Source organism: Balaenoptera physalus (assembly GCF_965194825.1).
Source record: "Balaenoptera physalus genome assembly, chromosome: 2".
NCBI lineage: Eukaryota > Metazoa > Chordata > Mammalia > Artiodactyla > Balaenopteridae > Balaenoptera > Balaenoptera physalus.
In genome coordinates, this window is record NC_138883.1 from 101,206,384 (window position 1) to 102,296,491 (window position 1,090,108).

The 1,090,108-nt window shown below is 37.2% G+C and overlaps 5 protein-coding genes and 6 long non-coding RNA genes across 54 annotated transcripts; 3 read left to right on the forward strand and 8 right to left on the reverse strand.

Annotated features, from left to right (window-relative positions):
* The first annotated feature begins 222 nt into the window (after positions 1–222).
* Positions 223–35,660, forward strand: LOC309654120. 3 transcript variants are annotated; one of them, XR_014259897.1, is made up of 4 exons: positions 223–3,881; positions 7,041–7,095; positions 33,772–33,842; positions 35,522–35,659. It is a non-coding gene; the product is annotated as an uncharacterized lncRNA (long non-coding RNA). The 3 variants fall into 3 exon arrangements; XR_014259898.1 differs by lacking the exon at positions 7,041–7,095; XR_014259899.1 differs by lacking the exon at positions 223–3,881 and having other exon boundaries at positions 7,039–7,095; positions 33,772–33,838; positions 35,522–35,660.
* NEDD4 (NEDD4 E3 ubiquitin protein ligase) lies at positions 6,422–153,988 on the reverse strand. 2 transcript variants are annotated; one of them, XM_082444960.1, is made up of 29 exons: positions 153,771–153,988; positions 140,002–140,075; positions 132,660–132,738; positions 132,519–132,557; positions 108,899–108,952; positions 56,896–56,946; positions 55,378–55,439; positions 52,759–52,861; positions 47,889–48,055; positions 45,862–45,979; positions 45,603–45,770; positions 42,072–42,137; positions 39,065–39,184; positions 37,592–37,795; positions 36,288–36,368; positions 36,007–36,061; positions 35,851–35,909; positions 34,737–34,802; positions 30,418–30,647; positions 29,554–29,675; positions 29,393–29,463; positions 22,319–22,414; positions 21,884–21,957; positions 21,538–21,598; positions 18,671–18,730; positions 18,478–18,585; positions 17,727–17,823; positions 9,723–9,795; positions 6,422–9,029 (listed from the first exon to the last, which is right to left on the reverse strand). In XM_082444960.1, the coding sequence occupies exons 1-29, from the start codon at positions 153,813–153,815 to the stop codon at positions 8,927–8,929; spliced, it is 2,706 nt and encodes a 901-aa protein (XP_082301086.1). In that variant the 5' UTR covers positions 153,816–153,988; the 3' UTR covers positions 6,422–8,926. The 2 variants fall into 2 exon arrangements, with proteins under 2 accessions (XP_082301086.1, XP_082301085.1); XM_082444959.1 differs by lacking the exons at positions 108,899–108,952; positions 132,519–132,557; positions 132,660–132,738; positions 140,002–140,075; positions 153,771–153,988 and adding an exon at positions 95,707–98,482.
* Positions 153,989–200,013: 46,025 nt separating this feature from the next.
* On the reverse strand, positions 200,014–226,637 carry LOC309654330. 5 transcript variants are annotated; one of them, XR_014260152.1, is made up of 3 exons: positions 216,832–226,637; positions 210,521–211,570; positions 200,014–206,466 (listed from the first exon to the last, which is right to left on the reverse strand). It is a non-coding gene; the product is annotated as an uncharacterized lncRNA (long non-coding RNA). The 5 variants fall into 5 exon arrangements; XR_014260153.1 differs by having other exon boundaries at positions 200,014–209,053; XR_014260154.1 differs by lacking the exon at positions 200,014–206,466 and having other exon boundaries at positions 210,127–211,570; positions 216,832–226,225; positions 226,352–226,637.
* A 233-nt stretch (positions 226,638–226,870) lies between these two features.
* Positions 226,871–386,609, reverse strand: RFX7 (regulatory factor X7). 7 transcript variants are annotated; one of them, XM_082444857.1, is made up of 10 exons: positions 386,480–386,609; positions 385,700–385,862; positions 324,943–324,976; positions 295,406–295,488; positions 293,896–294,018; positions 240,496–240,612; positions 239,112–239,196; positions 238,260–238,467; positions 234,621–234,916; positions 226,871–233,012 (listed from the first exon to the last, which is right to left on the reverse strand). In XM_082444857.1, the coding sequence occupies exons 2-10, from the start codon at positions 385,858–385,860 to the stop codon at positions 229,734–229,736; spliced, it is 4,386 nt and encodes a 1,461-aa protein (XP_082300983.1). In that variant the 5' UTR covers positions 385,861–385,862; positions 386,480–386,609; the 3' UTR covers positions 226,871–229,733. The 7 variants fall into 7 exon arrangements, with proteins under 7 accessions (XP_082300983.1, XP_082300984.1, XP_082300981.1 ...); XM_082444858.1 differs by having other exon boundaries at positions 385,700–385,865; positions 386,480–386,602; XM_082444855.1 differs by lacking the exon at positions 386,480–386,609 and adding an exon at positions 386,029–386,453.
* TEX9 (testis expressed 9) lies at positions 385,877–615,825 on the forward strand. 10 transcript variants are annotated; one of them, XM_082447323.1, is made up of 15 exons: positions 386,751–386,860; positions 422,355–422,389; positions 469,623–469,701; positions 521,869–522,098; positions 522,200–522,291; positions 531,070–531,133; positions 532,918–532,997; positions 543,757–543,805; positions 545,167–545,249; positions 547,148–547,326; positions 550,332–550,414; positions 550,838–551,011; positions 580,685–580,819; positions 614,818–614,952; positions 615,541–615,825. In XM_082447323.1, the coding sequence occupies exons 3-15, from the start codon at positions 469,683–469,685 to the stop codon at positions 615,613–615,615; spliced, it is 1,398 nt and encodes a 465-aa protein (XP_082303449.1). In that variant the 5' UTR covers positions 386,751–386,860; positions 422,355–422,389; positions 469,623–469,682; the 3' UTR covers positions 615,616–615,825. The 10 variants fall into 10 exon arrangements, with proteins under 10 accessions (XP_082303450.1, XP_082303455.1, XP_082303454.1 ...); XM_082447320.1 differs by lacking the exon at positions 422,355–422,389 and adding an exon at positions 401,935–401,968 and having other exon boundaries at positions 386,770–386,860; XM_082447325.1 differs by lacking the exon at positions 422,355–422,389 and adding an exon at positions 401,935–401,968 and having other exon boundaries at positions 386,770–386,860; positions 521,872–522,098.
* On the forward strand, positions 504,300–519,529 carry LOC309654334. Its single transcript, XR_014260160.1, has 3 exons — positions 504,300–507,615; positions 517,151–517,175; positions 519,338–519,529. It is a non-coding gene; the product is annotated as an uncharacterized lncRNA (long non-coding RNA).
* Positions 615,826–615,842: 17 nt separating the features above from the next.
* On the reverse strand, positions 615,843–703,178 carry MNS1 (meiosis specific nuclear structural 1). 3 transcript variants are annotated; one of them, XM_082446197.1, is made up of 12 exons: positions 702,583–703,178; positions 702,295–702,399; positions 700,682–700,856; positions 670,297–670,518; positions 661,015–661,142; positions 648,725–648,827; positions 646,025–646,254; positions 644,857–645,073; positions 644,648–644,755; positions 629,526–629,783; positions 623,747–623,872; positions 615,943–616,535 (listed from the first exon to the last, which is right to left on the reverse strand). In XM_082446197.1, the coding sequence occupies exons 1-12, from the start codon at positions 703,092–703,094 to the stop codon at positions 616,443–616,445; spliced, it is 2,277 nt and encodes a 758-aa protein (XP_082302323.1). In that variant the 5' UTR covers positions 703,095–703,178; the 3' UTR covers positions 615,943–616,442. The 3 variants fall into 3 exon arrangements, with proteins under 3 accessions (XP_082302324.1, XP_082302325.1, XP_082302323.1); XM_082446198.1 differs by lacking the exons at positions 700,682–700,856; positions 702,295–702,399; positions 702,583–703,178 and adding an exon at positions 674,507–674,711 and having other exon boundaries at positions 615,843–616,535; XM_082446199.1 differs by lacking the exons at positions 702,295–702,399; positions 702,583–703,178 and having other exon boundaries at positions 615,849–616,535; positions 700,708–700,819.
* Positions 703,179–769,862: 66,684 nt separating this feature from the next.
* On the reverse strand, positions 769,863–900,893 carry ZNF280D (zinc finger protein 280D). 19 transcript variants are annotated; one of them, XR_014258660.1, is made up of 24 exons: positions 900,757–900,893; positions 893,175–893,325; positions 880,047–880,262; positions 876,657–876,803; positions 874,202–874,267; positions 873,962–874,101; positions 865,763–865,880; positions 860,820–860,990; positions 860,566–860,675; positions 852,674–852,897; positions 849,376–849,533; positions 848,458–848,558; positions 847,295–847,441; positions 834,704–834,838; positions 832,563–832,870; positions 831,948–832,088; positions 824,559–824,621; positions 819,041–819,159; positions 818,854–818,890; positions 803,230–803,275; positions 785,336–785,391; positions 781,890–782,578; positions 780,548–780,619; positions 769,863–776,112 (listed from the first exon to the last, which is right to left on the reverse strand). XR_014258660.1 is itself a non-coding variant. In XM_082445903.1 (22 exons), exons 4-22 carry the CDS (start codon positions 876,790–876,792, stop codon positions 781,954–781,956), a joined length of 2,901 nt encoding a protein of 966 aa, XP_082302029.1. In that variant the 5' UTR covers positions 876,793–876,803; positions 880,047–880,262; positions 893,175–893,325; positions 900,757–900,893; the 3' UTR covers positions 780,676–781,953. The 19 variants fall into 19 exon arrangements, 4 of the variants coding, with proteins under 4 accessions (XP_082302029.1, XP_082302030.1, XP_082302031.1 ...); XR_014258661.1 differs by having other exon boundaries at positions 769,863–778,109; XR_014258662.1 differs by having other exon boundaries at positions 769,863–779,148.
* An 808-nt stretch (positions 900,894–901,701) lies between these two features.
* LOC309654344 lies at positions 901,702–963,987 on the reverse strand. Its single transcript, XR_014260169.1, has 3 exons — positions 963,851–963,987; positions 902,008–902,265; positions 901,702–901,776 (listed from the first exon to the last, which is right to left on the reverse strand). It is a non-coding gene; the product is annotated as an uncharacterized lncRNA (long non-coding RNA).
* On the reverse strand, positions 936,502–943,498 carry LOC309654369. Its single transcript, XR_014260195.1, has 2 exons — positions 938,768–943,498; positions 936,502–937,679 (listed from the first exon to the last, which is right to left on the reverse strand). It is a non-coding gene; the product is annotated as an uncharacterized lncRNA (long non-coding RNA).
* Positions 963,988–988,184: 24,197 nt separating the features above from the next.
* On the reverse strand, positions 988,185–1,070,559 carry LOC309654368. Of its 2 annotated transcripts, XR_014260193.1 has the most exons (3): positions 1,069,596–1,070,559; positions 1,011,917–1,011,992; positions 988,185–1,001,991 (listed from the first exon to the last, which is right to left on the reverse strand). It is a non-coding gene; the product is annotated as an uncharacterized lncRNA (long non-coding RNA). The 2 variants fall into 2 exon arrangements; XR_014260194.1 differs by lacking the exon at positions 988,185–1,001,991 and having other exon boundaries at positions 1,009,283–1,011,992.
* Positions 1,070,560–1,090,108: the final 19,549 nt, after the last annotated feature.

The window sequence follows — 1,090,108 nt, forward strand, 5'->3', positions numbered from 1 at the left end:
GATGATACCCGCAGGTGCCGGGGCTCCAGGGAAGAGGACTGGGCGGGGCCTCGGGTGGAAGCGGGCGAAGTGAAATGGGGCCTGGCTCGGGGGACAATTGGGAGCCCAGGTCATCAACCGGCATCAGGCTCAGGTGCCCGCATGTGCGCGGAGGTGGGGAAGGTCAGCACCAAGTGGAGAAAACTGTTGGCATTAATTACAGGTCCTGGAATACCTAATAAAGAGCAAAGAAAAACCTAAAAGCATTGGTTTTGGCTGGAAATACACTACCAATTGTATTGTTTATAAACGTCCCCCAATCGCCACTTGTTCTATTAAATACAAAGTATAATAAAATTAACTTATCAGAAGTGATGTTTGATAATTTGGATCAGCTTTCTTAGTTGGCGGCCCATGTAATACAATCCCCTCATGGGCTCACAACTATTTGCTGACAACCTCCAAATCTTCACCCACCTTTAGATCCACAGCTGCCTATCAGAAGCCTCCCCTCTGATGTCACCCCGTGGAAAGTCCACAGTCCTTTCTGTTTCGGCGGCGGCGGTGTCAACACCAGCACCCATCCAGGTGCCCCCATCTGGGTGTCGGGGTAGGTGTCAGCCCAGACTCCTGTCTTCGCCCCTCTTGCTCCCCCCTGCCCAACAGCTGCACCTCTCTCCATATGACATCTCAACCCTGGCTTCTGACGCGCTACCATTTCTCACCTTCGTCCTTGGAACACTCTCCACATTAGCACCTGCCCCCAGACCTGCTACCCTTAAATAGGCAGAGCGAGCTTTCTAAAGTTCATACCAAAGCATACACTTTTTGGCATGTAACTCTTGAATAGCTTCCCCATTGTTGATGAGATTCCTCAGCATCGAACATAAGTCCTTTCATGATCAAACCCCTACTTTTCCCCCAGCCCAATATAATCTCTGTTATTTCACCCGCTGGGAGTAACTCATAATTATCTCTGGTGGGTCTCTTGTTTTACTTCACTCTTTCTTTTTCATGGGCCACACGCACTGCTGAAAATGAGAGGGCTGGTTCCAGTTCAAAGCCTTTCGCAGGTCTGAGCGCTCAGCCAGAAGTTCTGCATCTGTAGTCTATTAGCTCTCCTGATCGCATTTTGTTATCCTCCTTGCAGCAGAAAAAACAAACAGCTGTGTCTCCCACAGTCTCTGCCTTCCTCCCAACGTCGAAGAGGCTCTCCCCCAGGTGACCCCCTGCGACCCCGTGGAGTTCCTTCCTCTGCGGTGGCCTTACCCTCCCAGTTGTCCAGTCTTATCGCCACCCTCCTGTTTCTGGCAGTTTCTGATAAATCGCCCCTTTCCCCATCCCCCTCGCCCTGTTCTGTGATGATCTTCCAAGGTCCTAGATCCGGTGCTTCACACTGGATGCTGGTTGCCAGCGATTCCCACATGTTTGCTTCTGCCCGCATTATATGACGTTCAACGTGGGACACCTTCAGCATCACTGGCTGGGGCAACCTCAGCTCTAAGGAGGAGGGTTGCAGGTGTGATTTGGGGATTTGGCTTATCTCCCCATAATCTGCATTAGACCTCTCCCAAGCCATCCCTAGCAAACAGAATCCGTGTGGAGACAGTGTGTTCACAGTGCAAAGATAGCTCCCCTTGCAACCAGACTGCCAACCTTAAGCTCCTAAAAGTAAAATTTGGAATCACCACAGACCGGCTCTCTGCAATGTTGCTTAGTTTTTGACATTGGGCTCTCTTGGAGAAATTTCTTCCAAGACTCTGGAGTTGCCTGGAGGAAGCAAGCTAATTTTGCACCTTCCCAGGTTAGCCACTCATAGCTGCTTCTTCATTCCCTTTTGTGGTGTCTAAGCATGACCCAGGCCCATTGATTCCAGTGCTGTCCAATATGTAGTGCCAGCCCCCTGTGGCTATTTGAAATGTGGCCGCTCTGAACTGAGATGTGCTGGAAGCATAAAATACACACTGCATATTGAAGACTTAGCATCAGATAATGAAAAACATCATTAATAATTTTACATTAATTACATGTTGAAATGTTAAATTTTAGATATACTTCATTAAATACAACATTATTACTACTAAATTCATTTATCTCTTTTTACTCTTTAAAATGTGCTACTAGAAAATTTAAAATTACATGTCACCTGCATTATATTTCTGTTGGACAATGCTGGACTAGACCTTGGCTCAGTCTTAAATGTCTTAATATACCTTCCAAAGGCTTGCAGTATGTGCTATGTGTTCCTTCTTCCCCACCCCTGGCAATGCTTAAATGAGTAATTAGATGTTTTGATGATAAACCCCAAATTCCTATCCGCATTGTCCCCAGATGGCAATGGGGGAAAGTATGTAAACTGACTCATAGGGGCAACCACAGATATTCAGAGTTCTGGTAGTAACTGAGTTAACAGAGCTTTCTTTTTTTCCCTTCTCACACTTCTTTTGAAGATGTAGACAAGGATAAAACATTACTGAATTCCTTGTAGCTTAAAACCACACAACATCAACATTTATCCACAAGCATTACAACATTACAACACATAGCAATACTGAAAAAGCAAAGCTAGTTGGCTACTCCCCCTTCATCACTGAGAATTTGGTCATCCCATTGGAGCTATTTCATTGTCTTCAAGTCTGGAAGTTTATCCTTGGGCTAATGCACAGTGACTGAATATTAACCATGTCATTGATCTGGATAGTGTTTTCAAGTCTAGCAACCATGAAAATCCTGTTTGTTTAAACAGATTATCCTTAGCTCACTGTGTTCATTACCTCTTACTGATTGGAGAGAATATGCTTGAGTTTCTCATGTATAAAATATATGTGTTAAAGAAAAACAACTCTTAGGAAGGTATGGGGTTTGCCTTGATAGTAATTATTTTTCATAAGAGAACTTAAATCAGGATCTGAACAATGAATTGAGCATCCTCAACAGCCTACAGTTATGGCTTTAATCCCTGGTTACCTTCCCAAGGAGAACACCCTGCTCCAGAGCTGCGTGCTCGCTCAGGGCCTCCAGAGGCCCTCCCCGCCCCTCCCCTTCTCTCTGGAGACTGAGAGCCAGCAAATGATCAGCAACTCCGGGCTGTGAATGGCTTTCTTTGCTTTCGGCTCTGTTTTGATTTGCACCCACGTCATTATCCTGAACATAACTTCATTGGAAGGAATACCAATCTTTCAAACAAATAAAAAGAGCAGCGATGATCTAGTTCTGTTTCTATAATAAGGGAGCTTCTAAGGATGAGTTGAATCTAATTTCAGGCCAATTCAACCTTGATGCCACTGAGAAAACCACAAACCTGAGTAGTGATTCATGAATTCACAGCTGCTGAAGATGAATCCACCGGCTGATAGTACCATTCATTTATCAGGCTTTTCATTGGCAAAGAATGGAACCCTGAACCACGAAATATAAAATTAGATACATTTAAGTGTTTTTTCAAGCCGCATCTCCATAACCCTTTGCCACCCTTTACTTTTAGGTTGTGTGGGAAGTGGAATTTCTACAAATGGCCCAAAAGCTCAAGGTCCCAATACCTGCAATCCATGAATGTGATAAGATCTCACTCCCATGACTGTGTTATGCCTACAGCACAGTCGACTTCAAAAGGGGAGATGACAGAGGTGGGACTGATCAAGTGAGCCTTGGAAAGTGAGAATTTTCTCCACCTGGTGGCAGAAGAGGATGGCAAAAGGAGGCATCAGGAAGGTTCTAAGCATGAAAAGGATTCCACACACCATTGCTGGCCTGAAGATGGAGCGGCCAAGTGATGAGAAATGTATGTGGCGTGTAGAAGCTTAGAGTGGTCCCCAGATGACAGCCAGCAAGAAAATGGGGACCTCAGAACTCTAGCCACAAGGAACTGGATTCTGTCAACAACTGAAGAATCACTGAAGCAGGTAAGAGTTTGGTTGGTTGACACCTTGGTTTTGGCCTGTGAGGCCCTAAGTAGAGAAGCCAGCTGAGCCCATGTGGATTTCTTTTTTTTTTAATTTTTAAATTAATTTTATTCAAGTAGAGTTGATTTACAATGTTCTGTTAATTACTGCTAAACAGCAAAGTGATTCAGTTATACATATACATACACTCTTTTTCACATTGTTTTCCATTATGATTCATCATAGGATATTGAATATAGTTCCCTGTGCTATACAGTAGGACCTTGTTGTTTATCCATTCTATATATAATAGTTTGCATCTGCTAATCCCAAATTCCCAATCCATCCCTCCCCCACCTACCCCTTGGCAACCACAAGTCTGTTCTCTATGTCTGTGAGTCTGTTTCTGTTTCGTAGATAAGTCCATTTGTGTCATATTTTAGATTCCATGTGGAGTTACTGACTGACTGAACTGTGAGATGATGAATGGGTGTTGATTTGAGCTGCTAGCTTTGTGGTCATTTGTTATGCAGCAATAGAAAATGAATACACCTTGGTAATTTGCTGATTGGATTCTATAGCTTTTTTTTTTTTTTTTTGTGGTTCATAATCCACTGAGTTTATATGCTGTGTGGCCTCAGGTGAATTACTTGTCCTTTTTGAGCCTATAAAACCTGCCTCACTGAGTTTTTATGAAGATTAAATGGGACCCACGTAAAGTGTTCACTGCAGACCCTGGTGCTCTGCAGGATCTCAGTCAAGCTCCTTCTCTGCATGTGTATTTTCACAGTTCCCATCATCCCCCTAAACACAGGGCTTCCTGCATATTACTGCACAGGGCCAGGGACGCTGTAGGTGCTCGATACATGTGCACTGGGTCTATACACAAACAATACTCATATTGTATTTATGTGTTGGAAAATGAACATATTAAAAATGTATACAAAGAAGTCCCTGTTTTCAAGCTGCCCAAAGTTTGTAGGCGAGAATTATGTAAACAAAGCATAGCAATACGATCCCATTCATGCTACTAGGTACCAAATGCTAGGCCACAGCACCCTTCCACTGCTCCAAGAGGAGGAGTGATTTTGCAAGTGGACATAAGCAGGTGCAGAGAAGTTTTCAGTGATTAGGGACTGGAGGGAGGCCTGGTTTGGGTGGAGGGCAGGGTGCCTGAGTGGGGTATGATGGAAGGTGGAACTCATGCATTAAGCTGGGGACAGACTGCATTTCATGCCAACGGGTTTGGGCTTCTTCCTTCTGGCTCTGGGGAGCTTTCAGAGCATTTTTGGCAGAGTAACCTGATCAGATTTGTATATGAGAAAGGAAACACTGGTGTGGGATGGAGGGACTGCATAGGATGGATTGCAGAAGAAGAGACTGGCAGAACCGAAACAGGCCGCTAATTTACCGATATTATTTAATGCTCGAGAAAAATACACACAAATCTACTGAAGCCCACTATTCAGAGTGAGGTCCTGCGATTCTAACACTTAGTATAATATCCTTTATAAAAAGGAATGTGCCTGCCCTGCTGGACAGCAAAGCAAGGACTTCCTGTATGGGGAGGCACGGTGCCAGTTAGCTACTGCCCGAGCTGGTGAGCACTGGAAGGGTGGAAGCGGGGAAGGCAGGCGTCTGGACCCCACAGATTACAACTACAGTCTGGATTTTGGCAGAAACAGGGCTGGAACAGCACCTTCCTAGGGCTGACTGGGGGTGAGGGTGTTGGATTCCCTTCTAACTGGGAAACTTCCAGGAGTTCAGAGGAAGGATGAAAAGATACTTACTTCTGAAGTAACACCTGGGAATTCCTTTTCACATAGAAACAATGTTATAAATAGGTTCCATGGCTGGCCTCTGGAATGAACAACAGCAAGTCTGAAATCCAGTCCATTTGTAACTTTATTATTATATTGTCTTCTGGATAATTTACTAACAACCAGATTTTGGGAACAGGACCTGTTTGTAAAATGGAGATTCTCTGTGGTTAAGAGTTTATAATCATGCTAGGTAACCTGCTATAAATTCAAGGTTGTCTTGAGAATTCCACGTGTTGCTGCAGAGAACTAGATCAGGAGCTATTGGCTAAGGATAATGGCTTGGAAACATTTCTATTTGAAAATGAATCACAGTTTATGTTTTTACTAGAATAGAACTTTATTTGTGGCATCAAGATTTTAAAAAATAGTTTTATATTTTAAAGTATGCAATAAATTTTGATACATTAATCTTGATATCTTTTTCCCATATGAGAAGATTTTAAAAAACAATGTCAAGTGGCTTATAATCCAAACGAATTGTTTAACTTGATAATTCTCTGGAATAATTTCAGCATTATAAATAAAAAATGAAAACAAATAACCATTTAAATTAGGATGAAATGCATTTGTAGCACAATTTTATGTCTGTTAAAATTTGTTTGATTACAGAGAAAATAATAGGCTAAAACTATGTGCTTATAATTCTAAAAAAAACCTGACGTCCTTGCTTTACATAAATGACCCTATTTACTTCCAGCCGTAGAATGCATTTGAGAAACTTTGCTATCTGGGATGAGGGGCTGTGTTGCTTGATACAGGTTCCTTTTGGACCATCAGTGCACACCTGGGAGATGATGGTCTGTGGCTGGGGGCTGGTGGGAGTGTCTGGTCTCTTTAACACCCTGTTTTATCTGAGTCACAGAATCATCCAAGTGAATGAGTCGGACGAAAAGCAAGCTTTATATTTTCTCAGGCTCTGATATCTGCTGTATTTCACAGAAGCGATATTTAAACAGTCATGTGGTAAAATCTTGTTTTAACAAAAATAGTTTTCACATTCAGTTCTACATAATGAGAACATTCCAAAATGCATTGGCCCATATTAATATTACTTTGCTCATGTGGAAAAAATGAATTCTGATGGTAAGATCCATGTACAGATAAACATGCATATGTATATCTGTATATATTCAATATCAGAGATGTTCCTACTTCCTTGTCTGTCAGCAGTCATTTTATTTTTAAATGAAGAGATTTTTCTTTGGGAGTGTAGTTCGTGTTCACACCTGATTTGACAAAATCTGATGGTCAGCACAAGGCACCTTCTGATCGTATGATACTTTACAAAGCATCTTTCTGGAATTTATGATAATCTTACATGACAATGAGAGTGCGCATGATTATTTTCCTTTGACAGGTGAAGAACCAGGAGCCCAGAGAGGTGAAGTATGCTGCTTCAGTTTAAACATTTGGTAAGTGATAAAATTAGGGCTACACCTGGTGGTCTCCCCTGAATGCTAGTTAGCAAGGTGAAGATAAGACACAGGGTACACAGATCTGTGAATTACTCTCCCTAAGCTGAGTTGCTGATGTGCTGTTTGGAAAGTGGTTTTGCCTCTGTCACATGGGAGATCCCTACCAGGTGCTGAATGGTACCCATTGTGTTAGACCCCAACAAACTTTAACCAAGAGCCAGATGCACTTCTTACAACTCTCAGAATATGCATATATATATATATATATATATATATATATATATATATATATATGTGTGTGTGTATTTAAGAAGATTAATAACATATATTTACAATTACCCCTAAATCACGAAGATACCATGTTGAGAAATAGCTTTATCTTTTTGCAAGAGCATTTTCTATATAATCATTCAAATGTAGGTATAAAATATATAAATACAGTCTTGGCACACTTATGTTTGCAGGTGCACTGGAACACTTTCCCTTTTGCCTTATTCTGCTCACCCCGGCTTTTGATTGTTTGAAAATTCCTTTACACATCTCTAAGTTCCTTGAGGATGGGGACTCAGCTAGATTTCTTTGAAGCTGACAACCTTTACCCCAGGGCCTAGACAGAGCTATGCACCTCGCAGGCATTCAGTAAACCTTCACTGAATGCATGCACAGGATTTTTATGTACTTCAGTTTGGCTAAAGTCGGAGTCTATCTGTAGCATTTTGCCTAAAGAGTTCTGGATTTATAGCAAAACATTTTAATAGTAAACAGGTTTTTAAAAAAGCATAAGAAATAGGGTAATTTAATACAAATTATGCATTATAACTATTCTTTGGTTATTTTTAACAAATTATTTGGTTTTTTTGACTCAGGTGAAATACTAAAAATATAAAAATGCAACTGCAGAGATTAGCTTAATCTGTAAACATAATAAACCCTGTAAACATATATTCACTACATAATTGTGCAAGAGTAAAGAATGACTAGTAAAGGCAAGTGTTATACATTTAACTTAGTTCTTCAAGGCTTATTTAGGAATACTGCTTTGTCAAGCTTTAGTTTGAAGAAGGAATTCTTTTAACTAAACTAACACAGTAAAGAGTGATGATTCTACCAATGAACCATGAGGATGTACAGGCAAGAGGGAGGCGTTAATACCTTTAACCCTTCGCAAATTTGAATTTGCTTCACGTCTCATGAACCACCTTGCTTAGTAAAACCGCATATTAACAAAAGCCAAATGCTTTTTAAAACGAAGAAGTAAACAGCTTTTTGCAAGTGAATCAGTTGACTAAAAATATAGGTAACATACTTTCTAAGATTTTTCCAAAAATCTGGGCAGTAACGTGCAATAGGCAGGTCTACAAAATAATAACTAGCTGCAGGCAGCACTGAGTATATTGTAGTGTACTCAATATTAAAGTTTTCTTCCCCAATTTCAGTTTCCTTCTCAAAAAGCATCAAACTTTTCACACATGACACTTATCACAAATATTTCACAGTTATAATTTCAGTAGTTTAAGAAACTGCCTGGCAAATACTGTAAAAGAGGTAAATGTCAAGGACAAAACTCACGATTTCAGGCACACAGGACTTATATCCTAGAGGGTGAACTCAAGGTAGAACAAAACAACTGCGTAAAAGCAACACCTTATATAAGTGAATGAAATAATGGAAAAGTTGTCATACTACTTCTTCTAATTCTTTGACGTGATTTTCTCCAATATCTGGGAAGCATCAATGGCCAAGGGTTAGTAGTTCCCTGGAAAATTTTAAGTCAAGATTTTGCTTATAAAAAAGCGAGAGTAAAACACCAGAGACTGTTACTTGTAATCTAATCAACGCCATCAAAACCCTGAGTGTTCTCAATGGCCATCTGAAGTTTATCCCATAATTCTTCAAATGACTCATACGGTGGCAAGTCCAAGCGATTAAAGCTGAAAGAACAGAGAGGGGCTGGTTATTGAAGACACTACAAAGCGAGTTCCCAGGGCAAACTATTCATGGTGCAGCTATGCATGCTATGTTTCAACCACACGAAAAGACCTTTTCTCCTCAGGGAGAAGGAATGTTTAGGATGGGACTCTAGGTGTGGACTCTCCCCATGAATTCTTGGTGGTGACCTCTCACCTCCACCCTGATCTCCAAATGTCTGGGCTCCTGTCATTTGAACCTTCAAAACGGAGTGTTCTAGTCCTTCTTGGGATGGCTCATCATTCACGTGATGGAAGCAAGATATGGTCAACAGTTTACCTTTTTTTTTTTTTTTTTTTGGCTGTACCGTGTGGCATCTGGGATCTTAGTTCCCTGACCAGGGATTGAACCCATGCCCCCTGCAGTGGAAGCACCGAATCTTAACCACTGGACCGCCAGGGAAGTCCCCTGGTCAAAAGTTTAGATGGGTCTCTCCAATGTTCAGCTACCTGGTCTTCAGGCCTGCCCAGTAAAGAAACAGCTGTTCCTGGGTTGGTGTCGCTGTCTCCCGGTCCTCCTCCTCCTCTCCTCTCCCCCCTCCCCCTCCATATCTGCCACCAACACAGCACAGAGGGAACTAGACCTTCCGTACCCAGACTGTTAGAGGACCTTCTGTCTCTGAGGACTTGTTCTCTAGGGTCAGAGAAACTGCTTACCATGTATGAGCTCTTGGCAGCTTCTCAGGGGTGCCCCACTGCTCAACTGTAAATGACTGTGGTCCGTTTGAGCCTACAAGGAAGAAGAGTTGCTTTGGTTTCAATTAGTCTTACAGGAATTTCTGGGCATTTCACAACTCACTTTTGCTAATGCAGAACTTAAACACACAGAGAACATCTAGTTTCTTTAAACTCAAAAGAAATAATGTTGTCCTGGGCCTGATGACTTTACTGTCCAGCCATGAAACGAGGACTCCTCCTCTATCAGTGCATTTGGGACCACAGTATCACTCTGCCCTGGGGCAGGGGGTGGGGGTTGTGTGTCTGACGGGGCTTTTGCTGTTTCCTAGCCCTGCATTTCTATATACCGCCTCTGTCGTAGGTACACAGAAAATGTGCGTTTTTGAGTCCCACTGAAAACAGCTTTTTCTGATTATTTTTTCTCTATTGCTTTATTTTTTTTTGGAGTGAGATTATATAATGAAAGATGTAAAAATCACCTGAAATTCCACCATTAAATCTGAGTAAACATCCTATCATGAATCTTTTTGTGCATGTGCATCTATATAGGATTTTATGTGCATGGGATCATGTTATACATGCTACATTTTCCTCTTATTATACACATTCTTAGAAACTTTTTTTTTCCTTTGGAGTTTTTGCTTAGTTCTTCCTCCTCCAATTCTCAACATCCTTCAACCTCCCAGGTCATCAATGCTGTCAACACGATGAGACACCTTCCATACTTCTCTCCATGTCTTAGACTCATATCCAAAAATGTGTGTGTGAGGATAATTGTCAGAAGCAGCACTAAAAATACCTAAATTTTCCATATTACTCTTTTCTCAAAAAGCATTGCTTTTCACACATCACCCATCACAATTATCCATACAGTTAAAATTTCAGTACTTTTGTCACTGTGTTTTCCATAGCATGGAATCATATTTCCCTTCCTCTTGATTCTCTCACCTAAACAATCCATCTGGAAAACTTCCTGTAAGTCAACCAATATCAATGTAACATACTTTTGCGTGGAAGTTCGCACTTGGCTTCCCGAGGCACCCCTTTCCCCTTCGCGAGTAGAGCCTGGGTACAGAATGTCACCATCCTTTGCCTGATTTCACCAAACAAGCCTTCTGACAGGTCTCCCATCATCTAGCTTTCTCCTGGCTTCAGTCCATCTTCTCCAGGATGACCCAGGATCTTGGTGCTCTGGCCAGGTGTCAGGCCTGAGCCTCTGAGGTGGGAGAGCCGAGTTCAGGACATTGGTCCACAAGAGACCTCCCGGCCCCTCGTAATATCAATAGGTGAGAGCTCTCCCAGAGATCTCTATCTCAACGCTAAGACCCAGCTCCCCTCCACAACCAGCAAGCTCCAGTGCTGGACACCCCAAGCCAAACAACTAGCAAGACAGGAACACAACCCCACCCATTACCAGAGAGGCTGCCTAAAATCATAATAAGTTCACAGACACCCCAAAACACACCACCAGATGTGGTCCTGCCCACCAGAAAGAGAAGATCCAGCCTCATCCACCAGAACACAGGCACCAGTCCCCTCCACCAGGAAGCCTACACAACCCACTGAACCAACCTTACCCACTGGGGTCAGACACCAAAAACAATGGGAACTATGAACCTGCAGCCTGTGAACCCCAAACACAGTAAGTTAAGCAAAATGAGAAGACAGAGAAATACACAGCAGATGAAGGAGCAAGGTAAAAACCCACCAGACCAAACAAATGAGGAGGAAATAGGCATCTACCCGAAAAAGAATTCAGAGTAATAAAAGTAAAGATGATCCAAAATCTTGGGAATAGAATGGAGAAAATACAAGAAACGTTTAACAAGGACCTAGAAGAACTAAAGAGCAAACAAACAATGATGAACAACACAATAAATGAAATTAAAAATTCTCTAGAAGGAATCAATAGCAGAATAACTGAGGTAGAAGAAAGGATAAGTGACCTGGAAGATAAAATAGTGGAAATAACTACCGCAGAGCAGAATAAAGAAAAAAGAATGAAAAGAATTGAGGACAGTCTCAGAGACCTCTGGGACAACATTAAACGCACCAACATTCGAAATATAGGGGTCACAGAAGAAGAAGAGAAAAAGAAAGGGACTGAGAAAGTATTTGAAGAGATTATAGTTGAAAACTTCGCTAATATGGGAAAGGAAATACTCAGTCAAGTTCAGGAAGTGCAGAGAGTCCCATACAGGATAAATCCAAGGAGAAACACACCAAGACACATATTAATCAAACTATTAAAAATTAAACACAAAGAAAAAATATTAAAACCAGCAAGGGAAAAGCAACAAATAACATACAGGGGAATCCCCATAAGGTTAACAGCTGATCCTTCAGCAGACACTCTGCAAGCCAGAAGGGTGTGGCAGGACATATTTAAAGTGATGAAAGGGAAAAGCCTACAACCAAGATTACTCTACCCAGCAAGGATCTCATTCAGATTCGAAGGAGAAATTAAAACCTTTACAGACAAGCAAAAGCTAAGAGAATTCAGCACTACCAAACCAGCTCTACAACAAATGCTAAAGGAACTTCTCTAGGCAGGAAACACAAGAGAAGGAAAAGACCTACAATAACAAACCCAAAACAATTAAGAAAATGGTAACAGGAACATACATATCAATAATTACCTTAAATGTAAATGAATTAAATGCTCCAACCAAAAGACAAAGACTGGCTGAATGGATACAAAAACAAGACCCGTATAGATGCTGCTTACAAGAGACCCACTTCAGACCTAGGGACACATACAGACTGACAGTGAGGGGATGGAAAAAGATATTTCATGCAAATGGAAATCAAAAGAAAGCTGGAGTAGCAATTCTCATATCAGATAGAATAGACTTTAAAATAAAGACTATTACAAGAGACAAAGAAGGACAATACATAATGATCAAGGGATCAACCCAAGAAGATGATACAACAATTGTAAATATTTATGCACCCAACATAGGAGCACCTCAATACATAGGGCAAATGCTAACAACCATAAAAGGGGAAATTGACAGTAACGCAGTAATATTAGGGAACTTTAACACCCCACTTTCACCAATGGACAGATGATCCAAAATGAAAATAAATAAGGAAACACAAACTTTAAATGACACATTAAACAAGATGGACTTAATTGATATTTATAGGACATTCCACCCCAAAACAACAGAATACACTTTCTTCTCAAGTACTAATGGAACATACTTCAGGATAGATCATATCTTGGGTCACAAATCAAGCCTTGGTAAATTTAAGAAAATTGAAATCATATCAAGTATCTTTTCCGACCACAACACTATAGGACTAGATATCAATTACAGGAAAAAAACGGTAAAAAATACAAATACATGGAGACTAATCAATACTCTACTAAATAACCAAGAGATCACTGAAGAAATCAAAGAGGAAATCAAAAAATATCTATAAACAAATGACAATGAAAACACGACGACCCAAAACCTATGGGATGCAGCAAAAGCAGTTCTAAGAGAGAAGTTTATAGCAATACAATCCTACCTCAAGAAACAAGAAAAATCTCAAATAAACAACCTAAACTTACACCTAAAGCAATTAGAGAAAGAAGAACAAAAAACCTCACAAAGTTAGCAGAAGGAAAGAAATCATAAAGACCAGATCAGAAATAAATGAAAAAGAAATGAAGGAAACAATAGCAAAGATCAATAAAACTAAAAGCTGGTTCTTTGAGAAGATAAACAAAATTGATAAACCACTAGCCAGACACAGAATTAAAAATGAAAGAGGAGAAGTAACAACTGACACTGCAGAAATACAAAGGATCATGAGAGATTACTACAAGCAAGTATATGCCAATAAAATGGACAACCTGGAAGAAATGGACAAATTTTTAGAAAAGCACAACCTTCTGAGACTGAACCAGGAAGAAATAGAAAATAGAAACAGACCAATCACAAGCACTGAAATTGAAACTGTGATTAAAAATCTTCCAACAGGGCTTCCCTGGTGGCACAGTGGTTGAGAGTCTGCCTGCCAATGCAGGGGACACGGGTTCGAGCCCTGGTCTGGGAAGATCCCACATGCCGGGGAGCAACTGGGCCCGTGAGCCACAACTGTTGAGCCTGCGCGTCTGGAGCCTGTGCTCCGCAACAGGAGAGGCCGCGATAGTGAGAGGCCCGCGCACCGCAATGAAGAGTGACCCCCGCTTGCCGAAACTAGAGAAAGCCCTTGCACAGAAATGAAGACCCAACACAGCTAAAATAAATAAATAAATAAATTTAAAAAATCTTCCAACAAACAAAAGGCCAGGACCAGATGGCTTCACAGGTGAATTCTATCAAACATTTAGAGAAGAGCTAACATCCATCCTTCTCAAACGCTTCCAAAAAATTGCAGAGGAAGGAACACTCCCAAACTCATTCTATGAGGCCACCATCTCTCTGACACCAAAACCAGACAAAGATACTCAAAAAAAGAAAATTACAGACCAGTATCACTGATGAATACAGATGCAAAAATCCTCAACAAAATACTAGCAAACAGAATCCAACAACTCATTAAAAGGATCATACACCATGATCAAGTGGGGTTTATCCCAGGGATGCAAGGACTTTTCAATATATGCAAATCAATCAGTGTGATACACCATAATAACAAATTGAAGGATAAAAACCATATGATCATCTCAATAGATGCAGAGAAAGCTTTCGACAAAATTCAACACCCATTTATGATAAAAACTCTCCAGAAAGTGGGCATAGAGGGAACCTACCTCAACATAATAAAGGCCATATATGACAAACCTACAGCAAACATCATTCTCAATGGTGAAAAACTGAGACCATTTCCTCTAAGATCAGGAACAAGACAAGAATGTCCACTCTTGCCACTATTATTCAACATAGTTTTGGAAGTCCTAGCCATGGCAATCAGAGGAGAAAAAGAAATAAAAGGAATACAAATTGAAAAAGAAGAAGTGAAACTGTCACTGTTTGCAGATGACATGATACTATACATAGAGAATACTAAAGATGCTACCAGAAAACTACTAGAGCTAACAATGAATTTGGTAAAGTAGCAGGATATAAAATTAATGCACAGACATCTCTTGCATTCCTATACACTAATGATGAAAAATCTGAAAGAGAAATCAAGGAAACACTCCCATTTACCATTGCAACAAAAAGAATAAAATACCTAGGAATAAACCTATCTAAGGAGACAAAAGACCTGTATGCAGAAAACTATAAGACACTGATGAAAGAAATTAAAGATGATAAAAACAGATGGTGAGATATACCATGTTCTTGGATGGGAAGAGTCAACATTGTGAAAATGACTCTACTATCCAAAGCAATGTACAGATTCAGTGCAATCCCTATCAAGCTACCAATGGCATTTTTCACAGAACTAGAACAAAAAATGTCACAATCTGTATGGAAACACAAAAGACCCTGAATAGCCAAAGCAATCCTGAGAAAGAAAAACGGAGCTGGAAGAATTAGTCTCCCTGACTTCAGACTATACTACAAAGCTACAGTAATCAAGACAGTATGATACTGACACAAAAACAGAAATATAGCTCAATGGAACAGGATAGAAAGCCCAAAGATAAACCCACACACATATGGTCACCTTATCTTTCATAAAGGAGGCAAGAGTATACAATGGAGAAAAGACAGCCTCTTCAATAAGTGGTGCTGGGAAAACTGGACAGCTACATGTAAAAGAATGAAATTAGAACACTCTGTAACATCATACAAAACAATAAACTCAAAATGGATTAAAGACCTAAATTTAAGGCCAGACACTATAAAACTCTTAGAGGAGAACATAGGTAGAACACTCTATGACATAAATCACAGCAAGATCCTTTGTGACCCACCTCCTAGGGAAAGGGAAATAAAAACAAAAATAAACAAATGGGACCTAATGAAACTTAAAAGCTTTTGCACAGCAAAGGAAACCATAAACAAGATGAAAAGACAACCCTCAGAATGGGAGAAAATATTTGCAAACGAAGCAACTGACAAAGGATTAATCTCCAAAATATACAAGCAGCTCATGCAGCTCAATATCAAAAAAACAAACAACCCAATCCAAAAATGGGCAGAAGACCTAAATAGACATTTCTCCAGAGAAGATATACAGATTGCCAACAAACATATGAGAGGACGCTCAACATCACTAATTATTAGAGAAATGCAAATCAAAACTACAATGAGGTATCACCTCACACCAGTCAGAATGGCTATCATCAAAAAATCTACAAACAATAAATGCTGGAGAAGGTGTGGAGAAAAGGGAACCCCATTGCACTGTTGGTGGGAATGTAAATTGATACAGCCACTTTGAAGAACCGTATGGAAGTTCCTTAAAAAATTAAAAATAGAATTACCATATGACCTAGCAATCCCACTACTGGGCATATGCCCTGAGAAAACCATAATTTAAAAAGAGTCATGTACCACAATGTTCACTGCAGCACTATTTACAATAGCCATGACATGGAAGCAACCTAAGTGTCCATCATCGGATGAATGGATAAAGAAGATGTGGCACATATATACAATGGAATATTACTCAGCCATAAAAAGAAACAAAATTGATTTATTTGTAGTGGGGTGGATGGACCTAGAGTCTGTCATACAGAGTGAAGTAAGTCAGAAAGAGAAAAACAAATACTGTATGCTAACACATATATATGGAATCTAAAAAAAAAAAAAGGTTCTGAAGAACCTAGGGGCAGGACAGGAATAAAGATGCAGACGTAGAGAATGGACTTGAGGACTTGGGGAGGGGGTAGGGTAAGCTGGGATGAAGTGAGAGAGTAGCATGGACATATATACACCACCAAATGTAAAATAGCTAGCTAGTGGGAAGCAGCCGCATAGCACAGGGAGATCAGCTCGGTGCTTTGTGACCACCTAGAGGGGTGGGATAGGGAGGGTGGGAGGGAGATGCAAGAAGGAGGGGATATGGGGATATAGGTATACGTATAGCTGATTCACTTTGTGATACAGCAGAAACTAACACACCATTGTAAAGGAATTATACTCCAATAAAGATGTTAAAAAAAATGTAACATACTTTTTATTGGCTAGATAATACTGTACTGTAATATTAACATTATGAAGCAACTTCTACTTCTTTTGTAAACCCTTAAGAATTTGAATTTATATTCTAAGACTAATAACTCTGGACCTGTGTGTGGGATATCTCCCCCAAATTCCAAAAAATTCATGATATCAGTGGATGGCTGTAGGCCTGGGCTGCATAAAAGAGGGCAGTGGATCTAGAGATGGAAGGGGTGTTTGCCCTGCTTAATTGGATTTGTCTTTCCAGTGAGCACATTGGTGAGCAGCAAAGCTCTTGTCTCAGCCTTCCTACTGGGAATGGTTACTCTAGGTGGAGAAGTGGCAGCTGCTTGACAGGTTCTGCAAACAGATATAAATGAAGCTTAACAAGGAAACCAGGTTTACCAAGGAGGGGACAGTAGGGCTCCAATCTTGGCTATACTCTCTCTGAAAGATTTGTTCTTCTTGGTATCTTTAAAAGCAAGTAAATGTCATTCCAATAAACAGAATATTTAACTTCATTTGGTCCGTTCTTTCCCCCAAATGTATTCTACTATGATACTCTCTGTGTTTTGTTGTACGCTTATTAACACCCTGTGGAACTTTACACGCTGCCTGCCCTAAACCATCACACTACAGGCAATGCTTTTTCTGTAATGGAATGCAGGGTGGGAATCAAATTTAAAATTCAAGAATGGGCAGTAACTTGAGTCATTTCATGTTTCCAGTTTTCTCCTTTGCTATCTGATTAGAAGGTGTACATATATTTTGACCTACTTCAGTGTATCTAATTATAATCATTTTAAAATCTTAATTTTTTTAATTAAGCTAAATATTTGTAGAAATGATAGAAGCCTGAAGACTAGTCAGCCATGAAGAAGACAACTGGCATAAGCTCCATCTTTTAATGATCTACGGAAATCCTTACCATACAGTTCAGCAAATCCATTCATAGGCACACGGGATGTGCCAGTGACAAACTGAAGTAATCGTATTCTTTTTTCTGAGTCCATCATTACAACAGCCTGCAAAAGATAAAAGCAGCACTTAGGAACATCACTGGAAAAAACCGGTAACAAAACTATCCTGAAAAATATGCTATCAGAATTTAGTTAGAGCATTAATGATCACTTATGAAATTTGCATGTTTCTTTTAGTTCAAGCTGTGCTTATGGGTGGTTCATGAAGTTCTTGAAACTTCATTTCCAAGGCTACATGGTAACTCTTTAGAGTGGGATTATAGCCTAATAAAGTGACAAAATTTCCTCTCAGGTGTGACTCATGGCTTTTAAAAAATTGTTATTTACTGGTATTATTGAGTAGCATACACATCTCTGTATAAGATGGAAAATCACATTCCAAGGAGCCATGCAGGAGTCCCAGAGAATACACTGCAGGTTATTACAAGTTCCCTTGAAGAGTCCCAACTTTAGTAAGGAATCAAGTGCCTATCTCAGCTGTCACTACCACTTACTACGTTCTGCACATTTTACTTATCTAAAAATATGTATGGAGGTTGGAATCATATCCAGAAGGTAAACGTATACAGTACAAAATCAAAGATAATTTTGGCAGGGCTATATATATTTTTTGTCTTATCTCTATGTGATCCACTAGTATAGTAAAATATGATTGAATCTACTGAAAAGTAATTTATGGAAATAGAAGCTTTCCATTACCTTCCAAAACCACTGGATGACTTGATGATTTACACTGTAGCCATTTTTGTACTTTGTGTGTTCTCTCCAGTCATTCACATCGACATCTCCCAAGCCACACATCAGAAGCTACGTAATAAGAAATGTCAAACTGTAGACATGAAGAATAATTGGAACAAAAGTCCTGTTTTAAGATAAGAACAATATTTCTTACCTCTAGTTCATTTTCATCAAAAATTTTGATAAGATCCTGTGGTATCAGTTCAAAAAATCCCTAGTAGAAAGAATATATTTAAAACCCTGGTCAGTGGGGTCAATGGACAATCCCATACTTCGTCTTCTTCCACTACACATTCATGGGCTCTTAACTGACATTTCAGTGTTGGCAAGAAAGTATACATGTCTTTTCTCTCACTGATTCCTCAAAGTGGCTATTTTAAAACTTCCCCACAATTTTTAAGTCTCCTCCTCCTCCATGTCACCCCTTCTTTACAGCAGATAATTTCTACTTGAGAGAGAAAATAGAGGCAATTCTGCAGGATGGAATTCCCTCAACCTTCTGCATCCCCATGTACCAACCAGCACCAACATCCACGAGGGCCTCCTCCCCACTGCTGTGGAGAGAGGGACCACTTCCTCTCTGTGCTTCATCTGCTTCCTCAAGGATGTCATCACTGAACCTTTACTAGCTCACTCTTTTTTTTTTTTTTAATTTATTTATTTATGGCTGTGTTGGGTCTTCGTTTCTGTGCGAGGGCTTTCTCTAGTTGTGGCAAGTGGGGGCCACTCTTCATCGCGGTGCACGGGCCTCTCACTATCGCGGCCTCTCTTGTTGCGGAGCACAGGCTCCAGAAGCGCAGGCTCAGTAATTGTGGCTCACGGGCCCAGCTGCTCCGCGGCATGTGGGATCTTCCCAGACCAGGGCTCGAACCCGTGTCTCCTGCATTGGCAGGCAGATTCTTAACCACTGCGCCACCAGGGAAGCCCTACTAGCTCACTCTTGATGCATCTAAATTTGTTCAAGCCTTATCTACCTTAAAAACAAAACAAGAAAGCAAGCCCCTCTTTCTGCTCTCCACGTTCTGGACAGTGTTACTACGCATTTCCAAATCCCCTTGCTCACCCCCATCTATCCCTCAACCACTGCAATCTGACCTCTTCATCAATGCTTCCCTGAAGGTGTCCTGGAGAAACTCAAAGACAGCTTTGCAGCTACATCTAATACATGCTTTTAAGTTCCCTATCTTATTTGACTTCTCTGCACTACGATATTGTTGACAACACCTTTGTTCTTGAAACTCTGCTGTTGTTTATGGTTTTCCTCCTATGTCTCTGTCTGCCTTTGCTGATTTCCTTTGATGTCTCCGTTTCTCCTGTCTGTTCCTTAAATGTTGGTGTTCCCACATCCCCGCGTGTGGCCATCCACTTTCACCATTCTTACTGTTCTTTTGAATTTTCCATCTTGTCTAGTCCACACCTCCACTACACACATGCAGAGGATCCCCAGATCTCTATCCTTTAAATCACCCTAAGCTATAGATCTCCTTTCCTGAGAGCCACTCACGTGCACACACAGCTTTCTTCCCACTGTCCTTACCATTTCTCCCCGGGATTACTGCAGCACTTTCCCAACTAGCCTCTGCGGCTCGTCTTGCCCTCTCTAGCTCACTACATACCACTTCCAGAATGATCTGACCAAAATGTATCAATACATTGAATCCTGGTGTTCTATTGTTAATAGCCTTTAATGCCACCTTCTTGCCTCACTGGACTTCAGAGAAAACTCCAAACAAACAGGGCCCCCATCATCTGGTTCTTCCCATCTCTCCAGGCTTAATTTCACCTCTTGCATCCTCTTATCCAGTACAGCAATTGCTTGTATTCTCTCTAACGTGTGCCCAGTCTGTCTACCGCCACACTTCACAGGTGCTGCCCCCTCTGCTTAGAATTGCATTTCCTCTTCCTCTGTGGCTGGCCGATCCCTTGAGCCCTCCCCTCCCCTGCCTCCACCTCTCTCTGCTCTGGTTTCTACCTCTCTTCTCTGCTCACCTAGTACTGCAGGCTTCCCTCTGTCCATTTCCCCCTTTAGAGTCTCTGCTCCTTGACAGCAGGACCTATGTCTTTTTGCCTCTCGCATAGCACCAGATACAGTCAGTGCTCAATGTTGAATAAATGAAAAAGTATGTGATAAATAGTTAACAGAAGACTTTTAGTTAGCTTAGGAAATGAATGCCCTGACAACAGCCTAAATGTCTATCAATTGGGAAGTTTAAATAACTTATGAATTTAGAGTATGAATAAAAGGCAGACACAAAGAAAGGTCACTATATATCTTGACATGTAAAGACCTCCAATAAGTATTTGATACGAGAAGAAAGTGAGTCACAAACCAACATGTATGATGTGACGCCATTTAGGAAAAGAAACAAATAGTATATTCCACCATCCCTCTAGCACTCTTGTACCTTTGTTCACCTAAGGTTACTTAAGGTGAGGGGAGTGGGACTGGGAAAGGTGAGGGGGATCCATGTTAAGGAGGACTGTTTATTGCATGGATTTCTTTTTTTTTTTTTTTTTAAACGCCTTTTAAATTTTATTTATTTATTTATTTATTTATGGCTGTGTTGGGTCTTCGTTTCTGTGCGAGGGCTTTCTCTAGTTGCGGCAAGCGGGGGCCACTCTTCATCGCGGTGCGCAGGCCTCTCACCATCGCGGCCTCTCTTGTTGCGGAGCACAGGCTCCAGATGCACAGGCTCCAGATGCGCAGGCTCAGTAATTGTGGCTCACGGGCCTAGTTGCTCCGCGGCATGTGGGATCTTTCCAGACCAGGGCTCGAACCCGTGTCCCCTGCATTGGCAGGCGGATTCTCAACCACTGCACCACCAGGGAAGCCCACATGGATTTCTTGAATGATTGCGTTTTAACTCAACATCTATTCATTTAATATTTTGTCAGTATGAAAATTAATTTTAAATGGTTTTAAAAAGTCATATACTACTTTTTCTCTGACATGATAAGGACCAATATTTAAAACTTACGGACTGTACTTTGAAATTATAGAAGAGGAAACAAAATAAATACCTCTTTAAAAGCAGCCATTTGCTTCTGGATTCGGTTTACAAATCGCCATTGTATTACAAGACTAAAAGAAACAAAACATTTCATCTTTTTCACAGGAAACAAGAAAAACTGTTAAGGTACATGTATTCTGGTTAGAAACAAAAAATAAAGACTAGCTAAGCCCAAGGCAAAAACTGAACATGAGTGAGTAATATGACATGGTTACAGAAAGAAAAAAAGAACATTGAGGCTCTGACTCTGGGGTAAGAGAAAGAAGGTACAAAGAGTCTTCCCAGAAAGAAGTATAAAATTATTTCCAATAAAGAATTTACTAAATAGAGTAAAATACTTACAACAAAATACTTACTAAATATATTCCTTTTTGTTCTTATTGGTGACGACTATTTCTGATCCGCCGTTTTTCAACTCATGTTGATGAGTCTAAAATTAAGCATGATACCTTGATATGTTATTTTAGTGAAAAAAATTAAGTATACATATGATAGTTATACCAGAAACCTGGTGTTTTAAATTAAATCCATTCAAAAGCTAAGAAAACTTGAAATATTAGTTTTACTAAAATAAATATGGAATGAGTCCAATGTTAAAGAAGCAGAAATTCTTTCTGAGAGACAGCTTTCATTACTGGAAAATAAATTTAAAAATAGAGTGCAGAAATATGTTGAATATATGCATTATTTAACATCTAAACTTAAGTTATAACATTTCACTTAAGTTATTAAACTTAAGTTCTAAAGTTCCACAATTTATGTACCATTTTAATTAATCAAAATTTACAAACCTGTCCAAAAAGTTCTTCATCTATGACAAACCTGAGGTCCAGTTCTGTTGGATCGTTTTCAAGAATCCATCTTAGTGAATTGTAATACTCACTATCCTAAATGGGAAAGATTGCATATTTAAAATTTGTATATAGAAAGAAGATACCTGAATCTGCAGAGAAAGTATGCTGAGGGTCTGAATAATTGGACAAAAGATGAAAAGGTCAGTTGGACATCTTTTACACACACACACAAGTATTACAAAGAGTTGAATGACCAGTAAGTATAAGTGCATATATCAATAGCGTGGTGCCTGCTTAAAAGTTTCGAAGTCTATCTCTGTTTGGAAGTAGTGGAGGCACAGACTTTATTATCCAGTTAAAGGGTCAGTTTTGACATGAATCCTAACTGCCATGGATACTCAGGAGCACTCAACGCCTGTTTCACATGGCTGGTGAGACTGTGTTTGAAGCGTTTAAGCAGCTCTGAGAAGGCTGTTATTTATACCTGGCCAAAGTGGAAGAAAAATCTCAAATTAAATACAAAACTTCAGTTAACCAATGCCAATAACTGTGCAATTTTATGATTTACGAAGAATTATACTGTTCACACGAATAACGTGTCACAAAAATGGGACTTGGTAATACGGACGAGGTCTTGGAATCCACGTGTTCACACACTGTGTGATGCTATTCAGTGTAGGTTACAAAGTTATAGTCAAGGATTTAATCCTTGGATTTCTGTTTCTTTTTTTAATTTTTAAATTTTATTTATTTATTTTTATACAGCAGGTTGTTATTAGTTATCCATTTTATACATATCAGTGTATACATGTCAATCCCAATCTCCCAATTCATCACACCACCACCCACCCCCCACTTTCCCCCCTTGGTGTCCATACGTTTGTTCTCTACATCTGTGTCTCAATTTCTGCCCTGCAAACCAGTTCAACTGTACCATTTTTCTAGGTTCCACATATATGCGTTAATATACAATATTTGTTTTTCTCTTTCTGACTTACTTCACTCTGTATGACAGTCTCTTGATTCATCCACATCTCTACAAATGACCCAATTTCGTTCCTTTTTATGGCTGAGTAATATTCCATTGTATATATGTACCACAACTTCTTTATCCATTCATCTGTCGATGGACATTTAGGTTGCTTCCATGTCCTGGCTATTGTAAATTGTGCTGCAGTGAACATTGGGGTGCATGTGTCTTTTTGAATTATGGTTTTCTCTGGGTATATGCCCAGTAGTGGGATTGCTGGGTCATATGGTAATTCTATTTTTAGTTTTTTAAGGAACCTCCATACTGTTCTCCATACTGCCTATATCAATTTACATTCCCACCAACAGTGCAAGAGGGTTCCCTTTTCCCCACACCTTCTCCAGCATTTGTTGTTTGTAGATTTTCTGATGATGCCCATTCTAACTGGTGTGAGGTGATACCTCATTGTAGTTTTGATTTGCATTTCTCTAATAATTAGAGATGTTGAGCAACTTCTCATGTGCTTCTTGGCCATCTGTATGTCTTCTTTGGAGAAATGTCTCTTTAGGTCTTCTGCCCATTTTTTGATTGGATTGTTTGTTTTTTTAATATTGAGCTGCATGAGCTGTTTATATATTTTGGAGATTAATCCTTTGTCTGTTGATTCATTTGGAAATATTTTCTCCTATTCTAAAGGTTGTCTTTTTGTCTTGTTTGTAGTTTCCTTTGCTTTGCAAAAGCTTTTAAGTTTCATTAGGTCCCATTTGTTTATTTTTGTTTTTATTTCCATTACTCTAGGAGGTGGATCAAAAAGGATCTTGCTGTGATTTATGTCAAAGAGCGTTCTTCCTATGTTTTCCTCTAAGAGTTTTATAGTGTTCAGCCTTACATTTAGGTCTTGAATCCATTTTGAGTTTAGTTTTGTGTATGATGTTACGGAGTGTTCTAATTTCATTCTTTTACATGTAGCTGTCCAGTTTTCCCAGCACCACTTATTGAAGACTGTCTTTTCTCCATTGTATATCCTTGCCTCCTTTGTGATAGATTAGTTGACCATAGGTGAGTGGGTTTATCTCTGGGCTTTCTATCCTGTTCCAGTGATCTATATTTCTGTTTTTGTGCCAGTATCATACTCTCTTGATTACTGTAGCTTTGTAGTATAGTCTGAAGTCTGGGAGTCTGATTCCTCCAGCTCCGTTTTTTTCCCTCAAGACTGCTTTGGCTATTAGAGGTCTTTTGTGTCTCCATACAAATTTTAAGATTTTTTGTTCTAAGTCTGTAAAAAATGCCACTGGTAATTGATAGGGATTGCATTCAATCTGTAGATTGCTTTGGGTAGTATAGTCATTTTCACAATATTAATTCTTCCAATCCAAAAACATGGTATATCTCTCCAACTGTTTGTATCAACTTTAATTTCTTTCAACAGTGTCTTATAGTTTTCTGCATACAACTCTTTTGTCTCCTTAGGTAGGTTTATTCCTAGGTATTTTATTCTTTTTGTTGCAATGGTAAATGGGAGTGTTTCCTTAATTTCTCTTTCAGATTTTTCATCATTAGTGTATAGGAATGCAAGAGATTTCTGTGCATTAATTTTGTATCTTGCAACTTTACCAAATTCATTGATTAGCTCTAGTAGTTTTCTGGTGGCATCTTTAGGATTCCCTATGTATAGTATCATGTCATCTGCAAACAGTGACAGTTTCACTTCTTCTTTTCCAATTTGTATTCCTTTTATTTCTTTTTCTCCTCTGATTGCCATGGCTAGGACTTCCAAAACTATGTTGAATAATAGTGGCAAGAGTGGACATTCTTGTCTTGTTCCTGATCTTAGAGGAAATGCTTTCAGTTTTTCACCATTGAGAATGATGTTTGCTGTAGGTTTGTCATACATGGCCTTTATTATGTTGAGGTAGGTTCCCTCTATGCCCACTTTCTGGAGAGTTTTTATCATTAATGGGTGTTGAATTTTGTCAAAAGCTTTTTCTGCATCTATTGAGATGATCATATGGTTTTTATCCTTCAATTTGTTAATACGGTGTATCACATTGATTGATTTGCGTATATTGAAGAATCCTTGCATCCCTGGGATAAATTCCACTTGATCATGGTGTATGATCCTTTTAATGTGTTGTTGGATTCTGTCTGCTAGTATTTTGTTGAGGATTTTTGCATCTATATTCATCAGTGATACTGGTCTGTAATTTTCTTTTTTTGAGTATCTTTGTCTGGTTTTGGTATCAGGGTGATGGTGGCCTCATAGAATGGGTTTGGGAGTGTTCCTTCCTCTGCAATTTTTTTGGAAGAGTTTGAGAAGGATGGGTGTTAGCTCTTCTCTAAATGTTTGATAGAATTCACCTGTGAAGCCGTCTGGGCCTGAACTTTTTTTGTGATTTTAAATCACAGTTTCAATTTTATTACTTGTGATTGGTCTGTTCATATTTTCTATTTCTTCCTGGTTCAGTCTTGGAAGGTTCTACTTTTCTAAGAATTTGTCCATTTCTTCCTGGTTGTCCATTTTATTGGCATAGAGTTGCTTGTAGTAGTCTCTTAGGATCTTTTGTATTTCTGTGGTATCAGTTGTAATCTCTCCTTTTTCATTTCTGATTTTATTGATTTGAGTCCTCTCCCTCTTTTTCTTGATGAGTCTGGCTAAAGGTTTATCAATTTTGTTTATCTTCTCAAAGAACCAGCTTTTCGTTTTATTGATCTCTGCTACTGTTTTCTTTGTTTCTATTTCATTTATTTCTGCTCTGATCTTTATGATTTGTTTCCTTCTGCAAATTTTGGGTTTTGTTTGTTCTTCTTTGTCTATTTCCTTTAGGTGTAAGGTTAGATTGTTTATTTGAGATTTTTCTTGTTTCTTGAGGTAGGCTGTATAGCTATAAACTTCCCTTTTAACACTGCTTTTGCTGCATCCCATAGGTTTTGGACTGTCATGTTTTCATTGTCATTTGTCTCTAGGTATTTTTTGATTTCCTCTTTTATTTCTTCAGTGATCTATTGGTTATTTAGTAACGTATCATTTAGCCTCCATGTGTTTGTGTTTTTTATGTTTTTGTTCCCTGTAATTGATTTCTAATCTGATAGTGCTGTGGTCAGAAAAGATGCTTGATATGATTTCAATTTTCTTGAATTTACTGAGGTTTGATTTGTGATCCAAGGTGTGATCTATCCTGGAGAATGTTCCATGCACACTTGAGAAGAAAGTGTAATCTGCTGTTTTTGGATGGAATGTCCTATAAATATCAATTAAATCTATCTGGTCTATTGTGTCATTTAAAGCTTGTGTTTCCTTATTAATGTTCTGTTTGGATGATCTGTCCATTGGTGTAAGTGAGGTGTTAAAGTCCCCCACTATTATTGTGTTACTGTCGATTTCCTCTTTTATAGCTATTAGCAGTTGCCTTATGTATTGAGGTGCTCCTGTGTTGGGTGCATATATAATTGTTATATCTTCTTCTTGGATTGATCCCTTCATCATTATGTAGTGTCCTTCCTTGTTTCTTGTAACATTCTTTGTTTTAAAGTCTATTTTATCTGATATGAGTATTGCTACTCCAGCTTTCTTTTGATTTCCATTTGCATGGAATATCTTTTTCCATCCCCTCACTTTCAGTCTCTATGTGTCCCTAGGTCTGAAGTGGGTCTCTTGTAGACAGCATATATATGGCTCTTGTTTTTGTATCCATTCAGCGAGCCTGTGTCTTTTGGCTGGAACATTTAATCCATTCACGTTTAAGGTAATTATCGATATGTATGTTCCTATGACCATTTTCTTAATTGTTATGGGTTTGTTTTTGTAGGTCCTTTTCTTCTCTTGTGTTTCCCACTTAGAGAAGTTCCTTTAGCATTTGTTGTAGAGCTGATTTGGTGGTGCTGAATTCTCTTAGCTTTTGCTTGTCTGTAAAGCTTTTGATTTCTCCATCAAATCTGACTGAGATCCTTGCCGGGTAGAGTCATCTTGGTTGTAGGTTCTTTCCTTTCATCACTTTAAGTGTATCATGCCACTCCCTTCTGGCTTGTAGAGTTTCTGCTGAGAAATCAGCTGTTAACCTTATGGGAGTTCCCTTGTATGTTATTTGTCATTTTTCCCTTGTTGCTTTCAATAGTTTTTCTGTGTCTTTAATTTTTGACAATTTGATTACTATGTGTCTTGGCGTGTTTCTCCTTTGGTTTATCCTGCCTGGGACTCTCTGTGCTTCCTGGACTTGGGTGGCTATTTCCTTTCCCATGTTAGGGAAGTTTTCGACTATAATCTCTTCAAATATTTTCTCAGGTCCTTTCTCTCTCTCTTCTCCTTCTGGGACCCCTATAATGCAAATGTTGTTGTGTTTAATGTTGTCCGAGAGGTCTCTTAGGCTGTCTTCATTTCTTTTCATTCTTTTTTCTTTATTCTGTTCCACAGCAGTGAATTGCAACATTCTGTCTTCCAGGTCACTTATCCGTTTTTCTCCCTCAGTTATTGTGCTATTGATTCCTTCTAGTGTATTTTTCATTTCAGTTATTGTATTGTTCATCTCTGTTTTGTTTGTTCTTTAATTCTTCTTGGTGTTTGTTCTTTAATTCTTCTAGTTCTTTGTTAAACATTTCTTGCATCTTCTCGTTCTTTGCCTCCATTCTTTTTCCAAGGTCCTGGATCATCTTCACTATCATTATTCTGAATTCTTTTTCTGGAAGGTTGCCTATCTCCACTTCATTTAGTTGTTTTCCTGGGGTTTTATCTTGTTCCTCTATCTGGTACATAGCCCTCTGCCTTTTCATCTTGCCTATCTTTCAGTGAATGTAGTTTTTGTTCCACAGGCTGCAGGATTGTAGTTCTTCTTGTTTCTGCTGTCTGCCCTCTGGTGGATGAGGCTATCTAAGAGGCTTGTACAAGTTTCCTGATGGGAGGGACTGGTGGTGGGTAGAGCTGGCTGTTGCTCTGGTGGGCAGAGCTCAGTAGAACTTTAATCTGCTTGTCTGCTGATGGGTGGGGCTGGGTTCCCTCCCTGTTGGTTGTTTGGCCTGAGGTGACCCAGCACTGGAGCCTACCCGGGCTCTTTGGTGGGGCTAATGGTGGACTCTGGGAGAGCTCATGCCAAGGAGTACTTCCCAGATCTTCTGCTGCCAGTGTCCTTGTCCTCACGGTGAGACACAGCCATCCCCCACCTCTGAAGGAGACCCTCCAACACTAGCAGGTAGGTCTGGTTCAGTCTCCTATGGGGTCACTGCTCCTTCCCCTGGGTCCCGATGCACAAACTACTTTGTGTGTGCCCTCCAAGAGTGGAGTCTCTGTTTACCCCAGTCCTGTCAAAGTCCTGCAATCAGATCCCACTAGCCTTCAAAGTGTGATTCTCTAGGAATTCCTCCTCCCGTTGCCGGACCCCCACGTTGGGAAGCCTGACGTAGGGCTCAGAACCTTCACTCCAGTGGGTGGACTTTTGTGGTATAAGTGTTCTCTAGTTTGTGAGTCACCCACCCAGCAGTTATGGGATTTGATTTTATTGTGATTGTGCCCCTCCTACTGTCTCATTACGGCTTCTCCTTTGTCTTTGGATGTGGGGTATCTTTTTTGGTGAGTTCCAGTGTCTTCCTGTTGATGCTTGTTCAGCAGTTAGTTGTGATTCTGGTGCTCTCCTGCAAGCCAATCTTTTTATCGGGTTTCTGTTTCTTTGCAGTAGCTTAATCTCAAGGCCTTGCTTTTGGGCTGCCATTTTGAAAACATATGCCATTCATCACAAATAATCACAATTCAAATACTGATGCAAGAGATGCATAAAATTGATGTATAACATGTTGAAGTATTTAGGGAGACATTTACTGATATATGCAACTTTCTTTGAAATGCATCAAAAAACAAGATGGATTGACGGATGGGGGTGTGGACAAGTGAGTATAGATAAAAAGCCAATTGTGGAATCTGGGTGGTGGATACGCACATAGCCATTGTAAAATTTTTTCAATTTCATTGTATGTTAGAAAATTTTCATAATAAAATGTTGGGGAAAATGTTCATTTGTATTGTGGAACATCTATTGATTTTTTTCATTATTAAAAGGTAAGCCTGTAAAGTATTCAGTTGCCTGTTATATCATACTTTATAAGTGAAAAAGACATACCACTGATTCCATATCATGAAGTGTTATTGGCTTGTGCAGCATCATCTTGTAAAATGGTCGGATGAAAAAGCCTTGTAAAAAATCAAATATATTCAAAATGATTACCAAGTGAAAGAACTCAGATAATTACATTAAAAAAAAGTTTTATGCTTAATACTAACCATCCAACAGTTTGCCATGATAAACTGCCATCCCAGCTACCCGGCCAATAAACTTGAAGTAAGAGAGGTGATCTTCATTACACAATCCAGAGTTGGGATTTATCTGTAGGGTATAATTATCCCTGTAAAGATAACCACATTTAAATGTTCTTTTCTGTATTTCACACAAAAATTTTAATATGACAAATAACTGTAAATCATCTCCCTCTTTTCAGAGTTGTTTACCTCTGTTAGAACCATATTAGACCATTGGATTTAATGGTTTTAAAAATAGTCATTTTGGTCAAAAGGTGGAAACAATCCAAAATGTTATTGAAAGATAAATGGATAAACAAAATGTGGTATATACACATAACGGGATATTATATAGCCTTCAAAAAGAAGGAAATTCTACCACATGCTGCTACATGGATAAAAGCTCGAAGACATTATGCTAATGAAGTCAGTTACAAAAAGACAAATACTGTATGATCCTACTTATATGAGGTACTGAGAACAGTCAAATTCATAGAGACAGAAAGTAGAATGGTTAATGCCAGGGAATGGGGGAGATAGTGTTTAAAGGGTATGGAGTTTCAGTTTGGGATGATGAAAAAGTTCAGCAGATGGATGGTGGTGATGGTTACACAACAGTGAACGTATTGTACTTAATGCCACTGAACTATATACTGAAAATGATAAAAATGGTAAATTGTATGTTATGTATATTTCACCACAATTTAAAACAGTTGTTTCTGAAACAACATTAGTTACAGTCTCCCTTTTCTGACACATTGTGATGTACATTTTCCTTGCATCATATCACTCTGTTACTTTCAAGACAGTGATTTTCTTTCTGTATACAGTCACTGTAAAGGTACTTACGTAGCAGAATATTCAAACAACCCATAATAAGGGTTAAACATTTCCTTCGAAATCAGGAAGAACCATTCTCTGGCGACTCCTCCATAATCTAGTCCCTTTTCGCCATCAAACTCAATCCACAGTCTAGCCTTGAGGAAGTCTGCTCTCTTGACCCCCATAATTCTCCTGTAAGAGTCCTCAAGGACAGTTGCACGGCGAAGTTTCATTTCAAATTTGTTTGGAATGTCATTCTGAAAACCCAGAGAAGAGAGACTAATGGTTTAAATCAATTCAACAAGACGACACATTTCTCTCATGAACATTATAAAATTCATTGTATTCTACCCTGTGCCCAAGATCCTTTTTCGGGGAAAACAGGACTAGGTATATTGTCTGTATTTCCTCCACAGTATGAAAGAACTCATGCATTTTCTCTAGTCACTTAATTACATAGACTTCTGATTTTCACATCTGAAGAAGCAGCTACTGATGGTGGTAATAAGGCTCACGTGAAGGCACTTCATGAACCGTCCTTTCCGTCTTAAGATCCAATGAAGAAGACCATTCTGTGACCTGCAGTCAGTCTAGCCACTGCCTGCTACTTGTCTGCCTGTTGGCTCAGGGTTCTTCCCTGCCCTCCACTTTTCCTCCTTGGAGCCTGCCCGCTTCACTCATTAACAGGTGCTAACATCTACAGACTGTGCCAGTACTGTTCCCAGCATTTTAATGGGTTAACTCATTTACTCCTCATAGTAACACTATGAAGAAGCTACTATTATTGTCTTCATTTTATGGATGAAGAAACTAAAGATACAAGTTAAGAAAGTCTTAGCTCCTGAGTCTCTGTTCTTAGTGAATGAGCTCCGTTGCCTCACTCATCTTTTGGACATACTTTGCTTATACGACAAATGTAGATAACTATGCTTTTAGGCAGACCTTGTTGTAAATTACATAGAAATATATCTGAATATTTTATTCTTGAGTGCTTTGTGTGCAACGTTCAAGTGGAAACCATGAAAAGAAAACATACTATAAATATTTTGTCACTTCAAAAAGAGGGTTAGCTCTAAGGGGAAAAAAAATCAATTTCACTATCAATATATTTAAGAAAAGTGGAAAGCCCTATAGAAACATAATAATACAAGCAGTTTATATAAGTGATATAAGCATAACATAATCAGTTTCCTCTGCTGCTTATGCAATTTTAAAAAGTGGTAAGATTGGAGAAAAGGAATTTTAGAATTTTAGGCACTAGGCAAACAGTGCAGGTGACTCAGCAAGCATTTACTGAAGGCCCGCTCTGGGCTAGGCCCATGCTAGGTAGGTATCGCAGTGGGGCCAGAGATGGGAGGAGAAGGGAGTAAAAACATGGCATAAGAAGATGTGGTCGCTTTCTCAAGGAGTTTATAATTTGGTGTGTGTGTGAGAAACAAATGTAAATGTTACTAATTCTGAGATTTAAAATAGAAATAGAAGCAAAGTTCTGTGGGCAAAAAGACTGAGCTATTAATTGCAAGTGAGACAATCAAGGGGGCTTCAAGAGGGGAAGGGAGAGAGGGACTGAGGAACAGCATGCAGGAAGAGTCTAAGCCATTTGACAGCTGGACGGTACAGAAGGAGGAGGGGAGGGAGAGGAGGGATTAGAGTGCAAGAAGGTACAGAAGCAGTCTGAGGCCACAGTGTAGACAGCGTGAAGGCTGACCAGGAAGAGCTGCTGAGCAGGAAGCCACAGGATCGGACTGGTGGGTTCTCAGAGGCTGATGGCGTCAAGTGTGAAGGGTGTTTTTAAGGAGAGACAAGAGGCATGCTGGTCAGTGAAAGACCCCTGACACAGACGGTGTGAGAGAAGACGAATGGACCATGTGAGTGAGCAGTGGCAACGAAGAGAGGGCTGAAGGAGAAATTTCCACATCTGAGCTGAGTGGTGAACCATGCATGGGTTCTAGAGTCAGTGGACCCTGTGTTCAAGTCCCGGCTTCACCTCACACATCTTTTTGAAGGCTTAATTTCCTTACCTATAAAATAGGGACAGTAACAATATCGACCCTCAGGGAGCTGTTTCAGGACTTACTAGGATAACGCATTTCTTGCGCTGACACGATACCAGGCATGCAGTGATCTCAGTAATGATCGGCCACCCTTATTCCTAACTAATGAGATGTTAAGGATGAGGCAGAGGAAAAGGATAAAGACAGCTCAAAGCTTTGGAGCACTGATTTAGATAGTTTCATCTCCATCTTGCTCTTTTGCTGTGATGTGTCCAGATAGGGATTTTATTTTTTAAATCCTGCTTGGGACATTTTGTTACACTGAGGATTCAGATTCTCGGCCTCTTCCTCAGGCTCTCCAGTCTCTCTTTCTGGAACAGCTTCATGCTTCTTAAGCTTTCTTTCATAATTTTAATCTTTTAATATATCTTTGTTGCATTCTGGGTAATTTCTTCTCTTAATCACCAATCTGATATGTCAGGTGGCTTAAGAGCATAGACTCTGGCGCTAGACCACTTGGTTTGTTTCTGGCTTTGCCACTAACAACCATGGAACTTGATCACATTGCCTAATTTCTCTGAGCCTCAGTTTCCTCAGATCTAAAATGTGATAATAATAGTCCCTTCCTTGTAGAGTTATTGTAGAGATTACACGTAGATAATACATGTAACTTGTTAAGAAAAATGCCTGGTATGGAGAGAGAGCTCAATAAATATTACTGCTTTCATTATGGTTTTTGTGTTCTGTGACCTGTTGCCTCAACAACCATTAAATACTGTAACATGCTTATAAGTGTTCAGACTGGCAAATGGAGAAGCTAGTGCTTCTATTCCACCAGTACATAGTCATTAAGAATGAAAATATTTACCAGACAAGTAACTCAAAATAGACTTAAAATCCCAAATAGGGGCTTCCCTGGTGGCGCAGTGGTTGACGGTCTGCCTGCCAATGCAGGGGACGCGGGTTCGAGCCCTGGTCTGGGAGGATCCCACATGCCGCAGAGCAACTAGGCCCGTGAGCCACAACTACTGAGCCTGCGCGTCTGGAACCTGTGCTCCGCAACAGGAGAGGCCGCGATGGTGAGAGGCCCGCGCACCACGATGAGGAGTGGCCCCCGCTTGCCGCTGCTAGAGGAAGCCCTCCCACAGAAACGAAGACCCAACACAGCCAATAAATAAATGAATAAATAAATAAATAAAATTAAAAAAAAAAAAATCCCAAATAATTTTAAGAAGTAGAAAACAAATTTCCAGAGTGATTTTAACATAAAATTATTATTGAAAATGAGTTTAAAACATTGATGACATTTTAGGACTTTATTCAGGCATAAAATATTTGCACTAAAAAACTATCATATTTCATTTTTTTTTTTTTTTGTTAAATTTAGGATGAGAATATCTGTGGAAGCAGACCCACCATCTTGAATCTGGAAAAGCAGGCTTCAGGCTTGGAAGGCAAGTAAGTGTAACCCAGTAGAGCCACCTAGTGGCAGTACTCCTAAACTGCAGGGCAAGGGGAAAAGCACGAGCAAATTAGAAAGGCATTAAAAAATGGTCATCACCTTCACAGATATAGAGAACAAATTAGTGGTTACCAGGGGGAGAGGGAAGGGGGGAGGGGCAATACAGAGGTTGTGGGGGGAAGGGTTATTATGGAGTTATATGAAATCGTGTGTGTGAAACCTTTGAAAACTAAAGCACTATGGAATTTAAAGAATCTTTCAATTTTAAAAAATTACTAAAAAAAAATAGTCATCACCAACAGAAATGAAATAGATGGGCAGATGAGTTTAGTTCCAAACATAATGAATTTGTGGTGATGGAAAAGAGAGTAGTGAACATTTCTGATAAGCAGAAGGAGACAAGCAATAAGAGGACTGCTCCAACCACAGCTGTACTGTCAAATTATGCAGAGATATATTATATTTGAAGCTGTAAATAACGAATGACTAACACTGGAAAACAATAGTCAAAGCAGAAAAGGAATCCAGAGAGCCCTCCTACACAATTAAGTCCAGGCCTGGGGATAATCTCCTGAGCTACTCTTGCTTAGTTTCTACAAAACCCAAACCCCACAAACCCATGAGGAAACCAGGTTAGAGCTCTTTAAAAGCACACTTCTAATACTATTTTTCTATATTACAAGGTATATTGAAAAATGAAGACATAAAATAACTGTGGTCTCTAATCATATATTACAGGTACTCAAAAAATACACATCCTTTCCCTAAAAGAAACTATTCAAAGTTGTTAATATATAGAATAAATTCTCTGTTACTTTTTAAAATGCATTTCCCATGCTTTCAGTCTATATGACAATCATTCCTGAGAACTCGTTATAAGTATCACTAACCTGCTTCTTCAACTTTCTTCGGAAGAACTCATACTTTCTTTTGTAATCCCTGGAGTAGGGCACTGCCTTGAGTTGAAAATTTTGGAAAAATAAAGAAGGTTTAAGTTGTTTCATTCTGGAACAATTTAAAAAACTCCCCTCTGGGTATTTGATGAATATAAGTTAAAGGCATTAAAAGAGAATATTTGAAAAGAAAAATTTAATTCAAAGAAAAACCATATATACAATTTTAAAAAATTTTAATTTCTCTGTTTAAGATAAAACTGTATTCAGCAACTCCTATGGCTGTAATTTTCATCATACAATATTCTTGAAATGCAACAGGCCAGAAACAGGAAATGTCTTCCAAGTAGAGAAATATTAGAAATGAAAATTTCCATTTCTAAAGAGGCTTTCAAAGTGATTTCTTCATTAAAGGAACAATTTGAAAAATATACTTTTTGCTTGAACTCTGAGGAGTTGCCTTTTTTATCCATTACTTTAAAAGACTAAACATGGAGTCAGAAGAGTAATCTACAAGAACTCTATCTTCAATTTTACTTATTTTTGTGAATTAGGAAACAGTTAAAATCTGAAAAACTAAAGTTGGAAAAAGAAGCTATATAAACGAGAAAAATGATTTTCCTATCATTAATCTGACTCAGAAGAGTAGTGTAAATATCATACATGGTAATAATTGTACCTAAATGTGAGTACGTCTTATATACCGGTATTTACAACGATTTCAACTAAAAAGATCAAGTCATGACCCTGAGTTGACGGGGTGCTCTCTGCTTCCTCACCAGATACACTCTTGGCTCCTCTGATCTGCCGAGGATTGCCAGCCTTCTTCTTCAGACAATGGCAAGTACCAGCCTGAGCACGGCAGCCCACTGCCTTAGTATTTGACTCTCTGGCTCACTGGTCTCACAAGGCTGCCGTGCAGAGTAAGGATAATGACTTTATATGCTCTTTTCAAATAACTGAGACCTGGTGTATGGGCGGTGGGGAGAGGGGAGATCTGCAAATGTGCTTTCCTCTCAACACCTTTAGTGCTATGTCCTTGATCAAACGCCCTTGAAGAGACAGGTAAGGGGACAACCCCATCAGAGGATCCTGATACAAAGAGACTTACTGGTCCAGTTATTGCTACATTCTGCAACCGAGGATCTTCCCATTGCGTTCTTTTTATATCTGAAGAAAGAGAGAAAAAAAAGATGTTCTCCATCCTCACGCACAAAATTCCATACTGCAAAAGATAATGTAATGAAAATAATCACATTGCACATACTGTGATTTATGTAGAAGATTCTTCCATCGGTGTGAGTTCTTTCTTCCCATCCTGGCTATAATGAAGAATAGATTTCAATTATGTTAGGAAAGGGTTTTCGATGTATGGGCAGAGAAATAGATTTGGTTATATGGTTGATTTAATTTGCATATTCCATTCTTAGTAGAAGACATCAACACTTCAACAATAATATTAATTATAGTTGTTAAAGAACTACTGTATTCCAAAATACAAATGTTTGAGATAGCCAAGTTAGATGGGTAGCAGTTCTATAAACTTACAGGTAAAGGCCCCAGGTCATTGGAAGAATCAAGTGATGTCTTTCCTCTCACATGAGCTGGAATTTTCAGTCTTGGATCTTCCTTTTTTGGTAGAGTAAATAAAGAAAACAATACACACACACAAACTTTAAAATCATGAAAGTCAATCTGTTACTATGTTTTCTAATATCAATGGATATCACTCTTATTTCTTTTGCTTACTCTATGAAATAATAGGTTCTCATCTAAAATCTATCACTCACACGCTACAAAATTCAGTTCTCAGATCTCAGAGGAGGATCAGTATTAACTCACTACCTCTTTCACAGAAACCATTCGGAGTATTTTGCCCACTCTTTATGGATTGTGTCACTATCTAGGGCTCTTCTCTAAATAAAAACTGGTGTAAGAGTGGGACATAAAACTGGAGCACATGTTATTTCTGAGGCCCTGAACATGCTTCTAGGCACCTAGCTGCTAAGGTGTTAATTTATTAATATTTTTGAAAGATAGGAAGGTAAGCGCAGAAAGGTTATTAAAGACAATTCAAATTGTTGAAAGAAAGAACAAAATTTAATTTATTTGGATTTATTGATATATATTATAATTTTAATATTATTTTCTTAAATCATTTATCGTATAATTTTAGTTTTATTTAGGTATATTGGTGTTTTAAACAAATTTATTAATCAAAATCTCTTCATCTGCTGCTGATTTTCAGTAATTTTTCAATTAGGGGTGAACCAACTGCTCAACAACTTTAAGCCTTATCTTAAAATAAAAATACCTATTCTACCTAGTCTCATAAGTTTTTTTGGGTACTATGAGATATGGATTCAAAAGTACTTTGGAACTATAAGCCTTATATAAAGGGAAAGGATTATGACTAAATATCTTCCTCAGTATTCATGGCTAGTGAGCTAAAAACTGCAAACATGGTAATTCCCTGGGGGTCCAGTGGTTAGGACTCCACACTTCCACTGTAGGGGGTGTGGGTTCGATCCCTGGTTGGGGAACTAAGATCCCACAAGCCGCACAGTGTGACCAAAAAAACACACACACACACAAAGACAAACAAACAAAAAAACAAAAAAACCCCAAAACTGCAAACAGGAAGTAAATGTATCTCCATGACAGTCCCCCCAAATATTAAAAATAGGCATAAACATATTGAATAGAAATAATCCTATTAAGAATTCAACATATCTCTAAATGAGGACTAGGTAATATAGGGTATATTAATGTATAATTAAAGATTATCAAGAACTACACATGAGAGACTATTATTGTTGTTATAAATTTAAACTGGAGAGCACTGAAGTTACCCAGGTGGTGGTTTTGGTGTTGTGGTCAATGAAGAAAGGCCTCCCGTTTGGTGCATGCCGGACTTCCCAGCCTTTGGGAAGGAATCCTTGCTCCACTTCAGATGGCTGGGTCACCTGCTGTGCTGCGTCACTCGTGGGGGCCTGTGGGTGAGGGCCTGCAGAAGAACCCTGGCTTGACGGCAGCTGACTGGTCTCCACTGTGGCCTAGCACGTTAATTCAATCGTGTTGCAGTGTTTATAGAGAACACACAAATAGCTGTGGTTAAAAAGGTAACTTAACCTGCAAACAGCACACACAATTATAAATAGGCCTAAAGATTGGAGGCTCATTTTTCTAATACAGTGTTTTGTCAAAGTTTGTTTTTAAAATAATTTATAATTTCTCAGCTAATTCTTGAACAGTAAGAATGCTGGTTAACCGTCAGTCTGTTAACCCTAGTTGCAAGGGAAGCTGCAGTGCCAAGTGGAGAAGGTTGTCTTTGCTCACCCAGAAGACTCATATAGAGTGGGAATTTCCTATACACAAAAAGTGGGTTCAAATGCTGGGAAGACAAAATGAATGACAAACATATACTACAGAAATGCATACCTGAAATGTAATACATTCATGTGATGAAATATAAGGCAGTAGTTAAAAGAAATACACTGGATTTATATATAAAACAACATGATAGGGTTTTAAAACAATGGTGAGCAAAAAAATATTTAGAATTATATAACACATCTTTGCCAAACTTGACACATGGACATAAATAACATTTTGCATTGTTTAGCTCTCTATTAAGTACATAAAATAGGCAGGAAGAATCCCCAACAAGCTCACGATGGTAGTTCCCTCTGGGTAGTGGGGTCAAGTGCTTGGCTAAAAGGAATTTAGTTTTACCTGTAAGATTTTATTTTAAAAAAGAAAATGTCTCTAAAAAAAAAAAAAAAAAAAAAAAAGAAAATGTCTAGAAACATATGATGATTTGTTAATGGCGGTAAATTCAGGGTGTTAAGAAAATGGGTATTTACTATATTATTCTCTGTACTTTTCAGTTTTAAACAATTTCTCAATAAGAGACATGGTGATAAGACAAAATATTTTCCTAAATGCTTACAAGGAAATATTACAAAAGGCACTCACTGTTGCTAAGGACAAAGTGTCATCATGACAAAGTTCTTTGATAGATACTAATCGCCAAGATTATCTTTTAGCAAAATAATGATCTTAACCATTCAAGTTACACAATTACCCAGTGGACCAGATCATTTACTTTGTCCTCCTATTCCCAATTGGACTTGTTTTACATAATAACAAGTGGTGATTCATGTATATTAGAGATCTGCAGGAAATGGCAGACAATTAGCACCAATATCAGAAAATAATTAGAAGCATCCAGCATATACTACAAAGTGACGTAATAGCTTCCACAGAAATATGATGGTTCAAATTATGTAAGAAAACACATTAATGGATAGATTGCAGGGTACCTGTACAGTGGGCTTTATCCAGGTAGTAGTTCTGCAATTATGATCCACGTAATATGATCTTCCTCTTTCATCTTGTTTTTCTTCCCAACCTGGTGGTAATCCAGATGAAGTAGGCAAGAGCTAAGTGAAGAATAACAGAATAATTAAATATTAATAAGAAAGAATCCTTTTTAAAAGGACCACATCCCTTTTCCACTGCTAGCTCTCTTTATTTTTATTTTTTTAAAGATTTTTTTTTTTTGGATGTGGACCATTTTTAGAGTCTTTATTGAATTTGTTACAATATTGCTTCTGTTTCATGTTTTGGTATTTTGGCTGTGAGGCATGTGGGATCTTAGCTCTCCGACCAGAGATCGAACCTGCACCCCTTGCGTTGGAAGGCGAAGCCTTAACCACTGGACAGCCAGGGAAGTCCCACTGCTAGCTCTCCTTAAAATGAATCATGTTTTAAATCATATTTTAAAGTGTACAGCATTTCACTTAAAAAAAAAACTCCAGTAGAACAGATAATAATGATGAGAATGATAACACTAAAAATCATGAGAGTAATAACCACCGCACACTAAGTGCTTTAACACAGATCATGCCATTCAACCTCCACACAAACCTTAATGAGATAATTAAGATTACTGGCCCATTTTACTTAAGGATGAAATTGAAGCTTAGAAAATGGAAGCAATTTCCTACCAGATAACATTGCTAGTGTGGAGCTGAGATTTGAACCCAGGTAGTCAAACTACAGAAATTATCACCCATATGTGCCAAGTCCAAAGTTACCCCTGCTTTCTTTCTGTGAGGGCTGGGGACGTGCTGATTATTGTAGTTTATTACTAATGAACAAAAGAGGTCTAGTTTTCCAGGTTTACTTAAAATAGTCCAGGTCTGGTCTTCCTTTTGTCTTTTTTTCTTTTTTTCCCATGAGCTTTAATTTAAAAAAAAAATTTTTTGGCCATGCGGCATGTGGGATCTTAGCTCCCCGACCAGGGGTCAAATCTGCGCCCCCTGCATTGGAAATGCGGAGACTTAACCACTGGACCACCAGGGAAGTACCCCTTTTGTCTTAGAGATTAGACTCTCCAAGGTTTGGCCTGGTTCCCTAATGTGTCTTACATATAAAAACTATCACACTAGTCTGTTCACTAGATATACCGTTCCCTAGATGTACAGGGGTAGATGTACATTGCTGACAGTTATGATGAGCTGTGAGTCTACAAAATAATGGAATTCAAATTTGCCCAACTTTACAAATGTCCTACAGCTGGTGAGTAGACAAATGGGATGTAGTAGACGTATCTGCACGATGGAATATCATGAGCTACTGAGACATGTCACAACATGGATAAACCTCAAAAACATCACATGAAGTGAAAAGAGACCAGATACATAAGACGGCATGCTATATAATTCCACTTATATGAAATTTCTAGAAAAGGCAAAACTAGCAACAAAAGCAGATGAGTGTTCACCTGGGGCTGAGAGTAGGTATTAGGATTAAGAAAACTTTTTGTGGCGATGGGAGAATCTCAAACTTGACTGCAGTGATATTTGCACAACTGCATAAATTTACTAAAACTCATTTATTTGTGTACTTAAAAATGGGTGGATTTTATGGCATGTAAATTATACCTTAAGAAAGCTGTAAACAAGCAACCAAACAAAACAGACCTCTAATCAATGATTGAGAAGAAAAAGGCACGGAAACAGCTTTTCCAGTACATAAAATGTAAATCATCTCTGGATTCTGTGGCTCATCTGGTGTACTTAAAATAGTTTCTTGGATGAGTGCCTGTCAGTCAATCAGAAATTCACCAGTTTCAATGCATAGAGGAGATGATGAAGCGAGGTGGGAGAAATACCAGGGATCTCCTTAAGTGGCTCCAGGCGAGTGGAGGTGGCCAGACACGGGGTAGTAAGCGCGAGAGGAAGGCTGGGGAGGGCAGTCTTGCCGTGGCATCCACCCTCTTGCTGGTGGTCACTGGTGACTGGGCCAACTGCACAGGTGGGTACCCCTTCCTTCCTCAGCAAAGGGTCCATGTCCCTCTCTTGATGCAGGGCCACCTTTTTAGATAGATGAGCCACTCCTAGGTCGAGGACTTCTGGGCCTGTGCATTCCTTTGCTGGAACTCCCGTGAAAGCAAAAACAATCCCCGCTTTTCAAAATTAATATACAGACTGCCATTCAAAAATCACAAATGGTTGGTGGGAAAAAAGTGAGGCGGCCAGTCTAAGTGGGGAACTGGAACACTCAAAGACCCAGAATGGGGAGAGAATTAGGACAGGGACACAGGCTATTTGGAAGAAAGAGCCCAGACAGAAGGGAAGGTGGCACGGGGGTGGGGGTGGGGGTGGTGGTCTGTGGGTGGCTAAGAGGGAGGGGAGGCTGAAAGGGCCAGGAGCCTGGGTGCTTACATTTGGTTTAAAAAACAAGCGGAGACCATGTGAGGAAGAGACAAACTCAAAGCAATGACGGTTGAGCCAGAAAGAGGATGGAGGCCATGACGTTGTTAGGTCTAAGCTCCAGCCCAGGTCACGGCTGGATATGCTACGGAGGAGGCAGCAGACCGCTCCTCAGCGGCTGATGAAGTCCATCCTGGCCGCCAAGCCTGCCGACACTGGGGCACACCTGCCTGAGGGACCGGCCCCTGACGCAGCTTCACGCACGGGGCGGAAACAGCTGCAAGATGTCACGGGCCAGGCACAGAGCAGAGGCCGCTGGAGACCACAGTCTCGATCTGTACGCAACACCTCCAGCCCACACAGCGCTTCACCTGCCAAGCCCAGACGCTACCCACCAGCACATGGGGACTTGGCTTTCTCATGATGGGAGAGACAGTTCTCCAGGTTTTGTCTTTAAAGGGCCTACCTATCCCATTTCCCCTCCCTCAACCTCATCCCCCAGAGCCCAGATGCTGTGCTGGATCAAACGTTCATGTTCAGCGTTCCAAAAAAAAAAAGTTGCTGCATCTTATATTTTTATTGAGGATTGAGAGGAGAGGCTAAAACTCACCACAGGAAGTGTAGGCTGTTCCTCAAAAGTATAGGCTTGTAAGCTGCCTCTTCTGCTGGAATGATTCTTATTAAAAAAAAAAAAAAAGAACGATAATAACTTTAGGTCTCTGCTTTGTCTCTGAATGGCAGATAAGGTGGCAGGGTGGGTATGATGGGGCAGAAGAAAGAACACCCACTCCACCCACTCTCAGCCTCGCTCTACACCACCCCACCCCCGCCGATGCCTTCCAACTTCCAGCTCACACTTGTCCCTCGAGTCCTAGACTGTCTCCTGGACACTTTCTCTTGAAGGTCTAACAGAGAACCCTTTATTGTGTCCAAAACTAGATTCAGCTTTTCCCTGTCCACACCCACTCAAACCTGTTCCTTTGCAGGTATTCCTCATCCAGTGGGCAGCAGGGGAGGCCAGCAGCTGCCCTAGGCAGACATCGGTCAGCCCCCGATTTCTCCCCCTCCTGTCCCTTACAGCCAGGTCAGTTACCAGATCCTACGCATTCTATTTCTTTACTAGCTCTCAAACACATTTCCCTTACACTTTTTTTTAAACTTCAAGTTTTCATCATTTATCACCTTGACTATTACTGTGGCAACATCCTAACAGATGTGCTTGCTGCAAGTCTTATTTGCTTAAATCTACTCTCCATACCCCGTGCTGCAGCCAGAGAGCATTCTGCAGCGCAGATTTCATCACATCCTTCTCTCACTCCGAGCCCTTCAATGACTTACAGTCACTAGGATAAAATCTACAGCACAGAACACAATGTTAGTGAGCTTCCGGACCTGGCTCTTCCTGCTGGCTGCAGCCCTCCAACCTCACAACCCACCCTCTGGACATTCCAGATTACTTGTTCCCTGGAACGCGCATAATTTTTCTTTCCTTGTGCTTTTATATGCACGCTGTTGTTGCCATCTGAAATATTTTAGTTCTGTTACTTAATGACATTAAAATTTATAATATATGTATAAATTAAGTCAGAGGAGCCTCTGTAGGATTGTTTACAATAACAAAGAACTGTAAACAATCTAAAGTCCATCAAAGGAGACTGGAGAAATAGCTTAAGGGTTACTTGCACAAGGGAATGATGTTTGATTATTGTGTTGTTGTTGGTTTTAAAAAGAGCACATCTATATTTACTGAAATGGTCCAATATCTATGATACAGTATGTAAAAAAAGTAAGCTACCAGAAAGTGCGTACAAGATGATCTCAGGTTAAAAAAATGATATACAAACATGTCTGTGCATACATGTTTATGAATATGTAGAAAATGTTTAAAACTATATATGCCAAACCATTAATGGCAATTGAGGGAGCACATGTTAGAGGTAAAATGGAAGATTCAATTTTTACTTTACAGACTTCAGTACTGTTTCAATTTTTAACCATGACCATATAATACTTTAAAAATAATAAATTAATTTTTTTTGAATTAATACGCACATGGTATGAAATTCAAAAGGTACAAAAGATATATGCCCTGTTTACCCTGTTCCTCTCTTCAGAGCTGAGCAATGTTACCAAGTTTAGTTTAGTTTTCAAGAAATATGATACACATATTTATTCTCTGTCATTTAAATAATTTTATAAATGGTAACGTACCAAATACACTGTTCGGTACCTTGGTGTTTTCCACTGAGCAATATCTCTTAGGGATTGTTCCATACAACATATACATTCAAAGATGCTTCATTCTTTTCAATGGCTGCATAGTATTTCATTGTATGGGTGCCACCTTTTACTTTTTTTTTTTTTACCATCTTTATTGGAGTATAATTGCTTTACAATGGTGTGTTAGTTTCTGCTTTATAACAAAATGAATCAGCTATACATATACATATATCCCCATATCTCCTCCCTCTTGCGTCTCCCTCCCACCCTCCCTATCCCACCCCTCTAGGTGGTCACAAAGCAGCGATCTGATCTCCCTGTTTTATAATTTAAAAAAATAATAATAACAGGAAGAAAGGGAATAGGATCTTACGTGATTTATCACCAGCAAATCAACATAGCTTATCCTTTAAGTCTTTGACCTTTCCCACTCCTCTGACAAAAAAATAAAATGAAATGAATGGAAGATAGAATAGATGGATGGAAGAAAGGAGGGGAAGGGAGCAGGCAGGCAGACCTGCTCTTGGATATTCACACAGGCGTTTACATAGAACTGTCTACATTGACGCTTCCTAAGGGAGGTGCTAGAACAGAAGTCGGCAAACTTTTTCTGTTAAGGTCCAGATAGGAAATATTTTTTTGTGGGCCAAACGGTCTCTGCTACAACTACTCAACCATGTCGATCTAGTGTGAAAGCAGCCATAGGCAATACTTAAACAGATAGGTGGGCTGTATTCTGAAGATACTTTAACCGGCATATAACCTGCATGCAGTCAGCCCTCCATATTTACTAACTGAATGAAAAGCAAGGAATTCCAACTGGAAATGACCACAGCATCCTCAGATGCCTCTTTGTCTTCCACTGAAAGGTCTCCCTTGATAAGATTAGAGAGCTAGCCACAAGGACCTCATCAGGGCAGTGTTATGTTGGAATACTTGCTTCTGGACCCCACAGACAGCAATTTTTCAAGCAGTTGCTGGAGTGAGAAGGTCATCTATCTTCTTGTTTAGTCAAAGTACATCAGCTCTTATTCACATGTGTGTTGGTGACATGTGTGGTATAGCTGAGAAGGAGAAAAGTAACCCTTAACACCCAGGACCCACCCTGGCACTCATCAGCATCATCAAGACAAAATCAACACTACTTTGTAATCATGCCTAAACACAGCAAAATGTGAACACTGTCCAAGCCACAAAATACCAGTTATCTCCCTATCCTGGCAGATATAAGTGACTGCTGCTTTTTTGCTAAATATAGCTTTAGTCTCGCTACAGATAAGATTTGAGATACCCAATCACAGAATAATCTCTGTTTCCTGACAGCATCCAATGCAGAGCAAAGTCCTGCTTCCTTAAACCCTCCTCAAAATCGACTAACATGAGCCCAAATCCTTTAAGTCCTTCCTAACATACTGCTACTGAGACACTCGTGGTGTGTTTTCCCCTTGCTGAAATGAGTAATAAACCCAACTTGTTCAATTACAGGTGTGTTCCTGGCAGCCTTTGGCTGGAGGGCACTGATTTATGTAATGGACATTTAGACTCCAATGACCATTTGGATTTTCCATGACTCTGCTTCATACTATTATTAGTGGGGATATTTGAAAATGGCCGTGCTGTAAAGTACCAAAGTCCCTAACACATTATTACGTGTAACTTAAGACAATTTTTTTCTCATCACAAGAAAAAAAAAAAAGCCTGTGAAGTGTTGGATAGTAACTAAACTTATTGTGGTTATAATTTTGCAACATATATATAAAATCATTATGGTGTACATCTTAAACTAATACAATGTGTTGTTGTATCAACTGTATCTCAATAAAACTGGAGGAAAAAAGATAACATTCAGTCTTTAGACACTGAATGGAATAACATATAATACAAAATCCTGAAGCTCCAACAAAATCTAAGACCATCTTACTGAGCTGGATACTGGCTGGCCAGTGGCTGAATTTCCATAAACAGTGAGTCTGGCATTCAATTCTTCTGCAAGATGAGTCTGGACATCCAAGTTATTTGATGGTAGAGATGAGGGGAAGGCCTGATGGCTGTACGTGGTGGCTTCATCTTCTCTTATAACTTCCCAGTTCTAAAATGAACAGAATAAGCTTAAGCCACACATACCTCAATCTACTGCTGTAACATATGTCTATCCACAAGAACAAGAAAATGATTTCTACCTCGGAAGACTCTCGGCTGTCAACGCTTTCTGTTTCCTCAGATATCTGCCGCCTGGTGGTGAATGCACGCTGGGCTTGCAGCTGAATGTTACCATTCTCAGCATCTGTTAGGTTGTCCCTGTATTAGAAACGTAAAAGCCATCACCCACGTCTGAAGAGAGTTAAAGTGATAGTCAAAAATTCTGTTTTCATTAAAAAAAAAAAACCTATATTAGATCAGAATTTATTGTTCTGGGCCAAAGGCTGCTTCAAGATGCATAGATTAAGTCCTAGGCACAACGGTACCTGCAAGAGTACCTTATGGAGTTAAAGTTTTTGTGAAAATGTGTAATGTGCCTAATATTTTCGTTCCTCACTGTGCCTAGGATAATGTCTCCCATGTATGGGCACTCAAAAAGTATTTGCTGAATGAATGAATACCTGAGAGTTTCATAAATAATTTCATTATATTATTATTTCTCCATGTTCTTACAAGAGTAAAATCTAAAGTAGCTCCAGAAAGTTCATAAAACAGAAGCTTTAAGAGTTACATATACATCTTCATGAATCAGACAGTAACATTTTCCAGAACTGATCTTAAGCCAAGAGTAGAGCTTCCCATGTAGGAACGCAGAGGGCAGAAGGAAAGACAGTGTAAGGACACTATAATTTAAAAATTGATAGAGTACAGATTAAATGGTATCTATCTGCTTTTGATCATATACAGTAATGGACCTCTTCTGAAAAAGGACAGTAGTAAAGGCGTGTCTGAATCTAGGAAAGGTACGGTTAATCAGACTGAACACCCACTCCCCAGTCATTTCTTAGTTATACTGTTCTAGCTAGTTGTGTTTAACATAGCCAGACCATAAGATCTAGAATTCTGTATAGATATTTAATAACAAAATTATTGTTAATTTATTTAATGCCAGATAAGCCCAGGATAGTCAGAAGACCAGTTCTTACTGCACTGTTGCTGGAGAAAACATAGTGGTCCTAAGGGAAAGCCTCACACTTTTTTCCTCCTAAATAGTTGATTTTTGCTGGCTGAAAACAACACCAACCACAGTGAAAAAAATGTGATTCTGCTCAAGTCAGGCTTGCCATAATACTGAGGTATACAACAGGAGGATATTGCAGAAATTTATCGTGCTTTCAGTCTTGCAATCTGTACGCCATTCTACAGAGATCAATGCCTCTGTGACACGAAGAACTTGGATCATTAATTTGCTTTGGAAGGATCTGAAAAGGGAAAATATCTACGAAAGTGCTTGGACTATATCAGATACAAAATACCAAAGCCAAAAATTAGAACATTAAGGGACAAATAAGGAAAATTTTATGTCTGTGTCAAAAAGTAGACAACTAAAGAAAGACTTCATAAGGTTATAAGGAAGGATAAGTGGAAGGATATTTGATAATAAACATGAATAATGGAAGAATTTATAAATGTGTATTTACAAACGTTCAGTCTGATGATAATAAAAGAAAAATGTCACTGAGGAAACATAAATCAGAATACCTCAAAGGCCATTCTGTCCTTGATTTGGGTACACTGGAAATTATGTATACATTGACCAGATTGGCAAATGGGTGTTTAACAAAAGACCTTATTAATTGAGTCCTTTCAATTTTATAAATAATTTACACTTTAAAAATACTGTACTGTAGAAATTAACATCTCATTATATTTTAGTAACAAACTACAAAAAAATCTCCAAGATTTTCTAAATTAGTCTCAAGAGAAAAACATTTCTTTTGTGGCTATAATTAAAAACAGAAATAACTGACAATTTATTAAAATAAAGAAGCAATTAGAAGGGTGGTATTTGTGACTCAAATACTTTGTAATACTATCAAATCATTTTAAAAAAGAAGCATCCATGACAGCATTTTTAAAGCCCTGGGCCATAAAAATCCTAGCATTCTTGCAGTTTTTGGATCCCCATACTATTACGAATCCATTTGAGCCATTTGAGCCATGACTTCAAAATGAAAACTAGTGGTCCAAAAGTATTCAGATTACAAACATGAAAGTCATCACATACTGAAGGGTTGGTCTTTTCCACTGTGTTCTTCTGGATTCATGGTTTACATAGTAGGTCCTTCCAAGAATATCCTGCCTCTCTTCCCATCCTGGAGGTAGAGGGGAAGGTTCTTGTTGCTGCTGCAAATGGCAAGCAGCATCTGGTTGGTCCAAAACCACCCAGCCAGGCTGAAAAACAGAATGGTAACAATTAAGTGTGTGCTTAATTTTTTTAACCTTATAAATTATGCTAGAGGAAGTTTTAAAAGAGATTTAGCACACCCAGTTCCAGAAACTATGCAAAGACAGAATTAGCACATTGTCAACTTTTAAGACCATAATAGGAATATCTTATGATAATGAAGATTTTTTTTTTTCTGCAAAATGATAACATTTAAATTTTGCTTGAAAAAAATTTTTTTTGAAAAAATTTAAAACATGTCTAATAGGAGAAAAAGGACACAGAAAACTTTCAAATAAACAAACAGCACTGGAAGGCACTTAGAAATTGAAAAGCATAGTTTAACCTTACTCTATTCTCTAACTTATAAGCAGGGATCATGTCTTATTGGGCATTGTCTCTCCCACAGAGAAAGCACCTTGTTTATGGTGGAAATAAACAACTCTCTGAAACCTGAAAAAAAAAAATCACTGGATGAAGATCAAATATGTAGAGGCATGATAGGGAAGGGCAAATGATTTAGAAATAATTGAGTGATGGAAAAGACATGATGATTCTCTGGTCTGACTTTTCTCTTTCTCCTCTGGACCGTGGAAAGGCATTTTGGTCAGGTCATAATACAGTCAAAGAACGAAAGTTTTGTTTTGTTTTATTTATATGCTAGGAAGGCATTGGAAATTTCCTCTGAGACTAGCAAGGGGCAAACATACAAAAACCCTTAGCTAGGGTAGTTATAGAGTAAGGAATTATTTGAAAAGGATAGCGAGGGTTAGTGACATGCTTTTATACAAGAAACCTCATAAAAGAAAAGGCAGTCAGTAAAAGGTTCTGCTAAACATCAATATGGTTAGGAAGCATAAATACACTAGTGATGAAAACTTAAAAATTCTCCTAAAGGGACACAAAAGAAGACCCGAATGAATGAAGAGACATAATGTGATCTTGGCTAGGAAGATTTAATCTCACAAAGGTGTCAATTCTCCCCAAGTTAATTTATAAAGTTGCCAAGATTCCAATAGAACTACATTATGGATTTTTTTTGAAAATAACAAGACAAGGCAATTTTCAAGTTCAAATAGAAATAAAAACAAGCAAGAATAATCAGTACAGTTCCAAAAAAGAAGAGTGAAGATTAACTTTATCAGATAAAACATACCACAAACCACAATAATGAATAGAATTGGAAAACTCAGAAAGAGAATCAAATTTATAGGAATTTAGTATATGATAAAGACATTTCAAATTTGTGGGAAGATAGGCAAATTACTTAGAAAAAAAGGAAAAAATTATCTGGGTTTCTACCTCATACCTTATAACCAGAATGTTACAGATTGAGCAATATTTAAAATGTTAAAAAGTAAAACCGAAATGTATTAGAGCAAACCTGGGGATATTAAAAAAATATATTCTAAGAGTGGAGGAGCCATTAAGTATGACATCAAACCCGGAAGGCATAAAAGAAATTGAGTGATTTGATTACAACCCCCCAAATTTGTACATGGCAAAAACTACTAAATTGAAGTTAAAAAAAAAAACAGGCAAGCTGGGGAACATATTTGGTACCATAATAATAGGTAAAAAAATCATTTCCTTAATATATAGAGAGCCTTTTGTTCTAGACATTGGGGATCTGGCACTGGAGGACTGTTGTGTGCCAGCCAGTTGACGGCTTAGAAGATGGAAGAGAATTCTTCTATGTTGGAAGGTGGGTTCTGAAGAGGAAGGGTCAAGGAAAAGAGCTGGGAAGAAAAGAAATGTTTTCTGGGAGAAAAGGATAGGGGTTTCTGCAGCAAGGTTGGTCTCCTCTGGCTAGCTCCAGTGTGAAGGTTAGAGATTGAGGCAGAAAGGAAGGTGAGGGGTAGGAGAGAGGAAGACAGACAGAATTACTCTGGGAAAAGGAATCTGGATGGGAAGTAAGACTCCTTTTCTTTCTTAGCCTATTTTCTTCTTTATATCTTCTTCTATGGGAACTGATATCTCGTTAATTTCTTTTCTTTCTTTTTATTGCCCAGACTCCATTCTCTCTCCCTTCCCTCTAACCCCTTACTTTTTCTCTCCATCTATGTTTACCTTCCTTCTCTCTCTCCTTTCCTTTCCTTTAAATGATCATGATATAGGATCTATATATCTAAACATTTGTCTTGTACATATTAAATCACATTTTACTTCTCTGGTCTCAATTTCAAAAGTGTTAGAGTTGAACTTTTATATTTTACTCTCTTGAAAAAAAAAGACTAATTAAAAAAATATGCTCACTGATTATTTTTCTGCAGATTAATAAAATTTATTAATAAAAGGGTCCTCACTTCTGCTGTGAAGGATTATAAAAATATTCAGAGCTTGGAAAATGGTACCAAAAATATTTCTTTAAAATCTTCTTAAAGATTTCTCTCTTAAAGGTCTACTTATTGAATTTATGTTACCCAAGTAAACTTGTGAAGGGGCAAAAAACTAAGTAAGGGCCTATTTTTAAAAAACCTGTTTCAGTTCCAGGAGGAAGTACAGTTACACATTTGAACATTGTTTAGAAAGAATGAGTTTTCATTTTCTGTAGAGAATGCCTCCCTATTAAACATGTATCAGCTAATAATCTTCACAAAATAATTTTCTAAGTATCAATGTATGTTACTTTATTACTAACCTCAAAGCTAATATGCAACTACCCGGAATTTAATGGAGTCAAAGTCCAGAAAGAAAGCATTTAGAGGTACAACAAACATTATATTATACGGTAATTGTGTAAAATACATACAACTAAACCTAAAGTTACAAGGGGTGCAAAAATCAAATATTACACAATTATCTATTATAGCCACACTTTATCGTACTAGGGCATACACTGCCTAAGAGTGAGCCTCTTCTGAAAATTACAATTGTTTTCTTTAAATGGTAGGATTTTATATATTCAGTCACAAACTAAATGTCAAAGACAAGACTTCTCTGGTCATTAGCTACACAAGATAAATAAGCACAGATTCGTGTGTTTGAATTCCTAGGGCCTTTCATAAATAAACTCCTACATGCTTACATCTACTGAAATTATAAGGTGCATTCTGAGGGAATTCAAACATTGAGACATGAGACCACAAAATGAAGCGAAGCAGCTCTACCCACAGAAACTGAACTGTGAATAAGGTACCTGTGATACGTGTCTGTGGGCAAAACTTGGAGCAGGTTACCAAATAATGAAATGCTGTTAAAATTTTTTTAAGTTACTAAATAAAGAATTTTCTTTCTTTACAGCAGACATCCTTCATTTCAAACAGAATTCCATTATTCAGGTTTCCCTGTGCACCAAAATGCCAGGTACAGAAAATTCTACTCAATAAATTTCTAAATTAAAAAAAAAAAGACTGTTATATGACAAATCAGAGAAAAACTAAAATGAAAAAAAAGGTAATCAAATAAGGGAATTAGACTTAAGAGAGGATACCAAGTTCTTTGATTGCCAGAGTAAGGGCTAACTACAGTCTATGATTTAAAGAAAAAAAGTTCTTTCTTTCTGTTATTATGAATTCCCCTACAAAGTAAAGTCTCATTAGTGCACATAAAAAATTCCCAGAAGGCTTTGTTGCAAAAGCACTACTTGTTCTCGAACTTTCTTTCTCAAGACGTTTGGGTGTGTGATGCAGAGCCCAGCACTGGGGAAGGGTCCCTCAGCCTTACAGTTCTTCTGGAGACTTCAGCAGGCCTTGATCAAAGAGGCATGACTGTTGAGGAAGCCACACATACAAAACCCTCCAGCGCAGACTGATGCCAGCACACTGGGTGCTTTCAGTCAATGTGGTAGAATAAGGTGCTATCTTTTGATGATAAGCTTCCTTCAGTGGGAACCTCAAGGGGCAAATGTTATTGTTCCCTTTTCAGATCATGAATTTTTGTGCTGGAAGAAACCTCAGAGGTCATCTGGTACAACCCTGTCACTCTGTAAAGGAAGAACCTGAGGTCCAGAGAAGGTCAGAGACTCACATGGTCACTCAGCTCACAAGCAGCAGAGCTTGCAACTAAGATTCCAGGCTCCAAATCCCTGTCCAATTCTATTCCAAGTACATACTCTCTGCCTCTTCTTCATGCACCCCAAAGGCAGGTTGTTCTGCCCAAATCCTTGACTGGACTTCCTCTTATCCTGTCATCCGTGAAGATGGTTAAATTCTTCTGGCCCCCCATAAATGTGGCTTTTTATTAGATCACTTATATTCTCTCCCTCTCTCTCTCTTAGTCTCCTCCTTTTCTATGAGCCCTCCCGCCCACTCCCACCCCAAGCACGATAGGAAAAGTAACAGGAATTATATTTCATAAAAGAGTTCCTAATTAGTAGAGCCTTCTCAAATATTCCACATACTTAACTTACAAATACTAAATTGTGTTCTTACTTTAATGGAGGGGGAACATGACATCGTTCTAGAAAACTCTGAAAAACTAGAAACAGTTAATGACTTAATTACAACAAACGCTTTCATTTATAAACATTACAATCTCTATTCCCTAACCCTTAAGAATGCCATCAGTAATGGCCATTCATTCTACAGAAATATCCTTAGCGGAAAGAAATGTTTAACAAATTCTTGGGTAAAATAAACAAATGTCCAGGGAAGTAATTTTTATTTCACACATTAACTTTATTTGAATAGTTATTTTTTCTTCAGAGTATAGTAAAATAAGAAATTAGATATTTTCTTTTTAGTTTAACCAAATATTTATAAAATCTCACCTCTAATTCCTCAGCCTGTTCTGTGTTATCTTCTTCTGAGCCACTGGTTTTAGGTAAGTAAGTCATTTTTAATCTCAGATAACCTTTAACTCTTGATTTCTGACTGTAGAAAAGAAAATAATAATTCACAAAATTTTAATACTAAGAAGAAAAGCACTCATTTAATAAGAGTTTACTAAACATCTACTAGCTACTAGAGGAGATTCAAAGACAAGTTCCAGTGCAGAAGATATTTAGGAAAAGGAATAGATGGTGGAGAAAAAGGAACATCCATAAATAAATAGTTGTTATGAGATAAATAAGGAACTATGGAAGTTTAAGTGAAAGATCAGAGAGAATTTGAAAGAGAAGTTGGCATTTGAGTTGGGGCTAGAAGACTGGGGAGGATTTTGATCTGTGGCAGTGAAGGGAAAGGCATATGAGTAGAGAAGAGAGCAAAAACAAGGAAATAGATGGGAAACCTGGGGTGCAGTTAAGGAAATGGCAGTAGCTGAGACTGGCTGAATTACAGGATACATAAAGGGAGTGGGAATGGTCCAGCTGATGAGATCCATGTGAAATAAGAGAACTTTTATTAGATTTTATTTTGCATAGAATTTTGGGAATAGGGAAAGTCACCCTCAGAGATGTGCTTTAGGGATAATAATCTAGCCATGTTGTATAAGATGACAGAAAAGTGGAGAGCAAGGATGGATAACTGCCTGAAACCTAGTGTCTTTGACAGCTGTTTGAATCTGTCATACGTTAACTTACCTCATCTGTTTTCATATTGTATCTTGTATCACCTCTGTGAATAATGAGTTGTCTGAGTTAAGGGCTGCTGCCCAGTGTAGTAACATTTAAGGATTTTAAAATCTGTCTTTCTTAAGCTTCTAACTGAAGACCTAACTCTGTCTATTGCCCCCACCAAATCTAGCATCCTGTTTACTTAAGAAATCCTTGCTTGTCCTAGCTTTCTGTATAGGTTTTTTGGGTATTTTTTTAAATAGATTTCAGTTATGTAATATGACATAAAAGTCCTAATCTTTTATCCTGTCTTCAAGAGATACTCCCCTACCCCACCCCACCCCCAATGCCTCCCTTAAGCTTTTTAGTTGTTCTTCTCTACACAGTGCTCATGGATTTGGAAAGTGTACCTTCCCTGAGTGGTCAATAAAACCCCTGATGCTTATTTCCCAGGCCACTAACGTGACTCATGTCTCCATAGTTAAGGAGGTGTGAACACTCTGACTTGTTATAAAAGATGGATACAGAAAACTTACTCAGATAATATTTTATAGGAGAGTTTCTCCACAGTGATAGGTTTTATTATATTTTTCCAACTAGATAATATGCCTGTGGGTTTGGGCTTAGTGATGCTCAAAAAAATCTAAGAATGTAGTTGGATAAAGCTCTTTCTGCACTTGCAATAATACCCAGTGCAGACAGAAGATGTAAGTGTTTTGAAGATAAAGATACTGGAAAGCATTTGACAAATTGAAAAGCAGGTTACTAGAGCAACCAAATAAGAGAAGAAAGAAATATTTAGTTATTCTTGATATACAGATGTCACAATCAGTCCAAAATTAAAGGAAGAAAAGAGACTTATATTGCAAGACTTCTAGAGAAATTAAATATGTGGTTTCTCTTATAGACAGTAAATATGAACACAGTCAGAAAGCACTGTCCCCCTTATTTTAATAATTTATATTACAATGAATACTTAAAAATTTTGATTAAAAATATAAAATATTTTTATCAAAAATTTTACTAAGTTCCCATACTATATTTTTCAATTGCATTTTCTAGTTTTAAAAACAAAACATATAGTGTTGTTTTCACAGATTTCCTTCCTCTGCTTTACTCTGCCCTTTCTGACAGTAAAGTCACATACACATCTTCACCAGATTTTACTTGATTCTGTGGTCCAGAAGATCAAAAGGAGTTTTATTTACAGCTTAAACTTAAAAATTTTGACAAAAATCAAGTAATTCAGTTTAGGAAAATGGAATTATGAACAGGCTATTGGGTTGTAAATTATAGTCTTTGCTCATGTTATTTTCTCTAAATATTTGAGATTTCTGAAATATCTTTTTTTAAATGAAAGTATGCTAAATGTAGTTATATATCCCTGAAAATGGTTTTGTGTGTATCAAGTTGGATTTTTTTTTTTGGCTGTGCTATGCAGTTTGCAAGATCTTACTTCACGGACCAGGGACTGAACCAGGGCCATGGCAGTGAAAGTGCTGAGTCCCAACCACTGGACCACCAGGGAATTCCCTGGATGTTTTTTTTTACATGAATTGATGTTTGTGATTTTTTAAAGCACAGTATGACAAAATTACATATACTGTAAGATATAAAATACATATAAACTAATGACAAATTTCATTCTCATAGTATGATAAATATAAGGGAGACAAGCCTTTCCCAAAGGGGTATGATCACTTTTCTGTATTTTCAGAATTTTTGCACTGTGCATATATTACTTTTTAATCAGAAACAGCAATAAAGCTTTTAAAAACTGATATTTATATGTAGCTTATTTACAAAGGTGTAACTGAATTTCCAAAGAGGCTACTGTAAGGTATAAAGAGATTAAAAAAAAATTTCATATGTTATTATTTTATATTTACTGACCTTCTTGGGTGAAGAACAAAATCCTTAAATGTATATGGTCTCTCCATTCTTGGATTTTCTGTCTAGAATAAAACAGTGGGTTTTCAAGATACATCTATAACACCAAAAATATATACTTTTCAAGAATATTCATTAACTATGACCTAAGGCATAATTGAAGTGAGGTGAGAAAAAAGTAGCTTCAGCTTATTAAACGGTAACAGCTGGTAATTTGACAGCACTTTCACTTTCCTGCACTGTAGGAATTGCACCTGGCATCACAATTCAGTATAAAACTAGCTGAGCAGGTGTGTCGTGAAGACAAAGGGAGGGTAAAAGTGGAAAAACAGTAGAGAATGGTTAGTATGCTTGCGCCCCAAAGAAATATGGAATATGTACAATGTCAGCAGGCTGGCGTGTTTAGATCATAGAGACAGTTCTAGGAGAACAAAAAAGTAAGCAGCTTGGAAAATAAGACTGGATTAAATTCATTATCAAAAGCTTGTAATGTCTAAAGACTACAGAGAGACAATAAACATCTGAAAAGACTGATAAAGAAGTATTACTTCTCTTTCTTATCAAGTTCAGCAGCCCTTTGTTTTTATTCTCCTTTACTTCTCTGCTGCACTTTGCATTGTTAACTACCCATTCAGTCTTGAAACTCTTAAATTCTCATGACATCACTTTACTTCGTTCTTTTCCGATTTCTCCTGGTCTGTCTTCTCTTTCTCCTCTGACAGACCCACACTGATGAACGTTCAATGTTTTAGACTTCAATGCTCTCATCCCTCTCGTTTGGACAGCCCATTCTTCTCAGAGATTCTGCGGTTACCTTAACAATGATAGCTCTCAATCCTTCCAGACCCTTTTCCCTACACAACTTATTTTTATATCTCTGTCAGCTGCCCACTTTAAGCTTTCATTTTTCTTGTTTACTACTCATATGCAATATGGCCAAAAATAAATTTATCATATCTCAAAAAAAAAAATGGCTTTCCTCCTATGTTTTCTACTTGAGATACCACCCTTATCTCGCAAGTTCAACTTGTATTATCTTTACTTTTTGCTTAATTTTATTTTTTTCAACTGGAGCTCCATGTTAAAAACCTGATCCAGTAATGTTATGTTATGAAATGTTTCCTGCATCTGTCTGTTTTCTTCTGTTGCTATATGCTTGGTCCAGGTTCACTTTCATGCCCATATTGTTGTAATTGATCTTAGTTTCTTTTTGTGAGACTAAGCTCTCCCCAGTCTAGTTATTCAGTAGAATATTTCCAAACTGATCTTCCTCAAACAATGCTTTCATGATATCAACCAACTTCAGTGGCTCTCTATTTCTTACTGGGGTTCATGTAAGAGAATTTTGAAAATAAAATGGAAAACTGAGATGAGTTTTCAGAAAATAATATGCTCAAGAAATAATAGCAGTATACACTTTACAAATCAAATATTTACATTTACTATATTGTGTATCTGTAAGTATTTATTAAAATAAAAAGAATAAACATAAAAAGTAAAATCATGGACATCTATACTAACCGGTAATGGATAAAGAGGAACATCCACTTGACCTAGGAAATCATCTCTTGTCTACAAAAGAAAGAAGAAAAAATGACATTAGTAATATGCTTGATCTTTTTGGAAAACTTTGATGAGCTATTGTCATCATTCACAAAAATACATCGAAGTTTTTTTTTGTTTGTTTAACCCTATGAAATATCAATGAAAAAATCAATGGAAAATAAAAGGTAATATGCTACAACTTCTGGTCATGGCAGAATAGAGTATATTAGATTGATCCTTCTGAAGATAATAACTATATACTCTGAAAATATATCAAAACAACTATTTGAAAGCACCACAGAGTCAGAAATTGGAAGGGAGTCAATCCTTGAAAGAATGAACTGTGCTAGGTAGGATTCCTGTTCATATGGCTTTTCACCTGGTAGTACTACACAGTTCATATGGTGGAATGATTGGAACTCAAAGAGAAATCTGAAATCTTACTCATTTGAGGAGTCCAAAGACTTACTCTGAAGTCAACAGTCTAACTGGAAAGTGAGGGGGACAACCCCTGAAAGGAAGACGCCACAAGAGTCCCTTCAAATCTACATATAAACTCTACCCAAATTCCTAGCTGATCCCTGAACTGCATATGTGAAAGGCAACAGCTAGAAGGCTGAAAGGACTCAGAATAGATTTCACAGTTGATGTTCACCTAAGGGGAGCTAGCATTTAGAGTTCAGCTAAGTTAATAACCTGCTAGAACAAAAATCAACACTCTTTAGGGAAAGATAACAAAACTCATTGTATCCATCATGTGTCACACATAATGTCCAATATACATTAAAAATTACTAAATATGCAAAGAAATAGAAAAATGTGACCCAGTAGCAAGAGAAAAGGTTATTAATAGAAACTGACCACAAGATAAGCCAGATCTTGGAATTAGCAGACAGGAAAATGAAAGTAGCTATTATAAACATGTTCAAGGACATAAAATGGAAAATAAGGTCATAATAAATGAATGGATGGGGAATCTCAGCAGTGAAATGGAAACTATAAAAGGGAATTAAATGTATATTTTGAAATATATATAGAACTGAAAAATAGAATATGTGAATTAAAGATCAGTGGATCCGCTTAACATATGATTGAAAATAACTAGAGAAAAGTTCTGTGAACCTGAAGATATATCAAAATAATTTATATAATATGAAAAATAAAGAGGACTTGTGGTAAAATATCAAGCAGTATAATATATGTGTAAGTGAAGTTCCAGAAAGATAGGAGGGGAAGGAAGAGAAAAGAGAAAGAGAGAGAGAGAAGAGAGAAAAATATTTAAAGAATAAAATCACCAGCTTCCCCAAATGTTAACATCTTACATAACCATAGCACAATTATCAAAACTAGGTGACATATTTTTAGAGGAAATATTAACACTTTTATTTATTCATTCTTTTATTCTTAAGCTTTTTTAATTGTTAAAAAAAAAAACCTATACACGTAACAGACAGTAAATATCTGTCACCCATAATCTTTATCAATTTAAAGTAAGCTTATGAAAACCTTGACCCTGCAATCATAGTTCCCGGAGGGCACTAGAGTTAACTGTTAAGTATTTTCTCTGAGATTTTTTTCCTGCATGCATCCACCCACAAACTTAAATTTTTTTTAATTGAGGTATAATTGACATACAACATTACATTAGTTTCAGATGTACAACATAATGATTCAATATTTGTATATACTGCAAAATAATCACCATAATAAAACTAGTTAACATTGGGCACCTTACATGGTTACAGAATTTTTGTTTCCTGTGATGAGAACTTTTAAGGTTTACTCTCTCAGCAACTTTCAAATATGTTATACAGTATTATTAGCTGTAGTCACCAGGCTGTAATTATGTCCTCATGACTTATTTATTTTAAAACTGTAAGTTTGTATCTTTTGACCCCCTTCACTCATTTACCCCACTCATCCCCTGCCTCTCTGACAACCACCAATCTGTTCTGTATGAGCTTGGTTTTTGTTTGTTTTGTTTTTAGATTCCACATATAAGTGACAGCATACATTATTTGTCTTTCTTTGAGTTATTTCACTTAGCATAATGCCCTCAAGGTCCATCCATGTTGTTGCAAATGGCAAGACTTCATTCTTGTTTTTATGGTTAATATTCCATTGTATGTGTGTGTATATATACATACACATCTATTGAGGGACACTTAGGTTGTTTCCACAGCTTGGCTATTGTAAATAATGCTGCAATGAACATGAGAGTGCATGTATCGTTTCAAGTTAGTGTTTTTGTTTTCTTTTGATAAATACCCCAAAAGTGGAATTGCTGGATCATATGGTAGTTCTATTTTTAATTTTTTGAGGAACCTCCATACTGTTTTCCATAGTGGCTGCACCAACTTAGATTCCTACCAATAGTGCATAAGGGCTCCTTTTCTCTACATCCTTGCCAGCACTTGTTACTGTCTTTTTGAAAATAGCCATTCTGACAGGTGTGAGATGATAGCTCATTGTGCTTTGGATTTGCATTTTCCATATTAGTCATAATGAACATCACTTCATGTGTCTGTTGGCCATCTGTATGTCTTCTTTGGAAAAATGTCTATTTATATCCTCTGTCCATTTTTTAACTGGATTGTTTGTTTTTTTGCTATTGAGTTGTATAAAAAACCAGGAATAACATTTAACTAATCTACGGACCTTACTCAAATTTCACCAACTGTCCTACTAATTTTGGTCCAGGGTTCATTTTAGGATCATACACTGCGTTTAATTGTCATGTCTCCTTAGTTTCTTTGAATCTGGAAAGTACCTCAGTCTCTTTGTCTTTCATAATATTGACATTTTAAAAGCATACTGGCTAGTTATAGGATATCCCTCAATTAGGCTTTGTGTATTATTTCTTTTTTTTTTTTTTAATTTATTTATTTATTTATATTTATTTTTAGCTGTGTTGGGTCTTCGTTTCTGTGCGAGGGCTTTCTCTAGCTGCGGCAAGTGGGGGCCACTCTTCATCACGGTGCGCAGGCCTCTCACCATCGTGGCCTCTCTTGTTGCGGGGCACAGGCTCCAGACGCACAGGCTCAGTAGTTGTGGCTCACGGGCCCAGTTACTCCGTGGCATGTGGGATCTTCCCAGACCAGGGCTCGAACCCGTGTCCTCTGCATTGGCAGGCGGATTCTCAACCACTGCGCCACCAGGGAAGCCCTGTGTATTATTTCTTCATGGCTGAATTTAGGTTATGCATTTTTTTGCAAGAATACTATAAAAGTGATGTTGGTGCGCTTCTCAATGCATCATATCAGCAGGTAATAAACCCTGAATCTTATACATTATGGACAGTTAAGGACCATTAAGTATTTGAGTAAAGTCTTTAACATGAGAAACAGAGACCTAATCCAAAAAAACAAACAGCAAGAAGGGAGTCAGATAAATAAGAATCAAGTCAGACTGCAGGAAAAATACTTGAGAAAAACTGTAATTAATATTCTCAGAGATAAGAGATAAACATCTATCAAACAGAATAGCAGGGTATAAAAAAAGCAATTAAAGAGCAAGAAAGAACTCTTGGGAATTAAAAATATAACTGAAATTAAAAGTTTAAGATAGAATTATAAAATAGAGTTAAAGAAATTTCTCAGAAAGTAGAACTAAAAGACAAAAGAAAAGACTGTAGGATTCCCAAAATAAAGAAATTACAGGATAAATTTTAAAAGTCAACATTTAAGCAGTAGGCATTCCAGAAAGAAAAACAACAAGGGAAGGAATTATCAAAGAAGCATTTTAAGAAACTTTCCCTAAACTCAAGAAAATGAATTTTGAGAGTGGAAGGCCTCACTGAGTTTTAGGTAAAATACTTGAAGAAAAGACCCACAGAAAGGCACAATACTGTGACATTTCGAAGCACCAGAGATAAAGAAATTCTAAGAGCTCTGAGAGATACAAAACAGATCATACCCCAAACTGAAAGACAAGAGAATAACGCTTTCAAAATTGTGAGAGAAAAATGTATCCTACATAGAATTCTAGACCCAGCCAAAATATCTTTTTCAATAATGAAGGCAGAATAAAGACATTGGTGTTCTTCTAAGGTAATGGAGGATATATTTCACCAAAATGAGGGAGGACAACATGGTAAGGGAAGATGCAGGGGATTCAAGACAGGAGAGAAGGAAAGAGGATTCCCTAGAATTATGGGGAAGGGAACTGTCAGAATGACAGTAGTGTAAGACCTACAAAACAACCAGTGCATACTGGAGCAGGAGGGTGGAGAGTTATAAGAGGGATGCTTCCACAAGAATAGGAATAATCATAGCCAACTAACAGGGTTTTGTGAGAATTAAATGAGATAATATACATAAAGTACATTGCATAATACCTAGCAAGTAATAAGTTTTCAATAAATGTTAGCTGTTATATTTGAAATGCTAGATTTTATAATGAAACCCCTGCTCCCTTTTCCCATGGACCAGTCTTTGGACAGGTCAAACAGGTACATACAATAAAAGGAGCATGGCTGGAGACTGAAGCCTAGCAAATTAGCTTAGTTTAGGGCCATAGTCCTATTCCAGAACATGAGCTGATGATAATTTTTTTTTTGAAATGGACAAGTTAGCTTTAATTATATCCTCAAGGCTATGCTGTGGCATGTTTATTTCTGTTTTCATGGCAAGTAGATGTTATACTCCATAAATTTGATCTTTAAGAAGATAAATAACAAAGTAAAATACAACAAAATACAGTTAAATCTCAATCAAGATGACAGAGGGATAAAATATTTCGGTTAACTGAATTATCTAATTAACTTAGGTTTAGACTTAACCAGATAGAGAAATAAAACACTTTTGAGTGGTTTAGTCTTACTGAATAGCCTTGCCCTCAGTAAACGGAATTCAGTGAACATCTATCTGTTTGATGATTCATGATTTTTCAGTGCTTCAAAAACATGGCTGTGGTCCATTATCACTAGAGCAACACAAGTAGAGAACAGGGTTTCTTAACTTGAGCGTTATTGACAATATAAGCCAGGTAATTGTTTTGTTGTGGGGCTGTCCATGCACTGAAGGATGTTTAGCAGCATCCTGGGCCTCTACCCATTAGATGCCAGCAGTACTCCTCCACCAGTTGTAACAACGAAAGATATCTCCTGGCATTGCCAAATGTCCCCTGGGTGGCAAAACTGTCCCTGGTTGAGAACCACTGCTAAAGAATGTAGAAAACAGAATGTGTCAACCAATGAGTAAAAGACACACCCCACTTTGAAAATAACAGCTTGACTCAGATATAATTCACATACTATACAATTCACCCACTTAAAGTGTACCATCAATTTTGGAACATTTTCAACACCCCCAAAAGAAAATCCATATCTATCAGCAGTCACTCCTCATTTCCCCCCTCTTTCCTTAGCCCTAGGCAACCACCAATCTACTTTATATCTCTATTGCTTTACTTATTCTGGACATTTCACATAAATGAAGTCATATAATATGTGGTCCTTTATGACCAGCTTCTTTCACTTATAAGAAACCTTTTCAAGGTTCATTCATGTTGTAGCAAGTATCAGTACTTTATCCCTTGTTTTTACTGCTGAATATTATGTTATATGGATATACCATATTATCTATCCATTTATCTGTTGATTGACATTTGGGTTGTTCCTGTTTTTTTAGCAATTATAAATAAGGCTGCTATAAACATTCGAGTACAAGTTTTTTTTTTTTAAACACTTTATACTTGATTTATTTATTTATGGCTGTGTTGGGTCTTCGTTTCTGTACGAGGGCTTCCTCTAGTTGTGGCAAGCAGGGGCCACTCTTCATCGCGGTGCACGGGCCTCTCACTATCGCGACCTCTCTTGTTGCGGAGCACAGGCTCCAGACGCGCAGGCTCAGTAACTGTGGCTCACGGGCCCAGCTGCTCCGTGGCATGTGGGATCTTCCCAGACCAGGGCTCGAACCCGTGTCCCTTGCATTGACAGGCAGATTCTCAACCACTGCGCCACCAGGGAAGCCAGAGTACAAGTTTTTGTACTGACACATGTTCTCATCTCTCTTGGGTATATACTTAGGAGTGGAATTTCTGGGTAATATGGTAACTCTGTTTAATCTTTTAAGGGACTGCAGACTTGCCAAAGCGGCTGCACCATTTTATATTCCCACCAGCACTGTAAGAGGGTTTTAGTTTCTCTATATCCTTGCCAACACTTATTATTACCTATCTTTTTTATATAGCCCTCCTAGTGGGTGTGAAGTGATATCTCATTATGGTTTTGTTTGCCTTTCCCTGAGGCAATGATACTGAGCATCTTTCCATGTGTTTATTGTGCTCCTTATTTCTTAAAACCTTTTAACTTACAAATCTTTCCTAGAGATTCAGTCTCTTTACAGAGGCAGTGCCTGGTCACTGTGGGGCAGAAAGGAAACATCTTATCCCATATTCCTTTTTCATTGATTGCACTGTGTGAACAAGAACATAGAGCAAAAATTCCACATACTGAAACTTCCCTTGTCTCAAGTAATTCTGGTATATAAAAATATATTTTAGAAAGTTCTTGCTACACATCTTCCTTCTTTAAAAGAAGTGATCTAAAATGAGTTTCTTAACGTCTACTTTAAATTAAACGATCCCAAAGAACTATATTTCTCATATTAGAAGAATGAACAAATTTTCCAACCTAAAAATCTATATGCATGGTCTGAGGTGATGGAGAATACAAAACCGGGAACTAACCTGGAAAGTCTGGGACATATGGTTACTGTAAATAGAGGACAATTAGAGGTTCTTTTTTCCATTTCCAAAAAAAAGTAATCGCTTAAAATTCATCCCTGTGAAGGCAAGTCAGTCTGTGATGTTCAATAATGTTTTCCTAGCCAACCGTTTATTCCAAACTCTGAACATCAAGCATTTCCTTGTAAGAATTAATTTCCTATATTTGAACTGCATACAGCTTCATAAAGCAAATTTGCATTTAGTAAAATATAAGTAATTTAAGAATGCCTGAAAATCTGACAAAGAATTTAGAACAGAAGGTGATTTTAAACACGACCGTTTAGAGCACAGTTTAGTCATTATATAGTACTTTTTCCAATATTCTAAAGATATGAATTTCTGTTTCTTAAATCAATTTTTAGAATATTAAAAGAGAAAAATCCAAATTGTTGTTTTTGCAAACTTCAATTAGAACTATACATGGCTCTAAGTTTAGCAGGACAAGCTGTTATTAACTTTGATAAGGCTGCATAGTGATTGAATGCTCTGCTTTAAAAGAACCCAATGTTGGACTTCCCTGGTGGCTCAGTGGTTAAGAATCCGCCTGCCAATACAGGGGCACGGGTTCGATCCCTGGTCCGGGAAGATCCCACATGCTGTGGAGCAACTAAGCCCATGCACCACAACTACTGAGCCTGCGCTCTAGAGCCCACGAGACACAACTCCTGAACCCGCGTGGCACAACTACTGTAGCCCGGGAGCCTAGAGCCTGTGCTCCTCAACAAGAGAAGCCACCGCAATGAGAAGCCCATGCACCGCAAGAAAGAGTAGCCCCCACTCACTGCAAGTAAAGAAAGCCCACGCGCAGCAACGAAGACCCAATGCAGCCAAAAATAAATAAATAAATAAATTTATAAAAAATAAATAAAATAAAAGAACCCAATGTTACAGAAAAATCAGAATTTTAAAAACAGGTATGTTAAAGTGTCATAGCTTTGAAGAATACTTGGCTTTAAAAAAAGTTTCTACTAAATCTGAGTTACAGATAATTTCCCAGGGTAAATCTACTGTATAGAGCAAAATATTAAAGGAAGAATCACTTCCTCATAACCAGAGCCAAACAACAGAGCCAAAGTTTTCTGCTGTAATATCCAACTTTTCATTTCAATCACGCATTCTAATCAGTAAAAATGAACTTTATACCTGGACATTAAATATAACATAGTTTCAGTTTTCAGACTTAGCTATCAGCACTTTTCTAATCAAGATGATTTTTCAAGGTAATTTTAAAACAATAGTAACACATACACAGGATACAAAATTAAAAGATAAAAGATTCCTAGGCTCCATCTATCTAACTCTATACTCTGTCCTCCCAAGAGACAATAGCTGTTATTTTTTTGTGTTTGGTGTGTCTGAAACCATTCAGAGTTTTCTTTGATACACTCTTATGCATCTTGCTTTTTTTCTTGTCAATATCTCTAGGACCTTGTCCAATATCGGTCCACAAAGAGATGCTTTACCTATTTGATGGGGATATAGTATATGCCATTGTATGGAATGCTGAAATTTAATTAGTTCAGATATTTAGGTTGTTTCTAATCTTTTGCCCATTACAAGCAATGCCTCAATGAATAAAGTTGTATTTATCATTTTGAGTATATACCCGATAATTTTTATTTTGTATAATAATAAATACTACACTAAACTAATCTGAACTAATCTGAAATGGAAGCAGATCTCAATGACTGACTGTATGTTACAGAAGGAAATAGTGTCTTGAGTAAGTCGAAAACCATATGTAAGTTTTCAAAGATAAGATCAAGATAAAAGATTCAAGATCAAGAAGTTTGCATTTAAATGAATATCTTGCTCAATAACTACTGTCTTCACACAGCTGCTTTCAAATTTTCTATGTGCAAATGTCATGATTCTTCTGTAGAGATCACTAATAGTCTAAGAAAAAATTAACTGGGGCAGGCAGTTAAAAAGAAACAATAAATTCATAGCTATAAAAAGTTCAAGCCATGATTGATTATATTATTCAAATTAAGTCAACAGAGCAAGAGATATTTCAGAGATCATAAAAGATAAGAGTTAAAATCTCTTAAGCTGAGACACCAAAAGTGAAATTATCTAAAAACCTCTTTGTATAAATAGGTAGAATTTAAACTCTCATTCTACTATTTATGTTAAGAGGATAAATGTTTTCTTGATTTAAACACATGAAAAGTAAATATTTTGACATAGAGGATATTAACACATGTGAATCTCTGAGAAAAATAAGCAGAACTTTTATGAATGGGCCCATTTATAGTATTTTTTTAAAAACAAGAAATCATATATTTCCTGCTTTCAAAATTTTATAAAAACTATTATTTTTAATGAACATCTTTCCTCTCAAAATCCATACTACATGGATTTACACCACATCCTAAATATTATAATTAAAAAGGATTATGAAAAGGACTCTAACTTCAGCTTAACTATTTTCTAACACATGCAAATCTTACTAAGTAAAACTGCTTTTTCCTTAGCTTTTTACAGAGCTTCTACCTTCCTACTTACATACTGACTCACTCTATACTGTGACCTGCTTATTTTACACATTTTTCTGGAAGTTCAAGATTTATTGATTCAATCTTTTTTAGTATGTTGCGGGGAAAATGGTGTTAGCTAAAAAAACAGTATACTCTGATCTATGCTATAAAATCACAGTGCTATGGAGACTGGATGTCTTTGCTTAAAGCAAACACTCACCACCCCAAACTCGTGATTTGCTCCGCTTGCCAGCCTGTCTGGTAGATTTAACTATAACACACAAACTGTACTTGTTCTTCCACAATAGCTTCATACTGCTTGAAAATTTCAGTACATGAATTCTGCAGCCTTTAGCAACTCTCACATTTTTAAAGGGATTTTAACCTAATAGATGGGGGTAGGAAGGGAGTCAGGAGAAATCACTGTCTAAATCAGTTTCACTTTGAATTCTCCTCCTCTGAATTTCAGTTTCTTTGGAGGGCTCTATTTTATAATCATCACAGACTTGTGAAAGCTGAAGATTTACCTTGACATGTTCCTCTATCTTTACATCCTTTAAAGTGTAGTTTGTAATTTATTGTGAGGATTTTCAAATAGAAAACATTTAAAAAATACGGTACAGAAGAGAAGGAATCTAAAGCAGGAGTAATGGGAATCAGGTTGTGTTATATCAAACATGAATAGGATTTTATAATGATTTTCAAAATTAAAACTTAATATATTCAACCTACTTTTATAAGCAATTTATATTGTACGTCCCTAAACTAGAGGACTATAGAAGGAGAGAAGAAAGTTTTGCATTTATTACAATTTTCCTCCCCCCTCAAAAAAAGTGAGAGGCTCATCAATTTTTCCCATTGTTTTGAATTTGCATTTCTAAACAAAGGAAAATAATAAGAGGACTAAATATATAAAGTTATAACTAGGAAATACCCACAGCTAGACAACTGATAAAAGGGATAAGGATCTTCTTTTCAGAGAGAAAATATATTCACTCTTGATTAAAAATAGACACAGAGATTCTCTCTTCTGAGCTCCAATAAATTATGATACTACTTTTTTCTTTCTAGGAATGTCTGCCAAACTACCAGGGAAAGAAAAAAGGGCAAACTTTTGAAAAGACGGAAGCTAATGTTCTCTGGAGAACTGTACCTGTAGTCTAAATGAGAAACTAACAGATGGCTGCCAGTGTTGAGAAAGATAGAGTGACTCTAATGCTAAGAAACCAAAGAGCCGTGTAAATCTCAGATATTTAATTTAAAAACAAGTTAAACGTGAGAAGGTGAACTAACATTATCACTTTAAAATGGATCAATGAAAGCCGTGGCAGCTGAGATGCTTCTGCTCCCAACCTGACCTAGAGTTTCGAAAGCTTCAGGTTGAGTTAGTCCATTCGAGTGGTTTCCAAACTTCAGTGTGTGTCAGAATCACCTGGAGGGCTTTTTAAAGCCAGATCACTGCCCTTCCCCACCACCCCCAGGTGATACTCAGGCAGCTGATCCAGTAGTCACACCTAGAGAACCACATCTCTATTCAGTTCAATTTCTGGAGAAAACTAGGATGAGTAAACAATGATTGATAACAGCTGAAGATGAATGAGCAGGGCATCTAAATTTATCTGTTTTTATTCTGACTATTTCCAAACAGATTTGATAATTTTAAGATAACACACAATGTAAATAGCACTTAAAGATAACACAGAACAGCATCCCTCTAAAAGAAGCAAAAGGAGTCAGGGGTCTATGTATTTGCATTTCTTTTCTGCTAAAATGTACAAATAAAAACATCTTTTCTAATTATGAGAATCCTCTTTCAAAATCTTTGAAGGCTTGCTATTACATAAATATCATTTCCCAAGTGTGTTCTGAGGAATAATGGATCTGCTGGATACTAAAATAGTTCAAAGGTGGTCACATAATTGGGAAGCATTTGGTTAAACAAAGTTCAAAAGTTTATTTCCTATAGGATTTTAGGAAATTTACTAGTATGCACTGTGGCATCCCAAGAAATATAGCATGTGGCATTATACAAATTTATTAGTCAATGGGATGGGCTTTATATGAGGTATCTTACAAACTGGTGAGGAACACGCTGAAAAACATTGGTCCAGGGACTTCCCTGGTGGTCCAGTGGTTAAGACTCTGCACTTCCACTGCAGGGGGCACGGGTTCAATCCCTAGTGGGGGAAGTTCCACATGCTGCAAGGTGAGGCCAAAAAAAAAAAAAAAATATATATATACGTATATATATATATATATATATATATATATATATATATACGTATATATATATACATATATATATATACGTATATATATATATATATATATATATATATATATATATGTGTGTATATATATATATCAGTCCAGAGGAAACAATATAAACTCCTTAGCATGGGATTCTAGGTCCTGTACTTTTTTTTTTAAATGAAGATCATTTATTATAAAACCACTGACACTTTCCTTAAAAGGTCGAGCTTGCGATCACTTGAATGTGACAGAATTAAGAACAGTTGCCCCCACATTCATCCTCATCCGCATCTTTCATGTCACAAACAAAACTGGATGGAGCCTTAGCCTCCTGACCTCCAGATTAGCGCTCCCTCAACTAACGCCATCCCCGTGCTGAGGTCAGCCACAAGCACTCATCTGAATTAGGAATTCCAGACCGGCCCCAGCCTTAGATCCTCTATTTTGTTTTTCCAATCTACCTTGCAGCCTTATCTACTGATGTTAATACAAGATTCTCAATAGAGTTTCATGCCTGTGCTGAACAAATCCAGTATTTTGCCCTCTCAAACTCCCTTCGACTTCCTGGAAAATTTCTCTCTCTGCTTGTATAAATCCTATCTCCTGATGAGGCCCAGTTCAATGCCATTAAAAAAAATTTTTTTTTTAAATTTTATATTAGAGTATAGTTGATTAACAATGTTGTGTTAGTTTCGGGTGTACAGTGGAGTGATTCAGTTATACATATACACGTATCTATTCTTTTTCAAATTCTTTTCCCATTTGGGTTACTACAGAATACTGAGCAGAGTTCTGTGCTGTACAGTAGGTCCTTGTTGGTTATATATTTTAAATATAGCAGTGTGTACATGTCAATTCCAAAAATCTTCTTGATAAGACTAAATTGCTAATCTCCTCTGTAATTCTACTCTGTATCTTTTAACATCTGTATTATAGCTCCCTTCTACTCCAATTAGACCATACATTCTGTGGTCAACAAATGTTAGCGATTGGCTTCTACAGCCAGGCTCTGTACTAAGCACGGAGAATGTTCCTGATGTCATGGAGTGTACAGTCCTGCATGGTTGACAAACATGCACATATAATTAAAGTATGCGTAAAAATTGGAAAGGAAAAGTACAGAATTCTATGGATGTGTCTATAGGAGAGGGATTAAGGAAAACTTTTATTCTTTGTTATATCCCAGTGTGCATTGCCTTTATAGGTATTTAATACTTAGAGATAAATTCTAAATTATTAGATAGTTCTAAAAATGGAAATGGGCCAGACTTACTAGAAAATTATATCATCTTTATGTCAATTAATTCCTCCTTTGTAAAAATTTAAAAACAAAAACAAAACTATTTAGACCCAAGGAAGTACTCTATGATGTGCAGAGAACTTACCAGGAAGAAAACAGTAATAGTTCTAGCATTATTAAACCAAATCAGCAATGTGACAGGAAATGTGACAATATCAAAGTAAGATAGTATCAGATTTCCCTTGCTTGTTCGGGAAATAGACTCAAGTCCTGCTTGCCCAGTTCAAGAGGGTCAGTATATTGAACAGTGTTGGAGAAGTAATCAAAAGGGTTACATGACCTGTTCCACTTCCAGCAATCTGACTGCCTTCTTCAACCTGGACTTGAACTTAACTACCAAGGTGATAACTTGGTAATGTCTGGGGTCTAGTCTGGTTTATTGATTCCCTGCCCATGTTTCTCACTGCTTTGACTATGACTTATGTTCCTGGATCATTTACTGACTCTTCTGCCCCAGGGACTGAACTGTGTTTTCTTCCAGTTGTGAGAGGTTGTCTTCCTTATGAAGAGGTGGTGCAACCTCTTCCCTGCACTTGTCCCCAGCCTTCCCCATCTGTTCCTGACCTTTATTCCCCTCTAGTGGCCAAGCTACTCTCCCATCCTTGGCATATGGAATCCACCACTTGGAATCTGCACAGCTGGTAAAGTCTGACAGACAGTATGTTAGGCTTGAATCTCTATTACTCAAGTCCCACAAGAGTACAACCATGATCTCCAATGGCTAGTACCTTCAAATTAAAGAAATACATCCACGAGAGGTGAAATCCACAACTTACGTAGACTTAGATTCAGATAAAACTACCCCACTTGGTAGTTTAAATATAATCTAAGAATGTTTAAACAATGTTTAGAAGGAAGGTTAAAATAATTCCTAAGTTTTGCCATATGGTGCAGGGCCTACAATGCCTTGCACATGGTTAAGAAGTCATTATTTAGCTCATTGTTAGGTTAACTGCTCCAGTTTCCAATTTAATCATCCTTAAAGGTAACTGAATCTGAAGTTTAAAAGCCACTGAACTTCATGTTAAATATTTTTCTTCAGTGTACTAAACACCAGCTAGTACTTAGTGAGTCTGGAGAACATTGTTGACAATTCAAAATTTATCAAAGTTTTCGGTCTACAGATTAGGTCTTTTTTTTTTAATAAGCTGCTTTATTATCTTTTTAATTATTTAATTAATTAATTAGGCTGCTCTGGGTCTTATTTGAGGCACATGGGATCTTCGTTGCCACGTGTGGGATCTTCTTTGCAGCATGCGAACTCTTAGTTGCAGCATGAGGGATCTAGTTCCCTGACCAGGGATCGAACCCCGGCCCCCTGCACTGGGAGCATGGAGTCTTAGCCACTTGACCACCAGGGAAGTCCCAGTCTACAGACTACTTCAATGAGGTGATCCTCCTGCAAACTCCCTTGATTCATGGGCAAACAGCCTTGAAGTTACAATCATTTCAACTCTCCTTAAGTTCAAACCATTATATACATATATATGTTATTTGACTGCCTTGCTAAGACTGGCCTACCAAAAGTTGGGAATGATGTCTTCCATTCTTTTGTATTTCACAACAAAATATATATTTTTTAAAAATTTATTTATTCATTTATTTATGGCTGTGTTGGGTCTTCGTTTCTGTGCGAGGGCTTTCTCTAGTTGTGGCAAGTGGGGGCCACTCTTCTTGGCGGTGCGCGGGCCTCTCACTATCGCGGCCTCTCTTGTTGCGGAGCACAGGCTCCAGATGCGCAGGCTCAGTAACTGTGGCTTACGGGCCCAGTTGCTCCGCGGCATGTGGGATCTTCCCAGACCAGGGCTCGAACCCGTGTCCCCCGCATTGGCAGGCAGATTCTCAACCACTGTGCCACCAGGGAAGCACCAACAAAATACATTGAAAAAGCAAAATCTGCTCGTTGGAGTTTCAATAGCATTTTCCCTAATCAACAACAAATAGTATTAAGCACAAACAATGCACAGTGCCTGGCAAATACTTTCAAAGATTTATTGTCAGTAAAATGAGCACATTTGGACAAGACCTGAAGGGACTGGTCAAAGAATACGTCTCAACAAAAACAAAATAATTAATTATCAAACGACTCCCAAAAAGGTTTTTCCTCTTCTTTTTCTTCTTCTTTTTTTGGGGGGTGGGGTGGTAAACCTTGGTACAAGACTACTTATAGAGTGATAGGATGAAATGTTTTCTCTAACAATTTTCACTTTTGGAAATGAATAATCCTTTCTAAGTATTCTTTTAAAATTCAGAAGTAGAAACTGATTATTCTTATAATTTGATACCTAATTATCTGATCAAGTGTAACTTTAGCTGATCTATAAATAGTTTTTAAAGTTTCTCCCAGAATTGAAAGCTCATATAATGTTTATTGAAGAATATAATGTACCAGTGAAAACGGGGAGCGGGGGAAGGATGTGGGTTACTGTTGTTTAAGAAAATAAGAACTCAATGGAATTCTTTAAAACCAAATCTTTTGGGACTTCCCTGGTGGCACAGTGATTAAAAATCTGCCTGCCAATGCAGGGGACATGGGTTCAAGCCTTAGTCTGGGAAGATCCCACATGCCATGGAGCAACTAAGCCCGTGAGCTACAAATACTGAGCCTGCGCTCTAGAGCCCGTGAGCCACAACTACTGAGCCCGTGTGCTACAACCACTGAAGCCCATGCACCTAGAGCCTGTGCTCCGCAACAAGAGAAGCCACTGCAATGAGAAGCCCGAGCGCCGCAATGAAGAGTAGCCCCTGCTCGCTGCAACTACAGAAAGCCCACATGCAGCAACGAAGACCCAGTGCAGCCAAATATAAATAAATAAATAAATAAATTTATAAAAAACAAACAAACAAACAAAAACAACCAAATCTTTCTTGCTTAAACAGCAGGCAGGTACCAGCGCAGAAAAATAAGGCCACTGGGATGTGGTTCTACTCTACCCAAATCAGCTACCAAGCACTGTAGCTTTAGTCGCCTTCCTCAATACACTGGAGCATTCTCAAAGTTATAGGGGTATCAATGGCTTGTTGCTCAAAATGTAATGTTCTAGAGGGACCCTGTCCAACAGAATTTTCTGCAATAAGAGAAATATTCTATATCTATGCTGTCTAATGCAGTAGTCATTGATTACATGTGGGTATTGAATACTTGAAATGTGTCTAGTGCAAATGAGGTTCAGAATTTTAAATCTGATTTCATTTAAATTAATTTGAATATCACTAGCCATATGTAGTTACTGTATTGAACAGTGAAGTTCTAGAAAAATTTTCAGTAAAACAGTACTTTCTGGTTTTATGACTGATTTTTAGTTCTTGCTCTGGGATTCATAAGTATGCCCAGAGTTGACTGATTCCCCCACCATACTGTATTTGGAATTAGGACTCTTTTTTTTTTTTTTAAATTAGGTTGGCTCATCATACCTAAGGAAAGGTTGAGTTAAGCTTTTTAAGTACGCTCCTGAGAAAGAAGTCACCCTAAGAAAAGGAGAAACTGCAGCCCAGTGGGATGCAGTAGTACCCTGAAGTGACAATGCCTGAAAATACAGTAGCAATGATGACAGGACTAGCAAGCATTTGTTTAAGACTGCATGGGAGCCATCTCTTGGGAACTCCAGCCATACTGAAGAATACTTCATAGCTGCCTGGGAACTTTTCTGAGCAGAAGAGAATGGGTAAGTCATTGAAACTTGGGTTATAAACATTATTTTGTCTCCACTGGTACCCTCTGTCTGATGAAGCTTGGGAAGACTCAGGTTATATGTATTGAATAAAGAGATATGACTGGCTTCCATCAGTATAATGTATTTCAGCAGTTTTATCACCTGTCTGATAAAATTTTAAAATGACAATCCAGGTTGATATCCAAATTAATTTCAGAAAGTTAACAGTAATCCTAAGAGTCAAATACATACTTTTTTTAAGAGAAAGGGAAGAATAGCTATAAGACGGACACCAGATGGACAAAACTGAATTGCTTATATGAATTATATAAAAAAAAATTATATAAAATTCAGTTTTAATGAATTTCCTAAAGAGAGTAACAAGATAAATGTGAAATTACTTAGCTTTTACCTTATCGATAACTGCCAACCAACTATTTTAATATAAAGATAAATGGGAATCCTGCAGCCTGTGGAACAAAAACCACATTCAAAGAAAGATAGACAAGATGAAAAGGCAGAGAACTATGTACCAGATGAAGAAACAAGATAAAACCCCAGAAAAACAACTAAATGAAGTGGAGATAGGAAACCTTCCAGAAAAAGAATTCAGAATAATGATAGTGAAGATGATCCAGGACCTCGGAAAAAGAATGGAGGCAAAGATCGAGAAGATGCAAGAAATGTTTACCAAAGATCTAGAAGAATTAAAGAACAAACAAACAGAGACGAACAACACGATAACTGAAATGAATAATACACTAGACGGAATCAATAGCAGAATAACTGAGGCAGAAGAATGGATAAGGGACCTGGAAGACAGAATGGTGGAATTCACTGCTGCGGAACAGAATAAAGAAAAAAGAATGAAAAGAAATGAAGACAGCCTAAGAGACCTCTGGGACAACATTAAATGCAACAACACTCGCATTATAGGGGTCCCAGAAGGAGAAGAGAGAGAGAAAGGACCTGAGAAAATATTTGAAGAGATTATAGTCGAAAACTTCCCTAGCATGGGAAAGGAAATAGCCACCCAAGTCCAGGAAGTGCAGAGAGTCCCATACAGGATAAATCAAAGGAGAAACATGCCGAGACAAATAGTAATCAAATTGGCAAAAATTAAAGACAAAGAAAAATTATTGAAAGCAACAAGGGAAAAACGACAAATAACAAACAAGGGAACTCCCATAAGATTAACAGCTGCTTTCTCAGCAGATACTCTACAAGCCAGAAGGGAGTGGCATGATATACTTAAAGTGATGAAAGGGAAGAAACTACAACCAAGATTACTCTACCTGGCAAGGATCTCATTCAGATTCGATGGAGAAATCAAAAGCCTTACAGACAAGCAAGAGCTAAGAGAATTCACGACCACCAAACCAGCTCTACAACAAATGCTAAAGGACCTTCTCTAAGTGGGAAACACAAGAGAAGAAAAGGACCTAAAAAAACAAACCCAAAACAATTAAGAAAATGGTAACAGGAACATACATATCGATAATGACCTTAAATGTGAATGGATTAAATGCTCCAACCAAAAGACACAGGCTTGCTGAATGGATACAAAAACAAGACCCATCTATATGCTGTCTACAAGAGACCCACTTCAGACCTAGGGACACATTCACACTGAAAGTGAGGGGATGGAAAAAGATATTCCATGCAAATGGAAACCAAAAGAAAGCTGGAGTAGACTTTAAAATAAAGAATGTTACAAGAGACAAGGCAGGACACTACATAATGAGCAAGTGATCAATCTAAGAAGAAGATATAACAATTATAAATATATATGCACCCAACATAGGAGCACCTCAATACATAAGGCAACTGCTAACAGCTGTAAAAGAGGAAATCAACAGTAACAAAATAATAGTGGGGGACTTTAACACCTCACTTACACCAATGGACAGATCGTCCAAACAGAAAATTAATAAAGAAACAGAAGCTTTAAATGACACAATAGACCAGATAGATTTCATTGATATTTATAGGACATTCCATCCAAAAACAGCAGATTACACTTTCTTCTCAAGTGCGCACGGAACATTCTCCAGGATAGATCACATCTTGGGTCACAAATCAAACCTCAGTAAATTCAAGATAATTGAAATCATATCAAGCATCCTTTCTGACTGCAACGCTAGGAGATTAGAAATCAATTACATGGGAAAAAACGTAAAAAACACAAACACATGGAGACTAAACAATGCTCTACTAAATAACCAAGAGATCACTGAAGAAATTAAAGAGGAAATAAAAAAATACATAGAGACAAATGATAATGAAAACATGACGATCCAAAACCTATAGTACGCAGCAAAAGGAGTTCTAAGAGGGAAGTTTATAGCTATACAAGCCTACCTCAAGAAAAAAGAAACGTCTCAAATAAACAATCTAACCTTACACCTAAAGGAACTAGAGAAAGAAGAACAAACAAAACCCAAAATTTGCAGAAGGAAACAAATCATAAAGAGCAGAGCAGAAATAAATGAAATAGAAACAAAGAAACCAATAGCAAAGATCAATAAAACTAAAAGTTGGTTCTTTAAGAAGATAAACAAAACTGATAAACCATTAGCCAGACTCATCAAGAAAAAGAGAGGACTCAAGTCAATAATATCAGAAATGAAAAAGGAGAAGTTACAACAGACACCGCAGAAATACAAAGCATCCTAAGAGACTACTACAAGCAACTCTATGCCAATAAAATGGACAACCTGGAAGAAATGGACAAATTCTTAGAAAGGTATAACCTTCCAAGACTGAATGAAGAAGAAACAGAAAATATGAACAGACCAATCACAAGTAATGAAATTGAAACTGTCATTAAAAATCTTCCAACAAAAAAAGTCCAGGACCAGATGGCTTCACAAGTGAATTCTTTCAAACATTTAGAGAAGAGCTAACACCCATCCTTCTCAAACTCTTCCAAAAAATTGAAGAGGAAGGAACACTCCCAAACCCATTCTATGAGGCCACCATCACCCTGATACCAAAACCAGACAAAGATACAACAAAAAAAGAAAATTACAGACCAATATCACTGATGAATATAGATGCAAAAATCCTGAACAAAATACTAGCAAACAGAATCCAAAAACACATTAAAAGGATCATACACCACGATCAAGTGGGATTTATCCCAGGGATGCAAGGATTCTTCAATATACACAAACCAATCAATGTGATACACCATATTAACAAATTGAAGAATAAAAACCATATGATCATCTCAATAGATGCAGACAAAGCTTTTGACAAAATACAACATCCATTTATGATAAAAACTCTCCAGAAAGTGGGCATAGGGGGAACCTACCTCAACATAACAAAGGCCATATACAACAAACCCCCAAAAACATCATTCTCAATGGTGAAAAACTGAAAGCATTTCCTCTAAGATCAGGAACGAGACAAGGATGTCCACTCTCACCACTATTATTCAACATAGTTTTGGAAGTCCTAGCCACAGCAATCAGAAAAGAAAAAGAAATAAAAGAAATAGAAATTGGAAAGGAAGAAGTAAAAGTGTCACTGTTTGCAGATGACATGATACTATACATAGAGAATCCTAAAAATGCCACTAGAAAACTACTAGAGGTAATCAATGAATTTGGTAAAGTTGCAGGATACAAAATTAATGCACAGAAATCTCTTGCATTCCTATACACTAATGATGAAAAATCTGAAAGAGAAATTATGGAAACACTCCCATTTACCATTGCAACAAAAAGAATAAAATACCTAGGAATAAACCTACCTAGGGAGACAAAAGACCTGTATGCAGAAAACTATAAGACACTGATGAAAGAAATTAAAGATGATACCAACAGATGGAGAGATACATCATGTTCTTGGATTGGAAGAATCAATACTGTGAAAATGACTATACTACCCAAAGCAATCTACAAATTCAAGGCAATCCCTATCAAATTATGAATGGCATTTTTTATGGAACTAGAACAAATCATCTTAAAATGTGTATGGAGACACAAAAGACCCCGAATAGCCAAAGCAATCTTGAGGGAGAAAAACGGAGCTGGAGGAATCAGACTCCCGGACTTCAGACTATACTACAAAGCTACAGTAATGAAGACAATATGGCACTGGCACAAAAACAGAAACATAGATCAATGGAACAAGATAGAAAGCCCAGAGATAAACCCACGCACCTATGGTCAACTAATCTATGACATAGGAGGCAAAGGTACACAGTGGAGAAAAGACAGTCTCTTCAATAAGTGGTGCTGGGAAAACTGGACAGCTACATGTAAAGGAATGAAATTAGAACACTCCCAAACACCATACACAAAAATAAACTCAAAATGGATTCGAGATCTAAATGTAAGACCAGACACTATAAAACTCTTAGAGGAAAACATAGGAAGAACACTCTTTGACATAAATCACAGCAAGATCTTTTTTGATCCACCTCCTAGAGTAATGGAAATAAAAACAAAAATAAACAAATGGGACCTAATGAAACTTCAAAGCTTTTGCACAGCAATGGAAACCATAAACAAGATGAAAAGACAACCCTCAGAATGGGAGAAAATATTTGCAAATGAATCAACGGACAAAGGATTACTCTCCAAAATATGTAAACAGCTCATGCAGCCCAATATTAAAGAAACAAACAACCCAATCCAAAAATGGTTAGAAAACCTAAATAGACATTTCTCCAAAGAAGACATAAAGATGGCCAAGAAGCACATGAAAAGCTGCTCAACATCACTAATTATTAGAGAAATGCAAATCAGAAGTACAATGAGGTATCACCTCACACCAGTTAGAATGGGCATCATCAGAAAATCTACAAACAACAAATGCTGGAGAGGGTGTGGGGAAAAGGGAACCCTCTTGCACTGTTGGTGGGAATGTAAATTGATACAGCCACTATGGAGAACAATATGGAGGTTTCTTAAAAAACTAAAAATAGAATTACCATATGACCCAGCAATCCCATTACTGGGCATATACCCAGAGAAAACCATAATTCAAAAAGACACATGCACCCCAATGTTCATTGCAGCACTATTTACAATAGCTAGGTCATGGAAGCAACCTAAATGTCCATCGACAGATGAATGGATAAAGAAGTTGTGGTACATAGATACAATGGAATATTACTCAGCCATAAAAAGGAATGAAATTGAGTCATTTGTTGAGACGTGGATGGATCTAGAGACTGTCATACAGTGTGAAGTAAGTCAGAAAGAGAAAAACAAATATCGTATATTAACGCATGTAGGTGGAACCTAGAAAAATGGTACAGATGAACCAGTTTGCAGGGCAGAAGTTGAGACACAGATGTAGAGAACAAACGTATGGATGCCAGGGGGTAAAACCGCGGTGGGGTAGGGATGGTGGTGTGCTGAATTGGGCGATTGGGATTGACATGTATACACTGATGTGTATATACTTGATGACTAATAAGAACCTGCAGTATAAAAAAACAAACAAACTAACAAAAAAAAACAACTAATACTAAACTTTCTTTGGGTTATTTGTATGGTAATATGTTAATATAAATGTTTCAGACATTACATGAAATTTCTAAAAATCTTATATGTTTTGGTGTAATGTTATAAGTCATAATTCTAGTTATTACTTTAAAATATATATCTCAGAAATAACTAAAAAAAAAAAAAAAAAAAGAATTCAGCACCACCAAAGCAGCCTTACAACAAATGCTAAAGGAACTTTTCTAGGCAGGAAACACAAGAAGATGAAAAGACCTACAAAAACAAACCCAAAACAATTAAGAAAATGGAAATAGAAACATACATATCGATAATTACCTTAAATGTTAATGGATTAAATCCTGCAACCAAAAGACACAGACTGGCTAAATGGATACAAAAACAAGACCTGTATATATGCTGTCTAAAAGAGACCCACTTCAGACCTAGGGACACATACAGACTGAAAAAAAGAGGGGATAGAAAAAGATATTCCATGCAAATGGAAATCAAAAGAAAGCTGGAGTAGCAATCCTCATATCAGACAGAATAGACTTTAAAATAAAGACTATTACAAGAGACAAATAAGGACACTACATTAAATACATTAAATTAAATACAAAGAAAAAATCAAGAAAAAATCAAAATACAGAAGAAATAAAAAATTAACAATTGTAAATATTCATGCACCCAACATAGGAGCACCTCAATACATAAGGCAATTGCTAACAGCCACAAAAGGGGAAACTGACAGTAGCACAGTCATAGTAGGGAACTTTAACACCCCACTTTCACCAATGGACAGATGACCCAAAATAAAAATAACTAAGGAAACACAAGCTTTAAATGATACATTAAACAAGATGGACTTAACTGATAGGTATAGGACATTCTATCCAAAAACAGCAGAATACACTTTCTTCTCACGAGCTCATGGAACATTCTCCAGGATAGATCATATCTTGGGTCACAAATCAAGCCTTGGTAAATTTAAGAAAATTGAAATTGTATCAAGTAACTTTTCCGACCACAATGCTATGAGACTAGATATCAATTACAGGAAAAAAACTGTAAAAAATACAAACACATGGGGGCTAAACAATACACTACTTAATAACCAAGAGATCACTGAAGAAATCAAAGAGGAAATCAAAAAATACCTAGAAACAAATGACAATGAAAACACGATGACCCAAAACCTATGGGATGCAGCAAAGGCAGTTCTAAGAGGGAAGTTTATAGCAATAGAATACTTCCTCAAGAAACAAGAAAAATCTCAAATAAACAACCTAAACTTACACCTAAAGCAATTAGAGAAAGAAGAACAAAAAAAAAAAAACCCCCAGAGTTAGCAGAAGGAAAGAAATCATAAACATCAGATCAGAAATAAATGAAAAAGAAATAAAGGAAATGATAGCGAAGATCAATAAAACTAAAAGTTGGTTGTTTGAGACGATAAGCAAAATTGATAAACCACTAGCCAGACTCATCAAGAAAAAAAGGGAGAACACTCAAATCAACAGAATTAGAAATGAAAAAGGAGAAGTAACAACTGACACTGCAGAAATACAAAGGATCATAAGGGATTACTACAAGCAACTATATGCCAATAAAATGGACAACCTGGAAGAAATGGACAAATTCTTAGAAAAGCACAACCTTCTGAGACTGAACCAGGAAAAAACACAAAATATAAACAGACCAGTCACATGCACTGAAATTGAAACTGTGATTTAAAATCTTCCAACAAACAAAAGCCCAGCACCAGATGGCTTCCCAGGCAAATTCTATCAAACATTTAGAGAAGAGCTAACACCCATCCTTCTCAAACTCTTCCAAAATATAGCAGAGGGAGGAACACTCCCAAACTCTTTCTATGAGGCCACCATCACCCTGATCCCCAAACCAGAAAAAGATGTCACAAAAAAAGAAAACTACAGGCCAATATCACTGATGAACATAGATGCCAAAATCCTCAACAAAATACTAGCAAACAGAATCCAACAACACATTAAAAGGATCATACACCATGATCAAGTGGGGTTTATCCCAGCAATGCAAGGATTCTTCAATATATGCAAATCAATCAATGTGATACACCATATTAACAAACTGAAGGATAAAAACCATGACAATCTCAATAGATGCAGAAAAAGCTTTCAACAAAATTCAACACTGATTTATGATAAAAACTCCAGAAAGTAGGCATAGACAGAACTTACCTCAACATAATAAAGGCCATATTTGACAAACCCACAGCCAACATCATTCTCAATAGTGAAAAACTGAAACCATATCCTCTAAAATCAGGAACAAGACAAGGTTGCCCACTCTCACCACTACTATTCAACATAGTTTTGGAAGTTTTAGCCACAGCAATCAGAGAAGAAAAAGAAATAAAAGGAATCCAAATCGGAAAAGAAGAAGTAAAGCTGTCACTGTTTGTAGATGACATGATACTATACATAGAGAAGCCTAAAGATGAGACCACAAAACTACTACAGCTACTCAATGAATTTGGTAAAGTAGCAGGACACAAAATTAATGCACAGAAATCTCTTGCATTCCTATACACTAATGATGAAAAATCTGAAAGAGAAATTAAGGAAACACTTACATTTACCATTGCAACAAAAAGAATAAAATACCTAGGAATAAACCTACCTAAGGAAACAAAAGACCTGTATGCAGAAAACTATAAGACAATGATGAAAGAAATTAAAGATGATATAAACAGATGGAGAGATATACCATGTTCTTGGATGGGAAGAGTCAATATTGTGAAAATGACTATACTGCCCAAAGCAATTTACAGATTCATTGCAATCTCTATCAAACTACCAATGGCATTTTTCACAGAAGTAGAACAAAAAAATTTCACAATCTGTATGGAAACATAAAAGACCCGAATAGCCAAAGCAATCTTAAGAAAGATAAACGGAGCTGGAGGAATTAGGCTCCCTGACTTCAGACTATACTACAAAGCTACAGTAATCAAGACACTATGGTACTGGCACAAAAACAGAAATACTGATCAGTGGAACAGGACAGAAAGCCCAGAGATAAACCCACGCACATTTGGTCACCTTATCTTTGATAAAGGAGGCAAGAATATACAATGGAGAAAAGACAGCGTCTTCAAAAAGTTTTGTTGGGTAAACTGGACAGCTACATGTAAAAGAATGAAATTAGAACACTTCCTAACACCATACACAAAATTAAACTCACAATGGATTAAAGACCTAAATGTAAAGCCAGACACTATAAAACTCTTAGAGGAAAACATAGGCAGAACACTCTATGACATAAATCATAGCAAGATCCTTTTTGACTCACCTCCTAGAGAGATGGAAATAAAAACAAAAATAAACAAATGGGACCTAATGAAACTTCAAAGCTTTTTCACAGCAAAGGAAACCATAAACAAGATGAAAAGAGAACCCTCAGAATGGGAGAAAATATTTGCAAATGAAGCAACTGACAAAGGATTAATCTCCAAAATATACAAGCAGCTCATGCAGCTCAATATCAGAAAAACAAACAACCCAATCCAAAAATGGGCAGAAGACCTAAATAGACATTTCTCCAAAGAAGATATACAGATTGCCAACAAACACATGAAAGGATGCTCAACACCACTAATCATTAGAGAAATGCAAATCAAAACTGCAATGAAGTGTCACCTCACACCGTTCAGAATGGCCATCATCAAAACATCTACAAACAATAAATGCTGGAGATGGTGTGGAGAAAAGGGAACCCTCTTGCACTGTTGGTGGGAATGTAAATTGATACAGCCACTATGGAGAACAGTATGGAGGTTCCTTAAAAAACTAAAAATAGAACAACCATATCACCCTGCAATCCCACTACTGGGCATATACCCTGAGAAAACCATAATTCAAAAATAGTCATGTACCACAATGTTCATTGCAGCACTATTTACAATAGCCAGGACATGGAAGCAATCTAGGTGTCCATCGACAGAGGAATGGATAAAGAAGATGTGGCACATATATACAATGGACCATTACTGAGCCACAAAAAGAAATGAAATTGAGTTATCTGTAGGGAGGTGGATGGACTTAGAGGCTGTCAGACACAGTGAAGTAAATCAGAAGGAGAAAAACAAATACTGTATGCTAACACATATATATGGAATCTAAAAAAAAAATGGTTCTGATGAATCAGGGGCAGGACAGGAATAAAGATGCAGACGTAGAGAATGGACTTGAGGACATGGGGAGGGGGAAGGGTAAGCTGGGACGAAGTGAGACAGTAGCACTGACATATATACAGTACCAAATGTAAAAGAGATAGCTAGTGGGAAGCAGCTGCATAGCCCAGGGAGATCAGTTTGGTGCTTTGTGACCACCTAGAGGGGTGGGATAGGGAGGGTGGGAGGGAGACGCAAGAGGGAGGGGATATGGGGATATATGTATATATATAGCTGATTTTCTTTGTTATACAGCAGAAACTAACACACCATTTTAAAGCAATTATACTCCTATAAAGATGTTAAAAAGAAAAAAAAGAATCTATCACCTTATGGCTAGAAGCTGACTCTATCAATGACATAAGATGAGTAAGGCTATCTCTTATGAGTCAACAATTTCAATGAGGGATAAAAAAAAATAGGGTCACCTTTTTTTGAACTACCAATTATTGCATAAGAAGTGGCTTGTGGCCCACTTAGAGGACTTTCCAGATTCTAATGCTCTCCTCCTGTTAATTTGCTGTATAATTCTTATTTATTTCTGTCTTTCTTTTGAATATCTTAGTCTTGATGTAGTTTTGTCCCCAAGAATATACATAATCGAAATTGAGTATAAATGAAAAGAATTGTGCTTTAATTTTTAATACGGCTTTGGAAAAACCATATTCAGTTGAAAAATATATCATGATCTTTAATTTAGAGTCTTAGGAAGAAGTGTTTCCCTAGATTTCTAGTCTGTATTTTTGCATTACTTTAAAAAAAAAAGTTTGTTTATTTATTTAGCTGTGCCGCGTCTTAGTTGCAGAACACGGGATCTTAGTTGCCACATGTGGGATCTTTAGTTGCCGCATGTGGGATCTAGTTCCCTGACCCGGGATTGAACCCGGGCCCCCTGCATTGGGAGCGCTGAGTCTTAGCCACTGGACCACCAGGGAAGTCCCTGCATTACTTTTTAAAATGTTCTTTTCATGAATTTACTATTACTTAACTGTTAACCTGGATTCTTAGATTTATATATGATTCAGATTGTACATATATAAAACAATTATTATTATGTTATGCACTGTGTCACTTTTTAGTTTACAGCACACCTTCACAAACTCTCACAACAATATTATAAGGCAGATAATAATAGCCACTTTTTACTGAGCACCAACTATTTGCCAAACAGATATCAAATTTCCAGTCCTCAAAATAACTTCGCCAAGTTTCGTACACTTCATGTTCCCTAAACATGAAATTAAGACGCAGAGAAGCTTTAGGAGGAATTAATACAGCTAAATCACTATAGAGCACATTTTCACTCTACCGGGGAATGAGGAAGATAGGTATCCCAGCTCAATGAAGATTTGTGGCGATTAAGGTGGAGGTAAGGTGTAGTTAGGTGATCAGTTCTAAGTCCTAACTCTAACCTTACTTTTAGGTTCCAGAATACAGCCTCAATTACATTGGTAACAAATGTATTATCAAAAATTGTCTGATTAAAGACACAGAAAATCCTATGCTAAATAATTGGCACGCTCAGCCCCAAAGTGAAATGAAGATCATAACATAGATGAAGAATTAGACAGACACATGTTAAAGGAGAAGAATCCATCTTGAGTTATGTCAACACTAAAATGACCTAGATGACTTAGAAAGAGATCCAGTCAAAACAGTTTAGAACTACTGTTAATTTTGTTAAGTGTGATAATTGAATGGTACTTTTGTATATTTAAAAGGTCCTTCTCCATTACAGATACACTCTGAAGTATTTATGGGTAAAATTACATGTTGTATGGGATTTACTTAAAAAAACTTACAGAAAAAAAGGAGGGGAGGATGTGGAAGCAACCTAAATGTCCATCAACAGAGGAATGGATAAAGAATATGTGGTACATATATACAATGGAACATTACTCAGCCATAAAAAAGAACGAAATAATGCTATTTACAGTGACATGGATGGACCTAGAGATTGTCATACTGAGTTAAGTCAGACAGAGAAAGACAAATATCATATGACATCACTTATATGTGGACTCTAAAGAAATGGTACAAAGGAACCTATCTACAAAATAGAAATTGAGTCACAGATGTAGAAAACAAACTTGTGGTTACAGGGGGGAGGAATAAATTGGGAGATTGGGATTGACATATACACACTACTATATATAAAATAGATAACTAATAAGAACTTGCTGAATAGCACAGGAAACTCTATTCAATACTCTAATGACCTATGTGGGAAAAGAATCTAAAGAAGAGTGGATATATGGGTATGTCTAACTGACTAACTTTGCTGTACAGCAGAAACTAACACAACATTGTAAATCAACTATACTCCAATAAAAAAAATAATTTAAAAAAAAGGATGGGAAAAGACGGATGACCTGATGGACAAAATGTTGGTAATTACTGAAACTGGGAATTCACTGGGGGCTCACACGGGGGGATCACTGCATTATTCTTTCCACTTTTGTGTGTGTTTGAAATTTTCCACAATAAAAAGTTTTAAAATATTAGGGAAAAAAAGACACAGCTTCCAACGATTTAGGTAGATTATAATAGTTATTGAAGGAAAAGAACATAGTGAACCTCAAAGAGTTGCAGGAGGTAGAAACACACAGTACGTGTTATTTGATCAATAAAATTAATCAGAAAGAAGAAAGTAATTATAAGTGTTGGGTCACAAATCAGAAGAATAGAAAAAGAAAAGTTTCAGAGATAAACTGGTTCTCTAGAAATAGGTTTAAATAATCCCTGAACCTCACTTTCACTCAACAATGGCAAGCAAACAGGACTTGATCAGGACTTCTTCAGAGAGTAAAAGTTAGTCATCAGATTGCAGTCAGCCCAAGTGGAAACTTTCCTTTAGACAACTCTTTTTTTGTTCTGTATGATGCTATTTTTACTAAAATAAGCTTCCCCAAGCAGCTTTATTTATCCTGTAGATTCCCCCTATTGTAGTGCGAAATGAATTCCTCTTGGTTAGAAATGTAGAAAAGGGCTTTCGAGTACATAACAGAGCTGAGTAAGTACGTAAGTAATATGACATTTACTAGACTTACGATCCTGACTACATGATTTTAACTCTTCTGAGCTTGTTCTCTTATTTCTAATGTGGAGATAATCACTATCTCAGAGTTTTTTGAAATGTGGTATATAACATATGCTGACTGATTTAAACTTTTACAGATATCGGGTTAAGAGTTTAAAAAAGAATATATCAGGATTCTGTCCAAGTTAAAACAATCAGAGATGAGGGTTCAGGTTCTAGTGTGACAGTAAGCATACAATGTTCTTCTCCATTAGGGGGTCATTTTGGTCTCCTCTTCCTTCTCCCCTGTACTCAAACACAGTTTTAACAGGTCTATCCTCTTTCTCAGAGGACAGGCACACACATTTACATTTAAATACATTGCCAAGAATGTAAAAGGTTGGGAGATGTGTTAAGGAAACTACATATTCTTTTATAAAGGATGTTTAAATTTGGTTTTTCTACGAGCATCTTCAGTTCTAGAATATACACACTGTATTTCAGACAATAGGTATGAAAATCAGGTACCTTACTGACTATATTAATTAAATTATAATCAGTACCTTAAGAATTTGGTAAGTAAATATCACTTTTAAGGCATGGTTTACCTTGAACTAACTCAGTTTCAGAACCTATGAAAGAAATCACCTCCATTTCTAGTTTATCACTAACCAGGGCTATAAAACATAACTGGGCAATCGTTGCAAGTTTCTCCTCTGGAGAAACAAACTGACCTTTGAGAAAAGACCTCCAGATACTGACAGTTAGAAGTCTCCCTACAATGAAGTGTACCATTTGAAAAGCCCCACACAATTACAGAGCCTCCAGATAACTTCATAGTGACTCACTCTCAAATAGGAATAGACAGCCAAGGTTCACCAGCCACCTGGAGGACAATGTCTAATAACAAAGAGGAACAAACAACAACAGCAAAGTGGCCCACAGGAACCCGAGACAATGTAGGACCCATAACAAAACTTAAAAGAAAAAGCCTTAAGTAAAATATTCTCAGAGAGATAAGAGACTACACTTATAGAACAAGAATAAGAATAGGGAATCATCAAAAAACAAGATAGAACTTGAGAAATTAAAATAACCACAATTTTAAAATTAAAGAGAAGAAAAAACTGGGGGAAATCTTCCAGAAAGTAGAATAAGGAGGCAAAGAAACAGAAACAGGAGAGAAAAGTAAATTATAAGATCAGTCTGGGAGGTGCAAACTTTGGCTAACAGGAATTCTGGGAAGAGAGAACACAGAGAAAAAGGCAGAAAGGAAATCTTCAAAGAAAAAAACACCTGATTTTTAAAACAGGCACATGTGTCATCTTGATAAAAATTTAAATTCGTTAAAAATTATATAGACGATCACATAGCTCAGAGTTTAGGCATTCACCTGCCTGAAGTAGGTATACGGACATTATTATATACTATTTTATACTGTTCTCTGGTTCTTTTTTTAAATGGATAATGCTGTCTTCTCATCTAAATTAGAAACTCTTCAAAGCCAGGAATAATATTTGCCACTCGCAGCAGGCACATATTCCATTTCTGATAAATACTTGTTAAACTCATTTGCTTTGAAGATGACTCGAGTTTGCGTTAAGCTCTGTGACTCCTTAAGAGGGTTCAGTCTTTCAGTCTTGGTACAAAAGGTAAAGGTCATTCTTAGCTAAAACAGTTACTTGAAACTCCAGGAACAACACTGAGAAGCCAGCTCTTACATCAAGTCTGAAATGAAGTCATTTTATTAAACAATGATAAACTTAAAGCCACTCAAATGGCCTTTGTTTAAATACCCTTAAAACTTTTGGCCCATTCAATCTTTTCAGAAAACTTGATCTGAGCCTCTACCCAGACACATAGTTCTACGGTACTAGTTAGTGGAATATGTAGGCTATGAATCAGACTCCACTGTGGAAACTAATCCTTGAGTCACAATCATAATATTCCATTGGCATCCACCCCAGGGACAAGGTATTCATTTAAGAGTGCCACTCTTTCATGCAGAGGATGAAGCATCAAGAAGCTTCCACTCATCATTACAGTCATCCCTCAAATATCCTAGTTTGGTTATCTGTGCAAGGCTGTCTGGTCACCCTCATCTAGATTCTACAGTCGTCTCTACCCCATTCCAAAGGGCTCCCTTGGCTTCAGTCATTAATTTAATAAATACTTTATTGAGTGTCTATTTTGAGCTAAGCACTGTTCTAGGTACTGAGGATATAGCGGTGAATAAGACAAAAAGTCCCTGATTTAGGGAATTACATTCTAGTAAATTAGAGCCCAGAAAAGATTACCCATTTGCTTAATCCCTTCTCTAGAACTCAATCAATTCTGGAAAATTTATCAATACATTTGCCTGCCTGCCTGCCTGCCTATCTATCTCCCTATCTTTAACTTCTTTCTTGCTATGCTTCCTTTTTCTCATTGCTTACCTGAAATGTTTAATGTCTTATTAGGCTCCCTGAATTTAGGCTAAGCCACAAGCAGCCATGAAGACCACAAAAACCCAGCTACCAATAAAATGTCTTCAACTGCTCCAACGGAAGAACAGTTCCTAAGATTTTCATATACTGATTTATGCTTGAGAATGGATATATACTTTTAAGTAGCATTACAAAGTTACACATAAAGGATTTTTAAACTTTCTCCTTATAGATCTATCGAAAGGATAGCTCATAAGTAAGCATTAATTATAGATGGTGTTTCATTTCATTACATAAGCCAATGTAAGATTCAAACATTCTCAGTAGTACCCTAAACTGGCACTGCTAGAGGAAAGTATATTGGAAAGATTTAAAGTGTTCACAAAGAGGAAGATAGAAGCTATTGCTTGAGTAAGCCAGAATAGTTAAGAAAAATACATTTCCATTGCATATTTTTCAAATCTCATGCTGAGAGGGGAAAAAGTTAATGTAGGCAACAATTTCAAAAACAACACAAACCAGAATTACAGCCATAATGAATTCAAGAGATTTCTTTAAGTAGAACTGCATGCCTTATAGACCAATATTTTTAACTTCTTAAATGAAACTAAAATGTAATCCTAGAAGATTTAATAGTCACAATTCTGCAAGAGTCATACTAAAGTTCTTTTGTGAGACAGGCAGACAATCTTGCTCTTGAATGTTTGTTGGTCCAAACAATCTCTTCTGCATCACATGGTCTCAATCAATAACTAGTCTAAATGTCCAATTGGATTTAAAACTCCTTGCAAATTATTTTAGCCCTGGCCACAGCATACCTATGGTTCTTCTTTATGTAAAAGTGGAAGAGGGACTCACTGGATACTTCAACTATGAATTGTATTACTTTTCTCATTTAAAAAAATTGTCTTAAGCCTTGCTTCTCAAAGTGTGTTTGAGGAATTAGCAGCATTGGTATGACCTGGGAGCATGTTAGAAATACGGAACCCTGAGGCCCCACCCCAGACTTACTGAACCAAAATCTGCCTTTTAACAAGATCTCTAGGAGATGTACACATACATGAAAATTTGAAAATCAGTAGTCCAAATGACAACTTAATAAGCCATTGTCCAGTTGCAATCCTTAAAGCATTAGAAGGCAGCTTACCAACAAATATTTGAAAGAGAAAAAAAAGGAAGTAGTCCTAGGAACTTCCCTGGTGGCACAGTGGTTAAGAATCCGCCTGCCAATGCAGGGGACATGGATTCAATCCCTGGTCCAGGAAGATCCCACATGCCACGGAGCAACTAAGCCCGTGCGCCACAACTACTGAAGCCCACGCGCCCTAGAGCCTGCGAGCCACAACTACTGGGCCCGTGTGCTGCAACTACTGAAGCCCACGCACCTAGAGCCCATGCTCCACAACAAGAGAAGCCACCGCAATAAGAAGCCCGTGCACCGCAACGAAGAGTAGCCCCAGCTCGCCACAGCTAGAGAAAGCCCGCGCGCAGCAACAAAGACCCAACACGCCAAAATAAATAAATAAAAAGAGCTATTTCATTAAAAAAAGGAAGTAGTCCTAGATAATATTATTTTAGCTATATCATAAAATGTTATACTCAGCTTTTGTAAGAGGGACGAAAGATAAAAATTCAGTTAAGAATGTTTCTGTACTTAATGAACATAAAGACATTGTCCATTGTACCACCAATATCCTTGATGTAAACTTCTTGCTCGGTAATATTTCGTCTATTAAGGTAAATCACAAAATGTTTCACAGTGTTATGGTTTTTATCTTAGATGTAATACATCTAATTCAAGAGAAGGCATGATCTCCACCACACCCCCCTGCCAAGATATCCTAGAACCCTGACTAGAAACATCATGGGATCTCTTGGTCAAGGTATTCTTTGTTATGACCCATCCATGAATTGGGCTACAAGGTATATAAACATGCTAGCTGCTTGCCCTTCCAAGTTCTCAGATCTGCTCTAGTTATATTTAAAAAGTTTTGTGAAATCTCAGCGAAGGTAAAATTGCTTTCTGACAACTGCTGCTATGTTGAGAATCTCCCCCCAGATATCTCACTAAACCAGGGCACATCGGCTCACCTCTTGTTTACAGGCTATCTCTAAATGTTGGTCTTCACCTGACCATAGTCTTCCAGTCTCCCACTTGGCCAACAAAGAATACCGAACCACACACTTGAGCAAGACTTCAGGAATTTTGTGTATATGCTGACAAGATCATTGGATGCCCTTCTCAGCACTCATTCACTCCTGCTAACCACCCTCCTGACCTCAATACGTTGGCTGGCCACACCCAGAGACTCTGCCAAGCCCCTTCTGCCCACACAGCCTCCGGTCCTGGCTTCTCCTAGTTCATCCTGTTCCCTGTCACCCATAACATAAAGGGAGAGTGGATCTAGAAGGGCCAGGCCTCACAACAGGTAGCACACGGTGGGCTCCATATGCTGGAAGAAGCTGGTGACAGCAAGACAGGTGCCTCTTCTCCGAGTCGTTTCTAGGAATAGGCCTTAAATCCTGAACTGTTTTCTACCTGGAAGCTCTATTTTTGTTTTGTCTTATTTTTGGTGGTAGGGAGGGGGAGGAGAACGTTAGGATAATGCTGCTCGCCAAGAGTTGTGACTACTCATAGGTGGTTTCACGCTTTCACTCCTAATTTTTTGTTCCCTTCATTTCATATTGCTCAGTCTCCATTTCAGTTTTCACTGCCGATGCTCACTTATTCTTTACTTCTAAGGTGAAAGAACAGAGAGCTACAGACCTTTTCTCCTAGAGAACAGGCTGCAATATCCTTGTGGACAGTTTGTCTTATGCAATTATAACCACATAATACCATGTCTTCTATATAATAGCCATTAAATATATACCTTGCCTACACTAACTCATGACTATTTTTATGACATTGAGCAAACAAGCTATGCCTGCTGTTTTTGCTTCCTCACCTGTTTCATTCTTTCTTCAACCAGGCTTTTACACTATGCTCCTGAGCCTACTTTTACTAAAGTCACCAAGGACCTCTTACATTCAGTGGATACCTAAATTCCATGGCACTGTATGCTGCTCACCTTGAACTTTCCCTTCCCTTGGCTTTCAGGCCTCCAAGCTCTCCTGGCCTCTCTGCTCCTCCGGTGGCTCTTTCTTGGTCTCCTTTTTATCTCCTTTTCCACTGTTTCTCCAAAGTTGGTAGTCCCCAGAATTCTGATTTATCACTCCTTCCATCTCACTTTCATGCTTTTTTCAGTTCATCCTTACCTAAGTCTTTGACTAGACTCATGACTCCCAAGCTACATTTCCAGCTCTCACTTCCCTCCTGAGTCCTGAGCCTGTATCTCCAACTATCCTACTTGACAGCAGTACTACCAGGGCAGCTTCTCAGTACAGAAACTTAATGACGCATGGTTTTTTCTTTGCCCTCCCAATCTGGCCCCTTCTCCTGAATTCCCTATCTTAGTTCATGATGTCACTATTCACCTGGCCATCCAAGTTAAGAAAACTTTAATTCACTTATAATCCATGGTGTCATAAGAAATTATCATCTAAAGACATAAAAGTGAGCACGTCACACTCTCAAATAACGACTTCCATTGCCTAACTATTATTGTTAGCAGGAGACACACTGCTTTCTTTCAGCATGAGGTGCTCCATGCCATGGGACTCCCACCCACTGCCAGCGTATCATCTCCTCCCACATCCCTGGACTCCCTGTGCTCGAGTCACACTGTATCTTTCTCACATTCTCATATACAGCTCTATTTTAGTACATCACACTTTAGACTGAATTTTTTTTTATCTACCAGTGTGTCTCTAACTAGAATGGGAGTTGCCCCAAGTAGAAACTGTGCTTCGGTATCTTTTATTCCCAGAGCTTGAGTCAGTGACTGGCAAACAGTAGGCACTCAAACATGTGCCAGATGAATGAATTAAAGACACATCTACAGAGAAATACAAAGTATTTCTGAAGCAAACAATTCACCTCCCTGAACCACCCTGAAATTAATATTTTAGCTCTTCAGTCCTAAGAAATGTACATATACATGCACACACCTCTCACCAGGTTTCTAAAACTGGTCATTAACATTGTTGCATTACAGTTTTAGGGTCAATACTTATAAACTATATTGATTTTTATAGGAAAGATTAAGTGTTCAAAATAAATTTAACCGAATGTCTCTAAATATTCTGCTAAAGTTAATAAAATAAGGACTAAGAAAATAATGGAACACTAAAAATAGTATATATTTAAAACAGTTATTTTGGGAAGAACAACTAAATATATTATTGAAATATAAATTCTTGACATTAGTTTTAAAGGCTTTGAAATAATTGAAACATAGTTTTTTAAAGTTCTTCTACACTAGGCTTAAGCAATTTACCTACCCAGGATTAAATAACAGAAAATAAACAAAAACGTTTATAATAAAAAGAAAAATGTAAAGTCAAAATTTCTGATAAAAGCATGCATATACATGAAGTATGGAAGACATATACAAGCTTAGGCAAATGCTAAGGTATTTTAAATAATAGGGCAATGAAATTTCTGAGCATCCTAACAATACAGGAAATTAAAAAAACAATAGATAGGGAAAAATAAAATAATAATAGAGCAAACTAACTATTGCACAGATTTTAGAAATCTGAATGGTAATTTCTGTAACTGTATAAAAACCATCTTAGCTCCTTAACCTATCTCTTGATCGAGCTGACAATACACACAATGTTAAAATATCAAATATCTACTTTCAGATCAAAAGTCATTATAAAGCCTTTACAAAAGTAATATTGTCTCTCAAAAAATATATATAATAAATATATGCCAGTTATTGTTATGCTCTTTGAAGGCAATAAGTGAAATCAACATTATTATGTGGAATACAAAGTCTCATCCTCATCCCAAGTTGTAAACAACACACAGAACCCCAGTCACAGATACAGGTAAAAGTTCTCACTAAATTTAAAAAATTAGCCAGTAATGAGCTGTTGATTATAGAGAGCTAGAAACTGGATACTATTCTCCTAGAGACTGGTAGCTAAACACAGAAGAAAAGAATCTGTAGACCTCTCAGTGCTTTAGAAACCAGGGTCCCTGACCAAAGCAGTGATTTAATTTCATGGCTGCTGGGTACAGATAGCTGACATTACTAAATGCTACTCTAATATCAACTTGTTAAATGTGAATCCAGACTCAGCATATCAGAATACTAACCCAGACTAACTGGAGTCATGGGAAATATTTTGGGAGCTGTTTATTTATAAATGAGTTACAATATACCACTATAATTAGATTAATATATAATTATTGATAAACACAGGATTATTTCTAAAACCCCATTATTGTTGTCACTGCTATGTTTAGAAAAAACAACATTACTATTTTCCTCTTAAAACAAGCCCTTGATTTACCACTAAACAATTAGATCAATTTAGATCCAGTATGTGTTAAATGTAATGGTCCTATATTGTTTACAATTCTTGTATAAACAGTTGTTTAATAAACATTAAAAGGAGGAACAATTTAAAGCTCTCCAGCAAATGACACACTTCTGAACTATTTTATAATCCAATAATCTATCAAAAAAAATAGAATCTGCAGAAAGCTAGGCATTTGGCTGTCACAAAAAAATATTTAAGTTAGCTTACCTAATTTTAAATAAAGCCAATAAAAGTGTATCTTTTAGCCATGCAAAAGGCAGTCACACTTTTTAAAAAAAACATTAAAAATACCATTTTTTCAAAAGCATCAACAACAACAAACTATAATATTACCACAAAATCAACTATTTAAAGGATATTTCTAGAAATATTTCTATGTTAATTTTTCCTGTCAGGTTAATTATTTCATTAAATGTAAAATAAATTTACAAGGTACATGTCATACAATTAGCAAACTATTAATGTATTTCTTCATAGTATCACTGAATTGCTTTTTTTTAGAAGACAAGACAACTGAATGGATTATAATCTCCTAACAGCTGGTGTTTTAAAAGTTTTGTAAATGGAATTAATAATTCTAAAACATACATCAGAATTTGAAATGTGATCTTTATTCATCCTCAGTAAAGTAGCTGCTTATATTAACATCTGGGCATTGGATAACAAGAATTATATTTATCAGACTTCAAAAGAGAAAACAAACCAGCAATTACTTAATATTTTATTTGCCCAGAAGTGTTAAAAGAATCTTTAATATTGAGTGATATTGTTATACAAACACAGATAAACAGATAAGTTTTTTTCCCCAAAACTATTATGTACTGTCATCTAGAATTGGTTTGGTCAGAAACATTTTTTTCATTTCCAGAAATCTGGCAAGATCTTCCAAATACAGAAATTTTAAAAATCTATTTAAGTTCAAAACACTTAAAATACTTTGGAAAGGCCAAATTACATTAAAAAACTGTTTTGGTTAAGATTCACTAGAGTTAAATTACTAATATAATAAAGCAAAATTACCAAAATAACAAATTAATTGGGTAATTAGAGAATTATGGAAAATACCTAGCAATTGAAACCAAATTTAAAAATACAAAATTTAGAATTCAATATTGTTGAGTGAGTTACATTTTAGAAGGCACACTTAACTGGTAGCTAAAGAAAAATAGGGTGGAAACAAAATTCCTGTGGTTAAGGGTATATACAAATGCAGATAACATTTATTTTTCCTCTGCTTTAAACATTCAGCATAACAGTTTTTATCGATGATCAAATAAATATATGTATTTTAAAGAAACATTTTCTCTATGTTCATTTATAAGAAGATTTTCACATTTTTATGTAGACTTTTTACTGTTTAATACTTTGAGTGGCTTTCTATATTTTACTTTTTTTCACAATGCTTAAGGAGGGGAGAATACTAAATGAGCATTTTTGAAAGTAGGAATAAAATACGGAGTTAGACATTAAAATACCATGCCACTTGAGGGGAAAACATACGAAAGCAAAATGTTATCAAATAAATTATTATTTATAGCTTGTTTTTATGCTACAGAAATGTTTTATGGCTTAAATCACTTTGGAAAGTTTTTTTTTAATACATATTTTCTACATTGATAAAATAACAAATAGAGTGAAAAACTACTGGGCATTTTTTCAGATTTACAAATATAAAGTTCATGACTACACGGTGCTTGTTAGCTAAGGACCAAGAAAATATATAAAGCTGCCAAGTTATAATAAATCTTAACCAAATATTTCATAGAGCCATTCTAGTATAAAATAACATTTACCAAGACCAAAGGAGACTTACCTTACAAGAATGCTGTAAAGAATTAGATAGTTCATTTGTGAAATCTCTGTTGCTGTCTCTTGTTAAATTATCAACTTTACCTTCATTTCTAGATGCAAACTTTATGAGTAATTGAGATGGTCCCCCCTTAGAACAATTGTGCTTAAGGCTGGATAAACAGGAAACATTTGGATAAGTTCCTCCCAATGAAATACTTCTTTGTAAAAAAGCATGGTTTTTGTTTATCTGTAAATGTGGTCTTTCCAACTGTCCATTGATATTTATTTGATAATCTACATTTTGGGAAGATGGTAAACATGCAGATGTCCTGTGCATAAGCTTAATATACTCTGAATCAGAATTAAGCTTAATTTCTGACATCTCTGGTCTACAATCACCATTTGCTGTTTCACAATCTAATGCAGTTGCTTTTTGTTGGGTGAAATGCACTGAAACGCAAGAATATCCTTCAGATGACTTTTCACAGACAGTCTGATTTGGACTATTATTTGCAATAACAATTTTCTTTTGTAATGAGCTGTGAAGAGGTTGTATGTCTCTTACTTCTCTGGGAGTACAGATTGTTTTAGATAACCGAAGTCCATTGACAGCTGTTGAAAGAAATCCCTTAGCACTACTGCCATCTTCATTGTGGGCAATTTCACTAGGAGAAATAATAAACTGGTGTGAGGTCTGATAGGATCCTTTGCTTGGAGGAGTACCTGTACTTGTTAGAGAAGTTGGTGGGGTATTTGAAGGACTCCTAGGAAAAATGACTAAGGATGAACAACGTTTTAGTGGAATTTTCGAGTTCCTGCTCACTGGCAATTTCATAATCTCTAGTCCACGATCCAGGTCATGCTGGACAAAGGGAACTGTACTTCTACTTCTCGAAAAAATTTCACATGGAGTAGTATTCCTGTTTGGCAAACTTCTATTGGAGATGCTGTCAGAAGATGAATTTCCACCAAAAAAGGTATCATCAGTTGGTGGAAAAGTATAACCACTGCTATCACTGATGATACTGTTGGTGTATGAACCTCCACTGGTAATACTTGTGCATGACCCATAATCACTACCGTTGCTGCTATAAGACTCATTCTCACTGGCTGAGAAGTGACTAAGGCTACCACTGCAAATGGCAGGACTGCTCAAGAGGTTACCATCATCCACAGCATTCAGTTCATTATCAACCACAGCACTGCCATCCTTCAAGACACAAGTAAATGAAGCATCATCACCATCAGCTAAGACATTGCCAGACTGAAGACATCCACTGTACCTTGTTGGCTGTAGTGAAATCTGCAGACAGCTGCTCTTTTTATTAACATTTTCAGGTGAAGGAACAGATGATCCTTCCTGAGACTTAACGTTTTCCTTTATTAACGGAGGTAGTGTAGTCTGTCTGGGAGTCAGCTTCATTTGAACCACGTTAGACGTTGAAATCCGTGTTGGTCTCGTGAAGCACATGTGAACACTGCTATCCAAATCATCTCCAGAGGTTTCTGACACAGGATAAGTATTGCTTCTTCTGGCTGCAAAGTGCAATCGTAAGCTTTGTGCCATTTGTTCTCATTTCCAAACATGTTAAGGGCTGAAAGTCATAACAAAGATCTCTGTCGGTAGACAGGCTAGAAGCAGCTGCACTGCATCGAAAGAAAAAATCATTTGTGGTGCCTAAAAGAGCTCAGAAGTCGTAGTCTTTATCCTAAGTAAAACCTTAGAGACCAGATATCACAGAAAGAAAAAGACGGTCCATTCCCGAGACTGACGTTTCCAAAATGTCTTGAATCGTCTGTAGTCAAAATGCCTTCACTTACAAAGCACTTGATTTCCAGCGACCTTTAAGCTGAGCTCAGCTGCAGCACACTGCCTCAAACACTGCCAACCTTGTTTCAATTATACCTTCTCCAATTTGCATGAATGAGTAACACAAGAACAACAATCTTCTAGCATTTCAAGTTGAAACAGTATTTTTTCACTCCAGCTCTACTAAATGAACATTTAACTATGCGAATCACGGTGCCTATGCTTTCTCCAGCAGAGTTTGACCACTAATATTTTTACCCATAGGGATAGAATTACAGGAAGTTGGTAGGAATGAAACTCCATGTAATTGAGTATCAAATCAAGGATTGAATTTCCAAACAGTCAATTTAGTAAACATAGAAATCTAGTCAATTTAGCCAATTTAGTAAAAATAGAAAGGAATATAGACTGTTAATATTTTTAAAATGAGTAAATTTAAACACGTATAAATTTGGAAATACCAAAACTTTGAGGTGAATTAAAACTTTAGCATTAAATCAAATAGATAAATATTTTAGCTTCCAAAACACTACGTTCTTATAAAAAGTGAAAGTTGAAGGATCGAAATACAAAATTAGCCTAGTAATACTACTGCAAAACTTGAGCATACATCTGAGGAAAAAAAAGTTTGAGAGAAGCTGTCACCAAGCATTTTCTCCTGTAATTTTAAGGCTTTTCCAGCCAAGCAGTACAGTCTTTAAATGATGCCATTTATATTTTGACTATTAAAACTCTGCCAAGAAATAGCCTAAGCAAACATTCCATTAAAAATATATGCAGATTAGACAGAAAAGCTATCCCCCAATATAGTTTGAGCACACAAGATATTTTATTCCACTGTCTCTGCAATTCATTCAGTTAAGAGAGTGTTGTGGTAGGTAAAGAAGTCTAAAAAGGATTTAACACATCAAATAAACATATCTCAATGCCAATTCTGTTCTGAAAAACTCTAAGAGCTCTTTGCTGCCCCCTACTGGTGCACTGAAACAATTCATTTAGTTGTTCGATATCTGTGAAGAAGTATAAACCATGCTGCATATTTCTTGATATAAACAAAGTACATACTTGTTTACATTTTTGAGTACTAGGACTGCCCTAGAGGTGGAATTACTTACCCACTGCTGATAAAGCTCCTGCAGGAGAGAACAGTAGACTGTTTGTCCTTTTAGATGTTGTTATTTTGTATATGTATTTTTCTGCTTTGTATTTATTTAACCTTTACTTTATTTTCAGTTTACTAGGTAACAGAAGTTTAATATTTTAATTTCTCCCCTAAATGTCATAGACCAAGGTTGGTATTCTATTTGAAAGAAACAAATTTATTTTTAAATAATACTCTAGGGTATATTTAAACCCCTTACCTGAATTTTACAGCTGGAACTCCAGTAATAAATATATACTGGCTCATTCATAGGAAAGTAAAAAGTAAAATAGTTCAGTTGTTTACACCACATGGTACTACACCCAAGTTGTATTTTTCTAAGTTTTTTTTCTAAGTAAAAGCAAATATGTAAAACATATACCTGCATTTTGTTTAAAAAAGAAAACAAGATAGATCTGTTCTCAATCACAATTTTCTAAACAGTGTTTTTAATCAATTAAGAGGACAAAATAGAAATATGGAATTTACTAAATTGTATTTCTGACTAGAATGAGATAGTACTATGTTTTAGAATGGGTACAATTATAAACTTAGTAATAAAATTATTATGCTATTTTGGTTTTGTATAATCTATTTTATGATTTTATAGACTTCAGTACATATTCCCTTATAATCTTGTTTCTTTAAGAAGCAAGAGTCCTAATCTTTTCACTATACCTTCAAATAACTACAGCAGCTTTCCTTCTTGAATTAAGTTAGGAATCTGATGACTCAAAAAATGGATCACTTCCAATAAGCTGATCAGTGAGATTAAACTGCTCATGCCTGTGGCCTAAAACTTCCAGTTAATAAGCAAATCTCCTTTGGTTGTTTTTTTTTTTTTTAATTTTTAAATTTAATTTTATTTATTTTTTATACAGCAGGTTCTTATTAGTCATCAATTTTATACACATCAGTGTATACATGTCAATCCCAATGGCCGAAATTCATCACACACCCCCCCACCCCCCACCGCTTTCCCCCCTTGGTGTCCATACACTTGTTTTCTACATCTGTGTCTCAATTTCTGCCATGCAAACTGGTTCACCTGTACCCTTTTTCTAGGTTCCACCTACATGCGTTAATATACGATATTTGTTTTTCTCTTTCTGACTTATTTCACTCTGTATGACAGTCTCTAGATCCATCCACGTCTCAACAAATGACTCAATTTCGTTCCTTTTTAAGGCTGAGTAATATTCCATTGTATCTATGTACCACATCTTTATCCATTCGTCTGTTGATGGGCATTTAGGTTGCTTCCATGACCTGGCTATTGGAAATAGTGCTGCAATGAATATTGGGGTGCATGTGTCTTTTTGAATTGTGGTTTTCTCTGGGTATATGCCCAGTAATGTGATTGCTGGATCATATGGTAATTCTATTTTTAGTTTTTTAAGGAACCTCCATACTGTTCTCCATAGTGACTGTATCAGTTTACATTCCCACCAACAGTGCAAGAGGGTTCCCTTTTCTCCACACCCTCTCCAGCATTTGTTGTTTGTAGATTTTCTGATGATGCCCATTCTAACTGGTGTGAGGTGATACCTCTTTGAAGTTTTGATTTGCATTTCTCTAATAATTAGTGATGTTGAGCAGCTGTTCATGTGCTTCTTGGCCATCTGTATGTCTTCTTTGGAGAAATATCTATTTAGGTCTTCTGTCCATTTTTGGATTGGGTTGTTTGTTTTTTTAATACTGAGCTGCATAAGCTGTTTCTATATTTTGGAGATTAATCCTTTGTCCGTTGATTCATTTGCAAATATTTTCTCCCATTCTGAGAGTTGTCTTTTCGTCTTGTTTACGGTTTCCTTTGCTGTGCAAAAGCTTTTAAGTTTCATTAGGTCCCATTTGTTTATTTTTGTTTTTATTTCCATTACTCTAGGAGGTGGATCAAAAAAAGATCTTGCTGTGATTTATGTCAAAGAGTGTTCTTCCTATGTTTTCCTCTAAGAGTTTTATAGTGTCCAGTCTTACATTTAGGTCTCTAATCCATTTTGAGTTTATTTTTGTGTATGGTGTTAGGGAGTGTTCTAATTTCATTCTTTTACATGTAGCTGTCCAGTTTTCCCAGCACCACTTGTTGAAGAGACTGTCTTTTCTCCATTGTATATCCTTGCCTCCTCTGTCATAGATTAGTTGACCATAGGTGCATGGGTTTACCCCTGGGCTTTCTATCTTGTTCCATTGATCTCTATTTCTGGTTTTGTGCCAGTACCATAATGTCTTGATTACTGTAGCTTTGTAGTAAAGTCTGAAGTCAGGGAGTCTGATTCCTCCAGCTCCGTTTTTTTCCCTCAAGACTGCTTTGGCTATTCGTGGTCTTTTGTGTCTCCATACAAATTTTAAGATTTTTTGTTCTAGTTCCATAAAAAATGCTATTGGTAATTTGATAGGGATTGCATTGAATCCGTAGATTGCTTTGGGTAGTATAGTCATTTTCACAATATTGATTCTTCCAATCCAAGGACATGGTATATCTCTCCATCTGTTTGTATCATCTTTAATTTCTTTCATCAGTGTCTTATACTTTTCTGCATACAGGTCTTTGGTCTCCCTAGGAAGGTTTATTCCTAGTTATTTCATTCTTTTGTTGCAGTGGTAAATGGGAGTGTTTCCTTAATTTCTCTTTCAGATTTTTCATCATTAGTGTATCGGAATGCAAGAGATTTCTGTGCATTAATTTTGTATCCTGCTACTTTACCAAATTCACTGATTAGCTCTAGTAGTTTTCTGGTGGCATCCTTAGGATTCTCTATGTATAGTATCGTGTCATCTGCAAACAGTGACAGTTTTACTTCTTCTTTCCCAATTTGTATTCCTTTTATTTCTTTTTCTTCTCTGATTGCCGTGGCTAGGACTTCCAAAACTATGTTGAATAATAGCAGAGAGAGTGGACATCCTTGTCTTGTTCCTGATCTTAGAGGAAATGCTTTCAGGTTTTCACCATTGAGAATGATGTTTGCTGTGGGTTTGTCATATATGGCCTTTATTATGTTGAGGTAGGTTCCCTCTATGCCCACTTTCTGGAGAGTTTTTATCATAAATCGGTGTTGAATTTTGTCAGAAGCTTTTTCTGCATCTATTGAGATGATCATATGGTTTTTATTCTTCAATTTCTTAATATGGTGTATCACATTGATTGATTTGCATATATTGAAGAAATCTTGCATCCCTGGGATAAATTCCACTTGATCATGGTGTATGATCCTTTTAATGTGTTGTTGGATTCTGTTTGCTAGTATTTTGTTGAGCATTTTTGCATCTATATTCATCAGTGATATTGGTGTGTAATTTTCTTTTTTTGTAGTATCTTTGTCTGGTTTTGGTATCAGGGTGATGGTGACCTCATAGAATGAGTTTGGGAGTGTTCCTTCCTCCACAATATTTTGGAAGAGTTTGAGAAGGATGGGTGTTAGCTCTTCTCTAAATGTTTGAAAGAATTCACTTGTGAAGCCATCTGGTCCTGGACTTTTGTTTGTTGGAAGATTTTTAATCACAGTTCCAATTTCATTACTTGTGATTGGTCTGTTCATATTTTCTATTTCTTCTTCATTCAGTCTTGGAAGGTTATACCTTTCTAGGAATTTGTCCATTTCTTCCAGGTTGTCCATTTTATTGGCATAGAGTTGCTTGTAGTAGTCTCTTAGGATGCTTTGTATTTCTGTGGTGTCTGTTGTAACTTCTCCTTTTTCATTTCGAATATTATTGACTTGAGTCCTCTCTCTCTTTTTCTTGATGAGTCTGGCTAATGGTTTATCAGTTTTGTTTATCTTCTTAAAGAACCAGCTTTTAGTTTTATTGATCTTTGCTATTGGTTTCTTTGTTTCTATTTCATTTATTTCTGCTCTGATCTTTATGATTTCTTTCCTTCTGCTAACTTTGGGTTTTGTTTGTTCTTCTTTCTCTAGTTCCTTTAGGTGTAAGGTTAGATTGTTTATTTGAGATTTTTCTTGTTCCTTGAGGTAGGCTTGTATAGTTATAAACTTCCCTCTTAGAACTGCTTTTGCTGCATCCCATAGGTTTTGGCTTGTTGTGTTTTCATTGTCATTTGTCTCTAGGTTTTTTTTGATTTCCTCTTTGATTTCTTCAGTGATCTCTTGGTTATTTAGTAATGTATTGTTTAGCCTCCATGTGTTTGTGTTTTTTACGTTTTTTCCCCTGTAATTCATTTCTAATCTCCTAGCGTTGTGGCCAGAAAAGATGCTTGATATGATTTCAATTTTCTTAAATTTACTGAGGTTTGATTTGTGACCCAAGATGTGATCTATCCTGGAGAATGTTCCATGTGCACTTGAGAAGAAAGTGTAATCTGCTGTTTTTGGATGGAATGTCCTATAAATATCAATGATATCTATCTGGTCTATTGTGTCATTTAAAGCTTCTGTTTCTTTATTAATTTTCTGTTTGGATGACCTGTCCATTGGTGTAAGTGAGGTGTTAAAGTCCCCCACTATTATTTTGTTACTGTTGATTTCCTCTTTTATAGCTGTTAGCAGTTGCCTTATGTATTGAGGTGCTCCTATGTTGGGTGCATATATATTTATAATTGTTATATCTTCTTCTTGGATTGATCCCTTCATCATTATGTAGTGTCCTTCCTTGTCTCTTGTAACATTCTTTGATTTAAAGTCTGTGTTATCTTACATGAGTATTGCTACTCCAGCTTTCTTTTGATTTCCATTTGCATGGAATATCTTTTTCCATCCCCTCACTCTCAATTTGTATGTGTCCCTAGGTCTGAAGTGGGTCTCTTGTAGACAGCATATAGATGGGTCTTGTTTTTGTATCCATTCAGCGAGCCTGTGTCTTTTGGTTGGAGCATTTAATCCATTCACATTTAGGGTCATTATCGATAGGTATGTTCCTATGACCATTTTCTTAATTGTTTTGGGTTTGTTTTTTTAGGTCCTTTTCTTCTCTTGTGTTTCCCACTTAGAGTAGTTCCTTTAGCATTTTTTGTAGAGCTGGTTTTGTGGTGCTGAATTTTCTTAGCTTTTGCTTGTCTGTAAAGCTTTTGATTTCTCCACTGAATCTGAATGAGATCCTTTCTGGGTAGAGTAAACTTGGTTGTAGGTTCTTCCCTTTCATCACTTTAAATATATCATGCCACTCCCTTCTGGCTTGTAGAGTTTCTGCTGAGAAATCAGCTGTTAACCCTATGGGAGTTCCCTTGTATGTTATTTGTCATTTTTCCCTTGCTGCATCAATAATTTTTCTTTGTCTTTAATTTTTGCCAGTTTGATTACTATGTGTCTCAGTGTATTTCTCCTTGGGTTTATCCTGTATGGGACTCGCTGCACTTCCTGGACTTGGGTGGCTATTTCCCTTCCCATGTTAGGGAAGTTTTCGACTATAATCTCTTCAAATATTTTCTCGGGTCCTTTCTCTCTCTCTTCTCCTTCTGGGACCCCTCTAATGCGAATGTTGTTGTGTTTAATGTTGTCCCAGAGGTCTCTTGGGCTGTCTTCATTTCTTTTCATTCTTTTTTCTTTATTCTGTTCTGCAGCAGTGAATTCCACCATTCTGTCTTCCAGGTCACTTATGCGTTCTTCTGCCTCAGTTATTCTGCTATTGATTCCTTCTGGTGTAGTTTTCATTTCAGTTATTGTATTATTCATCTCTGTTTGTTTGTTCTTTAATTCTTCTAGGTCTTTGGTAAACATTTCTTGCATCTTCTCGATCTTTGCCTCCATTCTTTTTCCGAGGTCCTGGATCATCTTCACTATCATTATTCTGAATTCTTTTTCTGGAAGGTTGCCTATTTCCCCTTCATTTAGTTGTTTTTCTGGGGTTTTCTCTTGTTCCTTCATCTGGTATATAGCCCTCTGCCTTTTCATCTTGTCTATCTCTCTGTGAATGTGGTTTTTGTTCCACAGGCTGCAGGATTGTAGTTCTTCTTGCTTCTGTGTCTGCCCTCTCCTCCTTTGGTTGTTAATATAAAATGAACCAGATAAATGTTTTCTCTTAGGTAAGCTTCACTATAAGCATCAGTTTCATGTCCCCTAACTAGATTCTAAGCTTCCAGAGTGTGAGGACCGCAACTAAACATTTCTTCTGATCCTCTTGAACTCATACTGGGCACAATGCAAGCACTAAGTAACACCAGGGAGGAGGTTGGATGGATCCAGCTACTACTTCTAAAGAAATATCAAAAAGTAGCCCAGCTGGATAGGAAGGAAGGATGCTTGAAACATTTGCAAAGAGGGCTTCAGCTAAGGAAAAGTAAGAAAATCAAATGCACTTCCTAGCACTCTAGTCTGAGTTTAAATTCTAGGAAGGCTGAACAGTTTGCATTACTGGCTCTGGTCTGGGACTGCATAGGATCTGTACCACTATTAGAGCAGTTATGTGTACAACCTGGAGAACCTGGGGTAGAATGAAGCCCTTCAGCCAAACAGATGCCAAGAGAGTAGCATCAACCCTAACCTCAAGGGTAGAAGAGCTGGAGAGTGGTGGCAGGCCTCACCTGGAAGGAGTCTATGCAAATCCTATGGAATTTCACATTCTAGAATGAAACAGATAATATCCTAGGATTAGACTGAAGCTCAGGACCCCACATTCTGAGATATTTGCTTATTGATTATCTACACAGAAAATAATGTGATTACCTACATGCTATGGACAGGCTCTGGAATAATACTAATCGTTGACTAGAACTTTGAAGGCCAATATCCACTGTGATGGGTAATTGCATGTGTTGACTTGGCTAAGCTATTTTGCCCAGCTGATGGGTCAAACACTGAACTAGATGTTGCTATGAAGCTATTTTTTAGATGTGATTAGCATTTAAATCTGTAGATTTTGAGTAAAGCAGAATGCCCTCCATAATGTGGTGGCTCTCATCCAATCAGTTAAAGGCCTTAAGAGCAAAGACAGGTTTCTGGAAGCAGCAATTCTGCCTCAAGACTATACCACAGAAACCCTGCCTTAGTTTCCAGCTTGCTGCCCAGCACTGCAGATTTCAGATGCATTAACTCTTACCTGAATCTGCAACCTGCCAGCACCATCTCACAGATTTCAGACTTGCCAGCTTCCACTATCATGTAAAGCTATTCCGTAAAGTAAATCAATCCCCCCCACCTCATTATCTCTCACTCTCTCATTCTGTGTGTGTGTGTGTGTGTGTGTGTGTGTGTGTGTGTGTGTCCTATTGGTTCTGTTTCTCTGGAAAACCCTGACTAATACAACCACTGAACTTGAGAAGCACAGCATCTCCGCCTGGAATATGGAATGTAGGCATCTCCTAAAGCTTCAGAGGCTGTGTGCGTGCAGACATAGCTCTTGGGTAGTGACACGGAAGCACTAACTTTTGCACTGGTGGGTAGAATTCATTTAAAGGCACATCATTCTCAAATGTCCCATCACCATCAACATCACCACCACCACAACCATCACCAAACTATGACAGTTTTAACCCCCAGCTTCTTAAAACTGGCTGAAAAAATATCACTTATATTGCAAATATCTTCCAGATGACTAGAAATTCTTTTTCCTTAAAAGTGTACCTGTGCTCTTCGCTGTACATTTCCAAAGAGAATCTGCTAGGAAAAGGATGCACTTCTAATTTAGTTGTGAATGCTACAGGAGAAGGATAAAATGACATTTACAGTGCATAGGCCAATTTACTGCTACACAATCAAGCCTGTTATTCCATCAATGGCTACAGTTTCTATGACATCTCAGGTGATCTGTACACTTCAATTACCTGCTAGGACTAACAACAAATCAGAGCATTAGAATGATAAGCACCACCCTGTTCTAATTATTTCTTGTTCCCTTTTGCTAGTAAAGTGAGCTTCTTAAGAAAAACTACATTTCTAATGCATAGCAGAGTATCTAACACAGTAGATGCCCGAAATGGCATACTGTAGTTAACACACAAAATGTGATACCAGAGAGCCACAAACGCATGATTCCATGAACGTTAAATAACACTTTGTATTAATGATGAAAAATTTTCTGAGTGCTTTGATAACTACTCTCTCACTTTATTTTCATAATATATTTATCAGATAGGTAAGGCAAATACTGTTATTCCAATTTTTTAAACATGAGAAAATATTTTCAGAAGGATTAAATAATCTGTCTAGGGTTGCAAGCTAATGTACCAAATCACAAGCCAGACTACAAGGACTTCTGACTCCTTGGTATGGGGATCTATAATATCCTGTTAAGTGCATTATTTTCTTTTTGCTTTTAGAAATATTCCATTGTTAATATCAGAAGCAGTGCTTTTTTTCTTTCGATATATCGTGACACCCTGTAGAGTACTCTATACATGGTAAATGGTCAAGGAGTGTTAATGCACCAATGAGAGCATGATAAATATCAGTTTTGGCAATGAAGAGTCACACCATACTAAGATTATCAGCAAAAAAGACCAGATAACTATAAGCAGGGTGGAAAGCATAAACATGTCCTCCTTGTGGACAATATGCAAATAACTCAAATAAAATAGTTCACCAGTTATGTACCCAAGAATCAGGAAGAAATTCATATCAGTGTCACTAACAACAGGAAAAATAACACATGACCCAGCAATTCAACCCCAAAATAAGAACCTTAGAGATACACTCATACGCGTATATCAGGAAACATAGCAAGAATGTTTATCAATTGGTTATAGCAAACACCTGGAAACAACACTAATATCTATTAAGGAGGATAAATACATAAATTACGGTATTACAGCATTTGCAGATGAAGGGAAAACTATGCATCTGTAAAATGTCTTATTACAGATCGACCTTACAAATATAACATTAAGCAAAAAGCATGTCACAGAGGAAAGTATTCAGAGTGCTACTATTCTAATAAAATCAAAAATATGAAAAAGGAAACTACTATGCTTTTAGGGACACATACATACATGATAAAAATTTTTAAATAAGAAAGATAAACACAATATTCAGGACAGTGGCTACTACTTGCAGGGGAAGAAAAGGAGATGCTATTGGGGAGGAGTATGAGGGGTTTTGAAGATTTTGGTAATATTCTAATTCTAGTTCTTAAGTTGAGTAATAAGTGTACAGATATTTATCTTATTATTTAAAATAAAGATTTATATTAAATATATTTTTTGTATGTCTATTTCATGATTAAAAAAACACCAGTACTAAATTTCACCTGGTCCTATCTAGAAGGAAAACACATCTGTAGCGACAGAGGGAAAAAACAGAAGACATTCCCTATTCTGTTAAAAAAAAAAAAAGGCAAAAATACAAACAGAAAACGAAAAGCTCCGTGACTAACCAAATCTGATAAGCAAATCATCAACATCTATCACTCAGCCTTACAAAATTAGGTTGCCAGTTAGTGCTGAAGTCTCCCTTGGCTGCAAAAAAGTACCTTTGCCTGTTATGATACTAACTAATGATTTCATCTGCAGTATCTTCAGTTACTAGTATAGTTATCACTTCTTGACCAAAAAAACAAAGTGTTATATAGTCCAACACTAAAAATAGATTCTTTAAAAAATCCAGTTTCTATGTTAGCTATAAAATGAATAAAACTGTTTAATTTCTTTTTTGGTGCTTCTGTTTGGTAACTGATAAGCTTTGAATATATAACACTGTTCTTACACCTTCATATTCAAATCTTACAGGTTTAAAATGTAAACGTAAGATGCTAAAAAGAAGGTTTGAAATAAAGTTCCAAAGAGACAAATTAGGAAAAGGATAGGATTTCAAGACAGTCTTTAGGAAATCAGGTATCAGAACTATCCTTTTATAAAAATAAAATCAGGTTATATTTGCTTTTTGTCCCTCTAAGGGCTGGCAAACCTTCAGAGGACTTTACTTCATCGGTGTAGAGAGGATAGCTTTCCTTTGTAGAATGGTGGGGATAAGGGAGAGGATGGGATGTCATAACTGGATACAGGTAACCCCAAGAAATCCACTGGAGTGAGGAGGGGAAGGCTCCTGAGCCTGGGACTACCGACCAGGGTACAAGGATGAGTGTGAGGGAAGACCAGACAAAGAGGCTGCCTTTCCTGCATCTCCTGCCGCGTCAGGTCTTGAGGAAGACCGTGAATCTGCTGAGAACTGACTATCACAAGAGGTGCCTGGGAGAACAGAAGGGTAGAGAGTAGCACCAAGAAAGAGGGAAAAAAATAATTCTATCTCTCCACCATTTTGCCCAGAGTCTCCATAACCACCCCCAAAGCATCCCTCACCTCACAGATACCCAGCCCACTTTTCCTTGTTGCTCTACTGAAATATACCCTTGCTTCACATTTTATACTCGTACAATAGAACTCACCAATCGATTTTCATCAAACACTTCAAAAAGAAGCCGGTGCTGCTGAGGGTGAACCTAAGCAAGAAAAAAACAACCTTTCTTTAAAAACAAGTGAACATCGGAACTATATTCAATATCTTGTAATAACCTATAATGGAAAAGAATCTGAAAAATTATATGTGTGTGTGTGTGTGTGTGTGTGTGTGTGTGTGTGTACTTTGCTGTACACCAAAAACTAACATAACATTGTAAATCAACTATACTTTTAATTTAAAAAAAGTGAACATCAACCCACAAACACTGAGAAATAAATGCTTGAAAATGTTACCATTTCCTAATTCCTGTTATTTACAATATATTTTAAATTACACAAGATACTTAATATATACAAAGCTCAGACCAGTCACAAGTCACCCATTTTCTAGTAATTTTTCCATAATGACAAAGTGGATTTGGTTGCTTATTTTTCCATTTTTTCTAAAATAGAATAAAAGAAAGTAAGATAAAATTTCTTTTTTTTTTTGGCCACATGGTTTACGGGATTTTAGTTCCCCGACCAGGGATCGAACCCACACCCTCCACAGTGAGAGCCTGGAGTCCTAACCACTAGACCTCCAAGAAATTCCTGAAAGTGAGATAAAATTTCAAAAAATTACATATTTACAAGCACTTAAAAATACAGATTAGATTTTAACTTATTATCAATTTTATATACTCACTTTTAATTTATCAGGTTAGAAATACCCAAAATGGATGTTGATTTTATGGAGACTAGTGTTCTGAATCCTTTTAGTACTGAGTTGATAAAACCAATCTTGTTTATACTATCTAAAGTACATAAGCAGTCAAAAAGTATACACTGAGTTTTCACTTACTGTTTATATCTTATAGCATGAGTAAAATTAACATGCGGTAATTTATTTTTCAAAGCCAATGCTTTCATTTTTGCTGAAATGTTTCAATATCAAGTTAATATCTACTAAATATCAAACACAAAGAAAATCTTTAATAATTTGTTATACCAGAGGTTAAGATGATGTATGAAACATTCTCACATTTAAGTTGATATTTTCTCTATGATAAATATATTACATTAAACACTGAGATATTTTAAAACTTTGGTTTACATGCCAAAAGTATCGACAGCCTTCAGAAAAAAGTCCTGTATGTGTGACAAAGATATAGAGATATCTAACCCAATGTCCACTCTCCCTTATGTTCTTCTGAGAACATAATCCTAATTTTACCTGCAACAAGTACCCGGGGTCATCACACTGCACAACTCTTGGGGAGAGGGGCATTAATTTTTTTAAATTGAAATATAACATAAATTCAGTAAAGTATAAAGTTTACTAACCTTAAATATACAGCTTGATGACTTTTCATACATGTTTACTGTGTCATCATCACCCAGATCAAAATATGGAACACTCCATTCTATTTTATGTATTGTTTTCTATGTGAACAGTGCCCTCTGGACTTGTTCAACACTGAGACTCTCAATAAGACTCTCTAAAAAAAGTTCCCTTGCACCCGGGGGTGACCAAAGAGGCCAACCTAGCAGCAGTCACTGGGTGGGACTTCTGGAAGAGCTCTTTATTTATTTATTTCTTTATTTAAAGATTGACTATGCTTTTCTTTTTTAATTAATTAATTAATTAATTAATTAATTTTGGCTGCATTGGGTCTTTATTGCTGCGTGCAGGCTTTCTCTAATTGCAGCGAGCAGGGGCTACTCTTTGTTGCGGTGCATGGGCTTCTCATTGCGGTGGCTTCTCTTGTTGCGGAGCACAGGCTCTAGGTGCATGGGCTTCAGTAGTTGTGGCACATGGGCTCAGTAGTTGTGGCTCGTGGGCTCTAGAGCACAGGCTCAGAAATTGTGGTGCACAGGCTTCGTTGTTCTGTGGCATGTGGGATCTTCCCGGACCATGGCTCAAACCCATGTCCCCTGCATTGGCAGGCGGATTCTTAACCACTGCACCACCAGGGAAGTTCCTGGGAGAGCTTTTTAAATGGGGCTTGACTCAGCTGGGAGAGATGTCGCTTTTGCCCTTTGTACTTCTTTTTCCTGTGTGGAACTTGGTTAGGACAGCTGGCACCCCTACAGTCATATTGTAACCAGGGTGCAACTATGAGGACGGAATCCTCAGTTAAGGGCCAGATATGCCACGGGGATAGAAAAAACAGTGTTAAGACAATAATCTTTTCTAGGAGGATATAGAGGAAATTTTGGGGAGGAGATGACGCTTGAGCTAAGACTTGAAAGATGGAAAGAATCTGAATAAGAAAATATAGATAATATTCACAGCAAGGAGATCGCAGGAGGAAAGGCATGGGGTCAGAATGAGCATGCTGTAAGGAGATCAACTGATAAGAACATTTTTGTGTTAGAAAGTGGTAAGAAAAATTTGGTTAGTCAGGGTAGAGCCAGACTGAGGGCACTGATATCCAGAAAAGGAATTAAGACTTGATTGGTATGGAAGAAAATTAAGCTTTTAAATGAAAAACTCATATGTTGTAGATCATATGTAAATGATCTACAAAAAAAAATACCGTATGCTAACACATGTAATATGTAAATATGTAAATAATAAATATTTACATATGTAAATATGTAAATATTATTTTGTCAGTGATACACAAAATAAATTGGATTAGAGAGAGACCCTGGAGTCCACAGAGACTGTGGCTCTAGTAACTCAGGTATGAAGTGATGAGAGCTTTGCCTGTGATGGTCCCAGTGAGACTAGGGAGGGAGACAAGAACATGAAAAATATTTCGAGGGAAAAAATAAAAAGTCTCAATGTCTAACAAAATACCTGTCAGATAATATAGATGTTCAATGAATACTGCTAAGAAAATAGATATATGTGATTTGAATAGGCCTCTGCTGTCCTGGTTCAGACTATAATTAATAGCTTCCTAACAGGATGCTCTACCTCAACTATCTTACCTTTTAAATCTACCTTTTCTGTTACAACTGGAGTGACCTACCTAAAAGATAGCTTAGGCCATCTTTACTGCCCTACTCAAAAGTTGTTCCCAGTGGCCTAAAGAATAATATTCAAATGCCTGAGCATGGAATGGTGCTTCCTGATCTGAGTCCAATTTGCCTTTCCAGCCTTGTGTCCTGTAACTATCCCCTGCCAACCCAAATACACATACACCCTATGCTCTAATCACACTAGAAACAGTCTAATCACTGCTTACTGCGCTTTCTGATCCGTACTTCTGTACATGCTAAGGTCTCTCCATGTGCAACACCTTCTCAGCTCGACACGTCCAAAATCTACCCCTTGTTCAAGCCTCAGCTCACACGTCAACTCCGCCCTGAAGTCTTACCTCCCATCACTCCCCCTCCTCCGTTTCCAGTTATTAAAAAACTGACTACATTCTTCCATTTATGAAGTTAATAATATGTAATAGCTCTCTACTGAATTATAAAAACACCATAAAAGAATTGGTTACTTGTTTTTTGAGGGGGTTTATATCAAAGGCACACACTAAGTGCAAGAATACAATTTAAAACATGTGGTGAGAATTCTAATGCAAAATGGCAGCCTGAACACAAATATTAATCCTCTCCCTCTTGAGATCCTATTTTCATAATAGCAAAGGAGTTTGTAAAAGGTATTAAAGCGTCACAGCAAAGATCATATGCACATGCAAGGGCCACCAGCAGGCAAGCAACTTCCATACCTCCCTAGTAGGGAGATGAAGTGGGGATGAAAGCAGGCTTCTGAAGAAACTGAAAACTATTAAAAGAACAGAATGTTGAAGCAAAGAGGTCAATGGCCCAAATGAGAGAATATTCCTATGGCACCTAAACCTCTGGTAAACACACTCACACACAGACACACACACATTAAAGAGTTTCTCTTTGTATCTGATTTCAGGTAGAGGTTCAACAATAATGCAACCATCAGTTGTTTGTTTGTTTTTAACATCTTTATTGGAGTATAATTGCTTTACAATGGTGTGTTAGTTTCTGCTGTATAACAAAGTGAGTCAGCTATACGTATACATATATCCCCATATCCCCTCCCTCTTGTGTCTCCCTCCCACCCTCCCTATCCCACCCCTCTAGGTGGTCACAAAGCACCGAGCTGATCTCCCTGTGCTATGTGGCTGCTTCCCACTAGCTATCTATTTTACACTTGGTAGTGTATATATGTCCATGCCACTCTCTCACTTCGTCCCAGCTTACCCTTCCCCCTCCCCTCCCCATGTCCTCAAGTCCATTCTCTACGTCTGCATCTTTATTCCTGTCCTGCCCCTAGGTTCTTCAGAACCATTTTTTTTCTTTCTTCAGATTCCATATATATGTGTTAGCATACGGTATTTGTTTTTCTCTTTCTGACTTCACTCTGTTTGACAGACTCTAGGTCCATCCACCTCACTATAAATAACTCAATTTTGTTTCTTTTTATGGCTCAGTAATGTTCCATTGTATATATGTACCACATCTTCTTTATCCATTCATCTGTCGATGGACACCTAGATTGCTTCCATGTCCTGGCTATTGTAAATAGTGCTGCAATGAACATTGTGGTACATGACTCTTTTTGAATTATGGTTTTCTCAGGGTATATGCCCAGTAGTGGGATTGCTGGGTCATATGATAATTCTATTTTTAGTTTTTTAAGGAACCTCCATACTGTTTTCCATAGTGGCTGTATCGATTTACATTCCCACCAACAGTGCAAGAGGGTTCCCTTTTCTCCACACCCTCTCCAGCATGTATTGTTTGTAGATTTTTTGATGATGGCCATTCTGACTGGTGTGAGGTGATACCTCATTGTAGTTTTGATTTGCATTTCTCTAATGATTAGTGATGTTGGGCATCCTTTCATGTGTTTGTTGGCAATCTGTATATCTTCTTTGGAGAAATGTCTATTTAGGTCTTCTGCCCATTTTTGGATTGGGTTGTTTGTTTTTTTGATATTGAGCTGCATGAGTTGCTTGTATGTTTTGGAGATTAATCCTTTGTCAGCTGCTTCATTTGCAAATATTTTCTCCCATTCTGAAGGTTGTCTTTTCATCTTGTTTATGGTTTCCTTTGTTGTGAAAAAGCTTTTAAGTTCCATTAGGTCCCATTTGTTTATTTTTGTTTTCATTTCCATTTCTCTAGGAGGTGGGTCAAAAAGGATCTTGCTGTGATTTATGTCACAGAGTGTTCTGCCTATGTTTTCCTCTAAGACTTTTATCCTGTCTGGCCTTGCATTTAGGTCTTTAATCCATTTTGAGTTTACTTTTGTATACGCTGTTAGGGAGTGTTCTAATTTCATTCTTTTACACATAGCTGTCCAGTTTTCCCAGCACCACTTACTGAAGAGACTGTCTTTTCTCCACTGTATATTCTTGCTTCCTTTATCAAAGATAAGGTGACCATATGTCTGTGGGTTTATCTGTGGGCTCTCTGTCCTGTTCCACTGATCTATTTTTCTGTGTTTGTGCCAATACCATACTGTCTTGATTACTGTAGCTTTGTAGTATAGTATGAAGTCAGGGAGCTTGATTCCTCCAGCTCTGTTTTTCTTTCTCAAGACTGCTTTGGCTATTCGGGGTCTTTTGTGTTTCCATACAGATTGCGAAATTTTTTGTTCTAGTTCTGTGAAAAATGCCATTGGTAGCTTGATAGGGATTGCACTGAATCTGTACATTGCTTTGGGTAGTAGAGCCATTTTCACAATGTTGATTCTTCCAATCCAAGAACATGGTATATCTCTCCATCTGTTTGTATCACCTTTAATTTCTTTCATCTGTGTCTTATAGTTTTCTGCATACAGGTCTTTTGTCTCCTTAGGTAGGTTTATTCCTAGCTATTTTATTCTTCTTGTTGCAATGGTAAATGGGAGTGTTTCCTTAATTTCTCTTTCATATTTTTCATCATTAGTGTATAGGAATGCAAGAAATTTCTGTGCATTAATTTTGTATCCTGCTACTTTACCAAATTCATTGATTAGCTCTAGTAGTTTTCTGGTGGCATCTTTAGGATTCTCTATGTATAGTATCATGCCATCTGCAAACAGTGACAGCTTTACTTCTTTTCCAATTTGGATTCCGTTTATTTTTTTTCTTCTCTGATTGCTGTGGCTAAAACTTCCAAAACTATGTTGAGTAATAGTGGTGAGAGTGGGCATCCTTGTCTTGTTCCTGATCTTAGTGGAAATGGATTCAGTTTTTCACCATTGAGAATGATGTTGGCTGTGGGTTTGTCAAATATGGCCTTTATTATGTTGAGGTAAGTTCCCTCTATGCCTACTTTCTACTGGGGTTTTTTAATCATAAATGGTGTTGAATTTTGTTGAAAGCTTTTTCTGCATCTATTGAGATGATCAAATGGTTTTTATCCTTCAGTTTGTTAATATGGTGTATCACATTGATTGATTTGCATACATTGAAGAATCCTTGCATTCCTGGGATAAACCCCACTTGATCATGGTGCATGATCCTTTAATGTGCTGTTGAATTCTGTTTGCTAGTATTTTGTTGAGGATTTTTGCATCTATGCTCATCAGTGATATTGGCCTGTAGTTTTTTTGTGACATCTTTGTCTGGTTTTGGTATCAGGGTGATGGTGGTCTCATAGAATGAGTTTGGGAGTGTTCCTTCCCCTGCTATATTTTGGAAGAGTTTGAGAAGGATAGGTGTTAGCTCTTCTCTAAATGTTTGATAGAATTCGCCTGTGAATCCATCTGGTCCTGGGCTTTTGTTTGTTGGAAGATTTTAAGTCACAGTTTCAATTTCAGTGCCTCTGATTGGTGTGTGTATATTTTCTATTTGTTCCTGGTTCAGTCTCAGAAGGTTGTGCTTTTCTAAGAATTTGTCAATTTCTTCCAGGTTGTTCATTTTATTGGCATACAGTTGCTCATAGTAATCTCTCATGATCCTTTGTATTTCTGCAGTGTCAGTTGTTACTTCTCCCTTTCATTTCTAATTCTATTGATTTGAGTCTTTTCCCTTTTTTTCTTGATGAGTCTGGCTAATGGTTTATCGATTTCATTTATCTTGTCTAAGAACCAACTTTTAGTTTTATAGATCTTTGCTATCATTTCCTTTGTTTCTTTTTCATTTATTTCTGATCTGATCTTTATGATTTCTTTCCTTCTGCTAACATTGGGGTTTTTTGGTCCTTCTTTCTCTAATTGCTTTAGGTGTAAGTTTAGGTTGTTTATGTGAGATTTTTTCTTGTTTCTTGAGGTAGTATTGTATTGCTATAATCTTCCCTCTTAGAACTGCTTTTGCTGCATCCCAGAGGTTTTGGGTTGTCGCGTTTTCACTGTCATTTGTTTCTAGGTATTTTCTGATTTCCTCTGATTTCTTCAGTGAGCTCTTGGTTATTTAGTAGTGTATTGTTTAGCCCCCATGTGTTTGTATTTTTTACAGTTTTTTTCCTGTAATTGATATCTCGTCTTATAGCGTTGTGGTTGGAAAAGAAACTTGATCCGATTTCAATTTTCTTAAATTTACCAAGGCTTGATTTGTGACCCAAGATATGATCTATCGTGGAGAATGTTCCATGAGCACTTGAGAAGAAAGTGTATTCTGTTGTTTTTGGATGGAATGTCCTACAAATATCAATTAAGTCCATCTTGTTTAATGTATCATTTAAAGCTTGTGTTCCCTTATTTATTTTCATTTTGGATCATCTGTCCATTGGTGAAAGTGGGGTGTTAAAGTCCCGTACTATGATTGTGTTACTGTCAATTTCCCCTTCTAGGGTTTTTAGCATTTGCCTTATGTATTGAGGTGCTCCTATGTTGGGTGCATAAATATTTACAATTGTTGTATCTTCTTCTTGGATTGAACCCTTGATCATTATGTAGTGTCCTTCTTTGTCTCTTGTAATAGTCTTTATTTTAAAGTCTATTTTGTCTGATATGAGAATTGCTACTCCAGCTTTCTTTTGATTTCCATTTCCATGGAATATCTTTTTCCATGCCCTCACTTTCAATCTCACTTTTCAGTCCCTAAGTCTGAAGTGAGTCTCCTGTAGACAGCATATATATGGGTCTTGTTTTTGTATCCATTCAGCCAGTCTATGTCTTTTGGTTGGAGCATTTAATCCATTTACATTTAAGGTAATTATTGATATGTATGTTCTTATTACTGTTTTCTTAATTGTTTTGGGTTTGTTTTTGGAGGTCTTTTCCTTCTCTTGTGTTTCTTGCCTAGAGAAGTTCCTTTAGCATTTGCTGTAAAGCTGATTTGGTGGTGCTGAATTCTCTTAGCTTTTGCTTGTCTCTAAAGGTTTTAATTTCTCCATCAAATCTAAATGAGACCCTTGTTGGGTAGAGTAATCTTGGTTGTAGGTTTTTCCCTTTCATTACTTTAAATATGTCCTGCCACTCCCTTCTGGCTTGTAGAATTTCTGCAGAAAGATCAGCTGTTAACCTTATGGGGAATTCCCTTGTATGTTATTTGTTGCTTTTCCCTTGCTGCTTTTAATAATTTTTCTTTGTATTTAATTTTTGATAGTTTGATTAATATGTGTCTTGGCATGTTTCTCCTTGGATTTATCCTGTATGGGACTCTCTGTGCTTCCTGTACTTGATTGACTATTTCCTTTTCCATATTTGGGAAGTTTTCAACTATAATCTCTTCAAATATTTTCTCAGTCCCTTTCTTTTTCTCTTCTTCTTCTGGGATCCCATACTTCAAATGTTGGTGTGTTTAATGTTGTCCCAGAGGTCTCTGAGACTGTCTTCAATTCTTTTTATTCTTTTTTCTTTATTCTACCCTGCTGCAGTTATTTCCACTATTTTATCTTCCAGGTCACTTATCCGTTCTTCTGCCTCAGTTATTCTGCTATTGATTCCTTCTAGAGGATTTTTAATTTCATTTATTGTGTTGTTCATCATTGTTTATTTGCTCTTTAGTTCTTCTAGGTCCTTGTTAAACGTTTCTTGTATTTTCTCCATTCTATTTCCAAGATTTTGGATCATCTTTACTATCATTACTCTGAATTTTTTTTCAGGTAAACTGCCTACTTCCTCTTCATTTGTTTGGTCTGGTGGGTTTTTACCTTGCTCCTTCATCTGCTGTGTATTTCTCTGTCTTCTCATTTTGCTTAACTTACTGTGTTTGGGTTCTCCTTTTCACAGGATGCAGGTTTGTAGTTCCCATTGTTTTTCGTGCCTGCCCCCAGTGGGTAAGGTTGGTTCAGTGGGTTGTGTAGGCTTCCTGGTGGAGGGGAGTAGTACCTGTGTTCTGGTGAATGAGGTTGGATCTTCTCTTTCTGGTGGGTAGGACCGCATCCGGTGGTGTGTTTTGGGGTGTCTGTGAACTTATTATGATTTTAGGCAGCCTCTCTGGTAATGGGTGGGGTTGTGTTCCTGTCTTGCTCGTTGTTTGGCATGGGGTGTCCAGCACTGGAGCTTGCTGGTCGTTGAGTGGAGCTGGGTCTTAGCGTTGAGATGGAGATCTCTGGGAGAGCTCTCGTTGATTGATATTATGTGGGGCCAGGAGGTCTCTGGTGGTCCAGTGTCCTGAAGTCGGCTCTCCCACCTCAGTGGCTAAGGCCTGACACCCGGCTGGAGCAACAAGACCCTGTCAGTCTCACAGCTCATCGCAACTCCACAGCCGAGGGCAAGGGGTTTCTCTCAGCTCCAGGTTGCAGTGCTGCAGGGAAGTGTTCAGATTGGCTTGCCTCCCACAGACGTCCAGAGCAGTCTGGACAAAGCCACAGAGCATCTCATGTCTCACTCTCTGATCCTCCTTGCTCTATCGATTTTGGAGCTGTTGCCCCCGTTTTAATCATGAGGCTTTAGAGCTCTGTAGCAGATGCTATTAGAGCTCAGCCTGTCATCCCATGGATCCCTACAGCATTTTTGTGCGCACCTGCTCCCCGAGCACGTGCTCTCTCAACAGCAGCACCTGCATCTCCTTCAACCATCAGTTTTAATATATAAAATATAAATAACTAAAAATGTAACATGTAATTGTTGAATGTTTAGGCTTTTCATATATAGAAGCAATAGATGATTAGCAGAGATCACAGATGTATAAACAGAAAAACTGTCCCCAAAGGAAAGAGATACTTAAGAAACACCTTTAAAAACTGTAAGGTATATCCTTAGAAAAATTTGGGAAAGTCTTGCATCCATACAGCTAAAATAGGGCACTATAAGAAGAAGCGAGGAGTGGTGTTGCAACTAAAAATAACTGTTGAATTCAAATATAAGCAATTTTAGATAAATTTGCAGAAATCTCCCAAAATGTAGAGCAAAAAGCTAAGCTGAAGGAAAATATGAGAGAAAATAAAAAGAGGATTTTCTGAACAGATTCAGTGAAAGAATTAAGCCCTAATGCCCTAAAACAGAGGTTAAGTAAGTTACAGCTTATGGACCAAAGCCAGCCAGGCACTTGCTTGCTTTTTTTTTTTTTTTTTTTAACAGCCCATAAGATAATAATTTTTTTTACATTTTAGAATGGTTACCTTTTAAATGCCTATATAAGTACCTACACAGTAGCCTCAATTTTTGTCTCCTGCCTGTGTGACACCTAAAATATTTACTACCTGGCCCTTTATGAAAAAGTTTGCTGACTCCTGTCCTAAGACATTTACTCTATGTTATCTATTGATTTATCTCATATATCTAGGATGGTACTCAGTAAGACCGTCCTTGGAATATGTGAGGAAACTATCACTCAAATCATTTTCTGTGTTCTGTGGTTCACATGAGGAATTCTGACTGAGAAAGATAAGAATCAGTCTAGGTAACCCTGCACCCAACTAGCTGGAATCCCCAAACGATAATACAAACAGAGGGAAGGAAATTATTAAAGAAATTATTCACACGAAAATTTTCAGAGCTGAAGGGAAACAGTACTCTTTAAATTGAAATGCTTATCAAAGGCCCAATATAATGACACTGTACACACAAGGTATACTGCTGTGAAATTTTAAAACACCAGGGTAAAGATAAATCATCACATTTTTCACAGCGAGAGAAGGATCACCCCCAAAGGAACAAGAAGCAGCCTTTTCAATAGCGATATCATGCTCAAAGTTGATAAAGCACTGTCTTCAAGTTTCTGAGGAAAAATGATTTTCAACCTAGACTCCTATGAGGGGCCAAACTACTGGCCAAATATAAGTTGGCGATCTACTCATCTATCAGCTGGAAGTCAGTTTGGGACAGGGATGTGTGAGCTATTCAGCAGAATGGGAATAAGGACCAGCATGACAAACAGAAACAGTTAAAGAGGGGTTCCTTCTGGGAAGCAGGAATAGGAGGGGAGAGGTTGGGGCACCAGAGTCTATTGCTTTTCATTATAAGCCCCTTTATACTATCTCATTTTAAAGCTATGTGTGAATTCTTTGATGAGATGATTTTTTAAAAATTTATTAAAAATAGGAGTAAAGCTATGGTCATAAAAATAGAGTTTACAGGGTCATATTTATAGGAAAGGTGTAAGAAGAAGAAACAAAAATAAAAATATTGAGATAGGTTTTTTGAAAAATGTCTAAGTCTATAAATGCATAAAATAGTAGAGGAAAAAAATACTTTCCAGAGGAGTAACCAAATTCTCAAAGAAGGACAAAGGTATTGACAAATGTCAATTTATTCTCTGGTATTCATAAAGAACCTGAAGTAATGCTTCTGGAAATTATGCTGGTGGTTGCAGGAAAAAAAAACAATGCAGTCATACTTTTTAAAAGCTTTATAAAGATATAATATATATACCATGTAACTGACCCACTGAAAATGCACAATTCAATGGTTTTTAGTATATTCACAGAGTATGCAACCACCCTCGCAATTCTGGAACATTTTCATCACCTCAAAAAGAAGCCCCATGCCCTTGAGCAGTCACTCCTGATTTCCCAACTTCCTCAGTCTCAGACAACCTCTAATATATTTTCTGTCTCTATAGATTTGCCTATTACAGACATTTAACATGAGGGGAATCTTACAATATGTGGTCTTTTGTAACTGGCTTCTTTTACTTTGCATAATGTGTCCGAGGTTCACCCATGTTGTAGCATGTATCAGTACTTCATTCTTTCTATAACTGAATAATATCCCACTGTATGTATATACCCCATTTTGTTTATCCATTCATTTGTTGATGGACCTATGGGTTGTTTCTACTTTTTGACTATAATTAATAATGATGCTATGAGTATTCATGTACAAGTTTTTGTGCGGACATATGTGGTAAGTAGATTTTAAAATAAAAACTGTGTAAAAAGTAAAATGAACTAGATAAGTATTTTTACAAGCTTTAAGCATTATATAAATAGAAACTATCTTTGCATTTTTATCTACATATTTTATGTCTTTCTAATTTGTTTCTCTATACAGTTATTGCTTATCAACAAATATAAAAATGAATTATAGATACACAGCCATGGGGGGAAAACCCAAACAGTAAAAAAAAAGATATTCAGTATAGTGAATTATAAATCTCTCACCCTTTCCCCACCCTCAGAGAAAATACTGTGAACAGTTTCTTGGTCCTTCTAGAAGTATTTTTTGCAAATACCAGCGTGTGAGAAAGCTGTTCTGTTTTTACACAAAAAGGTGCATCATATATACAATGTTTTGCACCTTTGCTCCTTCATTTAATATATTTTGAAACTTAACATCCTATCAATACATATACCTCTGTCTCTTTTTAAACAGCTGATGAGGATTTCATTATACGGCTACACCATACCTTACTTAGTGCTTTATTTATGGGGCACCCCAGCCTTCTTCCTAGCTAACAGAATTCTGATTTTATTCAAATAATGGATGATAATGTGTGTCAGGGATACAGGCAGCTACTCCCTACCCCGACCCCACCCACCCCGGAGCTGACTTCTGATTCCTCTAAGCCTCCCGGTAATTCCACTCTCTTTACTAATGACTGGGTTAGAAATACACACACAACATAATTCCGGCCCAAGAGATATGAATAAAAGTCTCCTCGGGAAACTTTTGGAAAAGGGTTCTTCACTTTTTAAAAGAGACATGTGAGGAAACATTCTCCCTTTTCTACCTCTGGGCATCATCATGGGAGGCTATGTCATTAGGAACTGCTGCAAGCTTCTTGTGACCATGGACAGAAAGGCAAGAGAATCCCAGAGAGGCTAGGATTACTTGAAGCTGAAAGCATCCTAAATGATACACTTCAGAAGGGCCTTCCCTAAATACCCTACATTGAGAGAATCCCCTCAAGTCTCTAATATCCCCTGATACTCACTCCCTAGCACCCAGTGTTTTCCCTTGACAAGTCTCAGCACATTGGTAATTCTTTTGAGAAACTAGTTTATAGGGGTCCACAGCAGACAGTAAGCTTCGCTGAGGGTAGGGATTGTGGCCTCACATTAATAAGCATTAGCAAAGTGACTGGGAAAAAATATCACACAAATTCTTCTTGTGTGTGCGGAGGTGGAGGAGTATAAATACATGGATAAAAATACATAGGAAAAAATACCAGACTATCACACAATCAGTGGTGGCATTATGGAGGTTAAATTATGGCTGATTTTTATTTCTCTTTCTAAAAATATCTGTGGTGTACAAGTTATGTTGCTTCTGTAACATAATACTAATATATTCATGAACATATACACATTTTGTAAATATAATATGATGAGTATGAATACTAAAGATATAAACTGAGCACCATGGGTGCACAGGGAATGAAGTGGGGCTGTCTTTTTTTCAGATGCTCATACACTATGCTGATGCGCAGATTATATAATGTGTACATTGCTCCTAATGTGTCAAACTTTTTTCCCTCCTGATAACTTGCCTCCCTTGGTCTCATATGAGCAACTATAAGTGTAGATTTTACTATAATTTTCTATTGAGCATTAACTTCAATTTGGAGTCTCCCCTGTTTGTTGATCTACCAGTAACAGTTCTCCACAAAAGACTTTCTTCGAACTTCACATTTTCTCAAAGATATAAAGGCTCCCTTCAACTTCTGGCCACAATTTCCATTTGGCTGAATGCCCAATAATCAACATTTTACTGTACTATGTTATCTCAATAGACATTTTTATGTGAATACATTCAATGGAAAACATTTTGTGCTATGTATAAATAATGATATAAATGACAAGAAGAAAAGAGAGGACCGCACATAATTATGTCCTTTGTACAGCAAGTATTAAGTCGCCATGTGTTTTCTATATCTAGCTGTGATGAATTAGCATTGATCCACAAAAATTTATCTAGTTACCCTTGCAATAAATTTGCAAATTTCTGATTAAAATAAATGCACGGCCTACGATCCCAAAATAGAGGAATACTGGCTAAAACATTTGGCAACAGTGAAATTATAGTAAAAGAAACAATGCATAAAAGGCTGTAAAGTACTGAGCCAGGTTTATCATCTACAAACGGCCTTCTTTCTTATTTTTGTAGTAACATCTCTAACTCAAGAGTAGTACCGACTTTCAAGTATCCTTTCTAATAAAAAATCAAGATAGTAAAAAATAATGGGAAGATTTTTAACTACAGTTTTAAATTAAAATTTTAATTACAATTTTAATTCCTCTAATGGATAACCATATAATCTACTTCTACCCACACTTTGATATTCCTTTCATCCCTGATATTGGTCATTTGAGTTTTCTTTCTCCATTTTTTTCCTCCTTTTTAAAATTAATTAATTACTTTATTTACTTTTGGGTGCGTCAGGTCTCCGCCGCTGCGCGCGGGCCCCCCCCCACCCAGCTGCAGTGAGCAGGGGCCACTCCTTCGTTGCAGTGTGCAGGCTCCTCACTGTGGCGGCCTCTCCCACTGCGGAACACGGGCTCTAGGCACGCAGGCTTCAGCAGTTGTGGCACGGGGGCTCAGTAGCTGTGGCTCATGGGCTCTAGAGCGCAGTCTCAGTAGTTGTGGCACACGGACTTAGTTGCTCCGCGGCATGTGGGATCTTCCCGGACCAGGGCTTGAACCCATGTCCCCTACATTGACTGGTGGATTCTTAACCACTGCGCCACCAGGGAAGCCCTAAGTTTTCCTTCTCTCTTATTAGGGCTTGTTATGGTATAGCAATTTTATTAATTTTTTCAAAGAACCACCCTTAGTTTAATTTATTTTCTCTCCTTTTTATCCATTTTCTATTTTATTGACTTCCATTCTTATTTCCTTCCCTCTACTTTTTATTTTTTATTTTTTGGTTAAGGTAGAAACTTAGATCATCGATTTTAAATTCTTTTTCTTTTGTATATAAGCATATAAAGATGTACATTTCCAAGCAATGAATTAGCTCTTCCTATATTCTGATATGTTATGCTTTAATTATCAATCAGTTAAAATGATTTCTAAATTTCCTTATGATTTTCTTTTTGATCGTGGCTTATTTAAAATACGTTGTTTAATTTCCAAATATTTATGGATTTTTGAGATATATTGATATATCCATATATACATGTATAATATATATCCCAGATATACATTCCAGAATTCTATTTAAAGGTTGTTGTAATCAGAGAATATATTCTATAGAATCTCAAGCCTTTTAAACACATTCAGACTTGTTTTATGGTCCAATATATGGTCATCTTGGTGAATGTTCCATGGGCATATAAAAAGAACGTATATTCTTCAGGTACAGGCATACTTTGTTTTATTGTGTTTCACAGATATTGCGTTTTGTACAAATTGAAGGTTTGTGGAAAACCTGTGTCAAGTGAGTTTACTGGTGCCATTTTTCCAACAGCACTTGCTCACTTTGTGTCACTATGTCACACTTTAACAATTCTCATAATATTTCAAAATTTCTCATTATTATTATATTATGATACCATTGTCATGGTATCTGTGATCTCTGATGCTACTACTGCAAAAAGATTATGACTCCCTGAAGGCTCAGATGATGGTTAGCATTTTTTAGCAATAAAAAATTATTTTTAAATTAAGGTATATATAGTTTTTTTAGACATAATGCTATTACACACTTAGCAGACTACAGTATAGTGTAGACATAACTTTTATATGCACTGGGAAACCAAAAAAATTGTGTGACTCACTTTATTGTGGTGGTCTGGAACTGAATCCACAATATCTCTGAGGTATGCTGTATCAGATGTAGTGTTTTATACATGCCAAACAGGTTAAGTTGATTGATAGTGTTTTTCAAATCTTTTATGTACTTACTGGATTTTTGTTTTTTGGTCTAGTTGTTTTATCAATTATTGAGAGAGGAGTGACAAAATCTTTATTCTGGATTTATTTCTCTAGTTAGTTCTGTCAATTTTTCCTTCAAAATTTTGTTCTTCTATCAGGTGTATTCATAGGATTGTATGTCTTCTTGATGAATAAATGCTTTTATGATCATGAAATCTCTCTGGTAATACTCTTCATCCTGAAGTCTACTTCATTTAATAATAATACAGCCATATCAGGGTATTGTTTTGTTGGCTTAGTGCTGGTATACCTTTTCCTGTACTTTTACTTTTAACCTGTCTGTGTCTCTATACTCAAAATGTGTCTCCTGTAAACAGCATATAGTTGAATCTTGCTTTTTTGTAATTATTGAGATGGTTTGCTTTATGGTTTGTTATCATCTATTTCTTTTCTATTTTTTTATTCCTCTTTTCTTCCCTTTCACCTTTTTAAAAAAATTATTAATCAAGTATTTCTTGGTACACCATTTTATTTCCTTTAATGGACTTTCACCTATAATATTTCATTTTAATTTCTTAGTGACAGCTCTAAGGATTACAATATACATCCTTAAATGTCACAGTTGTAAGAGAGTTGAGCCACTTTAATCACTTTCAGATCTCTTTCAAGAGAACCTGCATAGCTGATTGGCAGCCACAGCTAACCATGTACCTTTGAATCTACCCATTGGGTTCTCTTTGCTTTCTCTCAAAGACTGGGCACTCTTGCCCAACATAGGACTTCTCTAACAGACAACCTTTGCTGGGAAACTCTCCATCAGCCTGGGCAAGACTTTCTCAGAACTGTGCTGCAGTGTGAGGCTCTTCCTACCCAATCCTTTCGCCCCTCTCCTTGAGCAGGTGTTAAGCCTGCATCATGAGGAGAAGGCTCTTCCCATCTGTGTGTCTTCCTTGTCTGACCTTCACAGGTGCTTCCCCAATAAACCTCCTGCATATCTAATTCCATCTTGATGTCTGTTTCTTAGAGGGCCCAAACCAACACAGATGGTATGAGTAGTGGGGTTTTAGGACCAGCCCATACTCACTTGGCTGGCAAGGATCTCCCTATCCTTAGCAGAATGTGGGACACATATAGTCACTGGCAGAAGATGGTAGTCCGATCCTTGCCTGGCAAGGATCTCCCCATCCTTAGCAGAATGTGGGACATATATAGTCACTGGCAGAAGATGGTGGTCCAATTCCTAAAGACTTCTCCAGGGGTGTCCTAGGGAAATGTCCTGGTAGAGGGAGACACCCTTACCAGTTTGATGTATAATGCACTTGAAAGGTAAGGGGAGAACAATACCTACAAGGACAGTGAAGTTGTCTAGTTACTAGTATTGATGACTTACAGAGAGACAATGAGAAAATAAGGGCAGTTAACAAAAGCAAAAGGTTAAATCTGAGAGACAGGGGGTCTCTTTGGTAGTGTATAAAGAGGCCTGCACCTCCTGAAGTGGAAAAGAGGACAAAACTGAGGAGCAGTGTCAGAGTTGACAGGGGTGCAGAGCTCAGAGACATTTAAATGCTCAGTCACTGTGGGTCTATTATGTTAATGGCAGGGCCCTGGCTGGGAAAACCTGGGACCCTGACGTGCAGGACAGGAGGATCTGGGTGGACGCTCCTAGGATTTTGGTTCCGCAGGTCCCTGAACCCTCAGAGCTTGCAGAGTAGAGCATCTCATCCCTCTGTAATAAGAGCTGGCACTTCCCACATGCAGGATGACATTGCAGAAGCTGCTCCCCACACTCTCTCCTCAGGAGTTGCCCCCACTTCTCCCCTGGTTATCAAGATAATAATCAGTGTTAAATCCCAGCTGGGTCTGATACAGGATGAAAGCGATTACATTTGGAAGAAGCTTCAAGAATTAAACAGCATGTCCTGGCAGGAGCCAGAGGAATATCTCTGGGACTACGATTGATCAAAGGGGCAGAAACATAAGACTGCATAAGCAAGAATTCATTGTCATGGAGGCACTTTCTCAGGACAAGGGATTGAACATCCTGTCAAGGACCCCATGGGATGAGGCAAAGTTGCTGCTAGAGTGGCTCCTAGAAGCCTGAAAAAATAATGAGCCAAGTGGAAATGCCTGAGTTGCCCTGGCATATGGTAGGGGAAGGAATAAAAAGGCCAAGGGAAGTTGGCATGCTGGAATTAAAAGAAAAAAAATATATATATATATAAAATATGAAGCCAAAATACCTACCAGATGCTTATGTTCCATGCGAGGGCCCAGAGGGCACCATGAACCACAGTCATCAGGTGCGTGCTGGTAAGAGGGGCAGCGGCATCACCCAGAAGTGCAGTGGTGGCTCTCGTCTGCATGCCAGGACTGAGGGTGGGAGAGGTGGTCAAAGAGCTGGGCTCCTTAATAGCCATGCATGGGGATGAGCCTCCCCTTCTCCAGTAAGAGGCTGGCCAGTGACATTTCACTGCTAGAATCAAGGGGGCTACAATTATTGTAATGACCAACCACGTAAGAGGGGCACTGAAGCTGACTTGACCTGTAGGGTATAGAGCATGGCGCCCCTAAGGGGCAAAATAGGCTGGTGATCAACAAAAGTACTGCTTAACATCTACAATTATAAGAAGGAAGAATGGAGAAGAGTGGCTTAGGACAATTGTCCCAATTAAAAAAGAAAAGTCACAATCCCTCATCCAGTTCCCCAACCTGAGCCAATTTTCAGATCCACAGTCCACTGACTGAAGAAGTAACCTAGTCCATAGGAGGAAGGACTCTGCATCACTGTAGGAAATGTATATTGTAATGATTCCTCTCTTCCTCCTCCAAAAGGACTATGGCCACTTATTTGGGTGAGTGTATACTGGGGAGAAAGAATGATCAGACATACTGAGGACTGCTGGAAACAGAAACCCAAAGCGTCATTATGTCTTCCATATTAAAGCAAGGATTTACAGAGACCAGAAAACAAATGGAGTCCTGTCTAACGTTCAGCTTATACTGAGTTCACTAGTTCTGTGGATCCACCCAGTAGTCATTTCCCTAGTTTTCAAGTGTACAGTAGGGATTGATATACTGGAAGTTGGATCTCCTCACTACCACCACCACATTGAATCTGTGGCTTGTGGGATAGGAGTTATCATAGTGAGAAGGCCAAGTGGAAGCCTTTGAAACTGTCCTCCCTCTGGTGAAGATAGTAAATCTAAAACAATACTGACTAGATATGACAACAAAAGCACAAGGAACAAAAGAAAAGAGAAACTGAACATCATCAAAACTTAAAATTTTTGTGCTTCAAAGGATACCATCAATAAATTCAAAAGACAACCCACAGAATGAGAGAAAATTTTTGCAAATCATGTATCTGACAAGGGACTTGTATCTAGAAATGTAAAGAACTATGACAACTCAATAACAAAAAGACAAATAATCCAATTATAAAATGGGCAAAGGATCTGACTAGACATTTCTCTAAAGAAAATATACAACTGGAAAATAAGCTCATGAAAAGATGCAAAACATCATTAACCATCAGGGAAATGCAGATCAAAACCACAATAAGATACCATTTCACACCCACTAGGAGGGCTGTGATAAAAAGTCAGATAATAACAAGTGTTGTCAAGGATGTGGAGAAGTGAGAACTCTCATACTCTGTTGGTGGGAATGTCAAACGGTAAAGCCACTTTGGAAAACATTTTGGCAGTTTCTCATTCGATGCAGCAATCCCACTCCTAGGTATATATACTCCCCAAATAAAAATATATGTCCACACAAAAACTTGCATACAAATGTTCATAGCACCATTATTCATAATAGTTAAAAAGTGGAAACAACTCAGATGTCCAACTGATGCATGAATATAGCGTGGTTAACCATATAATGGAATATTATTTGGCAATAAAAAGAAATTAAGTACTGATACATGCTATAACATGGTTGAACCTTGAAAACATTACACTTAGTGAAAGAAGCCAGATACAAAGGATCATATATTATATGATATCATTTATACGAAATGTCCAAAATAGGCAAATCTCTTTAAGAGGCTGAAAGTAGATTGGAGGTTGCCTGGGAAGAGGGGCAGACCCTGGGGGAAAATGAGGAGTGACAGATGGTGGGTATGGGGTTTCTTTTTGGGGTGATGAAAATGTTCTAAAATTGATTTTGGTGATGGTTGAACAACTCTGTGAATATACTAAAAACCACTGAATTGTACACTTTGAGTGGGTGAGTTGTATGTTATGTTAATTATATCTTAATAAAGCTGTTTAAAAAACAAACAAAAATACTGCAACCTAGTGGGAATGTCATAGATTTGTACCACCATTAAAGACCTAAAGGATGTAAGAGTGGTTCCTATAATATGCTCATTTAATTCTCCAGTCTGGTCCCTACAGAAACCAGATAATAGCCTCAATCACCTGCTGGTTCCTGGATACAAGGAGTCCAAGTGCCCTGGCAGCAGGTACAGACTGTGGTTCAATGGAACCCTTGATATGTCCCCTAGAAAGAGTGTGCTCCCTCTGGGGACTTGGACCTCTAACTCAGCAGAGCCCACAGTTCTAGAGACAGGAAGCACACAGTCCTCCAGTGGGTCTTTGGAAATGATGATAAGTGGGGCCCCTCCTTCTATTCCTTTGTTCCTGGACCGTGTATTCTTTCCATTGTGAACACAGCCTCATACTAGGTCTTTGGTTTAAATGATTAAACTGGCACCCCATCTTTACAGAGTATTGCCTCCATATTGGTGCTTCAGTTGTGCCTTCAGTAGGCCCTTCCAGTGCTCTATGAGGCTGCCTGCTTCTGGATGGTGTGGTAAATGCTGTGACCAATGGATCCCATGGTCATGGGCCCATTCTTGCACCTCCTTCTCTGTGGACTGGGTCCCCTGGAAGGATGAAATGTTGCATGGATTCCATCCCTATGAACACAAATTCTGTAAGCCTGCAGATAATTGTGCTGGCTGAGGTTCTGCAGATAGGAAAGGCAAACCCATGTCCACAGGTAATTTGAGGAAAAATTACTGGCCCTTTCAGAATGGAAGGCACCCAATTTAATAAACTTACCACAGAATGGCTATGATCATGAGGGTTAATGGTCTGCAGTTTTAATTTTCTTATAAAGTCTTTGGTCTGGTTTTGGTATCAGAGTAATGCTGGCCTCATGAATAAACTGGGAAATGTTCCTTCCTCTTCTAGTTTCAGTAAGACATTGCATAGAATTGGAATTATTTATTCCTTAAATGCGTGGTAGAATTCAACCAGTGGAACTACCTGGGCTCAAAGTCTTCTTTGTTGGATGGTTTTTAACTTCAAATGCAATCTCTTTAAGAGATATAGAACTTTTCAGGTAATTTATTTCTTATTAAAGTTTTGATGGGATATGTCTTTAAAGGAATTGGTCCATTTCATCTAAGTTATTGAATTTATGGGCACAGAATTGTTCATAATATCCCTTATTTTCCATTTAATGTCTGTTGGTTCTGTAATGATGCTACTTTCTAGTTTCTTCAGGTGGAACCTTAGATTAATGGTTCAAGACCTTTCTCCTTTTCTAATATAATTTAATGCTATATATTTTTCTCTAAGCATTGCTTTAGCTGCATCCTACAAATTTTGATTTTTTTTTTTTTTTTTTTACTTAAGTACAGTTGATTTACAATGTTGTGTTAGTTTCTGGTGTACAGCAAAGTGATTCATATATATATATTTTTTTTTTCTTTTTCATATTCTTTTACATTATGGTTTATTACAGGATGCTGAATATAGTTCCCTGTGCTATGTAGTAGGACCTTGTTTTTTATCTGTCTTATATATAGTAGTTTGTATCTGCTAATCCCAAACTCCTAATTTATCCCTCTTCCATCCTCTTTCCCCTTTGGTAACCACAAGTTTGTTTTCTATGTCTTTGAATCTGTTTCTATTTCGTAAATAAGTTTGTTTGTGTCATATTTTAGATTCCACACATAAATGATACCATATGGTATTTGTCTTTCTCTTTCTGACTTACTTCACTTAGTATGATAATCCCTAGGTCCATCCATGTTGCTGCAAATGGCATTATTTCATTCTTTTTTATGGCTGAGTAGTATTCCATTGTGTATATATATAACATCTTTATCCATTTGATGCTGTATTTTTATTTCATTCTGTTAAAATATCTTCTAATTCCCCTTGACAATTCTTACTTGACTCATGGATTACTTAGAAGTGTGTTGTTTAACTTCCAAATATTTGGGGATTTTTCAGATATTTTTGTGTTACTAATTTGTACTTTAATTCCATTATAATCAGAGACCATACTTTGCATGATTTAAATTTTTTTAATATTGTTGAGGTTTGGGTTTTGGCCCAGCGTACTCAGTAAATATTCCATGTGCAATTTTAAAGACCATGTGTTCTGCTGCTGTTGGGTGGAAAGTCTATAAATGTCAATTAAATAAAACTGATTTGATTGTGTTGTTCAGGACTTCTGTATCTTTACTGAATTTTTTGTCTACTTATCGTACCAATTACTGAGAGAAGAGTATTTAGTTTTCCAAGTATAATTCTCTATTTTTCCTCAGCTTAGAATACCTTTATCACACTGTCGTTCCTGAAGGATATTTTTGTTAGATATAGAATTTGGAGTTGACTATTCTTTTTTCTTTGCTACCTTAATTACACTGTTTCATCACAGTTTCTGATGAGAAATCCATAGTTATATGAATCATTGTTCCCATATACATAATATGTCATTGTCAATTTGAGAGCCCTCCTGGGAACCTGAAGTAAGTGCTGACTGGAGTTTGCTCTTATGGGATAGTGAGGCGGGGTGAGGAGGAAGGCAGGAATGTGAATGGAGGGTGTATAAGAAGAAATGTATCCACTTGTTGGTAGGCCTTCATCATCTCTTGCCTGGATCAGTGTATTTAACAAATGACTGGGGACCACCCTGGTGGCGCAGTGGTTAAGAATCCGCCTGCCAATGCAGGGGACATGGGTTCGATCCCTGGTCTGGGAAGACCCTACATGCTGTGGAGCAATTAAGCCCATGCACCACAACTACTGAGCCTGCATGCCATAACTACTGAAGCCCACGTGCCTAAAGCCCGTGCTTCACAACAAGAGAAGCCACCACAATGAGAAGCCTGTGCACTGCAACAAAGAGTAGCCCCCGCTCACCGCAACTAGAGAAAGCCTGTGTGCAGCAACAAACACCCAACACAGCCAAAAATAAATAAATAAATAAACAAATGACTGGAGAGACACAAATATTGCATCTTTAAAATCAAAATCTGCAAAATTTGAATAAGACTGTTCTCTAAATCAGAATTAAATTAGAATAAGATAATTCCAGGTTTACAATTATCCTTTACCTCTTCATTACCTTATATATGTTTTTCATAATAAGATAAATGGTTCCAGGGCCATGTCAAAATGGGGATACCTTGATTTAAGTCTTTTAAATTTTTACAAATTCTTATAAGATACATTTAAGAATACTGTAAGTGAGAACTTATCATTCTAACCTACTGAGAAAAATCTTTGTTGTTATAATGAAATAAAATGCATACTTACTCTGAATAATATTTCTTCATTCCATTTTGGATTCAAAGTCTAAAAGACAATAAACATATTATAACTAACTTTTTAATATTTTGTCATTTAAAAATAAAACAAAGTATATTTTTGAAAATTTTGAATACTGCTAAGTCTAACCTTTTTAATGGTTTTCGTTTGCACACTTGTAAAAACTCCATTCACTGGGTCATATAACGTCACTCTCACATAAGGATCACTGTTAAAATTTAAAAAAAAAAAGTTAATTGTTGCTTATTCCCAAACTCAGGTTACTCGAACTATAAAAATCACAGAATTTTCCTTGTTAACAATGTCTACAATTACTTCCTATGCTTAAAAGTAAGGGTTCCTTAGGCAGGGGTAAATCTTTGCATTTTGTTAAAAAGCTGAAATACCATGTTAGTGAAATAGACAAAGAATTAGAAAGAAAAACTTTTAATCACAATTTAATGATTTCCAACCTCTTAAGATTTTTGAAATTTTGTTTTATCTTTATTACATGTCTTCCTCTTTTGGGTTAAGAAGGTTGATTCAATGATTCTCAAGAATAGCTTTGCAAGACCTCAGGTTGTTCCAAGTTATCTCATGGGTATAAACTCTTTTTACAAAATAAAGGCGAAGTGCTTCAGTTCAAAATAATTATATGACATGTAACCCCTTGTACAAAGAGACATGGAGAAGGAAAACCTTGTGATATTTAGGTTTGCAAAGCAAAAGACTTTAGACATTTTACTTGTCCATGGTCAAATTTCTCGCATTTCTCTTGGGGATCCCAAGTACCCACCATTCTCCACCACAAACTCCCTCCTCCCATTTCCTTATACAACCTTACCTCTTACTTTAATTGACAAAAATCAAAGTCATCGTAATACTCCCAACATTCTGGTATTTATCAGAGCCCATCTTACCCCTAACCTCAGTGATGCAGGTATTTCACCCAATTGCCCTTGTCCAGTTTCCTCCCACTTCCTCTGGAACCTTACGTCATCTATTTTGACTTCTCCCTTTTATATCTCCAGCTTTTCTTTGACCTAGGTTTTTCCAGTCATAGAAATGTTATTAAACTCCCCCACTCCTTGACTCTCTTTCCTGCCTCCAGCAAAGCAAACTAGATTTCTTTTCTTTCTGTCTCAAACTTTCCAAGAGAATAATCTGTAATAATAATAACAACAACTAACACTTATATAGCAATTACTCTGTGTCAGGCACTGTTCTAAACAGTTTATATATATTAAATTTTGGAAACCTTATAACGACCTATGAGGTAGGTATGATTATTATCTCTATTTTACACAGAGAGGTAAGTCAACTCATCCCAGATCACACAGCTAAGAAGCGGAAAAGCAAGAACTGAAACTCAAGCACCTGGCTCCAGAGGCCCTGCGCTTAACCGTGATGGCATACGACCTCCCTTTCTTCATTTCCTCAGCTCCCAGTGCTCTTCACAGCCCTATAATCTGGTTTCCACCTCTTTCCTTCAGACCCATTCCTTGAAAAGTCACCAATCTTGCTAAAACAATAGACACTTTCTAAGCACTTATTTTACTGGTCCTCTGTAGGTTTGATAATACTGACCACTTCCTCTTTGAAACTCATCTCGTTTAGCTTTCATGACACAAGTCCCTTCTGGTTCTCCCTTTTGTTCTCTCTACATATTTCCTTCACAATCTCATCCATGGTTTTAACAACTAACTATATCCTCTCAAATATAAATATAAAACATAAATATAAATATAAATATATATTCCTGATCTCACCACCCAGCTAGACACTTCCACCTGGATAGTCCACAATGTCTGTTCAAGAGTTTTGCCTATTTTTAATTGGCCATTTTATCATATTATTATTGAGTTGTAAGAGGTCTTTATATACTGTGAATTAAAGGCCTTTGTCAGATATATGTTTTGAAAACATTTTCTCCCAATCTGTGGCTTGCCTCTTCCCTTCCTTAACTGTGTCTTTCAAACAACAAAAGTTTTTAATTCTGATGAAGTCTGTTTCAACATTTTTCTTTCTAAATTTTAGGTTCATATTTTTTGAGTCCCATTCAAGAAATTGCTGTGTAACTCAGTAGAGCAAATATTTTCTCCTATGTCTTCTTCTAGAATTTATTAATTTTAGCTCTTATTAATTTTCTATATTATGTGTGATAAGGAAAGAGCTTCATTTTGTTCCATATAGATAACCAGTTGTTCTAGTATCATGTACTTAAAAGACTATCCTTTCTGTTGAATTACCTTAATGCTTAAAGCAACTGACCAAATACATGTATATGTGTATGTGTGTGTGGGGGGGTGTGTACTTCCGCACTCTTTATTCTAGTCCACTGAACAATATATCTGTTCTCATGCCAATGCTACTTTGTCTTGATTACCTATAGCTGTATAGAAAGTCTTGAACTTATGTAGCATAAGTTCTCCACCTATGTTCTTCTTTTTCAAAATTGTTTTGGCTATTCTATGTCCTTTGACTTTCCATAACAATACTGGAATCAGCTTATCCATTTCTCCAAAAAAAAAAACATGGCTGGGATTTTGATTGGGATTGAGCGAAACCTATTCAATTTGGAGAGAAATACAACTCTAACAATAATGAATCTTCCAATCCATGAATATGAAAATATTTATCCATCGATTTAGATCTTCAATTTCGCTCAGCAATGTTTTATAGTTTTCAGTGTACAGTGCTTGCAAATCTTTTGTTAAATTTATTTCTAAGTTTTTAATTTTTATATTATTGTAAACAGAGATTTAAAAAATTCATTTTCCAATTGTTAATTGACTGATAGGATATAACAATATGACTAATTTTGGTACACTGGCTTTGTATCTTGTGGCCTTATATTTTAGTTCTAGCAGTTTCTCTGAGATTCCTTAGGGTTTTCTATGTACATGATCAGACAGTCAACAAATAAAAAGTTTCTTCCTTTTCAGTCTGCATTATTTTTATTTCTTTTCCTAGTCATATTACTTGGCTAGGACATCCAGTACAGTGTTGAACAGAATGTGAGAGCAGACAACGCTTCTTATTCCTGAGTTTACGTTTAAGCATTCAGACTGTCATCACTGGGCATGATGTTAGCTATTGTCTTTCTCACAGAAAACCTTAATAATGTCTAGAACTCCCATCTATCCCTAGTTTGCTAAGACTTTGTGTCATGATTGGGTATTGAATTTTGTCAGATGCTTTTTTTGTTTTTATTGAAATGATGTTTTTCTTTTATTCTATTAATATGGTATATTACATTGATTAATTTTCATATGTTAAACTAATTCTGCATTTTATTATTAGTTTGTTGAGAGTTTTTATCATAAAAGGGTGTTGAATGTTGACAAATGTACTTTCTACACCTATTGAAATGATCATGCATTTTTTTCCTTCTGTGCTATATTAATGTGATGATTTACAGTGGTTGACTTTTTTCAAATGTTGAACAAAGCTTATATTCATAGCAAAAATCCCACCTGATCAAATATTGCTATATATGGTTCAATATAGGGCTACTGAAGTTTTCTATTTCTTCTGTGATCAATTTTGGTAATTTCTATCTTTCAAAGATTTTGTCTACTTCATTTAAGTTGTGCATGATTCTTTATTGGCATGAAGTTGCGCACAGTGTTCCCTTTCTGTCTTTTTCATTTCCATAGGGTCTATAGCAATGCCTCTGCTTTTGTTCCCATTATGGTAATTAGTGCCTTCTCTCTTTTTTGCTCTTGATCGGTCTAGCTTGAAGTTTAAAATTTTTATTGATCCCTTCAAGGAATGAGCTTTTCATTTCAATGATTTTTTCCTATCACTGTCCATTTTCTATTTCACTAATTTCTGCCCTTATCATTATTTCCTTCCTTCTACTTACTTTGGAATTAATTTGCTCTTCTTTTTCTGATTTCTTAATCTCAGAACTCAAGTCATTCATTTAGATCTTACTCCTTTTCTAAGTTAAGCATTTTAAAACTATAAATTTTCCTCTAATACTTTAGCTGCATCTCACAAATTTTGATGTTGCTATATTTTAATTTCATTCAGTTCAAAATGTTTTCTAATTTATCTTTTGATTCCTTCTTTGACCTATAAACAAAACAAAGTGTATTGTTTTATTTCCAAATATTTTGGATGTTATTGGTTTCTAACGTAATTCCACTGTTATCAGAGAACATCTCTATATGATTTCAATCTTTTCTAAATTCTTGAGACTTGTGCTATGGTCTTACACATCGTCTATATTGGTGAATGTACCATATGCCCTTGAAAATAATGTAAATTTTGCACTTGTTTAATTTACTGTTTTATTGTCCAGCATAATATGGCAGACAGACTCTAGGGTGGCTTCTTTTATCCCCACCTCCTAATGTTCATGCCTTTTGTGTTCCCCTCCTCGTAAATGTGGGAAGGATTGTGTATTCTAACCAATAATTACATCAAAAGTGACAAAATGTATGTGGTTACATTACAAAAGATTGTAACCCATCTTGCTAGGAGACTTTCTCTCCTCTGATAGCTTTGAAGAAGCAAGCTGCTATCCTGTGAGCTGTCATATGAAGAAGGCCATGTGACAAGAAACTTAGGGTGGCCTCTGGCTGACAGCCAGCAAAAAACTGAAGCCCTCAGTCTGAAAGAATTGAATGCTGCCAACAACCACATGAGCTTGGAAGTGTATGCTTCCCCAAACAAGCCTCAGATGAGACCATAGTCCTGGCCAATGCCTGATTGCAGATTTTCAAGACCTTGAAGCAGAGGACCCTGTTAAACCATGCACAGACTCTGTGACCCACAGAAACTATGAAATCATAAATATGTGTTCTTCTGAGCTGCTAAGTTTGAGGTAATTATAGTTGTGCAGCAATCGATAAATAATGTGAATATACCATGTGCACTTGAAAAGAATGTGTATTTGGTGGTTGTTAGGAAGTGTTCTTGGCATCAAAGTTCATAATATTGTTCAACTTACTGTTTTTGTTGTTTTTTTTAATCTTGTTTTATTAACTGCTGAGAGAGAGCTAATGTTTCCAACTATGATTGTGGAATTTTTTCTCTCTCCCTCTAATTCTGTCAACTTTTGCTTCATATATTTTCAAGTTCTCTTGACAGGAACATACAACTTTATGATTGTTTTATCTTCTTGATGAATTTATTCTTATATTGTTGTGAAATATCTGGAAATAATTTTTGTGTTGAAATCTATTTTATCAGATATTAAAATATCCACTTCAGTCTTCACATGCTTGTTTGTATGGCTATGCATCCCTTCTCTTTCAACTTACCTGTGTCTTTATATTTTAAGTGCATCATTTATAGACAGCATTTAGTTGGGTCTTCTTTTTCAATCCATTCTAATAACTTCTACCTCATATTCACCTTAGTCCATTAATGTTTAATGTAATTATTGTTATGATTAGATTTAGGTGTATCAAATTATTACTAGTTTTCTATTCTTCCCTTTCCCCTTTCTCTCTCTCTTTTTTGATCATTTGTTCTTTTCCTGGCCTTTTGTTTAACTATTTTATTTTTTCAAGAATTTCATTTTTAAATTTCTATTGCTTTTTAATCTATAATTCTTTACATTATTTTTTAGTGATTTATCTAGGTATTACAATATACATGCTTACTTTTTATTCCACTTACACTTAATATAGTACACTCTACTAAAAAGGTTCATAATGCATACCATCCCTGTCCTTTATGCTATAGTTGTTATATGTATTCCATCTATGAGACAGTACAAAACAGTAAGTTGTGATATAAACAGGCATATGTTTTTTCTAAAAAATTATGATGAAAAGAGCAAAAAGTCTTTCATATGTTTCTAGATATTTACCATTTCTGATGCTCTTCATTCCTTTCTGTGGATCTGAGTTTCCATCTGATATCTACCTCTTTAGCTGGGAGAATTTCCTTTAGCTTTTATTATAGTGCAGGTCTGCCAATGACAAAGTCTCATAGTTTTCTTTTATCTGAAAATGTTATTTTTTCATCATCCTGAAGAATATTTTCACTGAATATAGTAGAGAACTCTAGATTGACAGCTATTCTATTGTTCCATTTTCTTCTGGCCTCCATAGTTTATGGTGAGAAGTTAGTACTCAACTGAATTATAAGTCCCTTGTATGTAATTTGTCATTTTCTGAGTTTCTTCTGTCAGAATTTTTCTTTATATTTTGTTTTCAACAGCTCGACTATTATGTGCCTCAGTATGTTCTTCTCAGTGTTTATCCTGCTTGGTGTTTTTTGGTACTATAAACTTGTGTCATTCATCAAATTTGGAAAAAATTTGGCCATTATTTCTTCAAACAACATTTTGCCTCATTCTCTCTCCTCTATTTCTAGGACTCCAAGTACATGTATGTTACACTGTTCGATATTATCTAACAAGTCCCTGAGGCTCTGTTCATTTAAAAAAAATTTTAGATCTTTGTTTCTCTCTCATCTCCGGTTGGGAAATCATTTCTATTGATCTATCTTTAAGTTCAATTAATTTTTCCTCGTCATCTCCATTCTGCTGTTAATTTCATCCAAGAATTTTAATTTCAAATATTATATTTTTCAGTTCTAGAATTTTCATTTTTTATGGTTTCTATTTCATTCCTGAGATTTTCAATCTTTTGACTTATTGTGAGCATATGTTCTTTTCTCTACTGAGAATGTGTTTCATTTTCCTGGCTTTTTATAAATTATATAGCTTTGGATTATATCTTAGATATTATAAATGTTAAATTATGGAGACTGTGGATACTGTACTTTCTCTTTGATGAGAATTTGTTTGTTTTTATCATGTAATTAATTATCTTACTTGGACAAGAACCACAAGCTCTGTTTCTTGGGCAGCAACCCTGATCTCTGTTCAGATCTTTTGTCCTCCAATGAGTTGTTTGAATCTGCTATCATATGTGTGATTCAGGGTCAGCCAAAAATGTCAGTGGACATACTTTGGGAATTTCCTCTCCAGTTCTTTCCCTTCCAGAATCCCCACCATTGTCATGTTTTCTTCAGAGTATGTCTTCTGATTTCCCAGGCTATGAATATTATAATTTTTCCATGTTCTGATTCCATGTGGCCTCAGACTAATTCATAAAATTGGAGACTCACTCAGTACAACTCCACACCTCCAAACATGGACTCTCCACTAGACTCTCTACCTGCTCTGTTCGCTCTCCACTGCCTTTAATTTGCTGGTTTTTATAATATGTTCACAGTTTATGGTTGTTATCTGCAAAAGGATTCATCTGTTAGAATTTTACTGATTCTCAGAAACAGAACTCAATAATGTATCTTATAACTACCACTCTCAGTTATACCTTTGCCTAAGTTCACAAACTCTGCAATTCAGATGTCAAGGAATTTAGTAAACCACCAACTAGAAACATTATTCTACCTCATACAACAGCTTACTAATAATATTACTCAATTTTTCATCTAACCAAAGTTTGGAAAAAAACTAATAAATACAAAGTTTTAAAATTACAACCCAACTTCTTACACTTACCTGGCTCCCAAGATATCCTTTTTGGCAAGGCCTATTCCAGCTATAACTTTTACCCTCACAATTCGGGACGTTTCCTAAAATATAAAAATTTATATTTTATTTTCATATATTTATAACTTACTCAAGACACATTATATATATGTGTGTATGTGTGTGTGTGTATATGTGTGTGTGTGTGTATATATATATATATATATATAAAATAAGGTAACAGGATATTAAAATTAACTGGAAGAATCTTTTTCAGGAATTAATTTGATTAAAAGCTATATAAAGGAAAATAAAAACTATATTGTTATTTGTAATGACTTGATTATCTACAAAGAAAAACCAAAAAAGCTAGAGACAAATTGTTATAATGAGTAAGGATTTATCATTGCTTCCAAGAAAATCTAAAGCCAAATTATTGGAACTGATATAGATTTATCATTGTTGCTAGGTACAGGATAACACAAAATACAGAGTTCATAATCATTTGTAATAATTACTTAGGTAATTATTTTAAAAATCCCATTCAATAAACTATATATTAAATAAAACTATAATGTATTGATATTTTAATGTAGGAAACATTAAATTTCTTGGGTATCATAATAGTATTATGAGGTTTTATATAAGAATGTCTTACTTTTAAGAGATACATATTGAAGTATTTAGGGACAAAGTAAGATAAAGTCTGCAACTTACTCTTAAATGTCTCAGCAAATAAAAAGTTGAACATGAGCGTATGTGTGTGTGTATGGAAATAAAAGGAATAAGCAAAATGTTACCAATTTATGGATTTAGCTGATGGGTAATCAAGTGTTCATTATACTATTCTTTTTATTGTTTCATAGATTTGAAATTTTTCAAATAAAAAGGTGGGTAAAAAAATACTATAAAACAGAATGCACATTTAAAAAATTCACAAGTAAGCAAAACTGTTAGATACACTGAAATAAAATTAATAAAAGTCAAAAACCTTCACGGATAAAATTTGTAAATTATTGAAGAAAATTAGAAAAATATAAATAAATGAAGAAATTCACTGTGTTCATGGAAGTAAATATTTAATATTATTATCTGTTTTCTCCAAAGTAAATTATAAATTCAATACAATTTCAACTCCCCTCCTTGAATTATTTCATAGATCTTAACAAATGATTCTAAAATTCATAGGGAAAAGTGAGAATGAGTAAAGAGGTAAATTATAGCATTTGATCACTATCTTATACTATATCTAAAGACAAATTGCAGATACATCAAATTCTAAAAGTGAAAAAGAAAACTTTAAAAATTTCATAGGATACTTTAGAATATTTCTGACATTGGAGTAGGAAAGGATTAAAAAAATACAAACTTTAATGGAAAAAATTGTTAGATTTGACACTAAAATTATGTTTATATATTTCATATGGAAAAAGATCCATGAACAAAATGAAAAGACAAGGGGACACACAGGGTGGAAATATCTAAAATATATACACCATGGACAAATTATGATTATCCAGATTATATAAAGAACTCCTAAAAGCCACTAAGTGAGGTTTAAACAACATAATACAAGAAATCATAGAGAATGGCCAATAAACACATGAAAAGATCCTCAATTTCACCAATAATAAAAGAGACCTCTAGTGTAAGTGCTGCCAAAGCAAGCACAAGAGAGAACTCTAATACACTGTTGGTGGGAGTATAAACTGAAGAATAATTTTGAAGAGATATTTGGCAATATCTACTAAAAGTTCTAAATCAATAACCCAGGAATTGCACTTTTAGATATAACCCCTAGATAAACTCTCACTCATGTACACAAGGCCATAAGTACAACAGTATTCACAGTAGCATTTATAAGATCAACAAATGTGAAATAAATGTTGCCCAATGGAGAGCAATCTAACTGATTTTACTCTAAAATTATTCCATCAGCCAGATGAATGGGGAAAAAATGTGGTATACACACACACACACAATGGAATACTACTCAGCCATAAAAAAGAACGAAATGTTGCCATTTTCAGCAACATGGGTGGACTTGCAGGGCATTATGCTAAGTGAAATAAGTCACACAGAGAAAGAAAAATACTGTTTGATATCACTTATATGTGGAATCTAAAAAAATACAACAAACTACTGAATAAAACAAAAAAGAAGCAGACAGATATAGAGAACAAACTAGTGGTTACCAGTGGGAAGAGGCAGGGAGGGGCAATATAAGAGTGTGGGGCACAGACTATTGGGTGTAAGATAGGCTCAAGGATGTATTGTACATCATGGGGAATATAGCCAATATTCTGTAATAATTAAATGGAAACTAACCTTTAAAAACTGTATAAAAATTTAAAAAATAATAAAATTATTCCATCAGCAAGTAGTAGGTCATATTCCTTTCTGAGGAGAGATCTGGGTGGGGGAAAATATACATATCATAGGGTATTTATTTCAATCTTCTTCCATTTCTAAATACTTAGACCCACCCTTACTCCTGGAGGTTTCATTGAATAAATATGATAACAGAAATATTCTATCAGCTCCAAAACTCAGATGACAAATTCAGACAACACAAAAATCCTTGACTAGAGATGCTAGATATTTTATAACTTTCCTCCATCACCAAATACAATTAAATATACAGCTGATCTTGCAAGTAAGAAGAGAAATCCTCAAGTATCAGAAATAAAGACAGAACTGAAAATCAGAGAGGAAAACATAAACTGAAATTTCAGTTTTCTGTGGGAATTGATTTCCAAAAATCTGAAGAGATTTACAGAACTACCATTTTTTTCCTGTAAGGTCATTGAATAATTAGGCCAATTAAAATATTCTATTGGACCTACAGCTGAATTCTCCTATACCAGTTGACTGGAAAGTGGCTATACTTTATAGTAGGACTGATTCTGAAAATCAGAAATCTTTTCTCTGATGACTTAATAAGTACATTTTTTTTCAAGTGGTAAAGTATAACCAAAGGTGTCCTCAGCAAATAATCTTACCTTTTCTAAGTGCAGACAAGTGTTTATAATTTATACATGACCTTAATTGAGGAAAGAAATTATCATACCCCTCTAAAAAAGTTAATCCATATTTGTGGAGCTCCTGACTTAAAAATCATCCGTGTTAGCCTCTACTGAAACTATCCCCCAGAAGTCTCCTGAAGAAAAATGTAGCAAGCATTAACTAAGAACAATTCCAGGGGATGATAACTTGCAGTCACAGACACATTTAACTTTTAAACTTTATCCTTGCACTTCCCACCACAAAGATGAGAACTACTTACTTCAGATGCTGTGGTTAAATGATGTAAAGCTACAGTGATTTAAGATTCTTTCAGAAAATTAAATAAGAAATGCCGCTTATTTGCGTATTTGCACTCATTTAACTTCATTTTAGAAATTTATGCTAGAAAATTGTCCAAACAGCTCTCTTCAATCACATCCATAAGCAGAGATCACATCTCACATCATCTTTGAAAATGAAAGAGAAGAACACGTATGTTGCAACTAGAGACCAAACTCTTAATTTTAGAATCATGATATCAAAAGTATTATTAACAGAATTCTGGATAGTACTCAAATGAGTAAAAAAGAAACAAAAATGAAACATCTTTTCCTTAATCAAAACAGAGACATTATCCTCAAGCAGATCAGGGCTCTTCACTAAAGCTGGAATCTTCCCCTTCCACTCACAAGACAGTTTTATTGATTTTTGAAAGCAAAATGGAAAGGTTGCAAATTGCAGGCAAAGATGTGTCATTTTCAGCCAAAACAAAAACCAAGGAAGTTCATTAGCAGGAAACATTCACTGAAAGAAATTCTAGAGGATGTACTTCAGGCAGAAAAAAAGTTATCACAGATGGAAAGTCAGAGGGGCAGGAAGAAATGAAGAAATAACAAGCAAAGAAAATGTTAACTACATGAGAAAAAAATTATAAAAAAATAATAGCAATGTTAATGATGATAATGATGATGATGATGATGATGTGTGTATGCTCACACAGGCATTTAGTGAGTTTCCATTCCACTTGGGATCCAATACAAAATCCTTAATAAATGGCCTTCAGGCCCTGCCTGACCGGGTTCTGCTCTCCTCTCCTCTACAGATTCACCTCCTGATACCATCCCTCTCTCTCCAACACTCTAGCCTTCTTTACGTTCCTCTCCATTTCATCTTTTACACATGCAGTTCTATTTACCTAGGAGGCTTTTTTCTTCCACTGCCTGGCTAACGCCTATCCATCCTTAGTCTGCTTCCTCAGCTTTTCCTCATACTCTCTCCCCTCCTCCATATAAGATTAATTCTTTTCTTTCCTGTTATATACTTTTATCTTACACTCCTTTTCCTTCAAAACATTAATAAAACATTGATGTGTGATTATATATTTAATGGCCCTCTCTCTCTCTAGGCTGTAAATTCAGTAAAGTCTGCTGTCCATCGTTATAGCCTCACAGCCTGACTCAAACACCTTACATATAGTAAGAGTTCAACAAATATTTGTCAAGCAAATACAGAATTCAAGTACTTCATAGGTCCACCTAAAAGCTACAACAACAAAAAAAAGATGGAAGATCTGGAAGAACAGAGGAACAATTACAAGTTAATTTTGCACATGTTCCATTCATCATCTTCCTGAGAAAGAATCTCTTCTGTTAAATTCTTTTATTTGAGCAACTATTTGCAGTAGGACAGAGGAAAGACCATGTCTTTGTTACAAAAGAGTTCTGGGTTTCGATCCCAGATCTGCTACCTACTGAGATAAGTCCTTGAGCAAATCACAATCTCAGATTTCCTATCTGTAAAATGGGGAGAGCATTACCTAGTTTTGCAGGACTGTTATGACAATTACAGCCAAAGCATTGAGAACACAGAACCTGGAGCCCAGCATATAGCAAGCATTCAATTAAAGGCAGCTATGATTATATTTCAATTGACTCTTTTACTCTGAAGGAGGATATCTTCATTAAGGCATCCATATGCACTGACATGATTGTTTGTTCACATTACTCTCTTCATTGCCCCAACATGGCTCACATGAGGGAAGCCAGACATTTGGGTCAGGCCAGGAGGTTATGTTGAGCTACAGACATACTTATTCCATAAAAGTCTTATCAAAACCTTTTTCCATTTGTCTGTGCTGTGTCTTCCTCCTGTCATTTATCTGCAGACCTCTTAACCTTACATTCATTTATCCTCTTAAAACTTTGACAGGATTGAGATGGGAACCAGACTAAATAGAAGCTTCAAGAAGGAAGAGGTCAGTAACATCGATTCAGTAGAACAGTGGACTTAGCAATTGGAGTCAGCAATCTTACATGTCTCCAGGTGCTGTAGAATATTCTTAACAACACACATAGCTAGGAGACAGGCAAATCAGCTGACTTAAATATCCTGCTCTACATTAAAAGGATCATACACCATGATCAAGTGGGGTTTACCCCAGGAATGCAAGGATTCTTCAATATACACAAATCAAACAATGGGATATACCATATTAACAAACTGAAGGATAAAATCCATATGATCATCTCAATAGATGCAGAAAAAGCTTTCAACAAAATTCAACACCATTTATGATAAAAAACTCTCCAGAAAGTAGGCATAGAGTGAATTTACCTCAATATAATAAAGGCCATATATGACAAATCCACAGCCAACATCATTCTCAATGGTGAAAAACCGAAACCATTTCCACTAAGACCAGGAACAAGACAACGATGCCCACTCTCACCACTGTTATTTAACACAGTTCTGGAAGTTTTAGCCACAGCAATCAGAGATGAAAAAGAAATAAAAGGAATCCAAATCGGAAAAGAAGAAGTAAAACTGTCACTGTTTGCAGATGACATGATACTATACATAGAGAATCCTAAAGATGCTACCAGAAAACTACTAGAGCTAATCAATGAATTTGGTAAACTAGCAGGATACAAAATTAATGCACAGAAATCTCTTGCGTTCCTATACACTAATGATGAAAAATCTGAAAGAGAAATTAAGGAAACACTCACATTTACCACTGCAACAAAAAGAATAAAATACCTAGGAATAAACCTACCTAAGGAGACAAAAGACCTGTATGCAGAAAACTATAAGACACTGATGAAAGAAATTAAAGATGACACAAACAGATGGAGAGATATACCATGTTCTTGGATTGGAAGAATCAACATTGTGAAAATGACTATACTGCCCAAAGCAATGTACAGATTCAGTGCAATCCCTATCAAACTGCCAATGGCATTTTTCACAGAACCAGAACAAAAAATTTCACCATCTGTATGGAAACACAAAGGACCCCAAATAGCCAAAGCAATCTTGAGAAAGAAAAACGGAGCTGGAGGAATCAGGCTCCCTGACTTCAGACTATACTACAAAGCTACAGTAATCAAGACAGTATGGTACTGACACAAAAACAGAAATATAGATCAATGGAACAGGATAGAAAGCCCAGAGATAAACCCACACACATATAGTCACCTTATCTTTGATAAAGGAGGCAAGAATATACAATGGAGAAAAGACAGCCTCTTCAATAAGTGGTGCTAGGAAAACTGTACAGCTACATGTAAAAGAATGAAATTAGAACACTCCCTAACACCGTATACAAAAATAAACTCAAAATGGATTAAAGATCTAAATGTAAGGCCAGACACTATAAAACTCTTAGAGGAAAACATAGGCAGAACACTCTATGACATAAATCACTGCAAGATCCTTTTTGACCCACCTCCTAGAGAAATGGAAATAAAAACAAAAATAAACAAATGGGACCTAATGAAACTTAAAAGCTTTTGCACAGCAAAGGAAACCATAAACAAAATGAAAAGACAATCCTCAGAATGGGAGAAAATATCTGCAAATGAAACAACTGACAAAGGATTAATCTCCAAAATATACAAGCAGCTCATGCAGCTCAATATCAAAAAAAAACCCAATCAAAAAAATCAGCCATAAAAAAAGAAACGAAATTGAGTTATTTCTAGTGAGGTGGATGGACCTAGAGTCTATCATACAGAGTGAAGTCAGAAAGAGAAAAACAAATACCGTATGCTAACATATATATATGGAATTAAAAAAATAGGTTCTGAAGAACCTAGGATCAGGATAGGAATAACGATGCAGATGTAGAGGACGAACTTGAGGACACGGGGAGGGGGAAGGGTAAGCTGGGATCAAGTGAGAGAGTGGCATGGACATATATACAGTACCAAATGTAAAATAGCTAGCTAGTGGGAAGCAGCCGCATAGCACAGGGAGATCAGTTCGGTGCTTTGTGACCACCTAGAGGGGTGGGATAGGGAGGGTGGGAGGGAGGCGCAAGAGGGAGGGGATATGGTGATATATGTATACGTATAGCTGATTCACTGTTATAAAGCAGATACTAACGCAATTATACTCCAATAAAGATGTGAAAAACAAAAAATCCTGCTCTGAAAGATGTCTAAAACTTATGCCAGATGACCTGTAAGTGACAGGGCCAGAATTACAACCTAGTCAAATTCCATTTTTTATACCCCTGCTCACCCTACGTGATGTATTTAAAAGGTGTCTCTGAGATTCTATTCCTATGTGACATATGAATTGCTAATAGTTAGCTGTTAAGAAAGATTGTAGTCCTTTCTCCTCTTCTCTTCCTGGTGCAGAGGAGTCCATGGCAGGCCTGAGGCAGAGTCTGGGGGAAGCAGGGAGTTTCATGGAGATGCATGGTCAGCCTGCCCACCTGCACGGGGCACTGAGGCAAAGAGGGAGGTGTCATACAGAGAGGCTTCAGGAGCATGCCCACTGGCATGGGACTCGGAGCACAGGGGGAGAGTGTTGCATAGACATACACAGCAGTACTCCCACTGGCACCCAAGGATGCAGGGAGCTGAAAGTGGGGTGCAGAAGTGCAGGCAGAGGAGATACCTGCAGGACTGGGAAATCAGTTACACCAAAAACATAAGTAAATGGACTGAGCACATAAGTAAATGTACTGAGGATAATGAACCGCAGCATTTTCATTTTTAGAGGAGGTACTTGTGACTAGAAAGAACCCTGAAGTACAATATTAGATTTGAATTGGAGATACTTATATGAATTAATTATTTTTAGATGTATGAATAGAGATTGATACAGAAATAGCTATAGATTTATGTGTTGACTTATATGTGTATATATGTGTGGCACACACATACATTTCAGCTCTCTTTGCTGAGATGGCTGAAGAGCAACGGCATCCAGTAGCACTGAGCACAGAGAGCACACACATCTTGGCTTCTAAAAACCATTTCCTATTAAATGTAATCAATGTTTCTAGGAGAAATGGCTGATCCCAGACAGTGCTGGGCCAGGCAAAATACAAGAGGATCGTGGAACATCTTCTGCCCAAAAAGTAATGACGAGTTCAAAGAATAATGTGGACTTGTCACAAGAACATAGGAACCTCCCTGCAAGGGCTTCCACTGGCCAAACTGAAATAATTTGAGCCATAAAATATTTAAGGATAGAAATTAATTACAACCCATTGAATAAGGTGGGATTCTACAAGTCCATGCTGATACAAATAAATAAATAAATGGATAAACAAACGGCCAAGAAAGGGAAGGCTCTTCTTACACAGAATGCCAATTAATAAAAATGGAAATAAAAAATAGTAGCATTTGGGGCTTCCCTGGTGGCGCAGTGGTTGAGAATCTGCCTGCCAATGCAGGGGACACGGGTTCGAGCCCTGGTCTGGGAAGATCCCACATGCCGCGGAGCAACTAGGCCCGTGAGCCACAACTACTGAGCCTGCGCGTCTGGAGCCTGTGCTCCGCAACAAGAGAGGCCGCGACAGTGAAAGGCCCGCGCACCGTGATGAAGAGTGGCCCCTGCTTGCCGCAACTAGAGAAAGCCCTTGCATAGAAACGAAGACCCAACACAGCCAAATAAATAAATAAATAAATAAGCCAGGAGCTCTTAAATAAATAAATAAATAAATATTAAAAAAAAAAAATAGTAGCATTTGTTTCAGGTGGAAGTCATCATCCATAGGTAGTAAAACTAGTGGATGGAGATCTGATGAATGAGGGATAGGATACTAGCATAATCTTTGAATATGTCCCCACAAAATACCAATCAATTATAAAGGGAAAAACAGTGATAATACCAAGAAGAAACCTGGCAGACACCAAAATTACCAAGTGATCAAGGTTATCATCCACAGTCATGAGAAGCCAAAATCATGTACTCCTGATATGATACACTGAGAAGAACACAGTATTATCTCTGTGATTCCTGCCCAAAAAGTGTGGCCTTGACATGATCATGAGGAAACAGTAAACAGATCCAGGTTGAGGAACATCAATAGGTTATACAGCCTGTACTCCTTACAACTGTTAAGGATAAGAAAGCCTGAGGAACTGATACAAAGTACATGCAACATACACTCCTAGATGGGATCTTGGACCGTGAAGGAAGAAGAGAAATTACTAGAACACTGGTCAAAGATTGATGGGATCTATGGATTGGATGGTAGTGTTGTAACACTGTTGACTTCCTGGCTTAGAGGGCTGGATGGCTGTTATGCAGGAAAGCATTCTTGTTTTAGGAAAATACACACTAGAGTATTTAGTGGTGATGGGGAATCGTGTCTGCAGATTGCCCTCAAATGGTTCCAAAAACACTAATGAAAATGGCCAAAAAAAAAAAAAAAAGGGTTATGGAACAACTGTGGTGAAATATCAACAGTTGGAGAATCTGCTTTAGGAGGATTTGGAGTTCTTCGTACTGTACTTCCAACTTTTCTGTTGGTTTAAAATAAAAAGCAAACTATTAAAAATAAACTATATTATATCTACTTCTTTGTTCCCATGGAAACCCACAAAAAATACTTTAGAATGATGCTGGAATTAAAAAGTTGCAAAAAAGCCATAATGGCAAAAACAACACGTGAAAGATTGGGTTAGATTCTAACGCAGTTGGTGCACACACTGTGCTTCTCCTTCGTTGTGTGCAGTGACTATAGGCTGGGAACTTTGTTCTCAGGCTCAGGACAATGCCAGGACAGGCAGGGTCTGCTTCTGCTCAGTGTTAGCGGGTCTAGAAGTGTCAGAATATGCACTTCTTTGTTACCCTGTTTCTTATGCATTGTCGTAGCTGTCAGCATGAGAGGCGTCCATTCTTCTGTATGTGCGAACTCTACTCCCAAACTGGGATGGAGACTCAACCCTTTCCTCTTTATTTCCTTCCTTCTTTTCCTTGTTTCAGTCAGGTTTCAGTTGTCAGAAACAGAAATTACTCTACATGTTTTAAGAAGAAAGATGCTCATACAGGGAATTAGGTGCTTCCAAAATTGTCAGAAGAGCTGGAGAGGCAGGCTGTAGGCTGTGTCTTCAGAGGACCCGAAAACACCTCAGAACTGGCCTACCCAGGAAACTGCTACACGTACCCGAGTCAGAAAGGTAGGTAATCAGGAGCCACCGCCAGATCTGTTGATTTTAAGAACATACCAGGGGCTTCCCTGGTGGCGCAGTGGTTGAGAATCTGCCTGCCAATGCAGGGGACACGGGTTCGAGCCCTGGTCTGGGAAGATCCCACATGCCGCGGAGCAGCTGGGCCCGTGAGCCACAATTACTGAGCCTGCGCGTCTGGAGCCTGTGCTCTGCAACAAGAGAGGCTGCGACAGTGAGAGGCCCGCGCACCGCGATGAAGAGTGGCCCCCGCTTGCCACAACTAGAGAAAGCCCTCGCACAGAAACGAAGACCCAACACAGCCATAAATAAATAAATAAATAAACCCAAAGTTAAAAAAAAAAACATACCAAATCTAGACCGCTATTTCTGTAACTTCCTATCAATACCCACAAAACAAGTTACAGATACTGAAACACTTTTGTCGAAAAACTCAATGTCTACGTGACTACGCTTGTCAGCAGAAAAAACCAAGGAAACAAGAAGTTATGCCCCACTTCATTTTCACCTTCCCAGTCTCAAGTAGGTGCACCTCATTGGGAAACCTATTTCACAACCTCTTTCCAGAACGCTAAGTGCAAGAGAGTCTGGGAAACATGGTGTTTAGCTTTCCAGCCTCTGCATAACAGGGAAGTCCACTGAAATGAAGGGGGAAGGGATGCTGAATGGCAGGCCCCATATCTACCACACTCCTCCTCACCACAGCTGAGTGGGAGTTATCCTCTACTGTTAATCCCAAGAGACTGTCAGAGCAAACTTGGTATAAATTATAGTATACTACTTGCTTAGTTTGTTATTCTTTAATGGCAAAATTCTGTACATGGAGCCAGAACCATCTCTTACTCAAAGACACATATGTGGAAGAAGAGCTAAAACCCACCCAAAAGTGAGAGAGAGATATAATGACCTAAATTTTGGCATTCTTCAACACCAACATGCTCATAGAGTGTGATTCAGGGGCTCTTCAGTATATACTGGTTAAATTACACTTCTCTCACTATCTTCTATCCCATTCCTATTCATTTTTCTTTGTTTCAGTTTCAAATTTAAAATAAGAATCATCTCTTTTTGCTGTCATATCAAACCTATCTTACTTATAATCACTAGTCTGTGAGTTTTAGAAAATGACATAGCTTCAGTGTTTTTCTTCCAAAAAAAGGAAGGGGGGGGTTGCTTTTCTAAGCCCACTTTTACTTTTGTGATAGACCAGAAAATAAAAGACAAGTGATAGTGATGAGATGGCGACCTCTACCAGAAAACAAATGATTTTTGTCTTTCCCACTAGACTATGAGCTTCTCACAAAACAGGCAGATGCGCTTTCTTCTGTGTACCTGGTGCCTAGCATACTGCATGATACAGAACAGACAGCTAAAAAACGTCTGTCGAATGAATAACCCAAATTACAATGGAAGAAGTAGAAGATGACACTTCATCATCATGTCTCTTATCTTCCTATCTCACTCTCTTCCTCAACGTGGAAAAAGTGAACAGTGGGAGAGGGAGGGAAATTTGAGTCATGAGACTGACAACCAGGACCCCCACCGTGTGAACAGAGTGAAACTGCCCAGAAGTACAAATCCTTCATCCAGTTCAGGAAAACCTCATTTCAGAGGGCCCTTAGTCCCAGATGCTTACTGACCACCCAGCAACTGGCATGATTCAATTTATCTCAGCTCGGCAGAAGAGTGATGTGAGAAGCAGACAACTGAAAACAGATCTGTACAGAGAAAGAAAGAGAGAGAGAAGATGCGAGATGCTATGATCAGTTGGCTCTGCTGGAAGAAGGTGAGATGAGAAATCTGGAATAGCAGAGCCTACCTCTGAGTAGTAACAACAACAGAGAAAGAAAGTTCAAGGCCAGCCTGATTGGGTTGGAGGCCAGTTTGAGATTATCTGCATTGAACAACTTATTGTAGCAAGCAGGGAGATAGGACTGATAAGAAGAAAGCGATCATAGGTTCAACACTGCATTATTTTCCTCTGATCTCTTCTACAGAACATTAGCTAGAATATTATCTTCAGCCATAATATACTGACTGTCGTTCCTGAGGGACTGCTGAGCTGCCACCATTTGTCCACCATCACTTTGTTTCTCTTCTGGTAGCAATAACTAAGAAATTAACTGCATCACATAATCATTCTCAAAACGCTGGGAGATAACTTGCTTGCATCAACAAGTTGCCCACTGTTTATAAACCAAGAACTTTCAAGAGAAATGTAAAAGACACTTTATAAAAACGTTTTTTAAAGATACCAAGTTACTAAGAGAAGGCACTATTACAACACTATTAGAAAATCTAAGCAATCAATCTAAATTAGGCTGAAGGATTTACAGTCAACTGGGTCTAGTCCTGATAACAGGTACATGTGACAGTTTAGTCAATGAACAAGAATGCTTAAAATTTTCCCCCAAACTTAACTTGTCACTGTTAGACTAGACAGCCTTTCATTTCCCACCCATTCCCATTTTTGAGACAATCACCAATAACACAGGGAAGCCACATCTCACTTAAAATGTAACTACTCTTTACAAATAGCCTTATTTTTAATAAACGTAAGGCATAACCAGCCTAAGTTATTTAGCTGAAAAGAGACAATTCTCAAATCACAGAATTTTGAGTGAACAGCTGTGGGAAGTTCTTTTAAATATTTACACTTTTTGGCTTAATTTTTAAAATATCAGTGAAGACCAGTGAAACACAGCGTGAACTTTCCACACTTGACACTTGCTGCTAAATAGAAGGGGGAAAAAATTCTATCTGCCTGCTTTCCCATCCCCGTCTCCTGTAAGGAGGTTTAAAAGGATTTCAGATGAAAAAGAAAAAACCCAAACAGCTAATGACAATTCTCTTGTAAGTCTTCAGGTCAAAGTCCATAAAGTTAAGCCCAATGGGCCTCTCTGCCAGAGCAGGCTAATCAACAGCCGGGATGCTAAGCTCCAGGGAAATTCGCCCCGCCCCACCCCCGCCCGGAGCTCACGCACACTCGGCGGGGGGTGGCAGGAAGGGGCAGGCGGGGTGCTGCGCGTGCCCCCGCGCACTCACGCCGCTGGCTGACTAGCCCCCCTCCTCATCACTTCCTGAAGGAAAATGACAAGGAAGGCGGCGGTTCCAGGGAAGAGAGGGGTGTAGAGTCTACACACTCGCGAAGAAAATGCGACTCCCTAAAGCAACCCCCTCACCCCACCCGCCTGCGCGCACCAGGCAGCCCCAGGGGTCCCCACGGCGCCCGGCGCGCTCCCGGAGCTCGCGCAGAGGGAGGAGGGCGCTGACAGCAGTCCCTCTGGCCGCCGCCGCCTCCTCCCGTCCGGCTGACGGGCAGCGCGATAGGAAGCTCGCCCCGTAGCCCCGCGGCCCTCGCACCTCGTCCTCCGGGACCCCGAACACCTCCACCGCGCAAGTTGCCATTTCCGAATGGTTCCGGCAAACCGGACGCGCTCGCCCCTACCCAGAGAGTGGGAACTGTAGTGAGGAAGAGAGGGAGGAGAGGGAGGAGAGGGAGGAGGCGGAGGAGGAGAGGGAGGAGGCGGGAGGAATTGGAGGAAGAGGGGGCGGTGTTCCCCTGGGCGCACAGCGCCCCCAGCGGCCGGCCGGCCGGCGGCAGTGGTACGAGGAAGCAGGGCGGGGAGGGCCGGCCGCGCCTCGGCAGTGGCGCGCGTCGTGGGGCTCTGGGCGCGGGGACCGCGCGCGGTGGGAGAACGTGCGTGCTGGGGCTCGGGTGGGAGGAGCGCGCGCGGCGCGGGCGCGCCTTCCGTCCCCACGCCAGGAGGATAGTGGCTGACGCGGCCGCCTCTGGGAGCCAGGCGGACTCCAGGGCATTGCGCCGAGCCGGCAGTGGCGCCCGGAGGACGTCCGCCCTTCCCCGGGGAAACAAAGCTGCGGCTCTCCTCGGCAACAAGTCTCACTGAGATCCGCCCCAGAACTCGGCCTCTGACTAGCCACCTGGGATCAGGAGAGCTTAATGTTAGCCTCTCCACAAACTAAAAATCAGACCGCTCTTTTGTCGGTTAAGGCTGCCGATTCCAATAGAAGCTGGACCTTGAGACGCCCAGGCAAAGCCCAGCCTCAGCATGGTAGCAAACGGGGAGGCCTGTAGGGATCGCATCAGTCTTGGACTCAGGATCTGAAATTCTCTCCTTGTGATTTGTAAACATTGTACCAATCAATGTTTCCTGTCATATGGTCTGTCCATCTTTAAAGCCTACCAATAACGTCCAGCCTCCAGGCTTAACCCTCTAAATCTGCTTAGCTAAGTAAGCCTTGATCTGCAGCACCACTGGAAGGTAGCGAAGAAGGGGGAAAATAAACTAGGACCTCCTGTGCTATGGAATAATCATGCTTATTTTATAGTCATGTCTGATGGGGTTTATAGTTCCACAGTCACAGGAAGACTCTTACCAAATAAACCACCCAAAAAGAGAATGGGGAAAATGATAAGCATGCATTGTGTAAGCCAGAATTAATATCTTGTCCTTTTCCTACAGTTGCAGAAATTTGCAAAACTCTAGAATCTCAAAATCTAATTTAAATTTTCCATAAGCAATACAGAATAAACCATTTAAAATACCAATATTATTGGTTTGTTGTATAAGATTTTGTTGTACTTTGTTTGGCAGGATCCATTTAATTTGTGTTATGTATGAAAATTCGATTAATACATCATCCAAACTTTATCATCTGTATTAGGCAGAAAGAAGTGGCAATTAAGTAAACATGAATGTAAAATTCCAGAAAGGTCAGGAATTGTTGGCTTAACTAAATTTAAAAAGCTATCATAGTATTAATGTCTTTGTTTTATAAACTGTCACATACTTGTGTTTTTTAGTAGGTTAGGAGTAAAATCTGAAAATATTTAGTATGCTCTTTTATTTTTGAAATAATACTTTTCCCTAATCTCTTTCTGATACACATTTTAATATCTTATTTTAAGTAGGACATTCATGTCATTTCAGGGCATGGTTTCAAACAGATATAGAAATAGCTTCCATCCTCCTACTAAAATTTAATGAATGGACGAGAGGGATACACACAACCTAAAACTGGTAATAAAATCAACCAGAAATCCCAGTGGTTTATAAAGTAAAGCATCAGCTCATATAGCTAATAGGCAATAGTGAAGATAATTCCAAATACCACTGATTTGACTCATGATTTCTTATTCTTTCTGTCTGAGTCCAAAATCATAATAAGAATTAAGCAGGCAGTTAACTGACATATGATGAACTACAGTAATTATTATTTCCCAGCCAAAAGCTTGGAGAGGCCCTGTGCATCTGGTACCTGGAATTATAAGGAAGTTCAAATAGAGAAGGTGGTATTAGCTGGTGGTCCAATAACCACCACTACCATCAAGAAAGCTGTGTAGAATGAGAAACCCCTCTTCAATTGGACATGTCGCTCAATTGTATGGTATACTCATGCAGGCTTTTTGCCCACCTAGGCTGCCTTCAACTAAGTTCATGTTGATTTGACTTGAATAACTATGTGTACGACCATGTAAGAGGTGTGTATGAAGAATGTGATATTGTGCATAATAATTTGTTCCCAGCCTCACACCCCTGCTAGAGATTGCCCCCAAGTGAAAGGCTAGGCAATTCTAGCAACCTCCAGTGGCATCACCATGCTATTTCTTGTTCGTGAACCTGTTCTCCCTTCAAATCTCTTTTTACATGAGCCTTCAAACTGATAAAGGAGCAGTAAACAAACTAGAAATCAGTAAACCTCGTCAAGACCTCCTAGTAGTCTATGTACCTAAACCTCTTTATCTCTGCCTAAAATAGTAATTGTAATGCAGAAGTGGAAGTTGTTTTCATTTTATGAGTCTTTGGGATAAAAAATTCTGGTATTAAATAACTGATCTATCAAGGGTAACAATATGAAAGATACTTTAATGTTGGTTATTAATTCTGTAAGGAATACCAAAAAAAAAAAAGTCTTTTTTGAAAGTTATCTTTTAATTCTCTCTCCCATAATATCTGCTGGCTGCCTCTCTTCTGATATTAGATGTTTGAGTTCTTTAAGTTTCACTTTTTCTTCCTCTTCTTCCACTCTAAACTCCCTGTACCTCATCCATTGCCATTGCCATTGCCATTGCCATGGTTTCGGCTACAGTCTTTGTAGAGTCTATCTCAGACCCAGAGCTCAGTAGTGCAAGGAATGTTACTTTTAATATTACTATATAATATTACTATGAATGTTACTATTTAATTCTGTAACAGAACTTAGTCCCCACCTCAAGTTTCCTGTCTGCCCAGTAGTAAAAAACCTAATCTTAATCAACTCAGTGTTCCTTCTCAACCCTCTCTCCTCTAAGGTTGATTCTAAGTTCTAGTAGGCTGTCGTGGTGCAACATCATCTTGGGGATGGAGGGCACGGCACGGTCTTCATCGTTCCACGCTGGCATTCGTAGATGCATCCTTGATCCCACTGGTCTCTAGTTGCGGTCTCTAGTTAGAATGACATTTGGCTGTTAGTAATAGTAACCCAAACTAGTAGGGTTTAAAAAATAGATAATTATATTGTTCTCTTCTATAAAAGTCTAGAGGTAGGCAGGCCAGGGTAAATATGGCTACTTTGCTCCACAAAAGACATCAGAAATCCAGGAACTTTACAGCTGGCTGCTTTGCCATTTGTGAGTGTGGCCCTTATCTTCATAGTCCAGAGAGAGGCTAAAGCTCCAACCATTATATCTATGTTGTAGGCAACAAGATAGAGGAAGGAATAAAGAAAGGAGTTCAGGTCTCATGCTCGATTTTTAAGAAGGGCTAACAGAGCCTTCTACTTAAACTCTTAAAACAGATCTGGGGCTTCCCTGGTGGCGCAGTGGTTGAGAATCTGCCTGCCAATGCAGGGGACACGGGTTCGAGCCCTGGTCTGGGAAGATCCCACATGCCACGGAGCAGCTGGGCCCGTGAGCCACAATTACTGAGCCTACGCGTCTGGAGCCTGTGCTCCGCAACGAGAGAGGCCGCGATAGTGAGAGGCCCACGCACTGCGATGAATAGTGGTCCCCACTTGCCACAACTAGAGAAAGCCCTCGCACAGAAACGAAGACCCAACACAGCCATAAATAAATAAATAATTTTAAAAAAATGTTTAAAAAGACAGATCTGAGTCACATGGCTGTATCTAAATACAGGATAGGAAGAGACTTTTTTTTCTGGGCAGCCTTGTTGAGTTTCTATTACTAGAGAGGAATGGATATAGGAAGAGAATTAGCAGTCTCTGCCCTAGCATCTTCGCCCTGCAGCATCCTTGGAGAAATCAGCACTCTCATCTGTTTCTGGTCTACAGGCCATGGAATTTTAGCTCAAAGATGAAAACCGCTTCAGGTCCTCCGACCTCTTTTATCTGCTCCTGGCCCTTCCACATCATTCTGTGGCTGCAGAGACATGGGGCCTATCTCCAGCCTACCCTTTGCCTTACTTCTACAGTACTGCTGCTGTTCCACTCTGGAATGACGTAGGGATCGTCGGCACTTCTGTAAAGCTTTCCGTGTAAGACTGTACCCAAGACACAGGTCACCTCTACTCTTGGATTCCAGGAATCGAACCTTTAAGGGAAAATCCAAGTGTGGGAAGGGAGTTCTCAGAGCCTCTTCCCAGAGATAGTCACCGTGTCTAGTACTGTCCAACAAAACTTTCTTCAGTGAAGAATATCTTTTATATCTACATTGCCAATATGGTAGCCACTAGCTTACATGGCTATTTAGCACTTGAAATGTGGCTACTGCAACTTTTTAATTATTTAAATTTAAATAGTCACTTGTGGTTAGTGAGCTCTATATTAGACGACACAGGAATTCTAACATGTCCAAAATTATAGAAACATTTTAAACTAAATTTTGAGTACATACAAAAGATTATAAAAACAGGTAAGGTATAAAGAATAACAGTGAATTGGACACTAATATACTTATCACCCACTGTAAGAAAAACATTACCAACAACTTTTTTCACCTCTTTCATGCTTTCCTATTCCATTTCCTTTTCTCCACTCACCAAAAGATAACTACTATTCTGAATTCTATGTTTACCATTTTCTTGTTTTATAAATTATTTCATCAGATGTATGTATTACTCAATAATGCATTGTTCATTTTTGCTTCTTTATATGAATGCAATCATAAAGTGACTTGGATTCTTTTACTCACCATTCTATTTGTGAGATTGATTCACACTGATTTGTTTATGGTAGTTAATTTATTTTCACTGCTGTGTAATATTCCATTGGATGACTCTATCACAATTAATCATTCTTCTGTTGTTGGACATTGGGGTGTTTCCAGGGTTTGTTTTGAATTTGTAAAGACCTTTTATTATATGATTTAGCTGTTTCAAATGTTTACAGCACAATGTTTAGATAAATTACAGTGGCATCTCTGAAATTTAATAATGGTTCAGAGTTTATATCACTTGAGATAAATGAAGCACCAGTGATATTACTAATCTTTTCCCAAAGGTGCATTACATTCAAATACAAAAATGTCAGTTTGTGATTATGGTGTTAAACATCTGATCCCATTATACATTTTTTTTTAATGAAGTAAATTCTAAAAGTTTTTCCCCACTGAAACCCAAATACAGCACAGTGTTTCTTGCTTTAACTTTCTCTTCCATGCCATGTTAAGGAGTTTGAACTTTACACTTCAGCAATAAGAGTCAATGCTTCCCATTTTTTTTTCTTTTTTTACTGGATTATTTTCTATTGTTGTTTTGTTTAACTATTACAAATAATGCTACTATAAACAGTCTTGTTTGTAAAGTCTTCTTATGGAACATCTTGTTATGCCAGAAAGTAATGAAAGTTATGATGGGGACATGTCAAAAGGACACAGGAGCCAACTTGAAGAGGTTCCCACTGGCCAAATACAGACTAACTTGAGCACTGAAATAAAGTGGTAGCAACAGATTATAATCGAATGAATAAATCCAGTACTATGAGATTATAATCTAATGAATAAATCCAGTACTATGAGTCCACACTGATGTAAATTCTAATAGATGGGTAAATTCAAAGTTTGGCAAGTGAGATTTTTACAGAGTTTGATGTTGTGTACATAAGGGAAAAAGCTGAAAGACACCACTGTAATTAAATGATCAAAGTGAACATCAGTAATGGAACAAATCGAAATCTTACAACCTGATAGGATGCAATGAGCAGAACAGAGTATGACTTCAGTGCTATTCCTGCCCAATCTGAATCTAATCATCAGTAAACATCTCACAAATCCAACTTAAGGGACATAATATAAAATAACTGGCTTGTAATCTTCAGAAATGTCAAGGACATGGATGTCAGAGAAATTTGAGGAACTATTCCAGAATCACAGAGATTAAAGAGATCGTATTAATCAGGGTTCTCCAGAGAAAGAGAACCAATAGGATGTGTGTGTGTGTGTGTGTGTGTGTGTGTGTGTGTGTGTGTGTGTATATAAACTTATTGTAAGGAATTGGCTCACATGATAATGGAAGTTGGCATATCCAAAATCTGAATTTGGGCCAGCAACCTAGAGACCCAGGAGAGCCAGTGGTGCATATGAAGTCCAAAAACTGTTTTCTGGAGAATTTCCTCTTGCTCAGGGGAGGTGAGTGTTTCTGTTCTATTCAGGCCCTCAACTGATTGAATGAGGCCCACCAATCTTATGGAGAGCAATCTGTTTCACCCAAAGTTTACCAATTTAAATGTTAATCTCATCCGAAAACACCCTCTAAGTTAATACATAAAATTAACCATCACAGAGACATGACAAATAAGGCAACTCATGATTCTGAACCCCACTGCTATAAAAGACAGTATTTGGACATTTGCTGAAACATGAATATATCTGAGGATATATTAAATGGTTGTAATGTATGAATGTTAACTGCCAGATTATGATGATTATACTGAGGTTATGTAGATGAGAATGATCCTGTTCATAAGAACTACACACTAAGGTATTAGAAGGTGATGGGGCAGCAAGTTGGCAAAGTACTCTCAAATGGTACAAGAAAAAATGTCTTTATACTTTCTGAACTTTCCTGGTGGTGTAGTGGTTAAGACTCCATGCTCCCAATGCAGGGGGCCCAGGTTCGATCCCTGGTCAGGGAACTAGAGCCTGCATGCCGCGACTAAGAGGACACATGCTGCAACTAAAGATCCCACGTGCCACAACAAAGATCCCACGTGCTGCAACTAAGACCTGGCACAGCCAAAAATAATAAATAAATAGATTGCTTCAAAAATTTTTTTAAAAAGAAATGACATTGTTCTGGTTAAAAATAAACAAATATCTCCATTAAAAGGAACCTGGGTACCTTGGAGAAATGGCTGATTCTAGGACTGGGGCAGGGAATATACAAGATGAACCTGGAGCATCTTTTAGTGCCAGAAAGTAAAGAAGTGCTCAAAAAAATCAAACCCACAATTACCACAGCTGGAACAGTTTGAGCAACAAAATTAATAAATATTGGATTATAACCCAAAGTATAAAATAAATATACATGTCTGTAATGATATAAATAAATCATTTAGTAAATAAATGGGGGAGTAGAGACAAATCTTTGTGTGAAATTCAAAATAATTTATGTAGATACTCCACCCTCAAGGAAGGGGAGCATGACCTACCGCTGCTACAGTGTGGGATGAGCATAGTAATTTTATCCCAAAGGTTACAGTATGGAAAGGGAGGAAAAAGAGGAACTTTATTTATTTTATTTTTATTTTTACATTTATTTTATTTATTTTTGGCTGTGTTGGGTCTTTGCTGCTGTGCGCGGGGTTTTCTCTAGTTGTGATGAGCGGAGGTTACTCTTTGTTGTGGCGCACAGGCTCCTCATTACGGTGGCTTCTCCTGTTGTGGAGCACGGGCTCTAGGCACGCGGGCTTCAGTTGTGGCACGCGGCCTCAGTTGTTGTGGCTCACAGGCTCTAGAGCGCAGGCCCAGTAGTTGTGGCACACGGGCTTAGTTGCTCTGCAGCATGTGGGATCTTCCTGGACCAGGGCTCAAACCCGCGTCCCCTGCATTGGCAGGCGGATTCTTAACCACTGTGCCACCAATGAAGCCCCAAGAGGAACTTTATATTGGAGAAACCTGACAAGCACTGCCTCAGCCAGGTGTTCAAGGTCAACATCCATAGTGATAAGTGATGATAATACGTACCCTTGATATGATGGGATGAAAGTAGCACTTTACCTCTGTGAGGCCAAAAACTATAACCCCAGTCTAATCATGAGAAAAACATCAGACAAATCCCAATAGACAATCTACAAAATATCTGATGAGTACTCCTCAAAACTGTCAAGGTCCATCAAAAACAAGGAAAGTCACAGCTGTGAGGAACCTAAAGAGACATGATGACTAAATGTAATAGTGTAATGTGGTATCCAGAATAGGACCCTGGAACAGAAAAAGGACATTAGGTAAAAACTAAGGAAATCTAAATAAAGTATGAATTTTAGTTCATAATTATTGTAAAGGGAAGATCCTGTTTCTTCCTTTCTATGTAAGGAAAAATCCAGTTCTCCCCATTGTGTTTCTCCCCTGTGTATCTCCTTTACCTTTACAGAGAACATGTCACTTCTGACACTTCTGATCACCAAATGTGTAGAGGTTTTTCCCCATACCAACAAGCAACTCCTGAACACCAACTGGGTGTCCTACAATTCAGCTTCATTCTGATACAATCTAGCCAGAGATACCATCAGATTCCACAGGTTAAGTTTCAGTCCTAAAAGACTACCCTCCTCCCCTTACCTCAGACACCAGTCACAAGCCCAGGTTATCTCCTGTACTTCTGACGGACAGGCAATAGATGAGATTCTAATGACCCCCTCCTTGGGTTTGATTAATTTGTTAGAGCAGCTTACAGAACTCAGGGAAACATTATGTTAACCAGTTTATTAAAGGATATGATAAAGGATACAGATGAACAGCCAGATGAAGAGAGCTCTGGAAGGGTCCCAAGCACAAGAGCTTCTGTCCCCATGGAGTTGGGGTGCCTCACCCTCACAGTGTGGATGCATTCACCAACCTAGAAGCTCCTCAAACCCCATGCTTTTGGGATTTTATGGAGGCTTCATCACACAGGCATTATCTATCATTAACTCCATTTTCAGCCATTCTCCCTTCTCCCAGCCCTCATCCAGGAACCCATGCAGAGTTGTCTCATTAGAACAAAAGACAGTCCTATCACCCACGAAATTACCACCCAGAGAATTACAAGGCTTTCAGAAGCTCTGTGTCAGGAACAGAGATCAAAGATCAATAGTAGAACAAGAAATGTTCCTAGTGCTCTTATCACTTAGGAAATGCCAAGGGTTTTAGGAGCTCTGTGCTGGGAACTGGGGGCAGACATATATTTTCTATTATCTCATAATAATGCATCAAGGTATTTTTATTAATTACAACAAACGTACCATACTAACATAAGATGGCAGTAACAGGAGAAACTGAGGGTGGGGTGGATAGGCACTCTCTGTACTATCTTCACAATTTTTCTGTAAATCTGAACTGTTCTAAAAAGTAAAGTTTAAAAATAAATAAATCTTAGTGTCTTTCAAAGAGTTTTACAATTTTCTCCACTATGGTCTTGCATATATTTTGCTACATCTATCCCAACATACTTTGCATTTTTCCTTGCTACTGTAAATTTAATGTCTTTTTTTATTACATACCCTAATAGTTTATTGCTGGTGTACAAAAATACAACAGTTTTGTACATTTACCTTAGTATTCAACAAACTTCCTCAACTTCATTATGTCTAAAATAATTATTTTCACTTTCACACAGACATTCATTAACATCTTTGAATGACAATTTCGCTTGTTCCTTTCCATTCCTTTCAACTTGCATTTCTTTTTCTTATCTTAGTGTCCTGTCTAACAAATAGACATGGTGATAACAGGCATAATTGTCTTATTCCTGGTTTTAAAGAGAATGATATTTGCTGTAGGGTTTTGGATTTTGTTTTCATCTGGGGTTTGTCTTTTTTTTTCTAGCCTTTATTTGGTTAAGAAGCTCACTCCTATTCCTAGTTCACTAAGATTATTGGTCATAAATGGACACTGAATTTTACTTAACAATGTCTTCTGTATCTTTTGAGATGGTCTTTTTTCTTTTAATCTTCTAGTGTGGTAAATTTTGGTTAAGTTACAATTATTAGTTATGGTAAATTTTAGGTGTAAAGATGTAGTCATTCCAGATTTCCCCAGTCTTTTCAGGTTTTAACTCAATCAAATAATTATTTTTCTTTTCTCCCCATTCTCTCACGAGTAGAATCTAAGTACGAGGAGCTTACGTGTGGTCATGGCCGTGGAGGAGGGTGACTGGTTTTTTTCCTGTCGTCCCTCTGTATTGTAATTCTAGCTGTTGTCAGGTCACCTATCATTCTCTGGCTGTTGTCCCATCTCTAAGGGCTCTCCTGGTTCACTGGCCCTCTCTCAACCATTTTCCACCCTCTTTTAGGATTGTGGAAACTTCTGCATGCTATCCCCTACTACTTTGGAGACTGAAATCTTAGCAGCTGGACTCCAGCACACTGTCAGATCACACACTATCATCATTTCTACTATAGCTATTACTTGCTGCTAGGTATGCTAGCCAAGGATAACTACCTGGGGCTTACCATCTCACAGGGATCCTGACAGGAAGTGGGCACACACTTCCTCTCAGATCTCCACCATTATTAGGGAATTATATCACTGTCTCCTACTGATAGCTCAGCAGTGAGGACGTAGGCTGGGAGAAGGGTCCTTTCTCAGAGACACTCAACTATATCTTGTTTTCACCTCCAACTCTCTCTTAAGGGTAGGAAAACTGGCTCTTTTATCATCATTCATTCCACCGAAATCTGATGCTAATGGCATCAACTTTGGCTCTTGGCACTCAAAATCCAGGCTTTTGAAACTCAGAAAACCTTTTTTTCTCAACCTATTTTTTCTACTAGGAGATTCAAAGCTCTATTTTGAAACTTATAAACTGAACATGGACTCATCTTTCTCTTTTCATTTCTGTAGTAACAGCCCTCCCCTGAGGGCAGTAAATATGGAAAACACTGCTCACTGCTGCCTGGGTTGGAGGAGAGAGAGGGAGGCGGGATATTCCAGGAATAATGAGTAATTATCAACAATAACATTTCACAATAATATTGTGCACAGCTTCTATACCCTTAGTTCTTTCCTAAGCTTCACACATGTATTTCCCAGTAGCTAACTCTGCCTGAATATCTTTAAAAACCCTTAAATTTAATAGATCCAAAGATGAACTCACCATTGTCCTATATTCGCTGTGTCTGGAAATGGCATTACTGTCTATCCAGTAGAAACTTCTGAGTATCCTCAAATTCTTACCCCCTACCCCTTTTCCCACCATCAATTTGTTATATAACAGAAATTCTTCTCCCTCCAATCTCATTATAATATTTTGTCTTATTGGTATCCATGGCTAATGTCGGTGTACCAACCGCTCTCTGCTTATTGGCTCAGACAGATAGGTAACTCTTCGTCCTTCCTGAGCCACCTGTGACTTCTGAGACAAAGATTTGTATGCAGGTAGTTTATTTTGGGTCATGCTCCCAAGCAGTGGTTTGCTCAGACTCAGCTCCTACTGGCTCCCAAGGACAAACTGGACCAACTATGCATACCTCTATCCAACTGCAGGAATTGGCAAATGGTACAAACCAGGGTAATTTTTTTTTCCTAGAGAGCCAGGAAAAAACATTGACCAGCATACTACTCATCCTAGGGAACATGAGTGAGGGTAGGAGAAGAGTAAAACAGGGAAGGGGGTAAAACCAATGTAATGGTTTTTGAGTTATTGAGTTTGATCACTATTACTGAGTTGATGTGGGGCTCAGTCTCACTAAAGTCCCCTGAAGAGCCATGCAGAATATAACTCAGAATTTTCTTTTTTCTTTTTTTTTTTGGCCGTGCCACACAACCTATGGGATCTTAGTTCCCTGACCAGGGATTGAACCTGGGCCCCCTGCAGTGGAAGCATGGAGTCCTAACCACTGGACCGCCAGGGAATTCCCATACCTCAGAATTATCTTCCCAAGAAAGGAGTATTTATCCACTGGTTTCCATTCCCCACTGGACAGGGGTTGTCTTGAGGGGTGTTACCTCTCCTACTTTTCCGGATTTGCTTCCGTGCAGCATGGCTGAGTAGGCTCCAGCTGGCATCTTAAACAGGAGTGACAGTGAAGCCTGGGTGCAGAAGGGGAGAAGCCTGCTAAGCAACCAAAGGAAGTCATTGCCCGAAGACGTCTCCACACAGCTGGTTGCTGCAGCAGGACTGAAGTAAAGGCTAGATGAGAGGATATGAGGAAATATGCAGCAGAGTGCAAAAGAAATCCGACACAAGGATTAGTTGCAGCGCCTACTGCAGTAACAGGGCTCAGAGTAGTAATTAATATTCATCATCTCTCTCCTAAAATACCCAGTCTAGATTTCCCCCACCCTTGGCTGGCACTTCAGCAAGTCTGTGTTCTTGCCTGGTGGTGACTCAGATTTTTATCCCCAAGGGCTATGAACCGTCAGTTGTATTAACCGTATCAGGACATCGTTGCAATAGACTATTTACAGTTATCATTGGACATGCCAGTATTGGGATATGCCGCAGTGAATCCCCTGAGTTCCACACATACTCTTTCTTGTATAGCCCAAAACTAGCTCTTCATGAGAATCAGAGTTGACCCCCCACCCCTGCATATGATAACTCCCTCATTCGTCTATGGGCCTACTATTATGAAAAGCTCAAAATGACCAAGTGATAGTCATAGTTTCAGGTATAGTGGAACCGTTACTGTCTCCTAAAGGAAGCATCCCCACACACCATTTCAAGAACTAGGACTTCTAATCCCACAGAGCCTAAATTGCAGGAGCAGGGAGCACAGATTCCACAAATGAGTCACTGAGATGATTGTGAGAGAGTCTAGCCCATTTCCACCCTTTGGGTCACAGATCTGAGGGTCTAGTTCTTAGAGAACAACACCAAAAGTCTGCTACCTTACTGCCCGTTATAGTAATGTTCACAGGCTTCTGCGCTTCCAGAACCCTACTCTTACAAATATAGTTTCATGATAATATCTACTATTGCCATCCCTGCCCTACAGAGGTTAGCCAATGAACCCAAAGCCATTAGGAGCCCCCTCGCCAGTGCATTCCTTATTGCCTTAGTGAGGTGCCCTCTGTGTCCTCTTAGGGAATACAGTTGGGTGGTGAGTTCTCTGATGAGTTTATTGATTACAAACCAATTCTAATATTCCTCCCTCCCCGAGCTTTCTGATTTTTACCTCAGTGATTCTGCGAAGGCTGTTTGGACCCCTCTTCTTCATTTACTGTATGCCACAGTCACGCTCAAGTCTCAAGGAATAATCCCAGCAGCATATTAAGACTAGATCCAGGTATTCTTGTCAGGACTCTAAATTCTGAGTAAGAGGAGAATGAGCCCATTTTAATAAATTCTCCTCACCTAGCCTTTATAGTCTGCCCTTTGTAGTCAGCACCTTCAAGATCTATTCCTGCTTATGCTCTCTTGGTTTCTTTCAGCTATGGTAATGTGTATAGTATTCCCTCCCAGAGCAGGGATGATATTTCTTTATTTTAAGGCTGTGCTGTGACCTGACCCAAAAATGCATCCATTATGTTTCTGGAGGAATTCATGGGCCAAGATCTTGAAGAAGACAAGCATCATCTTGAGAGGCACCTGCCTGGTGTAACATCTTTGCAGGGCCTCTAGGTGCAGGAGGCTGCTCGCCACTAGCAAGGGCAAGGGAAGGGCTTCTGCCAGTCCAGAGAGGTCAGGGAAATCTGGGTGTATTAGTTGCCTAGGGAATGCCATAGCAAATTGCCACAAACTGGCTGAGTTAAACAACATAAAATTCTTCTCTCACAGTTCTGGAGACCGGAAGTCCAAAACCTAGGTGTTGGCAGGGTTGCACTCCCACTGGAGGTTCCAGAGGAGAATCGGTTCCTTGCCTCTTCCAGCTTCTGGCAGCTGTCAGCATTCCTTGGTTCGTAGCTACAGCTCTCTGCTCTGTCTTTACGTTGCCTCCTCTGTGTATCTGTGTTATGTCCCTCTGCCTCTCTCTCATAAGAACACTTGTGATGGCATTTAGGGCTCACCTGGATAATCCAGAGTAATCTCCTTATCTCAAGATCCTTAACTTACATCTCCAAAGACCCCTTTTCCAAATAAGGTAATGTAATTACAAGTTCCAAGGATTAAGACTTGCTATGTTCGGGTGGCCATTATTCAGTTTAGTATAATGGGGTTTCAAGTTTCTCAGGCTCTTCCAACCAAATGTCCGCTTCTAAGGTTTACAGAACTGAGTCCAGTATTTTCTCCATCAGAGCCCTGATTTTGGCATGACCAACCTGTTGAGTCTGTGTATTCAGTTTCCTGTGTAGTGTTGCCACCCTTGCCATTAAAGCTTGGACTTGTTTTCATCACAACCTGCCTTAGAGCTACAGGAGAAACATCTCTTTAAATGGAAGATTTCTGACTTTCACCATTCTATAACATTGCCCACGCTGTCTTTCTTCCTGCAGTGCCCTTCTGCCTCACTTTTCTTTGACTGGAAAGCAGTTACTCATTTCTTTTGTTTGTTTTTTTAAAAATTAATTAATTAATTATTTTTTGGCTGCGTTGGGTCTTTGTTGCTGTGCGCGGGCTTTCTCTAGTTGCAGCGAGCAGGGGCTACTCTTCCTTGCGGTGCACGGGCTTCTCCTTGCGGTGGCTTCTCTTGTTGCAGAGCACGGGCTCTAGAGCGCAGGCTCAGTAGTTGTGGCACACGGGCTTAGTTGCTCCGCGGCATGTGGGATCTTCCCGGCCCAGGGATCGAACCCATGTTCCCTGCATTGGCAGGCGGATTCTTAACCACTGCACTATGAGGGAAGTCCCAGTTACTCATTTTTTAAGATCCAGCTCACATGTCACAATTCCCCCAGGCAAACTTAGTTGCACTGTTTTCAGTGTAATCACAGACCTCGATTCTTACCTTTTTTTTAGAAAAAAACTTTAGTCAGCTTTCATTCTTTTAAAAACTTATTCATACCTCTTTTACAGGACCTAATGCATTGTCTTATAAATTGCCTTGCAGTGCTCCCTGAATTAATGTGGGAATTCCTTGAATACAGGAATCATGTGTATTATCTTACCATTGGACATATAGTAGCCAGTCAACAGTTATGTGTTAAATGAATGAAAGATATTTCCCAGCAGTAGAGGAAAGTGCATATGTAACACTCATATTGTTACCTCATAAAATTTTTATACTTATGGATTTTATGTTGTTTTCTTATTGCATATGACTCAGCTCTACAAATAAATAAGCCATGTCTAAACCATCAATACTCTGTAGCTCAAAACGTGTGAGCAAATGTTATTGCTTGTTTTCACTCCCAAATATAAAATAAACTTACAAAGAACATTCAGTTTTAGTTATTAACCATTTTTGAGTGATAAAATTGAAAAGTGGAGGTTAGGAAAAAATATTAATAATTACTACAAAAATATGGTCTTTCTATAACGACTTGTTAAGCTTTTACTTAAAATGAGTAGCATTTAGGATTATAGATGATATTTGCATGAATTATCAAAAAGAAAGGTAACAATTTGAACTGCAAAATGTTTTATATTGTTCCCTGGAAGAATAAAAGACATTGTATCTGTGGATTCTTTTACCCTAACTATTCTTAAGTCTGAATTAGAGAAGCTATCCATTAAAGTGAATTTGAGTTAAACATTTAAGAAATTGCTTCTACTTTATTATACCATATAGAGTAAAAGTATTATAAATGAGGATTTCTACACTGTAATTTGAAATGACTCAAATCTGTGACTAAAAATAACATTACCTCCATATAAACCCAAGAAGACAAGTTGGAAAGCAATTAGAAGCTCAATATTTTATTTAAAAAGTGAAAATTATCCTGTAGGTAATGTGGTGCGTGTGCAAGTGTGTGTAATTTTGTCCTCTTTCTTTACATGCCACATTTCTAACGCAAAGAAGTCATTTCTAAGTTACACATGGCCTCAAATGTCTAAACCATTGAGAAAACTCTCTTCGAGTTTTCTTACCAAATATAGGTTAACATTCCAGATTTGTTAAGAGATGGTGAGAGAGAAAATGAATGGCTTGAGGGGTTTGCAAGAAACCACTTATAAATTAAGCTGAAGGTCTTATCTACCTGCACAAACTTGTTTAGCTTTCAACTGAAGAGACTCAAGTGAAGATAAATAAGTTGCAAGCAATTTATTAAGTAAATCTGTTGCATCTGAATTCTTCCTCCTTCTCTTGACTCATTTATGAGGCCAAAATTAAACTCACTTCTTCTAAGGAGATAATTTTGAGGTTAAAACACTATACTACCTGTCTAGTGTACAGTGAAAATACAAAAAGCAACTTGGCATCTCTTATTAGAAATACATATAGAATCACAGAATTTTAGAACAAGAGGGCATGTCCCTCATTGTATGTGCTAGCTGATGTTGAAGGACAAAAAAAGTGTTTATTGCAGAATAAATAGAAAAATACTGACTTCAGAAATAATGTTCTTTTGCCACATTGAGCTTTTTGGATCAGTTTTATGTATAGAAATATTTTCCTATTATGTGAAAAATTCATAGGAAACAATGTGAAATCTAAACAACCAAATTAATGTCAATAGGGAAAGAGGTTAAATAAATTGTGGTATATTGACACTATATTCCCATAAATATAAATGTATAAATTAGATGGGTATGCAACACCATAGATTAAAAGACGTAGTAGAAAAAAAAAAAAACAAGTTAAGGAAAAATGTATACTATTTACTATCTAAGTAGAACTGTATGCATCAAACTTATAACAGTGGTAACTTCTGGCACAGGGGGAGGGTATTGGGATTTGGGGATTTGGTCAAAAGGAACTTTAGCCTTATTGAGAATGTATTCAATATTAATTTTTTTGAAGAATAATTTTAAATCTATTTTTGTATTATAATTAGTTAAAACATGATTAAATGAGAGAATGAATGGAAAATATTAACTATACAGTGCTACATTAATATAAGGTTTAATACAAATATGAATTTATATTTAATATAAAAATATTAGATAAGATTTGGTGTAAGGAGGAAAAGATAAGGCACTTAACCAAAATTACTCCTGATTCTTATTTGATGATAATATTGCAAGGAAATAATTTTCCAGAGGACTCTTTAGAATAGTTTAAAATTTCTATTCAAATGAGAAACCAAATTCTGATTCATGATGGCTCCAGGACACTGTCACTGTAAGTAAGAAATGAGCATTTAAATGAAAACTAATGTTATAACATTTGCTTTTGGCTGCCCAATGGATCTCCCTTTGGAAAACTTCCATTACTCCCACTTTATATAATTCTGAAAGAATGTCCATCATAAGCCAGCACAGCCCTTACCACAGGGATGAGAATGTGGTCCAAGCTAGGCCACTCTAACTCTCTTCCGGGAATTTAAGTTTTAAGTGTGGAATCTAATAAAGGACTCAATAAGAAAAAAGACAGACAACCCAATAAAATACTTAAACAAGCACTTCACAAAGGAGGATATCTAATTATTCAATGAGCATATGAAAAGAAGGTGTTCAACATCTAAAGTCATCAAGGAAATGTACACAATGAGATAACACTACTTACTCTCCAGAAAGGATAAAAAATTTTAAGTGACACTACCAAGTATTGATAAGAATGTGGAGCAAGTGGAACTCTTATCATATGCAGGTGGGAATATAAACTGGCACGGCCTCTTTGGAAAGCTATTTGGCTATATTTACTAAATCTGAATATACGCTTACTTTACCACCCAGCAGTTACACCCTTAGAGAGTGAAAACATATGTGAACCAAAAGACATGTGGAAGAATATTCATTTGTAGCTTTGTTTACAATATTACCAAATTGGAAACGACCCACATGTCCATCAAGAATATAGTATTTGTAGAGTGAAATACTATATAGCAATCAGAACAAGCAACTGTTATATGCAACAATAAGGATATATTTCACAGGCATTATCTTGAGCAAAAGAAGCCAGACATTAAAGCATACTGTATGATTCCATTTAAATAAAGTTCAAAAATAGGCAAAACAAATTTATGTGACAGAGAAGTCAGAATAGTGGATACCTTTGAGGGGTAATGACTGGGAGAGGGCATGAGGGAGATTTCTAGGGCACTGATAATGGCCTATATCCTGGTCTGCATACTAGTTATGAGACAGGAAGGAAGGGGGCAGAACACAACCGATAAAAGAATGACACAGCCGTTGAGAAAAACAGGATATGACAAAAACTGGTTAGAACCAACTAGGCCCAAGATGTTGGAAGATTTGATTTCCAATAGCCCTTGAATCTCATTATACGCTCATTGAAACACATTAGCTAAGTGACGCGCCCATGAATGGCGCCCTGACAGTTCTGAGGCCCACCATAAAAGGGCAAAAAGTGGGCCATGGCCCAGTTCCTGGAAATCCCCACCCCTTCCCCAAAGTAGTTAGAATATTCCTCCCACTTGTTAGCATATGAAATTACCTAGCCCATAAAAACTAACCACCCCATACCCTGGGGGCTGCTCTCACTTTCTGAGCCGGTCCACATTCTGCCTGTGGAATGTGTATCCCTCTAAATAAACCTGCTTTCACCATGAAACCTCTTACTATGGCTTGCTTTTGAATTCTTTCCTGCGTGAAGCCAAGGACCCTCACTTGGTGGCCCGTCCCAGGGGCTCACTTGCATCCTGGGACGTGATATTTCCTTCTCCCGTATCAGTTACATGAGTGTGTTCACTTGGTAAAAATTTATTGAGCTATACACTTAAGATCTGTGTACTTAATATATGTTATACTTTAATTTAAAAGGTTTACAAAATAAAATTTCTAGCAGAGACACACAGAGATGGAAGGCAGGTTGAGCCAAGTTATCCCAAAGCTGGGACCTCTATAGGACTGACCGTGAGTTTCCACCTCTGAGGTCCCCAGAGCTCCAGAGCTATTCTAGTTTCTCTCCTTCCCCGGAACTGGTTGTTAAATTATTGTTTTGATTCTCTGGATCCTTACAATAAATTCCTTTCCATTTTTCCCCTAACATAGTAAGAGTTGGTTTCTTACTGAGACCCAACTTGAGTTGCCAGGAAAAATGTTCGTATTATTCTTGAGGTAAATAGTTATTTTATTTTTTTAAAAAGACAAATGCCAGGCTTCCCTGGTGGCGCAGTGGTTGAGAATCTGCCTGCCAATGCAGGGGACGCGGGTTCGAGCCCTGGTCTGGGAAGATCCCACATGCCGCGGAGCAACTGGGCCCGTGAGCCACAACTACTGAGCCTGCGCGTCTGGAGCCTGTGCTCCTCAACAAGAGAGGCCGCGATAGTGAGAGGCCCACGCACCGCGATGAAGAGTGGCCCCCGCTTGCTGCAACTAGAGAAAGCCCTCGCACAGAAATGAAGACCCAACACAGCCAAAAATAAATAAATAATAAATAAATTAATTAAAAAAAAAAAGACAAATGCCTTATAGGTAAAGTGGCAAAAAAATTTCTTATAAATGATAGAAGCCTAGTTGAGTACATTGGAATGCTTGGCTACAAGCAGCAACGTTATATAAGTGACATCTGTACTGGAAGGGAATGCCATATAACTTAACAGCAATAAAATCCAGATCTAACATCAGAATTAAAAGAATAATAGCCACATGGGTAAGATCAGTTAGACCTGGTGTCTCCTGCCAATTATTACTCTTGAGCACACTGACCTAAACATGATTAACTGATCCTTAATATTCCCTAGTGCAACCAAGATGGCTGGAAAGTTTAAAATGGCTAACTTACAAGAACAATTCTCTTCTAAAGAGGGTGGATCCTGTTATAAGAAAGCCCCTTCTGTTTTGTTGAATACCTTGATAGATTTGGATACGCAAAACAAGGCTAGAGCTAAATTTGAGATTGAAGATTTGAATTGTTCTGCATTTTAGAGACAGAAGAAATTGGAGTTCCTGGTATACTCATTGAGGGTAGAGGAGTTCAGGAAAGAAAGGAAGAGGATGACACGAACTTGGGGAGAAATGGGCAGAAAAAAACATACCTTGGGCTACACACCCCTTGAGAGTGTTTAACTTGCTTCAAAATTATTTGCATTTTTACAATGCAAGCCCCATATCTATCTCCCCAAAATATTCAATCAAGGTTACTCAACACATAAATGTTTCTTGTGTGTATTTCAAACACAAGAGTTATGTTTCAGATAAAAGTTGGTATAATATTTAGCAGACAGCATACTGCTCAACATATACTAGAGAATGAGATGACCCATGAAGAGAACCATTGCCAGCAGTGGGCATATGAACATGAGTACATCTAGAATTCAAAGAAATCTAGAAGAATGCTTTGTATTTCCACAGAACTTGGAATAGTGGGATCAAGATACTCTCTGCATAGTCTCACGGGAAGGAAACTCCAACTAACACATGGCTTACACAAGACTTCACTAAAGCTAAGAAGTAACAAAAGGGAAATAAACTCATCATGTAAGACCAAACTAGATTGCCTGATTATGATTTGCTCACCAGCTCTCAGTCCTCTGTCCAGTTGAGGGGACTTATTGTTTAGGGGATTATACCTGGACATCTATTGGTCAGTTAAGAGGCTTGCTACTCTAAATAACAGAAAAAAAATTCCAAGACTAAACAATGATGCTGGCTCACATAACCAGAAGTCTAGACAGTACAGGCTTCAGGTACAATGTGATCAAGGCTCTTGTCCTATTTTCTTGCAGTTCTGTCAGCTCCATTCTCCTTCACGTGTAGGTTTTGTTCTCAGGCTGATATCCCTCAAGGTCACAAAATGGCTGCCAGCAGGAAATGGGCAATATTCAATATGGAAGAATGAGATTGACTTTCCATCACTACCACTCAAATAAAAGGAAGTACTTTCCTAAAAGCTTTAAGTAACTCATATTTAATTAGCCAACATCAGGGCACATTCCCATTTGTAAACCATTTGCTGGCCAGGGGCAGGATTACCATGAGTAGCTTACCTTAATCAGTCCTCACTTGGTGAGCCAAGGACAGAGTTAGCTTTCCCTGAGTCAGAAAGGCTATATCTGATAAGGACCAGTACCCAAACAAAACTGGAGATTAATGAGAAAGGAGGCTTGGCAACTCGGTAATCATCTAGAATATCCACTATATCTATTTTCTACCTCCCTCAGACTCTTGCACTATTTTTCCCCTTGCTCTTTGTAATCTATCCTCACTGGCCTTCTTTCAGATCTTCAACATGCTTTGTTCCTTTTCCCTCTAAGGTCTCTGCTCAAGCTATTCCTTTAGCCTGGAACGCTCTTCTTCCACTCCCTTTCCTAGTGAAATACTCATCGGTGTGCTTTCCACTGAAAGGTCACCCCTTTAGTAAAGCCTTCCCTCAGCCCCATACTAGCTCACATGCTGCTTCTTCCAACTCTAACTTAAGCAAAAAAGAGAAGACAGTTGATTCTCATTATTCCTGGTAGGTATGTTCTACAAAGTTGCCACAAATACCGAATTAGTGAATACTGAACAACTGTTGCTAGGGGATACAGGCTTAGGTTCCAGGGAACCTGGTCACAACATTGTCAGTAACCAACCAATACATAACAGTGTTTTATGGGTGTTTCTGTTTAAAGACACCTTATTTAATATATAGTTGACTCATTAACGTAGAACTCACAGCCAAGAGTACTATAACTCACACCTGAACTAAGCTGATGTAACACACGTGTTTTCTCTGTAAGGCACCTCACGCCTTCCTGTGCTCAGGGACATCAGAGAACACTTCAGCACTCCCCTCGTGGGACATTTTAAGCAGCAAGATTACCAATAATAAGTGCAAAAATTAGATAAATGTGAAAAGGACACGTTTACAGTCTGAGAGCTGAAATAAGAAGGCAGAGTGTGGCCTTGTTTGACCTCAGCTGGCAACGTGCACATCAGGCAACTCGAAATTTTCACCATTCTGCACACGTGCATGTCCATAAATGATGGAATGACCACAAAAGTCCACAGGTATTGATGTTGGGGTTAAGCATAAATTTTAGCCAGTAGGCAACTTTGCAAATACAGAATCTATGAATAATGAGGATCAACTGTATATTGCTTCATATACCTGGGGTGTCCTAGAAGGTGAATCTGATGTCAGGTGTGACTGGATCTCAGAGTTCCAGGGCTCTTTCTGCCTCCATCTTCTGCCTTTTCTCGGCTTCCTTCTTGAAAACCTCTCTCCACCCGTTAGCACAACAGCCGCTAGTAGCCCCAAGTCTATGTAATTCTTAGTTTACCCACAAACCCAGAAGAAAAAGAAACCCTTTGTCTCTCAAGCTCTCTGTACGGATCTATGGGAAGACTGGTCCTTCTTGCACCCTGCTCTACCCTCTCTGGCGGGAGGGAGCACGTCAGCCCCACCCGACCCACGTAGACAAGACTTCTCACTGGGAAGGGGGCCCTGGGATCAGAAGAAAGAGAACAAGCACGGTGGAAAAAATTTTAAATGTCAGTTATAGTTGACATACTTTTAGAATTCCCTGAAATGAAAAATGAACTTTTTTTTTTTGGCCGTGCTGCATGGCTTATGGGATCTTAGTTCCCTGAACAGGGATTGAACCCAGGCCCACAGCAGTGAAAGCATGGAGTCCTCACCACCGCCAGGGAATTCCCTGAACATTTTTTTTTTAAATAATAACTATTTTAATATATTTATAATTAAAGAAGATGTGGTATATATACACAATGGAATATTACTCAGCCATAAAAAAGAATGAATGAATGCCATTTTCAGCAACCTGGATGGACCTAGAGATTATCATATGAAGTGAAGTAAGTCAGACAAAGACAAATATCATATGATATCACTTATATGTAGAATCTAAAAAAATTATATAAATGAACTTATTTACAAAACAGAAATAGACTCACAGACATAGAAAACAAACTTCTGGTTACCAAAGGGGATAGCAGGGGGTGGGGAGATAAATTAGGAGTTTGGGACTAACAGCTACACACTACTATGTATAAAATACGTAAACAACAAGGACCTACTGTATAGCACAGGGAACTCTACTCAATACCTTGTAATAATCCATAACGGAAAGGAATCTGAAAAAAAAAATATATGTATAACTGAGTCACTTTGCCATACACCTGAAACTAACATATTGTAAATTAACTATACTTAAATTTTAAAAAAAGTTTTTAGGGCTTCCCTGGTGGCGCAGCGGTTGAGAATCTGCCTGCCAATGCAGGGGACACGGGTTCGAGCCCTGGTCTGAGAAGATCCCACATGCCGCGGAGCAACTAAGCCTGTGAGCCACAACTACTGAGCCTGCGCGTCTGGAGCCTGTGCTCCGCAAGAAGAGAGGCCGCGACAGTGAGAGGCCCGCGCACCGCGATGAAGAGTGGCCCCCGCTCACCGCAACTGGAGAAAGCCCTCACACAGAAACGAAGACCCAACAGAGCCAAAAATAAATAAATAAATTAAAAAAAAAAGTTTTTAAAGTATAATAAAAAATCATAGTAGATATATTTCCTTGGCACACCACTTGACCAGTGTGCACATGCTTCACATGAGACAGCACTGTTCTAAACACTCCCATTACTAACCCCTGATGTAGGTCTTACTATCATTCCATTTAACATACGAGGAAACTGAGGCACATCAAGATAATTTTTGAAAAGGAGCAGTGATGGTGGACATCAGTCTTCTTACTGACTTTAGAAAATTTTATTTCTAATATTTCACCATGAAATGTGGTGTTTGAGGAACTTTTTTTTTTTCTGTACGTTTTTTATAGCTGTTTTAAAAAGGGAAACAAGTTTCCTGTTCTGAGTTTTCCTAATGAGGATTTTTTTTAATGTACCTAACTTACCATTTTAAAATGTAATAATTGGACTAAAATATTTTTTTAAATACCCTTGAGATGTTTCCTCGCCATTTGCTTATTTCCTATCAACCAAATCATAGACTGTTCAGATTGCTGTTGACCACGGAATATCAATTGGATTCAATTTGCAGAAAAGAAAATTTTTTCCTGCATTTGTAAGAGAATCATACTGTTTTTCTCTTTGGATCTACTAATTTAGTAGATCATTTATTTGCATTTCTAAGAGAAATTCTACTTGATCTAGAGTAACTTGTATAGTCATCCCTAACCACTCTCTTTCATAACGCATATCCAGTCTATTAAATCTATTAGTAGACTCAACTGGCCCCTTCTTCAAAATATACCCTGAATCTGACCACTTCTTACTATCTCTGCCATCCAAAATAAAGACATCACTATCTGTTGCCGAGATTGAATCATTGATCCACTCCTGGTCCCTTTGCCTCCACACTTGCCTCTCTATAGGTGATTCTCAAATTGCAGTTGTAATGATCCTTTAAAAATGTAAGACTTCCCATTTCCTCAGAGTGAATACTATAATCCTTTTAATGGCCCACATCTCCTGCTGCTCTCCCCTGTTCTTGTTCACTCTGAATCACCCCACTGGCCTTCTTGCTCTTTCTTGAGCACACCAGGTACACTGCTACCTTAGGGCCTTTGCATTTGCTGATTCAACTGCCTCTGCCTGGGCAATTCTCTCTCACAAATGAGTACAAATATATATATTTGTCTACATGTATACTATTAGATGGCTACATATATACATGTCTACACATAGATTACACATATAGGCTTACCTATATATTATACATATGTCTACATATATCCATCAACTCTTAGGTCCATGCCCAAATGTCACCTTCTGAGTGAGATGTTTCGGATAACCCTATGGACAGCTGCAATCATGCTCCTGTATTACTTTACCCCCTCCCCACAGCAGCTTTATATTTCTCCACACTTTTCTCCATCTGATATACTGCATATTTGCTTATTTATTGTGTTTCTCCTCCATTAGAATGTCAGCTTCATGACAGTAGAGATGTTTGCCTGTTTTGTTCCCTGTTACACCTGCAGTGGACGAGTCACTCAGTAAATATTAAATAGATGAGTGGACCATTATTTTATTCATTGTTTGCCTCAAGATCTGCTTCTGTCTCCCCTCATTGTTGGATTCAGTTTACTAACATTTTATTTAGGATTTGAGGAGCTATGTTTCTTAATGTGACTGGCTTACAATTTATTGGATTGATTGTACTTTCTTTGTTCCTCTTTCTCCCTTCAACTATTTAGGAAGTTATATCTCCTATTTTCATTCTTTCAGTAGTTACCCTCAAAATGTCAACATGTACTATAGACTTAGAAGAGGAAAATAACAGTATCTCTACTCTCCCCCAGTATGATACAGAGACCCTGATCAGACCACATGTTCTGGTTGCTAGTAATTTAGGCTCCACTTTGTAGACTGTCAATGTGACTCATGTCCATAGTATGTCCGAAAAAAATTATGAAGCAGACACAATCCTTGGCTCCTCTGCTCCTTTCTGCATTTTTGCACAATTTCTCCACCTGGGCAGAGTTTTATCTGAACCTGTACATTCTGGTTTTAATGCCGTTATACTCTTTCCTATTAATACCTATTGTCTATCAATACCTACAGTCATGAAAGAATTGTATTAACTAGGTCACAATAACCAATGAGATTTACAGTGTTATGTCACCTTAAAGTAATTACATTGCAACATAAAATAAATGAAAGTATCAATACATCACTAGTGGGGAAATTTAAATAGAATAGTTAAATTAAACCTGGTCAAGGGCTCCCTTGTTACTCCTAAAAAAATGTACTATGTATTGCTAACTTCTTTTACTCGTGGTCTTTGTCCCATCGATAAGAATTAACAAAAGCTGATTTGATTGTCTCAAATTATTTTTCCTCCATCACTACTTCTTACCCCTCACTGACTTCATCAGTAATATTCTCTCTAACCTTTGCCAGCATTCAAAATATTCTTTATTACATCCGCATCTGTACTAAAATATGAAACCAATATATCTTGTTTTCTTAGTTTATTAATGTTGATAAGAATTACATTCAACCCGTAAATATTTTTTAAAATACTAAACAGCTTAGCAGCATCAGAATCTTGATTTTTGTGGGATACAAGTGAGTATCTAATGTCATGATTTTTTTTTTTTTTTTTTTTCCCCCACCGTGTGGCATCTTAGTTCCCTGACCAGGGGACCAGAGATCAAACCCATGCCCCCTGCAGTGGGAGCACAGGGTCTTAACCACTGGACCGCCAGGGAAGTCCTTAATGTCATGATTTTTAAAGCATTACTTACTTAAATATTTTATTTTATTTTATTTTATTTTATTTTTTACATATGCCCTGCTCTTGTGACACAATGCCGGAAAGACTGCCCCGCTCTTGCGACACAGTGCCAGAAAGACTGCCCCATTTACTTTTATCAGTGCCTATTTCCCCATATCACCTTCAAAACAGAGTTTTAGTATTATATTTAGTTTTGCTACATTATTAAGTGTAAAGAAATAAAGTTATTTTAATTTGCATTATTTACTTACTAAAAATGTGAATATTTTCTTGGTTTACTCTTCATGTTTCTCTTTGTAACAAGCTGTTAGTTACTACCCTTAAAAATGAGTTACTACCTGAAGAATGTTTTGACTAGAATCTGGCATATAGTAAGTTCTGAATAAACGTTACTTGTTCTCATTATTATTATTGTTAAAATATTATTTTTGTTTTTGTTACTATGATCATCCCTGGACCTAAAGAGGCTAGATTTAGCCCATGGATTTATATCAAATTCCTTCTTTCTCTATTTATTTTTAATAGGCTTTATTTTTTAGAGCAGTTTTAGGTTCACAGCAAAATTGAACAGAAGGTAGAGATTCTCATATATTCCCTGCCCTGAGGCATGCATTATCAACATTCCCCATGAGAGTGATGCATTTGTTACAACTGACAAATGTACACTGATGCATCATTATCAGGCAAAGTTCAGGGTTAATATTAGGGTTCACTCTTGGTGTTGTACATTCAGTGACTTTGGACAAATGTATAGTGATGTATAGCCACCATTATAGTATCACACAGAGTAGTTTTACTGCCCTAAAAATCCTCTATGCCTTGCCTATTCATCCCTCCCTCCCCTTAGCAACCACTGATCTTTTTACTGTTTCCATAGTTTTGTCTTTTCCAGGATTCCAAAACTTGGACTCATACAGTGTGTAGTCTTTTCACATTGGTTTCATTCACTTAGTAATACTCATTTAAGTTTCCTCCATGACTTTTCTTGACTTGATAATTCATTTCTTTTTAGCACCAAATAATATTCCACTGTCTCTATGTACCTTAGTTGATTTATCCATTCATTTACTGAAGGACATCTTGGTTGCTTCCAAGTTCTGCCAATTGTGAATAAAGCTGCCATAAACATCCTTATGCAGGTTTTTCATTTTTAACTCCTTTGGGTAGATATCAAGGAGCACAATTGCTGGATCTAATGGTAAGAGTATGTTTAGTTTTGTAAGAAACAGCCAACTGTCTTCCAAAGTGATTGTACTATAGTATTTTGCATTCCCACCAACAATGAATGAGAGTTCCTATTGGTCCTCATCCTCTTCGGCATTAGCTGTGTCAGTGTTCTGGACTTTGGCCACTCTAATGTGTGTAGAATATATATGCATATGTAGTGGTATCTCATTTTAACTTGCATTTCCCTGATGATATAAGATATGGAGTATCTTTTCATATGCTTATATGCTATCTGTATATCTTCTTTGGTGAGGTGTCTGTTAAGGTCTTTGGTCCATTTTTTAGTTGGGTTATTTGTTTTTATGTTGTTGAGTTTTAAGAGTTCTTTAAAGTTTGGATAACAGTTTTTTATCAGGTATGTCTTTTGTAAATGTTTTCTTAGCTAGGGAAATCCCCCCCCCCATCAATGTTTCAGATGCCATCTCTTCTCACCTTCTCTGGAATACTGTTTTAGCAAATCTCACCTTTCTCTCCTGCATTATTCGATTTCCCTCTCTACTGGATTTTTCCCTATCAGCATACAAAATGCCTTTTATATCTCCTATTTTTAAAAAAACACAACAGGGACTTCCCTGCTGGCACAGTAGTTAAGAATCTGCCTGCTGGTGCAGGGGACATGGGTTCAAGCCCTGGTCCGGGAAGATCCCACATGCCATGGAGCAACTAAGCGCATGTGCCACAACTACTGAGCCTGCGTGCCACAACTACTGAAGCCTGCGTGCCTAGAGCCCGTGCTCTGCAACAAGAGAAGCCATGGCAATGAGAAGCCTGCGTGCCACAGTGAAGAGTAGCCCCCGCTCACTGCAGCTAGAGAAAGCCAGTGCACAGCAATGAAGACCCAAAGCAGCCAAAAATAAATAAATAAATAAAATTTAAAAAAAAAAAAAAAAAAGCACGACAAGAAAACACTCCTGATCGCAATTTAGAATCCTGAATTCTCACTTTCCCTTTACAGTAAACTAAAAAGGAATTGTCTAAACTTGTCTCATCTCATCTTTTTTCCAATCTCTTTTTAAAGTTATGAATTTATTTCAAATGGTATATACACTATGGAACAAAAATTAAAATAATCAAAATTCCATTAAAAATTTCAAAATATGTAGGAAATAGTGAAATAAGACTGATAAAATATTAATAATTGTTGAAGCTGCATAATGAGTCCCTGTAGGTTTATTATACTAGTCTTTATATATATATTTGAAATTTTGCCATAATAAAATGTTAAAGAAGTGTGTGTTGAAGTCTTTCTCCTGCTCTTTCCCTATCCACCTCATCTGCCCTGTCCTCTACAGGTAATCACTTTTATTAGTTTCTTACGTATCCTTTCAGTGCAGATACAAGTAAAAATGAACATATATTCTCTACCTTCTTTTCTTACACACAAGGTCGTACACCTCATACACACTTCTGTGATTTGCTTTTATCGTGTTAACAGTAGGTGTTGTATGCTACCTTGTGTGTGAGGCACAAGTCTGTAGGGCAAAACTTTTCTTTGCTTTTCATATTGAGTTACCTTTCAGTCCAGGGTCTCCCTCAGACGGACATCTAGGACTTTCCTTCTTCTCCCTTGGGCCTCCTTCTCCTGCACACAGGGTCCTGATATTTTTCTCCTTCCTGGCACTGTCCTTGAGGGCTGGAGTCGGATCCCTGAAGTCCTGCGTGTTCCCCGGCGCAGCGGTGTCTGCTCAAGGCCTTTGCATCTTGGGAGGAGGTTTCACTCCTTCAGGTCCTGGGGAGTGAAGCATCTATGACAGCAGTCCCCAACCTTTTTGGCAGCAGAGACCTGTTTTGTGGAAGACAGTTTTTCCATGGACAGGGCTTTGGGGGGGGCATATGGTTCAGGCGGTAATGCAGCTATGGGGAGGGATGGGGAGCGGCAGGCATATGAAGCTTCACCTGCTCGCCCACTGCTCACCTCCTGCCGTGCGGCCCGGTTCCTAACAGGCCGTGGACCAATACTGATCCACAGCCCCGGGGGTTGGGGACCCCTGATCTATGAGACAAAGCTTTCCTTTGCAGATGGTGACTACTTCTTGTGGCCAATTTTTAGTGCAAAGTCTTACCAAGGATTTCTTTCCATTTGGGTGTGTGAGTGTGAAATGGGAATGGGGATATAAAGAAGAAAAAAAAGGAAGAAAGTCAAATCCAGCCACTCATGTAAAACTTTGAATTGTTTGGTTATATTTTTACATTATCTGTATCATTAACTTTTATTTCTGTTTATAAAAATTTTTTAAATATGTATGTGTTTTATATTCAAAAAGATACTGCTTTTCCACTAAAAATAGTTTCTGGAATTCTTACTATTTGTTTTTCTGTAAATAGTTTCCCATTTTCTATAGAGGTTTCCATCGATATTTTAATTGTACTGCATTAAATCTATGACTAAATTAGGAAGGATATTGTGTTCTTCAATATATTAATTATTTACACCCCAGAATGTGACATATTGCTTGTTCTATTCAAACCTACCTTTATTGTAATGCTTTTTTATTAGATCTAGTTGGGACTTTGCTAGGCTAATTTTATAAATATCTTAGCACCTTAGCATGGCTAACATACACTGGATTGTTCAAAAAGAAGTGTGATAACAAATTAAGGAAAAAAAATCAGAATAATATACTGATGGAAAGTTGTAAAACATCAAAAAAGTCTGAATAGGGCTTCCCTGGTGGTGCAGTGGCTGAGAATCTGCCTGCCAATGCAGGGGACACGGGTTCGAGCCCTAGTCTGGGAAGATCCCACATGCCGCGGAGCAACTGGACCCGTGAGCCACAACTACTGAGCCTGTGCGTCTGGAGCCTGTGCTCCGCAACAAGAAAGGCCACGATAGTGAGAGGCCCGTGCATCGCGATGAAGAGTGGCCCCCACTTGCCGCAAGTAGAGAAAGCCCTTGCACAGAAACAAAGACCCAACACAGCCAAAAATAAAATAAAATCAATTAATTAATAAAAAAAAAGTCTGAATAATGAGGCTAATTAGCTTTACTGAATCCAAAATTCCCATGTCCTAAGGTAACACCATTCTGTCAAGACAGTTATTGGCACATGGCAATCCTCCCCTCAGTCAGGCGTCAGCGCCCTGCACAACTAGTTCCATTTGGGCCGACACCAACTCATTTCTAAGCTAAACTGTTTTGTAGTTCAAACCTCCCTAGGTTAGGATGCCAGATAAAACACAGGACAGTTAAATTTGCATTTCAGATAAACAACTAATACTTTATTCTAGTATAAGTATTCCTTTTTTTTAAACATCTTTATTAGAGTATAATTGCTTTACAATGGTGTGTTAGTTTCTGCTTTATAACAAAGTGAATCAGTTATACATATACATATGTCCCTATATCTCTTCCCTCTTGTGTCTCCCTCCCTCCCACCCTCCCTATCCCACCCCTCTAGGTGGTCACAAAGCACCGAGCTGATCTCCCTCTGCTATGCGGCTGTTTCCGACTAGCTATCTATTTTACATTTGATAGTGTATATATGTCCATGCCACTCTCTCACTTTGTCCCAGCTTACCCTTCCCCCTCCCCGTATCCTCAAGTCCTTTCTCTAGTAGGTCTGCATCTTTATTCCCGTCTTGCCCCTAGGTTCTTCTGACCATTTTTTTTTCTAGATTCCATATATATGTGTTAGCATATGGTATTTTTCTCATTCTGACTTACTTCACTCTGTAGGACAGTCTCTAGGTCCATCCACCTCACTACAAATAACTCAGTTTCATTCCTTTTTACGGCTGAGTAATATTCCATTGTGTACATGTGCCACATCTTCTTTAGCCATTCATCTGTCGATGGACACTTAGGCTGCTTCCATGTCCTGGCTATTGTAAATAGAGCTGCAATGAACATTTTGGTACATGACTCTTTTTGAATTATGGTTTTCTCAGGGTATATGCCCAGTAGTGGGATTGCTGGGTCGTATGGTAATTCTATTTTTAGTTTTTTAAAGAACCTCCATACTGTTCTCAATAGTAGCTATATCAATTTACATTCCCACCAATAGTGCAAGAGGGTTCCCTTTTCTCCACACCCTCCCCAGCATTTATTGTTTGTAGATTTTTTGATGACGGCCATTCTGACCGGTGTGAGATGATATCTCATTGTAGTTTTGATTTGCATTTCTCTAATGATTAATGATGTTGAGCATTCTTTCATGTGTTTGATGGCAATCTGTATATCTTCTTTGGAGAAATGTCTATTTAGGTCTTCTGCCCATTTTTGGATTGGGTTGTTTGTTTTATTGACATTGAGCTACATGTGTTGCTTGTATGTTCTGGAGATTAATCCTTTGTCAATTGCTTCATTTGCAAACATTTTCTCCCATTCTGAAGATTGTCTTTTTGTCTTGTTTATGGTTTACTTTGCTGTGAAAAAGCTTTTAAGTTTCATTAGGTCCCATTTGTTTATTTTCGTTTTTATTTCCATTTCTCTAGGAGGTGGGTCAAAAAGGATCTTGCTGTGATTTATGTCACAGAGTGTTCTGCCTATGTTTTCCTCTAAGAGTTTTATAGTGTCTGGCCTTACATTTAGGTCTCTAATCCATTTTGAGTTTATTTTTGTGTATGGTGTTAGGGAGTGTTCTAATTTCCTTCTTTTACATATAGCTGTCTATTTTTCCCAGCACCACTTATTGAAGAGGCAGTCTTTTCTCCACTGTATATTCTTGCCTCCTTTATCAAAGATAAGGTGACCATATGTGCGTGGGTTTATCTCTGGGCTTTCTATCCTGTTCCACTGATCTATATTTCTGTTTTTGTGCCAGTACCATACTGTCTTGATTACTGTAGCTTTGTAGTATAGTCTGAAGTCAGGGAGCTTGATTCCTCCAGCTCCGTTTTTCTTTCTCAGGATTGCTTTGGCTATTCAGGGTCTTTTGTGTTTCCATACAAATTGTGAAATTTTTTGTTCTAGTTCTGTGAAAAATGCCAGTGGGAGTTTGATAGGGATTGCATTGAATCTGTACATTGCTTTGGGTAGTATAGTCATTTTCACAATGTTGATTCTTCTGATCCAAGAACATGGTATATCTCTCCATCTGTTTGTGTCATCTTTAATTTCTTTCATCAGTGTCTTATAGTTTTCTGCATACAGGTCTTTTGTCTCCTTAGGTAGGTTTATTCCTAAGTATTTTATTCTTTTTGTTGCAATGGTAAATGGGAGTGTTTTCTTAATTTCACTTTCAGATTTTTCATCATTAGTGTATAGGAATGCAAGAGATTTCTGTGCATTAATTTTGTATCCTGCTACCTTACCAAATTCATTGATTAGCTCTAGTAGTTTTCTGGTAGCATCTTTAGGATTCTCTATGTAAAGTATCATGTCATCTGCAAACAGTGACAGCTTTACTTCTTCTTTTCCAATTTGGATTCCTTTTATTTCTTTTTCTTCTCTGATTGCTGTGGCTAAAAATTCCAAAACTATGTTGAATAACAGTGGTGAGAGTGGGCAACCTTGTCTTGTTCCTGATCTTAGTGGAAATGGTTTCGGTTTTTCCACCTTTGAGGACGATGTTGGCTGTGGGTTTGTCATATATGGCCTTTATTATGTTGAGTAAAGTTCCCTCTATGCCTACTTTCTGCAGGGTTTTTATCATAAATGGGTGTTGAATTTTGTCAAAAGCTTTCTCTGCATCTATTGAGATGATCATATTGTTTTTCTACTTAAATTTGTTAATATGGTGTATCACGTTGATTGATTTGCATAAATTGAAGAATCCTTGCATTCCTGGGATAAACCCCACTTGATCATGGTGTATGATCCTTTTAATGTGCTGTTGGATTCTGTTTGCCAGTATTTTGTTGAGGATTTTTGCATCTATGTTATCAGTGATATTGGCCTGTAGTTTTCTTTCTTTGTGACATCTTTGTCTGGTTTTGGTATCAGGGTGATGGTGGCCTCATAGAATGAGTTTGGGAGTGTTCCTCCCTCTGCTATATTTTGGAAGAGTTTGAGAAGGATGGGTGTTAGCTCTTCTCTAAATGTTTCATAGAATTCGCCTGTGAAGCCATCTGGTGCTGGGCTTTTGTTTGTTGGAAGATTTTTAATCCCAGTTTCAATTTCAGTGCTTGTGACTGGTCTGTTCATATTTTCTATTTCTTTCTGGTTCCGTCTCAGAAGGTTGTGCATTTCTAAGAATTTGTCCATTTCTTCCAGGTTGTCCATTTTATTGGCATAGAGTTGCTTGTAGTAATCTCTCATGATCCTTTGTATTTTTGCAGTGTCAGTTGTTACTTCTCCTTTTTCATTTCTAATTCTATTGATTTGAGTCTTTTCCCTTTTTTTCTTGATAAGTCTGGCTAATGGTTTATCAATTTTGTTTATCTTCTCAAAGAACCAGCTTTTAGTTTTATTGATCTTTGCTATCGTTTCCTTCATCTCTTTTTCGTTTATTTCTGATCTGATGTTTAAGATTTCTTTCTTTTTGCTAACTTTGGGGTTTTTTGGTTCTTCTTTCTCTAATTGCTTTAGGTGTAAGGTTAGGTTGTTTATTTGAGATGTTTCTTATTTCTTAAGGTAGGACTTTATTGCTATAAACTTCCCTCTTAAAACTGCTTTTGCTGCATCCCATAGGTTTTGGGTCATTGTGTTTTTGATAGTTTGATTAATATGTGTCTTGGTGTGTTTCTCCTTGGATTTATCCTGTATGGGACTCTCTGTGCTTCCTGGACTTGATTAACTATTTCCTTTCCCATATTAGGGAAGTTCTCAACTATAATCTCTTCAAATATTTTCTCAGTCCCTTTCTTTTCTCTTCTTCTTCTGGGACCCTTATAATTCGAATGTTGGTGCGTTTAATGTTGTCCCAGAGATCTCTGAGACTGTCCTCAATTCTTTGCATTCTTTTTTCTTTATTCTGCTCTGCAGTAGTTATTTCCACTATTTTATGTTCCAGGTCACTTATCCGTTCTTTTGCCTCAGTTATTCTGCTATTGATTCCTTCTAGAGAATTTTAAATTTCACTTATTGTGTTGTTCATTGCTGTTTGTTCGCTCTTTAGTTCTTCTAGGTCTTTGTTAAACGTTTCTTGTGTTTTCTCCATTCTATTTCCAAGATTTTGGATCATCTTTATTATCATTATTCTGAATTGTTTTTCAGGTAGACTGCCTATTTCCTCTTCATTTGCTAGGTCTGGTTGGTTTTTGCTTTGCTCCTTCATCTGCTGTTTGTTTCTCTGTCTTCTCATTTTGCTTAACTTACTGTGTTTGGGATCTCCTTTTCGCAGGCTGCAGGTTCGTAGTTTCCACTGTTTTTGGTGTCTGTCCCGTGGCTAAGGTTGGTTCAGTGGGTTGTGTAGGCTTCCTGGTGGAGGGGACTAGTGCCTGTGTTCTGCTGAATGAGGCTGGATCTTGTCTTTCTGGTGGGCAGGTCCACATCTGGTGGTGTGTTTTGGGGTGTCTGTGGCCTTATTATGATTTTATTCAGCCTCTCTGCTAATGGATGGGGTTGTGTTCCTGTCTTGCTAGTTGTTTGACATAGGGTGTCCTGCACTGTAGCTTGCTGGTTGTTGAGTGGAGCTGGGTTTTGGCGTTGAGATGGAGATCTCTGGGATATTTTTGCCATTTGATATTACATGGAGCTGGGAGGTCTCTTGTGGCCCAGTGTCCTGAACTTGGCTCTACCACCTCAGAGGCACAGCCCTGACGCCTAGCTGGAGCACCAAGAGCCTTTCATCCACACAGCTCAGAATAAAAGGGAGAAAAAAATAGAAAGAAAGAAAGAAGATAAAATAAAATAAAATTAAATAAATTTATTAAAATAAAAAATAATTATGAAGAAAAAAAATTTTTTAAGTAATTAAAAAAAAAAAACAGACAGACAGAACCCTAGGACAAATGGTATAAGCAAAGCTATACAGACAAAATCACACACAGAAGCATACACATACACACACAAAGAGAAAAAGGGAAAAATATATATATATCGTTGCTCCCAAAGTCTGTCTCCTCAATTTGGGGTGATTCGTTGTCTATTCAGGTATTCCACAGATGCAGGTATATCAAGTTGATTGTGGAGATTTAATCCGCTGCTTCTGAGGCTGCTGGGAGAGATTTCCCTTTCTCTTCTTTGTTTGTACAGCTCTGGGGGTTCAGCTTTGGATTTGGCCCCGCCTCTGCATATAGGTCGCCTGAGGGCGTCTGTTCTTCGCTCAGACCGGATGGGGTCAAAGGAGCAGCTGATTTGGGGGCTCTGGCTCACTCAGGCCAGAGGGAGGGAGGGGTATGGAGTTTGGGGGGGGCCTGCGGCGGCAGACGCCGGCGTGACGTTGCACCAGCCTGAGGCGCGCCCGCTGTGTGTTCTCCCGGGGAAGTTGTCCCTGGATCACGAGATCCTGGCAGTGGTGGCTGTGCAGGCTCCCGGGAGGGGAGGTGTGGAGAGTGACCTGTGCTCGCACACAGGCTTCTTGGTGGCGGCAGCAGCAACCTTAGCATCTCATGCCCGTCTCTAGGGTCCGCGCTGATAGCCGCGGCTCACGCTAGTCTCTGGAGCTCCTTTAAGTGGCGCTCTTAATCCCCCCTCCTCGCGTACCAGGAAACAAAGAGGCAAGAAAAAGTTTCTTGTCTCTTCGGCAGGTCCAGACCTTTTCCCGGACTCCCTCCCGGCTAGCCGTGGCGCACTAGCTCCCTTCAGGCTGTGTTCACACCGCCAACCCCAGTCCTCTCCCTGGAGTCCAACTGAAGCCCGAGCCTCAGCTCCCAGCCCCGCCCGCCCCGGCGGGTGAGCAGACAAGCCTCTCGGGCTGGTGAGTGCTGCTCAGCGCTGAGCCTCTGTGCGGGAATCTCTCCACTTTGCCCTCCGCACCCCTGTGGCTGCGCTCTCCTCCGTGGCTCCGAGGTTTCCCCCCTCTGCCCCCTGCAGTCTCCGCCCGCCAAGGGCCTTCCTAGTGTGTGGAAACCTTTCCTCCTTCACAGCTCCCTCCCTGAGGTGCAGGTCCCGTCCCTATTCTTTTGTCTCTGTTTTTCCTTTTTTCTTTTGCCCTACCCAGGTACGTGGGGAGTTTCTTGCCTTTTGGGAGGTCTGAGGTCTTCTGCCAGCGTTCAGTAGGTGTTCTGTAGGAGCAGTTCCACATGTAGATGTATTTCTGATGTATTTGTGGAGAGGAAGGTAATCTCCGCATCTTACTCTTCCGCCATCTTGAAGCTCCTCAGTATTCCTAAGTATTACATGTTCGTTGTTTATCTGAAATACAAATTTTAACTGGAGATCTATTTCTATGTCTATACCTATACTTATCTATCTATCTATCTACAAATATGTGTGTGTGTGTGTGTGTGTGTGTGTGTGTATTTCTAATATTTTCCTAAATCTGGCAATCTTATGCCCTACCCAAGATATTACCAATTAGTTTTATTTTCTGGTCTGAGTGATAAACCTCGTTCACAATTAATGTGCTGGCTAATGGAGATTAAGTTTTTGAAACCAATCAAGTAATAAAAGTACATCTTTTAAAGCATTCCATGGTTTGCAGTCCGCACTTTCCAGGATATAAAAGAGCAGGAAGGCTCAAGTCTCCATGTTCAAATCAATGATACACTTTTATTGAACTGATTGCTCCAATTCAGCTATCCTAAGAAGCCTGATCCTTAGTATACCTGCCTGAGAATTCATTCCTTCCCTAGCTCCTCCTGGTTCTCTCAGAATCTTCCATACCAGAGCCTACCCGCTTCATCTGAGCTCTCCATTACTGGCTCAAGCTCGCTCATGGAAGTGTGCTTTCTGTGTGCCCACCCAGCACATCCTCTGGCTCCTGGATGCAGGCTGCAGCCTGTCCGTGACTTTCTGCCATTCCTCCCCCTGCACAGCCCTCTGGCACTCCTTCCAGCCACAGTCCCATTCTTCTACCTCCCCAGGTGATCTTTAAGAACTCCACTCCTCACTGCAGATTGACTGGGAGAAGGGTATGAGAAGCCCCTGATGCTGGGCACTCATAGCTGGCCTTGGTGTTCTCCTGTCAAACATAATTTCACAGAACAAACATCAGACAAGGCCCCTGAGACCAGGACGGATCAAGACAGAAACAAGTCCACTCTGTAATCATGTCTGAATGCAGACAAAAACACCGTCCAAACCACAAAAATGACCACCCAAATATGCCCTAGCCTGGCTAACAGGAGTGACTGCTGCTTCTTTACCAATTACGGCTTTAGCTTTACTCTAGTCCTCCCTCCTTCTAGATAAGGTTCATTAAGATGCCCAGTCACAGAATTGCCCCTGCTTCCTGACAGCCTCCAGCCCAAAGCAAACTCTTGCCTCCTTAAGCTCGCCTTAAAATGAACTAACTAGAGCCCAGATCCTATAGTAAGTCTTTTCAAACCCCCATGGTTACTGAGACGCATGCCATGGGATGCTGTCTCCCCCCTTCTAGGAGCAATAAACCCAACTGTTAAACTGCAGGGGTGTTCCGGGTGCTCTTTGACTGGAGGGCATTGACAACTCCCAGAAACATCAATAGTCTTCAGGGTCACTCCTAGGATGGAGCAAAAGTGCCAGGCATTTTGTCAAGCCCCAAGCTGCACTGTGTTCCCTAGAGGTACCCTTATCTCTGGATCCTGCCTTGCCAGTCGAAGCTTACAGCAGGGCTCTAGGGGAGGGTCATAGGGTCTGCCCACCTGTCAGAGGTCAACTTTCCAGCCCTCTCAGAACCACCTGGTTATTGGGGGTTAGCCCCACTTGGCTATTGGGGGGTAACCCCACTCTGCTGGTTTCACTGTGATTGGGTGGGACCAATAAGTCTAGAAGAAGTAAGCCCTCTGGGCCGTTACCATCTAACTGAAGAACTATGGTTTATAGCTCTGTCCTCACACCCTAGCACAACAATCTTTTCCTTGCAGAAGCACCCACTTCTCTGTCAGTGATCAAAGAGCAAGAAGAATGTTAGGCTCAGCATATAATCAACTCAAAGTTGGTACAGGAGTACATATACTATTATTAAAGTTCAAGAGAAAAGAATCCCTGTCTAGCATATGAAGCTGAAACAAGCAGCTTTAAATACCCACCAAAGTCTAGAACTTTCACCACACAGATATTATAAAGAATCTTTAAAAAACAAGTCAGGTTATCTGCCAGGCTTCCTTGGGAAGCAACTCTGACCATCCAAGGATCTAGGAGGTGAACCCCCATCTCTGGCCTCAAATATACAACCACCAAAAATTGTCCTTCCAAACATAGCAGTATTGGTTGAATTCCACTTTGTAGAATTACTGTGGGCTGCTGTTTTGTACCTCCCCCATCTGAGAACACGAGTTCTGTCTCTGTTAGGGTATGTGCTTTCTTGACTTATCTTTAGGACACCAACATGTGTCTGTCTGTCTGGATTCAGCTTCCAGCACATTTGTTGCTGGCAGCAGGGTCTACTTGCCCTGATCTAGAGACGCCAGTCTCCCATCTGACGGCCCCTGGGACCCAGTGCCCTTGCCACTGTACCCACCAATTCCCTTCTTGGCAGGACTTACCAATAGTCACCTATAGGGTGGTACTAACCTTTTCCTCTGTTCTCTTTGATCTTCCCTCAACTTTGTTGTCACGCTCATTCCTACTCAGTTTAGACTTTCTTCCCATTTGCTGCTTCTCTTCCTTAACTCACTAGTGTTTAATCTGAGTTCTCTAGTTTTAGTAGCATTCAGGTCACTGCTTTTTGGACAGGGAACAAATCATACCATAGGATTACTCACAATTAAGCTAGAAGATCTCTAAGGTTCCTTTCAACTCTACAATTACATGATTCTTTTTTTTTTTTTTTTTTTTTTTTTACATGATTCTTTGGAACACTGTTCTCTCTGACTTCTACCTGCTAAATAAATAATTCAACTAGAACTTTCACTTTAGTGGGTACTTTATTAACTCTGTTTAGAGTTAATTTTGGAGACAGAAGACCAGCTCATAAACAAGTTTCTCAACCTTAGAAATAGTCAGAGAAATTTAAATTAAAGCAACAAAACAGTATTGTTTTCAATCAATTGAACTGACAAAGATTAAAAATAACAGTAATTCCCAGGATAGGCAAAATTAATGGGATAGTACTTTGGTATGTCTTTCTGGAAAAGAATCTGGTAACATATACTAACATTTTAAATATACCATAATCTACATTTAGGAATTTAAGAGTTCTTTATATATTTTTGATTGACATTTTGCTGATAGTGAAGTAGTGCATATTTTCATGTATGTGTTGGTCATTTGTGTCTCTCTTTTTGGAAAAGTGTCTTTAAATACTTTGCCATTTAAAAATGGAATTGTTTGTTTTTTTGCTATTGAGTTGTATGAGTTCCTTATATATTTTGGATATTAACTCCTCTTCAGATAGATGGTTTGCAAATATTTTCTCTCATTCCATAGGTTGCCTTTTAATGCTGATTATTTCTTTTGTTGTGCAGAAGCTTTTTAGTTTGATGTACTTCCACTTTATTTTTGCTTTCATTGTTTGTGCTTCTGGTGTCATGTCCAAAAGTCTTTCCCAAAGCCAATGTCAAGGAGATTTTTCCCCTATGTTTTCTTCTAGGAGTTTTATAGTTTTGGGTCTTACATAAATGTTCAATTCATTTCGAGTTACTTTTTTAAAAATAGTATAAGATAGGGGTCCAGTTTCATTCTTCTTCACATGGTTAACCAGTTTTCCCAACACCATTTATGGAGAAGACTGTCCTTTCCCCATTAAGTCTTCTTGGCTCCCTTGTCAAATATTAGTGACAATGCAGAGGAAAAATGAAAAACTGGTCCTGGGATAGTTTCTGAATGTGAGGAGGAAATTCGACCCTAAACCCAACTTTCCATAGCTGACAACAGCAAGTAAGTATTTAGAGAAAATATAGTCATGTAAGGTCAAGTCAAAAAGAGGGGCTTGGCTAACTAACTAATTATGAAACTGTCCTCGTGAATTGATGTTCTAGAGAAAGAGATAATAAAGTGGAATATTTAAATTTATAAAGGATATATCACCTTCTATTTTAGAAATCACATGTTCAGGCAAGCATTTCTAAGTGCATACTAAAAAGTGTTTGCACACTTGAGGCTGGAGAGTTAAACTTTGTTATAGCTCACATTCTAGAACTTATATATGAACTGGTAGTAGAATTTACTGAAAATCATGACTCATAGTTTTACCACACAGTAGAGTTCATTAAAAAAATTACAACTAAAAAAACAATAGAAAGGATCAATGAAACTAAAAGCTGGTTCTTTGAAAAGATAAACAAAATGGATAAACCTTTAGCTAGACTCATCAAGAAAAAAAGGCAGAAGGACCAAATTAATAAAATCAGAAATGAAAAAAGAAGTTACAACCAATACCACAGAAGCACAAAGGATCATAAGAGACTACTATGAACAACTATATACCAATAAAATGGACAACCTGGAAGAAATGGACAAATTCTTAGAAAAGTATAATTTTCCAAGACTGAACCAGGAAGAAACAGAAAATATGAACAGGCCAATCACCAGTAATGACATTGAATCAATAATTTAAAAATTCCCAACAAACAAAAGTCCAGGATCAGATGGCTTCACAGGTGAGTTCTATCAAACATTTAAAGAGATAACATCTATCCTTCTTAAACTATTCCAAAAAAATTGCAGAGGAAGGAACACTTCCAAACCCATTCTATGAGGCCACCATCACCCTGATACCAAAACCAGACAAAGATATCACAAAAAAAGAAAATTACAGGCCAATATCACTGATGAACATAGATGCAAAAATCCTCAACAAGATATTAGCAAACCAAATCCAACAATACATTAAAAGGATCATAGGATCATACACTATGATCAAGTAGGATTTATCCCAGGGATACCAGGAGTTTTCAATATCCACAAATCAATCAATGTGACACACCACATTAATAAATAGAAGAATAAAAGCCATATGATCATCTCAATAGATGCAGAAAAAGCTTTTGATAAAGTTCAACATCAATTTATGATAAAAACTGTCCAGCAAGTGGGCACAGAGGGAACACACCTCAACATAATGTAGGCCATATATGACAAACCCACAGCGAACATCCTACTCAACAGTGAAAAGCTGAAAGCATTTCCTCTAAGATTAGGTAGAAGACAAGCATATCCACTCTCGCCACTTTTATTCAACATGGTTTTGGAAGTCCTAGCCATGGCAATCAGAGAACAAAAAGAAATAAAAGAAATCCAAATGGGAAAGTAAGAAGTAAAACTGTCACTGTTTTCAGATGACGTGATACTATACCTAGAAAATCCTAAAGATGTCACTAGAAAACCATTAGAGCTCGTCAATGAATTTGGTAAAGTTGCAGGATACAAACATTGATTTCAAGTCTATAATCATTGATTTCAAGTCTATAATTCTTTCCTTCTTTTTGTCAGGGGTTTGAGGGAAAATGCATCTAATCAACGAGTTTGCACAGGGCTAGATTGTCAAAGACCTGATTTCTTCATAGTACATAACCATACTACTTGTGCATTTAAAAAACAATTTAAACTCATAGATAAATTCATTATTTTTTTTGTTACTTCCTTCTATCATATACAATCTTCCAGAATGATAAGGAGACCGAAGCTCTATTCACAATTAAGTTCAACTGTAAGGAATGATTAAACATCTTCCTTATCTACAGGAAGGGTGTGAACCAAACAGTGAACAACCACACAAGTTAGGCTGTTGGTTTTCTCCATTCAGATGCTATGGTGCATCCTAGCTCAGAAGAGGAAAACAGCATGGTTTTGTACCAGATTATTGGATGGAGAATGGGATAAATTTTCTGACTTCTCTGAGATCAGTCTTCCAGAAAGAGTTGTTTTGCTTGATGTTTTGTTTCGACAACATTTAGACACCAACTCTCAAATGTAATATTCTAAACACGAAAGTCATAAATTATAAGGGATTTTTGAAGCACTCTTCATAACACTCTGTGTTGTTCTTTCCCTTTCCTAGCATGGGTAATTTGGAGTTAATTGTAGAGTTAATACGTAGGAAATAAATACCACATGATTTTCAGGTTAAAGGTGAGAAAAAAGGAGAAAGGGCATTTCCTGTACCTTGATGAAACACTATTCCATCTGCAGAAGTAGCTGTAGCTCACATATGTGACTCATATTAGAACAGCAACCTAATATAAAAAGAGCATCACGTCCTGGCAAACAGTGTAAGATGACAGGCTGCTTATCTTATTGGGCTGATGCAATCCTGGAATTTCCTGAATTGAAATACAATTTAGAACCAGAGGCAGGGACCCTGGGCTCTTTGGCCTTTAGCTAATTCTGCCCCTCCTCCTACTTTTAAATGCATTTTTCTGTTTCTGTCCTTTCTTATGTGTGAGGTGATCATTGCTAACAATTAGAGGAGTGCCAGACACTCCTCTAAATGTTTAATTCTTTTAACCTTCACAACACTCCTACAAGGTAATCATCCCATTTTACAGACAAGGCAACCGAGATGCAAAAATCCTATGTAGTTTCTTTAGGTCACACGGGCGAAAATGTAAGACTCTTCCCTTTGAGACCCATATATGAGGGTCTTTGCCTTCAGAGCTCAGGTTGTGCCTAAGTCTTCCAGGAAGCCCCACTCTCGGAAAGACCATGCCCACTGTGGGCTGTGACAAAGAGGACATTGCCACCTTGGTAAACTCAGAGCTCTGGTCATCCATTTTTAACCTTGAAACTGAAGCTTTCCTTTAACTATATTAGAATCTTATTTTTCTACAATTGTTTCAGATTGCTCTTAGTATTTTGATTGTCTTTAGTGTTTTACTAGAAAAGGGTCACCACCTAAGATCTCCACCTACATTTTTAGGATTTAAAGAATGGGATTTACTTATCTATTGGGGGTTTTAAGATTATTTTTAGATAAAATCAAATGATCAAGTCAAAATCTTTTATAGCTCATTATTTTGTTCTGGATTTAATAACAATATTTATATAAATAAGAGATCAGAAGAGAAAAACAGGCAAGGAATATGTTGGTTTGATGATTATCCTCGGGTGTCACACAATTCAAAATCCATACATCCTCCACTTCTTATCATTGTATAGGAATGGAGGAAACTATAAATGTGTTATAATCCTGGAGGCCATATCGATGATGGCTTCCATTCAGCCCTGGATATTTTCCACCTGGCAGCCACACCAATCCAAACTACCTATGCCCTCTGGTACTTTGCTAGGAAGGCAAGGAGCACAGAGTGAGTATAGATCGAGTGCCCAAACTTACTACCTGGATCCCAGGTGTCCAGGACAGGTGTCTCTAATACCTCCGAGCCAGGGATGGAATTAGATATTCAGAGTTCATCCCAGCCTGAGGCTCTTTCACTACTTCAGTTCACTCTTGAGACAGAGTTCAACTCTACCTCTCATGTGTTCCTGGAGTTACTAGAATGTTTCAGAGGTTTAATTAAAGGTTCTTGGACCTCATCAATAGCACAGGGTCACTGTTCTGTTAGGGCATCTGGCAAGTGCTACTTCAAGGTGCTTTTCTTACCTATAAAGACTGACTTCTATTTAAAAAAGGACACGTCATACCTAACTAATGGAGGATAAACAGCACTTTTCTATTGGAATATAAATTCTAATTAAATGACAAGTATGATTTATAACCACATATAGACAAAAAAACGAACCAACTAATGCTTTGATTGTTGTTTTTTTTTTTTTAATTTTTGGCTGCGTTGGGTCTTCGTTGCTGTGCGCGGGCTTTTCTCTAGCTGTGGCGAGCAGGGGCTACTCTTCACTGCAGCGCATGGGCTTCTCCTTGTGGTGGCTTCTCTTGTTGCAGAGCACGGGCTCTAGGTGCACAGGCTTCAGTAGTTGTGGCACGAGGGCTCAGTAGTTGTGGCTCACGGGCTCTAGAGCGCAGGCTCAGTAGCTGTGGCGCACGGGCTTAGTTGCTCCGCAGCATGTGGGATCTTCCTGGACCAGGGCTCGAACCCATGTCCCCTGCATTGGCAGGTGGATTCTTAACCACTGCACCACCAGGGAAGTCCTGATTATGGTTTATTTGAAGGCTAATTCCTATCTCTCCCCACCCCGTGACATATTAAATATAATCAGTACATTTTCAATTTTAAGATGGAGGAGTACCTATAGAGGGGATACTGATGGGAAGAAGTTGATTTACCCCCTCAGAACCCTGGAAATGCTCAGGGATTAGAAGTGCCAAGTACCTCAGAAGTCAGAGAGTGAGGCATGTGAGTGTGTGTGTATGTGTGTGTGTGAGGACCGAAAGCAGGGGATTGTTTGAAAGTCTGTATAATCAACAGTCAGGTTGCCAGGTTGCCATTCACACTCTAAGTAGTAGGGCCCTCCTCCCCCTCCCCAACACTTTCAGCAGAAGGGATGCTTTGGAGAAATTAGACCAGAGGCTCTGGACTTGAGGATGCCAGGAATAGAGGAGAATGAGGATGAAATGACAGATTTAAAACAAGTAAGTGATAGTCAGCATACTGAAAAGTAAAGCTATTTTCCTTCCCTACTGAATTTCAGACTAACAGTAACCAGTTTTATAAACACAGGCAGGAGATGGCAAGATGGACAGCCTCAGGAAAAAATGTCTATAGAGAATGACCTTTAGGGTTACATGATGAAAAAGGCAGCTGGCCACCTGTTTGCTCTAAAATAAAGACCACCAACCAACAAGACTGTTCATTCATAGTACTTGAATTATATATGTGAAAAAAATATATATAGATGCATATGTAAAAAAATTATATATATACCTAAGTAGTTACATTTAAGGCAGAGAACAATAAGATGAAAAGGGCAGGAGATTGCTGTGTTTTGGTACATGCCTTTAACAGTTATATGATATTTTAAAACTATGGACTAATATTGCTTTGGTGAAAGTGATATAATATACAGTTAATAGTACATTGTATTATTTCTTATCAATGAATAATTTAAGAAGTGCACACCTTAATGGAATACCACTCACATACTTGTGTTTGGACTGCTAATGGCACAGAGCTTTGTGGAGAAAATTTCACAGCATCTATCAAATTAAAAAATCTACTTACTACTCAACATAGAAATTCTTCTCTAGCAATAAGTCTACAGAAATACTCTCCCAAATACACAACTATATATGTAAATGAATTTCAATGCGGCATTACTTGTTACAGAAAAAGAAATATCTATAGTAGAGAATTGGTCAAATAAATTAATAATTTAAGGTAAAAAAATAAAGAGCGCACACCTTAATTTAATTAAACATGTTACAGGTAGAATACCCCTGTTGCTTTCCAGAAGGAACTAGATTGCTCTCTTTAAGAATACTTCCCATACAGCAACCCTCCTACACTGTTGGTGGGAATGTAAACTGGTGCAGCCACTATGGAAAACAGTATGGAAATTCCTTTAAAATGTAAAAACAGAACTACCATATGATCCAGCAAACCCACTCCTGAGCGTAGATATATACACCCCAATGTACATAGCAGCACTATTTGCAATAGCCAAGACATAGAAGCAACCTAAATGTCCATCAGCAGATGAATGGATAAAGAAGATGTGATATATATATATATATATATATATATATATATACACACATACATATATATATATGAATATTAGTCATAAAAAAGAATGGCATATTACCATTTGCAGCAACATGGATGGACTTAGAGATTATCATACTGAGTGAAAATAAGTCAGACAGAGAAAGACAAATATTATATGATATCACTTTTATGTGGAATTTTTAAAAAATGATACAAATGAACTTATTTACAAAACAGAAACCATGTCACAAACTTCAAAAAAAAACTTAAAGGGGCTTCCCTGGTGGCGCAGTGGTTGGGAATCTGCCTGCCGATGCAGGGGACACGGGTTCAAGCCCTGGTCTGGGAAGATCCCACATGCCGCGGAGCAACTAGGCCTGTGAGCCACAATTGCTGAGCCTGCGCGTCTGGAGCCTGTGCTCCGCAACAAGAGAGGCCACGATAGTGAGAGGCCCGCACACCGCAATGAAGAGGGGCCCCCGCTCGCCCCAACTAGAGAATGCCCTCGCACAGAAACGAAGACCCAACACAGCCAAAAAAATAAAAAATAAATAAATAAATAAATAAATTTAAAAACAAACCAAAAAACCCCCCACTAATTTGAAAAGATTTCTAAAAACAAAACAAAAAAAAACAACAACAAAAAAACAAACTTACAGTTTGTCTTTTTTTTTTGGGGGGGGTATAGTTGTTTTACAATGTTGTGTTAGTTTCTACTGTACAGCTAAGTGAAGTAGAGTTCCCTGTGCTATACAGCAGATTCTTATTAGTTATCTATTTTATACATATTAGTGTATATATGTCAATCCCAGCCTCCCAATTCATCGCCCCCCACCACCCCGCTTTCCCCCCTTGGTGTCCATACGTTTGTTCTCTACATCTGCGTCTCTATTTCTGCCTTGCAAACTGGTACATCTGTACCATTTTTCTAGATTCCACATATATGCATTAATATACGACATTTGAAAACAAATTTATGGTTACCAAAGGGGAAGAGGGGGATAAATTAGGAGTATGGGATTAATAGATACACACCACTATATATAAAATAAACAACAAGGGTTTACTATATAGCACAGGGAACTATACTCAATATCTTGTAATAAATTATAATGGAAAGTATCTGAAGAAAATATATGTATGTATAACTGAATCACTTTGCTGTACACCTGAAGCTAACACAATATTGTAAATCAACTATACTTCAATTTATTTATTATTATTATTAATATTTTATTTTATATTTTGGCTGCACCGTGCAACATGAGGGATCTTTTTTCCCTTACCAGTGATTGAACCCATGCCGCCTGCATTGAGAGCATGGAGTCTTAACCACTGGCCCACCAGGGAAGTCCCTATACCTCAATTTTAAAAAAAGAATACTTCTCATGCAGGAGCTAAATCTTTAATGAAAGACAAAGAGATTTCCCTAGTAAGGTAATTCCATGAAGACATTAGAACCTGGAGAAGGGAAGTAGAAAACTGTCTTTCAGTAGATGCGTTACTCTTTCTTTCTAAATTAGCCTGGATATCTTTGCAGTAAATGGCTATTACCTTCCTAGAAATTCAAATGCTTCATTATTTAAGAATGTTGTTGAGCTATAGTTTGAGGCAATAGCTTGAAAGCTTTGGAATACTGAGCAAAAAAATATTGGCAAGCCTTTGATAAATACATAATTTTCTCATTAATTGTACAGGGTGAAAAGACATTTTAAGAACACATTATCTCTTCATCAATATTACGTTGTGCCCCAGGCAGAAATCAAGACCAGCCGCAGATACTAAAGGGAGAAAGTCTACAGGGTCAGGAGACATAGGTCAGGGCTTAATTATCTGGTTATTTAGTACAAAGGGTTATGTGGATTATTTAAAGACCCCTTTGAAGAAAAACTGACAGTTTTTCTAGAATCTTCTTCTCAAGGAGTAAGTAAATATTATGACCAAAGTGGAGATCTGAAAAAACAGGCTACTAAATAAAGTCTTAAATTTATTCTATTACCTCATAAATTTACCGAAACAAGTTTTAATTCAGTGATTAATGAACTCATGTCTTTCCCTATAAAAATGATCTCCCCATTTACGCAGAGATTCTCTCTACTGAGTATTAGACTATAAAGAGATGTTAAATATATCAGAAGAAATAACCAAATGTCATAAGGAAATCTCTAAGTCCAGAATTTTAAAAAAATATTTATTTATTTATTTGGCTGCATCAGGTCTTAGTTGCGGCATGAGGGATCTTTTGTTGCGTCATGCGGGCTCTTCGTTGGGGCATGTGGGCTTCTCTCTAGTTGCAGCATGCAGGCTCAGTAGTTGTGGTGCGCGGGCTTAGTTGCCCTGCGGCATGTGGGATCTTAGTTCTCCAGCTAGGGATCGAACCCACGTCCCCTGCATTGGAAGGCAGATTCTTAACCACTGGACCATCAGGGAAGTCCCTCTAAGTCCAGAAATTTTGATAAGCCTTTAAACCTTGACTCCGTTTAACATCCATCTTTCCATAGTGCCTTGCAAGACATGTCAATAAAGAAGTGGTTCATCAAATATTTTTAAAGCCATGATGGCATTCTTGAAGAAATACAAAGGGTCAAAACAAAACCATACAATCAGCAATAATTCCAAAGTATAACAATGTCTCAGCATGTCCGTAAATTTGTACTGAGATAGAATTTAGAGATATTAACCTTGGACCTTTTCGTCTCCTAAAATTATTCTGTAGTTTTTCACTGGTTGGATAATGACATTCACTGTTTGATGAAGGCAGATGCTGCCTACAAAGAAATAATTCAAATAATTTAATTGAAGGACTGAATGAATTTTTAAATTCACACCTGGCAAAAGAGTCTGAAAGCACAGCATTTTGGATTTGTGTGAGCCAAGCCTTTGACAGAGAAATGGTTTTGTTTTGAATTCACAGAGAGGTTGGTTCCAAATTTTGAACTTGATTAGAGGACCAGAGTTTAGGTTTTATAAAAAGTAACCATAAAGTAGGGAGCAATATACTCTGACTCCTGGGCATTTCCCCACCTCCAGGGCAGGACAATAACAGAAGCTTTTCCAGGACTGGAAGAGAGGAATCAGAGAAAGAGGGAGAGGAGAGCAAAAAAGCTAACGTGACTGAATGGGGCTACTAGAACCCAGCCCCCTGGGGAGCAGTCAGACCTGCAGTGGGGGGTAGGTTGGTGGAGCTTGGTTCAGTCATCAAAGCAGGAGCCTGTGCCCCACTTTTCACAAGGGACCCTTGGAGGACACCCCTGCAGAGTGCCCCACCCCACTATGGGTGGCCTCAGTAGAGTAGAAATGGTACCATAATGTGTTTGAGTCTCTGGTTCCCCATGACCTGGACCAGATCCCTGAGTTCCTTGGGCCCAGTTGATAGGCCAGGAGTGCTAAGCAGAGGTAGACACAGGATAGCTGGCAGAAGAAAGCAAAGAACGTGGGATGCTATATTTAAAGCTTCTTTCTTGGACTCCGAATGATTCAAAGAACTGAGCCTCTTTCCAGAGAGATAAAGACATGAAGCACCAAACAAAATCTTACAGCAACTCAGGCCCTAATACCAGGCCTAGGGGAATATCTGGAAAGACTAGGCTTTGGAGAAAGAGACAAGATTTTTAAAGCTAGGCTTGAAAGAGAACCCAACGCTACTGATATAGAAACTGAGCAGACCTGGGAGGTGCTGGGGAGGCAGAAAAGAGACAAGGGCAGGGCCGTACTGATTGGGGCAGAACCTTGGCTCAGGAGATGCCCACAGCCCTTTCTCTGCCACAAGCCAAGGAAGACACAGCCGCCAGCAAGGAGAAGAGGGACTTGGGTTGAGGGTCTGGCCCGCACTGTCTGTTGCTCTTAAGAAAAGATAGCCGCTTACTTTGTTGTGGAGTGAGGACCACCATGTATAACCCTGTGGGGGGAGTCAGACATCCAGCCGAGGATAAAAACGATGCCCCCGGGCAATGCACATCCTGCACCCCTGTACTTGGGACCTTGTCCAAAGCCTGTCTGAAGCTTATCCCCCATCGAGGGAGACTCTGTGTACATAATGGCTGAAGCTTCCTATGAGGTGGGGTCAGTGGGGGAATGAAGGAAAGCCACTGATGAAGGCATGTGAGGATTTTACTTAACACCAAGGCCACCCAGGTAAACCTAGAGGGCTTTTGAAGAGAGAAAACAGATTCTATACAGAAACCTCCTGGAAGTGGGGACATCTAGATGAGAGTAAATGTCTTTGTGAGGACCATGGTTAATTCGCTAGAAGAAATGAATTTGGAATTTTGAAAGCTATTTGGAAATTTTATATCAAGGTTTGTTTTCTTTCCAAAAATGATACTTGTTGCCCAGTGATTCTCCATTCATTAGAATGGCATTCACTGCTTTGGGGAAAGGCCGATTCAGCTAGAATAAAGAAGGCCATTGAAGGGCTGCAAAGTAGTGCATGCGTGTGTGTGTGTGTGTGTGTGTGTGTGTGTGTGTGTGTGTGTGTGTAGTCTGTGCGTTTAAACTCAGAGCAGAAAAAATTGCCTGAAACCCTTCATATGCAATAGGTTTGAAGTTTATGGTCGTAATGATTCAGAAACAAAGAAATGTAAGCTTCTTTATTTGTCATTAAAAATTGAAACAGCCCCTCATTTCTACAAATGGTGGGAAAACATTTCATCCTGTTCCTTTAAGGCAACTCAGACAGCTCCAGTTTAAAATCTCATCTCTTTTGGAAAAATAACTGAAGGGTGACAGAATATGCCACCCCCAAACATGCCACTTAGGCATAAGGATAATTTTGAGCTAAAGGCAAATGAGAAGAATCAGATATAAGGAAAGTCATGGGGATATAATGCACTGCAGTGTGACTATAGTTAAGAATATTGTATTGCATATTTGAAAGCAGCTAGAAGAATGGGTCTTGAAAGTTCTGAGCACAAGAAAAGAATTCTAAATATAACTGTGCATGGTGATGGATGTTAAGCGGATTTATTGTGATGATCATTTCGCAATATATACAAATACCGAATCATTGCACTGTACACGTGAAACTAATATGTCAATTACACCTCAACAGAATTTTTTAAAATGCTATTTGTTTATGAAATAGTTTCCTTTTAAAAAAAGAAAGAAAAAAGAAAAGTTCCCTGCCTTCCCCCTATTTGCCTAAAAGTAGGACATAAATTTAAAAGGTGTCCCACCCCTCTCTACGAGGAAGGACAAAAGTGAATCACTGGAGACTTTAGACCCTGTCAGCCTGGAGATGACACCAGAGGAGTTTACATGCAAAGTTTACAACCTAGCCTTTGTCTCTCATTAGTTTCCCATATACTTGCCATGCCATAATTTGCTGCCCATTGGAGACTCTAGGTCCTTTTTCTTTTTCTTGTCACTTCTCTAAAATTTATTGTTCCTTTGCTAAGATATTATATAAACTAAAGTTCTAACCAAACCTATGAGGTACTCATCTCTGGGTTCTCCCATGTGTTACATGTGTGATACACATGTTAATAAACTTCTGCTTGTTTTCTCTTGTTAATCTGTCTTCTGTTATAGGGGCCCCAGCTGAGAATTTACAAGGGTAGAAGGAAAATTATTCTTTTTCTCCCTACATAACCAATTCAAAATTCAAATTCAGTTATTTCAAAGTCGAAGTCCATGATTAGGCTTTTCTGACCCTCCCAAACCTTTGCCCCAGGGCTGTGCTCTTGAGTACAGGTGGCAGGTGGCCTGAGTCCAGCACTGGGCTGTGCAGAGGAGTGTCTGGCTCACCTGCTGATCTGCCGACCTCTGCCCCTTGCTGGCCTAAGACGACACCTTGCTCAGCTAAGGTGTCTCATTCTCTGCTGTGCGCACCACTAGCCATCACCTGCTTGGAAGCCTATGGCGCTTGCCTTGGCCTCCCTGCTCGAGGGGTATGCTCTCCCCAGCTGGAATCCAGTCCTGCCCCAGTAACACCCTCTCAGCTGTTGTGCAGCCTGCATGGAGGCACGTGGCCTCTGGATCTTGTCCAGGACACACATAACCCCAGAAAACCCATGGAAAACCACAATCACAGGCCGTTTCTCTGCCTAAACACTCCACCCCGCCATTGCTACTCTATTGTTGGTGTGGGATATTCTTTAAGGTGGTGTCCTTCCAAATTTCCAAACAGAAAATAGTGCAGGGGCTTCCCTGGTGGTGCAGTGGTTGAGAATCTGCCTGCTACTGCAGGGAACACGGGTTCGAGCCCTGGTCTGGGAAGATCCCACATGCTGCGGAGCAACTGGGCCCGTGAGCCACAACTACTGAGCCTGCGCATCTGGAGCCTGTGCTCCGCAACAAGAGAGGCCGCGACAGTGAGAGGCCCGCGCACCGCGATGAAGAGTGGCCCCCGCTTGCCGCAACTGGAGAAAGCCCTCGCACAGAAACGAACACCCAACACAGCCAAAAGTAAATAAATAAATTAAAAAAAAATAAAAATAAAGGAATAAAAAAAAAAAAAAAGAAAATAGTGCATGAGCACCCCCTGCTCTAGGAATTTCAAGCTGAGGCTCCTTTTCCCCGCCTGTCCCCGTTCACGGAGCTTGAGAATCCTGTGTTCCTCAGCATTTCTTCCAAGCTCCTTCTCCCAAGCCAGGAAGGGTTTTTATTGCCTTTTTGTGTGACAGGAAATTGCCATGACCTCATGTTCTACACCCTGTGGTTTATGTTATAGACTCTAAACTTAGCCCTCCAGGCTTTGGGTCTAGAGATTTAAGGAGAACGTTTAGGAAGATGAAAACAAAACAAAACAGAGCCAAACCCTGTTCTATCCCCAGTGGCTGGCCTTTGTAATTGGTGTGCGGACACTGAGCCTGCTTGCCCTCTCGTGCTCTCTGGTCCTGCCCCTGTCCATCTCTCCGGGGGGCTCCGGATGCCTGCAGGTCCCCGTGGTACTGACTCTGGCTGGGTTCAGCCACTGGATGACACTAGCAGGAGATGGGGCCGGGGATGGGAAGGGAGAATTCTAAGTATTTCTCTCTGCCTCTGCGGTACCTCTGGCAGGAGCTGCCTCATTCCACTGTGGATCCAGTTTCCTGTAGCGAGTCTCCTCCCTTCGTCCCTCCAGTCTTGCTGACGATGCTCATCTCTGGGTGACTTCACCATCCAGTCTCTGGCTTCTCACCTACTCCATCTCCTGTAAACCCAGTTACCCAAGTCAATTTTCCTATACTGTAAGTTCTTAAAGGAATTTCTGTTTTCCTGTTTAGACCCTGACTGTACACCTGGCTTTCAAGACTCTTGCTTCTGAAATGGGCTTCAAGATTAAACAATGACTTTGCATTCCTGCTAAAAAATATCCTAATCCTTCTTAAGGCGATGAAGACTAAATTAGGGGGGAAGGCGTAGCCAAAGAAGTACAGAAGTAAAAAAACACATTAATATATTTCGAAATATCTCACCACCAGAGCACCCATAGTTATTGAATTCATTGTATTGTTATTTGAACAGACATTTTTTTGCTGCCCTTATATACTCATGGGGCAAAGTTCTCCGGTGTTCCATTAATCATGTGATCTTTCTGGATTCTACACTTTGTCTCTTACCTCTTTCTTGTAGAAGATTATACCCGATTCAAAAGCAAGTCACACAACCCACTTAGCTTAATGAATTGATGGCATATATGCTCAGTTGCAACAAAATCAATTTTACACACTGACCAAAATGTGGATGCAGGAAAGAGTTTGAGAACATCAGTGTGTAATGATTGGTGATGACCAGTCCAACAAAGATACTAAAATCTGCAGATCCAAATGGGCAGACATAGAGATCACACAAATCAAATGTCTATGGGACAGACAAGTAATATAAATGGGAAAGCAGATCCTGTGTATTACAGAAGGGAGCAGGACACATGGAAACTAGAGAGGAGGTGTGTTACTGAACGCGGGGGGTGGTCTCTGCACAGCTCCAGCTGACTATGCTGAATGGGAAAGGGGATGCCTTGTTATGAAATTTTACAATATTTGAAGAGAAGCCAGAAATCTAGATTGCATGTGAAAGCCTCATGATTTGTAAAGTAATATCAACTAACTCAAAAAAAATTTTAATGTTGTGCAAATTTAACAAAACACATATATATATATATATATATTTTTTTTTTTTAATATTTATTTATTTGGCTGTGCCAAGTCTTAGTTGCAGCACACAGGATCTTCATTGTGAAGTGCGGGATCTTCATTGTGGCATGCTGGATCTTTAGCTGTGGCATGTGGGATCTATTTCCCTGACCAGGGATCAAACCCGGGCCCCCTGCATTGGGAGCACGGAGTCTTAGCTGCTGGACCACCAGGGAAGTGCCCTAACAGAACATATTTTGAGCTAGATAGGACCCCAAGTCACCAGTTTGCAATCTCTGCCCTAATTGGACATTATTCTTTGGAGCAATATACACTATGTGTTCAAATAATCTTCCTCAACTCAGTAACGTTTGTGGATATTTTAGTTACCTCCATAATGTGGTCTATTCTTTTGAATATTCTCATCATATGAAATATACATTCTTTAGTGGTAAGCCAAATTTTCGAAAATAGTCAAAATAATAATAACATGAGCATGCTTAATAAAAAGAGAAAAACTGGGAAAAATGAATTTGGGTTTATTTTTTGTCTCTCACTTTCACTACCCCCAACACATCTGTCAGATATTCTAGTAGGTAGGAGGGCTGTAGGTGTGGGAGAAAGGGAGTCCTGACTCCGCCCAAAGGAAGGAATGTGGAGGAGCAGAGCCTGGTTTATAGACTGGTGTCTCAAAGAACCGGGGTGGGGGGGGCGGGGGCAGGGGGGGCACCTCCATCACTGATTGAATTAATTATAATCTCTTCAACTCGGCATTTAAAACAATATAGCCCTACACTACATCTCAAGTCTTATCTCTTGGTGCTCCAAGAACACATTATCATGCTTTCCCACCTCTGTGTTTGTTTATCCAACACTCTCCACCTCAGTCAGTTGAAATGCTACTGGAACTTCAAAATTCAAATGCTACCTCATCCAAAAATCTTCTGCTAATGTTTTGGAGTTATTCTTTCTTTCGAGTTTCCATAGAACTTCTCATTTGTATTTTGACATTTATACTCTGCTTTGAAATACAGATTCTTGAGTTCTTGTCTTATCCCCACCAGACTACTAGGATGTTTAGAACATCAACTGCATCTTATTTTTGATAATCTGGAGTGCCTAACATTAAGCTTTGCACAAATTATGCACCGGAGATTTCTGTCTTGTGTTGGTAAGAAGATGAGTAAGTTGGTAAGAAGATGGATACATCTAGTGGTAGAACTGAAAAATTGCATGCAACTTTTGCTTTATCTAACACAGTTATCATAACCTCCCCCCAATAAAAAGAAAAGATTGCCTCATTGATACTACGGATTGCTTCAACTTTAATCTCTATTGAGGAATGCACTGTGTTACTTCTTAGGCAGACACTGAGCTCTCTTATAGCATTTTTAAAAAATAAATTTATATATTTTATTTATTTATTTTGGCTGCTTTGTTTCTTTGCTGCTGTGCGTGGTTTTCTCTAGTTGCAGTGAGCAGGGGCTACTCTTCGTTGCGGTGCACGGGCGTCTCACTGCAGTGGCTTCTCTTGTTACGGATCACAGGCTCTAGGCACGCGGGCTTCAGTAGTTGTGGCACTCAGGCTCAGTAGTTGTGGCACACGGGCTTAGTTGCTCCACAGCATGTGGGATCATCCCGGACCAGGGCTCGAACCTGTGTCTCCTGCATTGGCAGGTGGATTCTTTTTTTTTTTTAACATCTTTATTGGAGTATAATTGCTTTACAGTGGTGTGTTAGTTTCTGCTTTATAACAAAGTGAATCAGCTATACATATACATATATCCCCATATCTCCTCCCTCTCGCGTATCCCTCCCACCCTCCCTATCCCACCCCTCTAGGTGGTCACAAAGCACGGAGCTGATCTCCCTGTGCTATGTGGCTGCTTCCCACTAGCTATCTATTTTACATTTGGTAGTGTATATATGTCCATGCCACTCTCTCACTTCGTCCCAGCTCACCCATCCCCCTCCCGATGTCCTCAAGTCCATTCTCTACTTATGCGTCTTTATTCCTGTCCTGCCCCTAGGTTCTTCAGAACCATTTTTTTTTGAATTCCATATATATGTGTTAGCATATGGTATTTGTTTTTCTCTTTCTGACTTACTTCACTCTGTATGACAGACTCTAGGTCCATCCACTTCACTACAAATAACTCAATTTTGTTTCTTTTTATGGCTGAGTAATATTCCATTGTATATATGTGCCACATCTTCTTTATCCATTCATGTGTTGATGGACACTTAGGTTGCTTCCACGTCCTGGCTATTGTAAATAGAGCTGCAATGAATATTGTGGTACATGACTCTTTTTGAATTATGGTTTTCTCAGGGTATATGCCCAGTAGTGGGATTGCTTGGTCATATGGTAGTTCTATTTTTAGTTTTTTAAGGAACCTCCATACTGTTCTCCATAGTGGCTATGTTAATTTACATTCCCACCAACAGTGCACCGGGGTTCCCTTTTCTCCACACCCTCTCCAGCATTTATTGTTTGTAGATTTTTTGATGATGGCCATTCTGACTGGTGTGAGGTGATACCTCATTGCAGTTTTGATTTGCATTTCTCTAATGATTAGTGATGTTGAGCATCCTTTCATGTGTTTGTTGGCAATCTGTATATCTTCTTTGGAGAAATGTCTATTTAGGTCTTCTGCCCATTTTTGGATTGCATTGTTTGTGTTTTTGATATTGAGCTGGCAGGCAGATTCTTAACCACTGCGCCACCAGGGAAGCCTTCTTATAGCGTTTTTGATCAAAACACTTTGTGCAAGAAATTTCTCTAGATTATAAAAGATGCTACAAACAATCATAAAGATTCCTGCAAATGGGTAAGTTTCCTTTATCAGGCTTAGATAAGTGTCACCATTGCTTTATGACCCATGACATAAATATCTTGGACTAAATGCAGATATTCTCTAATTCTTCTAGTTTAGCAAACCCATATTTGTGGAATTTGTGAACGAAAGGATGCTCTACAAGAGCTGGTTCTCAGTACGTTTCTAACTATTAATCACTCAAGGACAAGTCCAGAAAAGTTAAGCTTAACACTTTGAAATGTAGGTTTTTATAGAAGTTTTAGAGCACGATTTCTGATAGATCAGGACCTACCCAATGATCTAGAGGTCTTACCTGACAGAATTTCCAGCTGATTGCTGCTTTCTCATTCCACTTTCTCCTTACTCTCTTTTCCCCAGGCTTAAAAGGATTTCAGCGGGAGAAAAGCCCTCACCAGCGATGGGGTCCATGCAGGATGATCTCAAGACCTGAGGAGATGTTTGGTAACTCATAAAACAGTTCGGAGACCCTATTTTAGTATTTAGTATTTGGTATCTTTTAAAATTGGCTTTCTAAAAATAAAGAAAAAAAGAAAGTTAAGGTGGTTTTTGACATTAGGGCTAAAGTAAAAATGATGATATAATGCTTTCTTAGATTAATTTTTAAATGTCATATATGTTATTTTGTGTACAGTCATTCTAGTTCTGTTCCTAAGCACAAATATCTGGCATTTCACTAAAATTTTGTGATAAAAATTGAAAAACTTGGCCACAATACTTTGCGGCTCTTCTCATCAATAAGATGAGAAAAGAAACTACTTGGTTCTCTCCCGTCTCTTGAATGAATCTGGGCTGACTGTTTGACTTGCTTTGACCAATAGAATGTGGTGGAAGTGACACTGTATAAGTCCGTAGAGACTCACCTTCAGGGAGCCTTGCAGTTCCTGGTTTTTCCTTCTGGGAACGCTGCCCTAAGACCACCATGTAAGGAAACTGGTCTAGTCTACTAAAGATGAGAGGACATATGGAGAAGAACCAATGGCCAGCCCTGTGAGTGAGGCTGTCTTCGACCTTCCAGCCCAGCTAACCCTCCAGCTGAATGCAGCCCTATGAGTGAGCCCAGGCGAAACCTCCACCTTTGGAAGGGTGAACCCCAAAGAACGTGAGCTATAATTAGTCCATCACTATATTTCTGTTGCATTCATCTATTGCTTTGTAACTAGCTATCCCAAAACTTAGTGGTTTAAAACAACCCCTGTGCATTTACTCACAGTTGTGCAATTTGGGTTCGCTGGACTTAGCAGGACAGCTCTTTGCCTGCGGCTGGGAATTCAAGACAGGTTTTCCCACAAGTCTGGTGTCTCACTGTGACAGCTGGAACATCAAGGGCTTGGCCAGTGTGACACTGTGATAAAATAAGACATCTATATTTGGTCTTCGTCCCAGTTCCTGTCACAGAGCTCTTAAAATTTTTGTGATTTCCTGAGTTATGTGGTGAGAGAAGGGTCTTTGGTAATCATAATAAACCCCTTTCAACCATGCTTGAGTTTATGTTAATAAGATGAATGGTGGCCAAAAGCCCCAGGACACAGGCTGGTGACCAGAGGAACCAACCATGTGACTAGAGGATTAGAACTTTCAGTCCCACCCCCAGCCTCCAGGGAGACTGAGTTAATCATCAATGGCCAGTGATTTAATCAATCATACCTACAAATGGGACCTTCATAAAATGACTAAACTATAGATTGTTCAGAGAGCTTCTAGTTTGGTGAACACGTCTATGTGCCGGGGGATGCATGCCCCAAATTCACGGGACAGAAGCTCCTGTGCTCAGGATTCTTCCAGACCCCACCCCATGTACCTCTTCCTTTGGCTGTTCTTCTGTACCCTTTACAGTATCCTTTATAATAAGCCAATAATAGTAAGCAGAGTGTTTCCCTGAGTTCTGAGACATCATAGCAAATTATCACACCAGAGGAGAGGGTTGTGGGAACTCCTGATTCGTAACCAAGTTGGACAGAAGTGTGGGTAAACTGGGGACCCACTATTTGCATCTGAAGGTGGGGGCAGTCTTGTGGGACTGATCCCTTAACGTGTGTGCTAACTCTAGATTAATAGTGTCAGAATTGAATTAAATTGTGGGACACCACTTGGTGTGCACAGAGAATTGGAGAATCGCTTGGTGTGGAAAATCTACACACTTGGTGTCAGAAGTGCTACGAGCAGAGAAACAGTTTTCTTTTAGCCAGGCACCTTTCAGCTCTCCATCTGGGTGGCTGAACCTCTTTCCATGTGGCTTGGGGCTCCAAGAGGGCAAACGTGGAAGCTGCACAGTCTTTTTAAGACCTGGCACAGTATCACTTCTGCTGCTTCTATTTGTCAAAACAGGTCATGAAGCCAGCCCAGACTCGAGGGGAGGAGAAATAGACTTCTGGTCTCTATGTGAGGACACAAAAGATTTTGTGGCCATCTTTTTTTTTTATTTATTTATTTTATTTTATTTATTTTTGGCTGCGTTGGGTCTTCGTTGCTGTGCACGGGCTTTCTCTAGTTGTGGCGAGCAGGGGCTACTCTTCATTGCGGTGCGTGGGCTTCTCATCGTGGTGGCTTCTTTTGTTGTGGAGCATGGGATCTAGGTGCGTGGGCTTCAGTAGTTGTGGCACGTGGGCTCAGTAGTTGTGGCTCGTGGGCTCTAGAGCGCAGGCTCAGTAGTTGTGGCTCACAGGCTTAGTTGCTCCGCAGCATGTGGGATCTTCTTGTCCCCTGCATTGGCAGGCAGATTCTTAACCACTGCACCACCAGGGAAGCCCTTTGCGGTCATCTTTATAATCTATCGCAATCCACCTTCCGGCCATAAATTATTGGCATTTCTCCCTTATGCAAAACACATTCATCTCTTCCAGTACCTCCCGAAGTCTCACCCAGTATGGCAGCTGCTCAGTGCTCAGAATTTCATCATTTGGATCAGGTCTGGACGTGGATGAGGTTGCTTGGGTGTGGCTTTTCTCAGTCTGGAAACCTGTGAACTAAAAATTCAAGTTATCTGCCACCATCACCAACCCCCCTCCCCCAACCCCACACGCAGTGGTGAGAGAGGGATAAGATAGCAGCAGATGCTCCCGTTCTCAGGGGGAGGACATTTAAAGGCACATAGCAGGCACGGGTCCTTAGCAGTTCTAAAAGCCAGCTGTACACATGTTGCCAGTTTCCCTGGGTCTGGAGGGAGGGACTATTGCTTGACTGGGGCCTGCTTCTGTTCCCTCCTCCACCACACCCCGCCAAATTACCATCACATTACCTTGTTCTTTTTTTTTTTTTTTCCTTGCCATTTGAAATGATCTTGTTTATGAATTTTCTAATATGTTCACTTTTTCCTCAATCCATTGTTCTTGGCTGTTGGCTCTGTCCTCTGAGACCTTCTTCCTTTTCCATGAGAAATGGTTCATCTTTGAGGCTGATTTTCTCAGTCTGCTTCTTGCTCTTGGAAAGGTGGGAGCCCAGAGGTCTCTTTTCATTTTCAACTGTCTTTGTTCCTTTACTGTAATGTGTACAGTTCCTTTTAAAATGTGGATGTTCTGTATGGTAAATTATAATCTACTCCATTAGACAAGAGTCACACTCCGATCCACACATCTCTTGGGAACGGGCCCTCTGCACTTTGGGCTCTGAAGTCTTAAAATAGGTCTTATAGCCACACCCTCAACTTGATCTTGACTAAGATCACATTTTGCTGGCAGCATCCTGAGGCCATTTATTACTTTTTCTGCTTGAAAACTGAAATTCTTGTTCATCCTTCCTTCCCATATTTTATGACAGGCAGCTAAAAGAAGCAGATTAGCCCCTTTGGCATTCTACTTGGAAGTTTCCTTTGGACAGATCCACAAGTTCATTAAGTACATTTTCTATCTTTCATGTTACCACAGTCATCAGCTTTACCAGTTGTTCCCCAGCTTTACAACACAGATGACCATCTTTCCAGCGTTCAATTTCCTCACTGCCTTTGCCACCCTTCCAGTCTTTCTCCGTGGCTCAGTCTCAAAATCACCTGCTTTAGGTTTCCGTTACAGCAGCACCCCACTTCCAGGTACTACTTTCTGTTTCAATTTTCTATTGCCATGTAATTAACCACCCCCCAAAATAATGACTAAAAACAGTGATTTACGGTTTCTCATGATTTTGAGGGTTGACTGCAGTAATGTGACCACATTCTTTTAGGAGCTCGGTGGTGCTGCACTGTCCAAGGTGAACTCATCCTCCAGAGGGTGTCTCCATGTGGCCCCTCATCACTCACTAGTCTAGCTCAAGTCACTTTTCAGCATGGTGGCTAGCTTCCAGAGAGAGCGTTCCAAGAGGACAAGCTCTAGTGTGCAAGTGCTTATCCAGTCTCCTTTTACCATGCTTGCTAATGTCCCACTGGCCAAAGCAAAGCACACGATCAAGTAAACTTGTTTATGAATTTTCTAATTTGTTTACTATTTTCCTCTCCCTACCAAAATATAATATCAGGGGTTCTTGTCTACTTTGTTCATAGCTGTATTCCCAGAATTCCAAGTAGGTCCAGTACATACTAAGTACTTAATAAACTTTTTCTTTTTTTTTTTTCCTGGCTGTACGGCATGCAGGATCTTAGCTCCCTGACCTGGGATTGAACCCGTGTCCCCTGCAGTGGAACCATGGAGTCTAACCCCTGGACCGCCAGGGAATTCCCAATAAATGTTTCTGACGTGTGATGAATGAACAAATGGATGGACAAATGGATGAACTAACTAAATCAGTGTAAAGAAATTTATAAGTAAATATGTTTATTTTTATAGAAACTGTATCAAAGTTTTAAACAACTATTGACTACTAAAAATCAGGAGTGATCCAGAAGAAGTCTTTTTGAGAACTGGACTGAACAATGGTTATAGCTTGCTGAAATATTTAAAATAAGTGATATACTTGAGATTTGTTTCAAGATAATCTGGAGAACACGGGGAAAATGGATTGGAGTACAGAGAAAATGAGACTGACTGTGAATTGATACTTATTTAAGTTGGGTTAAGGGTACATGAAGGTTCATTATACTGTTCTCTTAACTTACATATTTGTTTGAAGTTTCCGTAATAAAAAGTTTTAAAATTACATGTAGATTATTAAGGGACTGAAGAGCATTGGAAAGACTGTGAGAAATATTCATAAGTATGAACTAATTTATTAATACTCCTACTTCTCCTACATCTTTTAGAAAGAGATACGATGGGAGGCATTTTAAAGATCATCTAGAAATGTCATTGGCTAGATAATCTGAAGGTTATTTAGATGTTGCATTTAACCTGTAATAGACCTTATTTTAAAATATTCCTGGAACTTTGCATGTGGAACAGATTTCGGTAAAGCAAGTCATTTCCCCATTGATTTCCATTCAGTTTTGAAGACATGCTCTCATACCTCCTGCTGATTTCCCTGTCTGCTAATTATAGCCCAAGGTAGGAGATGGGAAGTGCAGAGCTCACGTAAGCACTGGCATTTTGCCTTGATCTGGGCCTCAATCAGGTATCTGATGCAACAAATTTTTATGTTCTCTGCCTGGATCAAGAAGAAGCCAGGGAGAGCAGGAGTTTGCCTCCACAGATGCCATCCTCAAGCTGACAGCTGCTCTGCCTGGCTTTGTTATCAGTCTGGGGAGTTGCTAGTCTGTTGGCAGAATTCAATTAATAAGGACTTTTAATTATTATATATCTTCCTTACAAGTCATAATTTGGGGAAATATAGAAGAAATATGGTTTTGTCCCTGGTATCAAGGAGCCTGAAGATTTCAAGGGCTTAGGAACAAGCCCAGCCTTAAGCATTATATAATATTTTCCATCCAGAACTAGAAGAAGACTAATGTGTTTGGGGGCTGTCATATCCTGGGCATTCATTTAAGGGATCAGGGCCAGGGGGCCAAAATCATTCAGCACAAAGCTTATTCATGAGTGAGCAATGGAATCGATGATGTGGTTATTGGGGCAGAAGACCAGGTGACTGGTTTCCAGGCAGAGCAGTGGGCTCTCCCACTCCTAGAGACCCCCAGATTTATTATAACCAGGCAAATCCATTCAGGAAGACCATTCTACTGGGCATCTCTGCCTCTGGAATAGAGATAAGGAAACAAGTATGAATTTGTTTTAATGGAAGTCTCTTTGCTAGGGGATTTGTTCTCACTCACAATTCACACACCCCCCTACATTTAATGCTGTCTGATTATAAAAATGGTTGGAGAAAGGCCAAAACACAGAAATAGAGGTGTGTGGAGGGAAGAGACCTGGGGTAAGAGAAGCATAACAGTTTAGGGTGCTCTCAGCTGCAAGTAAGAGTGAACTGCAAGTGTGGGTTAACTTCAGGCAGCTTCACGTTCTCAGGGAGGCCCTGAATTTATACTGGAGGCCAGGGGCCAGGTGGCCTGAGTCTTGAGTCATCACTTTTCTCACCTTTCCAAAACCTGTTTTCCCATTTGAACAAGGAGGGAGTGGTCTTAACTTCTCTGAGATATCAGGATCTAAAGATCCAGGAATATTTGGTGTGTAGTTCCTGTAGGTGGGCAGCAGATCATGGACAAGTGGGAGGAACTAGTTCCTCATTTTGTGATTATGTTCAAAGGCCCACATTGACCTTGGCTCTTTGGAATAAGTTAAATGAAGGTACCTGCCACAGTGCTCAATGAATGTGTCTCCTGCTTCTTTCCCATAGGTGAAGCCCACCTTCCATATGTAGGACCACATCACCTAGACAAGAGAGAGAAGCAGTTCTGGTTTACAAATGCAAACACAAGCCTATGTCAAGACGTCCTTTCAAAAAGGGCTTATTAAATTAAAAAATATATACATTTGCATAGCATAATTTCACATAGACAATAGTAGACTCCAATCACAAAAATAAAAATATAAAAATGTTATATTCTTATTGGAATTCAGTTAGATTTGAGGATGTTACCATTTACAGACTCACATGATAAAACAGTAGTTTAATCAAAGATCCGTTTAATGCAAATATTTGGAGTCCTACCAGAAAGACCATAAGGCTATTGTCAAATCAGTTAAATGTCTGTTACAAGCAGTAAGGGTGACCATCTGCTGTGGTTGGCAAAAAATTAACATATTTCAAAATGCAAACACTTCTCAGTCTACCCCTACAGACCTCAAAGCAGGCATCTTGACTAGAGACAATTTGGACCTAATATCTAGTACTTCAACTAAAACGATATCCAATGTCTTTAAACAGGCAAGAGATATTGGATAATAAATGTTCCATTTATTTGCTATTATGAAAGATGACAAGTTCTTAGCTTATTAATACTTTGTGCCTTGTTGAGAAACTCAATCTGAAAATCACTGGTGTTAATTCAATTAGGCAAACAAGGATTGTGCCCTTGCTATAGACAGCTCATTGGGCTTCATTCTTTGAGGTATACAATGAAAGGAGCCTTCAGGGAGCCTCCAATTTAGTGGGGGCTATGGATACACATGTTTGCCCATACAAGGCAGAATACTATCACAGAGGCCGAATCCAGTGCCACAGGAGTCTTCTTATTTTATGGGCTTGTAAGGCAAAGGCTACCCCTAAGATGGCAGTTGTGGTGGATTTTGAAGGAAAGTATGACCTCAGTTAAATAAAAAAAAAAGTACAGAGGACAGCCTGAGCAAGACTAAGAGGCATAGGAATGCACTCTACTCAGGACACAGCACGTGGTCCTGTTTGGCTACATGCATTTTGTAAGATGAAGCTCAAAAAGTTGTGTGGGAACAATGGTGGGCAACTCTTATGATTTTTGCCTGGCTTTGATTCTCCTTCTTCTAGAAACAGCACCATGATTTTCCCTTGGGAATCTATGCCTGCCTTCTTTTCAGCTCATGTGACGTGAAGGAGCTGGTAGTGCAATGCCATGAATACCTTCTAAAAAGCTTGGATTTTGAGTTCCATATTTCAAATCTCTTATTTAATAGAAGGGAGAATCATGTAAACCTTTGTAAATGAAAAAATGTTCAAACATGTACAGAAGTAAAACAAAACAGTGAATCTCTATAAGCCCCATACCCAGACTAAACAATTATAGGCATACCTCATTGTATTGTGCTTTGGTTTATTGAACTTTGCAGATAATGTGTTTTTTACTAATTGGAGGTTTGTAGCAAGCCTGAGTTGAGCAAGTCTATCAGTGCCATTTTCCCAACAGCATTATTTCTAAATTAAGGTATGTACATTGTTTTTTTCTTTAGAAATAATGCTATTGCACACTTAACAGACTACAGTATAGTGTAAACTTTTGTATGCACTGGAAGACCAAAAAATTCATGTGACTCGCTTTATTGCAATATTCACTTGATTGCAGTGGTCTGAAACCAAACCTGCAATATTTCTGAGGTATGCCTGTGTCAAGATTTTATCATTCTTCCTCTATCCTCCGCTCTGTCTTTTGCCAAAGTATTTCAGAGTAAATCCTGGACATCCTGTGTTTTCAATTCTATGTATTTTAGCATGCGTCTCTAAAAAGTATGGACATTTTCTTACAAACAAAATGCCATCATCACACCTAATGATTCTTTGGGATTGACTAATCCCCAGTCCATATTAAAATTTCCACTGCTATATTTAAAATAGATAACCAACAAGGACCTACTGTATAGCACAGGGAACTCTGCTCAATATTCTGTAATAACCTAAATGGGAAAAGAATTTGAAAGAGAATGGATACATGTATAACTGAATCACTCTGCTGTACACCTGAAACTAACACAACATTATTAATCAACTATACTCCAATATAAAATAAAAATTAAAAAACAAAATAAAGTAAAATCTCCCTGATTATCTAAAAAATGTCTTTGGTTAGCTGGCTTGTTTAAATCATGTTCTAAACAAGGTCCACACATGGAATGTGGTTTTTATAGCTCTTCAGTTTATTTTAATCCACAGCAGCCCTCCTCACCCCACCTTTTTTCTTTATGCTGTTGTCTTGTTGAGATACCCATGCAAGTCATCCCTTAGAATGCTCCTGATTCTGTATTGGTCTGGTTGCTTTCCTGGGGGTGTTATTTATTTAACTTGTTCCCTTATCTCCTGTATTTATGAATAGAAATATCCTAATATCTTGCTTGTCCACATTTATTAATAGTAATGCAAAGACTGGTAAGTGGGTTCAGGTGGTGACAGCCTGATTCTTCCATTATAAAATTTCCTATTCATCTACTACCTATTGGTTTCATCCGTTAATGAAATTTGCCTGAAGCTCCTATTTCATTAGGGGTAGGGGGTGCAAAGTGGTGATTTTCTAATTTTGTCACTCCTTCCACACTTATTATTTGGAATTTTTTACTAAAGAAAAATTTTCCCTGTGACAAGTTGGCAATTTGGTTATCCTAAATACAGTTGATATAGGAAAGGCAAATTTCCTTATAATTGGTCAATTTTCAACATACTGCTTAAAAAAATAACGTTTAAAAATGTAAAACATAAAAGATACAGAAAGCCACATAAAATAAAGAATACCTTAATAAATTATTGTAAGCAAACACCTTTGTAACCACCACCTAGGTGAGGAAACAGAACTTTGGCAGCTACCCCAGAAGCCATCCGTATTTCCACTTATTCTCATTTTTATGATAATCATTTCCTTGCTTCTCTTTATATCACCCAAGTGTGCAACTCTAAACACTATAGTTAACTTTCTTCTATTTTTTATTTACTATGAACTTTAATATAACTTTTTAAGAAGTCTCTTTTAATCTACAGGTTCTCTTTCCATTGCTTTTTCTTTTTTTTCCTTGAAAGTTATTTGTTAAAGAAACTCAACTATTTGGCCTGTAGAGTTTCCCAGACTCTGGATTTTACTGATTGTATCGCCATGATGCAGTGTTTCATGATCTGTGTACTTCCTGTAAATTGGTAATTGGGTACAGAGACTTGATTAGATTTCAGTTTAATTTTTGGAGGCAAGGCTACTTAATTGTGAACTGTACTCTTCTATACTGGGGCACATGATGTCTTTTTATTTCTCTCTTTGTGATATTAGTAGCTGTCAATGCCTATTGTCTAGATCCATTCAATTCATTAGGGATTGCAAAATGATGATATTCCAATTTTATCACTCCCTTACTTATTAGCTAGAACATTTCTATATACAGTAGCTCCCCCTCATCTATTATTTGATTATCCAGTAGTATAGCTCACATAGGAAAGGCAGGATAAATATTTGATTCTTTCCCTTTACCCAGTTTTGAAAATAATAAGTTGGTTGCCTATCACTCTCAAAAGGTGACCAATTAATTTTTTTAGGATCATTAAAACTTATGGATTAAAACATTTTAAGTGTGTCAATCTCCTGAAGTTATTATCCCTATGGAGTTTAATTGTTCCATCTCTGGCCAGTGGCAGCTTCTTCAACTTGGGTCTTATGTCCTTTTGACATGACCTAAGTAGTATTTGATAAGTTTCTTTTCTATTGTATGGCAAGATATTCCATGAGTTCACACTGATACTTCCAATGCAAAGTCAGGACTGTATTGTTTTTACTTAACATCTTCTGTTTCACATCAGTATCACGTTTCTTCTGAGAATCCAGGTTCTCAGAGACCAGAGAATGATAGAATTAGAAGATCACACAATTACAGTTTGCATGGTCTTGCATTATATCCACTACAGTCTCAGCAAAATCACCTATTCTACCATCACCAATATTACTGAAACAGTTTAAAAATTGTTTGCATATACTCTCTCCATTTTCTATAGTTTGATTTTATATACATTTTCAGAGCATATAGCCAATACATACTATGCTCTTTCCTCTCTAACCCTCATGTCGTCTTTGTTTTACAAGTAAATAGGTATTTAATGCTCACCACCGGTCCTTAGGTTGACATCTCTCTAGTCATTTGGACATTTGAAGTCTGTTCTCTAGTAGATTCTTTAGGAAATGTGCAAGGAAACAATATTAAATGCCTGTGCCCCCGCCCCCAATGTTTCTAAAAGAGGATGGCATCAAGCATAGATTTTTTTTTTTTTTTTTTGCTAACCTGATAGGTAAGGAGGGGTAACTTGGCATAGTTTTAATTTGTATTTCTCTTAGTATGAATCAGGTTGAGAATTTTTTTTTTTAATGTTTAAGGATCATTTCTTCTCTCTGTGAGCTGTCTGTTCATATCTTTTGTCCACTTTTCTATGGGGTTGTTGGTGTTCCTTCTTCCCCCGTTTTTAGGAGTTCTTTCCATATTGGGGCCATTACTCCTTTGTATGTGGTATGTGTTATAAATATCTCTTCCTACTTTGTCATTTGTTGTTTGACTTTACTTATAGGGATTTAGGAATATGACTCTATGTTTAATACCTAGTAGGGTCAACCCCTCAGACATCGCTTTTTTTTTTAAAGATTTTTTTTTCGGGGGGAGCTATAATTATTTATATTCTAAGAATACATTCAACTTGTCTAGCTCTAGAAAAAAAGATTGACATTTTTGTTGGGATCATGTTAAATTTATCAATTATCTTAGTGATGTTGGATCTTCCCATCTAAGAACATGGTTTTCTCATTCCATTTGCTCTAGTCTACCTTGTCTTTCAGTAAAAGTGTTTTTAAAATTTTCCTTATATAACTTTTGCACGTTTCCCATTAGGTTCATGGCTGGATATTTTATCTTTTTTCTTGCTAGCATAAAAAGGGTCTTCTCTTGCATTATATCTTCTAGCTGGTTATTGTTTATATATATGATGAATATTGATTTCTGAATATCAAAGCCTTTTGAGTTAAGGATTTCAAAGGTGACATAGTACAGAAATTATTAGAAAAGTGAGAGATAATTAAGTATCAATATTTCAAGTGAGAAATGAATCCATGTACCAGGGCAGGATCAAGAGGGAAAGGAAGAACAAGGAGATAGGGACATCAAAGGTATAGAACTTGGAAACTAATTTGATGTTGAGGAGAGGATGAAGGAAAGGGCACATGAGCTTTCAACTGCGTGACTGCAATGATGGTAATGTTAACAAATAATAGGAAGAGGAGAGGGTTGGGGAAAAGAGAGTGAATTTCAATTCTGGGTGCTTAGATTTTAAGACTGGAAGTCAGGGAGAGGCTGGAAGCCATCTGGAGGAGGTGTAGGAGTGTTTGAAATGACTAGGGAGAGAAAGCAGAATGAGAAAAGACAATGATAGAATGTCGAAGGATTTCTATATCTAAATAATAGGCAGAGGAAGCCAATCTATGAGAGAGTTGGGCAATGACGGGTCTGAGGTAGGAAGTGAACCAGAATATAAAGCCATAGAAACCAAAGGAACAGTGTCGCAGGATTTACCAATTATGAAATCACCAGTAATTTTTGAGACAGCCATTTCAGAACTGTTGTGAGGGTGTGGTAAAATTATGAAAGACTAAGTAGAGAGATTATATTGACTAGGGGTGAATTTGCGTAGGAAATTTAAACTCTGTGTCCTTCAAACATGTGACATCTAAATACAAGGTATCATGATTTAAATAATCTATGAAGGTGTCAGTTAAACAAACATGCTCAGGTGACAATAACTTGGTTTAAATTAAATGTTATTAACGGTGATTTCTTGCGGACACATAACCTAATTCAAAGTTCAGCCCTTTGTCTGAATATAATTCTTACTTTACCTCCTGACAGATGTGATATATGTGTGTTCAAGTAAAACAGTGCATTTTAGTGCTAAAAAGGACAAGAATTTTTCCCACTCCTAGGTGAATGTCTGTTCTTTAATGTAGGCATTTATAACAATCATAATAGTTTATATTTAGGGTTTACAAAATATTGTCATATCTCACTGAACTTCACAAAAGATTCTGGGACGTAACCAGAACAGAGGTCATTATTCTTCATAAAGTGCAAAGAGGGGGAAAGAATGACAGAACCAGGTCTGGATCTCCGATGTTCATGACTCCTACCTTGTAGGCGTACGAGTCAGAGTTACGTCTAGGAAATGTTTATTCTAGGTATTTTAAGCAAAAAAATACTTAATGCAGGGAATTTGATACTTCTACATACATGGAAGAACAAGCTTTAGACTGTGCCTCCAGAAATGACAACCAGAACAACACGGTAGAGTTGGTCATTTGGGGGACAAGTTCATACCTGAGACCACTCCACAGATCAGGAAGCCAGACCAGGAAGTTGCTGATACTGCTGCCATTACCGTCACTGCCACCACTCGACTGTATCTTGATATTCACGGAACTGGTGACTTGGCACTGGGACGTGGACCCTAGATACCGAAGAATCTCAAGAATGGACTCTAGAACATTGCTGCTGCTATGAGCTTGCTTTCAAGAAAATCACCAAAAATGGGTAGGAGGATAGCTTCTGTTTCATTTTCATCCTCCAAATCTTGCAAGAATGCATCGAATAGATGGCATGCAATTCATATCCAGAACCCAAGCTGTGAGGAGGTCTAGAAAATGTAGTTTTTGGGCTTCCCAGGGTCTGCATAAGAGGAAGAGGCTGGAACAGAAACTGAGCAAGCTGTTCCACAGTACTTGCCACAGTAAAACTTTTGTCTTCATTCAAGATGTTGGCAAAAATAACGAACAGGCCAGAACCATGTGGCACACCACTAGAAAATGCTCTCCAGATGGATATCATTACTAGTACTCATACAACTTGGTAGGGTTATGGTTATAATTGGCAGAGCTGAGATTTAAACCTAGGTCTGACACCAATGACCAGAAAGCCGTTATTTCCTTTCAATTCAATCAATTTTCTTTTGTTGTTTAAGTAGCTTAGAATCCACCTAAATTTATTCTTTATATTGGACAGTCATGAAACACTACTCAAGTCTGTGCTAAAATCAGGGTATTCTTTCCAAGAGTCTCTCCTGATTTACCAATTTCAGTGAAAAGGAGATGCAAGTTTGTCATTCTGCAGGGGAACCCATGATGGTTTAGTGATCCCCATGCTAATCTAACATCCCCACTCCTGCTTAAAACCTTCTGGTGGCTACATTGGTTAGAATTTGCATTTGCATTGAGTAACAGAAAACTCAGAAGGACTTAAACCAGAAAGAAACTTCTCCCTCACATAAAACACATCCAGAGGCAACAGTCAGGACTAGTAGGGCAGCTTCCCTCACAGTCATCAGGGCTTCGGGCTCTTTCTATCTTGTTACTCCATCATCCTCTGTGGCCTTACCGCAAAGTCCAAGGGAGCTACTGGAGTTCTAGTCATCATATCTACATTCTAGCCAGCTGAGAGGAAGGAGTGCAGGAACACTTCGAAGAAACACGCAAACCTTTTGATTCTTTTTGGCTGAGTACTTGGTAAGCGGCTCCACTTAGCTACAAGGGAAGCTGGTAAATGTCTTTTGTGCAGATGGCTAGGAGAATGTGTTAGTGGCAAACAGCAGTCTCTGCTACAGTGACATCACTGCATCCTGCAATCCTGTTCATTGTGCATCTTCCTCATCATATTGTAAAATTAAAAAATGGCAGATGTCTTCTCTAACTCCTGGCACAGACACTGACATATTTTAGGCACTTTATCATTTGTTCAACAAAACATTTTTTGCCTAGTTTTTATTTCCTGATGAAATTTAAGAAGTGGTTTTAAAATAGATATGGTTGGGTATACCTGTAAGACGTGCTTGAAAAGCTGTGCGTAAAACAAAATTTTCTATTTAAATCTTACTTCTCCCTTGATTTCCAATACAATAGGGCATGTATTTCCACGGGGGGAGAGAAGGGGAAAGGAATGCAAATAATTTAGAGGAAAGTTACAAAATACAGGCAAAATCCAAAAGCAACAAAAATGCAAAGGAAGTATAAGAAATATAAGGATCAGAGGTTAAACAGAAACAAAATTCCCACAAAAATCAAATTTAATTTTAAATTTTAAGCCAGAATGAAAATTTCAAAGAAGCCACCAAATCCAACTACTACCGTAGGTAATTTGAACAAGTATCTTTAAGTATAGCATAATAGTTGAGAACTTGGCTTTGGAACCAAGTTAATTCCAGCTCTTCCTATTATTAGCTGTTACTCCTACCAGTTAATATCTGAGCTAAAACTTTCTCACTTGAAAAATGATATTCTTTCATAATTGTTACAATGAGAAAATCAGAATATATGTGAAGTATTTAATACAGGGTTTAGTGCAAGGAAATAGTCTATATATGGTAGTAATACCATGCTCATGATACATTTCATTTATAAAATTATTTTCCCTTCTCTCTAAAATTAAGTACTTCTTAGAAATAAAACCTATCTTGAAAATTGTTGCCTTTTTGTTTTTCCCCTTCTACACTTATAGCTCCAGGACTGGTCATATACATATTTTTTAAAAATTCCAGATCATATGCTATTGATAAATGATCCCATTCACAAATTTGTAATTCTAATTATTTAAAAATTCATTTATAGCAATATATATCAAAATAAATCTCTACAGACTCAACAGAATCAAAATTTCGGTCTTCTATGACGTTAATAGGTACTGAGGCAATTTACACTTCTGATTTTCAACTCAGAGAGGGAAGCCAAGACACAAGTTAACAGTTTACACTAGTTAACAGGCTACTTCTAAATGTAGCCCTTACTAAGGACCTTCTTTTGCCCAGTTCATGGATCCTCAGAGTGTGAACTCTCACCTTTTTTCTTCTAGAAAGCACGCCATATATACTTCTAATTGGCACTTATCAAAGAACATGCAATCAGTTCTTCACAAGACTATGGCCTCTCTCAAAGGTGGGCATAATATCTTAAGTCCCTGGTATCTTCTCTAGGTTATGGAACTCATTTTTGGTGGATGATCACATGCTCCTGGAAATGGGCCTCTCCCCTAGCTATAAAAGATGAATCAAGAATCTAAACTAGTTAGTTTTATGGTGGGCCTTGACCTTCTTTTTTCTAACAAGATTAAGTAGGGGGGTGGAGTGGGAGGGAGTAATGGGAGAGTATGGGAAAGATATTTTTCTCTCTGATAAAAGGCTGAGAGCTGCCCTTACCACCTTGTTTGGGATGTATGAAGATACCATATTTGGAGCTGTGGTAGTCATCTTGTGACCATGAGGCAATAGACACAGAACAGCAACGCTGAAGCTGATGGAACACAGAAAAAAACACTGAGTCACTGAATGAACCTGAGCACCTCTTTATCACCAAAATTCTTATTAAGCTAAAAATAAATGTCCTTATGGCTGAAGTCAGTGTTAGGTTTTCTCTTACCTGCAGCCAAAAGCACCTCAGGTACTACATAATACCTTTTCCTCCAGAATTTCTTCTTGGTTCATTATATCCATTGGTTCCTGTTCTGTTTGCCTGTTCTTCACCAAAATGCCTATAATGCTTTTGGACATAGCTGTGTTTTAAAGTTTTCTGTTATTTTTCTATTCAAAGTTCCCCAAATACCCATATCTAGGTACTACACAGACTAACATTTTAAAGCAAACGGTATATGTCAGTGAACAAAAGGAAAGACCTTTTTTTTTTTTTTTTTTGGACAACATAAAGCTCTATGAGTGGCAGAGTTCTGGTGAGTGGCAGAGTTCTGGTGAACGAAATAAGATCTGTGTAGCCTTCTGGATTAATAGCAGAGCATAGATTAGCAGCACTGTTCCTCCTGACGCTGATTTTTTCCCATTTTCTCAACTTTCATGAGATCAAAGGAAGAAATGCTTCAGGTATGTTTACAAAATGGCATGCTGTCTACATAAAACGGATCCCATAAATCACCTTAAGATCCAGTCAGTTTAATATAAAATGTTTTTAATTGTTTTTGAAAACATTTAAAAAACAATTTTTGAGCACTTTCAATAAAAAAAGAGAACTGAAATGCTACTGCAATATTCAACTACTGTAGTTTCAGCAGGTACAACAGACAACAAAACACTGGGGAAATCTTGAATTTTTGCACTAAATGAAAACATGAAACAGGGCTTGTTTTTGTCATTTATGGTGTAGTAAAGCACATTATAGTACAAGACTGTTATATGAACCTCTGATGCACTGCACAAAAAAACACTTTCCTTCTTTTCAGTTCAAAAGTCAGTGCTTATTGCAATTATATGCAAAATTATTTACTTCATGAAGTCTTATCATGATAAACAGTATGCAAAATGTTTAAAACATCAAAACAATGAAAATAATCTGAGAAAAGAACATATTCAACAATAACTAAGCAGAATTAGTAAACATAAAAAAGCAAATAACTTGTGAATAACTATGCTTGTCTGGTTAACAATGAACCAGTTTCAGTACAGCCAAGAAAAAAAAAAAAAGTGGTTACAGGAATACCTAGTACTGTACAAGATAAGTCAATAACACTCATGCACATTTTGTGATCATGTATTAACATGGTGAAGCAAACTAAACTTAACTCTTCCTGCTGTAATATTCTCATGTAAGAGAATAAGAAATAGAAATATCTCATTGAGATTAATGCACATTGCTACATAAGACAATTTTATCTGTCACTTTGATGACATTTTGTCTTTTCATAATGAAACACATTTAAAAAGTTTAATCTGTGGACTGTATTGGTTGCATTTATCCTAAGAGATGTGCCTACCACAGGTTCAACAAATTTAGTGCAATATATGAACCCCAGAAAGTTTGCTGGACGAATTCAACCAAATTTAAAGTGTTTGCTGCAATACTGTACAGGGGGTTAAAAATCCTCCAGTCTTTATATTTTTATCAAAAAAGATTTCCATTATTTTTGTATTAGTAGGAAGCTAATAATGTAAACAAGGGATTAGAATGGCCTCAAAATCTCCTTTTCAGAGTATCTCATGTAGAAAGGCTCCCATCATTTGTTAAAAGAAATCACACAGTTTCCTTTGGGTATTGCATACTTTGGTGTGCAGTAGTGCTGTGTCTCAATGTACAGTGAAGAAATAACTAGCATCAAGAAAAAAAATCTAACAGATCATTAAATCAAGATAACAGCAAACACACACAAATGCCAATAACTAGGACATATCAATATATAAACCTCTGAGCCAAACCTAGCACCATTTATTTATCAAAATGTTAATACCCTACTTTGCAAATTTATTGAACAATGAAATCTTATTAAACCTTTCACCACATTTGTTAAATATTTGTTGATTGTAGTCTTCTGATTGGCTTACTAATTAAGGTAAAGGAAAGCTTAGCTAGGCTCAAGGTAGCATAGCAATGGTTTAATGTTAGCTTTAAAAACTTAACGGCAATTTTTAAGTCTATTTGAAACTGATCTTGAAGCTCACTTAAATGGAGCTGTCGACTAGTGAGAAGATTTGTGTCAGCATGAAATTCATAAATAATTATTCACAAAACAAAATGGGAGCCACAGAGAGAAACATTTTAAAACAAATCCTGAGTGCTTCTTTTGCAATTGTGGTTATCACAATAAATAAAAATTAAGCATGTTATAAAATGCTCCTCTTCTTCAAGTACTATTGATATCCCCTTTGTTTTATCAGAGATATAAAGATTTGTGACTTCAGACCTCAGGTGGTGAAATGTTTTCTGTTGAGTTTTTTATGTTATCGCTCTCCTGCTTATTTGTTTTTCAAAGGGATTCCCACGATCAAATTGCATTTCTATGTTCAGGAGCAGTGAAGGAGTCAGTCACTAAATCGATGACTTATAATTAAAACCCTTCAAAATAAATCTTAAATAGAATTTTAATATGTGCATGCAGACATACTGTGATGAAAATAAGAAAACGCTTTTAGTTTCCTTCTAAATTCCCCTATCTCAACTACCAAATAATAAAACATAAAATATTCTTCTAACATGCTTGTATTTATTCTATTAAATTACAATGTTTGGAATTACTTGTTTTGTTTGTGTGTGTGTGCACGTGTGGGCATGTCTCTGTGTTAGCTCCATGTTAAAATCAACATTTTAAAAGAAGACTAATGCAAGGTCACAAATATAAATGGCTACTAGTTTTTCCTTTTAAATATTTTAGCGCAGCTTTTGCTTTCCTTACATTAATATTTAATTTTCCATTATTTTCTCCTATTTAAGCCCTTCGTTGCAGGTGCAAATGGTACTGAAGTCCCAGAAAGTCCTACAGAGATTTTTTTTTTCATTCTACAGTAGCTCTATGCTTCAAGCCTAAATACTTATAATAACCTGAATATTATCCCTGTTTCAAGGAAGACCTTCTTGTCTACAGTTCACCTTAACTATGATTTCATATCTAAAAGATAATGCCAACAACAAAAAATATCCTATACCTAAAATCAATGGTTTCCTCTAAAATCTGTGCAGATCAACCAATGAATTAAAATAAACTTATACAAAATAAAGATCTAGACTGCTCTCGTAAAAGCTGGTTATTCTTTTGTTTACTAGCAAACAATGTGATTAAATGGGGAACATTATAAAATTGAAAACCTAATATTTGTTTTTCTACAGCCTACTCTCTTCAGAAACTTGTTAAGAGCTGAGGCGAGTCTAACCATTTCCTACTGAAGAAGAAACCGCTTCTGCAGCAAACTCTTAAAATGTCACAATTAATAGTAAGTGTTTCTGCTGCGGGAGGCACTTCCATTAAGACAAATACAATACATATGTCTTTCGATACAGTGTGCTACATATTATAAAATACAATTTAACCCAACATTTCAACAGTAGGGTGGTCCTTGCTTTCTATCCATTCAAAACCTGATGAAGTCATAGAGCTCATGGATTCACTGCAAATTTGTTGAAATAATGGGTCATTCTTTAATTCTTCCAGTGTAGCTTCATCATCTTGTCCCTGCTGACGACCTGGATCAAACAGTAGATTTGGATCTAAAGCGTTCAAATCATTGATGCTGCCTGAGAGCTCAGAAGACAACCTGATGTCGCTAGAAAAATCAGACGCAGGATTAGTGAGATCAGACGCTACCTGACCTACCAGCTGCTGGTTGGTTTGCAAGCTGTCTCCACTCAACAGGTCTTTAACAGTGCTACTGAAATCTAATTGTTGCTCTCCAATTTCTGATTGTGCTTGATTATCGCCAGGAGAAAAACTGATCTGATCGGTGCTATTACTTTTGGTGAGGTAAGATGGTGCTTGGAATTCATAAATAGAAGTGCTGGAATCGATCATATTCTGCGGATTGGCACTAGGAAAGACAGTGGAAGTTTCCAAAATCTGAGTGAGATTCATCCGGGCTGTATAATTGGAGGGCAGATTGTTCATGCCCAAACCTCTCACTGCATCATCATTGTCAGAATCAAGTTTACTCAACAAAACATTGGTTATTTTTTTACTGTTTGTTTGCTTCTGAAGAGCATTTGGGAAGGCTGTTTGCATCATGACTGTCAATGGAACCGACTGACTTCTTTGAGCTATGTTGTTGGCACATGCATCCGTGTGAACGTTTGTGAAAACATGAACTTCAGGGGTTACTGGACTTCCAAAGGGGGTCACATTAGATCGGGGGATATTAGATACTGGGTAGAGGGTGCTTCCACTAAGATTACGTTGGCGATGAACAGCAGGGCTCACGCTTCGGCACCGGAAGTTGCTGCTGGCCGAAGAGTTAGTTCCTTTATTATCAAGAGGGGCAGGGACCGCAAAGCCCTCCTGTTTGTTGGTGTTACTTACAGTGGCACCTTGATGCTGCACAGGAGAGACAGGAGTCAGACGACCAAAATGAGTGTCATGATGTCTGGATTGAGACTGGTAAGACTGTCCAGGCACAGCAAAAGCATGAGGTTTCCTGAAACGGTCTTCCACTAGTTCCTGATAGCTTGGGAGAATGCCATGGCCAGAAACGGATGAATTACCAACCCCACTGTACCCATTATTCATCCATTCAAGCTTGGTTTTGTCGGGGTGTGTGGCCATGGGTCTCTGCATCGGTTTCACAGGACTACTTGAGACAATGCTGGCGTCATGATATGCCATACTGGAGCTTATTGGGGTAAATGCAAATGGATTCCTGCATTCCACGGGGCTGGGAGGGACACTGCTGCTGCAGTTAGAATGGGGAGTACCGATGGGTGTATGTCGGCTACTTCCTAAAGCACTATCCACGGGCGTGGTCTGGGCCAACCTGGAGCAAGGGCTCTCCCGTGACAGGCTCTGAGACCCGGCAACCACTTCAGATGTGGGGGTGGGGGTGGGGGTGGGGGTGGGGGTCGGGGTAGGGGTCGGGGTGGGGGTGGGGATCGGGGTGCCATTGCTACGGATGGGGTGATAGAAGTGGGTGCTGGGGGCGTGAGATGACGCTGGTGCGCCTGGAGTCACGGACTGACTCTGAAGGGTCATTCCCAAACAGTTACCGTAAGCATGAGAATTGTTCATTGACATCTGTTGCTCCATGAGCACCAGCTCCTCTACAATACTGTCCTGTGTCAGCTCCTCATCGAAAGGAAAGTAGCTTTCATTTGCTTGGGAAACAGAAGGCTCGAACTCCTTCAGTTCGGACTGTAGAGGTAACTGATCTGAAGACTGTGCTTGCAGTTGACTCAAAGAAGATTCTTGTATCTGGCTGTGTAGTTGCTGGGAATACGTGTCCTGTGGCATTCCTTCTAATTCCCAGACAGACTTCTCTAAGTCATTGATATCAGAGTGCTCAGGAACTGTCATAACACTGATATCTTGCTGTTGTTCACAGCCGGTAGATATAAACTCAGAATCCTTAGTGACCTGTTGCCATTCATTTGGGTTAAAGCTGCCATGCGATTTTGAATCACTGTCCAAGAGAAAGACACTGCCTTCAAGCTTTACTTTTATATCTGGAGATGATGATGGTGTGGTTTGCTGTTCTGAAGCTAAATCACTGGTAACAAGAGCAGAGGACTTCAAGGGTTGACTTGCCACTACGTGCGAGTTAACATTTGTTGATACCTTGCTAGGAATCTGAGAACCTGCTGCTGAACTTTCCGTTTTCCCTGAATGCAGAACCTTTTGGTCCTTCTTAACACTGCCTGGTTTCTGACCTTCCGAGATAACTGCAGAAAGCTGTTCCACGATTGGTTTCTTTACAGGAGGCACCTGGGACTCTTGCAATGCAGAAGACAGCCGCTTTCTTGGACTTTTAGTGCATAATTTAGGGTCTTTATTTATTGAGTCACCATTAGATGGTGAGCTGGTGCTGGTGAAAGTTAAGTTCTGAGTGGCAACTGAGAGAGTGATAGTGCTTTGATTATTGCCTGTTGAAGTGCCTGGCAGAATTTCATTACAGCGATTTTTACATTTGGTCCTCTGGTCACAGACCTTAGTTGCTTTTATTTCAATAACACCTTCATTTGAAGGTTTTTGCACTACTCCCTCTGTATTACTTTTCTGCCCTGAGAGGGCACTAGGTGTTGTTTTGGGCACGTCAGCCCCATCAGAGTTCTCTTGGCACTGTACAGGATGCTCATCTGATGACATCTCAGGTTCCATTTTGACTTCCACAGCAGATGGTCCCCCGGTGCTGCTGGCCCTGGATCCAGGAGACTGAAGTGAAACAACAGAACCATTCTTGATCTGTGGAATGGTCCTTGATTCTTCCGTTGTTCCTGCAGCACTGTTTACTGAGGCAGAATGTTTCAGAGGGGCACTACTGTTGCTGGGTGTGAGGGATATTGCTGTCATTTTCACCACATTTAGAGAACTCACGTGTGACGTGGGTACAACAGCGGTTTTGATGGGACTACTAGTAAAGAGGACAGTAGTTGGAGAGCGGATGGTGAGGGCACTGGTGTTGGCTGGTTTGGGTAAGATCTGAGGGTAGCGGTGCCGAGCAGAGCGATCCCCCCCAGGACTGGCTGGGACGTGCTGAGGAGTCTTTGGTGCCTGCTTCACAGACTGCATGTGCTGAGTGACCACCTGTACATTGAGGGGAAGAACTTTACCGTCAGAAGAACTCATTGGACTTGGTGAAGTTACCAGTTGCCTGGTCCGCTGGACCTGTTAAAAAGGCGGAAAACAAAAATATCAGATGTAACAAGTCTAGAATAGAAATAGCAATTCATATATTCATTAGTATTAAGGCATTTAATACATGTAATGCTAAAAAGAAAAAAAAAAGGACAGTTCGTATGTTAGACAAGAGTTTTTAGACCAGATTCGATATAACCCGAGAAGTAAATACTATAATAAATGCAACACAGTGTAATATAGTTACCAAATACAATGATATGTAAGAAGAGTATGAAGACTTCAATGAAAAACTTCACATTTGTGATGAATACTTGCTAAAACAATGAATTTTAAGGAGGTTATAGGGAGCAGAAATAAAATCTTGAAGAAACATGCAACTGTAAAGGTATCTAACTGGAGTCTGTGGCAAGATGACTCACTCACAGGGGAGACTGTCTTATAAATGGATCTACCGTGGGCATTACTAATAAACCACTGTGGATAGGGTCTCAGATAAAACTACTGCCTCCCCCAGTTTGCTCTACAATGAATAGTGCAAGAGTATGGTTCCCAGGTATTCCATGTTTCAATAACATGAGGATGACGATGATAAGGATAATGATAAGAACAGAAAAACCACAAGATACTATATTTCCCTAATAACATCATAAATAACAACATAAAATACCATCTTGCTTTAGCATGATGCACTCTCATTTTATTTTTATTTATTTTTAAACATTAAAAAAATTATTTATTTATTAATTTATTTATTTTTGGCTGCTTTGGCTCTTTGTTGCTGCCTGTGGGCTTTTCTCTAGTTGCGGCAAGCGGGGGCTACTCTTCGTTGTGGTGCACGGGCTTCTCATTGCGGTGGCTTCTCTTGTGCAGCATGGGCTCAAGGAGCACGGGCTTCAGTAGTTGTGGCATGCGGGCTCAACAGTTGTGGCTCACGGGCTCTAGAGCGCAGGCTCAGTAGTTGTGGTGCACGGGCTTAGTTGCTCCGTGGCATGTGGGATCTTCCCGGACCAGGGCTTGAACCCGTGTCCCCTGCACTGGCAGGCGGATTCTTAACCGTGGCACCGCTAGGGAAGCCCATGCACTCTCATTTTAAAAGCCTCTTCATCATAAACTCAGCTGTGTGAGAGAGGCAAGGAGTAGACCATAACCTCTATTTGTTGATAAGGAAAGAGACTCAGAGTAGCTTAGAGACTTGCCTGAGGTTCCATGTCCAGCAAGCCATTGAGACAAGTCTATGTTAATGTATTACCAACAGATATTACAATTTTGCTCCATCTGAATGTTAAACAGGAAAAAAATATAAACCAAAAAAAGTTTGCAATTGTGTCACCTTCGCTTAGATAGAGATGAAACAACTCTGAAAATGACTCATCTCTTACATAAAGCTCTGACTGGTTATGTGCAAACTTAAATGTCTTGTAATTTCACTTCTGTTCCTTTTATAGCTCACGTTGTAATCAACAACGTATATCCTGAATAAAAGACAACTGACTGAAGTGAAATCTGTGTGTGGTCACAAAATCAGTTTATAACTGAATCTACACCTATACTTGCCTCCTTCTTCTGTGCCACTTTTAACTAAACAACTGACTTCCCACAATCCCAGTAAGGCCAAATGCTATTTAATGATATTACCGGAATGGGACTAGGGACAGCTGCCACAACGATACCGATAGGCTGAGGAGAAAGGATTGCAGGATTTCCATTAGAAAGACTAGTCACTCCATTGGTTGTAGCGCCTTCTGATTTTTTTGTTGAGGATTCTCCTGGCAAAGGGGATTGTAGTTTCTGTTCTTGTTGCTTCTTCTGGATTTTCCGTTGCAATTGCTGTTTAGCGTCAATAGGAGATGGCAGAGTCTTCACTTGGGGCTGAAAGGAATTACTTTCAGCTGTAGGTATAAAAGCAGAAGGCTGGGTAATTCCTTTAATTCCTGAAAATAAACAGAAAGTAAAGCTAAAATACTCTTATTTATAGAAAGCAGTTACAACTCAATTTCTAAGACTATGTAGCCATTTACTGGACAAAGCAACCAAACCCAGCAAATTTTAACTCACAATTTCTTTATAAAGCATAAATATTACACTTCCAGTTTATAAACATTTGTCAATATGGTTTTAATTGACACCTTAGAATATGGTTCAACTTGGGTGACAGCTGTAGTTATATCTGCAATAATAGATGAAGATTTTGAAAAGAGTAGTAGCTATATCACTAATGTACAAAAGCTAAGATAAATGCCAAGAGAGCATGTTTTACATTTTATCAGTAGATGTCAGAAAAATCTCCCTTCCCCCTTCTCTAATTAAGAAATTCACGCATTTTCACGATTTTAATATTCAGTCCACAAGGGGCACTCAATAAATATTTGCTGAAACCATCCATATCTTAGAAAAAAATTGTATGGGGAAAACAAGTCTTTAATTCTACAAGAACTTCATGAAAATAGGTACTACAATTTTAAGTGCTTTAATTAATTAATTAATTAATTAATTAATTAATTATTCCAGTATGACCTAGGAGAAATTAAGCAGAGTTTCTTAATAAGACTGAGGTTAAGATATTCTAAAAAAAGGGTCACTGAGAAAGCTTCTTAAAGTAGTAGTAAGATCAACACTGAGAAAAAGGAACGATAAAATAAGCAAGGGATAAATTTTAAGAAAACTTGATTATGTAATACAACTAATTTTTCAAAAGCTCATTTCACATTTAGGGAGTGGCATTAAGATCATTAGAAAGTGAGCAGGGGTCAGCAGAAACAGTGGAGAGAGGCAAAGGGAGGGCACCCCTGCACTGCTGGCACATCCTGACCTTCCCTTCCCCAGTCGTTTCTGCTTTTCATCTGGTTAACAGCAACAGCTTCGGGAGTGGGAGACGGGGAAGGAGAGAAAGCGACTGTAAACTCTAACCCACACACTCACTGCTCAACAATCCCGCATGTTCTGACCCCCCTTTTATCACCTAAGTACTATTCTTTCCCCTCAAATCCAACTCGAATTGCACTGCTCCCATCCGATCCGCAGCCTCGGCTCTGGCTGCTCAGCACCTGCACCCGAGAGCCTGTGCCAACCGCTCAAGCTCGCTGTCTCATGCCTCCTGCCAGGGTTTCTGGACAGGCATGAGTTCCAAGCAGCTGCTTACAAAGGACATCTGTAATACAACCTGTTCTTAACATGGAGACGATACTTACAAAAAACCAAATGTACCTTCAAAGGATAAAGATTCATCACTACCAAAGGATATTTTTTAAAGTGGCAATGGGGCTTCCCTGGTGGTGCAGTGGTTAAGAATCTCCCTGCCAATGCAGGGGACATGGGTTCGAGCCCTGGTCCGGGAAGCTCTCACATGCTGCGGAGCAGCTAAGCCGTGTGCCACAACTACTGAGCCTGAGCTCTAGAGCCCGCAAGCGGCAACTGGTGAGCCCACGTGCCACAACAACTGAAGCCCGTGCACCTACAGCCCACGGTCCACAACAAGAGAAGCCACCGCAATGAGAAGCCTGCGCACCACAACGAAGAGCAGCCCCCGCTTGCTGCAACTAGAGAAAGCCCGCATGCAGCAGCGAAGACCCACTGCAGCCAAAAATAAATAAAAAAAAAAACAAAACAAAGTGGCAATGGCTGAGAATGAAATTTCAGAAGATTGTTAAAAAAAAGTCAGCCTCCCAAGCTACTTTCAAAAAGTGAAAGCGCCTACTTATATATGTGATTTTTAGTATTTTGGTTTAAAAAATATACCTTTCTTCACACTTATGCCTTAAAAATCCATTCATTCAACATTTCTTTCAGTGAGACTATGTGAATAACGTGGGAAATAAGAAGACAGAGATGTCTCTGTTTCTTTACCCCATGATACCTCCTAAGTCCGCAACATGTGAAAGTACTCTCCTGGGTGTCAGTAGGGGTAGGAGAAAGAGAACACAGCAAGTTGAAGGGCCCATATCTTTTAGAACCTCATTTTGCCAGAAGCTAGGAAGACAGTCTGGTGTAAAGGAGTAACCTGGGTTTTGGAGACAGACAAATCAGGATTCAAATTCTGGCTAATTCCACTGCTTATCTGACTATGGACAAATTACTTAACCTCCCTGAATCTGTTTCCTGATCTGTAAAATGGGAATAAATATCCCCTATCTTACAGGACCGCTGGGGGAATAAATGCGGTAACAGATGTGAGCTATCTAGCTAGATGAGGCAGCCTAAGCACTCTCCTGCCCCTGTGTAACTATAAGTGTACAGACTTGAGCCATCCATTTTATATCGAGACAGGAAAAATTATGATGAGGCTCTTGTAAAAGGCTATTTTCCTGACATTTATGGTCCTCAATTGACAATAAAATGAGAGAACAGAACAATCTCTCTCACACACATACTGCAAATGCTTAAAGCTTCTGATAAATTTAAACAGAGAAAAAGGATTCCTTATTAAAATAATGAAGTTAAGATAGAAAAGTAAAGTTATTTAAGAGTATAATTATAATTATAGTTCTGGCTGTGACAAATCTACTGTTTCATATTAATACATTTTTTATAGAAGTTATAATTTCCTAGAGTAATAACAAAATGTATTCACTCTTTTTTAGGTTTATAAATTATGACTGAAATAAGACATTTTAAAAATTTCATTAAAATAGATACTTTACACAGCTATTAATTTAGGAGGGAGTTATTATTCCAACGATACTGTCAGTCCTAATACTGTTAATTCTTAAGTTCCTATCTGAATAAAAATACTCATCTGAATGCATATTAAAAAAAAAATCACTCTTGCTATTTCATAGGAATGCTTCACATGGTTTATTTTTTGTGAGACTAAGGTACCTTTCACATTGTCCAAAGATCATTTCATTTATAAGTATTAGTTTTGGGGATAGGAGTCTTAGCAAGTAATTAAAAAACTTAATCGTACTTTTTACTTGTAATATTTAATTTATTAATTTAGAAATACTTATATATACTTAAAAGTACACATACACATATTCTTTAAACTTTAAAACAGCAATGGAAAAATTAATGAAATACCAACTAGGAAATCATAAAAGTTTCATACTTAAGCAGAGCAACATACAAAGCTATAACTTAAAAGTTTATCATGAAAGAACTATTATTATTTTTGTTAGCTCAACAAGCCCATCTGAATTGAGTATTAAGGGAAATAAGAGTGAACACATACAAATACTAAAGAGACAAAGGAGGTCTTTTGGCTAAGCTCTTCTTTTTACTACCAACTCTAAATACAGTTAACACCCTGTCAGTTTTAGCTTCTTAATAATTTTGTACCTGGTGGTGCTGCGGCCATTACAGTTAGAGCTGCCATCGACTTGGTGCCTATATAGTGACTTTTCACAAGGAAGCGGGCTAATTCCAAGACTGTGTCAAATGGCTGGCTTAACACTTTCTGGGCCCACTCACACACAAGACGGCAAGCAGAAGTGATAACTTCCTCATCAATATTTTGAAGCTGCCCAGAAGGTTCAGCTCCTTCCAACTAAACAAAGGAAAAAGGAAAAGACTTTTAAAAGAAAGTTCAGAGAAATTAAATTGAAGCACACTTAAGATACATGTTCTTAATCAGAAGATACAATATAAAACTATTGAGTCAGAGTAGTACTAAGTGACCGGTACTGGCAGGCATAAAAGTAGAGACCTGCAGATACGAGGCCTATGCCTATACACACTGGTGCACAGCTACCAGCAGCGTTGTGAATATAACATTTAAACATATATTGTTAAACATATATGAAGACTAACAGATCTTTTGAATTTTTTAAAAAGCCTTTTCTAACATCAAGAAAACAAACTATGCCATAAGCCGTATTTTCTCTTCTGAAAACATTTGTTCTACATGTTATTCTATAACCTAAATTTTCCTCTTGACAATATAGACCATGGATATATCTACAAATTAGGAACTTTAGATTCATCTTTTTTCTCCTTAATTTCACGAACCATGGTGATATAAGTCATATATGTTAACAGTTACCAGCCACTGTTGAACTTTTTGGCTCATTTATTTAGTAAAAGACAGTTCCTGGTCCCTGGTTTTATCCAAATGATACCATGCAGAATCGTTTCAATGTTGATAGTAAGGTACAATTCTACTTATCAAAAAGAAAAGGCAGAAATTCTTACCCCATCCCCAGTTTTGTGAAAATCAAGATTGGGCAGTGTTGGCATATGAACAAAAGCTTTTTTTCTTAGTCCACTGTAGCAATACGTAATAAATGGTTAAGGTCTAAAGTACTCGAAATTAAATGAACTGTTTATATAGTTAGCACTTGAAAAGTAACTATGTATGAAATGAGAATAAAATCAGCCTGAGATACCATCTACTTTCTGAGTTCTTCAGTAAAAGAAAACTTAATATTAGAAACTCAGGGCACCTTTACTCTTTTGAAACTGAAACAGTCCTTGTAGAATGTTACTGGCTTAAATGGAACAAAATGATTTTCATCTGTTATAAATTTTATGAATAAATGTTCCTAATAAGCTGTGCCAGCCACCAGTAACAAACAGGTCAGAAGGAAAGGAATATCCAGATGGAAACCTGGCAGAGAGAAGGGAAACTTTAGCCCAGGGCACTGGGACAAAAACAACTCTTAAGAGTGTCACAAGGGCTTTAACCTTTTCACTTCTCTTTTTCCACTGAAACGTACAGGATTATCACCTGTAACATGCCAAAGACACACGAAGACATTTTTGTTTGTACTCAGGAAACAAGACTCAGTTGTGCAACAACTGGTTAAAGAACACCTGGAGCCATTTTAGAAAAGCAGCCTCTCCCCTTCCCCTTTTCATGTCCCCTACAGCAGAATTTTTATGCTTTGAAAAAGGCTAAAAGCTAAGCAGAGAGAAATGATGTATTTCTAATATGATACAGAGACCCTCCATGTTACAATCTTCTTCCAAGGGTAGGAAGAACTTTAGTAAACTCTTAATTTTAATTTCCTTACTTCTGTTTGCTCCTAAGTATTTCTCTATCATGAGAGGGGCCTTTTCTATGCCCTGGCTTTAATTTTAATACAGCCTTTAAAGGGTTGGATGAAAATACAAAGAAAACACTAATTCTCCAGCACAAGTTCCACAGAAAAATTTTTTGAATGTTGTATATATTGCCAAGAAGATCCCTATGTTTCTAAATTAGAGGAAGGAAAGATGATAAACTAACATCTTTCTCCACTTTCACTGATATAATTTACAACTGCTGTACTGTGGCGTGCCTTAGTAATTCTTATTGTTAAGGAAAAGAAGATCAGACCATTAAGAACACATTATAGTGGCAGAGTAAGGTGAAATCTATCACAATCCTAATAACCACTATTTGTTATTTCTCTTGCAGTGTGATAAACAGCTGGGAAAATACAATTTACAATTATTCTAAGTACTTCTGAGTCATTTATATTTGTTGATTTAAGTTTATTTCTAAGTATAGCTGCTAGTTGAACTACAGCAGCAGATGTTCTGTAATAAGTGAGAACTTAAAGAGATTACTAAAAACCATTCTGGTAAAGGATATTTAGATTTGCCTCTCGTGCCCAGACGACGTGCCTTCATGTTTGGAAAGACATTTTTCATGATCTTTCCAAAGTCAGCAGCACTTAATGGATGGTAACCAAGATTGTCACAATAGCTCCTGCAAAAGAAGGAGGGATCAATTCAGAGAGAGCAACAGAACTCAGCATCACATTAGCACAGCGTTATTTCAGTCCAACTTGACCCCTATGACAAAGTGAAAAAACACATCTTCAAGTCATTCACCACAATTTTCACTGATACATGTTCATCCTTCTTTAAAGACTAACTCAGGCTTACTTAGCTTGTTTCATCCTCAGGGTACACAGTACTACTGCTTTTACTAGCAAAAACTTGCAGTAAGACATTGGCAGTGCAAAGTTTTCCAGCTACAATCCAACCATGCATTCTGAAATGAGAATATCCAGGCTCAACCACTAGGGCTATACGTTTCCACATATATATCAAGCTCACATACTGGAATAATTTCCAATGTAAACATTATGTGTGTCAGACATTAGAGACAAAACTACTACATGGTTTGGAATAGAAACACGATGTATTAGAACTAAAAGGGACCTTAGGGATCATCTATACCAACACTCTCATTTTACCAATAAGGGAAAAAAATGAAGGCACAGTGTTCTCACCACCACCCCCGCCCCCCATTATTGCCAGGAGAAAGTACCTTGTAAGGCAGTAACTTCAAGGGGGACCAGGGAAACAAGCCAAGTCTTATCTACTACTAGATCAGGTGTTGTTTCTCTCTACAGCTGCCAGTCATGGGTAAAAGGCCAATTCCTTCTCTACCAGTTCAGCAGAAGGAAAATGCCACGTCCTATTCTGGCTACCAAGGCCTCCCTCATAACTGTTGGCCTTTGGGAGAACCGCTACCAAAGAGCAAGTCAGAGGAATTCCAAAATAACTCAATCAAATCTCCCCAGCTCACCCCCCATTTCAGCATCAACTAGAGCAGCTTCTCGATGAAGAAGTCATGCAGTAGCGAGCCAAGGAGAGAGGTTTAGGATGAAGAAGGAAAACCACTGGAATGGGCAGCCTATAATGGTAACTGGGACTTGAGTTCTTGTAGATGAATGAATATCCTGGCAACATTCTTGAAGTGACCTGAATTCCAGAAGTCAAACTGGTAGAGACTCAGGAGAAGGTTGGGAACGCTGGAAGCCTTAATAGAGAGAACAGGGTAGGTCTGAAGACTGGTGTTTTTCTTGATTGTGCCCTCCCTATCCCAGCACCAAATACACCACACACTTCTGTTGGGGGTGGGGCTGAGGGGAAGGAGAAGAGTTGCCTAGCAAATGCATTCTCAACAATGCTGCAGAGTAGGGAGAAGGGAAAGGAGCTAACGTGTCGAGAACTCCCTCTCTAAGGAATATTAGATACATCATATGTAAGCTGAGACTAACTCCAAGTGGCTCAGGGGCCAAGGTTTAAAGCACAAAGCAAAGGAGTGGCTATTTTGGGGGGCTGACAATTTAAATGAATTGCATCAAATCATAACCATTTCAGTAGCAACTTAAATTGGTCACCTTTATGGTTTAAACCAGCGCAGAAAGAAAATGTGAATGATCTCTTTCACACCTTAGGGACTTGATACTTGTTTCCTCTACCTGGAATATTTTCTTACCCTTCAAGCCCCTGCTTGTTATGACTTTGAAAGGGTCTCTACTGACTACCCCATCTAAAGCAGTGCTCTCCTGCCATACCCTCACCATATTCCTTGTCTGTGTACTTTGTTTCTTTTCTTCTCCTGACTTAAAATTATGTAACAGACTATTTGTTATGTATCCTCCATTAGACTCTAAGTTCAACCAGGTCAGTGACCATATCTATCTGGTTCATCACTGTATTCTTAGCACTAGGAACAAGACTGAAGAGTCATATTAAGCCCACGTGTCACATTAAACCTTAATATGACATACAACTTAAAATGACTTTAAATATGACTTAATAAGTATGCCATATTTAAAATGACAAGAAACCTTACAGAAACACATAAAACAAACAAAACAAGAAAGAAAACAGGGCCCACTGGCTCCTATGACAGCACTGGCAGATGGGCCTAAAAAAACTGAAACCAAATAAAGAGAATCAAAGCAATGAGTCTAATAAGAGATATAATATCCATTCTATTCTCCTTTTGTGATTTAGGTTTTGATATTTTTTTCATTATATTAGTATACCAAAGTTCTTTATTTTGGCAGAAGGGGTAGGTGGAAGGTTGGCAAAATTAAGTATCAGGATGACCAATGCAAAATTTGCTTGTCAAGTTGAACTAATCCTGAGTGTGATTTCAGAATGTGACCATCTAGTTTCATCTGGTTTTTGATTCTTATTTATTCCACTAAAAGCAGGGAATTCACTATTTGGAAGAATAACAATGAACTTACCTTTAAAATACTCTTTAGTGGATAAATATATAAAGTATCGGTTGGCCAAAAGGTTCGTTTGGTTTTTTCTGTAAGATGGCTCTAGTAGCACTTATTGTCTTTAACTTCATTCGAAACAGTTTCGTTAGATTGTATGAGACAGCTGTCATATCAGCGTGCATTTAAAAAGAGACTTATCAAAACTGGTGAATTTTTGTGTAGCCATTTTAATATTGAAGATGGAAGAAAAAAAGCAACATTTCAAGAAAGGTAAAAACGCAACCGAAACGCAAAAAAAGATTTCTGCAGCATATGGAGAAGGTGCTGTGACTGATTGAACGTGTCAAAAGTGGTTTGCGAAGTTCTGTGCTGGAGACTTCTCGTTGGACGATGTTCCACGGTTGGGTAGACCGGTTGAAGTTGATAGCGATCAAATTGAGATATTAATTGAGAACAGTCAACATTATACCACACAGAAGATAGCCAACATACTCAAAATATCCAAATCAAGCGTTGAAAATCATTTGCACCAGCTTGGTTATGTTCATCACTTTGATGTTTGGGTTCCACGTAAGTTAAGTGAGAAAAACCTTCTTGACCATATTTCCACGTGCGATTCTCTACTAAAACATAACGAAAACGTTCTGTTTTTAAAACAAACTGTGACGGGCGATGAAAAGTGGATACTGTACAATAATGTGAAACAGAAGAGATCACGGGGCAAGAGAAATGAACCACCACCAACCACACCAAAGGCCGGTCTTCATCCAGAGAAGGTGATGTTGTGTATGTGGTGGGATTGGAAGGGAGTCCTCTATTATGAGCTCCTTCCTGAAAACCAAAGATTAAGTCAAACAAGCTCCCAATTAGACCAACTGAAAGCAGCACTCCACTAAAAGCGTCCAGAACTAGTCAACAGAAAACACAGAATCTTCCATCAGGATAATGCAAGACCACATGTTGCTTTGATGAGCAGGTAAAAACTATTACAGCTTGGCTGGGAAGTTCTGATTCGTCCACCATATTCACCAGACATTGCACCTTTGGATTTCCATTTATTTCGGTCTTTACAAAATCCTCTTAACAGAAAAAATTTCAATTCCCTGGAAGACTGTAAAAGGCACCTGGAACAGTTCTCTGCTCAAAAAGATAGAAAGTTTTGGGAAGATGGAATTATGAAGTTGCCTGAAAAATGGCAAAAGGTAGTGGAAAAAAATGGTGAATACGTTGTTCCATAAAGTTCTTGGTGAAAATGAAAAATGTCTTTTATTTTTACTTAAAACCGAAGGCACTTTTTGGCCAACCCAATACTTTGGAGACGTATAATAAACAACTCAAATTATACCTCCTGAATCAAATAGTAGGCAATGTTAAGAATAAAACTGCTTATGGTTCAAAACTCTATACTTTGACACCTTACATGTCAAAGAGAAAATAAAGAGCGCCTCAATTTGAGAGTAACAATAACAATACCCAGACAGGTCATCAATTTCTTTAATTTTGTGAAATTAATGAACTGGAAATGAGTTCAGAAGGTTGTATAGTTCAACTTCCTGTCAGGTGTAGAAATGGCTATCCTACTGAATGATGGGTTACCTCTGAACACTTCTCCTGATAGGAAGGGCTCTATATTGTGACGTGGCCCATCTAATTTTCAGTGGTTCTAATTTTCAAAGAAAAATAACTTCATTATTACAGCCTCTTTCCCATTGAAAAGTTCTAGACATTCAGTGACTCTGTTTAGTATAATTAAATATTTATAGGCTATCTATTCATAATTTTGAAACCAGGGCTATATAACATGCCATAGGTCATTCCAGGCCATGTGGAGATCTTGGATAGTTTACATCTTGTTTTCCTGCTTCATAACTAAACTGCAGGTTGATCAAGCAAGATACAGTGTCAATTAACACCTAACTCAGCGTCGCATTATATTTATGCAAGACTCACAAAAGGGGAAGGTACAGAGAATGTTCTGTTCACAGGATAACTAACACTCTAATGCCATTCTTAAAATGAGATTTTTCTTTTGGTCTTACTCTTTTTTTAAAAGTATGCTTTACAGACTTTGAAATTAAGCTTAATATTTAATATGGCCATCAACATGTCACTCAAAATCCTCAGAAGCAAGTCAGTCTTCAATGTTTATTCATACCATTTACAAATAAATGATTAAGTTAAAGGTAAACATTGTTTAAAGGTACAAAAATATAAATAAAAATCATAAAAGACTTGTGGCAAAATATAGTCATAGGATACATAACAATACCTGGACATTTTTGGATTGCTTTGTATGTGTTACATCATTTAATCCCCCCAAACCACCTTGAGGCAGGTTTTTTTTTTTTTTCCCTGCGAAGCTATTTTTATAGTTCTTTTGAGACATTAAATTTCAAAACCCATTATAAATAAGCCCCTATTTTCTTACAGATGTTAAAAAAATGGCCTCAACATTATTTATATGAAAATATTCACACATATTTTAGTATACATAAAGTATATGTGTTACCTATACTGCCTAAATGCCAGTTAATGAGGATGGTGACAGTAGCTCCTAGAATGCAATTAAGCTGTCTTATTGCAATGACACATTATTACCTATAAAAAGACTGATGCAAAAGATAATCCTTACATCATTATGTAAAAAATAAAGAAAACAGCATGTATATAAAATGTCATAAAGTCCAACTGCTTTTATTTATAAGAACATGCTTTCAATTTGTGTACCAAAAATTCTAATTTGGCTATGGACTCCTACAATTCAAGGCATATACTTCTGACTTAATGTATGATTTCAAGATTTTTTATTTTTAACCTCTTGACCCAGTTCACTCATCTTTCCCACCCTCCACCATCATCCTTTGACAACCAACAATACATTATCTATATCTGTTAGCTTTTTTTTTTTTAAGGAATTTTTAGTTTCAACATGTAAGAGAGATCACATTGTATTTGTCTTTCTCTGACTTATTTCACTTAACATAATGCCCATGAGGTCCATCCATGTTGCTGTAAATGGAAAGATTTCATTCTTTTTTACAGCTGAATAATATTCCACTGTATATACACACAATTTCTTTATCCATTCATTCATCAATGGACACTTAGGTTGTTTCCACGTCTTGGCTATTGTAAACAGTGCTGCAGTGAACATGAAGGTGCTTATCTTTTTGAGTTAGTGTTTCATTTGTCAGATATATACCTAGAAGTGGAACTGCTGGATCATATGGTAGTTCTATTTTTAATTTTTGAGGAACCTCCATACTGTTTTTCATAGTGGCTGCACCAATTTACATTCCTACCAACAGTGCACGAGGGTTCAATTTTCTCCACATCCTCACCAACACTTGTTATTTGTTATCTTTTTGATAACAGCCATTCTGACAGGTGTGAGGCGATATCTCATTGTGGTTTTGATTTTCATTTCCCTGATGATTTGTGATATTGAGCATCTTTTCATGTACCTGTTGTCCATCTTTATGTCTTCTTCGGAAAATGTCTATTGAGATGTTCTATCCCATTTTAAAATCGAATTACTTTTTTTTTTCATTATTGAGTTGTATGAGTTTTTTATACACTTTGAATATTAACACCTTAACAGATATATGACTTGCAAATATTTTCTCCCATTCAGTAGGTTACCTTTTTATTTGGTTGATGGTTTTCTTTGTTGTGTGGAAGTTGTTTGGTTGGATATAGTTCCACTTGTTTATCTATACTTTTTAAAAATTTTATTTTTGGTGTCAGATTAAAAAAATCATTGCCAAGACCTATGTCAAGGAACTTGCTACCTATGTTTTCTTCTAGGAGTTTTATGATTTCAGATCTTATGTTCAAGTCTTTAATCCATTTTGAGTTGATTTTTGTGTACAGTATAAGATAGTGTTCCAGTTTCATTCTTTTGCATGTGGCTCTCCAGTTTTCTCAACTCCATTTATTGGAGAGACTGTCCTTACCCCACTAATTTTGGCTCCTCTGTTGTAAATTAATTGATCACATATGTGTGGGTTTATTTCTGGGCTCTCTATTCTGCTCCATTCAACTACATGTTTGTCTTTATGCCAATACCATGCTGTTTTAATTACTATAGATATGAAATAGAGCTTGAAATCAGGGAGTGTGATGCTTACATGTTTGTTTGTCTTGCTCAAGATTGCTTTGGCCACTTGAGGTCTTTTGTGGTTTCATACAAATTTTAGAATTCTTTGTTCTATTTCTGTGAAAAATGCTATTGGAATTTTGACAGGGATTGTATTGAATCTGTAGACTACTTTGGGTAGTATGAACATTTTAGCACTATTATTTCTCCCAATCCATGAGCACAAAATCTCTCTCCACTTATTTGTGTCTTCTTCAACTACTTTCCTTGATGTCTTGTAGTTTTCAGTATGCAGGTCTTGAACATCTTTGGTTAAATGTAATCCTAGGTATTTTATCCTTTTTAATGCAGTTGGAAATGGGATTGTTTTCTTAATTTTGCTTTCTGATAGTCTGTTATTAGTGTGTAGAAATGCAAAAGATTTTCGTGTATTGATTTTGTATCCTGCAACGTTACTCAATTTATTCATTCTAATAGTTTTTTTGTTGGAGTCTTTAGGGTTTTCTATATATAACGTCATGTCATCTGCAAATGGTGACAGTTTTACTCCCTCCTTTCCAATATGGATGCCTTTTATTTCTTGTTCTTGCCTAACTACTCTGGCTAAGACTCCCAATACTATGCTGAATAAAAGTGGCAAAAGTGGGCATCCCTGTCTTGTTCCTAATCTTAGAGGAAAAGCTTTCAGCTTTTGAGTATGATGTTGACTGTGGGTTTGTTGTACAATATACGGCTTCTGTTATGTTGGGGTACATTCCCTTCATAGCCACTTTGTTGAGTTTTTATCATAAATGAATGTTGATTTTTGTCAAATACTTTTCCTGTAGCTATGGAAATATGATTTTTATCCTTCACTTTGTTAATGTGCTGAATCACATTGACTGATTTGTGAATGTTGAGCCAGCCTTGCATCTCTAGAATAAATCCCACTTGATCATGGTGTATGATCCTTTCAGTGTATTGTTGAATTCAGTTTGCTAATATTTTTTACATCTATATTCATCAGGAATATTGGCCTGTAATTTTCTTTTTTTGTGGCATCCTTGTCCGGTTTTGGGATCAGGGTAATGCTGGCCTCACAAAATGAGTTTGGAAGAGTTTCCACCCCTTTTATTTTTTGGAAGAGTTTGAGAAGGATAGGTAGTAATTCTTCTTTGAATGTTTGGTAGAATTCACCAGTGAACCTGCCTGTTCCTGGACTTTTGTTTGTTGGGAGGTTTTTGATGACTGATTCTGTCTCCTTACTAGTAATCAGTTGGTTCAGATTTTCTATTTCTTCATGATTCAGACTTGGTAGGTTGTATGTTTCTTGGAGTTTATCCATTTCTTCTAGGTTGTTCAATTTGTTGGCATATAACTGTTCAAAGTAGTCTCTTACGATCCTTTGTATTCTGTGCTACCAGTTGTACTATCTCCTCTTCATTTCTGATGTTATTTATTTGAGTCCTCTCTTTTTTTCTTGGTGAGTCTAGCTTACGGTTTTTCAGTATTGTTTATCTTTTCAGAGAACCAGCTCTTATTTTCATTGATATTTTCTATTGTCTCTTTCATTTATTTCTGCTCTACTCTTTGTTATTTCTTTCCTTCTACTAACTTCAGGCTTTATTCTTCTTTATCTAGTGAGGTGAAAAGTAAGGTTGTTTATTTGAGACTTTTCTTGTTTCTTAAGGTAGGCATTTATTGTTGTTAACTTTCCTCTTAGAACTGCTTTTACCGTATTCCATAAACTTTGTTATATTCCCATTTTCATTAGTCTCAAAGTATTTTTTTATTTCTCTTTCGATTTCTTCTTTGACTAATTGGTTGTTCAAGTAGTATGTTGTTTAAGTTCCACATATTTGTGAATTTTACACTTTTCTTCATGTAATTGATTTCTAGATTCATACCACTGTGGTTGGAAGAGATGCTTGACATGATGTCAATTCTCTTACATTTATTAACTTTGTCTTGTGGCTTAACATATGATCTATCCTGGAGAATGTTCCATCTGTACTTGAAAAGAATGTATTCTCTTGTTTTTGGATGGAATGTCTTTTATATATCTTTTAAGTATACCTGGTCTACTCTGTCTTTTAAGGATGATATTTTCTTATTGATTTTCTGTCTGGATGATCTATCCACTGAGGTAAAGGGGGCATTAGAGTCCACTACTATTGTTGTACTGGTGTCTGTTTCTCACTTCAAGTTTGTTAATGTATGCTTTACATATTTAGGTCCTCCTAAGTTGGATAAAAAAATATTTTATAAATGTTTTATCTTCTTGTTGGGTTGGACCAATATAATGTAATGTCTTCTTTGTCTCTTATTATATAGCCTTTGTCTGAAAGTCAATTTTGATAAAAGTATAGCTATCCCAGCTTTTTTTGGTTTCTGTTTTCATGTAATATCTTTTTCTATCCCTTCACTTTCAAGTCTCTGTGTGTCCTTATATCTAAAGCAAGTCTCCTGTAGGTAGCATATAGATGGGTTTTGTTTTTTAATCTATTCAGCCACTCTGTCTTTTGATTGAAAGAGTTAGTAAACTTACATTTAAAGTAATTATTGACAGGTATGTACTTATTGCCAACTTATTTGTTTTCTGGATGTTTTTGTGGTTCCTCTCTGTTCCTTTATTCTTCTCTTGCTTTCTTTCTTTGTAGTTTGATGACTTTCTTTAGTGATATGCTTGTACTGCTTTCTATCTTTTTTGTATTTACTATAGGTTTTTGCTTTATGGTTATCATAAGGCTTACATATAAAAACTTATAACAGTCTATTTTAGGTGGTTAACACCTTAAATTTGATTACATTCTGAAGTTCAACGTTTTTACTCTGCCCTCCAATGTTTTATGTCACATTTTACATCTTTTAATCTTCTGTATCCATTAGTTATTATAATCATAGTTTTACTACTCTTGTTTTTTTATCTTCATACTAGCTTTATAACTAACCCATTACATTTACTATATATTTACTTTCTCAGTGACACTTATTCTTTCATATGTTTTCTTGTTACTAGTTAGTACCCTTTCTTTAGAGCTTATAGAAGTCCCTTTAACATTTCTTGTAAGGCTGGTTCACGGGTGATAAACTCTTTTAGATTTTGTTTGTTTTAAACGCTCTTTATCTCTCCTTCAATTCTGAATGATAACTTTGCTGGATAGAGTATTCTTGATCACAGATGGAGATTTTTTTCCTTTTAGCATTTTGAATATATTGTGTCAATCCCACTGGCTTGTAAAGTTTCTGCTGACCAATCTGCAGGTAATCTTATGAGGGTCTGCTTGTACATAACTAGTTGTTTTTTCTTGCTGCTTTTAAGATTCTCTCTGTGTCTTTAACTTCTGACATTTTAATTATAATGTGTCTTATCTCCATTTTATTAAGAACTTTTGCTGAGGTTTTACCTTGTTCTTTCATTTGGAACATATATATATATATATATATATATATATATTTTAAATTAATTAATTAATTTTTGGCTGCATTGGGTCTTCGTTGCTGTGCGTGGGCTTTCTCTAGTTGCGGCAAGCGGGGGCTACTCTTTGTTGTGGTGCACGGGTTTCTCATTGTGGTGGCTTCTCTTGTTGTGGAGCATGGGCTCTAAGCGCACGGGCTTCAGTAGTTGTGGCTCTCAGGCTCAGTAGTTGTGGCTTGCGGGCTCTAGAGCGCAGGCTCAATAGTTGTGGCACACGGGCTTAGTTGCTAAGCAGCATATGGGATCTTCATGGACCAGGGCTCAAACCCATGTCGCCTGCATTGGCAGGCGGATTCTTAACCACTGTGCCACCAGGGAAGTCCCTGGAACATGTTCCTTTGTTTCTTCATTTTGCTTAACTCTGTGTTGGTTTCTATGTAGTAGACGAAACTACCACCCCTCCCAGTCTTGAAGGATGTAGGAGATGAAACTTGTTGTTCAACTCTGTCCTAGGTCTTGGTTGTCCCTTAAACTTTTTGCTTGTCCAAGCAGCTTATTATCTTTAATAGCTCCCAGTAGTTAGGTATGTAACAAGACCTATCAAGGTCCCAGAAGAGAGGATCCCAGCACCTAAAATCAGGCTGACTGGAAGTCAGACCCTCAGGCAGCTTTTAAAAGTATGCAAGTATATATAGTCCAGTGTGACCACAAGCATAAACCCTGCTTGCCACCAGCGCCAAGCAATCTGGAGGTGTCACTTGGGCAGTTGCAAAAATCAGGGCTCCTGACAAGTGTGTGAGATACTGGTGAGCTGGAGATACTGGTGAGCTGGAACAAGGCAGAGATACTGGTGAGCTGGAGCAAGGCAGAGGGAAAGAGGCAAGACTACATCTGTTCCTTGAGAGTAGCTCCGTAGGCCACTAGACATATGCCAAACCTGAAGCCTACCCCTTAGGCCATAGTTCGAGGAAAGCAAAGAGGCCTCCTTCACAGAAAAACTGGGGATGGGAGGGGGTGTCCCAGTCTGCTGTCTGTGCAGTGCCTGGGAGGTGGTACCTGGCCAAGAACTGTCTTTCCGACTGCCACATTCCTTTGGAATGACCCAGGAATGCAAGCCCCCCCTGGCTACCAGAGCCAGTTGATTTAGGGGCATCCCCTGGGCAGTGGCTACAAAAACCAGGCTGCCAGATGAGTGGAAAGCTCCCCCTGGGGGCACACTGGCATTCAGGAGTGTGGCAGAGGGAGAGCACAAAGATAGCACCAGCCCTCTGAGGTCTCCGAAAAGGATTACAATCAGTCGCTAGATACACGTTTAGAAGCCTGCCCCTCAGGCTGCAGCCGTGACAGCTGGGTAACAGGTCTCCACAGAAAAACCGAGCTCTTGGGTCTGTGACTGCTGCTGTGCCTGGAGGTGGTAGCTGTTGAAGAACTCTTTCTCTGTTGATTACAGTCCTGTGGGACCCTTGACTGTAAGCCCCACTGGCACCGGTGCCATGTTATGTAGAGGTATCCTCTGGCAGCAGCCACAAAAATCAGGGTGCCAGACAAGGGTATAAGCTCCTTTCTGGGTGACTGTTTGTTACAGTTCCATTGGACCGGGAACACAAGCTCCCCTGGCCTCCAAAGCAAGGCAATTAAGAGGTGTCTCCTGGGCGGAAACTGCAAAAATCAGGGCACCAGATACATGTAGTAGCTCCCTTCTGGGAGATACTGGTATTCTGGAGCACAGCAAAGAGAGACTGCAAAGATAGCACCTGCAAGTCTCTGTCCCTAGACAGTGTTCCAGCTGTCTCCTAGATGTGTCTTCAATTGGATGCCTGCCCCTCAGGCTGATGCTTTAATATAAGTAGGTGATCCTCCTTCCCTTATGTCTGGGCAAGACAGGCTGCCTCTGAGCTGGGCCCTGGGGCGGGTAAGTCTGAGTGTGTGGGCCCTCCAGTAGCCATGTCTCAGAACCTTGTAGTCTTGTGGTTCTCAGGCTGTGAGCCCCACTGTTTTTCAAAATTAGATGTTTTGAGGGTTCGTCTCTCAGGTGCACGTCTTAAAACTTGGGGTGTGTAATGTGGAGTGTGAACACTTTGCTCCTCATGAGAAGCTCCGGGTTTTGAGTTCCCTCTTGATTGGAGGTTGCTGTGTCACTGGTGGGGTTTATGGCAAGATTGTGTCTGAGCCTCCTGGGGTCTGAGCCTCCCCTACCTGCTTCATGTGGCTTTCTTCCTGTTTGCCTGATGTGTAGTTGTCACTCAGCCAGCCTTTAGGTTTTTTTAAAGAGAAAATTTTCCATATGTAGCTCAGTGTGTCCATGGGAGGAGATGAGTTCAAGAGCTTCCTGCATCACCATCTTGAACTGTTCTCCCCAGGTATTTTTTATTATACACATTTTATAAATGAGACACTTGCATAGAGAGGTGAATCTGGAAAGAATTTGCTCATCTAGCCTAATCCACTCATTTTATATGTGAGAAGCTTTTGTTACTAATCAGTGAGTGTAAGCAAACTGAATGGCTTGGAGAGCAACCAAAATTATATCACTGAAATTTTTTCTAATATTTCTAAAGAGAAGAATTTATTAATTTCTATTAAGAGCCTTTTTATTACCAAGACCTATAGTATTATTAACATTCATGTATTACAGATGACAATAAAAGATGGAATTTAGAAAGGTCCCAAAGACATGGTAGAATTATATTCCCTTACAAGTATTAAGCAAATAATACATTCGCTAGGTAATACATAAACGAGGTAAAAGTAATATGGTCAAACATCTAATTAGCCTGAGCCTTTGAAAGCATAACAGTTGTTGAAATCCTCCAATAATTTTAAGGTACAATTAGATCCAGTCTCTGGAGAGAAAACTCTTTGAAGGGGCCTGACCTTGATCATAAACAGATTTGATTTTTCTTATTGTTCCAGGTTCTGGACAGAACAATAATATACAGCTGAGTCTGAGGCATGGCTAAAGTCCACCAGAGTCTGGCATTTGGCAGGAACACTCAAAGAACACTGCAGAAGTACACAGTGTAAAGTACATGAAGGTTTGGTGTCCCAGGGAATAGCACAGCTGGAAAAGCACTGCATAAGTCTGTTAGTTAGTTATGGTGTCTTCTAGTCTAGGCCCTGGAGAGAAATTAAGAGCTCTTAATAGTACTATTAAGCCGAGCTTAGACTAAGATCAAACATCACCTTTGAAATTCACGTGGTAAATCTTATTTTCGTGGTAACTACATAATAAACAATATACTTAAAAGATTACTTTGAAGTCAACAAAGTTAATTTAAAGAAGAATTAGAGCATCTCCCCACAACTAGGACACCTGCCGGCTGCTGGTGGGGAACACTGACGCCCAAGGAGACGGGAGGAACCCTCAAGTGAACCAGTAGGACGTGGAGGGACTGAGGGAGGAGGAGCAGTGGAGGCCAGACAGGATCGGCACCCTTGAGACCAGGGAGATCAAGAGAGGCAGGCAGGAGGGACTCTGCGTGAAGAGCGGGAGAGAAACGGAGGGTGACTGCCTGGCCCACTTGGGCCGGGGAGCCTGTTGAGCTCCCAAGCTGGTACCCACCTCCAAAGCCCCATCCAGGTGGCATGGGTCCTGGGGGCATAGGAGGGAGGCTGGGGAAATCAGAAGAGGCAGGCAGGAGGGGCCCTCCAGGAGGAACGGGAGAGAAGTGGAGGGCGACTGCCCCACCCACGCAGGCCTGGGAGCCTGCTGAGCTTCCAGGCTGGTCCCCTGTCATCTGAGGCCCCCCTCTCCCCGCTGTCACACTGGTTCTCTGGGCATAGGAGAGAGGCCGGGGAGATCAGGAAAGACAGGCGGGAGAGGCCCTCCCAGACCGGAGGAGCAGGAGAGGAGAGGAGGGTGTTTACACTGCCCACTCAAGCCCAGGAAGCCTGCTGGGATCCCAGGTGAGGTCCTCTGCCCTCTGAGACCAGGGGTGGGGTCATGCCTGGGCCCCTTCTGTTCCTTGAGTTTAACTAAGCTCCAACCCCCACAGACCCCAGGGCCTTTTCCAGCCCTGTGGGTCCTAAGCATAGGCCCTGCCTACCACCCTAAACCTCACCCTTGCTTCAGCACCCCCTCCACAGCCAAGGCCTCCCCCCCCACTTTTTTGTCTTTTCCCCCCTCCCCTTTTTTACTATTGTGGTACTGATGTACCTTCCGGTTGTTTATTCATCTATATTTTTAAGTTCTTTCTAACGTATCTGTTAGTTTCCTAGTCTAATTTTATTTTTTACTTTGTAATTGTTATTTTGTTTTGTTTTGTTTTGTTTGCCATCCCACGTGGCTTGCGGGATCTTGGTTCACGAGCCAGGGGTCGGGCCGATGCTCCTGCGGTGGGAGCTCCGAGTCCGAACCACTGGACTAACAGAGAACCTCAGACCCCAGGGAATATTCATTGGAATGAGGTCTCACAAAGTTCCTCATCTCAGCACCAAGACCCAGCTCTACCCAATAGCCGACAACCCCCAGTGTTGGAAGCCTCAGGCCAAACAACCAGTAAGACAGGAACACAATCCCACCCATCAAAAAAAAAAAAAAAAGAAAGAAAAAAGAAAAAGAGACGGCAAAAAAATATGTCACAGTTGAAGGAGCAAGGTAAAAACCTACAAGAAGAATAAATGAAAAGGAACTAGGCAATCTACCTGAAAAGGAATTCAGAGTAATGACAGTAAAGATGATCCAGAATCTTGGAAAGAGAACAGAGGCACAACAAGAAATGTTTAACAAAGATCTAGAAGATCTAAAGAACAAGCAAACAGAGATGAACAATACAATAACTGAAATGAAAAACACAATAAAGGAATCAATAACAGAATAAGTGAGGCAGAAGAACGAATATGGGAGCAGGAAGACAAAATGGTGGAAATAACTGCCGAGGAGAAGATTAAAGAAAAAAGAATGAAAAGAATGGAAGACAATCTTAGAGACCTCTGGGACAACACTAAAATGCACGAACATTTGAATTATAGGGGTCCAAGAAAAAGAAGAGAAAAAGAAAGGGTGTGAGAAAATATTTGAAGAGATTATAGCTAAAAACTTCCCTAACATGGGAAAGGAAATAGTCACCCAAGTCCAGGAAGCACAGAGAGTCCCATACAGGATAAACCCTAGGAAAAACACACCAAGATACATATTACTCAAACTAACAAAGATTAAATTCAAAGAAAAACTATTAAAACCAGCAAGGGAAAAACAAAAAGTAACACACAAAGGAATCCCCGTAAGGTTATCAGCTGATTTTTCAGCGGAAACTCTGCAGGCCAGAAGGGAGTGGCAGGATATACTTAAAGGGATGAAAGAGAAAAACCTACAACCAAGATTACTCTACCCAGGAAGGATCTCATTCAGATTCTATGAAGAAGTCAAAAGCTTTTCAGACAAGCAAAAGCTAAGAGAAATGAGCACCACCAAACCAGCTTTAAAACAAATGCTAAAGAAACTTCTCTAGGCAGGAAACACAAGAGAAGAAAGAGACCCACAAAAACAAACCCAAAACAATTAAGAAAATGGTAAGAGGAACACACATATCAATAACAACCTTGAATGTAAATGGATTAAATGCCCCAACCAAAAGACACAGACTGGCTGAATGGATACAAAAAAAAGACCCATATATATGTTGTCTACAAGAGACCCACTTCAGACCTAGGGACACATACAGACTGAAAGTGAGGGGATAGAGAAAGATATTCCATGCAAATGGAAATCAAAAGAAAGCTGGAGTAGCAATACTCATATCAGATAAAATAGACTTTAAAATAAAGAATGTTATAAGAGACAAGGAAGGACACTACATAATGATCAAGGGATCAATCCAAGAAGATATAACAACTATAAATATATATGCACCCAACATAGGAGCACCTCAATACATAAGGCAACTGCTAACAGCTATAAAAGAGGAAATCGACAGTAACACAATAATAGTGGAGGACTTTAACTCCTCACTTACACCAATGGACAGATCATCCAAACAGAAAATTAATAAGGAAACAGGAGCTTTAAATGACACAACAGACCAGATAGATTTAATTGATATTTATAGGACAGTCCATCCAAAAACAGCAGATTACACTTTCTTCTCAAGTGCACCTGGAACATTCTCCAGGAGAGATCACATCTTGGGTGACAAATCAAGCCTCGGAAAATGAAAGAAAGTTGAAATCATATCAAGCATCTTTTCTGACCACAAAGCTATGAGACTGGAAATCAATTACAGGAAAAAAACTGTAAAACACACAAATACATGGAGGGTAAACAGTGTGCTACTAAATAACCAAGAGATCACTGAAGAAATCAAAGAAGAAATAAAAAAATACATAGAAACAAATGACAATGAAAACATGACAACCCAAAACCTATGGGACACAGCAAAAGCAGTTCTAATAGGGAAGCTTATAGCAATTCAATCTCACCTCAAGAAACAAATAAACAATCTAAGCCTACACTTAAAACAACTAGAGAAAGAAGAACAAAGAAAACCCAAAATCAGTAGAAGGAAAGAAATCATATAGAGCAGAAATAAATTCAATAGAAACGAAGAAAACAATAGCAAAGATCAATAAAACTAAAAGCTGGTTCTTTGAGAAGATAAAATTGATAAACCCTTAGCCAAACTCATCAAGAAAAAAAGGGAGAGGATGCAAATCAATAAAATTAGAAATGAAAAAGGAGAAATCACAACTGACACTGCAGAAATACAAAGGATTATAAGACACTACTACAAACAACTATATGCCAATAAAATGGACAACCATGAAGAAATGGACAAGTTCTTGGAAAGGTACAATTTTCCAGATTGAACCAGGAAGAATTAGAAAATATAAACAGACATATCACAAGTAATGAAATTGAAAATGTAATTAAAAATCTTCCAACAAACAAAAGTCCAGGACCTGATGGCTTCACAGGCAAATTCTATCAAACATTTAGAGAAGAGCTAACACAAATCCTTCTCAAACTCTTCCAAAAAATTGCAGTGGGAGAAACACTCCCAAATTCATTCTACGAAGCCATCACCCTGATACCAGAACCAGAAAAAGATATCACAAAAAAAGAAAATTACAGACCAATATCACTGATGAACATAGATGCAAAAATTCTGAACAAAATACTAGCAAACAGAATCCAACAGCACATTAAAAGGATCATACACCACGATCAAGTGAGACTTACTCCAGGGATGCAAGGATTCTTCAATATACGCAAATCAATGTGATACACCACATTAACAAATTAGGAAAAAAACCCATATGATCATCTCAATAGATGCAGAAAAAGCTTTTGACACAATTCAACACCCATTTATGATAAAAACTCTCCAGAAAATAGGCATAGATGGAACCTACCTCCACATAATAAAAGCCATATATGACAAACCCACAGCAAGCATCATACTCAATGGTGAAAAACTGAAAGCATTTCCACTAAGATCAGGAACAAGACAAGGACGTCCACTCTTGCCACTATTATTCAACATAGTTTTGGAAGTCTTAGCCACAGCAATCAGAGAAGAAAAAGAAATAAAAGGAATACAAGTTGGAAAATAAGAAGTAAAACTGTCACTGTTTGCTGATCACATGATACTATACATGGAAAATCCTAAAGATGCCACCAGAAATCTACTAGAACTAATGAATGAATTTGGTAAGGTTGCAGGATACAAAATTAATGCACAGAAATCTCTGGCATTCCTATACACCAACAACGAAAAAGCAGAAAGAGAAATTAAGGAAAACTCCCATTTACCATTGCAACAAAAAGAATAAAATACCTAGGAATAAACCTGCCTAAAGAGGTGAAAGACTTGTCCTCAGAAAACTATAAAACACTGATGAAAGAAATCCAACATGACATAAACAGATGGAGAAATATACCATGTTCTTGGATTGGAAGAATCAACACTGTGAAAATGACTACACTACCCAAAGCAACCTACAGATTCAATGCAATCCCTATCAAGCTACCAATGTCATTCTTCACAGAATCAGAACAAAAAATTTTACAATTCGTATGGAAACACAAAAGACCCCGAATAGCCAAAGCAATCTTGAGAATGAAAAACGGAGTTGGAGGAATCAGGCTCCCTGACTTCGAACGATACCACAAAGCTACAGTAATCAAGACAGTATGGTACTGGCACAAAAACAGAAATATAGATCAACAGTACAGGATAGAATGCCCAGAGATAAACCCACGGACATATGGGCAACTAATTTACGACAAAGGAGGCAAGAACATACAATGGAGAAAAGACAGCCTCTTCAATAAGTGCTGCTGGGAAAACTGGACAGCTACGTGTAAAAGAATGAAATTAGAACACTCCCTAACACCATACACCAAAAATAAACTCCAAATGGATTAAAGACTTAAATGTAAGACCAGACACTATAAAACTCTTTGAGGGAAGCATAGGAAAAACACTCTTTGACATAAACCACAGCAAGATCTTTTTTGACCCAACTCCTAGAGTAACAGAAATAAAAACAAAAATAAACAAATGGGACTTAATTAAACTTAAAAGCTTTTGCACAGCAAAAGAAACTATAAACAAGACAAAAAGACAACCCTCAGAATGGGAGAAAATATTTGCAAATGAAACAACAGACAAAGGATTAATCTCCAAAATATACAAACACCTCATGGAGCTCAATATCAAAAAAACAAACAATCCAGTTAAAAACTGGGTGGAAGACCTAAACAGACATTTCACCAAGGATGACATACAGATGTCCAAGAGGCACATGAAAAGATGCTCAACATCACTAATTATTAGAGAAATGCAAATCAAAACTACAATGAGGTAACACCTCATGCTGGTCAGAATGGCCATCATCAAAAAATCTTGAAACAATAAATGCTGGAAAGGGTGTGGTGAAAAGTGAACCTTCCTCCACTTTTGGTGGGAATGTAAATTGATACAACCACTATGGAAAACAGTATAGCAGTTCCTTAAAAATCTAAAAATAGAACTACCATATGACCCAGCAATCCCAGTACTGGGCATATACCCTGAGAAAACTATAATTCAAAAAGAGACATGTACCACAATGTTCACTGCAGCACTATTTACAATAACCAGGACATGGAACCAACCTAAATGTCCATTGACAGATGAATGGATAAAGAAGATGTGGCACATATATACAATGGAATATTACTCAGCCATAAAAAGAAACGAAATTGAGGTATTTGTAGTGAGGTGGATGGACCTAGAGTCTGTTATACAGAGTTAAGTAAGTCAGAAAGAGAAAAACAAATATCAAATACCGTATGCTAATGCATATATATGGAATCTAAAAAAAAAAAAAGGTACTGATGAACCTAGTTGCAGGGCAGGAATAAAGAGGTAGACATAGAGAATGGACTTGAGGACATGGGGTGGGAGGGGGAAGCTGGGATGAAGTGAGAGTAGCATCGACATATATACACTACCGAATGTAAAACAGTTGGCTGGTGGAAAGCAGCAGAATAGCACAGGGAGATAGGCTCGGTGCTTTGCGATGACCTAGAGGGGTGGGATAGGGAGGATGGGAAGGAGACTCAAGAGGGAGGGGATATGGGGACATGTGTATGCATATGGCTGATTTGCTCTGTTGTGCAACAGAAACCAACACAGTATTCTGAAGCAATTATACTCCAATAAAGATCTATTAAAAAAATAAAAATAAAGAATTAAACTACCATGTATATATAAACAAATGATCATGATGATCATGTATGACCTTAGTAATCAGGTCTTTCCTTCCAACTTGCCTTTCCTTTTTCATGGGATTATTAACTGAAATGATTTTAGGTAACAATCCCATGAAAAAGACTCAGTCATGATGAATCATGATTGGTATGTCAAGGATCTTATTGTAAAGTTTTAAAATTACTAGTGAAAGAATATAAACCTCAGGGGTAGTCACTGATAAATCCTCAATGTTTTAAAAATAAATTTGTGTCAACTTTTTAATAATAAAAAGTAAATATTTCTGGTTTTATTATTTCTTAAAAAAGACTTGATTTCTCACTATTGCTTATAAAAGAGCCATTTAAAACAATTATCCTTTTGCTCAATTTGGATTGTATATTTTTTTTAATTAAAAAAAATACCTCTCTGTATATAGTGCAAACTATACTGGTATGCTTACTTTCACTTCTAGATTGTCTCAGTTTTTCTTTGTTTTAAATTAACCTCACATAAAATGTTCAGATTATATGAATGTAGTTTCTGCATACAGATTAAGAATGAACAAAAATACTGAAGCAGTGGGCCTTGAGTCAATTAATTCCTGATCAACCATTTCTGTTCTTTGAGTTTCCACTCAAATCCAATTATACTACAATTTTTCTTCAATAGTTTCAAACATTTCTGAAATAATTTTAGTAAAATGATAAATTCAGATAGGAACAAGGTTGTCTACATTTAAAAACCCCCCAACAAACTCCAACATCATCTTGTGTATTCACACCATGTTATAGATGAAGAAACTAAAGAATAGAGAAGTAAAGATGACTTGCAAGATCATTAGTGAATGGTTCTTCTATCACCAATGAGCCAAGCAGAGTTTTATACAATGGGTATTCAATACATATTTGTTAACTGGTGGCAGTGCAACATCTTCCTTCTGAAGAACATCGATCAGGGGGCTTCCCTGGTGGCGCAGTGGTTGAGAATCTGCCTGCTAATGCAGGAGACACGGGTTCGAGCCCTGGTCTGGGAAGATCCCACATGCCGCGGAGCAACTAGGCCCGTGAACCACAATTACTGAGCCTGCGCGTCTGGAGCCTGTGCTCCGCAACAAGAGAGGCCGCGACAATGAGAGGCCCGTGCACCGCGATGAAGAGTGGCCTCCACTTGCCACAACTAGAGAAAGCCCTCGCACAGAAATGAAGACCCAACACAGCGATAAATAAATAAATTAAAAAACAAACAAACAAACAAAAAAACAAAAAAAAAACATCGATCAGTTCCCAATTTAATCTGCTGCATAAAGTCTCAAATCAATAAATATATAAAGCTATGATGTATACAGTATGGCATTCTTCTAGAAACTGTCAGCAGTTAATGATGAGTGTGATATATTTACCTGCCTTTAATGATTATACAGGAGAGAAAAACAAAGACTTAAATAGGTCCTTCATGAAAAAGCATATCCGATTGGCCAAAAAAAATATTAAAAAATCAGTCAACTTTATTTAGTCATCAAGGAAATGCAAATTAAAACCCAAATGGGAAAAAACCCTAATGTCCATACACAGTAGAATGGAAAAAGAAATTGTGGTAATACTAAACAGCAATTGGAACGAATGAACCAAAACTACAGAAAGCAAAATGCTTGAATCTTACAAAATGTTGATCATTGTTTAATTTCATTCATATAATGTTCTAAAACAAGCAAAGCTAATCCACGGTGTTTAGAAGCCAGGAGAGCAGTTGCTCTTGGCAAGGGTGGGGTGGAGGTGGTGGGAAGGGTAGTGACTGGAAGAGGACACAAGGGGCCTCTGGGATAATGGCGATGCTCAGTTTCTTGATCTGGAAGCTAGTAATACATGCATACTCACTGCGTGAAGATTTATCAAGTTGTACACTTACAAGGTGTGTACTTTTCTATGTGTATGTTACACCTCAATGAAAGTTACATGAAACGCTGTAAATAAATGGTAAGAGAGACACAAAAAAGATGTCATGTGATCAAAGAGTCGAGAGTAATTTTAACTTAGGTCATTGAGGATAAAATGGTATATGGAGAAAGTGGATTTAAATTGGGCCTTAAAAAACAAGCAGATTTAATCATATGGGTGTTAGTGGGGGAGGGGGTGATTCGTGTAGAGGAGTGTGAACAAAAACTGAGAAGAGGAGGGTGTGTTTCTGAAATCTCAGTAAGTTCAAAATAGCTAAGGTGTAGGATGAATGGTGGGAAAAAAGGAGGGGGAAGAAGTTTATACAAAATAAGGATTACACCAGGTAGGCCAAAATGTTGGATTGTGGAAGAGTTTGAGTAACAACTGCTGCCACATATTGAGGGCTTACTATGTTCTAGGCATTCTGACAAACATTATATATACATGGTTTTAATTAAACCTTAATAAAAACAGTATAGTATCTTTACATTTCACAAAGGGATAGAAAGCAACTGACATTAAGGACCTGCCTATGGCTACAAACCCCAGTACACTTTAGTCTCAAACTTCGATGTGGCTAGTTCCAAAGTCTAATCTTTCTCTACCATATAATTCTGCCTTCCTCTGAAAAATAAAGGTGTTGAACTTTATTCTGTAGCAATGGTTAATATTAAATATAATTTAGAATGAGTCTTTTTCATAGTTTATGACTGTAGACTTTTAAAGAAAGTATAGAGGTCTTCATCTTCTAGGCTGAACAATTTTATTTCTTATGTTTGAAACAGCTATTCCATTTGCTGTATCATTTCAGTTAACTTCAATGAAGTGTGGCACTCAGAACTGCATATACCATTTCTGGTCCTTTAACATTCATGAATTTCAATTTTATAGTTTTGGTGAAACATCAATGAAAATTGCATAGTAAGGACCACTATGATTCACTTCTCCATAAAATACCCCATTCTTCAGCAGTAGCCTTGAAAAGTAACAGCCCGTATTCCTAGTTCTGGTGGCCACCAGAAGAAATATAACACAGCTAGAGCTCTCTCAAAGCCTCATCCCAAAGACTCATTATTTGTCTTGTGTGGTGGATCCTAGGTAGACCCCACCTACTGGTTGTATTTGACCTGTGTTGGAACTTGCCCACTGTGAAAAGCTTTCTCCTTTGTCGGGGTGGAAGGATGGGGAAAAGAAGTTGTTAAAAAAAATTATAGGCAAGTATCTTAACTTCGTGACAGCCTGAGACAGTGGCTATCAATTAGGGCAAACAATAGACTAACCAAAAAGCTTAAAAGGCAAAGCTGGGAAGTAAGATGTCCAAAGAAGCTTTGAAAAGCTCCAACATACTCCTGGGAATCTAGAAAGCCATGCACATGCAAAGAGTTATGTGCAATTCAAGACCCAAGAAGTCCCTAAGCTCTAGCCTTTTGCTAAACTTGAGGCTCCAAAAAAGCAGGAAGTGAAGGCTAAGGAAGAGCTGTCAATTGCTTGAGTGTTTATGGTGTACCCCAACATGCACACAGTGCCCTCTGGCAAAGACTGATTTATTGGTTTAAGATGTTTAAGGAAACCTCTGTCCAATCAACAGCTGACTATTAAGTGAACTGAGTAGAGACTTCAATGGACAGACAAAAATATGAGAGAATTCAGCAGTAGCAGACTGGTCCTATAGGGAGTCATTTAGGCTTAAATGAAAGGACAGTAAACAGTAATTCAAATGCACATTAAGAAATAAAGAACACCGTTAAAGGTAACTACATAGGTAAATATAAAATACAGTCTAAATGTATTTTTTGTTTGTAACTCCTTTATTCTATCTGATCTAAAAGGTAACTACATAAAGCACCAAATATAAATCTGTGTTGAATGGGTACACAATGTATAAGATGAATGGGGGTGGGGAAGATAACAGAGATATATAGGAGCAAAAGTTTTTATATATTTTTGAAATAAAGGTGGTTTTAATACGAATAAGTGTTAACTGTAATCTCCAGGACAGCCACAGAAGAAAATAATTTAAAATATACAACTATAGTAAAAGAAACATGAAGGGGTTTAAAATGGTTTATTAGAAAATGCCCATTTATCACAAAACAAGTCAGTAATGACAGAATTTAGGAACAGACATAAAACATATAGAAAACAAATACAAAAATGGCAAATGTAAATATTATCAGTAGTTACATTAAATGTAAATGGATTAAACGTCCCAATGAAGAGGCAGGGACAGGCAGAACGGATTTAGAATAATATATGATCAAACTACACGTCATTTACATACTACATATATATTTTACATTCAAAGACACATATAGGTTGAAAGTAAAAAAACAGAAAAAGATGCAGCATGCCAAAAGTAACCAAAAGAGAACTGAAATGCCAATTTTAATATCAGAGAAAAAGACTTTGACAAAAATTGTTACTAGAGACAAAGAAAGTTATCATTTCATGATAAATGGGTCAACATCAAGAAGATATAACAATCATAACCTGTTATGTACTGAACAACAGAGCTCAAAATACATAAAACAAAAATGGACAGAAATGAAGAGAGAAACAGAAAATTTAACAATAATAATTGGAGATTTTAATACTCCACTTTCAGTAATAGATAGAACTAAGCAGAAGATATATAAGGAAATATACAACAAACAACAGTATAAACCAAATAGAAACAGTAGACATCTATAGAACACTCCACCACCCAACAACAGAATATACATTCTTCTCAAGTGTACATGGAATATTCTCCAAGTTAGGTCATATGTTAGGCTATAAAACAAGTCTCAATACATTTAAAAGGAATGAAATCATACAAAGTATTTTCTTCAACTATAATGGAATGGAATTAGAAATCAATAACTGAAGGAAATTGGAAATTCATAAATATGTGGAAATTACAAATGCGTCAAAGAAGAAATCAAAAGAGAAATTAGAAAATACATTGAGAAGAATAAAAATGAAGGCACAACATTCCAATACTTATGGGATGTAGTGAAAGCAGTGTTTAGAGGAAAATTTATAGGTGCATATGCCTACATTAAAAAAGAAGAAAGGTCTCAAATGAATAATCTTCCATGTTAAGAAACTAGAAAAGTAAGAGGAAACCAAATCCAAAGCAGGCAGAAGAGAGGAATAATATGGATTAGAGTGGAAATAAATGAAACAGGAAATAGAAAAACAATAGAAAAAATTTAATGAAGCCAATAGTTGATTCTTTGAAAAAGATCAACAAAGCTGATAAATCTTTAGCTAAACAGACCAAAATAAAAAACGAGAGAAGGCGCAACTAAAATCAGGAATAAAACAGGGATATTATGACCAACCTTACAGAAATAAAAGGGACTGTTCGAGAATACCATGAAAAACTGTATGCCAACAAACTGAATAACCTACATGAATAGACAAATTCCTAGAAAGACACAAACTACCAAAGTGGACTCAAAAAAGAGTAAGACAATCTGAAAAGAGACTGAATTAAATTTAATTTAAATGAATTTAATTGAATTTTAAAAGTACCCACAAAGAAAAGCCCAAGACTAGATGGCGTCACTGGTGAATTTTACCAAATAGTTAAAGATTAACACCAATCCTTCATAAAGTCCTGCATAAAAACAGAAGAGGAATACTTCCAAACTCATTCTGTAAGACCAATCTTACCTGATTCCAAAGCTAGACAAAGATATCAAAGAAAGAAAAATACAGACCAATACCCCTTATGATTATAGCTGTAAAAACCCTTAACAAAATATTAGCAAACTGAGTCTGTCAGCATATATAAAGAATAATACATCGTGACTAAGTGTGATTTATCCCAGGAATACAAGACAGATTCAACATACAAAAATCAATCAATAACATAATACACTGTATTAATTGCATAAGAAAAAAATCTGACACGATTATCTGAATAGATGCATAAAAAGCATTTGACAAATTTTAACATCCAACAATCTGGTAATAGAATGTAAGTTCCTCACATGTAAAAAGATAATCTATGGAAAACCCATAGCTACCATAGTTAATGATGAAATGCTAAAGACTTCCCCCTTCAGACTGGGCTCATCATTTCTATTCAGCACTGTACTGGTGATTCTAGCAGAGCAATTAGACAAGAAAGTGGAATAAAAGCCAGATTAGAAAGGAAGAGGTAAAAGTATCTCTATTTTCAGATGACATATTATATGCAGAAAATCCTATGGAATGTACTAAAAAAAAAAAAACTATTATCAGAGCTAATAAACTAGTTCAGCAAGACTGCAGGATACAAGACCAAAATATAAAAATTAGTCTTACTTCTATAAACTAGCAACAATCAAAAATGAAATTAAAAATTAACTCCATTTACAACATCATTAAAAAAAGAAAGCCAGGAATAAACTTAACAGAAGTATAAGATATATATGAAAACTACAAAACATTTCTTAAAAAATTCAAGACCTAAGAAAATGGAAATATATTCTATGTTCATGGGTTGAAATAAGTAATACTGTTAAGATGACAATACTCCCAAATTGATGCACAGATTCAATGCAATCTTTATGAAAATTCCAACTGTCTTCCTTACAGAAACTGACAAGCTGATGCTAAAATCCATATGGAAATTCAAGGGATCCAGAAGAGTCAAAATAATCTTCCCAATTTCAAAAATTACTACAAAGCTAAAGTAATCAATACATCATAATGCTAGCACAAAGAAAGATACATAAAGCAATGGAACAGAATTCAGAGTCCAGAAGTAAGCCCTTATACGTATGGTCAATTGATTTTCCACAAGGGTGCCAAGACCATTCAATGGGGAAGAAGTAGTCTTTTCAACAAATGATGCTGTGACAATCGGATATTGGATATCCATGTACAAAAGAATGAATTTGGGTACCTACTTCCCACCATGTACAAATAGTAACTCAAAATGCAAAGACCCAAATGCCTGAGCTAAAATTATAAAACTCTTATAATTATAAACATAGTGTAAATCTGCAACAGTTAGGCAACAGTTTCTTAGATATGATACCTAAAAGCACAAGCAACCAAAGAAAAAATAAATTGGATTTCATCAAAATTAAGTTTTTGTTCATCAGATGACACTATCAAAACAATGAGGAAAGCCCAAAGAGTGGGAGAAATACCTGCAAATCATAATATACCTAATAAGGATCTATTATCCTGAATAAATATAGAGCACTTATAACTAAATAATAAAAAGACAAACAACAAAAATGGGAAAAGAATATTTCTCCAAAGGAAATATACAAATAGCCAATAAGCACATGAAAAGATGTTCAATATCATCAGTCATCAGGGAAATGCAAATCAAAACCATGAACTACTACTTCATATGTACTAGAATGGCTATAATATAAAAGGCAGACAGTGTTGGTGAGGATGTAGAGAAATGCAACCCTCATACATGGTTGATACGAATGTAAATGGTGCAGCCATTCTGGAATACAGTTTGGTAATTCTTCAAAAAGTTAAACATAGAGTTACAATATGATCCAGAAATTCCACTTCTAGATATACGCCCAAGAGAAAAGAAAACACATGCCATATAAAGACTTATAGACAAATGTTCACAGCAGCCTTATTTATAATACCAAAAAGTGTAAACAGCTCAAATGTTCATTAACTGATGGATGGATAAACAAAATGTGGTATATTCATACAATGGAATATTATTTGGCCATAAAAGAGAATGAAGTACTGATATATGATACAACATAGATACACCTTGAAAACTATGTCAACTGAAAGAAGCCAGACAGGAAAGGCCACAAAATATATGAACCCATTTATATGAAATGTCCAGAATAGGCAAATTCATACAGAAAGATTATTTGTTGCTAGGGTCTGGGAGGAAGGAAAAATGGGTAGTTACCACCAATGGATAATGGGGTTTTGGGGAAGTAACAAAAATATTCTAGCATTAGACGTGACTGATGCACAACCTTGTAAATATAATAACACCCACAGAATTGTGCAATTTAAAAGTGAATTTTATGTGACATATCTCAAAATATAAAAGCTCATAAATAAAACAAAAATGTATAGTTTTGTCTACCTGTGAATAACTGTCTTAGTCTATAATATGCAGTAAAATGAGACGTTACTACTGTGTGAATCTGAATCATATGCTTTAAGACTGGGGAGTAAAAATAAATAAATAAATAAAACACTGGGGAGTGGAAGTGACTCCTTTGCTGAGATATAAGCCAGCCAATCACATCCGCATAAGTAAGGCTCCACTGTTCTCAAGTCATTAAAACTTAACACAGACTCCAAATATGATAAAAATGTTCTTCTATATTTAAAATAGCTCCAAACCTGGTAATAGATGGATTAGAGGATTGTTAATTTTCCCAGATGTGATAAAGGTATTATGGTTATAAAAGGGATTGTTCTTACTCTTAAAAGTATCATATCCAAAACTTACTTTCATATGGTACAGGAAAAAAACTGTTGAATCTAGGTGGAGAATATGTGCATATTCTTACATTATTCTTTCAACATTTCTGTTACATTTGAAAATTTTGATAATAGAAGCTGGAGGAGAAATTGCCCTGAACACAAAGCAGTTCTTCAGGATAGATGATGACAGTACTGAATAGAAGCTTAAGAGATCTAAAAGAGTAAGGATATTCCCCAAACTATGAATTCATGTAGGACGTATAGTGTCTACTTGGCAAATTTCAGGCTGCGTTACCTGGCAGCATCATGGTTTTGTGAAAGGGTGAAATGTTTGTTTTCTAATTCTGTTGTCTTTCTGATGGTACCCACTATGATTGATCTTTCTGGCCATGGCACAACATTAGGCTACTCTTTCCAGGATATCATTTATGAAGATCTTCCTGAGCCATTTATAAAAGGTAGCTGAAAATCCTCTTCCTGTAATACAGGTTATTTTCTTAAATACACTTACTTCTGCCCACAGTGAAGTTTCCTGATTAAATATGCTTATGTGGATTTTTCTGCCAACTTATATGCCTTAGGACTGTTCCTACAGTTAATATACTGTTGGCATTCTTGACCTGATAGAGCTCAGCGTAAACTGCCTTTCTTCTTACATGGCCCACGGAGGACTACCCTGCTGTTTGTACTTCTCCTTTAAAGATGTTATTTGTTTACCCTCATTTTTACTTCCCTATCCTTCAGCCAAGTGATCCAGTAAAAAACAAAAACAAAAATATCCAGGCACGTTACCTTGTTAAAGGCTTTTGAAAAATCAGAGTACCCTTTACTCTTCAATTTAAACATAATATAACCTAAACACAAAGGCAAATCTAACAGTAAAATAAAAATGGTTAAGTAGCCCCTATGTAGCACACCTAGCCTTCACCTGAATTAATAGGTGTCCTGTAATACACCCCAGTTGTGACAACCAAAAATGTCTCCTGGCGGGCAAAACGACATTCAGTTGAGAACCAGTACTCTAAAGCAGTACATGTCAACTTTGGCCTCAAAGTAAGAACACCTGGTAAGCATTTAAAATTCCTAATGCCCAGCTGTACCTCATACGAATTAAACCGGACTATCTGGGGAGACAGGGGTGAGAAACAGACTTGTTTTGAAAGCACCCCAGGTGACTGCAATTTTTAGCCAAACTACTCTGGAGTGACAATTTTATATATAATTCCTCTCTCCTTTCCAGGATATCTATGAACTCTCAGAAAGAGAGGACAGGTGCATTTTAGGTATATGCTGGTCATGTCTAGTCTGGCTACTAGATGAAACAGTACATTCAGGGAAGAGGTGCTAAGAGCTGGGAAAGAAAAGACTTGTTATAAACTCATTTACTTTCAGTAAACAATTTTTTAACCTACACACCCTACTCAATTTTAAAGTTTTTAGAAATTCAATAGTACTGCTACTTATAGTTGGTAGGGTGCCATGGAGGAAGGGAGAATGGACGGGTGGTGGGGTGGAGCCGGGGTGTGTGTGTAGGAGATAAAGTTAATAGGGTATATGCTCCCAGAGACATGCAGGGATTTCATGTTGACTGATTAGTTTCTTCCAGAGAGTTGCGGGAGAGAATGTAATGCACACAAACAATACAATTAATAAAGTTAATATTTTTAAGCATACATTTAAAATATTTTTCTATATTATCTCATCAAATTCACAGACTTGGATTATTAGAAAATGTAATAACTTCTGCCCAAAAAATTTTAATGAAGACAGAATATGGTGAGTTGCAGAGTGAATGAGACATGAAGAAGTTAATGTATGGTCCACTTCTACTGAAAGAAACTGCTTAGAGATCTAAAAGTTACTCTGCCTTAGGCTGTCAGGATAGTTATTTACACTGTTAAAGTGTTTCCTAGGTGCTAGGTTCCTATGGGGATTTAAGATTAATCTGGAAGACCAGAAAACTTGAGATAGTTACATAATCATATGCTGCATTACATTGTCATATGCCAAAGTAAGGGAAGAAAAATTCTGGTTAAATGTAATGGACAGATCACATGCTTAAAAAAAAGTTAATATAAGGAATAAATCCTCCCACCCCCCCAAGGCACAGAGTAACAGGGGTCAGAATAACTTAACCCTTCAGAGATATTTAAAAGGAGTGAGTGATAGTCAAGAGAAAGCAAAAGGTGAGGTAGAAATCTCAAGCCAGTCTGGGTGGTAGTGGGGAGGGGAAAGGGGAATGCAGTGCAGATTTGTTAAAAGTCTGCTAACAGAATAGTCCATTTCTCCCTTCCCTGCCCAAGGTCCAGAACGATTACCAGTAGCCAGTGGTGCTTCCTAAGCAGAAGTTTGGAAGAATCCTTCTGAAGAACAGAGAGACACCTGGAGACCACATAGACATTTGGAAATCTCTCAAAATAAAGCTTGGTCACCTAAAAGTAAAGCCCAACAGCAGACGAGCTCTGGCTTGCCTTTCAAAATATGAAGATAACAAAGAGCACTGGACGTCTTTAAGAAAATCTCCAACATGAAAGAAGATTTAAAAAAAAATAATAAACTAACAATAAAAATTCAGAAGCAGAGATAATGCAGGAAATGAAGACCCAAAAAAATGTGCATCTCTATGTGTTAGATGACTTCTATCCAAATTACAAAAACACAAATCCTTAGTAATTTCATGTATTGGAATTTGTTTTACTGATATACGTGTGTGTTCATTGACGGCAGCACTGTCAGTATTACCAAAAGGCTAGAAACAATCTAGATGTCCATCAGTTGAAGTCTAAATATACATAATGATTCATATGATAGAATGAGATGAGGCCATTCATAATTAAGATTAATTATGATTATTTAATTATAATTATTTAGTTATAATAATTATACAGGCATACCTCAGAGATATTTCTGGTTGGGTTCCAGACCACCGCAATAAAGCGAATATCACACGATATAAAGCAGGTCACACGAAGTTTTTGGTTTCCCAGTGCATAACAAAACTATGTTTACACTATACTATAGTCTATTAAGTGTCCAATAGCATTACATCTAAAAAACAACGTACATACCTTAATTAAAAAACACTACTGCTAATAAATGCTGTCACCTGAGCCTTCAGTGAGGCACAGTAGTAACATCACAGATCACTGATCATCATAACAAGAATAATAATGATGAAAAAGCTTGAAATTCTGTGAGAATTAACCAAAATGTGACACAGAGACATGAAGTAAGCAAATGCTGCTGGAAGAATGGTGTCAACAGACTTGCTTAAGGCAGGGTTGCCACAAACTTTCATTTGTAAAAACTGTAGTATCTATGAAGCACAATATAGCAAAGCACAATAAAATGAGGTATGCCAGTAGAGTAAAACGATTAATAATTAATGTTCTGTTATGGAAAGATCTCAGGATATGTTGCTGGGTGAACAAATGCAAAGCAAAAAACCATGTAGATAGCACGTAAAGAAAGAGGAAACAAAAATATGTAATACTGCTTACCTGTACAGTATTACAAAATATTGCTGGAATGACAGAAAAGAAACTACAGTAAGTCCCCTACATAGGAACGAGTTCCGTTCCGAGAATGCATTCGTAAGTTTAATTTCTTTGTGAGCCCAACGAAGTTAGCCTAGGTACCCAACTAACACAATCGGCTGTATAGTACTGTACTGTAATAGGCTTATAATACTTTTCACACAAATAATACATAAAAAACAAACACAAAAAATAAAGAAAACATTTTTAATCTTACAGTACAGTACCTTGAAAAGTACCAGCTACACCACTGTTGCTTTTATGCCTGCTTCTGAACATCCTGGGCTTGAAATAAAGATACTGTACTACTTACTGTACTCTATCCAGTACTGTAAAGTACATAAAAGCACTACTACTTGTGGAGGATGCATGCACATGACAATATATGCCAGACACGTGAACTAACTTACGTGACTGGACATGCAAACGCACGTTTGCATCTTTGATAGTTTGCAATTTGAAGGTTCGTATATAGGTGACTTATTGTAATATGAGTTGCTGTCTATAGGTTTAGAAAATGGGTGGCTGAAAGACAAAGATGAGATGGAATTTCTTCCTTGTATACTTTTTATGCTTTATGATTTATCATCATGTGAATGTAATCATTCAAAAATTAAATTAGAATGGATAAACTGTAGCTTTTGATCTAACAATTCCAAGAACCACTAATCTTTGAACAACCTGAAGCTGAACTGCAGGGGTCCACTTACATGCAGAATTTTTAAAATAAATACTACTACAGTACTATACTATCCTTGGATGGTTGAATTCACAGATGTAGAACCAAGGATATGAAGGACCAAGTGTAAATTTATAGTGGATTTTTGGCTGCTTGGGGTCAGTACTCCTAACACCTGCAATGTTCAAGAGTCAATCACAGTTTATACTTCAGTGTTACTTTCATACAAGTGCAAAGATACTTAATTCAAGGCTGTGGAGCATTTTTTTAATAGTAGAAAAAATGAGGAACTACCTAAATGTCCATCAACAGAGGGTATAAACACACACACACACACACACACACACAATGGAACATTTATATTATGAAATACTGTGCAGCAGTAAAAAAAAAAGAATGTAATACCTCTACATATATAGACAAGGAGAGCTACCTAAGATATATTGCTTAGTGATAAAAGTAAGAACAACATTTACAGTATAGTTTCATTTTAAATAAAAAACTGTATGAATAACTGACAGGACTCATATGTACAGAAAAAAAGAACAGAAAGCTAAAGCTGTTAGGAATATTTAAATCTCAAGAGGAGAGTGGGATGAAAGGGGGAATAAACAAAGATTTTAATTTGATGTTATATTTTCTGACTGTTAATTTGTTATAATGAACACATATTGTATATTATTTGCAGAATTAAAAACAAATTAATGTAAATATCTCATAAGAGGTTAATATTCAGGATATATAAGGAACTCCTACAACTCAACAACATAAAAACAAACAACCCAATGCATAAATGGGCAAAAGAACTTGAATACATTTCTCCAAAGAAGATATACAAAAGGCCAATAAACATATGAAAACATGCTCAATACCGCTAATCATTCAGGAAATGTAAATCAAAACCATAATGAAAAAATGGAAGAAGGTATCCCATGCAAATGGAAATCAAAAGAAAGCTGGAGTAGCAATACTCATATCACACAAAATAGACTTTAAAATAAAGACTGTTATAAGAGACAAAGAAGGACACTATATAATGACCAAGGGATCAATCCAAGAAGATGATATAACAGTTGTAAATGTATATGCACCCAACACAGGAGCACCTTAATACATAAGGCAAATACTAACAACCATAAAGGGAGAAATCGACAGTAACACAACAATAGTAAGGGACTTTAACATCCCATTTGCATCAATGGACAGATCATCCAGACAGAAAATCAATAAGGAAACACAGGCCTTAAATAACACATTAGACCAGATGAACTTAATTGATATTTATAGAGCATTCCATCCAAAAGCAGCAGAATACACATTATTCTCAAGTGCACGTGGAACATTCTCCAGGATTGACCACATGCTGGGCCACAAGGCGAGCTTTGGTAAATTTAAGAAAATTGAAATCATATCATGCATCTTTTCTGATCACAGTGCTATGAGTTTAGAAATAAACTACAAGAAAAAAATTATAAAAAACACAAACACGTGGAGGTTAAACAGTAATGCTACGAAACAACCAATGCACCACTGAAGAAATCAAAGAGGAAATCAAAAACTACCTAGAGACAAGTGAAAACGAAAGCACAATGATCCAAAACCTATGGGATGCAGCAAAAGCAGTTCTAAGAGAGAAGTTTATAGCAATACAGTCTTACAACAGGAAACAAGAAAAATCTCAAATAAACAACCTAACCTTATACCTAAAGCAACTAGAGAAAGAACAGACAAAACCTAAAGTTAGCACAAGGAAAGAAATTATAAAGATCAGAGCAGAAATAAATGAAACAGAGACAAAGAAAACAATAGCAAAGATCAATGAAACTAAAAGCTGGTTCTTTGAAAAAGAAAAATAAAATTGATAAACCTTTAGCCAGACTCATCAGGGAAAAAAGGGAGAAGACTCAAATCAATAAAATTAGAAATGAAAAAGGAGAAGTTACAGCTGATACCACAGAAATACAAAGGATCATGAGAGATTACTACAAGCAACTCTTTGCCAATAAAATGGACAACCTGGAAGAAATGGACAAAGTCTTAGAAATGCTCAACCTTCCGAGACTGAACCAGGAAGAAATAGAAAATATAAACAGACCAATCACAAGCACTGAAATTGAAACTGTGATTAAAAATCTTCCAACAAACAAAAGTCCAGGACCAGATGGCTTCACAGGCGAATTCTATCAAACATTCAGAGAAGAGCTAACACCTATCCTTCTGAAACTCTTCCAAAAAATTGCAGAGGGAGGAACACTCCCAAACTCATTCTATGAGGTCACCATCACCCTGACACCAAAAGCAGACAAAGATGCCACAAAAAAAGAAAATTACAGGCCAATATCACTGATGAACATAGATGCAAAAATCCTCAGCAAAATACTACCAATCTGAATCCAACAATACATTAAAAGGATCATACACCATGATCAAGTGGGATTTCTCCCAGGGATGAAAGTATTTTTCAATATCCACTAATCATTCAGTGTGATACACTGTATCAACAAATTGAAGAATAAAAACCATATGATCATCTCAATATATGCAGAAGAAGCTTTTGACAAAATTCAGCACCCATTTATGATAAAAATTGCAGATATCAAAACTAATACAGGGAAATATGCTGCATTTCTATACACTAACAATGAAAGATCAGAAAGAGAAATTCAAGAAACAATCCCATTTACCATGGCATTAAAAAGAACAAAATACCTAGGAATAAACCTACTTACGGAGGTAAAAGACCTGTACTCCGAAAACTATAAGATGATGATGAATGAAATCGAAGACAACACCAACAGATGGAAAGATATACCATGTTGACGGACTGGAAGAATCAATATTGTCAAAATGACTATACTACCAAAGGCAATCTACAGATTCAATGCAATCCCTATCAAATTACCAATGGCATTTTTCACAGAACTAGAACAAAAAAAATCCTAAAATTTGTCTGGAGACACAAGATCCCAAATAGCCAAAGCAATCTTGAGAAAGAAAAACGGAGCCTGAGGAATCAGGCTCCCTGACTTCAGACTATACTACAAAGCTACAGTCATCAAGGCAGTATGGTACTGGCACAAAAACAGAAATACAGATCAATGGAACATGATAGAAAGCCCAGAAATAAACCTATGCACCTATGGTCAATTAATCTACAACAAAGGAGGAAAGACTACACAGTGGGGGCAAGACAGTCTCTTCAACAAATGGCACTGGGAAAACTGGACAGCTACATATAAAAAAATAAAATTAGATCATTCTTTAATACCATACACAAAAATAAGCTCAAAATGGATTAAAGATCTAAATGTGAGACTGGACACTATAAAACTCCTAGAGGAAAACATAGGCAGAACACTCTGACATAAATTGCAGTGATACCTTTTTTGATCCATCTCCCAGGATAATGGAAATAAAACCAAAAATAAACAAATGGGACCTAATTAAACTCAAAAGCTTTTGCATAGCAAAGGAAGCCATAAACAAAACAAAAAGACAAGCCACAGATTGGGATAAAATATTTGCAAATGATGTGACCGACAAGGGATTAGTCTCCAAAATTTACACACAGCTCATGTGGCTTAATATCAGCAAAACAAACAACCCAATGGAAAAATGGGCAAAAGATCTAAATAGGCATTTCTCCAAAGAAGACATACAGATGGCCAAGAGGCACATGAAAAGATGTTCAATGCCGCTAATTATTTGAGAAATGCAAACCAAAACCACAATGAGATATCACCTCACACGAGTCAAAATGGCTATCATCAAAAAATCCAGAAACAATAAATGCTGGAGAGGGTGTGGAGAGAAGGGATCCATCCTACACTGTTGGTGGGAATGTAAATTGGTACAGCCACTATGGATAACAGTATGGAGGTTCCTTAAAAAACTAAAAATAGAGCTACCATATGACCTTGGAATCCTACTCCTGGGCATATATCCAGAGAAAAACATGGTCCGAAAGGATACATGCACCCCAGTGTACACTGCAGCACTGTTTACAATAGCCAAGACATGAAAGCAAACTAAATGTCCATTGACAGAGGAATGGATAAAGAAGATGTGGTATATATATACAATGAAATATTACTCAGCCATTAAACAGAATGAAATAATGCCATTTGTAACAACATGGATGGACCCAGAGATTGTCATACTGAGTGAAGTAAGTCAGAGAAAGAGAAATATCATATGATATCCCTTATATGCAGAATCTAAAAAGAAACAATATGAATGAACTTATTTACAAAACAGAAACAGACTCACAGACTTAGAGAATGAACTAATGGTTACCAGGGGGGAAGGGTGGGAGGAAGGGATAGTTAGGGAGTTTGGGATCAACATGTACACACTGCTTTATTTAAAATAGATAACTAACAAGGACCTACTGTATAGCACAGGGATCTCTGCTCAATGTTATGTGGCAGCCTGGATGGGAGGCGAGTTTGGGGGAGAATGGTAACATGTATGTGTTTGGCTGAGATGCTTTGCTGTGCACCTGAAACTATCACAACACTGTTAATCAGCTATACTCCGATATAAAATAAGAAGTTAAAAAAAAAAAAACCACGATGAGATACCACCTCACACCCACTAAAATGGCCACTATCAAAACCCCCAGAAAATAATAAGCATTGACAAGGATATGGAGAACCTTGTACATTGCTGGTGAGGTTGTAAAATGGTATAGTCATTATGAAAAACATTATGATAGTTCCTCATAAAATTAAAATAGAATGACCATATGATTAAGCAATTCTGCTTTTGGGCATATACCCCAAATAATTGAAAGTAGGTCCTGAAGAGGTATCTGTACAGCCATGTTCATAGAAGCATTATTCATCACAGCCAAAAGGTAGAAGCAAGCTAAGTACCCATCAACAGAAGAATGGATAAACAAAACTGTGAATACATATAATGGAATATTCTGATACATGCTACTACATGGATGAACCTTGAGGACATTATGCTGAGTGAAATAAGCTATTCACAAAAGGAGAATACCATATGATTTGGCTTATATGAGGTAATACTTAGAATAGTCAAATTCATAGAGACAGAAAAGTAGAATGGTGGTTGCCAGGTGCTCAGGGAGGAGGGAGGAGGGAACGGGGGGTTATTGTTTGATAGGTACAGAGTTGCAGTTTTGCAAGAAGAAAAGAGTTCCTTGGATGTATGGTGGTGTGGTAGCACAACAATGTGAATGTACTCAGTACCATCAAACTATGAACTTAAAAATGGTTATGATGGTAAATTTTACGTGTGTATTTTACCACAAATAAAAATAAATGAAATGTGGTTTTATTATAAGCAAGGCTTAGTGCAAGGTTTTTTTTTTTTAAAGTATCTATTTGGGAAGAGGAAAAAAACACTCTATTTAAATGGTAATTTAGAAAACCAAGAAGACAGGATGATTAGTTTTAAATAAGTAACATAAATCAGTGATTTTTCAACCTTTTCCTCCCTTCCATAATGCATCTGAATTCTAAGTCGCTTAGTTTTCCCATCAGCCATAGTAGCTCGTTTTGGACGCAACAAGTAAAACCAGACTAAGGCTTATGGGTGGTGGAGTGGGGACTTAGAAGCCTGGATCCCTGCTAACATTACAGAGCTGGAAAAAGGAAAATTGAATTCCTTCTTCTTGTTGCAGCTACTGCTCATTGCATGTTGCTATATGCAAATTAACTTGATCCCTAATGGATGAGACTAAAAAAAAAAAAAAATCTGTTCTCACTACCTCACGTCTCTACTTCTAACTACTTTTTCTTTCTCTAACCCTTTAAAAATGAGTCTCTACTCAAGTTCTTTACTTCCCACCTATTTACCTCTCATGACATTGAAATCAGGCTTCATTCCCTAATACGATATGGAAACTGCTCTGGCAACAGATTCCAATAGGCTATTAACTGACTTTCTTTCTTGTCTTCCTCTTACTTGAGCTGCCTGACGCACAGGAGACTGGAGCAAATTCCCTTCTCAAAATAATCTCTTTTCTCACATTATAACACAACATGCTTTCTTGCTTCTCTTTTAAATTCCTCTTCATTTCTGGAGGGCTCTTGTTCCTCCTGTTCCTAACTCCTAAATACCAATTCTCTCCTTAACCTTACAGTTTCTCACTTTCTGCCGATGTTTGTTTTAATTAGGTTTTCAGTGACCCTGCATGACCTGGCCATGGAAGTAGTCTAACTTTGCCTGCTCTCTGACATCTTCTCCTGAACTCTGATTATAAGCTTCCATGCATTACGTATTGCACCTTCCACCTAGAACACCCTTCTCAATCCCTAGTCTGCTTGGTAAACTCAGTTTTTATAGAAGTCACCTCTTCTGTGATGTCTGCCTTCAATTCACCAAGTTGAACTATAGTAACTCTTTCTTTGCACCCGTTTACTTACTGGTCTGTTTCTCCTATTTGAGAGCAGGGATTGTGTGCATATAATGCTCAGTGAATTAATGCACTCAAATTAATTTATTTTTAATAATTTATTTTAATTTGTCCTCAGGAGTAGTAATGTTGAAGTCTTAATAGCATTAGCTAAAAGAAAAGTACTCAGTGCCTATCAATTGCAACATATCATGTTGCTGGCAGACAAAAAAGTTAAGGTAGTAAGAGCAGTGATGGATTGATAACTGAAAGATTCAAGATATGGAACAGCTGGGCTCATGAACATGCAGTTTACATGGGTGGGGGTATTGGAAAGGACTGATTTTAAATTAGGAGACTTGGTTTGTAGTTCCAGTTATGACTATAACATATGTTTACTACAGTTGGTGTAATTTTGGACAAGTCAGTCAGTCTTCTCTACAAATGGGTCAAATAACAGAACTAGTTCCTTTCCTGATATAATATTTACAATTCCAGCTTTATTCTCCACTGCGCTGTTACTGCTCTTCCTATGATTATTGTAAAGAGTTGAGGAGGGAAAGGTGAGCGTAAATGAGCGCTCTGTGAAAGTACCAGTGTTCAGAAACATAGAGAAGGTGAGGGAAAGACAGATTATCAACTAGCTCCTTGAGAATCAGGTCAAAGGAAACACAGGGAAAAGAGAAAACTAGGATAAGGACCTCTGTGAACAGGCCACACCAAGGAAGTGTGAAAAAAAACTTACCTGAAAAGTAATAACTTAAAGGCTAGACAATGTATTTAGGGTAACAATTCAGACTACAAATATTAATGTAAATTTAAATGGTAAAAATCTTAAACCAATTTACATCTTAAGCATATTTAGTATACATATTTAACTATCAAATATGAACGAAAAGTTAGTAACACCAAAATTGATCACTTTTAAGTTTTAGTTTACTATTTCCAATTAGTTATATATATTTAAAATACAATTAAGGCTTGGCAAATGCTACTCCAAAATTTTAAATTTTAAAAATAATAGCAGGGACTTCCGTGGTGGCGCAGTGGTTAAGAATCTGCCTGCCAATGCAGGGGACACAGGTTCGAGCCCTGGTCCAGGAAGATCCCACATGCCATGGAGCAACTAAGCCCATGCACCACAACTACTGAGACTGCGCTCTAGAGCCCGCGAGCCACAACTACTGAAGCTCGCGCACCTAGAGCCTGTGCTCTGCAACAAGAGAAGCCACTGCAATGAGAAGCCCACACACCACAACAAAGAGTAGCCCCCATGTGCCACAACTAGAGAAAGCCCGCACGCAGCAATGAAGACCCAACGCAGCCAAATAAATTAAATAAATAAATAAATAAATTTATAAAAAAAGAAAAAGGATAGCATTTGGGACAAGTTTCTAGAGGCAATAGGGATTAATGTAAAAAAAGCCCAGCTTTGAAGTCAGAAAACCTGGTTTCAGATTTTTCCAGAACAATTCACTTCTGAATCATAAGAACATCATCCATAAAGCAGGAATAATATCTGCTTCCATTTATTTCATACAGGTGATGTAACATTAAACAATATGTATTTAAGAAATTTATAAATTCTACACATGTTTAGGTCTGACCTAGATTATAGGTTGCTGTAAAACATTTATATGTCATTTAACTCATGAAATGTTCACTATTTTAAAGCTCTTAAAACAAATATGTTGGGCTTCCCTGGTGGCGCAGTGGTTGAGAATCTGCCTGCCAATGCAGGGGACACGGGTTCGAGCCCTGGTCTGGGAAGATCCCACATGCTGCGGAGCAACTAGGCCCGTGAGCCACAACTACTGAGCCGGCGCGTCTGGAGCCTGTGCTCCGCAACAAGAGAGGCCGTGATAGTGAGAGGCCCGCGCACTGCAATGAAGAGTGGCCCCCGCTTGCCGCAACTAGAGAAAGCCCTCGCACAGAAATTAAGACCCAACACAGCCAAAAATAAATAAATAAATAAATTTTAAAAAACCCCACAAATATGTTACTAGAATCTATTTCAACCTTCAAGGTTGTCCTAAGAATTTAACTTACATTGATTAATACAACAGAAGTTACAAACTTAGATGGGTAAGCACTAAAGTATCACACATACAAAATCAATGACCATGCACAAACTAAAAAGCAAAACAGGGAATTCCCTGGTGGCGCAGTGGTTAAGAATCCGCCTGCCAATGCAAGGGACATGGATTCGAGCCCTGGTCCGGGAAGATCCCACTTGCCGCGAAGCAACTAAGTCCGTGCACCACAACTACTGAGCTTGTGCTCTAGAGCCCGCGAGCCACAGCAACTGAGCCCGCGTGCCACAAATACTGAAGTCCGTGCCCGTGCTACCTAGAGCCCGTGCTCCACAACAAGAGAAGCCACCGCAACGAGAAGCCCGTGCACTGCAACACAGAGTATCCCCCGCTCGCCGCAACTAGAGAAAGGCCGCATGCAGCAACAAAGACCCAACACAGCCAAAAATAAAAATATAACAAATTTTTTTTAATTAAAAAAAATAAAAAGCAAAATAATCATATTCCTTAAAATATTACATAGATTAAAAAAAAAAAAAAAGGATTTGGAGAGAACATTTGTGTCCCAGGAAACACTGAAGCCAAAGTTGTCAAGTTTATAAATCTGAACATTTGTGATTCTACCGAGAATGAAAGCAAACAGATTTTCAGGAATGCTAAAACAGGCTACATATTATTTAGTAAGAAATCCACTTAGGATTAATGCTTGTGTTTCTCTAGCATGCAGCAGGAAAAAGCAGCAGGAACTGTGGCTGCTGCTGTCTCTGTTGCTAAGTGTTTGCAAACACCAGAGTTCTGAGACTGGTTCATTCCACCAGCTTCTTCTATCGGTCAGATTTTAAGACCAGACATGATTTTAGATTAAAAACTTTAGAAACATAATAATGTAAACTGCCTAAAACAAAATGACATAGATGGTAAAAATAAAAGGATGGAAAACTATACACTTATATTAGACAGATATCCAGAATGGGTTACAAATATTGAAATCAAAGGAGAATTTAAGACAAAATACATTTAATATGACAGAGGATCATTTTTTTTTGTTGACAATAGGCTTTAACTATCATAAAGATATACAATCATGAATGTTTTTTGTCTAACAGCCCCAAGACCTGTGCAGCAAAACCCATTAAAAATACCATAAGGAACTGTGAGAAATATCACTTTTGTAAGAGATTAACACAGTATTCATGCTAAACTAATTAAACAGACAAAAGAGTAAGGACTTTTTGCAGAATTCAAAGGATCTGAAAATTACAGTAACTGGATTCAGTGCTTATCAATATACAGTGCAAATAAAGAGAATGTCCAGACATATTTATAAAAATTGATAGTGTTAGCCTGAAAGTAAACCTCAATGATTATAAAAAAATCAAAAATTGAATGAGCCACATTCTTTGACTATAATATAATAAAACTAGGAAGTAATAAAGTGCAAAACAAAATGGAAAAAAACCTCAACTCCCTCAAGCACGTGAAAAGTTAAAAAAAACACTCTTAACTATTTTGGGTCAAAGAAGAAATGAAAGCTATAATTGCACACTATTAGAAAATAAAGGTATATTAGAAAATAAAGGTAATCATATTCATACCTAAGGAATACAACTATAAGAGGCAAATTCATAGATATAAAGATGGCTCTCCTGAATGGAAAGAGAGTCGTGTAGAATGTTGACTACCAGGCCGTGTATAGCGGAGGAATGAAACTGGAATTAAAAATAAAGATCCAATTCGGAGATTTTTTTTTTTGAGCTTTTATATTCAAGTTTATTCTTCATTTAACTTTTAAAACACTACTATAGTTGAATATTAAAACAAACAGTAGCAAGTAGTGAGCATATTATGATTACAGTCCTTCACTCAATCACTACTGCAAATAAAATGCCAATGGTGAGTGTTATTCACTGGCCCTATTAGGAGGTCTGACAAGGAACACCCCCCCCCCCCCGAGGATGATGTTCATCATCCTCATATGCTTCTCCATTGTAATGGCGCCGTCTTTTTTATCTTAAATATGAAAAGAATGAAAACAAAGTAAGCATTCCATTTAATAAGGAAAAAAACCTGAGAAAATCAGGATAACAAAAATAGACACCTAAAAATGAGACATCAGGCAAAAAATAAATAAAACTGACTTATCAATCTTAGTTTTTTTTAAAGAAAACCAATAAAAATAAACTACAGCTAAATATACTTTGAAAAAAAAGAGGAAAATTCAAATGACTAAAACTAGAAATATAAAAAAGAATATAACAGATAAAGAAAATATTCAATTTGTGAGAGAATAGTATATATAATGTTATGCCAATATATTTGAAAATCTGAATGAATTCCAGGAAAAACCAGTTACCAAAACTGACTAACGAAGTAAAAAGCTAACCAGAAAAAAAACCCCCAAAAATTGTCAAAGAATTACCTCCAACAAAGGCTCCAGGCCTAGATGGTATTATAGTTGAGTTCTTTAAAATTTTCAAGAACAAATAATTCCCTAACTATATAAACTGTTCCAGAGCACAGGAAATTAGGGAAAGAGTTCCAATTCATTTACGAAGCTGGTCTAACCCAGATATCAAAACTTGACAAAGACAGCACAAAAAAAGAAAATTACAGACCATATTCACTTACGAATATAGATGCAAAGATCCTAAAAAATATACTTGAAAATAGAAACCAACAGTATGCTAAAAGATTACAGATCTTGACATGAAGAAGACATTCATTCTAGGAATAAAAGAAGGGTTTATATTAGGTAGTATCGTTATATATCATATCAATAGGTAACAGAAGAAGCACTGAATAATCTTAACAGATGCCCAAAAAGCATTAGATGAATTTCAATATCAATTTCTCATAAAACAGCCAATAAAGTCTTGGTCAATTATAAATGATACACCCTTAACATCAAAGAACTGTAAGACGAAATGATGCCTATTATTGCTATTATTCAAAGTCAGAAGGAAAATCAATTAAATGTAATTAAATAAAGAGGATGAGGAAGATATACAGGCTAAACGCTACCCAGAAGAGTCCAAAGTAATAGCTGAAAAATTAGGATTAAACAAAGTTCACTAAATATAAAATGTGCAACATAAATAGAAGTCTACAGATATCTTACAAACCAAACCAATAATGAAATAATAAAATATATTTTTCATAATATAAATAACATAATGAAAATTTGTAAGGAATAAACTTAACAAGAAAAATAAGTGGAGTCAATTGAAGGAAAAATAACTAAAACTTTACTGAACGACACGAGAAAGATGTTAAGAAACATACTTCTAGCTCTGAAGTTAATTTTTCTAAAATAAATTTTCGTATTTAATGCATTTTCAATCAAAACTCCTTTGAGGTTTCCCTTTTAAAAAAAAGTTAGAAAAGTGATTCCAATCTTCACGAGAAATATTAATTGATATGAAAATAAAACCATGGAAATTTTTGAAAAAGAGGAATAATGAAGGAAGGCGGGTCCCACTAGCTTTTTAAACATTTAATGGCTAAAATACTTAAAAATGGTATGGTACTGGAATCAGAACAGAAAAATACAAAGGAAGAAAATTGAGTCCAAAAGGCTTTAGTAAGATAAAAATTACATTATAGATTAGTATTGAGAAAAAAATTATCAATAAATAAGACTGGGAAATTAACCATTTAGAAAAAATTAAAATTAGTTCCTTATCTTATGTGATTTATCAAAATAAATGTATATATTTGGTCTAGAAGGACTAATGCGTAGTATGTGAAAAATGAAGTAAGTAATATCTAGGGAAAATACACATGAGTATTCAGCTGCTAGTGGCATTGGGAAGAATTTCTTTCTAAGCATAATAGCAATGTTACAAGCTGCAAAGAAAGTAGACAGATCAGACTACTTATTAAAAAATTAAATAATAAACAGCAATCTTGAAAAAAATTTATATTTCAATAGTTAATATCCTTAATATATAATGGTTCATAAGCAGCAATTCCAATTGTAATAATCTACACTAAATTATATAGTCAAGAATGTTCACTGCAGTATTATTTGCAACTGTTCCCCCATTCAAGAATTGTGTAACCAGTGGGGTCAAAATTTGATTAAACAATAACAAGAACATATACATGAAAAGAAGGCGTTAGAAAAAATAAAAAGAATTAATAAGCCAAAATGGTTATTTGTAGGTAGTAAGATTACTGGTGCTAGTTTTCTTTTTATACATTTATGACTACCTGCCAAAACGTTCATGATGAATACATACTACTTTCATAATCAGAAAAATTAACACATTAATCATCACTTTCATAAACACATTGTGATTATCAGACTTCAGAAGTTTCAACAAATATAAAAGTTCACAATAGTTTGTAAATCAACTGTCTTTGCATGTGGAAAGTCCCTTAAAACTTTGGTTCTATTAATAATTTAGCATAAAAATACAGTTAAAAGAAACCATACTGTTTTAGATTACATCTTCATTTTTTCTCTCAAAGGGATTTTGATTTTAATGACTATGAAAGGGATTGATTTTCACACAAATATATCTAAACATCACTGCAATGAATAGGAATAGCTTAAAATAAATGTACATTTCATATTAATAATATTTTTCAATGAATATTTGGAACAGAATCAATTTAAGATTTGTCACTCTATGTTAAGTTTTTACTCAGGAAACCTCATTAAGGCACTCCAAACTGGAAAATGACTAGTCCAAAAGGCCTTTAGAAAAGGACAAAATTTCTCTAAAAATCTCTTCTGGCAGGAAGTGTTATTTTGTGTCTAATTGAAATCTCTCCTCCTGTGATTTAAACTTCTTGTCCTTTAAAAATATATAGCTATATTCCATTTTGCTCTCTCTAGACAACATAATTTAAAAACTTTTAAGTATCTATTTCCTAATACTTTGATCTACTTTTTGCCTGTCTCTAGCCTTTCTACAGTTTTCATCAAGTTATTAAAACCCACATAGCAAATTATGGTTTTAGGCAATGTACAATGAAATGAGAGAATAGCTTGGAGCTCCCACATGCTGTAATTCTGTGGAAACACAAACATACTTTCTTCTTAGAACATGGCATGCTGCTAATAGATGTTACTGTGCTGTGTCTCTTACAACACTCACGTTATCTGTATGCATGTATACTAACTGTATATTAACAGATTAATATTTTGTGCAGCTTATTTATTCACAATAAGTGGAAGTCCTAGCCAACTTTATTTCTAACTACTTTCCTAACCTATTCTACTCACTCTGCTTCATATCACTCAAATTTAACAGGTTTGCCTTCTCACCTATTATGAACTACTCATGGAATCTGAGTTCTAGCCTTATATTCATCCCTGACAAATTTTGGAACACTGGAAGAGTCACCTAACTTTTGAGTTTTAATGTTTTGCCTATACAATGGGGATAGTAGTGTACTAGAAGACTTATGAAGTCTTGTAACACTGAAATTTTATTATGAATGTCAAGATCAGATTCCATTCTAGTCACTCTTTTTTTTTTTGAATTTTAGAATTTTATTTATTTTTTTATACAGCAGGTTCTTATTATTTATCCATTTTATACATATCAGTCAATCGCAATCTCCAAATTCATCACACCACCCCCCCAGTCCGCCACTTTACCCCCTTGGTGTCCATACGTTTGTTCTCTACATATGTTTCTCTATTTCTGCCCTGCAAACCGGTTCATCTGTACCATTTTTCTAGGTTCCACATACATGCGTTAATGTACGATATTTATTTTTCTCTTTCTGACTTACTTCACTCTGTATGACAGTCTCTAGATCCATCCACGTCTCTACAAACGACCCAATTTCGTTCCTTTTTATGGATGAGTAATATTCCATTGTATATATGTACCACAACTTCTTTATCCATTCGTCTGTATATGGGCATTTAGGTTGCTTCCATGACCTGGCTATTGGAAATAGTGCTGCAATGAACATTGGGGTGCATGTGTCTTTTTGAATTATGGTTCTCTCTGCATACATGCCCAATAGTGGGATTGCTGGGTCATATGGTTATTCTGTTTTTAGTTTTTTAAGGAAACTCCATACTGTTCTCCATAGTGGGTACATCAATTTACATTTCCACCAATAGTGCAAAAGGGTTCCCTTTTCTCCACACCCTCTCCAGCATTTGTTGTTTGTAGATTTTCTGATGATGCCCATTCTAACTGGTGTGAGGTGATACCTTACTGTAGTTTTGATTTGCATTTCTCTAATAATTAGTGATGCTGAGCAGCTTTTCATGTGTTTCTTGGCCATCTGTATGTCTTCTTTGGAGAAATGTCTATTTAGGTCTTCTTCCCATTTTTGGATTGGGTTGTTTGTTTCTTTAATATTGAGCTGCATGAGCTGTTTATATATTTTGGAGATTAATCCTTTGTCAATTGATTTGTTTGCAAATATTTTCTCCCATTCTGAGGGTTGTCTTTTTGTCTTGTTTATGGTTTCCTTTGCTGTGCAAAAGCTTTTAAGTTTCATTAGGTCCCATTTGTTTATTTTTGTTTTTATTTCCATTACTCTAGGAGGTGGATCAAAAAAAGATCTTGCTGTGATTTATTTCAGAGAGTGTTCTTCCTATGTTTTCCTCCAAGAGTTTTATAGTGTCCAGTCTTACATTTAGGTCTCTAATCCATTTTGAGTTTATTTTTGTGTATGGTGTTAGGGAGTGTTCTAATTTCATTCTTTTACATGTAGCTGTCCAGTTTTCCCAGCACCACTTATGGAAAAGACTGTCTTTTCTCCATTGTATATCCTTGCCTCCTTTGTCGTAGATTAGTAGACCACAGGTGTGTGGGTTTATCTCTGGGCTTTCTATCCTGTTCCATAGATCGATATTTCTGTTTTTGGGCCAATACCATACTGTCTTGATTACTGTACCTTTGTAGTATAGTCTGAAGTCAAGGAGTCTGATTCCTCCAGCTCTGTTTTTTTTCCCTCAAGACTGCTTTGGCTATTCGGGGTCTTCTGTGTCTCCATACAAATTTTAAGATTTTTTGTTCTAGTTCTGTAAAAAATGCCATTGGTAATTTGATAGGGATTGCACTGAATCTGTAGATTGCTTTGGGTAGTATAGTCATTTTCACAATATTGATTCTTCCAATCCAAGAACATGGTATATCTCTCCATCTGTGGTATCATCTTTAACTTCTTTCAACAGTGTTTTATAGTTTTCTGCATACAGGGCTTTTGTCTCCCTAGGAAGGTTTATTCCTAGATACTTAATTCTTATTGTTGCAGTGGTAAATGGGAGTGTTTCCTTAACTTCTCTTTCAGATTTTTCATCATTAGTGTATAGGAATGCAAGAGATTTCTGTGCATTAATTTTGTATCCTGCAACTTTACTAAATTCATTGATTAGCTCTAGTAGTTTTCTGGTGGCATCTTTAGGATTATCTATGTATAGTATCGTGTCATGTGCAAACAGTGACAGTTTTACTTCTCCTTTTCCAATTTGTATTCCTTTTATTTCTTTTTCTTCTCTGATTGCCATGGCTAGGACTTCCAAAACTATGTTGAATAATAGTGGTGAGAGTGGACATCCTTGTCTTGTTCCTGAACTTCGAGGAAATGCTTTCAGTTTTTCACCATTGAGAATGATGTTTGTTGTGGGTTTGTTGTATATGGCCTTTATTATGTTGAGGTAGGTTCTCTCTATGCCCACTTTCTGGAGAGTTTTTATCATAAATGGGTGTTCAGTTTTGTCAAAAGCCTTTTCTGCATCTATTGAGATGATCATACGGTTTTTACTCTCAGTTTGTTAATATGGTGTATCACACATCGATTGATTTGCGTATATTGAAGAATCCTTGCATCCCTGGGAAAAATCCCACTTGATCATAGTGTATGATCCTTTTAATGTGTTGTTGGATTCTGTTTGCTAGCATTTTGTTGAGGATTTTTGCATCTATATTCATCAGTCAGTGATACTGGTCTGTAATTTTCTTTTTTTGTAGTATCTTTGTCTGGTATTGGTATCACGGTGATGGTGGCCTATAGAATGAGTTTGGGAGTGTTCCTTCCTCTGCAATTTTTTGGAAGAGTTTGAGAAGGATGGGTGTTAGCTCTTCTCTAAATGTTTGACAGAATTCACTTGTGAAGCCATCTTGTCCTGGACTTTTGTGTTTGTTGGAAGATTTTTAAACACAGTTTCAATTTCATTACTTCTGATTGGTCTCTTCATATTGTCTATTTATTCCTAGTTCAGTCTTGGAAGGTTATATCTTCCTAAGAATTTGTCCATTTCTTACAGGTTGTCTATTTTATTGGCATAGAGTTACTTGTAGTAGTCTTTTAGGATGCTTTGTATTAGTGCGGTGTGTGTTGTTAACTTCTCCTTTTTCATTTCTAATTTTATTGATTTGAGTCCACTCCCTCTTATTCTTCATGAGTCTGGCTAATGGTTTATCAATTTTGTTTATCTCCTCAAGAACCAGCTTTTAGTTTTATTGATCTTTGCTATTGTTTTCTTTGTTTCTATTTCATTTATTTCTGCTCTGATCTTTATGATTTCTTTCCTTCTACTAAGTTTGGGTTTTGTTTGTTCTTCTTCCTCTAGTTCCTTTAGGTGCAAGATTAGATTGTTTGAGGTTTTTCTTGTTTCTTGAGGTAGGCTTGTTTTGCTATAAACTTCCCTCTTAGAACTGCTTTTGCTGCATTGCATAAGTTTTGGATCGTCATGTTTTCGTTGTCATTTGTCTCCAGGTATTTTTTGATTTCCTCTTTGATTTCTTCAGTGATATTTTGGTTATTTAGTAACGTACTGTTTAGCCTCCACATGTTTGTGTTTTTTATGTTTTTTTCCCTGTAACTGATTTCTAATCTCATAGTGTTGTGGTCAGAAAAGATGCTTGATATGATTTTAATTTTCTTAAATTTACTGAGGCTTGATTTGTGACCCAAGATGCAATCTATCCTGGAGAATGTTCCATGTGCACTTCAGAAGAAAGTGTAATCTGCTGTTTTTGGATGGAATGTCCTATAAATATCAATTAAATCTATCTGGTCTATTGTGTCATTTAAAGCTTGTGTTTCCTTATTAATTTTCTGTTTGGACGATCTGTCCATTGGTGTAAGTGAGGTGTTGAAGTCCCCTATGACTATTGTGTTACTGTCGATTTCCTCTTTTATAGCTGTTAGCAGTCGCCTTATGTATTGAGGTGCTCCTATGTTGGGTGCATATATATTTATAATTGTTATATCTTCTTCTTGGATTGATCCCTTGATCATTATGTAGTGTCCTTCCTTGTCTCTCGTAACATTCTTTATTTTAAAGTCTATTTTATCTGATATGAGTATTGCTACTCCAGCTTTCTTTTGATTTCCATTTGCATGGATTATCTTTTTCCATCCCCTCACTTTCAGTCTGTATGTGTCCCTAGGTCTGAAGTGCGTCTCTTGTAGACAGCATATAGATGGGTCTTGTTTTTATATACATTCAGCGAGCCTGTGTCTTTTGGTTGGAGCATGTAATCCATTCACATTTAAGGTAATTATCAATATGTATGTTCCTATGACCATTTTCTTAATTGTTCTGGGTTTGTTTTTGTAGGTCCTTTTCTTCTCTTGTGTTTCCCACTTAGAGAAGTTCCTTTAGCATTTGTTGCAGAGCTGGTTTGGTGGTGCTGAATTCTCTTAGCTTTTGTTTGTCTGTAAAGCTTTTGATTTCTCCATCGAATCTGAATGAGATCCTTGCCGGGTAATCTTGGTTGTAGGTTCTTCCCTTTCATCACTTTAAATATGTCATGCCACTCCCTTCTGGCTTGCAGAGTTTCTGCTGAGAAATCAGCTGTTAACCTTATGGGAGTTCCCTTGTATGTTATTTGTCGTTTTTCCCTTGCTGCTTTCAATAATTTTTCTTTGTCTTTAATTTTTGCCAATTTGATTATATGTGTCTCGGCGTGTTTTTCCTTGGGCTTATCCTGTATGGGACTCTCTGCGCTTCCTGGACTTGGGTGGCTATTTCCTTTCCCATGTTAGGGAAGTTTTCGACTATAATCTCTTCAAATATTTTCTTGGGTCCTTTCTCTCTCTCCTCTCCTTCTGGGACCCCTATAATGCGAATGTTGTTGCGTTTAATGTTGTCCGAGAGGTCTCTTAGGCTGTCTTCATTTCTTTTCATTCTTTTTTCTTTATTCTGTTCCACAGTAGTGAACTCCACCAGTGTGTCTTCCAGGTCACTTATCCGTTCTTCTGCCTCAGTTATTCTGCTATTGATTCCTTCTAGTGTAGTTTTCATTTCAGTTATTGTATTGTTCATCTCTGTTTTTGTGTTCTTTAATTCTTCTAGGTGTTTGTTCTTTAATTCTTCTAGGTCTTTGTTAAACATTTCTTGCATCTTCTCAATCTTTGTTTTGCCTCCATTCTTTTTCCGAGGTCCTGGATCATCTTCACTATCATTATTCTGAATTCTTTTTCTGGAAGTTTTCCTATCTCCACTTCATTTAGTTGTTTTTCTGGGGTTTTATCTTGTTCCTCTATCTGCTACATAGCCCTCTGCCTTTTCATCTTGTCTATCTTTCTGTGAATGTGGTTTTTGTTCCACAGGCTGCAGGATTGCAGTTCTTCTTGCTTCTGCTGTCTGCCCTCTGGTGGATGAGGCTATCTAAGAGGCTTGTGCAAGTTTCCTGATGGGAGAGACTGGTCTCTAGTCACTCTTAATATTAAATTAGTGCCTACTATGTGGAAACACTGTGTAGAATACAACAGTGCATAACGTATATTCTTAGTGAAATGTGTTTTTAACTAAAATACTCAGACTCAGTTACAGTACTATTGTATAGTAATATACTGATTTTTATAAAGAGACAATCATTAGCATAATACTTTCAAATTCCATGAACAGAACTGGTATTTCTTTCCTATTTACATCATTATAAAGAATTTCCCTTACCTACTACTTCCTTTTAAAACTCTAGTCTAAGTTACTTCCTTTTATCTCAGTTGCTCTCTACTGAATTGCGAATAAACTGCTCAAAATGGGAGCTACCATTCCTTGTCCCAAAACAATGTTATGTTTTGGTTCTCTTTTGTTTAGGAAAAACCTTTAACTTTTCTTAGTGAAAAAAATTGCAAGAATTTGTGAGAACCTTAGAAAATGATTTCACAGAAAAATATTATAGAAAAATATAACTGTGCTTTGCCCAAGGCAGGAAACTTTTAGGAACGTAAGGACTGCTTTAATGGTTCAGAGTCATACTTCCAGAAATGTAGGGTGCTGTCTCTAATGGTGATGCAAAGGGCTGTGCAGGGGAAGGATATCACTTCAAAAATATATAAATATCCTCGGTTTCCTTATTAATTCATTATGGAAATGTCATGCATTAATTTGTCCGATTTGCCTTTTGGGAAACATGAGACATTTTGGATAATTTGTTTTCCTCATTTCCTACCTCAGACAACTTTTAGAATTTTAGAGCTAAAAGAAACCTCATACCTCTTCAATCACCTCATTTTATAGATGATGCAACTGAAAAAAGAGTGGTTAAAACACCTGTCCAGGTCACACAAGTTTAACAACAGAACCTTTTCTCTTGATACTCGATACAGGGTTTCTTAAACATATCACGTTTGTTTGATATTAATAAACTTTTAACGAATTTAAATTTACTTCTTTGTAGTTTCACAAGGTTATCTCTATCTTAATTAGAATTAACTTGAATTTAGTTAAGAATTCATGCTCACTATATATATTTTATATATATATATTTTTTTTGTTTGTTTGTTTTTTGCTTTTTCATATTCTTGATGAGGGCAGAAGCTGTGTTTTATTTGTTGTATCCTCAGAACTTCTTACAGGGTTTGACACGGCACAGAGCAGGTATTCAGTAGACTGTTGTAGACTGAGAAAATGAACTTTATAGACTTGGATCACATGTACTCTTAGCTTCAATTTTTCTAAAGAGGAAAAATCTAAAGCTGTTCAGTTTAACCTTGTTCCCTTGATTATTTCAGACATTTTTCTCTAGACTTTCTCCAGCTCTATTGCATTTCTTAAGGTGAGGGAATCAGAATTTTGAATGAGCATAGAAAGTTTCCTTTCTAGATACCAATAATCTTCTCAGTAAGTGTAGTTCTTTTGCATCATCTTACACTGGCTAACAGCAGCACTTATTTGACACTTTTCTTCCACAGTGTGTAAGTACAACACATACGTGCTCCCTGCTTTGATATTTCAATACCCAGAAAATTTTGGTTTCACTTACTCTGCTAGAACAAATTCCCGCTTCCAAATCAATTATAAAACGTTAAACAAGACTAGATTTAGCATCTATGACATTTATACAGAAAGGCCCATTAGCCTCTATACTTGTGTTTTCTGTGTTTAAATAAGTTATCTGTACAATCAAAACTGTTTGAGTGTCTTCTATTTGCAAGCTACTGAACTCCTTCGTCTGAGTAAGTAATTCACAACATTCCAGATACTTAGCTTTTTCTCTGGTTGGCACAGAAAATGATTAGAAAAGTTTTGGATTCATGAAAAAGACTTTTAAGAAATCTAAATAAAAAACATGTTTTAGTTTTTCCATATGCATTGATTTATTTACTGCCATCCACTGTCCCTCTAAGAACCCCAGACACACCCTTCTTGTCATCCTTAAGAACTTTACCGGAATCCTTTTATTCACCAACCCTACTCCATTGTCCCTCTGCCCTCAGACATCCCTCCTGTGATCCAGAAGAACTCTAAAGAAATCCTTTTATTCAGTAATCCTGTTCTTTATTACACATGCTACCAGAGGAGCTTAGAGATGGATGGAATCTTAGAGATTTCTAAGTTAAACTCTCATATACCAGTATGATATTCGCCAATGATAAAACAAATCATTGTAGCCAAGTATAGTACTTAATCTCTTTAATACACTGCATGCCTGACATATACACATAATACTTACTTGTACTCATCATAGACTTCCTGTTTGGGCAGTGAAGTCTCAGGATGCTCCTCTAGGGTATTCCGAATCCAGGAAAAGGCATGCATTTGCTGTGCCCGACTAGATGACATGGCATTCTGATCACTAATCATAAAACAAAAACATGTTTTAGCTGAACTAGACAGGAATTCATTGATAATTTTTGAACCAGGCCTAAATGTTCCACTAAAGGACTGTGTGTAAACTCACTATAAATGACCAAACCAAACTCAGGACATAAAGTATATGCCCAGTTATCCAAATACAAATTGTCCACCTGTGGTTGTGAGCCATTTTCTATAGCTAGTGTCTGACTTAAGTTATTGCCCTGCTCCATCCCCGCCACGGTCTCCAAACTGGCAGAGATGATGGAGCATTGAAAACATAAGGTATTTGTTTTGGCCAAAATTACCTCTAAGGGGATATTTGTTTACTTACTTGCCTGTTCATTTGCCTAAACTTACCAAATCATCAAACTATAAAGTGAAAGTTATGGAAAAAATTGTTTATTTTCTATTTGCTTAGCGATCTCAAGTAACTACCCTGAATCTTACTAAAGCCTCTATGCTCCAGAATGGAATTCACCCTGGAGAGATCCTAAAAGGACAAGTCTCCCTCTATGGTCCTTTCTGTAACCAGTCCTCCTCTCCAGGACACCTCCACTAAACATCATAAATTTTTATTATCTGGCAGTGTCTCTTATAACATGAGGGAAGCTCCTCACTTGACTCACATTCATCTCAGCTATGAAAACAATAATTTATGTATTTTCAAAGAAATTACTGAGCAATTTCTAGGACAGAAAATTATTAAAATTGTTACAAAATATGGTCCAAGGGGAAAAAAGTAAAAGCAACAGATTTTTCTTTCCATTTCTTTTCATACATATACTTTTAAAGTAATGTTAAGCATAACTTATATGAATGAAATGAACTCTGAGAAATACTTAAAAGGGTAGAGAAACTCCTTTAAGAACAGAATGCATGAACCAACAACTTTTCTCTATATTTTCTAAATGAGGCTATTAAATATTTGTACTAATGAAAACAGAGTAATACCCCACAAGCACTTAAAACATCACACATTTATCATAAATTCATGTGCCATACAGGCAATTCATTTTTTTTCTTTTTTATGCTCTGTGATCTGCTTACCTGACAGTACCTAAAAAAACTCTTGCACTTTATTGCTCACAATACTTACCTGTTTATTCTTTGGTTTTCTGTTCAATTTTCAAAATCTGGCACACTGTATAAATACACTAATCTATTTATAAAACATAACCCAATTGCATTTCACAGCATTCACCCAGGTACACAAATGAATTAGCAAAAACTATGGGTAAACACTTAACCAAATATGATCAAAGACTAAAAAGATCTACTGTTTTGACAGTCTGTTTCCTGATGATTTTAGGAATAGTGCAAAACAATAACAACCACAACACACACCTAAACACTGTAATTGAGGCAAAGACAAGAAGTGATATTACCTTTTCTCTCCATTGCTGAGACCAGAAGGCAGCTGAAGGTAGAGGTAGAGTTTCTCTAGGTCTGTAAACTTCTCAACTTCTTGCTGGTTAAAAAGGATTAAAAAGAAAGATCATTTAAAAAATTCTTGTTTCTCCCTCAACAAAATTTACTAACACCTCCCTAAAAATACTATCTAAATTTAAACCAGGTGGAATGAATCACCTGCCAAAGAAAACAGAATCTAGGCTTTTTTTCTTATCAGTAAAATAATATAGTCAAGTTGTGTGATAAATTTATTGCATATAAAAAGTTGACTAGTAAGAGGAAATGGTACTTTCCTATTAATTCTTACATTCTAGGTATAAATAAAATCATAAATCAATGCTTAGACGAAAACTTCTCATTTTAAATCACATTTAAAGAAGGAGGATTGTGCAATATTACAGGAAAAGTACTAGATTGGGAGTCAAGAGACTATTTATTAGTTGGTCTTAGCCTAACTATTTAACTGGCTATGAGGCTTCCATGCTCTGGCGGATTTTCCTTAGAAATGTAAAATGAATGAGATGATTTCTAGGCTTCTTTTCTATTTCTCAAAAATCTAGAACATGTGACTGATGATGCTACTGTCACTGGGGGTGGAATTGAGGTTAAAAAATATAGTTATCCCTCAATATCCGTGGATAATTGGTTCCAGGAACCCCCTTCTCCCCTCCACGGATACCAAAATCCACAGATGCACAAGTTCTTTATATAAAATGGTGTTATGCAGTCAGTCCTCCTTATGCACAGTTCCTCCATAATGGAAGAATCAAATCTGATCCAGGGTTGGTCTAATCCGCGAATGCAGAACCTGTGGATACGGAGGGCCAATTGTTCCAAAGTACAACCAACAATCTGTTCCATGCTATGCAGATGTAATTGTTCTCTGATTTGCAACAGTGGATGCTATCTGGAGAACCTACTTGTAAGACTGTCTATCACTACTGTTGTGCAACTTTGTCATTTTGTCTATAAATGTACCCTTTAAGAAAATTTCTGCTATGCAGAGGACTGTATAGTTTTCTTTCCCAGCTGAGTTTGCCACAGGATAGCTTTAAATGTGCCACAAATCCTACTGCAATAAAAATATCATAATAAAATTCTGGTAGCCTAATTCATTACAATTGAACTGCACTGCAATGGAAAATATGGACAGATTACTGGCATTCTTGGTGGCAGAATTTATTCTTACACAATAAAGCATAGCTCAAACATAGATCCAATTTTTAAAAAAAGCTTACAATGATATAATTTAGCCTATTCTTATTCTCACCAGAATTCATTTACGAAACAGTTTAATCTTAGAATTTATCCATAGAATGACTTAATCTATCAATTACATGCAATTAACTCTCAAATCCACATTTTTTTCATTCCACTGTCTATGGGGTATTTTCCAATTAGCTCTTGCTTTAATATCTGATAGACTGATCAGCAATATCCTACATAACTCTTCCCTTGACAACAACAAAAAACCCCTACACATACACAGACATTTTCTTTCTCAGTTGTTACTTAACACCTTCTTTTCTCTAGTTTCCCAGTGTTCAGTTTTGGAGTCTGCCTAGTTTTGTTCCTCTTGGTGTATTACACTCTAATCCTTCATTTAGCCTTCTTAACTCTTTCCACCATGTTCTTCTAGTCTCTTTATTTTCCCAGCCACCACATTAGTTTAGGTCTTTAGCTGTCTTTCTTTAAACAATAAAGGAGAATTCACTTACTCATTTATTTATTCACTAAGTTTACTTTCTGCAATGTTCCACAAATGATTTATAACTATGAACTTATACTGTGTATCACAACCTATACAAAGACTGGAAATAGACAGATGAACAACACAACAATAGCCCCTGCCCTTAAGGAACTTACAGTGATTCTTGAATTACTAAAGAAGTCTAACTACCTGCTTTCCCTGCCTCCAGCCTTTCCCCACTTTAATCTGTCGAAATGGAAATAAAAACAAAAATAAACAAATGGGACCTAATGAAACTTCAAAGCTTTTACACAGCAAAGGAAACCATAAACAAGACGAAAAGACAACCCTCAGAATGGGAGAAAATATTTGCAAGTGAAGCAACTGACAAAGGATTAATCTCCAAAATTTACAAGCAGCTCATGCAGCTCAATATCAAAAAAAGAAACAACCCAATCCAAAAATGGGCAGAAGACCTAAACAGACATTTCTCCGAAGAAGCTATACAGATTGCCAACAAACACATGAAAGAATGCTCAACATCATTAATCATTAGAGAAATGCAAATCAAAACTACAATGAGATATCATCTCACACCCATCAGAATGGTCATCATCAAAAAATCTACAAACAATAAATGCTGGAGAGGGTGTGGAGAAAAGGGAACCCTCTTGCACTGTTGGTGGGAATGTAAATTGATACAGCCACTATGGAGAACAGTATGGAGGTTCCTTAAAAAACTAAAAAGAGAACTACCATATGACCCAGCAATCCCACTACTGGACATATACCCTGAGAAAACCATAATTCAAAAAGAGTCATGTACCCCAATGTTCACTGCAGCACTATTTACAATAGCCATGCCATGGAAACAACCTAAGTGTCAATTGAAAGATGAATGGATAAAGAAGATGTGGTACATATATACAATGGAATGTTACTCAGCCATAAAAAGAAACGAAATTGAGTTATTTGTAGTGAGGTGGATAGACCTAGAGTCTGTCTTACAGAGTGAAGTAAGTCAGAAAGAGAAAAACAAATACCGTATGCTAACACATATATATGGAATCTAAAAAACAATGGTCATGAAAAACCTAGGGGCAAGACAGGAATAAAGACACAGACCTACTAGAGAATGGACTTGAGGACATGGGGAGGGGGAAGGGTAAGCTGGGACGAAGTCAGAGAGTGGCATGGACATATATACACTACCAAACGTAAAATAGATAGCTAGGGGGAAGCAGCCGCATAGCACAGGGAGATCAGCTCAGTGCTTTGTGACCACCTAGAGGGGCGGGATAGGGAGGGTGGGAGGGAGGGAAACTCAAGAGGGAAGAGATATGGGGACATATGTATATGTATAGCTGATTCACTTTGTTATAAAGCAGAAACTAACACACCATTGTAAAGCAATTATGCTCCAATAAAGATGTTAAAAAAATAAAATAAAATGATGTAATGGAGATAAGTAATAAAATAAATAAATAAATAAATATCATCCCTAAAATACCTCTTGTTCAATATTATTAACATCACCCACTTAATCCCAACAGTGCCTATCATATTAAATCGAAAATAGATTATGTTACCAAAAAAACCACGGGTATTATTATGGGCAAAGTCTGAGAAAACACAACACAAAACATAATTTTTTTGGATAAAGAAACTCTCTCTCTCAATGGAATATTATTCAGCCATAAAAATGAGTGAAATCTTGCCATTTGTGGCAACATGGATGGACCTGGAGGGCACTATGCTAAGTGAAATAAGTGAGACAAAAAAGGATAAACACCGTATGATCTCCCTTATATGTGGAATCTAAAAACAACACCAAAACAGACAAAAAAACCCTGAGCCCATGGATACAGTGACGACTGGTGGTGGCCTGAGGTGGGGGGTGGGAGTGGGAGTGGGGAAAATGGGTAAAGGAGGTCAAAAAGGTAAAAATTTCCAGTTATAAAATGAATGTCATAGGGATATAATGTATAGCATGGTGATTACAATTAATAATACTGTATTGCATATTTGAAAGTAGCTAGAATGGTAGATCTTGAAAGTTCCTGTCATAAGAAAACTTATGTATGGTGACGGATGTTAACTAGATTTACTGGGGTGATCATTTTGCAATACAAGCATACCTCGGAGGTACTATAGGTTCAGTTTCAGACCACCGCAATAAAACAAATACCGCAATAAAGCGAGACACACAAATTTTTTGGTTTCTTAGTGCATATGAAAGTTATCTTTACCTTATACTATAGTCTATCAAGTAAGCAATAGCATTACGTTTAATAAAACAAGGTACATACCTTAATTAAAAATAATTTATTGCTAAAAAAATGCTAACCATCATCTGACAATGCAGGCAGGCTTACCACAAACCTTCAATTTATAAAAAATGCAGTATCTGTAAAGTGTAATAAAGCGTAATAAAATGAGGTGTGCCTGTATATACAAGTATCAAATCATTATGTTGTACACCTGAAACTGATATAATGTTATGTCAGTTACACCTCACTTAAAAAACATCAAACGAAAAACACATCATTTTTGATGACTAAGAATAAAAAAACTTCATACTGTTGGAGAAACCTTGGATGCTACAGTTTTCAATTTTTATATATACTAGAGAAAAGAACAGAGAAGAAATTCCAGAAGGAATTCAGAAGATAATCCAAATTAGGATAAAGTGCCAAAGAGATTTAATTTAAAGACGGAATAGTTTTGAAAAAGATCAAACTCACTGCTGCCCCCCTTTTTTTTGCCTTTCAAACAATGAAAAGTTACTACTGTCAATTACTCTTTTATTTGTTATGTAGGACTCAACACACAGAAGAAAAAATTTGGAGAGTTTACTAAAACTGATTATCAAAATTCTATGAAGCAAATGAGAACAAAACGACGCAAGTGTATAGTGATGGCATTCCAGTCCAGCAAAGCTGAGTTCACCACGAGGATTTTTGGTTTTGGATACACTTGTCATTTACGGCTAATCACTGGCTTCCAAAACAATGATCAGTGGTGTAGAAGACCGTAACCTTGCTTGATTATCAAGGCAAGAATATCATTTGGCAAGTATGTTAAACCTCAGATTATTTGACTTTGTAAATACTTTGTAAATATTTAAACATCAAGAATAAAAGTTTTGGACTTCCCAGGTGGCACAGTGGTTAAGAATCCACCTGCCAATGCGGGGGACATGGGTTCGATTCCTGGTCCGGGAAGATCCCACATGCCGCGGAGCAACTGAGCCCGTGCGCCACAACTACTGAGCCTGTGCTCTAGAGTCCGCGTGCCCGTGCTCCGCAACAAGAGAGGTCACCGCAATGAGAAGCCCGCGCACCGCAACGAAGAGTAGCCCCCGCTTGCCACTACTGAAAGCCCGAGCGCAGCAACGAAGACCCAATGCCGCCAAAAAATAAAGAATTAGTTTTCTGTTCCAAGTGGAGATTCATTGATTGTCAAAAAGAAATATGTTTGATGCACTTATGAAATGAAGGACAAAGCTGCTCTATTTTTAGAGTATTAGGAAAAAGACCAACTGCATAAATTTTTTAAAAATTACGATTTAAAAACTCAGCCATAAAAAGAAATGAAGTATTGATACATGCTGCGACATGGATGAATCTTGAAAACATTATGCTAAGCGAAAGAAGCCAGGCACAAAAAGCCACATATCAAATGCTTTCACTTTTATGAAATACCCGGAACAGTCAAATCCATGCAGAGAGAAAGATTAGTGGCTGCCAAGGACTGGGAGGAGCGGAGTAAGAGGACTGACTGCTTAATGTGTTTCCTTTTGGGGTGACGAAATCATGTTTTAGAACTGGGTAGAGGTAGTGTTTACATAACACTGTGAATATACTATAATAAATATCACTAATGATAAACTTTATGTTACGTGTATTTTACAATAAAAAAATCACAATTTTTAATAGCGCTTGGCATATTTGGCAAATATATCTGAATATCTGACCTGAAACTTCAAATGACAAACAACAATATCTCTACTCATTAGTCTTAAAAGTCTTCATTTTCTTGAGTTGAAGAAGTTAAGTTCTCAAAGCAAAATTATTGAAAACGTCTTCAAGTTTAGGGGGAACCTCAAATATTATCTAGTCTGTTGAATGAACTAAGGTGATGATTTCCCACTACTGTAGTTGAAAATCTTGCCCAAAAGTTTATGGGGACTTCTCTCTCACACAGTTCAATCTTTGCAAGAAGATATCCAAGGAATCTTGGAACTAAAGTTTGATTTAGATGTCAAAGACATTCCAGGAAACCCCTTTGGAGAACTTTTGGTAAAAATCTCCCTGTTTACTTCCACGTAAGTAAGCAGACCTTGTGTGTCAATCATCCCATTTACATAAGCATACATTTATGTAGCTGGTTTTTCAGAAACTTTGGGTATGAAAACAAAGCAATGTTACAGACTTAATGTTGCAAATGACCTAGATAGTGCTTTGCTCTTTCACATCCTAGACAGAAAAGCATATAGCAAACAACCAGATTCAACATTCACTTTGATATCATGTGATCCAGAGAAAATTAAAGGTGTAAAGCAAAATATACAAGATCACGTTACTTCTGGAGGATCAAGGTGGAGTTTTGTGTTCGAATTCTACCACTCCTATGCCCTTCCCCTCTGAAACTCTGGCTGATCAAGAATATTCACAGGAGGAACGAGGAGCATGGAGCTATCTAATTGTTTCTGTGAGATGTAAGTAAAGTGGTGAAGAGAATAAGGAACAGAGACAGTTCACCAAATATTCCATCTGCTCACCTACATTGCTCAGCCTCCTCTGCAGTTAGTTTAGGGCCATGAACTTAGCACAAGTGATGCATTTCATTTCTCGGCTGACATAGTTAAGAACCAATGTGTCACCTCTATACCCTTTTTCCCCCTTTGTGGCACCTTGGCAGTCCTGTGTTTCAATGGTGAGGCTACAACATGGCAATGTCTGTCAATGTGGGTTCCTGAGGGACTACGTGGAACAGGGCCCTCCAATGATTTGTGCTATACATGTAGTGTGAATGACAGTAAGTTCTTCTGGTTAGGCCACTGATATTTCAGGCTTCCTTTGTTTCGGCAGCATAGCCCTTGCCCATCCTGATTAATACAGCAAGTCAGACCTTTCCCCCTAGCACTTCTGAGAGAACTGAAGATCCCTTTTAGATATGCAGATAAAAACGTTGAGAGAGGAACTGGGCTCCTCTCTAATCACAAAAGCTTTCATTCACTCATTTTTAGAATAGTATTTAACATATTTTGAAATTTCAAATTACATCAACCAAGAATAGAAGATATTTATGTTTATCAAAATGAGATAGGGGCTAAAAAAAAGTTAAGAAGTACCAGTTTAGAATATACAGCCTTCATGCTCTCTCCCACTTTATTTAAAAAAAAAACAAAAAACCTAGTTAAAAAATTCAACTCTAATAGATTTTGTACACAAGGTCCTATAATATGCCTGTTTGTCCCTTTACTTTGGGCCACAGCAATTACTCAGGGATTTATACTCAATTAATTTGCATTTATTGATTGCTAAAAAAAAGTTTTTCGCTATCTAGTTACACCCTCCCCCCTCAACTAGATCGAAGATTCTGGTTTATCCAAACTCAATCACCATTTGAAGAAGAATCCTGAAATGTAAGACAGAGCCAGATGGTACTCCTTTTAATATTTTAATACCCCATTTAATTTTTAAATTTAAAATGATAAAGTATTTCAACCAAAGTATACAAAGTAGGTACACATGTATCACTATCCATATTTAAAAGATGCTAACTTTTTGCCATATTTGCTTCAGAATTCTTTCAACTTTTTAGATTATACAGTAGTGTTTGTTATATGAACTGAAACCAGTTTATCCATTTCTTTATGACAGAGTTGTTATGAAGTCCCATTATTTCAAATAGTGCTGCAATAAAAATTTTTATTTGTGACTGTTGTGTCCTTGAGTGGGAGTTTTTTCTATAGTACGAACCTACCTAAAAGTAGAAGTACTTGGTCATATAAGATGCACATCTTCAACTTTGTTGGTATTCCCAAATTGCTCGCCAAAACTGTTATGCCTATTTATATTTCCAACAGCAATGCTACAATTTCTCCACATCCTTGTTAAAAATTAAGATTTCCATTTTAGCTAATCTTGTAAGTATGAAAAAGTATCTCACTGTTCTATTTTACATTTTCCAATTGACGATGAAACTATCATATTATTTACCATTTGAGTTTACTCTAATTCAATGGCTATCCAATTTTACCATGCATCAGAATCACCTGGAGAGCTTGTTAAAGATGACAGTTTCTGACTCAGTAGTCTGGAGCAGGGACCTTGAGAACCCGGATTTCTAAACAGTTCCCAGTGATGTTGATACTGCTAGTCAGAGGATCACATCTGAAGAACCACTGCTCAAGGAACTACACATTTAAAAATGGGAATATTTACTATGTAGTCCACATACTAATCTTCTATTGCTTAGAAGTGTTGCTAATATCTTCTCTAGTTGTAGCTTGTATTTGCATTTTGTTTTTGGAGTCTTGAGATGCAGAGAAGTTTTTAATTTCCAGGCAGTCAAATATATCAATCTTTTCATTTATAATCTGTGCTTTTTGTGTCTTATTTTGAAATCCTTCTCTATCCCAATGTCATTAAGATATCCCATGTTTTCTTTTTAAAGTTTTGTTTTTCACATTTAGGTCTTTAGGTATTGTACTTAATTCCTCTAAAATTTATTTTTCTATAATTTATGAAGTAGAAACCTAATTAAAAATTTTCCACAAGGTTAGCTAATTTTCCTAGTATAATTTATTGAATGATTCACCAATTCCAATTTTCATGCCACATCTATTATGGGATTTTTGTTTATTAAAGGTTAAAAATAATGCCGTTTTTACTTTCAGTATTTAAAAACAACTTTCACTGAGTTGGAATTTAACTTAGAAAAAATCTGACACCTTATCCTTGAGAGGATCACATAGCAAAATGTATGATTCACTGATCCTTCTTGAACTTGTGAAACAGACTTTTCATATAAGAATATCTCCCAGTAACTGATTAGTGTAGTAGTAAAGCAGCTTTGATGGAACTTTTAGAAATCTGAGGTTAATAGGCAAGTCTCGTATTGATAAATTAATAGCTAATAAGGATAAAGGACCTATATCATATATTATAGATGAATAAAGCAGTTGCTACTTGAGCTTGATTGGTGGACCTTTCAAATCTAATCTATCTAAAACAGTAGGATATAGTGCTAAGGTACAGGATACAGAATCAGAAGAGTTCCAGATTTGCCACTCATTAGCTCTGTGATATTAGGCAAGATGAGCATTAATTTTCAAGTCTGTAAAACAGTGATAAAATGCCCATAAAATTTTTGTGCGGATTAAAAGAAATTTATAAAAGGTATCTATAATAGGTATTATTATTACATAAATATTATTTTGAAATATATACTTGCTTAAAGTCAGATTTTGGCAAAAGAGTTTATAATTCAAATTCTATCAACAAGTATAGAATCTTTTATTTGAAAAAGCAAGGTATCTTAAGAAATTTAGGAAATATTTTGCCTGGTGACCTCCACTAACTTAAGAGGTATACCACAAGAGCAAGGTTCCTAGATTTTATGTGAGCATCAGACTTGACCACAAATTACTGAAGACAATGTTCCACCAGCACTGACTTTCGTCAGGGTAAGTGCAGAAAAATGTCGACACTATTCCTTCCTGAGCCATCAAGATGTAACTGAAGTTAGAAAATATTTCTGATAACTGTGATACTAGAGAGAAAGGAATCAATCTAAGCAGAATAGGTCAGAAATAAAAGCTTTCCCTAGGTTGGACTTGGAAAAAAATGTATAACTTTCCATTTGCTTTCTGTTGTTAAAAAAAATACCTGAAACAATATTCTATATTTCAAAAAACTGAGTTAATTTTTAGTGCTTCAGCTTGTCTGCTCAGGACATCCACCTCCAAACTGTCAAAACATACCAGATGAATTGCAGAGAACCAGGTAGAATTTTCAATGTCTTATTACTAGAACTTAAAAACCTTCAAGCAGATGGTAAGGAAAAACGTTCCCACTATTTACTGGCATAGAATACAGTTATAAGGTAGTCTGAGTGGAGAGATCTGCTCCGGTTTTTAGGGAACATCCTGAATCAGGTTTACCCCACAATTTCGCAAACATTACTAAAAAAGGTCTTCCCTGTTTGAAATAAATTTTTTTGCAGTGATGTGTTTCTTGTTATGAGACTTTATTCTCAGGTGTTATTCAGGTTTGCTTGTTTGGTTTTTTTTTTACAAGGTCACAAAACTGGGGAAGGGTTGATGGTTATAAAGATGGTAACAAGTAAGGACTTAACTGAGGAGCTTTCATGCAAATCCTTGATGGATCATTATCTTTATTCCCAAAAGAAGCAGAAACTCTCCTGTTGAGATGTATAAACACCTCTCAAGGAACTAGTCAGGTTGACAATGACAGAGTCTTGATGGAAGATGACCAACCAGGGTATCACATTCATGATTATTCTTTAAAATTTTACTTTTCAAACTAGTATCAGAAAAAGGTTTTAAAAGAAGTTTTAATTTAAATTTGTATTTAGAACAGTTAGCTTAAAATCCAGAAACTTAAATTCTCCAGTTTGACAGTTTCTTCAGTTAAGTTACCAGGTAAGGAGGGAAAATATATACAATGACAGGATAATCAGACTTGAATTTGTTTTTTTAATTTTGTAAACTTCAGAAACAAAACAAAAAACAAAACGTGAAAAAAATTCTAATTATTTCTTCCCTGAAAAGAGACACCGATTCTGGAGCACAGTTATTAAAAGGCCTCTTTCTTCACCAGCATCACTGACAGAAGGACTTGAAGGGGGAAAGTAGAACCTTATTCTATAGCCTTTTAAAAAATTTATGGAAACAATGAACATACCTGATATTACATTCTCTCAGGCCCCAGCAGTTGTGAAAGCTGTCCTTCCACAGGATTGAATAAGGAAGATAGAGAAAAAGGTCAAGGTATAAGGACTCTATTTTTCAATTCGTTTTGCTTAGAATTCTTAATTTTCAGCAATTTTCAGTTTCCTAACTTCCTATGAGAACCATGTGGTCATTTTTTATAAATGTGCCCTAAAATATACTCTTTGATTTTTTTTTTAGGGCTTAACAAAAAAGGAAGCTAAATCCCTCAAACTGAAATAATAACATGGTAGCAAGTACCACAGCTACATAAATGCCCAGATGACTAAAAACCAAATGAAATGCTGAGACAAGGGCATATTGCTAGGGTTCAAATAGGCAGAGGGTACATAAACCTATAGATTTGAGTCCCTTTGAAACAGGATTCAAATGAGAGCCATCTCTAGGGAGAATACTTCTGCCCATAGTTAAATGCTACAAAAAGTGAGCATCACGGAATGATCATGTAATCTTTCTCTGGCTCATTTAGGTGAGGCAAAGGTTATTATCAATGTTTCTGTATGCTGTTTGAAAAGATCCTAGGGTTCTACTAGTGGTTGGGGATAAGGCTGAGGGCACTAGCAAGAAGGATAAGGTTTAGGTCTTTCTAGTCACTGTGTTTAAAGTTTTTTTGTTTGTTTGTTTTTGTTTTTATAGCATGGAAAGAAAGGATAGTCCCTGGGAGCCCAACTACTATTATGTTTCCAAAAAACTGGATTTGTTCTAATTGATTCTTCAAGATCACAAAGCTACAGCCTCAACTGAGATGTCGGCCACAGAGGAAAAGTTAGTTCTTTAATTCCTGTCTCTGCTCCTAGTAACCTTTCCTTCTTTCCCCCTTAGTTTATTTTTCTGTAAGTCTGAAAATAACTTAAAATGCAAAAATAGAAAAACTAGAATACTATAAGAATTCATTTGTTTTCTATCAAAACGCATTATACTGTATTATGTCATTCTTTGAATATAAAGGTACTAATGAAAATTGGACTTATTTCAGGTAAATGGGTGAGAGATTGCCATCTTGGTCTATCCTATTCCTCTTTGTGACAATAAAATGAATTTGAAAGCTAGCTGACAATGGTAAAGGCACTCTTTACAATTATGGAAGAGAAAAGTAACCAGAACTCATGATTTGGGCCTTAGCGGCAATTTAGTCCACTTGAATTCCTAACAGGAGAAAACCCAAAAAACCAAAAACATTATAACTATATTGTCCTCCCATACTGAGGGATAAAATAACTCATGTACTTGATGTAAATAAAAAAGAATAAAGGGTTCAAATTCCTCTGAATGGATGGCATGGCCTTATACAGATGATTTCTTTTTGTGATAACTCAAAAAACAAAGCAAATGCAGCTATTTAAATCTAGCCCCTCTGTCAGCAAGCACCATGCCCCAACCCCTGCCTGGACAGGTAAAATCTACACAAAAGTAGCTCTCTTGGAAGGTACTCATTTCCTCTCCACCAAGTGGCTGAAAGGAAACGGTCAGATTCTAAGCTAGGTCTTTACTAAAAGTAACCTCAGTGCTACATCACATGATAAACCCTATCTTCTATTCTAACAACGAGCCTTTTTCAAGTCTGATGTATTTTAATTAAATAGTCCAAACAAAATTTTTAGTTTCAATCAATACTGGGTCAGGAAATTGACCTTGGTCATCATTTAGTATTCATTATAGCAAGGATTTGAGGTGAGAAAGCATGCTTTCTTCCATAAAGGAGGAAAGGGAGGAAAGAAGTCTTTTCAAATTGTACACACCTCATACATGCCCCCTCAATAACATATATCTCTGGAGAGCAGGAGAGGAGGTGTGCCTTTTGTGAAAAATTCTCCCTTGAGCAAGTTACTCGAATTTATTTCTGGGAGTGTGTCATCTGTCTTAGAAAGTCCCACTCTACTAACATTAGTCTGGTTCTCAGGAAGCAGATATCCTACACCCTGCTTCACATATCTTTTACTTCTCATCCAACCACTTCAGCAGTCGGCACATTAAAAGATTTGGCTTCTGACTTAAAACATTAACTATGGGATAGATTTGAAAAGTTTAAAAAATTAATGAGATTATATTCATTCATTCATTCACTGAGTATTGAGTGCCAACTATGCTTTAGACATGCATGACCTTACATTTTAGTACCAGGGAGACAGACAATAAAATTTAAAAGTAGAACATCTGTTACATGATAATGATAAATGCTATAAAGAAAAAGTATTGGCAGTGGGTACAATTTAAACTAGACTGGTCAGGGAAGGTTTCATCGGAAAGTATGAAGATAAAACGTTTCACACAGTGGCTAACCAATAGGAAAGATTCTCAAAGAGCTTTACCATTATTCTTTGTTCTACCCTACTTTTGCTTTCTACTGACTGACTGTTGTAATGGCCAGGCAGGGCAAGAACTGACAGTAAAGAGGCCACATTACTGAGACAAAAATGGAGGCTGCCTTCTCATTATCTGTCCTCATACATACTATTATGGCTCCTCCAATCCTGCGATGAATGGCTCTCAGGAAAATCTTGCCCCCAAAGGATCTAACACAGAGGTCACAAGCTCAAATGCCAGGTAGGTAATGCAAATGATTAAACTAGACTACAGGTAAGAAAAATATATATGTTTAGGAGTTAAATGCATGGCAGGAAAATGCAAGAAAACTGGAGAACACACATCATGTAGAAATAAAGAGTCATCAGTGTCCTAAGTTTTCAGAGAGGCCAGACACCTGATTTTTTTCTGTGAACTCTCCCAATTTTAAAATTTCAAATTTGAAATATGGCAACCAATTAGAAATTTAGATAATGTTACCGTGGGCCAAAGGAAACACCTCTGTGGAATGGATCTAGTCTGTGGGTCTCCAGTTTAGCTCCTCGGGTCTACAGGGTTAAGGGTTGATTCCTTCCAGGGCCATAAGCACCAAGATGCTTGAGTTGCTGGACCAGGCCTGCTTGCTATTACCATCTAGTCCATATCTGAGCAACCATATGTTTTAAAATCCAGGATCTCTGGAATGTACAGTACTTCGATTCAGAGTTAGCTATATGAATAAGATGCTATAAGCCAAGATGAAATGATACTGGAAAGGTTATACCCAGGGAAATATTCTCTACTGCAATGTTCCAGATACGACCCTGGTGAGAATGTAAGTAATGCTGCACCTCCACATAGATATCCATGATAAATGAATAGACTTGCTACAGACAGATTGCTTGCCCTGCTCTTCCCCCTCCTGTTTTCTAACCAACTTATTACTATGCTAAACAGGGTTTTTCAGATGGGGTACTTAGTACCTCCATTGTGATTCTCTTTTCAGGTTTTAGCATTTATAATGGACAACTCACGTGTGCCCAGAAAGTTGGTTCTTAGGATTCATCTAATAATAGACTTTGGTGTCCATTACAGAAGGAAAGTTGTTATAGAACATAGCTTAGACTGCTAATTTTTGTTCATTTCCCCCAGGGAGGACAAACATTAGTCCAGCATGGGTGGGAGGCGACAGCAGAGTACTGAAGGATTACTTAATCAGCATTCAGAACCTAACACACACTGACTATTGATTCACTACAATCTCACCCTTTCAAGTTTTCTACTGTATTCCCTTGCAAGAGGACTCTATTGAGAGTTCTCCCCTGTAGGGAACCTGCCTCACTACAGAATAATCTGAACGACGGCATCTATCACCAAATTTCAAGTTTCTCTAGCCCTCCAGAAGGAATAGGCATTCTGGCAACCTCACATCACTTTCAACTTCTCTCTCTTACTGGTAATCCTAGAAAGTCCTCCTTGGTTCAACTCGCATGAATATAACTCGCCCTCTCCCAGTATAGCAGACTTAGGTCAAGAAGCCTTTAGACTCATCTGTGCAAGGAACTCATTAGACATGTTCAATTTCTGTCCAGTTGAGTTTACTTGGCCTTCTCGGTGCAGAGCATAGAATGCTCTGTAAAGCACATGCTTTATTAGGCCATGTTAACTCACCAACACTGCATTTATTAAACTTAGAAGTAACTGGCAATACATAAGAGTCCTCTCTTAGAATACTGGTCAGTAGAGAGCCCTAAAAGTAAGGCAGTATACTCTTCCAGAGAGATTTAAAATATGGACTTAAATGGATCTAAAATACAGTTGACCCTTGAGCAATATGGGGGTTAGGGGTGTCTACCATCCTTGTGGTTGAAAATTCGAGTATAACTTCACTGTTGGCTCTCCATACCACAGTTGCATTTGGGGACTCAACCAACCACAGATCCTGTAGTACCATATTTAGCAAAAGAAATCTGCATATAAGGGACCCAAGCATTTCAAAACTGTGTTGTTCAAGGGTCAACTGTACTTAGCCTCCCTTATTCCTCCTTTTAAGCCTTTTATCTCTCCAGCTGATGGGAAGAAAAGTAAACAAAGATTGTCTACTCTTACCTCTATAATCTTACTAGGATTGCTGTCGAATTGCCCAGTCCATGAGACAGAAATAGTTTTCTTCTTGCTTTCAACTGATTTCCTGATAAGCGAAATGTTATTTGTTTTAATATTTACATTAGCTTTTCCTAACGGGAACCAAAATATATGGTCATTTTCCCCCCTCTTTTAACTCTTGTTAGTTCTAGTAACTCCAACACAACTAATCAATGTAGGGGACCTGAACATTAGAACTGGTGAAAGATTGCTTCCTGGTAGCATACACACCTAATATACAGTAATATAAACAGGAAGTTCTCAATATCCTGATAGTTCTGGATGGCACATGGAAAATAATTTCTCTCCCTAGTGCAGAAACTTACCCTATCAGTTTTATCAATCACTTCCCAAATAGTGTGTCTTCGAACATCAGTTTCATGAGAAGTTTTATGAGGGGAAAAAAGTCTTGTACATATTGAATATTTGTTAGGATTCATGATACACAGCAGCATATTAATAACAGCTCTTAACACATCCTTCAATCCAGAGTTCACGAAACATATTTGACTTTTGGAACCCTTTTTGCATATTAACATCCTATGGAATTATTCTTCCAAGGACCATATTTTGGGAAACTAACTATTATTTCCCATCCTTCTGTGGTTGAGCCTCACCAAACCAGGCCTTTTCTCCATCAACCATTCAGGATTATTTCTCTCACATTTTAGGCCTCGCTATAGCTTTCAGGTAGTCCAATTTCATTCAACTAAAATAAGGGGCCTAGGTAATATGGAATGAGCAGCTTTCAAATTCTGCTGAGGTCTAGCTAATCCTAGGGGGTTGGAAGTATCAATGGTAAGATTTTTGCCTTGACTATTAAGCTGGTTATGAAAAATATAATTGGATCGGCTTTACAAATGTATAATGACATTACAGACCTAAAATTGTTACAACTCATGAGAAATTTAGTTTAAGTCATGTTGATTATTGTTAAAATTAAGTAAAAATCAATTGTTTTATTGCAAAAGCATTAAAATATTAACAAAAAACTCTGTTCACAATTATGCTTCTACAAATATTTTCGATTTGTCTTTACTGATAAGCAGGCAAAATACTAGGCTTTAAAAATAGCACAGATACAATTTTCTATTTTTCACTTCTAGCATATTTCACAGCACCATAGTCTTCACAATTGTAATCAATTTAAATAGCTGAAATCATTTTAGCAATTTTGTTTTAATGAGCATATTGTGTTTTTAAAATGGCATTCAAGCAACCTGCTTGCAGAAAAAGAGACTGAATTTAGAATTACTGACTACTAAAATTCAGTAAGATAATGAGGACAGCTTTTCATTTTTTCTTTTCAGATTTATTTTCAAAGTGGATAATTACTTTCAGGAACATTTCTTAATTATAGGAAGATGAAGAAGTAGAATTCTTAAAAATTCATATATAATAACCTAATATTTCAGACGCTTTAAAAATGTTATGTATATCACAGTTTTTTAAAAGCCTGGGCTCTGGAGTCAGACTATCTGGATTAAAAGCCTAATTTTACCAATTAGCAAGTTTTATGACCTTGAGTAAGTTACTTAACCTGTCTGAGCCTGTTTCTTCATTTGTAAAATGAGGATAACAGATTAAGCTCATAGGCAAATTATGAGGGCTGAAAGATAAAATATGTAAAGCACTTGTCTGGCACATGATAATAAATACTCAATAAATGTTAATAATAATAACAACAACACGTATAAAGAAACTCTGGGGATATTATGTGCATATTATACATTCTTTTTGATAATTATTGTTTGTGGATAATCATTCAGCAAATATTTACTGAGTGTCTTCCACGTACTAGACACTGTGCTAAGCACTGAGGATACCAAGACCGTAAGACACAGTTCTTACTACCAAAAGCTTATTCTTGGGGAAGAAAACCAATTAATCTGGGGATTAGCATACTATATGGTAAGAGCTTTAATAGGGGTATAAAGCTTTTTATAAGGTGCATGACAGCAGGGGACCTTAACATGAGAAGCTATGGCAGACAGGCTGGACTCAGACGTATATTGCTAACCACCTTCTTTTTGGTCTTCTTCTGGTATAGAGGCTAGAAAACAAAATACTCCATATCCTAGTTTCCCTTGCAGCTAGAGGCACCCAAGTGACATTACCCTGGAGGTGGAAGTTCCTGAAGTGGGTTTTTGAAACAGAAGTAGTGTACTGAAAACAAAGACAGAGCTTCCCTAGAAGAAAGCCCTTTGACCCTTCCTCCCTTCTTCCTGCCTTAGCATTTGGACAGAAGGCATGGAAGTGCAGCAGCCATCAATGACGTGACAGGATAAAAGATGACACAGCAAAAAACAAAGGGCCTAGGATTCCAGAGGCATTACTGAGTTACTGCACCACTCTTGGATGCCTAACTTTGGACTTATTAGATGACACAAACTCTTATTTCTTTAAGCCACCAATAGTTGAGGTTTTCTGTTATCTGCAACTGAATGCATTCCTAATAGATAAAAAGCATTCCAAAAAGGGTTTTTGGGCCAAGTCCAAAAGGACTAGGAGTTATTATCCAAGTGAAGAAATCTGAGAAGGGCACAGGTGGTAGAGGAAACAGCACCTACAAAGGCCTGAAGGGGGAGGGAGCATAGAGTGTTGATACTGGCAGCTGTTCTACAATATGTACCTTCTGGCTTCCAGGCAGCTTTAGCCAGGTGATTCCCAACTTCTCTGTCTTCCACACTCTATGTTTGAGGGATTCAATACTCTCCCCTCATTGGTTCCATATGGTAAGCATTCATTCTTAAATGGTAAGTTTTGTGATGATGAACATAAAATGTTATCCCTGACTAACATTCAGACTTCTAGAAACATAAATTTGTGGCAATAAAGTCAATTAGATCCACATTAACAATTTACACGTACAACACCTTCAACTGAAGCTGTCATGTGTGCTTACGATGTGCCAGGCACTGTATTTATACTACAAGCATACTTCCTTTTATTGAGCTTCCTTTTATCACACTTTGCAAATATTGTGTTTTTTACAATTTGAAGGTTTGTGGCATCCCTGCGTTGAGCAAATCTATCAGCATCATTTTCCCAATCTTATTTGCTCACTTTGTGTCTCTGAGTCACATTTTGGTAATTCTCACAGTATTTCAAAGTTTTCCATCATTATTATTATATCTGTTATGGTGATCTGTGATCAGTGACCTTTGATATTACTACTAAGACTTGCTGAAGGCTCAGAGGAGGGTTAGCATTGTTTAGCAATAAAGTATCTTTCAAATAAGGTGTGTGCAATTTTTTTTTAGACATAATGCTATCACACACTTAAGAGACTACAGTATAGTATAAAAATAACTTCTTTTTAAAACTTTTTATTTTATATTGGAGTATAGCTGATTAACAATGCTGTGATAGTTTCAGGTGCACAGCAAAATGACTCAGCCATACATATACATAAAGATAACTTTTATATGCACTGGGAAACCAAAAAATTTGTGTGACTCGTTTTATTGCAATATTCACTTTACCACAGTGGTCTGGAACTAAACCCTCAGCATCTCTGAGGGATGCCTGTAACAAGTACAGTTGTTATTTCCTTTAATAGTCACAGTAACTCAGTGGCTTAGGTACTATTATTATCACCTTTAAAAATATAACTAAAATAGGCTAAAATTATCCAAAATCAGACAATAATGGCAATAATGATAGGGGCAAAGATTCAAATTCAGGACTGTGTCATTCTATAGCCTCAGCTCTGAGCCATTCTGTTATGCTGCCAGTTTCTCTTAGTTTCTGAACTATTTATCCCACTTTACTTGCTTAAATCCTTCCTGAATCTATGCAATAAAGTTTCAGTTCCCCATCTGTACTCTGGGGATGAGTGGGAGTGGTTTCGGCTGGTTTTCTCTTAACAGGTTAGTGTAGGAGGAAGAGAAATACCTAAGCTGAGAAGAACAGGGGAAAAGAGGAGAATGCCAGGAAAAAAAAAAGTTCTTTCCCTCTAAATGAATGAGACCAGTTTCTGTTCTTACGGGCAAACTGTGAAGTAATTCCAACAAATAAATTCCAATGTTTTATCAAGTACATGGTCTCTAAAAAGGTCTCAACTGAAGGCGGTAACACTTCTTTACATTTTAAATTGCAATATGTTTAATAATTGAGTCGTTAGACTATACTCATTCATACATTTAACAAATATTTATTGATCATCCTCATGTGCCTTTGGGCATATTCCAATATGCTCCTACACTCAAGAAGCCAAGAACAAATAAAAATGCTGATTATGACTATCATAGAGGTGACTACATAAAACAAATAAAGGTAAGCACAGGACATTAGGGGACAGAAGATGTATCAGACTCAGACCTGACAAATCACAGATGGTTTTCCGAGGGGGTGAAGATGAATCTTACAATATAACTAGATAGAGGGAAAAAAAAGAGGATAGTCTAGACCACAGTTTCTCAACTTTAACACTACTGACAATTTTGGGCTGATAAAGTGATGTCCTGTATTTTACAGGATGTTTAAACAGCATACTTGTCCTCTACCCACTCAACTGGTAGCAAAACAAAAATGTCTCCAGATATTGTCAAATGTTTCCTGGGGGGCAAAACTGCCTCCAGTTGAGAACCACTGTCTAGATATGCACTATCCAAAAAGGTTGCCACTAGCCACTTTTGGCTATTTAACTTAAAATTAAATTAATAAAATTAACAGTTCAGTATCTCAGTCACACTAGCCACATTTCAAGTGCTTAATACATAGCCACATGTGTCTACTGGCTACCATACTGAATAGTGCATATACAGAACATTTCTACCACCACAGAATGTTCTAATGGCCATTGCTGTTCTAGACTGAGAGAGTATATATTCTCTTTTCTTACTCCACAAGTGTTCATTACAGCTTGCTGACAGCCTGTGGAGGGAGTAGAGAAAGATGACATTAAATAAGAAAAGTAAAGCCTGAGTATGAAGGGTCTTCAATGCCTTAAAGACAGAACAATGGGGAACCAGCAAAAGGTCTTAAGCAAGGGTGCAAAATACACAGATTCACATTTCATAAAGATGATTGTAATGATACTATGAAGAATGGAATAAAAGTGGAGAGACGAGAAGCAGAAAAATAGCTACAGTATTTCCAACAAGTACAATGATCTGGATTAATGTAGTAGCAGTAGGGACAGACAAAAATGGAGCAATTATGAAGACATAAGTGATAGGACTTGGTGACTGACTGGATGTGAGGCAGGTGAGAAAGAGGATGCAAACAAGAATGACCACCAGGCTTTTAGGTTGGATGAGTGAGTATATTCACTAAGACAATATGGTAGAAAGAATAATGGCCCTCCAAGATGTTCATGTCCTAATCCTTGAATCCCTGAAACCTGTTAATCTGTTCCCTTACATGGTAAAAGGGACTTTCCAGATGTGATTAAATTAAGGACCTTGAGATGGGGAGAGCATCCTGGATTATCTAGTAGGCCTAATGTAATCACAACTGTCCTAGTAAGAGGGAAGTTGAGGGAGATTTGACTACAAAAAAGAGATGTGTCAGAGTGATACAGTGTAAGAAAGACTTGAGCAGCCATTGCTGGCTTTGACGATGCAGCCCTAAAAGCTATAAAAGGCAAGGAAACAGATTCTCCCCTAGAGCCTCCAAAAGGAACACAGCTCTCCTGACACCTTCATTTTATCTAGGTGAGACCTATGTCAGGCTGCTGACCTGCAGAACTAAAAGATAATAAATGAGTGTTGTTTTAAGCCACTATATTTATGATAATTTGTTACAGCAGCAATAAGAAACAAATAGAAATATGTTCAGAATTTGGGGTGTGATACAGTGAGACTGGTTCTGGAAAAGCTGAGTCTGAAGTGCCTATGTGACATCTTAGCAAAATTGGTCAACTGATAACAGTTTGGCTGTATGGGTCTAGAGCTTAAACTGGGGATGTATAATTATGAATCATCAGTATACTGAGATTAATTGAAACCATCAAAATAGATGAGATCACCATGGGCAAATATAGACAGAATACAGAGGACTTAATTGAGGAACAGAGGCCCTTGAAGAAACTGGGAAGGAACAGCCTAAGGTGTAACAGGACAACAAGGACAGTGTGGCATCTAATGAATTAAAAGAATGAGAATGAACTAAACAAGGGAGGGTAAAAGAATGGTCAACAGAGTCAACCGAAAAAGGGTTGTCAAGTTAGGAACTGAGACTGTCCATTATATTTAGCAATGAGAGGTCATGGTATCCTTGATAAACACAAGTTTCAGAGGAGGAGACTGAATTCAATCAACACTTTGACTAAACCTTGACTTTCTTCTTTCAAAAGAAAGGAGGAAGACAGGGTGGTAGCTAAAGAAGGGTTGTGGGTTTCAGGAAGGATTTTTTTTTAGATGGAAAAAAATTAAGCACTGAACTATTAATGGGAAAAGGTCAGGAGAAAATGAGAGCATAAAAGAACAGGAGGAAGAGGATAAATGAATTCAGAGACAGGAAGAGATGGTATCCAGGGCCTAGAAAGAGGAGATCAACCTTCAGATAGGCAGAAAGATATTTCATCTGTTGGGAGGAAGGGAAGGAAGACATGGTACAGAAGTGAGGAACTACTGAGTTGGGAATACAAAGTGGTTTTAATTTTGTGGGATACCTACACTGCATCTTCCTACTTCCTCAGAGAAGTAGGAGGTGAGATCATCTGCTGACAACAGAAGTGACTTTAGGAACTTTAGCTAAAGAAGCTAAAGTTAAATAGAGCACATTTGTTGTCCATTTTCTGAAAACAGAGTTGTATATTCTACTGTCATTGGATGGAATGTTCTTAGCGAAAAAAATAAATGAGATGATTCTGTCTGAAGGCAACTTTTGAACTGTGGTATAGGGAGTAGGAACCCAAGCAGTTCAGTTTCTGAGATCAGTGTCTGAGAAGGCAAAGTACCAAAAGGAAGGAAGACACAGAAATATCTTCAAAATCTATACAAATCCCTACATAGATTTGGAATCTACTGCTGAGTATTAAACTATATACGGGTAGAGGAAAACTCCATGAGGCTGGGAAAAGAACTACCAGGGAACTGTAACTGACTGTGACATGTTCAAATTCCAATCAGACAGCACTGAGAGATCTCAGTCAACACCCAAGGAATGCAGTACAGACACTAGAGTGGTAACATTCTAGTATAAAAGCTGAACTAACTCTAGAGTAAAGTCTAGCTATTCTAGACTTGCCCCAACAAAGCTTAAACACAGCCTCGAAAGGATCAAACTAATCTGCAAGTAGTTTAGCTGCCAGCCAAAGAAAACTGCAATACATTTTAAAAAAAGAGAACAAAATCTAGACATTCTAAATAAATACTAAACTAAAAATTACTAGATATGGAAAGAAGCAGAAAAACGTGATCCCATAATTGCAACAAAAACTCAGTAAATAAAAAGAGACTTAGAGATAATATAACTAGCAAACAAGGACTTTAAAATAGTTATTATAAACATGCCCAAGGATATAACAAGGAAAGAAACGGAGGATATATATAAAAAAAAATAACCAAGTGAAATTTCTAGAACTTAAAAAATACAAGGTCTAAAATGGGTAATTCACTGAATAGAATTATAGCAGATTAGACACTTTAAGAAGATTAAGGAATGTGATAATAATAATAAAGAAATATAAACTATCCAAAATGAAGCAAAAAGAGAAAAAAATAAACATAGCCTTAGTGTCCTGTGGAAAATTACTGAGGAATGCAACGTAAGCATAGTTTGAGTCCCAGGATGGAAGGGGGCAAAGAAGAGTATTTGAATGGCTGGAAATTTTTGAAAGTTGATGAAAAATTATAAGCCCACAGGTTTGAGGAAGCTCAGTAAACCACAAGCAGGACAAAAACAAAGAAAACCATACTAAGGTTATAAAATTGCTGAAAACAACTAATAAATAATCTTAAAGGAAGCCAGAGAAAAAAAGAACACATTACACACAGGAAAACAAGTTAAGAATGACAACAAACTTCTCAATGGAGTCTATGCAAGCTAAAAGAAAACGGACCTACATTGCAAAAATGCTGAAAGAAAAAATATCTAGAATGCTATACCCAGTGAAAATACCCTTTGTAAATGAAGGGAAATTAAAGACCTTTTTCAGATAAGCTAAAACTGGGAGAATTAATCAACAGTAGACCTACACTACAAGAAGATAAATAGCAAAATGGTATACATACATTCAACCAATCACAAGACAAAACTTGTCAAACTGGTTAAGAAAGAGACAAGCATATGATGTCAACAACAACAACAACAAAACACTTTAACTACAAAGACCCAGACTGCTTAGAAGTAAAAGGACGAAAAAAGATATGAGACACAAACACTAATTATAAGAAAGATGGAGGAGCTATGGTGATATCAGACAAAGCAGACTTGAAAGCAACAAATGATACCAGAGTTAAAAATAGAAATATCATCATAATAAAAGAATCAATTCATGAAGAATACATAAAAATCCTAAAAATTTATGCTCCTATTAACAGCTTCAATACATGAAGCAAAACCTGACAAGATCAGAGAGAAAAAAAATTCACAATCACAAATACGAGATTTTAGGCATCCCTCTCAATAACTGAAATAAGTAAAAAAAAAAATCAGTAATGATAAATATGTCTTGAAAAACAATAACCAACTGATATATACATATATCAGTTTATATATCTATATATATATAGAGAGAGAGAGAGAGAGAGAGAGAGCAGTCCATCCAATAACACTAGAATATACATTCTTTTCAAGTACATATGAAACATTCACTAAGATATACCATAAACAAGATTCAATAAACACTCAACTATTTGGAAACTGATCAGCCTATATCTAAGTGTTCCATGGGGACAGGAATAAATCAGAATGGAAAATAGACAAAAAATTTAATTGAAAGATAATGAAAACACAACATAATTTATGGAATGTAGCTAAACCAGTGCTTAGAGGATAATCTGTAGCATTAAATGCTTACAATGAAAAGAAAAAAAAGTTTAAAATTTCCTTATTGAGGGGCTAGAAAACTAAGGGTAAATTAAAGCCAAGTAAAGCAGAAGAAAAAAAAAATAACACATATTAGAGGAGAAAGAAACAAAATGGAAAACTGACAATCAAGAAAGAAAATAAATGAAGCCAAAAGTTTATTTACAAAGTAACAAAACTATTTAATATAACTAATTTTATTTATAAAATTATTAAAACTCTAGCTAAATTGATCAAGAAAAAAGAAGATACAAATGGCCATAATCAGAAATGAAAGGAAACTGCTACAAATCTTATAGATAGTAAAGGATGATAAGGGAATATTATGAACATTACACTAACAACTTCACTAACATAGGAAACATGAACAAATTCTTTGAAAGACACAAACACCAAAACTGCATGAAGAAAAAATTTAAGAATTTAATAACCTTATAATAATTAAAGAAACTGATTTCGTTAACTAAAACCTTTTCCACAGATAGTTTCACTAGTGACCTCTACCATAAACATTTAAGGAAGAGGGAATTCCCTGGCAGTCCAGTGGTTAGGACTTTGTGCTCTCACTGCCGCGGTCCAGGTGAGGGCCTGGGTTCAATCCCTGGTTGGGGTACTAAGATCTCACAAGCCGTGCAGTGTGGCCAAGAAAAACCCAAAAAAACCCCAAACATTTAAAGAAGAAATAATATTAATTTTAAATAAATCCCTTCAAAAAATAAAGGAAAAACACTTCCAAACTCATTTCATGAGCCAACACTACCCAGAGAGCAAAAACAAAAAGACATCATAAGAAAACAGCAGATCAAAAGTCCTGATTAACACAGACAATAGTCTTTAAAAAAATAGCAAATCCAATGTAGCAATATATAAAAGTATAACACAACATATGGAAATATATGCACCATATGGAGTTTACCAGGGGAATGCAAAGATGGTTGATTTTGGAAAATCCATCAGTGTTAATTCACCTTGTTAATAGAATCATGTAGAAGTACCATGTGATTATTTCAGTAAGTTCAGAAAAATCATTCGATAAAATCCAACATGTATTTTTGATAAAAATCCTCTCAGCAAAATAGGAACAGAAAGGAACATGTTCAACTTGAATAAGAGCATTCATAAAAAAGCTAACGCTAACATCACATTGTAAGGTGAATGAATAAACGGCTTTCTCCTAAGACTGAGAACAAGGGAAGGAAATCTAATTCTCACCATTTCTATTCAACATTGAACTGAAGGTCCTAGCTGTGAATAAGGTGAGAAAAATGAATAAATAGACATTTAGACTGAAATGGAATTAAACTTTTCTTTATTCATGGATAATATGATTGATTTGGTAGAAAATCCAAAAAACTCTACAACTCATATGAGAATTTAGTAAGTCTGCATACTCACAAGGTCAATGTAAATATTAGCAACAAAACATTGGATAACAAACACTTTTTAATGCCATTTGTGATAACATCCAAAATCTTAAAATATCTAGGAATAATTTAAGCAAAATATATATAAAACCTATACACAGAAAACTAGAAAACACTGCTGAGAGAAATTATAGAAGAATCCACTAATATGGAGATATACTATGCTTATGGATTAGAAAACTTGTCATTAGGATGTCCACTGGCCCCAAATCTATCAATAAATTCACTGTGATCACAAACAAATCCCAGTAGACTTTTTTTTTGAAAGAAATTGACAAGGTTATTCTGAAATTTGTATGGAAATGCCAAAACCAATTTGAATTATCACATTACCTGATGTCAAGACTTTTGACAAAGCTACTGTAAACAAGACAGTGTGGTGATGTCATAAAGAAAGAGACAGCAATTGATGGAAAAAGAGACTCTAGTCAAAGACCCACACATAATGGTTTTTGATATAGGAGGTGATTGGGGAAGGGTAGACTTTTCAATAAGTGATGCTGGAACAACTGGATATCTATCCATATGGTAAAAAATAAACACTGCAGTTCACCTTATACCAAACAGAAATTTAAATCAAAATGGTTCACAGACCTAATAGAAAAAGCTAAAACTATAAAACTTCTTGAAGAAAACATGATAAAATCTATGTGAGAAAGCTGAGCTATCTAGACCAAATGGAATGAATAGCCAGCAAATCCTCCCCTCAAAATAACTCTAAAATGATGAAAAATTGTCAAAAAGAATGATTTTAGGGCTTTGGAGACTGATGAAAGGCAACAAACTGAGAAGTCTTTGGTCATTAAAAACTGCTGAACTTCAGGTACTGTGACAGTCTGTTTTACTCTTGCTTGGCGCTTCTCCCATGACCTATCCCACATGGATGAGGCTGACTGTGTTTAAACATAAAAAGGAAAACATGATGACAAGGAATGAAATAATAGGGAATCTTAATAAAAATAGAGAAACTAGAACACAGGGAAAAATAATCAGAAAAAAAGAAACAAAGCCCCAGAGACTAGAGTGATAAAATCAATCATTTCAACAGCTGTGTAATGGTAGCTTCCTATGGAGAGGGAAATCCAAGGGGCACAAAAAGTATTTGAAGAAATAATGGCTGAAAAATTCCCAAATCAGATTAATCTACAGATGCAAACTCAGCAAACCCAAAGTAAGATAAACACAAAGTGATCCACACCTACATATACAGTCACACTGTTGAAAGCAAGAGTAGGTGGGTGAGTGAACAAACAGTGAATGAATTTATGAATGAATCTTGATAGCAATAAGAGAAAAACAACTCATCGTGTACCAGAAAACACCATGATTAATGACTGACTTCTCATCAGAAACAATGAAGGCCAAAGGCAGTGGAATGACATATTCAAAGAGAGGAAATTTAAAAAAAAAAACCGTGTTAATTAAGAATTCTATCTCCAGGAAAACTATCCTTCAAAACTGAAAGTAAAATAAAGACATTCACAGATAAATACTGATCAAGAGAATTCATTATGAGCAAACCTGCCTTGTAAGAAATACTAAAGGAAATCTTTTAGACCAAAAGAAATTATCCTTAATTCCTCTTTGTTTCTCCCTTCACATTCAATACGTCAGCAAGCAAGGCCTACTGGCTTTATATCGAAAATATGCCTTGAATTCATCTATTTTTTCCCCATCTTCCACTGCCATCATCTGAGCAAGAGCCTTATATTCTCATTTGGACTTTTCCAATAGCCTAACTGGCTTTCCTGCTTCTACTCTTATCCCCCTACAAGCCCATTTTCCAACAACAGCTAAGGTATTAAAAAACAAACAAAAAAAACAACAAAAACAAAAAACAAACAAAAAAACTAGATCATACTATTTTCTTACTTAAAACCTTTTAATTGACTTTCCATTCACTTAGAAGAAAATACATACTATTTGCCATAGCTAAATAAGCCCTATCTAGACTTTTCTCCTATCATCCTCTCCTCCTTTCGTAAGTTCCAGCATACTGGGTTCTTTGTATTCTTCAAACATCCCAGACTCATTCCTGCTTCAGAATTTTTGTACTTTATGTTCCCTCTGCCTAGTATGTGTCACTGGCAGATCTTCACACAAGACTGGCTTCCTATTATTCAGGTCTTCTCTCAAATGTCATTTCCTCAGAGACTTTTCCTAATCACCCAATCTGAGGTTACCCTACCCACCATCAGTTGTCTCCTTTTGCCTTTAAAAATTTTGTAATAGAATTTATTGTTATCTGAAGTTATAATGCTTATTTATTTTACCATTCATTTAATGTCTACTTCACTCAATAAAATGTAAGATTCATGAAGACAGAGATCTTACTATCTTGTTCATCAAATACATATAACTTTAAAACTTATGCTAAAATATAAATACTTCTGAACTCTTGAAAGATTAAAAAAACCCTTTTTGTTCTTATTTAGTATTTTATAAATGCCATATTTAATAAATAATACTAGTCTTCTGTCTCAATTTTCTCAATGAAAAGAAAAAATTGAATAATCCTCCAACATTATCTCAGATACTGAAAAAAAAAAAAAAAAAAAGGGCAGGAGGTCTTAGATAGCAACTGTATCTGTCTTGTTTACCACTGTATTCTGACACCCAGACAGGCTCTAGCACAGAGTAATCATGCAATAGTTACTGCGTGATAGATATAAACAATGAGACTCCAGAGATGGGAGATTCAGAAAATGCTCTGGGGGATGGGGGTAAGGTCCCCCCTCCATCCCCAGTCACCACCTCCCTAGATCTTAAGAGTACTATTAAATCTATTTTAACAGACTGAATTTCTTGAGGGCAAGGCAACATGTCCTTTTAATGTTGTATCCCTTATATCTAGATGGGCTCAATAATTATTTTTTGAAGTAAATGCAAGAGCATCAGTTTCTTCATTTGTAAAAGGGAAGTAACAAGATTATCTACTTCAGAGGGTTACTGTGGAAAAAAAAAGATAATAAAGGTAAGTGAAAAAAAGGGGAAAACATCCCCACAAAGTCCTCTTTCTTAACTATTAGGTTAGAAAGGCATAGGAGAACTGATCAAATTACCTGTTCTCCTATGAAGTACTGTTATCTACTCACCTACCTAGAAACTAATAATAATATCATAAGCTAATAAGATCACATACTATTTCAGCACCAGACACTACAGACACTTACTCCCTAACAAAAAAATGTTAGCTTATAGTGAAGACCTGAACCTGAATAAGAAAGTTCTGATATCACAAATATAGAAAGAGGACTAACTACAGTGCCATTTTGGGGAATCTAACAGTGCAGAGTCACTGAATATTCTAGAGCCTAGGGAACATTCCATTAATAAACACTTCCATGAAAGAAGTCAGTACTATTCCAGTAGTCTCAGTAGCTGCATACTTCTTCCCTCATATGTTTAAGAAAAGATCTAAGGAACTAAAAACACAATCTAAATTTAAACTATTTTTGTGGCTTTAACGCCTGAAGGCCAGCAATCCAAACATAAAAAGTATATTATAGCAACAAAAACCAACTCATAAAGTATTTTAAAAAGCTATCATTTAAACAAATTCTTAGAGTCTGTAAGTCAAACCTGAATGTAAACTATTATTGTGGCTTTAATTCCTGAAGTCTAGCAACCCAAATACAAAAAATACACTATCACAACAAAACTTAACCCATCAAACATCTTGAATTTTTTCTTTAACAAATCCTTTAAGAGTTATTAGAACAGAAAAATAAACATTCACTTTATTATATGCTGAAGTGATCTTTAGTAAAAGCCAGTAAGTTTCAAAAACATGCAATTATCTCAGATTATGATTTCATTATTGATGGGATATAGGAAAGTATCTAGACAGCACATAGCCAGTTCACCCCTAGGGTTGTAATTAAATGTCAAGTTTTATTCACTAAAATTGAGTTATACTTAAAATAAATATTTACTCAAAAATGTTGTATTTTATAAGTGGGAAAAGCCTTATAACAAAAGAACTTTAAGATTAGTTATTTTACTTACCAAAATGCAGTCCACTTTAGATTGTATAGTTTTGCTAAAAGAAAAAGAAAGTTAAGTTAATAAGACTGATAAATTTATTAAATGTTCAAAGTATTTTCAAACAGACATGGTAATTCGTTATCTGTACTATGAAAAAAAAAAGCAAAACTTCTTAAGATTAGGCATCATACCCTAAAACTGCATGTTTCACAAAGCAAAACAAAAATCTATTTCCCACTCATTGTACTAAATTCAACCCTAAAGCATGATCAGAATATTTTCTGAGTTCACTGCTACAGTCACCCTATTGTTGTTATGCTCTATCTTTGTAAAAGATGTTTTTGAACAAAGTTTGTTTCTAGTGATACATAAAAGTGCAGATGTATTATTACACATAGAAATAGAACACAGAGTTTACAATGAATTATGATTTTTACTGTATGCCTGCCACTCTGGACAATGATTTGTTTAGCATTTAAAAGCCATAATGGTGTAAAATTATCTGTATTTCTAAAGACTTATTACAAAGTAGATTCTCTCGAGGACTTCCCTGGCAGTCCAGTGGTTAAGACTCCTCGTTTCCACTGCAGGGGGTGCAGGTTCCATCCCTGGTTGCGGAACTAAGAGCCTGCATGCCACGTGGCATGGCCAAAAAATTAAAAAAAAAAAAAAGTAGATTCTCTTCCCCTCCTCTCTTTCTCCCCCTCCCTCATGTACACACACACACACACACACACATAAACACACACGCATGGAATCCATAGACATATAAGTGATAATAAAGATTAGCTAATATGGTAATAAGTGGGAGAGAAAGACTATATTTAGAAATAAATAACACAAAAAGCCACTATAAAATAACTGAACTATAATTTGGATTTTAACACATCGAAGTGCAAATGCAATGAAATCATGCAAAAGTTCAAAGACAGTTTATATACTATCTTGAATAGATGTTACAAACCAAATTATTTTCCATAAAAGGTTCTAGAGCCAAATAAATGCAAAAAAAAGTGGTTATTTACCTTTGTATATAGCTATACAGTTAATCTATAGAGTAAGAAAAAATAAGTATTTAAATCACAATTCAGTTAACTCAATCAGTAACCTCAAAATTTTACACCTGTACTTGAATTTCAAATTTCATTATTTAAAGAACAAAGTATGACTGGATTAAGCTCAACTGCAAAATTCACAATGACTGAAAGGAAAAGTAAATGATACCTCTAGGTAAGAGGAACTGAAATCCCCTCCTTACCATCCCACAGAAGATCTTTAGAAGTTTAAAATCTTTGGAGATTGTGTGTATAGCTTCTCACTCATTAGCAGCTAAAGTGTGCTGTTTTTCCCTCTTCTTAATAACTCCCACAGTTTCCCTGAGATAAGAACGTAATCTACAGATTAAGAATTGATGCTAAAAAGTAATATATCAAAAATACAACCGGGACTTCCCTGTTGGTCCAGTGGTTAAGAATCTGCTTTCCAATGCAGGGGACTCGGGTTCGATCCCTGGTCGGGGAACTAAGATCTCACATGTCACGGGGCAACTAAGCCCACATGCTGCAACTACTGAGCCTGCATGCCCCAACTAGATAGAAGCCCGCATGCCACAACTAGAGAAAAGACTGAGCCCACGTGCCACAACTAGAGACAGGTCTGAGTGCTACAACTAGAAAGAAGCCCACATGCCGATCCTGCGTGCGGCAACTAAGACCTGACACAGCCAAAAATAAATTAAAAAAAACCAAAACAACCATTTCTCACCACCTTGGTCTAAACCATTATCATTTCTTTTCAAAACTGTTATAATAATTTTCTATCTGGTCGCCCTGCTTCTATTTTTACATCCCCACCACCAACCTTGTGGGCTATTCTCAACCAAGTGGCCAGAGTGATACCGTCCACATTAGTCCTATGCTCCAAGGTCCTTATCATGGCCAACAAAGCCCTGTATGATCCAGCCCTCTGCTATCTTTCTAATCTCATCTCATATTAGTCTACTCCTCATCCATTCAGCTCCTGCCACGCTGTCCTCCATGCTGCTTCTCAAGGCAGGAGTAGGGCCTTGCACTGGCTTTTTCGGTCAGCATCTAAGAATCTTCTCCCATATAACTTATCTGTTCACTTTCCTCATGACTTTGCTCAATATTATCTTTCACAGACACTTCTTCCCTGACTAATTCCTCATGTAAAACACTCTCCATCACGCTCTATCCTTCTTATCCTGTTTTAAATTTCATTATTGCACTTACCACCATTTTATATTTTTATTAATTTATTTGTTTACTGGCTATCTTCCTTGTCTAGAATTTAAACTCCATGACAGCAGGATTCATCTGTTTTGCTCACTGCTGTATTATCATTTGGCATATGTTAGATGTTCAATAAAATCTGTTGAATAAATGAATGACAAACAGACATTTAGTCCCCCATATAAAGACAACTCTTTGGGACCACTTAAGAAAGCGTTTTTAGAGAAATTAATATGAACTTGAAAATGTGATTATTTTAAAAACAATAGATCTAAATATATTCCCCTTCTACAAGAAACTTGACTGCTCTACACGATATCTAAGGAGGATGACTGTGACTTCCTATCACAAACAAACAACTTGGTAAATCTCTGAAAAGAATATGTAAAAGAAAGCCTTTTAAAGAATAAACTTATAAAGTAAAATGGGAACACATCTAAATCTAGCCCTTCATACTTAACACAAACATGATAGAGGGATATAGAAGGCATTTAAGTCCCCTTTGTTCTTCTGTCCAGTCTCACACCCTCCCCTACCTTCCCAAACACAACCATCATTAATCTGATGTATAACCTTCCCAGGTGGTATTTCAATACCTGTATTAGATCTACAAGCAACATACACTATTGCTCCATGAAGCTTTTAAATGTTTATATAAATGCCATTACATTGTATATATTCTGCAAATGTCCTTTTCACTCAACCTTGTTTTTGAGATCTTTCCATGTTGACGCACTTAGATGAAGTCCATTTATTTCAACTGCTCAAAGTAGTCCATTGAATGAATGTATCAAATTTATTCATCTATTCCTCTATTGAAAGCCAATTATGTACTTTCCAGTTTTTCTACAAACAATGCTGCAATAATAACGTCTTTGTACATGTCTCCTGGTATACACAATAAAAAATTTCTCAGTTATAAGTCTAAAAGTTGATTTTCTAGGATTCATGGATGTATCTTTTCAGTTTTATTATGTATTACAGAATTCCTCTCGCAAGCACTTGTATACATTCATACTTCCATCAGCAGTATATGTAGTCCCTATTTTCCTGTCAACTTCCGTGAAAAAAAAATGTATATACATATGCCATTTATATATGGCACATATATTATGTTGACATATATAAAAAACTTACGGGCTTCCCTGGTGGCGCAGTGGTTGAGAATCTGCCTGCCAATGCAGGGGACACGGGTTCGAGCCCTGGTCTGGGGAGATCCCACATGCCGCGGAGCAACTAGGCCCGTGAGCCACAGCTACTGAGTCTGCGCGTCTGGAGCTTGTGCTCCGCAACAAGAGAGGCCGCGATAGTGAGAGGCCCGCGCACCGCGATCAAGAGTGGCCCCCACTCGCCGCAACTAGAGAAAGCCCTTGCACAGAAACGAAGACCCAACACAGCCAAAAATAAATAAATAAATTATTATTTTAAAAAAAGGAATTCCTTAAAAAAAAAAAAAACTTACCATTCTAATGGGTATGAAAAACTCCTTGTCATTATCCCAATTACTAGCATTGTTGTATACCTTTTCACCTGCTTTTTGACCACATGGGTTCTCCTCCATAAACTGTTGGTTCTTGGCTTTTGCCCATTTTTAAGTGGAGTTGATGATTTCTTATTAAATTGTAGTAGTTCTTAATATATTCTGGATACTAATCTTTTGTTTGTCACATATACTTATCTTAAGTTTGTTAGTGGTACATTTTAATAACTTACTAAAGTTTAAATTTTTGACTTAGTAAAATTTATTAATTTTTTTCCTTTATGACCTGTGTTTTTTGTCATAAGAAATCCTATCTAGCTAAGGTTTTAAAGACATTCTATATTTCATTCTAAAATTTTTGAAGTTAGCTTTTTTGTTTTTCATCTTTATTTTAATCAGAATTTATTCTTGTTTGATATTTGGCAAACCAATTGTTCTCTATTTTATTATGTCAAGTTTACATATATGTTTGACTCTGTTTCCAGCTTTATTTCAGTTTTATTATTAATCTACTTGTCTATACTTAAGCCAACACCACACTTTGAATTTGTATGACACTCCTCAACCATTTTCGGAACAGCCTTGATAATTCTTGGACCTCTAATTTCCAGGTGAGCTTTTTGTTTTTCCAACTCAACAAAAGTCCTAAGAGTTTTATTGAACTGCACTGATGTTATAGATTGAACTGGGGGAGTTGACTGATAATTTGAATTTATTCTTGTCTGTCCTTTAAAAATGTCATGTAATTTTCTCTATATCTTTTGTTATAGAGTACTAGGTAGTTTGTAGATGGTATTGTAAACTGTATCTCTTTTTTCTTAATATGTTTCCTAATTGGCTTTTGCTAATGTGCATGCTGATGTGCAGAAAAACTATTGGTATTCTATGCTGACCTTATATCCAGCAGCCTTCCTGAACTCTTATCTATTCTAATAGTATGTAGATTCTCTTGTTGATAATAATTTCACTTACAATTAATGAAAATATTTTTCTTCCTTTCCAATCTTTAGGCCTCCCCCCACCCCCACCCCCCGCTTCTTATCTAATTACTTTGGCTAAAATCTCTCATCTAAAGGTGAAGAGTAGCAGTGATAGCAGACATCCTTGTTGTTTCCAAATTTTGTTTCAAAAATTTAACATAATGTATTGTAATATTCCATTTAGTGGATGTTTTACAATTTCCTAAAATATTCTTTGAATAATGGATGTTCTGACTGAACTAAAATAGAATAATGCTTCAATATTGTAATGTTCTGCTTTGAAATAACAAGCTAACTTATATCAGAGTAACCTTCCCACCCTTAACAATTATATACTGTGGATAAAATATAAAAACAAACATTAAAATATAAAAACAAACAAGACCAAAAACAGGTAGCAACTGGAGGGAAGCCATCCTTAAAAGAAGGAACTGCACCAGGTAGGAGCTGTATTTATAGGGCTGTTGCCTGACAGCACTTATCTGCCCACACAGCAACAATCACTCAGGATGGAAGCAGAAATCTGCCTTCTTGCTAGCTGAGGAGCCACAGGACAAAGTCTAGGGCTGCCAGAGCCACTGTAAAATAAAGATGAATCCCAGAAAGGAAAATGCCACAAAATTTCTGTATAAACTATGCCCAAATATTTGGATGACCTTCATTTGGGGAAGACTCCAAGGTTACCAGCAAAAAGCAATAGCTGGAAGGTGTAAAGATGTGAGTTGAGACTTTTGTTGTTACTTAACACAGAAGAGATAATGTTGGAGATTGAATCCAGCCCTGTTAACTGGCAACCAGGATAAAAAAAATCAACACTCATCAGAGAAAAATAACAGAATCCAAAGTCTACAACATATCACTCACAATACCCATTACACAAGCAAAATTTACCAGAACAAAGGAAAAAGAGACCCAGAGTCAAGAAAAAAAAGCAGCTCAAAGAAACCAAATCCTGAATGACCTAGACATCAGAATTAGCAGATGAAGACTTCAAAGAAGGTATTACAAACACATTCAAGTATTTAAAGGAAAATATGGTCATAATAAATGTACACCTGGGAGGAATCTCAGCTGAGAGATGGAACCAAAACGAAAGAACCAAATGGAAATTCTAGAAGTAAAAAGGACAATATCTGAAATGAAAAATTCATTGGATTACCTTAAAGGAGATCAGCTACAGCAGAAAAGGGGACACTAAACCAGTAAATAAATCAATACATTTTACTGATTCTAAAGGAGAAAGAAAAAGATCTTCAAAATAATAAACAGAGCTTCAGAGATTCATAGTACAATATCAAGTGGTCTAATTATGTACCACTGGAGAAGATAATGAGACAGAAAAATATCTGATAATGACCAGAATTTCCCCAAATTTTGCAAAAAACACGAACTTACATATCCAAAGAAGCTCGGCAAATGACTGGGAAAGAGCATATATGGACTCTGTAATATACTGCCCCATTTCCCCTTTTCAGGAAAGAAGGACTCTGTCCCCGACACCTGCTGGGAGTGCTTCCAGCAGAAAGCCCTCAGTTGTCAGCCCCCTATGGGGATACCTATGCTGAAGAAAACTTCACTCCCTAAGGTCTTATCTCCTTCCAGGGACAGCCCACATCCAGAGGCTGATCAACATGTGGGTAATAAAGGCCCAGCTCTTTGTCTTAACTTGGACATCTCTGATGGGCCATTCTAGCTTCAGAACTCTCCGCAATGCAGCTTAACTTTCCCTCTGCTTCCTTCCGATCCATTCCTTTCATAGATGTCAGTCGCCTTAATAAAATGGTTCTTAAAATGTGATTCTTGGACTAGCAACACCTGGGACTAGTTAGAAATGCAAATTTGTAAGTCCCCCTTTCAGGCCTACTGAATGAGAAAGCAGAAGCCCCATCCACCAGCAAAGACCTTCCTGTCAGCTTTTTGTGCCCCACTCTTAAATTCACTCAGATGGGTATACAATTGGGGAAAATCTCTAATATGAAAGACAGAACATTCCCCTTATAAAGGGGGCATGAAACCCACACTTGGAAGGAAGAAGACCATGAAAGAAGGAAAAATATTTTAATCCTTACAAAGGTAAAAACCAAAAATTGGGTACTATATTACTATAAAAAAAAAAAAAGTCACTAAAAAGTGGTGTCTTAGAAATTAAAACTATTGGGCTAAATTTTTCCTGTTTGCCCTTTCAGGTCCAATTCCCACCCTCTGCAAAAGGACGTTGGCCTTTATGCATTGTATCTGTATGGCTTCCTTCCCTTTTGGTTTCCAGTGGGCTGATATCAGTCACGAGAAGGAGGTGAGAGAGCAAAAGAGAGAGGAGGTATTTATTGCACTTGGCTTTTCCCTCTGACAAGGCAATGAGTTAGTGGCTGGGGGACTGTGGTTCTTAGCTAGTCCTGTAAGACCTTTTTGACTCATTAAACTATGAGAATTAAAACTTCAATCAAAAGCGAAAATTAAATATATAAAATTTAAATTAAAAATCTCAAAGCTATCAAACAAGAAATGAGATTATCTATGAATATACTGGGGATTATAATTATTTTTTCACCATTATTTCAACTTGTTAAGTTTAAGAAAACTTCTTCAGCAGCAGGAAAAATATGCACAAAGATACGATCATCGCTCGATAATGAACCAATGATGCACATTTGAACCTGCACTTAAGTGTTCTTCATTTTTATTTTTGAATAAAACTATTTTGTTAATTTTATCCACAAATAGCTTATGTTCAAGTAATATATATTTAACATTCATATTTTTATAAGGTTTTTGACATTTTCTGAATTGTTGATAATTAATAATATTTGATATGCATTAAACTTTTGGTCTCACTGAGTTTTTTAAAAAATTGTTACTTTGTAAACATTTTAATTAAATTGTATCAACCTGGTATTTTGGTATTAGATAAAAACAAAATATCAGGATCATAATTTTGCTGTGCTATTGTAATTACAAAGTTTATGAAACATGCCAATCATTCATCTTCTAAATCTTTTAGTTCAACCTTCGCATATCAAGTCAGATCACCACAATGTTATAAAGTAAAGCTTAATCCTAGACCAATGGAGTAAGAAAAAGGGGAAAACACACCAGCAAGGAGAGCATATAAAACTTAAGGAAGAGGGGTACAGTTTGAGAAAGCATATTTTGTTTTCCCTAAATCAAATTACAGAGTGAAGCTGGGGAAAACGTTCTTACCCAGTAGGACTACACAAAAGAGAGTAAATTTAAGAAGCACGTGTTTAAAAAACAAAAACAAAAACAAATCAACTTAATCTAAGCCTACTTTACCTCAAAGAAACACTTCACAAAAATACCCTGTAATATTTCCCTTTCTTCAGACTTAAAATATGCTACAATAACTGAATTAACAGTCATGGGCCAAACACACATGGTATATAATAAATACACTGTAAGTAAAAGGATGTGTGAAAGAACACTTAGAGACTTCTCTTGCTAAAAACATTTCAGAACCTCTGTTTCCCCACTTTAAACAAATTGTTTCTAAACTATTTGTTTAATGCAAATAATATCATTCTAAGAGACTCCCACTCATCTCTTCCAACACCAGTTTGGCCTCCATCCAAAAGTTCAGTATTACTTCTAAATTTATTTGGAGTCCCAAGTTTGAATTCAGACTCACAATTCCTATATTCTTGATTCAAAATTCTTGTGTTGCAGAAATAGAGATCTGTGAACACTAGATACGAGACTTCAGCCACAGAAAATCTGAGATAGCAGAGGTACCGTGTAATACATCAACCATAAGAACCTTTTGCATTCTAGTCTTGCCAGGACAAATCAAACTCTTACATTCTTCTCTTGTAAAATACTTCTGTTAAAATATATTAAGACTTCAGATCTTTTTTGTGGATTACAACTCAGCTCACAGTCCATCATATAAAACGAATTTTAACCTTACACTTGTCGATAATGAATGTGAAGCATTTACTTTTAGTTTGCTCAAATGAGAACAAATAAAATTTTACATTAAAAAAATAACCATAGTAATAGTGGCTAATTCTATAAAGGTTAAAAGGTATAGCCAGAAAAATATAAAAAAGAAAACAGAAACTACCCTGAATCCCACTATCCAGACATTTTGATTCAATTACTTAGTATGTAATCTTAAATATAACTGGGATCTGTTGGTGAGGATGTGGAGAAATTGGAACAATTATACACTACTGGTGGGAATTCAAGATGGTAGACTTGCTGTGGAAAACAGTTTGGCGTTTCCTCAAAAATTAAACACAGAATTACCATACAATCCAGCAATTCTACTCCTAGGTATATACCCAAAGAAATGAAAACAGCTATGCCAACAAAAACCTGTATATAAATATTCACAGATGCACTATTCACAAGAGCCAAAAGGTGAAAACAACCCAAATGTCCATCAATGGATGAATGAATAAACAAAATGCAATACAGCCGCACAATGGGATTATTTAGCCACAAAAAGGAATTAAGTACTGACATGTGCCAAACATGGACGAATCTCAAAAATTTTATGCTAAGAGAAGGCAGACACAGAAGGTCACATATTATATGATTTCATATATATAAAATACTCACAATATCTAAGAAGACAGATTGGTGGTTGCCAGGGGCTGAGAGGACAGGAGAATGGGAAGTGACTGCTTAATGCATATGGGGTTTCATTTTGGGGTAATGACAAAAATTCTGGAACGAGACAGAGGTGTTGGTTACACAACACTGTGAATGTACTAAATACCGGTAAAATGTACACTTTATTTATTTATTTTTAATTTATTTTTGGCTGCGTTGGGTCTTTGTTGCTGCATGCAGGCTTTCTCTAGTTGCGTTGAGCGGGGGCTACTCTTCATTGTGGTGCATGGGCTTCTCACTGCGGTGGCTTCTCTTGTTGTGGAGCACAGGCTCTAGGCGCGGGCTTCAGTAGTTGTACCACGCAGGCTTAGTTGCTCTGCGGCATGTGGGATCTTCCCAGACTAGGGATCGAACCCATGTCCCCTGCACTGGCAGGCGGATTCTTAACCACTGCGCCACCAGGCAAGTCCCTGAACTGTACACTTCAAATGGTTAATTTTATGTTATGTAAATTTTACCTCAGTGAAAAACAAATAATTGTTATCATAAAACTAAGAAAAAATCATTTTGATGCTACCGGTGACTAATCAAGAAAGTACTGTTTATTTTTATAACCCAAAATGCTTTAAAAATAGTTACTGTCTCACAGTTCTTATCTGCTTTTATGAACCTTCAGGTGATCTGCTTTGAAAGGAAATTAGCCTGTAGACCAACATTTCTCAATGGGCCATTGACATTTATTGGCATCCTTCTTTACTGTACAAGTTTGTCCTATACATTACAGGATGTTTTGCATTACTAGATGTTGCCCACTAAGTGTCAAGAGACATTATAGGAGGAGGTCCTCGGGAAGATGGCGGAAGAGTAAGACGCGGAGATCACCTTCCTTCCCACAGATACAGTAGAAATACATCTACACGTGGAACTGCTCCTACAGAACACCCACTGAACGCTGGCAGAAAACGTCCGACCTCCAAAAAGGCAAGAAACTCCCCCCGTACTTGGGTAGGGCAAAAGAAAAAAGAAATAACAGAGACAAAAGAATAGGGACGGCACCTGCACTAGTGGGAGGGAGCCGTGAAGGAGGAAAGATTTCCACGCACTAGGAAGCCCCTTCGCGGGCGGAGACTGCGGGTGGCAGAGGGGGGAAGCTTCGGAGCCACGGAGGAGAGCGCAGCCACAGGGGTGTGGAGGGCAAAGCGGAGAGGTTCCCGCACAGAGGCTCGGCGCCAAGCAGCACTCTCCAGCCCGAGAGGCTTGTCTGCTCACCCGCCGGGGCGGGCGGGGCTGGGAGCTGAGGCTCGGGCTTCGGTCGGATCGCAGGGAGAGGACTGGGGTTGGCGGCGTGAACACAGCCTGAAGGCGTTAGTGCACCACAGCTAGCCAAGAGGGAGTCCGGGAAAAAGTCTGCAGCTGCCGAAGAGGCAAGAGACTTTTTCTTCCCTCTTTGTTTCCTGGTGCGCGAGGAGAGGGGATTCAGAGCGCTGCCTAAACGAACTTCAGAGACGGGCGCGAGCCGCAGCTACCAGCGCGGATCCCACAGCAACAGGGGCGCAGAGGGAAAAACGGAGAGATTCCCGCACAGAGGCTCGGCGCCGAGCAGCACTCTCCAGCCCGAGAGGCTTGTCTGCTCCCCCGCCGGGGCGGGCGGGGCTGGGAGCTGAGGCTCGGCTTCGGTCGGATCGCAGGGAGAGGACTGAGGCTGGCAGCGTGAACACAGCCTGAAGGGATTAGCGCACAACAGCGGGCTGGGAGGGAGACCGGGAAAAAGTCTGCAGCTGCCGAAGAGGCAAGAGACTTTTTCTTGCCTCTTTATTTCGCGGCGCGCAAGGAGAGGGGATTCAGAGCGCCGCCTAAACGAACTCCAGAGAAGGGCGCGAGCCGCGGCGATCACCGCAGACCCCACAGCAACAGGGGCACAGAGGAAAAAAACGGAGAGACTCCCGCACAGAGGCTCGGCGCCGAGCAGCACTCACCAGCCCGAGAGGCTTGGCTGCTCGGCGGGCGGGGCTGGGAGCTGAGGCTCGGGTTTCGGTTTCGGTTGGATCGCAGGGAGAGGACTGGGGCTGGCGGCGTGAACACAGCCTGAAGGGGTTAGCGCACCACAGCTGGCTGGGAGGGAGACCGGGAAAAAGTCTGCAGCTGCCGAAGAGGCAAGAGACTTTTTCTTGCCTCTTTGTTTCGCGGCGCGCAAGGAGAGGGGATTCAGAGTGCCGCCTAAACGAACTCCAGAGAAAGGCGTGAGCCGCGGCGATCAGCACGGACCCCAGAGACGGGCGTGAGACGCTGGGGCTGCTGCTGCCGCCTCCAAAAAGCCTGTGTGTGAGCACAAGTCACTCTCCACATCGCCCCTCCCGGGAGCCTGTGCAGCCCGCCACTGCCAGGGTCCCGTGATCCGGGGACAAGTTCCCCGGGAGAACGCACTGCCCGCCTCAGGCTGGTGCAACGTCACGCCGGCCTCGGCCGCCGCAGGCTCACCCCGCCTCCTCTGTACACCTCCCTCCCCGCGGCCTGAGGGAGCCAGAGCCCCCGAAGCAGCTGCTCCTTTAACCCCGTCCTGTCTGTGCGGGGAATAGACGCCCTCAGGCGACCTACACGCAGAGGCGGGTCCAAATCCAAAGCTGAACCCCAGGAACTGTGCGAACAGGGAAGATAAGGGGAAATCTCTCCCAGCAACCTTAGAAGCAGCGGATTAAAACTCCACAAACAACTTGATGGGCCTGCAGCTGGTGAATACCTGAATAGACAACGAATCATCCCAAATTCAGGAGGTGGACTTTGGGAGCAGGATATATTAATTTTTCCCCTTTTCCTTTATTTGTGAGTGTATATGTATATGCTTCTGGGTGCGATTTTGTCTGTATAGCTTTGCTTTACAATAGCTTTATTTTACTTCACTATATTATAGCCTCTTTCTTTCTTTCTGTCTTTCTTTCTATTTTTTCTCCCTTTTACTCTGAGCCGTGTGGACGAAAGGCTCTTGGTGCTCCAGCCAGGCATCAGGGCCGTGCCTCTGAGGTGGGAGAGCCAACTTCAGGACACTGGTCCACAAGAGACCTCCCAGCTTCACGTAATACCAAACGGCAAAAATCTCTCAGAGATCTCTATCTCAACATCAAGACCCAGCTTCACTCAACGACCAACTAGCTACAGTGCTGGACACCATATGCCAAACAACTAGCAAGACAGGAACACAGCCCCATCCATTAGCAGAGAGGCTGCCTAAAATCATAATAAGGCCACAGACACCCCAAAATACACCACCAGACGTGGACGTGCCCACCAGAAAGACAAGAGCCAACCTCATCCACCAGAGCTCAGGCACTAGTTCCCTCCACCAGGAAGCCTACACAACCCACTGAACCAACCTTAGCCACTGGGGACAGATAGCAAAAACAACAGGAACTACGAACCTGCAGCCTGTGAAAAGGAGACCCCAAACACAGTAAGATAAGCAAAATGAGACGACAGAAAAACACACAGCAGATGAAGGAGCAGGGTCAAAACACACCAGACCTAACAAATGAAGAGGAAATAGGTAGTCTACCTGAAAAAGAATTCAGAATAATGATAGTAAGGATGATCCAAAATCTTGGAAATAGAATAGACAAAATGCAAGAAACATTTAACAAGGACGTAGAAGAACTAAAGAGGAACCAAGCAATGATGAAAACCACAATAAATGAAATTAAAAATACTCTAGATGGGATCAATAGCAGAATAACTGAGGCAGAAGAAAGGATAAGTGACCTGGAAGATAAAATGGTGGAAATAACTACTGCAGAGCAGGATAAAGAAAAAAGAATGAAAAGAACTGAGGACAGTCTCAGAGACCTCTGGGACAACATTAAACGTGCCAACATTCGAATTATAGGGGTCCCAGAAGAAGAAGAGAAAAAGAAAGGGACTGAGAAGATATTTGAAGAGATTATAGTTGAAAACTTCCCTAATATGGGAAAGGAAATAGTTAATCAAGTCCTGGAAGCACAGAGAGTCCCATACAGGATAAACCCAAGGAGAAACACACCAAGACACATATTAATCAAACTGTCAAAAATTAAATATAAGGAAAACATATTAAAGGCAGCAAGGGAAAAAAAACAAATAACACACAAGGGAATCCCCATAAGGTTAACATCTGATCTTTCAGCAGAAACTCTGCAAGCCAGAAGGGAGTGGCAGGATATACTTAAAGTGATGAAGGAGAAAAACCTGCAACCAAGATTACACTACCCAGCAAGGATCTCATTCAGATTCGATGGAGAAATTAAAACCTTTACAGACAAGCAAAAGCTGAGAGAGTTCAGCACCACCAAACCAGCTTTACAACAAATGCTAAAGGAACTTCTCTAGGCAAGAAACACAAGAGAAGGAAAACACCTACAATAACAAACCCAAAACATTTAAGAAAATGGGAATAGGAACATACATATCGATAATTACCTTGAATGTAAATGGATTAAATGCTCCCACCAAAAGACACAGGCTGGCTGAATGGATACAAAAACAAGACCCATCTATATGCTGTCTACAAGAGACCCACTTCAGACCTAGAGACACATATAGACTGAAAGTGAGGGGATGGAAAAAGATATTCCATGCAAATGGAAATCAAAAGAAAGCTGGAGTAGCAATTCTCATATCAGACAAAATAGACTTTAAAATAAAGACTATTACAAGAGACAAAGAAGGACACTATATAATGATCAAGGGATCGATCCAAGAGGAAGGTATAACAATTGTAAATATTTATGCACCCAACATAGGAGCACCTCAATACATAAGGCAAATACTAACAGCCATAAAAGGGGAAATCGACAGCAACACAATCATAGTTGGGGACTTTAACACCCCACTCTCACCAATGGACAGATCATCCAAAATGAAAATAAATAAGGAAACACAAGCTTTAAATGATACATTAAACAAGATTGACTTAATTGATATTTATAGGACATTCCATCCAAAAACAACAGAATACACATTTTTCTCAAGTGCTCATGGAACATTCTCCAGGATAGATCATATCTTGGGTCACAAATCAAGCCTTGGTAAATTTAAGAAAATTGAAATCGTATCAAGTATCTTTTCCGACCACAACGCTATGAGACTAGATATCAATTACAGGAAAAGACCTGTAAAAAATACAAACACATGGAGGCTACACAATACATTACTTAATAACGAAGTGATCACTGAAGAAATCAAAGGGGAAATCAAAAAATACCTAGAAACAAATGACAATGGAGATACGACGACCCAAAACCTATGGGACGCAGCAAAAGCAGTGCTAAGAGGGAAGTTTATAGCAATACAAGCCTACCTTAAGAAACAGGAAACATCTCGAATAAACAACCTAACCTTGCACCTAAAGCAATTAGAGAAAGAAGAACAAAAAAACCCCAAAGCCAGCAGAAGGAAAGAAATTATAAAGATCAGGTCAGAAATAAATGAAAAAGAAATGAAGGAAACAATAGCGAAAATCAATGAAACTAAAAGCTGGTTCTTTGAGAAGATAAACAAAATTGATAAACCATTAGCCAGACTCATCAAGAGAAAAAGGGAGAAGACTCAGATCAATAGAATTAGAAATGAAAAAGGAGAAGTAACCACTGACACTGCAGAAATACAAAAGATCATGAGAGATTACTACAAGCAACTCTATGCCAATAAAATGGACAACCTGGAAGAAATGGACAGATTCTTAGAAAGGCACAAACTGCCGAGACTGAACCAGGAAGAAATAGAAAATATGAACAGACCAATCACAAGCACTGAAATTGAAACTGTGATTAAAAACCTTCCAACAAACAAAAGCCCAGGACCAGATGGCTTCACAGGTGAATTCTATCAAACATTTAGAGAAGAGCTAACACCTATCCTTCTCAAACTCTTCCAAAATATTGCAGAGGGAGGAACACTCCCAAACTCATTCTACGAGGCCACCATCACCCTGATACCAAAACCAGACAAAGATGTCACAAAGAAAGAAAACTACAGGCCAATATCACTGATGAACATAGATGCAAAAATCCTCAACAAAATACTAGCAAACAGAATCCAACAGCACATTAAAAGGATCATACACCATGATCAAGTGGGGTTTATCCCAGGAATGCAAGGATTCTTCAATATACGCAAATCAATCAATGTGATACATCATATTAACAAACTGAAGGAGAAAAACCATATGATCATCTCAATAGATGCAGAGAAAGCTTTCGACAAAATTCAACACCCATTTATGATAAAAGCCCTGCAGAAAGTAGGCATAGAGGGAACTTTCCTCAACATAATAAAGGCCATATATGACAAACCCACAGCCAACATTGTCCTCAATGGTGAAAAACTGAAACCATTTCCACTAAGATCAGGAACAAGACAAGGTTGCCCACTCTCACCACTATTATTCAACATAGTTTTGGAAGTGTTAGCCACAGCAATCAGAGAAGACAAAGAAATAAAAGGAATCCAAATCGGAAAAGAAGAAGTAAAGCTGTCACTATTTGCAGATGACATGATACTATACATAGAGAATCCTAAAGATGCTACCAGAAAACTCCTAGAGCTAATCAATGAATTTGGTAAAGTAGCAGGATACAAAATTAATGCACAGAAATCTCTTGCATTTCTATACACTAATGACGAAAAATCTGAAAGTGAAATTAAGAAAACACTCCCATTTACCATTGCAACAAAAAGAATAAAATATCTAGGAATAAACCTACCTAAGGAGACAAAAGACCTGTATGCAGAAAATTATAAGACACTGATGAAAGAAATTAAAGATGATACAAATAGATGGAGAGATATACCATGTTCCTGGATTGGAAGAATCAACATTGTGAAAATGACTCTACTACCCAAAGCAATCTACAGATTCAATGCAATCCCTATCAAACTACCACTGGCATTTTTCACAGAACTAGAACAAAAAATTTCACAATTTGTATGGAAACACAAAAGACCCCGAATAGCCAAAGCAATCTTGAGAACGAAAAATGGAGCTGGGGGAATCAGGCTCCCTGACTTCAGACTATATTACAAAGCTTCAGTAATCAAGACAGTTTGGTACTGGCACAAAAACAGAAATATAGATCAATGGAACAGGATAGAAAGCCCAGAGATAAACCCACACACATATGGGCACCTTATTTTTGATAAAGGAGGCAAGCATATACAGTGGAGAAAAGACAGCCTCTTCAATAAGTGGTGCTGGGAAAATTGGACAGGTACATGTAAAAGTATGAAAATAGAACACTCCCTGACACCATGCACAAAAATAAACTCAAAATGGATTAAAGACCTAAGTGTAAGGGCAGACACTATCAAACTCTTAGAGGAAAACATAGGCAGAACACTCTATGACATACATCACAGCAAGATTCTTTTTGACCCAGCTCCCAGAGAAATGGAAATAAGAACACAAATAAACAAATGGGACCTAATGAAACTTAAAAGCTTTTGCACAGCAAAGGAAACCATAAACAAGACCAAAAGACAACCATCAGAATGGGAGAAAATATTTGCAAATGAAGCAACTGACAAAGGATTAATCTCCAAGATTTACAAGCAGCTCATGCAGCTCAATAACAAAAAAACGAACAACCCAATCCAAAAATGGGCCGAAGACCTAAATAGACATTTCTCCAAAGAAGATATACAGATGGCCTACAGACACATGAAAGAATGCTCAACATCATTAATCATTAGAGAAATGCAAATCAAAACTACAATGAGATATCATCTCACTCCGGTCAGAATGGCCATCATCAAAAAATCTAGAAACAATAAATGCTGGAGAGGGTGTGGAGGAAAGGGAACCCTCTTGCACTGTTGGTGGGAATGTAAATTGATACAGCCACTATGGAGAACAGTATGGAGGTTCCTTAAAAAACTACAAATAGAACTACCATACGACCCAGCAATCCCACTACTGGGCATATACCCTGAGAAAACCATAGGTCAAAAAGAGTCATGTACCAAAATGTTCATTGCAGCTCTATTTACAATAGCCAGGACATGGAAGCAATCTAAATGTCCATCGACAGATGAATGGATAAAGAAGATGTGGCACATATATACAATGGAATATTACTCAGCCATAAAAAGAAATGAAATGGAGGTATTTGTAATGAGGTGGATGGAGTTAGAGTCTGTCATACAGAGTGAAGTAAGTCAGAAAGAGAAAAACAAATACAGTATGCTAACACATATATACGGAATCTAAGGGGAAAAAAAAAAAAAAAAGAGAAAAAAAAAAAAAAAAAAAAAAAAAAAAGGCCATGAAGAACCTAGTGGCAAGACGGGAATAAAGACACAGACCTACTAGAGAATGGACTTGAGGATATGGGGAGGGGGTGGGGTGAGATGTGACAGGGTAAGAGAGTGTCATGGACATATATACACTACCAAATGTAAAATAGATAACTAGTGGGAAGCAGCCGCATAGCACAGGGAGATCAGCTCGGTGCTTTGTGACCATCTAGAGGGATGGGATGGGGAGGGTGGGAGGGAGGGAGATGCAAGAGGGAAGAGAAATGGGAACATATTGTATATGTATAACTGATTCACTTTGTTATAAAGCAGAAGCTAACACACCATTGTAAGGCAATTATACTTCAATAAAGATGTTAAAAAAAAAAAAAAAAAAAAAAAAAAAAAAAACACACTTAGCAGGACAGAAGATGATAATTAATATGAAAACATGCTCATTGATGAAGGAGTCAAAAAAGAGATTCAGAAGAGTAGTCTCTGAAAGTAAACATTTCAGGAATTCTATACCAATTGAAATTGAGACTTGGAAAATTATGTGTCCTCCCCAAAGTGATATAGTTTATTATACTTTTCTTTAAGTGTATGCATAAAATTATATTTAAAAAAAATTTTACATCTAAATAAGTCTAAAAGAGCTCTTTCAACATGTGTAAAATAAAAAATACATAAGTTTCAGGAAAGCATGTCATAGTTTAATTGACAGAATTTTTTCCTTCTCAGTCACACATAAAAAATGGTACTTCTGAGAACTGATGGCATCTTAGATTAAATAAAGTGTTATAATAGGGAAAAAAAAAAAAAAAAAAAAAAAAAAAAAAAAAAAGAGACATTATAACAACCAGAAACGCCCCACCTACTACCATACATACCTAGTTAAGAGCCACTGCTCTAGACTGTAGAGAATAAAGTCATTTACATGCTATGTGTTGAGTCACATATAAGATGCTTCCTAACATGCCCAACACAATGCTCCACAAATGAGTCACTTCAAAAGTTCAAACTTCTTCAGGTATGAAAAGTGAACTTCTTGCTTTTTACAAAGGACACGGGAATATCTTGTTTTATTGCATTTTGCTTTTTTGCTCTCCACAAACAATGCATTTTTTACAAAATGAAAGTTGATGAGAAACCTGGCATCAAGCAAATCTACAGGTGCCATTTTTCCAGCAGCATTAGCTCACTTCATGTCTCTCTGTCATATTTTGGTAATTCTTGCAATATTTCAAACTTTTTCATTATTATTATACCTGTTACGGTGATCTGTGATCTTTGATGTCACTATTGTAACTGTTTGGAGGCACCATGAACTGAGCCCATATAAGGTGGCAAAATTAATCAATAAATGTTATGTGAGTTCTGATTGCTCCACTGACCAGCCAATTCCCCATCTCTTGCCCTCTCCTCAGGCCTCTCTATTCCCTAAGACACAGCAATTTTGAAATTAGGCCAATAAATAACCCTACAATGGCCTCTACATGTTCCAAGTGAAAGGGAGAGTCATATGTCCCTCACTTAACATCAAAAGCTAAACATAATTAAGCTAAGTGAGGAAGGCATGTAGAGAGCTGAGACAGGCCCAAAGCTAGGCCTCTTGCACCAGTCAGCCAACTTGCAAATGCAAAGGAAATTAAAAGTGCTACTCTGGTGAACACATGAATGATAGGGCAGCAAAACAGCCTTATTGCTGATATGGAGACAGTTTGAATGGTCTGGAAAGAAGATCAAACTAGTCACAACATTCCCTTTGGCCAAAGCCTAATCCAGAGCAAGGCCCTAACTCTCTGCAATTCAATGAAGGAGAAGAAAAGTTTGAAGCTAGCAGAAGTTGGTTCATGAGGTTCCAGGAAAGAAGCCACCTTCATAACATGTAAGTGCAAGGTGAAGCAGCAAATGCTGAGGTAGAAGCTGCAGCAAGTTATCCAGAAGATCTAGCTAAGATCAATAATGAAGGTGGCTACACTAAACAACAGATTTTCAGCGTAGACAAAAAAGCCTTATACTGGAAGAAGATGCCATCTAGGACTTTCATAGCTAGAGAGGAAAAGTCAATGCCTGGCTTCAAAGCTTCAAAGGACAGGCTGACTCTCTTGTTAGGGGCTAACGCAGCTGGTGACTTTAAGTTGAAGCCAATGCTCATTTTACCACTATGAAAATCCTAGGGCCCTTAAAAATTATGCTAAATCTACTCAGCCTAGATGGAAGCACGTCTGTTTATAACATGGTTTATTGAACATCTTATGCTCAAAAAAAAGAGAAAAAGATACCTTTCGAACTACTACTGCTTATCGATAATGTACCTGGTCATCCAAGAGCTCTGATGGAAATGTACAACAAAATTCATGTTGCTTTCACGCCTGCTAACACAACCATTTTGCAGCCCATGAATCAGGACTTATTTTGACTTTCATGTCTTATTCTTTAAGAGATACATTTTGTAAGGCTATAGCTGCCACAGACAGTGATTCCGCTGATGGACCTGGGCAAAGTAAATTGAAAACCTTCTGGAAAGGATTTACCACTCTAGATTCCATTCATGATTCGAGTTGGAAGAAGCTGATTCCAACCTTCATGGATGACTTTGAGGGGTTCTAAACATCAGTGGAGGAAGTAAATGCAGAGGTGATAGAAATAGCAAGAGAACCAGCATTAGAAGTGGAGCCTGAAGATGTGACCAAATTGCTGGAATCTCATGAGAAAACTTGAATGGATGAGGAGTGGCTTCTTATGGATGAGCAAGGAAAGTGGCTTCTTGAGATGGAATCTATTTCTGGTAAAGACGCTGTGAAGATTGTTGAAATAACAACAAAGGATTTAGAATATTACATAAACTTAGTTGATAAAGCAGTGGCAGCGTTTGGGAGGACTGACTTCAATTTTTAAAGAAGTTCTACTATAGGTAATATGCTATCAGACAGCACTGCATGCTACAGAGAAATCAGTCTTGAAAGGAAGAGTCAATCGATGTGGCTAGCTTTACTGCAATTTTAAGAATTGCCACAGCCACCCCAACCTTCAGCAACCACCACCCTGATCAGTCAGCAGCATCGACATCAAGGCAAGACCCTCACCAGCAAAATGATTATGACCCGCTGAAGGCTTAGGTGATAGTTAGAATTTTTTTAGCAATAAAGTGTTTTTAAATTAAGGTATGTACATTGCTTTTTTTTTAAGACATAATGCTATTGCACACTTAATGAACTACAGTATATTGTAAACATAACTCTTATATGCACTAGGAAACCAAAAAATCCATGCCACTCACTTTATTCTGATATTCACTTTATTGCAGTGGTCTGGAATTGAATCTGTAATATCTCCAAGGTATGCCTGTATTATAAATGTTTGTTAATTTTATCATAAAATTCATTTTGTTGCCCTGAACATTAAAACTAATTTCAACCAGAATTAACTCTGTCACTACTCTATAACTTTTGCCTATGATTTAATTACTGGTTATACTATTAAAATTAACTTTTCAACTTGGTGACATTATTCCATTCACTGAGTTAGTATTTTCTTTTCTCTTACTATTTTTTAAATTATCAAGTTGCAGGAATATAGGAAAGTTACAAAGAATATTAATAACACTCATGTACCTGCCAGCCAGTTTGAACAAATCTGAACATTTTGCCTTTGTTCCCTTAAGGAAGAAAACTTTACAGATAAAACTGAAGCTGCTATGGTCCTTTTGCAATTGCATTTCACCATTCCTTTCTCAGTGGTGAGAACTATCCAGAAGTTGCTGTTTACCATTCCCATAAATGTTGAGATTTTTACTATAGATGTTGAGTATACTCATAAACTATATAAAGCAGTTTTGTTTACTTTATAGACATGGAGTTATGATGCATATATCACTCTATCTTTTTTTTCCTTTTACCTAATAGGCTTTAGAAGTTTACCTATTTTGATTCATTCTAGTTTATCTGTTTTTAACTTAAGTTACATAGTGTGATGGGTTGCATTGTATCTCTCCCACCCCAAAATTCATATGTTGAAGTCCTAACCCTCAGTACCTCAGAATGTGACCTTATTTGGGGATAGGGTCTTTATAGGGGCAATCAAGTCAAAATGAATAAATCAGTATTTGAGGGACGTTAATCCAATATGACTGGTGTGTTTATAGAAAAGGGAAAGGTGAACACAGAGAAATACATAGAGGGAAGATAACGTGAAGAGACATAAGGGGAGGGCCATCTACAAGCCAAGGAGAATGCCCTGTAAAAGATCCTTCCCTCATACCCCTCAGAAGGAATCAACCCTGCTGAAACCTTGATCTTGGACTTCTAGCCTCCAGAGCTATGAGAAAATTATTTTCTGTTGTTTAAGCTACCTTCTCTGTGGTACTTGGTTGCGACAGCCCTAGCAAACTAATACATACAGTATCCCATTATTTGAACATACCACTTTTTATTTATACCTTCTTTCACTGAAGGACTTTTATGGTATTTCCAGCTCTATTTTTGTAACACACAATATTGCAACAAACATGTGGCACACAGATCTTACTATACACACTGTCAAGACTTTTCCTCAGACACATATACAAACATACATAAGACAAACCTTGCAGGGGAATTCTGGAATGCTGATTTTCAACTTTCTAATTATTACTAAATTGCCCTTCAAAGTACACTCCATCAGCTGTGTATGAGAATGATTTCTCTCTATCCTCTCCAAAATGTGGTAATGATTGGCTTTTGCCAATCTCATGCGTGTGAAATATTTTGTTGTTTTAATATGCATTCCCCTATTAGTGAGGTTGAACATCTTTACGTGTTTAATGACCACTAATCTTTTGACTGTGAACTACCTACTCATATCCTTTACACATCTTTCTATTTGGTTGTTTGCCAATATTATTTTATATATATATATATATATATATATATATTTATTTATTTATTTATTTATTTATTTATTTATTTATTTACTTAGAGGAGCCCACTTATAGTTTGGATACTAATCCTTTGCCAATTATTAGAATTACATATATCTTCTCCCCATCTGCAGCTTGTTTTTCTTTTTATGGCATTCATTGTTTTACAGAAAGCTTTTATTTTAATATAGTCAAATTTATTAATGTTTTTCTTCATGAGAAGTGCTTTTGGTGTCATAAGTCTTCCTTTAAAAAAAAAAGTCTTATCATGAGGCCACAGAGTTTGTTTTTTTTTTTAATGTTTGCTTTTCACATTTACGGGGTTAAATTTCCCTGGATTCTGCATGTGATATAAGCTTTTTTTTTTTCATATAGATAACTAAAGGTCCCAGCAGTCCACCCTTTCCCTTGAAGACAAGGCCTATGTCTTATTAATCTGTTTCTTAAAAGCTCTTTTCCTGGCGCATATTAGGCAGTTATAAATGTGTGATCATTAAAAGGAGGAATAGAGGGAAGAAAAGGGAAAGAAAGGAAGGCAAGGTAGGGATGGCAGTGTGGGGAAAAGTATTCAGATCATACTCCTTGGTGCAAACTAAATATCAGATCCATACAAGTCAAAAGGTATTAAAACAGATTCAGGGGTGGTCTGCAGGAAGATGACTTTCCAGAACTCTTGAAAGTTAGAGGCAAAGATATTACTCATGTGTAACTGATACTGACTCTGCTTTTTCTCTCCCAGGATGAGAATATGGCCTTGCTGGTGCTGAATTGGTTCAAAAATCCAGAAAACTGTGATGTTGTAAGCATCACTTGATTGTTACATCAAGTCTTTGCAGAATGTTCATCAAAGCCTAAGTATAAAGGGCAAAGATATACCAAGAATTCGATATAATAACTCTAGCTGAATTTTTCCTGTAGGAAAGGTGGCTATATGTACCACAGGAAGCCTAGAGAGATTGGAAAAGCTAGAGATATTGGAAAAAGCCTAGAGAGATTGGAAAAGCTGTTAAAAGGTAAGCTGTATTTACTACTATTCAGAACAGTCATGTGGCTTCTATATCCTTAACTAAATAATACAACAATCAAAAGGAACAATCAACAGGTGGGTGAATAGTCTCCTCCCAACCATTCTTAACCTGAAAGTCAAATGCGGGCGGGGGACAATAGGAAACAAAGAAAAGAATGAGACCTAGAATGACTTTTGTCTCAGTGGCCCTCAGCAGAAAAACAGCTCCCTAGAGTAACATTATGGTATCTAGTTCAGTATAGTATAAGAAGTATGTTCCATAAGAGTGAAAGGGAGTATTCTTGCTGAAATACTGAACCATGTCTACATACTGAACCATATATACATCTAACCACCACTATACAGGAAAAAGAGGGGAAGAAAAATATGCTAAATAGCACCATGGGAATGAAACCAGGAAAACCCAGACTGTGGGAAAATCCAGAGGACAGATGATCCAGCTTCTTCAACAAATTAAAAAACTACAAGAAAAAATTTAAAAGAACATCTACAGATTAAGAGATTATCAACCAACAGCAGTGTATGAATGCTGATTCAAACAAACTGTAAAGGAAAAAATAAAACAAAATGAGATGTGGAAATTTGAGCACTGACTGTATGCTTGCAAATATTAAGGAATCACTATTTTTTGTGTGTGTTATTCATAGAGCTATATTTATTAACAGATGAAATCATATGATGTTTGAGATTTCCTTCAAAATAATCAATGGAGGGTTATAAATGGGGTTATATAAAAATAAGATTAGCTATGAGATTAGTTGTTGAGGCTGAATAAGGACAGGAGAGTTCACTGCATTTTCTCTCCTTCTGTATACAACTAAAATTTTTCAAAATAACATTTAGGAAGTGGGAGTACTTAGTAGCTCCTTTTCAAAAGAAAAGCAAACTAACCATGTAGGTCCTAAAGCTAAGAGAATAGTTTGAGACCTAGAAACCTTCTGATGTTGATTAAAACTCTGAAGGACTTACACTCTATGAGAGGACTATATAGAATACTTAAGAATCACAGATTCATCCACTATAACCAATGTCTACTGAGAGATACTAAAAAATTATGTTGGTAGTACAGTCAGCCCTCAGTATCTGCGGGCCAACTGTACTATGCCATTTTATATTAGGGATCTCAGTGGTGCAGATTTTGGTATCCGAGGGGAGTTCTAGAGCCAATCCTCCAAAGATAATGAGGGATGACTGTATTATAAAGTTTAGCCCAAAATGACTCATTTTCATAGAAAGTTTCTAATGAGTTATTTTTCCTTTTTTTGCTGTTCTTCCACATACAGGCATCTGTCATTATATGAGCTGGTTGTTCCAAATGCTGACTTTTACCATTAAAATTTGCTCTAAAAGGATCGTAAAAATCTGTACTTTGGGGAGGCAGTGTACTGAACAATATTGGCTATTCTCTTTAGTCTCAATCTATGCATTTGCCCAATTTTTTTCAATGCAGATTTTCAGGTTGATAATAAAAGTTCCAATAGTCAACAGGATTCAAAAGTGCAAATAACAGGAAAGCATTTGCTCATACAATATACTTTTTAAAGTTAAAAAGACTCCGTCAAAGAAATTTATGTAGTAAGAAATACCATGATACATGTAGCAGGAAAAAAATATCACTTTTTTAAAAGATTTATTTATTATTTTTTTAATTTATTTTATTTATTTTTGGCTGTGTTGGGTCTCAGTTGCGGGACACGGGATCTTTCGCTGTGGTGTATGGGTTCTTCTTTGAAGTGCATGGGTTTCTCTCTAGTTGTGGCATGCAGGCTCCAGGGCACGTGGGCTCTGCAGTTGCGGTGTGCAGGTTCCAGAGGGCATGGGCTCTGTAGTTTGCAGCATGCAGGCTCTCTAGTTGAGGCGCCCGAGCTCAGCAGTTGTGGCACGTGCCGGCTTAGTTGCCCCGCGGCATGTGGGATCTTAGTTCCCTGACCAGGGATCGAACCCACGTCCTCTGCATTGTAAGGCGGATTCTTTACCATTGGACCACCAGGGAAGTCCCAATACTGTGGTTTTTGAAAGCAGGAACTCCAATTCTGCCACTACCAGCAATATTCTTCTTACTTAGATGAACTGTTTTTTCTTGAGGAATGATACCTCCAAAGTTTTTTGTGAAGATTAAACAAGATGATTTATATAAAAGCCATACTGCAACAACAAGCAAGTAATAGATTGCTAATAAATGTTAAATGAAACTAAACAGTCAAATCCTTTTTCATTTATAGTAAGGAAACTAAGGATCAAAAAGATTAAATGGCTTGTGCAAGGTCACACATTGATTTCTTTTTTTTTAACATCTTTACTGGAGTATAATTGCTTTAGAATGGTGTGTTAGTTTCTGCTTTGTAACAAAGTGAATCAATTATACATATAAATATATACCCACATCTCTTCCCTCTTGCGTCTCCCTCCCTCCCACCCTCTCTATCCCACCTCTCTAGGTGGTCACAAAGCACAGAGCCAATCTCCCTGTGCTATGCGGCTGCTTCCCACCAGCTATCTATTTTACATTGGGTAGTCACACATTGATTTTTATTTGCCCCATTATCCAGTAAAAAATACTACCTGATAATAATGCCTCTATTTTACACTGATATTTTAATTAAGAAGAAAAACTGTGCCCTAGTCTCATCACTTGGGAACTTACTTCTCCAAAAAACATTAGGTATTGCCGGTAAGTGAGCTGGATGAAGGCTTTGACTAGCTCTCAAGCCATATACTCTTTGCTGGGCTTCAATGCCCTCTAGTGCTGATCTGCAGAGGCAGCCTCAGGTTCCAAACAGAACAGGTAACAGTGCCCATAAAAATAATGAAGTGAAACATGAGACAAGTGCATGCACATAGAGACCCATCTATAAAGGTGACTCCGTTTTCTTTGGGAGATGAGATTTTTGAGAGGCTCTGTTTTCTTTTCAAACTTAAAAAAAAAAAAACTTTTTACACTTTCTGTTTTTGTTTGAATTTTTATAATAAACATATTAAACTTTCAAAAACAAACTAAAATATGCAGAGGACAGAATCATGTGGGTAGCCCAGTGGGGTAAACTATTCTTCTCCCCCTACTGCATAGTTTCAGAAAAAGAGTTACACAGCCATGCAGCTTCATATCTTCTTATGTTACCTTATGAAAAAGCAGGATCAGAGATAAGGCAGACCTTTAAATTGAGAAAAACAGAGATAAAGGTAAGTGACTTTATTTTCTTTGGAGGTACCTTATGTGTGATCAATAGGTGACATATGTGTAAGTCTTCTTAAACTAAAAAGCATTATACCAACCTGTGGTAGTCATTACTAGATGCTTAACTGAGATTCTAAAAGAAGGAAACCAAAGTGAGGATGGCTATAGAGGACTGAACTTAAAATGAGACTTTCTCTAAGATGGCAGATGCAGGCAATGATGCTTGATGTGCAGATCAGAAACTATGCTAATGTTTCATATAAACGGCTACAAGAATATTTCTTAAAATTGTACTTGAAATGACCCTCGTGTATACTGCCTTCTTGAGACATGACTTACTACTACTCTTTTCTAGATTTTATTAGGACTGTAGAGGGTTCAGTATTTCAATACCCGTTCAAAAAAACGAAGCCACCAAGTTCAATGTCCTACTGTCCACCATTTAAGCTCAAGAATCAAGGACTTTTGTCAGAAAGGTAAAAACCATAAAAACCAATTTGATAGTTAATACTAAAATTCTTTCCCCCAAAGCACTAAAAGAACCAAAAGCAGAGAGCCTAACCTAAAAACAGTGTTCCAATCTATAAAGTAGATCATCCAAGGAGATCAAAGATATTCAATGCTCAGAAGATGTTTTAGAAAGGAAGATACTAAGACTGATATATTTTAAAGACAGAATAGTTATCAATGGAAATAGGTAAAATAATTTATTAATGATACAGTTAGAAACATCTAGATTTTTCATCTTTCTATGCCTAAAGCATGATTTCATAAAGGAAGGTCTGGTAATAATCTCTTCTTGGGATACTTCAAAGAGACTTACAGAACGAAGGATCATTTGATCTTAGGTCAAAAGTTTTCAAAACAAAACCAGAATTCTTCCCTTGGCCAGAAAGCTTTATAAAAATCTAAATAACGAGGTTCAGTTGTTCAAGGTCTGTCAGTTCATGGGAAAATTATCTATAGTCTCATTGACTAATAGCAATATAATACAAGCCACATAAGTAATCTTAAATTATCCAGTAGTCACAGTAAGTAGTAAAAAACAGATGAAATTAATTTTAATTAAATATTTTATAAGTAATACATCAAAAAATTACTTCAGTATTTCAATATAAAAATCATTAAAATATTTTAGATAAAGATGTGGTACATATACACAATGGAATATTACTCAACCATAAAAAGGAACGAAATTGGGTCATTTGTAGAGATGTGGATGGACCCAGAGTCTGTCATACAGACTGAAGTAAGCCAGAAAGAGAAAAACAAATATCGTATATTAACGCACACATGTGGAATCTAGAAAAATGGTACAGATGAACCTAGTTGCAGGGCAGAAATAGAGACACAGACGTAGAGAACGGACATGTGGACACAGGACAGGGAAGGGGAGGGTAGGACAAATTAGGAGATTAGGACTGACATATATATGCTCCCACGTGTACAATAGATGGCTAGTGGGAGCATGCTATAAAGCACAGGAAGCTCAGCTCGGTGTTCTGTGACGACCTAGATGGGTGGGATGCGGGGGGGAGGTCTGAGAGGGAGGGGATATAGTATACATATAGCTGATTCACTTCATTGTACAGCAGAAACTAACACAACATTGTAAAGCAATTATACTCCAATAAAAAATTTTTTTAATAAAAAAAGAAAAAGACATTAAGGGAGAAAAAAAATTACCACCTCAGTGTTTAAATATAAAAATCATTAAAATATTTTAGATCCTATTTTCATACTTCTAAATCTTTGACATCCAGTATGTATTTTCTACTTAACACATCTCAATATGATTTAGCCATATTTCAAGTGCTCAATAGCCAAATGTAGCTAGTGGCTAGTGTACTGGATAGCATAGGCGTATGGCATAGTATGTTTTCCCGAGCTATACTTAAAAGAATATAAGTACGTTTGATGATGGCTTCAGAGGTAAGCAAGCAGAGACCAAACAGGTCATCTGTTACTCTTTAATTATATTTACTCCTTAAAAAGTATATGAAACTATCAATCTCTTGGGTAGACTGCCTTCATGATTCATGTGGAATAATTCCTTTTCTAGATCTTACTAGGACAATAAAGGGATCAGTATCCCAGTATCTGTCCCTACCAAAAGAAGTCACTAAGCTAATATCCTGCTGTCCTTCACTTAAAACCAAGAATCACAGGCACAGATGATAAACCATTTATGTGCTGTAGTCAATAAGGGATTATAACATAATACAGGGATTATAACATAATACAGGGAGAAGGTAGTTGTCAAGTAAAAAGGAGTATGAAAATGTTAGCAGCCAGCCATCTGGAACTGAGAACTGTAAGGTTAGTATACATTAGTGACATATTGCTGGTATTTATTCTAGAGTTGCATTTTATGAGGACTGTTCCTCCTAATATAAATAGGTATCCCATGTGAAAAGTGGCCAATACTCAAGTAAATTTAGGAACTGTTGAGTTAAATAAAATTAAACATATTCTAGATTCCCCCATCCTTATGATACAGGACTGTTCATGCACCTTAACATGCTACCATGCACTGTCTCCATCTTAGAGTGGGTTAGAAAGAGGGCTATAGTATGCAGCATTTCCCAACTAATTTAACAAAGATACTTTATTCTCATGGATCAGCTTGAGACTAGTATCTCAAGCTGTAAAATAATGATCTAGAAGCACAGGTAAGAACGACTACTTCCACAACCCCAGGGAGAATCAACGTTAGAGTGTTGGTAAGGGCTTTAAGAACAGAATATACTGTATTGTTAGGGTAGGCTTTGAAGGTGTAGTTCCTAACAATATTCTAACATAAACTCTAAGGACTAAATTATCAGGAACACCTTTTTGATTTGGTCCAGTATAAACGGCAATGATCTGTCTGGAGAGCTGTAATACCTACCCTCTTCCTATATTCAAGTCATAATGTCTATGAGATACAAGATTAATTTAATTAAAATCCTACCCTCCCCAAATCTTATTTTGGTCTTTACGCTCCTGCAAACCAAAAGAGAAACTTTATGAAATCAAATAGGAGTAAGGGTCAAAAACCCATCTGATTCTAAAGCTGCTGCAGTTGAAATTAGGCATGTTTAAGGACTTTTTGAATGTCACAGCACAAAGTTAAAGTAAACAAGCAACCAGAATAATTAATGTAAATAGAAACACATGAAACAGCTACACTGTCTAGAATGAAATCTAAAATACCTATAAGGGTGCCAATTAAGATAATAAAAGCAAGGGCTTCCCTGGTGGCATGGTGGTTACAAATCCGCCTGCCAATGCAGGGGACATGGGTTTGAGCCCTGGTCCGGGAAGATTCCACATGCCACGGAGCAACTAAACCCATGCGCCACAACTACTGAGCCTGCGCTCTAGAGTCCGTGAGCCACAACTACTAAGCCTGTGTGCCACAACTACTGAAGCCCACACGCCTAGAGCCTGCGCTCCACAACAAGAGAAGCCACCGCAATGAGAAGCCCGCGCACCACAATGAAGACTCAACACAGCCAAAAATAAATAAATAAATAAATAAACAAACAAACATGTTTCCTTTTTATGGAATGCCTGATTACATTTTTTGTCCAAACTTCTATTTACTTGTTTCTCTTTCTTAGTAATCTGGAGGACTTCTTCATATATTTCAAATACTAATCTTTCAGTTATGTGGCAACCATGTTCTCTCTGTTCGTGACTTATCCTTTCACTTTCATTATGCTGACACAAAATTAATAAAATTTTAGAATTAAATAAACTTTTATTCAAATGCTCAGAAATGCTAGAGATTTCTACCAAACATTTAAGAACTAGGACCAACTCTACAGTCTTTTCCAGGAAATAGAAGAGGAGGGAAAACTTCTCAATTCATTTTATGAAGCTGGGATTACCACTATATTGGCAGAGTGATAACACACATAGATCGATGAAATAGAACAGAGCACCTTAAAAATAGACCCATTCAAACATGCTCAATTGACTTTTGACAACAGTGCAAAAGCAATAATGGAGGAAAGACAGATTTTCAACAAACAGTGCTGGAGCAATTCCATAGGTTGAAAAATGAGATACCGTCTCACAGCCATTGGGATAACTACTATCAACAAAACAAAAAAACAAAACAAAACAACAAGTCTTGGTAAGGACATGGAGAAATTGGAACCCTTGTGCCATAAATAACTGTAGTCATAATTATAATTAGCCTTGGCATTTGGTATTGCAAGTTCTTAACTTTGTCCTTCTTTAGGAGCATCTTGACTACTCTTTCACAAAAAGCTTAAAATTAGATAGTGTGTTTTTTTGAAAAACACTATTTTGATTAAAATTGCATTGACTCTGTAGAACTATTTGTAAGAAATGAAAAAAATCTTCATAGTAGTCTTTAAGTAAACATGGTAAGTTTCTCCGTTTATTTAGGTCTAAATTATTTTAAATCTTTCAGTAAGGTTTTAAAATCTATTAAAAGGTTTGCACATTTCTTGTTAGATTTATTTACAAGAACCTATTTGTTTTGTTACTGAATATGTTTTTAAATTAAATTTTATACTTGTATATAAATTTTTAGATAAAATTACTGTTGTATATACAAATGCAAATGACTCTTGCCAGATTATTTTAATAATTTCAGTAATTTTTATGTAGATTGAGTTTTCTATACAAATTAACCCATAAATTTGCTTTTTCCTTGTAATTATTCCTAACTTTAACTCATTTTATTTTTTCTTTATTTCTGAATGTACAATGTGTATAAGAGTGATAAGAAACATCCCCATCTTGTTTCTGATTTTAAAAAGTGTATTTTAAATCTTTTTCACTAATAGGTATGTTTTTTGTAGTTTCTTTGTAGATACCCTTTAACAAGTCAAGAAAGTTCTATTCCTAGATTGTTAAGAGTTTTATCATAAACAGATACTGAATGTTATTAAATTCTTTTCCTGCATCACAGATAAATAATTTGTCTTCCTGCATGTTAAAGTGGTCATTTATATGAATAGATTTGCTAATGCACTAACTTTGTACTCTGTAAATCTCAACCTGGCTGAGATGTATCACCTTTTTAAACATTTTTGGCTTCAATTTTCTTATTTTTGTTTTGGACATTCTGTTCCTATGTTTGAGTGGTATAGTAAAATTAAAGGCCATTTTTAAATATTCTATCTGATTTGGGTGCCAAGATTATCCTAGCTTCACAAAATGAGTAACAGCATATATTAGTTATTTGCTGTGCAATACATTATCTAAAAACTTAGTGGTTTAAAGCAACAAACATTTCTAACAGTTTCTGTATGTCAGGAACTTGGGAGTGGCTTAGCTGGGTGGGGTCTAAGCATTTCTCATGGGGTTTCAGTCAGGATGTCAGCAGGGGCTGCAGTATCCATTGTCAAGATGGCCCAATCACATGCTGTTGGTGGGAGGCCTCACCTCCTCAAACAGAGGTTCCTCCATAGCCTTGAGTGTCCTCATGATAATTAGCTGGCTATTCCAAGAATGAGTAATCCAACAGACAGAGTGAGGAAGAAGCTGCAGCGCCTTTTAAGAACTATTCTCTAAAGTCTCATACCATCTCTTCTGCTTTTTTTCTGTTAAGGCTGCATCAGTAGGGGACTTCCCTGGTGGTCCAGTGGTAAAGAATCTGCCTTCCAATGCAGGGGACATGGGTTCGATCCCTGGTGGGGGAACTAACTAAGACCCCACATACTGTGGGGCAACTAAGCCCACGTGCCACAACTACTGAACCTGTGTGCCTCAACTAGAGACCCCGCGTGCCGCAAACTACAGAGCCCACACGCTCTGGAGCTCGTGCGCCACAACTAGAGAGAGAAAGCCCGCCCGCCGCAACAAAGAGACTGCACACCGCAACGAAAGATCCCGCATGCCGCAACTAAGACCTGGAGCAGCCAAAATAAATAAATTAAAAAAAAAAAAAAGGTTGCATCAATAGGTCCAGCCAGTACCCAAAGAGTTTAACATATTTTACAATGACCACAGAGTATTCTCTCTTTTTCTAATTCCCAGATTTGTGTAAAATTGGAATGATCTGTTCCTTAAATATTTGGTTGATTTCACTTCTAAAACTATTGTGAGCTGGTATTTGCTTTGTAGGCAATATTTGAAGAACAGATTCAACTTCCTTAATGGTTAAAGGGCAACCAGCTTTTCTGTTATTGAAGTAATTTAAAGTTTTAAAAAAATTTATCCACTGCATTTAATGTTTCAAATTTACTGACATCAAGGTTGCTTACAAATTCCCTTATTTTGATCTCTGCTGCATCCATAGTTACATCTCATTTTTCATCCCTAATATTATTTCTATCTACTTTTTTCTTGATTCATCATTCCTGAGTCTTGACCATTTAACAGGATTTTGCAAAGAAACGAACTCTGATGTTGGATCCTATTATATCTTGGTTTTCTATTCAATTGATTTTTATTCTTACCTTTATTACTTCCTTCCTTCTATTTTCTTTGGGTTAATTCTGTGGTTCATTTTTCATCTTAAACTGAAAGCTTAGCTCATTAATTTTCAATCCTTCTTTTTTCCTAATACAAGCGAGGAAAGCTACAAATTTCTCTATTAGGTACCAGTTAGCTACATCTATAAGTTCTAATAGGGAATCTTTTTATTATCAGCCAGTTCTTAAAATTTTCTAATATTCATCATGATTTCTTCTTTGAAGATATTTTTTAAATTGCTAAATATGTGGAGGTGTTCTCAAACTTTTCATTATAAAAACAATTAAAGCAAAGAAAATTTCTAAAAAAAGTACAACCAACAACTGTATATATGCTTCACCTAGATTCAGTAACAATTATTTGCCAAATTTATTTTCTCTTAATACATACACACATATATAGTATATATAACACATGCATTTTGCTATACCATTTAAAAGTTGTAGACACTAAGACACTTGATCCCTAAAGAGTCTGGCATGCATCTCCTAAGAATAAGCACAATCTCCTAAATAACCACAATTCCATTATGTCACCTGAGAAAATTAATAATAATTCCACAAGATAGCATGTAGCCCACATTCACATTTTCCCTAATTATCTCAAGAATGTCTTAGTATAGCTTTTATCCCAGAACCAGATCAAATCCAGATTCATACACTGTAAGTGGCTCTTGTATCTTTTATCTAGAACAGTCTATCTTCCGTTTTTCCCCTATGACATTCACTTTTTGAAGAGTCCAGGTCCAGGACAGTGGACTTGATAATGTCACATACTCTGGATTTTTGCGATTGCTTCCTCTTGATGGTACAAGTGAATGCAAGGACTATTCTAAAGCAAATACTTTATCTTTTCCACTAAACATTTTAAGTTATGAGTCAATGTCCATATAATCTGAGCACCAGTTAGGATGTCTGAGAACACAGTAACAACTGCACAGTATGTAAGATTTATTTGATTATAGCTTTAATTTGACCCAAATTTAATGATATGCATTTTTTTTTCTGGCAAAGTATTCAGACACAAATGCTAAATAGCTCAGGTAAATGATAGTTATCAATATTCTTTTACTCAACCAAACCAATTTGTCAGTTTTTCTTTCACTTTTATTATTTCTCCAGTAATGAACTAGCCCAAGGTCTACTGCATGTAATAACAGCATAGAGCTTAATCCTCATATTCAATAATTCACATATTAAAAAGAGAACCAATATTCCTTGATCCTGCCTTCTTCCCTGGTACAGTTATGACTGAGACTTAATCTTTCTCTACATCTTCCCTAAAGAGTAGGCTCTAAGGAGTCCTTCAACAATTCACTGACTACTGACTATTGTACATCATTAGTCCCTTAGGTCTTAAATCCCAAACAGAAGAAACATAGTGTCCCTAAAACCACAGCAGGGGCAATGCACTGTCAGGCTGATTACCTGGGAAACTGGAGAAAACACAGTGAGCCTGGTTTATGGAACTACAGTATCTGGGCCTCTAGAGGCAAGAAGGGATGACAAAGTAAAGTATAGTTATTCTCTATTTGGGAAGGAAGTAGAGACTGAACTTTAACAGCATGTGCTGTGAGCAACAAGCAAGATCTAATCACCTCTGTCCAAAACAAAGCAAAAAAATACTAAAACAAAACAAAAACTCTCCCAGGTAATAATGGTATCACATACTAAGTGTCAATACATAGTATTTTATATACATTGCTTATAAAATGAGGTACAAAGAAATACAAATCTAGAAAAAGAACCAGAGTTCAAATGTAGATCTGTCTTATTACAAACGTATACACTCACTATTTACCAATACCAGGTAACAGAAACACCTAACTGCAAAATTAGAGAGTTAATGTCCATTAGAACAGTGAATAAACTAATGTAAATAAGTGAAGGAACTCAAGTTCAGATAAAAATTTAGTGAGCAAGACGACACTGGGAAAACAAGAGGTTGGTAACATAATACCCTTCTGAAGTTTACTATAAAAACCTAAAATATATTAATTCCTCGGTTATTAACTAGCAAAACTATAATATTTACTTTTATTTCTTCTTTAATCAGTTCTTGTGTCATGTATATTGAAGCTCCATTATATGACAACACAAATACGTATTTTAGATTTTTAGGTCTTTTTGATTAATTGGCTCTTTTATCATCATGAAATGTCCCTCATCACTGGTGATGCTCTTTGTCTTGAAGACTACTTTTTCTAATACTAATAGAGCAGCTCCAACTTTCTCATTAGTGTTTACCAGTATGTCTTTTCTCCTTCCTTTTACACTTAGTCTGTATCTTTATATTTACAGTGCATCTCGTGGAGACAGTATATAGTTGGGTCTTGCATTTCTATTCAGTCTGAAAATCTCTGCTTTGTAATTGTAGTGTTTAGTCCATTTACATTTAAGGTAAATATTAATATGGTTGGCTTTGCTTCATCTGGTATCTCTTAGCATTCCATTTTATCATCTCTGTTGGCTTTTTAGCCATACCACTTTGTTGAGTGATTGCTTTAGGGATCTGTTATATTATATCCTTAATCTATCACAGTCTGCCTTCAGTTAATATTACACCATTGCATCATCTCACAACTATGTGATTCAATCTACCTTCCTACTATCCTGTGCTACTGTCCCATGTTTTTTACTTTATCTCACAATATATTAACTTTTTTGTTTTAAAGAGGCAATTTTAAATAGAATTTTTATAGATAATAAGAAATAAGAAAAATGTTATTTATATTTACCTAAATAAAGACCAATTCTGGCCCTCTTCATTCCCTCATTTAGAGCTGAGTTCCTGACTGGTATGTTTCCTTTAGCCTGAAGGACTTACTTTAGTATTACAAGTAGCGAATTCTGATGGTGATGAATTCTCTTAGCTTTTGCTCATCTGAAAACGTCTTTATTTTGCCTACAATGCTAAAAGATATTTTTGCTGGATTTATAATTCCAGGTTGAATTTTTTTTTTCTTTCAGCACTTTATAAAGAATATATTCCATTGTCTTTTAGTCTCCATTATTTCTGATGAGAAATCAGTGTTCATTCCTATTATTGTTCCCCTATGTATAATGCAATGTCTTTCCCTCCCTTTAGCTACTTTTAAGGTGTTCTCTTTATGTTTGGTTTTCAGCAGTTTGACTTGATATGTTAGTATGGCTTCCCTTGTGTCTACTGTACTTGGAGTTTCTTGACCACCACAGGTCTGTGAATTTTCATCAAATTTGGAAATCTTTCAACTACTATCTTCAAATATTTTCCTGCTCTAATCTCTCTTCTCTTTCTGGGCCCTATTTACACAAATGTTCTACCACTCAATACTGGCCCGTGGATCACTGAGGCTTGTTCATTTTTTTTCCTCTCTTTTTTCTCTCTGTGCTTCAGTTCACTCAAGTTTTCTTCTGCAGTTTACAATTTGCTATTAAACATATTCAGTGAGTTTTTATTTCAGATACTGAATTTTTCTGTTCTAGATTTCTCATTTGATAATTACTTAGATTTCCACTTCTGTTGAGATTCCCTACCTGTGCACATGGATCGTGCCCATCTTTTCCTTTACACTCTTGAAAATATTTACCAGAGATAATTTTTATTTATTTATTTAAATTAATTAATCAATTTAAATTTATTTATTTATTTATTTATTTATTTTTTGGCTGTGTCAGGTCTTAGCTGCAGCATGCAAGATCTTTGTTGAGGCATGCAGGATCTTTTGTTGCGGCACACAGGCTTCTCTCTAGTTGTGGCATGCAGGTTTTCTCTTCACTAGTTGTGGCACACAGGCTGCAGGGTGCGTGGGCTCTGTAGTTGTGGCATGTAGGCTCTCTAGTTGAGGCACGCGAGCTCAGTAGTTGTGGCGCACGGGCTTAGTTGCCCCGTGGCATGTGGGATCTTAGTTTCCTGACTAGGGATCGAACCCACGTCCCCTGCATTGGAAGGCAGATTCTTTACCACTGGACCACCAGGGAAGTCCCATTTACCAGAGATAATTTTTAATATCTGCCTGCTAATTCCACATCTCTGTCATCTCTGGGTCTGTTCCTATTGTTTTTTTCCTCTACAGATGAGTTGCATTTTCCTTCTTCATATGTCTAATAATTTTTTATATAACTGGACACTGTGGGTACTATGTTGTTGAGTGTCTGAAGTTCCTTCAAAGTGTGTTTTATTCTGGCAGGAAGTTAACCGTATGGCAATTCAACCTGATTCTGTTGAAGCTTAGTTTTAAGCTTTGTTGGAGTAGGTCTAGAACAGCCCTTACTCTATGGGTAAAATAGCCTTAGCCCTAAAATATAAGACTTTCTGGGGTCTCAACTAATATCCAAGGTGCTCAGCAAGGTCTTTCCAATCTGCTTGGTTGAAATTCTGTCTCTCAGCACCATGTGACCTTCAGAATCTCCTGCTGACTTAAAGGTCCCAGTAGTTGTTCTCTGAAAAAACACCTGTCCTGCACATGTGGAGGTCACTATTCAGCCAAAGAATCTGACAACCACTGTTGAAATTTTTAAAGCTCCTTCTATAAGTATCTCCTTCCTTTCTAGTACCTCCAATTCCAGCTGTTTCAGCAGCCATGCACTCCAATCACTGTTTCCACCATCTCATTAAATCTCTGGTCTCTGGGTGGGCTCTACTTCCCTGAGCTGCAGTCTGGAAAGCCAGAGTGAGCTCACCTCTTGAGTTTTCCTTTTCTTAGGGATTACAGCCCTTACCAAAAAACAACCTAATTAAAAAATGGGCAGAAGACCTGAATAAACATTTTCCCAAAGAAGACATACAGATGGCCAACAGACACATGAAAAGATGCACAACACCACTTATCATCAGGGAAATGCAAATCAAAACCACAATAAGTTATCACCTCACACCTGTTAGAATGGCTATTATCAAAAAGACAAGAAATAACAAGTGTTGTCAAAGATGTGGAGAAAAGGGAACCCTTGTGCACTGTTGGTGAAAGGTAAATAGGCGCAGCCACCATGGAAAACAGTATGAAGGTCCATCAAAAAATTAAAAAGAGAACTACCATATGATCCACCAATTCTACTGCTGAGTCTTTATCCAAAGAAAACAAAAACACTAACTCAAAAATATATATTCACCCTTATGTTCACTGCAGCATTATTTCAATATCCAAGGTATGGAAGAAAGCTAAGTGTTCACTGATAAATGAATAAAGAAATGGTGGTATATGTGTATATATAATTTACCATCATATTACTTAGTGTGTGTGTGTGTATTTATTTATTGTTTATTATGTCTCCCTCAACTACAATGCAAGCTTTATGAAAGCAGATATTTTCTACTATTTTGTTTGCTACTACAACCCCAGAGTTCTAAAAGAATCCCTGCCTAACAGCGTATACTTATTATTTGTTGAATGAATATGAATATTAAAGAAGAATAAACTATACAATATGATTTAAACTAGACCAAAACTAAAATTATTTATAGGAAAAAAAACAAAAGAAACATGTTTATAAGTTTTATGTAATTAATATTCTTTGCTTTGAAGATGTTAAAAAATAAATGATCTTTTTGAAAAAGACAGTACATTTGTATTACATATCAAACAAGAATAAATGCATATAAGTAAAAAAAGAACTAAAACATCTTTCTGACTAGTGATTTAAACTGTGACAAATTATTATTTATATCAACTTAAGACCATAAATATTTGCTAACATAGCACTGTGGGAGATACAAAGATGAATAAGATATGGTTGTTGCCCATCAGGGACTCAACATCTACTGGGAAAGAAAGACATACACAGAACAAAATACAGTACATGCAAACTGTGATAAGTGCTATACTGGAAGTACAAGGTAAAATGGGGGAAAAGAAACACTGGAAAGAATACAGTAAACTGGGGTGGCCTAATTATGGTCTTGAAAACTGACTTTGAATATGTAGAGGGAAAAGGGAAGCCAAAGCCAAGGAAAAGAGATGGAAGACTATGTGACAGATCTGTAAGAGAACAGCACAAACTCCAAGACACCTATCAGGCAAGGGGTACAAGGTAAGGATATCCTCCAGGGCTAGACATATAACCTAAATGTGTGATACATCAGTATCTAATACAAATAAGATGTGGTGGGCCATGCTGTGAAATCAAACAAATTGAAGGTATTCACATTAAAATTTCTGTAAAATTTTATAAAAAGCATTGTGCTAGTCCCTGGTAGACACACTGTGTAAGAAAAAGTAAGACAGAGAAGAAAAGCTGGAAACAAATTAGGAAGTGTTTAGACTTGATCCTGTAAGCAATTTTAAAAGAAATATTTTTTAAAGTAAAGTAAGTAAGCATTTCAGAGAGGCTCAAAAATACTAAAAATAAAATAAAATAAATTATTTTGACAATCACCCACACCACCACTCCCAACATTATTGAAAGGTAGTATTTTGGTGTGTTCTTCTCTCACTCTCTCTTCTAAGATTAGGGCTGTGTGTGGGTGTGTGTGTATGTGCACATGTGTGTGTATGTTTGGTTATGTGTGTGAAATTGTGCAATTATATTGCTTTTTTTTTTATCCCACTAAGAGTCTATCAAAATATTTTATTCATTTATTCTCCTCAATCATTTTTAATGGGAGCATAAACATTTAAATTTTATTCTGTTCAATTTGTCTTCTAATTTGGACTAGGAGGTAAAAAAAATTACTAAGTTTTTTGTTTTTCATTTTAAGTAGTAAAATCTTTTTTTTCTTCTTTTTTTTGGTTTGTTCTGAGATGTCTTCTACTACTTCTAACAGAAAAAAATCTTTCACTACACCAAAACTGATTTCTATTTTGTTCTAGTCTTTTATTTTAATCGACCCATTTTTTTTTCTTTTCATTTAACCATTTATTCATCTGTAATGTACTGATGACTGCTATGAGTTGCAGCTTTAAATTTAAGCAATTGTACTAACACCATTTCTTAAATAATCCTCCTGCTCATTTGTGGTGCCCTTTTTATCATGTATTTGTATTATAGTTGAAATAACAACTTGATTATGATTCTAAATTTTAAAAAAATATAAATGACAGTAACAAACAAAATTATATTATTAAATATTACTTAATGTAACAGTTTTATATTTGGAACTCAAGGGATGAATAATTGCAATCCAAAACAGCCAAATTATACAGGTCTAAAATATACAGTTTTGTTTTGTTCTTTAATCTGCCATGATCACTCCAAAGCCCATTCATCTCTTTAAATTATTAGAAAGATTAAACACATATAACTGCAGCTATATACTCAAATAGCAAACACACTACAGCACTGACATCCCAGAACAATTTCCTATAAACTGAATTTCTCTAGCTGGGTTTCGTTTATAGTCCCTCACAGTTCTTTGTCTTCATCCAGCAAAGCAACTGTCTGAGCAACCTCTAAATTCTTCATACTGCATTGCCAATGCTGGAATACAACTTCCAACTTACTTAAAAAAAAAGATTTTAAACAACTACAGAGAACTTATTCTATTATTTAAATAAAGCAAGACTAAGCTGCATGTCTACCCAAATAAGCTGAAATTTTAGAGAATTCACAACACTTCACATCTCACTTCAGGAATCAGGTATCCCAAAATGTCCTTTTAGCTTAATTCCTATCTGTCTTCAACTGGTGGGAATTTGGTAGCCTTATATCTGGAGACTAAAGCAAGAAAGCAATCAGCCGAGCACAGCCCTTCCTTCTGTTAAACTTGCCTGCTGACTAACACCTTCTCTACAGTACATTATTAAATGATTTTGTATAATATTTTCCATAACAAAGGCTCATCACATCTTTTCTTTAAAAACCTGATTACGGACTTCCCTGGTGGTCCAGTGGTTAAGACTCCGTGCTTCCACTGCAGGGGGCATGGGTTCCATCCCTGGTGGGGGAACTAATATCCCGCATGCAGAGAGACGTGGCCAAAAAAAGAAAAAAAGGATAAAAACCTGATTAGGCTTTGAAATACCCTGATAAAAAAAATATAAAGCTATCAACTTCTCAGATTCTAAATTTAACAAATGACATACAATTTTAATAAATTACCTAAAGTTTTTTCTTTTATGATGGGAAGAGAAAGGTAAGAGACAGGAAAAAAAGTAAAAGAAGAGGGGGGAAGGAAAAGAATAAGAGAGAACAAAATAATAGAAAAAAAGGGGGATGGAGAAAAATTGAGGGAGACAAACTAGGAGGTTCTGAATTAGCTGTCATAAACACCTTGTACTAATATGAGCACTGTGAGGAAACACTTCACAATTTACTGGAAATTATCTCTTGTCTTGTTTTAGATGAGATGATCCACATTTGAAACAGAAGTTTAAAGAAGTAAATGTACTAGACCAATGTAAATATTTTGGGGCCACAGAGAGTCTGCCTGAAGAAATGACTAGAAGAAATGAGAAATTGATGATTAACTATAAAGATTAAGAGGAAGTACAGGGTAGATATCCACTGTTACTTAGCCTGAGGGAAGTCACCTAGAGAAGGATAGAGAACAAGGAACAGCTCTCGGAAGAGTGACAAACAGATGCTACATGCCAACCGCAGAGGCAGAACTGGAGGAAAAAAGACAGACAGTGATGAAAGAAACTGAGAAAGAAAACCCAGACTTAAATGTGCTAGAAGCAAAGATGGAAAAAGAAGGTAACATACAGAGAAAACTGTAAATACTTACACACTGTGTTAAAACCTGCTCTTTCACACGACAAAAGTGTGACCCTGATGTAATTACCCACCAGTATTTAAGTCCATAACCAAAGATTTCCTTATCATTATGGTATATATGATATATAGAATGAAAAGCTATAAATAGCTGAGCCCATAATGTGTGAAACCCTCCAGAGAGGAAGACCATAAAAACAAGACTGCAGGGGCTTCCCTGGTGGTGCAGTGGTTGAGAATCTGCCTGCTACTGCAGGGGACACGGGTTCAAGCCCTGGTCTGGGAAGATCCCACATGCCGCAGAGCAACTAGGCCCGTGAGCCACAACTACTGAGCCTGCGCGTCTGGAGCCTGTGCTCCGCAACAAGAGAGGCCACGACAGTGAGAGACCTGCGCACCGCGATGAAGAGTGGCCCCCGCTCGCCGCAACTAGAGAAAGCCCTCGCACAGAAACGAAGACCCAACACAGCCAAAAACAAACAAACAAACAAACAAACAAATAAATAAAAACCAAAAAAACCCAAGACTGCAGCCCCAATAAAAGTGGCACCCAACACTGGGATGGGAGTTAAGTGTGGTGAACCACAAGCCAAAGAACAAAAGAGCTTTCTTTATGTTTGGAGGTTCTTCAGATCCATTTTACATAGGAGAAACTTTTTTGGAATTCTCTGTGTTTAAAAACAAACAAACAAAAAAAAAACTCCAAAAATCCCTAAGCAAGAAATTGTGAATAAAAACTTTATTACTCTCCAAGGGGAAAAAAGTGATCAGAGAGATTTTTTAAAGAATTGAGATAGACATAAAAACATATGTGTTTAGTTAATCTTGAATTCCCTGGAAATGCCCTTCAGGAAAGAAATCACATCCCCCCAGAATTAAGTCTTAAGGATCACAGCTAAGTGCATAGGCTGTCTATATGCCAGACTTTCCCTCATACTGTTTCCCTCATACTGATTAGTACACTCAGGCTGTACTAATCAGACATGTCATCATTTCCAGATATTAAAAATAAAGAAGTGGGGCAGTGACACCACAAAGTCATTTTTTTTCTCCTCCCCTACCTCCCCAGTGAGAATTTATAAAGAAATTTAACAAATTTCTATTAAGAGCACTTAATACTTCTTCACAATAAAACATACTATAATATACATATATATACACTGGAAAAATCTACCATACTGAGGGAAAAAGGAATATGTGGGAGAGTTTCAGAAAAATGTTTCATACTTCAAGCTAAAAAACACCAACTTGAGATAATACATACCAATTTGAATTCTGATAAAATGATTTATTTTTGGTAATGCTGCCTATATTAACACTAATTTAGACATTCAAAAAGACCATCTCTAAACAGAAATTTAAAATAAGCTGTACTTTTGTACTGTTGAAAATAGTTTATCAAGAAAACTTAAGATTTTTAATGGTAAAAATACTAAAGTTCGCTATTTTTATTTATAACTTCTACACTTAGTAACTTATAACTTAAAACATGATATGAGGGGTAGACAGTGGAAGGTGGGAGAAGGAATAGCAGGAAAACTGCACCAGACCTCCAACTGAAGTCTAAAAGAAGTCTGGTACATAGTTATTAAGTTAGCTCCTGTATACATGCATGCATTCACTGCACTGGGGAAATATCTTTGAGAGATACAATCCCTGTCTTTATGGTGCTAATATTCTAACGGAGACTATGAAGTTATTCAACGATTTTACTACAATTGTAATGCATGGTAACAAGAACTAGAACCTAGGAGGAGAGTGATGGACCTGACTTACCTTAAATATTCAGGAAAGATTCTTTTCTTTTGGAGTTATATGAGTTGAGCTCTGAATGATAAGCAGAAATTTACCAAGGGGGTATTAGGGTTGGGAAAGTGTGGACCAGTGAGCATTTTAAAACATCAGTAGGATCATGTCACTCCTCTGGTCAGAGCCTTCCAGTGGCTCCCATCTCACTCAGAAAGAAAGCCTAAGTCTTAGTGCTTACTAGACCTGCAAGGCCCTAAACAAATCTGCCCCTCTATCTCCGACTTCACTTGTACACTCTGATGCACTCTCATCGCTTGGCCTCCTTGGGGAGGCCTTCTCATGACTTTTGCATTTGCTGTTCCCTCAGCCTGGAAAACTTCCTTCAAATATGGTTCCTTCTATCACAGCACAGTAATTCAGTAATTAAAATCAGGAAGTAATCTGAATTCTCTGTGTAAACAGATTGTGTGTTAAAGTGAAAAAGTTCTCTGAATTTTACCGTGGTTAAAAAATAGTAGCCAACATTTACTGAGTACTTATCATGGGCCAGATTCTGTACTCAGTGTTTTACATGAATTATCTCGTTTAATCTTCACTACAATCTTACCAGGTAAACACTATTACTGTTTCCATTTTACTGATAAAGGAAACAACTTCAAAAGGTTATGTGACTTGAGTGGCAAACCAAGGCAACTAATTTCAGAATATCTTATAATGACTTATACCACTGCACTGGACTGCCTCTTTGTGATTCTGATTACTTTCACTTTAAAACTGTTAAATATGTAAGATTTTAAAAATAAAAGTTACTTTATTTTGTAAATTTTTATGCTTGGCAGAGAAAATTTCTAACCATCTTAAAGAGAAAATTAATTTAGGACAGTACAATTACCTCACTGGTTCAAAAACATGTTAAAGAAAAAAGTAACAGCTGACATATTGTGCTTTATAATTACAAATACATAAAGTAGAAATGTCTTAAAATAATGTGTGCCATAGTAAGACTCACACAAGTATTTAACCAGTCATGATGAAGCTGAAGGCAATACTTAGAAAATTTTTTTTTAGCAGAAAGCACCTAAATAGAAGAAAGCTTTTTAGCATATCTAAAGTAATGAAAGACTGGTCCACAGAGGATAAAGACAAGCAAAGACTGCAGGGAAAAAGAGCAGAGCCAAATGCAACTTCATCTCTTGAGTTTCTAGAAACCCATGTACTATTGTTAAGTCTCATCAACAGGTAAAGCAAAAACACTACCTCAAATGCTCCTACTACCTTTGACCCTGCAGAATTACAATTAGACAAATAACCTTTCCACTTCTAGTCAATATAATTAATTTCTCAATTGCTTAAAAAAAATTAAAGCATTCTAAAATTAGATCATGGTGATGACTGCACAACTCTGTAAATACACTAAAACCCCTGAATTGTACACTTAGAACAGGTGAATTTAATGGTATGCAAATTATCTCATTAAAGCTGTTAAAAAAATCAGAATCTACATAAGAAATGCTCAATAATTACTTGTAAAATTAATTTTAAATGGATATTAAATAGTTTATAGACAAAACTGGGCACAAAACATGGCCACTCTCCCTTGAGCTCTTTACCATTTAAACTGCTCACCATTTGCTTACAACTTTTATAGCAAAGGTTCTCAAATTCAGTTACAACATATTCCAGAGCTATGTTACAAGTAATTGGTTACTAAATGTACCAAAGTGTAAGAACGGTAATACTTGTAGACAACATATAGTTGGGGCTGGTTTTTTAATCTACTCTGACAGCCTCTGTCTTTTAATTGGTGTATTTGGAACATTCACATTTAAAGTGATTATTGATACAGCTGGATTAATATGTACCATATTTGTAACTATTTACTATTCATTGCCTTTTTTTTTTTGGTCTTCTCCACCTTCTGCCTTCTTTTGTTTTATTTGAGCATTTTATATGATTCTATTTTCTCTACTGTCTTAGCATGTCAATTATACTTCCTTTTTAAATCTTTTTACTGGTTACCCTAGGATACTTTTATGACTGCTCTAAGTTCACTTTCTTTCTACCCATCCATCTATCTATCTATCTATCTATCTATCTATCTATCTATCTATCTATCTATCTATGGCTGCATAGGGATTTCGTTGATGCGCCGGGTCTTTCTCTAGTGGCTGCAAGTGGGGGCTACTCTTTGTTGCAGCGTGCAGGCTTCTTCACTGTGGTGGCTTCTCTTGTTGCGGAGCACGGGCTCCAGGCGTGCAGGCTTCAGTAGTTGTGGCACACGGGCTTAGTTGCTCTGAGGCATGTGGGATCTTCCCGGACCAGGGCTTGAACCCGTGTCCCCTGCATTGGCAGGGGGATTCTTAACCACTGCGCCACCAGGGAAGTTCACTTTCAAGTAACACTATACCACTTAACAGTTAGTGCAAGTACCTTTTAAGAGTATTCCCAGGGCTTCCCTGGTGGCGCAGTGGGTGAGAATCTGCCTGCTAATGCAGGGGACACGGGTTCAAGCCCTGGTCTGGGAAGATCCCACATGCCGCAGAGCAACTAGGCCCGTGAGCCACAACTACTGAGCCTGTGGGTCTGGAGCCTGTGCTCTGCAACAAGAGAGGCCGCGATAGTGAGAGGTCCACGCACCGTGATGAAGAGTGGCCCCCGCTTGCCGCAACTAGAGAAAGCCCTCGCACAGAAACGAAGACCCAACAGAGCCAAAAATAAATAAATAAATAAATAAATTAATTAATTAAAAAATCTCTTTTAAAAAAAAGAGTATTCCCAATTCCTTCTTTCAGTCCCTTATAATATTACTATCATTCATTTCACTTATCCATAGCTATAATTACCAAACGCATTATTTTGAACAAACTGTTAGCCATTAAATCAATTAAAGAAAAATAAAAGATTTTATTTGATCTTCATTTATTCCTTCTCACTCTTTCTATCTTTATGCAGACCTGAGTGTCTGGTCTGTATCAGTTTCCTTCTCTTTGAAGAACTTCTTTTAACATTTCTTTCAAAGCAGGTCTACTGATAACAAATTCTCTCAATTTTTGTTGGTCTGAGAAAGCCTTTATTTCTCCTTCACTTTTTTTTTTACATGTTTTTATTATTATTATTTTTTAATTTATTTATTTTTGGCTGTGTTGGGTCTTCGTTGCTGTGCACAGGCTTTCTCTAACGGCGGCGAGCAGGGGCTACTCTTCGTTGTGGTGCGTGGCCATCTCATTGCGGTGGCTTCTCTTGTTACGGAGCACAGGCTCTAGGTGGTGGGCTTCAGTAGTTGTGGCACACAGGCTCAGTAGTTGTGACACACAGGCTCTAGGGCGCAGGCTCAGTAGTTGTGGCGCATGAGCTTAGTTGCTCCGTGGCAATGTGGGATCTTCCCGTACCAGGGCTCGAACCTGTGTCCCCTGCATTGGCTGGCAGATTCTTAACCACTTTGCCACCAGGGAAGCACTCTCCTTCACTTCTGAAGGATAATTTCACTGGTTGGTGGTTTCCTTCTTTCAATGCTAAATATTTTACTCTACTCTCTTGGTTGCTTGCTTGTTTACTTGGTTTCTGAAGAGAAGTCTTATTGTAATTCTTACCCTTGTTCCTCTGTAGGTAAGGGGGTTATTTCCCTCTGAGTTCTTTCAAGATTTCCTCTTTGCCTTTAATCTTCTGCAGTTTGAACATAATATGCCTAGGTGTACGTATTTTTTATTTATCCTACTTGGTATTCTCTGAGCTTCCTAGATCTGTGGTATGCTGTCTGTCATTAATTGGGGAAAATTCTGCCATTAAACTTCAAATATTTTTTCTGTTCCTCTCTTTCTTTCTTCTTCTGGTATTACAATTATGCATGTTACATTTTCTGTAATCATCTCACAGTCTTGGATATTCTGTTCCATCTTTTTCATTCTTTCTTCCTCCCTGTATTTTAGTTTTGGAAGTTTCTATTGACATATCTTCATACTTCATACTGATTCTTTACTGAGTCATGTCCAGTCTACTGATGGACCCATCAAAGACATTCTCCATTTCTCTTATAGTATTTTTGATTATTAGCATTTCCTTTTGGTTCTTTCTTAGAGTTTCCATCTCTCTGCTTACATTACCCATCTGTTCTTGCATGTTGTCCACTTTTTCCATTAGAGCCCTTAGCATATTAATCTAGTGATTTTAAATTCAGTCTGATAATTCCAAAATCTGTGTCATATCTGAGTCTGGTTCTGATGCTTGGTTTACCTCTTCAGATTGTGCTTTTTTCCTTTTAGCATGCCTTGTAATTTTTTGCTGAAAGACAGACATGATGTTGGGTAAAAGGAACTGAGATAGATAGATAGCTCCTTACTGCGAGGTGTTATGTTCATCTGTCTAGGAGCTGGGCTGCGTTAATTGTTTGCCATTGATGTGGTGTCTGAAACTAAAATTTTCTCTAACTTCCTTGTTTTCGTCTCCCGTGTTGTCTTTGAGAGTACCTATAATAAGGTACTTATTAAGCAAGGTCTGAGGCTTATAGTTGTTTTAGCTGTAATCCCATTATTATACAGAAGCCCTACTGATGTGGTAAAATTGGGGGTGGGGGGTGAGGAGCATTCTACTGTCCTATGATTAGGTCTCAGGTCTTTTAGTGAGCCTGAGTTGGGTATTTCCCTTCCCCCACATAGAAGACTAGAGGGGACTGGAGTTGGGTATTTTCTTTCCCTCAGGTCAGTTAGGCTTTGGTAAAGCCCCATTTGGTTAGGCTCTGGTAAAACAGTTTCCCCTGAGGTAGGCCTCCTTAAAGAGAACAGAGAGCTCTGGCTGTATTTCAAAATGGTTACTTTTCTCCTCCTTTTATTCTTGTTGTGACAAGAGTGAAGACTTTCAAGCTCTTTATGTGTTGGACCAGAAATCAAAAGTCAGTATACTTTATTATCCTCATTGGGAGCTGAGTTACGACTACTGCTGAAATATAACTCTCATTTGTATTCTAATATGCTTTGCATATAATCCTGGTTTTACCCAAGGGAGAATTACAAGACAATTAATATCAAGCAGGTGACTAGCATCCATTCTTTGTCAATGTAAGATAGTGAAGACTGAGAACAGTTATCTATATTCTTTGCATACTTCTCCCAGGTAGCAATGGTATACAGGGGTCCACAAAATACTGCCCAAGGGCCAAATCCTGCCAGCAGTGGAACAAATTTGGCCATCTCCACTCACTAATATGTTATTGATGGCTAATTTCCTAATACAATGGCAGAGTAAAGTAGTTGCAACAGAGACTCTATGTCCTACAAAGCCAAAAATATTTACTATCTGGCCCTTTGAAGAAAAACCTTGCTGACTCCTGGGTTATACATCCCATACTTTCTTGCACATGTGGTCACGGTATTGTGTGCCTGTCTGCCTGTCTTTAAACTGTTGACCAGGGATGAGTGCAATGATGACTATGCACTATCTGTTTAATTTGTATTCATGTACAATTACTGAAACTAAATATTTCAACTTACTGGAAATCTTTTACAGCACAGTGTAAATGATGCTATAGCAGAATTATATTCAAATACTATGAAAATTAAAATAAAGGAGTTACTAACTCTACCTGGGGTACTCAAGAATTGAGAATACTAAAGCTCTGCCACAGAGAAGACTTAGGCTTAATATTTTATTAGAAGATATCTCCTTTAAGCCAGTGGTTCTCTAACCTCAGTATCTATCAGAACCACTTAAAAGGCTACTAAAACAAAGACTGCTGGTCACACCCCCAGTTTCTGTTACAGTAAATCTGAGGTAGAGTCCCCAAATTTACAGCTCTAACAAGCTCCCAGGTGATGCTAGTATGACCCCCATTTGACAACCACTGCTCTAACAAACCAAGTAGCATCGTATAAATACAATTTTAAAGCTTAAAAAGTCTTTTAAAGATAAACTAGTTGCTGTATCTCTCTGAAAGAATATCTAGCAGGCCAAATAAACAAATTAAAAAGTCTCTATGTCAGATAAACAGGCCCAGCAGACTAGCCTGTTTTATGAATCTGAAATACTTCAGGCCCTCAGAATTATTTTCCTATTTTAGTCATTCCCTCCTTACTTCCCAGGTAAATCCACCTCCCTCAGTTACTTGCCCTCACTCACAGGTTTCCTTTGCTGTCTTCAGGCTTCAGTCATGATTCAACAAGTTACCTTAGCCTTGGATCTTGGCTCCCAAAATAAGTAGGTCAAACCTTCCACCAGGACCAAACTTAAAAGAAGCTATCTCCAGCTCAATGTTAAGAGAATCTTCAAAATTCCAAGTTTATCACTTGGGAACTAAGCTGGGACACAGCTGATCAGTCCAGAAAACCCTAACTAAATACAACTGACCTTTGAACAATGTGGAGGACGGGGTGCCCACTCCTGTGCAGTCAAAATTCTGAGTATAATTTTACAGTCACCCTAAGTATCTGTGGTTCCGCATCTGCAGCTTCAACCAACCGCGGATGGTGTAGTACCATAGCACGTATCTACTGAAAAAATTCCACATAAATGAGGACCCTCCCAGTTCAAACCCACGTTGTTCAAGGGTCAACTCTACTACTGTATACTCATTCATGAAAGGTTACAGAACTATGTAGTAGTCATCTGCTCAGTATTTTTAAAATGAGGGACACAACGGCTCTCACTTGGGATATACATCATTTTTTAATCTAAATACAGTAAAAGACATTTGACTAGTAAAACTGAAACTCGAAACACATGATTACTTCAGTTTCGCCAATATAATTTAAAAAAAAACAACTGCTATAAGTCCTCTATTATGTAAAATGCAGCATGAGTTTCATAACTTGTTTGGGGAGGAAATTACCTCATTAAATATATAAAATACAGAAACATTAATATGTAGAAAAAAATAAATTACCTCTAAGAATATAGTAAACAAAAATGGTATTCAGTAGTACCTACTGCTACATGAGAAATAAAAAGATGCAAAAGATGTTGCCCCTAGCTTCAAAGAACTTGTTGTTTATTGAAACAGCACAGGAAAAAAATTAAGAGTGATTAAGTGCTTAATTGTACAGACCTCAATATACAACATGAGGTCAAGAAAAAACAAATATGGACTAGGGTAGCTAAAGAATGTTTTACAGTACAATAACTTGTGCTATGACTTCAAAATAGTTAAAACGTGATTAAGCAGGATTTGGAGACAGGGGAGTGGAGAGTCTAGAAAAGATACAAAGCAGGAGTGAAAGCAGGACCACAAAATATAAGTCAGACAGTGAAGTGCCTGCTGCACTGAAGTGGAGTTGAATGCTTGTGAACAGCAAGAAGTAGGGCTGGATGTACTGTACAGGACTAGGTTACAAAGGCCTCTGAAACCTGACAAATATTCAATCACAGTACGGGGGGGCAAGAGGAAATTACTGTAGGCTTTAGATACATAAAAAAGGATGTTTTAGAGACTGATTTTGGCAGCAGCATACAACAGGGGGAAAGGCCAGGAGCAGAGAACAGCTATTTTGCTGCTGTAATAATCCAGGAATGAGATAGTAAAGCACTTAGCTATGGTCCTGGCAGTAGAAATAGGAAGATAGGGAGAAACTTAAGTGACAAGGCGAACTTGGCAACATGTTAAAATATTGGGCAAGGGATGAGAGAGAAAAATCAAATATGAAGCCAATACTGCTAGCCTTATAGAATGAACACTGGTATCTACTACCAAAAGAATTAGAATAATTGGAAAGGAAAGCAAATTGAGGTGGCAAGGCATCATGGCACAGAAGAAGGGTTAGTGTGAAAATGCCAAGTTTAACGTGACAGTGGTGGCAACCTGTACTCTGGTGAATGAATGAGTAGATGTGTTTAGAGCTGTCTGGTGAGCCTATCTATTTCGTGACTTTAGCAAAGATATAAAAAGAGAAAAAGAATGGATGGCTGAGAAGTAAGTGTTTGGATATGCACAATTAAAGAGCATCTAGAGGAAAGCAGCAGAACCGATAAAACATTAATCAGAGGTAAGGTCCCGAAAACAGAGATCCTACATCCTTGCCCATGGAATCCCCAGTGCCTGGCAGAGCAGCTGATACAAAGGTGACTCTCAAAAAGGAATGAATGAGAATTTCCAAAGTGCGAAGGAATCTTAATAATCAGAAGAAAAGTTACAAAATGAAAAACAGAGTCTCAGAAAAGCCCACTGAGTTGGCAAGAAGAGCAGGAAGCCAGACTGCAAGAGTTGAAATGGGTAAGAGAGAGAAAAGATCTGAAGGACAGACAGCAGCCTAAAGGGAAGAGCAGCAGGATAGACAACGGGCATTATTTTACTTTTATGGCTATTTTTCCAAACTAAAAATAATACTTGCTCATTTAAAAAAAATTGGAGAATATAACAAAGCAGAGGGAAAAACCATACATTGTTCCACCACCTAAGTGCAGACACAGTTAACACTTTTAAAATATATGTTCAAACTTATTCTACCAAAAATATGAGTGGGCTTACATACCATACAACAGGATAAGATGTGAGGGACTGGAGGGAGGGAAAGAGATAAGGAAAATAGTAAAACCACCAGGGGTAAGATTAGCTAGCAATAATTACTATATTTCTTAAACCTTTTCTTAGTGGTCAGATAAACGGTACTTTTCTGTTATAATTATTATCAACGAGAGTAAAGATTTTTGCATATTTGTTAATAGTTTATGCTATTCTTCCTATAAAATGAGTATCCACATTCTTCATTCACTTACCTAATGACGTTTTTCTTATGACTATGAATGAGCTCTTTAGGTCTTTGAGGGATCAACTGTTTGTTTTACTGAAAAACCTCCAAGGTTGTTTGCTGCTGATTTAAGGAAGTCCTAAGCATGTATAAAGCCACAGGAAAAGCAGCCTATGGAAAAGAACAGTTTGATGATGCTGACAGAAAAGGGGTATGTGTTAAATTCCCTAAATATATGGACACAGATGAATCCAACGGGGAAAGCAAACTGCCTCCAATAATAGAAAAGTACAGAGATATAGATGCCAAGATACAGGAGCCAAGATATGGGCTGAATGAGATACATGAGGGACCCCCACATTAAATATTCTAATCCTCTTCATGAAGTGGCATCATTCACTGAGTCAATTCAGGGTACCCAGTCCCCTGCCAAGACTGCTATTGGAGCAGTTCTGGTCCCCTGCCCCAGCTCCACCCAACCTCATCCTTTTCTTCTCTATTATTACTTTATATTATTGCTTCCACCTCTGTGCGTTAAAATTTAGATGACAGGATTGTGATTGGTGAAAACCCCACTCCTCAGTCAACCAAACTTTGTCCTAAGCTATTTTCCTCTAATTAGTCTCATTACTGGCAAGGCTTACTGTCATCAACAACTCTGAGTCTAATTCCTGATAGTGGGAATAAAGATCTCCCAGTAAGCAAACTGTTAAATGTATCTGGATCAATAGCCCATCCCTTGATTTTTTGCTAAGGCCATGATCCTGAATTTTGCCAATAAAACTATTATGTCCTCACTGAATCTTTCTCTCATCTAATTCTGTATTTGTTTATACCATTGATTACACCATCACTGCATGTAACAAAATCTTACTTTTGTTAAATTCAATTATGTTGCATACAACTACACACAGAGGGTGAATGTAAGGTAGAGCTAGTATCATATTGCTTTTTAATCTTCCTATGCCTGTATGTAGTAGACATTAAAATAAATGTGCACTGAATTCAGTTTTCTTTGACCACTTGATTCCATAAATGCAGGATTAGTTGTTGACCTTCTCACTTCTTTGGAACTTGTATGTACAGAATTTGCCCAAACAAAGCTTGCTAATATCTTCTACTGCAGAAAAAGGGATCATGCATTTAGTAATTTGACAGTTAATTTTTTGATCATAGATTGCTTATACACAAATGCAATTAATAAATCTAATGAATGCAATCAAATTAGGGAAATGATTCACTTACATTAACTGAAGCATCTTGTTCAAATACATTTCCCAACCTCCCAGAAGCACCAACTTTGCTCCAAGCAAGATATCACTGAAGTGACACTCTTATCCAATTACATTTTAAAAATTTCATGTATACTGCAAAAACAATGGCAAGTTCTTGGCTCTCCCATATACAAATAATATTTTACTGTCATACTGTAAACTACTTATTATGCAATGATTGCTTTGTTTCAGGTATATTCGGTCTCTGAATTCCTATAAACCTTACATATTGGAAAATGAGAATGTTTCATTTAAATTCAGTTAAAAATTCACTAAAATGGATTCATCTCAGGTAAGGCCAGTCTAAATTACTGAAAAAAACTAATTAATACACCTTAGATCATTGTTCCTTAGGAGTTGGGAGAAGTTTCATGGAAGCAGTAGCACATGAGTTGGATCTTAAAGTTAGACACTTACATCAACAGAAAAAAGAGAAGGGTTTTTAAGGTAGCAGGTAAAAAGACCAGCACAGGCATAAGCAGAGAAACAAGATAATGAAAGCAAAGAAAAAGGGTTATGGATAATACAAACTGAAGTAGCCACTTAATACACTAATCCCCTGTTCCCATCTTGAAGCTACTTAGCAGCAAAAGATCATCAAAACAGGAAAGCCACAGAAAAATAAAAACACAAGAAAAGAATGAAAAACACAAACCCAAGTGCTCTACATGCTTGGTTTGTATCTTAAAATTAGGAATCACAGATGGCAACCCCAAAGCTCTAGGGAATCATCCTCCAAGATAACCAATAGTTCTGATGCTTTACCTATAACGCAGCTCAAATTCTAAAAATCACGGATTTCAGAAAGAAAAGGGGAGGTAAATATACGGCATATGTACCATCATTTCCTATTCCCATGCCCTTGGTAGGCATCACTCATTAATCAGACTTGTGGCATGCAAGTTCAAGTCCATTTGAATCCTGTGTCGAAATGAGTGTAAAGGTATCCTTTGCTATCTGAACCCTTCCTATCCAAACCCAGACCACCACAAACAGGTTCAGGAATTTTTTTTTTTTTTTTAAGATAAAGCTATTTGGGGGAGATGGTATTTCCCACCGTATGTACTCTTGCTTCCCCAAATTCCAAAACATAACAGATTTGGAACCTGTCACTCCGACATCTCACTCTTCAAATTAAGAAACCAAATAGGGTACAAATAGCAAGGAATACACCTGTATGTTTTCAGTTTGTTCTGAGATACAAAACCTCACCTCCCACACATTCTTGTAATATATATAGGAGCTCCTGTAATAGATGCCTGATAGAGGTATTGTGCATAATTAACCAAACCTCATTGTTTTCTATTTCCTCTTATGAATAGGAAGTATACAGTCCATGACACAGAAAAAAGTAAACGTCTCAAGAAAGAAAAATTAAATCATGTTTTAAAGTTTTTATTCATGTGGGTTAAGGTTAAGCGTTAACTACCTTAATCTCATAGTCAGCAATCAAGTGCATTAAGGCTTCAGAGCTTATTGTTCCTTGTTTATTATCCCGCCCAGGGCAGCAAGAGTCTTCCTCTTATTGGTCCATGTTACTCTTCTTTAACCTGAACTTTTAGAACCTCAAGGAAGCAGAAGAGAAAGCAACTAAAAAGACCAAATGCATGCAGAGAGACAGTAGAAAAGGAGGCACTTGACAAAGTGGTCTAGTTTGGTCAGAGATAGGGTATCTTACTGTCTCATTCTTTATAATACTTATAAAGAACACTCTGTCACAACTACAAATTAAAATGTCTACCCTTGATGAATAAAGCTGTGAAGCTCAACTCAACACTCAATTTTCTGAAAAGAATACACACCTTTCTTGTTTACATAACCAAATTTACAATATAACACTCTCTACTGCTTTAAAATATTATATTATTACTACGGGAGAAAAGTTCCTGTGTGACATGCTCTTAAGTATTGAGCACCTCTTCATAAACAAAACAATCACACAAATAACCCCCCTAGTGCAATCTCTCAACTAGCAACTAGTAAACTCCCCAACAACAGGGAGTACTACATAGTCTCACATATTTTTGCATAATCAACAACAGCTCTTAGAATACATTAAATGTAATACATGCTCAATAAATATTTGCAGACTGAATCTCATGTAACAGAACTCTTGCACAAGGTAACAATAAGTGAATTACACCTTCAGGTAGTTCTCCTGGGCTAGCACCCAAGGAAACACCGACAAAACCTAACAATCCATCCACTGAAAATGTTCTGCTGATTGCTGATTAATTAAATGTTAGTCTTTCACTGTACTTATGGTCTGCTTTATTATTGCTGTCAATATTAATTTAGTAACAGAGCTATAGAAATTTAAGCTAAAGGAACTTGCAGGGTCATCTAGCATAAATCTTTCATTTTGTAGACAAGGAAACGAAGGGGTCTACTTTTCCCATGCTTTGGCACTTGTCACCGCATTCCCTGGTCCTCTAACTGAATGAAAGAGAGGTTTTATTGCACATTTTTGCTTAGGTTAATATTACATGTGAATGGGCATTCCTCAAATGCCAGTCTCTAGAATAGTACTTTGTATACAGCAGGTGCTCAGGTGAGTACTTAAACACTGTTCTTGCTTAAAGTGTTCAAATTTGAGTGAACGACAATGCTCATTTTCATTTGTACAGTTTTAGTGTGTAACATTTTTCTAATATAAAAAGTGATTTGACGTAAGTTTTTATTCAAAGCATCTTTCATAACAAACAAGACACTTCTGCCTTTCCTACCACTGTGAAGTTCATTTCCCCCAATAATACCAAAAACTAATAGTGACACAGAAACCAAATCAGTTCTGCACATTACATCATTCAAGACACCTCCCAATGGGGAGAGCAAACTGGTCAATGATTTATACACACACATAATCAGTACCTAAGTTAAAAGAGGCCATAAAGTTGAGGGGTTTGCAACTGCTTAACTTGCCTTTCTGAGCAATAGGGAAGACAATTTCATCAGTTTCTGATCATAGAGGAGAACAAGGAATTGCCTTCTTTCTGGAATCAGAAACACTTAGTGCTAGGATGCACCATCACAGCTGGCCTCAATATAGACAAGCTAAAAGGACCCTAAGTCTTTGGTGTGCTTGGTATGGAAGATAGGCTGAACTCAGGGTAGGTGACATGTCAAACAACTAATCAAAATGTTTCAAAGCCAGCTGATGTACTAGTCAGTCTCTAATTTTAAAGCAAAATGAAAATCCTGGGCTTATGGTTAAAGTAAACTCTAAAGTCATGAGCTTTATAGCAAATGTTCCCCACTGAAGTTGAAGAAACAGTAACTATTTCTTAGACCTAAAAATTGCCTGTCCCAGAACCAAGGCCAAAACTGAACTACTGAGTTCTATGACAGGGGACAGAAATCAGAACAAATATGGCGCTAATAAGAAAAACGTATGGATCGCCATACTTTGCTCGCTGCAACTAAGAAATAAGGGAGTAAAACAAAATTGCTCAATTTGGGTTTAAATTCTAAATCTAAAATGTACCAGATTCAGACCTCTGTGTGACTTACAGGATTAAATAAAGACAAGGAACTATAGCCACAGCACTGCTCCCAGGATCTGACAATGAATCAGAGGAACCCTATAGCTTCCCTGTCACTCAATTTATCTCTTTCCATAAAGTGTGTAGAATAATGACACATCATATAGAACTGTTTTTAAAAAATGGTTTTTAAGGTCTTACTTGCAAATAGTTATATAAATAAAAATAATAACTGATAATAATGAATTCTTTTAAGAATCCCTGTATTTGTTTGTTGAGTAAATACAGTATTAGAACATTTTCTACAATGAAACATCATGATTTCTTTTGAATTTATAGGTAAATGTTTGTCGTCTATGTGACAGTCTAATTCCAAATATGCTAATCACTCCCAACCATGCAGGTATGATTATTCTTAAACATAACTAATCACAAACAGGCAGAGCGATTTCAAATGCAATTTTTCCACAGTAATTTTATTCTATCAGGGTTTCAGGAAAAACTGCTTTAAAAAGGAAAAGAAAAGCACTTAAATTCTTTTGGTCTAAATTAAATACAAACATTCTTTTTTTTTAAACTGTGAAGACACTGGGAGATACGAGGAAGGAAAAACGTGCTTCAGTATTCTTTTTTTAGGTAACCAAAGAGGGGTGCAATGTAAGTTAAAGAAGTTTGCAGTGAGGTTAGATTGTGGCTTTGTTTTAGGTTGCCAGTATGAGTTTTTATTTAGAAAAAAATGCATGAGTTACTAGCTTTCCTTTTTTAATGAAAAGTTTATATTAGAATTCTATTATTTTCTATTACTTACAAAATATAAATACTATGTTATAGCATATTCAGTATTAAAACACACCTCTGCAAATCAATCTCCTTTCAAGTGAGTTGTGTAAGTGATCTGGACCTCTGTCTATGGAGTGGGAGTAAGGAAGATCAAGAAAGGTACAGGCTCGTTACATTGGACTTAAGCTGAAGATACCCGTAAATATATTACACAAATACTACAAGACTATCAAGTTATCAAGTTAGTAACTTTATTTTGTAGAACTATCTAAAAATACATTATATTTCCAATTCTTAAGAAATCTGGTTTCTGATGTTAATCATTAAGTAACATGATTTCAACTCTGAATACTTAATATTTTTTCCAAAGACTCATTTTTAATGCTTGAAATAACCACGGACATACTTTTATCTAACAGTATTTTAGTTTAATAAACAGAATAGATTAATTATGAACTGAGATAATAAATAATTCATTATCCAGCTAAAGGCCTACATCACATACTGTATATCTGTAAAATAGGAGGACAAGTTCAGACTTGTTTGTGACCTGCAAGTCCAATAATTTAGAAACTATGATCAACCTAAATGCAAAACCCTTTTGATAATTATTAAATGCCACATTTCTGTTCAATGCAATTTTAAATTCTCATTAGTAATGATACCACAGGTTGACATAGGATGTACTACAAGACTGATAATCTTTCAGAACATTATCAAGTGATAAAATAATTGGTAAAAAGATATTATTGCTTCAAAAAATTGTGAAATGAGATACCTAAAGAACTGCAATCTTACCTATTAAAAGTCATTTTAATTTTATACGCATACACACACTATTTCTTAGGAAGAGATTGTGGTGAAGGAGCTTTCACTTTCTAATGTATTTTATATAGTCACTTGATGAATAACATAAATCCAGTCTTGTGGAGCAGTGGCTAGGAGTCTATATATTACATAGAGCCACTAACGTTGTTTATGATCCACAGACGTTGTTTATTCTAAAGTTTTAAATATAAAGAAATAAGTTTTGCAAATAGGATTTCTAAAGCTGAAAATTAAATGCTACTAAGTGTGCCAGTACAATTTTAAAATGAAGCTATAAAATTGTACATTTGGGGATTAAGGTGTTTGTTGTCAGTTTTTCTTTTCAGAGCAAGTACCAAAAACTGAAGCACACTGTACTTCAGAAGTTTTTCTTACATTAAAATCGGCGCAGTTAAGTTGTAATGGATGTGTAAATATAAATTATCAATTAAAGAATAATTAAATCACATGATTTACCAAAAAGAGCACCACTCCACTATCATTATCATTCAAACACTTCAGTCCACTGCCTATACAACTTAATCATATTTGAAAAATATAAGGTGAAGGTTCCTTTCCCCTATTGTTCTCATAATAAATTAAAACATATACTTACTAATTCAACTTTCAAAATTTGTCTTTCTTAAAAGATTTTAGTCCTTTAACTTGGATGTCCCTTACCTGAATGTAAAAACCAAAGTGCTCAATTCACATTTCAGAGACACTAGTTACATCAAGTTAATAGGGGGGAAAAAAAACCTGGTTTCTGGAAACCTTGATGGTAAGGAGATTAAGCATCTCTTCCTTTAAATTACAGCTTTAAAAGGGGGTGAGGGCATTCATCGAAGAATAAAGCCTTCTCTCTCTCTCTCTCTCACACGCACACACACAAGGCAATCCTATTTATCTGACCTATTCAAATTGCCACAGCAGGACTATTGTTAACCCTAAAAAATTCTCCTTTAAAATATTTAAACTTCATTTTAAAATTAAAACTGAAAGCAAGATACTCAGCTGCCAACTACTGTGTAGTATAAAACTATTAAAGCCTGCACTGACCTACTTCATATTATCATCATGACAATATGGATGTATGCCAAGAAAATAATTAAATTACTATATAACCAACTTTAATTTTGTATTCAAAAATTGTCACTATTTTTAAACGTGTAAATATTGTACTGCAATGCCAGTTGTTTTATGATACTTTTGAAGTTGCAATATAAAAAAAGTAAGGAGTTTTGATATTTCAGTAATCATATTCAATGATGAACATGCAAGGTCTCATTTTTAAAATCAGAGCTTTTTTAAACACCACATTTAATTCTATTTTTAAACTTCTATTAAAAGCAGTCTCTTAGACTAAACTCCAAATAATGCTTTCCATTTTTAAAATAGCACTACACTTTTTAAAACATGTCAGTTAATGAAGAGCCCTACAAAAATAATGCAAGTTCATGTTCAAAGAATATTTGCAATGGCTCTAACAGAAGATAGACTTAAGTCAGTGTATTTAATTATTAAAAGACTGCTACCAGTCTTTCAGAGTTTAATCTAATGTTGAAATATTGGAAATTCTTATACAAGAAAGTATAGGAAAAGCAAAGGATATTTCATCCATGGTTTCTAAAAAAAGACACACGAAATGGCAACACATTTATTTTAAATTAAACACATCCTTTTAAATTAGAAAATCACTTTGCAGTGTAAACTACCACCTTAAAATATCTCATACTGAAGAAACCCTTTCTTCACAATCAATGCAAAGATTAAGATCCCTGGAAGAGAATTTTAAGCTCAGAATAAAGAAGGCAAAAACATCCAGAAACAGCAGCTAAACCAAGTGAAAGGAAGAGACACATTAGGTTTTGTGCTGCATATTAATATTCTTACGCACAATGTCTGTTCGGTGAAAATTCACAATACACTTCTTCCTCCCAGTATGACTGCAAAAAGGAGTAAACACATTTTGCATTCCTCAGTCCCAAATTCATGCTACCATCATGCACCAAGACTTAATTTCGACCCGTATTCCTCTAACACATAAGTGAAAAACATAAATGACTTGTTTATCTGCACTCGAAATTGAGGAGGGGGTAAAAGCATTTTTTGGCTCCGCAGCGCAGGGGCTGATGCAAAGTCCCCACACCTCCAGAGGTCCTATGAATATGCACCCGACTTTGTGGAGACCCCCATTCAATGAATGCATCAGCCTCCTCCTCGGCTCCCTTGCCCGCCGCCCCCCACCCGCTTTGCAGCAGAAATGTGCCTGGGCTTTTTTACCCCAGCGATGGAGGATCTTCTTACCAGATGGAGTTCTTGATCCTGTGTTGCAGCGCGCTGGCCTCTGTCCCTGGCAGCCCGGGCACAAGGGCTGGCAAAGCCACCCCCGAGTTGGGGGCGCTGGGGGGAGGCTGCTGATGGGCATCAGGCTGCTGTGGTGGCGGCTGTTGTTGTTCCTCTGCCATCGCTGCTGGAGGGGGGGGAGGGAGGGAGGGAAGATGGGGGCGCGGGGAAGGGTGAGGGAAGAGACGGGGAGGGGAGGACGAAGGGGGAGAGGAGGAGGGGGGAGGGGAAGAGGAGGACGAGGAGGAGGACGAGGAGGAGGAAGGAAGCTGGATAAGCTAGGCCTTTACCCCAGGGCTCGAGTGAGTCGCTTTCGCCTGCCGCCTGGGGGACATCACCGGGGAGACCGAGCGGCTCCTTACGGCCGGGGCGCTTCACCGCGGGAGAGGCATGGCGGCGCCCCTCAGCCCCCCGCCGCCGCCGCCGCCGCCGCCGCCTCCTCCCGTCAGCGGCCGGGGCTTGGGGGGGGTGAGGAGGGGGCGTCTGAACACGAGGTGGGGGGGGCAGGGCTCCCCCAAATCCAAGGAGAACGGTTGCTCAGGGACCTGGCGGCCTGGCCTTCCTTTCTTGCCCCCGGGGCTTTCTACTCAGGGGGCCCCGCGCTGCTGCAGCCCCAGGCTCGGCTCCACGCCACTCCCCACGCCGCCGCCGCCGCCGCGGCCACCGCTGCCCTGCCAGCCCCGGAGGCAGCCCAGTGCGCGCAGCCGCACTGCGGCCCGGCGCAGACGGCAAAACACCTACCGCTCGGCCGCGGGGGGGGCGTGGACCAGGGTGTGCGGGATACGCGCGCGGGCGCGGGGGGCCGGGAGGGGGCCGCACGGGCGCGGAGGGCGGGCGCGGGCCAGCGGGGCCCGGAACGTGCGCCGCCGGGGCCGAGGAGGGGACTGGCCGAGCTCGTGGAGGAGAGCAGGAAAACGTGGGGGAGGTGCTGGCGAGAGAAAGAGAACTTGCGTGAGGAGGAGGAGGAGAAACCAAATTTAACATTTGGCGTGGAAATGGGATTTTTTTTTTTTTTTTTTGCATCCTCCAAGCAAGTAAAGTGAAATCAATCAACATTATCCTCCCTCCCCTCGGCAAGTGAGGATTACTTTCTCCTTGGGTAAAGGAAGAGAACTGAAGCAGGTAAGAGCATAAGCTGACTTTTCAGAAGCCCCCAAAGAAGAACACCCGTTGGAATTAACCACCCTTTAGGTCATTCAGTCTTGAACGGAAATCGCAAGGCAGGAGCTGGGTTGAGTGCTCCTCGGTCGGGCATTCAAAGCCCTCCAAATCTGGCCCCACTTTAGCTATCCAATCATAGCTGCCTCCATCCCCGTGCAAGAACTCCCGGCTCCAATCAGTGAAGTCTCCATGCCATTCTCAGTGCGCCGCAGACTCATTCTTCCTTCGTGCCTTTGCTCGTGCTCTTCCTCTCACCTCCCTCCCCACCCCACCCCCTTTCCTGGATTGCCCTCCCTCCTCCTCTATACCGCTCTCCAGCCAACCCAGGCTCTCGGGCACAGCTCAAGTCGCGGCTTGTCAGGGTCCCTGGCAGTCAAGGCCCCTGCTTGCCTCGGAAAGAAACGCGTGTAGTTCTCACAACATGGAGGCTCAGGCTCCAGCCACAAGCTCCTTCCTTCGGAGCCAGTTGAACCCCTGGACGTACTCTCTGCCCCCTCCCACGCTACTCATCCTTAAGAGCTAGCTTTGCCCACCAAGAGTAAGACTCCCTGCCAGAAACATGCAAGTCCCCTTTAAGAGCAGAAGAATTGGCTTTTCTAGGTGGGGCTGATCAGGGAGGCCTAAACTGCCTGGGTGTAGAAGACTACAGCCAAGGCCTCTGGCACCAGATGGAACAGCTGCTCAGCTCACACTGACCTTTCTATGGGCCTGTGGGTGTTATGAGCTCTTCTGCTTTAACTTTTCTGACAGTTTCTATCAGGTTTCTACCTGTCAGATTCTCTGGCCACTTTCCTGCAGTGCTTGGACTTTGGGCAGTGAGTCCCTGCCACCTTTTAGACTCCTCCTGGGTGGGGAATCTGATTGGCTTGGGTTTCTTGGCCTTTGGAGTTCTAGGTTCCCTGCCTTGGCCTGGAACCTTTTTGCTTTTGCACCACTGTGCCCTCAGGCCTGACTCACAGAATCCACTCCCAGATTCACCCTGACTTCTTGCACGTGGTGGGAGCAGGAGGACTAGGAGGGAGGAAGGACACCTGTGTGCAAGACAGCTCCTCCATGAGGATTCTAAGCCCCTTGGATTCCTTTGCACCCTGAAACCCACTGCACTGACTCTGCCACACAAACGAGCCCCCTTTTCCATAACCTAGGGTCACTGTTAGCCATTTTTAGAAAATATTAGTTGTTTATGAATTCATTTTGCATATGGACCCTTGTGTTCTATGTAAAGACAGGCTTTTTTTCTGTACCAAATTGATAGACGTGGTGTGCACTAGACGGGAGCCTTGAAGAATGAAAATGGCTGATGTTGGCTGAGCACTTACACTGTGCAAGACCTAACACTTTCCATACATTGTCATCCCCAAATTGTATAATGTAGTACTAGTCTCCCTTTTTTACAGATGAACCAGAAGCTTAGCGAGGTTAACATTCTTAAAGTGACCCAAATAATAAATGAGGGAGCCAGGATTTGAATCCTGAAGTCTAATGCCAGAGCTTACAAGCCTTGGTGAAAATGAAGTTATACTGAAAAACCTTGAATGCATATCTAAGCTGTATATCCATGGGGAAGATGGAGGGAGTAAAAAGGCATTGGGGAAAGTTGCAAAGTCCCCCAGGTTCTAATTTTTTTACCTTGCCAAGAGAGAATGATGGCTCCACGTTGCCACACCCTGGGAGGGGGAGACCCTAGGGAGTAGGAGGTTCGTCCAAGAAGGGTAATGTATCTGAGACTGCCAAACGCCTTAAGAAAAGGAAGCTGAGAACCAAGACGTTTCTTTTAAAATTTACTACCGGGTGTCACACAGGCTGACTTCCCGAGTGCAATTTTTCAGTGTTTTATAGGTTCCATAAAAGAGCATGTCATGCCAGCAGCCACTAGAGGGCACAGCAGAGCCGCAACCCTGAACTGCCCTCTAGCGGCGGTGCTGACGAGAGAGCATTGTTGAGCCTGTGGGCCCTCAAGGGCCCACGGGGGATGGACATCTGGGACTCTTAGGTTCAACCAGCAATGAGAGGGGTCGCAGATAATGTCAGACTTAAGAGATCTTATTGCCAGAATGGACATCCTTGCAGGGAGGCTTTAAAGAGTCAGCCCCCACTTCTCACTTAAAATCTGGGAGTAGAGTGTGTGTTTTGTTACCGTCATCCGAGAGGGCGGTGAATAGAGTTATACCAGTAGAAACCTAAAAGAAATCTGTTGAAGTTATTCAAAATCTTGGGTGGGGACTCAAGCCAAACCCAGATACCTTGAGTAAAGGTGGCAGTGTAGCCATGGTGCTTCTGAAATTGTGTTTGCCCCCCTCTGGTTATGAAACTCTGTACTAAGGTCCCTCAGGGACCCAGAATCAATGTGGCTGATTTCCTCAGACCTTCAGTTTGACTCGGTGAGAAGTAGCGGAAAACATTATCGTGAACATGAACTTTCAAGAGAATACACTAAATTTTGAGCTTCTGTTTCTCAACCCCGAGGAGTATAAGTCTGTCCTCCCTGGGAAAGTGCACTCCCGTGGAAAATTTTGAGAAACATTGATGTAGTGGGGAAGAAAGACTCCAGTCTGGGAGTCAGAAAACCTGGGAATTCAAACCCTCTGTTTTCACCTCTATAGAAATGAAAATCATGACCTACCTCACGGGGTTATTATGAGAAACACATAAGGTGATACCTAAACCTAACAAGGGAAGTGCTATACACAGAGAAAGACAATCTATAAGGTGGGTCGTGAGCACCTCGAAGCCTTATTTTATCTTAGTGATCCCGGGACACAATTCCTTACTCCTGGGTGTTCATATTTGTTGAATTGAGTAGTTACCTAACCTTAATTTTCTTAGCCCAGTACATTATAGCATCTTGCTCTCTTATGTCTAAACTTTGTCTCCTTTATGAAACTAAACTTTGTATACTGACCAGACTATAGTACATATGTTTATCATACATTTATTATACCCCATACATAAGAGTGTCAGGCATTGAAAATATAAATAAATAGATAGATAGATAGGTAAGACCTGGTCCTAACTTGAAGTAGTTTACATTCTGGGGAGCAGAGAGACCTATTAATATATATTAGTTACACAAGATGATGAGTATAGTGGAGGGAGGGATTGGTCCTGCTCAAGGTAAAAGAGCTTTTGGAGAAGGCCTCTTGGCTATCGTTTGAATGGGGTCTCATCGGGTGAGTAGAAGTTCAACAGGCAGTACACTGAGGGAAGATGGTTTCAGGTCAAGGAGCACCATGAACACTGGTGTGAAGCCATGAAAGGGCACATGAGAGGAGTGCATAATGCAGAACCCAGTGTTAGCTCTGTGCTCAGATCCTTAATGGAGTGTATAGGGGAGGGAAAGGAGGGGAGGGAGACACAGCCCATTTTACTAAACGTTACTCTGTGTTATTAGTTACGATTGTTCTGACAAAATGAGGCCTCAACTAGGCTCATCATTGGTTAATATTGGTTAAGTGCTTAAAGTGTACATTTAATTTCCACAAATTATGGTGGTTTACAGATGTGGAAAAGATCAGGTTCTACCCTCTTTTCCTTTCCCTCTTAAAAACAAAGGATTCCCTCATCCTCTTTTCCTTTATCATTACTTTCCCTGCCTTCTTCCATTGCAAACTTTTCCCTCTAGGAGCTGAAAGTAGAATATGTAATTACCTACATGTTATTATTTCAGGGAACAGGGAAGGAAGGCTTTCCATCTCCTAAAAAATCTTTCTCTGTATCAGAAAATGATGATTAATTTCTTTGGACTAAGCTCTTGTCTGTCAAAATGCATGTAGTACTAGGGGAGCTGATATGTTAAGTTCCAGTGCTGTAATGTAACTGAGTTTTCAGTCCTTTACTAACATTAGAGGGAGGGAGGTGAGAGCAGTCAGGAGGAAGACAACAAAGAGGAAGCAAGATTACAGAAGAGGGAGGTTGGAAGGTTCAAAACCAAGTGCATATTGGCAAATTTGGTTAAATTTTCTCCATGCCATACTTACTAATGTTAGTATGATGTGAAAATATGATTTCTCCTGTTAGAGCACAAATATTCTATTATGTCATCAAAACAATGGTTTGTTAAGGGGAAGTAGCCTAACTATTCAAATACGGGGTAAGGCAGCAAGGTGTTAACAACCCTGTCACTACCTGGCTATGTGACCCTATCTGTACCAGTCATTCTGTCAGGTCCCTTTACTTACTTCTGAGGATTATTGGGATAAAGTTCTCGTAATGTACTTGGCTCTTCAAGTGAAAGGTATTATGAAAATGAATGCCAGGTACTGCTTTGATTTCATTTAGAAATTTTCCACTGTTGCTACAATACACATGTTTATGTTGTGACCTGCATTCTCTTTATATGAAAGAAGGTTCAAGTTAATATCATCTGTCTGAATTTTAAAAGAAATGTTTACTTTTACTTGGGGCCAGAAAGGTCCCAAGTAGAAATTTGATATCTTGGAAATTCAGGCCAGCAGCAGCTATGAACAGAAGCCGGTGAAGGAAAAGCATATTTACCTAACCCTAAAAGTGACAGTAAAAAGACACTAGAGCCAGTCCTACAATGAGGAGGTCAGCACTGGTGCAGTCTGAACTGGTAGAGCCTAATCAGTAATCCACAAACTCATCATTCCTCAGTTCAAGACACATTTAAGTCCCTCTTACATACTAATTATTATGCTGAAACCACAGAAAGATTTAAAAATAAGTAAGTGGTAAGGGACTTCCCTGGTGGTCCAGTGTGTAAGACTCTGCGCTCCCAATGCAGGGGCCCCGGGTTCGATCCCTGGTCGGGGAACTAGATCCCACATGCATGCCGCAACTACGAATCCGCATGCCACAACTAAGAAGTTCGCATGCCGCAACTAAAGAGCCCACATGCCTCGACAAAGATCCTGTGTGCCACAGCTAAGACCCGGCACAGCCAAAATAAATAAATAAATTAAAAAAAATAAATATTAAAAAAAATACGTGGTAAATACAGTATTGTTTAATCTTCAAGAAGTTCATAATCTAATTGGAACATAGACATATCAGCCCACACATATTTTTTAACATGAAGTGAAAATGCAGGGGACAAACAAAAAAATAAGTGTGTGACAGGATAATTTATTGAGCTATTAATTTGGTTTATGTTCTCCTTATATTTTCCCTCCTCTCCATTCCAAACATGCTTCAAGGGAGTTGTGTGTTTCTAGGCAGAAAGAAGTTGACAGGAGCTCAATATTAGACCATTCCAGGGGGCACCACTCACATTGTAATTGAAGCATCCTGGACCACAACTCCTTAGGATGCACTGTCAATGTTACCCCTGGAGTTGTGCCCAGCAATTTGCCTTCCAGGTTCCTTGCTCCTAGAGGGATTTTGCTAGGGGGTTCAAGAGGTAGGGGCATCTGGTGAGGGAAAGGAGGAAAGAGAGAGAAGGAAGGAGGGGTTGTGCGTAGGTGGAACTGTTGCAAAAGAAAAAATTTCCCAAACTGGAAAAGAGTCAAAGTTCAGGGTTGCAGTAGTGGAGACACCAGCCCTCTTTCCTCGATCACCCCAGACCTCAGATAGATGCATGGTGCCCTATGGAGGCTGGATCGCCCTGCCACTCTTGGTCTATGAGCAGAGCTGTTGCTTGGCTTCTAGGGACCATGTATCCCTGAACAATGAAGATGTCAAAGTCCATCTTCCCCCATTTTCTGGGCTCAACATAAATCTTCCAGACTCTAGTGCATTTCTAGGGAGGAATGGAGGGAAGCCCAGTGATAACTGGGATTGGATTTCCTTCTACTTCAGTGGAATTAAGGCTGGGATCATTTAAGTCTGAGGTGAATTTAATTTGATTTAAACACAATAAAGAATCGTGACATTTCTTGCATGCCCAAATTTGTACTTACAGCTTTAAACCTAGCTAGTGGTGGATACTATATATGAAGCAGTGTTAAGCGAGATGTGTAAGATTAAGCATCACAGTGAATGGCACAGCTAACAACTGCTGAGGGAGTTAAGAGAAGGCAAAGAGCAAATGGAGCTAAAGTAAAAGGAGGTGGCTTCACGGAGGGCTTCGGACAGAGGTGGAGCGTAAGGAAAGGGAAGAAGTTTATGAAAGTGGGAGAAAGAACGGCAGCAAGCCAGGAGGGAAAAGCAGTGTGAACAGAAGCAGGAAAATCAGCATGACTAAAGAGACAAACAGGAGACTGGCCTAACCGGAGTGAATAGCTGATGATAAAGGTTGCGCTGGGTACCAAATTCCAAATCTCTGCTTCTGTCCTCGCTGTATAAGGCAGGGTTGTATCAGAGAACAACCAGTAGAATATATTATAAATTTCTTGTAATGTTCATTATGATCACATATTTATCACAATATTTATTGTAATTATTCTATTATATAATTTAAAGGAACTGGCTTGCCTGATTGTGCCGGTTAATAGGTCCGAACTCTGTAAGACAGGCCAGCAGGCTGACAGGCCAGAAACTCTTGGGCAGGAACAGGCACTGCAGTTACCAGGTGGCATTTCTTCTTCCTTAGGAAAAATCTTAGTTTTGCTCTTAAGGCCTTTCACTTGATTAGATGGAGCCCACCCAGAATATCAAGGATAACCTCCTTTACTTAAAGTCAAATGATTGTAGATGTTAACCACATCTAACAGAATTCCTTCACAGCAACACCTAGGTTAGCATTTAATTGAATAACTGGTACATTAGCCTAGTCAAGTTGACACATAAAACTAACAATCACATTCACTACACTCTATGTCATCCCTCATGTATTTGAGAAGAGGAGGAAGTCTTCGGACTTTCTTCTTAGGAACCTCAGGAAAGAGCCTTTCCTATGAAGGAGGCCAACTTGTGTCCTTTCCTTGGGTATATTTATTTTCTTTGCTCTTTTTTGTATATAAATATACATACTCCCAGGAACTTCCTGTTTTTCTTCATCCTTCCCTCCCGCCCCCATTACCTGAAGTTGTACCAAGTAAGAATTGTGGTTTGATGTTAGTATGGGTTTTTTTTCTAATCTTTTGTTTTTTGTTTTTCCTATTTATAGTGCCTCTAATGTACCTATTAGCATCATTCTCCTGAGTTGGCCAAGCCCTCAGGTTTCTGCCTTCTGTAGCTACCTTCTAAAGGGCTCAGCTGATGTAAGCCTCCATCCTTTTCACCTGTAACCCTGGGTCTGTGGTTGGAACAGGGCTCAGCATCCAACATAAGGGCAACCAATCCCCTGGCTGGACAGTGACCTGTGAGCTGGCTAAATATAAGGTCTTTGCTCAAGGAAGAGGTTAGTAATTAATTAACAAATTGATTCCTTTCTTGGAGAATATGAGTATGATAAAGAGAGACAGTTAGGCAGTTGGCGGTAAAAAAAAAAATAAAGTAGCTAAGAGACACAAGAGAGGCAGACCTCAGAAACCATTAGGCAGCAGCAACCAGTCGAGGGAATAAGTAAGAGGCAACTGTGAGAAGACAAGCAGAAAAGGCTTTCAGAAGATAAGATAGTTGCTTAGTAATGGTAGGAGCAATAGGCCCAGAGGTGGATAGAAACTGAGGAGGTTTTTTGATGGAGCTCCAGAGTAAGAGGGCACAAATGAGGAAGAGCAGATTATTGGCCAGGCCTTGGGGAAATCCAGAATAACTGACCAGAAACCCAGGAGCAGACTTATAAGTGACTTCATACAGACTTGAAGAGAGCTAGGGAACTAAAAGTCCATTTAGGTTCCAATGCAATTCTAGCAAGTGGTTTATTTCCTCAGATCCCCAGGAGAAGGTTTCCATTGCTACCTTACTTTAGGGTGGGTCTCTCTCTTCCAAAAGATTCTTACACATGCGGTTATGGTCCTGACCATCTGAAGGGCTCAATTAAATGTCAAGAATTGCGTCCTCTTGAAAGTCTTACCTTATCCATTCCTCATCTCACCCGCACCCAGGTTGAGTTAGCTGTCCCTTTTCTGTGGTCCTTTAGGACCTCACACAGCCTTATGTCACAGACACTATCTCATTGTATGGTAATTGTAGGTTTACTTGTCAATTTCTTGTACCTACCCTCCCCACTGTTGGCTCCAAGTACTGTGAACTGTATGTGGTTAGGATGTATGTTTTTATTCTTTTCTGTATCTCCTACATATAGTACAGTCCCTACCATAAAGTAACCAAATAATAAATGTTTGTTGAATTGAATTATTGAATTAGAGAGAGCTCCTTTTGTTTAGGCCAAGAAAAAAAAAAAAAGCAGAATGCAGGAAAAAGCAGAATGGGCTAATAAGAAAACTCAGTAGCTTGTCCGTAATAATAGTGCAGGTACTAAGAACTTAGTTAATTCATACTTAAAGTTCATGTCTCTGTGACCATACAAAAATTTCCCAAGCAGCCAAATTTTGTCTGTTCAGCTAGACATCTGGTGCTATGATTCTCCAGTTTTAAAGGTACTTTGGCCAGCCCTCTTCCTTTTAAGGAGAAGAGTCAGCAACGTTCTCCCTTGAGCCTCCAGTTCTCATCTGAATTCAGATCCACACTCTTGGACAGGCCAGGCTTGAGGCTCACTCTCAGGGACATCCCCTGGGCTTCGGAGCTTAGAGTCCAGGACCCAAATCCCAGCCATACCCCTTGCCACTTTTGTAGTCCCAGACAAGTCCCTCACAACTCTCTGAGCCTCGGTTTCGAAGTGGTAGAAATGGGGAAATAGGACTCCCTTACATAGTTATGCTGAATGTTTGATGAAAAATATTTGTGAAAATACCTAGCACAATGTTTTATACTTAGTAAGAGCCAAATAAATGTGAATTTCCTGTATATGTTATTCCTGAGGAGGTGGAGAAGGGAAGGGAAGACATAGGATGATGTTGGAGGACAAGGACCTTGACAGTGACTGGGGCCCTGAAAATCAAAAGGGCCAGCAGCCGAGGGACCGTGTGCCACCACTTGAAAATCTGATAAAGCACAGGTCTTAGTCATCCAAAGCCACACTGCACCTGAGGCAGCTGCTACAGGAGATTTTTTGATCAGAGTGTGGAAGGACATTCAAACCCTGCCAGGTTGAAATTGGGGCACAGTTGATAGTGAGATAGGCATCATTAATGGCAAGGGAAAAAGTTTTTGCCTACACCAAGCAGAGAAAATTTTGAGATTCATCTAATGCTGTCTCAGAGAGCTCTGAGAATGTACAGATGCAACCCCTGCAAATAAACCCAACACTGGAAATGGAGAAAGAAGGGAAGGTGTTAATAATCGACTGAGGAATCTCAGAGTTTTCATAGGAATATCACATCCATATGTATCCCTTCTGAGGTCCCGAAAGAAAGCCCAATGAGACCAGCTACTCTTCCCAGGGACTTAAGAGCCCAGATAATGTGTGTGTGTGTGATTGAGGGAGAGGGGCGTCAGGGTTTATGTTTTCCAGCTGCTCTAGATAGAGCAGGATTAAAAACTGTTAAAGTTAGCTCATAAACAGTCTAACTGAACAGGCTGCTTGGCAAGCAGGGATTGAGGTATGGCAGGATGGGGGTAGCATTCCAAAACAGGATGAGCTTGTGAGTCAGATTTTTCTGACTGAAAATGTCACAGATGTCACCGATTGCTGCCTAATGTGTCATTTGTTATCGGGCAGAAAATGTGGCTAAATGATTACAGCTCTGCAGCAACCGGTGTCTCCCACCCCCATGAAGGAACACTTTTTTGTTTTTTTAAGTAAATTCTTTTTCTTTTTTAAAAATTAATTAATTAATTAATTAATTAATTTTTGGCTGTGTTGGGTCTTCGTTTCTGTGCCAGGGCTTTCTCTAGTTGCGGCAGGCGGGGCCCACTCTTCATCGCGGTGCGCGGGCCTCTCACTATCGCGGCCTCTCTTGTTGTGGAGCACAGGCTCCAGACGCGCAGGCTCAGTAGTTGTGGCTCACGGGCCCAGTTGCTCCGCGGCATGTGGGATCTTCCCAGACCAGGGCTCGAACCCGTGTCCCCTGCATTGGCAGGCGGATTCTCAACCACTGCACCACCAGGGAAGCCCGAGGAACACTTTTTAATTGAATGGACCACCCAATCTATTTTTAAAGGCAAGTGACTCAAGACCTAGTACCCCTTTTCACTCTAGTTGGTGAACATCGTTTTCTCATTTCGAGTCCCCTCAGAGATGCTGTTGGAGTAGGGCTTCAATGTTCCTTCTGTGTCGTAGATGCTCTTTCTGAGTATATTTTTAAATGTTTTGAAATTTTAAAAATGGTAAGATATGTTACCACCCACAAATAAATTATATTTAATGGTGTTTTGAAAGAGTTAGTTTTTAAATCCTGTGTATGAAGATTAAATCAAGACATCAGACTGAAGGAAGCTTACCTCTACCAAATCTTATGAAATGACAGAAAAGGTTGAGAGATGGGGGAAAGGGGAAGGGGGAGAGGAATAATTGGTAACAGGACTGGGGACAAAAAATGTCATCAGTGTATCAGAAAATTTGGAAAATTTTCTTGGAAAAACAAATTAGGGCACCTGAACCTCAAATACTCCTAAGCTTAAGACTGCTAAAGGAGTAGAAGCAATTTCAGGGCTGCTCCCATCTCAGAAAGAGCAGATTCAGTGCGTAGAGGGTGCTAGCATAATGACCAGAGCAATGAATGAAGACATAGCAGTTGGAGCAGCTGGTCTGCTGATCTCCTTCCCTTTTCCTGCTTAGAATTGTCCACAGATTAAAGCAGTGAGCCTGTGGGTCCTGGGAGCCAAAGATAGAATAATAGCAATGGACTCCAGGAGGGACAGGGAGACCCCTCGCTCTGAAATCACTCTGCCCAGCAGTATGTCCTTCCCTTCTCCTATAATCATCAGAGTCAACCCACATTAAGCAGAGGTAGAGCACTAAAAGGAATTTTCATTTACAAAGTAAAAGATTAATCAACATAAGAATAACACAAGTTCGTAGAGGCACCAAACTCAGTAAATACTGAAATAATACCTGTGGAAAGATAAATGAAACGATAAGTATAAATTTCATCTTATTTTAAGAAAAATATAACTATAAGTAAAATATAAGTAAAATATAAATATATTATATTAATATAAATATAAAATATAAATATAAAATATATATTATATAATATATAATATATATAATATATATTTATATTAAAATATAAATATATTATAAAATATAAAGTAAAATATATACTTATTTTACTTTTTAGTAAAATATATACTTATAAATGCTACAAATAAACAATTATCTTCAAAGAGATTAGGACATTATTACATTAGTGGAAAGGAAGCAAACAGTGATCTTAGGGGTTAAAAACATGATTTTCAAAATAAGAAAACTCAGCAGACGTGTATCACCAATTGAAATTCCTTGAAAGGATAACTGACTTTTGGATGAATTTTAATAAAATAAATAATGAATCCAAGAAAGATGAAGATATTCAAGAAACAGTGGAAAGGAAAGAAACTAGTTAACTCGTCTAATTATGGCCTGTGTTTAAAAATTAGTAACATAAAATTAAAATCTAGATTAGATGCTGGCAGACTTTTTCTGTAAAAGATCAGAGAGTAAATATTTTCAGCTTTGTGGTCCATACAGACTCTGTCTTAACTACTCAGCTCTGCTGCTATAGTGTGAAAGCAGCCATAGATAATATGTAATTGAATGGGCCTGTTTGTGTTCCAATAAAACTTTATTTACAAAACAGGCAGCAGGACAGATTTAGCCTGCCTGCCACCCCTGTTTTGGATGAATGCAACATAAAGATGGCAGAGACAAGGTGTGATGAAGAGATAAGAGGGAAGTTCTAAAAGTGTGTAAAACACACACACACACAACCAGATGGCAGGGAAAAAGTCAAATTATCAGTAATCACAATATGTGACAAATGGATACAATTTCCTAAATAAAGACAGAAAAATCTCAAAATCTGTAAAATAACAACATGTCTAGTCAGAAGGTATTTAGAAGAAATACATCTAAAAAGAAGGTTGAAAATAAAAGAACATACAAAGATAAATAAGCCAAATAACTAAAAATAGATAACAAGTATGGTAATATTAATGTTAGACCAAAAAAGAAGAATTTGATGTAAAGAGGATTTGACAAGATAAAGAACATTTATGTTGATGAAAGATACAATTTCATAAGAAGGTCAATTAATAATGAACCTTTACAAACCTAACAATATAACATCAAAAGTCATGTTTATAATATAACGTATAATGTTAAAACTGATAGAAATACAGGTAGTGATGAAAAATACACAGCTATTTTGGAAGACTTCAACTCAGAAATTGACAGATCAAGTAGGAAAAAAGGAAGCAAGCGTAGTGAGGATTTGAATAACACAATAAAGAAACTTGACTGAATAGGTGTAAAGGACTATACACAATAAATGGTGAATGCATAATCTCTTCAAACACACATGCAACATTAACTGCTTTCTAAAACAAAGAAAGAAAAGAAAATGTTAATAAATTCCCAGATAAGAAATCATTCAGGTCACATTCTTTGATCACACTGCAATAAAATTTGGAGTTAGTACAAAGGAATACAATTTTTATAACTTGGAAATAAAAAACCCACACCTTTAAATAACTTTAACTTAGAATAACTTTAATGAAAAGAAATGTAAAATGAAGCTATCAATTATTTAAAAATAACAATACCAAAAATTTATTAAACATTACTATACAACCAGCTTTATGCTAAGTGATCCACCTGGATTGTCTCATTTTATTATCACAATAATCCTGAGAAGTTGATTCCATTATCATCTCATTTCACAGATGAAGAACTGAAACACAAAGCTCTGTTAAATAACCTGCCCAAGGGCACATAGTCCATAGATGACAGAGTTGGGATTTGAACCTAGATAGTATAGTCCAGAGCCAGTATATTTAACTGCTACAGCAAGAAGAACAATGAGATCAATACAATTCAAAATCTATACATACTCAGAGAAAACTTATAGCCCTGGATGCATACATTAGAAAATAGGAAAAGACTGAATGGAAGTAAATCGTGCATACAGTTCAAGAAGCTAAAGGAAGAAAAATTAAAATATATAAGGAAAGTATTATTAAAGAAAAAACCAGAAATGCATGAAATAAGGAGTAGAGTTAATCTGAATAAAATTAAAACTGATCATCTGAAAAGAATCAAAAATATCAAAAGTCTAGAATGTTTAATCAAGGTTAAAAAAAAAAAATTATCAACCTTTGAAATAAGAAAGGGACACTATAAGTATAGAGTAGATTCTAAAAAATCTGAGATGAATACTAACTTTAAGATAATAAATTAGAAAATTCTAGATTAAAATAATTTCTGGAAAATAGAAATCACCAAAATTGACCCATGAAGAAATAGTCACCTTAAAACAACAAACAACAACAATAAAAACAATGAGAGCATTGAAAAGGTAGTCAAAGCTCTCTCATAAAAGGTCACCAAACAAAGATGGTTCTATAACTAAGGAACAAATAATCCCTATGGTATATTAATTAGTTAATCCAAAGCATGGAAAAAATAGAAAGTTTTCTAACTCATTTACATTGGAGCTGACATGGCCTGAATTTCAAAACTGGCAAGAAAAGCGTACACTCACTTATGAACACATATACAGATATCTTAAGTATTAGTATTCGTAAAGTGAATCCAGAAATGTATTTTTTAAATGTCATAACTAAGAAGGATTTATCTAAGCTATTCAAGGCTGATTCAAAATTCAAAATATATTAATGCAAATCGTTACATTCAAAATAAAAAAAAATATTAAGAGATGCAAAAGACGTTTGATACCATTTGACATCTATTTTTTTTAACATCTTTATTGGAGTATAATTGCTTTACAATGTGTTAGTTTCTGCTGTATAACAAAGTGAATCAGCTATATGTATACATGTATCCCCATATCCCCTTCCTCTTGCGTCTCCCTCCCACTCTCCCTACCCCACCCCTTTAGGTGGTCACAAAGCACAGAAGCCTGTGCTATGCAGCTACTTCCCACTAGCTATCTGTTTTACATTTGGTAGTGTATATATGTCCATGCCACTCTTTCACTTCGTCCCAGCTTACCCTTCCCTCTCCCTGTGTCCTCAAGTCCATTCTCTACGTTTGCGTCTTTATCCTGTCCTGCCCCTAGGTTGATTAGAAAGAAAACCACTTTTGCAAACCAGAAATAGAAACTTCTCTGTTTTAATGAAAGATATCTGCATACACAAGCATCATACCTAATGAAGTATTAGAAGCTTTCCCACTAAAGTTTTTTCAATATTGCTTTGACAGTCCTGGCTAATGCTATGTGATAAGAAAAAGAAAGTTAAAAGTGGCAAACCAGGAGAAAATATTTTCAAAATATATATTATTACATTTAATAAAGAACACCTCAAAATTGATAAGAAAAATATAAACAACCTAATAAAAACATGTGCAAAGGATCTAAATAACCACTTCAATAAGGAGAAATGTAAATAATGAATAAAAAATATTTTAAAATAACAGTGAATTGCATTTTTTTTTTTTTTTGCCCTTACAACTGGCAAATTTGTAAGAGATTGATAATATCTAGTGTTTATAAAGATGTTGGGAAACAGGTATTTTCATATACTGTTGGTCAGAATGTAATTTGTAAGACTTTCTTCGAAAGCAATTTAGCAGAATTTACCAAAATTTTTACTCTACAATTTCTTTTACTCAGAAATTTTGTTTCTACTGTTTTAGCCAAAAGAATTGTTCATAGTGCACAAAAAAGAAAATACTTGTTTGTGTGCACTAGGAAATTTTAGGAAAGTTTGTTGCAGCATTGTTTCAAATAGTGAAAAATTAGGAGTAATTTATATATCTGTTAGTAGGGAAATTAATTAATTATGTTACATTGATACAATAGAATACTGTGCAGCTGTTAAAATGAGACTGATCTGTATTCGACAGAAAGAGCTGAGAGATGTATTTTTAGGCTAAAAATAAAATTACAGAATTATTGTGAAGTGTGAATGTGAATTTTTTAATGTTACACATACATGTGCGTATACATATATATATGTGTACATATATATGTGCAGGTAAATGTATAAAAAATAATTTGGAAGTAGAATCACCTAATGGTTTTTTTTAGGGAGGACAGCAAGAATGAGGGACAGGAAACAGAGGTAAGACTAATGTTTTAGTCTCTATATTTCAGTGTTGTTTGAATCGTTCAGTGAAAATATATCCTGTAAATTTCTATGATTTTTTTAAAGTTTTTTTTTTTGAGTTTTAACATACTGAGACTAAAGTGCACAAATTATAAGTATATAGCCCAATGAATTTTTACACGTGTATTACTCATGTAACCACTACCCAGATCAAGACGTAGAATATTTCTGCTCCCTAGAATGCTCTATCGTGGTCCTCCATTGTACCCACCACCGCAGATTATTTTATCTGTCCCTGAAATTCATAGAAATAGAATCATACAGCTTGTTCTAATTTTGTGTCTGGCTCTTTTTGTTTCATACCATGTCTACTATACTAATCCATGTTGTCAGTTCTTTTCTATTGCTTATAGTATCCCACTGTATGAATACACCACAGTTTAGTTATCCATTCCTCTGTTGATAGACATTTGAGTTATTTCCAGTTTGGGGCTATTAGGAAGAAAACTGCTATGACTTGCCTTGTACATGCCTTCTGTGATATTCATGCATTTCTCTTATATACCTAGTACTGGAACTGCTGGGTCGTAGAGGAGGTTTTAGTAGAGTGATTCAAGGTGGTTGTAACAATTTACACTTTCATTAGTGTATATGGAAGTTCCAGTTCCAGTTGCTCCATATTCTGGCTACCACTGCATATTGTCAATTCTTTTCATTTTAGCCATTCTGAGAAGTCTGTACTGATATTACATTTTGGTTTTATTTTTATTTTCATTTCCTTGATAACTAATCATATGGAACATCTTTTCATGTACTTATGTCCATGCTGATATTCTCTTTTATAAAACTCCCGCTCAAGATTTTTCTCATTTTGTTTGAGCTGTTTATCTTCATTGTGTTGTTTATCTTTTTCTTACTGATTTGTTGCCATTCTTTAGATATTGTGGCTATGAGATATTTTTTGGATATATATGCTATATCTATGATATGTGTATATAAACATGCATATATATATATATGCATATATATCACAAATTTCTCTTAGTCTGTGAATTTCTGGTTCACTCTCTTGATGGTGTACTTCGATAAATAGAATTTCAGAATTTATAAATCTTTTATGGTTCATGGTTTTTTGGGTCTTATTTAAGAAATCACTGCCTACCCCAAGGTCATGGAATTATTCGTCTATGTTATCTTCTAGAACAGGGGTCAGCAGACTATGGCCCATGTGGCCTGCCACCTGTTTTTGTAAATAAATTTTTATTGGAACACAGCGATTCCATTTCATAAATGTATTGTCTATGGTTGCTTTTGTGCTGTAACAGCAGAGTTGAGTAGTTGCAACAGAGACCATGTGGACCACAAAATTGAAAATATTGAGTATCTTGTACTTTACAGGAAAAATTTACTAACCCCTGTTCTAGAAAATTATTGATTTCCTTTCATATTAGGCCTATAATCCAATTGGAATTAAGTTTTGTAAATGGTATAAAATAGGGTTAAAGTCTGTTGCATATGAATTATCTAATTGCTCCAGCATCAATTTTTGAAAAAAAAATATCTCATTACCACAAAATTGCAGTAGCACCTTTGTTGTATATCAGTTTACTGTATAGGCATGGGCCTGTTTCTAGACTCTCTCTTCTATTTCACTGTTTGTTTATCTATCACTGCACCAGTACCACACTATCTTAAATATTGTAGGTTTATGCTAAGTCTTGGTATCTGATATTGTAAATCTTCCAACAATTTCTTCTTCCTGATTTTTTGGCTCTTGCATTTCCATATAAAGTTTAGAATTCCCTGATAAATTTCCTCAGAAAACCTTGCTGGGAATTTGTCTGTGACTGCATTGAGTCAATAAATTAATTTTGGGAGAATCGACATCTTTATAAAACAGTCTTCAAATCCATGAGCATGGTATATTTATCTATTTGTTTAAGTGTTCTATGGTTTTCCCTACAATGTTTTGTATTTTTCAGTTTAACAATGTTGCATGTGTTTCATCAGATTCATTCCTAGATATTAGACCATTTCCAAAGCTATTGTTAATAGTGTTGTATCTAAAATTTTATTGACTAATTGTTTTTGCAAGTATAATATATAGAAATGCAATAGATTTTTATATATTGACTTTGTATCTAGTGACCTACCTAAATTCATTTATTAATTCTAATAGTGTACATATTTTTTTGAGGTTTCCTATATTGACAACCACGTCACCTGGAATTACATTTTTACTTGCTCCTTTTCAATATTTATACCTCATAATTCTTGTTTTGTGCCCTTTTGCACTAATTGGGACCTACCTACGGAACAATAATTAACAGAAATGATGAAAACGAATGTATTTGAATTGTTCTGAACTCAGGGAGAAAGCACTCAACATTTCACCATTAAATATGTGAGCAATAGACTTTTTATATATAAACTTAATCATATTAAAAAGGTTCTCTTCTATTCCTAGTTTGCTGAGAGTTTTTATCATGAACTAGTGGTTAATTTAATTGGATGCCTTTTTGTATCTGTTGAGGTAATCATATGGCATTAACGTTCACTTTTTGTTAAAGAAGTGAATTATATTGATTAACTTTCAAAATTTAAACCATTAAAAAAAAATTTGGGGCCACACCCCGTGGCATGTGTGATCTTAGTTCCCCAGCTAGGGCTCAAACCCACGCCCTCCATTGGAAGGTAGAGTCTTAACCACTGGACCACTGGGGAAGTCCCTAAACCATTTTTTATTCCTAGAATAAGTGAATTTGGTCATGACATAGTGCATATATTCTCTGGATTTGATTTTCTAATATTTTATACTAATGTGTGTATCAATTAATAAGAAGTACTCTTATGCAGTTTTCTTTTCTTGTAATTTCCTTGTATATTTTTGTATCAGGGTTATGCTGGTCTCATAAAATGAATTAGGAAGAAGTGCTCTCTCTCTATTCCTTAAAAGAGGTTGTACAAGATTGGTATTATTTCTTTCTTTAAATGCTTGGCAGAAATCACCAGTAAAGTCATCTAGACTCGAATTTTCTTTGGGATAGATTTTAGTTACAGATTTAATGTATTTCTTTCTTTTATTATTTAGTTATTTTACCTTATCCATTTTTTCCTTTTTATTTTTTAATTGAAGTATAGTTGACATACAATATTATATTAGTTTCAGTTGTACAACATACTAATTCAGCATTTATATACATTACAGACTGGTCACTACAATAAGTCTAAGTCCATCTGTCACCATACAAAGTTATTACAATAGTATTGACTGTATTCCCTATGCTGTACATTACATCCCTATGATTTACTTATTTTATATCTAGGAGTTTTTACCTCTTATTCCCCTTTACTTGTTTTGCTTAACCTCCTACTCCCCTTCCCTCTGATAACCACCAGTTTGTTCTCTGAATCTATGAGTCCGTTTCTGTTTCGTTTTGTTTATTCACTTGTTTTGTATTTTATTTTATTTTTTTATTTTTTGAAATGTTGTCAGTTTTATTTTTGCATAGGAAAAACATCATAATGACTAATGAGAAGATTGAAATGGTCTCTGTGAATCATCATCTCTTGCCAGTGGTTATTCAGATTCAGAGTGGAGTATGGGATACTGTCTCCTTAATAATTTGTCAAAAGCAGTGGTTCTCATCCAGGGGCAGTTTTGCCCCTGAGGGGTTGTTTTGTATTTTAGATTCCACATGCAAGTGATAACATAGAGTATATCTCTATGGCTGAGTAATATTCTCTTATATATATATAATACATATATCTATATAATATATATGTATCTCACATCTTCTTTATTCCTTTGTCTATAGATGGACATTTAGGTTGCTTCCATACTTCCACATTGGCTATTGTAAATAATGCTGCAATGAACATAGGGGTACATATATATTTTTGGATTATATTTTCATTTTCTTCAGATAAATACACAGAGGTGAAATTGCTAGATCATATGATAGTTCTATTTTTAGTTTTTTGAGGAACCTCCATACTGTTTTCCATAGTGGCTGCACCAATTTACATCCCTACCAATGGGGCATGAGGGTTGCCTTTTCTCCACATCTTTGCCAACACTCATTATTTGTTGCCTTTTTGATAATAGCCATTCTGACAGGTGTGAGGTAATATCTCCTTGTGGTTTTGATTTGCTGTTCCCTGATGATTGTTGATGTTGAGCATGTTTTCATATGTCTGTTGGCCATCTGCATGTCTTCCCTGGAAAAATGTCTATCATGTCCTCTGCCCAATTTTTACTTGTTTTTGTTTGATGTTGAGTTGTGTGAGTTCTTTATACATTTTGGATATTAACCCCTTTTGCAACTATCATCTCCCATTTAGTAGGTTGCCTTCTCATTTTGTTGATGGTTTCCCTTTCTGTGCAAAACCTTTTTAGTTTGTTGTAGTTCCATTTGATTATTTTTGCTTTTGCAGCTCTTACCTGAGAAGACAGATCCAAAAAAAATATTGCTAAGACCAGTATCAAGGAGCGTACTGCCTATATTTTCTTCTAAGAACTTTTTGGTTTCAGAACGAACATTTAGGTCTTTAATCCATTTTAAATTTATTTTTGTAAATGGTGTAAGAAAGTGATCCAGTGTCATTCTTTCCCATGTAGCTGACCAGTTTTCCCAACACCATTTATTAAAATCAGTCTTTCCCCACTCTATGTTCTTGGCTTCTTTGTTGTAAATTAATTTGCCATATAAATGTGGGTTTATTTCTGGGCTCTCTATTCTGTTCCATTCATCTATGTCTGTTTTTGTGCTAGTACCATACTGTTTTGATTACAGTTGCTTTGCAGTATAGCTTGAAATCAGGGAGCATGATGCCTCCAGCTTTGTTCTTCTTTCTTTTTTTTTTTTTAAAAATATTGCCATTTATGTGAACTTGTGATGTTTTGGGGTTTTTTTAATTTTTATTTATTTATTTATTTATAGCTGTGTTGGGTCTTCGTTTCTGTGTGAGGGCTTTCTCTAGTTGCGGCAGGCGGGGGCCACTCTTCATCGCGGTGCGTGGGCCTCTCACTATCGCGGCCTCTCTTGTTGCAGAGCACAGGCTCCAGACGCACAGGCTCAGCGATTGTGGCTCACAGGCCTAGTTGCTCTGCAGCATGTGGGATCCTCCCAGACCAGGGCTCGAACCCGTGTCCCCTGCATTGGCAGGCAGATTCTCAACCACTGCACCACCAGGGAAGCCCCTGTTCTTCTTTCTTAAAATTGTTTTTGCTATTCAAAGTCTTTTGTGGTTTTATACAAAATTTAGAATTATTTGTTCCCATTCTATGAAAAATGCCACTGGTATTCTGATAGGGATTGCATTAAATCTGTAGGTTGCTTTAGGTAGTATGGTCATTTTAATAATATTAATTCTTCCAATCCATGAGGACAGTATATCTTTCCATTTATTTGTATTGTCTTCAATTTCTTTCATCCCCAGTCTTATTGTTTTCAGAATACAGATCTTTCACCTCCTTGGTTAAATGTATTCCTAGGTATTTTATTCTTTTTGATGCAGTTGCCGTTGTAGATGGGATTGTTTTCTTAATTTCTCTTTCTGGTAGTTTATTATTAGTGTATAACAGTGCAACAGATTTCTATATATTGAAACCTTGTATCCGGCAATCTTACTAAATTTATTCATTAGTTCTAATAGTTTTTGGTAGTTTTAGGGGTTTTTTCTGTATAGTATCATGTCATCTACAAATAGTGACAGTTTTATTTCTTGCTTTCCAATTTGGACACCTTTTATTTCTTTTTCTTATCAGATTGCTGTGGCTAGGACGTCCAATACTATGTTGAATAAAAGTGATGATATGGGCACCCTTATCTCGTTGCTGATCTTAGAGAAAGAGCTTTCAGCTTTTCACCCTTGAATATTATGTTAGCTGTGGGTTTGTCATATATGGCCTTTATTATGTTGTGGTAAATTCCCTCTGTACCCACTTTCTGGAGAGTTTTTGTCATAAATAAATGTCGAATTTCATCAAATGTTTTTTCTGCATCTATTCAGATGATCATATTATTTTTATCCTTTGTTTTCTTAATGTGATGTATCATGTTGATTGATTTGCAAATAATGAATCAACCTTGCATCTCTGGAATAAATATCATTTGATCATGGTATATGATCCTTTTAGTGTATTGTTGAATTTCGTTTGTTAATATTTTGTTGAGGATTTTTGCATCTATGTCCATCAGGGATATTGGTCTGTAATTTTTTTGTAGTATCTTTATCTGGTTTGGGTATCAAGGTAATGCTAGCCTTATAGAATGAATTTGGAAGCATTCATTTCTCTTCAATTTTTTTAGTAGTTTGAGAAGGATGGGTATTTACTCTTCTTTAAATCTTTGGTGGAATTCACCTGTGAAGTTGTCTGGTCCTGGACTTTTTTTCATTGGTAGTTGTTTGATTACTGATTCATTACTAGTGAACAGTCTACTCAAATTTTATATTTCTTCCTGACTCATTCTTAGAAGAGTGTATGCTTCTAGGCATTTATCCATTTCTCCTATGTTGTCCAATTTGTTGGTGTATAATTGTTCATAGTAACGTCTTACAATCTTTATTTCTGAGGTCTAAGTTGTACTTCTCTCTTTTTTCTGATTTTATTTATTTGAATTCTGTCTCTCTCTCTCTCTCTCCTTGAATGAGTGTGGCTAAAGGTTTATCACTTTTGTTTATATTTTCAAAGAATCGGCTTTTAGTTTCATTGATTTTTTTCTATTGTATTCAATCTCTAATTTATTTATTTCAACTCTGATTATTATTGTCTTCCTTCTACAATACTAACTTTGGGGTTTGTTTGTTCTTCTTTGCTAGTTCCTTTGGGTGTAAATTTAGGTTGTTTATTTGAGATTTTTCTTGTTTCCTGAGGTAGGCCTGTATTGCTATAAATTTCCCTCTTAGAACTACTTTTGCTGTGTCCCATTGATTTTGGAACATTGTGTTTCCATTTTCATTTGTCTTAAGGAATTTTTTGATTTCCTCTTTGATTTCTTCATTGACTCATTGGTTGCTTAGAAGCATATTGGTTAGCATCCATGTATTTGTGGGTTTTTCCTAGTTTTCTTCTTGTAACTGATTTCTAGTCTCATAGTGTTATGGTCAGAAAAGATGCTTGATATAATTTCAGTCATCCTAAATTTATTGAGACTTGTTTTGTGGTCTAACATGTGATCTATCCTGGAGAATGTTCAAGGTGCTCTTGAGAAGAATGTGTAGTCTGCTGTTTGGGGGTGGAAGGTTCTACATATATATGTTAAGTACATCTGGTCTAATATGTCATTTAAGGTCAATGTTTCCTTATTGATTTTCTGTCTGGATGATCTGCCCACTGATGTAAGTGTGGTGTTTAGGTCCCCTACTATTACTGCATTACAGTCAACTTTTCCTTTTATGTCTGTTAATATTTGCTTTATGTGTTTAGGGGCTCCTATGTTGGGTGCATAGATATTTACAAGTGTTATGTCACCTTGTTGGATTAATCCCTTTGTCATTATGTAATACCCTTCTTTATCTCTTGTTACCATCTGGGTTTTAAAGTTTATTTTGTCTGATGTAAGTATTGCTACCCCAACTTTCTTCTCATTTCCAGTTGCATGGAATATCTGTTTCCATCCCTTCACTTTCAGTCTGTCTTTACATCTAAAGTCAGTCTCTTGTAGGCAGCATATATATGGGTCTTCTTTTTTTTTCTTTAATCCATTCAGTCACCCATGTCTTTTGATTGGAGAATTTATTTACATTTTAAGTAAATATTGTTAGATATGTACTTATTACCATTTTGTTACTTGTATTCTGGTTGTTTTTCTAGTTTTTCTCTGTTCCTTCCTTCTTTTTTTGCTCTCTTCCCTCATGGTTTGATGACTGTCTTTAGTGTTATGTCTGGATTCCTTTCTTTATTTTCTGTGTAACTGTTATAGGTTTTTGGTTTGCGGTTACCATGAGGTTCATACCTAACAACCAATGTATATTTCAGTCTATTTTAATTTGATGGTCACTTAAGTTTGAATGCTTCTAAAAATGCTACAGTTTTTACTCCCCCCTTCCAATGTTTTATGTTTTGGATGTCATATTTTACACCTTTTTATTTTTTGTATTGCTTAACTAATTATTTTATTTTTTAATTTATTTATTTTTCTTTATTTCTTTGGCGGCTTTGAGTCGCAGTTGCGGCACGTGGGATCGTCGTTGGGGCATGTGGGATCTTCCGCCACGGCGCTTGGGCTCTTTGTTTCAGTGCACAGGCTTCTCTCTAGTTGTGGCGCACGGGCTTCTCTCTAGTTGTGGCATGTGGATTTTCTCTCTCTAGTTGTGGCGTGCAGGCTCCAGGGCGCATGGGCTCTGTAGTTTGTGGCACATGGGCTCTCTTGTTGAGGCGCACGAGCTCAGTAGTTGTGGCACGTGGGCTTAGTTGCCCCATGGCATGTGGGATCTTAGTTCCCTGACCAGGGATGGAACTTGCATCTCCTGCATTGGAAGGCGGATTCCTTACCACTGGACCACCAGGAAAGTCCCTAATTATTTTAGATAGATGATTTTACTACTTTTGTCTTTTAACCTTCATACTAGCTTTATCGGTGGTTGATCCACTATCGTTACTATGTGTTTGCTTTTACTAATAATACTTTTTCTTTCATAATTTTCTTGTTTCTAGTTTTGGCCTTTTCTTTTCCATTTAAAGAAGTCCCTTTAACATTTCTTGTAAGGCTGGTTTAATGGCAATGAACTCCTTCAGCTTTTACTTGTCTGGGAAACTCTTTATCTCTCCTTTTCTGCTGAATAATAATCTTTTTGGGTACAGTAGTCTTGTTTGTACATTTATACACCTAACGTTGTCTCAGAGGTCCCTTAAACTATGTTATTTTTGTTTGTTTGTTTTAGTGCTTTTTTCTTTTTGCTGGTCTAATTGGGCGATTTCCACTACCTTGTCTTCCAGATTGCTGATCTGTTCATCTGTATCCTCTAATATGCTATTAATTCACTTTAGTGTATTTTTCATTTACATTTTTATATTATTCAGTTCTGCTGGTTCTTTTTTATATTTTCTATCTTTGTTGAAGGTCTCATTGAGTTCATCCATTCTTCTCTCGAGTTTGGTGAACATTTTTATGACTTTTACTTTATAGTCTCTGGTAAATTCCTTATTTCCATTTTGTTTAGTTCTATTTCTGAGGCTTTGTCTTATTCTTTCATTTGGAGGTATTACTTTGTCTCCTATTTTGCCTGACTTTCTGTGTTTGTTTCTATATTAGGTATATATATATCAGTTACATCTCCCGGTCTTGAAAGAGCAGCCTATGTAGAAATGTTTTGTGGGGCCCAATAGTGCAATCCCCCTGGTCACCAGAGCCTCCAGGAGTATTCCCTCTGTGGGCTGTGTGCACTCTCCTATTGTGGTTGGGCCCTGATCGTTGCAGACACACTGGTGAGTGGGGCTGTCCCCTGGTACACTGGCTGTGCAGCCTGGCTGTGACTTCTGTAGTCATGCTGGTGTGCAGGGCTGCCCCCCAGAGTGGGAGCTGCTTTGGAGTAGTGCTGAGGCTGGCCAAGTGAGATGTGGCTGTCCCCCTGGAGTGGGATCTGCTTTGGAGGGGTCCCAGTGCCAGCCAGGGTACCCACTAAGTGGGGCGAGGTGGGAGCCACTTTGGAGGGGCTGGCCAGTGGCTGGCGGGCTTGGTAGATGGGTCCTCAGGGGAATGCCAGGGCAAGACACATGGCGTTAGCTAGGTTGATGGAGAGTGACAGAAATGGTGCCTGCCAGCCCTGGGCCAGCTAGGTAGAAAGAGAGCTAAAAAAAAAAGATGGTGCCCATCAGCACTTCCATCCCCAGAGAAAGTTCCACCAGATACCTGCCTCTCCAGCATATGCCCTAAAATTAGTCAGTGAATCTCCTTGTGTGACCCAGGTGCTTTTCAAGCTGCTGCCTCTGTGCTGGGTATCAGAGTGAGTGAGTCTGTGCATGAGCTCTTCAGGAGCAGAGTCTTGGTTTCCCACAGCCCACCAGCTCTCCTGGTGAGCCTTGCTGGTTTTCAAAGCTTGATGTTACGGGGGCTCATCTTCCTGGTGCAGATTTTCTGGGTCGTGGAGACCCACATGGTGCTCAGACCCAATACTTCTCGGGGGAACCTCTGTGGTTGTAATATCTTTCCCACTTGTGGGTCACAGCACTTGGGCTGTGGGTTCTGACTAGACCTTGTCTCTGCCCCTTCTACCTGTCTTGATGTGGCCTTTTCTTTCTATCCTTAGTTGTAGAAAATCCATTCTGCAGATCATCAGGTTATTCTCAGAGATAGTTGTTCTATATGTAGTTGTTGTTTTGGTGTGTCCATGGGAGGAGGTGAGCTCAGAATCTTCCTACTCTGCCATCTTGATCTGGACCCCTCTGGATTTAATATATTTAACAACTATTCAGATTAAAAATTTGCTTTCTTGTGTCAATTTAGATAACTTGTGATTTTAAAGAAAATCATCAGTTTTATTTAGTTTGTTAAATTTATTTATATAAAACTATGTATCACAACCCTGTATTATCTTTTTATGTCTGTAGGATCTGCAGTGATAGCTCCCTTTCATTTTGATATTAGTAGTTTATACTTTCTTTTTCTTGATTGGTCTTTCTAAGAGTTTATCAAGTTTATAGATATTATGACAGAACAAATTTTTGACTCTATTGATTTTTGTCTATGTGAACTTACTGTTTTTTCTATTTATGTTTTCACTTTTATTAATTTCCTTCTATTTTTTATTCTTTTTCTAACTCTTTGAGATGGTAACTTAGAAGTTGATTTTTAATTTTTTTACAATATATGCATTGAAAGTCATTTTTCTCCTAAGCACTGTGAATCAACAGGTCCAATCAGGAGAGAGAAATCACAACAGTAATTTCAACAGAAAGATTTTAATATAAAGAATTATTAACAATACCAGGGGATGGCAGTAATGAGGGATTGGTTAGCAAGAATTAAAGAGGATTCAGAAGAATATAGGAATAGTAGATATAGGGAAAAGCTAGTACCCCCCAGAGCTGAGATAGCACACCAAGGAAGAGGCCCACTGAGGCCTGAGATCCAGACCTTTCTTTAGAAGGCACAGTGTGGCTCACTAGATGGCAGAAAAGTTACTGTGGTGCCATCCTGCTTAAATATGCTGGAAATCCACCCTCTGAAACTTGCTGGAAATCCACCCTGTGGGGTGCCAGGGAAGACTCTTCACAGGGAGATATCTCACTGGAGGCCCTTTGCTACAAAACTGCCTGAGGGATATGCCAGGGGAAGCCGCTGGCTGCTAGGTGCTGCTGGCCACTGTGCACTGCAGAAGTCTAGTGTAGGGGAAAATAATGCATCCTGAGAAGCTTGCCCAGCAGGCACCCCAGAACCAGGAAGCAAAAACTTTTTCCTCCTGCAATGTATTTACAGTGCCCTCTAATGGCAAAGTGCCAATTGGCAAGGGGAACTATTTAAAGGACCCAAACCCATTTTCACAAAGCAGCCTAATAGGTGGAACTTAGAACTGAAAGGCAGTAAATAATAACCAGCACACACCATTTTAGCCATATCCCATAAATTTTAGTGTGTTTTATTTTCAATATCTAATTTTCATTGTGCTTTCCTGACTGCTGGGTTATTTAGAAGAATGTTGGTTAACTTCTAAACATTATCAAATTTTCTAGTTATCTATTAATTGATTTCTAGTTTTATTCCACCATAGCCTGAGAACATACCCTATGTGATTTTAATTTTTTGAAGGTTTTTCAGACTTGTTTTATGCATACCATATAGTGCATTTTGGTAAAGATTTCGTGAGCACGTGAAAAGAATGTGTATTCTCCAGTTGCTTAGTGTAGTGTCCTACATATATATATATATATCAAGTAGGTTAAATTTTTTAATAATTTTGTTCAAAGAGTCTATATAACTTAGTTTTCTTTTTTTAGTCTAACACACCAGAGATAGGTGTATTAAACTAAGATTGGGGTTATGTCTATTTCTCCTTTTTTGTTTGATTACCTTGTTTGAAACTATGTTATTCTGGATATAAAAACTCAGGATCGCTGTGTATTCATGTTGAATTGACCCTTTCATCTTAGGAAATGCCACCCTTTATGTCTAGTACACTTCTTGCCTTAAAGTTTACCTTATCTGTTACTAATATAACCACACAAGCTTCCTTTACTTTATAGTTTGTATGATATTTATTTCCATTATTTTGGTTTAAATCTGTGTACTTACATTTAAAGTGTAACAGCACACACTTGAGTTGATTTTTTAAATCCAGTCTGGAAATCTTTGCCTTTTAATTGAAGGGTTTAGTCCATTTGCACTTCATATAATTACTCATATAACTGACTTGCTTATGTTTTTAATTTCTCTCATCTGTTCTTTCTTTTTTCCTTCTTTCCTATTTTTTTAGGATTAATTATTTTATTATTCTGTATTACTTCTTTACTAGTTTTTCTTAAATACCTCTTTACTGACGTATATCTGAATAAAAATGGTGAGATATTCACCATTTTTACTATATAGTTCTATGAGTTTTGACAAATGCATAAAGTTTTGTACCTACCATCACAGTCAAGACGCAGGCATAGCTTAGAGATTTGCTTTCCCAGTGCATATAAAAGTTGTTTATACTATGCTGTAGTCCATTAAATGTGAAATAGCATTATGTCTTTTTTAAAAAATGTACATACATTAATTAAATAATACTTTACTGCTAAAAAATATTAACCATCACCTGAGCTTTCAGAAAGTCATAATCTTTTTGCTGGTGGAGGGTCTTGCCTCAGTGTTGATGCTGCTGACTGATCAGGGTGGTGGTTGCTGAAGGGTGGGGTGGCTATGGCAATTTCTTAAACTAAGAAACAAAGTTTGCCGCATCAGTAGGCTCTTGCTTTCACAAACATTCCTCTGTAGCATGCAATGCTGTTCGATAGCATTGTACCCACAGTAGGACTTCTTTCAAAATTAGAGTCAGCCCTCTCAAACTCTGCCACTGCATCTTCATAGCATCTTCACCAGGAGTAGATTCCATCTCAAGAAACCACTTTGCTCATCCATAAGAAGCCACTCCTCGTCTGTTAAAGTTTTATCATGAGGTTGCATCAATTCACTCATATCTTCAGGCTCCACGTCTAATGCTAGTTCTCTTGCTATTTCCACCACTTTTGCAGTTACTTCCTCTGTTGAAGTCTTGAACCCTCCAAGTCATCCATGAGGACTGGAATCAACTTCTTTCAACTCCTGTTAATGTTGATATTTTGACCTCTTACCATGAATGCTTAATGTTCTTAATGGCATCTAGAATGGTGAATCCTTTCCAGAAAGTTTTCAATTTACTTTGTCCAGATCCATCAGAAGAATCACTATCACTATCTATGGCATCTATAGCCTTACAAAATGTATTTCTTTAAGAATAAGACTTGAAAGTTGAAATGATTCCTTGATCAATGGGCTGAAGTATGGATGTTGCGTAAGCAGGCATGAAAACAACAAGCAGTAATATTTTGAAAGGAACCTTTTTTTCTGAGCAGTAGGTCTTAACAGTGGGCTTAAAATATTCAGTAAACCATGTTGTCAACAGATGTACTGCTGTCCAGGCTTTGTTTTTCCATTTATAGAGCACAGGCAGAGAAGATTTAGCATAATTCTTAAGGACCCTAGGATTTTCAGAATGATAAATGAGCATTGGCTTCAGCTTAAAGTCACCAGCTGCGTTAGCGTGTAATGAGAGTCAGCCTGTCCTTTGAAGCTTTGAAGCCAGGCATTGACTTTTCCTCTCTAGCTATGAAGGTCCTAGATGGCATCTTCTTCCAATATAAGGCTACTTTGTCTACATTGAAAATCTGTTATTTAGTGTAGCCATGTTCAATATTGATCTTAGCTAGATCTTCTGGATAACTTACTGCAGTTTCTACATCAGCACTTGCTGCTTCACCTTGCACCGATATGTTATGGAGATGGCTTCTTTCTTGAAACCTCATGAACCAACCTCTGCTAGCTTCAAACTTTTCTTCTGAAGCTTCCTCACCTCTCCCAGCCTTCACAGAATTGAAGAGAGTTGGGTTCTTGCTCTGGATTAGGCTTCAACTGAAGAGAATGTTGTAGCTGGTTTAATCTTCTATGCAGACCACTCAAGCTTTCGCCATATCAGCAATAAAGCTGTTTTGCTGTCCTATCATTCATGTGTTCACTGGAGTAGCACTTTTAATTTCCTTCCAGAACTTTCCTTTGCATTTGCAACTTGGTTAACTGTTTGATGTAAGAGGCCTAGCTTTGGGCCTATCTCAGCTCTCTATGTGCCTTCCTCACTTAGCTTAATAATTAACAGCTTTTGATTTTAAGTGGGAGACATACGACTCTTCCTTTCACTTGAACACTTATAGGACACTGTAGGGTTATTAATTGGCCTAAGTTTAAGATTGTTGTGTCTTTGGGAACAGGGAGGCCTGAGGGGAGGGAGAAAGATAGGGGAAACACAGGTCAGTGGAGCAGGCAGAACATACACATTTATTGATTAATTTTGCTGTCTTACGTGGGTGCAGTTCATGGTGCCCCCAAAAATTACAATAGTAAATCAAAGATCACTGATTACAGATCACTGATTACAAAACACCATAACAGATATACAAATAATGGAAAAGTTTGAAATATTTGAAGAATTTCCAAAGTGTGACAGAGAGAAATGAAATGAGCAAATGCTATTGGAGAAACAGCACTAAGTGACTTGCTCAGTACAGGGTTGCCACAACCTGCAATTTGTAAAAAAAAATGCAGTATCTGTGAAGTACAGTAAAGTGAAGCACAGTAAAATGAGGTATGCCTGTATATTGCACTTCCTTCAGTCCCAGAACTGTGCCTGTGTCCCTTTTCAGCCAATCTTTCCCCATTCACCAATTGAAAAACATTTGAGTTATTCCCACTTTTTGACTATTAGTAATAATGCATTTAACTTGCTACCAATTTTTGGCAATTTTGAATAGATTTGCTAGGAACATTCTTATACAGGTTTTTGTGTGAATGTATGTTTTCCTTTTTACTTGGTAAGTACCTAGGACTTGTATTGCTGTGTCATATGATCAGTAAACAGTTAATTGATAACTAAGAAACTGAAAACTCATTTCTAAAGTAGTCATACAGTTTTTAAATTCCTACCAATAATGTACAAAAATTTCACATCTTCATCAGCCCTGGGTGTTGTTGGGTTTTTTGGTCATTTTAATAGGTGTGTAGTGGTACCTCATTATGATTTTAATTTGCATTTTTCTAAAAATTACTGATGTAAATTATCTTTTTATGTGCTTATTTGTCATCCATAAGTTGCTTTGTTTTGTTTTTATTATTTAATACTTATTTTATTGAGCTATAATTGACATATAAAATTATATTAGTTTCAGGTGTATAACATAATGATTTGATATTCCATATGTTTTTTTTGATAAAGTATCTGCTCAGATCTTTCACCAAGTTTTTCTCCAGGATTTCTGTTTTCTTCTTATCAAGTTTTTAGAGTTCTTTATGTATTCAGGACATGAGACTTTAACTGATATGTGTTATTGAAATATTTCTGTCCCAGTCTGTCACTTGTCTTTTATTTTCTTACCATGGTCTTTTGAAAACCTGAAATTTTGAATTTTGATGTATCAAGTTTTTCTTTTATCGTTCATAAATTATTGACTAAGAAATCTGTCTATGAGATATTTGCATGACCTAAGGTCACAAAGATTTTATCCTGTATTTTATTGTAGTTGTTTTATAGCTTTAGATTTTTCATATATCTGTAGCTCATTTGACTTACTTTTTGTGTATGGTCTATATTATGGGCTGAGATTTAGTTTTGTTTTTGAAATGGATGTCCAACTTTTCCATGCTGTTTGTTGAAAGTATGGCATCCTTTCTTTATTGAATTGCCTTTGCAATTTTGTTGAAAACCAGTTAGCTATGGTTCTATTTTTGGATTACTTGGTTCCATTGATCTATGTGTCTGTTCTTTCACCAATATCACAATCTTGATTATTTGATTATTTGTAATACATCTCGAAACCATATAGGAAATATCCTCCACCTTTGTTTTTTTCTGTTTTGTTTTTGTTATACTAGCTCCTTTGTCTGTTCATATAAGTTTTCTACTTTCTTAAGATAAAAGCTTAGATCACTGATGTGAGACCTTTCTAATTTTCTAGTAGTATTAGCATTTTTTTAGTTTTTTATTTTAATAAACTTCAACTTTGGAATCATTTTAGATTTACAGAAAATTTGCAGATATAATACAGAGAGTTCCCATATAACTCTCACTCTGTCTCCCTATTGTAACACCTTACCTCAGAGTGGCACATTTCTCACAGCTAAGAAACCAACACTGGTACATTGGTACAGTACTATTAGCTAAACTACAGACTATTTGGATTTCACCAGTTTTTCCACTAATGTCTGTTTGTTTGTTTGTTTGTTTGTTTCAAGATCCCTTCCAGGATACCACATTACATATAGTCATGTCTCTCTTTTTTAAAAAATTTTTATTGGAGTATAATTGATTTACAATGTTGTGTTACCTTCTGCTGTACAGCAAAGTGAATCAGTTATACATATATGTATATCCACTCTTTTTAAAAATTCTTTTCCCGTATAGGTCATTACAGACTATTAAGTAGAGTTCCCTGTGCTATATAGTAGGTCCTTATTAGTTATCTATTTTATATATAGTAGTGTGTATATGTCAATTCCAGTCTCCCAGTTTATCCCTCTCCCCCTTCCCCCCTCACCAGTAACCATAAGATTGTTTTTTACATCTGTGACTCTAGTTCTGTTTTGTAAATAAGTTCATTTGTACCATTTTTTAAGATTCCACGTGTAAGCAATATCATATAATATTTGTCCTTCTCTGTCTGACTTACTTCACTCAGTATGACAATCTCTAGGTCCATCCATGTTGCTGCAAATGGCATTATTTCATTCTTTCTTATGGCTGAGTAATATTGCATTGTATGTATGTACCACGGCTTCTTTATCCATTCCTCTGTCAATGGACATTTAGGTTGCTTTCATGTCCTGGCTATTGTAAATAGTGCTGCAGTGAACACTGGGGTGCATATATCTTTTCGAATTATGGTTTTCTCTGGGTATATGCTCAGGAGTGGGATTGCTGGATCATATGGTAGCTCTATTTTTAGATTTTTAAGGAACCTCCATAATGTTCTCCATAGTGGCTGTACCAATTTACATTCCCACCAAAAGTGTAGGAGGGTTCCCTTTCTCCACACCCTCTCCAGCATTTATTGTTTGTAGATTTTTCTATGATAGCCAGGTGATATCTCACTGTAGTTTTGATTTGCATTTCTCTAATGATTAGTGATGTTGAACATCTTTTCATGTGCTTTTTGTCCGTCTGTATGTCTTCTTTGGAGAAATGTCGATTTAGATCTTCTGCCCATTTTTTGATTGGGTTGTTTTTTTGTTTTTTGTTTTTGTTATTGAGCTGCATGAGCTGCTTGTATATTTTGGAGACTAATCCCTTGTCAGTCACTTTGGTTGCAAATATTTTCTCCCATTCTGTGGGTTGTCTTTTCATTTTGTTTATGGTTTCCTTTGCTGTGCAAAAGCTTTTAAGTTTCATTAGGTCCCATTTGTTTATTTTTGTTTTTATTTTCACTACTCTAGGAAGTGGATCAAAAAAGATCTTGCTTCGATTTATGTCAGAGAGTGTTCTGCCTATGTTTTCCCTGAGAGTTTTATAGTATCCGACCTTACATTTAGGTCTTTAATCCATTTTGAGTTTACTTTTGTGTATGGTGTTAGGGAGTGTTCTAATTTCATTCTTTTCCATGTAGCTGTCTAGTTGTCCCAGCACCACTTATTGAAGAGACTGTCTTTTCTCCATTGTATATTCTTGCCTCCTTTGTCAATCAATTAGGTGACCATAGGTGCGTGGGTTTATCTCTGAACTTTCTATCCTGTTCCATTGATCTATATTTCTGTTTTTGTGCCAGTACCATGCTGTTTTGATGACTGTAGCTTTGTAGTATAGTCTGAAGTCAGGGAGCCTGTCTCCTTCAGCTCCGTTTTTCTTTCTCAAGAATGCTTTGGCTATTTGGGGTCTTTTGTGTCTCCATACAAATTTGAAGATTATTTGTTCTAATTCTGGGAAAAATGATATTAATTTGATAGGGATTGCATTGAATCTCTAGATGCTTTAGGTAGTACAGTCATTTTGATAATATTGATTCTTCCAATCCAAGAACATAGTATATCTCTCCATCTGTTTGTGAGTATGAGCATTAATATTAAAAATGTCTCTGTAAGGACAGCTTTATCTGCATCCCAGTAGTTTTGATATGTTGTATTTTCATTTTCATTCAATCCCAAATATTTTCTAATTTCCTTTCCAAGATTTTATTCAACCCATTTTTTATTTAGAAGAATTTTAAAATTTTCCAAATAGAAGATTTTTTCAGAAATCTTTCTTTTTACTTTAATTCTGTTATGAAAATATACTTTGTATGGCTTTAATTCTTTTAAATGTGTTGTTTGTTTTATGGCCCAGAATATCATCTATCTTGGTGAATGTTTCATATTTTCTTGAAAAGGATGACATATGCTGTGGTGGGTAGAGTGTTTTATGAATACTAATTAGGTCAAGTTGGTTGACATGTTGTTCAGGTTTTCTAATTCCTTATTGATTTTTGGTCTAATTATTTTGTTGATTATAGAGAGAAAAATGTTGAAATCACCAATCATAATTTTGAATTTGTCTTTATTTTTTCATTCTACCCAATTTTGCTTCTTGTATTCTGAAGATCTTCTGTTAGGTGCATGTGCACTTAACATTTTTTGGTGTATTCTTAGTGAACTGATACGTTGGTCATTATGTAACTTTTCTCTTTATCCCCAGAAATATTCCTGTTTTGAAGTCCAATTTTCTGATATTAGTATTGCCTTCCCAGCTTTCTTTTGATTAGTATTTGTATAGGCTCCTCAAGTTCCAATCTGTCATGTCACCTTCTGTAACCACCCAAAGATCCACTGGTTTTTCTTTCACTCATTCTAGTTCTTCTACCTGCACCAAATCTAATCTGTAATCCAAGCCCAGAATTATCCAATTACACCAGGGAAGAAAACTGCTTGCCGGCATAGCTTATTAGGAAGCGTTCTTCCTTTGGAATATTATCCAGTCCTTTTTGCTTCCACATCACTCTGATGTCTTTAAAAATGTGATTTTTGTCATTTATTCATTTTTTTCTAATTGTTGCATCTGGAACATTGGCCTGATGCAATCTATTAAATTGAATTCAGAATTTTACATTTTTTGTTAATTTAAGGGGAAAAAACCCCTGTTCATGTACTTACCAGTGACAGGGCTTTTTTTTTTTTTTAAGCGGTTTACTTGATGCTTGCATTTAGAAATACGCCTCAGGGGATTATAGTTTCTCATGTTTTATGGTATTTGAAACTACATGCCTTCGTATTGTGTTGAGAAGAGCTTGGGAGGAGAATAACATAGGAAGCTTTGACCTCAAAAGTGAACTATGTGTTAAACATGAGAATTGTCAAAGTGTAATTTCTTTAAAAAATTAAGACTGGTTTATTATACAAATATTATAGTGAGCAAGGGTCAGGGGTTTCTTAATCCATTATTGAGGAAATCATAAAGATGGCAAAGCTGGTTCAAGAAAAAATCTGAGGAACCCAAGATAGGTAGTTATCCAGTGAAAGGAAAGCTGAAATGCATTTGCTAACAGCTACAAACTAGTTAATGTCCTACAGGGCAAGAGAGCCATAACCACTGGGGTTACCTTTATTTCCAGAGAAAAATCTATAATTAATATCTAATTTTATATAATCTAGCCCCTAATCAAGAGTAAATAGTAAGTCAAGCAAAGGTAAAATTCCCTACTCAGGAATTAAATAATCTTTGGACAGAGCCATTAGTGCTTTAGAGTAACATGTGTGGACAAAGAATATCTCCTGCCATATCAGTAAACAAAGGATGTTGCAGCTGTCAAGCCATCAGCTACTGCAGCAACCCCCACCCCCTACCCAGTGGTGCACCCTGAGGGGATTCAGGATGGAGAAAAACAGGGTACTGGCCCTAGATAGTTAAGGTTCATATCAAAGGAATAATTTCATTAAGTCCAAACTCTTGCATATTCCCATACTTAGAAAAGTGCTAAACTTATTAACTTGAGATGTCTGGTTTTTCTTGGATTAGCAGCAATCTTTTGATGTTAGACTACCTGGGTTTTGGGGTTTTTTTTTTTTTTTTTTTTTTTGCAAAAATGCCTGTATATCCTGGCTTCTCCCTTTCCTCTTCAGAACAGTCTGTCAGAACTATCTGAGAGGCTGTATCCTGGGCTGAAGTTCTCAGTAAGTCTGCTGAATAAAACATAATTCTCAACTTTTAGGTGGTGCATTTTTTTTCAGTCAACACATGAAAAAGGTATGTACTTATCCTTTTGCTTTATTTACAAATATCAGAACATTTTTCTTAACGTAATTATATTAACATGAAGCAAAAGTCTCAGAAATATTAAATTTGTGTACAGAAAAGCAGAAATGTGCTATAAGAATTGAGAGATAATTTGGAGGCATTTCCTCCCTATGATCCTTACTAACAACTTTAGCTGGCTTTGTGGGAATTACCTTTGGTGTTAGGGAGATGAAGGATGTTATTTATTTTATTGTTAAACCCTCACATTGTGTAAGTCTTGAAAATACACATGTTCTTATGCAGGAATAATTTTACCAGAAGGGATAAATAACCCCCTTTTATCTTCTGAATATTCTACCCAAAGGCAAAGATGGTGGGGTGGTAATGATAGATGTAATTTCTGTGCATAAGGAATAAATTACATGAGCCAAGTTAAATAATGTATGATTGTGGCTGCTACAAATAAAAGCAAGGTCATGCCTACTTTAACCATTTTCTAGTAGATTTATAAGAAAAAGAAACATTGTCCACAAGAAAGATACAAAAGAACATAACTCCATCAGGATATGTTTAATTTCAGAGAACTGTTGTTCTGAATAAAGTTATCTGAAGAGAGATGTAACAGAATCATCGGAGCTGGGAATGATTTCCACATTTGTCAGTCCCTGGCTGAATCATTTAAATTCTCAATGCAGATTTTATGCCTAAGAGTGAACATTAATTAGAAAAACCAACATTATTGCAAAGCCACATGAATAACTAATGCCTGTCATAGATCTGCTGAAGTAATTTCAACCAAAGGTTTGTGTTGGGGTATCAGTCAGTGAATTAAACCAGAAACCAAAGCAAAGTTGTCCTTTATAGCTTCAGAAAGACTTAATTTGATTTAAGTTTGATTCTTTTGAGTTCAGAGGTACTCCAGGGATTTTTTTTTTTAATGATTGGTAAGAAAGTTATTGTGTGTGTGATAGAAAACTTGCACTGAACAGGTTAAATGACATCTGAGTTACTTGCATATTACCTTCAGCATTACAAAAGTGCTGGTGTTTCTGAATATAAGGGTTCCTAAATGCTTAATAGGCCTTTAAAGATATTTGTGTTACAGAATGGGAAAGGGAAAAATAGAACCCTTTTAAGGCAAATGAAAAGAAAATTCCCCAAAAGATATTAGTCAACAGAGGTTAGTATATGGGTTTAAATCCTCAGGTAGTCAAAATAGCTGAAAAGCAAAAGAAAACTGTGGTATCTATATAATGAAGTAATTTTGTAATATTTTTGTGCTTTGAAAATAAGGTCTTTGACCTAGGAACTTGTGAGAATTGGTGTGACTGACTGCATGCAGGCAGTTTTCATGGCTATGATACTTTATACCTCTGCCCCAATAGAGTGTTTCCCCCCTAAGAACTACAGATTGAGTAATTTGATTCATCCACAGATGATGAGATGATATGGGTTCATGCTAATCAAATTCACAGGATACTTTTTTTCAGATTATCAGATTATCAGTTGTTTTTCATTTTTAATAAAAGGCATTTCTGGTTTAAGTTGAGAGACTACCTGCTCCTTTAAATGTTGATGTTCTCTCATTCTAAGTTACCGCTCTGAAATCATTGTTACTAATCCTTCTCATTCAAATAGGTGCAAAAAATGCTAAACAGAATGTGAGAAAGAGAAAGCAACAATATGTATTTTTAATCTCCCAGACCAAAGGGATTTATCCCAGGAAAGAAATCAAGATTCAACATTAGGAAACTTTTCCCATGATACATTGTATAAATAAGTCATATAAAAATCACAATCATCTCAACAGATGCCAAAAGGGCATTTAATAAAACCAAAACCATTTATATCCTCTAAAATAATAGGACTAGGTAGTCACTTCCTTAACATGGTAGAGAGTACATATTTCAAACCACCAGTAGACATATTTTAAATTAAAACAGAAAAGGCATATTTATTAAAAGTAGACACAATATTAGGGGTGTCTACCATCACTATTGCCACTTAATATTACATTGGAAGTTCTGGTTAGTGCAATAAAGATAAAGCAGAATAGGTAAACTCTCATTATTTGCAAATTATATTATTTGACATCAAGAAATTTCATTTGAATTTCTAAAACCATTAGAATCAATATAATTTTATTAAAGCACTGGATATCAGAAAGTGGGAGAAATATCACAAGCTGATACCTGAAGGGTGGTTAAGAGTTACCAAAATGAAGGAGGGCAGAAAGGAACTGAGGCAGATGAGAGTACTCTTCCTATCTAAGGGAATTTCTAAGCAAGACCCGGGGGCAAGAGGAGGCCCTTTATCGCTGAGGGAGTGAAGGAAGTTCAATATGCCTGTTAGTGTGTATAGGAGTTGATGCGATTCCAGACAAAACTTCCGTGGGATATTTTGGAACGTCACAAGTTATTTTAGAGTCCTTTCTGGATAAGGAATGTACCACAATTATGACAGGTGAAGGGAAAAAAACAAGTTTAAGAACTGAATGTGTAGTATGAACCAAGTTGTGTCAGAATTGGGAAGGGGGACTGGACATTATATATGTTCTTATAAATAAATACATGGACAATTTCTGGAAGAATACAACCAAAAAAATGTTAACAGTGGGCCCCAAGGAGCAGCACTGAGAGTTTGAAAGGAACATGGAGGTAGCGGGCTTTTCTGTTTGCTTTCTACTCTTCAATATTATTTGCATCTTTTTCTATGACTGTGTTGTAAGTTTCTTATATCCCTGTTTTGAAACACAGACAATCAGCAAATAATCCCCACTGAAAATATTTCTAGAAGAAAAACAACAAAAATATGTTTGAAAACCATCTGTTAAGTTTCGGTCCTACTAGAATTAAAGAATATTGTAACACACAATTATAAACACCATTAAATACTGGGGCAAGAAGAGATAATCAGTGGCACAAGATAGCCCAGAAATAGACTTGAATATAATGTGAAAGCAATATAGATAAAGGATATATCATTAATCAAAGGAAAAAGAAGGAGTTATTCAGTGAATTATGCTAGAGCCATTGTTTAGCAGTTTGGAAAAAAAATCATGTAGATTTTCACCTCACAACAAACATCAAAATAAATTCCAGATGGTTTGAGTTAATATACAAACAATTTAAAACAAGAAAAATAGAAGTGAATATTTATCAAACTTTTGGAAGGAGATAGCTGAAAAGCAATAGAAAAAATTAGGGAAATATTTAACTATGTGAACATTTAAAATTTCTATTTATCCCCAAGATAAGCCACAACTAAAATTGAGACAAACATAAACCTGGAGGAAAAATCACACTTAATTTGATAGCACTGATACAAATTTGATAAAATACTTAGACTTCAATTGATACACAAAGGAAATGAATTCACAGAGGAGAAAATACAAATCTTCAATAAACATGGGAGTGTCCAACCTCACTGGTTATCAGAAACATGCAAATTAAAATGACTTTCCATTTTTCATCTATAAATTTTACAGATTTTTTAAGATTGATAGTGGAATTCCTAGTATCAGTGAGCTGCCTACATCAATTGCTGATGGCAATGTGAGTTAGTACAAATATTTTTTAGGAAGCATTTTGGCAATATGTATGGAAGTCCCTAAAAGTGTTTATTTCTTTTGTCCTAGAAATTACACTTCTTGAATCTAACCTAAGGAAATAATCCTAAATATGAAAAAAAACTTTATGCATAAAAATGTCATCTAAATAGTATTTAAAGTGGTGTCCAGAAATAAAAGAATAGCTGTTATGACATCCTCTATATAGAATATTATATTTCCATTTTACCAAGTATGTGTGGATAGAATGTAAAATGCCTGTTATACAGTATCAACTAGAAAGAAGGAATATATTTATTGAACAATTTATTATATTTGTTGAATGATTATTATTTTGTTAAATTAAAAGTATATAGAAAAAAGATGGGTAAGAAACAAATTGAATATAATGACTCACTCAAATGAGTGAGGAGACTATGAGTGATTTTTTGATTCTAATTTTCTCTAAAGATAATGCTTTCCTTTTTAAGTGGAAAAGTATGATGAAATAAAAATTGTTCATATTCCCCACATAGTTCTAATAATCCTTTTTCCAAATTTTATCTTAATTCAGAATAATTAAAAATAAAACTGTATTTAATTATTATATTCATTTTATATTAAAATATATAAAATAGAAAAGAATGATAAAAATATGGAAAAAATTTTGGGGTCTCAGAGTTAAGTCCTTGGCATCTTTCTTACATTTTACTTTCCCAAGGTGATTCACATCATGACCTCATACATTAATGACTCTGGCAACTCTAGGCCTGACATCTCCCCCGAGTTCGAGACACATATTTCCAACTGACTTCTGGACAACTGTTGTCCTGCAGATAAATCAAACCCATTTTCTCCCCAGATGCACCTCTCTACTCATATATTTCTAAATATATGTTTCCTTTTTTCCTCCATCCTCACTGACACTGGCTTGATTTTTTTTCAAGTTCTGATCTTCTCACAGGACTTAAACCACACTCCCATTTGGTCTTCCTGCTCTAACTGATTTTTGGTATTAATTACTAGCTTACTTTTTTTGTGACAAGAGAACATTCTCTAAGAAATCAAAAGGGAAATCAAATAATATCTGAGAGAAACGAAAATGGAAACACAACATAACAAAACTTATGGGATCCAGCAAAAGCAGTTCTAAGAAGGAAGTTTATAGCTATTAATGCCTACATTAAGAAAAAAAGAAAGCTCTCATATAAACAACCTAACATTATACCTCAAGGAACTAGAAAAAGAAGACCAATCTAAACACAAAGGTAGCCGAAGGAAGGAAATAATAAAGATTAGAATAGAAATAAATGAAATAGACAACAGGAAAAAAAAGATCAACAAAACTAAGAGTTGGTTTTGAATGATAAACAGAATTGACAAAACTTTCGCTAGACTGACCAAGGAAAAAAGAGAGAGGACTCAAGTAAATAAAATCGGAAATGGAAGAGGAGATATTACAACTGATACCACAGAAATACACAGGGTAATAAGAGACTACTTTGAAAATTATACACCAACAAATTGGACAACCTAGAAGAAATGTATACATTCCTAGAAATATACAAAGACTGATTCATGAAGAAAGAGAAAATCTGAACAGACCAATAATGAGTAAAAAGACTGAATCTGTAATCAAAAGCCTCTCCAAAATGAAATGCCCAGGACCAGATGGTGTCATTGGTAGGTTTTACCAAACACTTAAAAAGAATTAATGCCAATTCTTCTCAAACTCTTCCAAAAAAATTGAATTTGAGGGAATACTCACAAACTCATTTTACAGGGCCAGCATTACCCTGATACCAAAGCCAAATAAGGACACTGCAAGAAAAGAAAATTACAGGCCAATATCCATGATGAATTTAGATGCATAGATTCTCAACAAAATACTAGCAAACTGAATTTAGCAGCACATTAAAAGAATCACATAACATGATCAAGTGGAATTTATCCCTGGGATGCAAGGATGTTTCAACATGTGTAAATCAATAAATGCTATATATCACATTAATAGAAGGATAAAAATCACATGATCATCTCAATTGATGCAGAAAAAGCATTTGACAGAATTCAACATTCTTTCATGGTAGAACTTTCAACAAATTGTGTATTGAAAGAACATACCCCACTATAAGCAAGGCCATATATGACAAGCCCACAGTTAACATCATACTCAGCAGTGAACATTTGAAAGCTTTTCTTCTAAGATCAACATAGTACTGGAAGGCCAAGTCACAGCAGTTAGGCAAGAAAAAGAAATAAGAGGCATCAAATCAGAAAAGGAAGAAATAAAATTGTCTCTGTTCACACACGATGTGATCTTATATATAGAAAACCTTAAAGACTTCACCAAAAAACTGTTATATCTAATCAACAAATTCAGTAAAGTTGCAGGATAGAAAATCAACATACAAAAATCAGTTGTGTTTCTATACACAGTGAACTATCTGAAAAAGAAATAAAGACTACAATCCCATTTACAATAGCATCAAAAACAATAAAATACTTAGGAATAAATTTAACCAAAGAAGTAAAAAATCTGTACACTGAAAACTGTAAGACATTGATGAAAGAAATTGAAGAAGACATATATAAATGGAAAGATATCTAGTGTTCATGGGATTGGAAGAATTAATACTGTTAAAATGTCCATATTACCCCCAGCAATCTACAGATTCAATGCAATTTATCAAAATTCCAATGACATTTTGTTTCACTGAAGTAGAAAAAACAATCCTAAAATTCATATGAAATCATGAAAGACCCTGAATAACCAAATCAATTCTTGAGAAAGAAGAACAAAGTTGGAGGCATCACACGTCATGATTTCAAACTATATTACAAAGCTATAGGAATCAAAACAGTATAGTTCTGCCATAAAAATAGACATATAGACCAATGGAACAGAATGAAGAGCCCAGAAATAAATCCATGCATATATGGTCAACTAAATGTTTGAAAAAAGAGCCAAGAATATTCAGTGGTGAATAGATGGTCTTTTCAATAAATAGTGTTAGAAAATGGGATATTCACATTCAAAAGAATGAAAGAGTAGACCCCAGTCTTAACACCATTCACAAAAATTAACTCAAAATGGATTAAAGACTTAAATGTAAGACCTGAAACCATAAAACTCCTAGAAGAAAACATAAGCTCCTTGATATTGATCTTGGCAATTTTTTTGTGGGATTTTTTTGTGTTTTTTTGGATATGACACTAAAAGCATAGGCAACAAGATAAAAAATAAATGAGTGGGACTATATCAAACTAAAAAGCTTCAAAACAGCAAAAGGAACAATCAACAAAATGAAAAGGCAACCTACAGAATGTGAGAAAATATTTTCAAACCATATATTCAAAATATATAAGGAACCCATATAAATAGAAAAAGTCAAATAATCTGATTTTTAAATGGGCATAGGACCTGAATAGACATACAAACAACCAGTAGGTACATGAAAAGGTGTTCAACATTACTAATCATCAGGGAAATGCAAATCAAAACCATAATGAGATATCACTTCACCCCTGTTAGGATGGCTATTATCAAAAAGACAAGAGATAATAAGTGGTGGGAAGGATGTGGAGAAAAGGGAACTCTTGTGCTCTGTTGGTGGGGATGAAAATTGGTGCAACCACTATGAAAAACAGTATGGAGCATCATAAAAAAGTTAAAAATAGCACTACTGCATGTTTTAGCAATCTGACTTCTAGGTGTATATCCAAAGGAAATGAAATCACTCTTTCAGAAATATCTTCACTCCCATGTTCATTGCAGCATTATTTACAATAGCCAAGACATGGAAACGACCTAACTATCCACTGATGGATGAATGGATAAACAAAATGTGGCATATATATATATATATATATATATATATTTCAGCAATTAAACAGTAGGAAGTTGTGCCATTTGCAACAACATGGATGAAACTTGAGGGTATTATGCTAAGTGAATTAAGTCAGAGAAAGACAAATACTGTATGACCTCACTTATATGTGCAGTCTAAAAAAATTGAACTCCTAGAAAAAGAAAGTTAGATTGTTGGCTACCAGGGACTGAGAGGTGGGGGAGGTGGGGAGATATTAGTCAAAGGGTACAAACTTTTAGTTATAAGATGAATATGTTCTGGAAATCTAATATACAGCATGGTGACTATAGTTCAAAATGCTGTATTGTATTCTTCAAAGTTGTTAAGAGGGTAGATATTACACGTTCTCTCCAGACACACAAAAAAATGGCAACTGTGAGGTGATGGATGTGTTGATTTTTTTAAAAAAGTTAGTAATAGCAGAAACTGGGTGGTGAGGGAGTAGGCTGAGGGAGTTTATGGGAAGTCTCTACTTTCCACTCAGTTTTTCTGTAAACCTAAAATGACTCAAAAAAATAAAGTCTATTAATTAAAACAATTCTCTATATAATTTTAACCATATTAGATTTGTTGAGACTTAATGTTTCATGTGCGCTTGGAAAAAATGTGTGTGTTTTACATTAATCCTTTGTTTAGGTCAATTTTCTTTATTTTATTCAAGTCTTCTATATACTTATTTTTGTGTGCCTGTTGTTTGGCAAATTTTTGCTTTAGAAATTTTGAGACTATATTATTAGGATTTTACAAATTAAAAATGTTTATATCGTCCTGGCCAATTATACCTTTTTCATTATGAAATGATCTTTTTTATCTCCAGTAATGTTTTCTGTCTCGGCATTTTATTTGTTTGATATTAACATAGCAACAGCTACACTAGGTTTTTAGGAAGGAGTTTAGAATTTGCATGGTATATCTTTTTCCATTTTTTTATTTAAAACTTATTGTTTTAGACATGTTTCTTGTAAATGTCATACAGTTATATTGTGTTATTTTATCCAGCCTGAATCTTTCTTTTTCTAGAGCATTAAGTCTATGTCAGGCAATTCCTGACATATTTGGGTTTAAATCTGTCATTTTATCTGTGATTTCTACTTGTCTCACTTTTCTGTTTCTTTCTCTCTCCTTTCTTGCCTTCTTTTTGACTTCTTAAAAAATTTAATATTATTTAAACTTTTTTCTAGTTTGGAATTTATACATCAAGTTTCTCTTCTCTTAATAGTGACACTAGAAGTTTAAAAATTTATACCTAACTTATCAAAGTGTAATCAATACCTTTGCTCTCCTCCAGCACAATACAAATTTCTTAGAACACATTAACTTTATTTTCCCATCTCCACTTGCATGTTGTTGAATTTTAAAATTCTATGTTGTAATTTTTTAAATTTCACAAGATGTTATTGTTTCTCATTTAGATTTACCTATTATGTCCACCATTTTTGTTCTTTATTTCTTATTGTATCTCAGATTTTCTATTTGAGATTACTTTCCTTTTACCTGAAGTACAGCCTTTAGAACTTGCCTTTAGTCTCAAAACTGTTTTCTCTTGGTACATGGAATCCTAGGTTGGCAATTATTTCCTTTAGCAACATTTAAAGATATTCTACTGTCTTCTGGCTTCCATTGTTACTGGTGAAAAATAAGTCATAAATATAACAGCTGATCTTTAAGGTGACCTTTCACATCTAGCTTCAAGACTCTATCTTTGGTGTTCTGCATTTTCACTATGATATACCTAGATGGTGATTTCTTTTTATTTATCTTATTCTATTTGAATCTGTAGATTGCTGTCATTCATCAGTTCTGGAAAATTCTTAGCCATGGTCATGATTTTTTAAAATATTGCCTCTGTCCACCCTCTCTTTCCTTTCTCCTGGAATTCTGATAAATGTTTATTAGACTTTGTCACTCTATCCCCATGTTTTTTAATGTTTCGTTCAAAATTTTATGTGTTTTTATCTTATATGCTGCATTCTGGATAATTTTATTTTTAATTTATTTTATTTTATTTATTTATTTTTGGCTGTGTCGGGTCTTACTTGCTGCGCACGGGCTTTCTCTAGTTGCAGCGAGCGGGGGCTACTCTTCGTTGCAGTGTGTGTGCTTATTGTGGTGGTTTCTCTTGTTGGCAGAGCATGGGCTGTAGGCAGGGGGACTTCTGTAGTTCTGGCACACGGGCTCAGTAGTTGTGGCTCGTGGGCTCTAGAGCGCAGGCTCAGTAGTTGTGGCACACAGGCTAAGTTGCTCTGCGGCATGTGGGATCTTCCTGGACCAGGGCTCAAACCTGTGTCCCCTGCATTGGCAGGTGGATTCTTAACCACTGCGCCACCAGGGGAGTCCCTGGATAATTTATTCTAACTTATTTTTTGATTCATTTATTTTTTTCTTCCACTAGCTAGAATTGGCTGATAATCACATCCATTACATTTTTTATTGTGGTTAGTATGTATTTTTTCTTTCTTGCAATTTCTCATTGGTCATTTGTGGTCTATTTTATACCTATTCTCTAGAGAAAATTCCAAACTTTATTCAAACACAGAAGGAATAGAGGGTTTTAAGATTTATGTCTGATAGTTCTTATATCCGAATACTTTGTACCTCTATTTATTATGCTGTTTCTGCTGGTTTTCATTAATTGTACTTTGCATTTTTCTTTTTTTTTTTTTGAGAAGAATTTTTATTTATGTTACAAGCTTGTATATAAATAGATTTCATTAAAAATTTTTCTTCATCAAATGCATCTGCAAACAATTACAATAATTAATACTAAAATCAGTTTCCTGATTTTAGAATTTGTAAAAGTCATCTATATGCTTATATAGTTGGGAAATTTCCAAGAAAGCATCATAATTGGCAAAATCTCCAAATTTATTTGATAGAACACTTTTCTCCTTCTTCTCTAATCCACACTGCCATCCATCTGCCCAAAGCCTTTCACACAGTGTTCAGTAAAATGCTATAGAAATAAAAATGTTTACGAATAGGATGCCACAACCAGGACAATACTTTTGGAATATAGACACCACCCACATGGTGGTGCAGAGAATATATTAGAAGTTAGAGACACTACCACCACCAAAAGCAATGACAGATTTGACAAACTTTTTTGCAGGTCTTGCTTAGAAGTATAGTGCATCACTTTGGAATTGTAGAAAAGTTGATACCTAATATTCTGGTCTCTAATTTTGGCTATATCTGAAGTGGAGATAGAAACTTTCTATGTTGATATTTCAGTTAGTGGTGAAAATTTATTTTATAGACAAGTCTGTGTCTTAGATTTGTTCCCAAACTATGTGTTTAAAGTTAATTGTTGCAACATCATCTATAGCTTGGAAATGCATTTTTCTATGCTTGGTATTTTTACTGTGTATGGCTCATTGTTCTTGAAAATCATTGATGAGGATTCTTTGGGACCTATAATTAAGGCACCTGTAAAAATTTCCTATTGCTACTGTAACAACCACAAATTTTATACCTTAAAATAACACATTTTATTCTTTTACAGTTCTGAAGTCTAAAATCAAGGTGTCAGCAGGGCTGCATTTTTCCCGGAGACTCTAGGGAAGAATCTGTTTCTTTGCCTTTTTTTAGTTTCTGAGGCTGCCTGCAGTCTTTGGCTTCTGGCTCTTTCTTTGCATCACTTCAAACTCTCCTTCCATCACCACATCTCCTACTCCTGACTCTGATCCTCCTGCCCCTTTCTTATAAGGAGCCTTATGATTATATTGGGCCTACCTGGATAATCCAGGATAAGCTCCTAGCTCAAGATTCTTAACTTAATCACATCTGCATTGTCCCTTTTACCAAGTAAGGTAACATATTCACAGGTGCCACAGATTAGAACATGGACACCTTTTGTTCTGGGGGAGGAGGCATTATTCTGCCTACCACAGTACCTTCTCCAGAGAGTATTTGTGTTTGCTTCTTCCAGGCTCCAGTCCAGAACCATCTCTCAAAACAAGTTCATGGCTTGAGGTTTTATTGATCATCAGGTGATGTTAATCCAGGCTGCACATCCATGGGAGGATACACTGTGTAGTCACAAATTCTTAGAGAAGGTTTTAATCCCTTCTTTTTTCTCTTCTTCCTTCCCCCCTCCGCTCCCCCTCCCCCTTCTCCTCTTTCCTCTTCTCCTTCGTCTTCTCCTCCTTCTCCTTCTTCTTCTTCCAAACCAAAGCAAGATTCTTGGCAGTCCCCCAGAAGTGGGAATTAGAGCAGATTTACTTGTTTCATCTCTATCTTGAGAGTATAGCGTTTTATGGCCTCAGTTTAATTTGACTAAATCTTCTACTAGACTCCCCACCTCCCACTTAGGATTTGACATCTGTCCCCACTACCCTGCAAGTTTTCCAAACCAAATTCAAGTTTTCCAGGAATAACAAAACCCTCAGGCCAAAAGTAGCTTTGGTGTTGTGACTTCTCTCTCTGGATTTCGGCTTTCCCTTGGATTTTGGCCTGGTAGTTCCTTATGATCTTGTCAGTTTTTTAGTGCTCTTAATTAAAACATATGTATTATATTCAGCATTTTTTGGTGTTTTCAGTAAAAGCATTAGTTCAAATACTTACCTGCCATCACACAAAATTAAATCCCCAAACGAATTCTTTATAATGAAAACATAATAGTTTTGCAATTTAAAACAATTATGGGCAAAACCTCAGGATATCCAAAGAGCAAGATAAGTCACAAGATAGTACATGGTCATTACCAAAAGAATGAATCTGGTGATAATTACTTCTCTTGAGTTCAGAAGAAAATGAAATCACCGGAGTTTGAAACACTGACTAGTTTAATGGCAGAAGTGTGATTTAAAGTGCAAGATAGACCAAAGGATTTTGATGTAATAGGATAAAAAATATTTAATTAATTTTAATGGCTTCACCTTTAGCTCATGATCAAAACTGTGTGGCTGTGAGATATGAATCTATGGGGTTTTTATCTCTGTATTTCCCTTCTCCTTACTTCTCATTCAAGCACGTAGCCCTGTGATCATTGCCTAGAAGAAGGCATGCAGCAGAAGGGAAAGCAGAAATCGACCAAGTCTCCTTGGACTTTGCATCCCAAAAGTGTGAGCCCTTAAAAAAACTTAAAGGGGAAGTTAAAAGGAAGTGGGGATAAAATTCCTAGGCATAAATGGCATGTCTCAGAAGAGACATGAAAGAACAAAGATCTATCTCAGACTATACAGATATTCTCTCAGAAGCAGGAATGAAAAGATCTGTGAGATACTGAGCTTAGACATTGGGGTACTGCTTTCAGCTATACCACCAGGGAGACAGCACAGAGAAAGAAAGCAGCTAGAGAGAAATGGCTCTTGGAGCATCTAGACAGGTGGAACATAGGCAGTCTGAAAAAGATTCCCAGGCACTAAATTGGCACAAAAGCAGCAGAGATCTTCTAGAATTGGAGGGTCCATGGAAACAGGACAGTGGACTCCCAGTGGGAACTGTGTAAGTCCCCTCCATGCCCTGGCACTGTATAAGACCTTGAAATTATGGTACAACCCAGGGAGAAGGGCATCCTTAAGAATGGCTGAGATCAACTTTCCTGTCATCGCAGTGGAATGGAGTCAGAAAGTAAGTCAGGATCAGAAAGTAAGTTGAAATGTAAAAAAAGAAAATAAGTTGCATATCTTATACAAGCTTGTGACTAACTTTCAAATTACTATGTCTTTATCTCTAAATCTGACATTTTCCTCAAGTTCCATCCAAGTGCTTACTGGAAATTTCTAGTTGGCTATTCCACTATCACCTCAAATTTGGCCTATTTATTACCATACCACTTATATTCCCACTGAGACAGAGAGATCCAGCTGGGACAATTACCTCTGTACTCTTTTTCCTATAATCAGAGGAGAAACAGGGAAAAGCAACATGAGCAGAGTGTCCCTTTTTACTTAATGTCAGAATGTTTTGTAGTTTCGCCCAGGTCAAGGAGGGTGTTATGTTCTTTCAACATAAGGCCTATGTTCGTAATAAATAAAATCAAAGTTATGCCAGTAGGAGAAGTAGAAATCTTTTGTGTAGAGAGATGTGTTAAAAAAATTAAACTTCAAGGTTGATGGGTGTTTGATTATGATTATTGAGAAGAATCCCAGCCACAGGTAGAGTGGAAACTTCCTGCTCCCATTCTTTTCCCAACTTTTCATGGGACAAAAGTATGAAGAGCAGTGGGACTTCCCTGGTGGTGCAGTGGTTAAGAAGCCACCTGCCAATGCAGGGGACACGGGTTCAAGCCCTGGTCTGGGAAGATCCCACATGCTGTGGAACAACTAAGTCCGTGTGCCACAACAACTGAGCCTGCGCTCTAGAGCCCGCGAACCATAGATACTGAAGCCTGCACACCACAACTACTGAGCCTGCATGCCACAACTACTGAAGCCCGCGCCTAGAGCCCATGCTCCGCAACAAAGAGAAGCCACCATAATGAGAAGACCGCGCACCGCAATGGAGAGTAGCCCCTGCTCACCGCAACTAGAGAAAGCCTGCGCCCAGCAATGAAGACCCAATGCAGCCAAAAATAAATAAATAAATAAATATATATATTTTTTAAAAAAATGTGTGAAGAGCAGTGAAGGATCTGAAACCGAACCTTACTTGCGTGCTAAAAGTCAGCCTGAAACTTTCAGGGATGCTGACAGAAGACACAAGACTCTTGGGTCAGAGACAAAAGACTTTTTACTCATGGCACAACGGACAGCATGAGCTTTCTGTTTCCTTTGGTTGCCTTTCCCCCCTAAGTCCCATGAGGGTGATGCAAAATAGATTTTGTACATGCGGTAGATATGCAACAGGTCCCAAGAAGGGTTTAGGAGTTGATGAGTTGTGTAGGGACAGGTGGCAGATTCCAAGGAAATGAAGAGGCAAACACTGCAGAATGTGCAGATGGAAATAGAGCAGGTTAAAGATAGGGACATTTTCAAAGTAAGTGGGGTAGATCTTCTAACTACTACCTGAAGGTCTAGAGAGTGAAGCTTCATATGGAAAAGGGAGCAAATTTTAAAACCCAGGGACCCAATACCCCATTTTCTACTACCACCAACCACTCAACCCTTGTCTCAGTAAAATATCTATCTGTACTCTTCCATTTGATTTGGAGAAGGTAGGTACTGTAGGTTGGGTCCTCCAGGACACAGACTCTGAGTTAGAGTTTAGAGTGCGAGGTGTTTATTACAGAATACCCTCAGGATTAATACCTGTAGCAGGAAAAAAAGAAGCAGGTAGGCGCAGAGAGAAAAGCCAAACTATAATGCAGGCTTGATGACATTTTTGCCAATGCCAGGGAGAGCTCTGGAGCTAATTGTCAGAGTTGCTTTATTTTGGGTGGAAATGATGGGTCCTTTATTCTTAGTGTCAGTCAGTCATTGGATGTGTGCCACTGAGAAGGGTTGTGACCTTGGGTGAGGGATGCTTCTGCAGCTGAGGCAATCCTGGAAAGAGCTAAGAGCTGGGTCCAAAAAAGCCAGTGACTGGACAGCAAAGTCCTTCTCTAAACAGGGGTCTGGGCATCACAATTTTGTGTCTATCACTATATACCCTCTGCACAGCTCAAATCTACTTCTTAAATTAGGACCGGAAGGAAGCTCCTCTAGGATTCTGATGGGCCTCTCCTACTGGAGAAAACTTAGAAGAGGAATGTTAGTGAGGTGAACTACAGCCCTGTAATTGCAGCTTGTCTCAGTCCAGATGTTTGTCATCCTCAGCTGGCACCTCTGCTGTTTTTAAACATGACTACCAAGTCTAAAAGCAATATTCAGCAGTCTCTGAAACATTTGGACAGTTCCCTTTTCCCAGTACATGTGTACCTGAGTAAATGTCCATAGGTCCCAATGGGAAAAGATTTTTACCATGTACATTTGCCCTGCTGTTGTAGGGCTATTCCTTCTGAGGAGCTGGCATCCTCTGGGTCCAAAAAACTGGTTTAATTTTGAAAAGTGGGCAAAAGATCATCAAGTTGTTTATTTATTTATTTATTTATTTTTGGCCGCATCGGGTCTTAGTTGCCTCACGCGGGATCATTTGTTGTGGTGCGTGGGATCTTTCGTTGTGGCACGCGGGCTTCTCTCTAGTTGTTGCTTGCGGGTTCTCTCTCTAGCTGTGGCTCGTGGGCTCCAGGGCGCATGGTCTCTGTAGTTACGGCGTGCAGGCTCCAGAGCACGTGGGCTCTGTAGTTTTGTGGCATGCAGGCTCTCTCATTGAGGCGCCCAAGCTCAGTAGCTGTGGCGCACAGGCTTAGTTGCCCCATGGCATGTGGGATCTCAGTTCCCTGACCAGGGATTGAACCTGCGTCCCCTGCGTTGTAAGGTGGATTCTCTACCACTGGACCAGGGAAGTCCCAATCATGAAGTTTTGTTGGGACAACTGTCCTCAGCCTCCTAATTAGTTATCCTTGCTTTCTTCTGATGGTACAAGTTGAATAGTGCATTTGGTTTTGTCCATCTGTTTTGTTGCTAGGCATACTGTATTATACTAACCATCTCCATAATTCTCCATGGGTCAGTTCCTCTCAGTTCCCAGCCTGAACTTGCCATTCATTACAATAATTGCATCAACCTGGCTTCTGATCATTAAGTACTACCACCTGTCCTCTATCTTTTTGGGCCCTTATCATCCCTATTGCTATGAGTAAACCTCGTTATCTAATTGTCTCTCCTATCAAGAGTGCAGGCATACAAAAGAGAACCAACACTGAAGTTTTCAGGTGATGCGTGTCTTTCTCTCACCAGCACATCCGTATGGTCTTGGTAAGTTGTGTATCCTTAAGGTCTTCCCGTTGAACATAACTAGAGGGTTTTTTTTGGTTTGTTCTTTGTTTGATATGGTATATCTACTCTAGGATGCTTATTTCCTTGTGCCTTTCAACCCCCTTTTCCATCTGCCACAGGGATTCTGGCATTTTGACTTCCTTTATTATGCACCATCATTTTTTGCATGCTTCTATATGCTATCCAATTAGTGAGTTCACACTCCCTCTTGGGATCTTTGCTACAGTTGTTAAATCCTGTATCTCAGGATTTAATAAATGACCCCTTTTACAATCTTTTGTTCTAATCCTCTTGATCAAGCACTCCAGAATACAGTCCCAGGCATACTTCCCAAGCTCCTTCCAGCCCATGCTGGCTGGCTCCTGCATTTCCTTTCTGTCCTTATTAGGCCCAACATGTCCCCAGCTGGGTTTTGCTCTGACCCCCATCAGAATCATCCCCCAACTGCCTACCTTACAGACTCTTAGAGGACCACATATTGTCTGGCAGGAGAGAGAAATCTGCATTTTCTTAAAGCAAGAGACGCATGGTAGCTCTGAATAGGGAGGGTTGGGCTCTTTCTGTAGCCTGATAGCTTTCAGGAAATCTGAGAATTTGATATTTTCAAGGGTATCAACCCAAACTTCCCCACTCTAAGTGTTAAGGCCCAGTTCTTTCTCAAATAGTGTCTTGACCTGTCTTGTTTGAAAGTTGAACTGTTTTGGAAAGTACCTACTCTAACAATTAAGTTCTGGGCCTGGTCCTAAGTTTTCTATGCCCTCCTGCTTTAGGAAAGGAGAGCCACTTTGTATGCTGCTAAGGGGCCGCCTGGTTTTCCATTTGACTCTCAATTGTGTGTTAATTGCTCTCAGCCTTTTGTTGTCTTTTTCTAGAGCATCAATCCACTTTAGCATTAGCTATGGAATTCCATTGTCCTTGTAGTTACTAATGCATCCATATTTCTCAAATGTCTAATACATCAGACCAGCTAGGTTACTTCTTTCCACTGGTATACCTTCCCAGTTCACCACGAGTGGAAATTTGGACCATTGCAGAGCTCCCTGCCTCCAGAGGCTGTCCGTGCTTCATTTGCTGTCAGTGATGGCATCCTGTTTACCGAGCAGGTAGTGAATGAACTAACTCTAAATCCCTATCTTATCTGTGTTTTAGACCACTCCTGGCACTAATTATTGCAGGTTGGACTTTCTGGGAAGCATACTGAATTGGAGTTTAGGGTACAGGTTGTTTATTAGGGAGTGCCATTGTGATCAATAGCTGTGGAAGGGAGGGAGGAGCTCTGGAGCTAAAATAGCCCATCAGAGTTTTCCTGTATTGGGCCCATTTGGCAGGGCCTTTATACTCCCCTGTTAATAAGTCATGGCTATGAGCTGCTCTGGAAAGAGCATGACCTTGGGCTAGGCACTATCTGTGCCTGAGGCAGACCCCATAAGCGCTGACAGCTAAAGGCTGCCTGCTGACAGCACTTCCAGCAGCTGGAGTTACAAACTCTTTCCATGAAGGGGAATCTAGGTGGTATGTCCTGTCCTTCGCAGTCGGTGAGGCAGTATCTGAAGCATTTAGGTGGAAGTCTCCTCCTTCATAAATCAGCAGGCATCAGCTCCACCTTCATTGTGTATTATTGGGTATAAGGCTTAACCACTCACAGTAAACAAGCCAGCTAAAGAAAACCTAATGTTGACCCCCCATGACCTCCCCTCTTGCCATTTAGGGAGGGGCCTGCCACATAGTTTTCCCCTAAATAAGTCCCCTAATTAATTTCCTTCTTTCAGATAATGGTGCCATCTGTATCCCAGTCAACCATACTTCAAATGATAATATCATGGCTCATCCCTTTTCCTTAACATTTCCAATCATTTAGCAAGCCCTGTGTTTTTTGTTTTCTGGGATTTTTTTGGTGGTAAAATACACATAACGTAAAATTGACCATTTTAACCATTTAAAAATGTACAATTTCGTGGAATTAAGAATCGCAGTGGTGTGCAACCATTATCACCATCTAGTTCCAGAACATTTTCATCATCCTGAAAAGAAACCCTGTATTCATTATATAGTCACTCTCCATCATCCCCTTACCCCAGTCCCTGGTAACCACTAATTTGCTTTCTGTCTCTACAGATTTGCCTATTCCAAATATTTCAAATAAATGAGATCATACAATACTGGTCCTTTTGTATATGGCTTATTTTACTTAGCATAATATCTTCACGGTTTATCCATGTTATAGCATGTATCAGTACTTCATCCCTTTTATTTGCCAAATAATATTCCATTGTATAGGTATACCACATTTTGTTTATCCCTTCATTATTTGAACATTTGAGTTGGTTCCACGTTTTGATTACTATGAATAATGCTACTATGAACATATGTGTACAAGTTTTTGTTTGAACACCTGTTTTCAGGTTTTTTGAATATATACCTAGGTGTGGAGTTGCTGGGTCATATGGTAATGCTATGGTTAACCTTTTTAGGAACAGCCAAACAAGCCCTGTGTTTTGAAATAGGTCTTCCATCTATTCATTATTTCCATTTTTGTTACCATCAGTATGAGGCCTTATTCCCTCATGCTTGAATAACTTCAAAATTTCTTTACTGTCATTAATTCTCCTTCTGATAGTTCTGCTTAATGCATCACACATCTTCCCAAAATAAAGTTTTAATGCCATCAATTCACTTCCTAAACACCATTGAAGACTTCCTTCTCACTCCAGGATATTATCCTAATTCTTAGCTTGGCATGTAAATTCTCCACTTTTCCATTCCAGATTTAACTCTCACATCTGATTCTCGAAACCTCCCAGATAAACTAGTTCATTTGTCTTCTAAACACGTCTTGAGTGTTTCCAGTTCTTCCTGTTTTCTTGAACTGTGTCCTCATTCCATCTCAAGCAAAGATGGGTTATAACCCATTCCTGATTTAGAAAGCCATTACTCTTTCCAGCTTCCGCCACCTCTGAATTTCCAGAGCATTTTGATCACATTGGAATTTTATAGCCTGGAACAAAGAATTTATTCTTCAGAAAATATTATAGTTTTAAAGAGGACAAGATTTCAGGGGGAGGTGGATGATTTTATGTGAAGAGTATAAAGAAAACCACCAAATCGAATTCATGAGAGTGTTTAAAGTAACTTAAGTTTGGACTTTTGTGGAATCTAATGAAAAGGAAGAGATTTGTGAAGATGCATGCCAGACCTGAGGAAACATTCTCATACAATAATGGGAAATACCACTATGGACTTAAATCTGACTAACAAAGACCCGAGGATAATGTGAGACTGGAATCTCTGATGAGAGAGACCATGTCCTCTATGGTTCCTCTGGCTTTGGAACTGAAAATGGGATTGTCAAAGGCAAACATTTATTTCACTTTAAGTACAGACTCTGACCTCCCAAGTGATTTCAGCATCCATGAGTTTTTGGCCACATGCCAAGATTATCCATATGTTATGGATAATCTAGTATGTTATACTAGGGTTGATACTAGGGTTAGAATATCTATAAAAGAAAATGGTTCAAAATATATAAGAGATTTTAATAAAATTATCACTATGAAATCATTAATTATATCATTGGGAAAGTGAGATAACCAGCATACAAAGAAATAAAATTAGCTATATAGGGAGCTTTGTGATAAGCGCAGCCTTTAAAATGATCTAAAAAAAAATAAAGGGAGTGTCACATAATTCAAAGGCAACAAAATGTGCTGTGAATGTTTAAGACTGGAAGGCTGGAGTTCAATAGATAAGATATGCTAAAGACATGAAATGTGCCCCATCTCCCATTTTAAAAAAAGATGTTTAGATGATTGGATTAAAATGATTGAAAAGACACACTTTAGCTGTTTTAGCAGGTTAAGCAATGTTTACTAAGGAAGACAGGACTTCATAACTCCTATTTTCCTTCCATTTTGTCTAGCAAAGAGCATTCAAAAGTAGAACTAACAAAGTGGAAAGAGAATATAAGCCGTTTATAAGTAAGGAAATGGTTTTAATGCACCTAGAAGCTTTAGATAAATTTAGAATTCTTTATTTATACAAATTGTAATGTAAACTGAGACACTTTTCTAAATACATATGCGGAAGGTCTTCTGGGTCAGAGCTGTTGCAAGTCTGAACAGGAGAAGAAGGATACTATTGGCGTTGGCCATGACCATAGAGTGTGGTATGTTGCTAAAGAACCAACGATGCTTGTTTTTGCTTGGGATGAGAGGAGCCTTTACACTCCCTTAAGGAGACCATTTGGTCTCTCTTGCAATCATTTGGTGGCAAGTTGATTACATGAGATAATGTCCACCTTTGAAAGAGCAAAGATTCATTCTAACTATGATCGTTCTGGGTATGGGTGTGTCTTTCTCGTTTACAGAACCTAATCTAACTGTATTCTTTGTCGGCTCATAGATTTTGATTAACTGACATAAGATCCCATATAATATCTCCTTAGAACAAAGGACGCATCTTATGGCAAAGGAGAAGAGACAACTTGCGTTTGAATATAGAATCTACTGGTCCTACCACATATAGCATGACCCGGGAGCTGTCAGCCTGATAATGTGGTGGAATGGCTTTTTGAAGCTTTTGCTGAGGTGCTAGCTGGGAGATGACTCCCGAGTGAGAAAGGAGCACCGTTCTTTAGAATGTTGTGTACATACTAAAGTGATGATTATTATATGGAGCTATGTCTCAGGTAGTTAGAATGCATAGCTTAAGGATCTAAGGGGTAGAAATAATAGTATCCCTACTCAGCATCACTCCCAATGACCCACTTGGAGAATTTGTCTTCCTATCCTTTCAGGTTTAGAATCTGAGGGTTGCGAGTTCTGAATTTTCAGGGGGGGGTGAGTCCTTCCACCGAGGAACATAGAGTACCTCTAAACCTAAAGCTATAGCTACTTCCTGGTCACTTTGCAATCCTTGCCCCTCTACAGCAGTTGGTAGGCAAAGAAAGTAACTACCACACTGGCAAGGGTAATAACCTTCCTCATTATGAAGAGGTAGAACTGTTGATATCTAAAGGAGCAGAGGGAAATGAGTTTGCTATTCAGGTGATCTGCTGTGGCATCTCCGATTATTCTCCTGCCTGATTTTAACTGTAAATAGATGAAAATAGCAATCATAGCCTGAGAAGGGCCTTCGCCCTGCTCACAAAGAGGGTCTGAGATACTACACCAGGCAAACCTAATTCAGTGGAAACCCTTGCCAGTGGAGAGGAGAATCTAGAATGAGCGGCAGAGGAGCGAGATGATGAGTATCTGGCCTTGTGATCAAATGTAGCAGCAGAGGGCTAAAGTCTGTCCCATTGACCTTCCTTTTGGGGGAAATGAATGCTCCAGAATGCTGGAGAAGCCATGACTGGGTAGAGTGAACTCACTGTGACAGCACACTGATGTGAGCAGTACAAGGTGTGGACTACAGTCATTGCTATTGGTGGCCCACCCATACCTGCTTTTCCAGGTCAGTGCATCTGTCCTTGAGCTGCTACCAGTGTGGCTATTGATACCGGCTCACAGCTGCACCCAACTCTGGAGAATTGCCTTGGGACACTAGTTGCTGCTTCAACCAGTAACGCCTGGGAAATAATGCCTCCCCTCCCCCATGGTGGCCCAAAGCCAATGGCTGACTGCTTTGGAGATACAAAGCCTCCTCTCAAGGTGGGTCAGGCCTGAGGTGCAATCAGTGTCATGCCCCTGGTCTATGGCTAGACTTCAGCTGAAACCATTTCTTTGCTTAGCATCTTCCCCTGTACTGTCGTGCTTCCCGTACATCCTGATACTTTCTGCTGAGAACACTCCTTCAGTAAATCACTTACACAGGAGTCCTTGCGATGCTTCTAGGGATCCCGACTAACAAAGTCCCCTCTTCTCCATCTCCAAAAAGAGAATTCCTGGGGAAGAATTCTGGTTGGCCTGGTATGCAGTAGAAAATTAACCTTACGCAAAGAGTGGTCTGGCCTCTCCCTCAACTAGAGGGAGGTGATCTCTAGGCCGTTGGAATGTCCTGCCTGATTGGAGTATCATTGCCTGAGGGTTTTGGCCCACTAGTTATCCGTCTAAAAATGTGATTTATGATGGGGGCTTTGGGCCGTGAGGTATCAGTTTTGTCTCCAGAAGGGACTGGAGACTAAAGATATCAGCCCAACCTCCCAGAAGGGCTGGAGAGTGAAGGTCAGCCATGTAGACAGTGTGTGATGGAGGCCCAGTAAAAACTCTAAACACTGAAGATTGGGGTTTGCTTCCTTGGCTGGCTATGCCTATTGTCACATAACATGGCCATAAGGAGTGAACACTGTCCATGGCTCCATATGAAGAGGACAACCAGGACCTCTGTATTTGGACCAGTCACCATCGCGGCCCCTCCTGCTGCGGAGCACAGGCTGCCGACGCGCAGGCTCAGTAGTTGTGGCTCGCGGGCCCAGTTGCTCCGCGGCATGTGGGATCCTCCCAGACCAGGGCTCGAACCCGTGCCCCATCCATTGGCAGGCAGACTCTCAACCACTGCGCCACCAGGGAAGCCCCCTGTTCTGTATATTTTTATCTCTGAAATTAAGTTTCTAATGTTAAAATGTTTCTTTACATCGAAACTTCTTTGTGAATAGATGTAGTAGGGCATCCATAGCATTGTCTTTATGATTTTTAAAGATCTGTGGTAATTTTCTTCTAAAGTTTTATTATCCTCGATAATAATATCACCTCATACCTTAGTTTTCCCTGTCGTCAGGTGTTAGTTGATATTGGGAGCTGGGAGGAGGCTCCATGACTGTGACCCAAAGATATGAAGGAAATTTAAGTTGGAATTTGAATACTAGCAGATTTAAAACACAAGCTCTGTTTCACTTAGGATTAGTTTAGTAACTGGGGTAATACATCTGTAGACCAATTGGGAGAGTAAAAAGGCGGACACTAAGAAACCAAGACACAGATTGAGAAGCGTAGGCATTATCTAAAGATTTTACTAATATCTAAATGAGAAAGGACCAGTTAGCATTAGATCATCACAGTAGCAAAACCTGTGTTTTATTTTCATTTTGCTATACATATATTAAAGTAAGTTGAACTATACACGTAAATGAAATTTTTTTTTTTTTTTTTGCTTAAGTTAAATGGTAATAAACTGTACATATTTTATTCCGTAAGATAAGCCTATTCTTTCTCAACTGCTTTACTGGAACCAGACCCAGTGCAGCACCTTATTAGCAGAGTGACTGGGGACCCTTTACTGTACCTCTCTGAGTCTTAGTTTCGTATCTGTAAAATACCAGTAAGTCTAAGTACCTTGTCAGTTGTTGAGAGCATTATAGATAATTTACAAAAAGTGCTTGGCCCAATAGAGGTGCTCAGCAAATGTAGCCATTACTATTAGTTCTCATAACATTCCGGGTTTAAAAAACTTCTCACCAAGCATTCTTAAGGAAACACCACTCTGGTGTCCTAACTGGATGTCCAAGTTAATCAGCATCCTTTTTTGAATGTATACAAATACAAACCATTCCCTTTGGGTTTCCATCCTTTCTACCTCATGAATCACTTCTTGAGGACTGAGCTTTTATAGGCTCTGCCTTCACTAGCCCTGCCCTTTTGAAGGCACCAATACCCTCAGCCTGACATTCAGCTAAACTAGGTTCCTGACTGTCTTGCAGCCATTGCTTTTATCTTTGTTCCTAACAGGCAGTGTTTAAAATCAGATTCAAACCAGAGTCGTTGGAATATGGGATTCATCTTACTGCTTTAAGCCTGGGTTTTGTGTGTCTGGGAAGAGCCCTGGCTTCTCATATGGCCCAAAGCCCAGGCTCTGCTCATCCTTCTATGCTCTTCCAGGCCATTTGACTGGATTTCTGTCTCAGTTAACTGTTCAGAACTCAAGTTCCCCTTTGGAACAGGAGCACTGAACCAAATCCACGTGAATGGGACCCTAACAGCCCACTTTTGAGGTGCTGAATCCTGTGCTCCATAAACTAAGGCTTTGTTAGACTTCTGCTCCCGAAACCCCAAACCACTACCTCTTCTGACTTCATTATTTTCTAATCTCTATACCCTTGCCCACTGGAATGGACCAACTTTCAATGCCAGTCTGAATCAGTGAGGAATTTGCCATTTGAACACTAGCTTGCAGCCCCATGACCCAACTTATAGGTGGATCTGTTCCTCTTCCTGTCCCATCCTGGATTCAGCCCCAGTATACCTCAGGGTCAAGCTCATACAAGTGTTAAGTACTGCTAAATGCACTCCGGTATTATACCTTTTAAAAATTCACATAAATTACATTCCGTATAGTACTTTGTAGAGCTACCTGCTGTCTACTGTATTACATGTGTTCTTTTAAAATCTTCTAATTATCTAATTTTGTGACAGTCATTCTAGTTTGTCACTGAGTTTCAAATTCCATTTTGTTTTAAAGTCCTAGGAAAATTGCACACATGGCTTTAATTAGCATCAATTTGGTTGTCAGATTTTCAAGATGAAGCCATTGTGTTTCAGCATTATTTAAAGCTAGGCAATTGAAATAACTGGGGATTTTTCAAGAATCACTCATTATGACCCAATTTTAAAGTTATTTTAAATGTAACATTAAAAAGAATTATTAACAAGTCTGTATGCTATCTCTTTGGTCTATAATATCTCAGAGTTATATAAAAAGCTAATTGCTAGCCAAAGGTCCTTTTACGCTTTTCATTGTGTAAAATATACTGTCAACTCAATTATCTGTATCGGGAGAAGTAGAGGTTGAGCAATCCAAAAGAAATTTATGTTTGTCTTTGGGATGTTTTTGCCCTTAAATTTGAATATGGGTGAGTCTGATGTCTAGGGAATTCATGTCAAAATAATGAAGCTATATTACAAAGATCTCAAATCAGGAAGCTGATGAGTTCAATTTTTTTTTTTTTTTTGAGTTGCTTTCCCAGGTTGAAAGAAGCAAGTAAAGCTGAGCTCTAGTCCTCATTGGAAGATTAGAATATTGAACACAGATGTTAAATCATGGGTCTGGGAAGAATTCAGTAGCAGATTAGAAGCTGCTGAAGTAAGGATTTTTAGATCCCTATTAGGTTACAAATTTAGATTCCTATTGGGAAACAACAACAAAAAACGGAAGATAGATTATGTCATAGGAAAAAAGAAACATTTAGAGAAAATACTGCAGAAATTCTGTAAAGAGAACAGGGAATGATATCTGGCCAAGTATTATGTTGGCTTAGAATATCCCTACCAAATTCGATATACTGCATGCCATGGACGTAGAGGTAAATTGGAGAAGGAAGTGAAATAATAAGTTAATGAAGTAAAAACTAGTGTCTTTGAAGATTAGGGCATTTCTTGTGTCCTGGTATGTAAGAAATGCACATATACACAATATTTAAAAACAAATACTCTTTTGAATAATTTTTTACCATATGTACCTTTTACTACCCAACAACAAACTTGAAAATTGACACCTTGAATTTGAAAATATATATGGAATTTGACAGTAACAGCAAATGTTTCTCCTAATGACAAGTACCTAACACTCTACCTAGCTAGCTTAGTTTGCCAAAAAATTTCTAAATTGAAAGACAGCATGCTTTGTTTACCTTCTTCAACTAGACAGTACATGCCTTAAGGCAAATTACTGTATTATAGTTCTTTATATCCAATGCAGGCTGTAGGAAAACACTTTGCACATAGTAGGTGCATATTTTTTGAATGAATGAAGGCATGGATATGGACTGCATGAGTGTCTCTGGTTAAGTCTGGCTGCCCCAAATAACAAGAACACAGCAGAGGCAATTTGATCATTTTAGCCATTTTAATGACCCATCAAATTGCCTCTGCCATGTTGATTGTGTGATCTGCAAGGAACAATTATAGCTACTATAATTTATTTCATTTATATTCCACCTCATTTACAAAATAAATATTTAGATGGCACCAAAATTGCTCTATTGATCATGCCACCCGGTTTAGTTTTTTTTTTTTTTAGGAGCCTAACAGTGTTCAACATGCTGTGCCATGTATGTTTAGTTTTTCTTTCATAGTGGTTCATTTTTTTAAAAATTATTTATTTATTTACCTTAGTTACAGCAGGCAGGCTCCTTAGTTGTGGCATACGAACTCTTAGTTGCAGCACACATGTGGGATCTAGTTCCCTGACCAGGGATCGAACCCGGGCGCCCTGCATTGGGAGCATGGAGTCTTATCCACTGCGCCATCAGGGAAGTCCCATGATTTGATAACACTTCCTTTGCCTTGGCAGATGTACTAATCTCATTTAACTATGTCATTCCATTTTTGTTGTGAACATATACCATATATATATACATATATATATATATATATACATATATATATATATATGACACGAGATAGTCCTTCACATTTCTAACTATATTTGTTTTAATAATGGGAATCGATTTATTGGTGTGTAGCTAGCTAGGCAATTAAGAAATGACGCTTTTTTTTCTGTTTTTTAACAATCATATAGATGACCTTTCAGGAAAACTAATATTTAGCAATAATAGCTAACATATTCATTCAGTACTTACCATCTTCCTAGCACTGTGCTTGGCTCTTTAAGTGCCTATTTCTTTTTTATTTAAAACTTTTAATATATGCACATGTTATTTTATATAAATTTATAAGTATGATTATACCATGCATGGTGGGAAGAGCCTGAGGGTCTGGGTACTTCCCCTTCATGTCAAGGCAAGAAAAAGGAACTTAGGGAAACCACTGAAAGAGCTTAATTCAGAAGACCGGTGTCAGAATTATGCTTGAAAAATCTAAAAAATGAGGGCTTAAGAGGAAGTCGTCAATGGCTGCAGTTGGGAAGTCAGTGCCCTTTGGAGTCTGTCACAACAAGAGTTGTGAGGTTTCCCATGGACCAGATCTGGGTGGATAATGTGACAGAGAGTCAGGCTGGGGTTGTCTTAGTTCCTGCCCAGGAGGAAGCCTCAGTAGAAGGAGGCCAAAAGTGGACCCGCAGAACCCTCAGGGTATGGAAGAAATCACAAATGACTAGCTGGAATAGAGATGGATTGGACATATGCAGAGTGGTGGTGATGGTGATAGGGTTTGCAAAAGAACCCAAACATCATCTAAGAGAGAAAGAGCCAGATTTAAACATCTGCCAAGTCTAAAAGGAGCCAGTAGCAGCCAGCATCAGCATCAGTTAAGTAAGAATTTTCCTGCCCTGCTTTCCTCTCCTCTCCCTCTGCACTCCAGCTTTGGGGAGTCATAAAACTATGGGAGGAGCAGTAGAAATGCGATGAAAAGGAAAATAAATGGATCCTATTCCCTTTCCTGACTTCTGGCTTCTCTGACTGCAGGCTGCTTTGGGTGCAGCAAATCTGAGCCAGATATAGAGAGGAGAAGCCTAAAATGTAAATGAAGTTTCTAATTTCGATGATTAAATGGCAATAGAATTTTTTGTTTGCTCCTATATGTTTATTTTATTTTATTGTTTCTTAAATTGAGATATAATTGACATATAACATTATATTAGTTTCAGGTGTACAACATAATGATTCGATAGATGTATTTATTGCACATATGATCACCATAAGTCTAGTTAACACCCATGACCACGCATAGTTAACAGATTTTTTTTCTTGTGATAAGAACTTTAAAGATCTACTGTCTTACAACTTTGAAACATACAAGACAGTATTATTAACTGTAGTCACCATGCTGTACATTGCATCCCCAGGAGTACCACTCTGTTTTTATTCTAAGTTTCTAGACCTCCTTCTGTCAACAAGTTTCTTGCTATCAATAAGGAAAATAATCTCAAAGCAGTACCAAGTGGCTTCAGTCACTTTCATACCTTTCCTTCAAATTAAATGTCTGCCTTAAAAGAAAAGCCACTTTTTGACCTTTCCTTCTTTATTTATCCTTGATAGAAATATACTTTGATTAGTTAGGAATCTAAATTGTATACTAGCTTTTAAATTTAAGGTCCAGGTTTCTTTGATATGAATTTATGCAGAAAATGTAGATTTGTTTAAAGATCATAAACCATTTTATTTTTTTGTTATACGTCTCTCTTCTTCCAAACTATCTACATTGGGCCCTCATTATATAATCAGAAAAATAAGTTACTATAATTTTTTTTTACCCTGCTTCTTCCTCAAGCTGTCTTATCTATCCTTTCCTTTAGTGGTGAACTTGGAAAAGGAGCCCACACACATTCCCGCTTTCACTTTTTCGCTGCCACTCACTCTAATCCTCCCAACTCTGGTTCACGTCTCCAGTGAAACTGCTTTTCAGAGGCCACTCTTGTCCATCCTAAGATTCAAAGGCTCTCTCATAGGCTTTGTTTTTCTGGATCACGTTTGTGACAGCACTTAATGCAGTGCCCAGTAACCAGTCAATTCTTAATACATTTTAGTTCTATTCCCACAAGAATTTGTTTAATATTACTGATTAAATGAATAAATACATAGTATTCTTTATCTGCATAAAAGATTGAGTCAGGGCTTCCCTGGTGGCGCAGTGGTTGAGAATCTGCCTGCCAATGCAGGGGCACGGGTTCGAGCCCTGGTCTGGGAAGATCCCACATGCCGCGGAGCAACTAGGCCCGTGAGCCACAATTACTGAGCCTGCGCGTCTGGAACCTGTGCTCCGCAACAAGAGAGGCCGCGATAATGAGAGACCCGCACACCGCAATGAAGAGTGGCCCCCACTTGCCACAACTAGAGAAAGCCCTCGCACAGAAACGAAGACCCAACACAGCCGTAAATAAATAAATAAATAAAATAAAATAAAAAAAAGATTGAGTCAAATGAAAATTTAGGCAGTCCTGGTTTACCTGTTGCTAATACAGCACAATACATTTCAACACTTTTTCACTCATATCCAGGGTGTGGGGCCCGATATTTTAGAAATTCAGCTCTGATTTGTTGTACTTCATTGCCATGCTTAGTAATATAATTATTTACCTAAAATATAAAATAAATAAGTTCTGGGGATGTAATGTACAGTATGGTGACTATAGTTAATAAAACTGTACTGTATATTTGAAAGTTGCTAAGAGATATTAGTTCTCATCACAAGAAAAAAATGTAACTATGTGAGTTGATGGATGTTAACTAAACTTATTGGGGTTATCATTTTGCAATAGTACATATATCAAATTACTAGGTTGTACACCTAAAAAATACAATGTGATATATGTCAAGTATACCTCAATAAAATAGGAAAAATGATATAGTTTCCTGGCAGGAAAATGACTATAAGCAGTGGGATAAGCAGTGGGATACCTGCCTTCTCTTTAAGAAATCAAGCATAAGTTTGTTTTTTATATCTGTGACTATTTCTGTTTTGTAAATAAGTTCATTTGTACCATTTTTTTAGATTCCACACATAAGTGATATCATATGATATTTGTCTTTCTACTTCACTCAGTATGACAATCTCTAGGTCCATCCATGTTGCTGCAAATGGCATTATTTTGTTCTTTTTTATGGCTAAGTAATATTGCATTGTATATATGGGGGGGATGAATTGGGAGACTGGGATTGACATATACACACTACTATATATAAAATACATAACTAATAAGAACCTACTGTATAGCACAGGGAACTCAATATTCTGTAATGACCTATATGGGAAAAGAATCTAAAAAAGAGCAGATGTATGTACATGTATAACTGATTACTTTGCTATACGGCAGAAACTAACACAACATTGTAAATCAACTATACTCCGATAAAAAAATTTAAAAAAAAAGAAATCAATCTAGCAGCCAAATGAAAGTCAGAGAAGGGGATATAGGAAGCTGCTAATTGAATTAAGGTGCCTCCAGATCACAAGCCAGTGGTTTCTTGTCTCAACTTTTATTCTCCACCCTCCTCCCAAGTTTATTGTCTAGAATGGCCTCTGATGAGAGAATCTGCCTCTGTTCCCTAACTTTGGATTCCCCATTCTTTATCACAGCTCCTCTTCCCAACCCAAAGATATGGACAACTGTTTCCAATTTCCCTCCCTGGCAACCCTCAGGCCATCCCACCTGATCACTGCCAAGGCTGAAGGGGTGTAAAAGTTGTTAAACCCTGGGCAGGAAATAGCCTCAGCTCTGTTATCTAAATTTAGGCTGATGGGAATGAAACCAACCAACATTTATTAAATGCCTACTGTATGCCAGACGTTTAAAAAATAACAGTTTTATTGAGATATAAATTTACCCTTTTAAAGTGTATAATTCAGTGGGTTTTTAGTATATTTGTAGAGTTTTGCAGTTATCACCATTATCTAATTTTAGAACATTTTCATCACTCCAAAAGGAAACCTTGTACTCATTAGCATACACTCCCCAGTCTCCATTTCCCCAACCCCAGAAAACTACTTGACTATTTTATATCTTTATGGCTTTGCCTATTCTGGACACTTCACATAAATGGAATAATGTATAGCCTTTTATGTCTGGCTTCCTTAAGTTAGCCTAATATTTCCAGTGTTCATGCATGTTGCAGTGTGTATCAGCACTTCATTTATTTTTATAGCCTATAATATTCCATCGTATGGGTATGTTACATTTTGTTTGTAGATTCATTAGTTGATGGGCAGTTGGGTTGTTTCCACTTTTTAGCTATTATGAATAATGCTACTGTGAACATTTGTGTACAAGTTTTTTTGTGGACATAAGTTTTCAATTCTCTTCAGGATAAATCTAGGAAGGAAAACACTGGGTCATATGGTACTCTATATTTAACTTTTCAGGAATCACCAAACTGATTTCCAAACTGGCTGTATCACTTTATATCTTATCAGCAGTATATGAGTGTTCCAGTTTCTTCATATCCTTGCCAATACTTGTTACTGTGCTGGCTTTTTGATTATAGCCATCCTAGTGGGACTGAAATGATATCTTATTGTGGTTTTGATTTGCATTTGCTGATGACTAATGATGTTGAACATCTTTTCATGTGCTTATTGACCATTTGTTTGTCTCTTTTGGAGAAATATCAATTCAAATCCTTTGCCCATTCTTTAATTAGTTGTCTTTTTATTGTTGAGTTGTAAGAATTCTTTATATGTTCTGGATACTAGGCCTTCATCAAATACTACATAATTTGCAAATGTTTTTTCCCAATTTGTGGGTTGTCTTTTCATTTTCTTAATTGTGTCCTTTGAGGGACAAAAGTTTTTAATTTTAATGATGTCCAGTTTATCTATTTTTTCTTTTCTTGCTTGTGCTTTTGGTATCATATCTAAGAGACCGTTGCCTAATCCAAGGTCATGAAGATTTACCTCTTTGCTTTCTTCTAATAGTTTTATAGTTTTAGTTCCTACATTTAGATCTATGATCCAGTTTTAAATTAATTTTTGTATATTGGGTGAGGGAGGGGTTCAACTTTATTCTTTTGCACATGGATACCCAGTGGTCCCATCATCAATTGTTGAAAAGATTATCCTTTTCACATTGAATTATATTATGCCCTTTTCAAAAATCAATTGACCATAAATAGAAGTTTCTTTTGTTTCTGGATTTTTGATTCTATTCCATTGATCTGTATCCTTTTGCCACTCCTACATTGCCTTCATTAGCATAGCTTTGTAGTAAGTTTTGAAATTGAAATTGTGAGTCCTTCAACTTCGTTCTTTTTCAAGATTGATTTGGCTTTTCAGGATTCCTTATATTTTCATATGAATTTTAGGATCAGCTTATTAATTTCTGCAAAAAAACTACCCAGGATTTTGATACTGATTGTGTTGAATTTGTAGATCACTTTGGGGAGTACTGCCATCTTAACAATATTAAGTCTTCTCAATCATATACGTGGAATGTCTCTCCATTTATTTAGGTCTTTAATTTCTTTTAAAATGTTTCATAGTTTTTGTTGTGTAAATATTGCTCTTTTGTTGAATTTATTCCAAAGTGTTTTATTCTTTTTGGTGCTCTTGTAAATGGAATGCTTTTCTTAATTTCAGTTTCAGATTGTTCCTTGATAGTGTATAGAAATATAATTGATTTTTTATACTGATCTTGTGTTCTACAACTTTGCTGAATTCTTCTCTTAGTCCTAATGGTATATTGTGCGGGTTCCTTAGGATTTTCTATGTACAAGATCATGTCATCTGAAAATAGAGATAGTTTTTGTTTCTTCTTTTCCAATCTGAATGCCTTTTACTTCTTTTTCTTAATTTTCCTCTGGCTAGAATCGCCAATACAATGTTGAAGTAAAGTGGCCAGAGCAGACATCATATTCCTGTTTTTGATTTTAGGAGGAAAGCATTCATTATTTCACTGTTAAGTATGATGACAGCTGTGGGTTTTTAATGGATGACCTTTGTCAAGTTGAAGAAATTCCCTTCTATTTCTTATTTATTGGGTGTTTTTATTAAGAAAGGGTGTTGGAATTTGTCACAGTTTTTCTATGTCTATTGAGATGACCATGTTTTTGGTTTTTGGGTTTTTTTTCTATTAATATTACATTAATTAATTTTCCAATTTAATCGAACTTTTCATTCCTAGGATAAATCCTACTTGGTGTGTAAACCTTTTAATATATTGCTGGATTTGACTTGCTAGTATTTGCTGGTATTGAGAACTTTAACCTCTATATTCATAAGAAATATTGGTCTGTAGTTTGCTTCTTTTGTGGTATCTGATTTTTATATAGGGGTAATACTGGCCTCATATAATAAATTGGGAAAAGTTTCCTCCTTTTCTATTTTACAGAAAAGTTTTTAAATGATTGATGTTAAGTCTTATTTAAAAGCTGAGTAGAACCCTGGGTGGGTTTTTTAATTACTAATTTAATATCTTTACATATCATGATTTTGTTCAGATTTTCTATTTCTTCTTGACTCAGTTTTGGTAGTTTGTCTTTCCAAGAATATATTCAATCTAGGCTACTGAATTTGTTGGCAAACAATTTTTCATTCCCTTATACTCCTTTTAATTTTTTTAATAGGAATATAGTTGCTTTACAATGTTCTGTTAGCTTCTACTGCACAGCAAAATGAATCAGCCATACATATACATATATCCCCTCCCTTTTGGATTTCCCTCCAATTTATTTATTTATTTATTTATTTATTTATTTATTTATTTTAAAGGAATTCCTTTATTGATTGATTGATTGATTGATTGATTGATTGCTGTGTTGGGTCTTCATTTCTGTGCGAGCGCTTTCTCTAGTTGTGGCAAGTGGGGGCCACTCTTCATCGCAGTGCGGGGCCTCTCACGATCGCAGCCTCTCTTGTTGGGGAGCACAAGCTCCAGACGCGCAGGCTCAGTAGTTGTGGCTCACGGGCCTCGTTGCTCCGCGGCATGTGGGATCTTCCCAGACCAGGGCTCGAACCCGTGTCCCCTGCATTGGCAGGCAGATTCTCAACCACTGCGCCACCAGGGAAGCCCTACCCTCCTATTTAGGACACCACAGTGCATTAAGTAGAGTTCCCTGTGCTATATATTATGTTCCTGTCCGTTCTCTATTTTATACGTACTATGAATAGTGTATATGTGTCAATCCCAATCTCCCAATTCCTCCCAACCCACTCCTTTCCCCCTTGGTATCCATAGGTTAGCTCTCTACATCTGTGTCTCTATTTCTGCTTGGCAAATAAGGTCATCTGTACCATTTTTCTAGATTCCACATATATGCGTTAATATACGATATTTGTTTTTCTCTTTCTGACTTACTTCACTCTGTATGACACTCTCTAGGTCCATCCACGTCTCTACAAATAACCCAATTTCATTCCTTTTTATGGCTGAGTAATATTCCATTGTATATATGTACCACATTTTCTTTATCCATTCATCTGTCGATGGACATTTAGGTTGCTTCCATGTCCTGGCTATTGTAAATAGTGCTGCTATGAACATTGGAGTGCATATGTCTTTTTGAATTATGGTTATCTCTGAGTATATGCCCAGTAGTGGGATTGCTGGCTCATATGGTAGTTCTATTTTTAGTTTTTTAAGGAACCTCCATACTGTTCTCCATGCTGTATCAATATACATTCCCACCAACAGTGTAAGAGGGTTCCCTTTTCTCCACACCCTCTCCAGCATTTATTGTTTGTAGATTTTTTGATGATGGCCATTCTGACTGATGTGAGGTGATACCTCATTGTAGTTTTGATTTGCATTTCTCTAATAATTAGTGATGTTGAGCATCTTTTCATGTGTTTGTTGGCCATCTGTATGTCTTCTTTTGAGAAATGTCTATTTAGGTCTTCTGCCCATTTTTGGATTGTGTTGTTTGTTTTTTTGATATTGAGCTGCATGAGCTGCTTATATATTTTGGTGATTAATCCTTTGTCAGTTGCTTTGTTTGCAAATATTTTCTCCCATTCTGAGGGTTGTTTCTTCATCTAGTTTATGGTTTCCTTTGCTGTGCAAAAGCTTTTAAGTTTCATTAGGTCCCATTTGTTTATTTTTGTTTTTATTTCCATTACTGTGGGAGGTGGGTCAAAAAAGATCTTGCTGCAATTTATGTCAAAGGGTGTTCTCCCTATGTTTTCCTCTAATAGTTTTATAGTGTCTGTCCTTACATTTAGGTCTTTAATCCATTTTGAGTGTATTTTTGTGTATGGTGGTAGGGAGTGTTGTAATTTCATTCTTCTACATGTAGGTATCCAGTTTTCCCAGCACCATTTATTGAAGAGGCTATCTTTTCTCTATTGTATATTTTTGTCTCCTTTATCATAGATTAGGTGACCATAGGTGGGTGGATTTATCTCTGGGCTTTCTATCCTGTTCCACTGATCTATATTTCTGTTTTTATGCCAATACCATACTCTCTTGATTACTGTAACTTTGCAGTATAGTCTGAAGTCAGGGAGACTGATTCCTCCAGTTCTGTTTTTCTTTCTCCAGATTGCTTTGGCTATTTGGGGTCTTTTGTGTCTCCATACAAACTGTAAAATTATTTGTTCTAATTACGGGAAGAATGCCATTGGTAATTTGATAGAGATTGCATTGAATTTGTAGATTGCTTGGGTAGTATAGTCATTTTCACAATATTGATTCTTCCAATCCAAGAACATGGTATTTTCTCCATGTGTTTGTGTCATCTTTGATTTCTTTCATCAGTATCTTATAGTTTTCTGTGTCCAGGTCTTTTGCCTCCTCAGGTATGTTTATTCCTATGTATTTTATTCTTTTGGTTGCAATGGTAAATGGGATTGTTTCCTTAATTTCTCTTTCTGATCTTTAGTTATTAGTGCTTAGGAATGCAAGAGATTTCTGTGTATTAATTTTCTATCCTTCAACTTTACTAAATTCATTGATTAGCTCTAGTAGTTTTCTGGGGGCATCTTTAGGATTTCCCATGTATAGGAGCATGTCATCTGCAAACAGTGAGAGTTTTTCTTCTTTTCCTCCTTAGGTAGGTTTATTCCTAGGTATTTTATTCTTTTTGTTCCAATGGTAAACGGGAGTGTTTCCTTAATTTCTCTTTCAGATTTTTCATCATTAGTGTGTAGGGATGCAAGACATTTCTGTGCATTAATTTTGTATTCTGGTACTTTACCAGATTCATTGATTAGCTCTAGTAGTTTTCTGGTAGCATCCTTAGGATTCTCTATGTATAGTATCATGTCATCTGCAAGCAGTGACAGCTTTACTTCTTCTTTTCCGATTTGGAATCCTTTTATTTCTTTTTCTTCTCTGATTGCTGTGGTTAAAACTTCCAAACCTATGTTGAATAATGGTGGTGAGAGTGGACAACCTTGTCGTGTTACTGATCTTAGAGGAAATGGTTTCAGTTTTTCACCATTGAGAACAATGTTGGTGGTGGGTTTATCATATATGGCCTTTACTATGTTGAGGTACGTTCCCTCTATGCCTACTTTCTGGAGAGTTTTTATCATAAATGGGTGTTGAATTTTGTTGAAAGCTTTTTCTGCATCTATTGAGATGATCATATGGTTTTTCTCCTTCAATTTGTTAATATGGTGTATCATATTGATTGATTTGCATATATTGAAGAATCCTTGCATTCCTGCATAAACCCCCCTTGATCATGGTGTATGATCCTTTTAATATGCTGTTGGATTCTGTTTGCTAGTATTTTGTTCAGGATTTTCGCATCTATGTTCATCAGTGCTATTGGCCTGTAGTTTTCTTTCTTTGTGACATCTTTGTCTGGTTCTGGTATCAGGGTGATGGTGGCCTCGTAGAATGAGTTGGGAAGTGTACCGCCCTCTGCTATATTTTGGAAGAGTTTGAGAAGGATAGGTGTTAGCTCTTCTCTAAATGTTTTACAGAATTCCCCTGTGAAGCCAGTTGGTCCTGGGCTTTTGTTTGTTGGAAGATTTTTGATCACATTCTCAATTTCAGTGCTTGTGATTGGTCTGTTTATATTTTCTATTTCTTCCTGGGTCAGTCTCAGAAGGGTGCACTTTTCTAAGAATTTGTCCATTTCTTCCAGGTTGTCCATTTTATTGGCGTAGAGTTGCTTGTAGTAATCTCTCATGATCCTTTGTATTTCTGCGGTGTCAGTTGTTACTTCTCCTTTTTCATTTATAATTTTGTTGATTTGAGTCTTCTCCCTTTTTTTCTTGATGAGTCTGGCTAATGGGTTATCAATTTTTTTTATCTTCTCAAAGAACCAGCTTTTAGTTTTATTGATCTTTGCAATTGTTTCCTTCATTTCTTTTTCATTTATTTCTGATGTGATCTTTATGATTTCTTTCCTTCTGCTATCTTTGGGGTTTTTTTGTTCTTCTTTTTCTAATTGCTTTAGGTGTAATGTTAGGTTGTTTATTTGAGATGTTTCTTGCTTCTTGTGGTAGGACTGTGTTGCTATAAACTTCCCTCTTAGAACTGCTTTTGCTGCATCCCATAGTTTTTGGGTTGTTGTGTTTTCATTGTCATTTGTTTCTAGGTATTTTTTTATTTCCTCTTTGATTTCTTCAGTGACCTCTTGGTTATTTAGTAGTGTATTGTTTAACCTCTATGTATTGCTATTTTTTACAGATTTTTTCCAGTATTTGATATCTAGTCTCACGGCGCTGTGGTTGGAAAAGATACTTGATACGATTTCAGTTTTCTTAAATTTACCAAGGCTTAATTTGTGACACAAGATGTGATCTATCCTGGAAAATGTTCCATGTGCACTTGAAAAGAAATCGTATTTTGCCACTTTCAGGTAGACTATTTTATAAATATCAATTAAGTCTATATGGTCTATTGTGTCATTTAAAGTTTGTGTTTCCTTATTTATTTTATCTAGATGTTGTGTCCATTGGTGTAAGTGGGTGTTAAAATCTCCCAGTATTATTGTGTTACTGTCGATTTCCCCTTTTATAGCTGTTAGCATTTCCCTTATGTATTGAGGTGCTCCTATTTTGGCTGCACAGATATTTACAATTGTTATATCTTCTTCTTGGATTGATCCCTTGATCATTATGCAGTGTCCTTCCTTTTTTCTTGTAATAATATTTAAAGTCTATTTTGTCTGTTATGAGTATTGCTACTCCAGCTTACTTTTAATTCCCACTTGCATGGAATATCTTTTTCCATCCCCTCACTGTCAGACTGTATGTGTCCCTAGGTCTGAAGTGGGTCTGTTGTAGACAGCATATATACTGGTCTTGTTTTTGTATCCATTCAGCCAGTCTTTATCTTTTGGTTGGAGCATTTAATCTATTCACATTTAAGGTAATTATCGATATGTATGTCCCTATTACCATTTTCTTAATTGTTTTGGGTTTGTTCTTGTAGGTCTTCTTTCTTTTCTTGTGTTTCCCGCCTAGAGAAGTTCCTTTAGCATTTGTTGTAAAGCTGGTTTGGTGGTGCTGAATTCTCTTAGCTTTTGCTCGTCTGTAAAGCTTTTGATTTCTCCATCAAATCTGAATGAAATCCTCGCTGGGTAGAGTAGTCTTGGTTGTAGGTTTTTGCGTTTCATCACTTTAAATATGTCCTGCCACTCCCTTCTGGCATGCAGAGTTTCTGCTGAAAAATCAGCTGATAACCTAATGGGAATTCCATTGTAGGTTATTTGGTGCTTTTCCCTTGCTGCTTTTAATATTTTTGCTTTTATTTAATTTTTGTTAGTTTGATTCATGTGTGTCTTGGCATATTTCTCCTTGGGTTTATCCTGCCTGGGGCTCTGTGCAATTCCTGGACTTGGGTGCCTATTTCATTTCCCATGTTAGGGAAGTTTTCCACTATAATCTCTTCAAATATTTTCTTAGGCCCTTTCCCTTTCTCTTCTTCTTCTGGGACCACTATAATTTGAATGGTGGTGCATTTAATATTGTCCCAGAGGTCTCTGAGACTGTCCTCAATTCTTTTCATTCTTTTTTCTTTCTTCTGTTCTTTGGCAGTTATTTCCACCATTCTATCTTCCAGCTCACTTATTCGTTCTTCCGCCTTAGTTATTCTGCTGTTGATTCCTTCTAGTGTATTTTTCATTTCAGTTATTGTTCATCACTGATTTTTGGTTCTTTAGTTCTTCGAGGTCCTTGTAAATCTTCTCGACCCATGTCTCCATTCTATTTTTGTGATCTTGGATCATCTTTACTATGATTACTCTGAATTCTTTTTCATGTAGATTGCCTATTTCCTCTTCATTTATTTGGTCTTTTGGGATTTTACCTTGCTCCTTCCTATGTAACATATTTCTCTGTCATCTCATTTTGTCTAACCTACTATGTTTATGGTCTTCTTTCCGCAGGCTGCACGGTTGTAGTTCCTCTTGCTTCTCTTGTCTGCCCCCTGGTGAGTGAGGTTGGTCCAGGGGCTTGTGTAGGAATCTTGGTGGGAGGGCCTGGTGCCTGCAGTCTGGTGGGTGGAGTTGAGTCTTTTCCCTCTGAAGACCAGGGCCTCTTCAGGTGGTGTGTTTTTGGGTGTTTGTGAGCTTAGTACGACTTTAGGCAGCCTGTCTACTGATGGGTGTGGCTGTGCTCCTGTCTTGCTGGTCATTTGAAGTGAGGTGTCTAGTACTGGAGCCTGCAGGCTGTTGTGTGGGACTTGGTCTTGGTGTTGATGTGGATACATCTGGGAGCACACACGCTGATTACTATTCCGTGGATCAAGGAATTCTCTGGCAGTCTAGTGTCCTGGACTCTGTGCTCCCACCCCAGAGGCCCAGGCCCGACCCTTGGCCGGGGAACCAAGAGTCCACAAGCTGCACAGTGCAACATGAGAGAAAAGAGAGGAAAAAAAATGGAAAGAAAAAAAGTAAAAATTAAAGAAAGCAAACAGATGAACAAAACCCAAGACAAATAGCAAAACAACATCAAACAAACAACAGCAACAACAGCACAACACACACACACACACACAGACGCACACACACACACTCTCAGAAAAAAGAGAAAAAAGAATTTTAAAAAAACGAGGGAACAGAAAAACGAAAGAATTCTAAAATTAGAACAGTCAAGGAGAACTAAACTAACAAAAACAAAGACTGAAAAATAAAAACAGGAAGCAAACAGACAACAAAAAAAACGAAGAAAACAAAATATACACAAAAAAACATGAAAAAGACTCCCTCTTGCGAGAGCACCGGAATCACAACTAACTGCTGAACAATCACGGACAGGAAGACACTGGAATTCACCAAAAAAGATACCCCACATCCAGAGACAAAGGAGAAGCCACAGTGAGATGGTAGGAGGGGTGCAATCACAATAAAATCAAATACCATAACTGCTGGGTGGGTGACAGAAGTCCACCCACCAGAGTGAAGGTTCTGAGCCCCACATCAGGCTTACCAACCTGAGGGTCCAGGAACAGGAGGAGGAATCCCCAGAGAATCAGACTTTAAAGGCTAGCGGGATTTGAGTGGAGGACTTGGAGGGGACTCGGGGAAACAGTGACTCCACTCTTGGAGGGCACACACTAAGTAGTGTGCACATTGGGGCCCAGGGGAGGGAGCAGTGACCCCATAGGAGACTGAACCAGACCTACCTGCTAGTGTTGGAGGGTCTCCTGCAGAGGCGGGGGCTGGCTGTGTCTCACGATGAGGACAGGGACACTGGCAGCAGAAGTTCGGGGATATACTCCTTGGTGTGAGCCCTCCCAGAGTCCACCAATAGCCCCACCAAAGAGCCCGGGTAGGCTCCAGTGCTGGGTCACCTCAGGCCAAACAACCAACAGGGAGGGAACCCAGCCCCACCCATCAGCAGAAAAGTGGATTAAACTTTTACAGAGCTCTGCCCACCAGAAGAACAGCCAGGTCTACCAACCACCAGTCCCTCCTATCAGGAAACTTGCACAGACCTCTAAGATAGCCTCAACCACCAGAGGGCAGACAGCAGAAGCAAGAAGAACTACAATCCTGCAGCCTGTGGAACAAAAACCACATTCACAGAAAGATAGACAAGATGAACAGGCAGAGGGCTATATACCAGATGAAGGAACAAGATAAAACCCCAGAAAAACAACAAAATGAAGTGGAGATAGGCAACCTTCCAGAAAAAGAATTCAGAATAATGACAGTGAAGATGATCCAGGACCTCGGAAAAAGAATGGAGGCAAAGATCGAGAAGATGCAAGAAATGTTTAACAAAGACCTAGAAGAAGTAAAGAACAAACAAACAGAGATGAACAATACAATAACTGAAGTGAAAAATACACTAGAAGGAATCAATAGCAGAATAACTGAGGCAGAAAAACGGATAACTAACCTGGAAGACAGAATGGTGGAATTCACTGCTGCAGAACAGAATAAAGAAAAAAGAATGAAAAGAAATGAAGACTGCCTCAGAGACCTCTGGGACAACATTAAATGCACCAACCTTTGCATTGTAGGGGTCCCAGGAGGAGAAGAGAGAGAGAAAGGACCTGAGAAAATATTTGAAGAGATTATAGTCGAAAACTTCCCTAACATGGGAAATGAAATAGCCGCCCAAGTCCAAGAAGTGCAGAGAGTCCCATACAGGATAAACCCAAGGAGAAACACGCCGAGACACATAGTAATCAAATTGGCAAAAATTAAAGAGAATGAAAAATTATTGGAATCAGCAAGGGAAAAACGACAAATAACAAACAAGGGAACTCCCATAAGATTAACAGCTGATTTCTCAGCAGAAACTCTACAAGCCAGAAGGGAGTGGCATGACATATTTAAAGTGATGAAAGGGAAGAACCTACAACCAAGATTACTCTACCCAGAAAGGATCTCATTCAGATTCAATGGAGAAATCAAAAGCTTTACAGACAAGCAAAAGCTAAGAGAATTCAGCACCACCAAACCAGCTCTACAACAAGTGCTAAAGGAACTTCTCTAAGTGGGAAACACAAGAGAAGAAAGGAACCTACAAAAACAAACGCAAAACAACTAAGAAAATGATAATAGGAACATACATATCAATAATTACCTTAAACGTGAAAGGATTAAATGCTCCAAACAAAAGACACAGGCTCGCTGAATGGATACAAAAACAAGATCCATATATATGCTGTCTACAAAAGACCCACTTCAGACCTAGGGACACATACAAGCTGAAAGTGAGGGGATGGAAAAAGATATTCCATGCAAATGGAAATCAAAAGATATCTGTAGTAACAATACTCATATCAGACAAACTAGACTTTAAAATAAAGAATGTTACAAGAGACAAGGAAGGACACTACAAAATGATCAAGGGATCAATCCAAGGAGAAGAAAGAAAAATTATAAATATATATGACACCCAACATAGGAGCACCTCAATACATAAGGCAACTGCTAACAGCTAAAAAAGAGGAAATTGACAGTAACACAATAATAGTGGGGGACTTTAACACCTCACTTACACCAATGGACAGATCATCCAAACAGAAAATTAAAAAGGAAACACAAGCTTTAAATGACACAATAGACCACATAGGTTTAATTGACATTTATAGGACATTCCTACCAAAAACAGCAGATTACACTTTCTTCTCAAGTGCGCATGGAACATTCTCCAGGATAGATCACATCTTGGGTAAGAAATCTAGCCTCAGTAAATTTAAGAAAATTGAAATCATATAAGCATCTTTTCTGACCACAACACTATGAGATTAGAAATCAATTACAGGGAAAAAAACATAAAAAACACAACCACATGGAGGCTAAACAATACATTACTAAGTAACCAAGAGATCACTGAAGAAACCAAAGAGGAAATCAAAAAATACCCAGAGAGAACTGACAATGAAAACACGAAGATCCAAAACTTATGGGATGTAGGAAAAGCAGTTGTAAGAGTGAATTTTATAGGAATACAAGCCTACCTCAAGAAATAAGAAAAATCTCAAATAAACAATCAAACCTTACACCTAAAGGAACTAGAGAAAGAAGAACAAACAAAACCCAAATTTAGTAGAAGGAAAGAAATCATAAAGATCGGAGTAGAAATAAATGAAATAGAAACAAAGAAAACAATAGCAAAGATCAATAAAACTAAAAGCTGCTTCTTTGAGAAGATAAACAAATTTGATAAACCATTGGCCAGACTCATCAAGAAAAAGAGGGAGAAGACTCAAATCGATAAATTTAGAAATGAAAAAGGAGAAGTTACAACAGACACGGCAGAAATACAAAGCATCCTAAGAGACTACTACAGGCAACTCTATGCCAATAAAATGGACAACCTGGAAGAAATGGACAAATTCTTAGGGAGGTATAACCTTCCAAGACTGACCCAGGAAGAAATAGAACATATGAAGAGACCAATCACAAGTAATGAAATTGAAACTGTAATTAAAAAATCTTCCAACAAACAAAAGTCCAGGACCAGATGGCTTCACAAGTGAATTCTATCAAACATTTAGAGAAGAGCTAACACCCATCCTTCTCAAACTCTTCCAAAAAATTGCAGAGGAAGGAACACTCCCAAACTCATTCTACGAGGCCCCCATCACCCTGATACCAAAACCAGACAAGAATACTACAAAAAAAGAAAATAACAGACCAATATCACTGATGAATATAGATACAAAAATCCTGAACAAAATACTAGCAAACAGAATCCAACAACACATTAAAAGGGTCACACACCATGATCAAGTGGGATTTAACCCACGAATGCAACGATTCTTCAATATATACAAATCAATCAATGTGATAAACCATATTAACAAATAGATGAATAAAAACCATATGATCATCTCAATAGATGCAGAAAAAGCTTCTGACAAAATTGAACACCCATTTATGACAAAACTCTCCAGAAATTGGGCATACAGGAAAGCTACCTCAACATAATAAAGGCCATATACGACAAACCCACAGCAAACATCATTCTCAACGGTGAAAAACTGAAAGCATTTCCTCTAAGATCAGGAACAAGACAAGGATGTCCACTCTCGCCACTATTATTCAACATAGTTTTGGAAGTCCTAGCCACAGCAATCAGAGAAGAAAAAGAAATAAAAGGAATACAAATTGGAAAAGAAGAAGTAAAACTGTCACTGTTTGCAGGTGACATGATACTATACATAGAGAATCCTAAAGATGCCACCAGAAAACTACTAGAGCTAATCAATGAATTTGGTAAAGTTGCAGGATACAAAATTAATGCACAGAAATCTCTTGCATTCCTATACATTAATGGTGAAAAATCTGAAAGAGAAATTAAGGAAACACTCCCATTTACCACTGCAATAAAAAGAATAAAATACCTAGGAATATACCTACCTACGGAGACAAAATACCTGTATGCAGAAAACTATAAGACATTGCTGAAAAAAATTAAAGATGATACAAACAGATGGAGAGATATCCCATGTTTTTGGATTGGAAGAATCAATATTGTGAAAATGACTATACTATCTAAAGCTATCTACAGATTCAATGCAATCTCTATCAAATTACCAATGACATTTTTTACAGAACTAGAACAAAAAAATCTTAAAATTTGTATGGAGACACAAAAGACCCCGAATAGCCAAAGCAATCCTGAGGGAAAAAAACCGAGCTGGAGGAATCAGACTTCCTGACTTCAGACTATACTACAAAGCTACAGTCATCAAGACATTATGGTACTGGCACAAAAACAGAAATATAGATCGATGGAACAAGATAGAAAGCCCAGAGATAAACCCACACACCTACGGTCAACTAATCTATGACAAAGCAGACAGGATATACAATGGAAAAAAGTCAGTCTCTTCAATAAGTGGTGCTGGGAAAACTGGACAGCTACATGTAAAAGAATGAAATTAGAACTCTCCCTAACACCATACACAAAAATAAACTTGAAATGGATTAGAGACCTTAATGTAGGACTGGACACTCTAGAAGTCTTAGAGGAAAACATAGGAAGAACACTTTTTGACATAAATCACAGGAAGATCTTTTTTGATCCACTTCCTAGGGTAATGGAAATAAAAACAAAAATAAACAAATGGGACCTAATGAAACTTAAAGGTTTTGCAAAGGAAAGGAAACTGGAAACAAGACAAAAACACAACCCTCAGAATGGGAGAAAATATTTGCAAACGAATCAACAAAGGATTAATCTCCAAAGTATATAAACAGCTCCTACATCTCAATATTAAAAAAACAAACAATTCAATCAAAATATGGGCAGAAGACATCAATAGACATTTCTCCAAAGAAGACATACAGCTGGCCAAGAAGCAAATGAACAGCTACTCAACGTCACTAATTATTAGAGAAATGCAAATCAAAACTACAATGAGGTATCACCTCACACCAGTTAGAATGGGCATCATCAGAAAATCTACAAACAACAAATGCTGGGGAGGGTGTGGAGAAAAGGGGACCCTCTTGCACTATTGGTGGGAATGCAAATTGATACAGCCACTATGGAGAACAGTATGGAGGTTCCTTAAAAAACTAAAAATACACTTACCATATGACCCAGCAATCCCACTACCGGGCGTATACCGAGAGAAAACCATAATTCAAAAAGACACATGCACCCCAATGTTCATTGCAGCACTATTGCAATAGTCAAGTCATGGAAGCAAGCTAAATGCCCATCAACAGGCGAATGGATAAAGAATATGTGGTACATATATACAATGGAATATTACTCAGCCATAAAATGGAACGAAATTGGGTCATTTGTAGAGACGTGGGTGGATCTAGAGACTGTCATACAGAGTGAAGTAAGTCAGAAAGAGGAAAACTAATATCATATATAATCGCATGTATGTGGAATGTAGAAAAATGGTACAGATGAACCAGTTTGCAGGGCAGAAGTTGAGACACAGATGAAGAGAACAAATGTATGGACACCAAGGGGGGAAAACCGCGGTGGGGTGGGGATGGTGGTGTGCTGAATTGGGCAATTGGGATTGACATGTATACACTGATGTGTATAAAATTGATGACTAATAAGAACCTGCAGTATAAACAAACAAACAAACAAAAAAACAACCAATACTAAACTTTCTTTGGGTTATTTGTATGGAAATATGTTAATATAAATGTTTCAGGCATTACATGAAATTTCTAAAAATCTTATATGTTCTGGTATAATGTTATAAGTCATAATTCTAGTTATTACTTTAAAATGTATATCTCAGAAATAACTGAAAAAAAATGAAAAAAAAGAAATAAAAAACAGATAACAAAGAACAAAAGCAAGGAAAAAACCACAAAGCAACAAAAGTAAAGTAAAAATAGAAAAATTTAAAATGATATGTTTTGAAAAAAGATTAAGAATATAAGAATAAAAATCAAAATTAAAGATAAAATATAATAAAAGCAACTACACCAACAGCTGAGCAAAACAAAACAAAAAAATAATATTAGTACTAAGAATATTCTCCTGGGGCCTCCTCTGTCAGTGTCCTTGCTCCCACAGTGACCCAGAGCCAATCCCCGCCTCCTCAGGAGGCCCTCCAATACCTCTAGGTAGGTCTCTGGACCTGCTGTGGGAACTGTGGAGCCAGCACAGACTCTGACCTGGCCCGATTCCTGAGTGTACTTGTCCCCAGAGTCCAGTGCTTCGAAGGCTAGACTGGTCTCAAATGTTAAAACACTCATTGTCTGTTCAGGTATTCCACAGATGCAGGATTTTCGCAGCCAACATCAGGGGTTTAATCCACAGCTTGTGCGGGTGCACGGAAAGATTTCCATTTCTCTTCCTTAGTCGCACCGCCCCTGAAGCTCAGTTTTGGTTTTGACCCCACCTCTCTGTGTGCACCGCCCTCAGGGGTCTGTTCCTTGCCCAGGCAGGAGAGAGCAAAAGCAGCAGCTGCTTGGGGCACCCTTTCTCACTCATGTTGGGGCCTGGGTACTGGGGCCACAACTGAGGTGTCTGCAAGTTGCCTGCAGCAACGGGTCCAGCAAACAGTTGGAATAGACTGTGGTGCTGGCAAATGGGAGCAGGGGCAGCCCCCCCACCTCGTGCCTCTCAACAATGGTGCCTCGCTTTCCAGGCAGCCTACTCTTCCTCTAGGGGCATTCCTGGCCACGCCTCCCCTCACTCCCATCCCCTCTGCTGTATCTGCGCAGCCCACAGCATTCCTCTCCCTGGATTCGTTCTCCCAGCCCCACGCTTTAGCACTCAGCCCCCTCCAGCATCTGCAGACTCTCGTCCCAGGCAGGGGCGCCCAGGCCTGATTCCCAAGGAGGCTTTGGGATGGGCAGTGCTCAGGCCCCCAGAACCCACGCAGGCAGAGGAGACCCTGGCCCGGTGGGGGGAGTGGGCCCGCTCAGATGGGAGCTCCTCCCCGCGCCCGCAGAGGGTGAAGAAGCTGGCAGTTGGGGGTTGGGAAAAGGTCTTATAATGGCGGCTCTGCCCCTTGCACATCACTTGACAATGACCCCTTGCTTTTATAGTATCTCAGGCTTTTTCTGCAGACTTACCCAGTTGTGGAGTTTCTTACTCCTGTCCCTTCAGGCTGTCTTTTCACAGCCAACAGCTGTCCCTTCCCTGGGTCCGCACTGCAAACCCCACTTTCCAGCACCCAGCCCCCTTTTGCAACAGGCGACTCGTGATTCAGGAATGTGCAGAGCAGTGGTGTAGACCCTGCATGCAGTTCTTACTTTGTCCTGCCTTCCACAGACCGTCTGCTGCATTCTCCTTTGATCCCCAAAACGTGCTTTTCTATCACAGCTGATTCTCCCACCGTGAGGGAGTTTTTCTGAGTGTGGGGACCTCCGCTCACCTTCAGCTTCCCACCATGGTTGCTGGTCCCTTTTTTGATTCCTCTTTTCTTTTTTTTCTTTTCTTTCTTTTTTTTAGGTGTCCAAAGTTTTCCGCTAATGTTCAGCAGGTGATCTGTGAGAATTGTTCCATCTGTAGATGAATTTGCAATGTACCCGTGAGTAGCGACGAATTCTACATCCTCCTGTTCTGCCATCTGGATTCCCTCCCTCCTCCTTTTAACTTTTGTAACGTAGTAAATAGTTCCTTTTCATTTGTATTATTAATACTTTTAGTTTTCTCTCTTTTTCTTTATCAGTCTAGCTAAAGGATTGTAAATTTTGTTGATCTTTTCAAAGAACTAACTTCTAATTTTGTTGATTTTCTCTATTTTTTTATTTTCCTTCATTTATTGCACTCTAGTCTTTATTATTTTCTTCTTTCTGCTTCCTTTGGATTTAGTTTATGCTTCTTTTTCTAGTTTATTAAGGCAAAACTTTAGGCGACCGATTTGAGATCTTCTTTTTTAATACTGGTGCTTATAGCTATAAATTTCACTCTAAGCATATATTTAGCTGTTCCATAAGTTTTTTGTGTGTGTGTTTCCATTTTCATTCATTTCAATGTATTTCCTAATTTCTCTTGTGATTTATTCTTTGACCAACTGATTATTTATGAGTGCATTGTTCAATTTCCTCATATCTGAGAATTTTCCAAATTTCCTTGTTATTGATTTCTAATTTTATTCCATTGTTGTTGGAGAACATATGTTGTATGATTTCAGTCCTTTTAAATTTATTGAGGCTTGTTTTATGGCCTAACATGTGATCTTTCCTTGAGAATGTTCCATGTGCTCTTGAGAAGAATGTATATTCTGCTCTTTTTTTCTCATAGTTACTGTGTGTGTGTGTGATGAGAACACTTAAGATCTACTCTCTTAGCAGATTTCAATTATACAATACAGTATCATTAACTACAGTCACTGTCATGTACATTGGATCCCCAGAACTTATTCATCTTATAACTGAAAGTTATACCATGTGACTGACATCTCCCCATTTCTTCCACCCTCCAGCTTTTAGCAACCACTGTTTGACTCTCTGGTTGTATGAGTTCAATTTTTTTAGAGTCCACAGATAATTGAGATCATACAGTATTTGTATTTTTCTGCCTGGCTTATTTCGTTTAGCATAATGTCCTCTAGGTTCATACATGTTGTTGTAAATGGTAGGACTTCTTTTTTATGAAAGAAAGTATTCCATTGTATATGTATATGTGTGTATGTGTGTGTTTGTGCATGTATGTATGTATTTATATTTCACATTTTCTTTACCCATTCATCCTTTGACAAACACCTACGTTTTTTTCCATGTCTTGGATAATTTGAATAATGCTGCAATGAACCTGGGCTTCCAAGGTCAAGGTTCCAGCTGATTCATTTTCTGGTAGGCGCTCTCTTCCTAGCTTGTCTTCTCACTATGATGATATTCTCACTATATCCTCACATAGCCTTTCTTCTGTGTACAGAGAGAGAAGAAGTGAGCTCTCTGGTGTTTCTTCATATAAGGACACTAATCCTATCAGATCAGGGCCCCACTCTTATGACATCATTTAACCTTAATTATCTCTATATAGGCCCTATCTCCAAATACAGTTACACTTGGGGTAGGGCTTCAATATAGGAATTTGGGGAGCATGCAAATATTCAGTCCATAACAACCCTTAACACTTAACACAATGGCTATAAATAGTCCTAAAATAGACTAAAGAAGGACCACATTAAAAATACGTACCATCCAAAAAAAGCCGTAAGACTGAAGTCTGGGAACTACCATGGCAGTTTGTTGGCACATGGATATGTATTGATTATTTTATTCACATTGAAAGAGTAAAAGGAAGAGAGAATTCATTTACAAGAAGACGTAAGAATTCTTTCTCAGAGAAAGATACCTTTGGGTACCACTGTTTTGTGAGGTGAGGTCCCATCTTGTCATCCTGAGCTGTGTTCACCCTAAGACTTCAGCCTTTCTGAATGTGGCTGGAGGACTCACAGGATGAGCTTGCTGAAGATCTATTTGCTTGGTGAAAGAACAATGCTTCAGGGTCAGAGTGAAGGACAAACTCAGAGAAGAGCAAACTGCCTGACATTCAGTTTGCCATTGTGTTGGCTTTCTTCCATTTCTCCCTCCTCTCTACCCTTCTCTACCCTGTTTTTTCCTCCAGAAAACTGACCTATATGGAGCACATCAATGGGCTTCCTCTCCGTTTAGCTTTTACCTGAAGACAATGATCCAATCCAGGTTTTAAAAGAGATAAGTTAAATGGCTGGAAACTGGTCACATGTCAAAATGGAGCTAGATAACGAAAGCTAGTAAGGGCTGAAATTGAATGAGGTGAAGGCCAAAGGAAGCTGATGTTGGGCAAAGACCTTCAGGGTAGGGACTTCCCTGGCGGTCCAGTGGTTAAGACTTCGCCTTGCAATGCAGGGGGTGCAGCTTCCATCCCTGGTTGGGGAGCTGAGATCCCACACGCCTCGTGGCTCATGGCCAAAAATCCAAAACAGAAGCAATATTGTAACAAATTCAATAAAGACTTTAAAAATGGTCCACATCAAAAAAAAATCATTAAAAAAAAAAAAAGACCTTCAGAGTAGATGGAGAGATTCCCAAGCCAACATGCATAAAGCTGTAGCGGTTTTTAATATAGTTTGAGCCTTGATTGGTATGGGCCTCTAAGAGCTTTTATAGAAGCAAGAGAAAAGCAGATTTAATGCTCTGGGTTCTTAGCAATAAGAATTCAGATAGCAAGAAACATATCCAAGTATTTAAGTAATCACTGTGTTGCATAAGAACAGAAGACTGCTTCAGTCCAGCCTAAGTCATTATAAAGAAGAATTCAACTACATACTAACTCAAGAAGACAAAGGTCATAGCTGTGAAGGAAGAACAATGATTTTATTTGGATCTGGATGTTGCACGGCATGACACATACTAAAAGTTACTTTCTCTGGAGTAAAATGCAGGAGATTTTGTATTTCTGGAGTAAAATATATTGGATTTTGAATTTCCAGCAGTATCATCTAAGATACTACAAGAGCCATGAAGTAAAGAGGGGGTAGTCATTCTTCAGAGCCATCACAATTGTCAAAATGAAAACAGCTCATATGTTATTAAATAGGAATGCTTATAAATGACTATTGCTGTGCTAGAGCTGGGGATAATCTAAAAGCCTCATAATTTTGCCCAATAGAGGGACCCATTTTCAGTTAGGCTGTAATCAGGAAGAAATTCTTTCACCTCAGGGGAATGTTATATATAATATGGTGTGTATAACTATGGTAGGGTTACCAAATATTATATGAGCCTACTTGGGCCTGCAGCCTCATACACTCCTCTCTCCACCACGTGCCATGTTCTGGTAGTTTCATAGAGGCATGTATCCTACCTCTGAATACCAGGAACTTCTTATGTTCTGTAAAGGAGGCCAGAAGGACAGGACTACTGTAAGAACTTCTGTGCCCAAGAGAGGGAAGAAGGCAAGAAGGCCAGGACCCTTCCCACTGAGAAGTGGAACTTGGCTTAGTTTTGCATTTGTTTTATGTGATGGGAAAGATGATACAAAAGAGCCAGCTAGAACAAGCCTTGTGGGTATGAGAAGGAAGAGAGAATTCATGCTGCACGTGTGTGTATGTCACTTTTGCTGCATGAGGGTCCCATCCACTATGGCAGGTGGTCCAAACAGACTCCTGGAATGTAGCTGATCAGTCTTCCCCAGAAGGAAGAAGAAGAATTGGGAGAAAGAAAGCTTCCCTGAGAGGCTCCCTCACAAGCTATCTAAAGTGCTCAATTGATGTTTTATCTCTTATTTACTTTTTGTCTTAGATATTATGCTGAATGAGCAGAACGTGCTTCTCCTCCTCAGGAGTTTGTTGCACAAACTTAAGAATGACAAACACAGATCCCTTCCTAGAAATACAGTGCCATAAAACCAGACAGTTGGAAGGAAACTTTGATAACATCTAATGAAATCCAGTGCTCTCGTTCATGTCTGGAGATAAGGAACCTCAGGCCCAGAGAAGTTCAATGAGTTCCACAAGGGCATCCAGATACTTAATGGTAGGAACAAGTATGGGGTTTACTGTCGCAGAGGTAGAGTTGACTACAACTCAGTATTTTATTACAAGTAAGAGCCATGTAAATCAATCACACCCTAGCTCACATACTCAGAAGGAATAAACTAAACCAAACGTCAAAAGGAAACAAAGTGTCCTCAAACGGCATTGCAGAACCAGTCTAGTTTCTTACATATAAGGTATCTCTCTTATTTTTATCTCAAATGATATTTTATTAATACTTAACCTGGTGGTGAAGCTGAAAAACTGTCTCTGTGTTATCCTAAGAATTACAGAATTACCAAGGGCTTCTGTAATGTGCAACTCACCTAGACAGAAATAAGCTGTGTTAACAGAGTATTTTGTTAACAATGCTGTTTATCTGGTTTTCTCCATGCTGGGTATTGGAATTGTTATTGTAAAACTTAGATAGGACCCACCTAGCCCAGTGAAGACTTATTTAACTCAGGATTTTGTAAGACTAGTAGTAGATGTGTTGAGAATGACTAAACTCACACACCTGAATGAAAAAACTGTCTTTTAATATTGATATATCTTTTAATATATATCAGAACTGAAAACATCATAAAACAATTGTTCTTAACTTTGAGGGAACTTTTTGAGATCTTGAGGAAATTTATGGATATATCTTCCAGAAAAATTTTTATACACAAGAAGTTTTAGTTATAATTCACAGAATTTCCATAGACCCCAAGGTCCATCCACGGAGCCCAAGATAAGGCCCTCTGCTGTATCGTGAGTTCTGGTATCATCTTTTAGTTCTTCTTTCAGCCATTTTGGCTAAGGGATTGTCTCTGTTCTGGTCCAATCTGAATGACTTTCCTGCATCTCCTTCCTGCTTCACCATACTTCTTTTGGGATACTTCTTTTTTGGGATGTCATTCTCTAGGTTCAGGGGCCTTAAAATTCCGCCCTGAGAACTCCCTTTATGGGTGCATTGTTTTCACTCTAAGAGGTGTAACAAAATTCTGGCTGCCAATTTTACTTTAATGCTAGGAATGACTTTGGTTCCTTTCTTTGACTCTATATGCCTCTTCTTGTCTGTCTAATTTCTTATGGTTCCATATTCCCTCCAGAGCTTAGAGGATAGGGGGAAGGGGAAAGTTTTATGTTGTGTATGTATGCTGTATATAATTAGGGTAGCCGTATAATTTATAATCAAAACTGGTACACTTTGGGAGTAAAACAGGTGTTATCAATAATTATACCCACACATCCAGCACTGTCCTGACAAACTAGGCCATATGGTCCCAACCTAAAACTAAAGTACTGCTTGCTTTCCCTTTGCCCTTGTTGCTTGGGCATATACCTCTCTCAGGGGTCTTGTGAGAAGTAGTGGTTAGAACTTGGAAATGAAGAGGCCTCCAAGGTGAATTCAGAGCTAGAACCCAGTGTAGCCCCTCTAATATGCATGGGACAAAGCCTAAGTAGGTTTGTGACTCATCAGTGGTTGTTGAAGCTACTTTGCAATATAGCCTGCCAGATATGGTAACCCCTGGTGTTAATGCTGCAGCTGCACCAGGCTCAGGAACTAACCTGTGTGCTTTCTTATTTTTCCTACTTCTTGGAAACCCAATCCCACTATATAATTCATGGGTCAGAGTTCCCAGTGGGTGTGAATGATTAGTGTGTGTGAAATGGTCAAATAAGAATACACCAGGGCTGCAGTAACCAGGCTGGAAGTTGGACATTAGCACTTAAACCCTCCTGTCCCAGGGCACACTCAAAACACAAAGGTGGCAAACCAGAGTCAAAGGCAGAGCACAGAATGCTCAAGTAAAGAAGCAACTGCTTTATGCATTCACCTGTCAGTGGACATTTAGGTTGTTTCCATGTCTTGGCTATTGTGAATAATGCTGCTATGAACACAGGGGTACATGTATCTTTTTGAATTACAGTTTTATCTGGATATATGCCCAGGAGTGGGATTGCTGGATCATATGGCAACTCTATTTTTAGTTTTTTGAGGAACCTCCATACTGTTTTCCATAGCAGCTGCATCAATTTACATTCCCACCAACAGTGTAGGAGGGTACCTGTTTCTCCACACCCTCCCTAGCATTTACTATTTGTGGACTTTTTATCATGGCCATTCTGACTGGTGTGAGATGATACCTCATTGTAGTTTTGATTTACATTTCTCTGATAATTAGCGATGTTAAACATCTTTTTATGTGTCTGTAGTCTATCTGTATGTCTTCTTTGGAGAAATGTCTATTTAGTTCTGCCCATTTTTTGACTGGGTTTTTTGTTTTTTTGATATTGAACTGTATGAGCTGTTTGTATATTTTAGAAATTAATTCCTTGCTATTTTTTAATCGAGTTTTTCTTTTGATGTTGAGTTGTATGAGCTGTTTATATATGTTGGATATTAACCCCTTATGAGTCATATCATTTGCAAATATCTTCTCCCATTCAGTAGGTTGTCTTTTTGTTTTGTTGATGGTTTCCTTTGCTGTGCAAAAACTTTTAAGTTTAATGAGGTCCCATTTATTTATTTTTGCTTTTATTTACTTTAGGAGATGGATTCAAAAAAATATTTCTGTGATTTATGTCAAAGAGTGTTCTGCCTATGTTTTCCTCTAAGAGTTTTATAGTATCCAGTCTTACACTTAGGTCTTTAATCCATTTTGAGTTTATTTTTGTATATGGTATTAGAGAATGTTCTAATTTCATTGTTTTACATGTAGTCCAGTTTTCCCAGCACCACTTATTGAAGAGACTGTCTTTTCTCCATTGTATATCCTTGCCTCCTTTGTCACAGATTAATTGACGATAAGTGCGAGGGTTTATTTGTGGGCTCTCTATCCTGTTCCATTGATCTATGTGTCTGTTTTTGTGTCAGTACCATACTGTTTTTATTTCTGTAGCTTTGTAGCATAGTCTGAAATCAAGGAGCATGATTCCTCCAGCTCTGTTCTTCTTTCTCAAAATTGTTCTGAGTATTTGGGGTCTTTTGTGTTTCCCTACAAATTTTAAAATTATTTGTTCTAGTTCTGTGTAAAATGCCTTTGTTACTTTGATAGGGATTCCATTGAATTTGTAGATTGCATTGGGTAGTATGGTCATTTTAGCAATAATGATTTGATTAATTTTGTCTTTTAACCTTCCTACTACCTTTCTAAGTGGTTGCTCTACTACCTTTACTGTATGTTGGCCTTTACCAATGAGATTTTTCCTTTTGTAATTTTCATATTTCTAGTTGTGATCTTTTCTTTTCCACTTAGAGAAGTCCCTTTAACTTTCCTTGGAAAGCCAGTTTAGTGGTGCTGAACTCTTTTAAGTTTTGCTTGTCGGTAAAACTCTTTATCTCTCTTTCAAATCTGAATGATAGCCATGCCATGTAGAGTATTCTTGGTTATAGATTTTTTCCTTTCATCACTTTGAATATATTGTACCACTCCCTTTTAGCCTGCAAAGTTTCTTTTGAAAAGTCAGCTTATAGTTATGTAACTTGTTGCTTTTCTCTTGCTGCTTTTAATAGTTTCTCTTTATCTTTTTTTTAATATAAATTTATTTATTTATTTTTAATTTTTGGCTGCATTGGGTCTTTGTTGCTGCATGCGGGCTTTTCTAGTTGAGGTGAGTGGGGGCTACTCTTCGATGCGGTGTGCGGGCTTCTCATTGCAGTGGCTTCTCTTATTGAGAAGCACAGGTTCACAGGCTTCAGTAGTTGTGGCACACAGGCTCAGTAGTTGTGGCTCACAGGCTCTAGATCACAGACTCAGTAGTTGTGGCACATGGGCTTAGTTGCTCCACGGCATGTGGGATCTTCCCGGACCAGGGCTTGAACCTGCGTCCCCTGCATTGGCAGGTGAATTCTTAACCAACCACTGCTCTACCAGGGAAGTCCCTCTTTATCTTTTTGATATTTTAATTATAATGTATCTTGTTGTAGTCCTCTTTAAGTTCATCTTGTTTGGGACTCTTTGTGATTCTTGGGCCTGGATGTGTGTTTCCTGTGTCAGGTTAGGGAATTTTTCAGCCATTATTCTTCAAATAAGTCCTTGCCTCTTTTTTCTCTCTTCTCCTTCTGGGACCCCTATAATTCAAATGTTAGTATGCTTGATGTTGTCCCAGAGGTTTCTTAAATGACCCTCATTTTTTAAATTCTTTTTTATTGTTTTCTATTCAGTTTGGGTGATTTCCAGTACTCTGTCTTCCAGTTTGCTGATCTGTTCCTCTGTATCATGATTCTACTGTTGATTCCGTCTGGTGGGTTTTTTTGTTGTTGTTTGTTTGTTTGTTTTTGCCACATCATGGATCTTAGTTCCCCAACCAGGGATCAAACCTGTGCCCCCTGCAGTGGAAGCACAGAGTCCTAACCACAGGACTGCCAGGGAATTCCCTCTAGTGTATTTTTAACTTTTAGTTATTATATTCTTAAGCTCTGTTTGGTTCTTCTTTATGTTTTCTAATTCTTTGTTAAGATTCTCACTGTGTTCATAGAGGCAGTAATTTGAAAGGAGCCTAGTCAGACCCACCTGCTGATCTTGAAGGGCCTCCTGGTGAGGCAAGAGGCAACTAGGACTCCCACTGGGAATATAGGCACTGGCAGCAGCCATTTTGGGGAGCTCCTTCTATCATGAGGTCACTGGTGCTGGCAAGCGCCATACTGGAATCTTTCTTCTAGTGCATTAGCACCAGGAACTGACCCGCCCACCAGTGGGCCAACAGCAGTTCCAAGAACTCCCAGGCCACACGGCCATCTGTGCAGGGACCTAGCCCTTCCCACACATGGGCTGGCAACCACCACATGAGGCAGGACATGACAGCCAATCAGGCTGGGGACCAGTCCCTCCTACCAGTGCACCCACAGTACTCAGCCCTGCCACAGCCTGGGTAGAGGGCATCCCTAGAGCATATAGCTCTGGTGACCAGAGGCGAGTATGCTGCTGGGCTCCACAGAATGTCTCATAGATGGTTTCTCTGTAAATAGTTGTAATTTGGGTATGTCCGTGGGAGTAGGTGAGCTCAGGGTCTTCCCACTCCACCATCATGGCCACCAAGCCTTCTCTAGACTGTTGCTTTAACAAGTTTTTATCTTTATGAAGGATACAAAGATATATCTGCCTTTCCATGTGTAGGCATATTATAGGCCATTGACACAGTAGAAATAGTGTATGGGAGTATGTAACTTGCTCCATCAAAATTCCCTTATACAGTAGTAAGTAGAACCTTGAGTACTGATATATCTCAACACTTGTGCTAATGGTATAAGAAAGAGGATAGGTGTGGAGGTAGAGGAAGGTAATATATGAACAGAGTCCTGAATTAAATGAGAGAGTGAACCATGTCAAACTCTAAGGAAGAGTGTTCTAGTCAGAGGGAACAACAAGTGCAAAAGAGGTGGACACATGCTTTAGTTTTGAGGATCAGCAAGAATGCCAGTGTGGAGAGAGAGGAGTAGGCAAAAGTTAGGGGAGCAGGCAGATCATGTGAAGTCTGATAGGCCTTCATAAGAATGAGTTTCAGTTTAAGTATGGCAGGAAGCCACTGAGAGTAAGCAAGGGAATTACCTGATCTGATTTGCATTTTTAAAAGCTCACCATGATTGCTATATGGAGAATGAATATTTGGGGGCAAGTATGGAATCAAGAAAGACATTGCAACTGTACAGAAGTGGTGGCAGGGTGGAAGGAGTTTAGTATGGAAGGAGGGAATGAGAGGGAAAACTTTGTTCTGTTTCCTGGCCAGAACCCCATCTCTGGTTCATCATTGCAATAATATTCTTAATATTGTTTTAGGATTCCTTATTCTCTTGGGCCTTAAATAGACGTTGTAGTACATGTAGTAATGCTTCTAGGTAACTTGAATGCTAGTTACAGTTGGAGACTAAGAATTTTTTTTAATGTTTTATTGAAGTATAGTTGATTTACAAGGTTTCAGGTGTATAGCAAAGTTATTCAGTTATATATATATATATACATGTTTATATATATATTCTTTTTCACTTTCTTTTCCATTATAGATTATTACAAGATAATGAATATAGTTCCCTGTGCTATACAGTAGGTCCTTGTTGTTTATCTGTTTTACATATAGTAGTGTTTCACTGTTAATCCCAAATCCCTTATTTATTCCCCCCCACTTCCCTTTTCCCTTGGGTAACCATAAATTTGTTTTCTATGTTTGTGAGTCTATTTCTGCTTTGTAAATAAATTTCTTTGTATCATTTTTTTAGATTCCACATATAAGTGATATCATATGATATTTGTCTTTCTCTGTCTGACTTACTTCACTTAATATGATCATCTCTAGGTCCATCCATGTTGCTGCAGATGGCATTATTTCATTCTTTTTTATGGCTGAGTAATATTCCATTGTATGGATATATACACCACATCTTCTTTATCCATTCAGCTGTTGATGGACATTTAGGTTGCTTCTACGTCTTGGCTATTGTAAATAGTGCTGCTATGAACATTGAGGTGCATGTAACATTTTACATGAATTAGAGTGCATGAATTAGAGTTTTCATATTTTCCGAATATATGCCCGGGAGTGGGATTGCTGGATCATATGGTAACTTTATTTTTAGTTTTTTAAGGAACCTCCATACTGTTCTCCATAGTGGCTTCACCAGTTTACATTCCCACCAACAGTGTAGAAGGGTTCCCTTCTCTCCACCCCCTCTCCAGCATTTATTATTTGTAGACTTTTTGATGATGGCCATTCTGACTGGTGTGAGGTGATACCTCATTGTAGTTCTGATTTGCATTTCTCTAATAATTAGTGATTATGAGCATCTTTTCATGTGCCTGCTGGCCGTCTATATGTCTTCTTTGGAGAAATGTCCATTAGGTGTTCTGATCATTTTTTGATTGGGTTGCTTGTTTTTTTGATATTAAGCTGTATAAGCTGTTTGTATATTTTGGAAATTACTTTGCTGTGCAAAAACTTATAAGTTTAATTAGTTCCCATTTGTTTATTTTTGCTTTTGTTTTCATTACCCTAGGAGACAGATCCCAAAAAAGTATTGCTGCGATTTATGTCAAAGAGTGTTCTGCCTATGTTTTTCTCTAAGAGTTTTATAGTATCCAGTCTTACACTTAGGTCTTTAATTGATTTTGAGCTTATTTTTGTATATGGGGTTAGAGAATATTCTAATTTCATTCTTTTACATGTAGCTGTCCAGTTTTCCCAGCACCACTTATTGAAGAGACTGTCTTTTCTCCATTGTATATTCTTGCCTCCTTTGTCACAGATTAATTGACCATAAGTGCGAGGGTTTATTTCTGGGATCTCTATCCTGTTCCATTGATCTATGTGTCTGTTTTTGTGCCAGTATAACACTGTTTTGATGACTGTAACTTTGTAGTGTAGTCTGAAGTCAGAGAGCATGATTCCTCCAGCTCTGTTCTTCTTTCTCAAGATTGTTCTGGCTATTTGGGGTCTTTTGTGTTTCCAAACAAATTTAAAAAATTTTTGTTCCAGTTCTGTGAAAAATGCCATTGGTAATTTGATAGGGATTGCATTGAATTTGTAGATTGCATTGGGTAGTATGGTCATTTTAACAATATTGATTCTTCCAATCCAACAACATGGTTTATTTTTCCATCTGTTTGTGTCATCTTTAATTTCTTTCATCAGCGTCTTATAGTTGAGTACAGGTCTTTTGCCTCCTTAGGTAGGTTTATTACTATATATTTTATTCTTTTTGATGAGATGATAAGTGGAATTGCTAACTAAGAATATTTTGTGGATCCAAGGCACCTGACTGTATAATTTTCTCTAGCAGTGTTCAGAAGCCCAGGTGTATAATGAAGAAGGCAGATGGTTTAATTAATCTCGAGTCAAGGCTTTGCTAGACATGTCTGGGGGATGAACAAAGGGGCCAAAATAATATTACCACAATTCTCACTAAATGTTAATATCTTAATCCACTACATAATCATATTACAAGAGAATAGTACATGGTAAAGAGAGGAGGGTATCAAGGTAGGTAAGAGGACAGTAAGAGGAATGGTAAAGAGAGGATGGGAGAAGGAGGGGAAAAGAAAGAATGTCAGAAGGTACTGTCTAACAAAATTAATTATGAATGGTACAACTTCAGGTTTTTTTAGGAGAGTAATCCTTCCTGGAATTCCTCACATCATGTTGTTACATATCTGTAATTTATTTTTTTCTTTTTAAGAACTCTTTATTATTTTCAGATGATCTTTTTAAATCAACATAACAGCATCTCAACTCTCACTAAAGATACAAGTAAAAGGATTTTTTAAAGTCCCTCCCTACTTCCTGAAAATATTTCTTTTGCTGGGTGTTATTTGTGCTGAATGTTCAGATTGGTCCTTCAGTCCCTCTCTTCGAATCGCTAAGTCTTTTCACAATATCAGCAGCTTTTCACCATTTACTCATGCTTTTTTTTTAAAACTTTTTATTTACATTGGAGTATAGCCGATTAACAATGTTGTGATAGTTCAGGTGTACAGCAAAGGGACTCAGCTGTACATATGCATGTATCCATCCTCCCCCAAACTCCCCTCCCATCTAGGCTGCCACATAACATTGAGCAGAGTTCCCTGTGCTGTACAGTAGGTCCTTGTTGGTTATCCATTTTAAATATAGCATGTACATGTCAATCCCCAACTCCCTGACTATCCCTTCCTCCCTTCCTTCCCCTGTGGCAACCATAAGTTCATTCTTTAAGTCTGTGAGTCTGTTTCTGTTTTGTAAATAGGTTCATTTGTATCATTTCTTTTTTAGATTCCTCATATAAGGGATATCATACAATATTTCTCTTTCTCTGTCTGACTTACTTCACTCAGTATGACAATCTCTAGGTCCATCCATGTTGCTGCAAATGGCATTATTTCATTCTTTTTAATGGCTGAGTAATATTCCATTGTATATATATACCACATCTTCTTTATCAGTTCCTCTGTTGATGGACATTTAGGTTGCTTCCATGTCTTGGCTATTGTAAACAGTGCTGCAATGAACATTGAGGTGCATGTATCCTTTAGGGCCATGTTTTTCTCCAAATATATGCCCAGGAATGGGATTGCAGGGTCATATGGTAGCTCTATTTTTAGTTTTTTAAGGAACTTCCATACTGTTCTCCATAGTAGCTGTACTGGTCTACATTCCCACCAACAGTGTAGGAGAGTTCCCTTTTCTCCACACCCTCTCCAGCATTTATTGTTTGTGGATTTTTTGATGATAGCCATTTTGACTGGTGTGAGGTGATATCTCACTGTAGTTTTGATTTGCATTTCTCTAATAATTGGTGAGGTTGAACATCTTTTAATGTGCTTCTTGGCCATCTGTATGTTTTCTTTGGAGAAATGTGTATTTAGGTCTTCTGCCCATTTTTTGATTGGGTTGTTTGTTTTGATGATATTAAGCCTCATGAGCTGTTTGTAAATTTTGGAGACCAATCCCTTGTTGGTCACATCATTTGCAAATAGTTTCTACCAGTCTGTGGGTTTTCTTTTAGTTTTGTTTATGGTTTCCTTTGCTGTGCAAAAGATTTTGAGTTTAATTAGGTCCCATTTGTTTATTTTTATTTTTATTTCCATTATTCTGGGAGACAGATCGAAAAAGATATTGCTGTGATTTATGTCAGAGAGTGTTCTGCCTATGTTTTACTCTAGGAGTTTTATAGTGTCCAGTCTCACATTTAGGTCTTTAATCCATTTTGAGCTTATTTTTATGTATGGTGTTAAAGAATGATCTAATTTCATTTTTTTACTTGTAGCTGTCCAGTTTTCCCAGCAACATCTGTTGAAGAGACTGTCTTTCCACCATTGTGTAGTCTTGCCTCCTTTGTCATAGATTAATTGGCCATAGGTGCATGGGTTTATTTCTCGGCTTTCTATCCTGTTCCATTGATCTATATTTCTGTTTTTGTGCCATTACCATACTGTTTTGATGACTACAGCTTTGTAGTATAGTCTGAAGTCAGGGAGCCTGACTCCTCCAGCTCTGTTTTTCTTTCTCAAGACTGCTTTGGCTATTCGGGGTCTTTTGTGTCTCCATACAAATTTTAAGACTTTTTTGTTCTACTTCTGTGAAAAATGCCATTGGTATTTTGATAGGGATTGCATTGAATCTGTAGATTGCCTTGGGTAGTGTAGTAATTTTGACAATATTGATTCTTCCAATCCATTAACATGGTATATCTTTCCATCTGTTAGTGTCTTCTTTGATTTCTTTCACCAGCATCTTATACTTTTTGGAGTGCCGGTCTCTTGTCTCTTTAGATAGGTTTATTCCTAGGTATTTTATTCTTTCTGATGCAGTGGTAAATGGGGTTGCTTCTTGAATTTCTTTCTGATCTTTTGTTGATAGGGTATGGAAATGCAGCAGATTTCTGTGTATTAATTTTGTAACCTGCAACTTTACCAAATTCATTGATGAGCTCTAATAGTTTTCTGGAGGCATCTTTAGGATTTTCCATGTATAGGATCATGTCATCTGCAAACAGTGACAGTTTAACTTCCTCTTTTCCAATGTGGATTCCTTTTATTTCTTTTTCATCTATGATTGCTATAGCTAGGACTTCCAAAACTATGTTGAATAAAAGTGGCAGAAGTGGACATCCCTGTTTTGTTCCTGATCTTAGAGGAAATGCATTCAGCTTTTCACCATTGAGTATGATGTTAGCTGTAGGTTTGTCATATATGGCCTTTATTATGTTGAGGTATGTTTCCTCTATGCCTACTTTCTGGAGAGTTTTTATCATAAATGGTCATTGAATTTTGTCAGAAGCTTTTTTTGCGTCTATTGAGTGATCATATGGTGGGGTTTTTTTTGAATTTTTGAATTTTATTTTATTTATTTTTTTATACAGCAGGTTCTTATTAGTTGTCTATTTTATACATATTAGTGTATATAAGTCAATCCCAATCTCCCAATTCATCCCACCACCAGATGATCATATGGTTTTTATTCTTCAATTTGTTAATGTGGTGTATCACACTGATTGATTTGTGGATATTGAAAAATCCTGACATCCCTGGGAGAAATCCCTATTGATCATGGTGTATGATCCTTTTAATGCATTGTTGGATTTGGATTGCTAGTATTTTGCTGAAGATTTTTGCATCTATATTCATCAATGATATTGGTGTGTAATTTTCTTTTTTTGTGGTATCTTTGTCTAGTTTTGGTATCAGTGTGATGGTGGCCTCATAGAATGAACTTGGGAGTTTTCCTTCCTCTGCAGTTTTTGGGAACAGTTTCAGAAGGATAGGTGTTACCTCTTCCCTAATGTTTGATAGAATTCTCCTGTGAAGCCTTCAGGTCCTGGACCTTTGTTTGTCAGGAGTTTTTTAATCACAGTTTTCAATTTCAGTGCTTGTGATTGGCCTGTTTATATTTTCTATTTCTTCCTGGTTCAGTATTTGGAGACTGTACCTTTCTGAGAATTTGTCCATTTCTTCCAGGTTGTCCATTTTATTGACATATAGTTGCTTGTAGTATTCTCTTATGATCCTTTGTATTTCTGTGGTGTCAGTTGTAGCTTCTTCTTTTTCATTTCTAACTTTATTGATTTGAGTCCTCTCCCTTTTTTTCTTTATGAGTCTGGCTAATGGTTTATCAATTTTGTTTATCTTTTCAAAGAACCAACTTTTAGTTTCCTTGATCTTTGCTATTGTTTTCTTTCTCTCTATTTCATTTATTTCTGTGCTGATCTTTATGATTTCTTTCCTTCTACTAACTTTAGGTTTTGTTTGTTCTTCTTTCTCTAGTTACTTTAGGTGTAAGTTTAGGTTGTTTATGTGAGATTTTTCTTGTTTCCTGAGGTACGATTGTACTGCTGTAAACTTCCCTCTTAAAATTGCTTTTGCTGCATCCCACATGTTTTGGATCATTTTCATTCATCTGTAGGTATTTTTTTATTTCCTCTTTAATTTCTTCAGTGATCCATTGGTTGCTTAGTAGCATATTGTTTAGCTTCCATGTGTTTGTGTTTTCTATAGTTTTTTTCTTGCAGTTTATTTCTAATCTCATAGTGTTGTGATCAGAAAAGATGCTTCATATGATTTCAGTTTTCTTAAATTTACCAAGGCTTGATTTGTGATCCAAGTTATGATCTATCCTGGAGAATGTTCCATGCGCACTTGAGAAGAAAGTGTAATCTGCTGTTTTCGGATGGAATGACCTATAAATATCAATTAAATCTATCTGGTTTATTGTGTCATTTAAAGCTTGTGTTTCCTTATTAATTTTCTGTCTGGATAATCTGTCCATTGGTGTAAGTGAGGTGTTAAAGTCCCCCACTATAATTATGTTACTGTCGATTTCCTCTTTTATAGCTGTTAGCAGTTGCCTTATGTATTGAGGTGCTCCTATGTTGGGTGCATATATATTTATAATTGTTAGATCTTCTTCTTGGATTGATCCCTTGATCATTATGTAGTGTCCTTCCTTGTCTCTTGTAACATTCTTTATTTTAAAGTCTATTTTATCTGATATGAGTATTGCTACTACAGATTTCTTTTGATTTCCATTTGCATGGAATATCTTTTTCCATCCCCTCACTTTCAATCTGTGTGTGTCCCTAGGTCTGAAGTGGGTCTATTGTAGACAGCATATATACCAGTCTTGTTTTTGTATCCATTCAGCTAGCCTGTGTCTTTTGGTTGGAGCATTTAATCCTTTCACGTTTAAGGTAATTATTGATATGTATGTTTGTATTACCATTTTCTTAATTGTTTTGTGTTTGTTTTTGTAGGTTCTTATCTTCTCTTGTGTTTCCCACTTAGAGAAGTTCCTTTAGCACTTGTTGTGGAGCTGGTTTGGTGGCGCTGAATTCTCTTAGCTTTTGCTTATCTGTAAAGCTTTTGATTTCTCCATTGAATCTGAATGAGATCCTTTCTGGGTAGAGTAATCTTGGTTGTAGGTTCTTCCCTTTCATCACTTTAAATATGTCATGCCACTCCCTTCTGGCTTGTAGAGTTTCTGCTGAGAAATCAGGTGATAACCTTATGGGAGTTTCCTTGTATGTTATTTGTTGTTTTTCCCTTGTTGCTTTTAATATTTTTTCTTTGTCTTTAATTTTTGTCAATTTGATTACTATGTGTCTCAGCATGTTCGTCCTTGGGTTTTTCCTGCCTGGGACTATCTGTGCTTCCTGGACTTGGCTGACTGTTTCATTTCCCACATTAGAGAAGTTTTCAGCTATTGTCTCTTCAGATATTTTCTCGGGTCCTTTCACTCTGTCTTCTCCTTCTGGGACCCCTATAATGCGAATGTCTGTGCATTTAATGTTGTCCCAGAGGTCTCTTAGGCTGTCTTCATTTCTTTTCATTCTTTTTTCTTTATTCTGTTCTGCAGCAGTGATTTCCACCATTCTGTCTTCCAGGTCACTTATCCGTTCTTCTGCCTCAGTTATTCTGCTATTGATTCCTTCTAGTGTATTTTTCATTTCAGTTATTGTATTGTTCATCTCTGTTTTTTTGTTCTTTAATTCTTCTAGGTCTTTGTTAAACATTTCTTGCATCTTCTTGATCATTGCCTCCATTCTTTTTCCAAGGTCCTGGATCATCTTCACTATCATTATTCTGAATTTTTTTTCTGGAAGGTTGCCTATCTCCACTTCATTTCATTGTTTTTCTGGGGTTTTATCTTGTTCCTTCATCTGGTATGTAGTCCTCTGCCTTTTCACTTTGTCTATCTTTCTGTGAATGTGGTTTTCGTTCCCCAGGCTGCAGGATTGTAGCTCTTCTTGCTTCTGCTGTCTGCCCTCTGATGGATGAGGCTATCTAAGAGGCTTGTGCAAGCTTCCTCTTGGGAGGGACTGGTGGTGGGTAGAGCTGGGTGTTGCTCTGGTGGGCAGAGCTTAGTAAAACTTTAATCCACTTCTCTGCTGATGGGTGGGGCTGAGTTCCCTCCCTGTTGGTTGTGTGGCCTGAGGTGACCCAGCACTGGAGCCTACCCGGGCTCTTTGGTGGGGCTAATGGCGGACTCTGGGAAGGCTCAAGCCAAAGAGTTCTTCCTAGAACTTCTGCTGCCAGTGTCCTTGTCCCCATGGTGAGCCACAGCCATCCCCCGTGGTGAGCCACAGCCACCCCCCACCTCTGCAGGAGACCCTTCAACACTAGCAGGTAGGTCTGATTCAGTCTCCTATGGGGTCACTGCTCCTTTCCCCTGGGTCCTGATGCACACACAATTTGTGTGTGCCCTCGAAGAGTGGAGTCTTTGTTTCCCCCAGTCCTGTCAAAGTTCTGCAATCAAATCCCGCTAGTCTTCAAAGTCTGATTCTCTGGGGATTCCTCCTCCCATTGCCGGACCCCCAGGTTGGGAAGCCTGACAACGTGGGGCTCAGAACCTGCACTCCAGTGGGTGGACTTCTGTGGTATAATTGTTCTCCAGTTTGTGAATCACCCACCCAGCGGTTATGGGGTTTGATTTTATTGTGATTGCACCCTTCCTACTGTCTCACTGTGGCTTCTCCTTTGCCTTTTGATGTGTGGTATCTTTTTTGATGAGTTCCAGTGCCTTCCTGCCAATGATTGTTCAACAGTTAGTTGTGATTCTGGTGCCCTTGCAAGAGGGAGTGAGCGCATGCCCTTGTACTCCACCATGTTGAACCAGTCTCTACACATTGAATCTTTATTTCCATTTCTTCACTCTCTCATAATGCAGGCCATGGGAAAAGTGTGTTTCCTTTTGTTTTAAGGGTGCACAATTAATTTTCCTGTTTATTCAAACTGACCACTTCTTGGTGGTCTCTGGCTTACATATTTCAAATGCTGGAAAATTGTATGAAACAAGACCTATTTCATGGTCTGACTAAAGTCAGTGTCAATAATGTCAATTTTTAAATTAACATTTTTGGATCCACATTTTGTGATTTATCCAGACTCCTAAATCTTTTTCCACTTCTATGTTTTGTGAATGTGTATTTACCATTTGTACAAGGTGCTACAGTGATCCCTTATCTCACATTTGAAGGTCTAGGAATGAACATATGGTCCCAAATAATCCAGTACTCCTAGTATCATTAGTAAGAAAGCATAAATGATTCCCAGATATCCACATAGTTTGATTAATTAGGCTCAGAATTAGAGACTCTCCAAGTTGAGAGGGATGTTAAGGATCCTTCCAGCCAACTGTCCTTGTCAAGAGTCAGCCAGGTTCTGCTCACAGTCTGGCACTTGTCACTGACAAAAATGCTCTTTTCCCAGAGACAGTTTATTCCAGTTTGAAGCAGCTTTAACTGCCAGACAGTTCTTATTTAAGTAGAAATTCTTCTCCTTGTGACTTCCGCTAGCCTCTTTTTCTATGGTTTCTTTAGTATCATGATGAATACATCAGTTTTTCTTTTACTTATTAGCCCTTTAAATATTTGAAAGTAGTTTTCATGCCCCCATCACAGCTTTAAAATGAACACTTATAGACAAATATCTTTATTGAAGAACACAGAAAGAACTCTTTAACTTTTCTTCTGTTTATTTTTTTACATCTGACTTATAAAACATCATATATAAAATGTTTTTTAAACTTTTATTAACTTTTTACATAAATCATCTGAGCTTTAGTAGAAGTATTTGAAAATTACAGATAGATATCTTACTATGAGTATGCCCAGAAACAGATGAAACAAGGATTTGAGTGCAAGCAGATTATTTCAGAAATGCAGAATACTTATGGGAAAGGAGGAGTAATATAACGAAGAGAATCCAACCAGTGAGGGTGTGTTATTAAGCCAGATATCACAGTGGGCTACTAAAGAGAAATCTCATGGAGAAATACTGAGAAATGCTGTAAAAAAAATGCCTCAGAATGAGGTCACCTCAAGGGTGAGCTACTACCTCAGCATTTTCAGCCCACTGCCAGACAAGCTGTCTTCCACAGTTCTGGAATAAAAAGCTGTCAGACACAGAGGAAGCCATTAGAAGTTGGCTGCAGTACTACATGGGACACTGGCAGCATCTGGGTAATAATCAAAATAATTATAACTATAATTATTAATGAATAAAATTTTGATGTAATTCTATTCAGAATTTTTCTATATATATATATATATATATATATATATATATATATTTATATGACTATAAGTTATCATAAATAAGGTCATTCTGGACTTTCGTGGTGGTGCAGTGGTTAAGAATACACCTGCCAGTGCAGGGGACATGGGAAAGATCCCTGGTCTGGGAAGATCCCACATGCCGCAGAGCAACTTAAACCCGTGTGCCACAACTATTGAGCCTGCACTCTAGAGCCTCCAGCCACAACTACTGAAGCCCGCATGTCCTAGAGCCCACGACCCCAACTACTGAGTCCATGCACCACAACTACTGAAGCCTGCATGCTCTAGGGCCCACGTGCCGCAACTACTGAGCCCGTGTGCTGCAACTACTGAAGCCTGTGCACCTAGAGCCTGTGCTCTGCAACAAGAGAAGCCACCGCAACGAGAAGCCTGCACACCATAACAAAGAGTAGTCCCCACTCGCCTCAACTAGAGAAAGCCCACAAACAGCAACTAAGACCCAACGCAGACAAAAAAAATAATAAGGTATTCTACAATATTAACTTGCAGCCTGCTTTGACACTTACTAATATCATACATCACATCTTTCTATGTCAATAAATATAAATCTACTCATATCATCACTAATTATGATATACTATACCGTGACTTATTAAACTAATTCTCTAGTTGGACACTTAGTTTGGTTCCAGGTTTTTGCTGTTCTTCAGGGAGATGCTTTATTTCAGTCTCATTTGAACATTGAATTTATACTTGGTTCAGTTGCCACTCAACTATATGTTTATTATGATAATGTGCTTAAAAGATATAAACAGTGTGAGAAAGAACACTGTGTATTCAAATGTCAGTGATTCATACTTGCTTTGCAGTTTAGGAATATTACTTAATTCAGATAAGTTTGAATTCAAAATACTGTATTATGTCTTGTGATTATATCACAAGATACAGCCATTTAGATTACAGAGATTCAACTTCATGTGTTTCACTTAACACCACTACCACAACTTAGGATCCATTTCTTTATATTTATGAAGATTAATTTGGATTTGACCTGAGTACCACCAGTTCAGAGCCATCACGGCTTCCCATGTGTGGTTGTATAGTTGGAGTACTTTCTTTTCTCCTCAGAACCCTTGTTGTCTGTTAGTTTATAGCAGTGCGAAATTATGCATCATATCCTCATGATCTCAACTTGTTCAGTGGGTATGATATTGTCTTAAGTTAGGTTTTCTGAGAAACAGACTGAGATGGAGATGTGCATGTGGGAGGTTTAAAGGAGTGTAGTCTCAGAAACATTCTGAGAAACATAACTTCACTTCATCTAGAGACAGCTTATCCTGGATTCTGGTTACTCTTTTTTTTTCCTGGAGAAATTTACAACAGGGTTAGTAGGAAAAATTCCAAATCCTGACATTGCATTTGACCTTGAAACTCATCATGTCTCTCCTTTTCCACAGATCCTATATCCCCTTAACATTCAACTAGCCCTTCTGCTGGGCTAGGTGGCTTGTCTGGTGGGGCTATCCAGACTCTCTTCCTTGAGGGATCTAAGTCCTGAGTTACCATGTCTGTCGTAGGCTGTGGATGCTTAGGCTTTGTCCATTTGCTATCAAAATTGCCTAGGGAAGTTATCAAGGGGCATTCCAGTGGACCAGCTAAGTGCAGAATAGTCTTCCTTCCCCCGCATCGTGTAACGGAATTCTACCTCATCCAAGTCAATTACCCCGCCAGTACAGGGACTCTTTTCCTTGACAGCCAGCCTCTTGGCACAAGGAATCCAAAATGAGCAGGCAGTAGCCTCATAGTAAAATTTAATGAGACTGTTATGACTGTGTTCCTATTTGGAAGCATTTCCCCTATGCAAACTAGAACCTCTAGGCCTGCAGAGCATGAAGTTGCAGTGACAGAAATCACTTGGGGCGCTAGTAGAGACAGCTACTCCTACTTCCACAACCTGGGTTCCCAGGTTTGGAAAATATCCCCATACAATGGCTATTGATTTGTGTGAACCCTATCCTGAAGAATCATGCCCATGCATATGTGATGCTGTGCTTTCATAAGTCTGTTCTACTTCTCTATCAGGCCTGCAGGTTTGGAGGGATACAGTATGTGATAGGACCAGTGACTCTCATGGTTCTGGGTCCATCACCACATCTCTTTTGTAAAAATGCTCACTTCATCTGAGACAGTGATCCTTTGTATAGTGGTGTTGTCTGAGGCACTTTGGGCAGGAAAATTAAACCCATACCTGAAATAGATCTCAATATTAATTTGGAGGGGATGTCTCAGCAAGCCCCAGACCCTAAAAACTTCACTCACATGGGTAGGCCTGAATTTTCTTAGGGTTTGTCTCCTATACTCTGGAGTGCATGTGTCTTACCAAGGTATACAGAGTACTTGCCAGTTTCTTATGCAGTAAGTTCAACTAACATGAAATCTCTAATGTCATAGAACAGTGTCGTGTTCCATGGGAAATCCAGATGGTCCAGGTATTTTCCACTATGTTTTAATGGAGTATAGGGGAGTTAACCCTGGAGCAAGACCATTAATGTATACTATTGTCCATTCCATGTAAAAGCAAAGTGCTTAATCTCCTTCTGCTTCTAGGTATTGAAAACAACACATTTGTCAGATTAATAGCCACATACCACTTATTAAGGGCCGTGCTAATCTGCTATAACAATGATATGACATCCATTACAGTAGCTACAATTAGGATTGCTATTTAGTTAAATTCAAGATATTATCCTCCTTGTATTTTAGAGGCCAGACAGGGCAGTTACAGATGAATATAAAGGGTACCTTCAAGGGGAGTGCTAACCTTCTCTACTTTCATACAACACTACCCACTGGCATTTTTCACAGAACTAGAACAAAAAATTTCACAATTTGTATGGAAACACAAAAGACCCCGTATAGCCAAAGCAATCTTGTGAAAGAAAAACGGAGCTGGAGGAATCAGGCCCCCTGACTTCAGACTATACTACAAAGCTACAGTAATCAAGACAGTATGGTACTGGCACAAAAACAGAAATATAGATAAATGCAACAGGATAGAAAGCCCAGAGTTAAACCCACGCACATATGGTCACCTTATCTTTGATAAAGGAGGCAAGAATATACAGTGGAGAAAAGACAGCCTCTTCAATAAGTGGTGCTGGGAAAACTGGACAGCTACATGTAAAAGAATGAAATTAGAACACTCCCTAACACCATACACAAAAATAAACTCAAAATGGATTAAAGACCTAAATGTAAGGCCAGACACTATCAAACTCTTAGAGGAAAACATAGGCAGAACACTCTATGACATAAATTACAGCAAGATCCTTTTTGACCCACCTCCTAGAGAAATGGAAATAAAAACACAAATAAACAAATGGGACCTAATGAAACTTAAAAGCTTTTGCACAGCAAAGGAAACCATAAACAAGACGAAAAGACAACCCTCAGAATGGAAGAAAGTATTTGCAAATGAAGCAACTGACAAAGGATTAATCTCCAAAACATACAAGCAACTCATGCAGCTCAATATCAAAAAAACAAACAACCCAATCCAAAAATGGGCAGAAGACCTAAATAGACATTTCTCCAAAGAAGATATACAGATTGCCAACAAACACATGAAAGAATGCTCAACATCATTAATCATTAGAGAAATGCAAATCAAAACTACAATGAGATATCATCACACCCATCAGAATGGTCATCATCAAAAAATCTAGAAACAATAAATGCTGGAGAGGGTGTGGAGAAAAGGGAACCCTCTTGTACTGTTAGTGAGAATGTAAATTGATATAGCCACTGTGGAGAACAGTATGGAGGTTCCTTAAAAAACTAAAAATAGAACTACCATATGACCCAGCAATCCCACTGCTGGGCATATGCCCTGAGAAAACCATAATTCAAAAAGAGTCATGTACCAAAATGTTCATTGCAGCTCTATTTACAATAGCCAGGACATGGAAGCAACCTAAGTGTCCATCAGCAGATGAATGGGTAAAGAAGATGTGGCATATATACACAATGGAATATTACTCAGCCATAAAAAGGAACGAAACTGAATTATTTGTAGTGAGGTGGATGGACCTAGAGACCGTCATACAGAGTGAAGTAAGTCAGAAAGAGAAAAACAAATACCATATGCTAACACATAAATATGGAATCTAAAAAAAAAAGAAAATGGTCAGAAGAACCTAGGGGCAAGACGGGAATAAAAATGCAGACCTACTAGAGAATGGACTTGAGGATACGGGGAGGGGGAAGGGTAATCTGGGACAAAGTGAGAGAGTGGCATGGACATATATACACTACCAAACGTAAAATAGATAGCTAGTGGGAAGCAGCCGCATAGCACAGGGAGATCAGCTCGGTGCTTTGTGATCACCTAGAGGGGTGGGATAGGGAGGGTGGGAAGGAGGGAGATGCAAGAGGGAAGAGATATGGGGACATATGTATATGTATAACTGATTCACTTTGTTATAAAGCAGAAACTGACACACCATTGTAAAGCAATTATACTCTAATAAAGATGTTTAAAACAAAAAAAAACAAAAAACAAAACCAGAAAAGAAAATGGGTACCTTCAAGCCTTCATCATTTAAGTCTTTGAGGATGGTACTAATCTCTGCCATTCCCACTAGAGCGGTATTGTTTTTGATTTTACAGTCTTCCAAGGATGGGGAGGGCAATATCAGGGGTTTCCGCTTGGCCTTTTCTATTATAATGGTTTTTCTTTCATAGGTCAGGAAACCAATGTGAGGGTTCTGCCAATTGCTGAGAATGTCCACTCCAATTCTGTGTTTAGATACCAGGGAAATGACCATTAGATCATTTTATATTTATTTTTATTCTTGGAACCAATGGAGGCACGATGAGATGGACTTGGGCCAAGATTCCTTTTTTTTTTTTTTTTTTTTAAGAATTTCACTTTATTTATTTATTTATTTTTTGGCTGTGTTGGGTCTTCGTTTCTGTGCCAGGGCTTTCTCTAGTTGCGGCAAGCGGGGGCCACTCTTCATCGCGGTGCGCGGGCCTCTCACTATCGCAGCCTCTCGTTGCGGAGCACAGGCTCCAGACGCGCAAGCTCAGTAGTTGTGGCACACGGGCTTAGTTGCTCCGTGGCATGTGGGATCTTCCCAGACCAGGGCTCGAACCCGTGTCCCCTGCATTGGCAGGCAGATTCTCAACCACTGCGCCACCAGGGAAGCCCAAGATTCCATTTTTTATCTGATTTCCTTACTCTAACAGAACTCTATTCCTTATTCTAACAGAGGTGTTGTGATAACATTTTGGGCCATGGGGTATTCAACTCTGTTCATTCAGACCTTACATCCAACATCCCTCAAAAACTTGTATGTATTCCCTTTCCTCAGTTACCTGAGAAAAGTCTTTGTGGGGGAGGACTGGGGAATCACTGTGGTACACATTTGCTGTTGTATTGCAGTGTCCTTCTTCAAGGGATCTGGCCTCCCTAATTGATGGGTTCTGAGTCTGAGAACTGTCTTAGATCTGGAAACTAGATAAGGGATTATTTCTTCCTACTGGGGCAGCTGACCCCAATATTTTGCTGATCCAGTAATATATGTCCCTGATTGATTGTTTATAGTGAGTAATACTTTGTTGGATCCCTATCTAGCTCCTGGATACATCATGTTCTATAAATTACTGTGGGTTGGGCTTCCCTAGTTGCCTTGCTACCCAAGAGAATAATTACACCCACCTTGATTCTGACAGTTAGGTGCTGCCACCTGGCCTCTGCTATTCCAGGATTATACCATCACTATTAGGGAGCCTAGTTGTGTTACAAAATTTCTTACTGTCAGCCTCTTCTTACAGAGAACAGGCACTACTGAGCATCTCCCTGCTGCTGCAGCCCGTCTTCACCATTGCATTTTGTATTGCTTTGGTAAATAGCATGTCTTCAGGGCCATACCAGGCAATATAATTAGCTGTTGAATTTTCCACTTCATTTAACATAGGCTGTTGCTTTTTCAAAGCTTCTAGAGAACCATCCGAGAAACTTACTAGAACTGGATGTCAAGATTCTTGCCAGGGTGTTAATTCCAATGTTATAGGAGAGTGCCTCTATATCAACAGACTCTTCTTCAGTCTGCTTTGTATTCTGTTCCCTGTGATTCAGCATCCTCAGCATCTACTTCCATGGATATGGTCCCGGTTTTTGGTCACTGTATGTTATTGAGATGCTACAGCTCATCTGTTGCTCATTTCTCTTCAGCCTTAGCAAACCCGACACTCCCTAATTATGTTGAGATTTTACTCCAGTTGTTGATCTGGACATAAGTTGGTGGCAGATCCCAAGAAGGGTAAGCATTGTTTTGTAAGTCGCCTGTCTATTTGAAACATCTGCATATTCTTCAAGCAGAGCAGTGCTCATCTTCTAACAAGAATGAATGGGGCATATCTGTAGGCTCAGAGGGTTCAGATATACCAGGGGTTCAAAGTTCTCAGCTGGATCTACCCAGAATCCTTAACTCAAGTCTCAGGGTCTCATTCTTTCCATATCAGGGCCCTGATTTTGGCATAGGAAACTTTCTAGGGTTGAAAATGCAATATTTTCTAAAATTCTGCTACTCTTAAGATGAGGTCCTCAACCAATGATGACTTCTTTAAGTGCTACCTAATAGGATCTTTAGTATTCACACTTTGCTTTGAATTGATGAGTGGTCATCTTTAGCCTATCATTTTCTTTTTTCACTTCAAAACATTGATGGTGTTCAGCAACAACTAGGCAATTCCACAATCCTTGTAACTACTACTTCTCCCGTACCTCTCAAATGCCAGAGATATTGAACAAGCCGGTGCATCTTCATCCAGATCGTATCCCAGTTAGCCACAATTGGGAAGCCTTAATGATTTTACTGCTTCAGGATACCAGGACTACCAATACTCTACCTACCCACAGGGGTGAGGTCCTCATTGGCAGCTGGCCAGCAGGTGATTCAGCTCGTGAATACCATCCTTAGAGTCCGCTTCGTAGCCCATTCCTAACACATTCTGAGGTTCTCTAGGAGCAGAAGCTGAGACAAGGATTCAGATGCAGGTGATTTATTGAGGGAGTGTACTTCCGGAAGAAACTTAAAAGAGATAGAAGGGCAGTGCTCTGGTGTATTTAAAGTGGTTCCTTTTCCTCTCCCCGTGAAGGAAGACCAAGGGGATTTCCCTCCAGTATATACTGTGGGAATCTGGTCAGACTCCTAGAGGTAAATCTCACAGTATGTGGGTACCCTCCATGACTGAATTTCTTTGGAGTTTTTAACTCTCAGAGTTGTCTGTACTGAGCCTCCAGCAATTTGTCAATTACTGTTCTGTTTTTCCTACCCAGGCACTGGTTCCTGTGGTATTTCCAATTGTGAGTCTCTGCTCTGCTATGTGCTTAACAATACAAATGATGAAGCATTTTTACTGAGTCGGGGCAGAGATTTCAGCATTTCCTAAAGAACACTTACACCTAAAATTGTGCTCTTCCGTGGCTATTTGGGATAATCATGTGGAAAATCATTATAAATGATGCATGTTTAAGCAAGGGGCTACCAGAATTCTGTGACTTTTAGGTTAGCTTGGAGGAAACCTGAACCCATTCTGAAAACCAACCTGCGATCAGTACTAAAATAGCATGTAAGTCCTGTGGAAACGTTTTGAACAACTATCATGAGTACAAAACAATCTAAAGATTTGAATTTCAACACAATCACTGTTTATAAATGTGTATTTTAAATCATATGTTAACAAAGAACAGTTTCTTCTAACATCAAAAAAGAGTAGACTATTTAATTTTGACTCTTTAATGGAATAAAAAAATAGAAGAAATATAGCTCAGTTTTACAAATTTAGCCTTTAGGACATTAAATAGATTAGATTTCTATGGATACAATAACATAGAAGTTCATGGCAAAGTTTTCAAATGTAATAAAATCTGTTGGATTTTTCTATAATAAATACGAGTTTAAAAAAAAGAGAGAAGGAAGCAGGATAGGGAAAGGGAAAGAGCATGCAATGATGCGGTCGCAGGTTAAGTCTGACTTAAGAATGGGGCTGGGTCCTCTGGAATATAAATCACACTGACAGTTTTCCCAACTTGAGGCAAGAGGGCCAGGCTTTTAGACTTTTAGGTCAGTCATTTACTAACACCCCAGCCACTAACCTATGCACCTGGAATGCTTCTTTTGTACTTTGAGCAATAAGTAGAAATTTGGAAAAATTTTTTTAAAAGTGGCCTCATGCTGTTTACTTTCTTCCAAGATTTCCTGGTTAATTTTATTGGGGAGTAATACAAAAACCAAAAGTCTTTAGTCCCTTAAATGTTCCCATTGCTCAAGCAGCAAAATAACAATAATAATATTTGAGCAGCAAAGTAACAATAATAATAATTATTATTTTAAGAATTGATGTAAAATGTGAGTCTGTGAAAGGAAGTGAGAATATGCAAAAGAAAAATTAATATAAAGTATATAAAAAGATAATCATAATTATAAAAATGTTCACTTTAATAGGAAATCTTTAATGTTAATTCTAGGTACACAGGAGAGTTACTGGTAGGCAAAAATGCTGATAATTTTAGAGGCAGAGGTGGAAAAGATAGTTCTTTTTAAAAAAAGTTATGAGTTCATATTGATCTTCTCAATTTATCATATATGCCGATACCCAACTTTTTTTATCAACTATTTTTTTTTTGGCAAGTGAGGTTTTCTATTACACTGACATAGATTTAATTTCATGCCGACCCCTGTGATGAAGCCCAGAGTCTAGAATTTTAAAAGTTTAAACATGAACTTTCAACTCAGTACTAAAATACCACTCCTTCCCCTTTTCTTGGTGCTATTATTGGTGGTCACTACTCTTGTGGCCCTATAAAAATAATAGCTAATAATATGCAAGGAACTCTTCTAACACTTCATATTATTGCTGTCACATTTTACAGTAACCTTATGAAATAGGAAGTATTGTTATCCTCATTTTTCAGTTTAGAAAACTAAGGCTCAGAGAGGTTAAGTGTAATTGTCACATACCTAGTAAACAAATGAGCCACATGACCACCTCTGCTCATTTTAGAAAATGAATTTCATGGTAGGTGGTTTTAAAAAATAAAAATGTTAAGAATAATTTTCTTTTCTGTGGTTGTCTGTTTTACTTGAAACAGCAATCTTCCATCTACCCATCTGTGGTCAAGGAAGGAAGTAGGGACAAATATTATGGTTCAGAACATTCAGTATTTTATTAAAGAGAAAGAAAAGAGAAGCTCTGTGTGCTGGAGAAAAGTTGGTGTTGCGGTTAGGGGTGGCAGAAATAAACACACCTAAACACTGGTCCAGTGCAATGAGTTCCTAAAGAGATAGTAAATTACTTTTTAAAAAGCCTCTGTACAAGAAAAATAAACAAGAGTTTACATTGGACTGAAATACTCTCCTCAGGGACAAATGTGGCTTTCTTAAGGATTTGGGGGTATGTCATAGTTAAATAATTCAGAAACAATTAAATGTAATTATTTCACCTGGTTATGTAAGGAACTGACAAATGTGTTCTGTTTTCCCATCCTTTAATATTCCTTTCCAGTGACAGGCTAATCACCTCTGTTTCCTTCGTCATCTGTCTAATTTCCTCCTTCACGCAGAATGTGTAGCAGTATGCAATTCTAAGGAGCAGAAGTGAGAAAACATCTCCTTGCTTTTTAAGAGTTTTTTAAAGTTTTTTTTAAAGAAAAACCTTTTCTTTATTCCTCTATTCAACTCAGTGGTGCAAAAGGGGATACAGATACTTTTTTTTGTTTGTTTGTTTGTTTATTTATTTTTGGCTGCGTTGGGTCTTCATCACTGCGTGAGGGCTTTTCTCCAGTTGCGGCGCGCGGGCTTCTCATTGCAGTGGCCTCTCTTGTTGCGGAGCACAGGCTCTAGGAGCGTGGGCTTCAGTAGTTGTGGCACACGGGCTCAGTAGTTGTGGCTCACGGGCTCTAGAGCGCAGGCTCAGTAGTTGTGGTGCACAGGCTTAGTTACTCCGCGGCATGTGGGATCTTCCTGCACCAGGACTCGAACCCGTGTCCCCTGCATTGGCAGGCAGATTCTTAACCACTGCCCCACCAGGGAAGCCCCAAATACTTTTTAGAATTTGTGGAGGTACAAAATACTTTTCTACTGTAGTTTGGAGTCTCTGTGCTTGAGGTCTCTGCCACTAGCTCAGATACTTTGCTGTGTTATTCTAAAATAAATGTGGCAAAGTTTCAGAGCTGGAGTACAGGAAGTCTTGCTGTAGTGATGATCAGGTACTATCATCATTCCTCACTCCACTTAGGCTCTGATTCAAACAAAACACCTGGTCTAGGAAAAGTATAAAACAGCAGCAGCCTGGAGAGCTACCCAAAGATGCCTTCACAGACTTGATACGTGCAGAGGGCACAGATGGTTTCAGGACAAGAGTGATTCTAGAAGGGGTGCAGCCTCCAAATTTTGAGTGATTCAAAATTGCAGAAGGTATTCAGGCTATACATCTGTTAATACTTGTAAAGGCTGTTTGATTTTGAGTCCAAAAATTTATCCACCACTGGTATGGGTACATACTGAGAATTTCTGACCTTTTGGAAAACAGAGATACTGAAAAAATTGCAACAAAGTTGGCAGTCATTTAGCTCAGCTTTTTAGTTTGAAAAGAATACAGATGTTCAAGGAACTTCATGAAATGTGATGCAGTGGAGATGAGTGTAGTGTAGGAATAGAAATGGAACAATAAGGAGGATAGGAATTTCTGAGGAAGTAGAAGACAAGGCTGTACAAAATTTTGCTTTATAAAAACTGGCACTAGAAAGTCATCTTCATTCATTTAATTTGTGTGTTCATTTATTTATTCCTCCATACAACAACAAAAAGTTTATTTAGTCTTTATTATATGCCAGGCACAGAAACCAAGGAAGTTCTAGCATATCAGCTTATTCTTTTTCCCTCTCTCTGGAACTATAGTGTCACTCTCTTGTGGGGTGCCTGCTTCTTTCCATATTTCTTATTCAGTTCTTAGAATTTCATAAGGCATCTAGCCTGTCTCTTTGACATGAAGTTTTAGCCTTGGCTTCCACTGTTAAATGACCTATTCTTTTGGGATTTCTTGGTTCAAATTCATGAGAGAGAAAATCTGATTGGCTCAGTCCATTTTTTGGTACTGGATACATCATAGGATCTTGCTAGGTTTATGCATTGACTGTTCAGTTCCTCTCCCTACCATGCAGCCTAGTCAAAATAGCTGTTGCCAAGGGGATGATGGGGCACAGTCACCTGGTACTAAGTAGGAGGTTTGAGCAATAAGTAGGGGCTATGAATGAGACAGGTAGCAGGAATTAGTGCCCAATACAATGTTACCAGAAATTTAGGCAGTAAATTGGTCTATATTGAGGGAAAACTCCCCCAAAACTTTTTAATGATCCAAGTGATATTTTTTCTACTTCGCTCACAACCTCTAATTCATACAGATTTGCCTCCAAAAAATTTTTAACACTGTTCTCTCAAACTTCTATACTATTACTTCTCCAGATCATGTTCTCTTGATGTGCTTTCTTTAATATCTCTCTTTGATCACTGCAATAGCTTGAGTTTCCTGTCCTTCCAAATTTATCCTACACTGAGTAGCCTGAGTGATCTACATACATACAGACCTCACAATTTCATCTTCTGGCTGGAGAACCTTCACCTAAAGATTAAGACCAGGCTCCTCAGCATGGCGGGCATGCCTGTCAGTCTTCTTATTACACATAACATTACATGTACTTCCTTATCACACCATGTTATTTCCCATCTTCAGGCCTTTGCTTATGCTGTCTCCTTTGCTTGAAATGCACTTTACCTTCTTTTAAAAAGACATTAAGAGAGAAAATTACTATTTTATATTTACTCCAATATTTGCCATTTCTGATGCTTTTTATTCTTTCTTGAAGATCCATCTGGTATTATTTCATTTCTGCCTGAAAAACTTCTATAATATTTTTTATAGTTCAGGTCTCCTGATGATAAATTTGCACAGGTCTCCTGGTGACAAGTTTGCATATTTTTCTTTTATTTGAAAATATCTTAATTTTTCTTTCATTATTGACATATATTTTTGCTGGATAAAGAATTCTGGGTTAAAGGTTTTTCCTTTTAGCACTTTAAAGATGTCCCATTGTCCATTCTCCTCCATTATTTCTGAAGAGAAGTAAGTAGTAATTCAAATTATTGTTGCTCTTTATGTGTCAATTTTCTTTTACTGCTTTCAGGTTTTTTTCATTATCTTCTGTTCTCAAAGATTTGATGACGATGTGTAGGCATGATTTTCTTCATATTTATAATGTGTTGTGGTCACTGAGCTTCTTGAAGCTGTAAATTTATTTTTTTCACCAAATTTGGAGAGTTTTTAGCCATTATTTTTAAAAATATTTCTTTTGTCCCATTCTAAATCTCCTCTCTGTGACCTCAGTAACTCATATATCACATGTATTAGAACTACTGATATTTTCCCATAGGTCCCTGAGTCTCTGTTCATATTTTCAACCTTTTTCTCTTTATTGTTCAGATGGAATCATTTCTAATGATTTGTCTTCAAGCTCTCTGAAGTTCCTTTGTCATCTCCATTCTGCTGTTCAGCCCATCTAATGAATTTTTCAGAATTTTACTGTTGATAGTTAGAATAGCTGCTTTAAACTCCTTGTTTGCTAATTCCAACATTTGGATCATCACAAAACCTTCATTGATGGCTTTTTTTTTTTTTAAAGAAATTCACGTTCTTTTATTTATTTATTTATTTATTTATTTATGACTGTGTTGAGTCTTCGTTTCTGTGCGAGGGCTTTCTCTAGTTGCGGCAAGTGGGGACCACTCTTCATCGCGGTGCGCGGGCCTCTCACCATCGCGGCCTCTCTTGTTGCGGAGCACAGGTTCCAGACGCTCAGGCTCAGTAATTGTGGCTCACGGGCCCAGTTGCTCCGCGGCATGTGGGATCTTCCCAGACCAGGGCTCGAACCCGTGTCCCCTGCATTGGCAGGCAGATTCTCAACCACTGCGCCACCAGGGAAGCCCCATTGATGGCTTTTCATTTTGATAATGAGTCACATTTTCCTATTACTGCATATGTCAAGTAACTTTGGGTTATACCTTGGACAATGTGAATACTAATGTTATGGAGACTCTGGACTCTACTGTATTCCTCCAAAGAGTTATTTTAACAGGAAATTGTCAGACTCAATCTGAAAATTTTGTCTTTTGGGAAATACCGCAAATCTCATATCCATCGTTAGCTGAGTTGCTTGAAGACTGCCCATGCATAAATAATTCATTGGTCAGCTAGAGAGTTGGGTAGAATTTATACACAGAATTCTGGGCTCTTCCTCTCTGGTCCTGTTTTCCAGTTGCTCCAAACTCTGTCCTCTGGTTATTCAGGCCAGAATTACTGTGAGTTTTCTATCAGAGTTTTAGCCACCCTATGTTGTTCCAACTGTAGCTCGCCCTCAGGTTAAAAGCTATAAAAATGGTAAATGAACTCCATGCCATTCTCTTCACCCAAGTATAATTTTTCTTCCATAAATTGCCTGCTTTTGTCACCCTTCGGTGCCTACAGGTGATTATTTTGTACTGTGTTTAGAGTTTATAGTTGTTATAAACTACAAATGTGTTGGTCCAACAGATTACTCGGCCATACAAGAATTTTAGCTCCTTTCCTTTCTCTTTTTTACCAAAAGAACATCTATTCATTTGTTAAGAATTAATTAAGACATTATCTCCTCAGAGAAACCTTCCCTTTCACCCACTTCCTTCAGGTTGAAAGTTAGTTAGCTACCTAAGAGCTGGTTAGGTGTTCCTCTGGGCTTTCATAGGACCCCATATCAAACTGCTTATAGCACTTGTGATATTTTAGTGAAATTAGTTATGTGTACGTATTTTTTCCAACTGACTATAACAATTTGAGCTCAGGGACCCTAGTTTATTTATTTATCTTTAGATCCCTAGTGTCTAGTACAAGATCTGGTACATAGGCTAAATGTTCTGTTGAACATTCTGTATTGATAAGCCATGAGATATGATATATATATATCATAAAATTATACATATTTTTAAATTTTATGATTTTTTATTATGATTTTTATGATTCTTTTCCTGTTGGTAAGTGTGTAAGGGTGTAGTGTCCAGATGGTCAAATCACAGGGTTCAATCTAAATCTTGGCCTAGTAGGGTAGGATGGTTATGGAGATAGTCAAGTAGCTTGGAGTCCTAGAAAGGGTTTTAGACCCAGCAGTGGGAATGACAATTCAAACTAGGAACTGAGGTAGAACCTATGTCCTGTTGAGTAGGCACTGATGATGGGGGCCAGAGAAGAAGGTAGCTACATAGTGGACCTACAGATGTCTGAAGGTTCTCATTCCATTCAGAGCAACTAATTCCAGATTCTACTCACTTAGTCTGGCATTGGGTGAGTCTGACCTTTAGTCTGATGATCTTCAATGATTAGTTTATTTTTACTAGGGGACATATCAGTTGTGGTCCCAAAAATGTCATGATTTTTTGATTCATTTCATTAGGCCTTGAGCTTGCATTGGTCCTTAAAATGTCCCTAACTAAAGTGAAGATATTTGTGGGAGGGGTAACAGTTTAGAAGATAGTCACTTAACTGATAGCTTTCTGTGGCCAAGACCAGGCAAGAATATGCCATATAATGAGTGTTTAAAGAGTCTGTAGCATGTGTGGCGGTGGAGTTGGTAAGCTGGAAGAAGGGCAACTGTAAAACATTTCCATAGCTTGATTGAAGGTCACTGTTTCAGGAGACCCTTGTCAATTTTCCCTTCATAGGCTATCAAACCCCGGACACTTAGGATACAATGTTTTCCCTGTCTCTTGAGAAAAAGATGAAAATAATTTGTGGCTATTAACCATGTTTTGTAGGTCTTGCCCAGATTTTGTGCACCTTTCTATGAAAGATAATTTTCACATTAGAGCAATCATGGATCCAAAGTAACTTTGTTTGAAATTTATGCCAGGTTTCTGTTTATTGTCTCCAGTAAAGGACAAAGAAAGACCTGCCTAATAAACTGTCTCAAATGAGATAATGGAGTTTTGATAGGATACCGTCGTTATTGAACATTTCAGCCCAAACGGCAATTATAAGAAGGTTAGAACTCCAACCTCCTCTGAAGAACATATCTGTTGTAGGCAAAATCCTCTGGATTTGCCCCCAAAATGTCAGAGTGTGTAGTTTCACTTGAACATAAAAAAATTATGTTACAAGCAGAGGACTAAAACTGCACAAGGGTTGGACTGCAGCCAGTGTGGTGGTATTTGCATGTTGTGTAATATTGTTTTGAATGGAGAAAAATGAAAGGACAGCAGAATAATCCTTGACTGATATCTAGGTTTTTAGCTAGGCAAAATATCAGGCCTAGCTAGAGGTTATTAACTCTAGATTCAGCAAATGTCTTAAGCAGTCAGACTTAGCAGTTGCCAAAATATTGAGCTCAAAAAATTTCTGAGTTCATAAAATCATTTTAAATGTAGTCACAAAGATTGAGTTATGTGTGAAAGAGAGAACTGCTATTTTATCTGGCACTGTGTTTTTCTTTAATCATTCAAAATGTTATTTCAACTAAAATACCAAGTTGAGGTATACAATATGCTTCCTCTTGATTTCTCTAAATCCTAGAACCTAACTTTGTTAAGGAGGCACTTTAGACACTGTTGTCATTCTCCTTAGTACTTGAGATGAGTGGGAGAGGATGCATGATAAGTACATAATGAAGCTCTTGGTGTGAAGGTATCCATCCCTGTAAGTGAGCTTAAAGCTATTATAAGGTGAACAAGATTGAAAAAGAAGCAACTTCGATACTTTGGGGAATTAACTTCATTCTGGGAAGTTAGCTTGTGCAGGTTTAAAAGGACTCCCAGACAGGAGTAGGTTGGAAAGTGTTGAGTGATGAGGTGTTAGGTGAGAGGTGCAGGCGGAGATGTTAATTGCTGCATTTCTATTTCAAGCTCTGCCATGTGTCTTCCATTAGTATAAACCTATTTAAATTATTTACTTCTCTTGACAATGCAGTGGCTGATGGCACTTCTTGTTTATTATCTCTGTTGTTTTCAGTATTCTTACTGTAATATGATGCTTTTATATCAGGTTACTGAATAGCAGGAAACATGTTTGCCATCACATCAGAAATATATTACTTTGAAATTTAAAAATAAGCTTTTCATGCACAAAATTTTAGTTATTCCACCCAAACTCTGCAATAAGATAGTCAGTTAAGAAAGACTAAGCTCTGTAACATAATTTCACACTAGGTGAGAGTGCTTGAAAACTACATTTCTAAATATCTTTGAATCATTATTTTTCCCTCTCCATCTTCTCTCCAATTCAGCTCATTATCTAAACTACCTAAGGTAAGTTCTTTCATATTCTTATGCAAAACTGATAAACATTTGGATCCTTGTAATATAGGGCCTAATGTTTGGGTGCCTGACCTGCTCACAGCCCCTTTCTGAACAAATAGACCAGAAGCAGCCCTTAAGCACAGGTGGCCATGCTCAGGTTTATAGGATCTCAGCACCATAACCACAGTTGATTAGACCCAAAGGTAGCAAAGGACCTGGCAAGCAGATGAGTGAGCCTATTATGAGAGCTTTGGCCAAGAGTGGTGCCCAGGTGCCCCATAACTGGCCAATACCAAAAAAGACTTCTCTTAGAGAGTTTGAATGAGACACTTGCTTTGGAAGGGTTATTTCATTGTTCTTGCCCGGAGCAGTAGCAATAAAAACAGTGACTGAGTCGTGGAGCACTAGAATGGGGAGCAATGAAAGTCTACTGTTGTCTGTATGAGGAAGTAAGCAGATTGCTAAAGTGCTGTTGTTTCCTTAATGACACCCCAGTTCTCCATGGCCTGGCTATATGGCTTTTGAGACTATTTCCTTTTCCTCCAATGACCTCCTCCTGTATATCCACAATAGAGACTCATTAACTGAAATAACATGAGACTGTTCCTTACAATCCTAAAAAGCCCAGATCAGTACTTCTCAAAATTTTAACATGCATACCAATCTCCTGGGGATCTTGTTAAAATGCAGATTCTAATTCAGTAGCTGTGGGGTGTGGCCTGTGATTCTGCATTTTATACGTTTCCAAGTAATACTGGTGCTGTTAATCCATCGCCATGGATTGCACTTTGAGTAACAAGGGTTTAGATAACACCTCCTCGATGGGCTACGTGCTAAATGATTGATTGATCTATAAGTCCCTACTAGGAAGTAACATCTATAAAGATTATTTTAGTCTTCAACAACAGAATTTTAGCACTGGAGAAATCATCTCCTTCAATGTTGTCTTATCTGTTCAGGCATATGGTATACGAGAAATACCATAGAATGAGATTGTGTATAAACAACAGAAATTTATTTCTCACAGTTCTGGAGGCTGGAATTCTGAGATGAGGGTGCTAGCATGGTTGGGTTCTTGAGAAGCCCTCTTCTAGGTTGCAGGCTGCTGACTTATTGTATTCTTACATGGCAGAGAGCAGAGAGAGAAGGCGAGCTCTCTGGTGACTCTTACAAGGGCACTAATCCTGTTCAAGAGGGCTCCACTCTCATGACCTCATGTAATCCTAATTACCTACCAAAGGCTCCACCTCCTTATACCATCACATTAGGGAGTGGGGTTTTAACATGAATTTTGGGAGGACACAAACATTCAGTTCATAACAACTGTCTCAACCAATGCCAGAATCTTTTTCTACAGTATCCATGATGTGTGGTCTCATTCAGCCTCTGAGTGAATGCTTATTAGTGATGAAGAATACACTACCCTACAAGACTTTCCATTCTGCTGGCAAACAACTCTGGTTATGAGGCCTGCCAAAGGCAGGGCCTAACTACAGTGAAGCCTACTCTAAATGTGCAAAAACTATGAATTAGAGGAGTTAAAAATAATCATATTTACCACCTATTGATTGTCATGACAGCTCTACAATATGGGTTTCTCCATTTGACAAGTAGAAATTGAGGCTCAAGGTAAGTAAGTTACTTACCCAAGTTTGCACAGCTATTAGGTGGTGGAACCAGGAATCAAACCCAGATCGGAGTCTAAAGTGGGTGTTCTTTGCACAATACTATATTGTCTTTCAAAGTATAATTTTGTTTCTTTCAAATGCTTTAAATGTCTAATTACCAAAATAGTTTGTTAGCTGGGACCTCTGCACACAGAGGTCCTCTTCCTATTCATTTTATTTACTGCTGTTGGATGAATTTTCCTTAAAAATTAAAAAAAAAAATAGTACTTCTCCAAAGTTCAAGGAGCCTTCGACGTTTTCTCACTGTCCTTCACTCCTTATTACTCCCTGCTACCCACTGTTGACCACTGTATGGGACATCCCAGTCTCCTCTTCCCTTCCCTCCAAATACAAATGATTCTTTTGTTTCCCAATGTTTGCCAAATGTTACATATTCTTTAAGGCCCAGGTCAAATCCTTCAAATGTATTTTTTCCTTCCCCATGAAGTTTTTCCTTATTTCTCAAGACATTTAGGAGCTTTCCCTTCTTGAATTCCTATAACATCTATTACATGTTTTAGCCCTTTCTGAATCACAAATTCTATCATATTGTTGTCTTGACTTTTACATTTTTTCAGCCTCATTTCCTCCAACATCATTTAAACATTTATGAACTGCTAACATATAGCTTTATATGTAATGGATTTTCCTATCCAGCCCAATTTGTACCTCTGAAATAGCATGTATTTTATTTTTATACATTTTATAGTTGGCTGTAGACACAATGTCGGGACAGGATTGTTTTCTTAAACTTTGTACTTTTAACATGTCTAAGGGTTAAATTCTGATTTTGAAACACTTTAGAGAAAAATAAATTATTATACTGGTTATAAAATTAAAGTATTACTCTAATTTAAAATTTTGTCAAAAACAATGGGGTTGGGGGTCATAAAAACCTGGCTTTTAACCCCAAAGTTACTGTTAATGAACCATGTAACCTTGAATGAATTTTTAAATCTCTCTAGAAGTTGATTTCCTAATTATTGAAAATGAAGGGCCTATGCCAAATACTGTACTCCTCAAAAATGTGATGACTCTATAGTATAATTTCATCTGAAACTTTAAAAATACTTTAAGTAGGTTGGGATTCCATTCTAGTTAATGTTAAAGATATCTTAGATACTTACAATTACCAAGCTGTGTTTGCGTCATGCACATTTTGAGCTGAATTCTCATTAGCTACCTGCCCCCCAATAAACCTTTTCTGTTTCTAGTTTCTAGCTCCATATTATTGAATCAACTGCAAATGTTTATTCGTGTCACATTCAAAGTGATGAATGTTGTTGGATAAAGGTCCAGAATTCACAACATCCTTCGAACTCTTGCTTGTTTTCACAATGTTTCCATAGCTAAATGCTCTGTTTTATACATTCTCATCACCCCAAAACATTATTTCAAAATACATGTGGTGACTACATAGAATTACAAACATTCCTAATTTTTTCCAAATATTTGCAGAATTGAATTATGAAAGACTAGTTTTGAATGGGCAAGTTCCATTTAAAGTAGAGGAAATCAAAAGCACTGTTTCAAAAGTTTATCAAAGAGTACTTCCTTATTCAAGAGAGGTATTGTGAGAGATGATACGTGCCCTCCATGACTTGACTGATAGCTGAGTCTTTTAGTCATTTTGTAGGTAACAAGTATTATCTGAAAGACACCAGAAGATTGGTATTATCAGGGCAGGACTTGAGGAGATCTCTGTCATTTGGGGGATGACAGATCAAAATATGGTACAGCTTTTCAACCAGGTCTAATAATTATTACACATAAACATTGGCATAGAGAAAATTTTGAATAATTAAAGCTAAGGCTCAGCTTTTGCTCAAGAAGGGCTACGGATTTCACACACTCTTTTCTGACCTCATCTGACATTAAGTACACAATGTTTGAAAGTAGGGAACAGCTGCTGAAAAATACATAACAAAGAATAGGGTGTGTGAATGTGTCTTGTTTGCTGCCAGTTGTCAATCTGCTGGGGAAGAAGAACATCCAGAAATCATCTCTCCCTCCCCAAATAGATTATATAAACATGCTTAGTTAGGGACAGTGGTGAGATGGAAAGAAATTTTTCTTGACTATTCATTTTATTCATTCAGTGTGACTCTTATAAGAGGTTGACTTTTTTTTATTGAAGAATAGTTGACTTACAATATTATATTAGTTTTAGGTGTACAACCTGTAGAGTGATTCAGTATTTTCATAGATTATACTCCATTTAAAGTAATTACAAAATAACGGCTATATTTCTCTGTGCTGTACAGTATCTCCTTGTTGCTTATTTATTTTATACATAGTATTTTGTGTCTCTTAATCCCATACCCCTCTCTCACCCCTCCCTCTTCCCTCTCCCCATTGGTAACTACCAGTTTGTTCTCTATATCTGTGAGTCTGTTTCTGTTTTGTTATATACATTCGTTTTATTTTTAAATTCCATATGTAAGTGATAACATACAATATTTGTCTTTGACTTATTTCACTAAGCATAATACTCTCTAGGTCCATCCATGTAGTTGCTAATGGCAGAATTTAATTCTTTTTCATGGCTGAATAATATTCCATTCATCTGACAATGGGCACTTATGGTTGCTTCCATATCTTGGCTATTGTAAATAATGCTGCTGTGAAGATCAGGGTGCATGTATTGAATTAATATTATAAGAAATATTTTTTCTCATAATAATTTGAAAGCAGGTAATTTGAATAAACAGGATTTACCTAGGCATCTACACTTATCATAAAATATTGAAAAGCTAATGCATATATTAATAACAGCACCTTTTTCTGTGGGTGAAGAGAAAGTGAGAACTTTCCCTGTATGAATTTTGTCACAAAGTTCTTTGATAACTGAAGCTGGAAAACACATTTAAAGTTTTTCTACTAAACTTATGACCAGGAAGAGATAAATTAAGTGAGTTCCATAGTCCTTTTCATATTGCCCTGACTGGACTGGACTTGTTTTCCGTTTATAACTACTTTATGCATTTTGGTGTATAGTATATTTGATTTATTATATTGTTTGCATTTGTTGAGAAATACTCAGATTTTATAAGCTTGTTTTAATTAAATTTAATTAAATTAATGTATATGCTGTTGTTTTTGGTTCTGCTATTTCCCTTCAGGACAGCTATGTTGAAAAATGAATAGTCACTTCCCAATGATGCCACGACGAAATGTTCAGCTTTGGATGTTTCTAAGTATAAAAACGAAAATAACAATTACTACTGAATTTCTGATATCTCTATAAAAATACTGGGGAAAAAAAAACAAAACCATATTAGCACTCTAAATTAATAAAGAGCACTTTTGAATATTATAACCTACAGCTTTCTGAATTGTGAATATTAGCTTCTTTTAAAATTACATTAATATTAGTAAAAGAAATTTTTGACCATGATTAAAATTGTGAGTTTTAAATGACTTATTTAAAATAAAATGTAACAAAAACTGGAAAAAATCTAGCAAAAAGAGATGATGTGGTAAAAATTTAAAGTGCCATATGTAAAGAAATTGGCAAGAGGGAATTCAGTTGGTCAGGCCTAAGCTTCAGACTTTGGAATATGGACGGATTCAAAAGAATTATGCAACCATCTTTTGGCACCAAATTCCTCAAACATATTGTTGATAGTAATTGCCTTACACTCATTCCCTTATAACATGGCTTCTAATTCTTCTACTTTACTATAAATATCCTTCCTGAGGCCAGTGGCTTCTTTCTTGCCAAATCCAGAGAACTTTTCCCAGTCTGCTTATTGCTCAGTCTTTACATTGTATTTTAGATGGGTAACTTCATATTTGTTTCATTTTATTTTTAGCATTATAAATATTACAAAAGTAATATGTGCTCTTTTTAGTATATTAGAACATACAGATTTTAAAAAATCATATGTGATAACAAAGGCTGACATTTTAGTGGAATCTCTCCTCACTTTTAAATATGTTTATATACTTTGCACATTTGTATCCTGAGTTAGGTCACTTGGGGTCAGGAGTAGGAATCATTCTTACATTAGTCGTCAGATGTGGCTGGCTTTTGCTCCACCTGCTTAAGGAGGACATTACCCACTTTTGCAGTGTCCTTCAGTTATTACTAGGAGTCCCTAGAGGTGTCTGTCTTGTAGTTACAAACAAATCTTACCTTAAAGGTACTGCTACAGCTCTGTGAGATATCCACCTCTCTCCCACTGGGCATTGTAAACTCTGCTGAACACCAGCATTGGCTTTTTAGAGTCCTTGAATTGGCAAAGCAGGACTTATGTCCAAAAGTAAAAAGATGGGGAAAAGATAGACCAGGAAAATGACCAATGAAAAGAATGCCAAGTTAGTTATTTTTATAGCATATAAAATTGACCAGCTAAAAAGCATTATTGGAGAGAGACAGATTATTACATAATAATAAAAGGTTAATTTCACCAGGATTTAAACATTATTTGCTTCTACCACATTTCAGTTCTAACATGTCCTTTTTTTTCTTCACATTTTAATATATCTGAAGTCAGAAGGCATCTTACAGTTACAGTCAGATAAGTGGCAGAAACAATGTGATCGTCACTGCTTGAATATTCACTCCAAAACTTGCAAAATGGAGTCAGAAGCATGGAAGAAAATCTGGAGAAAATAGTAGCGCACTCAATAAAAAGTTGCACAACTAAACTTGATAATACAGAAGAAAGTATTATATGGAGAAGGATGGATATCCTTGAGTCAGTTGAAAAGCGATTCAAGCAAGTCAGACTGAGTATAGGAATTTTTAGGAATGTCTTAACCAATCTTTTTTTTTTTTTTTAAGTCTATAGGCAGAGCTTTTTTTTTTTTTAAATTAAACCATCTTTTTCCCTTTATTTACTTATTATTTATGGCTGTGTTGGGTCTTCGTTTCTGTGCGAGGGCTTTCTTTAGTTGCTGCAAGTGGGGGCCACTCTTCATCGCGGTGCGCGGGCCTCTCACTATCGCGGCCTCTCTTGCTGCGGAGCACAGGCTCCAGACGCGCAGGCTCAGTAGTTGTGGCACACGGACCTAGTTGCTCCGTGGCATGTGGGATCTTCCCAGACCAGGGCTCGAACCCATGTCCCCTGCATTAGCAGGCAGATTCTCAACCGCTGCACCACCAGGGAAGCCCAACCAATCTGTTTTTCTCCAGCTTTATTGAGGAATAACTTACACACAGTAAAGTTCACCCATTTTAATTGTATAGCTTAATGAGCTTCGACACTTATATGCAGTCAGGTATCCACCACCACAATCAAGGTACAGAACATTCCCAACAACTAAAAATTCCTCGTGGCCCTTTCCAGTCAAGGCCTTCCTCCCCGCTCCAGTTCCAGGTGGCCATCGATCTGCTTTCAGTGACTATGGTTTGCCTTTTCCAGAATTTAGTATTAGTGGAATCGTATAGTATACAGCCTTTTGTCTTTGATATATGTTTTCATTTGTCTTGGGTAATTACAAACTAAATTGCTGTGTTGTATGGTAACCATCTATCTAACGTTATAAAACACTGCCAAATTGTTTTTTATATGGTGTGAAGTGTGGATCAAGGTTAACTTTTTCTCATATGGATTTATAATTGTTCTAGCAATATTTGTTTAAAAGCCTATTCTCTGGCTCCATTGAATGCCTTTGCACCTTTATTAAAATGTGTGGGTCTACTTCTAGACCCTCTTCTCTTCCATTGATCCACGTGTCTACATTTTTTGTCAGTACTACACTGTCTTCATTACTATACTTTTAAAATTAGGTATTGTGAGTCCTCCCACATCGCTCTTCTTTCTCAAAATTGTTTTATCTAGCCTAGTTCCTTTGTCATTCCACATATATTTTAGAATCAGCTTGTTGATTTCCACAAAAATCTTGCTGGGATGTTGAATGGAGGGAGCTGACATCTTCACAATATTGAGTCTCCTAAACCAGGAACATGGAATATCTTTCCATTTATTTGCTCTTCTTTGAAATCTTTCATCAATGCTTTGCAGTTTTCAGCATATAGATTTTGCACATATTTTGGTAGATTTTTACCTAAGCGGTTCATGTTCTTTTGGTCCTATTGTAAATAGTGCTGCATTTTAAAATTTAATTTCCAATTGTTCATTGCTAGTATATAGAATTACAATTAGTTTTTGTATATTGACCTTGTATCTTACAACTTTGCCAAACTTAGTAAGTAGCTCCATAGATTTTCGGGGGTAGATTTTTCAGAATTTTCGAAATAGACAATCATGTCATCTGTGAATAGAAACAGTTTTACTTCCTCTTTTCCAAGATAGCTTGATTGATTAACTTACCTTATTGCACAGGATAGAACCATCATTCGTAATGTCCAGTATGATTATGAATAGGAATAGTGAGAGTAGAAATTCCTGTTTTGTTCCTCATATTAGGGAACAGCATTTGGTTTTTTATCATTAAATATGAGGTTAGATATAGTTGTTTTTGAGATGCTTTTTATCAGGGTGAAGAGGTTTCCTTCTACTTCCAGTTTGATGAGAATACAATGTTTTAGTCTTACTTTTTTCTTTAAAAAACACCACATGGTAGGCATTATAATTGATAGGAATTTTAGAGAAATTATTTATTTAGACCTACATGCACATTTACCATTTTATTTGATTACCATTCTTCTGGCATCTCAAAATGTTCCTCTGGTATTATTTTCTTTCTTCCTGAATTACATCATTTTGAAGTTCCTTTAGTATGAGTATGTGGGTGGTACCTCTCTTAGGTTTTATTTATCTGAAGATATCTTTATTTCTCCCTCTCTCTTGCAATATAATATTAGAGACTGAGTACACAGATCTAGACTGAAGTTATTTTCTTTGATCACTTTGAGGGTATAATAAAACCCCCTCATAATAAGATTCATGAAGATGAAACATTTCAATTGTGTAAAAAGAAGGGTGGGCTTATTGTGAAAATTAAAGAAATGAGTCATCTGAGTCTGTCTAGCTGATCGGCTAGAAGTTCTAGTGGTCTGGCTCTATAATTAAAATCTTTGCTCATCCTGGTTGTGGTTTAGCACCACTTGGTGGTGGCTGTCTGCTTCAAAATAAACATCAGTGGTGCCAGTTCTGGATCCTGTCTCACTGGCTGGAACTTCCAGGTCAGTGGCAGCATTAATAGTAACCTCCTGTTTAGCTGGAGCCCGTTTAGTCAGTCTAATCAAAGGAGATTTAGCTAGAAGAATAACGGCAATAAAGGGCCCCTGCCTCCCTGTTTCCTGGGATAGTGTGCTTACTTTTTTCTCACCCAGCCTTACCCTTTCCTCCATATCCTGTACCCCATCCACATTCCTATCCCAGAAGATAAAAGTTTATCCTAACCAATTTGGGGCTAGGCAAAAGGCAGCCAATCATTAATGATTAATTGGTGATTAATCACCAATCATATTTGACCCAAATTCTCATTTATAATGGGGCTTATTATCCTAGGATTTCACTTATTATTTTAATGTCTTCTAGCTTCCAGTACTGCTATTAAAACATCTGCTTTCAGTCTAATTGCTTCTTTCTAGGTTGTCTGTCTTTTTTCTTTTTAGCTGCTTTAAAGATCTTTTCTTTTTCTTTGGTGTTTTGGATTTTATGACAGGCATAAGAATAGATTTTTAAATTTATCCTCTTTGTGACACTCTGTGCTTCTTGAATCTGTGCATTCATGTCTTTCCTAAATCCTAGAAGATTCTAAGTAATTAACTTTTGTAATATTGCTTCTCAATTCTAAAAATCTGTTCTTGGAATCTGCTTATTTATATGTCAGACCTTCTCAGTCTAACTTCTGCAATTGTTTAACATTTCTTTTGTATTTCCCATGTCCTTATCATTCTCTGTTCATTCTGGATAATTTTCTTAGATGTTTTATGCTTTACAAATCATCTGTGTCTAATCTGCCATTCAACCCATCCACTGAGTGTTTTCATTTCAACAAATGTGTATTTGATGTCTGAAAGCTTAATTTGAGTTTTTGTCACATTTGCTTGGTCATTCCTGATAGTCTCTTATTGCTTGCTCATCATTATGAGTCTATCCCTTATTTCTTTAGATATTTTATAAATGGATAGTCTACATTTCACAGCTGATACAATTTTAATCTCTCTCTTGGGAGTTCTAAATATTTATTATTTCTTCCCATTTTTCACTAATGGTGATTTGTTTCCTTTATGCTTGGTGATTTTTGATGGTGAACTCACATTTTCTTGATCTTAATCCCAGAATCTGGTGGGCTTAGTTAGAGATGTTTTTCTCTGAAGAGGATTTGTGTTTGATTCTGCTGGGAGCCTGGGGGCACTACCAGTCTGGAACTACTTTAGCCTTTTTCATTTAGTTTAGTAGCCTAGAGCAAGGGTCTCAAGTTCAGCTCCCTCATATTGCTGTTGACTTAAACACAGACTGAGCACAGTTCTTTTATGGGCATTTTCTCAGATTAGTCCCTTTATTTTTAATTGCGTATTCACAGAATCAGTTTTGTTTATTTGAGGGAGCAAAGAGCTGGAGGGGGTGATGTCAGCAGGATACATAGAAATGTTCTCTGCTTCCTTCAAGTTTTCAGCAATGCATATATATTTGTCCATTTGATGGTTTGTTTGTTTTAATAGAATCTGGTTGTTTTGCAGTACAAGGATGCCCCAGATGATTTAGCTTACAATTCTTTTGGAGAAGAAGTCTCTTTCAGCATATTTTTTAAAAAAATAGACTTAATTTTTAGAACAGAATTAGATTTACAGAAAAATTGAGAATAGGGTACAGAGTTCCTATATATCCTGCACCCAATTTCCCTTATTATTAACATCTTACATTAGTATAGTACATTTGTTAGAATTAATGAACCATTATTGATACACTGTCATTAACTAAGTCCATAGTTTATTCAGATTTCTTTGGTCTTTAAACCTAATGTCTTTTTCCGCTCCTGGATTCGATCCAGGATACCACTTTACATTAACTTGTCATGTTTCCTTAGGCTCCTCTTGGTTGTGACAGTTTCTCAAACTTTCCTTGCTTTGCCTGACCTTGATAGTTTTCAGGAGTATTGATCAGGTATTTTGTAGGCTGCCCCTCTATCGGAATTTTTTTACTGTAGAAAAATATACATAACATAAAATTTACCATTGTAACTATTTTTAAGTTTACAATCTGGTGGCATTAAATATATTCATAACATCGTTCAGTGATCACAATCGTCCATTTCCAGAACTTTTTGATCATCCCAAACAGAAACTCTGTACCCCTTAAAAAAATAACACGTCAGTCCCCTCTCTCCCCATCTCCTGGTAACCTCTATTCTATTTTCTGTCTCTGAATTTGTCTATTCTAGATACCGCATATAAGTAGAATCATACAATATTTGTTCTTTTGTGTCTGGCTTATTTCACTTAGCATGTTTTCAAGGTTCATCCATCGTATAATGTGTATCCAAATTTCATTGTATGTATATACTACATTTTGTTTTATCAATCTTGCTTATAAGTTCCAGGAGATTTTTGTTGATTCCTTGGGATTTCTCCATAGACACTCATGTCATCTGCAAACAAAGGTATTTTATTTCTTCATTTCCAATCTGTATACCTTTTATTTCCTTTTCTTGCCTTATTATTAGCTAGGACTTTAGGTGTGAGAGTAAATAAGAATGGTGAGAGAGGATATCCTTGTCTTGTTCCTGATCTTTGGAGGAAAGCATTCAGTTTCTCACTATTAACTATGATGCTGGATGTAGGTATTTTGTAGATGCTCTTTATCAAGTTGAGGAAGTTCCTCTCTATTGCTAGTTTGCTGAGAATTTTTACCAGGAATGTTGTTGGATTGTCTCAAAAGCTTTTGCTGCATCAATTTGTATGCTTGTATGATTTTTCTTCTTTATCCTCTTTATGTACTAAATTATACTGAGTGGCTTTAGGATGTTGAACTGTCCTTATTCACCTAGAATAAATCCCACTTGGTTGTGTTGTATAATTCTTTTTGTACATTGTTGGATTCAATCTGCTAATATGTGTTAAAGACTTTTACATCTATGTTCATGAGAGATATCAGTCCATAGTTTTTCTTCTTATAATGTCCTTAACTGCTTTTGGTATTAGGGTAATGCTGGACTCATAGAATAAGTTAGGAAGTGTTCCCTTTATTTCCATTTTTTAGAAGAGATTGTGGAGAATTGGTATCACTTCATCCTTGAATGTTGGTTGAATTCATCAGTGAAACCATCTGGGCCTGGTGCTTTCTTTCTTGGAAAGTTATTGATTCAGTCCTTGATACTCAGATTATCTATTTCTCCTTGAGTGAATTTTGATAGTTTGCATCTTTCAAGGAATTGGTTCATTTCATCTAATTTATCAAATTTCTGGGTATACAGTTGCTGATAGTATTCCTTTATTTTTCTTTTAGTGTTCATGGGATAATTAAAGATGATCCCTATTCCATTTCTGATAATGGTATTGTATTGTTTATTTAAACATTTTTTCTGTATATTATTATGTTTTTACATCTTAAAAAGGCTTTCTGGCTGGGGAGAGATTCCTTGGCGTAGCCAATTCTTGGAGATAGCAAAGGGCTCAGACAGGAGTGTACCTTAAATACACCAACTGACCAATGCAGAGTCATACCTCCTCTATCTGGCCTGTACACCTCAGGAGGCAATATTCCTCTGTTTTAATCATCCCAGGGCCAGATACCAGGCAACTAGGAACAGACCCTACAGCTTAAAGTCTGCTGAAATGATTCAAACTAGCCAATCCTAAACTGTTCACTCTGCCTTGCTTTTTCTATAGGGTAGTCTAGGTTTTCCCTTCACTCATGTTTTCTGCCTCCTAACTACTCTGAGGCTTTTCCATATATCTCTGCATGGCATGCTGTGCCTCCCAATTCTAGGACCTATGAGTATAATGAACTTTGTTTTCATGAGCCTCTTCTATACCTTCTCTTGTGGTTGCACCTGACTGACCTGACTGACCATCACATAAAAGAACACAACAGCTAATTTTGTGCCTTTGCTTTTTTCCTTGGTTAGTATGGCTAGAGATTTATTGATTTTATTGATCCTTTCAAAGAACCAGATTTTGGTTTCTGTGATTTTCTCTGTTGTTTTCCTGTTTTCAATTCCATTGATATCTGTTCTAATTTTTATTATTTCTTTTCTTTTGCTCTCCTTAAGCTTAAATTGCTCTTCTTTCTCTCATTGCCCAAGGTGGAACCTTAGATTGTTGGTTTTAGATTTACCTTCTTTTCTAATATATACATTTAATGCTAAAATTCTAAGTGCTGCTTTCATTGTATCCTACAGGTTTTGATAAACTGTATTTTCATTTTCATTGAGCTCAAAAATACTTTTAAATTTCTCTTTAGACTTCTTTGACCCATGTATTATTTTAAAGTGTGTATTTAATCTCCAAATATTTTGGGATTTTACAGCTATTTTTCTGTTATTTATTTCTAGATTAATTCCATCATGGCCTCAGAAAAGATAGTTTATATAATTTCTGTTACAGGTTGAATTGTGGTCCCCCAAAAGACATGCTGAAGTCCTAACCCATCACATACACACCCCTCCCCTTAACCTGTGAATATGACCTTATTTGGAAATTGGGTCTTTACAGATGTAATCAAGTTAGCATGAAGTCATTAGGGTGGGTCCTAATCCAGTATGACTGGAAGAAATGCGACGTGAAGACAGACACACACAGGGAGAATGCTATGTGATTACAGAGGCAGAGAGTGGAACGATGCAGCTACAAGCCAAGGAATGCCAAGGAGTGACAGCCACCACCAGAAGCTAGGAAGATGCAAGGAAGGATTCTCCCCTACAGGTTTCAAAGGGGGCATGGCCCTGCCAACACCCTGATTTTGGACTTCCTGTCTCCAGACTGTGAAACAATAAATTTCTTTTGTTTTAAGCCACCCAGTCTGTGGTAATTTCTTACAGCAATTCTAGGGAACGAATATGATTTCTATACTTTTAAATTTATTAATGTGCATTTCGTGGCCCGGATGTAGTCTCTCTTGGTAAATGTTCTGTGTGACCTTGAGAAGGATGTGTATTCTGCTGTTGTTGGATGGAGTATTCTCTAAATGTCAATTAGATAAGATTGATAATGCTGTTTAGGGCAATTATATCCTTACTGATTTTCTGCCTGCCTGAACTATCAATGACTGAAAATGGGTTGTTGATGTTTCCCAATGTATTTGTGCATTTTTCTGTATCTCTTTGTACTCCTATTAGTTTTTGCCTCACGCATTCTGACACTCAACTTTTTGGTTCATACACATTAAGGATCGTTATATCTCCTTGGAGAGTTGACCTCTTTATCATTATGTAGTGCTCCTCTTTATCCCTGACAGTTTTTCTGGTTCTGAAATCACTTTGTTTGAAATTAATGTAGCTACTCCAGCTTTCTTTTGCTTAGTGCTAGTATGGCATAACTTTTCCCATCTTTTGACTTTTTAATTTTAATAATTTATTTTTAATGTTTTCACAGTTTGAGTGATGTATTTCACATACCCACCATTCACCCATATAAAGTGTACTAGTATAGTCACAGAGTTGTGCAACCATCAGCACAATCAATTTTAGAACATTTTTATTACCCCTCCCCCACCAAAAAAATCTTGCAACCCTTTAGTCAACCCTCCATCATCTGCCAGGGCTAGGCAACCACTGAACTACTTTCTGTCTCTATAGATTTGCCTATTCTGGACATTTCATATAATATGTGGTCCTATTTGAATGGAATCATATGATATGTGGTTTTTTTGTGAATTGCTTCTTTCATATAGCATATTTTCAAGGTTCATCCATATTGTGGTATGCATCAGTACTTCATTCCTTTCTGGTGCTGAATAATATTCCATTGTACGAATATACTACTTTTTATTTACCTGTTAATCAGTTTATTATCATTTGAGTCATTTCCACTTTTTGTCTTTTCTGCAATAAACATTTGTGTACAACTTTTTGTGAGGGTATATGTTTTCATTTCTCTTGGGTATATAGCTAGGAGTGGGTTGCTGGATCATGTGGTAACTTTATGTGTGAACTTTTGAGAAACTGCCAGACTGTTTTCCACCATGGCTGCACAATTTTGTATTCCTACCAACAGTGTTTGAAGGTTTGAATTTCTCCACGTTTTCTCCAACCCTTGTTATTGTCCATCTTTTTTTATTATAGTTATCTTAGCTGGTGTGAAGCGGTATCTCATTATGGTTTGATTTGCACTTCCCTGAAGACTAATGATTTTGAACACCTTTTCATCTCCTTTTTGGCTATATGTATATCTTCTTTGGAGGAATGCCTATTCAGGATACTTGCCCATTTTAAAAATAGCTCTTTTATATATTCTAGACAGGTCTCTTATTAAATAAAAGATGTGCAAAATTTACGTCCCTTTCTGTGGTTTGTCTTTTCACTTTATTTATGGTATCCTTTAAAATGAAATGTTTTTAATTTTGATGATGTCTAGTTTATTGATTTTTCTTTCTTTGCTTGTGTTTCTGGCATCATTTCTAAGAAATCATCACTAATTCATGAATATTTATACCTATGTTTTCTTTAAAGAGCTTTATGGTTTTAGCTTTTGAGGTTAGGCCTTTGATCCATTCTGAGTTGATTTTTGTACATGGTGTGAGATAAGGGTCCAACTCCATTCTTTTACATGTGGACATCCACTTATCCCAGTACCACTTGTTGAAAAGACTATTCTTTCCCCCATTGAATGGTCTTGTTACCTTCGTTGAAGATCAGTTGACCTTAAATGTGAAGTTTATTTCTGGATTCCCAAGTTAATTCCAAAAAAACTGGAATTTTTGACTGCTTACTGTGTTCAGACACAATCCTAAGCACAAATGCACTTACCCCTCATAGTAACTCTGTGAGATGGGCACTATTCTTACCCCCACTTCACGGATGAAGTAGCGAAGATAATGATTTGCCCAAGCTAGTAAGTGGCAGACCCAGGACATGAATTTAGACGACTGCCTTGAGAGCCTGAGCTTTTAACCATGCTATAAATAAATGTGAGAAGTCAAAACTTGGAATCCCACTAAATAGTTCATTTTAAACAAAACAGCTGTAGGTCAAATTGGCCACTTGTTTGGAAAAACCACAACAGAGGAGGAGCTTTACTAGCTTGCTTCCTACTGAGTATTAGAAATGGACCTGTCTTCCTTGGTTGAAACCCCTCCATCGCCAACTTAAGAATTTATAAATCAACGCACTACTTCGGCTTCTTCTGTTCTTGCAGCAGGACAGACGTTAGCGCTTACCGGCGAAGGGCGGAAAAGCCGCAGTGCCCACTCCCCAGTTCTCAGCCCCGCCGCAGCCTCGCGCTATTTTCTTCCAACAGTATGGGCGTGGACAGAATCGCCCCCCGGGCTGGAGGCCGCCCGTGTTGTCGTAACTCTCGCGGGAAGATGCGTCGTTGCCTCAGTAACGGCGTCGCGGCCGCGAAAAATGGCGGGGCGAAGTTTTAAGGTTAGTTCAACTCTACACTGCTGGGTAGCAGCTAGGTTTCGGGCGGTCCTGCGGACACTGGAATTCATTTAACTTTGGGTCTGAAAGTGTCTCTTTTACAGAGACGGGGCGTTTCAGGGACTCCGCTTCCACCACGCGTTCAGCAACCTTCCACACCTCGTCGGGACCTCCTCGCCCAGGAGGAAGAATATAAGTAAGAAATTTGGCGGTTCAGCTTTTCCTTCTTTCTTTCACTTAAATGAGGCTGCTTACAAATACTTTTCCTGGTGACTGACTGGATCTTTGGGACCATTCACTGTCCAGCAGTTTATCATCCCGTTCGCTTGCCCTTCTTTATCTTTTTAACTTGAGCTGCGACCTCGTAGCTGTTGAAAGTGGTCGAAAATTTAACCCAAGTGAGTAAACCTGTTTGTCAGCGAGACGATACCGCTAGAAGTAGTTTGGATAGCAGGAATTGCCACGAATAGTTCAGTTTCTAGTTAAAGGAATTCCACTTAATTTCAAGTTCCTAGAGTTTACGTATGTAAATTTCTTTTAGGTTTGGTTTCTAAACTGAAAGCATGTTTCTCAGGGCATTTGGAATTACCGTTCTCATCCGCATTTGGTGGTGTTGGGAGGATTTTCCTTCCTTATCTGCTGTCAGTGTAATTACAGCTATCCTGACAACACGTGCTTTCATTCTTGGACCACTCCACTCTTCATCCCCCGGTTTTCATGAAGCGGTCAGAGTAATCTTTTAATTTTATCTTGTCACTCCTTTGTCTAAAACTTTGCAGTGGTTTCCATTTGCACTTCAAAAGCTCTGTCACACCTGGCTCCTACCTCTTGTGTGATCTTGACCTCTCTCCTTTTTGCCAACCAGAATGGCCTTTCTTGACTATGATAAGTAGGCTCCCCATTACTCTTTTTTAATTGTGTAATTAAATTTTCGTTGTAATTAGCGTAACTTGTTACAGTAAATTCATTTGTTAGTTTACTTTTTGTCTGTTTCCTCCACTGGACTGTTAGTTCCACAAGGTCAGAGACCATGTCCTTTATTTGCCCTCGTATATACCCTTACCAAAAAAATTATATTTTAAAAATTCACCTTTTTAATTTAACGTAATTTAATTTAAAACTTGGGAAACATTCTGGCAGTTCCTCAAATGGTTTAACATAGAGTTACCAAATGATCTGTACTTAAAATTAAAGCATGTTTAGAGTTAAAACTGAAGTGTACTTTCTTTAGATAAACTAGACACGTGTCAACTTGCATGTAGAAACAGTGATCTTCCACTGCTTGATGAAATGGGCCTATTATTCAAGTATGAGTGTACTTAATCAATGGTTCTGTTGTTCATATACAGCTCTGAATCAGCTGTTTTCAACCCAAAACATTTGTTTTTTTTACCATGCACCAGATAGCGCTAAATACATGCACTGATTAGGTTAATTCATTTGGTTATTTAAGGATCTATTTGCATCTGGCCCTTCATTAAGGATATGGTCCTGATCAAAGTCAGGCATCTATAAGGACTATTCTATTTTAGCAAAAGTTTTGTGGTAAAGACTCCCAGTTGTTACTTGTTCTGTTATATGCACTCTGAGGTGTGCAAATCTGAGGTGTTTGAACAGAGTAGCTCCCAGGCACTGCTTTAAATTTGTGATCAGCACTATGCGTAAGGGTGAAATGTCTGGCCATCCTTATAGGCAAGAATATGAGTTCATAACAGAGTATTTTGCCACATGTTGTCTTGGTGGTAAGCATATGGGGATGTTGTTTTAATCAAATGAACACAGCACTTTCCAGGGATCCCAATTCAGAATCTTTTACAATCAGCTCCTGTCAAATAGTTGGAGGAAATAATCACTATATGAGACAGTAAACCAAGGAATATGCTGATCACTCAAGTCAATTGATATTCCATGCCTTGTGCGTATATCATAAAACCAGAGAGCTAAACAATAAGATTACGTGACATCTGGTTTAATTGATCTTGATAACTGGAAGGGCAAGCCTTCCCCCAAACTTCTTGCCCATAAATGCCAATTACATTGGATTTATAGATTAATTTGCAGAGAACTGACATCTTTATGCTGTTGAATCTGCCCTTCCACGAATGTGATATATCTCTATTTACATGTGGGTGTTTTGGGTATCCATTAATAATATTTTATCATATTACTACATAAGAGTCTTGCATGTACAATTTTTTCAAGATACCTTATAGTTTTTTCTTGCTATAATGAATGGCTCTTTTTCTACTACATTTTCTAATTGGTTATATGTATAGAAACATTACTGATTTTTGTATGTTGATCCTAGACCTATATTGATATAGATTGTCAGCTCTGCTGAACTGTCTTATTCTGCAGAGTCCGTTGAGTTTTTTATAAAGACAGTTATATCATATGCAAATTGTGATAGTTTTGTCCCTTTACAATTTCTTCTGCATCCTTTTTCTTGATCTGGTTAGAACTTCCAGTGCAATATGAAATAGAAAAAGTAATGGTAAGCATTTTTATCTTAGTTATGATTTTCAGGAGCCCACTTTTAATAATTTATCACTACATTTGAGGTTTGCTGTAGCATTTTGGTATTTTTTTAATCAGGCTTAAGGACGCTGTTTCCCTTAATTCTTTATTTTTTAATTAAGGATAGCTGATATGCAGTATTATACCCTTAATTTGTATTTTGAATGAATGTTAAATTTTAACAAAGCTTTTTCCCCCCCAAATTTATTTAGGCGATGAAATTTTTTTCACCCCCTCGTTTAATGTTTTAACATACTGAACTACAAAGGCAGATTTCTTGTTTTCTTTTAAAGTCCCCTGGATTAGATTGCTTTAATTTTATGGAGGTTCTTTTTCATCTATAAACAGAAATGAAATTGGTCTTGCACTTTTTTCTAGTTCTTTGCCTTTCTGATTTTGATGTGATTATTATCCTAGCCACATAAAATAAGCTGAATAGTTTTCCTTTTTCGTTTTAGTCTGTTCTTGGAAGCTTCTTGTAATCAGAGATCATCTGCCCTTTGATTAAAATTGTGAAACTGAGTCTAGTGTGGGTGTGTTTTTTTGCCTGTGAATGCAGTTTCTTTAATAATTTTTGCATCCAGAATAAATTTTGGTTATTTGCTAGTTTTCTGGAAAAGTGTCCACTTCATGTATGTTTTAAAATGTATTAACATACATTTATTCTAATTATGCTCTTATGTTTTAAGTCTTGACTGTATCTGTAACCTTATACACACCTTCTTTTGGGGACTTTTCTGTCAGTCTTGCTGGGAGGTGTATATGTTTTATTGGTCTTTTCACAGAATTAGCTTTTGGTTTTATTGCTAATCTATGTGATTTAAATTTTTTTTTGATTAGTCTTATCTCTATTATTTCTCTCTCTTCTAATGGTGGATTTATTTCTTCTTTTTTTAGTTTCTTTTTTTAGTTTAGTTTTTCGTATTTTTTAATACATACATTTAATTTCTGTATATTTCTCTCCAACCACAGCGTATCGGTTTTTCAGTATCTGTTTTGATATATATATTTCTTTTGTGGTTATTTAGTTTTAAATATTTTATGATTTTTCATAGTGATGATTTTAGGAGTGTGTTTTTGTAGTTCCCAAGCATCTGTTTGTTTGCTTGTTTGTTTTATTTTTGTTATTTTATAATTTATTTTTAATTGTACTGTGGTCAGAGAATGTATATAATATTGATTTTCAAAAATGTTTGAAACTTAGTTGTGACCAGGTACATGTTGAATTTTTGTAAATATTCTGTGTGTTCTTTGATAGAAAGTGTATTCACTATTTGTTGACTCATATCTTAGATCAAGCTAATTAATGTTGCCGTCCATAACATCAGTATCATCACCATTTTTTTTTTTTCTAGTAGCTGTATTGGTTTCTGTTAGAGATGTACTGAAATCAGCTATAATTATGATTTAAAAATTTCTCCTTATAATTGTGTCCAATTTTGTGTGGGGGCTATATTGTTTGATTTATTTAAATCCTCTTGATGAATAATTCCTTTTGTTATTATGTAGTGTCTGTTATATCTTTTTCATTCCTTTATTCTCAAACTTTTTATGTCATTTAGCTTTATGAAGAGCATTTCTTTTATATTGTCTGGTAATTTCTGCCTTCTAATGAGTGAATTTATTTACATTATTTTGTTTATTAATTTGAAGTTGTTTGGGCCGTCTTATTTTTGTTTTCTATTTATGCCTTTTCTTTGGTTTTTTTTTCTGTCTTTTGTTGGTTGAATGAGTTTTCATTATGTCTTTATTTTTCCTTTACTGGTTTGGAAAGACCTTAGAATGCTTTAACTTGGTTTCCGTCATTTGTCAAGTTATATAATACTTATTTCCCCTTTGCTTTGAATACCCTTACCTGTTATTTTCATATTCTGTACTAATTTAGATTTATCATCATGTTTTCTCATTTCTTTGCATTTTTTTTCTGGGTTCAGTTTCCTCTTTTCTGAAGCATAGACCATTCATTACTTCTCTGTATGAAAATTGGAGTCTTAAATTCTCCGGTCTTACCCGAAAATTTTGTTACTTTGCACTTATTCTTCAAAGATTGTTTAGCTGAATATAGAACTCGAAATGGCTAGTCCCTGCCCCCCCACCTCCCGATGGTCCATTAAAGATACCATTTCATTGTCCATTGAAATCTAGAGATATTGATAAGGCATCTACTGCCAGCTTTTAAGATAGTCATGCTGGTAGACTATTTTTCTCTCTTCTTTTTAAATATTTGCTTTGTAATTTAAAGAACATTCTCCTTGTCTTTGAAGTTCTGCAGTTTCATTATGATGTGTACAGGTGTGGATTTGTTTTCTTAATTCTGCTTGAGGTCCCTATATTTAGTCATTTCTGGAACATTCTCAGCATTATCTCTTTTTTAAAAAGGTATTGTCTTTTGTTTTATGTTTCTCGCTATATTCTTCAGGTTTCAAATATTTATCATTTTTCTTTTTGTTTTGTTGCAGTATACTTGATTTACAACATTATACTATTTTCAGGTATACAGCATAGTGATTCAAAACTTTTATAGATTATACTCCATTTAAAGTTATTATAAAATAATGGCTATATTTCCTGTGCTGTACAATATATCCTTGTATCTTATTTATTTTATACATAGTAATTTGTATCTCTTAATCCTTTACCCCTATTGTGCTCCTCCCCCCTTCCCTCTCTCCATTGGTAACCACTTGTTTGTTCTCTACATATATGGGTCTGTTTCTGTTTTGTTATATTCATTATTTGCTTCATTTTTCAGATTCCACACATAAGTGATAACACACAGTATTTGTCTTTCTCTGACTTATTTCACTAAGCGTAATACCCTCCAGGTCCATTCATGTTGTTGCAAATGGCAAAATTTCATTCTTTTTTATAACTGAATAGTATTCCATGATATGTATGCAGATATATATATATATATATATATATATATATATATATATATATAATCTCACATCTTCTTTATCCATTCATCTGTTGATGAACATGGAGGTTGCTTCCATATCTTGGCTATTGTCAATAATGCTGCTATGAACATTGGGGTGCATATATCTCTTCAGAGTAATGTTTTCATTTTCTTTGGATATATATCCAGGAGTGGAATTACTGGGTCATATGGTAGTTATATCTTTAAGTTTTTGAGAAACTGCCATACTGTTTTCCACAGTGGCTGCACCAATTTACGTTCCCACCAACAGTGCACAAGGGTTCCCTTTTCTCCACATCCTTGCCAACATTTGTTATTTGTGGTCTTTTTGATGATAGCCATTCTGACAGGTGTGAGGTGATACCTTATTGTAGTTTTGCTTTGCATTTCTCTGATGATTAACAGTGTTGAGCATTTCATGTGCCAGTTGGCCATCTGTGTTCTTCTGCGGGAAAATGTCTATTCAGGTCTTCTGCCCATTTTTTAACCAGGTTATTTGTTTTTTTGATATTGAGTAGTTTGAGCTATTTATATAGTTTGGGCATTAAACCCTTGTTGGTCATATCATTTGCAAATATTTTCTCCCATTCAGTAGATTGTCTTTTAATTTTGTCAATGCTTTCTTTTCCTTTCCTTTCCTTATAAATTTAATTAGGTCCTATTATTTATTTAGTTAGTTAGTTTCCTCTGCCTTAGGAGACAGATCCAAAAATTACTGCTGTGGTTTATGTCAGAGTGTTCTGCCTCTGTTTTCTTCTGGAGTTTTATGGTTTATGGTCTTACATTTAAGTCTTTAATCCATTTTGAGTTTATTTTTGAATACGGTATGAAAAAATGTTCTAATTTCATTCTTTTACATGTAACAGTCCAGTCTTCCCAGCACCACTTATTGAAAGACTGTCTTTTCCTCATTGTATATTTTTGCTTCCTTTGTCATAGATTGCCCATATAAGTGTGGGTTTGTTTCTGGGTTCACTATTCTGTTCCATTGATCTCTGTGTCTGGTTTTGTTCCAGTACCATACTGTTTTGGCTACTGTAGCTTTGTAGTATAATGATTATGGATCAATCCAAGAAGAATATATAACAATTGTAAATATATATGCACCCAACATAGGAGTATCTAAATACATAGTGCAAATGACAACAGACATGACGTACAGTAACACAATAATAGTAGGGAACTTTAACACCCCACTTACATCAATGGACAGATCATTCAGACAGAAAAATCAATGAGGAAACACTGGCCTTAAATGACACGTTAGACCAAACAGAATACATAGTATTCTATTCAAAGGCAACAGAATACACATTCTTTTCAAGATCACATGCTAGCTAACAAGTCTCAGTAAATTTAAGAAAATTGAAATCATATCAAGCATCTTTTCCACCTACAGTACTATGAGATTAGAAATCACCTACAAGAAAAAAACTGCAAAAAACACAAACATGTGGAGGCTAAAAAATATGCTACTAAACCAATGGATCACTGCAGAAATCAAGGAGGAAATCAGAAAATACCTGGAGACAAATGAAAATGAAAACACAGCAATCCAAATTGTATGGGATGCAGCAAAAGCAGTTCTGAGACGGAAGTTTATAGCGATACAAGCCTGCCTCAGGAAACAAGAAAAATCTCAAATAAACAACCTAACCTTACACCTAAAGGAATTAGAAATAGAAGAACAAACAAAACCCAAAGTTAGTAGAAGGAAAGACATAACAATCTGTTGATTGTCCCTCCTGGGCACTTGTTTCTTAATGCAATTTGTTACCTTTGTGAAGACATCTTTAGTAGGGTTTGCTTTCTGAGAGAGTTGCATGTGTTCTAGATGAGTAAATCCCTAAGGGTGGTTTTGCATTTAACTTTATTAGCTTATCAGAGATTTCACTGGTTCTAAGCCAGCTTTCTATATTAAAGTTTTGGCATAGTGTCCCTGTACCATCTGGGTAAGATGAACTTGGACTACACTCGTATGTGCTCTGATTACTCACAAGGGAATCTTTTCCACACATGGCTCTAGTTTCATTTCCATTCACCTAAGGTTATGGGTAGTGTTTTTGTGGTCTGTGGTTCACAGGTGTAGCCCTTCATGACTCTCTCATGTGCATCAGTTTCTAGCTGTTAAGCTGTTCTGGCTTCTGTTCCTGTTTACTGCTCTCATTTTGAGTTGGTGCTTTATTTTTAGTGCCAGGGTATTTTCCTTTCCTGAGTTTAAGTTTAGCAATATTTCCTTCATTATATTTTATCCAGGATTTCTATGGGTTTGGGAGCAGAAGAATAGCCTTTTGATTTATCTCAGCCTGCTCTATTGACCAGAAACCTCTAATGGTTCTTGTTAAGGAAATTTGAAAAATCAGGTAAAGGCATCTTAAATACAACTTTAAGTTTTTATTAGATATTTTTATTTTGATGAACTCATCCTAAGATATAAAAATATTTCTTAAAACATCAGACTTTTTTAAGAAGAGATACGATGCTGCTTTTTTTCTTCCTGGGAGTGGGAGTCATCACTGGTTTGTGGTACTTCTGAATCACATATCTAAAAAAACAAGGTATCTCATTTTAAAAATTGCTCTGCATATTTTCTTCATATAACTTCAGAAGAGCCTAGATAGTCTAGAAATGTGACCTATGAATAGAATTTAAAAGTTACATGCTTTTGAAGATGTTTATTATAATGTTAACCTTTAAAACTGAGAAGGGGACTTCAGCTAACAGGGGGAATGGTTTAGGTTTAGTACATTATGTTAACTTCAACTCTAGAATATTTCATAGCCATTTAAGGCACTAATTATAAAAATTATATAGAGATAAATATATTCCATCTGTATTGTTATGGCAGAACAGTACAAAATTGTGTGTGTGCTTACAGATGAAAATTAGAAGGGAATTTTAAAAATGATTCGATGATGGTGGTAGGATGATGAGCAATTTTTTCTTTAAAAATGGTTTCCCTCAATGGCATTGCTATTCTTACAGTCTTAATGGGACTAAATAGTATTCCTATTCTTTGCTAGATTCCAAATAGATTGAAAAAAAAAAAAAAAGGAGTGGTAGGTGTAGGTCAAAGTAATCACCTGTATTCCTGATGAAGCTGATATTGAAGTATGTAGCTGAGGTATGAGCCACCTCAGGTCAGCTCACTAAACCCCAGATATACCTCCCCAGTCACCTGAACACCCTTGATGAAATCAGCCCCCTCCACACCCCACCCCACTCCTGTTCCCAATTGGAGTTGATCCCAAGGATGTGGAGAGTGGAACTGAGTTGAACCCACCCAGTTTATTCTTCCCAAATAAACCATTCCACCTGAAGTAGTGGCCAGGGAGAGGCTAGGAGTTACATGGTTTGAACTTCCACCAGAAAGAAGAAGGATCATGGGGATTTGGAGATAAGCTTTGTAACAAAAATGTCATATGTATGTTTTGGCATTTATTGATTAGCTAAATTGTAGTTATTGAAATTTAATTACTTTTATTTTTGTGTTACAATCTTCAGTCTATCACAATTACTATTTTCTGCTTTTAGGCGTTTAAATGCAGAATTAGAGGCAAAAACGGCTGATCTGGTTCGACAAGCTGAGGAAGTAATAGTAAGTGAATGTACAATTAATAGTAATTCCATGTAAGTGCTAGTTTTTTAACTTTTTAATTTGATGTGTAACATACATACAAAAAAGTGCCCAAAGCATAAATTTTCAGCTCAATGAATTATCATAAATTGAACATCAATATATGCATAAGTATGTGTATACAGGCATGTATATGTTTTTGATAAGCACACTTTTTTTTTTTTTAATTTATTTTTGGCTGCATTGGGTCTTCGCTGTGGTGCGTGGGCTTCTCATTGCAGTGGCTTCTCTTGTTGCGGAGCACGGGCTCTAGAGCCTAGGCTCAGTAGTTGTGGTGCATGGGCTTAGTTGCTCCGCGGCATGTGCGATCTTCCCAGACCAGGGCTCGAACCTGTGTCCCCTGCATTGGCAGGCGGATTCTTAACCACTGCGCCACCAGGGAAGCCCAGCACACGTTTTCTGAAAGCCACTGAAAAAGTGTTTTCCATTTAGATATTGCAATCATCTAATTAATAGGAACATTAATATTTAATAGTATTTCCCACTATTTTAAGATTAATGTTTGCAAGTAGCTATATAGAATTAGTACTGGTAATTCAGTAAGGATAGAAATAAAATGGTCTCTGGACAGAAGCTGAATAAAGGTTCACAACTACCATTAATGCTCAGATAGTAACCTGTTTCTTAAACTCTGCAGTTGGATGTAACACAGATTCTTAGGGCTAGACCATAATCCGATTTATAGTCAGGAAAAATGTAGTGAGGTTACATCACTAGACAATGTAAGCATATTTGCCCCATTCTGGCTACCAAATTGGTTATTCCTACTTTAAGCATCCGTCCCTAAGTATCAGCATTCCCAATATTAGTTGATAGGATATAGTTATATTCCTTAGAGGAATAAAGCAGCTGCTTTCAAACTTTTTAAATTTTTTATTCTAATTCATTTATAATTCTCTTTCATTTAAATCCCACCCCCACCCCACTTTGGAGTTGATGGAGGCAGGGAAGAATAGGCAATATTTTAATGTCTTAGACAGATCCATCATTATTTGTTGGTTTAGGAATGAGAAACATATATAACAAACATTTCAAGTAATATTTAGATAATGGTTACAGATTTACTAGTTGCATTTGTAATTAAATATTTTACTGAAAAATAAACATTTTATTACATCTTTTAGTTTTTGTCAGTGTCTGAAGAGCAGGAAAATAATTTTTCTGAAAATAATGTTCAGAAACTCAACATTGTACTAGAGTGAGGGATCCATTATGTATTCTGATCAGAGTCCTCTAATGGACATAACTTCTGCCACATTGAATTTTTGTTTTTTCACTTTCATATTAATACATCTTCTCCAAAAGCTTTCACTCTTAGTGCTTCATTTTTAGCACTTTCATTTCTATGTGGTCGTCTTAACATTGAAGTTTTTCTGATTTGAGACAAGTTTTTCTATCCATTAAATGGATTTATGTTTCCACTTCTTGTGAACCTTATTTCCTTTGCATGTTACAGAAGATGGAAGCTCTAATGTAGTTGGGAAGCAGGAGTCAGCTAAGATCATATAAAGGCATTGGCATTCTTACAATTTTGCCTTAGAATTGACTCTTTTAACCAAGAATGAATGAAAGGGTGAAACTACATTGTACCAGATCTTATTTTGATGCCATAGCTTTTAGAATTCTGTGCTTTGATTTTATAGAAATTGTGGACAACTCTGAAATAATTAATGATCAGAAAGGCACTTGAATATATCCTAGTTTTGTGCGTTATTTTCCTATATGACTTTGCTTTATTTAACTAGAGAGATCAGCAAGAAGTACGATCTCAGTCTATTTCAACACAAATTAAATCATATGAAGAGGAAGATGATTACAGTTTAAGGTAAGACTTAAATTCCCAAACACCTTAAAAACTTTTTCTTTTTACTGGGTAAATGCTTTAAGATTGTTTTCTGTTGTTTTTTTTTTTTAATTAAGGTATATTTGACATACATTATATTGGTTTTAGGTGTACAACACAATGATTCAGTATTTGTATATATTGTGAAATGATCACCACAGTAAGTATAGTTAATATCCATTACCATACATAGTTACAGAATCTTTTTTCCCTGTGATGAAAACTTTTAAGATCTACTTTTTTAGCAGCTTTCAAATATGCCATTAGTATTATTAAGTATAGTCTCCATGCTGTACATTACATCCCTATGATTTACTTATTTTATAATTGGAAATTTGTACCCTTTGACTCCTTTCACCTATTTTGCCTGCTCCCAACCAACCAGCCTCTGGAAACCATCAATCTGTTCTCTGTATCTACAGGCTTGTTTTTTTTTTTTTTTTTTTAACATCTTTATTGAAGTATAATTGCCTTACAATGGTGTGTTAGCTTCTGCTTTATAACAAAGTGAATCAGTTATACATATACAATATGTTCCCATTTCTCTTCCCTCTTGCATCTCCCTCCCTCCCACCCTCCCCATCCCATCCCTCTAGGTGGTCACAAAGCACCGAGCTGATCTCCCTGTGCTATGCGGCTGCTTCCCACTAGTTATCTATTTTACATTTGGTAGTGTATATATGTCCATGACACTCTCTTACCCTGTCACATCTCACCCCACCCCCTCCCCATATCCTCAAGTCCATTCTCTAGTAGGTCTGTGTCTTTATTCCCGTCTTGCCACTAGGTTCTTCATGGCCTTTTTTTTTTTTTTTTTCCCCTTAGATTCCGTATATATGTGTTAGCATACTGTATTTGTTTTTCTCTTTCTGACTTACTTCACTCTGTATGACAGACTCTAACTCCATCCACCTCATTACAAATACCTCCATTTCATTTCTTTTTATGGCTGAGTAATATTCCATTGTATATATGTGCCACATCTTCTTTATCCATTCATCTGTCGATGGACATTTAGATTGCTTCCATGTCCTGGCTATTGTAAATAGAGCTGCAATGAACATTTTGGTACATGACTCTTTTTGACCTATGGTTTTCTCAGGGTATATGCCCAGTAGTGGGATTGCTGGGTCGTATGGTAGTTCTATTTGTAGTTTTTTAAGGAACCTCCATACTGTTCTCCATAGTGGCTGTATCAATTTACATTCCCACCAACAGTGCAAGAGTGTTCCCTTTCCTCCACACCCTCTCCAGCATTTATTGTTTCTAGATTTTTTGATGATGGCCATTCTGACCGGTGTGAGATGATATCTCATTGTAGTTTTGATTTGCATTTCTCTAATGATTAATGATGTTGAGCATTCTTTCATGTGTCTGTAGGCCATCTGTATATCTTCTTTGGAGAAATGTCTATTTAGGTCTTCTGCCCATTTTTGGATTGGGTTGTTCGTTTTTTTGTTATTGAGCTGCATGAGCTGCTTGTAAATCTTGGAGATTAATCCTTTGTCAGTTGCTTCATTTGCAAATATTTTCTCCCATTCTAATGGTTGTCTTTTGGTCTTGTTTATGGTTTCCTTTGCTGTGCAAAAGCTTTTAAGTTTCATTAGGTCCCATTTGTTTATTTGTGTTCTTATTTCCATTTCTCTGGGAGCTGGGTCAAAAAGAATCTTGCTGTGATGTATGTCATAGAGTGTTCTGCCTATGTTTTCCTCTAAGAGTTTGATAGTGTCTGGCCTTACACTTAGGTCTTTAATCCATTTTGAGTTTATTTTTGTGCATGGTGTCAGGGAGTGTTCTATTTTCATACTTTTACATGTACCTGTCCAATTTTCCCAGCACCACTTATTGAAGAGGCTGTCTTTTCTCCACTGTATATGCTTGCCTCCTTTATCAAAAATAAGGTGCCCATATGTGTGTGGGTTTATCTCTGGGCTTTCTATCCTGTTCCATTGATCTATATTTCTATTTTTGTGCCAGTACCAAACTGTCTTGATTACTGAAGCTTTGTAATATAGTCTGAAGTCAGGGAGCCTGATTCCCCCAGCTCCATTTTTCGTTCTCAAGATTGCTTTGGCTATTCGGGGTCTTTTGTGTTTCCATACAAATTGTGAAATTGTTTGTTCTAGTTCTGTGAAAAATGCCAGTGGTAGTTTGATAGGGATTGCATTGAATCTGTAGATTGCTTTGGGTAGTAGAGTCATTTTCACAATGTTGATTCTTCCAATCCAGGAACATGGTATATCTCTCCATCTATTTGTATCATCTTTAACACAGGCTTGTTTTTATTTGTCTGTTTTTAGATTCCACGTACAAGTGAGATCACTTATTTGTCTTTGTCTTTCTCTGACTTATTTCACTTAGCATAATGCCCTCGAGGTCCATCCATGTTGTCAAAATGGCAAGATTTCATTCTTTTTTTATGGCTCAGTAATAGTTACATATATATATAAATATTATTTTATATAATACTTTAACATATATATATATATATAAAAGCACATGTTCTTTTCTCACTCATCCACTGATGGACATTTAGGTTGTTTCCATATCTGGCCTATTGTAAATAATGTTGCAATGAACATGGAGGTGCATATATATTAAAAAATTAGTGTTTTCATTTTCTTCAGATAAATACCCAGAAGTGGGATTGCTGGATCATATGACTGTTCTGTTTTTAATATATTTTTTCTTATTCCTTTTTTTTTTTAATAGATCTTTATTGGCATATAATTGCCTCACAGTACCGTGTTAGTTTCTGTTGCACAAGAAAGTGAATCAGCCATATGCATACACATGTCCCCATATCCCCTCCCTCTTGAGCCTCCCTCCCGTCCTCTCTATCCCACCCCTCTAGGTCATCTCAAAGCACTGAGCTAATCTCCCTGTGCTATGCTGCTGCTTCCCACCAGCCAACTGTTTTACTTTCGGTAGTGTATATATGTTGATGCTACTCTCACTTCACCCCAGCTTTGCCCTCCTACCCCATGTCATCAGGTCCATTCTCTATGTCTGCCTCTTTATTTCTGCCCTGTAACTAGGTTCATCAGTACCATTTTTTTTTTTGGATTCCATATATATGCATTAGCATACGGTATTTGTTTTTCTCTTTCCGACTTACTTCACTCTGTATGACAGACTCTAGGTCCATACACCTCACTACAAATAACTCAATTTCGTTTCTTTGTATGGCTGAGTAATATTCCATTGTATATATGTGCCACATCTTCTTTTTTTTTATTTTTATTTTTATTTTTTAAATTTTATTTATTTATTTATTTATTTATTTATTATTTATTTATTTATGGCTGTGTTGGGTCTTCATTTCTGTGCAAGGGCCTTCTCCAGCTGCGGCAAGCGGGGGCCACTCTTCATCACGGTGCGCAGGCCTCTCACTATCACGGCCTCTCTTGTTGTGGAGCACAGGCTCCATACGCGCAGGCTCAGCAGTTGTGGCTCACGGGCCTAGTTGCTCCGCGGCATGTGGGATCCTCCCAGACCAGGGCTCGAACCCGCGTCCCCTGCATTGGCAGGCAGACTCTCAACCACTGCGCCACCAGGGAAACCCCTGTGCCACATCTTCTTTACCCATCCCTCTGTCGATGGACACTTAGGTTGTTTCCATGTCCTGGCTATTGTAAGTAGTGCTGCAGTGAACATTGTAGTGCATGTCTCTTTTTGAATTATGGTTTTCTCAGGGTATATACCCAGCAGTGGGATTGCTGGGTCATATAGTAGTTCCATTCTTAGTTTTTTTAGGAGCCTCCATACTGTTTTCCATAGTGGTTGTATCAATTTACACTCCCACTAACAGTGTAGGAAGGTTCCATTTTCACCACACCCTTTCCAGCATTTATTGTTTCTAGCTTGTTTGATAATGGCCATTCTGACCAGCATGGGGCAATACCTCATTGTAGTTTTCATTTGCATGTTTTCTAATACTTAGTGATGTTGAGCATCTTTCATGTGCCTCTAGGCCATCTGTATGTCTTCCTTGATGAAATGTCTATTTAGGTCTTCTGCCCATTTTTTAACTGGATTGTTTGTTTTTTTGATATTGAGCTCCATGAGCTGTTTGTATATTTTGGAGATTAATCCTTTGTTGTTTCATTTGCAAATATTTTCTCCCATTCTGAGGGTTGTCTTTTTGTTTATGGTTTCCTTTGCTGTGCAAAAGCTTTTAAGTTTAATTAAGTCCCATTTGTTGATTTTTATTTCTGTTATTCTAGGAGGTGGGTCAAAAGAGATCTTGTTGTGGTTTATGTCAAAGAGTGTTTTTCCTATATTTTGCTCTAAAAGTTTTATATTGTCTAGTCTTATATTTAAGTCTTTAATCCGTTTGGAGTTTATTTTTATGTATGGTGTTAGGTAGTGTTCTAATTTCATTCTTTTACATGTAGCTGTCCAGTTTTCCCAGCACCACTTATTGAAGAGGCTGTCTTTTCTCCATTGTATGTTCATGCCTCCTTTGTTGTAAATTAGGTGCCCATATGTGTGTGGGTTTATCTCTGGGCATTCTATCCTGTACCATTGATTTGTATTTCTGTTTCTCTGCCAGTATCATACTGTCTTGATTACTGTAGCTTTGTGGTATAGTTTGAAGTTGGGGAGCCTGATTCCTCCAACTCTGTTTTTCTTTCTCAAGATTGCTTTGGCTATTCGGGGTCTTTTGTGTTTCCATACAAATTGTAAGATTTTTTGTTCTAATTCTGTGAAGAATGCCATTGGTAGTTTGATAGGGATTGCATTGAATCTGTAGATTGCTTTGGGTAGTATAGTCATTTTCACAATATTGATTCTTCCAATCCAAGAACATGGTATATTTCTCCATCTCTTTGTGTCATCTTTGATTTCTTTCATCAGTGTTTTATAGTTTTCTAAATACAAGTCTTTCGCCTCTTTAGGCAGGCTTATTCCTAGGTATTTTATTCTTTTTGTTGCAATGGTAAATGGGAGTGTTTCCTTAATATCTCTTTCTGATTTTTTGTTGTTGGTGTATAGGAATGCCAGAGATTTCTGTGTATTAATTTTGTATCCTGCAACCTTACCAGATTCATTGATTAGTTCTAGTAGTTTTCTGGTGACATCTTTAAGATTTTCTATGTATAGTATCGTGTCATCAAAAAATAATGACAGTTTTACTTCTTCTTTTCCAATTTGTATTCCTTTTATTTCTTTTTCTTCTCTGATTGCCATGGCTAGGACTTCCAAAACTATGTTGAATAATAGTGGCGAGAGTGGGCATCCTTGTCTTGTTCCTGATCTTAGAGGAAATGCTTTCAGTTTTTCACCCTTGAGAATGATGTTTGCTGTGGGTTTGTCATATATAGCCTTTATTATGTTGAGGTAGGTTCCCTCTATGCACACTTTCTGGAGAGTTTTTATCATAAATGGGTGTTGAATTTGTCAAAAGCTTTTTCTGCATCTATTGAGATGATCATATGGTTTTTATTCTTTAATTTGTTAATATAGTGTATCACATTGATTGATTTGCGTATATTGAAGAATCCTTGCATCCCTGGGATAAAACCCACTTGATCATGGTGTATGATCCTTTTAATGTGTTGTTGGATTCTGTTTGCTAGTATTTTGTTGAGGAATTTTGCATCTATATTCATCAGTGATATTGGTCTGTAATTTTCTTTTTTTGTAGTATCTTTGTCTGGTTTTGGTGTCACAGTGATGGTGGCCTCGTAGAATGAGTTTGGGAATGTTCCTTCCTCTGCAATTTTTTGGAAGAGTTTGAGAAGGATGTGTGTTAGCCCTTCTCTAAATGTTTGATAGATTTCACCTGTGAAGCCATCTGGTCCTGGACTTTTGTTTGTTGGAAGATTTTTAATTACAGTTTCAATTTTATTACTTGTGATAGGTCTGTTTAATTCTTTCTGGTTCAGTCTTGGGAAATTGTGCCATTCCAAGATTTTGTCCGTTTCTTTGTGGTTGTCCATTTTATTGGCATATAGTTGTTTGTAGTAGTCTTTTATAATCCTTTGTATTTCTGCAGTGTCAGTTGTGATTTCTCCTTTTTCATTTCTAATTTTATTGATTTGCATCCTCTCCCTTTTTTTCTTGATGAGCCTGGCTAATGGTTTCTCAATTTTGTTTACCTTCTCAACGAACCAGCTTTTAGTTTTATTGATCTTTGCTATTGTTTTCTTATTTCTATTTCATTTATTTCTACTCTGATCTTTATGATTTCTTTCCTTCTACTGACTTTAGGTTTTCTTTGTTCTTCTTTCTCTAATTGTTTTAAGTGTAGGCTTAGATTGTTTATTTGAGATTTTTCTTGTTTCTTGAGGTGAGATTGAATTGCTCTCAACGTCCTTCTTAGAACTGCTTTTTCTGCATCCCATAGGTTTTGGGTCGTCATGTTTTTGTTGTCATTTGTTTCCATGTATTTTTTATTTCTTCTTTGATTTCTTCAGTAATCTCTTGGTTATTTAGTAGCGCACTGTTTAGCCTCCATGTATTTGTGTGTTTTACAGTTTTTTTCCTGTAACTGATTTCCAATCTCATAGCGTTGTGGTCAGAAAAGATGCTTGATACAATTTCAGTTTTCTTAAATTTTTCAAGGCTTGATATGTGACCCAAGATGTGATATATCCTGGATAATGTTCCATGTGCACTTGAGAACAAAGTGTATTCTGCCACTTTTGAGTGGAATGTTCTGTAAATATCAGTTAGATCTATCTGGTCTATTGTGTCATTTAAAGCTTGTGTTTCTTTATTTATTTTCTGTTTGGATGATCTGTCCATTGGTATAAGTGGGTGTAAAATCCCCTACTGTTATTATGTTACTGTCGATTTCTCCTTTCATGGTTGTTAGCATTTGCCTTATGTATTGAGGTGCTCCTAAGTTGGGTGCATATATATTTATAATTGTTTATATCTTCTTCTTGGAATGATCCCTTGATCATTATGTAGTGTCCTTCTTTGTCTCTTGTAATAATCTTTATTTTAAAGTCCATTTTGTCTGATATGGAATTGCTACTCCAGCTTTCTTTTGATTTCCATTTGCATGGAATATCTTTTTCCACCCCCTCACTTGCAGTCTGTATGTGTCCCTAGGTCTGAAGTAGGTCTCTTGTAAACAGCATATATATGGGTCTTGTTTTTGCATCCATTCATCCAGTCTGTGTCTTTTGGTTGGGGCATTTAATCCATTTACATTGAAGGTTATTATCAATATGTATGTTCCTGTTACCATTTTCTTAATTGTTTTGGGTTTGTTTTTGTGGGTCTTTTTCTTCTCTTGTGTTCTCTCTTAGAGAAGTTTCTTTAGCATTTGTTGTAAAGCTGGTTTGGTGCTGCTGAATTCTCTTAGCTTTTGCTTGTCTGAAAAGCTTTTGACTTTTCCATCGAATCTGAGTGAGATCCTTGCTGGGTAGAGTAATCTTGGTTGTAGGTTTTTCTCTTTCATCACTTTAAGTATATCCTGCCACTCCCTTCTGGCCTGCAGAGTTTCCGCTGAAAAATCAGCTGATAACCTTATGGGGATTCCTTTTTATGCTATTTTTTGTTTTTCCCTTGTTGCTTTTAATATTTTTTGTTGAATTTAATATTTGTTAGTGTCTTGATGTGTTTTTCCTAGGGTTTATCCTATATGGGACTCTCTGTGCTTCCCGGACTTGGGTGACTATTTCCTTTCCCATGTTTGGGAATTTTTCAACTATAATCTCTTCAAATATTTTCTCAGACCCTTTCTTTTTCTCTTCTTCTGGGACCACTATAATTCAAATGTTGGTGTGTTTAGTGTCGTCCCAGAGGTCTCTGAGATTGTCTTCCATTGTTTTCATTCTTATTTCTTTATTCTGCTCCTCGGCAGTTATTTCCACCATTTTGTCTTCTTCATTCTTCTGCCTCAGTTATTGTGTTTTTGATTCCTTCTAGTGTATTTTTCATTTCAGTTATCGTGTTGTTCATCTCTCTTTGTTTGTTCTTTAGTTCTTCTGGATCTTTGTTAAACATTTCTTGTATTTTCTCAGGCTGTGCCTCCATTCTATTTCCGAGATTCTGGATCATCTTTACTGTCATTACTCTGAATTCTTTTTCATGTAAATTGCCTATTTCCTCTTCATTTATTTGGCCTTGTAGGTTTTTACCTTGCTCCTTCATCTGTGTGATATTTTTTGCTGTCCCTTTTTTTTTTTTTTATGAGTGGGATTCTTTTTCTGTCTTACTGGTTGTTTGGCCTGAGGCTTCCAACTCTGGAGTTTGTAGGCTGTTGGGTAGAGCTGGGTCTTGATGTTGAGATGATGAACTCCAAGAGACCTCACTCGGATCAGTGTTCCCTGGGGTCTGAGGTTCTCTGTTAGTGTGCAGTGGTTTGGACTCAGAGCTCCCTCTGCAGGAGCTTCGGCCTGACCCCAGGCTCATGAACCGAGATCCCGCAAGCCACCTGGGGCAGAAATGAAAAAAAAGAACAATAACAAAATAAAAAATAAAATCAGACTAGGAAACTAACAGATATGTTAGGAAGAATATAAAAAAATATAAGTAAATGAATCAACAACCAGAAGGTACATCAGTACCACAATAGTAAAAAGAGGAGGAGGGAAAAGAAGAAAAAAAAAAAGGTGGGGGGGAAGGCCTTAGCTGTGGAGAGCAGGGCCTAAGCAAGGGTGAGGTTTGGGCAGTGGGCGGGGCCAATGCTCAGGACCCACAGGGCTGGAAAAGGCTCTGGGGGCTTTGGGGGTGGGGTGGGGCTTAGATTCAAGGAACAGAAGGGGCCCAGGCATGACCCCCACCCCTGGTCTCAGAGGGCAGGGGACCTCATCTGGGAGCCCAGCAGGCTTCCTGGGCTTGATTGAGCAGCCCAAACAGCCGCCTCTCCTCTCCTGCTCCTCCAGTCTGGGGTCTGGGAGGGCCCCTCCCACCTGCCTCTCCTGTTCTCCCCTTGGCCTCCTTCCTATGCCCCCAAGACCCACGTGACCTGGATGGGGGCTTTGGAGGGCAGGAGATTGACCTGGGAGCTCAGCAGGCGTCCTGGGCCCAAGTGGGTGAGGCAAACGCCATCGGCTACTCTCCTGCTCCTCCTGCAGGGTGCCTCCCGCAGGGCCCCTCCCACCTGCCTCTCCTGATCTCCCTGGCCTTCCTCCTATGCCCACAAGGAACCATGCAGCCTGGAGGGGGCTTGGAGGGCAGGGGATCGGCCTGGGAGCTCAGCAGCCTCCCTGGCCTGAGTGGGCCAGGTGATCACCCTCCACTCCTCTCCCGCTCTTCCTCTTCCCGGGGAGTCCCTCCCACCTGCTTCTCGTGATCTCCCTGGCCTCAGGGGCACCGATCTTGTCTGGCCTCCACTTCTCCTCCCACCTCGGTCCCCCTACGTCCTACTGGTTCACTCTGGGGTTCCTCCCATCTCCTCGGGGGTCAGAGTCCCCCACCAGCAGCCGGCAGGTGCCCTAGTTGTGGGGAGACACTAACTTTGTGTCTTTCCACACCACCATCTTGACTCCTCCCCCCTCTGTTTTTAATTTTTGAGGAACCTCCATACTGTTTTCCATAGAGGGTGTACCAAATTATGTTCCCACCAACAGTGTGCAAGGGTTCCCTTTTCTCCACAGCCTTGCTAGCATTTGTTATCTCTTATCTTTTGATAATAGCCATTCTTACAGGTGTGAGGTGATAGCTCATTGTTGTTTTGATTTACATTTCCCTGATGATTAGTGATGTTGAGCTTCTTCTCATGCATCTGTTGGCAATCTATTTGTCCTCTTGGGAAAATGTCTGTTTCACTTTTGCCCATTTTTAAATCCAATTGTTTGTTGGTTTTTTTTTTTAATTGACTTTTATGAGATTTTTAAAATATATTTTTGATAGTAACCCTGTATCAGATACATGATTTGCAAATATTTTGTCCCATTCAGTAAATTACCTTTAGTATTGTTGATGCTTTCCTTTGCTGTGCAGAAGCTTTTTAGTTTGATGTAGTCCCATGTATTTATTTTTGCTTTTGTTGCTTTTGGTTTTGGTGTCAAATCCAAAAAAATAATCACTAAGACTGATGTCGAGGAGCTAGCCACCTATATTTTTCTTTTAGGAGCTTTATGGTTTCAGGTTTTACATTCAAATGTTTAATCCATTTGAGTTTATTTTTATGTATGATATAAGATAACAGTCCATTTTCTTTTTTTTACATGTGGCTATCCATTTTTCCCAGCACCATTTATTGAAGAAACTATCCTTTCCCCATTGTATATTCTTAGCTCCTTTGTCATAAATTAATTGAGCTTATATGAGTGAGTTTATTTCTGGGCTCTGTATTCTGCTGCATTGATCTATGTGTCTGTTTTCATGCCAATACCATACTGTTTTGATTACTATAGCTTTGTATAATAGCTTGAAATCGGGAGAATGCCATTTTTCTTGGATAGTGTATGTGGATCTGTTATTATATAATATCTTTTTACGTGTAAGTATTAGAAATCTATAATTTGAAGAATAAGGTAAGTTATAAAATACTAATAATTGGAAGCTTATACCAGTCAGACACAATGTAAACCTTTTACCTATTTTATCTCATTTAATTCTCAAAGTATTATTTTGAAATAAATATTACTGTCCTCATTTTAAAAAATGAGGAAACTGAAGCTTAGAGAAGTTCAGTAGATTGCCTAAGGACTTACAGATGGTATGTAGTTTCACTGAGATCCAAACAACAATTAATTAATTAACAATTAGTTTTAATATGTCTCGGTTTAGCATCATTTATTATTAATATATGGTGTTTACTTTTTATCTGTAGACGTCCATTATTGTCTGAAGGGACAGTTCATTTACGTTCAGAAACTAAGGTATGAAATCAAACTTTATGTGAATGTGATTATATTCTGTAGAATTTAGGTTGTTTTTTAGATTTTTCTCTTTTTGTATTTATTATTCTCACTTTTATTGTGTTTATTGTGGGTAGGGTAGGGGGTGTTTTCTTTAAAATGCTTTTCCTGAGCCACAAGAACTCCAGGGCCCCTGCCTGTGGGTGGGCAGCTGGCACATGTCACTCCTGCAACATTTCTGGAAAGAAGGATGAGGTGGGCAGGCAGGCCCTCCCCCAAAGAGCTCCCCAGGCCAGCTCTGCTGGCCTCGGCCCCTCTGAAAAAGAAACCCAAACCCCAGAATCACCCCACCCCTTGGGCTCACGAAGCTGGGTGTGTATCCGTGCTACCCCACAAGCGGCCTCCTCTCCGTCCTTCCTACCCGCTTTCCTTGGGCTTCTCCGTGCTCCCCTTGTGGGCACTTCAGCCCCAACCTGCCTGCTTCCCGCGCTGCCCTGGAAGATGCTTTCATATTTGCCGGGCTTGCCTGTTGTCTACAAAACCCAGGATGCTCACCCAGTGCACTCCAGCTGATTCTGGCTGGGCACCCTTCCCCCACCACTGGTCGCCTCTACCCTGTGACAGTGCACTGGCCTAGGGGGTAGAGGCAACCAGTCCCACCAGCCTCCCACTAGCTTGAAGGGAGCAGGTCCCAGGGCCCACAGCATGCCTTCCAGTAACAGCTAGAAATAGAATATTAGCCTTGATATTCAGAAGGGATGTCTTTATGAAATGTTGCTCGTAAAATGAATTGAATCCTTTTTTGTCTCATAATTTCACTGAACAATTTGGAGATACATTGGAAAAATTCTAAGTGAAATTAAGTTTTCTCTCCAAAGCCCAAATTTACTAGATAGAAGATCTGAAAAAGAAAAGTGTTCATATACAAAGAAGGTGATTGGGAAGGTTTATTTATTCATTTAAATATTTACAGTGTGTAGAGATCACTATTCCAGCTGCTGGGCACACTGGGATGTACAAATTCCCTATCCATGGGAATCTAGACCTAAGGAATAGTATACGTGGAGGCCTATCTGAAGAATAATCAGTGAGGAGAATTAAATTCTGTGAATCAGAACATCCAGTTTAACATTCCGCTAACTAGTTGAATATCCTTGAATCTTTGGGACTCATTTTCTTATCTTTAAATCTCTTGGTCCTAGTAATAACTAGGTCTTTTCCAGGTATACAATTTTGGATTCCTTAAAATATAACTTGATTAATTCTCTGAAAATAGGAATTCTTCTGTGTAGCAATCTAGCAATTCTGTGTATTACACAATTTCCTTCCTTGGCAAGTGATTAGAGTCTAATTAATTAATCATTTAAATTCTTTTCATGTAGCCAAAGACCAAAAACGTTGATCCAGTAAGCAAAGTTCAAAACAAATTACACTCTGCAAGTAAAGGAAGGAAATCAAATTCAAGGTATAGTACAGTTTTTACAGTATTACTTTTTTTTTAATTTTATAATTTATACTATCATTGTTCTTAATAAGTTCTGTTTCTCCAGATCTTTTTATACCCAAAATATACAAAATTGTACTCTGTATTTCTTCTTCACATTTAATAATTTAAAACATCTTCTAATCAGAAATGTCTTGCAACAGTTAATGAACATTTTGTGTTGTTCTCTTAAGAAAAATTGCCACATTTCAAATTTTTTAAATGTTATTTTTAGCTAGATATTTTCTTAGATCGGAAACTAGAACCTAGATGTCTTTCTCTGCCTAGTTCTCTCAAATAAACTTATACTTTTTGAACACCATGCAATATTTTATATTGAGATACAGAATGATTTTGACATGCTCTCAATAAAACTATAGTATAGTTATAATTTACATCCTATTGTTATTGTTTTGGTGAGAAAGAATTTAAGAATTCAAGACTGTTTTTAGTACTTTAAGCATAAAAAGGGGACCCAAGAGGTTCTTTAGGATAGTAGACTTTCTAGAAAAGGAGGGTCACACCTGGAGTGGATGGTACCAACCAGCTTCTAATTCACAGTAAATTGTTAAATTTATGTCTATTGCTTACCCAAACTGATAATTGCATTATAATTCTAGAAAAATCTTTGTTAATCCTTGTGTCTTTTAATTGGCTAAGTAAAGTTTTTGTTTTTGAACAAAAGAGACAAAAAAAATAGGGTGAAACGATAAGGAAGAAAAAAAACTAAAATTGATAGAAGAGAACATATGTTACATACATAAGTACTGTACATACATAACTACTGTACATACCTACATAACTGGAAAGGGTTATCTTATTTTCAGACTTCAAGTTTACTTTTTAAATAAAATGTTCTTTTTCCAAAAGAATTCTAAAGCATTTGCTTCTGTGTTAAAAGTAAGTTAGGCTTTAAAGTAAGTAAAAAGTTAAAAGTAAGGCTTTCAGAAGCAAACTTGATGGGTTAGGCCTGGCCCATTCCTCAACGCCTTTAGAAGTGGCTTTCATTTCATATTTCTCCCCTTACTTCATTAAAGAAAAAAAAAATCAACTTTTTGGTAAACTTTGATCCTGCTTAAAATATGTTTCTTTAGGTGGAAAAAAGAGTTTGAGCTAAGAACTGTTCACTCTGTAATTCTTTCGTAAGAGGTATTATTCTTCAGTGTTTGCAGAATTATGACTAGAGTGATCATCAAATTGTACAGTTCTACTCCAGCAGCATGTAAAATTAAAAGCCACAGGCTGGATTTCACCTAGGAGGCCAAGTTCAGTACTCTTAGTTTTGATGTTCACTTGTTTGGGAGTGTTGACCTAGAACAAATAATTCTCCAGCAAAAAAATGGGTTTATTCGGGATCAGCAGAATATTGCACTTCAGGGTCTGCAGCGATGGCGAGCCACGTGCAAGTCCCCACACAGCACGGCAAGGAGAACTCTTTTATAGAGAGAAAAAGGAAGTTGAGAGGGCTAGAGTAAACAAAGGCTTCTCATTACCTGACTTGTTGCCAGGAGTGAAGAGGAGCCTTCCTTCACACCGCGGGGCTCTGCTGTTGTCTCAGGGTGTGAGAGCTCCCCCTTCTGGTCCGCGGACTGTTTAATTGAGGCTTCTGTTTATTAATTTTTTACACTGGCCATGTCTAAGTGGCCTCATAAAGCCTCCTCTAGCTCAGTGGTTGTGTGATTCATAAAGATTGAAAGTCTACTAAGTCTCTTGTAATATAGTCCTTGAAAGTATCAATTGTAGATCTCATCATAAATTTAAAATTTATAATAATTTTGATCTGCTTTTTTATTTGGATAAAAGTCATATCTGGGAGTCATATCTCCTTTTTATATTATATATATACAATATATAATGTGCCTATATGTGTTTTTTTGTAGAGTAAAATTGAAATACTCTGATGTACAAACTGCCAACGATGTTGCCATTCCAGAGGATTTCTCAGACTTTTCTCTTGCAAAAACAATTAGCAAAATTGAAGGGCAACTGGAAGAAGAAGGCTTACCTGATTATATAGATGATGGTATTTTTTGTGGTGTTAGTGAAGACATTGGAACAGGTAGGTTGTTTTTTGTTTATTTTTATCTTATATCACAGTTATTTAGAAAATGTAGTGATGTCTTGCATTTGTTTAATGAAATAAAATTAGTTTTGAGTCAATAATTGTTGAAAATGGATGATGAGTGAGTAGGGTTTCATTGAACTCATCTCACTACTGTTGTATATGTTTGATGTTTTCCATTATAAAAAGCCAAATTAAAAAGAACTATCTGGGGAGTTCCCTTGTGGTCCAGTGGTTAGGACTTGGTGCTTTTACTGACGTGGCCTTGGGTTCAATCCCAGGTCGGGGAACTAGGATCCCACAAGCCGTGTGGTGTGGCTAAAAAAAAAAAAGAGAGAGAGAGAGAAAAGAAAAAAAAAAAAAAGAACTATCAGGTATTGGTTTCACTGACCACTTTTCAAATAAGTTAAATACCCCATAGCTTAGCATTAAAACATTGAAATAAATTTTTAAAAACCATTTTTCTTTGAATTCCTTCCATTTAATGTTACTGAATTCTCTTTATTGTGTGTTAAATCAACACATGTTAAAGGATAAATGAATTATTGATGTAGCATCAGGTAAAATAATGAATTTTCTAATGAATATTATTTTCTTTCTTATAAATTCATTCTCTGCATACCACTAGAAAAATAATAGTTAGTCTAGATCATCAAAAACATGTTAGTTACCAGTAGTGCCTCTAAAATTGTTGAATTTATGAGGAGCCACCTATGCTATTATAAATTTAAAAAAAGACAGTCGAGTCGAGTGTATATGAACATAGTTAATGCTGAACTATAATTAATTGTAGGTTCAGGCAAACCGCTTTAGCCTCTCTGTAATAGCAATTTCTTCACTTGAAAATGTGGCAATTTGTATTTGATGATCATGAAGTTTACCCTTAAAATTCTCTGATTCTGTGAAGATCACGATGATTTACATGTATAATGATTATTGTGCTACATGGTAGTTAGTCATAAATGCAGATTAATTCATTTATGCATTTATTACATTTACTGACCTATCCAAGCTTTCTGGGGCTAATTGTTAGCAACAAAGGTAAGTGAAGCAAAGAGTTAACCTTCATGCCTCTGTTAAGATACCTTCAGGGATGCAATGGTCAGATGTTGGCTGTTCCTCAGTTCTCAGTCACCCGTAGCCTTGTTAACAAAGGTCCTCCTCCCAGTATGGGAACCAGCACAGACTACCTTAAATTACTGCTTTTTTTCTTAATGCTGAATGACCTCTCTGCCACTTTGCATCCCTGTCTTCCCTTTTCAGAATCTTTGGCCAAGGTGTCTCCCCTTTTAGGGGAGTTTTCACTTATTCCACATGATTGCCTAGAATGGCTGGGTTATGTGTGGGAGGAAACAATAAAAAAGTAGTTTAGGAGCACAGACTGCTTTATAAGACTAAAGTTGGGAGTGGGATGGGTGGGGAGGTTAATGCTGTGGATCAACAGAGACAGAGCACTCAAATCCTTGATGATACTACCGAGGTTAGAGCTGGAGAGAAAAAGAGATGCGAAAAGTCATGCTCTCCCATTGCTTCTTCCTTCTTTCCCCCTAGAGACCAACTACTGCAAACTTCACACTTTTTTTTTTTCTTTTTTTTTTTTTTTCACACTTTTAAGTTTATCATTTCCCTTCTGTCCTCTGCTAACCTGGAGTTACATGAGAAGCTAGAAGGAGAGTTGAGGCTGGAAAAAGCTAGGTGGGGTTAGAGCCAACCATTGTTCATTGGTTCCATGTAACACTGGGGACACTTCATAAGAAGAGCTTTGAAACAGGAAGTATGTGTGGAGATTTATTGTGCTCTGCGGAATTTGTCCTAATGACTTTCAGAGGCTATTCAGAATGTTTACTCAAGATAAGTTCCATGAGGGCAAACCTTGTCTTATAATATCCGTATTATGCCTGGAACATGGTAGAGACTTGATGTATATCTTTTTTTTTTTTTTAATTTATTTATTTTTGGCTGCATTCAATCTTTGCCTCTGGGCGCGATCTTTCTCTAGTTGGTGGCGAGTGGGGGCTACTCTTCGTTGCGGTGCGTGGGCTTCTCATTGTGGTGGCTTCTCTCGTTGTGGAGCACGGGCTCTAGGCACGTGGCCTTCAGTAGTTGTGGCACGTGGGCTCAGTAGTTGTGGTTCGCAGGCTCTAGAGCACAGGCTCAGTAGTTGTGGTGCACGGGCTTAGTTGCTCCACGGCATGTGGGATCTTCCCGGACCAGGGCTCGAACCCGTGTCCCCTGCATCGGCAGGCGGATTCTTAACCACTGTGCCACCAGGGAAGTCCTGATGTATATCTTTTTAATGAATGATTGAATGAATTATGAGTGAGTTCTAAGTTCAGTTTTTACTTTATTTACTTTTATAGGCCTAAAACCCTCAGAGATTTACTGATATTATTGAATAAAGAACTTTTGATAGCAATGAAATACCAAAGGTAGATCTTCATGAGGGGTTTGTGGGAGAAAGCTTCGGCAGTAAGGTGTTAGTGCATTTTTTTGCTTCTCAGACACGTCACTACATTTTAACATCTGTGAAATTGGGATGTGTATTACAGTCAGTGGCATTTTATAATTACAATGGCTGGGATTGAAGTTGAGTTTTGCTGGAGAGGATCTGTGTTTGCTTCTGCCAAACACCTGGGGGCATTACCGATCTGAGACCACTTTAAGTTCTGTTTGAGGTGTTTCGAACCACCTGGGTAAGTATGAATTCAGTCTGCAAACTTATGTGAGTACTTGGCTTGTGGTTCCGATTCTCAGGAAAAGTTTTTGTTTTTTTCCTCTTGCTTTACTTGGTTCCAGTGTAACAGTTGCTTTCTGTTGGATGAATTTTTCATTTACCTCTACATTAGGGGTATGTAGTGTCTTGAGTGTTCCCAAACAGGGGTCTCCTATTAGACTTCCCATCTTGAGCCTTTTCTTCCCTCATAAAATAATAGTCTGTCTTACAAGTGATGGCATCTTAGATTCAGTGAAAGACAATAAATATTATTATTAAATTGACACAGAAGCACAGATCAGATTTCTGAAGGCCAAACTCCATGTTATGCAGGAGGAATTGGATAATGTTGTATGTGAATGCAATAAAAAGGTAAGTTTTTAAAACCTTTCAGAATAAATGCTGTAATATTCAAAGTCATTTTAGGAGCAGTTTTCAATTTTATTTTAAAAATAGCTTCATTGAAGTATAATTCACAGTTAACTTTTACATTCAGAAATTTAAATACTGAACTTTATTCTGAGATGTTGAATTTTCACAGAGCTGAAGAATTTTAAATACTTGCTAGCAATTAGAATGCTCTGTATTAGACTTACAAGTGTAAGCTATTAAGCGCAAATAAAACACCTGACTTCCATTTTGAGGATGAAAATAGAATGTAATTCGTTTTTCTTAGTGAAATGGGTATAAATATCTCATCAAAGATCATACGAAGCTCCTTTATGTTTTCTGCTTTATGTTTTGATACCAAATCATGTATGTTTTTCCATATAATCTATAATTTCATAACTATAGGAGGATGAAATTCAGGATTTAAAGTCTCACCTGAAAAATTCTGAAGGAGATTGTATGAGACAGCAGCGGACAATTAATTTGCAACAGTCTCAAACAGAAAAGTATAAAACTCTTTTTGAAGAAGCAAGCAAAAAATGTGATGGATTACAGCAACAGTTGTCTTCAGTAGAAAGGGTAATAATTTTGTTATTTTTTCCTAATCTAATGCCAAAATGCACAAAAACATATAAGTTACATGTTTGCATAGATACCACTTTTCATTGTTTAGTTATTTTGTTAGTGTATACTAAAAACTCTTCCCCCATTATTAGGAGAGTATTTTTTAACAGATTTATTGAGATATAATTCACAAACAATACATCTCACCCTTTATACAATTTGGTAGCTTTTAGTGTATTCACAGAGTTGTGCAACCATCACCACTATCAAGTTTAGAATACTTTCATCACCCAAAAAGTCACCCCATACCCTGTAGCCTTAGTACCTCTACCCTCTTCCCCTAATCTCCTCCAGCCCTAGACAACTTCTCATTTATTTTCTGTCTTGATAGATTTGCCTATTCTGGAATTTCTGGATATGTAGAATCATACAGTATGTGATACTTAGTAACCAACATTTTTCACTTTAAGTATTGTTTTTAGGGTTCATCAACATTGTAGCATGTATCAGCACTCCATTGCTTTTTATAGAGTAATATTCTTTTTTTATAGAGTATATGGATGTAATACATTTTATTTATCTGTTTATCAGTTGATGGACATTTGGGTTGTTTCTACTTCTGGGCTGTTTTGAATAATGCTGCTGTGAACATTCATGTACAAGTTTTTGTGTAGATATATGTTTTTGTTTTTCTTGGGTATATACCTAGGAGTAGAATTGGTAAATTATAACCTTACATTTAACCTTTTGAGGAACTGCAGGCTGTTTTCCAAACCAGCTATACCATTTTTACATTTCTACCAGCAGTATATAAGGGTTCCAATTTCTCCACATCCTACCAACACACGTTAGATTGGTGGTACCAACCCCCTGTGGATACTGAGGGATGACTGTATACAGTTCTATTATGAATTTTGACAAGTGCATAGTCACATAGCCATCACCATAATTGAGATACAGAACACTTTCATCATACCAAAAAATTTCTCTGTGAATTTAGTCAAGTCCTCTCCCTACTCCCAACCTCAGGCAACCACTGATCTGTTTTTTTTTTTTTTCTTTTTTTTAATAGTAATCTTTTATTTATTTATTATATTTATTTTTGGCTGTGTTGGGTCTTCGTTTCTGCGCGGGGGCTTCCTCTAATTGCGGCAAGCGGGGGCCACTCTTCAACGCGGTGCGCGGGCCTCTTCACTATCGCGGCCTCTCTTGTTGCGGAGCACAGGCTCCAGACGCGCAGGCTCAGTAGTTGTGGCTCACGAGCTTAGCTGCTCCGTGGCATATGGGATCTTCCCAGACCAGGGCTCGAACTCGTGTCCCCTGCATTAGCAGGCAGCTTCTCAACCACTGCGCCACCAGGGAAGCCCCCACTGATCTGTTTTTGATTCTTATATTTTGGCCTTTTCCAGAATGTCATATGAATAGAATTACATAGTAGCTTCTTGAGTCCGATCACTTAGCATAATGCATTTGCAATTCATCCATGTTGTAGTCTGTTCCTTTTTGTTGTTGACTGTAACATTGAATGGATATTCCACATTTTGTTGACCTTCTCATCTGGAAAGAAAAATTAATTATAGTGTCTAATAGTCTAAGCCTGTGCTGTCGAAAATGGTAGCCACTCATATGTGGCTAGCAACTTGTGACGTGCTGTAAGTGTAAATCAACATCAAATTTTGAAGATTAAATACAAAAAACGATGCAAAATCTCATTAATATTTTAATGGTTACATGTTGAAATGATAATATTTTGGATATACTGGGATAAGTGAATATAGTAATAAAATTTATTTTACGTATTTCTTCTTAAAGTGACTGCTAGGATATTTAAAATTACGTACATAGTTTGTACTATGTTTCTGTTGCTCTAAGAAATAAAGGCAAGTGGTCTAAGAGAAAACAAGCTGTTATATCTGGGAAACAACTGTTTTAATTTGTCACTTTACCATTTGTCATCATGCATCCAAGCTGTGGTCATGTCACTGCTGTAGTCCACATAACTTGCCTGCATCTTTGATTCTTTTCTTGTTCTTGGCTCTCATACCCAATCCTGTGTTTTCTTTCTTCTAAATGTTTTCATTCATCTCTTCTTTTCAATTCCCATTGCCACTTCTTGGTTCAGGCTATTATTATCTTACTTCTAAATCCTTCTCACTAGTTATTTTATGTCCTTTCTCTTTTTTTTTTTTTTCTTTTTTTAGAGTGTATATATATATTTTTTAAACATATTTATTGAAGTATAATTGCTTTACAATGGTGTGTTAGTTTCTGCTTTATAACAAAGTGAATCAGTTATACATATACATATGTTCCCATATCTCTTCCCTCTTGGATCTCCCTCCCTCCCACCCTCCCCATCCCACCCCTCTAGGTGGTCACAAAGCACCGAGCTGATCTCCCTGTGCTATGCGGCTGCTTCCCACTAGCTATCTATTTTACATTTGGTAGTGTATATATGTCCATGACACTCTCTCACCCTGTCACACCTCACCCCTCCCCCTCCCCATATCCTCAAGTCCATTCTCTAGTAGGTTTGTGTCTTTATTCCCGTCTTGCCACTCGGTTCTTCATGTCCTTTTTTTTTTTTTCCTTAGATTCCATATATATGTGTTAGCATACTGTATTTGTTTTTCTCTTTCTGACTTACTTCACTCTGTATGACAGACTCTAACTCCATCCACCTCATTAGAAATATCTCCATTGCATTTCTTTTTATGGCTGAGTAATATTCCATTGTATATATGTGCCACATCTTCTTTATCCATTCATCCGATGATGGACACTTAGGTTGCTTCCATGTCCTGGCTATTGTTAATACAGCTGCAATGAACATTTTGGTACATGACTCTTTTAGAACTATGGTTTTCTCAGGGTATATGCCCAGTAGTGGGATTGCTGGGTCATATGGTAGTTCTATTTGTAGTTTTTTAAGGAACCTCCATACTGTTCTCCATAGTGGCTGTATCAATTTACATTCCCACCAACAGTGTAAGAGTTTTCCCTTTCCTCCACACCCTCTCCAGCATTTATTGTTTCTAGATTTTTTGATGATGGCCATTCTGACCGGTGTGAGATGATATCTCATTGTAGTTTTGATTTGCATTTCTCTAATGATTAATGATGTTGAGCATTCTTTCATGTGTCTGTAGGCAATCTGTATATCTTCTTTGGAGAAATGTCTATTTAGGTCTTCTGCCCATTTTTGGATTGGGTTGTTTGTTTTTTTGTTATTGAGCTGCATGAGCTGCTTGTAAATCTTGGAGATTAATCCTTTGTCAGTTGCTTCATTTGCAAATATCTTCTCCCATTCTGATGGTTGTCTTTTGGTCTTGTTTATGGTTTCCTTTGCTGTGTAAAAGCTTTTAAGTTTCATTAGGTCCCATTTGTTTATTTGTGTTTTTATTTCCATTTCTCTAGGAGCTGGGTCAAAAAGAATCTTGCTGTGATTTATGTCATAGAGTGTTCTGCCTATGTTTTCCTCTAAGAGTTTGATAGTGTCTGGCCTTACACTTAGGTCTTTAATCCATTTTGAGTTTATTTTTGTGCATGGTGTCAGGGAGTGTTCTAATTTCATACTTTTACATGTATCTGTCCAATTTTCCCAGCACCACTTATTAAAGAGGCTGTCTTTTCTCCACTGTGTATGCTTGCCTCCTTTATCAAAGATAAGGTGACCATATGTGCATGGGTTTATCTCTGGGCTTTCTATCCTGTTCCATTGATCTATATTTCTGTTTTTGTGCGCCAGTCCCAAACTGTCTTGATTACTGTAGCTTTGTAATACAGTCTGAAGTCAGGGAGCCTGATTCCCCCAGCTCCATTTTTCGTTCTCAAGATTGCTTTGGCTATTCGGGGTCTTTTGTGTTTCCATACAAATTGTGAAATTTTTTGTTCTAGTTCTGTGAAAAATGCCAGTGGTAGTTTGATAGGGATTGCATTGAATCTGTAGATTGCTTTGGGTAGTAGAGTCATTTTCACAATGTTGATTCTTCCAATCCAAGAACATGGTATATCTCTCCATCTATTTGTATCATCTTTAATTTCTTTCATCAGTGTCTTGTTATTTTCTGCATACAGGTCTTTTGTCTCCTTAGGCAGGTTTATTCCTAGATATTTTATTCTTTTTGTTGCAATGGTAAATGGGAGTGTTTTCTTAATTTCACTTTAAGATTTTTCGTCATTAGTGTATAGAAATGCAAGAGATTTCTGTGCATTAATTTTGTATCCTGCTCCTTTACCAAATTCATTGATTAGCTCTAGTAGTTTTCTGGTAGCATCTTTAGGATTCTCTATGTATAGTATCATGTCATCTGCAAACAGTGACAGCTGTACTTCTTCTTTTCCGATTTGGATTCCTTTTATTTCTTTTTCTTCTCTGATTGCTGTGGCTAACACTTCCAAAACTATGTTGAATAATAGTCGTGAGAGTGGGCAACCTTGTCTTCTTCCTGATCTTAGTGGAAATGGTTTCAGTTTTTCACCATTGAGGACAATGTTGGCTGTGGGTTTGTCATATATGGCCTTTATTATGTTGAGGAAAGTTCCCTCTATGCCTACTTTCTGCAGGGCTTTTATCATAAATGGGTGTTGAATTTTGTCGAAAGCTTTCTCTGCATCTATTGAGATGATCATATGGTTTTTCTCCTTCAATTTGTTAATATGGTGTATCACATTGATTGATTTGTGTATATTGAAGAATCCTTGCATTCCTGGGATAAACCCCACTTGATCATGGTGTATGATCGTTTTAATGTGCTGTTGGATTCTGTTTGCTAGTATTTTGTTGAGGATTTTTGCATCTATGTTCATCAGTGATATTGGCCTGTAGTTTTCTTTCTTTGTGACATCTTTGTCTGGTTTTGGTATCAGGGTGATGGTGGCCTCGTAGAATGAGTTTGGGAGTGTTCCTCCCTCTGCAATATTTTGGAAGAGTTTGAGAAGGATAGGTGTTAGCTCTTCTCTAAATGTTTGATAGAATTCACCTGTGAAGCCATCTGGTCCTGGGCTTTTGTTTGTTGGAAGGTTTTTAATCACAGTTTCAATTTCAGTGCTTGTGATTGGTCTGTTCATATTTTCTATTTCTTCCTGGTTCAGTCTCGGCAGTTTGTGCATTTCTAAGAATCTGTCCATTTCTTCCAGGTTGTCCATTTTATTGGCATAGAGTTGCTTGCAGTAATCTCTCATGATCTTTTGTATTTCTGCAGTGTCAGTGGTTACTTCTCCTTTTTCATTTCTAATTCTATTGATTTGAGTCTTCTCCCTTTTTCTCTTGATGAGTCTGGCTAAAGGTTTATCAATTTTGTTTATCTTCTGAAAGAAGCAGCTTTTAGTTTCATTGATTTTTGCTATTGTTTCCTTCATTTCTTTTTCATTTATTTCTGATCTGATCTTTATGATTTCTTTCCTTCTGCTAGCTTTGGCGTTTTTTTGTTCTTCTTTCTCTAATTGCTTCAGGTGCAAGGTTAGGTTGTTTATTCGAGATGTTTCCTGTTTCTTGAGGTAGGCTTGTATTGCTATAAACTTCCCTCTTAGCACTGCTTTTGCTGCGTCCCGTAGGTTTTGGGTCATCGTGTCTCCATTGTCATTTGTTTCTAGGTAGTTTTTGATTTCCCCTTTGATTTCTTCAGTGATCACTTCGTTATTAAGTGGTGTATTGTGTAGCCTCCATGTGTTTGTATTTTTTACAGATCTTTTCCTGTAATTGATATCTAGCCTCATAGCGTTGTGGTCGGAAAAGATACTTGATACGATTTCAATTTTCTTAAATTTACCAAGGCTTGATTTGTGACCCAAGATATGATCTATCCTGGAGAATGTTCCATGAGCACTTGAGAAAAAAGTGTATTCTGTTGTTTTTGGGTGGAATGTCCTGTAAATATCAATTAAGTCCATCTTGTTTAATGTATCATTTAAAACTTGTGTTTCCTTATTTATTTTCATTTTGGATGATCTGTCCATTGGTGAAAGTGGGGTGTTAAAGTCCCCTACTATGATTGTGTTACTGTCAATTTCCCCTTTTATGGCTGTTAGTATTTGCCTTATGTATTGAGGTGCTCCTATGTTGGGTGCATAAATATTTACAATTGTTATACCTTCCTCTTGGATCGATCCCTTGATCATTATATAGTGTCCTTCTTTGTCTCTTGTAATAGTCTTTATTTTAAAGTCTATTTTGTCTGATATGAGAATTGCTACTCCAGCTTTCTTTTGATTTCCATTTGCATGGAATATCTTTTTCCATCCCCTCACTTTCAGTCTGTATGTGTCTCTAGGTCTGAAGGGGGTCTCTTGTAGACAGCATATATATGGGTCTTGTTTTTGTATCCATTCAGCCAGTCTGTGTCTTTTGCTGGGAGCATTTAATCCATTTACGTTTAAGGTAATTATCGATATGTATGTTCCTATTCCCATTTTCTTAAATGTTTTGGGTTTATTATTGTAGGTGTTTTCCTTCTCTTGTGTTTCTTGCCTAGAAAAGTTCCTTTAGCATTTGTTGTAAAGCTGGTTTGGTGGTGCTGAACTCTCTCAGCTTTTGCTTGTCTGTAAAGGTTTTAATTTCTCCATCAAATCTGAATGAGATCCTTGCTGGGTAGATTAATCTTGGTTGTAGGTTTTTCTCCTTCATCACTTTAAGTATATCCTGCCACTCCCTTCTGGCTTGCAGAGTTTCTGCTGAAAGATCAACTGTTAACCTTATGGGGATTCCCTTATGTGTTATTTGTTGTTTTTCCCTTGCTGCTTTTAATATGTTTTCTTTATATTTAATTTTTGACAGTTTGATTAATATGTGTCTTGGCGTGTTTCTCCTTGGATTTATCCTGTATGGGACTCTCTGTGCTTCCAGGACTTGATTAACTATTTCCTTTCCCATATTAGGGAAGTTTTCAACTATAATCTCTTCAAATATTTTCTCAGTCCCTTTCTTTTTCTCTTCTTCTTCTGGGACCCGTATAATTCGAATGTTGGTGCATTTAATGTTGTCCCAGAGGTCTCTGAGACTGTCCTCAGTTCTTTTCACTCTTTTTTCTTTATCCTGCTCTGCAGTAGTAATTTCCACCATTTTATCTTCCAGGTCACTTATCCGTTCTTCTGCCTCAGTTATTCTGCTATTGATCCCATCTAGAGTATTCTTAATTTCATTTATTGTGTTTTTCATCGTTGCTTGGTTCCTCTTTAGTTCTTCTACGTCCTTGTTAAATGTTTCTTGTATTTTGTCTATTCTATTTCCAAGATTTTCGATCATCCTTACTATCATTATTCTGAATTCTTTTTCAGGTAGGCTACCTATTTCCTCTTCATTTGTTAGGTCTGGTGTGTTTTGACCCTGCTCCTTCATCTGCTGTGTGTTTTTCTGTCGTCTCATTTTGCTTATCTTACTGTGTTTGGGGTCTCCTTTTCACAGGCTGCAGGTTCATAGTTCCCATTGTTTTTGGTGTCTTTCCCCAGTGGCTAAGGTTGGTTCAGTGCGTTGTGTAGGCTTCCTGGTGGAGGGAACTAGTGCCTGTGTTCTGGTGGATGAGGCTGGATCTTGTCTTTCTGGTGGGCACGTCCACGTCTGGTGGTGTATTTTGGGGTGTCTGTGGCCTTATTATGATTTTAGACAGCCTCTCTGCTAATGGATGGGGCTGTGTTCCTGTCTTGGTAGTTGTTTGGCATAGGGTGTCTACACTGTAGCTTGCTGGTTGTTGAGTGAAGCTGGGTCTTGATGTTGAGATGGAGATCTCTGAGATTTTTGCCATTTGGTATTATGTGGAGCTGGGAGGTCTCTTGTGGACCAGTGTCCTGAAGTTGGCTCTCCCACCTCAGAGGCACAGCCCTGATGCCTGGCTGGAGCACCACGAGCCTTTCATCCACACGGCTCAGAGTAAAAGGGAGAAAAAATAGAAAGAAAGAAAGAAAGAAAGAAAGAAAGAGGATATAATACAGTGAAGTAAAATAAAGCTATTGTAAAGCAAAGCTATACAGACAAAATCTCACCCAGAAGCATATACATATACACTCACAAAAAAAGGAAAAGGGGAAAAATTAATATATCCTGCTCCCAAAGTCCACCTCCTGAATTTGGGATGATTCGTTGTCTATTCAGGTATTCAACAGATGCAGGCACATCAAGTTGTTTGTGGAGTTTTAATCCGCTGCATCTGAGGCTGCTGGGAGAGATTTCCCTTTCTCTTCTTTGTTCGCACAGCTCCCGGGATTCAGCTTTGGATTTGGACCCGCCTCTGCGTGTAGGTCGCCTGAGGGCGTCTGTTCCCCGCCCAGACAGAACGGGGTTAAAGGAGCAGGTGCTTGGGGGGCTCTGGCTCACTCAGGCCAGGGGGAGGGAGGGGTATGGAGGAGGCGGGGCGAGCCTGAAGCGGCAGAGGCCTGCGTGATGTTGCACCAGCCTGAGGCGCGCCGTGCATTCTCCTGGGAAAGGTGTCCCTGGATCACGGGACCCTGGCAGTGGTGGGCTGCACAGGCTCCCGGGAGGGGCGGTGTGGAGAGTGACCTGTGCTCGCACACAGGCTTTATGGTGGCGGCAGCAGCAGCCTTAGCGTCTCACACCCGTCTCTGGGGCCCGCGTTGATCGCCGTGGCTCACGCCCGTCTCTGGAGTTCGTTTAGGCGGCGCTCTGAATCCCCTCTCCTTGCGCGCCGCAAAACAAAGAGGCAAGAAAAAGTCTCTTGCCTCTTCGGCAGGTCCAGACTTTTTCCCGGTCTCCCTCCCAGCCAGCTGTGGTGCGCCAACCCCTTCAGTCTGTGTTCACGCCACCAACCCCAGTCCTCTCCTTGCGATCCGACCGAAGCCCGAGCCTCAGCTCCCAGCCCCGCCCGCCCCGGCGGGTGAGCAGACAATCCTCTCAGGCTGGTGAGTGCTGCTCGGTGCCGAGCCTCTGTGCGGGAGTCTCTCCGCTTTGCCCTCCGCACCCCTGTGGCTGCGCTCTCCTCCGTGGCTCCGAAGCTTCACCCCTCTGCTACCCGCAGTCTCCGCCCGCGAAGGGGCTTCCTAGTGCATGGAAACCTTTCCTCCTTCACGGCTCCCTCCCACTGGTGCAGGTCCCTTCCCTATTCTTTTGTCTCTGTTATTTCTTTTTTCTTTTGCCCTACCCAAGTACGTGGGGAGTTTCTTGCCTTTTGGGAGGTCTGACGTTTTCTGCCAGCGTTCAGTGGGTGTTCTGTAGGAGCAGTTCCACATGTAGATGTATTTCTAATGTATCTGTGGGAAGGAAGGTGATCTCCGCGTCTTACTCTTCCGCCATCTTCTCTACCTCCTCCTTTCTCTTTTTCTTATCCACGGTATCCTGTACCCTGTCAAAAGATTAATATTCTCAAAGGACCACATTGATTATAACTCTACTTTTATTTGGGCAGAAAAGGAACTAACATTTTTTGAGTGTTACCTGCCAGGTAAAACACATTTTACAAAAGGGAAACTGAGTCTGAGAGGATAAGCAAATTGCCTAAGGTCAAACAGGAATGGCAGAGCAGGATTCAAACTATGTTTATCTGACTCTATAAATCACGTAGACTCTTTCTCCAACTCCCCAGAATTAAATAGACTTCAACACACAGCTGTTCTAAAATCTCGTTATTTAGAGTTAATATTTGAAACTTTTAGTTCACGGTGAATGTACTAAGACATTATGATACATTGGCTAGCTGAAGATTTTTATGAAAATTTGCACTGGCTCTGAGCTTCTCAGCTTGATTTCCTATCTACCTACCAGCCAGAGAGGCATAACATAACTCTCCTGGATTATGTGAAACTCAAGATTGAATCTTTCTTGCTAATTCATTTTTTATATCTCTAGAAACAAGTCTAGTGTACAGTTCATAGAAATGCAAAACAGAGCTTAAGGAGCTGCTTCTGTAAACCTGCAAAAACCAACTATTAAAACATTGTTATGTATATTAACTTATTTTAGCTGCTGATTCTAACAGATGGAGTCATTTTTAAAATATAAAAACAGAAAACATTTTACTCCAGCTTTGGATTTTATTTTTCTATTACTGATCTCTGTTTACAAATCAACTTTACTGAGGAATAACTTAAATACAACACAATATACTTGTCTTAATTGTACAGTTCATTGAGTTTTAACAAATTAATACATCCTTGTAACCACCACCATGATCAAGATAAAATTTCTATCACTCCCCCAAATTTCCTTTGTGTCTCTACCCCATAAATCCCCAATCTCTAATCATAGCCCCAGGCAGCCACTGATTTGCATTCTTTTACTACAGATTTGTTTTCCTTGTTATAAAATTTCATATAGATGGAATCCTAAGTATGTACTTCTTTGCATCTGTCTTCTTCAGCATAATGTTGTTGACATTCATCAGTGTTGTTGCTTGTTTTGTGATTCATTCCCTCGTATTGCTGAGTGGTATTTATTTATGGATTTACACATTTCATCTGTTCACCAGTTGATGGGAATTTGAGTTGTGTCCAGCTTTGGACTATAAAAAATAAAGCCACTATGAATTTTCATGTGCAAGTTTTTGTGTAGATACATGTTTTTGTGTAGACACATTCAGTATCATTCATGATGTTGATTAAATACCTAGTAGTAGAACTTCTATTATGGAGAGTATATGTTTAACTTTTTAAGAAACTGTCAAACTGTGTTCTAAAGTGATTGTACCATTTTTCATTCCCAATAGCAATGTATGAGAGTTCCAGTTACTTTATACCCTCACTTAACACTTGATATTGTCAGTCTTTTTAGTATTAGCCACTCTAGAGGGGTAGAAGTAGTATCTCAGTATAAGCTTACTTGTATTTCGTTGATAACTATTGATCTCGAGCATGTTTTCATATGCTTATTGGCTGTTCATATATCTTCTTTTGTTATGTGTATGTTCAAATTTTTTGCCCAATTTAAAAACATTGGGTTGTAGTAAGAGTTCTTTATGCTTCCTTATATAGTTTCTTTGCTAGAAAGAATATGCGTTGTGAATAGTTTCTCCCAATCTGAACTGGCTTTTAAATTTTCTTAACAGTGTCTTTCAAAACCACACAGTGTGTGGTTTTGTGCTCTTTTCATCCTATTTGAGAAGCCTTTGCCCACGAATTTTATTAGTGTATATAAGTCTATTTAGATTTTCCATTACTTTTTTTTTTTTTTTTTTCATTACTTTTTGAATCAGTTTTGGTAATTTATGTTTTTCAAGAAATTTTTCCAACTCATCTAAGTAGTCAAATTTATTGGCATAAATTTGACCATAATATTCATTTATTATATTTTTATTTATATTTTTAATATCTGTGATAATGACCCCATTTCAGTCTTGATATTAATAATTTGCCTCTTCTCTGTTTTATTCTTAATCAGTCTAGTTACATACTTATCAATTTCATTGAACATTTCAATGATTCAGCATTTGACTTTGTTAGTTTTTCTGTACTGTTTGTCAATTTTCTGTTTATTGATTTCTAACCTCATCTTTAGCATTTCCTTCATACTTATTTGGGCTTAATTTGCTCTTATTTTTCAGGATTCTTAAAGCAGAAGTTTAGATAATTGATTTTCTACTTCTTTTCTCACATAAGCATTTAAAGCTATAAATTTTCTTGTAAGTGCTGCTTTATCTGCGTCCCACAGAATTTGAGACTGTCTTTTTATTTCCATTAAGTTCAGAGTATTTTCTAATTTCCTTCCTGATATTTCTTTTTTTTTATTAAACATCTTTATTGGAGTATAATTGCTTTACAATGTTGTGTTAGTTTCTGCCGTATAACAAAGTGAATCAGCTATATGTATACATATATCCCCATATCCCCTCCCTCTTGCGTCTCCCTCCCACCCCCCCATCCCACCCCTCTAGGTGGTCACAAAGCACTGAGCTGATCTCCCTGTGCTATGCAGCTGCTTCCCACTAGCTATCTCTTTTACATTTGGTAGTTGGTAGTGTATATATGTCAGTGCTACTCTCACACTTCATCCCAGCTTACCCTTCCCCCTCCCCATGTCCTCAAGTCCATTCTCTACATCTGCATCTTTATTTCTGTCCTGCCCCTAGGTTCATCAGAACCTTTTGTTTGTTTGTTTGTTTTTTTAGATTCCATATATATGTGTTAGCATATGGTTACTTCACTCTGTATGACAGACTCTAGGTCCATCCACCTCACTACAAAATAACTCAATTTCATTTCCTTTTATGGCCGAGTAATATTCTATTGTATATGTATGCCACATCTTCTTTATCCATTCATCTGTCGATGGACACTTAGGTTGCTTCCATGTCCTGGCTATTGTAAATAGTGCTGCAATGAACATTGTGGTACATGAACTCTTTTTGAATTATGGTTTTCTCAGGGTATGCCCAGTAGTGGGATTGCTGGGTCATATGGTAGTTCTGTTTTTAGTTTTTAAGGAACCTCCATACTGGTCTCCATAGTGGCTGTATCAATTTACATTCCCACCAACAGTGCAGGAGGGGTCCCTTTTCTCCACACCCTCTCCAGCATTTATTGCTTGTAGATTTTTTGATGATGGCCATTCTAACTGGTGTGAGGTGATACCTCATTGTAGTTTTGATTTGCATTTCTCTAATGATTAGTGATGTTGAGCATTCTTTCATGTGCTTGTTGGCAATCTGTATATCTTCTTTGGAGAAATGTCGATTTAGGTCTTCTGCCCATTTTTGGATTGGGTTGTTTGTTTTTTTGATATTGAGCTGCATGAGCTGCTTGCAAATTTTGGAGATTAATCCTTTGTCAGTTGCTTCATTTGCAAATATTTTCTCCCTTCTGAGGCTTGTCTTTTTGTCTCGTTTATGGTGAAACACTATTTTTAAAAATCTCTGATAATACTCTTTGTTCCAAAGTCTACTTTGTCTAACATTAGTGTAGTAATTGCAGTTTTGTTCTCAGTGTATGTGTGGTATATCTTTTTTTTAAATTAATTTTTAATAGATTATAGTTGATTTACAATGTTGTGTTAGTTTCTACTGTACAGCAAAGTGAATCAGTTATACATATACATAAATCCATTCTTTTTTAGATTCTATTCCATATAGGTCATTACAAAGTATTGAGTAGAGTTCCCTGGGCTATATGGTAGGTTCTTCTTACTTATCTATTTTATGTATATTAGTGTGTATATGTCAATCCCAATCTCCCAGTTTATTCGTCCTGCCCCCGCTCCCGCCTGGTAACCATAAGTTTGTTTTCTACATCTGTGACTCTATTCCTGTTTTGTAAATAGGTTCATTTGTACCATTTTTTTAGATTCCATATGTAAGCGATATCATATGATATTTGTCTTTCTCTGTCTGACTTATTTCACTTGTATGACAATCTCCAGGCCCATCCATGTTGCTGCAAATGGCATTATTTCGTTCTGTCTTATGGCTGAGTAATATTCCATTGTATATGTGTATTACATCTTTTTTATCCATTCCTCCTTTGACAGACAGTTAGCCATGTCCTGGCTGCTGTAAATGGTGCTGCAGTGAACACTGGGGTACATGTATATCTTTGCAAATTATGGTTTTCTCTGGATATATGCTCAAGAGTGGGATTGCTAGATCATATGGTAACTCTATTTTTAATTTTTTAAGGAACCTCCATACTGTTCTCCATAGTGGATGTACTAATTTACCTTCCCACCAACAGTGTAGGAGGGTTCCCTTTTCACCATACCCTCCCCAGCATTTATTTTTGTACATTTTTTGTTGATGGCCATACTGACTGATGTGAAGTGATACCTCACTGTATTTTTGATTTGCATTTCTCTAATAATTAGTGATGTTGAGCATCTTTTCATGTACCTCTTGGCCATCTGTATGTCTTCTTTGGTGAAATGTCTGTTTAGATCTGCCCATTTTCTGATTGGGTTGTTTGTTTTTTTGATAATGAGCTGCATGGGCTCTTTGTTTATTTTGGAGATTAATCCCTTGTCCATCACTTCATTTGCATCTATTTTCTCCCATTCTGTGGGTTGTCTTTTCATTTTGTTTATGGTTTCCTTTGCTGTGCAAAAGCTTTTAAGTTTAATTAGGTCCCATTTGTTTATTTTTGGTTTTATTTTCATTACTCTAGGAGGTGAATCTAAAAAGATCTTGCTATGATTTATGTCAAGGGTGTTCTTCCTATGTTTTCCTCTAAGGGTTTTATAGTATCCAGTCTTACATTTAGATCTTTAATCCATTTTGAGTTTATTTTTGTATATGGTGTTAGAGAATGTTCTAATTTCATTCTTTTACATGTAGCTGTCCAGTTTTCCCAGCACCACTTTTTTATTTTTTTAGATAAGGTTTAATTTATTTATTTATGGCTGTGTTGGGTCTTTGTTTCTGTGCGAAGGCCTTCCCTAGCTGTGGCAAGCGGGGGCCACTCCTCATCACAGTGCACGGGCCTCTCACCATTGCGGCCCCCCCCACTGCGGAGCACAGGCTCCAGACGCGCAGGCTCAGCAATTGTGGCTCATGGGCCCAGCCGCTCCGCGGCATGTGGGATCCTCCCAGACCAGGGCTCGAACCCATGTCCCCCACATCGGCAGGCAGACTCTCAACCACCGCGCCACCAGGGAAGCCCCAGCACCACTTATTGAAGAGACTGTCTTTTGTCCATTGTATATTCTTGCCTCCTTTGTTATAGATTAGGAGACCATAGATGCGTGGGTTTATCTCTGGACTTTCTGTCACAACCCCAGCAAAGAGAGCCCCTGCTTCCCCACATCTCCAGCAGGAGTCTTGAGGTTGATTCCCATTAGTTTGTCCCCAAACCAGTTACTTTAGCTCTGCGGACTCAGCACTGGACAAGCTTTGGTCGGGTGTTGAGCTCTGGACATGGGAACAGAGGTGGGTGGGAAATGAAGTCCATCCCTCCAAGTCACATGGACTGAGAGTGGCTAAGGGTTGGGTCCCTAAAGAAGAAAAGAGGATCTATTATCTAGAAAAACAACCTGTCCTGACCTACCATTCTTAGGAAGAAACTAGAACTTGGTCTCTTGATACAACTCAGACCAGGTAAATGCAGGTGAAAGTACCCAACCCAGAGCAATCCATTCACCCGTAGTTGGAGACATCAGTCTGCAGACTCACTCACTTATCTCCATCATGTCATGGATAAACGATGCTTTTGTGCACTGACCTTGATCTGTTGGACAAGTTCCCACAACCTGTTGCTCAACCCAAGGGTACTCCTTAGGCCAACCCTCTCCATGGGGTGTTCCCAGGAACGCAACAATGGTCCCTTGATCTATATTCCTGTTTTTGTGCTAGTACCATACTGTTTTGATTAGTGTGGCTTTGTAGTATAGTCTCAAGTCAGGGAGCCTGTTTCCTACAGCCCCGTTTCCCTTTTTCAACATTGCTTTGGCTATTCGGTGTCTTTTGTGTTTCCGTACAAATTGTAAAATTATTTGTTCTAATTCTGTAAAAAATGCTCTGTAAAGAATCAATGGCAATGTTGATTCTTCCAATCCAAGAGCATGGTATATCTCTCCATCTGTTTGTGTTATCTTTGATTTCTTTCATCAGTATCTTATAGTTTTCAGAGTACAGGTCTTTTGCCTCCTTAGGTAGGTTTATTCCTAGGTATTTTATTCTTTTGGATGCCATGGTAAATGGGATTTTTTTCTTTAATTTCTCTTTCTGAAATTTCGTTGTTAGTGTATAGAAGTGCAAGAGATTTCTGTGTATTAATTTTGTATCCTGCAACTTTACCGAATTCATTGATGAGCTCTAGTAGTTTTCTGGTAGCATCTTTAGGATTTTCTATGTATAATATCATGTCATCTGCAAACAGTGACAGTTTTACTTCTTCTTTTCCAATTTGTATTCCTTTTATTTCTTCTTCTTCTCTGATTGCCATGGCTAGGACTTCCAAAATTGGAATAAAAGTGGTTGAAAGTGGACATCCTTGTCTTGTTCCTGATCTTGTTGAATAAAAGTGGTGAGAGTGGATATCCTTTTCTTGTTCCTGATCTTGTTGAATAAAAGTGGTGAGAGTGGACATCCTTTTCTTGTTCCTGATCTTAGAGGAAATGCTTTCAGATTTTCACTGTTAAGAATGATGTTTGCATGGCTTTGTCATATACGGCCTTTATTATGTTGAGGTAGGTTCCCTCTGTGCCCACTTTCTGGAGAGTTTTTATCATAAATGTGTGTTGAATTTTGTCAAAAGCTTTTTCTGCATCTATTGAGATGATCATATTGTTTTTATTCTTCAGTTTGTTAACATGGTATATCACATTGATTGATGTACATATGCTGATGAATCCTTGCATCCCTGGAATAAATCCCACTTGATCATGGTGTATGATCATTTTAATGTGTTGTTGGATTTGGTTTGCTAGTATTTTGTTGAGGATTTTCACGTCTATGTTCATCACTGATATTGGCCTATAATTTTCTTTTTTGGTGGTATCTTTGTCTGTTTTTGGTATCAGGGTGATGGTGGCCTCGTAGAATGAGCTTGAGAGTGTTTCTTCCTCTGCCATTTTTTGGAAGAGTTTCAGAAGGTTAGGTGTTAACTCTTCTCTAAATGTTTGATAGAGTTCGCCTGTGAAGCCATCTGGTCCTGGACTTTTGTTTGTTGGAAGATTTTTAATCACAGTTTCAATTTCAGTACTTGTGATTGATTTGTTTATATTTTCTATTTCTTCCAGGTTCAGTCTTGGAAGGTTGTACCTTCTAAGAATTTGTCCGTTTCTTCTAGGTTGTCCATTTTATTGGCGTATAGTTGCTTGTAGTAGTCTCTGGTGATCCTTTGTATTTCTATCGTGTCCGTTGTAACTTCTTTTTTTTTTTTAATAGCACATTTTTTTCCAGAGCTATTCTTTTTTTTTTTTAATTATTTATTTATTTATTTATTTTTGGCTGTGTTGGGTCTTCATTTCTGTGCGAGGGCTTTCTCCAGTTGCGGCAAGCGGGGGCCACTCTTCATCACGGTGCGTGGGCCTCTCACTATCGTGGCCTCTCTTGTTGTGGAGCGCAGGCTCAGTAGTTGTGGCTCACGGGCCTAGTTGCTCTGCGGCATGTGGGATCTTCCCAGACCAGGGCTCGAAACCGTGTCCCCTGTATCGGCAGGCAGATTCTCAACCACTGCGCCACCAGGGAAGCCCTGTAACTTCTTTTTTATTCTAATTTTTTTGATTTGGGTCCTCTCCCTTTTTTTCTTAATGAGTCTGGCTAAAGGTTTATCAATTTTGTTTATCTTCTCAAAGAACCAGCTTTTAGTTTCATTGATCTTTGCTATTTTTTTTCCTTTCTACTTCACTGATTTCTGCTCTGATCTTTCTGATTTTCCTTTTACTAACTTTAGGTTTTGTTTGTTCTTCTTTCTCTAGTTGCTTTAGGTGTAACGTTAGGTTGTTTATTTGAGATTTTTCTTGCTTCCTGAGGTAGGATTGTATTGTGATAAACTTCCCTCTTAGAACTGCTTTTGCTGTGTCCCATAGGTTTTGGATTGTTGTGTTTTCGTTGTCATTGCCTCTAGATATTTTTTATTTCCTTTTTGATTTTTTCAGTAATCCATTGGTTGTTTAGTAACATATTGTTTAGCATCCATGTGTTTGTGTTTTTTACAGTTTTTTTCCTCTAATTGATTTCTAATCTCAAAGCATTGTGGTCGGAAAAGATGCTTGATATGATTTCGGTTTTCTTAAATTTACTGAGGCTTGATTTGTGGCCCATGATGTGCTCTATCCTGGATAATGTTCCATGTGTACTTGAGAAGAAAGTGTATTCTGCTGCTTTCGGATGGAATGACCTATAAATATCAATTAAATCTATCTGGTCTAATGTGTCACTTAAGGCTTATGTTTTCCTTATTAATTTTCTGTCTGGATGATCTGTCCACTTGTAAAACTGGTGTGTTAAAGTCCCCCACTGTGATTGTGTTACTGTCAATTTCCCCTTCTAAGGCTGTTAGCATTTGCCTTGTATATTGAGGTGCTCCTATGTTGAATGCATAGATATTTACAATTGTTATATCTTCTTCCTGGATTGATCCTTTGGTCATTATGTAGTGTCCTTCCTTGTCTCTTGTAACAGTCTTTAATTTAAAGTCTATTTTGTCTGATATAAGTATTGCTACTTCAGCTTTCTTTTGATTTCCATTTGCTTGGAATATCTTTTTTCCATCCCCTTACTTTCAGTCTATATGTTTCCCTAGAGTTGAAGTGGGTCTCTTATAGACAGCATACTTACAGGTCTTGTTTTTGTATCCATTCAGCTAGTCTGTGTCTTTTGGTTGGAGCATTTAATCCATTTACATTTAAGGTAATTATCGATATGTATGTTCCTATTGCCAGTTTCTTAATTGTTGTGGGTTTGTTTTTGTAGGTCTTTTTTTCTTCCCTTCCTCTTTTGTTCTTTTCTCTTGTGGTTTGATGACCATCTTTAGTGTTGTGTTTACGTTTCTGTTCCTTTTGTGTGTGTGTATCTATTGGAGTTTTGGGTTTGCTGTTCCCATGAGGTTTTGATATAGCAGTCTATATGTGTACAAGGTTGTTTTAAGTTGCTGGTCTCTTTCCCCCCTAGAGAAGTTCCTTTAGCATTTATTGTAAAGCTGGTTTGGTGGTGCTGAATTCTCTTAGCTTTTGCTTGTCTGTAAAGCTTTTGATTTCTCTGTCGAATCTGAATGAGAACCTTGCTGGGTAGTGTATTCTTGGTTGTAGGTTTTTCCCTTTCATCGCTTTAAGTATATCGTGCCACTCCCTTCAGACCTGCACAGTTTCTGCTGAAAAATCAGATGTTATCTTACGGGGATTCTCTTGTATGTTAAATGTCTCTTGTTACTTTCAATATTTTTTCTTTGTCTTTAATCTTTGTCAGTTTGATTAATATGTGTCTCAGCATGTTCCTCCTTGGGTTCATCTTGTATGTGATTATCTGCACTTCCTGGTGTTGAATGAGTGTTTACATTCTCATGTTAGGGAAGTTTCAGCTATAATATCTTCAGATATTTTCTCAGACCCTTTCTCTTTCTCTTCTCCTTCTGGGATCCTATAATGTGAATGTTGGTGCATTTAATATTGTCCCTGAGGTCTCTGATACTGTCCTCATTTCTTTTCATTCTTTTTTCTTTGTTCTGTGGCAGTGATTTCCACCATTCTGTCTTGCAGGTCACTTATCTGTTCTTCTGCCTCAGTTATTCTATTGATTCCTTCTTGTGTATTTTTTATTTCAGTTATTGTATTGTTCATCTCTGTTTGTTCTTTAACTCTTCTAGCTCTTTGTTAAACATTTCTTGTATATTTTTGATCTGTGCCTCCATTCTTTTTCCGAGATTTTGGATCGTCCTTACTATCATTACTCTGAATTCTTTTTCTGGTAGATTGCCTGTCTCCTCTTCATTTAGTTGTTCTTGTGGGTTTTTATCTTGTTCCTTCGTTTGCAACATATTTCTCTGTCATTTCATGTTCTAACTTTCTGTGTTTGGGGTCTCCTTTCCACAGGCTGCAGGATCATAGTTCTGCTTGCTTTTGGTGTCTGCCCTCTGGTGGGTGAGGTTGGCCCAGGGGCTTGTGCAAGCTTCCTGGTGGGAGGGACTGGTGCCTGCTGTTTGATGGGTGGAGCTGGGTCTTTTCTCTCTGGTGTGCAGGACTGTGTCAAGGGGTGTGTTTTTTGTTTTGTTTATTTATTTATTTATTTATTTATTTTTGGCTGTGTTGGGTCTTCGTTTCTGTGCGAGGGCTTTCTCTAGTTGCGGCAAGTGGGGGCCACTCTTCATCGCGGTGCGCGGGCCTCTCACTATCGCGGCCTCTCTTGTTGCGGAGCACAGGCTCCAGACACGCAGGCTCAGTAGTTGTGGCTCACGGGCCTAGTTGCTCCGCGGCATGTGGGATCTTCCCGGATGAGGGCTCAAACCTGTGTCCCCTGCATTGGCTGGCAGATTCTCAACCACTGCGACACCAGGGAAGCCCAAGGGGTGTGTTTTGAGGTGGCTGTGAGCTCAGTATGACTTTAGGCAGCCTTTCTTCTGATGGGTGGGGCAGTGTTCCTATCTTGGTGGTTGTTTGGCCTGAGGCTTCCCAGCACTGGAGCCTGCAGGTTGTGGGGTAGGGCTGGGTCATGGCACCGAAACGTGGACCTTCAGGAGAGCTCACTCTGATCAGTATCCCTGCAGCTTCTGCTGCCAGTGTCCTTGCCCTCACAGTGAGCTATAGTTGACCTTTGCCCCTCCAGGAGACCCTCAAAGACCCCTAGCTAGGTGTAACCATGTTCCTCTGGAGATACTGCTTTATGCTGGGTCCCAGCGCATGTGAGACCTTGTGTGCACCCTCCAAGAGTGGAATCTCTTTTTCCCCCAGCCCTGTGGAGCTCCTGCGCTCAAGCACTGCTGGTGTTGAAGCCCAAATGCTCTGGGCGGTTCTTCTGCCAAATGCCAGACCCTCAGACTATCTTGTAAGGCCATTTTACGTGGGAACGTCCCTGTGTAGCCTGCATGGTTTAATATTTTTTGGTGTGAGGGCTGTTTTTAGTATGGATGTCTGCCACCTCTCCTCAGTGTATGTTGGCCATTGTCCCCTTTATAGGAGGTGTGACTGATGTTATGGTGACCAGAGCCTGCACTGGATATTGAGCAGAGCCTCCCCTTTGCACTGTGATTGTCACTGCCGTGTCAAAAGTGGGGTCTGCTCCATAATTGTTGGATTAGAGACCCCAGATCTGTTTCTTAGCTGTGTTCTGGTCTGTTGTGTGAGGTTGAAGGGATTGGAGCACTCACATTGGGAGGGAAGCCACTGAGTATTCCTCCTCTGGAGCTATTCACCTTGGTGTGCTCTGCTATGTCACCTTTCACCTGTTGTTCAAGCTGTCATATTACACCGTTGTTGGCACTGCTCTCGGCTCCACCTTAACTGTGGGTATGCCAGCAGTTGGCCTGGTGTCTCTCAGACGTTGTTTTCACCAGGCCACCAGTGTAGATCCACTGAAGTCAGGTCCCAGGATTGCAGTAATCATGGATCTGGACCCTCTGTGGGTGCTATGGGGGCAACTCAGACTCTGGCCTGCCCAACCCCCATGTGTATGTGCCTGCATAGTCTACGGCTGCTAAAGGTAGACCCGTCTTGGCTGCAGGAGCACTCGTCGTCCATTTAGATGTTCCGTAGCCACTGAGTTTACAAAGTCAGTCACAGTGGTGTCAGTTTATGGTTTGCCCAGCTGTGAGGAGAGATTTCAGCTTTTCTTCCTTAGCTGCATGGCCCCTGGGGCTCAGCTGTGGTTTCAGCCCCACCTCTGCATGTGGGCCACCCACAGGGGTCTGTTTCCGAGGCTGCCCTGGAGTACACGAGTCTGCCCTGGTGAGGAGGGGCATGGAGGTGGTGGCGGCCGGGGTCACTGGAGCCCTGGTGGGGACGGGGCATACAGGGGATCTGGCGGCTGCAGGTTCAAGAGAGCCAGCCCCAGCGGGGGCCCTTCCTAGTGCATGGGGAGGCAGGGGCTGGCACGTGGGGAGAGAGGCTGCAAATGGCCCCACCCCTTGTGTGTCACTCAACAGTGGCTCTTCGCTTCTGTGGCGGTCTTCACTTCCTCCACAAGCATTCCCAGTTGTGGATTTCCTCACTCCTGTCCTCTCAGGCTGCCTTCTCGCAGCCAACAGCAGTCCTCTCCCCAAATTTGCTTTTCAAACCCCACATTCCAGCACCCAACCTCCATCCACACCAGTAGACACATGTCTCAGGCAGGGCATGCAGGGCTGTGGCATGGACCCTCTCTGTAGGTCTCACTCTGTCCTTCCTGCCACAGATCGGTTGCTGTGCTCTCCTCTGATAGCCCCCAAGGCTCCCCTTCTGTCCCATCTGATCTCCTCGCCAGTGAGGAGGCTTCCCTGGATGTGATAACCTCTTCTTTCCTTCAGCAGCCCCCCTCTCAGGGGCGCAGGCCCTGTCCCACTTCCTCTCCTCTTCCTTTTCTCTTCTTCTTTCTTTCATCCTACCTGGTTATGTGGGGATCTTTCTTGTCCTTTTAGGTGTCTGAGCTCTTCTGCTAGTGTTCAGCTGGTGCTCTGTGAGAATCTTTCCATTTGTAAATGTATTCTTGATGCATTTGTGGAGATAGATGAACTCCACGTCCTCCTACTCCTCCATCATCTTGACTCTCTTTTGTCATCTTTTTACTTTTAATCTGTCTCTATACTGAAAATGGGTCTGTTATAGAACCCATATAATTGGTTTTTGCTTCTCTATCCACTCTGACAGTCTTTGTCTTTTACTGGAATGTTCAGTCCATTTACATTAATGCAGTTTTTGATGTTTGGATTTAAACCTACTATCTTCCTATTTGTTTTCTATTTTTCCCAACTGTTAACTTTGTTACTTTTTCCTCCTTTGAATTGAATATTTTTTAGTATTCCATTTTTTCCCTCCACTATTAGCTGTATCTAGTCTTAGATTTAAGGTTTACAATATACATATTTAACATATCACAGTCTACCTTCAAATCATGTTATACTGTTTCATGTATAACACTCTCATACTCCATCTGCTTCTTTTGTGGTCATACCTTTATTTTTAAATGTCATACATCACACAATATTTTTTTCTTTAAACAGTTATATTTTGAAGAGATGAAGATATTTGCCATTTCTTATATTCTTCATTCTTTAGATCTGTTTTCCATACTTCTGCTTGATATAACTACCCTTTCAATTTTTGTGGTACCAGTTTGCTAGTCACTAATTCTCTGTTTTTGTTTCTCTGGAAAAGAGTATTTTCCTTACTTAAAAAGACCTTTTTATTTTGAAATGATTATCAATTCACATGAAGTTGCAAAAATAGTACCTCTAGAGAGGTCCTGTGTATCCTTCAGTTTCCCTCAATGGTAACATCTAACATAACTACAGTCTAGTATTAAAACCAGGAAACTGACATTGGTACAATCCACAGACATTATTCAGATTTCACCAGTTTTGTATGCACTCATGTGTTTTTGAGTCCTTTAATTTTTGAAGGGTATTTTTCACTAGGTATAGAATTGTCAATTGACTGTTTCTGCTTTTTGTTTTCTTTTGTTAGTTTAAAGATGTCCTCCCTTTGTCTTCTGTGTTGTATAGTTTCTGACTAAAAGTCCACAGTAATTCTTCTCTTTCTACTTTTGTATGTAATGTGTCTTTTTTCTCTGCTTTTAAGACATTCTCTTTGTTAGTGGTTTTCAGCAATTTCATAATGATGTGCTTTCTCAGTTTTGTGTGGGGAGTGTATTTATTCTGCCTGAAGTTTGTTGAGCTTTTTGAATCTGTGGGTTTATCATTTTCATCAAATTTGGAAAATTTTGGTCATTATTTCTTCAAATATTTTTCCTATACTCCCTATCTCCCTCCCCCACCTGAGAGTCCAATTATACTTCTGTTAGAATACTTGATATTTTCACATTGATAATATCAGTGATATTAGGTTACTGATGAGCTGTTTTCAGCCTTTTTTCTTATGTTCTTTATTTGGATAGATTCTACTGCTATGTCTTCAGTAGGTTACTGATCTTTTCTTTGTAGTGTCTAGTATGCCCCTATTCTTAAGCAGAGAGATGTTCATTTTGATATATTATACATCTATAGAAGTTGCATTTGATTCTCCTTTATAGCTTCAGCTTATTTTCTCATTATATTAATGTTTTGCTTTAATCATTTATGTATAATTAAAATAGCTGTTTTGACAGCCTTGTTCACTGTACCCATTTATATTTCTCATTTATGGGTTTGTTTCTGTTGACTGATTCTTTTTCTCCTGGATATCGGTTACATTTTCCTGCTTCTTGGCTTGGTTAGTGATTTTTTACCAGATGCTAGACACTGTGAATATTATATTGTTGAGCGTTTCTCTTTAGTGTGCTTTTTGAAGACAGTGTTGTATTTTGACAGGTAGTTATTTGCCAGTTTAATCACTTTGAGACCTGTTTTTAAGTTTTGCTAGAGTGTCTCTAGAGCAGCCTTCAGGAATAGTTCAGCTCTACCCTTAAGTCTTCCCCTAAAGAGACCTTTCAGGATCTCCACCGAATGTCCCTGATGATCACTGAGGATTGTCATTCTGGGTGATTAGACCTCAGATGTCTTCCTGCCCTGTGTGAGCTATGGGAATTGTTCTATTTACAGCTCCCTAATTGTGCTTTGTCTGGCCTTCTTGAAGTTTCATGTATTTAGATGTAGCCTAACAGACTCAAGGGATTTCCTGTGTAGATTCGTGAAGCTCTCTCCTAGTGTAGTTCTTCCTTACTTGAACCTTCACACAAATTCCCAGCTGCCTCTGTCTCCTCCAGCTGTGTTCTGTTTCCTCAACTCAGTGGACCTCTGGGCTCTGTTTGTATTTTCTCTTCCCTGTAGCCTCAATGTGGATACTGCCTCCCAGAAGAATGCTGGGGTGATTGTAGGACTTATTTGTTTCCCTTTTCTCAGGAATCACAACCCTACTGTTTTCCAGTATTTCTAAACAGTTATTAAACATATCTTAATCATTTTTTCTAGTTGTTTACAGTGCATTTTTGTGTTACGTGTTTATTATTTCTTCATGGCCGGAAGACTTAACCTCACTTTTGTTTTGATTTTTGGTCAGTTAAAGTTATTGCTGCACTCCACAAGTTTCTCTGACCATGGATTTGTCATATTAACACTCTTATTAACATCAGTAACTCACCTTTTTAAAAAAAAAGTCTGCCCTCTTGTTATCTTGCTCCAGGTAAAATTGATCTCTGTGTCATTTCCTAAAGCTGCTTTGTTCTTTTCTGCTTTCATAGTAAAAACTCTTCAAAAGCATTTTCTCACCTTCTTCATTTCCTTATATTGTAAAGAAAGCTTTTTTCATTTTTGCCTGTATTTATCCTGCAAAATCATGATATGAATGTACCTTATCTTTGTTTAATATTATATATCTATCATATACATATAAGAGTTGTATATTCTCATTTTTATATATTTTATTACATAGCTCTACCCCTTCCCCCATATTCTTTATTTCCTTCTTCTCCAGCTTAGGTTCCATGGTACACAACTTAATTATCCATTGAATATATTCTTAATTTCCCTGCCAATGTAGTGTGTGGCAAAACCCAACCTAATTTCCCCCATACTGCTTGTCTATATGGCTGGATAAAAATACACAGCCAAGTGGATTGGTCCTACTTTAACTTATTTACAAATATCAAGTGTAATGCTATTTTCCTCTCGTACTTTCTGAGAAGGTAGTCCCCTCTCCCACTTTCAGAGGTGATTATTAAACAGGTTATTTTTTCTCCTCATGTTTCCAATACCTCTTCCAACATTACCATTCTCAGTTCACAACTTCCCCCTATTTTACTAAGAAAACAGTAAATTTTACATCAGTCTCTTGGCCTTTGTACCCATCTACTCTTCTTTCCCCATCATTACCATGGATTACTATCTCTTCTGTCTAAAGCTGGTCACCTCACTGTGCACTGGATCCCATAGTCTGTCTTACTCAAGGACTTTGCTCCTACAATTATCCTGTTTTCCATTCTCTTGCAAAAATCAAATTTACTCTATGAAATTATTTGCATTAGCATACAAACATGCCATAGGATCTCCAATATATATATTTTAAAACCTCCACAGATCTCATATGTACCTCTGGCCCTGTATCATTACTGTCCTTTATAGCAAAGCTTCTTAAAATAGTTGCCTCTACTCAATTTTTCTATTCCTCATTTGCCATTCTCTTGAAACTACAACATTTAGGCTTCTGTCTCTACTCTGCCTCTGAAACCATTCTTAACAAGGTCACTAGTAATCCACATTGCCAGTTCTAGTCAGTTATTATTCCTCATAGTAATTTATATCTCAGCAATACTTGAAATAGTTGATTTCTCCCTCCTTGAAACACTTGATTTGGCTTCTGGAGCATCACACTTGTAATTTTCTTCCTTGTTTTCCTGACCTTTCTATGTTGGAGTGTCCAAGGTTCAGTCCTTGGCTCTCTTCTGTCTACATCCAATTCTGAGGTGCACTCATTCATTTCCATGGTTTTACGTACCATCAATATGTTGATCACTCTCACATTTCTGCTTCTTGCTCAGATCTTTCTTTGAGCTCCAGACTCTTATTAACATCTTGCTTCCCACTTGATATCAGTACTTGGTATGTTAAACATCCTGTCTCCTAAAGGGGGAGCTCTTGCTTCCCTGCTCTCTGCAGACCTTCTCCTTTTCTCCCTCTCAGTAAAAACATTGAGTTATTTAGGCCAAAATCCAAGAGTCATCTTGATCCTTTTCTTTCCTCACACCATCATCCAATCCATCAACAAGTCCTGCCAATTCTGTCTTCAGAATACATGGAATTAACTACTTGTCAAAAACTCATTACTCCTACCCAAGCCCAAGCTACTGTGTTTCACTTATACTATTCTAATGACCTCCTAGATTTCCTACACTCAGTAGCAATACCACAGTAGCTAGAGTACAGTTGACCCTTGAACAGCTTGGGGTCTAGGGGTGCCGATCCTCTGAACAATCTAAAATCCCCATATAATTTATAGTTGGCCCTCTGTATCCCCAGTTCCTATGTACCTGTGGTTCCACATCTGCAGATTCAACCAACTGTGGATCGTGTTATTACTGTAGTATTTACTATTGAAAAATTTCTGCATGTAAGTGGACCCACATAGTTGAAACCCATGTTGGGTCAACTGCAATCCTTAAAAAAACTTAGGATAACACACACACACACACACACACACACACACACACACACACACACACACACCGACTAAAAACCCTCCAGAGACTTCCCATGTCATTCAGAATAAAATCCAAACTATGAGGCAGGGTTTACAAGGTCCACCTAAGGTCACCCTGGGTGTTTCTGCAATCTCGAGACCTAACACTGCCTGTGTCACTGAGCTGAAGCCACACTGACCACATAGGTGATCTTTGAATATATTAAATGCATTCCAGCCTCAGGGTCTTTGTCTTCTTTGTTCCTCCAGATCTATACATGAATCATTCCCTCATTTGGAAGCCTTTCCCTAACGACTGTATTTTAAATAATTATGTCCCTCCCCCATTGCTCTGTCCTCTTTTTTTTTCCTTCTTCCTTTTTTTTGGAGTGGGTGGTGGTGCTGCACTGCACGGCTTGTGGGATCTTAGTTCCCTGACTAGGGATCGAACCAAGCCCAGCAGTGGAAGCACGGAGTCCTAACCACTGGACCACCAGGGAATTCCCTACTCAGTTCTCGTACCCTTTCTTTTTCTTCATAGCCCTTATCACTGTCATATGTTACATACAAGTGTGTATGTATGTATGTGTTTATCATCTGTCTCTTCCTCTAGAGTGCAAGCTTTACTAGAGGAGAACTTTGGTTAATTGTCATGTGCCCATCATGTAGAATAGTACCTGGCAACGTAGTAAGTGCCCGATAAATGTGTTGAATAAGTAAAACCTATTAGGCATAGATATTACTACTCCCAATTTCAGATGTAGAAACTGAATCTACCACAGCTGGCAGGTTTTTTGATTCCAAATTTATTGCTTTTTGAACCTCAGCCACTTGTTTCTAGAACCTTATCTGATCGTTTATTTGTCCTCATCTGATTTCTCCTCATCAGAAATACTATGGTTGTTTTTGTTACTCTTTAAGCATTTGCTACATTTGTTTTGTACTGTTACTGATGCATACCTCTTTCTTGCACTGTCCCAGTACCTTATGAATGCTTTGAAAATTATGGGAGAATCACAAATTATTTCTTCTTAGATCTCTTAGTATTTGAGTTTTAAACTTAGACTTGATTTTCTTTAAGCTATCCAGCTTTTTCTTTTAAAACTAATGTGAAATTCAGGATTTGAGATTTTTCATAAAAATTTTCTCCAGCAACCTGTAAACTTCTTAATTTGGGAGGTAATAATAGATTTGCTTTAGGAGAGAGTTTTCATCCTAAAAATACTCAGTATTGGTATCTTGTCTGCACTTTGTAAAAAGTACTTAAGTATGATTGAAAACAGAAGTGTTTTCAAGTTTTTGATAAGATTATCCCTTTCTTAATGGATTTTCTCGTATAGGAAAATTTTATTTCCTACTTTACTATTCTTCTGACTATCCTTTTTCTTTTTCACTTTTCCCAAGAAGTGGGGCAATATTGATTCAGCAGTAGAGGAATATCATGTGGTAAAGAAAGGTTTTCGTTTTTCTGTGAATTAGGTTACAGAGTCACTAGCAGGAAAGAGAAGGGCAAAGATTCATTTCCACATTCTTATGAGAAGAGGCTGAAATGAGGCAGCAAGAATTGTGCCTTGGTAGCTAATGAGAGTCTCTGCCTCTTCCGTGTGAACAGTGAGAGAAATCAGGCTGCTCTTAGTGTAGCTACCACCCACGAAGCTGTGAAGAAGGCTGGTGAGAGCAGATGGTATCCAGGCACAGTTTGATTTGTGTAGAAACCTGCATAAAGAGCAGCATGTGTTTTGTTTTGTTTTGTTTTCCCCTTAATTACTCAGAGCCAGGGAGATCAGTGTTCAAAGAAAACATAGTGATACAGCCAGGAGAAAAAATTGTAAAAGAAGAAAACAGACAACTACGTTGGTAACTGCATCATTTCAATTCCATGATATTTACTGAGAGTGTCTGCTTTGTATAATGCTCTGTACCAGGCATTGTAAGACATGCAAAGAAGAGTGAGTTAAGTATTAAAAAATAAATTCAGTTCAGTAAACATGTCATTAGTGCCTTTTATATGCTGCTGAAGTGCTGGGAATATAGAAATTAAAGTAGTTCTATCCTTAAGGAGCTTACAATATAGTGGGGGAAATGAAGTAAATGGATAGTTTCGGTTGCACACAAGCAGGTTCTATGATATACGTATATCAAGATGCTATAGAAGCTCTGAAGAAAGGGTACTTAATTCACCCTGGGAGTATAGTGAGGAAGACAGGGCGGGAAGGCTTCTGGGAGAAGGTAAAACCCTAGTGTACAGCCCTGAGTCTTGAAGGATGAATAGTTAGTTGTTAGCCAGGTAAAAATGAGGGGTAGGGAGAGATTAGGGCACAAGGAAGAGTATGAGCAAAGGGTCGGAGGCAAGAAATATCATGGCTGTTTGGGAGAGATCCAAGCAAGTACTGCTCTTATAGCTGAAGGTAACATTTGTGGGAGAAGATGAGATTATGGTACCAGATTGTGATGGAGTTTGGAGCTTATCCTATATGTTCATGTTCCTTCCTGTGTGGCCTGTAGACTCTGCAACAGCAACTCTTAGAATATTTGCAGAAATGCAGGTCTAAACCCACACCAAGATATGGAAAATATCCGTAGAATCTGTTGTTTTTGCTCAGAATTGGGATTTTCCTATATGGCTAATGTACAACAGAATGCTCTGTATTTAACAAATATTTTTTTAAGTGATATATTTCATCAGGTTTACCCAAACACAGTATTTATGAGAGAATTTATGTCGTACATTGGTGTTTTGGGAGGTTCCCAAGAGAAGAACTATGATTATAAAATGTCATTTATAAAGTAAATGTAGAAGACATGTATACTGACTCTTGGGATCAATAAAAAGGCAGAAAATTCCAAACAAAAAACAACTTGGAAGCCTAATTTGTGACTACATCTTTAAGGATATATTTTCCTAAAACCAATTCAGAGTGAGAATTCCCTGAGACCTCTGTCACTCAGTGTTCAGTCTCTGGCCCTGTGTGTGTGTATACAGTTTAGGAGAAAGCAAGGAATATGGAAATGGAAAATGTTTCAGAATAATAGAAGGAACTTATGATATGTTTATAAATATTCTACATATCTCTCTTACTGTACAGGAATTAGAGAATAAAAGAAGACTACAAAAACAAGCTGCCGCTAGTCAAAGTGCCATGGAAGTTCGCTTGAATAGAGCTCTAGAAGAAGCAGAAAAGTATAAACTGGAGTTAAATAAACTAAAGCAAAATAACAAGGTATGGAAAAACTGAATAATTTGGGTAGTGATCACCTTTGGTATCTTTCTCTTTTATGCAAGACTCAAAAGTGATAGTTTTTAAATTATAATTCTTGATGTCATGGTGAACACACCTCTTTTCAGAAGAAATACCCTTATTAGCAATATGTACATTTCCAATAAGTTAGAATTATATTGCTTGGACTAGTGCCATACTTGGGTGATAGCACAATTCTGGAGAATTCATTCTTTTTTTTCATCCAACAGATCTTTATTGTGTGCCCATCTTATATGCCAGACACCTTTCTAATCTCTGGGAATAAATAAATGGTGGAAAAAACTCTGTTTTGAATCTCAAGTCTGTTCTATCCCTCTCTGAGCCTCAATTTTCTAATATATAATGCAAGGGGCTATTGTACAGGGCAGTGGTTCTCAAACTTGAGCACATATCAGAATCACCTGGAAGGTTTATTTAAACATAGATTCCTGGGTCCCACCCACAGATTTTCTTATTCAGTAGATTTGGGGTGAGATGTGAGAATGTGCAGGTTTTTTTGTTTTTTGTTTTTTTAAATTTTTATTGGAGTGTAGTTGATTTACAATGTTGTGTTAGTTTCTGCTGTACAGCGAAGTGAATCAGTTATACGTATATATATACCCATTCTTTTTTAGATTCTCTTCCCATATAGGCCATTACAGAGAATTGAGTAGAGTTCCCTGTGCTATACAGTAGTGTGTGTATGTCAATTCCAATCTTCCAGTTTATCCCTCCCCCCTTACCCTCTGGTAACCATGTTTGTTTTCTAGATCTGTGACTCTATTTCTGTTTTGTAGATAAGTTCATTTGTACCCTTTTCTTAGATTCCACATATAAGCAATATCATATGATATTTGTCTTTCTCTGTTTGACTTACTTCACTCACTATGATGATCTCTAGGTCCATCCATGTTGCTGCAAATGGCACTATATTGTTCTTTTTTATGGCTGAGTAATATTCCATTGTGTGTGTACACATATATATGTATACACACCACATCTTCTTTATCCATTCCGCTGTTGATGGACATTTAGGTTGCTTCCATGTCCTGGCTATTGTAAATAGTGCTGCAATGAACATTGGGGTGCATGTATCTTTTCGAAATATGGTTTTCTTCAGATATGTGCCCAGGAGTGGGATTGCTGGATCATATAGTACCTCAATTTTTAGTTTTTTAAGGAACCTCCATACTGTTCTCCATAGTGGCTGTACCAATTTACACTACCACCAATGACGTAGGAGGGTTCCCTTTTCTCCACACCCTCTCCAACATTTATTGTTGTTGTTGTTGTTTTTTAACTTCTTTATTGGAGTATAATTGCTTTACAATGGTGTGTTAGTTTCTGCTTTATAACAAAGTGAATCAGTTATACATATACATATGTTCCCATATCTCTTCCTTCTTGCATCTCCCTCCCTCCCACCCTCCTTTTCCCACCCCTCTACATGGTCACAAACCACCGAGCTGACCTCCCTGTGCTATGCGGCTGCTTCCCACTAGCTATCTATTTTACGTTTGCTAGTGTATATATGTCCATGCCACTCTCTCACTTTGTCCCAGATTACCCTTCCCCCTCCCCATATCCACAAGTCCATTCTCTAGTAGGTCTGCATCTTTATTCCCATCTTGCCCCTAGGTTCTTCTGACCATTTTCTTATTTTTTTTCTTTAGATTCCATATATATGTGTTAGCATATGGTATTTGTTTTTCTCTTTCTGACTTACTTCACTCTGTATGACAGACTCTAGGTCCATCCACCTCACTACAAATAACTCAATTTCCTTTCTTTTTATGGCAGAGTAACATTCAATTGTATATGTGTGCCACATCTTCTTTATCCGTTCATCTGTCGATGGACACTTAGGTTGCTTCCATGTTCTGGCTATTGTAAATAGAGCTGCAATGAACATTTTGGTACATGACTCTTTTTGAATTATGGTTTTCTCAGGGTATATGCCCAGTAGTGGGATTGCTGGGTCATATGGTAGTTCTATTTTTACTTTTTTAAGGACCCTCCATACTGTTCTCCATAGTGGCTATATCAATTTACATTCCCACCAACAGTGCAAGAGGGTTCCCTTTTCTCCACACTCTCTCCAGCATTTATTGTTTGTAGATTTTTTGATGATGACCATTCTGATGGGTGTGAGATGATATCTCATTGTAGTTTTGATTTTCATTTCTCTAATGATTAATGATGTTGAGCATTCTTTCACGTGTTTGTTGGCAATCTGTATATCTTCTTTGGAGAAATGTCTATTTAGGTCTTCTGCCCATTTTTGGATTGGGTTGTTTGTTTTTTTAATATTGAGCTGCATGAGTTGCTGTATGTTTTGGAGATTAATCCTTTGTCAGTTGCTTCATTTGCAAATACTTTCTCCCATTCTGAGGGTTGTCTTTTCGTCTTGTTTATGGTTTCCTTTGCTGTACAAAAGCTTTTAAGTTTCATTACGTCCTATTTGTTTATTTTTGTTTTTATTTCCATTTTTCTAGGAGGTGGGTCAAAAAGGATCTTGCGGTGATTTATGTCATAGAGTGTTCTGCCTATGTTTTCCTCTAAGAGTTTGATAGTGTCTGGCCTTACATTTAGGTCTTTAATCCATTTTGAGTTTATTTTTGTGTATGGTGTCAGGGAGTGTTCTAATTTCATACTTTTACATGTAGCTGTCCAGTTTTCCCATCACCACTTATTGAAGAGGCTGTCTTTTCTCCACTGTATATGCTTGCCTCCTTTATCAAAGATAAGGTGACCATATGTGCATGGGTTTATCTCTAGGCTTTCTATCCTGTTCCATTGATCTATATTTCTGTTTTTGTGCCAGTACCATACTGTCTTGATTACTGTAGCTTTGTAGTATAGTCTGAAGTCAGGGAGCCTGATTCCTCCAGCTCCATTTTTCATTCTCAAGATTGCTTTGGCTATTAGGGATCTTTTGTGTTTCCATACAAATTGTGAAATTTTTTGTTCCAGTTCTGTGAAAAATGCCAGTGGTAGTTTGATAAGGATTGCATTGAATCTGTAGATTGCTTTAGGTAGTAGAGTCATTTTCACAATGTTGATTCTTCAAATACAAGAACATGGTATATCTCTCCATCTATTTGTATCATCTTTAATTTCTTTCATCAGTGTCTTATAATTTTCTGCATACAGGTCTTTTGTCTCCGTAGGTAGGTTTACTCCTAGATATTTTATTCTTTTTGTTGCAGTGGTAAATGGGAGTGTTTTCTTAATTTCACTTTCAAATTTTTCATCATTAGTGTATAGGAATGCAAGAGATTTCTGTGCATTAACTTTGTATCCTGCTACTATACCAAATTCATTGATTAGCTCTAGTAGTTTTCTGGTAGCATCTTTAGAGTTCTCAATGTATAGTATCATGTCATCTGCAAACAGTGACAGCTTTACTTCTTCTTTTCCGATTTGGATTCCTTTTATTTCTTTTTCTTCTCTGATTCCTGTGGCTAAAACTTCCAAAACTATGTTGAATAATAGTGGTGAGAGTGGGCAACCTTGTCTTGTTCCTGATCTTAGTGGAAATGGTTTCAGTTTTTCACCATTGAGGACGATATTGGCTGTGGGTTTGTCATATATGGCTTTTATTATGTTGAGAAAAGTTCCCTCTATGCCTACTTTCTGCAGGGTTTTTATCATAAATGAGTGTTGAATTTGGCGAAGGCTTTCTCTGCATCTATTGAGATGATCATATGGTTTTTCTCCTTCAATTTGTTAATATGGTGTATCACGTTGATTGATTTGCATATATTGAAGAATCCTTGCATTCCTGGAATAAACCCCACTTGATCATGGTGTATGATCCTTTTAATGTGCTGTTGGATTCTGTTTGCTAGTATTTTGTTGAGGATTTTTGCATCTATGTTCATCAGTGATATTGGCTTGTAGTTTTCTTTCTTTGTGACATCTTTGTCTGCTTTTGGTATCAGGGTGATGGTGGCCTCGTAGAATGAGTTTGGGAGTGTTCCTCCCTCTGCTATATTTTGGAAAAGTTTGAGAAGGATAGGTGTTAGCTCTTCTCTAAATGTTTGATAGAATTCGCCTGTGAAGCCATCTGGTCCTGGGCTTTTGTTTGTTGGAAGAGTTTTAATCACAGTTTCAATTTCAGTGCTTGTGATTGGTCTGTTTCTATTTTCTATTTCTTCCTGGGGCAGTCTCAGCAGGTTGTGCATTCCTAAGAATTTGTCCATTTCTTCCAGGTTGTCTGTCCATTTTATTGGCATAGAGTTGCTTGTAGTAATTTCTCATGATCCTTTGTATTTTTGCAGTGTCAGTTGTTACTTCTCCTTTTTCATTTCTAATTCTATTGATTTGAGTCTTCTCCCTTTTTTTCTTGATGAGTCTGGCTAAAGGTTTATCAATTTTGTTTATCTTCTCAAAGAACCAGCTTTTACTTTTATTGATCTTTGCTATCGTTTCCTTCTTTTTTTTTTCTTTTATTTCAGATCTGATCTTTATGATTTCTTTCCTTCTGCTAACTTTGGGGTCTTTTGGTTCTTCTTTCTCTAATTGCTTTAGGTGCAAGGTTAGGTTGTTAATTTGAGATGTTTCCTGTTTCTTAAGGTAGAATTGTATTGCTATAAACTTCCCTCTTAGAACTGCTTTTGCTGCATCCCATAGGTTTTGGGTCGTCGTGTCTCCATTGTCATTTGTTTCTAGGTAGTTTTTGATTTCCCCTTTGATTTCTTCAGTGATCACTCGGTTATTAAGTAGTGTATTGTTTAGCCTCCCTGTGTTTGTATTTTTTACAGATCTTTTCCTGTAATTGATATCTAGCCTCATAGCGTTGTGGTCGGAAAAGATACTTGATACGATTTCAATTTTCTTAAATTTACCAAGGCTTGATTTGTGACCCAAGATATGATCTATCCTGGAGAATGTTCCATGAGCACTTGAGAAAAAAGTGTATTCTGTTGTTTTTGGGTGGAATGTCCTGTAAATATCAATTAAGTCCATCTTGTTTAATGTATCATTTAAAACTTGTGTTTCCTTATTTATTTTCATTTTGGATGATCTGTCCATTGGTGTAAGTGGGGTGTTAAAGTCCCCTACTATGATTGTGTTGCTGTCAATTTCCCCTTTTATGGCTGTTAGTATTTGCCTTATGTATTGAGGTGCTCCTATGTTGGGTGCATAAATATTTACAATTGTTATACCTTCCTCTTGGATCGATCCCTTGATCATTATATAGTGTCCTTCTTTGTCTCTTGTAATAGTCTTTATTTTAAAGTCTATTTTGTCTGATATGAGAATTGCTACTCCAGCTTTCTTTTGATTTCCATTTGCATGGAATATCTTTTTCCATCCCCTCACTTTCAGTCTGTATGTGTCTCTAGGTCTGAAGTGGGTCTCTTGTAGACAGCATATATACGGGTCTTGTTTTTGTATCCATTCAGCCAGTCTGTGTCTTTTGGTGGAAGCATTTAATCCATTTACATTTAAGGTAATTATCGATATGTATGTTCCTATTCCCATTTTCTTAAATGTTTTGGGTTTGTTATTGTAGGTGTTTTTCTTGTCTTGTGTTTCTTGCCTAGAGTAGTTCCTTTAGCATTTGTTGTAAAGCTGGTTTGGTGGTGCTGAACTCTCTCAGCTTTTGCTTGTCTGTAAAGGTTTTAATTTCTCCATCAAATCTGAATGAGATCCTTGCTGGGTAGATTAATCTTGGTTGTAGGTTTTTCTCCTTCATCACTTTAAATATGTCCTGCCACTCCCTTCTGGCTTGCAGAGTTTCTGCTGAAAGATCAGCTGTTAACCTTATGGGGATTCCCTTGTGTGTTATTTGTTGTTTTTCCCTTGCTGCTTTTAATATGTTTTCTTTGTATTTAATTTTTCATAGTTTGATTAATATGTGTCTTGGCGTGTTTCTCCTTGGATTTATCCTGTATGGGACTCTCTGTGCTTCCAGGACTTGATTAACTATTTCCTTTCCCATATTAGGGAAGTTTTCAACTATAATCTCTTCAAATATTTTCTCAGTCCCTTTCTTTTTCTCTTCTACTTCTGGGACCCCTATAATTCGAATGTTGATGCATTTAATGTTCTCCCAGAGGTCTCTGAGACTGTCCTCAGTTCTTTTCATTCTTTTTTCTTTAGTCCGCTCTGCAGTAGTTATTTCCACTATTTTATCTTCCAGGTCACTTATCCATTCTTCTGCCTCAGTTATTCTGCTATTGATCCCATCTAGAGCATTTTTAATTTCATTTATTGTGTTGTTCATCGTTGCTTGTTTCCTCTTTAGTTCTTCTAGGTCCTTGTTAAATGTTTCTTGCATTTTCTCTCTTCTATTTCCAAGATTTTGGATCATCCTTACTATCATTATTCTGAATTCTTTTTCAGGTAGACTGCCTATTTCCTGTTCATTTGTTAGATCTGGTGTGTTTTGACCCTGCTCCTTCATCTGCTGTGTGTTTTTCTGTCTTCTCATTTTGCTTATCTTAGTGTGTTTGGGTTCTCCTTTTCGCAGCCTGCAGGTTCGTAGTTCCTGTTGTTTTTGGTGTCTTTCCCCAGTGGCTAAGGTTGGTTCAGAGGGTTGTGTAGGCTTCCTGGTGGAGGGAACTAGTGCCTGTGTTCTGGTGGATGAGGCTGGATCTTGTCTTTCTGGTGGGCAGGTCCACGTCTGGTGGTGTGTTTTGGGGTGTCTGTGGCCTTATTATGATTTTAGGCAGCCTCTCTGCTAATGGATGGGGCTGTGTTCCTGTCTTGCTAGTTGTTTGGCATAGGGTGTCCAGCACTGTAGCTTGCTGGTCGTTGAGTGAAGCTGGGTCTTGGTGTTGAGTGGAGATCTCTGGGAGATTTTCACCGTTTGATAGTACGTGGAGCTGGGAGGTCTCTTGTGGACCAGTGTCCTGAACTTGGCCCTCCCACCTCAGAGGCACAGCACTGACTCCTGGCTGGAGCACCAAGAGCCTTTCATCCACACAGCTCAGAATAAAAGGGAGAAAAAATAGAAAGAAAGAAAGTAGATAAAATAAAATAAAGTTATTAAATAAAGAATAATTATTAAGAAAAAAATTTTAAGTAAAAAAACAAAAACAAAAAATGGACAGACAGAACCCTAGGACAAATGGTGAAAGCAAAGCTATACTGACAAAATCTCACACAGAAGCATACACATACACACTCACCAAAAGAGGAAAAGGGGAAAAAATAATATATCTTGCTCCCAGAGTCCACCTCCTCAATTTTGGATGATTCGTTGTCTATTCAGGTGTTCCACAGATGCAGGGTACATTTAGTTGATTGTGGAGATTTAATCCACTGTTCCTGAGGCTGTTGGGAGAGATTTCCCTTTCTCTTCTTTGTTCACACAGCTCCCAGGGATCAGCTTTGGATTTGGACCCGCCTCTGCGTGTAGGTCGCCTGAGGGTGTCTCTTCCCCTCCCAGACAGGACAGGGTTAAAGGAGCAGCTGATTTGGCGGCTCTGGCTCACTCAGGCCGGGGGGAGGGAGGGGTACGGATGCAGGGCGAGCCTCCGGCCGCAGAGGCCGGCATGACGTTTCACCAGCCTGATGCACACCGTGCGTTCTCCCAGGGCAGTTGTCCCTGGATCGCGGGACCCTGGCAGTGGCGGGCTGCACAGGCTCCCAGGAGGGGTGGTGTTAATAGTGACCTGTGCTTGCACACAGGCTTCTTGGTGGCTGCAGCAGCAGCCTTAGCGTCTCATGCCCGTCTCTGGGGTACGCACTGATAGCCACGGCTCATGCGCATCTCTGGGAGCTCCTTTAAGCAGTGCTCTTAATCCCCTCTCCTCGCGCACCAGGAAACAAAGAGGCAAGAAAAAGTCTCTTGCCTCTTTGGCAGGTCCAGACTTTTTACCGGACTCCCGGCTAGCTGTGGTGCACTAGCCGCCTTCAGGCTGTGTTCACACCGCCAACCCCAGTCCTCTCCCTGCGATCCTACCAAAGCCCGAGCCTCAGCTCCCAGCCCCCGTCCGCCCCGGCAGGTGAGCATACAAGCCTCTCGGGCTGGTGAGTGCTGCTCGGCACCGATCCTCTGTGCGGTAATCTCTCCACTTTGCCCTCCGCACCCCTGTTGCTGCGCTCTCCTCCGTGGCTCCGAAGCTCCCCACCTCCGCCACCCGCAGTCTCCACCCGCGAAGGGGCTTCCTAGTGTGTGGAAACCTTTCCTCCTTCACAGCTCCCTCCCACTGGTGCAGGTCCCTTCCCTATTCTTTTGTCTCTGTTTTTTCTTTTTTCTTTTGCCCTACCCAGGTGCGTGGGGAGTTTCTTGCCTTTTGGGAGGTGTGAGTTCTTCTGCCAGTGTTCAGTGGGTGTTCTATAGGAGCAGTTCCATGTGTAGATGTATTTCTGATGTATCTGTGCAGAGGAAGGTGATCTCCATGTCTTACTCTTCTGCCATCTTCTCAAATCCCAACATTTATTGTTTGTAGACTTTTTGATGATGGCCATTCTGACTGGTGTGAGGTGATACCTCATTGTAGTTTTGATTTGTATTTCTCTAATAATTAGTGATGTTGAGCATCTTTTCATGTGCCTCTGGGCCATCTGTATGTCTTCTTTGGAGAAATGTCTATTTAGATCTTCCACCCATTTTTTGATTGGGTTGTTTGGTTTTTTGATATTGAGCTCCATGAGCTGTTTGTATATTTTGGAGATTAATCCCTTGTCAGTTGCTTCATTGGCAAATATTTTCTCCCATTCTGAGGGTTGTCTTTTTGTTTTGTTTATGGTTTCCTTTGCTGTGCAAAAGCTTTTAATTTTAACTAGGTCCCATTTATTTATTTTTGTTTTTATTTTCATTACTCTTGGAGGTGGATTGAAAAAGATCTTGCTACGATTTATGTCAGAGAGTGTTCTGCCTGTGTTTTCCTTCTAAGAGTTTTTATAGTATCTGCCTTACATTTATGTCTTTAATCCATTTTGAGTTTATTTTTGTGTATGGTGTTAGGGAGTGTTCTAATTTCATTCTTTAACATGTACCTGTCCAGTTTTACCAGCACCACTTACTGAAGAGACTGTCTTTACTCCATTGTATATTCTTGCCTTCTTTGTCATAGATTGGATGACCATAGGTGTGTGGGTTTGTCTCTTGACTTTCTATCATGGTCCATTGATCTATATTTCTATTTTTGTGCCGGTACCATACTGTTTTTATTACTGTGGCTTGGTAGTATAGTCTCAAGTCAGGGAGCCTGATTCCTCCAGCTCCGTTTTTCTTTCTCAAGATTGCTTTGGCTCTTTGTGGTCTTTTGTGTTTCCATAAAAATTGTACAATGTTTTGCTGTAGTTCTTTGAAAAATGCCATTGGTAATTGGTAGGGATTGCATGGAATCTGTAGATTGCTTTGGTTAGTATAGTCATTTTCACAATGTTGATTCTTCCAATCCAACAACATGGTATATCTCTCCATCTGTTTGTGTCATCTTTTATTTCTTTCATCAGCATCTCATAGTTTTTGGAGTACAGGTCTTTTGTCTCCTTGGGTAGGTTTTTTCCTAGGTATTTTATTCTTTTTGATGCCATGGTAAATGGGATTTTTTCCTTGATTTCTGTTTCTAATCTTTCATTGTTATTGTATAGGAATGCAAGAGATTCCTGTGTATTAATTTTCTATCCTGCAATTTTACCGATGCATTGATGAGCTCTAGTAGTTTTCTGGTAGCATCTGTAGCATTTTCTATGTGTAGTATCATGTCATCTGCAAACAGTGACAGTTTTACTTCTTCTTTTCCAGTTTGGATTCCTTCTATTCCTTTTTCTTCTCTGGTTGCGTGGCTAGGGCTTCCAAAACTATTTTGAATTATAGTAGTGAGAGTGAACATCCTTGTTTTGTTCCTGATCTTAGAGGAACTGCTTTCAGTTTTTTACCATTGAAAATGATGTTTGCTGTGGGTTTGTCATGTATGGCCTTTATGATGTTGAGGTATGTTCCCTCTGCCCGCTTTCTGGGGATTCTTTATCATAAATGGGTGTCGAATTTTGACAAAAGCTTTTTCTGCATCTATTGAGATGATCATGTGGTTTTATTCTTCAATTTGTTTTTTCTTTAATATTAATCTATTTATTTGGCTGTGCTGGGTCTTAGTTGCAGCATGCAGGATCTTTGTTGCCGTATGTGGCATCTGTTGCGACATGCAGGATCCTTAGTTGCGGCATGCAGGATCTAGTTCCCTGACCAGGGATTGAACCCAGCCCCCTGCATTGGGAGCAAGGAGTCTTAACCATGCTTAACTAGTCTTCACTGGACTGCCAGGGAAGTCCCTATTCATTTTGTTGATGTGATGTATCAGATTGTTTGATTTGTGTTATTGCAAAATCCTTGCATCCCTGAGATAAATCCCACTTGATCACGGTGTATGATCCTTTTAATGCGTTGTTTGATTCAGTTTGCTAGTATTTTGTTGAGGATTTTTGCATTTATTTTCATCAGTGATATTCGCCTGTAATTTTCTTTTTTTCTGATACCATTGTCTGGTTTTGGTATCAGGGTGATGGTGCCCTCATAGAATGAGCTTGAGAGTGTTTCCTTCCTCTGCAATTTTTTGGAATAGTTTCAGAAGGATAGGTATTAACTCTTCTCTAAACGTTTGATAGAATTTGCTGTGAAGCCATCTGGTCCTGGACTTTTGTTTGTTGGAAGATTTTTAATCACAGTTTCAATTTCATTACTTGTGATTGGTCTGTTCATATTTTCTATTTCTTCCTGGTTCAGTCTTGGAAGGTTGTACCTTTCTAAGAATTTGTCCATTTTTTCTAGGTTGTCCATTTTATTGGCATATAGTTGCTTGTTGTAGTCTCTTACGATCCTTTGTATTTCTGTGGTGTCCATTGTAACTTCTCCATTTTCATATCTAATTTTATTGATTTGAGCCCTCTCTTTTTTTCTTGATGGGTCTGGCTAAAGGTTTATCAATTTTATCTTCTCAAGGAACCAGCTTTTAGTTTCGTTGATCTTTGCTATTGTTTTCTTCATCTCTATTTCATTTATTTGTGCTCTGATGTTTATGATTTCTTTCCTTCTATTAACTTTAGGTTTTGTTTGTTCTTCTTTCTCTAGTTGATTTAGGCATAAGGTTTGGTTGTTTATTTGAGATTTTTCTTGTTTCTTGAGGTAGGAGTGTATTGCTATAAACTTCCCTCTTAGAACTGCTTTTGCTGCATCCAATAGGTTTTGCATCCTCGTCTTTTTGTCATTTGTCTCTAGGTATTTTTTTATTTCCTTTTTGATTTTTTTAGTGATCCATTGGTTATTTAGTAACATATTGTTTAGCTTCCATGTGTTTGTGTTTTTTACAGGTTTTTTTGCCTGTAATTTATTTCTAATCTCATAGCTTTGTGGTTGGAAAAGATGCTTGATATGATTTCAGTTTTCTTAAATTTACCGAGGCTTGATTTGTGACCCAAGATGTGATCTATCCTGGAGAATGTACCATGTGCATTTGAGAAGAAAGTGTATTCTGCTGCTTTCGGTTGGGATGTCCTATAAATATCAATTAGGTCTATCTGGTCTAATATGTCATTTAAGACTTTTGTTTCCTTATTAATTTTCTGTCTCGGTGATCTGTCCATTGTGTAAGAGAGGTGTTAAAGTCCCCCACTATGGTTGTGTTACTATCAGTTTCCCCTTTTATGGCTGTTAGCATTTGCCTTATATATTGAGGTGCTCCTATGTTGGGTGCATATATATTTACAATTGTGTACTTAAATATGCAATTGTAAATTCTTCTTGGATTGATCCCTTGATCATTATGTAATGTCCTTCCTTGTCTTGTAACAGTCTTTATATAAAGTCTATTTTGTCTGATATAAGTATTGCTGTTGCAGCTTTGTTTTGATTTCCATTCACATGCAGTATCTTTTTCCATCCCCTCACTTTCAGTCTGTAAGTATCCCTAGGTCTGAGGTGGGTCTCTTGTAGACAGCATATATATGGGTCTTGTTTTTGTATCCATTCACCCAGTCTGTGTGTTTTGGTTGGAGCATTTAATCTATTTACACTTAAGGTAATTATCGATATGTATGTTCCTATTGCTGTTTTCTTAATTGTCATGGGTTTGTTTTTGTGGGTCTTTTTTCTTCCCTTACTCTTTTGTTCTTTTCTTTTGTGGTTTGATGACCATCTTTAGTGTTGTGTTGGGTTGCTTTTTCTTTTTTGTGTGTTTATCTATTGTAATTTTCAGGTTTGCATGTCCTATGAGGCTTTGATAAAGCAGTCTTTATATATACAAGGTTGTTTTAAGTTGCTGGTCTCTTAATTTCAAATGCTATTCCCATTTTCTGCATTTGTACTTTCCTCTTCTCACAGTTGCTGGATTTGATATCATATTTGTGTATGGATGATTCCCTGCCTTTACTGTATGTTTGGCTTTACCAGTGAGCTTTCGCATTTGTGATTTTCTTGTTTCTAGTTGTGGTCTCTTCCCCCATCCCCACCCTCCTGCCTAGAGAAGTTCTTTTAGGAGTTTAGAAGTTCATTTGTTGTAAAGCTGGTTTGATGGTACTGAATTCTCTTAGCTTTTGCTTGTCTGTAAAGCTTTTGATTTTTCTGTCGAATCTGAATGACAGCCTTGCTGGGTAGTGTATTCTTGGTTGTAGGTTTTTCTCTTTCATCACTTTAAGTATATCCTGCCACTCCCTTCTGGCCTGCAGAGTTTCTGCTGAAAAATCAGCTGATAACCTTATGGGGATTCCCTTGTTTGTTATTTGTTGCTTTTCCCTTGTTTCTTTTAATATTTTTTCTTTGTATTTAATTTTTGTTAGCTTGATTAATTTGTGTCTCAGCGTGTTCCTCCTTGGGTTTATCCTGTATGGGACTCTCTGCGTTTCCTGGACTTGGGTGACTATTTCCTTTCCCATGTTAGGGAAGTTTTCCACTATAATCTCTTCAAATATTTTCTCAGACCCTTTCTCTTTTTCTTCTTCCTCTGGGACTCCTATAATTAGAATGTTGGTGCATTTAATGTTGTCCCAGAGGTCTCTGAGACTGTCCTCATTTCTTTCCATTCTTTTTCTTTATTCTGTTCTGCAGCAGAGATTTCCACCATTCTGTCTTCCAGGTTACTTATTTGTTCTTCTGCCTCAGTTATTCTGCTATTGATTCCTTCTAGTCTATTTTCATTTCAATTATTGTACTGTTCATCTCTGGTTTTTTGTTCTTTAGTTCTTCTAAGTCTTTGTTAAACATTTCTTGTATCTTCTCGATCTGTGCCTCCATTCTTTTTCCAAGATCTTGGATCATCTTTACTATCATTACTCTGAATTTTTCTTTAGGTAGATTGTTTCCTCTTTATTTACTTGTTCTTGTAGGTTTCTATCTTCCTACTTCATCTGCAACATATTTCTTTGTCTTTTCATTTTGTCTAACTTACTGTGTGTGTGGTCTCCTTTCCGCAGGCTGCAGGATTGTAGTTCCTCTTGCTTCTGGTGTCTGCCCCCTAGTGGGTGAGGTTTGTCCAGAGGCTTGTGCCATTACCCCCTTGATAGGAGGTTTGACTGGTGTTGTGGTGACCAGAGCCTGCCCTGGATATTGAGTGGGGCCTCCCTTTGCTCTCTGGTTGTCACTGTCCTGTCAGGGGTGGGGTCTGCTCCCTGGTTGTTGGAGTAGAGGCCCCAGATCTGTTTCTTAGCTGTGTTTCTGTACTGTGGTGTGAGGTAGGTGGGAATGGAGCACTCCCACTGGGAGATAAGCCACTGAGTATTCCTCCTCTGGAGCTGTTCACCGTGAATGTGCTCTGTTCTGTCCCCTTTCGCCCATTGTGTGGGCTCACAAAGTACACTGTTGTTGGCACTGCCCTCGGTCCCACCTTAACTGTGGGTATGCCGGCAGTTGGCTCTGGTGACTCTCAGGTGTTGTTTTCACCAGGCCACTGGCACAGCTCCACTGAGGTCAGGTCCCAGGACTACAGTAGTCGTGCACCTGGACCTGCTGTGGAGCTATGGAAGCAGCTCAGACTGGCCTGGCCCAACCTCTGCATGTATGTGCCCACAAAGCCCACAGCTGCTAAAGCCAGACTCGTCCCACCTGCTGGAGCACTTGTCCTTTCAGATGTTTTGCAGGCACTGAATTTAGGAAGCCATCAGCGGAGGTGTAACTCCGCAGTTCACGCAGCCGTGAGGAGAGATTTCAGCTCTTCTTCCTCAGTCACACGGCCCCTGGGGTTCAGCTGTGGTTTCAGCCCCACCTCTGTGTGTTCCTCCCACCAGAGTCTGCTCCAGAGGTTGTCAGAGCACAAGAGCCCATCAGGCAGGACGGAACCGTGGTGGTGATCGGGGTGAGCAGGCTCCACAGGCGGGAGGGTGCTGGGGTAGGGATTGGAACATGCAAGCCCATCAGGCAGCAATCGGGTGAGTGGGTCCCCCAGGCTGAGGGAAGGGGCGGAGGAGGCAATAGCTGAGCCATGAGTGCCAGCTCCAACGGGAGCCCTCCTTAGTGCCCATGGATGCAGGGGCTGGTGCGTGAGGGGAGAGGCTGTAATGGCCACCCCGCCCTTTGCGCATCACTCAACAATGGCTCTCTGCCTCTGTGGAGGTCCAGGCTTCCTCCATGAGCATTCCTGGTTGTGGAGCTCCTTACTCCCGTCCCCTCTGGCTGTCTTCTCACACCCAACAGCAGTCCCCTCCCCAGGTTTGCTCTCCAAACCCCACATTCCAGCCCCCAACCCCCAGCCACCGGCAGACACCTGTCTCAGGCTGAGGTGCACAGGGCCGTGGCACAGAGCATCCCGTCCTGCTTCCTCTCCTCTTCCTTTTTCCTTCTTTCTTTTGTCCTACCCAGTTATATGGGGATCTTTCTTGTCCTTTTAGGTGTCTGAGGTCCTCTGCTAGTGTTCAGCAGGTGCTCTGTGAGAATTTTTCTATTTCTAAATGTATTCTTGATGCATTTGTGGGGAGAGATGAACTCCACATCCTCCTACTCCTCCACCATCTTGGAAAGTCCAAATGTGCAGGTTTAACAAGTTACCAGCTGATGCTGATGCTAGTGATTCTGAGATGACATTTTGATAACCACTGTTATAGAGTTATTGTAAGGATCACCATTGTGTCTCTAGCATCTAGCCAGTGATTGGTGTAGAATTAACACTCAGTTCCTGAAATATCTGTTGAATAAATGAAGACGCAAATATCAATGGATGTGAAAGCCTTTTGTACACTCTATAAATACTGGCTATTAGTTTTTGGTTTTGTGTCAACCTGAAAGTGATACTCCATTGGAGTCTCTCCCTTAGGACAATACTTAGTTATTTAACAATGCCTTGGATGATGAATTTAGGAGTCACCCTCCTTACATGCACAGATGATACATTTTGGATTAAATTAGTAACACTTAACAGGACATAGAACTAAATCAATCTTGTTAAGTCCAATATTTTTAACAGAGGCAAATATATTACAGTGACTACAGAGTTTTAAGATATCGTCTGTGTGATAGTTTATGCTGTATGATCAGACTGTGTTCACATTCAAGAGCCATCGATGGTATGATGACTGGGATTTATTAATAGAATGTATTTAATGAACAAGTTAGGAAGTCAGCTTTACAGACTTGCCAGTAATTATCATGTTATTGGAGTATTATTTCTAATTTTGGTGTATTCTAAATGGATTTTGAAGAAAATAAAATGGAATAATCATGTAAATGTCAGTATTTGCTAATTCTGGTTTCAGATTTGAGCTCTATTTTAGCACATACATTAGAGAAGTAGAAAGAAAAACTTGTTTCCATGACAACAGATGACTCTCCTATTCTAGCCAGCCATTTTGCAAATTCAAGTAATCAGGACTTGGTATGTGAATAACTCAGTTCAAAACCATCAACACCATAAAAACAACTTAGATGTGTTCAAGACAAACTTCTGACCCTAGGTCTGCATTATGGTGATCGATTTAAACATAGTGGGATGACATTTTGTTGTATATATTACTTAAGTGTTTACTATCAAGTAGACACTTGGAGATCAGAGTTCTTAAATGTTCTTGTTACATGTATATTGTTTCAGATTTCTGAAAAAATGTGTATGTGTCTTAAGTTTTTGACTTTTAAATTATTTTGCCTTGTTTCTAACTTTGAGGGGTGTTTTCAAGATACGCAGTAAGATTTTCCTTGGAGTCTAATCTGTATATAAGTTTTTCTTTTGTGAGTAGTTATATTTTTTCCATTTTAATTCTTTGTACCTTGCTTCTCTTTCTGATTAGACATATTATTATAGTTAGGTAGGCAAGTAAAATTATTCAGGTTTATATGTGTAAGAAATAGTAAGATTTCCATAAAATAGAACAATATTGCCTCATAGTCATCAGAAAGTTAAAGATTTATTTAAAAAATAATGATAAACTCATTCTGCACAGAGCTTAGGAAACAAGTAAACTGGTTTAGAGTAACTTTTGAAAAGTCAGTCAGCTTAAACCAGATGCTGCATTAGTGCATGAACCCTGTCTCTTTCACTCCTATGCCTCAGTGCTTGGAACATAATAATTGCCTCTTTGCAACACACTGAAGGAAGGAATGATGAAAGACAACCATATGATGGTTCAACTGCGCATTTGATTAGATGGTTGCTCGAAGTTCATTTAAAATATGTCACCAAGTACATGTTACTTCATTTAGGAACAGATAATTTCTAATTCTTCATTAATTCATTTATAAATATTTATGAGGACCTGCTATGTACCTGTCAGATCTTTACTAGAGACTGGAGATATAAAGGTGATAAAAAATAAATATGGTCCTTGTAATCATGCACCTTACAGTGGAGAAGTTGAATGTTATTTAGACAAAACATCAAGCAAAGTTAAGGTGCAACTGTGGAATGCCATGAAGGAGGGTACATGGTGCTTTGAGCAGGTAACCAGATCAGTGAGTGAATTTTAAAAAATGTAATCCTAAACTAAGATCTGAAAAACATACAGGAGTTATGTACCAGGGGAGAGATTGTGGGCAGAAGGAATAGCATGTAAAAAAATGGCTCTGCAGCAAGAAAGAAGACAAGGTAATGAAAGGCAGGCATGGATGTGAAGGGAATGTTTCAAAGGGAGGCTTCAAACACAGGAAGAGGCCAAACCATCTAGGCCTTTAGGCCATGTTTAGTATTATGGATTTTATCCAAAGGGCAGTGTAAAGCCACTGTACTGTTATTTTGAAAAAGATGACAGGAGATGATGCCATGATCAGACATGCATCTGGAAGTACAGTCGTCTCTCAGTGTCCACGGGTGCTCAAGTTTCATATATAAAATGGTGCAGTGTTTGCATATAACCTACACACATTCTCCTGTTTACTTCAAATCATCTCTAGATTACATATAATACCTAATACAGTGTAAATGCTGTGTAAGTAGTTGACGGCACATGGCAAATTCAAGTTTTGCTTTTTGGAACTTTGTGGAAATTTTTCCCCCAGAATATTTTCCATTGGCAATCGATTGAACCCACGGATGTGGAACCTGGGGATGCGGAGGGCCAGCTGTATTTGTTTGTTTGTATTTCTTTCTTTGTGGAGAATTGATTGGAAGGGGGCCAGAATGGATACAGTAGACTGCTTGAGAGTAGCAGTGTAAGTGAGAGATAATGAGGTAGCTTGGACTAAACTGAGAGTGGTAGAAAGGGGGAGAAACCAAGTATCAAAAAATACATCTAGGAGAGAAGTATCACTAGGATGTGGTGATGGACTGGATATAGGATTGTAAGAAAGGAAAGCTTAAGGAAGGATATTTTGACTTCTAGTTTTCAGAACTAGATAGAGTGCCATTCACTGAAATAAGAAACAATGGAATATGTTTGGAGAAGATTGAGTTGTTTTAGAACACGTTAAGTTTGGAGATATTCTGAGAAATCCCAAGGGAGATGTCAAGATCTAGGAGAGAAGTCTGCACAGAGACAGTAGAAGAAGCCATTAGTGTTCACTAGGAAGAAAGGATAGAGTGAGAGAAGGAGAGAAGCCAGGGCCAAGAGCTGAGCCTTGAAGAATTCCAGCATTTTACAAGTGGTCAACAATGTTGAATACTCCTGAGAGGTCAAGTTTCTTGGGGGAACTGAAAAAACTTTGCTGGATTTAACAGCACAGAAGTGACCTCGGTCAGAAATGTTTTGGTAGAGTGATAGGGAAGAAGCTAAATTTAAGGTGGATGAAAAATGAATATAGGTGAGGAGATGGAGAAGTGGATGTGTGTAATTCTTTCAAGAAGCTTAGAGCTGGAGGGACATAAGAAAGTTGGGTGGATTTTTTTAATTGAATTAATTTACATGCAATAAAATGCACAGATTTTATTGGGTTGGCCAAAAAGTGCCTTCTGTTTTTAAGTAAAAATAAAAGACACATTTTTCATTTTCACCAAGAACTTTATTAAACAAAATATTCACCCTTTTGTTCCACTACCTTATACCAAATATTCACCCTTTTGTTCCACTACCTTTTTCAAACAACTTCATAATTCCATCTTCCCAAAACTTTTTATCTTTTTGAGCAAAGAACTGTTCCAGGTACCTTTTACAGTCTTCCAGGGAATTGACATTTTTTCCATTAAGAGAATTTTGTAAAGACTGAAATAAATGGAAATCTGAAGGTGCAATGTCTGATGAATACGGCAGATGAATCAGAACTTCGCAGCCAAGCTGTAATAGTTTTTGCCTGGTCATCAAAGAAACACACGGTCTTGCATTATCCTGATGGAAGATTCTGCATTTTCTGTTGACTAATTCTGGACGCTTTCGTCGAGTGCCACTTTCAGTTGGTCTAATTGGGAGCAGTACTTGTTGGAATCAATTGTTTGGTTTTCCGGAAGGAGTTCATAATAGAGGACTCCCTTCCAATCCCACCATATACACAACATCACCTTCTTTGGATGAAGACCCGCGTTTGGTGTGGTTGGTGGTGGTTCATTTTGCTTGCCCCAAGATCTCTTCCCTTCTGCATTATTGTACAGTATCCACTTTTCATCGCCTGTCACAATTTATTTTAAAAATGGAACATTTTCATTATGTTTAAATAGAGAATTGCATGCTGAAATATGGTCAAGAAGGTTTTTTTTCACTTAATTTATGTGGAACCCAAACATCAAAGCGATTAACATAACCAAGCTGGTGCAAATGATTTTCATTGCTTGATTTGGGTATTTTGAGTATGTTGGCTATCTTCTGTGTGGTATAATGTTCATTGGTCTCAATTAATATCTCAATTTGATCGCTATCAACTTCAACTGGTCTACCCAACCGTGGAGCATTGTCCAGTGAGAAATCTCCAGCACCAAACTTTGCAAACCACTTTTGACATGTTCAATCAGTCACGGCACCTTCTCCATACACTGCACAAATCGTTTTCTGTGTTTCAGTTGCATTTTTACCTTTCTTGAAATAATAAAGCATAATAGGCCGAAAATGTTGTTTTTCTTCCATCTTCAATATTAAAATGGTGACATAAAAATTTACCAATTTTGATGTCTTTCTTTAAACGCACGCTGATATGACAGCTGTCACAATCTAACAAAATTGTTTTGAATGAAGTTAAAGACAACTAAGTGTTATTCGAGCCATCCTATGGAAAAAACCGAACGAACTTTTTGGCCAACCCAGTACATCTATAATTTAGTGAGTTTGGGCTCATACATCTGTGTAACCACCACTTAAGTCAATAGATAGAATATTTTCATCACCCCCAGAAAGTTCCCTTGTATTCTCTTTTCAAGTACTCCATCCTCCTAAGTGGAGGATGTTCTGATATTCTTGTTCTTGACTTTCATATAAATGGAACTGCATAGAATGTACTCTTTTGGGACTGGCTTCCTTCACTACACAGTAATGTTGAGATTGATCCATGTTGTCAGGTTTTTTTTTCCTTGATCAGTCTTGCTAACCAGTTATCAGTTAACCTTTTCAACTTTTGTTTTAATTTTTTCTATTGTCTGTTTTCTATTTTCACTGAATTCTCCTTATACAACTTTGTCTACTTGGCTTTTTTTTAATATATATTATTTTTATTGATATTAGTATTTTTTAATAAATTTATTTATTATATATTTATTATTTTTGGCTGTGTTGGGTCTTCGTTGCTGCACGCAGGCTTTCTCTAGTTGTAGCGAGCGGGGGCTACTCTTCGTTGTGGTGCGCGTGCTTCTTATTGCGGTGGCTTTTCATTGCAGAGCACGGGCTCAAGGGTGCATGGGCTTCAGTTAGAGCAGTGCGTGGGCTCAGTAGTGGTGGCTCATGGGCTGTAGAACACAGGCTCAGTAGTTGTGGCTCACGGGCTTAGTTGCTCCATGGCATGTGGGATCTTCTGGACCAGGGCTCAAACCCGTGTCCCCTGCACTGGCAGGCAGATCCCCAACCACTGTGCCACCAGGGTTAATTTGCAATCTTTTCAGTTTCTTAAACTGAAGACTTAGATCATTGATATTTCAACCTTCTTTTCCAACACAGCATTTAAAACTAAAATTTTCCTCAAAATGATACTTTAGCTGTGTCTCACAATTTTTTATTTGCCTATCTTTAAGTGTATGTATTTTTATTTTATCACATTTATTGTGGTACAATTGACATATAATAAACCTGCACATATTTAAAGTGTGTAAAATTTGATGATTTGTGACTATGTGTATACCTATGATAAATCACAATAGAGATAATAAATATACCTATCACTCCCAAAAGTTTCCTTGTGACCCTTTATAATCATGCCCTTCTCCCAACCCCTATCTTCAGATAACTCATTTACATTTTCTAGAATTTCATATTCTTTTTAAAAGTGTAACTTCTTTCACTCAGTAAAAATATTTTGAGATTCATCCACATTACTGCATGTGACAGTAGTTCACTTTTAATAATTTTACACATGGTGTAAATCTACCAAACTATACCACCTTTTGATGGACATTAGTGTTGTTTCCACTTTTTGGCTATTACAAGTAAAGCCTACATGAACATTCACGTGTAAGTCTTTGTGTGGACATGTGTTTTCATTTCTCTTGCGTAAACACCTAGGAGTCAATTATCTGGGTTGTATTTTACATGTACGTTCAGCTGCCAAACTGTTTTCTAAAATGGTTGTACCAATTTACATTCTCAACAGCACTGTATGAAAGTTGCAGCTGTTCCATACCTTCACCAACACTTACTGTGGTCAGTTTTTTATATTTTAGCTGTTCTAATAAGTGCCTAGTGGTATTTCATATAATGATTTTAATTTGTATTTCCCTAATGACTAGTGATGTTGAGCATATTCATGTGCTTATTTGCCATCTTGACATCTTTTTTCCAGTTTTATTGAGATATAATTCACATATAACAGTCTATAAGTTTAAGGTATATAACATGATGATTTGACTTACATATTTTGTGAAATGATTACCATAATGTTTAGTTAATATCCATCATCTCATATGTATACAAAAAGAAAAAGAAAAAAATGTTTTTTTTCTGATGAGAACTGTTAGGATCTACTCTCTTAACAACTTTTAAATATACCATAGAGCAGTGTTAACTCTAGTCATCAAGTTGTATATTACATACCTAGTACTTTTTGTCTTATAGCAGGAAGTTTATACATTTCGACCACCGTCATCCAATCCCACCCTCCCACCACCCTCTGCCTCTGGTTACCACAAATCTTATCTCTTTTTCTGTGAGTTTATTTTTTTGTTTTTGTTGTTGTTTTAGATTCTACACATAAGTGAGATCATACAGTATTTGACTTTCTCTGACTTATTTCACTTAGATAATGCCTTCAAAGGCCCATCCATGATGTTGCTAATGGCAGGATTTCCTTCTTTTTTATAGCTAAATAATATTCCATTGTGTATATATCCCACAACTTATCTATCCATTCATCTGTCACTGGACACTTACGTTGTTTCTGTGTCTTGGCTATTGTAACTAATGCTGCTGTGAACATTGGGGTGCAGATATTTATTTGACATAGTATTTTTGTTTCCTTTGGATATATTCTCAACAGTGGAATTGCTGGATATATGGTAGTTCTATTTTTAATATTCTGAGGAACCTCTAAACTGTTTTCCATAGTGATTGGAATATAATGTACTATCTTATCAACAGTGCACAAGTGTTCCTTTTTCTCCACATCGTCACCATCATGTGTTATCTCATTTGTTTGTTTTTTATGATAGCCATTCAAACAGTCATGAGGTGATACCTCATTGTGGTTTTTTTTTTTTTTAACTTATTTTTTAAAATTTTTGCCTGCATTGGGTCTCCGTTGCTGCGCACGGGCTGTCTCCAGTTGCGGCGAGCGGGGGCTACTCTTCATTGCAGTGCATGGGCTTCTCATTGAGGTGGCTTCTCTTGTTGCAAAGCACAGGCTCTAGGCGCAAAGGCTTCAGTAGTTGTGGCACACGAGCTCAGTAGTTGTGGTGCACGGGCTTAGTTGCTCCGTGGCATGTGGGATCTTCCCGGACCAGGGCTCGAACCCGTGTCCCCTGCATTGGCAGGCGGATTCTTAACCACTGTGCCACCAGGGAAGCCCCCTCATTGTGGTTTTATTTTGCATTTCCCGAATGATTAGAGATGTTGAGCACCTTTTCATGCACCTGTTGGCCATTTGGAAAATTGTATATTCATGTCCTTTGCTCATTTTTTAAATTGGATAATTTGATTTTTTGTGTGTTGAATTGTATGAATTCTTTATATGTTTTGAATATTAACCTCTTCAGATATATGGTTTACAATATTTTTCCCATTCTGTAGGTTGCCTTTTCATTTTGTTGATAATTTTTTTTTGCTGTGCAGAAGCTTTTTACTTTGACATAGTCCCACCTGTTTATTTTTCATTTTGTAACTTCTGATTTAGGTATCACATCCAAAAAAATCATTACCAGGACCAATGTCAAGGAGCTTTATCCTGTGTTTTCTTCTAGGAGTTTTATGGTTTCTAGTCTTACATATAAGTTTCTATTCCATTTTCAGTTCATTTTTGTGAGTGGTGTAATATAGAACTAGTTTCATTCTTTTTACATGTGAATATCAAATTTTCCCAGCACCATTTACTGAAGAGACTGTCCTTTCCCCACTGAGTATTCTTGGCTCCTTTGTCAAATATTAGTTGACTGTACATGCTGGGGTTTGTTTCTGGGCTCTTGATTCTGTTCCACTGGTCTATGTTTCTGATTTTATGCTAGTACCATACAAATTTTGATTACTACAGCTTTATAATGTAGCTTGAAATCAGGAAGTGTGATGCCTCTTGCTTTGTTGTTTCTCAGGATTACTTTGGCTACTGGGGCCTTTTGTGATTCCATATAAATTCAGGATTTTTTTTTCCTAATTCTGTTTAAAATTTCTTCAGAATCTTGATGGGGATTGCATTGAATCTATAGGTGGCTTTGGTAGTATTGACATTTAAAAAATATTAATTCTGCCAATCCATGAACACAGGATACCTTTCAACTTATTTGTGCCTTCTCTGATCTCTTTCATCAATTTCTTAAAGTTTTCAGTGTATAGATCTTTCACATCCTTGGTTAAATTATTTCTAAGTATTTTATTTTTCTTGATGTAATTATAAATGGGATTGTTTTCTTTCTTTTTCAGATAATTTGTTAGTATATAGAAACTACTAATTTTTTAATGTTAACTTTATATTCTACAACTTTACTGAATTTGTTGATGAGATCTAACAGTTTTTTGGTGGCGTCTATAAGACTTTTCTATATATAAAATCATATCAACTGCAAATAGAGGCAATTTTACTTCTTCTTTTCCAGTTCTGATACTTATTTTTCTTGCTTAATTTCTCTGGCTAGAATTCTAGTACTATGTTAAGTAGGAGTGGTGAGAGTGGGCACTTGTCTTGTTCCTGACCTTAGAGGAAAAGCTTTCAACATTTCACCATTGAGTATGATTTTAGCTGTGGACTTGTCATTATATGGCCTGTTTTTCATTGAGGTAAATTCCTTCTAAACCTGATTTGTTATCATGAATGGATGTTGAATTTTGTCAGATGCTTTGTCTGTGTCTATTGACATGATCATGTGATTTTTTTCTTTCATCCTATTAATGTGATATATGACATTGATTTGCAGATATTGAACTATTCTTGCCTCCCTGGGATAAATCCCATTTGATCATGGTGTATGATCCTTTTAATGTATTGTTCAGTTCGGTTTGCTAATATTGTTGAGGATTTTTGCATCTATGTTCACCAGTGTTATTGGCCTGTAATTTTCTTATTTTTGTGGTATCTTTATCTGATTTTGGTATCAGGGTGATGATGGCCTCAAAGAATGACTTTGGAAGCATCCCCTTCTCTTCAATTTTTTGGAATAGTTTGAGAAGGATAAGAATTAAGTCTTCTTTAAATGTTTGGCGTAATTCATTTGTGAAGCCATCTGGTCTTGGACTTCTGTTTGTTGGGAGTATTTTTTTTATTACTGATCTAATTAGTGTCAATTGGGGTCTGTTCATATTTTGTATTTCTTCCTCATTCAGTCTTGGGAGACTGTATATTTCTAGGAATTAGTCCACTTCTTCTAGGTCGTCCATTTTATTGGTGTGTAATTATTCAGAGTAATCTCTTATGATCCTTTGTATTTCTGTGGTGTCAACTGTAACTTCATTTCTGATTTTAATTATTTGGGCCCACTCTCTTTTTTTTCTTAATGTGTCTGGCTAAAACTTTATCGATTTTGTTTATTTTTTCAAAGAACCAGCCCTTAATTTCTTTGTTTCTTGTTTTCTCTCTTTTTCAGTCTTTCATCTCTATTTCATATATTTCTGCTCTGATCCTTCCTTCTACTAACTTTAGGTTTTGTTTGTTCTTTCTAATTCATTTGGGTGTAAGGTTAGGGTTTTTGAGGATTTTCTTGTTTCCTGATGTCAGCTTGTATCACTATAAACTTCCCTCTGGGAACTGCTTTTGCTACATCCATAGATTCTGGATCATTGTGTCTTTGTTTCTGTCTCCATGTATTTTTTTATTTCCTTTTTGATTTCTTCAGTGACTCATTGGTTGTTCAGTAGCATATTGTTTAGCCTCCATGTGTTCTGGGTTTTTTAAATAGTTGATTTATAGTCTCATAGTGTTGTGGTCAGAGAATAGGCTTGGTATGACTTCAGTCTTAAAATTTATTAAAACTTGTTTTGTGACCTAGCATGTTATCTATCCTGAGAATGTTCCATGTGCACTTGAAAAGGCTGTGTATTCTGCTGCTTTTGGATGGGATGTTTTATATATATATCTATTAGGTTCATCTGATCTAATGTGTTGTTTAAGGCCTGTGTTTCCTTATTGATTTTCTGTCTGGATGATCTGTTCATTGATTTAAGTGGAGTATTAAAGGCCCTGGCTATTATTGTGTTACTGTCAATATCTTTCTCTTTATATTTGGAATTATTTGCTATATGCATTTAAATGCTCCAGTTTGTGTGCATAAATATTTACAAGTGTTATGTATTCTTGTTCATTACGTAATGTCCTTCTTTGTCCCTTTTTCATTACGTAATGTCCTTCTTTGTCTCTTGTTACAGACTTTGTTTTTCCATCCCCTCACTTTCAGTCTGTGTGGGTATTTAGATCTGAAGTGACTCTCTTATAGGCAGCATGTGTGTGTGTGTGTGTGTATCTTGTTTTTGTATCTGTTCAGCCACTGTGTCTTTTGATTAGAACATTTAGTATATTTAGTATATTTACATTTAAAGTAATTATTGATAGGTACGTACTTATTGCCATTTTGTTAATTGATTGGGGGTTGTCCTTGTAGTTCTTATTTCATCCGTTCTTCTTTTCCGCCCTTCACTTGTGATTTGATGACTATCTTAGTGTTATATTTGTATTCCTTTATCTTTTTTTGTGTATCTATTATAGATTTTTTTGGTTTGTGGTTACCATGAGGTTTATATATAGCAACATACACAGGTGAATATCGAAAGTTGAAGATGTCTTAAGTTTGAACACATTCTAACAACCCTGGAGATGAGCAGTCTACCCAATAAAGTGTTCGTGGTAATGACCATAAAAATGCTCAATGTACTAGGAAGAAGAATGGGTGAACACAGTGAGAATTTTAAGAAGGAGTTAGAAAATATAAAGAAGGACCAAACAAAGCTGAAAAATATAGTAACTGAAATAAAAAATACAGTAGAAGGAATCAACATTAGATTGGGTAATACCGAGGAATGGATCAGTAAACTGGAAGACAGAGTAGTGGAAATCACCCAAGTTGAACAAAAAAAAGGAAAAAGAATTTTAAAAAATGAAGACAGTTTAGGAGACCTCTCGGAAAACATCAAGCATACTAATATTCACATTATAGGGGTCCCAGAAGGAGAAGAGAGACAGATAGGGGCAGAGAACTTATTTGAAGCAATTGTAGCTAAAAACATACCTAACACGAGAAAGGAAACAGACATCCAGGTCTAGAAAGAAGAGAGTCCCCAAAAAGATCAACCCAAAGAGATCCACACCAAGATACATTATGATTAAAATGGCAAAAATTAAAGATAAAGAGAGAATATTAAGAGCATCAAGGGTAAAGCAACTAGTTATGTATAAGGGAACTCCCATAAGATTGTCCACAGACTTTCAGCAGAAACTTTGCTGGCCAGAAGAGAGTGGCACAATATATTTAACGTGATGAAAGGAAAAAACCTGCAGCCAAGAATACTCTATCCAGCAAGGCTGTCATTCACATTTGAAGGAGAGAGATGGAGTTTTACAGACAAGCAAAAGCTAAAAGAATTCAGCCCCACTAAACCAGCTTCCCAAGAAATGTTAAATGGACTTCTGTAAGTGAAAAAGAAAAGACCACAACTAGAAATATGGAAATTACAAAAGGAAAAATCTCATTGGTAAACACAAACATATAATAAAGGTAGTAGATCAGCCGTTATAAAGCTACTAGGAAGGTTAAAAGACAAAAGTAGTAAAATCATCTATATTCACAGTAAGTAGTTAAGGGATACACAAAACAGATGTAAAATATGATGTCAAAAACATTAAACATGCGGGGAGGAGTGAAAATGCAGAGATCTTTTTTTTTTTTTTTGCAAAGGATGTAGCACACTGGAGATTTTCCTTTATTGAGATACTATATTTCAATCTTATTGGAATGAAATGGACCTCTCAGGTCAAGGCATGCGAAAGACATTCTGGGGTAGGCAAGGAATTTAAATGTGTGCCATAGAATTTACATATCCAATCTCTCTTTTTTTTTAATTTATTTATTTATGGCTGTGTTGGGTCTTCATTTCTGTGCAAGGGCTTTCTCTAGTTGCGGCGAGTGGGGGCCACTCTTCATCGCGGTGCGCGGGCCTCTCACTGTTGCGGCCTCTCTTGTTGTGGAGCACAGGCTCCAGACGTGCAGGCTCAGTAGTTGTGGCTCACGGGCCCAGCTGCTCCATGGCATGTGAGATCTTCCCAGACCAGGGCTCGAACCCGTGTCCCTTGCATTGGCAGGCAGATTCTCAACCACTGCGCCACCAGGGAAGCCCAGAGATCTTTCTTAATGTAGGCGTTTGTTGCTATGAACTTCCCTCTTTGAACTGCTCTTACTACATCCCATAAGTTTTGGTATGTTGTGTCTCCTTTTTCATTTGTTTCAAGATCATTTTTTTTTTTCCTCTTTGATTTCTTTCATCCGCTGGTTGTTCAGGAGAGTCTTGGTATCTTCTTTCGTGAAGTGTCTGTATAAGTCTTTTCTTCTTTTAAAAAATTGATAAACACACTTTAATTTTTGGAACAGTTTTAGATTTACATAAAAACTGGGAAATTAGTACAGAGAATTTCTATAATCTCTACACAGTTTCCTCTGCAACTAATATATACGTTAGTGTGGTACATTTGTTACCATTAATGAATGAATCAATATTATTATGATTCACTATTATTAACTAAAGACCATACTTTATTCATATTTCCTTAGTTTTTATCTCTTTGGTTCATTTTAAAGAATTGAGTTGACTTGTTTATAATTGAGTTTTAAGAGTTCTTTATATATCCTAACTACAAGTCTTTTGTCAGATACCTGCTTTGCAAATATCTCTTGCCTTTTATTTCTGTAACAGTTTTTTTGAAGAGCAATGTTTAAAATTTTGATGAAGTCCAATCTGTTGTTTTTTTCTTTTATAATTTATGTTTCTTGTGTCCTATTTAATAATTCTTTGCTAAACCTAAAGGGGCCACTAAGATTTGCTCTTAGGTTTTCTTATAGAAGTTGCATAGCTTGAGCTTTTGTTTTGGTGAGTTCTTGTGCATGATATAAGGGGTCAGGGTTCATTATTGGAATACGTGCAGCACTATTTGTTGAGAAGATTATCCTTTCACTATTAAATTGCCCTGGTACCTTTGTTGAAAATCAGTTGCCCAGATATGTGTGGATTTGTTGCTGGAATCTGTTTTGTTCCATTGATCTGTATGTCTTCATGTTAATACATTGTCTTATTATACCTTTATAATAAATCCTGAAATCATGTAATTTCTTTTAATTAGTCTTGACATTAGTGTTGTCCTTTCCATCCCTTCATTGTAACTCCTTTGTATGTTCTTGTAGGCAACATATAGTTGTTTTCCTATTGTTTTAATCCAATCTGACAATCTCTGACTTTTTAATTAGGAGGCTTAGACCATTACATTCAATATGATTTTTAATAATGGTTGGATTTTATTCTATTAACTTGCTATTTGTTCTCTTTGTTCTATTCTATTAGCTTGCTATATGTTCATGCTCTTTCTTCCTGTTTCTTATTTTTCTCTTTTTGAATATTTTTTAACAATTTCATTTTATCTCTTTTACTGGCTTATTATCTCCACTTCTTTTTATGGACATTTTATCATTTATCAGATACACCTTTAACTTATCATTGTCTACCTTCAAGTAACAGCATTTTATGAATAATGTAAGAACCTTTCAGCAGTATACTTCTCTCCTCCCCTTTTTGTTGTTGTCATACATTTTATTTATTATACACAAACTCCACACTACATTGTGACTTTTTTGCTTTGAGGAATTAATGAACTTTCTGAATTAAAAAAAGAAAACCTTTGTATTACACTACACATAAAATTTACCCTAATTTTTGAAAGTGTACAGTTCACTAGTGTTACATACATTCACACTGTTGTGTATCCAAACTCCAGAACTCCTTGTTCATCTTGCAAAAACTGAAAACCTATGTCCATTAAAAAATAATTCCCCATCCCCCTCTCCCTGATCCTTGGCAACCACAATTCTACTTTCTATCTTTATGATTTTTACTACTCTAGGTACCTAATGTAAGTGGAATCATATACTATTTGTGACTGGCTTATTTCACTTAGCATAATATTCTCAAGGTTCATCCATGTTGTAGCATGTATCAGAATTTCATTCCTTTTTAAGGCTGAATATTCCATTGTATGTATGTAACAGGTTTTGTTTATCCATTCATTGGATAAAGCAACCTGGGTTGCTTCCACCTTTTGGCTATCGTGAATAATGCTGATATGAACTTGGGTGTACGGGTATCTCTTAAACACTTCGCTTTCAATTATTTTGGATATTTGCCTAGATGCAGTATTGCTGGATCATATGGTAATTCTATTTGTAACTTTCTGAGGAACCACCATACTGTTTTTCCATAGTGGCTGCACCGTTTTACATCCATACCAACAGTGCACAAGGGTTCCAATTTTTCCATATCCTTGCCAACTTGTTATTTTGTGTTGCTTTTTATTTTTATTTTTTATTTTTTAAAATTTTTTAATTTATTATTTATTTATTATTTTTATTTTTGGCTGTGTTGGGTCTTCGTTTCTGTGTGAGGGCTTTCTCCAGTTGCGGCGAGTGGGGGCCACTCTTCATCGCGGTGCGCGGGCCTCTCACTATCGCGGCCTCTCTTGTTGTGGAGCAGAGGCTCCAGACGCTCAGGCTCAGTAGTTGTGGCTCACGGGCCCAGTTGCTCCGCGGCATGTGGGATCTTCCCAGACCAGGGCTCAAACCCGTGTCCCCTGCATTGGCAGGCAGACTCTCAACCACTGCGCCACCAGGGAAGCCCCTGCTTTTTATTTTAATAGTAGTCATCCTTATGTTTATTAGGTGGTATCTCATTGTGGTTTTGATTTGAATCTCCCTAAATATTAGTGATGTTGACCACCTTTTCATGTGCTTGTTAGCCATTTGTATATCTTTTCTGGAGAATTATCTATTCAAGTCCTTTGCCCATTTATTAATTGATTGTGTTTTTGTTATTGATTTGTAGGAGTTATTTCTGTATTCTGGATATTAACTCTTTATCAGGTATATGATATGCAAATATTTTCTGTAGGTTTCTTTTTCACTCTGTTGATTGTGTCCTTTGATGTAATCCAATTTATCTATTTTTTTCTTTTGTTTGCCTGTACTTTTTATTTTTTTAACATCTTATTGGAGTATAATTGCTTTACAATGGTGTGTTAGTTTCTGCTTTATAACAAAGTGAATCAGCTATACATATACATATGTTCCCATATCTCTTCCCTCTTGCATCTCCCTCCCTCCCACCCTCCCTATCCCACCCCTCTAGGTGGTTACAAAGCACCGAGCTGATCTCCCTGTGCTATGCAGTTGCTTCCCACTAGCTATCTATTTTACGTTTGGTAGTGTATTATATGTCCATGCCACTCTCTCACTTTGTCACAGCTTACCCTTCCCCCTCCCCATATCCTCAAGTCCATTCTCTAGTAGGTCTGTGTCTTTTTTCCCGTCTTACCACTAGGTTCTTCATGACTTTTTATGTTTTTCCTTAGATTCCATATATATGTGTTAGCATACTGTATTTGTTTTTCTCTTTCTGACTTACTTCACTCTGTATGACAGACTCTAACTCCATCCACCTCACTACAAATAACTCAATTTCGTTTCTTTTTATGGCTGAGTAATATTCCATTGTATATATGTGCCACATCTTTATCCATTCATCCGATGATGGACACTTAGGTTGCTTCCATGTCCTTGTTTGTCTGTACTTTTGGTTTCATATCCAAGAATCCACAACCAAATCCAGTGTCATGATCGTTTCCCCTACATTTTCTTCTAACAGTTTATAGTTTTAGGGTTTACATGTAGGTCTTTGACCAAATTTGAGTTAATTTTTGTATATGATATGAAGTAGGTGTACAGCTTCATTGTTAAGCATGGAGATATCTAGCTTCCCAGCTCAATTTGTTAAAGAGGCCATCTTTTCCTAGTGAATGGTCTTGGCATCCTTGTCAAAAATCATTAGACTTTATATGCAAGGGTTTATTTGGGGGCTCTTTATTACATTGGTAAATATTTCTTTATGTCCATATTACACTATTTTGATTACCATAAATTTGTAATAAGTTTTGAAATTGGGGAGTGTGAGACCTTCAACTTGTGTTATTCATTAAAAGTGTTTGACTATTCGTGTTCCCTTGAGATTCCATATAAATATTAGCTAGCATGGATCTATTTCTGTAAAAATGCCATTGGGGTTTTGATAAAGATCATACTGAATCTGTAGATCTCTTTGGGTAGTATTGACATCTTACAATCTATGACCACAGAATATCCTTCCATTCGTTTGTCTTTAAATGTCTTTCAGCAGTGTTTTGAAGTTTTCAGTGTAAAAGCATTTCACCTCCTTGGTTACTTTTATTCCTAAGTACTTTATTCTTTTTGATGGTATTATATTTGTAATTGTTTTCTTAATTTCTTTTTAGGAATGTTCATTAGTAGTATATAGAAACACAACTGGTTTTGTGTGTGTGTTGATTCTATGTCATGCAACTTTGCCAAATTAATTTATTCGGATGGATAAATTGTGGTATCTTGTGGAATCTATAAGGTTTTCTACATACAAGACAATGTCATCTGTGAACAGAGATAATCTTCCTTCTTTTTGATTTGAGTGCCTTTTATTTTTATTCCCTAGCTGCTCTGACCAGAACTTGCAGTACTGTGTTGGATAAAAGTGACAAAAGTGAACATCCTTGTCTTGTCTATGATCCTAGAGGGAAAGCTTTCAGTCTTGTACCATTGAGTTTGATGTTAGCTGTGGGCTTGTCAGTATATGGCTCTTATCATGTTGAAGTAGAATCCTTCTGTTCCTTGTTTTTTAAGTGTTTTTTATCATGAAAGGGTGTTGAATCTTGCCAAGGGTCCCAAGGTGTCTCAGAGGTGGTGTTGGACTGCTGGTGGGTGGGGCCAGGGTCTAGCAGTGGGGAGGCACCCAGTGCTGGTGGCTGGGCTGGGTCCTGCCATGGCAGGCTGTGGTGGTCCTGGGCTGGTGTCGGCCCACTGGTGGGTGGAGCTGGGTCCCAGGGTCTCTGGCTGCAAGGCCTGGGGATCCTGGGGTTAATGCCTCTGCTCTTGTGTGTGGGGCAGGGTCCTGGGCCCTCTGGTGGGCAGGGCTGTGCTGTGTTCCAGGTGGCTGTAGGCTCAGGGGGTCTTAAGGTAGCCTGCCTGCTGGTGGTGAGTGGGGCTTTGTCCCCCCCAAGCTAGTTGCTTGGCCTGAGGCTTCCCAGTACTGGTGCTGACAGGCTGGTGGGTGGAGCCATGTTCCAGTGCTAATAAGCTAGAGGAGGATTCTGAAGTGGTGCTTTCCAGCATCAGTGTCCACGTGATAGAATGGGCTCCCACAAATGACTGCTGCCAATGCCTATGTCCCAAGGATGAGCTTCAGTTGCCTCTTACCTCTTGGTGATTAGCAGGTGGGTCTGAACCAGGCTTTCAAAAATTACTGCTTCTTCTCTGGGTCCTGCAGCATGTGAGATTTTGTGTACACCCTTTAAGAGTGGACTGTCTACTTCCCACAGCCCTCTGGGTCTCCTGAAAGTAAGCTCCACTGGCCTTCAAAGCCAGACATTCTGGGGCTTGTCTTCCCAGTACAAGACCCCCAGGCCGGGGAGCCCAATGTGGGGGTTAGACCCATTGCTCCTTAGGGAGGACCTCTGTAATTGTAATTATCCTCCCGTTTGTGGGTTGCCCATCTGGGGTATGGGTCTTGACAATACTGCACCTCCACTCCTTCTACCTATCTTGTTGTAGTTCCTTTTTTATATTCTTGGTTGGAGAAGATCTTTTCTGTTAGATTCAGGTCTTTCTCATCAATAGTTGTTCTGTAAATAGTTGTAATTTTGGTGTGCCCATGGGAGGAGTTGAGCTCAGGGTCTTACTCTGCCATCTTGGCAACAAAATCTAACCCACTGTCAATTATCTTTTAAAGAGAAGTTTTTAATGAAAAACTCTACTAATATTTATCACATGTTACTATTTCTGATACATTTTTTTTTAATGTGTGTACGTAGATTCACATTTCCTTCTGGTATCATTTCCCTTTTTGCATGAAAGACATCCTTTCACATTTTTTCCAAGTACCAGATGTTCCTCTACTTAATAGTTTCTACTTACTTGTCTTAAAGTTCACTGGTCCTTTTTCTCCATTGTCCAAATTGCTGCAGAGCTCATCCAATTAATTTTTACCAAGATTACAAACTCAGCCTTCCTTATCATGGGCAGTGGCTGAATTCTCTGCTCAGCTCTTTAGACCACAACTTTTACCTTTCATGGGTTCCTAGGAGTCTCACCCTGCACATGTTATTTAGGTGCCAAGGATTTGAGGGAACTGTGTATGCAAATTTTGAGGGATTTCCCACCTGGAAATTTCTTCCATCGTGGCAGCCCCGCTGTCCAATTCCTTAGCCCAATAAGACTGATACTTTTTGCTTCAGGTCTGTCCCCTGTGAACCGATGAACTGAAAAGTGCTCTCAGAAACCAGCTGAATGTGGTTCTCAACCAACCAGTATGCTTCCATTTTTTCAAGGATCATAACCATCTCCAGTTTCTGCTTACTACTGATTACTCATCTCTGCCTTCAAATATAAGCTACTTTGGCATTATTGGAATTAGAACTGAGTTGTTATTTTAAAAACATTTTTTAAAATGCTAGAGGTGTGAGCATCATTAAAAGTTATCAAAGTTACAGTAATTTAGTAATGCAAAAACTAAAAATAGCTTTTATTGCTGGTATCATTTTTTCCATTCAAATACTGCAAAGAATAAATGGGATTTTTTTTTTCCCTTTGCAGGATATAGCAAATGAAGAACACAAAAAAATTGAAGTGTTAAAATCAGAAAACAAGAAGCTAGAAAGACAAAAAGGAGAATTAATGATAGGGTTCAAGAAACAATTAAAATTAATTGATGTTTTAAAAAGGCAGAAGGTGAGTTTATCCTAAAAAACAAAGTTAAAATAAATCATAGATGTTATTTGGCTCTTTCTACTAAGATATTTAGTATTTCTACTTTAGATATGTTTATTTTGACATGCTTAGTCACAAAATTTTATCTATACATCAATGCAAGTAAATTAGAAATGTGGAAATAGGACTAGTAAATATAATATGGATACTCCCTAACTAAAGAAAATACCATATATAAAGATAACTTAGAGGATCAGTTTGCCTCTTGAAGAGTGAAAACTGATTCCAAACCACTTTTGTTCTGTTCACTACACGAGTTACCTAGTGGTAAGAGGATATGAATTCATGGCTTTGCCACTGTCCCTTTTTGCAAAGGTTAGGTATTACAATATTATTGAATTGCTCTCTCAACAGGTTGGTACAATACCAGCAGTGAATGAAGGTTTTTAGAGGCTGACCTAAAATGTCACATTTATTGTAATTAGAATTACACATTCCTACAACAAAACTTAATTTGATAGCATATTATACACACACTTTTATAAATTTCCTGTTGTTCTGTGGTCTACTCTTAACACTAAATTAGACAATATTTGTTTTTAAACACAGATGCATATTGAAGCTGCCAAGATGTTGTCTTTCACTGAAGAGGAATTTATGAAGGCACTCGAATGGGGAAATTAATAAGTGATCTACTTTTTAACCTATGGCGGATATACCCTTTATTTAACTTAAGTTGTAATGGTTTGAGTTATTTTTACCCTAAGAAATGAAGATACTTGATAATGAAATCAAAATAATTCCAAATTCCCTGTGTAGATCTGGGGATGTAAAATTTATATCTAATTATTACAAAATGGAAATATTTTATAAAATAAAGCAATAGGAATTTAACTTTTCATTGTTATCTTATGACCATCTAGCCCTTTTTCAACTGCACTTGAATAGAAAATATTTTATGTTCTAGAGATGTAACTCTAGTTTGTAAATGATGTTTATACGAGAGAAACGGTTTCTGTTCTTATTTACAATTAAGTGCATTCGCTAGTAAAGCACGTTGAAATTCCTCACTCGTTTCCTGTCTACTGGGAGAGGAGAAAAGTAAAGTTTTCCCTGGCCAAATCAGGGAAGTAAAGTTCGAAGACACTAACATAGATAGAAGTGGTATGGAGAGGTTAGTCTCCTGGGTTGTTTGATTTTATATATATATATTTCTCTATATGGAGTGTGGTGTAGAATTCAGATCTTCAAATTATTAGTACAAAAACAATAGTTTGATTAAAAGCAATCAACTTTGCCATTAATTTTGCAGTGAAAAAATACTCAGTAATTTAATTTTTATCAAAAACAAATGTTTTCTTACAAATAATTGTTTATAAATGATGAAATAGAGATGTTTTAGAAATCCAAAGACAATGGATTCCTACCCTCACTGAACTGTAAAACAGAAGTTACACTGACATCTAGTGGTAACATACAAAAGAATCCAGGTTTACCAAATTTTGATGATGTCACTTCTCTTCACAAATTTCACTCCTTTTCTGATATACTTTTCTAAACTCTTCACCAAGCATATCAATATCATCCTCTTTTTTGAATACTCCCTACAAGAAAAATATTTTGTGGGTTACTATGAATGCCAGAATAATTCACTAAATGTTCGTTAAGGCTAACAGATATACAGACATGAAATTTGTAAAGTTATTTCCCAGATAACAAAATCTATTTAATATATTTATGAAAAAAATTTTTCTGAAATTATGACGATATATACGAAATATCCTTAGCCTGACCTGATTTCCTGATTTACCAGATCCTGTGTTAGAACTTGTCAGGAATCTGAGCTCTTCTGCTTTATTACTACAAGTACTACTGCTTTGATGGGCTGAATAGGAATTAATTTAATCCATACTATATATTCTACCCTTGTTTTGAAACAGCCCTACAGTATGATATGAGGGAGGTCAGGGTGAAGAGATTGAGCTTTGCCAGATTCATGCATGGGATTGGCTCTTGCCTCAGTTCTGTGTCTAATCAGCAAACATTCAATCTTGCAGGAAAGAATCCAGGTGTGGAGTTAAGCCAACTAATCTTAATCCCTTTAAAACAAAATTAAACTTGAATATTTACTTATTCTAAGAATCCAGAGAATAATTTAGGTCATTTGGAGCCACTAGGATCTAGGATAAAATCATTTTAGGTTATCATCAGGCTCTCCCATTTCCACAATTACTTTGCTACACAAATATATAAACCCTAAGACTCTCCCAGAATTATAGTCTAGTTTATGAAATTTATCAATTCCATATGGCTTTTGTCATTAATGTATCATTTTGTATTCATTAATCGTGTCTATTACTATAAGGTCCTATGGACAGGTAATAAGTGTTCACATTTCTCTTTCTCCTGCCTTTGCACTGACTAAGCAAAATATACATTTGATTCTTTTGATTGAATACAGTATCAAATGGCATAATTTCTATATTTGAAGGATGGAAATTTTATTGACATGAGTCCAGATGTTTCTGTGGCCTAGGAAACTCAGTTATTTTTATAGTCAACGTATTTCAGACATACATGAAAATTTGCTATCTGATGGAAGTACTTTTAAAAACCAGGGTTACCTAGTTATAATGTAACCTCCTGCTATAAAGCAGATCTGTCTTAGACTCAGTTCAAGCATGTATCTGTGACTACTGATAGCAATTACAAGGTTTTCCTGTATATCACCAGACTATCAGAACTGCTATAGTTTTAGACTTCCTACACGGAAAGAGGAGAAAAGAACCTCTAAAATTTAAGTTCAATAATTCCAGCTCATATTTAATAGAATGTGCCAAGACCAACTCTCTCATTTTGGAGATGTTCAATTACTGGCTCCTATCACACTGTTAATTTGTAACAGTAAGAAGTGAGTGAAACCCAGGCCCTCCGAAATATATATTTTTTTTATACAGCAGGTTCTTATTAGTTATCTCTTCTATAAATATTAGTGTATATATGTCAATCACAATCTCCCAAATCATCCCACTACCACAACCCGCCCTCCCCACTTTCCCTTCTTGCCGTCCATATGTTTATTCTCTACATCTGTGTCTCTTATTTCTGCCTTGCAAACTGGTTCTTCTGTACCATTTTTCTAGATTCCACATATATGCGTTAATATACAATATTTGTTTCTCTTTTTCTGACTTACTTCACTCTGTATGACAGTCTCTAGGTCCATCCATGTCACTACAAATAACCCAATTTCCTTCCTTTTTATGGCTGAGTAATATTCCATTGTATGTATATACCACATCTTCTTTATCCATTCATCTGTCAGTGGGCATTTAGGTTGCTTGCATGACCTGGCTATTGTAAACAGTGCTGCAATGAACACTGGGGTGCATATGTCTTTTTGAATTATGGTTTTCTCTGGGTATATGCCCAGTAGTGGGATTGCTGGGTCATATGGTAATTCTATTTTTAGTTTTTTAAGGAACCTCCATACTGTTCTCCATACTGGCTGTATCAATTTACATTCCCACCAACAGTGCAAGAGGGTTCCCTTTTCTCCACACCCTCTCCAGCATTTACTGTTTGTAGACTTTTCAATGATGGCCATTCTGACCAGTGTGAGGTGATGCCTCATTGTAGTTTTGATTTGCATTTCTCTAATAATTAGTGATGTTGAGCAGCTCTTCATGTGCCTCTTGGCCATCTGTATGTCTTCTTTGGACAAATGTCTATTTAGGTCTTCTGCCCATTATTTCATTGGATTGTTTTCTTAATATTGAGCTGCATAACCTGTTTATATATTTTGGAGATTAATCCTTTGTCCATTGATTCATTTTCATCGTGTTTATAGTTTCCTTTGCTGTGCAAAAGCTTTTAAGTTTCAATAGGTCCCATTTGTTTATTTTTGTTTTTATTTCCATTACTCTAGGAGATGAGTCAAAAAATATCTTGCTGTGATTTATGTCAAAGAGTGTTCTGCCTATGTTTTCCTCTAAGAGTTTTATAGTGTCTGGCCTTACATTTAGGTCTTTAATCCATTTTGAGTTTGTTTTTGTGTATGGTGTTCTAATTTCATCCTGTTACATGTAGCTGTCCAGTTTTTGCAGCACCACTTATTGCAGACTGTCTTTTCCCCATTGTATATCCTTGCCTCCTTTGTCATAGATTAGTTGACCATAGGTGCGTGGTTTTATCTCTGGGCTTTCTATCCTGTTCCATTGATCTATATTTGTTTTTGTGCCAGTACTATATTGTCTTGATTACTGTAGCTTTGTAGTATAGTCTGAAGTCAGGGAGTCTGATTCCACCAGCTCCATTTTTTTTCCCTCAAGATTGCTTTGGCTATTCGGGGTCTTTTCTGTCTCCATACAAATTTTAAGATTTTTTGTTCTAGTTCTGTAAAAAATGCCATTGGTACTTTAATAGGGGTTGCATTGAATCTGTAGATTGCTTTGGGTAGTAGAGTCATTTTCAAAATATTGATTCTTCCAATCCAAGAACATGGTATATATCTCTCCATCTGTTTGTCTCATCTTTTATTTCTTTCATCAGCATCTCATAGTTTTCAGAGTACAGGTCTTTTGTCTCCTTGGGTAGGTTTATTCCTAGGTATTTTATTCTTTTTGCTGCAATGGTGAATGGGATTGTTTCCTTAATTTCTCTTTCTGATCTTTCATTGTTAGTGTATAGGAATGCAAGAGATTTCTGTGCATTAATTTTGTATCCTGCAACTTTACCAAATTCATTGATTAGCTCTAGTTTTCTGGTGGCATCTAAGGATTATCTATGTATAGTATCATATCATCTGCAAACAGTGACAGTTTTACGTCATCTTTTCCAATTTGTATTCCTTTTCTTTTTCTTCTCTGATTGCTGTGGCTAGGAGTCCCAAAATTATATTGAATGATAGTGGCGAGAGTGGACATCCTTGTCTTGTTCCTGATCTTAGTGGAAATGGTTTCAGTTTTTGACCACTGAGAATGATGTCTGCTGTGGGTTTGTCGTATATGGTCTTTACTATGTTGAGGTAGGTTCCCTCTATGCCCGCTTTCTGGAGACTCTTTATCATAAATGGGTGTTGAATTTTGTCAAAAGCTTTTTCTGCATCTATTGAGATGATCATATGGTTTTTATTTTTTAATTTGTTAATATGGTGTATCACATTGATTGAAGAATCCTTGCATGCCTGGGATAAATCCCATTTGATCATGGTGTATGATCCTTTTAATGTGTTGTTGGATTCTGTTTGCTAGTATTTTGTTGAGCATTTTTGCATCTATATTCATCAGTGATATTGGTCTGTAATTTTCTTTTTTGGTAGTATCTTTGTCAAGTTTTGGTATCAGTGTGATGGTGGCCTCGTAGTATGAGTTTGGAGCATTCATTCCTCTGCATTTTTTTTAGAAAATTTGAGAAGGATGTGTGTTAGCTCTTCTCTAAATGTTTAATAGAATTCACCTGTGAAGCCATCTGATCCTGGAATTTTGTTGGTTGGAAGATTTTTAATCACAGTTTCAATTTCATTACTTGTGATTGGTCTGTTCATATTTTCTATTTCTTCCTGGTTCAGTCTTGGAAGGTTATACCTTTCTAAGAATTTGTCCATTTCTTCCAGGTAGTCCATTTTATTGGCATAGAGATGCTTGTAGTAGTCTCTTAGGATGCTTTGTATTTCTGTGGTGTCTGTTGTCACTTCTCCTTTTTCATTTCCAATTTTATTGATTTGAATCCTCTCCCTTTTTCTTGATGAGTCTGGCTAAAGGTTTATCAATTTTGCTTATCTTCTCAAAGAACCAGCTTTTAGTTTTATTGATCTTTGCTATTGTTTTCTTTGTTTCTATTACATTTATTTCTGCTCTGACCTTTATTATTTCTTTCCTTCTACTAACTTTGGGTTTTGTTTGTTCCTCTTTCTCTAGTTCCTTTAGGTGTAAGGTTAGATTGTTTATTTGAGATTTTTCTTGTTTCTTGAGGTAGGCTTGTATTGCTATAAACTTCCCTCTTAGAATTGCTTTTGCTGCATCCCATAGGTTTTGGATCATCATGTTTTCATTGTCATTTGTCTCTGGGTATTTTTTGATTTCCTCTTTGATTTCTTCAGTGAGCTCTTGGTTATTTAGTAACGTATTGCTTAACCTCCATGTGTTTGTGTTTTTTACGTTTTTTCCTCTGGAATTGATTCCTAATCTCATAGCGTCGTGGTCGGAAAAGATGCTTGATATGATTGCAGTTTTCTTAAATTTACAGAGGCTTGATTTGTGACCCAAGATGTCATCTATCCTGGAGAATGTTCCGTGTGCACTTGAGAAGAAAGTGTAATCTGCTGTTTTCAGGTGGAATGTCCTATAAATATCAATTAAATCTATCTGGTCTATTGTGTCATTTAAAGCTTTTGTTTCCTTATTAATTTTCTGTCTGCATAATCTGTCCATTGGTGTAAGTGAGGTGGTTAAAGTCCCCCACTATTACTGTGTTACTGTTGATTTCCTCTTTTAGCGCTCTTAGCATTTGCCTTCTGTATTGAGGTGCTCCTATTTTGGGTGCATATATATTTATAATTGTTATATCTTCTTCTTGGATTGATCCCTTGATCATTATGTAGTGTCCTTGTCTCTTGTAACATTCTTCAATTTAAAGTCTATTTTATCTAATATGAGAATTGCTATTCCAGCTTTCTTTTGATTTCCATTTGCATGGAATATCTTTTTCAATCCCCTCACTTTCAGTCTGTATGTGTCCCTAGGTCTGAAGTGGGTCACCTGTAGACAGCATATATATGGGTCTTGTTTTTTATCCATTCAGCAAGCTGTGTCTTTTCGTTGGAGCATTGAATCCATTCACGTTTAAGGTAATTATTGATATTTATGTTCCTATTACCATTTTCTTAATTGTTTTGGGTTTGTTTTTGTAGGTCCTTTCCTTCTCTGGTGTTTCCCACTTAGAGAAGTTCCTTTAGCATTTGTTGTAGAGCTGGTTTGGTGGTGCTGAATTCTTTTAGCTTTTGCTTGTCTGTACAACTTTTGATTTCTCCATTGAATCTGAATGAGATCCTTGCCGGGTAGAGTAATCTTGGTTGTACGTTCTTCCCTTTCATCACTTTAAATATGTCATGCCACTCCCTTCTGGCTTGTAGAGTTTCTGCTGAGAAATCAGCTGTTAACCTTATGGGAGTTCCCTTGTATGTTATTTGTCGTTTTTCCCTTGTTGCTTTTAATAATTTTTCTCTGTCTTCAATTTTTGTCAGTTTGATTACTATGTGTCTTGACGTGTTTCTCCTTGGGTTTATCCTGCCTGGGACTCTCTGCGCTTCCTGGACTTGGGCGGCTATTTCCTTTCCCATGTTAGGGAAATTTTCGACTGTAATCTCTTTAGATATTTTCTCTGGTCCTTTCTCTCTCTCTTCTCCTCCTGGGACCCCTACAATGCAAATGTTGGTGCGTTTAATGTTGTCCCAGAGGTCTCTGAGGCAGTCTTCATTTCTTTTCATTCTTTTTTCTTTATTCTGTTCTGCGGCAGTGAATTCTACCATTCTGTCTTCCAGGTCACTTATCCGTTCTCCTGCCTCAGTTATTGTGCTATTGATTCCTTCTAGTGTATTTTTCATTTCAGTTATTGTATTGTTCATCTCTGTTTGTTCTTTCTTTTAGGTGTTTGTTCTTTAATTCTTCTAGGTCTTTGTTAAACATTTCTTGCATCTTCTCGACCTTTGCCTCCATTCTTTTTCTGAGATCCTGGATCATCTTCATTATCATTATTCTGAATCCTTTTTCTGGAAAGTTGCCTATCTTCACTTCATTTAGTTGTCTTTCTGGGGTTTTATCTTGTTCCTTCATCTGGTACATAGTTCTCTGCCTGTTCATCTTGTCTATCTTTCTGTGAATGTGGTTTCCCTTCCACAGGCTGCAGGATTGTAGTTTTTGCTTCTGCTGTCTGCCCTCTGGTGGATGAGGCTATCTAAGAGGCTTGATGGGAGGGACTGGTGGTGGGTAGAGCTGGGTGTTGCTCTGGTGGGCAGAGCTCAGTAAAACTTTAATCCACTTGTCTGCTGATGAGTGGGGCTGAGTTCCCTCCCTGTTGTTCGTTTGGCCTGAGGCGACCCAGCACTGGAGCCTGCAGGCTCTTTGGTGAGGCTAATGGTGGACTCCAGGAGGGCTCATGCCAAGGAGTACTTCCTAGAACTTCTGCTGCCAGTGTCCTGGTCCCCACGGTGAGCCACAGCCCCCAAACTCACACCTCTGCAGGAGACCCTCCAACACTAGCAGGTAGATCTGGTTCAGTCTCCTATGGGGTCACTGCTCCTTCCCCCTGGGTCCTGATGCACACACTACTTTGTATGTGCCCTCCAAGTGTGGAGTCTCTGTTTCCCCCAGTCCTGTCGAAGTCCTGCAATCAAATCCCGCTAGCCTTCAAAGTCTGATTCTCTAGGAATTCCTCCTCCCATTGCCAGACCCCCAGGTTGGGTAGCCTGACGTGGGGCTCAGAACCTTCACTGCAGTGGGTGGACTCCTGTGGTATAAGTGTTCTCCAGTTTGTGAATCACCCACCCTGCAGTTAAGGGATTTGATTTTACTGTGATTGCACCCCTCCGACCATCTCATTGTGGCTTCTCCTTTGTCTTTGGATGTGGGGTATCTTTTTTGGTGAGTTCCAGTGTCTTCCTGTTGATGACTGTTCAGCAGTTAGTTGTGATTCTGGTGCTCTCACAAGAGGAAGAAAGCGCACGTCCTTCTACTCTGCCATCTTCAGTTTCCCCCCGAAATCTTAATACCATGTTTTTTTCCCCACTATTAGAGGTTATGTGTTAAATGTCACTTACTTTAGGGAGATATCCTAGTAATTTTGTAGCATGTTCTTTGAGAAGTTTTAGTCTTTCTTCTTCAATAATTTCATTAATACATCCTTGCCTTCTTTGCTGCAACTGCCATTCCTCCAATTCACGTTGCTGGAAATATAAATAAAATTTATTTTATTGTCACAAAACACATTAAACTAAGAATTTGTCCAATAAATTTGTCTAATTTACTCTTGCAGTAAATTAGATAAAACTGATAGGTACTAGATAATATATATCTTTTACATTTTATATATATATATATATATATATATACACACACACATATATATGTATATATTATAGTCACTATTTCTTTAAAGTTACAAGAAAAATCCCAGTTATGACTGGGATTTTAGGGAGGCAAGTACATATTTTTAGGACAAGTATCTTCATTACCAAGGAAAAAAGATTCAAAGAAATGATTTCCTAATTAATTCAACAAATATTTATTGCATGCTTATCATACTTCAGGTACTGAAAGCAGCTTACAGTGTAAGACGAAAAAAAAGGTAGATAAAACAGAATAGGGATATCTAAAAGATAAGTACTGCCATATAAAGTTTTGTAAAGCCTGTATGAAGCACAAGAGTAACAGCAAGAGTTCCAACAGGAGAACCAGTATTTCTCAGGCAAGAGTTCTAATACAGGGACTTCCCTGCTGGCACAGTGGTTAAGAATCCGCCTGCCAATGCAGGGGACACGGGTTTGAGCCCTGGTCCAGGAGGATCCCACATGCCGCAGACAGAGCAACTAAGCCCCTGCGCCACAACTACTGAGCCTGCACTCTAGAGCCCGTGAGCCACAGCTACTGAAGCCTGCGTGCCTAGAGCCCTGCTCTGCAACGAGAAGCCACCGCAGTGAGAAGCCAGCACACCACATCGAAGAATAGCCCCCACTCCCCGCAACAAAGACCCAACACAGCCAAAAATAAATAAACAAACAAAAGTCTGATAGGCAACCACACCAAACTTCTGTGCCATATAAATATGGACGAGATGACTAGCTTTAACACGTTTTAGAGGTTAAAAGAACTCTTATGGAAATATATCCAAATAGTCCTTTTGGATAGGGAAGGATACTAAAGGCAGACCACTGAAAAAACATTGATGAATTTCTGCCAAGAATTACTTTAGTTAAAGTAGTATTAATGCTAAACTTTTCTTTGAAATCACTAGTTTAAGTCATGTAAACCAGAAAGCAGGATATCTGTCTTTTTTGCTACAGTGAGAGGCAAGCTTCTATATAACCTCTTTAAAGTTATTGAATGAAAATACAGAAGAATGCTAGGACACAGCCATATCCAATGCCAGTTAAACCTGGAATTGCTTCTCAGGAGAATATTTTGTCTACTATCATGTCAGATTCATTTGTATTACAGAATTAGAAGTATCACTGACAGTTAATTGGGAAAAGACTTACACTTTCACCCATGTTGCTACTGAATCAAAGGGTTGAGTTGGTCTTAATTATTTTATCTCTAAGATGAAACAGGGTAATAGAGTCTACCATAGAATCACTATACCTGAATTTTTTTTTAGACCACATTTCTAAGGCTCCTTTAGGGTCAAATGTGGTCACAACAGGACCCGGATTTTGCCAATGGAATATAAGCAAAAGTGTCAGATGGCAGTTTCCAGGAATCAATCTTATATCCTTTGTCCCTTCTGCACTTCTTCCATCTGCTGCTTGAAACATGGATATGAAGGTTGAAGATCTAATTTAAACCATGAAGATGACGGCTATATCCTACAGAAGCCATAACAAAAAGCTAGAAGGAGCCTGGGTTCCTGAAGACTGTGAATAAAGCCTCAATTTCTAGACTTTCATGTGAGGGAATAGTAAACTATCTACTAAGCCACTGTTAATTTGAGACTACTTGTTGCCAAGCATCATCCTAACTGATCTATTCCTTATAATAGGGAGGTCCAAGAAGTTCTATAATGTTATGAGAAAAACTCACTCATTAGATTTTTGTCCAGTGATATATATGGTCTCTAATTTGGGTGTAATACAGGATTTCCCTTCTTAGGATGTGGTAGACCACATTAACTGTTCATCCTAAAAAACATTTTTATAGTTAATTAGGGTAAATATTTTAGAAAGGTATGAAACCAATTTGTTCATGAGGACAAAAAAAAAAAAAGAGCCTTATATGATTGTGTAATAGAATGGATTCATGATTCTATGATCATGAAAATTCATCCTTGCCCTTGGACCAGAATAGAAATGTGACCCAATCTCACTGATACTTAAAACTAAGCCCACAGCTTCATATTGGGAACATTTACAATTAAAAAAAAAAATTAAGATATAAATTTTTTGTAAAAGTATTTAAGCTTTAGGTAATATTTTCAGATTTCTTCCATTTATAGCTGTCTTGCTAACTTTTCCAATAGCTTTCAGATTAGCTCTGTAAGCCATGAGATAGGACAGTCACAGTCACTGGTTCTACCTCTTTCTAGACAAGGAGTATTCAAAGCTTTCTGGTCAATTTCAAAATCCTTTTAATTTTCAGTCTCCTTGACCCCTTTGCTCTGACCAGGCAAAATGCTAGGTGCTTTATGGGTAATTATCTCCCTTAAAGGTTACAGTAGATCATGGTTGGTTTATATCAAAGCTACGGAATTGAAGTTTTATCCAGTAGGAATCCAATTAAGTTAAGCAGGAGGAGGACATAATGAGATTTTTTTTTTTATACCTTGCTAACTGGTAGCAGATGCCACAAGGAGACCAATTATAAGTCAATTTCAGTAGTCCACAGAATGATACTGAATGTCTAAATTAAGTTATGGAGAAGAGAAACTGAATTTATGAGGTGGAATCAATAGGATTGTTGAGGTGGAATCAATAGGATTTGATGGCTGACTAAAAATTATTAGGTAAGAAACAGGAAGAGTCCAGGAATGATTCCAAGGTGATAGCATATTCACTCAGTCACCCAAGCCTGTCTTTAACCAAGATTGAGGCTACAGAAATTGGAGAAGGTTTGTCTGCTACATTCACTTTGGGAAACCTAAATTCTAAGGCACCCACAAGATTTCCAACTGTGTCCTTTAGGCATCTGGAAATATGGCAAAAGAACTATGGCATGAGGGGACTTTCCCGGTGGTCCAGTGGTTAAGAATCCGCCTTCCAATGCAGGGGACGCGGGTTCGATCCCTGGTCAGGGAACTAAGATCCCACATGCTGCGGGGCAACTAAGCCCGTGGGCCACAACTAGAGAGAAGCCTGCACTCCACAACTAGAGAGAAGCCCAGGCGCCGCAACGAAGAGCTTGCACGCCACAACGAAAGATCCCACATGCCGCAACTAAGACCTGACACAGCCAAAATAAATAAATACATAAATATTTTTTAAAAAAAAGAACTACACTGTGAGTTGATTAAGTATAGAGGAAAGCCAAAAATTGAACCCCAAGTCTCCCAACACATCATTGCAGCAGTCAAAAGAGCTGATCTCTCTTGGTTTTCTGTGACTTCCAGATTCTCTTATCTTTCTGACCATTTCTTGGTCTTGGCAATTTTTTCTACTACTTCCACCTCCTAACTAGAATGTTCTCCAAGTCTCAGTCACTGGCCCTCTGATTGTTTCTCATTATAATATATTATTTGGAAGAATCATCTTAGTTTGAAACTCTCTGTGCTACTTAATGACAGAAATGCTTGTCTAAGAATACTTGACCTAAGTTTTCTTCTTCTGTTCAACTGCCTTCAGGACTTTTCAACTTGCTTTTCTATTTCAAACTCAGTATGACTAAAAATGAAGTCATTATATCTTTTTGCTCCAATTCAGAATATAACAGCACTTGTATTCCTTGAGTTTCTCATGTTTGAAACTTTGAGAGTTATTTTGACTCCTTCCTCCACTCTACCTTATATGGTCCAAAAAAATCATACAAGTCTCATCTATTCTTCCTTTAAAAATATTTAAACTCTCCCCTTTCTCTCTCCTTCCAGTGCTCTGTTAACCTATATTCCAGGTCCTCCTCTCTTCACTCTTAAATTACTACTTTCTCCTCTTGTTAAAGACCATATTATGATAACCAGTTTCTACTGTATCATGTCCAAACTCCTCTGCCTATTATTCAGGTTTCTCCACTTGATAATTCCATATGCTGCCAACTTGGAATAGCCTTCCTCTGTCTTCTTTTATTCATTTTGTATGTATTTCCAGGTAATTCCACATAGTTATGTCGTAAAGGTATTGCACACTAGTAAATCCCACACTACCACATTCTACAAATGTTTACATTGTACATTTAAGAAATATATTCTTAATATAGTGCTATATATAGTCGAGTCTTTTGGGTATCTAGACATTATTTTCTTTTGCTAGATTAGAAGCTACCAGAATGAGCTTTTATTTGCTTTGGTTCCCTCACCAACACTCAGCAGAATGCCTAGCAGATCAGTATCTGTTGATTATAAGAATATCTTGAGATTTCTTTTTGTCTACCCATGCAGGAAAGATCAGCATTATGATATTAATTTAATAATCCCAGCTCTGCCACTTACTTGCTGTGAAACCTTGGGCAATACATATAATCTCTCTATGCCTTAGTTTCTACATCTTTAAAATGGGGGTAGTAATAGTACCTAACTCACAGGGTTGAAAGTTAAAAGTTATTACTTTGCTTTTAATGAGTATAGAATAGTGAATGACATATGAAAATGCTCAATAAATGTTAGTTATTATTACTACCACTTCTATTACTACTTAAAAATATTTGCCATATGCCTAATCTGTACTTTTCATATTTAGAGCTCTTTATCTTTTCAAAACACTTACACATTTTCTTATTTGGTTCTTAAAGTATTATTTCAGTTTTACGGATGAAACACAAATAGACAAATCAATGTGTCCAAAGTCACAAACCTAGTTTCCTCACCAATTCTTAAATCCACACTTCCAGCTAAGAAATCTTCCCCTGGGCCTCAAAATCAATGTGGACAAAATGGAATTATATACTCCACTCCCTCAAAATCTGTTTTTCTTTGTACATACTCTTTCTGTAGCACATCACCCACCACTCACTGAAGATGGAAGTACATAATAGCATTATTTATTAGTAGTGGCCTAATTCTTCTCTCAACTCTCCAGAACTAATTGGTCACCAAGCCCCATCAACTCTACCTTCCTAACACCTCACAGATGGATCCCTTCTCTGTTCACATGGGTTTTCGTCACCTATCACTGGGATAACTATAATAACTTCCTTACTGATCTTCCTGTCTCTGGTCTTACTCCCCTCACATCTGTCCTCAACATTGCTACCTGAGTCATCTTTCCAAGTGCAGATCTTATCATGTAGCTTTCTTAATTCTTCAGTGGGTCTCCCTGGATAAAGTCCACCATTAAAATAGCAGCCAGGGCATTCATGATCTGTCTCCTCTCTGCCATACCAAGATGTCCATGTCTGTATAATTATCATCACATGCACCTGATATATCTTTATAATCATTGTTTTTAATGTGTTTTTCTTAACCAACACCAAAAACTCATAGATGATATGGACTTAGTCATATTTATCTTTGTGTCCTCAACACCAACCAATGTCTAACACACAGAAAGCATCAATAAATATTTTCTAGATTCATTGATTAACAAGTGGTCAGAAAATTTATATATCATATGATTAGTAAATGGATATCTAACATCTGGCACATAAACGGTTCTCAGTTAAATGTTTAGTGGATAAATAAATTAGCTGTTTGCTATTCAATAATTACCAAAAAACAAAACCCAAAATACTTTTCCTTACTTTGTCTGCAAGGAACTGGTTGCGACGCTCTTCAATAAGTTTTTCCACAGCCCTCTTGTGTTCTAGTTGCTTCATTCTTTGCTTCTGAGCATTCATTAATTCTATTCGATCATCCTCAGCAAATTTCGCCAGCATAGCTTTTCTAAAGATCTCCTCTTCCTCTTTTGCAGCCTGAAGTACTAGTTCCTTCAAGGCCATTTGTTCCATAAAATTTTGCTTCAACTCCTTTTGCTTTCTCAATTTCTCTTCTGCTTCTTCCTAAATCACAATACATATAAAAGTTAATTCAGTAACTATTTCTTTACAGCAGATTTATAAAGATAGGGTAGGACAAAGTTTGATTAAGCTTAGTGTTACAATATGAAATAAAACTGAAAAATTAAGCCTTTTCAAGATAACACTTTGCCCCATCCTTTAAAAACTAATAGTTGGGCTTCCCTGGTGGCGCGGTGGTTGAGAATCTGCCTGCTAATGCAGGGGACACGGGTTCGAGCCCTGGTCTGGGAAGATCCCACATGCCGCAGAGCAACTAGGCCTGTGAGCCACAACTACTGAGCCTGCGCATCTGGAGCCTGTGCTCCGCAACAAGAGAGGCCACGATAGTGAGAGGCCTGCGCACCACGATGAAGAGTGGCCCCCGCTTGCCGCAACTAGAGAAAGCCCTCGCACAGAAACGAAGACCCAACACAGCCAAAAATAAATTAAAATAAATTAAAAAAAAAAAACAAAAACTAATAGTTACACAAAGTACATTTACCCTTGGATTGCCTCCTATTACTTATTTTAAATTTTAATTAATATATATTTACCACCTTGTTTCTGTAGTCAGAATTAATGCATTAACTTTGAAAAGAGCTGATATAAAAATTTTTTGCATATCTCAGTTTATTAAATCTGTCATCTGTATAATTTGTACCAACTATGAATCATTCTAGAAACTTGCGTTCAAATCACTGACAAATATTTTTCAGAACAATAATCTAGCAATGACAATCAGAAGTATTTCAGGGAAATTCAAATTTACCTGAAGCAGTTAAAGTCCTTTCCTATAAGGTTTAATTTCCCCAACATTTTATTATGAAAGATTTCAAAAAATACAAAGAATTTTACAGTCATCACCCATTTTTGCTTTATCATCTATCTATTCAGTTAGGACCAATGTAAATTTTAAATCATTTGCTAATCTAACCAACTTCGCTCAATTCTAATACAAGCTCCAGGTAGGCCAGAATCTTCTAAGCATTCAAAATATTGCCTTAACAACACCCAGATGGCCAAGGTTCTTACCTACAGATAACACAAACTATAAGGGATTTACTATAGGCCATCAGGTGGCATACAGAACTTCCAGGAAGGCCAGGGAACCAAGCTGCCCTCCCACTGCTCAAGTCCTATTATGGTAACTCTGCCTATGGTAACTCTGACTGCTATCTCATTTTGCTCACTTCGATCTTCACACCTTGAAGTGGGGGTGATGACTGTTGGATATAACATGGTTCATATGAAGAATTCTAGCTAAAAGAAGAGAAATATAGTTTTAACTTTAGTCTTTATAATAAAGACAAACGAATTTAAAACGGGGTAGGATGTGGTAGGAATAGGAGTGGGTTTTAAGTGAGCCAATCTGCAGTATCAGTTACAGCAACTTTGTTCATTATATTGATCATTCAGCCTCTTTTTCTTCATTTATCCCTATCTAATCCTCTTTTCAAATCCTACCTCCTCCATAGTCTTCTCTAATCACTCTAACTCAAATTTCTCTCTCTTTGTGAGCTCTTATACCATTTAATGTTCCATCATTTAATTTTATTCCATATATACATGCCTCATCTCCTCACTAAAAATAAATTCATAGATGGCATATCTTATTTTCCTTTGGGATGCTGGGCATGTAGTGATTTTATAATATATAGTTTGTGTTTATTTGCCATATATTTCATAGAAGTCAAAGGCTCACTTAAGGCAGAGATGCTGTGTCAGTTAGCTTTGAATTCCTCCAGAGCTTATCATAATACTTTGTACAGAGAAATTCAGTACATATTGAACTAAATGAACTGTTGACACTGCCTGGCAACCATCTCCCATACAAATTTTAGTTTAATCCAATGGTGAAGACATCTGGCTAAAGAACAGGGAAGAGTTTGGCAAAACAACACACCATTTATTATGTTTTTTCAACTGGAAAAGTGTTCATGTACTCTGATGTGTCTGGATCAGGATTATGTAGTTACATAATATGAACTGTATAATTTTCCATCCTTTTCTGTGTTCTAAAACCCATTATGTGGTTTGAGGAATAGCTGTTCACTGAAGGTTTGAAGTAATTTGCTGTAAAACTACTCTGAAGCTGGAAACTTTTTAGAGATATCTTAGTCTGGGTTCTCCTCTGAAAGCAGAGCCTTAAACAAGGACTTATATATAGATATTTTACCAGGGAGGGAATCTCAGTGGTGAGGGACAGAGTAAAACAAGGAAGGAAGAAAAGCCAACACAAGGGTACATCACTGAGCTGGTTACCACCTCAGACAACGGAGGCTTAATCCTGCCAGGACCCTGTGAGGAATGCATGGAGCACCTTTTAGGACCTTCCCAAAGGCCGCCAGGCAGAGAAGAATCTATCCCTCAATTTCTGTCCACTGTGGGTTGAGGGATGCCCCAGAGGATGTTACCTCCCTGCCCCCCCCCCACACCCCTACACTTTAGGAAGCCGTCAGCACAGAGTCCGTCTAAGCCCTCACAACTGTTCCCCACAGCTGTCACTGAAATCAGAGGTGAGACTGAGAAGATGTGAGGCAGGGCACAAAAGTCTTGTGATAGAGGAAATATCCTTAATAATCTTATTTTGTCTAGTTTTTCTACATTTTTTGAAATCACTGTATTTTTAATGCAGAAAATTGTGCCATTGAGATTTTCATTTTATTAGTAGATAATTGAATAACTTTTCACTATTTTTCTCATCTACTCTCTTTATAGACCCTTTATTCCTTCAAATTTTGTTTTCACCTTTTTTTCTTTATTATGTTTTGCCAGAGTAAAATCTTTTTCCCCCCAATATTAAGCAACTGAATTAATAAATGCTAATGTGTTCTCCTGATTTTTGGTTTATTTCTACTTATATCTTTATTATTTCCTTCCATATTCTTGCCTCATACTTGAATTTATATTGTTTTCTCAGTTATTGAGTTGGTTGCCTACACAGTTTTTTCCAATATTTCTCATTTAATAATTAATTGCCTGATAGATTTTTATAGGTCATAATCTCATCCTCTGAATTTTCTGCAAATATCCTCTTCAACCAATAATAATTGAAAAGAATGTTTTTAGATTTTCAGTGAGTAGTTTAAAATATTTGTTATTAATTTCTAGTGATGTTTAAACACCCTTTCCCCTTGTATTATTCCAGTAAATTTTCTTTGGTGATCTAACAGCTTTTAAAGTTACGTACTTCAATACAATGTTACGTGGAAGATTAAATGTTCATTCTGTTATACCTCCCTTGGTGATTATACCTTTTATCTGTGGTATCTGGGATTCATTTGATGTTCCACTTACCTAGTGATAACCCTGCCTACCTGCTTCCCATTTGGTCATATATGCCTGTTATGCCTTCCTCCATCATTTTATTCTTAATGCTTTTGGGTTTATTTGACATTAGGTATCTATAAGTGGATTACATTAAGATTTTTTTTAAAAAAACTGGACACATTTTATATTCTTACATGCAGTTAATTAAGGATTTACATGAAATGTTTTGATATTTTACATGGTATTTATTTCCTCCTTGTTAATGAAACTATCTAAAATAATGTTCCATTTTTATATAGCTGATAATATTACAAATAATAGTACTAATAGCTATAATTTATTGTATACTTGGCTATTCATATATCTTGTTTTACAAACTGTTCAAACTTTTGGGAATTCCCTGGTGGTCCAGTGGTTAGGACTCCACACTGTCACTGCTGAGGGCATGGGTTCAATCCCTGGTCAAGGAACTAAGATCCTGCAAGCCATGCAGTGTGGCCAGAACAAACAAACAAAGTGTTCAAACTTTTGGCTCATTTAAAAAAACTGGGGGGCTTCCCTGGTGGCACAGTGGTTGGGAATCCGCCTGCCGATGCAGGGTTTGAGCCCTGGTCTGGGAAGATCCCACATGCCGTGGAGCAGCTGAGCCCGTGCGCCACAACTGCTGAGCCTGCGCTCTGGAGCCCGTGAGCCACAACTACTGAAGCCCGCACACCTGGAGCCTGTGTTCCGCAACAAGAGAAGCCACCGCAGTGAGAGGCCCACGCACTGCAGCGAAGAGTGGCCCCTGCTCACCACAACTAAAAAGAAAGCCTGCACACAGCAACGAAGACCCAATGCAGCCAAAAATAAATAAATTAATTTTTTTTAAAATGGGTTTTTTATATTCTTTTATCAAGTTCTAAGTGTTCTTTATATATTCTGGATAAAGGTTATTTGTAAGATATACATATAGGGAATATTTTCTCCCAAACTGTGGCTTGCATTTTCATTTTCCTAACAATGTTAAGAAATTATTAATTTTTTAAAAAAATTTATTTATCTATTTACTTTTTGGCTGCGTTTGGTCTTCGTTGCTGCATGTGGGCTTTCTCTAGTTGTGGCGAGCAGGGCTACTCTTCTTAGCGGTGCGCGGGCTTCTCATTGTGCTGGCTTCTCTTGTTGCAGATCATGGGCTCTAGGCATGCAGGCTTCAGTAGTTGTGGCTCACGGGCTGTAGGCACGCAGGCTCAGTAATTGTGGCGCACGGGCTTAGCTGCTCCGTGGCATGTGGAATTTTTCCGGACCAGGGATCGAGCCCGTGTCCCCTGCCTTGGCAGGCGGATTCTTAACCACTGCACCACCAGGGAAGTCCAGAAATTATTAATTTCAATGTAGCCAGTTTATAAACTTTTTTTATGGCTCATGACTTTTTTATCCTTCTAAAAAAGTTTTTGCCATTCTCAAGTTTATAACAACCTTCTCTTATGTTTTTTTCTAGAAATTTTTTAGTTTCAGCTTTTTTGTGTTATAGCATGATAGAATATAACAAGTGTCGGCAAGGATGTGGAGAAATTGGAACCCTCCTGCATTGGTAGTAGTAATGTACAAAGGTGCAGCCTTTGTGGAAAACAGTTGGGCACTTCCTCAAAAAATTAAACATAGAATTACCATATGACCCAGCAATACCACTGCTAGGTATTTACCCAAAAGAATTTGAAAAAGATATTCAAACAAAAACTTGTACACAAGTGTTCATAGCAGTAACGTTCATGACAGTCAAAAAAAAGGTGTAAACAAACCAAATATCCGTAAACTATCGAATGGATAACAGAATGTTACATATCCATGCAATGGACTAGTATTCAGCCAAAAAAAAAAAAAAAGGTATGAAATACTGATACCTGCTACAAAATGGATAAACCTCCAAAATATTATTCTAAGGGAAAAAAATCCCAATACAAAAGATCACATATTGTATGATCCCACTCATATGATATACCCAGAATAGCCAAATTCATAAAGACAGAAAGCAGATTAGTAGTTGCCAGGGTCTAGGAGAGCACAGAAAGGACAGTGACTGCTTAATGCAGGTATCCTTTTGGGGTAATGAAAACGTTTTGGAACTAGACAGAGATGATGGTTGCACAATATTGTGAATGTACTAAATGCTGCTTTAAAACAGTTAAAGTAGTCAATTTTATGTTACATGAATTTTACCTCAATTAAAAAAAAACTCTTTAAGGAGAAACACACAAATATGTGGTTAGAGTCATCAGCAATCCTCTCTCCACAACTGATATAACAACTAGACAGAAAATCAGCAAGGATATAGAAGAACTCAACAAAACTATCAATCAGTAGGATCTAATTGACATTTATAGAACATTTCACCCAAAATAGCAGAATATTCTTTTCAAATGTTCACAGAATAAATTTAAAGGAAATAAAATCATATTGAGTGTGTTCTCTGATCACAATGGAATCAAACTAAAAATCAATAATTTTAAAAAAACACAAAAATTTCTGGACATTTGGGCACTAAGTAATACACTTTTAAGTAATCCATTGGTTAAAGAGGAAGTCTCAAGAAAATAAATACATCAGAGTTAATGAAAATGAAAACAAGACATCAAAACTTGTAAGATGCAACTGAAACAGTTTTGAGAGAAATTTATAGCACCAAATGCATACATTTAGTAAAATGCATTTATAGCATTAAGGGCATGCATGTAGGAAATGTCTCACATCAATAATCTAAGCTAAAAACAAAACAAAACAAAAAAACTACATCCTAACCAACAAGGACCTACTGTTTAGCACAGGAAACTATTCTCAATATCTTGTAATAACCTATAAGGAAAAAGAGTCTGAAAAAGAATTTTAAAAATAATAATAATCTAAGCTACTACACCTCAGGAACCCATAAAAAGGAAGCAGAAGGAAGTAAATGAAGAGCAGAAATCAACGGAATTGAAAATAGAAAACCAATAGACAATATCAATTAGGCAAAAGGCTGGCTCTCTTTAAAATATCAATGAAATTGAAACCATGAAACTCCTAGAAGAAAACACAGGGGGGTAAGTTCCTCTATATCAGTCTTGGCAATAATTTTTTGGATTTGACACCAAAAGCAAAATAAACAAGTGGGATTACATCAAACTAAAAAGCTTCTGCACAGCCAAGGAAATCATCAACAAAATGAAAAGGCAACCTATGGAATGGGAGAAAACATTTGCAAATCCTTTATCTGATAGGAGTTAATGTCCAAAATACATAAAGAAGACATAAAATTTAACAGAAAAGAACAAAAAAACCCAATTAAAAAATGGGCAGAGTATCTGAACAGATTTTTTTTCCAAAGAAGATATACAAATGGCCAACAGGTACATGAAAAGGTACTCAACATCACTAAACATCAGGGAAATGCAAATCAAGATCACAATGAGATACCTGTTAGAATGGCTATCATCAAAAAAAAAAAAAAAAAAACCCAAGAGATAATATGAGTTGGGTGCGTATGTGGAAAAAAGGGAACCCTTATCACTGTGGGTGGAAATGTAAATTGGTAGCCAGTATAGAGGTTCCTCAAAAAATTAAAGATAGAACTATCACGCGATCCAGCAATCCCACTTCCAGGTATATATCCAAAGGAAATGAAAACAGGATCTTAACAAGGTATATGCACTCCCATGTTCATTGCAGTATTACAATAGCAAAAATGTGGAAACAACCTAATTGTCCATCAACATATGAATGGATAAAAAAATGTGGTATATCTATATAAAATGGAATATTATTCAGTGATAAAAAAGAATGAAATCCTGCTATTTTTGACAACATGGATGGGCCCTGAGGGCTTTATGCTAAGTGAAATGAGCTGGACAAAGAAAGACAAATATTGCATGGTAACACTTATGTGTGGAATCGAAAAAGAAAAAAAAAATGTCAAACTCATTGAAACAGAAAGTTGAAAAGTGGTTGCCAGAGGCTGGCAGGTGGGGGAAATAGGAAGAGATTGGTAAAACAGTACAAATTTCTGGCTCTAAAACAAATAAGGTCTGAGGATCTAATGTAAAACATGGTGACTATAGTTGATAACACTTTATTGTATATATGAAATTTCCAAAGAGTAGAACTTAAAATATTCTCACATATAAAAAAACAAATCTGTTAAGTGATAGATGTGTAATTAACTAGATGGGAGAATCTTTTTACAATGTAAATGTTTATCAAATCACCACAGTGTACACTTTAAATATCTTACAATTTTATGTGGCAATTATACCTCAAGAAAGCTGAAATTCAAAGAAAAATCAGATAAAATTAAATCCTAATGTAAGAGTGACCAAATAAATGAAGAAACAAACTATCAGTGCCAGAAATGAAACACTAGAGACTCTGCAGACATTAAAAGGATAACAGTACAAACTATTCTACACACCTAAGTTTGACAATTTAGACAAAATGGATCACTTCTTTGAAAAACACAAGTCACCAAAACTCACCAAATATGAAATAAGATAATTTGAATAACTCTATTCAGTAACTAATAAGAATATTGACAGGATGAGACAAGATGGTGGGGTAGAAGGACTTGAGCTCACCTCCTCTCACGAAAATACCAAAATCACAACTAACTGCTGAACAACCATCGACAAAAAAGACTGGAACTTACCATATAAGATGTTCTACATCTAAAGACAAAGAAGCTGCCACAACTAGATGGTACAGAGAGTGCTTTCACGATATAATCGAATCCCATACCTGCCAGGTGGGTGACATGCAAACTGGAAAATAATTATATCGCAGAGGTTCTCCCACAGGAGTGAGAGTTCTGAGCCCCACGTCAGGCTCCCCAGCCTGAGGGTCTGGCATTGGGAGGAGGGACAAGTGTACATGGAACATTCTCCAGGATAGATCACAAGCTAAGCCACAAAGGAAGCCTCAGTCAATTTAAGTAAATTGAAATCATTATCAAGCATCTTTTCTGACCACAGTGCTATCAGATTAGAAATCAACTACAAGGACTTCCCTGGTGGCGCATTGGTTAAGAATCCACCTGACAATGCAGGGGACACGGGTTAGAGCCCTGGTCTGGGAAGATCCCACATGCCGTGGAGCAACTAAGCCCATGTGCCACAAATACTGAGCCTGCACTCTAGAGTCCATGCTCCACAACAAAGAGAAGCCACTGCAATGAGAAGCCTGTGTACCACATCGAATAGTAACCCCTGCTTGCCACAACTACAGAAAGACCGTGCTTAGCAACGAAGACCCAATGCAGCCAAAAATAAATTTTAAAATTTATAAATAAAAAAAGAAATCAACTACAAGAAAAAAACTGTAAAAAACACAAACATACGGAGGCTAAACTATGTATTACTGAACAACTGATGGATCACTGAAGAAATCAAAGAGGAAATCAAAACATACCTAGAAACAAATGAAAATGAAACCTCAATGATCCAAAACCTATGGGATGCAGCAAAAGCAGTTCTAAGAAGGAAGTTTACAGCAACACAATCTTACCTCAGGAAACAAGAAAAATCCCAAATAAACCACCTACCATTACACCTAAAGCAACTAGAGAAAGAACAGACAACACCCAAAGTTAGTAGAAGGAAAGAAATAAACATCAGAACAGAAATAAATGAAACAGGGATGAAGGAAACAATAGAAAAGGTCAATGAAACTAAAAGCTGGTTCTTTGAAAAGATAAACAAAATTGATAAACCTTTAGCCAGACTCATCAAGAAAAAAAGGGAGAGGGCTCAAATCAATAAAATTAGAAATGAAAACGGAAAAGTTACAATGGACACCACAGAAATACAAAGGATTATAAGAGACTACTACAAGCAACTATACACCAATAAAATGGACAACCTAGAAAAAATGGACAAATTCTTAGAAATGTACAATTTTCCAAGACTGAAACAGGAAGAAATAGAAAATATCAGGTTGGCCAAAAAGTTCGTTCAGATTTTCCTGTAACATTTCACGGAAAAACCCAAACGAACCTTTTGGTCAACCCAATACGAACAGACCTATCACAAGTACTGAAATTGAAACTGCGATTAAAAATCTTCCAACAAACAAAATCCCAGGACCAGAACTCTAGCAAACACAGGTGAATTCCAGCAAACATTTAGAGAAGAGATAACACCTATCCTTCTGAAACTCTTCCAAAAATTGCAGAGGAAGGAAACACTCCCAAACTCATTCTATGAGGCCACCATCACCCTGATACCAAAACCAGAGAAAGATACCACAAAAAAGAAAATCACAGTCCAGTATCTCTGATGAACACAGATGCAAACATCCTCAACAAAATACTAGCAAGCTAAATCCAACAATACATTAAAAGGATCATACACCATGATCCAGTGGGATTTATCCCAGAGATGCAAGGATTTTTCAATATCCACAAATCAATCAGTGTGATACACCACATTAACAAATTGAAGAATAAAAACCATATGACCATCTCAATAGTTGCAGAAAAAGCTTTTGAAAATATTCAAAACCCTTTCATGATAAAAACTCTTCAGAAAGTGGGAATAGAGGGAACATACCTCAACATAATAAAGGCCATATGTGACAAACCCACAGCAAACATCCTTCTCAACGGTGAAAAGCTGAAAGCATTTTCTCTAAGATCAGGAACAAGACAAGGATGTGCACTCTCGTCACTATAATTCAATGTATTTTTGGAAGTACTAACATGCAATCAGAGAAGAAAAAGAAATAGAAGAAATCCAAATTGGAAAAGATGAAGTAAAACTGTCACTGTCTGCAGATGACATGATACTATACATAGAAAATCCTAAAGATGCTACCAGAAAACTACTAGAGCTCAACAATGAATTCGGTAAAGTTGCAGGATACAAAGTTAACACACAGAACTCTCTTGCATTTCTATACAATAACAATGAAAGATCAGATAGAGAAATTAAGAAAACTATTCCATTTACCATTGCATCAAAAAGAATAAAATACCTAGGAATAAACCCACCTAAGGAGGCAAAAGAGCTTTACTCTGAAGAGTATAAGGTACTGATGAAAGAAATCAAAGATGACACAAACAGATGGACAGATTATACCATGCTCTTGGATTGGAAGAATCAATATTGTTAAAATGATTATACTACCAAAGGCAACCTACAGATTCAATGCAATCCCTGTCAAATTACCAATGGCATTTTTCATAGAACAAAAAATTTCACAATTTGTATGGAAACACAAAAGACCCCAAATAGCCAAAGCAATCCTGAGAAAGAAAAACAGAGCTGGAGGAATCATGCTCCCTGACTTCAGATTATACTATAAAGCCTCAGTCATGAAAACAGTATGGTAGGGCTTCCCTGGTGGCGCAGTGGTTAAGAATCTGCCTGCCAATGCAGGGGACACAGATTCGAGCCCTGGTCTGGGAAGATCCCACATGCCATGAGCAACTAAGTCCATGCACCACAACCACTGAGCCTGCACTCTAGAGTGCATGTGCCACAACTACTGAAGCCCGCATGCCTAGAGCCCATGCTCTGCAACTAGAGAAGCCACCGCAGTGAGAAGCCCACGCACCACAACGAAGAGTAGCCCCTGCTCACCGCAACTAGAGAAAGCTCACGTGCAGCAATGAAGACCTAATGCAGCCAAAAATAAAAAAACAAACAAAAAAAAACCAGTATGGTACTTGCACAAAAACAGAAATATAGATCAATGGAATAGGATAGAAAGCCCAGAAATAAACCCATGCACCTATGGCCAATTAATCTATGACAAAGGAGGCAAGAATATACAATGGAGAAAAGACAGTCTCTTCAATAAGTGGTGGTGGGAAAACTGGACAGCTACAAGTAAAAGAATGAAATTAGAACATTCTCTAATACCATACACAAAAATAAACTCAAAATGGATTAAAGACCTAAATGTAAGACCAGATACTATAAAACTCTTAAAAGGAAAACATAGGCAGAACACTCTTTGACATAAATCGTAGCAATATCTTTTTTGATCCACCTCTTAGAGTAATGGAAATGAAAACAAAAATAAACAAATGAGGCCTAATGAAACTTAAAAGCTTTTGAACAGCAAAGGAAGCCATAAACAAAATGAAAAGACAACCCACAGAATGGGAGAATATATTTGGAAACAATGCAACTGACAAGGGCTTACTCTCTAAAGAATACAAACAGCTCATACAGTTCAATATCAAAAAAAACAAACAACCCAATCAAAAACTTGGCAGAAGATCTAAAGAGACATTTCTCCAAAGAAGACATACAGACGGCCAAAAAGCACACAAAAACATGCTCAACATCACTAAAACTACAATGAGGTATCACACCACATCGGTCAGAAGGGCCATCATCAAAAAGTCTACAATAAATGCCGAAGTGGGTGTGGAGAAAAGGGAACCCTCCTACACTGTTGGTGGGAATGTAAATTGGTACAACCACTATGGAGAACAGTATGGAGGTTCTCTAAAAAACTAAAAATAGAACTGACATTTGACTCAGCAATCCCACTCCTGGGCATATATCCAGAGAAAATCATAATTCGAAAAGATACATGCAGCCCAATGTTCATTACAGCACTATTTACAGTAGCCAAAACATGGAAGCAACCTAAATGTCCATCAACAGAGGAATGGATAAAGAAGATGTGGTACATATATACAATGGAATATTACTCAGCCATAAAAAAGAATGAAATAATGCCATTTGCAGCAACATGGATGGACCTAGATATTATCATACTAAATGAAGTAAGTCAGACAGAGAAAGATAAATATCATATGATATCACTTATATGTGGAATCTAAAGAACAATACAAATGAACTTATTTACAAAACAGAGACTCAACAGCCTTCGAAAACAAATCTATGGTTACCAAAGGGGAAAGGTGGGGGGGAGGGATAAATTAGGCATTTGGGATTAACATACACACACCACTATATATAAAATAGATAATCAACAAGGACCTACTGTATAGCACAGGGAACTCTCCTCAATATTCTGTAATAACCTATATGGTAAAAGAATCAGGAAAAGAATGGATATATGTATATGTATAACTGAATCACTTTGCTGTACACCTGAAAGTAACACAATATTATAAATCCACTATACTCCAATATAAAATAAAAACTTTAAAATAAATAAATATACAATAAAATATTGAATTAATATTTTAAAACTCTCAAAAAATAAAACTCCTAGCCTAGATAGTTTCACTGGAAAATTCTACCAAATGTTTAAAGAATTAACACCACTTCTAAACAATCTCTTCTAGAAAATAGAAGGAAATACTTCTCCATTCATTTTATGAAGACAGTATTACCCTGACACCAGTATAAAAAATGAAAACTAAAAACCAATATTCCTCATGAATATGGATGCAAAAATCCTTAACACATTATTAGAAAACTAAAATCCAGTCATATATTATAAGAAGTATACACCATGACCAAGTGAGATTTATTCCAGTGATGCAAGGTTGTTCAGTAACCCCCAAAATCAATCACTGCAATCAACCAGGCTAAAGAAGAAAAAGTACATGGTCATATCAATAGATGTAGAAAAAGCATTTGACAAAACTCAACACCCTTCATGACAAAAATCTTCAGAAAAACAGTGATAGGAGAAAAAGTCCTCAACTTTATAAAGAGCATCTACAAAAAAAACTACAATTAACAGAATGCTTTTCCCCTGATAGATAACAAAGAAAGGTGATGTCTACTCTCATCACTTTTATTCAACATAGTGCTAGCCAGTGCTGAGTTTTAGCCAGTACAATAAGGCAAAAAAAGTAAATAAAAGGTATATAGATAAGAAAGCAAGAAATAAAACTGCCCCTGTTTGCAGAAGACATGACTATGTATGGAAAAACAAACCAACCAACTCCTACAGCTACTAAGTGAATTCAGCAAGGTCATGAGACGCAAGATAAACATTAAAAAAGTCAATTCACTAGCAATGAGTATGTGGACAATGAAATTAAAACTTAAATTCCATTTACAATCACTCAAAAAACTGAAATACTTAGGTGTAAATCTAACAAAACATGTACAGGATTTGTAAGCTGAAAACTATAAAACACTGATGAAAAAATTCAAAGATGATCTCAATAGACTTGACTCTTGAACAACACGGGGGGTTAATCCACAAAATTTAGTCAGCTCTTCGTATCCACAGTTGCTCTATATCTGTGGAATCAACCAACCATGGACTGTGTAAATAGAAGTATTTACTACTGAAAAATATCTGCATATAAGTGGACTCACACAATTCAAACCTGTGTTGTTCAAGGGGCCACTGTAAATGGAGAGTCATTCCATGTTCATGGAGTGGAAGACTCAATGTAATGAATATGTCAATTTTCCCCAAATTGATATTCAGACTTAATGTAATTCCTATCAAATTCCCCAATGACTACTGTAGATACAGACAAGATTATTCTAAACTTTATATGGAAAGGCAAAGGAATTAGAATAGCTGAAACAATTTTGAAGACTTCAACTATATAGCTACAGTAATCAAAACTGTGTGGTACTGCTGAAGGGATAGACACATAGATCAACAGAGAAAATAGAGATCCCAGGAATATACACACAAATATGCTCAACTGTTTTAAACAAAGGTGCAAAAGCAACTCAATGTAAGAGAGAAAACCTTTTCAACAAATAGTGTGGAACAACTGGACACAGAGAAGCAAAATGAAACCTGACCTAAGTCTCATACCTTATAAACAAAAATTAACTGAAAATGAAACCTTTTAGGAAAAAAAAGGGGAAATTCATCAGGATGTAGGCAAAGACTTCCTAGAATTGATACTAAAGTATGATCCGTAAAAACAGAAACTGATAAATTGGACTTCACAGAAATTGAAAACATTTCCTTGGAAAACGGCTTTGTTAAGAGGATGAAAAGACAAGCTATAGACTGAGTGAAAATATTTGTAAACCACACACCTGACAAAGGACTAGTGCCTAGAATACATAAAGAACTCTTAAAATTCTACAATAAATGAACAAAAAACACCCAATTAGAAAATTGAAAAATCTTCTTGATTTGTTGATATTATTGTTCAACACTATATTCCATGGTTTTCTGATTACTTATTTTATATATTAACGAGAAGGAGTATTAAAACATTCAAATATAATTATGGATTTATTTCTCCTTTCAGTTTTTCCAGTTTTGCTACATGTATTTTGAAGTTTTACTTAGGTTCATACACCTTTAGGGCTATTACATCCTCTAGATTAATTTAGCCTATTCATCATGATTTCTACTCTAACACGCTCTTGGTTGGTGTTGGTATGGTATATCTTTCTCCATCCTTTTGCTTTTAAACCATATGTGTCTTCATATTTAAATTATGTTCCTTTGTAGATAACATAGTTGCATCATGCTTTTGATGCAGTTTGTGAACTGCTACCTGGGTCTAGCTTTTTTACCCAGCCTGAAAATCTCTTTTAACTGTAGTGTTTATACCATTTACATATAATGTAATTATCAATATGGTTAGGTTTAAATCTATTATCTTTCTACTGCTTCATCTCAAAATGATACTCTTCTCTATGTTAATCATTCCTTCAATTTCCAAAACTTACTTTTAGTTTCTTCTTATGTATTTCTGCTTGTTCTTCCTGGTATAATTCCTGTTGCACTTGTTCTAAATCTTCACGTTGCCGCAGCATTTCTTCCAATCTCTGAGTCAGCTATTAAATTTTTAAAAAACACACAAACATGTAAAGGAATCAAATTCTATGACAAATATTTCAGAATTTCTCCAGTGTTAAAGAAATTGTTATTTTAATACCATATTCTGAAGCTGTAGCCTTTTTTCTTCACTTTCTTGAACTTTTGCCATCCGATCTTCTTCCCTTTGTTGCTGCATCTTGGCAAACTCTATGATTTTTCTGTTTTCTTCTTCCATTTCCTCATGTTTCTTTTTTCTCCAGAGAGCCTGCTCTTTCTTAAACTCTTCTATATACCTTCGAATTGTATTCACTTTTTCTAACTTTTGTTGTCTTTCCCTAAAAATCAATAGTGAATGCAGTTGTATAGTAACAGAAATAATAATAAAATATCAAAAAATATAAGTATCATTTCCTTCAGTTGATAATGATGTGGAGAAAAATGGCTTCCCTATTTACAATTTTTTCATCCTTTCATGCAACAAACATTTTGAGTGTTTACTATGTGCCACTAAATATAATAACAGGTATGAATTTTCTCTGAGTAAACTACTACTATGCCTCTTCTCTAACCTATGATGATGTTTTATGCATCTCACTTCAGAAAGGCCACAACCTGTTTATATATGTTTCACAGCACTCTACACTTTAGCTGTCTACCAGGGAAACTGAACAGAAAACAAGTTCTCTTGATATGGGCTTACTTAAGAAAAACAAAGGTTTAGCCATTGTCACTTAATAAGTATTTCTTAACTATCAGACAATTAATTATCATGCTAACAAAGATAAGTAAGACTTGGGGGCTTCCCTGGTGGTGCAGTGGTTGAGGTCCGCCTGCCAATGCGGGGGACACGTGTTTGAGCCCTGGTCCAGGAAGACTGCACATGTCACGGAGCAACTAGACCCATGTGCCACAACTACTGAGCCTGCGCTCTAGAGCCCGCGAGCCACAACTACTAAAGCCCGCACACCTAGAGCCTGTGCTCCGCAACAAGAGAAGCCACTGCAATGAGAATCCCGCGCACCACAACAAAGAGTAGCCCCGGCTCGCCACAACTAGAAGAAGCCGGCACACAGCAACAAAGACCCGATGCAGCCATAAAGAAAGAAAGAAAGAAAGAAATTTATTAAAAAAAAAAAAAAGAGAAGACTTGGTCTCAGTTTATGTGATAACATTTACTGGGACTTACCAAGTATTAGGCACTGTTTAGGTGATTTACTCTTCATGACAAGCCTGAGATAAATCTAGTGTAAATGTTTAGGCATGTAAGAAAGTTGGGATAAACTTACAACTGATCTTCTTCATAGATTTTCCTAACAATTTCATCAATCATGAGTTTCTCTTTCAGCAGTTGCTCATAAGCTTCCTGCTTCTTCTTTCCTTGTTCTTCAAGTTGTTTCTCTAAGTCACGATTGTACTGTGCTTTTACTTTGTTTTGTTTTTCCTCTGCAGCATTCTCTTCCTTTATTAATCTCTCGTGTTCTTCCATCATAGTTTTGGCTATTTCAGCATCACGTTTCTGTTATTAAAACAAAATTCATCTTTCCACTTTCAAATCTGAGCACAATAGGATAGAATACTTTTAGCAGATGGAATTGAATACTATAAAGCCTGTCATATAAAATATTATGTAACTGTGTAGGTAAAAAGCAAAGGTAAGTCACTGTCACCTGAAGGGTTTGAATGATGAGTTAAACCCTAAAGAAGCTTTCCTATTCCTTCAAGTAGCTCTCTTAGGGCAATAAGGAGAATAACTCCACATTTGAAAAACAGTAAGTAAAATTAGAAGTGCTTTGTTAACAACTATGTTAACTGCCAAAGCAGTAGTCATCTTTTTCATCTATTTAAAAGTTGAGGTAGGCAATTTTCACAAATTTTAGCTCCACTGGGTATTGGCTGCTATTTAGAGTAAGGATGGTACTATCTTTTTTATACAGGTCTGCTATTAAATAGCTCTGAGCAGCTCTTAAGTTTCTCTCAGCCTAAATTTTCTTTCCTGCCACTGGCCTTTGAAGTCTCCTCTTTCTCATTTATTAAAGGCCCCTGGTAATCACTTTAATTTAATAAAAGGGTCACATATGTCACTGTACCTGTTTTCTTAGGCTTTAATTCACTCATTCAAGACCATTCCTTCTGAGTTAGACACATTCCTGCTTCTTGAATGGGTTAAACTCCTTACTTGTTTTGAGCATTTTGAAATCATTTAACAAAATGTTTTAAAGTAAATATATTAGGGCACTTTAAAAAATCATCCTTTACCATTATGATCACATCCCAAATGCTAGAATGGTTAGCAGCACCAAACATAAAAGAAGAAACAGATTAAAATATGAATGCTAATGCCATTCCTGATCTAATTGATGCCTTTAACATATACACTGTTAATATGACTTGACCAAAATTCTTTCTTTCCTTCTCTTTTCTTAGCACATGTTGCACTAGGCTCTATAGAAAAAATATGACATGACAAAAACATGTATGTACAAATTATCACACACTTATAGAAGTACAATGTTCTCATTTCACAGATAAGAAAACTAAGGCTGAGAGAGAGAGCCAAAACTAGCACCTAAATATCCTGACACCTAGTCAAGTCCTAGGAGTATTTGACTTTAATTTTTGTGGATCAATTTTATTTAGAAAATAACAGCAATTCTTTCAACAGCCAGAATAAATATCTACAACTGCCTTGAATAATCTCAATTATCAAAATAATTAAAACTGCAATCTACTGGTCAAATAGTACATTGTTTATGTTCTACTTTACTTTTTAAAGGGTAGAATATGGCTCATGAAGTGAAGTCTCCTTACCCTCTCCTATCACCTGCCACACCAAAGGCTATCATTGTTAACAGCATACTGTACAAACCTCCAGACTTTTTCTATACTAACACACATGCACACACACATTTCACTACAGCCAGCATCTGTTCTTATTTGATGCCTATATAACACTGCACTGGTCAAGTATTTTGATATCACCCCTCTAATTCTATGTGTGTGTGAACATGTGTGTTGATATACAGAACACATGTGTGTGTGTGTATAATGCACATACAGGTGTTGATATACACATACATACATGTACAAATTTTTAAAAATGAAAATGGACTGTGAAATGTATTATTCTCCAATTTTTTTTGCAACTTGCTTTTTTTCCTTTTAACATATAAATATATTCTGGCCAACTTTAAAAGCCAACTATTTCCCTTTACCTCTTTCTCTTTAATAGCTGTATAACATCTTTGAAAGGGATCTAGGAGAGAGGGAACTCTGCTATCAAAATGCTCTACAAATAGAGAAATGAGAGAAGGGAACTTAAAAGACTGTGTAATACTGCAATCAGACCTTTTCATCTATGTCTAGCCTTTATGAGTGACAACAAGAGTTCAAGTGATGACGTACACCCTGCTTTTAAGTGTTAATAAACCCTATTTTATATTATACAGTGTAACACTACTGCTGCGTGTGTCTGAAACTCCTTTGCCCAAGAGTAACTATTACCAGTAATGCGCAGTAGGTCAGGAGTAATAAAAGAGGATAAAAATAGAGGAAAACATGAGAAGAAAAGATTGCTGTTTATGAAACAGAAAACTTTCCTACTTATAGTTTATTTTTTAAAACATTTTAAAAATTAAAAATTTAGTAACATTCTAAAATACACTGATTATGCTAACAACTTGTATTGGTTTGTCAAAGAATAATCAGTTAGAGACCATTAAGAATGCTGGGAGTTACTGAATATAGCTGTTCATTCTAAGCAGCAACCTAATTCCTTGTGTCTCTGAAAGGTTCTAATATTAAATTACACAAAGCTCAATATCCATAATTTCTTACACCTTAAGGATCTGAAAAGTATAAAAGTATTTGAGAAATCTAACAGTGTAAATTCTTTATAGAATGTAACAATTTTCCAAAAATTGGTCTATTTTTGGTTTTCTAAATGAAGCTAAAAATATAGAAAACATAATGACCAGAAACATGATTACCATTTGCTCATATTTAACGGCATCCTTTTCAGCAATCTGAGCTGCTCTTTCTTTACTCATGTAAGCTGCTCTTAATTTCTTCTCCAATTCTCTGAGCTCAATACTGTTTGAAAAAAGACAGAAATTTAAATTTGAGGACCATATATCTCTTACTATTTTAAAAATAATATGTATCTGCAATTTAAATGAATTTTTTCTAAATGTATAAAAGATATTTACATTATTTTTAAAATATTTTGAAAAAATACCCCTTTGTCCATTCATCCCAAGAAAAATCAGAATGCATGTGAAAAGAGACATTGTAATTAATTTTTCTAGACAAAACAACCCTTTTATTTTCAATAATCATCACTAAAAATCCTTCTGCCAGTGCCTGGCTCAGAAAAGGCGCTATATCAATATAGGTTAAAATTTCTGTCCAGTTACCAGTATTATTAGGCTAAAAGAATAACTATAGTGGAGAGGTTTAAACCTATACAAGTTACTTAAATTTTGTACCTTGGTTTTGCTATCTGTAAAAGGGGTAGTTTTGACAATTAAATAAGTTAACATGTATAACAGTAGACACACTACTACATATGGTAACTATTTTTTGATGATGATGAAGAGGGAGTATCATGGGCAAGTTTACGCCACTTCTCTGGGCTTGTTTACTTATCTGTTAAAAAAAAAATGGGGATTGGCCTCAGATAATCTCTGAATTACTTTTTAATCTATCATTCTCCTAAATTTAATGAAAACAATATGCCATACAAAAATCTTTATTTTACTGTGCCAGTCATAATTCTGAATATGACAGAATATGAGAATTCTGAGTTGGAAGGGCCCTGAGATGTCACCAAGATGTACATGTTAATTCTTACTGGAACAAAGAGGCACTCACCTACCTATAAACTCAACTTACAAGTACCCCCTACCTACAAAGAAACAGTCATAAGGGGTAAGGGAAGAGAGATATTCCTGGTATTATGGTGTGGGTCCTTCTTGCCCTTACCATTGTAAGCGCAAATGTGTACGACCCAGGATTACCTTCTTACATAAAAATAGTGTTAGAAACGAGGATCAAGTTTCTAGGTTAGTCTACATATTTTATTCCACTAAGAGTTTGAGATACATTTACAAAGATTTTTGTTAGAGTTGGGTACTAATGATTATGCACCAATATACAAACCCAATCAATTTATAATATTGTCTCTACAAAAAAATGTGCATTAAATTGCAAACAACCAACATTCAAATAAACGACCTTCATTTGAAGGACAAGGGCACCCATACCCATTGGATATACACCTAGAAGTGAAATTTCTGAGTCACAGGGTAGGCTGTGTTCAAATTGAGTAGATAATGGCAGTTTTCCAAAGCTTTGTCAGATTTACACTCTCATAAACAGTGTCTAAGCACTCGCACCACTCCACACCCGCAGCAACACTTTCGTCTTGTCATAGATTTTAACCATTCTTTTGGGGGATGTAAATTATCACTGGGGTTTTAATTTATGTTTCCCAACTACTAATGGAACTGAGACCTCTTCATATGTTGACTCATTTGTATAACTTCTGTGAAGTTCTTGTTCAATATTTTTAAATTTTTTTTTCATTTTTATACTGGTTTGTCTACTTATTGTTGCATAAAAGTTCTTTTTTTTAATTAATTAATTTATTTATTATTTTTGGCTGCATTGGGTCTTCGTTGCTGCGTGCCAGCTTTCTCTAGTTGCAGCAAGCGGGGGCTACTCTTCATTACAGTGCACGGGCTTCTTATTGCGGTGGCTTCTCTTGTTGTGGAGCATAGGCTCACGGCGTGCAGGCTTCAGTAGTTGTGCACACAGGCTTCAGTAGTTGTGCACGCGGGCTTAGTAGCTGTGGCTCGCGGGCTCTAGAGCACAGGCTCAGTAGTTGTGGCGCACAGGCTTAGCTGCTCCACAGCATGTGGGATCTTCCTGGACCAGGGCTCAGACCCATGTCCCCTGCATTTGCAGGCGGATTCCCAACCACTGTACCACCAGGGAAGCCCAAAGGTTATTTATATATTCCGGATACAAGTCTCTTGTTGGTTATATATGCATTGCAAATACCTCCTTCCAGTCTGCAGTTACTCTCACAGTGGTTTCTTCAGATAAAGAGTATTCTAATCCACCAATCTTTTCCTTCATTGTCAGTGACTTTTGTGTCATGTTTTAAGAAATGTTGCCCACCCCACAGACATAAATATATTTTCTTGTATTAGTCTCTCAAAGCTTTGTTATTTCACCATTAACTTTTAGACTATAATCCTCCAGGAGTTGATTTTTATGTGTGGTGTGAGGTAGAAATCAAGTTCATTTTCTTCCATATGGATATCTAATTGATACAGTATCATTTTTTTTTAAATTATTAGCACCTTTAATTATTATTTATTTATTTATTTATTTGGCTGTGTTGGGTCTTCGTTTCTGTGCGAGGGCTTTCTCTAGCTGTGGCAAGTGGGGGCCACTCTTCATCGCAGTGCGCGGGTCTCTCACTATCGTGGCCTCTCTTGTTGCGGAGCACAGGCTCCAGACGCGCAGGCTCAGTAGTTGTGGCTCACGGGCCTAGTTGCTCTGCGGCATGTGGGATCTTCCCAGACCAGGGCTCGAACCCGTGTCCCCTGCATTAGCAGGCAGATTCTCAACCACTGCGCCACCAAGGAAGCCCGTATCATTTTTTTAAATGTCTATTTCTGAATGCCCTGCAGTGATTCTAAAATGTATATGGAAATGCAGAGTAGGAATGGCTAAAACAATCTTTAAGAAGACCAAAATTGGAGACTTCTTCAGGATATGAATACTTATTATAAAGCCACAATATTTAAGATAGTGTGGTTTTAGCACAGGATGAACAAATGGATCAATGGAATAGACTAGAGCAGCTCTTCTCAACTACAAGTTTTAAGCCCTAATGCCCTTAAGCAACTATTATGTGCGTGAATTAACTTAGTTCCTCTGGATCTAAAGTAATACCAGCTATATACTGTCTTTGAGAAAATTAAAAATACAATCACTCAACTTTCTGTGACACTTCGTTCTCTTATGGAACCCCAGTTGAGGAAGGATGGGATAGAAAAATGCAAAAACAGATGCATGCACATATGCACACTTATTTTATGACAAAACTGGCACTGCAGAGCCAGTTTCCCTTTCTACTACTGCTACTCAGTTTGGTAAATGTGCTATTTAGTAATTTACCTAAATTTTCAAATTTGCATAAAGTTGTTCACAATATCCTGCTATGATCTACAGTTATCTCCCATTTGTACGATCTATAGTTATATCGCACTATCCATTCCTAGAATTGGTTATTTGTGCATTCTCTTTTACAGTTATATACTCCTGCCAGGGACTGTCAATTTTATTGGCCTTTTTAAAGGCACAATTTTTGGCTTTGTTTATTCTACTTTATGTCTACATTCTAAATTGCTCATTTCTGCCCTTATCTTTATCCTACATTATTTTTTAATCACTCCAGATGGGAATTTTCTCTTCGTTTTCAAATAATTCCAGATGGAGTCTTTTCTAATCGTCATTTTAGATTATATATTATTTAGATTATTTTAGCTTATATTATTATAAGCTATCCTCAAGGAATAGTTTTAGCTACTTATGGGGACAAGTTTGGGTTTTTTTTTAATCCTAGAATTTTTTTCTTGTGGTAAAATATATATTAAAAAAACTTGTCATTTTAACCATTTTTAAGTGTACAATTCAGTGGTGTTAATTACATTCATAATGCTCAGCAACTATCAACACTATTTCCAAACTTTTTTTCCAAAAAGAAATGCTGTACCCATGTAAGCAATAACTCCCCATTCCTCCCTTCCCTGCTAATTTACTTTTTGTCTCTGCAAATCTGTCCTTAGATATTTCATGTAAGTGGAATTATACAGTCTTTATCCTTTTGTTTCTGGCTTACTTCACTTAGGATAATGCTTTTCAAGGTTCAACCATATTGCAGCATGTATGAGAGCTTCATTCCCTTTTATACCTGAATAATATTTCATTGTATGTATATACCACAATTTGTTTATCTACTCATCTGTCTATAGACACTTAGGTGGCTTCTACCTTTTGGCTACTGTGAATAATGTTGCATTGAACATTGGTGTACAAGTATCTGACTGAGTCCCTGTTTTCAATTCTTCAATTCTTTTGAGTGTACACCTAAGGGTGGAATTGCTGGACCATATGGTAATTCTATGTTTAACTTTTTGAGGAACTGCCAAACTGTCTTCCACAGTGCACCATCTTACATTCCTACCAACAATGTCTGAGGTTTCCAATTTGTCCACATCTTCACCAACACTTATTTTCCATTGTTTTTATTACAGCTATCCTACCAGGTGTGAAATGGTATCTCCTTGTGGTTTTGATTTGCATTTCCCGAATAACAAATGTTGAGTACTTTTTCATGTGCTATTGCCTACTGTCTGTCTGCTTTGGAGAAATCTTTAAGTACCAGGCCCATTTTTGAATTGGGTTGTTTGTCTTTTGTTGTTGAACTGTAGGCATCCTTTATATATTATGGAAATTAAATCTTAACCAGAGATACAATTTGCTTTTCTGGCCTGAGTTCTGAATTAGGAGAAACACAGATAAGCACATTGTGTCAGTCCTTCAGGTAGCTCCCAGGTAGGTTAGAATATACACACACAATAATTTGCAAATAAGATCTGCTCTTCTTCCTCCAGAACCAGGGCCTGGTACTCTATGGGCTGCTGTCCTCAAGACTGCCTCAGAGCTGGGAGGGGATGGAGCAAGGAAAAGTAAAAACACTACAGACTTTGCTTCCATTGCTAAGTTGCCTTTTTCTTGTTTGAGCATGCAGCTGGTTGCTATAAAACTTTGTTGTTCAGAGTTCTTACAAAGTTGATTCTGACAGTTTCTGCTAGTTTGACTGGGAGGACAGGAACTTGGAGCTGCCTACTACACCATTTCTCAGATGTCACTCCAATCTCAGAAAATAAGGAAACACAAGCTTTACATGACACAATAGACCGGATAGATTTCATTGATATTTATAGGACATTCCACCCAAAAGTGGCAGAATACACTTTCTTCTCAAGTGCACACAGAACATTCTCCAGGATAGATCACATCTCGGGTCACAAATCAAGCCTCGGAAAATGTAAGAAAATTGAAATCGTATCAGGCATCTTTTCTGACCACAATGCTATGAGACTGAAAATCAATTACAGGAAAAAAAACTGTAAAAAACACAAATACATGGAGGCTAAACAGTGCATTGCTAAACAACCAAGAGATCACTGAAGAAATCAAAGAAGAAATAAAAAAATAGATAGAAACAAATGACAATGAAAACACGCAATCCAAAACCTATGGGACACAGCAAAAGCAGTTCTAAAAGGGAAGTTTATAGCAATTCAATCTCACCTCAAGAAACAAGAAAAATCTCAAATAAACAATCTAACTTACACCTAAAGCAACTAGAGAAAGAAGAACAAAGAAAACCCAAAGTCAGCAGAAGGAAAGAAATCATAAAGATCAGAGCAGAAATAAATGAAATAGAAATAAAGAAAACATAGCAAAGATCAATAAAACTAAAATTTGGTTCTTTGAGAAGATAAACAAAATTGATAAACCTTTAGCCAGACTAATCAAGAAAAAAAGGGAGAGGATGCAAATCAGTAAAATTAGAAATGAAAAAGGAGAAATCACAACTGACACCACAGAAATAGAAAGGATTCTGAGAGACTACTACAAACAACTATATGCCAATAAAATGGACAACCACGAAGAAATGGACAAATTCTTGGAAAGGTACAATTTTCCAAGATTGAACCTGGAAGAATTAGAAAATATAAACAGACCTATCACAAGTAATGAAACTGTAATTAAAAATCTTCCAACAAACAAAAGTCCAGGACCAGATGGCTTCACAGGCAAATTCTATCAAACATTTAGAGAAGAGCTAACACCTATCCTTCTCAAACTCTTCCAAAAAAATTGCAGAGGGAGGATCATTCCCAAATTCTTTCTACAAAGCCACCATCACCATGACACTAAAACCAGACAAAGATACTACAGAAAAAGAAAATTACAGACCAATATCACTGATGAACATATATGCAAAAATCCTCAACAAAATACTAGCAAACAATCCAAGAACACATTAAAAGGATCATACACCATGATCAAATGGGATTTATCCTAGGAATGCAAGGATTCTTCAATATATGCAAATCAATGTGATACACCATATTAACAAATTAAAAAATAAAAACCATATGATCATCTCAATAGATGCAGAAAAAGCTTTTGACAAAATTCAACACCAATGTATGATAAAGACTCTCCAGAAAATGGGCGTAGAGGGAACCTACTTCAACATAGTAAAGGCCATGTGTGACAAACCCACAGCAAACATCATACTCAATGGTGAAAAACTAAAAGCACTTCCTCTAAGATCAGGAATAAGACAGGATGTCCACTCTCGCCACTCTTATTCAACATAGTTTTGGAAGTCCTGGCCACGCTAATCAGAGAAGAAAAAGAAATAAAAGGAATACAAATTGGAAAAGAAGAAGTAAAACTGTCATTGTTTGCAGATGACATGATACTATACATAGAAAATCCTAAAGATGCCACTAGAAAACTACTAGAATTAATCAAATGAATTTGGTAAAGGAGCAGGATACAAAATTAATGCAGAGAAATCTCTGGCATTCCTACACACTAACAATGAAAAATCAGAAAGAGAAATTAAGGAAACAATCAATTTACCATTGCAACAAAAAGAATAAAATGCCTAGGAATAAACCTACCTAAGGAGGCAAAATACTTTTACTCAGAAAATTATAAAACACTGATGAAAGAAATCAAAGATGACATAAACAGATGGAAAAAAATACCATGTTACTGGATTGGAAGAATCAATATTGTGAAAATGACTATACTACTCAAAGCAATGTACAGATTCAATGCAATCCCTATCAAACTACCAATTGCATTCTTCACAGAATTAAAACAAAAAATTTTACAATTGGTATGGAAATACAAAAGACCCCAAATAGCCAAAGCAATCTTGTGAAAGAAGAATGGAGCTGGAGGAATCAGGCTCCCTGACTCCAAACTATACTACAAAGCTACAGTAATCAAGACAGTATGGTATTGGCACAAAAACAGAAATATAGATCAATCGTACAGGATAGAAAGCCTGGAGATAAACCCATGCACATATGGTCACCTAATTTATGACAAAGGAGGCAAGAGCATACAATGGAGAAAAGACAGCCTCTTCAATAAGTGGTGCTGGGGAAACTGGACAGCTACATGTAAAAGAATGAAATTAGAACACTTCCTAACACCACAGACAAAAACAAACTCAAAATGGATTAAAGACCTAAATGTAAGACCGGACACTACAAAACTCTTAGGGGAAAACACTGTTTGACATAAACCACAGCAAGATGTTTTTTGACCCACCTCCTAGAGAAATGGCAATAAAAACAAAAATAAACAAATGGGACCTAATGAAACTTAAAAGCTTTCGCACAGCAAAGGAAACCATAAGCAAGACGAAAAGAGAACCCTCAGAATGGGAGAAGATATTTGCAAATGAAGCAACTGACAAAGGATTAATCTCCAAAATATACAAATAGCTCATGGAGCTCATTATCAAAAAAACAAACAACCCAATTAAAAAATGGGCAGAAGACCTAAATAGACATTTCACCAAAGAAGACATACTGATGGCCAAGAGGCACATGAAAAGCTGCTCAACATCACTAATTATTAGAGAAATGCAAATCAAAACTACAATGGGGTATCACCTCACACCAGTCAGAATGGCCATCATCAAAATATCTACAAACAATAAATGCTGGAGAGGGTGTAGAGAAAAGGGAACCCTTTTGCACTGTTGGTGGGAATGTAAATTGATACAGCCACTATGGAGACCAGTATGGAGGGTCCATAAAAATCTAAAAATAGAACTACTATATGATCCAGCAATCCCACTACTGGGCATATACCCTGAGAAAACCGTATATCAAAAGGACACATGTACCCCAATGTTCACTGCAGCACTATTTACAATAGCCAGGACACAGAAACAACCTAAATGTCCAACGATGGATGAATGGATAAAGAAGATGTGGTACATATATACAATGGAATATTACTCAGCTATAAAAATGAACAAAATTGGGTCATTTGTAGAGATGTGGACGGACCTAGAGTCTGTCATAGAGTGAAGTAAGCCAGAAAGAGAAAAAAAAAATCGTATATTAACACATATATGTGGAATCTAGAAAAATGGCATAGATGAACCTATTTGTAGGGCAGGAATAGAGATGTAGATGTAGAGAACAGACATCTGGACATGCGGGGGAAGGGGAGGGTGGGAGGAATTGGAAGACTAGGTTTGACATAAATACACTACCATGTGTAAAATAGAGAGCTAGTGGGAAGCTGCTGTATAGCACAGGGAGGTCAGCTCGGTGCTCTGTGACAACCTAGATGGGTGGGGGGTGGTATGGGAGGGAGTCCCAAGAGGGAGGGGATATAGGGATACATATAGCTGATTCACTTCATTGTACAGCAGAAACTAACACAACATTGTAAAGCAAGTTTACTCCAATAAAAAATAAATAAATAAAACTAGACAGTGAGTTTCTCAACTCCAGTTAAAAGCTATAATAAAATTAGATTGTCTTTTAAATATTTTCTTGGATTAAAAAAAATCATGTGTTCTAAATAATATAAAAGAGTCTCATGACCTCTGAACTTGAACAATTATTTTCAAAATAAATTTCACTGATTTTTAAAAATTTACCCTGGGTTTTAAAAATTAATTTCTTTTAAGTTTAAAGAGCCTAATCATGATATAGGTGATTTTTAATTACTTTGGATACATTTCAAGCACCACAGCAAACATTTCCTTCAATTTAGACCTGCCAATTTCCAGATGAATACACTGATCAGAAAATGGTCCATTTCTGCATGTCAGTCAAAATTTTACCACGGCTTATGCACAAAATTAAAAACTCTTAGCAGTTTTGACACTGCTGAGAGGAAACATACTCTATTTGAAAGAATACTCAACGAATGACTTTTGCCTTATGTTTGAAGAAACTTTCCACAATGTATAGAATACTCAACTTTCTTTCAGTCCTTTAAATCCAGTCTTCTAGTTTCTAATGTTGCTGCTCAAAATTCAGTCATACTTCTCACTGTTGCTCCTTTGAAGGCAGTAGTCGTTTTTGTGTGGCTACTTTTGTGATTTTTATGATTTTCTTTATTGTTAGATTTCTAAAGTTTGACTAGGATGAGCATAGATGTATTTTTAATTATTTACTATGCCTTTGTGGCTTTATGTCTTTTATTATTTTTGGAAATTCTCAACCTGTATCTCTTTGAATACTGCTTCTGCATCATCCACTTTCATTTCTACTACCAGAATTAAAATTATACATCTGGTAGAACAGCGGTCCCCAACCTTTTTGGCACCAGGGACCAGTTGGTTTTGTGGAAGACAATTTTTCCACGGACGGTGAGGGGTGGGGGGAATGGTTGAGGTGGTAATGTGAGCGATGGTTCAGGCAGTAATGTGAGCGATGGGGAACGGCAGGTGAAGCTTCACTCACTTGCCCGCTGCTCACCTCCCGCTGTGTGGCCTGGTTCCTAACGGGGAGTGGGCTGGTACTGGTCCACAGCCCAGGGGTTGGGGACCCCTGTGGTAGAACTTTCCAGCACAGCCCTTATCTCTTTTAAGTTCTCTTTTGTATTTTTCTACCCTTTTGTCTCTCTATGCTTATTCTGGATATTTTCCACTAAACTGCACGTTGTCTCTTCATCTGTTTCTATCTAATAAAATCTAATGAAATTCTGGATTATTAAAGTAAAACATACACCAAAGTACACAACTCTTAAGCATACAGCATGTAGAATGATGTTGAACACCTTACTATATGCTTACTGGTCAAGCTCTGCTTCACTTGTTAACTCTCAGCCATACTTTTGCCATCTGCAGAGACTTCCAGGAGAAATGCAGCTACAAATGCCAGGCTCACCATTCTGGTTTCCTTCCTCTCCCATATCTTATTATTATACTTTCTCCAGACAGTCTGCTCTGAGAGGGAGCTTTTATCTGAATCACCTAGTCTTCAATTGCTAGAAAGGTTCTGTATTTAATTCTTTTATCAGTGAATTAGACAAAGACATATGAAACATTTATTTCATCTTCAGATAACATAAAAGTGTGAGTGATAGCTAACAATAATTGGAGAATTAAGTTCAAAAAAAATAGTTTGAGACTAGAGCAATACGAAGACATTAGCAGCAATTTTAAATCTTTTTTTTTTTTTTTCCTCTAAGAATTAGTAATCCCTTAGAGAACGTGATAAAAGTTGTGGACACAGAAAAATACACATGGGTACATTTGCCAAACATACATATATAATTTAATGGGCTCAAAACCTCTGGAGCTCATCCATGGGTCATATAATATTCTACAGAAGCCTTGCTCAGTTAAGATAAAATGTAACAACTATCAAAGTAAATTCTTAATATATTCAACTACTTAAGTACAGAATAGGCATTTATTTAGTCTGAGTTTCAATCAACAGTGTGATAGGCTGCCACTGAAAAGTAATTCGATCTTAGGCAACATTAAGAAACATATTCTAGAACAATGTGGTTAATAGTCTCACTATTAGGAGTACTAAACAGTACCCTAGGGACTTCCCTGGTGGTGCAGTGGATAAGACTCCATGCTCCCAATGCAGGGGGCCCGGGTTCAATCCTTGGTCAGGGAACTAGATCCCACATGCATGCCACAACTAGAAGTTCACATGCCACAACTAAGAAGCCCACATGCCACAATTAAGAAGACAACATGCTGCAACCAAGGAGCCGGCGCTCCGCAACTAAGGAGCCTGCCTGCCACGACTAAGACCCGGTGCAACCAAATAAATAAATAAATATTTTTTAAAAAATAAAATAAACAGTACCCTAGAGTATTACACATAATTGTGGGGGCAATATTTTGTTAAGGAACACTAAAATTCTAAATCACATCTACAGAAGAGAACCAGGATGGTAAAGAAGCTTGAAATTATGTTATCTAAGGAACAAATGAAGGAATAACAGACATTTAACTTACAGAAGGAAATGTTTAGTGGATTCATAAATATGAAGGGATGTCCTAAAGAAAAACTCTATTTCTTTTTCAATCAGATAGCAGAACTAAGATAAATGCCTGGATATTACAGGGAAGTTAATTTTAAAACAATAGGGAAAAAAGGATTATTCAAAGATAGGGCTGAATGAAAAAGTTCCTATCACAGTCACTAGACGTGCTAAACCACAGCTGACCAGCCACCTTCCAGAAATACTGTAGGAAATTTATGTAGGGGCATAAAATTAAATTAGGTATCACCTAAGATTTTTCTTATGAGTAGAATTCATGAGTCTATTTTTTTTTTTTTTTAACTTTGGGTTTATTTATTTATTTATGGCTGTGTTGGGTCTTCGTTTCTGTGTGAGGGCTTTCTCTAGTCGTGGCAAGCGGGGGCCACTCTTCATCGCGGTGCGCGGGCCTCTCACTATCGCGGCCTCTCTTGTTGCGGAGCACAGGCTCCAGACGCACAGGCTCAGTAATTGTGGCTCACGGGCCCAGCTGCTCCACGGCATGTGGGATCTTCCCAGACCAGGGCTCGAACACGTGTCCCCTGCATTGGCAGGCAGACTCTCAACCACTGCGCCACCAGGGAAGCCCCATGAGTCTATTTTTTATAAGAGGTCATTTTAAAAATTTTCTTTAGAGAAGAGGGAATTGATATTGATTTTCACCTTAAATATTAACACTTTATTTCTAGGAATATGACCTCTTTTCTCAAATGAACATATATATAGGATTTAAAGCAGTATTTCTAGTCAAAATATTAACTAAGTACAATGACATAAAGAAAGAAATCTCACTCTCAGGTGCTAAGCATTACATAAAAGTTTAAAGATAAGTGAAGTAAGACAGAGAAGGACAAATATCATATGATATCACTTATATGCAGAATCTAAAAAAAAATGATACAAATGAACTTATTTACAAAATAGAAACAGACTCACAGACTTAGAGAATTAGCTTATGATTACTGGGGGGAATGGTAGAGGGGAGGTGTAGATTGGGAGTTTGGAATTGACAGTGTACACACTGCTATATTTAAAATAGATAACCAAGGACCTAATGCAAAAAAAAAAAAAAAATTTTTTTAAGTGGCCAAAAAGACTAAATAAATGAAATTTTTGGAAGCCAAGTTACCTGTTTTCTCTTACTTGTTGCCTCATCTTTTCATCCTTTAGACTTTCATGTTTAAGTTTTGCCAATTCCATAGCCAATTTTTCTTCTTGTTCAAGCTGGAGCTCCCTCAATCTTTTGTTTTCTTCTGCCTAAATAAAAAAATAAATAACTTTAGTCATTTGTCCCCCAGAACCAGATTTTTTTTCATTAAGGTTGAACTTGTTTTATAGCAAAAAACTACAAGTACCTTCTGAGAAGTCAACTGTTTATGTTTTATTTTCAAATACAAAATATAATTTCAATAAATACTTTTTCTGAACATTTTATCTGGAAAATGTTCTGAACATTTTATCATGGAAAATTTCTGACCATTTTATCTGAATTTTTTTTTTTCTGAACATTTTTTCATGGAAAATTTCAAACATCACCAAAAGTAAGAAGAATATAGAAACACACCCTCAGGTATCCATCACTCATCTTCAACAATTATCAGTATTTTGCCAATCTTTTTTCTCTACTCTTCCACTCCACTTCCACTTTTTCCTATATTTTTTTTTTTGCTAGAGTATTTAAAAACAAATCCTAGATATATCATTACCGTGTAAATAATTCAATATTGATCTCTACCTGACAAGAATTTCTTCTTATATAACCATACAAGTAATAAACTGAAATAAATTAACAATAATTCCTTAGTAAGGTCTAATAACTTTTCCATATTCAGATTTCCCCAGCTGTCTCGAAGATCCTTTTTTTTTTTTTTGGTTTGTTCAAATCAAAATCCAAACAAGGTCCATATATTGTATCTAGTTATGATTTCTCTTAAGTCTCTTTTATTTTTTTAACAGTCTCCTCACACACTACCCCCCCCCATTAGGACATATGTCCCACAGAATGTCCCACATTCTGAATTCGACCGATTGCTTCACCAGGGTATCTTGTTTCTCTTTTGTATTTCCTATAAAATGGTAGAAAGATCTAGAGACTTGATTACATTCTGTATTTAGGAAAGAATATGCACATGAAAAGATGTTCAATATCATTAGACATCAAGAAATTCAAGTTAAAACTACAATGATATATCACTACATACCTACTGGAATGGCTAAAACAAAAAGTAGCAGCAAAACCAAATGCTGGTGAGAAACAGCATTATTCACTGGGTGGGAATGTAAAATGGTATAGCTACTCTGGAAAATAGTTTTTACAATACAACTCAACAGTTGTACTCTTAAGCATTTCTCCCAGAGAAAGGAAAATTTATGTTTATTATAAAACCTGTACCCAAATGTTTACAGCAGATTTATTCAAAATACCCAGACATCCTTCAACAGGTGAATGGTCATATAAACTGTGGTATATCCATACTGTGGAACACCACTGAGCAACAAAAAAGAATGAGTATTCATATACACTACAATCTGGATGAATCTCCAGGAATTATGCTGAGTGAAAAAATCCAATCCCAAAAGGTTACATACTGTTTGATCCTATTTATATAATGTTCTTGGAACATGTTCTATTTTAAAGCTGAAACAATTCACACAGCATAAAATTCACATTTCACAATTCACGACTCAGCAGTTTTTTAGTACATTCACAATGTTGTGCAACCAACACCACTACCTAGTTCCAGAACATTTTTTTTTTTAATAGACTATTATTTGGGGCAGTATTGGGTTCACAGCAAAACTGACAAGAACAGAGTTCCCAATAAACACTCTGCCCACACACATGCACAGACCCCTCACTATCAACATCCCACACCAGAGGGGACATTTGTTACAATCAATAAACCTACACTGACACATCATTAACACCCAAAGTCCACAGTTTACCTTACTGTTCATTCTTGGTGTTATGTATTCTATGGGTTTAAACAAATGTATGATGACATATATACCTACCATTACAATATCATACAGAGTAGTTTCACTGCCCTAAAAATCCTCTTTGCTCTGCTTATTCATTCCACCCTCTCCAAGACCCCTGGAAACCACTGATCTTTTCACTATCCCCATTGTTTTGCCTTTTCCAGAATGTCATATAGTTGAAATCATACATTATGTAGCCTTTTCAGATTGACTTCTTTCACTTTCATGTCTTTTCATGGCTTGATAGCTCATTTATTTTAGCACTGAATAATATTCTATTTTCTGGATTATTTATCCATTCACCTACTAAAGGATATCTTAGTTGCTTACAAGTTTTGGCAATTATGAATAAAGCTGCCATAAACATCCATGTGCAGTTTTTTGCGTGGATGTAAGTTTTCAATGTTACAGAACATTTTTATCACCCGAAAAAGCAACCCCATACCTGTTAGCAGTCACTCACCATTCCACTTACCCCTCAACCACTAATCTACTTCCTATCTGTGTGAATTTGCCTATTCTAGATATTTCATTTAAAACAAATCATACAATATGTGGCCTTTTTTGTGTTTGGCTGCTTTCATTTAGCATAATGCTTTCAACGTTCACCTATGTCGCAGTACATATCAGTAATGCATACATTTTTATGGCTGCATAATATACAATTGTATAGATATAACATATTTTGTTTATCCATTCACAAGCTGATGGGCATTTGGGTTGTTTCCACTTATCTGGCTATCATGATTAATGCTGCTATGAACATTTATGTAAAAGTTTTTGTGTGGACATAGATTTTCAATTATCTTGGTCATATGCTTAGGAATGTAACTGCTGTGTAAAATAGTAACTATGCTTAACTTTTTGAGGAACTACCAAACAGTTCTGCACAGCCACTACACCATTTTACATTTCCAGCAGCAATGCACAAGGGCTCCAACACTTATTTTCCTTTTTTTTTTCCTCCAATTGCAGCAGTCCTTGTGGGTCTGAAGTGGTATCTCACTGTGGTTTTGATTTGCATCTCCCCAATGACTAATGATGTTGAGCATCGTTTTTTGTGCTTACTGCTCACCTGTATATCTTCTTTGGAGAAATGGCTATTGAAATCCTTTGCTCATTAAAATTTTTTTTTTCTTTTTACTGATGAGTTGTACACGTAATGTTCTTTAAGTGACAAAATTATAGAAATGGAGAACATATTAGTGATTGCTAGAGTTAGGGATGAGGTAGGGACGGACAAGAAAGAGAAGGGTATGCTTATAAAAGGACAAAACGTGGGATCCTTGTGATCATGGAACTCTTCTGGATCTTGGCTATGGTATTATATATACAAAGCTACACATGTTATAAACTGTATAGAACTAAACACACACACACACACACACACACAAACACAAAAGTAAAACTGGGGAAATCTGAACAAGACTGGTGGATTGCATCATTGTTGATATCTTGTTTGTAATATTGTACTATACTTTTGCAAGATGTACCATTGGGAGAAATTGGGTACAGGATATATAGGAACTTTATGTATTTTTCTTACAACTTCATATGAATCTATAATTATCTCAATAAAAATTTCAATGAACAAAAAGCAACAGCAAGTACTGGTGTGGACACAAAGCCATTGGAATTCTTATACATTACCTGAGGAAATGCAAAGTAGTGCAGTAACTCTGGAAAATGATTTGGCAGTTTCTTATAAAATGAAACTTGCACATACCATATGACCCAACCATCCTACTATCAGATATCTATCCAAGAGAAATGAAAATTTATGTTCATACAAAAGTTTGTATTCAGTTTTATTCACATTTGCCCAAAACTGGAAACAACTCAAATTTACTTCATGCTGTGAATGGATAAACAAACTGTGGTACATCCATATAATAGAATACTACTATACCATTCAGCAATTAAAATGAATGATTCATGCAACAACACAAAATCTTAAATTTGTTTTGCTAAGTGAAAGAAGTCAGACCCAAAAGGTGACATATTCCATAATTCCATTTATATGATACTATGGAAAAGATAAACCTATTGGACAAAAAAGAAATCAATGGTTTCCAGGGATTGGGGGGTGGTGTGAGTGTGGTTCACTATAAAGGGGAAGCATGAGGGGACTTTTTTGGTGTGATGGACTGCTTTGTATGACATTGTGATGGTGGAAACAGTAACCTATGCATTTGCCAAAATCCATAGAACTGTACATAACAAAGAATGAATTTTATAATATGCAAATTTAAAATGAAATCAACTAGTACATCCATACTATGTACTACTACTTAATAATAAAAAGGAATCAACTGTTGACACATCCAACAACATGGATGAATCTCAAGAGCCTTATGTGGAGTGAAAAAAGCCTATTCTAAAGGTTATAGACAAAAAAAAAAGGGGGGTTCTGAAGAACCTAGGGGCAGGACAGGAATAAAGACACAGATGTAGAGAAGGTACCTGAGGACACAGGGAGGGGGAGGGGTAAGCTGGGGCGAAGTGAGAGAGTAGCATGGACATATATACACCACCAAATGTAAAATAGACAGCTAGTGGGAAGCAGCCACATAGCACAGGGAGATCAGCTCAGTGCTCTGTGTCCACCTAGAGGGGTGGGATAGGGAGGGTGGGAGGGAGACGCAAGAGGGAGATATGGGGATATATGTATATGTATAGCTGATTCACTTTGTTACAAAGCAGAAACTAACACACCATTGTAAAGCAATTGTAAAGCAATTATACTCCAATAAAGATGTTTAAAAAAATAAATAAATAAAGGTTATAGATGTATGATTCCACATATGTATGGAATCACATGCAGGACTGTTTATATAACATCCTCTTTTAAAAATAAGATTCTTGAAATAACAAAATTATAGAGATGGAGAACAAATTAGTGATTGCCAGGCATAGTGGGGTTTGAAGAGAGTGTGTGACAATAATGGGGTAGCATGAATGAGGTCTTGGTGGTGATGGAATAGTTCTGTATCTTGAATGAGGTGGTGGTTGCATAAACCTACACATGTAATAAAATGACATAGAAATATATACGCATAACATAGCAATGTCATTTTACAGGGTTGATATCATATTACAGTTGTGTAAGATGTAACCATTGGGAGAAACTGCCCAAGGGCACAGTGGACCTCTCTGCACTATCTTTGCACCTTCCCAAGGATATGTAATTATTTCAACATTAAAAAAAAAAAGAAATCAATCAGATGTGGGGAGGACAATGGAATGCAGACTATAACAAATTAACTGTATTAAAAATCAATCACAGGGCTTCCCTGGTGACGCAGTGGTTGAGAATCTGCCTGCCAATGCAGGGGACACGGGTTCGAGCCCTGGTCTGGGAAGATCCCACATGCCGCGGAGCAACTAGGCCCGTGAGCCACAATTACTGAGCCTGCGCGTCTGGAGCCTGTGCTCCGCAACAAGAGAGGCCGCGATAATGAGAGGCCCGCGCACCGCGATGAAGAGGGGCCCCCACTTGCCACAACTAGAGAAAGCCCTCGCACAGAAACGAAGACCCAGCACAGCCATAAATTTAAAAAAAAAAAAAAAAAAATCAATCACAAAAAAACCAACCAAACAAAAATCAATCAAATAACCACAATGGAGGAGATAGGTAGGAGTGGACATAAGTAACTTTGGAAAAAAGTTTGACTAGATATTGCAAGGCTAAAGACACAAAGAACTGTACCCAAGTCTATATTGTAGTAAGTAAATTTGTTGTTCACAAGGGTGCAGGTTAGCAATTCTGAAACTATTTGTATTCTAGGGTTGAAAGAATAAATAAATATATTGTAGATAATGAGAGCCAGCTTTCTTTTTGTTGGGAGAATGCAATTACAAATAAGGAAAGGGGAAAGACTAAAATGACCCCTGTGGTGGCAGATTGGAGTCAGCAGTACCAACTCAGGCTCATGGTTTTTTTTATTAATAAATACATGCAGATAGACACACAAATGTAAACACAGATGTGTGTGTATGGTTATTTTCTAGTTTGTTTTCTAGTTCTTTCCACCTAGAGGGAGTAGAGCAGTAAAACCCCAGTAATAATGAACACGTCTATCATTCAGACCTTGGTTTCTAAATACCATTTTCCAATAAAAGGAACCAAGTCTTCTTAGAGAACTGGTTGATTCCAAGGCAAGGGAAGAATAAGCTGAGCCTGGAACATCTTGTGGTGCCAGAAAGTAAGTAAATTGCATGTGTAGAGAGGGTCACGTGGCAGGGAATGTCAGCAACCTCTGGGAGATGAAAACTTCAGGCTTACAACTACAAGAACATGAACTCTGCTGACAACTTAAACAGGCCGAGAAGAGGCCCCAAGATCCAGATGAGAATGCATCCCAGGCAACACCTTGATTTCAGCCTTGTGAGACCGAGCAGACAATCCAGCTACACCATGCCTGGACTTCTGACCTACAGAAATTGTGAGGTAATAAATGGATATTGTTTTAAGCCACTAAGTTTGTGGAAGTTTGTTACACAGCAACAGAAAACTAATATAACAAATGAACTATAGTCTTCAAAACTGTCAAGGTCATGAAAGACAGAAAAAAAGGGAGGAACCCACAGAATGGAGGAGACTTAGAGGAGACTAAGGACACCTGACAACTAAATGCAATTTGTGATACTGGAACAACAACAACAAAAAGTTGTTAGTGGAAAAACTGATGAAATCTGAATAAATCTCACAGTTTAGTTAATAGTATTGTGGTAAGGCTAATTTCTTCATTTTGATAATTGTTCTATGATTATGTTAGTCGGTAACATAAAGGGAAGTCAGGTCAAGGGTATTATTTTTGCAACTATTCTGTAAAACTAAACTTATCTCAAAAAGTTAAAAATATGCATATGTCCAAGTTCTATCTGCTGAAAAGACCTGGAACCAATATAATAAGCATATCTAACACCCAAGAGCAATAAGCATATCTAAACCCAAAATTGTCTCTAAATATTATTTCCACTAAGTGATAATAGAACTTCTTTGTACAATGGCCAATTCCAGGTATGAAGCAAGAAATTTATAAGATGAACCTTGTATTAGGGTTTTCCAGAGAAACAGAAACAATATAAGGAATCGGCTCAAGCAATTACGGAAGCAGGCAAGTCCCAAGATCTGCAGGGTGAGTTGGAAAGCTGGAGACAGAAGCCAGCCAACAGTTTAGTTCCAGTCTAAGGTCAAAGGCCTGAGAGCCACTGGTGTAGTTCCTGTCTGAAGGCTGGCAGGCTTGAGACTCAGTAAGAGCTGTTTCAGTTCAAAATCTGCTTTACTCAGTCTATTAATTTAAATGTTAATCTCATCCAAAAACACCCAAAATAATGGCTGACCAAATATCTGGGCACCCCATGGCCCAGTCAAGCTGACATGTAAAATTAACCATCCCTAGCCTGTAACACTGTATTCTGACAAAAAGCAAGGAAGCTACCACAAATTAAGGGAGTCTTGTCAAAAGGACACAGAAGCAATAAAAGGGCATCCATTGGCCAAATGTAGGACAATCTGAGCATGAAAAAGAATAATAAATACAATTAATTCAAGTATATAAAGGCCCATGACTCCAAAAAAAAATAAAAAGAGAAAAAGTCCAAAGCTCAAGAAAACAAAATTTTAAAAAGCAACAAAGGCATACACCAATGGAAGTGACTAGGGCACCAATTCTTACTCTGAAAATTATTTATCTCCCTTTCCAGTAAAAACTATATCTCAGGGTACCAAATTACTCTAGTTGATGAAGGAAAGTTCTTTACAGAGGAATTGCAGCCAATTAAATGTGAAAGGAACAATAACATTAGAAAATCAGTGTTTTGCAACCCCTAATAATGAAAAAGATTCATTGGTGAAACCAAAGATTAAAGTTTGATGGGGATCTTTACAATGGAGGAACCAGGTTGTCTCATTAAACCCACTAATCAACATTAGCATCAACATCAGCACCAGTATGCGCCTGCTGGTGGGATAAAATATCGAGGATAGCATTGCCATGGAGTCACTGCCAAAAGAGTTGTACCTAAATCTAATCATGCCCTTAGGGCTAACTTTCATTTAGAGGAAATATAAGAGATAGGGGAACAAAGTAAAGGAACCACTGAGGAAGCAAATAGATAAATTCAGAAAGTGGGATATCCTATTAAACAACTGGCCTAGCTTCTTTAACAAGTTAAAAACATGAAGTTAAAAAAAAAAAGCACAGGGAAGGGTTGTTTTAGATTAAAAGGGACCTGACATAACCAAATACACTGGATAAACCTCGTTTGGATCTGATTAAAACAAACCAACTATAAAAGCAGTCTTCTGACACAATCACAGAAATTTGATTATGGAATGGTATTAAATGATACCTTGAAGTTATTTACTGATAATTCTATCAGGTAAGATAATGGCATTATGCTGCTGCTATATAAAAATAAATCCATATTTTGTAAGATGTATACTGAAGTATACAAGAGAGAGTTGATATGATATCTGGGATTTTCTTTAAAAATATAGAAAAAAAAGAATAAAAAGAATAGGCAAAAAAATCTAATCCCCAAGGATCTTCTTGCTCAGGGTTAAAAAGTCATGTCTAAGCTTCTGGAATTTGAAACTCAGAAGGATGAATACCACTTTTAAAACTTGGTTTTGCCATTCCCCAAAATATCTTACAAAATGTTGAACATATAGCAGACACTCAAAAAACACTGAAATATCAGAAACATCTTTTTCACATTTATGAGAACTCATTTCGTTTCTTGTTGGTTTCCCTTTTTCTACCTCCCTCATCCCTTAAAATATGCACTGAAAAACTGTCTCCACACTATAGTAGTTACATACCTACATATTATACCTGAATTTTTCAAGGCAGTATTTCAAAAATCAAAAATACAAGTAAATTCATAGCTAATAAATAAGTGTTTATTTTCTACCACTTAATGTACATGTTTAATCTCAATAAATTCAAAAAAGGTACTCTTAAATTTTTGTCTTTAGAATTTTAGGGAAAGCAAAGAATTATACTTATGTGAACAAAACTGTGGAAGTTAGTAATCATGGATTTCATATTTATGAAAAAAAAAAAAACCTGAGTGCTTACTCTTCCAGGCACTATTCTAAGGGCTTTGCCTGTATTTACTGATTAATTACTAAAACAATCCTATGAAGTAGGTACTATTATTCTCCTCACTTTCTAGATGGGGCAGAGAAAGTAAAAGCAAACTACCCAAGGTTCCACAGCTAACATACAGTAGTACTAGGACTCAAAGATACACAGTCCAGCTCCAAAACCCCAGCTCTTTACCACTACACTGGGCTGACTCACTGGGAGGCATCCTTTGCCTGATGCTTAGTCTCTCTATTCAATTCCAGTTGGCTTTCATTGTTTCCAAAGAGAAAATGAAGGAAAAAAATGATGTAAAAATGAATAGTAAAACTTACCTTTTGAACGGCCTCTTCCATATCCAACTCAAATTGTTCATTCCGTAATAATCTGAGGAACCTTTTGCGCTCAGCCCAGTCATCATTCTCATTCTGCACCATTTGGTCCCTGATTTGATTCTGTAGCCTTTGTAGTGCCTCAACATGCAATTTTTTGCAATAGTTGACATCTACTAATTTCTGATGCCTTTCACTAAAGCTCAGAGTTCTCCTTTTGGAAGCCTAAAATGAGGCGGGGGGGGGGGAAAAAGCATACTTTGGTGTTCCAGGATCTAATTTTTTTAAATATATTGATGTAGCCCCCAGAAACAAATGAAATGAAGATAGCTAACAGTAAAAAACGAGAGGCTTTTGGTTTCCTTCCTAAATTCAGAGAAATATATCATAATAAAAAAGCAAATGTGGTAGGTGAATACATGATATATCAATGAAGCAGGTACTATTAGTGTTGCCCATCTTATATATGAGGCATGAAAAGTTAAAGCAACTTGACCCAAGTTTCCTCAGCTAATAAACAGCCATACTAGAATTCAAAGACGTGCAGCTGAGCTCTATAGACCCAGCTCTTTACCACTACGCAGGGAATTCCTCCTCATTCCACCCTCTACCCCTTCCCCCTTGGCTGTAAAGTGAGGTTCAAAAGCTGGTCATGTCAACCTGGAAGAAATGGACAAATTCTTAGAAAAGCACAACCTTCCGAGACTGAACCGAGAAGAAATAGAAAATATAAACAGACCAATCACAAGCACTGAAATTGAAACTGTGATTTAAAATCTTCCAACAAACAAAAGCCCAGGACCAGATGGCACCACAGGTGAATTCTATTATACATTTAGAGAAGCGCCAACACCTATCCTTCTCAAACTCTTCCAAAATATAGCAGAGGGAGGAACACTCCCAAACTCATTCTACGAGGCCACCATCACCCTGATACCAAAACCAGACAAAGATGTCACAAAAAAAGAAAACTATAGGCCAATATCACTGATGAACATAGGTGCAAAAATCCTCAACAAAATACTAGCAAACAGAATCCAACAGCACTTTAAAAGGATCATACACCATGATCAAGTGGGGTTTATCCCAGGAATGCAAGAATTCTTCAATATACGCAAATCAATCAATGTGATATACCATATTAACAAATTGAAGGAGGAAAACCATATGGTAATCTCAATAGATGCAGAAAAATCTTTCGACAAAATTCAACACCCATTTATCATAAAAACCCTCCAGAAAGTAGGCATAGAGGGAACTTACCTCAACATAATAAAGGCCATATATGACAAACCCACAGCCAACATCATTCTCAATGGTGAAAAACTGAAAACATTTCCACTAAGATCAGGAACAAGACAAGGTTGCCCACTCTCACTGCTATTATTCAACATAGTTTTGGAAGTTTTAGCCACAGCAATCAGAGAAGAAAAAGAAATAAAAGGAATCCAAATCAGAAAAGAAGTAAAACTGTCACTGTTTGCAGATGACATGATACTATACATTGACAACCCTAAAGATGCTACCAGAAAACTACTAGAGCTAATCAATGAATTTGGTAAAGGAGCAGGATACAAAATTAATGCACAGAAATCTCTTGCATTCCTATACACTAATGATGAAAACTCTGAAAGAGAAATTATGGAAACACTCTCATTTACCACTGCAACAAAAAGAATAAAATACCTAGGAATAAACCTACCCAAGGAGACAAAAGACCTGTATGCAGCAAACTGTAAGACACTGATGAAAGAAATTAAAGATGATACAAACAGATGGAGAGATATACCATGTTCTTGGATTGGAAGAATCAATAATGTGAAAATGACTATATTATCCACAGCAATCTATAGATTCAATGCAATCCCCATCAAATTACCAATGGCATTTTTTACAGAACTAGAACAAAAAATCTTAAAATTTGTTTGGAGACACAAAAGACTCCGAATAGCCAAAGCAATCTTGAGAAAGAAAAACGGAGCTGGAAGAATCAGACTCCCTGACTTCAGACTATACCACGAAGCTACAGTAATCAAGACAATATGATATTGGCACAAAAACAGAAATACAGATCAATGGAACAGGATAGAAAGCCCAGAGATAAACCCACGCAGCTATGGTCAACTAATCTATGACAAAGGAGGCAAGGATATACAATGGAGAAAAGACAGTCTTCAATAAGTGGTGCTGGGAAAACTGGACAGCTACATGTAAAAGGATGAAATTAGAACACTCCCTAACACCATACACAAAAACAAACTCAAAATGGATTAAAAACCTAAATGTAAGACCAGACACTATAAAACTCTTAGAGGAAAACATAGGAAGAACACACTTTGACATAAATCACAGCAAGATCTTTTTTGACTCACCTACTAGAGAAAGGGAAATAAAAACACAAATAAACAAATGGGACCTAATGAAACTTAAAACCTTTTGCACAGCAAACGAAACCATAAACAAGACCAAAAGACAACCCTCAGAATGGGAGAAAATGTTTGCAAAATAATCAATGGACAAAGGATTAATCTCCAAAATATATAAACAGCTCATGCAGCTCAATATTAAAAAAACAAACAACCCAATCCAAAAATGGGCAGAAGACCTAAAAAGACATTTCTCCAAAGAAGATATACAGATTGCCAACAAACACATGAAAGGATGCTCAACATCACTAATCATTAGAGAAATGCAAATCAAAACTACAATGAAGTATCACCTCACACCAGTCAGAATGGCCATCATCAAAAAATCTACAAACAATAGATGCTGGAGAGGGTGTGGAGAAAAGGGAACCCTCTTGCACTGTTGGTAGGAATGTAAATTGATACAGCCACTATGGAGACCAGTATGGAGGTTCCTTAAAAAACTAAAAATAGAACTACCATACGACCCAGCAATCCCACTACTGGGCATATACCCTGAGAAAACCATAATTCAAAAAGAGTTCATGTACCACAATGTTCATAGCAGCTCTATTTACAATAGCGAGGATATGGAAGCAACCTAAGTGTCCATCGACAGATGAATGGATAAAGAAGATGTGGCACACATATACAATTGAATATTACTCTGCCACTAAAAGAAATGAAATTAAGTTATTTGTAGTGAGGTGGATGAACGTAGAGTCTGTCATACAGAGTGAAGTAAGTCAGAAAGAGAAAAACAAATACCATGTGCTAACACATATGTATGGAATATTTTAAAAAAAAAAAGGTTCTGAAGAACCTAGGGGCAGGACAGGAATAAAGATGCAGACGTAGAGAATGGACTTGAGGACACGGGGAGTGGGAAGGGTAAGCTGGGACGAAGTGAGAGAGTGGCATGGACTTATATACGCTACCAAATGTAAAATAGATAGCTAGTGGGAAGCAGCTGCGTAGCACAGGGAGATCAGCTCGGTGCTTTGTGACCACCTGGAGCGGGGGGAATAGGGAGGGTGGGAGGGAGATGCAAGAGGGAGGGGATATGGGGATATATGTATACATATAGCTGATTCACTTTGTTATACAGCAGAAACTAACACAACACTGTAAAGCAATTATACTCCAATAAAGATTTTTTTTAAAAAAGGTCACGTTTTTCTAATATACATTTAATAGGTCAACCTGCTGTTATTTATTCATTCGCTCTCTCCTGGACCTTCATTTCCACTCATTTGTTCAGCGGTTCTTAAACATTTCCCAAATTTCCAGATGTGTGGGAAGCAAGATTTTTACCGGGCCGATTTAATATACTGTGGAGAAATACGAAAAAAGGCTGGAAGCCACCAGGAGCGTCCCTTAAATAATAGCACCTGAGGTCTCTGAAAGCAAATACGAGTTTCCCACTTTATTCTCAGATTGGGCATTTCAAATCCTTTTTTAGAAGCAGTTTGGCTCTAAACTAGAACTAAATCAATAGACAACCAAGTAGTCCCTTAAATAAGAGCACCTGAGGTCTCTGAAAGCAAATACGAGTTTCCCACTTTATTCTCAGATTGGGCACTTCAAATCCTTTTTTAGAAGCAGTTTGGCTCTAAACTAGAATTAAATCAATAGACAACCAAGTAGTCCCTTAAATAACAGCACCTGAGGTCTCTGAAAGCAAATACGAGTTTCCCACTTTACTCTCAGATTGGGCACTTCAAATCCTTTTTTAGAAGCAGGCTGGCTCTAAACTAGAATTAAATCAATAGACAACCAACTAGTTTTGAGACCCCCGACAAGCTCACCATCTCGGCCGACGAAACTCCCCCTCTCCCGCTCTGGCGGCCACCGACTCAGGCGGTAAACCAAGACGCCAGCAGAACTCTCCGGTTTTGATACAGTCTCCCGGCAACTGCTGCTGCAGCGCGCCAGCCACCCGCGAAGGCCGCCGCCTCCCATTGGGCGCAGCCCTATCCAATGAGCGCTGAGCTTCTTAGGAGGCTTGGCAGGGTGGCTACTTCCGTAAGTTTTTTGTTTTTTTGTTTTTGTTTTTCCATAAATTTTAAGGAGACGGGGGGGAAATCCACATGTGTCCTGAGGCAAGCCCTTTGCAGTCTGTTAGGAGTCAAGATTTCCCTCAAGCAACTATCTGTCGGTTTGGTGGAGTTGGGAGCCAAGTTGAGGTGTGGAAACTGTTTACAGAGAAATACGGCAAACTCCTGTCTAAGACATGAGGCCAAAGTCACTTTCCGTGCACAAAACATACTGCAGCCTCAATGCAGGTTCTGCAGGGTTGATGACGGCATTCGTCCTCGGCAGTGGGAGGCACGGTCACGGTCTCCCTAGCTGAGTAACTGTGCACTGTGGGGGACCCACAGAAGCTGTTGGTAAATTGGGGGAATAAAATATATGGGCCACATGGATCTTATTCTATGTAATACAAGGTCCAGGTACCAATGAGAGAGCGGACAGATGATGGCAGGATTTTGGTTAGGTTTATTATATTGGCAAGTTACACACTAAAGTCCATTTTAAAGGGAAGAGCTTAAGAACAGGAATGGGTCAGAGAAATTAGTCAAATATATTGATCTTAGAGATGACATATTTAGAGAAATCTTGTCAAAAGTGAAACAAAATTTTTTTAAGGTAGTTAGCATGTGAACTTGGCTTAGTTTGTGCTAATTTGAAGTCCATCTTGTGTAGCAATATGTCTGCTTAAAGATTAATTAAAAATAGGACTTATGGGGCTTCCCTGGTGTTGCAGTGGTTGAGAATCTGCCTGCCAATGCAGGGGACACGGGTTTGAGCCCTGGTCTGGGAAGATCCCACATGCCGCGGAGCAACTAGGCCCGTGAGCCACAACTACTGAGCCTGCGCGTCTGGAGCCTGTGCTCCGCGACAAGAGAGGCTTTGATAGTGAGAGGCCCGCACACCGCAATGAAGAGTGGCCCCCGCTTGCCCCAACTAGAGAAAGCCCTCGCACAGAAATGAAGACCCAACATAGCAATCAATCAGTCAATAAATAAATAAATCTTTAAAAAAAAAATAGGACTTATGGTTTCAGCTCCAAAATATAAAAAACTTGGAAGTTATCACTTCCCTCCTTACTACCAGATAAAGCTGGATAAACTCGAAACTAATGACTTTTCTTGCATTCATCATAAAATTGAGGTCACAGGGCAACCCATCACCCTGAAATGTGGGGAGAGGTAAACCCAGAGCGTCACAGTCAAGACCTCCTTACATGGAGCAGTGGCCCCTGAAGCCATGAATTAGGAATAATTAAATGGTAATTTTGATGGATTGCTGGAGACTGAGTATGGACTAGAATCAGTGAAACTAGTGGGGGCTGCTGTGTTAGGGAGGCCTCCACACTGCTCTGGGTTTTGTCTCCAGGAATCTCACCAGGTTCTCACAATGAAGAACCGAAAAAGATCTCTCATGGTCCTGGCAGGAGGCTGAGAAGAAGAATCATTGTGAAATATGTCCAGAGCCTTCTCCACAATAAAGGCCTACTTTACAGAGGAAAAGATTTTACCAGAACCTAATTCTACCTGGGGCAAGGACATTTCTCTGCCTCCAGCCTTCCTGTCTCACCTAAGTGGACAAAGGGGATCTAAGAAATATTCGTGAAGTTCACAGCCCAGGGACACAGCTCTACCAAAAGACTTAACCATAAAACCATAAAATGCTTCCCCTTTCCCACACTTTATCACCACACCAACAATGCTCCAGTGTAATAACAGTTGATTACAGCTGGAAGTCCTTCAAAACACACACTCTAACAAGGAATTCTTAGGGAATCCAAAGACAACAGGAGACAAAAACAAAAACAGAGGAATCTGAAGCCTCTGGAACCTACAGCTACAGCAAACATTAAACACAGCTTAACTCCTAGCCATATAATAAAAAAACCTCACACTAAAGCCCTGTTTACCTCAGTTCCCGTTACCCAATATACCATGTCCACCTTTCAACAACAAATTACAAGGCTAAAGGCAGATTGTTAAGAGGCAAGGGAAAGCACAGTCTGAAAAGCAAAGTAAGCATCAGAACTAGACTCAGCTCTCACACACATTTGGAATTAAACAGGAATTTAAAATAACTATGATTAATATGCTAAGGGATCTGACAAACAATGTGGACCACATACAAGAACAGAAGAGTAATTTAAGCAGAGACATGGAAATGGAAGAATCCAAACAGAATTCTAGAAATCAAAAACACTGTAACAAATGAGGAATGCCTTTAATAGGATATCAGTAGACTGGACACCACTGAAGAGAGAATCAGTGAGCTTGAAGATATGTCAATAGAAACCTCCCAAACTGAAATGCAAAGAGATTAATAGCAAATAGATAACCCTAATGGGCTTTTAGACCTCACCTTAGACGCAAATTGTTTTCTAACGTCAAAAAGGACTTGTGCAAGTGTATGTGTGTGTGTGTGTATAGGGAGAATATTGTCAATGTTTCTGTCTTTTGGGAGTCTTATAAACCCAGTTACTACAAAAGTAAAATTGATAACAGGGTGTGTACAGTACAAAACACTTTGAAACCAGGATGTAACTATTATTTGCATTTAATCCCGTTAGTCTAGCAACTTCCAAAAGAACTCTACGAAAATCATGGCTTATGTATAGCTTCTCTTAAAGTAGCCTCTAATTAAACCTTGTTGACTGGGCTGTCAGCAGAAATTTTGTTGTTGTTGTTTTGAACACTAATGTATCCCAAGCATTTAAAATAGTGCTTGGCATATAGTAAGTGATAAATAAATATTTGTTAAATGAACAAATGATTGAAATTATATTACTGTTATGCACACAAGAGAAAGCTCTACCATAAATAACTTTGAAGAAATATTGTTCTTCATCAGTTAGAGTTTTATTAATTTTATTTATGTTTTCAAAGAGCAAACTATTGGTTTTATTAATTTTTTTCTACTTTATTTACAAGTCCATTGTTTTCTGCTCTAACCATCATTATTTTCTGTTTGCTTTGGGTTTAATTTGCTCTTCTTTTTATAGTTTCATAAGGTGAAAGCTTAAATCTTTAACACCATTCTTCTTTTCAAATATAAATGTATAACTTATATTTCCCTCTAAGCCCTGCTTTAGCTGCCTCCCACAGATTGTGATATGTTGTGCATTCTCATTTGTTCAATTCAGAATATTCAGAGACTTCTTCTTTGACCCATGAATTATTTAGAGCCGTTTTGTTAACTTTCCAAACATTTCAGATTGTCCAGGTGCCTTTTTGTTATTGATTTCTAGTTTAATTCCATTATGGTCAGAGAACACACTCTGTATGATTTCAAATCTTTTTAATTGAGGTTTGTTTTATTGTTCAGAATACGGTCTGTTCTGGTGAATGTTTCATGTGTCCTTGAAAAGAATATGTATTCTGATGTTTTGGGCAAGATGTTCAATAAGGTCAAGTTGATTGAGAATGCTGTTCAGGTATTCTATATCCTTACTGTATTTCTATCGATTTGCTTTATTAATTACTGAGAGGAGTGTTGAGGTCATCAAGAATAACTGTGGATTTGCTTATTTCTCTTTTCAGTTCTTTTTTTGCTGCATGTGTTTTAAAGTTCTATTGTTAGAGGTATACACCTTTAGGATTATTATTATGTCCTAAAAATATTTTGACATTAACATTCTGAAATGACCCTCTTTTTCCCTGGTGATAGTCTTTGTTCTGAAGTCTTTTTTATATTAATGTAGGCACTCCAGATTTTATTTAACGAGTGTTTACATAATATATCTTTCTCCTTGCTTTTACTTTTAATGTGTCTTTATATTTAAAATGGCTTTCCTGTAGATAGTGTATAGTTGGGTGTTGCTTTTTTATTCAGTCTGACAATCACCATCCTTTAATTGGTGTTTATGCCGTTTATATCTACATATCATTATGGATATTATGCATGGATTGATATCTACAATTTTGCAAATTTTAAAATATTTGTTGCATCTGTTATTGATTCATTTTCTTTTTCTTTCTTCTTTTTGATTATTTTTTGTAGTTCCATTTTATTTTCATTATCAGCTTATTATTTATACCTCTTTATTTTTTAGTGATTGCCCTAAGATTTACTATATATATGTATATATGTATGTGTGTGTGTGTGTATACATATATATATACACACACACACATATATATAAACCTTACAACAGTTTAATTTCAATTCCTCCATCCCATCTTTTGTGCTATTGTTATCATACATTATATTTACATATTTAAATCTACAATACATAGGTTTCCACATATGTTAGGTGATTTGATAGTGTCATGAAGCTCTCAAATGCTCTGTTTTTTTCCTCCTCCAATCTTTCTATCTTTGTGTTTCAGTTTAGGTAATTTTTATTGCTACATCTTCAAATTTTCTGACTCTTTCCTCAGCTATGTCAAGTCTTCTGATGAGCCTGTCAAAGGCATTCTTCATGTTCAGTACTATTTTGTTTTTATCTAATATTTCCATTATCTCTTTCTTATACTTTCCACCTTCTCAGCTAAAAATACCCATCTTTTCACATATATTGTCTGTCTTTTCCATTAGAGACTTTAGTATATTAATTATAGTATTTAAATTTTTCTGATAGTTTCACCATCTGGGTCATATGAGTTTTGTTCTGTTGACTGCTTCACCTTTGTACACTTTTTTTTTTTTTTTTTTTAATTTATTTTTGGCTGTGTTGGGTCTTCGTTTCTGTGTGAGGGCTTTCTCTAGTTGCGGCAAGCGGGGGCCACTCTTCATCACGGTGTGCGGGCCTCTCACTATCGCGGCCTCTCTTGGTGCGGAACACAGGCTCCAGACGCGCAGGCTCAGTAGTTGTGGCTCACGGGCCTAGTTGCTCCACGGCATGTGGGATCTTCCCAGACCAGAGCTCGAACCCATGTCCCCTGCATTGACAGGCAGATTCTCAACCACTGCGCCACCAGGGAAGCCCTTTGTACACTTTTTACAGTGTTTTTTCTTGGTTTTGTATGTCTCATACTTTTTGATTGAATGCCAGACATCATGTGTAAGACAGCAGAGACTGAGATAAGTCATATTTATGCCTGGCAATAGCACACCTATTCTCCTACAGTGAATGTAGGAGGTTGACTATGTATAGTCAGAAGTTGAGCTGGATTTGAACTTCGTGTTGCTTCGGTTATCTTCAGTGCACCACTGTCTTCAAATTTCTCTCGTGTTATCTTGTGCTTATGTTGGGGGTTGGTTTTCCAGATTGCTTTTCTCAACATTCCTGACTCACCCTTAGCTTTAGGCCTTCCCTGTGTTCCTGCATGTCAGAGGTTCTCTCCATATTCGTCTCCTCCCCCAGCAGGAGATTGCTCTTCTTTGTTGCTCCTGCTTACTAGCCAGGAGGTGGGAGGAATGGGGTTCTCTGTTATCCTGGTCCAGTCTCAGCATTTTAGACAGGTCTTGGCACACTAGGTCTCTGGTGTCTCATATTGGAAAAACTTTCCTTAATGATAAGAATTCACTGTTTTCTTTTGGCCTTTAAAGAAAGTCTAAAACCATCAACCTGACCTGTAAAGGCTTATATATCTAGCCCTTCAGGTTTCTTCTTCAAACTTTAGCCAAAATGGATTTCTCTGAGCTTTTTCTTGTCAGAGGGCCTTTGTATGTGTGGGTTTCTGTCCTTAATAAGAGTATGTGATGACAAAGTCCACCAGCTGTCTTGCCAATGAGATAACACATGCTCTGGATGGCAGAGCAGAAAAAGAGAAGGAGCCTTGCTTCCTTATGACCACAGAGCTACCACACCAGCCCTGGGCTGCCTAACTCATGACCTCATGCTATCTGACAGAAAAGTAAACTAATTTGTCTAAGCCTCTGTGTCCTCTTCTCCACCCGGGATTCTATTACAGTTATCCAAATGCAATTCCTAACTGATACAACCACTATCTCTGTTTAATTTCATGGGTGAAAATGATTAAGAAAAACAAAACTTTTTGCAGCATTAATTGCCTTTTTAAATCAAAATCAATGTTTGATTTTAAAGATTATTAGTACTTAGAGTGGAAAACCTCTAATTTCCTTTCTCACATTTTCCTCTCTCCCTTCTTTATTTTCTAGAAGCTACTAGCCAGTTTCCTTCCTTTAATCCCTGTGATCTCAGAGTCTTGACTGCAATTTTTAATTCCTGGTTTTGTTCTCCAAAATATCCATGCAACATGTTTGTCTAGTAATTCGATAACCCAGAGTCATGTCATTGCTATCTAAAAATTGGCACTTGCCATCTGCCTTTACAAGGATTAAGTCACTAGCCACTGCAGTAACTGACCTTCAATACACCCTGAAAGGAGTTCAGGGTGGAGATCAGGAATGAGGCACTCTGTGCTCTGGGAACAACTAGCAGAACAGGCCTTCAGATAGTTAGAAACTTTCAGGAGAAGATTTTATGAGCCCAAATACTTGCATCTTCTCATATGCAGTAAGACACTAAAATCATTAACAGAGACATCTGCTCCTCATGACTAGCAGCAACCTTCATGAGACTAGCAGTCAAGTTTACTTTTTACAAAAAAAAAGTAAACTTGACTGCATGTATCCACCTACACTAAAATCACCTATAATACTGACCTTCCCCCCTACCTCTTCAGAGAAGTTCCTCAGAGCTATTTGGGATGCTGTCTCCCAGGCTATAGCCCTCATTTTGCCCCAAATAAAACTTAACTCACAGCTCTTACATTGTGCGTTTTTCTTCAGTTGACATCATTTACAAATTGGATAAACATGCCTTTCATATTTTCAAATACTTCATAGATAAAAATGCTGAGTAAGACTGGGAGAACACAGAGCCCTGATATGCACTACTAGAGTATCTCTCCAGGTGGAACTAGATCAGCAAACTTTGAGTACGATCATTCAACAATTTACCAATGCACTAATTTTACTAATACACTACCAATATTTCTATACCCTTCTATAAGAATATAATGAGGGAATTCTCCAAAAAGACTTCTCTAAAGTCTAGATACATTATGATTTCTTCATTTCCTTATCTACCTAACACAATCTAATTAACTGCTTGGCGTCCAAATGACAAATTCTTTGGTTGCATACATAGACTCAAGTCAACATTATTTATCTGAAATGCTCACACATCAATAAATATAAATGTCTTTGAAACATAAACAGGGTACAAATCTGATCATTAAATGTTTAGTTACTTGATGAAGGTAAACTCTATCATGTACAGTGGATTTCTAAATCACAATAGTATATTAGTTTTTGCAAGAAAATATTTGTAACTTTGAGACTACTCTTTAATCAAATAAAGTATGTCACTCATCGATATATAGATTATCTGTTTCATCAGGCAGTTAAATATATCAATACTATTTGCTTCTTGAAACATGCAATTAATATTTCATAACATCACACACAGCAATAGTTTAAATGCAGTACTAATTGTCTAAATTTACCAAAATGTGGTTAGCACAGAGCCCTGAACATAGCGTAGCTTAATAAATATCCATTTAAGGATTAACATTATATTTAGAATGTACTAATTTGAGTGTTAGGATGATTAGAAGGGTAATTCAGGTAGGGAATCTATTATGTGGTGGTGGGGGAAGCACTGCATTCAGTTAGTACAAATAAACTAAGGGGAAGCCATGTAGGTCATCAGAAGTTATGAGAGACAAAAAGAAGGATTTGTGGAATGGTTGCCACACTTTTAATCACAATAGTGAGGGGAGCTGAATAAAACCAATAGGATTCTGACCAAGTACAATTCAAGTTCTCAGTTATAGAGTACTCACACTGTACTCCCGGTTGCCCTAGCAAAGGGACCTCTACCTTAAGGTAATGGCATTATAATAAGAACAAAGTGTACTAATGAAGAAACAGTGATTAAAGATCGAGCCATACATAATCAAGTTAAAACATGCAACAGTCACCTTGAAGGAAATTGTGGTTAAAAGGTATATACAGTTGACCCTTGAACAACATGGGTTTGAACTGCAAAGGTCTACATATATAGGGATTTTTTTTAATAGATACATACAGTACTACAGGATCACTGGTTGGTTGAATCCACGGATGCAGAACCACGGGCACCGTGGGCTGTATGTGGGACTTGAGCATCTGTGGATTTTGGTATCCAGGGCAGGTCCTGGAACCAGTTCCCCACAGATACCCAAGGACCACTGTATGTGGCAAAGACTGAGACCATGAGAAAAAGAATACAAAGCATGAATAAAAAGCTTCAGTTGAGCCTCGAAAGAGTTTCTGGGAGCTGCAAACCTTTTGCTCCCCCCTTGAGTCATTGGTCACATGATTGCATATCAACGTTACCTCTACTGCTCTACTCATTGGCAATACTGTCTAAGAGGAACAGAGAGAAGGTTACCGTCTTGGTGTTGTGCATAAATTGACTTGAGATGAAGCCTGCTGCACATTTCTTGACATAACCATCTCCTCAAAGTGTTAGGCTCCTTGAAGTGAGCGTAAGAGATGAGGATCAGTTCAGGATATAACAGGTTCAATAGCGTACAATTTGTTAATTCCTAATAGCGAAATGTCATGCAGTATTGCAAAGTATTTTAGCACACATGTATGCTTTTCATTTATTTTGCTTCTCTAACTGAGGATCTTTGTCTCTAAAGGGAATTTTAGTTATAGCTCCTTGTGTCTAGTCCACACATGGGTATTGTAGAAAGATTCTACAATAATTTATGCTATTTAATAGGGGGTCTGCCAGAGAAAAAGATTTTTGGCCTGACTGTTCATCTAAAACAAAGACAAATTTAATCAATTGCAATGATTAACTGATTTTATCTGAAGAAAATTACCCTAAAATTTTTTTTAAATTAATAGCCTTTGCTTTTTAGATCAGTTTTAGGTTTACGGAAAAATTCATAGAATACAGAGAGTTCCCATATGTCCCCCCTTCCCTTCACACCCACACAATTTCTACTATGATTAGCACCATACATTTGTTACAGTTGACGGGCCAATATTGATACATTATTCATTATAGTCCATAGTTTACATCAGAGTTCACTCTTTGTTTTGTGCAGGTCTATATGGATTTTGACAAGTGCATTATGTCATGTATCCACCATTACAATATCACGCAGAATAGTTTCACTGCTCTAAAATGCCCTGTGGTCCACCTATTCATCCTTCCCTCCTTCCACCCAAACCTCTGGAAACCACTAATCTTTCTACTGTCTCTATAGTGTGCCTTTTCCGCAATGTCATATGGTTGGAATCATACAGTATATAGCCTTTTCAGACTGACTTCTTTCACTTAGTAATATGCATTTAAGATTCCTCCGTGTCTCTTCACGGCTTGATAGAGCATTTATTTTTATCACTGAATAATATTCCATTGTATGGCTTTTTAAAAAAACAATTATCACATTTAAGGATGTCTCATGATAAATTATTACTATTATAAATGATATTTCATTGTTAAGGATGGATTTATGCCCTCCCAGAATTAAGGGGAAATCTCCTGGTTCATTTCCCTTTGGGATATAGCTTTTCACTTACAGGTCTAGACTAGAGGTCTAGATTACTGAAGGGAAAAAGCTTTCCCTGATAATAAATGATGGATTATACCGATTAATGTTCCCCAATAGTTACAACATAAAAGGGTTGAACATATCGGAGGTGCTGATATGAAATAAGGCATGTTAATAGGTACACACTGTAAGTTCTAACTATGCAGGAGAAATTATTTACAAAATCGTATTGCTTTATAAAATGAAGCAATTAGAACAAAACAATTTTTCTTTTGTTCAGAAAAATGCCCAAATCTAATCTAATTTGCTGCAGCTGGACACCACCTGCAGATGACTGTTTAAGTACTCTGAACATTACACACTTATCTTTTAAATATTGATAATGCCATTTTTCATTTCCTTGACATGAAATCCCACAGGGAATAATTATGCTAATAAACCTTAATGATTCTTGAAAATAAATGATCAAACCAAATTGCTACTGTTGATTTATATTAATGGATGCCTTTAGGATGAGATTTGCCAGTACGGTGCTGCCTCTTGAATCTCAATTCATCTTATTTAGCTGAAGAGCGTACATAGTTTGTTAAATAGATGGAGTGTTTAAAATATAATGTGTTTGTGCAGTTTTTGCACTTCATAATGTTCAAGCATTACCAACTTGCCTTGTGGCAAATCTGCATTTAATGGTTTCATCGTATATAACTTCCTTTTGTACTTTTTCTCTCTGTTATATGCAGTTAGGAAATGACTATGTTCTGGTTGATTCAGAATAGGCCAGCTTCCATGTGTTGAATCTGATTGTTTCGTTAAGACAATGAAATCTGTTTCTAGATATTTTAGCCACCATAAGCTGGGAATCACATTGACTATGTGAGGATGGGATCAAGTGTCACATAATTGTTTGGGGTGAGGGGAAGGGCACTATTAAATGGCTTATTTGTTGCCCCATTTAAACCTAGAGTAGTGGGTCTCTTCCTCTCCTGCTCTCCCACTTTCACTCCTGCTCTGGCACCCTCACCCACCAAGTCTACAGGGACCAGGAAGTTGCTGACTTTGTAAATTCTGAAGTAAAACTGGAAAATAACTGCAGAATTGCTATATACTCATTTCCAGGGCTGGGGAACACGACACAGAAAGAAGGCTTATTCGTTGTGGATACGAACACAATTTTATCTGGGTAATTTTGTAAAAAGCCACTTTTGTTTAAAATACCATATAATTGGAAAAAAATTACCTTCATCCAGATAATTGCCTCAAATGTCCTTTTTTTGTGCCTTGAACGTCAAATTCTAAGCATAGGAGAAAAACAAAGTAGAGACAAACAGGTATAGGCACAGAATTGAATGAAAGTGATGTAAATTAGTAGTAAAATAGGGTATTGGAATATACAAAAAATCATGTATACATAACAGGGTATGGAACTTGTGATATGAAGTAACAGTTGCTTAGGGATTTGTCCAGTGTTACAGTGCACAGAGACTGTAATTTGGTTAGTGGTGAAGCAAAGATGACCACACTTAATTCATTGTGAAGAGCAGAGGCATCCGCTTCTGAATTATAAAGCTCTTAATGATTTTTAAAAGTATATGTATGCATATTAATATATATGTAGATATATATGTAAATTACCTTTATAAAGGTATTTTTTTTCACTTCTTAACTTTAGAAAAAGTGCCTAATTTAATCAAATTTGGTACATTTATGGCAATTTTTTTCTAATTAAAAATTAACAAGACTCCAACTTACAAACCACTAAATGCATTATTACATTCATTGTAAACTTTTCTAATTTAGCAAAAAATGAGGGGTGATTGAAATATGCAATGATAAAGGAATGATTAAAGTAAATGATAGCACGTCAGCTATGTACCTAGAGAAATGTGGGTGTGTCTGGAGGGCAGGCCAGGGAGAGGTGATTTGTGGGGAGCCTAAGCACCCTCACAGGAAAGGAGAATGACTGGACACTCAGAACCTGAGGAGTAACTCTAAGGTCCTAGGGGAGGAAGAGGGACACAATAACCTTCCAGGAGGAATGGCAGGTGAAGAAGGCAGCCCCCTGCGGAGGGAGTCAAAGGACCCAAGCTGGCTGCGGGAACTTGGAGGCAGGCAGAGAAGTACTGGTACAAGGCTGTTTCCATTGTTCTGTCCTCAGACCCAGCCCTGCTAGGTCCATTGCTGGAGGGGAGGGAGGAGTAGGGAGTGTGAGGGGGAAAGAGAGAAAGAGAGAAGCTGTATCCATCAAGTGATAGAGCTAACAGAAAAGAATGGTCCAGAAATTCTGTAACAAGCTTACCTTGAGGTAACAGATGGCAACGTGTATACGGAAATGTAGTGGAAAACAGTTAATATTAGAAAGTATTATCCTGCTACCTTATCATCTATTGAGCACCTACTACATGCCAGTCACTTTGTATATAATTGTCTATAATCATCAGAACAACCCAGTTCGTTTTACAAATGCAGAAAACAAGATTCAGAAGAAACAACTTGCCGAGTTCACAGACAGGGCCAATAGTGGGACAGAGTTTTGTACTAAGTCTGTCTCCCCAGCTCAAGCTCTTTTCATGAGTTCAGAATTTTTCAAACTGCGGATCACGAACAGTATTTAAATAGAAATAGAATAGCCTGAAAAATATTAGAGGGCATCAAATATAGTAAGATGGGTATTATTTTTTGAAACTTTAGTTATTGAAAGAAAGAATGCATGTATATATTGGATCATGACGTAAAATGTGTTTCTCACTATGGGTCAAGCTCAAAAAAGTTTAAAAACTACTGAATTAGATCACATTGCCTCTCTTTCCCAATCTTAGGGAGATGCTCTTCACTTCTGAATTATAGCAAATTTCTCATTTTATGGAATGTTTTCCACAAACTATACCAGTCCTTTTAACGATTATGGATTAGTATATCGAGGTGATCCTCATTTATTCTTTTCTATGCAAAACATTTCTATGCAAAACATTCTTTTCTATGTTCTTACAGAACAAGAATAGTAACTATTTACTGAGTATCCAGTACTCTTTGATTTGTGTCCAGATAAGGAATAACGATTATGTTTTTTCAGAGGCAGAGACTATCCCATTTTGGAAATGGGGAGTGCTAGGGGAAACTTATCCAGGCCTAAAGGCTGTGCCTGGAGAGAAGGGAAACAATGGTTTCAATCCTAATTTTAGAAGCAGTCAGTGCCAAGGATTCCAATTTTAGATAAGCAGATACATTTATGGGATTCCAGGCAACAGATCCTTCCATCTAACCCATCTCCCTGGAGACTGTTAGTAAGCTTACTAAATTTGCTTGGTCTTCCATGCCCACATACCAACATGGGGTTCAACACATAGAGGGGAAAACCTTTATTATCATAGGTTTCGGTATACAAGATACTACTGGGAGAATGACAGAATAACCAGGAAAACAAGGTGACTATGGCCTGCAAGGAATTATCAGTCATAAAAGTAGCCCAAAAAGGAAGAATAAAAGAATGAATAGAGCCAGAAGTGAAAGAACATATTTCCTTGCTTTCTATGATTACTTAATGTTTCACTGGATCTCTAGTCTTTTCTATATTAACATACCCATAGCAACAGTTATCTGCTGTACATCTCTCTGCAATACAATCCTGTTCCTTAGGGTTTTCCTTTCCTCATAGATATACCTAAGAAATAGCAAAATTACAGCCCACTAAGGCTAATCCAGCCTCTTAGTTCTTTAAAATCCATTACAGTACCTAGCATCTGGTGACCTGAATTGAGCTAATGTATTTTACTGAATCTACAATACATCAGTGGTAGGATGCACCGTTATTTTATTCATCAGTAAAGAAGAAAAAAACTCTGCCAATTAAATTGGCACATCATCAATTTTAAGACCTATCCCAATTTCAGAAAGTTTAAAATGAAAACAAAAAAAAGTATAGCTTAGAATCTATGAAACATGGAATTTTTTCATGAAGGAGCACAGTTAAGGAATTATAATAATGGGAACGACAACAACCAAACAGAAACAATTACTATGCAGCCCTCACCAGCAGAATAGGATCCTAATTCTTTTTCAAGTTATTTTTTTATCCCTCCTTGGCATCAACCAGGGCAATTGTTATACTCTGCATCAGCTAGGGTCTTCTGAGATGCAGATGCCAAGACAGAATTGGTCCGTCAAGACATTTATTTTGGGAAGGGTCTATAAAGGATGAAAGAGGAGGGGAAGTAGAGGTAAGCAGGGAGAGCCTTCAGAACTGCTACAGATCTGACACCTGTAAAAGGAGAGAGGAAACAAAACAGGAGGAGCCTCAAACTGCAGCACAATTGAGAAAGTCTCTGCCAGGCCAATGCGGAGTCCCCAGGCAAAGACTCTGCATGAGAGGTGTCCCATGTTGGGCCCAAAACACCCAGCCATGCTCAGGCATTGGCTGGGAGCAGGTTCGGGAGAGCGAGGGCTCAGCATGAATGCTGCTGAGATCCAAACGCACAGCAACTGGAGGTTCTTGGACACCCACGACCCTTGCAGCAGGTTCTCTTAAAGGGAGATTTGAGCAGAACACCTCGTGGCTGCCACACTGACACAAGGCATGCCTCCATGCTTCCCACAATTACAGTAGCTGTCTCATTTCCGCTGATCTTCTCATATGTCATCTTTGTTATCATAGCTACCCGACTGATAACTTCTCCAAAAATACTCTACATACCAGCTTTTTCTACTTACGTCTTACAGTCAGGCCCATAGAATCCTTAAGGGATGGCATGGCTTGCAAGTTACCATCAGGATTAGGTGTCACTCACACCGTCAAATTGGGACCCCTGTTTTTCCACAAGTCCACAAAGGGCTGCTCCTCTGTCTCCAGGAGTGTGTAGACGAGGACATGGCCCCTCCCCACTCCCCCTTTGCTGCATAAACATTATGGAGCAGGCTTCAAATTTTAAAAACGGAGGCTTGGAAATCCTTCCAAGGAGACATTCATGAGATGAATTGCCAGAAAAACCCATGTTCAAATAATATTTCATGATCAGATGCAAAGTAACTCATAAAAGCTTTAAGGATGCAATATGAACCTATTTACAGGACTCAGTGGCAAGGACAGACTGTATCTTTGACCTTGAACAAATCGTTTAACCTCCCTGATGTGTGTTTCCTCGTCTATAAAATGAACAGAGTAGTCTAGATGATCCTTGAGGCCTCTTCTAGCACTAACATTGTATGAAATAAAAGTCAGCTTAGAGATTAATTGGGTTTCTCAGCCTCAAGCAATTAATTACAGTCTCTGCCCTTTAACAGACCCATCACAGAAGGAAATTAGATTCAACTGACAGATTCTAATCGTCACCAATTCATGTTGATTTTAAGTTCAACACTATTTCTTAAGATTTGCAAATTAATCCTTTCAAAACAGGTTCAATAGCTTCCTGGGCAAGGAATTTGACTTGAAAGATATATTTTAATACTAAGGCCGTTCTTTTCCATTAAAAAAAAAAAGTCTTTGTGCTGACATTTTTTTTTTTTTTTTTTGCATTCAGAACCTCAGCAGAAACTCTACCAGAGTTTTATAAAATAATAGACAGTGGTTTTGTGAAATTCTTTGCCAATTTCTGAAGTGCTCAAGGACATCTGATCAGGGATTTTAGTTCTGTCCACACCTACTTCATCTAATTCCACTGTGTTTTTCTTATTCTTCTTTGGCTTCTGAGTTTCCATAAATAGTCTTTACCTTGGGTCAACATTGAATTACTAGTAGAAAAGATGTTGGAAAATTTTCTAGCAAAAAAATAAACAAAAACAAACAAACAAAAAAACCCCCACAGTTTCGATTTCCTGTTAATAAGGAAATATTTTATGTTATCCTCCTTTTAACATCTATTCATTTAAACAATGCTTTATTTTCCTACTTTTCCCTTAAATATTACAGTCATATCTAGTTTAGATTTTAAAACTTAAATCCCACAACTTTTAGTTTCTTGAACTTTTATTGCTGGTATCTAGTTTCTACTTTTATATCGTGTCCACTTGCATTGGTAATATTTCTGACATACAGAAAGGTATGGAGAATAATATGACACCCATGTTTTCATACAACATAAGAAAAACTATGGAAGCTGTTTTGTGCACTTGTAAACATCACCCTGTCTTATTTTGTCCTTCTAGAGATAACACTATTCTGTATTTAATAGCATTTATCATTCTCATGCATGTCTTTATACTTTTAATACCATGAATCAATTCAATCTCTGAAAAAAATGTGATATTATTTTGCATGCTTTAATGATAAAACTGAGCCATACTTCTGCAAATAGCTTTTAATTCCACATTGTGCTTGTGAAATTACATGGTAGTACACATACATCTACTTTGTTTTCTCCAAGCTCTGGCTTATATTTTTACTTTCTCTAAGATCCCTTTTAATGCACAGAAATTTTAAGTCCAATGTAGTCAAACTTATCAATTGTTTCCTTTATGTCTTATGGGGGGGTTGCCTTATTTAAACAATCCTTTAATAATGTGAGTTCATAAAGCTTTTCATGATCCATCTATAATTCACCTAGAATTTACATATCTTTTATATAATGTGATATAAGTATACAATTTGATTATTCTTTGGTCCATATGGAAAACCATTGTCCCAGCATCATTGTCTTTTCCTAATAATTTACAATGCACCAATTTCATGGTTTTAATTACTATATGTTTCCTATAATACTTTTATATAATACTATTATTATGTAAAATTATAATAATATTTGACCAGATTTGCTGTTCTTCAAACTTCCTTGGCTATTCTCTGCCCTCAGTTCATATATATATAAACTTAGATTTCCCTTGCCAAGTTCCATGAAATAAAAAAAACTGATTGGAATTTCATTGAATCTGTGGATCAATTTGGAGAAAACCCTATGTCTTTATCATAGTATGTTCTCCCATCCATGTACATGGTACATCTCTAGAATGTCTTTTTAAAAATCTTTTAATTAAGTTTTGTTATTTTCTCTATAAAGATCTTGTGCCTCTTTTTGTTAGGTTTATTCCTAGTTATTTTAAATTCTTTGCTGCTGTCACAAATAATATCTATATCATTTAAGGTCCAAGTAGGAAAGAGCAGCTCATTTGGGCCATTTACAAAGATGTAAGCAGGGTTTAAGGAAACCAGAAATTGTACAGTACTGAGGGGAACTGTTACCACTCCTAACCCTAAAGGCAAGGAGAAGAGGCAATTTTCCAGAACCCAAAGTAAAAAACTGCTACTTTGATGGGAGCTGGGACCTTTGGTCAAGGGATACAGCCAGCCAGGAACAACCTCAAAGGAAGAGAGGTGAGGCAATATAATCCCCATCCTCTTTCACCCTTCCTTGATCTCCCGCTGCTTAAACTAATGAGAAGCCAAAGAACAAGGGAGCCTCTTATCACAAGTCAATAAGGCATTACCAAGCATGGACAAGAGTAGAGAGTAAATCTGGAGGGACAAATAGACATCCAGCACTGTATCTTTTACAAAATTAATTTTCTGCTTATTGCTGTTATATAAGAATGCAAATTGTTTCTGCATATTGACTTTATATCCACTAGTCTTTCTGAATTTCATTTAAAATTATAATCATTTATCTGTTATCTCTTGAGTTTCCATGTTTATAAACATTTTTTTGCTTTTCTTTCCTCTCCTTACACCATTAAAAATTTTGCCTTCCTTATTGAACTGGCTAGAACCTACAATAAAATGACAAATAGAAGAACTAATAGGGGCAACCTTAACTTATATGTTTGACATCTCACCCCTAAGTATGATGTTTGCTGCAGATTTTGTTTGTTTTTTGCTTTATTATTGCAAAAGCATTATATGTACATTGTTAGAAAGTAAGAATATAGATAACTAAATATAAGTACAGAACACTATATTTCTTTACCCAGAGATTATGACTATTAACACTTTAGTGAGCCATGCACATATATACTTACAGATTTTTAACAGAAATTATACTGTATATGCTGTAATATAAAAGTTACACATTGGAAACTGCTTTTCACATTGTAGGTGTTTTATTCCCTTGTTTGTGAAGAGTTTTAATCCTGAATGGGAATTTAGTTTTATGAATTGGACCCTTCCCTTATACCATACACAAAAATTAATCCAAAATGAATCAAAGACCTAAACGTAAGAGCTAAAACTGTAAAATTCATAGAAGAAAACACAGGGTAAAAAGTTCATGACATTAGATTTGACAGTGTTTTCTTGGACATTACCAAAAGCCCAGGTAACAAAAGAAAAAATAGATAAATTGGACTACGTAAAAATAAAAATCTTCTGTGCATCAAAAGACACAATCAACAGAGTGAAAAGTCAATCCAGCGAATGGGAGAAAATATTTACAAATAATATATCTGATAAGGGGTCAATATGCAGAATATATAAAGAACTCATACAATTCAACACAACAAAAACCCAACCAATTTTGAAAATGGGCAAAGGATATGAATAGACACTTCAAGGAGATACAAATGGCCAACAAGCACATGAAAAGATGCTCAGCATTACTAATCATTAGGGAAATGAAAATCAAAACCACAGTGTGATATCATCTCACACCTAGTAGGATAACTACTATTAAAAAAACAAAACAAGGAAACAACAATTGTTGGAAAGGATGTGGAGAAATCAGAACTCTTGTGTTGGTGGGAATATAAAATGGTGTAGCTGCCATGGAAAACAGTTTGGTTCTTCCTTAAAAAAATTAAAATAGAATTACCATACAATCCAGCAATCCTACTTTTGGGCATATACCCAAAATAACTGAAGGCAGGTTTTGAAGAGATATTTGTACACCCAAATTCATAGCAGCATTATTCACAATAGCCAAAAGGTGAAAGAAGCCCAAGTGTCCACAGATGGATGAATGGATAAACAAAATGTGACATATATATTCGAGGGAATATTATTCACCTTTAAAAAGAAATTAAACTCTGACACATGCTACAACCTGGATGAACACTGAAGACATTGTGCTAAGTGAAATAAGCCACTCACAAAAGGACAAATACTGTCTGATTCCACTTGCATGAGATACCTAGAATAGTCAAAGTCATAAAGCCAAAAAGTAGAATGGTGGTTGCCAGGGCCTGGGGAAGAGACAAGAGCAGGGAGTTATTGTTTAATGCGCACAGACTTTTCAGTTTTGCAAGAAGAAAAGAGTTTGGGAGATGGATGGTGGTGATGGTTGCATAACAATGTGAATATACTTATGCCAATGAACTATACACTAAAAAATGGTTAAGATGGTAAATTTCATGTTATGTTTATTTTACTACCAAAAAAAATGTGCAGGTGAATGAATCACACTCTCTAGATGGTCTGATTCAGGAGGTTATGGGTAGAGCCCTGCATTTCCCTCTCACGGTCTTCACAGAAAAGCCAAAACAAATTATTTGAGATTCCCTTAAGTGAAAGGAAGTAGGATGGAAGAAGCAATAGAAGAATGCAGTATAAATAAATAAAAAACTAAACCTGATTCCTTTCATTTCTACTGGATGCTAATCTTTCCGGATGCCTTCAGTGAAACCTTGACTTTATATTTTAGAAATTATTCTCACGTGTACCGGGCAAGATACCAAAGCCTTTACCAACACTGTTATAATTTCAGAGAGAAGCGATGGTTTTCATTTTAACTTCCCTTTTCTCTCTATTCCATTTTTCCTTTTTCTGATTATTGCAGCTTGATTTTCTTGTGTTTCATTTTAAATAAATAAAACTTAACTCCTCAAACTTTCTTAAAGCTTGATGTCTAGAAACAGATCCACAAATTGTATCATTTATTCAGGTTGCATTTATACCTGTAGCTAACTTTCTTCCAATCAGAGAAACTATATTACTGGTAATCACATTGCCCTTAGGGTCATTGTCTCCCACTACTGACTACAACAATCTTTTAGCATCCCTTAGCAAATGTGTCAAGTGGATGCTTGTCAGAGATAACAGAAACTTTACCAAAATGCTATGGAGATGTGGTCCCAACTCTAAGGAAGCATAGAGTTCAGTTCATTCAGACACATGAATGTAAAGTATAAAAATAATACACATTTTCAATAGAATTTTGAAAGACATTTGCCTGTTAACCGTTTTTATCCTCCTCCTTTTACCTCCACTCAGAACACCCACCTACTACCTAATTGGTTCATAGTGGTCCTTCAATAAATATTTGTTGAGTGAATAAAGATGGAGCAAATTCAACTAGAAAAGACAACATGATATGGAAGAAACACTTCTCTTAAACATAAAAATCAACAGGCATTCTAACATAGAAGTTAAAAATTTCCAAATAAAATACCTAGATTAAGGAATACGTATGCTAGAAACGTTTTAGGTTTTACAGAGACCCATTTTTCCTACCCAGTTAATAATACCTTAGTGGAGCAGAGCCTAAGCTGGCTACCAGATCAAAATTTAAAATTCTGTTCTTAAGTTTTATAATGCTTTCTTGTAAGAAAAGCAGGTTGTTGAGTTTGGTGAGTCTACATCTTGTTCTGCTCAGCTAGGGAAGGCTTTTTGGTATAGGAAAATACAATTCCTTGACTGACTTATATCTTTTGTGATTGACAGAAATGACTATTCCTGGACTCGCAATGACAGCAATGGCCACTCCTAACTTAACATTTAATATTACCTTTGCTACCAATAAATTATCTAATCCAGCTCCCACAGTTAGATCTAACTTTAAAGAGGGAATCTATCTCACTGGTTTCAACTCTGCATGGAAACTTCTTTGTTGCTATTTTATTTACTTAATTGTATATATTAAAAAAATTAGCAGTTCAACCAAATCTATCTGCCCCTTTCTTTGTCCCAGAAATTGTCCAAGTGACTCTCAACCTAATCTTATACCTGTGAACTCATTCTGCACAAACAATAATACCTAATATTTACTGGTTTTACTATGCACCATCAGCACTTCACATGTATTGTCTAATTATTTTAACAAATCTAGGAGTAGGAGCTCTGGTCATTGTAAATTTAGAGAGGAAGAAACTAAGGATCAGAGCAGATAGTTTAGGATGCCTAACATAATACAACTACTAAGTTATGAAGCCAGGATTTCAGAGTCACATGCCAAGCCACTGGACTATACTGCCATCCAAACAAAAACACTGAGTAGAGCCTCCCTAGCAATAAACCAAAGCTGCAAGGAAAAAAGTGAACTTCCCTCATCATCCTCAGATGCTGGGAGTAGTGCAGGGAGAGGGATATAGGCCCATGATGCACCTGATACCAACTCCCAGTCCCAACCACAATATTAGAATTCCAGACAAGTAGACCATCTCAAATAAGAATCTATTATTTGCTTAATGCTCGCTGGGACACGTGTTGAACTTACTAAGTATAACTTCTTTGCTCTTTCATGTCCATGTTTTTGCAGAGATGAACAAGGTATAATTTAGTCTTATTTCAGAGACCAAATTTGCCAGATTGAAAAACCATAGCAGAAAGAAGGTCCTTTTGTCTTTGTCCGTGGGCTAGGCCTGAGCAATAAAGCCAACAATCATGGGTCCTTATTGCCTCACTTACATGATAAGAATCATCTTTTTTTCCTTTAGGTGGGTCGTCTCAGTTTTATTTCCCAACTCTGAGCCGCAGAACACATTAATTCTCAATTACGCTTACTCAGGGCCCCAATTGGCAGTCCTTACACAGACAAAACTATAATGGGAAGCCTGGGTAATTAGTTCCTCCAACATCATCTAGGTTGAGGGTTTTATTTATTTTGTTTATTTATTTATTTTAAAGAAAATTCTGGGACATGGATTCAAATGAGTCTGCAGGATTAATGAGAGTCGAATCTTACTTTTCTAATCATCCGGACTGGCCACTGCAGATGGCCAAGAAACGATCTGAGAACCCTCGTACATCCTGTGAGTGCTTCACAAAATGTCAAATAAGAATGACAACAACATCAAAAAACAAAGTTCTCGTCCGCATATGAATATAGCACATGTTATGGACAGAAAAGTGAAAGTATTTCAGAAGCACAGCATGAACAAGAAAAGATTCCTCAGTAGTAAAGCCAATTCAGTGGAGGGAGATTCTTAGTACATAATTAATCAAACTGCCTTGCAATAGATACCCAGAATAATGTTAGCAACCAAAAAGCGACATCAACATGAAAACACTAGGTGTAATGGATGCTGTGTCGTGTTGCCCAGATCTGTATTCTGGTCTAAGGACTTATTTTCCTAGATGCTAGGAGCGCTGTCACTAGATAACCCTCAGCTGTCAGTCCTCTCCAGAAACTGCCCTTGGCCACACAGCCCCCCTCTCTCACAGGGGATCAGCTTGCATCCAGTGTCTGTCTGATGTGGGAGTTTGAAACCCTAGCTTCCTCACTGCAAGGGGAGTCAACTCTAAAAGGCCATCCCAGCTCTTCTGAAGAGCTCTCCAGGGGCTGAGCTGAGGCCTTTGTGGAAGCTGCACTGATCTCAGCTTTTCCCTCTGCCCAGTCCTGCCTCCTTCCCTTCCACAAATGTTGATCTCAAGAGTGCTCCCTGCTACCTGCTCTGCATGCTAATCTCCATCTCTGAGTCTACTTCTCAGGGAACCCAAATTTGAATACTAGGGAAATTAAATTCTTTGTTTCTAACGTGTTATTAAAATATAAGTATTACCTTATAATAAGAAAATGTTTTCAACTGGCATTTAAGAATACTATAACATATTGTTTAGGCATTTAAAAAATCACTATTTTCTTAAGGATAGAGGTTGGGCTGGTTGATTTACTGTGATAGAAAAACAATCAGGAGGGTAGACTACCAAACTGTCAAGTCCCCCTGTGCAGGAAATTATACTGGGGATTGCGGAGTGGAATAGGAAGTACACAGGAGAGGGAGAGATTAGGAGGTTGCTAGTCCCATTGGAATCCACACAGAAAGTCTTTTGTTAAGGCCTATAGCAATCCAGCTTTCTATAGGACTGATTGCCTCCAGTGACTCTGTCAAAGGCATTATAGCACGGTGGAGAAAACTTAGTATGGCCATCGGCTGCCTTCCCTCTGCTCTTAGTCCCTTCTGTTCTTGGTCTGATCTCTCAGAAAATCCTTTTTCCCGAATCTTTTATTAGCCAACAGACACATGCTGAAGGCATTTGAATCTTGGTAGAGAATTCAAGAGGAGGTGAAAACCTTCCAACACAGAGGCATGAATCTGAATTGCCAATGGGAGAGTTTCAGACACCATGACTAGAGGAAGGAAGGAAGTTTAGGGCAGACAGCCTGCCTACCGGCTAAGGCAGAGACTCTCCTAAAACACCTTTGACAGAGTCTTGAATTAACTATGCCTCGTGCTGAGATTGTTCATCTACCTCACAGTGACAACTTGGTGGTACAGTCTGCTTCACTATCAGTTTGAATTCCAAGTCTGGATTTAACAATTCATTCAACAGATAATTATTGAGAAACTACTGGTAATAAAACAAAACAGACAAGTCCCCTGTCTCCTACTGGGAGGGGGGCGGGGAGACAGAAATAAACAAATACCATGATTTCAGATAATAATAAGAGCTAAGAAGAGAATAAAGCAAGGTTAAAATAGAGGACCACTGGGCGGAGGGATACTGACCATTTCAGCTGTGAGAGGCTAGGTCAGCAAAGACTCTTTTAAAGAGATAGCATGTGAGCAGAGATCTGAACGGTGTAAGCATCAAGCCACATGAAGATTCAGGCAAAGAGCTTCCGAGGCAAAGGCTATCACAAACAGCCAAAAGGAGGTACAGCGGGAACAGAGTGAATGAAGGAGAGAGTGAGGGAGAGGTTGGATAGTAGGAAAGGTCAGATCACAAAGAACCTTGAAGGCCAGACTAGAGAGTTTGAATTTTGTTCTATATATAATAGGAAGCCACTGGGCAGATTTTTAAAGAGGAAGAAATATGATATGATGTAAGTTTTTGAAGCGCCCTTTAAGGGCTGTGTGAGCTGTAAAGCAGCAAGAGTGAAGTCAGGAAGAACAGTCGGGAAGCCACGGCTGTGGAACAGTGAGGGCTGAGAATGGTGGTGGCAGAGGTGATGGGAAGTGGTTGGGTCTATAATGTAATTTAGAAATAAAACTATCAGGATTTGATGATGGATTAGATGTGGGGAATGACAAAAACATTTACTCAGGGACTTCCCTGGTGGCACAGTGGTTAAGAATCTGCCTGCCAGTGCAGGGGACACGGGTTCGATCCCTGGTCCAGGAACATCCCACATGCCGCGGAGCAACTAAGCCCGTGCGCCACAACTACTGAGCCTGCGCTCTAGAGCCCGCGAGCCACAACTACTGAGCTCGAGTGCCACAACTACTGAAACCCACGTGCCTAGAGCCTGTGCTCTGCAACAAGAGAAGCCACCCGATGAGAAGCCCGCGCACCACAACAAAGAGTAGCCCCCGCTCGCCACAACTAGAGAAAAGCCCATGCGCAGCAACAAACACCCAAGGCAGCCAAAAATAAAAATAAATAAATAAATAAATTTATTAAAAAAAAAAAAAAGAGTTCATGTACCACAATGTTCATTGCAGCACTATTTACAATAGCCAGTACATGGAAGCAACCTAAGTGTCCATCGACAGATGAATGGATAAAGAAGATGTGGTACATATAAACAATGGAATATTACTCAGCCATAAAAAGAAACGAAATTGAGTTATTTGTAGTGAGGTGGATGGACCTAGAGACTATCATACAGAGTGAAGTAAGACAGAAAGAGAAAAACAAATACCGTACGCTAACACGTATATATGGAATCTAAAAAGAAAAAAAGATTCTGAATAACCTAGGAGCAGGACAGGAATAAAGACGCAGACGTAGAGAATGGACTTGAGTACTCGGGGGAGGGGGAAGGGTAAGCTGGGACAAAGTGAGAGAGTGGCATGGACATATATACACTACCAAATGTAAAATAGATAGCTAGTGGGAAGCAGCTGCATAGCACAGGGAGATCAGCTTGGTGCTTTGAGTCCAACTAGAGGGGTGGGATAGGGAGGGTGGGAGGGAGACTCAAGAGGGAGTTGATATGGGGATATATGTATATGTATAGCTGATTCACTTTGTTATACAGCAGAAACTAACACACCATTATAAAGCAATTATACTCCAATAAAGATGTTAAAAAAAAAAAAAGCTCCTGGTGATTCTTATGTGCAGCTAAGACTTAGAACCATTGATTTAAAGATTGGGAATAGGAGGTTAAGCCAAAATGCCTAGAATGAAAGGGGCCATCAGTAAGGTAGGAAGAAAACCAGCAGAGTAATGTCTTGGAAGTTAAGTGAAGGGTATGTTCCAAGAATGAAATGGTCAACTGTGTCAAATGCTGATGAGAAGTTATCAGCATTGAGAGGGAAGACAGGGCAAGGGTTGGGTGATCTAAATGTGAAAATTTCTGGTGGGGCTGTGGGGATGAAGCCCTGCCTGGCATGGAGAGTGAGGAAGTAGAGACAGACGCTATGTCCTGTGTTCCCTCTGCCCCAGGACCACCCAAGTCCTGGGCTCCGATCCAGGGACTCTGGCTGCCCCTTGCCCAGCAGCTTGGATATCCAGTGCCCCTCAAATGATACCATCTCAACTACTTACTCATTCAGCCAGGCAACACTGACTCCACAACCTCATTCAATACCTGCTGAGCACTTGCATGTGCTAGTCATTGTTAGGCAGTGGGGATAGAAAGTCAAATAAGATACACTTCTTGCTCCCATGGAATTTTCAATCCATTGAGGAAGAGAGTGACAGATAATTACAACAAAGTAGTCATCTTGATTCTACATCCACCGTGTCTATCTACTTTCCATTCCCATTTCCACTAACCTAGTTTAGGCCTTGAAAATGAGTAACAGTGTCCTAAGCAGTCTCCCTATATCCAGTCTCTCCCTTCTTGCTAATCTAGTTTAAACACTGCTGCCAAATTCCTTTTCCTAAAGCACAACTCTGTTCATGTCATTCATTAATTGTGGAAGCATACATTTAGCACCTACTAAATACAAAAAGAAATTCAGTCTTCCCTCCTGTGATGTTAGGGTCAATTTCTAGTTCCAAAATCCTGATTTTGTAATCTCAATCAGAAGTAACCATAGCAGTTACCTAGTCCATGCATGAATCCTCTTTACGAATCTCTACAAATCGTAAGTGGATAGGTGGATAAAAGCACATCCAGTTGGTCCTTAAACCTCCAAGGATGGAGAATTCACTTTTGAAAAAGAGTTCAATACATGTTCAAGAATTTGGAAATTTTTAATAAATTCTTCCTTTGTAGTGCTTCCTGCTTACTGGTTAGAGTACAAGCTTTTTGGCCAGCATTCAAGGTCTGCTATAATTTGACCCTGAGGCATTCTGGTCTTAGCTTCTAATATTCTCCTTCATGTTTTCTTCCCTGAATGTGCTTTCACACCACCACACTTTCCCCTATTCCCTCATATCCAGATCCTTCAAGATGGGGCTCAAGTACCACCTTCTCCATAAAACCACCCTGAGGCCCTCAGCAGACCTATCATCTCCCTCACCTGAGATCCCTCAGGCTTATTTTTACCTTCCTCGTGGGTTTCTCCCTTTGATGATTGGGGCACGACTCCTATTTTCCATGCTTCACTGAAAGGTCTGTGAGAGCTGGGCCCATCTCTTGGGCACCTCTGTCTCCTGCAGTGCCCAGCACAGTGACTTGGAAGTTTCATTAGACACCTGTGGGATGAATAAAGCAGCAATTCTCTGGATCTGTTTCCCACTTTGTGCAAGAAGGAAGCTATATTAGCTTTCCTACTGACTCTAATATTCTGATTCCCAAATTTAAAGTAAGTATTAGATACTTATTGCATGACTGATATTGTGGGATTTTTTTTTTTGGCAGGGGGTTGGTAAAGACTTGAAAGAATTAACTTATAAACAGAATATGATAAAATGTTAGTTGTAAGCAACAGAAAATAACAAAGGAGTTCATGGAGGGAGGAGATGCATGTGGTCAAGAGTCACCCTGGAAGGTTAAGAGGAAGAGAAGTTCCTTTAAACCTGGCTTTGAATCTCCATATAAATAGATGCCTCAGGTCCTGGACGTTTGAAGCCTGAAACAAAGGCTGAGTCAGGCAGGGAGCCACGGCCTGCAGACTGGAGAGAAAGCTTCCGGGCTCAGTCAGCCTTGGGTTCACAGATTCTACATTTGCTTAGTAGATTGAGAAGGATACTCTTTATCATACATTCAAATGCTTCCATAGGACAATTTCTAAAATGAAAATTATTTTGAGTCTATTTTCAGTTTTTACTGGTGTTAAACCTCTTTTGAGGAGATCAGTATTAAGTACTTAACGTCTGCACATTTTATGTCATTTTTGTCTTTGAATATCTCCTGAAGCTTAACCGTGAGCTAACGGGGGTTTGGGGGGCTGGAAGTAGAGAAGGATCAGGTGAAACCCTGTCCAATGACCTCCCTGCTTGCTCAGACTGAAGCTGGGGCGGTCTGTGACCACTGGTTCCCAGGGCTGTCATATCATCAGGCCAGGAGACCAGAGTTTGCTGCCTACACGTTCAAATATGAGGCCTTTGCGGCAGATTACAGCAAAGAAGTCACCCCTCTAGCCTTTTCCCTCAGTCCAAATCCACAGACAGCCCTAAGCGAGGCGGTTTTTAAAGTACCTGGAAGTTCGGAGGCAGCAATGTGAGCTCAGTCTGGCCAGCAGCAGCACTGCCAGTGCCTGCCAGACAGACGGACATGAAGACGGAGGCCCCCATCCATGGGCAGGTGATAAGAATGAGGTGTAGTTGGAAGGTGGAAAAAGGGAAACTGGGTACAGCCCTCATGTACTGTCCTACCTCAAACAGGGTGACATTAAACAGTGTGAAACGCACATCTACCAAAGGATTAGAAGTGAATCGTATATTTTTGCCATATCTAAATGTTTACTTAAACTAAATTTGGGGATAGAGGAACTTAAATAAAAGGTAAAAAGGATATCATACCTCTAAAGAATTAGTGACTTAAAGCCTGCCCAGGCCAAAGGGACAAGAAGCCTCAGAGCCAAGAGGGAGGACATTAGGGTACCCTGGCTTGGAGCATCTTCCCACCCTACCTACCCCCACGTTGCCACCAGACAGAAACCTAAACAGTCAGAAGGCAGGAAGGCCTCACCGGCTGCTGGAGTGCCCAAGAGGCTGCCTTTTCATCCAGATGCCACTTGCAGAACTCCCCTTGATGTGGCGGTTAAGTTGGAGACAGGAAGCTGCAGATCCAGGCCTAGAGGGGAGAATGGAGAGGAAATTGTGGGACAGGCTTTTAAACTAAGAAGAGAAGCACGTTACCCAGCACCTCTCTGCTCTGTTCTGTTCCCCGGGCTGCTGTGCTGGCATCCTGACCCTTTCCCTCTCTCCCTAAATCCAAAGGGAATAAGCGACAGGAGACAAAAGAAAGCAAGCAGACCTGGAGAGGAGCTGGCTTTGGCCACTGCACAGGCCCAGGGAGGGGAAGCCGGGTGAGCAGAGGCGCCAGCAGGGCTGAAGCCGCTGCTCCGGTGGATGGGGGAGGGCGGAACTGGGTCGCAGGCAGCGTCGGGGAGAGTGAGCCTTCCGTGCAGGCGGGAGGGCGGGGCGGAGCCATCTGAAGGCAGCGTTAGGGGCGAGCTGGGGCCCCAGTGCGGAGGGCTCGGAAGCTCCTGGCCTGTGCGTTCCGAGCTCGCTCGACCACTCCCCTCTTCTCCCAGAAACAGGCCCAGCCTGGCTTCCCTCCTGGGAAGAGCAAACCCGGGGGGCGGAGCGGAGGCGGAGTCGAGACAGAAGTGGGCCGCACCTGTCCCCCCTCCAGGGGCGCGATAACCAGGCCAGGCCCGGGCAGAGCAGAAACTCACAGCACGTTTGGGCAGAGGGGCGTTGGGCACAGCTGGGCTTTGGTCTAGGACCCTGGGGCTGGGGCCACCCGAGAAGGTCAGAGCGCATCTCAGCTGCCAAAGGCAAGTCGGACTACAAGCTTCCCTGCCCTTGGTGGGGGGAAGAGGGGGCAATTAGAACTGAGAAACAAGAAGAGAGAGGCAGCCCTCTTTGGGTGTGGAGAGCTGAGAGCCACGTCAAGAGGAGCTCTGATTCTGGTGGACGGTCGTGTCCTCCTTCAGCAAACCCTCAGGAGGCTCAGCGTGGACGGCAGCCACAATCACAGTTGTCCCAGCGGACTCCTGTGGCTGGTGTTGAGTTGGATGTAAAGCTTGGTGAAGAAGGCCACAGCGCGTTCATACTTGAATACCCTTCCCCCATTCCCGCAGAGCACATCCTTCAACATGGAATTCAGCTGCCACCTTCTCCATAAAATCACCCTGAGTCTTTAAATGACCCATCATCTCCCTCACCTGAGATCCCCCCTCAGACTTATTTTACCTTCCTCCTGGATTTCGCCCTTTGGTGATTGGGGCACAACTCCTATTTTCCATGCCTCACTGAAAGGTCGGTGAGAGCTGGGCCCATCTCTTGGGCACCTCTGTCTCCTGCACAGTGCCCAGCACAGTGACTTGAAAGTTTCATTAGACACCTGTGGGATGAATAAAGCAGCAATTCTCTGGATCTGTGTACTATTCTTTGAAAGAAGGAAGCTATACTTACATTTTCTACAAGCTCTTATTTTCTGATTCCCAATTAGATTAAGTATTAGACACCTGCTGCACACCTGATACTGTGTCTCTCTCATTTCAAAGAAGCGAAAGACACAAATGTGGTTTTGTTGTGGTAGCTCAATGTACCAGGAGCAATTAGATTACGAAACTGATTATAATAAAATGCTAAATTGCACATTGTAAGAGGAGCTCAGTGGAGAGAGAGACGGATGTGATCCAGCGAGGGCCTGGAGAACCAAAAGGAAGAGAAGTTAGCGGGACTAAGCTTTGATGGTGGGTGGATTGGCACAGTTCAACAGCCCCACAGATGTTGCAGTCCTTGCCCTTGATGCCTTGCCCGTGCAGGCTCTTCACTGCTGCTATGATCACCAAGTAAACTTAGAGGCAAGTCAGGAGCCCAGAGCAGCCCCTGGTGGAGCAGGACACCATCTCCTTGGAGTCCTGTCTTCTTGTTGATCTTCAAGCCTCCCAGGCGGAAGTTGCAATCATTATTAAGAAGCGCCAATCATCAGGACCCTTCTTGGATTTGATTTCTGCTACTCAGACCTTGGGAAAACTGGGGTGGGGTGGCTGGGAGTCTCCCTTGAACTCATCCTGCTTCTTAGCTCAGTACAAGTGAGCTTCTAGCCCTGGCCATCCAGGAATGGATGCTTCCAAAGTCTTATGGGTCTGCCCATACCTTTACCCTTGCCATGACACATGAGGTGTCTTTTTCACAGTTCCCATCGTCCAGGTATTGGGAAGTGATGCCAGTGCTCCACTGGTGGTCACAGGAACACAACTGTCCTCGGCTCAGGCATCCAAGATGCCTCTAAACGTCCTCTCTGAGAGATGAGACTTTCCTTCTCCAGAGTCTGGTCTGCGTCCGGTTTCCGATGTAGGAAGGAGCCGTGCACCCTCGGGGTAGGTTTGCTGCTTTATCTGTCAGCATGAGTCAGGGTAGAAGCAGAGCTGCCTAGAAACCAGTCATGGGCCCCAGTGTTGCTTTTTCATGCAGATATAACAGTTGCTCCGGGATAACATGGTCTGTGAGTGCAACAAACAGGCACACCCTCAGCTCAGAACATGGGCTGGCGTTGTAATAGTAGCATACTTTCTGGCTTCCCACGGAGCTTCACTATGTTTCCCACCACGGTCATCATTGTCCCTCCCTCTAAGTATCTCTATGTCTCCAGTGCCTAGCGCAGAGCCTGTCACGCAGCAGACATCCTATAATGATGCCAAATCCTGAGGGAGGCACTTGGCAGATCAACAACATTAGCTAATGCAGTCTTAAACGGATGGTATGACACAGTGATAAAGATAAATATCCTCTATCTCATTTTACAACAGTAAATCTGAAACCCCATCTTTTGGGAAAGCATTGTCTCCACCGTGATGCCCACGTCAGAGCTCCTGCTTATCAAATTCTGTTGAGCGAGTGTGGAAGGAGCAGCTCTCTGTAATCTATTTACTTTAAGAAGTCACGTGCTCAGCTCATAGCCCTTTTATCAGGATGAAGGATGATCTCTGGAGAGAGCAGACAGCAGGACAGGCCGAGCTCGGATGACAGCCTGCCCCGTGGAGATTGACTTTAATGAAGCACAGAATAAACAGGAAGATTAAGAGGGTGCAAAAATCAGTGACAAGTTTTGAGTTCACCTCTCCGTAGGAAACGAAAGGTTCTCTGTACAGCTGAGAGCTGTCTCTGGGTTATAGATGGGGGCATCTGTTTTGTCACTAATGATCCCATGCTATCTAAATCAGCCTCTGTGCGGGGAAAGAAAAGTTTTCTCTTAATTTACAGACCCACTTCTGCGCAATTTAAATTTACCCACAATGTGATGTGCTTTATAGTGAGTAGAAAGATTGACATTATTAAAGGGTTTGAGGAATTACTTACTAGGCTAAAATGTTAGCCTGATAAACAGGGACTAAATATTTCTCATTTTGTGCTTTTATGTACTCCTTCCATAATATGCTGAGAAATCATGCACTCAGAGACTCATGACTCAAAGATATGGTCAGTCCTGGAGGGATGGCTCACCTTACGGAAGGCCTAAGTTCTTGGAGTAAAACAAAAACAAAAATTAGCCTTCCTCATAAAACAGTGCCATTTCCATAGAAACTTAATGGCATTCAGATATTTTATTGTATATTGCTCCAGTTCCTCATTTCATATATAATCTTTTTAATAAATAGAAGGAAAAAGTTACAAAACAGCCGGGGGACATAGTCTAAAATTCACACCCATCTTTTGAAGATGACAGGTTCATTTAGAGGATCCAAATGGGGATCTTTTCTTATTTCATTGTCATTTCTTTTTGAATACATAGATCTTACTAAAGGTGGGAATAAAGTTTTGATTTGATATAGCATATTCCTTATTCTTTAATCAAACTGTGAGAACTGGTGTGTGTGTGTACATTGGGAAGAAGGTAGTCATGTTGATGTATTATAGCTTTCCTACCAGTAGATGGCACTCTGGTTCAAGTGGATATTCTAAGCCTCCAGTGGTCCAGCAGGAACAGGTCCTGAGCAGTAACTGTGAGGAAGACAGTGTACCAATCAGCTGAGATGTATCCAGGTGAAAATGTGTGGTAACAAAAGTAATGCAAAACCATATTTGCAAACTATTTTAGGAGAGTTGGCGTGTACAAGGATATAGGGCACAATCCTTATAGAGAGATCAGAATGCCTGGTGCCAGATGGGATTAGTTGAGAACTCTTTTGTGGAAGAGCTTCCTTAAGTAGAGTGCTTTGAATGGAGAGGAAGGGACGTGAGGCAGCAAGGGACAGACATTCCAGGTAGGAGAAGTGGCCTGTAGAAAGGTTTCTTGGGAGCCAAAGAAGTGTATATGAGGAATATGAAACAGTTTGGGTCTACTTTGGGAAACTTATCTGACGGAGGCTTAAAGTTAACACCTAAGCTTCATATCATGAGAAGAAAGTGGTGCAGGTGGGTGAGGGGGAGCAAGAGAAATACTCAGCTTTGCAAAAAATAAACAAAAATAAAATATGGTCAGCCAAAGTTTTGCCTTGCATCTGATTTTCACTTTTGATTATCACAGTAAATAAAATTCAAATCAGTCAACTGAGCCAATATCTTTCGTTTCTGGTTTTATATAAGTGTAAGTACTTACATTTATATTTTAGATTATGTAATTCTGAAACTTGTACTAGTCAAATGTAAACGCTGAGTTTTTTACCTAAGTGTACAACTCTGAACCATGTATCTTCGGCACTTCCAAAAAGCCGTCCATTAGACTTTAATTTTTGTTACCTTAATTATTTCCTAATTTTCTGGCTCTCTCCTTTCACAAACTTTTGTGTGTTGTTTATTTATTATGCCTAAGCTCAAGATGACAGCTCACAGTGTAAAGAGAGAAATGTATTTGGGGGTGGGATTTAGCTTGTATTTATTTTTAGAGCATTTGAAGCAATGGAGGAATCCTAATTGGCATTATACTTTCTAATGCAGATTCAAAGTTAAAGCAGTAAGGAGGCGTTTTAAATAATTCAGCAGAAACTGCACCAAATGAACAGTTACTTAAATCTCTTTAAGGTCTCAAGTATAGTAAACCATTAATGGGAACTATGTTGCTTAATCTACAGAAAGTGTTTTCCATTCACCATATGTTACCAGGACTATCATTAAAATGGTAAGTTATTATGAGGATGAGTCTTTAAAATGCTGTGTGGAGGCCCCGGGTTCTGGAACCACTGGCTTGGTCAGCACTTTGTGGTTTTAAGCAGTGATGTGCCTTGGGTAAGAAAGAGAGAATGAGGTTCATTAATTCTTGATGTGCTTTAAACACAGAAATACTGTACTTTTTTTTTTTTCCTGGAATGGGAAAACCCACCCTTACACAAATAGGTTAGATACTCTGATTGGTTAATTCTCCTCAAGATTAGTAATGTCTCCCTTTCAGTATGAATGGATGCTCCCAACAAGCTGTCATTCGGACAGGGAGAGTGGCTTTATGTGGTCCCTGCTGTGGTCACCATTGCGACCAATAGACACAGTCTTCAAGAGGGCTGCATGAAGGTAAGCCTGCAGTCTGGTAGAGGACTGGAGGAAATGTAGCTGTCATGCTGGGGGTCATGACCTAAGCCATGTAAACCCACTGTTCTGTGGGACTCAGCCAGGCAGCCTCAGTCGTCTGAGTTTCTTGGTGTTGCCACCATTGTACTGCAGGGTTGCTGGCTTTGATATTTGAAGATAGTCCTTAGGCCATATTCCTTGAATGTGAAAATGCATGTCCTGTTAAGTAAGTCTGTGTGACTGGAAGGAGGTGTGGAGCTGCATTAAGTGGGGTGAGTGGTAAAAGATGAATCTAGAAAGAAAGGAAGAAAGAGGGTACCATTGTGGAGGGCCTTGAACACCCAGAACTTGGGTCTTTGTCTTTTTTATTTATTTATTTTTTGGCCGCACCATGCAGCATGCGGGATTTTAGTTCCCCAACCAGGGATTGAACCCATGCCCCCTGCATTGGGAGCGTGGAGTCTTAACCACTGGACCACCAGGGAAGTCCTGAACTTGGGTCTTTTAAAGCAAGTCTGCGATTGAGGCTACACACACTCTTACATTTAGTCCCAGTCGTTCATGATATTTGCCAAAACAGTTGTAACTTAAATTTTTTATTTCCAACCATAACCCATGAAAAGAATCTTATAGCCCCTGAAATATTCATGTTATTGCTGCTGCATGTTCATGCTAGAATTTGAGGGCTTGCCTTCAGCTATACCTTAGCATAAAAGAAATCATAGTAAAAATAATTGGCATAAAGCCATCAACTTGCTCATTTGCTCTCTTTCACTGTAAGACAATAAAGGAATTAAATGATGTCTCACTTGGCTTTATATATTTGCATACTTAAATGTTTGGATATTACCTTGCTAAATAAATTTGGCCTGATCAGAGAAGCCAGTAGTGGGTGAATTCCTCAAATTTTCAAATGTATTAATTCTTCCCAACTGTGGATTACTAGTAATATTTTTATTGACTGTTATATCACATCAATGACATATGGTTGAACGGATGAAGCAGGTTAACAAAGCTGTATGCTAGTTGTGAAAAATGTTATATATGTGCTTATATATATTATATTTTTCCAAATACATATAATCTGGTAATACACACACACAAAGACACACACATATAAAAATTAGTATGTCCCTATCTGTGAGTACAAATTAAGTCATTTTAACACTTAATGGCCAAAATCCAATGGCCCTGAGCTCTTCTGCTGCTTGATTATCCAGTCTTTTACAAAGTCCACTTCCCAAAATATTTCTGAAAGCCCCAGGGGAGCTCACATGCATAAACAAATATTAGTCTCAGACCCGATGGCTGCATTAATGTGTAACTTCCATCTACATTTATGGTAATTTTGAGATTTGTTCACACAAAGCAAGAATTATGAAAAAAAGTGATTCCAAAATAATTACCTATTCCTGCCAACCACAGCATAGAGCTTTCTTGTTTTGTTCAGGAAGGAGCAGTTTGGAGATGATACCAAACTGTTCTCTCTTCTTTGTGTTTCCCCTCCATCCAGGATGTCCCAAAGCAAAGCAGTTTGGTGCCCAAATGTTCCAATTCATTAAAGGTACCTGCAGGTACACACACACACACACACACACACACACACACACACTCACACTCACACATACATACACACATTACCTTTCTCCAGGTTTTAAGCCATCCACAGGGCCCAAATTAGAGCAACTTTCTTTAATTCTCCTTCCACTGTGGGGAGGCATTCATCCAAACTTCATTCATTTCCTTTCTTCATTCTCCACTCTTCTTACAACCACTGCCAATAAAACACGTCTCTATAAAAATAAGTTATTAGCATAGTACAGTCAAATTGGACACAGAGGGTGAAAAAAATTCCCTCCTCCATCACCTAGCTCATGCCCAATCTTGTTTCATTGACACCCACTCAACCCTGGATTAGGAAATTTGAAGTCCATATGGCCAACTTTGTTCAGATTTTTAAAAATCAAATATAAAGAAGATAGATTTAAAGAACAAAATTAAGAACTTGTGTCTTTCTACCTATCTATCGTTTATCTATTTATTATTCTTAAGAGAGAATACACTTCTTTTCAAGCACATACAAAACATTTACACAAAGCAACTGTGTAATAGTACACAGAGGAAGCCACAATAAATTCCAAAGAATCAAATGATACAGTGTGACCTGACTGTATGTAATAAAATAAGAAATCAGTAACAAGAAAAAAATATTAAAATGTACTTGTCTGGAAACTAAAAAATATGTACCAAAACCCTTTGTTTAAAGAGGAAACTTAAAATTAGATGGTATTAAAAATATACCAGTCAAAATCTGTAGGACACGCTAAATCACTACTTAGAAGGAAATTTATAGATTTAATAAACTTATATCTATCAGAAAACAAGAAAGATTTAAAACTAATGAGCTAAGTGCTTACATCAGGAAATTGGAAAATGAACAACAGAGATAGCCAAAGATATACAAAGGAAGGAAATAATAAACATAAGATTAAAATCAATAAAATACCGAACAGCAGCAACACCAAAAAAATAGAGAAATTTAGCTAAATGAAGACCTGAATTTTTTTATAAGATCAATAAAACAGAACAGCTTCTGGCAAGAATGTTAAAGGGGAAAAAAGTGAGAGAGAGAAATTGAAAATAAACAAAATACAGAAAGAAAGTAGAAACTTAAAATTGTACACACATATATACATAACTAATATATTTGAAAACCTAGACAAAATAAATAAATGTCTTTGAAAGTATACAAATGCCAAAGATTAATACAAGATGAAATCTAAAATATGAATAGGCTAAAACCACTAGTGAAATTGGAAAAATAAGAATTCACCTTTTCATGAAAAGAATAAAAATCCCCTAGCCCCAGACTGTTTTACAAGTAAATTCTACCAAATATTCTAGAGATATGTAATTTCTACCATATGTAGGTTGTTACAGAAAGTAGAAAAAGAGAGAAAGTTAGTCAACTCACTTTATAAAGTCAGTATAACCTGGATTCCAATACAAAATGTTGGTAGTAAAAGAAAATTATAACCATTTCATATATGAAAATAGATGTAAAATCCTAAAAAAAAAAAATAGCTAACAGAACCTGGCAGAGTTTTTTAAAAATAATATATTATAATGAAATAGGACTTATCCTAGGGATGAAGGATGGTTTTATAACAGAAAATCTGTCCATGTAAATCACCACATTAATGAATAAAAAAGAAAAAATTACACAACTATCTCATAGAAGCCTAAAAAGCATTTGAAAAAAGTCGACCTCTATTCGTAATATAAAAATATAAACTCTCAGATAACTAGGAATAGAAGGGAATGTCTGGAACTTGTTAAAGGCTCTGTATTGCTACCTGCAGCACACTTCATACTTACTAGAGTAACTCTAAATGTAGCCATCTTAAAAGCAGGAACGAGGCAAGAAAACAGCTATCACTACTCTTGTTCAGTATGATTTTGGAAGTCGTGGACAGTGCAATAACAGAAAAAGAAGCAAGAACTGAAAGTTTTAAGAGGGAAGAGACTTTATTATATCACTTTTTGCTGATATCATGATCCCCTACTTGGAAAACCCTCAAAACCAACAACCTGTCAGAATAAGAGAGCTAGTGGTTTCATTACACTAATAGCAATTAAAGAGAAAATGTAATTTTTAAAATGGCACTACTGGGACTTCCCTGGTGGCGCAGTGGTTAAGAATCCGCCTGCGAATGAAGGGGACATGGGTTCAAGCCCTTGTCCGGGAAGATCCCACCTGCCGCGGAGCAACTAAGCCCATGTGCCACAACTACTGAGCCTGTGCTCTAGAGCCCACGAGCCACAACTACTGAGCCTGCGTGCCACAACTACTGAAGCCCGCACGCCTAGAGCCCGTGCTCCACAGCAAGAGAAGCCACCACAATCAGAAGCCTGCGCACCTCAACAAAGAGTAGCCCCCACTCACCGCAACTAGAGAAAGCCTGCGCGCAGCAGCAAAGACCCAACACAGCCAAAAATTAAAATAAATAAATAAATTTATTTTTTAAAAATGGCACTGCTCACAATAACAACAGCTATATAATATCTAGGAATGAAATAATAAAGCATGCATAAGACCTAAATGGAGAAAACCTAGACCTTTAAAAGGGTATTAAAAAGACCCTTAATAAATGTAGAAATTTTTCATGTTAATGGATGAAATGACTTGTTATTTATTTATTTATTTATTTATTTATTTATTTATTTATTTATGGCTGCATTGAGTCCTCATTGCTGCTCGTGGGCTCCCTCTAGTTGTAGTGAGCGGGACCCACTCTTCATTGTGGTGCGCGGGCCTCTCACAGCGGTGGCTTCTCTTGTTGCGGAGCATGGGCTCTAGGCGCACGGGCTCAGTAGTGGTGGCACGCGGGCTCAGTAGTTGTGGCTCGCGGGCTCTAGAGCGCAGGTTCAGTAGTTGTGGCGCACGGGCTTAGCTGCTCTGCAGCATGTGGGATCTTTCCAGACCAGGGCTTGAACCCGTGTCCCCTGCACTGGCTGGCAAATTCCTAACCACTGTGCCACCAGGGAAGTCCCGACTTATTTGTTTTAAAAATAAGTTCTCCCCAAATTAACCCATAAATGCAAAGGAATCCCAATTTAAATTTCAGCAGCAATTTTTGAGGAGATTTGCAAACATTCCAAAATTTATATGTAAGAATACTAGTCCACAGATAACATCGCCAGTTGTGAAAAAGAAGGATGGGGTTGAGGGACATTTACCCTATCAGAAACAAGAGATATTTTTTAAAAAGCATTGTGGTAATGCTATAGAAATAGACAAAAAGAACAATGAAACAAAATAGAGTCCTCAGAAATCAACCCACGGACGTATGAGTACTTGTTAAATGAAAAAGGTGACATATCGGTGGGAAAAAATGGATTACTTAGTACTCAGAGTTGGGGTAATTTTTTGCTCTTTGGAGAAAAACAAATCTAGATCCCTCCTTTACACCATACACAAAAGTGAACTTCAGATCAAGCAGTCCTAAGTATAAAAGATTAAAACTATATAGCCAAAAGAAGAAAATGTGAAAGAGTATCTTTGTCCACTTGGGGGTTGAAGAGAACTTCTTTAAACAAGGCCTAAAAGTATATGTGGTAAGTTAAAGAAAAAAACCTGATGGTTTTGACTTTATCAAAATTGAGTATTTCTATTGGATGAAGAACACTATGGACAAAATTAACAGGTGACACCATGGGAAAAGACGTTTGTAATGATTGAAGAAGCCAAGGGATTAATATCTCAATACATGAGGAATACCTGAAAATAAATAAGAAAAGGAAAGGAAACCCAGGAGTAAAATAGGGAAAGTATGTTAGTGAATAATTCACATAAAGGGAAATCTGAACAATTACCAAATCATTGAAGAGATGCTCAACCACATTAGCAGTCAGAGAAACACCTGTATTAAAATGAGGTACCACTTGATGTATTTGAGTTTGGTAAAAATTACAAAGTCAGAAAATACTATATGTTGGTGAGGATGAAGAGACATGGTACTCTCATGTATAAGTAGTTGGAATGTCAACTAGTACAGCTGTTCTGGAGAGCAATCTGCCAAATTGGTAAACCAAAGATACATACAGCTCATACCTACAATCCCAGTCTTGATTACATAACCTAAAAAAATTTCTACCCAGATCCATAAGGGACATATAGGAGGATGTTTATTGCTGCATTGTTTGTTCTAGAGGGCAGTGAACTTCTTGTTCAACTTTAGCAGAAGGGATCGGGAAATGTGAATAGATTCTGTGGGATATTATGCAGGAGTAGGAAGTAATAATTCAAGTATACACATAGCCATAAGATAGGTTATAAAACATAGTGCTGAATGAAAAAAAGTTACATCACAACACTGTTTGTGTGAATTAAAAACACATACGAAAAGCACAGGGAACTCTGCTCAATACTCTGTAATAACCTAAATGGGAAGTGAATTTGAAAAAGGATAGATACATGTATACGTATAACTGAATCACTTTGCCGTACACCTGAAACTAACACAACATTGTTAATCAACTATGCTCCAATATAAAATAAAAATTTTAAATCGTTTTTACATGCTAACATAAATAAATGAATACAACAGAAAAAACAAAAACACATACAAAAGAGCATAGCATAAGTTACAAGGATACCTAAATATCTGAGGACATCTGCCAAATCCACCAGACTGCAGGCTTCTGTGGGGAGGAAGGAATGGGTGTAGGGATCATGGTTGAAGGGGGAAAATGAAATAAAAATTAAAATATAACATAATGAAATAAATGAGGGGCTGTGCATAGACCCATGTCAACAGAGTGTCATGAACCAGAGTGTGACTAACTCAGCTCTTGGCACCTGAGGGGAAGCAAGCCCATAGAAAGGAAGAAAGGGACAGTGCAGAGCACTAACCTGGCCTGGGACGAATCTCTATTGCTTCAAGGTCCAGAGGTGTCAGGAATTCCTCAACTTGCCCATCACCTATAACATAATACTCAAGATCCTTAGTAATACATTCAGAACTTTTCATCATCTGACCCCTGCTCCCTTCAACCTCATTGAACTTCTATCTATCTGCTCCCTAAAGAGGCACTAGATTATTTCATTCCTCTGTGTCTTTGCACTGGCTACTTCCACTGCTTGGGATGCTTTTTCCCTATTTGTCCAGCCAGCAAACTCCTATTCATTCAACATGACCTCCTCTGTGAACCCCTTTTTGCCTTTTCTCCTGCTTCACCTGCTCTTCCCCCACCCATGAAACTACTGGGGCACTCGTCACATGGCATTGCAATTACTTGCTCACGTGTCTCTCCTGGATTAGATCATGAGCTCCTTAAGGACATGAAGTCTGTCTTATTTTGGCATCCTCGGAACATGCCTAAAAAACACAGCCTTCCTATAACTATAACTGAATGAATGAATGCATGCTCCATCATGGGAATTTGCATAGATTTCTAATGAGTGTCTATCTTTAAGAGACCCTCTTAAAAGAAGTGTTGCGAAAACACCAATGTGTAGTGTTATGGAGACTGAGGCTAAATTGTAGGGAAGTTCCATTTTGTCAATGACTCTGCCACCTCCCCCTTCTTTTTGTGGCATTCCATCTCTACTACTCTGTAAATAGCAGCAGGCACCAAATTAGGAGCTACACTTTCCTAGCATCTCTGACCTGTTGAATTGCCCTTAGTGGGATGCTGCCGTGATTGTCGTCACCTTTGTGCCCTCCCACCCTACAATCTTCCCTCAGTCTTGCAACTTTATCCTCATCAAACTTAAATTTTATATTCTGATATGCATGTCCTGGGCTGGTTCATCACTTAGAGTAAGCAGGTATGACTTGAGGGGCTCTGATCTTTCAGTGCATCTTCCTGCCCACAATGATCTCCCCAGCTGTCCTGCTTCCATGATTGATTTTCTCTCCACTAGAGTCAGACAAGTCCCAGGCTACCCAAACCTTCATTCTAGACTTTAAAGACAGTGCCTTGCAGATACCAACATACTTACACCTATTATCAGATCATCGCATTAGCAATCCCATCACCTGGGCCAGGGATGCAGAGGAAGTACATCCTAATGAGGATTAAGGACAGGGCAGGAAGAAAGGGGAAGTTAGGGAAAGTGTCCCTGGGCCAGGCATAGGCAGCCAGGAGAGCAGTAGAGGAAATGCCAAAGGTCAAAGGAAAGAGAATGGGCATAGGATGGACCAAGCACGTGTTATTAATTTCTCAAATTTATTTCCTGTTTTCCACAGTTCTTCCATTCTCATTATGGAGTTTTTACCTGGGCAGCCTTTGTGCGTTTAATTTTTTCTTCTCTTTGATCTACTTCCTCACTTTCATAGACAAAGGGTCTCTCCAAAGATGCCTTTTTACCTCCTCACATGAGTTTTCATCATGAAACTCACTCTTCTCCCCACCTCCACTGTCCCCAATAAACTCTCAATGTAAAGTTAAACTGATTGGGCTAAAGGTCAGTCACAGTACATTTAAATAAGCATAGGGAATATCAAAAACAGCAGGAAACACAGCGCAGATGTCTGCAGCTACACTTTGATAAGCCCAGCAGCTGTGGCCATTTGAACTCTCATGGGAATTAAAAAACTAAAATCCATAAAACAGTCTTCAGGCAATAACACTGAGTCTGTCTCTCCACAGAGAATAGCAATCAGTGGAGTAAGACTCAGCATCAGTGAGCTTGGTACCAAATCTAATTATTTTCTGGTGTGAAGTTGTTGTGGGAAATGTAACAATTGGTATTGACTTTTAAACAGTTCTGTACCTATTTATTATTTGACCTCATTTAACATTTCATTTCCCAGTAAGTATTATGAGTAAAGCCAAAAGACAGGGGTCAGGGGAGACAAGTTTTTCTTGTCTGTTTGTTGCAAAAGGGACAAATGGAACTAAACCCTTACAACGATTGAATTGCTTATACGTATCTGAAACCCACACCTTTCTTGCATGAACTACAGGGTCTAAGTGTCAGTTTGGTCAATTAAAGTGGTATGTTCTGCTGGTGTGTTTATTCTTTGCCAACCAAGAATTATGATTTTTAAAATATAAAGGCAAAAAAACTTTTAAAGAAAAGACAATTATGTGTAATTCTTATCATAAATTGTACTTGAAAACCAGTACCAACCAACCTATCACTGCTTTCCTCCACTGGAGGTCACCTGTAATGAGTGAAGAAACAGTCAAAGGTAGCAGAGATTTATGTAGACACTGTCCAATTCAATCTAAGTTCAATTCAACTTGCTAAAGATCCTTTACAAAAACACAGAGATTACAAAACAGAGTTGTGACTATCCACTAATATGACTGAATTAAAGACATCTTAGATTGCTCCTGATAATAGCTTTAGCTATCAAAGTCCATGTAGTGAACATGTACCATAAAATCAGGCCCTATTCTAGTCAGTTATAGAACATTACATATCACAAAGCTGATTTTAGAAATAAGAAACATGAGACTCAGAAACAGTAAAAAACTAGTCCATGATTTCATAGCAACTGAAGGGCAAAGCAGAGATGGGAACGTGGTCCTGTAAGACCTTAAAGCATAAGTTCTCGCATCCATTCCACACCTCTCTTTCAGGAAGTGCCTCAGAGCCACCAGCACATGCTTCTGACATCCTTGGGCAGGAAAGTTTGTCTTTTGAGAGTATATTGGAGAATAAACAGCCCAGACTCATTTGGAGCCCCATGTGCTAAATAAGGTGAATGATCAATACTGATTTGAATAAAAGATAAAACAACTATTTAGGAATGAGGCTGCTTTTCTGGCGACTCTTCCACAGCTGCCATATTTTGCTTCTCCTTTCACTTGTAACAGGGGTAGTATTTAGAAAAAAAGCATTAATGTGCTTTTCTCGTTTGTTTTCCTGAATACAAGACTTTCCCCCCAGTCTTGTACTTCCACTAAAGACATTTGTATGTTTACTGGTAGTGGTGGCTCCAAAAAGCATATAAAGAGAATGAAAGAGTTAATACCCAGCTTTTAATATTTACAAGAGAATTTTGCAGAAAGATGTTAGTCCGCAAACAGATTATTTTCTCAAGACAAGATTTTCAAAATTCCTTTATTTCCCCTTAAACATGTTAAGAACTAAGTATGGAAGCACCAACTCAAAGAGTTCTCTCATATTAGAGACAAGAGACTCCTTCCACTAAGGCAGCTAGACCAGGAAGCTTATTGTTCTGTGATAAGAGTAAAAATATAGGTCAGGAGAAAAAAAAACCCTGACCCTTCTGACCCTAAGGGATAGTGAGAAGAAGGGAACCAGAGACAGTGGACTCCAGAGTTCTTACTTTTTTCTCTCTTCTTGGGGCAAAGCTTTAAGACAGGGTGGCTGTAGAAACACCAACTAAACTGAGGGGCATATACAACGCAGGGAGGGGTACAACAGAAAGAAACTAGAGTCTTTGTTCCCGTGTGCCCTGGTTCTGAGTCGGGGGCCTTGAGGGCTAACCCTGGAGCTGGCGAGATGACCTCACAGCAGAGACTTGGAGTGGACCCCTCAGGCCAGGTTTCCAGATGGAGCCAGTTGAGCTGTGAGTGGTAAGCATGCAGAAGGCAGGGTCTACGAGAGTGAGAGTTCAGGGAAGCCGAGTCAGCCAAGGGGTCAGCAAACTATGGTCCGTGGGTCAAATCCAACCTGCTGGCCGATTTTGTAAATAAGGTAAATGCCCAATTGTTTATATGTTGTCTATGGCTGCTTTTGAGCTGCAGGGCTAGGTAATTATAACAGAGACTGTAAGGTCTACAAAGCCTAAAATATTTACTATGTGGCCCTTTATGGGAAAAGTTTGCCAACCCCTGCCCTAGACCTTATGAAAGGTTACAGGACAGGCTGCAATGAGGCAAACAAGAGATGGTACCTTGGAGATCAGAGGAGCCAGAGGATACCAAGAAAATCTAAGAAGCTGACTCCTTTCCTTCGTCATAAGGTCATATAACATAAGCCACTCCCCTCCCTCTATACACCCAGAAACTGTCCTGGAGAGAAGGTGGAATAGGGACTAAAGACTAAATGAAGAAATTTAAGAGGCTGAGCATTTTTACCTAGAAAGAGTGAGTGTTACCTACAGGGTTAGTTCTATTACTTCATTAGATTGGCCTGAATATAGTTTCTCTAACTATATTTGGTTACATGATCCATGTATGGGTTGAGAAACATGAGGAAGTCCAGATCAGTCACAGATAAATATATTAGGTTTTCTCTGAACATCACATAATGTGTTTTACAACCCACTTACCAATATCATAAACCTGATAGAGACCTTAGAAATACTTTAACCCTCTTCTCTCATTATACAGATAAAGAAACATGTCCCTGAAAGACCATGTCCCTGCCATTAAGTAGACGATGAACTGAGATTGGCATCCATGTCCCCTGATCCACTGGTTCTAAATATCAAGTTTTAGTGGGGGGATCATTAGTGCTGTATCCTCAGGGTCTTGGTAGGAAAGAGTACAGTCAAACATCAAAGAAATGAAGAGAGTTTGATAAGGGAATTGTTTACAAAGGTGTGGCCAGTGTTTAGGTATACCAAAAGGGAGGGTGCAGTATGCCAAGGCTAGCAATAGTGGGGAGCTCTTACCAGCCCGGGGCTGGGAGGAGAGGAGGGGGCTGCTCCGAAAGAGAGAAGCCTAGGAGAGGAACACCAACAAGAGCTGGGGGCTGCAACTAACTCTAAGTAGCCCATTAGGGAAAAATCCAGGGAAATAAGTTTCCTGACTTCATTCTCTTTCTACACTTTCATCTTCCTGCTGGTTTGTTTCATTAGCTGAATCCAGAGCACATGGAAGGCCCTAAAATTCAGCCTCCTAAGATACAGAAACAAGTGGAGATAGTGTCTAGAGGAGTAAACAGAAAAAAATTGAGCGCCATCATATAAGACAATCATATAAAATGGAGCCTGGAAGCATGCCTGGCATGTGGTAGGTGCTCAAATATTTTTCAAATAAATGAATTGATTAATCAACTAATTTTACTGTTGATCAAGCCATCCTTATGAACTCCTGTGTGATTCTTTTTTCTTTTTCAATAAATGCTATTATTATTGGGAATAGACAAGACCCGAAAATGAAAGCATTTTGTTTATGACTAATAATTTCTAGGTTATGTTCATTTTCTTTATTTTTTAACATCTTTATTGGAGTATAACTGCCCCACAATGGTGTGTTAGCTTCTGCTTTATAACAAAGTGAATCAGCTATACATATACATATATCCCCGTATCTCCTCCCTCTTGGGTCTCTCTCCCACCCTCCCCATCCCACCCCTCTAGGTGGTCACAAAGCACTGAGCTGATCTCCCTGTGCTATGCAGCTGCTTCCCACTAGCTATCTATTTTACATTTGGTAGTGTATATATGTCCATGCCACTCTCTCACTTTGTCCCAGCTTACCCTTCCCCCTCCCTGTGTCCTCAAGTCCATTCTCTACGTCTGCGTCTTTACTCCTGTCCTGCCCCAAGGTTCTTCAGAACCTTTTTTTTTTTTTAGATTCCATATATATGTGTTAGCATATGGTATTTGTTTTTCTCTTTCTGACTTCACTCTGTATGACAGCCCTAGGTCCATCCACCTCACTACAAATAACTCAATTTTGTTTCTTTTTATGGCTAGGAATAAACCTAACTAGGGAGACAACAGACCTGTATGCAGAAAACTATAAGACGCTGATGAAAGAAATTAAAGAGGATACAAACAGATGGAGAGATATACCATGTTCTTGGATTGGAAGAATCAACATTGTGAAAATGACTATACTACCCAAAGCAATCTACATATTCAATGCACTCCCTATCAAACTACCAATGGCATTTTTCACAGAACTAGAACAAAAAATTTCACAATTTGTATGGAAACACAAAAGACCCTGAATAGCCAAAGCAATCTTGAGAAAGAAAAACAGAGCTGGAGGAATCAGGCTCCCAGACTTCAGACTATACTACAAAGCTACAGTAATCAAGACAGTATGGTACTGGCACAAAAACAGAAATATAGATCAATGGAACAGGATAGAAAGCCCAGAGATAAACTCACTCACCTATGGTCACCTTATCTTTGGTAAAGGAGGCAAGAATATACAATGGAGAAAAGACAGCCTCTTCAATAAGTGGTGCTTGGAAAACTGGACAGCTACATGTAAAAGAATGAAATTAGAACACCCCCTAACACCATACACAAAAATAAACTGAAAATGGATTAAAGACCTAAATGTAAGACCAGACGCTATAAAACTCTTAGAGGAAAACAGGCAGAGCACTGTATGACATAAATCACAGCAAGATCCTTTTTGACCCACCTTCTAGAGAAAGGGAAATAAAAACAAAAATAAACAAATGGTACCTAATGAAACTTAAAAGCTTTTGCACAGCAAAGGAAAACATAAGATGAAAAGACAACCCTCAGAATGGGAGAAAATATTTGCAAATGAAGCAACTGACAAAGGATTAATCTCCAAAATTTACAAGCAGCTCATGCAGTTCAATATCAAAAAAACAAACAACCCAATGCAAAAATGGGCAGAAGACCTAAACAGACATTTCTCCAAAGAAGATATACAGATTGCCAACAAACACATGAAAGGACACTCAACATCACTAATCATTAGAGAAATGCAAATCAAAACTACAATGAGGTATCACGTCACACCAGTCAAAATGGCCATCATCAAAAAATCTACAAACAATAAATGCTGGAGAGAGTGTGGAGAAAAGGGAACCCTTGTGCACTGTTGGTGGGAATGTAAATTAACACAGCCACTATGGAGAGCAGTATGGAGGTTCCTTAAAAAACTAAAAATAGAACTACCATACGACCCAGCAATCCCACTACTGGGCATATACCCCGAGAAAACCATAATTCAAAAAGAGTCATGTACCACAATGTTCATTGCAGCTCTATTTACAATAGCCAGGACATGGAAGCAACCTAAGTGTCCATCGACAGACGAATGGATAAAGAAGATGTGGCACATATATACAATGGAATACTACTCCTGTGTGATTCTTGCCAAGTACAACATCCAGTCAACAGACCATCCATCTCAGCCGGAAAGTTATAAAGAGAGACATCTTCTCCCCACAACAGAATATGGAGTCCCATAGCTGTAAGCGTTATCAGAGATAGGGTTCTGTTTGTGATTGTATTAGTTTTCTATTGCTTCATAACAAATTACCACAAACTTACTTAGCTGTTTAAAACAATACAAATTTATTATTTCTCTGGGTGAGGAGTCTAAGCATAGGTAAACTGGATTCTTTGCTCAGGATCCCACTGGGCTGAAATCAAGGTGTTGGCTAGGGCTGGGGTCTCATCTGGAGGTTGGGGGCCTCTTCTAAGCACATTCAAGTTGTTGGCAGGATTCATTTCCTTTCAGCTGTGGGACTGAGGCCTCTGTTTCTTGCTGGCTGTCAGCCAGGAGTTGCTCTTAGCTCCTAGAAGCTGCCCTCAAATTTAGCTACATGGTTTTCTCCATAAGTCCTCTCACACTTCCAATCTGTCAGGTCCACCTACACAATCTCCCTCTTGATTAAACAAAGTCAACTTATTTATTAGTAACCTGATATCTAATATCTCACCATATTCACAGGTTCTGCCTGCACTCAAGGGGAGGGGATATGTATACAGGGCGTTCACTCCAGGGGGATGGAATCTTGGGGGCTGCTGCAGAATTCTGCCTTTCACAGTGTTGCAAGTTCTAGTGCTCTTCAAAGTTCCTAGATATTTTTTCAAGTAAAAAGTCTGTTTACATTTGTCATACTGACCTCAAATCTTTAAAGTCTAGGGTGTTTTGTTTTAACTTGGGAATATTGCCAGGTCATTTATATTTTCTGAGATGCATGTTGAGGAGGCTGGGGTATCAGTAGCTATGCCTGTGTTTTAGAACCATTTCTGATGAAGGGGTTTGGTGGATCTGATGTCATTCCCAAAAGAACAAAGAGGAAAGAATGGCTGCTTTAAATTGTGGAAATGTGATTTCTGAAGCACCAAGTGCCTTATGGATTCAATCATATTTCTTTAAAACTTCACAAGCATGGTAGCCAGAGTCTACAATAATTTTTAGACAAAACCATGAAAAGTTAAACCAGGTACAGACCGTTTACAACCAAATCAAGATAGCATTAATAGACCAAATAATGTTTAAACGTAATACCAAAAAAAAAGTTTTTTTAATGCTTTCCTGAATGATGTCTCTCAGATAGAAACATTCATGCAAATGACCACATTAGAATACTTTTAAAGATTTTTTTCATTTAAAATTCCTACTGGTAAATATTTATAGTAATTCAACTCCAGAACTTTACCCTCTCTGTGTCTTAAAAATCAAGATGGGTCTTATATAAGATGAGCTATTTGATTGTAGACTTTTAAGATTCAAAGGAGGAAGGTATCAGGCATATTATCTTCCATTAAAACTTTGACTGCATTTTGTCTCTTTGGATTTTGTTCGGATTTTATGAGAAAAGATTAGGAATTTCAAGGGTTTCTTTCAGAATCTTTCTGTCCTACTGAGGCTCAGAGAATGAAGCAGGGGAAGCCGTGGGATGGTTTTGGTAGCGTCTGCACTGAAGCTATCGTTTTGGCATGGACTGATTTCGTAACTGTGATGATCACTTTTTGAGTAAAGTCCATTAATGGATGCAGTTTGATCAAGTTATGAGGAGGTAAGGGGAAGACATTGCACTGCGTATTTTATGAAATCTCTGCCCCTCCCACTTTCCTCTCTCTCACCACCCCCATCCCCTGCATATCAAGCATGGGAACCACAGCAGAGAGAAGGAAGAGGAGAGCAGGGAAAAGGCAGAGGAGAAGTCTTGCGGGAAGAGCTGGGGAAATCATTTAGAAATGGTTTTTACCTCCTCATAAGTGGAACAAAAAGAAAATCTTCAAATACAGAACTGGAGAGAATTCTACCTGGTTCCACCTCTTCTCACATCCGAAATTCAACCATGTTTACCTGCTAAGTCAGAGAATTATACCGTCACATAACGCTACTATTGACCACAAGGAATAGCTAACGTATACCACAAAGGCAGATGACTTTTGGGAAAGAGATTCAGGGAGCTTTCCCATTACAATCTAGACAAACAATTGTTTTTCCTAGAGCCCACCCTCACCAATTTCACTTTTTCTTACATCTCATTAGGCAGAACTGGATCACATGTCTACCCCTAGCTTCAAGAAGTTGATTAAAAAAAAAAACAAAACTGGCATATAGCTGCCACAATCAAAATGGGGCTCTGTTAGTATAAGACAGGGATTAGCAAACTTTTTCAGTAAACGGCTATACAGTAAATATTTTAGGTTTTGTGGGCCAGATGGTTTCTGTTGCAACTGCTCAGTTCTGCCCTTGTAGCATGAAAGCAGCCGTAGGTAATACATGGTGAGGCTGTGTTCCAATAAAACTTTATTTATAAACATAGGCAGCAGGCTGGAGTTAGCCTGTGGACCATAGTTTGCCCACTCTTGATGTAGGAGACAGATATTAGGTAGGCAATGAGCAACGTCTCCCATCCTACCCGTCTGTTTTTAAGAATCACTCTCCATTCCCCTTTCCCATCCTGCATTCTAGTTCTTTTTTTTTTTTTTTTAAACATCTTTATTGGAGTATAATTGCTTTACAATGGTGTGTTAGTTTCTGCTTTATAACAAAGTGAATCAGTTATACATATGTTCCCATATCTCTTCCCTCTTGCATCTCCCTCCCTCCCACCCTCCCTATCCCACCCCTCTAGGTGGTCACAAAGCACCGAGCTGATCTCCCTGTGCTTAAATACACCAAGAGAATAGGGATCAGCAAACATGGCATTTCACATTTGGAAGGGGTCCAGCTTCTGGGCTGTTACAAGTCTTGGTTTCTAACCCTCTCCTGACACAGGTGTCTGTGATTCTAAGCGAAGTGGAACACAGCTACTTGGTATCTTAGTCATGTCATTTACTCAAGTGCAGGAGGGCCCCACAGCGCCAGAGTCTAGAAGGCACAAGCAAAGTGAAGAAGTGGCTGTCACAAGATGATGAATGGCTGCCCTCTGAAGTTCTGATTTGGATCCTAAGTGACAAAACCAGACCAACCAAGGAAACTTGGTAATTTTCTCTGCTGCAGAGCAACCACCTGGTTAATACCACTTTGCAACCACCAACACTTGGCAGAGGTTGGAACAGCAGCTATAATTATAAAGAGCAGGGAGGAGACTCTAAAAATCTCTTCTGAGTGGCAAAAATTCTGAAGATCAAGATAATTACAACACTAGCTCATCCTGATTTGCTTGGCTATTTATAGATGAGGAGAAGCTGATGCACTGAGAGCTTTTTCCTTTTTTTCCTCTTTTCTATTCGCATTAAATCCTGTGTGGCTCCTCTCTGAAATGTGTGCATATGCTGCGTCCATGTGAGATGCCACCACTGGCACTTGTCATAAGAATTAAATCCCTCTCAAGCTTGTTTACAGCTCAGCACTTGTCATACTGCTCCCTTGAGCTTCATGGCTGGTTGGGTTCTTTTTTTCCCCGCCTCTGCGGAAGATTTAATTTCTTTTTTGTTTTTGTGTGTACTTACTCTTGCAGGTGTGGGAAAAAAAAAAAAATTGCTGTGCCCAGATGTTTTGAAGCTACAGTAGCATACATACAACTCAGATTAAACAGAAAAATTGCATAAGGCAGACGCTTCAAGTATATTATTCTATAGGGTATTTAATAAACCTATCATGTCTTCTTGACAATAAGACTCTTGACTATAACTTCAGGAACAGAGGAATATTTTAAGGCATCACCAGCTCAATTCATTTATAGATGATTTTACAATGAGATTTGTCATTTTTGAGTGGGGCGCATTACATTTACCCCATTTTCAACTTAGAAAATATCTTCCTGGAACAGAACAGTCTGGGAATTGGGTGGAAACATTGCCTATCAAGCTGTCTCAGTTCATTACTGGATTAGTTAGACCTCGGGGATCAGAAGCCAGATTTCACCTTAGTTTTGAAACACAGCAAACATAAGCCAAACACAAACAACCCTCCTGCTGCTCATTGAGCTCTGTACTAATATGCCCTGCCCAAGCTGCAGATGGATAATGCTTCTGTGGCCCCTCAGTTTGGATTTTCCTTTCCCCAAGGCGATGGGCTAACCTGTTTTGTACACAGCAACTATCAAACGAGGGAAGGAGTTCAACTCAGGAGAAGAGATAATGCTCAAAATTCTCCAGACTCCACTTCACCAGCCTCCAACAATTGTTTCCCGTGACTGCATGGAGGTAGCTCATCCCCTTTGGCAATGAGCATTTTAAATATTCCCTCACAGTCAAAGCCTAGATCATGACGCTGTCGTGAAGTCCTATATAATAGAGTCACCCCCGCTTTCTGACATCGTCCCCTCCAGGGAGCATGTTACTATTTTTACCTTTCCCGGGGGCTGTAGAAGAGTTCCCAGCTGACCTGCTTAGGATGTTGGTTTAAAAGAAAACTTCCATCTCCCTTTGCTCATGAAGCTAAAACCCCTCAGTAGAATTAGGAAAAGAGTACTGTAGGCCCTCAGTTCCTTTGTAGGGAGGAAAGAGGTCGTGTAAAAAACAGAAGTTCTCACATTTTAATTTAAGTGCCAGTCTTGGATCCCCAGCTGGCAAAGCCTTTTATAGTCAGTTCCTGGCCCAGCATTCTGCATCTGCAAGATCAGAGCTTATTAGTATCATCTCTTACTTCTGCCCCCTAACGTTGCCGCCAGAGACTGTGAAAGTCTTAGACTATACACCCTGCAAGGCAAATGGCTCTTCCTTTACTACCACAGTGCAGTTTTTTGCTTGCATTGATAGATTTATATTCCCCTATCCATACTGATAATATTAAACACTCTCATAATCCCAATATCTTCTAGAACCCTCACTTAGGAAATGGAGAATATAGTAGAAATCTATATCTACTATAATGGGCTGTGTGTGAAAGAAAGAATAGTAGGATCCTAGAAACATCTTTGGTTTCATAGACTACGACGGAGATGCTTCTGCTCATAGGTCACTGATTGATTCTGGCAACAAAACCATCATATAATTTACAGTTTTGTCTGTTTATGTTTTCTCTCTTTAATTTGTCCAAAGCATCTCATTAAACACCAAGTAGTCTTAAAGCAGGAAGCCTACAGATTCATCAAGAGACAGTGGAACTTTATGAATGAAATCTGTTGTAGTGGTGATGGTTGTTTTGCTAGTGTAAATAGTTTATTACATCTTTTGCAGGTAATGATTATAAATATTTTAAACATGTGAACGTTGTACATTGAAGCTGCAATCAACCACCACTGTCCACCACCAGACTATTGGTGACAGGACCACAACCACACCAGCCAATAAGTGATTAGGTGTGACCAGCTCCTTACTCTCACTGAAATGGGAATCCAGGTGATGACTTCAGTAGCCCAAAAGGTACCTGCTCCCTCCCTCCCCAAATCTTCACAAACACATACACAAACACAGATGCATGCACTTGCCAGATCCAAAAATTTACGTAAAACATTGAACACTTCTGCTAAGAGTCAGCTATATTGTATTGAAAAGTGACACAGTGAAGCTACTGTGATTTTTAATATGTTTATCGAATTTGTTTGAGCCTGGAGCAAAGCCAGGAGGAAGGGAGTCTCTAGCTGGTCGACTCTGTTAGATCACCAGAGTAAAAGAAGCTAGAAAGGAGTCTGGAGACAGAGGGTACCCTTGGGAAGGATGGAGGGGAAGCGGAAGTGGGGGAGAGGGACATTCTATATGCACTCTGCTTGCTTCAAAACTTTGAGAAATAACTGGGCTGGTAGACAACAGGCAAAAGCCAATCTAAGGTCAACTAGAAGCAACCCCCTTATCTCTGTACACACACGTTCGGAGGGGCTAAAGCTTTTAATGCAATTACTTGTTTCCTCTTTTCTGTACAGTAGTCTCAACCTACCTTTCCAGCTCATCTCCTGCCACTCCAATTCTTACCTAAAACTGCTCACCTTTGTTGAACGTTTCATGCAATTCCATGCCTTCATATCTTGGCTCAGGCTCTTTGGAAAGCTGTTTGCCATCCTCCATTTGAAAACTCCTGCCCATCTTTTGGAACCAAGCTCAAAGGTGCTGTCTGTTGTGACATCCTTCTCGAGCAGATCAGTCAGTCTCTCCACTGTGTTTCCAGTGTATGTCTTACACATTTATTGTCTTATGTTGGGATTCAGTATTGCCCTCTCATCAAGGTGGAACTCCCAGAGAGGAATGATGGCACTTGCTCACCTCTGTATCCTCAGTGTTTAGCTCACATTAGGCACTTAATATATGTTTAATGGATGAATGGGGCACTACAATTTTTAAAGAATAATGAAAAGAGTGTGAGGAACTAGCAGGTGAGAAAGTTCCAGATGAGGGTCTAATCAAAACTCCAGCCACCTTCTTACAGAAGTTCATCTTTCACTTCCAAACATTTAACTCTCAACACTTCCATCCTTTCCAAATCAGGGCTATAACCAAGATAAGCGTCAAGCCTGAGAAAAACCGAAGAAAAAGTATTGGGATCCTGTTAATTTGAAGATGGATTTAAACTTCAGTGAAATACCAACAATGCCTGCTCATGTTATTTCTTTATGCATTTAATAGAGCTCTTACCTCTCAAAACCCGGCTGTGGCTTGATCTTAACATTTTCTTCATACTTGCTTCAACACCTGTTAACCACAACACTGAGGTTGCCGGCCCTAGCTTCACCTTGCTCTCTAGCTGTTGCTACGACGGTGTAACGGCGGCTCTGCAGCTGCTACAATGGCAGCATTGCGGGGACCGGGGCTGGCCTCTGGCCCCTGGGTTACTTTAACAGTCACACAGTTCTAGGTGCCTTAGAGGCCTCTTTCCTTCTGGCATTCACAGCCCTTTGCTCATCCTGTCCTTGTAAAGCACATCACTTCAAGGTAGTAGCTATGCGTATCTATTGCCCTCACTGGACTGCAAATTCTGTGAGGGAAGGATTGTGCCCTACTCATTATCTTTTCTCTGACACTTATCAGGGCCTGGCATTGGAAGGAAAAAATGAATAATGAATGAACGATGAATGAATGAATGAATGAGTGAGTGAAAATGTTCTCATTAAAATTCTTCGTTGAAACTTTGTCACTCATCACTCCTATCAGTTATTATTCCCTACCAAATGATACTTCTGATTCAGTGTAATTGGCTGCTTCTTTTCCTTCACCCTGGAAACAAGTAATCTTTCTTGATTATCAACAGCTATGCTGTAATACAAAAATAGAAAAGAAAAATCTAGACATGGTATAAACCTGCTAAAACGGCTTCCTCTATGAGAGCTATCTTTGTACATCTCTAAATCACATTTAATAATATTTGATTTCCTCACCCTCTCAGGCCAGCTGGACATGGTATGCCCTGCTTATATAGCTGAGTGTATCTGATTCCATTAGCACCACAGTTATAATGATGCTGCATTTTAAAAATACTACTTATAATGTTTTCATTTAAAGAATGGAATGTTTCTGCTTTTTGGGTCTTGAAATGTGTATCTCTGTTTTTAAAAACTTTTTATTGAAGTATACTTGATGTACAATATTATATGTTACAGGTGTACAATATAGTGATTCACAATTTTTAGAGGTTATAATCCATTTATACTTATTATAAAGTATTGGCTATATTCCCTGTGTTGTACAATATATCCTTGTAGCTTATTTTATACATAATAGTTTGTAGAGAGGTGTTTCTTGGGAATCTTTGGGAAATTAGGCAATATGCTGAAACTATTACACCTTCTAGTAATAACGATGCCAAACAGATGATTCTTCCCACTTGAATTATGTATCTTGACTCACCTAAATTTAATCTCCATTTTCAAGTCAGAAAGTACTTATGGGTGTGGTGAAATGAGAAATAAAGGCCTGGGCTCAGAGCAGACTGAAGCTGACTGGTCAACTAGGCCACAACTTATCAAACTCCTTTCTCTCCATGTCTATAAAACAAGGATAATAATATTGACTGCACAAGGTCCTTGTGAAAATTGAAAGAAAACCTTGCATGCTTAACACTTGTAGCCAAATTTTGTGGAGGAGCATTTTCTCTATTGATGTTAGTACCCTTCCTTTTCTGACCCTCTAGTCTCCACCAGTGCTTCTTTTCCCATCAGGGTGCACTGTAGTGTCAATATACAGATATAACTTCCTGTAGCAGGGGGACATCTGGAGGTGTGTGCTTCATATAGTTATGCAGCTGAGACAAACAATTTTAAACTTACAATGAGGCAATTTCCCATGCTTTGATATAAAATTCTGGGAACTTTTGGCTCCTCCCTAGTGATAGTGCCTTTTTTTTTCAGTCCAGAGATTTCTCTTCTAGGCTCAGTCTTTGGGATTACTAATCTTCCTACTTCACCCACATTCCTTTTCTCGTAACCCTCCAAATCTCAGAGCAGGGTCTTTGCTTCTCCACCAGCCATGCTGGAAGTTGCCTTTGTTCCCACCTCAGCCAGACTCTTCCCTGGGTTTTCCTCAAAGGAAAATGCTCCAGTTTCCTAGTCCTGACTCCACTTCTCTGATCTGGGGCCTCCCCCAGGAGCCCATTCCAAGTGCCTTTCCCATCAGCTCTGCCCAAGCAAACACTCCTGTCCTCGGATTTTAAGGCTGTACTACCTGCTTGACAGGGTATTTCTCCAACTTCTCCACTGGGTCATTTTGTTCAGTTCTTCTCTGGACCGTCAGTTATCCTAAAAACACACCTTAGCTCATCACAGTCACTTCTATTCACCATTTTAATCTTAGACTCTTGTGGAAAATCCCTGTCCTGCACAGGGGTAATAGAGTTGACCACAGTCAAAGGCATGTTTACAGCTAAAGAGCACTCTTGACTCTGGAAGTTGTTCCTCATCTTCCTTTACAAAAGTAAAACCAGTTCAGAGTGCATGTTTATGTTTTGTTACATCTATTACTTCCACCTTCAACTAACTAGTTTCCTTTCAACAAATGTCAGTTTGGGAGAAAGAAGATTTTTAAACTTAAAATGTTAGTTTTTCTCCTCTTTAAAAAATTTTTATTGTCAAAAATGCAAAAAATACAAATAAACAAAAAGAAAATATAAAACCAGACCTAACCACTGCCAAATATTTTGTTTTGTATATCTTTTGTATATATAAATATATCTATATCTATGCTACAAAATCTCCATGCAAATTTGTTTTAAAATATTTTTAAGATGCTGAAAATGTCCTGCCTTATATTCAACTAAGTTTACTGCATGCTCACCTCTTGTCATAATGATTGCAAGAGGATTCTTTAAATAATGTGATAATGTACATATAGTAGTTGCTTGACTAATATAATCTCATTCATAATCAAACCAGATTAAGGTTATTTGACTTAATAAAATGGTTTTAATTTTGTTAAAAGTGCAACATCAATGCAGTAGATTTGTAGAAATGTAAATTCTGCTATTAAGAAGCACTTAACAGAAGGTTCCACTCTTGCTGTTCATAGTGTTTATTTTCATAGCATTTATTCCTAAACTGGCTTATATTCATCAGTGACTAATGTAGCAGCAAACTGTATTCGTTTAACTATTTCAAGCCTTAGCTTATGAATATACTTACCCTTTTTAAAAACAAACAGCTTCCCGAAGGAAGTTTCTGTCCCATGTCTTCATTATCTCTTCAAGTGCTCATGCCTTGCTCATGGTCCTTTTACTGACAAATACTGACAAGGATTGTCCACATGAGCTGCCTTCACTCCCTTAATCCCGAATCCCCCTTAACCCTGGACACTCTGGATTCCTCACACACTACTCTACCTACACTGGGCTCCTGTATTTGTTAGGACAGAGGTTCGGCTATTTTAAAGCAGATTGTTTGTTCTTTTTCTATTGAGTTGTATGAGTTCTTTATATATTTTGGATATTAACCCCTTATTGGATATACAAGTTTCTAATATTTTCTCTTGATTTGTAGATTGCCTTTTCATTTTGTTGATGGTTTCCTTTGCTTTACAGAAGCTTTTAATTTGATGTAATCCCACTTGTTTATTTTTGCTTTTGTTGCCTCTGCTTTTGGTATCAAATCCAAAAATTACTGCCAAGACCAAGGTTAAGGAGCTTATCCCCTATATTTTTTTCTAGATGTTTTATGGCCTCAGGTCTTACATTCAAATCTTTAATCCATTTTGAGTTGATTTTTGTGTATTGTGTACATATGTCCATTTTTAGATATATGATTTGCAAATATTTTCCCCAGCCAGTGGTTTGTCTTTTCATTTTTAAGTGGTGTCCTTTGAAGGGGAAAAGTTTTTAATTTTGGCAAAGGCCAATATATCACTTTTTCATATGGATTGTGCTTTTGGTATCATATATAATAAATCTTTGCCTAACCCAAAGTCACAAAAATTTTTGCCTGTGTTTTCTTCTAGAAATTTTATGGTTTTAGCTTTTACACTGGTGTCTATGACACATTTTGAGCTAATTGTTGTGTATGGTGTGAGGTAAAGTTCTATAGTTTTGTGGTTTTTTTGTAATGGATATTCAATTACTCCAACCCCATTAAAAAAAAGACTATTCTTCCTCCACTGAATTGTTTTGGAAACTTTGTCAGAAATTGACTGACCATAATATGTGGATTTATTTCTGGACTTGCTGTTCTTTTACATTGATTTGTATGTTTAGCTTTATGTCAACACCATAATATATTAATTTCTTAAATTTTGTAGTAAGTTTTGAGGTCAAGTAGGATAAGTCCTCCAGTTTTGTTCTTTTCAACATGATTGATTTTGGTTTTGGTTTTGTTTTTTTTGGGGGGGGGGCCTGTTCTAGGTGCTTTTCATTTTCATATAAATTCTAGGATCAATTTGTCAACCTACTGAGATTTTGATAGGAATTTTATTTACTCTATTGGTTAACCTGGGGAATATTGCCATCTTAACAATATTAACTCTTCCAATTCATGAAGATAGTATATATCTCCATTTATTTAGGCCTTTAATGTCTTTCAATAATGACTTATAGTTTTCAGTGTATAGGTCTTGCCCTTTTATTAGCTTTATTTGTAAGTATTTTATTCTTTTGTATGCTACAATGAAATTTTTTAAAATTTCATTAGTAGATTGCTATATTGATATTGTATCATATGGCCTCACTTCTTAGTTCTAATAAGTGTTTTGTTTTGTTTTTACTAGATTCTCTAGAGTTCTTACAGGGTGGAAGGGAAGGAGATGAATCAGTGTTCTCCTTGGGAGAAAAGCCACTCCCTATCCCAATGCCAGCCATAATAGCTCTAGTTCTATCTTTTTGATATGTTGACTTTCAGCATTAAAAAAGTTTGATTACAAATAATTTATGACAAAGGAGGCAAGAATATTCAGTGGAGAAAAGACAGTCTCTTCAGTAAGTGGTGCTGGGAAAACTGGACAGCTACATGCAAAAGAATGAAATTAGAACACTCCCTAACACCATACACAAAAATAAATTCAAAATGGATTAAAGACCTAAGTGTAAGGATGGATACTATAAAACTCTTAGAGGAAACATAGGCAGAACACTCTCTGACATAAATCACAGCAATATCTGTTTTGATCCACCTCCTAGAGTAATAAAAGTAAAAATAAAAATAAACAAATGTGACTTAATTAAACTCAAAAGCTTTTGCACAGCAAAGGAAACCATAAACAAATCAAAAAGACAACCCACAGAATGGGAGAAAATATTTGCAAATGAAGCGACCACCAAGGGATTAATCTCCAAAATATACAAACAGCTCAAGCAGCTCAATATCAAAAAAACAAACAGCCCAATCAAAAAATGGGCAGAAGATCTAAACAGACATTTCTCCAAAGAAGACATACAGATGGCCAAAAAGCACATGAAAAGATGTTCAACATGACTAATTATTAGAGAAATGCAAATCAAAATTACAGTGAGATATCAACTCACACCAGTCAGAATGACCATCATCAAAAAGTCTACAAACAATAAATGCTGGAGAGGGTGTGGAGAATAGGGAACCCTCCTACACTGTTGGTGGGAATGTAAATTGGTACAACCATTATGGGGAACAGTATGGAGGCTCCTTAAAAAACTAAATACAGAACTAAAATATGATCCAGCAATCCCACTCCTGGGCATATATCTGGAGAAAACCATAATTTGAAAAGATGCATGCACCTCAATATTCACTGCAGCACTATATACAATAGCCAAGACATGGAAGCAACCTAAATGTCCATTGACAGAGGAATGGATAAAGAAGATGTGGAGCATATATACAATGAAATGTGTGTGTGTATATATACATATATATATACACCAGGCCTAGAAAAGAATGAAATAATGCCATTTGCAGCAACATGGATGGACCTAGAGATTATCATACTATGTGAAGTAAGTCAGACAGAGAAAGACAAATATCATATGATATCACTTACATGTGGAATCTAATAAAAGTGATACAAATTAACTTATTTACAAAACATAAACAGACAGATCTTGAAATCAAACTTATGGTTACCAAAGCAGAAACATGGGGCAAGTGATAAATTAGGAGATTGGGATTGACATATACACACTACTATATATAAAATAGATAACTAATAAGGACCTACTGTACAGTACAGGGAACTCTACTCAATATTCTATAATAACGTATATGGGAAAAGAATCTAAAAAAGAATGGAGATATATATATATACACACACACACATACATAAATACATGTTTAACAGATTCACTTTGCTGTATACCTGAAAGTAACACAACATTGTAAGTCAACTATACTCCAATAAAAAAATAATAATAATCTATTTTACTATCCTTTCATTTTGCGGATGATGAAACTGATCTCAGATTCACTAAGAAAATCTGATGTGTAGTTTAAAATGAAGTGAAAAATTACAAAGGTAAAATAAGGTGTGACAGATATACAAAAGAAGTGAATCAGTAAAATTGCAGCCAGTCTTGTTCCTAATGAAACATTTTATTCTCTCACTATAAATATTAATTCATGACAGATACAACTCTTCAGCTCTATGCAAATTTCATAGAAGAAAAATAAGCAGATTTGTCATTTTCCTTATCTCAAATTGAAGCTGCATTTGAATAGGTTTAAAGGCTGCATAATTACACTGTTATTAAATGTCACATGGCCTGATATTGTATAGGCTAGACTAAGTGGCTTTGTAGCTCAAGGTTAATTATTTGCAACCTGTATATGGGAGGCCCCCAAGGATATTATTACTGAAGTACCAACCCTTCTCCTGACTTCACTGCTGTTAGTGTCAGCAAAGCCAGTGAAGTTCTGACATGTCTTTTCTGTTTATTCAGTAGGTATAGTGGTATTTTAGCCATATTCTTGCTTTTCATGTATAATTGTATACTTTTGAATTTATATCTCATGTAACATTTTAATAATCCTTGTCATGTGCATAGCTCACTTAAAGTATATAATAGCCAACTTGTTATCAACACTTTTTGGCAGAGAAAAGTTAGTGAGAGCTGAATACTAACAAGCAGAGAAACAAAGCCACCAGGACTCTCAATTATTAATAGAAGTAGAATTTATACCCAGAGACTTTTTGACACAAGATACACGTAGAGAAGGGTCTTATTTTAAAATGGCATGCGATTCTGAGAGCAAAAATGCTCTGAAAATCCCAAGTAAAGTGAGGGAAACAAGAAAAAAGAATTTATATATATATATTTAAAATATATTTGGAGAAGTCTGCTACTTAACTGCCAGAGAAAAACTAATAAAAGTTGTTACACAGTAATTAGAAACCATTGAATTTTTGTCATTTACTTAACTATACTTACATACTGTAGGCATTAAGTATCTTTAGTAGGATAAGAACAGGAGTGCCACTTATTATAAAGTTTAAGGCAAAGGTTGCTGTTTTTAAATCTACAACTTTTTTAAGAGGGTACCAGGGAGCAGCTGAAAAGGAGAAACTGGGCCATTACTATACAATGAGATACTAGAAATTTTAACACAGCATAAGTATTTTCACTTAGAAACAGCTTTGTGATTGTGGATTTATTGGCCTGACAATACATATAATTATAACTCTTCATTGTATCTTAAAACAGAAAACTTATGCTCCAAGTTCCAAAGATATTTTTGTAAACATATTGCTCGTACAGAGAATCACAACATATTATAAATTACAGGCATAGCACATTAGGAACATAAATATAAATGATGTATTTTAAATTGATTGAAAAATTAAAAATAATTTCACAGCATTTTAGAGTTTAGAAGCATTTTGGTAGCATTTGGTGGTCCAAAGATCATTTACAATCTATTAAGATTATGTGCACCAGTGCTTTCCTTTTCTTTTGATCAATTTCCCTACAGCAAGAAAAGGTATACAAGATGGTTCCCTTGACCCTAAAGCTATGTTCAAAATTTATATTATGACAGAGGTGTTTTCTTAATAATAAGGCTTTTTAAAGTATCTACTGTCTTTTTGTACCTGTCAAGGGAGAGAGGGTCACTGCCAAGCATTATGCATTCTAAATGGTGTGACCTCTGAGAGGCAGCATGCTCTATGTCAGGGAGGTCAGTGGTCTGGGCTGGGGGTCAAATCTTGGCTCTGTCCCTTATGAACATGTGAGCCTGGGAAATTTACTTAATCTCCCTTAGGTCAGTTTCATTAGCTTCACTGGGATAACTACACCAAGCTCATGGGATTGTTATGAGGATTAAACTGGCTATATATATAAATAAGACCTGGCTCCTAATAAGCACTACATACATGGTAACTATGTATTAACAGTGTTTTTGCTCATCACTCTCTCAGCACTAGGAGATAAAACCTTTGGTGGGAAGAGTGAAGAAATAATGAAAATTTCTTCTGCTCTATTTCTTGCTTGCCCTCTGTCTTCTCTGTATTTCTCTACTGCAGTAAGTAGTAGCAAGGGGTGGAAGAGGCTCTGGAATATTGCAGAGAGCCACAGCCAGACTTTAGGCCTATCTCAGGATTTCAGAGAAATGGGTGAATCAGATCATTTTGTTTACTGTCCAGGCCAGCTCACCAGGGTTGTAAAGCAGACAAAGATGGAGTCAGAAGCTTTATTTAGGAGTGTAGACTATGCATTGGGTTGCAGAGTCTTCTGTATTGCATTTCTTAAAGAGTCTGAGAAAAACAATGTGACAAGATGGGTTGCAGGTTCAGAACCCTCAACTTAGACAATTATTGCACCTATTAAATTAGTAAAAGATAATTTTTTTTAAACTCTAAAATCGTGTGTGGGTGGGCAAAGGGGATTAAGTACACTCATATGTTTCTGGTAACACTACAAATGAGTAAGCTTTTAGTACAGTAAGTTAAATGAGAGTTGGGGGAAAAAAACATAAAACTAATCATATTGGTCAAGACTTCTTTTATATTTAAGTAAAAAAAGCATTCTTCTATAACTTTGAAGGACTAGAGTTGCTAACATTATTGAAGAATGAGCAGTTGATCATCTGAGGCCTATATCCTACATCTCAAGATCCAAGAGAAAGAGAGGGCTAGCTCTCCCTCTCCAACTTGGACACTTACTGGATAGACTTAGGTCACATGCCCTCCCATTAACAAACCAGTCACTTGCCCAGAGGTTTACGGGATAATGAGAGACTCACCAGTGAAGGTGGACAACATGAATGACCACACTCTCCAGACTACTCTCCTTCTCATGCATCCCTCAAAGTAAAGATGATGGCACCAGATGACAGGGGATGGGAAGGTATCCTACACAAAATAAAAGTCACCACAATCCAATATTCTAATCATGCCCACTGCTGTGATAATATTATTCCTGAGACTGTATCCCAAGAAGTAAGTTGAAATGGGTTGGGGAAGGTCTGTGTGATTACTGTGACAACATACTGTAGCTGTGTATGTTTCAACAGAAAAAAAACAACCTGGAAATGGCCCAAATGTTCAAATGCTGAGGAACGGTAAAGGTACTTTGGAGTACTGTAATAATAAGCCATCTTATTCAATTCAATTTATTAAATATTGAGAGTGTACATTGTTCAACAGTTAGATAGTGGACCTAGGGACACATACAGACTAAAAGTGAGGGGATGCAAAAAGATATTCCATGCAAATGGAAATCAAAAGAAAACTGGAGTAGCAATTCTCATATCAGACAAAATAGACTTTATAATAAAGACTATTACAAGAGACAAAGAAGGACACTACATAATGATCAAGGGATCAATCCAAGAAGAAGATATAACAATTGTAAATATTTATGCACCTAACATAGGAGCACCTCAATACATAAGGCAAATGCTTACAGCTATAAAAGGGGAAATCAACAGTAACACAATCAGAGTAGGGGACTTTAACACCCCACTTTCACCAATGGACAGATCATCCAAAATGAAAATAAATAAGGAAACACAAGCTTTAAATGATACATTAAACAAGATGGACTTAATTGATATTTATAGGACATTCCATCCAAAAACAACAGAATACACTTTATTCTCAAGTGTTCATGAAACATTCTCCAGGGTAGATTATATCTTGGGTCACAAATCAAGCCTCTGTAAATTTATGAAAATTGAAATCATATCAAGTATCTTTTCTGACCACAACGCTATGAGACTAGATATCAATTACAGGAAAAAATCTGTAAAAAATACAAACACATGTAGGCTAAACAATACACTACTTTATAACCAAGAGATCACTGAAGAAATAAAAAAATACCTAGAAACAAATGGCAATGAAAACACAACGACCCAAAACCTATGGGATGCAGCAAAAGCAGTTCTAAGATGGAAGTTGATAGCAATACAATCCTACCTCAAGAAACAAGAAAAATCTCAAATAAACAACCTAACCTTACACCTAAAGCAATTAGAGAAAGAAAAACAAAAAAACCTCAAAGTTAGCAGAAGGAAAGAAATCATAAAGATCAGATCAGAAATAAATGAAAAAGAAATGAAGGAAACAATAGCAAAGATCAATAAAACTAAAAGCTGGTTCTTTGAGAAGATAAACAAAATTGATAAACCATTAGCCAGACTCATAAGAAAAAAAGGGAGAAGACTCAAATCAATAGAATTAGAAATGGAAAAGGAGAAGTAACAAATGGCTCTGAGAAATACAAAGGATCATGAGAGATTACTACAAGCAACTATATGTCAATGAAATGGACAACCTGGAAGAAATGGACAAATTCTTAGAAAAGCACAACCTTCCAAGACTGAACCAGGAAGAAACAGAAAATATAAACAGGCCAATCACAAGAACTGAAATTGAGACTGTGATTAAAACTCTTCCAACAAACAAAAGCCCAGGACTAGATGGCTTCACAGGCGAATTCTATCAAACATTAAGAGAAGAGCTAACACTTATCCTTCTCAAACTCTTCCAAAATATAGCAGAGGGAGGAACACTCCCAAACTCATTCTACAAGGCTACCATTACGCTGATACCAAAACCAGACAAAGATGTCACAAGAAAGAAAACTACAGGCCAATATCACGGATTAACATAGGTGCAAAAATCCTGAACAAAATACTAGCAAACAGAATCCAACAGCATATAAAAAGGATCATATACCATGATCAAGTGGGGTTTATCCCAGGAATGCAAGAATTCTTCAATATATGCAAATCAATCAATGTGATAAACCATATTAACAAACTGAAGGAGAAAAACCATATGATCATCTCAATAGATGCAGAAAAGGCTTTCAACAAAATTCAACACCAATTTATGATAAAAACCCTCCAGGAAGTAAGCATAGAGGGAACTTACCTCAACATAATAAAGGCCCTATATGACAAACCCACAGACAACGTCGTTCTCAATGGTGAAAAACTGAAACCATTTCCTCTAAGATCAGGAACAAGACAAGGTTGTCCACTCTCACCACTATTATTCAACATAGTTTTGGAAGTTTTAGCCACAGCAATCAGAGAAGAAAAAGAAATAAAAGGAATACAAATCGGAAAAGAAGAAGTAAAGCTGTCACTGTTTGCAGATGACATGATACCATACATAGAAAATCCTAACGATGCTACCAGAAAACTACTAGAGCTAATCAATGAATTTGGTAAAGGGGCAGGATACAAAATTAATGCACAGAAATCTCTTGCATTCCTATATGCTAATGATGAAAAATCTGAAAGAGAAATTAAGGAAACACTCCCATTTACCATTGCAACAAAAAGAGTAAAATACCTAGGAATAAACCTACCTAGGGAGACAAAAGACCTGTATGTAGAAAACTATAAGACACTGATGAAAGAAATTAAAGATGATACAAACAGATGGAGAGATATACCATGTTCTTGGACTGGAAGAATCAACACTGTGAAAATGACTATAGTATCCAAAGCAATCTACCGATTCAATGCAATTCCTATCAAATTACCAATGGCATTTTTTACAGAACTAGAACAAAAAATCTTAAAATTTGTTTGGAGGCACAAAAGATCCCAAATAGCCAAAGCAATCTTGAGAAAGAAAAGCGGAGCTGAAGGAATCAGACTCCGTGACTTCAGACTATACTACAAAGCTACAGTAATCAAGACAATATGATACTGGCACAAAAACAGAAATATAGATCAATGGAACAGGATAGAAAGCCCAGAGATAAACCCAAGCACCTATGGTCAACTAATCTATGACAAAGGAGGCAAGGATATACAGTGGAGAAAAGACAGCCTTCAATAAGTGGTGCTGGGAAAACTGGACAGCTACATGTAAAAGGATGAAATTAGAACACTCCCTAACACCATACACAAAAAGAAACTCAAAATGGATTAAAGACCTAAATGTAAGACCGGACACTATAAAACTCTTAGAAGAAAACAGCAAGAACACTTTTTGACATAAATCACAGCAAGATCTTTTTTGACTCACCTCCTAGAGTAATGGAAATAAAAACAAAAATAAACAAATGGGACCTAGTAAAGCTTAAAAGCTTTTGCACAGCTAAGAAAACTACAAACAAGACAAAAAACCCCTCAGAATGGGAGAAAATGTTTGCAAATGAATCAATGGACAAAGGATTAATCTCCAAAATATATAAACAGCTCATGCAGCTCAATATTAAAAAAACAAACAATCCAATCCAAAAATGGGCAGAAGACCTAAACAGATATTTCCCCAAAGAAGATATACAGATTGCCAACAAACACATGAAAGGAAGCTCAACATCACTAATCATTAGAGAAATGCAAATCAAAACCACAATGAGGTATCACCTCACACAACTCAGAATGGCCATCATCAAAAAAATCTACAAACAATAAATGCTGGAGAGGGTGTGGAGAAAAGGGAACCCTCTTGCACTGTTGGGGGGAATGTAAATTGATACAGTCACTGTGGAGACCAGTATGGAGGTTCCTTAAAAAACTTAAAATAGAACTACCGTATGACCCAGCAATCCCACTACTGGGCATATACCCTGAGAAAGCCATAATTCAAAAAGAGTCATGTACCACAATGTTCATTGCAGCACTGTTTACAATAGCCAGGACGTGGAAGCAACCTAAGTGTCCATCGACAGATGAATGGATAAAGAAGATGTGGCACATATATACAATGGAATATTACTCAGCCATTAAAAGAAACAAAATTGAGTTATTTGTAGTGAGGTGGATGGACCTAGAGTCTATCATACAGAGTGAAGTAAGTCAAAGAGAAAAACAAATACCATATGGTAACACATATATATGGAATCTAAAAAAAAAAAAAAAAGTTTTCAAGAACCTAGGGGCAGGGCAGGAATAAGGACACAGACATAGAGAATGGACTTGAGGACACAGGGAGGGGGAAGGATAAGCTGGGACAAAGTGAGAGAGTGGCATGGACTTATATATACTACCAAATGTAAAATAGATAGCTACTGGGAAGCAGCCACATAACACAGGGAGATCATCTGGGTGCTTTGTGACCATGTAGAGGGGTGGGATAGGGAGGGTGGGAGGGAGATGCATGAGGGAGGAGATATGGGGGTATATGTGTATGTATAGCTGATTCACTTTGTTATAAAGCAGAAACTAACACACCATTGTAAAGCAATTATACTCCAATAAAGATGTTTAAAAAAACACAAAACAGATAGTGGGAATACAAGAATGGGTAAGACATGGTCCCTCCTAACCTTTAAATGGTCACTATGTAGTGTTATTGATAATAGCATTGGGCATTTTTGAGCACTTACTAGTTGATGGGCAGTGTGTCAAGAGCTGCATTTTTACATTCAATCCTCTGAACATTTTGAGGTCGGCACTTCTGTTATATCCATTTTATACATGATGAAATGATTTTAACTTCCCTAAAGTTCCATGGTTAATAAATGATGAAAATGGGACTCCATCCCAGGCCTCTAACTCCACAGCTCACATGGCAATAGAGATTTTAAATTAAATTCTGTAAAAACACAAAGAGAATTACTATTTTTACAGCTTCATTGAGTTATATTTTAAAATACAGTAAGTTTTATGCACTTAAAAGTGTAGAATTTGACAAGCTTTGAAATGCACCTGTAAATTCATCTGATCTCTTTTCTGTCATCAAAGATTAAAATGCATTTGTAGAATTTTATATTTGTTTGACTTCTTTGACTCAGCCTAATTATATTAAGATTCATTCGTAGTGTTGCATGTACCAAAAGTTCAGTTCTTTTTACTGCTGAGTATTTCATTGTTTGGATATACCACAATATGTTTATCCATTCACCTGTTGAAGGATACTTGAGTTCTCTTCAGTTTTAGGCTATTACAAATAAAGCTTCTTTGAACAGTCTTATACAACTCTTTGCATGGACATAAGCTTTCACTTCTCTTTGGTGAATACCTAGGAATGGAAAGGCTAGATTATATGGTAGGTGTATATTTAACTTTTTTAAGTTAAACTTTTTATTTTAAGATAATTGAACATTCAAATGCAGTTGCAAAAAATATTGCAAAGGTCCTGAGTACACTCTACCTAGTTTTCCCCCACTAGTAAATCTTGCAGAACTATACTATAATATCAAAACCAGGATATTGACGTTAATAAAGTCAAAATACAGAATGTTTCTGTTACCACAAAGATTCTTCATTTTGTCCTTTTATAGCTACATTCATTTCCCTCCTTAACCAAACATTAATTAATTCTCCATTTCTAGAATTCATTTCAAGAATATTATATAAACGGAATAATACAGTATGTAACCTTTTGGGGTTAGCTTTTTTTACTCAGTATAATTCTCTGGAGATTTATCCAGGCTGTTGCATTTATCAATAGTTCATTCCTTTTTATTGCTGAGTCATATTCCATGATATGGATTTATCACAATTTGTTTAACCATACACTCACTGAAGTACATCTATGTTGTTTCCAGTTTTTGGCTATTAGAAAAAAGCTGCTATATACACTCATGTATAGATGTTGCTATGAACATACTTCTTAATTTTTCTGGGATAAATGTCCAGGAGTACAATTGCGTGGTTATATGGTACTTGCCTGTTCAGTTCATTAAGGTACTACCAAACTGTTTTCCAGAGTGCCTGCACCATGTTACATTCCCACCACAATGTATGAGTGATCCAGTTTCTTCATGTTGCCAGCACTTGGTGTTATCATTATGTTTTCTTTCAACACGTGAAAAGATTTGCAGTATGTCACTAGGCAAATGCAAATTAAAACCACAATAAAATACTACTATAGACCCACTAGAATGGTTAAATTTAAAAGACTGACAATACCAAGTGTTAGTGAGGATATGGAGTAATTAAAATGCTCAAAACGTAAAACCACTCTGGAAAACAGTATGGCTGTACCTTATAAAGCTAAACATACATCTACCATATAACCCTGTAATCCCTTTCCTGGATATTTACCAATGAAACATGAAAGCATATATCCATGTAAAAATTGCTCATGTATATTCATAGAAATTTCACTCATAATGCCCCCAAACTGGGTTCAAATGCCCAAGTCATAAATGGACAAACTGTGGCACATCTATTCAATGGAATAGTATTCAGCAATGAAAAGGAATAAACTGATACATACAACAACAGTCAAAAGCATTATGATAAATGAAAGAAGCCAGATAAAAAAGGTGATGATATTTTACAAAAGGCAAAACTATATAGGGCCAGAAAGTATATTAATTGTTGCAAAGGCCTAGGGATGAAGAAAAGGGCTTTACTTCAAGGAGGAAGGAGGGAACTTTTGGGAATGATGGAAATGGAGATTTTTATAGTAATATATGTGCTTGTCAAAACTCATCAAATCATATACTCTAAAAGAATAAATTTTATTGTATGTAATTATATCTCAGTAAATCTGACAAAAAATGATTTATGTACTCAGTTTTTGCTATAGCAGTTACAACTAATTTAATTTGCATCCCCACATTATGAGAGCACCTGTACCTCAATATCCTGCTAATGGGGTAATATTAAACAAAGTTTTAAATCTTTGTTAAGCTTATACATTATAAAATAGTATCCCATTGCTTTTTTAACTTGCATCTTTTAAACTATTTGCTGGATGAGCATTTATTTTCACTCAGTATTTTTTATATATGAAATGACTTTTCATATCATTTCCCATATATCTATTGGTGGTGTTCATCTTTTCTTACTGAGTTATAAAAACTCAATGTGGATTTTTAAATGGCACTTTGTAATTTATCTTCAAATGTTTTTGCCAATATGTTGTTTTTAACTTTACTATATAAAGTTTTCATGGAAATGTTACTAATTTTTAAATAGATTTACTTATTCTTTTCCTTTATATGATCCTGGTTTTATATCATACTAAGAAAGGCCATCCATATGCCAAGATTATATATAGCAATCTATGTCTTCTTCTAGTACCTTATGGAGTCATTTTTATCATCAAATTTAGCTTCACGTGGAATATATCTTGGTATAAGTTGTCTGAACATGACTTATTTGAAGAATCTGGCTTTTCTCCACTAATGCCACCTTCATCATATGACTATTAGACTTCATTTATGGATTCTATTATTCCATTAATCTTTCTAGTCATACATAATATTATTTTTAAGTGTTGATAATATTCACAATCTTGCCCTGAGAAATAAGTGTGCATCTGTCTTCTATCCACATCTTATCATGAGAAAGATAAGTAAATGTTCAGCTTAGAATTTTAATAAACTGAATGCAAAGTATTAGTCTTTCAGATATACTATTTAATACATATTACTGAGTGTTATATTTATATTAGATTAAAATAATAACTCTAAAAAGAAAAATGTAATGACAAAGGATACTAGGAAAATTTTAATCTTTTAGCATCAGTGAAATGAACTTAACAGTATTATCTTTAGTTATCCTATTTAGACCTCTAACATAACAAAATCATTCTGTAGTTTTATGGTATCCTCCGAGGAATGATTGGTATTATGTTTAGTTCAGCAAACAGTGATTTTCTGATTGCACTGCGGATCTAGTTCATTAGGACTGAGCTAGAATGAGCTGGCACATTTTGAATTAGACTGCAGAAGGGTGAAAGTAGTGAATGAACCTTGGCACCATTTCTAGATTGGCATGTGAAAACCCAAAAGACACATTTTGTCCACAGTCATTTCTTCAAATACTGAAGAATTAATAATGCTTCTGTTCTAAATGAGTATGTTGAAATTGGAAGACTGGAGAACTAATCTTTTTTAGTAACAGGGTCAGTAAACACGAATCACCATTTGTCTACAGATCCAGCAGATTATGAGTTTTCCATGGCCTCCCCAGCCTGGGTACAAATGGGGTCATTGTCACAGCAATGACCGCAAGTCCTCATTCTTTTTGTGTCATAATATTTTAGATGAGTTCTTTGTGTAAAACATATAGCTAGATTTTTTTTTTTTAGATTATATTTTGCAATCCTATTTGACAATCTTTGTGTTTCAAAAGACCAGTTTATTCTATTTTCATTTATCATGATCACTGATATTATTTGGTTTAATTCCTACCATATTGTATTGTGTTTTCTACTTTTCGGGCTTTTTATTTGTTCCTTCTCCTACTTTGCTTACTTACTTTTATGTATTTTTTTTTGATTGATTGAGTTTTCTTTACTCACGTATCCCCCCTCTATGGATGTAAGGGTTACTGATTGTACTTGACTGAGAATCTAAAATTAGTCAATAGTTCTTCCTCCTTAAAATGTAAGAACTCTGATTACAACAAGCACCTACTACCCATGTTAATTTGGATTGTTTCTCAGTTTCACCTTTTTTTTTTCCAGTCCCATAATAGTGATTCTTCATTTACTTTTTCTTTTTTATATACTCAACTATTAATTTGATTTGTCTACATTGTTTTGCTCGTATTATTCTTACAGCCCACACTTTACTCTGATTTAAGTTTCCTAAAGTATTTACTTTTATAAATCTTTCTTCAAGGATCTGAGTACAATAAACTTATTCTTTGCTTGTTTGGAAAGGGTTTTATTTTTTCTTTATTCCTGAAGATAATTCATCTGGGTAGAGATTTATAGACTGAGAGTTATTTTTCCTCAACATTTTGAAATTATTATCCTATCACCTTATGACTGTCAATATAACAAGTCTTCAGTCAGTCAGTTGAGGTTTTATTTGCATTATAAATATACTATCTTTTCCTCTTTGGTGTATTCTAAATTTTTCCTTCTATCTTTGGTATTCTCTACTTTGGTGACAGTGTGTCTACTTCTGTATTTCATTTGATTTATCGAATAGGGGACTTAATGTACCTTCAGTCTGAATACTCATGTCTTTTCTTTTGGTGTGTGTGTCTTTTCTTCAATTCTAGAAAATTTGCAGACATTTTCTCCTCAAACCGTGATGCAACTCTGTTCTTTCATTGTGGAACTGTTTTGAGACATGTTTGACCTGCTAATTACACCCTTCATGTCTTATAACTTCTTTTGTTTTCTATATTTTTAATCTGTGTTTGTGAATATCCAGAGATTTATTTTCTATGTCACTAGTTCTCTTTTTCACTATTTAAACATTTACTGAGTTTTAAATTCCAATGACTATAATGACTATATTCATTAATAAAAATATACTTGGTTCTTTTAAATATTTGCCTCTTTTTTTTATCACAGTGGCTTGTTCATCAGTGTGATTTCTACTACTTCTTTCATCTCTTTGATCATTTAAACAAATTTGCTTTGTAGACTTTATGAGATTATTCTGTTACCTCAAGTTCTTAGCCTATTAATTCTCTAGTTTGCTGTGTCTGGTGACTCTTCCTCATGCCAGATCATCTCATGCTCATGCTGTCTGTAAATTTTTATTGCTAGCTTAACTTTAATGGGGGTTTGCTTTATATGTGTGAGTTCATGAATTCTGGGGTGTGGAAAGATCTCCATGGAGCAATTTTGTGGTTTCTTTTTTTCCCTGCTGAATGCCCCAAATTATTGTAATAGTTAGGGATAATTTTTAAATTAAGGTCTTACACTATGGGGTAGAATAAATTCGGATCCTCTACATCACGCCCACAGTGAGACCACTGGTGGAGTGGCCTCAAGTTTTCAATTTCTTAGACTTTGAAGCGCCCCCACATCACAAAATCAGGCAAATGATCAGCTACTTTGCATCTTTCCAAAACTTCATGGTGAAGTTTTTCTAGTTTCCTTTTCATAGAAACAAAAAGTGTGATCCCCTTTGGGGGGGCAATCCTAGTTTTATTCTGGGGGCTTTGTTCCAGTTCCTTATTTGGACTCAGGGCTATAGCCCAAAGTTAGCCAAGTCACTGTAAAAACATTAAAACCCCAATCCCTAATTTAGGCATGATTAGGACTTCCCTTCTTGTGATGATAGACTAGATAATCTGAATCAATCCTCCTGTTGAAGACAACTTTAAAAGTGTTAGAATAAAACAATCATATTCTTAAAAGCATCTGAAAAATGTACAAGATATTGAAGAAATACTGGAGCTAGATTCAGAGTAGGTGGATAACAATTCAGAGATTTGCTTTTGCCCAGGGAACATTGACTGATTCAGAAAAGGTAGCTGAGAAATATTTCTTTCTCACTCTACGTTTTATTTTATTCAGGCCCTCAGTGGATTGGATGAGGCCCACCCAAACTGGGGAGGGCAACCTGCTTTACTCAATCTATCCATCAAATGTTAATGTCGTCTAGAAACATCCTCATAGACACACCCAGAAATAATGTTTATCCAAATATCTGGGCATCATGGTCGAGTCAAAGTGACACATAAAATTAACCAACACAATTTGTTCTTACCTGTAGGCAAGGTTGAGAAGCGCTGCTCCGGGTACTGCAAAGAATGAGATTTGAAGTCTGAAGCTTTCTTCAAGGAGTTAACAGTCATCTCAATGGTCAGGTGCTTCTCACAATAAGTAGGAACACAAGTTTAGAGAGTGGTCAGCTATATAGGTCAGCTTGGGATGGAGAAATTGGAGGAAGTGATATTCTAACAAAGGTTTGCTTTATGAAGATCTAGAAACATATTCACTATTTTCCATATCCCCACATAAGAGAAGCAGATTCTAAACACAGGATTTTGATCTATTTAAGCAATGAACTACTTCAAAATTCTAATGCAAGTTTGTTCCACTGAACAAGAAAGATGACTTTAATTTTCTAGCATAATTTGAAAACTTGCCATTCAATTACTAAATATTTAAAAACTTTTCAGTATGTTCCCTCTTGTATTCTTATAAACCTTTCATGAGTTGGGAAAAAATCAGTGTAGCATTCATGAATAAGTAAGCACAAAGAGTGCACTGGTGCAAATTCAATGCTCATCACTATTTTGTTTTGTTATTTGGTAGCAAGAACAGACTTAACATCTAACCATAATCAGCACTGAATTTGTGATGTTTTATTCCACAGCTCTCAATTTCAAAATACAGAATTTGAATCTGTTTATCCTCTCATAGTGTATTTGGGCACCAAAGGCAACTGTTGAGTGTGAATCCTGTTTCCTACTGGCAAAGTGTGGATCTGTTCTCCATTTGATGAAGCATCTTTGTTACAGCAACCGGGAAAACGTGCATGAAGAAATGAGAAAACCCAGTGATGCATTCTTATCTTAATCAAAGGCCAATTTCTGACAACTTTCTGGTTAAAATCAAGCTAAGCTCAGGGCTAACCACCCCTGGCAGGTCAGAAAACAACCTCAGAACAGATTTAGACCACCTGAGTTCTAAACTCAATTTTCTTATTCTGTATGATTTAGTTAACTTTGGGAATGTTATCAAAGCTCTCCAAGTCTCTTTTTATTAATTTATACAACAGAAAATGACAGTATATACCTCATAGGGTTGTCATAAATATTAAATGACATAACCTATTTAAAATCAATAATACAGCTTTAGAGATGTACTCAGTAGGTGCTGGTTCCCTCCATCTCTCTTCCAGTTTTCTACCACTTTTCCTCTTCCCCAGATAGAATGTACCTTGGACTTCACTTGTTGTCTAAATCTACAAGTTGGATAATGCCATGTAACAGTATGAGGCCGAGGTTGACTTAAAATGGGAGGAAGAAAATAATCCATGTCAAATTTCAATATTTGATAGAAATGAAACTGAGGGGTACAGTGATTCCAGATAAATTAGAAGCTCTTGAGAATCACAGTAATGTGAGCATACCAAGACGTCTGTTGTTTGAATTGGATTGTTGCTGTATTTGTCAGTCCTAGAGATACTGGAAGAGAGAGAGAGAGATTTCCCTGATAAACAATTGAAGCTAATTTGCAAATACTCTTAGAGGCTGGAGTCCAACCCCATGAGTGTGTTTAAATTTGACTATTATAACTGCTCCCTGTAGCTTTCTATTGCCGTCAGGTTTTCCTGATTTCAGCCTATCCTTCACACATTGGTATCTGAATATTATCTCCTAAAAAATATCAAAAAACAAACAAAAATCTATGCAACAGTTTAAATTTACAATTTTGCTTAACTCCCAAAATTCCATTAAAATTATAGTAAAGGGGTAAAATGGCAATAAACAGGTATGCCCCTTCCTCATCAAAACCCCATCCTACCTCTCAAAATGTACTTACTGTACAGACTTAAAAAAATTTATGGTAAAGTATATATTACAAAATTTACCATCTTTACCATTTTTAAGTGTACAGTTCAGTAGTGTTATGTATGTTCACCCTGTTGAGTAACCAATCTCCAGAACACATCTCATCTTGCAAAACTGAAACTCTATACCCAGTAAATAATAACTCCTGATTATCTTCTCCCTCCAATCTCTGGCAACAACCATTCTACTTTCTGTCTCTTGATTTTGGCTACTCTAAGTAGCTCATACAAGTGGAATCATACAGTATTTGTCTTTTTGTAATCACCTTATTTCTCTTAGCATAATGTCCTCATGGTTCATCCATGTTGTAGCATGCGCCAGAGTTTCAGTGAGTAATATTCCATTGGATGTGTATACCATATTTTGTTTATCCATTCACTCATCAATGGACACTTGGGTTGCTTCTACCCTTTGGGTATTGTGAATAAGGCTGTTATGAACTTGGGTGTACAGATATCTCTTCCAGACCCTGCCTTCGATTATTTGGGGTATAGGTCTGGATGTGGAATTGCTGGACCATATGGTAATTCTATTTTTAATTTTTTAAGGAAGCACCAAACTGTTTCCCACAGTGGCTGTACCGTTTTACATTCCCACCAACAGTCCACAAGTGCTTCAATTTCTCCACAACCTTGTCAACCCTTGCTATTTTCTTTTTTTTTGGACAGTAGATTTCCCAGTGGATGTCAGGTGGTATCTCATTGTGGTTTTGAGTTGCATTTCCCTGATTATTATGTTGAGCATCTTTTCATGTGCTTCCTGATAATTTTTTATCTTCTTTGAAGAAATGTCTATTCAATTCCTTTGCCCATTTTGAAATGGGTTTTTTGTTGTTGTTGAGTTGTAGAAGTTCTTTATACACTCTTGATATTTATCCTTTATCAGCTATATGATTTGCAAATATTTTCTTCCATTTGGTGGGTTGTCTTTTTACTGTGTTGACAGTGTCTTTTGAGAAACCAAGTATCAAAATTGTGATATAGTCCTATTTGTCTATTTTTTCTTTTGTTGCCTGTGTCTTTGAGGTCATTGATTGATTAATTTTAAACAAGAGAACCAATACTATTCAATGGGAAAAGAAAAGTCTCTTCAACAAATGATGCTGGGACAACTTGATATCACACACAAAAGAATGAAGTTGTACCCCTATCTCTCACTACATACAAAAATTAACTCAAAATGGATCAGTATAGGAGCTAAAACTAAAAACTCTTAGAAGAAAATATAGTAAATCTTCATAACCTTGGATTTGGCAATGGATTCTTAGCTATCACATCAAAAGCACAGCAACAAAACAAAAAAATAAAGTGGATTTCACCAAATTTAAAATTTGTGCATCAAAGGACATAATCAAAAAGTGAAAAGACAACATACAGAATAGGAAAGGATATTTACAAATGATATATCTGACAAGGGTCAGGATATATAAAAACTCTTACAACTCAACAACAACAAAAAAGACAAACACCCCAATTTTTAAACTGGCAAAGTACTTGTATAGACATTTCTCCAAAGAAGATATACAAATGGCTAAGAAGTACAAGAAAAATGCTCAATATCCTTAATTATTAAGGAAATGCAAATCAAAACTACAATGAAGTACCACTTCACATTCACCAGGATGGCGATAATAATAATAAAAACAACAATGGAATATAACAAGTGCTGGTGAAGATGTGGAGAAATTAGAAACTTTGCACATTGTTGGTAATAAAGTCAAATGGTCCAGTCATTGTGGAAAACAGTTTTGTGTTTCCTCAAAAAGTTGAAAATAGAATTACCATATGACTCCACAATTCCACTCCTAGGTGTGTACCCAAAAGAAATGAAAACACAGTCTTCAACAAGCACATGTATATGCACATTCATAGCAGCACTATTCACAATAGGAAAAAGGTGAAAACATCCCAAATGCCCATCAACAAATGAATGGATAAACAAATTATGATATGTACATACAATGGAATACTATTCAGCAATAAAAAGGAAAGAAGTACTGATACATGCTGTAACATGAATGAAACTCAAAAATGTTATGAAAAGTTAAAGAATCCAGATACAAAAGGTCACATATTGTATGATTACATATGTATATTAAATATCTAGAATATATAAATCCATAGAGATAGAATAGAAATTGATGGAGGATTGGCTAAGATCATGGAATAGAAAGACCCTGAGCTTGCCTCCTCTCACAGGCACCCCAAAATCACAACTATTGCAGAATAATCATTGATGAAAAAGATTGGAACCTACCAGAGAAGATTTACAAATAAAGATATAAAGAAGGAGCCAAAACAAAATGGACAGGAGGGTTAGAGTCTCAATATAATCAAATCCCATACCCCTGGGTGGGTGACTCACAAATGGGATAATAATTGCAATTGTAGAGAGTTCTCTCAAAGGAGTGAAAGGTCCAAGCCCCAGGTAGGGCTCCCCAGCCCAGGGGTCCTGCATCAGGAAGACAGAATAACATGTTCCAAACGAAGGAACAAGATAAAACCCCAGAAGAAGAACTAAATGAAGTGGAGATAGGCAATCTACCCAAGAAAGAGTTCAGGGTCGTGATTATTAAGATGCTCAAATAACTCAAGAGAAGAATGGATGCACAGAGTCAGAAGTTAGAAGTTTTTAACACAGAGTTAGAAAATATAAAGAACAACCAAACAGAGATAAAGAATACAATAACTGAAATGAAAACTACAGTAGAAGGAATCAGGAGTAGACTAAATGATGCAGAGGAATGGATTGTCCAGCTGGAAAACAGAGTAGTGGAAATCACTGATGCTGAACAGAAAAAAGAAAAAAAGAATGAAAAGAAATGAGGACAGTTTAAGAAAACAGTGAAAGGAAAAAGCTCATCAGGAAAGGCAAACATATAGTAAAGGTAGGAAATCGTCCATCCACAAAGGTCGTAGGAAGGTTAAAATACAAAACTAGTAAAATCATCTAAATCCACAATAAGCACTTAAGGGGTACACAAAACAATTAGATGTAAAATATGACATCAAAAACAGTAATCATGAGGGGAGGAGAGTACAAATGCAGGGTTGTTAAAATGCATTTGAAATTAAGAGATAAGCAACATTTAAAAAATCACATAAATATAGAGATAGATACAGATATTGATATATTGCTATATATAAACCTCATGGTAACCACAAATCAAAAATCTGTAATAGATACAAACATAAAAAAGAATAGGAATCCAAACATAACACTAAAGATAGTCATCAAATCACAAGAGAAGAGAACAAAAGAAGAAAAAAACACCTTTAAAAACAACCCCAAAACAATTGATAAAATGGCAGTAAGAGTATACATATCAATAATTACTTTAAATGTAAATTGACTAAATGCTCCAATCAAAAGACATAGAGTTACTGAAAGGAAAAAAAAAAAAAGACCTGTATATATGCTGCCTAAAAGAGACTCACTTCAGATCTAAAGACACACAGAGACTGAAAGTTAGAGGATGAAGAAACGTATTCCAAGCAAATGGAAATCAAAAGAAAGCCGGAGTAACAATACTTATATCAGACAAAATAAACTTTAAAATAAAGACGGTTATAAAAGACAAAGAAGGACATTACTTAATGCTCAGGGGATCAATCCAGGAAGAAGATATAACAATTGTAAATATATATGCATTCAAAATAGGAGCACTTAAATATGTAAAGCAAATATTAACAGACATAAAGGGAGAAATCAACAGTAACACAATAATACTAAGGGACATTAACACCCTACTTACATTGATGGACAGATCATCCAAACAAAATCAATAAGGAAACACTGCCCTTAAATGACACATTAGACCAGATGAGCTTAATAGATATATAGAGAATACTCCATCCGAAAGCAGCAGAATACACATTCTTTTCAAGTGCACACGAAACATTCTCCAGGATAGATCAGATGCTAGACCACAAAACAAGTCTCAGTAAATTTAAGAAAATTGTAATAATATCAAGCATCTTTTCCAACAACAACACAATGAGACTAGAGGTCAACTACAAGAAAAAAAACTGCAAAAAACACAAACATGTGGAGGCTAACCAATGTGCTATTAAACAACAAATGAATCACTGAAGAAATCAAAGAGGAAATTTTTAAATACCTGGAGACAAAAGAAAACAAAAACACAATGATCCAAAATCTAGGGAATGCAGCAAAAGCAGTTCTAAGAGGGAAGTTTATAGCGAAAAAAAAACTTACCTTAGAAAGCAAGAAAAATCTCAAATAAACAACCTAGCCTTACACCTAAAGGAAACAGAGAAAGAAGAACAAACAAAACCCAAAGTTGTAAAGAAATGACAAAGATTGAGCAGAAATAAATGAAATAGAGACCAAAAAAAAGAAAAGAAAAGAAAGGAAGGAAGGAAGAAAGAAAAAAAAAGGTCAATAAAACTAAGAGCTGGTTCTTTGAAAAGAGAAACAAAATTGATCAACATTTAGCCAGACTCATCAAATAAAAAAGAGAGAGGGCCTAAATCAATAAAATCAGAAATGAAATAGAAGTTACAACCAACACCGCAGAAATACAAAGGAACATAAGAGACTACTACAAACAGCTATATGCCAATAAAATGGACAACCTAGAAGAAATGGACAAATTCCTAGAAATGTACAATCTTGAAGACTGAACCAAAAAAGAAATAGAAAATATAAACAGACCAACTACCAGTAATGATATTGAATCAGTAATAAAACCACTCCCAACAACAGTCCAGGACCAAATGGCTTCACAGGTGAATTCTATGAAACATTTAAAGAAGAGTTAACACCTAACATTCTCAAACTATTCCCAAAAAGTGCAGAAGAAAGAACACCTCCAAACTCATTCTACAAGGCCAGCATTACACTGACACCAAAACCAGACAAAGATATCCCAAAAAAGAAAATTATAGGACAATATCACTGATGAACACAGATGCAAAAATCCTCAACAAAATATTAGCAAACCAAATCCAACAATACATTAAAAGGATCATACAACATGATCAAGTGGGATTTATCTCAGGGATGCAAGGATTTTTCAGTATCCACAAAGCAATCAATGTGATACACCATGTTAACAAATTGAAGAATAAAAACCATATGATCATCTCAATAGATAAAGAAAAAGCTTTTGACAAAATTTAATATCCATTTAAGATAAAAACTCTCCAGAAAGTGGGCATAGAGGGAACATACCTCAACATAGTAAAGGCCATATATGACAAGCTTGCAGAAAACATCATACTCAATGGTGAAAAGCTGGAAGCATTTTCTCTAAGATAAGGAATAAGACAAGGATGCCCACTCTTGCCACTTTTATTCAACATTGCATTGGAAGTCCTAGCCACAGCAATAAGAAGAGAGAGAGAGAGAGAAAGAAAAGAAAGAAAGAAAGAAAGAAAGAAAGAAAGAAAGAAAGAAAGAAAGAAAGAAAGAAAGAAAGAAAGAAAGAAAGAAAGAAAGGAAGGAAGGAAGGAAGGAAGAAAGGAAGAAAGGAAGAAAGGAAGGAAGGAAGGAAGGAAGGAAGGAAGGAAGGAAGAAAGAAAGAAAGAAAGAAAGAAAGAAAGAAAGAAAGAAAGAAAGGAAGGAAGGAAGGAAGAAAGAAAGGAAGAAAGAAAGAGGAAGGAAGGAAGAAAGAAAGAGAGGAATGAAGGAAGGAACGAAGGAAGGAACGAAGGAAGGAAGGGAGAGGGAGGGAGGAAGGGAAGGAAGAAGGAAGGAAGGAGGAAAAGGAATCCAAATTGGAAAGGAAGGCCTAAAATTGTCACTGTTTTCAGATGACATGATATTATACATAGAAAATCCTAGAAGCCACCAAAAATATACTACAGCTCATCAAAGAATTCAGTAAAGTTGCAGGATGCAAAATTAATATACGAAAATCTGTTTTATGTCTGTACACTAACAACAAACTATCAGAAAGAGAGATTAAGGAAACAGTCCAATTTACCATTGCATCAAAAAGAATAAAATACCTAGGAGTAAACCTACCTACAAACCTGTACTCAGAAAACTATAAAACACTGATGAAAGAAATTGAAGATGACACAGACAGATGGAAAGATATACTGTGTTCATGGATCAGAAGAATTAATATTTTTTAAATGACCATACTACCCAAGGCAATCTACAGATTAAATGCAATCCCTATCAAAATACCAAGGGTATTTTTCACAGAACTACAACAAATAACTTTAAAATTTGTATGGAAACACAAAAGACCCCAAATAGCCAAAACAATCTTGAGAAAGAATAGAGCTGGAGGAATCACACTCCCTGACTTCAGACTACAAAGCTACAGTAATCAAAATAGCATGGTGCTGCCACAAAAACAGACACATAGTTCAATAGAACAGAATAGAGAGCCCAGAAATAAACCCACATACTTATGGTCAATTAAACCCACATACTTATGGTCAACAAAGGAGGCAAGGATATACAATGGGGAAAAGAGTCTCTTCAATAAGTGGTGCTGGGAAAACTGAACAGTTACATGTAAAAGAATGAAATTAGAACATTCACACCATATACATTTTACTACTTTTGTCTTTAAACCTTCCTTCTGGCTTTGCAAGTGGTTGATTTACTAACTTTACTGTATAGTTGCCTTTACCAAAGAGATTTTTCCTTTCATAATTTTCATATTTCTAGTTGTAGCCTTTTCCTTTTTCTTAGAGAAGACCCTTTAACATTTCTTGGATAGCTGGTTTCATCGAGCTGAACTCTTTTAGCTTTTGCTTGTCTTTAATACTTTTAATCTCTCGTTCAAATCTGAATGATAGCCTTGCTGGGTGGAGTATTCTTGATTGTAGGTTTTTTCCCTTTCATCACTTTAAGTAGAAGTGTAAAAAGATGTGAATGTCCCTGAAAGGGGGGAGCCCTCTTCAGCCACTTTTATTTAAGAATTTGTTTTTTTAGATAGGTTTTAATTTCACAGCAAAATTTAGAGGGATGGTAGAGATTTCCCCATATTCTTTCTGCTGAAGAACTTTTTGAAAGCTTCTTTTTAGCATGAAGACTTAGGTTATATGAAGGAAATTTTGATGAGTAATACTATACTCCTGAAATAATTCTTTTTAGTAGTTATATATGAACATCATAGAATCACTTGATTGAGCCTCATTAACATATTTCTGTTGGGATTCTATCTCTGATTTCAAAATAATAACTTTAAATATTTGTATTCAGAGTTTTTAATTGACCTAAACTGGCCACATTTAAACTCCTAATGGTTCCTATATTTACCAGATGAAGCAAAGGATGCAAAAACATTTCACTGTGAAATGTGTTATCCTCCGGGAGTTTCATCAAATTGTCTTTGCCCACCAGCTACAATAAAGCTAATGCATCTACCAACATAAAATAGTGCACTGGTTTTGTTGAGGTTTATTTATTGGTCTAATGATTATTTCAGTAAACCCAGGGCTCTAAATGACAACCACATAGATAATTGCATTGTAATGTGTTTTCTTTTCACTTTAGTCAGGTTTAATTCTGTATATAGCAGAACTAGTGCCTTACAAATGTTGTGGTTGGTGTAATATGAATGAACAACAATTTATTTGTATTATTGTATTTTAAAGTGTTTGAACATATTAGTTCTAATACCATCTATTGTGTACTTTTCAAAGTACTGCTTAATAGTGTTAATAAATATCAACAAGTTATTTATTGCTCATTTGAGAAATTAACTTTTATATGTGAGAATGAGCATTATATTTAGTATATATTTTTGTGAATAGAAAGGTAAGATTGTTAGCTCTCTTTTCTGCAAACTTTGAGCTCTGTGATTGCTAATATTTTGAATGGAACTTGATACCTACAACGGTCACTTAACTGAACTCTTGGTTGTCATGGGATTGGCCATCTAAATTCCAAAGGTTTGTGGCTTGCCTTATCATTCTGTTTGTGTTATCTTCTGATAAATAGAAGATCTTAAGTACAATTTAGTCAAATTTATTAATCTTCCATTATGGTTAGTGTTTTCTGTATTCTGTTTAAGAAAACTTTCCATACTCCAAAGTCATGAAGTCATTCTTCTACATTATCTCTCAAAGTTTTATCATTTGGTCTTTCACTCTTAGATTATAATCAACCTTGAATTGTTTTCATGTATAATGTGAGGTAAGGTCAAATTCATATTTTTCATCCCAATGGGGATTTCTTTCTCCTCTGATTTGGAATAGCATCTTTGTCATAAGGGTCCATTATAGCACAACTATAATGTTATTGCATAGTAAATACAATGATTTGCCATCTAATTTGACAACAAAGTATTCCACACTCCACTGTGCCTTAAAAATGTGACATTTAGAGTCCACTTTTACCTGCCTAACTTGTTTTGACATAGTGAGGATGCACTGGTAATAAAAGTAAAATAAAATGTTGCACTTTGGAAGTACACATGACACTTGAAACACGGTTCAGTTATAACTGCATCACTGCAATTTATAGTGGCATCAAACAGCAGTGTGAAGTGACCAGAGTGCTACATATGATCTCTGTTGCAACCACTCAACTCTGTTGTTGAGTGTAAAAGCAGCCATTAACAGTATGTAAGCAAATAAGTGAGATTGTGTTCCAATAAAACTTTAAGGTCATGTAAATTTAAATTTCATATAATTTTCATGTATCACAAAACATAATCCTTTTGATTTTTTCCAACCATTAAAAACCGTAAAAACTATTCTTAGCTCACAGGCAGTACAAAAACAAGCAGCAAGCCTTATTTGGACATTAGATCATAGTGTGCCAACTCCTAACCTATAAGGTCATTAAAATAGTATTTATTAAAATGTGCTTTGAGGAACTCTACTCCTAGGAAATCTTTCTCAAGAATAAAAAGTCAAATAACATTATAAAAAGCTGCATACTATATTTCTCAGTTGTAGATTCATGCTGTGGATATTTAACACTCTGAAAACTTATGCAATAAAGAAACATCTATCTTTGCCTAATCCAGATGAAACGAACCTCATTTATTTGCCAGAGAACTCTTATTTACACACAACACTCCTATTTGTATGCCTTAGAACCAAGGTGTGGGATATACTTGGAGAAAAGTTGCTATGATCTCACTTATTTTACAAATGAGTGAAATAAAGTAACAAAGTGCTGAGACTAAAAACATTCTTATTCTTCTAGAAAAGGGCTGACCATTTATTGGCCCTAACAACAATAACAACCAGAACCAATTAAAAACCCATCCTCATCTATCAACAATAACGTCACACCAGTAATCAGCCAATCAATGACAGCCCCCTCTGAAAGTTAGCCAGTCAACAGCCTCACTCCAGTACACGTGCTACTGAAAGACAGCCAATCAGCAGTAGTATTATTTAAGTAACTATAGTAAATAGCTAAAGGTTAACTAATCCCTGAACACTTCTTTCAAATCTCCAAGCTTATATATAATGAAACAAATATTAAGAGAAAGTTCATAGGAAAGGGTGACTGTGTAGATGAATTCATTAGTTTGAAACAATGAATTTTCCACTAGAATCTACTGTGTTCTACTACCCTTCCAGGTAAAATGCTTGAGGGAAACCAAAGAAGGCTAGTTGAGATAAACTGCCTACTCTCAAATCTTGGTGGATATGCAGTAACGTAGGTATTTTGAGGAGAAATCACATTTTCCTCATCCTGAAAACACTTTGAACATTTAAGGTAAAAACAAGTGCTAGAGACTGCATATTTGGGTAAAGAAGTTTAATCTCTGGGTCTCACCCTGGATCTTTATCTTTTATTTATTGGCTCTGCATATCTGAAAGTCGCTTTAGAAGCCTAGCTGTTATTCTGGCAATACAATTTTGGTAGGTTGCTTAACTGCAGCAAATAAAAATGTTCTCATCCTCTGTCCTAGGAAAGGACTGTTTTCTCTGCCCATAGCATCAAGTAACCTCCAGAATCAGGTTTTAAACATGTCACAATCTATCAGGGACAACTTTGCATTGGCAACCATGCTTCTGAAAGCCAGAACACTCGTTATCAAGTCCTTATTGCCTTTCTCAAATTACAAGTTAGCCAATCATTCAGCTCTTTATTGAATGCCTACTATGTGCTATGATGCTCTAGGTCACTCAACTTTGGCCAGATACAGATCAACTATAAAGATTTAAAATCAAGATGCCTGGGTACTACTCACAACAATTTCTCTGTCTAGAGTGTAGCTTGAACACTAATTATTTATATATATATAAATAAATTTATTTATTTATTTTTGGCTGTGTTCGGTCTTCGCTGCTGAGCACAGGCTTTCTCTAGTTGCAGCGAGCGGGGGCTACTGTTTGCTGCGGTGCACAGGCTTCTCATTGCAGTGGCTTCTCTTGTTGTGGAGCATGGGCTCTAGGCGCAAGGGCTTCAGTAGTTGTGGCGCACGGGCTTAGTTGCTCCACAGCATGTGGGATCTTCCCGGAACAGGGCTCGAACCCGTGTCCCCTGCATTGGCAGGCGGATTCTTAACCACTGCACCGCCAGGGAAGTCCTGAACACTGAATTTTTTTTCCTATTTTTTAACATCTTTATTGGAGTATAATTGCTTTACAATGGTGTGTTAGTTTCTGCTTTATAACAAAGTGAATCAGCTATACATATACATATATCCCCAATCTCCTCCCTCTTGCGTCTCCCTCTCACCTTCCCTATCCCACCCCTCTAGGGGGACACAAAGCACCAAGCTGATCTCCCTGTGCTATGTGGCTGCTTCCCACTAGCTATCTATTTTACATTTGGCAGTGTATATATGTCCATACCACTCTCTAACTTTGTCCCAGCTTACCCTTCTCCCTCCCCGCGTCCTCAAGTCCATTCTCTATGTCTGCGTCTTTATTCCTGACCTGCCCCTAGGTTCTTCAGAATCTTTTTTTTTCTTTCTTAGATTCCATATATATGTGTTAGCATATGGTATTTGTTTTTCTCTTTCTGACTTACTTCACTCTGTATGACAGACTCTAGGTCCATCCATCTCGCTACAAATAACTCAATTTCATTTCTTTTTATGGCTGAGTAATATTCCATTGTATATATGTGCCACATCTCCTTTATCCATTCATCTGTCGATGGACACTTAGGTTGCTTCCATGTCCTGGCTATTGTAAATAGTGTTTCAGTGAACATTGTGGTACATGACTCTTTTTGAATTATGGTTTTCTCAGGGTATATGCCCAGTAGTGGGATTGCTGGGTCATATGGTAGTTCTATTTTTAGTTTTTTAAGGAACCTCCATACTGTTCTCCATAGTGGTTGTATCAATTTACATTCCCACCAACAGTGCAAGAAGGTTCCCTTTTCTTCACACCCTCTCCAGCATTTATTGTTTGTAGATTTTTTGATGATGGCCATTCTGACCAGTGTGAGGTGATACCTCATAAACAAGATGAAAAGAAAACCCATTGCTCTTTTAGCTTTCATGGGCTTCCCTCCTCTTAGCACTGGACATAAGGGCAGTTTTGGTAAGTGTGTTACAGAATGAAGTAAACAAAGCCCCAGCATTATAGATGGAAGATCAAAAGGGAGCCACAGGAAATTGGGAAGTACTCACTCAGGAGAATAGTTAGAGGGGGAAGCTTTTGACAATTACCTGGTAAGAAAGATTTGACAATTACCTGACAATACTCCTGGTATCACTTCTGATGAATGTACCTATGGTTCTGGTCATAAATGACATACCACAGACTGAGAACTGAACTAAGAGAGAGAGACCACTGCCCAGGACTCAGATTGGCCAGTGAGCAGCATACATGTGAGACAGATTTGAATATAACCTGAAGGCTTTGGAAATGGAACTAACATTGAAACTAAAACTTACAGATGGCTGGTCGGAACCTGCAACCTGGACCCAACCAGGTTCATTGCCTGCTAAAACAAAAATATCAACATTCTTCATAGGACTTAAACAAAACTAAGAGTCTCATAACATAATATTCAAAACATCCAGGATACCATCCAGAATTACTCAGCAAATGAAGAACCAGACAGATCTGAACTCACATGAGAGAAAGACAATCGACACACACCAATGCTGATTTTTTAAACTGAAGTATAGTTGATTTTATTAGTTTCAGGTGTAAAACGTAGTGACTAAATATTTTTATAGATTATACTCCATTTAACGTTATTATAAAACAATGGCTATATTTCCTAGTGCTGTACAATATATCTGTGTTCCTTATCTACTTTATTACCAAAGCTGATTTGACACAGATGTTTCAGTTATCTGACAAAGCACTAAAGAAGCTATTATAAGTGTTCCAGGAAGTAAGGGCAACACTCAATATGAGTGGAAAGATATAAAGTCCCAGCAAAGAAACGATAGATAAAAAGACAAACCAAATGAGAATTTTAAAATTAAAAAATATGACTATATTTTTAAAAATCTCTCTCGATGGAATTGAGATGGCAAAAAAACCTCAGTTAATTAGCATATAGATCAATAGAAATGATCTTGTCTGAAAACAGAGAGAGAAATATTTCTTAAAAAGCCCAGAGCTTGGGACTTCCCTGGTGGTGCAGTGGTTAAGAATCCACCTGCCAATGCAGGGGACACGGGTTCGAGCCCTTGTCCGGGAAGATCCCACATGCCATGGAGCAACTAACCCCATGCACCACAACTACTGAGCCCATGTGCCACAACTACTGAAGCTCACGAACCTAGAGCCTGTGCTCTGCAACAAGAGAAGCCACCGCAATGAGAAGCGGGTGCACCACCACCAAGTGTAGCCCCCGCTCGCCGCAGAGAAAGCCAGCGCACATCAACGAAGACCCAGCACAGCCAAAAATAAATTAATTAATTAATTAAAAATAAATAAATATTACATTAAAAAGTACAGAGCTTAAGGAACCTATGAGGCACTACCAAGAGGTCTAATGTTTGTGTTAGTAGAGTTCCAGACAAAGAGAAAGAAATAACAGCTAATACCATTCACTAAAATGACTAGTATCAAAACCCCTGAAATTAGTATGTTTTGGTGAGGATGTGGAGAAATTGGTACCCTTGTGCATTGCTGATGGTGTTGTAAAATGGTGCAGCCACTGTAGAAAAGTTTGTCAATTTCTCAAAATGTTATATGTAGAATTACAATTCAACTCAGCAATTCCACTCCTAGGTGTACATCCAGAAGAACAGAAAACAAGGACTCAGATACTTGTACTCAAATGTTCAGGGCAGCATTATTCACAGTAGCTACAGAGTGGAAACAACCCTGGGGAGTTCCCTGGTCCAGTGGTTAGGACTCAGCACTTTCACTGCTGTGGCCCTGGGTTCAATCCCTGGTCGGGGAACTAAGATCCCACAAGCCACCTGGCTTGGCCAAAAAAAAAAAAAAAAAAAACCCAAAAGACAAAAAAGGAAAGAAAAAGAAAGTGGAAACAACCCAAATGTCCATAAACAGATAAATGGACAAACTGTGATATATACGTGCAAGGGAATATTATTCAGTCATAAACAAGAATTATGTTCTGAAATATGCTGCAACATGGATGAACCTTGAAAACATTATGCTAAGTGAAATAATACAGAAATAAAACAATACAGACACAACAAATATTATATGATTTCACTTATACAAGGCACAGAGACAGAAAGTAGAATAGAAGTACCAGAGACTAGGGGGAGGAGAAATGGGGAGTTATGCTGAATGGGCACAGAGTTTCTGTTTGAGATAATTAAAAAATTCTAGAAATAGATAGCAGTGATGGTTGTACAACATGGTGAATATACTGAATGCCACTGAACTGTACGCTTAAAACATTAAAATAGTAAACTTTATGTTATGTATATTTTACCAAAATTTTTTAAAAGGGTTCCCCCTGGCTGAAGACTTCCCAAATTTGGCAAAGGACAGAAACCTACAGATTCAAGAAGTCAACAAATCCCAAATAGTATAATCCTGAAGAAATTCACACCCAAACATACCATAATCAAATTGCTGAAAACCAAAGACACAGAAAATAAGTTGAAAGCAGCCAAAGAAAAACAACACCTTATTATAGAAGAACAATGATTCAAATGACTACTGATTTCTTACTAGAAACCATGGAGACACAAACAAAATGGTACAATGTTTTTGAAAGTGCAGAAAGAAAAAAAAAAAAATCTGTCTACCTAAAATGTAATATCCAGTTAAAATGTTATTTAGCAGCCAATGTGAAATAAAGGCATTCTCAGATGAAGGAAAACTAAGAGAATCTGTTGCCATTTAGATCTATGCTAAAAAAATTATTAAAGGAAGTTCTTCAGATGAAAGAGAAATGACACCTGAAGGAGACTTGGTACAACATTAATAAAGGAGGAGCAAAAGAAATGGTAATTTCTAATATAATAAACTATTCTCTCTTGAAGTCTAAAATATATTTGATGTTTAAAAGCAAAAATTATAACACTATCTAATGGAGTTTTTAATGAATGTAGATGTAATATATAGGAAAATTACAACACAACATAAGGAGGATAAAGGGAAATAGGGTGGTAAGTTTTCTACATTCCACTTTAAGAGGTAAAATACTTATCCTAAGTAAAATGTGAAACGTTAGGTATGCAAACTGTGTAGCTACTCTGGAAAACAGTTTTTTAGATTCTTATAAAGTTGAACATACATTTACAATGTGACCCAGCAATCTTTCTCCTAGGTATTTACCTAAGAGAAATGAAAACTTATGGTCACATAAAAATATGTACATGAACATTTATACCAACTCTACTTATAATCACTAAACAAGAAAGAACTCATATGCCCTTTAATAGATGAATGCATAAACTTGGTTTATCCATATAATGGATATTCAGCAATAAAAAAGAACAAACTGTTAATATATGGAACAGCTTGTATGAATTTCATACGCATTACACTGACTGAAAGAAGCCAGTCTCAAAAGGTTACAAAAGGTATTATTCTATTTATATGACATTCTCAAAAAGACAAAACTGTAGTAACAGAGACTATGTCAGTGGTGGCAATATAGCAAAAAACTGAAGAACTGAAAGGAATAACATATGAATCAGAGTGAGATTTTAACTAACATTACCCAGTAAGCAATAAAACAAGTAGACAAAATCAGTTAGGATGTAAGAGATTTGAATCATAAAAATTAATAAAATTGACCTAGTGGACATATATAAAACACTGTACCCAGCAACTGCAGAATATATATACCTTTCAAGTACATATGAAACATTAACCAAAATTGACATTTACTCAACCATGAAGATACTTGCAACACATTTCAAAGGTTAAGATCATGTAGAGTATATTCTCTGTTATACCACTACAATAAATGTACTACTACACACCTACTAAAATGTATAAAATTAAACAGACTGACTATAACAAGTGCTGGTGACAATTTGGAACAACTGGAACTCTCATATAATGCTGATGAAAATATAAAACAATGTAGCCCCTTTGGAAAAAGAGTATAGCAATTTCCTAAAGAATTAAACATACACTTACCATGTGATTTTGTCATCCCACTCCTAGGTATTTATCAAAGGTAAATGAAAACATATGTCCATACAAGGACTTGTATACAATGGTCATAGCAGCTTATGATGGCTGAAAACTGAAAACAACCTTTACTGGTTTTCTGTGCTGCATAACAAATTACTATAAATTTAGTGGCTTAAAACAGGTATTTTATTTAAATTGATTTTTGAATAGGCAATTCACTTACATAGTTCAAAATGCCGAAGGTATGTGAAGGTATAAAGTGAAAAGTCTTCATCACACCCCAGACCCCCAGGCATCTACTTCCCCTCCCTATTGTACTCCTTGTTCAAAGAGCTTTTACAGAGCTGTTTTGTGCACATAAAAGCAAATCTGTATGAGCCTGTATGTGCATGCATACATGTGTGCATTTATATGTTTATATGAGCGCAAAGAATGGAATGATACACACCAGATTATTATCATTGATTACTTTGTGTTGGGTAAGGGGGGGGGGAATGAGAAACAAAGAAAATCTATTACATTTTCTTTATACATATTGTATCTTTTAACTGGTTGGTCTAATTCTAGTCAAAAGCACAGGCTTTTGAGAAACAGACTACCTATTTGATTATCTTTGGCAAATTTCTTATTCTTTCTGTGCCTCAGTTTCCTCATTTACAAATGGCACTAATAATTTCTATTTCATAAGATTTGGGGGATAATTATAGCACATAATTGATATAAAGTACTTTTGGCCTAATGCCTGGCATATAGCAAATGGTTAGTAAACGTTAGCTGTAAAATATAAGCACCTTAAACTAATTTCTAGAAAACAAGAATGATTCAAAAGTATCTAAGCGTCCAAATAAAGAAGCTAGAAAGAGGACAACAAAATAAACTTAGAGAAATATGAAAGGGACATTTTAGGTCAAGAGTGTGGTAAATTCACACTTTAAACTCTCTTCCTGCTCTACATATGTGAATTATAGATTCAATTAACAATAAGAAAAAGCCTGACTCCTGCTCAAATACAAAATAAGAATTTCTCTGGGTCATAAGTAGAAGGCAACAAAGTATCAACAGAAAGATGTAGCTAAAGCTACAGCCTTGCAGATTTCTAGGTCCAGGAAGCAGCCAGAAGCCACTGGGAGCGTTTACTACTCTGAGGTGACAAAATCACTCCATATGTGGCATGGAACCATGGTATAGTTGGGCTCTCTGTGTGAAAATAGTTGGTGATCGCTGCCTGACATAACTGCTTATGCAAACCTGTATAACTTTATTATTGGTAAGAAAAGCATAGAAAACTGCACAGAGACCTTAGCAAAGCTGCATACTGCCTTGGATACAGGGCCAGCTATAGCCCCAAACCACTCTGGGGCAGGAGTTTTTAGCCATGGAGGCCTAGTTTTGGACTAGGGTCCTGGATGAGTAGAGGGAGGAAACCACAAAATTGCCAAATAAGGAAGGGTGAGCACAGAAAAAAACGAAAGGAGGAAAAATACTCCCACTGAAAATGTATCTGCAGGTGAAAATTCCAAACCACCTGATGAAAATTAACATCATCAAAGAAAGCCAAGAATAGAATTCACTGAAAATAACCCAAAAGTCTGGACAAATATTTAAAAAATCTTCCTAAATGGGTCCCTAATCTAGAAAGAAAGAAGGAACACAGGAGAAAACTTATTGAAGGCAGGAACGCAGAAAATTTGAGAATTTGAGTACTGAAGTTGATTTCTGCTTTGAGTCACTTGCTGAACAAGATGAACCTGAGCATCAGTTTTTACAGCCTTCACTCTGAAGAAGGAAAAGAAAGTTTATGTCAAATAGGAGACTGTCCTACAAAACCAAGACCACAGAAGTCTACTCTGTAGTGTAAAGGTGAATTAAAAATACCACCCCCCAACTCCCTCAACCACTGGGACTGCAAGAAAAATGATCAGTTTGAGAACTGTGGCATGTTGGGAGTAGGGAAGATTTCCCCTGAGAATTTGTATTCACAAGCTGGCCTTCAAGCAGGTTTGCAGTCTGAATTTGTTATTTTGGTAGTCCATAAAACCTCAAATCATGAATTAAAAGTTGTGATGGGACTAGTACTACCATCAGATGCTTGACACAATCTAATCCTCTTTGGAGGAAACTTCATTCATTTCAGGCCTCTAAAAATTACCATGTGAGGAAAATTAACACTTAGATCACAATAAAAACAAAAGCACTCAACATCAACAACATAAGACCCCATAAGTGAGAATAGCTGAAACAGCAGTGAGCCGAATCAGAGCCGAAAAAACTTCACAGATGAGAATATTCAGACATGAAAATAATTTTGCTTAATATGCTTCAAGGAGTTTGAAAATAATAAGTAAATCACAAGCAGAGCTGAAGAAATACTCAAAGAGAATGTCTACAATGAAAAATATAATAACTGAAACTTAAAAAATTCAACGGATATAGTTAATGGCAGGTTAGATACAGGGAAAGATATTATTGGAAGAACTGAATGTGTTATGTAGAATGTAGCCCAGAATGAACATGAAAAGAAAAAAAAGGTTAAGAGTAATGAAGTAAAGAGTAAAAAAAAGAAAAGTCTGAGTAAGGAAAGTCTTACTCAGAGTTTTAAAAAGAGAGAACAGAACAGATGCTGAAAATGAACAGACATTGGCTGCAAAGGTTCCAGAAAGTCATCCATACACAGATTCAAAAACTCTAATAAATTAAGAAAGATAATAAACAAAAACCCATACCTAAACATATCATTATGAATCTACAGAGCAAAAAAGACTAAAACACCTTAAAGGTTGCCAGAGAAAAAGGAGCAACAATAGGATGGACAGCTGACTTTTTAGCAACACAGAAGTCAGAAAAAATAAATGATATTTTAATATGCTGAAAGAAAATTACTCTTCTATATATGATTCTATACTCAGAAAATTACTTTCCATAATGAGGATTAAAATAAAGACATTTTTCATCAGGCAAAGGCTGAGAATCTACAATCTGAAAACTCCCCACTGAAGAGCATAAAGGATGTACTTCAGGCTAAGGAGAGTGAACCCAGATAGAAGTCTGAAATACAAGAAGGAATGAAGAATAAACTAGTAAATATGATGGTAAATCTGAATGAACCTGATGGGTTAATTTCTCTCATGAGAAATTCTTAGAGGCCTAAAATGAAGGTGGGGTCCTCTAAAGAGAATTAGCTCTGTCAGACATTTGGAGGCACTACTCAAGTGGTTAAAACAAAACAAAGGATTAATGTACATGACAATTCTAGGGGCCTATATTAGTCAGTGTTATCCAGAGAAACAGAACCAACAGGATATATAGAAGGAGATATATGTAAGAGGAGATTTATTATAGGAATTGGTTCACATGGTGTGGAGACCAAGAAGCCCCAGGATCTGCCATATGCAAGCTGGAGGGCCAAGGAAGTCCATGATATAATTCAGTCTGAGTTCCAAGGACTGAGAACTGGGGGGATGATGGTATAGTTCCAATTTGAGTTGGAAATCCTGAGAACCAGGAGTGCCTATGTCAGAAGTCAGGAGAAGATGGATGTCTCATCTTAAGCAGAGAGAGAGAGTAAATTCACCCTTCTCTGCCATTCTGCTCTATTTGAGCTCTGGAGGGATTGGATGATGCCCACCCACACTGGGGAGGGCCATCTGCTTTACTCAGCTCACCAATTCAAATGCTAATCTCTTCTGTAAACACCCTCACAGACACACCCAGAAATAGTGTTTTACCAGCTATCTGGGCATCCCTTAGCTTAGTCGACACATAGAATTAACCATCATAGGGCCCAATAAACATGTATTGAATGAATGAATGAATGAACATTATAATTAGCTCTTTCTTAGTTTCTAGCAGAGGCTAAAAACTGGCTGCTTGTCAACCATTTCTGGTTTGCAAACAGTTTGTAAACTACTGGCTGACAACACATTGGCCAAGAAAGAACCCCCAAAAAACAAAAACAAAAAAACCCAGCAGATTAAACATCAAGAACTGAGCTTATGTTCCTGGTGGTCAGTTGTGGACTGCAACTAACTCACAGCTACCACCTTAGAAGGGGCATGTAGTCTTCCACAGGCAATTGGAATTAAAGTGTTTTTACATCCTTATTTAGGAATAGGTTAACAATAATTAACTTCATTAATAAACTAAGGATATATGGTATAATTGGCAAGCAGAGACTACTAAAATTTTTATTTCTCTTACCTAACAGGGAAAAAAAGCATGGCACATGTGGCAAGGGACTACAGTTAGGCTTTCTGCGTGAAAATAGTTGTAACCACTATGGAATAGAACCATGATGAAATTTCCTCTTTTGTAGACCCTAGCAGAGGCTTATAACTGATGAACTGTCAACATGTTTTTGTTTTGTTTACACGTTTTTGGCCAACACTTAAAAATCAAGAGATCTCATATCCCATTCTGAGTCTGCATTTTTTTTTTTTAAGATTTATTGATTGATTGATTGCTATGTTGGGTCTTCATTTCTGTGCGAGGGCTTTCTCTAGTTGCGGCGAGCAGGGGCCACTCCTCATGGCGATGCACGGGCCTCTCACTATCGTGGCCTCTCTTGTTGCGGAGCACAGGCTCCAGACGCGCAGGCTCAGTAGTTGTGGCTCATGGGCCTAGTTGCTCCGCGGCATGTGGGATCTTCCCAGACCAGGGCTTGAACCCGTGTCCCCTGCATTAGCACACAGATTCTCAACCACTGCACCACCAGGGAAGCCCCTGAGTCTGCATTTCTGACTGGCAGTAGTGGATTAGAACTGACTGACTAGCAGAGGTTACCGTTAGAAAAGGGTATGTGGTCTCAAGTGGAATCTAAAAGTATTTTTAGTTCCTGTTTGGGGAAAGGGTAAATATAATTAACTTTAAACTTAAAAAAATTAAGGATATATGGTATAATTCTTGGGTTACCCAATAAAAAGATTTTTTAAAAATAGAATATAGAACATATAACTTCCAAAACCAGTAGAATAAAAAAAAAAATGTGAAAAAGGATACTTCAAAAGAAGACAATAAGATAAAAAAATAAAGCAATAGCAACAGAAATATGTTTTCTAGAAATAGAAAAATTGATCAGTACCATAAATGCAGTAGACTTAATGCTATAAATAAAAGACAAAGATTATCTGATTGATTTTTTAAATAAATTTATTTATTTAATTCATTTATTTAGGCTGCGTTGGGTCTTCATTGTTGCGCGCGGGCTTTGTCTAGTTGCAGCAAGCGGGGGCTACTCTTTGTTGTGGTGCACGGGCTTCTCATTGTGGTGGCTTCTCTTTGTTGCGGAGCACGGGCTCTAGGCACGTGGGCTTCAGTATTTGTGGCATGCAGGCTCAGTAGTTGTGGCTTGTGGGCTCTAGAGCACAGGCTCAGTAGGTGTGGCACACAGGCTTAGTTGCTCTGCGGCATGTGGGATCTTCCTGGAACCAGGGCTCAAACCTGAGTTCCCTGCATTGGCAGGAGGATTCTTAACCACTGTGCCACCAGGGAAGTCCCTGAATTTTAATAACATAATTTTATGCTACAGAAAGTATAATAGTGGGAAAATAAATATTAAAAATATACTAACCAAAAGAAAGTTTGTATAGCTGTATCAAACAAAATACAGGCACACCTCAGAGACAGTGCAAGTTCAGTTCAACATCACTGCAATAAAGTGAGTCACATGAATTTTTTGGTTTCCTAGTGAATATAAAAGTTATGTTTACATTATACTGTAGTCTATTAAGTGTGCAATAATAGCATTATGCCTAAAAAATGTACGTACCTTAATTAAAAAATACTTTATTGCTAAAAAATGCTAACCATCAACTGAGCCTTCAGTGAGCTGTGTAGTAACATCAAAGATCATGGTCACACATCACCATAACAATGTAACAGTAATGAAAAAGTTTGAAATACTGTGAGAATTACCAAAATGTGACACAGAGACATGAAATGAGCAAATGCTGCTGGAAAAATGGTGCCAATTTCCTTGATGCAGGGTTGCCACAAACCTTCAGTTTGTTAAAAATGCAGTATCTGTGAAGTGCAATAAAGCAAAGTGCAATAAAACAAGCTATGCCTGTAAATTGTAAGTATTACTAGAGATATAGAGGGTCACTACATAATAAGGCTCAAGTCACCAGGAAAATAAACTAAGCTTGTAGGCATATAATCTCAAAGCAAAAGTTGATAAAATTACAGCTTATATACAAATCCATTATCAGAGTCAGATTTTAAAATATTTCTCTCAGTAACTGATAGATCAAGGGAAAAAAAATCAGTAAAGCTATAGATGATTTGAGCAACATAGTTAAGTAATTTGATCTCAGGTGTCTACCTTCTGCCCCAAAGACTTCTTTTAGCATTTCTTGTAACGTGGGTCTCCTGGTGGTACATTTTCACAGGCTTTGCCTTTGGTTGAAAAGCATTTTTGCTGGGAATACAGTTCTAGGTTTACAGGGTTTGTTTTTTTTTTTCCAGTACTTTTAAGGAATTCTGATGTCATCCTTATTTTTGTTCCTCTGTATGTCATTGTTTTTTTTATCTGGTTGCTTAAAATTCTTAAATTTTTTCTCTTTATTACTGGTTTTAAGCAATTTGATTATGTTGTCTTTGTGAGTCTTCTTCATGTATCATGTATCATCAAATCCCTTGCGGCTTGTTGAGCTTCTTGGATCTGGGGGTTTAGAGTTTTCAAGTTTAGAAAATATTAGGCCTCTTGACGTCCCACGGCTCACTAAATAGTTTCTATTGCTATGTCTTCAAATTCTGTGATCTTTTCTTCCACTATGTCTGCTCTGCCATTAATTCCATCAGCATAATTTTTATCCCAGACATTGTAGTTTCCATCTCTAAAGCTCAATTTGGGTCTTTTTAACATTCTCTTAACTTTTTGAAGATAGTTATATGATATGTTTTAATATCCTGTCCCAATTCTGACATCTGTTTCAGTTCTGGGTCAGTTTTGACTGGCTGTTTTTCTCATTATGGTCATGTTTTCCTGCCTCTTTGTATGCCTGGTAATCTTTAACTGGATGTCAGACACTGTGAGTTTTACCTTTGTGGGTGCTAGATATATTTGTATCCCTATATATCTTCTTGAATTTTGTTCTGGGATACAGTACACTTGTATGTAAATTATTTAACCCTTTCAGGTCTTGCTTATATGATTTGTTAGTTGGGTAAAGAGCAGGGCTCAGCCTAGGGCTAATTACTCCCATAGTAACAACTTCCTGAGTTCTCTACCCAGTGCTCCATGAATTATAATTTTTTTTTTCATTCCGTCTGGTAGGAATATGCACTGTTTCTGTACCCCCCTAATCCTTTCAGATTGTCCTTTCTCTAGCCCTGGGTAGTTGCTGAATACTACAAATCTCTCTGCGCAGCTCTCTCCTCTTTGGGACTTGGCCCTATGAACTCGAACTCCCTGGGTTTCTCCAGACTCTCAGCTCTGTCTCCTCAACCTAGGGAATCTCTCAGTTTTTGTCTCAGTTTCCTTTCCCTGTGTTAAAGCTTGGAAGCTCTCAAAGAAGTAAGCTGAGGTAATCATAAGACTCACCTAATTTGTTTTCTCTCACGGATCACTGTCTTTCCTGATATCACTGTGTTGAAAACCAGTTTCATGTCGCTTTGTTTGTTTCAGAGGGGAGGGTTAAATCCAGTCCTTATTACTACAAGTTGGTCAGAAGTGAAAGTTCTAAAACTATTTTTTAAATTATGCAATAAAACAATTTTTAAAAATCCTTAGGGGGACTAATATAAAATTACTGTGCAATAGGATAATAGTAAAAGATAGGAAATGCTGAGATACATCTAAAAAGGTTAGAAAATTCTAATAGGTCCTCAGGCACAGGCATGAAAAGATTTTCATAATGTTACTAAGTTTACCAGTTAGGATAGGTTAGAATTATGTTATGGTAACCACCCTCAAATCTCAATTACTAAAATCAAAAAGGTTTATTTCTTACTCATTTTAAAAGTCCACTGCAAATTGGGAAGGTGATTCTTCTCTTCATCACAGTTACTCAAATGACAGAGCAACCACCAACTCAAACGTTGCCAATAAACAAATTAGAGGAAAGACAGGCATCTAGAGAGTCTCAAATTGGCAATTCAATTCTCCAGTTCAGAAGTGGAGCCCGCAATTCACAGGCCAGACCCAGAAAGATGGCACCACCCAACCATAAGGGAAGTGTAATCCTGCTATGTGTCTGGTTCTCTAGAGAGAACTACTGTAACTACAAGGTGAAGAGCCCTAATGACTATCACAGAGCACGCTTCTGGTCAGCAGTTATTCAGTGTATCCTCCTTCTTATAGCCAAAACACACTCCTTCTCTTCGAAGGAGAGATAACTCAACAGTACCATTAAATCAACAGCATCAAGCTCAAAGTTCAGTATCTCTTGCTAGTCTCTAAATCAGGGGATAGTATGCACTAGTCTCCTCTAGATTGGTTATCCTATGAATTAAAAAGCTGTCCTCTACACACACAAGGTTGAAACAGAGATAGAAAAACTGTAAATAAACACTCCTATCCTGAAGGAGAAAGATGGGAAACACTCAGTCACTGGTCCAAAACAATTCTCTGCTACAAGGACACTACTCTGGTGGTGCAAAAATTCCTTGATGAGAACCTGACTCTGCTTGCTGGAAGGGGATCTCTAATCAATTGCTGTCCAAAGCTATTGATCCCACCATCCAGGAGGTCCTTCCTTTTTTCTTTATCCTTCTTGACCACAGAGGTAGACATTGGGGAATATGTTTTATTTGGGGACCAAGCAACTTTCTCTGTCTGCTACCCCGTGTAGAAAGTTGGGGGCCCAAGGGTCATTTTGAGTTGATCAGTCATAAACTTTTAGTCCAGGCTCATGGTTTGACAGTTCAACTTTCTCAAAATGTTTGCTTTTTATTTATCTGACTGCAGTCAGCAGTGAGCCAATACTCACACCCACAAATTTAAAGAAGTGCTCCCCCCAGCTCCTCTTTACACTTGACTGGAGTACCCTGAGCCCATCAGGCACTGGTAGAAGACTGACGTTTTAGCAACTGTTTCCTAAGCCATTTTATATATCTGAACAAATTACTGGGCATTGGTATTTCCAATTCCTGACAGGTATTAATATTTAGGATGTGGGAATGAGAAATGAAAACTTCTGGGAATTCTCAGGTATCCCCAAATTACACAGAATTGTCATTCTATATTTTTCATAGCACCATACTTAATATATTTAAAATAGTTATGAGTGACCAAAATAAATACTGAATCATTTTTCTGTGATAGTTATACTAAATGTTCCAGATATTTTCTGTTAAAAAAGACATAATAATAAATGTTTATTAACATGAACCAATGTATTGGGACAAGATTATATACTTCAATACCATTATATCTACCTGACATAGATATTTGATAACAGAAAACATTAAATAAAGGAAACTAACAAAAATGCCAATAAAAATCATTTGTTAAATTGGAAGCACTACAAATATTTGTTTAAAAGTTTTTCTTAAAATGAAATCTATCATACTAAGTGAAGTAAGTCAGACAGAGAAAGACAAATATCATATGATATCGATCATATGTGGAATCTAATTTTAAAAAATGATACAAATGAACTTATTTACAAAACAGAAACAGACTCACCAATTTTGAAAACAAACCTATGGTTACCAAAGGGGAAATGTCGGGGGGAGGGATAAATTAGGAGTTTGGGATTAACATACACACACTACTATATATAAGATAGATAACCAACAGGGACCTACTGTATAGCACAGGGAACTACACTCAATATTCTATAATAACCTATATAGGTGAAGAATCTGAAAAAAAAAATGAATATATGTATATGTATAACTGAATCACTTTGCTGTACACCTGAAACTAACACAACATTGTAAATCAACTATACTTCAATAAATATTTTTAAAAAGAAATCTAAAAAGATACAACATATTAATTGCCCTATCTGATAGTCTTTATCTTTATTTTATAACAACTATTCCAGACATAGAAATTCTTCTTTCATTTTTGCATCGATATTAGTGAAGTTGCTAGGGACTGTCCAAAAACATCTTCAAGTTGGTGTTAGGTTACATGTTACTTCATAGAAGCTCTTTTCCTTTTTTAATGATAAAAAATATTTTGTCTGCTAGCCCAGATTTTGGTCTTATTGCTGCAATTGATAGTGCTTTTGCTAATTTAGACTTTAGATCAGTTTCTGATCTCATTTCAGAATGTTCCACAACATTTACTTCTTTTCTTTGCATTTATTGTTTAAGTATTTGTAAAGAATAGCACCCTTTGGCAAATAATCATACACTGGGAAGTGCCAATAAATTTATTTGGTAGTTACTTGACTAATGTTACATTTGGCTCTCCTCTCAAAAGTAAAAACACCACACAGAATCACAAGTCAAAATTGATAATTTATGGAATTATTTTGCTTCCACAACATGTTATTTTTGGAAGACCATTGATGGGATTTGTATAAAGTATCCTATGAATATAAACTTACTAATTTTTATTTTACTTGCAAGAATGACTCACCATTAGCAGCAGACAGGGGTATGAATACACATTTATACCATGGCAATAGCTACAAGTATGACTGAGTGATCAGACTATGACCACTTCTCTTCTGTGGACTCCTATTGTGGTTCCTGGAAATGTTGACTTTACTCTTGGACTCCACCTGTCAGCATTCCCTAGTCTTACTTTTGAGCTTGACTTCAGAGGATTCCTGCAAACCAGTAATGGCTCTAACTTCATTACTTAGCTTTAATTCTCATAGGAAAGTTACAATACTTTTTCCTGTTTCATCGATTTCTTGACAGATTTGTCTTGAAATTCAGAAAAATATGTGTTTCCCAAGAAATGCCGTGAAGGAATTTACACATAGAAGAAACACTTCGGGGCCTCTCTTTAATCTAATTAATAGGTATGATGGCCATATTCATAATTTAATTAAGTTTTCTTGCTTAGGCCTTCTCCTTTTACTGGTTGGGGGTGAGAAGTTTAGCCTTTTCCAACCTTGCAAGTATCTGGATTTGTGGACTTTTTCTATTCTCTTTTGTTCCCACTTTCAATCTTACCATTTCTCATCTGAGTTCACTTCTTTCTCAGAGTAAGTTGTCAAATGCAGCCAATATAGTAACCAAAACATGCTATTAACATTTTGTTAGTCAAACTCTTCCAATAGAGATACAACTTCATTACGTACACCATTTGTCTTTCAACTATTACAGTCAAGTTTACCAAATCTCTCACCATAGCAGAATGTGGATCACCTCATGTAGCCTTGCCATCTGCCACCTAAGCCAATGCAATACACTGGTGTAATGTAGCTCAGCTGTGTTTCTTCTAATGGCAGCAATCCACTTTCAGGATTAATTCCTACATCAGTAGGGAGAGACTTAGTTATGCTGTAGAACAAAAATTCTCTAACTGCAGTAGCTTAAAATAAAAATGCTATTTCTCCTTCATGCTATATGTGTATCTAAATAAACAGGAAGGCTCTTTTCATAGTCCCTCAGGAACCAAGCCTGATATAGCAATCACCATATGAATAGTAAAAATGTTACCATGCTTGAGGGAAAAGAGGGTTCTAAAGAGTCTCACATTAACAACTAAATCCTCGAAACCAGAAGTCACTTTCACTCACAACTCACTGGCCAGAAACTAGTCATATGGCCACACACTAGAAATATTTGGTGAATAGCAGGAATGAAAATCTACATTAGGCTAAAAACAAGCTGACTATGAAGAATCAAAGAAAAAAATCTAGGTGAATAAACTCTTAACTCCTACAAGTTAATGCTGGACCAAGAAGCTTTCTGTAAGTACTATGGTATGATAATTAAAATAAGTATGGGTTTCTATTTTTCAATTTAAAAACTGAATACTCTTCAATCTAATATATTATACACTTTAGAATTTTAGTACAGGTAAATAAAATATGGACCAAAATGTATGGAATAAGAGCTTCACTGCAGTGTCTATAATAGTGAAAATAAAAGAACAGTTATAAAGTTATGATTATACCCATACAAAAATATAGGGCAGGGGTTGGCAAACTTTTTCTTGAAGTGCCAGATTGTAAATCCTTGAGACTTACGGACCATACGGCCTCTTGTCATGTACAACTGTGCTGCTGTAGTGCAAAAGCTACAACAGACAATATATAAACAAATGACATGGCTGTTTTCTAATAAAATTTTGTTTACAAAAAAGGGTAGCCAACTGTGGGTCATAGTTTGCTAGCCCCTGATATAGAGCAATTAAAATCAAGTTTTTAAGGCAGTGCGTAAATGCTTAAAATATTTTGAAAGCTTAAAACTACAGTTTATAATTACCAAATTCTCCACAAATGGCAGGTTTTACTTTAGTATTTAAGAGGGAAAATTCATCTTAAAAAAGAGGTTGAATTGGGTGAGTAATGTAGTCAGTTTTTCTGTTCTGTTTTTGGAAAAGTCAAATGACCCTAGATGTACCTGAAATATTTCTGTAAACCGAAATCCAAGGTCACTTCTGTGATCAGTAGTTATTCAGGCCATTAATATCTGCAGCTACAGCTTCATTTATAGCTTGGTCCAAAAATCTCCATAATGATGACCCACTGTGTCATCAAAGAAGACTAAATTATGCATAGTATATTCTTTTAAATAACAAAAGTGATTTTATAATACTTTTAAAAAGCAATTAAAAGTTACCTTTAGCTAACTGTAAAAGTAATTTCACCCAGGACACCTCATCCCTCGATGATGTTACAGATGCTGCTACAGATGTGTTTAATTACTTACAAGATGATCCAAGTGAAGTATCTTTGAGTTTATAGATTTTGAGATGAAAATTAAACATTACCATGACTTTAAAAAAATCTATTTGACTATTCATTTTGTGTACATGGATTGGCAGATATGCCTCATTAGTAAACAATATTTTTAAAATAATCATTTCTCTTTTAATGCTTAGACATAGGTAAATTGTGTTTTATTTTTTAGCTGAAAACACAAGTCTTAGTGTTATAGCAATCTAGTAAAAATGAAACACTTGCAATTCTTTTTAGTGCCTGTATACATACAAAAGTCCTAATTCACTGAAGTCAGTACAAGTGAGTGATCCTGGAGTAAGAAGTTTGATGGAACAAAAATGATCATGTCAACCATAATTTTAAAATGACATTACAGAAGCCTAAAAAAATGTAATGATGTCAAAACATTTATAATTATTATATAAAGTGTATCTTTAAATCACATGCTGTCTTTCCTGTTAATAGAATATTCACTAACCCCTCCTCTTGAGGTAAAATTCCTCAATTCCTATTAGTAAAAGAGATCAGTAGGTCCTCTTCTTTAGGTTAAGAGGTCCTCCATTCCATATGCATATAATCACTGTAGGAATAATAAATAAAACTGTAATTAGTACCATCAATGGAAGGGTTATTTGCAAAAACTGATATATTTTTAAAAGGGACATTCAGTATAAATGCTAGGAACTATAGATGTGGTAGAAAACACTAACTTCAGAATCAGATCAAATTACGTTCAAATCTTGGCTTTGTAACCTTAGACAAGTAATTGCCCAGATATCTTTTTACTTATAGCTGAAACAAGGTGACTCATATCTTGTCAGTTCCTTTAAAAAAATGTTTAGAATAGTTCTTTAAAAATTTATAGGGTGAAAAAAATTACAATTTCCTTCTTAAAACATTGGAGAGATACAAAGGGGAAAAAATAACATAAATAAATATGGCATTCAGATTTTCAACGTAAATTAAAAGTGCATCCACAAAATGAATGTTTCTTAACGTCACTGAACTGCACATGTAATCAATCATAATTCTGTTGTTAGGTAACAGGAGACTATAAAACAGTAAGGCACCTTGGTAGTTAGTTCTTAGGCAAAGAGTCACTTGAGTGCATCACTGGCTTTCATAGTCAATCAAGAAAGTCTAAGTGCTTGTTGTGTATTGGTTTGTTATGATTTCAAATCCACTTGTTTATGACTTAAGTGAAGTTGTTTTGATCTACAGGTAAATTTGTTTACACTAAGGAAGCTGTGCCAGGATGATGTCATCAACATCTGCTGTTGTTGATAAGCATTCAGCAGCTCAGCCATTAAGGGGTGCCGCTGGGGAGGATAATCAATATGAACATATGGAAGAGCAGCTATCGAGTGATGGACACTTAAACTTTAAATACCGAGAATTTATGAGGACTTACCGAGAGTGTTTAGTCTGGGCAAGGCTACTCTTTGCTGACTTACATAGCTCTGTGAAGATCTTGAGACACTTGCTCCTGCCATGGCCAGGCCACTCTTGGTTCTCAGCAGTGTTAAACTGTGCAGCAGTCTCAGGAAGAGAAGGGACATCTGTTCCTGCCTTGGCAAGGCTACTCCTGGTAGGCAGTGGTGTAAGTCATGTAATGGTCCCTGGAGTCATAACATTTGGAACAGCCCAGCTTGCTTACCGACACCGGTACTGTCACCCTCTAGCTACGTGCCCCAGCAGCAAGAGACCTACGCTGGCAGCTGATACCCAGCTTTTAGTTGGAAGGACTGACTCTACAGAAAACCAATTCCTGGAAAGGTACACCTCAACTAAATTTGGACTTTCTTTCATCTCCTCTTTGCCTGGAACAACAGTGTAATCAATCTATTATTAGTTTGGAGTATGTTATTTCTTTATTAGCTTATTAACAGACATTATCCTGTATGGTATCGGCTTGCGAAATATTATTTTTATAAATTATAATTCTCACAGTGAACTGGTGTTAAGTAAGTTATTGGCAAAGAAAAATCTCAGTCCCTGAGCACAATTTGCCCAGACAAAACAGCACTCTAAAGCAGGTGGTGGCAAACTACAGCCCACTGGCCAAATCCAACCAACATTCTGTTTTTGTAAATAAAGTTTTATTGGAACACAAACAGGCTACCATTTACATATTGTCTATACGTGCTCTTAAGCTATAAGGAAGAGTTGGATAATTGTGACCACACAGTCCACAATTATTCACTATCTGGCTCTACAGAGAAAAAGTTTGCTGACCACTGTGCTAAAGCACTGCTACTCAAAGGTTTGGTTTGCATACCTGAATTGTTTGTTCCTGATCAGAAATGAGATAAGGAGATTATGTGAAAACAGAAACCAACTATGTTACCAAGTACAATGTTTATTTCAACTATTTTTTTGTTTTCATTGCTAGACTTTCTCAATGAAGGATTTATAGTCTGGTACAAGTTCCTTTTCTCACAGTGGATAGGTATAAACTATTCATTGATCAGGTACTTTCAATACCACTACTGTAAGTATATAGGGGCAGGAGGAGGAACTACTCAAAGCTCACAAGGGACTACAGTGTCACTTAGAGACTTATTTTGGTACAGTGCTCTAGGTTTTTGAAGCATTAGGTGACAGCCTTGGCAACTAATTGAGTGAGATTCAGAAAATGGTCCTTACACAGATTTTTTCTTCCCCTTACTCCAAAAGTCTTCTCTGCTATAGATTTATGTTTCAACAAGGTGAAGGATGACAGTTAATAAGTCCCTCTATCCCATCTTTTCTTGGGAGCAGGAAAGATAAAAATATTTGCCCCCACCCTCAAAAATATTCAAGAAAATAAGTCAATAAAATATTTTGCCTATTTAGCCTCTTTAATTTACTGAGCAGATAGAAAACTATAATATTAAATTATAATTCTCTTGAAGTAGAAGAATTTATAAAGCAAATCAATTCTCTGTAAATATTAGCAGTTCTTCCCCCTGTACTTTGTCTCAATTTAAAATAAATCATGCATCAATTGAAGAATACGGAATAAAATCTACCACTAACTTTAACATGAAATTTCCTTGAGCAATATACAATTTCTAGAGGCGCCAAAGGTAATCCGACTCAAGCAGCTTTCTGAAAAATAAAATTATTCAGGGACAGATTTTTATTGCAAATATTTACTCAAAAACTACTATATACAGCAGAATTTTAATAGCCATTTTAAACATTTAACATTCAGTGAAACAAAATTTAAGAACTCAAAGCACATTTTAAGAAGTAAAAATGTAGCATTTTAAATAAAAGTTTATTAGTACTTCAAAGCAAACTACTGTTACTCATATTATTCATTTCTATATCTATTATTTTCTATATGATAAAAAACTGAAAAAATCAATTTAGCAGCCATCTTATGGATAAATTAGGCTAAATATCCCAAACCAATTTTTTACATCCTGCTTTAGGTCCCATTTGAATTTTCTATTTTACAATTACAGAAGAAGTCACTTAAACATGGCTGAATTCATGCCAGGACATGTTTTCAGTTTACTGCTTTACAATATCTACATTAATCCATACTTTGGTTTGGTTTCCAGACCATTTTTATGGGTCTATTTCTAAAGAAGATCATTAAAACAATATTAAGAGCATAATAGCTACAGGAGTTTCAACAATGGGTTTCTACTTTATACAACTAGTACATCAAGGGATTTCTGCACAGCTTACACACTGACAAAAAGCACAAATATAAATTTTTATTTTAATAATTTCACTTTCACTGAAAGTTTAATTAAGGTAAGCTTACAGCCTGGCAGGCTAACACTTGTATGGAGGTACACAGATTCAAATATTCTGTTTACATGCTTCTGGCAGTCTGGAATGTTATATTATATCCAAAATTAAGTTTATGTTCATCCAAATTCTCATTAGATCAACTAATTTAGCATTCTAAACATGCTCCATTTACCAGTATCATACTCAAAATGAAGCCTTCATTAACAAAGCCAATCGGCCATTATTTTAAATCAATTATTCCCAAAAGGTATGTGGTTTCCAAATCTCTTCCTTTAAGTTAATTGAAAAGGATGTACAGGTAATAAATACTTTTAGTTTAGAACTGATGGAAATTTCAAAAGCTTTATTAATATAATATTCTAATATTCAATTCATATTGACCACCAAGTTCCATAACCTCGAAAACTGCTAAATGAGACTTTTTCATTGCAAACTTAACTTTCATTAAAATCTTACTCATGTCTTAAAAACTTCTTGGAAATTCATACTAATCATGCTATGAATGATGAACTGATTTAATAACCTAGGTTGAATATACAGGTAAAGTGTATGAATGACCTCCCTCACATTTTTCTATGTCTGCACTCTGCAACAGCACCACTGAGCTCACCTGATAGCACTGTTCCAAATGCTCTTATCGTTGGTACACTAAAACTTAGAATGCCTAATTAATTTCAACTTCTTTCTTTTTCATCTGCCAGGTCTCCTGTTGTCTCTGTTGTGCTAAGGCTATTTTCTCCAGGAACGTCATCTGTTTGATCAGACACTACTTCATCAGTCTTGGCTGAAGGATCACCACTACCTTTCTGAAGAATCTCTGTGGCTTCAAACTCAAGCACTTCTGATGGAGTCAAAGGTTCCAAATGAATACTGCCTTGCTCACTAACATCAGAAGTAACAGATTCAGGTTCATCTCTTTTTCTCAAAAACTGATCAATGCTAACATCATCAGATGTTAACTGCAAATCCTTAATATTCTTCGAAGAAAATCTAGCTTCACTGGCATTGCAATCTTCAGTCTGATCACATGCAATGAGGTTTTCTGAACTTTGGCACCTCTTCAACTCTGTTTCCTGACAAATGTGCTCTATTTGTTTTTCCTTTTCCACCTTATCTGCATCAGTAATTGAATCATAACTGAAGATATTCTTTGAGCCAGTTTCCTGGTCTTCAGGACAGGTATCATTTTCTTTATCTGAACCTGATACACCTTCTTCACTTTTTGTTGTTGATGAGCCTTCAAATAAATGCACATCACATCCATTTTTTATTTCCTCTGAAGAAGCTTCATCTTGTTTACTGAAAAAATAAAGCTATTTATTATCTATTTCTTCATAATACAATGTATTTGAACACTTTATCAAAATAAAGACATTCTCTAAAAAATAAAAAAAAAAGGCACACTTGCCCACCAAAAAAAAAAAAAAAGAAAAAAATTGAGGTCCCCGGTCTTTGCCATGATGTTACAATTTAGGAGGTGGTCATGTTCTTGGGCAACAGAGTGAGAAACTCCATAGTCACATATTAAAAGGAGTCCTGAGGAGTCTATTCACTGGTTTTAGTCCTGGTTATCATTATTTTTATCTGTTCATACCCTTGCTTATTTTTAGTTAAAATGTGAGTGTGCTTATTAATTCGTAAGAGTAATTTAAATAAGGAATGAATAGATGTGGAAAAAACCCTATTTCTCTTTTATGATTTATATGTCCTCTTGGGCTTAGAGTGTTTTCCCTATGCAAAATCAACTAAGCATTCACAAACATTTCACTGATTTTTTAACAGCCTAATTTATAAAAACATAAACACATGCCTAAAAAATATGTAAATATAAAACATGCATACATATATGCTTATGTGTATACCTGTCTCTGTGTTTACTCTTACCCTGGTGTGTTAACAGAAACTATTTAGTGAATATAGTTCCCTATGCTATATAGTAGGACCTTGTTGTTTATCTATTTTATATATAGTAGTGTGTATATGTTAATCCCAAACTCCTAATTTATCCCTCCTCCACCCTTTCCCCTTTGGTAACCATAAGGTTTGTCTTCTATGTCTGTGAGTCTTAGAAACGGGAGATTTCTAAGAGGCTCTCCAGTCCCTTATGTAGATGTAACAATGCTTATTTTAACAAAAAGAAATTTAATGATTACATTTATATTAGTTCTTACATTAATCCACCTGGAATTTAGACTTTTTCCTAATGAACTGCCAAAATATCAAAGCAATGTTATCAGATAGTCATTTATTATTTACTAAATTATATTTAAAAGGCTGTTTCTCTGCTATTTATTTTGTTGATGTGTCTTTTGACTATTACAGGCCAATACCACCCAGTTTTAACAATTAGAAATTAACATTGTACTTTATTATCTAATAGGGCAAATCACCTACATTACACTACTCTTCTCCCTAAATTAATAGTTTGAAAAAGTAAAAGATAATTGTACAAGGATGCTCATTAAAACAATGTTTAAAATAGTGAATACAGAAACAACCTAATATCTAACACAGCTGTGATTTTTAAAATTATGGTATTAATAAGTAGAAAAATATGAATCTTACGTTAAACACCACTAGTTTCCAAATCAAATCCAATTTGGATTTTCAACTAAATGTTCATTAACCATAAACTAATTTGGGAAATGACCTATCATGTAAGTTACTAATATATTACTTTCTATCTCAGTAAGTTTTTTCTTCAAAATCTTCTAAATAGATGCTGCACTTTTCTCATCTTGTTATTACTGTGAATTTTATCCATTATATTTTGTAATCACATGTTATTGGTATATCGTAAAGATTCTGAATTTTACACCAAGCTGCCTTAATTAATACCCTGATTAATTTCAATCATTCTTAGCTCATTTTCTTGGATCTTACAGGTCAATTACATCATCTGCAAAAAATTATAATATTTCTCTCATTTAAATTTGTAAAATTCTTATTTTTGTTCAGATCTTATTGAACTAACTATAATTTACAGAAAATGTTAAAAAATATGGATGTGACTAGTCTGCTTTTTCTAAATCCTTATTTGAATTTCTGTTAACTTTCCCCAAACAGAATTCTAGGAAAAATGCTAGGTGAAGAAAGGGCTAGATAATTTTTCTTTTCTTTTCTTTTTCTATGTGGACTATTTTTAAAGTCTTTATTGAATTTGTTACAACATTGCTTCTGTTCTATGTTTTGTTTTTTTGGCCTTGAGGCATGTAGGATTCTAGCTGCCCAACCAGGGATTGAACCCACACACCCCCACCCCACCCCCTGCGTTGGAAGGCGAAGTCTCAATCACTGGGCCATCAAGGAAGTCCCAGGGCTAGATAATTTTTCTAGTGAAGTCTAAGAAACATCTTCAAAAGGTCTTACTCCATAATTTTCTTTTTGGAGGCAATAGATTAATTAATCTCATCAGGTTAACAAGCAGCCTACTACAAAACACACAGCATAAAGATAGAAATGGGGAAAGTACTTAATCTAAAAGACAAAATCACCTTTAGCTGGAATAAAGTTCTAATTAGAATGTTGGATTTTCTTTTGCTAAAAAAAAAAATTGTGAAATCTTTTGTGTTCTGCAGTGTTCTACTCAAGCATTAAATTTTTAAAAACCAATCCCTGCATTTTGAACCTTTTATGTTGAGATCCCACCAAAGAAGTAGCTTTACAGCTTTTTGAAAATACTTAAAAAATAAGATATTAAAATTACCTATTTGCAAGAATCGTCACCATCTTATAACCTGTAGCATCTTGTAACTATTTTCATTTAATAGAGGCAATTAAAATCTGTTAACATTTTACTTATTTTTAAGTACTTTTAAAAAATTTAACAACTTATAAAATGTATTCTACATGTTTAAGATTTCAAAACTAAGGATCTGCAGTATATTTTTGTTATATTAATATTTCAAAATTTTATTTTAATTAAAAGCCATTACTAAAAGGAACACCATATACAAAATTTAAATAGCCTTTTGCCAATCAACTGAAATATAACACAGCTCAAGTATCATTTTATATACATGAATTTCATGAGATTCAGTTTTTCCTTATATTTACCTTTCAGAATTTGATGTTTCTGTTTCTCCTTCAGCCATATTAGGTCTTGCAATTTCCTGAAATGATTAATAATAATTTTCTTTTATATTCAAAACTAAGCTTAAAGTAAACTACTTTTATTACACTAAACTTTCTAGATAAAAAGAACTTAAGTGTGCTACCTAGTATACTAAAGAGAAAAAAATTTTCTTAATTTAAAGTATGTATTAAAATAATTCTCATAACTAAAAGCATGATTTCAAAAATTGTTTTTTAAAAAGCTTGTAAGAATTTCAGTGTACCAAAAGCTTCTGAATCAAGGACATGAAACAGTTATCCAGTTATAACAATACCTGCTTTCCTTAGATTCTTTCAAATATGGGCCATAATTACAATTACTTGAATAGAAAACTAGTAAAACACAGCTTGAATTTGAATGTGTCATCCACAGTATTTTATACACACATATTAAATACAGGTACTTAGATAAAACATTTATGAAATTATGATTTTATATTTGGAGCCATGGTAACATTTCCATTGTCAAACCTAGTAATATTAAACAATAGACAAATGAAATATTTTGCTTATTTCAAATGTTTTTTGGTGAGGAAAGAATACACTAAAACCTCAGTAAGCCTGAGGACAGCCTAACAGTTTATAACAATTACAAATTATTGAGCATATATGATGCATGAGGTAGTATGTTAAGAACTTTACATTCATTATCTCATCACTTAATCCTCATATTAGATATTATAAACTCCATTTCTACAAATAAGAATAAAGATTGTGGGGGTTAAGTAGAAAACACAAGGCAATACTACAGTAAGTGGTGAAGTTTCAAAACTAGGTCCAGCTCAGCCACAGTAGTGATTGATTCAAATCTGTGAAAGTGAAATGGTGTATTAATCACATACATGTAATATTTCCTCACTCTCCAAAAGCCCTGCTAAAATGAGGGCAAAGAAATAAAATATTTTCACTCATAAAGACCAAGAAAACATCAAAGCATACTAACTGTCAAAGAGATTTCAACAAATTTTTAGATGGATAGTAGCTGGAGGAATGGAAATTGACTTCACAGTGTGGAGGAAGTTACAACTAGATGTCTGAGCAGGGAGTGCAAGGAAAAGAGAATCAGTTTTCCCAGAGAACATAAGAGATCTGGTATTTGGAGAAATTCAGTACACTATTCAGTACATAAAAGATAAAAATGAAGTATGAATACTGCTGAGAAATCTAAATGCTCTTTCCCCAACTCACACAACAGGTACCTATCCTTTCCTCTACCACTTAGGCCAAAGGTTAACTCTGTGAACTGGAGACAGTCTACACTTGTGAACACCAGGAATGGCAAAGGGCAGGCATGAGGTACTGAAAGAAAACAGAAAAATTTAGTAGAGGTCCATAAACTGAAAAAAAGGACCCACATTTATCTCTCTGCCTGGCTCCCAGAATGCTAGCAGCCAGAGGAACCACTCTTCACCCCACCACCCGCAGCTGGAATCTAGGAGATTCCTCTTTGGAGAAAATTATCAGCCTCAAAGACTTTGAGAGCATCCTCCCTACCAAAGAATCAGTCAGCTCAGCAACTGATTTTCCTATGTTGAAGTCTAAACAATTGCCATGCAGACTGTGCAGGCTGTACAGCATGCTAATCCATGAGGCAACCTTCACAATATAATCCACATCAGCAGTTCTCCAAGTGTGGTTCACAGACACATGGGGCCTCCAAGACACTTTCACGAGGCATGTGAGGTTAAAATTCTTGGTACTAAAGCAGTGGTGAGTAAAAATGCTGGCATCTTAACTCAATTCAAGGGACTGACATAGAACCAAAACTGCACTAGTAGTCACTGTATTCTCCACTGGCATACACCAGCAGTAAAATTAATTTTATTAAATATCAATCACTGAGTGCATGTCTTTTTAATATTCTGTGTAATGAAATACCAAATATGCATAAAGCACTGCTATTGCGCACTAAAAACACTTGGGTCTGTGACTGAGTTGCAAGCTGAACTTGGCCACATTTTTTTCATGGAACATGATTTTTTTTTTTTTTTTCCTTCTTCTTCTTTTTTTTTCGGAACATGATTTTTATTTTAAAGAATGACTGTCAAACTATGAATATTTAGACTTGAGTATTTAGAAGACATTTTCTTCAAAACTGACAAAGTGAGCATGTCACATCAAAGAAAACAACTGACAGTATTTGTTGCCAGTAATAAAATTCAAGGAAAAATTAAATTTTAGGATAACTTGTATCCACTATTCATGAGATTAATGCTAATATTAATGAATGTGATTACCTGATATTATATAATGAAACATGTCAACACTTAGAAGATCTATGTAACTTGTGAACCAATATATTCCAAATGACTAAATGCACATTGTTATAAAATCATGCATGGATAAAAGAGCCAATCAAAGTGTAAGCCAGACCAACAGATTTTAATGTAATAGAGTACAAAAAGTTCAGTGATATGGAGTCAGATTCCACATTGCAACAAACCTTTTAAGAAAAAGTCCACTTGTCTACTTTTGATGTCATAAAAAAGAATAATCACAATTATCTGAAGAGATTAAAGTACTAGATGAGGCTGGGTATTCTTATATTTCAACCAAAATAACATATCACAACAGATTGAATGCAGAAACATGAGGATCCAGTTTCCTTCTATTTAACTAGACATTAAAGAGATATACAAAATTGTAAAACAATTTCATTCTTCTAACTAAATTTCTTTTGTTTTGACAAACAGTTATTTTTCAGAAAAATATTTGTCATTTTAAGTAACAGTATTTTTAAAATTTCATACTTTTAATTTCTAGTACTGTAAACATCAATACATTTTGAGAGTACTAAGGGGTATATATAAATATACCAGGGTTGTACCCTGTGGAGTGCTGCAGTGCATAACCTGTATGACCATGCAAGGCAGCCCTGTCCCTGTCCAAACACAGGGTTTTCGATAAACTTAGCACTTCACTTTTATGGACAGCCAAGGATCACCACACAACTGAAGACATCCTTTACATCAGACAGATCAAAATAAACAAGTGAATAAAGAAAGGGGCTAGGAGACATCAGAGACTTTGCTGGGAACAAAATAAATACGTATAATATATATTTAATATCCCTGGAGAAGTATGAAATGTTATGTCCATTAAACAAGAACAAAAAACTATGAAGGCAAAACAACTGAAGAACAAATAAAAAGAACAATTCAAAACTAAATATATGGCAACTAAAATAAGCAATTAAATTTAGAAAATCTTTTTTGAAAGGTTGAATGAAAGGACAAAAAGATGGAAGGCAAGAAAGAAAATGCCATACAATCAAAAGAGTTGATGCAGGAAGTAGTGTCAGATCAATAGGAGTTTCAAAAAAAAAGAGAGAACAGAGAAAATAAAAGTGAAAATTTACCAAAGAAATAAAACAAGAAAATTTCCCCCAAACAGAAATATCCAAAATTACAAAGGCTTATCAAATTCCTACCATAATGAATGAAAAAAGGATGATGGGTGAACATATGAAATTTCAAAACACCTGAGATAGAGATAATCATTAAAGTTGCCAGAAAGAATAAAATAACATAAACACAAAGAAAGTGGACCAAAAATGGCATCAGACTTAACGAAAACAATACTTTCAAATATGCGTAGGAAAAATGTTTTTTATGTACTTCAGCCAAACTATCATTAGAGTAAATACAGTTTTAAATTTACACTAAGTGAAAAAAGAATCAACCTTTCTGTGGAAGTTGTTAGACGACATGTTTCATCAAAATAAGGAGTAAAACAAGAAAAGAGGAACTCACAGTTCAGGAAACAGGACATCCAACACAAGAAAGTGGCAAAGTAAAATCCTGATACAACAAATTATGCATTAGGCTTAGACAGCAACTAGTTTAAACTAAAGCAGATCAGAGAGAAGATCTCCAGGCCCTCCAACAATTTTTTTTTTGATGTGTGTGAACATTTGGAAAAAATACTTCCAAACATTAGACAACACATTGCAACATTTTAAAAAACAGCATTAGGTGCACAGAAGACTAAACAAATCAGTAAAAATATATTTTTACCCAGAAAAGTAAAATGAAGTATAGGAAAGAAAATCATAGTACACTTCCTGGCTCAGTATACATAATGGTCTCAAAAACTGTGATGTTAACTATGCTGACATCAGTGCTATGCCAAGCCATATAGAAACAAGAGATAAAATACACATAACATAAAATTTACCATCTTAACCATTTTTAAATGTATAGTTCACTGGTATTAAATACATTCACATTATTATGCAATCATTACCACCATCCATCCCCATAACTTTTTTCATCTTGTAAAACTGAAACTCTACACCCATTAAACAACAACTCCTTATTCTCCCCTCCCCCAAGCCTCTGGAAACCACCACGATACTCTCTCTTTTATTTTAAGTACCTCATACAAATGAAATCACATAATATCTGTCTTCTTGTGACTGGCTTATTTCACTAGCAAAATGTCCTCAAAGTTGATCCATATTGCAGAATCCCCTTCCTTCTTATGGCTGAATATTCCGTGGTATGTGTATACCACATTTTGCTTATTCATTCATCTATTGATGGACACTTGGTTTACTTCCATGTTTTAGCTGTTGTGAATAATGCTGCTATGAAAATAGGAGTACAAATATCTCTTCAACTCTTTGCTTTCAAGTCTTTTGGGTACAGTATACCCAAAAGAGGAATTGCTGGATCATATAATTTTTTTGAGGAACTGCCATACTGCTTTCCACAATGGCTGTACCATTTTACATTACCAGCAAAAGTGTACAAAGCTTCAATTTCTCCAGATCAGCATCAACACCTGTCTTCTGGTTTTGGAGTTTTTTGTGGTTTTGTGTGTGTGTGTGTGTGTGTGTGTGTGTGTGTGTTTATGTGTCTGTGGGTTTTTTGGTTTTTGTTTGTTTTAACAGTAGCCATCCTAATGGGTGTGAGGTGGTATCTCACTGATTTGCATTTCTCTAATGATTAGTGATGTTGCACATCTATGTGTTTATTGGCCATTTGTATATCTTCTTTGGAGAAATGCCTGTTCAAGTCCTTTATGCATTTTTGAGTTGGGTTGCTTTTGTTGTTATTGAGTTTTATGAGTTCTCTATATATTCTAGATATTAATTCCTTATCATATATATGATTTGCAAATATTTCCTCCCATTCTATGGGTTGCCTTTTTATTCACTGGATAGTATATTTGATGCACAAAATTATTAATTTGTACAATTTTTTTCTTTCATTACCTGTGCCTTTGGTGTAATAACCAAAAAATCACTACCAATTTCAATGTCATGAAGTTTTTGTCCTTTGTTTTATTCTAAGAACTTTATTATTTTAGGTCTTACATTTAAGTCCCTTATCAATTTTGAGTCAATGTTTGTATATAGTGCTGGGTAAGAGTACAACTTAATTATTTTGCATATGGATATCCAGTTTTCCCAGCATCATTTATTAAAAAGACTGTCCTTTCCCCATTGGTCTTGGCACCCCCATAAAAATCATTTGACCATATATACAAAGGTTTATTTCTGGGCTCTCTATTCTATTCCTTTGTTCTATAGGTCTGTCTTTATCCCAATACCACACTGTTTTGTTTACTGCGGCTTTGTCATAAATTTTAAAAACAGGACATTTCAGTGCTGCAATTTTTTTCTTCTTTTTCAAAGTTGTTTTGGCTATTTGAAGTCCCTTGAGCTTCCATATAAATTTTAGGATGAGTTTTTCTATTTCTGCAAAAAACATCTTTGGGATTTTTGCAGGGATTGCAATAAATCTGTAGATTGTTTCAGGTACCATAGGCATTTTAACAATATTAAGTCTTCCAATCCATGAACACGGGTTGTCTTTCCATTTTTTTATGTCTTCTCAAATCTCTTTCAGTAAAGTTTTATAGTTTCTTTGTAGAAGTCTTTTACCTCTTTGATTAAGTAAATTCCTAAGTATTTTATTCTTTTTTATGCTATTAAAGTTGTATTGTTTTGTTATTTCCTTCTCAGATTGTTCAATACTTGTGTATAGAAATACAACTGATTTTTGTGTGCTGACTTTGTGTCCTGCTATTTACTTTGCTGAGTTAATTTAAGTTCTAATAGGGTTTTGTATGAAATCTTTAGGGTTTTCTACATATAAAATGATATCATCTGGTAACAGAGATAACTTTACTGCTTTTCCAATTTGGATGCCTTTTATTTCTTTTTCTTGACTAATTGCTCTGGCTAAAACTTCCAGTACTATGTTGAAAAGAAACAGTGAAAGTGGACATCTTGCTTGTTCTTAATCTTAGAGGAAAATCTTTTACTCTTTTACCATTGAGTATGATGTTTGCTGTGGGTTTTTCTTATATGGCTTTATTATGTTGAAGCAGTTTCCTTCTGTTTCTAGGTTGTTGAGCATTTTTAACATGCAAGGGTGCTGAATTTTGTCAAACACCATTTCTGCATCAATTGAGATGATAATGTGGTTTTTGTTGCTTCCTTTCATTGAGGTGGCTTATTACATTGATCAATTTTCATATATTGAACCGTCCTTGCATTCCAGGAATGAATCCCATTTGTTCATGGTATATAATCCTTTTAATATACTGCTTAATTCTGTTTGCTAGTATTTTGTTGAGGATACTTGCATCAATGTTCATAAGGGATGTTTATCTATAGTTTTCTTTTCTTGTATTGTCTTTGTCTGGCTTTGGTATCAGGGTAATGCTGGCCTCACAGAATGAGTTTAGAAATATTTCTTCCTCTTCAACTTCGGAAAAGTTTGAAAGAAGTGCTATTAGTTCTTATTTAGATGTTTGTTAGAATTCACTAGAGAAGTCGTCAGGTCAAGGGGTTTTCTTTGTTAAGAGATTTTTGATTACTCATTCAATCTCCTTACTAGCTATGGATCTACTCAGATTTTCTATTTCTTCATGATTTAGTCTTGCTACGTTTTGAGTTTCTAGAAATTTGTCCATTTCATGTAGGTTATCTAATTTGTTGACATAGAGTTCATAGTACTCTCTTAAGATGATTTTTATTTCTATAGAAATGGTAGTAATGTACCCACTTTCATTTCTGATTTTAGTACTTTAAGTCTTCTCTCTTTTTAAGTATTTCTGGCTAAAGGTTTGTCAATTTTGTTGACCTTCGCAATGAACCAACTTTTCTCTATTGCTTTTCTATTCTCTGTTTCATTTATTCCTGTGCTAATTTTACTCCTTTCCTTCTGCCAGCTTTGGATTTAGTTTCTCCTTCTTTTTCTAGTTCCTTAAGTTGTACAGTTAGGTTGTTGCTTTGAGATCTCTCATTTTTTAATATAAGGATTCACAGCCATATATTTCCCTTTCAGCATCACTTTCACTGCATTTTAGAAGTTTTGGCATGTTGTATTTTTCTTTTCATTCATATCTAAGTATTTTCTAATTTCCCTTGTGATTTCTTCTTTGATCCATTGGTTGTTTTAAAGTGTATTGTTTAATTTCTAAAATCTGGTGAATTTTTCATTTTTCCTTTTATTATTGATTTCTAATTTCATCCTGTGATCAGAGAAGATACTTTGTATGACATCTATCTTTTAAAATCCACTGAGATTTAATTTGTGGCTTACTATATGGCCTACCCTGGAAAATGTCCCATGTGTACTTGAGAAGAATGTGTATTCTGTTGTTGCTGGGTAGAGTGTTCTGTGTATGTCTGCAAATCTAGTAGGTTTATTAAATCTTCTAGTTCCTTACTTATGTCTAATTATTCTATCAATTATTGTGAGTAGAGTACTGAAGTCTCCAATTATTACTGTATAATTGTCTATTTTTCCCTTCAACTCTGTGAGTTTTTGCTTCATATAAATTGGCAGTCTGTCATTAGGTGTGTAAATATTCATAATTGCTATATCTTCTTGCTGTAGTAAACTTTTTATTAATATATAATGTCCTTCTTTTTCTCTTGTAAGCTTTTTTGATTGAAAGTCTATTTTGTCTGATATTAGTAAAGCCATCCATACTCTCTTTTGGTTACTATTTGCATGGACTATCTTTTTCATCCTTTCACTTTCAGCTTGTGTCTTTGAATTTCAAGTGAGTCTCTTGTATACAGCATGTAGTTGGATCATGTGTATTTTATCCATTCTGCCAACCTCTGTCCTTTGATTGGAAAGTTTAATCCATTAACACTTAGATTAATTACTGATAAGGAGGGACTTATTTTGTCATTGGGCTATTTGTTTTCTATATATCTTATTACTTTTTTGGCTCTCATTTCCTTCATTACTGACTTTTTTTCTGTTTAGTTGATTTTTTTGTAGTGAAATGTTTAAAATCTTTTCTCATTTCCCCTTGTGTGTATTCTATAGCTATTTTCTTTATGGTTACTTTGAGGATTACATGTAATATCCTAAAGTTATAACCCTCTAATCTGAATTTATACCAGCTAATTTCAATAACATACCAAAACTCTGTTCCTTTATAGTTCCATCCCCATTCCTTTTGGTTGCTGATGTCAGAAAATTACACCTTTATTCATTGTATACCTAGATATAAACTAAAGGCATTAGTCACCTAAATTATGTAGGAAACAAAATTAGAAGTTACAAACCAAAGTTAGAGAAATACTAAATTTTACACTAAAAATTGTTTTTGTTTTCTTTAAAGGCATTCATCTCTTAACTCATGTAGAAAACAAAAAGTACAGCTACAAATCACTGTTACAAAATACTAGCTTTTATAATTTCCCATGCACTTACCTTTATTGAGATCTTTATTTTGCCACAGAGCTTTGAGTTGTCATGTACTGTCCTTTCATTTCACCGTGCAGGACTCCCTTGAGCACTTCTGGCAAGGCAGATCTAGTGGTCAAGAACTCTCTCAGTTTTGGTTATGTGAGAATGTCTTACTTTCTAACTTTTGAGTGACAGAATTGCTGGATAGAGGATTCTTGAGGTTTTCTTTTTAGAACTTTGAATATATCGACCCACTGCCTGTTGGCTTCCAAAGTTCCTGATGAGAAGTCTGTGGATAACTTTATTGAGAATCCCTTGTATGTGATGATTCATTTCTCTTTGCTGCTTTCAAGATTCTCTTTATCTTTTGGAAGTTTAATTATAACGTGTCTTAGTGTGGGTCTCTTTGAGTTCATCTTACTTGGAATCTGTTGTGCTTTCTGAATGTTTACGTTCATGTATTTCATCAAATTTTGGAAGTCTGCAGTCATTATTTCTTCAAATATTCTCTCTTTTCCTTCTGGGACTCTCATGATGTGAATGTTGGACTGCTTAATGGTGTCATACAGCTCCCTCAGGTTCTGTTCACTTTTCTTCAGTCTGTTTTCTTTCTGTTCCTCAAACTCAATAATTTCTATTGTCTTATCTTCAAGTTGGCCGATTCTTTCTTCTGTCTGCTCAAATCTGCCTTTGAATCCCTCTAGTGAATTTTTCATCTTCAGTTATTGCACTTTTCATCTCCAGAATTTCTTTTTGGTTTCTTTTAGGTTTTCTATCCCTTTATTTATATTTCCATTTTGTTCACATACTGTTTTCTTGACTTTCTCCACACATTCCTTTTGTTCTCTGGGCATCTTTAAGACAGTTGTTTTAAATTCTTTGCCTAGTATATCTGCCATTATGTTTTTATCAGGAAAAGTTTCTGTTGATTTTTTTGTTTGTTTTGAATGGGCCATACTTGCCTGTTTCTTTGTATGCCTTGTGATTTTTGGTTAAACACTGGACAGTTGAGTCTAATAATGTAGTAACTCTGGGAATCAGATTCTTCCCCTTGCCCAGTATTTGCCTGTTTTATTAATTTTTATTTTAATTTTTAATTTTTATTGTTGTAGGCTGTCTCTGTTCCCAAATCACCCTGAGTTGTAAACTTAAGGTCTTCTTATGTCTTTTCTGAGCCTTTCCCTGGGCATATGCAATCTCTTTCTAATTTTACCCACATACACAGTTGTTTTTGAATGTCCTAAGTCTTTAATGTCTGGCTCCTGAAAGGGGGAAAAGTGAAAAATGAAGGGAGAAAAAGGGCTGTCCATTTAAATTCCTTGGAAGTCACTTCAGCTGGAGGGGAAGGGGCTTGCAACAATGGCGGGGGGGGTGCAACAATAATGTGCCCACTTCTTTGTCTGCAGCTCCTTGATAAGAAGCAGCAACCAGATTCCCCAATATCTGGAGGACAAGGTCTTTTTCGCCCACTCTGGCTCCCATAAGTTGTGTGCAAGCTGCTCCAGGAACATGTGCACAGCTGCCTGCCATATGGTTGCTACAGTGCTAAGTGCTCAAATTGATGGAAATTAACAGCAATTCACTCTCCAAGTCTTCGCCTCGAAGTTGCAAGCCTTCAACAGACTTTAGAGCTTCAAAATAGTTATATCAGATAGATTCAATCTGTGCAATTGCTGTCTAGGTGGGGAGCCAGATTCCTGGTGCTTCCTACTGTGCCATCTTCCCACAATTCTCCTCTCTGTATATTTTTAAGTTTTTTTCCCCCAGAACATTAAAGCAATTGAAAAATATTGAAAAGTTGAAAAGTAGGTATATTAAACTCACAATAGTAGTTTAAGTTTAAACATTTTATGCCTACCAAAACCAGAATTTATTATCATTTTACTTTTCTGGCTTTAATGGAAGCAAGCACATTAATAACATTTTCAAAGTCTAATTCTTTTCTTATCTTGTTTCAAATAAGTAAATTGCCATGCTTGGCAATTTCTCTTGACCAAGTGACAATTCTAAATAATTTAAAATTAACTTCAGCTTACTGAAAACGTCTTTTGCAGGATGCTACTGTGGCTGGTATTATTTTAAAATTTTGAACACCACTTTGTTAATCAGTTTTAGAAGACCCAAATATAAGGCTTACATTATATCACAATTTATTAATATTGTGTGTTGCTTTAAACAATTCCACATGAAATTTCTATAGAATTTAAATTGTCAAAATATTTAAAAACTGGGTCAGTAGCTGCTTTTTGTAAATCAGATGTAATCTATAGAAAATAACTTTTCTCCAGTTTAAAAGTTCAAAATCTGAAGACATTTCATTTTTCATATATCTATTTCAAATATGAAGTTAGGTCATTTATAACCTAATGTCTACTTGAAAAGCACTTTTCCCATAATTATCAATACTCTCATTTAGTGATTCATGCATTTCCAATTTCTTTTTCACTTATTTTCAAATTCAGGAAGAATATTCACATTTCTTGCTCAAGTTTTACATTCATTGAACACACTTTCAAAATTACTTTCATTTGTGGTAAGGAAAGGAATAGGATTTTTATTAAGCATGGAGCTTTATATATGGTCATGCTTTCTAACTGTAAAGCTTTATTAAACTTTTGCCACTTTGTTCAAAATACCATCCCATATAATGTGTAAAAATCTGTAATATTTTTGTACCAAGATGCTTTTGACCTCAACATAATATATTCTGACATTTGATATTATATCTTTTCATATCTGATACACATCTCTAATTTGTGTGCAAAGTATCAAGTATCTTGATTGCATTTAATCTTGATGCCCATCAGGTATCTGTGATTTTAATGTTGTTTTCAGAATTGACAAGAATAGTCCATCTGCTCACTGTATTACCCCAGTCCTAAAATATGTATCCTTTGTACAATACTAAAAAAAAGATGATCATATTTGAATTCACAAATGCAGCATTTTTTGTATTAACTTATGATTATGAGCTGAGCAAGGCACAAATTTGGCATAATTATTTTGGGGGAGAAATACTGGCTTATACACACTTGTATACATGTGTCATATCTATTCCATTATCATATCCTGGCCAGGACAATTTTTTTACATAAGTATCAACTTTTGCTAACTTACTGATAATGTGATAAGCTAGACCATATCTAGTTTTTTTAAAAAATAACAGCTTTATTGAGATATAATTAATCCAGTTTTTAATTTTGTTGCAATTAAGTCAAAACTTTCTTCTCTTGCAATGACATCATTCTTAATGTAAATATACCTAGTAATCATAAACATTAATTCATGATGTACTATATCTGGTTTATAATCAAAAAGTAAGAAAAATTATTTTGCTTCTTTTATTCTTCCTAGTATTTCAGATTTAACATGATTTCCTAATAACATTATAAATTTGCTTTGAATTTTACTATACAAATGAAACACATAATATTTTTAATGATTAGCTATATGATTTTAATGTCCTTAGTTCAACTGAATTTAGAACATTCCAGCATCTGAGCTTCCAATAATTTCTTGTGATACTTTGAGAGATAAATTATTTTTGCACAAAACATACAATATGTAAAATCACACATATTTTATCACATTCTGTAAAGCATCATCTATTAAACTATCAGTCTGAATATACATTAAAAAACACTTCCATTTAAAAAAAGCATCATGAGGAAATATGATTTTTTCATTATCACAAATTCTGTTTAAATTTTTCCAATCTTAGGAACCACTTTTTGAGTTGTAAATATTTGATTCTGTTGTAATTTTTGCTAAAAAGAATGCACAGGAAACAAACTAAAGACAAGGATTCTTTGGAATAAATGAGCCAGTCACAATGAATTAACCCACCGCTAGACAATTTTTTAAAAGACCCATCTTTTGAAAATCTTTGCCCACCATGTGAAACTCATACTCTACAATCTGCATCTTGTCCTTGGATGGTCCCATGCTCTATTAAAATCATTTTACTTTATCAGAAACAGGTGGTGGCCATGATGAAGAATTAAACATTTAATTCAAATAGCATCTTCTATTTTCTTGCACATGTTTATATTCACTAGCTTCTGAAATTTCTAATGTGCCATTATCTTACCTTTTTTGCACAATTCAAAGAAAATTCTTTAACTCTATATTTCATAGTAATTCTATTCTAATAGTGTCAATGTTAGAGATTTCATTTTAAGTAGCTGGAATATTTTTTTCTACCAAACCTGTTACTGTCCCCTATAATTTTGGTCAATTTCTGCATGCATTTTTCTTCTTCTAAACAATGGACCACTTGAGTTTTTAAATGCCATATTTATTTTTAAGAATTTTAGTATAAATTTTAAATATATTTATTTTTAATTAATACATTCAGTTAAATATAATAAATACTTAATTTATGTGAATTAGTTCATATAAATTATAATATTTAACAGGTCTACATAAACATTTGTATGAAAAATACAAAAATCAATAATTATAAACAACAGAAAACTACATACCAGGTTTCCAGACCAATGGGGTGAAAAAAAAGTAGTGAAAAATATTTTTTATATAAACAAGTGAGTAACAGTAAATTATCACTGTTTTAAGTGAAGAAAGTATAAAGTTTCCTGGTAAGAAAATACTTTTTCAGAAAATTTTCACATTTCATCAAATTTATTTATAAAAGGTCAAATATATTAATAAATAAAATTTGTATTACTTACCTTAGTGCCCTTAATAATATTGTTAAAAATATCAGATAAACATGTTTTTGTAATTAAAGTTTACCTTTTACTTAGCAGTACCATGTGAAGCTACAAACAATGAAAACAACTTGTCACCTTCCCTCATGACTGAACAAGGACCATCAAAAAAGCAGAAATGAGACCTTGCTGTGCTTGTGTCCCCCATGTGCATTGACTCTCAGGGTCATACAAGTGCAAGGCTGGATGCTGTCTATAATTACAATTTTGAAATTATGTTCATCATGGATTACTCTGCATTAATTTTTATTCTTAAACATATTAAAAGAAAATATTTATCTGATTATTGAATTTTTTGTAGCTCCCTTGAATTTTTTGCCAGAGGTGAGGTCTCACTTGCCTCATTCTAATTCTGGCCCTGGCTGGGATGCTGAGGTTGGGGGGATAAAGGAAAGTAGGGATGGTGGTCTAGAGAAGCAAATTCTTAATTACTGTAACAGTCACTCCTAGTTGAAAAAAAGACAAGTAAAAATCTGGTTACATTATTTAGAAATATGGAGATAAATATTACATCAAATAGCTAAAAGAGTTGAAAATGGCTACCTCTGAAGAGTTGGATGGAAAAGGGTGAGGGAGATGAGTCACTACTTTTATGATAAACTATCCACACAAATTTTTAACTTTTAATTTGATAAAAATAAAAAGTAATTTTACAAAGTCTGAAACTCTCAAGTGTCTGAAAGTTACAAAGCAAAAAGCAAAAAAAACAGAACAAAAAAGAAAAACAAAAACCTTAGAAATTCTTTATGGATGGCCCCAAGTAGTCTTACAGAAATAGGCTATAGGGTTAATTTGCCATTTCATTAGTGAAATTACAGGGAACCTCTATTTTGCATACTATGTGTATGTTTGAATTGAGAAAAGAATATTTTTAAAAAGAGAGAGAAAAACACCATAAAGTCACCCTGAGAGGACTCTTGTGTGTACCTACCATACCTGATATGCTTGGAATATGGTAGTTATCTTATTGGATTACAATTCTTTCATGTCTAATTGTCTTACTAGATTTTGACCACCGTGGGGATAGGGAAATAATTTTATTAATCTTTGTTCCCAATACAAAGATTCCTGGAACATGTTATCAAGTGTTCCCTAAAAGCCTTGAAGGAAGCAACGAAAGAGAAAGGCATCTGTACCCACCTTCTCTCTCTTACCCCTCTACTTAGTTATAATGAAACTACACTAACCATCAGACTAGAGGGGAAGAGTTATGGTATATATATATACATATATATATATATATATAATTAGGATATAAAATCAGTAAAATGTTGCAGTGTATAGAATATACATAGTAGCAGAACAGAAACTGTTTCAGAAACTCACTATATAATATGAATTCCAAATACAATCTAGCATATGAAAGGAATTAATTTTGAAAGAGGAAATGTAAAACTATACAAATGAAAAAGTGACAACAGGAAAATATTATTGGGGTATAACATTGATTCCACTACAATGCATCTGATCAAACTCTTGAAGAATTCAAGCTATCCACCATCTCACATGTGTACTTAAACACCTGGGTCTATTTGAGGGACCATCCACACCACATATATTTGAAAGAAGTACCAGACCAAAACTGTTCTATGTGGCCTTCCATTCAATATGGCTTCCTTTAACTCTGCTTATGGCCTGCTAAATTTTTAGCATAAGCTTTTTTTCTTTTAACAAAAAATAAACTTAAGAAAGTTGGTTTATGTAAGAAAAGGTTGGTTTTACTTGACACAGATGCAACAGGGCAATCAAAGGAAAGTAAGAGTTTGATGATTTATTCTAGTATGAATGCATCGGGAAAGAATCAGTGGATGATGTTATGAAATGATGAATTCAGAAGTTTTCTTCATGTCCATGCTTTTATGTATTTGGAAAGAAGAGAGGCAAACCCTGTTGTCCCCAGGGTACATGGGCCAACTGGGTGATGGAAGAAAACATATCTATTCTCAAGACCCAGAGACACAGAGCCAGCTTGAGAGTCTGAGAACAACAGAGAACAACAGAGAACATCACAGCAATCCCCACCACCTGCCACTGGGCTAGCAAACACCAAATAACAAGCAACAGCAGTACTGCTGGAAGAAAGGTAAAAGTGTAGAGAGAGAGAGACAACCTCTGTGGCTCAGTCTCACAAGGAAAGGCTAAAACTGAGTGTGAAGCAATGATACCGAGAAAAAAACCTCCAGTAATATAACTTCCACCCTAAGCACAAGGAAATACTACAGGAATTGAACTTGGCAGTATATGGAGGGTAACCATAGTGATTAAAAAAAAACAAAACCCAAGTCAACTCACTACTAGGTAGACCAAATCCCACACTAATGGCCTAACATGAGAAAAATCATGCCCACTTTCAGATATAAATACTATTTATCTCAGTCCTACACATAATGTCTTGCTTTCCACCAAACATACACAGAAAAAGCAAAGGAAAAAAAACAAAAGTACACTGTCAGAAGATAAAACAATTAGCAGAACCAGACTTAGATACAACCCAGCTGTTGGAACTATCAGACAGAAAATTTTAAATTACTATGATTAATATGTTAAATGCTTTGGTAGAAAAAGGAGGACAACATGCATGATCAGATGGGAATTTTATCAAAGGATCAGAAACTGTAAGAATCAATGCAAATGCTAGGGAAAAAACCCCAAACAAACCACAATGACAGAAATGAAAAATCTTTTTGATGGGTTCAACAGTAGACCTTACACAGCTGAAAAATGAATCTGTAAATAGGTCAATAGATAAAAATTACCCAAACTGAAACACTAAGAAAAAAAAGTGTGGCGGGAGGCGGGGAGGAGGGGATGGGGAGACTAGAACAGGGCATCTAAGAACAGGGATTAATATCAAATGGTATAACATATGTGAAATTGAAACCCCAGAAGTAGAAGATACAGGACAAGTCAGAGAATACCGATCAGGACGAATGCCAAAAATAAATACATAAATACATAAACGTATAAATAAACAACTGAGCAAACCAAACTTAGACACATCATGTTCAAACTGATAAGAACTAAAGATAAAGACAAAATCTTGAGGGCAGCCAAAGAAAATTGACACATTATATACATATATAGAAACAAAGATAAAAATTACAGTAAGACATCACATCAGAAAATATGCATGCCAAGAGACAATAAAATGACTTCTTTAAACTGCTGAAAGAAAAGTTAACCCAGAATTCTATACTCACCAAAAAATTACTTTCAAAAATGAAAAATAAAGATTTTTTTGAAGGAAAAAAGCATGGAAGAAGTAATCACCAGTAGATCTGCAGTATGAGATATTTCAAAGGAAGTTGTTTAGGCAAAAGGAATGTGATATTAGAAAGAAACCAAGAGCTACATAAAGAAATGAACACTAGAAATGGAAAAAATGAAGGTGAATATAAAATTTTTTAAGTATTTAATTGCTCTAAAAGATGATTTAAAGTAAAAATGGTAACACTGTATTCTGTCTTTATAATCTAGTTAAAAAGTAAAATATATGACAACATTAGAAACAAAAAGAACACACAAACTATCGATATTGGAAATAAAAGAAAGGATTATCACTGCAGACCCCACAGGCATTAAAAGATTAAGGGAATACAACAAACAACTGTATACATACAAATTCAACATTATAGATAAAATGTACCGATTCCTCAAAAACTACAAACACCAAAACTCACTCAAGAATAAACAGATAACCAAGAAATCCTATATCTAGTAAAGACATTTATTTGTAGTTAAAAACATTTCAAGCAAATGAAAACTTTCCGTGGGATAAAAGAAAGCCACTTGGGAGAAGGCTGATACTGTCTAGGTTTCACTTATTCACTCTACAAAATAGAAATGCTGAACCTGCCTCACTTCATTATACTCAGAAAGAGACAAGTAACATTAAGCAATATTTCAAAAACTGACACCGAGAAAACACATACATAAGCAAAATTATTTCTACACTCATACATTAGACTGCCCAGTACGTAACATTTATATGATAACCCTGAGTGTTATATTCAGAGTGCCTGTTTAAGATACCTAAAATGTATTTAATATATATTCAAAATATTTCTATTTTAAAAATTATTTAAATCTTTTTGAGAGTCTTCTAAAAAGATTAATTTTCCAATGTGTCAAATGTTTGATATTTTAATAATTTCAGAATTTTTAAGTCATAAATTTATCTCCATTACTTATTAGTTGAACTAAATAACAGGCAAGTGAAATATAATAATGTCTTTGTCAAAATAAAACACTTTACAATTTTACAGAGGGTTAAATATTTTTATATATAATGAAAACAAAAATCTCAAGTTTTTTCTTTCTGAAAACATACCAGTAATTGTTAGTGACGTACACACACTGAACTGAAGTGTTTTAAAAATCACACCCACAATACTTTCAAATGTATAAATCTTTAAGAGGTATCAAATATAACATAATTTACCTCAGACACAGGTTCTTGTTCCTTAGTGGGAGCTTCATTTTTTAATCTTGAAAACAAAATAAGTATTGAGTATTTAATTTTATGTTTACAACAAAAAATATGAAACAGTTGTTTTTTGCATGCTTAAAATAATTTAAATGTAAATCTAAATTAATGCACATTTATACTGTAATAGTAAATGATCTCTGTAAATATTTTAAGGGAAAAATAAAATGCATGAGAATAAACAGTAGATTCAATATATGCTCTAAATAAATGAATACAGACATGTATTTCCTCTTCTCTAAAAACAGGAGCACTTAACAAATGTTCTCTATGTTAAGTACAATTTTTAAAAAAGACGTAACACATTAGTATAACGGTTTCAAAAAAACAATTACCCTTTAAAAAATGAAAGCAGGTTATATGCTTAATATATATAATATGCACCAGTATTTACTACTATAGGACTCAAAAAGTGTGAGAAAATAAATATTTTATCTATTGTAAAGTTCAAATGGTAATGTCATTTCAATATATATTTACAATTAACCTACTTTAGAGGTAGTAAAATTACAGAAATTTAGAATTTTTGAAGAATGTATTCTCTTTAAAACCCTCATAAGCATAGCTCAAATATTAACTATAAATTTTTAAACTTTGATTTCTAAAAAATACTAATTATAACTAATGACAACAGTAACAAAGGCATATGTCATCTATAAAATCTTTTAAAATATAGGGTTGGCCAAAAGGTTCATTCGTTTTTTTTCCTTAAGATGGCTCTATTAGCACTTAGTTGTCTTTAACTTCATTCGAAACAATTTTGTTAGATTGTATGTGACAGCTATCGTATCACTGTGCATATAAAAAAGGACTTATCAAAATTGGTGAATTTTTGTGCAGCCATTTTAATATTGAAGATGGAAGAAAAAAAGCAACATTTTCAACTTATTATGGTTTATTATTTCAAGAAAGGTAAAAACACAACTGAAACGCAAAAAAGAGATTTGTGCAGTGTATGGAGAAGGTGCTATGACTGATTAAACACGTCAAAGTGGTTTGCCAAGTTTCATGCTGAAGATTTCTCGCTGGATGATGCTCCGCGGTCGGGTAGACCAGTTGAAGTTGATAGCGATCAAATCAAGACATTAATTGAGAACAATCAACGTTTTACCACGTGGGAGTTGGCCGACATACTCAAAATACCAAATCAAGCGCTGAAAATCATTTGTACCAGCTTGGTCACGTTCATCACTTTGATGTTTGCGTTCCACGTAAGTTAAGCAAAAAAAACCTTCTTGACCGTATTTCCGCGTGCGGTTCACTACTTAATTGTAAGGAAAAAGTTCCGTTTTTAAAAAAAATTGTGATGGGCAATGAAAAGTGGATACTGTACAATAACGTGGAACAGAAGAGATCGTGGGGCAAGCGAAATAAACCACCACCAACCACACTAAAGGCCGGTCTTCATCCAAGGAAGGTGACGTTGTATATATGGTGGGATTGGAAGGGAGTCCTCTGTCATGAGCTCCTTCCGGAAAAACAAACGATTAATTCCAACAAGTACTGCTCCCAATTAGACCAACTGAAAGCAGCACTCGACGAAAAGCGTCCAGAATTAGTCAACAGAAAACGCATAATCTTCCATCACGATAACTCAAGACCGCACGTTTCTTTGATGACCAGGCTAAAACTGTTACAGCTTGGCTGGGAAGTTCTGATTCATCCACCGTATTCACCAGACATTGCGCCTTCTGATTTCCATTTATTTAGGTCTTTAACAAAATTCGCTTAATCGAAAAAATTTCCATTCCCTGGAAGACTGTAAAAGGCACCTGGAACGGTTCTTTGCTCAAAAAGATAGAAAGTTTTGGGAAGATGGAACTATGAAGTTGCCTGAAAAATGGCAGAAGGTAGTGGAACAAAAGGGTGAATACGTTGTTCAATAAAGTTCTTGGTGAAAATAAAAAATGTGTCTTTTATTTTTGCTTTAATACCGAAGGCACTTTTTGGCCAACCCAATATGTCAATTTAACATAAAAACTACCTGTACCAAAGGACCTTTCTTTTAAACTGCTGATGACTAAATATTATTTGGTGATATTATACATTAAACAATTTTAATCTGCATAAGTAGAGTGACTACCTGATCAGAAATGCCATTAATAGTTAAGTGATTCATAACTTAATGAAGGCTTAATATCTATACTTAAGGATTAATATATTTAACATAAGCAACAGCTATACCAACTTAAATTTCATGGACAAAAATGAAGACATCTAGTAGGATAGAAATGTCAACGCTAGTCATCTAGTAGGATAGAAATGTCAATGTCAATGGCAATGGCAAACACCCCTCTTTATCCATTCTCTGAGGGCATATTTAAAAAATTAGGTCTATAAATGTTATCTTCCTAGGTATTAATAATAACTGTGTAAAATTACTTATGTACATTCTGGTTATTACATGAAATTGTAAACAATTTAAAATAGAACATGTCCTTTTTTGTATAAGTACTATATTGGTAGTGTTTACAATAACTTTCAACTAATTTTGCTAAATAAATCTAAATTAATAAAACTTGCACAAAAAATTGACAAAATGCACAAATTATCATTTTTGGGGTTAAAGATTTTGTAATTCTCTCAGGTATTTAATTGTGAACAATATTCATAAAGATGAAATAATATCAAGTGTACAAGTACAACTTCACTACTTTAATAATTTATATGGGAAAATAATTGTTTTAAGAATAACGTGTATAAAGTAAGAAAACATGAAAAATTTCTGTTTCTCATTGGAAGAAACAAAAAGTAGATATTAATTGATTTTTATTTCTAAGCATTTAATAATTTTAAACTCAGTCTGAAAAACTGTAAAACATATTGGTTACAAACTAGTTTAAAAATATTTTATAAAAGAATTTTCCTTTTCCGCTTACTGTTGACAATGTTATCAAAGGTCGACCTTAAATTCTTACAAAAGAAACATTACCATGCTAATCATTTTCACATATAGCTATTCTAATAAATTGATTTTATGCAACAATTAAAATGAAAGCTATTAAGCATGTGTTACTATTATTGCTGGCATTTCAATTGGGGAAACTGAATTTTCTTGATATCTCTGCAAGGGAGGTTGGTGACAGGTTTTTATTACCCTTCATTTTACTGACTAAGAAACTCGTAGATGAGAACAAAATAAATTATTGAAGTAACTACCAATAAGAGGCTTATGTGCCCTATTTTGTTGTGTGGCTTTAACCATACTGGTATTCTGTTTAAGGGACAGAATTGTAATAACCAGTGAAAATATTTAGAAAAATAAATCTAAAAAAAATTAGAAAAGCACACTACATAAAATTTCATTGAGTTATAAATTCATCATTAAAATGTACACTATGTTTTTGCAACTACAAAAGCATACTCTGACATTAACAAATTTTAATACAACTACTAATATATCATTAACACTTTTGAAAAGAAAAAAATGTTCTTACCTTTAATCTTATTCGTTAAAGATGCCTGCTGAAATAGTCATCATTTGAGATACTCAATTGCTTGGTAGAAGACAGTGAAATTTGCTAAGCTCAAAGTTCTGAGCTAATGACCTGCCATTAGATAATTAGACTTTTCACCTGTGAATTCTTGCAATATTTTTTAATAGAAAAATTTTGTATAGCATTTAAAACAAACACTATTTAAGATTTCAATGTAAGGAGAACAGAAGGATTGACGGTTATGGATTTCAACAACAACCATTAGAGATCAAGATTGCAAATAATTAATTTTTCTTCTGTATGTAAACCTACTTTCCCTCTAAAGTTCAAAATAAAATAAATGTCCCTACTTGCATTTTTCTGCAGATCACATGACCAATCCAAAGCTACATGTAAAATGAGCACTTTGGTTAAATTACATCATTGCATTCTTTTGAGGTTTCATTCATACTATAAATAAATGGGGTAGAGGGAAAATACTCATATTCATTTCAATCAGACCACATTCTTTCCTTCTAATAACATTTAAAAGCCAAAAATTTCAATGCTGATTTTCAAAATGTAATCTTTGCAAATACTTATAAGCAAACTAAAAAGCTGAAAAAAGGTTTACAACAAGCCAGTAGTAAGGTCAACCAGTTCTCAAGACCTTCCAGTTACCCATTCCAGATTAAATTTAGGATAGTAATCATTATACTAATAAATAAGAGTAAAACATCTAGTGCACCATTTCTGACCGTTTGTTCTGAGAGGTGTTAACAGATGTGTGGAAAGGATCATTGATCTAAACATTTACCAGGTTGCACGTACATTAGGTACTGTGCTAAAAGTTCCAGTCCAAAGACACAGTCCCTCCTGTGAAGGAGTTACTGTCAAGGAAATGTATTGAAGCAAATGTTTACAGAATTGTGAAGTGCTAAAAAAGAGACATGTATATTGTGGCTATACAAAGGACTGAGCCACTATGAGGGAGAAAGGCGCAAGGAGGCAGTGAAGATACTACAGTGAACAAGGTTTTGCAGCAAGAGCAGGAGTTAGCAAAGCAGGGAAAGGAGAGTCAAGGTGGAGGAAAAGCAAAGAAATATAAAACACAGCAATGATATGATACTGAGTGGTCTCATATGACTAGGAGGTAGGGAACAAGGGAGAGTAGTCAAAGATGCAACTGAAGAGATAGCAAGGGCTACTTTAGGAAAGATCTTGATTGTTACACTAAAGCGTTTGTGCTAAGAACTTTATTCTAAGGTTAATAAGAAAGTATGATAAGATTTGTGCATCAGAAAGAAAAAGGGCAGTATCAGAAGAGGATAAGCTCCAGACAAGGAGTCCAGATAAGAGACAGTTAATGACTGATAAAAGAACAACAAAGTGTTTTTTTCTTTCTTTTATCAGAATTATGGGTCCTAGTTTTTAACTCAGAAAAAAAAAATGGTTAGACACATAAAGAGTCAATGAAAAGGCCACAGAAATTGGGAAGTCATATGGCATCTCAACTACAAAGAGTTCAAAGTTACTTGCAGTCCTAATGCTTGCTTATGCAGCTGTGATCCCTAGGCAGTACAGGAAGTTTCTGCTCAAAAATAGCAGGAAAAACTTTTGATCACTATTTTTCTTACTTTTAAGTCCCAGAAATTTCTATGTCATTGCATTCACATAATTTTTCTATCATGAAATATTGATTTAACATATTAATAATAAATTTTTGTTATTTAAAAAAAAAAGAGACAGTTAATGACTGTCCCAGGTAAAGCAGTAGGAGTGTCAAAGAAGAGGAAGGCTTTAGGAGGGTGATAGAGTAAAACCAACAGAATATAGGTACCAATTGGATAAAGGTAAATGAGGAGAGCAAACATGACCCCCTACATGTCTGCCATTCATATAAATATATTTACCGCTCAGACCTACTTAGTCTTATACAGCTCATCCTTTGGCACAATTCCAACAATCACTTCTAAACCAATAACCCGCAAATCATCAACCAGAACATGACCCCTACATTTTACTATTTATTTTTCAATCAATTCAAAAATATCATAGTATATTAGAATTAGACTTGAGTCCTAAGAGAGTATATTATCCAATTGCCCCTATCTTGTAAATGAGAAAAATCTACAGCCTAAAAATGCTAAAGTAATAAATCCATTAAGCAACAGAACCGGTTCTACTTCAAATTTCCACTGCATTTCTTCACAGCCAAATCCCCTGTTATAAATCAGGCTCCCTTAAATTCATGCCAGGAAAAGTGAAAAACTTAACTGATCTCTCTGCCTCTTGATGTTTTCCACTCTAAAACATGCTGAGCTATCATTGCCAAATTAATCTAATAGACCGATTTATGTCAGTTTTGCTGAAATGTTCTGCTGCTCATATATCATAGAAATACTACTCTAAGATTGGGAGGCTAGATTCTGGTCCCAATGCTACAACTATATCAGTTGTTGCCTGCTCTCCTGGGGAAACAAAGGGTCTTCACATTGAAGCTCAGGCCCATCCAGCTACTCATACTTTATATAGTAAAAGTAGGAAAGTACATTTGGAACCACAAGCACAACCAGGGAAGCAATAGACTATAGTACTTCTTAGTTTAGCCTCTGAAAACAGACTACCATAATTTAAATTGAGGCTCTTAACAGCTATGTGACCTTGGGCAAATGACTTATCTGTATCTCAGTTGTCTCATCCACAAAATTGGGACAAGAACAGTGCATATCGCATTAGTTTGTGAGAATTAAATGAGTGGATAAATGTAAAACATTTAGTGTATGTACTCAATAATTGTTAGCTCTTATTACTGCCATGGGTAGAATCAGGAATCTAATCTTACTGTCTAGAATTTACTTAAGTGTGCCACACAGGCTCTTAAAGCTTTTTACCTAAATATCTTTAATGTTTTGAAATTTTTCTGCCATACCTCCCCCATCCTCAAACAAAATACATTAGGTGTTAGTTTTTGATTGCTGAGCAATTTACCCTAGTATGAAATAATCTACCCACTTCTGAAGATGTGGCTATAATTTGGTCATCAGGGAAGACAGAGTAAAAAATCATTCTAAATGGACAGAGGAAAGAACTAGGTAAAGACAAAGACAAAGAATCAAGAGAAACAAAATATTTATGTGTAAAATATGAAGCAAAAAATAAGACCATCAGTAGAGGCAGAAGATTCTAATGCCAGACTCGGGCTATAATTTTGGTATTTTTTTATTTTGTTGGCAATATTGAATTAAGCCCTGAATACTTAATTTATAATGTATTCGCAAACTACCCTCAGAATCGGGAGACTGAAAAAATGGTAGTAACCTCAGAAACACTGGTAGAAGTTGGTAGCATTTGCCCTAAATGAAGGACTATACCAAAGTTTCATTTACTTTCCCTTTCAATGGGTTTCCCATTACTTCCTGCTTACCAGCTATCAAAGGCAGAAGTCCAAAATGCCAGAAACCACTGTATTTTGATACACAGTTCCTACGTGCTAACTTGCAATTACATACCAGGGGCAAATGTATTGCATCCACTTTGAAAAGGAAAAACTATCTTGCAGTTACTAAAGATTTGGTTTGAGACAGTAATGAGACAGTAATGTCCGTGGTAGGATAAGAGAATCTAAGGACATGATCCCCCATTACCTCCAATCCTAGTTACATTTCAAAAGGTTAGAGAAAGAAACAAACCCAAAATAAATTCTGTGTATCTCATAGAGGAGATCAGTTTTTCTTTTTTCTGCTAAACCAAATATATGAAATGAAGACACTCTATTTTGAACATTTAAGACTCTAATAACTTGGATTATGACCAGAGTCAGTAATTCCTCCAAATAAGTTCAGAACTTCACAGGAAAATAATGGAGTGATTCTTTACATATTCTTCAATGGAAATAGAGTTAGTAGAAGTAAACATTTTTAACAGAAATATTATTTTCAAATACAAAACATTTTTAAAAGGTTGCCATTCTGCTCTTAAAAGAGCTTACTTTCTGCTTGCATTTATGAAAGCTAATTAATGACTTATTGGTTTAGTTTAGAGTGGTATAATACAGTGGTATTTCTCTTTGGACCAAGTCCAGATTCTCTTCTGGTGTAGCATTTCACAAAAATCACATAATCTAATATATACATGGTATTAGGGGTTTAAATAATTATGAAATCAGTTTACTGTGTGGCCCTGTGAAGATGTAGATTCAGTGTCTCCATTTCCAACTGTCTATTCTGTAATTACCCTGGTGGCATGAACTATGTCTCATTCATGTTTCCACTTCCAGCACTTGACAAAGAGTCTTGCATACAGAAGGCAGGGAATCAATGTTTGTTGTCAATGAATATGTGGAAGGGTTATCTATATTATACTATGAAAGAGCCATGTAGTTAGCACTGGTGCTCAGTATAAAGTTCAGTAGCCAGAAATACAAGAGAGGAATTCACAGCTTCAAGGAGAGTCAGTTTTACATTTGCATTTTTTTCCTAGTACTCTTTAAATTAGGGGAATTTAATAAAATATAAAAGACATTTTTATCTATAAAACAGTTTACATCTCTTTTAAGTCTTCAAAACAATCATGTAAAGATTATTTACAGATGAATAAACTGAAGTAACTTGAACATAAAGTGAGAGAGCTGGGTTTGGAACTCTGATATTTTGACTCCAGTCAGTGCCCTTACATTATACTTTGCTTAGAACAAAATTGGAAGTCATTGAGAGAACTAAATCAACCTTTAAAATCACTTCAAACTGTGGCATTTAGGACATTTGATTCAGTCAATAAATAGACATCTTTCAATAAGTAGCCAAGTTTTCCAAGCTTGAGTTATTATGGATTTACTATGGATTCTTATGCTCTGAAGATCGTTAGAGGGAAACACCTATACTCAACTTTTTGTCAGGAAAACAAACCTTGCAAAATTTAAAACTTTACTTCCATTCTATGTAATAATTAATCTATCCAGGTAGATATACAGAAGAAAATGGAGAAAGGGGAAAATAAGGGAGAAACAGATAGAAAAGAGCAATTCCATGATTGAGTTACAACCTTTCTAATATCTGAGAAAAGCAGATTAAAAAAAAAATCATTTCAAAGGTCTACAAAAGAAAGAGCCACTTTACTAGCACAATTACACATTTTTCGTAAGTTTAGTATTATTAGATAAGTAGTCAAGATGACTGGAAATGAACGCCTGGCAATAATTAATAAAAGGTTTTCTTTAAGAAAGAAATTCTGTAAGCTAAAAAAATAAAAGTTTTCCTCCTAAGCAGAGAGGATTATGTACCAGTTTTCAACAAGGGTGTTTGTTGTTTCAGTCTTCAGATAGGAAAAGTCAGAACTACAATCAAATTCTGACATCTGACAATTATATGAGGTGCAACTGAACACTGTAATAAAATGCCATCCAACCAGCAGTTTGGAGGAATATACTCCAAGAACTATGAGCCAAAATTACAAATAACTGCAGTACAGTTAGTACAGTCAGTGGATTGCCACTAAAACTCTCAATGATGAGAAGATTCCACTGATATGTAGTTCCCAGGGTCTCCTGTAAGTAGCAGCAGTAATAACAGTGCTAACAGCAATAACAGCTGGAGCAACAGCAGGAACAGCAGTAATTAGTAGTAGTAATATTAGCAGCAGCAGCAGCTAGAGCAACAACGGCACCAACAACATGCATTTATTGAATGATCATTTTTTGTCAGGCCAGTGCCAAATAATTTTAATTATTTAAATAATTTGAATTATTTAAATTAATAATTTAACGTCCACAGATTATCTCTATTTCTTACAGCCAGCCTGCAAAAAATTATTACATACCTTTCACTAATGAGGAAGATAAGGTGAAGTAATTTTCACAAGGCTACAGAGCTGGTTAGATATACAACCAGGATTTAAACCTAGGACTGCCTTATTTTAAAGCTGTACTCCTTTCCCAACACTACACTTCACAGAAGTAAGGATAAAGATACTTTTCAGTGTGGAGGATTAAAAACAGTAGATTCCTACATTTCAGTAAATGATATAGAAAAAGAGATTCACAGTAGCTTCTCCATGTTTGTAGAGGAAGGTAAGGTCTTCCAGGTGGGCAAATACCAAAGTGACTAGAGTGAGGCCGTAGAAGGATCTCAAAATCAGAGATGTGGGCTGAAAGATGAGATGAACCACAGTGTGGTCAGTATAAGGCACTATAATTTAGGGGAAAATACGATTTATACTATTTTTAAAGACAAAGATTACTAAAATGAACCTAGGATTCATAACTATTCCCTAAAACTACAAGTTTATTGAGCTTCAGGCACCAAAAATCTAATTTTATGACTAATACGTGCTTCAAACAATTAGCTCGTAAGAAAGATTTACTGGGTTAGGAAAAGAAAGTTAACATAAATGATTTGTGAAAATGGTATGAGATGGTCAGAATGAAAAGCAGGCTGAAGAGTAGGATAATTCTATCTGAACAAAATGCAGGCAGAAGTAAAATTATGAAAAGTAATAAGAGTAACAATGATAACTTTACAGTTACACAGTGCTTCCTATGTGACAATCACTTTCTAAGTACTATATACATATACTAACTCATTTAATTCCCTCTACACTTTATGAACAGGTACTGTTGTTTACATGCATTTTACAAATGAGGAATGAGGCAGAAGTCTGTAACCTACCCAAAGTCACACATGTTCTAGTAAACAGCAGGGTAGGAACTCCAAACTAGGCAATCAACTGCAGAGCCTACGCTCTTTAACCACTACACCACACTGTACTTTTAAGGGTCTGAGAGGGTTTAAAATGAAGCTGGCTATCAAATCACCCAATATTAGTATCAAAGAAGTTCTCCTGAAGTTGTTTAAGTAGGAAGTAAAACTTTACTATATAAGAAATTCCTTAACAGATAATAAAAGGCTGAAAATAGTCTCAAGAAAAGCAGGTAAGTGGGTAGATTGATAAGCTAAGCATAAGGAGTTACAGAGAAGCTAGAAACAGATAATGAGAGATTCTTAAGCTTCTTAGTGTGAAATCATATAAAGTAACCATACTCTCCAACAAAAATATCCCTTGCTGCCATAATCAGAGGCAGAATAAACTAATAATTGGTCTGTCCCTGTTATGCATTTATTAGATTTTACAAACATAATAATGAGGATATCATTTTTCTGATGTAATTTCTAAAAATATGAAAATGTACATTGCTAGCCTCTAGTTACAAACACTATCTTACAAATGATTCATAAACATAAATGAAATGTCTAGGAATCCATCTTAGGCAACACTACACTACTTTTTATTTCCCAGTTCATAAAATTTGAAGGATTACTCCAGATCAGTATTCTACACACTATTCCATGGAGATTAAGAAGTGAATAAGTATTCAAAGAAAAAAACTCTAAAGTCAAATAAATATTCTCTTAGACATTCACAAGTCACATACAGCATGAAAAAGCCCATATCAAAGAATCAATTTAACTTTAACTTGCATTGCCCAAATTTATTTGACCATGGAAACTTTTCCCCCCAACTTATAAATGATGGACATTAGTTGTACAGTACAGAACCTGGGAAAAAATAACCTAGTTACTTTCTTTAATAGAAGTATAAGAGAACTACTTTTACAAGAGACTATGAAAGAGTTAAATGTGCTGAGGAATAATGTGAACATTTAATTTTCTCAAGGTCAAAGAGTCCCTGTTTCTGCTACTGGGAATAGGATACGTGGCATTCTAAATTTATCTTGTCATAAGAACAAATTATGACAATGTAAGTATAACCAAATATTGAATAATAGAATCTCAGAAGTCTAGAACAAGTCAGCACTCACATTTTACAAATAGGGTAACTGAGGCTCCAAGAACACTGCCACTCCCCTGGTTTTCTTTCTATATCATCGGCCACTCCTTCTCAGTTTCCTTTGCCAATTCCTTCTCATCTCCCTGACCTTTTATTGTCAGATTCGCCAGAGCTCAGCCTGTGGACCCTGCCCTTTCTCTCTCTCTACTGTATCCCTTGGTGATCTCATATAGTCCCCTGATTTTTTTTAATGAATTTTAAATTTTGGTATAATTGTATATTCACATGCAGTTATAAGAAATAACACAGAGAGATTCCATATTCCCTTTGTCCAGTTTCCCCAATGATAACATCTTATAATACAAAATAACAGTAAAAAATTATAGCACAAAAGCATAAGCAGGATGTTGGCAGTGATACATATACCAACCTTACTCAGTTTTCCCCAGTTTTACTTGTATTTATTTCCACGACATTAAGTGATATTTACAGCTTAGAACACCCCCCTAAATTCATACAGGTGAATGCTTATGACATGTCAACTTGCATATCTAATAGATATCACAAACTAAAATATGTCCCCAATCACAGTCATCATCTTCCCTCTCAAATCTATTACTTCTAGTCTTCCCTATCTCAGTTAATATCAATGCCATCTTTGCGGTTGCTCACACTAATAACTGGAATCATCCTCAAAACTTTCTTTCTTCTACACTTCACATATAAACCATCAACGAATTCAAAACATGTCCCAAGTCAAAACTCTTATCACCTAAACTGCTAGCAGCCTAGCCTAAATCTCCACCATCTCATACCTGGATTATTACAATAACCTCCTAATTAATCTCCCTGATTTTGTCCTTGGTCTTCTACAGTTTATTCCAAAGACAGCAGCTACGGTAATACAGACACTCTTCTGTATTTAAAGGTTTTCGTTGATTGTGGTTTTTATTGAGGTATAAAACACTCCTCTATTCAAAATGCTCTAATAGCTACTTATCTCATAGTAAAAGGCGAATTCCTTACAACGGTCCATAACGTCCTATACACATGGCCCACATTACCTTGCAGGCCCCAACTCCTACTATTCTCCCTCTTAATCACTTACTTGCAGCCAGACCAGTCTCCATGCAGTTCTTCTTTCAGGTCTTTACTCAAATGTCATCTCTCTGTGAGACCTTCCCTGACTACCAAATTTTAAATGGCAGCCTCCAAACTCCCACCCAGTACTTCTTATCCCCCTTCCCTATGTTATTTTTCTCCATAGTATTGACCACTATCTAACATGCTATGTATTTTATTTACTGTATATTGTCTGTCTTTCACCACTAAAATGTTCGTTCTGTGAGGGCAGAGATTTCAGTCCATTTTTCTAGCACTTAGAAGGGTGCCAGGCACAAAGCAGATGTTCAAGAAATATTTGCTGAATAAACAAATGAGGCCCAAATAGGTGAGGTGTTATGCCAAAATATCACAAAAATAGGGCAAGAATCCAAGTCTCTGTAGTTTAGCAGTCATTTTTTCTCAAAATAGAGATGGACTTAAACTGAACCAATCTCATTTTTTATTCAGTGGTAACCAAAAGCACACATGCATGAAACGGCAATTTCTGATCAGGTGAATAAACTATTTAGAATAACCTGATGGCAAGGAGGGATTAGACTCAAGCTAAAACTCATTAGCACAAAATTAAAATATGACCAACTGCCTATAATCAACAAGTTTTGTACTAACTGCCTTAGGTGTTTTATTTAAATTATGTTTTTAAAAAGGAAGTTATAGGTGATAGAACTTTAGGAGTTTAAACTTTAAGAAAATGAACTTGATAATACTATAAAATAGAGTCCTATGGAAGAACACAAAGCAGTACTCCTACATTGCTATATCAAGAATACAATTTCTCATATTTTTTAACTATAGCCAAGGTAGAGCAAATATCTATAAGTGAAAAAGGAACTTATGTTAAAAATGTAAAGAAGTTGTTTCTGGGCAAAATTTTTAAATTTTTTAAAAAACTGGGTAGAAAGAGGGTGAATGACAAAACTTCCTAGAGACAGATAAGGAAATAAAGACTAGCATAACACCAAATCCACCTACTGAGAGACAAGCCACTTCCAGAGCTTTTGAAAAATTATTCATTTACCGTAGAAATTAGTTTGGAAATTTAAAACTAATGGGTTCAAATTTTTTTATTATTAATTGCAAGAAGCACATTACATAATAAGTAGTCATCTATATTGGCTTTAAATCTGTTTCAAAGTAAAACTGAGCAAGTTCTGACTTCAGAGTAAAAAAACATGACTGAGTCATACTTCCAGAGCCTGCCTAACCCTTATAGCAACTAAGATCACAAAAGGTATTTTGCATGTCATTAAAATTCAATAAATTGGTAAAGTATGAACAGTGACCTTTCAATTGTGCCAGAGGAAAAAGAGCAAGATGCACTAAGTAGATACAGCTCTCAGCGTGCAGGCCAAATAATAAGGCTTCCATGAAACAATAAAGGCAATGCTCCTATTTATATGATTAAATCTACAGCTTTCATATGAAATTCTTTATTAGTAAATAATTCCTGAGGCACTTAAACAACAGTATTTTTATTAAAACAAAATAGTAGCATCAAAACTGTTTATTAGAGCTATAGTCAATGTAACTAAAATAAACAAATGTCAACTTTTAAAAAAATATATATGTGAAAATATGTTTTATATATGATAGAAACAAGTGCATTATTGGCCCCTATATTTTTTAATGTTACCACTACCCAAAGGAACTATTAATAGCTAAGTAGGTATTATGTATTAGATGTACAAATATGTAACTTTAAAACTTGTTTTACTGTATAAAAAAATAAAACTAAATTTAAAAAAAAACTTAAGGTCTGCAAGAATAGGTTTTGTCAATTCTTTACACCTTAGAACTCACAATTATTAAGATAATATTAATAATAATAATCCTGAAATAAGAATGGATATAATAATGTCTAATGGTCTGAACAACAGCCAAATTAAAAAACTATAAATAAGCAGCTATAGGAAATCTGTAGAGAATTCTAGGGAATATCTTGGAGTTCTTAACAAAACAAAGTAAACATTAAACAACAGTTTTAAAGAAAAGAATATAAAAATAGACATCATAAAATAGACATCAATACATTTGGAGAACATAAAACCAAGCTATCAAAATTAAACTAAATTTTTAAAAAATAAAAAATCTGATAATTGATGTTGTCAAAAAACTATGAAGTTACTCCTGGGTAATACATTTTAAATAACAGTAAAAATAAGTGAAATTTTGGAACATAATTGTAGAGACCTGTTGTTCCAAGGACATGAAAAATAACCATTTCCTAATAACTGGAGATTTTGTATTCCTTGGATGCATTCATGCTAGAGGAAGATTAAAGGGCAGCAGCCAAAATGACTAAACTTCAACTGGGACGCTGAAGCACAGATTTGATTTTCTTGGCCAGAAGTGACCCACAAGCTTAAGATCAAGAGCCAAAGCCCCCAGTGGGAAGCTGTGCTCTATTTGGTGGGCCTTGATACCATCTCTGACTATATCAACATCAGCCTCATGGAAGGCCAGCCATGAGGGAAGGGAGTCTCCCCAAGATCTGATTTCCTGAGGCCACAACCTAGAACAGGTCCCACAGTCAAATTAGTCACATTCCTTGGAAAGAGAGAACAGGCATCAGTTGTGTCCATCGAAGGGGGACACTGTCCAGGTGTACCCTGAACATTTTTTGAAATCTCTGGGCTGCTTCTCCATCTGAAAAATAAGAAAAATAGCACAATGACAGACAACGAATGAGGAAAAAGACAATCATCTGGCCTAAAAAACTTAAGACTTATAAGAAATTAAGAAAGCAGACAAAACAGACAAAAAGACAAACAGCCATATCATTTGGAACATATTATTCTGAAGTCAAGTACAGCAGAGAAAAACACAAATTATTTTAAGCAAAGTAAGAAATGACCATAGCAACAAAAGTTATTTTTGGAGAGAGCCAACTGGAGAAAAAAAAAATGTATGTTAAGATATGTCAACCTGACACAAAGATAAGGTGGAATAAGAATCTAGTCCCATTTGAAGCTGAAAAGAGCTGAATAATGAGAGCTAGTGTCATGAACTTGGCTGCTTAACTGCCTTTGTGTAAGAAAACATCTCAGAACTTTGAACTTAGGAAATTCCAACTTGTCTTGCACCAGGTCACGAGCTCCATAGAGCAGGAACCTATTTCAACAAGCAGCTTTAAAAAAAAAACAAAAAAAACAAAATACTTTAATATTTTTCATTTCTATTAATGATACATTTAAAAATGCAATAGTGCTAAAATCCATCAAAGTAAAATGCACTGAATAAAAATTAAACTTACTCAGAAAGATGTTCAGAAGTTGGGATACAAACAGAAACTGAAATTAGAAGAAAAGTATTATATTTAAAACAGCATATGAAATATGATGAGCGAGAAAAACGATTTAGTAAAGAGCACATACTGTGGCTGACCAATAATACCAGAATAAATATCAAAAATCCAAAGTAGAACAATTTTATATACGTACCTTTCTCTATTACAACTTGACAAGCATGAGTTTCATGTTGACTTAAGTGTGTAGCCATATTATCTAAGCCAGAAACATCAGTTAGGAAATCACAATTAAGGCACACTAGAGTAATGCCCCTATAAAAAACAAAGCAAATAGTATAAAAGAAAACGTTTTTATCTTTTATGAAAATCCACACACCAGTTCAATGAATACTTTTCCATGATTTGCTTTCTGTGTCATAACTGTCATTCCAATTTTTGTTATATAAACTTGATATAACTGAAATGATTCTCTAGAAAATGTCATAGTCATATTCAAATTATACTACCATTTATTTGCAGAAAGTATTTTTGCTTTATAAACTTTTCTCTCTCATACCAGTTACTGAAAGCTAAGAGTCAAGAGACCTACAGTCCAGTCTTGGCTCCACTAACAACATGCGTCACTTGGACAAGTCACAGTCTATTTGTGTCTATGCCCATCTGCAAAGCAAGAGTTCAGTATATATAAATGTACAATATATACATTAGTCAATGTATATTTACTAAGGCTGTCTTTACACATACTGTACTACTAGTGTACTGTATTGTGAATACAATGATGACCAAAAAATACAGTCTGTGCTCTCATGGAACATTTATCTAGTGTTTATCTAGGTGAGGAAAAAATTAGAAATGTGAAGGCTTTAAAAATAGATCATGTCGTAGCTGCTATCGTTGTATACTATGTGTTAAAGATTTTCCCATATGTTATTTAGTTTATTCTCACCACAAGCATCCAAGGTTGGTATTATTCTCAATTAACACTGAATTAACTGAAGTAGCTAATTCACTATTGAAGTCCAAAGTCTGAGTTCCTCAGCATCCCAGTACTCTGAACTCGCCCACTTGCTTGGACCTAAACTACTTGTTCCCTTAACAAAACTTCACTGAGTACTGTAGTTCTTAAATATGTAATGATTATAAATTTTCAAAAAGGTTAGAAAGCAATTCCCATAGTCATCAATATATTTTTTTTGAATTCATGAATAGTTTTTATGTTTATTGGATCAAACTGTGTAGCATTTGCTATCTGAAGTATTTAAACATAATTGGCATATTATAGCATGTAAAATTGGTCTTAAGATTCTAATTTAAAATGTTTAAACTTTTAACTTTGAGTTTTATTTTAAAATATTAAGCCTGCAAAAATATGCGAATGTTTCAGAGAACTTAGAAAGCCACTATGTTTAATTTATTATGTTTATTAGAGTTAAGCACTTGAGAGCTTGTGGGTCAAGCATCTGAAGAGCTGTTTAAAAGAAAATCAAATATATTAAACATATAAATGATGTTACATTGTTTAAAGGTAATTGAAATGTAAATGAGACTTTAAAAAATTCTAGTCTGTTCAGCTTAAATGAACTTTATCAAACATTATTTAAAGGCCCGCTTGAAAGTGATTTTTTAAAATAAATCTATTTATTTATGGCTACGTCAGGTCTTCGTTGCTGCACGCGGGTTTTCTCTAGTTGTAGTGAGTGGGGGCTACTCTTCCTTGCAGCGCGTGGGCTTCTCATTGCGGTGGCTTCTCCTGTGTGGAGCACTGGCTCTAGGCGCGCGGGCTCAGTAGTTGTGGCGCGCGGGCTCAGTAGTTGTGGCGCACGGGCTTAGTTGCTCCGCGGCATGTGGGATCTTCCCGGACCAGGGCTCGAACCCATGTCCCCTGCCTTGGCAGGCGGATTCTTAACCACTGCACCACCAGGGAAGTCCTGAAAGTGGTTATTAAATGTACTAGATTTCTAAATGGAATATTTTTAAGCTTAAGGAAAGTTAAGATTTAAATACTTAAATTTAATAATTACAGTCTTTTTCTATTAACAAACTGCCCTCAACAGACACTAAAAGTAGTCTCAACGGTAAGTAGCTAAATGCCTATTCCACTCGACATAGTTAATTGGACCAGGGATGGAATGTCTAACTCAAGCCTTCTCTGAACAGGGATTTGTAATTGGGATATATAATCACATTTCTTGATCTGGGAAAATGTGGGAGGCTAGGAATACTATGTTTGGGTCATCAATAGAGAAAGCTGGTCTACACAGAGAAAGGAGACTGGAACCCATGTCCAGAGAAAATAATAGAGACAAAATCATCCTGCTTCAGCAGGTCAGACTAGAAAGAAGCCGTGTTAGTAACTGATGGCTTTGTTTCCCTCGTATGTTCTGGCTGTATCTCTTCCTTCTAGGGGTCCATGAGGGTCTTTGGAATCCTGCTAATAAATTATTTTTGCTTAGGTGGAAAAAAAATAGATCATGTAATGTGATCATTGTTATTGTCAGTTTATTAACAAAGCATAAATACATTTCTGAAGTTCATCACATACGTTAAAATTTTAAATGTTTTACCAATATACAAATACAAACAAATAACATACCTTAGCTTGACTTCTCCCCTAAAGCTCTACTCTAACAGTCTGCTGTATATTTTCCCCTAGATGTCATACTGGCACATAAAAAACTGACCTTCATAAAACTAAAATCATGTACTTCCTTCCCAAATTAACTTATCCTGACTGGCCTTTCTTATGATGCCATTTCCTCTGAAAATAAAGCTCAACCTATAGTTATCTCTGTCTCTTCTTCCTTAAACAGTCAGTATGTTACGCATTTTATACCAGCAATTTATTGAGTACTTATTCTGTGCTAGTCTAACAATTTTAGACATACCATCTCATCTAAATCTAAACAACCCATAAAAGGTAGATGCTATAATTTATCACCTTTTTAATAGAGGATGGAGTTAGCTTAGTAATTTACCAAGGACACAGAGCTGGTAAAGATCAAGACCAGGTTTGAAATCAAGCACTTTCATCCCAGAGCCCAGTTTCTTAAAGATGATATAATACTATCTAACCATTCTAACTCAAGTCCTTACTAGATTATTCATAACTACCACAAAAGTCCTAATCAATAGGATTCATGCATCTATAATCCACCCTATTATTAAAGGTGAAAAGAAATTCAACCTTCCTTCAGTTTCACTCAATTCTATATAAAACATCAAAGGTTGTCCAGTGCCCTCCAAAATAAGTCCAAACTCCTTAGCCTTATTTTCAACGCTTTTACAATCTGGCTCTAAGCTCAAAACTATTGCCCCCGATTTCAATATTATTACTATAACTTCAATGCTCCATTCATTTACTACTACCATTCCCCCTCTGTACGCCTTCTACTTTTTCATTTCTGCACCTCTAGTCATGCTATTCCAACTCAAATGCCCCTGTACCTCTTCTATCAGTATAAACAATACTCATCCTTTAAAGCCAAGTAAACTAACACCTATATAGATCATTCCAAGTAAAGTAATCTCGCTCCCCTTTGGAAAAAAAACAACCATTATTGCACTTATTAAAATCCCTCTTGCTTTATTGTGGTTAGTTACATTCACCTCTTATCTCCCACCCAATAAAATGTACATTCTCTGAAGGTTGGTTCCAAGACTTCTTCATTATTACTATTATCTTTACAGGATCTGCTACATTATAGACCTAATAGATACATAGTAAACAGCTAAAGAACAAATATTCCATTCCAATAAAAGAATAACTACAAAAATTATTGTTCTGTACAATTATAAGTTTCTATGTTCCATTCACAGAAATAAGCAAATTTTCAATCTGAGACTTACTCAAGTTGAGAGAAAAACATCCCAGAGCTTTAAAATCATATGATTCATTTAGAAACCAAACACACAACTGAGCTTAACAATAGTGAGGTGAAAATCAAAAATCTCATCTTTTGAATGCAATAAAACTCTTCATTCTTATAAAAATTTTCAGTATAGGCAACCTCTAATATAGCTTAATCTATTTCCTTGAATTCAGTAAATGTTTAAAATCAGTACTAATGTATTTTTAAAACTGAATCAAATTTTTCTCTCCCTGTGAGCTACTGGTCCAACATCATAGATGGGACCTACTGTCCACGTAAGTCATTTTCAATACATACATTAATTTATTCAACAAATATTTACTGGGTGCCTAATCACTATCAATGACTGGCATAGACAAAAATCCAAACCACACACATTCTAGTGAGAGGACACAGAAAATAAACAAAGTATACAGTGAATGAGATGATAGAAGATGATCCAGAGAAAAATGAAGCATAAAAAGGAGATAAAGAGCACTGGGGTAAAGCACAGGAGAAAGGATATAATTTTAAATCAAGTGGTCAAGGAAAGGCTCACTCATCAGAATAAAGACCCAAAGGAGATAAAGGAGCTAATCATACAAAAATCTGGGAAAGAGCAAACTAGTCACAGAGAATAATAAGTACAAAGGTCCTGAGACATAATATCATCCCCTCTTCCATCTTTTCCACTAACCCAAAGTATCAAAACATGTATTGGTTAACCTTATCTGTATAGATTAGCTTGGTGCAGCAAAGATACTGATATTTCAGGTAGCAAAGGCAACATGAGCAAAAATAAAGAGCAGTGGGGTCTAAAGAATTCAGAAGAATATGAAAAACACGGTGCTCAGTGAATTCTGAGTTAAGTGTGTGGTAAAACCAAATTCTCAATGTCTTCAGAAATATTCATCAACAGTTCTTTCTGCACAGTAAGCAAGTTGTACACTTTTCTTAATTTGAAAAGGAAAAAGTAAGAATTATACAGACTACATACTAATTTCAAGAATTCCAGTGGTTTAAGAAATTTACTTCAAAACTGAAAAAGTGTTAGTCACTTTACTACATATTTTAGGTATCTTTTTTTAATTCAAATATTGTTGGACAGCCCTATTTTTGTTCTCATTTTACAGTACAAATACATGAAGACTTCATCTTGACACCATTGGTCACCCCTGAAACAAATTTAGCGAGAGAATATAGGCTAATCGGGTACTTTGTAAAACACTCTGGCAGTTCCTCAAAGGCTTGACATAGGGTTACCATATAACCCAGCAATTCTAATCCTAGATATATACTAAAGAAAAATGAAGACATGTCCAAACAAAAATGAGTACACAAATGTTCACAACAGCAATATTCATAACAGATTCAAAGTTAAAATAACCTAAATGGATAAACAAACTATCATATATACATACAATGGAATATTATTCAGCAATAAGAAAAAGAAGCACTGATATATGCTACAATATGGATGAATCTTGAAAACATTATGCTAAATGGAAGACACAAATCACAAAGGATCACATATTTTATCATTCCATTTACATGAAATGTTCAGAATAGGCAAATCTAAATAGACAGAAAGTAGATTAGTGGTTGCTTAGGGATGAAAGGAGTTGCAAGGAAATGGAGATAACCACTAATGGGTACAGAGTGCCTTTTTAAAGTGATAAAAACGTACTAAAATTAAGTGTGGTAACTGCACAATCTGTGAATATACCAAAAACTATTAATTGTACAATTTAAATGTGTGAATTGCATGGTATATGAACTGTATCTCAATAAAAATATTATATACAAAAGATTTAAGTCATATAATTTTTCAATAGAAAAAAATTTAAAAGATCAACTAGTTACCTGAGATCTTCTGAATACTTCTTAAAGATACAAAACCTTTTACTTGGACGATTACTATGAAAGCTGGGAGAGACAAAACAGATTTTATTAATTTTACTATACAGTAAGTCATATTAATTTATAGCTATATATCAAGTCTATACTTAAATCTCTAGTTTTGAATAAAATATTATGATATAAATAATAATATAATGTTCATCATCCCTGTTTCATTCAGCATTTTAGCTTACGTTCCAACTTATCTATTTATTTTCTAGTGAAATGTATTTCACTAACTATATTCTTATACGATAAGTACCTCACCCTCACATAAAAAAAAGGAAATACTCAAAAGAGTTTAAAAAAGTAAAGTACATGATTTTCTTCAACTGTTAAGAGTTGAAAACAATTTAAAAGTTTTGCTAATCCCATTTTTGCTATAATATGAATGGTTACCAATAAGAATCATTTTAAAAATCCTTTTCCAACTTAACGTGTTTGTGTTGAGGAAGGGGAGTAGAATCCAAATTATCCCGGAAGTAAACAGTAGTTGAGCTAAATGCCACTGTTTACCATTTGTAAAATCAAACATTTAGAATTCTTTGCAATTACTAGTAGAGGTTTTTTAAAACAAAAATTAAAGCAGAACTCTTGAGCTAAAACAATGCTTCCCCTAAGCACAGAACAGAAAACCCCTAACCAGGTTTTGTAGCCCATGATGATAGCTTTTACATACCCTTTTAAATCTGATAAGGAAAGCTTTCCTATACTAGAAAACCAGGATCAGCTTAGCACAGTATTACTTAGCACAGATAAAAGTGGAGTCATAGACTAGTAACATCAGCATCATCCGGGAGCTTATTAAGAAATGCAAAGTCTTGCGCGCCCCCCCCCCCCCCACATAGCTACTGAATTAACCTCTGGCAGTGGGGCCCAGGAATCTCTTTTAACAAGTTTTTTCAGTAATTCTTATGCAAGCTAAAGTTTGAGGAGCAGTAGCTTGCAATGATAGACCTAAAGTAGTCAACACACCAAGTCAATTCTAAGTCTCAGATACAAGGCAACCATCACCAGCAGAGCATGTACGTATGGGAAAAGAAATACTCTGACCAGTTATAATCCCCAGAGAACATTCTCAGAAGATTTCTAATAGTTATTTCTTCAATCTGGGGATAACTATTACTAAAGAGCTTATGAATTCAACATAACATGACAAAAATAATTGAATGGTTTTTTTAGGAAGAAACCATCAAGAGGTTGGGAACCACTGAAATTATATGTAAAAATTTGTGCACATAACTGTATTTCCTCAGAGTGTGTCCAAGATTTTATCTGATTCCCAAATAATGTGAACCAAGTAAATTATTTTTTTAAATGAGATTTCAAAGTAACTTTTAAAAGCTCTTTCTTCCTTCTCAAACAGACTGTTCCGGTTTCTTTATTTGGTAAGAGGAGAGGAAAAAATTACGTTTTAGGGTCTTTTGATGGCTTCCATTTCTGTCTATAACTTGTACCTTATTAAAGTGTTAGTACTTTTAAAATTTTAGTTGTCTGAATCCAGTTTTAATTTAGAGTTCCCTATCTATAAAAAAAAGACTTATACTGTCATTTTATTTATATTTATTACACAAACTCCATTCTTCTAGTTTTGTGTATTATAGGAATGGAAAAGTGGATCTGCAGCTCACCAATAAAGAGGGGAAAAAAAACTACCTTTCTACTTCCTATTAGACCTGTGTAAAGTAAATAACAATAGGGAAATAATCTAAGAAAGGAAAAAAAAGGTTAAGATTTTTATTACGATACAGTAAAACATAACATTAAAATCTAGGTTTTGAAAATTCACCATCTACTTAGACTATATATACATAATTATCAAAACTCATTAAGCTATTCTCTAAAAATAGATGAATTTTACTGTATATAAATTATACCTCAATAAGACTAGAGGCAAAAAAATCTCCCTTTGACCATCTTGCTTTGATATAAGTAAAAAGTTTACCTCTGAAGAAATACAAAGGATCCAACAATATCGACAGTATGCCTACTATTAAGACACCAGACTAGAGGTTGATGATACAATAAAGCAGGTTGTCTGCCTTAGAGTTCATGGTCCAGGGTTTGGGGGGGGAGGTGGTCAAAAAGCATCTGGCACAGAATAAACGCCTAATAAACATTTGCTAAACAAGTGAATACATATTCATTATCACAGGATAAACATCAACAGTGACACACACACAGTTTTGTGGTTGCATGAGGGAAAGCTGCAGGTAAATGGAGAAGTCAGCTAACAAGTAGTAGTACATTTCAGTTAGGAAGGTCCATATACTGACTTACTCCAGTCAAAGCAAAGAAAATAAGAGTTGAAGGCTCTTGGAAAAGTAGTTAGGAATTAGATATTAAAAGGTCTTACATTCTCCAGAAAATATGAACTTCATCTATTAATATTAGGAAGGTAAAGGATTTTAGGCCAAAAAATATCCTGACCAGATATTAGTAACAAAAGGAAGGAAGAAATGGAAAAAGGCTGAAGGGGTGGGTTGTGGACAGAAGACCATTTATGATGCCATCACAATAATCTTAACTGTTCTTCTAATGACTATTATTTAGTGCCAATAAATCTATATAAAATATATAATCAACTAAAGCATATCCTATAAAAATTAATTCAGTAATCTGTCTTATTATTATATAGGAACAAATTGTTATACCAGCTTTCTTTTTCCTTGGAAAATTTTTAAATCATCCTTCAAAGCCGAAATGAAATGTCATCTATACAATACCTTCTCATTTCTTGTTTAAAGAATTCATCCTTACCTTCTCTGGGCTCTCACAGTCATTTGTTTATCACATTAAGCTAGGTAAATATATCTCTCCTACTAAATTGTGAAAATTAAAGGCAAGGACTTTACGATACCGAATAATGACAATTTAGAAATAATACCTATAATTACTTGAATTTCTCCTAAGTGCAAATCATTTTATTAAGCACTTTAAGTACATTTCCTCTAATAATCACAGTAACTTTCTCTTCAAGAAAAGGAAAATGGGAATCAGTTAAGTAATTTGCCCAAATTTACACATGTAATAAATAAATGGTGAAACTTGGTTTCAAATCCAGATTTGTCAGATTCTTCACCACCAGCTTACCACACTTCTTAGCAAACAGTAAGCTCTGCTAGAAATAGAGATATTAGGTACTTATGGCTGTTACCTTAATTCTATTACACGTAGAGAAAAAAGCCTTCTTTCTTATACATAATGTTGAAGAATAATAGCAATATTACACAGTAATGCATTTGCATTTTTTCAGGTGACTTCTACTGCTACCTAAAAGCTATAAGCAAACAGGGTTCAATAATTTAAACAACCAAACCCAAATAATGCTACTTTTTAAAAAAATCACTTAAAAATTATATGTTTAATGATGCTCTTCTTTGTAAGAGTCTTATTCCAAAAATACTCCAACTGCGTAAGATTTTTTAATATCCTCTTTCGAGATTTTATTTAAAGGCTTTCTTTTATAATTACAATAATGACTCTCACTTGCTGTTTGTAATGTGCTAGGTGACATGGTAAATACAAAGAGCCCCTTCTTCTCAAGGAGATAATACAGATACAAACAAACATAACAAAAGGCAGAACAGGGGGCTTCCCTGGTGGCGCAGTGGTTGAGAATCTGCCTGCCAATGCAGGGGACACGGGTTCGAGCCCTGGTCTGGGAAGATCACACATGCCGCGGAGCAACTAAGCCCGTGAGCCACAACTACTGAGCCTGCGTGTCTGGAGCCTGTGCTCTGCAACAAGAGGCCGCGATAGTGAGAGGCCCGCGCACCGCGATGAAGAGTGGCCCCCACTTGCCACAACTAGAGAAAGCCCTCGCACAGAAACGAAGACCCAACACAGTCAAAAATAAATAAATAAATAAATAAATAATAATTTTTAAAAAAAAGCCTCCTGCTGCACATTTAAAAAAAAAAAAAAAAGGCAGAACAGATGAATGGCACACAACTGAAAGCGAGGAATGATCCCTGTGAGTGGTTGTGGTGATCAGACACTTCAAAGAAGGTAAAGTGAAAGGAAGGACAGGGGCATTCCAGGGACTAACAAAGAATAAGGAAAAGCCACTGTCAAAAATGAGTATGGCAGAAAGTTTATTCTGGAGAAGAGCAGTCTGAGACTGGAGGAGAAAAGACCAATTGAGAGTACAGAGGTAGTATAGGATAGGGATTGAAGGGACTCATCCTCTGGAGAAAATGAAGTTTCTGTACATATAAAACTCAAGCCTGTAACAAGAATTCACACTGGGAAGAAGTAGTGGTTGGGCCATTCAATGGGAGATATCTAAGGCAGTGAGTGAGTCAAGGGTACATATGAAGTAGAGAAAAAGGAAAAGTGATCTACCAAACCCTAAGAGTGGCAATGGAAGTTTTCAGTTCCACATGAGGCTAACCATGAGTAAGACTGTGTGTCCTGACAATGAAGTGCAGGGTTGGGGCTCACTGGGAATTGGGATAAGGGTAGAAGGGAGCTGGGCTAATTGGGAATGTTTTAGAATAGAATGGATTTGGAGGTTTTATAGGACAAATGAGAAGCCTACGATAAATGGGAGAGGGAAGAGTAGAATGACCTTTGGCTTAGGAAAACACAAAGTATTTTCCGACTTGATCCCCTATAAACTAAGGGCAGAATTAAAGCCGCATTTGGGGAGCCATACATTTGTCAAAGCACAAGAGACATTCCACACAGAAGTACACTTGGGAAAGGATGGCCGGGGCCTGGTTTAGAGGAAATGGATTATAGGTGTAGTCCACTGTAGTAGGTGGGAGGCAGAGAGGCAGAATGCAGAAGGTGTTGTCTCAGGAAGCCACGATGCACAGTGGCAGATCAAGAGAACTTCACAAGCTTAAGATACTTGCAACAGTGAATTTTTTTCCAGCTGGTATTCCACATTCACACAAATGATGCCCTGAAAGAGTATTTGGATGATAGTAAAGTGAATTCTGGAAAGATGATAATGTTTGGTTTATTTAGGTTCTTTTTAGATGCCAATGAGTCAAAGGTAAAAAAAAAAAAAAAAAACACACAAAATAATTAGAAACACAGAGTTAGATCTCAGGAAAACTAAGGAATGAAACTGGAAGATTCAAAGTTGAAAGGTAAAAGTGACAGTGGTTACATTACAAAGAAAGGAAATGCAAGGAGGCGAGAAGAGCTGAAGGAAGAAAAGGCAATGAATAGGAGTAGGCAAAAAGGAAGAAGAAAAATAGTGGTAACGGTTAAACACAAGCTGAGGGGAACAGTTTCAAAAGTGAGTGACAACAATGACTCTAAAGAAGTCATAGAGTAGTAAGACTGAAAAAAAGTGAATAAATACGGGGACCAGTACTTGACAGATAATCTTTAAAGGGGCAGTGTTAGTTGGTAGGTGAGGATGATACTCAAATTAAAAGGTAAAGAAATGAATCACGAATATGCTAGTAACAAATACTTTTTACAAATGTTCATGGTAATAAGAAGACAAGAGATAAGGAAAGTAGGCAGTAAGGACAAGTCTCCCTCATCTTAAAAAAAATACCTGAAATCATCTGTAAGCAGAAGGAACCTGGTAGACAGAAGAGATGAAGTTGCAAATTAACTGAATGAAGTTGTGGAAGAACTAGAGGAGATAAGGGGCAGGGTTAACTTTGGAGAAGTAGAACATGTTTGATTTCTGAGGTTAATGCCTGGATAAATGTAACAGGAAAAAAATTTGACGCTGAAAAGATTAATTAAAAGGATGACATCCAACTGAGTATTTGTAGGCCATGTTAATAATAACTAAGAGAAGCCGAAATAAAATCTTTAGAGTACCAAAAAAATGTTTAATCAGGTAAGAATAAAGAAGTATTTAAAAATAAAAAGATAGGACCCAACTCAAGTTAAAGATCATGAGTCAGAGCTGACTGAATCAAGCACTATTTGGGGGTCTAGAATTGAGCATAAAGTTCAGAAGAAGAAGATGGTCAAGTCTTTGGCCTTTATGCCAGGTGAGCATGACTAAATGTGTAAAGGATTCTAGAACAAAAACAAAGCAGCAATCAAAACAGATGACCCTGAGGGTGAGGATGACTGTAGTTAGATAGGTGCTGCTGGACTGGAAAAAGAACTCAAAGCTCAGAAAGTCATTGGGAAATGGGAATTCAAAAGAAATGAACAGTATATATGACAAGATTAAAATAGTACTGTGGTAAGAAAGGGGGTACAACAAGTTTAAAGTTGATGTAAAGCACTGGCACTAAAGAAGTCAAATTACCATAATGTCAGGCTAGTCATCAAGGGGGTTAAAAAACTGTCAGAGAGGTGCTGGAGCCATCAAGAAACGTGGGACAGTCCTTGAAAGGAGTACCTGATAATGACCAGAAAGTAACACAGAGGTCATGTTGTGATCTATAAGAAAATCACTTTTATTAATTATATTCTAATTCTAACTTTTGAAAAAATGGAACCTCACTTTGAATAATCAACCTAACTGGCTTATATCTGAACAACTTTTGACTATTTTTTAACATTTTATTTATTTATTTTTAAAATGTTTTATTCTCATAATCTGTCGTTACTATTTCTTTCTTTCTTTCTTTTTTTGCCATGCCACGTGGCATGTGGGATCTTAGTTCCCTGACCAGGGATGGAACTCACGCCCCCTGCACTGGAAGCGCAGAGTCTTAACCACTGGACTGCCAGGGAAGTCCCAATTTTTGACTATTTTAAAAAAAATAAAAATCCATCCTGAAGGATGCCCCAACTAATGAGATACAAATGAAGATAACATAGGCTATGAAGGCTTTCTCTGCATAAAATACTCAAATTATCTAAGTTGAATGAATTAAAGAAAAATAATTCCAACAATGGCATCATGACTGAAATAGTCTCTCATTTCACTGAATGAATGCAAGGAGAGATGGCTTGATGGATGGACAGACAGATGGATTACAGAGAAAAAGAGAAAGAGAGAGAAACAGACTCAATAAAGTTTCTAACATCACTGAAAACCCTGGAATCTCTCAAAGTGACTGCTTTGAAGAGAATAACACTCATGAGATTACATGTATTTGTTTCATAAATATACTTAAAACATTTACTTTTCTGTCTTTGGTAGTAACCATGTTTGAAAGTTCTATAGGAAAAAAAATTCCCATAGAAAAACTATTTTCCCTAACAAACCTATCCTAATTTCATTAGTCTAACTGTTCTTACAATTCGAGTTTCCAGGAACTTCATGAATTACTATGCCGAAAAATAGTACCAGGAATCATCTTAGAAGTTTTCTTAGAAGAGGAAAACTTACTTCTAATAGGATAACTGTTTTCAAAAACAAACTTGCTGAACTGTAATTTTAATTGGTAATTATAGATGTTTAACTCATCTTACCTCATCATATGATTCACATAGGCTTTGCTACAGCTAGTGTTGTATCTGCAAAAACTACAGTGGACATATGTAGGAAAATGGTTTGCAAAATCTTTTATTTCAGAACAACACTCAATGCACTTGTGAACTCCCCGACGATACCTTATAGAGATATAAAGAAAATGATAAAAATATATTTTAAAACAAAAACAATAAGGGACTGCCTTATTAATGTTGTTAATTAAAGCTAAGGTGTTTAAATTAACATCTTCAAACAGAGACTTATAATTTGAAAAATTTGCTATGGAACAGCAGCTAGAATAAGTATAAAAAATCTAATATCAACTAATGTTTCTTACTGGAATAAAGGGATTAACCAATTGGTTAAATTAACCAATTCAAACTTCACAAGATATAAGCACAACATAAAACACCAGTGTAATAAGTGAATATTATAGAAAAACAGTAATTCAAGTACTGTTCAACTGTTGTAAAAAATATTTTTTATTATTTGCTTGGCCTTAAGTGACAGTGTATAAATGTACAAAAGAGTTGTGTAATAGGGTAAATTTATATTAAATAAAGTTTTTATACGTAAGATTAAATTAGTATTGTGTATCAAGAATAAAAGATTACCTTAAATTCCTCAACGCTGTATTGACTTTACTTTTTTTATTGCTACTAGCCAATGTGCTTTGTTTCTTTTGCATATTAGATATTTTTGATTTGTATTTAGATTTACTTCCATTAGGCTTACTTGCATTAGGTTTACTTGCAATGGATTTAGTTATATTAGGTTTACTTGTGTTAGATTTTGTGGGATTTTTAGCAGTTATATTTTTAGTCCTTGGAGGTGAGAGCTGAAGGGTAGAAGTGCTTGCACTAATGGTAGGTGTAGTTGAAGATCCTGATTGAAGAGGGCCAACTGAAGCTCGAATAGTAACCTACAAAAATGAAGATAATATTTGCTTTAGAAAATTAATCACTGCATTACTGTTAAAATATCACTGCATAACAAAAAGTTAAACATCAAGTTTTTGGAAAGGGCAAGTATAAACTGTAACTGGGTAAGTCTTCCATTTATTCTAAATGTTCATATCAATTAAATGAAATTAAACTTGATATTTACTCACTTGTAATCTTACATTTTTGTACTGATATCAATTATATGTTAAGAGTTATTAATGATAATTAGCAGTTAAAGCAAATTATATGAATATTAAAAGAGCACATTCCATAGCTATTTCTATGCTCTGATATAACTAAAAATTCACAAACACAGAGGTCAAAATTTAAATCTCAAAGCCTAGAAAGGACTGTGTCATCCTTCGACAACTATAAAACAAACAGATCTACAGTAAATGTGACTTCTTTCCAGGGGCTCATTGGGCAGGATTTATGTTTACAAAGGTTATGTGAGGGGTTATATCAATTCACTATACTGCATGGCGAGCTTAATAATACTTAGAATTTCCTTAAAGGAAGCTAATACAAGACTTAACATTTGGTATTAAGAAATTAAATTTGCTGCTTGACAATGAAAAACACAACTGCCTACCAACTTTCTCATTAATCATTTGACTATACACCCCCCATGTATTTGAGGAACAGCCTATGAGGAAGTACCATGAAAAACATGAGCTTTAGTATCATACAAAGGCATTGGACTAGGAATCAAAAGACCTGAGGTTAAAGCTAAACTACTCCTTTCTAGCCATGTGACCTTGAATAAGTAACATCCTCTCTAAGCTTCTTTATCTATAATAAGGGACAATACTTCCCTCATCTACCTCACTGGCTTACTATATGGATTAAATAATAGAATATATGAATAAGCATACCAAAAGCCTAATTCTAAGGTGCTATAAAAACATTTAGTATCATTATTATTATTATTATTATTATTAAGGGAAAATATGAGAGAGGACTGCACTGCTTACATTAGTGTTCTGCATGTCTAGTCCCAGCATGGAATGAATGGATTGCAGGGAAGGATGCTGGATAGCTTCTCTTGCTCTAGGTCTTCAGAGCATGGCTTTATATTGTTTTAGTTAATTCAAATAACAGACATACCCACATTCAAAGGTAAGAACCCAAAGCCAAATATAAATGTTTTGGGGATTATTTCACTTTGGATTATCCATGCCTCTGTTTCCCTCCACTGGAGCAAATATTCAAGAGCTGACTGTGTATAAAGAAGTCAGAAAAAACAGAGGTATATAAGGCAAAAAGGGAAAAGTAAATTACAATCATCAGTATGCAGTCAGACATGTGTTTGCTCACTTAAAACATAATGCTATCCAGCAGCAGAACTTGCTTCTCTGAGAGTAGACTCAGTAATAACAATTTCAATAAACATCTGAGAACCTACAGCATTCAAGGCACTATATACCAGATGCTGAGGACACAAAGATAAATAAAACATGATTCCTGATCTCAAGCATCTTACAGTTTAACAGATAAAAATGACATATACACTGCCAACTGGAATAGCTCCAAAATAGCCTACGTAACATTGACATAACCCACTGACCCTCGAACAGTTAATCTAGTTACACTTTTTACAAAGGAATACCACTCTAAAGTTGCACACACTATTGACCAAAAGGCAATGGTTAGAAGTTTTATTCCTAAACACAGGAATGGTAAAACCTAAAATTAAAGTCTTAATTAAATCAGAAATCATTTTTAAAGTATTATATTCAATAAATAAAACCAGGCAGGAGTTAATGTCTATTATCATACAAAATGTTAAAATGCAACATATTTGAACTCACTTTTGTTCCCGGAGGCAATCCTTCTAGCTGTTTAGGTTTTATAAATGTCCGATGATGCTGAGTCTTGTGATCCATTTTCTCTTTGCATGTTAAAAACTGTAGTCTGCATTTTGTACAACGATGTATTCCTTTTTTCTGTTTAGAAAACAGAAAAAGTGAAGAAAAATAATTTCTACAACCACAAATATTGTGTCCTGAAACTGCTCTGATTTAATTTTTTTTTTTTTTTTTTTTTTCTGATTTAATTTTAATGATACTAATTTTAAAACTAGTATTTTACATCTCTTATCATATATAATAGCAAAATATTATTTTATTTTTTAAAACATTCTTTGCATTAGTATCTAGGTTTCAAAAATGTCTGTTACTATCCAGAAATTGAACATGAAAGTTGCATCAATAGATTCTAATGAAAGTTCTCTCAATAGTGCTATGAAAGCTCTTTTCATTATAATTTTAAAGTACTTAGACACATGATACTGTGATAATGAACTATACTATATTTTTATCCTATAAAAGAGTAAATTCTTTTTAACTTTTGCTATTTCTAGTTGGTTGACAAGCTGGAAAAATAAATTCAAATAGCCAACCACAGATTTCAAAGAAAGTTGTTATAGCAATGGTTGTATAAAGCAGTGTTGTCTAATAAAACTTTCTTCAATGATGAAAATGTTCTAGAGCTGCACTGCCCAATACAGTAGCAACTAGACATATGTGGTTAATGAGCACCTGAAATATGCGAAGTGCAACTGAGCAAACAAATTTTAAATTTTATTTAATTTTAATTAATTTAAGTTTAAATAGCCACATACGGCTAGTGGCTACAACACTGGACAGTGTGGATATGGAAGCATAAATAAAAACAACTATTCCCAATCTACTTACTGGCTGATTCCCCTTGACTGAGTCCCTCCTCAAACTTAATCCTGTTATTATTCCAAAGATGGGAAACAGGACCCAAGAAAAATCCAAATCACTGTACCATAGCTATTCAGTGACAATTGCCAGTCACCTAATCTAGTGTTCTTTCTACTATACAATATTGATATTTATGCTCTCATTAATTTAAAAATTATATATGTATATGCAAACATATATATAAACTGAAACAACATATAAATACAAAAGAATGTTTTCTCTAAAGCTACGATCTGCCAGATACAGCACTATTTCCATTTAAATACAATCAATCATTTATAAAATTCGAACAGATAATACACTGGGAAGTAACCAGCACAGTACTGGCACACAGCAGGCATTTCATAAATTAAAGTTCTTTACAAAGTTCAAAGCAATATATAAATATAATATGTTTGTATTGTATTTTAGGTGCATCTTAAGACTATTTTAGAAGTGTGATGCATTCTTGGAGGTACAGGCAACTTAAATTCACTCATATTTGCTCAAAGAAGAGGAAGAAAAAGAGAAAACGTGGGCAAGAAACAGATACCAAGTCAAAAGGACAGAAAAAAAGTTCTCCAGAATCCAGTACCCAGAAATCTTTTCTCTATCTATAATCCCTCCCTAGGTTACCTTTTCATTTCACGGCTTTAAATATCATCTATCCAACTACCTACTTGATATCACTACTTGATGTCTAATATGCATCTCAAACCAACATGGACAAAACTGAATTCTGGATTTCTTCCCTACCTCCCTGCCCCCCAAAATATGTTCTTTCCTCAGTCTTCACCATATGACAGTATGTGAAAATTCCACTCTTGCAGCTGCTTAGGACAAAAAGCTTGGTCACTCTCACATCCCATATCTAACCCATTACTAAAAGCTGTCAGCTCTACCTTCAAAAACTGTCATAATATTTCCACTTATTACCTTCAACCACTGCTACCATACTTGTCCAAGACACTCAACTTGACTAATAATAACCTCCTATGTTCTCCCTTTCATGTTCTTTCTTCCCTATGGTCTAGTCTCCTCACAGCTGCCAATGATCTTAAAACATGGCAGATCTTTCACATGCTTAAAATGCTGATGGTTTTCCAAAGTCCTGATTCTGGTTTACAAGGCTCTATATGAATTGGCCTGCATTCTATTGCTACAACCTTACTTCCTACTACTTTTCCTCTTATTACTTTACTCTGCTCCAGCCACAACTGGCCTCTGTGATGTTGAGTGCCCCAGGTACACACTCACTTCACTCCCGATATAATGTTACTTCCCCCAAATTTCCTCACAGCTTACTCCTTTATGTCCTTCAGAGAGGCCCGTTTTTGGCCACTATATATACAAGACAGCAACCACTTCACCCCTCCACTCCCAACATCTCCCCAATCCTAGGTACTCCTTATCCTCCACATTTTCCTTCTACAGTACTTATTTCCAACCAGTACGCATATACCTTCAAACATATATTTATTATTTTTCTCCACTATAATCCAAATTCCAGAGGATACAAACTTTGTTTTGTTCACTGCTATGTAATACCTAAAACAGTCTCTGGCACTAGTAAGGCACTCAATAAATATTTGTTAAATAAATGGACAGTAAGGCAGAAAGCAAGAGACTGACAGAAAGTGCATATGAGCAGCAGGTACAATTTAACTTCTTCAAAATGTCTGCCATTCCATTCAATGAAAATACATACAGAATCCTGAGATAGAATACATTAATCTACTATTCCCTTAGTTGGACACAAGTCTTGCACATTTCTCTTGTGTATGTATGCATTTAAATGTGCAAAAGGTGATAAAGACACGGTACATTTTTTAATAACATGATGTTCAACCAAAGAAGTAGTGATTTATTCCAAGGGTAGAGAAATAATTGTCTGTGTTGAATTTTGGATAAGCATACTACACTGTTTAGGGTAATACTGACTACATGTAATTTCTGACCTTAGACCTAATAATACCAAAATGAAATCTGACTCTGTGGTAGAACAATAAAAGGCTGGGCTCAGAAATCAAATTTTAACTCTGCTTTTTATTAGGTAATGTGACATGGAGCAACTTACTTTCTCCAAAACTTTGTTTCCTCATCTCTAAGTGTGATTGTGAGGATTCAACAAGATAATGCATGTAAAGCACCTGTTGCTGTCATAAGGTAAATGACTGCATATGTTAACTGCTTACTATTTTTATTAAAGATCTAATGAACATATTTAACACATCCAAAATCACTTTCACTATTTCTTAAAAGTCATAACAACTAGATTGTTAGCTCTAAAATCACCCAAGACCTAACAATACATTGTTTTAAACAAAAGTTACAACCAAAGTCTTCTAAAACAATAAAATGAGCCACAGAGTCAACAATTCTTATTATCTCATATTGCTCTAATAATGTCATGTCAGTTACGAGTTTTTGCTCAGCTATAATTTTCCAGTCTTTTGTAAATAATCATACAAATTGTAAATTTCTTGAAGGATGCATGATGATCCTTCTTACTGATAGATTTTCCCCTCTTAACTGCTGGCTGTCTACCTCCTAGGTGTTCCAAATAAACAAAAAAGAAAATTGGACACGCATGGCAAATGAAGACATAAAACTCAGGGTATAAAAACTGATTAAAAATCACATAGCTAGGGAGGAGCTTCAAGATGGCGGGAGAGTAAGACGTGGAGATCACCTTCCTACCCCCAAATACATCAGAAATACATCTACATGTGGAACAACTCCTACAGAACACCTACTGAAAGCTGGCAAAAGACCTCAGACCTCCCAAAAGGCAAGAAACTCCCCACGTACCTGGGTAGGGCAAAAGAAAGAAAAGAAAAAACACAGACAAAAGAATACGGACGAGGGCTTCCCTGGTGGCGCAGTGGTTGGGAATCTGCCTGCCAATGCAGGGGACACGGGTTCGATCCCTGCTCTGGGAAGATCCCACATGCCGCGGAGCAACTAAGCCCGTGAGCCACAACTACTGAGCCTGCGCATCTGGAGCCTGTGCTCTGCAACGAGAGAGGCCGCGACAGTGAGAGGCCCACACACCACAATGAAGAGTGGCCCCCACTCGCCACACCTGGAGAAAGCTCTTGCACAGAAACGAAGACACAACACAGCCAAAAATAAATAAATAAATTTTAAAAAAAAATTAAAAAAAAAAAAAAACGAATAGGGACGGGACCTGCGCCAGTGGGAGGGAGTTGTTAGGAAGAAAGGTCTCCACACACTAGGAAGCCCCTTCGCGGGCGGAGACAGCGGGTGGCGGAGGGGGAAAGCTTCGGAGCCACGGAGGAGAGCACAGCCACAGGGGTGCGGAGGGCAAAGCGGAGAGATTCCCACACAGAGGATCGGTGCCGACCAGCACTCACCAGCCCGAGAGGCTTGTCTGCTCACCTGCCGGGGCGGGCGGGGGCTGGGAGCTGAGGCTCGGGCTTCAGAGGTCAGATCCCAGGGAGAGGACTGGGGTTGGCTGCGTGAACACAGCCTGAAGGGGGCTAGTGCGCCACGGCTAGCCAGGAGGGAGTCCGGGAAAAGGTCTGGAACTGCTGAAGAGGCAAGAGACTTTTTCTTGCCTCTTTGTTTCCTGGTGCGCGAGGAGAGGGGATTAAGAGCGTCGCTTAAAGGAGCTCCAGAGACGGGCGAGCCGCGGCTATCAGCGCGGACCCCAGAGACAGGCATGGGACGCTAAGGCTGCTGCTGCAGCCACCAAGAAGCCTGTGTGCAAGCACAGGTCACTATCCACACCTCCCCTCCTGGGAGCCTGTGCAGCCCGCCACTGCCAGGATCTCGTGATCCAGGGACAACTTCCCCAGGAGAATACACGGCTAGCCTCAGGCTGGTGCAACGTCATGCTAGCCTCTGCCGCCGCAGGCTCGCCCCACACTCCGTACCCCTCCCTCCCTCCGGCCTGAGTGAGCCAGAGCCCCCGAATCAGCTGCTCCTTTAACCCCATCCTGTCTGAGCAGAAGAACAGACGCCCTAAGGGGACCTACATGCCCTCAGGGGACCTACACGCTGAGGCGAGGCCAAATCCAAAGCTGAAGCCCAGGAGCTGTGTGAACAAAGAAGAGAAAGGGAAATTTCTCCCAGCACCCCAGGAGCAGTGGATTAAATCTCCACAATCAACTAGATGTACCCTGCATCTGTGGAATACCTGAATAGACAACAAATCATCCCAAATTGAGGAGGTGGAATTTGGGAGCAACGATATATTTTTTTTCCCTTTTTCTCTTTTTGTGAGTGTGTATGCATATGCTTCTGTGTGTGCTTTTGTCTATATAGTTTTGCTTTAATCATTTGTCCTAGGATTCTGTCTGTCGGTTTTTTTTTTTTTTTAGTATAGCTTTCAGCGCTTGTTATCATTGGTGGATTTGTTTTCTGGTTTGGTCATTCTCTTCTTTCTTTCTTTCTTTTTTAATTACTTTAAAAAATGTTTTTAATAATTACTTTTTGTTTTTTACTTTAATAACTTTTTTATTCTATTTTATTTTATCTTTTTCTTTCTTTCTTTCCTTTTTTCTCCCTTTTATTCTGAGCCGTGTGGATGACAGGCTCCTGGTGCTCCAGCCAGGTGTCAGGGCTGTGCCTCTGAGGGGGGAGAGCCAAGTTCAGGACATTGGTCCAACAGAGACCTCACAGCTCCACGTAATATCAAACGGCAAAAATCTCCCAGATATCTCCAACTCAACGCCAAGACCAAGCTCCACTCAACGACCAGCAAGCTACAGTGCTGGACACCCTATGCCAAACAACTAGCAAGACAGGAACACAACCCCATCCATTAGCAGAGAGGCTGCCTAAAATCATAATAAGGTCACAGACACCCCAAAACACACCATCAGACGTGGACCTGCCACCAGAAAGACAAGATCCAGCCTCATCCACCAGAACACAGGCACTAGTCCCCTCCACCAGGAAGCCTACACAACCCACTGAACCAACCTTAGCCACTAGGGGCAGACACCAAAAACAACGGGAACTACGAACCTGCAGCTTGTGAAAAGGAGACCCCAAACACAGTAAGTTAAGCAAAAAAAGAAGACAAAGAAACACACAGCAGGTGAAAAAGCAAGGTAAAAACCCACCAGACCTAACAAATGAAGAGGAAATAGGCAGTCTACCTGAAAAAGAATTCAGAATAATGATAGTACAGATGATCCGAAATCTTGGAAATAGAATAGACAAAATGGAAAAAACGTTTAACAAGGACCTAGAATAACTAAAGAGCAAACAAACAATCATGAACAACACAATAAATGAAATTAAAAATTCTCTAGAATGGATCAATAGCAGAATAGCTAAGGCAGAAGAACGGATAAGTGACCTGGAAGATAAAATAGTGAAAATAACTACTGCAGAGCAGAATAAAGAAAAAAGAATGAAAAGAACTGAGGATAGTCTCAGAGACCTCTGGGACAACATTAAACACACCAACATTCGAATTATAGGGGTCCCAGAAGAAGAAGAGAAAAAGAAAGGGACTGAGAAAATATTTGAAGAGATTATAGTTGAAAACTTCCCTAATATGGGTAAGGAAATAGTTAATCAAGTCCAGGAAGCACAGAGAGTCCCATACAGGATAAATCCAAGGAGAAACACGCCAAGACACATACTAATCAAACTATCAAAAATTAAATACAAAGACAAAATATTAAAAGCAGCAAGGGAAATACAACAAATAACATACAAGCGAATTCCCATAAGGTTAACAGCTGATCTTTCAGCAGAAACTCTGCAAGCCAAAAGGGAGTGACAGGGCATATTTAAAGTGATGAAAGGGAAAAACCTATAACCAAGATTACTCTATCCAGCAAGGATCTCATTCAGATTTGACAGAGAAATTGAAACCTTTACAGACAAGTAAAAGTTAAGAGAATTCAGCACAACCAAACCAGCTTTACAAGAAATGCTACAGGAACTTTTCTAGGCAGGAAACAAGAGAAGGAAAAGACCTACAATAACAAACCCAAAACAATTAAGAAAATGGTAATAGGAACATACATATCAATAATTACCTTAAATGTAAATGGATTAAATGCTTCAACCAAAAGACACAGACGGGCTGAATGGATACAAAAACAAGACCCGTATATATGCTGTCTACAAGAGAGCCACTTCAGACCGAGGGACACATACAGACTGAAAGTGAGGGGATGGAAAAAGATATTCCATGCAAATGGAAATCAAAAGAAAGCTGGAGTAGCAATTCTCATATCAGACAAAATAGACTTCAAAACAAAGACTATTACAAGAGACAAAGAAGGACACTACATAATGATCAAGGGATCAATCCAAGAAGAAGATATAACAATTGTAAATATTTATGCACCCAACATAGGAGCACCTCAATACATAAGGCAAATGCTAGCAGCCATAAGAGGGGAAATTGACAGTAACACAATCATAGTAGGGGACTTTAACACCCCACTTTCACCAATGGACAGATCATCCAAAATGAAAATAAATAAGGAAACACAAACTTTAAATGATACATTAAACAAGATGGACTTAATTGATATTTATAGGACATTCCATCCAAAAACAACAGAATACACTTTCTTCTCAAGTGCTCATGGGAAATTCTCCAGGATAGATCATATCTTGGGTCACAAGTCAAGCCTTGGTAAATTTAAGAAAATTGAAATCGTATCAAGTATCTTATCTGACCACAAGGCTATGAGACTAGATATCAATTACCGGAAAAATCTGTAAAAAATACAAACACATGGAGGCTAAACAATACACTACTTAATAACCAAGATATCACTGAAGAAATCAAACAGGAAATCAAAAAATACCTAGAAAAAAATAACAATGAAAACACGATGACCCAAAACCTATGGGATGCAGCAAAAGCAGTTCTAAGAGGGAAGTTGATAGCAATACAATCTTACCTTAAGAAACAAGAAACATCTCAAATAAACAACCTAACCTTACACCTAAAGGAATTAGAGAAGAAAAACAAAAAAAACCCAAAGTTAGCAGAAGGAAAGAAATCATAAATATCAGATCAGAAATAAATGAAAAAGAAATGAAGGAAACAATAGCAAAGATCAATAAAACTGAAAGCTGGTTCTTTGAGAAGATAAACAAAATTGATAAACCATTAGCCAGACTCATCAAGAAAAAAAGGGAGAAGACTCAAATCAACAGAATTAGAAATGAAAGAGGGGAAGTAACAACTGACACTGCAGAAATACAAAGGATCATGAGAGATTACTACAAGCAACTCTTTGCCAATAAAATGGACAACCTGGAAAAAATGAACAAATTCTTAGAAATGCACAACCTTCTGAGTCTGAACCAGGAAGAGACAGAAAATAGGAACAGACCAATCACAAGCACTGAAATTGAAACTGTGATTAAAAATCTTCCAACAAAGAAAAGCCCAGGACCAGATGGCTTCACAGGCAAATTCTATCAAACATTTAGAGAAGAGCTAACACCTATCCTTCTCAAACTCTTCCAAAATATAGCAGAGGGAAGAACTCTCCCAAACTCATTCTACAAGGCCACCATCACCCTGATACCAAAACCAGACAAAGATGTCACAAAAAAAGAAAACTACAGACCAATATCACTGATGAACATAGATGCAAAAATCCTCAACAGAATACTAGCAAACAGAATCCAACAGCACATTAAAAGGATCATACACCATGATCAAGTGGGGTTTATCCCAGGAATGCAAGGATTCTTCAATACACGCACATCAATCAATGTGATACACCATATTAACAAATTGAAGGAGGAAAACCATATGGTCATCTCAATAGATGCAGAGAAAGCTTTTGACAAAATTCAACACCCATTTATGATAAAAATCCTCCAGAAAGTAGGCATAGAGGGAACTTAGCTCAACATAATAAAGGCCATATATGACAAACCCACAGCCAACCTTGTCCTCAATGGTGAAAAACTGAAACCATATCCATGAAGATCAGGAACAAGACAAGGTGGCCCACTCTCACCACTATTATTCAACATAGTTTTGGAAGTGTTAGCCACAGCAATCAGAGAAGAAAAAGAAATAAAAGGAATCCAAATCGGAAAAGAAGAAGTAAAGCTATCACTGTTTGCAGATAAAATGATACTATACATAGAGAATCCTAAAGATGCTACCAGAAAACTACTAGAGCTAATCAATGAATTTGGTAAACTAGCAGGATACAAAATTAATGCACAGAAATCTCTTGCATTCCTATACACTAATGATGAAAAATCTGAAAGTGAAATTAAGAAAACACTCCCATTTACCACTGCAACAAAAAGAACAAAATACCTAGGAATAAACCTACCTAAGGAGACAAAAGACCTGTATGCAGAAAATTATAAGACACTGATGAAAGAGATTAAAGATGATACAAATAGATGGAGAGATATACCATGTTCTTGGATTGGAAGAATCAACATTATGAAAATGACTATACTACCCAAAGCAATCTACAGATTCAATGCAATCCCTATCAAACTACCACTGGCATTTTTCACAGAACTAGGACAAACAATTTCACAATTTGTATGGAAACACAAAAGACCCCGAATAGCCAAAGCAATCTTGAGAAAGAAAAACGGAGCTGGAGGAATCAGGCTCCCAGACTTCAGACTATACTACAGAGCTACAGTAATCAAGACAGTATGGTACTGGCACAAAAACAGAAATACAGATCAATGGAACAGGATAGAAAGCCCAGAGATAAACCCACACACCTATGGTCACCTTATCTTTGATAAAGGAGGCAAGCATATACAGTGGAGAAAAGACAGCCTCTTCAATAAGTGGTGCTGGAAAAACTGGACAGCTACATGTAAAAGAATGAAATTAGAACACTCCCTAACACCATACACAAAAATAAACTCAAAATGGATTAAAGACCTAAATGTACGGCCAGACACTATCAAACTCTTTGAGGAAAACATAGGCAGAACACTCTATGACATAAATTACAGCAAGATCCTTTTTGACCCACCTCGTTGAGAAATGGGAATAAAAACAAAAATAAACAAACGAGACCTAATGAAACTTAAAAGCTTTGGAACAGCAAAGGAAACCATAAAGAAGACGAAAAGACAACCCTCCGAATGGGAGAAAATATTTGAAATGAAGCAACTGACAAAGGATTAATCTCCAAAATTTACAAGCATCTCATGCAGCTCAAAATCAAAAAAACAAACAACCCAATCCAAAAACGGGCAGAAGACCTAAATAGACATTTCTCCAAAGAAGATATACAGATTGCCAACAAACACATGAAAGGATGATCAACATCATTAATCATTAGAGAAATGCAAATCAAAACTACAATGCGGTATCATCTCACACCGGTCAGAATGGCCATCATCAAAAGATCTAGAAGCAATAAATGCTGGAGAGGGTGTGAAGAAATGGGAACCCTCATACACTGTTGGTGGGAATGTAAATTGATACAGCCACTATGGAGAACAGTATGGAGGGTCCTTAAAAAACTACAAATAGAACTACCATACGACCCAGCAATCCCACTACTGGGCATATACCCTGAGAAAACCATAATTCAAAAAGGGACATGTACCAAAATGTTCATTGCAGCTCTATTTACAATAGCCAGGACATGGAATCAACCCAAGTGTCCACTGACAGATGAATGGATAAAGAAGATGTGGCACATATATTCAATGGAATGTTACTCAGCCATAAAAAGAAATGAAATTGAGTTATTTGTAGTGAGGTGGATGGACCTAGAGTCTGTCATACAGAGTGAAGTAAGTCAGAAAGAGAAAAACAAATACCGTATGCTAACACATATATATGGAATCTAAAAGAAAAAAAAAAAAAGGGGCATGACGAACCTAGGGCCAAGACAGGAATAACGACTCAGACCTACTAGAGAATGGACTTGAGGACACGGGGAGGGGGGAAAGGTAAGCTGGGACAAAGTGAGAGAGTGGTAGTGTACATATGGATATATATACACTACCAAATGTAAAGTAGATAGCTAGTGGGAAGCAGTCGCATAGCACAGGGAGATTAGCTCGGTGCTTTGTGACCAGTTAGAAGGGTGGGATAGGGAGGGTGGGAGGGAGACGCAAGAGGGAAGAGATATGGGGATATATGTATATGTATAACTGATTCACTTTGTAATAAAGCAGAAACTAACACACCATTGTAAAGCAATTATACTCCAATAAAAATGTTAAAAAAAAAAATCACATAGCCCATACAGTTGGCCCACACATCTCCTTCATAATTATCATTCTTCCTACATCTATATCTCACTCTGGAGCTTAATATAGCATATGGGGAAAATGATGTTAAAAGCCCCATAATGAAATAAAACTACTGTTTTATACTTTATTCTTCCTTTGAAAATTAAAAGCCAAAGAAGAAATACAGAGTACCAAGAACAGTGTTTCTCAAACTCTGTTCCTCAAGAAATGTTAATAGATATTGAGCAAATAAAGGGTCCAATAGCCAAATAAGTCTGGGGAATACATATTATATCCTTACTTAGAGATTTACAATGTTCATTAGCATATTAAAATTTTTGAGGAATCCTGTTTTAAAAAAGAAACAATGATTTAATTTTGTTAACTAGGGCTTTACCAAATTCATTTACCAGTAGCAATTGGTGGCGGGGGACATGTATTAACAACTGATGGAACATTGCTGGGGAAACCCAGAATCGAAAGATCTTGCCAGAACTCCTCAAGGATAGGTAGCATCCCAGTCACAACATAGGTGATCCCAAATTTATTTGGAAATTCTACTTTTATTATCTTTCCCAATGAAGAACCACAAGCCGATTTCATGATTATCTAATGACTAGAATGGAAAGCAAAGTGACCACCAATGCTGAATAAATTGACATGCCAGTTTAATCAATAACAAGAAAATGTAATGAGCTAATTAGTGAGGTGGCAAAACTTGATTACATGATCAGATTCAATAAATCCACTGACTTCTGGTTTTGGCAAAGGCTCTGTTATTGTTCTTTCAAGTGCTTAAGAACAGGATCAATGTTGCATTAAACTTTTCAGCCCAAACAAAGGATGACTTAATTGCTTCAGGAAAAGAACCAGTAAGTATAACATCAGAGTTCAAGAGATGGGTATAAGCACTAATACTGGGTCCCAAAAGTTACATAGCAGGACTAAATACAGTTCTTTGCCAGAGTTCATATATCAAGCAGTAAGTGTCACTACTGTTTCCTCTATCCCTGGCAGCTATAAAAGACCACTCCTGGTCAATGACGCCAACATGTCTTCTTATAATATGGGAGCTAAAAGTGGGAATAAAGTTTGAAGAGAAAGAGGAAAACACGATTATGAGTCATCAATCTTCTTTATCAGTTCAAACTCATCTTTTCCCCTGCTCCTGATAATTACCTTCCCCAGAAGGTAATTCTTAGCCTCGAAATATCCGATCTTTTGGATATTCTTCCACTCATCTTCTCTTTTTTCCTTCAATCCAAGGTTTCCTATTTCTAGCTATCTTTCAGAATTTTCATGTATGAACCACATCATCACCAGAAAGGAAGAAAGGAAAAGAAGTGGAAGTTTCACAGGTAATTCAGCATAAATTGCAAATTAATCATGTCATTTGGAACAATGCTGTTTCCCTTGCAGAACAAATCTAACCAACGTTCTAAGTCATAATCTATCTTTTCTCTAAAACAACATAAAGGAATAAAAACTGGCAAATCTCACCTGATGCTTCATGTAATGATGCATATAGGGTGTTGCAATTTTAATAACTTTGAGGCAAAATGGACATAGCAAGTTCTTAGTGTTTTCATGGGATGTTCTAAAATGAGTTTCTACATCAGAAAATGATGATGATCTATAATTGCAAACCTACAAAAAAAAGATTTAGTTTAACTTGAAAACTTATAATGATATCCAATTTCAAAGTAAAAATGATAGGTCACTTGTTCAGAAGAATATTTTGTACTATTAATTCAGCTCTGATGCCTACACAACCAAGAATCCCATTAATGCAAACATCGAAAGATAATCTTTGAGACAGAAGAGTTACCTTTCAAAGCTTAAGGATACTTCCCAAAATATAACTAGATTCCCTTATTTTTATCAGATATTTTTATCTGTCACCCCCAATCTTGACTTGAGTTTTCAAACTCTGACACCTCTGGTCCTATAAAGTTCTTCTGCTATATAAAATAGCATCTTCCTTTAGATTACAAATGGCCTCCAGGCTATAGAAGTGACAATTTATTTTTATCTTACTTTCCCATTCCTCCAAATTCTGGAAAAATACTAGTCCCAAAGCATTTGGTAGGGTTCTCTGAAGTAAAAGCATTTTGTATTTCCCTTGTATGCCTACATTCTTCCCTACAGGGTAAGATAAGTTCATGTTTGTCTTTCTGCCACAGGGCTTTTCTTTGTCTAGTTACAGGAGTGGGCAAACAATGGCCTATGGGCCAATTCCAACTGTCTGCTGACCCTACATAACAATGTATGAGTTATGCCAAGGGACTTCCTACTAATAAATTATTTACAGAAGATACTTTAATTTTAGCAACCAATTTTATCGAAATGGTTAGAAAAATAAAATATATTTCATGACATGAAAATTATATGAAATTCAAATTTCAGTGTCCATAAATAAAGTTATACTGAAACACAGTCATATCCATTCATTCACTTGTCTATGGCTGCCTGTGTGCTAGAGTGGCAGAGTTGATTTGTTGTAACGGAGATCTATGATCCTCAAAGCCTGAATACTTACTATCTTGCCCTTTATATAAAAAATGTGCTGATGCCTGGCCTAATAGGTTTAAATCTTGTACCCAAAGCAAGAGATAACAAACAAACCAAACAAACACGATGTATACAATAAAATATGTGTATACCTGGCAAATATATGGCATTTCACCAGGTTTATGATTGTCCTTCATATGTTGTAAAAGAATATGCTCTGTTTCAAATGATAATTCACATATTTTGCAAATGGCTAAAAGTGGGGGAAAAAAGACATTACACCATTTTAAGATATATATACACACATAAGTATTCAATCATTATGTTGTACACCTGAAACTAATACAATGTTATATGTCAATTATACCTCAATTTTTTTTTTAAAGTATCCTATTGAGGCAAATAAACAAAATCAGATATATACATATATAATTCATTTTGTACACCTATATCAACAACAACAATAATAATAGTAGTAGTATTGGTGGTGGTGGTAGTGGTGAACAGTTGCATAGTTGTTAACTGTGTGCCATGCCCAGTTCTAAGGACTTTACTTACATTAACTCACTCAGTTCCCATCAAAACATTATGAAGCAGGTATTTTTATTATCCCCATTATTCAAATATGAAGTGACCTGTCTGAGATCACATTAAGATCACATATTAAGAGGCAGAGCTTGGATGTGAACCCAGGCTGTCTTGCTCCAAAATCTGTGATTTTAACTACCGTTGTATTTACTTTTCTTATTCAAGTTTAAAAGAAGGGCACTGATTTCATATTTGAAAACTATGATCTGAGGGGCTTCTAATTTAGTCCCCCACATGTAATGCACAGGTTATTTACCATAGTGAATTATTTACAAGAGGGACTTTAATTTCAGTAACTAATTTTATTTAAAAGTTTATATAAGTTAAAAATTAACTTTTTCAACTTTACTCTCAAATTTCAAAGTCATCTTCTTATTCTTATTTTTCTAACACACTTGTTCAGAGTTCAGTAACAAACTTTTCTCAGAGTTTACATTGTTAAAATCAACAATACTCAATATTTAAATGAAATTATAACTTACTAGAAAATTCATGGGGTGTGTGTGTACTTTCAATGTGACACTGCAGTTGAAATGGTGTGGGAAACTGACGGTAGCAGTGCTGGCAGGTGGTGTGGTTTTCCCAGCTTTCACTGCTCTGCTTCTCAAGTTCCAAATGATGTTTCATGTGGTTCATAAACCTATAAATGATTGTCAACAGGTGCAAAAATTCAGATTTAAAAACAAAAATCTCACAAATAAGTACTTGAATCTAAATCTTAAAATTAGAGATATGATTACTGAAAATAAAATCTCTAAAGTCTTAAAGTCCTCTAGAAAAGTGTGCACTTTAAATAATCACTTTTATTAAGTAACTAAGTAAACATCTTTTCACCCTTGTTTTAAAATAAATAGTTATTATTAATTTGAAATATCACTAATTTGCTCTCTTGATTTCAGATTATTAAAATTTTTTTAAAGATAAAACAGCAGGTTTCTTCTCCATATAAGTATACTACTTACATTTATAAATAAAATACTGAAAGGAAGGAAACTCTACCACCAAAAGCAGCTACAGAGTCATGAGAGAAATCTTTTAAGCTATGAAGATATACAATAAATTCTAGCTGCTTAAAAGACAAATTACTGGTATTTTTACTTGTGTCTTGGTTTCTAAATGCATGTAATAGCAATTTTAATGCCTACAATTACAAGAACCTTTTGTCTTACTTAATGATACTGGTTTACTGTTAGCAAAGACTGTTCATTTTAACTTGCAGACTGTGCCCTTTGTAGGCAACGTCCATTTTTCAGTTTTACATTCTGCTATTTCAGCTTCCCTAAAAAGGCTTCTTATGAGCAGGAACTATGACCTTCAACAGCAGAGAGTGCAATATAAATGGGAATGCCTATTTAAAAGAGCTTACTGAAGCTTTTTGCTGAATTTGAAAGTAAAGTTATTCAATCAAAATAACAATTTTTAGACGGGGTCAACTATTAACAATTACTCACTTTGAGTCACTACAGGAAATAATGTTGAAATTAAGTGATAATATCATCAATCTGGATAGCAATCATCATAAAGGTTATAACATTTATTTTTTTTCACACCTCGCACAACACTACTCTTTAGTACAGGTTATGGTACACTTTGAAATATCTTTTAGACTTCCTTTGGTTTTTACACCAGCTCTACAAACACCTATAGGAAATCCTAGTCTTGGCTAAATATTTGTGTATAGAGAAAATGTCATGAGCCATTAAACTCTCAGCTTACAGCTTTCAGCAATTAAAATGTATCTAAATAAAATAATTTCTTAACTAGCAAGCTTTCTCTCAATTATTATATTAGCCCCCATCAGGAGCTCATACTACTTAAACCAACAGATGGAAATGAGGGAAACAAAAAAAGCAAACATCTTGCAAGGATATTCACAGAATAAAATAAACCTGTTTTGGGTGACACTCAATGTAGGGGAAAAAAAAAACACCATACGTTGACAGGGCAGAGAATAGAAATCTACAGCTATCACCTTCTTACCATTCTCTACAAATATCAATTTACCCTCCCAGTTTTTACTATCAAGGTAAAATATTACCTAACATATTCAACTTCTTTGGTTATAAGTTGTTTTCTATTAAGTTTACATTTACTAAACAATCAGTATTTCCAAAAACGCTCAATTCCTGGATGTTACCAGATGCTGCTTGCTTAAAATTTCTAGATATTAGGACACTCTAGAAATATGTAACTAGTATTCTGAAACAATAACAAAAAAAAGAAAATTTTTACTTTCATATGTTTAATATTAATGTGTTAATCTCAAAGGAAAATAAAAAAAACTACTGCTGAAATAAATTCTAATATCATATATATATAACATTTAAGAATAATAAAGAACTATGCAGGGGAGCCGTATTTCTATGCATTTTACTATATTTATTAACATGATTTTTCTGGTGTATTTTACTATTAAAATGGTAAAAATATGAAAATAGGGGAAAGAGTTCTATTGTAATATTGTTTCAGTGTTATATCACGAAGTACAATATTCCTTCTGTTAAACTACTGGGACCATTAGCTATTGATGGCTGTTAAAACTTGATGAAAGGAGATAAATGTGAAAACTCATATGAAATAATGTATCTAAAAGAATTTTTAAAACTATAAAGCACTACCATAAAAAAATAATTATTATAGGAGTTTATCGCAGTATATTTCAGGGTTTTTCTATATGCTTCTTCTTGGACCCAAGAACTCACAGGAAAATAAAATAAATGCTGGGTCTACAAGTAAACTATAGGTGCCTAAGAATGCTAATTACAAATAACAGTCACCAAGGGTAAACATAAAAAGGTATGCATATATATGTTTGTACACACACACATGCCTCAACTGACGGAAGTACACTGACATCTGCAACTTACTTTGAAATGCATAAAAAAACCCAAATAGTTTGAAGGAAGGATGAATAGCTATATGGTAAAGCAAGTACAGTTAAATGTTAATGATAGAATCAAGATGATAAGTATACAAGTGTCCATTACAAAATATTTTTAAATTTGTTGAATGTTGAACATTTTTATAATAAAATGATGGTAAAAAACCTTACCAAATATAAATGTCAAGCTATGTAACCAATAAAAATATCAATCAATATGTCTTCTCATTTTATTCTTATAACTAACTCTTTTATAGGATGACAGCTACTAATATGCCATGTAACTCAAAGATTACTGTAAGTTCCTAAAATTTGAAGCATACATGTGTAAAAATTTCAAAATTCCACTGCAATTAAATCTCTAATTTTTAAAGGTGTTAAAATTTAAAATCAAAGCAGTCATGTTTCCTAGAACTGGTACTTCTCCAAAGAATATCACTTTACCTGCAAGGTAAGTGTTCTAAAAATTATAAATTGAGAGATTTGAGCATTAAACAAGATTATATAAGAGGTCAAACTGGACAAAACATAAATAAGTGGTTCTTCTTGTGGTGTGAAAAAAAATAAAATTCAAAGGCAGTTAAATATGAAAATTATCTCATGACAATTCCTAGATCACTGATAATATAGGTAAAAGAAGTTAATTTTGTTTTATTTGAAATAAAGTTTATCCTTTCTTAAGTTATTTTAAAGAAATACAACTAACTGGATCCAAGAGTCAACTCTAAAATATAAGAAAGGACAAAAGCTTTTTAACAAGAGAATCTGTCTTTGTTCTTAGTGCAAAGTGTTAAAATCTCTTACCTAGAATAACATTAAAAAATGCAAGATAAAGATACAACATTTATATCTGTAGCATTCCAATTTTCAAATAGAAATGAAAATAAGTGCTAACATACCTAATATTATTTTTAAGAATTTTCAAGCAACTGAAGCACTTAAAGGTTGTGTAAGTCTTCTGTTCTTCCTGGACATCTCCTTCATGTTTTCCATAATAAAAGTCATTAACTAACATGATCAGTTTTCCTTTTTCTGAATCAACAGTCTTACTTTTATTTGCTGTACTTGAAAATTCTGTTTTAGCCAGTCCCAAAAAGTTATTTATCATGTCTGGACAACAGTACTGAAAGAGAAAAAACAGAAGTCTTATTTATCTCTTAAAACAATTAGAAACCAAAATACGGTTCTTTGTTTACAACTAAGGTCAGACCATGTAAAACTATGCTTGGTGATATATCTGGAAGAATATTCACCAAAAGCTTGTGGTGCATATACATACTCTCAAAATCTCAAACAATAAACATCTATTATCTTAATAAAAAAAATTTTTTTTAAAGAAAGAAAAGAGAAACCTTAAAACCAGGACTCAACTATTGATCTAATAGTCTTTTCCTTATAATTTGTCTTTTCAGATGTAAATATTTAACAACACTTAAGTTAACAAAACTAAACATTGTTCATATCCATGCCATGACAGAGTATAGAAAGGAAATGTAGTTTTACATGCCATAATGTATATGTTTAACTATATATATACTAAATTTCATAATATCTGGTTGGAACTGGACATTGAGCACAGCTAACCTGCCATTCCTTAGACTCAAGGTGCTAAAAAATGCATAGGGAAAAAATAAAGAACCATCAGTTATGTCTTGAAAGCTTCAACAGTTACATCTTGAAATCTAGAATGCTTATATATTTGACGGGGAAATTTAGTTCCTCATTTGGAAAATCAAGATGTCATATAAACTGGTTCCAATGTGAAATACTTTCATACATGAGCTTTTTTTTTCCAACAAGATAATTAATTTATTGTACATAATTTTCAGTTTTAGAATTTCTCTAAGGCAGTTTTACTCAGAGGGCTATCCAAGGAAGACCTGCATTAGAAAAACCAGAAGTGCTTGTCAAAATGCTAATTCCTGGGCCTACTTCAGACCAATAAGCCACAAAGTCTAGAGGTAGGGCCCAGAAATCTATATTTTTTAACAAGGCACCTATGTAATTCTTTTACAACATAAACCAACTCACTTAAACTCTTCCTAAACATGTCATCTCGTAAATTAGTAGCATCATAAGAAAGTCTGAAAATCTAAACACAACTCTATTCCATTTCTAAGAATAACAAAATCCACTTCCTCTCCTGCCATATTGAAATGTTACATTATTGGTGAAACTTTCTGTGTCACATGAGAAGCTGGACTTTTGATGCAAGACAGACCTATAATATTTCCTTCGATTGCACTTATTTTGTTCACCTGTCAATTCTGAAACCTACAGAGGAAAACAACACACACAAAAAAATCTGAAATAGATCCAAAAGAGAGGAGAAAAAAATACTAAATAAAACGAACTGACAAAAAAGTGACAGAATTTATGCTTAGGAGTTAAGGTTGCACCCATAAGCTGAATTAGGATAAGGGTATTAATTCTCTAATACAATATGACCCTCTGTAGTCTACCACTCTGAATAAACACAATTGAAATGAAACCACGATAAAAAGAGGGAAATGAGAAAGGTTTTGCTACCTATGTTTCTAGATTCTTCTTAAGACACATAAAATTTAAGAGCTCGAACTTAAGAAAGTCACACTGGGGTTTCCCTGGTGGCGCAGTGGTTAAGAATCCACCTGCCAATGCAGGGAACATGGGTTCGAGCCCTGGTCTGGGAAGATCCCACATGCCACGGAGCATCTAAGCCCATGCACCACAACTACTGAGCCTGCAAGCCGCAACTACTGAAGCCCGTGCACCTAGAGCCCGTGCTCTGCAACAGAAGAAGTCACTGCAATGAGAAGCCCACGCACTGCAACAAAGAGTAGCCCCCGCTCGCCGCAACTAGAGAAAGCCCGCTTGCAGCAACAAAGACCCAACACAGCCAAAAATAAATAAATAAAATAAATAAATTATTTTTTTTTAAAAAGTCACACTGTTACAAAGGACTTTAGAAAGCTAAAGTCTAAAAATGTTGTTTTTGACTTTAAGGACAAATGGAGAAAAGGATGAGTCAGAGTAAACTCACCAGCACTATTAGAAAAATGATTTAATATATGTCTTACTACAAATGATGTGTATCAGTAACATCATTTGATAGACAAAATTCCTCATCTTATCTGCAGTTTTACTATAGGGATGATCTCAAACATCAACTGGAAAAAATTGTAATGCACAAAATGACATAAAACAGAATAGTCTCACTAATTAGAAATGTGGATAATCTTATTTACTCAAACATTAAATCTGGCTTTCAGACTGCAGGAGTTACTCTGAGTCATATTTGAGAATTGATTCTCTTCTGAAATCTACAAAATAATCTATGTAATCTACAGTAGAGTGTGCTGTAAGGTTTATATTCTCCAGAAATGTCTAATTTAGTACATTATAAACGTTTGTTACTCTAAATACTCATAAATGCATAATAGACGATAAATTGCTTGCTGTTCTTCCATTTTCTTTTTTGTTCTACAGAAAAGCAAGATTTTAAAAATAAACATGCAAATCTCATTCACAATATCCTTTAAACAATGTTTCATATTCCTATAAAATAGCTGAATGATAAACCACTGACAACCAAGAATGGATGAGGTGCACTGAAGAAGGTTGGGGGATTTAGTAATTGAGAGGAAAGTATCTTACAGAAAATATCCAAAAGGCAAGAAAGCAAGTTAAGAAATGAGAACTAGGCTTAGATTTAAAGTTTTATGGTAAGACAGAACAAGTGATGGATGGCACGGCTGAGCTATGGCCCAACACTAACTGGTCACCTTTTATTCAGCCCTAGTACACTTTTGGTTCTAGCCCTTCACTGTAACCCCAGGTTCATCCCTTATTTTCCTGGGTTAGTCATTCTGCAAATATTAAACACTTTAATGCCATATACTATAATTTGACAAACAGTAGATAACATCTAAACACCATTCTAATCTTAACTCCTCCCAATAGACATACCATGTTCTGTTGCTTTCTTAGTACCTAAAAATTTAGATGGGATTTCCAGAGCAAAGAAGGGGTACCATTTTTAAATAGTAAAAAAAAAAAACTTCCCATATGGTCATCCTACATAAGTCAATATTTTTCCCTTCTCCTTGTGAGATACATCCAAAAAGCCACAACAACCAAATTCCAAAAATTTAATTTTCATTAAAACTCAAAGTCAGATAGAATCCACAGACTCCACAACATATGAAAGCACTACCAAAAGCAGCAAGATCAGGCAGAAGACAGGCAGCTGGAAGCAGACCAGAGAAATCAAAAGAACCCAATGTTAACAGACCTTAGAAAGTGTCAGCAAAACATACATTCTAAGGTGAAATACACATCATGAAGTGCAAATCTATGTTCTTTGTTTGCAAAACCAAGTATAGGAGCTGGAGCAAGAAGGATGGCAGAAATTCCTCAAACCTCATTCAGTACAGAGAAACAGAAAAGGAATGCTACATATAAAATCAGACACACAAGTTACACTTATAGGAAGAAGTTGTATAAACCAGCTAATAGGCTGTGAGATTATCCTGGCAACCTATGCTTCCCAAAAGGAGCTTTGTACAAAACAACTAACCCAAGAAAATCTGACTTGTTCAATATGATAGAGACTTACATCTAAACAAAAATACTTTAAAATAAATTGAGGAAATGTAAAATTCTCACAAAAACACCTTAGAGCAGATGCAGATGAAAATAGGGGCCAAAATTTTTGCCATAAATTTTAAAAAACTTAATGAAGCAACTGTGTCTATTTGGAAGACCAAAAAGCAAGAAGAGATGGCAAGACAAAAAGAAGACATAAAGAGTGGCAAAATCAAGAGTAAAAGTAGAGAAAAAAAATAAAACCAGATAGCTAAACACAAATTAGAAAAGTACACTGGTGAACAGATGTTGGAAAATAAAATAAATGAGAAAAGCAAAGTAAATTAAAAGAAAGAGGAAAGGGGAGGGGAGGGGAGGGGAGGGAAGAGGAGAGGAGAGGAGAGGAGAAGAGGGAAGAGAGAAAGAACTAAAAGGATTAGGAAGAAAATCACAAATATTCCAGACAAAGGACATTGAACAAATGAACAAATGAGTACTGGACAACACCCAGCCCTCCAAATAACAAAACAATTGTATGGAATTTAAAGATACAAATCAAGAAAACTACACTAAAATAAAGGAAGACACAAATTTACAAGCTGAAAGAACATGCTGTATGTCAGAAAAGATTGATCCAAAATTCTCAAAACGAAGTCACTGTAGAATTATCAGTCTTTCAAAATAAAGAATCCTCTGGACAGCCAGGCAAAAACAGCAAATCATTTATAAAGGGCAAAATAATTCAAGCTTATCCCAAATTCTTAACAACAACATTAGATACTGTAAAACAAAAGCAACACCAACAAGATCCTCAAAGTGGGATCCAACTTTATATCTGGCCAAACTGTCTTTCATGAATGGACTATAGTCAAACTGTTTTGAACATGAAGGAACTCAAAGAATACTGTTCCCAGGCCCTTCCTGAGGAAATTACTATGGGATAAACTTTAGTCAAACAAGAGATAACCAAAGGAACCATAACAGAAAGACTGGTGATGAGTACTGAATATATTTACTGTGGAAAAGGATTAAAACAAATACAGAAATAAGGTTAAGAAAACTAAATGAAAATGTCATATGCCCTGACAATGGAAAAATGATACAACCAACAAATAAAAACTGAAAGGAGGTAAAAGGACAATAAATATGAGGTCAAGAGAATTCATAGATTGCTTCACATATGGTAGCAGTACATCAAGGAATATAATTTAGAGCTACCAAATAAAGAAGTGCAGGTATGAGCATTTTCAATAGTACAAAGAAATAGTACACTCAGAAAGATAATATTGACTAAAATCAGTAGGAGAGGAGAAAGTAAGGTTGGGGTTAAGAATAGGAAATTTAATGCTACTTTAATCAATTTTAATAGTAGAGAATAGCCAAAGGAATAGAAGACTACCAGAATTATATTAACGTTAAAATTAGAAGGATAAACAGTAAAACAAAAATACAACTTCCCTAAAAACCCAAATTACATACATGTAAAGCAACCACATAGTGAAAGAAAGAAAGAAAGAGAGAAAGAAAGAGAGAGAGGAAGAAAAGAGTTTAGCAAAAAATTGTGACAGAACCAAGATCAAATAAACCTGTCACATCTATGAAAATAAGTAAATTTAACTCAACTACTGAAACAAAAAAGATTTTCATTATAGGATCACAACTTTCTGCTTAAAGCAAGAGGCATACTTAAAACAAAGCCACTCAGAAGGGTTGAAAATAAAAGGATAAACAAAGAATACACTAGGCAAATAGAAACCAGAAGAAAACAAGGGTTGTGAGCCTAAAAGGCATTAAACTTTCAGACAAAAAAGGACATTTTATAAAAATGCTAAAGGACGCATTCACAATACAGTTATAAAAGAGATTCATCTGTATCACAAACAATAGCAACAATCTTAAAACAGAATTGCAATATACCAAAAAAATATATTGGTGGTGAAAGATGTAGATTGAGATGTGGTATTTCTCAATCCATGACAGAGCAAGTAAACAAAAAAATAAGTTAAGTTACAGAAATCTAAATAATGTAATTAATAAGCTAGATCTGGTTGATAAATATCAAATTCCCTAAAAAAGAAATAACGTACCTATCTTCAAGTTAAATAGCCCATACACTTGTCAAAAGGGGAATAACAATAAGTATTTGGGAGACCTTGAGCTTTTTACCATTAAAAGTTTGAACACCAGTTATGCCAACTAACTGGCTATAAAACAATGAGAAAAATGTCTATCTCAAAGAATTTTCTAAGGATTAAATGAAATAATGTATTTAAAGCTTAGTAGTCTCACATGGTCTCAGGTAAGTATATTGTTCTTATTATTGTAGCATATTTGAATTATGTTTTAGGTATTCTTCATTGAAAGAAAACATTATTTCTGTGGTACAGTCATCTACTCACCTATAATAAAAGCAAAAAAATCATTTACAAATAATCTAAAAATCTTATTTTTTTCAAAATAGAAATTATTATTGTAAATTATAATTTATGTATAAAATGCATAATCTAGAACATAAAGTCTCCATAATTTTATACTTCCCTGTCCGAGATCTGGTGACTATTCTCTAAGATTTCTTTATGATATAAAGGAATATAATAAATTATTCATATTACATTCAACTTAGTTCAATAATATATCTTAGAGCTATCTTCCCATATCATCATTCTAGAGATTCCACCTTTTTTAAAAATGCTGCATAGTGTTTTATTATATGAATATTATATGAAGTTGTGATTCTTTCTAATATGAGTAATCACAAACAATGCTATAATATGTTTCGAAAGTAAAGCTACATTTTGGAAAATGATTGCCAGTCTCAGCAGGTACAGTACATATAATGTGCTACAGCTTGTACACAAAACAGAAAAGAAGTAAGAGCACTTGTGTTCACCTGTTTATGCAGAAAGAAGACCAGGGAGGATAGAAAACAAACTAATAAAAAATGTTTTCTTTGAGAGTCATACTGGGAACCAGATAAATAAGAGACAGGGACAAGAGTTTTTACTTGTATGCCTTTGTAAACTTTTCAATTTTGAATCATATGACTATTACCTATTCAAATAACTAAAGATAACTAAAGAATTTAGCCCTTTCTTTTTTCCCTATGTCCAAAATGCAAAACATGAAAAAACATCAGGTATCTCATCAAAATATTACATAAATAGGAAAACTGAAAGCACTTGTACAGGTTAATTCTCATATAAGAACAAACCACAAAGTGCAATTATCAGGGAGTACATACTGTGAGCTAGAAGTAGTGACAGACCAAATAGAGTTTTGTATTTAAATAAAGAGACTATATTTGAAATTAAAAAGTTCCTTTATTTTTTTCTACTTTTTTTGTAAAATACTGAATTTCAAAAAAGATTTGTCAATCCCTGAAACAGTGAGCAATCCCTGAAACTTTTCCTTAGATATTTCTTTACCATTGCATCCTTCTCCTTCCTTCTTTTCTCCATATGATCTACATTGCCTTTTTTCTTGTCTCTTTCCCCCTTCCTTGCATTTATACCGGGCACAGAAGAGGAATACAGGCTATCTTTCCATAGACACAGCAGGGTACTGTAAGATTCTACCAAAGTATTTTAAGTGAAGTGTTACCTAAACCTCCTATTTCATTTGTACTTTGAAAATTTCTTAAAATCTAATTTCAGGAACTTCTTATACCAATAAAAAGCTCAAATTAATTTATAACAATTACACAAACTATATTATGGACTAAGTTAAAACAATTATTTCATATAAAATCCTCCATCATTTGGAGTTTATGTCTGAGTATTGAAATTAAAGTAAAACTAAGATTTTCATTGTGTAATATGACATGCACATGTTAGTATGAACAAAAAAGATAACTAAAGGAACTGTTAACTTATATGAAATATTAAATACATAATAAAATGCCTATTTTTAAGAAGTTTCAAGTATGCATAAGCTAGTAAATAAGATATTCTGAATAATGCATTATTTTCATTTAAAATTAGAATACAATAAGCAGACATTATAATGTATATGAACTTAATTTTTAAAATTTGATGATTCAGAAATTTAAAAATCTTATATGAAGACAATCATTATGAATATAAACTTTTACCTAACTTATATGTAAATACCAATATGAGAATATTTCTTATCTAAATATCTGAACAAATCATTATTTACTGCAAATCAATCAATATTTTTAGGGATTTGCAAACCTTTTTAAAATTAAATTTTGAAAAAGTTTTACCTTCATGTGATTTTTCAAAGGATCCAAAAGATTGAAATGAATATTGCACTTTGGACAAGCTCTTGGAAAAGGTGTTCCATTTTTAGATTGATTTGATGAGATATTTGTACCTAAAATAAATTCAAAATATATATGATTCAAAATTCATCACTTTTTAACCTTCAATAACCACTACTGATAGTCTGTACTACAATTTCTATAATTCATATATAAATACTATAATTTCTTTTTTATATGCCACATTTCATATTTACCTTTTGACGGCACAGCCTGGGGAGATGTCACTGAAAGAGATTTAACTGAAGAAAATACAGCTGAGGAATTTGTTCCAGAAACACCTTCACTGGGTTTAGACTTTTTTGGATTAACACTGTTTACTTCAGAAGTAGAAGGACGTTTTGATAAAAATGAACTTTCATTCATACCTATAATGATTTAAATAGTGAGAAAATATTTTTAAAGACTTTAGAACATTGCTTACAACTAAGTAAAAATACTTTGAAGTGAAATTAAATGTAATATAATTGAATTATCACATCATACAAATAACAATAAATAATGACAAAAATGGATGTGATCAAAAGTTAAGGGATATAAAGAAACTATATAAATATCTATTACATACTATATATATTCAAATTATTCATAAAATACCTTTCTATGTAAGACAATACTAAATATAACTTCAAATAAGGAAATATATAAACAGCTATTATGAAAGAAGGCAGAGCAAGCAAAAAAAAAATGTTAAAGCACAAAGAATATGCCAGGGTTCCCACAAATGAATTAACTTTAGATGCTTAAGTGAGTGAGTTTGTTTAAAAAAAAAAAAAAAAAATCCAAAAATTTAGAGAGACACTTTAGAAGCTGTTTATTTAACGACTTAAAATGTCCAATGAAAAGTTAGTTTTGTCCACCTAACAAAGAGGTGGTCTACTCATGGCTTTAGGTTATATTATCCATTTATTCCTACATACAAAGTGGAAACTACTAATCTTGAATGATAAAACCTCATTCATTCATGTGAAAGGGTTCATAATAGAAGGAGTTAGTATTATACTATGGTTTTCAAATTATCTTCCCCAGAGCTTAATGGGCTCCTCATAGGGAATACACTGGGTGTGTTTGACAGAGAAACTCTGCTTTTATATTTTATTTATTAGACTTTTGCATAAAATTTTGTTTTTACAGGGATTTTATTCCTAAATGAAGTCTTAGTTTGAAAACTATAACCTTTTTGCTAAAGGATTTTAGCCTTATTCAGAGCATTAGCAAGGGAAATAGGGATATTTAGGCTATAACTAGGCTGGGTAACAAGGATTTTAAAACTGCACATCATATTTTAATGCTCCCAACTGTACACTAAAAGTAGAAGCAGTATATACACTAGAAATATTCCAGGCTTTTAAACCAGACAGGGTAAGTTTAAATCCAGGCTCTGTCACTGATAATAGCTATGTATTCTTGGCTTATGTAATTAACTTCTCAGAGCTTCAGTTTGTTCTTTTATAAAGTAAGAGTTTTAATACCTTATTTTACAAAGCGCTTTTAAGATCAAATAAGATACTGTATTTAAAGCACCGAACACAATATTTGGTACAAAAAAGGCATTCAATAATAAATGAAAGCTATTATCATTACTAAAAAAATTTCATATCTTAACTTACTTTTAAAAGCAACCAACACAACATCTAGCACATAGAAAGTATTCAATAATAAAAAAAACAGCTATTATCATTACTAATAAAATATTTTCTATCTTAACTTACTTCAGAGGGGAAAAAACTATTGTAGTAGATTTACCTGTCAGCTTTTTAATAAGGAGAAATATGCCCGGAAAATAAGAGTATTACAATAGTTGGCTCCTCTGTTTCATCCTTTGAGATAACATAAAAATGATTTTTTCTTTTTCTATCTTCAAAGCATGTGATTACTGAACATAAAAATGATTTTTTCTTTTTCTATCTTCAAAGCATGTGATTACTGACGGTTATACTATGGGAACTCGGGAAACATTTTGTGTAATCACAGTAGCATTCTTGTGAGATGCTGAGGTTACCTGAAAAGCTAATGAGTGCTGGTATTTTGCATTAATATTCTGATTATATAACAGGCTAGACAGTACATCAGACTTTTATTATAAGTATTTTTTTTAACATAAGAAATAAAATTACTCTGAATTTAAGAGTTTTAAATTCTGACCCTTTAATTTATCTCTATTGTCTTCGGCTTGTATTGTTGCCCACACTCAACACCTCTATCTCGGCCAGTAAAAATCCTATTCTCATTCAAGATCAAACTCAAACCCAGTTCTCTCCAAACATCCATGATCACTTGACCTTGATCAGTTAATGCAACTGAACATATTGCACCTGTTACCATTCATAACAAATATTTGTTGTAGAGTCCTTTAAAGCTTATAATGCATTTCACGTTTTATTTATCTTATTTGGGCTTCAGAAGCCCTAACTAAAATAGAGCAAGAATTAAAATTATATCTACAAATGGCTGATTGAAGGTCTGGAGAATGACTGCATTAAATAAGAAAAATAAAATCTCCATTTTAATAGTATGAGAAAACTGAAGTGTAAAGACATGCTAAAGACTACAAAAATCTTAAGAATAGCAGTTCAAATCTACAGGCTAAAGTCTCTCTGCAGAAAAAAACTTAGAAGGAGAGCAGGAGTCACTGTCCTTAGTCCCAAGAAGTTTCAATAACTCAGACTTTTTCTATAAATAAAGTTCATGTGTTTTGTAAAACCAGACTTAAGACAATTATTTTTTCTCCTTGTTTCTTTTGGTTCTTACCTATTTTACTAACTAGTTTTTTACAAATATGTAGGTGATACCCAAAGAAATGAATATCAACTAAATATTATCTAAATGGAAAAACATTTTAGGTACTGATAATACTATAAAAAAAATCAGGAAGCATTTGGTAAATTTTCCACACTGATTTATTAGTGAATAATCTAAAAATTCCCCCAAATCTCTATTTAGTCAAGTATTTGAAATATATCAAAATTGCTAGTATACAAAGCATAATTGCCTGTACAAGGAATTTTCAATTAGATAAAATTCTTTCATAACACACTAATTTATTTTAGGTTAATGAAGAACTTTGTTAATAGTATATAATAAAAGTAACTCTTCTTCAATAGGGAAATTTCATTACTCCTTCAATAGGCATTTACTGAGTAATGACTATACACGAATTTAGTGCAGCCACTTTATAACAGCACTCTGTAATAATATTTTATACCTAAATCGTTTATTGAATATAAACACACTAACCTAATTGAGAATTTAACTATAACCATACACTTTTCCATACTAGTGGCCATAGAACCTAATAAATATTTCTTTTAACAGAGTATTTAGGGTATCAGAGGACTTCTCTAACTTATATATATTATTTTAAGATTTTTCTCAAAAACAGAAATATAGACCAATGGAACAGGATAGAAAGCCCAAAAACAAACTCACGCACCTACTGTCAATTAATCTATGACAAAGGAGGCAAGAATATACAATGGAGTAAAGACAGACTCTTCAATAAGTGGTGCTGGGAAAACTGGACAGCTACATGTAAAAGAATGAAATTAGAACATTCTCTAACATCATACACAAAATAAACTCAAAATGGATCAAAGACCTAAATGTAAGGCCAGACACTATAAAACTCTGAGAGGAAAACAGGAAGAACACTCTTTGACATAAATCACAGCAATATCTTTTTTGATCCACCTCCTAGAGTAATGAAAATAAAAACCAAAACAATGGGACCTAATTAAATTTAAAACCTTCTGCACAGCAAAGGAAACCATAAACAAAATGAAAAGACAACCCACAGAATGGGAGAAAATATTTGCGAACGAAGCAACCAACAAGGGATTAATCGCCAAAATATACAAACAACTCATGCAACTCTATGTCAAAAAAACCAAACAACCCAATCAAAAAATGGGCAGAAGATCTAAATAGACATTTCTCCAAAGAAGACATACAGATGGCTAAAAAGCACATGAAAAGATCCTCAACATCACTAATTATCAGAGAAATGCAAATCAAAACTACAATGATGTATCACCCACACCGGTCAGAATGGCCATCATCAAAAAGTTTACAAACAATGAATGCTTGAGAGGGTGTGGAGAAAAGGGAAGCCTCCTACACTGTTGATAGGAATGTAAATTGGTATAACCATTACGGAGAACAGTATGGAGGTTCCTTAAAAAAATAAAAATAGAGTTACCATATGATCCAGCAATCCCACTCCTAGGCATATATCCGGAGAAAACCATACTTCGAAAAGATACATGCACCCCAATGTTCATTGCAGCACTATTTACAATAGCCAAGACATGAAAGCAACCTAAATGTCCATCAACCCATCAACAGAGGAATGGATAAAGAAGATGTGCTACATATATCCGATGGAATATTACTCAGCCATAAAAAGAACGAAATAATGCCATTTGCAGCAACATGGATGGACCTAGAGATTATCATACTAAGTGAAGTAAGTCAGACAAAAACAAATATCATATGATATCATTCATATGTGGAATCTAATTTTTAAAAATGATACAAATGAACTTATTTACAAAACAGAAACAGACTTACAGATATCGAGAACCAACTTATGGTTACCAAAAGGGAAACGTGGTGGGGGAGGGATAAATCAGGATCTTGGGATGAACATACACACACTATTATATATCAGATAGAAAACCAACAAGGACCTACTGTATAGCACAGGGAACTCTACTCAGTATTCTGTGATAACCTATATGAGAAAAGAATCTAAAAAAGAATGAATATATGTATATGTATAACATCACTTTGTTGTACACCTGAAACTAACACAACATTGTAAATCAACTCTGCTCCAATAAAATTAAAATAAAAAAAATAAAAATAAAGATTTTTTCAGCCCATGTTTAATGCCAAGTGCGAACAAGGTCAAAGTTGGTTAGCCTACTTAATTAACAGGAAGAAATAAAATATTCTATTAGTAAATAAGATTTCATTTAAAACCACCAAAAAAGGCATTCGAGAACTATTAGCGCCACTTCACCTTAAAATATGTGAAAAACTTAACTTGAAGGCATGGACTTCAAAACAGAAAGTCAATTCCATATGCATATTCATCAAGTTTCTTTTTCTAATTTTTTGAAAAAGTGCTAAAACCAACCTGCTATAGAAAGTGTTGGTCCTCCTTGGTAAAGTGGTAATCCTGTATCCTGGGTCAAGTCAAACAGTAACTCTGAAGAATTATTAGAAACAACTCGTGATGACTTCGTTACATAACCCTGTTAAAATATTTCAAAGGAAGAACATTACATATATTCAACATAATTATAATTATTTTGTTTCATAAGTTTTTATAAAGGTAAATTTAACTGTATGCCAATATTATAAGGATAACCTTTGATGACTCCATTACTAATGTTATAAAACACAAAGGCAATTATTACCATTATGCCAAAATTATCATCTACTAAAACTGAAAGCAAGCTATTACTTAGAGCTGGTTTGTTCCTGACTAGTCAATTAAAATGGGGGGAAAATTCTAGCCTGATTTTTTTCAAGGTAAAAGAAACATACAAACCCATTTTAAATCAGTAAGATTGATACACTTCAGAGTCAATAAAAATGCAGGATTCCTATCAAAGAGCAAAAAATAGAACTTACCAAAATCTTTGGGTAAAAGCAAGGAAAAAAATATGTAAATATTCTGACATACGTACAATTTTAAAAGCTTCTATACCTCTATAAACCCCACAGATAAAAATATCAGGGCAAACATACTGGGAATTAATCTGCAGTACGGTGCATCAGGGTTAAGGATGAACATATCACATGATATGAGTTTTGGGATCGTCTTTGCTGGCAAAATTTATAAGCCAAGTGTATGAAAGAAAACGAATGGGTCCCCCCTCTTCCCAGCACCCTACAGAAAGCCATGCTGGGCCAGGCAATCTCCCACCTCTTAGGGCAAATACAAAACTGCCAGGTCAGCAGGGTGAACAAATAAGAAAGCTAGGCACACAGGGTTTAGAATGGAAGCTGTCTATAGGAATGATCTGGGACACCTGCTCCACTCCTGAAGGGCTTGGAGCTCAAGGAAAGTTTCAGCCCTTCCATCAGGAGAAAGTGTGGTCCCAGTTAACAAGAAGATATTAAGAGTGAAAAGTATGAAATGAATCATAATATAGTCAAATATAAGGTAGTATAAATTTATATGTTAGCACACACGTATATTAATATAATCATAAAATGTGGTCAGTATAATTTAGGGATATATATGTACTCCAAAACTATTATATATTAAATATACTGATACACACAAAAAAATAGATCCCAATTCTATTTATAAAAGACCATCATTGTACAGAGTGAGCTCTCATTAGAGTGATTTTGGACCATTCTATGAGTCATAATATATAACAAGCAAAAGCTCTAAGATTTAACAAGACGTAAAGATCAAAAGGGAAAAAGTCACTTTAAAAGAAAAATGGGCAAAGGGCATAAACTGAGGCACTTCAAAAGCAAAAAACAAATGACCAATACATACAAAAAACTTTTTTCCCAACTTACTAGTCAAAGAAATGCAAATAAAGACAATGGCAATTACATAATACAAAATAATTGCCACTTCTCTTGAAAGTATCAAGGTCGTAATAGACAAAGAGTAAGTAACTGTAGAAAAATATGAGGAGACTAAGAAGAAATAACAAACTGTTAAGGTGTGATCCTAAATAGGATACTGGGAACGAAAAATGACATTAATGGGAAAACTGGTAAAATTCAAATAAGGTCTGCAATTTAGTTTTGATAAGTAAAATGTAAGCATGAGGGATATTGTATTATATTTCCTATGAGTCTAAAATTAGCTTGAAATAAAATTAAAATTTATCAATTAAAAAATAATGATAACATATACTATTGGCAAAATAGAAGCTATATTTAGGTATAACTTTTCCACATGAAAATTTTGGCAGTAGCTATCACAGGCTTTATATTAGTTCACATCCTTTCATCCAACTATTCCACTTTAAAAATTTATAGTAAGGAAGTGAAAATGTTTATTGGAGAATTATTTTTAACAGCAAAAAATTAAAATCTTTATGTCCAACAATGGAAAAATGGTTAAATAAATTAAAAGATTACCATGCAACCACTAATACGTTTTTGAGAAATATCCAGTGACACATTCCTAGTAGAATGTTCAGTGAAAAAAGAGAAATACGCATCTGTGTATATAGTATGGTTCTGACTGATATAATCTATACTGTTTGAAGGGGGAAAAAATCAAAATACAGTATGTACACTTCTCTCTAAACTTTCCCAACAAAATACATATTATTTCAAAATACAGATTATTTCAAAATACAAACAGGAAGGTTTTGCTTATTTTGTGCTTATAAATTAAGGGACAAATAAGTTTTAAGAATTTTGGTTTACTACTAACTTTTCTATTGACATGAGTTTGTCTATAGGAAGTTATAGAAACAAAATATGGGTGAAGGGAGTCAAAGTGTATAAGCTTCCAGTTATAAAATAAATAAATCATAGGGATGTGAAGTTCAGCATGGTGACTAAAGTTAATAATACTGTACTGCATATGTGAAAGTTACTAAGAGAGATCTTAAAATTTCTCATCACAAGTAAAAAATTCTGTAACGACGTATGGTGATGCACTTTAACTAGACTTACTGTGGTGATCATTTCACAATATATACAAATATTGAATCATGCTGTACATCTGAAACAAATATGCTGTATGTCAACTACACCTCAATAAAAATTTTTTTCTTAATTTAGAAAACACATAAGCCTTCCTCACCACACCCTGCACACATTGCAGATTTGTGACTAAATAAATGATTGTTGCTGTTTAAAAAAATAGAAGTTGTTATGGAAACGGGTATCGAAGTAACCCAAGCCACTCATAGAATTTGAGGCCTAACAGGCAGATATTTGCATTTGAGCCTTAATGTGCAACATTTAAAAAAAAAAAAAAATCTGTGATGCTATATAACTTAATTGTAACCAAGCCCAATCTTGCTTCAAGATAAATATTTTCTTCAAATATTTACACTTAAAAAATGGATAGGGCTTCCCTGGTGGTGCAGTGGTTGAGAATCTGCCTGCCAATGCAGGGGACACGGGTTCGAGCCCTGGTCTGGGAAGATCCCACATGCCGCGGAGCAACTGGGCCCGTGAGCCACAATTACTGAGCCTGCGCGTCTGGAGCCTGTGCTCCGCAACGAGAGAGGCCGCGATAGTGAGAGGCCCGCGCACCGCGATGAAGAGTGGCCCCCGCTTGCCACAGCTGGAGAAAGCCCTAGCACAGAAACGAAGACCCAACACAGCAATCAATCAATCAATCAATCAATCAATCAATCAATCAATAAATAAAAAAGGATAAGCCCAACTTTATTAAAAAAAAAATGGATAATATTCACCTACATTTTCTAAAACAGTTATTTAACAGAAGTACAAAGTTAATACTGTTAAACTCTTTTCTAGGAAATAACTCTGGCTAATGTAAGCACCACAGTTTCAGAGAGCAGGCACACATTATTCAACAATAACTGGTAGACTTCCCTAGTGGCACAGTGGATGAGAATCCACCCGCCAATGCAGGGGACGTGGGTTCGATCCCTGGTCTGGGAAGATCCCACATGTTGCGAAGCAACTAAGCCCATGTGCCACAAGTACTGAGCCTGCGCTCTAGAGCCCACGAGCCACAACTACTGAGCCCACGTGCTGCAACTACTGAAGCCCGTGTGCCTAGAGCCCGTGCTCCACAACCAGAGAAGCCACCACAAGGAGAAGCCTGCGCACCACAACGAAGAGTAGCCCCCGCTCGCCACAACTAGAGAAAGCCCGCGTGCAGCAGTGAAGACCCAATGCAGCCAAAAATAAATTTTAAAAATTTAAAAAACAAAAAATAACTGGTTAAAATAATTATCCAACATGGAATTTTAATGTCTCCTAAAACTGTTCAGAAAAATATCAAACACAATAGTAAGGGTAGAATGGGTGCTAGACTGGGATCCAGAAAATCCACACATTTATTTAGCTACAAAACCTTGGGCAAGTCACTTCTGAACTTGAAGTTATTCACCCTTCACACCTAAAAAACAGCCACAGTCATATTTTAAATATACTTGCACTTCACGGTTCACTGCATGTATTATATCAAGTAGTTGTCACAACAGTACTAATAAAGACCTTATACCCCATTTTATAAGTAGGTAAACTAAGGTTAGGTGTGGTTATGCAAGGTTCCCAGTACAGCCCCTTATTACTGATGGAGCTGTAATTAGAAGTTGGGTCTAATTACAAAGCCTATGCCCTTAAGCTATATCACACTGACTTTTTAAATGATAGCAATATATCCCCACTACCTCAAACAGATTTGAAAGAGACACTGAAGTATAGAGATGTTACATGAAAAAGTAAATATACACATACACACAAAACATGACATAAAATGAAAAACTATAATTTATTAAAAGCAGTGGCTTCCAAAATTCACAGTAAATAATTCCCTTACATAGCATCCTCAATTCATTCCAGAATATGTCATTCTTATCTGTGCACATTAGAATCACCTGGAGAGCTTTTTAAAGTGTATTATTTCCAAGACCCATCCACCCAGACCAATTGACAAATTTTCGCCTTTTAAAAACTCCCCAAGATCTGGAACTATCAATCGAGGTGTTTTGATTTTAAAACTATGCCCGTAGAAGTAAAACATTTTGAGTTAGAAAAAGCTCTAGTTTCTAACTTTTACAACGCCAAAGATATCACCCCTCACTTTATTTTTTTTTCTCCCTGGGTCCAATGTTGGAAAGATTTTTATCTATCAAACTGAATTAAATAATAAAGTTTCTTTTTCCGGTTTTCTATCCTCCCAAATGCCAAACAGCTTACAATACGCATGAGAAACCTACCAAGTTAATTTGATTCCACTAATAACAAAGAATCTTTACATTTTGGGTAGCTTACCATCTTAGGATCCAAGATTGAGAGTCAGCAGTCTGGGTAAAATTATCTCTCATTTTAGAAATGAAGAAAATGAGGCTCAGAGAGGTTTTGCCAATGCTTTAGTTAAGAACAGGGCAGGATCAGCATTCAAGTCTCTTGCTTCAATCTTAAGTTATTTAAACTACTAGTCCAGGGCTCATATCAATATTATTATTTCAGAATGCTAAAACTACAGAAAAGATTTGGGGGGGGGGCGGTATTTGCCCAAAGATACTCTTATTTTTTATGATATATGACCTCTTCAAAATTTAAGTGGGGGCAGAGTTTATTTAGCCATAGATTTTTCTTTTCATTTAAATAAAATTAAATTTAGTAAGTCTTCTATGAAAGCTACACCTCAAATATCAATTTTTAGTGGTAACAAATATGTAGATTACCTTATAGTAATACGATATAAAGTGAAGGAAAAATGGATTAGTCATACCAAAAATATCTGGATTCAATTCTGGTTTTGAACTTGAATATTTGCAAGAAAATTTATAGGTGCTTTGGTAGTTGTTTCACTTATTGTAAAAAGAACAAACATTTTAGGGGAAATTTACTATTTCTGTAAGGCCAATGCCAAATAGCTTATGAAGCATGAAAAAAACCACTGAGTTAATTCAATTCCAGTAGCAAAGAATCTTCACATTTTGGGTAACTTTTTGTTTTAGTACTCTAACTCCTTGGTTTCAGAACCCCTTTACACATTGAAAAATTACTGAGGACCCAAAAGAATTTTTATTTAGGTAGGTTATATCTACTGATATTTACCATATTAGAGATTAAAACAGAGAAATTTTTAAAATATTTATTTATTAATTTCATTTTAAACAATAATAAATCCATTACAGATTAACATAAATAACATTTTGTAAAAAATGGCTATCTAGCAAACACAAAAAATCAGTGAAAATAGTGGCACTGTTTTACATTTCTGCAAATCTCTTTAATGTCTAGATTAATCAAAAACTGCTATACTCTCATACCTGCTTTGGCTTTCATTCTGTTAAAATATGTTGTTTCGGTTGAAGAATATAATCTGGCTTCATAAAGATTAATAGTTGAAAAAAGGGAATATTTTAATAGCAAATTAGAATAAATGGGGTTATATTTCTTCGATACAATACCAAAACTCAACAGTTGGTATTTTCTTAAAGGTTTGTTGCAATGTGGAATCTGACTCCTTAACACTGAGTTTTTTGAACTTTGTTACATTAAAATCTATTAGTCTTATCTTGCACTTTGAATGAATCTTATCCATGCATGATTTTATTACATCATATATTAGTTATTTAGAAAATATTGGTTTCTTTGAATTACGCAAATCTTCCAAATGTTGAAAAATTACGCAATATCAAAAAATCGTATTTATTAATACCGCCACCCACCAGAAAAGACTTTACATACTGGGAAGCTGTCAAGATCATGATGGCAGATACAAGTTGTTCAAAATTCTAACTTTGCTTGATAGCTCAAATTTCATCCGTGGCAAGAAATACCACCAGTTGTTTTCCTTGAAGTGACAGGTGCACTTTGTTCAATTTTGAGGAACTGTCTACCATACAGCAAAGACTGAAGAACTCGTGTGTGGCAGACAGACTCTAAAGTAGCTTCCATGATCCCCACGCCCTGGTATTCATGTCCTACGTGATTCCCTCTCTTGGAGTGTGGGCAAGACATGTGACTTGTTTCTGACAGAATATAGCAAAAGTGACAGAATGTACATGATTTTTTGTATGTGATTACATTACGTAAGGCTGTAATGCCATCCTGCTAAGGATTCTCTCTTCCTTGTGTGCTTTGGGGAAGTAAGAAGCCATGCTGGAAAGACCCACATGGCAAGGAGCCAGCCAAAAGCCACTAAAATTCTGAGACTCTCAATCTGACAACCCTTAAGGAACCGAATGGTACCAATAACCATGAGAACTTGGAAGCAGATACTTCCTCAGTTGAGCTTCAGATGAGACTGCAAGCACAGAGCCCACACCTTGAATGAAGCCTTGAGGGACTATGAAGATATGACCTGACTCCTGACCCACAAAATCTGTGAGATAATAAAAGTAGGTGTTTTTAAACCACTAAGTTAATAGTAGTATAAACCATGGTTTGTCAGTCATCCTTTCAAGTAAAAAATGGTCTTCTGGGTAGTTTAGCTCACAATTTAATCACACTAGTGCTTTTCCTCAAGATAATCATCAAACCTCAGACACAGTAATACTTTATGCACACCACCCATTTCATCACACAAAATATTTTAAAAGACACATGTATTCAATGGTAGAGAATTAATAAAATTAATAACATCTTAATTCTTCATCAAGGGAACGGAGTATGACTGGAATAATTTTTATTGTGAGTGCAGGGTGGTGACTAATACAAAAACTACTATTCATACTAAGGAACCAGCAGTTTACCCACCACTGCTTTTGCATCATCAGTGCAAATGTCAACACAGTGAAAAAAGCAAATAGTGTCTTTGTGTTATTGTGACAATACTGTTGATCCAAAACCTATAAAAGAGTCTTAGGGGAACCCCAGGGGACTGAAGACTACACTTTGAAAATTTTCACACTAAGGCAATGCTTCCATTTTTTTTAGAAGTATACATTTATGTACAATACACATGCATGTATATACAAATACAAATAAACTACGGATTCGTCTGGATTGAAATCCCAGATCTATCATTTGCCAGCTGTGTGACCCTGAGTGAATTATTTAAATTATTAAATTTAATATTTAATTATTTAAATTCACTGTGAGCCTCAGTTTCCTCAACTATAAAACAGAGATAAATAGTAGTGCCTACTTCATAGGAACATTTAAGAATTAAATGAGATTAATTCATGTACAGCATTTAGCACAAAGCCTTACACATATTAACAACTCAATAAATATTAACTATTAGTTTTCGTTAAGAGCTATTTAAACTAACTAAACTATGACGGTATGTTTTCAGAATAAAAAGTTCCAGTAGCCTCTTAGCAATTTTCCCAATTAAGAACTAAGAACATTTGGCCCAATTTACAATCTGAAATAGTTTGCCATTATGCAATATTCATTACTAATTATACTTTTATTCATGTTTTGATAGCACAGTTTTCAATACTGTACCTATTTAATTTAAGCATATTACCTGATTTAAAAACAGGCTGAGTAGTTTGCTACTGCAATTATTATTTGGGTACCAGTTGAGCTATCATAGAGATGGTGACATTTTCTGATGCTGATTATGATTCCATTGGATGATTACCCATGGTAGTACAGAATTTTAACTAGGCATTGTTGATACTGATAAATAATATCCAATGTATCCCTGAGCTGACTGTGTAGTTTCAGAAACACTTACAGGTTTAGACAAAGGCTGAACAATAACAGAACTATCTGAAGATCTAGATTCAGGATGAAAATTTACTGGCGAGGCAGGCACTGGATTTGATGTTGGGTTCGTGTAGTGTTGACTTGTAGGCTTGAATGCAGCAGTAATACCTGTATTTTAAAATTACACAACACATTGAATATATTTCTATATAATCAATGATGTCAAAATACTTCACTTTAAAAAAAAAATAGTACAATAATACTGTACCTCGGCTGAGCGCACCATTCTTTATTCCCCTCGAATATGAGCTGGGGTTTACTCTATTCAAAATATCTATAAAAGATTACATTTATTTTAAAATTCATTGTTTGAATGATATATATATTAAGATAATAGAAATCACACACTGAAAACAAACAGATTCCTAGAAGGAGAATACAAGTTAACACTGAATTATGAATATAGTTAATTTTAAACATATATATCTTTATCTACTAAAGAAATAAGATTATGCATCTTAATTATCTTACAGAATAAGAACAATCTTTCTAACTGTAACTCAAAATCCAAAAGCCAGAAGTTAAAGATTGATAAATATGACTACATATAAGTCAAACCTTCTGCGTGGCAAAGAAATAGTCATATAAATGGCAAAAAATTTCTAAAAATATATCCATATACAACTATAATTGAAGTATATATCTTTCTTTGAGTGATGAAAGGGCTATACATACACTCAAGTTCCTATTACTCAAAATCAAACCCTGTCTAACGTCCATATCCAATTCACACCCTTATAAGCCCTGAAGTGTCATCATAAGGGATCTCACTGGATTATCTACACCATTACTGAGTCCTGAAGGGGAAACTATCAGAGAATACAGACTGCAATGAACATACAGTTTACCAGAATATCTTACAACTTAAGGGGCTTCAAATTTATCACTATACCAGAAGTCAGAGCGTAATATGACTTTCAGGATCAGTTTAAAGTTCCTAATTGCATTTTAAAGTTCCTAATTACAGGTTTTTCAGTAATCAAACTAAAATTTAGAAGAGTAAGTATTGCCTGAAATTGTTGGTTAGAAAAAGGTTAAAAGCACAAACACCAGACCTCATATAAATTTCCTTTTTTCCCTTCGTAGTAGAAAGGAACCAGTTCCCATAAAATAATTCTATAAAGTAAAGGGTCATATAAAAGTAGGACTGTTTTCTGAAAATGGCAATGCAGTGCTCTATACCTAAGTACTAGAGATGTCTTAAAGGAGAAAAATCTGCTCAAGCAACTTGACCCCATTTTCATTCAGAAATTCAAGATTAAGTATTTACTCAAACCATCAAAGAACTATTGCTAAAGTCCTTTCGGTTTTTGTATTCTACAAAAATTTGTACCTTCCTTTCTGGCAACTGTATATAAACATTTAGCTCATACTCCATATGTTAAAATATTTTATGGCTTATATATAAACAGCAATAAAATCATTTAAATTGTGCATCTTAAGAGTACAGAAAAGAAATTCTTCCTGGTCAATCCCCTTCTGACAGAATTATCTTAAAACTAATATACGTTATTCCAGTTGAATACTGTTAACAGTCATCTACAATCAGTATAAATTCAATTTAAATCTTAACTGTCATGTTTTCAATAAGAGAACTTGAGTAACAATTTTGCAATATGGTAATATTCCAGTATAAAATAATCACAGTGACAAGAAACAGTAATTAAGAGAATATATAATTATGTTCCACTATCATCAACAAGCATGCCATCATGCCTAGTTCAATTTATAATCGAAGTGGCACTCCACTTAGAACCTCTAGGAGTTATTATCAATCTGCCACAAAAAAATGCTATTGAGAATTCAATTGGTTAAGCTATTCTTCCTCTAATAAAACTGACTAAAAATGCCATTCCAAGTTCAGAGGCAACAGAAGAAAGAGCCAGGCCTTCAGAAAATTTAGAAGTAGTCTCTTAATTACACTTCTACGCACTAACTTGGTAAGAAAACACTAGTATGCTGGTTACATTCTTTGGTAAATTCTCCTGACTTAAACAAGCAAACAAACATGTAAATGCAATGGGAAGGGATCTATTTTCTCTTTCTCCCCTGAAATGTGTACATTATTTCTCTGTACTTCTATACATTATTGAGTGGACGTTTTAACAAGTGTCGTTTGTCTTTAACATTATAACAATGTCAAATCGAATTACTCTAACTGAAATCATTCACTGCCTATACATTCTGTAGCTATGTATAGATGACACTGCAATGAGGCAGTTGCTTAGATATGAGATCCCCTATCTGAGACTAACCCAAACTTAGTGTATTCTGACATTTTAAGCAAAATATTCTAAACTCTTCTGTTTCTGAGTTTAAAAGAGGAAAAAAAAAAAAAAAAGAAAATGAACAAAAAGATAAATAGGTTTACCTGGCTCCACTAAAAATTATGATTTCTAATATGAAAAGACCCCCAGTGTCACCAGCTAATCTTAGTCCGTTTCTTTTTCTCACATCTGATATTTTAACCTCTTACCTCCTTCCTTTAGTCCCCAATCAAAACCCTGACTCTGAAATTCTTACTGACCTCCCACCTAATCTTTCATCCCTCACTCCCTACAGAGGAACAAGGACTTAATTAAATGCCTATAAAACAGTTCACAAGTTTTTCTATTAGAAACAGTATCTTACAAAACTGGGCTTCACTAAAAGTAAATGCTCACTTGAAATTGCTGGTTTTGAACTTGATATCTCTCCAACAAAGATCGGCTCATCATCATCATCATCATCAACCTCTTTTACTTTCTTCTGCCATGGTTCCAACTCTTCTTCTTCACATTCCATAAAGAGTTCTGCCATTTTTGATTTATCTAATTTTCAAAAGGAGAGAAGCAAACCTTATTTTCAAAAAGAAAAATACATTTTTTGTAATATATAGTATGATATTTAAGATCTACTTTAATAATCCTAATAGCAATTTCTGAATTGATATTTATAGTTAGTACATGGTAGCAACAATGAGAAACCCAGAGCTCACTCTCTAAGATATAAACTAGTAAGATTTAGATAAAGAGATGATAGATAGGTAGACAGATAGATAGACGGATGATGTTTGATAGTAGTTCTTTACAGTGGACAGAAAATTTGGGAACAAAGTCAGTTTCAGTCATATGCCTAGAATATGATTATATCTACAAAAAAAGATTGCACCTAACCATTATCCAAAAAAAAAAAAAAAAAATGTACTAACAAAAGGCAGATAAACTAAGAATAAGAGGCAACAGGTGGGAGATATAACAGAAAAACTGAATCAAACTCAGGAATGCCAGGTACACAGCAAAGCAGGGATGAGGTGCTAGACTAAAATAAAAGAACAAAGTGAGGCTTATTCCAATCAGGGAAAATTACACATTTCTCGCCTGAAGAAACAGACCAAAGAACATGTAGTAAATATCACCATCCTAGGAGTTCTGACCAAGCACAGACCTCCTAGGAAGCATTTTAGTGCCTCAGTAATAGACAACCAATTAGCACCAGAAATTTTAGGAAAACCTCTTGTCTTTCAGACCAAAATCAATAAAACAGATAAAGAGTCCTAAGGAAAAGAGATAATGCAAAAAGCAAGACAAATACTAGAAAAAATATAATTAGCATTTTTAGAGATATGAGACAAAAAAGGATGTTATAAAAAGTAATGTTCAGAAACAAAAATAGAATTTAAAATACGATAGCCAAATTTTTTAATTCAGTTAAAAAAACCAAAATGTCAAAGGTGGAACTAAGAGAGAAAAAAAAATATTTATATATACATACATACATACACACACACAAGTATATATATAAACAAAACACAGAACACAAGGTTGTTAGAAAATCAATTTCAAAGGTACAACACTCACCTAATAAAATTTACAGAAAGAGAATAGAGAAAAAGCAGGGGGTAGGTTATCAAAGAAATAATGTAAGAAAATTTCCTAGATCAGAAGACAAAAATCTCTTGGTTGAAAGATCCCACTAATACTCAGTACAATAATCAAGAAAAAAGTTATACCAAGACATATAATTATCAAATTTCAGAACAAAAAAGATAAAGAGAATATCCTCAGATCTGTAGGGGATGGGGGGCAGAAACAGGTCATATAGAAAAGATCAAGAGTAATAAGAACAGAAACTAAAAGACAGTAAAGTAATACTTTAAAAATTCTTACCAGAATTATTTTTCAATTTAGAATTCAAACTTTTCATCAAGTGTGAGAGTAAGGACCAGCAACATCACACAAGATTTACTTCCCAGGCACCCTTTCTCAGGAAGCTACTATACAATCCACCAAAACATGAGACTCAATCAAGAAAGAGGAAGACACAGGATGAAGAAAACATGGCATTCAACACAATACAAAGTCCCAGAACAACAGAAGTTCAGTAGGCCTAGAGAACAACCAGTCCAGACTAATTCAGGAGAACAGTACCTTCAGGAGGAATGTCTCTAGGAGGCCAAAGAAAAGATGATTAAAATATAAACTTTTAGACTACCTGACAAGTTTTACAGTATAGAAAATTGAATTGAGAGGCTCTTGAGAGTGTGAGAAGATTTAGCTATAGACTTTAATACAAGTTAGCAAATTAAAAAACATCAAAATTATTAATTGCTGGGTACACCAATGAAAGAAAGAAAAAAAATAAAAAGAAATGTATCCTCTCATATGCTATTCTATATATAATGGCATATTAATAGCATATTACCATGCTTGTCAGTGAACAGTATTTATATGGTCATCATAATGAAAATATCAAATACAGATTTGATTTTTTATGTTGGGAGATACTTAGAGGGAAGGAAGGCATAGCTGTAAGAAAGCATAAATCCTCATGATAAACATCACTAGAAAATGGTTAAAACTCACTATGCAACAGACAGCACACATATATGCACATAAGCACTCTTCAAGAAACTGAGGTTAAACCCCTTAAAGCCTTTTTAGGTTGTTTGATTTTTTAAAACTATGTATATATATTACTTTAAGCTGAGATGGAGGAGGAAAAGGAAGAGGAGGGGAGGAGGGAAAAAAGAGAAACAGTACTAAAGGTCTAAACTAAAGTAACAGTAATGGAGATGGATACAAGTGATGCTTAACTAGATATATAAAGAGGATATATATAGCTATGTACCATATATATATATATATATGAATAGGACAGGGTGTGGGCGCTAATCCACTATGACCAGTTTCCTTAAAGGAAGAGAAGATCAGGGGACTTCCCTGGTGGTCCAGGGGGTAAGACTCTGCGCTCCCAATGCAGGGGGCCCAAGTTTGATCCCTGGTCAGGGAACTAGATCCCACATGTATGCCACAACTAAGAAGTCCATATGCTGCAACTAAGATCCCGTGTGCCGCAACTAAGACCTGGCACAGCCAAAATTATTAATTAATTAATTTTTTTTAAAAAAGAAAGAAGAACAGCAGATCAGGACACAGATACACGTATTGAGGAAAGACCCTCTGAAGGGAAAGGAAAGACATACGAAGCAGATGACCACCTATAAGCCAAGGAGAGAGGCCTGGAACAGATCCTTCCTTCACGGCCCTCAAAAGGAACTAACCCTACCAACACCTTGATCTTAGACTTCTAGGCTCCAGAATTGTGAGCAAATAAATTTCTGTCGTTTAAGCCATCTAGTCTATGATACTTTGTCATGGCAGCCCCACCAAACTCATGCAGAAGACAAAGACCTTCCTTACTCTTTTTAGCACGGTACTGCCACTGTCAATATACACAGGATATATTGTTGAGAAAAAAATTTTTGAAGATACGTAACAGCTTTACAATTTTTTTAGAAATAATTAATTTTTGTCTATGCATAAAAGAAACATACATGATTATGTATGCCAAACTAATAATAGTAGCGATCACCAGGCACAGAGAGAAATCATTTCTACTTTACTCATATTTTAATTCACATTATTTGTTTTTATGTGAGCAATTGTTACCTTAACAATTTTAAGTGTTTTTGTTTTTAAGGAAATGTGCCTACCTCTCATCCTTTCTCCTGACGCAAAGTTATCGGTACAAAAGCCACATATACTAGTATCAGTAGTGGCAGCAACACTTACTTTTTGGCTGAAAAGGGTTGTCGCCAATCAAGCTGAAGAGCTGACTTTCTGTAAATTGTCATTTAAGTACTGACACAAGATATCAGTCAATTTTATGAGTCACTTTAAGTAAAGCCAAATATTGAAACGTGAAACCTGGGGTTTAGAAATTCTTGGATCTAATTTTGATCATCATGTGACTCCACACAAGGCAGCAAGTTATATCTCTTTTCCTTCCTATAAAATAAAGATACCTAGTATTAAAGTGGATTTCATTAAATATACACATACTTAATCATTTTTCCTATAAAAAGCTCAATTTTTAAATTTGATAAGTTTAACATAAACATTTAACTCACTCTACATAACTGGTTCATTCTTGAATGAACCCAAATTTAATAAGTAAAATGGTGATTCTATTAAGCTCTTACTATTTGAAGAAGTCTGAAATTATTAAATTACAAATAGTTTTTTAAAAGCATCCATGTATAAAAATGAATAATCACCTCATAATGTACTATTTTAATAAATCTGAATTTTTCAGATGCTAAGTGACATTAATCTTTAACTGTTACCTATTCTTCACATTCCATAATAAAACATAATCTTAAATAAGTTTTAGTTTATATTTCTCTGGGTTTTTTAATCAATGAAATTTAAAAGGAAAAAATTAGTTGGATATAGTACTTCATCATAGATTAATTCATTCAAAAAATAACTTCAAACTAATCATACTCATTGCTTTCTGTATGTAAGGTAATGTACAAAGTTCTAGGGAAAAAACAAAGAAATAAGTCACAGTACTTGCCTTCAAAAATTTATAATCTAATATGTTTATAATTCAAAACAAATGCTTTTATAATAAACATAAAAAAATTTGAATTGGGGCTTCCCTGGTGGCGCAGTGGTTAAGAATCTGCCTGCCAATGCAGGGGACATAGGTTCGAGCCCTGGTCTGGGAAGATCCCACATGCTGCGGAGCAACTAAGCCCGTGTGCACCACAACTACTGAAGCCTGCGTGCCTAGAGCCCGTGCTCCGCAACGAGAGAAGCCACCATGAGAAGCCCACGCACAGCAAAGAGTAGCCCCCGTTCTCTGCCACTAGAGAAAGCCCGCGCGCAGCAACGAAGACCCAACTTGGCCATAAATAAATAAATAAATAAAATCTATTTTTAAAAAATTGAATTGCCTTATTTAAAACAAGAATTTGCTTTCTGGATTCCCACACATGCAACAGCATAAATTTTTTAAAATATACAAAATTTTTTAAAACTGCTTTACTTATAAAGGAAAAAAAGTAAAAAATTAGATGACAGAAACCTAAAATATTAAGATACACAGCTAATACAATCTTCACATTCCTCTTTATTCTCAGGCTGACAAAAGCTAGTTTTCCTGCTTTTTAATTTCCAATTTATTTGGATTGAATTAGTCCACAGGAAAAAAAAATTATTTTAACCTCAGAAGTTATTGCTACAAATGTTTAAATTACTATTACAAGAGACTCTAGTGAATATTGTGTTCAACTAAATTCACCAAGTTATGAGGTCTCTTTAACTCAATTATTTGAATAGTTGTAGCCTGCCCCTAAACTAACATCAGCAGTACCTAAGCAGATACATGACAATTCTTGCTCAACATTAAGGACCTCCTAGTACCAAGAATACAGAATATTCTCTAAGAGCCTTAATTACACAGCTTATAAGACTCATATATAACATTTTTGTTAAGTGATCATATAAATATCATTTAACAAAACTTTAAAATTAGTACTCAATTTACAAATATTCAATTAATAAATGACATGTCCATATGAACAAGATATCCACTACCTATGACTATAAAGATGACTTTAAGATAACCTACTTCAGAAGCCTGAGGATCATAGTAGCTACTTAGGAACCTCAACTGACACACTAGCAAACACACTAAAAAGCTGGCAATTAGAACTGTAATTCAGCCAAAAGCTGCACTGTGTAATACAGCAGCCACTAGCCACAGGTGACTAAGTTTAATTAAAACTAAATAAAATTTAAAACTCAGTTCCTCAGTTTCACTAACCACATTGCAAATGTTCAAAGTCACATGTGGCTGGTGGCTACTGCATTTGACAGTGCAGCTACAGAACATTTCTACTGGACAATGCTGGTCTAAAGAGTCATTGCCTTATTTCATTCTGGTTAATAAACAAACACTTTCATGGATTCCTTTGGCATGTCAGCCACTGGAACATGCCAAAAATATCACGGTAAAAATCTCTCAAGTCACTACACTTCAGAATTTTAGTGGTAAGGCATGGAATTCTATGAAGGTTAAATCAGCTGCCAGTGAAGTGAAATATCCAACAAAGGTATGCAGTGGGGATCTCAAAGCTCCAAAAGGTTTCAACAGCTTCTGCAGCTCAGAGGTGGCTCCAAAACAGCCAGAAAAAGAGAATACACTACACTTCAGCTACTGACTCAGGTAGAAATTTTATGACCATGTTTAATATGCTTGTTTCTAAATGAATTCCAAGTAAATGACTTACAAGACTTTTTTATATTATAATTCATTGACTTTTGGAGACTGCTCACATAAATAATTATAATTTCTACTTTATTATTTTTTGTTTCAGATTTTATATATCTAAAATTAAACTATATCTTAAGGATTTTTTCCTACAAAAAATTTGTTTAAGTCAAAGGAAATGTGGGGTCTAAATTTTTAACTGTTTGAAAATTTTACTTTTAGCCATTGATAGATACCACCTGATGCAATGTCACTGTGTTAAATAATAAAGGTAATGCATTTAGTCCTATATACTCTCTGGTAAGGGAAAAATTAAGCCACTCCACAATCCACAGCTGTAGAGTCTACACATAAAAAGAGTACTAGGCTAGAAGCCAGAAGAACCAAGTCATAGCCCCAGCACTGCCACAACTTTCAGTCAAGTTACCTTACAATTCTGGGTCTCAGCTCTTAGTTCAGGTGAATTATCTCTAAGGTTTAATTCAGCTTTTTATACTTTACTGTATACTTTAAACATTTATTAACCATAAACAGTAAAATTTGGTGAAGAATAATAGGTTCAAACTCTGACTCAACTACTTATTAGCTGTATGACCTTGGCCAAGTTAGTTAATCTCTGTGCTTTGCCTGGACACACACACGTATATATGCATATATATGTGTGTGTGTATATATATATATATAAAACATAATTCACAGTTATAATGGAGATTAAATGATAATATACATAAAGCACATAGCTCAATGCCTGGCACACAGAAATCACTGAATAAATCTTAACCACTTTTTTTTTATTTTTTATTTATTTATTTATTTATTTATGGCTGTGTTGGGTCTTCGTTTCTGTGCGAGGGCTTTCTCTAGTTGTGGCACGCAGGGGCCACTCTTCATCGCGGTGCGCGGGCCTCTCACTATTGCGGCCTCTCTTGTTGCGGAGCACAGGCTCCAAACGCGCCGGCTCAGTAGTTGTGGCTCACAGGCCCAGTTGCTCCGCGGCATGTGGGATCTTCCCAGACCAGGGCTCGAACCCGTGTTCCCTGCATTGGCAGGCAGATTCTCAACCACTGCGCCACCAGGGAAGCCCAATCTTATCCACTTTTAACTCTGGGCTAAATCCCATTTTAAAGAACTCTAAAAACAGATCGCAATTTCATTATTATACTGAAATTTATAAGCTATCAGCTGAGCATTTAGAAATTATTTTGTCATACAGGATCTTCATTACAGTAGATCCCTCATAATAAAAGTTTAGCTTTATAAATAAACCTTCTGGAATGTGGCTGTCAAATCTATCCTACGATATTTTCATCTTTTAAAAAAGCATTTATAAACTAGTTAAAACACTCATTAACATAAAAAATGTTAAACCCTCATATGCACATAACACACACCTATAATTTATCAACACTTAAATTATACACTACTAATCTTAAAGAATAAAATAAGTATCTAATTCAAAAATACCAACATATAAAAATTAACATTTGGATAAAGTGTCTTATACCATTTCCATTTTTAAAAAAGCACTCTCATTATGTATGCATCCCCATAATTTAATTCTAAAAAAATCATTTTTAAAAATGAGTAGGTAGTAAGTAGAACACAAAAGTGAATGTGAAGAATAAGGTAAATGGTTAAGTTCTCCATCTAACCAGACCCCAAAAGTTAGTTATTCAAAAAAATAATCCAAGAAATCACATTATGAAGTTAATCTTTGTTTTTTTTTCATCATAAAAAATGATGTTTTCATTGGGGGTTACATTACTAGCCAAGAAGGTGGCAACTCCAAAACCAGATATGATTAATTTAACATAAAAGGGAAAATGTGAGAGGACGTCCCTGGCGGTCCAGTGGTTAAGACTTCGCCTTCCAATGCAGGCGGTGTGGGTTCAACCCCTGGTCGGGGAGCTAAGATCCCACATGCCTCGGCGCCAAAAAAACCAAAAACATAAAACAAAAGCAGTACTGTAACAAATTCAATAAAGACTTTAAAAAATGGTCCACATCAAAAAAAAAAAAAAAAAAGGGAAAATGTGAAACAGAAATTAATATAATCATTTCAAATGGTGAAAATTTATATTCAAAATAACACATAAAAATAAAGTTCAACTAACATAAATTTAGTCTAAGATTAACATGCTAGCTATAAGAAACATTAAACCTTTAACAATTTTGCTTATATACTTAGAAGAGTTCTTCAGAGGAATGATTTGGATGACACAGGGTCATGGAACATTGTTCAAAAAAGTTTGATTTATCACTTTTCTCCTCTCACAAATTTCACAAGAAATCAGGCATTCAAATCATTCCACTGACTTAAAGCTTTGGTTTATGTTCTATTTCCTTTTATAAATAATTCTTTAGTCTTTGTCATTAACATCATACTGAAATGGAGGTCTATAATTTTAGAATTCTAATCCCAAATGAATAGAGCTCTAAGGATTCGAAGTGAGTTCTTAACTATGAGTAACAATCTAATATTTCCAACCCTGGTTTTATGATCTCTCAAGAATTTCCACTATCTCAAGGAGATACTAGAAAATTAATTTTAATTTAATGTTCATTATCTTAAAACCATACAGTCTTTTGAAGAAGAAGAGTCATGTTTAAAATTCCAGTTTTTTATCACTTAGTATCCATCACCTACTGATCCCATCATGGAAATTAATTTTAACAGGATGAGAAAAGTAGAGAATGATCATGTCTACTTTGACATTCTAAGACAAGTCACAGAAATAGAAACCTTAAGTCATAAGATAAACCTGTATATAATTGAAAGACCCACAGAAATTTGATTTCATAAAATTCAGGTATTTAAATTTGAAATTTTATAAATAACTTATAATTTTTATTTAAAAACATTAAGCAGATGAAATTTTAAATCAGTATTTCCTCCTTTTATGGCTTTTGTTTTATTGTTAGAAAACTAAACATCTATCTTTTTCAGAATCAGTCTAGTTGTTACTGTTAAAAACCACAGACTTATTCTTGAAAATTGCACATTCTAACCACACAAAATGTACAACTAAAAACATCTGATCACTAGCAGCTAAAATACTGCAGACAAAATACTGGGGAATTACAGAAACTCTAGAAGATATTTCATCAAATCTCACCCAATTTCTGAAAGACTCTAATTTTTATTTGAAGTAGAACATTGCCTTCTGGAAATGGTCACTTCAAGAAAGGGAGAAAACGATCTTAAAAAGGGAGAGTATGGATATACATAGTTTTATTTTTTAAATAAACCAAAAATTTCAAATGTCATTTTAAAAAAAGATGATTCATTCAGGAATCTTAAGAGAAAGACGCAAACAGAGAAGGGGAAGGGTTGGGAGTCAGCCTTGAAAGAAGTGGCCTACAATGAGATCAGAACAAGGATAGGGAAAATCCAGGTCTTGAAATAGGTTGCCCTAGCTACTTCCAAGAATAAGACTTAAAAAGCAATTAGGCCAGCTTCTCCTGTCCACCTCTTAATTTACAAAAAAAACTTCTTTCTCTGAAGGTAGGTAATCAAAGAATTAACACTTTAATTCTCTGAAATTAGAAGAAATCCAGAATTCCTTAAAGCCTATAGGAGATCAACATATGCCACTTCAGCAATTAAGAAGTAGGAAACACAGAAAGAGCTCTCCGCCCTCCTCCTATCTGTCTAAAAGCAGGACATACATTTCCCATTGTGAAGGTCTTCCCCTTTCCCTCTCCCATTCCAGGAGGAGGAAAAACTACCATTATCACCGGAGACAGAAAGTCGGCATCGAGATGGGGCTGCACAAACAAACCTTACTAAAATAGCCCTAATCTTCCATTAGTTTCCCCCATATATGTACATTCCCTCAATTTACCACTCCTAGAAGCCCAAACCTCTTTTCCTTTGACCTGCCACTTCTCCCGAAATTTACCGTCTTTTAAAAAAATGGTATATAAGCCCCCATGTCTAACCACCTCTGAGTCTTCATTTTTTTTTGGATGAAGACCTCCACTAACGTAAAAGTTAAAATATTAACATCAAATAAAATTTGTACACCTTTTCTCCTATTAATCTAGAAACTATCTGGTAGGGGGATTATGATAAATATATAAATATCATACGAAACAGGGCATGGTAGTTGCAATAGTAAAAATTGGAATGTCCAACGACAGATGAATGGATAAAGATGTGATACATATATACAATGGAATATTACTCAGCCATAAAAAGGAATGAAACTAGGTCATTTCTAGAGATGTGGATGGACTTAGAGTCATACAGAGTGAAGTAAGTCAGAAAGAGAAAAACAAATATTGTACATTAATGCATATAGGTGGAATCTAGAAAAATGGTACAGATGAACCTATTTCCAGGGCAGGAATAGAGACGCAGATGTAGAGGATGGACATGTGGACACAGAGGGAGAAGGGGAGGGGGGGATGAATTGGGAGATTAGGATTGACATATATACACTACCATGTGTAAAACAGATAGCTAGTGGGAACCTGCCATATAGCAGAGGGAGCTCAGCTCGGTGCTCTGTGATGACCTGGATGGGTGGGATGGCGTGGGGAGGGAGGTCCAAGAGGGAGGGGATATATGTATACATATAGCTGATTCACTTCGTTGTACAGCAGAAACTAACACAACATTGTAAAGCAATTATATGCCAATAAAAAATAACAAAAATAAAAATAAAAATTGGAAATGCTATAGCAGAGGTTCTTGACAAGGTGCTGAGGAAACCACAGAAATAAGAACTGTGCAAAATTTTGTGCACACATACGTTTTCTGGGGGCATCAAACTGTTATAAGGGTTTATGAACCAAAAAGGCTAAGAATCTCTAGGTCAGGGGTTGAAAAAAAGTAATCACATCTAGCTGGAGGATTTGGAAATGCCCCACCATGGGAGAAACATACCCATTAATCTCTAAAGGAAAGATGTTTTCATTAGTGTTTTTTTTAAAGTAAAAATGCTCAATAAAAGGGGACTCAAACATACAGAATTGTGTAGAGTAAAAAGTATGAATCCTTATTCCTTCCCCTGCCCTACCCCCAATCCCACGCATCAGAGTTTGCTATGTGATGCAGTGGATAATAATACTGATTGAAGATACAGATAGGGTTATAGTTCAGGGATAAGAAAGGCATTCCAATGTCTTATATGTCTTAACAAAGGGCAATATTCACAGCAATAATTTGGATAAAGACCATACTGTGTACAGATTACATTTATAGATGAGTAAATAGTATAATGCATGTTAAATAACAAATGAGACTTTCAACAGATCTCAACAAAGTAGGATGAATGGTAAAATCTAGCATGAAATTAGTTTTGTATTTGCTCAAAAACCAAAATTTACAAAAAATATAAATTGAAGATATACTATTTATCAGCTTTAGTTACCAGAGAGGCAGTAAGTCCAAAGTTCATTCATTTAAAAACTACATTTAGGGACTTCCCTGGCGGTCCAGTGGTTAAGACTTCGCCTTGCAATGCAGGGGGTGAGGGTTCAATCCCTGGTCAGGGAGCTAGGATCTCACATGCCCAGGGCCAAAAAACCAAAACATAAAACAGAAGTAATATCATAACAAATTCAATAAAGACTTTAAAAGTGGTTCACATCAAAAAAAAAAAAAAAAGTACATTTATTAAACATGCACTATGTGCCAGACATCGTGCCAGGCAGGAATACAATGACGGTCAAAAATTAAGACACAGGTCTTGCACTCATGAACCTTACAGTCTAGAGACAGCGACAAACACTCATACAAACAGATTAAACTGACAATATGTGCTATGAAGGCTATGGACAAGGAAATTTAAAACTCAGAGTAAGGAAATTAGGTCTAGTTAGCATAATCAAAACTGGCTCCCCTAAGAAAGCAATGATTAATTGTTGTTTGAAGAATGAGTTAGAGTTAACTAGGCAAACAGGAGAGGGAAGAAAGCATTCCATGCAAAAGCAACAGCATGTGCAAAAGATCTATGGCACAGAAAATATAAGAAACTGAAAAGAAACCAGTGTGACTGGAAAAGAGAGCAAGATGGTATACAATGGGAGGTAAGATAGGAGTCAAACAACGCCCCACTTTGGAGACCATGTTAAGGAATTCTGTCCTTACCCGAAGAGCAACTGGAAAGCCACTGAGGGGATTTTAAGCAGGAACTGATATAATCAGACTTGTGATACAGTGTCAAAATAAAAGAATTTGAGTCTAAAGTCAAAGAGATGATGGTTTTATTCTATTCTGTCGGATTCAATCCCCACTTGGAATACTGTGTATTGGCTATGACTCTTTCAACTTTTAAGTAACAGAAAGAAAACCCAACTTAAACTGGCTTATGCAAAAGAGAATTTATTGGCTCATTTACAGAATTCGCTGTAGGCACATTTTAAACAATGATATGTAAACCTGGTTTTTCTCTCTCCATCCCTAGGCTTCACTTCCTCTATTCTGATTCTATCCTCAGAAAGGGTCCTCCCATTGTGAATGACTACAGCAGCTCAACTTAACACCTTCCAACATTCAAGACCAGGACAATGATAAGAGGACCAGCTCTGATTGGAGTTGACTGGCTTGGCTAAAGTCATATGCCCTTCCCTAAACCAATCACTATTGATCCTCCTGGTACCAGAGACCCAAAAGGGGCGGGGCGGGGGGGTGCAGGTACAACACACCAACCACAAGATAAATACTGGAGGAGGGGATGGTTCCCCACAGGAAAATCAAGATCAAGACATATGTTACCAAGGTAAGGGAGGTAAGGGTGAATGGATGTTGGGTAGCAAAAACAACAGATGCCCACTACAAAGAATTAGAATTAAAGCTTTGTCTAGGTCAAAGGACTAATATATCTAACCTAGGAAAAACATGAGACTGTGAGGCAGGGGTGGCAGAAGTGAAAGCTGTTTACAGATATTTTAAAGTTTGTCATAAGAAAAAAGGCAAGAGGGTGACTTGTTCCTTGTGGCTCAAGTGATAATAACGATAACAACACTGCTAATATTTACTTGTTTTGAGTAAACTAGAGAATTTCATTCCTAGTTTGAGCTTCAATACAACTACTTAATTCATTACATACTATTATAAGTTATGTTATTATTTATAATAACAATTATCATTACCATTTGCTAATTAATTAAATACATGCATCCAATGCATTTCATCCAATCCCCAAAAAACTCTATGAGGCAGACACCATTAGTGTCCTTGCTTTACAGCTCTGGAAATTGAATTATAGAGATTAAGCACCTTACCCAAAGTAACAAAACTAAGTGGTAGAACAAGGATTCAAACCCAGGCAGTTCGAAGGCCAGAGATTTCAGCCACATATTATTTGCCTCCACCAGAAACAAGACCAAAATAACAGGGAGGCAGATTTCATATAAGAACAAAAAAATCAGCAGTTAAAATATCAGGAAATGAGATGAACTTGAGATGTGACAGATCACCAAAGAAAAATTCAAACATTATGCAATTGAAAATGGTCACTTTCAAGATCCCCAAGGATCCTTCCAACCCTAATATTGTAAACATATTCATCTAGTATTTGTAAATTTTTTGCCTAGACTGAAAGAAAAGGGGGATTTGTCATATTTCAGTAAAAAAACTGCCCTAATTGAGAATGTTGAATTATGAAAGTTCATTTTGGAATTAGAAATTAAGAATTTTAGTAATCTACCTACTATACCCAAAGATTTTCTAGAAACTCTCAAGTACAACGTAAAGAATGAAACTCAACACTCAGAATGAAATTCTTGAGTTTATTTGAAGCAAGTAAATTCCTGAAAAAAAAAAAACAAAAGCAGTTGATAATTTTTTTTTTTTTGGCCACCCACGTGGCATGCAGAATCCTAGTTCCCTGACCAGGGATTGAACCTAGGCCCCCCCGCAGTGGAAGCGCGGAGTCCTAACCACTGAATCGCCAGGGAAATCCCCAATAATTTTAAATAAACAATATAAATTGCATTTTAATAAGTAAGCCTGTTTGGTGGCTTAACTCAGAACTCCCAATGATATCAAGATCTATTTAACAGATACTGATTCAGAGCAAACATCTCAAGCCTCAAATCATCATGACAAACCAACTTTTTAGAATTTTAACATTTTTGTTAACACAAAAAATTTTAATGTAATATTAATAAGTAAAAAGCAAGCCTGTGCTTGAGCAGACTACTTAAATCTACAAAGCAATCCAAATCAGCACAATCATTAAAAGTTCCTATGTATTGATAAAAGCAACCCTTCTTTACAACAAGGCATCGGGAATCTCTCTTTGCACCATCTCCACTTGGTCCAAGTATTATAAAACCTCCTGCTGATCCTGATCCAGGATGCAGTCGATTTACTGTAGTTATCACCACCCACTCTGTCAGTCAGAACTGAGCTGAGCACAGCAAGACAGCTACATTTTCTACCACACAGTAATCTGCTGAAGGTATCCATCTTAAGATCCCAATAATCTTTCCAACAGCCAAATCAAATAACCCTTTCTTCCATTTTCATTTTCCTTATCTTGCATCAATTTTAACCCAATTATTTTTAAACCTTTTATTTATTTATGAGTGTATTTATTTTTGGCCATGCCACACAGCATGCAGGATCTTAGTTCCCCGACCAGGGATCGAACCCACGCCCCCTGCAATGGAAGCACAGTCTTAACCACTGGACCCCCCAGGGAAGTCCTAACCCAATTTCTTGAGACATGCTCCTCAGTAATTCTCTGTATGCCAATAGACTGGTTCTCTATCCATCTCCTCCTTTTTAACTCTTTACAGATTCTCCATATTCTCTTCCTTCTTAAACAATGTAAAATCAGGTTCTATAAAGTTTAGACCTTAGCCCTACACAAATTGTTCCCTAAAAGACAGATCTAATAAACTTCATAGTCTTAGCTATCGGTTCTCAATAGTAGCCTATAAAATCATCAAATATTAACTTCCAACCCTAACGTCTTAACTATGTTTCAGTCCTTCATCTCTTAACTGCTGAAAACTGCTATATGGATACTTAAACTCACCTCAAATTCAATATTTCCAAAACTGAACATTAACTTTCCCCCAAAAATTAGTTCTACAGCATTTTTTTAAAAATTTTATTTATTTATTTATGGCTGTGTTGGGTCTTCGTTTCTGTGCGAGGGCCTTCTCCAGTTGTGGCAAGCGGGGGCCACCCTTCATCGCGGTGCGCGGGCCCCTCACCATCGCGGCCCCTCCTGCTGCGGAGCACAGGCTCCAGATGCGCAGGCTCAGTAATTGTGGCTCACCGGCCCAGCCGCTTCGCAGCATGTGGGATCCCCCCAGACCAGGGCTCGAACCCACGTCCCCCGCACCGGCAGGCAGACTCTCAACCATTGCGCCACCAGGGAAGCCCCTCTACAGCATTATTCGTAATAGCCAAAAAGTAGAAACAAGGTAAATGTTTATCAACTGACTGATGAATGGATAGACAAAATGTGATACACCCATACAAGGGAATTAAAAAAAGATGAGGTACTCATATATGTGACAACATGATGAACCTTGAAAACATTATGCAAAGTGAAAGAAGTCAGTCACATATGTTATGCTTCCATTTATATAAAATGCCCAGAATAAGCAAATCCATAGAGCAGAAAGCAGATCAGTGGTTGCCAGGGGCTGGGGGAGAGGGAGGAAGGGGAGAGAGACTGCTTAATGGGTAAGGGTTTGAGAAACTGAGAATATTCTGGGATTAGATAGCATTGATGATTGCACAACATTGTGAATATACTAAATGCCACTGAATTGTACACTTTAGTCAAGAATGGTAAATTTTATGTTAGATTAATCTTATCCCGATTTTTAACAATTAGTTCTACTTTTGCCTTTCTCTTTTTCTACAAATGAAACTGTCACCCTTTTGCAGTTTTTTTCAATGTTTCCCTCTTTCATTCATCCTATCAATTCCCCAGTCCTGTAGTCTTCCTTCAAGATATTTCCTACAACCAACCTTGCCTTTCCATTCATAGTACTTGTTCAGGCCCTTAGAACCTCACACCTATAGCAACAGATTTACTTTATAAGATTCACTTTATACTGTCTCTCAGCATCTGGATCTATCTGCTTTCATCCATTCAATACAGAACCACCAAATTAACAATTTCCTAAAATAATGCTGTTATTGTGTCACTTATCAATTCCAAACTCAATAACTCTCCACCAACACATGCAGAGCTAGGTTATACTAGTACCAGAAGCTTGCAGAATGCAGTGAGGCAGAGAATAGACCAAATGCTCTAGGAGCTGGCACTTCCACCAGAGGTTGTGCTGCCAGGCCTGCACTGTCTAACCTAAAGAGAAGAGAACACAATTCTGAGCTAGAAAGGCTGAAGCTGAAGTGAGGGAAGACCACGGTATCACACCTTACAAAATGAATATGCAGTGTCTGGCACCCAGTAAGTACTACAATGAATGAAATGAACTTTTTCTGAAACTCAATTTCCTCATCTGTAAAGGATAATACCACCCATCTCCAAATACTATTTATTTTGAGGATGAAATATAACCATGAAATACTTTATAGTCACTAAAACACTACAATAAAAGAAATGAAAAATTAGAAAGATATCTTGTGTTATAACGTCTCAAAAAAACACAAATACTAACAATGTAGTGTCAAAAGTAGTGCCAATTTTCTTATTTACCTTTTTCTATTCAATACAGTTGGGAGATATATTATTTATTTTTCCTCATGGAATTTAACAAAGCCACTTCCATGGTGCATTTTGTTCCATGAGGACCTTTCTATCAGCAGTCAGCAATCCTGTATAGTTGAAAGTCAGATAATCTTAAACCCTGAATAGGAAAAGCAAAATGAGTGAGTGAGTAAACAAAGGAGATTGGGATTAGAATATACCTAAAATCCTCAGACCTCTCCCAAACCCTCCAAGTTTTGCTTCTCAAACTTGCCAAAGGTTAAGAACAAATACCCACAAAATAAGGAACACACGGGTAGAACCTAGAAGCAAGGAGCAAATTATTTCATAGACTAATGATCTTTGCTTTGGTTAATATCCCTCAACTGAAAGGCATTCAGGCAGTTGTCATGCTGAAGAAATCAAACCTGGCAAAAAAAAAAAAAAAAGAGTGCAGTTGATTAACTTCTAAGGATGAAGCCTACAAACCCAACCTGAGAAATTTAAGAAATATATATTAATATACTTAAAAGTGACTATAACAAACCCATTGCATATTAACACAAATACTTTTATAAAAAATAGATGTATTTTCCAAAACAAAAATTTAGAGGAGTGGCATTGTTTTCCATTTTTACAATCCCATTAATTTTAATATCTGTGTTCATAAAGACAGCTGGATTCTCTTATCTGCTTCTGTATTCAACTGTTACACCATCTTGTTCTGTTGAAGTGAGGAAAATCCAGTTTCATAAGATAGGTACGTGGTAAAGGGAGGGCCTTGTAGAACCCTTACTCCATTAGAGATGGAGTGCAAAAGGGTGAAAAAAACCTATCATAGTAGTAGGAGGAAAGCAGTGTTGGAAAGCAGTGGAACTCTGCACCTTACCGTCCAAACTAACCATTAACCTTCAGCACACTATCAGAGTCTATAGGTTCAGTTTTTAATTTTCTTTCCTTAGCAGTTCTAGTTTTAAAAATTGACATTTTATGACTTTCATTGTTTCCTAGAGATCTTCAAACAACAAAGGGAAAAGTTACTTATTACTTTAAAAGAAAATAAAACTCATTCTTACAATTAGTAGGTGAGCCCATAGAATCCTTTTATAAATCTAAGATACATTATGGGATATTAGCGATTTTATTCTTCCTACACCTCAAAATATTTTGCTAATTCCATCATCCTAGGTGTTATTTCACCATTGAGCATCAATTTTTCCCAATTATGCTTTAAAAAAAACTAAAATAATAAGAAAACAGAAGAACGATTTAATTGCCTAGAAGGATAATGCAAGAGTGAAATAAATCATCACTAATGCATTATCCTTCACCTTTCTTTTCTTGAGTTTTCCTATTGTTTCGCACGGAATACTGCATCAGCTTCCCAAAAGGTATAGAAGACTCAAGGCATTATCTTTGTAGTCTGTGTCAGGAAGGAAAAACTTTACTTCTACCCTTTTAGGTTGTAGTATCTGGGGCCTGTGAATTAAATTAACAACAGAAAAATCAACAGGAGAAAAAGCACATAATTTTTATTAATATTTACATACACTGGAGTTCACAGAAAAGAAGTAAAACTCAAAGAAGCAGTTAGACTCAGGGTGTATATACCATTTTAACAAAGGAAAGGGAATTGGGGCTTTGAGAGACAATAAATCCTGGGGAATAAACTAGGAAATACGTGGCAGAACTAATGGAAGATAAGGGTTATTTTAGTTGGGTCTGTTTATGCACACTCATCTATCAACTCTCCATCTTAGGTGATACGAGTCACTCTTCCTTTCCTGGTACAGTAAGGTAAGAACCTTCACAAAAAGAAATGTATGCCCTGCTTTTAGGCAGTTAATTTGGTGCGGGGCGGGGGGGGGAGGGGATGGGAAGAGGGTTCTTCCTGCATCTGTTGGTTCTCAATTGCCTTCTGCTCAAAATAATCCTTATGTCAAAGTGGCATATTTTAGGGTGGCAGATCCTTTCATCTGCTTTTAGTTTTCACTGACTACTGTTACGAAGTCAGAACTTTTTATTTTCTGTTCATAATGAACAGAAGAAAACTAACAGAGGAGACATTTCAGAATTATTAGATGAAACTAAAGATAAATGCAAAGGTAGATAGCAAGCACTTCAGACTGTAATAATGACAGTGAAATGTGGGAAATCTCAGACTAAGTGTAATTAGACTAAGTCCCTAAATAGATTTTCTCAAACTCCAACAATCAACGAGTGAACAATATATTTCTAAAAACTAAAAGGAAATACAGTATTCTCATTCAGCAGGAAGAACTTCATGATACCATGTTTTTACAAAAATGCAGGACCATGCTATTTTGCTAAAAGGACATGTGACAGTATTCTTTCATCCTTCACGTTTGTAGGCTAAAATTTAACTTGATACAGTTCATAAGTGGAGAAGTGTTGAATGCAGGTGTATACAATGGTGATTAGAAGGAAACAGATGATGTAGAAATTTTAATTCATTGGATTGATTATTCTAATTGGTGTCTAGAAAACTAAAACTGAAAATACCTTGCAATTATGAAGCAAAGATGGCCATCTTCCCTTCAACAAAAATTTAAACCATACAAGTTTTCAAAAAATCCTTCAAGTGTTGCATCTGATGATGCACACTGCAAAAAGAAGATCCAGAAGGAATGATAAGCAAGAACCTACTGGGGAAGTATTTGAAATCCCAAATCACTATGTTGCAGGTTCACATATGACAGTTGATGAGTTAGTCACATGCAGACAATGTTGCCCATTTCAGGCAAGCTTCAATCCTGAAAAATATAGACTAAAAATCTGGGCAACATGTGACAGTGTAACACTGTAAGCTTGAAAAAATGCGTATCTACACAGTGATTCAGAAAAGGGGTGAGAGCAGAACCAAGATTATTACAAGAACTGACAAAAGAATTTGAAAATTCTGTCAGAAACACAACTTGTGACAAATTTTTATAAGTTTAGCATTGGCTTAGTATTATCTAGTGAGAGATTTTCCTCAGTTGGCAATATCAGGAAGAACAAGGTTGAACTTCTGTGCATTTTCACAAAGGGAAAAGAAGAGAAGTCAACTGCACATAATCTGGTTTTCAAACATATGTGATGATTCTTATGGTCCTAAGAAAAACTAGTACTCTTCTCAGCTCAATGCATTCTCAAGCATCAGTGAGTTTTTAAAAATCCTGCATAAGTTAACCTGGACAGAGTTGTACTGTATAAAAAGACTAAAGGAGGGATAGACACTGATTAAGAAAGTTAGAATCTATCCAGTTGATTGCTGAACAACACAGGGGTTAGGAGCACCAAGTCCCGTGCAGTTGAAAATCAGTGTGTAATAGCTGGCCCCTCTGTATGCATGGTTCGGCATCCATGGATTCAACCCAAATGCTGATCGTATAGTACTGTAGCACTTTTATTGAAAAAGAAAATCCACGTGGACCTGCACAGTTCAAAATCATGTTGTTCAAGGGTCAACTGTACTTGCAAAATAATGACTTGAAGATGATGGCCTATGACTGATATTATGATCATTGTATGGGGAAAGTTTCAATTACAAAACTGTAAGTTACCAAGAAGAACATTCCTCATGCAACTAGGAAAAGCACTTGCAGGAACTATAAGAGAATTCTGTCTTACCCTCTAGATACAATATTCTTGTGCACAAGTGTAAGAATAAAGGAAGATGCTCTTTGCGTGGGTAAAAAACTAAAAAAAAAACCCAAAAAACTGTGGGCTACAATTATAGTATTTGCCAAGAGCATTCAAATGTGATGCATATTAATTGTAGGGGTAGTATTTAATTAGATGCATGAAATATTTTTTTTGTTTCTTATTTTTCTAAGTATATACAAAAATATTTGCTATGTTTGAATTCTTATTAAAAGCTCTAATAAGTTGTTTTCCATTACCTCTTTATTCTTCTGTTAATTATACAAATTATATGATATAAAATTATATAAAATATATAAAAACATTTTAAATATAAAATAATTTAAAATGTTTAAAAAAGAAAAGTTCCTTTTGGGCTTCCCTGGTGGTACAGTGGTTGAGAATCTGCCTGCCAATGCAGGGGACATAGGTTCGAGCCCTGGTCTGGGAGGATCCCACATGCCGCGGAGCAACTAGGCCCGTGAGCCACAACTACTGAGCCTGCGCGTCTGGAGCCTGTGCTCCGCAACAAGAGAGGCCGCGATAGTGAGAGGCCGCGCACCGCGATGAAGAGTGGCCCCCACATGCCGCAACTAGAGAAAGCCCTCGCACAGAAACGAAGACCCAACACAGCCATAAATAAATAAATAAATAATTTAAAAAAAATAAAGTTCCTTTTGATCTAGAAGATAAAGAGTGGTATCTATTTTTCCTGTTATATTGAGAATTAAAAGAATCCTTAAAACAAAACTGCTTTGAAAAAAAAATCAATAAAAATCCCAAAAACACATTTTTGAAAAATGTTACCAAGTAAATCAAATCATTATATATCTTTAAAACAACTTGACTGAAAAAATCAAATATTTTTGAGTCCTCTGAAGCAGGAAAAAATAAACTATTCAGGACTATATATTTAATTAGTATGTCAAAAATATTTCTCATCATTCAAAAGTTACTTTTGAAATAACAAAATATATTGTCAACAATCTCCAATTTCCTGTCATCTAAAACTATCATTTACTTTCTATTTACAAAAATTGCTATTCCGTGTAGGTACATCCCCTGCCCAATTAGTAAAGAAAAAGAAATCTTGGTATGGTTCTAAATGTTCTCTTCAATAAATAAAACAGTGTGGGAGAGAAGGGTACAAAATTATTTATTCCTTTCCTTTGCCCTCCTCTCCCTTACTAAGAAAGCCAATGCTGGGTAGTAAAACACGGGACTGAAGAAGCAGGACTGGATGAGATAGCCTAACTGGAAAGAATGAGTTGAAGTGGGGATGCTGAGGTTTGCAGTCCTCCAAAACCAAACTACCCCAGAACTTTCTATTTCTCACAGCTCACTACTCCTACAAGGGTCTTGAGCAAACTTTCAAAGGAGGCAAAGTCTGATATCTACTGTCTCCTCTCCCCTAGCCACTGTAGGCTCTGATGTCAACTAGAGCAGCAATTCCAAGTTTCCTAAACTAGGTAAGTTAGTTCTATCCTTCAAAACTGCTCCCCTCCTTCATCCCCAAACACCCATTTCTAGACAATTGCTCCCAACTATGTGTTATCAGATTACTCCAGTAAAACTCTTACCAAATACTAATGCCAAAATATCACCCCATAGACTATCTGCTAATTGCAAAGGGAAATGCTTACAGTGGAAAGATAGTCTGTCACCATCTTATCCAAGAGATCAAATTTAGGATTACCAACAGGATAACCCCACTTTACGTGCCTTCTGATGTTGTATAATGAGCAGTACACTGCATGACTTGTGAAGTATTCTTGCCAAAAATATTTAGCCTGATCTACTCAAGCCTTTAGACCTAACTTCAAGTTTATAGGAAGTATAGGGGATACAGGGTACAGTTAAACCCCATGAGGAAGAAACTGTCGGTAAAATACAGAACGTAGGTTATTCTACGAGCCTACTCGCTTGGTCTCTTCAAAAGGTCAATGTAATTAAAAAAAAAGAGGGAACTACACTAAATTAAAAGGAACTAACACAAATGTAATGCATGACTGTTCCAAAATAAATGACTAAAAAGAACATTTTGGGGACAACAACGAACATGTGAAGAACACGTGAATACATACTACACACATACATTAGATTATCAGGAATTATGTAGGGATTATTCTTAACTTTAAGTGTGATTATCCTATTGCAGTTACATAGAAAATTGACCTTAATCTTATGATCTACATACTGAGACACACACACTACTTCGGTGTGAACTGTCGTGATGTATGAAATATGTTTTGAAAATGTTCAGCAAAAACAACCGTGAGATAGGTGGGTAAAGCAAATGTGGCAAAACAGTAACAACCGTAAAAACTAGGTGGTGGGTATGAGGGCTCAACCCGGCTATTCAACGTTTCAAAGTCTGGGGAAAAAAATAACATGAAAACTTAAATAACAAAAAGTTAAAAAGCTAAGAAATGAACTCTTACAAATAAAAATGCGAAGGAAGGGGCAAATGAATAGTGCTTCTTAAATTTTGTAGGTGAGCCTCCTTTGCTCTTTTCCTCACTCACTTCATTCTCACAAAAAAATGAAACATAGTGAATGGAGCACTGAATGAGGAATCCGAAGACTTAAGGTTCTAGAAAAGGCTCTATCACTTCCTAGCCATGACTTCATTAGAGACCTCTCACCCTGAGCTCTCTTTCCTAACCTTCAAAATCAGTTCTAGCAGCAAAGACCACTGTAAAAGGGGTTAGGAGATACGTATCAGCCGGTAACAATGACCCATACAAATGCAAGATACAATTAGAATGGTATTTGTACTGATGTTTTAAAACATCGAGAGCACACAGCCCCAACTTAATTCTCTAAGCAAACCAGTGCCTTGGTCACAGGCACAGTAAGTTTCTGCTTAGAGACAGCCTGAGTTGGCACAGTAATCCCCCAAAGCAGGACACCTCACAACTGCAGAGAGGTGGCTTTTGTACTTTAAATCACTCCTCTAATGCTTCAATTTTATGTTTAATGCCGCTAAAAGACGTCAAATTCTTAAAACACAGTTCAAACCTGAAAACAATAAATAAATCAGGTTTAAGTTCACAGAATTTTTTTTTTTTTTTAACTAACAACTCTTGGCAAACAAAGAGAACCCCCTGGAACGAAGGTCTCCCGTGCTTGCAGAAGTGGGTTTACTTTGACGTTTCTCCTCTCTAGCCGATCGCTCCGTAAAAGCGTTTAACACTTGAGATAAGTTGGGAGGAACTCCGTCCATCTCTAGAGCAGGATAAAACCTCAGAGTGAGATCATTCTTTCCGTCTCACGAAGTGAAACCTGCAAGCTCAGTTAGGGAACTGTATTATCAAGTCCACGTTTCTCCTCAGGGCCCCTCTCCTGCAGACAATAACGGGACGTGTAGGGCAGAGCGGGGAAGTCCTTTGACAAGGAGGGTGTGAGCAGGTACTGACTGGTCACCCGGGCGGGGGAACCTGGGCCCCAGGGTCCCCGAGCTTCAAAGTTCGGCACCCCCTGTGGTCTCTGCCTACGACTCACGAGACTCGGGGGGAGAGCTGGAGCGAGAAGGGCACGGGTCCCCGCCAAACAGCGGCACAAAATGTACGGAAGACCAAGGGAGCAGCCTCCGAAAAGAAAAGCCCAAACCAGGCCAGGGGCAAACAGGCCCTGGGGGGCGAGGCGGGGCGGGGAAACGGCGTCGTTCGCGGCCTGCGCGGCCGCGGCCTGCGCGGCCCCGGCCTGCCGCACCGAGCTGGCTGCCGCGTCGCGCCGCGATCCCTCCCCCGCCAGGGCCGGCGCAAGATGGCGGTCCGGCCGCCGCCGCGCAGCCGGTCCCCTCCCCCGCGCCCTGGGCGCTCTCGGCGACCCGCGCCGGCCTCGACACCCCCAGCCCGGCGCCCCCGGAGTGAGGCGGCGCAGGCCGCGCGGGAGGGCCTCTGCCTGCTGCAGCGCGGGGCGGGCGGGGGCGGGGGGCGCTTACCGTGAGCGGAGCGGATCGGCCTGACTGGGGCCCTGAGGAGGAGGAGAAAGAGGAGGAGGAAAAGGAGGAGCACGAAAAACTACACGGCGGCGACGGCGGCGGCTCCCATTGCGGAGCAGGCGGCCGAGCCGTGGGCGGGGTGGGGGGGCTCTCGAGGAGCCGGCGCGCTGCCTCATGGGTAGGCTCCGGGTCAGCCTCCGCGCGTCCGGGCTCCCTTTCTTCTCGCCGACGCGGAAGGCGGGCACGGGCATGTGCGCCGCGTTGCGGATCCTCGAAGGCTCCGGCTCCCAGCCACGCGCGGACAGCGGCCGAAGGTCACGGGCTGGGTCGGGGCTGGAGTGGCCGTGGGTGCCGCCTGCTCCCGGCCAGCAATCCTGAAATCTGGATTTCTCCATCGAATCTGAAGACGTGGAAACACGAGTTCCGGGGCCTCCCTGTGTGTAATAGCTAGTTCTCTGCAGGCTTGGAAAGTAAGAAGGTCTAGGAAGAGAGGCGCCATTAAAAAGAAACACCTGGGGCTTCCCTGGTGGCGCAGTGGTTAAGAATCCGCCTGCCAGTGCAGGACACACGGGTTCAAGCCCTAGTCGGGGAAGATCCCACATGCTGCAGAGCAACTAAGCCCATGCGCCACAGCTGCTGAGCCTGCGCTCTAGAGCCCGCGAGCCACAACTACTGAAGCCCGTGGGCCTAGAGCCCGTGCTGTGCAAGGAGAGAAGCCATCGCAATGAGAAGCCCACGCACCGCAATGGAGAGTAGCCCCCGCTCACCGCAGCTAGAGAAAGCCCGCGGGCAGCAACGAAGACCCAACGCAGCCAAAAATAATAAATTAAATAAATAAATTTTAAAAAGAAAAAAAAGAAACAATGTGCCTGAGCGGCGGCGAAGACCACACACCAGATGAGAAAAAGAAGTGGAGAAGGTTCTTTTAATAATTGGCTACCTTTGCCAAATTTGTTTCAAACTTGAGATTTTGCTTCCGTCTCCTTCAATTCCTAACTGCCATATGGATACCTGTAATAACTAAAAAAACGAAAACAAAAACAAAAAATAAGTGCATTTACAAGAACACCTGTTAACATACTGCTTGCACAAATACTTGCAAAACATTGTACTCTGATCTGTAAGGAAAGTTTCCTTTCCCAGTTGTACTCACAAGAGATGGATGTCAGTAGTGGTCCAGCTCTCAAGAGTGACCTGGACTTGAAATCTTGCCTTGTTAGATCCTTAATACACACCAATCACTGCACTCACCATTCAATCACTGGATCGTACTAATTCATCCCGCCGGTTTGAAATCAGTTTCTTCTTTCTCAACCAGACTGTCCCCAGCTTTTCTTTGGCATTTATCATTACAGTTGTTTCCTTATTGATTACCACTCCCAGACCAGTCTTTGCCGAAGACCACTTGAATTAGCCCTAGAAACCTGGAATGGCTACAGATGACCATGACCTACTCTTCTCCCAGCTGGGCCAGGGATAGTCCACTCAGCTTTCCCTTTGTTGTAGGCACTGCAAATAAGTTTCATAGGAAAACAGAATAGTCAAAACAGCAAACATGGAAAGCTAAAAGTTCAAAAATCTTGGAGCATTCTTAAGTCATTATATTTCAAATGTTTCAAATATAGTTCCTAATGGTTAGCAAAGGGTGTTACAGTATGAAAGTGAACTTAAAATTTCACTCTGTATTCTACAGTCTGGTCCTCAGTTTGCAGAGACAGAAAGTTAATGTTGTTAACCTCCAGAGCTAATTTTTTTGGGGGGGGGATTTTTTTTTTTTAATTCAAACAAAGTCACAAAAATTATAATCATCCTCATCAGTTCACTCAGTCCCATGTAACCAGAGCTAATTTAAATCCAGTGGGATGATTCATGCCAACCAGACTTACTAGAGACTGGTATATAAACCAAATTCTTCATAACTGCCAAGAAGACCAGAAAACTGTGTACACATTTTTACTCAAAAGGAACATTTACATGAGAAGCCAAATTTTAAAGGATATCGGGTGAGTATGAAATCAACAAGTTGGATGATTTATTTCACTACTTCATTCTCAAAACTCCTCCCTTGGATCTGTAACACAACTGTCTTGGTTCTCTTGACACTATCCATACCTTCCCATCATTTTTAAGTGCTTCCTCTGACTTGTTATATTTTCTGCCCCTTTACATTCTGTATGGGCTAAGTATCCTCACAGTACTCATTCTCCTTAAGTGAGATCATGTGCCACTCTTTCCTGACTGTAACAGATATAGATGATTTCCCAGTTCTATTCCACAACTCTATTGTGTTCACCCAAATTCGGGTGGAATAATCATCACCACAACCCCAACTCCAAGAATAGTACAACTAGCCTAAAACTATAGTACAGCTAGCCTCACCTCCCTTTGAACCAGTTATTGTTTCATAAACCAATCAGAGTGAAGACCAGGATTTTTGTTTGATTGTGAGCAGAAGAGAAGTTCATTCTTTTTCTGGATGATATGGCATTAGAATGTGAATACCGGAAAAACTACAGCCTTCCTTGTGTGTGTGCTACTGAGAGCCAACTGAGAGTAAAGCTAACGTGGAGGAGGAAGGGCTGGGCAAATCAATCACAGGAAAAGGAAGTCAATCCCTGAGAGCATCATAAACCTCCAAATCAAACCCAACCTGAACCCCATTCTGCTGCTAGACTTCTCTGTTATATGAGCCAATAAATTCCCTTTTCTGTTTAAGCCGAAGGGGTTCAAAATAAGCCACTGTGGCATAAAAATTATTTTTAGCCAAAGGCATTTTTAAAAAATATTTATTTACTTAGTTGGCTGCGCCGGGTCTTAGCTGCGGCATGCAGGATCCTCATTGCAGCATGCAGGATCTTTTAGTTGCGACATGCAGGCTCTTAGTTGGGACATGGGGGACCTAGTTCCCTGACCAGGGATCAGACCCGGGCCCCCTGCATTGGGAGCGTAGAGTCTTAACCACTGGACCACCAGGGAAGTCCCTAGCCAAAGGTTATTTGAGTTCCTGAAATCCCTTATCTGCCTAAAAGCAGAGCCTTCCAAAAGAACTCAATTGTCATAAATCTCCTCCCAGGGAGCAACTAGGGAACACTGACTTATGGCTAGAGACTATGAGAATTGTCACCACACCTAAACAGACATTGTCACAAACTATCATATCTCCCACCTATTCTCTTAAGGACCCATTTATCTTTCCTAAAAGTCATTGGTTTTCCCATAAATGCCCTCTCTCCCTCGCCCCCCTTCTAAGAAGTTATTTGTTTTCACATAAATGCCTTTCTCCCCTTCCCCTTCATCTATTAAAATAGTATATAAGCCCCAAATTCTAACTACACCTTTGAGTCACATTTCTTTGTGAACGCCCATACATGGTATGTGATTAAAATCTCTCTTTTCTCTTGCTAACCTGTCTTTTGTCAGTTTAATTTGCAGGTACCCCAAAACTAAATATAAGAGGGTAGAGAGAAAGCTTTTCCTCCCTGACAAAGCCAATATTAGTTTGGTTTTCTGTTATCTGCAACTGAAAGCATCCTAACTGGTAGAGACAATGATAAATATTCACCATCTTATCTTCCTCTGTATACCCAGGAAATCCACATTTCCTAGCTCCCTGACTTCTACATCAGGCTGTGTGACTATTTCTGGCCAGTGGAACACAGAAGCAGTGATTGCCTAATCTAAACCTTACCCTTAAAACCTCTAGTGATTTATAGTTCCTTTTTGTTTTTTGCACATCAGTCAGCCAGATACAGAAAACTCTGAGGAGCTAAGGAATGGCAGCAATGTTAGATGGAAGGACCCTGGGTCTCTTAATAATTACACAGAGCACTTTCACCCCACTGATCCTCATTGTACTGATTAGAGCAAAACATAAATCTTTATTGGGTTAAGACACTAGGATTTTAGGGTTGTTTGTTACAATAGTAACAATCACCTACTTGGATTAATAATAGAAATGGTGGCCAACTATAACAAAAAATCTAAAATATATGGCATTAGTTTAGCATAGAAGTCATGTAGTAATTAATAAATGTAGTAGGCTGGATAACTGTAGATTCATATCAGGCAGTGGCTAAACTGTTGCCTATAATACATTAGAAAGCAGATCAGAACAAGTACATAATTTGTAGCTCTATGGGAAGAGTTCAGAAAGCAATATTAATAGTGGATGTTGGTGATTTTTTATGTGATTAACAGGGCATTACCAGGAAGAGATTAGCATAGAAGAGAATTAACCAATTTACAAACAGAACTGAAACGGAATAGAGTCCAGCATTTGGGGGCCTTGCAGGGTTTGGAAACACAATACTTCTACATAAAAGGCTTTGAGCTAGGAAGCCCCAGTAGGAGACGAAGAAAATGACTCAGCCTTTAGGAAAGATCAGATTACACATGTTTATTTCAGATAGCACCTACTGTTTCAGATAGCCTCAAAGTAGCAGCCCTTATTTTTTGTTTCCAGCTTCATTGAGGTGTAATTGACAAAATTATATATACTTAAAATGTACAACAAGATGATTTGATATACATATTCATTGTGAAATGATTACCACAATCAGGTTAATTAACACACCCATCACCTCACGTAGTTTGTGTGTGTGTGTGTGTGTGTGTGTAGTGAGAAAGCTTAAAATCTACTCTTAGAAAATTTTAAGTACGCAATACAGTATGATGCTGTACATTAGATCTCCAGAACTTACTCATCTTAAAATTGAAAGCTTGTACCCTTTAACCAGCATGTCTCCAAAGAAGCAGCAATTAAATAGAGAGAAAGAGAGATCTAATCAAGAAAGCAGAGAAATATGGCAGCTTTTAGAACTATGTCTCCAGAGGGAATATTTTGGTACTTCAACCATGACTCCTGGATATTTATCCACCTTTTTTTGGGTGCTCCCTTTGCCTGAAGTTTCAATGTACTTTTACTTCCAGCAGCCAAGACCTGCAGCTCTTTTTCAGAGGACTATGCTCAGGCTATTGGAGCCACTTTGCCTGCCTTCACAGAGACTGGAAGTACCTGGGAAACTAGCCCGGTAAATAGGGCGAGCTCTTAACCAAGGCCTGATAAATGCAGGAGTGTGAAAGCCCTAACTCCCCTGTCTTGGGTGGGAGGCATCATTTACACTCCAGAATTCTCCTGTAGGATCAGGCTGAAGCTACCTCTGTAGCTTTTTATCTAAAGTTGTATCCTTGCTTATGTGCATGTTAAGCTATTACCCCAGATCCAAAGCCACCCTTCTTAACTCAGCTCTGTAATGCTGGGGGCTGGGAATCTGCAAACCAGTTTTGTGCTTTGCCAGGTGCTCCCTGTTATGTTCTGCCAACAGAGGACACTTGAAGGAGACTGAAAGGCTGGAAGAGGAAAAGGCCTTTGCTCCTTCCTGTTTACTTCTGTTTGTTTTATGTTCCTGTCATGATGTATCCAGCAACTTTTCATTAGTCCCAGCAGCAACAGTTCACTCCAGTAGCAGAGGCTGAATCCAGTTTACAGTTTTCTGAATGCTTGCAGAACTAGTCTCATTGCACCCCCATAGAGATATCAACACCAGCCACCATCACCCCCTCCTCAAAGGCCTGGGTCCCAGTTCTATGGTACCTCTCCTCCAAGCTCAGAGATTCTGGCACCAGTTGAGCAGTGCCCCTTTCTCAGAGGTCTGAGTTTCAGCTCCATGGGGCCAATCCTTCAGGCGTCTAAGAGTTTGTTATGAACTGCATATATGTGTCTCCCCAAAATTCCTATGTCAAATCCCTAATCCACAGTGTGATGGTATTTGGAGATAGGGCCTTTGGAAGGTGCCTCTCTCCTCTTCTTCCTCCCCTTCCTCTCTCTTCTCTTTCTCTTTCTCCCTCTCCCTCTCGCTGTCTCTCAATACGGCAAGAAGGGAGCTGTCTACAAGCCAGGAGACAGGTCCTCACCAGACCAGATCTGCCACACCTTGGTCTTTGATTTCCCAGCCTCCAGATCTGTGAGAAATAAATGTTTGTTGTTTAAGCCACCCAGTCTGTGGTACTTTTGTACTAGCAAGCCCAACTGACTAAAACAGTGTTAGTCATTCAACCATCTTCTCTTTGTTCCCTCAGCCCTAGAGGTGGTCGCTGCTTCCTGTAGTTGCTACTTCCACGATATTTAATGTTCTCTTTTTGCCTTTAACAATTCTTTATTTTAAATTCTCTTTGCTAAAATAACTAGTATGCTTCTGTCTCCTAACTGGATCCTGAGTGATACACTTGACTTCCTCTTCTCCCTTGTTCTGCTGTTCCTATTGCTATGCAATGTTCTTAATAAGTCATTGTTCACAAATCCTCTTCTCAGGATCTGTTTCTGGGCAACTCAGTCTAAAACAGACTAAGAAAGAATTTCAGGTGTTGTTAATGGCATATTGAACTGAGTGGAAACAAATGGATCACAACACTACTACATTTTTTGAGGAAATTGTATTGCCAAAGTAACCATGCCCCTAATCTGAAATTATTTTTAATCGATTAAGCTATAAAACCATCTTTGGTTGACTCCCAGGCTCTTCAAGTATGAAAACTATGCAGTCCAAGGAGAGCAAACTCTCATTCAGATACGGCCATGGAAGATTATGGACAATGAAAACTTCCCAAGGGTAGAGCTAGAGGAAATGGCTAAAGAGTCTGTGATGGTTAATTTTACGTGTCAACTTGACTGGGCTAAGGGATGCCCAGATAACTGGTAAAACATTATTTCTGGGTGTGTCTGTGAGGGTGTTTCCAGATGAGATTAGCATTTGAATCAGTAGCCTGAATAAAGAAGATTGGCTTCACCAGTGTGGGTAGGTGTCATCCAATCTCTTGAGGGTTGAATAGAGTAAGAAAGGCAGAGGAAGGGCGAATTTGCCCTGTCTGCTTGAACTGGGATGTCCACCTTTTCCTGCCCTCAGATATCAGCCTTGGGCCTTTGGACTCAAACCCGAACTTACACCATTAGGTCTCCTGGTTCTCAGCTTTTAGACTGGGACTGAATTATATCACCAGCTTTCCTGGTTCTCTAGCTGTATATACAGATATATAGATTTTATACATGGAAATTTATTAGATAGATAGATTGATAGATAAATAGATAATCTCCTATTGCTTCTGTTTGTCTGGAGACCCTAATACGGAATCTCCCCAAAGGAAGAATTAGAGCTTAATCACCTAATCAAGGAAATTTCTTCACCCCTGGAATAGAGGGCCTTCAAAATGATTTGTAACCAGGATTTCAGAATTGCTATGGAGCAGTGTCTGCTTTGTCTCTCATTCTTCTCCTTTCCTAACAAGGGTGTCTTTTGCAGTTATCCTTCATTTCTACCATTGTATATTGGGTGTAAGCCTGGTGAGAGAAGTATATATATTTTTTCTTAGTTTATAGGTCACCAGAACATGAGAAGTCATATCTACATCTGATGGAGAGATCTGGGATTTTAAGCTACATGCAATGACTTGATAAGGCTTTGGATTATATATTTTGGAGATGGGTCAATATGACGGAGGAAGAGAAAAATGGATATTTGGGACCAGAAGGGTGGATTGAATTAGAGACCATCACTTCATTTCTTGCTTTGAACATTTCCAATTTCCCTTACATTCACGTGGCAGCATATGGCTAGTTTAGGCCAGTGGAATGTCATCAGAAGCAATTTACACCAATGCTACTGAGGGTGTAGTTCAGAGACCAGTGTCGTTCTGACTAGTTTGTTCCTGATCCATAACAAGGTAAGTACAGCAAATGAAAGTGTTTAGAAACCTTTATAGAAATTTTACATTCTAACAACATTTTTATTGTCTTTTACAAAAGTAATAGTCTGCAGTAGATTGGAAAGTATTTTAAGAAGTCATCCTTTGCTATAGATAGTTTGAATAGCTGTATTCTAACATCACTTCTAGCCCGGTCTCCAAAATCACTTAACATCTTCTAAGATCTTTTTGTTCTTCAGTTGATACAGAGGATCCACCAGAGTATTTTGAATCCCTGGAAGACTGCACTGGGTATAACTAACCTGGAATTTCTGAATGACTGTTGGAAGAGAAACACCTCCCCCACCAAACACATCAGTCTACACTAGACCATGAGACCATGAGGTGAGTAATAAATAGACCTTAATATGTTAAGTCACTGAGATTTGGGGGTTATTTGTTTGAGTAGCTAGTGTGAGTTATCCAACTACATTGTTACTGAATTTTCCTAGGACAGTGACTTTTATTTCTATACTCATGATTCCTGAATTTATATCTTCAAAGCATCAGAGCCATATATCTTATGACATACTTGACAATCCCATTCAGATGTCCGACAGGGACCAAAAAAGTCAACATTTCTAAAACTTAATCCACTATGCTCCCTCTCTTTTTCCTTATCTATTCCATTTTGTTGAACCATATCACAATCCCTCCAATTTTCCAACCCTGAAACCTAGGAGTAACCATCAGCTTCTCCTTCTCCTTCTCTAGTGCCCACCATAACCAATAAACCCACTACCAAGATCTGAAGATTCTTTACCTTCTTAACCTTCCAACCCTTTCCCTATTCTCTTTTTTCAGTATCTATTTATTTTTTTTTTAATTTATTTTTGGCTGCATTGGTCTTCCTTGCTGCATGCAGGCTTTCTCTAGTGGCAGTGAGCAGGGGCTACTCTTCATTGTGGTGAGCAGGCTTCTCTTGTTGCCGAGCACGGGCTCTAGGTGCGTGGGCTTCAGTAGTTGTGGCACACGGGCTCAGTAGTTGTGGCTTGCGGGCTCTAGAGCACAGGTTCAGTAGTTGTGGCGCACGGGCTTAGTTGCTCCGCGGCAGGTGGGATCTTCCTGGACCAGGGATCGAACCTGTGTCCCCTGCACTGGCAGGCAGATTCTAAACCACCGTGCCACCAGGAAGTCCCCCTTGCCCTATTCTTGATGTCTAGTTCCTCTATCTCATTTGAGTGAAAAAAATCTTCTATTTTATACTTCCAAATTAATTCCTTCCAGTGTCATTAAGACACCTCTCTAAAAATCAAATCTAAGTATGTAACATCCATGCTTTAAAAATACATCAATTTTTTTACATAGTTCTTAAGAAAAAATTGTGCTCCTTAACATGATGGGCTAGATACTATGGATTGGCTACTTGAATCACCATCCACTCTCCTTCTAATTGGAGATGATGGAAAGCTACAAACTATAATATATTCCCCATATAGCCTTGCTGCTAGAGTGCTAGGTATAGTAGGTTCTGCCAAATCTGGTTCTACCTCTGAAAATGAGGTAGGAGCTATCTTCTCTTATAATAACTTCTCCTGGCAAGTAAGGTTATGAAGAGGTGACTGTTAGAGGCAATTGCAGTAGCTAAGTTCTAGTATCTATTCACCAGCCCCACAGACATGAGAGGCAATTGAGGCAACATCAATGGCGGCAGCAGCAGCTTCCTGAACCCTGGATCTCAGCTTTGAAATCATAGCAGCCCCTTGACTTCTATGCCTCCAGCCCTTCTCCTAATATGGCATTTTCCTCTATTAAATATCTTTCTGTCTGAAATACCTAAAGTAGTTTCTATTTCCTGCACCACAACCTGGTGAATTAACATGACGTACGGAGGCTTTTTATGATCTTCCCCATTTTCTCTCATCAACCTGATCTCACTGCCACTTCATCCACATCCATCCCTATACATTGTAGTTGAGCCATACTGAACTACTTGCAGATTCTCAAATGTACCATGTTTTCCTTATTCATGTTACCCTTCTTCAACTTTCTAGCTCCTATTTATTCTTTAAGATTTAACTTGAACCTTACCTATTCTGGGAAACCTTCCCTGATATCTCTGCCCTCATCTGCTAGCTTATAATCAAAACTTCTCGTTCTTTTTTTGCTACATAGCATCTGAGTCCCATACTTATGTTTGAGATACTCCCCGTTCTTATGGGACAGTGGCTGCTACCTCCAAAGAAACTAAAAATGCTAGCTACTTGCTTTCCCATCTCCCTTGTGCACGTGATCTAGGATCTGCCAATCAAACACATCTACCCCAGATTATGAATGAGAAGCTGATGGCACAAAAAAGCATGGATTTGGGGGTTTTGGGGCAGAACTCTGACAATGTGTAGCAGTAGGGCAGGCACCTAAAACCAGTTCTAGAGGCAATAGTGCCAGTAATTGTAGCAATAGTGGTATAGGCACTTTGAGCTGGAGTGTCTGTACTAGTTCCTTTCCAGTCTAGTTCTGTGTGATTTAGAATGTTGTTCTGGATGCATAGTCTCTGAGACTGGTTTTTAAGCCTTCCAAGAGACTTTATGTACTAACCAATAGCTCTTTAATAAATTCCTTTTCTGTTTAAATAAGTGAGTCTGTTTCTATTGTTTACAACCAAGAACTTTGATTGATATAATACCCTCTCTGCTCTCTCCCACTGCACTTTGTATTTGTGAGTTTGTTCAGCAAATATTTCCTCCTGTATACTCCAAGTAAACTGTCCTGCTCTACTGGTGTTGGGCTTGATCATATGTTTTCCTTTGGCCGATGGGATGTCAGCATTTGCAATTCAAACAGAGGCTTGAAATATGCTTCAGTGTTTGAGCTTGCTCTCCTGTGCTCCAATAATGAGAAGAGCATGTCCCAGGTTGCTGGTGATTATTCAGCCTGGGGCCCAGAGTGAGACACATGGAGCAGATCACATACCTTAAGCAGCCACTGGTCCAAAGACAAGGGACACATGGAGCTGCCCTGTACCCAGTCTTCATTGGAGAGCTCAGACCCTGGAGCCATCCCACAGAACTATGAGCAAGAGAATAAGCTTGCTATTTTAAGTCACTGGACTCTGTTTATTTTCTTTTTTCCTTTTAATTTTTTAATTGAGGTATAATTGACATACAACCATATATTAGCTCAAGTATACAATGTAATGTTTTGATATTTGTATATATTGTGAAATGATCACCACAATAAATCCAGTTAACATCTGTCCATACATAGTTAAAATTTTTTTTATTGTGATGAAATCTTTCAAGATTTACTCTCTTAGGAACTTTCAAATATGTAATACAGTATTAATAACTATAGTGGCCATGCTGTACATTACATCCCATGGCTTATTTATTTTATAACTGGAAGCTTCTATCTTTTGACTCCCTTCACGCATTTCTCCCACCCCCACCGGGTGGCAACCACCAGTCTGTTCTACCTATGAGCTTGGTTTTTAGTTTTTGGTTTGTTTGCTTTTTTAGATTCCACAAATAAGTGAGATCATACAGTATTTGTCTTTCTCTGTCTGACTTATTTCACTTAGCATAATGCCCACAAGGACCATCCATATAGTTGCATATGGTGAGATCTCATCCTTTTTTATGGCTGAACAATATTCCTGTGTGTGTATGAATATATATATATATATATATATACTCTTTATCCATTCGTTCATCAGTGGACACTTAGGTTGTTTCCATAGCTTGGTTATTATAAACAATGCTGCAATGAACATGGGGGTGCAGCTCTCTTTTCAAGACAGTGATATCGTTTCTTTCAAATATACATACCCAGAAGTGGAACTGCTGGATCACATGGTATAACAGGAATAAGGTGATAATCTCATTGTTGTTTTGATTTGCATTTCCCTAGTGATCAGTGACGCTGAGCTTCTTTTCATGTACCTGTTGGGCTTCTGTATTTCTTCTTTGGAAAAATGTCTATACAGATCCTCTGGCCATTTTTAAATTGGATTGTTTGGTTTTTTGCTTTTGAGTTGTTTGAGTTCTTTATATATTTTGGGTAGTAACCCCTTATCAGATATACGATTTGCAAATATTTCCTCCATTCTAAGTCACTGCATTCTTATGCAGCATTCCATCTATAGCTGACTAACATAGTATGTAATTATTAATAGCTATAGTAATAATCAGCCTATATTGTAATAGTTTACTTGTCTGTTGCTCTCCACTGGACTGGAAGCTTATTGAGAGTGAAGACTGTGTATTATTGGCTTTTACATTTCCAGTGATTATTACAAAACCTATACCAAGTGTCAATGAATGTTTGATGAATTAATAAACAAATAAATGAATGAATGGCAAGTATTCTAAAAAACTGCAATTTGGAAGTCTTCTACCACTATAGAAGGCTTGTAGAACAACATTTCTTTATTAAAGGATTTTCTTCTTCAGTCAAAATATAGTAAAATTGATTTTATTAAAGCTGGATTGAATTATTGCATGGCAATACAACCATTCTTTCCCATGAATACTCTCTTTTTATCTTACTTAGGGTTTTGGATGCTCCTCAACACAGGACCAGCTCATAATAAACATGTTTAGTGAATTTCATTTCAATCCATTCTTTCTAAAACTCCTTAGTTATAGATTTATACACAAACTCTTCTACTGCTTCTATAGATAGTTGGTTACTTACATTATGTATGGGTTCTACTAGTTTTATTTTCAAATGTTAAATTAATTTCCATGTTTTCCAATTTCGGCTTATTTGGTAGTATCTAACCATCACCCCCATGCACCAAATACCTAAACCATAGTTGAAATATAATAAAAAACTGTTAAATTAATTTGACATTTATTTTATTAATAGTTCCCTGGTAAAATTTTGATGCAATCATCTTGACTAGGGGGCATTTTGGTACAGACTAAAATAGAAACCCATATACTTGTTTTATTTTGACAAAATATACAAAATGATTTTTCTCACATAATTACTGACGTCATCAGTTGGAATAAAGATCAGGAATGGGATGAGGCTCAGAGATGAAGTGAGTATAAGGAATGAGGTGTAAACAACAAAAGTGAGTTTATATTTTGTCACGACCATGACCATTTTGATGTCTGTAACAACTGCATCAAAGTGGTCATGTCAATAAACAGAGTTCAAAACTATGCATATGTCCTGTCTCTGTGACTAAGTTTAAGCCCTAAAGCAGTGGTAGGGTACTGGATATAAAGAGACAGATGTATTTCTCTAATTACTATAAGTGATAATATTTCTAAGTGATAGCAGGTGGATGTATGTAGTATAATCCATAAATCTGTTGACTGAGTACACATGAACAGCATTTACTAATTAAATAAAGATGTAACACATTTCATCCAAAACATTCAATAATATACATAATCATAGTTATGTATCATAATGAAAGATAAATGACAAAGAGTTCACAAAAATGATAATCAGTGTTTTTTCAGTTTATTGAGATATAATTGACATGTGGCGTGGTATAAGTTTAAGGTGTAAAACATAATGATTTTAGGTTAAGTATATATTGTAAAATGATCACAATAAGTTTAGTTAACATCCATTACCTGACATAGTTACATTTTTTTTCTTGTAATAAGAATGTTTAAGATCTACTCTCTTAGCAGCTTTCAAATATACAGTACATATTGTTAATTATAGGCACAATGTACATCACTGTACATTACATCCCCAGAACTTATAACTAGAAGTTTGTACCTTTTGACCACCTTCATCCATTCCCCCCACTTAAAGTAATTAGATAAATATATCTGTCTATTTATATCCAGTACCCTACCACTGCTTTAGGGCTTAAACTTACCAACTGTCAACCACCAATATATCTTCTGTTTCTTTGAGTTTGGGTTTTTTTATGTTTTACATATAAGTGGGATCATACAGTGTTTGTCTTTCTATGACTTATTTAACTTGGTGTAATGCCCTCAAGTTTCATCCATGTTGTCACAAATGGCAGGATTTCCTTCTATTTGTGGCTGAATTCTATTTCATTCCACATATATACCACATTTTCTTTATCCATTCATCCAACAGTGGACAATTAGATTGCTTCTGTGTCTTGGCTATTGTAAATAGTGATACAATGAACGTGGAGGTGCAGATATGTCTTCAAAGCAGTGATATCATTTCTTTCAAATATATATATCCAGAAATGGAATTGCTGGATAATATGGTAGTTCTATTTTTAACTTTTTTGAGGAAACTCTATATTGTTTTCCATAGTAGCTGCACCAAATGACATTCTCATCAACAGTGGGCAAGGGTTTTCTTTTCTCCATATCCTCAGTAGCACTTCTTATCTGTCTTTTTGATAAGAGCCACCCTTACAGGTATGAGGTGATATCCCATTGTGGTTTCGATTTGCATTTCCTTGATTATTAGTGATGTTGAGCACCTTTTCATTTGTCCATTTGAATATCTTCTTTGGAAAAATATCTATTCAGATCCTTTGCCCATTTTCTAATTGGATTATTTGTTGTGCTTTGTCTTTTTGTATTTTGTGGGTATTTTTTTTTTTGCTATTGAGTCATATAGGTTCCTTATGTATTTTAAATATTAACCCCTTATTAGATATGTGGTTTACAAATATTTTCTCCCACTCCATAGTTTGCCTTTTCATTTTCCTCATTTCTTTTGCTGTGCAGAAGCTTTTTAGTTTGATCTAGTTCCACTTATTTTTTTGGCATTTATCACTTATGCTTTAGGTGTCATATCAAATAAATCATTGTGACAACCAATGTCCAGGAGATTTTACCCTATGTTTTCTTCTATGAGTTTTATGGTTTCCAATCTTACATTTAAGTCTTTAATCCATTTTGAGTTAATTTTTATGAGTGCTGTTAATAGGGGTCTAATTATTTATTTATTTATTTATTTATGGCTGTGTTGGGTCTTCGTTTCTGTGCGAGGGCTTTCTCTAGTTGCGGCAAGTGGGGGCCACTCTTCATCGTGGTGCGTGGGCCTCTCACTATCGCGGCCTCTCTTGTTGCGGAGTACAGGCTCCAGACGCGCAGGCTCAGCAATTGTGGCTCACGGGCCTAGTTCCTCCGCGGCATGTGGGATCTTCCCAGACCAGGGCTCGAACCCGTGTCCCCTGCATTGGCAGGCAGATTCTCAACCACTGCGCCACCAGGGAAGCCCAATAGGGGTCTAATTTTAATTCAATTGTGAATATCCAGTTTACCCAGCACTATTTACTGAAGAAACTATCTTTGCTTCATTGAGTATTCTTGGCTCCCTTGTCAAATATTAATTGTCCATATATACACGGGTTTATTTCTGGCTCTCAATTCTGTTCTATTAGTTTATGTGTCTGTTTTATGCCAATACCAATCTGTTTAGATTGCTATAGCTTTGTAATATAGTTTGAAATCAGAAAGGATGATGTCTCCAGCTTTGTTCTTCTTTCTCAAGATTGTTTTTGCTATTCAGGGTCTTATGTGATTCCAAATGAATTTTAGGAGTTTTTCTATCTGTGAAAAATGCCACTGGAATCTTGATAGGGACTGCATTGAATCTGTAGATGACTTTGGGTAGTATTGACAGTTTAACAATATTAATTCTTCCAGTCCATGAACATAGAATATCTTTTCATTTATTTGTATCTTCTTCAATCTCTTTCATCAGTGTCTTACACTTTTCAGTGTACAGAGCTTTCATTTCCTTGGTTAAATTTATTCCTGAGTTTTGGTGTGTTTTTTTAAGATTTATTTTATTATTTATTTATTTAACTTATTGTTGGCTGTGTTGGGTCTTAGTTGCAGCACACGGAATCTTCGTTGAGGCATGTGAGATCTTTTGTTGCAGCGTGCAGGCTCGTCGTTCTCTCTAGTTGCGGCGCACAGGCTCCAGGGCATGTGGGCTCTGTAGTTGTGGCACGCAGGTCCCAGAGCACGTGGGTTCTCTAGTTTGCGGCATGCAGGCTCTCTAGTTGAGGCGCACAAGCTCAGTAGTTGTGGCGTGCAGGCTTAGTTGCCCAGTGGCATGTGGGATCTTATTTCCCTGACCAGGGATTGAACCTGTGTCCCCTGCATTGTAAGGTGGATTCTTTACCACTGGACTACCAGGGAAGTCCCTATTTTATTGTTTTTGATGTATTGTAAGTGTACAGAAATGCTAACTTTTGTATGTTGATTTTGTATCCTTCAACTTTACTGAATTCATTGATTAGATCTAATAGTTATACATGGAGTCTTTAGGATTTTCTATATATAAAACTAAGTCATGTGCAAACAGAGATAATTTTACTTCTTTCCAATTCAGATGCCTTTTATTTCTTTTTATTGGATGACTGCTCTGGCTACAACTACTATTACTATGTTGAATAGGTGTGGTGAGGGTGGGCACACTTGTCTTGTTCCTGATCTTAGAGGAAAAGCTTTTAGTCTTTCACCTTTGAATATAATGTGAGCTGTGGGCCTAATTTGTTTATAGTTTTTATCACGAATAGATGTTGAATTCTGTCAAATGCTTTTTCTGCCTCTATTGAGATGATCATGTGATTTTCATCTTCATTTTATGAATGTGGTATATCACATTTATTGATTTGCATATGTTGAACCATCCTAGCATCCCAGGAATGAATCTCACTTGATCATAGTGTATGACCATTTTAATGTGCTGTTGAATTCAGTTTGCTAGTATATTGTTCAGAATTTTTGCATCTGTATTCATCATTGTTATTGTCCTGTAGTTTTCTTTTCTTGTAGTTTTCTTATCTGGCTTTGGTATCAGGGTAGTTCTAGCCTTGTGAAATGAGTCTGAGAGTACTCCTACCTCGTTACTTTTTTGGAAGAGTTTGAGTATTGGCATTAATTCTTCTTTAAATGTTTGGTAAAATTCAACAGTGAAAGCATCTGGTCCTGGACTTTTTTTTGTTGGGAGATTTTTGATTACTGATTTAATCCCTTTACTCTCTCTTAGTCTGTTCATATTTTCTGTTTCCTCCTGATTCAGGCTTGGTAGGTTGTATGTTTCTAGGAATTTATCCATTTCTTCTAGGTCGTCTAATTTGTTGGCATACAATTGTTCATAGTGGTCTCTTATGATCCTTTGTGTTGTGGTATCAGTTGTAATGTCTCCTCTTTCATTTATAACTTTATTTTTGGGTCTTCTCTTTTTTTCTCGGTTAGTCTAACTAAAGATCTGACAATTTTGTTTATCTTTTTGAAGAACCAACTCTTAGTTTTGCTAAGGTTTTCTATTGTTTTCCTGTTCTTGCTTTCATTTATTTCTGCTCTAATCTTCCTTAGTTCCTTCCTCCTGCTAACTTTGGGCTTAGTTTGTTCTTTTTTAGTTTCTTGAGGTGTAAAGTTAGGGTATTTACTTGAGGTCTTTCTTTTTCTTTCACTTATCACTATAAACTTCTTTCCTCTTAGAACTGCTTTTGATGCATCCCATAAGTTTTGGTATGTTGTGTTTCCATTATCATTTGTCTCAAGATATTTTTTTATTTCCATTTTTATTTCTTCTTTGATCCATTGGTTGTTCAGGAGTGTGCTATTAATTTTTATATATTTGTGAATGTTCCAGCTTTCCTCCTATTATTCATTTCTAGTTTCATACCATTGTGGTATAATTTCAATCTTCTTAAAACTGCTAAATCTTGCTTTGTGGCCTAACATGATATATCCTGTAGAATGATCTGTGTGCACTTGAGAAGAATGTATTCTGCTGCTGCTGGATGGAATGTTTATTTGTCTGTTAGGTCCATTTGGTCTATAGTGTCGTTCAAATCCACTGTTTCCTTATCTATTCTCTGTCTGATCTATCCAGTATTATAGTCCTCAATTATTATTATATTGTTGTTTATTTCTCCTTTTAGTTCTGTTAGTACTGCCTTTATATATTTAGCTGCCCTGATGGTGGGTGCAAAAATATTTAAATAGTTAATGTAATTTAATGTTTTAGACATTAATTAATGTTTTGAATTGTATCTAAGCAATGCTTTGTTTCAAAAAAGAAAGTATATAAAGATACAAGCAATATGGCAAAATCAAATAAGTTAAAAATTTTAAAATGAGTTAAACAGGAGGAAGGTTAGACAAGTTTTATATTATTCTAATGAAAAAAGCAAACAACCTTCTTGGGAAAGCAAAACTATGCTTGAATTCAAACCAGAAAATAATTTCTTTATCGAGTTATCATAGGCAAGATTCTATATATGGTATGCCTTAGTCCGGGAGTAGATTTCAGGGTATCCGAAGAAATGGATGAATTACACATTCTTAAGGTAGTCCTTCTAAGTGTTTCTTTAATCTTAGCTTTTGAAAAATAATGAACAGCTCTGAATTTAAGACTAAGCCCCTGAGAATAGAATACAGCTATTCATTGTCACTAATTAAGTACAGAGCCTTATGTTTTAATAATCAGCAGAGCTGGGGGTAGCATTGAAGTTTTCTGTCTATATAGCAAGTGACTCCACCTAGTACTTAGAGTTGAACCAAAGAAATAAAGTACTACAAATGAGAATGAGATTGTCTTTAGAAACTCATTTGTGTCCCCGCTGAACTACAGACAAATGGATAACTGATGTTCTAGAGTTACACACCATAAAGCATGGCAGCAATAATTTTGGTCTGGAAAATGGTAAATACTACCACCACACATTGCCATTAAAATATTTTTATACTGAAACATCCATAGAGCATCAAGATGTAAGTACTGTTACTTTCTTATTATGGACTAGCCCCCTGACACTTGCCTGCATTTTGAATGTAATATTGGTCCAAGATGGCTAGAGCTGCAATTTATCAAGTATGAAAGTGGCATTTTAAATGACATATCTGGTAAGCAACACATAAGGGAAGCTTCTAATTTTCATAGCACAAAGGAAGCAGTATTTTAAAAATGGAATAACCCATGTTGCAAACATTTGAGAGCTATAGTGAGATGGCCAAGTCATTTGAAGTGAGGTTCTTTATCAGTTCTGGAACAACCTTGGTCATTATTTCTTCAAGTATTGCCTCTGTTCCATTCTATTCTTCTCCTTTTGGAACTCTGATTAAATGAATCGTAAATCTCCTGGTCATGTTTCCTAACTTTTCTTCTGTATTTCCCATCTTTTTTGTCTATCTATGCTGCATTCTGCGTAATTTCTAAAATATCTTCTAATTTGACGTTTTATTTATCCACTCATTTGGAAATTTCACATATTGTTTTCATTTCTGTATAATATTATTGTTTATTTTTCAAATCTGATCAGTCACTTTTTAGAATATTCAGATATTTTCAACTTGATTTTTATTTCTTTAAATACAATAAGCCAGGTTTTAAAAAGAACCTCTGTCTGATAATTCCAATATCTGCTGTAGTTTTTCTCATGGGATCCTGTCCGTGTGTGTGTGTGTTTTACTGTGCACTGCTATTGTCCCTCAAGTATTATTTGCAAGGATTCTTTGAGGTCTAGGATGAATGTACCTTCTTTCAGAGAGGATTTTCTTCTACCATTTCAGGGCCAAATTATCCAAGTTCATGGCTCCACATTCCCTGGACCATCCAAATCCAGGTCTAAATTTCTTGGAGAGTGTGAGCCCACAGCCACAATCTCTCATGGAGGAGTTTTTCCCCTGTTCTATTTACATGTGTTCTTCTTGGTGCCAGAGCAATATTCCCTTTGGTCCCTTGGGTATATGAGAGGGTAGATATATTTCATGTTTTCTTTTACTCTGAGGGTGATACTACTTCAGTGGGGAAGGGGTCTTCTGTGGGGCTCCCCACCTTGGCCAGGCCCTGGGTCTCGACTTCTGATTCCTCCATGAATGAAACTGCTAAAACCAAAGCCCAAATCTGCCCAGATCAATAAGTTCCTTCAGAATAGAAGCAGCTTTGGTGCATCAGTGCTCTGCTTACCTCTCTAGATTCTCTTGTTTTCTTAGATTTTGGCTCGTAATTTCCTCACTACCTTGACAGCTTTGCATTGATTTTAAGGAAAAAAAATTAATATTTTCCCCAACATTTTTAGGTTCTTTGTGAAAGGATTGAGAATAGAAAGAAAATATATAGCTTTAAAAGGAGGAAAGGTTTTCTTTTCTTCTAATGCCTGTGTCTGGTTTTGGTAACAGGTACCACTGGCCCCACAGAGCTGAGAAGTATTCCGACCTCTTCAGTTTTTTGGAAGAGTTTATGTTGAATTGGTATTATTTTCTTCCTTAAATGTTTGGTAGAATTCACCGGGGAAGCTATGTGTGCCTGCATTTTTCTTTGTGGTAAAGTTTTTAATTACAAATTCAATTTCTTTAATAGATATACATGTATTTAGGTTATCTATTTCTTCTTGGATGAGCTTTGGCAGTCTGACTTTCAAGGAATCCATCCATTTCACCTAAGTTGTCAGATTTATTGGCATAAAGTTGCTCATAATATTCTTTTCATCCTCTTAACATCTGAAGACTGTATTAATGTTTCTTCTCTCATCCCAGATATTGTTAATTTGTGTCTTCTCTCTTTTTCTAATCAGTCTGGCTAGAGCCTTGTTAATTCTTTTTTTAATTTTCCCAAAGAGCCAAGTTTTCATGGATTTCTTCTATTGTTTGTGTCTTCTATTTCTTCGATTTCCACTCTGGCCTGTATTATTTCCTTTCTTCTGCTTATTTTGAGTTTGACTTTGCCTTTTCCCAGTTTCTTATATTGAAAGCTGAGGTCACTGTATTGAGACCTTTCTTATTTTTTAACATAAGCATTTAGTGCTATAAATTTCTAAGTATAGAATTAGTTGCATCTAACAAATTTGATTTGTATTTTCATTTTCATTCAGTTCAAAATGCTTTCCTTCAGTTCAAATCCATCTTGATTTCTCCTTTGACACATACGTTGTTTAGGAGTGTGATATTTAGTTTCCAAATATTTGAGGGTTTCCCAAACAGCTTTTTGTTATTGAGTTCTAATTTTTTGGTTTGTTTTATAAATTAAAGAAAAAACTTTATTTTTTAGAACAGTTTTAGGTTTTGAGAAAAATTGGGCAGGAAGTACAGTTCCCATATATCCCTTCTCCCCACCACCCCAGTTTCCCCTATTATTAACACCTTGCATTAATGTAGCACATTTGTTGCAGTCATCTCCAGTTTATATTAGGATTCATTCTGTGTTGTACAGTTCTGAGTTTTGGACAAATGCATAATGTTATGCATCTACCATTGTAGTATCATACAGTAATTTCACTGCCTTAAAAATCCCCTGTGCCCCACCTATTCATCCCTCCCTTCCCCAAACCCTTGGCAACAAATGATCTTTTTATTGCCTCTATAGCTTTCCCTTTTCCAGAATGTCATATAGTTGGAATTGTAGAGTATGTAGGCTTTTCAGGCTGAATTGTTTCTCTTAGTAATATGCATTTGAGGTTCCTCCATGTCTTTTCGTGGCTTGATAGCTCATTTCTTTTTATCACTGAATAATTTCCATTGTCTGGATGTACCACAGTTTGTTTACTCATTCACAGACTGAAGGACATTGGGTTGCTTCTAGTTTTCGGCAACTATGATTAAAGGTGCTACAAACATTCATGTTCAGGCTTTTGTGTGGAGAAGTTTTTCAATCATTCAGGTAAATACCTAGGACACTAATGGTTTGATTCACTTGTCCAAGGTCATATAGTTAGGGGGTAACAAAGTTAGAATTTAAACTCAAACAATATGATCCAGAGTCTATATCCTTAACCATTATACTAAACAGCCTTTCAACATGTGATACGAGTCAGGTAAACACAGTAAGGGAAGATTTCACAGATGATGCAATGTGAGTCCAAGCTTAGAAGAGGACTAAGAGTTGGATAAATAGAATTGGGAAGAAATTTTCAATGTGGGGTATGGTGAAATGCTGCTTGGAAAAGTACAGTGTGGAATAGTGGCGATGGCGTACAACAATGTGAATTGCTTAATGCCACTGAACTGTCAATTTAAAACTAGTTAAAATGGTAAATTTTGTGTTATGTGTATTTTACTGAAATTTTTAAAAAGTATAGTGTACATGTTGATTCATGAGTGTGGGGACAAATTAATCTGACTGAAGTTAAAGTTTTATTGGGAGAATAAAGGCAACAAAGTTGTATATGTTAATTTAGAACAAAATAAGTATGAACTTTTAATTGTAGTAGAAGGTACTGGGCAATCAATGAAAATTTTGGAAGATGGAATAGACATGAAATCTGCAACTTCATAGTGTTAAGCTGTGCTATATGAGACATTTCCTGAAATGGGGCAAGGCTGGAGGCAAGAGAACCAACTCAACTCAGTCCAGGCGTGTTCATATGTGCATTATCTCATTCACTGCAATAAAAGTTTTATAAGGTGGGTATTATTGTTCCTGTGCTATAGTCAAGGAAGCTAAGATTTATTCGTGCTCGTAGTACTAGTATATGGTAAAAGTACAGTGATTTGAAATCAGATCTCTTAACTTCAAATCTGGTGGGATGCATAGATAGCAGAAATAACATGAACTTGGGAATCACACAGACCTTCATTGGAATCCTGGCTCTGTCTTACTAGCTATGTGGCTTTAGGAAGATTAGCTTGTCTGAGCCTCAATTTTATCATCTGTGAAAATGTGATAAAAGTATTTATGTCCTAAGGATTAAATTCTATGTATACACATAAGCCCAGTACATAGCACCCAAGAAGTGATCAATAATTCCTCATTCACTTGCTTCCTCCTCAGTTTCTGATGTGTATCTGATATTTATTTGCAGCATATATGTGAATCATTAAATTATTTATTGATTGTCTAATGGTACTTAAAACTTTTTATTGTAAATTTAGGTTTTCTCACATTGAAACATGGTATATTTTCATACATTAATCTCTTTCCAAATAGTAGAAAAGCACATTTTACTAATTAAAGGCACAAAATTCTAAAGAAAAATTATGAACATGGTTTGGAAACTCATGTACATATTTATTTAATGCCATTTCATATCTTTAAGAAGGCTTTTGGAAACTTATTTAGAAAGCTGAAAAGTCCTTGAATACCAAGTGATTTAACAGGAATTTTTTAATGAGTTAAGTGTAAATGAATCAAAAACACATGAATTCTATTTCCTGTAAATAACACATGGTTTTGAAAACTGAAAATGTACTTGAAAAGGTATCCTGTGCACAATTAAATTAAAACTCTTATAAGATAATGTTCCCCCAAATGAGGCAAGCCCCTTTAAGATACTACAGTATTATCACTTGAGGTTCTCTCTGTCCAGAAAGAAAGTATTGACCATAGCATATCTTACATGTTTGATTTTGTTGAAATAAAATTACTTTAGGTTGGTGTCCAAGGCTACATCTGATGAGACTAATTCCATTTTCATTAATAGGTGGAATTAATCCTTTTCTTCTGGTACAAGAGAGAGAGCAGTTGTTTTCATCTGCATGATTTGTTTGTATGGGAGCAACTCTAGGATCTCGGACATGAGAAGAGTGGGGGTGGGAGTGAGTGAAGGAGTGTTGGTGGAATGTGGCACCACAATTTACCAAGTACAATAAGTTATGTTGTCAGAAAGGCAGGAAGACTAATCAGCTAAAGTTTCATCAGAATATTAAAACCTTTCACTAACAATACCAAGTAATAAAAGTGTCTTCAAATATTTCAGTTACATTGTGCCTATAACTTCTTGTCTCTATCTCTCTTGTCTAAGAAGGAGATAGCTACCACATTTGAGATCCAGATGAGGCAATCATAACTTTTACATTACTGTTCTTCTGGTTGAAATCACCCAATTCCTTCTTTTGGTTTTCAGAAAAGTTTCCACTCATTTGAAGTAGTGGACATTGCCTTTATTATAAGTTTCAGTCTTCCTCTCTGCTAACATGGTGAAGCTGATTACATTTGGTTGGTTACAGAATGAAAAAAAAAAAAGGCAGATAAGATTGCTTTAGAATAAAGCATATGTTTGTAAATGCAGTTAAATGGACACTAATATATGACCAAATGGACACTGATTAAAAGGACCAGAAGCACTGGCAGAAGGACAGACAATGGAATAGAATTCAGAGTTCAGAGATAAACCCTCACATTTATAGTCAATTGATTTTCAACAAGTGTGCCAAGACAATTCAATGAGGAAGGAAGACTTTTCAAAAGATGATGCTGGGACAACTAGATATCTACATGCAAAAAATAGAGTTGGACCCCTACCTTATACCATGTACAAAATTTAACTCAAAACAGATCAAAGACATAAATGGATCAAAGATCAGCTTGAATGAATCAAAGCTCAACTGCACCTGGTCACCCAAGAGCTCTGATGGAGATGTACAATAAGATTCATGTTTTCATGCCTGCTAACACAACATCAGTTCTTCAGCCCATGGATCAAGGAGTAATTTCAACTTTTGAGTCTTATTCTTTAAGAAATACATTTTGTAAGGCTATTGCTTCCACAAATAGTGATTTCTCTGGTGCATCTGGGCAAAGTAAATTGAAAACCTTCTGGAAAGGATTCACCATTCTAGATGCCATAAGAACATTCGTGATTCATGGGAAAAGGTTTAAATATCAAAATACACAGGAGTTTGGAAGAAGTTGATTCCAACCCTCTTGGATGACTTTGAGGGGTTCAAGACTTCAGTGGAGGAAGTAACTACAGATGTGGTAGAAACAGCAAGAGAACTAGAATTAGAAGTGGAGCCTGAAGATGTGACTGAATTGCTGCGATCTTATGAGAAAACTGGATGAGTTTTCTCATCCAGTTGGATGGATGAGAAAGTTGCTTCTTATGGATGAGCAAAGCAAGTGGTTTCTTATGGATGAGCAAAGCAAGTGGTTTCTTAAGATGGAAACTACTCCTGGTGAAGAAGCTGTGAAGGTTGTTGAAATGACAAGATAAGATTTAGAATTTACATAAACTCAGTTAATAAAGCAGTGGCAGGGTTTGAAAGAGCTGACTCCAATTTTGAAAGAAGTTCTACTGTGGGTAAATGCTATCAAATAGCACTACATGCAAGAGAGGAACTGTTCATGAGAAGATGAGTCAACTGACACAACAAACTTCATTGTTGTCTTATTCTAAGAAATTGCCACTGCCACCCCAGCCTTCAGCAACACCACCAGCCTGATCAGCGAGCAGCCATCAATGCTGACATAAGACCATCCGCCAGCAAAGAGACTACAACTTGCTAAAGGTTCAGATGATTGTTAGCATTTTTTAGCAATAAAGTATTTTTTAATTAAGGTTTGTACATTGTTTTTTTAGACGTAATACTATTGCACACTTATAGTATACTGTAAAGATAATTTTTTTATTGAAGTATAGTTGATTTACAATCTTGTGTTAGTTTCTGGTGTAAAGCAAAGTGATTCAGTTATACATATATATACATATTCTTTTTCATATTCTTTTCCATTATGGTTTATTACAAGGTATTTAATATAGTTCCCTGTGCTATAGAGTAGAACCTTGTGGTTTATCTACCTTATATATAGTAGTTTGTATCTGCTAATCCCAAATTCCTAATTTATCCCTCTTTTATATGCACTAGGAAACCAAAAAATTTCGTGTGACTCGCCTTATTGCAATATTTGCTTTATTGCAGTGGTCTGGAACCAAACCCACAATATCTCCAAGGTGTGCTTGTATATTCATACAATGCAATATTATTTGGCAATAAAAAGAAATGAAGTATTGATACATGCTACAACATGGACGAACCTTGAAAAGAAATAGAAATGATTAGCGATATTTTCCCTTAAAATATTTCTAGATACACCTAAACTGCTATTGTGTGTGTTGCTTCAGGTTAAAGGGATGAAAGGAGAAGGGTAGGTGGTCTGTAAAGTTCTGACTATAACTGTCTTTTCTCTTTTTTGTAGTTCTTTTTGTATTAGTGCACTGTTTAGAATACACAACTAATTTTAACATTAATTATGTAATATGTTAATTCATCTGACATATACTTTGCCTAGCATATGCCAGGCACTGTTTTTGGTGCTGGAGATATAGAATTGAACAGGACAAATCCACTGTTGCCAGCTTACATACTAGTAAGGGGAACAGAGTAGGGTTGACAGGAAGGAAGTCCTCTTCAAAGAAGTGATATTTGAACAGAGACCTAAATAACATAAAAGTCTGGAGGAAGAGAACATAAGATAGGGGATGGAGATATAAAGGCCCTGAGTTGGGAGGAAGTTTAGTATATTAGAGCAGTGGTTCTTCAACTTGAAAATGGAAGTTGTTAAAACAGATTGCTGGCTCCACACACAGAGTGTCTGATTCACTAAGCCAGGGATGGGGCCCAAGAATTGGCATTTCTAGCAAGTTCCCAAGTGATGCTGGTCTTCTCATTGCAGTGGCTTCTCTTGTTGCGGAGCACAGGCTCAAGGCGCGCAGGCTTCAGTAGTTGTGGCATGAGGGCTTAAGAGTGCAGGCTCAGTAGCTGTGGCGCATGGGCTTATTTGCTCCGCGGCATGTGGGATCTTCCCGGACCAGGGATCGAACCTGTGTCCCCTGCATTGGCAGGCAGATTCTTAACCACTGCGCCACCAAGGAAGTCCCAGGAAATATTTTTCTTTAAGCAATGAGCCATGGTATTGTTGGGTCTCTTTGTTACAGTAGCCTAGTCTTACCCTAACAGCAGGAGAAGTTAGAGTGAAAGCAGGGGGAAGACTTAAGAGACTATTGTAATAGCCCAGTCAAGAGATGACGGTGGCTTGAGTTAGGGTATAAGTCAGCTGGGGCTGTTTGCTGTCACACCCATTCCTCTCCTTTCCTTTCCTCTGCGGGCTGGTCTCTGCTTTCTGCACTTTCCAGACTCCCTGTCAACTGGCTTCTGGCTGGCTTCAGGCACTGTTTGGAGATGGGAGGGGAGGAACAGGGGAAGCCAGGTCATTTCTTTCTTTCCCTCTCTCTGTCTCTCTCTTTCTCTCGATCTCTCAATCTCTGCCACAGGCAGCATTTCTAGCAGGGATGGAATCACCAGGAAGCTGCTGCCATATGGTATCACCATGGATCCAGCTTCTTCTGGGTGACAATGAGCTCTTCTCCTTTTGTCCTGCCAGCCTAGAAACGGCAGCAGCTTCCTACAGTTGTTAATCTCTGGGTTGCCCCACCATCCTCTTTGGCTTATCACTTCTTACATCACTTGTGTAACCAATTCCCTGCATTAAATCCCCTCTCTTTTAAACGATTTTCCGTGTGGGTAACCCTGGCCTGACACAGGGGGAGGTGGTGGATTAGTGAGAAGTGTTGGAATCAGGGCATATTTTGAGGTAGAAATGACAGGATTGATGAGGGATTGGATTTGGGGTATGAGAGAAGAGTTTAAAACTCAAAACAGAACATTTCCGTGCAACCTCCTCACTAAATTGCTTCTCAGTCTCAGAAAAACTACACTATCATATACCCAATCTCAAAACAAAAATCTAGGCCTCAGATTCATTGGATTCTTCCCCCGAGTCATCATAAAGTTTTATTCCAGCTTTTGTGACATGTGGGGACTTGCCTGGAATTATAGGGTATATACCTCATCATACCTAATAAAAAAACTTAGACTGGAAATGGAGCCAAATTCAGGCATCACCGCTAATTTCAGAAATTCCAATGAAATTTGTTAATACTGTGCTTTGAGAAAGAAACCAGATTCTGTATCTAGATTAGACAGCCTGTCCCCTGGACCACTGCCAAGACAGTTTCAGGGAGTGTAGGGAAGTACAACAACCCAGGTTTTGCTACGTCTGTTGGGAAGCCATAGCATTTTTAGATAGGCTGAAACATGGGAGCTAAAGCATACTTGAGATATCCTAGGAAAGTGGCAAGTGATCACCAGTTACAAGGGCTGAGACTCAGAAAGCTTCTATTTCCTTTTATTTGAGACTACTGAGGATAAAGACAATCTATGGGAAGGACAAAGACTTGTCTATTTATTAGCTGTGTGACCTAGGATAATGTTGTTAACCTCTCTGAGCTTCAGTTTGCTAATCTATCAAAAACAGGGAAACCATTACCTACCTTGAAAGATTGTTGTATTAAATCATATGATAGGCCTTAGAACATGGCACACAGCGTATGTTCATATTCCTTCTCTTCTCTTCCCTTCTACTTCTCCCATGTGGGTAGCACTGTAGTGTAGATTAACTATAATTATCTGTAACTTAGCATACTCTCAGTTAATAACTGTTGATCTTCAATAAGTGGTGCTGGGAAAAACTGGACAGCCACATGCAAAAGAATGAATCTGGACCATTATCTTATACCATACACAAAAATTAACTCAAGCAGATTAAAGACTTGAATATAAGACCTGAAAACATAAGACTTCTAGAAAAGAGCAGAAAGCTCCTTGACATTGCTCTTGGCAGGATTTTTGGGTTTGACAGAAAAGCAAAGGCAAAAAAACAAAAAAACACAAAAATCAGCAAGTGGGACTACATCAAACTAAAAAGCTTCTGCACAGCAAAGGAAACCACCAACAAAATGAAAAGGCAACCAACGAAGTGGGAGAAAATATTTGCAAAGTGTATGTCTGACACAGGGTTAATATCCAAAATATATAAGAACTCATACAATTCTATAGCAGAAAAACAAACAACCTGATTAAAAAATGGGCAGAAGATCTGAATAGACGTTTTCCCAAAGAAGATATATGGATGGCACAGGTACATGAAAAGATGCTCAACATCACTAATTGTCAGGGAAATGCAAGTGAGATATCACGGTGATATCATCTCACACCTGTTAGAATGGCTATGATCAAAATGATGAGAAATAACAAGTGTTGGAGAGGGTATAGAGAAAAGGGAACCCTTGTGCACTGTTGGTGGGAATGTAAATTGGTGCAGCCACTAGGAAAAATAGTATGGAGGTTCCTCAAAACATTAAAAATAGAACTACCATATGATCCAGCAATTCCACTTCTGGGTATTTATCTGAAGAAAATTAAAATACTGATTTGAAAAGATCTAAGCACCCCCATATTCATTGCAGCATTATTTACAATAGCAAGACATGTAAACAACCTAAGTATACATCAACAGGTGAGCGGATTAAAAAAATGTGGTATGTATACACATTTGGAATACTTGTCAGCCATAAAAAAAGAAAGAAATCCTGCAATTTGCAACAATATGGATGGACCTTGAGGGCCTTATGCTAAGTGAAGTTAAGTGAGACAGAGAACAACAAATACTAAATGATCTCTTATATGTGGAATCTAAAATGAAAACCAAAACCAAAAAAAACAAAAAAATGAGCTCATGGATACAGAGAACAGATTGGTGGTTGCCTGAGGTGGGGGGGTGGGAGGTGGGAGAAATGGGTGAAGGGGGAAGGTACAAATTTCCAGTTATAAAATGCATAAGTTATGGGAATGTAATGTACTGCATTATGATTACAGTTAATAGTACCGTATTGCATATTTGAAGGTAGTGAGGAGAGTGGATCTTGAAAGTTCTCATCACAAGAAAAAAATTTCATAACTATGTTATGATGACAGATATTAACTGGACTTATTGTGGTGATCATTTTGCATTATATACAAGTATCAAATCATTATGTGATACATCTGAAATTGACACAATATTTTATCAGTTATAAAAAATTTAAGTAAACAATTCAATGATCTTTAGTGTATTCAACAGAGCAGTGCAGCCATCACCACAATAAATTTTAGAACGTTTTCATTGTCCCAAAAAGAAACCTTGTATCCTTTAGCAGTCACTCCCATCCTGCTCCCCACTGTTCAGCCTTAGGTAAACATTAATCTACCTTCTATCTCTACGAATTTGCAGATTCTGAAATTCTATATAAATGGAAGCATACAATATGTGGTCACTTGTGACGGGCTTCTTTCACTTAGCGTAAGACTTTCAAGGTTCTTCCAAGTTGTAGTATGTATCAATACTTCAATTCTTTTTATTGCCAAATGACATTCCATTGTGTGGCTATTCCACATTTTATTTATCCATTCCATCAGCTGATGGACATTTGGGTTTCTTCCATTTTTTGGCTATTATCATTTCTTTTTTTCTTGAAATTAGTACTACAATGGAATGACTAAAGGACAGGCAAGGGCTTCCCTGGTGGCGCAGTGGTTGAGAATCTGCCTGCCAATGCAGGGGACACGGGTTCGAGCCCTGGTCTGGGAGGATCCCACATGCCGCAGAGCAGCTGGGCCCGTGAGCCACAGTTGCTGAGCCTGCGCGTCTGGAGCCTGTGCTCCGCAACAAGAGAGGCCGCGATAGTGAGAGGCCTGCGCACCGCGATGAAGAGTAGCCCCCGCTTGCCACAACTGGAGAAAGCCCTCGCACAGAAACGAAGACCCAACACAGCCATAAATAAATAAAAAATAAATAAATAAATAAAAATTTAAAAAAAAAAAAAAGGACAGGCAAGAAGAAAAAAAGTATTGAATCCTGGAAAATTTCTCAATTAGGTGAATGATGACTGAATAAAGGAGTCCTCAGAACACAACATTCAGTATGGACATGATTCCTATTAACTGATCATTTCCAAAACCATCACTATTAATTAAATGCCTTTCAAAATATCTTCTTATGGCAAGTATTTGTGTCTAAGTGCTTCTGTTTATGGGACAAGAAACTGAAATGGCTGTCTTGGCAGTATAACCACAGTTGTATAAGCCAAGGGATTAAGAGTACTTTTGAGAAGAAGTAACAATGTGTTCTCCATGGCTATGGAAATGATGGTAAATTTATACATAATGTATGGATGATCATATTATACCCTTATGAGAATGTCAATCAAAACAGCATTTCTGTCAGGAGATAGTTTCCAATTCACAAAATGTATTCTTTTTACATTAGAATCCTTGCTGTCCACATTTCCCTGTCAACATATTTTTTAAAATCCATTTCTAAAAATGAAAGGATTGATAATTCTGACATTGAGCAACAACCCTCTATGCCAGCCAGCCTGGTACAGGAAAGTTTAAATCTAATCCTAACATCACTCTGTATATAACATAAGTGCAGTTGATATTGCAAAATCCTAAGGTGGTACTCTTTTTAATTACACTTAAACTAGCTGGTATGGCCAGTACTGCTTCAGAGGATATAAAAAGAATAGCAGCTAAGCTTGCATAGAGCAGAGGTATGCTCTAGAAAGAACAAAAAAGTCAACGGACTTAGTGTGGAATGCAAGGCTTAAAAATTCCATAAAATCAGGAAGGAAAGCAAGAGTTTACTTATAGGCATTTAGAAAGATCAAATTGTTAAGTGGGCAATGTTTATCTTGGTGTTCAATGTTTATCTTGGGTGTTCCTTAATTTCCATTTCCTCTGTTTCCTTTCCCAGTGTTCCTTCCTCGAGAAACAATATTTTTAAAAATATGATTTACACAAAGATGTTAATGACAACTTAATTATTTCCAAAGAAATATAGGCATTTAAAAGGAGGCCATAGTATCACAAAGGAATAAATTGTTACTGATGAAATTTCACTGTGCATATAGATCAGAGGTATATTTCAGGGCCTTCCTGAATCCACATTTTTTCCCACAGTAAAGCAGGCCCTGCAATAGACCCATAGACATAAAAAATTGACTTGCAGAACTGCATAATGAGTATGTTTAGCTGAAGGAAGGGGAGTTCTTAGATCACAATCTCAATATCAGTCAAGAACAACTGTTTTCCTTCAAATCTGAAACTTATGAGAATGATTAGGTGATAGAAAAGACATTAATGGTTCTGATCATAGAATCAGAAGATATAAAGATGTTGCATGCAACATACACAGGTAGAAATTAACAACTTCAGACCTCCTTCTGTGAGTGGTGCTTCTGGTTCTGCCTTTTCATTATAATGCTCTCAATTGCAACTGTCAGCTGGCTTCCTTGGTTCAAATATCCATAATAACACTTGAAAGGGTTCTCTAACTTGGAGGTTCACAAAAATAATAAAGCATTTATTTGAGAATGACTTATCCTAAACTATGGAAGAAGAATTAGATACAGATTTTCAGTTTGAACATAGTGGAATAAAATTGGCATTTCCTCCTTCCCCTCTAGGAAATCACACTAAAGAAGAATGAGAAAGAGAAATACAAGCTAGGATGCATGTGAAATCCTAAGCCACAAATAGATAGAAGGGCTGCCAAAAGCAGTGAGGATCAAACAGGATGTGGGAGGAAGCAGAAGGGGATGCCTGTGAATGCAAATCCCTGAGAGAGCGGGCGCTGCCCCAAGATGAGGAGCATGCCCAAGATAAAGAACTAAAATCCTCATGCGTCCTAACTGGGACAAGCCGTGTGGAATAGTGACAGGAGTTTGATTCTGAGAAGCAGGGCTAACAAGACTGAACAAGGACTCATATGATGAGCCATATTTTAAAAAACAGCCTGTTGGTGAGGCAGAGGATTAGAAAAAGATTCTGAATGCTATGAGTCTTACAAACTGCCTATTTCTGTTGGCCAGGGAGAGGTTAACAGTTAAATGGACTCTCACACTTAACTGAGGGCTCTAGGGAGAATGCTGCTAGACTTGGACACAGCTTTAGCATCCCTGACATATGAATCATTTGGAAATAGCTGGTCAAGGAGAAGCCCACTTAACCAACATGAGAAATCAAAAATAAACCACCCAGGATCTATATAAAAGTATTACAAGAAAAGAGGAGAAAAAGAATAAGAAGAAATGCAGATGAACACTGATCAAAGCAGTATATTCATGAAACAGATGAAAAATTTGACCAAGTGTTTGCCATGGATTTAAACAGTTAATGGAGCAATTTATCTATAAAACAAGAACCCAAATATACATACAATATATTTAAGAGCCTTAATAAAGGAAGGGAAAGAAAATTATGTCAAAAGCTGGTTCTTTGAAAATATCAATAAAATTGATAATCCCCTAGCCAGGCTAAGAAAAAGGGAGAGGACACAAATTACTAATTTCAGAAATAAAAGAGGGGACATCACTACAGATCCCATGGACATTAAGGGATAATAAAGGAAGACTTTGAATAACTCAATGCCCACAAATTTGATAACCCAAATGAAATGGACCAATTTCTTGAAAGACACAATCTGCAAACATTCATACAAGAAGAAATAGATGATCTGAATTGGCCTATATTTATTAAAGAAATTGAATGAATAACTAATAACCTTCCAAAACAGGAAGCACCAGGCCCAGACAGGTTAACTCATGAAATATATCAAACATTTAAGCAAGATATTATGCCAATTCTCTACAGTCTCTTTCAGAAGACAGAAGCAGAGGGAATACTTCCTAACTCATTCTATGAGGCCAGCATTAACCTAATCAAAACCAGTCACAGGCGTTACAAGAAAAGAAAACTATAAACCAATATCTCTTATGAATACAGAGCAAAAATCTTCAACAAAATATTAGCAAATAAATCCAAATATCTATAAAAAGTATTATACACCATGACCAAGTGGGATTTATCCCAGGTATGCAAGGCAGGTACAGCTTTTGAAAGTTAATTAACGTAACATCATATGAACAGGCTAAAAAAGAAAAAGCACAGGATCATATCAATAGATACAGAAAAAGCATTTGACAAAATCAAATAAAAACTCAGGAAGAGAAGAATAGAGAGGAAGGGAACTCCCTCAATATGATAAAGAATAACTACCAAAAAACCTTCAGGTAACATACTTAATGGTAAGAAACTAGAAGTTTTCCTGCTAAGATCAGGAACAAGGATGTCCCCTCTTACCACCTATTTTCAACACCATACTGGAAGTCCTAGTTAAGGCAGTAAGGCAAGAAAAAAAAAGTATACAGATTGGAAAGGAAGAAATAAAATTGTCTTTGTTTGCAGGTGACGTGATTGTCTATGTAGAAAATTCAAAAGAATCAATAAAAAACTTCTGGAACTAAGGAACAATTACAACAAGGTTGTAGGATACGAGATTAATATACAAAAGTCAATTGCTTTCCTATATACTAGCAATGAATAAGTGGAATTTGAAATTAAAAACACAATACCATTTACATTAGCACTCCAAAAAAACAAAATACTTAAGTACAAATCTAAGAAAATAGGTATAAGATCTATCTGAGGCAAACTATGAAAAACTAAATAAATAAATAGTCCATGTTCAATATTGAGGAAGACTCAATACTGTCAAGGTATCAGTTCTTCCCAACTTCATCTATGATCCAATGAAATCCCAATCAAAATCCCAGCAAGTTATTTTTTGGATATAGAAAAACTGATTCTAATGTTTATACGGAGAGACAAAAGACTCAGAATAGTCAACACAATATTGAAGGAGAAGAACAAAGTTGGAACACTGAAACTACCAGATTTCAAGTATTACTATAAGGCTACAGTAATCAGGACAGTGTGGTAATGGCGAAAGAATCAACAAATAGATGAATGAAACAGAAAGAGAGCCCAGAAGTAAACACACATAAATATAGTCAACTGGGGGAGTTCCCTGGTGGCCTAGTGGTTAGGATTCTGGGCTTTCACTGCTCTGGCCCAGGTTCAATCCCTGGTCAGGGAACCGAGATTCCACAAGCTATGTGGCCATAAAACAAAAACACAACAAAATATAGTCAACTGATCTTTGACAAAAGGAACAAAGACAATACAATGGAGAAAAATAGTCTTCTCAACAAACGGTGTTGGGATAACTGGACATCCACATGCAAAACCATGAATCTAGACAAAGAAATTACCAAACATTAATTCAAAATGAATCATATACCTAGATGTAAAATGCAAAACTATGAAATGTATGTAAAAGTAGAAGATAATATAGGAGCAAACCTAGTTGACTTTGGGCAGGATGATAGCTTTTTAGATACAACACCAAAGGTACAATCTCTGAAAGAAATAATTGATAAGCTGAATTTCATTAAAATTTAAAACTGCTCTGTGAAAGACAACATCAAGAGAGTGAGAAGACAAGCCACAGACTGAGAGAAAAATATTTGCAAAAGACATATATGATAAAGGACTGTTATACAAAATATACAAAGGACTCTTAAAACTCAACAATAAGAAGATAATCCGATTTTAAAATGTGCCAAAGACCTTAACAGACACATCACCAAAGAAGATATACAGATGGCAAATAAGCATATGAAAAGATTCTCCACATCATATGTCATCAGGGAATGGAAATTAAAACAACAATGAGATACCACTACAAACCTATTAGAATGGTCAAAATCCAGAATACTGACAATACCAAGTATTAGCAAGGATGTGGAGCAACATTTATTGCTGATGGGAAAACAAAATGGTACAACTACTTTGGAAGACAGTTTGGCAGTTTCTTATAAAGCTAAATATACTCTTGCCATACAATCCAGCAATTATGTTCCTTGGCATTTACCCAAATGCGGTGAAAACTTATGTCCACACAAAATCCTGCACAAGGATGTTTATAACAGCTTTATTAATAATTGCTAGAACTTGGAAGCAACCAAGATGTATCTCAGTAGGTGAATGTTTAAATAAACTGTAGTACATCCAGACAATGGAATACTATTCAGCACTAAAAAGAAATGAGCTACTAAGCCATAAAAGGACACGGACTTCCCTGGTGGCGTAGTGGTTAAGAATCTGCCTGCCAATGCAGGGCACAGGGCTTCAAGCCCTGGTCCGGGAAGATCCCACATGCTGCAGAGCAACTAAGCCAGTGTGCCACAACTACTGAGCCTTCGCTCTAGAGCCTGCGAGCCACAACTACTGAGCCTGTGTGCCACAACTACTGAAGGCCACACACCTAGAGCCCGTGCTCCACAACAAGAGAAGCCATTGCAATGAGAAGCCCACGCACCGCAATGAAGAGTAGCCCCCGCTCACTGCAACTAGAGAAAGCCCATGTGCAGCAACGAAGACCCAATGCAGCCAATAAATAAATAAATAAATAAATAAGAACATGGAGGAAACTTAAATGCATATTATTAAGTGAAAGAAGCCAACTGAAAGACTACATATTGTATAATTCCAAGTATATGACATTCTGGAAAATGGAGACAGTAAAAAAATCTGTGATTATCAGGGATTGGGGCAGGGAGAGGATGAATAAGCAGAGCACAGAAGTTTTTAGGGCAGTGAAAATACTCTGTATGATACCATAATGATGGATATATGTTATTTTACAACAGTTGTCCAAACCCATAGAATGTACAACACCAAGAGTGAACCCAAATGTAAACGAGTGACTACGATGTGTCAGTGTAGGTTCATCAATTGTAACAAATGCACCACTGGTGGGGATGTTGATAATGGGGGAGGCTATGCATGTGTGGAGGCAGGGAGTGTATGGGAAATCTCTGTACCTCCTTTTTAACTTTGCTATGAACTGAAAACTGCTCTAAAAAAAAGTCTTAAAAAAAAGAAAGGAAGTGATTCTGACATATGCTACAACATGGATGAACCTTGAAGACAGTATGCTAAGCAAAATAAGGCAGTCACAAAAAGACAAATATTGCATAATTCCACTTATGTGAGGTACCTAGAGTAGTCAAATTCATAGAGATGGAAAGTAGAATGGTGGTCGTCAGGGGCTGCGGGAGGGGGTTAGGAATGAGGAGTTAGTATTTAATGAGTACAGAGTTTCAGTTGTGGAAGACAAAAAAGTTCTGGAGATGGATAGTGTAGATGGTGCACAACAATATGAATGTACATAATGCCACAGAACCATTCACTTAAAAGTAGTTAAAATGGTAAATATTATGTATATTTTACCACATTATTATTATTTTTTTAATTAACAAAGAGCAAAAGGCAGAGATACAAGATTCAGGAGGACAGAGACAACAAAGTGAATGAAACACGAGTTGGAAGATCTCTAGGGGGAATAGTGGCTTTAAAAATATCAGAAATGGAGTAAAAATTGGAAGTAGACCAGGAGAGACCAGATACCGATGAGAATGCAAAAAGGAAGAAAGAGGTTAGATAGAGAGAGCAAGCAAAATGAATGAAAATAAATACAATTTAAAATGATTAGAGATACAATGATATCTAGAGAAGACAGGCAAGTGAGATACAACATACACTTACCTAATATCCCCATATAATGGATCAGAACAAATATTTGAAATATTATTGAAGAAATGTTCATTTTGAAGGTGTATGTCAGGTCTCAGAAAAAAAACTGACACATTATCGTCAACACAAGCATATCCTAATACAACTGCTGAACTGTGAAGATAAAGAAATAATCCTTTGGACAACCAGGCAGAAATAATGAGTCATCTACGAAGGGTAAAAACAAAGCAGGCTGACATCAGACTTCTCCACAACAATATCCAGTTCCAGAAGACTGGAGAAATGCCTCTAAAATTAACAAGGAAAGAAATCGTGACCCAAGAAATTTATATCATCCAAGTTGTTATTCAAATATAAAGGAAACAAATAATATTTAATATTCATTAATGCTGTGGAAATGTTGGGAAAATATTTGCAATTCATATCACAAATTGCTGTTTTTTAATCTATAAAGAATCTTACTTTTTAAACAACTATAAACACAAGAACTATATGCTAACAATTTTAAAGACTTAGACCACATGGAAAGTTTCTTGAAAAATATATGTGTACCATATGAGATGTGACTGAAGAAGAAATTAAAGTTTGAATAGTCCTGCAAATATTAAATAAATTGAAGCAGTTGTTTAAAATCTTCCCACAAAGATGAGATTAGATAATATGAGTAGTTAGAAAGATATATTTTTCTGGCAATCAGGAGAAAGGTCAGGGCTAACACGTCAGTATGTTACTAGAGAACATGTAAAATAGAAAAATAGCTATGAAAATAATTGTAAAAGCATTAAAACAAATCATGAGGTATATATTAACAAAAGCTATTGCTGTTCTGAAAGGCTCAGTTGGCAATTTGCCCAGCCTGGGCTGCTTGCATGCTGATGTGTTAAAGAGCTGTCCTTTGGGGCAGAGGCTGCTCCATCAGACCAATCATAAACCACTCCTTCACACTTCTGCCAGGAAGGAGGACCCCTTAGTAAGTAGCACTATGGAAATGAATGAATTATGATATAGAAAATAAGGAAATGGAGTGGAAAGGAGATGTTTGCAAAGTTTTGGGGGTGTGAAAGTACTATTCCCAAAGATTTCTAGATATTTTTGGTTTATGAGAAAGGTAAAGGTATCCCATTTTTCTATTTCAAGTATGTATTACATTTATTTTCAAAGCTCATCCCCATCTTTATTTTCAAAAGGGCTCAATCATTTATTAGGCATCATTTTTAGGATACAGGATGAAGTTTAGTGGCTGAACTAGGTGCACAAACAAAGGGGGCTCAAGCCTCTTCCTATATGTAAATATCTCTTTGTCCAGTAGCACCATTGCAAAAAGTAACCTCACTGAACCACTTGAACAAATTTCAAAAGGAACTTCAACCACTCACCGGGACACAAGCTGGAGGCTCATTTGTCCAAACTGAATGTTCCCCAACTAAATATATTCTCTCATTATGGACAGCAACTCCAGATTCATTTTGCCCTAAAGTAAAGAGAATTGAATAAAAAGAGAAGAAAAAAAAAAACCTATAGATAAATCAACAGATAAATGGGCAAAGAATTTGAACAGTTTACATAAAAGGAAATATAAATGGCTCTAAAACTTGTAAGAAAAGATGTTTAATCTCATAATGAGAAAGGCAAAATAAAATTAAACTGAAATATCATGGTTAACCCCACAAATTGGAAAAGATCACAAAGCTTGGTAACACTGTATTAATGACAGTGTGTTAAAGAGGCATTTTCATATATTGCTGATAGGAACATAAATTAGTACAACCTCTATGTAGGGTAATTTATCAATATTTATCAAAATTACAAACACATATACTCTTAGAATCAATAATTCTACCTCTAGGAATTTATCCTATAAATTACTTACATATGTACAAAATAACATACAACTCATTACATCAATGTAGAGTTGATTAAATAAATTATGATGCATTCATTCAATGAATACTATGCTGCTGAAAAAAGATGGGAAAATTATTATTAATACAGAATTAATTCCAAGATATAGTTTAATGAAAAAAATAAGCTTCAGAGTATATGGAAAATTATCATTTGCATAAAAACTGTGTGTACATTTGCTCATATATGCATTGAAGGATATATAAGATATTGGTAATATTATTTACCTCTGAGGAGGGGAACTAGGTTACTGGATAAGAGTTAAATAGAACTTATTGTCTACTCTTGTACTTTTGGAATTTTAAAACGTGAATTCACTAACTAGAAAGAAAAAGAGAGGGTATAAGCAATGTGTGTTTCTGTTGTTTACAACTATTATCTTTTCTGGGGAATTTGTGAATACTCTTAGCCATGAGTGGCTAAGGGAAGTGTCCTGGGCCACTCTCTCCTTTTACTAACCCAGTTTCGGGTTATTTACCACCTTCTTCTGAGTCTCTCCCTATCTAAATTCCCATGATAGTCTGAGTCAGAGAGAGTTTCTGTGCAGCAAGGCTTTTAAGATTTCAAATAATTCTTTTGCTTAGTCACATGCAAACGCTCAAAAATTCATACTTTAAACAGAAGTCTTCATAAAGTTCTAACTATATCTGCTTTTTAATTGCGTTGAACTTAAGGAGGTTTCTTTCTATTTGTTTCAGAGTCTTCCAAATTAGGAATACTTCCCTTCTCTGAGATAAGCCTTATTTTAATTTTTTTATAGCAATGAGACAAAAATTCAGGACTCTAAAAAAACAGAAACTGGTTATTAATACACCTTTTTATTTTCTATCAAATCCAGTGTCCAAACAATAATTATATTTAGACATACACTTTTCAGCTTTTTGCTGAAAGGTGGAAAACTTCAATTGTCCAAGCACTCTAGGCTCTGAGTTTCTGTGGCTTGCTCATGACTGAAAGTAGACTGTAGAAGGGGTATCAAAAACCTACAGGTAATCCCTGTAGGATATTTCTAGGCTATTGCTCTAGCAAATTGGAGGGATATCCTGACCCCTTACATTTTAAAAAATGTAATCTTTCATGAGGTAGAGATTGTAGCCTTCTAATGAAATTTACTTAAAATCTCCTGATGCCCTGTTAAGCCTCCACCAATGGCAAAGTCTCATTAGACCTGCCCATGCTAAAGCCTATTTGATATTAAAACAAAAGAAAAGGTCTCTGCCTAAGTAGATTAGGGAGACAAAATCAAGCAGTCCAGACTTCTAAACAAGGGGACTTTAAACATGGAATTTGCATATATTATTCATTCTCTCTCCATGCAAACAAGCAGATATTGCTCAGTGAACTCTGGCCTATGCTTAGAAACAATGGTTTTTAATATCCCTCTTTCCATGGCTGCCACCAGAAAAATTCCTGGCTCCATTGGGGATTTTCAGAGTAACACCCTCTCAACACTCTCCTTTCTCTAAAATGCCACTTGGAACTTTGTAAGTGGAATGGTTTCTTTGCCTCTATATGGCAAGTTTCCACTCAGTACAATCCATATCTGCTTCTCTGTTTGGCATTTTCCCTCTCATCTTAGCTTCTGGTTAAAAGAGTAACTTCCAGGTCAAATTTAATTTAATAAAGTATTGAACACTGTAAAGAAGTCATGGAATCACTTGTTGCCAATGGGGAGGGGGTTGGGGGAGGAAAGGACTGGGAGTGTGGGATCAGCAGATGTAAACTATTATATATAGGACGGATAAACAACAAGGTCCTATTGTATAGCGCAGGGAATGATATTCAATATCCTGTGATTAAGCCATAATGGAAAAGAATATTAAACAAGAAAAAAGAATCGGGGCTTCCCTGGCGGCGCAGTGGTTAAGAATCCGCCTGCCAATGCAGGGGACACAGGTTCGAGCCCTGGTCCTGGAAGATCCCACATGCCGCGGAGCAACTAAGCCCATGCGCCACAACTACTGAGCCTGTGCTCTAGAGCCTGCGAGCCACAACTACTGACCCCACGTGCCTAGGGCCCATGCTCCGCAACAAGAGAAGCCACCAGAATGAGAAGCCCGCGCACCGCAACAAAGAGTAGCCCCCGCTCGCCGCAACTAGAGAAAACACGCGCACAGCAACAAAGACCAAACACAGCCAAAAAAATAAAATAAAATAAAATAAATTAAAATTAAAAAAAAGAATGTCTATATGTGTATAATTGAGTCACTTTGCTGTACAGCAGAGATTGGCACAACATTGTAAATCAACTCTACTTCAATTTAAAAATATAAAAATTTTTTAAAAAGTAAAGAAGTCATGGGATCTATGTTGTACCCTGTGTAACACTACCAAGCACCCTCTATTCCACTTGGCTATAGCTACCTTGAGTTTTGTGATTAAAATGTTCTAAGTGTCCTCATGTTCTATAATGTGGTCATCTGCTCTTTGAGTCATATCATTTTCCACCTTGATTTAGTGCCTTTGTCCCTCCATGTCCATGTCTGCATTTTGTTTATGAGTGGGTGGTGTTCCTCTCATCCCTGGATGAACACTTAGGAGGGTCTCATTACCATTCTGACCACTCTAAGGTACTACAATGAATAGTGTCATTTTAAACATAAATGTGGTCTCGATTCACAAATTAGAATATCCTTATTCAGAAATAATCACAACTCTTAACTTCACTTAATGTCCATACCTGCTTTTCTTAAGCTGGAAAAAAAGTATTTTAATAGCCTTTTCAGATAATTGTGGATATTCTTTGATACTATGCCAAAACTTGATAATTAATAGTTTCTTTTTTTTAACATCTTTATTGGACTATAATTGCTTTACACTGGTGTGTTACTTTCTGCTGTATAACAAAGTGAGTCAGCTATACATATACATATAGCCCCATATCCCCTCCCTCTTGCATCTCACTCCCACCCTCCCTACCTCACCTCTCTAGGTGGTCACAAAGCACTGAGCTGATCTCCCTGTGCTATGCTGCTGCTTCCCACTAGCTATCTATTTTACATTTGGTAGTGTATATATGTCCATGCCACTCTCTCACTTTGTCCCAGCTTACACTTCCCCCTCCCCATATCCTCAAGTCCATTCTCTATGTCTGCGTCTTTATTCCTGTCCTGCCCCTAGGTTCTTCAGAATCTTTTTTTTTTCTTAGATTCCATATATATGTGTTAGCATACGGTATTTGTTTTTCTCTTTCTGACTTACATCACTCAGTATGACAGTCTCTAGATCCATCCACGTCTCAACAAATGACTCAATTTCGTTCCTTTTTATGGCTGAGTAATATTCCATTGTATATATGTACCACATCTTCTTTATCCATTCATCTGTCGATGGGCATTTAGGTTGCTTCCATGACCTGGCTATTGTAAATAGTGCTGCAATGAATATTGGGGTGCATGTGTCTTTTTGAATTACGGTTTTCTCTGGGTATATGCCCAGTAGTGGGATTGCTGGGTCATATGGTAATTCTATTTTTAGTTTTTTAAGGAACCTCCATATTGTTTCCCCATAGTGGATGTATCAATTTACATTCCCACCAACAGTGAAAGAGGGTTCCCTTTTCTCCATACCCTCTCCAGCATTTGTTGTTTGTAGATTTTCTGATGATGCCCATTCTAAATGGTGTGAGGTGATACCTCATTGTAGTTTTGATTTGCATTTCTCTGATGATTAGTCATTTTGAGATCCTTTCATGTGTTTCTTGACAATCTGTATATCTTCTTGGGAGAAATGTCTATTTAGGTCTTCTGCCCATTTTTGGATTGGGTTGTTTCTTTTTTTGATATTGAACTGCATGAGCTGCTTGTATATTTTGGAGATTAATCCTTTGTCAGTTGCTTCATTTGTAAATATTTTCTCCCATTCTGAGGGTTGGTTGTCTTTTTGTCTTGTTATGGTTATCTTTGCTGACAAAAGCTTTTAAGTTTCATTAGGTCCCATTTGTTTATTTTTGTTTTTATTTCCATTTCTCTAGGAGGTGGGTCAAAAAGGATCTTGCTGTGATTTATGTCACAGAGTGTTCTGCCTGTGTTTTCCTCTAAGAGTTTTATACTGTCTGGTCTTACATTTAGGTCTTTAATCCATTTTGAGTTTATTTTTGTGTAATGGTGTTAAGGAGTGTTCTAATTTCATTCTTTTACATGTAGCTGTCCAGTTTTCCCAGCACCACTTATTGAAGAGGCTGTCTTTTCTCCATTGTATATTCTCGCCTCCTTTATCAAATATAAAGTGACCATATGCGTGGGGACTTATCCCTGGGCTTTCTATCCTGTTCCATTGATCTATATTTCTGTTTTTGTGCCAGTATCATACTGTCTTGATTACTGTGGCTTGAAGTATAGCCTGAAGTCAGGGAGCCTGATTCCTCCAGCTCCGTTTTTCTTTCTCAAGATTGCTTTGGCTATTCAGGGTCCTTTGTGTTTCCATACACATTGGGAAATTTGTTGTTCTAATTCTGTGAAGAAAGCCATTGGTAGTTTGATAGGGATTGCATTGAATCTGCAGATTCCTTTGGGGAGTACGGTCATTTTCAAAATATTGATTCTTCCAATCCAGGAACATGGTATATTTTTCCATCTGCTTATGTCATCTTTGATTTCTTTCATCAGTGTTTTATAGGTTTTGAGTACAAGTCTTTTGTCTCCTTAGGTAGGTTTATCCATAGGAATTTTATTCTTTTTGTTGCAATGGTAAATGGGAGTGTTTCCTTAATTTCTCTTTCTGTTTTTTCATTGTTAGTGCGTAGGAATGCCAGAGATTTATGTGCATTAATTTTGTATCCTACAAACTTACCAAATTCACTGATTAGTTCTAGTAGTTTTCTGGTAGCATCTTTATGATTCTCCATGTATAGTATCATGTCATCTGCAAACAGTGACAGTTTTACTTCCTCTTTTCCTGTTTGGATTGCTTTTATTTTTTTTTCCTCTCTGAATGCTGTGGCTAAAACTTCCAAAACTATGTTAAATAACAGTGGTGAGAGTGGCAACCTTGTCTTGTTCCTGATCTTAGTGGAAATGGTTTCAGTTTTTCACCATTGAGAACGATGTTGGCTGTGGGTTTGTCATATATGGCCTTTATTATGTTGAGGTAAGTTCCCTCTATGCCCACTTTCAGGAGAGTTTTTATCATAAATGGGTATTGAATTTTGTCGAAAGCTTTTTCTGCATCTATTGAGATGATCATATGGTTTTTATTCTTCAATTTGTTAATATGGTTTATACATTGATTGATTTGCATACATTGAAGAATGCTTGCATCCCTGGGATAAACTCCATTTGATCATGGTGTATGATCCTTTTAATGTGCTGTTGGATTCTGTTTGCTAGTATTTTGTTGAGGAGTTTTGCATCTATGTTCATCAGTGATATTGGCCTGTAGTTTTCTTTCTTTGTGACATCTTTGTCTGGTTTTGGTATCAGGGTGGCCTTGTAGAATGAGTTTGGGAGTACTCCTCCCTCTGCTATATTTTGGAAGAGGTTGAGAAGGATAGGTGTTAGCTCTTCTCTAAATGTTTGATAGAATTCGCCTGTGAATCCATCTAGTCCTGGGCTGCTGTTTGTTGGTAGATTTTAAATCAGTTTCAATATCAGTGCTTATGATTGGTCTGTTTCTATTTTCTATTTCTTCCTGGTTCAGTCACAGAAGATTGTGCTTTTCTAAGAATTTGTCCATTTCTTCCAGGTTGTCCATTTTATTGGCATATAGTTGCTGTAGTAATATCTCATGATCCTTTGTATTTCTGCAGTGTTAGTTGTTACTTCTCCCTTTTCATTTCTAATTCTATTGATTTGAGTCTTTTCCCTTTTTTGTCTTGATGTGCCTGGCTAATGGTTTATCAATTTTGTTTATCTTCTCAAAGAACCAGCTTTTAGTTTTATTGATCTTTGCTATCGTTTCCTTCATTTCTTTTTCATTTATTTCTGATATGATCTTTATGACGTCTTTCCTTCTGCTAACTTCGGGTTTTTTTGTTCTTCTTTCTCTAATTGCTTTAGGTGTAAGGTTAGGTTGTTTATTTGAGATTTTTCTTGTTTTTTGAGGTAGGATTGTATTGCTATAAACTTCCTTCTTAGAACTGCTTTTGCTGCATCCCATAGGTTTTGGGTCATCATGTTTTCATTGTCATTTGTTTCCATGTATTTTTTGCTTTCCACTTTGACTTCTTCAGTGATCTCTTGGGTATTTAGTAGTGTATTGTTTAGCCTCCATGTTTTTGTATTTTTTATAGTTTTTTTTCCCTGTAATTGATATCTAGTCTTATAGCATTGTGGTCAGAAAATATACTTGATATGATTTCAATTTTCTTAAATTTACCAAGGTTGATTTGTGATCCAAGATATGACCTATCCTGGAGAATGTTCCATGAGTACTTGAGAAGAAAGTGTATTCTGTTGTTTTTGGATGGAATGTCCTATAAATATCAATTAAGTCCATCTTGTCTAATGTGTCACTTAAAGCTTGTGTTTCCTTACTTATTTTCAATTTGGATGATCTGTCCACTGGTGAAAGTGTGGTGTTAAAGTCCCCTACTACTATTGTGTTACTGTCGATTTCCCCTCTTATGACTGTTAGCATTTGTCTTATATACTGAGGTGCTTCTGTGTTGGGTGCATCAATATTTACAACTGTTATATCTTCTTCTTGGATTGATACCTTGATCATTACATAGTGTCCTTCTTTGTCTCTTGTAATAGTCTTTACTTTAAAGTCTATTTTGTCTGATATGAGAATTGCTACTCCAGCTTTGATTTCCATTTGCATGGAATATCTTTTTTCATCCTCTCACTTTCAGTCTGTACGTGTCCCTAAGTATGAAGTGGGTCTCTTGTAGACAGCATATATACGGGTCTTGCTTTTGTACCTATTCAGCCAGTCTATGTCTTTTCGTTGGAGCATTTAATCCATTTACATTTCAGGTAATTATTGATATGTATGTTCCTATTACCATTTTCTTAATTGCATTGGGTTTGTTATTGTAGGTCTTTTCCTTCTCTTGTGTTTCCTGCCTAGAGAAGTTCCTTTAGCATTTGTTGTAAAGCTGGTTTGGTGGTGCTGAATTCCCTTAGCTTTTGCTTGTCTGTAAAGGTTTTAATTTCTCTGTCGAATCTGAATGAGATTCTTGCTGGGTAGAGTAATTGTAGGTTTTTCCCTTTCATCACTTTAAATATGTCCTGCCACACCCTTTTGGCTTGCAGAGTTTCTGCTGAAAGATCAGCTGTTAACCTTATGGGGATTCCCTTGTATGTGAGTTATTGCTTTTCCCTTGCTGCTTTTAATATTTTTCTTCGTATTTAATTTTTGATAGTTTGATTAATATGTGTCTTGGCATGTTTCTCCTTGGATTTATCCTGGATGGGACTTTCTGCTCTTCCTGGACTTGATTGACTATTTCCTTTCTCATATTAGGGTAGTTTTGAACTATAATCTCTTCAAATATTTTCTCAGTCCCTTTCTTTTTCTCTTCTTCTTCTGGGACCCCTATAATTCAAGTGTTGGTGCATTTAATGTTGTTTCAGAGGTCTCTGAGACTGTCCTCAATTCTTTTCATTCCTTTTTCTTTATTCTGCTCTGCATTAGTTATTTCCACTATTTTATCTGCCAGGTCGCTTATCCATTCTTCTGCCTCAGTTATTCTGCTATTCATTCCTTCTAGAGAATTCTTAATTTCATTTATTGTGTTGTTCATCATTGTTTCTTTGCTCTTTTCTTCTTCTAGGTCCTTGTTAAACGTTTCTTGTATTTTCTCCATTCTTTTTTTTGGGGGGGGGGGGACACGGGCTTAGTTGCTCTGTGGCATGTGGGATCGTCCCAGGAACCTGTGTCCCCTGCATTGGCAGGCATATTCTTTTTTTTTTTTTGAACTTTTGAATTTTATTTTATTTATTTTTTTATACAGCAGGTTCTTATTAGCTATCCATTTTTTACACATTAGTGTATGTCAGTCCTAATCTCCCAATTCATCACACCACCACCCTCCCTGCCACTTTCCTCCACTGGTGTCCATACGTTTGTTCTGTACATCTGTGTTTCTATTTCTGCCCTGCAAACTGGTTCATCTGTACCATTCTTCTAGGTTCTATATATATGTGTTTATATACAATATTTGTTTTTCTCTTTCTGACTTACTTCACTCTGTATGACAGTCTCTAGATCCATCCATGTCTCTACAAATGACTCAATTTCGTTCCTTTTTATGGCTGTGTAATATTCCATTGTCTACATGTACCACATCTTCTTTATCCATTCGTCTGTCGATGGACATTTGGGATGTTTCCATGTGCTGGCTTTTGTAAATAGTGCTGCAGTGAACATTGGGGTGCGTGTGTCTTTTTGAATTATGGTTTTCTCTGGGTATAGTCCAGGCAGTGGGATTGCTGGGTCATATGGTAATACTATTTTTATTTTTTTAAGGAACCTCCATACTGTTCTCCATAGTGGCTGTATCAATTTACATTCCCACCAGAGTGCAAGAGAGTTTCCTTTTCTCCACACCCTCTCCAGCATTTGTTGTGCGTAGATTTTCTGATGATGCCTGTTCTAACTGGTGTGAGGTGATACCTCATTGTAGTTTTGATTTGCATTCCTCTAATAATTAGTGATGTTGAGCAGCTTTTCATGTGCTTCTTGGCCATCTGTATGTCTTCTTTGGAGAAATGTCTATTTAGGTCTTCTGCCCATTTTTGGATTGGGTTGTTTGTTTTTTTAATATTGACCTGCATAAGCTGTTTATATTTTTTGGAGATTAATCCTTTGTCTGTTGATTCATTTGCAAATATTTTCTCCCATTCTGAGGGTTGTCTTTTCGTCTTGTTTGTAGCTTCTTTTCCTTTGCAAAAGCTTTTAAGTTTCATTAGGTCCCATTTGTTTATTTTTGTTTTTATTTCCATTACTCTAGGAGGTGGATCAAAAAAGATCTTGCTGTGATTAATGCCAAAGAGTGTTCTTCCTATGTCTTCCTCTAAGAGTTTTATAGTGTCCAGTCTTACATATAGCTCTTTAATCCATTTTGAGTTTATTTTTTGTATAGTGTTAGGGAGTGTTCTAGTTTCATTCTTTTACAGGTAGCTGTCCAGTTTCCCCAGCACCACGTATTGAATAGGCTGTCTTTTCTCCATCGTATATCCTTGCCACCTTTGTCATAGATTAGTTGACCATAGATGCGTGGGTTTACCTCTGGGCTTTCTATCCTGTTCCATTGATCTATATTGCTGTTTTTCTGCCAGTACCATATTGTCTTGATTACTGTAGCTTTGTAGTATAGTCTGAAGTCAGGGAGCCTGATTCTTCCAGCTCCGTTTTCTTCCCTCAAGACTGCTTTGGCTATTCAGGGTCTTTTGTGTCTCCATACAAATTTTAAGATTTTTTGTTCTAGTTCCATAAAAACTGCCATTGGTAATTTTACAGGGATTGCATTGAATCTGTAGATTGCTTTGGGTAGTATAGTCATTTTCACAGTACTGATTCTTCCAGTCCAAGAACGTGGTATATCTCTCCATCTGTTTGTATCATCTTTAATTTCTTTCATCAGTGTCTTATGGTTTTATGCATACAGGTCTTTTGTCTCCCTAGGTAGGTTTATTCCTAGGTATTTTATTCTTTTTGTTGCAGTGGTAAATGGGAGTGTTTCATTAATTTCTCTTTCAGATTTTTCATCATTAGTGTATAGGAATGCAAGAGATTTCTGTGCATTAATTTTGCATCCTGAAACTTTACCAAATTCATTGATTAACTCTAGTAGTTTTCTGGTGGCATGTTTAGGATTCTCTATGTATAGTATCATGTCATCTGCAAACAGTGACAGTTTTACTTCTTCTTTTCCAATTTGTATTCCTTTTATTTCTTTGTCTTCTCTGATTGCCGTGACTAGGACTTTCAAAACTATGATGAATAATAGTGTTGAGAGTGGACATCCTTGTCTTCTTCCTGATCTTAGAGGAAATGCTTTCAGTTTTTCACCATTGAGAATGATGTTTGCTTTGGGTTTGTCATATATGGCCTTTATTATGTTGAGGTAGATTCCCTCTATGCCCACTTTCTGGAGAGTTTTTGTTATAAATCAGTGTTGAAGGCCTCAGAGAATGAGTTTGGGAGTGTTTCTTCCTCTGCAATTTTTTGGAAGAGTTTGAGAAGGATGGGTGTTAGCTCCTCTCGAAATGTTTGATAGAATTTACCTGTGAAGCCATCTGGTCCTGGACTTTTGTTTGTTGGAAGATTTTTAATCACAGTTTCAATTTCATTACTTGTGATTGGTCTGTTCATATTTTCTATTTCTTCCTGGTTCAGTCTTGGAAGGTTATACCTTTCTAAGAATTTGTCCATTTCTTCCAGGTTGTCCATTTTATTGGCATAGAGTTTCTTGTGGTAGTTTCTTAGGATGCTTTGTATTTCTGCGGTGTCTGTTGTAACTTCTCCTTTTTCATTGCTAATTTTATTGATTTGAGTCCTCTCCCTCTTTTTCTTTTTTTTTTTCCCTCTTTTTCTTGATGAGTCTGGCTAATGGTTTATCAATATTGCTTATCTTCTCAAAGAACCAGCTTTTAGTTTTATTGATCTTTGCTATTGTCTTCTTTGTTTCTATTTCATTTATTTCTGCTCTGATCTTTATGATTTCTTTCCTTGTGCTAACTTTGGGTTTTGTTTGTTCTTCTTTCTCTAGTTCCTTTAGGTGTAAGGTTAGATTGTTTATTTGAGAAATTTCTTGTTTCTTGAGGTAGGCTTGTATAGCTATAAACTTCCCTCTTAGAACTGCTTTTGCTGCATCTCATAGGTTTTGGATTGTCATGTGTTCGTCGTAATTTGTCTCTAGGTATTCTTTGATTTCCTCCTTGATTTCTTCAGTGATCTCTTGGTTATTTAGTAACGTATTGTTTAGCCTCCATGTGTTTGTGTTTTTAATGTTTTCCTGTAATTGATTTCTAATCTCATAGCGTTATGGTCAGAAAATATGCTTGACATGATTTCAATTTTCTTAAATCTACTGAGGCTTGATTTGTGATCCAAGATATGATCTATTCTGGAGAATGTTCCGTGCACACTTGAAAAGAAAGAGTAATCTGCTGTTTTTGGATGGAATGTCCTATAAATATCGATTAAATCTATCTGGTCTATTGTGTCATTCAAAGCTTGTGTTTTCTTATTAATTTTCTGTTTGGATGATCTGTCCATTGGTGTAAGTGAGGTGTTAACGTCCCCCACTGTTATTGTGTTATAGTCGATTTCCTCTTTTATAGCTGTAAGCACTTGCCTTATGTATTGAGGTGCTCCTATTTCCAAGATTTTGGATTATCTTTACTATCATTACTCTGAATTCTGTTTTAGGTAGACTGCCTATTTCCTCTTCATTTTTTTGGTCTGGTGGGTTTTTACCTTGCTCCTTCATCTGCTGTGTATTTCTCTGTCTTCTCATTTTGCTTATCTTACTGTGTTTGGGGTCTCCTTTTCACAGGCTGCAGATTCATAGTTCCCATTGTTTTTGGTGTCTGCCTCCAGTGGGTAAGGTTGGTTCAGTGGGTCGTGTAGGCTTCCTGGTGGAGGGGACTCATGCCTGTGTTCTGGTTGATGAGGCTGGATCTTGTCTTTCTGGTGGGCAGGACCACGTCCAGTGGTGTGTTTTGGGGTGTCTGTGAACTTATTATGATTTTATTCAGCCTCTCTGCTAATGGGTGGGGTTGTGTTCCTGTCTTGCTAGTTGTTTGGCATGGGGTGTCCAACACTGAAGCTTGCTGGTCATTGAGTGGAGCTGGGTCTTAGCGCTGAGACGGAGAGCTCTGGGAGAGCTCTTGCCGATTGATATTATGAGGGACTGAGAGGTCTCTGGTGGACCAATGTCCTGAACTCGGCTCTCCCACCTCAGAGGCTTAGGACTCACACCTGGCTGGAGCACCAAGACCCTGTCAGCCACACGGCCAGGTTCATGGGGAGTTTCTTGCCTTTTGGGAAGTCTGAGTTCTTCTGCCAGTGTTCAGTGGGTGTTCTGTAGGAGTTGTTCCACATGTAGATGTATTTTTGATGTATTTGTAGGGAGGAAGGTGATCTCCACGTCTTACTCCTCCGTCATCTTGAAGGTCCTCCTGACAATTAATAGCTTCTTAAATGTTAGTTACAGTATGGAATCTGAAACCATACAAGTGAACATTCATACTGTTACATTAGAGTCCATTCATTTATCTTAAGCTCTGAATCTTTAAACAAATGCCTGTTTTAATTTTTATTTTATTTTATTTTATCCATTTATTTTTGGCCATGCCCCATGGCCTGCAAGATCTTTGTTCCCCAACTAGGTATTGAACCTGGGCCTCAGCAGTGAAAGCACTGAGTCCTAACCACTGGACTGCCAGGGTATTTCCCCAATGGATATTTTTAAGCATCATGCATTAATCATTTGGAGAATATTAGTTCACTGAATGATATAGATTTTCCAAATATTGACATATTATACAATATCAAAAATCACATCAGTTACCATCATCACAAATCTCATCAGGAAAACCTTTAAATATGTGGAAGCTATCAAGTTTATGGTGGTAAATACAAATCTTCTAAACTTCTACTTTTTGGTTGAAAGCTCAAATTTTATTATTGGCAATAAATATTTACAGTTGTTTTCCTTGAAATGACAATCTCACTTCATTTGAGAAAACGTTCACCAAAAATGCAAGTCTGAGTAATCATAGTTGTCCATTTATCAGTTGTTGTTTCAAGTAAAAGTGTTTCATGGGAAAAAAACCTGCTAATTCAGCCCCCAACTCAAATAATTGCCTAAGTGCTTTCCCTCAAAACAGAACAGCATCTAGAAGTGGACAGCTCTCCCCATGAAATCTTTATTCTTTTTGCCTTTTCACTACTTGCTTTTTTTCTCCATTAATTCACAGGAAGACAATGCTCCTTATCTCTGGCAACTGAATCTACTGCTAAGGCCATAGATACACAACAAAAGTCCCTAGATTGTCTTGCTAAGGTGGCTTTTAGATAATAGAATTGCTTTAGATTACTAACTGGCTGAACAAGGAGGAGTCTGTCCCATAGCAAATTCCCTCTGTTGTACCTGGATCAACACCTCTGGTATTGTAGCAAATACAAGAAATTAACAAGATACTTGGCTAAAACCGACTGGTGCCTCTTCAGTTACTTTCCTTGATTTATTTGATTCCAACCAGTTTGTTTCATGGGGGCCCTAGCTAGGGAGTATACTTCAGTCTCTTTGTATTATTCTCCTAATAGTTATCATTGTAGTCTCCCTGGTGCACTATATTCTCTCAAAGGTCTTAAATGCATGTTCACAGCCATCAGCAGTACATCAGATGGTCTCACTGCACTTGAAGAAACAGAAACAAGATGAACAAAGAGATGAACACCTAAAATAATTCTTCCACATATCTGATATCATAACATGAGTTTCAATGAGACAACAACTACTTAACTCTGATGGTGATTGAGAGTGGTGCTAATACTAAATTTATGGTCCATCTCTCATGTATAAGAGGATGACCAAAAGGGGGAAATTGTTTAATTTGTTAAACATGGAGGCCATTGGACTGAAGTGGCTCTAATGCCATGGCAGCCTATGTGAGCAAACCAAAATCTAAGCCTGTAAATGCCTCAGGGCTACAAAATCAAAACACTAAGGACAGCCAATCACAAACAGCCAACTAGGCTTTAAGCTAAGCCAATCAATAATTTCCTTTACTTTGCTTCTGCTTTTTCTCTATAAAAAGTCCTTTCCTGAGCTCCTGACAGTGGAGCATTCCTAACCACTTCCAGTTTGGTGCTGCCCAATTTCATTTGATTTTCCCTCAAATAAACTTTTAAAATTAAAAAAAAAAGGAAGCCTGGAGGGGAGGAGGAGCCCCATACTGGGGGGGGGGGGTGAGCTGAGGGAAATGAGGCAATTATGCATATCCATATTCAGAAATAATCACAATTCTTAATTTCATTTCATGTCCATACCTGCTTTTAATACAAGGACCAGTATACACGTGCTGAATTAATTTCCTGTTGCTGCTATAACAAAGTATCACAACTTAGTGGTTTAAAACAACACAGATTTGTTATCTTACAGTTCAGTAGGTCAGAAGTCTGACATAGGTCTCAACAGGCTAAAATAAAAGTATTGGCAGGGCTATGTTCCTTTCTGGAGGCCCAGAAAATAATCTAGTTCCTTGCATTTTTCATTTTCTAGAGGATAACTTCATTCCTTAACCCATAACCCCTTCCCTCATCCTCAAAACCAGTAATATCAATTTCCCTGACCATTCTACCATCATCACATGCTCTCTCTCTGACCACAGCTGAGAAATGTTCTCCAATTTTAAGGACTCATGATTAGATTGGGCCCACCTTAATAATCCAGGGTAGTTCCCCATCTCAAGGTTTGTAGCCTAGTCACATCTGCAAAGTCCCCACATCACGTGTTCAAGCCAGCATCATCTCTTACCTGTATCTCACCTGGATTATTATTATATAAATATATTATATTATAACTGGTCTCCATTGTTCTACTCTTTCCCACTCTTGATAATTATCCTCACAGCAAGATAAAAAGTTGTGTTTTGCACATTTTAAGTGTGATATTCTTGTTGTACAATCAAGAGGATTTCAAATAGTTTTCTGGTATATATATGAATCTTCAATTCTGGAGTTCAGGGAGAGTTTTTGATTGGAGATATGAATTTAGGACACATCACTGTATACATGGCATTTAAAATCACAGGGCTAGAAGAGATCACCAAAGGAGCAGAGCTACAAAAGAGGCTGAGAACTGAGTCTTAGGGTATTTTAACAAGGAAAAAAAAATCATCAAAGACTACTAGTCTATCAATGAAAGTAAGAGGAAAACTAGGAGCTTGTGGCTTTCTGGAAGAAAGTATTTTAGGAAGAATCAAGTAATCCGCTATGTCAAATGCTGTTGAGAAGTTGAACAATATGAAAACTGAATATGAGGATTGTCAATGGATTTGGCAAGATGGAAGTAGTGATTTCAACAAGAGCAGTTTCAGAGAAGTAGGTACAAAAGCCTGATTGCAGTGTGTGGCAGCTTTGGAAATGTGTCACTTAGATCTCTGGCTGCAGGGAGCATAGTTGACTGACAGCCCCAGCTGCAGTCCCTGTAAATCCATCACTGGATTTGTGCTCAAATCAAGTTTTCTGCTGGCAACCCCTAGCCAGTGATTGAACCTGGAGAGGTGTTAGTGCAGGTCCATTCCTGTGAGAGACAGGATTCTTCTAATAGGTAACTTTAGTTTAAGGACTTCCCATTAGCCTCACCGAAACTTTCTTAGAATTGAGCTGCAGTCTGAGGTTCTTCCTAAACCTCCTTCCATCCCCTCTCCTTTCTGATGTAGGCATCAGACCTATATAATTATCTAACGGCTCTTCCCAACTACTTCTGCTCTCTCCCTTTATGGTTCACAGACATTTCTCCCAATAAATCTCTTACCCATCTGATCCCATTTGGGTATCTACTTCTCAGAGTACTTTAACACAGAGTAGGTTAAATAAAGAATAGGAGGAAACAAACACTATAAAGAGGAGCAGAAAAATTACACCTGGTGAGGGAACATGAGGTCTAGGTTTGCTGTTGTTGTGATGTTGTGTAGATATGAGCTATTACATGTTTGCATGTTGACCAGAATTATCCCATAGAGAAGGAAAAACTAATGATGTAGGAGACAGAGGATAATTCTAGAAACAAAGTGCTTAAGTAGACAAACAGGTACGGGATCCAGTACACAAGAGAGAGGTCACCAGCTCCAGCATCTTTTCCTCTGTATCTCCCTGTTGGGTTATACCCCGCAGGCCTACAAGACTTGTGGCTGTCCAGCCTCAAGACCAAATAAAGAGCCTGGAGACAATGACAGAAACATCAATGGTTTTTTGGATAGGGGGACCTTACACATCCAAGAAAAAGGTCCTGGAGTGATACCCCACTGTGTACAACAGACAGTACCCAGGACATGGCAGCAGTCTTCACAAGTTGGGGGAGAAGGAGGCAACAATTTATAGGGGGAATTGATATTAGGTTGGCTCATCAGTTACCAGGGAAACCAGCAGCTGGGCCGGGGGCAAGCATGTAGGCAGTTACTGATTAAGCCCTATGATTAAGAGGATTGGATAATCATGTGAGTGAAGCAGGGACTGGTCAAGCAGGGGATGTACAGAGAGCAAGAGAATAGCCATTTTAAATGGCCTGACCAGGCACTCCCCCATAGTTCATCCAGCTCTTCAAAGCCAGAAATACACCTTCCAGGGTAGAAGTAGTTTGTAATGTTCTTTAACACACATTATCTCATTTGATCCTCACAACTATACATGAAAATGGCAGGCATTAGCATCATATGTATAAAAGGTAAGAAAACTAAAATTCAAAGAGCTTAAGTGAATTTCCAGGGTTTCTATGATTGGGAAAGAATAGCCCTGAGAGTCAAAACTTTGTCTTCTGATTCCAAGTCTAGTATTCATTTTATTACTACACCCTGCTGCCTGTAAGAAAACACACGAGGTTGGATGGAGGCTATAAAGAACAGGGTGGGCAGGGGATAATTATATCAGAGTTGAAAGTCAGTGTAGGGGAGAATTGGAGCTCATATTCAGGAGCCCAGAACTACTGAATAAACACATCCATCAGCAAATGTGAAATAGAATGGGAGTCCTTCTGACTGACAGATCATTCTGAAGATACGAGCCAGCCAATACAAAATCCAAGTGTAGAGCAACAAGACAGATGCTGGGATACTGCAGACCAGAACAAGAAGGCTCAAAGCTGAGAGCAGGAAGGAATAGTTGGGAGAATTTCTGACCCCCTAGAGCAGTGCTTCAGGCATTTTTATAGGGTGCCACACTTAGGCCGTAGATTGGAAGGGAATCATTAAGGATTCTGAGTTAGCAGGGATGTAGGCGTGTTAGAATTCAAAGATAACTGAATTCAAAGTTTCCTGTCATGGGAGACCATATGGATGCGCTCAAGAATACTAAGAGAGAAGCTGGGGGATTGAGGGAAGGTTGTGATAGAGGCAGATGACTAATTCCTCCTGATATGATGATGTTTGGGATGGGGGAAGATTCCTCTCTGGATCTGAGGGGAAATATTTGATTAGTTTAATGAAGAGGTAAAACTGGTATCATGTCTTTAAGTCCTTAGTCACGGGAAGGATGGAAAAGAGGAGGCTTAAGTAGGCCCTGAGTATCAGGAAGGAAGGAACAGGTCTTTTATTTTTTCCTGAATTCCTTGATCACAATGGTGAATAATACATCTTTCCTGACTTGTTAAAACTTTAGAATGCTGCTTAATTTTCATGTTCTTGTCCAAAACATCATCTTTTTTTGCAAAAATTATGTCTGCTTTTTCCATTATAGGGACAGAAATAACAATAGTTCCCACTTCACATTACACAGACTTCCTGTACATAAAACCCAGTCAATTCTACCAGCCCATCTCTCCCTATCTTTCTCCCCCTTTCCTCCTCTTTTCCTCTCCTCTCATTCCCTTCCTCTGCCTCTGTCTCTGTCTCTCTCTTATAAGCATGCTCTAGAATGTAAGTTTTGACCTTACAGTTTTTTTCATAAACTCTATCTTCCTCATGAAGGGAGGATCAGTCATTAAGGATGTATAGTGGAGAAAGAGAGTAAAGAAATCTCAAGATCCACCATAAAAGACCAAAACCACAATGAAAGTTATAGACAGGAAACAACTGAGAGGAAGCTGAATAATGCAACCTAGAAGTCCATACCTTTGGCTGGAGTTCCATTGGCGCTCCATCTTTCAGAACCCTGGGATGCATGAAGGATGACTAAGAGAGAAGAAGTAAATGGAATATATGTGCAAATAAGTATCCTTTAGTTCAGATTGTTCACTGACCATTTAAATATTTTCTCTCTTCCAGATCTGGTCTCTGATCCTCAAATATAATTGAAGTCCTCCTACTCTTAAATAGAAATAAATCTTCTCATCATATAGGCAATCCCTACCTTTTACACTCTATATTTTGCTACTGCATTCATCTTAGGCTTCTTATACTATAGATTTTTATGCAGTTTACACCCATTGTCTTAATTTGTTCAATACTGAATTAATCATCTTCCATTCAGCCCTCCTGTGCTCTGGACTAAGTGCCTTCATAGATTATGAACTACACAAGGGAAGAGTATTATTTCTCTCTGATCTGTCACAGGGGAGGATCCCCCCAAAATGCTGCATAGATACATGGATGAGTGGATGAGTGGATGGATTACTCTCCCCTTATCCTCCATTCTCCACCTATTAATGCCTTACCTCAAATGCTCCCTCTTTCATGAAACCACTCTTGAGTTTATCCTCCAGATATTTGCCCTCATTTGTTTGAATCCTTAAAGACTTTGTCTCATTTATCTTTATATCTCCTGTTGTACCTAATACAGAATTTAGATGAGCAATAAATATTTTTGAATGTAATTTAATCTAGAGTAATTTGATTCTCATAATACCCTTGCAAGATAGGTAGAACTGGTATTATTGACCTCATTTTATCGATTAGGAAACTGAGGTTTAGAGAAGTTAATGATGATCACCTAACTGGCCCAAGAGCTGGCCATGAGGAGAGCACAGAGTGGGAGAGGAGAACCAGCGTCTACCAGCATCATTTCCTGGCTCAGTATGCCTTAAGCAGATCTGCTTTTAAACAGCCTTTAAAAGGAACGTGCTGGGTCATAAAAACAAAAAACTTCTGCATGTAGGAAGAGGATAAGGTCTTTAACGATATTTTCCTGCTTTGATCTTTCCTTTAGTAGGGCATATGTCATATTTTCCTTTTAACCAGCATACATCCATCAGCATACACCATCCTACCCAGATGTCTCTTGTGTCTAGAATCTGTTCTTATGCTTTAATGTCACCACTCCCACCTAGTCAAGGCCCCCTCTGTAGTGGGGAGTATACAATTGCTGTAGTTCTTTAATTGCCCCTTTCACCATATGGATCCCTCCACCTTCCAGTTAATTTTCCACAACAATGCTAATAAACCTTTCAAACATGTCATCGTTTACATACCTGCCAACACCACCCCACAATATTTTTTAATGGCTGTCCTCTGATTTCAGAATAGGATCAGATTCTTCAGCCTGAAATTCTGTCTTCTCACAGCCTCATCACCAACCTCATTTCCAACCTTTCCTTGTACTATTCCTCAAAGGAGCCTTGCATTCTTTAAGCTCAGTGTTCCCTCCCCTCTTAGTCAATTCTGCTATTTAAAAATGTCTTCTCCTTTCTTCACCTTTTATCTAAATGCTACACTATCTTCAAAGCACAGCTCAAAGGCTAACTTCACTCTGAAGTTCTACCATATACATCATCCTTTGGTAATCACTCTTCCCTTGAATTCCCTTTAGCACTATTCATATGCTACCTGACTATCTTTTAAGGTACATATGCTCACTGACCCCAAATAAATCTTTAACTCATCCCAAACTGAAGCTGTATAGCCATTTAACAGTAACTCCCCACTCTCCCCAGCCACTGTTTTAAAAAATCTCCTCTTGTGATTATACTGTGCACTATGACTGAGAAACTCTGATTTACAGGTTAGTCCATCTATCCTCAGCTCTAGCCCCATGTTACCACTGAGGCTTAGAAATCATTGTTGACTGCACTGTGCCACAGGTGGTGGCATTCTGCGGTACTTTGTTAGCAAGCTTTCCTAAATTTTTCATTGGGGCAGTTGACTGTGTACGTGGCTCCTTTCTGCTCAAGTTTCTGGTGTTACCCAGATCTGTGTGACTCTTGGAGCTCACAGCACTAAGGGACTCAAGCTCTGTTTTCCAGCTCACTCTCTGAGTCTTGTCCCCTATTTCTCAGGGTTTGTTCCCCAACCTGTTTAGGTTTGCTTTTTTCAAAAAAAATTCTGGAATGTCCTGGATTTGCATCTTCATAATCATCCTCTCCAGTACATTCCTGCCTGAAGAGGAGGATGAAGCTTTTTCTTTGTGGTAGTCATTCTACATCATTCATTGCCCACAAGGTGTCAAGTGACCATTAGGTTAAAGAAACGTGTATGAGCCTGGGCATTTTAGAAGGCACTAATTATTGATAGTGGGAAAAGGTGATGAACAAATATTAAGCTTTCTATTTCAGGATAATGAACTGATTCTTAACTTTTTTAGCTGCTAAAATATCTAGAATGCATGATTTATTCATTGCTCTTCTATCATAACGTAGAACTTGACGAGAATGAGGAGAAATAGAGAGGGGTTAAATAGACTTATTTAAAATTTTGAAGTTATAATGTTGAAGTTGTAAGCCTACTTTCACTCATGTTTGAAATTAAGGCAACAACATATGTCAAGGAAGAGTAAAGAACAAAATGTAAGGTGCAATTATTTAGACTTTTTATCATTCACTTACCTACTGAGCACCTGCTACCATACTAGATACAGAGAGAAGTTCAAAAATGAAAGTGCGTGGTCCTGAGGACCTTCAAGATGGCGGAGGAGTAAGACGTGGAGATCACCTTCCTCCCCACAAATACATCAAACATACATCTACATGTGGAACAACTCCTACAGAACACCTACTGAATGATGGCAGAAGACCTCAGACTACCCAAAAGGCAAGAAACTCCCCACTTACCTGGGTAGAGCAAAAAAAAAAAAAGGAAAAACAGAGACAAAAGAATAGGGATGGGACCTGCACCTCAGGGAGGGAGCTGTGAAGGAGGAAAGGTTTCCACACACTAGGAAGGCCCTTCACTGGTGGAGATGGGGGCTGGGAAGGGGGGAAGCTTCAGAGCCACAGAAGAGAGCGCAGCAATAGGCGTGCAGAGGGCAAAGCGAAGAGATTCCCGCACAGAGGATCGGTGCCGACCAGCACTCACCAGCCCAAGAGGCTTGTCTGCTCACCCGCCAGGGCGGGCAGGGGCTGGGAGCTGAGGCTTGGGCTTCAGAGGTCAGATCCCAGGGAGAGGACCGGGGTTGGCTGTGTGAACACAGCCTGAAGGGAGCTAGTGCACCACAGCTAGCCAGGAGGGAGTCCGGGGAAAAGTTTGGACCTGCCTAAGAGGCAAGAGACCATCATTTCGGGGTGCACGAGGAGAGGGGATTCAGAGCACTTCCTAAACGAGCTCCAGAGACGGGCGTGAGCACCGCTATCAGCGCGGACACCAGAGACGGGCACGAAACGCTAACACTGCTGCTGCAGCCACCAAGAAGCCTGTGTGCAAGCACAGGCCACTATCCACACCTCCCCTCCCGGGAGACTGTGCAGCCCACCACTGCCAGGGTCCTGTGATCCAGGGACAACTTCCCTGGGAGAACACACGGCACACCTCAGGCTGTTGCAATGGCATGCTGCCCTCTGCCACCGCAGGCTCACCCCACATTCCATATCCCTCCTTCCCCCCAGCCTGAGTGAGTCAGCGCCCCCGAATTAGCTGCTCCTTTAACCCCCACCTGTCTGGTTGAAGAACAAACACCAGAGGGCGACCTACATGCAGAGACGGGGGCCAAATCCAAAGCTAAACCCCAGGAGCTGTGAGAACAAAGAAGAGAAAGAGAAATCTCTCCCAGCAGCCTCAGGAGCAGCGGATTAAATCTCCACAATCAATTTGATGTACCCTGCATCTGTGGAATGCAGTGAATAGACAATGAATCATCCCAAAACTGAGGCAGTGGACTTTGGGAGCAACTGTAGACTTGGGGTTTGCTGTCTGCATCTAATTGGTTTCTAGTTTTATGTTTATCTTAGTTTAGTATTTAGAGCTTAGTATCATTGGTAGATTTGTTTATTGATTTGGTTGCTCTCTTCCTTTTTTTTAATATATATATATATTTTTTTCCTTTTTCTCTTTTTGTGAGTGTGTATGTGTATGCTTCTTTGTGTGATTTAGTCTGTATAGGTTTGCTTTTACCATTTGCCCTAGTGTTCTGTCTGTCCGTGTTTTTTACTAAAGATTTTAGAGCTTGTTATCAATGGTGGATTTGTTTATTGGTTTGGTTGCTCTCTTCTTTTATTTTTTTAATTACTTTTTAATTTTTTTATTTTAATTTTTTTTACATTTTTAATTTAAATAATTTTATTTTTTTCTTTCCTCCCTTTTCTTCTCAGCCATGTGGCTGACAGGGTCTTGGAGCTCTGGCCGGGTGTTAGGCCTGAGCCTCTGAGGTGGCAGAGCCACCTAAGTTCAGGACATTGGTCCACCTGAGACCTACCAGCCCCTCATAATATCAATAAGCGAGACCTCTCCCAGAGATGTCCATCTCAATGCCAAAACCCAGTTCCACTCAATAACCAGCAAGATCCAATGCTGGACACCCCATGCCAAACAACTAGCAAGACAGGAACACAACCCCACCCGTTAGCAGAGAGGCTGAATAAAATCATAATAAGTTCACAGACACCCCAAAATACACCACCAGACACAGCCCTGCCCACCAGAAAGACAAGATCCAGCCTCATCCACCAGAACACAGGCACCAGTCCCCTCCACCAGGAAGCCTACACAACCCACTGAACCAACCTTACCCACTAGAGGCAGACACCAGAAACAACAGGAACTATGAACCTGCAGCCTATGAAAAAGAGACCCCAAACACAGTAAGTTAAGAAAAATGAGAAGACAGAGAAATACACAGCAGATGAAGGAGCAAGGCAAAAACCCATCAGACCAAACAAATGAAGGGGAAATAGGCACTCTACCTGAAAAAGAATTCAGAGTAATGATAGTAAAGATGATCCAAAATCTTGGAAATAGAATGGAGAATATATAAGAAACGTTTAACAAGGACCTAGAAGAAGAAAAGAGCAAACAAACAATGATGAACAACACAATAAATGAAATTAAGAATTCTCTAGAAGGACTCAATAGCAGAATAACTGAGGAAGAAGAATGGATAAGCGACCTGGAAGACAAAATAGTGGAAATAACTACCACAGAGCAGAATAAAGAAAAAAGAAAGAAAAGAATTGAGGACAGTCTCAGAGACCTCTGGGACAACATTAAATGACCAAGATTCGAATTATAGGTGTCCCAGAAGAAGAGGAAGAGAAAGGGACTGAGAAAATATTTGAAGATATTATAGTTGAAAACTTCCCTAATATGGGAAAGGAAATAGTCAATCAAGTCCAGGAATTGCAGAGAGTCCCATACAGGATAAATCCAAGGAGAAACACACCAAGACACATATTAATCAAACTATCAAAAATTAAATACAAACACAAAATATTGAAAGCAGCAAAGGAAAAGCAACAACTAAAATACAAGGGAATCCCCATAAGGTTAACAGTTGATCTTTCAGCAGAAACTCTGCAAGCCAAAAGGGTGTGGCAGGACATACTTAAAGTGATGAAAGGGAAAAACCTACAACCAAGATTACTCTACCCAGCAAAGATCTCATTCAGATTTTTTTTTCTCATTCAGATTTAATGGAGAAATTTAAACCTTTAAAGACAAGCAAAAGCTAAGATAATTAAGCATCACCAAACCAGCTTTACAAAAAATGCTAAAGGAACTTCTCTAAGCAGGAAGCACAAGAGAAGGAAAAGACCTACAATAACAAACCCAAAACAATTAAGAAAATGGTAATAGGAACATATATATCAATAATTACCTTAAATGTAAATAGATTTACAATTTATTTACAATCAAAAGACACAGACTGGCTGACTGGATACAGAAACAAGACCCGTATATATGCTCTCTACAAGAGATCCACTTCAAACCTAGGGACACATACAGACTGAAAGTGAGGGGATGAAAAAAGATATCCCATGCAAATGGAAATCAAAAGAAAGCTGGAGTAGGAATATTCGTAACAGACAAAATAGACTTTAAAATAAAGACTATTACAAGAGTCAAAGAAGGACACTACATAATGATCAAGGGATCGATCCAAGAAGAAGATATAACAATTGTAAATATTTATGCACCCAACAAACGAGCACCTCAATACATAAGGCAAATGTTAACAGCCATAAAAGGAGAAATCAACAGTAACATAATCACAGTAGGGGACTTTAACACCCCACTTTCACCAATGGGCCGATGATCCAAAATGAAAATAAATAAGGAGGAAAAAGAATGAAATAATGCCATTTGCAGCAACATGGATGGACCTAGAGATTATTGTACGAAGCATAATAACCAACTCCCTCTTGAGAGAGCACCGGAATCACAACTAACTGCTGAACAATCATCGACAGGAAGACACTGGAACTCACCAAAAAAGATACCCACATCCAAAGACAAAGGAGAAGCCACAATGATATGGTAAGAGGAGCACAATCACAGTAAAATCAAATCCCATAACTGGTGGGTGGGTGACTCACAGACTGGCAAACACTTATACCACAGAGGTCCACCCACTGGAGGGAAGGTTCTGAGCCCCACGTCAGGCTTCCCAACCTGGGGGTCTGGCAACGGGAGGAGAAATTCCTAGAAAATCAGACTTTGAAGGCAAGTGGGATTTGATTGCAGGACTTTGACAGGACTGGGGGAAACAGACACTCCACTCTTGGAGGGTACACACAAAGTAGTGTGTGCATTGGGACCCAGGGGAAGGAGCAGTGACCCCGTAGGAGACTGAACCAGACCTACCTGCTAGTGTTGGAGGGTCTCCTGCAGAGGCGGGGGGTGGCTGTGTCTCACCGTGAGGACAAGGACACTGGGGGAAGAAGTTCTGGGAAGTACTCCTTGGTGTGAACCCTCCCAGAGTCTGCCATTAGCCCCACCAAAGAGCCGTGTAGGCGCCAGTGTTGGGTTGCCTCAGGCCAAACAACCAACAGGGAGGGAACCCAGCCCCACCCATCAGCAGACAAGCAGATTAAAGTTTTACTGAGCTCTGACCACCAGAGGAACAGCCAGCTCTACACACCACCAGTCCCTCCCATTAGGAAACCTGCACAAGCCTCTTAGATAGCCTCATCCACCAGAGGGCAGACAGCAGAAGCAAGAAGAACTACAGTCCTGCAGCCTGTGGAATAAAACCACATTCACAGAAAGATAGACAAGATGAAAAGGCAGAGGGCTATGTACCAGATGAAGGAACAAGATAAAACCCCAGAAAAACAACTAAATGAAGTGGAGATAGGCAACCTTCCAGAAAAAGAATTCAGAATAATGATAGTGAAGATGTTCCAGGACCTCGGAAAAACAATGGAGGAAAAGATCAAGAAAATGCAAGAAATGTTTAACAAAGACCTAGAAGAATTAAAGAACAAACAAACAGAGATGAACAATACAATAACTGAAATGAAAAATACACTAGAAGGAATCAATAGCAGAATAACTGAGGCAGAAGAATGGATAAGTGACCTGGAAGACAGAATGATGGAATTCACTGCTGTGGAACAGACTAAAGAAAAAAGAATGAAAAGAAATGAAGACAGCCTAAGAGACGTCTGGGACAACATTAAACACAACAACATTCTCATTACAGGGGTCCCAGAAGGAGAAGAGAGAGAGAAAGGACCAGAGAAAATATTTGAAGAGATTATAGTCGAAAACTTCCCTAACATGGGAAAGGAAATAGCCACCCAACTCCAGGAAGCGCAGAGAGTCCCATACAGGATAAACCCAAGAAGTAACATGCCAAGGCACATAGTAATCAAATTGGCAAAAATTAAAGACAAAGAAAAATTATTGAAAGCAGCAAGGGAAAAATGACAAATAACACACAAGGGAACTTACATAACGTTAACAGCTGATTTCTCAGCAGAAACTCTACAAGCCAGAAGGGAGTGGCATCACATATTTAAAGTGATGAAAGGGAAGGACCTACAACCAAGATTACTTTACCCAGCAAGGATCTCATTCAGATTCAACGGAGAAATCAAAACCTTTACAGACAAGCAAAAGGTAAGAGAATTCAGCACCACCAAACCAGCTCTACAACAAATGCTAAAGGAACTTCTCTAAGGGGGAAACACAAAGAAGAAAAGGACGTACAAAAACAAACCCAAAACAATTAAGAATATGGTCATAGGAACATATATATCAATAATTACTTTAAATGTAAATAGATTTACAATCTATTTACAATCAAAAGACATAGACTGGCTGAATGGATACAGAAACAAGGCCCGTATATATGCTGTCTATAAGAGACCCACTTCAGACCTAGGGACACATACAGACTGAAAGTGAGGGGATGGAAAAAGATATTCCATGCAAGTGGAAATGAAAAGATAGCTGGAGTAGCAATACTCATATCAGATAAAATAGACTTTAAAATAAAGACTATTACAAGAGACAAGGAAGGACACTACATAATGATCAAGGGACCAATCCAAGAAGAAGATATAACAATTATAAATATATATGCACCCAACATAGGAGCACCTCAATACATAAGGCAACTGTTAACACCTGTAAAAGAGGAAATCGACAGTAACACAATAACAGTGGGGGACTTTAACACCTCACTTACACTAATGGACAGATTATCCAAACAGAAAATTAATAAGGAAACACAAGCTTTAAATGACACAATAGACCAGATAGATTTAATTGATACTTGTAGGACATTCCATCCAAAAACAGCAGATTACACTTTCTTCTCAAGTGCGCACAGAACATTCTCCAGGATAGATCACATCTTGGGTCACAAATGAAGCCTCAGTAAATTTAGGAAAATTGAAATCATATCAAGCATCTTTTCTGACCATAATGCTATGAGGTTAGAAATCAATTACATGGAAAAAATCGTAAAAAACACAAACACATGGAGGCTAAACAATACATTACTAAATAACCAAAAGATCACTGAAGATATCAAAGAGGAAATCAAAAAATACCTAGAGACAAATGACAATGAAAACACGATGATCCAAAACCTATGGGATGCAGCAAGAGCAGTTCTAAGAGGGAAGTTTATAGCAATACAATCCTACCTCAAGAAACAACAAACATCTCAAATAAACAATCTAACCTTACACCTAAAGGAACTAGAGAAAGAAGAACAAACAAAACGCAAAGTTAGCACAAGGAAAGAAATCATAAAGATAAGAGCAGAAATAAATGAAATAGAAACAAAGAAGACAATAGGAAAGGTCAATAAAACTAAAAGCTGGTTCTTTGAGAAGATAAACAATATTGATAAACCATTAGCCAGACTCATCAAGAAAAAGAGAGAGAGGACTCAAATCAATAAAATTAGAAATGAAAAAGGAGAAGTTACAACAGACACTGCAGAAATACAAAGCATCCTAAGAGACTACTACAAGCAACTCTATGCCAATAAAATGGACAACCTGGAAGAAATGGATAAATTCTTAGAAAGGTATAACCTTCCAAGACTGAACCAGGAAGAAATAGAAGACATGAACAGACCAATCACAAGTAATGAAATTGAAACTGTGATTAAAAATCTTCCAACAAACAAAAGTCCAGGACCAGATGGCTTCACAGGTGAATTCTATCAAACATTTAGAGAAGAGCTAACACCCATCCTTCTCAAACTCTTCCAAAAAATTGCAGAGGAAGGAACACTCCCAAACTCATTCTATGAGGCCATCATCACCCTGATACCAAAACCAGACAAAGATACTACAAAAAAAGAAAATTACAGACCAATATCACTGATGAATATAGATGCAAAAATTCTCAACAAAACACTAGCAAACAGAATCCAACAACACATTAAAAGGATCATACACCATGACCAAGTGGGATTTATCTCAGGGATGCAAGGATTCTTCAGTATAAGTATATCAATCAGTGTTATACACCATATTAACAAATTGAAGAAGAAAAACCATATGATCATCTCAATAGATGCAAAAAAGCTTTTGACAAAATTCAGCACCCATTTATGATAAAAACTCTCCAGAAAGTGTGCATAGAGGGAACCTACCTCAACATAATAAAGGCCATATATGACAAACCCAGAGCAAACATCATTCTCAATGGTGAAAAACTGAAAGCATTTCCTCTAAGATCAGGAACAAGACAAGGATGTCCACTCTCACCGCTCTTATTCAACATAGTTTTGGAAGTCCTAGCCACAGCAATCAGAGAAGAAAAAGAAATAAAAGGTATACAATTTGGAAAAGAAGAAGTAAAACTGTCACTGTTTGCAGATGACATGATACTATACATAGAGAATCCTAAACATGCCACCAGAAACCTACTAGAGTTAATCAATGAATTTGGTAAAGTTTCAGGATACAAAATTAATGCACATAAATCTCTTGCATTCCTATACGCTAATGATGAAAAATCTGCAAGAGAAATTAAGGAAACACTCCCATTTACCATTGCAACAAAAAGAATAAAATACCTAGGAATAAACCTACCTAAGGAGACAAAAGACCTGTATGCAGAAAACTATAAGACACTGGTGAAAGAAATTAAAGATGATACAAACAGATGGAGAGATATACCATGTTCTTGGATTGGAAGAATCAATATCGTGAAAATGACTATATTACTCAAAGCAATCTACAGATTCAATGCAATCCCTATCAAATTACCAATAGCATTTTTTACAGAACTAGAACAAAAAATCTTAAAATTTGTATGGAGACACAAAAACCCCGAATAGCCAAAGCGGTCTTGAGGGAAAAAAACGGAGCTGGAGGAATCAGGCTCCCTGACTTCAGACTATACCATGAAGCTACAGTAATCAAGACAGTATGGTACTGGCACAAAAACAGAAATACAGATCAATGCAACAGGATAGAAAGCCCAGAGATAAACCCCCGCACATATGGTCACCTTATCTTTGATAAAGGAGACAAGGATACACAATGGAGGAAAAACAGCCTCTTCAATAAGTGGTGCTGGGAAAACTGGACAGCTACATGTAAAAGAATGAAATTAGAACACTCCCTAACACCATACACAAAAATAAACTCAAAATGGATTAGAGACCTAAATGTAAGGCCAGACACTATAAAACTCTTAGAGGAAAACATAGGAAGAACACGCTTTGACATAAACCACAGCAAGATCCTTACTGACCCACCTCCTAGAGAAAGGGAAATAAAAACAAAAATAAACTAATGGGACCTAATGAAACTTCAAAGCTTTTGCACAGCAAAGGAAACCATAAACAAGACGAAAAGACAACCCTCAGAATGGGAGAAAATATTTGCAAATGAAGCAACTGACAAAGGACTAATCTCCAAAATAGACAAACAGCTCATGCAGCTCAATTTCAAAAAAACAAACAACCCAATACAAAAATGGGCAGAAGACCTAAACAGACATTTCTCCAAAGAAAATATACAGATCGCCAACAAACGCATGAAAGGATGATCAACATCACTAATCATTAGAGAAATGCATATCAAAACTACAATGAAGTATCACCTCACACTGGTCAGAATGGCAATCATCAAAAAGTCTACAAACAATAAATGCTGGAGAGGGTGTGGAGAAAAGGGAACCCTCTTGCACTGCTGGTGGGAATGTAAATTGATACAGCCACTATGGAGAACAGTATGGAGGTTCCTTAAAAAACTAAAAATAGAACTACCATATGACCCAGCAATCCCACTACTGGGCATATACCCTGAGAAAACCATAATTCAAAAAGAGTCATGTACCCCAATGTTCATTGCAGCACTATTTACAATAGCCAGGACATGGAAGCAACCTAAATGTCCATCAATTGATGAATGGATAAAGAAGATATGGCACATATATACAATGGAATATTACTCAGCCATAAACAGAAATAAAATTGAGTTATTTGTAGTGAGGTGGATGGACCTAGAGACTGTCATACAGAGTGAAGTAAGTCAGAAAGAGAAAAACAAATACCGTGTGCTAACACAGATATATGGAATCTAAAAAAGAAAAGAAAAGGTTCTGAAGAACCTAGGGGCAGGACAGGAATAAAGACGCAGATGTAGAGAATGGACTTCAAGTCACGGGGAGGGGGAAGTGTAAGCTGGGACAAAGTGAGAGAGTGGCATGGACATATATACACTACCAAATGTAAAGCAGATAGCTACTGGGAAGCAGCCGCATAGCACAGGGAGATCAGCTCGGTGCTTTGTGACCACCTAGAGGGGTGGGATAGGGAGGGTGTTAGGGATTCACAAGAGGGAGAGGACATGGGGATATATGTATACGTATAGCTGATTCACTTTGTTATAAAGCAGAAACTAACACACCATTGTAAAGCAATTATACTCCCATAAAGATATGTTTTAAAAAAAAGAAAAGAAAATGCATGGTCCTACCCTCTAGGAGCTTACAATATAGTACTGGAAAGACAAAATAAACAGTTTACAAAGTAAAGTTATTAGCAAAAATAAAGAGTGATATACATAAGGTATAGTGAGAATAAAGAGAAAAAGGAAGATCCACTCCAATTGTGTAAAATCAGGAAAGACTTAATGGCAGAAATAAAATTTGAGCAACGTTTCTGACGTCAGGTACAATTTAAGTATGTCAATGTTGTAGAAATATCTGTCCAGTGTTCTGGAATAGTATTAACAAAAGGATAGAGTCTGGCTGGAACACAGTTTCCTCAGTGGAATAGCTAGGGAGAAGCACAGATTAGGGGTTTTTCTTACTAGACTATGGGGAACCATTAATCTTTCTATCCAGATGAGTGTCATAATTAGAGTTGTGTTTCAGGTACATGAATTTGACCACAATGTGTTGGTTGAATTGGAATAGGGAAGATTATAGGCAGGCATAAAGCAATACTAGATTGCCTTCTAAAGTTTACATTCTCACTCTTTCATAAGTGGCAGCTTGATAGAGTGGAAAAAGCACTGGATTTTAAGTCAGAAGGCATTCTCTGACTATGTCTCTTACTAGCTGAGACTTTGGCACGTTAGTTAATATCTGTATCCTCAGTTTCTTTTCCTGATAAGTGGAATTAATACCTGTCTTTTAGAATTGCTTTGGTAAGTGAGATACGCCTCAGAACACAATGCCTTGTACAAAGTAAGTGCTCAATGAATGTTTGGTTTCCTTCCTTTTCTACCGAATTCATATTTGAAAGGTGTTTATTTCTATGACTGTCTTTTAATACAGCTTGAGTTAGTGAACACCCACATAGTACATTTCAGTATTTTAGATGATGCCAAAGTCTGTGACACAGAAGGCAAGATTACATGACATTTACACTTGGGAGAATACGTTTACAATCAGGAAATGAACAGGTCTTTGGGTTCTCCAGACAGTCTGAGTTTGTTCAACATTCATTTAACAAATATTTATTGAGCCCCTACATGGGTCTGTGACTGTGCAAGAAGATAACAAAAGTAGATACAACTCAGTCCTGCTCTGGAGAAGTTCCAAGTCAAATATCAGAGATATATCAATACACAGATAATTTACGAGTTTATGATAAGTACTAGGAGAAGTTTATACAAAGTGTTATGGGAGCACAAAAGAATGTGTAACTAGCTGAATTTGTGGTGGTCACGGAAAGCTTCACAAGGAAGTAATCCTTTTAGATAAGTCTTGGAGTGTTCATCTGCTACACAGGTGAAGAAAGTACACACTGGCAGGGGAAATAGTGGGTAAAAATATGAAGAAGGGAGGGATTGCATTTGACTGTCTTTAACTGAAAACAAAAATAACAGAGGTTTAAACAAAGCTGGACTTTATTTTTCATATATACAAGGAAACCTAGAGGTTCAAGGATGTCAGGTCCTAGGTCTTTGAGATTCTTTTGGACTATATTCCAAAAGAAGCTGAGAAATAAATGTTTTCCTTTATTTATTTATTTTACCTTTTTTAAGTTGGGCACAAAATTACCCCCAACAAAATCAAAATTCTGTTAAAAAGCAAGAAAGTGGAGATGATATTTGGTGTAGGCAACTAACACTGCTCTAGCATTTTTAGGGGATTGCAAATAGTCAGTGTGGCAGGATGATGGAATTTCAGAGAGTGATAGATGAGGCTGGAGAGGCAAGCAGATGAGGCAAGGGAAGATCTAAAAGTTTATCTGTGCAATTTTTTCATGAGAAGTCCAAGGTTCCATTGATGGGATATCAGGAAGATTTGCTTAGTTACAGCCACAGCAATAGGAATGAAAAGTTCTTCATTCCCATCACATTTTGGCCAGTTGATCAGAAACCTCCCAAGTCCTCGAAATGTAGCCAAGGGCAGGGTTCCCGCAGGAAATACTGGTTGTTTTGTATAGGCTGCAATGACCTGTTTTTAATCTCATGCCTTGTTAAATGATAAAAGTCACCACAACCAACAATGTTTCTTTATTCTTTTGTCCCTCTATTCCTTTCTTCTTTTTGCCTTCAATTTACATCAATGTGTGGCCCAGTGACTTCATTTCTTCTTCTTAATGAGTTTTCAGCAAGATTCCAAACCCGTGACTGAAAGGCAGGCATGTTATTTCTAGGTTCCAAAGTTTCTGAGACAATTTTTTTTTAATATTTTTCAAGTTTCCATTGTTCTGTCACATCGTTGCAACTCCTCTTCCTCTTCCCCTGCAGCTTTCCACAGTTCCCTGTAAGAAACTCCTTTAGCACACTCCCCTTCTCCCTCCTGACTTCTTCCCTTCCTGCACACTCTTATCCTCTCTTCCAGAAGGAAAGGTCAGGGAAGCGTTTCGTTACCTGTAGAGTTAAGTGCTTTCTAGCTCCTGACTAAACCCCTCCTACCACCAAATTAAACCTATATCCAACATCGTTGATATAAATAATGTTTTGATGATTCTTTTTTTCATCTCAAAAGCAATACCTTTTTCTTATAAAAAGCTTGAAAAATACAGACCAACCAGAAAAGAAATGGGACTCATCCATAATCCCACCACCCAAAAATACCCACTATTAACACTTTGGTATATGCTCTTTCCTTTTTTTTTTTTTTAACAATGTACATCCTACACATTGTAACAACCTTCATTTCTTTTTTTCTTTTTTTTAAACTTTGGGTTTGTTTATTTATTTATTTATGGCTGTGTTGGGTGTTCGTTTCAGTGCGAGGGCTTTCTCTAGTTGCGGCAAGTGGGGGCCACTCTTCATCGCGGTGCGCGGGCCTCTTATTATCGTGGCCTCTCTTGTTGCGGAGCACAGGCTCCAGACGCGCAGGCTCAGTAATTGTGGCTCACGGGCCTAGTTGCTCCGCGGCATGTGGGATCTTCCCAGACCAGGGCTCGAACCCGTGTCCCCTGCATTGGCAGGCAGATTCTCAACCACTGAGCCACCAGGGAAGCCCTGCTCTTTCCTTTTAATTTTTCTGTTATGCGAATAGATTGTGTACATTGTTTTGATGATATCATTCTGTATATATTGCCTTGTAACCTGCTTTTAGTTTAAAATGCACCATAATTGCTTTCTTTTTCAGTGATTCTTAAAATTTTGAATTTAATATTATTTAAATTACATATATATGTGTGCATATGTATAGATATGTATACATATATATTACAGTTTGAAAATCAAATACTATGACATAATGAAAAATAGCAGCAGGTCCCTCCCCACTCTGCCCCATCCTCCATGTTCATCCCTCAGGGTCAGACATTTGCAACTGTCTTAATTGTTTCTCTTTGAATAGATCTCTGTATTTCTAAATAATAATAATCATAACCTTTATGATTATTTCTGGGTTTTAAATTTCAGACACTGAAAATGTCTACTATAATGGAAGACAAGGACTTAGAACTCATAAACTCTTCCCTGAATGCACATAGGTATTTCCTCTCCTCTTGGAGTTATATAACAGTTTTTACTAAATCATCATTTAGTGTTTACACTAAAATGACATCAACACTGTGAATGTACTTAATGCCACTAACTGTACACTTCATATGGTTAAAATTGCACATTTTATGTTACGTATATTTCAAAACAAGTTTAAAAAGAAATAGCTGCACAAAATAAATGATATCAACATTGTTCAGTTAGTCATTTAATACACTCTGCTAGATTTCTAGTACAACTTTTATTTTTCCTAGAGCCGGTAATTGTCTTATGGATTTTTTTCCCCTTATTTGCTTAGTTTTTATGGAACTGATCCCAAACTTTCCAACAGAACTATAAAGCCTAAATCAGTACAGCTAAATACATCAGTTCCTTTTGTATGTGTGATAACACCCCTTTTGGAATCCTCCATAATCCTGCTCCTATCTGAACTGGAAACAACCTTTGGGACTTCCCTGGTGATGCAGTGGCTAGGACTCCACACTCCCAGTGCAGTGGGTCCGGGTTCGATCCCCAGTCAGGGAACTAGATCCCACATCCATGCCACAACTGAGAGTCCACATGCCACAACTAAGGAGCCCTGGAGTCGCAACTAAGGAGCCTACATGCTGCAGGTAAGAAGCCAGCGAGCTGCAGATAAGGAGCTCGCCTGCCGTGACTAAGACCTGTTGCAACCAAATAAATAAATAAATAAACATCAAAAAAATAAGAAACAACCTTCGTTTCCATCTCTTGTTTCTGGAACCCCAACACTTTTTTCTTGCTTTATTGCCTTATTGATGAAGCATATACTTGGGTAACTTCCGGGAAAACTCTATATGGAAGGTAAATTTTTTGTGCTCATGAATGGCTGAAAATAACTATTATAAACTACCCTCACGGGCCTCCCTGGTGGCGCAGTGGTTGAGAATCTGCCTGCCAACGCAGGGGACACAGGTTCGAGCCCTGGTCTGGGAAGATCCCACGTGCTGCAGAGCAGCTGGGCCCGTGAGGCACAACTACTGAGCTGGCGCGTCTGGAGCCTGTGCTCCGCAACAAGAGAGGCCGCGATAGTGAGAGGTCCGCGCACCGTGATGAAGAGTGGCCCCTGTTTGCCACAACTGGAGAAAGCCCTCGCATAGAAACGAAGACCCAACACAGCCATAAATAAATAAATAAATAAAATTTAAAAAAACAAACAAAAAAAAACTACCCTCACTTGATTGGTAGTTTGGCCAAGTATAGAACTTTACGTTGCAAATAATTTTCACTCAGAATTTTGCAGGCCTTACTCCACTGTTTTTTAGTTTCCAGGACTGCTGTTGATATATCTGCCATTCTGGTTAACTGAAAAATTTCCATGTTATCTGGTTTGTTTGTGTGGGTTTTTTTAAGATTCTCTCTTTATGCCTGGGGATTTGAAATTCCACAGTGGAATGCCTTGGTATGGATCATTTTTCATTCAGTGTCTGGGCCATTTATGTTCTTTATGCTCTTTCAGTTTGGAAATTTGTTTCCTTTTGTTCTGGGAAATTTTGTTTTTCTGTGATCACTCCTGTCCTCCACTTCACTTTTGTTTTTGTTTTTTCTTTTTGGAGCTTAAATTGCTCAGATATTGGCTCTTTTGGATTGATAATTTTATCTTGCCTTTTCTTTCCTCTTTTCCATGTCTTATTGTTTTCTGGGAGATTTCCTCAACTTTATCTTCTAACTCTTCTACTGAATTTTTCCATGACTATTATCCATGAAAGTTTCATTTTATTTCATTCCTTTCCTTCCTTCCTTCCTTCCTTTTTTTATAAAAGAAAATTCTTTTGTGTATCATGGAAGCTAAAGCTATTAATGATTAAAAAAAATTTTTTTTTCTTCTCCAGTTACTGTTTCTGTTTTGTTTTTTAGTTTTTTCTACTTCCTTTGTTTGTTTTGGTCTCTTTGTTGGAAGCATTCCTCAACTGTCTAGTAATCTTTTCTGTTCATATTGAAAGAATCACTAAAAAACTGATTTAATTAGAAGCTCTGTGTGCCTAAGTGAAGCTTGCTGACTGATGAGTTCTCTGCTGTAGAAGGAATAGGACCCCAAATCTAATTGCAAATACTTTCTCTTAGACTGATCAATTTCGCTAGAGGAGAGTCCTCCATTCTCTCATTTAGGGATGTAGGCCTGACCACCAGTCTAGAATATAGCCTTACACATACTTACATATAGACATTTTTTTTTCACAAATGAGATCATACTACACATGTTTTCTGAAATTTGTTTTTCATCTAACATTATTATCTAAGACATCTTCCCATGACTGTGTGCATAGGAATACATAGGAATATAAAATGGATGCCTAGAATTTCATAGTATATATGACCCTTAATTTACTTAAACAGTTTCTAATTGATAAGCATTTGAGTATTTTTTTCCCTATAACAATACTGCAACTGTAGCTGTATCTTTCTGTACTTGTGCAAGAATATTTGTATAATAAATTTCTAGAAGTCGAATGGTTGGGTCAAAGAGTGTGCATATTTAAAATTTTTATCAATGCTGTCAAAATTACTCTCCAAGAAAGTTGTACCAATTCACACTACCACCAGTGGTGTGTAAGAGTGCCTGCTTAATTATATTCTTGAAAATTCTGGGTATTAAACTTTCTCAACTTCGCTATTTTGACAGGATTTTTTGAAGTGCATCTAGTTCTCGCTATAAAATACATTTCTTTAATTATTAGTGAGGTTAAACAAGTTTCTACTATTTTTATTAGCCATTTGCATCTCAGTATAAACTTTTCTTTGAATTCACTGCACATTTTTCTATTGGGTGATTAATCTTTCTCTTACTGTTCAATTTTTCTGTATGTTAAAGAAATTAGGCTTGTGACCATTATTTACTCTATTTGACTTTTTTTTCACTTTCTTTCTTCCTAGATTTATTTTTTCCTAATGGAAAATTTATATATATATTTAATATATTTATATTATATACTTTTATATATGTTTCATCAAGTGTTTCATGATAGTTTTCATTAAATGGAGGCATTATAATTTATTTAAACAGTCCTCTATTATTAGAATTTTATTTTGTTTCCCATTTCCTGAAGGCCACATCCTCTTGTTTTGTCCTGGGCTCCCTGAGAACTGAAGAATAGGTGAGTTTCTTCTCTACAGAGCCTCTTCATAAATATGTAAAAATTTTTCTTCTCTAGTTTAAATAATCATAATGACTTTAACTACATTTCATTTCATTTTTTGGGTTCATTTTTGTTACTCTACTCTCAAATCCTCCCTCCCATTTCACATGTGCATTAAAATGCCAGTGCCCAAACTTGGCATGATACTTTAAGGTTGTGACCAATTCTAAGTTTAGCAGAGGGATACTTTCCTAACTCTTAGATGTCACAGACCTATTAATATATTTCACTATCATAGTTAGCTTTATAAAAACAGCCACACTATACTGCTGACTCATTCGCAGCTGGTGGTCCCAGTTTATCAAATTCATAAAACTGGAAAAAATGTCTCATGTGTTAGATGAAAGAAAAAAAGATTCAAAAAGAGCCTGGAATGTTGGAACACTGGGCCAAAAGATGAAACTTATCAGGAAGAAATGAAAAGCTTTGCATTGAATTTAAAACTGAAAAAACCCACCTGAGTACAGGATAAGGATAATTTCACTTAACACCTAAACACTGAAACATTTTCATTTACTGTAAACTTAATACGTATCAGCAAAAATGTAAAACAGCTGCCAACAAATTGAATGCATTTTTGACAGGAAAAAAAAATTAATGTCTGACTGTTCACAGTCTCTCCCCTCCCTCCTTCAGCCAAGGAAATTTCTTGTTTGGCAAGGTCAGTTCCTGAGCCTTTTCAAGAGATTGGGGGCTTGGGTAAGAGGAAAAGATTTGATTGTTCTACTGGAAAATTTGGAAAGTTGCACAAGAAAAAAGTCAGATGCTGAAGACGAGGGGAGGCACTAGAAAGGCAAAAGGCAGTTAAGTGCTGGATAGGAGAGAGGGTTTGGGAGTTTATAAAAAAGAGAAAAGAAAAATAAATTGGATTAGCTGCAGTGCTGTGGCAAGGGAGGCTTTTTAGATGAAGAAAGAGATTTTAAAGGAAGTGTTGTCATGTGTTATGAATATCGTGTCATTTTGTGTGTGTTCTAAGAGACTTTAATAAAATTTAAACATTTTTCCCAACTCTTTTTGGATGTCTGACATGTATATCTTTGGATGGAACTCTGAGCTGAGAAGCTGCCAGGAATATCTGAACTGTATACAGGTTACAAAATCTTACGTGACATCAACAGAACTACAGTGTTCACCATGATAAAGATGTCAATCATGTCATTTCGTCACACCTGTATTATCTTCAGCCCTGGGTACCACATTTTTACAAGGTATACTGGTTTGCTAGGGCTGCCATAATAAAGTACCACAGACTGAGTGGCTTAAACAACAGAAATTTATTTTCTCACAATTCTGTAGGCTAGAAGTTAGAGATCAAGGTGTTGACAAGTTTCTTTTTCTCTGAGGCATCTCTCCCTGGTTTATACACTGCCATCTTCTCCCAATGTCTTCGCATGGCCCTCCTGTTATATGTAACTGTGTCCTAATCGCCTCTTTTTATATGGACACCAGTCTTACTGGATTAGGGCCCACCACAATCACCTCATTTAAATTTAATTACCATTGTAAAGACCGTGTCTCCAAATAGTCATATTCTGAGGTACTGGGGGTTAGGATTTTAACATACAAATTTTAAGGGTATACGATTTAGACCATAACACAAGGCTACTGACAAATTCAATCTTTACTCTCATTTTTAGATCCCTTTGAATTTTTTCTTTTTTTTAAAAGTTAATTAATTAATTTATTTATTAGATCCCTTTGAATTTTATCTCTGGTCTTTTGGGACTCTGATCCAAATTCTTATAATCTGTAGACAACCAGAATAGTTTCAGTTTTTCCACTAAATTATTAATGCACATAATTTCTATTCCACTCAAAAGTATTTAGATTCTGTACTTTGTTAGGTATGTGCAAAATGGTATTATATAAATTGGTCCTTTGGAGATGAAATACATATACACATGAAGAGAAACAATTTCCTTTTCTGCAAAATGAGCAAGTGGACTAGATAATCTGTATGGTCTCTTCCAGTCCTAAAAATCATACAATTCTAGTGCAAGGACAATGAAAGTATGCCGTTAAATATAATTTTTAAATATTGGATATGTGTTATGAAGAAAAGGCAGAGATCAAGTTAGGAACTGTGGAAGTTTTTCTCAAAATTTGAGTGGACAATCTAAAATATCTTGAAGGAAAGTCCTTTAGGTCCGACTGCCAACCTAGCGTTAAGCCTTCAGAATCATAATAACTCATACTGATGACAATTCAGGCACCTAGTTTCATACTGTTTCTCTAACCAGCATTTTCTTTCAGAGTTGTAAATGTTTCAAAACTGACCCAGGAGTGTTGACCATGTACATTCATGCCCTGTTGTACATTTCATGTCTCTTCACAGCTATTGGAAAAATGCAGCATATTTCCCATTTCCTTTACTATTATATCTTATAGTTTGTAGAAGTAGTAACATTTAATTAGCATTAACTGATTGTCCATGTATTTAGGCAGAGAAGAATAGATAGTAAACTTCTGCAGTACACAGTTAAATATCTGAGTTTGACAGTATTTTACATATTATATTTATTCATATTTCCCAAGCTCATGTGGAAATCTATTCATACTTTTCAACAAACTGGGATTACACAGAAGAACTGCCAAACCTTAAAATTAGTTTTTAAAAATACCTTGTACAGGGCTTCCCTGGTGGCGCAGTGGTTGGGGATCCGCCTGCCAGTGCAGGGGGCGCGGGTTCGGGCCCTGGTCTGGGAGGATCCCGCATGCCGCGGAGCGGCCGGGCCCGTGGGCCACGATTGCTGGGCCTGCGCGTCTGGAGCCTGTGCTCCGCAGCGGGAGGCCGCGATGGTGAGAGGCCCGCGCGCCGCGGTGAAGAGTGGCCCCCGCTTGCCACGACTGGAGAAGGCCCTCGCGCAGAAACGAAGACCCAACACAGCCATACATACATACATACATAAATAAAAAAGAATGTAAGCAGACAAGAATATCATTAAAAAAAAAAAAATTAAAAATACCTTGTACAAGTCAGAAAATATGTCTCATCTCTTTGAAGGTTGAAAACAGGCTAATATTTTACTTTTCCTTTAAAAAAAAAAAGATAAGGACCAACTATCAGGCAAAAGTTGTGAAAATGTAGCAGTAATTCTAGGAGGTTGCTTTCTACAGTGAATTATTACACATTGAAAGACTTTCATATAGTACCAAGGCTCATTTCTGACATCAAGTTAAAATCACTTTAGCATTAATAATTTTTATTTATTTTTTTATAAATTTATTTTTTTGTTTGTTTCTTTGTTTTTAGCTGTGTTGGGTCTTTGTTGCTGAATGCAGGCTTTCTTTTTAGTTGTAGCGAGCGGCAGCTACTCTTCGTTGCGGTGCGCAGGCCTCTCATTAAGGTGGCTTCTCTTGTTGCAGAGCATGGGCTCTAGATGTGCGGGCTTCAGTAGTTGTGGCTCATGGGCTCAGTAGTTGTGGCACACGGGCTTAGTTGCTCTGTGGCATGTGGGATCTTCCCGGACCAGGGCTCAAACCCGTGTCCCCTGCATTGGCAGGTGGATTCTTAACCACTGCGCCACCAGGGAAGCCTGCATTAATAATTTTTAAATGAAACATTTTCTGAGGGTGGAAAAGAGCCATATTGGATTTTATTTGGTTATTAAATTTAAAAAGTGCCTTGTATCAAGAAAGTAGATGTTGGGCTTCCCTGGTGGCGCAGTGGCTGAGAATCTGCCTGCCAATGCAGAGGACACGGGCTCAAGCCCTGGTCTGGGAGGATCCCACATGCCGCGGAGCAACTGGGCCCATGAGCCACAATTACTGAGCCTGCGCGTCTGGAACCTGTGCTCCACAACAAGAAAGGCCACAACAGTGAGAGGCCCGCGCACCGCGATGAAGAGTGGCCCCCGCTTGCCACAATTAGAGAAAGCCCTCGCACAGAAACGAGGACTCAACACAGCCATAAATTAATTAATTAATTAATTTTTTAAAAAAAGAAAGTAGATATTGTGCTCAGCATTATTAACATATTCTATTTAGAAAAATTACATTGCTATTCACATGAAAACAGATTTTGGTCTAGATAAAGTTAAATGCCTTCACAGGTTTCAAACATGTATACATGAAATTATAAAAATTAATTATAGTTCAAGCAAGGACTTGACTGCTCTTTTGCTATAAAGGGAATATTTGATTTATCTATTATTGTAAAGCAAACTGTCCCAGAACTTAATGGCTTAAAATAAAGACTTGGCAAACTTTTTCTGTAAAGGGCCAAATTGTAGATATTTTTAGACTTTGTGAGCCATATAATCTCTGTCACAACTACTCAAGTCTGCTGCTGTAGCACAAAAGCAGACATAAACAATATGTAAACAAAGGGGTGTGGATATATTCCAACATAATGTGATTTATAAAAGAAGACAGTGAGCCAAATTTGGCCCACAGGCTATAATTTATCTCTTGGTTTATTAAAGGCTCAAAATTCTATGGGTTGACGTTTTGGGCAGGGCTCTTTGGCGATGACTCGTATCTGCTCTCCATGGTTGGTTGGGTTAATGCATATGTTTCTAATCAGTTGGCAAGTTGACTGGGGGGCAGAATGGTCTCACTCACATGTCTGGCAGTTGACTGAGGGCCTCATTTGCCTCCACATGACCTCTGTAGTAGGCGAGCTTGGGATTTCTCACATGGCAGGTAGATTCCAGAGGGGCAAACGCAGAAGCTTCAAGTCCTCTTTGAGGCCTCAGCTAGGAAGTCACACAATGTCATGTCACCATATTCTACTGGTCAAATTCTCAAGACTGGCCCAGATTCAAGGTGTGTGGAAATAGACTCTGCCTCTTGATGGGAAAGGCTGCAAAGAATTTGTGGCCATTTTAAATTCACCACAGGGAGTAAATTCTGTTAAGTAGAAGAACTGTAATATTGTACACATGAAATATATAAGGTTATAAACCAATGTTACCTCAAAAAAAAAAAATTAAAAAAAAAGAGTGAGAGGGCAGACAGCAGAAGCAAGAAGAACTACAATCCTGCAGCCTGTGGAACAAAAACCACATTCACAGAAAGATAGACAAGATGAAAAGGCAGAGGGCTATGTACCAGATGAAGGAACAAGATAAAACCCCAAGAAAACAACTAAATGAAGTGGACATAGGCAAGCTTCCAGAAAAAGAATTCAGAATAATGATAGTGAAGATGATCCAAGACCTCGGAAAAAGAATGGAGGCAAAGACTGAGAAGAAGCAAGAAATGTTTAACAAAGACCTAGAAGAATTAAAGAACAAACAAACAGAGATGAACAATACAATAACTGAAATGAAAAATACACTAGAAGGAATCAATAGCAGAATAACTGAGGCAGAAGAACAGATAAGTGACCTGGAAAACAGAATGGTAGAATTCACTGCTGCAGAACAAAATAAAGAAAAAAGAATGAAAAGAAATGAAGACAACCTAAGAGACCTCTGGGACAACATTAAACGCAACAACATTCGCATTATAGGGGTCCCAGAAGAAGAGGGGAGAGTGAAAGGACCAGAGAAAATATTTGAAGAGATTATAGTTGAAAACTTCCCTAACATGGGAAAGAAAATAGCCACCCAACTCCAGGAAGGGCAGAGAGTCCCATACAGGATAAACCCAAGGAGAAACATGCCGAGACACATAGTAAGCAAATTGGCAAAAATTAAAGACAAAGAAAAATTATTGAAAGCAGCAAGGGAAAAACGACAAATAACACACAAGGACCTTCCATAAGGTTAACAGCTGATTTCTCAGCAGAAACTCTACAAGCCAGAAGGGAGTGGCATGATATACTTAAAGTGACAAAAGGAAAGAACCTACAACGAAGATTACTCTACCCAGCAAGAATCTCATTCAGATTCGATGGAGAAATCAAAAGCTTTACAGACAAGCAGAAGGTAAGAGAATTCAGCACCACCAAACCAGCTCTACAACAAATGCTAAAGGAACTTTTCTAAGGGGGAAACACAAGAGAAGAAAAGGACTTACAACAACAAACCCAAAACAATTAAGAATATGGTCATAGGAACATACATATCGATAATTACCTTAAACGTGAATGGATTAAATGCTCCAACCAAAAGACACAGGCTGGCTGAATGGATACAAAAACAAGACCCATATATATGCTGTCTACGAGAGACCCACTTCAGACCTAGGGACACGTTCAGACTGAAAGTGATGGGATGGAAAAAGATATTCCATGGAAATGGAAATCAAAAGAAAGCTGGAGTAGCAATACTCATATCAGATAAAACAGACTTTAAAATAAAGAATGTTACAAGAGACAAGGAAGGACGCTACATAATGATCAGGGGATCAGTCAAGAAGAAGATATAACAATTATAAATATATATGCACCCAACATAGGAGCACCTCAATACATAAGGCAACTGCTAACAGCTAAAACAGAGGAAATCGACAGTAACACAATAACGGTAGGGACTTTAACACCTCACTTACACCAATGGACAGATCATCCAAAATGAAAATAAATAAGGAAACACAAGCTTTAAATGACACAACAGACCAGATAAATTTAATTGATATTTATAGCACATCCCATCCAAAAACAGCAGATTACACGTTCTTCTCAAGTGTGCACTGAACATTCTCCAGGATAGATCACATCTTGGGTCACAAATCAAGCCTCAGTAAATTTAAGAAAATTGAAATCATATCAAGCATCTTTTCTGACCACAACGCTATGAGATTAGAAATTACTTACAGGGAAAAAAATGTAAAAAACACAAACATATGGAGGCTAAGCAATACGTTACTAAATAACCAAGAGATCACTGAAGAAATCAAGGAGGAAATCAAAAAATACCTAGAGACAAATGACGACGAAAACACGACGATCCAAAACCTATGGGATGCAGCAAGAGCAGTTCTAAGAGGGAAGTTTATAGCTATACAAGCCTACCTCAAGAAACAAGAAATTTCTCAAATAAACAATCTAACCTTACACCTAAAGGAACTAGAGAAAGAAGAACAAACAAAACGCAAAGTTAGCACAAGGAAAGAAATCATAAAGATCAGAGCAGAAATAAATGAAATAGAAACAAAGAAGACAATAGCAAAGATCAATAAAACAAAGAGCTGGTTCTTTGAGAAGATAAACAATATTGATAAAACATTAGCCAGACTCATCAAGAAAAAGAGGGAGAAGACTCAAATCAATAAAATTAGAAATGAAAAAGGAGAAGTTACAACAGACACCGCAGAAATACAAAGCATCCTAAGAGACTACTACAAGCAACTCTATGCCAATAAAATGGACAACCTGGAAGAAATGGATAAATTCTTAGAAAGGTATAACCTTCCAAGACTGAACCAGGAAGAAATAGAAAATATGAACAGACCAATCACAAGTGATGAAACTGAAACTGTAATTAAAAATCTTCCAACAAACAAAAGTCCAGGACCAGATGGCTTCACAGGTGAATTCTATCAAACATTTAGAGAAGAGCTAACACCCATCTTTCTCAAACTCTTCCAAAAAATTGCAGAGGAAGGAACACTCCCAAACTCATTCTATGAGGCCACCATTACCCTCATACCAAAACCAGACAAAGATACTACAAAAAAAGAAAATTATGGACCAATATCACTGATGAATATAGATGCAAAAATCCTCAACAAAATACTAGCAAACAGAATCCAACAACACATTAAAAGGATCATACACCATGACCAAGTGGGATTTATCCCAGGGATGCAAGGATTCTTCAATGTATGCAAATCAATCAGTGTGGTACACCATATTAACAAATTGAAAAATAAAAACCATATGATCATCTTAATAGATGCAGAAAAAGCTTTTGACAAAATTCAACACCCATTTATGATAAAAACTCTCAAGAAAGTGTGCACAGAGGAAACCTACCTCAACATAATAAAGGCCATATATGACAAACCCACAGCAAACATCATTCTCAATGTTGAAAAACTGAAAGCATTTCCTCTAAGATAAGGAACAAGACAAGGATGTCCACTCTCACCACTCTTATTCAACATAGTTTTGGAAGTCTTAGCCATGGCAATCAGAGAAGAAAAAGAAATAAAAGGAATACAAATTGGAAAAGAAAAAGTAAAACTGGCATTGTTTGCAGATGACATGATACTATACATAGAGAATCCTAGAGATGCCACCAGAAAACTACTAGAGCTAATCAATGAATTTGGTAAAGTAGCAGGATACAAAATTAATGCAGAGAAATCTCTCGCGTTCCTATATGCTAATGATGAAAAGTCTGAAAGAGAAATTAAGGAAACACTTCCATTTACTATTGCAACAAAAAGAATAAAATACCTAGGAATAAACCTACCTAGGGAGACAAAAGACCTGTATGCAGAAAACTATAAGACACTGATGAAAGAAATTAAAGATGATACCAACAGATGGAGAGATATACCATGTTCTTGGAGTGGAAGAATCAATATTGTGAAAATGACTATACTACCCAAAGCAATCTACAGATTCAATGCAATCCCTATCAAATTACCAATGGCATTTTTTACGGAACTAGAACAAAAAATCTTAAAATTTGTATGGAAACACAAAAGACCCCAAATAGCCAAAGCAGTCTTGAGGGAAGAAAACGGAGCTGGAGGAATCAGACTCCCTGACTTCAGACTATATTACAAAGCTACAGTAAGCAAGACAATATGGTACTGGTACAAAAACAGAAACATTGATCAATGGAACAAGAAACAAAGCCCAGAGATAAACCCACGCACCTATGGTCAACTAATCTATGACAAAGGAGGCAAGGATATACAATGGAGAAAAGACAGTCTCTTCAATAAGTGGTGCTGGGAAAACTGGACAGCTACATGTAAAAGAATGAAATTAGAACACTCCCTAACACCACACACAAAAATAAACTCAAAATGGATTAGAGACCTAAATGTAAGACCTGACACTATAAAACTCTTAGAGGAAAACATAGCAAGAACACTCTTTGACATCAATCACAGCAAGATCTTTTTTGATCAACCTCCTAGAGTAATGGAAATAAAAACAAAAATAAACAAATGGGACCTAATGAAACTTAAAAGTTTTTGCACAGCAAAGGAAACCATAAACAAGACAAAAAGACAACCCTCAGAATGGGAGAAAATATTTGCAAACGAATCAACAGACAAAGGATTAATCTCCAAAATATATAAACAGCTCATGCAGCTCAATATTAAAAAAACAAACACCCCAATCCAAAAATGGGCAGAAGACCTAAATAGACATTTCTCCAAAGAAGACATACAGATGGCCAAGAAGCACATGAAAAGCTGCTCAACATCAATAATTATTAGAGAAATGCAAATCAAAACTACAATGAGGTATCACCTCACACCAGTTAGAATGGGCATCATCAGAAAATGTACAAACAACAAATGCTGGAGAGGGTGTGGAGAGAAGGGAACCCTCTTGCACTGTTGGTGGGAATGTAAATTGATACAGTCACTATGGAGAACAGTATGGAGGTTCCTTAAAAAACTAAAAGTAGAATTACCATATGATCCAGCAATCCCACTACTGGGAATATACCCAGAGAAAACCATAATTCAAAAAGACACATGCACCCCAATGTTCATTTAAGCACTATTTACAATAGCCAGGTCATGGAAGCAACCTAAATGCCCATCGACAGACAAATGGATAAAGAAGATGTGGTACATATATACAATGGAATATTACTCAGCCATAAAAAGGAACGAAATTGGGTCATTTGTTGAGACGTGGATGGATCTAGAGACTGTCATACAGAGTGAAGTAAGTCAGAAAGAGAAAAACAAATATCATATATTAACGCATATATGTGGAACCTAGAAAAATGGTACAGATGAACTGGTTTGCAGAGCAGAAACAGAGACACAGATGTAGAGAACAAACGTATGGACACCAAGCGGGGAAAGCAGAGGGGGGTGGGGGTGGTGGTGTGATGAATTGGGTGATTGGGATTGACAGGTATACACTGATGTGTATAAAATTGATGACTAATAAGAACCTGCTGTATAAAAAAAAATACAATAAAATTCAAAAATTAAAAAAAAAAGAGTGCTATCAATTCTTACAAAACTTTACCAGCTGTTTTTTTACCTTGAAATATCTGTCAGAATCTCATGTATTGTGGTCACAATTCTTCCCTGTAAATCATAAAGCCACAACTTAAGCAAGAAATAGGAATTCAGGGACTTCCCTGGTGGCGCAGTGCTTAAGAATCCGCCTGCCAATGCAGGGGGCACAGGTTCAAGCCCTGGTCCAGGAAGATCCCACGTGCCGTGGAGCAACTAAGCCCGTGTGCCTCAACTACTGAGCCTGTGCTCTAGAGCCCGCGAGCCACAACTACTGAGCCTATGTGCCACAACTACTGAAGCCTGTGCACCTAGAGCCCATGCTCCGCAACAAGAGAAGCCACCACAATGAGAAGCCCATGCACCGCAACAAAGAGTAGCCCCCGCTCACCGCAACTAGAGAAAGCCTGGGCACAGCAACGAAGACCCAACACAGCCAAAAATTAAATTAATTAATTTTAAAAAAAGAATTCATCAAAATTCCCATTCAAAATATTTTAAAATTTTTGTGAAAAAGAAGCAACCATGAAAGTAAAAGAGATCTATTAAAGTCTCAGAATCAAATTATCTCATTTTTATTTCTAATAGGGTATTTGGTCAAGACGGTCATTTGAGGAGGAGATGGTGAGGGAGAATGCAGAAGGCAGTGAACAGGGATGGCTGGAATTTTGATCCTTGGAGGTGAAAAGATTTGGTTTTGAAGCGACTCATTTTGTTTTAGGACACTCTCCTCAATGGGCCTTTAGTTACATTTGATTAAGGTGGTGTCTATCAAGCTTCTCCTCTGTAACATACTTTTTTACTTCCTAATTAATAAGTATTTTGTTAAGAGGTTCTTTATCCCATTTTTCATCAAATTTCACCAACTAGTTTTAGCATTCGTTGATTTCCTTTGCTGAATTAATTATGATGATGATGCTTGTCAAATAGTGATTTTCTAAAATTCCATCATTCCTTCTACATTTATTAGTTATAAGAAAAAAATTTCTCCTTCCTACATTTATTTATGTCAACATGAATTCATGAATTCTTATTTTATTCAATTTTATAATCCATATTGTCACTTATTTGGACAACCAAATGATGCCAGGTTTGGCCAGTGGGAGCCTTTGGAAGCTGGCTTTTCTGTTCTTTTAATATCATCATCATTCTTTGAGCACTTCCTTATTTTCTGACACAAGATGTTCCAGGGTCATCTCATACCTTCCCCGCCTCAATTCTGCCTTGTTTCTTTTAATGGAGAATGGAATTTAGAAAACAAGATGTGGATGCTTAATGTCCGCATTGCTATTGGGATGTTGCTGTTTCCAGGCCCTCACGGTGGACAGAGCTAGGGATGCCTGTATATACATATGTATGTATACATACATTTACAACTATATCTATCCATCTATGTATCTATATATCTACCCCCACTCCCCACCTACTGAAATCCATGAGTTCACGGATACTGCCAATCCAAAACACAGGGTTCATTCTAGTTTTCTCCTTTGTACTTACCTTCTCCAACAGTGAGAGTCTGGGCAACCATTCTCCTCAATATATTGACATACTTCTCCAGTAACCCTGTACGTAACTACTTTCCCATTGTTGCTGCCTACCCTCCATGTGAACACCTTCCTCATTCCATTCACGCTCTGACACCTGTCCCAGGCTGCCACTGCCACATGGATACCCTTCTCATGCTGCTCAGTCTCCAACAGTGTATGCTAGCCCACCACACACCACTGCTCAGGCCCCTGCCCCTCACTGCCCACACAGAGTTTTGGGCTAAGTCCAGAAGGAAGGAAATTAGTGCAGTTTCTTGATTTTTTTTTTACGTAGGACTAGGGCCTACATAAAACGTATTTGCATAACTGCAATGCAAAGCTTCAAAAACAGTCTGTGTGTGCCTAAACCTACAATAACTAAGTATTATCACAGCACATGCATTTCCGGTGACATAGTTGTTACACTCTTGCTGTCACTGGTTAAGCCATCACTCTTTTTAATAGTTTCTTTGTTTGGATGCTACAATTTTAGACTTCCAGATAAATGATCTGCCACTGTAAGTATGTTCATATTTTTTATCTCTTTAAACTATTTTTCTCTCTTTAAACTAGATATATTAATCGACAGTTCCTGCCATGCCCACAGCCCTCCTGAAAAAGCACCCTATTAAACTCCATTCAGTATTACATAACTACAATCCTTATAGGAACCAAAGCTGATTACACACTGACCCAAAGTCCATCAACCTATGATTTGACCAGAATAGGGTTGTAACAGATGCTGTTGATTCCCTGCCTGTATCCCCTCCACACTCCCTGATGCACGTTATGCTGACAGCATCCTTCTATAAACACCTGCCACTTTCTACCTAAGGGAAATGGGGCAGACTGGATGCTCATGGGCATTAATGCCCCGAATCAGCCCTGAGCCAATGACAGATGGGCGTTGGAGGACAAATATCCAACTTCCTTGCCTCTCAACTGGGATAACTCTGCGGAATATTCTACACTGTCTCTCAGAGTTCCCCCTTGGGACTGAAATCCAGTTACCCATAGCAGTAATCTGCTCAATAGTGAATCCTTTATCAACTTCCTTTCCTTCCTTGTCTCAATTCCCTGCTCCCCTAAGAGTGATGCCAGGAACCACCTCCAAAGTTAACTACCAGCTCTCAAATCCTTGTTTCCAAGTCAGCTTCTGTGGGAGCCCAACCTAAGAAACTGCTCAAATGTCATGATAGTTATTAAGAAAGATGTCCTGTCTCAGGAATTTACATTGGAAGTATATACTTTGAAGAAAACAAACTGTTTTTAGTTGGACAGAGGGAAAGAGATGCGTAAACACTATTTGAACCACATAAATGGTGGAGCATAGAGAGAAAATATAAAAAATCACTTTTTAAAATATTTTTAATATTTGTCTAATGAACAAATGAGAGGAGTATTTAAGAGGTATATATGGATTTACCTAGGTTCAGAACTACTCTCTAAGTCTTGGCTATGAAAAGCAACAAAAATTCTTCCTCTTTTTTTTCCAATGGAGCGAACACTCGAACAAGTTTTCATACCTTGTAACTGGAAGGACCAATTATTGTTTGTGTGCACTCATCATTCCTTTCTGCCCTCTTCTGGTAAGTGCCTCCCCTTCACCATACTCCCCTTCCTCATATGTCCTGTCACCACATACACTTCTTTTAGTCAGCAACCTGTTCCTCAATTCATGAGGCTCTGTCCCTGCCTCCAAGAAGGTATATACTCCACAACTAGTCAATCATAATCCTCTATATACTGGAGGGTTTGTATATGACCTAGACCATATCAAACTTCTACCCCTGGATTTTATAAATGGACTATGGAGAGAGAAACTCTTTTCATCTCCTGAGTTAGCCAAGCTGTGGTCATCTAAGTTTGAATTTGTTTATGCCTACTCTGATACCCATCCCCACCAATCCACAAGAAGGAAATTCCATCTTCAGGAGAAGCGGTTGAGAGAAACACACAGCGAAATGCAACAGAGACAGAAAGATAGAAGGAGGGAGAGAGAGAGAGAGAGAGAGACAGGTGGGAAGAAAAAGAGGGAGAAGAATATCTAGCAAGGGTTTTCTGAGTCTCCAGAGTCCTATAAACCAGCTTCACCTTGTATTTCTCTTTTATAAGAGCCAGTAAGTTCCCTTTTACCTTATTTTGAGATGGGTTTTTATCACTTGAAACCAAGTAAAATCATATATATAATATAAATTATATATATATATAACTAAGTCTGAAGCTCTGACAGTAATACATTTTAAAGTTTAAATTGCTCCCCCACAAACATTCCACCAACACCTCAGTCCTTAGGGCATGACAGATCATCAAAAGAAGGCTGTGATTCTGCGTCTACCATTGCACGGTGTGCTGGATGTCTGGGAGCCTGCAGCAGGGGCCATTATGCACCACGGGATTCTTTAATACAAGTTAGTGTGTATCCAATGGAAGGGGATTTCAGAAGGAAAAGAGAAGACTCTTAAGTAATGCATAAAGGGAAGATTATGAAGGAATATTAATACATCTTTGTAGGGGTTAGATGGAGTGGAAAGCTATTTTCTTTTCCTGATACAAAGGGATTTAGGGAAATTTAGCCAAGTGTGAAAGATGATTTGTCCCAAAGCCTTTAATAAACATATCTGAGTAAATCAAAACAATATAAGTGTCTTTTGGCCAGTTCCACTTAGATGTCTCAAAAAGAACTAAGATTAATCTGAAATTGAGACTGTATCTCCCAAAGCTGGTCTTCTTTTAATAACCCTTATCAGTACAATGTCACTACCATTTATCCAATTCATGTGTAAGCCAGAAACCCGGGGGTTAACTTTAATAATGTATTTGCCTTCACTTCTTCCATATCCAATTAACCACCAAGTTGTATTTATTTTATCTTCTAAATGCCTCTTGAATCTCTCTACTTATTCCCAGCTCTGCTACCACTTCCTCTGTCCAAGCTATCATCATAATGGACTATTAATCTAACCTACTAATTGGTCTTCCCTGTGTGTACTCTTGCTCCCCTCAAATCCATTCCAATCCATTTCCACTCTGAAGGCCATCTTTGTGTGTGTGTGGGTGTGTATGTATGAATGCAGATCTGTTTATGTTACTTCCTCTATTCTTATCTTTCTTAAAACTCTTCAGAAGTCTGTTGGACATCTGATTTCTGTCTAGAAAATTTCCACCTTCCTTAAGGTAATATCCCCCTAAATTTCTTTTAGAAAACCACCCTTCCCCGAAGTAGTTTGGGATTACCTCTACCTCCCACTCCCAAGTTATGGATGCCCTAACTGGCATACTCTCCCCTCACCACAGAGATTGTTTTAACAAAGGGCACTTAATCCATATGTAAACTAATCAAAGTACTTCAGTCCCCTAGCCAAAGGAATTGGCTCAAGGTGGGCATGTGATTTAAGCAGACCCAATCAGGGACATTGACTGGTTCATGTGACCATGATGGGAACCAAACTGAAGATTAAGCTAGCACAAGGATGACAGCAAAGTCAAGGGACCCCAGAGAGCAAGAGCTGGGGAATGAAGACATCAGCCTCCTATGGGTAAAACTGGGCTTGGGTGGGGTCTGAACTCTGAACTTCACTATTACATAAGCCAATGACTCTTTTTTTTTCTTTTTTGACTTGAGGCAGGTTGAACTGGGTTTTCCATTGCATGTAGCTGAAAGATTCTTAGCTAATATCCATCCAAGCTAATGTATCATTGCACATGAAACAAAGGCAAAAGTCCTTCATACAACTTGAAGCACATTTGCATTTGCTCCCTGGGTTCAAGCCACAGAGGCCAAACTTTAACCTCTGTTCATGTCATTCTCTCTTCCTGAAACCCTCTTGGCCTCCCACACACCCAATATTATGCTTCTTATCCCACTTATCCTTTAATTCTCAGCTCAAATCCCTTCCATGAGTCATCACACAGACTGGATCCTTGTTATTCACTCACAAAGCACAATAATGATTCAGTTTTGTAGCTTATAAGTATAGAAATTGTACATTTATTTGTGAGATTCTATCATGAAAGTCTGTCTCTCTCAATTATAAGCTACATGTGAGAAACTGTCTCTTTCCACACACTGATTAAAGTTCCTGACACATAGTGAGTGCTTTATTATTTTTGTTGTTGTTGAATGAACAAATGAATTAAAGAAGTCAATGAAGACATTCTCTTAGCATAATAAGTTTCATTTAACATGACAGTTTATCAAATAACTAGAATTGCATTTGAAAAGAAGCAGAAAGTCACAGTGAATATCACTTGTTCACTTACAAAATGAAAATAAGTTGATAAAATTTATTATAAAGCCATGGTGGGAGGAATTTTACTGGTTATATCCAAGCAATTTACAAAAATGAAAATAATTTTAAAACATATATATCAGAACACATACTATTTTATCTAAAGAATAAGTTAAATAAGTTAAATAGCTGAGTTAATATCCTGGTAGGGTAAAAGGTTGAAGGATAAATTTGTTTTTAATGTAACTCAACCAAAGGGGGCAGAATACGACCAATGTATTGATTTAGAAGTAGATGCAATGATTTGGGAAAAAGCAGGATTTCTGACAAAGTTCCTCCACTAGTTTAAGGCCGCAACAAAGAAAGATAAATGTTTGCAATTCCATTTCAATGTTGGATCAAATCTCAACACACAGATTTTCTCTCAGCTATTGGAAAAAGAATTTGGAGTGATTTTGTTATACTACAAATTGTACAGTCCTTCATCATGGTCAAAAGACAATTTTAGATGAATTTCAGTTTTAAGAGGTCTTATTTCTGCATCAATTTTTCTTTCCTAGTGTTCCATCTTCACACCAGAGAAACAATTCGGTGTGTATGGGGAAGTTAAGCTGAAAACATTGTTGCTCTAATGAGAGTTTCATAAATATAACAAAATTTACTATATACTTAATGGAAAAATACTTTGTTGCTGCTATTTTCAATAATGATTGAATGAAAATATATCACCATGACTCAATTTGGACTATTAATGAGCTATGATTCCATAATTAAGGACACCTAGAAAAGTAAAGTCATAATGCTTATATCTCTAAATTTATTTTTTCTTCAACCTGAAATGTCTTTTCTTCTCAAACAACATGCTGAACTCACATCTTACAACCTCATTATTCTGGGTGGTTCTGGTACTTCTAGACTAGTATACTTATTGTGTGGGATCAGTGGCTCCCAATTGTCAATCCAAGGACTACACTGTCTATATTTGAAATCACCCAAAAACATTTTAAAATACATCTTCCAAACGGCTCCTCACTCCTCTTCTCCCACTTCTAAGATTTTCACTCAGTAAGTCAGAAAATCTAAGAAATCTGAAAAGTTAAAAACGGTCTCTGTATATTTGTGTTCATAGCAGCATTACTCACATAACAGCAGCCGAAAAGTGGAAGCCACCCAAGCATCCATGGACAATGAAAGGATAAACAAAATGTGTTATATACACACGAGGGAATATCATTCATCCCTAAAAAGGAATGCAATTCTAACATATGATACAACATGGATGAAACTTGAGGTCATTATGCTAATAATGAAATAAGTCAGTCAAAAAAGGACAAATATTGTATGATTCCACTTATATGAGGTACACAGAATAGTCAAATCCATAGAGAGAGAAAGTTGAATAATGGTTGCCAGGGGCTGAGGGGAGGGGAGAATGGGGTGTTATTATTTAATGGGTACAGAGTTTTAGCTATTAAGGTGAGAAAAGTTTTATAGATTGCTGTGCAATGTGAATGTAGTTAGGACCAAGGAACTGTACACTTAAAAATAGTTAAGATGGAAATTTTTATGTTATGTGTATTTTACCATAATTTTTTAAATGGCTAAGATGGTAAATTTTATGTTATGTATATTTAACCACAATTTAAAAATAATTCTCTAGATGTGGGAAGTGCTGTTCTCAGTAATTTGTATTGGTTCTTCATTCTCCTTCATTATAATATTTTACTCATATGTTCCTTTCAATAAATATTTATTGAGTATCTGCTATGCACCAAGCATCATTTCAAATGATGGAGATGTAGCCATGACTCAAACAGACAAGCTCTCTGCCCTCAGAGAGCCATAATTCTACTGTCTATGATATTGTATCTGTAAGAATTAGGTGGTGTAGCATGAGACAGAAAACCCAGTTTCACTGGGCCTTTAACATTCAAGATGTTATTGTCTCACATAAAATGTCTAATTGGTAGGGACCAGGTTCCTTCTAGCTTTCTTCTTTATCAACACGAGGATATGACTGTACAGGCATGGTTCAAGGTGGCTGCTGGATACATGGTCATTGCATCTACATTCCTACCAGCAAGATGCAGAAAATACAACCCAAGGGGGATAAACTTTACTTTAGGGATAGTCTCTGGAAGTGACATCTCATTGACAATGACTTAGTCATATGACCATGCCTGGCTGCAAAGGAAGCTGAGAACTGCAATCTTTATTTTTGGCAGCCATATGCCTAGATAAACTTCAACTGTTCTCTTAGTGAAAAAGAGGAGAATGTGTACTTGAGAACTATCAGACTCTGCCACAATTATTTTCCCAGCAGATCTTGAATGCTTTGAAAGCTGAGAGGTCTCTCAAAGTATGGAATTAATAAGAAGAGGCCAAGAGGCAAGGTAAAGGGAGCATTTGGAATGATATTCTTCTGAGCATTTCACTAACATATCACTTCCTATTGACAAGGATGGCCTTAGAGCAGGGGTCATCAAATTTTTTCTGGAAAGGACCACATAGTAAATATTTTAGGCTTTGCAGGCAATAGGGTCTCTCTGTCAACCACTCAACTCTACAGTGATTGCACGAAAAAATCCATAGAAAATACGTAAATGAATGAGTGTGGCTGTTTCCAATAAAACTTTATTTACAAAAACATGTGGTATGCTGAGTTTGGCCCATAGGCCATAGATTGCTGACCCTTGCCTTATCTCACAATATAAGCCCTTAAAATCTCCTTTTATATTACCCATATGTTTTACATTTTGTCACCTTCATGAACTAGTAATCAAAGCCAAATGTGTGACTCAGATCCCTCAGGAATGCGGGTTTTATTCATACCATCAGGTTAGCCACTGAAACAAGTAGAGGTAATAGTTAAGCATCAGGGGAATTTAGAATCGACAGTAGAAGAGGTTTGTGGAGGAGGGCAAATATTTTCTCCGATTCTTGGAGTTGTCTTTTCACTTTCTTGATAGTGTCCTACAAAGCATAAAAATATTTAACTTTGATGAAGTCCAATTTTTCTTTTTTTCTTTGGTTGCTCGTGCTTTTGGTGTCATATCTAAGACACCTTTGTCTGCTCTAAGGTCACAAAGATTTATACCTATCTTTCCTTCCAAAAGTTTAACAGTTTTAACTCTTACATTTAGGTCTTTGATACATTTCGAGTTAATGTTTGTATATGGTATGAGATAGGGGTACAACTTCATTCTTTTGTAAATGGATATCCAGTTCTCTCAGCACCATTTCTTGAAGACACTGTTCTTATTACCCCTGTTGACTTGTCTTGGCACCCTTGTCAAAAGTCAATTGTCCATGAATGTATGGGCTTATTTCTGAACTCTCAATTCTATACATCTATCATTATGCCAGTTAATAATTATTTTTCCTAATCATAATGTCTATTTTTCCAGTAGGATGAATAACATATTCTTCTATTCATGCAATCATTTACCAAATATTTTCTAAGCATTTTCTATATGTCAGGCACTATGCGGTGCCTGGGGGAAAGGGAAAATACTGTCATTTAGATTAGGTGTAGGTAAAGTTAAGTCTCCTTGGATATGTGTCCTCCAATACAGCACCCTAGGAATAGTTCCTTTTGATCGTAGACCTGTGAACTAAAGAGACAAAATAGCTCTTCCGCACATTCCCAACACACAGTGATGGGATAGGCTGCAAAATAACTGCAATGGACCCTGCCATTCAAAAGGGGGGGAAATGAAGCACACAGGAGTTATTGGCCTACAGCAATACTAAAATCCAGCTGGATATGTGTTGCCAGTTCCTTGATTAGAGAATCAGTCCTACTGTCCAGGAATGATTCACCATGGCTCTTGGCTCTATTCTCCATATTCTTGACCTCTTCATTTTCCATAGAAAATAGCCCACAGTAGCAGCTGAGTAATTTTTCCAGCCTGCTTCTGCCCACAGAAATTTGGGAATCCAAAGAGCTCTTTCAGTTTTGTATCGTCACTATCCCTTTCAGTCCAAGTTGACATAATTCTTTTAAAACCTTTGTGGATTTTTTTCATAAATCAATTTATAATCCACTCCATTAAACAAAATCTATACCCAAAAGTCTCGAGATAAGCCCTTCTCTAACTTTGGTCTTCCTATTAGGCTCCTGAGGGACAGCACCTATAAGATTCTTTGAAGTCCTTTTTAAATAGAGACACCCTTGAGATCCTCATCAGATACGCCCAGAAATAATGTTTCACCAGCTATCTGGGAATACCTCAGCCTAGTCAAATCAACACATGAAATTAAACATTAATGCACACTGCTGAGAAACCCTAGAGCTGGATTCAGTAACTGGCATAGAGCCTGTGGAGGAAGGGACTTTTGAGGTGTACGTGGAAGAGCTGCACTATTGTGGGTGGGAACACATGACACTGTATGCATTAGAGAAAGAGTGATATTGAACTGTCAGGAAGATTATAGTGGAAAGCAATTGTTTTTGCCTGCCCTGCATCCCTATTTTCCTTTATAAAACACTTCTTACCCAATGCTTGAGCCAAACAGTTCTAGAAGGGCTGAACCTATACTTCTCCAGTTCACTTGGCATGTAACACAAACCTAGTGTGTTAATTTATTCCATCTCCCCCGCTCAATGAATGATTTAGGAAAGCTCATGCAATCCAAGTTAAAACAATAAATTCAACCACAGATTTTTGATGGAATCATTGGGAAGAGACACAGCCTTTACACAGGAACTGCGTGGATGATAGTATGTAAATTTGTAGCTCTCAGGAACCAGCATGCCACCATTTTGGGGAGAATGGTGCTTGGGCAGAGAAAAGGAGAGTGAGAATGAGAGCCAATAAATGTCCGTTTTGCTTAGCCATTTGGAGGAAGTAAGTGGGCATTTGTCTGGGGCTCAGCACTTTGTGAACACTCTCCCTTTGGATAGAGAGTTTCCTTCCTCCCCAAGTTAAAAGTCAGAAATCATGCTTCCCTAGTCCCCCTTGAAGTTGAGCACAAGCATGTGACCCAGGCAACATCTGTCACCCTTGTAAAATTTCCTTTGAGAAGAGACCAATCTGAGGGAGAGATGCCACATGGAATCCATTTTTGCCAGTGAGAGGAGCGCCACTGCCCCTTGGCCTTCGGAGGTGGCACTGTTAAGTTTCTGGTAACAGAGCTGGCAGCAGCATCTGCATCAGTAAAGTCAAGTTCCTGCTGGCAGTATAAAATGTAGCACTGAATTCCAGGAGGGGGTTGTGGAGGCAGTAGCGGTGTCCTCAGGCTATTGGTGGTGTCCTGGAAGTTCAGCCTTGAACCTGGCTCTCAAGCCCATCTGGCAATTCTGTGACCTACCAAATATCCTTTAATACATTTCTTTTCTGCTTAACCAATCAATTAGATTTGTCACCACCAACTAAAACTTCTGGTGCTAATACAACAATCAGTAAAAATCTTTTATATGGATAAATGAATGACAATTCTGTGAGGCAGGCATTATTATTCTCATTATACAGATGAAGAATAGGTCCAGTAATAAGTGCATCCTGCCCAAGGTCACACAGCTAGTAAATCCTAGAGCAGAGATTCGATTTCTAGTCTCTTTTTTTTTTAAATCTCCAAAGTTCATGTTTTTTCGTATGCCACTTGAAACATGCTTTCAGACATAATCTTGTGTCAGATAGACTGACTTGCTCAGAATTCATCCCAATCTCCTTCTAGTGTGCCTGCCCATACTACAGAGGCTGAAAAGCTAAAAATGACATTTCCCAGACTCATTTGCAACTAGGAATATGATTTAGGCTCCACAAATTAGACACACGTGTGAAAAGCAAATTTAGAACTGAGTCAAGTACGAAGGAAGGAAGGCCTTCATTTTGATGGTACAAATCAGGTACATATGGTTTGGGGCCAACAATTGGGGTTACAACTTTCTGATTCCTGAATTATGGCAAAAGTAGTATGATCTTGGAGCTGGCAGGTGGCACACAGGCTTCTTGATTCCCCAGCTTCCAGATTGTTGCAGAGATAGTTCTCTAAACAGGTCAGCTCTGGGTGGTATTCTGGAAGTCATTCCTGGACGCCCCGCCTACAGCCCACTCCTCCATCCCTTCTAACTGTGAGCATCGGATTCCCTGTATCAAATCCTTTCCTACTTAAACGACTAGGCTGGTTTCTATTTGCTTCTGACTCCTGTCTAATACAAGCATGTACAGAGATCAAGTACTATATTACCAAGCAGCATTGCATAGAGATTGTTATATTTTCTGAGTCACAATTAAGGGGGAAAAGTATATATTCGAGGAAAATGGATACACAGAAGTAATAAGTACCATGGCCTTTCCAATCTTGCCACATTTGTATCTCAAGAAACTGAGTGTATCAGTCAGGGTACAGACAAGCAATAGATGGCTCATTCAAACTGCATCATTTGGGGAGACTTGAATAAAGACCAATTTTTAAAGATATGCACGGAGCATAGAGAACCAGAGGGGTTATGCAGTACCCCTAGGCCTGAAGTAGCAAGAAGGAGCCTGTTATGAACAGTTTATGTCTCCCAAAAATTCATATGTTGAAATTCCAACCCCCAGCGTGATGGTATTAGCAGGTGGGCCCTTTGGGAGGTAATTAGATCATGACGGTGGAGCCCCCATGAATGGGATTGGCACCAGAATAAAAGAGACCCCAGAGAGCTCTCTAGCCCTTTTTCCATCACTTGAGGATACAGCAAAAAGTTGGCAGTCTATAATCAGAAAGTGGGCTCTCATCAGACACGGAATCAACCTGCACCCTGATCTAACTTCCAGCCCTTAAAATGTGAGAAATAAATTTATATTGTTTATAAGCCACCCAGTCTATGGCATTTTGTTATCGCAGCCCGAACTGACTAAGAGCCATTATGGAAAACTGGAGACAGTGATGTAGAGAGGATGCCTTCCAGGAGCTGTGACCTTTGGTGAGGGATGCAGCTAGTTCACGGCAACCTCTCACAGGCAGGGAGAATGGAGGGGGCAAAACCTCATACTCTGCCCTCCTTTCAATCGCCTGTCCAGTGGCTGAACCCACCTACAAGTCAGAGGACAAGACCCTGTGTTGTAATCTTTGCAGGACAACCTCCCAGGGTGGAGAACAATGGACAGTTGATCTGAGGAGCAAATGGGAGATACCCAGCACAGCAAGTGAAAAATCAACAACCCCAGTGCAGTAAGAGATCATAAAGTTTGAAGGGTTTCAGTGCTACTGAATATTTTAATGTTCACAGGTTGACTTCATTCATTCTTTTTAAAGACAGTCAATATAATACGCTTTATGAGATTTGAGGGCATTTCCCCCAGTTTAGCAAAGAGCGTGAGAAGTAGAAGCACCTGAGAGGTCTCGCTGAACATTTCTCATTTCATAGGTGATGAAATGAAGACTTACAGAAATGAAATAAATTCCTTCAAAGTCACATATCCAAAAAGTTGCAGAGCCAGAAGTCACACCCAAGTCTAATGACGCCTGGTAAAGAACTTCTTCCACCGTCTGCAACTAAAATCCATGCTGGACACATGCTCATTGCAAAGTGCCAGACTATGATGTGGCTTCAGTCTCAGCCTTGAGCATCCTTATGCCTTGGTTTCATTTTTCTCTTCATTTGAAACATTTACCTGAGAAGCTGAATTGCAAAGACGCTTTTCCTAAAAATAACTAGAAGATATGCAGGAGAAATTAACATAATGTATTTTATCTATAATTTACAGTGTGTAATCCAAAAATGTGTGACAATGCTAGTAGTGCAGAGAAAATTCCCCTGGGATATTTGGCTCCACTTAAAAACACCTCAGTATGGGGGGATGTGGGAGCAGCAGCCTGTGACACACTTCCATCAGGGCAAAATGTTATTCCAGGGATTCACAGCAAGAGGCCTGACAAACACTTTGAATCAACATAAAGGTTCTTGCCATCAGAATGAAATGAGAATTGCAGTGGGTGGTCCCATTCTAGCCTCATGTCTCCTTCTCTTCCGTCCTGGCTTAGGTGGTTGCCCTGGAAACCATGGGGTGGCAAACAAAACCATGTGGAACAACTTTTAGGAAGCGTTATGCACGAAGGCCTATTGCTGCTGCCATTTTTCTCTTCATTTTTTTTTAAATAAATGTATTTATTTATTTTTGGTTACACTGGATCTTTGTTGCTGCGCGCGGGCTTTCTCTGGTTGAAGCAAGCAGGGGCTACTCCTCGTTGTGGTGCACAGGCTTTTTATTGCGGTGGCTTCTCTTGTTGTAAAGCATGGGCTCTAGGCGCACAGGCTTCAGTAGTTGTGGCATGAAGGCTCAGTAGTTGGGGCTCGCCGGCTCTAGAGCGCAGGTTCAGTAGTTGTGGTGCACGGGCTTAACTGCTCCGCGGCATGTGGGATCTTCCCTGACCAGGGTTCGAACCCATGCCGCCTGCATTAGCAGGCAGATTCTTAACCACTGCGCCACCAGGGAAGCCCCTTTTTTCTCTTCTTAAAGATGACTTTTCCAAGGCTCATTCCCTGAGAGGGTGTGCTCTTCAGACTACCTTGCAAGCTGATTCATTCTAAAGTCTTTGGCAAGGTCCAGTTGGAGGGCTGGGCAGAGTTTGGTAGATAGCAGGGGAAAGGGGCTTTATTTCTCTTTATTCCACTTTGGATCCTGACACAGATGGTCCTGATCTCCTCCCCCACCTAAGAATTTTTCTAAAATGACACCCAAGTTTTTCTTGGCAGAAGTTATAATCCTGGCAAACAGTTCACTGCAGCTCTAATTATGATGACAGCTTTAATGGAGAAGATAATCATATTAAATGGTTCTTATTCAGTTCCATGTGATGAATTAGTGATTACCATGAAATGTGTTAAGCAGCCAAAAGTAAGGGGAAGGGATAATATGCTGAGCTACAAGTTGAGGTTTGAGGGATTCCAAAACTGGGTGGGAGATGGGACAAAATGACCTGTAAAGAGGAGATGCTGATTCTAATGTTTCTGGTGGCTCATTTACTGATTTAAGAAACCCCTTTTGCCTGATATGTCTGTTAAAGAAAAAAATTATTTTGACACATGTTAAAATAGTAAAGAAGACTTTATTCAAGACTATTGTACTAGGAGCCGACTCTATTGCAACAGGAGAGAGAGACAGGGCTCAACTTCCAATACAACAGGACAAGTGGCGATTTACAGTCAATGAGCAAAGTGAGGGGGTCAGTGGATTCAAAATTACTAAGAGGAGACAGCAAGAATAAAGGGATGATTTTTTAACGGGTTTCCTGCAAAAGGCAGGTGAAGGACTTATACATCAAATGTGAGGGATGAGGGACCTGGCCATGTATTGAGAGGGATCAGATAGTAATAGTGGCGGGGACCTTGACTAAACTTATTCAGCAGCATTCTTGTTAAAACTGGACTACACATGGCAAAGACAAGACAAGGCTGTAATGATGGCCTGAGAGTTTGTCAGCCCCTCCTCTTGTTCAGGGAAAGAAGAAACATTTTTCTTTCCTCTGAACAATATAAGTCCATTTCTCGTTCAGTCTCCTTTTGTTCATTAAGAACAAACTGAACCATCTGTTGGGATTTGGTAGTAGAGTATATTTGCTGGATAGTGCAAATCATCAGGCATTTAATAAGGGGAATTTCTATGAAAATGAAAAGAAAAGCAAAGATTAAAGGTTGGAACAGACTATAAAACCAGCTTCTGAGTCCAGAGGGAAGCCAGTTGAGAAGATTTCTAAATGTTGGGCTTGAAGCGTCTTTAGATGGTATAGTGAGAACAATAGTGGCAATCTGACAAATTTCCTGGTTTCCAGTTTGAATATCTTTGGTGATGGCATGGAAATCAGTGTCACAGTCAGGTTATTTCCCAGAGCAGAGCATGGAAGATGTGGAACTTTCAGTAAACTTCCTGAGTGGCCTACACAGCAGCAGCTCCAGGCATGAAGGCTGCCTGTCATCCAATTTCAGCTTGCAAGACAACCTAGAGTTCCAGTAAGGAACTGGGCAAACAGGTTTCTGGTTCTCAGTGACACCAAGTTGGGAAAGTGGGAGAACAGTTGGAAATGTTAATTTGAAGAGTTGTAGCCAGATACTGGAGGAAACTATAAGAATCTAGAATTTGGTAAGGACTGACAAAATGTGCAAGATGGCAGGATTCAGTCCAATTTACAAGTAGATAACAAAACCTGAAAGATAATGAACAGGACTAGAGTCATAACCCACAAGGGTATGCTATAGTTTTCCACTGACATAAAATTTCTCTTTACACCCACCCTTTTTTTCATTATTCTTAAGTCTGGTCTCATTAGATTTGGCCTATTATTTACATAAGTGCAGCAAGAACAGTAATCAACCACAAAGACCTTTGAAAGTTTGCTTTGCTGGAACTCTTCAAAAGTAATCTCATATTAGATTTTTAAAAGCCTTTCAAGGGTAGGAAGCCAAGCCAAGAACTTGCCACCAGGTATTACCTGTATAACCTATAGATTTGGGTAAATTTCTCTTTTCTCTAGGTCCCCAAAATATCCTAAGCTTCCTGGGTTTGCCAGGAAGCAACCTTCCTTATTCATCTGTAAGGCTTGGAACGCTGTAAACTAGCTACCAGCCCAGTTTTCTCAAAAGGGCTTTGTAAGCATTGGCTCCATAAAGTCAGCCTGAGTTCCTTAAAATTATCTGTTTGTATATGATTCTATGTACAATATTCCCAAATATGACATTCCAGTAAAAGCCTTTGCTATATAACCAATGTTTCCAAGTAAATTCTGTTCAAGGAGGACAGACTCTTACTGAACTTATGCAAATAATTATATTGCCATTAAAATGAGAATTCTCAATACGAGTTTCTGAATTCTGGAGGGATCAGGCAAGGAAAAAGATAAATGTTTCACTCCTGTTTATAAAAGTATTATCTTCTAAATTGTTGTGAGTGATAACTTAAGAGAAAAGGGAAAGAGGTTCCTTAAATCCAGCAGCAATATTCCAAACAAAGGCTATAATCATCCTCCATCAGTTCATTCAATCTCATGCAATCAATTCTCATTCTGCTTGGTCTTGGGTTAGCAGTTTTATGCAACCATCAGATTCTTTACTTGAGTTCTGGAAATCCTTTCTCAGTTGAATGGTATGGTCTCAAAGTTATTTAAACAATGCCATCAGAAGCCTGTATCCCAGAGACCTGTCATAGCCAGTCCTTTCCACGGGTCTCAGAGACAATCAATCCCTTTTTGCTGAAGATGAAGCACTCTGGCCTATAGCCGATTGCCAATGCTTTCAGAGAAGAATCAGAGTAAAACAAAAACTATCTGTGTCTGACAAAAAACTTAAAATGGCAGTGGTTAAAGCTCTGATGGCAGTTCACTATAAAAATGATGCAATTGACAAGGGAATTTGGTATTTCTATGGCATAAAACATAATAACTGGAATTATGACTGCTAACATTATACCAGAACATATCATAGACAGTGAGGGTATTGACAAATTTCATGCAATATCTTAAATACTTACATTAACAACATTTTATCCATGCAAATATAACCTAGAGAAGGTTAAAGCATCTCTTATTTGACAATGCTTTTCATGCAACAGGACAAATCAAATAAAACGAATTGCTTTTTGGCATCTCTCTTTTTACAAGATGAAAGAAAAAATCCTTTGAGATTTTCCAAAAGCCATCTGAGAAATCTCAGGGTCAGTTCAAAATCAAACTTTCACTTAGGATTTGATTCTGAGAAGGCAAAATTGTCCAAAATGTCAAAAGGTTTGAATATTTGGCTAAATACAATCCCAGGTTATGGTTACTTAGCTACCTATTTAACCAAAATGATGATAAAAGAATTCAAAAGTAAATACAGGAGATAACAGGACTATTTTTTTTTTAAAAAGAGTTAGCTCTTTTAAAAGTGAGAAGATTTGGTTCTCTTAAATAATTAAGGACACGACAAAGGTTAACATAAAGCATAGTTAATTATTCTGATAAGACACCATATCTTTGTTTCCTAGGGGGATTACTTAAAAGATAAAGACAAACCTTTTACAATCTCTTCTTAATAGCAGACCAAACATCAAAAAAAAAAAAACTTTGTTATTTCAACAGGGAGAAAACCAAATTGCAGCTATGCATCAGTGTACTTTTGATACTAAAGTTCGTTTTGTTTTTTTTTTTAAAAAAACCCTATAAATAAATCTATCCAGTCTTAACCAACTTTGACCACATGAGATAAGATTCCTTTTCCAAAATTCCTTTCCTGCAAATCTTCTACAACTTTTTAATATCCATTCAGTTTTTGTCCTATATTTTCCTCTTTCACTTTAGGGCATAATTACTATCTTGTTCCAGTAACAAAAATCTATCCTACATACCTTGAATACTTTTCCTTATCAAAAATACAATCTACTTTCCTTGCATACTTTTCATACAAAGTTGTTTCCCTTGACCCTTATTGTTTCTAGTAGTTTAATTTACATACATTGATTATAATTTTTAACAATTAGTAGCCTTTTTTAAATAGAGAAAAATACAAAGTAAACAATTGTGAATTGTGTCTTATACCAGCATTCTGCAGCAGACTAGCAAATTTTATGAATATACCATCTCAATTTTTATAGGTATATGTTTCCTGATAGTACAATTTTTCAATGTGTCAAAAAGATGTTTATTAACAGACTTAAATATATTTAGCATCTCTGTACCATACAAAAATAAGAAGCCAAAAGTAGATAAACTTGTGCTTAGTAATTTAAGGTTTAGTAGTTTCTCCTCACTTAGAAGGTGATATAGATAGTCAATGAATATCTATTACTTAACTTACTACAACTCTAAGGTTGCAAGTTACCACAAAGATTTTGGAAACTATTTTTAGGGACATACATTATAACATTAAACAAAGCAGGACATCATCTCAAGCTATTTCCCTGTTAACTATTTTCACAGTACATGCACGTTAGACAAGTATCAAAAAAATCACAAAAGCAAAGATACCTAAAAAGAGTTAAATGCAAAATATATGCTGTTGTTATACTTAATGCTGATAACTCAGAAGACATAGCTGTTCTTATTAAACCAATGATATTAAACTAGTCTTATTTATCTAAGATTTTTCCAAATTGCATAAACTTGAAAAGCATTTGGGTTACTTTCTATATTTCTGGGAATTTTAGAAATATTTAATTTATATAATCGCTTACTTATCTCTAAGCCAATCAGAATAGAGCTCTTTTATGTGATTTTATAAATTACTTTGGTAATACCATCTTGAAGTAGAAAAATATCACATATATATATATAAAACATACATATACAAACATGCATACATAAACACACAGACAGATGCATATATAGACCTTAGAGCTTTCCTTCTAAAATTTTAGCCATGAGGCAGGTAAACATAGTAATATAAAACTCAGTGGTTTATATAAAATAGTTGGCTCTTGTCTTTGCTCCACTTTATATTTTTACCCAAATTGTATTTCTTACAGATGGAACAAGTTAAGCTTACCTGCTCAATATGAGGGCTAATGCTTTTTACCAATATTTGTGGAGGAGACTTATGAGATATTCTTTTACCCTGATATGTAGTTTCTTTTGGAGGGTCCCTGAGTCTCTTGAGAGTCCCCAATGGGGGACAGGGGACCTAAAGTTCAAGTGACTGTAAGAAAATGAGGGGCTGAAGTGGTAAGGCAGTCTTGCAGGCATGGACGGAGAGATGGAGGAGGTAGAGAAGGCAGTCATATCAAAGGATTCAAGGTAGCTGAAGGGAAGATTGAAGGTAGTAAAAGGAGGAAGGAGGAACAGAAGCAATTGTAAGGGAGAGGTCTTAAAGGAACCAGTTTGGGGAGGTCATTGAAGTTCCAAATTATTCTTAGTAAAATCATTCCAACAAGAAAGGAAACGGACAGAGTTAGTGCCATAGTGGTGGAGCTCACAGTCAGCAGGGGTATGAGAAGGGGGTTTCAGTCTACTGAGAAGTTCCTGTATTCTTAACTAATGGTAACGTGTAAACAAAGAAACCTGGGACTTTAACCCAGTTTTTAGGCTAGAGGCCTCCAAAAGAGCCAGGAATTTCCCACTCAAGGGTCAGGGACTACATCCCTAGTCAACAAGATGCAAGAAGACTTCCACCCAGGAAGATGCTTGCTCAAACAGATACCTCTCAACCAAAGAATCCTGGGACTCTAACCCAGCCTCAGAGAGTATACTCAGAATCTTAAGAATCAGTCCTGGACAAACTGAGACGTTTGGTCACCCTACTTGTAAAAAACTCTGAAGGTGCTTCCAAACAAGAAGTTCCCAAATCATTCTGAGTCATTGGACATGACGAACTAGATATCTGGCTTTCAATTTATTTTGCTACAAAATTCTTACTGGCAAAAAAGACATTTAAATTTGCTATTCATTCAACTGTAAGCAGCAATAAATGCAGTTGCTAAGTTGCTATGTGTAGTAGTGACCAAAGCATGTGTGTGTGTGTGTGTGTGTGTGTGTGTGTGTGGTCTTCCATGGGGAAGCAACCTTCCTTAGCCTCATCTTCTCTAAATCATAATTCATCTGTACTTTCACTCATTTTCACAGGGGAGGATGTGTTGTTCCTTTAGACGGCTTTTTTTTTTTTTTTTCTCCTTCAGAGCTAAAGATGGATGAAAAAGATTAAATGGCAAAATCTTGCTCAGAAAGCTCTGCTATTGCTGCTGCTGCTTTGATTAATCAGTGACAGCTCATGGTGACATTAGTTAATCCTTTTAAAATCTATTTTACATGTTCTCACATTTGTGTAAGGACCTTCCTCCCTAAGAAGCAGGGACCAGGCAGGGAGGAGATACGGTAGCTGGGAGCCTGGGACATGGCTGAGGCTCACTGGAGATAAAGAGGTGGAGATTCAGGAGGAAGCAACTGAGGGAGAGGCGGAATTAAAAAACACTTAATTCCAAAGTATCCAAATATGAGGACAAACTGGGAAAACCACTGAAAACAAGCAAGTTAGGCGCTTAAAACATTTAAGGTTGTTTTCTTGATTTTTTATAGGGTGTCAGAAACCTCAGCCTGTCAATGGTGAATGTTTTAACCATGACTTATTCCTCCTCCACCTCACACTCCACTAGGTTGCATTGTCCAGTTTGGGTAGCTGAAAAGCCTTAACATGCTCAGGTGGATTCTGAGTTCAAATGGAGTAATTTCATGTATTTGCTTCTCTAACTGGTATCCTTTCTAATGGACAAAGTACCAGAGCTGGCTGTGACACTGATGGGAATCCAGAATCTTTCGTAAGATAAGTGGGCTCTTCTTTTTTTTTAACTTTTTATTGAAGTACAGTTGATTTACAATATCACGTAAGTATCAGGTGTACAGCACAGTGATTCAGTTTATATATATATGTATATATATGTATATATGTATATATATGTATATATATGTGTGTATATATATATATATATGTATAAAATGTTCTTTTCAGATTCTTTTCTCTTATAGGTTACTACATTAGATGGGGTATAGTTTCCTATGCTAAAAAGTAGGTCCTTGTTGGTTATCTATTTTATATATAGTAGTGTGTGTATGTTTATCCCAGTTTCCTAATTTATCCCTCCCCCCTCCCCCCTTTCCCCTTAGGTAACCATAAGTTTGTTTTCTGTGTCTGTGAGTGATAAGTGGATTCTTCCAACTCAGTTGTCATGGTAAATTGATGGGGATCTGCGTTGAGAGCAGGGTCTGAGTAAGCTGGGCTAGTGGGAACTGGTGGAAACAGACGTCATCTCTACTTTTACTAACAAAGTAGGAGCAACCAGAAGACAGCTGTGACAGTTTCCCACCAGCACATTTACTAATTTTTGCCTTTTCTCCTCTTATGACAGAAGAACTGTCCTGTAGTGCAGGTCCTCCTAGACTTCACAACTTAAGCCCTGGATCCCCTCTTACCTATTCAAAGGCTTTCTATCATCCACTCTCTCCAGCATTTCCACATTTCCCCTTTCTATTAGAACATTCCCATCAGCATATAAACATGCTATAATATCTCCTATCTTAAAATAAATCTGTCCTCCCTAAAATCTATGCCCTCCTCTAACTCCCACACATGCTTCTCAGGTCCCCTTGCATCACCTTTTCTAAAATGAGTTGTCAATACTCAATGTGTCCACTTCCTCACTTCATAGTCTCTTTTCAGTCTTCTCCAGTCATGTTTTCTTTGCTACAACTCTAGTGCAGATGATATTCTTCTCAGGATCACCAATGAGCTCCATCTCTCCAAATCCTCTGAACAATTCCCAGTCCTCCTCTCACTTGACCTCTCAGAAGCATTTGACTCAGTCAACCACTTGGTTTCTCGGTCAACATACCATCTCGGTCTTCCTCCTACATCCCTGACTGGCTTCTTCCTCTTATTCTCAATTTTTAAATTTGTTTAAGCCACTTCTGTTCTTAAATACATTCACTCATTTTAGAGGAGACTTTATCCAGTCCATGGCTTTCATTTCTATTTCCTTGTCAATAACTCCCAGATCTACATATTCTTCAGCCCTGGCATTTCCCCTGAGCTCCAGACTTAAACATCCTGTTACCTACCTGACATTTCCATTAGTTGTCTAGTAAGCATTTCAAGTTGAACATTTTAAAGTAGAACTTGATCTTATGTGTCAAATTCTAAACCCCAAAGGTGATGGTATTAGCAGATGTGGCCTGTTAGGAGGTATTTAGGTCTTGAGGACAGAACACTCATGAATGGGCTTAGTGCCTTTATAAAAGAGGTCCAGAGAGATCCCTAACCTCTTCTACCACATGAGGATACAGTGAGAAGGCACTGGCTATGAACCAGAAAGAGGCCCTCACCAGAAGGTGACTGTGCTGGCACCATGATCTCATACTTCCAGGGTCTAGAACCGTGAGCAAGAAATTTCTGTTGTATAAGATACCATCTGGGGCTTCCCTGGTGGCGCAGTGGTTGAGAATCTGCCTGCTAATGCAGGGGACACGGGTTCGAGCCCTAGTCTGGGAAGATCCCACATGCCGCGGAGCAGCTGGGCCCGTGAGTCACAATTACCGAGCCTGCGCGTCTGGAGCCTGTGCTCCACAACAAGAGAGGCCACGATAGTGAGAGGCCCGCACACCGCGAAGAAGAGTGGCCCCCGCTTGCCGCAACTAGAGCAAGCCCTCGCGCAGAAACAAAGACCCAACACAGCCAAAAATAAATAAATAAATAATAAATTTAAAAAACCTACATAGATTTAAAAAAAAAACAGTCTGTGGTATTTTGTTAAAGCAGCCAGAATGGACCAAGACAGTCCAGTAGCTCAGGATATAAACTTAAACCATTTTATTCCTCTTACACTTAGAGACAATAAAAATCCAACTGTGTGGGCCCTGTCTGTGCCTGATTATCTATTAGCTAGGACTGTATGTCCTTAGAATTCCCATCCAGATGATTTCCAGGACTGGTGATGAGTCTTCCCTCATGGTTCTATGGCTTCCAGGACAGGGTGTGAAATGGTAAACCCAAAGTGTTTGAAAAAGGTGACCTTGGTGCAAACTGAGTTTCTGAATCTATCTTAGCCCCTCTAGCCTCTTTGACAAATGAGTTTTGTTCCCAAGGAGGATAAGCAATTGAATTTTCCCAAAAGCCAGTTTTCCAAAGAAGGAAAACCCAAGATGTGGAGGCATAGAGCTGAATTTGAGTCCTCCTGGGGTCTAATGTCTCCCATCTGTATGGTTGGAGATATTCATGTGGGTTGGGCTAGGTCAGGTAGGTTAGGGGCAAGTTGGAAAAATTAAACAAGGCTTATTGGAAGGTGGCATCTGCCTCTGAGCACCAAAAATAAAACAAAACAAACAAACAAACAAACAAAAAACCCTCCTCTCCTTTGGAGAATGTCAGTTATTACAACAGCCAAGAAGAAGAAAGGTGTAATGAATTTTGTAGTAAATTCCAGGAATTGCTAAATATATTTGCTGGGCCATGGGGACTCTAACTCTAGGACCATAAACACTTGAAGCATAATGCAGATATCTTGGCTTTACAGAATACAGTCCAAGAATTCTTCCATTTTTCTGGGCATGTACTTTTCAGAGTTGGCCTGCAGGTGGTGTTGTAGCCCACAGAGGACTGTATGGACAAGGGATTGATGGGATGTTAGACCCAGATAAGTTCATTAGGATTTTGTCCAAGTAGATCTGGCCTCCTTCATCCCAGATGTGATTCATTCAGCACAAGAAGATGAGTAGGGCACTGCACAGGCAAAATCACACTATAATTTGCCAGACTGGCCCTCTCCCATTGATCTCAAAGCTCTTGGACCAGTAGGCTAGAGTATCTACAACCTCCTCCATGTCCAGGCAGGTGATAAGAGAAGAACTGCCTTCCAGATAAGCCGCAAATGACCTTCCCATGTGAGGTGGCTAGTGCCTTTGAAGAAAGAGGATCTGTGAGTTAAGTGACCAATTCTGTCATGATGCTGGCTCCCAGGCTCAATAAAACAGGTTAGCAACCTCACCCCAACCCCTATCACATATTCCACCTCTGCTAAAGCTTATGAATAGGACTGCTGTTCAAACTGGCTTAGCAGGAAGCCAAATGTATTTGTAGTGGGGTCACAAATTCATTCACTGTGCACTTAGATGTGCAAAGAAAATGCAGCCTCTTTATTTCTCCATAACTCATCTGCTCATCCATAGAAAACTAGGAAAAGTAACCCTACATTTATCCCATTCAGTTAAACTTAGTTCAGTTCAATATTTCAGACAACCCCTTTATGTTAACTCTCTTTAGTTTCTTTAGGGAAAATGTTGACTTTCTAATTTTCTCTCCATCTCTTCGTTCTCCTTCAAGATAGTGTCTGTATATTTTGGGGTCTATAAGAGTTTAGATGACCAATGGCAGCAGAGGTGGTATTATCTGGATCTTCATTGGTGGATAGTGAGTGGCTGGATTTTCTATTCTCTAGACTGGTGACCACTGAAGTACAGTTTTTCTGGTGTGGTTTTTTAGATGAAGTACTATCTAGCTCTGAAATCTGTAGTTCTGGCCTTCTCAAATGTCCTATGCAGCTGTGTCTTTGTTTTAACTAGAGCCCTCTGACATACCTCTGTGCTCTCAAGACCTCTGTTTCTCATCAGAACACATGGGACTTGCTGGGTCACTCGTACACCCAGGTCATGCAGGCCCAGGAGGACTGGCTCAATCTCATCTATCAACTCACCTCCCACTACACCTCCTCACCATCACTCCTTGCCAAGACTCTGGCCCCTAACCTTGCCTCTTCTTTGTCTTCCATATTTCTTCCATAGTCTGTTAGAACTGGAAGGGGCAGTCTCTAGGCAATTCATTTGTACATGTAATAACTCCCTTGTAGGCTATAGCAATGAGCATCATGGCTAGCTTTCATAGGTGGAAAGGATATCTTCTCCATACTTATGAAAAAACACTGATTTCAGTTTCCCCATCTAGTTCTAGACATGCCTTAAATCTGAATTTAGAAAATCCTTTCTGGACAAAGCCTAACTTTAATTCTTGATATAGAATCAATGCAAAATATAATCAAAGCACCAAAGGTCAGAAGTTACTTTGTGGTTCTAGATCTACACTGTCCAATATGGTAGCCAGTAGTCCCATATGGCTATTTAACTTTAAATTTAAAATAATTAAAATTAATTAAAATTTAGAAATTCAGGTCCCCAGTCATATTAGCCACATTTCAAGTTCTCAGTAGCCACATGTGGCTACTGGCCACTAGACTGGATAGCAAAGATACAGAACATTAACATCACTGCAGAAAGTTCTATCAGACAGCTATTCTAGAACTGTACCCTCTCACTTTCCTGAAGCCCTAAAATGCTTTATTCAGAGGGAAGCTTCCCATAAGAATAAGTTTTGCAGGATATAGCACTACATCTAAAAAAATATTTTTAAACCATTACTCCTAATGGTTGTTGCCCTGGACTCCTAAGAAGCTGGGTTAGTCAATAAGCCCCACCCACTTCTCCAAGGGTAAGTAATGTTCTCTGTTTCTACCAAGGAGAGGCTGCATAGTTTGCAGAGCCTAGTGCAAAATCAAAATTTTGACATTTTATTCCAAGTTTACTTAAAATTTCAAGATAGCAACAGCAGAGTATTAATCCAAGTACTGACCTTTCCGAGTGTGGGGTCCAGGGTAACTGCATAGGCTCACACCTAGGAAGCAGGCTTTGTTCCAATATAATCACACCTGAAAGAGAAATCAAGGCAGGTCTGTGGGCTCTCTGGGGAATTTCCTCATGAGTGGCAATGCCAGGACCCACAGCTGCGCCTGTGCTGGCCAAGCTCAGCTGTTAACTCAGACAACTGCCCAGGGAGTGCCTGTGACTGGAGGGAGCCACCTAGCCAAAAAGAAGGGACAGGGAATAAGGGCCTCCACATGTTGCATTGGAAAGCCCATTGCTGGAAGGCCTGGGCATGCCAGCTGCTTCCAGCTGGGTATGTTTCCATCAAAGCCAGGAGCGTGCCCAGCCAGGAAGGCTGAGATCTGCAGGGCCATCATTTCAGAAACTGCTGGAGGACAGGGGAAAGGCAGTGCACTCAGGAACTTCAGCACAGTGAAGTATGTCTAGTTGTCCTACCTGGACTGTGGACATAAACAAAGCATGGTATCCAGGAGCTTGTGCACGGGGGAAGGCTTATCTCCTCAGTCTGAGAGACAGGTGATATGAGGGAAGGCCAGAACAATAGCCACTCAGAACTTCAAAATGAATCATCAATGCCAAGGAGCAAGACAGAGAAAAAGAATCTACTTGTAGGTTGGCTAAACAGGAACTGAGGAAAACAAAGTAAAAACAGCAAGATCTGAGGTGGCAGATGAGACTTGAAACCTGTAAACATTCTGTAAGATAAGTAAATGAACTCCCACAGCTTTTTAGAGTGTTGCAGATTGGTACCTACACATGGAAACGCTGCTTAGTATGCAATGAAAATAATTTTTTAATAAATAGCTATGCTCAAAAGGAAAAAAGAGGCTACAGAATAGAGATAACAAAGCCACAGTGGGTTCAGTCTGAGCTGACCCTCTGATTCATTTGATGGTCCAAAGAGTTCTTGTTCAGGGTTTTCTTCAGGCGCTCTTGTCTCTCATACCTACCCCCAGCTTTGGGCAGAGAAGGCCTGGCCCTGTGCCCAGCCCAGGCTCTTGGTCACCTTCTTCAAGGTTCAAGTTCAGAAGCTGCATAAAGGATCACCCTGAGCTCCCTGAGACAGATTCTGGGGACCCAAGAGATATCCTTGGATTAAGACCCTTGAAGAGCTACCCCTGCCATGAAAAGAGAAGTAGAGAAGTCCAACCCCCTAGCTTGGGAAAGTAGTATGAAAGTCTGGGGTTTTAATTTCTCACAGGGCACTTTTTAATTTTAAATCTAACCTTAGACAGATAGCAAACTTTCAGGAGAGAGGAAAGGGGAGAATAAATTTTTAAAACTAGATCAACCTAATATAAACTAGAGAAGAAACAAAAGAATCAAAGTTAGATAATGGTAAATAGAAAACACAATTTGAATGGTAGAAATAAGTCCAAATAGGTCAATAACAAGAGTACATATAAATATTAATATTTTGAACTTGCCTACTAAAAGACAGAGATTCTCAGAAGGATTTTTAAAAATTCAACCTGGTACTGCATATAAGAGACACACCTAAAACATGATGACAGAGAGGTCATTATGTAAACAGATGGATAACATGTACTAGAAAAATATTAATAAAAATTAAACTAGTATAACAATATTGATATCAAATTTTTTAAACTTTAAGGCAAACACAATACAAGGATAAGTAGAATAATTCACACAAAAGAAATAGTAATTTTGAACCTCAAATATATATATATATGTAGCATGTATAAATCTATAATCATATTTGTAGAAGACATAAATAATGTAAGTAATCCCATACTTCAAATTACAAGAAACATATTCATTCTAGCACACATGAAATATTTTTTAAAAACTGACTATGTCATTACCAAAGGGGAAAGGATGGGGGAGGGATGAATTAGGAGTTTGGAATTAAAATATACACACTAATATATATATATAAAATAGATAACCAACAGGACCTACTGTACAACACAGGGAACTATACTAAATGTCTTGTAATAACCTATAATGGAAAAGAATCTAAAAAAGAATATATATATTTTATATATATATATATTCGTATATGTGTGTAACTGAATCACTTTACTGTACACCTGAAACTAATACAACATTGTAAATCAACTATATTTCAACAAAAATATATAAAAAAAGAAAAGACTATCCACTGAATTGCCTTTGGAAAAAAACTTTGTCAAAAAGAAAATTTCAAACAAATATCAGTGACTCAAAATCACATAAAACATGTTCTCTAACAATAATGCAATAAAATTAGAAATCAATAGAATAGTTATACTGCCCTATTCATTTTAGAAATTTCTGAATAATTATAAAGGGAGAAAAACTAATAGAAATCACCAAATGTTTAGTACTGCTCAGACAATGAAAACACTAGTACTAAAATGTGTGGTATGCAGTTTAAATGCTATTTAGAAGAAAATTTAGAGCTTCAAATGCATATAATAGAAGAGAAGGAAACATATAGAGGAAGATCAATCAGAACGGAGAAAGTAGAAGGAAAGAAATAACAACGAAAAAAGAGAAATAGATGGAAAGGGGAAAAATCAATGAGGAATCAATAGATCCTTGTTCTTTCAGAAGACTAATAAAATAGACAAACCTAGTAAAATTGATTGAGAGAAAAAGAGAAAAAAGTAGGAAAATGACATAACTATAAATAGAGTCAAGATTTTTAAAAGCACTAGAGAATACAATGAATATCATTAGACTAAAAAATTTGACAATTTAATGAAACAGTCAGTTCTCTAGAAATAAATAAATCACTAAAACTGACTTGAAAAAGAAAGGTCTATCTATATATTTACGTATAACCATTAAATGAATTGAATCTGTAATTAAAAAAAATTATACCCATTATTGGGCTTCCCTCGTGGCGCAGTGGTTAAGAATCCGCCTGCCAAAGCAGGGAACACGGGTTCGATCCCTGGTCCCGGAAGGTCCCACATGCTGCGGAGCAACTAAGCCCGTGCACCACAACTGCTGAGCCTGCGCTCTACAGCCCGCGAGCCACAGCTACTGAAGCCCGTGCTCTGCAACAAGAGAAGCCACCACAATGAGAAGCCCACGCACCGCAACGAAGAGTAGCCCCTGCTCGCCGCAACTAGAGAAAGACTGCACGCAGCAACAAAGACCCAACGCAGCCAAAAATTTTTTTAAAAATACATATATATACCCATCAAAAAAGCACCATGCCAACCAAGTACTTACCCAAAGAGGTGAGTCTTACCAAATCTTCAAAGATTATTTCCTGTATTGGTCACACTTTTTCAATGAAGACAAAAATAGAAGAGCTCCTTACTTCATTTTATGAGATAAGTATATTCTTGATACCCAAACTGGACAAAGACAGCATAAGAAAAGAAAATACTGGCTATCCTCACCATTGAACACATGTATACAAACACTTGAAAATATTAGCTAAATGAATTACGCAAAGCCTTTAAAACATATCATAATAGATAAGACACAAAGCAAATATAAAATAAAATGTTAATTGTAGAATCTGGGTAGTGGATATATGAGTATTCACTGTATAGATCAACTTTTCTGTATGTTTACATTTTTTTCATATTAAAACCTTGGGAAAAGTAAGAAATAAAATGTTTGGACCTCTGCAAACTCTAAGAACATATCATGACAGAATCCCAAGGATGGTTGAACATTAAAAATCTATCAATATAATTCATCTCTTTAATACAGATCAACAATTTATAAAAACACAATTTATGGAAAAAAGAAAAACTACTGGCAAACTGGGAATTTATCACTCATTATCCTGATAGTGTTGTAAGATTGAACTGGGTTTGAGTGGCAGAAAACTCTGAACTATCTAAAATTTTTTTTATTTCCCTTACATGTAAAAGACTGGTTGGGTAGCCCAGAGCCAAGTTCTTACTATCATTTTGTTATGTTTTGTGTGATCTTTATTCCTTAAGATCGCTTCAAGTCCAACATGATTGCTCCAATTCTAGTCATCACATCTGCATTCCAGGTGGCAGGAAGGAGAGAAGGGGAAAGTGGTTATGTTTCCCCTTTAGGGATATGACTGGAATTTGTGTATATGACTTCTATTTACACCCCAATGGCATAAACTAATTGTCCTTATTTGCAGACTATAGGATTATTTATATAGAAAACTGCAAGAGAATTTGTGGGCAAATAATTCAAAGAAATAAGAGAATTCAGCATTCTGGATCCATGTTCAGGGTGTAAGAGAAAAAAAAATTATATATATATATATATATATATATATATATATATATATATATATATACACACACACACACACACACACACATATATATATATATAAAATCGCTAATTTATAGTAGATACCTAGGCAAAAATCTAATAAAATACATGCAAGACCTATTTGGGAAACATTACAAAACATTACATAAAAAGTGCACTGGATAAATTATGAAACATATAGGGATTGAAAGATATAACTGTGTAGCTCCAATAGTTCCCCCCGTGAGTTTATAATGGATCTATGAATCACTGCAGCTCCAATCAGAATCCCAACAAGACTTTTCAAGGAATTTAATAATCCTACCCTAAAGTTCATGTGGAAGATTAAAGAGACAAAACTAACAAAGACAGTTTTGAAAAAGAAAACTAAGGACTGGAGTCTTGCCCTACGAGGCTAATTAGAAGGCTATAACTATTTAAGCAGTGTGGTATTGGAACAAGGATATAAAAATAGGTCAAAGGAACAAAATAAGTTGATACTGACCTACACATATATGGAAACTTGGTATGGGACAGAGATAGCTGTACATGTCAGCAGGGAGCCGTGACCATTAGATAAATGGTGCTAAGACAACTGGCCATAGCCAGTACATATACAGGGGAAAAAATATAAATCTCCACTTCATGTCAGAACAAAAATATATCCCACACAGATTAAAAACTTAAATGTATGGGGGAAATCATAAAAGTTAAAAAGAAAGTATAGGAGAATGTCTTCATTACATTTCTTCGTGTTTCTTAAACAAAACACCAAAAGCACAAACGATAACAATGAGAATTTGAATACATTAAAATATAAAAATTCCATTAGACAAAAGATAGCATAAACAGTAAAAAATGCAAGCCACAGACTGGAAGAAGTTATTTATAATTCATATTACTGGGTATTAGTATCCAGAATATAAAAAGATCCCTATCAATCAATAAGGAAAAACAAGTACTGCGGTAGAAAAATTGTCAAAGGTTTCAATAGTCAATTATTAAATTGACTACTATTATTAAATTAAATTAGGGAGCTAAATAGCCAAAAAAACATAAGACAAGATACTCTCAGTAACAAATACAAATTGAAACCATAATGAGGTACTATTTCACACTTAGACTGGCAATATTTTAGAAGTCTGAGAAGCCCAAGTGTTGGTAAGAATATGGAAAAAAAAGAGGGGAGTACCTTTAAACATGGCTGGTGTGAATGCTGTATTGTTAAAAACTGTGTTGGAGAGCAATGTTGCAATATCAAATGAAGTTGGTAAGCACATACCCTATGACCTAGCAATTTGACTTGTGGGAGTATCCTAAAAAATTTGCATACATGTGCCCAAGGAGACATGAAATAGAATGTTAACCTGTAGCATTGCTTTTAACAGTAAAAAAATGGAAACAAACTAAACGTTCAAAAACAGAATTGTGGATAAATAAATGGTGCCAGAGTCACACAATGAAATACTAAATATATATGCACTAAATATATAAAAATCATGCAGAAGGGATACATGCTAATTTCAGTGTAGTGATTACCTTTGGGCAGGGAACAATGGGGACCTGGGCAGTGAGGGTATGGTTAAAGTATATCTGTAATGTTGAAACAAAACAAAAACCCCTAAAACCATTATGGCAAGATGTCAACATCAGTTAAATCTGTTAGAAACAATGAGCCTGGCCCATATATGCAGTCTGATAAGAAATGATTTCCAGGGTATATTGTTAAGGAAAAAAGTAAGCTGCAGAAGAATATGGAGAGTGGATTGCCATGTGTATAAAAGCTCAAGGGGAAGATCAGCTTGAATGTGTCTGAATGATACAAATAAATTGACAACAGTGATGGCCTATGCGGGGAGGAGACTGGGGACTGGGGTTCGCAGTGGGAAAGAGACCTACTTTATGTACCTTTTTCTACTATTGGGCTGCTTTTATCACTTGCATATATATTCTCAAAAGTAAAAAATTAAGGCAAAAGAAATTTTAATTACAATGATTCCTACCCCAATAATGCACTTAAAGTCAAAATTACTGTTTTGAGGACTATTTTGCATAAAAATGTAAGTGTATCCTTATGTTTGCCATCTTCCCAAATGACTGATTTTTCCAAAGAGTTCTTGATAATAAGTTCCTTATGATCAGTCACACAGAAATATACACCCTGCCTTCTGCATCTGCTTTAACTGTGCATCTATTTATATGGGATGACGGATACTTTCCCTAATAAATCTTACCATTTCCCCTGCTAAGGAACTGAGCGCCGACTAAATAGTTGATGATACATGGGAGTTATTCCTACATTTTCCACACACGGTAAGACAAATCAACACAATGCTGACTTCGTCTGTTATAAACACTAACAGCTTTGGGGCATTCGGAAAAGTGGGGCGTGGGGCTGACGTACAGTGAATCCACAGTTCTAGACTTTCCTACCAGAGACAGCCTGAGGCAATATGAGAGCAAAATCAGGATTTGGAGTTCCTAACCTCAGATGTTTTATTTCCATGAGCTAATTTACAATCAAGAGAGCCCTGACACTGCCAGATCTAGAATTCAACTACTTCAAACAGTGATCTTTCCTCTTATATTCTGCATTGAGCTTTAAAAGCATTGGGTTGTTGAAAGGCTAATCACCTAAGTAGTGATTTTCAAACCTTTTCGTATAGGACCACTTTAGGAAACAAAACAACCTAAAACAACTGATTTACACTGCCTTCCGTTGCCCCAAGCTAGACCCCTAGGGCCCCACACCCCAGTTGGTGTAAAGTGCAAGGATCTGGTTTATACCACTTTACAGGTGTCAAGGAAGCAGGAGAGAGACTCAGGGTAATAGGGGAAAAGAGAAAAGAGGATCACAGTCAGTCATCTCTTTTTCATGTCTTTCATTTCACAACTTCTTCCTTCCCATGCCTGCTGGTACGCTCCCTCATCTTGTTTCAGAGCCAAAAGACAGGTCAACTTCACTGCTTCTTATCCAAGTTGGCAGAGGCTGTGGCAGCAGGGTGGTAACTCTGCCTGATGTTCTCAAGCTACAGTTGGGACATGTCCAACAGCAAAGTCACTCAGTAAACAGTTCTCTGTTTTCTCTTTTCCTTGAGTTGGCTGGAATATCTCTAGGCCCTAGTATCACCCACTCTTTACTTCAAGACAAGCCTACAGACAAGAAACTTCACAGTTCACCCTGTCTTAAAACAGTCTTTTGCTGGGTACAAAATACCATCTACAAAATCATTGATATGCTACATTACTTCAATTCCAAGCCCTATAGATGTCTTTTTGATGGTCTGGTTTTTCTATTTTTAGTAATATTCCTATACATCACTCAGTTCAATATTCAAGAACATTATTAAATGACTATTTTGTGCCTAGCTTTGTCCTGAGGTGGAGCTGGATAGGGGAGATTAACAAATGTTGCATGTAATAGTTCTTTATTTTAATAAGTTTACAAACTAATTGGACAGAGAAAAGTCAATATAAAACAAATAAAGAATAACTCATGACAAAATATCTTTAAACACCAAAAGCAAGGGTGTTGTAAATATCAGAGACCTGGAGAAGTTAGGAACAGCTTTAAGAAAGATATTGGACTGGAGCTGGGTTTTTAAGGAGGGGTGGGGGGTTAGGAAGGGCTTTCTAGGTGTGACAAGATGGTCAAGACCTCAGAGACTGGTCTCAGCAGAGCAGATTGTGAGACTGTCAGAGACCAGTCTAATGAAGCAACTCTGATACCCAGAAGACAGGTAAATAAACAAAAACCAAGAGGCAGAGATAGATTAATAAATTAGCTAAGAATTACTTATCTTGCTACATATAGACTCCTAGAGATCAAAGGGACCTCATGAATCATGTCACCTGCCTTCTGCCTTCATTTTACAGATAAGAACAGTGGGGATTAGAGCAGTAAAGTGATTTCACCATATCAGGTAACAAATTAGTGCCAGAGCAGAAATTCAACCCCAGGGCTTCTGACTCCCAACGCATCATACTGTGCTTCAAACCACCACTCTATTATGTTCAGATGACTCAAGGCCAGTTGAGACAGTGACATACCAATAGTAACAATATGATGAGTACCAAAACAGAGACATGCAGAAGTGATAAGCTCATTTTGTACACAGATACTTGGGATATTTCTAAATTTTTCTTTTCTTGAATTGCAGCATTTATTGCATCATGTTTCACCTCCTCTGACTGACATTCAAAGTCTTCCATAACATGGCCCCACCTGGCCTTTCTGACCTTATTTCCCAACACTCCCCACTCTACAGCCTCCATTCCAGCAAGATATGACCATTTACAGTCCCCATCTTTTGTCAGGCTCATTCTCACCTCTGGGGTATTGCTCCTATCATTTCCCCCTTCTCTAAGGCTTTTTCCCCCTTTTCAACACTGACGTAAAACCCATGTTTTATAAACCCTAAGATCTTCAGCTACCCCAAGTCTTCTCTACACTCCCTCTTAGTTCAATGCAATCCAATTCATTTCAGTACAATTTTATGGACAACATGCTGAATGCCAGGCACTTTTACTAGGCACTCAGGATTCCAAAATAAGTAAGGCACTGGCTGCCCTCAAAGTGCTAAGAGTCTAGAAGGGGAATGCAGACATTACAGCAAATGACTACTACCCAGAATCTTAATAGGTACAAAAGATAATAGGTACAAAAGACAGCACAACCTAGAGGATGGGAAAGGTAGAGATCTCATTAAGAGACTAATATCTGAGGTTAGGTTAATGGATGAGAGGGAGTTTGTCTGATCTAAATCTGGGGAAAAGGGGGGAAAGGGCTATTCTAGGCAGAGAAGATAGGATATGAAAATTCACAGTAGTTGGTAACTTTGGTTTGGTTTTGTTTACTAAACCAGGTTTAGGTTTGGTATCAGGATTTGGTTTGCTTTCAAAGCAGCATACAAACAGAAGAGAAAGGGGAGATTAGGCAAGAGAGGTAGTCAGGGGCTCTTCACCAGGCTCTGGAGGCTGGACTGCATCCTGTAGATCAGGGGTCCCCAACCCCCGGGCCGAGGACCAGAACTGGTCCGAGGCCTGTTAGGAACCTGGCCGCACAGCAGGAGGTGAGTGGCAGGCAAGCGAGCGAAGCTTCATCTGCTGCTCCCCATCACCCACATTACTGCCTGAACCATCACCCTGTCCGTGGAAAAATTGTCTTCCATGAAACCGGTCCCTGGTGCCAAAAAGGTTGGGGACCACTGCTGTAGATGACGAAGCGCTGAAGACATTTTAAGTGTCAAGAGTTAGGGTGGGTGGTTCAATGGAATGTGAGCCCCACCTAACATTGAAGCAATCAAGTAAAGCTAAATGAAGGAAAGTTCTAGAGACAGACCTTGAAGAATGGGTAAAATTTCAACAGACTGAAATGAAAGTCATTACATCATTAGTGGAAACAGCAAAGTGGCCATTTAAGTGTGACCTGGTTGCTCTGGGCATGTTAATTTTTTCTCCTGAGACGTGTTACCTAAATTCTTCACGGACAGGGATTATTTTTCAAAATTCCTTTTAATAGCTCCAAGGAGCTAACACAGCTCTGGATACACAGTGGCCATTTGGTCAATTATCAATGACCTTTTGGGATATGGCAAAAAAGGGAAGAAAGAAAAAAGAAAACCCCTCATATCTGTTCATGGCAGGAGCTTGTTTTTATTCCTAATCTGTTGCTAAGAATGAAAATTCATAAGGTTTTATAAATCCATATTTGAAATGAAGATGGTGTGTATAATTGGAAGCTTATGGTTGTCTAATAAAGGACAGAAGATTCCAATTAAACACAGAATTCCATCTCTAAGCATCCTTCCTCACTGTGTGGGCATCCCAACTGCTAAGTTTGTTTAATAGATCAAATTAAATGGATGACTGCTTTTGAAGGGCATCTTAGGGACTTGGGACTTAGCTTTGCTTCGGTGCACATTTCCCTAAGCTCACTACTGACAGAAGTATTCAATCTTACTATCAGAAAGTCAAACCACTTCTAGATATTGGGGAGAGTGATAATATGATATAAATACTTCATGAAGTACTATATATACAGGTTATTTATATTTTTCTTAAGAAGAAACAAAGAGCATTCACTTGGTTTCACCAATTCTCTTTCCCTGCTCCAAAGCTGATCAAGCTCTGAAAATTACCCTGCCAAAAAAAATTTTAAGTGCAAAGTAATTTTTGTTCCATAAAGATAAATCACTTTATGTGTTCAACAGTGCTCATATTGCATTACATATGTTATTTTTAACTCATAAGTGGTGGAATGCTGTCAGGCAGGGATGATATTCAAAATAGTTAACAATGGTACAGCATGTACACCAGCCATTTAGAATAGACCCCTGAGCTATCTGGATGGATGCCAGCTGGTTCATCTGACCTGAACATACAAGCTACATCTCAGCCCTGGTGTAGTAGACTGTTCAGCTACTTTTGTCCATACATTTTCCATCTGGTAATAGCCACATATTTTCCTGTGGAGAACTGCCCTACTCCGTTCCAAGTGATCTTGAAGGAAAACGACCATCATGGGACTCCACCTTCCCTTGGCCACAAGGTTAGGACATGTGATCCAGATTTAGCCAGTCAAAGTAGTCCATTCTTTCACCACAGTAATTGATTGAGAAATGGGTACATGACTCAGTTCAGTCCAAGCAGAGTCCTCCCCATAACTTTTCCTCTGGAGTTGATTGAGAAGATTTCCCCTACTTTGGAGATTGCTAAACTTGAAGAATGTGAACCCAAGGCAGCCAGAGGCCATGTTGCCCTCATAAAGGAGAAATCCTATTGAAGAATGAAGCCAAAAAGAAATAAGTGAAACTGAGAGATAGACAGAGTCCTGACAACATTGTTTGAGCCTCTGGAAACAGCCATGCCTATAGCTAGATGCAATCTCCTGGACTTCCCATTTACTCAAAGAAATATCGTCTTCCTTCCTTCATTCCTTTTTTTTCTCTTAAACTAATTTGAGTTGAATTTCTGTCCCTTGCAGTCAAATAAGTACTGATTAATAATTATGTCCACATAACATAATTCTATATAATTTCTGTTACACAATGCTGAAGAAATCTTGGACTTAATTGAAAACTCTGCTTTTCATTAGATTGTCCTAAGGCTCCAAACCAATACATTATGCAACTACAAGCCATCATGGGTCTTAATAAGGGGAATAACAAAATAAAGATGGTGTTTTAGAAAAGTTTGCTTGGCAAGAGATGTGTGGAAATAATCAAAACAACATATGCTCATACATATACTCAGGAATATATATATATATATATATATATGTTTATACGTTTACATATTCTCCTTAATTTTCAAAGATGCCAGATACCATTTGTTTTTGTGTTAAAACAACCGAAAAGAACTATTGCCCATACCTTAAGAATGTTTGAAAATTATTATATATACTTTGCCTTTAATTATTTAGAACACTGAATCATAGATTTACATCATCCATTTATCTGATAAGCATACAGTAGAAAATTGCTATGTACAAGTGACTGTTATAGGCTCTAGGGATAAAAAGATGAATTAGACAATTTCTCTGCCCTCCAGGAATTCACATTCTGGTGAGAGAAGCAGAAGTGTAAAAAGATAAACAGTGTAAGAGTTGGCAGGACTGGAACCTTTTCTTTTGCTGGAGGTCTCCTCCTCTGAGGTGCTGTTAGGCGAGAGCTGGATGCAATGAATAGGGTAGGTGCACACAGCTCCATAAAAGCAGCTCCTGAGTATTCCTGGCTAAGCTGCTCAGTGAATCATGTAGTCCTGGATTTTCTGGCATTTCAGGCACAACTCAGATTGCTTTGGTCTTTTTTATGTAAAGAACTTTCTCATGGGAAAAATAAAGAATTAGGTATCCCATGGTTGACGAATGTGGTCTTAACTCTCTTTACAAGGCCAGATATAATCCTCAGGAAGTTACTTTGTTGGATTCATTTTTCAAATTGTAAATTAAATTAAATTTTTTAAGTTTAATTGTGAACAAAATTCTTGAGAACACAGAGGGGGAACGCTCTAAATTTACATTTTCAATCATTGTGAAGCCCCTGTTTATTTGGAGCCACTCCTTCCTTAAAGATGCACAGCAGCTACGTCTTCAGAGTAGATTCTGTTAAAAGAAATTCCTCCAGGCTGCCTCATTTTCCTCAGTTCCTCACTGCAATTTCACAATAACTTAACCGTAGCTGGAATTCATTTACAAATTCCTAAGAGCTAGAGGCTAAAAAGATACTGACAACAATTTCTTTCACCTTTTTTTCTTATCCTAGTTCCTGCATCTTTCCGTGAGTGTTGTTTGGCTGCAGTGGATTACTGGAGTGTTTGAAAAGGAGAAAAAAATAAGTCTTTCATTCTTCTTCCCTTCCTTTCCTAACTGTCTTTTTAATTTTTCATGTGGACTTTCAAATTACATGTAGTCTAAAACAGCCTATGTTTTTTTGCTCCCAAAGTAACTGTTAAAAGGGGAAAAAAATATTTTTTGTGTCATATTATTTATTATAAAGGATTTAGTGCTCGACTTCTAAATTAAATCATGTGGGGACTAGAAAACTCTTTAAAACTTATCTAGTCCAATTTCTCATTCTACAAATATTCAGACAGGTTAAATTACTTGTCCAATTCACAGAGCCAGTAAGGGACGAAGCCAAAACTAGAATCCAGATCTCAGAAAAGTTTTCAGTATTGCTGATAAGGTACCTGGCCATTTCTCATAACAGCTATTACAAATCTTCACCAGTGTCTTCATAAACCTTATACTACCACCCCCACCCCATCACTCTGGCCCTTACTTCATAGAAAATTAAAAGCCACCAAGCATGACTCCAATCCCACTTTTAAACTTCTTCATATCTCATCTCAAAGTAACACTATCATTACTGTTTCTAGGGTAAACCTGCCATTTGCTATCTGTATCATATTGAGTCCTATCTCCTTTGAGACCTTTTTCTGTTAATTATTTTTTCTTATGTATATGAGAACCCTATCTCCATTAGCCCCTTCCTTTTAGTACATAAACATGCTCAGGGACTTGCATTTACAGTGACTTTATGTCCCATTCCAGAAACATTCTTTTCTTTTATCATAACCAAGCTTATTTTAAGAAAGGTCTCCTCTCACTCTTCCTACATTCTTGCCTCCTATTCACTCCTTTACTTTCAAAAATATGACTTCTGATCCTATCATTCAACTGAAAATATTTGGGCAAAGAACATCAGTGCCTTTTAAGGACATTTCAATTCCCTCCTTTTAAGAACTCTCTTCTCTTTGGGCTTCCTTATTCTCCTCTTAACATTGGGTTTCTAAGTTTTTCTCTTTCCCTTCATTCATTCCTTAATTACTGTTGCTTCTCAGGGTTCTGTTCTCAGCACACTTTCTTTCTCATTCTGTACTTCCTCTGGAGAAGTCACACTTAAAACCATGGCTCAGCTCTCATGCACAAATTTGTATAATGTACAGAAGTCTTTTAAAGGAAAAATTTCTCTTAATTTTTTCAATGTTGACTGGAATTATTTTATTATAATATTTACTTACTTAAATATAAAACTAAATATAAATTCCTTATGCTTATAGTTCTTACACAAGTATGCAAACAAGAAATTTATAAAATGAATTCAAATTAAACTAAAAAGCTAAAAAAAACTCAAAAAATGAAATAAACATTAATATGTGGATGGTTGTGTTGTTTTCTTGAAACTTACTGCCAACTCAAAATGTGAATATGGGGCTGGTTGCTAAAACACAGGGTTCTTTTTAATTTAAATAGAACTGTGTATCATGTGATGATTCAGTTCTCCCACCACTTTTCTCTATTCAAACTACTATGAAACATTCATTCATATGGACAAGCACATGATGACAACAATTAATTTCCACCTGACCTGATTGCATAATTTACATAGTAAGCCTGGCTCTGTGATACTTGGCACCAGCAAGATTATAAACATAAATACAAATGCAGACACTGAAGTAAGCTGGTAACTCATAAGGTGGTCATCCAGATTTGTTGAAATGAAAACGTGAACATAGAAAGCAATTCAGTGAACACATAGATCCCTGAAAATATATTTGATGGATCCCAGGAATCCCAGAACCCTAATTTTGTGAATCCCAAATTTGTATCTATAGCCCCAAACACTCTCCTGAGCCTCTGCCCTGTATTTCCAACTGCCTAATAAAAATTTCTCTACCTACATGCATTGTTATCATTCCCCACGCACACAACCACTTTAACCTGTATTGCCAATCTCAGTTAATGACATCATCATCTACCCAGTTGCATAAGCCAAAAACTTAAGTCTCATACTAGATTCCTTTCTCTGCCTCACCTCCTACATGCAAGACTTATTGATTCTATTTCCTAAACTTCTTTCAAATCAATGGTCTTTTTTTTTTTTTTTGATCTGGAAATTCTACTCAAAAACTACCCCAAGGAAATAATCTAAATATTGATAAAGCAACAAATAAACAAAGAACAAAGATGTTCCCTTCACTATTATACTTAATAAAGAAAAACTAAATGACAAAATCATTTAAGAGCAGGGGAAAGATAAGCTAAATACAGTACAGATTATCCTTACTCAGAAACAATATAAAATTATTGTTCTTACAACTCAATCCAAAAATGGACAGAAGATCTAAATAGACATTTCTCCAAAGAAGATATACAGATTGCCAACAAACACATGAAAGGATGATCAACATCACTAATCATTAGAGAAATGCAAATCAAAACTACAATGAAGTATCACTTCACACCGGTCAGAATGGCAATCATCAAAAAGTCTACAAACAATAAATGCTGGAGAGGGTGTGGAGAAAAGGGAACCCTCTTGCACTGTTGGTGGGAATGTAAATTGATACAGCCACTATGGAGAACAGTATGGAGGTTCCTTACAAAACTAAAAATAGAACTACCATACGACCCAGCAATCCTACTCCTGGGCATATACCTTGAGAAAGCCATAATTCAAAACGAGTCATGTAACACAATGTTCACTGCAGCGCTATTTACAATAGCCAGGACATGGAAGCAACCTAAGTGTCCATTGACAGATGAATGGCTAAAGAAGATGTGGCACATATATACAATGGAATATTACTGAGCCATAAAAAGAAACGAAATTGAGTTATCTGTAGTGAGGTGGATGGGTCTAGAGCCTGTCATACAGAGTGAAGTAAGTCAGAAAGAGAAAAACAAATACCATATGCTAATACATATATATGGAATCTAAAAAAAAAAAAGGTTCTGATGAACCTAGGGGCAGGACAGGAATAAAGACACAGACGTAGAGAATGGACTTGCAGACACAGGGAGGGGGAAGGGTAAGCTGGGACGAAGTGAGAGAGTAGCATTGACATATATACACTACCAAACGTAAAAAAAGATAGCTAGTGGGAAGCAGCTGCATCGCAGGGGGAGATCAGCTCTGTGCTTTGTGACCACCTAGAGGGGTGGGATAGGGAGGGTGGGAGGGAGATGCAAGAGGGAGGGGATATGGGGATATATGTATATGTATAGCTGATTCACTTCGTTATACAGCAGAAACGAACACAACATTGTAAAGCAATTATATTCCAATAAAGGTGTTAAAAAATAATTATAGTTCTTGGCAGACTAGCTATCAAAAAAAATTTTTAAATGACCAGTGCAAAACATCTTTAAAATGCTGGTTAAATTAAAAAAAATTTTTGTACGTGCATGGCTGATTTATCAAGAATGCAAGAGAGATCCTCAGAAGCCAAAATAAAGAGCAGTGGGGAAGGGATCATGAGGCTGGAGAGAGATGAGAGATCCAGCCACGTCAACCTTTGGTAGCCTAGAGCTTTAGCTTTAAAAGATGATGAGCATGGCAGACAAGAGACAATGTAGGCCCAGGGAAGGTAGGATATTATATTGGACTTTGCATAAAGCAAGGAATCCCCAAAAGGCAGTATACTTGGTGAGTAAACTAGAAAACAATTCACCCCACAGAGAAAGATGTTAAAGAAAATTTTCTGTCTCAGTCTTGGCCATAAATGGAGGCAAAAAATAAGTCATTCTTGATAATTCGAGACTACAAACCCACCCTCAAATGGGTTTGGTGACAGAATTTATAGAATCTGAATTGTCCCCAAAACACAAGCAGAAATTTTCATTCAAATTAGTCCTAGGTTGGTGGTGCCCCAGACATTTAGCAAAATGTAAATCAAATCTGTCTCAAGAAATTCAACTTCCACTTAAACCTCAAAAAATGAATTAAACTACTAATAAAATTTCAAGGAAAATAAACCCATACTACAACACGATGAGACACGAAGAGTAAGTTATTGTGAACAAGTATCATCATAAAAAATTTCAGGGGACTTCACTGGCAGTCCAGTGGTTAAGACTTTGCCTTACAATGCAGCGGGTACTGGTTCAATCCCTGGTCAGGAGCTAAGATCCCACATGCCTTGCGGCCAAAAAACCAAAACATAAAACAGAAGCAATATTTTACAAATTCAATAAAGACTTAAAATCTTAAAGAAAAAAAAATTTCAGGACAAGACTCACAAAAGCATGAGTTATAAAAATGATTGATGCAGAATATAAAATAAACACATTTAATATATTTAATGAAATAGGAGAAAATATAGCCAAAGAATGAGTCTATAAAAAAATTAGCTGAGTTATAAAAGAACCAGAGGCAGTCACCTTGCTCCACCCTACATCATGCTTATAGATGTTTAGGTGGCTGTCGCCTCCAAGCTGTGGGCCCTACAGGGCAAAAACAATCTGATTTTCCTAGGGCCCCATCACTCAGAAAAGCCTGGCATGCAGTGACCTCAATAAAATATTCCTGTATTGAGTCTGCCTATTCCATGGCCCCAGAGCCCCCCTGGTGCCATGGACTCTGGCTGTTAGCAACCCGTCAGTGTGCTCTCTGGAATGCAAAATATAATTAATGAATTTTTAAAAATAAAAAATATCACAATATGTGGATTAAACAGCAGATTAGACAGAACTGAAGAAATAATTAGTAAATTAAAAGATCTGAAGGAATTACACAGAATACAACAGAGAAAGTCAAAGAGATAGAATACATGTAATAAAGATGAACAAACAGCACAGAGGGAGGTCTAACAAATATATACTTACAATACTGAAAGATGAATGGGAAAATAAAAGAGAGCTAATAATATTTCCAAAATGATTAAAGATATGAATTTTTGGATTCAAGAAGCCCAATATAGTGCAAACAGTAAGAAAACAAAACAAAACAAAACCAGAAATCTAGACTTAAACCATCACTGGAAAACAGTTAACATTGTACACAATGGTGAGAGACTAAAACTTTTCCCTCTAAGATCAGGAACAAAACAAGGATGCTCACTTTCACCAATGCTATGCAATACTATACTGGAAGTTACAGCCAGAGCAATCAGGTAAGCAAAAAATAAATAAATAAAAGACATACAAATTGGAAAGAAGTAAAACTATTTCTACTCACAAATAATGTGATCCCCTATGTAGAAAATACCCCCCTCAAAAAAAAAACATTAAAAAACTAATAGAGGTAATAAACTAATTCAGCAAAGCTGCAGGTAAACACTCAAAAATTAGTTGGGTTGTAGGGACTTCCCTGGTGGCCCAGTGGGTAAGACTCTGCACTCCCAATGCAGGGTGTCCAGGTTCAATACCTGGCTGGGGAACTAGATTCTGCATGCATGCCACAACTAAGAGTTCGCATGCCACAACTAAGTCTGCATGCTGTAACTAAAGATCCCACATGCCGCAACGAAGATCTCATGTGCCGCGGCTAAGACCCGGCACAGCCAAAATAAATAATAAATAAATAAATAAATAAATAAACAAACATTAAAAAAATAAAAGGTCTAGATCCTTAAAAAAATAATTATTAAAAAAAAATCAGTTGGGTTGCTAATACCAGCAGTAAACATTCTGAAAAGGAAATTAAGAAAACAATTCCATTTACAATAGCATCCAAACAGCAAAATTGGCTCAGGATAAATTTAACCAAGGAGGTAAAAGATTTGTACACTGAGAAGTATAAAAAATTGCTGAAAGAAATTAAAGAGGTAAAGGAATGGAAAGATATCCTGTGTTCATGGATTGGAAAACAATATTGTTAGATGGCAATACTACCTAAAATTATCTACAGATTCATAGAAATTCCTATCAAAATTCCAGTGGCCTTTTCTGTAAAAATAGAAAAGTCAATCCTCAAATTCATATGGAACAGCAAGGGGCCCCAAATAGCCAAGATAATCTTAAAAAAGAAGGACCAAGTTGGAGGCCTCCCACTTCCTGCTTAGAAACTTACTACAAAGCTACGGTAATCAAAACAGGGTGCTACTGGCATGAGTACCTTAGACCTTAGACCAATGCAATGAAATTGAGTGTCCAGAAATAGACCCATATATCTGTGGCCAATTTATTTTCAACAAGGATACCAAGACTATTCAGTGGGGGAAAGAACATTCTTTTCAATGAATGGATATCCACATGAAAAAAACGAAGTTGGACTCCTACCTCACAGCACACAGAAAAATTAACTCAAAATGGATCAAAGACCTAAATGCAAGAACTAAAGCTACAAAAGTATTAGAAGAAAAAATAGGAATAAAACTTCATGTACTTGGATGATGTATTCTTAGATTAGCCACTAAAAGTATAAGCAACAGAAGAAAAAATAGATAAATTTGACTTCATCAAAATTAAGAACTTTTGTACATCGAAGGACATTATTAAGTAAAAAGACAACATCAAAATGGAAAAAAATATTTGCTAATTATATCTGATAAGGGTCTACTGTCCCAAATATATAAAAACTCTTACAACTTGACAACAAAAAGACAGATAATCCAATTTAAAAATGGGCAAAGGACTTGAATAGACATTTCTCATAAGAAGAATATACTAATGGTAAACAAAAACTGCTCTGCATCATTAGTCACTAAAGAAATGCAAATCAAAACCACGAAGTACCACTTCATACCCACTAGGATAACTGTAACAATAAAACAAAAACAAAAACAGAAAATAACTGTTGGTGAGGATGTGGAGAAACTGGAACCCCTATGCATTGCTAGTGGGAATGTAAAATGGTGCACCCACTGTGGAAAAAGTCTGGCAGTTCCCAAAAATGTTAAACAAATAATTGCCATATGACCCATCCATTCTACTCCTAGGTATACACCCAAAAGAATTGAAAATAGAGACTCAAACAGAGACTTGTATGCTGATGCCAACATTCGCTGCAGCATTATTCACAACAGCCAAAAAGTGGAAACAGTCCAAATGTCCATCAACAGATGAATGGATGAACAAAATGTGATATATATATATATATCACATATGTTATACATATAATTATATATGTGTATAATAGAATATTACTTGGACATAAAAGGAATGAAGTACTGATACATGCTGCAATATGGTTAAACTTCAAAAACATTATGCTAAGTGAAAGAAGCCAGACACAAAAAGTCACATATAGTATGATTCCATTTTTATGAAAAAATCTATAATAGATAAATCTATAGAGACAGAAAGTGAATTATAGTTGCCAGGGGCTGGAGGGAGGGTAGAATGGGAAATGACTGCTCAGTGTATACAGGGTTTTCTTATGGGGTGATGCAAGTGTTTTGGAGCTAGATAACCATCATCATCACAATTCACTCCCTGATTATGCCCTCCTTGCCTAATCTATTACCACTCAATATCTGGGGGAAAAAAAGGCAATTCCATTAGCAAAGGAGAAGAAGAAAATGACTGTTAGGGTGGCATCCAATATGATGCCAACAGCCATTTTAAATTTTATGTATGTACCATGATTTAATTAAGAAATTCCATGTTGAAGGCTATTTATGTTGCTGCTAATTTTACACTGTTATGCAGAAAGCTGCAATGAACATACTTGTAGCTTATTTATATTTCTTAATTTTTCCTTAAGATAAATTCTTAGAAATAGAATTATTGTATCAAAGCAAACTTGTAACATTAAACAATACATATTACCAAATTATCCTCCAAAATGTTTAAGCAAATACATGCTCTCACCAGGAGAGTATGAGGGCACCCACTTCTTCACACTCTTAAAAACATTAATTAGTTTATCACTATTTTAAATATTTGACAATATAATTTAAAATTGTATAACTTCTTTTAAAACTTAGTTTTTAAATTACAAAAGCAAAAGTTGCTTTTTGGAAAAAATTTAACAGTCCAAACATGTAAAAAGTAAACATCCTTCCTATCCCACCCCCAACTGCCACTATCTCATTCACCAGTGGTAATCACGTTTAACAACTTTTTAATTCCACAACTGCAGGGACCTTATCTTGTTCTTTGCTGAATCCCTGGTTAATGGCCCAGTTCCTGGTATATACTGCATTTAATACATATTTATTTGTAAAAATTGCATCATAGCTGGCATTATTTTCTGAAACTTGACCTTTTCCTCCAATAAATTATAAATATCTTTCTATTCTTTGTATATATAGATCTGCTTCATTTTTTAAAAACGTGAATAGTATTCCATTGTATGGATGTAACATAATTTATCAACCTCCTAGATTATCCCAGTTTTTCACTATTTTAAGCACCAGTGAAATGCGTATCCTTGGAAGTATATCTTTGTTTTGCAGTGCAAATATTTCTGAGGGATAAGGCCTTATAACAGATTCAAGGTCAAAAAATATGTGCCAAATTGCTTTCCAAAAGATTGCCCCAATTTACATTCTCTTCAACATGTGAACGTTTTCCTATTCTCAAGCCAGCATTTGATATCTTAAATATTTTTACCTTTAGTTTTTTATTTTGTCTTTTTCTTATTTATCTGAAGGAATTACTGATATATTAGAGATAGTTACCTTTTTTCTACTAAATATTTTGAAACATTTTCTCCCCAGGTTGTTATTTTTTCCTTAACACTATTGATGATATCTTCACCATACATGAATTTCAAAATCAAAAATGTCTTTTTTGGTAGAGTACTTAATATGGTGACTTAATTGCTGTAGCTTACAACATAATATTTTGCTATCTGGTATGGCAAGCCCCTTCTCAACACTCTTTTTTTAAATGTCTTCACTTTTTGCAGAGCCAATTTAATTTACCAGATTTCAATGAAAACTGCTCAAACGCTCTGATTCTTTCCTCTCTCTCCCCAGTAGTCTATCTCTTCAAGAATTCTCAAATGTTGGGACTTGCCTGGTGGTCCAATGCAGGTGGCCTGGGTTCGATCCCTGGTCGGGGAACTAGATCCTGCATGCATGCTGCAACTAAGAAGCCCACATGCTGCAACTAAAGATCTTGCACACCAAAACTAAGACCTGGTGCAGCCAAAATAAATAAATATTTTTTTAAAAAAGAATTCTCCAATCTTTTCCCTTTTCACTGTTCCCACAGTCATGGCCTTAGTTCAGGCCTCACCACTTATGAACTGAATTACTGCAATAACCCACCACCGCGTTCCCCAATCTCCAATCTGACCCTCATCCAATCCATTCTCCACAATGTGATGAAAGATATTTTTCTTTAAAAAAAATTGATTATGTGACTACGTATTTGAAATTCTTCAGAGTGGTGTTTGGATCTTTTAATTTATCATGACAATGTCTACCTATTACTTTGGTCTCCTCTATGCCCATTTCTCTATAAATTCTTGCTGATTCTCTTTCTAGTCCCTTATTACTCTTCCTTCTGTCTAGAAACTTTTCTTTTGGTTTCTCATCTAATCATTTCTTTCTCCCCTAAAAACTCGGCTCAAGATTCGCCTTTTCCAGAAATATCCATTTGTGATGCAGCACAAATTTGTGACAGCATCTAGTACATACGTCTGTGACAGCACCTATCAAACCATTCTGTATAGGAATGTTCATAGAAATTTTGTTCACAATAACCAGAAAACCTAAATGTCCAGCAGTTATAAAGTTGGTAAATAAGTTATAGTTTATTCATGCACTGGAATGCTAAACATCAATAAATAAACAACAAATTACTGATACATGAAACAATATGGATAAAACCTTACTGACATAATGTTGACTAAAGAAATACAGACACAAAAGAGCATCCTACCAGCCATACTGGAAAACTTAATGAATCACTGGCATTGGGTAGAGTACAGAGAAGGATCATGCCTCTAAAGTAGGGAATAGTTAGATACAAATTAAGCCTTACTTCAATCCTGCCTAACAAATCTTAAAACCAAGACTAGAAAGGATCAACCTATCTCACAGTAACGTAACTGTGTCCAAGGACAAAACTCAAGAATATTCATAGGAATACAAAAATACCCAGAATCCAATAAAGTAAAATTCACAATGTCCAGACTCCAATCAAAACTTGTCAGACATGCAAAATAGCAGGGGGAGAAAATGGTCCATAATGATGAAAAAATCCAGTCAATAAAAACCAACCCAGAATTGACAAAGATGAAAGAATTACTGGACAGATACATTAAAACTGTATGCCACATGTTCAATTTTCAGTAAAGACACAGAGGACATGAAAAAGATCTACTAAAACTTTTAGAGAAAAAAACTAGAATGGATGAAATGAAAAATATATTGGATGGTATTAACAGCAGATTTGGTGTTGTAGAAGAAAAAATATGGGCTTGAGCATATAGCAATAGAAACTACCCAAAACTAAACATAAAAAGATAGTTTTAAAAATGAGCAGAAAAAATAAATAAATAAAATGCGCAGGGCATAAACCATCCACAGAATAACTTCAAGAGCCTAATATATGTGTAACTGGAGTCCTCAAAAGAGAGGAAAGAGAGGGAGACAGGAAAATATTTGAAGAAATAAAAGTCTAAAAATTTTCAAACTTGATGAAAATTATAAACCCACATATTCAAGAAGCCTAACCAACCCCAATATAAGAAACATAAGAAAAACTATACCAAGGCACATCATAATCAAATTGCTCAAAAACAGTGAAAAAGAGAAAATATAAAAAGTAGTCAGAGTGGAAAAAGGACACATTATGTAGAAAGGAATATAGACAAGAAATATAGCAGGGTTTTTTCCCAGACACAATGCAATAGAAAAGACAGTGATGCAACATTGTTAAAGTAGTAAAAGATAAAACTGTCAACCTAGAATTCTATACCTAACAAAAATATTTTTCAAAACCAAAGGCTAAATACAGACTTTTTCAGATGTACAAAACCCAAAAACATTCTTCATGAGTATATCTGCACTACAAGGAATGTTAAAGGAGGTCCTTAAGGCAGAAGAAAAATAATACCAAATGGAAATACAGGTCTATACAAAGAAATGCAGAGCAATGGAAATCATAACTCCTTGGATAAATATGTAAGAATTTAAAATATAAATCCCTTTAAAAGATAATTATTTAAACAAAAATAATAACAATGTATTGTGGGATTTGTAATATATGTAAAAGTATGGCAACAACATTAATATACACAGGCTCTTATACTACACATGAGGTGGCATAATATCCCTTAAAAGTGATTGAAAGAATTTAAAATGTATGCTATAAACCCTAAGTATTTTTTTAAATTTTTTCAAATTTATTTATTTATTTATTTTTGGCTGTGTTGGGTCTTTGTTGCTGCGCGTGGGCTTTATCTAGTTGCAGGGAGTGGGGGCTACTCTTCGTTGCAGTGCGCGGACTTCTCATTGAAGTGGCTTCTCTTGTTGCGGAGCATGGGCTCTAGGCACGTGGGCTTCAGTAGTTGTGGCTCACAGGCTCAGTAGTTGTGGCTCACAAGCTCTAGAACGCAGGCTTAGTAGTTGTGGCGCACGGGCTTAGTCGCTCCACAGCATGTGATCTCCCAGACCAGGGCTCGAACCCATGTCCCCTGTATTGTCAGGCAGATTCTTAACCACTGCGCCACTAGGGAAGTCCCTAAACCCTAAGTATTAAAACACACACACACACACACACACACACACACACACACACACACACAAAGAGTTCTAGCCTAAGATAATACTAAATATAAATGGTCTAAACACACCCAATCAAAAGACAGAAACTGTCAGATTGGGTAAAAAAGGCAAGATAATTAGATGTTGTCTATAAGAAATATACTTTAAAGACAAAACATCAACAGGTTAAAAGTAAAAGTATAGAAAAATATATCATGTTAATATTAATTAAAAGAAAGATTAATATTAACATTAATTATCAGCAAAGTAGATTTCAGAGCAAAGAATGTTACCAGAGATTTTAAAAGGTCAATTTTTTTTAATGGTAAAGGGGTAAATTAAGCAAGAGAATATAACAATCTAAAGACATTTATTCATCTAATAAGAGAGCTTTAAAATACACGAAGCAAAAATTAATAGAATTACAATGAGAAATAGAAAATCCACAATTCTACTAGATGACTTCAATAATGCTTTTTCAATAGCACAAGTGGGCAGAAAATCAGTAACAATATGGTAGATTTTACAAACACTATCAACTAAGTTGACCTAATTGACATATATAGAAAACTATCCAACAACAGAAGAATACACATTCTTTTCAAGGGCATATAGAATATTTTACCAAGGTAGACCATATTCTGTGCCATAAAGCAAGTTTCAATAAATACAACAATATTCAAGTCATATATAGTATGTTCTTAGATCACAGAGAAATTAAATTAGAAATCAATAATGGAAGATCTCTGGAAAATCTCCAAATATTTGGACACCAAATAAAACACATACAAGTAACACATGGATTAAAGCAGTAATCCCAAGAAAAAATACAAATTATTTTGTGCTGAATAAAAGTGAAAACAAGTATATAAAACTCTGTAATATTTACTAATGCAGCACTTGGGAGAAATTTATAGCACTAAAGTTATTAGAAAAGAAGATCTCAAATCAATGATTTCAGCTTTTACCTCAAGAAACTAGAAAAAATGGGCAAGTTAAACCCAAAATAAGCAAGAGAAAGGATAAGAGCAGAAATCAAAGAAATAAAAACCAGAGAAACCATAGACAAAATCAGTGAAACTACAGGCTCGTGCTTTGAAAAATTAACAAAATTGATAAATCTCTAACCTAATCAGGAAAAAAAACACAAATCATCAATATCAGGAATAAGAAGATGACATCAGTATACCACAGATACCAAATTGATAATAACAGAACATTATGAATAACTTTAAGCCAACAAATTTGACAATTTAAATGAAATGGACAAACTCATGAAAGATACAAACTACCAAGGCTCACTCAAGAAGGGGTAGACAACCTAAATATATGATTACTTATTAAAGAAATTGAATTTTTGGTTAAATCCTTCCCATAAATCTTCCCTTTCAGATCCAAATGGCTTTACTGGTGAATTCTATGAAGCATTTAAGGAAGAAATAATACTAATTCTATACAAACTCTTCCCAAAAAATTGAAGAAGAGGAAAACTTTTCAACTTATTCTGAGTCCCACCAGACAAAGACGTTATGAAAAATGAAAACTACAAATCAATATCCCTCATGAACAGAAATGCAAAATTCTACACAAAATTTAGCAAATTGACTCCAAAAATATATACAAAGGATAAAACATCATGACCAAATTGGGTTTATCCCAGGAATGCAATGTTGTTTTACATTTGAAAATCAATTGATATACTTCACCATATTAACACAATCTTAAAAGAAAACCACACAATCATTTCAACAGACACAGATAATGCCTTTGAAAAAAATCCAACATCCAGTCCTAATAAAAACTCTCAGCAAACTAGGAATAAAAGGAAACTTCATGGACCTATAAAGGGCATCTACAAAAAAATCTACAGTTAGCATCATACTGAAAGGTAAAAACAGAATGCTTTCCCCTAAGATTGGGAAGAAGACAAGGATGACTGCTCTCACCATCTCTATTAAACATTTTATTGGGGGTTCTAGCCAATGCAATAAGGCAAGAAAAAGACAGTAATGCCACCCCAATTGGAAAGGAAGAATTAAAACTCATAATTTGCATGACATGATTGTCTATGTAGAAAACCCTAAAGAAAAAAGATGCTAAAACTAATAAGTGAGTTTGTGATTAGCAAACCTTCAGGATACAAGATTAATATATAAAAATCAATTGTATATCTATACACTAGTAATGAACAATTGGAAAAAATAATAAAATAATAACATTTATAACATCAAAAATATGAAACATCTAGGGATAAATCTGACAAAAAATATGAGAGATTTGTCACTGGAAACTTCAAAATACTGCTGAGACTAATTAAAGAAAATATGAATAAATGAAGATTTATACTTTTTTCATGTTTTAGACGCCTTAATATTATGAAGATGAAAGTTCTCCCAAATTTGAGCTATACAGAGTCAATGAAATACTAGTAGGCTTTTTTTTTTGGTAGAACTTGAAAGGTTAATTATAAAATTCATATGAAGTGCAAAAGACCTACAATAGCCAAAACAATTTTGAAAAAGAACAAATTTGGAGAGCTAATACTACATGACTTCAACATTTATTATAGCACTACAGTAATAAATATATTGTGGTATTGGTGTAAAGATGACAAAGAAATCATTGGAACATAACAGAGTCCAGAAATAGAGTCATACATACATATATGGACAACTGATTTTTTACAAAGGGCAAAGGTAATTTACTGGAGAAAAGACACTGCTTTCAACAAATGAGGACAGGACATGGGAGAAAAGAATATTATCTTGAATGGAGAGAATATCAAAGGGCACATAAACAGAAAATGGATTAGTGGTTGCCAGGGTTGGGGCCGGGGGTGGGGGCAAGAGTAGGGTAAATGGGTGAAGGTGGTCAAAGGATACAAACTTCCAGTTACAAGAGAAATAAGTTCTGGCGTGTAATGTACAGTGTGGTGACTACAGTTAACAATACTGTATTGTATATTTGAAAGTTACTAAAAGAGGAGATTTTTTAAGTTCTCACCACAAAACAAATTATAACTATGTGAGGTGATAGATATGTTAACTAACTTTATTGTGGTAATCACTTTGCCATATATACATATATAAAATCACTACATTGTACATCTTAAACTTACACAATTATATCAATCATATATGTCAATTATATGTCAATAAAGCTGGGGGAAAATAAATTTTAAAAGTTGTTCAACATCATTAATGATTAAAGAAACAAATTAGTTTCCCACAATCTTATCATTGATCCTACAAAAGGTTGACAATAGTCCCCTAAATCCAGGCCAGTTCTCTAGTGTGCTCTTAGAAGTGGGGTGTCCCGTCTGTAGGCACAGAAAGGTAACTGAAACATGATAAAACTTATTCTGTTTACATCTGTCTGTACAACCTTGAGAGAAACATATCAGTGTACTGGGTTTCCATGCTCAACTCTGGGCAACAGGGGAACTAAACAAGATATTCCCTCAGTCCTTGCCAACTCTAATATATCCTCTCAGATTGACTTAAAGGTATATTTTCTCTTAACCCAAGGAAAGATGACTCACCTTTCTGGAGTGGCCACACAGTGACAAATGCTATGCCATGGACCTTACATTAACTATTTCATTTAATCTCTACCACTACACTGCAAGGTTATTATAGATGAGAAAATTGAAGCTCAGAGAACCTAAGTAAAAATATACTTCAGTATTCTTGTTTTTTTCCACTGTATTATAAAGAATCAATGAACTTTCCCCTGCTTATTTGCAAATCAAAGTATGAAAAAGGCTCTGAAGGACATCCAATTGATTAAAATTGTAATAATTAGTAGAAGTTTCACATGAAATACTGAAAACAATTTTAACATTGCGTATTCCTGTGATAGGTGCTGATATTTACGATTTCATGTGTTGCGGTTTTAAAGTAAGAAGAACTCTGGTCTTGCAGACAGAAAAACTTGATCTCAAATCCCAGCTCTGCTGCTTACCAGTGGTATAATATTGATCGACCTGCTCCGTTTCCGACCTGGGCCGGTTCACCCCTCCTTAGGCAACCTGGTGGTCCCCCGCTCCCGGGAGGTCACCATATTGATGCCGAACTTAGTGCGGACACCCGATCGGCATAGTGCACTACAGCCCAGAACTCCTGGGCTCAAGCGATCCTCCTGCCTCAGCCTCCCCAGTAGCTGGGACTACAGGCGCGCGCCACCGCGCCCGGCTGTATTGATCGAGAACCTGATTCTCTATGCTGAACCCTGACTTCACAGTCTTCCAGTCGTAAGCTATCCATAATTCTATGATTACATTAACCATCATTTGACTTGTTTTGAAGTTAGTTGTTTGTGTGACCCTCTTCTCAATCAATATATTGCGAGCTGCTGGAGGACAATCACTTTGCGTCACTAACAGCACCCAAAAAGTTACTTGTATGAAAGAATTCACCATACATATTTATTAGATTAATATCTTATTATAAATAAAACCAAGAAAGATTGGCAATACTAAGAGCTGGCAAAAAAATAGGGAGGCAATCTGGTCAGAAGAACAATTTGTCAATGATTATTAAAAGGTGTACTATAAAGAATAAGACCCAAATATCCCCCCTACACCCTTCCACACCATACTCCAGGCTTCCTCCACCCATATCTCAATCCCCTGACTTTCTTTCAATTCTTTGAATTGAGAGGAAACTAATTAAGAACAGGGACCATGTTTTATTTGTCTTTAAATTCTCAGAGATAGCATAGTATAATGCTCAATAGATGATTGTTGAAGTGAACTGAACGGTAATTTTGAGAAGGAAGAGATTGTTGCATGCAGAATATTCATCTCTAGAGGTAAGGTTACAGTTTTAATTTATTTTCAGTTGCTAGTCCTCCATAAGTAGGGAAATTCTATACCAAAGCCTGAGAAAAAGCACATCATAAAACATGGTTCAGTCCATCTGAGTACTGTTTCAATTTTAGCACAGAATATGTTGAACTTCAGTGTTCCTGATTCACACTTTTTAATGCAAACACATCAAACTTTCAATTATTCAAGGGTGAATTATCAAATTTGTAGGTTAGTTAGGCTTTTTGCTTCTTCTACTCCCTCTAGCTACGTAGACCTTTGAGTGCTTCTCTTTCCTTCCTTGTGCATGAATGGCAGTGGGATTAACTCATTATGAATAAAGGAAACATCTGTGATGTTTAAATGGCGGTAAGGAATGCACAGAAATCCAATACCACCTGTATGTAGTTCTATTACTGGTCATAAATTGTATTGAAATAAAACTGTCACAGTATTCAAAATTCAAAGGATACTTCTTGAAGTAGTTCATCAGAGAACAATTTTTCCTCATATCTTCCAAAGAAATAACTAAATGAAGCATTTTATTTATAATAATAAAAAATGTTATATTGATTCAAACCACTGGCAGCATCTACAGACATAACAGAAAGCGGATGTTGACATCACTGAAAGATTTGGTGAGTCAGGCTTATCCCAGCTTGCCTATGTTTGCGATTTAGTGGTAGGAAATCTACTATGGGCCCCTATCACTTAGTGGTCAATTAATTTATTGTTTTGCTTCTATTCAAATCCTTTTTCTTTGATCCAGCTGTAATCATCTCATAAAAGTAAGAAAAAGCAATCCTATTTATAAATTATGAGCATTTTCAATCCTAGTAAATATAATTTATTTTTTATATTCTTACTTATATTTTTATGACTGTTAATACTTCACATAGGTGTGAATATAAGCTTCTATGCACACAAACACATACAACTCCCATTTGAATATCAAACCTTAGGAAAGGAAAAATAAAGACGTATAGGGGAACAAATGTGTAAAGCTTTAATGTGTTTATGTCATCTAGTGAGTATACATACTTACATATATATGAAAGAGAAAACAATACAAAAACTGAGGAAAAGAAAAAAAAGTTAAAGTGACTGAATGGTGGGCTACAGAGCTACCATGTATGGCTGCATGGATCATCAACTGCATAATTTCAGGGATAGCAGTTACTCTGACTACAAGGTGGATGGCGCCTCCTAGAGTTGTGCAATATGGCAGTCTTGGTGGACTTCCTTTTCTTTGGGATTTAAACATCTTGTTTTATAAAAAGAACTAGACTGTAACTACAGCTCCAGATCACACTTCTTAATCTCCTAGCATGGTTGGAAATAACCTGTTCCCTCACAAGGGGGTAGGGGAAAGAGAAAGAAAAGTAGAAAGAATAGAAAAAAGTATCTATATAGAGGTAATAGTGATAAAATAACAATACCTAAAATTTTTGAACATTTATTATGTGCTAGGTATGGTTCATAGCATTTTGAACACATTAACTCTTTTAATCCTCACAACTACTGTAGGAGTAGATACTATTACTTTCCACATAAAGTACTTTCCACTTTTCACAGATAAAGGAATTGAGGCCCAGAGATGTTAAATAACTAGCCCAACAGCACACAGCAGTAAATGGGGAAGATGTGAGGTGGAAGAGTGAGAGCTGATTGGCTCCTTTGCTTTGAAAAATTGTGACTATCAGTTGAAGGTCAACTAGAGGTTCCTCTCATTTAAATCTGTATTTGCTCTTGCTAAAATAAATATTTTTATGGGGAAAAGCAGTCCTTGAAGAAGACCTTCTGGGGACTTCCCTGGTGGCACAGTGGATAGGACTCTGTGCTCCCAATGCAGGGGGTCAGGGTTCGATCCCTGGTCAGGGAACTAGATCCCAAATACAGTTGCATGCTGCAACTAAGAGTTCTCATGCCACAACTAAAAAGCCATGGAGCTGCAACTAAGGAGCCTACATGCTGCAGCTAAGGACCTGGTGAACTGCAACTAGGGAGCCCACTTGCCACAACCAAGACCTGGTGCAACCAAAATAAATAAATTAATTAATTTAAAAAAAGAAGAAGACCTTCTGTCTTCAATCATAAAATCAGCTTGAAAAATAAAGAAAAAAATAAGATCCAAATATAATTCTGACAAAATAAAAATTGTTCTCCAAAAGAAGCCCCCAAATTGAAATTAAAATCCCTAGGGTACATTTATAGTTAGCACAAATACTAAAGGAATAAAAAATAATTTTTAATTAATTAACTAGCATTTTGTGAAAATGTCTGGCTTTTAGAATAAATAAATAGAAATGTTAGGAGGAGATGGGGAAACAACAGAGAAGCACAGACTTTTCAAAAAAAAAAAAAAGGAGCAGGGGCTTCCCTGGTGGCACAGAGGTTGAGAGTCTGCCTGCTAATGCAGGGGACACGGGTTCGAGCCCTGGTCTGGGAAGATCCCACATGCCGCAGAGCAACTGGGCCCGTGAGCCACAATTACTGAGCCTGCGCGTCTGGAGCCTGTTCTCCGCAACAAGAGAGGCCACGATAGTGAGTGGCCCCCGCTTGCCGCAACTGGGGAAAGCCCTCGCACAGAAACGAAGACCCAACACAGCCAAATCTAAATAAATAAAATTAAAAAAAAAATCTAAGTTGATTGTAATATTTATTAAAAAAAACAAAAACGGAGCAGTCACATATAGAGAAGCAGTCACAAGAGCCTCTAAACTAAAGGAAATGAGAGTTGGGGGGGGCACAGTTAGTAATACACAGCAAAAGAGGCCTAAAATATTTCTTTTTTTTCTTTTTGAATTTTTGAATTTTATTTTAGTTTTTTATACAGCAGGTTCTTATTAGTTATCCATTTTATACATATTAGTGTATATATGTCAATCCCAATCTCCCAATTCATCACAACACTACCACCCCCAGCCACTTTCCCCCCGTGGTGTCCATACGTTTCTTTCCCCCCTTGGCGTCCATACATTTGTTCTCTACATCTGTGTCTCAATTTCTGCCCTGCAAACGGGTTCATCTGTACCATTTTTCTAGGTTCCACATATATGCGTTAATATACGATATTTATTGTTCTCTTTCTGACTTACTTTACTCTGTATGACAGTCTCTAGATGCATCCACATATCTACAAATGACCCAATTTCGTCCCCTTTTATGGCTAATATTCCACTGTATATATGTAACACATCTTCTTTATCCATTTGTCTGTCAATGGGCATTTAGGTTGCTTCCATGACTTGGCTATTGTAAACAGTGTGGCAATGAACATTGGGGTGCATGTGTCTTTTTCAATTATGCCTTTCTCAGGGTATAAGCCCAGTAGTGGGATTGCTGGGTCATATGGTGGTTCTATTTTTAGTTTTCTAAGGAACCTCCATACTGTTCTCCATAGTGGCTGTATCAATTTACATTCCCACCAAGAGTGCAAGAGGGTTCCCTTTTCTCCACACCCTCTCCAGCATTTGTTGTTTGTAGATTTTCTGATGATGCCCATTCTAACTGGTGTGAGGTGATACCTCATTGTAGTTTCGGTTTGCATTTCTCTAATAATTACTTATGTTGAGCAGTTTTCATGTGCTTCTTGGCCATCTGTATGTCTTCTTTGGAGAAATGTCTATTTGGGTGTTCTGCCCATTTTTGGATTGGGTTATTTTTTTTTTTAATATTGAGCAGCATGAGCTGTTTATATATTTTGGAGATTAATCCTTCGTCCGTTCATTCACTTACAAATATTTTCTCCCATTGTGAGGGTGAGGGTTGTGTTTTCGTCTTGTTTGTAGTTTCCTTTCCTTTGCAAAAGCTTTTAGGTGTCATTAGGTCCATTTGTTTATTTTTGTTTTTATTTCCATTACTCTAGGAGGTGGATCAAAAAAGATCTTGCTGTGATTTATGTCAGAGAGTGTTCTTCCTATGTTTTCCTCTAAGAGTTTTATAGTGTCCAGTCTTACATTAAGGTTTCTAATCCATTTCAAGTTTATTTTTGTGTATGGTGTTAGGGAGTGTTCTAATTTCATTCTTTTACATGTAGCTGTCCAGTTTTCCCAGCACCACTTGTTGAAGAGACTGTCTTTTCTCCATTGTATATCCTTCCCTCCTTTGTCATAGATTAAATGCTCGACCATAGGTGTGAGGGTTTATCTCTGGGCTTTCTATACTGTTCCATTGATCTGTGTTTCTGTTTTTGTGCCAGTATCATATTGTCTTGATTACTGTAGCTTTGTAGTATAGTCTGAAGTCAGGGAGTCTGATTCCTCCAGCTTCGTTATTTTCCCTTAAGACTGCTTTGGCTATTTGGAGTCTTCTGTGTCTCCATACAAATTTTAAGATTTTTTGTTGTAGTTCTGTAAAAAATGCCATTGGTAATTTGATAGGGATTGCACTGAATCTGTAGATTGCTTTGGGTAGTAGAGTCATTTTCACAATATTGATTCTTCCAATCCAAGAACATGGTATATCTCTCCATCTGTTGGTATCATCTTTAATTTCTTTCATCAGTGTCTTATAGTTTTCTGCATACAGGTCTTTTGTCTCCCTAGGTAGGTTTATTCCTAGGTATTTTATATTTTTTGTTGCAATGGTAAATGGGAGTGTTTCCTTAATTTCTCTTTCAGATTTTTCACCATTAGTGTATAGGAATGCAAGAGATTTCTGTGCATTAATTTTATATCCTGCAACTTTACCAAATTCATTGATTAGCTCTAGTAGTTTTCTGGTGGCATCTTTAGGATTCCCTAGGTATAGTATCATGTCATCTGCAAACAGTGACAGTTTTACTTCTTCTTTTCCAATTTGTATTCCTTTTATTTCTTTTTCTTCTCTGCTTGCCACGGCTAGGACCTCCAAAACTATGTTGAATAATAGTGGTGAGAGTGGACATCCTTGTCTCGTTCCTGATCTTAGAGGAAATGCTTTCAGTTTTTCACCATTGAGAATGATGTTTGCTGTGGGTTTGTCATATATGGCCTTTATTATGTTGAGGTAGCTTCCCTCTATGTCCCCTTTCTGGAGAGTTTTTATCATAAATCGGTGTTGAATTTTGTCAAAAGCTTTTTCTGCATCTATTGAGATGATCATATGGTTTTTATTCTTCAATTTGTTAAAATGGTGTATCACATTGATTGATTTGCATATATTGAAGAATCCTTGCCTCCCTGGGATAAATCCAGCTTCATCATGGTGTATGATCGTTTTAATGTGTTGTTGGATTCTGTTTGCTAGTATTTTGTTGAGGATTTTTGCATCTATATTCATCAGTGATATTGATTTGTAATTTTCTTTTTTTGTAGTATCTTTGTCTGGTTTTGGTATCAGCGTGATGGTGGCCTCATAGAATGAGTTTGGGAGTGTTCCTTCCTCTGCAATTTTTTGGAAGAGTTTGAGAAGGATGGGTGTTAGCGCTTCTCTAAATGTTTGATAGAATTCACCTGTGAAACCATCTGGTCCTGTACTTTTGTTTGTTGGAAGATTTTTAATCAGTTTCAATTTCATTACTTGTGATTTGTCTGTTCATATTTTCTATTTCTTCCTGGTTCAGTCTGGAAGGTTATACATTTCTAAGAATTTGTCCATTTCTTCCAGGTTGTTCATTTTATTGCCATAGAGTTGCTTGTGGTAGTTTCTTAGGATGCTTTGTATTTCTGTGGTGTCTGTTGTAACTTCTCCTTTTTTATTTCTAATTTTATTGATTTGAGTCCTCTCCCTCTTTTTCTTGATGAGTCTGGCTAATGGTTTATCAATTTTGTTTATTTTCTCAAAGAACCAGCTTTTAGTTTTATTGATCTTTGCTATTGTTTTCTTTGTTTCTATTTGATTTATTTCTGCTCTGATCTTTATGATTTCTTTCCTTCTACTAACTCTGGGTTTTCTTTGTTCTTCTTTCTCTAGTTCCTTTAGGTGTAAGGATAGATTCAGATTTTTGTTTCTCGAGGTAGGCTTGTATTGCCATAAACTTCCCTCTTAGAACTGCTTTTGCTGCATCCCATAGGTTTTGGATCATTGTGTTTTGATTGTCATTTGTCTCTAGGTATTTTTTGATTTCCTCTTTGATTTCTTCAGTGATCTCTTGGTTATTTAGTAACGTACTGTTTAGCCTTCATGTGTTTGTGTTCTTTACGTTTTTTTTCCCTGTAATTGATTTCTAATCTCATAGCACTGTGGTCAGAAAAGATGCTTGATACGATTTCAATTTTCCTAAATTTACTGAGGCTTGATTTGTGAACCAAGATGTGATCTATCCTCGAGAATGTTCAGTGTGCACTTGAGAACAAAGGGTAATCTGCTGTTTTTGGATGGAATGTCCTATAAATATCAATTAAATCTATCTGGTCTATTGTGTCATTTAAAGCTTGTGTTTCCTTATTAATTTTCTGTTTGGATGATCTGTCCATTGGTGTAAGTGAGGTGTTAAAGTCCCCCACTATTATGGTTTTACTGTCAATTTCCTCTTTTATAGCTGTTAGCAGTTGCCTTATGTATTGAGGTGCTCCTATATTGGGTGCATATATATTTATAATTGTTATATATTCTTCTTGGATTGATCCCTTGATCATTATGTAGTGTCCTTCCTTGTCTCTTGTAACATTCTTTATTTTAAAGTCTATTTTGTCTGATATGAGTATTGCTACTCCAGCTTTCTTTTGATTTCCATTTGCATGGAATATCTTTTTCCATTCCCTCACTTTCAGTCTGTATGTGTCCCTAGGTCTGAAGTGGGTCTCTTGTAGACAGCATACATATGGGTCTTGTTTTTGTATCCATTCAGCAAACCTGTGTCTTTTGGTTGGAGCATTTAATCCATTCACATTTAAGGTAATTATCAATATATATGTTCCTATTACCATTTTCTTAATTGTTATAGGTTTGTTTCTGCAGGTCCTTTTCTTCTCTTGTATTTCCCACTTAGAGAAGTTCCTTTAGCATTTGTTGTAGAGCTGGTTTGGTGGTGCTGAATTCTCTTACCTTTTGCTTGTCTGTAAAGCTTTTGATTTCTCCATCAAATCTGAATGAGATCCTTGCCAGGTAGAGTAATCTTGGTTGTAGGTTCTTCCCTTTCATCACTTTAAATATATCATGCCACTCCCTTCTGGCTTGTAGAGTTTCTGCTGAGAAATCATCTGTTTACCTTATGAGAGTCCCTTTGTATGTTATTTGTCATTTTTCCCTTTTTGCTTTCAATAATATTTCTTTGACTTTAATTTTTGTTAATTTGATTACTATGTGTCTCAGCGTGTTTCTCCTTGGGTTTATCCTGCCTGGGACTCTCTGTGCTTCCTGGACTTGGGTGGCTATTTCCTTTCCCATGTTAGGGAAGTTTTCGACTATAATCTCTTCAAATATTTTCTCGGGTCCTTTCTCTCTCTCTTCTCCTTCTGGGACCCCTGTAATGCGAATATTGTTGTGTTTAATGTTGTCCCAGAGGTCTCTTAGGCTGTCTTCATTTCTTTTCATTCTTTTGTCTTTATTCTGTTTCCCGGCAGTGAATTCCACCAATCTGTCTTCCAGGTCACTTATCCGTTCTTCTGCCTCAGTTATTCTGCTATTGATTCCTTCTAGTGTATTTTTCATTTCAGTTATTGTATTGTTCATCTCTGTTTTTTTGTTCTTTAATTCTTCTAGGTCTTTGTTAAACATTTCTTGCATCTTCTTGATCTTTGCCTCCATTCCTTTTCCGAGGTGCTGGATCATCTTCACTATCATTATTCTGAATTCTTAGTCTGGAAGCTTGCCTATCTCCACTTCATTTAGTTGTTTTTCTGGGGTTTTATCTTGTTCCTTCATCTGGTACATAGCCCTCTGCCTTTTCATCTTGTCTATCTTTCTGTGAATGTGGTTTTTGTTCCACAGGCTGCAGGATTGTAGTTCTTCTTGCTTCTGCTGTCTGCCCTCTGGTGGATGAGGCTATCTAAGAGGCTTGTGCAAGTTTCCTGATGGGAGGCACTGGTGGTGGGTAGAGCTGGCTGTTGCTCTAATAGGCAGAGCTCAGTAAAACTTTAATCTGCTTGTCTGCTGATGGGTGAGGCTGGGTCCCCTTCCTGTTGGTTGTTTGGCCTGAGGCGACCCAACACTGGAGCCTACCCAGCTCTTTGGTGGGGCTAATAGCAGACTCTGGGACGGCTCACACCAAGGAGTACTTCCCAGATCTTCTGCTGCCAGTGTCCTTGTCCTCACGGAAAGTCACAGCCACACCCCGCCTCTGCAGGAGACCCTCCAACACTAGCAGGTAGGTCTGGTTCAGTCTCCTACGGGGTCACTGCTCCTTCCCCTGGGTCCCAATGTGCACACTATTTTGTGTGTGCCCTCCAAGAGTGGAGTCTGTTTCCCCCAAGTCCTGTTGAAATCCTGCAATCAAATTCTGCTAGCCTTCAAAATCTGATTCTCCAGGAATTCCTCCTCCCGTTGCCGGAGCCCCAGGTTGGGAAGCCTGACGTGGGGCTCAGAACCTTCACTCCAGTGGGTGGACTTCTGTAGTATAAGTGTTCTCCAGTTTGTGAGTCACCCACCCAGCAGTTATGGGATTTGATTTTATTGTGATTGCATCCCTCCTACCTTCTCATTGTGGTTTCTCCTTTGTCTTTGGATGTGGGTTATCTTTTTTGGTGGGTTCCAGTGCCTTCCTGTCGATGATTGTTCATCAGTTAGTTGTGATTCTGGTGCTCTCGCAAGAGGGAGTTAGCGCACGTCCTTCTACTCTGCCATCTTGAACCAATGTCTCAAGGCCTAAGATATTTCTAATGTAAGTCATTAGCCTTTGTATATCTAATTGATCCCTTGTTTCATAACTTCTGAATATTTGAATTTCTGCACATCCAATTTATTAGTATACAGAATCATATTTGTCTTGATATGACTTCAACTTTGTGGGAAATTTTAATCTGAAAACCTAACTTAGTGAAATTATGACTTCAAATATAATAAGAAATTGCAACAATTATCTCTGTGTGTTTGCACCCACTGTCCCCTCCCAGTGCTGCTGTGTTAAGATAAAGTATTTGGGCAATTGAAATATTCAGAGCTACAAAGGAAAATTTTATAGGTGAAGATAAAATAACATTTGCAATATGACCACTATTAAAGCTCTGGCCTGCAGTTTGCTGGCAAATAGTCTATTCTCTAGCTTGTCAAAACAACCCATTTTCCAAGCATGTTCAGAGCTTGCCGAGGTCTTCAATTATACCAGAATGTCAGGAACTGGAGAAACAAAAATATTTTGAAAATGATCTGCAATGTACATTGTTTTGTTGAAAATCTAATCAAATGGGGCCAACCTGTCAATGTCAAGAAATGCCCATTGGCTACAAGGGGTAGGATGCAGACCTGGCCACCCGCTCACCAGCTGCAGGAAATGAATTTAAAGTACGTTGGTCATTTGTCCCAAGATAGAGAACAATTGCCAAATATTTTATCCCAATTTGTCAGCCCTGCTCTATTCCAGTGAATTCCATCAATCCAAGGCCAGTCACACTGCTTATTCTCTCCAGAACAATAAGGTTAACCCAATAGGTTTATTTGTTTAAGTCATCTAGTGAATTCTTTTAAATTATGTCTTCTTTCCAGTACTGCTTTCATTTTGCATTCATGTAAGCTTTTGCTGCAGCTGCTTGAGGAGAAAAGGAAAGAAGGCTCTCATGGACCAATGAAAAGAGAATACATTTTTAAATTTTCCTTTCTTTCTCCTAAAATTAGCACCTGGCATATGGAATATTCAGCAGGTGGCTCAGCAGGGACAGGCTTATTGTTTTTCATACCTGCCACTGAGATGTTTGACATTTGGCTTGCTAAGGAACAAGACTTTTGAGGCCATCACTCTGTGTGTGTGTGTGTGTGTGTGTGTGTGTGTGTGTGTATGAGTATATGCATGTGTTGTGGGCATGCTGAGGAACAGCTCATAGAGGTCTATTGGAGGAGAGAGTACAAGAGACAGCCGCTATTAACAAAATAATACAATTAAGAAAAATTAAATACTAGAGAAGGGAGTATGTTTGCCCACATTCCATACTTTTATAGTTGAATAACTAATTCAAATCCTACTAGTGTTAGAGAATAGGAAACTACTTTGTGACTTAAAGAACTCCAGGAATTACACTTTATAATATAATGGAATATTCTTTGAATATTATTTGGAGATCCAATTTAAAGTTCACTGAGATAACTTCCCCCAGTTGTATGAAAAGCAGTCACTGAATTAGCATTCCACAAACATTTATAAACACAGCAGTTTGTGTCATGCACTATTTTAGGCAATGGAGCATTAAAGAAAAAAGTGGAGTTTCAAATTTGAAAGAAATTTAGGTAGCATAATAAACTAACCATGGATATGGGCAGTGAGAGAGATAGAAGAATTTCAGATAATCTCTCGGTTTCTGGCTTGATGCCTAGGTGAATGACTGAATCATTAATGATGCCTGACAAAAACCACTAACTGCTTATCTAATAGCCACTCTACAAATTTTGTCTAATAAGGCATAATGATATAAAACATAAGCAGATATCTTTGCAGGGAGCATCCATGAATATTCTCTAAAGTACACTGACTCAGCAGGGTGGCAAGCACTTTTTCTTTACCTTCCTTCTTTCTGCCTGTTTGGAGCACCAGCAGCCAGTTTGTGACCATGAGGTAACCTGAAGATAGACACTTTGTGATAAAGATTGTAGAAGAAAAATATGGATTCCTGATAATTGGTGAGTCACCATGTTAGTCCTGGGTTGCCTAATTCTGAGGTTTTATTTTGATAGAAAAATAAATCTTTATCTTATTTAAGCTACAATTATTTCAGGTTCTGTCACTAGCCATCGAAACTAATCCTGACTGATACTTCATTACAGAAAAACAAGTTACTTGGGGCTTTTTTGGTAGGTGGCAGGGTTAAGAGGAAGTTCAGCTTTGGATGTGTTATATGTGAGGTGCTGGTGGAACACCCAGAAACACTTGGAAACCCAAGCTAGAGATATAGATTTGGTATTAATCCAAGTGGGAGGCTAACGTCTACAGCTTATCATTTTCAGTCAGTGGTTCTTAATTTTCTTCAGATCATGACTATGGTAAGAACTTTCTATTTTTCACTTCTGAGCATTTAACTTGCACTTTACCTTGAATGCAATAAAGGCAATCTTTATTTTGCATGGCAATGCAGAACCAAAAAAATGAGCATGCAAGATGAAATTATGCAAAGTGATTTAAATAATGGAAAAATTATGATTGCTTCATGAGCTTTAAAATTTTTGTGAAATTTTAAAACTCTGTCAGTTATACATGTACAGAGAACAGAAAAAAATAGTAAAGCTATTATTTACTTAGAATATTGGAATTTAAGGCACTAGAAACATTGAGAATTAAAGTGTTTTATTTGTTAAAAATGTATTGAGTATTTTCAACACTGCTTGCCTTCTTCTTGCTGATAACTTACTGTATAGGGAGTGAAGATCTTTTGTATGCCCTAGTGAATTGTCATACTCCTTCCTAAGTTTGGATCAACTTCCAACATTTTATCCTTTGCACATTCATATTGTGAAATATCTCCAAAGTTCCCTTAACGTGGAGGTTGTTTGGCCTGTATTACTTCTGGGACATCTTCATCCTTTTTGTCACAACTACTTTCCTTCTTTATGTTGATAAATGTGCCTTCACTAAGTTCCTCTGGCAGCATATGTAGAGTCCCTCAAATGGTGACAGTGTCAACATTCCCACTGTCAGCTATTTATTCTATAATTCCATTTACGTCTGATACAAAATTCACTTCCAGCAATGTCACTTTGGGTTATTTGCTTTACTTTCATCTCTGTTGGTCAATTCTCTCTTCTGATTGTCCATTTTTGTAAAATGTCATGTGGATTTATCACTTGGAGACAAGATGGTAACACAACTACACACTTTTGCTCTATCTGTGAACTGAATAACAGATGCAGAGTGACCAGTCACTGACAGACTGAAGTAAGTGGCGTGATTGGTCACTGATCATGGTGTGCATCTGTTATTTACATAGTGATTTGTGGACTGAAGAGCTAGCAACAAAGTTTGTACTTTATGCAACTACTGGACTGAACTGAACCATGGTAACTGAAATGTGAACTGTGATGTTGGAGGACTGGGTTATTTAACTAAACCATGGTAACAGGAAATCGTGCGTGTCAGAACTATGCAAAGTGAGGCCTGTCTTCCTACGATCAAGTTCAGCTCTGGTGAGTAATATCTAGATGTGTTCATGTAACATTCGTTCTCTCCTTTTCATACCTCCTCCTTCTACTCATGTTTTAGCCGTATCATTTGTATTAGTATTACTTCCAGAGGTGATAAGGGGAATTTTCAATGCATCCTAAATCAGTTTTGTAACTGATCGTTTTGGTTTGATATATTGGCTAAAATGGGGAGGGAGGGCTTAAATTATCCTTAATCATATATTTTCCAGCCTGTTCTTGTATACTATAACCATGGACTGCTGAATTAGCATGGCTGTAATAATGTTTTGTCATAAAGAATTTTTTTATAACAAATTGTGTTATTAGACATTTTTACTAATCAGAATTATCTTTTTACTCATTCATTCAGTAAATATGTGCTAGACACTGTACCATGTGCTTGGAATATTTGTATCAGTGAATAAAAGAGGCAATAATCCTCGCCTCTGTGGTGCTTACATTTTAGTGGTAGTTGTGATGGGGTGGAGCATGAGGCAATAATAAAGCCTGCTAGTGTTGTAGTGCTGTCCAGTTATGACAAGGTTACAAATGGAAAAAATAGAGATATTTAAGAGCATACTTTAAAAAAGTATAACCTTGACCACATGATCAAAATTAATACCACTAACACAGTGATATTATGGACACCATGTATCTCTAGATACAATACCCCATGAAGGACAAAATATCATTATGTAATATTCTGGCCAGATATGTGTAATTTGAATCTAATCATGAGGAAATATCAGATAAATCCCAAATAATGAATACTCTATACAAAAGGAAGTATTCTCCAAAAATGTCAGTGTCATAAATGCTGAAGTTTGTTTCTTTTTTTTTTTTTTTTTTTTTTTAAATTTTTATTTATTTATTTTTGACTGTGTTGGGTCTTCGTTTCTGTGTGAGGGCTTTCTCTAGTTGCGGCAAGCGGGGGCCACTCTTCATCGCGGTGCGCGGGCCTCTCACTGTCGCGGCCTCTCTTGTTGCGGGGCACAGGCTCCAGACGCGCAGGCTCAGTAGTTGTGGCTCACGGGCTTAGTTGCTCCGCGGCATGTGGGATCTTCCCAGACCAGGGCTCGAACCCGTGTCCCCTGCATTGGCAGGCAGATTCTCAACCACTGCGCCACCAGGGAAGCCCTGTTTCTTTTTTTTAAATCTCAATTTTAGGGCTTTTTATTGCCAAGAATTCTTAGTTTTACCAAAGGATAATTATTCACATTTCTGTATCTGCAGCAAATTTTGACTCAATTTATTTACAAAATATCTTAAGCACTCATTTTGATACTGTTTTGACTACTTTCTTAGCTTGGATTGTCTAGGAAACAGAGTCTGAGCAAGTTTGAGGACTGGCACTTCATTGAGAGGTTTGTAATCTGAGGACATCAAGAGTGAGGAAATAAGCAAAGGAGGCAGAAAAGGAGGGAAAATAAATTTAAGGATGCATTACTGAACTGGCCACGGTTTCATGAAGAGGTATAGTGAAGATGTCTCTGGGAAAACCAAATGTAGAAAAGAAAGAGTCTGAAACAAAGCTTATTTCTAACACTATTTACTTTATACCACATTTGATCATTCAGTGCTTCACTGAGCATCTGCTGGTTTGATATCAGAATACTACTGAGAGTTTATCCCTAATTCACGACCTCATGGATATCTCTACATCCTGTGTTGAGTTTTTCTGTAGAGAAGTTCTTTCAAGTGCAGATTATCTTCCACCTTCCTCTTTACTAAGGAGAGCCAGTGGGCAGTTGAGGTTCCATTTCTATATAGGAGAAGCTTAATGGTTGGAAGTAGGTCTTAGAGCTTGCACTCTACATGGAATGACAACTAGTTTCTTGACTTCTCCTGAGTTAAGCCTTTATGATACTTACTTTTAAAACTGCTATAAATCTAAAAAATAATACTAACTAGTGAGTATAACAAAAAAGAAACAGACTCACAGATACAGAGAACAAGCTAGTGGTTACCAGTGGGGAAAGGAAAGGGGGAGGGTCAAGATAGGGCTGGGGATTCAGAGGTATAAACTACTATGTATAAAATAAATAAGCTGTAAGGATATATTGTATAGCACAGGGAATATAGCAAATATTTTATAATAACTATAAATGGAGTATAACCCTTAAAAATTGTGAGTCACTATGTTGTACACCTGAAACATATAATATTTAAACTATGACAATAGAAATTTAATTAATTAATTATTTAAAAAAGAAAACTGCTATAGACTTATATTCAGATGAAAGTAAAAAAAAATAATTCTAAAGCCAAGTAGAAAAACGTGAGGGTGTTAATATGTTTTGGGGATACCCTGAGCCCACTTCCCTTCATCGGTTAAAAAGGCCAGTTTTAAGCAAAATGGTAGCATAGTGAAAGAATTTCTTTTTGCTATCCTTCCACTCTCCTCTTTTACCATGTCTCTTCCCCTACCCCCAAAATACACAAATGTCTGGAAAACTCATGCTGCTCCTTGCCTGTCTGTGGCACTCTACCCCTCGCCCCCAGCTTGCCCTTTAGATAGTACCTTTTACTCTTACCTCCTGTAGGAGTTTGATAGGGCTGTCATCACAAAATACCATGGACTGGGGGGCTTAAACAACAGAAATTTATTTTCTCACAGTTCTGGAGACTAGAAATCTAAAATCAAGAAGCCAGTAGGGTTCGTATCTGGTGAGAGCTCTCCCCTTGGGTTGCAGGGTCCTCATATGGCCTTTCTTTGGTGAGTGCATGGGGATGGGGGTGGAGGGTGGACAGCAGTTCTCTGGTATCTCTTCTATATGGACACTAATCCTATCAGATCAGAACCCCACCCTTATGACCTCGTTTAACCTTAATTACCTCCTTAGATGCCCCATCTCTAAATACAGACACACTAGGAGTTAGGACTTCAGTATGCGAATTTTGGAGGGACACAAATAAACACCCCCATCCTAAATCTTCCCTCAAACCTTACCTTCCCCTAGCATAACCCTTAGAGACTTGTTTTTTGCTAGGTGTCTATTGTGATGAACTAATCTGGGCTCACAGACTAGTTCTGCTCTTAAAGAGGGATTGACACAGGAAAGTATATAGACTCTTATTCTTTGGAGAATATCAGTTTGAAAAAAGCATTTCATTAATTATCTAACCATCAAGCACTGCTGCCCATGTCCAGCCCTCCACCCAAGCATTTGCTATATGTGGCCTCAGGGACCCAGATACTTGGTGCCTAGGCATCTTTTTTTCCATTTCTGGCATATATTGTTGGATTTTTTCTTATTAATTGTATCAATGATGTTCAAAGAAGAAACTCCACATAAGAATGGGAACAAAGACATGGAAATTGAACATTCTAGATTTAATTTCCAGTTCCACTAATAATCTATGAATAATCCCAGAAAGAAGGTAATAATAAGTCTTATACTGCGGTGACTTGTGAAGATAACTAAGATTTATTTATTATTTTGAAAGAGTTTGTACCAGTTATCAATTTATTCCTTCTCAGCTCTAAATTCACCCTTCAGTACCTGCTCTGCAACATTTCTCCCTTACAATGAGCACATGTTAAACTTTATCTATAGAGAGCACAGGAGGGACATTGCAGGAGGAAGAGGGCTTCTCTTCCTGGTTCCTGATTGTTGCATACTGCTTTTTCTAGTTCCTGCTGCACCATCTATTAGTGGTGCAAATGTGTGGGGAGAGACTTCAGGCTCTTCTCCAACTGCCCACAGTCCCTCAGCAACCTTGCAGACCCCAGCTCAGGCCTAGTGACCACCTCAGCGTTGTCCTTCCAATGCACACACCATGCACTCTGAGCCTCATGCTCTCAACAAGGCCTCAACTCCCTCTAAGCCCAGAAGCCTTGGCTCACATGCACTGGGAAGGGAGACCACTTAGGATGTTCTCCCAGTAGACTAGGCAAGATATAATGACATCTTTTACTAGGGCTATTGAAGTAGAGATGGTGAGAAATGGCTGGTTGCCAATATAATTTGGAGTTAGAGCCAATAAAACTTCCTAATGGACTGAATGTGGGGTATGAATTAAAGTGAGAAATCAAGATATTTATACCAAGAAAGTGGATAAATGACAGATATAATTTATTGAGATGGAAAAGATTTAGGGAAGTCCATATTTGGGAATTGGAGAAAGCAGATGGAAACCAAGTTTTCTATTTTAACCATGTTTAATTTGAAATACTTATTAGACATACAAGTGAAGAAATCAAGTAAACAGATATACTAGCATAGAGCTCAGAAGAGAAAATAATGTTGAATAAAATTACAGTCATCAGCATATAGATGATGATGGCTCTGGATGAGATTACATAAAATCTAGATAGAAAATGGAGAACGGGGAAGGAAAGAGGAGGGGATGAATGCGGAGGAGAGAGTGCTTTGGGATGAACTAAGAGTAAGCTTAGGACACAGAATTAACCATTGGCTTTGGTATTAGTTTTTCATTGGTTGAGATGGTTGGTAAGAAACTTTTCAAGGGCACCAGTATAAACAAAACCAGTTTAACACTAGTACTAGCTCTAGTCCTCTGAGGGTTGCTTTTTTCAAATCTTATTTATTAGACAAGTATTCCTTCAAACCAACCATCTCATTATTACAATAAACCATTTGGTACTGTATTTTTTAACTTCAGCTGTTGGTTTGTCAGCAAATTGGAAAGCACAGGTAGAAATTGATGACATTTGAGACATTTTTATTTCCAGGCATTTATACCAGCTATTATTACCATTTGATTTCCAGGTCTTGCCCTGACAAATTCACACTGATTAAGTGAAAATCAGCCTGGGAACTGTGAGGATGGGTAGGGTCAGGTTCCTCATGGCAGTGAGTTCTTGGCTGGACTCAAGCAAGCTCTCCCATCACTCTTTGCCCCACCTTGCTTCTCCCAACACTGATCACACATTAATTGAGCTCCTTTCCTTGCTCTATTTTTCTTCCCCAAAGCTATCATTATGTCTCATTCTATTATGCTATTTATTTTCTTATCTTTTTATTATCTGTCCTACCTCACTCCCATGTAGTATAAAGCTCTATAAAGTCATAGACTTCACTTGTTTTATTCACCCCTACTGTACCTGTTACCCCTGTACCAGAGGCACCTACAAGGTACCCAATCTTGTTGAACAAATTAACTTGTCAGAAATTAGCTTGGTTGAAACTGGAAAAATCACATAGTGCAAAAATTAGTTCATTTCCTCAAAATTTAGAGGAGTATAATATGTAATGAATATATATTATGTAATGAATACAATTATTATAATAAATACACACAATATACTTGTGTGTCAGCACAAATTACGACTAAGTTTTTTAAGAGATAGTATGCACTTCAGGAAGTTATCAATTCACAGATTACTCAGGCCTCTGTCATTGTCTCTGAGGCTGGACAGTTTGGAAGGGATATGTCTCTTCCATTTATATTTTCACCCTCAGTATGAGATCAGAAAAAGAGAACAAACATGGTAAAGGAACATCTGAAGGCCAGCTCTAGGGGCACCAAATTAGGAATGACCTTCACAGACATCACAGATCCATCATATTCCCATTCTCATTCATTCATTCTCTGTCTGTCTGTCTCTCTTTCTTTCTCTAAGTTCTGACTTCCCTTGGCCAACTAAACACTCAATTTGGCCAACTAAAACACTTAAAACACTTAATTTGCCTTCATTGCAGTATATCTTTCGCACTCCAGAATATGCTCTTAACCAATATGCCAATTTATAAAGTCTATTAAGCACATCAACCTATAGTTTGTTGCAGATGCTGCATTTTTCCCCCTGGATTCTATTTGTCTTTTAATTTTGTTTAACTGGCTCCAGTACAGGAGTTGGAACTAAATAAAAATGTTAGCTCCAGTTTCTCCCTCCCTTAAAACATACATGAATTAAGCATATACTTCAGATCAAGCACAATGCTGGGTACTGGAGATACAAAACTTAACAAAATACAATCTTTTTCTCAATGGACTGACTCTTGCCTGGATGATAGCAGTGCTGATACTGATGCAGATAAAGTAACTTTTTGTTTTTTCCTGAACCTTCCTTCCTTGTCTCTGTCCTCAGGGGAAAGTAGAGGCTTGTTCACTTCTATCACTTCTCAAAGATGACCAACAGTATGTTTTCTAAATTTTATTATTACTTTATTATATAGTTTATATTAACTACATATTTGTTTATAGACATCTTCAAGGGTTAACTATGTAACTTCTTTGTATAAAGACTCAAAGTATGACAGTAATTGCATCGCAGTGGCCTGCTTTTAGTTTTGGGAACATTCCAAGCTTTTTCTTCTTCAAAGCCTTGTTAATGTTCTTAGTATGTATGAGGCTCTGCTGGAATGATCTTCCCTTGGCTCTTAGGCACAGTTAGCTCTTCCAACATGAGGCCACCAGAACCACCTGACATAACAGCCAGTGCCACCACTATCCCCTATCATAAGACTCATTTGTTTCCTTCATGATATTTAACACAATTTTTAGTCATTTCAGTAGCTTGTTTTCATGTGGATTGTTTCCCTCACTAGACTGTGAGTCAAATCCTTGTCTGTCTTGTCCACAGCCATATCCCCAATGCCTAGCAGAGTGCCTGGTATATAATAGTTGTTGAGTAAATATTTGTCAGATAACAGGAAAAGTAAGGAGGAAGAGAGCAAAGGGGGAGGAAAGGAGGGACAGAGAAAGAAACCTCCCCAACCTTCAATCATCTTGTACTTCTTCTGAACTCCTAAAGGGTCTACTGTCTAGTAATCTTCAAAACACTTTGCTCATTTACTTCCTAAAATAATGTATTTAAATGATATCTGCCCTCACACATGTTTAAATTGATATCTAAAATTTGTTGTCATAAGTTTAAACAAATGCAAAGGATAAACATCCTACACATTGTAAATACTAGCATTTAAAATAAATCTATTACACAATATTCTTTGAAATGTATCCAATGGGACCTAAATACAATAGAGATTTCATATCTACCACCATCCATTTTAAAAAGGCACAAAGGGACTTCCATGGTGGTGCAGTGGTTAAGAATCCGCCTGCAAATGCATGAGACACAGGTTCGATCCCTGGTCCAGGAAGATCCCACATGCCACGGAGCAACTAAGCCTATGTGCCACGACTACTAAGCCTGCGCTCTAGAGCCCGCGAGCCACAACTACTGAGCCCGTGTGCCACAACTACTGAAGCCTGTGTGCCTAGAGCCCATGCTCTGCAACAAGAGAAGCCACTGGAGTGAGAAGCCCACGCACCGCAACAAAGAGTAGCCCCCACTCACCGCAACTAGAGAAAGCCCGTGCACAGCAACGAAGACCCAACACAGCCAAAAATAAATAAATAAAATAAATTTATTAAAAATAAATAAATAAAAAGGCACAAAGATTCAGCCATACCACTCCTAGACATACTAGACTTCTCTCTTAGAGAGAAACTGGTGTAGAGGTCCTCCACAGGATATGTACAAGAATATTCATAACAACTTTATCAATAATAATTAAAAGCTGAAGAGAAATCAACTAACTGTTCCTCAGCAGTAGACGGGTAAATAAATTATGGTACGTACAAGCATACATACACAGGGATATTATACAGCAATGGTTCTCAAACGTTTTGGTCTCAGGACCCCATTATACTCTTAAAACTTAATTGAGGACACTAAATTGTTTTAGTCTATTTAGGTGTTTCTATCAATATCTGTCATATTAAAAATTAAGACCAAAAGATTTTTTAAATTTTGTATTAATTTAATTTTAAAATAAAAGTAACAACATGGATAAATCTTGAAAACATTATGCTAGTGAAACAAACCAGACACAAACGGAAAAATATTATTCCATGTATAGGAGGTACCTAGAGTAGTCAGATTCATAGAGACAGAATATCAAATGGCCATTGCCATGGGCTGGAGGGAGAGGCAAATGGAGAGCTTTTGTTTAATGTTAAAAAGTTTCTGTTTGGGAAGATTAAAAAAGTTCTGGAAAAGAATGGTGGTAATGGTTGCACAACAATGTGAATGTACTTAAGGCCACTTAACTATACACCTAAAAATGGTTAAAATGGTAAATTTTATGTTGTGTAGATTTTACCACAATTAAAAAGTAACAATAATAAATCCATTATATGTTAATGTACATATTTTTATGACAACTATATTTTCTAAACAAAAATATTAGTAAGAAGAAGTGGCATTACTTAAAATTTTGCAAATCTCTTTAAGTTTGGCTTAATAGAGGACAACTGGATTCTAATACCTGCTTCTGTTTTCAATCAGTCATAATATGTTATTTGGTTGAAGTATATGAAGAAAATTTGGCCTCACAAAGACATATAGTGGAAAAGAGAAGGATTATTCCAATAGCCTTTTCAGAAAATTGCAAACAGTCTTCTTTAATACTACATCAAAACTTGGTAAGTGTGGGCTTCCCTGGTGGCGCAGGGGTTAAGAATCCACCTGCCAATGCAGGGGACACAGGTTCGAGCCTGGTCCAGGAAGATCCCACATGCCGCGGAGCAACTAAGCCCGTGCGTCACAACTACTGAGCCTGCGCTCTAGAGCCCGCGAGCCACAATTACTGAGCCTGCGTGCCACAACTACTGAAGCCTGCGCACCTAGAGCCCACGCTCCGCAACAAGAGAAGCCACTGCAATGAGAAGCCCACGCACCGCAACCAAGAGTAGCCCCCGCTCACTGCAACTAGAGAAAGCCCGCACGCAGCAACAAAGACCCAACGCAGCCAAAAATAAAATTAGTTAATTAATTAATTAATTTTTTAAAAAAAGCTTGATAAGTGGTAGTTTCTTAAAATATTGGTTCACCAAAATATTCCAAATATTGACACACTTCATTGTATAGCAGAAAAATCACATTTGTTCACATCACCACCAATCTCAACAGAAATGTCATGAAGTCCTGGGAGGATGTTAAGTGAATATAAACATTCCAAATTTCTAATTTTTGTCTGGAAATGCAAATTTTAACAATGTCCGCAAATATAGTCAGTTGTTTGCCTTGGAGGAGCAGGCTCACAACATATTTTTTGACAAAATACCTGCCAAATATCTAAGTCTGAGTAATCATAGTTTGTTCTTGGTTCTTTTAGGTAAAAATGGTGTTCTATGGAAAAGCAACCATTTCAGTTCACAACTCAATTGCACAAGTGCTTTCTCCTGAGACAATCATCATACATATATACACAGAAGTAATTTATGTGTACTTCCCATTTAAGCACAAAGAAAATTAAGAAGACATGCACTAATCTCAGCAACACAGGAACAAAAGGGAACTTCATCAACCTGATAAAAGACTAGTAAATTTACTAGTTATTCCTAATATCATAATTAATGATAAAAGGCTACATGTTTTCCCTCCAAAGACTGAAAACAAGGCAAGGATATCTGCTTTCCTTGCTTCTACTCAATACTGTACTCAAGAATCTAGTCGGTGTAGTAGGAGAAGAAAAAGAAAAAAAAGCATATGAACTGGACAGGAAAAAAAAAACTGTCTTTATTCACAGATGACATAATTATATACATTAAAAAATTTCAGCAATATCTACGAAAAACCTGCTAGAATTAATAAGTGGGTTTAGCAGGTTCACAGGATACCATGCTAATATATAAAAATATGTGCAATTAACAACTGAAAGTTGAAATGTAAATAACAATATAATTTTCAAAAAATATAAAGTACTTAAAAATAAATCCAACAAAATTTGTGCAAGATTTCTATCCTGAAAACTGCAATATATCCATGAGAGAAACTTAAGAAGATGTAAATAAACAAAGAGATATACCATGTTCATGGATCTAAAGATTTAATATTGTTAAGGTGGCAATTTTCCCCAAACAAGTGTATGGATTCAATGCACTCTGAATCAAAATCCCAGCCTTTTTATAGAAAATGACAAACTAACTTTAAATTATATACAGAAGAGCCAAGCATCCATAATAACCAAATGAATTTTTATTTTTTTCTTCTTCAGTTCTTTAAAATAGGCCTGTTTAAAACAAGATTTTAAAACAAAGAGGCTGTCAGCATGGATCCTAAGACGTTAGAAAAATAATAAGAGAACACTATGAACAACATTATGCCAACAAATTCAACAACATAGATGAAAAAGACAAATTTCTTAAAATACACATTGTATCAAAATATATACAAGGAAAAGCAGAAAATCTAATAGGCTTACATCTAATAACCACATTGAATTTATTATGAAAAACCTTCCCCAAAAGAAAACTCCAGGGCCAGACAGTTTCAATGGTGAAAACACCAGTTATACAAATGTTTTTCAGAAAAGAGAGGAGAGAACACTATTCACCTCATCTTATGAGGCCAAGTGTTATGGGCTAAATTGTGTCCCCCAGAAAATTAATATGTTGAATTCCCAACCCTCATTACCTCAGAATATAACCATATTTGGAAATAAGATCCTTACAGAGGTGATTAAGTTAAAGTGATACTGTTAGGGTAGGTCTCTAATTTAATATGACTGTTGCCCCTAAAAGAAGAAGGAGTGGCACCACGGGCATGTGCTTGCACAGAGAAAAGGCCATCTGAGGACACAGCATGAAGGCAGCCATCTGCAAGCCAAGGAGAGAGGCTAATGAGAAACCAAACCTGCCCACAACTTGATCTTGGACTTCTAGCCTCCAGAACTGTGAGAAAAGAAATTTCTGTTGTTTAAGACACCCAGTCTGTGGTATTCTGTTATGGCAATCTTAGCAAACTAATACACCAACATAAGCATAATACCAAAACCTGACAAAGATGGTAAAAAAAACTACAGATTACTATCTTTCATGGATACAGAGGCAAAATCCTTAACAAAACACTAACAGACCAAGTCGATAGTATAAAAAAAGAATAAACCTTCAAAACTAAGTAGGATTTATCCCAGTAACACAAGATTAGTTTAAGATTTTAAAATCAATTGTTAATTCACTATAGTAACAGACAAAAGGAGAAAACCTATATGATCATTTTAATAGATACAGAAAAAGCATTTGAAAAAATCCAACATTTATTCCTGATAAAAACTTCCAGCAAACCAAACATAATATGGAACTTCTTCAAATGAATATATGGCATCTATAGCATAATTAATGGTGAAAGATAGAATTGTTTCCTCTACAATGGGAACAAGGCAAATATACCATTATAACTATTTCTATTCAACATTGTACTAGAGGTCCTAGTCACTGTAAGAAGGAAAGAAAAAGAAATAAATGACATTAAGATAAAAAAACAAGTAAATTGGGCTTCCCTGGTGGCACAGTGGTTGAGAATCTGCCTGCTAATGCAAGGGACACGGGTTCGAGCCCTAGTCTGGGAAGATCCCACATGCCGCGGAGCAACTGGGCTCGTGAGCCACAACTACTGAGCCTGCGCGTCTGGAGCCTGTGCTCCACAACAAGAGAGGTCACGATAGTGAGAGGCCCGCGCACCGCGATGAAGAGTAGCCCCCGCTTGCCACAACTAGAGAAAGCCCACGCACAGAAACGAAGACCCAACACAGCCAAAAATAAATAAATAAATTAATTAATTAAATCCATATTTTAAAAAAAGGAAGTAAACTGTCTCTATTTGCAAATTATATAATTATTAATGTTAAAAATCACAGGGAGTCTAGAAAACAGTTACTAGAACCCATAAGTAAATTTAGCAAGGTCATAGGATACAGGGTTCATATACAAGAATCTGCCAAAAGTAAACATTAAAGATATATCCTTATATACTACAGCAAACTTGGAAAATGAAACTTAAAAAGCCATTCCATTTACAATAGCACCAAAAAAATTATGAATAAGTCTAACAAAAGATCTTTATATTGGAAACTGCAAAACATAGTTAAAAGAAAGTAAAAAATATCTAAATAAAAGAGAGATATACAACCTTCATGGATCAGAGGATTCAGTATTGTTAACATAACAATTCTCCCCAAATTGTGGTATTGGTGAAAGGATAGACATATAGATCAATGAAACTGAATACAAAGTAAGAAACAGAGTGTGCCCACACACGTGTATATGTGTGTGTATGTGGGGCGGGAGGGAGTGTTTTGACAAAACTGCCAAGTTAATTCAATGGAGAAACAGAGAAAGAGTAGTCTTTCCAATAAGTAGTACTGTTACAACTAGATATTGGGTATCCATATTTTTTTTAAAAAAGCAGAGGGACTATCAATCCTAAAGTCACACCATATGCCAAAATTAACTCAAAATGGATCATAGTCCTACTTGTAAAACCTAAAACCATAAAACTTATAGAAAAGAGTATCATAGAAAATATTTATGTCCTTGGGTTAAGCAAAGATATTTCAGAAAGACATCAAGAGTATGAATCTAAGGAAAAAATAGTCATGCCAAGGTGCCAGGAGTTTTAACCATCATTGCTTTTGTACCATCAACAAAAACGTCAATGCACTGAAAAAGGCAAATAAATAAAACCCTAAATGATTATGAAAATAATTTTGACTCATGGACCCCCCCAGAAAACTCTCAGGTACCCCCCTCCAGGAGTTCTCAGACCCCACTTTGAGAATAGCTATTTTGAAATAATTAAAAAGAATGAACTCTGATGTATGCAACAATGGATGCATCATACAGACATAATGTTGAACAAAAGAAGCCTGGAACAAAGGAGAACATACCATATAATTACACTTACACAACTTCCAAGAACAGGCTACAGCACTCTATAGTGTATGAAGTCAGAATAACGGTTAACTCTGGAGTCAAGGAAGGAGGAGATTAACTGAGAAAGGTCATGATGGGAGGGCATCACCTATATCTTGATTTAGGTGGTGGTCTGTGTATGTTACTGTATGGATGTTATACCTCAATAAAAATACAAAAAGAAGTAATATAAACAAGTCCTTCTTTAACAGTTTTATGTCTTTCTTTTCCCCCCTTGAACTTATATTTCAATTCCACTTCCTTACAGAATATTATCCTACTGAAATAGATTTCTATATTTTAAAGTCTTTTATTAAACATCCTCTAACATTTCTATGCAATATTTCTAGGCATATTCTCAAGTAGGTCAATTTTAAGGAAGAATTCATAATGAAGCTAAGAATCTGGAAATTCTAGTTTGAAGATAATGGATTATAACATTCATTTGGCATTTCATACCTTAATTGTTAAGTATATTTTTATCTGTGTATGTCTTGTTTCACTAGAAGGTTAGTTTCTTAAAGGCAGGGATGAATCTCGAGTCTTCCATAGCAAAGGACCTGGCATGCAGTAGTTCATGGCTCATTGATTTATTTTCTCATTCATTCATGCAACAAAGATTTCTTTAGCGTTTATGTGTAGGATACTTGCTAGGCCCTGGACGTATAATAATGGGTAGATGGAGGGCTCAATAAATTCCTGTTGATAACTGATTGATAATTATCAGCTACATTTCAGAAAGCGTGTAATTCTCTTTTCTTCTGAACTCAAGTGCAGGTGCACTACAGGTCTGATTAACCCTGTCATAAAAATGGGGACACCAAGACACAGTAATTAATTAACTGCCTCACTTAGGGTCATGCACTTTGTCATGGCTTGAGTGAGGATTAAAACCCTTACAGTTTTTTTCCTGGACTGAGGTGCTATGGGAATTCATTCAGATTGACTGGAGTTCATATTTCATTTAAATGCTCTCATTTCACTTGTGCTATATCCACCTTCCCTAACTCATATTTCAGGACCTGCAGTCTGAATCAGTTTACTTCCACTTCAGACACTGTCAAGATAAATTAGACACTGAGGGTCCATGGCACCCTCTGAAGCAGAAGTGCTATTAGTAGAAAATATATAAGCAGGTTTATTTTCAATCTAGTGTAGCACTTTTTTGGAGAACGTATTTTCTACTATAAATGAAGTAGGAATAACAAACCTGAGTGAATTTTGAAAACATTTTAAAAAATTAAAATTTGACTTTTACTATACATCCTCAGGCAAGCATAGCCAAAGGAAGGTAAGCAACAGTAAATATTTTTATCTCTGACATTGCATCTCCAAACCATTCTGCTGAATAAGATCTGGCAGGTCCCTGACTGTGAGCAGAGATAGGGTAACAACTCTGATGATACATAAACTTGAACCAGATACAGCCTCCATTTTTGCTGTAATCATCCATCTATAGCCTAGTCTGTTCAGCTGACAAGGCATGTTATTAATAAAGCCTACTGTACCGTAAGTGCCTTGCCCTATGTGGTGTTTATATTGTTGGAAACTGTAATTGTCTGAAACAATGGCCTCTGTGAAAAGATGTGATATGTTTTGAGCTGTGTAAAGATCAAAATAATTTAGACTAATAATGGTAGCTGTCTGTGAAGGATTAAAACATGGGTTATGCTGCAGAGTTAATGACTTGGCCTTGCTTTCAAAGTTTTACTTCCATTCTGGTCCCTGTGAGATAACCTGGAATTTCATGCCAAGTTTCCCCACCAGAATGTAAACTCATTGAAGGCAAGGAGCTCTGACTTATTCACCAGCATCTTCCCAGCACATAACACAACACTTGGAAGAGAGTCAACACTGAATATCCGTTAAATGAAATAAATGAATGAATATGAGTACAGGAAAGAAATGGAACAAGTTTCAGGTTCAAGCCATTATCAGAGTTCCTGCAGCTTGTGACTTGGAATAGTAGAGTGGGACCCAATCTCCAGGAGATCAGTACTAATGGGGAGGGAGAAGGTGAAATGGAAGCAGTCTGAAACCAAGTAGCTGAGGATACCACGTGGCACTCACAGATTGCTGAGCCAGACATAAAAGTTCTGGGTAAAGAACCCTGCTGGGAAAGAAAAAGCTTGCCCTTGTTCTTCACCTCTCCACCCTCACCTGATAGAATTTAGACGAGTTCTTGCATCTTTCAACCTGGGTTCTCCTGAGACAACAAAAGGGGCTTCAGATCTCCTCTAATTCTCACTAATGGAGTGCTAGGTAGAACAGCCTGCAAGTGATGGCTTGTGGCTTAGGGACCACTGTGAGTGGCTAGGATAAGAGCAAGGTCTTAGATAGGTAGATAGACGGAAAGCCAAGTCTTGAAATGGAGCCAGATTACCTCTCCATTGAACTAGTAAAGACAGAATATGAAGGAAGATTTAAAACTTTAGAAGTAATGAAGGAGAGTAGATACAAAAACATTTTGAAGTAGAGAAAAATGAAGGAAACTTTTGAGACCTAAGCCGCAACATCTGATGTTGTTTGGATTATGCCCTCCTGCATGCTCAAGGAAGGTAATTTCTCTTCCCAGCATGCAAGGTAGATTATGTTTGGCATCGTTCTTTCAACAAGTAATTAGTTTAGGATGTGTGTTTGACACAAGTCTGCCCAATGGGACTCAGTTCTACTAGAGGCCTCTAGGAAAGGTTAACCTTCCTTTATTATGAAAGAGACAGAGACAGAAAGAAAGAAGTGGGAGACAACATCACTCTTTGTTGGATTCCCTTGACTGCATTTGATGCCAAGAAATGCTGAAGCTATGATGCTGCCTTGAAGGGAGATAGCAGGAGAAATTACCATTGTCTGAGGATGCCAGAGTAGAAAGAAGAAATCTAGTTGGGGCCTCAGTGACATACTTGAGTTGCTCGATTAACCAGTAAAGGAACCACCTTCCTCCAAACTTCTTATTTGATGGGATAATAAATTCCTTATTTTTCAAAAGCTGCCTCCAGTCTGGTTTTCTGTTGCTTGCACTTATGTTGATAGCTTGACTTTTCTAATAAAGGTGAGAGCATGTGTTACGAATGTGAAATGTGGGACTTGAAAAGTTTGAAACAGATATTTCAGCTTTTACCCATAGCCTCCATCTTCTTATCCCTTCCCCACTCCTACTGGACTCAGACAAGGGCCAGGAGACACAGGACTGGATGTAAAGGGACCTCTCCCTTCTCAAGACTTAGTCTTTGTTTCCGGCTCAAGCTCAGTGTGTTTGACTCTTTTCCTGAGGACATGTTCTGTCTCAGGAAGCTCCTCATTCACTCCAGTAAACAGGCTTCTGGTGCCTTGCCCCATCAGTTCCTCAGACATACCCAGGTGTGTCTGAACCCCAAGCCACAGCTTCGGCTCAAGTGGGGAGCTCCAAGCACAGCACCATTCTGTACCAATATCTAGCAAGGCTTTGTGGCCCTTGAGCAGAAACAGAATTAAAATGGTCAAGACTTAGTGATGGGAACTGGCACAGGCATGGGATAAAGTCTGAATGCAGGAGTTAGCATTGACCCTTGAACAATACAGGTTTGAACTGCAAGGGACCACTTAATACGAGGATTTTTTTCAGTAAACATACAGAACTCTTATGAAGATCACACAGCACCAAGCTTAGAACTCTGCATCTACAGTTAGTGTCAATACATGCGTATTAAGTTTAATTTAATGAGCAGGCTGTGGGCTGAAGGTCCAACGGTTTCCTTTCACAGACTCTTCTGTTCAGAGAGTGTCTTTCAACTACCACCACCACCTTCCCCCACAAAACAAAACCTTCAATGTTTTCACCTCGGTTATCTAAGTTTATTTTTATAATATACTTTGAGATTGGGAGTGGTAGAATAAATAGTTTTATTTAACTTACCAGGAAGAAACCGAAGACACAAAGAGATGATGTGACTTGGCCACGGTCCCAGGGGGCATGCGTGGCAGAGCTAGGATGGTCTCTAAGTCCCTGGGGGCTCTCAAGCCATTGTTCTGATGTCCCTGTATGTAATTGTTTTGACAGCAATTTCCCTGGTTCTCTCACTAGCCTGCTAATCACGCACGTCAATCACATGCAGGAACGCCATGGGCCTAGGGTCAGCCACAGTCTCAGGAGGACGTAATTCAAAAGAGAAAACAAGGCACCATAGAGCACTTTCTCCTTCCAGCATGTATGTCAGTTGTGGCCTCATGAGTCTGACAACGTGTGCAGGAGAGATGTTGTTTTCTTTCCCCCGAGAGGGAGAAAGGCTATATCAAGTGTTCTGACCACAGCTGAAAACCAAGTGAGAAATCCAGCAGTTTAAGGTCCTCTGACTAGAGAACACTCAATGATATGGGAAGAGTTCTCCACCCAATCTCTAAAGAATCAGGAGGGCTGTCCTCTTTCTTCCTCCTCAACGGCAGTCTCCGCAGTTTCACTCCAGTCTTTTAAGCGAGCCTGAGGGTGGTGAGGCTTAATGTGAACCTTGACACAGATGGTTCACACTAATTACTCTTCTCCTGCAGACCACTCGGCCGTCCTTCCTCATTTCACTTTCACTTTGGCGAGTAGCACCGAGGAGCCCAGAAACCACGGTCCAGGCCCAGACCTGGGAAAAGGCCCCGAGGAGCCGCGCGCGTGGAGCCGGGAAGGCGGGGCGGGAAGGAGAGCGTGCGCGGGGGTGAGGATGTTCGGGTGAGGCGTGGATTCTGGAATGCGCGTGTGCGCGGCCCCCGAGCACCGCCCGCGCGGCGCCGATTGGCCGGGGGCGCGCGGCGGGGGAAACCCTTGGCTAATCTCCTGCCACTCAGCCGGGTCGACTTCGGCTCCGGACCGCAGCGCCCGCGCGGAAGGACAAATAGTCCCGGCGGCGGTGCCGTGTGCCCCTCCAAGGCTGTGCTTACCCCGCCCGGGGCTGCGGGGGCCCAGAGGCCCGGGCGGCGGGGGAGGGGCGTCCTCCGCGGCTCCTCGACCCCCCGCCCCCTCCTCGCGACCAGACGGGTGGATTGCGCTCCCTTGGGAAACGTAATTGGATTCCGGGCTCCCTCCAGTCGGGATCAGCGGAAATCGGAGGCTGAGCCTGCAGTGGGAGGGGCGGGTGGGGAGAAGACGCCGGGGAGGGAAACTTGGTGAAAGCACCACTATGCCTTGAAGTGTCGGCGTGCTGGTTTCTGTGCAGGCCGCGCTAGAAGGTTGGGTGGTAGCGAAGGATCCGTGAAGATTGCCCCCGGTTCCCTTTTCCGCCTGGCATGTGACTCCTGCCCTCTCCACGTTGTTATTCTGAAATTCACCTGGTTGCCGATCCCCGGGAAGAAAACTATTTTGGAACCTTTGAGACTTTTAGACACCACCACTTCGTTTTTCTCTCAGAGCTCTACTTGGAGCTGAGATGGTGAAAGAACCCTGTGCAGTCTGGGATTTGGAGATGTGTCTTCTTAACGGGGTAACTCAGGAGAAAATAGCATTCTTACCAGAATCGTCCGGGAACGAAGAATATCTTAAGTCCTTGCTTTAGCAGTAGTAAACTTCTCTAATTCCCTTTCCCTTGCGGAGGTGGAGCAAAAGTGGGAGCTTTAAGCAGAGTTTTTGGCTGAAATGATAGGAATGTTCTAGGAATTTAAGAGACTAGCTCACCCCTCTTGTGATTTTTTTCCCCCCATCTCATTTACTGCATTTCACTCATTCATTCATCATCAAGCAAGCTTTCACTGGGGACTTTCTATGTGCCAGGCTCTGTTGTACTTACCAAGGATACATCAGTGAATAAAACAAGTACCTGCACTCATTGCAATTCCTCCAGTGGGGGAGACAGACTATACATTTACATAAACAAATAAATATACAATATAATGTCATGTAGCGCTAAGTGCTGTGGAGACAAAGCAGAGTAGAAGGACACACAAGGATGCACGTGGAAGTAGTGTGTTTATATTTTAGCTAAGTTGATCTAGAAGGGCCTCTTTGAGAAGTTATGTTTAAATAGTGGTCTGAATGAAACGAGGAAGAAAGCCAAGCAAAAGTTTGGGGGAAGAACTTTCCAAGCAGAGACAAGAAGAAGTGCAAAGGTTTGGAGGCAGGAGAATGGTGAGTTTGAATTAGTAGGAAGCAAGGAGGCCAGTGTGAATGCTGTGCGAAGAGCAGGAAGAACAGTTGTAGATGGTATTTCTGACTTCCTTCTGGCTCTGTTCCAATCACCTGTGAGAATAATCATTCTAAATCTTTACTTTTAGCACATCTCTTCATGCTTCAATAATTTCATGGCTATATTTTTCTAGTGCATTAAATTTACTCTTCTGACTGATTTTTTTCTGCCCCCATCTAGTTCCCTCTTACCCTATAAACTACTCCTCAATCTACCCCTTCAATTTTAGTTGGATCTGCCCCTCAAGAATATTCATGTTCACTTCTTCCTATGTATATTTATTTATGGATCTACCCTCACACAACTTAGTATTGATTCAGTAAGGATCTGAGGTTGCAAGTGACATAAAATCCAACTCAAATTGGCGTAAATAGGGAAGAGAATTTATTGGCTCACATAACTGAAAAGTTCAAGATTGAATGAAAAGTTCAAATTACGTTATCAAGATTGGGATTCTCCCTGATATGTTGGCTGTTTCCTCTGCTGTTGGCTTCATTCTCAGGCTCCACAAATCAGCAACCAGCAGCTCTAAGCTCACACTGTCCTCACTACCCGCAAAAATTGTGTCCATTCCTAAACCAAACACTGTTGCCCAGCAAAGATGCTCAGATTGGCCTGGTCTGAATCAGAAGCCCATCCCAGAAGTTGAGTCTTTTAGTAACACATGAATGGCACAAAAAGATGATTCCACTTTAGAAAATGGGACTATGGTTATCAGAGGAAAGGTGGATATGTCCTGGGTAATGGAAACAGGGGACATACAACACATCCCTGTTCTTCTGTTGATGTCCCCAAACATTCCTCTTCTACATATGCCTTTAAAAGTGTTTATGCCTACTCAATGCAACAATATTTTTTCCCACCACAAATGTACTCACTTCCTCCCCAAAGAGAGATGATCCAAAGATCATCTAGTTACTGCTGATAACTTCAAGTCCAAGATAGCAGGATAAAGCATGTTTCCCCAGCTTGTAGCAATATAGTTCTTCATGGTCTAGCAACCTAAGGCCACATGATAAAATTAGCTACAAAGTACTTAATTTATAATAGAAAAAGAAAAAACTTATATTTGGAAAAATGACTATGGCAAACACACAGTGGTCTCCAATTCATTGGATATATTGTATCTTGCTGGACAGGAATAGCAAAGGCTTCCTACCACGAGAGAAGAAAAAGTTCTTTGATCAACCCATCTGGCTGCCATATGTTCTGCTCTTGGAGAATCTCTCATCCATTGTTCTTCCATGCCATATCTGTAATGGACAATGGGGAGGATAATCCTTCTAGGGACCATACCTCTTTAGTATTCTGCTTCTTGATACAGTGGGTGTTGAAAAATCACTTGCTATGGCAGAGATAACTAGCTTTCACCAGCAAACAGCTGGGATCCTCTTCTGTTATGTAAAGTTGTTGCTAGGAAGTAGCTATATAGTCAGGGACTATATTTCCCAGCATCCCTGTTAATCTTGGTAAAGTCATATGACTATCTCATTGAACTATGAGTGGAAGTGATGTGAATCACTTAACAATGTGGTTAAGAACCAGGTAAGCCTTCTCTGGTCTCTTTTTCCTCCTATGGCTGCACTGAAAGGACTCTAAGACCCTGGAGAATACATAAGAGAGCCATGAGATGGAAAGAGTCTGAGTAACTAAATGACCGTGTAGAAGACCACCTGCTGATCAGGAATACTGCTATTGGACTCTACAAAAGTGAAAAATAAACATTCGTTGTATTAAGCTACTCAGGCTTCTCCATTACCTGTTACAGGGGTAATTAGCCTTGGTTTTGTTCTCTAGATTTAAGGTTTCTCTCACAATACAATTTCCTTTACTTCTTAGTAAGCTTGCAGTCTATTTGTATGTCTCCAGTTCCATGATGGAAAAAACTCCAAAGCCAGAGGTCATGTAAAACTGCAGTCTTTGCATCTAGATTCCAATATGGCTATTTTTGTGTTTTGGTAATAGGCCTTGGTAATCTCCTCCCTTAATGGCCTCCATTTTGGTTTCTCCCTGAGAACAATTTGAAACAATAGCCACTGGTGTTGCAAGGGGGCTGGAGGGGGTGGGTGTGTGGGTGGAATGGCATAGTAGTGCTGGAGGAGCAAAGTGGGATAATTATCCTTCTAAGCAGGCAGGAATTTCTTGAGAGAGGCCTGGGTGTGTTCAGACTTCTTCTAAGTGCCCGTCTTTTCCATTTCTTGCCTCCATTGGCATCAACATTCTTTGGGGGCTTTTCCACCCTTAATGGCTCCGGATTATTGAAGTTTCTGTCATATTCGATTGCAGTCTGTAAGCAAAAATGGTCATTTATAACAAAGCAGTATTTTTTTTCTCTCTGCCTTAGATAAATAAGGCTCAATCCTAAACTTGAGTCTTTCTCACAGGACCTAACTAAAAGCCATCATGTAATAGTTGATGTTCTCTAGTAACTGTACTCTAGTATTTGACCCTTTTACATTTCATACTTGATAGGCACATTTCTGAATCCTAGTATACAACAGGTGCCAGTTTAACCTACTACTTTGCTATTGAATTACCAGCCCAGTATAGATGGAGCCTCCTCTGAATCAACTGATTCAACAATTTAAGGTCTTTCTGTTACTAATCCCCACTCCCAGTACCAATTTATGAATTGTTAGAGCTATTTTAGTTGCAGGTGACAAAATAAAAAACACAACTTAAACTGACTTATGCAAAAAAAAAGAATATTTTGGCTATTGGCCCATATAACTAAAGAAGGAGTGATATATTTAGCTTAAGGCATAGCTTGATCCAAGGGCTTAAGCAATGTCATTAGAATTCTATTCTGCTTCATCTCTTGGCTCTGTGTTCTGTGTTGGCTTCTTTCTCAGGCTCCATATGGTGGCTCCTGGCAGCTCCAGTTCACATAATCCTTACTGTTAGCAATCTCAGTGGAAGAGTGCATGCCTCTTTCCCAGAAGTGCCAGCAATAATCTCCTTATATTTTATTGGCTTTGATTAGGACATGTGGCCAGAGGAATGATTACTCATGTTGTTGAGAGTGGAGTCCACTCCACCTAGAAGACATTGACTGAGAGCGATAGAAGAGGAAAATCAGGGTACGGTTATCAGAAGATTGAATTGATGCCGAGTGGCAAAAAACCAAATGTCTCTCGCATACCAACGTGTAGTGTTTCCTAATTGCTTCACATGTGTTGGTTTTATCTCCTTCACTGGACTGTATGTCTCTGGAGCAGGATCATGTATTATATGTCTTAACAGTGCCAGCCCAGCAGGCAGTCCTTAGATACTGGCTGATTGATTGCCTCTTCTTATAACACTAAAGATGGCACACTCAAAAGGGTAAAAAGAGCTTAATAAAGGGATAATTTACAGAGGTAAATATATAGTGGGAAGGGTTAAGGGAACCAACTAACAATGGTAAAGCACTTAAGGACTAGTAACAATAAGAAGCCTTAAGCCTGAAGGAGCAGGGGAAGGGAGATTTTAATGGAACCCAATAAGAGCTGTAGTTTGGAAGGGGATTTCTGACAAAAGCTGTGACTATAAACAGAGAAACGTAGCCACTGCCAAATGTGGCCCATCAAAGGACTGGGAAATAAACACTTGTCCTCTTTTTCTCCCACTCTTTAAACTTCTTTTGGTACCTCCTATAGGCCAAACCCTGCCAGAAGCTAAAGGACTTGGATAGTATAGTCTGTAGAGGTCAGCCTCCAATGTAGAGCAAGGCAAATAGGATGAAAAATGGGAAAATGGATCTGGAGGAGCAAATGGAAAATAACCAGGACATCCCTGTTATATTCTTTAGAGCAACCCTGAATAAAAACAATTCTATATGTGTTAACCATATAGCCTGGGTTTACCAGGAAAATATAATTTTACTCTTTCCAATAAACTTGTTAAATATATAATTAATGTGGTTTCATTTTTATAGCACTTTAAGACTTTAACATTCATGAATTCATAAATCATAAAAAGTCTTTTGTTAGCTTATGTACTTAAAAAGTTATCATCATTGTATTCATATGGAACTCCTCAAGAATACTGTACCTGGCAATCCATCAGAAAGCCCTGGCACAGCACTTGTCAAATAGTGACAAATTTGATCAATGTTTGATGATTTGAAGAATGATTAAATGAATAAAGCGTTTCAAGCTAGACTTTAAGTGGGAAACTGGATGAGTTTTCTTTGTTAGAGGTTGACACTAACTATACAACATCTACCAATCCTTCTCTTAAAGTCTGACATTGGCATCTTAGCTCTTGATCAAGGTGTTATCTCACAGGAAATAGAAATGCGATAAATTTTCTCTTTCAATCTTTAGAAGTAAGAAGTTCTATAATTAGCTGTCATGCTAATAAACTCACTTTAAAGTCCATTTCAGTTAAGGGACTATTTTTTTTTAATCTAAAACTGGGTTTCTTCATGGAATTGTCGTTCAAATGTAAGAAAAATAAATATACTTGCTTCAGTATATAAGCTGGCATTATAAAGTGTCAGTCCAAACTATTTCTCTAAAAGATTTTAGTGAAGCCAAAAAAACAAACTTTTGTTCTTTGGCAATCCTGTGTATATAGAGCTTAAAACAGTTTACAAAATGCTTTCACATGTATCACCATTCATTTACTCATATAATAGTATTGAGTACTTACTATATGCCACACATAATCCCTGCCCTCACTGAACTGGCAGTCGTGAGCAGTTTTTCTCAGACTTAAATGAAAATATGAATCCCCTGAGGATCTTATGAAAATGCAGGCTCTAAATCTGAGATGGGGCCCAACACTGCATTTCTTTTTTTTTTTTAATTAATTTATTTTATTTTTGGCTGTGTTGGGTCTTCGTTTCTGTGCGAGGGCTCTCTCCAGTTGCGGTAAGTGGGAGCCACTCTTCATCGCAGTGCGCGGGGCCCCTCGCCGTCGCGACCTCTCCTGCCGCGGGGCACAGGCTCCAGACGCACAGGCTCAGTAGCTGTGGCCCACAGGCCCAGTCGCTCCGCGGCATGTGGGATCCTCCCAGACCAGGACTCGAACCCGTGTCCCCTGCATTAGCAGGCAGACTCTCAACCACTGCGCCACCAGGGAAGCCCCCAACACTGCATTTCTAACCAGCTTCCAGGTGATGCTAATGCTGCTGGTCTGGGGACCACACTTGGAGTAACAAGAGTCTGATGGACTCATTTAATCCCTTCAACAACAACAAGTGTTTATCTTATTATCTTGAGTAGTTACTATGTATAAAGCACTGTGCTATACATTGTAAACGAACAGTTCAATTAGACATAGACCTCCTGGAGACTCACTATATAGCTGAAAAAAACTAGTGTAACAAATAATTATGGATGTGTGATTCTATTTATATGAAATATCCGTTTATCTATTATAAATACCTATTTATCCAAATATCCATATGATATAATGTGAACAAATGTAATAATAAACATGTAGTCTAAATGGAGCTCACAGACTCTAAGTGATTAGCCCTAAGTCACATAACTAGTTAATGAGAGGGTTAGCACATAAACCTAGTCCTATCAAGCTAAGACTGGTCATTGTCAGAAACCTCCTTGCCAGAGGAGACATAGAGATGTATGCCAGGAAATAGACATCCTTCCACCAAGTAGAGATTGCACCTGTCTCAGAATTGTCCTCACCCTGTGAGGCAGAGATCATCCTGAGTGGTGACCTTGGTGGCATCCATACACATACTGCCAGTTGATGGGCTGTGCCAGCTAGCTTCTGGCGGATTCTTTGGTTTCATCAGGGTTCTTAGTTTCAAGCAACAAAAATCAATTCTGACTGATTCAGTAGCAAAGTGCGCATCTCACAGTATCATTATGAGGGTTGAAAACCAAGCTCAGAACTGCCCCAAATCATACCGCAGAAACAGCCCGGGAGAAGACTGCTATTACTGATGCTGCTCAGCATGCTGGACTCTGCCGCCCTCCTCCGCCACCAAAACTGCCCGGGGAACTTAACTTGGCAACCGCAATGCTGCAAGAGAAAGAACTGACTGCTGTCCTTGCTTCTTTGTGTTACTAGTTCTCTACTCAAGGCCATGCAGGTGCTTCTGATTGGCTGAGGGTAGGCCGTGAACCTGAATCCAGGGTGGGAGGGAGGACAATAAAGTGTTTGACAACTTCTTTCACTTTCTAGATAGTAAGAATTGGGATTAACTTTCTTTCAAGCCTCACATATCAGTAAGTACTCCAAGCTCAGAGAGTTCAGATGCTGGGCTACCAAAAAACAAACAAACAAACAAGACAAAAAAACAGCCAACCAAACAAACAAAAAAATATGTTCAAGGGCTTCCCTGGTGGCGCAGTGGTTGAGAATTTGCCTGCCAATGCAGGGGACACGGGTTTGAGCCCTGGTCTGGGAAGATCCCACATGCCGCGGAGCGGCTAGGCCCGTGAGCCACAACTGCTGAGCCTGCGCGTCTGGAGCCTGTGCTCCGCAACAAGAGAGGAGGCCGCGATGGTGAGAGGCCCGCGCACCACGATGAGGAGTGGCCCCCCACTTGCCACAACTAGAGAAGGCCCTCGCACAGAAACGAAGACCCAACACAGCCATAAATTTAAAAAAAAAAAAAATGTTCATTACAGCCTTGCACAAATAGTGGCTTATGGCGTAACAGCATCAACATTAAGCACGAGCTTGATAAAGATACAGAATCTCAGGTCCTATTCCAGATCTGCAGAATCGGGATCTGCTTTCTAACAAGTAGCTAAGGTAATTTGTATTAGAAGTGTTGCTTTACATTATACAACACATATTCTTTTTAATTTTCAAGGATCAGTGACCATTAGGCATTATTAATCCGTAGAGTGCCAGATTTAATGCAGGGTGCCCAATTAAATTTGAATTTTAGACCAAGAACAAATCCACTTTTAGAATAAATATGTTCCATGAAATGTTTGGGACCTACTTATACAAAAAATTATTACTTGTGTATGTGAAATTCAGATTTAATTGGGTATAGTATTTTATCTGGCAATCATAATCATCCAAAAATTCTCGCTCTCCACAATGAATGGAAATGGACAAAAACAGTAATTGTCTACAGGAAAGCATTCATACCGGTTTTCGATTTTTGGCATGGTAGATTGTAAGTACTGAAATCAGAACATGGAAACTCTACACAGTTTCAAGTCTGCTCTGAGTTCTGCTTAAGTATTTAATGCTTGAGGTCCCCTAATAATATGAAGGGTGAATGTTCTGTTAACCCTAAATGAAAACTCTTTTGTTGGATAAGAGTTAATTTTTAAATATACCTATGAACTAACTTATTTAATGAGTTTTGACCAATATCACCTTTATCCCACAGAACCTGACCACATGAACTGAGTAAATAAAGAAAATAAATGATGACAATCACTGTTGGCTTCCCTCTGGACACTGCTACTCTAATTTAATTTTCTTCCTAAAGAAAAGGGTTGCAGCCTATGCCCAGGAGTTTTAGAAAAATAGCTTTCGAACATTCTGTTTGGAAAAAATTTCACAATTTGTATGGAAACACTAAAGACCCCGAATAGCCAAAGCAATCTTGAGAAAGAAAAACGGAGCTGGAGGAATCAGGCTCCCTGACTTCAGACTATACCACAAAGCTACAGTAATCAAGAGAGTATGGTACTGGCACAAAAACAGAAATACAGATCAATGGAACAGGATAGAAAGCCCAGAGATAAGCCCCCAAACATATGGTCACCTTATCTTTGATAAAGGAGGCAAGGATACACAATGGAGAAAAGACAGCCTCTTCAATACGTGGTGCTGGGAAAACTGGACAGCTACATGTAAAAGAATGAAGTTAGAACACTCCCTAACACCATACACAAAAATAAACTCAAAATGGATTAGAGACCTAAATGTAAGGCCAGACACTATAAAACTCTTAGAGGAAAACATAGGAAGAACACGCTTTGACATAAACCAGAGCAAGATCCTTTTTGACCCACCTCCTAGAGAAAGGGAAATAAAAACAAAAATAAACTAATGGGACCTAATGAAACTTCAAAGCTTTTGCACAGCAAAGGAAACCATAAACAAGACGAAAAGACAACTCTCAGAATGGGAGAAAACATTTGCAAATGAAGCAACTGACAAAGGATTAATCTCCAAAATAGACAAGCAGCTCATGCTGCTCAATATCAAAAAAACAAACAACCCAATCCAAAAATGGGCAGAAGATCTAAATAGACATTTCTCCAAAGAAAATATACAGATCGCCAACAAAAACATGAAAGGATGCTCAACATCACTAATCATTAGAGAAATGCAAATCAAAACTACAGTGAGGTATCACCTCACACCAGTCAGAATGGCCATCATCAAAAAATCTACAAACAATAAATGCTGGAGAGGGTGTGGAGAAAAGGGAACCCTCTTGCACTGTTGGTGGGAATGTAAATTGATACAGCCACTATGGAGAACACTATGGAGGTTCCTCAAAAAACTAAAAATAGAACTAGCATACGACCCAGCAATCCCACTACTGGGCATATACCCTGAGAAAACCATAATTCAAAAAGAGGCATGTACCACAATGTTCATTGCAGCTCCATTTACAATAGCCAGGACATGGAAGCACCCTAAGTGTCCATCAACAGATGAATGGATAAAGAAGAAATGGCACATATATACAACGGAATATTACTCAGCCATAAAAAGAAATGAAATTGAGTTATTTGTAGTGAGGTGGATGGACCTAGAGTCTGTCATACAGAGTGAAGTAAGTCAGAAAGAGAAAAACAAATACCATATGCTAACACATATATATGGAATCTAAAAAAAAAATAAAAAGGTCATGAAGAACCTAGGGGCAGGACGGGAATAAAGATGCAGACCTACTAGAGAATGGACTTGACACAGGGAGGGGGAAGTGTAAGCTGGGACAAAGTGAGAGAGTGGCACGGAAATATATACACTACCAAACGTAAAATAGATAGCTAGTGGAAAGAAGCCACATAGCACAAGGAGATTAGCTTGGTGCTCTGTGTCCACCTAGAGGGGTGGGATAGGGAGGGTGGGAGGGAGATGCAAGAGGGAGGAGATATGGTGATGTATGTATATGTGTAGCTGATTCATTTTGTTACACAGCAGAAACAAACAGATCACTGTAAAGCAATTATACTCCAATAAAGATGTTTAAAAAAAAAGCATTCTGTTTGGGAAAAAGGCAGATTGTATGATATCTAAATTGGAATCAGAAGTATCACATTCAAAAATTAAAGAAAACTTTTAGTACTCTAAAATGTATACCAATTGCATTTATTTGGAAGATAGTTTAATTCACTTTAACATTATAGCCAGTCAAAATATTTCCAGTCAGCCAAGTAAGGAATTTTGAGTGGTTGAGAGATTGCATCTATGTCATCTCTCATATTGTACCTCAGGGTAACCTAATAGTTGATGAGAAGAAATTTCTCTTTACAGAGTATTCCAGGTAATAATCGATGCGGAAATGATAGAATATCATCATATTGTAAACTGTAATGAAATGATGCAACTAGGAAATGATCATCAATAATGGCTAACGGCACAAAAAGAGAGACAAGCAGACATTACTTGCCTCCTGTATATAACATCACTATGGAATATTCTTGCCAAAAATCAAACTAGAATTTTATCAATCCTATATATATAAATAATAATTTATATATATAAATACAGAATTTACAGGTGTTAAAGGAACATGTTAAATGACACCAGGAGAGTTACAATTAGAAAACCCGGGCTATGGAAAATCCTACAAGACAAAGAACACAGTTTTGCTTTAACAAATCAATTGAAAGAGGAGGGAGAAGCCATGGATTAACAGACTTACATATCAGACAATTCACTGTGTGGATCTTTTTTGGATCCCAGTTTAAACAAATCACCTGTAATAAAAAAATTTTTGAAACAATTTGGGAAAATTTGATTTGAAATCACTATCTTGAAGAGATATCTGCATTCCCATGTTCATTGCAGCTTTATTCACAGTATCCATCTACATTCAGTTCCATTCTGAATATTTGATATTAAAGCATTTTTATAAACATTGTAGGTGTGATAATGATATTGTCATTATAATTTTTAGAAGCATCCTATCTTTTAGATGTAAGTGCTGAACTGTTTGTGGATGAAATGATTTGATGTTTGCTTCAAATTAATATGAAGGTGAGGATGCTTGAATAATTGTTGAAGCTGGGTGGTAGGTTCAAGGGCATTCATTATACAATTCTTTCTACTTTTGTATGTTTGAAATTTTTCATAAGATAATTGGGTTTTAAAATTGTGTTTAGAGTATAATCTTAATTTTAAATTTGTAATATAAATGCAGAGAATTAGTTCCCACTTGAGCATACGTCCTCCCCTAACCCCCACTTTCTTACCAATTACTCAATCACCTTAATGTTTTAAATAGTTCTCTAAGTTCTATGTGTACCTATCTCTAAATCAGTTCAATTCTATAGATGGAGAAAAAAAAAAAGCAACACACAGATGACTTTATTGATGGGCCAGTTGCATTCTTATGCTCTGTCCTTCTGGGACCAATACTTTTTGAGATGGTCAGGAATAGAAGACAGATCTGTAGTGAAGAGATCCCTGCTTCTCTGAGAGAAGTTAACGGATCCTTTGGGGATAAGCCTATGATTTTGATCTCATTAGTATTCTGAGCTCCATTCAAGTGTGACTGACAGTCACACAAGTCAATACAGGAGCATTTTGGGAGAGCCAAGATAGAGAGTTTTTTTCTTATACATTAGTGCTCCTGTTCTTACGGAGTTCATCAGAAAAACAAATCAGAGCACTTTTGTTTCAACAAATGAGTGTAATGAAGCTGTATTTCTAAGAAAACTGCATTATTGGGCTAGAAGAGAGATAAAATTCTAAATCGCTTGTACAAATAAAAAATGTTACTGAAGGAAATGCAAATATATTGTAGATGATTATTAACTCTTTCATTTTCACTTTCTTTAATCTTAGGTCGACTCATAGCTACAGACTAAATGCAAGCTTAGAGATTTAGAAAGCAACGAATATTTATATCTTTGATGGTTTTAATCCATCAAGCATACTTCATAAAAAAATAGAGTAAAATCAAGACGGAACACCATCAGACCATTAGAAATGGAGTAGAAGAGGGTAGCCAAAGACCTGGGAAAGGATGTCAGTCCCATCTAGTATTTTCCTCAGGTTTCATTCCCAATTCCAGAAGAAGTAATAGATGTTTAAAATATTCAATGGCATCCTTTTATCATGCTACTGAATATAGTTTGAAAGCTTAAGGTGATATGTTTAAAGATTAGAAACAATAAAGAAAAATCCTGCAGGCTTATAATGAAAATGAAACAGGGAAAATTGTAGTAAGATATTTTGGATTTAGAGAAGAATGTGCCAATCACCAAAACTTAATGTGTAATTGCATAAAAATGCTGGTGCAGTGAAATTAGAAATTCAACAGATGGTCTCAAAATAAAATATTTCTGCAGTATATGAGAACAATTGATCCCTAACTCCTCTCAAATGAAAGTGTGGATAATTAAGTGCAATCTAAATCATCCAATCCAAGTCAATTCATTTTATCAAATCACCCAGGGGAATGAACTCAAGAAAAGGCAACTTTCACTGAAAACACAATTTCTCATTTAATTGATTAGACAATTACTGAGGGACTATTGGGGTTAGAGAGAAGATACAGTTATTGATAAGAAAGAGAAAATACATCCTTTACCCCTGAAGAGCTCCTAGTTGAGAGAAACTGAGAATACGCACCTAAGAACTTGAGAATATTGACCATGTATTCTCCTGATTTTTCATAAATGTTAAAATAAACAATAAATTCACTATAATAGACTAAATTTGTCAAAGATACCACTGACTTGTAAGAAAAGATTTATAAGATCTGACATGTGGTGAGAGCTGAACTTGGTGTCACCTAGCATCTTTTTCTGGACTTTTCACCAGGAATAACTTTTGCTTTTAGCAACCATCTTAAAATGGTTAATTTATAGGCATTTTATTCCTTTCAGCATTGCTCTACCTTGTTCAGTACATTTCTCTAATGGTCTTTATCTATTCAAGGTAACTAAACTTTAGCAGCCCACTTCGTGTTCAGCTTTATTATTCTGAGGCATTATGGGCCCCACAGGGACACCATTCTAAGGCACTATTTCTCAAACTTTAGTGTGCATCAGAATCACAGGAGGGACTTGTTAAAAAATAGGTTGCTAGCCCCACCCTCAGAGCTTCTGAGATGGAGCTGCACTCACAGAGTAGGTCTAGGATGCAGCCCAAGAATTTGCATTTCTAATTGGTTGCCAAGTGATATTTATACTACTGGTCCAGGGACCACACTTTGAGAACCACTTTTCTAAGTGATATCTATCTGCTTCTTCTCAGAAGTAAGAGAGGTGAAGTCACAAGAGGAGTTGAGGAAGCCAAAAAAGAGTTTTTTTACTCCCATGAAAATCTCAGGCCTGGCTCTGTCTGTTTCTCCTCTTTCTGCAGGGTTCTGGTATTGAGTGTCTTTTTAAGGTAGGTAGCTCCTAACACACATGTGCTCATAATGGTATGATGGAAGTCAGCTTATATATTCAGGGAGATGTGCAGGTCGCACTCACAGATTAAGGATGAATTATTTCCAAAATAGATAACAAGATAAAAAGTAGGAACTGAGATGGATCTAGAGATTGTCTTACTGAGTGAAGTAAGTCAGACAGAGAAAGACAAATATATGATATCGCTTATATGTGGAATCTTAAAAAAAGGTACAAATGAAGCTATTTACAAAACAGAAATAGAGTCATAGATGTAGAAAACAAACTTATGGTTACTAAGCGGGAAAAGGGGGGGATAAATTGGGAGACTGGGATTGACATATACACACTACTGTATATAAAATAGATAACTAATAAGAACCTACTGTATAGCACAGGGAACTCTACTCAATTCTCTGTAATGACCTATATGGGAAAAGAATCTTAAGAAGAGTGTATATATGTATATGTAAAACTGATTCACTTTGCTGTATAGCAGAAACTAATACAACATGGTAAATCAACTATACTTCAATAAAAATTAATTTAAAAAAACAGGAACAGAGAATCCATACCATATTAAAGCACATGTAATTAGTGCCTTCTCACTCCAACAAAGGAAAACTTCTACACACTAAAAACCCAAGTACTAGAGGGCTGGTAAATGATCAGACTAGGGAAGGATGGCACTTCTTAAAATAATTGTTAGGAGTGTTATCAACTCCAGACACCAGGTTGCCTTTCCAGGTGATAAAGAATGTGCTTATCGCTGAGAGTAACAAGAGTCTCATAAAATGTCAACCTCTAAACTTAGACCTCTCCTGCTTATCCTCATTTTCTTTCATCTCCCACTTTTCTTTGTTGATAATTGAACACAAGTTCTTTAATACAGTGAATTGGGACTTCCCTCGTGGCGCAGTGGTTAAGAATCCGCCTGCCAATTCAGGGGACACCGGTTCCAGCCCTGGTCCAGGAAGATCCTATGTGCTGCGGAGCAACTAAGCCCGTGCTCCACAACTACTGAGCCTGCGCTCTAGAGCCCGCGAGCCACAACTACTGAGCCCGCGTGTCACAACTACTGAAGCCCGCGACCCTACAGCCCATGCTCCGCAACAAGAGAAGCCACCACAATGAGAAGCCCACGCACTGCAACGAAGAGTAGCCCCAACTCGCTGCAACTAGAGAAAGCCCGTGTGCAGCAACGAACACCCAACCCAGCCAAAAATAAAAAAATTTTTTTAAAAAGAGCTCTGCATATCAATAAAGAAAAGACTAACAATCAAATGACAAAATGGCAGCTCCAACCATAGCTTGTTTCCTTGAGCAGGTGCCTAGGTCACAAGTCTGTGTCCTGGCTGCAAAGGGTCTTCGGAATTTTGGGTTCTAAGTTACATGTTAGGAAGGCAGGAGTTATATCACGGGAATGTTCTTTAATACAGAAAGTCTGTTTAAAAGATGGTGGACGTTCATGACTATGACAAATATCCACTACCATTCTTTTGCACGTTCTATTATAATGGTGGTCACAAGGAAATTATGGATGCAAATTTAATTTCCATTTTCAAAAGCCCAGCTAATTACTTACTTACTTAAACATTCAGTTGCTATTTTCAGGACTAAAGGGTCTTCTGTCATTCATTTATTCTTTCAGTTTTTCATAAGCCCCCAAAATATTTACTATGCACATACTATCTACTTGGCACTGTCTTCTAGGTGCTTGGAATACACTAATGAACCATACAGAAAAAAATTTCTGCCCCCATGGAGTTTACACTCTAGTGAGATGTCTTCAGTCATTGTTGGTACTCCACATCAGTTTTCAAACTTTTAATCCAAACAAGGACAGGTTAAAATGGATGGAGCAAAATAAGTAGTCCAGTGTTTGTCAGCTTTTCTAACACAGTTCTATTAGTTGGTTTAGTTCCTAGGCACCTGCCTCTTCAAATACATGGCAAAGATATTTTAAAATCTGGTAAAAATATTTTAAAATTTGATATATTAAAAAATACTGGGGGCTTCCCTGGTGGCGCAGTGGTTGAGAATCTGCCTGCCAATGCAGGACACACGGGTTCGAGCCCTGGTCTGGGAAGATCCCACATGCCGCGGAGCAACTGGGCCCGTGAGCCACGATTGCTGAGCCTGCGCATCTGGAGCCTGTGCTCCACAACAAAAGAGGCCACGATGGTGAGAGGCCTGCGCACCGCAATGAAGAGTGGCCCCCGCTTGCCACAACTAGAGAAAGCCCTCGCACAGAAACGAAGACCCAACACAGCCAAAAATAAGTAAATAAATAAATTAAAAAAAAAAAAAAATACTGGGAATTCCCTGGCGGTCCAGTGGTTAGGACTCTGAGCTTCCATTGTAGGGGGCCTGGGTCCGATCCCTGGTCAGGGAACTAGGAACCTGCAAGCCGTGCAGTGCAGCCAAAACAAACAAACAAAAAACCAAAAAGGTGTTTGTTGTTTGGATGCTTACCTCATTGCAGTGAATAACTGAGATCAGACTACCAGAAATATGTATATTAAATTTGACTATTCAAAAGAGAATATAATAATTAGACGATTCTTTGCTTGCCAAAAATTAATAATATTTTAAAAATTCTTTAGAGATGCTGAGAAAAGAGAGCAAAAACTGTACGTGTATTATTTGCAGGTGAGGCCACTGTGTGTTCTATCTGGGACCCAGTTGGGTGTATCTCTATCCCTAAGTCACATTGACTTAGTCACATTGATTAAGTCACATTAACCAGAGAAAAGTAATATTTGCTTTAAAAATGATGACATATAGAGTTACTTAAAAAAATACTTCCAAACCATTACTTCATTTAGCAATTTTTTTTCTTCAGAATGTTTGAAGGCCTTGTTCCATTGCCCACGAGCTTCTAGTGTTGTTGAACAATGGATGACATTTTGGTTCTTAATTCTTTGTGTTTGTCCTGTTTTGTGTTCTCTTTGGAAGCTTGAAGATCTTATCTTTGCGGTATGATCAAATCTCCTGATCACATGCTTTGGTATAGATCTATTTTTATCTGTTTTGGTGGGCACTTCGTGAACCCATTTAATTTGGTAACTCATGTACTTCAGTTCTGGGAATTTTTCTTAGATTATTTCATTGATGACTTTCATCATTTTTCCCCCTTATCTCTCTTTTTGGAGCCATTATTATTTGGATTTTGTACTTCCTGAACTGGTCCTCTCTACTTTCTAAGAGATTTCCTTAACTTCCTCTTCCAAAGCATTTATCAATTTTCTCCCCATTTATACTCTCCCGTTTTCAATCCCAAATGCTCTAAATGTCTCACATGATAGTGGCTTCTCTCAATTGTCTGATAACCAATCCTTGGTTGTCTGCTCATATTTAAGAACAGGACAATAAAATGCTGATTGGAAACTCTGAGTGATTGGGTGGGGGGTTTGTCAGCTATAAACGTCTCTATAGAATTATTTGTTTGGGCTAATAGGTGGGGACCTCCCATGTTAATATCTTCAGGTCTTTCCTCTTGGGTTGATCAGATTCCACATAGAAGGATCTTCTAATCTCTTCCTTGGAAGTTGAAGGTCTGGCTGCTGGAATCTGGGAGCCAAGTTGGTAAAGATATTTGGGAGCCTCAGCAACCAATATACAAATGTTCACTTAATCCCCCTACCCTCTAGAGATCTCCTGCTTTACCTTCTGCAGAGAAGTTTGCAGTAAAGCCATTTAATGGCTTAAATAATAAATGACACTAGCAAGGAGAATACTCTTTTTAGCTGTGAACAGAGAGGAAAGGCGAAATCCATAACCAGGAAACCCCCAAAGGTGAGGGATTCTTGCTGGCTGATCAAAGAGAATGAGGAGGGGATCGTTGATGACTAGTAGAATCTGGCTTATGATAAAAGTGGAAAATCTTGGCTTTTAGTTCATCTTTGATGTGAGTGCCACGAACTGAAGGTAATACTTCTTATTAAACTAATTGTTACATAAAATTCTTCCCTTTAGTCCCAAGGGGACAGCTATGGAAAAGAAAGCACAAACTCCTAGCTGCTCTCCTACAGAGCAGGGAGCTACAAAGGAGTCTATTAGCCATTAACCTTCGTTCTAAGGGGAAAATGTTAGGAGGCCAGTCACTCCATCTAGATAGCAACTTGCCACTTGACTTGATTGGCTCTATTCTCTCTCCTCCTCCTCCTTTTCCTTCTCTGAGCTTTCTAGAATTCTTGCCTTCTGAATAAGAGGCCAAGTTCAAGTCATTCTCCCAAGGGAGCAAACTGCATTGTTCTGGCTGCTTTTTCTTTTGACTGTAAAGGTTTCTTTGGGCATTTCAGGTCTCCCTGATAAAATTGTGTGTCTGTGTTTTCGAGTATAGAGTGGGGGGCTCTTAGAAAGAAGAGACTGAAACTATGCTGACAGAATTCCTGTGTCTGCCCAGCAGTAGGCTAAGGTGAATGGGCAGTAAACTAAAATCTATCAGATTACATCCATTTTGAGGGCAGGGTGGGTTTGATATTTTCTGTTCCTAAACAGCATTTAGCACCATGCCTTGCATGTAAGAAGCGTTCATTAAATATATTTCAATATTGATTTATTGATATTAACTTATACTATAGAAACAGTACTATTAATTATCACTGAATATGTGTTACTGGCTGTTTCTCTCTGAGCTTTTTAATAAAGCTTTCTGGCTCTATCTGGCAAGGTCAGCAAAAGCCCAGAAATGACTTACAAATGACACAACTCCAGTTTTTATATTCTTTTTGTCTTCCATATATGTCCAGAGTATTATAGAAAATCCATTGGTGGGGAAAATATTTCCCTATTAAAAATGATACATGAAAAGACTGTATTACAGGATAAGAAATATATTCATGTTTAATGTCAAATGACTGACAGATTTAATTCCAGCCTCCCTTTTTTGAGTGTGTACTATACACCTGGCACTATGCTAGGGGCACAGTACAGACAGATGCATAGCGGTCCCATCCCTCAAGGAGTGTTTAATCTAATGAGGAAAATAAAGTATATAACAGTATGGGTCATAATAGAAATGAAAAACTTCAGTCAGTCCCTCAAAGGAGTGAGGGAGCCCCCATGACTGAGGGTTTGGGCAGACAGTAATTTCTTTCTCTAAATTAGTTGTATGAGAAGGATGAGAAGAAACTGGCTCTCCTTTTGTCTTGAGATGGGATTATATGCCTTCTCCTTTCCCCAAGATTTCTCTTCAGTTTTACCACTGAGAATCTTTCTACTGGTATGGGGCCTTAAAAGTTCTAGTCAGACTTTTCATCTTGATGTTTAGGTCTTTGCTACAAAAAATGGCCATTGGGCCTATATCACTTAGAACACATTAGATTACAAACAGCAGAATACTCTGATCCTGTTGGTTCCATCAATGACGGTAGTCCTGGGTTCAGAAGCTGTGATCAGAGACTCAGAAACATCACCAAAGCATATCTTTTTCTGCCTATGCTTTCTCCATGTCTGCTTTATTTTCACCTGGCTGGACCTGGTGGTTGGAAGATGGCTGCCCAAAGTCCAGAGGTTCCTTGATTGTTTTTTTTTTTTTCCGTAAAATATGCTGGTGATATTCCTTCACATTTTTTCATTGTTTATATGCTCCTGGATTTCTTGAGTACATGCAGAAAGAGGAAGTTGCCTCTGAAGCTCTCGGAATATGAAAAAAATAAGAACTTTCCCCAAAGCCCCCAGCATTGGCCCAAATCGTGTCATGCACATTGCCAACCAATAACTGTAGCACGGAATGGGACTGTGCTGCTTTATTTAGG

Coding starts and splice junctions, on each gene's coding strand:
- NEDD4 (XM_082444959.1), bottom strand. CDS start 97,251: ATGGCACAAAGCTTACGATTGCACTTTGCAGCCAGAAGAAGCAATACT. Junction 45,771..45,861: donor ACAGCCGAGAGTCTTCCGAG/GTAGAAATCATT, acceptor TGTTCATTTTAG/AACTGGGAAGTTATAAGAGA. Junction 18,586..18,670: donor TTGATGAAAATGAACTAGAG/GTAAGAAATATT, acceptor CTTATTACGTAG/CTTCTGATGTGTGGCTTGGG.
- RFX7 (XM_082444857.1), bottom strand. CDS start 385,860: ATGGCAGAGGAACAACAACAGCCGCCACCACAGCAGCCTGATGCCCAT. Junction 240,613..293,895: donor GAAGTCTATGATGAGTACAA/GTAAGTATTATG, acceptor CTTCTTTTGCAG/GAGCTATTGTGACAATCTTG. Junction 233,013..234,620: donor CTGTCCCTAGTCCCATTCCG/GTAATATCATTA, acceptor CCTTTTTAACAG/GTCCAGCGGACCAGGCAACT.
- TEX9 (XM_082447324.1), top strand. Junction 522,099..522,199: donor TGGCGGGGCGAAGTTTTAAG/GTTAGTTCAACT, acceptor TCTCTTTTACAG/AGACGGGGCGTTTCAGGGAC. Junction 580,820..614,817: donor AACTAAAGCAAAATAACAAG/GTATGGAAAAAC, acceptor TTCCCTTTGCAG/GATATAGCAAATGAAGAACA.
- MNS1 (XM_082446197.1), bottom strand. CDS start 703,094: ATGCGCTCTGACCTTCTCGGGTGGCCCCAGCCCCAGGGTCCTAGACCA. Junction 648,828..661,014: donor CAACAAGTAAGAGAAAACAG/GTAACTTGGCTT, acceptor TTTTTCAAACAG/TATTGAGCTCAGAGAATTGG. Junction 645,074..646,024: donor ATCTATGAAGAAGATCAGTT/GTAAGTTTATCC, acceptor ATTGATTTTTAG/GGAAAGACAACAAAAGTTAG.
- ZNF280D (XM_082445903.1), bottom strand. CDS start 876,792: ATGGCAGAACTCTTTATGGAATGTGAAGAAGAAGAGTTGGAACCATGG. Junction 865,881..873,961: donor TTCAGCCTTTGTCTAAACCT/GTAAGTGTTTCT, acceptor ATATTTTAACAG/GGTTATGTAACGAAGTCATC. Junction 785,392..803,229: donor AACAAGAACCTGTGTCTGAG/GTAAATTATGTT, acceptor TAATCATTTCAG/GAAATTGCAAGACCTAATAT.